This window comes from Lepidochelys kempii, chromosome 1 (assembly GCF_965140265.1).
Source record: "Lepidochelys kempii isolate rLepKem1 chromosome 1, rLepKem1.hap2, whole genome shotgun sequence".
Classification (NCBI taxonomy): Eukaryota; Metazoa; Chordata; order Testudines; family Cheloniidae; genus Lepidochelys; species Lepidochelys kempii.
Window position 1 is genome coordinate 69,160,807 of NC_133256.1, and position 1,153,433 is coordinate 70,314,239.

The window sequence follows — 1,153,433 nt, forward strand, 5'->3', positions numbered from 1 at the left end:
TCCCCTCACAGACATTCCTGCCTGTGCTTCCTCCCGGTATCCTGCTTTCCGACTTACCTCAGGGCTTTGGTCTCCTTCCCCCGGTGAACCTAGTTTAAAGCCCTCCTCACTAGGTTAGCCAGCCCGCTCGCAAAGATGCTCTTCCCTCTCTTCGTAAGATGGAGCCCGTCTCTGCCCAGCACTCCTCCTTCATGGAACACCATCCCATGGTCAAAGAAACCAAAGCCTTCTCTCCGACACCACCTGCGTAGCCATTCGTTGACTTCCACGATTCGACGGTCCCTACCTAGGCCTTTTCCTTCCACGGGGAGGATGGACGAGAACACCACTTGCGCCTCCAACTCCTTTATCCTTCTTCCTAGAGCCACATAGTCCGCAGTGATCCACTCAAGGTCATTCTTGGCAGGATCATTGGTGCCCATGTGGAGAAGCAGGAAGGGGTAGCAATCCGAGGGCTTGATGAGTCTCGGCAGTCTCTCCGTCACATCGCGAATCTTAGCCCCTGGCAAGCAGCAGACTTCTCGGTTTTCCCGGTCAGGGCGGCAGATAGATGACTCAGTCCCCCGGAGGAGAGAGTCCCTGACCACCACCACCCGCCTTCTCCTCTTGGGAGTGGTGGTCGTGGAACCCCGAACCTCAGGACATAGCATCTCATGCCTTCCAACCAGCGGAGTCTCCTTCTGCTTTCTCGCCCCAGACATATCATCTGGTCCACTCTCCGCAACGATACCTGTGGAGAGAACATGAAAGCGGTTAGTTACCTGTGTCTGTGTTACTGGAACCCGGACATTCCGCTTACCTCTTCTGGAGGTCACACGTTGCCAAGCTTCTTCACTGGCCTCTTGGCTCCTCTGTGCAACCTGCTCTATATCTGTAGAGCTTTGTGCCCCTAGAAGCCTATCCTGAGTTTTGTCCAGAAAATCCTCAGTTTCTCGTATGCAACGCAGGGTTGTTATCTGTTGCTCCAGACCTTCAATCTTCTCTTCCAATATGGAGACCAGCTTGCACTTTGTACAGACAAAGTCGCTTCTGTCCTGTGGAAGAAAGACAAACATGGCACATCCAGTGCAGGTCACAACAGCTGAACCCCCCCCCCCCCTTCCATATTACCTTCCTACTATGAGCTTTCCTCAGAGCAGTTTGCAAGACGTAAGCCTCACTGGGCTCACTCCAGGCGAACTCCCAGGCAAACTCCTGCTGTGAGCTGCTCTGCTGTCCCCGCCGCTCAGCTGGTTCGCGAAGCTCTGGCTATTTTTAAACAGCTAGGCTTCCCTGTCGCAAACAAACAGACACCCTACTGCCCGTCCCCTGCAGGCTAGCAGCCAATCAGACACTCACTCAGGCTCTCACACTGCCCCCCCCAGCAAACACACGCTCGGATACTTCCTCAGCAAGCAAACAAACACACACTCGGATACTTACCAGTCCCAGGCAAACTCCTGCTGTGAGCTGCTCTGCTGGTTCGCCGCCGCTCAGCTGGTTCGCGATGCTCTGGCTATTTTTAAACAGCCAGGCTTCCCTGTCGCAAACAAACAGACACCCTACTGCCCGCCCCCTGCAGGCTAGCAGTAGGCAGGGGCATTGGCATTGGCATTGGTGGATAGTTGGGACTTCAGTAAAGCAATGGAGCTAAAACCAGTCTCCTGGTTAGTCAAAGTATAGAGGAGCCAATGCAGAACTATCATATATATTTAAACATCTTGCAAGGAAATGTAGGGTAACAGTTGTCACTGGCCTCTATTCGACATATGATGGACATTGAAAAATTCTTTTAAGCTTTTAATCTGTAATGTGTGGTGTCTGACCAATAATGAGAGATAACAAAGGAAGAGAGATAGAGCTGGTTGAAAATGTTCACATAGCAAAGATTCCTGCTGAAAAAATGAAGGGGTTTATTGAAAAACTATTCCACAAGGAAAAGGTGTGGTTCATTTGTTATTATTAATTATAATTATATATAATTGAGAGAAAGAGAAAATATTTTGTCTTTAGATTCAAATTGATTTTTTTTCATTTCATTTTGTTTTTTGCATTTTTTGTTTTTTACAATTCCCTCCCCCCCCCCCCATTTTCTTCCTTTTCTACCTTCACTAATTTAATTTCCTATGAGAATATTGTAGGGGGACGGATTAATAAAAAGGAAACCAAAACCAGATTTTTTTCAAAATTGAAATAAAAATTAAACTTAAGCTTCAAAATGAAATAAACAATTATTTTTTTTCAAAATGTTTCATCAAAAATTTTGAACAAATTTGGCAAGGAAACAATATAATTTTTTCAACCTGATCCTAAGACAGGAATAAGCATCTGACAAATTTCTTTTCTCTCCTTCATTATCAGGGGAATGTGAGATCTTCAGCTGGGCTGGGTTACAGCTCACTTGCAGGTAATGTAGAGCTTTCTCTAGTACAGCTGTGGGGCCCACACTTGAAAGCTCAGAGAGGACTGATGGTTGAGGAGGCAGAACAAAGTTTCATGTCTGTACTTTAAAAAAGCTTTCCACATTTTCCAGTAGTTCGGGGACAGTTTTAAACAATAATTACCCAGAATGTTAGTGTCTTGTTTATTGTACAACTTTAGTGAACTAGAATTTGGTAATTTTCTCACTTTTTTTAATACATCTTTGTATACTATTATAGGGAATATAGTGTGGATGGAGTCACTACAATATGGAGTAGGGAGCCCTCAGGTGTGCTTTGTGACCCTTAGAGAGTCATCTGCCAGGATTATGAAATCAGCAGGAAGCACCTTCAGGTGTATATGAACTCATAGAGTTTCTGGGAATACTTATTAACTCTGTGGGGAGTTAAAGTATTCCCTCAGGTTTTTATTAACTTCACAGGGAGCCTTGCAGGGAGCTTTGCAGTGTATAGAATGCCAGTCTCAGTCTCAGACTGCCCCAGGACTATAATGTGTACATGTGAAGCTTTAGAGTATTTGAGGTTTACAAAAATGAATCAAGAAACATAATTTTTTGCCCAAATGTCCCAAAATTACTGCAAGGAGCAATTCCTTAGCCAAGTAAAAGAGGATGAAACAAATTTGGATTTTCTAGGCCAACCCAGTTTTTAGATAGGACTTTCCAAAATCCAGCTGAATAATTTTACTAAAGTCAGTCCCCATTGGTAGCATTTTTAAACTGATTAGGGAATACTCTTAATTCTCTTTATCCCAATTTAATTTGTTGAGTTGACTATTCGTTTCCCTACAATATAAGAGGAACATTAGAAAACTCCTCTAAAAGGTGGGAAAGCCCTATTAAAATCCTGTCTCCCCCTCTGCCAGTGAGAAGGAAATTGACCCTAGGTCTCCCATAACCCAAGTGAGTGCTCTAATCACTGGGCTAATCCAGACAGGGTAGGCTCCTCTTTCTCTGCTGCTGTCACCATAGAGAAAGGCAGGTGTCTAATACATTCATCCAAAATTGGTTGAGGTGCTTCAGCTGCCTGGCCCCAGGCAGCGGATTTCAGTTTGTTGATCACTAAGGTGAGATATCTGCCAGGATTTAGACAGTTATCTCAGAGAGAGGGGCAAGGTATAACACACAGCTCTACTATTGGCTGTCTTAAAAGGGTACCTATTGGTTGGCATCTCCTATTGGCTGTCTTAGAAGGGTACCTGCATAGCATGCTGGCTTTTGTGGATAACATTCTTAGATGCAGAGCGGTAGCCGTGTTAGTCTACAACAGCAAAAATAACGAGTAGTCCTTGTGGCACCTTAGAGAGTAACAAATGTATTTGGGCATAAGTTTTAGTGAGTTAGAGTCCACTTCATCAGATGCATGGAGTGAAAATGCAGGAGCAGGTATAAATACATGAAAGGATGGGTGAGGTCAGTCTAATGAGATAAATCAATTAACAGCAGGATACCAAGGGAGGAAAAATAACTTTTGAAGTGGTAAGAGAGTGGCCCATTACAGACAGATGACAAGAAGGTGTGAGTAACAGTGGGGAGCAATTAGTATTGGGGAAATTAAGTTTAGGTTTTGTAATGAACCAATAACTCCCAGTCTCTATTCAGGCCTAATGTGATTGTATCCAGTTTGCAAATTAATTCCAGTTCTGCAGCTTCATGAAGGTCGAAACAACAGAGTGGACTTCTACAGAGAGTGCTTCCGTTGATGTGTATGAGATGAAATTGTGGAAAAGCAGCATCAGTTCCCCATAACTTCAGCTGTGCAGAACACAACACCATCCACAGCCTCAGAAACAACTCTGACATCATAATAAAAAAGGCTGACAAAGGAGGTGCTGCAGTCATCATGAATAGGTCAGAATATGAACAAGAGGCTGCTAGACAACTCTCCAACACCACATTTTACAGGCCATTACCCTCTGATGCCACTGAGGATTACACCAGAAAACACCATCCTAGCCACTATGGATGTAGAAGCCCTCTACACTGACATTCCACACAAAGATGGACTACAAGCCATCAGGAATAGCATCCCCAATATCATCACGGCAAACCTGGTGGCTGAACTTTGTGATTTTGCCCTCACCCACAACTATTTTAGATTTGGGGACAATTTATACCTTCAAGTCAGTGGGACTGCTATGGGTACCCACATGGCTCCTCAGTATGCCAACATTTTTATGGCTGACTTAGAACAATGCTTCCTCAGTTCTCGTCCCCTAGGCTAGGCACCTAACTCTGGTTTGTGGATTGCAGAGCTGTTCCTGTAATTTCCTAGCCACCTAAAGGTTAGGCACCATGACTCTAAGCATTGCAATGCCTAAGGCCAAGTCTACACTATAAACTTACATTGGTATAACTATGTCATTCAGGGGTGTGAAAAATGCACACCCCTGAATGACACAGTTATACCTACGTCAGCCCGGGTGTAGACAGTGCTATGTCGACTGGAGGGCTTCTCCCATCCTCCTAGCTAGTGCCTCTCATGGAAGTGGATTAACTAAGCTCAGTCCCTTCCTGGATTCTATCCTTATTGTTTTTTCACAGGAAAAGTCATTTGCAAAGGTGTGGGACTGCTATTAATTATAGCTGCAGTGATCTGTCAATTAAATAAAGAAGAATGTTATTGATTACAAATACTGATTTTCACTAATCCTGTAGATACACAGGCCTTTGTTAAGTAGGCAACCTAATTTAAAATGATCAATCAAACTCAATTAACCCAGAGTTAAAATAAAAGACTGTAGACCTTTTGATATGTGACTGACAGGTACCTCGTAGTAAATTAGGATTTCAGGATATTTCTTTCATTAAATTTAGATAAACACTTTTATTTCTGCGGGCATTTTGTAGGAGGGTTTATTTTAAATTAGCTAAAGTATGAACTGCATAGAATTGGAGTGGTACTGATAATAAATTGATGATCCTCATTCTCCCATTTTGATTCAAAAATGATTGCGTGGCTGTACCTGTACTTGGATTTTCCCTTTAATTCTAGGCATAACTCAGAGCTCACCACTCATCTGAATAAGTGTGTTAAAAAGAAAGAAAGAAATGCAAGAAGCATAATTTTATTAATTTTAAATTATCTATTAAAAATGGGATTTTGAGACCAATGAATAAGTTCGGAAAATTCATGCATGCTCATTCCGCATCCAGAGTGGATGGATATGGATAAGTCACTTATCTGACTTAACTGTCTTAATTTTGGTAAGTAAAAATAGTCCCCATATTGTTATATGTATACCATACTGTACTGAATATTGATGGGACTTTAAAAGATCAGCCAAGTTCTTGCTGTTTTCCAGACAGTGGTAACCACAACGTATCTACTTCCTTTACTAATATCAGCAAATAGATGTACAATCTCTTTACCTCAATATTTTTTGGACTCCTGGTTTGAAAGTCAGTCCCCAACAGTAGCATTTTTACACTGATTTAGGAAATTATCTTAATTACCTGATGAAATTAAATGTTTTTGTGGGATAAACTTGGTTTACCATTCACTTACCCTACAATATAACAGAAACATTAGAAAACTCCTCCGAAGTGACATCATGATACCAGCAGACTAGAGCTCTCGATCATTCTTGGGAGTACAGCTCTTGCACAGTGAGCCAGATTCTGTCCTGAGAAACACATGTGCAAATCAGAAGTATGTCCATTAAAGTCAATGGAGTTATTCTGGTTTTACACTAGTGTAACTGTGTAGAATTCAGCCTAGTATTCCTGATAAAGATCCAGATATTATAGGCATGTCTATTTTGGTAGCAAAAGTCCTCTCTTATTGATGATAGAGAGATGGTCAGGCTATGGCTACAATTAAAATGCTACAGTGTAGACACTCTGTAGTGATGGGGGGGGTTTTCTCCCATTGCTATAAGCAATCCACCTCCCTGAGAGAGTAGACAAGCCCTCAGACAGGCTTCTGAGGTCTCTCCTGCTTTCTTCTGCCTGAGACATTTCTTAACACAAGGCATTGGATAATCTGCAAGTGAAAAATAAAACCTTGCATTCTTCTGTGAAATATTACAGAGACATATTGAAATCATTTAACTAAATCCTCTGCAGAAACCTTGGCACTTTTGACCCAGAAAATACAAGCTTCCAATCAGCCATGCAATTAATCTGAATGGTGAATCCATCCCACTGTTAGACTGTAAAGCACATGGATTCATATATCCATACCCTGTAGGTTTTCCTCAGTAGCTGCAATGGCAAACATAATTATCTTTTCAGAGCAATTCAAATATGACAATCATTAACTTTGTTTGTGCAGCCAACTCTAGCTGTTAATGTGACAGGATCGATATATGTTGCAGCAAACTCACAATGATGTTATTGCTTAAGTTAAGGGGGAAATCTACTCCCAATGCATTAACTCTTTTAGTGTGTGTAATGAATAAATGTAATTAAAGTTAACAGCAAACATTTTCAACATCTCAGCAATTTAATACAGAAGCATAATGAACTTTGTAGTCATAATTCAATAACCAGAACTAAAGTTAGTGGTCAAAGGGAATAGCAAGGGAATGGAAGAGCAAATTAAAATAAAGACAGCAATTAAAGAGGTTAATTAGAGGCAGGAAAATCTGGGTATTGCATTTAATTACATGGTAAAATTCTATTGCATTTAGGCCTTGAACCCACAAGCACTGAATACTTCACAGAGCTTTTATCTTCCAATACAAATCCAAGTGGAGACTATGAGTACCTTCACAAAGGTTACTTAGACTCAGTGTTGCAACACCTAATGTTTAGGCACCTTGCTACTTAGTGAAATCCACAGCCCCAAGTTAGGCACTCAGGTTCTCTATACAATGTGTGGTGAGAGTTAGGTCCCTAAGAATGGGATCTACAAAAGCCAGCAGACTGAGTGGGAAGTCACCTAATCTAGCTAAAGCAGAGACAATTCATGCCTGCGAATAGTGGGGTGGGGGGTATGGTAGCTGGCTTCAGCAGTGTTACTGAGCATGCTCACTACAAGCCAAGCAGCAAATCTGGGGGGAGCACATGACCCCCATATGTCACCTTTGGCTGGAAGGTGGATCCTAAGCATTAAATCTTAATTGGAACACAAATTTGACCATAGGTCTCCTGCATCCTAGGTCAGTGCCCTAAATACTAGCTATGGAGTCATTTTTTATCTCTCTCTTGACCATTACATGTTTGATTATACAAAGTGGACCAGGTTCAACAGGAAAGTGTCCTGTCGTAGAATATCCTACAGTGATTAGGGTCCTCATCTGTAATGCGGAAGATCCAATTTAAAGCTCCTGCACCACATCAGGTATAGGGGAGACTTGAGCATAGGTTTTCTGCATCCTGGATGAGTGCATTAACACTGGGGTGAATTAAGCAGGGAGCTATTTACTGTAGTGGCTTTCGTGAATCCCATTCTGAGGCACTTCTCTCTCCTCATTAATTGCATAGGGAGCCTAAGCACCTAATTCAGGATCTGTGAATCCCAGTTATTTTCGAGATTAAAAAAAGTGCTCAGTGGTGACACTGAGCACTGCTATGCCTAAGTTTCTTTGTGAAAATAGCCCCCCATTCCTTCCCACCCTCTGGAAAAAAGGTTAACTAAAGAAAACTTAAACTTTTTCAATAGCCAGCCCTAACCACCTAGGTAACAAGCATTGTAGTGGGAAGGCCATCTCTTTTGGAACATAGGCTGTGCCCTACTGGATCAGATCACTTGTCATTCAGCTCTCAGATCTTGCCCCTCCCACCAAAGACCAATTCTTGTCTCTTCAGATGAAGGCAGTATTTTCCACCCCAATTGGCTCTGGAAAACTGGGAAATGTTGTTCATGAAGACAGGGAGAGAGAGTGATTATTTTCTGAACTTTGCAAAAAATCACTTTATGTGTTGAAGAATGAGATAGGATTATCCATATTTTACCATGAACACCTAGAAGTATAATTAAAAATATCCATTCCCCTGTTAAATGCAGCTGGGGAATGCATTCTTCAACACTGAGGGTATGTCTAGACTACCCGCCAGATCGGCGGGTAGCAATCAATCCTGCGGGGATCAATTTATCGCATCTAATTTAGATGAGATAAATTGACCCCCAGCGCTCTCCCGTTGACTCCTGTACTCCACTGCCACGAGAGGCGCAGGTGGAGTCGACGCGGGAGCAGCAGCAGTTGACTCACCGTGGTGAAGACACCATGGTAAGTCGATCTAAGTACGTCGACTTCAGCTACATTATCCACGTAGCTGAAGTTGCGTAACTTAGATCTACCCCTCCTTCCCAGTGTAGACGAGGACTGAGTATCTAGTTCTGTAAGCAAGTATTTAAACAGGGCCATAGAAATATGAGGGCTACTACAAGTGTGTGTCCACGCTGCACATAATACTCCAAAATGTAGGAACTTCTTGAGGTTATTTTTATTATTTTTTTTAAAGGGGGTCAGATGTGAATGTGTTAAGTAGGATAAAAATGGCCTCAAGACATTTGTATATTTACAGCTTCATGCATGTAATCATTTGTGGTCTTGATTTTCATTTCCACTAAGACTTGTTCACATTGCTCTGGCAATGTTAAGTGACCTTATTGTTAACGAGAATCAGGACCTTTTGTTTCTTTTTTTTTGTATGCCTTACGAGTTGCAAGAATAAATGATAGAATGAACAAGTGCTAGCTTCATTTGCATTAAGTTTGTCTGGAAAAATTAGTTCACCGTGTAAAAATCGTATTATTTGCTCTCACAATTAATAGTGGGGAAAAATATTATCCATAAATAAGGTTACGATTTAGCTACGGGCATTTTTAGTAAAAGTCTTGGACAAGTCATGAGCAATTAACAAAAATTCACGGCCCCTGTCCTCTCCATGAGTTATACTATAAATACCCCTGATTAAATCTTGGGAGGCTGCTGCTGTGGGCAGGAGATGGGGCTGGGGCAACAGCTGCCAGGGCCGCCGAGCAGCGGCTGCATCGGCTGGTGCGGGACCGCTGCCAGTACCGCCAGCAGTGGCTGATCCAGCCACCCGGGACCACTGATGGGGTCCATTCACAGCGGCTGCTCTGGCAGCCTGGGTATGAGGGCCAGGGGTCACCAACAATGGCCTCTCCAGCCGCAGTGTGCCGACAATGGCTGCTCTGGCTTCCCAGGCACTGCTGCCAGGGGCTGCTGACTGGAAGGCCTATGAGTGGAAATAAGAGGGTACATGCCTAGTAGAGTTGGTCAAAAAAACAGGAAAATTATTATGTAAACGACTTCAGTCATATTCTTTTCTCACAGTTTAAACTGGAACAATTTTTCATTTCCTACAAAATTTTTATCATGTTTTTTCAAAGAAATTTGTTACCAAAATCTCATTTTTAGTGAGAAATCACAATTTGTTTAGTAAGCAAAAGTTTTTGATAATTATTTCAGTAAGAATTTTGATAAAAATATTAAAGTACAAATATCATGGAAAATCTCTTTAATGTCAGTAATTTTTACTAAGTTTCACCTTTGAGTAAAGCCATTTTTCAACAACATCAACAATAAGGAATCCAAAATATTCATGATGAGGATCATACTTCTCTTGGACATACCCTGCCCCTTTAATTTTTTTTTTTTACATTTATGAATAAAGGAAAAAGCATACATGAGTCCCTGGGACTTACTACTACTTTGTGCAGAGGATTGTGCTTAACATTTAACCTTCCCTGTCCCAACACATAGAACAGGATCGACAAAAGTATTTAGGCATCTGTAGGTGCCTAAACCCAAAATTTGATCTTCAAAGAGCCCACCTATCTCTGTAGGCACCTACATTTCTTCCAGTAAAGTCCCCTATGTTTTGTGTGTTGCCCACACACCTAACTAATGCTTAAGCAAACCTATCTCACTTGTGGGGCCTGATCCAATAGATGTTCTCAGAGGCCACCTAACAGATATGGTCTTGTGAAAAACTACAGTTGTTGTGCCATAGTATAACGCTGACTCATTCAGGCCTCACAGATGAGTTAGGCAGAGGAACACCTATCTTCCCCAGATCTGTGCATCATTCTGGTGATTAGGAATCCAGACACCTACAGTGAAGTTGCAGAGTCCATGCTCAGAGGTAGAAAGAAGGTTCAGGGGCACCTGAACAGAGGTTTTATCTACCCCCGGTGGGGCCTGATTCTGAGATTTAAATGTCGAAAGTGGCAGTTAGGCACCTAAATCCTTTTGATAATCTAGCCTTGTGTTTATTGACCTTTTAACAGTAGTTTTTTTACTAGGCTACTTTACTAAACTCCATCACTTCCTTTAAAACACTTCATCTGATGGAGTTATTGGTTGTTCCAAATTACTTTAAGTCCTATTTTTATTTTTCTTATAATAATTGTTTCTTGTGCTTATTGTATTTGTTCATGTCACAGAACCAATGTTCATATTAATTAATTGTCACAGATTGAAGTGTCATTAGAGGAGGTTTTGGAATTAATTGATAAACTTAAGAGTAACAAGTCACCCGGACATGATGGCATTCACCCAAGAGTTTTGAAAGAACTCAGATGTGAAATTGCAGAACTATTAACTATGGTTTGTAACTTGTCCTTTAAATCAGTACCCAGTGACTGGAAGATAACTAATGTAACATCAATATTTTAAAAAGGATCTAGAGGTGATCCCGGCAATTACAGACTGGTAAGTCTAACGTCAGTACCGGGCAAATTAGTTGAAACTATAGTAAAGAATAAAATTGTCAGACACATAGAAGAACATCAACAAACATATGGACAAGGGGGATCCAATGGACATAGTGTACTTAGATTTCCAGAAAGCCTTTGACAAGGTCCCTCACCAAAGGCTCCTATGTAAATTAAGTTGTCATGGGATAAGAGGGAAGAGCCTTTCATGAACTGGTTAAAAGACAGGGAACAAAGGGTAGGAATAAATGGTAAATTTTCAGAATGGAGAGGGGTAACTAGTGGTGTTCCCCAAGGGTTAGTCCTTAGGATCAATCCTATTCAACTTATTCATAAACGATCTGGAGAAAGGGGTAAACAGTGAGGTGGCAAAGTTTTCAGATGATACTAAATTGCTCAAGATAGTTAAGACCAAAGCAAACTGAGAAGAACTTCAAAAAGATCTCACAAAACTAAGTGATTGGGCAAAAAAATGGCAAATTAAATTTAATGTGGATAAATGTAAAGTAATGCTAATTGGAAAAAATAACCCCAGCTATACATACAATATGATGGGGGTAATTTAGCTACAATTAATCAGGAAAGAAATCTTGGAGTCATCGTGGATAGTTCTCTGAAGACATCCACGCAGTGTACAGCGGCAGTCAAAAAAGCAAATGGTATGTTAGGAATAATTAAAAAGGGATAGAGAATAAGACGGAGAATATTTTATTGGCCTTATATAAATCCATAGTATGCCCTCATCTTGAATACTGCGCACAGATGTGGTCCCCTCATCTCAAAAAAGATATACTGTCATTAGAAAAGGTTCAGAGAAGGGCCACTAAAATGATTAAGAGTTTGGAACAGGTCCCATATGAGGACAGATTAAGGAGGCTAGGACTTTTCAGCTTGGAAAAGAGGAGACTAAGGGGGGATATGATAGAGGTATATAAAATCCTGAGTGGTGTGGGGAAAGTGAATAAGGAAAAGTTATTTACTTGTTCCCATAATAAAAGAACTAGGGGCCACCAAATGAAATTAATGTGCAGCGGGTTTAAAACAAATAAAAGGAAGTTCTTCACACAGTCAACCTGTGGAACTCCTTGCCTGAGGAGGTTGTGGAGGCTAAGATTATAACAGAGTTTAAAAGAGAACTAGATAAATTCATGGAGGTTAAGTCCATTAATGGCTACTAGCCAGGATGAGTAAGGAATGGTGTCCCTAGCCTCTGTTTGTCAGAGGGTGGAGTTGGATGGCAGGAGAGAGATCACTTGATCATTACGAGAGAGATCACTTGATCATAACTCTGTGGATGAGGGGAAAGCAGTGGACGTGTTATTCCTTGACTTTAGCAAAGCTTTTGATAAGGTCTCCCACAATATTCTTGCCAGCAAGTCAAAGAAGTATCGGTTGGATGAATGGACTATAAGGTGGATAGAAAGCTGGCTAGATTGTCGGGCTCAACAGGTAGTGATCAATGGCTCCATGTCAAGTTGGCAGCCGGTATCAAGAGGAGTGTCCCAAGGGTCGGTCCTGGGGCCAGTTTTGTTCAATATCTTCATTAATGATCTGGAAGATGGCGTGCACCTTCAGCAAGTTTGCAGATAACACTAAACTAGGAGGAGTTGTAGATATGCTGGAGGGTAGGGATAGGATACAGAGGGAACTAGACAAATTAGAGGATTGAGCCACAAGAAATCTGATGAGGTTCAACAAGGACAAGTGCAACTAATTCATCCCAGCCAAGGCTTTGTTAAGCCGGGACTTAAAAACCTCTAAGGCTGGAGATTCCAACACCTCCCTAGGTAACCCATTCCAGTGCTTCACCACGCTCCTAGTGAAATAGTGTTTCCCAATATCCAACCTAGACCTCCCCCACTGCAACTTGAGACCATTGCTTTTTGTTCTGTCATCTGCCACCACTGAGAACAGCTGAGTTCCATCCTCTTTGGAGCCCCCCTTCAGGTAATTGAAGGCTTCTATCAAATCCCCCCTCATTCTTCTTTTCTGCAGACTAAATACCCCCAGTTCCCTCAGCCTTTCCTCGTAAGTCATGTGCCCCAGGCCCCTAATCATTCTCGTTGCCCTTCGCTGTACTCTCTCCAATTTGTCCACATCCCTTTCTTAGTGGGGGGACCAAAACTGGATGCAGTACTCCAGGTGTGGCCTCACCAGTGCCGAACAGAGGTGAATAATCATTTCCCCTGATTAGCTGGAAATGCTCCTACTAATACAGCCCAATATGCCATTGGCCTTCTTGGAAATAAGGGCATACTACTGACTCATATCCAGCTTCTCGTCCACTGTAATCCCCAGGTCCTTTTCTGCAGAACTGCTGCTTAGCCTGTCGGACCACAGCCTTTGGAGGTGCTTCGGATTCTTCCTTCCTAAGTGCAGGACTCTGTACTTGTCCTTGTTGAACCTCATCAGATTTCTTTTGGCCCAATGCTCCAATTTGTCTAGGTCACTCTGGACCCTATCCCTACTCTCTATCGTATCTACCTCTCCCCTATATCTGCTTCAGCACAGATACTACTTACCCTAGTAATTAAGATATCTAAAGGAATTGCATATCAAAATGCTATTTTAACATCATAATCGAAAAGGGAACACGTTAGCCTCATCAGCAGCCATTGCAAATATTTAGAACAAATAAGACATTCCCATTAATGTCTTATACATTACATTTGAAAGTCCCTTCTTCTGAGAAATAATATAGCAAAACTATCTTAACAGTTATGATTCCAGTGATACTTTTAGACTGCATATTTTGCATACTTTCTCTGCACTGATGATTCTAGGGTTTACTGCATTTTAAAGGGTTTTATACTTCAGGATAAAAATCTACCCTTGTTTTATACATTTTCATTTTAGAGAATATTTTTTTTTTTTTAGTTAAAATGGTTTGAGCTTTGAGGACAAATCTTCAACAATTTGTCTAAAGATAGTCCCCCCCCCCGTTTCATACTTAGTGCTACACAAGATTCTTTTGTTAAATTATATTTCATCAATTTTATGTGTATGTGGTGTAACTATGCACATGTCACACTTGTATTCATCCTGTTGGCTGTAACAGCTTCAAAGGAACTGCCTGAGAATCAAAAATGTGTAGTAGCATAAAATAAAATAAAAAGTTAAGAAAACTCATTCAAGCAAAACTGGAGCAAAAATGCTGCCTGACACAAAACAATAAAATTAAAGACACTGCCATGGACGACTGGTAAGATAAAATAGCTAAGTGTAGTACTATGCATCATTGACCAATTTGGATCACCTTGTTACAATTAGACCAGTGGTTCCCAAATTTGTTCTGCCACTTGTGCAGGGAAAGCCCATAGGGGGGCCACACCGGTTTGTTTACCTGCCATGTCCACAAGTTCAGCCGATCGTGGCTCCCAGTGGCCACGGTTCGCTGTTCCAGGCCAATGGGAGCTGCTGGAAGAGGCGCAGGCTGAGGGACGTACTGCCCTCCACTTCCAGCAGCTCCCATTGGCCTGGAGCAGCGAACCGCAGCCACTGGGAGCCGTGATCAGCTGAACCTGCGGATGCGACAGGTAAACAAACCGGCCTGGCCCACCAGGGGCTTTCCCTTCACAAGTGGAGGAACAAGTTTGGGAACCACTGATTTAGACATATGTGCTACAATTCCTATGCAGCCAAGCAATATCAACAGGAGTACTCACATGCTTAAAACTGCACACATGCTTGACTGTTTTGGGGCTTGATCCATAAGAGGATTTAGATACCTAGCTGCCATATTTATGCACTTATGTTCAGAATTTAGATCATCAAACACCATGCTCAGCTGCCACCTGTACCTGTAGGCACCCAAGTTCCCTAGGCACCTATATTTCTGCAGGTAAGCATGTGCATGGCCATCTAAGCCCTGATGCCCAGAATGAGAGCTGCCTTCACAGTGGAAAAGCGAGTGGTGATTGCAGTGTGGAAGCTGGCAACTCCAGACTGCTACCGGTCTGTTGTGAACGAGTTTGAAGTTGGAAAGCCCACCGTAGGGGGTGCAGTGATGCAAGTGTCCAGGGCCATTAATGGCCTCCTGCTACGAAGGACTGTGACTCTGGGTAATGTGCAGGAAATACTTGATGGTTTTGAGACAACGGGAATCCCTAAGTGCAGCAAGGTGATAGATGGCACACATATCCCAATTTTGGCCCCAGACCATCTTGTGATGGAATACATCGACTGAAAGGGCTACTTCTCCATGATCTTGCAGGTGCTGGTGGATCACCAGGCCCGTTATACTGACATCAATGCGGGTTGGTCAGGGAACCCTAGGCTGTTTAGAAAGCTGCATGCTAGGACTTTCCTTCTGGACCAGAAGATTCCAATGGGTGATATGCAAATGACCATAGTGATCCTGGGAGACCCAGCCTACACCTTGTTCCTGTGGCTCATAAAGCCTTACCCTGGGAACCTAGACAGCAGTAAGGAGCATTTCAACAACAGGCTCAGCAGGTGCCGAATGACAGTTGAAGTGCCTTTGGCAGATTAAAAGGTCACTGGCACTGCCTTTTTGGCAGGTTAGACCTCAATGAGGAAAATATTCTGATGGTCACTGAAGCCTGCTGTGCTCTGTATAGCATTTGGGAAGTGAAGGAGGAAAAGTTTCCGCAGGGGTGGATAGGCTGACTGCTGATTTTGAGCTGCCAGATACCAGAGCAATTAGAGGGACTCAGCAGGGGGCTATTTGAATTAGGGAGGCTTTGAAGGAGCATTTTGACAATGAACCCCAGTAACGTGTCTTTATGTGATGCATTTGGTCAGGCAATGTTTACTTGCCACCTTGAATGACTCTTGTAAAGATTGCTTCCTGAGTGTTAATTGTAGTGAGCAAATGTTCCTGCCTATAGCCACTGTGTTTGAATTTTAGCAGCAACTACCGTGTGCAAATAAAGTCTTATTTTGTTTCAAAGAGTACACTTTAATTAAAGGATAAAACACATATTTTATGTATGTATGCATGTATGTATTTATTTATTTGCAAACGGGACAGGGCAATGAGGGGCAGTCTCTCGGTTAAGGTTCTCATTGCTGAGTGTAACTCTAACTTTCATCATGAAACCATGGGTTTCAGAGTAACAGCCGTGTTACTCTGTATTCGCAAAAAGAAAAGGAGTACTTGTGGCACCTTAGAGACTAACCAATTTATTTGAGCATGAGCTTTCGTGAGCTACAGCTCACTTCATCGGATGCATACCGTGGAAACTGCAGCAGACTTTATATACACACAGTCTCATGAAACCAGTCTCTAGGGGTGGAGTGCCAGGGGTACTCTGACGGAACAAGAACATCCAAGGAATGTTTGGGAAGGGCATGGAATGGCATTCTGTATTGGCTTCAGGGGGGGTCATGCATGGATATGCTCCCACCACAGTGCTCTGAGGGACCTGAGCATCTCTGTTTGGCCCTCCAGTAGCTTTATCATCTGCTCCTGTCAATCTATCATCCACTCTTTCCCCTGTCTCCTTTCCAAGCTACCTAGCCTGAGTTTTTCATTAACTGTCTCCCTCCATGTGTTTGTTTCACTATCTGCTGTATGTGCTGCAGCATGTCGCAAAACATTTCGTCCTTACTCCTCCTGATTCGCTGCCTTATCTGATGGAGGTGCTCCACCAGTGACTAGGATTTGGTCCTCAAGAGCATATCTGCAGAAGCTAAAGAAACAAATAACAGAGATAGTATTGTGAGTGCACTCACAGCCATGAATCACAAATACCACATGCAGCTCTTTCTTACTGTCCCTTGGCTAGCACACAGCTTGGCAAGCATCCATAATACGGTGATTTGGGCAGGGGGAGGAGGGATGTAATTGGGAATGGCCAAGAAGGGACAAAAGGTCTGGGTTGTTTGTGAAGAGGGTCACTACATGCACCTAGGGAGAGTGTTCTGAATATTGGGACTCTTTTCCACAGGCTGGGATAATCAAACCCAATATCTCACTCCCAAGGGTAACCCAGGATGCAAGGGTGCATCTTTTGCATGAGTGCAGCTTCAGACCAGGTCCATACGCTGCTCACCTGTGTGCTGCTTTGGTCCCTGCAGAAATAATTGTGGCAGGGTTTCCAACAGTAGGGGGATAAATAAAGCAGCTCTGCCAAGGAACCTTCAACAGAGGATTGCAGAGTACCTACACAAAAGTTTCCTAGAGATCTCTGTGGAGGATTCCCAGGACAACCCAGTGTACATTAACAAACTTATCTGATGGCCCCCACAGTGTAGCTGCAGAGGTTCTGTTGTTAATTTCTATCCTTTATTCCTCCTCTACCATATAATAAAATAAATGAGACCTCAATCTCCTATCACTGTGCAGTCACCTTGATCGATGGGTCCTTCAGCCCTCATATATATTGCTCTGACCACAACACGTCTTTCATTCTTCTCTTATCCTAGCCTTCCTTCTCCATGTTGGCCATGCCTTTTCACAATAAAATCTTCCCATCTCTTTGGAGGTTGGCCGAGTGTTCATTTCAGTTCGCGTGGGTACCACTTGGTGACAGCTGCAGTCCATCAATTGTCAGTGAGCCTAGCTATATGTCCAGGCCATCACATTTTACTGTATCTGCTTTCACCAGTGATGTTCTGCACTCCACTCTGCTATCTGATTACTTCCTTGGGGACTCAGGCACAGACTGAAATCCCTAAAGTTCTTCCTTCCATCACCCTCTCCATGACAGACAGTTGTTGTTCCTCTGTCTTTGTCAGTGCCCATGTTTCTCTGCTGTACAATACTTCTGGCAGTACTGTTGAGCTGAAGAGATTGGTGCATGTTGCCTTGTTGACTTTTTGTTGTAGGGCATCCTTGATAGAATTGAATGTGTGCCAACCAGCTTTCTTTCTTTGTGAGTGTTCACCTTCCTGATACTGTGCAGTATCAAAGCAAAATGCATGCTTACCAGAGCTTGCCTCTCTTGATTCATGAGCACAAGAGCCAGAGCGCTGGGACTGGCTAGACCACTCCAGAGTCAAAAATAGGTTATGGCTTCCATGCCCCTGACAATCCTGTCACATGTCCCACTTCTAACTCCACTTCCTAACAACCAGTTTATCCTAGGGCTTTACTCCAGTGCCCCCAAAGTATCCACAGAGCTCTTGACAGTGGCAGTGGTGTTGAATCCAAGGATGGCATGCAGCTCCTCATGACTCCACATGAATCCAAGATGGCATGTCTTCAGCACTGCAACAGAGCAATGGCTGGCCTCCCTTGCCTTCAGGTATGCTTGCCTCAGCTCCTTGATTTTAGCAAGCACCACTGTGTGTCCTTTTTATGTTCCTTCTCCTGCATATCGTCAGCAATCTGCCTGTAGATATCAAAGTTTCTAAGGCTTTAGTAAAGTTGCAACTGCACAACCTCCTCTCCCCATGGATCCAACAGATCCAATAGCTCTGGTATACTCCGGGGGGAGCATGTCTGTTGCGGAAAGTCGACATTGTCAGCTGGGAAGATGCTGTGTTAACAGTCGATGCCGAGCAAACAGAAGAGCAATTTCAAAAATTACCTGGCCTTTAAACAGGAGAGAGGCACATACCTGTGTACTTGCAGGGCAGCGAGTTCAAACTGTTTACCGGAGTGGTCATGATGCTCATTGTGGGACACCTTCTGGAGATCAATTACGGCAACATAAGCAATCACAGTGTCTACACTGATGTTGTGTCACTCTAACCACATTGCAAAAAGCTCTATGCCTCTCATCTAAGTCGTTTTATTTTGTTGGCATAGTAGGGGAATTACATTGGCAGTAGGATCATTCCACTGTGTATACCTCCGCTGTTTTGTCAAAAAAAAGTTGACTTCTGTCAACAAAACTCTGTAGTGTACACAAAGCCTTAGTCCATACTTTCGCTTCTTGGCATTTCTTATTGACTAGCTTAGGTATCTCCCTGTTCAGCATGTTGGCTCTTTTTTTATTCCATTCTTAGCTATCTAATTTTCCCCAGGCATTGTATAGAGAGCCTGGGTGCCTGAAGCAGTGCTGTGAATTCCACTGGACATCAAGGAACATATAATTAAATGTTGCAATATCAAGCCTGAGTCCCCTTTTCTGGATCTAGCCCTTACTGTAATGGGATCAAAGTAGCTAATCAGGCAAGCTTCCGCAAATTTCTACTAAGGTGCTGCATGCTGTCATCTCTTGAAGTCGACAGGAGTTGAAAGTACTAAACAGTGCAAAATAGGTGTACTGCACACTACAGGATTTGGAACAAATGCAGTGGTGTCTAAACAGAAGTGCTATTGTTCACGTTCTCCCATCTGACAGGTAGAACAGGAGACCTGTTAATATTGTTGGAAACTGATTCATAGTAAAGTGAAAGCTCATGTTTTGGAGGAGGGGAAGGGGTTTTCTTCAAATGCCGCTGATTGTCAGGAACTGTATACTAGTTGACTGCTATTGAAATTATTGTCCTTAATGAGCAATCTCTTCATGGTGGCTGTTAATGTTACTGATGCACCCATTCTACCATACTCAAGTGTGTGTTAGCTATTGCATATGCAGCAACCTGGTTGTAAATTCCCTTAACTAAAAGAGAAGGATTAATACATACTATATTATGATTAAAATCTGATTAAAAAAAAAACATACCTCTGAACTGTTGGAAGCACAGCAAGATTTCTAAACAGATAAAACTAAGAACAATTTGTTTAAACAAAATTAATTTTACATTTGCTTATTTGAATCATTGGTTTTTTTTATGTAAGGATTTGTTTTATTTTGTGACAGTTTAGTTATCTATTGCTCTGGAACCTCTGAAAATGCAGCAGATATTTTCAAGTAAACTATGAAATTTTATTTTTAATAGGACTTGAGTGTCTGAATCCCTTATGCAGCTTTGAAAATCTCAGCCACTCCAATTAAAAAAAATAATTTTAAGTGAACAGTGTTTGATCTTGAAGCCTACTCCAGCAATGGTCTGAAAAGAAAACTATGGGTAAGCCTATTGGCAAGTGAGAGTGGAACACAAAGGGGAAAGAAGAAAATGAAAATGAATGCATTGAGCTACTCTGTAGATGTGTGGATTCTGCCATCCTTACTCATGCAGGTAATTGTAGATTAAGATGCTATTCTAATAAGGGTATTAGAATCTGGCCCAGGAAGAAATAGAGAAGTATAAAACATATGGCTATCAAAAAGATGCAGCTATTTAAGGGGAAGGAAATAAAAACAGCTGTCAGTGGAAAAGGAAGTTATCAGTAAATAAAATGTTTCAAATAATTCAGGACAAGCTCTTAAAGCAGATGTAGGAAAATCTATTGATAAAATATCTGAGTACAAATTTGTACTATGTGCAAGACCATCTGGAAACAATGTGTATGGCACAATTCAGCATTGGAATCATAACACAGGTAAGATGAATTTCTAATGGTTATTATCTCTTATTTTGGTATTCTTATATCTCCTTTCAAGATAGTTTTAGTGGGGTGGAAGAGTAAAAGGGGCTATGACTGCTGACCAGTTACATAGAGAGAGCTGTATGGCTGTACACTCTATATGGATGGAATGGCTGTACACTCACCTTCACATAAAGTGTTTCAAGCAAATGAGTATTATTCTAATTGAACTGCACTCTGCCTTCTAGTCATTGTTTTCTAAGATCAAGGCTTGTCTTAGAAATCCACACAATATTGAAATTTCAGTAGAATAGGTGACCAATGGCACTTTAATTAGTTCAGACTCTAGATCAATCAGTTCTTTCCTGGTACTTGACATCTCAGAAGCATTTGACATCATTGATTCTTCTCAGTTCATCCATCCTCCCCTAACCTATGTTGTTTGTCTCTTATTAAAATTGTTATTTTTAAAATTTATTTGCGTGTCACAGTGTGGAATTTTCATTTATCAGAATACAATATAGTTGCTTTCTAGCGCTTTCTGTGACTACTGCATTTCTGAAGGTATTTTAGGAGTTTTTTCCCTGAAATTCAACATTGAGTAACAATAGTAATGAACTGTATTTCACCCTAAATTGAGCAAGAACAAAATAAGGGGAATATTTTTTCACAATGCAATTTATACTGGTGATATTTTCTCACAGTTGGACCAGATAGCCACTTCATCACTCCTATAATCTTGCAGTATGTTCACTTATATCCCTGCTTCAGCAGAATTTAGGTGTGCATTAGATTTAACTTTGAGGAGATGTTCAGTCACTTGCACTAATTATAGGGCAATACCATCTTTTCCTTGAACTTCCCTGATTATTTCACTGAGTGCTTGAGAGAAAAACAAAACTCAGCAGTGATCAAAATCTTTCCCAGACAGAGCTGAATGAACCCTGTGCACGTTGTTTGATCCAACTCTTACAAGGGTAATTGATACTGTTTTCCCAAAAAGAAAAGGAGTACTTGTGGCACCTTAGAGACTAACCAATTTATTTGAGCATAAGCTTTCATGAGCTACAGCTCACTTCACGAAAGCTTATGCTCAAATAAATTGGTTAGTCTCTAAGGTGCCACAAGTACTCCTTTTCTTTTTGCGAATACAGACTAACACGGCTGTTACTCTGATACTGTTTTGTTATTCCCTCAGGCACAGCTAAAAGGGGGCACTCCACTACTCCCACTCATACCAGGAGAAATGGAGGAGGACCTGGCAGTTTGAAAGCTACTGAGTCATAAGCTCCAGAAGAAAGTACCAATGAAAAAGTGATTCCCCAATTAATGATTGATATGGGGGAGAGGGATAAAGAAGGAGGATGATTTTCACTTTCATCAGGTGTGTAAACAAAAGATTTTGCTTTTCGCTGTTCTGAAAAACTTGCCACACCTTGGATATAGACTTGCCAGGAAAAACTGAAAAAGGGCCAATGGACACTGAGGGAAGCAGCACGGGTCAAGGGATGTGCTGGGTGCCGCTTCCTGCAGCCCCCATTGGCCTGGAATGGCGAACCGCGGTGATCGGCCAAACCTTCGCATACAGCAGGTAAACAAACCAGCTCGGCCCACCAGGGGACTTACCCTGGCGGGCCGAGGGCCAAAGATTGCCGATCCCTGGTTTAGAGTTAGAAATTCAACATGGCAGTCACAATGATTCTCTATGGAGGACACGAGGTTAGATAGAGTTCAATGGGGAATGATTCAGCATATCACCCAAGACCTCAAGGGAAGGATCAGAGGGACGATCTATGCTAATGATGACCTCAAGGGGAAGATCTATGCAGGAAGGGGAGTATCTAGAAAGGATGAGAGTCTATGCAAATAACTGGAAGCTGATTGGCTGAGCCGGTCTAATTAAGTAGGGAGGACCTATGCTAATGAACTGGACTTGAGAGAGCAACCAGTATATAAGGCCGACGACCAGCTGCCTCAAGTGTATGGGTGTGTATGGTACCTGAGCTGCAGAGGTGAAAAGAACAAAGCTGAAGAAAAAGCAGAATATTCCAGAAGCAGCTACCTGCCGAAGCAGAGGCAACTGAAGCTTCCAGAAGACAGTAGCTTCTGAGGCAGCAACAGCAACTTTGTGGTAGCAGCAGCAGAGGCAAGGGAACTATGGGTACGAGGGGTGCTGCAGCACCCCCAAGTTTCACTGTGAAAAGTTTGCTGGTGCTGGTGCTGTCAGAATGAAGATAACATTTCCTGATTCTTGAGATTCTTTTTTTGAGAATCCCAGAGCTGTGCTGCACCCCTGTGGTGTGTGGTGGAATTGCAGCCACATGGCTTTTGAACACACAATGACTCGCAATAATAGAGCAATCAAATTAATACTACACTGCTGTCTGTCACAGGGGCAGATGTGGGAGATTTTAAAGCTCACATGGTTGCAATGGGGCCCGGCTGCCACTGGCCCCACCCTTGGGGCTTTGCCCGCCCCTGCGCCTGGGGTCCTGGCTGCAGGACCCATGCCCGCAACTCTGCCCTGGGGTCCTGGCTGACATTGGCTGATCCTGCACCCAAGACTCTGCTCACGGTCCAGTGCCCAAAGCTCCGCACTGAAGGTTCTGCTCCTGGCCCCGTGCTTGTGGGCTCAGCTTCTCCTGGCCCTGTGCCCAGGGTCCCAGGCTGCCGATGGCCCTGCACCCAGGGCTGTGATCACAGCCCCAGGGCTGGGGTCCGCACATGGGTTCCCAGTGGCTCTGGGGACTCTGCTCCTGGCTCCACGCCCTGCAGCTCAGCTCCTCCTGGCCTTACGCCTGGGGTCCTGGCTGCTGCGGTCCCCATGCCTAGGTCTCTACTCCCGACACCTGGGTTCCTGGCTGCAGGACCCATGCCTGGGACTCCACACGCAGGCTCCTGGCTGCTGCCGGCCCACCCCACGCCCTGGGCTCTCCTCATGGCCCCGCGGGGGTCCCAGCCTTGCCCCTTTACCTCTATCCATTTCCCCCTCTCTGAGAGCCAGGGCCCAGTATAAAGTTTGTGGTGGGGATCCCTGGCTTTCAGCACCCCCACCATAAAAAATATTCCAGCACCACTGAGCAGCAGTAGCAATCATCCCCAGAGCTGATATCTCCAAATTGACAGAACAGAAGGACCAGATGTATCTGTTAATAAAGCTGGATGCCTGCCTCTGAGTGGAGGGCTGTATCCGTGTCCTTCCAAGGGTAAAAGGATTAGCCTGCTCTAGGGAGTTCTCTGAGGGAAGGAGACTAGCCCCCTGGTAATACCATGGCAATTCTAGGGTGGGCCACCACCTTGTTGCACCTTTGGATGGAATAAATTGCATTATTATAGACAAGCCATTATTGGAGTGCCTGAGGTCCAAATTGCGGGGTAAGAGATGAGTGTAAGAGGAAGCAAATAGATCAAATTATGGGGAATGCTAAACAGGAAAGCAGGCCTGGCATTCATCCTCATAGGTTCAGTGCATCCCAAGTTAGCAGCCCAAGCATCACAAATAGGAATGAACTTGTGCAAGTAAAATGTGATTATGCATTGACCTGGTTAGGCATACACTGTAGTGTGTTGTAATGATTGGAAAGAAGTATGGTGCTTAGAGAAATTTGCTGGCATGCCAGAAGTCATTTTACCTGGTCTGTTGGATGCTGTTCAAAAAACTAACCATTAGAGTTAATGGTAATGAATGGGTATTTGTGTTACCTCAGGTTTTTTTTTTTTTTCAAGAAAAATGTCTTGCATTTTGAATTGGTTTGGTGTATATTTCCTTTGGCTACGGTAGGTTCAAACTAATTCTGGGTGAAATTTTTTGACTGAAACTTTTTTAAAGAGAAAAATGCAGATTCAGCTACAGCAAAATGTGTAAGAACATAAGCACTGCCAAAAGGGGTCAGACTGATGGCTCACCCAGCCCAGGATCCTGTCTCCAAAAGTCGCCTGTATCAGAGTTTCAAAGAGAGTGCAGAGAACAGGACAATTTTTGAGAGATCCACCCCGTCTTCCCCTCCTGGTTTCCGGCAGCCAAAGTTTTAGGGTTGTTGCAAGCATGGGGATTACATTCCTAAACATCATGTCTAATGGATGGACCTATCTTCTATGAACTTATCTCGTTCTTTTTTTTAACCCACTTGTAATTTTGGCCCTCACAACATATCAATGAATTCCCTAGATAAACTGTGCATTGTGTGAAAAAGTACTTCCTCTTGTTTGTATTAAATCTGCTCCTTATTAATTTCATTGGGTGACCCTTGGTTTTTGTATTCAAAGGATAAGTAACTGAAAAGACACACAAGTTTTTCTATTCACTTTTTCCATACCATTCATGGCTTCTGTCATATCCTGCCTTAATCATCCGTTTTTTTCAGCCCTGGTCTTTTTAGTTTCTCCTCCATGTGGAAGCCATTCTGTATCATTTTTGTTGCCCTTCTCTGAGCTTTTTCCAGTTCACTGTATCCTTTTGGAGTTGGGGTGACCAGAACTGGAGAAAGTATTCAAGGTGTCAGTGCACCATAGATTTATATAGTGCCATGATGATTCTTTGTCTTTTTTTCTATGCCTTTCTTAATAGTTCCTAACACACTGTTAGCCTTTTTGACCCCGCTGCAAAATGAAATTAAGTTTTCATAAGTTTTCAGAGAACTATCCACAATGATGCCAAGATGTCTTTCTGGGTTGATAACAGATTATTTATAACCCATTATATATATAATATATAATGGGATTATTTTTTCCAGTGTGCATTACTTTGCACTTCTCAAATACAATTTCATCTGACATTTTGTTGCCCAGTCACCCAGTTTTGTGAGATCCTCTTGTATCTCTTGGTAATCAGCTTGAACTTAACTATATTGAGTAATTTTGTATCATCTGCAAACTTTACCACTTCACTGTTCACTCCATTTTCCAGGTTATTAATGTGTGAATTTGTGTTGATTTTGGCAAACTGTTCATTTAGAAAGAAACCTAAAAAACAATTTAAAACAAAATAAATGTTTCTTTTCAATATTTTGTAAATGACACACATTTTTTTTTGTTTTGTTTCAAACTTTGTTTGAATTTTATTTTGAAACACATCAAAATCATGTTTAAATTGTTGGAACGAAATAAAATGAAATCAAAATATGGGAAATGGAACATTTTATTTGACCAAAGACACAAAAAATAAGAAAAAAATCAACTTACTGATTTTTTTTAATTAGGTGTTTTGCTTTTTCAAAATTGCCAGTGAACCAAAAACTGTTATTCACCCAGCTCCAGTTTAGATAAATAGCTTATCTACCATTCTCACTTAGCTGTATCATTCTCTTCCATCAAATATCTATACAAACCTCTCCTCGGTCATAGGAACTTTATTTTGATGTGAATTATTAGATTCAGGACAGAAATCGACTACTACACAAGGTTACAAAGAAACTTCTTCTTTGGGTGTACTACAGCATAACTGTTGATCACTGGGACGTTACACCTTTCTCTAAGGAACTGGCAGTGATTAATACTGGTGATGGACTGTTGATCTGATCTGTGGTGTCAATTCCTATAATCTTATGATAAAAAAGTGTTGTTGCCTTTATAAGGTCTGGTCTCAGTGCTGACCTTTCCTCTGTTTAAACTTCTTCTAGCCCTTCTCTTATTTTATAAATGGTTACATGCTCAACATATAAAAATAATAATCCAGAGATCAGAAAAAAAACTTTAATTTATATCAGAACCAGACAGTTCCATTAATAATGAGGCTCATTAGTGTACACTTAAGCTCTCCCAAGCTACAAAGTATTACAATATGTGTCAGAGAAAAAGCAAGGAAAATAATTATGACCTTATCAGCTTCTTCCAGCATGACTCCCATCTTTCAAGTTATTTTTAGAGAAGAAGGGAAAGAAGGCATGACATTTAAAATAAATACTGGAGTTAATTTAAAAGGAAAAAAAAAGAATAAGGCATTGCAAGAAAATAAAAGGAGAAGAAATTTCAATAGAGATGTCTGCTTACAGTTTTAATATCAAGGGAATTCCAGGCAAAAGCATAATTGGTTAGGCCTGGTTATCATCCCATCCTTGCTTGTATGTTTATTGTGACAGTGATTTCACCAATAGCTTGAACCTATTGCTCTTTTTATCTGTGGGAAAAATCCAAATATGATATTTGTTGGAGTCCTTTCACATTGTTATGTGAACACTTCTAATGGAGTTGGATTATAATGATCCAATTAAAATAATTATTATTAGTTTATGTAAGATCATAAATGAACACTACAAGCTACAAATACACAGTTGATATGACCCTTGCTTCAAGAACTTTATAATCTTGCATTACATTCCTTTAAAAATAAAACAGCTGTGCTCATGAAAGTGGTTGTGTGGACGGTGCATTAAACTGAAATCCTTTATTTATCTACCAACCAAATATAACAGGGGCAACAGCAGTGAAAGCTTCTCTAAACTGCTCTGTTAATGTACCTCAACCATGCATTGGCAAGAGCACCTTGCAGGATCAGGGACTTTTAGTGTGTAATGAGTTTCTAAAGTATAATATTCTTTTTATTGTTATTTTATTTTAAATGTCAAAAATAATTAGTACATCTATCTCTCACAAGGACTTCTATGGCCCCCATTCTCATGGGATCTGAGTGGCTCACAACCTTAAATGTATTATCTTCATAACACCCCACCGAGGAACATTTTATTATCTCTATTTTATAGATAAGGAACTCAGAAACTGACTTGTCCACGATCACCTAGCAAGTCTGTGGCAGAGTAGGAATTAAATCCCTGCCTTCTTAGGCATCAGTTAATACCTTAACCACTGAACCATTCTGTTGCTCTACATGTACTCACAGAGCCTATTCTGAAAACTTTGCAAATATAAAAATATTTTTCACTGTAGAAAACAAACCATTTACTGCTATTTCATTTGTAATAGTAGCAATTAGTCACACATTTAATTATTTTGAACCTAATTTAACTGAAACTCTAATAAGACTGAAGGGGAGATGAAAATTCATCTGGCTACATCTAGCCACACCTGCAATATTTCATAAATGCCAACCCTCTACTTTGTCACATCACATTTTTGTTCTTCTAGTCTAAGTGATAGTATTTTTCTTGAGGCTGGATTTACAGAAAAGAGGGTAAAAGGTATGTTATATGTTTCTATGGATATGTTAATATGCAAGTATAAGCATATCTTCCAACCAGGCTAATATGCACTACCCTATCTGTGAAGCAAGCACCCTTAAAAAGTTTGTTTCAAAAGATTCTCCTGTTCTTACCAATTTCCCATTCTGAAATTAAGAAATCTATCTAAAACCAGTGGAGTCTTTCAAACCAGTGGAATGTTTTGAGTATATCAATTATTCCTGAATAGTTTCTGCTCCTGATAATACAGGCGTGAAGTCAGAATAACTCCACTGACATTTACACCAATGTAGCAGAGAGCAGAATTTAGTCCAGCATCTTCAGAAAAACATACAGGGTATAATGGCGCCTGGCCTATGTGAATAACTAAACTGTTTATATATTAAATTAATGGGATTGGCAGGTATGTTTCCTATACACGACTGAGAAATGTAACTCTAATCTACTAAAGTAGCAGGTAATATGTCACAGTGACTTGTCAAGAAAAAGGGTTCTGGTACTTGTACAGTAGTATAAATAATGAAACTGTTTTAAATGTCTCTCTTTTTATATATTTATTTATTTTGTTTGCTTTTTTTCTCTCCTACTCTCTAACCTTATTCTAAGGGCTTTGGGTTTATAATGATATATACTCATGACAATTAACTGGTGGAGCATTGGCTTTTACTGCAAGCCTGCTAGCAGTATTGCAGCTCAGGGAACCGCAAGATATAGAAAAGAATTACTTAAATTAATTTTTGTTTCCCAGAGGTGCTATATTACCCATTTCTATCACTCAGAGGACAACCCCATATCTGATAAATTGATATAAAATAATTTATGTTGGGCTATGAGGCAGAGCAGGGCTATACAGCCAAGAACAGAATAAATGTTCTTAACAAAATTGTGGCTGCTTGCTGAGACTGTGTTCTCATCTTGGTAATTAGGAGTGTTTATTTTTCTTGCCAGCCTTTAACAATCAATTCCTGAATTACTGCATGAATAAATAAAAAGTTTCTTTCCCCAATATTTTCTACATTACTACTCCAATAACTTCCCCCTATAATTTAATGTTATGAAAGATAGGCTGGCAAATAAACAGAGGAAGCTCCCTGTAGTTTAAATCTGACATTAGTCATCTGTAAAACTAATTCCCCATGTTTATTCCCCCCCGCACACACACACACACACTGATCCTCACACATTCTTGTCAACTGCTGGAAATGGCCTGTCTTGATTATCACCACAAAAGGTGTTGTTTTTTTCTCCTCTCCTGCTGGTAATAGCTCACCTTAATTGATTGCTCTCGTTATAGTGTGTATGAAAACACCATGTTCATGTTCTCTTTGTATTTCTATATATATCTATCTATCCTCCTACTGTATTTTCCACTGCATGCATCTGATGAAGTGGGTTTTAGCCCACGAAAGCTTATGCTCAAATAAATGTATTAGTCTCTAAGGTGCCACAAGTACCCCTGTTCTTTTTGTTCTAGAAGAGTTTCTCCAATAGAGGAGTTCCTATTGTAGCTGGCTATGGTTAAAAGTAAGAGCAACAACTTTTAGGAAAACAAAACAAAACAACAACTAATGACACAGAAATGAAAGTAATCTTTTACCCAGATCAGAAATCTATATTATATAGAGCCAATTTAGCTTAAATCAAATTACTTTTAATAATTTAATAAGGCAATGTATGTTTACTAGAAAATCTCATAATTAGGATGACAAAGAAATTGTGGGTTTTGCAGTTTTCATGTTATGTACTTTTTAGTTTTGGCAGGCCCATTAATAGAATAGCTCATTACATGACTTCTTATTGAAAGGAGTGTCTGGGGACACATGACAAACATGATACTCTTGTTATTATTATATTGTACAGAAGGATATTTTAAAATTTAATGCATATTAGTAACCTTTTTATTTAGTTTTTTGGTATGGTGTTAAACACAAAGTATGCCAATATTGTTTCTCCTATTCACTCTACTAGCTCTTTTAAGTTTTACTGGTTTAGCTGATGGAACTTATAGGCACAATAAACTGTGTATGAATGAGAGGAAGGGAAGTGGGATGTAGTCTGACACCAGAAGAGTTACATCTGCTTGGATGTATGTGGGAAGAAGATGGAGATATCTATACTCTGGCAATGAAAAAGTTACAACTGATGGGAAGTAAATGGGAGTTCCAGTTCTTCTGTCTCCCTTCCTCACACAGCTTCCGTATCTGCTTCCTCACACAGCTTATCTGCACCCCTTTTCCTTTGTTTTTTCTCCCAACACACCCAGAACTGGTGACCTGTCTTTTAAAAATACTTAGAAGTTTGGCTGCCTGTAATAGGAACCAATGCCATACAGCTGCCAATGCACCAAACTTCCTGATCAGTATTCTGTGTATGAGTAATGTATTTGTTCTCAAAGACATGCAAGATTTTTAGGTAATTTTGTTTTAGGTCTCTCAGACACCACGATTTCTGTTATTTACCCTTTTAAAAAAGTCATTCAGGGTCAAAGAAGAACAGGGGGATAGAGATTGTACCACTATCTCGTCACTGTGTGCAGTGTGGGTGGGGGTGGAGATGTCAAGGGTTTCATGTAAAGAGCTGTACACAGGCAGGGCACAGCAAGGAGTTTTTCTGGTCCTCCAATACCCAGAAACTATGCTGAATATTCCTGAATGTTACCTATTGGTATGTTATCCATTAACTAACTATTTACGGGGAAACAGAAGAGTCTTCCTTTGTAAGAAATAGGCTGCTGTGCTCATTCTCTCTCCTCAGGGAGGAAATGAGATAAGGAACAATGGCTCAGGGATTGGGAGGCCCTGGCATTGCTAAGGGAGACTCTGAAGGGAAGAGCAGAGAGCTGAGCAGTGTGATTGTAGAGGAAACATTGGATTTTCCAGCAAAATAATCATCACAGTTTTCAGACTCTCATATCTCTAAAATACCTCCTCAATTAATCTCAGGCTATAAAAGAGGGGTGCCTTGTTGCCTACTTTCGTGATTTCATCACAAGTTTCACAATATTTGGCAGTTTTCTTAAAGCCCCAACTCCTGGAGGCAAGTAATTACCTGAAAATCTAAGCTTTCATTTAAAAAGTAAGTTTCTAGCCCTCATGGATGCGGAGAAAGGCCTGAAAATGTGACCTGAGTATACCTCGAAGGCTGAGAGAGAAATAAACCAAATTGCAAATTAAAAAAAAAAAAAACCCTCTTCATTTTTAAATCAATCTCATGATTTTTTGTGCTCTGACTCATGATTTTTGAACACTTGAGGTTAGAAGTACTGCAATTGACAGCCAGGGAGAAGAGAAGCTTCTTTGGAGAAGAAAGATCATCCATACCTTGGTGAGGAAGGAAGGGTCAGACAGACCTTCACCTCTCTTCTCCCTGGCCCACCCCAATGGTATATATAGAATCATAGAATATCAGGGTTGGAAGGGACCTCAGGAGGTCATCTAGTCCAACCCCCTGCTGAAAGCAGGACCAATCCCCAAAACCTCAAAGGAAGGAGATTCTACCACCTCCCTAGGTAACACATTCCAGTGCTTCACCACCCTCCTAGTGAAAAAAGTTTTTTCCTAATATCCAACCTAAACCGTCCCCACTGCAACTTGAGACCATTACTCCTTGTTCTGTCATCTGCTACCACTGGGAACAGTCTAGATCCATCCTCTTTGGAACCCCCTTTCAGGTAGTTGAAAGCAGCTATCAAATCCCCCCTCATTCTTCTCTTCTGCAGACTAAATAATCCCAGTTCCCTCAGCCTCTCCTCATAAGTCATGTGTTCCAGTCCCCTAATCATTTTTGTTGTCCTCTGCTGGACACTTTCCAATTTGTCCACATCCATCTTGTAGTGTGGGGCCCAAAACTGGACACAGTACTCCAGATGAGGCCTCACCAATGTTGAATAGATGGAAATGATCATATCCCTCGATCTGCTGGCAATGCTCCTACTTATACAGCCCAAAATGCCATTAGCCTTCTTGGCAACAAGGGCACACTGTTGACTCGTATCCAGCTTCTTTCCACTGTAGCCCCTAGGTCTTTTTCTGCAGAACTGTTGCTTAGCCATTTGGTCCCTAGTCTGTAGCAGTGCATGGGATTCTTCTGTCCTAAATTCAGGACTCTGCACTTGTCCTTGTTGAACCGCATCAGATTTCTTTTGGCCCAGTCCTCTAATTTGTCTAGGTCCCTCTGTATCCTATCCCTACCCTCCATCTACCACTCCTCCCAGTTTAGTGTCATCTGAAAACTTGCTGAGGGTGCAATCCACACCATCATTCAGATCATTAATGAAGATATTGAACAAAACTGGCCCCAGGACCGACCCTTGGGGCACTCCGCTTGATACTGGCTGCCAACTAGACATGGAGCCATTGATCACTATATAACCATATGAGGGATAGTAGTTCTGGTCCTCATCTGGTCAGCAACTTCTGCATTCCCTGCCTGATAAAGATGGGCATCAGAATCCACTGAAGGCCACTTCCAGGGAAGACATAATTAACACACATAACCTCCTTGAACTTTATAGAGTGAGTGCCCCTCCAGCACTGTCTGTGCTAGGTCTGCAGAGCTCTGTGCACAGTGCGTTTTTCTGGTTGCTTGTTGCAAAAATGCTTTCTTATACCAGTGCAGCCGGGAATCAATTTTGCCCTTTATTTTTAAGTATCGTCCTTCCCCGCAAAAGGCTTGGGTTACTTTACATCATAGTTAAAATCATAATAAAATACCCTATGTTTGCATTCTTTCGATCCCTTTAATAATTATTATAATTTGTAAATGATGGCTAATGATTAACATATCTACAGTACTTCATATTTCCAGTTGTGTACTAATATTGCTTTTATATTGGATAGGGTGTATACAGCATTAGATTTGCATATTAACTAATTTAATTGCTTTCCTTAGGTTGGAGTAGTATCAGGGCTGTGAAATGAACTATCCACTGATTAGTGAAATTGGCAAAGAAGTGAGTTTATTCTTCTGTGGTAGATTCAGTGCACTGTGCAGACTTCTGCCTGAACTTCATGCAGAACAGACTGTTTTTGATAACACTTTGGTCTGCGTGCTACATGTGTATTGAGCAGAGCAGATTATTCCTGTGTTTGGTAATTCAGTAGCTTCCTGTACTGCAGGCAAAGAAGGGATTGGAATGGCTGGCAGGTGAACAACCAACTCTCTTTAGAAGGCATCTTGGGTTGTGACTCATCTCAGGATGTGGGCCTGGTTGGTCAAGTGGGCTCTGAGAGTGCCTACTGGCTCAGCCAGCAGGTGAGTGCTTAGCTTAAGGGTCCTGCCAGGGCTTAGGCCTGAAATAGAAGCTGGGGGTCAAGACTCATGTTCAATGGCAGATTTTTAGGCCCTTGGGGGACTTTATCAGAAGGTAGGTAGGTGTCTAGGAACATGATGTGCCTACAAGTTTAGGCTACAGATGAGTGGGAGTTTTGGAGGGTCTGAATTTTGGACTTAAAGTGGCTGTTAGATGGGGAGAGAATTCTTCTTATATGTCTATGAGAAGTCTTCTTATATGTCTGTGAGGTGTCCAGAAGATTCATGCATGTTTTATAAATAATACTAATGGCCAAGATTTTCAAAATTGGGTGCCTATGTTTATGCTCCGAAGGACCAGAATTTTAAAACTATTGATGTGTCTAAAGATACAGATAGGCACATAAAGAAGTAGCACTGATTTCCAAAAGTTCACAGCAACCAGGCCTACCAGCAACTGGAAATCTATCACATGATAGCCTCCCTGGTAGACAAAACATTCAAGAGCATACATCCTCAATCCACACTGGTGTCCCATCCATTAACAGCTCCATGTAATGGTCCTATTACATTCCAACAAGCACTCTGAGGTCTTTGTATACCAAACCTTGTACCTTGTTTAACACTGTTGTATTAATTTAGATGGAAAATAGGCACAATACATGTTAACATAACCAAGTTCAATATTAAACAGAGTCTCAGCCAAGTTTCAGAGTAACAGCCGTGTTAGTCTGTATTCACAAAAAGAAAAGGAGTACTTGTGGTACCTTAGAGACTAACCAATTTATTTGAGCATAAGCTTTCATGAGCTACAGCTCACTTCATCGGATGCATACTGTGGAAAGTGTAGAAGATCTTTTTATATACACACAAAGCATGAAAAAATACCTCCTCCCACCCCACTCTCCTGCTGGTAATAGCTTATCTAAAGTGATCACTCTCCTTACAATGTGTATGATAATCAAGTTGGGCCATTTCCAGCACAAATCCAGGTTTTCTCAAACCCCCCCCCCCCACACACACACACCCACTCTCCTGCTGGTAATAGCTTATCTAAAGTGACCACTCTCCTTACAATGTGTATGATAATCAAGGTGGGCCATTTCCAGCACAAATTCAGCCACTCCCAGTCTCTATTCAAGCCTAAGTTAATTGTATCAAATTTCCAAATGAATACACATTGTAAGGAGAGTGACACGAACATGATACAGTTATGTGGTGACCTAGAATCCTATTTTTGACGTCTCCAACTCAAGGAATATTTCCAACATACCTCTGAACAACATACTAATCCACAGAGACCTCCCTACCAACACTACAAAAAGAAGGATTCTAGGTGGACTCCTCCTGAAGGTCGAAACAGTAGACTAGACTTCTACATAGAGTGCTTCCGCCGATTTGCACGGGCTGAAATTGTGGAAAAGCAGCATCACTTGCCCCATAACCTCAGCCGTGCAGAACACAATGCCATCCACAGCCTCAGAAACAATTCTGACATCATAATCAAAAAGGCTGACAAAGGAGGTGCTGCAGTCATCATGAATAGGTCGGAATATGAACAAGAGGCTGCTCGGCAGCTCTCCAACACCACATTCTACAAGCCATTACCCTCTGATCCCACTGAGAGTTACCAAAAGAAACGACAGCATTTGCTCAAGAAACTCCCTGAAAAAGCACAAGATCAAATCCGCACAGACACACCCCTGGAACCCCGACCTGGGATATTCTATCTACTACCCAAGATCCATAAACCTGGAAATCCTGGGCGCCCCATCATCTCAGGCATTGGCACCCTGACAGCAGGATTGTCTGGCTATGTAGACTCCCTCCTCAGGCCCTACACTACCAGCACTACCAGCTACCTTCGAAACACCACTGACTTCCTGAGGAAACTACAATCCATTGGTGATCTTCCTGATAACACCATCCTGGCCACTATGGATGTAGAAGCCCTCTACACCAACATTCCACACAAAGATATACTACAAGCCATCAAGAACACTATCCCCGATAATGTCACGGCTAACCTGGTGGCTGAACTTTGTGACTTTGTCCTTACCCGTAACTATTTTACATTTGGGGACAATGTATACCTTCAGATCAGCGGCACTGCTATTGGTACTCGCATGGCCCCACAGTATGCCAACATTTTTATGGCTGACTTGGAACAACGCTTCCTCAGCTCTCGTCCCCTAACGCCTCTACTCTACTTGCGCTATATTGATGACATCTTCATCATCTGGACCCATGGAAAAGAAGCCCTTGAGGAATTCCACCATGATTTCAACAATTTCCATCCCACCATCAACCTCAGCCTGGTCCAGTCCACACAAGAGATCCCCTTTCTGGACACTACAGTGCTAATAAACAATGGTCACATAAACACCACCCTATACCGGAAACCTATTGACTGCTATTCCTACCTACATGCCTCCAGCTTTCACCCTGACCACACCACACGATCCATTGTTTACAGACAAGCTCTGCGATACAACCGCATTTGCTCCAACCCCTCAGACAGAGACAAACACCTACAAGAGCTCTATCAAGCATTCTTACAACTACAATACCCACCTGCGGAAGTGAAGAAACACATTGATAGAGCCAGAAGAGTTCCCAGAAGTCTCCAACAACAGGACAGGCCTAACAAAGAAAATAACAGAACGACACTAGCCATCACCTTCAGCCCCCAACTAAAACCCCTCCAACACATTATTAAGGATCTACAACCTATCCTGAAGGATGACCCAACATTCTCACAAATCTTGGGAGACAGTCCAGTCCTTGCCTACAGACAGCCCCCCAACCTGAAGCAAATACTCACCAGCAACCACATACCACACCACAGAACCACTAACCCAGGAACCTATCCTTGCAACAAAGCCCGTTGCCAACTGTGCCCACATATCTATTCAGGGGACACCATCACATGGCCTAATAACATCAGCCACACTATCAGAGGCTCGTTCACCTGCACATCCACCAATGTGATATATGCCATCATGTGCCAGCAATGCCCCTCTGCCATGTACATTGGTCAAACTGGACAGTCTCTACGTAAAAGAATAAATGGACACAAATCAGATGTCAAGAATTATAACATTCATAAACCAGTCGGAGAACACTTTGTTGCCGGCACCCAGTGCCGAGAGGCTGAACAATAGCTTGAGTTGGTTCGTTACCCGGAATCTCAAATCCTGTACAACAGAGCAGGAAGTTACACAGACTTTTATACATCCTTTTTCCCAGCATACTTATCCAATAGCAAGCTGCTCCAAGTATCCATATAGCCAGCCAATCCAGTTCCCAGCTAGTTCCCTGATTCTCTGTATCATTTGTTAAAATATACATAAAGCTCCTTTATTCAGCATTGTTCTTCCATATCTCCCCTGTTTGGCCTTGCTTAGTTTCAGGCAGTCTGACTCTGCAACATACTGTTGCAGATTCTCAGCATAACTGCTGTGTGTGCCTCCAGGCGGGGGGGCCAAGGACACTTGGGCCTAGCACGCAGAGCTGCTGCGAGTGCCTCCAGGCAGGAGGGGGGGGGGGGGTGCAAGGACACCGGGGCCTAGTGCTAGGGGGCTTCATTGACACTCGTGGTCTTCCATCCCCTCGAGTTACCTAGTGGCCATGCCCCATTGTTCCCAGCAACTCCCCCCTTTGAGAACACTCAACAGCCTTGGCTCTGAGTTTTCTCACTTGGGCTACTTATTTCTTTACAATATGACTTTGCATAAGCACTTTGTGATAGCCCTGAAAAGAATGACTTATTAACTTTTGCAAAAGGGCCCTGACACATGATACCGCACAGCATAATACCAGTAATACAAGGAATACAGGAAAGAGAAATTTCAATAGCAGGCTAAATAAACCACCAAGCAAAGATGACAAACCCCAGTCTGAAAACAAGGTTTGCAACCAATCGTTCTCTGGGGCAGTATAGGCAACCTGTGCTCCGGCTCGGGCATGGGCCTCAGCCTGTACCACCTTTTCATAGATCTCATAACTGCTATCATTTACATATACACAACATCGGGGCCCGATGAGGGCACAAACCCCTCCTTGGGATGCCAAGAGATACTCCAAAGCCAGCCTGTTTTGGAGGGAAAACGTCCTGAGCTGCTGTACCTCTTTATTTAATGTTTTTACTGCTGACCCTAAATCGCTAACCGAGTCCTCTAACTCTAAGGCCACTTTCTCAAGTACCATTTGCAGCCTTACAGTATAGCGGCCTATGCATGCCAGGGCTGGCCCGGTAAACAGTGGTGCTATTCCCAGTACAGAGCACCCTACCAGCTTCTCAGTTGTGAGGGGATTCTTCATATTGCCCTCCAATGCCTTAGTCAGTCGCCGCAGGGTCTTTTCTCGTGACTCAACAGAGATGTCTCGGGCATTTCTAATCTTTCCTTTGGGCAGTGTGGCAGTTATGGAAAGATGAGGAACTGCATGAGCTATATAACAGCTACCTGTCCAGTTGGCTGGCAGCACCTTGTAAGCCTTTCGGCCACATACAAAATAGTGACCCTGTAGGGCCCAATAAGGACTGTTTCTTAAGGGGATTCCTGGGATATTTAAGGCTGCTTTTCCAAACAGTTCATATCCCCCTAGGGGGGCATCCCATCCTCCTGATTGGGTACAAGTGGGGGCATTTCTAATTGTGCTGTTCAAATTACACTCGCCATAGGGACCACTACAAACCCACCATTGGCTTGCTACATTGGAGATATTAACTGGACGGCAAGTTACATTTCCAAACCCCTTTTTTGTGGTAAGATTATTTGTAAGTGTTTCCCTAAAAGGGGAGGAACCATTACACCCACACCGTTGGCCTCCCCTGTTGGTCTTTATCCAATACCCATCAGCCCACTGTGTAATAACACAGGAGCTCTTTCCCACAGGATGCCCATAGGGATCAGATTGGTTTCGGGTAAAACATAACACTCCCTCAGTGAGTACTGCAACTGAATACTCCTGGTCCTGATAGGTGGCTTGCTGTAAAGAGGTCTTGTTCCAGAACGGTGAGTTCGTTCTTTCCTGCTCTTTGGTGGTGGCTAATTCTGCTAGGGTCAAGGGCAACATGTCAAGGGGCATTCCTGTTTTGGGGGATAGTGGAGTTGGAGCACATACCCAGCAATCAGTCTGGTTTGTTAAATTAGCAACATGGTGCGCAAGCAAAACAAAGGAGTTATGCTCCCGATATGCACAGTTTGGAAATACCAATACAAAGAATAACAATGTTACCCAATTAATTATTACCAGAGTCTTCCCAACCCAAGGTCTCCAATACCTGGGTGGGCCCATTTTAGCATTAAGGTGCCCGCTATTTGTGTCTTTTAAACAGTAGCTTTAGCCCGAGATCGTCACTAGATGAGGAGTCAGCAGGTTGGACGGTCCACTGTTCTGCTGACGAGGGGGCAGGTACTGCCTTCAGACAAGAGTGATGGATCCAGTTCTTGTGGCCCTCGATCTTTGCCGCTGTATGGGAGGTCAGCAGGACAATATAGGGTCCTTTCCACTTTTCCTGGAGAGGCTCGTCTTTCCAGGTGCGAACAAGCACAGAGTCACCGGGCTGTAAGGAGTGAACGGGAGAGTCCAAGGGGAGAGGCTGGGAATCCTTGGTATACCTGTGAAGAGACAAGAGAAGAGCAGACAGGGAACACATATACTGTGACAAAAAAACATTACCCAACTCCCATTCCCCTGACAGAACTGGGGTGCCATTCATGGGCCATGCCCTTCCAAACATAATTTCAAAGGGACTGAGCCCTAATCTACCCTTTGGGAGAACGCGGATACGGAGTAGGACGAGGGGCAAAGCATCAGGACATCGCAGTGAGGCTTCTTGGCACACTTTTGAGAGATGCCGTTTAAGGGTCTGATTGGTACGCTCCACTACACCACTGGCTTGCGGTCTCCAGGGCGTATGGAGTTTCCAGGGGATCTGTAAGGCATGTGAGATGCTTTGAATGATTTTTGATGTGAAGTGTGTCCCGTTGTCAGATTCCATCCACAGGGGGAGTCCAAAGCGAGGAATGAGCTCCTTAACAAACTTGAGGGCCACTGTCCTGGCAGTGCAGTTACGGCATGGGAAGGCTTCTGGCCATCCGCTGAACCGATCCACTATAACAAGGAGATATTTGAACCCTTGGGTCCGGGGAAACTCAGTAAAGTCTATTTGCCACACTTGTCCGGGGCCTGGAGTGCGTTCTAGGGCAGCTGGTGGCACAGGATGTCCCGGTCGGGGGTTATTCTTTTGGCAGACTAAGCAGTCCGCTTGTACCTGGGCAGCCAGGGGTCGGAGTCCGGAAGTGATAAAGTATTTTCCCATTAGCTGGATAAGTGTTTCCCTGCCAGCATGAGTGGTTTGATGTAGTTTCTGCAGCACTGGCCAGATTAGGCCCTTTGGTAAGAGGACCTTCCCTTCTGGGGAATGGAGCCATCCCTCCTTTTCCCGGAGACTGAGTTTGTCAGTTAGCTGTCTCTCCTCCCCAGAATACTGAGGGGTTGGAAGTTCCCCTACTGATGGGATAAGGGCATACATATGGGCGTTCTCAGTCTGAGGGGATGGCAGGGTGGCAGCATGCTTAGCCTCTCTATCTGCCCGGGCGTTACCTCTGGCCACATCTTGATCCTCCCTTTGATGGGCTTTACAGTGTACCACTGCCACTTCCGAGGGGAGTTGTATGGCTTCTAGGAGCCGGAGGATTTGGGGCCCGTACTTGACTGGGGAGCCTTGGGCTGTCAGCATTCCCCTTTGCTTCCATAGGCCAGCATGAGCATGCAGCACACCAAAAGCATACTTTGAATCAGTAAAAATGTTGACCCGCTTTCCTTTTGACAGTTCAAGTGCATGGGTCAGGGCTATTAGTTCGGCAAGCTGGGCAGAGGTCCCAGCAGGCAAACCTTCAGCTTCCACAGTGTCATGGAGGGTCACAACAGCATAACCCGCCCTCCGTTGCCCATCTATTACAGTACTGCTACCATCAGTATACCACTCATAATCTGCATTTGGGAGAGGTACATCCTTTAAATCCGGTCGGCTGGAGTACTGGACATCTATGATCTCTAAACAGTCATGTTTCTGTTCCTCTGTTTCTGGCAAGAGAGTGGCTGGGTTAAGGGAGGGGCAAGGCTATAGGGTGACTTCAGAGTTCTCTAACAGCTTAGCCTGGTACCGAGCAATCCGAGCCTGGGTGAGCCAAAGCCCTCCCTTTGCATCCAATAAGGCTCAGACCATATGGGGAGTATAGATTTGCATAACCCCTCCCAATGTTAGCTTCTCGGCTTCCTCAAGCAATAGGGCAGTAGCTGCGACCGCCCGTAAACATGTCGGCCAACCCTTTGCAACCTGATCCAATTGCTTAGAAAAATAAGCCACAGGACGCTTCCATGCTCCTAACAGCTGTGTAAGCACTCCTAGGGCCACCCCCCTTTTTTCATGTACATACAACTGAAACGGCTTAGAGAGATCTGGCAGGCCCAGAGCCGGGGCTTCCATCAATTTTCTTTTCAGGATTTTAAATGCCCTGTCAGCCTCTGGGGTCCAATAGAAGGGGTCATGATCTGCTCCTTTTACACAGTCGTACAGGGGTTTAGCCCACAGTCCAAACTCTGGGATCCATATCCTGCAAAAGCCTGCCATACCCAGAAATGCCCTGAGCCGCTTACGGTTACTTGGGGTAGGAACTTGACAGATAGCTTCCTTTCTTTCGCTTGAAAGCTGATGCTCCCCTTGCCGTATGTGAAACCCGAGGTACCGTACCTCTGGGAGGGCAATTTGAGCCTTACTCCGTGCTACACGATATCCCCGGAGTCCAATAAAATTCAGGAGGCTCACGGTGGCTTTAAGACAGGGTTTTTGGCCCACAGTGGCAATTAACAAATCATCTACATACTGCAGAAGGAGAGCCTCCTTATTATCCCACTCCTGTAGGTCCCTGGCCAGAGCCTGGCCAAAAAGGGTGGGAGAGTTTTTAAATCCCTGGGCCAACACTGTCCAGCAAAGTTGCTTTTTAACCCTTTTTCGGTCCTCCCACTCGAAGGAGAAGATCTCCTGTGATGGGGTGGCAACTGGGATGGTAAAGAAAGCATCTTTCAGATCAAGGACTGAAAAATGGGTATACTGTCCCCCTATAGAAGCCAATAAGGTGTACAGGTTAGGGACAAGAGGATGCAGAGTCTTAACCCGTTCACTGACTGCCCTTAGGTCCTGTACCAGCCGATACGTGCCATCAGGCTTCTGTACGGGTAGAATGGGAGTGTTCCAGGCTGACTGACATTCCCGGAGAATACCATACATTAGGAATCGATCTATAGTTTCCTGTAAACCTTCTCTGGCTTCCCTCTTGATTGGATACTGTTTTACTTGCACTGGGCCTTTCCCTGGTATGAGCTGAATAGTAATAGGGGTCTGGTGGGTGGCCTTTCCTGGAATCCCTGATGCCCACACGAGGGGGTACACCTGGTCTTCCCACGGACTCCATTCTGGGGCTTGCATGGCTGAGGGCTCAACTGCAAGGGTCATGATCCAGGCATTCTCAGGGGGGTAAGGTAAGGGTCATTTCGTCCTCAGTAAATGCAGGGTGGCACCGAGGCGACAAAGTAGATCCCGTCCCAGCAGAGGCGTTGGACACTCAGGGAGGTATACCAGCTTGTGGGATATAGTCCTGTCTCCCAAAGCACATTCCGCTGGGGCATACACTGGGCACTTGGTGTCCCTGCCTGTGGCTCCCACCACAGTAAGGGAATCTGCTACTGGCAACTGAAGAGGCTAATTTACGGCAGTTCGGGCCGCTCCAGAGTCCACTAAAAAATCTATTTCTGAGCTTCCCACCTGCATCTTTACTCGGGGTTCCGGGGGTAGGGTGGTCCGTCTCCCCTGACACTCCTATTCCTGCTCCACCATCGCCATCATAGGGGCACCCCCCTTTTCTTTCCTCTTTGGGCACTCATTTTTCCAGTGTCCCTCCTGTTGACACAGGGCACACTGGTTGCGACCCAGTCGTCTCTCCTGCAGCCCCGGACGGTCGCGTCCACGGCCCCTTCCTCCCCAGCCACTTCTCTTAGTGCCGGCCTGTACCGCTGTTACCATCAATCTCACTTGCTTTCTCTCCTTCTCTGTCTCTCTCAGACTATAAGCTTGGTTTGCAGTCTCTAAAATTTGTGCCATGGTCATACCCATTAAATCCTCCTTTTTCTGTAACTTTCTCTTAATATCAGGGGCTGCTCTGCTCGTAAAAATTCCCTTAATAATTGACTCAGTTGCCTGATCATCGGGGTCTGCATTAGTGTTCTGTCAAATGGTGTCCCGAATATGCTGTAGAAAGGCCCCTGGGCTTTCTTTTAAATCCTGCATTACTTCATATGGCTTTGCCCAATTATTATGTCGGACAGCCGAGTGACGGAGTCCATGTAAAAGCAACTCCTTATAGGAGGTAAGGCGGGTCATATCCCCATGATCATTTGGATCCCACCTGGGGTCTGCTCGGGGGACTTGTGCATCCGGGTCAGGGACATTAATATGATCCCGGTCGTACCGTCTCTGCGCCTCCTCCCTTGCCTTGGACACAACCTGTTGTCTTTCAACCTCAGACAATAGGGTTCGCAGGAGGACGTTACAATCATCCCAGTCCGGCTTGTGACTACTGAGGCACCCCTCAAAGACTGATATAAACCTGCTTGGGTTGGTGGAAAACTCTCCTGCCTGTGCTTTGAAAGCAGCCAAATCCACAGGATTAAAGGGCACATGAGTATAAACCTGCATAGTCGTGGCAGGACGCCTGTCTGATCCAGACCGGGCGACTTTAGTTTCGGTGATTAAGGGGTATAGGCCAACCATTGGGGACTTACAAGGTGTGGGTGTAGGGGCCGAAGGGGACACCGGCTTTGCCATTACAGTGGGGGTGGGGGTCTGGGGACTAACATTAGCTGCTACCGAACCAGTTGGAGTCAGATTACAGCGCTGTAAAATATCTGGTCGAGTACATAAAGTCAGAAACAAATGCGCATACATATGTTCATTCCATTTCCTTGTTCTCTGACAGAACAGGAGTAACTGAAGGATCGTGTTGTAATTAATTGACCCTCCTGGTGGCCACCACTCCTGGTCCTCTAGTTGATATTGAGGCCAGTCAACTGTACAGAATCGTTTTAATTGGCTCTTAGCCATTGGATCCGCACCAAATACCTTCCAGTTTGCTAGAATGCACTCTAGGGGCGTACACCGTGCCCTAACCTCTGAGCTCTGTGCCTGTCCCATACCTACAGGGTAACTCTGGGTGTCCCCAGGTTCCAACAGAGCATATAATCCGGATTTTAAAAGGTTCCTACCTTATCCAAGGGACCGGTTCTTCACCGTGGCCTGCAGCTGCTCCTCCCCCACGTCTAAGGGACCGGTTCTTCACTGCCGTCCACAACAGCTTCTCCACTATATGAGTGCGTTGCACAGTTGTGCCCTCCGGGGTCGATCAAATCGCGTCTTCTCCGAGGCCCCCGATGAACTCACCGGTGCACGCTGGGTGTCGGTTCTCGCCGCAATCCTCGACCTCCAGGAGGGGTCCGGGCAAGGCTAAATTGCAGCCTTGAGCCCACCCAGGGACGCCAAAAGCTGTTGCCGGCACCCAGTGCCGAGAGGCTGAACAACAGCTTGAGTTGGTTCGTTACCCAGTGTGCTGCACCCAATAATCACAACGGGGTGGAGAAGCAGAAAAGTTTATTTGAAGCTTCAAAAAGGTACAGGGAGATTTGAATCTCAAATCCTGTACAACAGAGCAGGAAGTTACACAGGCTTTTATACATCCTTTTTCCCAGCATACTTATCCAATAGCAAGCTGCTCCAAGTATCCATATAGCCAGCCAATCCAGTTCCCAGCTAGTTCCCTGATTCTCTGTATCATTTGTTAAACTATACATAAAGCTGCTTTATTCAGCATTGTTCTTCCATATCTCCCCTGTTCGGCCTTGCTTAGTTTCAGGCAGTCTGACTCTGCAACATACTGTTGCAGATTCTCAGCATAACTGCTGTGTGTGCCTCCAGGCGGGGGGGCCAAGGACACTTGGGCCTAGCACGCAGAGCTGCTGCGAGTGCCTCCAGGCAGGAGCGGGGGGGGGCAAGGACACCGGGGCCTAGTGCGAGGGGGCTTCATTGACACTCGTGGTCTTCCATCCCCTCAAGTTACCTAGTGGCCATGCCCCAGTGTTCCCAACAACTTCAATCTCTCTGGTCACGCGATTACAGACATGAAAGTTGTGATATTACAACAAAAAAACTTCAAATCCAGAGTCCAGAGAGAAACTGTTGAATTGGAATTCATTTGCAAATTTGATACAATTAACTTAGGCTTGAATAGAGACTGGGAGTGGCTAAGTCATTATGCAAGGTTGCCTATTTCCCCTTGTTTTTTCCTACCCCCTCCCCTCAGACATTCTTGTTAAAACCTGGATTTGTGCTGGAAATGGCCCAACTTGATTATCATACACATTGTAAGGAGAGTGATCACTTTAGATAAGCTATTACCAGCAGGAGAGTGGGGTGGGAGGAGGTATTTTTTCATGCTTTGTGTGTATATAAAAAGATCTTCTACACTTTCCACAGTATGCATCCGATGAGGTGACCTGTAGCTCATGAAAGCTTATGCTCAAATAAATTGGTTAGTCTCAGCCAAGAAACTCACTAGCAGTGAAGACTTGGTTAAGTACTGTGTCATGCCATTTTCAGGTAACTAAACTGCAGGACAGATCAGGTGTGGAATGGCCAAAGCTGTGCCCTGCCACACAAATTACAGAATTATTTTCTTTTTGATTAAGAAAGGATTTTATTAAGGGTGGACCAGGAAGGTTGATATTTCTTTATCTGATGAGTTGATGTACCATTAAACTCATGCTGAATGCCAAAGGGACTGGTGTGACAGATATGGCAGGAAATTGCCTGGGAGATCTTATTGAATTAAGTATTTTGGGGTTCATTGTGGTAAATAAATTATTTATATTTTAATGAGGGTTAGGATTGTATGTAACCTCTCAAGGTTACATGTGTGCCCCGGAGGTTCAAAGAATTATACTGAACAATCTGTCAGACAAGAAGGGGCTTTTGAAACAACAAAGTGTTTACGTGTTTTTTCCTGAGGTATATCTGGGGAGAGATGAATGCAAATCACCCTCATCCCCCGGTTATGCAAAAAGCAAGCCTTTTGAAACTACATCCTTAGCAGTGGGCCATTGTCTGTTGATTTCTTGTTACATGAGGCCAAAAGCAAAGGCCCAAGCTGTGTAAAAGGAAGAGTGAACTATTCATGGTGGTTCTGGTTCTGAATCTATAACATTTATAAATTTGTGACCGGGAGAAAACCCAGTTTTGTGTTTTGAAGGATTGACACCTACCAGAGCCTGAGAATGTAGTTGAGGTGATCTTTGGGAAGTGTTTTTGATGTGTGTGTAAGTTATTTTATTGTTTTAATGTTTGTTTGGTTTTTTTTCTGTAAGACTTTCACCTTAAAATAAATGATCTTGCTTCAAAAGATCTTATAACTTATAACTGTGGGCATTATGCTGTTCATAGCCTCTGGAGAGAAAGCAAAGAGGAGATGCTGGTCTTTTATGTAGTCTGGTTGCTGGGGATATAACAGTGCAGTTAGGGAATTGTGCAGCCTGGAAAAACCCAGTCAGGAGGGAGAGAGACACAGGTCTCTGCCCAAGAGAGGTGATGACTGAGGTACTGGGAGCCTAGAATGGGTGCCCTCGAGGGACCACAGAAGAGGAATACAGGTGCAGTTTCCCTTAACTGTGACAACTGGCACTTTCAAAATATGGATTATAATAATGGCAATTAACTAATAATAGAAAAATTGTGGCATTTATGCGCAAAGAAGCATAATTAAAGTCAAGCTTTCAACCTTTGCATTTTTTTGCTTTCTGCTGAAAGAAATGCTTTATAGCTGATTTTATATGGAACAAATATACAAAGCTGGGGCTGGTTGACAACGGAGGTGAGATGATATAGACCCCAATGGCTTCTAGTTTTGATTCTGTATGGTTTATTCCATTTACAAATAATTCAGTGTACACCAATCTTGACTGTAGTTTGGCAATCTGAGAGGTAATTGGATACTTGCCTAAATATGTAACCAGATGTATTACCCTCTCAGAGGCTGATTATAAACCAAGAAGGATTTTGTTGGAAATAAAGTGCAAACTCAAAGATTAGTGTCAAACCAGATAATCTTTGTTAAGGTTTAATAAACTGTAAATTTATGTATTTATTTATTTTCATCAGCTCCTTCAAGATTTATAAATGAAGCTGTCAGTGTAAAGAATGTTTTAAAATATAGGCACAATAAGAAAAAGGGGCCTCTCCTACAGAGTACGTACTCCACATTAAAAATATTAATGTACATAGTCTGCACATTAATCAGGCAAGTAAAGAGTTAACACTTTCAAAGCAAGCCAGGACAGAATGTCTCACTGGAGAAGCTGTCCAGCCTCCCGATTAGCAATGCTGATTTATTAAGATCAATATACAAACAAGGATTTGCCTCATAAATATGGTGGAACAAGATGAAGCCCCACAATGGGTCATTGTGGCCTTGACCAAAGAGAGAAAAAATACACTCTGTGTAAATTCACTTCGCCCCACAAAATCAGTGAAAGAAGAAGAAATATGCTTGTTCTGAAATGGTAACAAAAGAAGTTGTCAACAGGGGGAAAAATGATCTGTATACAAGGCTGCTGGAATTCTGATATAAAATTAACTGCAAAAGGTTTGTATTCTAATCTTTGAGTTGAATCAAACTTTATATTTTAATATATCAGATGCTCTAGTGGAATAGAAAACAATGTAAGAGTGATTTGGTAAATGCTATAAAATTTCTAAAAACTAGATGGAACAGCAGAAGTAATTCAGTAGCTAATTACTCTTTTCAAAGTTTAAAATAAGACTGGAAGTAGTAAAATAACTCTCTTTTTCTGAAACACAATTGCTAATTTAATTTCTAATTTTTTATTGAACCATTGTCAGCTGTAATTTTTACCCTTCCCAGTTTTTAAATATGCATATTTCAGCAAGTGGATAGATGATTCAAAGGTTGACCTCATTTGATTATAAACATAATCATCATAAAGGCTGAGTGATAGTACAGGAAACAGAATAAATTTCAGAATTGTGTTATGTATTTCATAACAACTTCTTTACATCCCCATAAAGAATAATGAACCATTTTATGCTTCTCTTAAAACTCTATACATTAATCGTTCAGATTTCAGTAATCTTCATTTGCAGTACTGTTTAATAGTTGACATCCTTCGTTGTATGACAGTGCAATGTCTCCTACTTGTATACGCACCCATTTTGAACCAAGTGCAGAGATGTACTCAACACAGAGCTCCAATCCAGCTAAGAACTTAAATATGTGCATAAATTTAAGCACATAAGTAGTTCAGTTGGCTAATCATGTCATTATCGTATCATCATGTGTTTATAAGCCATAGGACTCAATCCTCCAAAGCATTTAAGCATGTACATAAACGTAGGCATCTGAAAAGTTCCATAATTGTAGTTATGTATATGCTTAAATCCTTTGCTGGATTGGGGTCTATGGCTTAGAAACACTTGTGACATGATGGGAAAATATGAGTATTGTTTACTGTTAGTATTAATACGGCAGCTGACAAATACTATACACAGTGCAAGAGCTATTTTTAATGTACTCATCTTAATTTTCAAAATTTAATGAGTGTCATAAGTTAGTTGGAATCTTAACAGTTCTGATTAAATTAAAATATTGTGCATTAAAAACATTAATGGATCACAACATAGCAGATATGATTTTCCTATTGCAGGTCAGAAATTTAACACCCCAAAATGAAACAAACAAAGAAAGCTAGAACTTCAACATTTTCAATCGTTGATTTTTCCCTCTCATTTCTCATTGTGATCACAAAAACAGAACTCTTTTACCAACAGATACATCTAGTAAATTAAATTAATTTGTCTGCAGTTCCATCTATTCTATACTTATTCTGTATTGAGTCACTCCCAGACAACTGATAATTTCCCCTTGCTATACAACTGTAGTAGAAATATGCTACTAAATTTACTCTTATTATATGACTTTGATAAAGGGAAGAACCAGTTCAAATTATGAGATATGAGACCCAAGCAGTTTTTGACACGCAAGAATTCTCTCCCTTGTATGCTTATTTAAAAACTGCTTAAGCTCAATATATGTCTGGGGTCTTATATAATTATGTTCAATTATTAATGCAATATTGTTTGGAATCTTGGGTAACAATTCAGGTCCTGAATGCATAAGAATGGTTATGCTGACAAAACTTGAGCTTTCAATATTCTCAAAACACTTACGGTCCGATCCAGCAAAACATTGAGTTCCTGTAAGGTGCTTAGTGCTGCCAGCTTTAGTGGTGAAAGATAATTTAGAAATATATTGATTGAAACCCTGACTCAGCAAAGGACTTAAGCAGGTGCTTAACTTTAAACATACTTAAAGTAAAACCACTGCTTAAGTGATTTATAGAATTGGAACCTGACAGAATTGGAATGGGATTTGAGGGAACCTGGCCCCTCATATGAGTGGGCCCTAAAAGCTCATACAGTTTTAAAAATAATTTGTTTTTTTAAAAAGTCCGATACAAAAAGTATGTTTAATGTATAAAAGCTAAACTAAAATAAAATCAATAGAATAAGATATTGTGTGGCCATAGAGGAATAACCGCAATTCTTGATTGGGTTAATGCACTTGGCCTTTGGCCGAGTGCTTCCCAAAGCTCCAGAAACATGGGCAGCATGTGGGTATTGCGGTACAGCTGCACACATTTCTTTGCCATTTATAATTTCATACTCATCCATAATTGAAAAGCCAGAATGTTTAACAATTTTATGTAAACAAATTCATGTTACATAGTGGGATTTTTCGGGGATTTTTGAGATTGGAAATCTCCAGTTGAGACTAGAGATAAAAGGTAAATGTTAGGCAGCAGCTCAAAGCCATAGTTTTCTGAGGTGAGCAACATAACATTAAATGAGATTTTAATATGATTTTTCAGCTGGACAACTTCAAATGGCAGGAGGAAAATAAGGAGAGAGAGAATTAGGATTTTGGCCAAGTGGCCAAAACTTATTTATAACTTTAAATAACAAAGAGAATTTATAAAGGCAACCTGTCTTGGGATCAGTGAAAGGGATTAAGTCAATGGGACCCTCAAGTGCTTAAAGTTAAATACATTCTTGAGTGTGTGTGTGGGGGGGTGGGAAGGGGCTTGTTTATTAGTTTGTATTTTCTGAATTGGGCCATGTTAGGATATAGATATTCAGGCTTTACAGACAGGCCTGAATATCTATATCCTAACAGGCCAGAGTGCTCAACACCTTGCAGGATTGAGCTTTAATTGGTCAGAGAAACAGTGACAGTGACTCTATGGCTCTGTGGTTAGGGAACTCACATGGGAGACCCAAGTTCAAATCCCTCCTCCAATTACTTTTAATTATTCACACCAAGTGGAATAGCATAGTAAGTAGGGCGGTCACCTGTAATTTGCAAGATCAAAGCTCCAATCCTTACAGCATATCAGGCAGAGTTGGGATTTGAACCTGAGTCTTTCACATTCTCTAACTAGTAGAATAAAGATTACAAGGGTTGTGTTGTGTTGTGCAAGGCCCAATCTTGGAGGCAGTCTCTGAAAATGCCTGACGGATCACGCCAAATGATAGGTGAAGTAGTGTGTAGTTTGAGGCTCACACGGACTTAGATGTGAGCTAGGTCCCCAGGCATCAGAACTTTTTTGGCAGTGTGCATGCCCACTTGCATAAATGCAGGTGCATTGGGGACTTTATCAGCAGCAATTTAGGTTCAGAGAGTATTTGGGCAGGGTTAGGTGGATGTTTTGGAAATCAAAATTTTGGTTTAGGCACCTAAAGTGATAGTTACACAGCTAACTCCCTTTGAGGATCTAGCCTAAGAGATTAAGAATTGAGTTGCCAAGGTTAAACTGTGAATCAGTGGAAGAATCAAGAATAAATCTCCAGCTTCCCTCTTCTAGCCATTAACAATATTCATAAGCACTGTAAGGTCTTCTGAATTAATGCAGTATTGGCTGCAGAGTACAGGACCAGCTACTAAAGCATACAGTATTAAAAACTACCATTGTCGTGTTAAAATGGTGAAGAACCAGAGAATGAATCATTTTCTTTTTACACCGATCAAGGAATATTATTAAACCAAATGAAACAATCTTAGTCCTAAAGCTACTCTTTCTCCCTGTTGTGACAATTGGGCCTCCACATTGTCTCTAATTGTGAGCTCAATTGTGAAAAGTGGGTGAAAATTCACAAAATGTCACAGTAAGCTCTAAAACAACTGTTGATGGGAAAAGTGCAAAAGGGAGAGAGAAAGAATTTGTCTGTACAAAAAGGCGCCTACTATATAACTCAAAGATTGTGTCAAGGTCATTGCTGGCAAATGAGAAAAGTATGGGAGTGAAAATCAATGGACAAAAACTGGTGTGCTAAATAATTAGTTCTCATTGGTGGGCAAAATATCAATGGGATGGACTATTCCACCCAGCACTCTTCCATTTTAGAGGCTTTTAAAATAAAAGACTTTGAGAGGAAAATCAAGAAGTAAACACAATAACAGCTGGCTGGAAGATGGATGAACAGGAAGAGTGAACTTCACCGTCATGGTTGCCACTCCAAGAGTCTCCTGGGATGCACTGTGATACCACTGGGTCTTTGTTGTCGTGATCCTGAAATATGTCCTGATCAAACCTGGCCAAAAAGAGGGGCACAGATGGTATTGCCACCTTCACTGCCTCTGGCTAAATCCTGAACACCATCTGGGATGTGAGACTTTGATGTCCCATTCCCCACATGCAATTTTTGCTTCCCTATCTTATTTCTTTTCTTTCTTCGTCCTCTTCTTTTCCTTTCTGTTTAATAGGCGTCTGCTTAGCCAGCCAAGACTGCATATTGTTCCACACTGCTGTGAGCCTGTGACCAGAGAGGCAGATAAAACCAATGTCCTAAATAGCCCAACGATATTACTAGTTTGCCAGATCTCAGAGTGTATAGTAAGACTGTGTGCGATACTGGGTTGTTTGCAGCAGTGAGGTAGCAAGTAAAAGCCGACACCAGGGACAAGCTGAGTTTTTTACCTTTGCTGCTATCTTCTCTTGCCTCTTGTGTGTGTCTTACTTGTTTTTTGTAGTAGGAAACAAGATTTAACATTAACAACAGCAATAATGACAGCTCCAGCCCGTGTCAGCTAACTGTGTTTTTCCTCCCAAAAACCAACAGTTATTACCATGTAGGACAGTAGTGCACGGTCTTTTCCAGTCATGCCTCTCTTGACAGTCACAGAATTTGCCATGCACCCACTCTATTACTTGTAATGTGAAACTTTTTTTGTGTGCAAAGACTGTATCCTACAGTGGGACTGGGATCCTGCTGTCATAACAGCAAGGGCAGGATAAAAATTGAACAAACAATTCAGGAGTGGGTGGGAGTGGTAGTAGGTATTGCAGAGTGGGCAGGAGCAGGATTAAAAAAAATAGTCCTCCTGTGCCACAAGCAACATGAACACCCCAGCCAACAGCTGATGCTGTCTGGCCACCCAGCTCTGAAGAGAGTGCTGCCATCAGCAACAGCACAGAAGTAAGGGTGCCCTTCACAGAATGAAGCACTGCCTTCAGAGTTGGGTGGCAGAAAAGTGGTGGCTTCTGGCCGGGCATTGCCCTGTTCAATTCTGCACTGCTTCTGGTGGCATCACAGCCTTCAGAGCTGGGCAGCTGGAGAGCAGCAGTTATTGGCTGGGGTGTTCATGTTGTTTGTGGTGTGGGAGGACTATTTTTTTAATCCATCTCCTGTTTTATCCCACAATAGCCACTCTATTTGTATCCCACTCATGCTATTATGGCAGCGGGTCCTGTGGGACCCGCAGGATCCCCGGTTTTTTGTGCCCCCTCTGAACCTCTTGCACTCCCTCTTCAGTTTGCAGACAACTGATCTAGCAGACTGTCAAAGGTTGTTTCCCTCATACTCTTTTTCTAAAGAGTCTCTGCAGCTAAAGGGAAAGGGAAAAATGTATGTTGTTAAAATGAAAGCCTTACACAATACTTCACATTCCAAATCCTTTCACTGCTTTTTCATCTTTTCTATATCTTTAATAAAGTTTTTGAAAAGCTAACATTGTGTTTGTCATGGTACTAAGCAGGCTAAGGTTTCTTTATCAAACCCAAACCTTGTTTAAAACTGTTTAATGTTGGGCTGTGACTGGGTCATATTAACTCTTTTAACTCTTTGAGCCCATTTATTCCATCACAATTAATATAACATCCTTCTCTTATTTACTTCAGAGGTTCTAACTAGAACATCTAAAACCCCTTTCATCTATACCTCTTCAACAGATCTAAAGACACAATGCACATGTCCACACAGCTATCATTCCTTAATGACTAATTGCTTATCTTCCTCTTCTCTCCTTCACTTTTCCACCTTACTTTCATTATTCTTCTTTTACCGCTTTTGTTCATTTAGAAGACGTTTGTCCACTACAATGTATTTAACCCATACATGTACACATACCAAGTAAAGTAGACTTTTTGGAGGTGTATAACTCCATAGCCAAATGTCAGTTGTGGGTTTATATGTGCTAGAAATGCCAAAGAACCTACAAAAATTCAGCTTTTCCAGACCTCATTCTTTCTGTCCACAACAAAAATTGGCATTGAAGTGCTGTCCTATTGACAGACCTGAGTGAAATATAGCAGCCAAGTTTATGACAATTAGAATAACTATGCATTATCTGGATGATGGACCTTACCTTGGGACTGCCCATCTGCCCAGTTATTAATCTGATATCTAATGCATTTTATGCATGATTTTTACATTTGGCTGAACAAAAGAATCCCACATAATGCATTAGGATTTTACAGATAATGTAAGGAATGCAATTAAAACCTTTGCACATTACAAAACCCTTTTTCTATTACAGAAATATTTTTTAAATATAAATTAATATCTGAAAATGAAAAATGAAATTTTGACTTTGGGTTGTAAGAAACAAGTTACTGTTTTTGTAAGAACTGAAGGAATTGGGGAGATGTAACCTGGTGAAGTAGTTTGGCCACAGTACGTATACTATGTGTTAACTGCATCTCAGTGGATCCATATTTGTTAGTTCATTTCACACTACTTCAGTGAAGTCTGTGGGTTCATCTTCTGGTTTGCTGGGACCCCCTATGGGTATATTCACATCTTTCAGGATATTTTTAGCAACCTGTTTTATTTTCTAACTATCAATACAAATGAGGTGAAGTCAGATTTGCTAACCTTTGGGTGATGAAGTCATTTCAAGTGATCCATAACTATAAAAAGTGCATAGGCTTTTTTCAGATGCACTCAAAAAAAAGTTCTATTAGCAAAGCTGACTTTTTTGCTCACTCTTGTACTTAATAGTTTAGTCTCTTAGGAGGAGCTCATGCAAAATGCATTGACAATCACAGCAGAATGGATCACAATCCCTTAGCCTGGCAGAAAGCAGTTGAGGAAGAGGAGTGGTTGCTTAATGCTTATGACATGTTCTGTTCTGTCAGGGAGTCCCAGAAATATACAGCTAGGAGAAATAAAACAAAATTGATAAGCTTAGATATGAACAGCCTTCCGAGAGTTGTTATATTTTATATATGTGACCTGATATTTCTTTGATCACTTTTACTGTTATATGGTCTTTAAGGCAGAGATCATCTGGAAGGTAGCCATAATGCTAAGTTTCATACACATGTATCATAGTGCACTGACATGAAGATGACACCACAGCTGTTGAAAATTAGTGGAGAGTCACAGGTTACTTAATGTACATGATACTTCATCTTTTTCAAGTATGAAGTGTAGGTTAACTTGACTCTTATGTGCACAGCAAAGCATTTGTTGGTTGCTACTTCCAACTTTAAAAATCTGTGAGACAGAAAAATAAATGTCTAAGTGAAAGATTCTGGAAAGCACTGTGTAATCTCAACTCCCACGGTAGTGTTTGGAAGTTAAAGGTGCTCATCACTGAAAAGATCAAGCACTGAGGAAGTCTAGCATGAATTTGACAGTACTCATGGTTGCAGTTTCTGTAGCCATCAAATATTGTGCAAAGGTTTTGCACAGCTAGAGTGTGTGTACTTTAGGTTTTGAACAAGTATCATTCTGAAACAAACCTATATTTAAAACAAAACAAAAGTTATTAGAAAGATGAACAAAATATTATTTTTCTTTGACTTCCACATTGATCAGTATTTAAATAGTGGTAATTAATTCTGAACAAACATTATTGCAAAGATGATCAAGAAAAAGATATATCACCGCTAGTAACTATACCATCAAAGATTAGTTGTATAATTGAAAGAACATGCTTTACAAAATCCCAACACTGATCTCAAACCTCTTTGAAAATGCTCTTATATGAATATTTCTGTGACTAAAAGTTATGAATGTTTCTGAACATCAGGAAAAAAGCAACAAATAAAATCACACTATTGGAGTTGCAAAACATACGGTGTTTCGTCTTCTAGCAGGTGCCCAAATAGAGCACGCTTATCTTCTCAGCCTGTTATCTTCTCAGTGTGTAGTCTGAGTGAATGCTTTAGATAGCCATGGTCAGAGCCTTACCTGAAACAAATTGGTGTAGCTCTAGTAACTTCAGTGGCGTTACATTGATTAGCATCTACTGAGGATCTGACTTCCAGTCTTCACAGAACAGGAGGAAGTATTCAAGGGAATGTTTTTATGGATTATAATCAAAATGTCAAAGGGAAATTTAATGAGAAATTCTGTCACACCTTCCAGTAACTTCTTCACACAGCTGAATAAAAAATAAAACCCCAACCCCCTGCCCCAACCTCAAGATCTAAACACTGCTGAATTTGGGACTATGCAGTCAAAATTCAATTCTGGATGCAATTTTACAGCTCTCTTATATTCCTAAAAGGGCTGAACCCAAACCATAGATGCAAATATGCCCAACTGTCGTGGGAGATGCTTTGAAATCTGTATCCATCTTTGCATTCCAGGATACAGGGCATTTTCTGATAATTGTTAATACAAGTATTTTGGCAAAGTCTGCATAGTTTGGAGAGGAAAGTGGGGGTGACCTAACCTGAAGATGAAGTGGCTTGAATCCCCTAAAGAAGTGGATGCAAAGATGAAAAGGGAGACTGGGGAATTAAATGCTCTTAAGAGCACTATGTAATACAAAAAGACTAATCCCCTTAATATTCAACCACTTACATTGGAGTAATCACATTTACATCCATGCATGAGCATTAGTTACGGCAAAATTTCCCCCCTGAATTGGGAGCTGGCAGTGACAAATATTACTTTAGAAAAAATGAATAGAGCAAATTTAAGTTTTTAGAAACTTTTCTCCTTAAAGAACCAGTTAACTACATCAGCTAACCAGAAACCCTGAGGAAAGTAAGCCCATTTCCCCCCTTCATCACAATGCCTTTTTGCTTTTCCCTCACAAAATGCTTGCACATATTCACTCCTTCCCCCTCTGAACTGATCTCATTGTGAGTCTGAAAGCTATAGCTCTTGTTCTCCAAAAAGCATTGCGGTAAGGAATGTATGACCTTCAGATCTTCTTCTCTGCACCCTTGATGCAGAGCTTTCATTCATACTCTGAGCAATACAGATGTGCAGGAGGAACCCTCTTTGGCTGACAGCTCAAATGAGTAAGCATGAAAGAGTAAAAGGTAGTAGCAGAGATGGTGAGAGGATAGGATCCTGGCTTTTACTGACATAGGGTTGAAACTCTTTCTACAGCTCTAATTACCATATTCATCATTGTCAACAGAAAGTATGAACAATTGTCAATACAAAAATGTTTCTCAAAGCTATTAGTAATAATTTAAATACATTTCCAATGGGCTATAATGGTCAGAAACTTGAATTTGAACAGGCATTTTCTGTGCATTCAAAGAGAAAAGTGAATACTTTTGAGGAGTTGTTAGGCGCAGAAATAAGGAGATGCTTACAGAGATTATTTTTGTCCCTAATTGTCTAGAGATTGTACTAACTGAATTTATTTTTGTAGCAAAATACCAAATTCCATCTCTACTCTTACTGTCATAGGAGCTTTAATTAAATGGATTTACATCTTAATGAAAGCCACCGTTATGCTGCTAACAAATGTATAATTTATTTAGACAAAATAGTTTGACATACAGTAAATGCCCAGTGGATTTCAACAAAACACAAAAAAATGTTAAGTCAGACAGGATTATAAGCAGTTATTTACAATGGACTTGATCTTGCACTAATGTCTGATCCAAAGCGCAGTGAGATAAATGGAAAGACTCAGCTGACTTTGGTGAGCTGTGCTTCACGTCCACAACAGGAGCATTAATGCTGCATGGAAACCAAGTTACTTCTGCTCAATTGGAGGAGAAGGTCTGTAGTTAGGTTCCTCTTTAGAATGTGAAGGATCATGTTACAACCACAAGAAATATGCTTTGTGGGCTTGATCCTGCACTCATTGAAGTCAATGGCTGAACACTTGTTACCTTCTATGCCCATTCTCTACTTCCACTTTACCCAACTACAGTTCTTCTGAAGATGGAAAATTATGTATTCATTATAATAGTATCTCTCTCTTGCTAGTATAGTGCTAACTGCTTTTCTGTGTAGCAGTAATTTGCCTCAAATACTTTATTTGTTCAGTTACAATCTGTAGTTTTGTTTTCTTGTAGTTCAATAATTTATGCAATCCCCTCAGCCAATAAATACAGGGTATTATACAGAAACTAATAAAACTCAAATACAATACACTAAAAGCTATAATAAAGCACCACCCTCTTTAAATACAAACACATAAAAACAAATGATGGAAGTAGGTCCAAGTGATACAACGAATAAGAAACAAATAGGAAGTCAAGGCAATAAATGTTCTCTAGAGTCAATAAGTTTTATTCTTGCAACGTCTTTGGGGACAGGCAAAGGGAAAGCATTAAGGTGGTGGGATGAGACAAAATAGACTTCAGTTGGAGGGGACTTCCATGCTATTGGGCTCCCCAGAACCAAAATGCAAATGCTTATCAGTCTCATATTGCACAGTGAGAGCTTTAAAGAGTGAGTAGTGTATGGTCTCCAATACCCATCCAAACAAGGCTGAAGATCAATTTTCAAAGGGCCTAAACCAGTAAGAATATTAAAAACCATTAGTGTAAGTTTGAAGTCATACCAACACTTTAAAAGGAGCTAGTATGAAAAGGCAAACAAATGAAAATGTTAGCTCAAATGACCGAGTGCTGCTGCATTCTGGACAAGCTGATGGAGAATGTTTGTGAATAGCATTGCAAACCACAAATTACAACACACAAGACTCATGGTCAACAATATATTGCTGTGGCATGGTCATCAGAGAATAAATAAAAAGACTACTGGCACAAATTGTGCATCTGAAAAAGAACACTTGCACACTACATCCATCTGACACATGGCTTCCCATGAACATTACATAGTCAAAATCAATTTGAAGGTTCCTAACTTGACTCACTAAATCGAATGGAGTCCCCTCAACTAGTTGGGCGACAAACTCTTTGTATTGATGACTGTTACTTGACAGCAAGATTTCTGTCCTTCCAGAGGGAGGATGAATTGGTTCCTACACATCCTCCTGGAAAAATCATTCAAGCATTTCTCCAGTACAGAAACCAAACTCCACTGGACAAAAATATATGGGGCTCAATTCGCTGATGGAAGGTTGCCATTGATTTAATCTGAGAAGGAAAAGGGACAATATCTGTCATCAGCATAGTGATATCATGATACTAAATGTTTAGAAATTATCTCATCAAAAGGTTTCAAGTACATGTTGAAAATAAGAGATAGGTTTGATCCTTGAATGTATCTTTAATTGTATAATGATAATTTAATAAATAAGACAATAATCTCATTGCATGTTTGTTACAAACAATAGCAAAATTACACATATACTTTCACCTCAAAAGATCAAGAACCATTTTACAATCTAAGACCTCAATTCTGCAACTGACTGCCTGCAGGCAGACTCCTGCACCTGCGAGGAGCCCCATTGGTTCCATGGTCAGGGTCTGCCCACATGATTCTCCATGCAGGGACGAGGGACTAAGGCCCTTGTATCGACTGTGAAAGGTTCTGTGGGTACAGAATACATGAGCTCTCTGTCCTGCCTAAGCCACAGATGTGGAGATACTCCAGAAGTTGAGCAGGCAAGCACCCTGCTTACGCAACCTCTCTGCTGAAGCCTTGGAAGCCCAACTCACTCCTCCCTCCCACCCCTATCCCATTCAGTTGCCATATATGAGTTCTGACTAATGACCACAGGGGAAGCATTGAGCAGCTGCAAGGCTTCCACAACTTCCCAATGAGATATTTATGATAGTTATTATTTATTATGAGGGTTCAAGTTAGATTATTGATGAGATATCAGATAATCCATGCTCAATCAACTTTATTAGTCAAAGATAAAACAGCACAACACAGAAAGGAAAAGGGTAATATTTTACCAACCTAATCTGGGAAACAGAGTCTCACAACATTCAATCTGTTCCAAAACTATGAGCTCATTTCTGCTTATTATATACTACCCTTGATATAACAAAATGGAAGAGTCACAAAACCATTGTATTGCCTAGGATTTATTCACCAGTGCTTACCAGTTTCTTATCTTGTTTTGCACATAGTTTTCCAGAAGTAAGGAAAATTAGAGACATCTGCAGTTTGATACAGACTGCCTGTTGGTTAAGCATCAAAAAGACATTTTATCTTTGTCATATATACATCTTTCTGGTATGTCTCTGTGCCTAACACTTCATATCTCCTCTTGATTAAACAACGTAACAATGTAAAATGCATCTTAGGAAGAGCTATCATGAATACAATTGCCATGTGTGTGTTACTGAAATATGTTGTGAGGTAGGGACACCCAGACCCAGCCTTTCAAGTACAACAATGGAGTAGCCAGATGTGCTGATGGCCCATTAAAGGGAATCCACTATCCTAAAAGAAGACTTCTCAGGGAGAGCACGTAGACAATAGAGATTACTTGACCAGTGGGGGTCGACCCCCATGTCACAAGGATAGATCTTTCCATCAATCTGGAAGAAACTATAAAATAGGAGAAGTGATATCATCACTTGGCCTCTGTCCCCCACTCCCTCCTCCCAACTCAACACCTGGAAGAAATATCTGGAGGACGAATACTTTGAACTGTGAGGGTGGTTCTAGGATGGAAGGCAGTCCCAGCCTGTGCATTGTGGATCTGTGTAGCCTGCTTGTACCATCTCTTAGGGTGAGACACTGCTTGATTCAAATCCTGTTTAGTTTGTAGAACTCAGGTTGCAAATTTATTTTTATTTCTTAAGTAACCAACTCTGATGTCTATGCCTGCTACTTATAATCACTTAAAACCTATCTTTCTGTAGTTAATAAATCTGATTTATATTTTATCTAAAACAGTGTGTTTTGGTTGAAGTGCTTGGGACATCTCAGCTCAGTTTACAAAGGCTAGTATGTGTCCTCTCCACATTGAGGGATGGGCAGTCAATGAATTTACACTGGTCAGGCTACTGACCATGGCAAGATGGTTCAGTTCTGGGGTGCAAGGCTGGGAAGCTAGGGGGAATTGTCTGATGCCTCCTATCTATTGTTGGTTCATGAGTGGCTGGCAAAGCATTCATTTAACTCACCTGGGTGTGTCCCTGCCTGTGGATGTCTGTGTAAGTGCAGTACCTACTAGAGGTTTGTGGCTTAGCAACAGCACTGTAGAGTGAGAGTTGCAGAGATAGAGAATGAAGGAGACACACCTTGGGGCCCTATTTCACCCCGGGGTGTTTGCTACTTCCCACCACCCAACACAGATGTAACGAGGTTAAATGGTGTCCATATAAAATAAGTAAGAACTACTAATTATTCCTCAAGAAAGGCTTTTAATGATTTTCAACTATAATAACAGCATAAACAAAACAGGAAAAGGAAAACCAAAGACCAACACTGAATAAGGATTAATACAAAAGGCAGATTATATTGAAGACAAGCACAAGTACATGTAATATTGTGGACCATTTGCGACTTCCTGAACAGTGACTCTACATATGCTGGTCCTGGCAGGTTATAAGAAAAGCCCGAAGACAAGCATATGTAAAGCTATTATTCACCAGCTCTATATTCCTGGTGACAAACTATTTCAAAGGCCACACAAAGCTGATGAACGACAGCACTACATGCATTTGCTCAGACTACTTAAAAGACAAGCACTAATATATGCAAAGCTATTATGCATCAACTACCTTCTATTGATTTTATACTACAGTATCAATACAGATACGATCAATTTGGCTTAAGCGACCAGACTTCTTTACTCCATAGACTTACCCTGCATTCATCCGAAAATACGTTACCCTTCAGTCAGCTACTTTCCGCACTGGCCAGGTACAGACAGTCGAGAAGTCCACGTCCCTTCGGTTCAGGGGGTGTGGGTCAGGTTTACCAAAAACACACACACACAGTCCTGTGCCTTTGTTCTTTTCATCTGATCTAACGGCCGTGTTTTAGAACAGACCAACCAATCAGGGTGGGCCACATTGGTTATGTGGTTGCCCTAGTTGTATAATTGATGCGTATTTAATTTTTATGTCCAATTGTTAGTTGTTCGTATAACTGAGGCCTATTTATTTTGGGTAGCCAATTAGATTTTGAATGTGGTTAATTTGGAGTTGATAAGTACATAGGAGTCAGCATAAATTGTTATCTGGTTGCAGCACGTCCTGACCACAAGCCACAAGCTTAAGCTTTGTTTTTCCAAGGCTTGCATTTTAAAGTAAACAGAAGTTTGAGGCCTAACATTTGCAATACTTCTATTTTGTTGAAGCTTGACAAGACAGTTGCTCAATTTATTCACAAGAGTGATATCCCAGGTTGGTGGGACAGAGGGCTCAGCAGTCCCACAGTCCAGGTTGCATCCCAGGGAGCCTGTCACACAGAGATCTGATGTATTTTCTCTTGTCTAGCTCCATACATATTTTTCAAACACAAAGGGTTTGTATCAGCCATGCACAGATACATGAAAACTGGTTGGTTTTGAAAGCCTCATACACCTTACTTTCACAAGACTTATACATCTTAATTTCTGACTTGTTATGCTAGGTGTCTGCATGTACAAAGTCCATGTCTTGCTTATGAACAAAAGATGTCTTTGCTATGAGACAAAGTTCAGGATCTATCAAGCTTCTTACTACCTGTATTGCTATATGGGTCAGAAACTTGGACCCTCTAACAGACAGAATTGAAATGGTTAGTGGCATTTCATATGTGCTGTTGGTACCAAGTCCTGAGCATAAAATGGTCTGACATCATGTGAAATGTCATAATCTTGCAAAGATAGGCCTTCCTTCAATCACTAATTATGTTCAAAACAGAGTTGCATGCTGGCCCTGTTGCCAGGATGGACAAAAACACCCCAGCACACTGTGCTTTCAAAGGCATTGATGCTTGAAGAGGTACACAGCCTGAACCTACCTACTGACACTACCCCCAGGGTAGCCCCAGAGATTCATGCATTCGGAGGATTGAGCCAGATCTGGGAACTTCACTAAATGATACCTGGCATGATGCCATCGACCATAGTCCATCTGGCAGGCCTAACAGTCCTCAGAAGACTCTGGAAGTTTGAAGATGGTGCATTTTTGACAAAGAGGCCATCAAGGAAAATCCTTAGGGTGACCCCAAAACAATCCTCTTTGAGTGACACAATAGCTCTAAAATTGAATTTAGCCAAGAGAAGACATGGAGGGAACTACTATTATAGAGAAAACTGCCATAACATCCATATTTGGGTTACCTAACACTTTCTATTAAGCAAGATTTTTGCAACATACTCTTTGAACTGTCATTCCTACTTTGTTTGAAGCAGACCTTTGATATTTGCTTGGAGTATTCCTTCAGATTATAGAAGTACCTTTTCTTTATCATGTGAAATGCCATTCAGATATAGATAAGTTAGAAAGAGTTAAAAATCACCATTTCCTTTTTCCTTCTCTGTGTCCCTCTGGGAAATGTTAGCAGCTGGTATCTAAGAACTAACAACCTCTGTGAGCTGCCAGAGTAAAGGCATGTGGGAGAGGAAGCCAAGCTTTCTCACATGGGCCCAGAATCCCACAGGGAACCATATGGGGCAGGACCCGCCTTAACTCCTGAGTGGAGAGAGAGAGATAGCCAGCTGTATCCCCTTTTATACAGAGCATGAGACCTCAGCAACTCATTCCCCACACCTGGGAGCACAGCATGAGCTAGGAGCCTCCCCTACGTCCCAGGGTGGGGAAGGAAGTAAACCAAGTTAGGTATCCTCTTACCATCCTCTGGAGCCAGAACACGGCCCCTGCACACCACCCTTACACCTGGGAAATAGGTTTCTCCTATTTCCCAGGAGTACTCCTGTACCTCAAGTCCCTGTAGCAATCTGTAGCAGTCTCTGTGACTGTGCTGAAGGGCCAGGGATCAAACCCTTGTGATGATGGATGATGAGGAATTTGTGAGTAATATAGTTGTTTTTTGGCATACAAAAAATGATGTTAAAAGCATATTTTTAGGGTGTAGAGTCAGGCATCCCCAAATTAGAAAATATTAGCTTTATGATTGTCTGAGCAACCCTGGTGCATGTGGATTCTGATACAGTATTTCATTGTAAGATCATGTACTATTTTTCCCCACAGAATCTCTGCCTCATTCCATGCACAGGATGGTCACACAGAGGGCATAGATAGGTTCCACAGGCAACTGTAAACCTGTCGTTTCCTAACTTTTGAGTGGTTGACTTTGCATCAGTCACTTAAAGCACGTTTTAAATGTAATTATACCTTTATGATGTATTTGACATAGCACACAAGATACTTTACAGTATAGATAGATGGGAGATATCCTCACTCAGATGGTAAAGTATTTCTTTATTTTTAATTTAAAAGACCTGACTCCCATCTTGTCCTGTATCCTTCACATTGGAGTTCTATAAATCCAGCTACTAGGATTAGTTAGTTTTACACTGCACTATTCAACAGGAGAGATGCTCAGGGGTATAAGGAGAGCTACTTTGCGGAGGTAGAGGGAGCTAATGCTCCTAATTTGGTAAAACATTTAAGAATATTTGCAAGTGCATTCCTGAAATGGGGCCAGATTTCTGACCTTCATTTTTCCAGGGCAGAAGAACATAGAGCCCAAGGAATAGCCATCCAGCCTGAAACTAACCCCACCCCCACAATACATATATACACCTCCTCAAAAATATCCATCCAAATTGCCACTCACACCCAAATAAGAAAGCATTTGGGAATTTAAGGGTGATAAGAAACATGAATACCACAGCCATGATATAATATCAGAAAGTAAAAGTGTCATGCTTTGCTGAATTGTGGCTTTAGTGCAAAGTCAATGTGTGGCCTCCTTCAATATACGCATCCCAAAAAAGCTCAATAAATAAGGTTCAAAGTAGATCAGTTTTATACACAAGAATCACTGTATCCAGTGGTGAAATACAAAAACTGTTTGAAATTTCACAGTGGAGTGCACAATGGCTTAGGAGGCTTAACTTTATTTTAAGGGAGTTTGTGGCTGTCTGTGTGTGTGTGTGTGTGTCTCTGTGAATTATTACATATATATGCTTGACTGAGCCATGAAATCTTTGCCATTTCCACAAAGACTCAGCTTTACTTTGCAGTTCTTCTCACCAGAAGCACCCATAAGATATTAGTCTTTTTAGACAAGATCAAGGCATCCATAGCTGTACTTATGAAATTATTTCCATCTTTATTGACTCATGGTAAGAAATATACCTGTGGTGATGGCGAGTTTAATCCAGCATGGCTATTTCCACTTCACACAACGTTTTACAGAGCTGGCTGAATTATTTCGAATGGACAATATATTTGGTTAATTTTGCACTTTTCTCCTCCCTCCTCCATTTCCTCTGAGCAGATCACAGTATTTACAAATTGGTGTTAGCACTAGTGATTTTTTTGGTAAAATTTCCACAGTGTACACAAGGCTTTAGGGACCTGACTGAAACTCAATATTTTCAGTTCATATACATTCTTGTTGTGCTAATTTAGCAATAATCCAGACCCTACTGTACATTAGCAGGGTAATTGCATATATCTTAGGTGTTTTGAGAGGAAAAATACCAAAAGTTGTCTTCAAACACATGAGAAGTGTATCAATACTAATGCACACTCTAAAGTGGCTGTAACTGCGCCTCTGTGGGTCACAACTGAGAATACCAAATTCAGGACAAACTGCTGAGAAGTAGGGTGGACACACCCCAAAACTGGAGGTTATTCTCCCCTGAGATATACCAAACCAGCAACAAAAGGAAACTTCTGTTTCACCACACTGGCTAACAAGAAGTCATAAAAGCTGTTTCCTTAGGCATTCCAGTCTTTGTATCACCAGAAAAAACACTAGACTTAGAGATGAGCGGTTCTTCAAAAACAATTTCCTCAAATAAAAGGTTCTTCTGATCCCAAAGGACCAGCCATACTCCCAGGTCAATATACAACTCAGATCTTACCCAAAAATCACGCTGTTGCCAATCCTCTACTATCTAAAATCTAAAGGTTTATTCATAAAAAAGAAAGGAAGAAAGGTGAGAGTTAAAATTGGTTAAAGTCATCAAATATGTACAGTAATCACAAAGTTCTTGGATCAGGCTTGTAGCAGTGTTGGAATAAACTGCTGGCTTCATAAGTCTCTTGCTGCTTCCAAATCATTGGAAGGACCTCAGTCCCTTGGTTAGAATGCTCCAATTAGTATAAGTACATAGTCCAGAGGTTTGAGCAGGAAATAGGCAAAATGGAGATGTTTCCAGTGCCTTTTATATCATCTGCCATGTGGAGGAAATCCCATTGTTCTTACTATGGAAAATTACAGTAACAAGATGGTATTTGGAGTTACATGGGCAAGTCACATGTCCATGCATGATTTTGCCTAGTCACAGAAAGAAAGTCCATTACCTATACCTCAAACAGCATGTTCATAGGAAAGTCCCTTCAGAGTATGGGAGCGTCTTCAATTGTGAGTTAAATGTTCTTTTGATGGACCACTCAATTTGAATAGTCCCTCCAAGATGTGCTGGCTAACAACCTTGTGGGTGTTACCCCAGGAGCAAACATTTGAAATCCACGTATAGAGCCAATACTCATAACTTCAAATACAAAAATGATACACGTATACAAATAGCATAATCATATTTGGCAAATCATAACCTTTTCCTTTGACACCTTATCTGACAATCTTTGAACAAGATTTGTTGCAAATATATAACAGTGGTTGCAACAATGAACTGTCATATTTTAATGAGTTAACATCACAATGGCTTATTATTATTAGCATATGGGATATTATTTTTTTTTAAAAAATCAGAGGATGGTGTTGTGGATAAAGCATTGGTCTGGGACTCAAGAGATATGGGTTTTAATTCCTGGCCACAGATTTCCTGTGTGACTATGTGCAAGTCACTAGGTGCTAAATCCAAAGCTTTTTGAAATCAATAGGAGTCTTCTCACATACTTTGTATCAGGCCTTTCATTGTTTTGTGACTCAGTCTTCATCTATAAAATGAAGATAAGAATAGTTCCTTTTCTTTACCCATTGTCTATTTAGACAATAAACTCTTCAGGGGAGGGGCTGTTTCTTTCTGTGTCTATATAGCACCTAGCACAACGGGGACCTAATCTCAGTAGGGGCCTGTAGTCACTACTGTATTACAAAGAACACGTGACAATAATTTGTGATTTTATGCAAATATATCTATGTGCTATGCATGCAAGTTATAAGCAGAAGGAAGATAAAATAGGCTGGGGAAACTGTAAGCACCTTATCTCTACTATTTTGAATATATTTACTGTTACTGCCTATCCTTTTCACCCTTGTGGACTTCTGGACCTGTGGAGCACTCTCTGTTGGGTTTGGCAGATGAAAGCTTGTTTGTTTTTTTTCCCACATGTGGAGGAAGAGACACACACGTGGATCCATGCACAGATCTGAAGGCCACAATTTGTAAATGCCACCATTGTTCATTTTCACTTTAATTGGGGGATATACTTTCTCCATATGCATCTGATTTGATGTCAGATCCTTTTTCCCCCCCAATGGCAAAAAGAAATCTGGCGAGAGAGATTGGTAAGGGGAGAAGAAGGATAAGCCCTGCTCAGTAAGGAGGAATATTTCAGGCCATTAAATCCTTATTGTAGGTGGGCATGAACTAATACCTCATGGAAACCCAATTCATTCTTTCAATGTGTCGTATTTTTTCTGTACTTGTCTTCTTTTGTGTTTTTGATGATAAGTACATTTGCATGAAAGGAAAATCTTTGTTTCTGAATTTAACGGCTTGGAGTGCTGGGTCCTCAATTGAAGTAATAATCCTGTGCTTGTGTCACCAATCATTTCCTCATCAGCCAATTCTGATGTTACAAACAAATGATTATGATTTTAGCTGGGGACAAAACAGCACAAGCAGAAGAGCTCTTTAGAAACAGACCCCATGTTTATTCAAGTATCCTTAGAATAAAAAGAGGATGATGGAGAGGAATATTTAATATTGATCCTAAATACAATATTTATGTAAGTCTTTTGTCAAATGACAGCAGGACTCTGGCAAAATTGTGTACCATATTGCCTGAATAGTTCTCAAGTCAATGGTTGGATTTACTTCAATAGGAACTATGGTCACAGAAAAGTAAACATTCTATTTTTATTGAAACATAGCAAAAGCCTATTGTTTTTATTTTTCAGGGGGGAAAATGGGCCATGAAATCTTCTAATATAATATAAATATGAGCAGCAGTAATTCACGCATATCAAAGTGACTATATTGTATCTACATACATACCAATTACCAGCAACATTTCTGTAACAATTAGAATAAAATTATGAGTTTTCTTTTATTCAGCATATTTCCTGACAGCATTAGATGTGAACAAATTATTTATTAAAGTTTCTTCCATGTTTGTGGTGGTTTTCTTCATTTCCTTTACATTTGGTTTCTTTTATCTGTCATGCGAGGAAATTGTAAAATCAAAGAAATGTGGTATTTTAGCTCCCTATATAGTGGTCTGCAGATTAAGAATGGGGAATGATCTGATGGGAGTTTAGCAGAAATTGAATGATATGAGAGAAATCCTGTGTCCCCATGGGACAGAGATGAAGACGATATTTGTATTACTGCAGAAAAAGACATTTATTAGCACTTCAGCAATTTATGCCTTTGCCAGGACTGGCAGAACCTCCTTCACTTCTTAAGTAACAGTTCAAGGAAGGATTCAGATTCAGACCACACTGCTCAAAAAAAGTCTTTATGATCAAGTGCTGCTTTGTCTTTCTTTTAAATTAAGATTTTAGTTCTTACAGATAGGATAGGATAAGAAAATGGTTTTATTTACTGTGGATCCATTCCTGCAGTCTTTTTTTAGGGTAAAATCCTGCCCCCTACTTTAACACCCATTGAGATTAATATATTGACTCCTATTGTTTTTATTAGGAGTTGGATAGGGCCATGTTTGTGGAGAGGCCAGGAAATACTCAAAAACTCAGATTCCAATGCATGGAAGAGTAGAGACCAGCTCCACAGGGAGCTCCCTTTGTACTTTGAGTAAATGCAGTTATGGTGAGGGATAACTGCAGAAGGGATGGGCCACTACTTTTCTGCAGAACAAGGCTGTAAACGTGAGAGGGCTAGATCTGCTGCAGGAGATACTGAATAGCTCTGCTACTGTTTCATGCTCTAGGAAGGACCTCATTTCCCCCTTCCATGTAGCCCCGACTGCATTAATCAAAGCTACTGAGACTTGGTGTGGAAGGAAGGATTTCACTCTTATTCCTTACTCAAGTAAAACTGCCTTTGGCTTCAATGACAGTTTTGCTTGAATAATTAATGTAGGATTTTGACCTCTGTTTCTGCAACAACAGCTAACAAAAGGAGTCAGAGGAATCAATACATGTTGCTTGCCTTGAAATTAACATTTACCAAATGCACTGCTGAATTGAAAAAATTCAAGTCCAGCTTTTCCAAATGAGTATTATTAAAACAGAGATGGTACCAGAATGCTTTGCCTATTACCAGTGTCCTGAAACACAGCATAGCTTCAGGATGGAATTCTGCAGAACAACCATGGTAATAAATATAGTTGTCTGCCATTCCACACCAACAGAGTCCATATTAATGGTAGGAGAATTCCCTAGCTTTTCAAAATTCATTTGTCACAGATCTCTGACTCTCAGTGGACTCTACTTAACTCTTTAGCACACTTGACTGTATATTGCTCAGAATGAGTGCCCCTTTGTCACTGGGAGTGCATAGTAGCTCTTTCTAGCACCCCTTACTGACAGTTGCTCCAGTTCTGCAGCCATTTGCCTCTTCTCATGACTCAGCCCTCAGGTCTCATCACATTTTAGCTCCACCCCCTACAACAAAAGTCCAGTGTCCTTGCATCAGATCTTCAGCCCAGACACTCAGCGCTATAATCCTAACACTCTCCTATTTCAGGGCTCTCAAAAGACCTTATACCCAGGCCCTCCCACTACACCGGGTTCCAGTCCAGGATCCTATATGTAGCAATCAATGTCTTCTCTATCAGACTCCTTTTGCTCACTCCCTGAACTTCTTACTACTGTAGCCTGTCAGCAGGCCTCTCCAAAAGCTTCTATAAGTTTCATAGAATCATAGTAATGTAGAACTGGAAGGGACTTAGAGAGGTCATCCAGTCCCCTGCACTGAGGCAGGACTTAGTATTATCTGACCCATCCCTGACAGGTGTTTATCTAATCTGTTCTTCAAAATCTCCAGGATGGAGATGCTGCTGAACTAGGAATTGTCCATTTTGTGTTTGATTATTCCTTCCTAAGTGTAGTACTATATTCTGCATTTGTTCTTATTGAAATTCATGCTATTTAATTCAGACCATTTCTCCAGATCATTCTGGGTACTTACAAATTGATTGCTTGATTATTTAGTCACTTAGCTTCCGGGTGCTGAAGTTAAGTAGACTGGTCTTTAGTTGTCCTTGTCCTAGATTGTCCTTGGTTCCTTTTTCATAGGTAGGCACTCTGTTTGCCCCTTTCCAGTCCTCTAGGATATCTCCCATCCTCCACAAGTTCTCAAAGTTAATTGCTAAGGTCTCAGAGATCTGTAGCCAGTTCTTTAAGGATTCTAGAATGTATTTCATCTGGCCCTGCCATTTTAAAGACATCTAACTTGTCTAAGTACTTAACTTGTTCTTTTCCTATTTTAGCTTCAGATCCTACCCCATTTACACTGATATTCACTATATTAGTCATCCAATCACTGCTAACTTTTTTGATGAACACTGAAACAAAAGCTTCTATAAGTTTCATAGAATCATAGTAATGTAGAACTGGAAGGGACTTAGAGAGGTCATCCAGTCCCCTGCACTGAGGAAGGACTTAGTATTATCTAGACCCATCCCTGACAGGTGTTTATCTAATCTGTTCTTTAAAATCTCCAGGATTTAACACTTTGGCCATTGCTGCATTTTCTGTTATTGTCTTTCCCTCTTTATTGGGTAATGGACCTACCTAGTTCTTGGCCTTCCTCTGGCTTCTCATATATTTGCACAATGTTTTTTTGTTACTCTTTATATTCGTTGCTAGTTTAATCTGATTTTGTGCCTTGGCCTTTCTAATTTTGTCCCTACATGCATGTGTTGTTGTTGTTGTTTTTTTAGTCATCTTTTCTAATTTGACCAAGTTCCCATTTCTTGTAGGACTCTTCTTTGAGTTTCAGGTCAGAAGATCTCCTGATTAAGCCAGGGTGGCCTTTTACCATATGTCCCATTTTTCTTAAGCATTGGGGTAGTTTGTTCTCGTGCCCTTAGTAATGTCTTTAAAAAAAAAGAACTGCCAACTCTTCTGAACTCTTTTTCCCCTTAGACTTGCTTCCCACCTACCAATTCTCTGAGTTTGCTAAAGTCTGCCTTCCTGAAGTCCATTATCTTTTGTCTTCTCCTGCTTTCCCTCCCACAATTCCTTATAACCATGAACTCTATGTTTTCATGATTGCTTTTCACCATGTCTTCCACCTTTTACTAGTTCTTCTGCTTTTGTTACTCCACTGAGCACCTCCCAGTGTGTTCACCTTAGGAGCCCAGATCCTGCCCTTTTATCAAGGCTCACTACCAGCAGCTACTCCACCCATCCCCAAACTGTATTCCTCCTAGCCTTCAACCAGATTTTCCTACTCCAGAGATGATCCCAAGGCCAACTATTCTCCTTAGGCTTCCTACTTGAGCCTTGTGATCTCTCTTCACTCTCTAGTGCCAAAAGGACAGTATAGAGTTATTCCTTCTTTATTTGCAGCTTCTGTGCTCCAGACTTTCCACCTTTATAGCACCTTCCAGCTTCTTCCAAGCTGGTCTTCATCTTTAAGTAGATCTGGCCCACCCTCCAGGTGCAAGCAGGTGGGTTAATTGGTGTCTCAGGTGAACTTTAACCTGTTCAGAGCCAGGATGGGTTATGCACCCCATTATAGTCACTACTGTTTTTCTCTGTAGGAGGCCAGACTGGGACTTAGGTGATTTGAGTTCTATTCCAAGTTATGCCAAAAACTTACTGTTATCATAACGTTGGGCTACTGTAACAGGATGACCTTGCCCTATAAGGTCCAATAGGCCTGGGGCTAGTCAACCCTGTTTAATTAATCCCATTCTGCCACACCTGTGCAGAACCCTGTTTAATTAAAAAGAGAAGAAGCCCAACAATTAGTGCCCGCAAAAGTTTTAGCAGAAACTTTCTGAGGGGTGAGTAATAACAGAGTGAAGTTTTCCACCAGATAAAAGACAAGTCACTGATGAGACTCATGATCTGTTTGACTGAATAAATGGTTTTGTATGCAGGAACTTGAGAAAGCTATTGATATCAGCAAGAATACATAAGAATGGCCATACTGGATCAGACCAAAGGTCCATTTAGCCCAGTATCCTGTCTTCCGACAATGGCCAATGCCAGGTGCCCCAGAGGGAACAGAAACCTCAAACACATCCCCAGGTAAAGTTAATATATGGAACATAATGTTTAAATATCTCTCAGAGAACAGTATGAGGATTCTTTTGTTATTATATAACACTATATGGGGAAGGAGTGATACTGGTAGGGTGGAAACATGCAGTCATAATTGCAACACATGCAGTCATAATTGCAACACAGAAAACAGGCAAACTTTCCAAAATAGTGAATGTCTATAGCCCAATATAGTCTATGTCCTATCTGAGTAAAATTATGATGAGACTGGTGAATGAAAGAGTAGGTGTTTATCTGGAAAACAATGTCATTATAAACAAGGTGCAGAGTGATTTTGGGAGAGGATGATGCACTATTGATCACATTGTTAAATTAGAAACTGAAATACAAAGAAGAAGAAGTGTGAGGAACAAAGATTTCATGATAGCTGTCTCTTTAAACAATGAAAAGATGTATGACATGTGATAGAGGGGAAGTTTGTTGTACCACTAGGGATAGGGGGAAGAATGTACAGGTGTATTAGAATAATTTTGAGTAAAACAACCACATAGTTCAATCAGGAATGTTATGCTGAATATAATTAACATTAAAAAAAAAGGTATACCACAGGGAAGTGTTATCAGTCCAACCATAGTTCATATTATGATAAATGATCTCCCAAAACAAATAAGTAATGGGGTATGTGTAACTCTGTTTGCAGATGATTGTGCTCTGTGGGTTGGAAGCAGGAATATTGAGATGGCAGAAAAATGAATCAATAAAGTGTTATGAGAGACCTCTGACTGGAGGAATGCATGGGGTTTCAGTTTCTTCATTGCTAAAACCAAAGGATTGATCTTTATAAAAAGCAAAGTTACAAAGGTATGCAAATAGTATCTTTATGGAGAAAACCAGATATGGTTAAATTTTTAAATTATTAGGGGTAAAATAAATTTCTTTGGAAAAACCATATAAATTATGTTAAAGATAAATGTATGGGGCAGATTAACCTCCTTAACAATCTTGCTGGGACTAATTGGGGATGGATAAGAAAACACTACTGATGCTATACAGGTACTTAATAAGATCATTTATTGACTATGGCTTCCAAGATTTTAGGTCAGCATCAGAATTAGAAATTAATAAAAAAATAGATTTAATACAAGCCCAGGCACTATGAATTGTGTGTGATGCATGATACAGATAGATTGTACTGAAAACCCAGTTACACTGTGAATGAAATTACTGGACTTAATTTTCTGGGCCAAAGTTAATGAGAACTGCAATGATAACAGTTCCAAACAAATATATGAGGGAATTTGATAGGTGAAATATAGTGCACAATGTTAGAACTCCACATGCCATTTGAGTTAAAAGGGGTTGAAAGACAAGGAAAAAGCTGAATGAAATAAAAACTTTTAGCAATGAACAAAAAAGTTATGGATTGAAAGATGCATATCCAAACATGGCTTTCAATGTATTCTACAAACTAAATGGTAAAAAAGAGAGAGTAGGTATTAAATAAAGGAGTGTACCAGTATATAGATGAAAAGTGGAGTCAGTTTTATCAAATGAGAAATGGGTCCAAATAAATAATAATAATAATAACAATAATTAATAAAACAGGAAGAATAGGGATGGCATATTGTATACAAAAATTGGTAATTCATACAGCTAAAAGAATATCTGATTAAGTAGCTGTCATGACAACTGAACTAGTAGAAATAATACTAGCATTAAATTGGATCTGGGATGTATGCTCAACAGCAGAAGTCATTTTTTTTTTTTTTTTTTAGTTTACTCTCAGGCTTTATGGTGATAAAAGTGTATCTCAGTATGTAGAAATGATTGAATTAATGAAATTATATTTCTAATAACAGAGTTAGTACAGATGGTGATATTTGTCGCATTAACTTAGCAGGGAATGAAATGGTGGCCAAAGCAGCTAAAAGCCCTACAAGAAATGGAAGGATTGACATAAAAATACCTTTGAGCAAACAGGAATTCAAAAGCCCGGTCCTGAAAGATTTAAAAGAGGAATGGCTAAAAATTAGGATTAATAAAAAAAGAGAGATATTTTTTTTTAATTGTGCCCTAGAATTGAGAATAACAACATACTTCACGGCCTGGATAGGACTAATTAATTACTTTTGTTTAATGTACTAACTGGCCACTGTAGCTAAAACTTCTTTTTTTTTTCAAATAAAGATGCAAATATGGACTATGTACACTGTATAAGGTGGAAGAAACAACTGATCACCTTTTACAATAATGTAAGGGCTTTGATAAAGCAAAGGAAAAGCTGCCTGGGGAATTCAAATATCTCCAGGTAACAAAAATTGCACTGTTGTTTAGTGAAAACATTGAGGAAATGGGGTATTATTAAAAAATCACAGTCACATTACCTGAAAGATGCAGAACCAAGTGAGATTGAGGAATTAAATATTGTAGAATTATAGTTGGTGTGGCTATAGACTATAGTCAAGGCTGCTTCACCATAAAAAAAAAAAAAAGATAAAAGGAAGAACGGTTGTGCCTGGCTGTGAAGGAGAGCAGCTGAGCTGATTTGTGACTGGAGAGCTGAGCAATGGGAGTGGAAGAGGAGCCAAAGATGGATGAGAGGCTCAACGCTTGATTGAGTGAAAGATGCTTTGGTGCTGTTTAATTTCATTTGCAGTTTTGAGTTCTACTGGGGGGCTCAGGAAGAAGCCCCAAGACCTGCTACTTTGCAAAAGAAGTGTATGGTTCTGTTAATTTCTCCTTGATTTTAGAAGGACTTAGTTACTGACCTACAGTGGAGCTGGAAGAAGGTATTTACAGGATGCCAGCTGAGAGAAGCCAGGTCGGGGCCTGAGCAGTTACAGCTGGATTTGGATATTCTGGAAGGGGAGTTAACTTTTAAGTGATATGGCTGGAAGATGAGGAGACAGAAGACCTTGATGGAGGCAATCAATAGGAGGAAGCAAATAAGGGGAAGGTCGAGCAACCCCATATACAGCCACAAGAGGGTACCAGCCTGTGAGTTGCTTCTGTGTATGTGGAGCTTTCTCCAGGATGGGACAGATTTTTTAAATATAAATAGAATATATGAGCCCAAAAAGTTAAATGTGTTAATATGTTCATGTGACTGTCTAACATTAAATAGTTTTAAATAATGTTTGGAGTTTGGCATACATAGACCAAAGCCTGCTTAGCACCATGGCAAACACGTTATTAAAAATCACTAACTTTTTATTAACAATAGAGAAAGGAAGGAAAAAACAATGCATATGTAAAATAAAGTATTAAGTGAGGCTTTCATTTAAACAATATCCCTTGTTCCATTTCCCTTTGGCTGGTGAGAGTTTGCAGAAGGAAACACCCCTCGTATGACACTCTTAGATGGTGTTAAAGATAGTAATAACTATGCTTTTTGGGGGTTGGGGGAAAGAAAAACATTAATTGAGATGGACTGTAACTGATCTTGTTGTGAAAGTCTAGTCCCAGTTCCTAGAAGACAAAACCAGACAAACATCCACAAAAGAGAAGAGAAATTAGCAGTAAATTTAGGGCTGTCAATTAATCACAGGTAATGCCTGTGATTAACTGAAAAGAAAATTGACATGTTAATCTCATACCTCTGGGCAGGGAGGGAGGCATTGGTGGAAGGGGGGCCTGAAGCCCCAGTCCAGAGCTGGTATGGGGTCTGAAGCCCGAAGCCAGCCTGGATCCCCAAGCCTCGTGCCCTAAGGGGGACTGGAGGGTGGAGTCCCACGCCCCAAGAGGTACTGAAACCCCAGACCCTAAGAGGGGCTGAAGCCCAACCCCATACCCTTGAGCCAGGCTAAAGCCCCAAGCCGTGGGGAGTGGGGGGTCTGAAGCGCCAAGCCTATATTTAAAAATATAGAACACTTCAAAAATATTTAAATAAATGGAATTCGATTATTTTTTAACAGCTCAATTAAAACTGATTAATTGCAATTAATTTTTTGAATTGCTTGACAGCCCTAGTTAAAATAGAAAATTTTGCTTCTGTCTCTGGTGTTGACTCTCATTTGCAGCTTCACTGCTGCAAAAACAGAGGCCCAGTGCACAGTCTTATGCCACTCCAAACTGGTGCCAGCATCAGGCTGTTTAGGACATTCCTTTTAGCTGCCTCTTTCTGGTCACAGGCTTACAGCTAGGGTGACCAGATGTCCTGATTTTATAGGGACAGTCCAAATTTTGGGATATTTTTCTTATATAGGCTCCTGTTACCCCCCATTCCCTGTCCTGATTTTTCACACTTGCTGTCTGGTTACTCCACTTACAGCAGCATTGCAAATTATGTAGTCTTGGCCAGCTTAGCCAGACTGTTATTAGACAGAAGGAAAAAAGAAGAGGGATAGGAAAGAGGATAAGAAAAGTGGGAAAGGAAAAAGAACATACCAGATGTGTGGGAAAGAAAGGGGAAAGAAAGTCTCAGATAACAGGTGATAATCAGGATTTAGCCAAAGCCTGTGAAGGTGGCAGTGTCATCTGGCTATCTCTGTCTGGCCTGGTCTGTTCAGGACATCTATCAGGTTGAAAATGAAGAAGGTTTGGGGTCCTAGGAGACAGAGGGCATGGCAGCCATGACAGTGAGGCTTGCTCCTTCCCCTTTTCTCACCTTTTAGTCAATGCTGTGGTAATTCCTTTCGTAATTTTAATTTCCCAAATTATTTTAAGGACCCCAAAAGAGAATCATAGGCGGAATAATCTCTCCTCTTATTATTTTGTCCACCAATTAGGCCTAATTTAGGATACAAGGATTTTGGTTAATTGATTTTAGGTCCCACACGTTTCTCGATTATCGGGTATGGTTTTAACATAGACCTTGAATTATATCAGTAGGCCTTTTTTTTTGGTCTAATTTTGTCTGTCTTTCCTTATCATTTTTTCCCATCATTATTTATTGTTATAAGCTATTGTGACACTTTATGATTTTTTGTTCACTTTTCCAATGAGGTTTTGTTTGTTTTTTGTAAAAGTGTGGCTCCAATTATTACAACATACCCTATAACAGCAAGTAATTTAGGATTAAATTTAAATTTAAATTGTAGGACTTTATGTAAACTCATTTTGAGTACCTCCATTTTTAGGAGTGCAAACTGTGATCCCTCATTTTCAGAGGTGATGAGTACACACCATTCCAAATAAAGTAATTGGGACCTGCATCAGCTTCAGTGCCAATATTATAAAACTATCTGCAATTTGTTGTGTTCTAATGACAAGCACTGTTATGCCCATTTTATTTGTATTCTCTTCTTAGAAAGTAGTGTTCAGGCACTCGGATATTATAACACTGAATGCGTGAAGGATGGCTAGACAGATATTGGCAGCTGTAATTGAAGTTCCTGGAGGAAACAAACACGTTAGTAGGAGCCATTTTGCCTGATACTTTAGCTTTTGAAAAAATACACAATCATACCATGGAAATGTATATTTATATTTATATAACTCTGCTCACATAGAGCTAGAAATCACATGCATGTTATTTTTAAAGATCTTCTCTTGTTTCTGTTTCCTTTCAATTTACCTTCAGTTTTTCTTTTCTTATTTGTGATTTGCCTGAACTGGGAATTCAGATCCAAAGTTGGATCAGAATCCAATCTTCCCCAAAGTTGAGTGATGATATAAGATTCATAGTCTACCTCCTTACTTAGAGTGAGATATCTGATCCCCATCTTGTGTAGATGTATTCGTGCTAACTCTCATTGATCTAATGCACTAAAAATGGTAGTGTAGTAGAAGTAGCATGGACAGCCATGCGTACGTACTCATGGGGTCCAAGTGGGTTAATACTCATGGCAGCTAGCTCCGGCCACTGCTCACTGCTGCTTATGCTACTGCGTCTTCACTACGACTTTTAACATGTTAGCTCAATGAGAGTTAGTGCAAGTATACGTAAGCAAGCTGGGAATCACACCCCCAGCATCAAGTTTAGACACAGCCACAGTTCCCACTGGACCCTTTATAGAGATAGCATCAACAACGCAATATGTCTCAAGCTCTGAATTTCATAGCTGCATAGATTATAAGGCCAGAAGAGACTATTGTGATTTACTAGTTTGACCTTCCGTGTAACACAGGCCATAGAATTTAGCACTTCCCCAAAGTTCAGGGGAATGGAGAGTTCTCATAAGGTGTTGGGTTAAAGCTCATTTCTAATTTTAATTCAATTGAATGGTGCTTTTTTTAAGAAATGGCAACTTAGCTTCCTTCAATTGTGCTTGCTGATTCAGTTCAGTGCAGTAGGTCTTTGGGTCTCAAACTTTTCCTTGCCTGACTGTCATAAATATAAAGGGAAGGGTAATCACCTTTGAAATCCCTCCTGGCCAGAGGAAACATCCTTTCACCTGTAAAGGGTTAAGAAGCTAAAGGTAACCTTGCTGGCACCTGACCAAAATGACCAATGAGGAGACAAGATACTTTCAAAAGCTGGGAGGAGGGAGAAAAACAAAGGGTCTGTGTCTGTCTGTGTGATGCTTTTGCCGGGGACAGAACAGGAATGGAGTCTTAGAACTTAGTAAGTAATCTAGCTAGATATGCATTAGATTATGATTTCTTTAAATGGCTGAGAAAATTAAGCTGAGCTGAATAGAATGAATATTCCTGTCTGTGTGTCTTTTGTGTAACTTAAGGTTTTGCCTAGAGGGATTCTCTCTGTTTTGAATCTAATTACCCTGTAAGGTATTTACCCTCCTGATTTTACAGAGGTGATTCTTTTTTACTTCTATTAAAAGTCTTCTTGTAAGAAAACTGAATGCTTTTTCATTGTTCTTAAGATCCAAGGCTTTGGGCCTGTGGTCACCTATGCAAATTGGTGAGGATTTTTACCAAACCTTCCCCAGGAAGTGGGGTGCAAGGGTTGGGAGGATTTGGGGGGGAAAGACGTTTCCAAACGACGCTTTCCTAATAAAAATAAACCAAGATAAATGTTTGGTGGTGGCAGTGGAAGTCCAAGGGCAAAGGGTAAAATAGTTTGTACCTTGGGGAAGTTTTAACCTAAGCTGGTAAAAGTAAGCTTAGGAGGTTTTTATGCAGGTCCCCACATCTATACCCTAGAGTTCAGAGTGGGGAAGGAACCTTGACACTGACCATCACATAGTTTCAGGACCTTACCTCCCATCTCACCATAGTGAAGAGGGGGCAGTTTTGATTGCCATGGCTTACCCCTGGAGTAAGTAAAAAATTGAGTATTAGTAAATATGATTCATGTAAATTAAAGTAAAAAGAGGAGGCTTCCCAGCGCTCGATTTCTGCATGTACGTTCTCATTTACTGAAGCTTCCTTTCAAAAATGAGCCCAGAGAAAAAGTGTTTTTAAAATGATTCATGTGTAGTATTATTAGCCCAAATCACTTACAGTTGGCAGACTGTAACTTGTGTAATTTTTGTATGCATTATTGTTCTTATTAAGAAGAAGAAAAAAATAAATGTGAAAAGGTACAAGTAAGAACTTATCTCAGATTGAACAAACAGTTGTTACATTATCTGCTTTTATGTAATTTATGTTCACCTTCAGGAACAATAGAAAAAAAATATGGAGTCATATTTTCTCCTATGGGACACATCAACTGCAGTGGCTTTGATTTGGTGTCAACGCTTGGAACTATAATGAAGACTGATGTTGACTAAATGTCAACCAGAAAACACGTCAGGAAAATAGAAGTGATCAAAAAATGTCTTCCATTGCCACATAAGGTGCTTCTGAGTTTTACAGCCTCTCCTGTGGATCTTCAGTGTTATCAGTGTGCTGAGCAGCATGTTTATACTGTATGGGCCAAGTTATGTCCTCAGATACATAGTCAATGGGAGAATTGTGTGGGATTCCATGCAGCATTTGATGCTATATCTTCAGCATTATAAGCTACACCTACAGTTAACCACATGGCAAGTTGTTTGAATCTCAGGGAAATGAATAGAAACTGATGAGTTCATGGATATTTAAAGACACATAATTAAAAAGAAAAAGATTCTACACTGACTACCTGTGTGGGAGAGAGACAGAGCAATCATTTTTTAAAAAATATATATATATATATTTTTGAACAGTAATATTCCAAATGTGTTGATCTTCCCAGAGTTAATACAGATCTCATATCAATTGTATCCTTGATTTCCATGCAGAAAACTAGGTAGTGTGTAGGGAGTCAGGTCATGGAGTATGGAGAGTCTTCTGCTCTTCCAGTTTCTCTCTGAAACATCAAACCACAAAGCCTACAAAGACTTGTAGTTGTCCCCAGTGGAATGGCACTGACTTCTGGGGAAGAAATTAATGTCATAAATTTCTGTACATTCTCACCCCACAGTATTTTTGTGAGCATCTCATTTAGTTCCTCATTTACTCTCTCTAAAGAATTGTTCACCATTGCTCAGCATATGCACACTGCATATTATTTGTGGCTTGCTCATTCAGAATATTTTGCTTCTGTGGAAATAGCTTCCTCCTCAGATCACTCTTATTAATTGGATTTGAATCCAGCTTCAGGATACTGGTGCAAATTTTGAAATAACATGTAAAAGTCAGCAAGCTGAGCAGGAAGCCACCTAAACTAGACAATAGGAAATGCAGAGGAGAAGGGTGCAGGGAGCAGGCGTTTGAACCCACATCTCCCATCTCACAAAGGAGTTCTGGGATGAGGGTTTCTCAGCCTCTCCTGCTGAAGCCTTTCCTCTGCAAATAAATAATTTTAAATACTTATTGGAACAGCGACTTGAACTTGGGTCTTGCACATCTCAGGTAATTCCTCTAATAACTGGTCTTAAAATTATAAGGGGTGACCGGGGGGAAGCACTGCCTCAGCTGTGTTTTATATGGGGCCCAATCTGTTCAGTAGCTTGTGAACATGGCTAATGGATGGTAGCATGCAGGCAACATAGATTGGGAAATATCTAGTTGGAGGACTCTGCTGGGGCTTAGATGTGAGACGGGTACTCAATCATCACAACTGAGGTGGCTGTGCTGCGGATTTTAGGCACCTAAGGGACTTTATTAAGTGAGAACTTCAGCACCCAAACTCCCCAGGTGCCTACAGGGTTAGGTGGCAGCTGAGTGGGGATTTTTACAGTCTAAATTTTTGAATGTATATATTTAAAGTGGCAGTTAGGATTCTAAATCCCTTTTTGGAGCTAGCCCTTAGTCTCTCTGTGCCTCAGTTCCCCATCTGAAAAAATTGAGATAATAATAATTCCCTGCCTCAGAGACATATTGTCAGGATAAATGCATTAAAGATTGTGAGGTATTGAATTCTGTAATAATACACTAATTCAGATCCCCCTACACTAAGTTGTATTAATTGCATTCAGTTAGGCTTTCCTAGGCATATTTATACCTGCTCTACCCTTTTGCAAAATAGGTCTTGTCTACACTTGCGGCGGTGGCATGTAGGGTACATGTCACAGTGAAAGGCAGTCTAACTCCTCACTATGGTGTGTAGCTACATGCAGTAGTGAAAGTCTCTGGAAGTGGGGAGGGAGTGGGGAAACACTCTGGCAGCCTTTCCCCTTCCAGAACTTGCCTCGCTGCTGGGACCCTTCCTTGTGGCAGGGAAAGGCTCTGTCAGTGGGGAGCTCTGACTTTCCTCCCTGCTTTCCCTCCTTTCACAGATTTTCCTCACTACCAGATGCTTTCCCTGTGACAGGGAAAGGCTTGGATAGCAGGGAGGCAGTGGGACAACAGGGAGGCAGTGGGCCAATACACTGCTAAAAATATCAGTGTAAACATGGGAGGCAATGCTTGGCCGTGTAGAGAGACCTGTGGGCTATAATCCCCAAGGGTTCTGGCATGTCTCTACTCACTTAAGCCATGCCTCACCATCTTTACTGCTACTTAAACCCATGCAGTGTGCAGTGTCTAAATATTACATGCTGCCATAAATGTAGATGTATCTATAGGGTGTGTATGCCGTAATGTACATCTTTTACCACCATCTTCTAGCTCCTCAGTGTACCACTCTTACCAACTCAGATGCTCTTACACATGGCTAGGTGAGTGTATGTCAACCTAGGGGAGTCTGAGTACAAAGGAGCCTAATTAGGTGTGCGGTGTCTATACTCTTGTAAGAGTAGTAAGGGATTAATTTACACAACTTTATACATCACTGCTTAATTTGATCCATCATCTGTAAACCTAATTTTGATTTATTTTATTTGGCTTTTACATACTTGGTTTCATTTTCATTTGGCAAAGAACTCAAAGAATTCACATTATTAGCACAATTATGTGTAGAATGGATTGATTTCTAATTAGCAAATAATAATGTATTGCCTGCCAAATCTATTCTTCCTTGACGATTGGAAACAGTTACATTTGAGAGTCTGGATAAGGAAAAAGAAAAGGAGTACTTGTGGCACCTTAGAGACTAACCAATTTATTTGAGCATAAGCTTTTGTGAGCTACAGCTCACTTCATCAGATGCATATCGTGGAAGTTTGAGCTGTAGCTCACGAAAGCTTATGCTCAAATAAATTGGTTAGTCTCTAAGGTGTCACAAGTACTCCTTTTCTTTTTGCGAATACAGACTAACACGGCTGTTACTCTGAAACCTGTGGATAAGGAAAGGATAACATTTATGGATCAATGGGAAAATAGAGTCAATATTGTATGGCATGGATGTCAGTGATGTTCAAAGATGTTTGTTATTGCCATTATATAATGTAATCACATAGAGTGAATGGTCATAATTTAGATTATTTCCTTTGTTGATATGCAGTGCATGGTGTTTAGACAGGTCTATGAATTATTTATTTTTTGGCCAGACAGAAGATGAACAGGATTATTTTATGCTCTAATATACAGGTGCATTGCAAAAAGGGATTGTGATGGGATAGTCTGCCTCTAAAGGCAGTAGTGGCTACTGGTCAGCCCACTGTGCTATGTGACATGGCCCTTTAAGTGTTTGAAAGTGTTTGTATGTCCAATATAAGGACATAAGGCAGATGTGGAGGGAGAGAAAAGAGTCCTGGCAATGAATGGTGCTTGCAAGGAAATCCTGCCACTTTAACAACCTGGGGTCAGGAGTCTTGCCCTCTCTGCAAGTGTTAATACACAAACAAAATTATGACAATTAGCATTACAGAGACTTGGTGGGATATATTGCATGACTAAAATGTTAGTATCAATGACTGTTGTTTGTTTAGGAAAGACAAGCTGGGAAAAAGGGGAGGAGAGGTTGCACTGTATAATGAAGAATTTATACAGAAGCGACATGCATTTCTGTTGAAAGTCTTTGAGTGAAGATAAAAGTGGAAAAAATAAAACAGGGGCAATGTCATTGTAGGGGTCACAGTAGGCCAGCAAATCAAAAGAAGGAGGTGAAAGTATTTTTAGAATAAATAACAGGTATCTAAAGCATGGGTTCTGGTAGTAAGTGGGACTTAAACCAAATATCTGTTGCAAAAACAACACAGTAAAACACAGAGTGTCCAACAAGTTGAAGAAGTGTTGCGGGCAAAAAGGTGGAGAAACGAATGTAATAGGGAGCATCTATTTTAGATCTGATTCTGATTAATGGGGAGGAATTTAAGGTGGAAGGCAACCTGGTTGAAAGTGATCATGAAACAACAAAGTTTTTGATTCTGGGGAAAGAAAGGAGTGAGAGGAGCAGAATAAAGACAATGGGCTACAAAAAAGCAGACAAACTCAGGCAATGGTTCTAGGGGAAGGAAATCTATGGGGAAATAGGAGTGCAGGAGAGCTGGCAGTTTCTAGAATAGACAATATTCAAGCACAAAACTAACTATCCAGATGAAAAAGAAAAATATGAAGAATAGTAAGAGACCATATGGCTGCAACAGGAACTCTTTAACGATGTGAAAACTGAAAAGGAATTGTACCAAAAAAGTGGAAACAAGGACAAATTGCTGAGGATAAGTATAAAAGAATAGCACAAACATGTAGATACAAAATTCAGAAAGGTAAAAAATAAGTTACAACTAGCATGAGACCCAAAAGGCAATAATATTAGGCGCAAGAGAATGATGAAGGAAAGAAAGTAGAGCACCTAACACAGATGATTGCTCTGTTTTTGTCCTTTTTTTCCTTCAGTTTTCACTGAAAAGGATCATTTTGACCAGATGCTTAATACAATTAAACAACAAGGGAGAAGGATTTGGGACCAAACTAGAGAAAGAAGAAGTTAAAGAATATTTAGACAAGTTAGATGTATTCAAGTCAGCAGGACTTGATTAACTTCACCATAGCATACTTAAGGAACTAAACGAAGTAATCTCTGAACTATTAGTGATTATCCTCAAGAACTCAAGGAGGACAGGTGATATCCCAGAAGACTGTAGAAGGGAAAACATAGTTCCTACCTTCATAAAAGGAGAAAAAGGAGGATGTGGGGAATCACAGACCAGTGAGCCTAACTTTGATCCCAGAAAGATACTGGAAGAAATTATTAATCAATTTGTCAGAAACTAGAGGATAGTAAGGTGATAAGTAATAGCCAGCATGGATTTGTCAAGAACAAATCGTGCCAAATCAACCTAATTTCTTTCTTGGAGAGTGTGACTGGCCTAGTGGATAGGGGAATGCATTAGACATGATATATCTGGACTTTAGCAACATTTTTGATAAAGTCCCACATGATATCCTCATAAGAAAACTAGGGAAATATGGTCTAGATGAAATTATTATAGGGGAGTACAAAACTAGTTGAAAGACCATACTCAAGAGTAATTATTTACAGTTTGCTGTCAAACTGGGAGGTCATATCTAGTGGAGTCATACAGGGAGTCTGTCCTTGGACCAGTACTGTTCAGTATTGCCCAAAACTTGGATGATGGAATGGAGAATAAGTTTATACAATTTTTATACACCACTTAGGTGGTAGGTGTTGCAAGCACTTTAGAGGAAAGTGTTAGAATTTGAAATTATCTTGATAACTTGGAAAACTGGTCAGAAATCATGAAGATGACATTCAGTAAAAACAAGTGCAAAGCACTACAATGAGGAAGAAAAAATCAAAGGCATAAATAAAAATTGGGGATAACTTCTTAGTTACTGCATAAAGGATCATAAATTGAATGAGTCAACAGTGTGATGCTGCAGCAAAAAAGGCAATTGCCATTCTGAAATATATTAGCAGGACTGTTATATGTAAGAGACAGAGGTCATTCTTACATGACTAAGCACTACTCAGCACTGAGGAAACCTCAGCTGAAGTACTGTGTCCTGTTTTGGGAGACACACTTAAAGAAAGATGTGAACAAATTGGAAAGAGTCCAAAGGAAAGCAACAAAAATGACAAGTGCTTTGGAAAACATGATCTCTGAGGAAGGGTTCAAAGAATTGGGCATGTTTATTCTACAGAAGAGAAGGCTGCGGGGAACATGGTAATTTATTCAAATATTTAAAAGTTGTTATAAAGAGGATGGTGATTAATTGTTCTCCATGTCAACCAGGAGTAGGACAAGACTTAATCTACTTATTTTTCAACAAGGAGATTAGGGTTATATATTAAGGGGGAAAATCCATAACTCTAAGGATAGCTAAGCACTGGAATGGATTACCTAGGGAGGTTGTGAAATCCCCATCACTGAAGGTTTTTAAGAACAAGTTTCAGAGTAACAGCCGTGTTAGTCTGTATTCGCAAAAAGAAAAGAAGTACTTGTGGCACCTTAGAGACTAACCAATTTATTTGAGCATAAGCTTTCGTGAGCTACAGCTCACTTCATCGGATGCATGCTGTGGCAAGTGTAGAAGATCTTTTTATATACACACAAAGCATGAAAAAATACCTCCTCCCACCCTACTCTCCTGCTGATAATAGCTTATCTAAAGTGATCACTCTCCTTACAATGTGTATGATAATCAAGTTGGGCCATTTCCAGCACAAATCCAGGGTTTAACAAGAACGTCTGGGGGGGGGGGTAGGAAAAAACAAGGGGAAATAGGCTACCTTGCATAATGACTTAGCCACTCCCAGTCTCTATTCAAGCCTAAGTTAATTGTATCCAATTTGCAAATGAATTCCAATTCAACAATTTCTCGCTGGAGTCTGGATTTGAAGTTTTTTTGTTGTAATATCACAACTTTCATGTCTGTAATCGCGTGACCAGAGAGATTGAAGTGTTCTCCGACTGGTTTATGAATGTTATAATTCTTGACATCTGATTTGTGTCCATTTATTCTTTTATGTAGAGACTGTCCAGTTTGACCAATGTACATGGCAGAGGGGCATTGCTGGCACATGATGGCATATATCACATTGGTGGATGTGCAGGTGAACAAGCCTCTGATAGTGTGGCTGATGTTATTAGGCCCTGTGATGGTGTCCCCTGAATAGATATGTGGGCACAGTTGGCAACAGGCTTTGTTGCAAGGATAGGTTCCTGGGTTAGTGGTTCTGTTGTGTGGTATGTGGTTGCTGGTGAGTATTTGCTTCAGGTTGGGGGGCTGTCTGTAGGCAAGGACTGGCCTGTCTCCCAAGATTTGTGAGATACTCACAAATACTCAAATACTCAAATCCAGACTCCAGCGAGAAACTGTTGAATTGGAATTCATTTGCAAATTGGACGTTCTCCCAAACCCTCAGACGTTCTTGTTAAACCCTGGATTTGTGCTGGAAATGGCCCAACTTGATTATCATACACATTGTAAGGAGAGTGATCACTTTAGATAAGCTATTACCACCAGGAGAGTGGGGTAGGAGGAGGTATTTTTTCATGCTTTGTGTGTATATGAAAAGATCTTCTACACTTCCCACAGTATGCATCCGATGAAGTGAGCTGTAGCTCACAAAAGCTTATGCTCAAATAAATTGGTTAGTCTCTAAGGTGCCACAAGTACTCCTTTTCTTTTTAACAACAAGTTTCACAAACACCTGTCAGGAATGGTCAAGATCAGTAGTACTCAAACTGAGGCTCGCAACCCACAAGTGACTCTTTAATGTGTCTCCTGTGATTCTTTGAAACACATGGTATTAAAACACTGTGTGATTTAATTATTAACCAATCAGGATGCCTTTACTATGTTGTTAAACAATTGTTGTAGATAATATAATAATAATACATTGGTCAGTCATTTTTCTTTGAGAATAGTATATAAATGAAACAATGAGTTCACCCTATTGTGAATAACAGTCCATGAACCAACTACTGTGGCTCTTTTGGGTAATGTTGATCCCAAATGGGATGTTATTTTGATGCACATTATAGTGAAAACATCAGCTCTGTATGTGTGTGTGTGTGTGTGTATGTATACATATGTGCATATAGCTCTTCTAGTATACTTCATAAATTGAATCAGTTTTACTTATAGGATATTGCTGATGTGACACATTAGAGAAGTAAACTTTTGATTTCTCCTCCCAGTAGGAAACTGCCATCTTAGCCCAGTCGTCTTAGATGTATCAAGTCAGATGGTTTTCAGCACTGTAGCTCAGTTCCTTGTCAAGCTAACAGTTGAAAAAATGGACCCTAGGGAAAGCAAACTTATCACCAGCTTTCTTGTTCTACTGTGAAAACACTGATGACTGTATAATCGGGGTGACATTGGCAAAAAGCCTATGTAATTTCTTAGCTAAGACAGTTCTCTTTTCCAACTAGGATTCTTCTGAGACTTCTTGATATGTCAAAAAAAGATTTTTTGGGGAGGGGGACAGGCGGGAAAGGAAAGACTCTGTAATACTATTAATAGAACAGTAGTGAATACTGACTGGACATAATATTTAACTATTTAAACAATAATTAATTCAAATCCTTAATTTCTTGTTTTATTAAACTTGCCTGTGACACAGTAATAACAAAAATTCCAAACTGAATGACAAGGAAACTGAAACTATTACCATGACGTCTCAGGTAAATGTTAGAAATAAAAAAAAAGATTAAGTCAGCAGTTAACCCTTTAAATGTTCTTTGGTTGCTGTGGTTGTTTTTGCTCTAAAAAGTCACATGTACAGTTTTAAAAAAATCAGTATACTGAAAAGTGAAGAATCCATAGTTAAGGCTGCACGTCTTTCATGAATTCCATGACTTCCTGGGAACTCCGTGACTTCCGCAGCTGCAGCAGCTGGTGTGGCTGACCCCAGGGCAGCCCAAGCAGTTGGGGCAGCTCTTTGGTTAGCCGCACCAGCCGCTGCTCCAGGGGCCCCAGGCAACCGGTTCCAGGCACTGTCCTCCACCCAGGCTGCCTCCACCCGGAGGAGCAGAGGCAGCAGCGGCGGGGCTCCGGGCCACCGCCTGCCCAGAGGAGTGGTGGCAGCAGTGGGGCCACAGGCTGCCCCCGCTGCCCAGAGTGGTGGTGGTGGGTCCACGGGCCACCCCCCCACCTGGAGGAGCAGTGGTGGCAGCGGGGCCATGGGCCGTTCTCCCAAACCCTGAGGACTGGTGGTGGTGGGGCTATGTGCTGGACCCCACCCAGAGGAGCACTGATGGCAGTGGAGTCCCAGGCTGTCCCCCCACAGGAGGAGCAGCAGTGGCAGGAGCAACCCCCGCCCCAGAAGTAGCATCCCCGGGGGCACAGCACCGGGGATTTAGTCATGGGTATTTTTAGTAAAAGTCATGGACAGGTCACATGGACTGGTCCATTTCACTCATTGATTCTAGAGTAAAAGCTGAGCATACAGTAAAAGTGAAAAGGTAAAGGACAGAACACTCCTAAGGGTGATAATGTATATGCCAACAAAGTTTCACGTTTTCAGTAAAATGATACTACTGATGACAATGGGGGGACATGGGAAGAAGTGTGTTCTCAGCATGGAAAAAGGTTTATAAAAATGTAGGTCTGAAAGAGACCTCTAGAAGTAATCTTGTCTAATTCCCCCCACCCCCCAGTAAGGCAGAATTAAGTATATCTACACCAGTGATACTCAGACTTCCGTAGTTCAGAATCCAAATTTAGTGATCAACAGTTCCCCAAAGAGCCACTGCTTGTTTCATTTACTATTTTATATACACTTTTTGTGATCCTCACTACAGTTATAATGGTAGAACATTACTGAAATGATTATGAGATTGACAGTTGTCTCAATGTGAAAGCTGTGACCTGACCATATTTCACTTCCTTCATGTCTCAAATATTAGAGGTCCTCATTTCTCAATGTCCCCTACATGCCATGAAGGTACTAATTTATGTCATTCAGGTATACAGGTTCTCTGGCGTGGTAGGAAGGTGCCTTATATGAAGGAAGTAATAATGTTCTGCCACTGTATTTATCAGCCACCTATCCTGCTTATCAAGTGCTAGAACTGCTTTATCAACATTTGTAGACTCACGTGTAGCATCTAGTACTAAAGTCTTGTTATAAACCGGCCTGTGTCCTTCAGATTCCAAATAATACAGCAATACTCATTAATACAGTGTTAAGATACCTTGGTAATAGAATAATTAACTTGCAAACAATTCAAGAAATATAAGTTACACTGTTGTCATGCAATAGCTGGTTTTCCAATCTGTGATCGGAAGAATGAATCTTAGTGATTTTTCAGCAGACTGCAAAATGGGGTATCTAAAAACAGAAGCAAAAGCCTAGTTATATTTTAGATCAAGCAAGCAAGCAATTTATAAGATTTAAATGGATCCTTAATTTAAGTGTACCTCCCCCAGTTTAGAGTTTGACAGCTGCTGGATTGACAGGCTGAGCCTCGTGGAGGGGATCAACACATGAAATTACACCTGTAATGGCTACCAGAGCCCTCTCACCCATTTCTCAATCTGCCTCAAGTCAGAGGGGGGCCAAGAATGGACTGGAAACCCCTGCTTAGGCCAATAGGGAAGCAGTTTACTGAGCCAGTGAGGAACCATGGCTGCTTGGACACCTCAGTGGGAGGGGAACAGCCTGACTCAGAGATAAAGAGACAAGATTTAGTTTGAGTTTGGGAGCTGTGTGTGAGAGAAGCAGAGAATCTCTGATTAACTCCTGAATTGCTATGGGAAAGTTTCAATTGTCAGGCATTTCGGCCCTGTGGAGGTCAGCATTCAGAGTGGCAGAGATCTGACCCAGAGACAGCTCCTGAGAACCAGCCAAGACCTCCACAAGACTCCAGGCGACAGAGCCAGTGAACATGATAGGAGTTAGGAGTGGACACTGCCCTGCCCAGGGGCGAAGACACTGGAAAAGGACCCCTTGTTTTGTTTAAGCCAGCATTCATAGGGCTGGAGCAGTCATCTGTGGATTTATCCTCAGCATACCGGCCACCTGGGGCAGTGTCAGGGAGAGAGCTGGGAAGATTTGTGGTGGGAAAGTTTTTTATTTGTTGATGTTTAGTACTTATTAGTTAACCCTATCTATTTCCTTTCCCACTTACTATTTTCTTGCCCCCATTAAGAGCCTCCTTTGTTATTTTGGGGTGTGTCATTTCTTTGCTGGAGTTTGTTTTGAGTTTTTTATAGTTTCTTGTGTACTGGGTCTTGATACTCCTTGCCTGTTAGTAGCTTTATTTTCAAGGGACAGCATCCTTTGTGTCTCAGGCACAGTGAGGAATCAACTTGGGTGGAGGCAACAAGTGTCAGAAAAACAACTCAGGACCCAACCCATGTGAAAAGAGAAGAGAAACTGCTCCAAGTAGCAAGCACCAGGGAGTGGGTTTGAACCAGATCTCAGGGGAAGAGCTACGTAAGCAAACTCAGTCTGTAAGTCCCTTCCACAATGTTGTCTTTCTCCTCTGTTTCCACAGGTTGCTTCCCTAATTTCTCCTCTGTTTCCCTAATTGCTTCCTCATACCTTTCCCCCCTGGTGTTCTTCAGAATGTGTTGCATTCCCTCATTCCTGCTTGATTAAATTAGTATGAGAGGAAACAGTCAATTTTAATTCCCATAGAGGTAGCACTACAGGTGCAGATAAATGAATATGAGCAAAATCTGTTTGTGAAGATCTGACTAACTAGTTTCCTCCTCCTTTAAAAGAGAGAAATGTTACTGTGGTGTTGATTCAACTAAGTACATTGAAAATTCTTTAATATATTTCATGAGACTCTTCTCCCGCTCTTTTTGAAGAGCTTTTCAGATTTAAGAATAGAATACAATCTAGTATCAGAAGATTAATGATATATCAATTTTCAATCACAGTTCAGCATGATATTAATCTGACCTTGAACTCTACAAGACAAAAAGACAAATTGAACTGTGTATAACTTAAGGTAATGAAGAACAACACAACAAAAGCCACAACAAGAATTGGTAGAAACTAGATGACTCGCTAAACTATTTTTTCTCTCTATTTTTCAGTAATATTCTGTTTCAGATAAAATAATCTGTTAATCATTGGAGAGAACACAACCACCTACATAAGATATATCTACTAATATTTTTTAAAAGGACCATTCTGAAAGAATTTGAAACAAATATGGAAAGTAGCTATCCACTCAAGGGTATAAATTTAATATGAATAGGAACACCAAGAGCCAAAACTATAATATTTTGTAAATAATTAAAGAGCACCATCAGTGAACATGGTATTTTAGAAACAGTACAAGACAAGGGCCCAGATTTTTCAAGATGTTTTGCTGCTGAGCTCATTTTCAAAAAGGATTTAGGTACTTAGGAGCCTAAATCCCATTGGCTGTTCAAATAAGTCTCCTATGTTCCTAAATCCCTTTTAAAAATGAGACTAGGGCTCCTAAATCAGTTTGGCATTCCAAAGCTGAATGCAGCAGTGCCTACATACCTTTAAAAATCTGGGCCAATATAAACACCCCAAGCACTTGCAATCTATAGAGACAAATGTGTTACAAGGGGAAACAGTTCCAACACAAAGGGATACAGGCTTCATTAAAATGTAAAGTTTGTTATTAAAAACCATGAATCATGTCTTCCCAAATGTTTCAGGCAGAACAAGGATGCTGCATGTCAAATATTAATTTAATTAAGCCAGCCACTTTAGTCTAATCTAAGCAAACCGTGGCCTTCTAGTCCTAGCAATCAATAATGGGCTTCTGTATATTATAAATGGGACTGCTAATCAAACAAATCAGCCATCACTTAAAGGAAGAATAGCAGGAGAACTATCTTAAGTTCTTATGCAAATAACATATACATAATCCTGCACCCATAGCCCAGCAACCCGCCAAAGTAGTTGGGCCCTCGGCCCATACCCTAGTAAGGGTCTAAAGGAAGGGTTTCCTTCCCCAGTTGTGAAGCAACTGTGGACCCATTTGCAGTGGATAATAGAGTCTGGGATCTGGCATAGCTTCCACAGGCCCCTACAGATGTAAGACCTTTGGGTAGGATGGCATACTGAAGTCACAGCTAATCGTCTAGTCCACTTCCACCATCTCCTCTGCCCACCCCCCCCCACACACACACTCACAATCTGCCCAGTGTTCCCACTTCCAGCTTTGTGGACTGTCATGCAAGGAGGTTCCCATACCATACATATCCATCTACCATACAGCCTTCACACCTTGTGGGGAACAACCACACCTTTTTTGCTGACAACGGACTCTCTGCAGCTGCAGAGAAAGGTGCTGGATTCGATCCTTAAAGTGCTCTGTAATGCCTTAAAAAAGAAATTGAAACAACACTATGTGTAATATATTTGTGTTTAACACATGTTAATTTAATGTGTTGGTTATTATTTTAATATATCAAGCTCTCCCCTTTCCTTCCTTCAAAAGAAGAAAACCAACCTAAAGCATGTAACCAACTTGGTAAACCCTCGCTGTTCTACTTAGTTGCTTAAAGTGCTGTCTGTTGCATCCCATCCATCTTTTTTCACAAGTACTCCTATTCTTTTTATTGTTTTTACAGAAGTTATCTTGTCTTAATATTTTCCCATCCAGTAGCTATCAGATGATTAATGGTATCTGAATTTGTAAGAAAAAACTCTTATAAGCTTTGATAATACAGGTCAGAAGGTAGAAAACATTAATGGTCAGCTCAAAACAGCAATTCAATAGTGTCCAAATAAAAACAGGAACTAGATTCCAGGAAGTAACAGTCAAGCAAGAAAAGGGAAAATGCAGTACTTATTGTGCTTTTTGGTGGCACCCTGTAACCCCAGAAACTTTCCCAGTGTTGTCCCAACATTATGCACTAACAGTTTCAGGAACAAACAATAAGGGCCCGATTCTGTCCTCTTACTCACATTGAGTAGTATCTTACTCTGTAAGTAGTCTCTCTGAAATCAGTATGAGTCCCTATGGCAGAATTTGATCCTAAAATAGCAAGAGAGACCATCAGGTGAGGTGCTTGTTCTATCCTATCATAGATAACCTTAGATTAAATGGAACTCGGGAGTTCCTTCCCTACTTCACCCCAGTGCTGTAGTTCAATGAAAAGAAATAACAAAACTGTGGGCAAATGCAACCCTGAGACCCACATTTATCTCAGCTGTTCTCCAGATAGGTGTGGAAATTGATTTGAAACATTATTGTGTAACCCACGGGAGAAATACAAGCAACATCTGCAATAAGTAGAACATCTCAGAAAATGTAACCCTTTAAGAATCAATCCTGTAAAGCGTAGACACTGGAGGAAAGGAGCATTAGGATAAAACAGATTTGAAAGAAGCTAGAGTTTTCTTCAAATAAGTTATTAAGCTTTAAGGAGATCAGGTAACACTCAAATATGTAAACCTCTTTGACACATTTAAAGGAGAAATACGGATGAATCTGAAAGGCACAAATTATTCCATAAGACTTCATCTTAATAATAATGTAGCTTGCTTCTCTGGAAGCTGCATTAATGTGGAGAGCAAAAAAGTCTAAGATTTAGTTAATTTTGGAACCGCTTCCCATAAGAGCTAAGGAGATGGCATGCTCAGCTTGCCCTATGGAATTTGAATGTCATGAATTCCTGGGTTGAAACATAATTTAATAAAGGTCACTTACCAAGGTAGAGAATGGGGGAGATAAGAAAATAAAATCCTAACTGGTACATCTGCTTAGAGTAAACCAGGCTGACACAGAGTTATTAATTATCATTGATGCCTTCGGGTTGGAATAAAGTAGTCAACTCAAGAGTAAAATGTTTCCCCAAAGTTACAGTTTTCAAGAAGTACAGTGAAGACTAAAATACTCAATCAGTCCTGTCTCATACCTTTTTCAGCACATTGTGGTAATGATAATGAAAGAGATCTCTTTCTAAAATATATTAATAGAATCTTAATCAAATGGAAAGAGTTTTTTTCCCCTAAAATAAACCAGGTTTATGAAGGAAATGTGCCTAAAATCACGGGTAGCATCTTAATATGCTTTAACTAAATACTTCAATATATATAAAACCCCCTTATCATATCTAGTTACCTCCTCTGATGCAATTCTTCTTGTGAGTTTGAGGGAGAGACCTGCATTCTTCTTGGTCCCATCTCTCATCTTGGCTGAGTATTTTTCCTGTCTTATTTGGATACAAATCAGTTGGTGGTGTCTTCACAACCCATGCTCCTTCCAGGAAAAAGTGCCAGGGGCCCTGCTTGGAAGGAAAAAAATTCTCACTAGCATCTAATCTTGTCCCATCTGATATATGGAGACCCCCAAGAAATAATACAGAAATGTACACTATATCAAACTAGATAACTGTATTAAACAAAAGGTAAACATTAAGTAACAATGGAAAAATATACTATTAAGTGCATTGGAGCCCAACCCTGTGACTTACTCCAGAGGGGAATAATGTCATGTTGGTATGTACACTATTCTGAGGCCCTAACTGGCTGGTGAGGGTGATGTATGTGGTAGTAGCAGAGAGCAATTTATCTCACTGCTTTAGGACACAGTCAGTAGATAAGTATGTTCCAAACAATGTCCCTGACTACCTAAATAAGTGTTGATGCACTCACAAACTCCATGATATGGATGTATCTCAGTTTCACATCCTTGCCCACTTCTGAGTGCTCTGGCAGCACCACCTAATGGTGACAATCTGGGATATAACACCCAACAGTGGAGCCACAAGGGGCCGTTTTGCCTAGCAGAAATATCACAGGAGTAGTATTGCCCAGTGGTGAGACCAGGAAGGGTAGGGAAACCCAGGTCCACCCTCTTCCACTGGGTTCTGATCCAGGGCCCTTCAAAACAAGATACCCTGACACAAGGTTCAGGTCCCAATAACCCGGGCATGTTCCCTGGGTTATTTCCTACCTTTGTCCCAGTCTTTTCCAGCATAGTCTCTGGGCTTGGACATGGGGTCCCTCTTGTGTTCCCTGTGCTTCATCTGCAGAAGCTCCTTGCAGGCAACAGTAAGTCATCTCTTCAGTTTCCGCAGTCAACTGGCTTCCTGTGAAGCAGCTAGGAGGCTTGACCCCTGACAGCTTGGAGTCCTGGCAGCATCCTGACAGGAGGCTGCTGCACATAACCACTCTCCTCCTCAGTCAGCCCAGACTGAGCTGACCTAATCCCTTTTGAATGCTCTCTCCACTGGTTAAAGCAGGCAGGATCTCGTGATCCATCAGCAAGAAGTATTTCTTATCATGTGATAACTGCTTTAGCTAGATAACTAAAGGACTAATCTAGCCCTTAACTAGCTGGAAGTCCAGTTTAAAGCTGTAAATTGAAAGCTGCCATGAACAGGGACCAGAACAAGTTTAGGAATATTCTTGCTAAACACCAAAGAGCAGTTTTCAGGGATGACCCTGCATGCAGGCACGGGACTCCCAAACTTACAAAAAAGCATATCCTCCCTTCAGTGGCTGGCTCCTCTCTCTCTCTCCCCAACATGGCTTCTATCTCCTCACATTATTTCTCAGGGAGCTGGCCTATCATGAGAACATTTCTCATTGATTGGGCTAGCTCACTTCCCTGGGCTTAAACTGTCAGTCATCCTTGCTCTAATTCTCTCTCACCATCCTCCTTTGAGCGGATGTGCTGGTGTCCATCCAGGCACTTGCTGCAATAATTGCCCAAGCTGGCAGAGGCCTCTACCACTCAAACTAGCATCTTCCTTCTCTCTCTCTCACTCTCTATTGTCAGGCAGCCAGGATGCTGAGCCTGTCCTTTGCCATGCTATGTCCTGGGAGCATGCTGATGTAGCAACTACAGGCCCATTGTATGCAAGATCCTAGAACAAATTTTGAATGATAAAGTAATTAAGAACATAGAGGTAAATGGTAATTGGGATAAAGTACAACATTGTTTTACAAAAGGTAGATTGTGCCAGACCAAATTGATCTTATTCTTTGAGAAAGTAGCTGTAAAATATTTGATACTGATCCACGTCGGAAATAGTTAGTTAAATTGGAGAAGATGTGGTTTAATATGAAAATTGAAAGGTGGGTGAGAAACTGGCTAAATGGGAGGTAACTGTGGGTCATGCTGAAAGGTGAACTGTCAGTATGGAGGGACATTATTAGTGGAGTTCCTTAGGGATCAGTCCTGGGACCAGTCTCATTCTGCATTTCCATTGATGACATCAGTACAAAAAGTGGGAGTGTGCTAAATAAAATTTGTGGATGACACAATGTTGGGAATATGGATTGTGGATTGCCAGTATGGAGGAAGACTGGAATATCATATAGAAAAATGTGGATGACCTTGAAAACTGGGAGTATTAGAAATGGAATGAAATGTAATAGTGCAAAGTCATAGTGCAATAGTACAAAGACTAACAAGATTTTTTGCTATAAGCTGCGGACGTATCAGTTGGAAGCAAAAGAGGAAGAGAAAGACCTTGGGGTAAGACGACTATTAGCCACCAATGTGATGTGGCCGTGAAAAAGCCTAATGCAAGAATAGGATGCATCAGGTGACATATTTCCATTAGAGATAGGGAAGAGTTATTAACATTATACAAGGCAATGGTGAAACATCGTCTGATTGGTCTCTGATGTTTAAGAAAGATTAATTTGAACTGGAATAGGTGCAGAAAAGGTTATTAGAATGAGCAGAGAGTGGAGAACCTACCTTCTTAGAGGAGATTTAAGGAAGGGAGATATGATTGCTCTATCTAAATAGATCAGAGGGATGGACACCAAGGAGGGTGAGGAATTATTTAAATTAAGGGGTAATGTTGGCACAAGAATAAATGGATATAAACTGCCCATCAATAAATTTAGGGTAGAAATTAAATTAAGATTTCTAACCATCAGAGTAGTGAAGTTCTGGAACAGACTTGCAAGAGGTGTAATGGGAGCAAAAAAATCTAACTTGTTTCAAGACAGTCTTGATAATTTTATAATGAGATTTCCTACAGGGGCATATGGCTGGAGATGGAATACTAGATGGGGAGGCCTCTGAGTTACTACAGAAAAGTTTTCCCAAGTGATTGACTGATGTGTCTTGCCCACATGCTTTGAGTCTAATTGATTGCCATATCTAGGGTTGGAAAGGAATTTCCCCCCAGGTCAGATTGGTAGAGACCTTGGAGGATTTTTCCCTTCCTTTGCAGTGCACAGCACGAGTCACTTGCTGGTTTGATCTAGAGTAAATGGTGGAATCTTTGTAACTTGAACTATTTAAATCTAGATTTGAGGACTTCAGTAACCCAGAAAAGGATTATGGGCCTATTAGAGGATCAGGTGACTGATGTTCTGTGGCCTGTGAAGTAGAGGAGATCAGACTAGATAATCATGATGGTTCTTTCTGGCCTTAAAGTCTATGGAAACACCATGGAAGCCATATGTATGTGTGTACATATATATGTGTGTGTGTGTTTGTATATATTTAAAGAGCCATATGACTCCAAAAACTGACTATGATTAATGTGTGCCAGAAACTTCAGATGAAATTCATCAAGGTCATAGCTAGGACTCTGGGGTTTTTAACTGTTAGCCCAACAAACTCAGTCTTGAATTTTGCTGCCCATCCCCAGGAGGAAGTTTCTAGGACAGCAATTTGGTACTTATTTTTGCCCTTAAAGTGGGTCACTGAATACACATGGGGAGCATGTCAGTGAAGTAGAGAAGTGCTGTTTTTATATAGGGTAGAACTTCACTCTAATACCAAACCAATGGCTTTAATTTCCTTAGGTGATATCTCAGACAAATGCATCTCAGCGATACTGAAAACTCTCCATAAAATGTTGCCCTCATACCTAAAAGTTCTCAGAATCTCCCTCAAATTATTATTAAGAGAGATATTACGTTTATCATTGCTAGACTTGAAGAATCAAACTGCTACTTCAGTTTCCTCAGTGAAACAATCAACGATAGGACTCCTCTGCTTTATTTGTCAATGTACCTTCTAGGGAGAGTTTGACAAGATAATTTACATAAAAAAATAAAGGATGGAGATGCTGAAGCAAAAGCTGTAGCTTTTTAATTGTGGTCTCCAGTTACATTTGTGATTAACTGAAGTTACTTAATCCCCTTGGTAGTATGAGGTATAGTATGTATTAACCCACTCGTTCCCACTCTGAATTTCAAATAATGAATAAAAGAGGAATACACACCCAGGAAATTATCTGGAACGTATGCCCTGAGACACAGTGGTCTTGTACCACACTCAACTCTGGGCTGTATTAGTGCACTTCTTTGGGGAGCCCAAAATAGGCAGCTGAGAATTTGTGAATTCTCAGTACTTCTGAAAATCAGGCCATTTATTAGGGTGCCTAAATATGAATTTAAGTGCCTAATTTTAGACACCAAAGTTGGAAAAAATGTTGATTGGGAATTTTCAGCAAGTGGGTTTGAACTATGTACCCAACATTAATTTGACTGGAATCTTTTAGAACAAATGGAATAAATGTGCCAGGTGAAATTTTGCCCACCACATTTAGTAATAGAATCAATATGATACCAGTGCATTCTTACTCGTTCTTATCTATATCCAGAGTGTATCTTGTCAGCAGAATTTCCATCTTCCCTTTTATTTTATTTTTTGGTTATTCAGTGATTTTTCTATAGAGATATATAAGAAATGTTGCTTGTTTGCCTGTCAACAGTTTTACAATATCTAGAAAAGTTAATACAAACTAAGAAAGCATTTGGAAAGGTAATTTTTTGCGTTTTTCTTAGCTACAAAACTCCCATTAACATTAGAATTGAAGCCGTGTGGTTAAATCCATATATATCATGACCGTTTATAAAATGGTAATGCTGATTCTAAATGGTCTATATCTCTCTATCGTGTGTATTCACATCATGGTACATTATTTATTACATTTGCAGTGAAACAGTTATATTATTTCAGTACAATAGAATGATATTGCTACTACTTGTAATCTTGATGGATGACATAAAGAAATAAAGTGTTGTAAGCCTTTTGGTAATTAGCATAGTTTGGTAGCTGGTAAATGAAAAGTACCAGAGTATGAAATGTCTGTTATAACTCAAGAATGCACGCTGAGGCCAGACTCATTACTATCAGATTGAAGAGATGAATAAATGAGTGATGAACAATGCTGTGTAATTAGAAGATATTTTTCATTATCTGTAACTGGATCACTAATACGACATAATGCATCACTGAATACGCTATTACTTTTTTTCCTTTTGTTTTATTACAGTATCAGAAAATGAACATTTCATACTCTTGGCATTCTGATGTACTGGCTTAACTGAGTATGTCTTTATTGATGCCATTGGGCCACATTTAGAGGCAATATTTAAGTGCTATCAGCTACGCTTTGGTAAGTAGGTTTAAGAGATTCTATGGGAGTTGAAGGGAAACTAAATTAGTGTAATATACACAAAGAGGAGGCTGGAAGAAGGCGTAAGTTACATCATCTTAGCCTCCCTTGGACTTATTTAAACTCTCTTCTGAAATTGATGGATTGCAGTTTTGCCTGATTACATCTCTGACAAATTATCTTCTTCATCTGATGATGACAATGCTAGAAACATAGAGCAGATTTTCACAGAGCTGTTTAATTACTTTTCCCCCTATAAAAATATTGCAACATTCTATTAGTTGAAAACATAGTATCTTGCAATAGTGTAACTTCTTTCCTTTGTATGACAACCCTAGCATTTCTACCAGGGGTAGAATATACACACTGTATTTTGATTAACACAATTATAAGAGATTAAATACAATCTGACAAACTGTATACCAAAGCTAGAATGTGAAAATTATTAGTAGGGGCAGTAATTACAGTAGTATTTTAAATCGCCAGTTAACTCATAAGCAAATGGCATTTTCCAGACTCCCAACCAAATGACTGCTTAGGAGGACATGTAATAATATAAGAATTATAGCTTACTTTGTAAGCTGAATTTAACAGACCTGTTAACTGAGCATCTCTTGCTCTCTTAAATTGGAGAAGATGGTAATCCATATGGCAAAGGGATACATTAGAAAAGGCAATCTAATCCTTTGGTCAGTGTTTTGAAGGGTGGCTCTTTTATCATGAAGACCACACTAGCTTACACACACCATTATTTTATAAATGGAATTTAGCACAGGCACTACAAGTAACCCAATTAAAAACTCAATATATTTATCACCTACCTCAGCAATATGCAGTGTGATAGTCTTCTTGCTGTCTCTTGTGAACAAATTAGAAGTGTCATTTCAGACCATTTATAGTACTACTGACAGGTGGGTTTTTTTAACCATATTAAAACAAACACTGCACAGGTGTGATGTATATTGAAAGCATTTAGAAACCGAATATTCAACATACCCTCACTCCCCCCCATTGCTATCTAATTTGTATGCTGTATATTTTCTGGAGAGGTGGGAGAGGTTGTCAGTGTCATCCGATGAAGTGAGCTGTAGCTCACGAAAGCTTATGCTCAAATAAATTGGTTAGTCTCTAGTGAGTAGTACTCCTTTTCTTTTTGTGAATACAGACTAACATGGCTGCTACTCTGAATCCTGTCAAAATTAAAAAAAAAGGATCTCCTTTTCCTTTTCAGGAATGAAATTAGTATGAACTGGCACAACAAAGGCACGAAATGAAGACTGATGATTTTCAAGTGCATTTAGAACATGTATAGATATAGATATATGATCAGCACCTTGCAATACTGAATGTCTCAGACAGACCACTGAGGAATTAGAACCTGACAATGGATAAGGAGGGAACGAGGACAGGGCACGATCAATTCCAGAGATTTTTTTTAATCTGTATTGTTTAGTCCTATGAATCCTATTTGCTTCATTTATTATGCATTAATTCTGAATGATTATTAATGAATAATTATTGTAATGATTTTTGTTATTAATTAATTATTATTATTATTATTATTACATTTATATTGTGATAGCACTTACAGGCCAGCTAAGTTGTGCCTGTTGCTCAAGATGGCTTTAACGGCTACAACCTGATTTGTGGGGGATGGCCACAGTGGCGGTCCCCAGCAATGCCTGAGGCAGAATGTCTGCAGGGACTCTGAATAGGGTTGTGATGCACTTTGAATGGCTGCAGCATGGACATGTTATTTTAGCACAGCAGTATTGGCTGGGGCAGAATAGCGGTAAGATCTAGGCTCCTCCCTTTGGAGATGAAGAGGTGTCCAGCATTATTCAACCTAGTATTTTGTGTCCTGGGAGCACAAGGCCTGAGACTGTGGCTGTTCCTGAGGCATATGCTCAAGGTGGAGAGAGCTTCTTGAACGCTTTCCTCTCTTCTGTACAGCCATGCAGCACTTGCCCCAGTCTAGTCTAAAAATTACAAACCTTGTTTAGTTCCAAACTGTGGGCCAAAAACTGTCCCCAATTATCCCCTGTACTTTTTAGCAGACTAGAGCCATTGATCAAAGATCAATGTTTATGTTCCTTACTCATGACCATTCTAAGGTTTGAATTCTGTACATTCATAAACTTTAGTCACAGCATAAGACAGCCATGAAGTCACTCCAGTTGCAATGGTGGTGCTTTCAAAATTGTTGCTAATAGACTGTTCTCTCCATTCATCCTTGCAGCATGTGGTCATGCCATAAGGAAATCATGTAAGTGTGCAGTGTTTTCTCTTTATCATAAGTTCATAGTTAGTTGCTTGACCCTTTAAACAATGGGATCCACAGTATTTTTTTCTTAATTAGTGGGAAAGCACTGAGAGAAAACATATGTTTAACCTTTCATCAGGTTCGAGGGGAGTAGGTTGGCAGTGTAAATCTTTTCTTACTTTTCTGGAACCCAGATTATATTCAACTCAGAAAGAATTAAAGTGTCTCTTTTCTTAGTAGCAAAAAGGAAGAATTTAAGCTGTATTTAGCTCCCAGGCTCACACCCTTATTCCCCTCACATAAATTTTCCTTATGATACTTAATACTTATATAGAACTTTTCATCTTAGAGCTCTTCACACACGTTAACTAATTAATCATCGTAGCATCTCAGTCACCTTAGCACACAAAAAAAATGTGATCTTCGTCAGCACTGGGACGACCTCCACCGAGACAATGAAGACTGCAGCCAATAGGTACTATAATCAATGTCTCCTGTAGTCAGTGACAAGCTGGACCAATACTCAGTGTAAAAACTTAAAGCAAAACACAGAGCTGGGAAAAATGCAGAGTCTCCTGTGCATAAGTGGTGTGTGCTTAGAGTGTGTGCCTTATGGACATAAATGTTCAAAAGTTTTCAATCTTTGTCGGTCAATCTCTGATTGAATAACTATGGAAATTGTTAAACAGGATGTTGTCTGAGGCTGCTAAGCATTACAAACTTTTCAATATGATACAATACAAGTTCACTGAGCAACTTAATGTAATCTAATTGCTTCAGGTCAATGTTTATACATATTATTGTCTATCTATCAACTCCCTACGTCCTGCAGGCTAGATCTCTGGATTGCTTGATGCTTTTACCTGGACCATCGCTCATTCTACATCCTTCATCCAACCTGCTGCTTGTTCTATACTAAATATCAAAAGAAGTAGCTGAAGCCTGGAGCTTTGTCTATGTTACAGTGTAATCATGTTCAAATCTGTCTTTATTAGAACATGGTAACAAACACAACTGTAAATTGTAGTGTTAACAAGGAATGAACATTTGTTCTTTGACTTCACTACAATTTACAATTGTTTACCATGTGTTAATGAACATAAACTACTTCACAACTGGCAGTTGTAGTACAGAAGAGGAGGAGATGGGTTTATGCCTGGTTAGACACAGGAAGATGAGGAGCTTCACCCTACCACAGAGCTGACTGATGGTATCATTTATTTCTGCTGCTGACAGGTCTTGTCTTCCTGCTGCAGAGCACTAGTTACCTCAGTGAGGCCTTGCAGCTCCAGAACTAGAGCATTAACCTCTTAATTGCTGCCACATTCAGTGAGCCTCAGTGAACCAGGCTCAAAGAGCTCCTTTCCAGACTTCCTTTCCTCTCAATTCATAGCCCTTGTTCCTCTGCAAACACCTTGGATTACATTGGCATCTGTAGACTTTCTTGAGGAGAAACTGTGACTTCATTACCAACAACCAAGCACAATAGAACAGTACACTAGACTTGCTATAACTACAGAGAAACCACGAGGGGTGCTCTCTCACTTTTTCCAGTCTCTTATTTATACTGTCAGGCTCAGAGAAGAAAATCCACCTCCCCACAGTCACCTGCAAGCAAAAATGAGCTCATTTCAGAGTAAAAATTATCACACTTTTTAATAGTTGTTTTCAGTATAAAATATATATTTTAGGATCCAATTTTTATAAGCATTCAATGCAAAACCAGTCAGTTCACCAAAACATTAATTTAATTTAATTAGGAAATGCACTTGTATTAAATGAAAGTTTTTCAAGGAGATTTCTATAAAAATAATTAAAAAATTGTTATTGTCACTCCACTCTCTAGGCCACCAAAATTACAAGAGATAACAAACAAAGCTTTAGAGTAACTAGGAAAGACCCTCTAGCCTATAATGAAGATGTATTTTTAAATTAAATTTACCTTTTTAATTAAAACAAAAATAAGGTAAATACTGCTTTTCCCCCCTGCTCATTCACAAAACTGAGGAAATGGTGTATTTTCAATGGGCTCGTTAAACATTTATAGATTCCAAACTGAGAAAAAGACAAGAAATAATGAGGACTAACTGGCAGTGCAATTTTTTTACAGAAGCAATTCTTCTTTTGTTATATCAAGATCCATGTCAATATCAGAAATGAAAGATAATGTTTCAATTTTAAAATCAAGTTGTTTAATTTTTTCTATTGGGCAGCTTCATTCGTTCGGGCTGGGGTAGGGTGTTAGAGCGCAGGAGGGGGTGCGGGTTGCAGGCTCCGGTTGGTACTTACCTTGGGTGTCTCCCTGGAAGCAGTAACATGTCCCTCCTAGGCATAGGCAAGGCTAGGTGGCTCTCTGCCTCCAACCGCAGGCACAGCCTCCGCAGCTCCCATTGGCCACAGTTCCCAGCCAATGGGAGCTGCAGAGCTGGTGCTCAGTGGGGGAGGGGAGAGGCAGTGCATGGAGCCCCCATGGCCACCCCTCCACCTAGGACCTGAGGGACATGTCACCACTTCTGGGAGCCAAGCGGACTTTTAACGGCCTGGTCAGTGGTGCTGACAGGACCTGCCAGGGTCCCTTTTCGACTGGGTGTTCCTGTCAAAAACCATTTGTTTAAATAAAAAAAAAAAGCTTATTTGAAGGTACAAACTTTGTGCTTAAGTCTAAATATAAATATAAATAAAAAAATAAAATTATCTCTGTGTTTTTCTCTCTCTCTGAATCTACCTATGGTGTTGTCTGTCTCTCTGTCCACTTCTCAATATTGAAGTGATCCCTTATCTTTTCTGTCACAAAATCCTATCTCTTTCCAATTTTGTTTCCTCTGCATCTGTTGGCATTTTGGGCGGGTGGGACGATACATGGAGGATTTACATTTAATAGACAGATGTCCTTCAGTTTAAACAACAGATAAGTTAGAATTCCAAGCAACTCAGTTACTGAAGAATATAATTACTATAGTATGAGAGTTCCTAGATGCCTATTTAATTCCTTTTCATCGTCTGGTTACAAATCTAATGTCTTTGCTTCTGACATGAGGGATGATATTTCTAATCTTCATGGAAAATTAATTCACTAGAGGAAGGTGAGTGACAGTGTGCTGCCAGCAGTCATGACTTCCTATTCTGGTCTGCCATTTAACGTGTTATATTTTTTAATAAAATGAAAACTTTTCCTCAGTTTTTGGCAACAGAATCCTCCTGAGAAACTTATTTGTCTGTTTCTGTTTATATAGCAAAGGGTTTTAGACCTGTAGAAATGATTGTTAACCATGCATAATTTCATGTGATCAGTTAAACAATAATCATATGCAGGCAACTGTAATATTGCTTCTTACTGTAACACCTTGTATTTTCCTTTATTATACCACTCTCCTTTACATACAGTGCATACTCCTGCGGTCTTGGGAGAGGATGTACGGAGATGTATGGATGCACATTTATAGCAAACCATACTCAGAGAGAAAGGCACAACTTTTTAAGACAGATATTTTATTTAAGCCCCATGATCTTTCATTGCTCTTCACTTGCACAACAGTCCATTATTTCCACCTGAGGAAGTGCAATAACTCACTACACAATGAATACCACCTTCCCAGGCATGTAGCCAACGAAACACAAGTGAGAGTGCTGTAAGGCACTGAAAGAGTTATTTCTAGATCTCCCTAGAGTTGGAAGTAGGGGTGCCTCTGCTAAGTTACTGATGGCCTGTTTTAAATTAAGCAGTTGCCTCTGGGGCACCACACATGCCTCTCTGTACTCCTTGCTGCTGCCAGCACCACACTGAGAATGCGGGGAGTTGTGGGGTAGTGAAATGAATACAATTCAATCCGCGGGGGCTCTGCCATGGTGGCAATTTAAAGCAGTTCAGATCAGTGTTTATTAGCTGATGGGTCATGACCACTGAGGCGGAGTTAAAAATAAGGTATTCAGGGGGTTGCATCACCTTGGGAATTTTATTACAATCTAAAGCAAAGAAAATCTCACTCTCCTACTGCTTGCACATCCTTACACTGCAAGGTCAAATATTTTCTGTCAACTTCTCAAAGCACATACAGAAATAAATTATATAGGTTTAGCATTGTAATCATTGCTATGCTTTTTACTCTTACTTTTACAGTAATTTCAAGGGTGTTATAGTTCAGAGATTCCAAGAGCAGAAGGAACTACTGGTGTCATCTAGTATGACCTCCTGTATAGAAAGTCCCCAAAATAAGTCCTAATCATATAATTTAGAAAAAAAAACACCGGATCATTATTTAAAAATGATCAGTGATGGAGAATCCAATGATTAGTAACTCTCACTGTTAAAAATTTACAACTTATTTCCAGTCTGAATTTGTTTTTCTTCAATTTAAAGCCAATGGCTCATATAATACCTTTGTATAGATAGAAGAGTCCATTATTAAATATTTGTTCCCATGTATATGGACTATAATCAAGTCACCCCTTAACCATCTCTTTGTTAAGATAAATAGATTGAGCTCCTTGCGTCTATCATTATATGGCATGTTTTCTAATCCTTCAATCATTCTTGTGGGTCTTCGCTGAACTTCCTCCAATTTATCAACATCCCTCTTGAATTGAGGGCACCAGAACTGAACACAGTATTCCAGCAGTAGTGACACCAGTGTCAAATACAGAGGTCATCCTGTTTACACTTTTTAAATATTCATACAACATTAGCTTTCTTCCAGTCTTCTGGAACTACCCTGATCTTCCAACCTTTGTTGAAAATCAACCTTAATGGTCCAGCGAGCTCCTTAGCCAGCTGTTTTAGAACTCTTGGATGCATGTTTTCTGGGCCTGCAGATTTAAAAATATCTAATTGTTTTAGTTGCTCTTTCACCTCCTCCTGAGATATTAGTGGAATGGAAAAAGTGTTTCATATGATATGATGACTTCATCTGTTTTTTTTCCCAAATACAGAGCAGAAATATTTATTGAAAATTTCTGCCTTTTCTGCATTATTATTGATAATTCTATTGTTCCCATCTAGGAATGAATCAATGCAATTGTTAGTATTCTTTTTGTTCCTAATATACTTTCAAAAAACTACTTCTTGAAATAGTTATGAAAATATTTGACTGCAAATAAGAGATTGCCACCTGAAAAATTTGAGAAAAATTGGTTTATAGGATTAATATATTGCAAAACAAACAGAAAGTGCTATAAAAGAAAAGTCTTGCTATGGTTTATATGGGACTCTGAAGTAGAACAACTTCCTTGAATCAAATTATATTTGGTTAAAGGTGGTATTTTCACAGATGCTCAGCATTGACATAACTCTGAGTCCATCAAAGCCATTGGGAGTTGCACCATTGGGAACAAAAAGTTAGGCCAGCAGTGAACACTTAAAACACCAGAAAGTGTGTCGCAGAAAACTACAGACAAAGGGCCCTGCACTCATATATGCTACATGAATTATGCTTAAATGGATCTCCATAGGCAAGGTGTGACAGTCTGTATCCCTGTGTTCACCCTTTTCATAAAACTATAATGGATTTTGTACAAACTATGCCTTGTGAAGTATCATGTGAAAACTCATAATTTGCTGATCATTATTGTCCTGGTAAAATGTGTGCGGCAAGACTGTATGTAAAGTTATAAAATTCTACTTTATGAGGTAACAAAACATATTCCATATCTGGGAAAGCAGCCATGCACCATATTCTCAAAAAACAAAAGGCAAACTGACACCTTAGCCAGGTATCAACCAAATTAAATAGACTGTCACAGGGTTAAGTGGCCATTCTTTTGCAGGAAAAAAAAAGTGTGAGTGAGAAATTTACATCTTGGCAAAGAAATAGCTGGAGGTTCCCATCTCCACAGACTTTATGTCTTCTGTTCCTCAGCTGGAGATGATTTTCAAAGAAAAAGAGACCGATAAGAAAGAGGAACAGATGCTGCAAAACATCTCTCCCTTCATTTCTTCTCACGGCATCAATAACACTTGAAGGACATAGGAAGCATCACTGGACTGAGGAGGGGTCCTGGCTGATAGGAATTCAGCCAGTAAGAATGGTGAAGCATGTGGTGAGAGAAACGTTTGCTTTGAATTCTTTTAGCTTGTTAAGTTAGGTATTAGTTGCATTTTCCCTTTTATTTCTTTGTAACCAAATTCTGACTTTTATGCCTCATTACTTGTAATGACTTAAAATCTATTTTTCTGTTGATAATAAAACTTCTTTTCTTGTTTTATCTCAACCAGTGTGCTTGGATGTAAGTGTTTGGGAAATGTCATTTGAGATAACAGAATTTTTGCATATCATTTTCTATTAATAAAATGATGGACTGTATATGAGCTTTTGTTGTCCAGAAGAGAGCTGGGCAGTACAAGTCGCATATTTTTCTGGGGAAAAGTCTGGGACTGGGAATCTGCAGTGTAATTCAAGAGTGGCTGCTGACAGCACTCTGGCAATATAGCTGGGAGTAATTTACATGCTGGAAGCTGTGCCTGCGCAGACCAGGAGTGGATGCTCTCACAAAGAAGCTGTGTAAAACGCACCACAGGGATAGATGGGACGTGGCTGTTCAATAGTCCAGCTCGTATCCTGTTTAATGTCATACAGGGACAGCAGCAGCTCCATCTCTTTTCAGGTTTGCCAGACACTTCCCATTATAAGACTTTATTTTCAGTTGCTTATAACTTTGCCAAGCCTTTAACCATCTGAGTTGAAATGTTCCATGTGGAATGTATGCTTCAGGCTCAATTATATATTTTTTTTTGGAAAAACTGTTCAGCCATATACAAGAATGAGGCTAGGGAAATACATATTGTTTTGCTTATGTTAAACAATACTGCTGATCTTTTCTTTGGAAAGCTCTTCACCCCTATGCTTTGTAGCAGGGATTTGAAGATCCTTTTCATCCCAAGGCAGGTCCATTCAATGCATTGAAAGGGGCAGGAATGCTGTGGAAAAAATAGTATCTGATTATATTATTAAAGCCTGTAGCATAATGCGTATGCATAGGGAGGCATTACTTCTGGCATTTCCTAACTTCTGAGAACTTGACTTGCAACCTTAAAAATGATATTTTAATGTGTGTGCCTGTGTGTGTAAAATATTCCAAAAGCTTTCATGAATACTACACAGAAAACCCAAGGAATTTACCCTTCCTCCAGACACAAGGACACTAGGCTGTCATATATGCCTTGGTTCAATAAAACACCGCCCCTACAGTCCGCCTGGTCCTACAGCATAATACTTCCTGATATATAAAACAGAGCCTACCATAGTTCTTAGGCACATTTGTTCTTTGATCTCTGTGGGGGACATTTTCTTTCTTCCTTCACCTTTTCTTTGGTGCTGCAGTGGGTTCTTGAAGGGAGCTCTACCATGGGTTGTTATTTAGTATGTTTCTTCACTGCATGTAGTAAATCATTGTGGAGTATTCTTAAAAGTAGTCACTGTGTCCCACCTATTATATAACTGAATTTGAATATTAAAAGTTAATTTTCTGCCCAGTGAGTATATGAAAATTGTTTTAAGTGGGTTCCTTTAAGATAAAATCTACGATACTGTTAAAGGAAAAACTAAGGGCTGGTCTATATGGTCAGTTAGTGCACAACAAGCTGGGGTGCAAATTTACAGCACACTACAGCATGCTACACACTAACTTTCTGTGTGGACTATGCTACTGTGAACTAAAAGTTCCCTAGTGTGTAATAAAAGTTGACATACTCCTCACTTTGCTCTAGGGAACTTTTAGTGTGTGGTAACAGGGTCCACATGGACAGTTAATGTGCAGCAGGCTAGTGTGTTGTATATTCACATATTGGCTTGCACACTCCTGGCAAAGGACAGTTCTCTAAGCAGATAAGAGATTGCCAATAATGATCTACTCAGGCCTCTGAGATAGGATGATCAGAATTGTCACAGCAGTAGTCCATCTTTTCCTGGTAGGTTTTTCAGGTGACTCAGTTAACACTTTGGGTCAATTTTATTTTCTGAAAGAGGTGTGATTAATGACAAATAGATGAGAGGTAGTAGGATTAAAGTTGCATTTTAATATGATGACCATGCAGCATCAAGATACTGAAGGAAATCTTTCAATAGAGGATAACACTAGTTTGGAAACCTCAGACTCTTTTCTCTCAGAAAGGGCTTTGACAAATGCTCTGGGTATGCCAGTTTCTCAAACATACATACCTATAAAATATTGTAAACAGATGATCAAGTTTCCATGAAGGTAAGGGAGATTAGAGGAGGAAAAGGAGGCTGCAGAGGGAGCAATTTTGGAGATGTGACAAAATCTTCTGGAGGAGAAAGATGGATCCTAATAGTACCTAGGAAGAAAAGCAATAATGTATCTTAAAACCTGCTGGGGGAAAAACACATTAAATTCTGCATTGGTTAATCAATATATAAGCCATAAAATAGTATGTGTGGTCTGGAAAATCAGCTTTTATTTGACTTGTCCAATTGTCCAGAGAACCTAGTCTATATCCATCTTAAAAGCAGTGTGATGACCTTGGAAAATTTCATTTTCTATTTTATCACAAATATCTTCAATTATCCTTGTCTTCAACCTCATAATCTTACATATCTGCCACTAACAATTTTATTTCTCTCTCCTTTGGCAGATACATATATTATTGATCATTTTCTCTCTCCATTTCATAGATATTCATTGTTTACCTTTTTCACATTATGCTTTCATTACCACCTGTAAATTCTTAGCTCTGCAGCTCAAAAGTCAGTAGGATACCAAATCTTTCATACTGTATTAAGGCTCTCATTTTGCTAAGCCTGCATGAGCGCACAACACAAAGCTAGCATTCAGATGATTAGAAGAGCGCAAATGGTTTGATCTGTGCCTTAGGAAGAAATGTACACCTAGCCGTATCATTCAGTTTCACAGTTCATTATACATTGGACCATGATGTTTAAACAGTTTGGAATGACTCTGGCTTTCATTTTTTCAAGAGTTGCAGATTCAATGTCCCTTAACTAATGCCTTCTCCCTGACAAATACATAGTGTTCTGCTGTCTATAGCTATTGTGAATTCTTAAGTACCTTTTCTCTTACTTTAGATTTTGTATTGCTACTATCAGAGATATTAGACCCAATCCAGTGAGCTGCTGAGTTCCTCTTATGAGGTGCTAAAGAGTATTCTATCCATACTTATGTCAATGGGTATGGAGCATGATCGGTGCTTTAATGGAAAGAGCCCATATTCAGCTACTAAACTCACTAATCTCTGTATGTTTGAGTACCCAATCTGTAAATTTCAGAGTAACAGCCGTGTTAGTCTGTATTCGCAAAAAGAAGAGGAGTACTTGTGGCACCTTAGAGACTAACCAATTTATTTGAGCATAAGCTTTCGTGAGCTACAGCTCACTTCATCAGATGCATACTGTGAACACTGCAGAAGACATTATATACACAGAGACCATGAAACAATACCTCCTCCCACCCCACTCTCCTGCTGGTAATAGCCCATCCAAAGTGACCACTCTTTACAATGTGTATGATAATCAAGGTGGGCCATTTCCAGCACAAATCCAGGTTTTCTCACCCTCCGCCCCTCCACACACACAAACTCACTCTCCTGCTGGTAATACCTCATCCAAACTGACCACTCTCCTTACAATGTGTATGATAATCAAGGTGGGCCATTTCCAGCACAAATCCAGGTTTTCTCGCCCCCCACCCCCATACACACACAAACTCACTCTCCTGCTGGTAACAGCCCATCCAAAGCAACCATTCTCCCCACAATATGCACGATAATCAAGGTGGGCCATTTCCAGCACAAATCCAGGTCTTCTCACCCCACCCCCCTCACACACACACAAACTCACTCTCCTGCTGGTAATAGCTCATCCAAACTGACCACTCTCCTTACAATGTGTATGATAATCAAGGTGGGCCATTTCCAGCATAAATCCAAGTTTAACCAGAACATCTGAGGGGGGGGTAGGAAAAAACAAGGTGAAATAGGCTACCTTGCATAATGACTTAGCCACTCCCAGTCTCTATTTAAGCCTAAAGTAATAGTATCCAATTTGCAAATGAATTCCAATACAGCAGTTTCTCTCTGGAGTCTGGATTTAAAGTTTTTTTGTTGTAAGATAGCGACCTTCATGTCTGTAATCGCGTGACCAGAGAGATTGAAGTGTTCTCCGACTGGTTTATGAATGTTATAATTCTTGACATCTGATTTGTGTCCATTTATTCTTTTGCGTAGAGACTGTCCAGTTTGACCAATGTACATGGCACAGGGGCATTGCTGGCACATGATGTCATATATCACATTGGTGGATGTGCAGGTGAACGAGCCTCTGATAGTGTGGCTGATGTTATTAGGCCCTGTGATGGTGTCCCCTGAATAGACCTTCAGATCAGCGGCACTGTTATGGGTACCCGCATGGCCCCACAGTATGCCAACATTTTTATGGCTGATTTAGAACAACGCTTCCTTAGCTCTTGTCCCCTAACGCCCCTACTCTACTTGCGCTATATTGATGACATCTTCATCATCTGGACCCATGGAAAAGAAGCCCTTGAGGAATTCCACCATGATTTCAACAATTTCCATCCCACCATCAACCTCAGACTGGTCCAGTCCACACAAGAGATCCAGTTCCTGGACACTACAGTGCTAATAAATGATGGTCACATAAACATCACCCTATACCGGAAACCTACTGACCGCTATTCCTACCTACATGCCTCCAGCTTTCACCCTGACCACACCACATGATCCATCGTCTACAGCCAAGCTCTGCGATACAACCACATTTGCTCCAACCCCTCAGACAGAAACAAACACCTACAAGATCTCTATCAAGCATTCTTACAACTACAATACCCACCTGCGGAAGTGAAGAAACAGATTGATAGAGCCAGAAGAGTTCCCAGAAGTCACATACTACAGGACAGGCCTAACAAAGAAAATAACAGAACGCCACTAGCTGTCACCTTCAGGCCCCAACTAAAACCCCTCCAATGCATTATTAAGGATCTACAACCTATCCTGAAGGATGACCCAACACTCTCACAAATCTTGGGAGACAGGCCAGTCCTTGCCTACAGACAGCCCCCCTACCTGAAGCAAATACTCATCAACAACCACATACCACACAACAGAACCACTAACCCAAGAACCTATCCTTGCAACAAAGCCCGTTGCCAACTGTGCCCACATATCTATTCAGGAGACACCATCACAGGGCCTAATAACATCAGCCACACTATCAGAGGCTCGTTCACCTGCACATCCACCCATGTGATATATTCCATCATGTGCCAGCAATGCCCCTCTGCCATGTACATTGGTCAAACTGGACAGTCTTTACGCAAATGTCTTCACTCTCCTGCTGGTAACAGCCCATCCAAAGCAACCATTCTCCCCACAATATGCACGATAATCAAGGTGGGCCATTTCCAGCACAAATCCAGGTCTTCTCACCCCACCCCCCTCACACACACACAAACTCACTCTCCTGCTGGTAATAGCTCATCCAAACTGACCACTCTCCTTACAATGTGTATGATAATCAAGGTGAGCCATTTCCAGCATAAATCCAAGTTTAACCAGAACATCTGGGGGGGGGGGTAGGAAAAAACAAGGGGTTGTTTCATGGTCTCTGTGTATATAATGTCTTCTGCAGTATCCACAGTATGCATCTGATGAAGTGAGCTGTAGCTCACGAAAGCTTATGCTCAAATAAATTGGTTAGTCTCTAAGGTGCCACAAGTACTCCTTTTCTTTTTGCGAATACAGACTAACACGGCTGTTACTCTGAAATTTACAGATTGGGTACTCAAACATACAGAGATTAAGTGAACTTCTGAAGCCATGCTGGAAGTGAACATCTGAGCCAGGATGCAAAACAAGTCCTCTCATGCCACAGTGGGATTCACAATCCCCCCGCCACACACACACACACAACATGCACTGTGTAGGGCAGCTTGTGAATCCCACTGTGGCTTGATCTAGGGATTTAGGCACCAAAAGTGGAGGCTAGGCATGTAAATCCTTTGGTGAATCCAGCCTTTAGTGTTTATGAAAGCACTTTTTTGGGCCATCTCCTCAGTTGTGTAAATCAATGTAGCTCTAATGAAGTAATGCTGATGTATAGCAGTGAGGATCTGGCCCTCTATTTTCAGAGTGATGTACAAACAAACCAACGACACCCCGGCAAAGTAGGTAAATGTTCATATTAAAACTGGTCAGAAATTTGCTGACAGAAAAGCCATCTACCAGAAAAGATCTTTTCATGGAAATCTGAAGGAATGCGTTGCATGTGATGACATTTTGAAGGACACCGGGCAGGTTTCGGAGGGAAACTCACCTAGCTTTCTGACGGCTTGCCTGTATGTCTGTTCAGCTTCCTGGCAGCCCACCTGGCAGGCTCTCAGGGAGCCTAGGCTTCTGAGTTTCCCTGGCTCCCCAGCATTTTACCCTATGTGCCCCCCCCAGCAGCTAAGACTCCTACGCTTTTCTGGATGGAAGAAAGCATATTTAATTTCGGAAAGACTGAAACATTCTCAGGGCAGGAACAGTCAAGTCATTCGAAAACAAATTATGATGGCCTTCCAGTTCCACAATTTTTGAGGTTTTTTATTTCCGTCCTTATTTAAGATGAACATTTTCCCCGAAACGCAATATTTTTGGCAGAACTAGATGTCCATTTCCCAGTGAGTTCTAATTAATATCTCAATGTTTCAAGAAGAACACATTAAGATGCACACAGGATGTGGCCCAAAGGTTGAAAAAGAGCAAAAAGATGCTTTTGCATGTTCCTGAGGTGCACACACAGAATACCCCTGGTGTTAATGCAGCTCAAATATTGGTGTATGCACAGACCTTTTTTCTCACACCCAGCCCAGACTTAAGCACTGGACATTTGCAAACATCAAATCTGTTTACTGAAAACTTTTTCAAATATGGGCCTGTGGGTCCTGCTCATAGTAACTAGTACAGCTGGGATTACAACTACTGAAGGCTGGGCTCTTGTGGATGTGTTCATTCTACTTGACCACACTATTTACCAAATGAAATACAGCTTGATGATCAACAGATTTCACATCCATATGGCAGAGTTTTTTGGGTTTGATTTTCATTTTGATAAAAGAAAGGGAGGCCAATAGGTCTTAACATAATAAGCCTCTGTATGTACAATGTGCATTGATTATGCTGGCTGGGGTTTTAATTTACCACTGTACTCCAGAAATGGAAAACTCCATTGCAGGAGAAGGGTCAGAAACTGTGTGCAATGGAAGAACAACCACTGGGATAATGACAATCAATTATGGTTCTGTCCCTCAAACTAGCTGGTAGTACTGTTTTTTTTCATAAAAACAAGAAGAAAACATAAAGAAGAAAATGTAGCTGTGGGGATTAAGACTGCAGCCACTCTCTTCCTTTGTCCTGATGTCCAGTTATCCGTTCCAATCTATTTTCAATAGGCTCCGTGGATACTGGGAAGGTACTAAGTACAAAGTGTAACTTTTTTTTCCATTCCTGCTTTCCTAGCTACCTGTTAGAATGTTCTTCCAAACCACATTGTTGTAAAAAACAATGATCAAGTGGAAAGAAACCCCTCCCCAGCCATGACACACGCACATTCCCTCAGGAACATGTTTTATGTAACTTAGTTGAGAGGTACTATCACCAACCGGTCTATTCCACAAACCCTACTTGCAAAGGGCTTCATCCAGCTCCCATTTAAGCCAATGGCAAAACTCCAATTGACCTCCATGCAGTGGGATCATACCCACAAACACACCCATTGAAGTCAGTTGGACCATTTGACTTGTATATGATTTATTCATATGATTAAGGATTTGAAGGCTTTCCTGGGGAGAGCTCTCTCTTTTGTTATATCCTTCAGGATTCTGAAGGAAGTTAGTGATACTTAATTTACTCTTACATAACATCCTTGTTATCTCTGTCGACTTCTATAATTTCCCATCCTTTAATTTCTTGGTAGTTACCATTAATAACTGGCTTTTGGTTCTTCATTACATTCTTAAGCATTCTATTCTTGGTAGCTGTCTATATAATTGCAATACATGAAACAGTGCAACAATGTTATCATCTTACCATTATTAATAAAATATGAATGGAGTGTTTTAATGAGCATGAACTTAAATCAGCCATACTCTTAAGAATAAAGCTATAAATATTTCATTTTTAAAGATTTCTAACTATTGTGCCATATGCAATATTTTAAATTCAAGATTAAAAAAACCTAGCAGTTTTAAAAGAGCTACAGTATGTATGGATCTACCTACTACAGGAAACTACTGCATGTTGAGGTTGAAGATAGGGCTGACAAAATTGTAAGTATTTTTTGTGATTTTTTTTTATTTTATTCAAAGATATTTTGGTTGAAAAAAATGATTAAAATATTTGACTATTTTTAAATACAGATACAATCATTAAAAAGTAAGGAAATGCAGGAGTTATGATTTGCACATTTGGTTAACTTGCTCAAATTGAAGTGAGGACACATGCTGAAAAATGACTTTGGATAATGTTTTGTTTCAATTAAAAATTAAAAAAAAACAGAATTTGTAACAAAGTAGTGACAGTGATGTTGTTAAAATGTATACATCTGAGGATGCCATTGTGGAGATCCTATGGGACAAGGCCAAGACTGACGTCTTGCTTCTGGCTCTTGGTGCCTTCCTGATCCCTCATATTTCATTCATCCTGAGGGGATCTGCTGTGGCAAAGGTACCTCTCAACAAGGCGGACAACATCACAAGGCAGTTGGTGAAGTGTATGTACCTCCCTCAGAGGGCCAATAACGAACTGTTGTACATCTCACACACACAGGGTGGTGCCAAAGTCCCTCAAATGGGAGCTCTGTGTGACATTGTGGATATCACTCATGCATTCTGTCTTTTGACATGCCTGGATGCTATGGTGAGGAACATCATGGTGAGAACTGTGCTTGACATAATCAGGAAGCGAATCACCGGGACCTCTTCCAGCCAAGATATTGCCACCTACCTGAGCAGCTCCCTGAAGGTGAATTTGGAAGAGATGGGTGAGACTTTGTTTCACTTTGGACTCATGCCTCCAACACCATGTAATAGCTGGAAAAGTGTATTGTCTGCCAATGGATGTGGTCTGAAGAATGTCAGGAACTGGGAGTCCTATTGGCACAGGTCAAGAACACTGAGCACACAATCATTACTCCAAGAGCTAGGACCATACTCAAGAGTACTGTGAAAGATGCTTTCCATTGGCAATAGTGGAAAACCTGAAACAGAAGTGTGACCAGGACAGGGCTTTTGAGGTGACATGCAAGTGGGATGCCCACTTCCTCTCCAGGGGCATCTTCACCCAATTTGCTGTCTGGAGATTCATACACAGGGCCTGGCTCAGTTGTGTCTTGCTGAATGGATCCACCCGCTACAGGAATTGGGACAAGCAATGCAGAAAGTGCAGCTGTGCTACTGAGATGCTACCCCATGTCTTCTACAGCTGCACACCCCACTCGGTCATGTGAGGCTGCACCACAACTCCATCCAAGACGTCTTAATCAAGGCCATCCTACCATGCATGGGGAAGGTTGCCATGAACTCCACTGTCCCTGAAACAGAGAGTCAGCTATGATCAGACATTGTCAATACTAATGAGGAACAGAAGAGGGTCATCATGGTGGATGGCAAAGTTCCTTTTGAGAACAGAACCCTGGTCTTCCCTGATGTTGGTGCTTGAAAAGTGGAGTATTATGTCCTCCTGGCTGACACCTTGAGATCCAGGGGTTACAAGGTTCAAACACGTGCACTGATCATGGGAGCATTGGGCTCCCAGTAACAAGTGAATACTGTGGGAATAAGGAATCAACCAGCACTATCCTTGTCTGATGTGATGACATATGGTGTTGGACACCATCAAGTCAAGGGGCATTCATATCATTGGATGTCGGCAACACCAAGAGAAGTGAGCTAGTGCCAATGAGAAGCAACGACAGGAAAGTAGCTGAAATTCTTCTCTAGTGGACTGTATTTATTCACAGATAACCTACCTTAAACTCTCAATTACTGAGACACAATGTGCACTCATTACTGTTTTTATTTTCTGCAAGCTGCTCCTAGTATAGCTTCCCATGAGTGATGGACTTGATTATTTGAATATTGATATTTCAATTGGGCTGTTAAATTTATTAACCCTAATTTGGTATATTGCAGATTATGTACTATATCCCTTTTATGACTTTTTAAAACAAAGTTGCTACTTTAGGATAATGTGAGCATTATACCCAGGTGAATAGAAACTTTCATTAAGCCATGTTTTAGATAATTTTAATGTACGCTTTAATATAATTTGATAGAAATATTGTACTGCTGCTGCACTGCTGCTTTTCAGCAAGAGGTATAAATTTATTTCTTTAAGCAAAGAATTAGATAGAGCTGCGTAACCAGGTTGGCATCTGTTGCTAAAAAAGGATCCAGGGATTTGCCAAAGGTCACACAAGAAGTCTGTAGCTGAGCCATAAATCAAACCCAGATTGTCTGACTTTCAGTTCAGTAGCATAACAACAAAATCATTCTTCCCTTCCTTCACTATTTATAGTAAGTGGCACAGTACACTAGTTCAGAGGTTCTCAAATGGGGCTGGATGGGCCCCCTGAGTGGGGTACGGAACGTATTCCCTGAGGGGGGAGTGGAATGCATTCTGAGGGGGAACATGAGAAGCTTTAGGAGGAAAAATGTTTTGTGCACTTTTACCTGAGTAATGAATAACTAACAAAGCTGATTCCTGCAGACATATCAGGTCCTGAGATGGTGCTGTGCATTTTGACATATTTTTGTTAACCTTGCATAGCATTATTCAAAGTTATAGAATCATAGGTCTGGAAGGGACCTCAAGAGGTCATCTAGTTTAGTCCCCTACACTCATTGTAGAACTAAGTATTATCTAGACCATTCCTGACAGGTGTTTATCTAACCTGCTCTTAAAACTCTCCAATGATTCCATAACCTCCCTAGGCAATTTATTCCAGTGCTTCTAACCACCCTGACAGGAAGTTTTTCCTGATGTTCAAGCTAAACCTCCCTTGCTACAATTTAAGCCCATTGTTTCTTGTCCTATTCTCAGATGTTAAGGAGAACAATTTTTCTCCCTCCTCCTTCTAACAACATTTTATGTATTTCAAGGATATTATCATGTCCCCTCTCAGTCTTCTCTTTTCCAGACTAAACAAACCCATTTTTTTCAATCTTCCATCATAGGTCATATTTTCCAGATCTTTAATCATTTCTGTCGCTCTTCTCTGGGCTTTCTCCAATTTTTCACAGATTTCCTGAAATGTGGCGCCCAGAACTGGACACAATACTCCAGTTGGGGCCTAATCAGCTCGGAATAAAGTGGAAGAATTACTTCTCGTGTCTTCCTTACAACACTCCTGCTAATACATCCCGGAATTATGTTTGCTTTTTTTGCAACAGTGTTACACTGTTGACTCATATTTAGCTTGTGGTCCACTATGATCCCCAGATCCCTTTCCACAGTCCTCCTTCCTAGGCAGTCATTTCCCATTTTGTATGTGTGCAACTGTTTGATCCTTCCTAAGTGAAGTACTTTGCATTTATCTTTATTGAATTTCATCGTATTTACTTCTGACTATTTCTCCAGTTCGTGCAGATCATTTTGAATTTTAATCCTATCTTCCAAAGCCCTTGCAGCCCTTCCCAGCATGGTATCATCCACAATCTTTATAAGTGTACTCTCTATGCCATTATCTAAATTATTGATGCAGATATTGAACTCTGAATCACACTCAGAACTGATCTCTGTGGGACCCCACTCAATATGCCTTTCCAGCTTGACTGTGAACCACTGACAACTACTCTCTGGAAACAATTTTCCAACCAGTTATGCACCCATATTATAGTAGTTTCATCTAGGTTGTATTTCCCTAGTTTGTATATGAGAAGGTCATGTGCAACAGCATCAAAAGCCTTACTAAATTCAAGATATAACAATTCTAATGCTTCCCCCCCCCCTCCATATGGCTTGTTACCCTGTCAAAGAAAGCTATTAGGTTGGTTTTACACAACAATCCTGACTGTTACTTATCACCTTATGATCTTCCAGATGTTTTCAAATTGATGGTTTAATTATTTGCTCCATTATCTTTCTGGGTACAGAAATTAAGCTGACTGGTCTGTAATTCCCGAAGTTATCCTTAATTCCCTTTCTATAGGTTGGCACTATATTTTCCCCTTTCCAGTCATCTGGAATCTCTCCTGTTTTCCATGACTTTTCAAAGATAATCCCTAATGGTTCAGATATCTCCTCAGTCAGCTCATTGAGTATTCTAGGATGCATTCCATCAGGCCTTGATGCCTTTATGATATCTAATTTGTCTAAGTAATCTTTAACTTGTTCTTTCCCTATTTTAGCCTCTGATCCTACCTCATTTTCACTGACATTCACCATGTTAGATGTCCAATCACCACCAACCTTCTTGGTGAAAACTGAAACAAATAAGTAATTAAGCACCTCTGCCATGTCCACATTTTCTGTTATTGCCCCCCCCGACCCAACTTCTCTCATTGAGCAATAGGCCTACCCAGTCCTTGGTCTTCCTCTTGCTTATAATGTATTTGTAGAATGTTTTCTTGTTACACTTTGTGTCTAGCTACGTTTTGTGCATTTGCCTTTCGTGTGTTGGCCTTTCTAATTTTGTCCTTACATATTTTTGTAATTCGTTTAGATTCATCCTTTGTAATTTGACCTAGTTTTCACTTTTTGGAAGATTCTATTTTGATTTTTAGATCATTGAAGATCTCCTGGTAGTCTCTTGCCATACTACCGATCTTTCCTACACAGTGGAATAGTTTGCTCTTGTGCCCTTAACTAAGTTTTAGAAAAACTGCCAACTGTCCTCAATTATTTTTTCCCTTAGACTTGCTTCCCATGGGATCTTACCTACCAAATCCGAGTTTGCTAAAGTCTGCCTTCTTGAAATCCATTGTCTTTATTTTGCTGTTCTCCCTCCTCTCATTCCTTAGAAACATGAACTCTACCATTTCATGATCACTTTCACCCAAGCTCCCTTCCACTTTCAAATTCTCAACCAGTTCCTCCCTATTTGTCAAAATCAAATCTAGAACAGCCTCTCCCCTAGTAGCTTTCTTCACCTGAAATAAAGAAAAAGGGTGTCCAATACATTCCAAGAACTTGTTGGATAATCTGTACACTGCTGTGTTATTTTCCCAACAGATGTCTGAGTAGTTGAAGTCCCCCATCACCACCAAGTCTTGTGCTTTGGATGATTTTGTTAGTTGTTTAAAAAAAGCCTCATCCACCTCTTCTTCCTAGTTTGGTGGTCTCTAGTAGACCTGTAACATAACATCACCTTTGTTTTTTACCCTGTTTATCCTTACCCAGAGACATTCAACAAGTCTGTTTCCTATTTCCATCTCAACCTCAGTCCAAGTGTATACACTTTTAATATATAAGGCAACACCTCCTCTTTTTTCCCCCTTCCTGAGCAAGCTGTACCTTCTATACCAATATTCCAGTTATGCGTATTATCCCACCAAGTCTCTGTGATGCCAACTATGTAATAGTTGTTTATTTACTAGCATTTCAAGTTCTTCCCGTTTATTCCCCATACTTCTCACATTAGTATACAGACATCTAAGATACTGATTTGATTCACCCACCCCCAGTTCTGTTTTGTATCTCCTTTATCCATGCTACAACAGCCCATGCTCCCCCCAGATTCTGACCTTTTCCCCCCATCTCCATGTTTTTGACTTACCTGTGGACTTTGGTCACCTGCTGCCTTCATTGCCATCTATACATTAATCCATTTGCTACGATGAGTTGTGCACATTTAATTTTAAGCATGGACCACAATCACAGTTTTGCTTTTGCTCTTATTACAATGGATAGTTGACTCATTTGTGCAATAGAAAAAACAAACAAAAACAACAACTTAGTTGAAAACAAAGAAGACGAAACTGATTCAAGTGAAGCACTGACCCCGCATCTACATATACCCGTATTTGTGTGCAAGGAGGGGGATCATAAACTACTACAGACACAAAGAAAGGGGGTGCGATCAAATAAGTTTGAGACTCACTGCACCAGTTTACAATTACTTGGATTATAGAGAGGAAAGTGAGAAAAGAGGTGGGTGATTAAGCTTTCTAATCCATTGCCTTTTTATTGTTTGAGTAACCATTTCAACTGGCAAAAATTCAAAGTGAAGAGATAATTCAGACAAGAGATATATGCACAGACTCTTCTTGTTGAACAGCTTAGTTGTGATGAGCATTTGTATATTGTGGTAAATCAGTATCAGTGGCACCAAACATAGGAAAACGTCTAGCCAGCTCTGGCATACTGACCATAAAACTCCCATTATTATACGCTTTTCCATGCTGCCTCAGAATACATAGCACTTACTCACTTGAGCAATTTCATCTAGGTTAATGGGACTACTTATGTGAGAAAGTGTTACTTAGTGAAAGGGCTGCAAAATAGGGCCTTGTGAAAATAAAGGTTTTCTTGTTATCAGGCAGCTGATCATGTTTGTCAGGAATAGCAATGACAGCTAATGGCCTGTTCCATTAGCCATGAGGCATGTTCTCCTCTGGTTACCCTAAACTCTATTTTTAAGGCTTTAAGAAAATTGGGATTTTTGGTTCAAAAATGTGTAGCCATAGTTTGCAGTTTCTTAAAGTCGTTCAAGTTCTACAAATACACAAACACACACACAATAGAAACAGGTGTCAGACATCAGTATGGCAGTAGGCAGACACTCCCGTGGGTGTCTAGTCTCAGGCTTCCCCCAACCTGTTTCCTGAGGGATGAGAATCCCCCTTGAGTACCCCACAAAGAGCACCAGCCTTGGGTACTTCAGCATGTCTTTCCAAGGCATGCAGCCTATCTTCCAAAGCAAGGCAGCAGCACAGAAGAGATGTTGTGTGTCCAGGCCAAATCTTAGAGAATGGTATTGTGATCTGGCCAATGGGGTTGCACTGCGACTCAAAACTGTGTCCATTCAAAGCACACCAAAGTCAATGCAAAGACTTCTGTTGCTTTCAGTGGGTTTTGGATCAGCCCCTGGATGATGAAAGTATCTGGGTCAACATATTTTCCGTTAAGCAGAAACCAGAGAATTAGTTTCCTGTCCCAAAACCATTCCCCAGAATGAGGAGTACAACCCCAGTGAAATAGGGTTCGAAATAGGGAACTCATGGGTTGTTGGCTGCTTTTGCTGGAAAGAAAGAGTGAAAAATAATACATTTTAGAGGTGTTCCCAAGTATAGCAATATGTTAGGTTTATTTTATGCTGGGACAAACAAGTAATCAATAAAAAGAGCTGGTATGTTCTGACAAAGTAGGTTATATCTAGTCATGTTAACCAATACAGAAAGTTATTTAAACACAGGAGTTCTATTTCTATGTAGAAGATCAATACAAGCTATCTTTTAAATGTAATCCAGCTAGGCTCAGTCAAAGTAATAGCATAGTCTAAAATAGATGTAGCAGCAGACTCAGCTAAGAAAAATGTTTTCCCCAGATCTGTTCTATTTTCTGTTAAAAATGCTTCTAAATGTCTGAAGGTACTAAATATATTGAGCAAACTGAAATTTTATTCCAACAGTGGAAGCATACAAAACGTACAGCAATATGTGTTTTCTTTCATCATGTTGCTCTCCTTGACTACATTTTTCTTTCTAATCCCATACATCAAACAATTTCCCAATGTGTTTGCAAGTTTAATATTATTACATCCATGTTAATTTTTGCTGTTTCTCTACAGTGCCAACAAGATTTTTTTTATTGCTGAAAACACATTTGCTGTATATAATTGATATAATAACACAGTATGATGGGAAATTTCAATGAGCAAAACTATTTATTCCCCACCTCTGGAGTATAATGAAGGAGACAGCTGTCTGACTTTGCTGAGATTGTAGTCTGGATCTCTCATTGTACAGAGTGGTTGTCATAAATATAAAGGGAAGGGTAAACCCCTTTGAAATCCCTCCTGGCCAGGGGAAAGCTCCTCTCACCTGTAAAGGGTTAAGAAGCTAAAGGTAACCTCACTGGCACCTGACCAAAATGACCAATGAGGAGACAAGATACTTTCAAAAGCTGGGAGGAGGGAGAGAAACAAAGGGTCTGTGTGTCTGTCTATATGCTGGTTTTCTGCCGGGGATAGACCAGGAATGGAGTCTTAGAACTTTTAGTAAGTAATCTAGCTAGGTATGTGTTAGATTATGATTTATTTAAATGGCTGAGAAAAGAATTGTGCTGAATAGAATAACTATTTCTGTCTGTGTATCTTTTTTGTAACTTAAGATTTTGCCTAGAGGGGTTCTCTATGTTTTTTAATCTAATTACCCTGTAAGATATCTACCACCCTGATTTTACAGGGGGGATTTCTTTATTTCTATTTACTTCTATTTTTATTAAAAGTCTTCTTGTAAGAAACTGAATGCTTTTTCATTGTTCTCAGATTCAAGCGTCTGGGTCTGTGGTCACCTATGCAAATTGGTGAGGCTTTTTATCCAACATTTCCCAGGAAAGGGGGGGTGCAAGTGTTGGGAGGATTGCTCATTGTTCTTAAGATCCAAGGGTCTGGGTCTGTAGTCACCTAGGTAAATTGGTGAGGCTTTTTACCAAACCTTGTCCAGGAAGTAGGGTGCAAGGTTTTGGGAAGTATTTTGGGGGGAAAGACGCGTCCAAACAGCTCTTCCCCAGTAACCAGTATTAGTTTGGTGGTGGTAGTGGCCAATCCAAGGACAACGGGTGGAATATTTTGTACCTTGGGGAAGTTTTGACCTAAGCTGGTAAAGATAAGCTTAGGAGGTTTTTCATGCAGGTCCCCACATCTGTACCCTAGAGTTCAGAGTGGGGGAGGAATCTTGACAGTGGTGAAAATCCTAGGCTTCTGTACATTCATTTTACCCTACTACTAATAATGTGATGGGTGAACTCCAAAGCGATAGGGTCAGATCTCATTCCAGCATCAGTGGCACAAAGAATGTAGCCATAAGTGATCACCAGGGAATTTCCCTCACGTAGGGAATAAAGTTAATAGAGGCAGCAGCTGTACTAGCTGCCCTAACTATCCCTGATGGAGAAGGTGTGTCAGGGGTGAGGAGGTAGACCTAACCACATCTCATATCCACTGATGTAGACTCCATTATAGAACCTAGGGCACTGGCATAAGTAAGAGCAGTCTCTTGGTTGCTGTCTCTTTTGCTGTGGTGGCACAGATGGGCTATCAGGACCAGGAAATCATAACCTCCCTTGGTCCCACTCTCTTGTCTATCCTGGTCCAAGCAGAGAGTTCAACTGCTGGAGAAACATGGCCTGTAGAGTTCATGTTTGGTTGAGATGAGCATAAAAAGTTCAATGGTTTATATGACTTTCCTGAGTTTGCAAAAGGGGGCTAGAAATCTCACAAGAATAAACATTTTGACAGGATTTGTATATGCATGCATCCTGCTCTAAGTAACAAGACCTCAGCCTATCCCATGTCATCATGGCATGGTATGATATATTGGTGATTCTAGAATGTGCTTTCGGTATGGCACATATGAACACTGAACACTGATATTAGACAATTTGGAAATTTACACAGAGTCTTTGCTTGTAATTTTCAACACTCCTGAAAGAGATTTAGTGCTGGACCTTTAACAACTAGGATTTCATCAGGCTGTATTATCCTTCCAGTACTAGCAATATTTGATGAAGCTTTGTGAGCTTCATTGCATTCTCAAAGGTCTAGTGATTTCATGGACCTAAGACAGTAGTAATGGGACTGATGGGAGCCATCAACTCATGATGTCATGTTTCTTTGCATTATTTAAATTTTGAGTTACCCCTACATAATTATATATTTCACAATCAAGATGAAGCAATGCATTGAATAGATAGATGTCAGACTGTAACTGACAAATACATTTCATAGCAAAATATAGACAGGCTCTTATTCTAAATTATACAGAATATGCCACAACAAGAACTATGCCTGACATTAACATAGTGGATAATGCTACATTTGTATGCCATTACTATGCACATATAATAGACAAATAATTATCCCAAATTACTTTCCATCCATAATCTACATTGTATAGGAGGCTAAATTTGGCATTTCAAAACTTAAATGACCATACAATGACAACCCAAGCTCAAATTCAGTTCCTGCAAATACAGATGCATTCTTTTTTTTTTTAAGGGAATTCTGTAGCTTTGTAATACTGTACCACTACCAAGAATACCAGAAAAATGAATAGAAAATTGAATAGAAAAAAACACCAAGTACCGCTCCAGTTCAGGAAAGCATCCCTTTTCAGAAAGGGCACTTGAACGTACAGTTGGCTTTGAGAGTGTGCTATAGTCCCATTAGGATCGCCGATGATGATGATGAGTCTCGTTGAACTCAATAAGACTTAAGCACATGATTAAAGTTAAGCAAGTGCTTACGTGCTTTCCTGATTCAGGAAAATGATTCAATAATATGAGAAAATAAGTAGGTTCACCAGATTTGATCAACATTATAGAACATTGAAAACTTATGGTAAATATTTTAAAAAAATATTTATTAAAATACTGGGCTAGATCCTACGCTGCCAGGAATGAGTATAGTTCCATTTAAGACAATGGAGCTATGCCAGTTCACAGCTGCTGAGAATATGGTCTACTGAATGAAAACACTAGGGACAACAGCAAAGGGAGCTGCACCCATCTAACTGAAGGCAGAAGTGGATATTAGGTATTTATGTTTGAATCTGAGTGAAGGTTTCCCTATTTGTGTTTAAAAGAGCTACCCGTCAGTTTAAGTCATTAGAAATGTATGTCAGTGCCATTGATAAACATGATATTTGCGATTATACCATTGAAGTACTGACGCTGGCCGAGGAGAGGGAGAAATTGCATCACCTCTGGAAAATTCTGGGACACATGCTCCCAGAGATTGAAATTGCTGTGCCTCCCCTTAGGAAAATCCAGCATGAGCTCCCCTTCACAGCCAATTATCTCCATTGGATAGTGCAGATGGGGAAAGTGCTATGGTCTCACCACCTCCCTTCACTTCTTCCTCTTCCCATTGGGAGTGTTGTATGCCCCAGAAGGCACTTGAAAAGAAGAACTCCATTTGATTTCTTTGCCACTATAGACCACTATAGTTAGTCATTACACTTGGATGTGAATATAGTTTTGGATTCCAAGTCCTTCCAAAGTTTTAGGGTGTCAAGATTGGATGTATAGTGTTATGTCCACCTAAGTTAGAACTGGCGGGGGTGTGTGGAAATCAACATGCCTGAAAATGAATAATGTTAATCCCTGACAAATATGACATTTCTGTAGAGAAAATGATGAGAAAATACAAAGTTCCAAAGTTCTGAAAATGTCCTCTCTTAAAAGCAGCCAGAGGGAAAACTAGGCAGGGCACTGACATCATTTTCTTCTCTCTCTGTTCACTCATCTTATTTCTTGTGAGGGTGTGTTCTTTATCTCACATGTACTGAGACACAATCAGCATCTCCCATGATGAGTCATGCTCTTATAAGTTCAAACATGTTTTCTTTTCACATTCTGCTTTGGAAAGAATGTGAAAAAAAAATAAAAGAAAGGAAGGACAAAGTCAGTTTCTTTCAGCACCCTTTCCATATAACCTTTACTCTCAGAAATACTGGACAGGTCTACAATAGAAACTTTTGCCAGTATAGTGCTGTTGGTTAGGGGTTTGACTTTTATGCAATTTTTTATATTGCCAAAAGTCCTAGCGTAGGCACAGTTATGGCAGCATACAAGAGTTTTAAACCAAGGTCTGATATTTTTCTCAAAGATATGCTCTTGGAATTATTTTAGGAAAGGTCTATGGCCAGTGTTATTCAGGAGGTCGGGTTATTAAAATACATCCCAATACAGCTCAGCAAATTTGGTTCTGTGTCCTGACACCATTGGTTCTCCCGTAGTTAGCTGCCTTCAAGTGACACACAAGGCTGCAGGACATTTGTCCACAGAAGGGTTTAGATGATCAGTGTCAGAGATGCATTCAGAGGTGTGCATTTCAGTGTCTTTACATATTCCTGATTCTGACAAGACACCACACTTGTTGATATTGATAACTGCTGAACCCACAAGTAAGTGTGAATTTTGTCCTGTTGGTGATGGTAATTTATTTCACTTATTTGGGCATGACATACTTTCTGTGGCCACAACTAATGAGAACTTTGTATGTCAGCAACTGTCTTTTTATATTTGATCCTAAGGTGAACCTTGCAATTTTGCAATCCTCTTATGCTGCATACCCTTTAGTCCATAAACTGTGCTTGCATGATTTTTAATGCATGTTCTCTCTTTGTGTTCTTGATGGATAAGGGAAAATTGGCCCATTATAGTTAAAATTTTCATGTGAATGTGTGACAATGAGAGAGAGAAAGAAGTAACTTTCTGGAAAAAAGATACTTTCCAATATAAGAAATTACTTATTAAATTTAAATTAGAAAATATTTAAATAATGAAAGCTAGTTTGAAAATAAATTTTGAAATTATGGGAGCTCCCAGGACTCTCTGGCTCCTAATCTGAGTTGAAACTTAATCACAGACTTCTGAGTCCCATATTTAATATGAAGTTTGCTCTACAGTACATAGTCATTTAAACGGGATGCAGTTTAAAGTAACATTGATAAGGTTAGGTCATAGTTTGAAAGAGTTAATCTGATTCCAATGATAAATGAAGCTGCTAGGTTAACCGGTAGAAGCATGGGAAAATCAGTGCTAATAGATATTATTTTAACAAATTGCCTTTTCAAATCACTTTCCTTAGGGTTTTTAGGCAGGCTTTCATCAATTACATTCTTACAGCTCACATTAATAATACACATTTAAAAATTTCCCACATGAATAATTTAGAAAAAAAAATTATGAGCAAACTCTCTGTGTGAAGTAGCCATGCCTATTGATACAAACTTTTATGTAAGTGATGTATCATGTGCAAATATTTTAGAAACTCTCCTTTTGAGGAACAGTCATAAAGAGAAGAGATAAAAAGAAAACCTAACCCTTATTTTTATATATCCTTCTTTATTTCCCTTTTTAGTTTCCTCATCGATTAGCACCACTAGATACTTCTCCGTGTTATGTACCCAGCCTCACTTTAGATGCCTACTATTTTCCAGTAGGCCTTAATTTTCACGCAGATTTTCTATTATGTAGACTGAGGCACAAAGTCACCTACTCAAAGTCACACATTTAATCAGTGGTATAAGAACCCTGTGTTCTCCTGTCTTTCAGCCATTTGCTGTAACTGGTTTACGCAGCCTTCCATGATTGGCATGACTCTATATTGCCCGAACTTGACTGTTCAGTCAAAGGAAAGTTTCATGGAAGGAAGAAAATATTACTGCAGACTAAAAATGATTTGTCAGCACATGTTAAAATACAGGAACAGTTGTGGTCTCTTAAATGTGTTACTAGATTGTAGACGATGCTGGCCTGAGGGAGGAGTTGCCTTCAGTTCCTGCAGGAAAAGCTTGTTACCGCTTCGGGACAAAAAAATATTCAGGTGACCAAATCTGCACCTGCAAATATGGGAAAACTTGTCTAGTGTTTGGTAGGGCAGCTACCCTCCTTGATGGATGTTGCCAACTCCTTTGTTGCACAAAGAAGATAAGCACACTGAATAGATCAATTAAACTATCAGCCAGATCATCAGCTGGTGTAAATCATGTAGATACATCAAATGGAGCTACATTAATATACATCAGCGGAGGATCTAGCCTATTAATGTTCCCAAGAAAACTGAACCTGCACTCTCAATACTATAGGCATATCACAAATACCTGTTGAAGCAAGGGTCCATGAATTTCTCATAGGTACTATACAAGAATTCACATTAGAAGAAATATCCTGGTGCCAAATTTATAGCCACTTACTAGTTTTTCCCAGAAGAAAAATTTGTCTTTAGTGACAGACAAATGCATGTATTAACTTCACTTTTGCTGCCCTAGACTTGGAACAGATACATACAAAAGGCTTCTAGCTATAGTGTATCTGACCTCTTTACTTGAAAGTGATCTATGGTAAGGTCAATATTTGCTGTGAACTCTTTATTGAAATTGAATCTTCAGATAATGAACCTTGCAGCTAAGGAAAAATTTAAAGAGTATTAAGAATATGCAGTCTGAAACCTACACACAAAAACATAGTGATAAATGAAAGAAGCAGACAGATCTGATCCTGTTGATTTAAAGCTTTCCCTTTAGGAGCCTTTACTGGGAAATGGCATTGGCAGACCACCTGTGTTTTTAAAAGGACATTTATTTTAATTTAAGTTCAATCTATTTTTACGCTAATGCCACTGGCCATTTTATGAACAGTTGCTTAGACTCAAATTATAATACAACTCTATAATGGATCCCTCTGAATTTCTTCTCAGCTGTTAGAACTGGATTGTGACTTGTGACAATAACATGTAGCTTCTCCCAAACTATGTGGCAGTCTGGTTTATGATAAAAAAAATGTTTCCTTGAAAACCACATTTAAATAATTAATTGATCTCCCATTTTAAAATCGACAGACCTTGATGCAGACTAAATATGGTCAAACTCTGTGGGTGTGATTCTCGACTTTGTTACACCAGCTTTATTCCAATGTCACTGCATTTATTTCAAGCCCATTTTACTTAATTTTACTTCCACTTAAGCAAAATTAACTAGGAAAATGGAGGAAAACATTCATGGCACATGTTCCACCTGAGTTCAGATTGTTGTTGCAATGACTAGGCTCCTGCATATTTGTAAACCTAAACCCAAAGCCCACCCCTTCCCAATAAGATCCATTCCCTCAGGCTTTCAACCCCTTCACTCTGTGGCCTAATTCCCTACCATGCTGGAGCTCATGTCCCATACATATGACTTGATTTTTTAAGTTTTCTAGGGAGATAGTCTTTCAACTAAAGCTGGACAGGACAGCTTTATGTTTTTGTAAAAGGGTTTCATCTAGAATGGGACAGAAAGGCAACCCACACTTTTTTTTTTTCATAAAACTGAAACCCCACAATATTTCTTTTTGGAGACACTGAAATGTAGCATTTTCTAAATGAAATAGGCTCCCTGGGTCTCCAGACTGACCCACAATTTTATCTGGATTTAAAAATTTCAGCATATCAATTAATTTTTTTGTTGACATCTGTGCTGAAATGGGTAAAATTTTGTTGTCTACTCTACAGATTGTCAATGTATTTCCTAGGACGAGGATAGAAGCTTACATCCCTACCTTCCTCTGTCCCATAACAAATACCCTGAATAGTCTGTGTATCATCTAAAATGGGAGAAATTCATCCCTGATAAAACTCCAGGATGAATCCAGCACAAGTGTTGTTCTTCACTAGACTACAGAGCCAAAGTTCTGATGAGTCTCCTAGGGGATACTATGATATATTGAAGCCTACCACGTTGAATCAATCATATCATGATGCATTTATTATGAAGTAATAGAATACAGACTGCTTTGTATCTGAAGTGTCATAAAATTCAGAGACATAAAACAAAATGCTGAAGTGTTTAAATTGCTTTAAATTTGCAACTGTTCCCACTCATCAATAATCTTAAATTATTATGACAGTGATTTAAGTGAATAGTTCTAGACAGTGATGAATTATGATGGAATGGTTAATTGTGTCACAGAGGAGAGGTATAAAAGTCTTAGGTGTTGATTAATTTTGGGGAAAGGGGTGACTCACAGAAGAAGGGCTCCACCTTAACCAGAGTGGACCCAGGCTGCTGGCATTACAAAATAACAAGGGTTTGGGGGTGCAGAAAAGTTGACAGATGTAGAATACACAAATTGGACAAAAACATGTCCAAGAGATAGCTGCAAAAGAAAGGTATCCCTGGGTTCAGCAAAGGATAGTCCTAAAATCATATCTAAATTAGAGGAGGGACAGATTGAGATTACTTGTCCAGAATGATTTATGTTAACTACAAATAGACAGTCTAAAATAAACAAAAACTATAAATGCCTATATGGCAAGGTGAGAAACAAAAACAAAACCAGGCAAACTAGAGTGTCTGATAATGGAAGAGAATTTGTACACATAACAAGCATGGCCAAAGCAGAAAAAGACTACTTCTAATCTGTGCAACTGATTGCACTGCGTGGCCTTCACCTCTCTGTCCTGCTGTTTGCCCATTTGCTAACATGGTACAGTGGTATTTATCCTCCCTCCTGGCTGTTGGGACATGTAACTAATTTTTATAAAGCACTTTGAGATTCTCCTCTGGAAGATGCTTTATAAGTGCAAGGAAAGCCTACACATGTGTGAGTAATTGATAATGTGGTAACTTTGAATTTCTTTGCTTTTGTCTGCTTATGTCAAACACAATATTATTATGGTGAGATCTTTTATATAATATACCAAAAAAGTGTACAGATCCTGAATTATCTCCTTTTCTCTCCTACTCATAGATCATTCAACATACCTTCTTTTAGCTGATATTTGCTGCTCTGGAAGTGGGTATTTGCACATTAGTAGCAGCAATGTCTCACATTTCTGCTCCACTGCATTGCACAGCTTTAAATATCTTAGATCGCATCATCTTGTGTTATGTCAGCTCACATTGGCTTTATTGTGTGACACAACATAACATGATGGGAGCTGACAGAAGTAATGTAATGCAATATGATGTATCAGAAATTTAAAGGGTATAGAGATTAGACATTTGGTGTCAATTTAGATAGGAGGCTTCAAAGCCAAAATGAATCTGGCAGACACTAATGGAGTGAATGTTACAGTGACCATTTTTCAGAGTAGCAGCCGTGTTAGTCTGTATCCGCAAAAAGAAAAGGAGGACTTGTGGCACATCCGATGAAGTGAGCTGTAGCTCACAAAAGCTTATGCTCAAATAAATTTGTTAGTCTCTAAGGTGCCACAAGTTCTCCTTTTCTTTTTACAGTGACCATTGTAACTGTGAAACTCTGGACTCGGAAGTTCATCAAACTAAATTTAGATGGTTCATAAAAATAGACTGAAATACTAGGGAAGGTTCCGTATCTGTGGTTCATATTGATGTGCAACTTGGGGAATATCTAAATGACAGATACTGTAAAATGTTCTTCTCCCCCACTTTTTTTGTGGCTGATTATTTGTTTCGTTGCTTTGTTGTATGAACTGTGGACTAGAAAAAAAGTTTTAATGATTGGATAACATTGTTGCACTGGGTTACACCAGATAACCTTGTATTACATGGACTGGCAATAAAGATGTCAATGAAACTGAAGTGCCCACCCTGTGTCCCACATACTATTTTAACACTGTTTTTATTTTTGGACTTTTACTTCTTAGTGTTATATAGTATTTAGATGTCAAGATGAGAAGCACCTAAGGAAGGAAGGAAAGAAAAAGTACAGAATTCCCTTTTTATCTATTACTATTCAAAGATCAGATGATTTCCATGCTTTTGTTAGTGACAGAAAATCTTAAAGTTTTGGAGGTTTGGTTGCTTACACAAACCATCTGCATCCTTGAGGCTTCCTGATTATGTTTCCCTAGGCAAGTCTTTTTCCCTGTTCCAACACATTTTCTGGCAATGAGTTAGCTATTCTGGGAGCAGCCATGTGCTACACTTGCTTCTCCATCACAGCTGGTATGTGGCAGAAGAACCCAATAGTCCTCTGACTTGTATTTTAAACTTTAAAGAAACTCTTGGGCTTTGTTATAATCTGTACCCCAGAGTGTAAGGAGTTCAAACTAACTGTGCAAGACACTCATCTCCTACATTGAAAGAACCAATAAATCCTGTGTGATCTGGCCCTGAAAGGGAAGCTTGGGTAAAGTTAAAGGGACTGGGCTGCTCAGGGCTTCCAAGAGAAGAAAGTGGGCTGGATTTAGGACAGGAGTTATTTAAGGCTATATATGAAATGAAGAAAACCAGAATGCTCTGGGAGCTTGGCAGTGATCCAATGAAGTAGTACAAAGCACTGGAACAAAGTCTGCCTTTCTCCTGGGAAAGGGTTCAAGAATATTTTAGAACCATGTATGTGAATTGCGGGGTCCAGCCTAGGATTGTACAGGCAGGGTGAATGCATGATAGCTGATAAGAATTAAAGACAGCTTTAATTCCTCTTTTCCTGCTATCTAACTCCAGCTCCTCAACAAAATAAGATCCCTTTGCTGAAAACTGCTGTCCTCCCCAATGATTCTTCCCTTTGTGAGCCTTCAAAGCATGAGCTTTCTGTTATTTTTTCACCAACATAAATGAAGCATGTTAACGGTAAGAAAAATGGTTAAGAGGTTTCACCTACATTTCAAGAGAGACCACAATTGCTTCACTGTGTTGAGAGACAAGAAAATATGCTCTACTGCCAAGTTCACCAAAAGTGAGATTTTTCCCTCCATGCAGCTCTTGCAGTTATCATTATTCCCTGTGAAATTATAGTATCAATTAGTTATTTCAGACAGCATGTAGTGTTTTATGGTGAATGATTTGTGTCATTGTCATCACCCTAACAGAATCAATAGGGTATGTTTTAGAGGATATTGGACCAAGAACTACCGATACATTGTACTGCCCAATCAGACTCAGCAGCAGCTCCAACTGGGGACTGGGGACTGGATCCAGCTAACCAACTAACCCTCCTCTTTATTGCACATATCCATGGTTCTCTGGAGCAAGGACTTAAGAGGCACATGGCCCTGTGAAGATTTTATTTCCATCCTAGGATCAACATAATTTTCCTGGGGAATGACCCTTTAAGCAAACCACAGCATCCTCCTGGAAGAAGATGCTCAGAAGCAGTGGCCTTCTAATCCCTTGTTCAACCTGGGCTTTGAGGACATGGCCCTAGCAGTCAGAGAAAGTGGCATCTTTGGCTCCTGAGCAGTCCTGATGGTATCTGCAGTTCCAAACTGTGCTGAGCTGTATTATTTGGAAATGGACAATTTGGTGTGATAGGTGGAGGAAAGATGGGTAACTGAATAGGAAGTAAGGGTATTGGCAGGCTTTGGCAGCAACTTAAGAGCCCCAAACTGCACTGATACCACAGAGTGTACTCCCTACTCCACTGCATTAGCAGCACCAGCGCGTAGGGAAAGTCAGCCGCATGACCCTAGGTGCGGCGAGCGCTGTGCAGGAGGAAGGTGAATATGCACGGTGAGGGCTGTGAAGGACTGGTGAGGATAGCTCAGGATATTTTAGAGACAGTAATCATGCTTTACACAGTGGTGGCTGTGGATAATCTATATGGAAGAGGAAAACAGAGAACTAACAAAAGAAGCTAGAGATCATTTCTACCCAAGGCTGAGGTGGGGAACTCTTCAAGGAACACGTAGGGCTATGAATGGATAGGGAACTTTTAAAATGATAATTTTAAAGAAGTTAAAGTGATGCAAAACCACAGATTGTGCAGAGCAGAAGTTGTTCAACAGTGTCATTTTTCCCCTCTTACCTTTATTCTCCCATCCATCCTACTGTTTGTTATACTCACTTCTTGTATCTTGTCTTCAATTCAGCATCAATCTGCAGACACCTACTCATGTACCTAACTTTGCAAACATGAATAGGCCCATTGAACTCAGTGGAAATACGTGCATAAAATGAAGTTTACTGATTTGTAAGATTGAAGCCAAAGACTGTAAACTCTTTGGGAAATGGACTGTCTTGCTACATGTCTGTAAAGTACCTACCACAATGGGGTACTGATCCTGATTGGATCTTGTGGGAGGGTTCGTTTATCGTGATCTTAGTGCCTCATAGCCCTCTGACTCTCCAATTAATACATACACCCCATGTGTTTCAAATTATGTTCCACCTCTTGTGGTCTGGTTTGGTAAGTCACAGCAAGGAATAATCAGGCACTTCCTTTGGCCCTTCCAGTAACAAACACTTTTTCTCCTAGACTGCAGTTTCACAATTTCTGCTAGTCCTCTGGGTTTAGCCCTTTATGCTTCTGGATCCCAGGACCTAGGTGCATAGGTTCCTTCCCTTGTTTTTACCATGGCTCAGCTTTCCAGGAATGTAAGGCAGCTCTCATCCAGTGTGCCTGGTCCCTGTTTGTCTATTCCTTGGCACTCTTTTCACAGGAAACACCCATTCCAGCTCCTTCTCAACATATAACCACCACAATCCTGGTGAGCTACTTTCACCTGCCAAAGACCCCACTTTTCTGCAGAAAAAAAACTTCCAGCAGGTTCCCTCTCTACGTGAAAGGCAGTCCCTTGACAGGAGGTGTGGCTTCGAAGCTGCTGTCACATTGCCATTGATCACCTGACTCAAATGGAGGCCAGAGTCTGAGTCTTAACTTTTACAAGCCCAGCTAACCCTGTGGCACATCATTCCCCACCTCATCACAAGAGTGAATGTCAGTGCACTTGACATCAGCACAGCTCACTGCTAATGCAGGGACAGGATCTGTGCACTTCATTGCAGAGCTTGTAGTTGCTACCATCATACACATAAATTAACAGAGGCATAGTTCTGTTGATTATTAAAGGTATCTTCCATTTCTAATTTCTATTAGTCTATAAGTTACTAGAGCTGTGCAAAACAGTTCTCATTACTGGGTAAAATAGATACAAATCATTTACTTTTATTGGTATATTCAAACAAACAAGATACAAATCATTTACTTTTATTGGTATATTCACCATGTTTTTTGTTGGTTGTTCTTATCTCCATTTCTGGGGACAGGAAAAGTGGTTTGTGTGGGTGGGGGTATTTTCATCTTGCTTACAATGTACCAACTCCTGGTTTCAAAGAACTCTCATGTTAATAGCTACAATACTCTTTCAGAATTATGGCATGACTATTTGTAGCTTGTGGAACCAAGTGGTAGTGAGTTTCTGTGGCCTCCCATTGCTGTGATATTAAGCACATTATTCTGAAATGCTAACAAATTTTGGCTGTGGAAGCATAGGAATGGACTATGAAGTGTTTTCAAAAGAAATCTTTTTATATTATTTGGATTTTGTGCATGTGATAGGATTCAAAATGACAGCATCTGCTATTTATTAATTATCAGGCACTTTCTATGTCCTTTGAAAAAATTCTTAAGTAGCCTTTTCAGCCATCTGCCACCAAGTTGGATAGGTTTGTCCACAAACATATCATTTTATACATTCATTATGAAGTGGATAATATAAAGTCACCCTTATCACTTGTATCAGGGCATACCTAGTTGTTACACTAGTCTTTCTTACAAATATACTTAATTTACATAATGCGATAAAGTACAACATTTAAGATACACACAGCTAAAGTGGGTTTTAAATCACTTATTTTCCATTGTGCTGGCCAGTGTAGTTGCCCTAAAGGACTCCGAGCACTTGCAATTATTTTTGATAATAATAATTACAGCTTTACAGTAGGCTATTACTTGCTGTAAGAAGTGTCATGCTAACATTGGAGCTAAATCCTAATCCCAGGTATACCTGTGTAAACTACAAAATAACCCCACCAAAGTCAATGCAGTTCCTTTAGATTTATGCCAGACTATTTGAAATCAGAATCTGGCCCGCCTCTCTTGCTGTGCTTCCAGTGCATTAAGATACAGAAATACTAATTCACGCAAATGGATATTTAAAAGAAATTGTACTGCATTCCAAATAGACCTGACACCATGCTGATGAGTTTTCTATTTATGATGACCAAATAAAATATACATGCTGATAGTTGAGGTGTCCAGAATGGTTGTTTATTTCTGTTGCTTTAGCAACTTGAGACAGTTTTATGAGGTTGCTTCATGTCATAAAAATACAGCTTCTCTAAGTCTTTGAAAACCCTGGAATAATGCAGAAGTGAGGGCTGTCACAAACAAAGCAGGAACACAATTACAAGGAACACAATTCTGGAAAATGTTACCGTGCTTTAAAACACAGTGCATGCTAAAAGTCAGATAATCCCTGGCCTTTTCATAAGTGGCAGGTAGGGAGAATGCAAGGAGTCTTCTCCCTTCCACAAAAGCTCGTGCAATCGACACAAGGGCCAAGAAAAATTGCAGTCTTTGCCCTAAGGTGAATTAATGCAGATTGTTTCCTTGCACTGCTGTAGAGAGTTGTAGGGGTAGTTGCTGGAGAATGTTGGGTCACAGACTGAGTTTGGTGGGGGAAATGGGATGGTCAAGCAGCCAACTGATTATTCTGAAATTAGCCTAAATGTGCTGTGACAGAGTGTACTGGCCAACACTGGAGTGGAAGGGGTTAAAGCAGTGATCTTAGTAGCAGAAGCTATGCCCCTCCCCCCCACACCCCCCCCACCCTCTGCTGGGCATGATCCAACTGCTGCTGCAGTATAAAAGGGAGCAGCCTAGCTCAATCTGGGCTGGCTGCTGAGGAGGAAGGATGCAGCTTGCTAGCTTCAGCTGAGAAGCAGCCAGGATCCCAGACCATAGGAGCAGGAGATGCCAAGGCCCAGGCAGGGGACCAGGTACTTGCCCCAGGGAGATTTCAGCCACCACCTGAGGAGCTCACAGACTCTCAAGACTCCCTGACTTCAACTGCAGGAGTCATGGTAGGAAACATCCCAGCGAGGGACTAGCCCATGTCTCAGCAGCAGTCAGCATGTTGGGTGAATGCATTTACCACTTCCAGAACCCTCGGCTGGAACCTGGTGGAATGGGGGGGCTGGGTCCCCCTACGCAGCTGCCCCCTTTGTGGGGTGGCCCACTGAACCACCCCCAACTGAATGTGCATTATGCTGTGCTTCCCCTCAGCCAAGGGGAGACCTATTGACTTTGGCATCAGGCCGTGCTTCCCAGCAGTCCAGGGGAGTCCCATTGGCCACCGGGCCTATCCTGACCTTGCCTTTCCTGAGGGCGATGAGGTCTACTGGTCCTGTAACACATGCATTTCAGTAGATGTGAGCTGGCATATAATGGCAGTCTTAGAAAACTGAACAAAAGAAAAGGAGGACTTGTGGCACCTGAGAGACTAACAAATTTATTTGAGCATAAGCTTTCATGAGCTACATGAAAGCTTATGCTCAAATAAATTTGTTAGTCTCTAAGGTGCCACAAGTCCTCTTTTTCTTTTTGTGGATACAGACTAACATGGCTGCTATTCTGAAACCCTAGAAAACTGGGACATTCTTAAGAAATATAGATGTTGGCCTCTCAGCAATGATGACTATAAAGTAAGTGGAAGAAGCCTTGAAATAAAGACATACACACAATCAAATCTGAGAAAACTGAGACTAGCTTTTTTTCCCGAAGTTGAATGCTTACAATTAGGCACATTAACCCATATTAGTCAGCATTTTCTTGTTAAATGTTTGTCACCCTACATTTCATATTTTTTTCCCTTAGTCTTTTTCAGTTTTGCCTACTGCTGTTTTTGCTTTTCTTTCCTCCTTTCATGTTATTCTTTTGAGACATATATTTGTAACAGGAAATAGGCAAATTGGTTTTGATAAAATAAGAACTGCCCTGAACCTGAACTTTATCACAAAATTCACAATTCACAGTCCTTTGATGTGACTAGCCTTTCAAAACTTTCCTAGTCATGATGCTTTGCTCTACTATTTTCTGTCTGGTTCTTACAATAAAGAGTGCCATTTGCATCCTGAATTACTTGAGAACTCTTCCAAAAACCTTTAGGATTTTAGTGAAATATTTAATAATACCTTTATTTTTCCATCTTAGTTTATATATTTAGAAATGTAAATACTAAAAACAAAAGGAAAAAATAAACCAGACTTACCAACTTTTCCACAGCCATCCCATTTGTATTGCTAAGCTTTTTCCATTTTGTATGCAAAATGAGAGAGAGACATCTCATTTTATCAGTGAAAAAGGGTGTTACAATAAAACCCATGCTGTACTCTGTGTTGGAATGATTTAAAAAGGTAGCAGGAACCAGATTGTGGAATTATTCCACATGTAACTAAAGCTGGATGAAATTGTTGGGAGAAATAGTTTATTCAAAGAAAAATGCAGTTTTGTTCAAACCAAAACTATTTATGAATATAACGTTAGTTTTTCAGGCCCAGCAAACTGTGTGTCCTTTTATCCCAGTGGTTAGGGCACTTGCCTGGAATGAGAGAGACCCACATTGGAATCCCCACTTGGAAACTGGGACTTGAATTTAGATCTCCCCTCTCCTTGATGAATGTCTGAACCACAAGGCTATAGGATTGTCTACAGTAGGTGAACCACAAAAAAAGAATTCAGGCTTGTCTGCATGGGGAAGTAATGGGGACTATGAGGGGTGTGATTTCTAAAATGCACAAATGTGCTGTCTATTATTTGGTCTGTGTTGACCCTGCTAGTGCAGACTAAAGGTTCCCTAGTTTGTTTTAATACTATGCTAAATCTCACTAGGGAATCTAGTGTGCAGCAGCAGGGTCTACACAGACCACTTAAGATTCATCGTGTCAATCCACTTTAGAAATCACACTCCCATAGTCTCCATTACCTAACTAGATAGAAAAACCCTTATTCACCCAGCTCTCTATATAATATATACACTAGAAAAAGGGCCTAATCTTATGCCCATGGAAATCAATATGATATTTCAATTGACTTTCATGGATTTTGGCTCATTTCCCATAATACTCCTGGTTGTAAATTTCTCTGGATTATAGCTGCCTAAACAATGTTATACACAAAATTTAAAAAAGAAATATAACTTTTATATCCTTATATTATTAAATGAACAATGGGATCCTTGTCAATGGCTGGTAATACCATAACTAACAGTAATAACAATATCCATTTTACTGTCAACTACATGCCAATCAGCCATAATTTCTAAGAAATAAATAAGTCCATTTGTTAAATATAACTTATCATTCAACAAGTTTGCTTTGAAAGAGGAATACCAATATTTCTCCTCTACTGCTCAGCTAGCTCCAAGTCAGTCTACAGATGGAACATTACATGTAGGCACTTGTACATTCATTGCTTGTTTACATCACGTCTGGAAGTAATTTCTTAGAGGAATATTGTGGCTGTGCATCCTTTATGCTTTCTATCTTGGGCAGATTTGTAATAATATGGACAGTTCTTGCTGCTATTGTTCAACACTGCACACACTGAACCCGTTCCTGCTGAGGAAGACCTTCTGCTTTCAGATATGCTAAATCCAATCTGTTAGCATTAGGGTTTTATGTAAGCACAGTTGAGTGAACAAATAATTTTAGTGCACACGGAGTCAAAGAAAGGTCAGAAAAAGCTCTGACCATTAAATGATGCCTATTAATTTCATTGCTGTCAACAAGTAAGCCAGCTATGCAATGACAGAAATAATTGCTATGTCCTGTAGGGTTGGTAAATTAATATGACGCTTTAAATAACATTAAGGGCAGTTAATAGCGGTGATGATTCTTCAGTGTAACAGTGTAAAATATATATTGAAGGGGAAAAAAACTATGAGTATAAAATAAATAGCAGCTAATTGGATGTAACAGCACGTGGAGATCCAGTTCAGGTTGTGGAGTACCAGTGGGATAAGTGCTCTACTGCTCATGATACTGAGAAGATGGCCTGTGAGGGTGGTTACCAGTTGTAGGTTATTTGTGAACTTCTTGTGGAAGATGAAAACAAAAGAACATTACAGTAGCCCAGCCTGGAGATGATAAATGAGTGAAATACTATGACTGGGTCTTTGTCAGAAACAAAGGGACTACATGGGGTCCTCTTGCTCTCCAGAGGTGGAAGAAGGTGTTTTTAGCATCTGTGCTATTTGACTATGCAGGCTCAGTGCTGGAGGGTGAACTATGGTGAGGCTTTCCAGTTGATCAAAAGAAGTAAATACTTTGAGAACTTTAGTCTGTCCAGGTTTCAATGAAATCCACCTGTTCTATATCCATGGTCCAAAGTCTCTTAAGCACTGTGTCTGCAGAGTGGTGAGACAATGTTGCACGTGCTGGGTGAAAAAAAAGATACAAATCTTCATGTATCAGCATATTCTCATCACTGCAGCCTTCACCATCTAACTATATTCCCTATAGACATTGGAGAATATGCTATTAGGAACCATCTTGCTGTGGCAGGAAGATAACTAACATAACTTAATAGTTTATTTCCCTCCACCTCTGAGTAACTCTAATAAAATAACCACAAAAAGAAAAGGAGTACTTGTGGCACCTTAGAGACTAACCAATTTATTTGAGCATGAGCTTTCGTGAGCTACAGCTCACTTCATTGGATGCATGCCGTGGAAACTGCAGCAGACTTTATATATACACAGAGAATATGAAACAATACCTCCTCTCACCCCACTGTCCTGCTGGTAATAGCTTATCTAAAGTGATCATCAGGTGGGCCATTTCCAGCACAAATCCAGGTGTTCTCACCCTCCACCCCCCCACACAAATTCACTTTCCTGCTGGTGATAGCCCATCCAAAGTGACAACTCTTTACACAATGTGTATGATAATAAAGTTGGACCATTTCCTGCACAAATCCAGGTTCTCTCACCCCCTCACCCCCCTCCCAAAAACCACACACACACAAACTCACTATCCTGCTGGTAATAGCTCATCCAAAGTGACCATTCTCCCTACAATGTGCATAATTAAGGTGGGCCATTTCCAGCACAAATCCAGGTTCTCTCACATCCCCCCTACCCCCATACACACACAAAAACTCACTCTCCTGCTGGTAACAGCTCATCCAAACTGACCACTCAGTTTGAGCTGTTTTCACATGAATTTTCTTGTTATATCTGGCCTATAAAAGGTAATTATGGGGTTAAGAAAAAGATAATTTTTAAAAATACTGCAATGATGGACAAAATTGTAACTTGTGTGAATGTTATATATAAGTATCTTGGTGACATTTCAATGTAGTATTTTCCATTTTCTTGCAGATGCTGTCCAAAAAGCATGGTTAGATGAAAAGAACTGTTAAGTTAGCTGCAGTGGACCAAGAGTGTGAGTACCAACCTCAGGGCAGACTGTTAAGATGCAGGGCACAGACTGCAAATAAGTTGTAAGATCTATACTTAGATTTCACCAACCAGCCATCAAGTGTTAACTCCTGAAGCAAGATAACTGCCTTAACATGGAGTCATAGTCTCCTTAGGTACTCTGGTCCATCTTGCCACCCAGGCACGCTGGCTTTTGTGATAGATGGTCCCTTACACCAGAAAAAAAAATCACAATGATATTCAGGTTACTCCGAATCTCAAAGGAATGGTCACTTACACAAAGACAACACTTGTAGCCAATCCTGTAATAAACTGGGTCATATGCCCTGTCTACAAGTAAACTTCCACTGAACCCAATGGGGATTCCACAGGTAAAATGATTACAGGGTTCAGACCCTGAACTTGGCTTTATATTAGCCTTTCCTTTATCTTCATCTCAAACCAAGTACCAGCAGTATGCACCTGTCATAAATATAAAGGGAAGGGTAAACCCCTTTGAAATCCCTCCTGGCCAGGGGAAAGCTCCTCTCACCTGTAAAGGGTTAAGAAGCTAAAGGTAACCTCGCTGGCACCTGACCAAAATGACCAATGAGGAGACAAGATACTTTCAAAAGCTGGGAGGAGGGAGAGAAACAAAGGGTCTGTGGGTCTGTCTATATGCTGGTTTCTGCCGGGGATAGACCAGGAATGGAGTCTTAGAACTTTTAGTAAGTACTCTAGCTAGGTATGTGTTAGATTATGATTTCTTTAAATGGCTGAGAAAAGAATTGTGCTGAATAGAATAACTATTTCTGTCTGTGTATCTTTTTTGTAACTTAAGGTTTTGCCTAGAGGGGTTCTCTATGTTTTTGAATCTAATTACCCTGTAAGATATCTACCACCCTGATTTTACAGGGGGGATTTCTTTATTTCTATTTACTTCTATTTTTTATTAAAAGTCTTCTTGTAAGAAACTGAATGCTTTTTCATTGTTCTCAGATTCAAGGGTTTGGGTCTGTGGTCACCTATGCAAATTGGTGAGGCTTTTTATCCAACATTTCCCAGGAAAGTGGGGGTGCAAGTGTTGGGAGGATTGTTCATTGTTCTCAGATCCAAGGGTCTGGGTCTGTAGTCACCTAGGCAAATTGGTGAGGCTTTTTACCAAACCTTGTCCAGGAAGTGGGGTGCAAGGTTTTGGGAAGTATTTGGGGGGAAAGACACGTCCAAACAGCTCTTCCCCAATAACCAGTATTAGTTTGGTGGTGGTAGCGGCCAATCCAAGGACAACGGGTGGAATATTTTGTACCTTGGGGAAGTTTTGACCTAAGCTGGTAAAGATAAGCTTAGGAGGTTTTTCATGCAGGTCCCCACATCTGTACCCTAGAGTTCAGAGTGGGGGAGGAACCTTGACAGCACCTAAATGTTAACCAGCAACATAGGTAATTCTGCAAAGGTAATATAGGATATATTTCAGTCATGAAAACATATCAGATAATTTCAGTAGTATGCTCCATCTGTTTTGTGCTACTCTAATGATGCAAAGCAGCTGTAAACCTGGCTTAACCAGCCATATAAGCCAGGTTTACGGCTCTATTGCATCACTGGAATGGTGCAAAGGAACCAAAGAATACTAGTGAATTTAGCAATTATATCACAGGCATATAGTCTTTAAAATTATTGGGGTATCATAAAGTTTCCATTCACAATTGCATCATAAATACTTATTACAGAAAATGATTGCTAGATTTAGTTACATTTATTACATTATCTTCTCATAAAATGGATTATAAAAGCACATTAAGAATCCTTAGAGGATGACAATTATGAAAAGTTGTAATAAAGCACGTTGTCCTGTGCACATTTTCTTAAAACAATGTATGTGCCCAGAGTACTTAATGCATTACTTTAAATTATGCAGCCTACTATAGAATGCCATGTAATTTGGTAAATATAAAGAATTATGTATACCAAACTGCACATACAGTATAAGTAATTTCCCTAAGGAGAAATGGCGACATAATAAACCTTAAGAGCTCAGCTCAAGTGATTTGTTAATGTCACCAGTACTTCCAAATTGAATTACAGATTCTTATAAGCACTACTAGTGACATGCAGTTTTTATAATATAGTATAATATGTTTTCACACAGCATTATATTTTTATAAGAGAATGCCATTCTCCTTTGCCATTCGCCCAAACTGTTCTTCTTTCTCCTCTTCCTCTCCAACTGATTATCATAATTTCTCTTCCCATTTCCAGTGGCTGCTCCTCCTGTTTCTTGTCCCCCAGCTCTCTATTTACATTCACTCATCCTCTGTAAGTGAATCTATTTAATCCACCCCACTCACTGTGGTGAATCATTTGACCTAGCACTTGAATCTGCAGGAACAAATGAAGGTTGTGAGAAAGCAGCATTGAGTTACTGATAGGACTACTGAGCATGATCCTTTGTTGCTTGCAAGGCACTGTGGGTGTAAAAAACCTAACCTAGCATGAGGCCTATGTTTCCCAAACAGGTCTTTATTGTCTCACTAGGATGACAAACAAGTTTAATTCTGGTAATCTGGTCTCCAAGGCATTTCATCTCTTCCCCTCCATTTTCCTTTTATTTTGCCGGATGCCACTGCAAATTATCCTCACTTCAAGACTTAAAAGTAGTGAGACCCCCTATCCCCAGGAGTTTACATTATTTATAACCATTAAGCACCTTTTTATTTACCAGTCACCAAACCTACATGTTCTAGGAGGAGGGGTACAGAACTTAAGCCACCCAGACATCTTTCTTTCTTGTGAATCCATCTTTACTGTCCTCTTTCCACTCCAGAGACACATCAGAGCTTATCTTGAACTACTAAAAACTATTTTATAAGTGCCCTAGGTTAAGGCATCAAACGATGCCTTTGAAATGAAACTCTATTTGAAATGAAACTGTTAGGTGCTTATTGAAATATTTTGGCTGCCTACATTTTTCCATTTTCACAGATAAAAGAATTTATTCAAGAGATGTCTAGGCATCTTCAGGGGCCAAAAGTTTTATTATTTGAATAAGCTGTGGAAGTTGGATGGTAATGTAGAGCATTACCTCTGGGTAGCACATTTTAAACAATCCAGTCAGGAAGTAAAATTGATTCAAAACACGTGTATCTACTAAATAATTATTTTTATTGTGGATGGGTTTTCTTTATAGTCTTTATTTAAATTTTGTAAAGCGTCCTTGAATCCTTGATGACAGAACTAATGCTACTTATGGTAAAAAAGAATTTTTCAAACAAAATCTTGACACTTTTTCCTATCTAGTTAGCATAAATGTCAACTTGATAGGCATATTAAAATGTAATATGATTTCATCATTTTTTCCCCTCACTGATTGCTTTTTCATCTCACCACTGCCAGTGTTTTGATGGATATTGTACGATGTGGTTATTTTATTTTCTTGCTTGGATTTCCAAATGTGGATATGCTGGCAGCACCACAGATGTCAACTGAATTTCAAACAAGATCAAAATCTTAAACCTCAGTGGTACTTATTATAGGTTAAAAATATTCTTCTTCATTTTAAAAGTTTGTGTGTAGAATATTCCAAAGTTTAAATAAATTTTGGATTTTTTGTATATGCTGCACAATATTTCTTAATAGTCTGTCCCCATTCTGCAAGGTAATTAAGTGTGTATGTACCTTTTTAAGTACTGTGACAGAGCTCCAACCTTGTCCGCATGGGTCCCATGCTTCCAGGTGGTTTATGCTAGCCTCAGAGGCTCACTGTGACCCTCCAAGTAGCCCTTCTCTCTCTGGGGCCAGGGTACAGTTCACTGAGCCCTTTTCATCATAAGCCAGCAAGAAGGTTGGTGAGAGAACTCCTACAGTCTGTTGTCCCTACAGGCTTATTCCAGAACAGTTTAGCCTCCTGTCCTGAGAGGGGCCTGTCTTCCCTTCCCAGGAGGTGTTTCTGTACTGGCGGGTTGGGGAGAACCTGGGGTCACCCTCTACTCTGGGTTCTGGCTCAGGGACCCTAATGGCAGCAGCTGTTGACAGCCAACCTTTCACTACTAGAGTTGCTACATTTCCCTGGGCCACTTCCCCAAAGCTCTCGGGCTTCTCTCAACACCTTCTTCACCCATGCCTTAGGGCTACCTTTCCAGTGGCTTGAGGGTGTCTTCATTACTCCACCCTTCAGCCCCACTTCCACTCCCCTTTGCCTGACTGGAGTGAGCCCTTTTATAGTATCAGAGGGGCCTTAGAGTCAGGTGTTCACATTAGCTTAACAGCCTCACCTGACTCTTTGCAGGTTAATTGAATTCGGGTGTTCTCATTAGCCTAATGGCTTCAACTGTCTCTTTGCAGGTTAACTGGAGCTATGTGTCCACCCTAGCCTGGAGCAGCCCCTGCTATGGTCAGTCAGGGAACAGAAAACTGCTTATCCAGTGGCCAGTGTATTTGCCTTCTACTGTACCCAACTGGCTTCGGTCTATCACAGCACATTTACTTCAATGGGTCTTGTCATGTTCTTAAAGATAGACACTTGTTTAAACACCTTGCAAAATCATAGCCACTGCACTAAATATTCCAGTATAAACTATGTGTAGACTTCCTCAACATAAAGACACAAAGATTTACCTTATCTACCAAGACATCCATTGAAGTTGAAACTTGTCCAGTCCCAAGACTAATGATTGCTTCCTATACAAAGAAATTCTTGCGAACATGATCACTTTCCTACAGCAAAACACTAGTTTTGGGTCACAAGAAACAAACTCACTTGACCTGAGGGATAAATATAGTGGAATATATTTTTAAAGATATTGCTGCATTGCTCTACACAGAAATATCTAGAACAGATCTGCACATAGCGGTGACAGTTACACAACCCACCTCTATTAACATACATAAATGAGTCCTCAACTATCAGAGAGACAAGGTGGGTGAAGTAATATATTTGATTGGACCACCTTCTGTTGGTGAGAGAGACAAGCTTTAAGCTCAAAAGCGTGTCTGACTCACCAACAGAAGGTGGTCCAATAAAAGATATTACCTCACCCATCTTGTATCTAATATCCTGGGACCAACTCATCTATAACACTGTTTTAAAAATCCTCAGATAACAAGCTATTATTTTAAGGTTTACCTGGCCTGGCATCAGGTGATGTGATACTTCAGTTTCACCTCACATTCTTCAGTTTTCTTTCGCATCCCAGATCCAGACTCCTCATGTGATCTCAGCCTCCTGCCCACTACTCTTCATCTCCCATGAGACAGTATCCCTCCACACACCAGATTCCTTGTCTCAATCCATTACACCTCCTATCTGCCTCCAGGTCCACTTTTCATTCCCTATGCATTCAACTCATGTTTCCTCCTTCACATTGCCTGTACAGGAGCATTGAGAGCTTGAGACAGAACATCTCCCAGTTTCGGTTCATGTGTCATGTGTCACGGTGGCCCACAACAGACAGGAGCATCAATTGCAGGGAAAGTCCTGTGCAGCCCAGGCAGGAGCTTGTTCAGTGCAAATGGAATCTTGGGAGAATTTAGCTCCTGGACTAACAAGTCTCTATTGAGCATCTCAAACGGAGATTTTTAAAACCATATAATTTGGCCATTGTGGGACACTTTCATGGAAGCAATAAATGGCTCACCCTGGTGCAAAGCCAACCTCTCTGGCAAAATGCATGTGGAGTGTCTCAAAAACAAAACAAAACACGGTTTTAAGAATTTACCATGGAGAGAATAATGTCTTTTCCCCTAGTCTCATTCTCAGGAACAGCTGGACTATTTTGGGGGAAATAAAATAATTAAAAATAAAAATCAGTTGGAGACAGACACCCAGCATGGAAAGTTACATGGTGGAAACGTTTGGTAAAGTTATGACCAACTGCAAATAGGGTCTCATAGTTGGGTGTCAGAAACAAGTGTAGGCAGTGCTACCTGTTCTGTCTCTAATAAGGATAATGGATAATAGACACATCCAAAATCACAGCAAAGTCTCTATATTAACATTGAATAACACAATAAAAAATAAAAATACAAGACTTTCTTCAGCCTACACAAATTAAGGAAAGTCTTTAACCTAGATAAGTAGTGGACAGACTATAATGAAACAGGAAATGTAAACACAGGTAGTAGACATGTTTCTCAGTAAACAAATAATGGGGCTGGACCAAGGAAACGGTGTAGAATTCATAGAGCAAAATCTTAATTGTGTTCTACAGTTATATTACAAGATGTTCAAGAGATCTTACTATAATAGATGGCTTGCAAAAATCCAAGATGATCCAATTTAAAATGGAAGACTAGTGCCGTGTATAAAAGGGAATGCTAGTGTAACAATCAATTATTCGGTCTTCCTTCATCACGTAATTTGAAATCACAGTGTATCCAACAACCTGACTACTTTTGTTATTTTCTTACCAAATTAGTCTTATTTAAAATGATAAATTAGATTTATAGGGAAAGAATAGAAAGCTATACAGGTATACTAACTACAACTTTATCATAGTTTTTTGAACATTTTTGCACATAGTCCTCATGCAACATTTTTAACAGCAGGGTATTTACTGACAAAATGTGGTATTTCAGCAGGCTTAACTTTATTGCTTCCTGTCTAGGAGGCATCACTCTATATTTTGTCACGTGGGGTGTTAGCTGAAGAGCAATTTCTTTTTACTTTACATTTTATTTCAAGCCCATTCACTTTTTCCAAAACTCTCTCAAAGTTTATATATATTTTCAACAAGCATACAATGGTCCACTGAATGCAGACTGATCGGTGAGGTATCAAAGCAATGTGGTTTCTGTTCAACCTCATTTATGCTTGAGCAACTTGTGACGGGGGTCCAGACTGAATATTTACAGATAAATATTTATAATCTTTGAGACCTTTTAGTTTAAAAAAATGAAATGGGTTGAAACAAAATGTAGAGTGCAACAAATAGCTCTGCAGCTGACTTCTTTGACCAAAATATACTGTGCTACCTAGTAAAGGAGATAATAACATGCTGTCCATTTAAATACTACATTTTGTCAGTCAGTTCAGTGTTCTTTAAATTGTTGTAATAAAAACATAGAAGGAAAGCACAGATACAATTTTATTTTAATTTTTTCTATATATGTATTTAGTGTTTATAAAAGTTGCACAATTCATAACTCAGACTTTGTCATGGGAACACCATGGAAAAGTAGCTCAAGCTGCCTTACCACTGGGCCTGAACCCTTTAAGAGATGCTTCTGTATTCTACAAGTTGTATGAACTTCAGAAAGCATTGAAATTCTGTGTGAATAAAGGCCACAAAGTTTGCTTCTTTGAACATAATGCTCTTCAAGTATATTGAAAATGCCAAAATCTGACAAGAACAATCTTTTCTGGGAGTTACCTCTTCTGGTGTGTCTGGAAACCCCTCTCCTGTATTTTGACACTGATAGTAGCTGTGTCTGGGATAAAAAGTGCAGTGGAATTATATGCTGACAATAACCTATCTCTGATCTGCCTACCCATTGGCTTCTATAAGACTACTCACAAGAAGAGGGCGCTAATCATTGTGATTATGAGTGGTAGAATCAGGCACTAACATTATAAATCAATTTCTATTATAATCCCATTTTGCAGTCCACCCACTCACCTTTAAAATGTATGAATGCAGGAAGGTCTATTTCAGAATTAGTAGCATCGATTTAGGAACAGTATTTTGGACACTGGATTCCTAAACTATGATACCAGTGTTTTTAAATTTTATATATTTTTTTCTTTTTGTAGGAAAATTATAGAAAGAAGGAGAGAGAAAATTTTGAAGTTTACTTTAGTGGACATATCTAATTGAAATCCAGGACTAAAGCTTAGTTTAAAATTCATTTTAAACATAACACATTTTTAATCAGCAATGTGAATCCAATGGGCTTGAAAATGGGGTGTGAAATGGCGGCTGGACACAACCATTTATTTAGGAAAGCTAAATACCAAACAATAAATTTCTACCTTTCCTCTCTGCCCCCCAGATTCGATTTGGAAACCACATGGTTTTCTATAGTGACATATTCTGTGCTAAATGACTACGGCATGCTGTCTTAAACAGGGGTTTGTTTTCCAGCAGAAAACTAGTATTAATCATTTCATGGTGAAGAGTATACCAGGGAAGTCTCATTTACCACTACTGCAGTGAAACCATATGTACTTGCTACAGCACAATTGCACGATCTATCTGGCATTTTTGAGAATGTGGCTAGGAGGGCTAGTGCATTGTGTATCAGGAATTAAGAGGTTAATAGAGCTGCTAACATCTCTGCTGATGGAGGCTTTATCCTTGCAGAGCTGCAGTATTCCCACAATATTTGAATAGTTAGTATAATTTATAGGGCTGTCTAGTAATCATAGTTAATGCATGTGATTAACTCAAAAAATTAATCACGATTAATTGCACTGTTAAACAATAGAATACCTATTGAAATGTATTAAATATTTTTGGATGTTTTTCTACATTTTCAAATATCTATTTCAATTCCAACACAGAATACAAAGTGTACAGTGCTCACTTTATATTATTTTTTATTACAAATTTTGTACTGTAAAAATGAAAAAGAAATAGTATTTTCCAATTCAACTTATACAAGTACTGTGGTGCAATCTCTATCATGAAAGTGTAATTTACAAATTTATTTTTTTTGTTACATAACTGCACTCAGAAACAAAGCAATATAAAACTTTAGAGTCTACAAGTCCACTCAGTCCTACATCTTGTACATCCTGGAAAAATCATAGAGCAGGTCCTCAAGTAATCAATTCTGAAGCACTTAGAGGAGAGGAAAGTGATCAGGAACAGTCAGCATGGATTCACCAAGGGCAAGTCATGCCTGACTAATCTAATTGCCTTCTCTGATGAGATAACTGGCTCTGTGGATGAGGGGAAAGCAATGGACGTGTTGTTCCTTGACTTTAGCAAAGCTTTTGACACTGTCTCCCACAGTATTCTTACCAGCAAGTTAAAGTAGTATGGGCTGGATGAATGGACTCTAAGGTGGATAGAAAGTTGGCTAGATTGTTGGGCTCAACGGGTAGTGATCAATGCTCCATGTCTAGTTGGCAGCCGGTATCAAGTGGAGTGCCCCAAGGGTCGGTCCTGGGGCCGGTTTTGTTCAATATCTTCATAAATGATCTGGAGGATGGTGTGGATTGTACCCTCAGCAAGTTTGCAGATGACACTAAACTGGGAGGAAAGTTAGATATGCTGGAGGCATAGGATACAGAGGGCCCTAGACAAATTAGAGGATTGGGCCAAAAGAAATCTGATGAGGTTCAACAAGGACAAGTGCAGAGTCTTGCACTTAGGATGGAAGAATCCCATGCACCGCTACAGACTAGGGACCGAATGGCTCGGCAGCAGTTCTGCAGAAAAGGACCTAGGGGTTACAGTGGATGAGAAGCTGGATATGAGTCAGTGTGCCCTTGTTGCCAAGAAGGGCAATGGCATTTTGGGATGTATATGTAAGGGCATTGCCAGCAGATCGAGGGATGTGATCGTCCCCTTCTATTCGACATTGGTGAGGCCTCATCTGGAGTACTGTGTCCAGTTTTGGGCCCCACACTACAAGAAAGATGCGGAAAAATTGGAAAGAGTCCAGCGGAGGGCAACAAAAATTATTAGGGGACTGGAACACATGACTTATGAGGAGAGGCTGAGGGAACTGGGATTGTTTAGTCTGCAGAAGAGAAGACTGAGGAGGGATTTGATAGCTGCTTTCAACTACCTGAAAGGGGGTTCCAAAGAGGATGCATCTAGATTGTTCTCAGTGGTAGCAGATGACAGAACAAGGAGTAATGGTCTCAAGTTGCAGTGGGGGAGGTTTAGGTTGGATATTAGGGAAAACTTTTTCACAAGGAGAGTGGAAACACTGGAATGCATTACCTAGGGAGGTGGTGGAATCTCCTTCCTTTGAGGTTTTTAAGGTCAGGCTTGACTAAGCCCTGGCTGGGATGATTTAGTTGTGGATTGGTCCTGCTTTGAGCAGGGGGTTGGACTAGATGACCTCTTGACGTCCCTTCCAACCCTGATATTCTATGATTCTATGTTCTGTCACTCACTAAGACAAACAAGTTTGTTTACATTTACGTGACTTAATGCTGCCTACTTCTTAATTACAATGTCACCTGAAAGTGAGACCAGGAGTTCGTATGGAACTGTTGCAAGATATTTATGTGCCAGATGAGCTAAAGAGTCATATGTCTCTTCATGATTCAGCCATTGTTCCAGAGGATGGCTTCCATGCTTATGACGCTTGTTAAAAAATAATGTGTTAATTACATTTGTGATTGAACTCCTTGGGGGAGAATTCTATGTCTCCTGCTCTGGTTTACCTGCATTCTGCCATATATTTCATGTTATAGAAATCTTGGATGACCCAGACATGTTCTTTTTAAGAACACTTTCACTGCAAATTTGACAAAACACGAAGATACCAATGTGAAATTTTTAAAGATAGCTACAGCACTTGACCCAAGATTTAAGAATCTGTTGGCTTCCAAAATCTGAGAGGGATGAGGAGTGGAGCATGCTTTCAGAAGTTTTAAAAGAGCAACACAGAACCCAACCACCAAAAAAGAAAGTTAACTTTCTGCTGGTGGCATCTGACTCAGATGAATGAAATGAACATGCATCAGCCCTCACTGTTTTGGATCATTATCAAGCAGAACCCATCATCAGCATGGACACATGTCCTCTGGAATGGTGGTTGAAGCATCAAAGGACATATGAATCTTTAGTGCCAATATATTGGTTTTATTCAGGATAGAATCCCTTTTTAGGAAAGCACAAAAGCACACGTTTAAATCCTACTGCAAATAAGCATACTCTTAAATACTTTGATGAATAGGGCTGGATTTAAGCATGTGTTTTCCTCAATCAGGGCAACTGTATCTGTTCTAAAAATCGATTGTACAGGCTGTTCCATAGAGCAGCATTTGGGCTTCATTTAAAGGTGTCTGATAGTGCATGAAGCACATTTCTCAAAAAGGATAATTTAAGTGAAGAGTCTTGAGTGGCCTCTGTAATGGAGAGATTATGCTCAGCTACAATTTTACAATGTCTGTCCAGCTTTTAAGACCCCAGTAGGATGCACTTCTCCTCATAAGACCAAGCACATGAGTTAACTCTTTATAGAGTGGTTACTGCTATTAGCAGATGCCCCATTGTATTATGTAGGATTCTTAACTGCATACACAGTATAAAATTGCACAGCTTTATTTAAGGGTTGCCATTTGCCAATTGTGTAAAAATATAATTGTCAGTAGTGATTTAGGATTTCAATGGGGATCGTCTGCTTCAATGGAGCTATGTTGATTTACAGCATCTGAGGATCTGGCCCATAATATTTAGGTACTGAGGAACTAACAAGGCATACTAATGTTTACATTTTGACATACAAATGTTTTTTGTCATGGTAACAGTCCACTGTTCAGAATTTTTTCCCTTTGTGTGTAAGAGTTAGGCAAAGAAAAGTTATTTTTTCACAAAATTTTATAGGGAAAACAAAATCTTATTCCATTTTGGCTGCTTTTGCATTCCCAAAAGGTCATTGTTCATCCACATTTGAGTTCAGTGGCTACTTCAAGCTAAGACTCTTGGATTAATTTAATTTCCAATACAACTTTTTTTTTATATACCTGGAATTAGGTGAATATAGGAATAGAACAATTGCGAACATTTCATTTTCTTCTATTCATGTTTAAGTATTTTCATTTATATACAGGTATTTTACTGTGGAGTGCTTAAACTTAATTGCCTCTATTTTTCGTAATTTTTTTTCTTTTTTACAACAGAATATATAAAAGTTTAAACTTTCTTGTGAAAATTCCATTTTGATGTGGTGTTTTCATCCTTTCATCAGCAGAAATGTCCACAAGATACACTTGATTACAGGGTGACAAAGCACAGAGTGTATTAGCTCATTTAAATTATACAAAAACCTAAGATGCCCAAGAAGTAAGTGACAGCCGTATAAAGACCAAAGTCTTAATATGAAAAGTAGAAATCTATCTTACTTCACATGCAGTATCCAACTTGGATGTCAACAGATGGTTTCAAATTGCAGCAAAGGTTGAATTTTTATTGATATTTGAAACACAGCAGTCTTTAACATCAGGTGTCCCCTGATGGGAGCTGATAGCTAATTTCAGCAATGGATTCACAAAACTGTGTAGGTATCCCCCCATTTGTAAAAATGGGAATAACTTCATCCACAAAGGAAGCACATTAGAAACGAATTTTGACATTTATGTCAAGTCCTGCTTCAATAAAAATTGCATAAATATATTTCATAATACTGTACCAAATATAGATCCATTTACATTTTACTAAAATCACTGATTGGCAGAATACTCTAGCCTGAAATAAATTATTTTGCCAGGAAATAAAGTTAAAATAGTCTTTATTTCCAGTCAATACTGTTGTCTGCACTGGCTGACTATATTTTTTCTTATAACAAATGATTCATTGTTTCCTACCTTTATCTGTCATTTGATAGGTGACTATAATGCACAAAGCCTATTCTTCCTTGCCCATCAGCAAGACAATAATCAATAAAACTATTTAAAGCAACTTACACTAGTGCTCTTTTCAGATAAGAAGGTATATATCTCAGCTGTTACCATGCATAACATATACAAATAAAGATCATAAATAATATCAGTACCTGTGCACTTTATCTCTTTACATGTCAGATCACATCTGGTTCCAGCTTAGTGATAGATTGGTCCATGTATATTGTGGCAAATTGCTGGCACTACTATGATGGGTCTCACACTTTCTCTTCTTGAGGGGTGGGGGGTTCAGGGCGCTGTTTCTTGCCCCTGAACTGGGATATTAACTGCCCCACTAGTGTCCTAGTGGAGAGGGAGGGACCCAGGCCCACCCTCTACTCCAGGTCCCAGCCCAGGGGCCCTAGGGATAGCGGTAAACCACTAGATCTAGCGGTTCTTACCCCGGGCTACTTTCTTCTCCTGCCCTTCAACTTGTGAGGCTTCCTGCCCTCCCTCTGCACAAACCAGGTGTCCCTTTAACTAGGGTCTTGTTCTTCTTCGCTCACCACAGAACTTCTCCAAACTCTCTTCTGCTTCCCTCCAAAGTGCTCTCTGCTCCAACACCAATCCACTCTGCTTCAACTCCTCCAAACTGCTCTCTGCTCCAACACCAATCCACTCAGCTTCAACTCCTCCTCTTATCTGATTGAATCATGTGACTGGCTTCAGGTGCTTTAATTGGCTTCAGGTGCTTTAATTGGCTTCAGCTGCTTTAATTAATTTATAGCAAACTTTCTTCCCACTACAGGGAATAAGGCTCCCTTTCTAACAGTCTCCTGCTGCCCTCTGGCCATGATGTATCACAATATTAATATTACAACTTAAAAAGACTACATTAAAAGAACATTGTTAAGATTGTAAAGTCAAGCACTTAGAAGTTAGGAAATGCCAGAATTAAGGTTGCATAAATTCTGTAAGAAGGACACTAAATTAACTGACAAAAAGATTTTTCATCTTACAGAACTGAAGCTACCAAACAGAATAGTGTCCAGTTTTGGGCCCCACACTACGACAAGGGTGTGGAAAAAATTGGAAAGCGTCCAGCGGAGAGCAACAAAAATGATTGGGGGATGGAGCACATGACCTATGAGGAGAGGCTGAGGGAACTGGGATTATTTAGTCTGCAGAAGAGAAGACTGAGGAGGGATTTGATAGCTGCTTTCAACTACCTGAAAGGGGGTTCCAAAGAGGAAGGTTCTAGACTAACAAAGATATTATTAACTAGGAAAAAAGAAATAAGAGTTATTTACAAGGTTAAAGCAAGTAAACATACATCCACAAATGAGTTACTGGTCCTACATTCCAAAAAAGTTGATAGTAGCTGCTATATATGCAAGTTCTATATATCCTTTAGGGCTAACCCAAACAAAGCAGCTTGGGGATCCCTTTTTTATGCTTAGAATTACTGCCATCTATGAATTCTAAGCAGCGTAGTGATAATAATTTCTCTTTAACAGCGATTTTATTCCCTTCCCCAGCTGTAATGGAACAAGATTGTGTTCATGTACCCTCTTCATCGGTGTGAGGGAAGCAATCAACAAAGTCTTTTGTCCACTGTTGTGCCACAACGGTTTGCCTGGTATCTATAGGCCTTCTTTTGATGGGGAGGAGATTACACTTCTTGTGGTAAAGTAATATTTCACACTTGATAATGCTTCTGTCCTGACTGTGGGGTTTTAGCAAATACTTTTACAGTTTCAGAGCAAACACTTAAATATTACCTTATAACGTGGGATATAGATATTGTAAGTAAGATTAATACATGCAGTAGCCAACAAACATTTCATGAAGTCTAAACACATTCTTATTACTCTAATATCTATTTTAACAATACTAACACACAGGAGAGCCAGACTGGTTTTCAGTTATGCATTTGTCAATGTTCAGTGAGGCCTTGGCATGTATTTGCATCTGGTCTGCTAGCATCACAGTAACAAATAGGGATTTGGCACCACAGATTCTCAGTATATTCTTCTCTCTGCTGCTTCGTCATGCTTTCTCAACTAGCACAAAGGGTGCATATCTCTGTAGAATGGAAATGGAAATGGAAACTCTTCAACATTGCACATCTAAAAGCAAAAACCAAAGTCAAACACTTGCTGATAAGTTAATTGCTTTTCACCAAGAATGCAGTGCTTGTTGCACACACTGAAGAGGAGATCCAGCAACTTTTCTATAGTTTTCTGATAGTTTCTGATGAATTTGGACTAACCATCAGTCTAAAGAAGACACTGATTATGTCACAATGTACGTTGATGACACCAGAAGTTTTAACCGCAGGTTCTTCATTGTAGAGTACCTGCAAGGAAATAAAAATTACTACCTTCCCACCTTCATTCTCTGGAAAATGCAGAGAACTAACTTCATTAGTCTCCTACCCACCTTTGTTTTACCAGCCACGGCTCCTAAGTCTATGTTCCTAGCTCTTAATGGGAATGAGACACTTGGAAACTTTTGTAAAGTTTCTAAGCACCCGTATGCATCTTTAGACACCTAAATACCTTTGAAAATCTGGCCCTAAGTTCTTACTCTTGCATGTGATTTGACAGCCCAGGGTCAAGAGGTATGTTTTTGACATGCTGACATTTTTCAGCTAGTCTCTACAAGAGAAACTTAAAAAAAAAAGGCAGTTATATAAGTAGTTTCATAGTTCAGGAGCCTGAGACGATCTATCTGATCACAATATATCCCAGACATTTAATTATGCCAATTTATTTCACTCTATCTGCTCAATGGGCTCGAATCTCTACTTTTTTGCACTTTGTGTAGTCATTTGTATGCATGAGAATGATTTGATAGTGGAAGCAAAATGCTAGGTTTCTGATGTGGTAGTATTTGACACCCACTTTGCACTCACTTTGCACACACACAGATGATGCAAGACAGCATAAAATCAGGCCTGCATTCTTTATGGCATTGTTCAAGATTATTTCTTTACTTGTTTATCTAGCTCTGCCCACAGATCATTGTTGAAAATTGAAAAAATACCATGTTAAAATATAAACCTAATTAATAAAGACTACAAATCTTGGGCAAATCTATCGATCTATCTATCTCAGGGTTTATATTGCTGGCTATCACTGTAGTAATATCTGAGGGTCTTCCACCTAAAATGGATAGCAACTGCAAAGTCCTTAGTGGACTTCATGGAGTGCCTGTCACTATTCCCATTTCAAGTTAAAAGTTCTACTTGAGATAGGGTTTTTTGTTTTGAATTTTTTAGATTTTATTAATTATTTAAATGGTTAGTTGTTGGTTTTTTGAGGTAGTAGAGGGGGTCAATAGTGTGTAATTTTTATGATGGAGAGGAGTATTCAGAGAGGAAAGTTTTGCAGCATTTTCTAAGAACTTGAATTCACCTAAACTACGCTGGATGTTTGTCCCAAAGCTGGATCCACGTTGGTGATATTTCCCTTATATTTCACTTATCAAAGCACTCATCATGCAATCTGATCTCTGCTGATGGACCCCTCTGCCCGTATGGAATCCTATTGAAACCACTGTGCCTCCCAACAAGGGCAGAGGTCCAATAGTCTGGATCAGTTTGAAGGATCATGGCCCAAATGTGCAAATTCTTTTTAACTCGGTGATAATCATCAAATGAAAATCATATTTTTACCTTAGTCTGTATGGGAGGGGGAAATATTTCACTCAGGCATGTCAGCTTCAATCCTAGACTTTCTGCTGAAAGTCTTAGAAAGCACCAAATAAAGCTATCATGTTTCCATCCAGCTACCTTGGCAAATTGAAAATCTCATCTATGACATTCCCTCAGAGAGAGTTTTGCAAATAAATACAAGACTTTTACTTTGTTCTATCAGACTAGCTTGGCTTTATTATTATCATACATAATATTCAGGCATGTAATAAATCAGTTGTACTGTCTTTGAGCTCATTGTATCCACGTCACAGCTTCTGCCTTCAGGCTTTCAATCCAGGCTTGTGTCGTTTCTTACATGGATGAATAAGGTTCATGATCGGATGCATTGTGTATTCATCAGTTTCCAAAGCACTCCTTTACTACACAAGACTATGATTTCAATGTTTGGTATTTTAAGATGTGAATACCACAGCAGCATAACTAAAATTATTGGATCTGGTTTATTCATTGAATTTATTTTTTCATAACAATACATGTAGAAATTACAGCAAAATTAACTTGAGATTATAATGAACCTTAAAAAATAGGAAATTGCTTCTCAGTTAATGAAGTGTTTGAATACTGATCATTTAGGACTATTTATATTGCCAATATTATACTATTTTTATGTTCATTGTAGCATACTGTGATGAAGAAATATTAAATTGATGCACCTCAATTATACTTTGCTCAGTTTAGTTGCCCACTGCAAAATCCATATATGCAAATTATATCTATCTATTTGGCAACTCATATTACTTTGTCTTGCTTGCTGAACACTTCATTTACTGCATTACTTCATTTACTGATAGAATTCCAGACCTTCAGGACTCTGATTCTTTGTTTGATTAGTAACATCTATTGTTATTTTATCTTATTTTTTACTAAAGCTTTTTTTTCACAAATAATGCTGGAAAACAAGATGATTTCCTGTTCCAATCTGTAAATTAAAATTATGAACATTTACCGATAGTTTTAAAAGATTCATACACATAATCTGAATGTCTTTTTTGTATGTTTTTAATGGAAACAGGTTAGCAATAAACAATCCTTCTTGATGAATTAATAGCTTTAATATCTAGGGTACAGTTATTGGGCCCAGTTCAAAGGCATACCTGAATTCTGCTTGGTGCAGCACATGAGTGGCAGGCAACTGTAGCTTTAGCTATCTGATTTTTAGGTTGCCTGGAGTTTGGTTTAGCCCTTGGGTACTGTCGGAGCAGCCACAGCATCATTACATTACCCATATCTGTCATCGCAAGGTCACAGACCCTGACATGTCTCCCCTGCTAGGACTTGTGAGCATGAAGTGGACTTGGAAATCTCCTTATGGCACAGGTTTTCCATTGGGTCTGGATCAATGAAGTAGCTTAAAAGTGGTCATGGAAGACCTTAGAATGGAGTTAAATTAGAATCCCATAAGCTATATGTAGTTCTGCTAATAAATAGAACCGTATCACGAAACTAAGTACTAGCAGCATCATGCAAAACATAAATAAAACTAGAGTACTGCCACATGTGGAGTTTACATAGAGAAGGCAAGAAACCTTTTTTTTTTTTTGGTTATTATTTTCTCTTATTTCATATTGAATGTGTGTGAGTCACTGTGGACCTCATAGAAAAAGTGATGATTATATTTCCTTTTAACCCTGTCAGGGTTCCTTCCCCACTCTGAACTCTGGGGTACAGATCTGGGGTCCCACATGAAAGACCCCCGAAGCTTATTTCTACCAGCTTAGGTTAAAACTTTCCCAAGATACAAAATTCCCCGTATCTGGGATTCAGTATGCTGCTGCCATCACCACGCGATTTAACAAAGGAACGGGGAAGAGACCACTTGGAGATGTCTTCCCCCAAAATATCCCCCCAAGCCTTACACCCCCTTTCCTGGGGAGGCTTGAGAATAAAGAAGATGAGCACAGACCAGCCTTGCATTTTTACGACCCTAAAAACCCAATCAGATTCTTAAAAAAAGAACTTTATTAGAAGAACAAAAAACGAACAAACAAAAAAGAACAACTCTGTAAGATTAGAATGGAAGATAATCTCACAGGCAGTCAAATTCAAAACATAGAGATCCCTCTAGGCAAAACCTTAAGTTACAAAAAGACACAAAAACAGGAATACACATTTCCTCCAGCACAGCAAATTTTACAAGCCAAAAACAAAAGAAAATCTAATGCATTTTCTAGCTAGATTACTTACTAACTCTTTAGGAGTTGGATTGCTTGCTTTCTTGATCTGTCCCTGGCAGAGGCATCACACAGACAAACAGACAGACAAAGCCTTTCCCTCCCCCTCCCGCCATGATTTGAAAGTCTCTTGTCTCTTTACTGGTCATTTTGGTCAGGTGCCAGCCAGGTTACTTGAACTTCTTAACCCTTTACAGGTAAGAGGATTTTATAGTACTGTATCAGAGCTTCTTAACCCCTTCTCTTTATATTTATGACAAGCCCCCTTAACCACACATGTGTACACTTTACTTCCTGCTTTCCATTGTCTTTTAAGATAGCCTTTAAACATGAATACAGTAGTTAAATATTTAACTTACCTGTGGTATACCACTGGTTAAGATGGTGAGTAATTAATCCTCTCATTCAGTGTTCAACCTGTTGGAACTAACAAGTGATAGTTAATGGCAAGATAAATCAAATTCTGAATTTGCTCTCAAGTTCAAATTGTTTTACATCTGATAATATCTTCAGAGTCTTTCCCCCACTATTTCTGAAAAATAGCACATTCAAGAGGTGGTACTGAATTATTCAGTATTCTTTGAACTTTATAGAGTTGCAAGCCAGACACTCATTTAAAATTTGTATTATATATAATTTGCTATTTCCAATAGTTTAGACATTCCTGATTTAGACAGTGATTTAGATATTCCTGATTCCAACTCAGCAAAACACTTAAGCATGTGTTCAACCTTGTGTACATAAGTACATGTATAGTACCACTGATGAGGTCCACAGCTTCCAAATGCCAAATAAGCAACTGTAGCCTCACATCTGTGGCAGCCTTTGCAACCACTTTGTTCTTTCTCTATCGAGGGACAATAGTTTGCTGATATACACAGACATAGATCCACTGGTTCTGCCTCAAGTCATCCCTGACTCCAAATGCTTGGGTGTACCGAGAGAATATAAATCTTCTGTGCAAGGCTTTCTGAAATTCTAACTTCCTCACCCTCTAAGTCTGGAAACTGCCTTATTTCTTCTGTGTCTGGAATCCTCTACACCCTGGATGTTTGGTGTCTGGATTTTGCCATTAATACTACAGAGAGAAATTACCCTCAAATCTCCTGTTCACTAGTCCTACAGTGCTAGAATCCCTTAACCTCATAAAAGGAAGTTGTTCACTCAGCTGAAAAGATCACTGCATCTGAATATCAACATGGGTTGATGGACAATAGAGCCTGTCTGACTTGATGTTTTTTAAAATGAGATTACAAGTTTGGTTGATAAAAGTAATTATGTTGACACAATATACTCAGACCACGGTACCATGATAGATTAAAAATAGAACAATATAAATTTAACGTGACATATTAAAATGGCTAATTTATAGACTGCTGACAGACTCAAACAATAATCTGAGAGATTTTTGCCCTGATTCACAACATTTAATGTTAACTTCAAAGCATGCTCATATCTACTTAAATACCAGCACATCTAGCTATTTCATTGTTGATTGTCCTGCCAAAAGATAGAGCTAGTGCACTTTTCTAGGATGGCAGGATGTACTGGCACTTCATGCCAATCCATTCATTCAAACGAATGTTCAAAAGGATGTTACAAGTTTTATGATTCAGCTAGACCCGTGGTTCCCAAACTTGTTCCGCTGCTTGTGCAGGGAAGCCCCTGGTGGACCGGGCTGGTTTGTTTACCTGCCCCATCCGCAGGTTCGGCTGATCGTGGCTCCCAGTGGCCGCGGTTCGCTGCTCCAGGCCAAAGGGAGCTGCTCGAAGCAGTGGCCAGGACGTCCTTCGGCCCACGCCGCTTCCATTGCCTGGGGCAGCGAACCGCGGATGCAGCAGGTAAACAAATCAGGCCCGTCATGCTAGGGGCTTTCCCTGCACAAGGGGCGGAACAAGTTTGGGAACCACTGAGCTAGACAGATATGTTGTCAAATATTTCACTGATGGCTGAGAAAAGAATATACACAACTGTTTGTTATTGTTCTTTTAAAATTAGCATGAACATGATTTTTTTCATCTCTGTACCCTGGAAAGTATTGGGTTCTTGGAGGAATTTTGTAGGTTTTCTAGATAACTTCAGATGTTGAAAGGACAGATTTGTTTTATAAGCTAATAAATATTTGGAAGTAAAGTTTGTTGTCTCACAATGGTATCTTCTGTGGAAAGCTAACCAATGGGGTAAAAAATAAGACAAAATTAAAAGATTATCTCCAGCCATTATTCTAGTTCACAAGAAATTACACAGATGCAGTGGGAAAATTTCTGCAGAAATGATTTAAAAGAATCCTTATTGACGTGTATCAGAGTGTGGTTTTTTGTTCGTTTGTTTTGCTATTTTTCTCTGAAACAAAGAGGTGGGGAAGAGATTCCACACAAAAATCGGGTACTGCTCCAGCTCCACCCAAAACAAACCACAAAAAAGTGCCTTGAAAAAAAAGGTGAGTCCTAAAGGTCATCAGATTCACTTTTTGTGGGATCAGTAGAAGAAACATGTTCCAGAGTGTCCTCTATTGAGAATGTCCAGCACCCTATAATTGGATGTTTACATCTATAGACTGTTAGCTCAGATCCCCCTCTGATATCAGTTATTTCAGTTGCTTATGGCGTAACAGAGAAGCAGTACCTCTGATTATCAGTGCCCATGGTAAATACAGCAAAGCTTTATAAATCAAATTCAACACCTAAAATTGCACATGAAGAAAGGGAAGGTTAGGAACAGGATAGAAATTATGAAGGTTGCAATTTTCAAGCAAGTCAATGTTCATTACTGCATATTTAAATGAAGCCAAATGCCTTCTTTTCCATTAGGAGATGTCATTGATCTTATCCATAAGTGGAACAAATATATCTGTTTTTACAAGCCACAGGGGGCAAGGGTATAAGTCATAGCACATAGGCACCTTCAGAACCAAAATGGTAAAACTGTCCAAAACTTCTTCCTCGAGTGACGTCATTTTTGGTGCCCACCCCATGATTTTAATGTACAAATATCCCTCCACTCATCCTGTCCTCTCACACAAAGGCAGTCAACTTAACTTAGTTGAAAAATTCTCACAGTAAGAAAGAATCTATCTCTGGTCCATGAGGCAATCAAATGGATTGTCAGCTACTCTGAACAGGTATCCTGGACATAATTTGCAACCACAAAGGTGGATGAGAAGATTTATAAGCTATCTATACCACAAGTGGAAAGTGACTTCCAGCATTGAAGCTCTAGTCTATGTCTGATGTATTTCATCCAGCACAGGTCATGTGCATTCCACAGTGAAAGGAGGACAAAGAGGGAGAGGTTCTTAGGACCTATCATATCACTGGTAAAGGACAAAATATGATGATTATGTCCCATCTTGTTACTGACAGACTTGGAAACCATCTTCAGAGTATTCTTGCTCAGAGACTTCTGAAATGCAGATGGGTCTATCAGTCTGTGTCAATTAAACAGATCTTCCTTGTGGAAGGGGGCACTGATCTCTATTCAGATAAAAGTCAGAGATACAGTGTGACCCCAAAATGTATGTCTAAACAGCAAAAATACAATTTCAAACCCCAATGCTAGGTATTTCAATGTGACATTATAGATAATATTTAAACATAGCACACACAGAACCAATTAATAAATATGCAAAATATGTCTTGGAAACATATGTACATTGTACAAGTTTTCCCGATTTTTCATAGTATAATATGTCTTTTCATGTCAAAAATAAATCTCTGTAAATTTATAATCTTGTCTCTGGCTACAAGATAGGAATAAGTGGAAATAATAGATATGACAACAACGAATGGCGTGGCATGAATGTGGTTAAGTACCTCAAGTTTACTCAAGTAGAACACAACAGAAATTACATTATCTTAAATTTATAATTCATCTACAAAGTGATATTCAAATTAACCTAAAAGAGTACCTTTGACAGAGCTGCAAAGTTACGTAGTTTGGAAAGTGTTTACATTTGTCTGTCTAGACTAATTTTGCTCTAATCTTTGTTGCCTTTTCTTCTTTGAGGATCTTGAAAGAAAGGGTATGTGCTAGTCAAGTGAAAATGACAGACACAAAAATTGATTTAATATTTTGTGTAGTACTGTTGTGATCAGAAATTGAAAATAAGATTAAATTTGCTAACTAATGCATATGCTAACTAATGTATATACTACAAAGGGTTGTTGGTTTGTTGGTTTGAACTTTATTTTCCAAAAGTGTAAACTCTTTTTTTATAGTTTTTACATAATTTTCACAATCATTTTAAAAGTCTTGTGCTTCCAACACACTAGTGTATGTGTATAACATTTGTAAGGCCTCAAAACATCTCCTGGAGGTGATAAGCAATATACAGTACAGCTATGAATAGAACACATGCTTGAAAGCACATAATAATGCTACACAAATGTTTATGGTAGGTGTGAAGAAAACTATTATATTCCAATTGACTCTCCTGTTTATTGCTTTTCTTTCTGTGCTCTTCTACTTCTACACTTATGTGAGACACAAAAATTAAGACTCTCTTAGACTCAGTGGCCCTGATTGATAAGTCCTCTCCAGACTTTTGTCTGGGTATACAGAAAGAAGGACAGGAGACACTTGATATGGTTTTAATCAGGTCACAATTTTATTATTAGATGTCTGGGACTACCCAGCAGATAAAAGTGTACATTGTAGGTAACCCCATGTTCATTCAATAACCACCTGGGGGGGCTTCTGCTAGCCCCCCCCCCCTTTCTTTTTCCATCTAGGTCCCTCAGCCAACCTATTGCTTGGACCTTACCATCTACCACATGTAGGAGGGCTATTAAAGGTGGGCTATTAAAAAGGTGGGTAGGATCCCTGCTATACCATTCATAGGAGTCCCAATCCCCCTCACCCCTGTTCCATTCCTTTAACCAACAACTCCTTTTTAAGTCATTTTCCAAACCATTTATCCGGTCATTGTATAACTTCCCAATGGAATATCTGCACTGGACATCCAGCCCATACTTAAATAATGAATTGCAACATACAGCCTACAACCCTTCATGGCAAAGGTCAACAAAGCCCTCTCCAAACCCACTGTGGGGAAGGCAAAACAACCCCAGCTCCACGTAGGCGAATTGAGTGGTAAAGGGAAAATTCCTTCCCAGCACTCCTAAAAAGGGGCAGCTAGTACAATGCCCACAGCAGGTCTTGACCAGACCTCGTATTTCATCACCTAAAGGGGAGAGAGGGTAGGTGCTGCTTCAGCCTGCCCCATGTAAAAGGGGGTTTCATACACAGGCTGCCTCTTTAAACACTTCTGCCCATCTGGATCTCAGGGGATGTCCCCTTGTCCCCTTTTGCAGCAGTTTGACCTCTCCCTCCCTCCTCCAACCATAACGCACTGTTCCCTTCATTCGGCCAGCCAGACAAATCCCCCCTGCCCCACGCTTAAAGGTCAGTGTGGATATTTGCACTATCTAGGCCAGGAAGCATAGGGGCTGGGAGGCTGTCACTGCACCCATGTGAAGCCCTATAGAACTCAATGCTGGCATTAGGGGCTGTTCACATGGATCAGATTGTAGGATGGGACCATAAGCCAATAAACAAGAGAAAAGCAAATAAAAAGTTATGCTTAATCTTTGGTATTGCTCTCTGTCCTCAGGGTTTGAGCCAAAATATAGTGAAATCACAATACCAACAGGAAATGTTGGACAGGTGGTCCTGAGATATTGATTTAATTTAGGTACTCAGTAGAATCTCCCAAATCAGTTCCAAGGTGAAACCTTTAATTTTCATTTACTGGTTGTTGTGGTTGTTGTTTTTCTTCAGTGTGCTTTATCCATTTGGTGTAATATGGAAATTTTATCAAATGAAAAAAATACTTTGGCTTATACATTTTCACTACAGAACTGAAGTAATTGATGTCATTTATACTTCATATAATAAAATAAGTGGGAAACTCATTTTGCAAGCAAAAATATCTAATATATGATCAGAAACTAATTAGAAATAAAGTATTTCTTCCAGTAGAAGTTCTCTATTTTAGTGATTCAGCTTCAAAGGTTTTTTTTTTTTTTTTAAACCAGAGGGTGCTAAATTAGGAAGCCTTTAAAATATTTTATATCAACGTGCCATTCAGTGGTTTATATTAATGTAAAAATAAAAATGATTTACAAAAGAAAGTGTTTCAAAAGTTTAATAACCTATATTTAAAAAGGAGAGTCACTTTTATTACTTTAATCGATTTCAACATAAAGGCACCTACTGCAATTACTTATATGGCACTTCTCAGTGACTCTTCAAATAATGTCACCAGGGTCTTAAAAAATGTTAAAAATGATCAAAGGACATGAAAAAAGAGGGCTTTTGTAATCCCGCTACTCTAAATTTAAAGGATAAAACCCTGATGGGATTTCATATTGAATGGGAGATGACTCCTTGGTGAATGTCAGGCTGTGATTTAGTCATTAGCTATGCTAACATCATAAATCAAGAGAGCATCTGTTTATGCTTGTTTTAGTTCAAATCTGAATTCCTTAATGCTCCTCCTTCAACTCTTTGAAAAATGTTCTATTGTGAGACCATTCTTCTGGCTCTTCACATTATTTCCATTGTTTTCTTTCCTCATATTCTTGTTTTTCGTTTTCACTTGCATCTTGATTGTACAAAATAGTCAAGTGTTTGTATCATCATAACAAGCCATAGTGATGTCACACACACAAAAGGATAAGCTTAGTGTACAATATGCAGTAATACAAGCAAAACAGTTATTTGAACAAAGTATATCAAGACTGCAGGAAGTATCAGTGGCTTTTCGAAGATGTACTATTATACATTTCAATTACAGCAGTATCCTTGAAGTCTATTTCTTGGAAGGAATTTTTTCAACTCTCCATTTGTTCTCCAGAGTACTAAGGATCTACAAAACAGACAAGTTAGGCCCTAGGAATGGAAATGAAAGACCAGTTGTCACATTAGGACAAATTTCAAATATATTGTGAAAATCTCTCATGGGATTTGAAATCTGGGCCTAATTCAGCAAAGCATTTAAGCTAATGTTAAACACCATAGACCTGAATGAGACTATGCTTGTGTTTATTTTTAAGCATATGGTGAAGTGCTTTGCTCAATGAGAACATAGGCACTGAAACTTCTGAGACTTGTAGCTTCTATTAAAGCCTTATGGTTAAGAGCACCATTGATGGAGCATGATGCATGGAAATCTTAATATAGAGATGTCTTGGCCCCTCCTCAGTATTACATCCCTGGTATAGAGTGATGCTTGTTTCTTTGTTACCTTAGAATTTCCTTGCTGCATATAGGGCTCAACACTTTACAAGAGCAGGGAATTAACTTCTTTCTGCATGAAGAGCTCACTTCTTCCTTAGATCATAGACAGGTAGGTAAAACACATCAATGGGAGGCAATAATCCATTGATAGTGCTCCACATTTTCAGTTTACATATGTAAAAAAATTCCTGGAATTTTTTGATGCTTATTTTCCAAACATTAAAACCAGGATGAAATTGGGTTCAAAAATTTAAAAAAAACTAAATTGGGAAAAATCAGGGGGGAAATCATTCATAATATACACTTTTTACAATAGTATAATTGAAACTTTTTTATGTACAAAGATATTTTTTGTCTCTCTCAGAGGTAGTAATGTTTCCAGAAATCCTGGTTTGTGTATACTGGCATAATTGTCTTCAAAGTATCCTCACTCTCATTGAGTTTCTTGCTGTCATGGAGGTAATCCAACTTTGAAATTAAGTGAAATAGATCCAGGAAATACAATCAAAGTTCACTGTGCCACTTTGCTGAAGTTGGGAAGTGTATATTGATGACTGTTCAAAAAAGCCAGTGCATCCAGTTTTACTTTGTTAGGGTCAGGCACATTCATGTAAGTAGTAAATTCCCCTTTTAGATTAAACATTTAATCTTTAGTGGCAAATGGTTGAAACACTCTGGCATAGCAGTCGTAGTCTGCTGCAAAATTCACCTGGAGGAAGGGGTACTAAATCTGGATGACATTCTAAAAATAATCTTTGGCACAAACATTTTGGGGTTCAGATTATGGGCCATGATCATCTTCTATTTCTTGCTGAGTGTTCCACTGAAGGTTTTGAATGCTTTTTTATTTTCCTGTGTTCTAGGGTCAAGGAAGGATTTCCAAAAACAACTGGGCTTTCTCACCATATGTCTCTCCTGCAGCTTTTCTACTCAACTCAGCTGAGATTTTGGTTGTCAGGATCCAGTAAATATCTGTATTGGCAAACGTGTTGGCAGTAATGGGAGAGAAAACTCCAGTGTATTCTGTGTGTCACACAGTGATTCCAAGTTTTCAGCAATGAACATTACCTAGATGTTAATTGCTGGCAGTATTTTTGGTTATGTGCCAGTATCCTCAGAGTTTCTGCTTTAGAACCCAACAAACTCAGGATGATCTAGGAGCACATAGAATCATAGAATCATAGAATATCAGGCTTGGAAGGGACCCCAGAAGGTCATCTAGTCCAACACCCTGCTTGAAGCAGGACCAATTCCCAGTTAAATCATCCCAGCCAGGGCTTTGTCAAGCCTGACCTTAAAAACCTCTAAGGACGGAGATTCTACCACCTCCCTAGGTAACGCATTCCAGTGTTTCACCACCCTCTTAGTGAAAAAGTTTTTCCTAATATCCAACCTAAACCTCCCCCACTGCAACTTGAGACCATTACTCCTCGTTCTGTCATCTGCTACCATTGAGAACAGTCTAGAGCCATCCTCTTTGGAACCCCCTTTCAGGTAGTTGAAAGCAGCTATCAAATCCCCCCTCATTCTTCTCTTCTGCAGGCTAAACAATCCCAGCTCCCTCAGCCTCTCCTCATAAGTCATGTGTTCTAGACCCCTAATCATTTTTGTTGCCCTTCGCTGGACTCTCTCCAATTTATCCACATCCTTCTTGTAGTGTGGGGCCCAAAACTGGACACAGTACTCCAGATGAGGCCTCACCAATGTCGAATAGAGGGGAACGATCAAGTCCCTCGATCTGCTCGCTATGCCCCTACTTATACATCCCAAAATGTCATTGGCCTTCTTGGCAACAAGGGCACACTGCTGATATCAGCACAGTCTACATGACAGGCTGTGAAGTACAAGCTCATCCACTGATGTGGCACAACAGGGGTAGGTAATTGGCAGTCAGCTCTGCACTCATCCTGCACTGTGTAAAATAAAGCCTTCAGCTTGTTGGTATGCCTGAAAATGGCCCTGAATCCAATAATGAAAGATTTCACTTCTTTCATTTCTTCTGTTGCAGTAGCTGCTGAAAGTGCAGCATTAATCAGATGAGCAGGACAGGTAATGTGTAGCAGCTCTGATTTCTGATTGAGTTTAATATCCTGTGCAAACTTAGCCATGTAGGAAGCAGAATTTGTGTTAGTTGTTTCCCAAGTTTGTTGGTACATCTCAAACATGTCAGCTATTGCTACATAAACAAAACAGGTGTCAGAAGAGGGGATGAATGCCGCATCAGCACAAAATAACGTAGGTTTATTCACTTTGAAATAAAAAAAAAAAAAGACCAAGACTTGGACAGTGCAAAGTATCAAAAGACTCATCTAAAAACACACTAGACACCAAATTTCCATCAGTTCATTCCACCAGTTTAGAAACTAAAGCATCATAATTTTCTTTCACATAGTTACATGTGAGGTTGTCTGCATTAGGAAGGGTTTTTGTTCCTGGACCATATTGTCACACAAAGTCACCAACAGGCCCCTCTGTAATTAACAGCAGTTGTCCACTGAAACAAACAGCATGCAAAAATCCATTGACACAATTATGCTATGTCCTCTTTTTAATTAAAGTCCTGGTGAAAGCTCCTGGTATTGACTGTTGATCCCAAAGCTCACATTCCTCTTTAAGCTTCTTGTGTTGCTTGCTTTTGACAAGCTTCTTTATTCTGTCAGCATGAGCACTGACCTCAATGCTGCAATACTTGCAGTGAAATGCATGCTCTTCACTCCTGTCTTTACCTTTCCTGAAAATTTCTAAGCACTGATTTTCTTGTTGGTATTTAGGCATACATTTGTTGTTTTACCTTTGTACCTTACCTTTATCTGTGGAGGATTGATTGTTTAAATTCAGTGCCTCACTAAACAAATGCAAAGAAATAGGCAGCCATCTCCTTCTGAGTCAGTCACAGTGTGATATTAATGTTTGATTTTCTGACCTCCACCGTGTGTACGTTCTGTGTTTTACACTGCGGAACTGCCTTAATCTCAGAGCTGCAGGACACAGCAACTGTGTAAAGCATTAGCATAACAAAGCATAACAAAAATAAGTACCACCAAAATATTGAATGGTCTGATAAATGCGTGTAAATCAGTGAAAAATGACCTTCTTTAATAAAAAAAAAACCTGGTAAGTTATTGGTAAAAATTGGTAAAAATTCAAAATGCAGAACACTATACATGGAGTACTTAGCATATTCCAGTATACGGAGAGCTATCTTCAGTACATGAACACCTCCTCACTGTATGGTAGAACCCCTTGTCACTTCATGAAAGTCTCCATACTCACTTCACAGGAAAGACCCATTAGATCCTGATTTGATTATTGAAGGGCATCAGTGCCTTGGAGGTGATACTGGCGAAATTCCTCAGCCTCCATTTTGTATTTCCATTTTAAATAAGCAAGAGTCGCTCCATCATTGGAAGATGTGGGCCACATGACTGGAAGCTGCAAGTCACATGACATGTTTCAGCAGCCAATAGCTGACAACTCTGGAGTAAACAACTATCAGAATGGACATGCAGTAAACAAAATTATGAAAGAATCTGTTAAAGAAACTCTAAAAAGTTATGACAAGATAGTATATAAAGCAGATAATTAGACCGCTTAGAGTCAGTCAGAACTGGAGCAAGTGAAGTAGAGAACGAGGCAGAATAAACGGCAGCTGAGAGCAGAGTGGAGATGGGATGGAGCTGAGCAGCAGCACCAGCAACAACCACAGCACAGACAGAGCACCACTGAAGCCAACAGATAGAGTAAGCCTGCTAATTATAGTTATAGCATAAGTTACAGCATTTATAGTTTTTATAGCATTTACAGCAATTATAGTTATAGCATAAGTTATAGCATAAGTCATCTAGTCCCGTCCCCTGCACTCAAGACAGGACTTAGTATTATCTACACCATGACAGGTGTTTGTCCAACCTGCTCTTAAAAATTCCCAATGATGGAGTTTCAACAACCTCCCTAGGCAATGTATATCAGTGCTTAACCAATCTGACAGTTAGCAAGTTTTTCCTAATGTCCAACCGAAACCACCCTTGCTGCAATTTAAGCCCATTGCTTCTTGTCCTATTCTCAGATGTTAAGAAGAACAATTTTTCACCCTCCTCCTTGTACCAAACTTCTATGTACTTGAAAACTGTTATCGTGTCACTTATCAGTCTTCTCTTCTCCAGACTAAACAAACCCAGTTTTTTCAATCTTCTCTCATACGTCATGTTTTCTAAGGGATTATTAGCTATATTAATAAAAAGATACTTTTTTGGGGGGGAGGAATACTGCCTGTGTCAATTACTTTATCGGAAGGTTATATCGTGTTCTTTAGTATTTTTCCTTAACAACTCCAGAAACATACACCTTGGGAAAACAGCTTAAGGGGCTAATAGGCAGGTCATTCTAGGAATGCACAAGAATCCAGTATTCCAGGAAACAGAGGTATATAACTTCCTCAGCAAATTGACCATCTCATCAGCATCTTGAAGCAAAGCACTGCTTTCTTGAACATGAAGCATGGTGCCTTCCCTGCATATGGATTTTCTATTATACATCTTCTGACATTCAAGGCATGCATGCCTTAGCCTTAACAAAGCTTAGTACATGGGAAGTCAGTGCATTCTGATTCTTCCTCAAGCCCAAAGACTACAGGTGATTCAAAGAGTACGGCTATGATATAAACACCTCCTGTGACATACATCTTCTTATGAATCTTATTACACAATCAGCAGTCTTCAAATGACTTTTCTGATTCTCACACACTATGTGCCTCTGTAATCTTAGAACAACTATCAGATTTTCACATAATTCTAAGGCTTTCTCCATCAATCAAGGACCTTGTGCGTTTATTAGCGGCTGACATATTGATTATGGATGCCTCCTGAAGCCTCACTAGCTCTTTATATGGAGATATAGGATTTCACAAAGGCAAGAGTTCAATGACCTTATTATAAATACAGTCCAGTGCTTCACTCACTGAATTGAATATCCCTTCAGTGGGGTTCAGCACCTTGGCCAACAAGACCTATTATAGCATAATTACTCACTTCTAATGGAGCCCATCTCACAAATTGTGTTGTAGACCAGAATCTGTTGACTGAGAATAACTCCATTGCAGTTCAGTTTATCACCAAAACAGCTCTCTCAGTGAGCTCACTGTAGAGGGGATTGAGTGAGGGCTGCAATTCCAAGTGGCCCTTACATATGACATGCAAGAAGGCAGGCTCCTCGGGCCCTCCTTTTCCACAGCCTCTCCCCCCACATACTGTGCACGTGTGTAAAGGCCAAGTCTGCCAGAGATTCTTCCTGTTAATCCTTGTCCACAATTTGAGTTCCCATGAATTAGATGGAGTGCTTTTACAAGCCAATATCTGAAAGGGTGAAAATTAGAAATACAGTAGCAGTTTGTTATTGTTGTTTTTGTTGTTTAATGGACTAATAGCCAGGAGATAGTAGATTAACATCCAGAATTATTAAAGAGCCACTGATACCTCATCGGATATTTGAATTTAGAGGCAATATACTCTCTACTTCACCTTGTCCCTGTTACATTAATTATATTATTATTTGTTATTGTTATTGTTATTATTAATTGCAATTATTTTCATTATTATTATTGTCATTATTATGAGATTGTACCACTCAGACACAGCCATGCATTAGGGGAGTGCGGCACCACATTACCATAAAGGGAGCTCAGTCAGGGATTAGGATTCATCCCGTCGCTCCCCAGTGCATTCAGACACTCTTCCCCATTCTAATTTGGGTGAAATTTGTCCTAAAAATGCATGATTTTCTCTCCTGAGTGACTGTGACAGTCTTGCCTGGAGCAGACAATGTGGGTAAGATAGGTTCTTTGAGTTGTGCTGCCCTACCATTCCCTGAGCATCCACATAAGGCCAGAAAACAAAATGTGCCTCAGAGTGGGCCCAATTCTGATCACAGCTCGATTGTATCTTGACTAACCATTGACTTCAGGTAATTTGTCTGGATTCCCACCAGTGAAACTGAGATCAGAAACCACCACAAAAATATCTTTATTTATTGCTTAGAATTTCATCTGTTCCCACTCGTCGACCAAACATAATAATAATCAATAATACAGACTGTAATGAGACTTGGTACTACTTTAGCACTTGCATCTGTCATAGGATTTTACTCTGCCAACCATCACCATAGAATCTGGGCACCTTCTATGAAAAATCAATATCAAGATTTATAGTCTTCTGAGCACTATATAAACATTAAGAATCCATATGTGCTATTGTGTCATATTATTCACATGCACATTAACCAAATATGAAATCATCAGTGGAGGAGCATTATGGACTATTATGAAGATAAATAACTAGCAAACATCAAAGAATTTTAGTTAATTTACAGTCAAAATGATTATTTTTAAAGGAGCTATGTTTGTAACAGTGACAAGTGTAATTGCTCATGAAACCATAGATAAGATCAGAACCCAATTCTCCCCTCTCCCAACCCTCCATGAAGAAACATAAAAGTTCATTCCAGGTTTGTTCCTCTCTGAAAAGGTTTGCACCTTTTAAAGTGTGTGGGGAAACATAAAACATCTCTTTTGCGGGTATTACTGTCAAAAATGGCTTCTTACCATATTCCAGTTACAATGGGTCAGTATGCATTGGGTTCCTTAAGGTATTAAATCTTCTTCAGCATTCCAAGGGAACTGATTGCCTAAATACACAGCACCAGACAAGCACATACAAAGAGGGAGAAACCCTTGCTGCTTGATTATTTTTCCTGCAGCTGTCTGAGCTGTAGCATGCTTGTCTAGCAGCTTTATAGAAAGTAATCATATTGAAAACACCTGGGGTGATATGTAATTACAGCATGATTGTGTGCAAAAATGTGGGTCTACTCCGATTTCTCAGGGGCACTAGGCAGCTGGTTCCTTTTCATCCTTACAGTGGCTTGGGTGTCATAACAACTGGAGATGTGCTTTTCTAAGCTGCATGGTTTAGTGGATGGATCATGGGGCAGGGAATCGGAAACTTCTAGTCTACTCCTACCTCTTCCACTGACTTGCCAGGGCCTTGGGCAAATCACTTACCTTCTCTGTACATTCGTCTTTTTCCATTTCTTCATTTTATCATATTGTTGTACTATTTAGTTAGCTTATAGGTATGTCATGAGGGCTGGCTAATGCTTTAGCAGATCTTTGAAAATGCAAAGCAAGATCTAAATTCTAAGTATACTTCTTTCATAAATGATAACTTGAAAGGCATCTTTTTAGTAACCAAATATTACCCAATAATTGATTAGCAGTAACATATGCAATGAAAGAGTGATTAATAAATCAGCTAAACTTCATAAACCTATCAAACTACTGCTGAAGTGAGTGTAACTGTGGCTAACCTTAGCACTGTCTCAAGTGCTTAGTGAAAACCAATTTTGGATTAGTTACCCTTTAAAAATAATTAGAAAGGGGTGAACTCAAAATCAAAGATAATGGTTTCATTCAAACTGTCCTTATTAGTAAACACAAGGGAGAAAAAGCAAACCAACAAAAAAGTTGGAAATAAAGAGAGACATATTTCAGAGTAACAGGACATATTTCAGAGTAACAGCCGTGTTAGTCTGTATTCGCAAAAAGAAAAGGAGTACTTGTGGCACCTTAGAGACTCATCATCGGATGAAGTGAGCTGTAGCTCACGAAAGCTTATGCTCAAATAAACTGGTTAGTCTCTAAGGTGCCACAAGTACTCCTTTTCTTAAAGAGAGACATAGTATCCATTGAGATGAGAAGAGTGCACATGCTCCCTAGCTAGGTTAATGAAGCCAATCCTCTTTCACATTTCCAAAGGCAGAATTTGTCCCTGAATGATTTTCTGTTATGCATCAGGGTGGAATCCTGATCCTATTGCAGCCAATGGAGTTTTGGTTAAGATTTCACTGCAATAGTTCTTTAAATTACCATACTCCTAAACAAATACTGGAAGCCACAAATGCCCCTCAGTAGCACAAAAGCAACCAATATAATTCATGTAAGTATATATTAAAGAAAAACAAACAAATATACTCCTGAGACTAAACTTTGTTTGCTAGGTTTCAGGCTGCAGTGATTTTTCCACAGTCAAGTTCTAAACCTCCGACAATACGGTTTATATTCTTTTATAATGGAAATGCTGTCAACAGCCACAATAAAGATATGAAGTGCACCACTGTGATATCAATCTATTCACTACAAAGTTAATTGTGCCAGCACATCTTTCAATTACATTTTCAACCGGCCTCTGACAGTTTTTCTTATGGTATGTTAGAGAAATCAGAAGTATATTTACAAAGGTCAGTACGTCTTTTCTGATGTAGCCTGTAGCTTGAATTAATTTTTAAATTTTATTTGATAAAAACAGGCTTTATTGATTAGCTTTTCACCATGCTGCATTTCAGATGTCAGTCTTTTTCTTAAAGAAAACATTTACCATGATTATTTTCCAAACTGCTTAAAGGGCCACTGCCAGTCTGAAATCTGGTCTAATAATAATAATAGTAATAATAATAATTAATAATAATAAAGTAGAAGAAGTTACTTCATTATAACTTCCACTGGGTCCCCCTGCCAGTCACATGTTCCTGTTTTGTTTTATTTTGGTTTTTTTAATATATGTTTCTCTCCTATATTGCTGAGTGAAAACCCCACAGAAACAAAAAGAGAAATTGACAGGATGATTATGCAGGAGAAATAGTGGAATTAACTATATATGAAGTGCTGTTAAATTCATAAACTAACTGAAAAATTGGAGAAAAATATTTTTTGTCTAATCCCTTTTGGTAATAATAATCTTGGGCATTACTGGTAATGATAATGGGTCAAACGAACCCAGACAAATGTGATCTTTAAACAGATATTTTTTTTCAAAATAGTGCATCCCCATTTAGATCTATGAGTTCCATACAAGTTGATGAGAATTGCAGAGCTAAAGATCCATAGTTCCACAGCTTTGAATATTTACTCCATAGTTCTTTAAATCTCCAAGGCAGGCTGAGGAACTTTATGGGATTCCTGTGGTGCATTATGGAACACCAAGTAGGAAATAGACTTGAACCAAGACCTTGGATCCCATTTTTGGATTATATCTGAATTTGCAGTTTGAACACGGATTTCAGTCCTGAGAGTGTTGTTATAGAGGTATGTAGTTTGAATCTGGACTTTGGATTTTGAGTTTTTGCCCATGCTCATCTTTAGTTCACATTACAGATGAGTGAACCAGTTAATTCAGAGTAATAGTCATCCCCTATGTTTGTTTATCACTCTTATTTACCACAACCTTTTAATTTATTTTAATTTATGTATGTTTATTTAAGTCTTTTTCTTTTTGTTACTACTGGTGGCAGGCTCTCATATCTCTGCTGTTAAGTCACCCCTTAACCATCTCTTTGTTAAATTTAACAGACTGAGCTCCTTGTGTCTATCACTATGAGCATGTTTTCTAATCCCTTAATCACTCTCACTCACTTCTCTGAACCCCTTGCAATTTATCAACATCCTTCTTGAATTGTGGGCACCAGAACTGGACCCAGTATTTCAGCAGCGGTCACACCAGTGACAAAATGGAGGTAAAATAACCTCTCTACTCCTACTCGAGAGTCACCTGTTTATGCACCCAAGGATTGTGTTAATCCTTTTGGCTACAGTGTCACACTGGGAGCTCATGTTCAGCCGATTATCTATCACATCTTTTTCAGGGTTAGTGCTTTGAAGGATAGAAGCCCCCATGTTGTAGGTATGTCCCACATTCTTTGTTCCTAGATGTATAGATTTCTATTTAGTCATATTAACTCACATATTGTTTGTTTGAACCAACTTTACCAAACAATCCAGATCACATTGAATCAGATACCTGTCCTCATTATTATTTGTCACTCTTCCAATTGCCAGGATATCTGCAAACTTTATAAGTGCTGATTTTATGTTTTTTCCGGGTCATTAATAAAAATGTTAAATAATGTAGAGCCATGAATTGATATCTGTGGGACCCCAGTAGAAGCACACCCATTCAGTGATAACTCCTCATTTAAAATTACATTTTGAGACATATCAGTCAGCCAGCTTTTAATCCATTTAATATGTAGCATATACATTTTAAATCTTTTGTGTTTTTCATCAAAATGTCATGTGGAACCAAATCAAATGCCTTACAGAAGTCTAAATATATTCCATCAACACTATTACCTTTATCAAACACATTTGTATTGTAAAAAAAAAAAAAAGATTAAGTTAGTTCAACAGGATCTAAACTTTTGCCTGCGATGAACACCATTTTGAGAGGCCTATTCTTGCCCACATCATCCTGTTTACTCTTTTTAAATATTGACACAATATTTGCTTCCTTCTAACCTTCTGGAATGACGTTCTGGAATGTCCTGGTGTTCCAAGACTTATCAATAATCAATGTTAATGGACTAGCAAGCTATTCAGAAAGCTCTTCTAAAACTCTTGGATGTAAGTTATCTAGACCTGCTGATTTAAAAATGTCTAACTTTAGTAGTTGCCATTTAACATCCTACTAGTGTGTGCATGTGAGTGGGGTGAAGAGCATTGAGTCTTCCTCTGTTTTGGAGGAACCCTGCAGGATTCCACTGGAAAGTCCCAACACAGGGCTGTGGACCCCTTTCCTGAAAGATCCCTATGGCACTCGTAAAAGCTGAGTTCCCTCTGCTGCCCCTAATGCAGGCTGTTTCTGGGAAGGTGAAAGAATAAAGATTGCCAAGTCATTCCCAAATGCATGGTAGAAAATCCTCCTCCCAACAAAGATAGTAGAAAGGAGAAGACCTTTTAAGGTATGAATAAACATCTGTCTTATCAGTGTTTATCCAAATCCAATTAAATCACTGAGCCTTTGAACTTTTCTCTATGCTAATTCATATTTGGAATATGAATAAAAAACAGTATATTGCTTTATTTGATGAAAAACAAGTAGCATAGATTTTTATCTTAGGTTACATATGCTGCTCTTTAGATCCTTCTAAAGAGGTGCTGGACCAAAATGTCACATTATCTACATGAAGCCAAAAAAAAAAATCAAGAAATTAATGAAGTAATATAAACAGTGGAACATCAATGTCATAAACCATGTAAGATATAATAAGAATATTGGTGTGTAATTCTCTTTATGCCGATTGCATCATTTTAAAAAATAAAATCAGTTTAGCTTTCTGATATGCAAGTTATAACATAGGGCCAGATTTTCTTATTATTACATATGTTAAGTAGCTCTTTATTCAGCAAATTTTCCTATTGAATTTAATGGGAATAATAAGGATGAGTAATGCACTGCCTCCTTATACTAAAATGTTATTATACATCATGAACTTGGAACTTCGAGAAATTGTGTGTTATCCACTGGAATTTTGGTTCTACCAATAATATGGCAGGGAGGTGTCTCTGCTGGTAAACAATGATTAATTTTGGTGTCAAACAAAACCCTATCCCAGACAAACAGAATTAAAGGACTGGAGGAGACCCTGAGAGATCATCTATTCCACCCTGCACTTATGGCAGGACTAAGCATTATCTAGACCAGGGATCGGCAACCTTTGGCAGGTGGCCCATCAGGGAAATCTGCTGACAGGCCGGGACAATTTGTTTACCTGCAGTGTCCACAGGTTTGGCCGACTGCAGCTCCCATTAGCCAAAGTTCACCGTTCTAGGCCAATGGGGGCAGCGGGAAGCAGAGTGGGCCAAGGGATGTGCTTTTCGAAGATAATTTTTAATGGCTCAGATAACTCCTCAATCAGCTCTTTGAGTATTCTAGGATGTATTTCATCAGGTCATGGTTACTTGAAGACATCTAACTTGTCGAAGTAATTTTGAACTTCTTCTTTCCCTATTGTAGCCTCTAGTCCTATCTCATTTTCACTGGCATCTGCTATGTTAGATGACCAGTTTTTTGTTTGGTGAAAACTGAAACAAAAAAGTCATTTAGCATTTCTGCCATTTCCCTATTTTCTGATATTGCTTTTCCCCCTTATTGAGTAACAGGCCTACCCTGTCCTTGGTCTTCCTCTTGTTTCTAATATATTTGCAGAATGTTTTCTTGCACCATTTATGTCTCTAGCTAGTTTAATCTCATCTGGACTTTCTAATTCTGTCCCAACATACTTGTGTTATTTGTTTAAATTCATCTTTTGAAATTTGACCTATTTTCCACTTCTTGTAGACTTTTGTGGGGTTTCAGATCATTGAAGATCTCCTGGTTAAACCAGGGTGATCTCTTGCCATACTTACTATCTCTCCCACACAACTGGGTAGTTTGCTTTTGTGCCCTTAATAATGTTTGTTTGAAACTGTTTTCCCCCTTTGAGTTGCTTCCCATGGGATCTTATCTTCAAACTCCCTGAGTTTCCTGAAGTCTGCCTTCTTGAAATCCATTTTATTGTGCTGTTTTCCCTCCTACCATTCCTTTAAATCATGAATTTCATGATCACTTTCACCTAACCTGCCTTCCACTTTCAAATTTTCTACCATTTCCTCCTTATTTGTCAAAATCAAATCTAGAACAGCCTCTTCGCTAGTAGCATTCTTCACCTTATGAAATAAAAAATTTCTCTCCAGTACAATAGCATAAGATGTTCCCCATTAGTAGCTGGACATATTTGTTCATGTTCTAAACTAATTCAATGTTCCTGGAGATACACATCACATTTTTTTTTATCATTCACACACTTCTGATTTAGTCAGCATGATAGAGATGGGCCTGAACCAGCATAGAATCTTAGAATATCAGGGTGGGAAGGGACTCAGGAAGTCATCTAGTCCAACCCTCTGCTCAAAGCAGGGCCAATCCCCAACTAAAACATTCCAGCCAGGGCTTTGTCAAGCCTGACCTTAAAAACTTCTCAGGTAGGAGATTCCACCACCTCCCTAGGTAACGCATTCCAGTGTTTCACCACCCTCCTAGTGAAAAAGTTTTTCCTAATATCCAACCTAAACCTCTCCCACTGCAACTTGAGACCATTACTCCTCGTTCTGTCATCTGCTACCACTGAGAACAGTCTAGAGCCATCCTCTTTGGTAGTTGAAAGCAGCTATCAAATCCTACCTCACTCTTCTCTTCCGCAGACTAAACAATCCCACTTCCCTCAGCCTCTCCTCATAAATCATGTGTTCCAGTCCCCTAATAATTTTTGTTGCCCTCCGCTGGACTCTTTCCAATTTTTCCACATTCTTCTTGCAGTGTGGGGCCCAAAACTGGACACAGTACTCCAGATGAGGCCTCACCAATATTGAATAGAGGGGAACGATCATATCCCTCAATCTGCTGGCTATGCCTCTACTTATACATCCCAAAATGCCATTGGCCTTCTTGGCAACAAGGGCACACTGTTGACTCATATCCAGCTTCTCATCCACTGTAACCCCTAGGTCCTTTTCTGCAGAACTGCTGCCTAGCCATTCGGTTTCTAGTCTGTAGCAGTACATGGGATTCTTCTGTCCTAAGTGCAGGACTCTGCACTTGTCCTTGTTGAACCTCATCAGATTTCTTTTGGCCCAATCTCTAATTTGTCTAGGTCCCTCTGTATCCTATCCCTACCCTCCAGCTTATCTACCTATCCTCCAGTTTAGTGTCATCTGCAAACTTGCTGAGGGTGCAATCCACACCATCCTCTAGATCATTTATGAAGATATTGAACAAAACCGGCCCCAGGACTGACCCTTGGGGCACTCCACTTGATACCGGCTGCCAACTATGATATGGAGCCATTGATCACAACCCACTGAGCCTTACAATCTAGCCAGCTTTCTATCCACCTTATTGTCCATTCATCCAGCCCATACTTCTTTAACTTACTGGCAAGAATACCATGTGAGACCATGTCAAAAGCTTTGCTAAAGTCAAGGAACAACATGTCCACTGCTTTCCCTTCATCCACAGAGCCAGTTATCTTGTCATAGAAGGCAATTATATTAGTCAGGCATGACTTTCCCTTGGTGAATCCATGCTGACTGTTCCTGATCACTTTCCTCTCCTCTAAGTGCTTCAGAATTGATTCCTTCAGGACCTGCTCCATGATTTTTCCAGGGACTGAGGTGAGGCGGACTGGCCTGTAGTTCCCCGGATCCCCCTTCTTCCCATTTTTAAAGATGGGCACTACATTAGCCTTTTTCCAGTCATCTGGGACCTCCCCCGATCGCCATGAGTCTTCAAAGATAATGGTCAATGGCTCTGCAATCACATCCGCCAACTCCTTTAGCACCTTGGATGCTGTGCATCCGGTCCCATGAACTTGTTCTCATCCAGCTTTTCTAAATAGTCCTGAACCACTTCTTTCTTCACAGAGGGCTGGTCACCTCCTCCCCACACTGTGCTGCCCAGTGCAGTAGTCTGGGAGCTGACCTTGTTCGTGAAGACAGAGGCAAAAAAAGCATTGAGTACATTAGCTTTTTCCACATCCTCTGTCACTAGGTTGCCCCCTCATTCAGTAAGGGGCCTACACTTTCCTTGACTTTCTTCTTGTTGCTAACATACCTGAAGAAACCCTTCTTGTTACTCTTAACATCTCTTGCTAGCTGCAACTCCAAGTGTGATTTGGCCTTCCTGATTTAGCTCCTGCATGCCTGAGCAATATTTTTATACTCCTCCCTGGTCATTTGTCCAATCTTCCACTTCTTGTAAGCTTCTTTTTTGTGTTTAAGATCAGCAAGATTTCACTGTTAAGCCAAGCTGGTCGCCTGCCATATTTACTATTCTTTCTACACATCGGGATGGTTTGTCCCTGTAACCTCAATAAGGACTCTTTAAAATACAGCCAGCTTTCCTGGTCTCCTTTCCCCCTCATGTTATTCTCCCAGGGGATCCTGACCATCAGTTCCCTGAGGTTGTCAAAGTCTGCTTTTCTGAAGTCCAGGATCCGTATTCTGCTGCTCTCCTTTCTTCCCTGTGTCAGGATCCTGAACTCGACCATGGTCACTGCTTCCCAGGTTCCCATCCACTTTTGCTTCCCCTACTAATTCTTCCCTTTTTGTGAGCAGCAGGTCAAGAAGAGCTCTGCCCCTAGTTGGTTCCTCCAGCACTTGCACCAGGAAATTGTCCCCTACACTTTCCAAAAACTTCCTGGATTGTCTGTGCACCGTTGTATTGCTCTCCCAGCAGATATCAGGGTGATTGAAGTCTACCATAAGAACCAGAGCCTGCAATCTAGTAACTTCCGTTAGTTGCCAGAAGAAAGCCTCATCCACCTCATCCCCCTGATCCGGTGGTCTATAGCAGACTCCCACCACGGCATCACCCTTGTTGCTCATGCTTCTAAACTTAATCCAGAGACACTCAGGTTCTTCTGCAGTTTCATACCTGAGCTCTGAGCAGTCATACTGGTCTCTTACACATGTAACCCTTCTGCCCGTCAGAGTTGGCAGCAACAAGGGCCGGGTTCAATATCTAGGGGTTCCATTCCAATAACACAATGCAAACCGGCTCGAGCCCCCACCCAGTGACCTGGGACAAATATATACCACCCCCGCTGGGCGCCTCCAAGAGGCAATACTTCCCCTCTCGCAAGCACATAGTCTGAGTGTAGCAAAAGTCTTTTAATAACAGAGAGAAACAATGTGGCATTATGTTGGGGAAACACCACCTACAGGATTCATAACACAACCCATGAGCAAAACTACCCCACCCCAGGCAAATTGGGGCATGCCCTTTTCCCTTTGGTTCTTGAGTCCAGCAACCCCAAATCACCCAAAGTCCCAAAAGTCCAATGCCCCAAAAGTCTCTGTCCCTGGTCAGGGCAGCCCCAGAGTTCGAAAGTTTATCGGCGGAGCTTTACCTCCCAACCTGGGTGGAAATGGGACGGGGGTAAGAGGCACCTTATGTGATCTGAAGCTGACCGCCCCATAGCTCCATAGCGGCGCTCCGCTTCACCAGCCGCCCCACAAAACTCCTTCGCACAGCTGCACTCCGCTCCACCAGCCGCCCCACGAACTCCTTCGCTCAGCTGCGCTCCGCTCCGCCAGCCGCCCCACGAACTCCTTCGCTCAGCTGTGCTCCGCTCCGCCAGCCGCCCCACGAACTCCTTCGCTCAGCTGTGCTCCGCTCCGCCAGCCGCCCCACGAACTCCTTCGCTCAGCTGCGCTCCGCTCCGCCAGCCGCCCCACAAACTCCTTCACTCAGCTCCACGGCCCACAAGCAGCTCCTGCCATCCACACACTGCTCCGCGTCGAACTGCTTCACCAGCCGTCCTGCAAACTGCTCCACAATATATCTTCAGGCTCCCCCACTACTTAACACAACACTCAGTGATTTCAGCTCTTAGGTGAATTCAGCTTATAGTAGGGGAGCCCCAGTGCTGGTGCACTGTCAGCCCAAAGTGAGCTCAGCAGCCTATAACTAGATTTCTAATGAAATCAAAATTAGCTCTGATATTCCACAGTGGAGAGAGGAGGAAGTGCAATCAGCATGTAAGGCCCTCACCAAGGGGCCCATGCCACCAAGTATTAATACTTGTCCCCAGCCTCTCTCCATTCACACAGTTTTGGAACCCATGACCCTTGCCTAGCAAGTGCTACTTAGATGATGGTGAATCCCTCCATCATAACAAAAGGCCACGTACAGTTCCAAGCACAGTTCCCATAATCAGGGTAATAACAATTTATTCTTCCTGCCCCAATAACAGAGACACTGGGGATCCCACAGCAGCCAAAGTGACCATTTGGGCAGCTATGGTCTCATTCTAGGCGTGGTGGGTGTGCCTATGCAAATGAGATCAGCCCCTGAAGTTCTTTTCCACAACTTGCCACACCTCACCACCAGATGTCAGGGTGGAGCTCATCCTGACACTGCTTACACACACAATGCAACTCCCCCACCTTTTCTGCCCTGTCTGTCCTTCCTGAACAGTTTATATCCATCCATGACAGTACTCCAGTCATGTGAGTTATCCCACCAAGTCTCTGTTATTCCAATCACATCATAATTCCTTGACATAATTCCAGGACTTCCAGTTCTCCTTGCTTGTTTCCCAGAGTTCTTGCATTTGTGTATAGGCGTTTGAGATAACTTGCTCTTTGTCCTGCTTTCTTAGTATGAGGCAGGAGCCCTCCCCTTTCGCATTCTCCTGCTCATACTTCCTCCCAGTATCCCACGTCCCCACTTACCTCAGGGCTTTGGTCTCATTCCCCCAGTGAAACTAGTTTAAAGCCCTCCTCACTAGGTTCGCCAGCCTGCTTGCGAAGATGCTCTTCCCTCTCTTCGTTAGGTGGAGCCCGTCTCTGCCTAGCACTGCTCCTTCTTGGAACATCCCATGTTCAAAGAATCCAAAGCCTTCTCTCTGACACCACCTGCGTAGCCATTCATTGACTTCCACGATTCGACGGTCTCTACCCAGGCCTTTTCCTTCTACGGGGAGGATGGATGAAAACACCACTTGCACCTCAAACTCCTTTATCCTTCTTCCCAGAGCCACGTAGTCTGCAGTGATCCACTCAAGGTCATTCTTGGCAGTATCATTGGTGCCCACATGGAGAAGCAGGAAGGTGTAGCGATCTGAGGGCTTGATGAGTCTCGGCAGTCTCTCTGTCACATCGTGAATCCTAGCTCCTGGCAAGCAGCAGACTTCTCGGTTTTCCTGGTCGGAGCTGCAGATAGATGACTCAGTCCCCTTGAGGAGAGAGTCCCCGACCACCACCACGCACCGCCTCCTCTTAGGAGTGGTGGTCATGGTACCCCCACCCCTAGGACAGTGCATCTCATGCCTTCCAGTCGGCGGAGTCTCCTTCTGTTCCCTTCCCTCAGATGTATCATCTAGTCCACTCTCCGCATTAGTACCTGTGGAGAGAACATGAAAACAGTTGCTTACCTGTATCTGCGCTGCTGGTACATGGATGCTCCCCTTTCTTCTTTTGGAGGTCACATGATGCCCAATTCTTCACCATCCTCCTGTCCCTGCTGTGCAGCCTGCTCTGAATCTTCAGAACGTTGTGCCCGTAAAAGCATATCCTGACGTCTGTCCAGGAAATCTTGTTTCTTTCATGCAATCCAGGGTCGATACTTGCTTCTACAGACCTTAACCTTCTCTTCCAATATGGAGACCAGCTTGCACTTTGTACAGACAAAGTCGCTTCTGTCCTGTGGAGGAAAGACAAACATGGCACATCCAGTGCATGTCACAACAGCTGAAAGCTCCCCATCCATATTACCTTCCTTCTACGAGCTTCCTCAGGAGTTGTAGTAACTACTCAGAGAAGCCTGCAAGATGTAAGCCTCAGTGGGCTCTCCCCAGGTGAACTCCCAGGCAAACTCCCTCTGTTAGCCTCTCTGCTGTTTGCTGCTCAGCTGGTTTGCAGCTGACTGGCTTTTTATAACAGTCAGGCCCACTCAAGGCTCACCTGGAACAAAGCACTCCCAATTCACACTTTTCAAACAACCAACCAATCAAGCAGATGGACAAACTGTCCCCACAACAGACACTCAGATACTCACCAACACAGCCTCCCTAATGCAGCCCTTAGTGTGCCTCCTCTCAGACAGATCCCAGGCAAACTCCCTCTGTTAGCCTCTCTGCTGTTAGCCGCATATCTCAACACTCCTGAATGTGGTAATAGAAATACAGTTCCAACTCTGAATTCAAAACCTGATTCTGATCCAAATACTGACAAAGGGCACCAATTCCAGAAAATACCTAAACTGTGTGCTTAAATTTAAGCATGCTTAACTTTAAATATGTTCTTAAATCCAATCAACAGTAATAGGATTTAAGAACGTGCTTCAAGCTAAGCACATGCTTAAGTGCTTTTTAAAATACAGATGCATTTCTAAATGAGCTCAAGTAAGAAAAACAGTCTTAATGAGCTAAAATAAGAAAAATAGGGAACGTGCTACATCTTAATGTCACTCTCCATCTCATTTAATATTTTGCTTTTTATTAGTATGTAATAGTTATGGATAATTGAGCACTTTAAAATAATCAGAAGATTTTATTCAAAGTCATTCTGAGTCACTGTAGAAATTTCAGTAATTTCAGTAATTTTGTACAGGATGTCTGATTTTAATTTCATTATTCATGAGTGAAATTTCTTAAGTATAAATGAATCATACTTTTATGGCAAAACTACAACTTTGTATACCGAAGTCTTGTCTATAAAAAGAGTCAAAAAGAATCTGGAAAAATCCATTAAGAGCTTAAACTTCTCCCGAACCCTTTAAAGATTGAAATATATTTATAATGGAATATTTTAAATATTTCTTTAATTGTACGCATTCTTATCCATAATTGTATTACTCATTTAAAATATTGTGTTATTTCATATACTTCAATTAAAAGATTTGTTCATCTGAGCCTTTCCATGTTTTGAAGATTTTTGTGTTTTAAAAATCTGAGAAGAGAAAAGAGAAGAAAACAAACATAAAAAGAGATTGTGAAGAGAACACCAGTATGACAATATATTCAGATGAGAATTTTTCCTAATCTAGAGATATGGATAGAGTATATTCTATTTTTTATTAAAATAAATTAACTGAGATTGAAGCATTGTTCCAGTTTTATATTATTTATCACATTACTGCAATACAGCAGTATTACAGTTAAGGTAGAGAAGGATTTCTTTAAGAGAAAAAAATACATTCACTTTGTCCAAAATATTCCATTTAGGCTGAAACGTTCTCTGTTTGGTCTCAGTCTGAGAAACATCCAATGCTATGTATTTCTCAATTCTTCATTAGGGGTCTCATCCAAAGTCAATTGAAGTCAACAAAAGGATTCCTGTTGACCTGCTGATGGATCCTGCCCCATTGATGGATTAATTATCTAAGTAATACAAGTACTAAGATAATCAATTTTTATTTGGTTTTAGTCTTTACCTCACATTTTGGGTTTAAAAGGAACCTTGTTGCCTTGGATCAGGACCCAAGTGGTAAAAAAAAATTTCCACTTTCATCTTTCTAGGAAATTCCATCCATTACTCCACAATGAGGTACTGGCCACAGTGAACCATGTGTTAATCACTTGCAGACTAGATTGCGGTTTCTTGAATGAGATGTGGAAGCTTCAGTTTGTACAGCAGGTGGCTGCATGCCTACTCTACCCTGCTTTGTTGTAATTTCAAAAGATTAGTTCTGATCCCAAATCCATCAGTGCATCCGTCTCAGGACCCAGGAACATTAGTGACTGCTCCATCCTAAACATCTGCACACTTGTGGGACAACACAGCTAATCATGCACCATTAAAAGTGCTTAAGAACTGGTAATAAAACATTCTAAACCAAGAGACTATATTCCCTTCCAGAGAAGATCAGATTACTTCAGATGACGTGATGACGACATTACATGATGATGAAAAATATACAAAAAGCAGAACCTTATTTAACCAAGGAAAGGATCAGCGCACACTACTCCAAGAAGGCTACTAACAGACCTCAACATACCAGTTCGATTTACCTGGGAAGTGGGTACTATAGAAAACTTTAATATAGATAGACTAATGACTAAGGCCTTGTCTACCCTACATAGTTTTGTCAGCAAAAGGCAGCTTTTGCTGACAAAACACTGGTGGCAATACACACTACAATTCTACTTTTGGCAGCAAAACTCTGCCATTTTGCCGACAAAATAAAACCACCTCAATAGGAGGCAGACAGCTTTTAGCGGCAAAGTTAAAGTGAGAAAGAGTTAGTGAAGACACTGCCATTTGTTTTGTCGGCAGAACTGGCCTCCCCAATGCTTGCTGTGACCACTCTGCTTACTGTTTTGAACTTGGCTGCCCTGCATTTAGCTACGCAGGCATACATCCATCCCTTTTCAAAGTTGAGGAAATCTTTGACATTACTCAGCATGGAGAGCTCACAGGGCTGCTGAACATGCCATTCCCGGTAGCTGAGGAGGCTGTGGGAGAACTCGAAGGGAATAACAGAACCCTTAATATGGAATCGGCAGGCAGGAAGAGTGGGATGCTGCGGCGGGAGGGGTGGGGAGGGGAGAGAGACTGCTGTGTTGTGTAGAGCAAGGAGTTGATGTGGGGGGGAGGGGGAGTGTCCCTGCCTTAGGATTGGTGCTGTCAGGCAGCTGTCTGAACTTAAAGAGACAGCATGCCAACACATTCTCCCACAACACACACACTTCCCCAACACACACTCTGTCTCTCTCACATATTCACTCTCCCCCCCACAATCTCACACACTTCCTCAAAAACACACACTCTGTCTCTGTTTCTCCCCCATCCACACACAGACACATGCTCCCTACTGTTAGGGGGCTTATTCCTTCACCCACTTACTTCCCTGGTCCTTCTCGCATGAACAGAGAGCAACAATACCCGAAGTCCAAAGGTGCAAACAATTCGATGTTTATTGGGGTGAACTTCCAGCAAGCATGATTCCAGTTTCCTTCCTTAGTATCCTCCTTCCCAGCTCTGACACCACAGAGCCTTACACCTGTGTCCCTGTTCCCATTCCTACCCTTAGCCAAACATGATTCCAACTTCCTTACTCCCATTCCCTGTTCCCATTTCCCCCTTTAGCAAAACATGATTCCAATTTTCTTACTCCCATTCCCTGTTCCCATCTCACACACCCACATGCCCATGCCCACCCCCACCCACACCCAGTCACTTCCTCATTGACTACAGATTATATAGTAAAACTTGAGTTCTGCTTAGCTATACCTTAACCAATCATTCTCCTGAAATTTAACTAACCAATCCTAACATATTGTAACATGATTATGTAACCAATTATATCCCACCACCTCAATTAGTTTACACCCAGCAAAATTAATTATACAGCAGACAGGAACAATCACAGAACCAGACAGAGATTATACAGACAAACAACAGCAAAGTGGGAACTATAATGACAAAACAATACAGAAGTGAGGATTTCACATCCCAGCTATTGATAAGTGAGTTCTTGCCAGACAGGATGCTATCAAACTAAGTTTCCTTTTACATTTTCTAGGCACTTCCCTTTCTCTGGAGGTGATAGGAATACAATCCTGTCCTGATAGTGCCTAACAGCCCAATAGCACCTTATTTCAATGTGACTAGTTTGGAATGTGAGGATGTGACCGTTCGCTTCCCAGCTTATGGCTGCCTCTGCTGCTTAGCCAAAGGCCTTAGCCTAAGCACAGGGCCACAAACTGTCACAGTAAGAGAAGGCCCTTACACTGGCAGACAGTGGTTTTGATTCTTTCTTTTATACCTCTATCACTAGCCAAGTGATAAGAATACACCTAAATTCTTAGAGTATAGGCCTTTACAGACAGGCCTGAATATCTATATCCTAACACCTACCATATACTCTCAAAGTCTCGCCCCCTCCCACTTCAGTACAAAAGCATCCGGCAATCTAGTAAAGATGTCCATTGAAGGATGGGATTGAGAAAATTGCAGCATGTGATGCTGTACCTGCCCCATGAGGCATTGCAAACCCTTCCCAAAGCACCCTGCGGCCAATTGCACAGTGGGATAGCTCTGTGTGTTGATGCAGGAGCTATTAGTGTTGAAGCACTCTGCCGTCAAAAGAAGCATAGTGTGAACATGCAACAGTGGTTTAATTAAAGCTCTTTAATTTTATTTAATTAAAGCACCATAACTTTTGTTGACAAAACTCTGTAGTGTAAACAAGGCCTCAGTAAATTCCAATATTCAGAGATCTATTGGTTTACTCAAAAAGTTGATTTAGCAAGTAGTTAGGCCATGCTACAGTTTAAAAGGTAAAATACCAATATATTTTCTGTTTACTCTGTTGTTCATTATTAAGCAACTGATTAGCTATTCAAGTCTATCACATTACAGTGTGCTACTCTTGTGTCAGTCAGAGGAAAAATTAATCACATAAAAAGCTTTGTTCAAAAGTCTTAAAGAAATGCAGCACAGAGTACCACATCAAAGCAAAGTCAAGCTGGAATGAAGAACAAATGTAATATAATGTGAAATATTTACAGTCTGATATATCATTCTGGTTTCAGACTTTTTTTTAATAAGTTCTCCTAATCAGAAATAAGGGGCCAAATTCATAATTACACATTGCGGGTCAAAGTCACAGGTTGCAAGTTAAAGACAATGAACAAAGGAGAATTCTGAGTGATGCAAATCTTCAATGGCACAAAGGGGATGGAATCTCATTTGATATTCTGACCCAGTATGTCCAAAATATGAAGTTTCTCCACGGCACTGGGCGTATGTTTGAGATTTTTAAAAACCTTTTGGGTTTACATAGTTACTATTAAACAATATCACATCTTCTATTGTTAAAAGTTTGGTAATTATGACTGGCTAAATTATTTTGTCCATTTCACAAAGATTAAGTCACAAGTCACAATGGATTTATCCTGGAAAAGTTGCATACATACCAACTCTCATTAAAGTTAATAATCCACTGTTGATTTCAATAAGACCTGGATGATGGATCACACCAAAGGGAACTATTTTAAAAAAAATATTGTTTATACCAATATTAACAAATGCCAAATATTTTATTTGTAAATTGGATTAAATATTAACAAATGTAATTAAGTGTGTCAGCATTTGTTTCCCTATATTATTGTTAATATTATTTCTGTAGGACACTAAATTTGCATGGCACTTTACAATAGGGATGAATTTAAAAAGTAATGTTATGGATGCATTTAAAAAGTAAGGTTATAAATACAAAAGTGGTAATGGCATAATTTATCTGAAAAAAAAAAGCCTAAATCATCCACAAAAGGGGATCCAAAAGAGGCAATGAAGAAATTCAACCAAAAAGTGGCATAAAATAATAAAAGATTGTAGACACATTTTAAATAAATTATGCAGGATAAGATAGCTTCATTAAGAAGACATCTGCATAGATTATTTTAAGAGACTATATAGTCAATATTGTCTTTATACACTGTAATTCCTCAAATGACCTGTTTGAAAAGACTGGCGTTCATCATCTATGATTAAAAAAAATGACTAACACTTATGTTATAGATTGGTTGCTAAGAGTCCTAAGTCAGACGCAACACCGAATATTCTGCTTTGCTGTGTCTACCCTTTGGTGATGTTCAACATAATCCTGAGCTCGCACTGGGAAACATGACAAAGTAAATCTTATTTTACTCACATGTATTAGTGAGTACCACAACAAGAACCAGTAATGTTACTGAGTAGGCACCAAATCGCATTATTTGGCTAGCTAACAACCATGATGTTGACCCACAAACCATGGAACAAGACCTGAGAACTGAAATTCACATAATGGCCCATCCTAATTGAGCTGTAAATCTGAAAATGAATAGCACAATAGATTAATCCGTACCATGAATCTCTGTCACTATACTGATACAATGTAATTTCCTCAGAATGTTTCATTTTGGTTTATTAAACTGACCTAAATTAAATACTTCCTTTTGAGTGAGTTCAACACTAAACTAATTACCCTTTGGTGGCATGTTGTCTCATGGTAGTTGTTGTTTGGGTGCCTAAATATCCCATTCTTCTCTGTTGGGTGAGCTTCTTACACCACCCTCATCTTTCATGATGTATCTGTCATAGTTCAGAGCAAGTGCATCAATATTTTCTCCCTTGTGTTGCAGCAAAAGCACCCTCTCTAGGCTCCTGGCTCCACAGCCATACTGTCTCTTGGGCAGAAACCCACATCTCTTTCCCTCCTGCCTGGGGTTTTTCCCTGCCCACACTGTGATAACCCCCAGCAAGGCCAACATCTGAGCTTTGTTTTCTCCTCAGAGGATATAAACAGTGTAATTTCCACAGTTATCAGTTACCACTCAGATGTTTCTAAGAACACACATTTATTCTTATGATGAAAGCATTACAGAGAAAACAGATTAAAAACAATAAACAGAACTATACTATTATGCTAATAACCTTTCCATAGATCACCTGGGCTCTAGTAGGAGTCAGACATTCAAATCCCACATAGAGGTTTTTCAATAGTTTCCGGATGATAACAGCTTTTAACTCAGAATCAGCACAGCCATGAATGTCTTTCTTTCCTTTATACAGCCTGGCCTTTGATCTTGTTCTTTTGTAACAAGTGATCAGCAGACACAGCGTAACTCAGAAATCTCTCAGTGTCAACTGGAAAGGGCTAAGGGGTGCAGCAGAGTTTTAGAGGGATCCCCTGGGTCTAATATATACACAATAATTCACTAAAGGGTGGCTTGTGCGGTCTCTATAGAAAGCCAGTGTCACACTGGTCATCATAATCATTGTGAAATGTATATATAGATAATATTTAAGGAGTTATGTATCTGTAATGAAAATTATATTCTTAAGGCAGGTAACCAGAATGTGACATATATTGGACAGGTTCCTTCCAAGCAGGAAGTAACAGGCTTTAATCTCTCTGTCTGGTCATTATTTTATTGGGCATTCTATGTCTCTCAGTGCATCCCTTTTTGCACACCTAGCCTAGGCTAATCAAGATATTGTGAAATCTTCAAGAGAGGACATTTACAAGAAGAAATAAACAGCATGAGGGAATCCTGATTATGAGTAAAGACAATGAAAAGGTGGAGCATAACTGAAAGTGCAGAGTGACACCATTGATCTTTCACCAATGAGGCAAGTTGACTGTGTGTGTGTCTGTCTCATGAAGGAAAGATCACAGCCTAGCCTGGCTGTAAAACACTGGAAGGACTTTATGGGAACATTGTTCTATAAGACATTAAAGTATCTAGCTAAGTAAGCTTAGGTTCTAGAATATGTGTTATAATTTTATTTTATATGTAACCATTTTTTCCAATACTTCTACTTTCTATCACTTGACTCTCAGGGTGAAGACTGATTTTGTGGTTGTGCAGGAAGCTGTTTCAGGACATTTATTGACAGTTCAAGCCACTTTTGAGCAATGCCATATTTTTATTTTTTTATTAACCTCTATGTCCCTGCTGTACGGAAAGATGAGGTGTATTTTTTCAGTGTGTGGGTGCTCTTTTCACAAATTGTTTGACAGGTGATATTTTAATTTTGGGATGAGATTTTAAATTGTTCTCTAAATGAGAGTTTGGATTGGAATCAAATGGAATCACATCCACTGTCTGCTCAATGACTTGCAACTCTTTTACAGGCTTCCAACCTGACTGGTGTATACCAAAATTTTCACCCTTATACAGCAGTACACATGGTTGAGAGCCAAAGCCAGTTCTTTATTGATGGCCTATTTGGACAGTTTTTATATTTTTATTCATCATTTGTCTCATTTTCTTTCTATTTGTATTGTCTCTACTGGGATTTCAGATCATGGTTTGGTCTTATCTGTTTTGTCTTTTCCTTCTATTCAAGTCTGTCATCCATACTGGCATTTTAACACTCACATTTTACAAGATGTTCAGTTTTTAGCCTGGGTTACCACAAAGGATGATTTCCCTTCCTTCAGGCAATGGCAGGAGGTGGGTAAAGTTAATATTAAATGTTTTTTTCAGCAATACATGCAGCAGACAACCCTGGGCATTCATTGGAGTATGGAAGAATTAGAGTTGGAGATTACGGAAGTTGAAAAATTCCTTCACGGTAATAATGATGCTGGGTTGCAGGAGAGCTTGAAATATATAAAAAAACAGCTCTTGCAGGACCTTTAGGATAGCAAAGTTCAGGTTTCACTGCTTAGGGCCCAATTTCACAACCCTTCTCAAATGGATGCGCCTACTCTGTTCTTCTTTGGCTAGAAAAGAAACATGCAGAACAGAAGATGATTGGATGGTTCAAGAAGTTGTGGGGCCAAGTACTCTCAGTTCCTGCGGAGATTAGGAACTTTGCTGTGAATTTGTTCCCAGACCTGTATGCTGCAGAGCTTGTGTGCCCATCTGAGACTTGGCAGCTCTTTGAGGATCTTCCTAGAATCTCAGTATTAGATGTGGACAGACTTGAACAGGACCTGACACTCTCAGAATTGGCTTCTCCCATAAATGACTTTGATCCAGAGCATCTGTTATTGATGGTTTGCCTATTGAGTTTTATATGGCCTTTTGGACCCTTCTCGGGCCTGACTTAATCCAGGTTTTTGAAGAGAGCACCAGAGAGAAGATATTGTCACTCATTTGTCATCAAGTGGAGACCTTGGGAAGGTGAAGAATTGGAAACCTGTGTCCCTGCTTTGCTCTGACTGTAAACTTTTTCAAAAGCCTTGAAAAATAGATTGAAAACTGTGACTGGTTCAGTTGTGCACCCTGATCAGACCTATTACATCCCCAAAAGATCAATTTTTTATAACCATTTTCTATTTATGAAGGTAATTTTGGCTTCAAAAACTTTTGATTTGTGCAATGGATTGATTTCCCTTGATGAAGAAAAGACTTTTGATCATGTAGATCATAGATATTTGTTTTCCACCCTTTGTGCTTTTGGTTTTGTGCCTAGATTTGTCTCCTGCATTCAGTTACCATATACTGAGATAGATAGATAGATAGATAGATAGATAGATAGATAGATAGATAGATAGATAGATAGATAGATAGATAGATAGATATAGTCTACTTAAGGTGAACAGTCTTCTGAACTCCCCTTTTCCAGTCTGAAGAGGAATCAGACAGCATTGTTCCCTGCCTGGTTTATTATATGCTCTTTCTGTCAAGCCTCTGTTATGCGTGTTGCAAAAGAGCCTTTATAGCCTTTCTCTCCCTGTTCCTTCTTGTACTCCAGGGCAAGCATCTAAATATGCTGACTACGTGAATGTGTTTATTACTCATGATTGTGGTGTCCAGGTTTTGAATGAATGTCAGCACTTTTCTGAGCACACTCGTTTAGCACACAAAAATTGGTGGAACTGTGACACACCCTTTCTGGGGGAGCGTTGGGTGATCTTGCATCCCCCACTTTTGCTATGGGGTGCTATTGTGGAGCTGAACTGGCTTTAAGGACTGGGACTGGAGGATATTTTGGGTCAGAAATGGGTGGGAGTTATTGAAAAGTTGTAGGAGAGGTTGCAAAAGTGAAAATGGTGTTTGCTTCGATTATGAGGGTGGGTGTTAGTCATTGATAATTTAATTGCTTCTATGTTGTGGCATAAGTGTATTGTTTTCTATACCAATTCACTCCTTTTAGAAAAAAGTTCAGTAGGTTCTTTTGGACTTTTTCAGGGATGACATCATTGGCTGGGTTAGAGTTTTTTGTATCCTCCCATTGTGACAAAGGGTCAAGGTCTAATTGCTATTTTTTAGTAACAATCTCTGCAACAGCTGTTGTTTCTGAGCCTGTTCCTTGGAAGCAACTGACCTTTGCTTTTCTTTGGCAAATAGTGGGTTTGCGTTTTGATTGGGAACTTTTTTTTTATTTTTTGGACCGTGAATGCTTCAGCTGTGAGGTGTTACGTGTTTTTTTATCAAAGACTTTTTAATGCTTGGAGATTTTTTAAAGATGAGGCTGCAGGCCAGGCAGTGGGAGTTCCAAGGGCTGCTTGCTGGACCCATTGTTTATAACCCTGCTGCCAGGATTCCTACTCTTTTTTGTAGGAATCTTGTCTCTTCTTTTATTGCATCAGATATAACAAAACTCATTTAATGGATTTTACTAATTTTCCATGGGTCTCAGAAGATATGTTGGCTATCAGGCTTGGTTTTCATTTTGTTCACTGGGTTTTCTCTGTTTTTATCTGAGGTGGAACCAGCTCTTTCCAGGGGCTATATTGCAAGTCAAGGCAGTTGCCTCCTTGAGTGAGCCATTCTTGATTAAACTCATGATTGTATTTTCTTGCCTGTACTTCCTGCTGTGGATTGGGATATGACAAGCTTGGAAGCTTGCTTGCCTTCAATAGGTGTTCTGAATTTACTTGTTAATAGCTTAGGCCATAAGTCATTGTATATGCTTGTGGTAAAGATATGTCATTTTTGAAGGCTTCCTAATTATCCCACTACGATATGGAGAAGACAACTTCTAGTAACAAATTCCATCCATCCATTCTAGCAAACTGTATACAAGCCTCTGATTACAAAGAGGATGTGTGATCACCAGTGGGGAATTCTTCCTGGAACTACTGCCATGAATCTGTTTGTGCATTGTTTGACTACAGAGAAGTTTGAGTCATATCCATTTGTGACTTGGAGACTATTTTTCATGTGTTCCTTACTTGTTCCAGGTTACAAACATTATTTGTTTTACTTCAGGATATTTTTTGGTTATAGTCCCTTGATATCTCTCCAACTGTATTCATTAGAACTAAGTATAAGTTCACAAAGACATCTGTGGTATACCTTGGAAACTTTCTATTGGGTCAAGCACAGACGGCCATTTAAAAAGTAGATGATGTAAATTATTTGGTATTGGGATTGCTGATATTCTTTGGGTTTTTTAATTTTTTTAATGTTTTTCCTCCTTCATTTGGAGTTTAGATATTATACTCTTATAAGCAATTTGGTTCAATTTATTCAGTGGTGAGCTATTAGACATGCACTTTATACTGTTCAGGATGGGCAATTATTTTTGAATTTGTAATTTATGTTCTTGTTTTTTACTTTGTTTCTGTACTGGTTTTATTAAAAGTCAAATTATCTCTGTTGTCTCTCTCTCTCTCACTGAAAGTTTTGTACTGGCACCTGTTACCATGGTATCTAAGTGCCTTTTAGGATAATTATATTCTATAGTGAAGTTTCTAGTGAGCTACATGGAGTTCTTTGCATAAACTCTGCATTACATTTCTTTAATATATCATAAAACTGTGATAATGCATTAGGGCTAGGAAAAATCTTCACTAAACCCCAGGAAATGTTACAATATATGTTACAATACAATTGCTGTCATATAAGATGAAAATGAAGAAAAAACAATTAAATCACAAAGCACAGCAAGAAAATATAGCAGAGAAGATACATCGAGACGCTCCAACAATGGCAAAATCCGGGAAAAATATGAATATTAGATTAAAAATATCATGAAAGAAACATTACACAGCATAATGATATCTCATGGTGAGATTTTGAATTTTGAGTTTGTGTATAGTGAATGTAAATTAAATCTTTGGACTCAAACTAATTATGACACTTGCTCATTTCACTACTAAATTCAGTTCTTTATCTTATTATATAAAATATTGGAGTCATTTTCTACCATGTGACTGTGAGAGTTACTGCAGCTGAATAAAAATGTTGTTTTCTACTGAGAATTAAAGTGTAAACTACAAAGCTTGTTAAGGGTTTTTTTTATAATAAAGTTAGAGAGGATGGGTTCTTCTGAAATGTGCTATTTGAATTATAAGGTTCCAGCTTCCATATTCAGTCAAGAAGCTTGGGTTTTAATCTAACATACCCTCTGCCAACTAGACAGAAAAACAGCCTTTTGAAGCTACATCCTAAGGAGGCGACTATTGTGTGACGCTTTGTGGTGGTACTCAGGGTTGTGAGGCATCAGCCTTTAGCATGAGGAAGCCTTGTTTGTGCCTGCTGTGGGTCAGCTCCCAACTCCATTGGCCATGGGAAGAATGAGAATCTCCTTCTAGGCCTACACAGGTCCCGCTCACTCTCTACAGGTTAGCAATAGGCACACTACAATCCCTGAACCTTCTGAGTGACTTCAGGAGTGTCCAGCTCCTGGTCCACTGGATTGTCATAGTATTCTCAGATTTGCTGCTTCCAAAAAAGCGGTAGACGCCAGATTACCAGTTTCAGATCAGATCACCACTCAACTTGACACACAGGACTTAGATATGTTTATAGTGAAAACAAATAACAGTTTATTTTAACAAAGTAGTCTGTAAAGAGAATGGCAACTCCAGCTTATAGCAAAAATTCTTGTTATTAGTGCTTAAGTGTATGACTCTTCAATTTACTTTGCACTATTAAATTTCATCCCATTTGTATAACTCCAGTTTTCAAGGCCATCCAGATCTTCTTGCATGATATTCTGGTCCTCCTCTGTATTGGGAATACTGCCCATCTTTGTGTCATCTTCAAATTTTATTAGCACTGTCATAAATATAAAGGGAAGGGTAAACCCCTTTGAAATCCCTCCTGGCCAGAGGAAAAACTCCTCTCACCTGTGAAGGATTAAGAAGCTAAAGGTAACCTCGCTGGCACCTGACCAAAATGACCAATGAGGGGACAAGATACTTTCAAAAGCTGGGAGGAGGGAGAGAAACAAAGGGCCTGTGTGTCTGTCTATATGCTGGTTTCTACCGGGGATAGACCAGGAATGGAGTCTTAGAACTTTTAGTAAGTAATCTAGCTAGGTATGTGTTAGATTATGATTTCTTTAAATGGCTGAGAAAAGAATTGTGCTGAATAGAATAACTATTTCTGTCTGTGTATCTTTTTTGTAACTTAAGGTTTTGCCTAGAGGGGTTCTCTATGATTTGAATCTAATTACCCTGTAAGGTATCTACCATCCTGATTTTACAGGGGGGATTTCTTTATTTCTATTTACTTCTATTTCTATTAAAAGTCTTCTTGTAAGAAAACTGAATGCTTTTTCATTGTTCTCAGATCCAAGGGTTTGGGTCTGTGGTCACCTATGCAAATTGGTGAGGCTTTTTATCCAACATTTCCCAGGAAAGGGGGGGGGTGCAAGTGTTCGGAGGATTGTTCATTGTTCTTAAGATCCAAGGGTCTGGGTCTGTAGTCACCTAGGCAAATTGGTGAGGCTTTTTACCAAACCTTGTCCAGAAAGTGGGGTGCAAGGTTTTAGGGAAGTATTCTGGGGGGAAAGACGTGTCCAAACAGCTCTTCCCCAGTAACCAGTATTTGTTTGGTGGTGGTAGCGGCCAATCCAAGGACAAAGGGTGGAATATTTTGTACCTTGAGGAAGTTTTGACATAAGCTGGTAAAGAGAAGCTTAGGAGGTTTTTCATGCAGGTCCCCACATCTGTACCCTAGCGTTCAGAGTGGGGGAGGAACCTTGACAAGCACACTCCCACTTTTTTTGCCACGGTCATGAATGAAAAATGTTAAATAAGACTGAGCCCAAGACTGAGCCCTGATCACTAGCAACCTCCTTCCAGCCTGACAGTTCATCTTTCAGCATGCCCCATTGTAGTCTCCCTTTTAACCAGTGTCTTATCCACTTTTCAATTATTCTATTAATCCCCATCTTTTTCAATTTAATTAATAATTTCTAGTGTGTAACTGGTGTAATAGATCTACTGCATATATAGGGGCCATCTCTCCTAAAATATATAAATTAGATCTCTGAGATCTAGCTTCTAAATCAAGCACTTCCTTCTACAGAGAAATTCTAGTTGTGAGCATTTCTTGCCGCTCATGCACAGCTGTCAGTTTACTATTCTCTGTATCACTGATTCTAAACTTAGCTTCCTCAACACGTGCTTACATTTTATCTAGTTTAGAATTAATTACTGTTACTTTGGAGTTTACATCTTTAATATGTGCAGTTAATTAGTCTTTTGAATTTTTAATTTCTTTTAGTGCTTGCTGCATCACTCGATCCATATCAGTAGCCTCACCCCTGGAAGCTGGGAGCCTATGTGGGTCACACAGGTGTTCAGTTGCTTTATCTTGAAGAGCATTCCTCCTTGGGTCGTTTCTTGACTGTTTGATGAAGTACAAGTTCTTCTGTCCTTTCCAGTCAAATTTCCTTAATTTGCTTTTGCTGTATCAGGGGAAATAGGGAGGTGAAAAGCATCTTGCCAATTGATTATTTATGTATTGCTTGTTTTGTTAGTATCCATAATGTGGTAGGCCCTGTATAAACACATATTGAAGGCACAGTCTCCACCCTAAATAGTTTATATTCTTTCATATATATTATTCAAACAGATGCAGTACTTAGATTACTCTAATAAAAACACAGTTCTAAGCGTTCCATAGTATTTAATTTTTAAAAACATTTTACTCCTTTGTAAACTGCTTTGAGATCTATTAATGAAATGTTCTATCAATATTAATTATTAATTATTATTATTATTACTGTTATTTATTTGTTTATTTATTTATTTGTTATTACTATTACTACTACTTCCATTACTAGTGTCTGACACTCCACTGTGTTGGGATGTACACACCCTCAGTGTTCAACCATGGGGTAGCCAAACCCTAAGTCAAAATAGGCCACTAGTTGGCACCTGTAAGACATCATCTGTGATTAAACCCACCTGGTGAGGAGCTAGCTCTTCATATAGGAAGGAACACAAATTAATGGAATAAAGGCCAGAGAACAGACCCAAGTGAGAGGAAGTTGGATATTTCCTGTCTTGTACTAAAGGCTGAAAGAAGCCTAGGACTTAGAGCTTGGAGCTGGAAGCAGAAGGTCCTGAGTGAGGGGCAAGCTTAAGAGGGTGAGGGCCATGAAGTCTGGGGCCAGAGGTGGGTTTTCCTGTGCCAGGAGGAAGCCAGAGGTAGTGAACAACAGGAGGCTGTGACAGTAAGCATAAGGGGCATTTGGACTGGTGTTTGAGGGGCTGCAGGGAGACGGGAAAACACTGCAGTCTCACTGAGCACTAGAAAGTGGAGACATCTGGAAGATGCAGGATTGGAGCAAGCTCCTGTGGCTGAGCTGATACAAGAGTAGGAACCAGACCTCTGGGAGGTGTTGCCAAGGAAAAATGCTTGAGAAAAGGCTCATATTAAGAAAGAGTGTAGGAAGGAAGTCGCAAAGTGTCCGATAGTTCAGACTTTGGCTGCTTGTCCCTCGGATATCTGGACTGGAACCCAGTGTAAAGGGTGGGCCTAGGTTCCTTTGCAAGCCACTGGAAAGGAGGCATGAAGCTCCCTGATGTAAGAGAGACAGGGACAATTCGGTGCCCAGATAGAGTGGTGCAAGATCCATTGGTCCAGAGTCATGGGCTGGAGACCTGACACAAGTCTTGGAATTATTTATTGGACTTTTTTTTGTTGGGTTTTCTGTTACTCCAAAAGGGATGTGGAACTAAAATGTGACCTGGCTGAGGGCTAAATCACAGGAGGTAGACCACCTACAGGATGAGAACAGCCATCAGTACGGGGCACTAGAGAAGACAGCTGTTGTGCCACTCCCAGCCAATAGGGAGCACACACACAGTGAGCCCACATGTCTTGATCCACAGAGAAGTTTTCATTTTCTTTTCTGTACTTTATCTAATGCAACATTACAAATAATATGGCCATTTTTTAAAACGGCTGCCTAAATAAGTGACCCGAGTTTTGAAAATACTGAGTACTCTCGCAGCTCCCACTGTCTTCAAGGGAAGCTCACATTTTTGAAAACCAGGCCTGAAACAATGTGTTTCACTTCTTTGTCATTTGTCGGGAGACCCTTAAAATCATTCACACATTCTTTCCATAGGTTTCACCAAAATGCATTAACTATTTCAGGCTTGATTGCATCCATTGCCTGTTTAATACAAGTGGTGCAATCGGCAATGTTGAAGGATTTCCAACACTCCGTCACATTAGTATTGGGATCAGCATCCATAGTGCTACGTATCCGTGAGAACATAAGTCTCATGTACATGGCCTTGAAACAGGCCACATATTTAGGTATTTAAATGTGAATTTAACTTGAGATCCTAATTTTTGAATATTTTGGTCCTGAATTCATCTACAGCTTTTATTCTCTTTCAAGTCCAATCATTCCTTTGGCTTAGGGGAAAAAAATCAGGTAACTCTTTTTTACTTTCTTGTTTGCTTGTGATGTGTACGATTGCACTGTACGAGGACTGACTGCCTGAACTCACTGTTACCTTGTGGGTAACCTTCTGCAAGTATTTCAGCCACAACACATTTTTTTCTTTTCAAAATTTGCATTGCATTGATAGAGATGGAAATAGTTTCAGTGCAATTCTACTATAGAATAAGAAAGCAAGAGAGAAGAACTGTATTGCTCAGCAAATCTCACTTCCATGAAGAGGCTTATTGAACAGCTAGTGAAGTGGAGACTAGGTTAAATAACTCACTGTCAGGTACCAGCTGTCATAAAAGATTAGGCACAGTCATTGAACACACAAAACTGTTAATTTGATTCAGCATTTGTATTCCTCTTTGGTGTAAGATTCAAATGTTTCCACTCCAGCTGGCACTGAATGACAGATTCCCTATTATTGAACTCTCTATAATCATTAGAAGGAACAGGCTAATATGGAATATTACTATATATTATAGACAAAAACATAGGCCCAATGAGATGCCTCTTGCTGTTTAAAAATGTTATTCATTCCATTTCTTCTTATAATATTTACTTGCATTTTTGTACCGAAAATAGATTAAAACAAAACTAAGAATGCATAATATACTTCCCACTTTAGTGAAATATTCAGTTCATGTACATTGTACAGACTGTGCACAACCAGAATTTTATTCTATATGTTAATGGGCCATAATTCTGTGAAGAAGTACTTCCTTATGTATTTTTTATACTGTTCTGCCTATTAACTTATTTGTCGCTGGTTCTTGTGTTATGTGAAAGGGTAAATAACACTTTCTTATTCATTTTAGCCACACCATTCATGATTTCATAGACTTTTATCACATCTGTCCTTAGTTGTCTCTTTACTGAGCAGAACAGTACCAATCGCTCCTCATCTAGAATCTGTTCCATAACATTAACCATTTTGTTGACCTTTTCTATATTTTTTTTCCAATTCTAATATATCATTTTTGAGATGGGGTGACCACAGCTGCATGCATTATTCCCAATGTGGGTGTACCATGGATTTATACAATAGCATTTTGATATTTACTGTCTTATTATCTATCCCTTTCTTACAGGTTCCTAACCATTGTTAGATATTTTTGAGTGCTGCATATTGAGCAGATGTTTTCAGAGAACTATCCATGATGACTCCAAGATCTTTCTTTGGTGGGAACAGCTAATTTAGACCCCATCATTTTGTATGTATGGTTGGGGTTACCTTTTCCAATATGCATTACTTTGCATTTATCAACATTGAATTTCATCTGCCATTTTGTTGCTCAGTCACCCAGTTTTCTGAGATCCCTTTGTAACTCTGCAATCAGTTTTGGACTTATATATCTTGAGTAACTTTGCACTGTCTAACCTTTTTACAGATCATTTATGAATATGTTGAACAGCATTGTTTCCAGTACAGATCCCTGGGGGACTCCACTATTTACAACTCTCCCCTGTGAGATTTGACTATTTATTCTTCCCCTTTGTTTCCTATCTTATTACCAGTTATTGATCTATGAGATGAACTTCTCTCTTTTCCCATGACTCCTTACTTGGGTTAAGAGACTTTGGTGAAGGACCTTGTCAAAGGATTTCGGAAAGTCCAAATACACTATATGCACTGGATCACCCCTGGTTCACATGATTGTTGACATCCTCAAAAGAATTCTAATAGACTAATGTGGCATGACTTGCCTTTACAAAAGCCATGTTGACTCTTCCCCAGCATATAATATTTATGTATGTGTCTGATAATTCTGTTCTTTAGCATAGTTTCAACCAATTGGCCCGGTACTGAAGTTAGGTTTACTTGACTGTAGTTGTTAAGATTGCCTCTGGAAGCTTTTTTAAAAATTGTTTTTATATTAGCTATCCTCCAGTCTTCTGGTACAGAGGCTGATTGTAAGTGATAGCTACATACCACAGTTAGTAGCTCTGCAGTTTCATATTTGGGTTCCTTAAGAACTCTTGTGTGAATATAGTCTGGTCCTGGTGATTTATTGCTGTTTAATTATTAATTTGCTCCAAAACCTCCTCTTTGATGCCTTAATCTAGGACAGTTCCTCCGATTTGTCACCTAATAAGAATGGCTCAGCTGTGGGAATTTCCCTCACGTGATCTGCAGTGAACACCAACACAAAGAACTAATTTAGCTTCTCCACAAGTGCCTTGTCTTCCTTGGAGGCTTCTTTAGAACCTTGATCATCCAGTGGCCCCACTGATTATTTGTCAGGCTTCCTGCTTATGAAGCATTTCCTTTTTTTGCTGTTAGTTTTTTTTCCTATACGAGTTGCTCTTCAAATTCTTTTTTTGGCCTACTAATTATATTTTCACACTTGACTTGCCAGAATTTATTTTCCTTTCTATTTTCCTCAGTGGGATTTGAATTCCAATTTTTAAAGGATGTATTTTTTGCTTGTAGCTGCCTCTTTTACTCTGTTTAGCCAGGGTAGCAAATTGTTTTGTTCCTTTAAAAAAAAAATATGGAGTATACTTTTTAGAGCCTTTATTATGGTGTTTCCATGCATCTCACAGACATTTCACTCCTTTTAATTTCCATTTAACTAGCTTCCTTATTTTTGTGTAGTTCCCCTTCTTGTAGTTAAATGCTAGTTTGTTGGGCTTCTTTGATATTCCCCCTCTTCCAAGGATGTTAAATTTAATTACATGATGGTGTTATAATCAAGCGGCTCAGCTGTATTCACCTCTTGGAACAGATCTTGTGTGCCATTTAGGACTAAATCAAGAATTGCCTCTTCCCTTGTGGGTTCTGGGACTAGCTGCTCCAAGAAACAGTCATTAATGATGTCTAGACATTTTATCTCTGCATCCCATCCTGAGCTGAAATGTACCCAGTCAATATGGGGTGATTGAAATCCCCCATTGTAATTGAGTTTTCCATTTGTGTAGCCTCTCTGATCTCCCCCTAGTATTTCACAATTACCATCACAATCCTGGTCAGGTGGTTAGTAGTATATTCCTATGGCTATGGGATTTCTATCCATAGAGATTCTATAGTACAGTTTGATTCATTTAAGACTTTTACTATATTTAACTCTATGCTTTTTTCACACTCCCACATAGTGCCACACCCCCGCCAGCATGACCTACTCTGTTACTCCTATTTATTTTGTTCCCTGGCATTACTATACCCAATTGATTGTCAAAGTTCCACCAAGTTTCTGTGATGCCTATTCTATCAGTATCCTCATATAATACCAGGCACTAAAGTTCATATATCTTAATATTTAGATTCCTAGCACTTTGATACAAGAACGTATAAAAATTGTCAATATTTAGTTGTCTGCCTTCATGTGATATAATTGAATTGAACTCTTTTTCATTTGACTGTTCCTCTTCAGTTCCTAATTGTATTTTATCAACCTCTATCCTTCCCTTTTTATGAGGCTATAGATAATCCCATTTAATAAATCCTCCCCTTAGGGATGATTCTGTCTGAACCAGGAGCTCCACTGAACCTGTTGTCTTTCCCCCAGTCCTTAGTTTAAAAAACACCTCTATGATCTTTTGAATTTTAACTGTAAACAATCTGGTTTGATTTTGGTTTAGGTGAAGCCCATTCTTCCTGTATATGCTCCTCCTTTCCCGGAAAGGTTACCCATTTCTTAATAGATCTAAATCCTTCCTGCAAACACCATTGTCTCATCCACACATTAAAACTCTGTAGTTCTGCCCGTCTCACTGGTTTTGCATGTGGAACTAAAAGCATTTCAGAGAATGCTACCATGGAACTCTTGGATTTTACTCTCTTACCTAGCAGCCTAACTGTTGCCTCTAGGATCTCTATCCTATGTTTCCCTATGTCATTGATAACTACATGTATCACAACCACCAGCTCATCCCCAGCACTGCACATACATCTATCTAGATTTCTCGAGAGAACTGCAAACTTTACACCTGGCAGGCAATTCACCATGCAATTCTCCCAGTCATCACAAATCCAAATATCTATATTTCTAATAATCAAATCCCCATTACTATTTCCTGTCTCTTCCTAATAATAGCTGGAGTCCCTCCCCTGGAGGGGTATCCTCCATGTGAGAAAATACCAGGACGTCATCTGGAAGGAGGGTCTCAACTATGGGATCATTTCTATCACCTCCAGCTTGATGTTCTCCCTCTCCTGAGTCTTTCATCCTCCTCAACAGCACACAGGCTGTCAGACTGGGGGTGGGACTGCTCTACTGTATCCCAATAAGTGTTATCTATCGTAGAATTGTAGGACTTGAAGGGACCTTGAGAGATCTTCTAGTTCAGTACCTTGCACTCATGACAGGACTAAGTAATATCTAGATCATCCCTGACAGGTATTTGTCGAATCTGCTCTTTAAAATCTCCAATGATGGAAATTCTACAACCTCCCTAGGCAATTTATTCCAGCACTTAACCATCCTGACAGTTGGGAAGTTTTTTCTAATGTCCAATCTAAACTGGTCTTGCTGCAATTTAACCCCATTGCTTCTTGTCCTGTCCTCAAAAAGTTAAAGAGAACAATTTTCCTCTCTTCTCCCTTTTCTACCCCATTTCTCTGGTACTTCTCTGTCTCCTTAGTTTCTCCTCCAGTTCAGCCAGCCTGGTTTCTTGAGCCCATACTTTGGGGGCCACAAATTTCTTGGATCAAATGCATACATATGCCACCTTCCTACAATGAAGGTAATCATACATTCAGTGCAATAAATTGGATAATCTCCCTGTGCTGCTGGACTTCCGCCTGAATTATTTTTACTCTTGCAGGGCTTTTTTGTTCTTTTTTGGGGATATTGACCTATGTTTAGAATGTGTTTGTTAGGTGTCTCTGGCTCTCCCACCATCTCTAACCTCCCTCACAAAACTCCCGTGTTGGCTAGCTTTTTACACCCATTTTCTCCTTATGTGAGCCCACCCCGTGTCAAGGAATCCTAAAGGGATTGGGGAAGAAAAGATAACAGGCAAGAGCTTCATTAGGAGCCTCTCATCCTTCCCTAGCAAGCTCCTAAGCTCCACACACAGTCCCCAAAATAGACCACACTATAAACTTCAATCTGAATCAGGCAAATCACAAACAAGAAAGCACACAACTAACTATTTTGGCTTGGAAAAATGCAATCAATAAATCATACAGCAGCTTTCCTAGGGACTTTGTCTTGTGGGCAAAATTGAAGACAGTCATTGAAATGTATCATTCAGGAGATGAGCCTCTAGTTCTTGATTATCTGGCGGGTTAAGTAGCTGATAGTCAATTTACTGACCTTGTAAATATTTTTCTCTTTTGGGGGTAACTAAATACAGGGAGAGTGGCATGCTAGTCAGAGCTGTGATGTCAGACAAATTAGTTAAGCTCCAATACGATTCCTCTGAGGACATTATTACCTTCTAAATCACATAGCTTCAAGTGCCAGTTATCTTTATAGCACCAGAAATTTGAATGCTAAGTGGACTATCTTTGTACCAGCTTGCCACATTGTGAGAACTGGCTTTCCTAGAAACAAATAATTCTTTGAGGCTAATGGTGCACCTGTAAAGTTGGTGGTGGTGATCACAACTCAGGGCAGCCATTGCACTTTGCTTTGAGCCTTCATTTTTGTCAAGAGATGTGTGCTGCAAGAATCCAATATCCTATTTTAGTTTTACAACCATTAAATTGATTATTCCTCTGATATTCCATGAAGCAGCTTTGTTTTCTAGTCCTCATTTTGTCACAAAGAGTGTATCATGTCTTGCTATGATATGATCCATAAATACTTTATCCTTCCTTTGCCATCTTAAGGAAAGCTCATCTCCCACTAAGGCCAAAACTTAAAAAAGCAAACACTTATTGTGCCTTTTCTCTTAAATAGCTTCTAAATAAATTGCATACACTGTGATACTGAAACCTAAATACATATTCTAATCCTATTCTGTGACTGGGAACCTCTTGGAGATTTGCCCCTCTTACACATGAGTCATTTTCCCATTATAACTAATGGAACAATAGTGAACAACAATAACAAGAAAAAACATATTAAAGGTTTTGTTTGTATACATTTGAAAGAACCCCAGGTCCTGCCCTTGTGTCATAAATTACATGGAGCTTGTATATGCTCAGCAAATGCACAAGTGTGGTAAAACAAAAAGAGTTAAAGGAGCTCCCTCCCCCATCCATTGTTGCAGTCCTGGACAAAGCCCTGTCTGGGATTGTGTCACTGCTTCCCACTAATGCCCTCATTGGTGGTAGCTGTAGTTGAAAGACAGCATGACACATGAGACCTGGTATGAGGCCTAAGGCCTAACTTGAAGTAATCAGGCCCTGCTGATATAAAGCAATAAAAATCAGGCCCTTTTACAAAACATGCCTATTTGCAAGTGTGGCAGAAACAGGGACTCATATCGCAAAAGCACAAGCTCTCCAAGGCACTAAGTATTCATCTAAACACATTACAGAAGGTTTGTGCCAGAACACCCGGATACCAAGATAGGGTGTAAACACACGCCCCAAAGATGGTGCAGGAACACACTGGCTCTTCTTAATGATAAAGTCAGGATGGCAGGGTGATGGAAGAGATGTTTTGACCAAACCAACATGTACAAGGTAAAGGATGGTAACTAACCACTTCAGAGGGGCAATACGGAACTTGTTTGTATCAGTGTATAAAAGAAAAGTTGCAGAGAGGATGTCTTTGTCTGGCTGAGGGTGGAATGATAATTCCCATCATTCACTGAACTGGTCCATTTTCATGGGCGTACATGGGCTAGTGTAACTGTGGACACTGATTCGGGGGGCTAAGTACCGTATTTTGTCAGCAATAAACCTGTCTGAGAGCCTTCACTACAGAGCCGAGTCTGTGGTTTTTGGGGGGCAGTGCGATCAAGGTCTGCTGTGTCAGCTATCTGCACAGAGCTGGGACAGCACACACCAAGAATACACTCATGCAGCCAACAACTGACAACAGTAGTTACCTAAAAGGTGACAAGGAGATGAGGAGGAGCATGAGGCTACCAAACATCCTTTTGGACTCTCTGCACACTGATCCCTCCATAGCCTTTCCCGAGTGTCTGTGTGAAAAACTCAGACTCCATTCCCAGGTAAATTTTTAAGCAAAGACAGAATATAAAAGAAAGCAAAGTTTTTGCCTGGTTTAGCTCTTTGTCAAAGACTCGAGTTTTCTGTGCCTTTTTCAAAAGTGCCATATTGTGGCAAGGCACTTCCTTTGCCTCAGGAGCCTCAGAGTTTTTCCTTCTGGGAGTGGAGGGGCCTGGAGTTAAGCAGTTCTATTCTGGAGATTTTTAATTCTTCACTTTGGTTATTTTTCAATATTTACATTTACAAGCTGGGCCTCAGAGAAGTTCCCTTTAGCAAAAAGAACAAAGTCACAACACAAAAGCAATACATTATCCTGCCTCATCCCCAGGGTCACGCCTTTATTTTGGCTTCTAGTCAAGTTGCCATCCCTTCCCCAAACGGAAGTTAACTCAAATGTTGTTCCCTACCTGGAGGAAAACAACCTTCCACCTAAGAAAAGTCATTTTTTTCCCTGCTGTTACTTATCCTACTGCAGCTTGTTTCCCATGCCTCTTCCCTCCCTCTCTCTCTTATCAGAAGAGTTTTTTTTTTAAATGTCATCAGCAGCCTTTAATTGGGCTCCAGTGTCTCTATCATGAGGTACCCTCCTATCAGTTTATAGGGCCCTCACCATTCCAGGGCTGCTATCCCTGCCTTCCACCTCTCTGTTACAGCTGTCAGGTCTGAGTTTGTCACACACATATTGCTAAAACTTTTGTAATTGTAACAACAGAATCTTGAAATAAGGATCCAGTCATATAATTCAAATAGTATATTCAGAATAGCATAACATTATTTCAATTTTTAGTATCTAGAACCTTCATTTGTCCTATATCAGATCTGTAATATGTTCAACAGTGAAGCTTGCAACAGAAAAAAAATGTGTCTGCAGTTCTCTTTTATATAGGTTTTTTTTTATCCTTTCTGAAGTAGAAGATGAAGCTCCTCTGTTTCCTCATTATGCACACACAGAAACATGCCTTAATTGCTATGGAGTCTTTAGTGGAGAAAAGTTATAGCCTCAATCTGTTCTTAGATTTAAAATTTCAACTCTTTGGGTTGCTTATCTTTTCAGAACCCATTTTCTGTGGGTTTTCACGGCAATTCATTTCAAAGCTCTCCCGCAGTCACTCACTCAAAGAGTTCTAATTCAATAAAAATAACACAGTAATCTTGTTTGTAGATACATCTATGACACTGGGAGATAAATAATTAATATGTGATTTTCTATTGTTATTGATCAAAAACACCAATAGAACAAAAATACTGCTGTTGTAAAAAAGGATGTTATAAATCCAGTTCCGGCATTAGCTCTGTAATTAGCAATTACATAACATCATGAAACTTTTAAATCTCCTGACTACAAGAGGAGAATAAATAAGTGAAAATATCCCAAGGGATATCCTGTAGAAAAACTTTCCTTTGCACTCTATTCCTTCTCTTATCTCCCATTTGAAAACTCGACCAGCCACACGGATTAATTATTAACTATGAACAAGATTATGACCTTCACAGTAATGAGCAATTAGGCACATGAGTAATCCCCATTGAACTCAACTCAACCTGGCATAGAGTGAGGTGTTACTTAACATGAACCAGGGTGTTAATATCTGGCTCATAACTATTTTGGATTTTTGCAATAGATAAATTAGCGACATATAGAGTGGCACATTTAGATAAAACGTGTCCTAGTACATTTAGTCTTTCTAGTTTTTTCTGTACAATGTTTTAGCAAAAAATACCATGCCCATACAGTATGTATGCAGCACAAGGGCTGGTTATATTATCTTCTTCAGCTCAGTGTTACCACCTAGGCTCCTATGTTTCTTGCCCTAGGCATGTGTACTGCTGCCTCACTCTTGGCATCTCAATACCTATCTTCCACATAAGCCCCAATGTGATCCATGATCCGGGGAAAGATAGGCATTTGTCCACCTATTTTGCATGTGGGAGCAAATCTGATATGCATGATCAGAGGCCATCTACCAGATTGGTCCATTCAAAATCTGGGTGATGGTGTTGCCTGCCTTTGTACCTTTTATCCCAGTAGTCAGAACACACACTGGGGACGTGGGAGATCCAAATTCAATTCCCCCCTTTGTCTGATGGAGAGAGAACATTTGAACATGGGCCAGAAAGAGAGAGTGTAAATTTCGTAGCCTGGGAGGTGGGACACCCGGGGTCTACTCCCCCAACTCCACTGACTCTTTAATTGCTCATCAGAACTGGAACAGCTTCAACACAAGAGAATGAGGTAGCCCCACAACACAGTACCCCATATCTCAGTTGTCAGGGCCCTCTTCCGAGAGGTGGAAAATCCCTGTTTGCATAATTTCTCCCCAGCGGGAAGGGGGGCGGGGAAATGAACTTGGGTCTCCAATGTCCTGTATAAGTGCTCAGACCATTTGGCTCATAATTATAGGTTGGGCTCCTGCTGCTAATGTTTTGTATGGGAGTGGAGGCAAGCAGTTGCATAACTCATTCTACAATAAACTACTTAGGTGTTCCTGACTTTGGATTACAAACAGAGATAGGTGCCTCCCCACAGGCTGGACTTAGGCACCTATCCCTGTGAGAGGGGCAATGCATGGGACACCTCTTTCTTGTCAGAATCTCCCATTGGCTACCTTAAGCAGCTCCCCACCTACTGTGCTGACTTTTGTGGATTGCATTCCTAGGCACTTATCTCTCTCCATTCATTGTGCAGAGAGCCCAGGCACCTAACTCCGTTTTTTCACAGAACCATAGCAACCTAGGGCTGGAAGAGACCTCGAGAAGTCATCAAGTCCAGCCCCCTGTGCTGTGGCAGGACCAAGTAACCTCTGACAGGTGTTCGTCCAACTTGTTTTTCAGATTCTTTCAATGGTGGGGAAACCACAGCCTCCCTTGGAAGCCTATTCCAAAGCTTAACTATCCTTATAGTTAGAACGTGTTTCCTAATATCTAACCTAAATCTCCCTTGTTGCAGATTAAGCCCCTTCCTTCTTGTCCTACCTGCAGTGAACACTGATCACCATCCTTAACATATTAGAAGAAAGTTATTAGGTTGCTCCTGAGTCTCCTTTTCTCAAGATTAAACATGCCTAGTTTTTTCAACCTTTTCTCAGAGGTCAAGTTTTCAAAATCTTTTATCATTTTTTTCTCTCCTATGGACTCTTTACAATTTGTCCACGTTTTTACTAAATTGCGGTGCCCAGAATGGGGCATGATACTCCAGCTGGGGCTTCACCAATGCTGAGTATAGTGGAACAATTACCTCCTGTGTGTTACATGAACACTCCGGTTCATTCACCTCAGAACCATATTCACCTTTTTTTTTTTTTTGCAGCTGCATCACTTTGATGACTCGTATTCAGTTTGTGGTCCGTTATAACCCCCACGTCCTTTTCAGCAGTACTACCGCTTACACAGTTATTCTCCATTTTGTAGTCATGCATTTGAATTTTCCTTCCTAAGTGGACTAGTTTGCCCTTATCTTTATTGAATTTCATATTGTTGAATTTAGACCAGTTCTCCAATTTCTCAAGGTCATTTTGAATTTTAAAACTGTCATCCAAAGGGCTTTCAACCCTTCCAAGGTTGGTGTTACCTGTATATTTTATAAGCAAACTCTGTACTCTATTATCCAAGTCATTAATGAAAATAGGGAATAGTACCAGACCCAGGACTTACCCGTGTGAGACCCCCATTATATACGCCCTCCCAGTTTGACAACAAACCATTGATAACTACTCTTTGAGTATGATCTTTCAACTCATTTCCACGCCCCCCCCCACTACAGTAATTTCATCTAGATCACATTTCTCTAATTTACTTATGAGAATATCATGCAGTACTGTTCCCAAAGCCTTACTAAAATCAAGATATCTCAGATCTACTGCCTGCTCCCTCCCTCCATCCACTAGGTCAGTAACCCTACCACCGAAGGAAATTAAGTTGTTCTTGACAAATGCATATGTAGGCCTGTATGGTCTGGCATTCTGTCTCCCTCTAGTGGCAGCTAGACCACCTACCGCTTGATTGATCAGCTGCATCCTTAGCTAAGAGACACATATTTTGTAGCTCATACAGTAGAGGCTCATGTGTTAAGCTCCAGAACTCCCAGGTTTGATTCCAAGAACACCACCGTCTGTCAATGTTACAAGTGGGGGCTCATCCAGGATATATATTAGGAATTTTCTGAAGCTCAGGGCATGCTTTCTTAGTGAGGGAAGTATGTAACACATGCCTGTTTAGTGTGGCACTTGGTCCCCCTCTAATGGTGGCTAGACTAGCTAGAGATTGATGAGTCTGCTATAGGCGAGGCTAAGAGATATGTGGTTTTTAGCTCATGCATTAAGCTCAAAGGTCTCAGGTTTGATTCTGGCCACCAATGACCAGAGTCTGTTGGTATTGCACAAGCTGACAATTCCTTCTAACCCTATTATCATCCATGGGCTTTCAGATTAATAATTTGAACCAATATGTTTCCAAATATTGAAGTTAGGCTAACTGATCTATAAATCCCTGGGTTTTCCTTGTTCTCTTTTAAAAGATAGTTACCATGTTTGCCCTTCTCAAATCTTCTGGGACTTTTCCCATCCCTCAGGAGATCTCAGAGATAATTGCTAATAGTTCTGAGATTGCTTTAGCTTAGTGGATCCTATCGCAGACATCCCAAACCTGTGAAAAAAAAAAACAAATGCAGAAATGGGGCTTGTTTTTGGCTTAATTGGCTTGTGAGTTGCTTGTTGGCTAGTTTTTGGCTTTTAGCTTGTTGCTTCTTTTTTTTTTTTTTGATCGGCTCCTGGCAAGTGGGGGTTAAGGGGGGCAAGCAGGGGCAAGAAGGAAGTAGGGGCAAAGGTGGGAGAGAGTTGGGGTACTCAGTGGGCCCAACACAGTCCCAGACTGCATGCCGGGGTCACATAGAGTGGTCACATAGGGTGTTGGGGTTCTTAGGGACTGGCTTGTTTTGGCCTTATTTTGAAATGGGATTAGCTTGATTTTAGGCTTATTGTGAACTTCGGGGTGCTTATTTATCACGTGAAAGTTGGCAACTGTGTCCTATTGTTCCAGTGATTTCCTAGGCAACTAAAATTAGGTGTTGCAAGTCAATGTTGTAATGCCTACGTCCCTTTGTGGATCCAGCACAAACAGATCACTACAGTGGTTGCATTTAGGTCCTGGTTCAATTTCTATTGAAATCAACAAGAATCTCTCCACTGACTATTGGGCATTGGATCAGATCCTTAAAAAGTTTAATCTGTTTTCAAAGATTCTACAGGTTTGTAAAATATCCCCTCTGCTTATAATGGGCAACACCTGTGGAATTGCTAATTCATCTCAAATTAGTAACATTTCTTCATGGGTTTGATCAAAAGCACATTGATTCCAATAAACAGACTCCCCTTGACCTTATTGTATGTTGAATCAGTCATTTTCTAAGTGCACCAGCTGTAGGTATGTTTGTCCCCTTTTTAAAAATTACTACTTCTACCCAAAGAATATGACTTTTTTATGGAGTAGGACAGAAGCCAAAAGTGAGGAAGAGGTAACACTGTGCAAACAGAATTCCAAAGAAATACATTTTTTAAAATTTTATTCTTACAAAGATATTGCTTCTAACAGAGATCCTTGCAGAACAAGCTGGCAGACAAGGAGTTTCAAGATACACAATTTCTCAGAATTCCCTTCCAGTAGTAAAACTAACAGAATGCGTAAATTGAAATTATACATGATTACATATTCAAATATGCATAATTTATGCTTTTAATATGAACAGTGAATATACAACATCACTTTACAGAAAACCCATGCATATGCCACAGAGTAAGGAAAGGTTGTTCAGTCATCTTTCATATGTCTGATCATATCATAGAAGAACTTGGTATATTAGCTTATTTACAGCACACCTGATAATAACATTTATGTGACTGGAAAGATTAATATGATATAGGAGATATATTGCCAGCAAGAACTTGACAAATGAGCAAATAATTCTTTTCAGAAATCTATTAAATGAAGTGCTTTGGGGAATTAAATGTAATGTTTTCTTTGAGGTTACAGCTAGTAATTGGTTATCTCTAACATTTATTCCTAATAACATTGTTTTAATTTATGGCAATCTCTATTAAATGACCCAAGATAAGATAAATGTTGGATTCAGAATGAACCTAGGATGTGCAAATCCCATTTGCTACATCTGAACTGAATAACACGGAAATCCTTTACATTCAGTTACGTTTTCTAGTATACTTTTTAGCTAGTACAGTGATCCAGAAACTTAGTGTGAAACAACATTTGATCAAAATGACATTAGCAGAGCAAAGGCAGAATCTGTTTGGATTGTCATAAGGCTGGAGCTCAGAAACTGAAGCAGAGATCCCTAGGGCCAACTTGGGTTAGCACTGACAAATAACTACAAATTTGTCACCTTTTAATACCCTAGATTACTTATTTATGTATGTATGTTAACCTGTAACTAATTCTCTCATTTCTTCTTCCTATTTAATAAATACTTAGTTTACTATAGGATTGACTTCAAGCATTGTATTTGGTGTAAATTTGAGGTACAAATTGACCTGGGGTAAGTGACTGGTTTCTTGGAACTGGAAGAAACCTGAATCTTTTGTGATCTTTGTTGTATGACAACCAACTATCACTAAATCCAGCTTGCCTGGGTGACAAGATTGACTGGAATTCCTAAGGGGACTGTCTGTGACTTCATGGTGAGACTGTTACAGTGCTCCAGGAGTTCACATTTGTTACTGGGTTGGTGAAATCTAATTATAAAAACATACCAACGGTTTGGGGTCTCTGCCCTGCTTTTGACAATCTGCCCTGAGTTTGGCACTCACAGTCAAGAACCACTCCAGACAGCATGATAACCCTGTCCCCTTCATTTTGCTGACCTCTGTGACTTTTGAGATCTCAGTGTTGTACTTGACTGAATTTTGCTCTGTGGTTCCTTGGGGATGAAAATGGAGATTTTTGTACATATTTTTGTCCGTTCTAATCCTGTGTCATCTGATATTAACTTTGAGCTTGGATTTTTCTTATTTATGATATGGGAGCGCAATGTGCTGTCCACTAGGCCATTTATACAATCATTTTGGAAAGAAGTTTTGTGATTTTTTAATTAGTTTTAACCCTTTTCATCTCTTCAAACATCTTTATGGACATGCATTGATTTCAGTTACCGTACTGACAGCCTACTGATTTGCATTGCTTATTAAAAAAAAAAACTCTTTAGCATTTCTTTTTAATGGATGCTTTATATGGTGTCTTTATACCCTTTAAAAACATTGTTATGAATTGCTTGCGTTAAATACTAGAACACTGAAGCAATATGCATTTATCAGTTCACATGAAACAAAAGGTTTTCAAAGAGATGTAGGATTTGTGAGCTTTTGCTTTGGGGTTTTGTTTTGTTTTGTTGTTATTTATTGCATAACAGTGAATGTTGTGAATTCAATGGATCCATGAGAAGGAACAGAAATCTCTTACCAAGAGCAGAGTCCAATATTAAGTCTCATTTGTTCAGCCTTTGGCTAGTCTCAATAGGTTGTTTATCACCTAATAGCTTGAATTTGTATATTGTAATATCCCTAATAAAGTATTTCTCATTAAAGTTGTATGCACATTCTGTTCCAAAGACAAGGTATTTTCCAGTTGACTGCCAGAGTTAAGTCTTATATATTCCCAAATTTGCAAAGGTTGATATTCCACATATATAAACTCTCCAATCTCAACTATGTTTTTCAGATAGACGTGTATCAGTTAAAGAGTATAACACCTCTTTTTCTACCAGCATTGAAAAAACAAGCTACTTTTTATTAATCACTACCTAAATGGGCAGAAATGTATCATAAATAGCAACCTTACTCTTTATCCAGCTCCTTGAAGCAAGATTTTGCCAAGTGCTGCAAAGATGCACAAGTTGGGGACATAATACAAAAATCCTCTCCTCTGTTTGGTCGCCAGGTGCAATGTAGTTTTTATGCTCCCTTGAGCAAAAGGATAATGAAATGTACCACAGCTACATGTGTTAGTCTTTCAAAAGTTGGCAGAAATCAAATGAGGCCATAGCTTTACTCTCTGTACTCCAGACAACAGGACTGGCCAGGAATGGAGGGGAGCTTATCCTGCACTTTTTCAGTAATGGAGCAAAGACTCTCCTTCCTAAAGGAGGCTTTATACCAGTCCAAACACAATGCTTCCCCATTGAGGTACTGATCTCCTCACTCGCTTTTGTAAGAGCATATGGCTTTATGGCATAAACCAGCCTTTAAATATCTTTAAATAGGTAGTGTAGTCCTGTGGTTCTTAACCAGGGGCCTGGGGCCCCCTAGGGGACTGCGAACAGGTTTCTGGGGGTCCTCCAAGCAGGGTCAGGAATAGATTCACTGGGACCCTCGGCAGAAAGCTGAAGCCCCACTGCATGGGGCTGAAGCTCAAGGCCCTGAGCCCCACCACCTGGGGCTGAAGCCAAAGGGTGAGTAACTTAGCTTCACGGGGGCCCCAGTGGCATGGGGCCCCAGGCAATTGCCCTGCTTGCTACCCCCTAATGCCAGCCCTGGTTTTTATATGCAAACAACTAGTTGTTCTGCCACAGATGGGCTGTAGAGTTTTTATAGCATGGGGAGGGAGGGGGGGAAGGTTGAGAACCCCTGGTGTAGTAGATAGTTCACTTCCAAGTAATGAAAAAAAAAGCGTGTTGTGAGTGTGAATTTCCATATTTCTTCACCCCCAATTCCCAGGAAATTTCTTTAAAGTAACCACATGTGTAATCAAGCATTACTGTGGGACATCACTGCAGTTTTAGTGATAGTCAAAATATTTACACTGGCAGAGATTGCAGGCCTAGGGACTGAAAATTTGTTTTTGGGGAGGAATTTGGGGGGGGAGGTTTCCTCCTGAAGTGTGTTATGAATTCATGACACACTTAAGCATTGCAAAATGCCTTTATGACCAGCTTGAATCTCTCTGTTTGTTTGATATCATGCCCTGTGTGATGGCCACTGTCTTGGCTAATATACCAGGGACTGAAATGGGAACTATAGCTCAGAATTTAGCAGCTCATACTTTTAAGTCCAAAGAGACAAGTCTCTATAGGTGAGGGCTGATATCCTCTTTGATCAGCACACATATACCAGAAGGTTACATCATGATATTCTAACAGAATTGATTTAAAAAAACAAGTAATGTGTGTGCTAAATACAGCAACTACTGAGGTTTGATCTTTTGTGATACAAACTCTCTAGCACATGCAGGAAAAAGCCTTCAAAAGTAAATGCAGCTAAATAGATGAATGGTATCTCATGTTAGAAAACCCAGATATTCTCCAAAAATTCAACATCAGACCAAGAAGAAAAAGAAAAATGAACCAACCATTATTTAGTCAAGAGAACTTCATAGTGCAGAAGTAATATTTACAGTGAGGTCATTGGTTATCAAACTGTGGTTCTGTCTAGCTCATCTTCTATGATGATATTATTATTTATATTGCCTCAGTGTATAACGGTCCTAGCTCCATTGTGCTAGGTACTGTACAAATTTAACAAATATATTCCTTTCACAAAAAAACTTAGGCTCAGGAAAGCAATTTTGAGAAGCCGTGACAACTAAGTTCAGGGGAAAACATGGACTGTTTGAATTACTTTATTGTGTATTTTTTTACCTTTCAAATTCATATACTATATCGCTAAATTTGATGTTAGCCATGTCTCCCTCCCTTCATATGCTTTCCTGGGCTCCTGTCCTGATGGCTGTTCCACATGGACACATGGAGCAGTTTGCAGGTTCTGGATTATAATCACTTTGTGTTTTAGACAATGGGGCCTCCTGACTGAGGGCTGTTGGGACTGCTATAATATAAATATTACATAATTGTTTAAAAGCCAGGGTAAAGCAGGTTACCTTTAATCTGCAGTTGGGAGGGGTGATAGGGCTTGGTTCATCTCATCCAGCCCTCTCTGAACAGGGAATTCACCTATCTCAATCTAGAATGGGGAGAGACACTGAAGATTGGGTGGGGGATAAATCCCATCTCCCCTCCCTCTCATACAAAACAAAAGAACTCTCAGTAGGGGAATGTAAATAGCCACTGTCAGCTCTCCAAGCAGTGGTGGGAGGAGCATGGATCTCAGCATTCAGGGCCAAGGTCATTGTAACCAGCCTTCTCTCTCTCCACAAGGCCATTATTAAGTGGTATGGGGACAACATCTCTATCCACAGGTGTGAGCCTAACTGCATCCCAGAGCAAGAGGGCAAAGGACTCACTGGGATCTGATAGTTAATTTCAACTGTCCTGACAAGTTGAATGTGCCCTAATTCATTAACATCACAAGCTATATCTATATGTGTCATGCAACTTATCACTGGAAAACTAATAACACACAAATCATTAATATTCTTGTATGGTGGGTGTATGGAAAACACCCATAACCCCAAGAAATATGAAGGTGATGTGTATCTAAAATGTGTTTGCCACTGACGTTTGGGGAGTAGGTAAATGGGTTTCTCCCAAGACCTTTAATGAAGAAACTGCATACTACCAGATGAATGATTCACTGAAAGATCCACATTTCTCTCAGCCAAAGGACAAGCTGCCTTCTCCTGCCAAGTGTCATCAGAATCAGTTGATAATTACACATGAAGTGGCCATTCTTGAAGGGTAACCTTCAGAAGAATCTATTTCAAAGGTTCACTGGACCATAAAAAGAGAGGGGTAAGGAACCCCAAGTGATCATTCACCTAAGAAGACAAAAGAACCACCAAGCACTTTAAACTTTGTGGCAGATCCTAACCAAAGGGGCAGTCAGCTATCTTGCTGAAGGGTAATGCAGAAAGAATCTTACCTTGAAGCAGGACTGTAATTTTGTTAAATCTTAGTCTCTAGAAAGAGTTTGTCACTCTTATTTGCTTGTAACCATTTCTATCGCCTTTTGTAAATACATATGTTTTACGTTTAATATAAAGCAACCAGTGTTCTGCTTGAATTAAAAGTGATAATCTGTGGAGTTTGCTCCTCTAAAGAGACAGACAAACCTCTTAATGGCCAAGACATTGCAGAGCACACAGTTTTGGGAAAAATCGGGACTGGGAATGAGGGAGTCATCTTGCCAGGTATAACCATAAAGCTGGTGGGTACCAGATTATGGCTGGGAATAATAAGCAGGATGCTGGAGTCAGAGTTCCTGGTCCAGGGATGCTTATCAAAAAGATCCTCAGTGCATGCTTGTATGCTGGCTGGGAGGATCCAGACAATGGAGCTAAAGCAGCAAATCAATTTATGGCACCCAGGGTTATAGACCAGGCAGGGGCACAGCCCCTCACTGGCCTGGATTGCACTGCAGAATGTGACACCATAGCTGTGTGCTGACCAACTTGTGCAATGAGAACATATGATTCCACATATTCTGTTCCCCTTGGCAAGTTGCAGACCACCTTATTTCTTTACCTCTTTCCTATTTCTTTTTGCCTCCTGATTATGGAGATTGTGTCTTAACCAGCCACAAGTTGCTAACCTAGATGTTGTGAGCCTTGCACTGTGCCCACGCTCTTTCAACAAATGAACTACAAATATCAACACAGAGATATTGCATTTTATTTCCTTTTGCTAGTTTTTTCTCTGTCATCCTTTGTGAGTTCATCTTATTTTATCTTGAGGGGCAACAGTATCTTACTTTGCAACAGAAGCAAAGAAGTGAGCTCTACCACATTAAAATTGACTCCCTCTTCTTACCCATTTTCAAAGGGGATTTAGGCACATAGCAACCTAAATCTCATTGATTGTCTCCTAAGTGCTTAAATTCCATTTGGAGGTGAGGTTTAGTCTACTACATCAATTAGGTATTGCAACACAGAGCATACTGATGCCAAAATACTTTTTAAAATCTAGCCTTTCGTCTTGAAGACTTGTGTTTATTGCCAGTTTGAAGTGTTTTGACTTTTTTCTTAATGCTCTCTGTTTATCTGGACTTAATAGAAGCAACAATAAAACCCCTTATATTTAATAGTGTAAAACAAGCAAACCCAAATCCCTGTGAACAGAACCCTGAACCGACAGTACTGTGAATATAGCAGCACTAAGAAAAGTAACAAACGGGGTAATTTAAATATACCCCAGCATACAAGTGACCTTTTCCCCTGCCATCCCTGTTCTTATTTTATTTTATTTTTGAAAAAAATATTCATCTGTGAAGCTTGTTTATATTTTGTTTGTAAGATTAAGACATTTTCTTTGGTAGATGCCATTTTAAAATAATTTAATAGCCGCTAAAAACCCATATTTATGTTTTCAGAATACTTAATTTTTAGGAAAATTTATTTTGTTTTGTTCTCCCCTCCCCAATAGAAAATAATGGGCATCGATATTCAGATTCTCAGGTGTGCTTCTGAGTGATGTGCATAGAGTCCATAAAGTTACTTCCTGCTCACCCCCCCCCCCACACTCTGTATAGGGATTGTGTCAGGGCAAGGCACTGGCAGATGGAAGGAGGATAGAGTACCAGGCATTCCACCTAATTCTCAGTTGTTTCAGAAGTCCTTGTGGACTGCAGCCAACATAATTTACAGTAGTTTATATGGGGACAGTAGCTTATGCGGAGGATTATTTTGATCACCAGCCAGATCAGAATCACAGGAACAAAAAAGGTGGCTTAGAGCTGCCCCTCTTCCTACTTTTTTGGCTGTACCAAGTTTGCATTCACTACAGCTGAGGATTTAGTCTCAAATATTTAAAACACCAAACACTAACCAGCCTACACTCATATTGGCTGTTTTACCTTTTGTTCTTTTCTGCTCCCAGACTCATCTGCAGTCCCTCTGTATCACTAATGAAATGAAATAAAATGAGCTGTGGTGATGTTTGGGCCATATTCACTTCTGTATCGAGTGTCAGGGTTGCACTTCCTCCCAAGTTAAAATTTGTCTTTGAAAATAAAATGTATAAAACCTTAAAAAAAAAATCAGGTCTATTCCAGATTTTGAACTCATAACTAGGACCAGATCCTGCAGCTCTTAGAGAGGCAAAAGCCCTATTAAAATGTAAAACACTGCATAAATCTGAACCAATAACTGTATACTTTGTACAACAGGAAAATCTTAATAGAACCCAGAGGTAACTTATGACTAAGGCTAAGATTTTGTCATGGTTATATTTAGTAAAAGTCACAGACAGGTCACAGGCAATAAACAAAACTCACGGAAGCCATGACCTGACTGTGACTTTTGCTGCTGCAGGTTTCCCCCGCCACCGTGGAGATTATCACCCATCACTGGAACCCTGAGGAGGGCCCCCTGAGGAGGCTGTCGCTGGAACCCTGACAGGGCTCCGCTGGCTGCCAGTCCCATGGCCCCAGGGGCTGAAGCAGAAAATGTCACCGAGGTCTCTGGAAGTCACGGGTTCTGTGACTTCCGTGACCGCCGTGACATAAAATAGCCTTACTTATGACTGCATTTGTAAGCATATATCCAGTAAGTATTCTAAACTAAAGTAATGCAAATCATTCAACAGATATCTGACTCTCAATCCATTAGACACTCAGCTACTTTTCCAAGCCATTTTCCTTAATGAAACAGAGATTGAAGATTCTAACGCATCTACCAGCATTGGCAATATTCAGTATGAAATATCATTAATTCACTATTGTAATTCAATTTTTTGAAACGTTTGTTTCCATAATATTTGCGTGTCAGTCTGTGTATCATATATGCTGGAGAAAGTACTCTGAAAAGTTTTGGATTCTCATCTAAATTTTATTAATCCACACATTTTGTAGGCTTTCTGATATTCTTGAACTGGAATTTGAAGTCATCCTTTCTCTGAATGTGAATGTGTGCACATACCAAATTAGGTGCAGGCAATATACACTTGAGGCTACAGTAACATAACAAAATAAATCATACTCTGTAGCCCAGCCTATTTCCCTTATAAGCATTATCTCTTTGATTTTAGCCATGTTTGATAGCTTTCTGGTTCCCTCTATCCACAAGGCTGGCCCATTTGGACAGGTTTCAGAGTAACAGCCGTGTTAGTCTGTATTCGCAAAAAGAAAAGGAGTACTTGTGGCACCTTAGAGACTAACCAATTTATTTGAGCATGAGCTTTCGTGAGCTACACGTGAGCTGTAGCTCATGAAAGCTCATGCTCAAATAAATTGGTTAGTCTCTAAGGTGCCACAAGTACTCCTTTTCCATTTGGACAGTCACACAAGGAAACTGCTAGAAACATTTGGCGTTTGAGTCATTTAAATCTAGATTAGACAATGCACTTGAGAGTATAATGAAGTGAATGATCTTGTATTGGCAATGATATGAACAAGTGACAAGTCTTTTCCATAAGATGTTCCTATATTTCTGTGAGTTGTTTATATACTATATACTGTGTGTCAGCCTGGTAAATTTAAGTGAGGATGAGAAGTCCTTGAAGTCTCTCTGCGTATGAGATTTCTCAAGCTCTGGGTTTCTCCTTCCCTCATAAGGTGTTTAGTTTAGTTTAGTTTTTGTTTTGTTTTGTTCTCACTTTAACTCAGGGAAGATGAACTGGCTGGCAAGCAAGCTGACTGAAAGGATGAAGGGTAGCATTAGCTTAGCCATGCTGGGCAGCATCCAGTAAAAAAAAAAAAAAAACAACGTATGAACCATCTTTACTTATACTCAAGTCTTTGAAGCCTAAGAGGTCTAGAGACAGATCCTGAGCTGGTGTAAATTGTCAGGGAGATCTGCCCCATGGTCTTCACTTAGATTTCTGCTCCCACCAGGAGCTGGGGTGTAATAAACTGATTCAGTAACATTTCAGTTATGTTCCAGTGAAATGAACTTGTGATATTGGATTGTTTCCAACCCTTTCCCCCTCTCTAATCTACATTTACTGCATCTAAAGGTAAGATTATTTTAAGGTAGACAATTATGTTTTTCAGCTAAAAAGATGTGAGTGATACAATGTGAGTAATTCAATTTAAATTTAAATCAATTGACCTTCAAACTTAGCACATATTCAGCATCTAATCTTCTCATTCTCTAAAATGACAAATTACTATTACCACATAAAGTAAGAAGATTAGGTAATTTATTTTACATAGCCCAGATATGTATAGTAATTACTCTAACTCCATAGGTTTTACTTGCCTCTTTATTGCACGCTGCATTTGTTTTTCCCTGTCAATTATTTAGGAGTTAGTTAGTAGGTACAAAAGTAATTACCATGAGGCAATCAGAACAGCCATTTCAAAGGCAGAAAAACAAATGCATTTATTTAGCTTGATCTTTTTCCATGATAGTCACTGGTAGTAGACTGGGCTCTATGGAAGTGTTTTGATACTACAGGGCATTTACTAAGAATAAAAGTCTGATGTCTTATTACAGATTAGCTATTAGAAATCTCCCCCACTTCCCCAGCATTATCATCTCAAATCTGCCATCTCTTTACACCACAAACTCTACTGAAGTGAGTGTGGGAGGCTGTTTTGCACAAGGATTGCTGGATCAGGCCCTATAGTAGCAAAGTAATGCAAATTACAGTGAAGTCTGTAACTCTAAGCAACTACTCAAAGGAACAAAAATGGTCTTTTCCTTTAAGGTCTTTTAATAAATATGGTTGTGGGTGGTGTGGCAAAGTTCCTCCTCTACCTTGGTGGGTCTTGCATTTATTGGTGGATTTGCTTGCCTTGGAGCTTCACAGCAGCCCTCAGTTTGGCCATTTTCATGAACCCACAGTCCAGGTCAACCCTTCCGGTGTCTGACCAAGAGTTGGGAGGTTTGGGGGGAACCCGGGTCCGCCCTCTACTCCAGGTTCCAGCCCAGGGCCCTGTGGAATGCAGCTGTCTAGAGTGCCTCCTGGAACAGCTGTGCAACGCAACAACTCCCTGGGCTACTTCCCCATGGCCTCCTCCCAACACCTTCTTTCTCCTCACCATAGGACCTTCCTCCTGGTGTCTGATAATGCTTGTACTCCTCTGTCCTCCAACAGTATGCGTTCTCACTCTCAACTCCTAGCACCTCTTGCTCCCAGCTCCTTACATACGCACCACAAACTGAAGCGAGCTCCTTTTTAAACCCAGTGCCCTGATTAACCTGCCTTAATTGATTCTAGCAGCTTCTTGATTGGCTGCAGGTGTTCTTATCAGCCTGTCATCTTAATTGTCTCCAGAAGGTTCCTGATTGTTCTAGAACCTTTCCTGTTACCTTACCCAGGGAAAAGGGACCTACTTAACCTGGGGCTAATATATCTGCCTTCTATTACTCTCCTGTAGCCCTCTGGCCCGACGCTGTCACAGTGGGTATTTGGTCAATTGAAGACAATTCCACAAAAGCTTAAATCATATTTGATATAAAAATATTTATAAAACACAATGTATATTTGAGTATTTTATAAAATAATTGAAGTGCAAATAGTTATTAAAACTAAAGATTAATATATAAAATGCCATTTGAAGCCAGACATAGTCTGAATTCAAGTTCCCCTAGATACATGTGAAAAAATATTGTGTTTATTAACTTAACAGAATGGTATTTTAATGTAAAAAATTCTGTCAACATGCAGACCTGTGCAGAGTCTTCTGTGTATAACTGTAGGACATATTCTCAACTAGTGAATATTTGCTAGGTCCATGGTATTCTACAGAGCTATGTTGGTTTACATCAGCTAAGAATATGGCCTACAGTTTGTGTATTGAGGTCAATGGAGACAGATTATTTATATTCGCTGAGAATCTGAGCACAGAAGTCCAAAAGCTAAGGTTCAATGCTTGCACATATAATTTTATTATGGAAATGGAAATGTACTCAAATCATTGCAGGAATTTAATGAAAAGCCTCTGGATAAAGAAAAAAGTTATATAACGCCCACCATATGTACTTCTGGAGCCAAATATAAGACAAAACAAAGTGTTGTCACTTCTTGTTAAGGATTGGAATCTTTTCAGGGAGTAGCCCCCTTGTTTAGATATAACACCCAAGAATGTATCAACCTTCAGTATCAGAATTTACAAAATAAACCTATTATCAGGTTCCTAGAAACATCAAAAAAACATGTTCATAACAACCACATGTGATATTTAATTCATTTCAGTCTGGTGTACAGACATATAGCAGTGAGACTCCTATTAACATTACCTTGTCTAATTACAAACCATGTAATTATGTTGTTGATTATGCTTATTTCTTTGTTGCACCATCAGCAGTAAAATAGGTCTTTCATTATTGCACTGATCAATTATTTGTCTGAACTATATTGTTTCTTGTGGTTTTGGAATATGGATATCCAAAACTTTGGATGCTTAACCAATACTTATATGAAATAACCTAATCTCTTGCATGTGCAAAATTAGGTTGGGAATCTTGCAAAAACAGGCTTTGCTAAGATATGTCTACTTTCTCTAGGAAGGAAGTATCATAAGTACCATTTTCCTGTAGTATTTTGGCAGCTTTGTTCCTAGTCTTGCCCAGATTCCTGGAGTACAAAGACACTAGCTATCAAAAACCATCAGAGTCTAAACAAAATGAGTTTAATTTGATCCTAGCAATCAATGAAGGTGTAATGAGGGTTATGTTTTTCTTCAAACATGCTTAATTCATGCCTAATTTTTTATCTGATTGGCTGAATTTTTGCCATAAAGAACATCTTCCTAGGAATATACTAGAGTAAGAGAAACTTAAAAAAAGAAAATCTAAGCAATAACTCCATTATCGTAAATATATATTGAACTGAACTAAGCAAGTTGTAGGCTTTTCTGTCACCAAAGTAATTTTATAATTTTACAATGCAGGTTATTCACATCCTAATGGTTCTTTTCCATTAAAATATACATGAAGACTATTAAAAATGCAGAGTAAATCTCACTGTAGCTTATAACAGTTCCACTATGCAGTAAATGAACTTTAATGGTCAAATATTGTCAGTAGTCCATGCATCCAAATCTAACTAACATCAGTGAGGGTTCCACTGTATACTGAAAATCTTGTACTGCTACTGTATTCTTTCTATAGAATAGAGTTAAAGAGACAATGTGTGTGAGGTAATATTTTTTATTGGACTGACTTCTGTAGCTGAGAGAGGCAAGCTTTTGAGATTACATAGAGCTCTTCAAGTTTGGGAAACATTCTCAGAGTGTCACAGGGTGGTACAGATTGTTTACCATACATAATTAGCACATATTTCAAGGGACTATTCAAGGTGAAGTGGCCTGTTAACATCCCTCTAATTTTAGGGGACAAAGGACGAGATGGAGTAAAAGGCAGCTGGGGGGCAAGTGACAAAAGCCCACAGGTAAATCCAAAACATGGAGACCCAGGAGAAGGGTCAGAATCTGGGGGAGCTTGGGCCACTATAGCAGGGACAGGAGAAAGACAAGAGAGCGCATAGGAGGGGAATCAAATCAGTATCTTAGATGTCTGTAAACCACTGGTGGGCAACCTGTTGCCCATAGGCGGTCTGTTACGGTAAGCCGCAGGTGGGCTGCCAGACAGTTTGTTTACATTTGCATGGCTGCCCGCAGTTCTTGGTGGCTGTGGTTCTTCATTCCTTGCCAAAGGGAGCTGCGGGAAGCGGCAGCCAGGAATGGTAAATATATATGTGCAAATATAGTGCACATATATAAAAAGTGAAACAAGGACAACCTGGGGAATTACAGACCAGTCAGCTTAACTTCAGGTCTTGGAAATATAATGGAGCCAATAACTAAGTAATCAATTTACAAACACCTCAGATATAATAACGTGATAAGTAATGGTCCGCAAGGATTTGTCAAGAATACATCTTTTCAAGCCAACCTAACAGATTTCTTTGACAGGGTACCATGCCTTGTGGATGGGGGAAAAGTGGTAGATGTGGTATATCTTGACTGTAGTAAGGCTTTTGATTCTGTCTCGCATAACCTTCTCATAAACAATCTAGGGATATACAACCTAGATGGAGCTATTATTAGGTGGGTGCATAACTGGTTGGAAAACCATTCCCAGAGAGTATTGATTCACAGTCAAGCTGGAAGGGCATATTGACTGTGGTCCCACAGGGATCAGTTCTGGGCCCAGTTCTGTTCAATATCTTCACCAATGATTTAAATCACTGTTTCCCAAACTTGTTCCACCGCTTGTGCAGGAAAAGCTCCTGGCGGGCCAGGCCGGTTTGTTTACCTGCTGCATCTGCAGGTTTGGCCGATCACGGCTCCCAGTGGCTGCAGTTCGCTGCTCCAGGCCAATAGGAGCTGCTGGAAGTGGAGGTCAGTATGTCCCTCGGCCTGTGCCGCTTCCAGCAGCTCCCATTGGCCTGGAGCAGCGAACTGCAGAAAGTGGAAGCTGCAATCGGCCAAACCTGTGGATGTGTCAGGTAAACAAACTGGCCCAGCCTGCCAGGAGCTTTCCCTACACAAGCGGCGGAACAAGTTTGGGAACCACTGATTTAGATAAAGGCATAGAGAGTACACGTAAAGTTTGCAGACCATACCAAGCTGCAAGGCATTGCAAGTGCTTTGGAGGATAGGATTAAAATTTAAAATGATCTGGAAAAACTGCATAAATGGTCTGAAGTAAATAGGACATACCAATTAAAATTAAGTAAATTTTAATAAGGACAAATGTAAAGTACTCCACTGAAGAAATGACTCCCTAGGATGGACTACTGATGAAAGAAATCTGGGGGTCATAGTGAATCACAAGTTAAATATGAGACAACGGTGTAAAACTGCTGCAAAAAAAACCAAACATCATTCTGGGATGTATTAGCAGGATTGTTGTAAGCAAGACATGAGAAGTAATTCTTCCATTCTACTCCGCGCTGATTAGGCCTCAACTGTAGTATTGTACACAGTTCTGGCACCTTGTTTCAGGAAAGATGTGGACAAATTGGAGAAAGTTTTGAGACTAGCAACACAAATATTAAAGCTCTAGAAAATATGATCTGTGATGGAAGATGAAAAAATGAGTTTGTTTAGTCTGGAGAAAAGAAAATGAAGAGGGGCAATTAAAACAGTTTTCAAGTACATAGAAGGTTGTTACAAAGAGGAGGGAGAAAAAATGTTCTCCTTAACCTCTGAGGATAGGACAAGAAGCAGTGGGCTTAAATTGCAGCAAGGACAGTTTAGGTTGGACATTAGGAAAAATGTCCTAACTGTCAGGGTTGTTAAGTACTGGAATAAATTGACTAGGGAGGTTGTGGAATCTCCATCATTGGAAATTTTTAATAGCAGGTTAGGCAAACACCTGTCAGGGATGGAATAGATAATACTTATCCTGTACTTCTAGTCCTACAATTCCATGATTCTATGATAGTGTGTCTTTGTTTTTTTTTATCATTTTTCTGTGTGATTTCATTTGAGAGCATAGTGATTGTTTGGTTTCACCCACAGATAGTTTTTATTGGGGCATTTAGTACACTGGATGAGGTATACCACATTTTATGATAGGTATGTGTAGGATCCATTGATCTTGAAAGGGGTGGTATGGAGGGTATTGATCATTATAGTAGTGGAGATATGTCTGCAAGTTTTTCATTTGTTGTTCTGACAGAGCCTGAGTTGGTATATCAGGGTCTGTGGGGAGCTTGCTTCTGATGGTGAGTTTGGAGAGGTTGGGACATTGTTTGAGTGCCAGAAGAGGGGATGAAGGAAATATTTTGTTCAGTAATGCTTGTAGTTATTTGATGATACCTCATATGATTTCCATTGTGGGATGGCAGGTGACATCAGGGCATGTGGTTGGAGGGAGTTTTATTTCTGTATTGAAGTAGGTTATCTCTGAGTATTTGGGTGACCCGTTCCATGATGCAAGCTACTTCTCTGGTGGAGTGTCCTTGTTTGACAGTCTTGAGTGTTTTAAGGCAGACATTCCGAACTTTCTCATCAGAGCATATTCTGTGGTATCTGAGTGCCTGGCTGTAGATCACAGATTTCTTGGTGTGTTTGAGCTGCTAACTTGGTCTATGAACATATGTGTGTTGATCCATGGGTTTATTGTATATAGTCGTCTGTAGGGTTCCATTGTTGAAACTGCCAGTGTGCCCAGGAAGTTGATCAAATGGTCCCTTGAAATATGTGTTAACTATTATGCTAAACAATCTGCTCCACCTTGTATTTAGCTGTGACACTCTGTGTACCTTCCTCAGACCTGAAGAGGAGCTTTATGTAACTCAAAAGCTTGTTTATTTCACCAACAGAAGTTGGTCCAATAAAATATATCACCCATCTTGTTTCTCTACTATCCTGGGACTGACATGGCTACAACAACACTGCATACATAGAATAGAACTGAATTTTTTAGAACCTGTTTGAAATAGATCACATGGAAAAGCTTTACAAAAAACAAGCAATCAAAATCAAAAGGAAAAATAATAGGTTTTACAGTGAGATTTAAAGAGGAGTTAGTGGCTCAACATGAGGCACAAGAGATTTATTGGGTGTTACAAAAGGTAATGCCCAGCTGCAAAAGAAACTAGAGAGGAGAATAAGGACTGGAAAAAGATAGAGTGGGGTCAAAGTGGGTGGGGGATACAGATGCATGGAAAATTTTGCCAGTTAGAATTGTTGGGTGAGAAGTCACACACTCGGGTCTGGGACTCTGCGGTTTATTAATTCCAACCTGTATTTGAACCAAAAGTATACCTTGTGATTACAATTATTATTAAATAAACTAGAGACATACAGTAAAAGACAGTGAGCAACTACCTTCTGAGACATAGGTGGGTCACAATGGATTTTTCTTATGGTATTCTGCCTATCCTTTACAAACTCCAACATATTACATATTTGTTAGTTAGTTTCTCTTCCAATAACCATTAAATATTATGAAAATTATTTATCTTTTGTAACTCATAAAATGCACATGCATAAACTCCAATTGGCATAACTTTTGCTGTCCTTGCTATTTTTATGTTATGTCTCTCTTCTAACTGGTTTATTATCCACTGTTCATGTATATTTGACCAGCTCATTCTGATCGTTTTCTCTGCATAGAGGGTTTTTCGGACTCCCCAATTTGTCTACTTGCCTTTTCTCTAATTACCTTTTAGCAGCAAATTTTGTGTGTTTGTTGTGTTTCAATTTAATCACATCCTGTGATAAAAAACACCCCCTTTGTCCTATACAGCAGTTATAAACAAGTTTACTTAATAACAAGGTCACCAAGGCAACATTTCACTCATGTCAAGGAAACTGAAAACTAGGCCAAAGACAGCCTTCCTGTCCAAACTTATGCATCAGTTACCAACATTATAATACGTTTCCATAGAACCTCCTGGTTTAATTGATTCAGAAGCAGATAGGAAGGTAGTGAGAAAAACTGGGCATTATATTGCCACTTTCCTGTGAAACATAAACCCATGCCACAACATTCTGAAAGCCATGCTTATTAAAACTCCTTTGTAGAAGTAATTACTGCTTCTTCTCCTAGTTTATCTCAGCATATTAATTTATTTTGTTTTAAATATTGAAAGCAATTAGACCATATTATAAATTAATTGTTTGGCAGTTGTTTTAGTTTATTTAAATCAAATAATTTGCCTATCTAACAAGTCTTTGCCAAACAAACTGTTAACTAATTTATAGTCACAGTTTAAAAATGGTGAAACCATTATTAAGCTGTTAAAAATATCTGCTCTTGGGTTGACAGCTTGTATTTCTGCCAAAAAGAGTTTTAACAGCCACATTAATATAAACCAGTGAAAAAATAGTTACAAGAAATAGTTTTATTTTAAAATCAAGGTGTGATGGGGAGAAAGGTAACTTTACTTACAGGATTACTGTGATATTTTTAACTTGTTGCCATTTTTTTTTAAGAAGTCCTTTGACCAATGGTACCTTGACAAGTATGTTGACCATGGCAATGGACATCTTCCCCCCTGGATCAGTTTCTAATCTGACAATTCACTGTCTTTCAAAATGATTATACACTTCTGGATTGAAGAGGGAAAAATAAAAAAGAGATAACTATTTAAATATGATACAGCTTTTTTGCAATATTATAGGTGGCTGTAGTCTTTGTTGTTGTTGCTGCTGCTGCTGTTGAAAGACATTGATGAGCCTGGATGATAAATAATTCCAGGTTTTAAGCACTAGATTACTTTGAATTTCATTTCCAGTGCTGATCTTGAAATAGCTGTGTGAGACAGTAGTTGTAAAGTATGTAAATTTCTCAATGTCAGCTGCTCAGCAAAGATTGTCAGAGGCAATATGAAGCAAACAGCAGCAGAAGAAAAGAATTATTTTGAAATACTGTTATCTCTTTTAAAAAATGTTATTTTGTATTTAAATGTTGCTCCCGCTTGAACAGCTAAAATATCACATGTCCATGAGAATTTAGGGAACAGAGATGGGTTAGACAGATTTTTCTCTATAGTATTTACCTCCATAAGTAGATGGGCCAGCTTCTCTTGTCTGACAAGTCAACGTTGCATTGTATAGCTAGAGATAAACCAATAGAAAATGTCTTTGTGTATGAGGGGAAGTGGGGTCAGGGAAGCAGTCCTACACCAGATGACTCTCTCCAGTCTGAGGTAAGGAGATGGAATGACTGAATTGGGAACAGGCATGGCAGAATACAGCTGCATTATGCCTTGTCCTCCACCGGCATAAATTAGAGCTAAACTCATGCAGTTGTAACATGGCTCAGCTGCTTGGGATTAGGGAGTCACCACCAGCTCCCTCTCAATGTATCTGAGCCTAGTTTGGTCACAGTCAAGAATCTGACCCAGAGATCAGCAACCCATATGATAAGATGAACACCATGATGGCTATTAGTCATCCATTTTTAACCCATTCGCATTCCACAGTATCAGAGAGACCCCTGTTATTTGCTATTCTAAATATGGGGTAAAGTGAGATACCTCAGATACCACCATATGATAACTATAACTAAATATAGATTTTTAAGGCAGGCAATGCATTTTGAATACCTGACCATATCAAATGCTGCCATGCTTTGGGGTCAGCTCCAAGTGGATCATTTATGGAAATGAGGTAGAATCTTGGTAGGCAAAGTATTCTTGTTTTTAAACCATATCTAGCCTCGAAGTTGAACAGGCAATTGATATCATTAATGTCATTTATGCCAAACACATACAGACAAACCCTATATTAAATTGGGTTTTTACCCAGTTTATTAGAAACATGAAAAATACAAACACATCAGATAAATCCAGCACTGGTAAATGTAATAGCAAGAAACTTGTTCATAAGTATCTCATGATAGCAAGCAGTAAGCTTGAGTGCTCTGTAAACATAGTAGATTCCACAAATCCAGAATGATATATGAAAAGACATACCTCTGTTTGTTTTTTTCTCACATTTCCAGCTTTCAATTTAGTTGTGCAGACAGAAAGCATAGATAACTACTGATGAGATTTGATTGCTACTCTATATTACTAGAGAGCTAATAGCTAGATGTGACACATCATAAAAGGTATTCCTATACAGATTTTTACAGATGCAGTTTTCCAAATGTCCCACCTATTAAATGAGACATTGCTTAATTTATATTATTTGTGTTTATTTCTTCAAAGTCTACTTCCTGAGAAAATACATAGCTTTGCAATACCTATTTCCACAGCAATATAAAAAGCAGGGTTGATAATGGAATATTTCACCTGAGTTGTGTAGAGAATAGATGGATCACACCATGCATCTCTGTGCATAAGAACTCATAGTATACAGTGTTCTCTAATATTATTAAATAAATAATTTAAATACTTAATTCCCCTCTCCCTCCTCATGATTTTAAACTATGTCTTTTAAAATTGGAATAGAATAAGGAACAATTGCCATCATCGGGATGGATGTGCAGTGAATTAATCTTCCCTTTCTTAATTCAGGAATTGCAGGGGCTGTTTTGGCATGGACAGTCCTCAAGCCTCCTGTAACATGTGACTTTGTTGCAATGAGACATTACAGGGTTGCAGAATCACCAGGTTGAAAAATGAATTAGGCATGGGGGCTGCTGCAGAGATAGATCATAGCTGGTGTAGAGCCTTCCTTCTCTATTAGACTTGGACTGAATGACAACAATGAATCAGGCCCATATACTTGAGCCTTCTCCCATTGATGTCAATGGGAGTTTTTTTCATTTTATTTAGTGGGAGGAAGATCATGTTCTGTTACTTTTTAATTAGAAATCTTAAAGATTGGGGTTAATATTAAAATATATAAAATATATATCATATCAAACGTCTTTCCTATATTTTTTCTTGCCTTTTAATGATGTTGTCTCACTCCCACAACAATCTGGCATCTTATATAATCATATCGGTGTAACTCCTAAAACCTCTTAAATAGGTCCAGCACCGAAGAACCTATGTAAGGAGCCCTGCATATACAGAATGGGGAAGTAGACATGAAAGGAGTGTCCATTTGGTTCACAGATAGTATAAATCCCAAATTTTACATTGGAGGCAGGTATTAGGCTTTGTCCACTATTCAGTCCCTCTACACACCCCACATACTCTTTGGGTGGAAATTATTTATAAATACTTGGAAATTTACATTTTAATTATTACTCTGTACACATGTAGATGCAGATAACAGAAAGCAGGAAGGGGAAGGAAGAGACAAGGGAAAACAAAGTAGTGCATTGTTGTGGCGCAAATACCTTTGTATAGAACATTCCTCCTTCCCAGGCTAGTATAAAAGATGTCTAAACCATGACTTTCTTCATCTTGGTTCAAACATATTTAGCAAGCAACAGATTGCATATGCTTGGTTCATGCAAGGGAAAAAATAATTAATTTACAAAATCTCTTGTAAGCAATTCTGAATCCCTCAAGTTTTCAGTTACTCTTTGCTTCCTGACCTAAGTTGGACAAGCACATCTTACTTTTCCCCTCAAGGCCAACTTCTCATAGTTCAACTTGCTACTTGTTATAACCCTGGTCTAAGGGAGTTCCTAGTGAAATTCCTCCTCGCACATTTCATTATAGGGTGTCTCAAGTTGTTTCGTGTTTTTATTAAACATATTTGTAACTTTCACACTGCCACAACTAAAACACTAACATAAGCTTCTCAGCAATGCCAACAAAATAGAACTAATGTAAAGTTTCTCAGACAAAGCCATTTTAAAGATAAGATGAACCAACACAAGGCAGATATTTTTTCCAAATGTAAAATTCAAGTAAAGTTCCAAAACAACATAACTTTAAAACTTCTTGAGGCAGCTCCTCCAGTAGTGTAAATGAACATAGCTCCAGGCTCCTTGTTTCCTTTTAAAAAATTTCCCAGAAAAACTCAATCCTAAAATGAGATGTAGCATGCAAAATCTTCAGAAATTGTCTTCTTTTGGGTTGTGATTGTGTGTGTGTGTATGTGTGTTTTATATGCTAGCTCCCAAGAAATGAAACATTTAATGAAAGTTCCCATTTACTGGACCAGTTTAAGATCTCTAATTATTTTACAGCACAGATTTTCAATAATCTATACAAAAGCAGATGAAAATATATTTGTCAAACAGCATCTTTAATTAATGTCTGAAATGAGGAAGATTGGTAGATATTTTCTTGAGAATAATATAATAATCGGAAGGTTGAATTAATGATATTTGTTATACAATTCCTGAGTGTGTTGCATTTGTCATTGGGAAAAACAATGAGGCATGTAAGTGTTTTTAATGTTATCCATGTAGTATCATTGTATTTTTTATCAATCCTGTGTCAACCCAAGTTGCTAGACAATAATAAAGATAAATCAACATCTGACAGAGCTTTGTAGATACCATTCTAAATGACTGAGGAGGACAAAATTTGTCATACTGTCTAATGCTTAACAATTAAACTAATTCAAGGACAGTTACATTTTGTACAGGCTCTTCATCATTTCAATAGCTTAAAGCCACAAGGATAGTTTTTAATTGTTTATGTGATGTATCACTTGATTGTCTCCTTCACTCTGCACCAAGGAAGAACAGAGTAAATTAATAATAAGTTCAGGCACAGCTGAAAACTAGCGGCTACAGGATAAGATTGATTTATATCTACAGTGATGAAGCCTGGGCTCCAGATAAATAAGGAAGGGATATAAATTTTTTTCAATATCTCTCAAATCAGAATCTAAAGTTTGGTATTCCAAATTTCTGTTGATACAACAGACTTTGATATATTGTACTTGGATAGGAGTACAATTGAGTGGGTTAACACTGAAAGTAAAAGAGCAGATAGAAGTTGAATGACTTTTCAAAGTGTGTTCTTTAGCTCTGTCACACATTTATATGGAGAAGAGGGTACTGAGTTTCAACACAAAAGTAATAATCAAAAGTAATGCAGACAGAAATAGCTTGCCTCCAGCTAGACTAATGGCAAGGTTAGATTACATCAATTAAACCAGAAAGCCTCCAAGATAAAGTTCATTCCACACATTACAAGCTTTTTTCCCCCATTCCAAACAAACGTCTAGATTTACATGCATAAGGCAGTTTCACTGTAACTTCATATGCCTGGCAACATAATGAGGTGGGGGCAGGGAGTGGGGAAGGAATCTACTAAAGTAGTATACAAGGACATTAGACAATGTGAACTTACTTTTAAAAACAATCTACAACTAATAAAATATTGAGGTAAAGTGACCTTCTTTTAAATATTTAGACACACTTGTGAAATTATAGTCAGTATTTTCTCAGCTGTAAAATTTTACTCTATATAACAGTGCTTGCTTTCTTTTATATATTGTTAAGGATTCTGAAAAATGTTTAAAAGCAGTGTAAAATAATTAAAAATGCATAAAAACAGCAAGCTGCATGACATTTTCTCTTTTGAAGTGCGATTTCCTTGCAGTTATCTGAGAGAAAGCTCTTTCTCGCTAGTCATTTTTTTGTCCTAAGGCTGATAAAGATGGAGAATTTGGGATTTTTCCAATTCTCTATTCAAGGCTGAAATGCCATTTTCTTCAGCACTCTGGAACAAGAGCTAGCCAAAAAATGGAAAAAAGAAATGAAAAATGTTTCAAAGATAAATTAAGGGATGCCCAGATGTTTTTAATGCTATTTAGTGATGACAAAACTAGTAGTAGCAATACAGAAGACAGTGTGTGTGTGTGTGTGTGTGTGTGTGTGTGTGTGTGTGTGTGTGTGTGTGAAAGTAGGGTGACCAGATAGCAAGTATAAAAAATCGGGACAGGAGGTGGGGGGTAATAGGTGCCTATATAAGAAAAAGCCCCCAAAATTAGGACTGTCATCCTAATGACATCTGGTCACCCTAGGGGAAAGATAATCAGCAATGAAGGAAGATCTTTGGGTCACATTTGTTATAGCAGTATTGGAAAGGCTTCAAAATAAGAGGAGGGAGCATGAAAGAAAAAAAGATTTAAAATCCCCACAAAGTTTGTCAATATAAGGTAAAACAAAAAGTTAAGATAATAAAATCAGAAAAAAATGTTTGGTCACTAAGTTTCCTTCGGACTAGGGGGTGTGAAGTTATTACTCCTGGGGGAATTCTGAGATACTGCATGCATGCATAATTAATGAGCCGTGACAATTTTTAATTTTTTGCACAGAAAAAAACTTCTACTGAAATGTTGCTGCAATTCCACCTTTTGCCCACCAGAGGATGATGTGGCTCAAGAGCAGCAGCAGCTCCCAGGGGAAAATAACTTGTGAAGTTCTGTGTTTTACCCACCAGAGGGCACTGCGGTGATAGAACAAAGCAGCAGCTCCCTGCCAAAAAGGGAAGAGAAAGCCTGCAGTGCCTTCTTCGCAGCAGACCAGGTCAGGAGACAGGGACTACGGGGAGACAGTGTGGGGATCTGGGGTGGGGGTCAGACAGAGGCTCATAAGGGTTAGTGGGTGAGGACAGACTGGGACAGGGTCTGAATGGGAGTGGAGAAACAGGGCCACAGGAGGGAGGGAGGTGCAGAGACACATGGGGATAGGGGGAGGGGATACAGGGACACAGTGACAGGGGGTGGCTGGATAGGGGCACAGAGACACATTGGGATGGGGCAGGGGGTACAGGGACACATAGGGACAGGGTTTTTGATTTTTTGGCACAGAATTCCAGCAGGAGTACAGTTATGCACAGAAAAGAGAGATTGCAAAAATCATTTATTGCCTCAGAGATTAAAAAAAAAAAGGGGGGGGGAGGAGGGAAGTTCAGAGGTGTAGCTAAGTCCAAAGAGTTGCAGGGGAAGGTAAGCATGCTTTATGCCAATCATTTTTCAAAATTATATTCATTAGTGTTCTGTTTCTTTTTATCTAAATCTACCTCAAATGGAGACTCCCATACTCTTTATATCCTGGAATAAGCTAAGTGATCCCATCTGCTTGCATGACTCAGAAATATTTCCACTGCACTTTAACACATGGATTAATACACATATCTTTTTAATGTCAGCATTCGGGAAGATCTTAAAAAACGTAATTACTCCAGAATACAGGAAATCCTAGAAAAAAAACATTTAAATTAAGGATAATTCAATACTGAGTTTCAAAAGAAAACTCATACCTATGAGTAGAGCAGCATGAATATGCCAAACATATTTCCACAAATATTATTTTGAATTTACATCCCATTTGTTTTTTCTTCTGTGAATATTCTAGCGAATGTGTTTAATGGCAAGAAACATCTCCAAAAAGTTAATTTTAAGGAAATTATTTCAGAAAGTAAAATTTGAACTTATAAAGACAATTACTGAAACCAGAAACTTAGTTCTCAGGACTATGCATATCTAATCGGAGCTAGATTATCACCTGACAACTTTTTCTGAGTAGGGAGCGGCATGTAGTTATCGTGTCCCAAGACCAGCCCAGGAAGCAAACTGTGATTCAGAAAGTCATAATCTCACATCCAGTTTCCTGCTGTGCTCCAAAGAGGAAGTTAAGTGTACAAGTCCTATACCCTGCAGAGGGTACATTGCTTTGTGTACTTAAATTGGTTGGTACACTGAATGGATGGAGCCAGGGTTCTGGTCAGTCTCCACCCTGCCCCACCCCTTTCTGCCCAACTGTGGGTGTGTATAGAGAATGTAGTGGTTTTATGGAGGCTACTTCCCCTCTCTCACTGCAATCCACAGTATCGGTAGCCCATGCCAGATTGTGAGGGGGCATATTATACTCACCTGTGTGGCTGCATAGGACTAATGGTGAGCTATCCCTTTAGAGCTACGGTTCTCAAACTTTAGCAACCTGAGGACCCCCATTTTGATTTAAGATTTTTCAAGGACCCCCAAGCCTCCCGCTCAGCCCCACACCCTGCCCCCACTCCACCCCTTCCCCCAAGGTTGCACCCCTACCCCATCTCTTCCTGCCCCCAATCTATCCCTGCCCCTCCTCTTCCCCACTCTTCCCCCTCTCTTTCTCCCTCCCTCCTTCCCTCCCCGTGCCTCCTGCACACTTCTTGAACAGCTATTTCCTGGCACGCAGGAGGCACTGGGAGGGGAGAGGAAGAGTTGATCAGTGGCGCCCATGGACTCCCTGGACTACCCTTGTGGACCCCAGTTTGAGAAATGCTGCTTTAGAGGATTATCATAACCTAATAGGCCAGCCAAAATATCAAATCTTAACAATGAACTGCTCAGAGACAACCTTCAGAGTCAGAACTATTTGCAGAACTTTTTCTATGAATTGAATACACTTGAGGAAACTGTGATCTGTTTATGGGACAAGTTTCAAACAGACAGGTGAAATTTATCAGAGGTGAATCATTAGTCACCCACTTTATCTATAACATGAAATAAAATGTTGATAAAACAACTTATTTTGACATCTTGATAGCAAATGTTGATACAGCACTACATACAAGATTTAGCAGCACCAAAGAACACATAACAACACAGGAAACTCCACAGAGGATCATCCATCTAGTCCCATAATCTGCTGCTATTAATGCCCTGTACCTGATGCTTCCAAGAGTAAAGCAATACCAAGAGGAAATCATGGACAACTTGAGTGAAAATGGGAGGTGTTTTTTTTTTTACATTCAAGAAGGCCAGGATTTCATCTCAAGTGTTTTGAATGCCATATGCTCATATTTCTAATTATAGCTCTTAATACAGAATGGCAGCAGTTTTTCAAAATCGCTCAGCACCAGTAGCTCTCAACTGGTTACCTGAGTGGGAGCTGTTGGGTACTGAGTCTTCTGAAAAATCTCACCCAAAATATTTAACATAAAGGATTTGTCAGGGATAAGATTCAAGCTTGGATGGGCAAAACAGGAGAGCTGCAGCTGGTACATGTCCCCACTCTCATGACTTCTGTGGGAATGCGGGGCTGGGCTCAGCTGAACTAGTTAACCTTTCGTGAAGAACTCTGGCACCTCTGAGAAGTTTTGGGGAATAGCTGGATTGCTAAACTTGAGCAAGAACTGAGTCTAGGAAACAAGACACTGTGTACTTCTTGTGCTTGGACTTGGCTTTATGCTTTATGTTTATAGTCTCAGAGTTTAATGGCTCAAACTCTGTTGTGCCCATTATTTTATTGTCTGTGGTTGAACAGTGGGCCAATCTGTTTGAGAACCAAGAGATGCAAATTTGAAACATATGCAGAATAAAACACATGCACATATAACTGTGTTCCTTGCTGTTTATTTATAGAGAGTGGGAATCCTTATCTTTCCTCAAGTATCTACAAAGTTTACTTAAAAGGCTTAACCACTATGTTGACTAACTACTAATACTGTTTATATTTATCAGTGGAAAGTAGAGAGCTCCTTGGATTCCCCTTGCCTCAGTTTGTAGGTTAAATAATGACAGACAGGGGATCTGGAATGAGCTGAGCTATACATGTGAGAAAAATAAGGAGATTTCAAGGGCTTTTCTGCTTTTTAAAATGGCAAGCACAGGCTATTAGTTGTGAGACATCCAAGCAATTAAGCTATGTAAATGAGAGCAGAAGCTCCACCTATGTAAATGAGAGCAGAATTTGGCCCCTTGTCCATCTTGTATGTTTAATACTTTCTTTGATAATTTCAGTTTAGCAAGAGAAACCCTAGAAAGAAGCTTTTCCTCTTCTGAGTATGGTGATTATATACTGGGGGCTGGAACTGCAAATTTAAAAAAAATAGGGAAAACCTATATCTTATATCATTTTAAGTTTTTTGTGGCATATAATTGTTATAACACCTTTACAATTTTAAACAGGACTAGTTTATACTGTGACAAGAAAAAAACAGATTAAGGGTACCTTGAATGTTTGGAACAGAAAAGATAAGTAATGATGAATTACCAGTGATAAGAGGTAGACTATCGAGCAATTTTCTTCAGACTCTCAAGTCATTATTTTTATTGTATATATTGTATTACTGAATCTTCTGTAACAGGTTAATACTATATCAGTTCTCTTTATGAAATATTAAATGAATTCAGAGTAGAATAAATTCCCAGCTTTCAATCGGTCTTATTGTCCTTGGCACATAGTGGGCAGGCATTGATTTTATGATAGCCAATCCAAGGACCAGAAGGGAACCTGAATTGGGCCATCTAATTTAAATAGAAATTAGAATTCCCATGGAGAGATTCACAAAACACAAAACTCTCTTTAAAAAAAAAAATCAAAGCCCTCAGATGTGCCAAGAGATGTACCTTTGGTTTTGATGAAATTTGATTGGTAATTCATTCTTAAAATGAAGTGAAATGATAGAAAAAACGTATTAGTATTTCTCGGGTGGAAAGGAGCAAAGTTTCCTTTTTCTGCACCAGTCTTTCCCTTGCCTAAGTTCCTGTTTCTGGAGAGGACATTTTTATGGTATCATTTATTTGTCTGAGTTGCAAACATAACTTTTTGGGTAAATAGTAGGGGAGGTAAATATTAGAGCTTCCCTAAAGACACAATGTAAGACATTTCTATATATATATTGTGCAGTGTTCTACTCTAGAAATAGGATTTCTCCTATGGGATTGAACATACCTTATTTTTAGTGATACAACTCACTTTTCAGTGTTGACTTTTCTTTATTCATACTCCAATTTTATAATTTTACTTGTATGGTTTATAGAAGGCTTATCCAAAAAGAAACTCACTTAAATCTCCACATACATGGTGTCCTATCAACGTATACCCTAAAGGCTAAACTCTGCTATCCTTAGAGTAGATCTTTAATCTGTGTGTTATCTCATTAAAATGAACTGGACAATTCACAAAGTAAGGTACTATACAGTATGTGTACCGAAGGCAGAAATGGCTCCTAAATAAATAAGTGAAGAGGATTATTTACTCTTCTACTTTTTTCAATATTCTTTCACAGGGGCCAAATTCTGTAGTCCCCACTCAGGGGCCCTGTGTAGAAAAAATGGACAGAGGAAATCTAAGTTGAAATACCTGATGGATTGATGTATCTGAAATGTTTTTCCCTTTAAGAGAGAGAAGTTACCAACCTTCTGGAAGATGCTGGGAGCTTGTTTCCATAACCCATAAAGAATCGCTAAATCAGTGGAGAAAATGGAGGGTATCCTTGCAGATGTGGGAGCCTTCAGGCATGTGGACTGCTACACAATGCTGGTTTGTGGAACATTCTGTCTCCTGGCAACACATCTCCTTCAGGAGCCATGCTGCCATTGGATGGTGTCTTTCTGGCTGGGGAATGGAAACCACGGAGTAAATCTCTAAGAGTTTATGCTGCTTTTTGTATTTTTGCTTAGCAGCCTGCAAGTTTCTGAGTAGAATAAGTTTAACAGAAATAGGGATTGAATAAAGACTGCAAGATTTGGCCCTTAGTTATTTCTTAGTGATTGCTGTTTAGATATACTGATATTCTGTTTTATACTATGCAATTTCTCTCAATTTGTTACTCACGTTAAGACCGTGCTCTGCATTTTTTAAATTAATCAATTTAAATCATGCTATTTCTCCAGTGCGACCTAGGTTCAGCCCTAGCTTCTCTCACACCTTTAGAATTTAACTCATACGTAATGAATTTCCCAAGACTACTGCTCTCCATTGAGATTTTTTTCTCCCTAGTCTCATTTCACACAGCTGGATAAATCCTGTGGAGCCCCAGTGATTTATTGGCTTGGAGTTGCCCCATCTTACTTATCACTTCTGCCTCACTGACCCTGAAGTAATCCAAGATAGCAAGTACATGGCCAATAATAGATGGCATCGGTTAGTGTCTTTTCTGTTGTGCACTTAGTAAGAATTCTTTTTCTTGACTGGCCTCTTCCACTGTTTGTTTTAGCCTAAAATATTCTGATATTGTTCTTCATATTTCTCTTCCTGATTTATTAAACCCTTTAGCTATTTTATTATTATGTTCTTTTTTGTATGTGTGCATGAATTTATAAAGACACAGAGAGACCTTAGAAGGGTGTCATGCTGTATAAAGGTTTTACTGACATGCATTCGGACTGCATTACTCACAAGTGGTGAAACTATGAGTGAGTTCCTACAACATCATATTCTGAACATGCTACACATTTTTACAGATCACCCTCCCCCATGCTTTAGAATTTTTTAGAATTTTTGTCTTTTTTTTTATCCTTCAATCTTTAAATACCCTATTTACCAGGAGTTCAATGGTAGAGGTCTCAGAGGGACCCATAAACTTTGAATATGACCTAAAATAGCTTTATTGTATGTAAAAATATCATCAATTTAAGATGCCCCTTCAATTGGCATTCCAGGGTGCCATCAAAAAAGGAGGGATCTCACTATAAGACTCCTGTGTCTGGCTTTGAATACCGTGAAGATGTCAGATCTTAAACTTGGCATTTAAGTACTATGTTTCCCATCCTAGGACTCAACCTGTTTTATTGTGATGGAGGGAGAAATCCACAACTGCAGGATAAGGAAACATATCTGGCAGAGTGCTTAAAATAAATCCTATGCAAGCTGGGAATCACACTCCATCTTCAAGTGTAGATGTAGCCAAAAACGAGCCGTGTGAAGCACTTTGAAATTTCAAAATGTTTGAGTAAATCTGCAAGAAATGGATGAGTGGGCAGAATACAGATGTGAAGGTTAAAGGTGTATGATAAATTGTGAAATAGATATTTTATTTACTATTTCATATTTCTTTGTGATCCAGTGTGTGTATGTACATGCTCCAAAGCTTCCAAAGATGGAGGCCTCAAGTTAGGCTTCTAAAAATCCATATTTAGGTTTTTGAATCCATATTTTTGCCTTTAAATAAAACATGTTTTTAGGATCCTATCTTCAGGCACCCATTTTTGAAAATTTAGTCCATACATATTGTGGAGGCTCCGGTGACTGGATAGTTAGAGGTGAATTGACATTTGCACATACAAGCTGACTGGCATGTCTCTGTTTCACATATTAATTATTGAATTTAGTCTCCAAATTTGTCACAGAAATACTTCTAAAGAAAACTGAATTTTCCATGCAATATTTTAAAAATATGTCCTAACTTTTGCATAGGAAGCATTTAAAAATACTCCCACATTGAAATCTTATCCTTCCCACTCATGCACACCTTTCTTTGGGTTTTCTCTCTCTAACTAAGCAACCACAGTTCATTTAGAAACTCCAAACTGCACACACATTCCGATAACATCTCAGACCCAGGTTACTTTTAAAACTTTAGAACTAAACACAGAAAGAGTTATTATCCTAATTCAGCATAACCTAACTGAACTACAACAAGAAAAGACAAAGGGACCATTGGGACCCATCAGCTACACTGAGGGGAGCAGCTGTCTCTTCGACAAAGCTGCCAGCTACTGGAATCTAACAATTTAGAGGGAGATTTTCAAAAGCGCAAAGGTCAGTTAGGTGCTCAACTGCCATTGAAAGTGAATGGAAGTTGCCACAACTCCATTTGGCCCATCTGAAAATCCCATCCTTGGGATCTGATTCTGCCTTTCCTCCTGCTACCCTGTTCTGGCTCCTATTAGTAAGAGAGAAGGGGAGTTAAACAGCTCTGCTTTAGGCATCAGTGGTTCACCTGACAGAAGTCCCCATCTGATGGATCTGAGTTTGTTTATTGTGCTGGAACTCCTGCCATAACTTTTCCAGTCATTTTAGTGACTTCCTATGTCTTTGAGTGGAGACAAGTTATTCTAAATTGTTGTTAAGAAATCTTGTGTTCAGAACTAGTCAGTAGATGTGGTGATATCACAGCATTTGTCAGTACTACTTCTACTCATTGGACCTCTGCAAAACCAGTGTCCTTACAAGTATAGTTATACTACATCTGAATTGCCAGAAGGGTACTAACACATTTTATAGAACATAGAGAAACCCAGGACCCCTGCCCTGAGAATGTACTCTCTAAGACCCTCTTCCTGCAATCAGAGCTATAAGGGTGGACCCTTGTGTCTGTAGGGAATCCTACTGAAATCAATGAGATTGATCACATGTAGAAAAAGAGTGTCATTATAGGGTTCACAAATATTTACACATGTACTTAACTTTGCTCATATCAGAAGACCCATTGCTGTCCACGGGATGTAGGTCAGCTGAGAAGCATTCAGCCCATAGAATCAAGGTGTAAATTGCCTTTGTTATGCAGAATGATGGAGCAGCAGTCCTGTTAATGTGAATGAAAGCTGTATGAATGTGCATGCATTGAACTGAAAAAGGACCCTAAAGAACCTCCCCACTAGTCTATAACCAGAAAACAAATGTATACAATGCAATGCTTCTGTGTAAAAATGTTAATTCATTTAAATGTTTCACATTAGTGATTTTCCCCAAGACATTCCAGACCTATTACTTTAAATAAATTGGGATTCCTAGAATTCCCAGCAGTTATTATGCAGATTGGTCCCATAAGAACTTTCATGAACTTTACCGTCTCTGTGGAAATTTTGCTCCTGTGCTCAGCCCAGATGTCACTCATCAATGGAAACAGTCTCTCAGAGGCACAGTAGTGTGTGAGAATGCCAGCACAAACTAAGAGAGAAGTCTCAAATTTTAAGAGAGGATGTTATTTATTAAAAATGATTGAAAATCTTTACCATCTGTCATAGATTGATGCCTTTCTCTTTCAAGTCTCTCAGTGCCTGGAAAATAACATGCAGTTAGACAGAAGGGTATTTTTCAAATGTCAATTAATTAACAACTCACATTATCCAAATACTGTTATATCATAAACCCCTATACTTCATTTCAAGCCTCATCCTTCAAAGTGCTGAGCCCACTTTTGGTATGTCTACTCTGCAAAATTACACTTGCAGCAGCGAGTCTCAGAGTCCGGGTCAACTGACCCGGTCTTGTCCTACAGGACTAAAAATAGCAGTGTAAATGTTCCCGCTTGGTCACCTGCAAGCCATATCCTTCACTGGGTTTCACAGCCCAGACTCCAGCCCAAGTGAGAATATCAACACTACTATTTTTAGCCCCATAGCACAAGGCCCAGTCAATTGAGCCCCTGGCTCTGAGGTTCACTGTCATGACTGGCTTTTTTGCAGTGTAGACATACCTTAGCCACCATTGGCTATACAAGTTGTTGAAGATGCTCAGTACCTCATATGAGAACCTCAGCATCTTGTAGGGTTAAGCCATCTTTCTGTAAAGGGACTGATGGCCCCTTGCTGATACTTAATGGTGTTTTTTTTTTTTTGGGTGGCCATCTCCCAATACCAAGAAAAAGGGGATGGGCCAAAGAGAAGTCAAGATCCTAAGACTGTTAGTCCTCAGAGCCAATAGGGAGAGGCCAGCACTCCCAATCAGCTGGATTGACAAGGCAGACAGACCAACGAGGGAGTCAATAGCCCAGGGACCATTCTCCATGAGAGCTAGGCTGCTAGGGGCAGAATAAACCAAGGACAGTGAAGCTACCAGAGCTGAGCTGGGGAGGGAACAGCAGGCCATAACCTGAGGGCCCAGAGCAGCAGCCCAGAGCTGGGGAGCCAGAACAGCAGAGATCAATTCAGAACAGCAGAGATTAACTGTGCCAGCGGTGAGCCAGGACCGATCTACAGTGGAAAGCTGCAAGGCCAGGGTTGGGATAGTGGAAGGCAGGTTGTGCTACAAGTAATACTGGAGATGAGCGTGGTGAGCGACTGGAGAGAGTGCGGTGGGGACCCTATGCAGAGAGGGGCCAGTGGAGGGAGACATCACCAGACAAGAGGGCCTTGAAGGCTGGAGTGGGTGGGAGGACATGGACCAGACAGGAGGGCCAATACTGGGGAGAAATGTCCCACCATATAGATCCTGAAGGCATGTAGCCACCATTAGAGCAGGTGTCTTATACGCAGTATCACTGCAGCACAGCCAGGTCCTGGGTAGGAGGCCTGGGACGTGTAAGGAATAGACTGAATTTTCTTGAGCTGTAGAGACTATTGTTTACAGTGTTCCCATGTCCATCATGTGGGGTTCCTGGATACTTTCATCTTTTCAGTTTTTCCCTTATTCGTTTACAGTTGCTGATTAATTAATAGTATGTGGCTTAAACTCAATCACTGCAATCACTAGGTCAGGAAAGTGGCTGGTGAGGGGCAAGTACCCCGGGGCAGGGACACCCAAACCTCTGCCTTGAGTGACCCAGGGCGATATTGAGGGTTAAGCCCCCAAGGATCCTGGGCCCAGCCTTATCAGGGTTACAAGGACTCCATCGCATGGGGCAGAGGAAAAGGAGTCCTTGAGGTCAGACAGGCATCAGGTAGGGAGTTGGGGTGGGAATTCAGATCCTGTCACCATACGATTCCACCAGGGTAGGCAGAAAAATTCCCCACAATAGTGGGATCATCCCCCACTTACACTTCTTTAAAGTGTCAGACATCCCAAGAAATAACAGCAGTTATGTTGCTAAAGCTGGTCAAAGTATTAAATTAACTAGGAACAATTCATTCCTGGGGTTTGGCCCCTTTCTCTAATCATATATGGTTTGTGAACTGCCCATGATCTTTACAAATCTGTCAGAATTGTTTGATGAGATCTTTTATTGAACATATTTGGGCATTTGGGTGTTTACATATTAATCTACAAGCAATAGGAGAAACCAAATATAGTGGGGAGCACTTTAGGGAAAGACTTAGCAGGAGATAAGCAGGCCTATCTATTTTTAGTATTTATCTGGGTATAGTTTCTTATATAGCCCTCTTCTCCTCTCACTCACTGATGTACTGTTTATCCTCACAACACTCCTGTAAGGTAGGGAAGTCTGTTATCCCTATTTTACAGATGGATAACTGAGATACAGAGAGACAAAGGGGGCAATTTGATAAATGCTGAGCACTCTGGCCCCAGTCCAGCAAAGCCTCAGTCAGTGGGACTAGATACATGATTAAAGTTAAACATGTGCTTAATTACTTATTTTTGAGGCCAAATGCTCCACAGCAGGGCTTGTGCTAGACCAATTGGCACCCCAGGCAAGAAGTGTCTTCAGCACCTCACCTCCATTTGCTAAACTTTTGAATACCTTATTTTTTATTACTTTTGTAGCCCATTTCATGAATGTGATGCATGATGTGCATGCATGACTTATTCCTATCATGTAAGATGATAAATTTACATACTAAGATCTGTAAATCTGTATTTATTCATGTCATATATAAGCAAATCCAAAAAAATGTTTCCTCTAAGCCTATAGAAACTTTTTAAATTTTAAGTATAATTGAAATGTACTAACATCAAGAAATTGAATTGTGCACCAACATTGTGCGGACCAGTATTAAATAGTGTTACAATAGTGACAGCCTTAGAATGTTAACCCTAGTCCTTTAGTTAAAAAAGGTTGCTTTTCTCACCTTTGACCTCATGAACTGAAGTACATCATCAGAGAGATTCAATGACTGACCAATGGGATTTTCAAGTGATAAAATAGCAAACAATGTTAGTCTCTCATCAGCCATCATCGATCAAAGATATGTTTTAATGAACTGAGCTTTGAAAAGCTGTGCTCACTACTCACAGCTGTGTCCAGCAGCATGAGCAGAATCTTCAAAGCTAACTACACATTAGGAAAAGTGTCCTTCAGCTCTGCATCATGAATGAATTGGAGAGCTTGGAGTGAAGAGTGCTTCCTATGTGGCAAAATGTGACAAATGTTGTTCAGTTTGACATAGAGGTTTTTATCATTTATGTCCAAACATTCCCGAGGTGTCAGCATCTGGTGAAGGTTCATACAATTGTTCAAGAGTGTTTTCCTGTCCACCAGCATCAGACTAAGGTCATACAAAAAGGCCTAAGTCTTTTTGTGGTACTTCATTTGTCCAAACCTTTCTTCGATGGACACTTGAGCAGTTTCAATGAGTGACCAAAAAAACTTCCTCTTGAATTTTTCTTCTGAACGTCCCATCACCTCATGTCTTACCTCGTGACCAAAGTGTCTCTTCTTCTGATGAATCTGTGTTTCTTTGAAGACTCACTCAACTCCTCAGTTTTCCATCATTTTTTTGGCAGCAGTGATGCCATCTTCAAATCTGATGTCTCTGTAGGCCACAGCAAAATCAAGGCAGCATCTCATCAAAGTAGTAGCGGTTGTGATGTCCATCAACAGAGTTTGTAATGCCTTGCTTACAATATTTACTTAGAACACGATCAGACATGCCAAACCTGTGAAAAAAATGCAGAAATCAGGCTTGCTTTTGGCTTAATTGACTTGTGAGTTACTTGTTGGATAGTTTTTGGCTTGTAGCTGGTTGCTTGTTGCTTCTTCTTTTTTTTTTTTTTGATTGGCTCCCAGTAAGCAGGGACAAGGTGGGGAGAGAGTCAGGGGTGCTCACCACAGTCCAAGACTGCACGCCAGGGGGATCTAGTCACATACAGTGTTGGGGTTCTTAGGGATTGGCTTTTTTTGGCCTTGTTTTGAAATGGGATTAGCTTGATTTTTGAATTATTGTGAACGTCGGGATGCTTAGTTACCACGTGAAAGTTGGCAACTATGAACAGGATATCATGCCAAACTACAACGGAGACCAGAAATTGAAGTCAGTGATCTGGTTTGCCAGGATTTGCACTTCAAGTCAGATTCCGGCATTGGCTTTACTCGACTGTCCCAATAAGGACATTGCTGACAATGTTCTAGGATGTTCGAAGAAAATGTTCTCAGAAAGGGAGAGGTTCCATGAGAGTCTACAAAGGTCCAGAACATTGTAGGAGGTTAGTGAAAAGTGAATCCATATATGGAATATATGAAACATTTTACTTCAAACATTCTATTTTACCTTTTGTCATTAACAATAATAACAACACCCAGAACATGGCATCCCCCAAGCCCAACACCCCAGATGGTCGCCTGCCCCTAAATCTGGCCCGGCTCCACAGGATTGAGCATTAAGTTATTTGTTTAAGGACAAATAGGAAGCCTGGGCAGAATTGGGAACAGGACTCCTATAAAAACACTCAAGAATGCCACTCTTTCTGACGCCACTTTGCTCCTGTGCACAGCCCATTTGCCACTCATCAGAGAAGGCATTTTCTCAGAGGCACAAACATTCTCCTGCATGCCCAAAGGTGTGCATTCATATGCAATAGCCATACTGACATGAATAAAAGCTCTTCCCAAAATATTTTTTGCACACAAAGACTGGCCACATAAAATGAAAAAAAAAAAAAAAGACTAAATTGAACTGTGAGTGGGATTTAGCAAACAAGCTTGCAAATACATTTCCCTGCTATTTGCAAGATATCACATTTCATTGCTTTCAAGAGCTCAGATGCTTTGTGTGCTCTCTGCTTAGTTAAGGTACAGTTTATATAATTCTCATATTAGAAAGCTTTTAAGTTTATTCCTGGTTTCAGAGTAGCAGCCGTGTTAGTCTGTATCCACAAAAAGAAAAGGAGTACTTGTGGCACCTTAGAGACTAACAAATTTATTTGAGCATAAGCTTTCATGAGCTACAGCTCACTTCATCGGTTGCATTCCTGTTAGCATAGCATTCTTTCTATACAAGAGAAGCCTAAATTTCTCAAAGATTCTTAGTTTCTGGTGTAATGAAGGAAGGGAGGGGATAGGCAGCTAAACAGACATATCTCTAAGGAAATTGCAAATTATTATAAGGAATTGTGCTTCTTATCAGAGGCATACATTTAATCCTATTATAGGAAATGCCACTGGGAGGGGGTGAGGCTTCTGGTTGGGGGTGCAGGCTTGGGGATGAGTGGTTTGGGGTGGTGTTGCGGTTCAATGACAAGACAGCACAGAGCTTTAAGCAAGCAAGCGAGCTGGTCTGCTAACGGGCTTCTTCCTGTCAGCTTTCCACCTTCCCCCTTTATTCTTTCTCTCCCCCTGCGCATTACATTCTCCAACAGATAAAAGGAATACACTGGCTTTGTTTAACATTCTTATTTACCAGTTTCTATCTACCGCATTCCTTGCTCTCGGGCCTTGAGCCCAGTCCTGGGAGGCTTCCCACGGTTCATGTCATCTGGGCGAGATTCCAAGGTTGATGCCCTTGAAAGGAGCTGTGTGTGCACAGGTCCTATACAACACTCCGGGTGTGCCCTGAATGTTGCCAAGCACATGAACCTTGTATGAATCCTACAGGGTGGGAGAGGTAGTGCTGGGCTAGGGGATGGAGCTGAGGGATTCAGCATGTGGGAGGGGGCTCTGGGCTGGGGCAGGCAGTTAGGCCGGGGGTTTGGGGCTCCAGCTGGGGTTGCAGGCTTCTGGTGTGGGATCAGTGATGAGGGGTATGGGGTTCAGAAGGGGGCTCCAAGCTGGGGATGAGGGGTTTAGATTGTGGGAGAGGGCTCAGGGCTGGGGAAGGAGGTTCAGGATATGGGGAAGGTTCCAGGCAGCACTTACCTGAGATGGAAGTGGCAACATGTCTTCTGGCTCCTATGTGCAGTGGTGGCCAGGGAGGTTCTGTGTGAGGCCCATGCCCACAAACACTGCTCCCACAGCTCCCATTGGCCCCGGTTCCTGGCCAATGGGAGCTGCAGAGTTGGCACTCAGGGTGAGGCAGCACATGGAGCCTCCCTGGCCATTCCTGTGCCTAAGGGCCTCAGGGACATGTTGCTGCTTCCGGGAGCCGCATGGAGCCATAGCAGGCAGGGAGCCTGCCTTAGCTCCATTGCTCCGCCAACTGGAGTTTTAATGACCCGGTCAGCAGTGCTGACCAGAGCCGCCAGGGTCTCTTTTCAACTGGGTGTTCCGGCTGAAAAACAGATGCCTGGCAACTCCAGGTAGGCTCCACCATTGTAATTTCTAAGAGCTGGATCATGGCTTGCCCTAACATGGCTGCACAAGGGTATAAAGAAGTATAACACTCCCACTTTCCCTTCTCTGCCTCCACATTAGGGCTCCCTGGACATTGGGTCTGGGTTTGGTGGAAGTATAGATGGAGAATTGGTTCTGTGTGCTTGGAAATTACACCGTCCCTCACCTTCCATCAAACAGCTTGGAAGAATTGGGGAAAGTCTTAGCTGTGCACATCCCAAAAGAGCAGCACCGGGAGCTGAGCTGGTATGAGGTGAAAACATACTACAACCAGTAAAGGACTGTAGTAATTTTCTATTTTAGGAGTGAGTGTGTGTTGCGGGTGGAGGAGAAAGTATGTGAGGAACTGTGACTGGAACAATTTATCTACATGCCGGTATCATACTCAGGTCATTGAGCAAAAACCGCATCTAGCCCTGATTAATTAAGCTGCACAATATCATTTTTCAGTAACCATTACAACCATTTGACAAAGAGATAAACTGAGGTACCAAGATTAAACTAGTCCATGGCAGAGCTGGGAATAGAATTTAGGAGTTCTAACTTTGTCATCTCCTCTAACCATTAGACAACACTCCTCTCTTCCCTCATTTTCCCTCTCATAGGATCATAAAATATCAGAGTTGGAAGGGACTTCAGGAGGTCATCTAGTCCAACCCCCTGCTCAAAGCAGGTACAATCCCCAATTCTTTTTGGCCCCAGATCCCTAAATGGCCCCCTCAAGGATTGAACTCACAACCCTGGGTTTAGCAGGCCAATGCTCAAACCACTGAGCTATCCCCTCCCCTCTCATCTATAAGATTGGGCAGACCTTGGTTTTCTTTATATTTATTGTCTTGGCATTATTGTGAGTATGATATTCACAACATTCTTTCAGGTCCTGTACAAGATCACTTTGTTCCCTCGTCTCTCACTATCTCTCTTGCTGAGAATTTTGTACATAATGTGCCAGCACATCATAATAGACTAAAACTTTTATTAGCCCTGAAGCACTGTAGGACAATTATAACATTTTAAATGTTGTTATTGAGCCAATTTCAGTTGGCCCTTGGGAATAGATAAACTAAGATCTTAAACAAACAAAATAACAACAACAAAAACAAGAAAAACCTACATTCTTTCTCCTCCAACCTAGCTTGTGATTTCCAAGTGTATGGCTGCAACCTAGCAGTGGCCAGTATGCAACCTAAACAAAATCACAAAATCAAAAATAACTGTGCTTAATTCTGGTTGACAAATAATTTCACACCTATTGGCAAACAGTCAGCTGCAGTTGAACAGAACAAAACAGCAACGTGCAAAGCTCAGCCAAAAGCCAATAACTGTTTGCCTTCTTTCCCCACTGAAGACACTAAGGGGCTGTGTCAAAAATATGTTTTCTATATAGTCAGATATATTTTTTTAGATGGCCAAAATACATATTTTTGCATTATTATTATTTCGTCTGTACTTTCTCATTAAGGAAAGGTATTTCACAGGCTGCCACTTCAGAGCACAATAATTTGGTGGTCAGAATGGAGATATTTAGAAGCCATGCATTATGCTTCCCTAAATTGGCCACAAAAGGAAATAAACTAGGGAAATTGGGGCAGCAAGCATCAGTGGTGGTATTTGTTCTTAGTATTATTTAATTTGTGGTACCATCAAAGCAAGCACTTTGCAAACACCGAAAAACACACAATCTCTGCCCCAAAGAGTTTACAATCTCAAAATGATCATACAAAACATAACCGAGAATATAGTAATCATGGAGGTGAATAATACCTCCATAAGGAGGCCAGAATCTATACTTTGACTCCTTCAATAATCTTTTAAAAGAAAAATAAAACAGAAAAAATATTGGGCCAGATCCTCTGCTACATTCACAAAAAGAAAAGGAGTACTTGTGGCACCTTAGAGACTAACCAATTTATTTGAGCATAAGCTTTTGTGAGCTACAGCTCACTTCATCGGATGCATACTGTGGAAAGTGTAGAAGATCTTTTTATACACACAAAGCATGAAAAAATACCTCCCCACACCCCACTCTCCTGCTGGTAATAGCTTATCTAAAGTGATCACTTTTCCTACTCCCCCTCCGCCCCCCAGACGTTCTTGTTAAACCCTGGATTTGGGCTGGAAATGGCCCAACTTGATTATCATACACATTGTAAGGAGAGTGATCACTTTAGATAAACTAATACCAACAGGAGAGTGGGTTTGTATGTGGGGGGGGGGGGGGTGAGAAAACCTGGATTTGTGCTGGAAATGGCCCAACTTGATTATCATACACATTGTAAGGAGAGTGATCACTTTAGATAAGCTATTACCAGCAGGAGAGTGGGGTGGGGGGAGGTATTTTTTCATGCTTTGTGTGTATAAAAAGATCTTCTACACTTTTCACAGTATGCATCCGATGAAGTGAGCTGTAGCTCACGAAAGCTTATGCTCAAATAAATTGGTTAGTCTCTAAGGTGCCACAAGTACTCCTTTTCTTGTTGCGAATACAGACTAACACAGCTGTTACTCTGAAATCTGTTACATTCAAGGATCATACAGTGAGGAGAGGGGCTGTTTGAAAGGTAGCAGGAAGTTGTTTTCTGGCCCAGTATCTTAGCACAACTTTGAACAGTATGCAATTTGCTGCAAATTATGCCAGTTGCCAATATCTCCAAGGAACTTAAATGACAGCCACAACTTGGTAGAAGTAGGAAAGCCCAGTCACCTGCCCTTTGCTGTGGCCATATCACCTATTCTTACAGCAGTGAGTAGGTGCCTTAGAAACTGTTCCACTCCCATGGTCTCTCTTTAACTGTCTCCATGGCCAGATTCCAAAGATGTTATAGCACAAAATGGCTAAAACTATACCCAAGAATTTAGTCCATCAAGTGTCAAAGTGCCATTGCTAACAAAAAGTCTGTTTACAGAGAGAAGTATAGACAACAAACTCTGAACAGGTGTTTTTTGGTTGTTGTTCTTCTGTTGGTACAATAGACAAGCACCTCTGTACAGAAGCAAAGCTATAGTAGCAATGCAAATGTCTAGAGCAGGGATCAGCAATCTTTGGCATGCAGCCCATCAGGGAAATCCACTGGCAGGCCGGAACGGTTTGTTTGTCTGCAGCATCCACAGGGTCAGCCAATTGCAGCTCCCACTGGCTGCGGTTTGCCATTCCAGGCCAATGGGGACTGTGGGAAGCAGAGGCCAGCACATCCCTCGGCACGCGCCACTTCCCACAGCCCCCAATGGCTGGGAATGATGAACCACAGCCAGTGGGAGCTGTGATCGGCCGAACCTGCAGATGCTGCAGGTAAATAAACCATCCCAGCCCGCCAGTGGATTTCCCTGATGGGCCGCGTGCCAAAGGTTGCCAATCCCTGGTCTAGAGGTTCTAGTAGCAGCTTATAGACCAACAAAGAGTTATGACAGTGAACCATATAATTCAGAAGGGAGCTTTCAAAACAAGTATCCATCTACTTGTCTGAATGTAAGTTTAAAAAAATATCCTTCAACTGCTGTCAACACTTTCTGAAACCTAATATTCCATGTACATGGACAAAAAATGTTGAGCCACTGCTTTTTTACCAAATAACCGAGTGTCCATTGCCATCTTCTTAATACAGTATTCACCTTAAAATTCTAGACCACATTCCTTTTGTTGCTGGAGAAATGCCTCAGGAAGGCTTCAGCCAAAGTTTCTGGATTGTCATAATGAACGTACGTCTTGTGGTGTTCCCATCTTCTTGTAACTACCTTGTCTCTACCTACCAACAGATAGTAGGTTTCAGAGTAGCAGCCAAGTTAGTCTGTATCCGCAAAAAGAAAAGGAGGACTTGTGGCACCTTAGAGACTAACAAATTTATTTGAGCATAAGCTTCCGTGAGATACAGCTCACTATATTGGATGCATACTTCATAATGGCAGGATGAGAGAAAAAAACTGGAAAAATTCTCGAAACATATTTTCTCAAGCATTTTGATTATATTCTTGTCATATTAGGTTTTCTTTTTTTTCCCCTTGTTTGTTTCCTAGACCTCTTACCCTTTCTCCTCCCATGGGCCCAACTGCCCTTCCAGCAACAGTTTTTGATCCAATGGTCCCATTCAATTCACTTTCTCTTCAGAAACTAATTTGAGAATAGTAAAAAGTCTTAAAGTTAGTTTGCAAAATAGAATGATAGTTCAAAGAGGCTGGAAAGTCACAAAAAGCTAATAATGGGAATGTTATTTTCATAGGTAAACATAACTGTCACTCCCCCACATGCTCCTTTTTCTTCCCTTCTTGCTAAGCTCAGCCCTACTGGGATCCTTTAAGGTTTTCCTCTTACTCAAGAAATTTACTCAAGAGCCCTCAAGTAGGTTTTAATTAAGCTTTTCAATGTCAATTTATGTTTAAAAGCTATCTGGCTCCTTTCTGTAGCTCTATTGATCACTGCAGCTGGGTTGGAAAGGGGGACAGCAGTTGGGTATATGTTTATATTTGAGGTGCTATTGGGGTTATCTAAAATATGAGGAGGATCTGTATGCTCACTAGGTAAATTAAGTGTACTGGGGGGAAGGAGTAAGAAGGAAAAGGTGGTATAATAGGTATAATACGACATTTTTGCTTTTATAATTAGATGATGAGGTCACAGCTAAACCCCATTGGGGTCAAATAATGCAACAAGTCATCACTACATGCTTTTGGCAGTCACTGTCTCATTATGTCTCTTATGATGCCGTTAGGCCATTGCAACTGCAATTTCTTCACATTCTTCAGAAAGCCTGTAATTTACTCTGTTATATTGCTTTACCCAACTGTTCCTTTGCTAATCTACAAAGGTGAGATCAAATTTTGATCAAACCATCCTCTTCTGATTGATTTGGGGGAAAAGAACCCTCCGAACTTTCTAAACTATTTGACAAGCTGTCTAGATTTTTGTGTATGTGAAAAGTGCCAAAGTTTTTATGAATCCTAAACTTCTTTGTTTTCTCTCTTTAGTCATAACCCTGGTCTAGCCAGCAGGGGACACTGTGAGACCATGTTGATTGATCATTCCCTAAAGAACCATTGCATTTTTTGTCTAATATGCTTTGTTTTTAAGTGGCCTTATTGTACTCCACAAAACACACAGTGTTCACCCTTGAAAGCAACTTTCCTCTTTGGTCTCTTTTTCAGAGTGTACCTCAAATGAAAAATAAATAAATAAATATCCCTAAAGTGAAATTTTCCAAATGCTGGCAAATAAGCCCCTCAAAGCTTGCAAGCTTACTGCCAATTGCCAAGTAGGCTCACCTTTCCTCATATGCTTTAAAGGGACTCATGAATCATAAATAGTGAGCCTCAAACATTCTGCAGCAACTCTTCTGAATAAAGCAGCAGAATATTAAAATATGATAAGCATTGGGGCAGCACCTTTTTCAAAACTGTGTAAACAATAAAAACAAGATCAGTGGGCTGAACTCATTTTCATCTCATTTAAAATAATTAAAAAAAAACAGCTCTTTATTTGTTTTTACACAAAAGTACTCTATGATTATCATTTAAAAAAAAGAACTTTGTTTGTGTATTTTGACACGTTTCAGAGTAGCAGCCGTGTTAGTCTGTATCCCCAAAAAGAACAGGAGTACTTGTGGCACCTCCTGTTCTTTTTGTTTCTCTATGCAATATAAAGCTGCAATCAGACTAGTAATTTCATCAAAGAGACAGGATAGGAAACAAAGAGACAAAGGGTGGGATTCATGAAGGGATTTAGGAGTTGCAACGCTGCATATCACAGCTCTTGGCACAACTTTTAGGTGCCTAGAGAATCACAGGAAAAACACTGTGATCCACAAAGCTGAGTTAGATGCCGGCTCCCTGTAAAATGATCATGGACAGACAGGAGCCTAGGAATGTGATCCACAAAAGTAAGCACACTAGATACTTGTAGATTCCAAGACCAGAAGAGACCATTGTGATCTGAAAGTCTCATCTCCTGTATAACATAGGCCATATAACTTTCCCAATGTAACTCCTAGAGGTGGGAAACTGCCTACACTAGCCAATGGCAGATGCTGGCAAGACGGTGTATGCTAATTCCCGCCACTCCCAGAGAGTCACCAAAGTCCAGGCTCCAGAGAGCCGCAGATCTCCACTTAGAGATTCATCAACTGGAACCAGCTACCTGCAATCAGGTGACTTAGGCATCTGAGGAAATGAGTTAGGTGCCTGCTCGGCTCCACATAAAATGCCACAGAAAGAGGAGCTGGTGGTGGTGCCCAAGTTATAACTTTTAGCTCAGTGGTTGCAGCGGTCACCTAGGAGGGGAGAGACCCAGGTTCAATTCCCCACCTCTCTGCCACAGTGGGAGAAAGGATTTGAAAGGTGGGGGTGTCCATGGGAGAGTGCACTAACCACAGAGCAATGGGATCTTCTGACATGGGGCTCCTTCAATCTCTTCTGTTGAAGCTGGGCAACTGTGGTCTCACACTTGCATGTTCTCTCTCTGGCCCAATGACTATGTAAATATTTATTCACAGAGGAACAGTTATTGGTCCAGAGAGTTAATGGTTCTTTCACTCTATCTTTTCTTGGATTGTTTGAGAGACTGTGACAATGCCCTGGACTGGGAATGTGAGTAGTAGGAAGTGGCTCAGGGAGGCAGCTTGGAGCACTCCAGGGTGCTTGATATTGCTGCTATTCATGCTTTGGGTCAGAGCTTTGTAGAAAGGGAGGGTCTGGGCTCTACAAGAGTGGCATAATCTCCTTCTTCGCTTGAGATAAGGGGGATAGAGACATTGTAAACCCTGAGGTAAGAGTCTAAGGCATTCAGGAGCCCAGAATTGGGCCTCAAACTCCTTTTGCAGAGATGTTGCACTTCTATACTTCATTTGACCCTGTTACCTCAGCAAGGGGTCAACTTCAGTGGTGATCTGGCTAGGACGCTGAGTTATTATCTACCAGAAGAGAGACCACCACTTTGCCAGAATGACCACTGTCACAGGATGCTAGAGATGGGGAGAATTGTGACCCAGGGAGGTAGCCACTGGATGGTACCACTGGTAAACCCAGCCCTGTCACAACTGGTGGAAAATGCAGGCATGGTTCCAAGCTCACTGTAAGGTCTAAAGTGTGGGTTTGGGGGGAGTGTGATGAGGTGAACTCACACCGCACTGGATGGAGAAGGTCTAACTTCTCACTGTGGGCGGAGGAAGCCACACCACCACGTCCCTACTGGGCATGCTCCAGGTGTAGCACCACTATAGGAGGGAGTAGCCCAGCTCAGTCTGGGCTGACCGCTGGAGAGGAAGGATGATGGATGATTCTTGCCAGCTCCTGCCCAGGAGCAACTGGATCCCTGGTGCTAAGACTCAAGAAGCTAGAGGTGCTAAGACCCAAGAAGATGCCCAGATACCTGGAAATACCAGGGAGGTCTGAGCTACAGGGAGTTCCACCGGCTGAGGAACCCCAAAGACACATAGACTGCCACCATGAGTTTCACAGTTGGAAGTAGCCCGGGTGTGTGTTTGGGGGATAGCCATTGTTCCAATAATGGTCACTGTGTTGCGGACGGATCCCCACTAATTCAGTGGTGGACACAGTGACTGGGACCCAGTGGAGCAGGGAGGACCTGGGTCCCCCTACACTGATCATCACCCACCCCCTGAGAGGCAGCCCAAACACACAAATGGCTATACAGTCCCGCCCTGGAGGGCAACTATATGGACGTTGGCAGCAAGGCCTTATTGCCCTGTAAACCCAAGGTACCTCTATTGACTCTGGTTACTAAGTCTCACTGCCCTGTGAACCCTATCAACTCTAGCCACTAAGCCATACTGCCCTGTGGATCCGGGTAATTCTATGGACTCTGGGTGTTAGCCAGATTTCTCACTGTCCTACAAAGAAGGGCTACCCCACTGACTTGAGCCATGAGGCCTACTGCCCTGTGGATAAGGGCAACTCTATTTACCTTGACCCTTAGGTCTCCTGGCCTAGAGACAGAGGGCAACTCAAAGAATGAGCAAACTCACCCTGTATTGGACGGGGCCCCCCACCCCATCACAGGCAGAAAGAGAAAAGGGAAAGATGTGGGAAAATTGTCAAGGTGGCTGCTGGACAACCAAAACAGGTAGCTCAACAGCAGCAGCAACAGAACCAGCTGCCCCAACAAATAGTTACTCAACAACAACAGTAAGCAGCAATAGGAATAGCAACGGGCCTGATCCTACAAGTGGTGAAACTCTTGCAACCACAGGGGACAGCTATGAACATTTCAGTGTGACCTCTGAGAGTTGCTCCAGCCCCACATATTCTGGTAAAGGTCAAAGTCAGGATATGAAGATAACCCAGAAGCTTTTCTTGTCATCTTTGAGAAAGTCACCACTGCATGCCGTGGCCACCTTAGCATAGGGCTGTTCTGTTGGCACCATATCTGGCAAGGACAACTCAAGCTGCATATTGCAGGTCTCAGTACTATAGCCACACAAGACTATGCATGGGTCAAAGCAGCCATCCTAGATGACTTTGACATCATAGCCAAAATCCATCAACAGCACTTTCACTGGGGTCGGACTTGAGCAGTGGCCCAGAGCTTTATAGAACATTGTTGATGATGATGCCAACCCAAAAAGTGAATTGGGGAGCAGGTGGCTGAACAGATCGTTGTGGACCATTTCATGCAGATCCTCCCAGCTGGGAAACGGGAGTGGGTGCTGTGACTTAGACCCCAGACATTGGCTAATGTATGAGACTGACAGAGAATTATTGACTGCCAAAGGTCTGATCCCTGAAACGCCATGGTCTGAAGTTGCTCATCCCAGGGGATTACTGCCTACAGCCAGGCAAGGAAGGCAACCTCTGGGAAACTGTACACCTGGTCCAAGCCCACTGACAATCTGGCCTCATGTGGACCAAAAGACTGAGATTAACTACAGCTTCAAAGAATTGTACTCTCTCTGGGCCTCCAATGCCCCCCAGGAGAGCAGCGGTGATGGGTTCATTGAGAGGAGGCTGCTTTGTGTGTGGGCAGCGGGGTCATTTCCACCACAACTGCCCCTTCTTGGACTGCAACTATGAGCAGGCATGGACAGTTGACATCAAGGCTCAGAGAAGAGGCCCAGCAAAAATATTAGTCTCATTACAGGACAATGGGGTGGAGATGCCAGGACTAAGAGAGTCAGGCTACAATCTATCTTTGGTTAGGGAACAGGTATCAGGCCTTGAGGACACCTCCAAAAACACTATCTCCAATGTATGCATGGAGATATATGACCATCGCCCATAAGGGAGGTGCAGTTAGCAGTGGGGAACCATTGGGTCTTGGCCCCAATTCTAGCCTACCCAGTAAGTCTTGGCTGGGGAGTTGAAGTATTTCAAGGAAATCATAAAATCATAGGTTGTCTGTGTCAAGGTTCCTCCCCCACTCTGAACTCTAGGGTACAGATGTGGGGACCTGCATGAAAACCCTCCTAAGCTTATCTTTACCAGCTTAGGTCAAAACTTCCCCAAGGTACAAAATATTACACCCGTTGTCCTTGGACTGGCCGCTACCACCACCAAACTAATACTGGTTACTGGGGAAGAGCTGTTTGGACGCGTCCTTCCCCCCAAAATACTTCCCAAAACCTTGCACCCCACTTCCTGGACAAGGTTTGGTAAAAAGCCTCACCAATTTGCCTAGGTGACTACAGACCCAGACCCTTGGATCTTAAGAACAATGAACAATCCTCCCGACACTTGCACCCCCCCTTTCCTGGGAAATGTTGGATAAAAAGCCTCACCAATTTGCATAGGTGACCACAGACCCAAACCCTTGGATCTGAGAACAATGAAAAAGCATTCAGTTTCTTACAAGAAGACTTTTAATAAAAGTAGAAGTAAATAGAAATGAAGAAATCCCCCCTGTAAAATCAGGATGGTAGATATCTTACAGGGTAATTAGATTCAAAAACATAGAGAACCCCTCTAGGCAAAACCTTAAGTTACAAAAAAGATACACAGACAGAAATAGTTATTCTATTCAGCACAATTCTTTTCTCAGCCATTTAAAGAAATCATAATCTGACACATACCTAGCTAGATTACTTACTAAAAGTTCTAAGACTCCATTCCTGGTCTATCCCCAGCAGAAACCAGCATAAGACAGACACACAGACCCTTTGTTTCTCTCCCTCCTCCCAGCTTTTGAAAGTATCTTGTCTCCTCATTGGTCATTTTGGTCAGGTACCAGCGAGGTTACCTTTAGCTTCTTAACCCTTTACAGGTGAGAGGAGCTTTCCCCTGGCCAGGAGGGATTTCAAAGGGGTTTACCCTTCCCTTTATATTTATGACAGTCTGTCCCCCAAAGTTGACTGTATCACCCTGAGAGACCTCTAAGTCAAAGGCACCTGAACAGTTGGAAGGGATTGGGAAGACAGAAGATCCCATAAAATGGACCTCCTGACAAGCACAGAATTCCCCCTAGCCTCCTGCAACTGTGAAATCAACAGGAACGCTACACCTCTTGCACTTGGACCTGCTAGCATAAGAACATAAGCACAGCCATACAGGGTCAGACGAAAGGTCCATTTAGCCCAATATCCTGTCTTCCGACAGTGGCCGATGCCATGTGCCCCAGGGGGAATGAACAGAACAGGTAATTATCAAGTGATACATCCCCTGTCACCCATTCCCAACTTCTGGCAAACTGAGGCTAGGAACCCCATCCCTGCCTAGTGGCAGATGTGGACTTTATAGATAAACAGAAGAAAGACCTGACAGTAAGCAGGGCACACAAACAGCTCACCTAAATGGCAAAGTTATCAACCCACAACTGATGAAACAATGGTCCTGGTTTGAACTTAGAGAAGTGGGGCTGTACTGCATGGCAAATGACTCCCAAATGGAGAAATGAGAGCACAGATCCTGGTCCTGAGGACATTCCTGAGGCTGGCCCATGCAGTACATTGCAGAGAACCTTTGGGTCAAGAAAAGAGACTTGAAAGGATGGCATTCAGGTTTCACTGTCCAGGCATACATAAATAAATTAAAGACCACTGTGCATTGTACCCTGAGTGCCAGCCATCTTAGAGGTCTTTGACATCATGTAATCATGGCCAGAATCCATCAACAGCAAACCCCAAAGTTACTGTTAGTGTCTCTCGCAGTAGTGAGAGTACCTTTCAAAAAGATTGGTATGGCTCTGGTAGGGCTGCAGGGAAAAAAGTATGACGGGATACCAGCACATCTTGTTGATACTGGATTATGCTACATGGTATTCCAAAGCCATCCTCCTCTTCTCAACAATTGAAGTGACCATCACAGCCCAGCTGATGAAAATCTTGTTCAAATAGGAATACTGAAGGAGATACTCACTAACCAAAGGACCAGTTTTATACCAAAGTTAAATGAAGATTTGGAAGAACCAAGACATCTTCCTTATCATGCCCTTTCCACTTAAGACCGAGCTTGGCCTGCAGGCACCCATAGTCTATGATCTGGAACCAGTGTGAATAGGGAAAAACTCTGGTCCAAACAAAAGTAGCAAATAAAGTGACTAGTCAAAGCTTTTCCATCAGCATTTTGGGTTGGACCCACCTAGCCTATAGTCCTGTGAATACAGAGCCATGAAAAAAGATCAGTTCCTCAGCCCCTCCTGTCACAGTCACAATAAAATAGCCCCATGGGAATGTCCCAGTCAGAGTAAAATTGCTCCGCTATGGGGTCCCCTGGGTAAACACAAGCATTGTATATCGCTGATGCCTTTGAGGCATATGCCTGGGAAAGGATTTTGGGAGGGGTTGAAGGTGTGAGTGTGGAGTGAAAGATTCCTTTGCAGGTTGCGAGAGGCCAAAAGGGAAGGAAGGGAGAAAGGAACAAGTTAACTCAATGATCCAGCTAGGTCTGAAGAAAAGAATCTGATTCCAGCCGCCCAAGACCAATGCACCCAAGCAGAATCTCTGATGCCAAGAAAGATGGGGGCCTGGATTCGAACCCTGAACAGCCGTGAGAACAAGACTGCAGGGGATTGCAAAAACTAGTGAGGATGCGAAGGTCAGCAAATGGGAACATAACAACCCTAAATCTGATGTGTTTTGGGGAAGCCAAGGCAGCCTCAGGAGGCAGGTTTGGACTGGTACAGAGAGCACGGGGGACAAAGGTCCCTGGATGAAATGGCCCCAGAAAAACTCAGGACTTAAAACCCTCCCAAGAGCTGAATCAAGTCGGAGATCAACAGTGGACACTGGACGGCTTGTACACAAGACGGAACTCCCTTCCACTTCTCCCCCTCTTCTTCTTATGGTACACCCAAGCTTGGCCAGCCTCTGGTAGTACGTGTGTGAGTACGAAAGTGGGTTAGGGCTTGGGACATGAATGCTTTCTTCCTTCCTCTGAGTGACATGGGGAACCTCCAGCACTTTCTGCTGTTATTTTATTATTGTATTAATAAAGCTTTAAAACTTAGACCCTTGATGTGCTCCTTTATCTCCTCCCCTAAAGATCCTTCGGTCTCAGCCTGATCACCTGGTACCCCAAACAGATTGGTAACATAAATCTGTCACACTCCAACAAAAAAATATGGGAGACAGTCCACTGAGAACTATAGGCTGTGTTCGATCCCATAATTAATGGAGAAGTTCCATCTTACTTGTGCCAAAGCTGGATGGGTCAACTTGTTTGTTCATTGACTTCCTGAAAGTAAATGCAACACCTACATTTGATGTGTACCCTATGCCTAGGGAGGATAAGCTGCTGGAGACTCCAGGGGACACCAAACACATCTCTCCCCTTGACCTGACAAAATGGTATTGGCAGATCCCTTTGATGACTGAGTCATGAGAAAAAAAAACCCAAAACAAAACCCCCAAAAGACACATTCTCCACCATGTTTGCCTTTTATCAATTCAAGACCAAACCAACTGGTCTCCTTGAGGTTGCAGCCACCTTCCAATGCCTAATGAAATGGGCACTGTGGTCTCATGGAGAGTGTGCTATGGCATACATTTACATAGTCATTTACATACAATTGGAATAAATATATGAGGCATATCCTACAAACCCTCAAGGAGGCAGGAGTAATTACTAACCAAGTCAAATTTAGGCTGTCCAGCCAGGAAGTCACTGATCTGGGCCATTCAGTGGGAGGCAGACAATTAAGGTCACTGTTTGGCCAAGTTCAAGTCAGCATAATCCCCACTCTGGGCCCCTCAGAAAACAATTACAGCACTTCCTGGGCCTACCAAGGTATTATAGGTGCTTTGTGCTGATTTTGCTACAATTGTGGTGCTCCTGACAGAAGTAGTGAAAGATGCAAGCCTGAAGAAAATTCAGTCATCTGAGGCCTGTTACAAGTCGTTCAGAACTCTAAAGCACCAGCTAAGTCAGGAGTCAATCCCCTTTCACCTAGACTTTTTGAGACAATTCATCCTTGAGATGGATGCCTCTGATGTAGACCTCAGGGTAGTATAGTCTCAGGGCTTTAATGAAAAGGAATACTGCTGGTAATTAATTGTTAGGAAACTCTTTCCTCCTAGTGACAGACCATGGCCACCTCTGCTGGTTAAACACAATGAAAAATACTAACCCAAGGACTATGCAAAGATACCTCTCTTGGCAACCCTAGTTTACAAATATTCTACGAGCAAAGAAGGGTCGCAAGAATACAAATTTCTTCTCATGGAAAGGAGCAGAACAAGGAACCTGAACTAGAGACCCAGTCATGGGTTGTAGGGGGAAGGTATGTGAGAAGTAGACAAACCCCACACGGGGATAGGAGAGGTTAAGGAGCAGTTCTGGGGTCAAATGGCTCTGCCCCACCATAACTGCTGAGCATGATCGCACTGGAGCAAGAGTTTAAAAGAAAGCCAGACAACTTAGAAAGGGTGTAGAATGGGGATAGCAAATAGAATAAGCAGATCCCAGGAGCTCCTGAGTAAGGGTATAGTGGGAGTCCTTGCTGCAGAGAAGGGGGGTCTGTAAGCAGCATCTACCACAGACCTCAGAGGAGGGTGTAGCCTGTCCTTAATGAAAAAGGACCCTTCACTCTGTCTTTTTATAGATTGTTTGAGACACTGTGACAATGCCCTGAACTGGGAACATGGGTAATAGGAAGTGGCCCAGAGAGGCAGACTTGAAGCACTCCAGGGTGCTTGATATTGCTGCTGTTCATAGTAATTTGGGTCAAAGCCTGGTAGAAAGGGAGGGCCTGGACTTCTGTACCAGACAGCCATCAGGGTGTCAAAATCTCACCCACATTCTTGAGAGAAGGGGGACAGAGACATTGTAAGCCCTGAAGGATGAGCATGAGGCATTTAGGTCCCAGAGTTGGGCTGCAAACTCCTTTTGTGGCGATGTTGGACTTCTGTACTTCGTTGAACACTGTTACCCCCAAAAGGGGTGAACCTCAACCCCTGGCTGAAGGGCTGAGTTACTATCTACTGGAAGAGAGACCACCACCACAGTGGTGCAACCATCAGCAGGGAACACTAGAGCTGGGGAAAAGTGATGACCCAGGGATCTAACCAATAGGTATGCTAACTGGTAAATACAGCCTCATCACATGTCCTTTAAGAAAAGTCATATATATATATATATATATATATATATATATATATATATATATATATATATATATATATATATATATATGTGTGTGTGTGTGTGTGCTCAAGGATTGTACAGCATGGGCCAGAAAAAACACAGAAGAGATGTCTTTCTCCTCCAAATTTTATGTTTTTTTCTGGCAATTCCTATAAAAACCTTTTGAATTTCTATATAATTCTACAGAATGAAATCAACAGTAGAGGTCTTCAGGCTAGTTACCAGCTTTTAAAAAAAAAAAATCATTAAAATATAGAATTATTTCAGTAAAAGACAATTTCAGGTAAAGTTTAGCATCTCACTTCTGATATATTCCAAAATAAATAAAATGCTTTTCTAATCCATTATCAAGTCCCAGGAAGACTGTGTAACCATAGCAACATTACATTTTGTTAAAGCAATCAAAAGGAATGGCTATGGTAGTTTACAAAGGGTCATAGAACATGGGATTGAAACTGGAAAAATTAAAAAAAGTAATCCTACCCACGCCTTCTCATTCTGATCAATTTTAAAAATGCTGTCAGATTAGATGTGAAGTTTTATTTTTTTCTGCTGCTTTCCACATTGATGCCAGAGTGGGTGCTATAGATTATGGAGCTCTAATGTATATAACACCACTTTTGTTATCCAATCGTACTAGTGAGTATGATGAGCAGAGGAGAGGAGGATTATGTCACAGCTGGAGATACCATTACTGTATAAATTACTGTTTAATAACTTCTGTTTTCTGTGTTTGGGAATATATCTCTCAATTTTACCAATTAATGTTCTGATGAAAAACACAGTAAATTCAGTTGTGTAACTAAAAAGCCAAAACATTTTCTGTTATTTTAAACATACAGTTTTTGATCATGTTTTATAATTGTCCCATAGAATAGAACAAAAAGGCAACCTAAATGATTGTGAATTCTCCATACCCACAGACTGAAAATATATTGCATTCTCTAGATTCTATACATTTCAAATGCACTTGGCAATAGAATAAACACCTTTGTACTTAAAATTGTAATCTCACAACTAACAGTTGTGTGTTCACATTATTGTGTTATTGGATCAGATCTAGCAGACAGTGTTTTACAAAAGTTATCATGAACTTCAGGAGAGATTGATCCAAACCCTAGCCCTAGCAACTATCTGAGTGGAACCCAAAATTGTTACCTTTTTGTTTTGTTTTTGTAATGGTTTTGGTAAGAAGTTAAATACAGTCCTTTTCATGTTTTCTGTCTGTAGATTCTTTTCTGGTGACTATCTGTGATGAAAATGTTGTTAGTTTTCTCATTGAAGGCTTGATCCTGCCAGCTGCTCAGCACTCCTGTGAAAGCCAGTGCTGAACTTGACTTGAACGGAACTACTCGTGGTGAAAGTGAAGCACCTGCGTATGTGCTTTGATGGTTTGGGGCCAAAGTGGTCAGCATATTACGTGACTGAGCGTTTAACCATAGTCTCTTCTTCAGCCCCTACAGGGTGATCTCTTGCTCTGTAATGCAAAGCAGCTGTGGTTCACCAGTAAATTGGTCCCTTAGCCTGAATGACTTTTATTTTAGCTTAAGGGAAATAATTATTTGAGAAAGAACAGGTTTCCAGGAGAGAGCACACTGTCTCTCCCCTCTGTAACATGCTGCATCAGCTCTGCCTCACAAAATGTCAGCTGCTCCTGTGGATGGGCAGCCTCTGTACCAATGTATAAATGAAGTACAGAGAAAGCATACACATAACAGTTACAATAGATTCATAGACCATAGTGGTAATAATCTTTTTGAGGAAAGTGTGATGAAAGTGCAGCGGGGGAGGGGGGAATAAAGAGAGTAAGCATAGCAGGGTGTTAGACTCTGAGAACCTATCATCAGCAGTAAAGAATCTTTAACAGAGTGCTAGCATAGGCTATAAACTTTGACTCCATATTTTCTTGTTTGTTGAACTCTAATAACCATAATCCATTCTGTTTACTTTTTCAAAATTATATTGTTGTTTTCTATCACCAACTGGACTTATAATCAATGGGTAGGACCAAAAGCAAAAATTCAGTATATTTTATTTCCTAGCGAAAATGAATGAAATTCTTTTCCTTCACCTTTTAATTAACACTTTGTTTTTGGGAAGGGTACAAAGAACATAGTAAATATAATTAACGATGACTCATAACTTCTAACAATCACAAATGGCTCTTTCATTCAAATGCAGAAGTGTTGGACTGAACTTTTTGACCTTTCTAACAAACATGAAACTGTAGGCTGATAAAATAATTTCACACATACACTCACACAGACTGACATTCAAAGCAGAAGAGGCAAGAAGGAAAGAACAACACAGCAAGCATCCGGTAAGGTGAAATAAAGCAATTGAAAACACGTGGAGAAAACACTATAATCATTACATAATCTAATGTCCTCAGTGTCTCATGGTGTCAGATCTACCAAATTCCAAATATTTTTTTTTAAAATCTAATGGTCAAAAGAATACGTTTGGCAGCTCTTTATATATTGTTCATGTGGAGTGCATATCAATTTATTTTGCTAGGTCATTTTATTTGAAAGAGTACCAAAATGTTCTCAAAGTACATAATTATTTTTGTAGTAATACAATTTTTTTGAATATTTACTTCTTATACTTGCTCTTCCAGACATCATTTTATTTATTTGCAATATATAGACACTGATGGAGAAATACAACCATATATTGTCCTTATCCTATGGAAATTTCAGGGCACTGACAAGATGAAATATGATTCTGAGTAGTTGGCCTGGGGTGCTATATATCATTCTGACCTAGTAGTTTGTGATTTCAGAAGTTACTTTTTTTCCAAAATGTAGTTGATATGCAGCTGTCTAAAATTATTAGCATGGTGAGGTTCCCCTCAACAAAAACATCTTCATTGATCTTCTATGTTTTTCTTAAAATATGGGAGATATCTTGCAGGATGAGACATACCATATAAGAAAAAAAATAAACCTTTTTAATCTTCCTTACCATTCATGCATGCAAGGAACAGATTTGCATCAATGAACTTTAGTGCTTTATTTCTAATACTTTTTACATTTTAGTGATTCTTCCATACACGTTTCCTGCTTAGAAATGGCAAATAGCCTCTGGCATGCTGATGTTGTGGTATCTACAAAAGAGCTGATTTTAGAAAGTGCTTGAAACCAGCCCTGGTTGAAATTTTTTTGATTAAGCATTTTTTTCCATGGGAAAATGGTCATTTGTCAAAACTGAACCTTTTTGCAGACAGGGTCAGTTTTTCAACAAATTTATTGGCCAACAAACTAAATAAAGTTTTTAAATTGTCAACCCATTTCTTTGAATTTCCAGTTTGGAATCACTTTTCATTTAAAATTAAATCTTTGTATGGTTAAAAAAGGCAACATTTAAATGAAACATTTCAAAGTTATTGAAACAAAATTTCTATTGCCCTGAACTGGATTTTTTTTCCCCCATGTTTTTTCATGCATGAAAATTACTGAGATTGGCTTTTTCTCTTTATTCAGGACAGGAATACAGTTTCCCACACAGCTCTACTTGAAACCATATGAGCAAGTTTATTTTCATGAAATTCTGGTTTCCATTTTCACAGAAGCTTATATTTCTAAGCAGGGAAGAGAGAGAGAGATTAACCTGGAGAACTGTGATGAAGACTTTTTTTTGCTTTAAAATGTGGATTTTATGCTGTTAAAAAAGTAGCCTAAAATGCTCAGATTTACTTCCAGAAACATAAGAATTAGGTTAAAAAGTAATATTAAGCATACAAGTGCATTTATTCTACTTCAGCCCATTCTCTTTATTACATCACTCACCATATTTAGGGCTATATTCACGGGGAAATTAACATGTATAACTATAGCAGAGTAATTATTCTGCTATAGCTACATAAGTCGGTTTCTCTGTGTAGACCAGCCTATAGTATTTTAGGGCCCAAGACTTTCCTTTGACTGTAATGGGTGCAGGACTGGTCCCTGAATGTGAGTTTCCTGTGTTGTAAGTTATGGGGCAATCATTTAAAACTGTCAATGGAGAGCTATTCCAATGTGCTCCAGTTCAGAATCTGTCATCTTATTCCAACTGTTAATAAAAAGTGAAAATAGATAGACAGCACAGTATCTTCCAAAAGCTTGAATTTAAGTAAAACAGCATTATAAGGGCTGATCCTATAAACTCTTACTCACAGGAATAGTCTGACTCTTCATTCCCTCACAACTTTTGGAGTCATATACACCTGTGTAAATTTGGTGTCAAATGTCATTGACACAGAATGTTATCATGTTAAACCCACTTTGTTCAGGTATATATCTACACACGCACACACACATTGTATCTCTATATAACTATACAAAGTTCAAGGAAGTGGAAATTCAAGCAAGTTTATTTCAGCTAATGATTTTTATGGGTAGCCTTTACTCATAGGGAATGTTGTGCAGGATCAATCCCAAAATCTCCAAATAAAGTACCTTCAGTTATTTAAGTTGGCCTAAAGAGGTCCTTTTGTTTCAATGCAACAACTGCACATACAGATTTTGCCCTCAGTGAATTATCACTTAGAGAAAAGGCGAACCTTTCATTCATCATTAGATTAGGTTTTGATAGGGATTCCCCTCCACTCCCACCCCCATAATCTGTACTGATTTAACAGTCAACATTGAGCAGTACTAATAAAGAAAGCATAATCAATTGTCATAATATTCCTTTGGTTACCTTTTTCACTGTCATTGTGAGTGAAACTCTTCATACTGAAACCATCTTAATTAACAAAATGGAGTATCCTAGTCATCAGGTTTTTTGGCAGCAAAAAGAGTGGAAGTGTGACAAGAAATTATAAATATTCCTGGTATTACTGTAACAATTTAGGCTTAAGTGCTTGGCAAAACAGTCACTTAGAACTCCATTTGAACACAATGAATATGTGTGAAGATTAAACTCTAAAATGCCAATTAGACTAAAACAAATAGTGATTCTACTTAATTAGGTCAAAGTAACAGTTGTGGTAATTTGCTAGCATATTTTAACCTAAATTCACTCACTGTCTGAAATAAACATGAAATGTGTAACATCCCATCACTGCTGTTCCTTGTAAAGTTTACTGGTAACTCTTATAAAGATTATTATATTTTTTTACTTCAGAAAATTTTTGTCATGGACCATATCATTTGCTTATAAGGAACTTTCAAGCTTTTGTTGGAAAAAAGCAAATTAAATATTTGATGCTGGCAGACCAGATGCCAGCTCATGACAAGGCCCCAGGCCTCACTGAACACTGACAAATGCATAGCTGGAAACCAGTCTGGCTTACATGTATGTTAATATTGTTAAAATAGATATTAGAGATATAAGAATGTGTTTAGTGTTCAGACTTTATAGAATGCTTTTAGGATGCTGAGCATATTAATCAAACTTATAATAGCTGTATCCCATGTTATAAGGTAATGTTTAAATGTTTGTTCTGAAACTATAAAAATGTTTGCTAAGACTATCCATCCCCTGCAGTCAGGGGAGAAGCTTTACAAAGTGTGAAATGTTAGTTTACCACAAGAGTTCTTCTCCCCAATAAAAGAAAGCCTATGGACAGCAATCAAGCCATTGTGGACAGAAGACTTTGTTGATAGCTTCCCCCACACTCCTGAAGAGGGTACATGCACAAGCCTGTGTCTCATCACAGCTTGAACCCTGGGGAAAGGGAATAAAAATGCCTGTGAAGGAGAAATCGTTTTCCCTATGCTGCTTAAACTCTCAGGGGCAAAGATTTCTAAGCATAAGCCACAGGTCCCTAGCTGTTTAGGGTTAGCCTTAAGGATACAAAGTTTGCATATTATAGTTGCTACTATAATCTTTTGGAACCTAAGACTGTATCTCATTTGTCTGTGTATGTTTACCTACTTTAATCTTGAAAATAACCCTTATTTTTTTTCCTAGTTAAATCTTCAGATAATTTGTTTCAGGATTGGTTAAAAATGTTATTGTTGGTTTGAATTCTGAGTACAATTGACCAGGGATAAGTGACTGGTCATAAACTGAATGTTGTGATTTTTGGTTTAAGGGACTATCTATCACAGAGACAAGCTTTCCTATATGGCAAGATAGACTGGAATGCCCAAGGGGACTGTGACTCCGCTTTCAGGCTGTTATAGTACTTTAGAAGTTCACACTTGTTCCTTGATTAGTAAACTCTAATTATAGAACACAGCCCATTTGAGGTTTATGCCCTTTTCTTGGACAGTTTGCCCAGAGGTTGACATTTATGTTCATGAGCAACTCTAGACAGCGTGCCAATATAGAAATATAATTATATACTGTTACTGCTTAGAAAATTGTTATTTGATCACAAGGTTTTTCATCATTAGCTATGGAATTGGAACAAAAGGGTTAGCAAATGCTGACCCTGTTTTCCATACGGGTAAAGTATATTGACTTCTATGGGCTTTGGATCAGATCCCCTGAGAACATACTCCATTCAACTGAATGGATGTTTAATATAGATTTTTTATTTTGAAAGAAAATTAAAAAAAACAGCTCTTACATAGATCTTCAGTATGCTCAAAAGTTGATATAAAGTCACTCGGATCATTAAAAAGTCTTCAAAATATATCTGAGTGAAACTTTTAGATTCGAAGAGTAAAGTAATATATCTTTTATTAATGATTATTTATTATTTTATTCATTACTAGGAACCTAGTTATAGACTGGGACCCCATTGTCCACGTGCTATACAAACACAGAACAAACAAATGGTCCCTGTCAAAGGATCTTCTAATAAGATGAGAGACAGATGGATAGAGACAGACAGGCTTGAAAACAAGGAAACTATGAGACTGTATTATCCAGCATGATAGGCAGTAGTTTCAGTGCACCAGCAGCCTGACCCTTATCCACTTTCATAGGCATCAAGGCAGAGGAGGGTTTGAATGAGGATGAGTTAGAGAGATTAGTAGTCTGTAAAAAGTGTGTCTTCCATTCTACTTACATCCCACACTAGAGAAAAAAAAAGTTTCAAGCTATATACTATTATTTTAAACTTTGATTTTTAAAGAAGAGCAATCAGAAAGTTACTCCTTAAGTTCAAATGTAGGACAAGGCATATAGTCGCCCCATATTAGAGCGAACACATTTTAGGAATCATTTTAGTGTCCAAGTAGAGTGGACACATTTTAGTAATCATCAATCATTTTCAAAGGATAAATGTGCCATTTTCTGCTAGAGATTATAGACAGAATTTCTTCTTAAATCACACAGAGAAATGTCAAATCTTAAAATTAGAAGCTTTTAGTCTTAGCTGGGCAGAAATGACTTGAAGACTAACCCATCAAGTTCACTTATTTAGAGAAAAAGTAACATTTTCAGATGCTTAAGTGACTTGAATTAGGCTCCTAAGCCACGTTGGTGCTTTTGAAAATTTTACCCCTAAACAAACACCAAAACCATAAATGGTAACTAATGCTTTACTTTTGACTTACATATAATTTACCCATGAAAGCTTACCACAAAAGCAACACTTGTTTTTCACTGTTTCTTTGAATGTCCTACATTTTAATATCACTTTATGAACTAAGATTTTTAAACCTAGTAACCTTAGCCCCGATCAAACAAAATGTTTAAACATATGCTTAACATTAAGAATCTGAGTGCTGCAGCGAAGTTAGCAGGATTATTCATATACTTGAAATTTCACATGTACTTAAGTGCTTTGCTGCACCAGGGACTAATATGGTGGAAGCAGTTATGTCCACTCATATGTGACTTAATGCTTCAGATAACTCAATTCTTCATTCCTACCTGAAAACAAAACCAAAAAAAAAAAAAGGTGGAAAACTTGGATCTAATATCCATACACAGAGAGGCCACTTTACAACATTCTGACAGTGTCAGAGTGGGAATAGGGGTGTGTGTGTGTGTGTGTGTGTGTGTAATCAGACTTTGGTTACTTGTTGTGATCCAGAATACTTTGATGACTATAGCTGATCCAAACTCAAACAAAGTACCTAAATGCAACAGGGTAATAACTTTGTCCTTGTCCCAAAATATCAACTATAACATTAAGAAGGTAACACAGCATGCATTTTCATTAGAGACAATGCTTAAAAAATATGAGAGAGCAGCTGAAAGCTCACCTTGTGAATGAGAAGAAACTGGGTTTTGCCATTTTTAATAAAGTTACAAGGGAAGCTGCTAAGCACAGCTCTGCAGAAAATCATCATTGCAAATTTGTCCACAAACTGTGTGACTATATGTGGCACAATGGACATTTTCAATAGTCAGCAGCAAAGTTCTTTGAAGCAGTGCAAATGTTTAAGCCTTTAAAGCTCCCTGCACAGGTACTTCCAGAGTACCAGATCTGTTTCAGTTTAGCAGTTTTTGAACACAATATCTCAGTGAGAACACAGCTTAAAATCTACTTGTAGGATATTCAAGAAATCAACACAGTTAGACTCAATGAGAAGGATAACATAATCTAGTTTTGGCAGTGCATTGCAGAATGTTCTCCAAATTTGATAAGTGTTGCACGTATTTTGCATTGCAAATGTTGAGTTCCTTTTCATTGTATCACAGTGATAAATGAAAAATAGGGGGAAATAAAACAAAAGAATATGGGACAGAAAAATGGAAAAGACTCAGTTCCTGGCTGCTGCATGGAGAGGACTGTAGTTAGATCTCTTGGAGAGAAGATTACTGTGTTGCAAGACCCTTGAAGGTGATAGTGCAGAAATAAAAAGGAAAAATAGATGATCCCAATGAATCTCACCCGTTCAAAATTAATATGCTGTTTGCTGGACTTTAAGAGCTAGGAAATATTTCAAACATCTTCTTCTGACTCCAGTAGTGAAGGTCCTTCCTTATTAAACAGATAGGTCATGTCTTAAGTCCTCACTGGTAGTGGTATATGGGTTATATGCAAAGCAAGACAAACCATCTGCAAGTAGGGTGTGGAACACTGAATAATTAGTCAAAAGCACCTGGCACAAACAGAGAATATCACTTCCAAACACCACTGCTTTTCCCAGAGCCTTTCATCTTTTTAAAGATAAATTGACAAGAATAAAGTAATAGATAAATGTACATTATAAATTCAAGAGTGTTCCATTTCATCGATGCATAATTCAATCACAGCTTGGCAGCACTGAACATTATGACTGATATAGAGGCCAAATATCACTCTGTTATATATTCTGAGTAAAAAAATACAATGTATTGCCTTTATCTGAAGAGGTGAACATAACTGAAAAAATTTATATTAATATAAAATAAAAAAAATCTGAAAGTTGAGCATGAATAGTTTTGAACTCAGAACAGCTTTTATCTGCATTGTATAAAAGCACAGCTGGATGCATAGTTAACTCAATTTTTGCCCCGGGAAGTATTTTACCTTTGAAATACTTTAAAATCTTCTCTTAAACTTTGAAAAACGTTAAGAACTTTTAAAATGTAGTTTTCAGAACAATGCATTTTATTTTCCAATCCCAGAATCCCCAAGCTTGGCAAACTGCCAACAAAGTGTCTTATACCTCCTTACCTTAGCGTATTGGACCACACCAGCCAATAAAACAATGGAATATTGAAAAAGTCAGTTTAGTCCAGCATCTTATTGCATTTCTGAGAATGAAATCAAGCACCAAAATTCTAATACCACATTGATAAGTATAACAATAGAAACAGAAATTGCCAGATCAGAGGAGTCAAATTTAACTCTGTGGAGAATTCTCATTGCATTGGTCAATGCCACTGCTTTGGATAGCTACTAACCCACTCATTCAAAGTGATAAAAAGTTACATGAATGGGACATTCCAAGGGAGGAATTAACCTGGGAGGAATTCTCTTGTAGCATATAGCCTGAAGGGCCCATTATGATCATCTAGTCTGACATCCTGCATGAGACAGACCACATATTTAATAGTTTCTGGATCAAGCCCATAACAGCTTTGAGCCAGAGCATATATTTTAGAAAGATAGCCACTCTGGATTTAATGCCTGCAAGGAGAATTAACATGTCCTTAGGTAAGTTGTTCCTTTGATTACTCACTGTTAAAAAAATGCAGTTTGCAGTTTGAATTTGTTTAGCTTCAACTTTCAGACACCGAATCTTGTTATGTTAGACTAAAGAGCCCTCTACTATCAGAGATCTCCCTATGCAGGTTTTATAGGGTATGACCCAGATATGTCTTAACTTTGTAAGCTAAATAGATTTCTTAATTCTCTCACTGTGAGGTAGATTTGGCCTGACTAAACAATGTTCATGTTGTTCTTCTCCGAATACTTTCAAATTTTTGAACATCCTTTTTACAGTGGACATGGTGTTCTGGTAATGGTCTCTCCAAAACTATATACGGACATAATTCCTTCTCTGTTTTTACTCAATATTCTCCTGTTTATACTAGAATCACATAACATGTTCATTGAATTATTTTTTATCCATCAACATAACCACTTACAGAGGTACATTTTCCATAAAATAAGATGTAGGAGGCATTGGGGGTCGTGGATTTGAATGCGCTGAAAAAACTGAAAAAATGTTTATCAAGCTGAGTTTTGAATATTTTAACTTCTAAACTGGAGTCCAAAATGTAAGGAAATTTTGAAAAAAATAGTGAATTTCTATGGTGTTTGTTCTAGTACAGTTACTACATATCTTGCACATTGTTGGGCAAGCATAATTTAACAGTTCCTACACATGCTGATACAACACCCCCTTTTTTTAAAAAAAAATATTTACAGGCCACAGTGCTTGCCTCTGTGGCATCCTGCAGCTATATGGTGTATGTCACAACTCTGTGACACATCACCAGGTAACAATTTCTGCACAGCTGTTGGGGATCAGCTTCAGTTACATTAGCTTGGGTACCAGTTCTCCATTGTGTTTGATCCAACACATTCTCCGATGAGGATAGTGTGATATTGCTGAGGATTGAAAGTGAGTTATTCGAATGTGACAGTGCAATACATCACATATTGGGGGCAGTGATTCTGGTGATGAACACTTGAGAAAAATATCACCCATGCCTTGTCACAACTTTCTTCATCAGGTGAATTGTACATGTTGCAGATGAACTTTTTTGCTGAAGTGGGAATGGGAGTCCCAGAATCCACATCAGACCCATCTGGAGGGTACACCTCTGCTGGAGACACTAATGGTGTCGCACAGCTGCTGCAAGTTAATCTGCAGTTGCTGTGACAACTTCAGGCATCTGTGAGTGATGGGTCTGGCCTGGGTTCCAGGGGAGGCCCAGCGTGGGGGTGAGTTTGGGAGTGAGGAGACAGGCAGGTGAGGCAGACCCCCCAATGCGGGGTGAAGGGGTGGGGAAGAGGCAGCCAAGCTAATTGCTGGTGCCTCGTTGTGGTGGATATGCAGTGCAGGTACTCCAAAGAGAAGGTGTCATCAAGTGACCAGATAAATGGCCTGGTAAAGGACTGAAAAAGGAGAAGCTGGTTAAAGGAACGGGACAGTGTGGGGTTTGGGTCTTCTATGGTTGGAACAGCAGGCAGCCAATCCCCCTTTCTTATGACCCACCTTACCATCTACCCTCCTTCGTAGGAGGGGTAAGGTCCTGGCAATAGATTTGCTGGAGGGACCTAGATGGAAAAACAGGGGGAGCTGGTGGAAGCCCCCCCCGCCCCCTCCCACCCTGGTTAATTACAAAATAAAACAGGGGTTACATACACTGTGCACTTTTATCTGTTGAGTAGCCCCAGACATCTAATAATAAAGCTGCAGCCTGATTAAATCCATATCACATCTCCTGTCCTCCTTTCAGTATAGCTGGACAACAGAGCTCTTGTCTTTATCACTTTTTATCATGACAAATTCATGGAGGTTAAGTCCATTAATGGCTATTAGCCAGGATGGGTAAGGAATGGTGTCCCTAGCCTCTGTTTGTCAGAGATGGATGGCAGGAGAGAGAGATCACTTGATCATTACCTGTTAGGTTCACTCCCTGTGGGGCACCTGGCATTGGTCACTGTCAGCAGACAGGATACTGGGCTGGATGGGCCTTTGGTCTGACCCAGTATGGCCATTCTTATCTTCTTATGTTCTTATCACTGAGTCACAGAATTTGGGCACTTCCCTCTTTTGGTGTCACAGCCTTTCATGAATAAAGGTATTCAGTTGCTTCTGGCCAATGGCCAATCCTTCATTCAACAGAGCTTCCTGAATTGCTTCTGTATCCAAATCTTGTGTTGCAATGTTTTGCGGTATGCTGCAGGCTGGTTCACAAGTGAGTAATTTGAATCCTCAACATGCCATTAACACTTCATTTTCATCAACATCAACATGACAACACTGCTTTTGAGCTGGTGTGGATTAATTTCAAGTCATTTGGTCATCAAGTCTAAAACTGAACAATTTTCTGGTTTGGGCTGAAATCTAGGCACATGGTATATAGGAGAGAGCTCATCTACTGAGTGAAGAGGCTGTTCTTGTGTTGCCTATCATTCTTCCTCCTTTTTTACCAGTGGCATTGAACTGCTCTTGGGAGTAGTCCAAACCTACCTGATTGAATCTGTGGTTGGCACCTATCACAAGCCCAGTTGCCTCTATGGAACTCTTCAAATACTTCCAGAAGGAGCTGGTTCATTTCTGCTAAGTACACAGATAGACAGAGAATAATCTCTGTGTGGTCATATTGGTGAAAGAACAGAAGCATTCTTTTGCAGACATACAGATGAAACTCCCAAATTCCATCTCGTTGGGCTATGGTGAAGAGTAGGAAGATATGGGTTCAGTATATAGATATGGTATGTACTTCAAATTGGGATAGTTGTCCATGTTACTAAGCACAAATGATGCCATCTGGTCACAAAAACTTGCTGATTATAAAGTGGACACTAAATTATTGTAATCTTCCACAACATCAGATTTTGCAAAATCCAAGGGCTTTTTTTTTTAAGAGTTTCTTGTTCTTTTGCTATAGATAGCTCAAAATTTGTGATAATAACAATTGCCACATTGCCTGTAGAGTGATCTTGTGATCACAAGTTGCTTTTGCATCATTTTTTTACCAGCTGTTCTATAATTCAGTAACTAAAATTCCACTTTCAGTCCACACACTGGACAATCTAGAATCCTGTGTATGTTGGCCCAGCACTTTCACTACATTAACTGATATGTAGACCTCCTAAGCATGAAATTGTTAACCAGGAACTCAGATCTTGCCTATGGTTAACTGGATATGCCTTATGTTCCACACCTCAGAGTCCCCACCTAGCAGGCTCGTTCGCCCACACCGCATCTATCATTGGAGAGACAACTAAGGACAGGATTAACTATAAAGCAAACTTGTTTATTAAACAGTGACTCAAACAGGAAACAGTAACTTATAGGACCCCCAGCAAAACAATACCAAAGGGCATACAAGTACAGTTTAGCACAACAAACTGACATAAAGTCAAGGTCCCAAACCCACAAGGATGGAGGGGAATTTACTACAGGTAAGGTGCAGAGCTACACAGCATACTACACCAGGTTCAGAGGAATGGATCCATGACAGAGGACATCACGGGTAGAATAAATCAGGACAGCAAGGTGAGGACACAGGAGTTCAGGATACAGGTAAGATAGGAATCAATCAGTAACTTATAGCTGCAACTATGGAGTTTGGATTTTCTGTGGTTTTCTGTAGATCCCTCAAAGTCTTGGCTGGGACATTTACTGTGCTGCCACCAGGAAGGACAGCCTCTCCTCTTGGGTGCAGCAGTCTTTTATGCTCTCCTGCTACTAGGCAGAACACAGGCCATGTGACCCTTGCTCTTTCCCGCCTTAGAGAGAAAAAGGCGTCAAATGTCAGAAGAAGGTCGTCCCCAACATGGTGGACAAACAACAACTCCTTACAAACAAAATGACAAAGTGCCTAAAATATGATTATTATGAAAATTTACTTGACATAAGCATAAACTGACATATGGGAGGCTGTATGGGTGATTATGGATTACAGTTTCATAGCAAATTATATTTCAGTTAATTGTAACATCTAACAATAATCCTATCCCCCTTTTTCTCCCTCCCACCCAAGCATTATCCATTATAGGGTCTGTCCTGCAAACCATTACATATGTAAGTAACTTTACGCATGTTATTCAGTTATTGGCCATCAATGAGATTAAAAGAATGAAAGAATATATAGCTTAATTGAAAAACTGGGTATATTTTGCCATAAATGTAATATCAGAATACATATAATCAAATTATTTAAATAAAGCTGACACGTACATGTCTGTCTTGCATAACAAAAGTATAAAGGCTCAATCCTTTTGAAATAATGTGACTTGTGTAACATTCAAAACAGGAAGTCATAGATGCTGGAAAGGTCAGTCTGCTGTAGCAAAGCCAAAATAAAATGCCCAAGCTATGAACTAAGCAGTTGCAGAGCTACTCAGAAGGTGAAATCTGACAAAAAAATTATCAAACCACTTGAGGCTGCATATAGCCCTCAGTAGAGATTATAGTAATTTTAGAATACCGTTTATAGAAACATGAGTGAACATGCATATTTTATATCGAAGCTTAAGCTATGTGAATAACTGATTATTAAGTTTGCTGATAATTTCAGGAAAAAATGGTTTGGGCTGCACCAAAACCAAAAATTGTGCAGTTTGTATACATAATTAAATAGGCTTTGCACCAGAATGCAAGAATGACACTATGGTTAGGGCACTCACCTGGGTTTCAGTCCCTCCTCCTATTTTATTATTTGTACAAAGTAAAACACCTAGCAAAAGGAGAGGCTTACCCCAGAATAACCACTAGTCTACTGGTTAGGCATTCACTTGGGACTTAAACCTGGATCTCCCATATCCTGGATGAATGCATTAACTGCTGGGCTAGAGGGAATAAGGGCAGATATCCCCTCCTCCTACAACTTTATGAGTGGTGCCTAAATTCCTTGTAACTCTTGCTCAAAAAATCAAAATAGGTCATTCTGATAATGTCCAAATGATTTATTTTGACATTTCCAGTTTCTTTTTGGTTTTGACTGAAACATTTAACCAAAAATCAGTATGAATTTCTGAAATGTTTCAGTCAAACTGAATCCACATTCTCCAGAACAAAAACAGTTTTGTCTGAAAAATTTCACCCAGCTCTGCATAAGACTAGTACCTCAACCTAGATATGTTAGAGGAAAGCAAATTAAAAATTCATAACTTCTGGTAAGATGCTTTTAAATAATTCTTCTCAAAAGCATAAAGCGAAATTTAGAAAACTTACCAACCCAAGTCACAGCTGAAGAAACTGAAATTTAGAGAAGGAAAGAAAATGTGATTATCTTTGAATGAGCAGTTGATGAAGAACTGAACAATATCCTACACTGTTAGGTTTAGGCTTGGCTGCATTTGTTAAGTGAGCATATCTTAGCAACAGTTTATACTCAGCAGAATTTATAATTACTAAAAACTGAGGGAGGCAATGAAGCATGCATTTTAATTGTGGAGGTATGCAACCCTTGAGAAAAATCATATATGAGAAAGTGTAAGACTAATGGATTCATTTTAAAATGTGTATTTTTATGTTTTGGTCATGCCCAGGAGACAATGAACTTGCAGGAGGAAAAAGTGTTTGTTTTTTTTCTGGTGCTAAACTGAAAACATTTGGAGGAAATCAAAGATTAGTTAATATATTTCTTTGCTAATATGAATTCAGTAGGATGCTTTGGAAGTGAGGTACAGTTTGTATATATCATAGCATGAGGGAGTGTGGCTAAAGGAATGGTTCTAATGTCGCCTCTTTCACATTGACTTCCTTTGTGACCTTTGTCAAATTACTTCATATCTCTGTCTCACTTTCACTATCTGTAAATTGATGGCAAAATGACCTGAATAACTCTCTCATGGGGAGACAGGAGCATGTATGAAGATTATGAATTGTCGTCTTTATACTTATGCAGTGTAAGTGCTAAGAATTATTATCGTATGCTAACTATTACTATGTGTGGTAATTACATAATAACATAGTAATTGCATATCTGGAATAATTGGTTCATCTTTATATAGTGAATATGTTTAAAGTAGTGCAAGGCCTGAATTGGAACTCCAGACATGAATATGTCACATTTCGGGGACAGAGCTTAAAATCTGGACTTAAGTGCAGATCTGAATTTCTGAACTAAGGTACATCTCTGCTCTGGATCGTGAATGGAAATGCCTCTGAATTGAATGTTTTGAAACTGGAACTCAAATTTGGAAACTTAGGCTCATTTCTAGTTCAGAAATCAGGCATTCCAGGTGCCTTGATAGAAATCTAGCTACCATTAAACAAGAGGACATCTGCTTTTAGTACAGAGTGTAGAATTTAATTAATAGGGTACTTAATTTGAGCTAATCTCCATTGCTGTGAAGGCACCATCTGATCACATTTTGAAAATTAGAACTGATATGTGTTTACTGTGTCTGTTTGGCAATACAATCTGACTTGAAATATTGTACATAATTAAATAGTTCAAAAACATACAGCAGGAGGAAAGGAAATTATGATAGTGGCAGGTAGTCATAAGACATTTGTCATAACAATGATTCTTACTTTTGTTTTATCAATATCATATAATTAAACAAACTGAATGACTTGAAATCAATTAGCAGTACACCTGACCTGCTTTCATTTAAGTCAATGGGAATATTGTCATTGGTTTTAATGGCATCAGGTTCAAGCCCAAGGTTAGTGTATGACTTTATCCCTCCACTTCAGTGTGATTCCTTATGGTCCTTTCTCATTGGCACAAATTGTCCTTCCTCATTGGCACAAACATCCACAATCCTTCTTTCTCTTCATACCCAGTCTGATCTGTCTTGGATGGTTTAGATATATCAAATTCTGCATCTTGGCAGGCAGTTAAACTTGATGACCTTGTGGTCATAGAATCATACAATATTAGGGTTGGAAGAGACCTCAGGAGGTCATTTAGTCCAATCCCCTGCTCAAAGCAGGAACAACACCAACTAAATCATCTGAGAGGGGGCTTTGTCAAGCTGGGCCTTAAAAACCTCTAAGAAAGGAGATTCCACCACCTCCCTAGGTAACGCATTCCAGTGCTTCACCACCCTCCTAGTGAAATAGTATTTCCTAATATCCAACCTAGACCTCCATCACTGCAACTTAAGACCATTGCTCCTTTGTTCTGTCATCTGCCACCACTGAGAACAGCCAAGCTCCGTCCTCTTTGGAACCCTCCTTCAGATAGTTGAAGGCTGTGATCAAATCTCCCCTCACTCTTCTGCAGACTAAATAAGCCCAGTTCTCTCAGCCTATTCTCGTAAGTCATGTGCCCCAGCCCCCTAATCATTTTCTTTGCCCTCCACTGGACTCTCTCCAATTTGTCTACATCCCTTCTGTAGTGGGAGAACCTAAACTGGACACAATACTCTAGGTGTGGCCTCACCAGTGCCAAATAGAGGAGAATAATCACTTCCCTCAATTTGCTGGCAATGCTCCTACAAATACAGCCCAATATGCCATTGTCCTTTGTCATAAATATAAAGGGAACAGTAACCACCTTTCTGAATACAGTGCTATAAAATCCATCTTGGCCAGAGGCAAAATCCTCTTACCTGTAAAGGGCTAAGAAGCTCAAGTAACCTGGCTGGCACCTGACCAAAATGACCAGTAAGGGGACAAGACACTTTCAAATCTGGGGCGGGGGAGGAAGGCTTTGTCTGTCTGTCTGTGTGATGCCTCTGCTGGGGACAGATCAAGAAAGCAAGCAATCCAATTCCTATAGAGTTAGTAAGTAATCTAGTTAGAAAATGGGTTAGATTTTATTTCATTTTTGGCTTGTGAAATTCGCTGTTCTGGAGGGAATGTATCCCTGTTTTGTGTCTTTTTGTAACTTAAGGTTTTGCCTAGAGGGATTCTGTATGTTTTGAATCTGACTGCCTGTGAGATTATCTTCCATTCTAATCTTACAGAGTTATTCTTTTAGCTTTTTTTGTTCTTCTAATAAAGTTCTGGTTTTTTTTAAGAATCTGATTGGGGTTTTAGGGTCCTAAAAACCCAAGGCTGGTCTGTGCTCACCTTGGTTATTTTCAAGCCTCCCCAGGAAAGGGGGTGTAAGGCTTGTGGGGATATTTTGGGGGAAGACGTCTCCAAGTGGTCTCTTCCCCATTTCTTTGTTAAATCGCTTGTGGTGGCAGCATACTGAATTCCAGATACAAGGAATTTTGTGTCTTGGGGAAGTTTTAACCTAAGCTGGTAGAAATAATCTTAGGGGGTCTTTTATGCAGGTCCCCACATCTGTACCCCAGAGTTCAGTGTGGGGAAGGAATCCTGACAGCCTTCTTGGCAACAAGGGCACACTTCTGACTCATATCCAGCTTCTCATCCACTGTAATCCCCAGGTCCCTTTCTGAAGAACTGCTGCTTAGTCAGTCGGCCCCCAGTCTGTAACGGTGCATGGGATTCTTCCTTCCTAAGTGCAGGATTCTGTGCTTACCCTTGTTGAACTTCATCAGATTTCTTTTGGCCTTGTCCTCCAATTTGTCTAGGTCATTCTGGACATTATCCTTACCCTTCAGTGTATCTACCTCTCCCCCCAGTTTAGTGTTATCTGCAAACTTGGTAAGGGTGCAATTCATCCCGTCATTCAGATCATTAATAAAGATGTTGAACTGTATGAACCCTTTTAACTCTATGATTCTGTAATCATTCATGGTCCCTTCTCCATGCAAGCCTTCACAATTCTTCCTCCTGCATGATCCTTCACAATTCTTTCCGCATGAGATCCTTCATCCATCCATCTCCTCCTCGGTTCCATCTCTCATGATCCCTTACTTTTGTCCATTCAGTCCATTTTGCTTTGTCCTCCTTACTATGCAATCCCTTGTATTCCTTCCTCCTCTGTGTGTGATCCATCATCGTCCTTCTTTCCTTCCTGCTCCATACTCAAATCCACCTCTTACTTCATTCCTCCTGTAGCCCAACCTCTCTCTATCTTTATCTCTATATCTATATTGCTTAGGAATCCGCAGTTATCACTTTTAGGGTTGACAGGTTCTTGTCCCAAGATCAGTCTCAGTACTATTCAAATTATTATATAGTTGTGAACCCCAATGTGCATAGTTGCAACACTCACACTATAAGAACTCCTCTCTATTTACAAATAGGTTATTAATACATTTAGCACAGTCACAAACAGCCCAAATCAGTAAGGTAGATAGAGATACTACAGAATGTACATCTGCACATGCATGTACTCACACCATCCCTTGTAGAACAACCTGAAATGTTAGCCATCATCTTTCTCATCACCAGTGGCCATCATTCTGGCAACTCCCAAGGGCTACATGTCCTTCTCCTAGGCTAGGATCCAACTTTTATATATGATACGCTGACACCACTATGTTTGATGCATATTCAGTTGGGGATTTTCCCTTTTTCTTATTTCCTTACTAATGTTGGAGTGTCCTTTTCCTATAGGTTAGTATATCAATGATTTCAACTTATTATATATGTCAATTCATTACATAAGAACTTAAGAATATAAGAATGGCCATACTGGGTCATACCAAAGGTCCATCTAGCCCAGGATCCTGTCTTCCGACAGTGGCCAATGCCAGGTGCTTCAGAGGGAATGAACAAGACAGGTAATCAAGTGATCCATCCCATATCACCCATTCCAAGCATCTGGCATACATGGCTCTCCTGTGGTTAGGTATTGTGACAAAGCTCTGTCCTTGCCTCTGTGGGTCCAGCATTTCCTGGCAGATTTCGCTAGCCTCAGAGGCTCACTGTGACCCTCCACATAACCCTTCTCTCTCTAGAGAGAAGGGTCACAGTCTACATTTTCATCATAAGCCAGCGAGGGAGGTGTGGAGAAGTTATCTTTCTGTTGTCTCCCAGTCTCAGTGATTAATCAGGGGGGCAAAGGTTGGGGGGAGCCCAGGCCCACCCTCTACTCCAGGCTCCAGCCCAGGGACCCTATTAGTATCAGCTATGGTAGCTGACCTTTTAGAAACATGACATGTGCAATTCCCTGGGCTACTTCCCCCACAGCAGCCCTCACTTCCTCAAGCTCCACTTCACCCTTACCTCAGGGCCTCCTTCCTTGTGCCTGATATGGTGTGTACCACTCAGTCTCTCCAACAGCACAACTTCCTTCCACAGCTCCTGACATGCACACCCTCCTGACTGGCTGGGAGGCTTTTAACTAGTTTCAGCCAGCCCCTGATTGGCTTCAGGTGTCCCAATCAACCCTAGCATTCTCCCTGCCTTCTGGAAAGTTCTTAATTGGCCCCAGGTGTCTTAATTGACCTGGAGCAGCTGCCATTTCACTTATCCTGGTACCAGGGATTTGTTTAGCCTGGAGCTAATATATCTATCTCCCACTACTTTTCTATAGCCATCTGGCCTTGCCCCGTCACAGTATCTATGGATGTAGCTCATGTACCTGTTATATACATCAATTCATTGTCATGACACTCTTGTGGTTGGATCATATATCTGTGTTCAGAAATTCCCAATAAACACTCTATTTTCAGCTCCCTAATACTTTGGGGTTTTGTTGGGCCATTTATCTGTTCAAAGTTTATGTTCAAAGTTCATAGGCCTCGAGCCTTAAGCTACCTTTCTGAAGATAATGTCTTACAGGCCTGTAGGTTCCTTGCATTACTGCTGAATTTTATAAAAGCAGTATATAATGCAAAGCAGTGAATATAATAAAGACAAGCTAGCCCACTAGGCTACTCTCCTCTTCCTCCATTTGATCCTCTTTGGTCACATATCCTACATGGTGTCCCTCGTGGTGCCTGCTAATCCTGCTTTCATGTTTGATGCTGCCACCTCATCTTCCACATAGTTCTCATGATCCTTTATCCTCCTCTTTGTCACTTCCTCCTCCTCTGTTTTTTTTCTCATCATTGTCCTTCTTCTCTTCTTCCACATGATACATCTTTCTCATCCTCCATGTATTCATTTGTGGTGGTTGTTCATCACCCCCCACTCTTATTTTTCTCCATTCTCTGTCCCCAGCCCTGCCTCTGCAGACCACAGCCTAGTTTGTGAATAGATATACACCAGCTTTCCTCATCTCACTTAGCTATGCTGCTCTGTGAGGCCAGAATGTTATGGTGCTGCTAGGCAGATGATGACATCATAGAACAGTGGTTTTCAAATTTTTTTTCCTGGGGACCCCGTTGAAAAAAATTGCTGATGCCCACAACGCAATGGAGCTGGGGATGAGGGGTTTGGAGTGTGGGAAGGACTCAGGCATGGGGCAGAGGGTTGGAGTGCAGGGGTGAGGGCTGTAGTGCAGGGCTGGGGATGAGGAGTTCAGGATGGAGGGAGCTCAGGGCTGGGGAGGGGGTTGGGGTGCTCTGCTGTGAGAACCCCCACTCCTGGGCTATTCTGGACAGCCTCTAGCATGTAAGCTACCCCTTGGATTGTGCAACCGAATAACACTAGCCAATATCTCCAGTCCCAGATTCAACCCAAGGAACCTCCATCTTGCAGTGTCCAGTTATGTCCGCTGGATGCTGCAAGCTTATATGAGTTTGTCAATTTAACAAAGAAATTGATATGTACCAGGCTTGTTATCCCAAGGGGAGTCTGACACGCTTCAAACCAAATGCACTGCTTCAGGTAGAATAAACAAACAGATTTATTAACTACAAAGATAAATTTAAGTGATTATAAGTCAAAGCATAACAAGACATATTTGATCAAATGAAATAAAAGCAAAACACATTCTAAGCTGATCTTAACACTTTCAATGCCCTTACAAACTTAGCATTGGTGTGGTGTCGCTTGGTGTGGTGTCTGTAGATGTAGCTGGAAGAGAGAGGAAGAGGCAAAGCCTCTCGCTTTTATCATGTTCTTTCTCCCCTCTTGGCTTTCCCCCCCCCACCCTTCAGAGTCAGGTGAGTGTTACCTCATTGCAGTCCCAAAGTGGCCAAAGGAAGGGAGGTCACTCATTCTGATCCTTTTGTTGCTGCCTAGGCCAGCATCCTTTGTTCCTGTGAGGCTGGGCTGAATTTGTCTCATACCTGCCCTGATGAGGTGTGAACTGCCTCTTTGCTCTTGGAGAGTTTTTGCCTGGGCTTATTTTAAGCCATGAGGATACATTTTCAGCCTTATAACTACATTCATGAAATTATAACCTATAACATTACTGTAACAACAATGCTCAGTGCATCATGAGCCTTCCGAAGACACCCGACATAACAAACTTTGCATTGGATACCACACAATCATTTTACAAGAATGAACATGGGGGTGCTGGGTGTTCTCCAAAGGTACAGAGTATCTCAAGGGTCTCCGGGTTTTGTGGGGGCCTCAGGGCTGGGGAAGGGTATTGGGGTGCAGGAGGGGGTCAGGACTCTGGGTGGGGGGATGAGGGGTTTGGGGTGCAGGAGTGGCTACAGGTTTGGGGGGGCTCAGGGCTTGGACAGGGGATTGGGGCACAGAGTTGGGGTGTGGACTTACCTCCAGCGGCTCCCGGTCAGCGGCACAGCCGGGGTGCACCGCAGCCCGCGCTGCACCCTGGAAGTGGCCAGCACCAGGTCTGGCTCCTAGGCGTAGGTGTACAAGTGGCTCCACGTGATGCTCACCTGCAGATACCTCCAACCCCTCCCCCCCCGTTCCAGTGCAGAGCAAAACGCAGAGCCCCATGCCCCTCTCTCCCCCAACCCCCGCCTAGAAGCCAGACCCACTGCTGGCTGCTTCCAGGACACAGTTTGGTGTTGGAAAAGGTAGGCACTAGCCTGTCTTAGATGGACAGCACCACCAATGGGACTTTTAACATCCTGGTCGGTGGTGCTGACGAAAGCAAGGTGACCCAGTGCCTTACATGCTGTGACCCACTAGTGGGTCGCAACCCACGGTTTGAAAAGCACTGTCATAGATTTATTTCATTATCTCTTGCGATAAGGTATGTCTGTTAGATCTGAGTTCCTGACGTCACAGTAGAGTTGCATGATCTCCTGTGCAGAATAGTGTAATAGGTGGGAAAGTCTCAGCTCCTTAAAATGTGACCAACAGAACCCTCTGAAGTTCCAGTTCACTTCACAGATAGATTACAGAACAACATAAGCCTAAAACTCAGGAGAAGCAGGAATGTCTAATGGTTGGAGCAGCAGCCTGGCAATTAGGACTACTAACTTGTGTTTTTGGATCTGCTGATGACTCCCTGAGTGGTTTTGGCTTAGTATTTTCTCTTTGACTTTCACTAAATCTGTACAGTGTTTTGCACAATGGAGCTGCAATCATGACTGGGGCCTTTGGGCGTTCCTGTAGTACAAGTAATAAGTAACAGTAAGAAGTCTATGTCCATTTTCACAGCTAGAAAAGCCAGGTACACCAGTGTAAAACCAGAGCAACACTATTAGTTCAAGTAAATTACTTAATTGACAGTAAATTAGGTGCAAAAATTCTCATTGCTTGGTTGTTTATTTTGTTGTTTTTTATATAATTACTGAGATTACTTGGACTACTTCATGATGCAAAAACTCTTGACTGAGAATTGAGGCATGATAGTTTTACAGAGCAAATTAGAGATGTCAAGATTTTGAAAAAAACAAAAACAAAAAACAGATAGGAAACCATTATATATTTGTGTTGCATTTAAAGGGACACTATCAACTATACCATTGTGTTATCATCCCCCAACACTCAATCTTCCTATCTGTCTCCCCAAAAATCTCCTTTTCTCGTATACTCATACCATTTCATCACAACCACCACCCGCTTCTTTCTCTTCTATTCCCCTCAGATTTTCTTGTTTCCCTTTCACAATTCTTCAAATCAATCTTCCAGCCCTGACTCTCTCCCCCATTCAGTTGCATTTTTCCTTCTTCTGTGATCATCCTGGCAATGATCCCACCACTTTGTGCCAATAAACCCCCATGCTCAATTCAGCAAAACACCAAATGTATTTTTCCTCATATTATATATTCTCCCTTGACCTAGGGAGGTAAATATGAGGTGTGAGTGAATGGGTTCATCCCCATCCTCTCTTAATGTACAAAGAGAAGGGGCATCCATGGTAGATCACATTTGCTCCCTTGCTTCTTAAAGGAGACACCTAAGATAAGTCTGCTTTCACTTTTTGTCTATGATGGAAAGAACACGGTTGTAGCACAGAGGCCTGGGGGGCCCTGAGGAAGAAGGGCCTTGGCATATAAAAGGGCCAGAAGAAGTTGAAATAAGGGGACTGCTGAGATCCTCCCAAGCCCTCTCCACCAGCCTGGGGGGACTTGGAGGGCTTCAATCTACAACCTTCTCACCAAGCCAGGATGGCACCTGCGAACAGCAAAGGGCTACTAATTTGGTCATACTACATCCCTCCATGTTCACAAGCTCATCCCCTGCTGTTATCACATGGGATGGCACATATCCTTATGATGATGTTTTGGTCACAAACACCAACACACGAAGTAAATACCCCTTAAAGTGCCATTCACATCATGGGAAAGTGAAAACAACAGTCATGAGCACTCCAAGACAGAGTGTACGGTATGATAAAAAAACTTGCACCACAATTTCAGGCCCAAAGTAGCCTTACAGCATCTCTTTAAGTATTATACTACTACTTAGGTTTTATCTCTTGATTTCAAAGCTATTTACAAGGGATTATTAACCCCATTTTACTTATTGAAAATCTAAAACAGAGAGATTCAATGACTTGCCCTTGCCCTTCCTAATTCTGGGAAAAATATTCTAGCTTTATTTGATATTTAAATGCTGTGTGTACTGAGTGCATAGAAAGAAGAAGGCTATGAGTTTTCAAAGACAGGTAACTACAGCACCATTATGGATTTTTGAAATATAATTCAGATAAGCTATTTATATCTGGATTGTATGAAGTAGTGCTCTCTCCCTAGGATTTTAGAAACCAGGATAAAAAGGAATAGAGCTAGTCAATTTATATATTGTCAACATTTGTTTCAATTTAGCCTTTTTTTTTTGCTATTAACAAATCATTTTTGAAGGATTCTGGTTTCTGTGAATGTAGCCAATATTCATAGCTATTCATTCAATAGCTTGGATGAACAATTTTCAGCCCGAAGGCTGATTGCAATCTTTTCAGTTCAAATATTCACAGTGTGTGATTGGTCACCTAAGTCACTCAATATATTGCTTTAGTTCCTTGATCAAGTATCTGAAAATTTTGAAAGACGAGAACAACAAAGCATAGGAGGAATGATAAATCTCCTTGTTCATGCACAAAACCCCTTGTCCGTGTGAAACAGTGGTTGTTTGTATGAGGAACCACAATTCAGCTCTAACTAAGAGTATATGTTTTGTGCTAGAAAGCTCACTAAAAAGATTTAATGGGGTGTCAGATGAAAGCTAGATCAACGTGTAAACAAAGGGAAGATTTTCTTCTCAAATGTTCTCTGTAAGACTGGATGGATAGCAACTATTTTTAAAAAAATCACTTTTGTCAACAAATTCTTTAAAACTTTTGCACACATATCAATGCAAGCTGCCATTTCACTTTGTCTATCACTGTGACAGAGCCACTACAAGATGGATATATATATATCACATTTTCCTAGGTGTTACTATTGGAGTTTGAGTGTCAGCGAGTTTAAAGATAGTGGTTTGATTGAATTTTGATACTTCTATATTGAGAGTTGCTGAAGGACTCCGAGATGCTCATCTGAGTTTACAATCAGATAATCTAGATGTGTTGTGCAGATGGATTACAAAAATACAAAGTGGCAAAGTGGCATTAGGTGTATGGCTTATGAAAAAAGTGCAAGCCAAAGTCTTATTTTAGACTGCCAGAATAAATATACAACCTAAGCTAGGGCATCTTTAAAGGTGTGATGTTAGATCAAGTTATCTAGCTGGATCTAAAACTCTAGTCAATATAGAATCATAGTGTGATGAGTTGGACCCCCTTCTTGGATGCCACCTGATGTATGGGGATTTCACTTAGCCTGCCTGCTCCACTAGCCTGGACTCCCTCTCCCTGCTTTGCTGAATTAGACTCTCCAGCCTATGGCAGCACTCACCCACAGGTAGGGATGCACCAGCTGTAGAATAACACAGAGTCTGCAAACAACTGTATATGAGAAGACACAGCTATGAAACTGCCCAGCACTCGAGGGCAACTCCCTTCTGGAAAATACACCCAAATTAATATTGTCTTGCCCAGTAGAAAAATCGATACAACATACGTTCATAAATGTGCCCCCTCCCCCAATGTGGAGGAAGATATGCACAACTTCTTGCCCCGCCCCCCCACAATTATAAATTGCACAAACTGGGTTTAATAATAAACAAAAAACAAGTTTATTATCTATAAAAGGCGGATTTTAAGTGATTATAGGGGATAGCAAACAGAACAAAGCAGATTAACTAAGCAAATAAAACAAAACACTTATACTAAGTTTAAGATCTTAAAGAGACTGGCTTCAAGAAATAATTTCTCACCCTAAATATTGTTTTTGGCAAAGTTGCAGAGTTTCTGTAGCTTAGAGTTTCAGTTATTTCTCTTTAAAGACTAGACCCCTGCCTTAGGCTGGACTCAGCCCTTGCCTTTCGCACATCTCAGTTCCTTTGTTTCTTCAGGTACTTTCAGCAGTCTTTCATCTTGGACAGGAAGGCAATGGAGAAAAGTCCTGTTTGCCTTACTCCCCAGCCTTAAATAAGATTTACATAACGCAGGAAACTTTTGTTTCCCAGTCTTACCTCCCTCTCCTTTTTGTGCAAAATTATGAGAAGTCCAAGATGGTGTTTAGTACCAGGTGACAGGACCACCTGACCTAGTAGTATAACAGCTATATCCAGAATGCCTCTCAGTAAGGAGAGAGATTAGTATCTTCAAAGTCTTATTATCTCTTCCTAATAGCCCGTCAAGGCTGATGGCCTGTTGTCTGGTGGGTGTCTCCCAAATAAATAAACAGTTGTAACTGTTACATAGTAAATATTCCTAACTTTAGATACAGAAATGATACATGCATACAAATTGGATAATCACATTCAGTAAATTGTAACCTTTGCGATGATACCTTACAAGACCTATTTTGCGTAAAATATATCTCATTTATGACATATCCATATCATAAGCATATTTCAATAAAGAATGTGGGATGTAACATCACATATAGCAGTCAAAGAGATTCTCAAGAGGTCACCTAGCCTAGTCCCCTGCACTCAAGCCAGCTAGACCATCCCTGACAGGTGTTTGTTTAACCTGCTTCAAAAAATCTCCAGTAATGGAGATTCCACAAACTCCCTAAGCAATTTGTTCCAGTGCTTAACCACCCTGATCTTTACAAAGTTTTTCCTAATGTCCAATCTAAACCTCCCTTGCTGCAGTTTAAACCTGTTACTTCTTGTCCTTTCCGCAGATGTTAAGGAGAACACATTTTCTCCCTCTTTCTTGTAACAACGTTTTATGTACCTGAAAACTCTTATGTCCCCTCCAGTCTTCTCTTCTCCCAACTAAACAACCCCCCCCCCCTTTTCTTTTTCAATCTTCCCTCATAGGTCATGTTTTCTAGACCTTTAATCATTTCTATTGTTCTTCTCTGGACTTTCTCCAATTTCTCCACATCTTTCCTGAAATGTGGCACCCAGAATTGGACACAGTACTCCAGTTTAGGCCTAATCAGCATGGAGTAGAGTGGAAGAATTACTTCTTATGCCTTGCTTACAATACTCCTGCTTATACATGACAGAATGATGTTTGCTTTTTTTTGCAACAGCTTTACATTGTTAGTCATATTTAGCTTGTGATCCACTATGACTCCTAGATCCCTTTCCACAGCACTCCTCCCAAGGTAGTTATTTCCCATTTTGTGCGTGTGCAGCTGATGGTTCCTTCCTAAGTGGAGTACTTTGCATGTGTCCTTATTGAATTTCATTCTATATACTTCAGACAATTTCTTCAGATCATTTTGAATTTCAATCCTATCCTCCAAAGCACTTGCAACCCCTCCAAGCTTGGTATTGTCTGCAAACTATAAATGTACTCTCTGTGCCTTATCTAAATCATTCATGAAGATATTGAACATAACTGGACATAGAACTGATCCCTGTGGATCCCTACTTGATATGCCCTTCTAACTTGACTGTGAACCACTGGTAGCTACTCTCTGGGAATGATTTCCCAATCAGTTATGAACCTACCTTATAATAGCTCCATGTAGGTTGCATTTCCCTAGTTTGTTTATGACAAGGTCATGCGAAACAGTATCAAAAACCTTACTAAATTCAAGATATAGCACAACTACCTCTTTCCCCCCATCCACAAGGCTTGTTAGCCTGTCAAATAAAGCTGTTAGGCTGGCTTCATAAGACTTATTCTTGACAAATCCATGCTGAGCATTACTTATCACCTTATTATGTTCTAGTTGTGTGTAAATTGATTGCTTAGTTATTGGCTCCATTATCTTTCCAAGTCCTGAAGTTAAGCTGACTGGTCTGTAATTCCCCAGGTTGTCCTTGTTTCCCTTTCTATATACGTGCACTATATTTGCCCTTTTCCAGTCCTCTGGAATCTCTCCCCTCTTCTATGACTTTCCGAAGATAATCTCTAATGGCTGAGATATCTACTCAGTCAGCTCCTTGAATATTCTAGGATGTATTTCATCAGGCCCTGGTGACTTGAAGACATCTAGCTTCTCTAAGTAATTTCAAACTTGTTCTTTCCCTATTTTAGCCTCTAATCCTACTTCATTTTCACTGGTATTCACCATTTTAGTTGTCCAACCACTACTATTCTTTTTGGTGAAAACAAAAAAACAAAAACAAAAAAAAGAAATTATTTAGCAATCCTGCCATTTCCACATTGTCTGTTATTGTTCCCCGCAGCCTGCCCATTGAGTAATGGGCCTACCCTGTCATTGGTCTACCTCTTGCTTCTAACGTATTTGTAGAATGTTTTATTGTTACACTTGTATGTCTATAACTAGTTTAATCTTCTTTTGTGCCATAGCCTTTTTAATTTTGTCCCTACATACTTGTGTTATTTGTTTATTGTTATCTTTTGTAATTTGAGCTAATTTCTTCCTTTTGTAGGACTCTTTTTTGAGTTTAAGATAATTGAATATCTCCTAGTTAAGCCAAGGTGGTCTCTTCCCATACTTCATAGCTTTCCTATGAATTGGGATTATTTGCTCTTGTGCCCCTCATAATGTCTCTTTGAAAAAATGCCAGCTCTCTTGATTTGTTTTTCCACATAGAATTGCTTCTCATGGGAACTTACTTCCAACTCCAGGAGTTTGCTAAAGTCTGCTTTCCTGAAATCTATTACCTTTATTGTGCTGTTTTCCCCTCCTACCATTTCTTAGACTCATGAACTCTGTCATTTCATGTCATATAAAGCAATTGTAAAGTAGGTCATGCTAAACGGATTGCATTAAAGCCTAGGGAGGACACTAGATTATAATTTAACCTGCAAAAATCAAATTACAGGTGTTAAACTGTGTCTACATTGGTGTTAAGCAGGATGTTCAATAAAGCCAACTTAGTTTAGCTGAGCTAAACACCTTTTTTCCTAGTCTAGGCAAGGCCTATGTCTCAGAGTGAAGTTTGAAACAGTGGAGCTTGATCTTATCAACTCATCTGAAAGTGCAATAGTCTTGGGCATTTTGGGGATTTGCAGAGGCATTTTCCCTTTAGAAGTTTTCCAATTATGGGGCTGCTCGGTCTTTGAGTGTTTCAAAAGCATCTATAGAGGTATACCTTGTCTATGAAAGACAAGTATAGCTAGAGCCCAGGCTGGGCCTTATCTTCAACCCCTTCGTGCTGCAATCAGCCTATACCTGGTCTGTTGGGTTCTTGTGAGGGGAGAGAGAAGTTCACAAATGGACTTCATCCCAGTGGATCTGTTGCAACAGGCAGCTAACTCTGAGGTACAGCTTCCTCTCTCCTGGTTGCCACTGCTTCCTGTGATCAACTGTGCCTTTTAAGTTCATTTCCTTCAGATGACACAGACTTTTCAGGTGTGCCTATTCAGTACCAGCTAAGCCCAGAGGAGCTCATAAGCCTTTTCCTAATTGAGATGGTGCTGTGTCCCATCACAGGGGACTACACAAAAAAGAGCCTGTGTTCTGAGAGTCCACCCCTGAAGTGTTGGGTGGAAAAGGCACAATGTTTCTCTGTATGATTGCTGTAGTGGTATTGCAATACCAGTGTCTAGCACATCAGTTATCCAAGGGGATGGGGAGTATCTACTCTGTGCTTTGGTGAATAGATAGCAATTAGTGTACTCCCTAAAGTTTAGAGATTTTAATGAGCCCCTCCAAAGTTTAGATGAAAATTCTGTTTTTTTGTTTCTAAATATTATGGCCTATACTCTTTTTAAGAATTAAATAACAACTGATAGCAGCTCTCTGCCATTAAATACTCCTCAGCTGGCTATGAGAGAAAAGAAGCCTTTCCATTCATTCTTCTGGATAGTTGGGGCTGATGAAGTTCTGGGTTCTCGCTCCTTTTATCCAGTTTTTGTTTCCACAGAGGCAAAATGAGAATATTTTAACACTGGCTTCTTTGAGGTCTTGTCTACACTGGGACGTTGCCCTAATTTCAGCCAATTTTGACCAATCACTGTTATAGCTGCATAAGTGCAAATCCATAGTGTAGGCAGGCAAAATCACTATAAATCTATAAATGTTTCTTGACTTTAGCAAAGCTTTTGACACGGTCTCCCATAGTATTCTTGTCAGCAAGTTAAGGAAGTATGGGCTGGATGAATGCACTATAAGGTGGGTAGAAAGCTGGCTAAATTGTCGGGCTCAACGGGTAGTGATCAATGGCTCCATGTCTAGTTGGCAGCCGGTATCAAGTGGAGTGCCCCAAGGGTCGGTCCTGGGGCCGGTTTTATTCAATATCTTCATAAATGATCTGGAGGATGGTGTGGATTGCACTCTCAGCAAATTTGCGGATGATACTAAACTGGGAGGAGTGGTAGATACGCTGGAGGGGAGGGATAGGATACAGAAGGACCTAGACCAATTGGAAGATTGGGCCAAAAGGAATCTGATGAGGTTCAATAAGGATAAGTGCAGGGTCCTGCACTTAGGACGGAAGAACCCAATGCACAGCTACAGACTAGGGACCGAATGGCTAGGCAGCAGTTCTGCAGAAAAGGACCTAGGGGTGACAGTGGACGAGAAGCTGGATATGAGTCAGCAGTGTGCCCTTGTTGCCAAGAAGGCCAATGGCATTTTGGGATGTATAAGTAGGTGCATAGCGAGCAGATCGAGGGACGTGATCGTTCCCCTCTATTCGACATTGGTGAGGCCTCATCTGGAGTACTGTGTCCAGTTTTGGGCCCCACACTTCAAGAAGGATGTGGATAAATTGGAGAGAGTCCAGCGAAGGGCAACAAAAATGATTAGGGGACTGGAACACATGAGTTATGAGGAGAGGCTGAGGGAGCTGGGATTGTTTAGCCTGCAGAAGAGAAGAATGAGGGGGGATTTGATAGCTGCTTTCAACTACCTGAAAGGGGGTTCCAAAGAGGATGGCTCTAGACTGTTCTCAATGGTAGCAGATGACAGAACGAGGAGTAATGGTCTCAAGTTGCAGTGGGGGAGGTTTAGATTGGATATTAGGAAAAACTTTTTCACTAAGAGGGTGGTGAAACACTGGAATGCGTTACCTAGGGAGGTGGTAGAATCTCCTTCCTTAGAGGTTTTTAAGGTCAGGCTTGACAAAGCCCTGGCTGGGATGATTTAACTGGGAATTGGTCCTGCTTTGAGCAGGGGGTTGGACTAGATGACCTTCTGGGGTCCCTTCCAACCCTGATATTCTATGATTCTATGATTCTATGATTCTAAATCACAATCTGCAACAGTTAAACTATCCTGGTTTCAAACTGTGGTAAATTCCATGGGTGCAAATAGCAGTATTTTCTATTTACAATTCTCTGTGTGGACACAGTCTTAAAAGATTTTGACACATGAACAAGATGTTCCGGCATGGCTTTGGTCAAGCTTGAAGAACAATCATTTAATCAGAACATGTACCTACCAGTTTGGGTACAGAGCAAATTATTCAAACATTCCTGATAATTGACTGCCAGGTTAATAATTTTATTTTTAAGTCTCCCTTGGTGCTGGATGAAATTAAAGATGAAATTAAAAGTTATATAGATTTGAATGAATGATCAGACTTTACCATCCATGAGCACTCACAATGGGAGTTTGTGAAAGTTATTATTAGGGGAAGTTTAATAGGTATTTCATCAGGGAGATGGGTTAAATGCTGGCTAAGGAAAACCTGCAATAATATTGAAACAATTAGAGAAATTCCCCAAACAATGAAAAATGTAAGAAAAAAATTAATAAATGGATAAAGTGAAAGTGAAATCAGATGTCTTAGAAAAATGGAGTAGAAAAATGGAGAATGCATTGAGATGCCTCAAGCAAATATAATTCAGAGTCAGTGAATAATAGGGTGGATATATATTGGAATCTATTTTTAAAAGCTGACATTTTATGTCAGGTCCTCATAAAATTTAGAAGGATATGTTAGTCATTTCTTTAAAATTAAAATGATCACTGGCATTAACATTCACATCTATATTAACAATAAGTTAAAAAAAAAGAATTTTGATTTTAACCTCCCTAATGTTTTGGAGTCTATCTGACCCCAACACACTTAAAAAGGTAAATATGTTTTTTAGTGCCAAACCTGTGCCTTTTCATATACATTAAGTATTCTCAAACTAGAATGAGGTGTATCTTTCCACATTGATTTTACCATCCCATCTCTTGTGGGTTTTGTGTATCAAATAAAGTCTGTTCAAAGATAATGGGGTCAGTTTGACTAACATAGAGGGGTCAATGGCGAAAATGAAAGTACTACACTTCCAAGATTTTTGTGGGACTCTGACCCCAAACATGTACAAAAAAATTAAATAAAGCATGACAGGTAAACCTCTGTATTTTGTCTTTAAGTATTCTCAACCTATAATGAGGGCAATCTGTCAGCACTGGTTTGCCTGTTGTGGTTTTAGTGTAGCAAAAAGTCACTTAAAAGGTATTGGGGTCAGGTAGACTCCAAACTAATTATGCAGGTTTTCCAGCATCAGACTGTTGTTGTTTTTTATTTTGAGGCACTAGTTATATGAATCTTTCAGCATTGTTTCATAGTTTCATTGGTTTTTGTTTTTCAAAAAAATATATCCAAAAGCTCTTGGGGGTCCATAAAAGCCCAGCTAACATTTGCCTCATGTATCATCACAATTGTCTATCAAACAGAGTTTCTTTGAAGATAATACTGTCAAATTGATTTTTTGGGAAGCCTACGCTTGCTAGGAAGAGTTTTTGGGGAAGCCACAGTTTTCAGATACATTTTCTGGAAAGCCCAAATTTGACAGATGCTGTTGCTGGGGAAAAGACTCACTGTTGAGAGAAGCAGTTTCAGTTTAACTTCTTTTGCCCTGTTGCCCTGAATAGCCATGGCTGTGTTTGAAAGCTCCGTTCACTGTGTATTTCTACTGTGCAGGAGACAAGATGGCAAGAAAAGCTCTATCTCATGAACAGTGCCTGAGAATTTTCACAGAGGAAATGGATGATTCTGACACCATGCAGTTTGGAGGTGCTGACTCTGAAAGGGGGCCTGCTGCATGGTGGTGGTGTGGAAGATGAAATCTCTGAGGAAAGTGACTCCAGTGGTACTGCTGTGCAGGAAAGTTAGGATGTGCCTGCTGACTTTTACCAGACCATGAACAATGATGAAAAATGGGGAAAGACAGCACAGATGCCAGCAAAACCTCCAGCCAGAAGCATCCTGACCCCTGCTCCAGGGTTGATGAAGTACTCTGTACAGTGTATCAGGGACACTCTATCATGCTTGCGGTTTTTCTTGACTCAAGAGATGCTAAATCTCATTCTCCAATGCTCTAACAAGTATCATAGAATATCAGGGTTGGAAGGGGCCTCAGGAGGTCATCTAGTCCAACCCCCCTGCTCAAAGCAGGACCAACCCCCAATTTTTGCTCCAGATCCCTAAATGGCCCCCTCAAGGATTGAACTTGCAACCCTGGGTTTAGCAGGCCTATGCTCAGACCACTGAGCTGTAGGGAGCTGAGTTGTTTGGGAGTACTTGGCAGTCACTACTTGAGACATAACTTTGTGCCCACTTGGGATGGCATATATTAGCAGATGTTTATAGATCTAGCAGAGAAACGTAAGAGGAGCTGTGGTCAAATGACCATGAAGACTCAATGACCATTCAATGCCATCATGTCACTCCTCTGATTTCAATGAAGTCTTTAAATCATGATTTGAGTACTTCAGAAACTCAGCCTGAGGTTATAGGTCTATTATAGGAATGGGTGGTTTAGGTTCCATGGTCTGCAATGCGCAGGAAGTCAGACTAGATTATCATGATGGTCCATTCCAACCTTAAAGTCTATGAGTCTATTGATTTCAAACCATAACAAAAGGTCCTGCACTTTAGCAACAGAAAGGCATGAAGAAGCCAAAAAGAGACTACCAAGCTTACTCCTATTTCAGAGATATGGGGTTTATTTGCTGGTACTCTGCCCAGGTGTTTGATTCCCTATGAGAGGATCATCACTGATCAACAGCTGGTGGCTTTCCATGGTCACTGCCCTTTCAGGCAGTATATGCCTTCAAAACCAGCCAGGTATGGCATTAAATTCTGGCTATGCTGTGACTCTACAACTTCTTACGCTTTAAGGGCTGGTCTACACAGCGGGGGGGGGGGGAGGGGGGAAGGGATCGTCTAAGTTACTCAACTTCAGCTGCATGAATAACGTAGCTGCAGTTGACATACTTAGATCTACTTACCGCAGTGTCTTCACTGCAATGTGTTGATCGGAGACGCTCTCCTGTTGATTCCCCTTGCGCTTCTCATTGAGGTGGAGTACCGGAGTCGATGCTAGAGTGATCGGTGGTTGATTTATCATGTCTATATTAGACACAATAAATTGACCCCTGCCGGATTGATTGCTGCCCATCCATCTGGCCAGTAGTGTAGACAAGACCCAAATGCTGACATATACACTGGCCAAGAGGGGAATGCAGCAGCAGCAGGAAGTTTGGCAATAAATGTGGTTAAATTAACACAAGCTTTAGAAGAGACAGGGAGAAATATCATAACGGACAATTTATTCACCACGATTGGACTTGCAAGTGACTTGCTGCCCAAAAAGTTACTTTGGTTGGCACAATAAGAAGGAACAAACCTGAAATTTCTGCTCAGTTCCTTCCCAACCAGCAAAGACCAGGCCACTGCACTTTGTTTGGTTTCAAAGAAAATATGACCCTTTTTAATTATGTATCCAAAAATGGGAAAGTGGGAATAATGCTGTAATGTCTGTATATGTTTCCATATCTGGGGCTGAAGAAAACCAGACATCATTAATTTTTTATAACAAAACAAAAAAAGATCTGGACACTTGTGACTAGATGGTATTTTCAAACACCACAAAATGGAAGGAAAAATGATGTCCCAAATTGTGTTTTCTGCAAAATTTTGGACAATGCATGTCTGATTGCATATATTGATTGGATTTTGTTGACTCACTCATGGCATAATAAATCTTGAATAAGATATGGATATTTCTTGGGGACCTAGGTACAGAAATGGTGAAACCACTGGTTCATGAAAGGAATATTGCTGCCTTGCCTCAGGCTTCTAGGGAAGCAGAGTCTAGTGTGCCTGATTCCAACACTGAGCCTAAGAAATAGGGAAGCTGTTAAATCTGTGGCAGAGAATGAGCCATAAAAACACATCAAAAATATGGCAAAGTAAAAAAGCTATACACTAAAAAGGTGTTGGGGTCTAGCTGACCTCATATTTAGACACTGAAAATAGATAGCAGCAGCAACAACATAAAAGTGTCAGTAAATGGCCACTACCTTGAACAAATAGAGCAAATAGGTGACATATGTTTTGAGCATACAAAGGCTTTATAAAGTGTGTTTAATCATGGGATCAGCAAGAGCACATCACCAGTAATGTGCAGTGAACTTTTGCATCTTGGAAAGTTTTAATTTGTTCATAGTTTTATAGTTCACTGGTTACAATAAAGTCAATTTTAAATGCACCTCCATGTGTTTCCCCCCGAATTTTGAAATGGTAAGGGTACGCAGCACCCCCATATGGAAATAGTTGGGTGATTTTTAGCCCTTGTATTGCACCAAAGGAAAAATAGTCACATAAGAGAAGCTATGTCTTTGATTTGTTTGGTATTTTGAAAGAGAATATTTGCAATATGCTCTGAGATGGGCAAAGTCAGAGAATAGTCAACACACACTTGATTTGCTTTAATCATTCTTCAACAAGTATGTGAAGGGTTAGAACACACAGCCCACTTACCCTGTACAATCTGAATCTAGAATGATACCCAACTAGTGACAATCTACTATTCTTCAGATAAGATTAACTCCCTCTTTCCCCTCCAGTTCAAACTATGGGACTCAGGCAATTGCCAAAATCCTCCCAAACACCACCTCTGCATATGACGGTCCAGACAAAGGGTATCTAACTCTTGTACAACACAGCAAGGCCAACATCACCATCCTACTAATTCTTGGCCTTGGCCTTCAGCTTGGGATCAGTAAATAGCTTTATGAGCCCAACTGTCATGAGATGCTTCCCAAAGCGCTCACTTGCTGCTGTCCTGGCTCTGCTGCTGGCAGCAGGCTCCATGGGAAGGGTCCGGCTCCAGGAGGCAACACCGGCTGACTTTGGGCTCCTTCAAGGGAGAGGCAAGGGTGTGGCAGGGGAGCAGCTCAGAGCTGTGTCATCCACCCTACCTGGGGAGTGCCCAGCCATACAGAGGTGGCCTGGCTTGGGGAGTAGGGTAGGGAGGTTGGTGCTAGCACACCTGCTACCATAGTGCAGAGAGCCAGGGGCCCAAGTGGGCTGGGTGGCTCCCACCAGCTTCCAATCTGTCGGCTCCTGACAGGAGACGGCAGTTTTCCAACTGTGAGAAGGGCGTGGCACACAATTTGAAAACCTCTGTGCTAAACGAATGGTAGAAATTGGGGGGGACGTGCCCACCCATACATTGCCTCTGTGGGATGCAAATGTGCCCCAAGCAAGAAAATGCCTAGTTATGTCTCTGAACACAGACAAACAGTTCTTTCAGCAAGTTAGGTATATCTTCCCTCTTTGTTACTGCTGCAGTGAATGTGTGAGGGGGGCGCATATCAAAAATGATTTCTGTCAAAAGCCACTGAAACTTTTGCCATTTAACAATAAAGTATCTTGCAAGTGAAGGGAAGAACACTAATGGGATGGAGGGCAGTGAGGCTATTTTATCCTTTTCTGTAAGAGTCAGGAGCTATTTTTACATATGTAGTTCTAAGGCGTTCCACCCTTGGGAAGTATACTGCTCTTTCCTGCATACTCCATCTTATACTCAATACCTCTCAAGATGTATTAGGGAAGATCTTTCATGTGTGTATGCCCAATATGAGTGTCTATATTGCATGGAATCTATCCTAAACAGAGTACTACTGAGAATCTTATTTTTTTTAGCTAGAATAGTGGGTATAAAGTCTCAAAAGGTGAGACTTTATACTAATCTAAAATTAGCAATGACTGCTTCCAAAGGACAGTAAATAAAGATCATCTAACTTGAAAGCACTATATTATACTAACAGCAATGGGACAGTCACAGTAACAAAACATCATACAAAGCATACAAAGTATTTTAATTATTTTAATGGACTTTGCCGATTTTCAATTTGCACACTTCCATGATTCCGTCTTCTGCCCCACCTCCACCTAGCCCCCCCACCCAACTATCTGGATTCAATAAAGCACTACAAATCAGGAGTTTCAACATTCCAGTCCCACCTCTGCCAATGAGTGGCTTTAATTATAACGTGTGTTTTACATACATTATTTAGTCATACTTCTGATATCTCTCTGAGGCAAGTAAATAGCACAGCTTTCATATTGCAGAAAGGTAAACAGATTGGGGCTTCTAGGTGTTAAGACTTGCCCAGGATCATACAACAACTCAGTGTTCAAACTAGGATTAGAAACCATTTTTTTTTTACTCTCAGCCCCATGCACACTCTCTAGACCACAATGTTTCCTTCTCAAGTCACTTACCTTCCCTTACTCTCAGCTCCTTTTCTGTAAACTATGGGATAAATAACTGCTGATTTTCCACAGAGAGGCGCACACTCTGTGGCCCTCTTGCTTAATAAAAATGCAGTGCTTGATTTACTGCCATGCTTATATGTTGACCTGGAGTGTGTATGACAAGCCACTCACAACACACATGCTGCCCCACTGTCACACCACTGACACAATTCATGTGAGTACACCCATGAGACCACCTCTGGGGAAGAAAACATGGTCAGGCAAAATGGAATGAGTAATATTATTTTCAAGCACTGAAAAGTATAGTAGACACCTTCCAGAACCAAGTAAAGACAGCTCCTCTCAACGATCTTATAGTCTAACTGTGATGTGAAACAAATGAGGGTGGCAAACAGGCAAAAAATAAGAGGGTGAAAGGGATGGAAAGACGAAAGATGAGGGTTTAAATAATAAGATCACTGTTATTCATAAGTCACATGAACACGTTGATGGTTTCGTCAATTTAATTTTTTAACACTGTTGTCAGATGTCACATCAAAAGTGAGTTTTTAGGCAGGATTAGAATGATGTGAGAGAAGTGGCCTGCCAAAGAAGGCTGGGAAAAGTGGGGAAAATTCTGCTGCAGGACCCTGCAGCCAGATGAAACAATGCTTATCTACTGTTTCCAAAAATCAGATATTGTGGCCAAGCTTTCTCAATGCTCTGTATCTAGTCACCTGAGTGACCCCATTTTCAAAGGTGTGGGATTGTACATTCCCTGCCTAGGGTAAGATCCATGCAGGTAATAACCTGAGACTTGGGTGCCTAGGTCCAAGTTTTGGCTCTACTGTAATCCACAAAACTCCCACAGAACCCTGTAGGTTCCTGAAGTCACTGGGTTCCTAAGTTTTCAAGGGTAGAAGTTCCCTGGGCACCTACTTTTCTGCCTCTGAACAAATGTACTGCTGCCTTACTCTATATGGCTAGATGCCTATCTCCTGCCTAAACCCCAGAGCAAATCCCGAACGAGGGAAGTTAAGAGACTGAACGTCTATCTCCCAGGTGGCTCCTGATCACTACCTGTGCTTACAGGCCACCTACCAAATCAGGCCCTATTCAAAATCCTGGAGGATGAGGGGTGCTCAACTAATAACTTTTAGCCCCATGGTTAGTACCCTCACCTGAGATGTGGAGACCAAGCTTCAATTCCCCCCTCTAGTCGAGGGGGGAAAGAGATTTGAATAGGGGTCTTCTGCCTTTCAGAGGCTATCTCTAACCACTGAGCTATGGGCTATTCTGCTGTGGGGCCCTCAGTCTCTCCGCTGTGGCTAAATAATGAAAGAACAATTGGAGCAAGGGACTGGACCCAGGGTCTCTCACCTCTCAGGTGCGGCCATAACCACTGGACTAGAGAGTCATTATCCCACTGGCTGTCTTGGTCTCTAGTCCAATGACTGTTTCACTGTGGATAAATCATTAATTAGTCACTTTTAAATGCCACTTTTCTATATAAGGTTTTTGTGTGTTTAAGTTTGAAAAAAAATGGGGAAAAAATAGAAAAAGGAGGGAAAATATTGTTCTCCCATTTTCTCTGCAATGGGGGGAGAGACAGCAATTTTTTTTTCTTTTTTTTTTTTTTTAAGAAAGAGAAAGGGAAACAATATTCCAAACAGAAAACCTCAATTAAAAAAAAAAAGGAAACAAAATATTTGATTTAAAACTGAGATACAATTTGTTCCATTTGTTTTTAAATTTTTCATCAAAACCGAAAAGTTTTGAACACTTGTCTTTATTTATTTTATCATTACTGTGATTGTAAAACTTGTTTAGTTAGAAAAGGCTTTTGCTGTTGAAAAAAAAAATTGCAATGGAAAGTTTTTGATCAGCTCTGTCCTATTCAAAAAATCCATGGGCATTCACTGAAAATAGTCACCCATCCCATCAGTGACTCTAGCAAGAGGCTTTGATATCAAGACATAGTAATAAAAGAGTACCTTAAGAACAATGCATTATCAGCAGATGTGACTGGGATTTTACAAAAATGATGAAAATGTTTTAGGTAACACTTTAATTTAAGGTTTCAGAATAACAGCCGTGTTAGTCTGTATTCGCAATGAATACATTGAATGAATGAATACATTGGATGAAGTGAGCTGTAGCTCACGAAAGCTCATGCTCAAATAAATTGGTTAGTCTCTAAGGTGCCACAAGTACTCCTTTACTTTAATTTAAAGCCTTTTCTTTTCTTTTAAATGTGAAACATTTGTAGCCTTGTTTAGTTTTCACCAGCAGCAGAGCGCAACAAAGTCCCTACATCCAGTATCACCTCATGACTTCTAAAAGCCTATGCAAAGATCATTATTGTTTAATTAAATCCATTGGGTTATTCAGTCTTCTTCATTCTAACACTGACAGCAAATAAGTCAGAAAGTCTGACCCTTCATTACAGTCCAGGAAGTTATTTTAACCTGGCCTGCACAAATCAATCACAGATCTGAGAAAAAGAGTTATAGTAATTGGATTTCTAGTAATACTCGAATTACCACTACTGATATATACAGATACTAACATGGAATAATGTTTATTACACTGCTGCAGTAAATTTATTGTTCTGTTAAAGAAGATGATAATGTTTTAAAATTAATGTCCCTTTTCAGGCAGAATTATTTGTTAAATCACACTTTTGCAGATATATTTTATAATGGTAAATATGTATAGTCAATAGTACTATGCCTACTATAAAAATTCCTTCAGTACAACATATTTACCAGGTGTATAGCACATGGTATAACGAGATGCAAAATCATTACGGTTTTTAGCTGATGGGAGATCCTAGAGATCTTTAGCATGTGTTATCATCATCTTTTTCCAATGTCAAAGTTGCATAGGGTCTATTAGTATGTGTTATGCTTCTGGTTTATTACTAGTTGGGGTGCATATGTCGGTTAATGTTTGAAAGGCATTTATAGGAACAGTCTATTTTGTATTTCATAGATTTGAAGACCATGATCATCTAGTCTGGTCTGTGTAACACAGGTCAAAGATCCTCACCCAGCAATCTCTGAATCAAGCCCATATCTTTTGTTTAAGTTATAGTATATTTTTTAGAAAGCTATCCACTACAGTGGATGCAGGAGTTCATGAGCCTCACTGTTTAAATTGTGCGTCTTATTTCTAATCTGAATTTGTCTAGCTTCATCTTTCAAACCATTGGATCTTATCATGGCTTTTTCTGCTAGATTATAGCCCTGTCTACTGCCGGAAATCTCTCCCCCATGTAAGCATTTACAGACCATGATCAAAACACCGCTCAACTTTCTCTTGAGTAAACTAAATAGACTGAGCTTCTTTAGAAACTCAATATAAAACAGGTATCCCAGCTCTCAAATCGTCCTTGTAGCTGTTTTCTGAACTCTTTCCAGTTTTTCAGCATATTTTTTGAAGTGTGGGCATACTATTACAGTAATAGTCTCACTAATACCTTATACTGAACATCATCCCTATTTATAATTGATATTCACCTACTTATACATCCAACAATTGTTTTAGCTCTTTTAGTTATAGCACCAAAAGGAGAATTCACATTCAACTGAGTATCTACCATGGTTCTCAAGTCCTTTTCAGACACACCACGTTCCAGGATATGGTCCCTGCCTTGTAAATGTGAGATACATTTTTTGTTCCTAGATAACCTTACATTTGGCTGTATTAAAACACATGTTGGTCAATTGAGCCCACCTTACCAAACAATCTAGGTTAGTCTTTATAACTAACCTGTCCCCATTATTATTTACCCCTCCACCAATTTTGGGTCATCTGCAAATTTTACCAGTAATGTAATGGGTATTTAAGAATTGGCAAAGAGTGTCCAGATCAGGCAATACAAGTATATTTTTAATGAATGTATGTATAAGTCTAAAATATACCCTTTGTACTTGCAGTTTAAATGTATTTTACCACATATATGAAATTAATTTTCTCTTCTGTCAAAGAAAACAAACCCTCCTTGACCAGCACACAATACATGTTCTGACTCTTTAATTTGTCTCCAATTTTACCTGAGTATTATCTGCTGATACTAAATTTCACAAATTGCGTGCCATATCCCTGATGAGAAAAATGAGTATAATTTAGTTTTCCCATACAAAAATATGCATTACAATTTGAGAATCAATGTTTGATTACCTAGAACTCCAGCATATGTTATGACCCTGCTTAAAATTCCATGAGTTTTAGATTTATTATGAAGACAGGGAAGCTTCTTCATATTAGGGTCTGAGCTGTGCAAAGATAACACTTTGGGAGATCCTTGGCATATTGACTTCACTGTGAGTCCGCCTACATGATTCTCTTAACAGGATCAGTAAATAGGGCAGTGGTGGACAACTTGCGGCCCACTGGCAGTATGTGGCCCATCAGGGAAAAACGCTGGCAGGCCGCCAGACAGTTTGTACACATTTGCATGGCCGCACCACTTCCCGCAGCTCCCACTGGCCAGGAATGGCAAACCGTGGCCACTGGGAGCTGTGGGCAGCCGTGCAAATGTAAACAAATGGTCTGGGGGCCAGCCAGTGGATTACCCTGATGGGCTGCAGGTTCCTGTAGCCTTAAATTTACATATTTCCTGTAGGACAGCGACACAGATGCTCAGCTGGAGCATGCCATGGAGTTATGCCATTTACACCAGCTGAGAATTTACTCCAAGATACTTAAAGTCTTCCTAACAGATAGATCCTTTAATGAAATAATCTCTAAAAAGAAGTTGTGGAAATCCCAATGTCGGTAACATTTAAGAGAGGACTTGAGAAACACTAGAAAATACACTGCACAGAACAATCCTGAACTTCCAGGAACACTGATGACCAAGAAGGTCATTTACACCTGTAATTTGTATGGTTCCTTGATTTTATTTTAAATCTGTGACTTCCATCCATGGTTGCTTATATTATCACCTTTTTCAGGAGGACATTTATTTTATAAATCATAATTGTTATTACTGTTTTGTTATAGATAAGCTAAAATAAATAGCTCAGAGTAATCCTTGGTAGTTATTTTAGAAGGCATTATCTTCCCACAGTGTTCTGTGCTTTGTATTATCCGCATTACAGTGCTAATGTTTTCAAAAAATTCTAGGAGCTTCATGAAATTTAATATAATGAGCTCTCATGGGAAAGAACCATCTTTATTTTGTGTTTGTACAGTGCCTAACACAATGGGATCCTGTTAGGGGCTTCTGGATACTACTGTAATAAATATAATGAATACCTATAATAGCAAAAATAAAGGGACAGATTCATCTGCATTCTCTGGTGATGCAAGACAACTGTAAATCCAATTGAATCAGCCAGTTAAATGGGATTTATAGCTACTTTGCATCACCATAGCAGTACAAAGTAGTCAGAGTTTCCTGATGCATTTGATAGTAATAGTATAATAAATAATTAAAATAAAAATAAAATAGATTGTTCTGTATATTAAAGGGTGGTGAAAAGACAATATCAATAATCATATGTATAAAGGCCACCAAAGTAGTGAAAGCTTTCGAACAAATTAAAAAGTTACCTATTTTCCCATTTATTTATTCATTTAATATGCAAACAGGGAAAGGTCCATAGAGAGTATAATCTTATTTAGAGAGAGATCATTTTACAAATACACAGCACATACACACACACAAGCTATACAATCACAATTACTTGGCGTATATTTTCAACATACTGCATTACCCCAGGATCCTGTTAAAGTCAGAGCAGATGAAAGCCAATGAGAATTTTAATTAAACTAACTTTTCTGATTAAAATGAAGGTAAATAAAGGTACGCTATTCTTGGTATTTAATTTCTAGAGGAAAAAAGAGAGATTGTTTGGCATGTGATGGGACAGATTCTCAGATAGCGTAAACCAAAGTCTTCCCATTGAAGCCTGAGGATCTAGCCTTTGAGCTCCACGAAGATCTATTACATAACTGGGTGTGATAATGAAATCATTACTGTGGCAAAACTGTAATTGATTTCCAAGGGATTTTTACCCGAAAAAAGGCAGTAGACTGGGTTCAGTGTTGCTAGAAGAAAATGGCTTCTTATGTTACCAAATACCCTGTAGGAGTTACTGTACCTTATACACATAAAGAAATGTAAGCACTAAGAATCACAGGTGAAGAAAACTAAACACTATTCTAGTTGCAACTACTTCTAAAAATAAGAATAAAGGGTTTGATTCTTATTTAACCTGAGACCCCTTTCTACTGGCAAAGTAGTGTGAAGTGGCCTTAGTTTCATAAGCATCAGACCCAAAGATTAGGCCTGATTCTCCACTGCCTTTCACCATTTTTTTGTCACTTATGCCGTGAAAACTGAGTTCAAAGCAGGTGCAAAATACTGGCCAATAATGCCAGTTGTCATATATAACTGTAAACCCTCTGGCCTGAGCCCTAGAAAATATGAAGCTCACTGTTGACACCTGTTGGTGAATAGAGAGAAGGGCAGCTCAGATCCTCTTGAGAACTCCAGATGGGCAGGGTCTCCATAGTGGAGCAAACTCTGAGCTGGTATCTGGTGCTGTGCTAGGGGAAATTACTGACTGGGTCAGGCCTTATTTATGTTTCGTGTATGCAACTATTTGGTTAAAATACAATTAAGTTTTGAGTTTGGGACAATAAAATCTTACTCTCCCTATTGGAAAATGAAAGGACAAAAGAACTGCACCAAAAGTGTCTGCAGTGAGGGGTCACCCTGGCTGAGTCTATATTCCAGCTCTTTGGGTAGGGAAGCCTGGCTCATCCATAAAAAAGGAAAGAGGCTGGGACTGCTCTCTGTATCTGAATGTATCAGCCACTCACAACTGCCAGAGGAGGGTGGAGGGTGGTACCATTGTTAAGACACCCTGGTGCGGGCAGTGCAGTCTCTCCTAATATACTATTAATTGCTGACTTTCCCAAGTTCATTCTTTTGTCCTTCTCCTTGCCGAGAAAGGTATGTAGAGTTTTCCAGGTATTTGGAAGTGCCAAAAGGTACCAAAAATGGTCCTGGGGCTGGTTTTGTTCAATATCTTCATTAACAATCTGGAGGATGGTATGTATTGCACCCTCAGCAAGTTTGCAGATGACACTAAACTGGGAGGAGTGGTAGATATGCTGGAGGGCAGGGATAGGATACAGAAGGACCTAGACAAATTGGAGGATTGGGCCAAAATAAATCTGATGAGGTTCAAGAAGGACAAGTGCAGAGTCCTGCACTTAGGACGGAAGAATCCCATGCACTGCTACAGACTAGGGACCGAGCTGCGAGGCAGGAGCTGTGCAGAACAGGACCTAGGGGTTACAGTGAATGAGAAGCTGGATATGAGTCAACAGTTTGCCCTTGTTGCCAAGAAGGCCAATGGCATTTTGGGCTGTATAAGTAGGAGCATTGCCAGCAGATCAAGGGATGTGATCATTCCCCTCTATTTGGCATTGGTGAGGCCTCATCTGGTGTTCTGTGTCCAGTTTTGGGCCCCACACTACAAGAAGGATGTGGAAAAATTGGAAAGAGTCCAGCAAAGGGCAACAAAAAATGATTAGGGGGCTGGAGCACATGACTTATGAGGAGAGGCTGAGGGAACTGGGACTATTTAGTCTCCAGAAGAGGAAAATGAGGGGAGATTTGATAGCAGCTTTCAGCTACCTGAAAGGCAGTTCTTGACTGGTCTCAGCAGTACCAGACAACAGAACGAGGAGTAATGGTCTCAAGTTGCAGTGTGGGAGGTTTCAGTTGGATATTAGGAAAAACCTTTTCACTAGGAGGGTAGTGAAGCGTTAGACTGGGTTACCTAGGGAGGTGGTGGAATCTCCTTTCTTAGAGGTTTTTAAGGTCAGGCTTGACAAAGCCCTGGCTGGGATGATTTAATTGGGGATTGGTCCTGCTTTGAGCAGGGGGTTGGACTAGATGACCTCCTGAGGTCCCTTCCAACCCTTATATTCTATGATTCCATCAGTGTTGCTCCAGTGAGACTGCACCTAACACATTTATCACTATACTGTAAAAGATCTGTCAATGAGTGAGAGTTGACCTATGTAGCATCTGAATAGACTGACATATTTTGGAGCATAAGCATACCAAATACCTTATTTTATTACCCTGAAAAGTATTGTGTCCTGAGATCTTGAATATCCAAGCTGCTATGGGTGCTGACAATTTGACCTGAGTTTCCATTGTTCTGTTTGACATATTTAATGTAGAACAGCTTTTTTCCAGTCATCTGTTTTGGATGCTAAGCTCAATTCACGTACTTGTGAGGCTAGGAGGTTGTTCAAGGACCATATATATTCACTGTAAGGTGCTTGGTTGTTGGTATTATAGTTCTGTCATGACAGTGGTTTCATTTAGGATTATAATGTCCTGATCCCCTAAGTTTTCGGAAGAAGATATTTTCTTCTCAGGCATTGCATTGACTCTTCTGTTGAAAAATCATTCCCTATGTAAAAATAACTACTATGTGTTCTGTAAAGGCATTGGACTTAAATTGCTGGGGTAGGAATGCAGAGATATCTAGGTTATTTTATGAGAAGTGAAGAGGCATTGGACATTACCTCTAGCATTGTTACATTGCACCGATAAGACCAGGTGACTGAATCTACAAAAGTACTTACACACTTAACCCCCAGACTCTGAAGCCATGTTTTTAGGGGCCACTGCAATTCACAAAACCCCCACTTACCTGCTACCTTACCATGCAGGCCACTAAACTCACTTGGCACCTAGGATTTTGCAGTAAAATTTTCCTAGGTGCCAGTATTTCTACATCTCAACATGCACACTGCTGCCTCACTGTAGCCATCTAAGCCCACAAGTGATCCATGATCCAAAAAAAATAGGCACTCCCCACCTAACTCATGTGCTAGGCCTGCTCAGAGGCTGCCTAACTCCACACAAGGCCAATTAAAACACTCACTGGGGATGTGGGGGATCATTGGTTCAAGTCCCCTGCCTGATGAGAAGATGGGATTTAGGACCTGCCACTTCCTTCGTGCATGTACTTACTATGGAATATTCTAATGTGCAGTTTTGTCAGTGTCTCCTTTTGAAGCTGTTGCACTGTGGATAAATAATTGAATAATGAAATATTAAGTGAGTTAGAGAGTGGGAATTGATCTTTAGTCCAGTAGTTAGAGCACTCATTTGAGTGATAGCAGATTCCTCCTCTGCCCCATACAGAGGGAGAATTTGAACCAGGTGTCTCTTACATCCCAGCTAAATATCCTAAGCACTGAACTAAAGGTTACTAGAGAGCATGGTTGGCCTCCTTTCTTCCACTCCTGTCCCCAATTTACATGGCATTAAGTGGCGTATGAGCATGCCTAGCCAATTGGACCCCAAACGAGTTAGGTGGAGGAAACCTATCTTCCCTGGTTCGTGGATTGCAAGTGGAGAGAGACATTCTCTGCTCCACATAGAGGCACCTATGCATGAAAGCTGCATACTTGGCATGTGCCACTCCTGTCAGCAGTATCTCCTATTGGCTAGCTTAGGCAGATCCACATTAGTGTGCTGTGTTTTGTGGATCACATCCTAAGGCATCTGTCTCTCCCTGCTCATTGTACAGGGAACCTAGATACCTGACTCAGCCTTTGTGGATCTCAGTGTTCTTCCTGTGATTCTAGATGACTCAGAGTTAGGTATTGAAATATTCAGCATTGCAGCACCTAAGGCCAGTTTGTCTTTTAGTGATAAGTAGGATTTCAAGAGTTAGAGATTGATAAGTGTGATCATCAAGTAATGCTGACTGTCAGGCCAATACTGAATAAAACCTTTTCAATATTTGACTTGAACAATTCTACACCCCTTATTAGGTTGAGTAGCACATACCCACCTGAATAGTGCCATTGAATGAATAATGATTTGTATTAAAAAATCATGATCTTCAACAGTGCACTATGATGAAATGACTCAATTATCTATTTTTACATTTGTTATGTTATTGCCTTTTCATATCTAGTATCAGACTCAATAGCTTAAACTTTCTGAAAGACTTTGGGCAAACCCACTGTGAACATATGAACTGAAAGGGTCTTGTTCTAACTGAGATAACTTTAAGCTATAAAGACTTTTCTTTTACAGCCAAATTAGAATGATTGATTTGGCTTCCAAAATCCATTTTCAGTTGTTATTCTACTGTTCTGATGGAAATTTCTTACAGTGGAAGTATTTGAGTTTTAATTTTAGAAATGGTAATTTTGCTGACCTCAAAACTTCTCAGTAAAACAACGGTGGAAATCAGGTTAAGTAAACACATCCACAGTGCTAATCTTCCAATTATATAGGTTCGGTAAGTGTGGAAAATAAGGACACAGAAATAAAAGGCAGGTTTTATTAAAAACTTCATCTTTTATGGAGCACCTCATGAAACAACTGAAGATAAACACTAATTTCACTTTACAGTCTGCACTGCAAATTATACACACACACCCCTCGAAAAAAAAATCATAAGTGAGTCTTCAGTTTTGACACCATGGATGACAGAGTTGCAGTGATCCTGGCTATATGTGCAGAGATTTGGGCGGCCGGGGGGAGGGGGATCACAAAACTCTATATGGTTAGAGAGAATGTCACCCAGTGTATATGGCCAGGTAGCAAAGTGAAACAACATCAAATAGGGCCTGAGCTGTAAGTTGCTGATAAAAATTGAGACCAAAGTTATCTAGGGCTTCCTCGTTGATCTAAAGAGTTGCATCTTTCAGCTGATAAGAAATCTGATTTTAAATAAGTATAATTAGGCCAGAAATGAAGTTTTTATTACTTTGCCTTTTTTCTCACTTGGGCCAATTTTTTTAAAGTCATTTTTTATCAAACTAACTTAGACAGAATATATGATTATCCTTTTAAGACATATTTCTAGACAGGGATGACCAAACCAAATCTGAATTCATGTATAGCCATGATTGACACGCCAGTCTCATTGCATCTCCTTTTGCAGGTTGATATAGAAGATTTTTAACCCAGTACTGAGGGATGATTTTCTGATGAGTCTTTCATATCCCTGTCAGATCAGAGATCATCATTCTGTTGCCTCTCATAGCACCATATAGCAACCACAGCCTTTTATAACAAACAAGAATGGAAAGAACACATTTTAGGACCCCTCAGTATTTCTCCTTAAATTTCATGATACACTGGCAATCCTTAAAAACCTGCCAGTTGCCTTAAATAATGAACTAAAGTTAAAACAATATTTGCATATTTCTAGATATTCCATATACTAAGGGAAGAATATCAATTTTTAAGGAAAATAATCATTTTAAATCTTGCTGGAGACTATCATAACATCAATTACGTTTTTTTGTTTGTTTGCTTGTTCCTTTTTATAATATGATCTGGTCAGCTGCCTGGGCATAAAAGTAGAGACACAAGATCACATTTTCAAAATTCTGCACCTGGACTGGCCTCACAATATATATGCCCAGAGCCAGAAAAAAGTAATTGCAAATGCAAAATATGCAGCTGTTCACACAAATAAAGTACATATATACAAACAGGTGATTTTTATATACAATTGTCTATTATGAATTAGATACATATTTTGTGCATTCTGTTACCTGTTTATGTTCACATTCTTTTCCATGCACATTTTGCTACATGTTTTTGAAAACTTTGTCAATAAAATTCAGCAAAAACTTTGCAAACATCTGCAGAAAGTATATTTTTGGAAGAACAGGACACGGAGCACAGTATTGATTGAAATTGAATGGGATAAAAAGGAAAGACACAGGGAAATGTAAAGTGTTCAAAAGAAAATGAATATTGTGCCAAGGGTTATGTGCGTCATTCATTCATGTAATGAATACATCATAGGTAAAAAGCAAAACAAACAAACAAACAAAAAACAGCAACAAAAATGTGAATATGGAAGGAAGTGCCAAAAGTAATCAAGGGTTAGAAAGAGGCAGATGCAATGTATTAAATGTCAGAGACAATGGAGGACTAGAATGATTATAGAACAAAGTACAGAAAAGAACAGAAAAGAATATGCAAATAAAGACAGGGAGTTTGCTCAAGAGGCTAAGATACATAAAAATATTTCACTTAAAGAAAGAAAAATGAGGTCATTGAAACTGTAGAACATATAAGAGACAGCACATTCATTTAGTTTGTTCATTTAACATCCTTGAGGTGCAAACAATCTGTGAGTGAGCTACTATAGGACTTTTTCCAGTCATTTTCGGGCCAAAATAGCACACTTCATGGAATTTGTTGTACACATTCTTCCACCCTAGGTTCACTACAATAGCTTGTTTCCCAAAACAGTGTTTACTGTCAAGGATTCAAAAGTCAGAAGGTACCATTGTGATCATCTAGTCTGACCTCCTTTAAATACAGGCCATAGAACTTTCCCCAAAATAATTCCTAGAGCATATCTTTTCGAAAAACATCCTGCCTTGATAGCCTACTATGAACATGAAACAGAACTAAAAATGAATGGAATTGTTCCATTCAGTGTTCTTAGCTCTGTCTACCGTGTGCTGCCTTCCAAATATCCATTTTCCCTATATCCTAAGACTTAGGAAAGCATTTAAACACACACTTATGTCCATCACTTTTCAGGAAAACATGTAAACATGTACTGAAACTTCAGTGAAAATTTGGTATTCCGAGACCAACTTTGAATTAAATCAATTTATGTTTTGTTTTGTTTTTTACCTAATGTGAATTACCCACTGCTAAATTTCATAGACACTTCTTGAAAATCTATAGCTCCAGGCTGAAAACTCATTTCAGTCAATGGAAAGAGTCTGATTGACTTCCATTGTCATTGGTACAGTCCCACAGATTCCCAGATATTGCTTTACTGTACTATTAATATATCAAGTTAAGACATTTAAGGGCATATCTGCAGCAGGCATAAATTGTCATGTCTCCATTGAAGTTAATGATAATTTACACCAGCTGAGGATCTTCCCCTTAAGAGTTATCTGTTGTATGAGGACTTCTATCTCTTATTTTCACCATCCAAACATTCATAGAATATGTGAAATTCCATCCATGTTATTTGTGAACTGTGAAGGGCATGTTGTATTATTTTAGTTGAGCCATACATTGCCCATGAGCCATATACACAACTGTCATTGACATCTGTGGGAGTTTCAACAATGACTCAGCTGGCAATATATGGTCTTTAAAGAGAAGTAAATTGACTTATTTCATTCTAATGCCATGAAAGCAAAAGATTTTCCTACATTGTACGAAAAACGGTTTATTAGTTGAGCACTGATAAGCAGTTTGAAACTTCTAACTTTATAGATTAGCTCAGAGAAAAGAATAAATTGTAATTCTCTTAAACAATTAAGATCCATATGTAAAATAGAACAGATTTTGTTTAATACAGTTGGTAGTATGGGCTCACCAACTCTTATTTATTTGCTAATGGCCTGATCTCAAAGGGAGTGTTTACATTGACTTCAGTGGGCTATTCACCAGACCCTAAACAGGAAAATACATGTTATTAAACAATTAAGATGTCTTGTGGATAATATTTATAGATTTAGGATGAAATCTGGGATCTGCTTAAGTTAACGGTGAATTGACTAGATGACCTCCTGAGGTCCCTTCCAATCCTGATATTCTATGATTCTATGACCGGCTTAATTAGGACCAGGATTACACTCTCTCACACACACACTGCACACTCTATAGGTGGGGCTAATAGTGCCATCCTTTGTTCAGCTTCCCCCTACTTCCCATGATAAGATCCTGCTTGTAGCTGCTTATAATGTTGCCAATTTTTTTAACTGCTTGGGCAGAACTTTTCCATGTCAGGTGTGTGCTTCAAGCAGATTTTTAAACATTATTTTATTAATTGATTTTTTTTTTTTATTTTGGCCAAACAAGTTCAGCCTCTTTGGAGAAAAAGATTAGGGGAAAATATGTTGTTTTGTCCCATGTTAAAAATTCTGTGTGACCTTTTCTTTGAAACGCTTTAGTGCCCTCATGCATTAGAGGTAGGTTTCCTGTGGAAAAATTAGGGTGTGGTAATATAATTAACAACTGTATCATAATATACACCAAAAGCCTGAATTAAGGTAACATTAACATTTCCAAACTTTTGAATACTTCACACACACACACACACACAGATTATGATACTACTTACTATATTCATGGCTCAGAGAAATGAAACAGTCAAATGCAGCATGCTTATGTCCCCAGTTGGTAATTCATGTGGGTTTCAATGAAGTCACACAAATGAGGGTCATTCTTGTCAATTGCCAGCTTGTGCAGATCAAGGAGTGACTGGTTCACATTCTTTTCCAGGTGGTTCACTGAGCCCTGTACATCTGCAGCTTCATCAATTTAAATGATTCTGGTATCCAAAAACATTTTGGATAAAGAGTTTTGCACTGTAGATATGTCTTTTCTAACTTCGTACAGATATCTAGAAATACTGTGGGAGGAAAAGAGCATTAACCAGAGAAAAAGATAGATTTGGGAGGTGGGTTTTTATACCTCACCCCACCCTAATTCATAAGACTGCCTTTACAGTAATATTAAATAGTGTAGCATTTATTTTAAGTGATAACCATAAAGATAAAGGATGCATAACTGCTTCTCCTAATTTGTTGTGGGGTTTTGAAAATGTTTTTTATGGCTTTTTGTATTTGAAAAAAAAATAGTGAAATTATCTAATTAAACAGAGAAGATAGAATTGCTATCCTCCAGTAAGAAAAGCATAAACTACTCCTCTTCAAACAACAAGTGACATAAATAAATGGTTATTCCATTTTTGGACTTAAGGAGCGAGCAAAATTTCAATGGAATCAGATTTAGTGTGGTGTGGTTATGCTTTATTCTACCACAGGAGATTTATGCCATGGTATCTGGGATGCATATAGATCATGTTAAGTCATTTTGTTTCATTTTAGTTCAGGAGAGAACAAAAAAAGACACTAAGTAAATTGCTTAACATCTTCAATATTGGCAGGACATTATTCAGTTGTGTGTCATGTTTTATAATTATATTAATAAAAATGTAAAAAAAATCATAATTAAGTCAATTATGCCTAATGCAGATAACTTATAAACATAATTTCCATATTCATTCTTGTTTTTAAAGCAGATGTTCCATTAAAGGTAATTAATTTATAATAATTGCATTGCTTCAATTGGTGCCTGTCTACCAGCCTGAATTGCATTGTATCATAGCAGTGACTTGCTGCGATTGATCAAGTGACAAAACAAGATAGATTGTGCTGGGAAGATTTAGCTCCATAGTTTGAGTTAAAGATCCTGAACCAGACTGTAGGGATTAAATTTCAAAGGCAAACTTTCTCTGTCAGTCCAGTTTTTATTCTTGCATCCAATTTCACCCCACATGTTGAAAGACACTCATAGCAACAAATATAGAATTTTCTGCCACTGCATCCTATAATTACCTGGACCAGCACTTTTCCAGCTAGGGAAATGAACTCACTTGTAGAAGTATGAAGTTTCACTCCAGTTAGTTTACAGTAGCAGGGACATACGAGTGAGCCACAAGGTGGAAAAAGCCAACTACCCTCCAATTGTTCTGTGTTGTCATCTGTGTCTAGGGTGACCAGACAGCAAGTGTGAAAAGGACAGGGGGTGGGGAGGTAATAGAAGCCTATATAAGAAAAAGACCCCAAAATTGGGACTGTCCCTATAAAATCAGGACATCTGGTCACCCTATCTGTGTCCATGAGATGACCACCATGGTCACCTGTGCCCAGACAGAGGATGAATCAATGATCAGTCATTATATACATGGACTAATCCATGTTACCTTATCTCCCACAAATATGTCCTTTATCTTGTGATACACTGATCTTGGTAGCTGCTCCTGCAGCACCCAGTAAAAAAAGACACAGTCAGGTCCCACTCCCTTCCACAGAGGATCTACAACCCACAGACCTATTGTCCATATGTGCCAAGCACCAAAGCTGCATCGAAGCCCAGCAGTTAGGGCAGGTGATTGCCTATAATGTGGAGTGGGGGAAGGGATGTAAGCATGCCAGGTTATCTTACTGCAATGGGCAATAAAGGAAATGAATGGATATCTGTTTACACTTCCAGCCACAGTGCATCTTCTTTGTTTTAGGCTTGTAGCATAGCTTCATAGCTTATATCCCAGACGCTCTCTCTCAAGAGCATGGATGTGGGATAAGGACAGAGCTGCTGACTGACACCTGTTTAGTGTTCACTCCCTGGGACTTTAACTGATTCTCTATAACTACTGGTTTTTTTTGTTTGTTTGTTTGTTTGTTTTTGTTTTCTGATTAGCTGAAGCTAAGAACATAGCATTCAGAATGTAGTTTTGTAATAAATAACACAATGTGCTTTACACATTGTGTGTTGCATTATAATAACCATTGCATCAGTCAGTCACAAAAAAAAAATCATGGAAACCCATGTTTCACATGTAGATTTATCAGTTAATCAGCAACAGAGTTCATACAGAAACCAATAATCTTAAGACAGAACTATATGTTAGAAATGGAACCATTGTTCTAATACTCATTTTCGACTATGTCTATATGAATTAATTGAACGCATGTGATCTCAGTGATATATAGTGGTATGATATTACGTTTACTCTTATTGATGTGGTCCTTTTTCCATCATAGGCCATACTTCAGTTAGTATAAATCATAAGGTAATGGCTTTTGAAAAAAGGAATCAATGCATTGTCCTTCGCATCTCTTGATTATGAAAATTTATTTCATTTTTGGATTATGGGACTCCATGGTCTTTTCTGGGTATAACGAAATGATACACAAATATTGTTAAATCGTTGCCTCTGAAAAGTGAATGTCTAATAAAGAAACAAACCACAAAAAACTTGTGTTATGCAGGAGGACAGGGTAGGTGATCATCATGATCTTTCCTAGACTTAAACTCTACAAAATCTATACCCAAATAAAAGTAACCCAATTGTAATGTACATGGTGCTTGGAAAAGTGAATTTCTGACAGGAGTTGGCTAGAGCAGCCCTGTATAGATTTCTAGACAACTCAACCAACTCACCTCTGTCCCATTTGTTAATCCTAGCTGATTTCTGCCAAGCTGAGTAAAGTTTGTCTTGTGTTAAGGCCCAGTATTTATTGAGGACTAAAATAAAGCCACCAAACCCATTTTCTTCCTAGCCCAAGGCCAAATTTAAATCTAAGTCTTCAGAGGCCATAACTCACTGATTCAACTAACCTTAAATGTTCAGTTTTTCTTGCTGATGAATTTGTCATCATGTTGAAGGGCTTTTACATTAAAAATAGTTTTTCTGTCCAGCAAACACATGGTTAATTAGCATATTGTAATGTATAATGTACTGAGATGTTCTGGAAAAAAAGAGGGGTTTTTTGGTTTTGTTTTTCAGTCTGTGTTTTTCTGTCAGCTAGATTTAAAAGTATTGTATTCATTATCCTTAGGAAATCAGAACTTCTAACCACAAGAGTGTTTTACTGTTAGTCTTCCCAACCGCAAAACAAGGACAATATACCCCATGACTCTTTCCTACCCTCCACACTCTGTAGGTGATGAGATAATAAAAGCTGAGAACTTGTTCGGCTCTGGATTTCAATATTACTTATAAAATTCAGTCACTGTTTCCTATGGGTCTTGCATAATAGAGGAGAATAAAACGGAATAAAAATATCGTTTGCAAATCAGAATTCACATATTGACATATAATTGCCACCTTTATTGAAAACTCTTTGGATTATTTTAAATACATTTTAAAATAATTTTCATTCCATGAGTGTTTTCTTTTTTAAGTCTTTACTGCCCATCCCTGTAATGGAGGGAGAATTTCTGTGCTCTCCCACGTAGAAGGACTTTCATTTATTTCCGTGTGCACTGGATCAGGCCCCAGTTTGGAAAATCTTGTGTCATCAAAGAATTATCTGTAAATATGCATCTAAATTATATTAAAATGTATCTTCTCTGACATAACCTGCTCAAAGACCCAAGTTAGTAGTAAGTGGTCAACCCTTTTCATTAGCATGTTGACAAGAGCATTGATCTCTGTCTATGGGCTGACTTAAGTGATCGCACAATAGGCTCATGTATGTAATCAGTTGTACTCCACTGCATATTTTTCTATTAATAGAAGAAAGTTCTAATATCAATATTTATTCTTTCCTTTCCCTGTACTCAATCTTACCCTTGTAAAGCACTTTTCTATATTGTTCAGTTATAAAATATTGCCAATGAATTCATTTTTACACTGGATGAAAGTAAAACAAAATCATGCCAGATTTAAAGCGGAATAACACAATATGTTTATCAGTAATTCCTAGAGGAAAACACATCTTTTGTTCATTCCTTTTGCAAGTAAATTAGATTCATTACTAACATGTCTTTAAACTCGTTTGTATTCCCTTATTGTTTTTATCATGTTTTGTAGATGTGTATTTCTAATTTATCTTTTTTGTGTTCTGTAAAATAACTTCTTGAATAATTCCTATCTGTTGAGAGCAGACAAGCCTATGTTTTAAGTCTAAGCTCGGGAACAAAAAGAATTAGCTGATCCTATCTAGTGAATACGATTCTTCAGAATGAGAAAAAAACCTGATAATGCTGTTTTCATAAAAACTCCTGGCAGGATCAGATTTGAATTTCTGCAGAAAACACTATATATCTTTTCTAACGAAGCCAGCTAGTTTAAAGGTATGGAATCTACATGTTTTTTTCTCTCTAATATCATAAATCAAATGTAGTTTTGAAAATATTTTTTAATACTGTATCTGGAGGCTGTGCTTTAATCTCCATTGTACGATTTACTAATGTAGACTGGACACTATCCCATCTGATGAAATTGAAAGAGAGAATCTGGAGATTACTGGAGATGATAGTTTTTTGAAGTTTGAAATAACATATAATTTAGATACATACGTAGATGTACAGGTAATGCTTTGGTGATAGGATTTTCCAAACTCTGGCCTGATGCAAGGCCCATGGAAGTAAATGAAAAGATTCTCACACTAGTAAGACTTTACAGTGCTGTCCTCCATTGGCATTCCATTATTTTCTCAGTCCCTCTTTCTCCTATTTGGATGTCTTCATAAAGTTAATGTGTCACTGGGAGGGGAGAAAAAGACAATTTGCCAGTCTTAAAGGCTTTGCATACTAATACCTTATTGAAACATGTGTGTTTTTTGACGTCCTATTTCAACTGTTCAACTGCAAAGGATGAAAAAGGAAGCTTGTTTTATGAAGTATTGTACCAGATATTCTGACACATTGCCAGAAAATGAACTTCTCCAAATTGTCAACAATGCATGAACTTGGTTCATACTTCATCCATGATATGAATGAGATGTGAATTAATTTCAGTTTCTTTCAATATCACTCTGTTGGTGCAGAACATTTAGGTTCAGTTCCAAGAAGAAGCAATTCTCCAGATCATATATCAACAAGATCAACTTTACAGTCTTCATCAGATTCAAGGGACACTTTTTCTAAAGCGGCCCTAAAGGTCAAATGTGGATGCCTAAATGTAGGCATCTAAATCCATACTTATGTATCTATGTGGCTTAGTTTTCAAGTCTATAGTGTCAAAACCTTTGAAAATCAAGACACACTTCTTAGTGTTAGTCTTTGATTACGTTTATTCACTATCAGCATTCAAGTTTTAAAGAAATATTATACACTAATCTGGTCTTCACTTAAAAGTCGGCATTTCCCTAGTACTTACTACACAATGTTGTTGAAGAGGTACAGTAGTTTCCTCCTATACTTATAATGGGAAATAACTATTATATACTTTGCCAAGTGGTGGATTTTGGTGGCAAGCACTGTATATGTCAGTTATATAGCTTGATTTAGATATTAGAGTGATTCCATATTCCCTATTACAGATAGGGAGATTGATTCTATTCTTATTTAAATCAATGGGAGCAGGATTGACTCAGAACTTATATATTCTATATTCATTAACTGGATTTAAAGGGCAAGTAATTTTCTCTCATGTTCCCCACAAAACTCTGCAATTCAGGTTCACAAACTTTCTTCAGACAAAAAGCTTCTTATTTCTATCATGTTCTTTTATAAAAGAAAAAGAAAAATCATTGCAAGAACTATGCATTTCGTAGAGGGTCTAAAAGATTTCCTAAAGTACATTGTGGGCACATATGTGAACTGTTGAGTGGGATTGAACTAGAACAACTTGTGTGTGGAAAAGGGTGAGAGTAACAGCAATGATGTCTCATGAAATGAACAGCTGTCACAAGGATAACATGGATTTCTGTGGGAGCTCTGAAGTGCTAGAAAGAAAAATTACAGATAAGGCTGTGCCATAGCCAGGTCATAGGCAGACAGACTTAGTGGTCAGAGCCTGAGTCCACAGCCATGAGACAGGAGGCAAGAGTCTGCTGGGAAGGATATTGGGAGACCAGAAGCAGGAGACAAACTTGAGATCAGAATCATGAGTCAGTAACCAGAGTCAGGCTGGATCGGCATACCAGAAGGTCAGAGGCAGGAAACAAACTTGAGATCAGAACTACGAGTCAGATGCCAAGAGTCAAGCTGTGTTGGGATGCCAGGAAATCAAGCCAGGGGAGCAAGAGCACAAAGCATGATCTGAACTATTCAGACAGCTTCCTGTTCCTGCTGCTAGCTTAAATAGGCCATCAGGACAATCAGATGCTCTGGGACTCTGTCAATAGGACATTAGGGCCATGTCTTGAAATGGGGCTGGGCTTCATGGTCCTGGGTAAGCAGTTGTTAGCAGGCAGCCAAGCGGAAGGCTGAAGCATGGCTGCTCCTGCAGAACTGGGTTCAAGGCCTATGGGTCATGATAGGCTGCTGATCACCTCCTTTGATGTAATGAATGCACATAACTCTCACTGGCTTATACATGCATGTGGAATGCACTCAATGTCTTGGGGAAGGTATCACCAGTCCATAAGATACAGCTCAAAAGACCCACCTCTGCAGAGAACTTCAGGCAAAGTAAACGGGAGTTTCACATATGGAAAGTGCCCCATAAATACACTGCACAAATTTACATACACTTAACACAGCTCCAAGTTCAGAAAGCACACACAAAATATCCCCCCTGTAATGCCATATGAATTAAATTAGCAGTGCAATAGGGTACATCATTCTTAGAGCTGATCATTATACTACAGTATAAAAGAGAAAGAGGTACATGTAGGGAACTCTCCTTGAATAGTTAATTATCCGTATTATCCCATCTGAGCTAAATAGATCTATAGTCATATTCCCATATAAACAAAACACAAATGGTAACCAGCTACAAAGAAATAGATGCAAACATGGTGTTAATGCTAGCTTCTCAGAAGATTTCCTGATAATGCACCAGACCCATTCTTGCTTGTAAAGCTAATGCTATGAGTATGCAGCAAGTCTAACTGGAACACTTGTTCCCAACTGGATTTTGTTAAGTCTTCAGTTGTTATTTTGTTTTCAGTAATAGTAATAAGTTTTCTTATTTATTTATTGAGATCACAGACATTAGTACAGTTAAATCCTGTTCAGCTGTATATAAGAAGTCAGCTTCAAGGCAACTAAAGGTCAAACAGGTCAAGGATAGACTAATAAATGAAGGTAAAAGATAAAGATAATGGTAACTAATAAGAAAGTTTTTTAACATATAGTTATAGAAAAAGCATGACCATATTATCAACAAAATAATTTTAGTAAGGAGAAAAGCTCAACAACCATGGTGGCATTTTAGGCAACTGTTTTACTCAGTGACTAAATATTGGGTCTCAAATCAAATTAATCCAGGTATCATTTTACTTCACTTCTGATTTTCTATTATAATAGCATGGGATTTGATGATATCAGCAAATGGCTACAATGACTGAACTTCAGCAAACAGTCATTCATAGGTCTGTCCATGCATTGAATTAGATGTATTTATTGAACTACAGTGATTGTGGAAAGTGTGTTTCTTACATTGATGGTACTGGAGCCAATGGCAGAAGGCTGGACATATGTGTCTTGAAATGAATTATAAATCATTGTGGCTACACTGTATAATTCAATCAGTTTCTTTTATATATATTATCTTGTGTATATTTGTTCCATTACACTGTTATGTGCAGGAGCAGTTTCTGTGTGTGTGCATTTTTTATATTTGTTTGTGCTACTTTGCATCTATTTCTAAAACTTAAAAACTTACTTTTAAAAAATGATGCCACAAAATGATTTTAATTTTACCCTCATGTATTTTTAATGGTCTCACTGTGGAGTGAGCACCAGTTTGTCTCCCCAGGGTGCTATGACTTACACTCAGTCTAAGCACTTCCTTTTTGTGAAGAGTTTCTCTTTTTACTTTCTCATGCAAATTGAAAGATGCTATTGGAGGATAGACATCTGGAGTCCTCCTTTAAGGTCTATGGCTGAGTCCAATAAATGCTAACTCCAACCGTGTGGTACCTAAACCATCAAAAACGATGGCCATCAGAACTACTGGTGAATAAACCACAACCTGGATCCCAATTTGAAGCTCCTTAATATTTTCTTTTTGCTATGTGCATTGCTTTGAAGAGGTACAAGTACTTTCTACACAGGGTATGCAGATTGGAGCCAGCCCTCCTTGCTGCTTAAGCCTAATCCAAAGCCCACTGAGATCAATGGACATCTTTGTATTGACATCAGTGGGCTTTGGATCAGCTTGGATCAAATTCTATGGGTAAGAGCCTGAACGCATTTAAGTCAATGGTAAAACTCCCATTGACTTCAATAGGGCTAGGACTGCATTCTATTTCCAGAGCCAGGAAAAGCCCTTGTGCTGTTCTGACAACAGAGCTTTTAGGTGGAATTTGGAAAAGGATGTTGTCTCTCAGCCTACAGCTGACAGGCAATGACATGGCAATGACTATGTTGGATTGTCTCCCAATGTATTGCAAATAGGAGCAATCTCTTAAGTTGTTGCTATAGTACTACCCATTAATTTTATTATATTAAAATTATGTACTTAAAACAAGAACACTGTTTGAAATGGTAACATTTCCAATATCCCTCGATTTAACAGTTTATAATTATCTACCGTATGGAAATGGATATAATCAAAACGTCCATAAAAGTTCATTATAATCAATCCAGTATTTATAAAGTGACTCATAACTAGAGTGCTGCCACTGTAATCTTTGTGCTTTTTCTTCAGCCTAGGAGTGCTTCACTCTGCATACAGATATCTTGCATCCAGGATTGTTTACTACCCATAGTGTATCTGTGGGAAGGTTGTTAAGAAGCACTAAAATGCACGTAGAGAAGTAAATAATGAGTGTAGGGTGTTTAGTTTACATATGTAAATTCCTTAATTTGCAACCTTAGCAGTACCTTGTTTATACATATTAATTCTGAAATGCACTGTAAACCATCAAGGACAGGTATTCTTAGACTTGGGTCAAGATTTAGGAAAATGATGTTCATATTCAGCAGACTGTATGCATAGAACCTACTAATAGGAATGTTGCCTGTGTAGTCAAGCATCACTAGTACAGCACATTCAGATTGCTTTACTTAGGCATAATAATGAGAAATAATGTGTGACACACCCAATGGAAACTGCAGAGACAGGTTCTGTATTGCCTGTAGGCAACTCACAGTAATGTTGAGAAAATGGACAATGCATGAGAGATACAATTACCCCAAATGACTTCATACTTAGCCCAGCTCTACATGGACTAGAAGAGAAACATTGCCTTTTGTGCAAGAGCAAAAGTTTGAAGCAGAAAATAACTTTAGTAAAGAGATGGTGGATAAGGCAATGGATGGTCTTTTAGACTTTCCTCTCTTTCTCTTCAGTCAAGCATTTGCCCTCCATTCCCATTACAAAAAACAAAAACAAAAAACAATTGTTCCATTACCTACTGTGATCTGGAAATCTTTACATTTTCATCTTTATATTTTCATTCAGATAATTGGTAGCTACCAAATATGACAAAGAACAACATTGGCATAGAATAGACTGGACGAGATATACCACGAGTCTGATCTGGTGTGCCAGTTATTATATTCCCACTAAGGTGAGCACTTGGTGGAAAGGAAAGAACAAAAGGGAACTAGTAAATAAGACATTGATGTTGTTATTAGTACATAAACCCAAGATAAAGTTATATTGGGACTGGTTCTAGTCTACATGAAGCCTCATGGCACCATACATTTCCCCATTTGAGCTGATGAAGTTCCTTGTTGCAATGGCACTGGAAAAACCTGAGAGTAGTCTGTCAATGCTCAATGACTCTATACAGATGATAAGCCTTCTTTGTTGACTCAGAAGTTCATGTCCACTATAGCGACACAGATAGCTGCAGGCACAACTCATTCAGATGGCTCAATCCTTCATCTCAGTTCTGGCTGCCCTGAAGAATATCAAAGACACAGAATTCTACCCTAAAGGGGCAGCTGAGGATTCCCTCTAGCACTAAGGAATCCTCAGGTGGCACAGTGCTGGCCTGACTGGCTGTAGGCCGAGTAACCTAAAGCAGCTCTGAGATCCTGATGTTATGTAAACTACACTGGCCCAGTATTGGGAGACAAGAATTGTGCTTCAAGCTGCCTCCCCATCTGTGCTGATTGTGGAGCTGAAGGCTAAACCCACTTTGGAGATGTCTGTGCTGCAATTAAAAACCCACAGCTGGCCTATGCCAGCTGACTGGGCTAAGGGGCTGTTTCATTCAGGTATAGATGCTCACACATGGCCTGGAGCCCAGGCTCTAGGATCCTGAGAGGTGATAGGGTCCCAGTGCTCAGGCTGCCCCACAATTAAAGAAACATCTACAATTAAACAGCCTCTTACCCCAACCCCCGTTAGCCTGCGTCAGCTGGCATGGGCCAGCCACAGGTGCAGTGTAGACATACCCTGTGTGCAAAGTAGATGTAAAATGCTACTAAATCATAATGGTAATATTCCATACCTTCTTCTCTCTGGTGTAAATGAGAGCACAAGGTGCAGAGTGACAAAGATTGGCCCCAGTACTTGAAACCAAATTGCTCAGAACAGTAATTAAATTAAAAAAGACATTACACCGATATGTAATATTAAATGCTTGTTAATTATGTGCCTATTGCCTACAGACTAGTTTAGACCATTACTGGCTAATAATCCAAATACAGTGTTCAGCACAGGTTTATAAATAATGAGCTGCCAGTATGTGATATACCAATTAGTTTGCAGCACCAAACCATGTTTATCTGTTCAGGTGGCAATCAACAGTTTCATTCAGGTAGAACCAGGCTTGAGTATAGTGCTATATAAAACCAGCATCTTTTAGAAGGAGGTCATGCAAAAGGACCTTATATTTGTGATGAAAGTTTCCAGTAGAATACCTTGCAGCTGCTATAACATGAATTCTTCATAACTATATGTATGTTTCACTGAGTTCAAAGTAAACTTTTAATCTCCCAAAATATCTTCAAAATGCAAAAGCTGATGGTTGATGTGACACCAGAGTCTAATAACTTGGGTAAAAAAAAAAATTAAAAGATAGAAATGAGAATTTTTTACTTAGTCAATGCTGTAGACAAAGGGCCAGAATTAAAAACAAATATTTAAATACCTTTAAAAATCTGGTCCCAAATCATGTAGAAAACTTATCAATGTAATGCATTTAGAAGAGTTGTGGGCAACCTGCGGCCCACGGGCCACACACGGCCTCTCAGGATAATCTGCTGGTGGGCCGCGAGACAGTGCTTACATTGACCGTCCATAGGCATGTCTGCACCCAGCTCCCAGTAGCTGCAGTTCACTGTTCCGGGCTAATAGAAGCCGCGGGAAGCAGCACGGGCCACAGGGACATGCTGGCCGCCACTGTCTCTCAGCCAACAAGTGGATTACCCTGATGGGGCGCGTGTGGCCCGCAGGCCGCAGGTTGCCCACCACTGATTTAGAAACTCCAAAAACAACTTCTGTAATTTTAACACCGGCAGACCCTGGTCGTCAGCGAGCATGATCAAACCTGGGTCCTCTGGAGGTTAGTGCATTAGCCTCTACTGCATGAGCTAAAAGCCAGAAAAGTAGACTCATTAATCTCTCTCTCTGCCACTAGATAGGACAGAACACCACACCCAGGAAGTGTGGGCCACATACTTCACCTAGCTGAGGAAGCACATCCTGAGCTTCAGAGACTTCCCAGTTGAAATCCTAGATGAGCCTCCACTTGTAACACTGACAGACCCCGGTCGTCGGCAGGTAGGATCAAACCTGGGACCTTTGGAGCTTAGTATATGACGCTCTACTGCAGTGGTGGGCAACTTGCAGGACGTGGTCACATGCAGCCCATCAGGGTAATCTGATAGCTGGCCACAAGACATTTTGCTGACATTGACTGTCCCTGCGGCCCGTCACTTCCTGCAGCTTCCATTGGCTGGGAACAGCAAACTGCAGCCACTCGGAGCTGCAGGGGGCCATGCTAATGGATGGTCAATGTCAGCAAAATGTCTCACAGCCCACAATCCGATTACACTAATGGGTTGCATGTTGCCCACCACTGCTCTACTGCATGAGCTAAAAGCCTGTTAGCTGAGGCTGTACAGCAGACTCATTAACTTCTCTCTCTCTCTCTCTAAGTGGTCTCAGTACCATTAGATGGGACAGAACACCACACCCAGGAGGTGTGTGGGTTATATAATGTTGACACAACTTATTATTTGCCATTCATTCTATTTGAGAGGCTTGATGTTGTGAAGTGCTAGCTGACTCAGGTGAGGAGCTGAAATGGGCACAGCAGTCTACTAAAAATTGCAAGATCAGAACCATATTGTTAAAGCAAGACCAAAAAAACCCCAAACCTTAAAATATTGAACAATTAAAGTTTAAGGGCAATCATGCTTTTGCAATTATGTTCTCTTGTATTTATTGTCAGTTCATTGTCCCATTTCCATGCATGAGCAAAGCTCTAGGACTTATCTTTTCTCATTAAAACAAAATTGCAGATAAACATTTCCAAGTTGACCTAAAAATAGTTTTCTTTTGTCCATTTGCGAAATTTTTCTTACATGTAACTGTCTCATAGTGTGAAAAGGAATTTTTTACTTTGTCAAGGATTGGTTTGTCTAAGACAAGGTAAAGTTTGACTCGGAGGCAGAGAACTGTCACAGTTTTTGTATTTATATTTTTTGAACTAGTGGACATTATTGATGGGCTCGTGTTCTATAATGATACACACACAAAATACTCCAACCTGATATTACTAAAAACAGCATCTTATGTCTAATTTCCAGAGAACTCTCGCCCAGAGGTTAATCATGAGTAAATATCAAACCTCCCATTGGGCTCAGACTAGTGCCCCAAAGTTTGCATCCTTATCTGAACATTGTCCAAAGATCTTGCATATGGAAAAGTGCACTAGAATTCTCATGACAACAGGCTTTCTACAAAATTTCTGTTACTTCTTGCTTCCAGTGAGATTGGAGATATCACAAAAATAATCTTGGAGTGTCTTGGCACTTCTGCCTCTGCTATTTGCTTTAACCCAGAAATACAGAGGCACAAGAAAATGAAAAGTAAGGTAATCAGAGGAGGAGCATTCTGGGCATTGCCTCAGCCAGCTGGAAGGTGAGAGAGAGGAGCTGTTGATCTTCACTCTCCCACCCCATGAATCCCAGTTAGGAGAACCAGGATTTCAGTTGGGTCACTGGGGTTGGTGGAGAGAAGGCATTAGAGCTGTTCCTCCACTTGGTCGGCTACTGAGCAAAGGCAGAGTGAATGGCATGCTCCCTGCATGCTCATCTGTATAACAGCAGAAGTTATTCTCACACCGCTTAGCTTCTACAGCATCAGTTACTATACTTCGTTCATGATTTTAAAGTTTTCTTCACAACCATGCTGCTAGAACTTCCTTTATTAAATATAAAAGCTTAGATTCTCCAGAAGTTAAGGTCATTTGTCATACTCACCTGGAGAGGTTTTCTACTAATGCTGGGACAGTGGGAAAGTGGGATTTTGCAAGGCTAATTTAAATTATTCATAAGCACATAAGAGCAGTCATACTGGGTCAGACCAAAGGTCCATCTAGCCCAGTATTTTGTCTTCCGACAGTAGCCAGTGCCAGGTGCCCCAGAGGGAATGAACAGTACAGATAATTATCAAGTGATCCCTCCCTTGTTGCTCATTCCTAGCTTCTGGCAAACAGAGGTTAGGGACACCGTCCCTGCCCATCCTGGCTAATAGCCATTGATGGACCTACCCTCCATGAATGTATGTAGTTCTTTTTTGAACCCAGTTATAGTCTTGGCCCTTACAACATCATATGATATAGTTAATAGACTTAAAATAAATAAGTCACAGTTCTGGTCTATCAGCGTAGACAATCCCTTTTAAAAAATGTTTCCAGACTGAAAAATATTGCGGCTATTTTGAGATGCAAATAGTTCCTCCAGAAAATTCAACTCCTTGACTTGGCATCTCATGTTTTAAGCCCTCTAAATTCAAGGTCAGATAAGGAATTTACTGAAAACAGTGCTCTTCTGTCCCATCTTTAGTCTTTACTGTTACTTTCTCTGGAGAGAAAGAGATGGCAAAATAAAAATACATCAAAATTGTTATTTTAAGACCCTGTGCTCTCATTTAGGGCATTTTTCTTTATCTCTTTCATGCTTCCACAAGGGAAACCAAAGTGAAAAAATATTTCAAAAAGGATTATTCACATCTTGTACTCTCCAAGACTCTGCCATTAGAAGCACATTTCTTTCTCTCTCTTTCTATTGTGCCTTCTATGAGGGAAAAGACAAGTTAAAATGATTTTTCATTATCATCAAATATTATTTCAGAACTGTTGCTTATTAGGGCCTTTGTCATTTTAACAATGTCTTTCAAGTTCTTTCTTTGCTGAAAAAGCTGTTCATTAATAAATGAAGTAAAGAAATAAAATTCAAAGTAACATCTTTAAACTGGCAAGAAAACCAAGTTGTAGAGAATTCTTTTTTCATTGTTGTTAAATTAATTATCAGAGAGCAACTCTGGACATGTGTCTGTCATTCTTTTTTCTTACCTGCCTTGTTGCTCCTTTCCCTTTCAGGTTCCAGAGTTTAATTTAACTTGAAAAGGCCATTAATTTTAGGAAATCTGCTCTGCTTCTTTCCTAGGTCTACATCTCTAATATTCTGTCTAAACCAGTTGGTTCACCTAAACCTGTGAAATGATATATAGTGTCATAGAAAACAAAATTTAATATAAACATGAGCTCACCTTACCCCACTGGCAGGCTTATGTTTTATTTCAGCTAATTCTTTGTGGCTTAAGTTAAAGTTCCAGACATTGTTGTAGTTGCTACTGTTGAACACTAGCTAATTGTCAGACAAACCAGGAAGTGTTAGCTTAAGAAATCAGGGGTTCTGGCAGATTCATATTAAGGGCCTAATTCTTCAATTTTTACTTAATGTAGATTTCAGTCCCATTGACTTGAATTAACGACAGTGGGAGTTTTGCTTGAGTAAAGACTGCATGATTCACTCCAGGATCGGTATTTCTGGTTACTTCAGTATGTGATACAGGTGTTTACTTGTATAGCTCTATTAGAGTGCAACTAGACTCAATGAATGATGAGTACCCTCACAGATCAGACCTATGGTCAGTCTACTTTAGTATCCTGTCTATGAGAGTGACCTATACCAGAACATCCAGAAGGTACAAGAAACTCAGTAATGGGATAACCTGCTCATAACAGAAGTTTCTTTCTAACCCCAGTTAGTAGTTGGCTTATGCCCTGAAGCATGAGGCTTTATCTCCCTTATAAATATTGTATGTATAAATAAATAAAATGGTAACATCAGATGCTTTCATTATCTATATGAAATGTTATGATGAAATCCTGGCCTGGATAAAGTGAATGAGATTTTTGCCATTGACGTCAATGGAGCCATGATTTCACACCTAATCATCTATGGAATTGTACTAAGCTCTTGCCTTGAGTGATATTGATATGTTATGAAAATGAGCTACATAGACTATTATAGATGACATTAATTTCAGGGGGCAGGTTAAATGAACAGGGATTCTTTCTATTATAAACAATCCTTTATTTTCAACTCTTCAGTAAAGGTGGTTCTCAGACCAACACAAATTTAATGTATTCAATGTATGACACCAATGCTCCTTTTGACAACTTAGAGTTACATTTTTCTTCTCAGGAAGTGTTCTAGACAATAGTTTCTATCTAAGCTAATATAATGTGTGGAGCAAATCAAATGTTTTGTTGTTGTTGGTGGTGGTCATTCTCTTCAGAAGGCTACCTTATCTTCCTGAGGGTAAAATTTGACCAGAATATATCTTGGAACCACTGACAGGAAAATCTTCCTTTGATTTACTGAGGGGTTCTCTTATTACTCTTCAAATAATTTTGTCACTATTGTGTCTTCTTCAGTGTCTCATTTACTATGGTGAAACCCCTTTCCATTAAAAAAGCTACAAATGCTTCATGATGGTTATAGCCATGAATCTGATAATTATGAATGGGATTTTCAAAAGTGCTTAACGGAGGGCATCCAACTGCCACTGAGAGTCATTGCATTTGGGCATCTAATTCCCTAGGTGTCTTTAAAAATTTCTCCTATATTGATTTGTGGTAATTGTTTACATTGTATTCTTTTAGCTGTCTGATTTATGTTGTTACCATCAAATCTATAGAATCTTCTTTATTTCAGCTGTGGAAAGGCACAGTATGCCACTGAAAATAAGATATATGTCATCCCCAAGACCTAATATGTGAAATGTAAAGCTTTTTAGGTACTCAAAAGTGTATAAGGTTTCTAAACTTTTAGATTTTCATATGTATTAATATTTTATCTTCTGTGCCCTAAAACTTTTTACACAAACTATAACATACTGTTGTGGGGCTTAAGTGCTACTCTATACTTTGGCATTTTCCAGGCAGACTGACTCCTGAGGGATTCATCAGGGAAAGCCATTAGTGCACTCACTGGCGTAAAACTTGCATGATGCCATAAATCTTTTAGCAAGCGGCTTTGGAAGATGTTTTTGTGAAGGTTATGTGTGTAAGGTAAGCTACATTACATGAGCCTTCAACACGAGTCTTCAACATCACACTTTCTGACATTTAATAAAATAGGGATCGCAAAAAGCTACATCCTCAGAGGCCTCGTTATGCTGAGACCAGCTGAACTGAATACCCCCGGCATGGTTTCCCTTTCTAAGCTGCAAAATAATCTCTTTTATTTTTCTGAATTATTTAGCAAAACCTAGTCCCTTAGAACATTTTCGTGTTAATTCTCCCAATTCCTCAAAGTACCCCCATCATAAAATAAATACATACAAGGACTTATCTTAAATGACTGTACATGTAAACGGGCAGGCACCTGAAAATGTAGTAAATTAATTTTGTCAATTTATATTTTACAGACTTATTTGTTGTGCTGTTCCTTTCAGTCTGTTCAATTTTCAGACATACCTTTTGAAAGTCTGATCCCCATTGATTTACCACATTTTTCTTGTTTGAAGAGTAAAAGAGAGCATGCCTATTTATTACTGTTGGATTGTTGCTGACTCTTGAATTGAAACAAACAGAGGGGATCACAATTTCTCTCATTGAAATATTTAATTTAAAACATTGTTTCATAAATCTGGGGAGTAGACTAAAGAGAAGGAAATATGCTTTGTATTAATTGAATCCCAGTTTTAGTCTCATTGATATACAAACAGAAGTGTTGGGCATTTGTTTGAAAGTTCCATTCCACATAATGTCTCTAAATTCTTTCCAGAATACCAACCCATATTTGAGTTTCCCCCTCAGTTCCCTCCTCTCACCCCAATTAAAACAAAACAACAATAAAATAAAATGATTTGTAATTGAAACAATTGACCATAGAATGATTTCCAACTATCACATTACATTCTCCAAGAGCTATGACATGGAGGAGAAAACATTTCAAAGAGTGTTCTGACAAAACCACTAAAAACACAGTTGTTCTGTGACCAAAAATCAAACAATTTTTATAATGAAGCTCTGGAAGAGCAGAAAGTACTAGGTTTGTTGCTGTGGCTGCTTGTCTTAGATTGGTAGTCAACATTAATTTGTAGAAGCCTTTTTGTTATTTTTTTAGCTAATACCACAGGTAAGATGTTACTAGTTTTCAAGTCTGTGATAAATTGGAAGAGTTTCTGAAATCATACTATAGGTCATACAGTACAAGATAGTGTGTGAGGAAAGTATCTGAATCTAAACACATCCAAGTGTTCCTACAATACTGCACTTATCCCTCAAGTATTACACAGTTTTCTCTGCTTCTAAGAGATATATCCAGAGATGTTGAAAGCCTCCAGGAAGGCGCTGTGACAAAGTTCCTCCTCTACCTTGGTGGGTCTTGCGCTTATTGGCAGATTTGCTTGCCTTGGAGCTTCACGACAGCCCTTAGTTTGGCCGTTTTCGTGAACCCACAGGCCAGGTCAACTCCTCCTGTGTCTGACCAGGAGTTGGGAGGTTTGGGGGGAACCCGGGTCCGCCCTCTACTCCAGGTTCCAGCCCAGGGCCCTGTGGAATGCAGCTGTCTTGAGTGCCTCCTGGAAAAGCTGTGCAACAGCTACAACTCCCCGGGCTACTTCCCCATGGCCTCCTCCCAACACCTTCTTTCTCCTCACCATAGGACCTTCCTCCTGGTGTCTGATAATGCTTGTACACCTCAGTCCTCCAACAGTCCACGTTCTCACTCTCAGCTCGTCATGCCTCTTGCTCCCAGCTTCTCACATGCACACCACAAACTGAAGTGAGCTCCTTTTTAAAACCCAGGTGCCCTGAGTAGCCTGCCTTAATTGATTCTATCAGCTTCTTGATTGGCTGCAGGTATTCTAATCAGCCTGTCTGTTTTAATTGTCTGGAACCAATTGTTCTGGAACCGTCCCCGTTGGGAAACGGAACGTCCTTTGCTTGCTCCTCAGCTATCTGCTTTCTGTTCTTTCCTAAAGCCTCCTGGCCTGGATTTTTCTTACTTTTTGAACCTGCCTTAGTCCCCCCCCCGACTGGGCCAGACGCTTTTTTTGTTTTCTTTTGATTTTTGTTTTTTTTTCCATCTACGTGCTGTCTGCCCTCAGCTTGCCGCCAGCACCCGCCCACCCCACCCATGCCTGCTTTCGGGCGCAGCTATTTGTCTCAGCTGAGCCCCCGGAGGAGGGGGGGGGAAGATTGCCGATTTTGCTGTCCGGAGCGGGGAGTGGAAACCCCCAGACCCAGCCATTTTGCTGGCAGCTCGGACTTTACAACATTCTCAGCATGCCGGAAGCCTTGGAACACAGCCAACACAGCTGGAGAAGAAGATTTCAGAAGACAGGAGAAATAATCCAGGAGAGCTATTAATCATCGTGAAGGGGGCTGTAAGACTGAATAATTTTCTGAATTATACTCTCGTGGGAGGGAGTTTGACTGTGGTTACTTGCGTTTGTGGCGGCACAGGGGGTGTGGCGTGGAGACCCCCACCCCCGATCCATCAGTGCCCCTACCCCCCCATCGTTACTACAACTGTCACGCCCCCCCCACCGCCTGCCCCTGCTGGCAACCTGCCATCTCCCTTCGGATCCAGCTGTTCGCTTTGAACTTTGCCTTCCGGACCAGACATAACAGCGACCACCTGAGACTCTTTGGACAAACGTGTGGGGGTCTGCACCCCCCCCCCCCGGATTGCTTATCCCACAGCATGCCCCTACTACTGGACCCCAATTTTGTTTCCCCCCCATCCCAGTCCAACCCCCTCGGCATTCCCCCCCCTCCCCGCCAGCAGCCTAGCGGGGAGGAGCGGCTACTCAACTTCTCCCCTCCCCCCTCCTCCTTCCGGTGTCTCCCTGTCTCTCCCTGCTCACAATGGTGGAGAATGAGAGGGGTGAGGCCGCTTCAACAAAATTAGTTGTCCCTCCCCCACCACCACCCCTGTCCGACCCCCAAGGCCCCTCCCCACCACTATTGTCAAGATACTTGCCACCCCCCCTGCTGGGGCACGGGCAGCAGGAGGCACCAGGGTGATTGCTGCTGCTGCTGCACCCACCGCCCCCCCAGATTCTAGGAAACCCCCCCCCGGTTCGCCGGAAGGGCCAGGGCGGGTGGAAAGGAAAAGGCCCCACTAAAACCACTAAGCCCTCCATGGCAGGGGCTGCCCCCACCGCTGTGGCCTCATCATCAACCGTGGCGCCGCTCCCTGCATTTCCCTCCACCAGCTCTGCGATTGTTCCTCCCCCGGCCCCCAGGACGTATGCCCGGGCGGCAACGGGCTCCCCCCTGCCTGCCGCCTCGTCATCTCGCCCCCCCCGCCTCCGCCACCATCACCAGCGGCCGGGGCTCTTTCCCCGCCTTGACCAGGAGGCACGGCGTCCGTTGCCTCCTAGTGCCCGCCTCGCCCCACGTGGAGACATACGTGCAGGCGTTGGCGAAGGTGGTAGGACCCACGGCTATTGTGGCAGCCTCCAAGATGTATGGGAAGGTCGTTTTTTTCTTAGCTTCGGAGGATGCCACCCAGGAGGCGGTGGAGAGGGGCCTGACGGTGGGGGGGCTGTTTGTCCCCCTAGAAGCGTTAGAAGACCTGGGCGTTCGCCTCGTCCTCACCTCCGTTCCTCCCTTCTTACCCAATGCTGCCCTGTTACCCGCTCTCTCCACTCTGGGGAAACTTGTCTCTGTCATCAGCCCTCTCCCGTTGGGCTGCAAGGACCCCACCCTCTGTCACATTTTTTCGTTCCACCAGCAAGTGCAGCTTCTACCGCCGGCAGGGGCGCGTGACGAAGAGGCACTCGAGGGATCTTTTCTAGTCCCCTACCAGGGAGCCCGCTATCAGGTCTTTTACTCTACCGGAGAGGCCCGGTGCTACCTCTGCCGCTCAGCGGGGCATGTCCGCAGAGACTGCCCTTTGGCCCGGGGGGGAGGGGCACCCGAAACCCCCGAGACCTGGAAGGACGTCGGCCCCGTCGCTGCCAACGCCCCTGGCTGCCCGGCACCTGAAACCAACCCTCCTCCTACTCGACCCATCGCTGCTCCCATCTGGGCCCAAGAAATACCTTCCCTACAATGCCCGGGCGAGCAAGGGAGTTCCACCCTTGCTAGTACCAATCCAACAGAGCCCATGGAGGAGGGTGTGGCAAGGATATTACCGGGTATAGGAAAGGGCCCGCCCCAAGGAGAAACCCACGCTCCTCATGCTGCCTCACCGCTACCCCCCCAAACCCCTGAACAATCGCCTCCGCCCCCCAACACGACCCCTGCTAACCAACCCCCAGATGACGCTATGGAGGGCTCGACCCTAGTCCAGGGGAAGCAAGGCAAGCGGAAGGCTCGAGCTACACTGCATCCATCCGACGCGGAAGCCCCCCGGAAGACCAGGAAAGGAGGCATTGATATCGAGCCTCTTGCCACTGCCACGAGTGAGATCCATCCACTGGTGTCGGGAGGGGAAGACGGACTGGCATTGGAGGGCAGAATCCCCTCCTCCATGGGAGACGCTCCCCTCCGAGACTTCTGAGGACGCCCCTTCTGCCTGGATACCACCCGAACCCCGCGCGGGCCCCGAGGCGACCGATGAGGCGGGCCCTAGAGGAGAGGCCCCCGGGGTGGCAGGAGCTGGCCTCTCCCCCGTGTATGCGGAGATTGAGGCCCTAGATTTGACCCCGGTCACCCAGGGAAGGGATGATCTGCTGCCGGCTGGCCTCGAGCTGGGCAACCTTACCCCAGCCTCCCTTTCCCCATGCTCCCTCCCCCTAATTGCCTTCCTGGGTGAGCACCCTGCAGAAGGTGGTCCACCACCTGATGCCATGGCCGCTAAGACCACCATGGAGCCAGCGCCTAGCATTATTGGGAGCCCCCTCCCTTACGCCTTAACCCTTGACTCTGCTCAGGAGGCACTTTCCTTTAGCTGCTTGCCTCCTGAACCCCAGAGCCTTACCCCTGCCCCTTGCCCCCACCCCTGTCCCTGCCCAAGTCCCCTCCTCCTGCAATGCTAATGCCGCCCTTGGGGTTATTTCCTTTCCGCCTTTCGCAGATTCCCCCCAGGGAGCAGTCTTTGCACTTTCTAGCCGCGACCCATTAGGAGTGGCAATTTATTCCCTGCCATCCCCCTCCACCCCAAGGCGTGAAATGAATTTAATAACCCCAGCCTGTCAGATGCCCCGTCGGTGGTCCGCACCCTGTCTACCCGCCTTAGCGGACCAAGAGGCTGTATTACGAGTCCCACCAGGGAACACCTCGGGAATTGTAACCCCACCCCCACATGAGCTGCGGCATGCACTACAGAAGTTCCTAGAGCATACCCGTGGCGCCCGCAATAGGGTACAGCTGGCTCTTCAGCTATGGGGGGACTTTGATCACATCCTCCAGGCCACAAGGGCCCTTATAAAGGAGGGCAGGGGGCAAGGAAGGCGCGGTGCTGCGGCCTACGAGCGAGCCCGCACCTTCCGACGTGATCTACTCACCCACGGGATGGGTCACGGGTTGCTGCGCAACCCGCCAGGTGCCCTGAACACCCCCGCCAACACGAAACCCCCACCCCCCCAGCCCTCCGCATGACACCTCTTATTATTGCGACCCTGAATACCAGGGGCTGTAGGATGGCTCTCCGCAGGTCCCAGGTGCTCTCTTACCTTCAGGAAGGGAGGTACTCTGTAGTTTTCCTGCAGGAAACCCATACGGACCCGGCCGCCGAGGACAGGTGGTGGCTGGAGTGGGGGGACGGGGTATACTTTAGCCACTTTGCGACCTGGCAAGCTGGAGTGGCGACCCTGTTCTCCCCCAACCTACGGCCTGAGGTGCTAGGGGTCAATGAGGCTGTGCCAGGCCACCTGCTGCACCTTCGAGTCCCTATGGAGGGGCTCGTGGTTAATCTTGTTAACATCTATGCCCCGCAAATGAGCTCCAGGCGGCCACAATTTTATCAGTGGGTGTCCGACTTTCTCGGCACCCTGGATTCGCACAAGTGTCTGGTCTGGGAGGGGACTCTAACACCACCCTCGAGGAACGGGACCGCTCAGGGGCCGAACCGAGCCCGGCCGCTGCGAATATTCTCCAAGGGATAGTTGAACATCACTCCCTAGTGGACGTCTGGCGTGACCATCACCCAGATGACACCTCCACATTCACCTTTGTCCGTGTGGAGGCCCATCGGCCACACCACTCTCGGTTGGACTGTATTTACTTATCTTGTTTCCATCTTTCACAGGCCCACTCCTCCGCCATTCGGCCGGCCCCATTCTCCGATCATCATTTAGTCACCGTAACGGTCTCCCTCCGTGCAGAGAGACCGGGGCCGGCCTATTGGCACTTTAATAACAGCCTGTTGGAGGACGAGAGCTTTGTGATGTCCTTCCGGGAGTTTTGGCTGGCCTGGCGAGAGCAGTGGCGTGCCTTTCCCTCGGTGCGGCGATGGTGGGATCTCGGGAAGGTGCGCGCCAAGCTCTTCTGCCGTGACTACACTCAGGGCACCAGCCGATGGCGAAATGCGGCGATAGAGCAGTTGGAACGGGAGGTCTTAGAGATGGAGAGGCGCCTGACCGCCAATCCCGAGGATCCGTCCCTCTGCGGAGCGTGCCGGGAGAAGCGGGAGGAGCTCCGGGCCCTCGAGGACCACCGGGCCTGAGGTGCCTTCCTTCGGTCCCACATCCGCCTCCTTTGGGAGATGGACCGCGGCTCCCGCTTCTTCTATGCCCTGGAGAAAACAAGGGGGGCCAAGAAACACATCACCTGCCTTCTTGCGGAAGACGGCACCCCCCTCACGGATCCGGAGGAGATGTCTGGGAGGGCCCGTGACTTCTACACAAGCCTTTTCTCCCCGGATCCGACCAATCCTGGCACTTGCGGGGTGCTCTGGGAGGAACTCCCCACGGTCAGCGTGGGCGACCGAGACCGACTAGAGCTGCCTCTCACCCTGGCCAAGTTCTCGGAAGCCCTCCGTTGCATGCCCACCAATAAATCTCCGGGCATGGACGGGCTGACCGTGGAGTTTTACCGCGCGTTCTGGGACATCCTCGGCACAGACCTAGTCACCATTTGGGCTGAGTCCTTGCAGAGCGGGGTCCTCCCTCTGTCGTGCAGGCGAGCGGTGCTCGCCTTGCTGCCGAAGAAGGGGGACCTCCGCGATTTACGAAACTGGCGTCCTGTCTCACTCCTTAGCATGGATTACAAAATCGTAGCAAAAGCAATCTCGCTGCAGCTAGGGTCCATGATGGCGGACATGATCCACCCAGACCAGACCTATACTGTACCGGGTCACAGCATTTTTGACAACCTATTTCTAGTCCGAGACCTTTTGGAACTCGGGCAGAGAGATGGTCTGTCGTTCGCCCTCCTGTCTCTTGATCAGGAGAAGGCGTTCGATAGAGTAGACCATGGGTACCTCCTGAGCACTCTGCAGGAGTTTGGATTCGGACCTCAGTTTGTGAGTTTTCTCCGGGTGCTGTACACCTCCGCGGAGTGTTTGGTTAGGCTCAACTGGACCCTGACCGAACTGGTCAGCTTCAGGCGAGGAGTGCGGCAGGGGTGCCCCCTCTCGGGCCAGCTGTACGCTCTGGCGATCGAGCCTTTCCTCTGTCTCCTCCGCAGGAGGTTGACAGGGTTGGTGCTGAGGGAGCCAGAGCTGCAGCTGGTCCTGTCGGCATACGCCGATGACGTACTCCTCGTGGTCCAGGACCCGGGTGACTTGGCGCGAGTGGAGGCATGCCAGGCCATCTTTTCGGCAGCATCCTCCGCCCGAGTCAACTGGGTCAAGAGCTCTGGCTTGGCGGTGGGGGACTGGCGGCAGGTGAGCTCCCTCCCACCCGTGCTTCAGACCATCCGGTGGCGTGCGGGTCCACTGCTCTATCTCGGCGTTTACCTTTCCGCCATGCACCCTTCCCCGCCGGAGAACTGGCAAAATTTAGAGGGCGGGGTGATAGAGCGGATCCGGAAATGGATGAGGCTACCCCGATGTCTCTCCCTCCGAGGGAGAGCACTGGTGCTTAACCAACTAGTCCTGTCCACGCTCTGGTACTGGCTCAACACCCTGGCCCCGGCCCCGGGTTTCCTGACCCACCTCCGGAGATTGATTCTAGAGTTCTTCTGGTCAGGAATGCACTGGGCCCCTGTTGGAGTTCTTCATCTACCCCTGAAGGAAGGAGGGCAGGGCCTGAAGTGTCTGTACACTCAGGTCCGCATTTTCTGCCTCCAGGCCCTGCAGAGGCTCTTTTATAGTGCAAGTAGTTCGGCGTGGAGCATACTGGCGCACGCCTTCCTGCGCCGCTTCCAAGGGCTCCGATACGACCGACAGCTCTTTTATCTTTCTCCGAGGGGTTTTCCGCGAGACATCTCCGGGCTGCCGGTCTTCTACCAGGACCTCCTCCGGACCTGGAAACTGTTTCTAATGACCAGGTCCGTGGCGGCCACCGTGGGAGCAGATCTCCTCACAGAGCCCCTGCTACACAATCCCCAACTACGTGTTCAGGTGGCGGAGTCCCGCTCGGTGCGCCAGAGGTTGGTCCTGGCGGAAGTCACGAGGGTCGGAGACCTCCTGGACTACGACCGGAGAGAGTGGCTGGATCCCCTGACGCTCGCTCGGCGCATGGGGCTCTCCAGCCCCCGTACCCCCCGGCGCGTACTTCAGGAGGTGAAGGCCGCCTTGACCCACGTTGCTCGGGCTTATGACAACCGAGCCTTGCGCGAGGGTGCACCCCACCCATCCTTTACCCCAGGCCCGCTGGACCTTTCCATTGGGCCCCTATCCTGTAGATCCCAACAAACCCCTCACCCTTTCACTGCAAGCCGGCTGCATGAACTGCAGCTGGTCAGTTTTCAAATTGCACCATGGAAATATTTAAAAAACACTCACGCTTCACAGCCTTCACGCCCACACCCTGGTGTCCATCCCCGATACAAAGTGGCGGGACCTACTGCCACCTTTGGAGGGTGAGCAAACTTGATGGGCCAGCCTGTATTCCACCTTGGTCCCGAGGCCTGTCGGAGACATCAGTTGGCGGCTCCTTCATGGAGCTGTGAGCACGGGCGTGTTTCTGACACGGTTTACCCGCATCCCGGATACTTGCCCTTTTTGTAATGTGAGGGAAACCCTGGCACACGTATATTTAGAGTTTGCCAGATTGCAGCCCCTTTTCCGGCTCTTCACAAATATTCTATTGCGCTTTTGGCTTCATTTCTCCCCTCACCTTTTTATCTATACACTCCCCATCCGTGGCCCCACAAAATCGCGAGATCTCCTTGTTAACCTCCTCTTAGCCTTGGCTAAAACAGCCATTTATAAAACCAGAGAGGGGAGGTTGGCCCATGAAGTGTCCTGTGATTGTAGGCTCTTTTTCCGATCCTCAGTACATTCACGTATCCGGGCAGAGTTCCTCTGGGCGGCATTCACCGACTCCCTTGACGCCTTTGAGGAGTGGTGGGTGCTGTCCAGGGTTCTCTGCTCGGTGACCCCGTCCGGTTCCCTCCATCTGACCCTTTGATTGAGGGGAAGAGCGAGAGATGCCAGCCCCAGCCGTTGCCGCTGTGGATACCATCATTACCGTCATCTAGGAGGGGTCCTATAATACATGGGTGTCTACTCCCCCCACCCTTAAACCGCCTACCCCGCAGCTGTGCCCATCTTGCTGGGCACTCTCAGGAGAGGGATAATCGGTGACACTGAGCGTGGCTCTAGGTAACTCGAGGGGGTGGAAGACCACGAGTGTCGAGGAAGCCCCCCCGCTCTGGGCCCAGGCTAGCCTGAACACTTCTCCCTCCTGAAAACTGCTGTGTTATACCTTCCGTTTGCGTTGTTTTGTTGCATAGTTTGTTTTGTTTTCCTTGGTAATTCTTTGTAAGTGTTACAAATAAAATTCTTTTCTGTTTCAAAAAAAAACCAAAACCAAAAACAACAAAAAAAAAACCTTCCCTGTTACCTCACCCAGGGAAAAGGGACCTACTTAGCCTGCTATCCTGCTGCTGCCCTCTGGGCTGGGCTTTCCTGGCTTTTTGCCCCTGCTTTTGGCTTCCCCCCTGACCGGGCCAGAGATCTCCCCCCTTTCTTTTCTTTTTATTGTTTTTTTTTCTTTTCTGCTGTTGCTAGAGTGCTGGCCAGCTGCCGGCTGGCTGTTAGCCCCCCGCCGTACCCGCCGCCCTTGGATGCTGCTGCCGCTCCAGCTGAAACCCCACCCCACTAAGAGATGGGGGGCCTGCCGGCCTGCTTCCCCAGAGGAGGGGGAGTGGAAGGACCCAGCCCCCAGACCCAGCCGCTTGCTGTTTGTCTGCGGACCCGTCTCCAGTTGAGAGGACTCTTATCACTTGCTCTGGCATTTCTGGAATGCAAAAAAGAAAGCCAGGAACAGACAGAGAAAAAGCCGTCCACCAGAGGAACACCGCCTGAGGAAACTAAAAATTGCCGTGGATGGGGCCTAAGACTGAGTAACTTTCAAACTGTGCTCTCGTGTGGGGGGAGGCTTTGACTGTGTCTTAACTGTGTTTGTAGGAACACAGGGGGTGTGGCACGGAGCTGCCTCCAGATCCATCTGTGTCCTCCCAACCCCCACACTACGATCTTCACCCCCCCCACTCCACCATCTTTGCTGGCTGTCTAACATCTGCCTCTGGGCTCAGCTGCTCGCCCTGATTCCACCGTGTGGACCAGAAGCACCAGCCAACCAAACAGGACTCTTAGGACAAGCGTACAGTGGTCCTTGTGCCCCCCTGCTGAATTGTCCACCCCACAGCTTGTCCTTTTCTACCTCACCCCAACTCCTCTTAATCACCTGCCACCGCCCCCACTGGGGCATCAGCAATGGAGGGCACCAGGGTGATCTCCGCCGCTGCCATGCCCATCGCCTGCCCAGACTCTAGGGAAGGCCCTCCAGCTGGCGGGAAAGGCCAGGGCCAGAAGAAGGGGAAGGGCCCCATATAAAACCACCGGGTGCTCCATGGCAGGGGCCACCCCCACTGCTGCAGCCCTGCCACCGACCACGGAGTCCTCCCCCGCTGCCCCCTCCACCAGCTCTGCGGATGTCCCTCCCTCAGCCCCCAGGACGTATGCCCGGGTGGCAGCAGCTCCCCCACCTGCCGCCTCGTCATCTCTCCCACCAACCTCCTCCACCACCATCAATAGTGGCCAGGGTCCCTTTCTCACCATGACAAGGAAGCACGGTGTCCGATGCCTCCTGGTGCCCGCCTCGCCCCACGTGGACACTTACGTGCGGGCGTTGGCGAGGTTGGTGGGGCCCTTGGCCATTGTGGAGGCCTCAAAAATGTACGGGAAGGTCGTTTTCTTCTTAGCATTGGAGGCTGCCGCCCAGGAAGCGGTGGAGAGGGGCCTGGTGGTGGGTGGGGGTGTTTGTCCCCCTAGAGCCGCTAGAGGACCTGGGCGTCCACCTGGTCCTGACCTCTGTCCCTCCTTTTCTCCCCAGTGCTGCCCTGCTACCTGCCCTTTCCACCCTGGGGAAACCTGTTTCTGTTATCAGCCCTCTCCCGTTGGGCTGCAAGGACCCCACCCTCCGTCACATTTTTTCCTTCTGCCAGCAAGTGTAACTTTTACTGTCAACAGCGGCATGTGACGGAGTGGCGCTCGAAGGGTCCTTCCTAGTCCCCCACCATGGGGCCCGTTACTGGGTGTACTTTTCCACGGGGGAAGCCCAGTGCTACCTCTGCCGGGCATCAGGGCATGTCCAGAGGGACTGCCCCTTAGCCCAGCAAGGAGGGGCACCTGGGATCCCCGAGACCCAGCAGGACATTGGCCCTGTCATTGCCGATGCCCCTGGCCACCCGGTACCCGAACCCGCCTCACCTCCTCTTCGGACCACTGCTATTCCTGCTCAGGCCCAAGGGGCACCTCCCCTACAATGCCCAGACGAGAGGGAGAGCCCCGCCCTCGCTGCTGACAATCTAGCGGGGCCTATGGAGGAGGGTGTGGCAGAGATACCACCAGACATGGGAGACAGCCTGCCCCAAGGGAGAATCCTCCCTCCCTTATGCTGCCCAACCGTTCCCCCACCCAAGTCCCTGAGCCATCGCCTTTACCCCCTGACACGACCCCTGCTAACCAGCCCCCAGATGATGCCATGGAGGGCTAGGCCCTAGTCCAGGGGAAGCGAGGCAAGTGGAAGGCCAGGACGGGGGGCACTGATGCCGAACTTTCCGCTTTGCCAACCAGTGCATCCCGTCCACCGGTGTCAGCTGGGAAAGACGTGGCAGCACCAGAGGGTAGTGTCTCCCCTCCATGGGAGACTCTCCCCTCCGAGACCCTCGAGGAAGCCCCTTCTGTCCTGACGCTATCTGAATCCCCTGTGAACCCCGAGGCAACCGTTGTGGCGGGTGCCGGCTGGGAGAACACCGGGGCGGCGGAAAGTGTCCTCTCCTCCATGTTCGAGGAGATCGAGGCCTTAGATCTGACCCCGGTTGCCCAGGGGGAGGATGACCTTTTGCCAGCAAATCTCGATCTGGGTGACCTCAATCCACCCCTCTTTTCCCCATGCTCCCTCCCCTTAACTGCTGCTTCTGCTCCCACCTCCAAGGAGCCACTGGACTCCTCCACCAACCCAGCCGCTGATGGCACCCCGCTGACGACCACCGAGCCTGCTCAGGTGACATCCGGCGCCACGTGGCCAGGACACAAGTCACCGCGGCATCCCCCATTGGTGTGGAGCAATCGACTTCATTGCCGGGCGGGGGCCCTACAGAAGATAATCCACCTCCTGATGCTGTGACCACTAAATCCACCACAGAGCACGCACCCAGTGTCACTGAGAGCTCCCTCCCCACCCCCTTAACGCTTGAGCCTGATTGGGAGGCGCCACCATCCAACTGCTTGCCTCCCAAAACCCAGAACCTCACCTCTGCCCCTGCCCCTACCCCTATCCAATTTACCTCCTGCAATGTCATTGCCGCCACCGGGGCTGTCTTCTTCCCTTTCCCAACTGATGACCCCCAGGGAGCGGCCTTTGTGTTCTCCTGCCTCGACCCATTCGGAGCTGCTATTTTCCCTCCACCGCTCCCTATTGCCCCAGAGCTTGAGGCGGGCCTAGAAGCACCAGCCCATCAGGCACCCCGTCGGGGGTCTGCACCCTGCTTGTCCGTTTTAGTGGACCACAGGGCTGCACCAAGGGCCACGCCGGGGAACAACCGGGAAACCGTAACCCCACCCCCCCATGAGCTGTGAGGAGAGCTGAGGAAGTTTTTAGAGGATGTCTGTGGCTCCCGCAACAAGGTACAGTTTGCTCTCCAGTGATGGGGGGATTTTTTTCAAATCCTCCCGGCCACAAGGGCCCTCATGGGGGAAGGTAAAGGGATGGAGAAGCAGGATGCCGCGGCCTACTGGCAGGTCCGCATCTTCCGTGAACAATTACTCACCTACGGATGAGTCACAGACTGCTGTGCGGCCCGCTGGGAGATGCGAGCGTCCCTGCCAGTGAGGATCTCCCCGACCCTCCCCATGACACCTCTCACCATTGCAACGTTGAACACCCGGGTTGTAGGATGGCTCTCCGCAGGTCCCAGGTGCTTTCCTTCCTTCGGGAGGGAGGGTACTCTGTGGTTTTCTTGCAAGACACCCATATGGACCCGACCGCCGAAGACAGTTGACGGCTAGAGTGGGGGGACAGGGTCTACTTTAGCCATGCCACGGTTCGACAGGCTGGAGTGGTGACCCTGTTCTCCCCCGACCTACGGCCCGAGGTGCTCGGGGTCGCCGAGGCTGTGCCGGGTCACCTGCTGCATCTCCTGGTCCGTATGGAGGGGCTCATGGTTAACCTCGTTAACGTCTATGCCCCAACATAAGGCCCGGAGCGGCTGCAATTCTACCAGTGGGTGTCTGCTTTCCTCGGCACTTTAGATTCTCACGAGTGCCTGGTCCTGGGAGGGGACTTTAATACCACCCTCGAGGAACAGGACCACTCAGGGACTGAGCAGAGCTCGGCCATCGTGGACACCCTCCGGGAGATAGTCAAACATCACTCCCTAGTGGACATCTGGCACGACCACCATCTGGATGACAATTCCACGTACACCTTTGTCCAGGTGGAAGCCCATCGGTCGAGTCACTCCCGGTTGAACCGTATTTATTTATCACGCTTCCATCTCTCACAAGCCCACTCCTCCAGCATTCAGCTGGCCCCATTTTCTGACCATCATCAAGCCACAGTGACAGCCTCACTCTGTGCGGAGAGGCTGGGGCCAGCCTACTGGCATTTTAACAACAGCCTGTTGGAGGATGAGGGCTTTGTGATGTCCTTCCGGGAATTCTGGCTGGCCTGGCGAGGGCAGCGGCATGCCTTTCCCTTGGCGCGGCAATGGTGGGACCTGGGGAAGGTGCGTGCCAGGCTTTTCTGCCATGACTACACCTGGGGCACCAGCCGACGAAGAAATGCGGCGATAGAGCAGTTGGATCGGGAGGTCTTAGAGCTGGAGAGGCGTCTGGCCGCCAGCCCCGAGGACCCGCTCCTCTGTGGAGCATGCCGGAAGAAGCGGAAGGAGCTCCAGGCCCTCGAGGACCATCGGGCCCGAGGTGCCTTTGTTCGATCCTGCATCCACCTCCTTCGGGAGATGGATCACGGCTCCCGCTTCTTCTATGCCCTGGAGAAAACAAGGGAGGCCAAGAAACATGTCACCTGCCTCCTGGCAGAAGACGGCATCCCCCTCACGGAACCAGCGGAGATGTACGGGAGGGCCCGAGCCTTCTATGCAAGACTTTTTTCCCCGGATCCGACCCACCCTGGCACTTACAGAGTGCTCTGGGAGGAGCTCCCTACAGTCAGCACAAGCAACCGAGACCGGCTAGAGTTGCCTCTCACTCTGGCCGAGTTCTCGGAAGCCCTCCATCGTATGCCCCCTAAGAAGTCTACAGGCATGGACGGGCTGACCGTGGAGTTCTACCGCGTGTTTTGGGATGTCCTCAGCCCAGACCTAGTCACCGTCTGGGCCAAGTCTCTGCAGAGCGGGGTCCTCCCTCTTTCATGCAGGTGAGCTGTACTCGCCTTACTGCCGAAGAAGGGGGACCTCCGCGATTTACGAAATTGGCGTCCCGTCTTGCTCCTCAGTACGGACTACAAAATCGTAGCAAAAGCAATCTCATTGTGGCTAGAGTCTGTGATGGCGGATGTGATCCACCCAGACCAGACCTACACCGTCCCGGACTGCAATATCTTTGATAACCTATTTCTGGTTCTGGTCCTTTTGGAACTCGGGCGTAGAGATGGTCTGTTGTTCGCCCTCCTGTCCCTAGATCAGGAGAAGGCTTTCGATAGGGTGGACCACGGGTATCTCCTGAACACTCTGCAGGTGTTTGGCTTCGGACCCCAGTTTGTGGGTTTTCTCCTGGTGCTATACGCTTCAGCAGAGTGTCTGGTTAAGCTCAACTGGACCCTGACCTAACCGGTCAACTTCGGGCGAGGAGTACGGCAGGGTTGCCCCCTCTCGGGCCAGCTGTACGCTCTGGAGATCGAGCCCTTCCTCTCTCTCCTCCGCAGGAGGTTGACAGGGTTGGTGCTGCAGGAGCCGGAGCTGCGGTTGGTCCTGTCGGTGTACACTGATGACGTGCTCCTCGTGGTCCAGGTAACCCGGGCGACTTGGCGCGGGTGGAGGCTTGCCAGGCCATCTATTCGGCAGCCTCCTCCGCCCGGGTCAACTGGGTCAAGAGCTCTAGCTTGGTGGTAGAAGACTGGCAGCAGGCGAGCTCCCTCCCACCCACGCTTCAGACCGTCCGGTGGAGCGCGGGTCCACTGCTCTACCTCGGCGTTTACCTTTCTTGCATGCATCCCTTGTCCTGTCCACGCTCTGGTACCGGCTCAACACCCTGGTCCCGGCCCCAGGTTTCTTGATGAACCTCCGGACATCGATTCTGGGGTTCTTTTGGTCAAGAATGCACTGGGCCCCTGTAGGGGTTCTTCATCTACCCCTGAAGGAAGGAGGACAGGGCCTGAAGTGTCTGCACACTCAGGTCCACGTCTTCCGCCTCCAGGCCCTACAGAGGCTCCTTTATGGTGCAGGCAGTTTGGCATGGAGCACACTGGCGCACGCCATCCTGCGCCGCAACCGAGGGCTCTGATATGACTGGCAGCTCTCTTATCTCTGTCCGGGAGGTCTTTCACGAGACCTCTCCGGGCTGCCGGTCTTCTACCAGGACCTCCTCTGGACTTGGAAACGGTTTTTAATGACCAGGTCCGTGGCAGCAACCGGGGGGCAGATCTCGCGGAGCCTCGCTACACAACGCCCAGCTCCATGTGCAGGTGGAGGAGTCCCGCTCGGTGCTCCAGAGCTTGATCCTGGCAGAAGTCACGAGAGTCGGAGACCTCCTGGATTACGACTGGGGAGACTGGCTGGATCCCCTGACACTCGCTTGGCGCATGGGGCTCTCCAGACTTCGTACCCCCCGGGCGCATACTTAAGGAGGTGAAGGCCGCTTTGCCGCCCACTGCTAGAGTTTATCTCGATTGGGTCCTGCTCGAGGGCACGCCCTGCCCACCCTCTACCCCAGGCCTGCTGGTCCTTTTAATTGGACTCCTACCCCGTAGACCCAATCGACCCCCTCACCCCTTTATGGCGAGCCAGCTGCATGAACTGCAGCCGGTATGCTTCCAAACCGCACCAAGGAAACATCTATACACGCTCATGCTCCACATCCTTCACGCCCTCACCCTAGTGTCCCGCCCCAACACAAAGTGGCAAGACTTTCTGCCACCTTTGGAGGGTGAGCAGCCCCGGTGGGCCAGCCTATATTCCACCTTGGTTCCGAGGCCCGTCGGGGACATCAGTTGGCGGCTCCTTCACAGAGCTGTGAGCACGGCACGTACTTGGCGTGGTTCAACCCCATCCCAGATACTTGTTCCTTTTGCGGTGTGAGGGAAACCCTGGCACACGTATATTTGGAGTGCGCCAGGCTGCAGCCCCTGTTCCAGCTCCTCACAAATCTTTTATCACGTTTTTGGTTACATTTTTCCCCTCACCTTTTTATTTATGCACTCCCCATCCATGGCCTCACAAAGTCGTGGGATCTCCTAGTTAACCTCCTCCTGGCCCTGGCTAAAATGGCCATCTATAAAACCAGAGAGAGGAGGTTGGCCGATGGAGTTTCCTGTGACTGTGGGGCCATTTTCCAATCCTCGGTCTGTTCATGTGTCCGGGTGGAGTTCCTCTGGGTGGCATCCACTGACTCCCATAATGTTTTTGAGGAGCAGTGAGCGCTGTCCGAGGCTCTCTGCTTGGTGTCCCCGTCCGGCTCCCTTTGTTTTGACCATTTGACTGGGGGAGAGAATAAGGGACCTCGCCCCAGCCATTGCTGCTGCGGACACCACCACCTTAGAGGGGTCCTTTCACATGTGGGTGCACATGCCCCCCCCCCGGGTTGTCCACCCCACAGCCTACCCCTTTTGTTGGTTGCTTTCAGAGGAGGGAATTGTTGGTGACACTCGGGCGTAGCGCCAGGTAACTCGAGGGGGTGGCAGACCTTGAGAGTCGATGAAGCCCCCTCGCTCTGGACCACCAGGTAACTCGGAAGGGTGGAAGACCATGAGAGTCAAGGAAGCCCCCGGCTCTGGGCCCAGGCAAGCTTGAACACATCCCTTCCCTGAAGCTAATGAGAAAACAATTGTGATTGGTTGCTGTGTTACACATTGCTTATGCTGTTGTTTTGTTTTTTTAAGTGTGTTATGCAAATAAAAAAATACTTTTTTTGCTTAAAAAAAAATTACTCTCCTGTAGCCATCTGGCCCGACCCTGTCACAGCGCTTATATTCCACTGTCATCAATGGAACTTGAGGGCACTCCGTAACTGGCTGCCCAGGGGTTGTCTTTTGGCTAATTTTAACTTTTCTGAAATATGTGGGACTGGGTAAAGAAAGCAAGGCACCAGAGCAAACAAATACAAAATCTATAAAGGTTTCATGAAATGAATCAAACACATTCTGATGTGATTCACTTTATAAACATTTATTTCTGAGACAAAAAGACACATATTGTCCAAAATGAAAACTTGTAGATATGTAAGTAAAACACAAAATAGACTGAACCTTACGAATACCTTAGGCTAATGCTATCTCATATTTGCCTTTAGATACCATTAAATTTTTACTTATTTAATGTGTAAAAAAAAAATTAGCTGTTCCATCTGATTTTAAATCGGCAACTTTCTACCATTTCCACCATTTCCAGACTAGGTTTGCCAGGTGTCCAGTCATGAAGCCACCTGCCTTAGCCCTTCTGTGCTACTGCCTGGGAGCTGCCTGAGGTAAGTGCCGCATGGCTGTAACATGGACCCCAAACCCCACCCCGCACCCCAACCCACTGGCCCCTTGTCAGAATCCCCTCTCTCATCCTAACTCTCTCCCACACCTCAACCCCCTGCCCCAGCCCTGACCTCCCTCCTGGAGCCTACACCCCACATTCTGTCCCGCACCCCAACCCCATGCCCCAGCCCTTTACACATCCAAAATCCCTCCTGGAGCCCACACCCCCACCCACAGTCCAACCCCAGCCCTGAGCTCCCAACTCCTGTACCCAAACTCCCCCCTAGAGCCCAGGCCCTCCACTCCCTCCAGCACTGCAACCCCCAACCGAAGCCCTGAGCCCCCTCCTGCATCCCAAACCCCTCATCCCCTTCCACACCCCAAAGCCGGAGCATACACCCCAGCACCCAACCCCAGCCCTGAGCCTGCTCCCGCACTCTGAACTCCTTTGTTTCAGCCCAGAGCCATCTCCTGCACCGAAACCCCTCATTCCTAGCCCCTCCACAGAGTGTGCATCCCCAGCCAGAGCCCTCACCCCATCCTGCACGCCAACTCTCTGCCCTTGCCTGGAGCCTCCTCATACACCTCTCATTTCTGGTCTCACCCTGGAGCCCGCATGCCTAGCTGGAGTCCCCAGCCCCACCTGCACCCCAGTCTCCTGTCCCAGCCCAGTGAAAGTGAGTGAGAATGAGGAAGAGAGAGTGATCGAGTGATGTGGGATAGAGTGGTGGGGGGGCAGGGCCTTGGAGAAGGGGCAGAGCAGGGGTGAGGCCTCGGTGAAGGGGAGGGGCAAAGGTGGGGCAAGGGTGTTCGGTATTATGCAATTAGGAAGTTGGCAACCCTACCACACACCGTGACACGTTCTCCTTTGCAATCATATGTTTGGGGTAGAAATCTGGATATTCACTTTTGAATGCTGGAAGAGAAGGAATTAACAGTTCATCAGGAACATTTAAGCCTCTTCTGCCTGTTCTTTTACCAAACTATGACCTTTGTATTTGAGTTCAATATTGTTGGCTAAATAATGGAAAAGCCCCAATTCAGAGAAGCATTTAAGCACATGCTTCAAATCTTCTTTATTTGGAAAAAAAATAGATACAGATTCAGGAAACCATCCCTAATCAGGCAGCATTGAAATATGTGATTAACTTGAAATATATGCGTAAATCATAATGAGGGAGATTTTCAAAGGCACTGATGGCAGTTATGTTCCTAATTGCCATTGACGTTCAATTGGAATTAGGGGCCTGTCAAAATCTCCCCCATTGATGACAATTGGATTTAGGCATAGCCAAAAAATTATGCATTTTTACGTGCTGCCCTGAATAAGAAGGCTTTCCTTCATTGGTGCCTTCCAACATAAGGCCCCTGTCCTGCAGTTGGATCCACATGGGCAGACCCTGATGCCAGTCCAGAGAGCCAAATCAGGACCCAATCCCAAATGAATATTCATGGCTGAAGACTCCAACAAAAATTATTGGCTCTAAGTAACGATGTTGTGCACTATTGCAATTTAATTAAGATTTCTGCCCAAGCTTTTAATACATGCATTTAGTTTTTGAAAAAAAGTAAGTTTTAGACCATCCTAACTCAGTGCTCTGATAGCTTCATAATACAACAAAGTATTTAATGACATAATAACCTCTTAAGTTTTCACTAAATTCTTAGGTCACCAGTTTATTAAATATAACCAGATTTTTATGCTCCAAAAGCATATAGAGTTCAATATATACAAATGGCATGTATACTAAGATTGTAGATCACTGAAAATTCTTGACTTCTAACATGCTTGGTGACCCATCTCTGTTTTCCTGTCAGTTGTCTGTGACTCTACTAAACTATTTCTCTGTGGAGTCTCCTTCATCCCTATGGAATTGGCCTCTCTGTTCTGTGATGATCTCTGTATGTTTGAAGGCTCTTTCTCGGTGTTGTGTCTGCTGTCTCATAAGTGTCTCCTGTCCCTTCACTCACTTGTCCCTCTTGTGTAGTCACCTTGTATGACCTGGGTATCTCTGCATCTTTCATCACTCCTTTTAGTGTCTCTTTAATGGCCAGATATTCACAGGACTGCCTGCCTCCAGGGCTGGAAGGTCCTTGATTGACCTGTTGTCTTCTAGTGACTGCTTTCTCTGTTGTCCATCTCCTTTCAGCAATAACTTCATTGTTCTGGCCGCAACATGTCTTTCCTCATTAGTAACAGATTTTTGGTCCTTTGCCCTGTCAGTGCCTGTGCTGGACTGTTTTGTACCATGTGATGTTTTGTACCATGTGATTCCTGTGGGCCAAAAATGCTAACAAGGCATCAGAACCCAAAGAAAAAGTATTGTCTAACAGTTTTAGCTGTTTTCTCAGCTGATTCTACCTACCATTACTCTGTTGGTAGGAAGCGGGCCTTCAGTTTGCTGACTTGCTTATTGTATCAAAAATTTCATAGCAGTCCACTGAAGTATAGTACTGTTTTTCCTGAAGTTTAATAAGTCAATTCCCACCTTGCCCATAATTGGGTGGGGAGTTAATGTGGTAACAGAGTCTCTTTCATCTAAAAGTTCATAGAATCATAAAATCATAGAATATCAGGGTTGGAAGGGACCCCTGAAGGTCATCTAGTCCAACCCCCTGCTCAAAGCAGGATCAATCCCCAACTAAATCATCCCAGCCAGGGCTTTGTCAAGCCTGACCTTAAAAACTTCTAAGGAAGGAGATTCCACCACCTCCCTAGGCAACGCATTCCAGTGCTTCACCACCCTCCTAGTGAAAAGGTTTTTCCTAATATCCAACCTAAACCTCCCCCACTGCAACTTGAGACCATTACCCCTTGTTCTGTCATCAGCTACCACTGAGAACAGTCTAGATCCATCCTCTTTGGAACCCCCTTTCAGGTAGTTGAAAGCAGCTATCAAATCCCCCCTCATTCTTCTCTTCCGCAAACTAAACAATCCCAGTTCCCTCAGCCTCTCCTCATAAGTCATGTGTTCCAATACCCTAATCATTTTTGTTGCCCTCCGTTGGACTTTTTCCAATTTTTCCACATCCTTCTTGTAGTGTGGGGTCCAAAACTGGACACAGTACTCCAGATGAGGCCTCACCAATGTCGAATAGAGGGGAACAATCACATCCCTCGATCTGCTGGCAATGCCCCTACATATACAGCCCAAAATGCCATTGGCATTCTTGGCAACAAGGGCACACTGTTGACTCATATCCAGCTTCTCATCCATTGTAACCCTTAGGTCCTTTTCTGCAGTACTGCTGCCTAGCCATTTGGTCCTGAGTCTGTAGTGGTGCATGGGATTCTTCCGTCCTAAGTGCAGGACTCTGCACTTGTCCTTGTTGAACATCATCAGATTTCTTTTGGCCCAGTCCTCTACTTTGTCTAGGTCCCGCTGTATCCTATCCCTACCCTCCAACGTATCTATCTCTCCTCCCAGTTCAGTGTCATCTGCAAACTTGCTGAGGGTGCAATCCATACCATCCTCCAGATCATTTATGAAGATATTGAACAAAATCAGCCCCAGGACTGACCCTCGGGGCACTCCACTTGATACCGGCTGCCAACTAGACATGGTGCCATTGATCACTACCCGTTGAGCCAGACAATCTAGCCAACTTTCTATCCACCTTATAGTCCATTCGTCCAACAACATACTTCTTTAACTTGCTGGCAAGAATACTGTGGGAGATCATGTCAAAAGCTTTGCTAAAGTCAAGAAACAACATGTCCACTGCTTTCCCCTCATCCCAGAGCCAGTTATCTCGTCATAGAAGGCAATTAGATTAGTCAGGCATGACTTGCCCTTGGTGAGTCCATGCTGACTGTTCCTCATCACTTTCCTCTCCTCTAAGTGCTTCAGAATTGATTCCTTGAGGACCTGCTCCATGAGTTTTCCAGGGACTGAGGTGAAGCTGACTGGTTACCACACAACTGGCAAGTGCCACAATCTTCTGTCAAAGAGTGCAGTTGTATGTTCACTCACAGCCAGTAAACACATTCTTGAACCCATCTGAAACAACTGTCAATACTCAGGTGTGAGGAATGCTTTTTTTGCATGACATCCTTAAGTAATGAGGCAGGGTCAACAGCTCTCTGTATTTGAAATATAATTTCATCCCTGATATTCAGCTCCTTTTAATTTGAAAATATGGTTCTGCATCTACCAGTATTTGGCTTTTATCTTCTGTTCTCCCTGCTAGCATTGGTCTCTTGGCTGACTGTAATTGGATGTCCTTTTCCACAGAGTCTTTGATTTCCATCAGCTTTGCTGTAGAAACCAGGAGATATTGCAGCATGTTAATGTCCTGATTTTCTTCCCTCAACTCATTGATGCTGGGGTATATGTGACCTGCTCAGGGTATCAGCTACGATTAGTAACCATCCTGGACAATATCTGATCCTCTACCTGGTAGCACTGGAGGTGCATCAACATGCACTGTAATCTGTTTTGAGAACTAAGAAGGGACTTTGCCATTATTGTCTCTGGAGGCTTGTGATCTGATTGTACTATTACTGTGTGGCCATAGGTGAACTGATGGAATTGCTCCACTCCAAATACCACAGGCAAACCTTTTTTTTTTTTATTTTCTGTTTGGGTGTACCCCTGTTCAGTCTGTGACAGGGCTTGGCTGTAATAAGTAACAGGTTACTCCTCCAAAAACCCAGTCTCATAGACTCGTAGACTTTAAGGCCAGAAGGGACCATCATTGCACTTTCTGGGTATAATTACTGGCATAATTTAGCTGAAACAACATGAAAAGCCACTTGGCCATTTTACACCCTACTCCAAATGGATGGAGGTCGAGTCAAGGTTCAAGCTGAATAAATTCATAAACACAGAAAATGTAGAAACCCAGCATTGGAGGAACGTGCTTGAGCATCTGATCTCAATTGTCCTCTTCCCTGCAAAGAATAATTTGGCTTTTCGGGGCTCATTGGATAAGTTGTTCACTGAACATAATGGTAATTTCCTCGGTTTGGTAGAGCTCCTTGAGAAATATAATGATGGCCTGTGGAGCACCTATGTCAAATAGTTCATAAAGAAGCAATGGGCCATTACTGCAGCAAAACAATTCAAAATGAATTGATTGACCTTATGGAAAGGAAGGTACTTGATAAAATATTGATGCAGCTGAGCTAAGAGACATACTACACTGCAATAATGGACTGCACTCCCAACATTAGTCACAAGGAAAAGATGTCATTTACAGTAAGATTTGCTGATGAGAAGGATGATTGTATCCAAGTAAAGGAACACTTTATCTGTTTTTGGTCTGTGGATGACTACTGGAAAAGGCTTAACGGGGCTGTTTATGAAAGTTTTAAAAGACAATAAAATAAAGCTTCAAGACTGCCATATCCAAGGCTATGACAATGGTGTGAACAAGAACGGAAAAATAACAACATTCAGGCAAGTATCCTTATGCTGTATCCAAGAGCTTTCTTCATGCCTTGTGGCTGCCATTCCCTCAGGCTGGTTTTGTCAGATGCATCATCATCTTCTTTAGATTCTGTTATCTCTCTTTGAAGTACTGCAAAGGAGATACATCCTGTTTTCAGCATCAGTTATCAGGTGGAAGATCCTCATGGACAATGTTACAAATCTGACCATGAAGCCGCAATGTGACACTCATTGGAAAAAACGCATTTACAGTGTAAGGCCAGTGAGGTACTAAGCGACTGAGGCTTATGACATGCTGATGGAACTGGTGCAATTGAGTAAAGCCGAAGCCAGCATCTGACATGAGGTGAAAAACCTGGCAAATCAGATCACTGATTTCAAATTTCTGGTCTCAAGTGTGGTTTGGCACGATATCCTATATCAAGTAAACATTGTAAGCAGGCATTGCAAACTCAGTCAATGAACATCTCAACCTCTACTACTTTGAGAAGATGTCTTGATTTCACTGTGGTCTACAGAGACAAGAGATTTGAAGATGCCATCACTGCTGCCAAAAAAAAAATTGTGGAAAACTTAGGAGTTAAGTCTGTCTTCAAGGAAACTCATATTCATCGGAAGAAGAGAGAGTTTGGTTACAAGGGCAGATGAGGTGATGGGAAGCTCAGAAGAAAAATTCAAGAGGAAGTTTTATTGCTAGCTCATTGACACCGCTTGAGCCTATTGAAGAAAGGTTTGGACAAATGAAGCACCACAAAAAGACCTGGGGTTTTCTTTGTATGACCTTAGTAAGCTGGTGGGGGACAGGAAAACACACTTGAACAATTGTACGGACTTTTACTGGATGCTGACACATGGGAAATGTTTGGACATCAATAATAAAGACCTGTATGTCAAATTGGACAACAACTGTCACATCTTGTAACACAGGAAGCACTCTCCACCCTAAGTTCTCCAGTTCATTCATGATGAAGAGCTGAAGGACACTTTTCCTAATATGTGGATAGCTTTGAGGATTCTGCTCATGCTGCCAGTCACAGATGCAAGTGGTGAGCGCAGTTTTTGGAAGCTCAGAATCATTAAAACATATTGATCGATGATGGTCAATGAGAGACTGACATTGCTTGCTATTTTATCACTTGAAAATGTCATTGGTCAGTCTTTGGATCTCTCTGATGTTGTACTTCAGTTCGTGAGGGCAAAGGTGAGAAAAGTGACCTTTAGAACTAAAGGACGAGGGTTAACATTCTACGGCTCTCACCTACCCTATATAATACTGGTCCATCCAATGTTGGTGCACAGTTCAATTTCTTAATGTTAGTACATTTCTGTTATACTTCAAATTAAAAAGTTTCTAAGCTTAGAGGAAACTTTTTTTTAATTTGCTTATATATGGCATGAATAAATATAGATTTACAGATCCCAGCATGCAAATGTATTGTCTTATATGACAGGAATAAATCATGCATGCAAATTGTGCATCAAAGTTGTGAAATGAGCTACAAATGCAATACAAAATAAGGTATTTACAAGTTTAACAAATGGGTGGAGGACCAAAAACCCTCCTTGACTGGGTGACATTTGGGCTAGGGCCAGCCCTGGATAAGTTATTCCAGCCTAATTCCCCATGTTCCTTGTTTCTCTGCTGTCTCGTCAATAACCTTCAGGGAACATTGACCCCCTGACTCCAGTTCCACTGACCATGATACAGTACTTACATAGCTACCTTAATATTTACTAAAATGGGACTGCATGTGTATTTGTGTGTGTATGGGTGAATCACTCACAATAAATAATGTATAGTCATATTTTCTCCTTTTTCCTCTTTCCCATGTTCATAAAAATACATTCTCACAGGTATTTACTATTTCAAATTGTTCATGAATTTCATCAACAAATAATTCTTGATCTACTACTTTACTAAGATTTTATTGTGAACGATCAAAAGTTTGCACACTGTTTGTTGGTTATATGGGTCATGTGATATTATTTCTGTTCTATGACAAATGAATTGTGTATTTGATCATAATATCCACATAGACCTTGGTTAAGTGATATATACTACCATTACGGCTAGATTTTCCAAACACTTTGGAGAGATGTGTCCTGGATGTAAGGGGAGTCAGGCATTTTAAAACATTATCTGATTTTTGTTTGGCTACTATCAGAGAAATGCAAATGCTGGATCTCGAGAGCAGATTGTCAAACTGCATTCCTAGATTGGAAAAATGCAACCAGTAGATCACACAATAGGATTAATGGCAGGCAAAGAAAGACTGGGGCATAAACATTCCTTTTTAAGAGTAAAGGCACTATTCCTTGATTATTTGACACATTTTGATATTTGCTTTGAGATTCTCAGTTGAAAGGAATCAGAGACCACTTTTTACATTACACTAAAAAGCTTGGTTTCCTTTTAATTAAACTATCTCCACTGATTCATTGAGATTATTATTAAAAATCTTCCCATGTTTGACTCACAGAAGCACAGGACAATAGTGACATTTTCTAATTGTTTCCTTCGTGCTTATTTTAGTAGAGACATGTAAATTCCTGGTATTCTTCTTTGTTCAGAATGATATTTTATCTACAAACTAAATATTTGTTTTAATACCCTAAAAAGGAACACTCCTCTGGCTCTCCCTTGTTAGTAGTACTGTCTGAGATTCTCATGCTATCATTTAGAAAAAAAGATCTGGTTTTGGTTAAAACCCTGTGCAACTCTAATTGTGCATATGCATTATGATCTTTTAAATCTTGAGTCATCACTATAATATCTGCATATTTCACTGGCATTAATGAATTTACTTCCACAACACTCCTGAAACAGGCATAGAGAAATTAAATGTGTTATTTTCTCCTGCCTCATTCACACCACCTAACTTCTGTTAATAAATGAAGAAGGGATCTTACAGACAACAACCTCATTTACTGCTCAATTCTAATTCAGCTCCACAGGATGGTTTATGCTGTACACTGAATAAGGTAGGGGTCCTGTGGAAATGGCACTGTGAGATCATAAAATTAAAGATTGGATCATAATTCATACACACCAGGGGACCACAGAAGTTTGCAGAGGCAACAATTCTGGCATTTCCTAATATATGAGGGGTTGACTTTATAACCTTAATATACTTTGTTAAAATCATATTAGTTAAGTTGCAAAGTCACTTGCTCCAAAGTTGCCAGAATTAAGGTTGCCCATATATATGCATTATGATGTAGACTTTAGTGACATTATCCCATACTATGTTATCCACATGGACTTTGCCTCATTCAGTGCACACGATCGATGCGTGAAAGTCGCAGTATAAGAAAATGAACAAACAGAATTGAATACAATATGCATTGGTACAGAATCAAATATGAGCCTAAGGAGGTCTAAACTGGTGTGTTTTACACCTTCTTCCACCCCTTCAAGAATATTCTATTCTCATTCAATATTTCACTTTCAGGCACCTGTTACAGTTCCTAGGCTCATGTAATGGTGCAGTCACAAAGGAAGAGGCAGTAGTCATGAACAAGTCCAAATTTTGGTCAGAGATTACTTTACAGATGAAAGGGTGCATTTGTACTTTATTTTGTGACAGAAAACAGGACTCAAGAGCCTGAAGAGTCAAATACTGGAATAAGCAACAAACATTTTAGCAGAATTTTATGCAATAGAAAAATTGTGTTCTTGAAAACACTTTTTCAGTTCCTGAATCCTCTTTGCTGAGGGTGAAAGCTCATTAAAACTTTATACTGCTAACCCTTCAACCTCATAGATGAAGACCTTGCCTGCACTCATGCTTGGCCATATTGTGCAATTTTTCTATAGTGTTTATTTTGTGTACTCCTGTCATGTCCCTTCTTATTTGTCTCCTTTCTAACGTAAACAGCCCAGTTCATTTACAGGTTTACATTTCATTTAACTGTAGTCATTTACGTGTATGTGACTACTCTTACACTCTGCATAATCCTAAACTGTATATTGGATATCTTCCATATTTAAGTGCATGTGTCATTTCCCAATTGTGTCTACCCACTCTTTGGCATTTTCTGGTAGATTTTGGAAGGGTAAGTAAATACTATCTCTTATTCCCTCAATTTTGCTGGTTAAAGTGTTGAGATCTGCTAACTAATTACAATATAGTTTAATAGAGATAGGAGCTATCCAGGTAAAGTAGCTGCCCTTACAGTAAAATATTGGTATTTGATAATGCAACATTCCCCTATCCCTCTGTAGTCAAGTACTGCTTCATATTTCTTTAAAATGCTGAGCATAGAATTGCTATAGATTTGCATTAAATAACATCATTCTTCTTCTTTTCTGACCTTCTTTGAATGTTTCTAGCTTGCAGTACATTTGTCAGTGTCGTCTCTAACTTAGTTGTCCGGCATTCTCTTCATTGGCATCTTCATAACATCTGTCATGAATGTCTATCTACCCCATTCTCTTAGCATTTCATTTGTTGCCCTGCCTGTTCACAGTAATTGCCACATTTATCATATAAACTTATTTTCACATAGAAACAATATTATTCCCTGATGTTGCAGTTAATGTCTTCTTTGCAGTACTTTGTATTTTCGTCTTTTTGGAGGGGAGGTGTTTGTGGTTGACAAATAGACGTGGGTGTCGGGTAATGGAGGCTGGGGGAGGCTAAGCCTCCCCAAACCATTACTAATGCTCCCCGCTGCAGCCCCGGGACCAGGCCACGGAGCTCCTGTGGGCAGCGCGGGCTCAGGGGTTGGCCCCTGCTGGCCCGCTGGGACTTGGGGATCCTCCAGATGCTGGAGGTCCAGCATGAGCTCGGGGCTGTTTGGGGCGCCTGTGGGCCGGCTGCTGTTCAGGGCTATTCTGGGCACTGGCTGGGGCTTGGGGCCACACTGGTGGGCTGGCCAGCAAGAGCAGGGGGGTGGAAGGGTGGAGTGAGGGCAGGGCCTGGGTAGAAAGGGTGGGGCAGGGCCTCAGGTGGAAGAGGCAGGGCAGTGGGCGAGCATCCCTTAATGGTGCGTGCATGAAGTATATGTATATGAAGTGCCTGCAGAAATATTTTTAGCACATCCCTCATACACCAATATTCTTAGCTGGTTCCCTCTTCTTCCCTCCCCCAACTCCCTATGCTGCCTCAGGGAACTAGCGAGTCTATGATATCACACCTACCAGTTCTGTAAAAGCTGCTGTCTTGAAGCTGCATAAGAATAATATGAGCTGGAAGTTGGAGCTTCAGTCACAAGGTAAAATGTACAGTGAAAATTGTACATAACTGTATAAACAGCATAATGTGCTTGTCTTTTTATCTTGTAATTTAATATTTCAGGCTCTGATCCTACATAGGCAGGACATTTCAGGCTTCTGTGCCCACCCAAATTTTACTGATCTCAAAGCCGTTGTCTCTTATACATCACAGAGCATTAGCTCTATATTTTTGCAAGGCCTCTAAGTCATATTAATTTCAATTGTTATCATTGGTTTAATTATGGAAGTCGTGGTAAAAAATGTGTATTCAGAAACATGTGACCACAACACAATCGACATTTGCTTTCAATATTTACATCACTCAAACAACAGACTGCCTGTCTCTCATTCATAATCCCTTACCTTGAAGGATATTCATGCTGTGTTTAAATGTCAGGACTATGCACTGTCTGAAATACTTAAATGTTACTAAATACTCCTGGAATAGCTTCTTCATAGGCAAATGCTCACACTTGCACATATGTATCAAATTTGAAATATCTCCCACATTACATTACAGATTGCATAACTCCAAAACATGCACTAAAATACAGAGCCAAACAATATGTCACTCATGTTGCACAGCCTGAATGCACTGGTTCATCTCACATAATCCCACTCCATTTTACCTGAATGTGGAATTGACTTTGGGTGGAAAAAATGATCTCTTAAAAATATTTTTGCTTAAGATCACAGAATGTGAATCATTTACTAACAAGAAATGCAATCCTTCATATAATATAACTTATCAGAAGTGAACTAGGAATGGTTTTTTTTTAAATTGTTGTTTATTTCTCTGCTGCTAGTTTAATCTCAAATGAAAATACCATTATGTACCGACAGGACATCAATATATAACGTTACAACATTACTTCTGATGATACTGTAATGTGAATGCCTATGTGTTGCTTAACTAGCATCACCATTAGATAAGTACCAACTGTTCATGGCAGCTTTGACCCTTTATATTCTCAGCTGCCAGTTTTGTTAGTCCCTTATCAGATTATTATGCACATTTTTACTAGCAGGAATTTCTTTAAGAAAAAAAAATCTCTTTTGAATCTAGCCTATCCTCTGATTCTTTTGTAAATTTTCTTTATTCTGTTTTGTGTTGGATTTCTGCATATCACACTTCAAAAACCATGAGCCATTTACAATGTTTTAGTTTAATGTAGCTCTTAACTGTATGAATCCTTAAGGACTAGCCTTTCTACTGAATATGGAAGTTTGGAATTCTTGCAACAAAAGAGACCATTCATAACCTAAAAGCATGAAAAAAATATCTTAAAAGCATGTTAAAAGTGGGTAACGTGGAACTTTTTGTATTCTTAGGGCTTTATTCTTCCACTGTTCGTGACAAGGGCAAAACTCGTATTAATTGAAATGGGTCCAAATTTGGATCCCTAATTGGTAGCCATCTCTAATAGGCATATACATTATTTATAACAATTAAAGACCATTAAAAAGTAGAATATGTTAAAAGTAAAAGAAGAAATAAATCCTACTAGAAATGAAATTGACCTCAGTTCAACCCTGCTTTTTTAAAACTTAATTTTCTCTCCATAGGGGCTCAGTTGTATAATCTTAATTCATATTGTTGAGCACTTATTTTCACAATTAGTCTCATTGACTTTCCAGGGACACAGAAGAATAACTGTTCATTGACATGAACAAGGCTTACCCAATTTAGCCCAATTTTAGCACTGACTTACTTTATTTAAAAAAAACTTAATTTGCACAGAGCTGTACATTTCATTTCCTGAAGCATGAAGTCCTAAATTCACTGAAATATTTTCATGATTGCAATTTGTAAAGTACACTTTATAAATGCTGAGCCCATGCTATTAAAAGCTGTTCACTATTTGTAAGTCTACAGAGCAGATGAGAGTGTGCTTCCCAACGCAGGTAGACAGACGTGATTATTCTGCTCAAACTACCATGGTAAAAATAGCAATGTGGCTGTGGAAGGACAAGTATATGCTCAGGGAATCAGGCAGCATTGTACTTGAGTGGTTAGCCCAAGCTGCTCCCCATACTGATGCTTTAGTATGCTAGCTCAAGTATAACTAGCACATGTCTACCCACACTGGGAAATGCCTTCCCAGCTACTGTGTTTAGACATACTGTAGTCTGGGGTGTAGATATATCCTATGTACACTATCCGCAGGCCAGGATATTCTCCCCCACCCTGCTGATTTTTCTTCCAGACAATAAATCATGAAATTCAATCTAGAACCATTTTTTAAAATTTAATTGGCTTATAGGCAATTAAGTTATTTTCAAAATAACCTGTAATTGGGATCAACAGAAACTATCTGTGAGTAACTCATCCGATCACCATTCATGTCACACTCCCCGTCTGTTCCCAGCCCAGGCAAGGGAAGCTAGTGATCCAACCAGTGGAGCAAATTTGGTGATGAATCTTGGTCACCTGCCACATGAGGCATGTTGCGCATACACTAATAAGAAGCTCTCTCCTATATACTGTTCCTGTGCTCCTGAATGTGAAGTAGAAGAACATTCACCATGGGAACTATGGTTTTAATTTTTATTACTGATCACAGGACCTGCAAGTGTCATCACATCCCATTAGTGACCTTTCAGGCCTTTTCTTTACATTTTTCTTCAGAAGCCTTGTCAATAAAGTTTTATTCTACACATTCTAGAATTCAGTCTTCACTCTACATGCTGTAGGAGCTTTTCAAATATAGCACTCTCATCTCATCTTCTTCACCTGGTTTAGCTGTTCTTTAATTCATGTCTGTGTGTGATTGTATAGCTAGGTGGTTCTCAACTCTGGTCCACTGCTTGTTCAGGGAAAGCCCATGGCGCGCCGGGCCGGTTTGTTTGCCTGCCGCATCTGCAAGTTTGGCTGATTGCGGCTCCCACTGGCAGCTGTTCACTGCTCCAGGCCAATGGGTGCTGCGGGAAGGGCGGCCAGCATGTCCCTCAGCCCTTGCCGCTTTCTGCAGCCCCCATTGGCCTGGAGCGGCAAACCATGGCCAGTGGGAGCCACAATCAGCCAAACTTGCGGACATGGCAAGTAAACAAACCGGCCTGGCGCACCACGGGCTTTCCCTGAACAAGCAATGGACCAGAGTTGAGAACCACTGGTATAGCTCATGGCAAGTGACTAAATGGAGACTGAATTTCTTTCTTTATGTACAGAAAAGGTATAGTACTACAAGCCTAACCACACTCCCTCAGCAGTGTATCTCAATCCTGAGCTGTAGGGAACTCCTTAAGAGTCAGAACATAATTCAGTGTTTGATGTACCAATCTATGCCTGGTTTCCGACATTTTCCTATAATTGTGTCATGTACTGCCAGCTATGGTGCTAACTTTTTATGTTATGGACATCTGCCTGAGACCTCTGACTTAATTCACAAAGGCTGCTGAGCAGTAATCAGATAGTAATGACTTTTCAGTAGATAGTTAAGGATGCAGGGGATCAGAGGACTCATACCTGATTAAGAGTGCAGGGTGGATAGTATGCAGTTAATGTAATGTAAAGTAATAATAGAATAAAATTCCCTGCACAGTGCATGTGAAATTCAACCCTGTCCAGAGACTCACACAAATTCTTATAGTATTTAAGTCTCAGTTTATTCCTCAAATTATGTCTTAGGTGGAACTTAAGTGGTTCATCAGACCTTGTGTTGGCCTTCTGCATAGGGATATCTTCACCCTGAAAACTTCCTGGGGAAATTATATTACATGATCATGCAGGAGGTGAAATCTGTTATCAGTATGCATACATACAAGGGGACATAGTTAAGGCTGCGCATGCAGCCTTGACCTGGATATTTCCTGACATTGGAGTGATTCATCTTGCAAACTGTGACAGGTTTGGGACTCTTTCTAAAATTCCAGTTTGATTGTATGGACTATCCATATGACTATACCCTAATGATGTTGTGACACAAGGCCAAAAAGGGTTAAGCAACTAGCAGGCAATATGACCCAAATTCAATCTTTAGAAACATGTTAGAAAAGTGTGTAAATGGTTATTAGGGCCATTTCATGTTAAATGGACTAGAACATTGAAATGCAAACCTCTATTGTTAGAGAATTAGAGGTAATACTAATTGTATGTGCTTACTCATATATTGTTAGATGTTAACCATGTAAACAGATGTTTACTGTCTGTTACTATATCTATTAATTGAAAGATCAAAAGGAAATATTAACATGAAACTCGGGTGTAATAATTGCATTGTCTATATTTCTTTTTGAAGTTTGTAGTAAACTGTCTATGAACTGCTAAATGGATAATTACCTTATGCTGATGAATGCAACTCATTACCTGTGTATACATAGGAAATAGGAGGTCTACTTCAAAGCTGGAATGATTGCCTATTGTTCTCTCAAGGCCTGCATTCTGTCAAGAGGCTGCCCGGGAACTATATAAAACTCTTGGGCCCTGATCCTTCTCATCTCAGAACTGCTTAAGCTTCATCAGGGGAAGTTTGAGTCGTAAGACTGAGGTCTCCAGTTACACTCTGGACCCACCATAATATTTAATATTTGGACACTGGACTATAACTTGATGAACTGATTCTGAAAAAAAGACTCTTTGCAACACTAAAGCTCACATCTCTATTATCAAAAAGAAAAGGAGTACTTGTGGCACCTTAGAGACTAACCAGTTTATTTGAGCATAAGCTTTCGTGAGCTACAGCTATATCCGACGAAGTGAGCTGTAGCTCGCGAAAGCTTATGCTCAAATAAACTGGTTAGTCTCTAAGGTGCCACAAGTACTCCTTTTCTTTTTGCGAATACAGACTAACACGGCTGCTACTCTGAAACCTATCTCTATTATGAAACTGACCTAAGAACTTTATTCATACCTGTATGTATAATGATCGTTTAACCAATACTCTCTCTTTTCTTTTAAAACAAGTTTTAATTTAGTTAATAAGAATTGGCTGTAAGCATGTATTTTAAATCATTGTAAGCATGAAATCTTTGACCTGGGGGTAATGAGTCCGATCCTTTGGGATTGGTAGAACTTTTTATATGATGAACAAAATTTTCAGTAATCCTCATCATATTTGACTTGGCTGTCTGGGTCGAAGCCCAAAGCTTGGTTCCTTTAAGGGAACTATATTTCCGGCTTTTGGGTAACCAGTAAGGTATTGTAGAAGCCGTTTTGTTGCTGTCTTGGTGAATCTAAGTATTGGAATAACCACCAGTTTTGGGGATTGTCTGTCCCATGCCTTGCAGAATGCCCTCCCCCCCCCCCCCGCCCCGGATGCTGGTCACAGATGTCTTTCACTGTATGCTGCCATGTTACACTGCATCGTCCTGTTTGTGGGAATGGTCACCTAGTTATCTATCCTCAAATGGGAAGACCATCAACAATTGATTAGCCCTTACGCCGGTGGTGCAATATGTACCACTGGCAAAGGCATTGCTTTTAATGATAGAATGACCATCATACAAAATGTGGGAGGCTGCATCTCACAAACTGTTGGGGAATGGAAAAATCCACAGAAAGCCCACAAAGGGATAAAGTGTTAGAAACTGTTTTTTTAAATGAATCCTCTAGCAAAGGAGATACCTGAACAAGAATAAAAGAGCCTCAGTCCTGAATCTGAGAGGAAGAGGGATGGTCTGCAGAGCAACACACTGTATCCAGTTCGTAGAAGAACATGGCTACCAGGGATAAATTGGGCCTATTAAAGTCTTGAGGGAAATACTAAACTTCAGGTAAGACAATATGAATGGAGCCTGTTTATTGTGTTAACCATGTTAGCTCCGATTTCTTTGTCTCTATACATAAATAAATAATACTTTGCTTTGAAGAGGCTGTTCTGAGTCATTGCATGTTTATACTGATCACAGGTGCTGAAGGGAAGACCATAGTAGGGGTCAAACCCACCTGTATCTCCTTAGGAAATGTTGGTAAACAAGGCTGCTGTAACCAGGACACCATATAAAAGTTCAGTGAATCACAGGATTCCACTGAGAGAGAAGTCTGGCTCTGGGTCTGTCATTTGGAAGAACTGCCCATAAAGAGACTGAAGGAAGGAGGGGGTCAAAGGTACAGCTTGTCCTAGAACTGTGACACAACCCTTAATGTTATGTTTTTGTATAGAATACCGTATTCTAAATTTCCCCAAGCCTACAGATAACTGCAATTTCTGTTGCAAATTGTTTGATGGTCACAGAAAGTGATTGCATGTTGTAAATCTCAGCTGCCATTTAAGTACAATTTAACAGTGGAATATTAGAAATTGTAACGTTTTTTGCTGTAAGAACTCCTTTTGTTTCTGTTTTTCAAGTTTAATGAATGTGGTATGCTACCAAATAATACAACATTACACCCAAATCAGATTTTTTTTATAAAGAACTGATTTAAGTACTGAACTGATGATCACAGGGCTTCCTCTTTAAAAGGGTTGTATTTTACAGCTGCTTTTAAAGTAATGATTATTTTCCTTTAAAGTAGATGCAGCGGCTTTTTTGCTCATCATTTATTAAATTTTGTATATATTTTTTGTAAGAAAATATAGATGCATAAACAAGTTTCCAGTGTCATAGTGAATAAACAGAGACATGGGGAGCAAATCCTTTCCTTCCTCATATGAGGGTCCTGCATCTTGGTATGGATCATTTAGCAAGTCCACACTTTGCCTTATTAGCCAGAGCAATGGAATAAAATTTAAATTATACATGCTCTTGTGTAAGGCAAAGAATCTGACATCCAGAAAGATAAAGAAGCCCAGCAACATTTTACCAAGCCTACAGACCACTGAACAGCTGTCACAACAGCCAGCTGCGGAGCCAATCAAAAAGTCATAAAGGGAATGTGCCAAGGGAGCAGACCCAGGTCCAGATGTCAATGCTAGAAGAATGCATCTCTTAACATCTGGTTATGCCAAGCATTACGCATATGTGGGTATACGTGTTGGCTTCAAGCCTGGTACACATATGAAAAAACATGAAGTAGAACACATTCAACACTGCCAGGAGTAAACAGAGGCTGTGCCAGGTTTGTGTTGAAATTCTGTGAATCTGACAATTGCTTTTCTATTTGTAAAAGTCCAAATAGTCCCTTTAGCAACATTGTATCAATCTATTTTTAGACTGTTGCTTAGGATGCAATTTGTTTAAACAAATCTTACCAAAAACAGTTTGCCACAATTTCCCAGTCTATCAATAGGCTCAAAGTACTGGTTTATTAACTCTTGGCTGACCACCACTTCTTGACTGTCACAGTCAATTGAACTGTGATTGACAATCCAATGAGAGGTACCTTTGCACCTTCCACTTTCCCTGCCTATGCTTATTTATTATGGCCAATATGAATTAATAATGCTTCAGAGAAATTTCTCTGCTTTTCCAAAATGAAGCAACAAGGTGCCGTCGTCCCCTCCCCTTATGCTGAGGGAGCACAAGATAGACACAGATTTTATTCTGGTCCTAGACTTTTTTTTTACTGTCTGTGAAGCTTCATCTTCCAGGTTCTCGAAAACATGCTTTATTTAAAAAGCCCGAAAATGACATTTTCAAAAATGCCTAAGTGACTTAGTAACCTAAATCCATTTTTAAAATGAATTGAACATTCAGGAGCCTAAGTTGCATGCCAAGTCCGTATGACTTAAGTGCGTTAATGCTTAGTTTATATTTGAAAATGGGATTTATATACTTTGAATAATGCTACCACAAGCCTCCATCTCTTCCCATTCATGGTGGATTGCATACCCCATATGGTTTAACATGTTCTCATGGGGGCACTAGTGCTCACTAAGGCCCCTGTGATATTTACAGTTCTGGAAGGCTGCAAAATCTGGCCTTATTGCAGAATGCTGTTGCTGATCTAGGCTTTTGTAAAAGTTTTAATAGGTTTTATGGTTATAGGCATCTGGCTGCTCTCAAGTGTTCCTGGAACAGGGAAAGAGGGCTTCAAACCCCATAAACTCTCAGATCATCTTTTCCCCTCACTCCCTTGCAATGGGATGAGAAAGAAAAGATTCAAATCTTGTTACCTGTGGCCAGGATAAAACAAGAAGGAAAAATAAATGCTGTGTGACTTCCATATCTTGCAGCTCCTCCACTTTCCCTCCTCCCCAACACTTTCTGCAACACTGTTATATTTATCAATATAAAGTTTTGTGTCTCACAGACTATTGGAGCACATTAGAAATCAAAAATACATTTCAGAACTGAGGTTTATATTGTACTTATTAAAATGTACAAAGAATGTACTAATTGCACTATTCATTAACATTTTTAAAGTGGTACAAGTTGCCACAGAAATTTCAGTGCAATATGTGTTTAGCACCACTGAAATCAGAGAGCGTTGATGAAGAAGAATTTAGGTAGAGTTTGTCCCAGAGCACCCAGAACCCTGTTATTCATTATTGCTTAGAACGGTACATCATAAACAAAAGACAATTTCAACATGAGATCTTAGACAGTCTCCACATCCCCATCCCTGTATTACTCAAAGCAAGTAACAGGCTATAGGCTGCTTTCTGTTGAAGTAAATATTAGAGAAAACCTCAGAGATAAACATTTTCTTAGTACTAGTAACTTCTATTTTTATTCTCTCTTGTTCCCCTTCTTTCTTTTTTTCTCTGAGGTGAAAAGTCCTGACAAATACATTAAAATAAAATTTTCTCTTGGATTTCAACAGTTAGCACTGTCAAACTGGCAGATTATTTGAAGATTTTTCTTCCCTAACCCTTCTGTTCCCTGCATCCTCCACTTTTCATTGGAGACACTATGTTTCTTTTTCCACAATTACCATTATGTACTAGTAACGTTGACAAGGGCAAGCTGTGCTTTGCATCCTTTTCAGTCTCTCTTGAGTGCACCCCTCAGGTGACAGGCATGGATTTCTACACCTTACTGTGGGTGGAACCACATGGCCCTACCACTGTGGGCTTGGATTTTGAGGCTGCAGTGCTCCAATCACCAATCATGTTAACATGAGACACCCGGAAACTCTTTCTCTCTAGGAGCCTGTGACCGTGGGTGATTAAAATGACTCACAAACAACTTCTTCAAAACAAAGCATTATTTATCCCTTTGTACCCAAAGGTACAAAGCATGCAGAGCAAAGGGGAAAAAGGGCAAGAGGCCTATATGCATGTGTCTTCTCTAAAGCATAATCTTTTCTTGTAAAATTTTCTAAGCTCTCTTCAGCCCAATTAACCCCATCTCTGGGTCCCACAAATGCTGCCCTGTTCTTATGTACAACACACAGTTGAGCTTTCTAAAACCTATATTTTGATGCAAGATCAACATGGTCTAATTTTTTTCTCCTTACAATAGCCTTGCTACTCCTGCTGTCCTTTTCAGGAACCTGGCCTTTCTATATAAAGTTTGCTTCCAACTTTTATTCAAACCAGTCAGCTAATCTTTCCATACCTCCTCATCAAGTCAACTCCAAAAGACATGCTAGTCCTTTGGTGGAGTATTCCTATTAATTTGCTTAAAGATGTCTCTTGAAACTAACACCTCTTGAAGAATAAACATCATAATTATCAATATCTAACCATAAGGACGTTATCATGCTCTTCCTCCATGAATGAATGGCATCATTTTTGCCTTTCTAAATGGACTTGAACTACATCATGGACAGATTATCTATATCTCTTCTTAGTAAGTTTACTTAATATTCATTCAAACTTGTAGGAGCAGAAAAAGAAATTCAGTTTTATCTCTGTAAGCAGAGTCAGAATGAGCTCTCCCCTGACATCTGGCTGTGAGCTGTGGAAAAGACTTCAGGCACTGATCTTGTTTGCATGGGCACACCCACCCAGCCTAACATGACGGGATTGCTTGCCCAAATGGTCACTTTGGCTGCTGTGGGATCCCCAGGCTCTTTATTATTGGGGCAGGAGTAATAAAGGGTTGTTATCCTGGTTATGTAAATCAAGGACAATAGAACTGTACTTGGCATTTGATGACTGAGGGACTCACCCTCAACTCAGCAGCACTCGCTAGGCAAGGGACATGGGTTCCAAAGCCCAGTGAATTGGGGTACTGTGGGTGCTTTCTGAGGGTTCTAAACACCACTTTGATCTTTCCTCTCTCCACTGTGTAATAACAGAGCTAATTTAGATTCAAGTAAGAGTCTTGTTACATGCTGCAGAGCACTGAAATCACTGATACTAAGGGCTAAGCATTAGACATACTTTGGGTTAGTGGTTCTGATGCAAGAAGACTATCCAGGTGCACCAGCAATGAGGCTCCCCTACTAACAGTTGAAATCACTAAGAACTGAAATCACTGAGAGCTGTGTTAAGTAGAGGGGGTGGGGGGCTGAAGACATATTGCTGAGTGGCTAATAGAATGGCTAGCAGAATAGTGTGGCTGGAAGAGAGGCATGGCTAGCAAAATGGCTGGCGGTGAAGACTGGAGCAGAACCCCTCAGAGAGGCATGGCAATCAACCGATGAGGGACTGAGCAGTGGAGTGTGTAAGGTGCCTCCATACTTCCCCCCTTCCACCCATGCAGGGAGGTGAACTCTGCAGATAAACTTCTGAATTCTGGGGCTTCACTGACCAAAGACAGCAACTGTGAGTCGGGTGACTTTTGGGTTGCTCGACTGAAGAACCCAAAAGGAAAGGACAAGGACAATCTACTTAGGGGTGGGCCTTCTGGTTCATGGTTTGTGTTTATGAACCCTAGTTGTGGTGTTTCCCCAATTTAATGCTGAGTTATTTACCTCCTGTTGTTAAAGATTTTTTTTTGCTACACCAAGACTGTGCTTGCAAGAGGGGAAGTATTGACTCTCTGAGGTGCCCAGGGGTATATATGTAATTTTCCCAGGTCACTGGGTGGGGGCTCGAGCCAGTTTTGCATTGTATTGTTGAAAGGGAACCCCTAGGTACTGAAACCAGCCCTTGTTGCTGTCAAATCTGCCTGGGAGGAGAGTTATATCTCTAATAGAAAAGAAAGGGGAAAAGAGTATCTTTTAACTCAATTTTTGTTCTCTAACAAGGAATTAATTCATAATCCACAGGATTCATCATCAGTCATGGCTCCAAAACTTTAATCAGATGTAAAACTGGAACCCTAGACATGCAACACAAAACCATCAAACTTCCCACTTTTGATGATAAGCCCTTAAGTAACATGTTTCATTATCCACTTTGGCTCAAAGAATCTCACTAACACACACAAGTTGGAATATTTAGCCTTTACTGGGTTTCATTTAAACTGTAATGAGAAGTGATTTTCCTTATAATCATTAGCTTTTGGAAAACTGAACAGTGTCAAAGCATAAAACTTAATCATAAGAGCAGCCAGGTCTCCTTCTCTTTAGAGTTGGATATTTTTTCTTAAATATTACTATTATCATCTATTTCCTTATATATTAAGCATTCACTTCACTAATGCATTTATCATTCTTTCCATGCTACCTCAGGCTATGGCATCAACAGATCTTACACTAAGGAAAGTTGGGCCTGTATGGTTAAGAGATATTCTAAAAAGGAATATTTAGATGCTGCTGGAAGTAGTGTTAAGAGCTGATTAATTGTTATTATTATATTACTTTACAGTCTCTTAATGTTGCGTAACCTCTCTTCCCTATGATTCTGTCTAGAACCAATACCACACCATGTTTCCAGTTTCAGAGTAACAGACGTGTTAGTCTGTATTCGCAAAAAGAAAAGGAGTACTTGTGGCACCCTAGAGACTAACCAATTTATTTGAGCATGAGCTTTCGTGAGCTACAGCTCACTTCATCGGATGCATACCGTGGAAACTGCAGAAGACATTATATACACACAGAGACCATGAAACAATACCTCCTCCCGCCCCACTGTCCTGCTGGTAATACCTTATCTAAAGTGATCATCAAGTTGGGCCATTGTGCTGGAAATGGCACAACTTGATGATCACTTTAGATAAGGTATTACCAGCAGGACAGTGGGGCGGGAGGAGGTATTGTTTCATGGTCTCTGTGTGTATATAATGTCTTCTGCAGTTTCCATGGTATGCATCCGATGAAGTGAGCTGTAGCTCACGAAAGCTCATGCTCAAATAAATTGGTTAGTCTCTAAGGTGCCACAAGTACTCTTTTTCTTCATGTTTCCAGTGCGCACTATGCTGTTGGAGATCTTTCAGGTGAGATGCAGAGAAATCTCAAGTCACTTTTCAGAAGAGCAAGGCTAAAAAATCTGGTGCCCAAATTTGGCCAATTTATAAGCCTCTGAAAAATTGCTGTTCACACATGCTCAGTAGAGACTTTATCAGTTCTGGCAGATAAAATCTCCAGAGAGTCCATCCTCACAGAGAAGGCTCAGGCATCTCACAGCTCCTAGTACTAGACTGTATATACACCATCCCCACAGAGTGACTGAGCATGGCGCCAGACTTGCCCTGTAATGGCTTCTCTGAGGTGCTCTGGGCCGGGCACCAGAATTTAGAGCAGGGACATTATCTCTCCTGTACTCCCAGTGATCCCCTTGTTGGCACCCAGGCAATGTGGAGGAGGAAGCCATCTGATTCAAGCCATCTGGATCTGGAGGAGGGAAAGGAGTTGATTGGGAAAGAAGTCTCATGAAGCTGGGGCTGGAGGTTGGGGACAAGCTATGAATAGCTGTGCAAGAAGAACATGTCAGAGGGAAAAGAAGACTGAGACTTAGAAACAGAAAGAGGGGAATCTGGAATTGAGAGCCATGAGAGACTGATTTGGGGAGGAGTCCAGGACTGGTTAGACAAGGAGATGGAAGACTGGGTGAAAGGGAGTTAAGAACTAGGAATCAGAGGGTATAGTGGAAGTGGGGGAGGATTTTGAGCCAGTTTGCTTAGTAAGAACACAGACTGGATGAGATGCTGGAGCATGGGAGGAAACTGGGACCGGAAACATGGGCATGAAGAGAGGCCAGAGATTTGGAAATGAGCTGGATGCGGTTGGAGAACTGGGACTGGCATGGCAAAGAGATTCGGACAAGGAGACAGGGGTGGGAAGAGACAAGACTGGGACTGGACCAGGTTGGGGGGGATAGGGCAGAACAAGCCAACCTTGGGGAGAAAGGGCAGAAAAGTCTATTCCCTTTACAACACACTGTCCCCCAGAGCCTGGAATGCAACCCAAAATCTCTGGGTCTCATCATTTCTCAGCTGTAAACAAATATCTATAAAACTCACTGACATATTTCCTCATCCCAGTCAACTTCCTACTGTTATCATTTATTCCATTCACTGAAGTGGCAGAGGTCTGTATGGTGGATCTAAAGATTGCCACTCTGAAGATGACCTATGTGGATGTAAATAATGCTACATGATGGTATTTCTGGGGTGGGGGGTTCAGTTTGATTGATTAAAAACAAAATTTTTGTGCATAATTTCCTAGGTTAAAAGAACTAATAAGTGTGTAAAGTCAAGCACTCAAAAGTTAGGAAATGGCAGAATTAAAGTGGTCTGTGCAACATAATTCTGCTTATTCATATGCATTATGACACCATCTTTAATTACACTATCATATGCTATTTTTAACACAGGACCACAGCCTCTTTCAGTGTAAGGGAGGAACCTGCTCCGGAGATGAATCAGAGTGATGTAGTAAAGGAAGGTGTTGTCTGTAGGACTCCTGCCTCATTTTTCCAGAAGTTGGAACATGTGTAGCTACTGAATGAGGCAGGTCATTCATGATGAGAATGGATTGTGTCACTGGTTAGGCAGCTGAATGCTGCCCTGGAAAAATTAATTCTATCCCTTCCTCTGCCACAGAGTTTCTATATGAAGCTAGGCAAGTCACTTAATCTAAACTTTTCATTTCTTTGAGTCAACAATGTGATGCTGTCATAAATATAATCGGAAGGGTAAACACCTTTAAATCCTTCCTGGCCAGAGGCAAAACCCTTTCACCTGTAAAGGATTAAGAAGCTAAGACAACCTCGCTGGCACCTGACCAAAATGACCAATGAGGAGAAAAGATACTTTCAAAGCTGGAGAGGGGGAAAACAAAGGGTTCTCTGTGTCTGTGTTGTCTTTTGCCAGGACCAGAGCAGGAATGCAGGTCAGAACTCCTATAAAGAGTTAATAAGCAATCTAGTTAGATATGTGTTAGATTCTGTTTTGTTTAAATGGCTGATAAAATAAGTTGTGCTGAATGGAATGTATATTACTTTTTTTGTATCTTTTTGTAACTTAAGATTTAGCATAGAGAGATTCTCTATGTTTTAAATCTGATTACCCTGTAAAGTATTTACCATCCTGATTTTACAGAGGTGATTCTTTTACTTTTTCTTTAATTAAAATCCTTCTTTTAAGAACCTGATTGCTTTTTCATTGTTCTTAAGATCCAAAGGTTTGGGTCTGTGTTCACCTATGCAAATTAGTGAGGATTTTTATCAAGCTTTCCCCAGGAAAGGTGGTGTAGGGCTTGGGGGGATTTTGGGGGTAAAGATGTTTCCAAGTGGGCTCTTTCCCTGTTATATTTGTTAGACACTTGGTGGTGGCAGCAATAAGGTCCAGGGACGAAAGGTAAAATAACTGTACCTTGGGGAAGTTTTAGCCTAAGCTGGTAAAAATAAGCTTAGGGGGTTCTTCATGCAGGTCCCCACATCTGTACCCTAGAGTTCAGAGTTGGGAAGGAACCTTGACAGATGCAGTTTCAAAAAAAGGCTAATATCATTCTGGCAGTATCAAAAGGACTGTATGACATAGGCAATAATTGTCCTGCTGTATTCAGCTCTGGTGAGGCCTCATCTGGAATACTATGTCCAATTCTGGGCACCACACTTTAGGAAAGATGTGAATAAATTGGAGAGTCCCCAGAGGAGAGTCACAAAGAATGATAAAAAGGTTTAGAAAGCCTGACCTATAAGGAAAGATTGTAAAAAACTGGACATATTTAGTCCTGAGAAAAGAAGACTGGGGTGTGGGGGGATGATGAAGTCTTTAAATAAGTTAAGGGCTATTATAAGGAGAATGGTGATCAGTTGTTCCCTGTGTCCATTGAAGGTAAAACAAAAAGTAAGGGCTTAAAACAACAAGTAATCTGCAGCAAGGGAGACTTAGGTTAGATATTAGGAAAAAACTTTCTAACTATAAGGGCTGTTAAGCATGGAATAAGGCTTTCAAGGGAGTTTGTGGAATCCCCATCATTGGAGGTTTTTAATAGCAGGTTGGGCAAACACCTGCCAGGGAAGGTCTCTGTTTACTTGGTCCTGCCTTTGCAGAAGAAGCTGGACTTGATGACCTCTCGGGTTTTCTTCCAGCCCTATTATTAAATATAATATTTTTGAGTTTAATTTATGAACAAGGCTCGAGATTTGCATTGTTTGTTGCACAAAGGCTTTTAAACACCCATTGCTATATCACATATGAAGATTTTTTCTTGGTAGCTGTAGGTTTTCGGTATGCCACTAAGGAAAGCTTGCAAGAATACATGACATCTCAGTTTCAAACTATAGTATTCACTTTGATGTGATGAAGTCTAAATAATTGATTACTACTTTGAACTCTGTAAGCATGGCTTCAAATTAATTTTCTCAAAGGTTTCCATTAATATAATCACAATTTCTTTTAAAAATAGTTAGGTTCAGACCCTTTTACCCATCATATCAATATTAATATTTTCATTCTTTCATAAACCACTTTGTAGCAATTAACTTTGAGTTATTTATTTGGACACTGAAAGAGAACATTTTTCATAAAAGAACTTGAGAAATAATTAGAAGCTTTAGAGAAGGGGATGTCATTATCAAATGAATGGTGTTTCTGAATACAGTGTTAGCTTCAGAGGATTAGTATAACACAATATTGTTGGTTTCAGAGTAACAGCCGTGTTAGTCTGTATTCTCAAAAAGAAAAGGAGTACTTGTGGCACCTTAGAGACTAACCAATTTATTTGAGCATGAGCTTTCGTGAGCTACAGCTCACTTCATCAGATGCATCTTCTGTATTTTCCACAGTATGCATCTGATGAAGTGAGCTGTAGCTCACGAAAGCTTATGCTCAGATAAATTGGTTAGTCTCTAAGGTGCCACAAGTACTCCTTTTCTTTTTACAATATTGTTGGCTACTTATTTATTTATTCTGCAGTAGCACTAGAAGCTCCAGTCATGGACTAGCATTCCATTGTGCTAGGCTCTGTACAAAGACAGAACAAAAAAGATGGCCTCCTCCCCCAAAGAATTTACAACCTATCTAAATGTAATATAAGACATAACAGGTGGACACAAATGGACAGGGGACCACAAGGAAACAATGAGACATTATCCATCAGCATGATAGGCAGTGCTCTCAACACACCAGCAACCTAACCATTGTCAAGTTACTTGTGTCTGTTCACTAAAAAATAATGAGGGAAAAATCTCTAAAGTGCTGAAAGTTTTAGAGATTAGATGCAAAGTTCTGCTTGCACCTTTTTACTCATATTGGCACCGTATTTTCGGTATGTAGAACATTCCACAGTTCAAGTCCCTTTCTTCCCATTCAATCAGCTGTTTCATTAGCAATGCAGTCAAATGATGATTTTTTTTTGACTCATCAGTGAAATCCAAAACCCAACAGCAAAGGGAAATTAAATGCTCTAGACTTGCATTAGGCTGCTATTGACAGTTATTGACTATTGACAGCTATTGACAGCAAAGGCTGTCTGTGCAGTTGCTCCACAAAGGCGGGACTTTGTGCCTACTCCGAGTTCCACTGAATTCAATTACAAATAATACTCATTAATAATAATTTACCAAAGCAGTTATTAAATCAGAAGTAAATAAAGACACACAACACTTGGCTGGGTGGCATCATTTGCATGTGATACCTCAGTTCATTTACTCCTCATGATCTCTTTCTCCCCACCAGATACCCTTCCCATCCCAGACTTCTGCCAGTCCTAGCCTATGTCATAACATCTCTAAACAACCAGCTTCCCATTCTGCTGTGTATACTTAGATCATCCCTATGTTTTATCAGGCAGTTTCAGTTTACAGTGCTGCTCCTGTCATTCTTTGCTGAGCCCAAATGGGGCAATCCTCTGCCCTGCTGAGTTTCACCAGTGTTTGGAAGCACTCTGGACGACTTCATGCCAGATAAAGCACTGCAGAGTAGAAGATCAATTGTCAAAGTTTGACTCAGACTCACAATTTATCAGACCACTCTGTTTTATTAGCAAAGATGCTCTGATAATATATTTAGAAGTGAGCCCCCTGAGTGGGGCTTGTGTCTCTTAATTTATACATTTTTTGGAGAACAAGTTACAGAGAAGTTACAGACAAAAGAAGAAAAAGATTTCTCACCACCCTTTGAGATCCCTGAGACCAGTCATGTATCTTCAATTACCTGCCACCCTTAACAATCTCCTTTAACAGCTTCCAGTTAACTTAACTAATTGCCCTTCACACCTTCCATTCTGATGCCTGCTTCTTAGATGTGCTGGCTCTATCTTAATTGCTTCTCCATTCAAAAGCTAACTGTCCCTACGTGTGCTCCCTCAGATACTTTGTAACATGTTTTGGCATGCCCTCTCATATACAATGTATCCAGCATGTCCCCTTATACAACGTTATACTTATACAGTGTTATACTTCCACACACTGTAAGCAAACTTGATGGCAGGAAGGAGCTGAAGCAGAAATTGAGATGGTGGCTAAAGTCCAAAAGAAATCTACCTGGAGAAATGCCAGCTAGATCAGTGATGTGCTACCAGCATTTTAACAAGGGGTCTGTAATGGGATATACTGGTCCTTTAAAGCTGGAGGCTGTTGTGGGACCAGGCTATCCCAATCCAGGAGTTCCAGGGCAGACAGAAACCTTGAGAATGACAGAGGCAGACACAGAGAGAAAGCAAATTACCTCAGTTTGGGATAATTCTTGCTGTCAGGACACCTTAGTCTACTGTTCCTTTTACCATAGGGGAGGGGAGGGCTTCCCTCTCTTTGAGTCAATTATCACAAGTTACTAAGAGAACTGCACCTCTGACTCCTTTTAACCTTACCAAGAGCACCCTCTCTACCAGAACTCAGTCCTTTATTTGTCACCTATGTGGGGTGGAATCACATGATTCTCCCACACTCAAACCAGGCCCTGGGTTACAGTTCCCTGTTAGGGGGCTTATTCCTTCACCCACTTACTTCCCTGGTCCTTCTCGCATGAACAGAGAGCAACAATACCCGAAGTCCGAAGGTGCAAACAATTCGATGTTTATTGGGGTGAACTTCCAGCAAGCTTAAATACAAGTTCCTTTTTTCCTTATTTTCGAATCCCAACTTATTTCCTGTTTGCCCCTAATTTATATAGTAATATTCTTAGCTATACCTTAACCAATCATTCTACTAAAATTTAACTAACCAATCCTAACATGGATTAGCTAACCAATTATATCCCACCACCTTAATTAGTTTACACCCAGCAAAATTAATTATACAGCAGACAGAAGCAATCACAGAACCAGACAGAGACCATGCCAATAAACAATAGCAAAGTGGGAACTATAATGACAAAACAATACAGAAGTGAGGATTTCACAACTACATCTGTAAAGACATAAGAGTTTCCCAGCTGTGTCTATTGATAAGTGAGTTCTTACCAGACAGAAAACTATCAACCTCAATTTCCTTTTACAGCTTCTAGGCACTTCCCTTTCTCTGGAGGTGATAGGCACTATAAGGACAGGATTAAATTCCTAACAGCCCAATAGCACCTTATTTCAATGTGACTAGTTTGGAATGTGAGGATGTGACCGGTCACTTCCCAGCTTATGGCTGCCTCTGTCTCTTAGCCAAAGGCCTTAGCCTAAGAACAGGGCCTCAGACTGTCACAGTAAGAGAAGGCCCTTACACTGGCAGACAGTGATTTTGATTCTTTCTTTTATACCTCTAACTAGCCAAGTGATAGGAATACACCTAAATTCTTAGAGTATAGGCCTTTACAGACAGGCCTGAATATCTATATCCTAACATTCCCTGGTATTCCCTGTGATTTACCTCACCAGCTCTGACTTAGGCTCAGAGACCCTGAAGTTTTTTTTTTTTTCCCTACAAGGCAGTGACAGTGATAAGCAATGACCAGACAGACTCCTTAAAACAAAGTATCATTTATTTGGGGGTGGAGGGGGGGGTATTTAAGAGAAAATGTATCTTAAAATCAGTAAACCACACTGTACACATATCTCGCTTTTTCCTAAGACTTATCATTCTCTGGATCTGGGAAGGCCCAGTTTCTTTCAGCTCCCTCCATAGAGTCTCTCTCTCTCTCTGTCAGCTTGTCTCCCTGGCAGAGCTCACTGCCAGCACCTGGACAAGTCATCCCCTTTTGCAGGGATCAAAACACTTTTTAATTTATGTGTAGCTCTTTTGACCTCTAGCCTCCCTGCCTGGTAAAACAGCTGTGTTACTTTGCCCTAGAAGTATGTAATGATGTCATTATCATTCAAGCATGTGCTAAGTTGTTCTTATCTGGGAAGCCATTGTGTTGCCTTCCTGTACAGACCCCACTGATCTGACCATTATAGGTGCATAATAAACATTGCACTACGTCCAATATAAATTATGGGACAGGATCTTTTAATAACCCCAACATAACATAACTTCCCCTGACTGATCAGGTCACTTAGGGTTCAGTAAATTATTACATAGGCAATAATGTTGTAAATATTGCTATGAGCTCTATGTTTGTCACATGAATTAGGACAAGTTCTGGGAAGGAGAACAGTTTATAATTTACTTCTTCCCTCATAACAGGACAAACAACAATAAAAGGAGGACTGCCTGTTAAGCACTCCGAGGCCAAGGAGACTGTTTTCACTCGGCCTCCAAACTGTGGAGAAGCACTGGGAAACACATGCACCCAGCACAGATGCCAAGGGAGAAATTAACAATTTGTCATGAAGATATTTTGCTTCAAACTTTATTTATTTGAGAGGATTTACAGCCAGTCTGGGTGGAGTTGGGAGGAAGTCATTTAAAGGGCCAGCAGAAATAATCTGAGCAAGGGTTGCAACCTGCTACGGTCCCACAAAATGTTCTCCTTTGCCCATGATTCAATCTTGGCACTACGGGTGCATGTGTTTGCAGACAGAAAGGATGATGGATGGGGGAATATATTCATTTGTTTTCCTGTTAAACAAAACCCTTTCTCATTACCAATGCAGGAAGCAACACCACTTAACAAGCAAATTCAGCAACCACTACAATATTGGTAGTATAAAATTGTTCAAAGTGTGAGACATCTAGGCAGGTCCGTGGGACATCCTGTGTGTGCGGTGCCATTTGATGCAAACAGATTCATTTAAAAATACAACCTCCTACATTTACCAAATTAATTTTGGGTCCCTGGAACAAATCATTTTGCAGGGACATAGAGAAGGTGCAATTCCATCAGAGACAGGGAAATCATTACAACCCTTCCTTCAGTTTACAGACAATTTTCTTCCTGGGCTGCCAAGGGCCTGCTAAACCTCTACCAGCAAACATCAATGAGGTAGGGTCCAGGGTTTCAGTAAAGGAAGATTATCTTCCATTGCAGCAGTGGAGAAGTATTTGGAAAGGGGACCTTCTTAGAGAGTCAAGAGGCCAGCCTAAATTGCCTCAGAAGCTATGTCTCATCAATCATGTCTTTCTACTGCTTGAAAAGCACATGTAGCTCCTCTTCCATTTTGCTTGTGCTCTGCAAAGTTCAGTCTCATGAATAAGGAACATGCATGATTCCTTACACTTGGCTCTCTCTAGGGCTCTCCCTATTTAGGACCCCCCACATACACAATCTAGATCCTGCACCCTGCAACCACACAATTTGCAGACTGTCTAAAGGATCTCTGTGCTCCCATACTACAATGGTGGATGTGCTACAAAACCCAGTTAGTTGTGGTCTCCCAATAAAATCACTTGGGGAATTCACTACAACATGAATTGTGCTGCATAGTGTCTAATAAAACATAACCCTTCCCATCCTACCACTTCCAGCACCTGTTATCCATTAACAATTCAGGTAAGGGGATTGGCAGGTTCAATGCACAGCACCTCAAAGCATGTCAGATAATTATATTTATAATCAAGCTAAATTGTATTGTTACATTTCATGTTTGAGAACCTAGTTTTCATCACTTACTGGAGGTCAGTCTCTTCCACTCCAGTGTGACATATCAGGGGGTAGCCATGTTAGTCTGTATCCACAAAAACAACAAGGAGCCACTGAACTCCTTGTTACTGCAGTGTGAGTTACTGCACAATTTGTCTGGTAACATTTGCAGTTGTTTTTTTCTTTTATCTTCCTCCGAAATATCAGTATTGGTCACTGACAAAGATAGGATACTTGACTGGATGACACAGTGTTCCGATTTATTACATCAATTCCTATCTTCCTAATGGAAGATATTTGATATTCAGCTAGCATAAGTGCCTGACTGAATCTAAATAAATAACGTTTTGATTAGAGGAACAAATTATCTTGTATATCATCATTCCACAGAAAATCTTCTCAGAATAATTCTCATTACTGTAAACTTTTTATGACCAGGGAGATTGAAGTGTTCTCCTACTGCTTTTTGAATGTTATAATTCTTGATGTCAGATTTGTTTCAATTTATTCTTTTGCGTAGAGACTGTCCAGTTTGGCCAATGTACATGGCAAAGGGGCATTGCTGAAAATGCTTGTGTTTCCACCACAAATCCAAACATAAAGTATCAGAAAACAAGCATGACAATGATGTTTCACCCCCAAATTGTCCCAATTTCGTCCTCACCTTAGTGATGTCTAAATTAGAGAAAAAGAGCACAGTGGGGGCACAAACACATAAAAAAGAGAGAAGAGGAGAAAAAAAAAAACAAAATATCAAAACTGTTTCACATTTTCAGAAAAATAATACTTTCAGTCTAAATGAAATGAGATTTTTCACTTTCTTTTGAAATGTCATTTTGTCAATGTTTATTTTGTTTAGCATATTATTTCCCTCCCCTAAAAATGTGCTGACAGACACACTGACTCAACAGGGCTTTCTTCCCACTGAACATTCAAATTTCAATTTTCCACTGGAAATTGCTTAACAAAATAAACATTTTCATTTTGAAATAATGTTTCAGTAGAAAGTGAAAATCTCATTTCATTTAGAATTAATATCTTGTTTTGTTTCCATTTGTGAAAATGTGTTGCTTTGTTTTTTTTTTTTCCATTTAGCTAGTTCCCTGAGGCCTTCAGTTGTTTTTATTTTGTTATATGGGTGAGTGACTATGAAATACTATTTAGAGATATTTCTCCTTTTTTTCCCCTTTGAAGTAACATCTACCAGTGGTATTTTGATTTTATTAATGTTATATGAGTGAAAAAATGGCATTGAAAGTTTTGTTCGTAGCTCAACCAGATATTCATTATTTTCTCCTCAGGTTGAAGACTGACTCAGACTATGGGGGAATTCTTGATGATCCTACATAGGTGATTTTTAGATGCAGAGAAAAATATTTCCCCTTCACTTTCTGATTGGGAAATAATGCCCAAAGGATAGAACAAGCAATCTTTCTAAAAAGAGCAAACTTTCCATTTTATACACCTTCCAAGATGCTACAGCAGCTACTACAACCATCTCAGATCTAAAATCGAGTTCATTTGAGTTTAAAACTTTTCAGGATGAAAAATGAAAACCAACAAGCTGATGAGGTTTGACTTGTAAGAAACAGTAATTAAAATAGATAATACAATTTCAACTCCTGGGTTCATAATTTACATCTACACAGGAAAATATATCTGATTTGGTGTTCACAGTAAGTGACAATTGGCCTATATGTGAGAACTAATTGGTTGGGAGGGGGCAGGCTTTTAGGTTGACTAGCTAATATTCACCCATGCCCTCAGTGATTCTGGAGCTGCTTTGCTTATTGAAAGATATGTGACTGAATATCTATTTTATACATTTTATTAATTATATTAAAAGTAAAATCAAGAAAACAAATAATTATAACATATAACTAAAGCTAAACTACTATTAACACTACTGAACAAAGAATAAAACAATGCAAATACCAAATCAAGATCAAATCAACAAATTAGTTCAATACAGGATTGGAATTAAATAATCAAATTAGTTAAATCACCAGATTAATACTCCAAATAATCTATCCTTATAAATCCTAAAAAAGGACCTGAAGAGATGGCTGTCCATTTGGTTACAAAGTCCACTAAAGAATTTCACCCAAGTCAATCAAATCAGAACTTGGAGCTGGTTAAATCTTTTGATAATTAAACCAAATTATTATTTTTTGTCTGAACTGAAACCTCTGATTCAATTACAAAGATTCCTACTTAGACTGCAATTCTTGTGTGATGCCTAACCTTTCCTCCCCTTTCTGACTTCCTAACAGAGATTTGCTATACAGCCTTTAACAAAACAATTTGATGACTGGATGTTTGTCAGTTTACAACTGATACCTTTAATTTTCTTAGGACTCACAGAAAATAGAACACACTTTAATGAGTATCTGCATGAGACTATATTTTAAGATTATTTAAATTTGGGAAACTTTCTTCCTGGTGCCTTCCCCACATGGACACACTTGCATGCATACAATGTCATTTTCACACCCTAAAATTAAAGAAAAAGGCTGAGACGTTTCCTAATAAAAACAAAAGGAAAAGGAAGAAAAATCAGATACTTATAATAACGGGGTTCATGACCTCTTCAGCTCTCATTCTTCTGGACTCTTCTGGCACAGAAGCTGGAATAGTTAAGGAGCTTGCTAGCAGTCTTTTTCACATGCAGGAAGACAAATCAAAGGGTCATCCATAGCAAACTTCAATGTCATGCTTAAGCCAGCAATTTATAGAAAATATTCCATGTTTGCTTGTCACAGAGGCTGTACATCCATGATCCCCCAAAATATCAAAAATACAGAAGAGGGATCAGCTTTGAGGAAACTAACATGGCTTCTTCTGAGTGAAAAGGTCTTGTGATTACATTATGTCAGCAGTTTACAGAAAGTTTGGCACAAAGTCCTATAAAAGTAAATGATTTAAAAGACCCTCACAACCAATAGCTAATCATCATCCATCAGCAAAATTAAAAATAAGTTGGAGAACCTATGACCAAGTCATTTTTTTTTCCACAAAGAAGGAAGCTTTACTGTATGCTTTATGTTTAGGAATTTTGAGATAGGGCAAATAACTTTTCTTTGAAATGTTTCATATTGGCACAAAAATACTTTAAAGCTTATCAGGATAGAAACCCTTTACAATAAAAATAGTATACCATTTCTCTCACGTACAGTAGCAAAGTTATAAAAGGAAAATAAAAATCTTCAAAGCCTAGATTGATCCATTGGGCAATAAAATGAAAGGTAAAAATTGTATTGCAAGACTTCTGCAATGCCCTGAGGGAACCATGTAGGATGAATTTGTATGGAAATACTTATTGTAAGTTTTAGATCCACTGGTTCTACCATGCCTTCTTCAATTTAATGGCATTATCCCTCTTCTGACTGGGAGTTGGAAATCTCTATTTATAGCCATATGAACCTGCACTTTAAAATATGACAGAAATCTGATTTTAAGAGCAGTAAAATGAGCTGAAAAAATAAAGTAGGAAGATACATCCGGCAGGTTTTTCCCTGATTATTCTGCACTCTTAGTGAAAAGGTGCTGAGCTTTTATCAGAGTTTAAAAAAAAGTCTTTGTACTTTAATTCTGTCTTATTGTTCCCAGCACACTAAGGATTGTTGTTGGAGGAGGCATTTTTACAACCCCCAAAGATGCTATTCAGTCTGTGGAATGCAATATGTCAGCTACTGACATGGAAACTAAACAAATTAATCATGGCATGGTGAATTAATGAAGGAAACATTAGTAAGTTTATAATATCTGCCTAGACAGTTATCTAGGAAATATTTGTATTTTATTGCTTCATTTTTGACAAAATACTGGTTATACGACAATGTTGCTCCCTGCTTTCAAGTGTTAGACTGTTTAACATGGCTAAGTGTTTTTCTTCTTTTTTATTAGGTACCTCTTACTCTTCTGTGGATGTCTGAATGAGGATAGTTAGAGTGCAGACGGCACAATGAGATTAGGTGGAGTGATAGGAATTTGTTCCTGAAGAGAGGAGCTGGTTGTCTATGCTATGCTTGCTCAAGTGATGCAAAAGCTGGGTAAATAACTGATAGATAGATAGATAGATAGATAGATAGATAGATAGATAGATAGATAGATAGATAGATAGATAGATAGATAGATAGATAGTATAACCCAAATATATATTTGGTTTGGTTTGATGGCAGTTAAAAAAATGAGTTGGGCCAAACCAAATTTGATTTTTTTCAGATTTTTGTTTAATTTAAAAAGCCTGCAGGAATTTAAGCAGTGGGTCTGCTGCAGCACAGCTGGGTGCCCTAACGATGGGACTAAAGGATACAGTTCAGGGAGGTGAGGAAGGTGTGGGCTTCAGCACCTCCTTCTCCTCCCAGCCATTTTGTGACTGGCCAGAACTGTGTCAAATCTGCAAATAGATTCAACAAAAACTGCATTTTTCATCAAATAAACTATTTGTCTGAAAATTTTTGCCCATTTTGAATTGTGACACTATCAGAAAGTTAGATTTTCTATAGATTCAGGATGCGGAATCACATTATTTCACTATCTCCTATATGGTGATTATTATATGTTATATACATTGCCATAGTGTATTATTACTGATGTAAATGTCACACAAAGCATTTTATGTTATGGATACCGAGTGACAGTAAAAAAAAAAAAAATCTGTGTCACCAACTTTTGCAGATTTATCATGGGTCTCATGACATTTAGAGCTAGATTCACAAAAAAAACAAAAAAACAAAAAAACAAAACAAACAAAACAAACAAAAACAAATAACCCCAACCCTTAAGCATGACCAAGAAATGCCACACCTAATTTTAACACACCCAGAAATTCACTGCAATTCACAATGCCTGAGTTAGATGCCTAGGCTTCTATATAATGAACAGGGAGAGAGAGGTGCCTCAGAATGAGAATCACAAAAGCCATTTTTTTTTTACAAAGGCTCCAAAGGTGATCTTGGCATTTACTTGCTGATAAGCCTAACCTGAATATCAGGCACATTGCTTGAAACTATAATAAAGAACAGAATTATCAGACACACAGATGAACACAATTTATTGGGGAAGAGACAACATTGCTTTTATAAATGTAAATCATGCATCACCAATCTATTAGAATTCTCTGATAGGGTGAACAAACATGTGGACAAGGTTGCTGCAGTGGATATAGCTGAGCTGGGGTTATGTGAATACCATGGGGGTCTGATTCTTGAATGTATCTAAACTGTAAGTTCAGTGCCTAAATATTTTGTGAATCCAGCTCTTAGAGTTTTTCCTAAAGCCCAGATCCTGGAATTTGTGTTATTGTGTGATCTGAGCTGTCATTTAAGAAAAAGTAAGATTTTAGCCCTCCTGGTTGCAGAGATAAGATTGAAAATGTGACTTGAGTGTATTCTAAAGCTTCAAAAACAAGAAGTCAAATAACAGAACCCAAAAAGTATTCTTTTAAAAAATATTTTGTGCAGCTATTCCTTGATAAATAAAGAACAACCAATTACTGAAAACTTTCAACACTTTTTGTTATAGTATAACCCTTCCCTCTACTGTTTAGACTCTTACCAAAATCATGCTGTGTTATTAAATTGGACTATTTTTAATAGGGCTTTCTGTGTTCTGATCAAGCCCCTTCATTTTGTCCTACTTTTATTCCTCCATTTCAAAAGAACCTAAATTCCTTTGTATTTTGACCAGATATATTCCCTATCTAGACTAGACAGGAAATTACTAGTTTTCAGTGAGATCAGATGGTACTCTAAAATAGCCAGCAGAAGACAATGATATAGAGCATCAGTTCCTTTACTCCTGTTACATGCAGAGGACATTCCTAATGATAAATCTCTTTTATGTGGCCATGTAAAAATATTGCCACTTACAGTCATTAGTATGTTTAATACCATAAATTTTACAGGCAAGATTGAATGGGACCTCTTAGAGATAAATGACAATTTTTTAAAAAGAATTTTCAAAGATATTTTTTTGCAAAATCAGCAATTTCCTATTGACCTTAAAGATTGTATGATTCTTCCTACTTGAGGTTAGATACAACTTGTATTGCATCTATTCCTTTTTTTCCACAATTTGTATTCTTGCCTCCATATGTAGGAAGTTATCAGCATAGGTTACTATTAATCAAAATGTCAGTATATCTTACATTCCATTTTCCACAAATATAGGAGGAAGAAGCCTAAAACAAAAAAAACCAAACATCCCAGATATTTGCTAGTTTGGCAGAAATGTAAATTTCACATAAAAGAAAAAAAACATAGAACATCCTAAACCTCTGAGAATGCTCTTTTGTTCCAGAGATTGCTGAGAATAATTTAACCAGAAACAGTTACATAAGAATGGCCATACTGGGTCAGACCAAAGGTCCATTTAGCCCGGTACCCTCTCTTCCTACCATGGCCAATGCCAGGTACCCAAGAGGGAATGAACAGAAAAGATAATCATCAAGTGGCATGCCCCTGTTGACTATTCCCAGCTTCTGGCAAACAGAGGTTAGGGACACCATCCCTGGTCATTCTTGCTAACAGTCACCGATGGACTTAGCCTCCATGAATTTATCTAGTTCTTTTTAGAACCCTGTTATAGACTTGGCCTTCACAATATCCTCTGTTAAAGAGTTCCACAGGTTGACTGTGTGTTGTATGAAGAAATACTTCCTTTTATTTGTTTTAAACCTGCTGCCTATTAATTTCATTTGATGACCCCAAGTTCTCGTGTTATGAGAAGGAGTAAATAAAACTTCTTTATTTACTTTCTCCACTCCAGTCATGATTTTATAGACCTCTATCATATCCCCACTTTGTTGTCTCTTTTCCAAGCTGAAAAGTCCCAATCTTATTAATCTCTCCTCAGATGGAAGCTGTTCCATATCCCTAATCATTTTTGTCGCTCTTTTCTGAACCTTTTCCAATTTCACTATATATTTTTTTTATATTGGGTGACCACATCTGCCTGCAGTATTCAAGATGTGGGTGGATCATGGAGTCAATATGATATTTTCTTTCTTATTATCTATCCCTTTTTTAATGATTCCCAATATTCTGTTTGTTTTTCTGATTGCTGCTACACTTTGAGTGGATGTTTTTGAGAGAACTATCCACAATGACTCCAACAACTCTCTCTCTCTATATATATATAGTTGGGATTATATTTTCCAATGTGCATTTATCAACATTAAAAAACAAGGAGTCCTTGTGGCACCTTAAAGATTAACAAATTTATTTGGGCATAAACTTTTGTGGGCTAGAACCCACTTCATCAGATGCATGGAGTGGAAAATACAGTAGCAAGTATAAATACACAGCACATGAAAGGATGGGAGTTGCCTTATACAAGGTGCCCATTGTTTTTGCTGATACAAACTAACATGCCTACCACTCTGAAATGTATCAACATTGAATTTCATCTACGATTTTGTTGCCCAGTCACCCAGTTTTATGAAATCCCTTTGCAGTCTGCTTTGGACTTAACTATGTTGATAAGTTTTGTATACTGTATTTTGTATTCTGCACATTTTCCCACCTCACTGTTTACCCCTTTTTCCAGATAATTTATGAATATGTTAAATAGTCCTGATCCCAGTGCAGCTCCCCGGAGACACCAATATTTACCTCTCTCCCTTCTGAGAACTGACCACTTATTCCCACCATTTGTTTCCTATCTTTTAACCAATTACTGATCCATGAGAGGACCTTCCCTCTTATCCCATGACAGCTTACTTTGCTTAAGAGCCTTTGGCGTTTTGTGGTGAACATCAGAAAAGCAAACAAAGCCGTAAATGCAATTCATTTTAAGTCATTTTTAGAGGAAGAGATAATAAATATTTTAAAAATTTCCCAAACTCTTAAATGCAAATATCAAATAATACTAACTAAAGAAGGGAAACTAGATTTTCTATACAATGGACTTTCAGCAACTGACATTAGAACCATGAGTTTTCATTTATTGTTGATACAAGTCTGCATAACAACACTATCTCTAAGGAAGATTTTTTTTTCCCTTCGGAACCAATACACAACAATCTAGGTCTGAAGATGAAGATGCATTGTTGAGACCAATTATGCTGAGGAGAAACATAAATAAACTCTGTGTGTCTGTCACATTCAGACATTGCTCTGGAACAGCAGGCAACACAAGCATGATTGGTATGCAGTCACAATGTGAGCTGTTTTGAGTGGGGATTTAAAAATAAAATCCTGAATACTAGAAATTAAGGTTAAACAGTTTTCATTTATTTTGTCTTTTTTTAAAAAAAATTCTATACTTCTGTTGAATAGCTGAGCTGGCAGAAATGAAAAATGACAGAATGATTCAGACGTATATTATGTAGAGTCACAAACTAAGTATCTCTGGTAAAATAGCATCATGCATGTATCAGTGATCCTGAATATTCTGTCATGTACTTGCTTTATTTACATTCAGTTCAAAACATTAAATGGATGTCATTCAAATGTGATTTGCACTTACAAAATGAAACTTACTTTGAAGCCACTTGACAACTTTTCCTAAGGTCACAATCCTAAGTTGCAGGGACAGTCAGCAAATATGAGTGTTTTAATGGGGTTAAATGTGACTATAATGCTTGTAAAAGGCGCCATTTTTCACATTACTGGAGGGCTCTGGCATTCACTCCACAGAACCGGCACAGCCTGATCAGTGGCACTACAAGATCCCCACAAGACTCTGCCAGTGTGCTTTATACTTCAGGGATCACCACGAAGAGAAAGAAGAATAGTTTACCTTTTATTTTCGGTCACTTCTTGGTGTCTCTGCTGATACTTCAAGCAAAGATAACAATGTCAGTTGGGGTGGGATGCAGGTAATATGAACCTCTTTCTCAGACTCACTGGGATCACCAACTCATTTCACATAGACCACCAAACCCCAATTATAATGCTCCACACTCTGATGGGGAAACTAGCCAGCTTCCCCTTCCACTGCATGCTATACTACTGCTACTACTTCCCCTTCCACTGCTATACTATACTATACTATGCAATACTACTACTACACAACCCCAACTAGCCAATTGATCAGATGCTCCTTGGAAAACCCTTAAACACCTCTGCACAAACTGCCTCTTTTTCAGAGCCACCCCTTTTGTTAGGACCCTTATTCCAATGCCCTTCTAGCTAGGAGCCACCTGTAGAGACTGGGCATGCACACTCAGACTTCACTTTACTGCTTTTTGGGGCCTGGAGAGGGAGGTGGGTGTACAAGATATTTTGGGGTTGAAGTTCATCCAGACTTCCCTGTCTCGTTAGTCTGTAATTGAAAGTAATAGGGTGTGCATGTAACGGGGTCATGCTCGGCCTCTAAAGCCTGGCTCTTCTTCTGTATCCTCTGCTTCCTTCAGAGGAGGTGCTGAAGAGATTGATTGTCAATTTTTTTCCCATTGTCACTTTGTCAGAACATTTGGTGTTCCACCAAACTACTGTGTTTTTTCCCTTCCAAAATTGTCCTTGAAAATGTGTGTTTATTTTCTTTAGAAAACTGAAATATTTTCAGGTTTTGGTTTTTAGTGGTTTTTGATTGAAAATGTTTGGGTTGAATATTTTAGACTTTGCTGAGAACCAAAATGAGTTTGGATGAGGGAGGGATGGGTTAATTTTTTCTACAAAAATCTGTTGAAAATTTTGACAAAACATAAAACATCATTTTCACTGAAATTTTCCATGGGGGAAAAAAAATTCAAACAATCTCTATAAACAGTTCACCCTAGCAGAAGTCTAACACTTTCTCTGCTGTGCTCTGAATGGGAGCTCACTTTACATCTAGTTGAGAGAAATATCATAGAATTCATTATATTTACTCACTCTAATGTCCGAGAAGACTTACAATTTTTGAGATTTGAAGACAGCAACTATTGCCGTAAGATTTGCCAGTCCTTCATTCTTGATCTCTGAATCTTTATGGCACTTATCTCTGGAGTATCTGAGCACCTCACACTCATTACTGGATTTAATACTGACAATGTTTCTGTGAGCACGAGCGGCCAGAGCCCTTTTGTCAGCTGAGCATAAAATTTTTTTGACACTCCATCCTAGAACCCAAGAGAAAAAAACAAACAGAGAGACAAACAAAAACCAAAAAAAAACCAAACAGCCAATTGGGGAAGAGGGGGAAATCTGAGTGTCACAGCAGTTCAGTTTTTCCTGGAAGATGGTGCTCAGGCTGATGGCCTTGCTTGCCCTCCCCTGGAGCCGGCCCTGCCTGTGACAGAGGGAAGTAGAGGTTACACGCTTTTATAGGTGAGGTAATTCAACCAGCTGAATGACTTGTCCAAGGTCACACAGAAAGTCTATAGCTTAGCTGGGAATAGAACAGTTGCTCTGCAGTCCTAGAGAAGTGCCTTAGCCACTAACTCATCTTTCTTTCCTTTCATTAAAAGTAGGAAACCTATTAGTGCCCAAGGAAGAGAAATAGGAGAGGCACGTATCCGAACTTGGGCTTAAAATAATGTTTGTGGTCCGTTCGAGATTTTGAGGATCAAGCTAATAAACAATTACTTTTCCCAGTACTTTTGCAGTGTTGAAATTATATATTCATTTTCTTTTGACCACAGCCACACAAAGTTTTCATACTGCACATAACCATCACAGAGCTGACTGGAAACAAATACCAAAAATCACAAACATCTCTAAGGTCTGCCCGCCATAAAAGTGAAAGGAAAAATAATTCTGAAAAATTATAAGAATGAGTAACTAAAAATATTACTTTGTAACTTATGCCATAAATTATGCAAGTACTGACATTTCATTCCTTATATTGTGCCCATGCCAACATAATGAATACAGAGTCCAGTTCTGCTGTCCTTTTTAAAGTTAAAATTATTGTAGTGATCTCCTTTCACTGCATCCCAGCTTCACAACTAACTTTCTTCTTCTATACCACTTTCCGATTCCTACTCCATGCACATCCTGTACCAATAGAAGACAGTGGCAAGGCTCCAATTGACTTTCAAAATGCAGGATTAGGACTGAAGTCCCATCTCTGCCCCAATCCAACAGTTTGACTAAGACAACAGCAAATTAATTTAAAAACCTCTAGACAAATATTGTGGAATTATTAAGATGTATATTAGCTTAATCATATTCTTTGTGTTGCAACCCATTCCCTTCATACCACCCTTCATCTATGTATTATCTACCAAGCTTATAAACTTTCTGGCAGGACACATAATCTACTTTTTTTTACTGCAACGAGGCCTTATAAACAATGGATTATGAAATTACTGGGGATTTTGCTTAAGTAAAAACTGCAGAGATAGGTTTGTATTAAATCATTAAATTTCTGTCTTTCATCTTGGTGTTCATCACAGCTGTTTTCTTCATACACTTTAATAAATACTCCTACTATCCTACTACTAATCTTATTATTTAGGTTTCTATCCATCAATGGTCTTCTAGGCACTTGCCATAAAACAAAATGAAAAAGATAAAAAAAGAAAAAATCACAGAAAAGACATAAAATGAGATTGATTTTCCCGGCTGAAGGCTTTCAGAAATGACAAACTGGTGTTAAAAGGGACTAGCACTGCAATCATTCTAAATTCAGGATGAAGAATATAATAGAAGTCTGGGGACTGCTAGAGTAAAGACACATACATACTAAGAGGTAGGGGTGTGAGTCCAGTTCTTTAGACCTACTCACACTAAGTCTTCTTGAGCTAGCACACTAACAGTAGTAGTGCAGCCACAGTAGAAAGGGCAGCAGTGCATGGTGGCATGAGCTAGCCATGCCAAATACAAACCTGCGTCAACACCCTGGGTAAGTATTCAGCAAGGCTAGTCCATGCCACTTCTGGTCATTGACCATGCTTTTCAAAAGTGCTCAGCACTAGTCTTATGCCACCCTCTTTGAAGTAAATGACACAGAACACCCACTGAAGCTGACAGAATGAGAGTTAGGGCCATTCTGGTCACTTCTGAAAAACCTACCCTGCGGGCTGAATCTTGCAAAGTGCTGAGTCCCTCAGCAGTGTTGATGAGCCCTTTCACTTTCCAGGAAATCAACAGGAGTTGAGAGGTCTCAGTGCACCTGAGGAGCAGTCAGTTTCTCGTACAATTGGTCTCCAAGATTTCCTCTCCAAAACCAGGGCACAAAGCCCTGTCCCTAAAGATGAGATGAAGTGTTAAGGGTGTGAGATGTTAAAACCATCCTTTTGACTCAATCCTTGTGTGAGGTGCTAGTTGGTAAGAACACCAACGGGGCAGATAGGCTGTACTTTCATCCATTCCAGAATTCATCTTGTCATATTCTGTGCTAGCTGATTGCAATAGATCAACATTTTACCAGTTCATAATAAATGATATTTCAGTAATCCAACATTTATGAACCTAAGGCATGCATCACAGATGCTTGATCAACATATTATAAATTATACTTCTTCTTACATTAGTCTCACCATTTACATCCAGATCCAACATTATTAGTTTATTGTAATCTGTGAAAGCAGAAATCCCTTTAACAAATTGTAGACATATTTGAATTATATTTAAATACAATGTATCTAATTCCTACATTTTATAGGACATCATGTGCAATCCTAATAAAGAAAGATGGTTTCACACTGTGATATATCACACATAAATTTGGGATTGTGTTTTCTTAATAGGACAGCTAATCTATATATAATCCTTCTTGAAATTAAATTCTAGTATTATGTGACAGGATCATGCTTGGAATTAATATAAATCTTGGTACAGGCAAACCAAATAATTACTGCAGTCTTCTGATCCATCTAAATGTTCACACTTATTAGCAAAGATTTAGACATAAAGAAACCACTATCATTCATCTGGTGAGTGTTAAGTCACCAAAGTTAATACAAAGCACAGCAGCAATGAACTGACATTTCAAAGTTTAGTATACTGTCAAATGTCCCTGATAAAACTTTCATGTTCCTGCTGAATGAAATGAAGTTTAGCATAGATGGTTTAAGAAAAAAACCTGACAAATTATGTTTACACTGATTAATGACAACTTTAAATGTCTAGTAATGTGAAGCTGAATGCTTTGAAAACAGAGAAATATTTTATTTTTATCTTTTACTTATTTTATTGAAGATTTTAAAGAGACATACATCGGGGGAAAATTTACTTACAGTTTCAAAGAAATTTGTCTTTTATCTGTTTAACTCGTTCACTTCTGCTCTCAATGCATCAGAACTGTCTTCTTTCAAAAATTAGAAATAGTTAGATTCATTGTAAAAAGGTGTGCTAGCCCTTTAAGGGAGGTTACAGGTCCACCACAGCCTGTTCAAAGCTTCAGGCCCAAGAAAATTATGGGAGGTGTATATCCCAAAGGAAACCTGAAAATTAACTCTTAATAACGCCTGCCTCCACAAGAGGCGGTAGCTATGTTGGCGGGAGAAGCTCTCCTGTTGACACAGCGCTATCCATACTGGTGCTTAGGTCGCCGTAATTTATGTCGCTTAGCGGTGTGGATTATTCACATCCCTGAGCGATGTAAGTGATACCAAAGTCATTTGTAGTGCAGATATAACCTCAGTTTTGTAATACTGAACTTTAAGGCACCCTGCTGCCTACTGGAATTCACTGCACAGAGTTAGGTGTCTAGGCTACATATGAATGGAGAGAGTTAGGCATCTAAGAATGGGATTCACAAAATTCAGCTGCCGAATGGGGAGCTGCCAAAACTAGCCCCTCATTTAGTTGCCTATGTCCAGGCTGAAGGAAGGCATCTGTCTCCACTGAGGATTCTCAGATGTGAACCCTCTCCTAAGCCAGATCAGCCTTTTTTCAAGAAAAAAACTAAGGAAGGGGAAGTGGCAGTTCCCTTATCACCTTTTTGCCAGGGATGTGGACCCTCTCCTGAGTCCTGGGGAAAGAAATAGCCAAGTTGAAATCTATGTTCCACATTATACAAAGGGGAAAATTGAACTAGGGTCTCCCAGATTCCAGGTGAGGGCATGAACCACTAGGATGAAGGTTATGGGAGTGGGAGTGGAGGGGAAAACACTTTCTGCTTGGTGTCTTTTGTGGGGGGTTTGTTTGCTCGGAGTACATCTACTGTACCCTGGCCCTGAAGAAGAAATAAGCAAGGGGGACACCTCGTTTATGAACACCGTGGGGTTAGGTGCCAAGCAGCTGTACAGTGTCAGGATTTCAGTGGCTGGGGATGTTCTTGGCCTCCTAAATATAGGCACAATGGAAATGTTAATGGTGGAAACTTAAGCAGACATGGACTTTAGCAGCCAGGGGGTTAGTCAGCAGCTGAGAAGTAGCTTTGTGAATGCCAGTGGTGCCTAAATGTTGGTTTTAGACATCTAAAGTTGCAGTTAGGTGCCAAAATCACCTTTGTGAGTCCCACTCTTACTGTCTTTGTGCTTCAGCTCATCCGTTGTAAAATAGGTATAATAATAATTATTCCCTACCTCACAGGGTGAGGTAAGATGATCAAATACTATAGTAATGGGGTCGGAGGCCATATGAGTACTGCGGTTAGAGATAGCCATTCCTGAAGATATTGGGCTTCATTTAGTTATGCTAATTGGAAAATGAGCTAATTCAGTAACAACGTCTATTTTCACCCTGAGCACAGAAAAAGTCTTATTGACATTGGGGCTATTAGGTTTGTGCCAGCACAAATAGAGCGCTTTATAATAAAACAAAACCTGCTTTTTGTCTCTTTAAATCAGGTAAATCATGTTTACTGCACTATATTCTCATTTTGCTTAGAACAAGAAATGCATCAAGATTCAGAAGTGTTTGAAAATAAAGAATTTTTATTTTCATACACAAGTTTGGGTTTTTTTGCAAATATAGGGGGAAATTAGTGAAAGTGTCATGTTGTATATATATGAATTTTGCACATGCATGCACTTTGGGAATTGCAGGGTGAGCAAGTCATGGACACATAAAAAAGGGCCTTTGAAAGTATATCCTCCAAGCTCAAAATGAACTAAATAGCATTTCATAAATGTCTGAGTGCCCTTGAGTTTAGGGAATGGCTTAGAAGAGAAGACATGGTGATTGACACTTACTGTTTAGCATTTGATAGTTTAACTTGACAAATGTAACATGAACAAAATTCCATGTGAGCAGAGGGCATCTTGCCCAATTTCTAAAGAGCTCAATAGATCCTTGTATTCAGACAGGCAGCATGGTCCAATGTCCAGAGCCCTTATCAGGGTTCCTTCCCCACTCTGAACACTGGGCTACAGATGTGGGGACCTGCATGAAAGACCCCCTAAGATTATTTTTACCAGTTTAGGTTAAAACCTTTCCCAAGGCACAAATTCCGCCTTGTTCTTAAACAGTACGCTGCCACCACCAAGTGATTTAGACAAAGAGCCAGGGAAAGGACCACTTGGAGTTCTATTCCTCCAAAATACTCCCCCCAAGCCCTTACACCCCCTTTCCTGGGGAGGCTTGAGAATAATATCCTAACCAATTGGTTACAAAGTGATCACAGACCCAAACCCCTGGGTCTTAGGACAATAGAGAAATCAGCCAGGTTCTTAAAAGAAGGATTTCATTTTTTTAAAAAAGGTAAAAATCACCTCTGTAAAATCAGAATGGAAAATAACTTTACAGGGCAACAAAAGATTCAAAAACACAGAGGATTTCCCTCTGGGCCAAACTTTAAAGTTACAAAAAGAAAACGAGGAATACTCCTTCCTCTCAGCACAGAGAAAATCACAATTCAAAACAAAAATAAGCTAATGCATTCCCTTGCTAGTACTTACTAATGCTAATGGAGTTGGATTGCTTACTTCCTTGATCTGTGTCCTGCAAGCACACAGAACCGACAGACCAAAACCTTTCTCCACCCCACCCCAGTACCTTGTCCCCTTATTGGTCCTTTTGGTCAGGTGCCAGCCAAGTTACCTGAGCTTTTTAACCCTTTACAGGTAAAAGGATTTTGTGCCTCTGGCGATGAGGGATTTTATAGTACTGTATACAGGAAGGTTGTTACCCTTCCCTTTATATTTATGACAGCCCTAGAGTGAAACTCAAAAGAACTGTGTTCACTTCCTAGCTCTGCTGTGTGACTTTCTATGCCTCTATATTCCCTCCCACCCTTTGTTTGTCTTTTCTATTCCAGCTGTGAGGTCTTCTGAACAGGGACTGTGTCCCACTATGTGTTTGTATAACACCTATCACAAGGAGACTACCATAATACAAATAATAATATTAAAATATCTGTTGAGACTTACTATGTCATGACGACTCCATCCATTTCAATATATGCATTTTGTGAATACTAGTTCCAGATATGCCTGATTTGATTTAAGACACTATGACTCAGAGAAAGTTAGGTACACTGTGTAACTAACTATGTATGCATTTCAAGAATATACTTCAGTAAAGTTTGGGCACACTTTTGTAATATGATTGAAAGAAAGCACAAGCAACTGAAAGCTCTTAAGTAACAGCTGCTTTCTGGATGCTGACAGTGCTCTGAAAAAGCAGAGAAGAGATAGAAGAACTAAGATGGATTTTATTGCACATTTTCTATAACTACACTTTCACTTGAGCCATCCCAAAGTTGTGTAAATCTGGTTTAGTGAAAGAAATTTTCCAGAATACACTAAGTTTAAGTTTTTGTCATTGGAGCACTCTCTATCTGTTCTCAGTGCTCAGGAGCCTCACGAAACTACCAGCAGATTTTTGTCTGAGGTGAAACCATTTTACCACATTCAACAGTAAACTAGCTTTAAAATGCAAGGAGAAGGAGAACAAGGAAGGAGACCAAAGCCCTGAGGTAAGTGGGAAAGCGGGATACCGGGAGGAAGCACAGGCAGGAATGTCTGTGAGGGGAGGGCTCCTGCCTCATACTGGGAATGAGGGGCGATCAACAGGTTATCTCAAGTGCTTATATACAAATGCACAAAGCCTTGGTAACAAGCAGGGAGAACTGGAGGTCCTGGTGATGTCAAAGAACTATGACGTGATTGGAATAACAGAGACTTGGTGGGATAACTCACATGACTGGAGTACTGTCATGGATGGTTATAAACTGTTCAGGAAGGACAGGCAGGGCAGAAAAGGTGGGGGAGTAGCACTGTATGTAAGGGAGCAGTATGACTGCTCAGAGCTCCGGTACGAAACTGCAGAAAAACCTGAGTGTCTCTGGATTAAGTTTAGAAGTGTGTGAAACAAGAGTGATGTAGTGGTGGGAGTCTGCTATAGACCACCGGACCAGGGGGATGAGGTAGATGAGGCTTTCTTCTGGCAGCTCACGGAAGCTACTAGATCGCATGCCCTGATTCTCATGGGTGACTTTAATTTTCCTGATATCTGCTGGGAGAGCAATACAGCGGTGCATAGACAATCCAGGAAGTTTTTGGAAAGCGTAGGGGACAATTTCCTGGCGCAAGTGCTAGAGGAGCCAACTAGGGGGGGCGCTTTTCTTGACCTGCTGCTCACAAACCAGGTAGAATTAGTGGGGGAAGCAAAAGTGGATGGGAATCTGGGAGGCAGTGACCATGAGTTGGTTGAGTTCAGGATCCTGACGCAGGGAAGAAAGATAAGCAGCAGGATATGGACCCTGGACTTCAAGAAAGCAGACTTCGACTCCCTCAGGGAACGGATGGCCAGAATCCCCTGGGGGACTAACTTGAAGGGGAAAGGAGTCCAGGAGAGCTGGCTGTATTTCAAAGAATCCTTGTTGAGGTTACAGGGACAAACCATCCCGATGAGTCGAAAGAATAGTAAATATGGCAGGCGACCAGCTTGGCTTAATGGTGAAATCCTAGCGGATCTTAAACATAAAAAAGAAGCTTACAAGAAGTGGAAGGTTGGACATATGACCAGGGAAGAGTATAAAAATATTGCTCGGGCATGTAGGAATGATATCAGGAGGGCCAAATCACACCTGGAGCTGCAGCTAGCAAGAGATGTCAAGAGTAACAAGAAGGGTTTCTTCAGGTATGTTGGCAACAAGAAGAAAGCCAAAGAAAGTGTGAGCCCCTTACTGAATGAGGGAGGCAACCTAGTGACAGAGGATGTGGAAAAAGCTAATGTACTCAATGCTTTTTTTGCCTCTGTTTTCACTAACAAGGTCAGCTCCCAGACTGCTGCGCTGGGCATCACAACATGGCGAGTAGGTGGCCAGCCCTCTGTGGAGAAAGAGGTGGTTAGGGACTATTTAGAAAAGCTGGATGTGCACAAGTCCATGGGGCCGGACGAGTTGCATCCGAGAGTGCTAAAGGAGTTGGCGGCTGTGATTGCAGAGCCATTGGCCATTATCTTTGAAAACTCATGGCGAATGGGGGAAGTCCCGGATGACTGGAAAAAGGCTAATGTAGTGCCAATCTTTAAAAAAGGGAAGAAGGAGGATCCAGGGAACTACAGGCCAGTCAGCCTCACCTCAGTCCATGGAAAAATCATGGAGCAGGTCCTCAAAGAATCAATCCTGAAGCACTTGCATGAGAGGAAAGTGATCAGGAACAGCCAGCATGGATTCACCAAGGGAAGGTCATGCCTGACTAATCTAATTGCCTTTTATGATGAGATTACTGGTTCTGTGGATGAAGGGAAAGCAGTGGATGTATTGCTTCTTGACTTTAGCAAAGCTTTTGACACGGTCTCCCACAGTATTCTTGTCAGCAAGTTAAGGAAGTATGGGCTGGATGAATGCACTATAAGGTGGGTAGAAAGCTGGCTAGAGTGTCGGGCTCAACGGGTAGTGATCAATGGCTCCATGTCTAGTTGGCAGCCGGTATCAAGTGGAGTGCCCCAAGGGTCGGTCCTGGGGCCGGTTTTGTTCAATATCTTCATAAATGATCTGGAGGATGGTGTGGATTGCACTCTCAGCAAATTTGCGGATGATACTAAACTGGGAGGAGTGGTAGATACCCTGGAGGGGAGGGATAGGATACAGAAGGACCTAGACAAATTGGAGGATTGGGCCAAAAGAAATCTGATGAGGTTCAATAAGGATAAGTGCAGGGTCCTGCACTTAGGACGGAAGAATCCAATGCACAGCTACAGACTAGGGACCGAATGGCTAGGCAGCAGTTCTGCGGAAAAGGACCTAGGGGTGACAGTGGACGAGAAGCTGGATATGAGTCAGCAGTGTGCCCTTGTTGCAAGAAGGCCAATGGCATTTTGGGATGTATAAGTAGGGGCATAGCGAGCAGATCGAGGGACGTGATCGTTCCCCTCTATTCGACATTGGTGAGGCCTCATCTGGAGTACTGTGTCCAGTTTTGGGCCCCACACTACAAGAAGGATGTGGATAAATTGGAGAGAGTCCAGCGAAGGGCAACAAAAATGATTAGGGGTCTAGAACACATGACTTATGAGGAGAGGCTGAGGGAGCTGGGATTGTTTAGCCTGCAGAAGAGAAGAATGAGGGGGGATTTGATAGCTGCTTTCAACTACCTGAAAGGGGGTTCCAAAGAGGATGGCTCTAGACTGTTCTCAATGGTAGCAGATGACAGAACGAGGAGTAATGGTCTCAAGTTGCAGTGGGGGAGGTTTAGATTGGATATTAGGAAAAACTTTTTCACTAAGAGGGTGGTGAAACACTGGAATGCGTTACCTAGGGAGGTGGTAGAATCTCCTTCCTTAGAGGTTTTTAAGGTCAGGCTTGACAAAGCCCTGGCTGGGATGATTTAACTGGGAATTCGTCCTGCTTCGAGCAGGGGGTTGGACTAGATGACCTTCAGGGGTCCCTTCCAACCCTGATATTCTATGATTCTATGCAAAGGGAATTGTAATAATGTCTGAGACAAGAGACGGGTTGTGCAGCATTTTAAGTAAGCTTTATTTATTTTACCTTCATCCTCACTCAAATCTTTGATTTCACACAAATATACAATTCCTGTCATGGTAGCTGAAGCCTTGAGCTAAAATTGAATCCAGTGACCAATGACTGGATCATGGACACATCTATGATATTAGTGTTTTTTATTCAACACCAAGGGTGCAACTATACAAGAAAGATTCAATGCAGGGGAAAACAGGAGTGGCAAATATGTTCCTCCCATCCTAACCAGTTATTTATGACACAGTGTGTTAAAATTTGCATCTCTGGAGAGGTAACTGACCTCTGTAACATGTTTGATACCCACTGACTCACAAGTTACTTGTTACCTATGACAATTCTCATCCAAAAAACAATGCCATATCCTTTACTGTCATTCTGGGAAATGAGGAATACTAACACCAAACTGAGCTGTATCTGAGAATAGTGCTGACTGTAATTGCTAGCTATCTAACAAGCCTAAAAATTTCATTTGTTATGGACAATCCTTCTGGCAAAATGATTGTTGGTGAAATTCATATGACTTATAGTGAAGTTACTGGAATTGCATTCAGTCATACCAAATCTGAATTTGTCCTTGTAAATGAAGAATAATGGTGATTTGAGATGGGACTGCTGTAGTTGCAGAAAATACATAATGAAATCCTTACATACCTCTGAAATACAATGGATTTCATTTGCTTATAAATTACAAAAATAAAGGGCCATATTATGACAGATTATACAGAAGGTTTGTGTGAGTGTATGTACCAGGGTATGTGAGGGAGGGAATTAGAAAGGAGAAAGGACATATGGGGAACTTAATTTCAGCTTTTGGGTGCCCAACTTGAGACATCTCAGGAGTCTCAAGTGGGACAACTAAAATCAGTAGCCATTTTTCAAAATAATGACCTATGTGAGTTATCCAGTGGTAAGAGAACAAGAATTGGCAATGAAATCCAGTTGTTCCTGCCCACAGTTCTCTGCTCTAACCACTAGATGTTATTCTCTTCCCTGCGTATAATGCAGTCAAAATGTCAACTCCTGCCAGTATCATAACATAGTAGTTCATTTATTATTTATCCTGGTTCACAGTGGGTATTCATCCATATCACAGAACCACCACACAATTCTACCTAATCAGCAATAACTGTTCACAAGATATCCATATCTGGACTAATAGGAATGTTGCTGAATCTGGCAGAGCTGTGTGCAGAATTTTGCTGATGCTATAAATTCCCACAAAATCAGAGAGAGGGAGAAAAAGAAGTTAAACATGATCAGTGAGAACAGTGGTGCTTTATTTGTATCCTATGTGTGAATCTTGGGAATTCCATAAAAAGAGATACAGTGTTTGCAATCGGAGGAAGGGGGCATGATTTGGGTATTTTATCCAAAGCACTATTTGCGTGTAATGCATTCTCCTTTTCTTAGTTAGTCATTATCACACTGCCACAGCTCACAACCATGAGTGCCTATCTCAGGGCAGACTGTCAGGGAAGGGGGAAGACAGGGGAAGGGGAAGACAGCCCAAACTGGTGGTATGTTCTATAATTAGTTTTCACCAAACCAGTAGCAAATGTGAATTCCTGGATCAGTATACAAGTTTACCTTGGAGTCACAGACAGTCCCCCTTAGCCTCTCTAGTCTATCTTGCCATCCAGAAAAACTCAACTTTATTACAAAATGGTCACATAAACCAAAAATCACACCACATCAGGCTGCTCCCAGTCCTAAGGCACCAGCCACTTACCCCAGATCAATTGGTACTCCAGATTTTACGCCAAAGACAAATCTGGCAGCCAATTCTAACGTAAACCTACTAAAGATTTATTAGCTAAGAAAAAGAATGAGAGTTACTGAGAGGTTAAAACAGGAAAAATATAATAGGTAAATCACAGTTTGTAACTTCAAATGGTGGCATTGATGTAATGAACTGCCTGTTTCCCAAAAGTAGTTCAGGGCTTCCCAGAATAACTCTGGGGATCTCTGTCTTCTCCTTCAGTTATTCTGCCCTGTTAGAATCCAAATTGTCCAGAGGACAGGACTTTTCTTTGAATCCATATTTGTAGTATCTTAGCACAGAAGCAAGCTGACAATGTTCCTACCAATGTGGGCTTTTCCTCTGATGATGGTGAGTGAGGAATGCATTTAGACTGTTAACTCCAACCACATACATAATGGACAGTTGCTTTCAAATTAGCATTTTCTGTTAAAATCCTTAAGTCCTTCATTAGCATTTCACAAGATTTCTTTGATGCGTTATTTAGTTACAACAGTATTTACCATGTTAATGTTTGCTACTGCATTATGACAGGAACAGATAAGTGAAAACAATTCAAATAACATTCCACTAGTTTTCAGGAATTTTAAATAGCTGAATACACAGGGTTATATTTGTCTACCTCTACCTCACAGGTAGTTTTGTGCGAGTAAAATGTTTTAAAATTCTTTGTGGTCTTCACATGTTGATTACCAATTAATGTAATGTGTATTAAAAAAAACCTCAATGTATTGCTAATAATAGGATTAATCAAATGCAGGATCAATCACATATTACCCTTTTTGACAAAGGCTCTTTGTGGATACTTGTATAGCTGTATAAATGGATGAAGAACATATGTCAAATAACCTAATATAGGTGAATAATTTAAATATTCAACAAACTCCTTACTCTATAGTATTTATTATCCTCAACCAACTCTTTTAATTATAGGAACAATTCTCCTGTCATCAAAAGCATTAGGAACTATGCCATTGCCTTGGATGGGAGCAGGATTACTCCATATATATTTTGACAATAGAATGTATTTGTCTTGAGCAGTTATTGGATGGTAGCATGAAATTGAAAGCTCTACACTGTATGACTGCAATAACATGATACAATCAGCTGTATATTGTAAAGAATCTTCCCCTGACATTCTTCTCCCACATTTACTCAGTCTGTAGAGGAGGGCATAAGAACAGTTCCCTAGTTTATATTTTAAGTACTTGTATAGTCCCATCATCGCAATATATGAGCACTTCATAATCTTTACTGTAGAGCAACTGGGTGAGGTGGAGAATTGTGATTATCCCCATTTTACAGACAGGGAACTAAGACACAAAGATGCTAAGTGATTTACGTAAGGTAAAACAGGAAGTCTGTGGTAGAGCAATTAATTGAAATGGTATCATCCAAACTGTAAACTAGCTCCTTAATCACTGGGACACCTTCCTGTGTCAGCATCTGCTATTAAAGTAAGGCCGTGGTATTTTACTGTTACTAATTTATAACAAGTAGATGAGGCTGAATATTTCCTATGTCCCTGTTCATGCTAAGGTGCTACTATTATAATAAAGATTATGCAGAAAAAATAAGTTATCTAGCAAATGATATTGCTACCTAAGGAATGGAGAATGGACAAAACAATTCTGTTGTGCATTACATTAAGAGAAGTTTTAATAATCTCAGAATAAAAAAAGGGATGTTTGCTTATCAGCAAATTCAGTTACACTAACAAAAATGGCTTATACAAGAGGAGCTAAGAAGAAGTTTTTATCATTCAGAGTTTTTCTTAGATGCTTTATATGGGTCTGTTCCTGAATATGATGAGATAGGAGTAAAAGAGACCTCTACTATTCATAGGCAGGGCACACATATAAAAATTATGAAATCTCTGTGCATATAGTAGCTTACCTAGCAGATTGTCACAGTGTGCACTCTCGTTAGGATGTCTGCTTGAGGCTTAGATTCTTGGCATACGGCAACACTAGAATATCCAGGTGACAGAGGTTAGACACAGATATTTATAACCATGCTAAACTGCTTTTCCAAGACTTGTGAAGTCCATTGAGCTTTTATGATATATCTGTATTGATAGCTATTATGGACCTGATTTTCCATACACTAACACTTGCTTACTTCCTATGCCTTTGAACTAATTACTTACGCCCTGCTTTATATCCTGCATTACTAGAAGTTTGGGAGTGGGCTGAGAGAACGTTGACCACAGCAGCAAGAGTTGAGAGGAAACTGCCCCTTCCAGGAGGAGTTGTGATACTGATCTGTATGAATTTAGACTAATTTCCATCTTGCTGTAGGACAAAGAATGGCTGCACCTTTTTCTTTTCGCCATGGGTGGATTTAACTTTGGCAGACGACTTTTTAAAAAAAATGAACTAAAGCTGCATAATTTGCAGAAATTGTGCCCATATTTATTGCATGTAAAATTCTGGGAAAGTGTGAAAGAGTGAAGGATATAAAAGAAGCATTCCTCCAGAAACATGGTGATTTCCTCCCCTTTTCAAGAGATCACAGCAGCTGTCTTAACAGAAATAAATAATAATAATAAATAATAATAATTAATAAATTAAACAGTTGTCTAATACTACATGTATTTCTGTCCATTTAAACTTAGATCTATGGTAGAGTATGTAGAATCAGCGAGCTCTGCAAAACAGAGAAATGCAATGGAGCTAAACTCTGAAATAGCAATATAGTTTTCAGTAACTCATTTTCTCCTAGTATTAGAAAAAAGAGAGGTTTCTTGCCTTAACTGTAGTTCTTAAAGAGTGTTGCCTCTCCATATGCACCCTTCTTAGATGTGTTGCTGTATGCCTTCCCTTTCCCTTGCCCCTAATTCCCACCACCCCTAAGCTTCAGGAACCTTATTAAAAAGCAGTGTCTAGTAATACCCACCAGATTAACTGATAAATAGCACTTGCTACAGTCTGAATTGATCTGTGAAGTTGCCTCTGGCAGGTGGCACTGCTAGGAATAATCTGTCTTTTGTTTTTTGTTTGGTTTTTTATTTATTTATTTAAAGTGCCCACTTCTAGGAAGGTCTTGAAGCTCAACTCTGGTGAAGATTCTTCCTACGAGTGGGACTATGAACATACCATCTCAAAAAACAAGATTTAGAAGCACTGGCAATTTATAAAAGGTCAGTTATGCTTTGTGGGAAAAAACACACACAGAGACTAAGCTGAACACTAGGGAGACAACATATACTGAAACCCTATTTCCTCCCTTCTGGTAAGGCAAATACTTAATGTTGTATCTTATATCATAAGTCAAAACTAAAGGCCAAATACTGTCCTCAGTTGCACCTGTAAAACCCCACAGATATTAATGGGGTTGCATAGGTACAACTGAGAGCAGAATCTGATCTTGAGGCTTTGTCATTATAGTGTAAGAAAGTGAACTCTTAATGAAGATCACACAGAAAAAAGAATCACAGTGTGCTTATTAACTCAACCTATGCATGTACAGAATTTGCAAGCCTTTCACACATTGAACATCATCTCTCTTGCTTGTTGTTTTAAGTTGCAAATGCATCACAGAAATAAGCATCTCACATAAATCCTGAGCATGTTCAGAAATGCAGAGGCATTGTAGAGTATAAATGCAATTAATGTCCCTCTACATGAAAAAGAGATGTCTGGATGTCTCCTTTGGAAAACAGAGCTCTTGGTGAAGTGAAACTAAAGAAAATATTCTTAAAAACAAATGAAACCATATTAACAATGGATGTTATCATTCCCAAACTGAAGCCCACTGCTTCAGTATATGATGAGTTACCTAAAGCACATTTATTATACTACTCAAATATTTCTTATTTTGGAGGCCTCCTGTACTTATTGTTGAGCAACTTATTTTCCTTTGCATGAAGCCTGAATTTCTCGCATGATTTTCAACATGGCAGGTGACAGGCAGCCTGACAGAAACAACAATATACAGAAGCCATTAGAAACTTCATGAAAGGAAAAAGAAGGATAAATTGCTGAACAGAGAGGGGTAGAAAGTTAAAGGGAGCATGAAAGACACAAAAAGAAAAAAAAAACTATTCTTAGGTATAGGGGTTTCAATGTGATAATTTTACTCCAAAAAGTTTACATTTTAAAAGATCTGCCTGGTAAGCATAACCATATGAAGAAATTTTCATGACCAGAATCTTATTAAGCAATTCTGCTTCCAACAAAATTAGGTATAATTTCTCCAGGATACATAAAAAAATTTGGAACATATTTTTCCTGTAACATTAATAGGAACTCTGTGGCTACATAGCTCAGTTCTCACCTGCTAAATATTTAAACTTTATATACATGTAATACCCAATGAGGGAAGAAAAAAATAGTTTTGTATAAGAAGCAAACTCATTAGAGAAGAGACAAACCTTAGACTGCAATAAAAAATGTAAAAAATATTCCCCTACAAATAGGTCAACCTGCCAAATCTATCGCAAAATAATAAATTTAATCCTTCCAGCATTGCACAATAAGCAAAGCTGAGTTTCTAGTACAAACAAAAGCTGTGGACACAACCTAAGGAGGGCCTAACACCCCTGTATTTACACCCTACACACTATTGTAATAATCTTTGTACAAACTATGCCTTGTGAGGTAGTTTTCAAATGATAATTCACTGATCATTAATATTCTTGTGTGGTGTATGTATGTGATGTGTATTAAAAGCATAGATATAAACTGAAATTATGACTAAAGTGTGTTTAAATCAGGCATGTCCGGGGGAATTGGTAAACAGGTCTGCCACAAACAAATGAATGTGTTTGCTTCTCTGATTGGCCTGGTCATCAGGCAGAGACAATAAAGGTTTGTCACGGGGCACACCACACACTGCCAGAGTGGCACCTTCTCCTAGCTCTCTGGGGATTAGCTCAAGTCCGACACCCTCCAGCCACAGTTTTCACAGCATCACTCCTTCTGACTCCAGCTCCTCCAGCAGCCTAAGGAACCACAGTATCCTTTTCATAGCTCAGCCCTCCAGCCACGTCACTGTCCATGTTCTCCCCTTCCATGGGAGTTTAGCTCCTGAATAGTCCTACACAGACCTCTCATTGCCTCAGTGCCACTCACCCAGTGGCTGGTAGGGGAACCCAGGCCTTCCCTCTTCTCCAGGTTCCAGCCCATGGACCCTCAGTTCAGTAGTCTCAGCCTTTTCTCTTGGGCCTTACTGCTCTGTCCCTTGGCTGCTTCCTGCTACGGGTTCCCCCTTTTGTCCTAGGCCCACCACTTCCCAAAAGCCTTCTCCCTCTTTCCGGGGAGTGACTGAAGTCTGTACTCATTCCTCCCTTTTCCCTGGGAGTGTCTGCCTTTTCCCAGCAACCCCTTCTCCTTTCAACTCCTGGGCTTTATATGGTCCGCTTATTCCTTTTCAGCTGAGCACCCTTAATCAGCTGCCTAATGGGTTAACTGGCCCATCTGGCCTGCATTCAACCCTGTAGGGTGTGTGTGGGATAGACACTACATCACAAGGTCCATTTACATATCCAGTATACAAAGCTATCAATCCAACAAGTGGCATCTATGCCCCAGGAAGAGACAGAAGCTTGGTCTGGGTTTGTCTTTTCAGAGAATACATTGCAAAGGTACACTGGTCTGTAAAGTTAGGGGGACTAAACCTCAAGTGATGAGTAATTGAATCAACTGATTGTATACAATATTACTTATTATAAAAGTGTTTAGAGTGAGGTCTTTTCTGAAAACTAATGACTCACTGGTGATTAATATTGTTGTGAAATGTATGCATTAACACTACATGAGGCAATATGGATAATTTGTGATATTATGCTTTAAAGAGTGTGGCCAACCTGGGAGAATAAGGTGGAGAAGGCAGCTATCAATGTGTCTCCTACATAAAATTTTTAAACATAGTGGAATTAAAATAATGGAAGCCCTCTTTACATAGAAATCAGCAGGGAGATGGGAATCCCACAGGAAAGGGGAAAAAACAACATGAGGTCATCCTGCCTCTTGAAACAAAGTCATTGAACTTTGGAAGATATAGGCAAAGACAGTAGCCATCTTTGGCATCCATCACTAAACAGATACAAGGGAACAGAGCTCTTGCAATCTGACAAAGATGGTTCCTTCAACCAAGGAGGCTGGTAGGGATGTCTCTGGAAACTGAAAATAGGTGACAAACTTGCTGAGGCAAAGACCTTCACCTAGGAAGACCAGGGAAGACAGCATCTTGTACTTCCTTGGAAGATCCTGACTGAGGGAAAATCAGACATGGCTAGGAAGAAGGAATATTGGTGAGAGAAACCACTTGAACAAAGCCTATACCTTGCTAGATTAAGTTTTAAACTTTCAGATTTGTGTTTTCACTTTTACTTGTAACCCTTTCTGTCTTGATTCCTTTTACTTGGCATCACTTAACATATGTTCTGGTGTTAATATGTTTGTCTTTTTTTTTACTATAAACCAACTCAGTGCTGTGTTTGTAGGGAAGGGTGAATTTACCCAAATTAGGTTAATAAGCTGTGATGTGTTTTGGTGTCTTTAAAGAAACACATCTTATTATTTTTCTGAACTGAGAGGGCTGGACATAACAGAGCAGACAGTTTGGAGCTAATTCAGGACTGGGAGTGTGTTAGGTTTACCTTTCTGGTTGTAACCAATTCTGATGGAAGCCAGAATGGGGCTGTGGAGCTGCCGGTTGAACCAGGGTGTCTAGCACACAGACATTCATGGTGCACTTCCTTGCTTGTAAGCCTGTTTGTTAGTATCCTGGGCTGGGAGCTACAGCAGCAAAAGCAATGTAAGACACCCTGGGCTGCAGGGCAAGTGGTGATATAATCGCTCACTGGTTTGGATTACCCCTCTGAAGCCCATGACAGATGGCTATAAACAGGCACTGGAAAAGAAAGAAAGTCTGAAAAAGATAAAGTAAGCAAATATCTAGGGTGTGAGGTTTGCATGGAGACCCCAGGTTGCAGCTTCCAGTGACAATGTGTGGGGACTTCTGCATCATTGGGGAAAAACCAGGGAAAACCTTGGTGAGGAATGGACTCTTGATTTGGCATGTATAGAACCTGTTTAGTTCAAAGATGGAAAATGATTGAAAAGCCCTGTATCAACAGGGTAAGGGACTGTGAACCCAACAGGGGGAATGAAATTGTCTGGGCCTATATCAACAGGAAAAGATATTGAGCCTTAGGGAAGAGATGGAGGAAGGCTGAAATACTACTAAGCATAGAGACTATTGCGAAGAACAGTTTTGTATGACTTTATTCTGGATTCGTTGGTTGACCTGGATGGGGAAAATTTTTAGTTTTGCTGGACAGTCAAGCTACTCTACAATAAGGGAAACTGAGGCATCATTTACCTACCAAAAAGAGGGAGATAAAGCTTAGAAAGGAAACTGGGGTACAGTTCCTGAGTGGAAACTGAAGCAGTGATGAGGAAAGGTAAGAAAAATCAGAAGAATGTTGGTTACAGTTTAACCAAAAATATTTTTTCAACTTTTTTTGAGCATCCAGTGAACTGAAAATCAATTGTTTGCACAGCTCTAATTTTGACACATATTAGCTCTGTGATATAATTTGAACTAGTATTAATATTTTTGCCTACATGCTAGCTTTTTGGAAAAGACATGTCATGCATAACTAGTATATTCTGCTATACATAACATGAACACTTCTAACACAGGGTTTCATGACGTGAGTAAAGATTGTATTGGACTAGGTAAACTAGCTTGTTTTCTCTCAATACCACTTCACACAAAGAGACACAACAACAAAGTAAATAATGAAACTGACCTATATTTGATGTAAGAAAAGCCATGGATTTGTGGCCTGCTATGTTTCAATCAAGTCTGGAGTTAGCAATTTATAATCTTTTGATCTCACTGAAACCAGTCTGGCACAGAATCAAAACAACTAAATGGAAACCACAAAGAACATAAGGACACATTGTAGGAATCATACTAACAAGGAAGACATATTATAGAGCTTTACTAACTATTCTATTAGTCTTTAGGCAGATGGAATATCATCTACAATTTGGCAGGTTCTTTCTTTGGAAAAGTTTACTTAATGATATGAGCACACAGAGTTCCCACGGAAAGTATGTGTGTGTGTGTGGGGGGGGGGGGAGCTTTGATTCTTTTCTTACTTAAAACTTTTATATTTGTAAGAAGGAGAAAATATATGTTAAGGCCAAGTTGGACTTCTAAGTTCATATTTAGGCCCTTTGTGAGCTGTGCTAGTAAAATACAGTAACATGCTGTAAGTATACAAAGGTGCTGAGCTCCCAGCAGCATGAAAGCTCTTTATCTCTTCAGGATGCTAAAGAACCCGGTATATAATCAGCAATCTTCACTCTATCCTTAATTTCCCTTTTGTTTCAAGCTTCTTTACTATGGGATTTCTGCAGTAGTATCTGCTTACACTTGGGGATTGGAATCATGAGATACACAGATAACAATTGTCATTTTTCATCTGAAGTCACGGAAGCTGCTGAATACTTGGAATTTCTGAAGATCATCCATCTTTTTAGGTGCCTAAATATGAATCTTCATGTCTAACTGTAGGCAACTATTTTTTTGAAAGTCTTGTCTTAATTTCTTTCTTTCTTGAGGAAGGCCTCAGGGCTGCCTTATTTTCCTGTCAGCTGACCAGCCAACAAATGGCTGCTTCCCTCTGTGAAAGAGATAGCAGTGTGATAATAATAGAGATGTTGAAAAGAGAGAAAGCTGGAAGCAGCAGTGAGGTTGTAAACCAGAATAGATGATGAAGGCTCCTAGCTGAAGCCTGCAATGAGACAGATCCAGAATGTAGCGACAGTGGATCCTAAGTGTCAGTTAGTGACAATTAGTCGTAAGGGATAGAGAAAGGGGAGAGACTGAAGTAAGGAAGTAAATGGTTAAAGTAAAAATGACAGGCTAGAAAAGGCCAAATTTCACAGAAGGAAAAGCTAGAAAGGAAAATTACTGATAGAGATTAAAGATAGTATTATGGATTAATAGAGCATGGGGAAGAGAAGGAAATCTATCTATTCCTCCCCAGTTTTCCTTGTTAAGTCCACATTCATCACTCCTCACTTTCACTTCTATTGTTTTGGTTCTCCTATTCACATCCTTCATGGACTCCCTGTCTACTGAAAACTGATATAGTCTTTCAAAATCCCCCACTCTTAAGTGTTAATTAGCTCTAGAGAAGATACTGGCTTGTTACCAAGCTGCACTAAAATATCAATAGACTTCCTGAAAAATCTAGAAGCTGGACAAGGCTGTTGTGTTTGTTTGTTTGTTTGTTTGTTTGTTTGTTTTGCAAGCAGTGTTGTGTGTACACAATTTTCTAGTAGATGTTATTCTTTAATTAATAGAGTAGTTCCTTATGTCATGGGGATGTTAAGAGGATAAATACATTAAAGATTTTGATGTGCTCAGACACTGTGGTAATGGGGGCCAAATAAGTACCTCAGAGATCTAGAGAGATAGCTCTCTTAAAGGGTTCTACCAAAACACATAGATCAATCTACACATACTCAAAACAAACTGTCTTTGTACAATACAGGGAAATACAACCTATATGGAGGCTACTGTAAGGTGGGTGCAAAACCATTCCCAGAGAGTACTTATGAGTTGTTCACAGTCATGCTGGAAGGGCAAAATGAGTGGATCAGTTCTGGGTCCGGTTCTGTTCAGTATCTTCATCAATGATTTAGATAATGGCATAGAGAGTACACTTATAGAGTTTGTGTATGATATCAAGCTGGGAGGGGTTGCAAGTGCTTTGGAGGATAGGATTAAAATTCAAAATGATCTGGACAAACTGGAGAAATGGTCTGAAGTAAATAGGATGAAATTCAATAAGGACAAATGCAAAGTACGCCATTTAGGAAGGAACAATCAGTTGCACACATACAAAATGGGAAATGACTGCCTAAGAAGGAGTACTGTGGAAAGGGATCTTGGATTCATAGTGGCCCACAAGCTAAATATGAGTCAACGGTGTACCACTATTGCAAAAAAAGCAAACATCATTCTGGGATGTATTAGCAGTTGTAATGAAAACATGAGAGGTAATTCTTCCACTCTACTCCACGCTGATCAGGCCTCAACTGGAATAGTGTGTCCAGTTCTAGGTGCCACATTTCAGGAAAGATGTGGACAAATTGGAGAAAGTCCAGAGAAGAGCAACAAAAAATTATTAAAGTATAGAAAACACGACCTATGAGGGAAGATTGAAAAAATTGGGTTTGTTTAGTCTGTAAAAGAGAAGACTCAGGGGGACATGATAACAGTTTTCAAGTACTTAAAAAGTTGTTACAAGGAGGAGGGAGAAGTATTGTTCTTCTTAACCATTGAGGATAGGACAAGAAGCAATGGGTTTAAATTGCAGCAAGGGAGGTTTAGGTTGGACATTAGGAAAAACTTCCTAACTGTCAGTGTAGTTAAGCACTGGAATAAATTGCCTAGGGAGGTTGTGGAATCTCCATCATTGGAGATTTTTAAGACCAAGTTAGACAAACACCTGTCAGGAATCGTCTAAATAATACTTAGTCCTGCATGAGTGGACTGGACTAGATGATCTCTTGAAGTCCCTTCCAGTCCTATTTTTCTATTGTTCTATGAATATACTCTTTTACTGGTGTCTGCGATTCTGTATCTCAGCTCAGCCCCAAACACACCAAAATGGGATTTTCAAAAGCACCTAGGTGCCTATACGCTCCTTCAAGTGTGGCCCGAAGTCACTTTACTTTGAAGGTACCACTCTATCATACTTCTACTAGTTGCCTAATCAGAATCAATGTTCAGTTGAAATCTACTAATATGGGATTTCTTTATTCAAAAAGAGTACTCCTACCCAACCTCCATATATATAAAGTCCCACTTTATGAACATAGCTTTTCAAACGTAGCCATAAATATGCAAGTAACCTACCCAAGAACTGTTAATCATGCTTGATTAGACAAAGCTATAGTAGACAAGCCCCTTCACACCTCATATCAGATATTTTATTTCAATAAAGTTATTACCCTCCCTATTTTACTTACTTTGCCACAGCAGTGCTATGGATGGCTGATGCTTTGTATGTATTTAAACAAATAATTAGTGTCTCCATTATAGAGTTCAGAATGAGGAAAGTTTAAGAAAAGAAATCAGCAGCTCTTATATGATGTTACAGCATTGTGTAGCAGATTATCATGACTAATGAAAATGTCTCATTAAGAAATAGATTCACTGAACTTGAGATATGATCATTAAAACTATTTGTAGTCAATGTAATTTGCAGCATTAGTCCATTACCCCTGAGGGTGTGGGGTGGTGGTAATGAGCATCCACGTTCCTAAAATATATTGCTGTTGGTATGCATGGCATCAAATATTTCTGCAATAATCTACTAATACAAATGGTGGTTAATAGATTAATTATGTTGAAAATTAGAGCATAAACATTTTAGGGATAACTAATTTGCTGAGGGACAGAAAAAGTAAATTACAATCAACTTCCCAGTAAAAGCTGGTTATAATTTGTCTTGGGTGGTGATAACATATTTTAATTTACTTTTTGATAAAGTACTGTGTTTCATATGATGCAACTAACAGGGAACTATAAGTCTTAACTCTGGAGTCTTATTCAGATACATGTCTAGAAGTTAGGATCCTGATTGTTACAAGTCCTTATTTAGTTCACAGGAAGGGCACACACACAAGGAGCCACTCCCTCCTTCTATACGCTGTGAAAATGGCATTCACAATTGCAGCTCCTGCACTTGAGTGAGAACAGGGATCTCTCCTTCAGTGCATCCCCGATCAGTATTATGAAGGAGTGGTTCCTTGTTTTCCCCTTTTACTCCCAATGGTTTCAGGAGGGACAGGAAGGAAGTGGGGAGATAATCATTTGTGAAGCAGGCCATGGGCATGGTGACTGGAAAAGAGCCATTCTAAATGATAGTACAGTCTGCAGGGTCTCATAGGGATATAAGACTGGAAGGGACCTCCAGAGCCATTGAGTCCATTTCCCAGCTTTCAGATACAATCCTATCATGCAGAGCTGTTCATAAATGTATCAAGCTTCATCTTTAACCTACCGTCATGGGTGGACATAAACTGTTCAGGAAGGACAGGCAGGGCAGAAAAGGTGGGGGAGTTACATTGTATGTAAGAAAGCAGTATGATTGCTCAGAGCTCCAGTATGAAACTGCAGAAAAACCTGAGAATCTCTGGATTAAGTTTAGAAGTGTGAGCAACAAGGCTGATGTCATGGTGGGAGTCTGCTATAGACCACCGGACCAGGAGGATGAGTGGGACAAGGCTTCCTTCCGGAAACTAACGGAAGTTGCCAACGGAAGTTACAGGAGGCCCTGGTTCTCATGGGAAACTTCAATCACCCTGATATCTGCTGGGAGAGCAATACAGCAGTGCATAGACAATCCAGGAAGTTTTTTGAAAATGTAGGGGACAATTTCCTGGTGCAAGTGTTGGAGGAACCAACTTGGGGCAGAGCTCTTCTTCACCTGCTGCTCACAGATGGGGAAGAATAGGTAGGGGAAGCAAAAGTGGATGGGAACCTGGGAGGCAGTTACCATGAGATGGTCAAGTTCAGGATCCTGACACAAGGAAGAAAGGAGAGCAGCAGAATAAGGACCCTGGACTTCAGAAAAGCAGACTTTGACTCCCTCAGGGAACTGATGGGCAGGATCCCCTGTGAGAATAACATGACTGGGAAAGGAGTCCAGGAAAGCTGGCTGTACTTTAAAGAATCCTTATTGAGGTTACAGGGACAAACCCTCCCGATGTGTATAAAGAATAGTAAATATGGCAGGTGAGCAGCTTGGCTTAACAATGAAAACCTTGCTGATCTTAAACACAAAAAAGAAGCTTACAAGAAGTGGAAGGTTGGACAAATGACCGGGGAAGAGTATAAAAATATTGCTCAGGCATGCAGGAGTGAAATCAGGAAGGCCAAATCCCACTTGCAGTTGCAGCTAGCAAGAGATGTTAAGAGTAACAAGAATGGGTTTCTTCAGGTATGTTAGCAACAAGAAGGAAGTCAAGGAAAGTGTGGGCCCCTTACTCAATGAGGTAGGCAACCTAGTGACAGAGATGTGGAAAAAGCTAATGTACTCAATGCTTTTTTTGCCTCTGTCTTCACGAACAAGGTCAGCTCCCAGACGACTGCACTGGGCAGCACAGCATGGGGAGGAGGTGACCAGCCTTCTGTGGAGAAAGAAGTGGTTTTGGACTATTTAGAAAAGCTGGACGAGCATAAGTCCATGGGGCTGGATGCACTGCATCCGAGAGTGCTAAAGGAGTTGGCAGATGTGATTGCAGAGCCATTGGCCATTATCTTTGAAAACTCATGGTGATCGGGGGAGGTCCCGGATGACTGGAAAAAAAGCTAATGTAGTGCCCATCTTTAAAAAAGGGAAGAAGGAGGATCCGGGGAACTACAGGACAGTCAGCCTCACCTCAGTCCATGGAAAAATCATGGAGCAGGTCCTCAAAGAATCAATCCTGAAGCTCTTAGAGGAGAGGAAAGTGATCAGGAACAGTCAACATGGATTCACCAAGGGTAAGTCATGCCTGACTAATCTAATTGCCTTCTATGATAAGATAACTGGCTCTGTGGATGAGGGGAAAACAGTGGACGTGTTATTCCTTGACTTTAGCAAAGTTTTTGACACGGTCTCCCACAATATTCTTGCCAGCAAGTTAAAGAAGTATGGGCTGGATGAATGGATTATAAGATGGATAGAAAGTTGGCTAGATTGTCAGGTTCAACAGGTAGTGATCAATGGCTCCATATCTAGTTGGCAGCCAGTATCAAGCAGAGTGCCCCAAGGGTCGGCCCTGAGGCCGGTTTTGTTCAATATCTTCATTAGTAATCTGGAGGATGGCGTGGACTGCACCCTCAGCAAGTTTGCAGATGACACTACACTGGGAGGAGAGGTAGATACGCTGGAGGGTACGGATAAGATACAGAGGGACCTAGACAAATTAGAGGATTGGGCCAAAAGAAATCTGATGAGGTTCAACAAGGACAAGTGCAGAGTTCTGCACTTATGATGTAAGAATTCCATGCACCGCTACAGACTAGGGACCGAATGGCTAGGCAGCAGTTCTGCAGAAAAGGACCTAGGGGTTACAATGGACGAGAAGCTGGATATGAGTCAACAGTGTGCCCTTGTTGCCAAGAATGCCAATGGCATTTTGGGCTGTATAAGTAGGGGCATTGCCAGTAGATCGAGGGACGTGATCGTTCCCCTCTATTCGACATTGGTGAGGCCTCACCTGGAGTACTGTGTCCAGTTTTGGGCCCCACACTACAAGAAGGATGTGGAAAAATTGGAAAGAGCCCAGCAGAGGGCAACAAAAATGATTAGGGGTCTGGAACACATGACTTATGAGGAGAGGCTGAGGGAACTGGGATTGTTTAGTCTGCGGAAGAGAAGAATGAGGGGGGATTTGATAGCTGCATTCAACTACCTGAAAGGGGGTTCCATAGAGGATGGATCTAGACTGTTCTCAGTGGTGGCAGATGACAGAACGAGGAGTAATGGTCTCAAGTTGCAGTGGGGGAGGTTTAGGTTGGATATTAGGAAAAACTTTTTCACTAGGCGGGTGGTGAAGCACTGGAATGCGTTACCTAGGGAGGTGGTGGGATCTCCTTCCTTTGAAGTTTTTAAGATCAGGCTTGACAAAGCCCTAGCTGGGATTATTTTTTAGTTGGGGGTTGGTCCTGCTTTGAGCAGGGGGTTGGACTAGATGACCTCCTGAGGTCCCTTCCAACCCTGATAGTCTATTCTATCATAGTAGAATCTGTGATTCCACTTAGATTGTTTGTCCCCACTACTCCTAGTTGGAAGTTGTTCTCAGATGGCTAGAAAACTTCTTCTAATTTCCAAACTAATTTTATTCATGGCAGTTTCTTTTATACCCACAAGCCATGGTATTCACACTGGGGTACTGGGGACTCTCAAGTCATGGACTTGAGAGTGAATGCCACAATCTGGCGTCTAGCATTTGCACTACATATGCATGTTTGCATTTGCCTTCTGAATCCAAACATTGTACCAGATATAAAGAGGGCCATAGCAGCGGTGGTCATGTTATGGCATCTGTCAGATTATTTGTATCTCTGAATCCTGCTGAACACCTACCACTGTAATATAAATAAAGAATATGTCTATGCCAACAAGAGTTGGCAGATCAAAAGTCATTATGTGGAAGCGGAACTACCTCAATGACCCATAAACAGGTGACTATGATGAAACATATAATATGGAACATAGTTTGGACTGCCGGCTCCTGGAGGAACCTTGCATCAATGGAAGATGTTAGTATATAGGATTGTTTGTTAGCATGATGTAGAATTTTGGTTTGACACTTAAATCTTTACTAATATGTGTGAAGAACAAAGACACTGCCCACAAACAGATGGGGTGAAAAGAGATAAGAGATGGAGTTAAAAGTGTTACGGGGTATGGTGGGAGTGTAATATACGAGAATACACTGGAAGGCTGCCTGGCTCCTCTGTCAAGCCAAGGTCAAGCAACCAGTTAGGAGGGGTAAAGGGCAGCTTGTGGGGAGGCATAAGAAACACTGAAAGCTAACAAGAGGTCTGGCCTTGGCCAGAACACAACCTCACTCCCTACCCCTCCCATGGTATACAAAAGAGGTGGGACAAAGACCCCAGACTTAGGCTCCCCAAAAACAGAACATGACCATAAGTTGTAAGGGGTGGGACCAAGGGTGTGCATTGCAAGTATATTTAGGCCTTCTAAGAAGAAGGAAGTGGGAATGGGAAACAGGCAAGGCTCTGCAGTGTTAGAGGTGGGAAGGGGGACTGCAGGTAAATGCTCTGCAGTGTCAGAGCTGGGAACGGAACACAGGAAACAGACTCTGCCAGCATGTAGAGCTATGGATATGGTTGCTTGAAACTAACCCCACTAAACATTGCATTGCCTGCACTTCGGACTTTCGGTCTTCTGCTTTCTACTTGCATGACAAGAACCAGGGGAAGGGGTGAAGGGAAAGCCCTCTAACAGAAGATCTTGACTACTCCATGTAGTATTTTTTTAATCTAAACTTAATTCAGAAGTGCAACTGTGTCCATTAAACAGATACAGTTTTTGTAGGGAACAAATATGGTACAACTCCTTCTTTATCAGGCTTTACTCTCCTGTGTCGACCTAGTGTCTGACAGTGAAAGAGTTTTAGATAATGTTTGGGTATTAGGGTATGGTAAATTATTTTATCTTGCTTTTTTGTGGGGAGGTGGTTGCTCTTAAGCAACCTCCTATCTGATTTTATTGAAATTTGAACAAAAACACCATAAAAGCAGTTAAAGTTGCCTATGAGCAAAACACAAACACAAACAGATAAAATAAGTTGTGACAAAGTTCCTCCTCTGCCTTGGTGGGTCCTGTGCTTATTGGCAGATTTGCTCGCCTCAGAAATTCAGGGCAGCCCTCTGTTTGGCCACTTTTGCTAGTGGCTCAAACCAGTTGTTCACTCAGCAAACCTCATCACTGGCCAGAATGGGGAAAGGTCAGAAGGGACCATTATGATCTTCTAGTCTGATCTCCTGTGCAACCCAGGCCACAGAATCTCACCCACCCACTTCTGTAACAAACCCCTAACCTATGTCTGAGCTATTGAAGTCCTCAAATCATGGTTTAAAGACTTCAAGGTGCAGAGAATCTTCCAGCAAGTGACCCATGCCCCACACTGCAGAAGAAGGCAAAAAACCCCAAGGACTCTGCAAATCTTCCCTGAAGGAAAATACCTTCCCGACCCCAAATATGGTGATCAGCTAAACTCTGAGCATGTTGGCAAGACTCACCAGCCAGTCACCCAGGAAAGAATTCTCTGTAGTAACTCAGATGCCACCCCATCTGGCATCCCATCTTTTTGAAGGTATTCATTGTGGAGAGTGCACAGAGACATTCCTGCGAGCACCCATCCCCATGCAGTGCATATAAGGATCAGTGTGCGTAAGGGTCAGGGTCAGTAAGAATCTAAGATGAGATGGAAAGGAACACAGTGCGCTTGGTTAAAACAAAAGATTTAATTTAATTTAATTAATTACATGCATGCATATGGAAGAGAAAAATAGTTTGTAATAGCCTAATTTCTTCCAAGTTCAGTCATTCCTGCTTTTGAATCTAGACACAGAACATTTTAAAATCAAGTTAGCCTCAAAGAATTCTGCATGAACCACAGATGATTAATCTCTAAAAGGTGTATGTTTACTTACCAAACATAGCTTTTAGAAAATGGCAGTATGCATCTGAAATCCATAGGCATCATCTTTGTGTCATTGTGAACATCAGAAATACTGGGATTGTGCAAAAATGCAATGTGAGCTACTAGTGTTTTGCCTGAAAAAATAGTACAGCACTTGTCTAGAGCACTGTAAAATGATGTCCCATTGCTGAAAAGTGAATATAGTCATGGCCAGTCCTGCAGTCCTTCAATGGGAATTTTCCTTGTGTAAGAACTGCATGATTAGGTCCTCTGTTTTGTACCTTGCAAAACCATATCAAGTAAATATTGCAATACAGTGGTAAATCCCACTCTCAAATACATTTGCGTAGCTCCAGTTGAAGTAATTGGGAACTGCATATGCATGGGATGTAGCTTTAGGATGGGCCGGAACCTCCCAGATTGCTCAGTCTACAATCACATTAGCAGAATTTGTAATGTTCAGTGACCTAGTTCTGACAACAAAGTTCAGTAGAAAATCACAGTGATTTTTTCTTTAAAAAGGGATATAGCTTTTTAATTATTACATAATTATTAAGCTGATTCCTTTGTAGTTTATTTTATTCCTCACTAATTTGGGAGATATTTTCATAGCTCACAAATTATATAAGTGTTGCATATTTGTAGCACAAGGACTACATAATGCTTTTGAAATTATAGTACAAGACTACATCCACGAATGTGCTTTATTTCTTATTAACAAAGTGGAAAAAAGGACCTAACGTGAGAATAAAGAGAATTGTTTGATCGATTTCTCTTGTTTCTGAAGCTCATTACACTGGCCATTGTATGTATAAAAGTACCCTACTTCAGTTGTTCAGAGATTCTTTCTTGTGCATCTAAACTGAATTTGATGGTTTGGATATCAATAGAGGCAAGGAATCAACTATAACTCACAATTTAATTCACCTTCAGGTCCCAAAAGGCAGGCATGAAATTATTAGACAGTGCAGACTTACAAACATAATCATTAATTCAAAATGCACACTCTTCTTGGATATGTTCGTATACACAGCATAAGAGAAGACCAGTCTGGCTTTCATTTAAAATTATATTTTGAACAAGCTCTAATGAAGACAAACTTTCAGCTTTTGTTCCTTCCAGTGCTTTCTCTGCCAATGGGTTATTTTTCTTGGGATCAATTATTGAAAATGTATCAAAAAGCTCTAATAAATAGAAACTGACACTAGTGGGCACTCTTAATCCACAGTACTTAAAATACATCAATTATTCTGTAGAGACAGTCATAAAAAAGATTGCCTCGTGCAACAGGAGAAATTAAGATCACAGCAAAAATTTACTGAGGGCAAATGCTGAATAGTGATGTGTTGTTAAATGTTCACAAATTTGAATGTAGACAAGTGGAATGGAAGTTATATCACTTCCTACGTAATGTTTCATTATACCAATGTCAATGTGAATATGTTCCACCTTCTATTCTATATTCTATTTGTATACAAGCATTAGAGTAACACACATAATTAGAGACCCTGCACTGAGTCAAATTAAATGCTCTCTTCCCCCTATTTTAGCAGAGTAGGGATGAGGAGAAAGTTTGGTTGTATTACAATGGGGAGTGCCAAAACTTTGTAGTCTGGAGGGGTGGAGGAGCGGTGAGCAGTTGAACTCAGCTGTGCCAGAGTCTTTCCGCTCAGTTTGCTGCTACTTCTGCCTGAAATATAGATGGGGAATGTGCATCAGCTTTCTCTGCTCCCATGGCATACTGGAAGAAGGGACAAGGGAGCTGATTTGATCTCACAATGACCCCACAGCATGTAAAACCCTCCTTGGTGTCCAGCAGCCATAATACTTCTATTGCTGTCCCATCTTCCCTTTCTATAGTTCAGACACCATGCTGCCTTTTCAGGATTATGTGGATCTGACCAGAACACTTGTTTTGGGAACAGGAAAGGACTTTTTACTATCTGGATTAAATGGGCAAAGTGTACACGAGGCAGATAGCACTGATTTTGTCAGATTAAACTGGTTTTCAACACCACCTTGGCATGACTGGGACTGGCCTTATCTAGATTAGACTAATTTTCAACACCACGGCAGTGAGAGTGGGACTGGCTTTATCAGGTTAGACTGGTTTTCAACTTCGCCTTCCTCATGGCATCCTGTAGATACCAGTTTTTAAATTAAAAGGAATAGACTGGAATACAATGTTAAGTAGTATTATATATGTCTACTTTGTTGCATCTTGCAGCTGGTATCCAGTGGCGATAAGAGACTGAAAGTGCCAGGTCCCAAATGTAAACATAAATTAGACCTGGGACATGTCTGGTGGACCTTATTAGCTTGTAGGCAGAAGGGGAGATCTTAAATCTTCACATCCTCCTTCCTCCTCACAGGCAGAGATTCAGAGAATTACTGAATCCTAGGGATTAGGCTAAAGGGATAGGTTGTGACAGAATGCCGGGGGGGGGGTGTTTACATTTGTGTCAAATTGTGATCTCCATGTTCTGTGACTCATTTTGGAATTGTAACCGTCATTGAAACCTTCACTTTATATTGTGACCTCCATTGTGTTGTTCCAAACCAGTCTAATCCTGACAAGGTCAGTCTATTCTGGACATAGAGTGCTTATGCTTAGAGAGGGCTAACAATGAGAGAGCCATCCACTCTGATTGTCTATCAACTACCACCCCATCCACAAAAAACAATTAACTCTCTACACAGAATGTTGGCTTGGGTAAGGGGCTGCAGTTCCTCAATCTGGAGTACATAGGCAAGAAGGGGAGAGAGACAATTGTAAAAGGTGTCTGCTTCTCTAAGCCAGAGATCAGATCAATGCCAAATGAAAGGAGACCAGACCAAGAAGCCAGAAAGGTCTGCCTGGCCTAAAGATGCTTCCCAAACCCAGGACACATGGAAAGGTAAAATCAGACTCCTGAAGGTTGCACTCAGAATGTTTTTTTCAAAGATCTGTAAGTCTAATCCTATTTAAGAGTAAAGTATCTGTGGTTAAGAAAATTCCTTGCTAAGCCTATGGTCCTTGCTTTCCTGCTATATTGTCCCTGAAATGTTTAAGCCAAAACTAGAGTTTCCACAGCCAGGTTTACTGTGGAGAAAGGGTCTAAGCAGCTGCGGGATCAGGAGGGTTGTGAATTAAGTGGTTGGCCTGCATGGTGTCACTACCCATGAAGGATGTCAGGCATGGGGTCTGTGTGCCTGAGAGACCCAGAGCTAGGCACAGACCCAGGGGATTTATAAGCAATTGGAGCTCAGGTGTGGAGTCTGTTTATAACAGACTGTTCTCTATTCAGAGAGAGGGACTGAGCCAGGACATAACAGGGGATTTTTTCATAATAAGCACTGATTTTTTTCATAATAAGGTGTAAGGCCATTCAACCTTGCTTTGAACTTATTAAAATGCCTAGTATTTGTGTTGGGGGTGGGTAGATAGTACCCCAATTTATATTAGTTAAACTTAAAGTTGATTTCTGCTCCTTTAAAAGCCATCCCTATGGCAATGTTACATCTACCTGCATATCCTGATCAAAGAAAGGGTTACACATACTATGATAAAAAGTAGTGAAACTGTAGATAAAATTTATTGTTTTTGTTTTCCTCATCATGCCACACCTAACTACTGAGCAAATTTGTAATGTGAAAACTCTATCTTCTGAAATGACCTCTGTGATGTGGTAATCCATCCCCTTAAGAGTAGTGCAGTATAGGGGTCAGCCTATCCCCATCATAGAGCATGAACCTTTTAAGATTTTGGCAGGTATGATCTACGACTGGGATATATTGGGAAAGAGTAAACAGTCCCAGGAATAAGTAGTGTTTGGGTGGAATCACCTTTTGGTCTCTTTTAGGATTCTGAACCAGAAACCTTGCAGAGCAGGTGAGGCATGTCTCCTCTCTCCCCAGCCAATTAGGATGAGCTTTAGGAAGGTGACCAGCATATATGCTCCCTCTAGCAGGGTAAACATAAGCTGTAGAAGGTTGGCTGGACTGAACTGAATTGAACCAAATCTTCCAAGATGGACAACTAATTGGAGGAAAGGATCCAGCTAAAGACCAAGGTGGCTGAGGACCTGGAGTTGATCTAAACCCCAGCTCCATGGAGAAGACCTGGGGTGGGAAAGAATGGAAGAGCTCTGTCTGAAAGAGCAGTCAACCTTCCTCTCCCCCCAACCCACCCCCCCCAAATCACAATTCCAGCTCTAGGCACAGAGCTAGGGGAGAGGGTATGAGAGAGCGCCTATCTTAAGTAGGGAAATAATGATTTGAAATACAGCCCAGCAGCTGCCAGAGATACCGAGGAGCTACAAGGAGCTGGGTTCTAAAGCATCAGAGTGGCGAGAAGCTGTCTGGAAAACTAGATCCTCTGTAGAAGATGACCATAGGAATGGCCTGGAAGCAAGACATGGTAGGAAATAGGCCAGGGAAACACTAAGGATTTGAGAGAAATTGATGCCAAAATTTCATATAGGGACTCTGGCCTGGAACCCAGAGGACTGGATAGGTCTGGTTTCCCAGAGGACTGGATAGGTCTGGGTTCTCCTACCACTCCTCCAGGCCAAGAGGTGAAAGAGGTTAAGAATGAGTCCCAGGTGATAGCCCAGAGCCTCGGATAGAAGCCAATAGACTTTCTGTCCCTTCTTCTGTGTGTGTTTGTTTTTTACTTTTCTGTGAACTCTGTGCACCATACAAACCTTTCAAAACAATCATAATGGGGCAAATTCTGTGGCAACTATTCAGAAACCTAAGACCGCAAACATGTCAAAAAAACATGTCAGATTTTAGTTGGGGGAGGGCAACTTTAATTATGATTCCAAAGGCAACTTGGACACCTGAAAACTTTTGTTTTTTTCAGATAATAACTTAGATACAGTGCTCCTGTTGGATAATGATTTTTAATTCCTATATAAAGAAAGAAAATTAAATAAATATTAGACCCACTCAGGTCTAATACTAACGTGTTCTGACATCCTGTGTCAATTCACTTAAGGGACACAGGTTAGGTTTAAAAAATAATGTATATTTTTACTTTGTTACTAATTCTTGAATACAACAATTGAAACAACTGTAGAAAAATCTAGATTACTCTCTATCACGTTTTTGCAGTCCGTTAAGCTTAGAATAGACCATTTAACTTTTGGAAACATCGTATTAGGGCAAGTTTACACTGCACCTGCCTGGGGCTCTAGGGATGTTACCCTCACTACAAATAATAGACTAGAAAATTACTTTAAACAGGAGTGAAACTGACCCTTTCAAGTCACTTTCATAGTATTTCCAATCCCAAATGTTCAAAAATCACGAGTCACGCTCCTCAAAAATCACAAGATTGTCTTTAAAATAATGAGATTATTTAAAAATAATAGATTTGGTGTTTTTTAAATTTACATTCTGCTTTTTTAGCCTTTAAGGTGCACTGGGGTCACATTTTGAAGCTTTCTCTACAGCCACAAGAGCTAGAAACTTCATTTTTCTTTAAGAATGAAGGCTGAAATCATCACTTATCAGTTGACTCCAGGAGCTGGGGCTTTAAGGAAAACAATAATTATCATGAGACTCATGACAAAGTTGGCAAAACTGCTTTCACTTCTGCTTAAAGGCTAGTTACTTTCCAGAAGGGTCTTAAACACAACACTACAGTGATTGAGTTGGAGTTTTCACAGGAGAATATTTTAAATCAAACAACAAGAAAATTCCATGTTTTAAAGTTGCGAAAAAAATTAAGACTTCTGAGGTATTTCAGGGCCGGAAGGGAAAATAAACAGGCACAGGAGCTCTGGGCAGGTCTTCCACTTGAAAGAAAGTTGGAGGGTCAAACCTTCTAGTCCTTAATCAAGTAAAACTTCTATTGCCATCAGTGCCGCCACTTGTAGATATAAACTTCACAGTGAACATGTGAGGTCGATAACTATGCACTACATACTTAAATATCTGAGCCATCTTATTCAGAGTTACACATCTTATATGCATTGGCTCAGGGACTACATTTTCTGGCATATTCTGAACAGTGCTGAGCACACAGATCATGCCCCGTGAATAATACCAATCATGACTATAATTGTCGACTTTATTGACTCTGTGGATACAATTTCTGTTCTTTGTTCTGTAATTGGCCTGAATACAACTGAAACCCTAAGAATTTGATGTATAATCACATCTGATACTCATACAACACTTTTTCCTTTCTTACTTTTCTCATACTCAGGACAAAATATGACAAAACAAAATGGTTTTCAGTTAAAATCTAAAATTGCACAGCAGGTATTGCTGTACAACTCAGACTGGGGCGGAACCTGCCACCCACTGGTGTTTAAGTGCTTTTCTCTCATCTGACTCTAATTCTCTTTCTTTCTTCATCCTGCCTGACCTCTGTGCTGCTTTTCATTCTGTCAACCATGACGTCCTTCCCAATCATCTGGGACCAATTGCTGGAGTCTCAGAGAACTGGCCTTCTTGATTTTGCTCCTATCCATCAGAGTCCTCTTTTTTTTGCAGCATGCAGCAGGGAGAAAGGCTGGTCCAGCAGACAGAGCTAGGTCTGAGAGACCTGAGTTCTACTCTTCCCACCCCCTCCCCCATGGACTTTCTGTATGACCTCAGATCAGTATTACAGGGACAGAGTTTCTAAGGTTTTTAGGCACCCAAAAGTGCAGCTAGGCATCTAGTGGGGTTTACAAAGCACCAAATCTTCTAGGCACTTTTGCAAGTCCCACTAGGTGCCTAAATACCTTTGCAAAATTGGCTGTTAGTCTCTCTGTGCTCAGTGCCCCATCTCTACAGTGGGTATAACAGCACTGCTGTACTTCACCGAGGGGCTATGATGTGAGGTGCCAGATACTAAGGTAATGGGGCCACGTAAGTACCACAGGTAGAGTGGGAACTTCTCTATACCACTGCTGTCCCTTCCCTGGGCTTTGGTCCTTTCTTTTCACTTATGCCCCTCACATCTTCCTCTTTTCTGAATGTAACCTTGGCTCAGAGGGCTTGGCTATATTTCTTTGGAATCCCTGTGTTCTCTCTTCAACCCCCCCCCCCCCCCGTTCCCCCCCCACACACACACCTTCAGAGGGCTTCTTGTTTTACAGGTTCATCTAAAGACTTCCAGATCCTTAATTTAATTTCCAGGCTTTTCTTATCTTAATCACCTTGCCTCTGTTTGTAAACAAAACACTGACTCCCTGCCTGAGAGACACAAGCTGGGAGAAGGACCTCGCTGCAGAACTCACATTCCACATCATGCAGTTAAGAGCTCAGCCTGGGAGCACACCTCCTGTATGAAACTTGGGGCGGGAGGTGGCAGTGTCCCCCACACACACACCTAATTGGTGCCCTTTGCAGGGAGACCCTATAATCCCTAGTGTGCCATGAACTTGAGCTCCCTATTGGCTTTCTGTGTTAGAACATAGAAGAGGGGAATGACTTGAGGTCATAGCGGGAACATGGTCACTAACTCCATGAACAGCATAGATCCACTGAAATACAAACCCCAAAAGGGAGTGAATCATAGAATTGTAGGCCTGGAAGGAACTTTAAGAGGTCATCTAGTCCAGTCCCCTGCACTCATGGCAGGACTAAGTATCATCTAGACTATTCCTTACAGATATTTGTCTAACCTGCTCTTAAAAAATCTCCAATGATGGAGATTCCACAACCTCTCTAGGCAATTTATTCCAGTGCTTAACTACCCTGACAGTTAGAAACTGTTTTCCTAATGTCCAACCTAAACTGCCCATTGTTTCTTGTCCTATCCTCAAAGATTAAGGAGAATAATTTGTGTCCCTCCTTGTAACAACTTTTTATGTACTTGAAAACTGTTATGCCCCCTCTCAGTCCTCTCTTCTCCAGACTAAACAAACCCAATATTTTCATTCTTTCCTCATAGGTCATGTTTTCTAGGCCTTTAATCATTTTTGTTGCTATTCTCTAGAAGCAGTATGCCTCTTTCAGCTTCTACAGACAGTTTGTAGGGATGCTGTAGACACCACCCCCACGTGCAAGGAAGATTCTGCCTCTCCATACTATCATACTGTTCAACCTGTATATGACATTTTACTCAGGGTTTGCCTAATACAATGTCATCTTCGAGGCAATTTGAATAAAAATTCTTTCATGTATCTCATTTTTATGTTGACCGTGAACAACTGTCAGTGTATGTTTTTGGTTTCATTTCTAGTAATTGTTAAAGCAATTTAATCTATACAAGTGAGGTAAAGTAATCCATTCATCATCTATGTTATGAAAGAAAGAGTTTTGAAAGAACAGAACCTTTGCTAATATTAATGAAGAACTGAAGATTTAGATTCAAGGTTAATACTATATCAAAACATATGGGTTACACTAGCACAGATCTGTTTGCCCTGGTCTACACTAGGACTTTAGGTCGAATTTAGCAGCGTTAAATCGATGTAAACCTGCACCCGTCCACACAATGAAGCCCTTTATTTCGACTTAAAGGGCTCTTAAAATCGATTTCCTTACTCCACCCCAACAAGTGGATTAGCGCTTAAATCGACGTTACCGGCTCGAATTTGGGGTACTGTAGACACAATTCGATGGTATTGGCCTCCGGGAGCTATCCCAGAGTGCTCCATTATGACCGCTCTGGACAGCACTCTCAACTCAGATGCACTGGCCAGGTAGACAGGAAAAGAAACGCGAACTTTTGAATCTCATTTCCTGTTTGGCCAGCGTGGCAAGCTGCAGGTGACCATGCAGAGCTCATCAGCACAGGTGACCATGATGGAGTCCCAGAATCGCAAAAGAGCTCCAGCATGGACCGAACGGGTGGTACGGGATCTGATCGCTGTTTGGGGGGAGGAATCCGTGCTATCAGAGCTCCGTTCCAGTTTTCAAAATGCCAAAACCTTTGTGAAAATCTCCCAGGGCATGAAGGACAGAGGCCATAACAGGGACCCGAAGCAGTGCCGCGTGAAACTGAAGGAGCTGAGGCAAGCCTACCAGAAAACCAGAGAGGCGAACAGCCGCTCTGGGTCAGAGCCCCAAACATGCCGCTTCTATGATGAGCTGCATGCCATTTTAGGGGGTTCAGCCACCACTACCCCAGCCGTGTTGTTTGACTCCTTCAATGGAGATGGAGGCAATACGGAAGCAGGTTTTGGGGACGAAGAAGATGATGATGAGGAGGAGGTTGTAGATAGCTCACAGCAAGCAAGCGGAGAAACCGGTTTTCCCGACAGCCAGGAACTGTTTCTCACCCTAGACCTGGAGCCAGTACCCCCCGAACCCACCCAAGGCTGCCTCCTGGACCCAGCAGGCGGAGAAGGGACCTCTGGTGAGTGTACCTTTTAAAATATTATACATGGTTTAAAAGCAAGCATGTGAAAGGATTACTTTGCCCTGGCATTTGCGGTTCTCCTAGATGTAGTCCTAAAGCCTTTGCAAAAGGTTTCTGGGGAGGGCAGCCTTATTGCGTCCTTCATGGTAGGACACTTGACCACTCCAGGCCAATAACACGTACTCAGGAATCATTGTAGAACAAAGCATTGCAGTGTATGTTTGCTGGCATTCAAACAACATCCATTCTTTATCTCTCTGTGTTATCCTCAGGAGAGTGAGATATAATTCATGGTCACCTGGTTGAAATAGAGTGCTTTTCTTCAGGGGACACTCAGAGGAGCCCATTCCTGCTGGGCTGTTTGCCTGTGGCTAACCAGAAATGTTCCCCGCTGTTAGCCACAGGGAGGGGGGAAGGTTGAGGGGGTAGTCACGCGGTGGGAGGAGGCAAAATGCGACCTTGTAACGAAAGCACATGTGCTATGTATGTAATGTTAACAGCAAGGTTTACCCTGAAAGAGTGTAGCGACTGTTTTATAAAATGTGTCTTTTTAAATACCGCTGTCCCTTTTTTTTTTTCTCCACCAGCTGCATGTGTTTCAATGATCACAGGATCTTCTCCTTCCCAGAGGCTAGTGAAGCTTGGAAAGAAAAAAAAATGCACTCGCGATGAAATGTTCTCCGAGCTCATGCTGTCCTCCCACACTGACAGAGAACAGACGAATGCGTGGAGGCAAATAATGTCAGAGTGCAGGAAAGCACAAAATGACCGGGAGGAGAGGTGGCGGGCTGAAGAGAGTAAGTGGCGGGCTGAAGAGAGTAAGTGGCGGGCTGAAGAGAGTAAGTGGCGGGCTGAAGCTCAAATGTGGCGGCAGCGTGATGAGAGGAGGCAGGATTCAATGCTGAGGCTGTTGCAGGTCCAAACCGGTATGCTCCAGTGTATGGTTGAGCTGCAGCAAAGGCAGCTGGAGCACAGACAGCCACTGCAGCCCCTCTGTAACCAACCGCCCTCCTCCCCAAGTTCCATAGCCTCCACACCCAGACGCCCAAAAACGCGGTGGGGGGGGGGGCTTCCGCCAACCAGCCACTCCACCACAGAGGATTGCCCAAAAAAAAGAAGGCTGTCATTCAATAAATTTTAAAGTTGTAAACTTTTAAAGTGCTGTGCTTAAAGTGCTGTGTGGCATTTTCCTTCCCTCCTCCACCACCCCTCCTGGGCTACCTTGGTAGTCATCCCCCTATTTGTGTGATGAATGAATAAAGAATGCATGAATGTGAAGCAACACTGACTTTATTGCCTCTGCAAGCGGTGATTGAAGGGAGGAGGGGCGGGTGGTTAGCTTACAGGGAAGTAGAGTGAAGCAAGGGGCGGGGGGTTTCATCAAGGAGAAACAAACAGAACTTTCACACCGTAGCCTGGCCAGTCATGAAACTGGTTTTCAAAGCTTCTCTGATGCATACCGCGCCCTCCTGTGCTCTTCTAACTGCCCTGGTGCCTGGCTGTGCGTAACCAGCAGCCAGACGATTTGCCTCAACCTCCCACCCCGCCATAAACGTCTCCCCCTTACTCTCACAGATATTGTGGAGCGCACAGCAAGCAGTAATAACAGTGGGAATATTGGTTTCGCTGAGGTCTAAGCGAGTCAGTAAACTGCGCCAGCGCGCCTTTAAACATCCAAATGCACATTCTACCACCATTCTGCACTTGCTCAGCCTGTAGTTGAACAGCTCCTGACTACTGTCCAGGCTGCCTGTGTACGGCTTCATGAGCCATGGCATTAAGGGGTAGGCTGGGTCCCCAAGGATACATATAGGCATTTCAACATCCCCAACAGTTATTTTCTGGTCTGGGAAGAAAGTCCCTTCCTGCAGCTTTTGAAACAGACCAGAGTTCCTGAAGATGCGAGCGTCATGCACCTTTCCCGGCCATCCCACGCTGATGTTGGTGAAACGTCCCTTGTGATCCACCAGAGCTTGCAGCACTATCGAAAAGTACCCCTTGCGGTTTATGTACTCGGCGGCTTGGTGCTCCGGTGCCAAGATAGGGATATGGGTTCCGTCTATAGCCCCACCACAGTTAGGGAATCCCATTGCAGCAAAGCCATCCACTATGACCTGCACATTTTCCAGGGTCACTACCCTTGATATCAGCAGATCTTTGATTGCGTGGGCTACTTGCATCACAGCAGCCCCCACAGTAGATTTGCCCACTCCAAATTGATTCCCAACTGACCGGTAGCTGTCTGGTGTTGCAAGCTTCCACAGGGCTATCGCCACTCGCTTCTCAACTGTGAGGGCTGCTCTCATCTTGGTATTCATGCACCTCAGGGCAGGGGAAAGCAAGTCACAAAGTTCCATGAAAGTGCCCTTACGCATGCGAAAGTTTCGCAGCCACTGGGAATCGTCCCAGACCTGCAACACTGTGCAGTCCCACCAGTCTGTGCTTGTTTCCCGAGCCCAGAATTGGCATTCCACAGCATGAACCTGCCCCATTAGCACCATGATGCATGCATTGGCAGGGCTCATGCTTTCAGAGAAATCTGTGTCCATGTCCTGATCACTCACGTGACCGCGCTGACGTCGCCCGGTATCGCTTTGCCAGGTTCTGGTGCTGCATATACTGCTGGATAATGCGTGTGGTGTTTAATGTGCTCCTAATTGCCAAAGTGAGTTGAGCGGCCTCCATGCTTGCCTTGGTATGGCGTCCGCACAGAAAAAAGGCGCGGAACGATTGTCTGCCGTTGCTCTGATGGAGGGAGGGGCGACTGACGACATGGCTTACAGGGTTGGCTTCAGGGAGCTAAAATCAACAAAGGGGGTGTCTTTACATCAAGGAGTATTTCAGGCAGGACTTCACGGAGGGTTCCAATAAGAAATGGTGCACCTCAGTTATCGTTCTTATTGGAACAAGAAGGTTAGCCTGGCCTCTGATTGATACATGGCTAGATTTACCTCGCTGCATCTTCTCTGTGAGTGACTGCAGTGTGACCTAGAAGAATGAGTCCCCTAGACAGGGGAGGGGGGGAAGCAAATGAGTACAAAACAAATCTGGTCTATTTCTTGTTTTGATCCACTCCATCTATCTTTTACATCTTTGGCTGGCAGCAGACGGTGCAGAAGGACTGCATGCCATCCACATCTCATGGCTGCTAGGCAGAAGATGGTACAGTACGACTGCTAGCCATCCTCATCTCTTGCCTGACCGGCAGAAGATGGTACAGTACGACTGCTAGCAGTCCGTATCGCCTGCCCGCTGACCATAAGACGGTTCAATAGGACTGACTGCAGGACTAAAGAGAATGACCTGGTCAAGTCACTCCAAATTTAGTCCCTGCACCCATGTCTGCCCAGGCGCTCCCAGCCGACGTGGCCAGGAGCACCTCGAACATGACAATGACGGCTACCAGTCGTACTGTACCGTCTGCTACCACAAGGCAAGGGGTTGCTGCTACTGTGTAGCAATGCCGTACCGCGTCTGCCAGCACCCAGGAGACATAGGGTGACGGTTACCTGAGCGGGCTCCATGCTTGCCGTGGTATGGCGTCTGCACAGGTAACTCAGGAAAAAAGGCGCAAAACGATTGTCTGCCCTTGCTTTCACGGAGGGAGGGAGGGAACGGGGGCCTGACGATATGTACCCAGAATCACCCGCGACAATGTTTTAGCCCCATCAGGCATTGGGATCTCAACCCAGAATTCCAATGGGCAGCGGAGACTGCGGGAACTATGGGATAGCTACCCACAGTGCAACGCTCCGGAAGTCGACTCTAGCCTCGGTACTGTGGAAGCGCTCCGTCGAGTTAATGCACTTAATGCACTTAGAGCATTTTCTGTGGGGGGACACACACTCGAATATATAAAACCGATTTCTAAAAAAACGACTTCTATAAATTCAACCTTATTCCGTAGTGTAGACATACCCTTTGTTACAGCCATTCTGGGAGGGAACTCTATTCTTTGTATATCTTTTCAATTTTTTAAAAAATATGTTAGTTACACTGTAAAATTATATTTGCATGGACATTCTGTTTGCCCCCATGTAACTCAAACATTGTTTTGATTAACAGATCAAAATGCTGCAATAAAAATAAGATTGTTTTGTTTTATACTGGAAGAATCTGGACTGGTTAAAAACAGCTTCATTATGCAAATGAACTGCTGTGTAAATAATCCTATCTAAATTTAATTTGTAACTAGAAACTATAATTGTTTACACAAGTTTACTCTACTTTTGTACTCTACTTTTAGTGAGCCATGAATACAAAATAAATACTGGTTTAATAAAAAAAAGATACATAATAAATATTTGAACTGTTAAAAATGATTGCTGAACTGTAATAATGTGTATACTTTTTAGTCATTGTTCACAAAAGGTAAATTTTATATGAGTCCACAGGGGTCTGCAGAAGTCCCTTGTGCTGGAATGGACTGGGTCCCTGATCCTACACTGAGAGACAGGCTAATCCCTGGACTTGTGTAGAGTTCTATTGACTTCAGCTGGACTCCATGCAAATGCAGCAGTTTACCCATGTGTTCTCAATTGCAGGATGAAAACCATACAGATTAAATACTGAAAAGACTTTCTACACATAGAAGCAATGCTAACTTTTGTCATGAGGAACTTACCCTGTCATAGGCGCCAACTTTCCCCGGCACTGGTGGGTGCTCGCGTGCCCCCACCCCTGGCTCCACCCCAACTCCACCCTTCTCCACCCCTGCCCCCCCATTCCAAGCCCTTCCCCAAAGTCCCTGCCCCAACTCCACCCCCTCCCTGCCCCTATTGCACCCCTTCCCAAATCCCTGCCCTGACCCTCCCTTTTCCCCGAGTGCACCGCATTCCCCCTCCTCCCCGCCGTTTCATGGTTCAAGCACTGGGAGCTAGGGGGGGAAAGTGGGCACGTGGCTCGCTCAGGAGGAGGCAGAGGCAGAGCAGAGGCAGAGGCGAGGGGGCAGGCAATTTTTCCCCGTGGGTGCTCCAGCCCCGGAGCACCCACAGAGTCGGTGCCTATGTACCCTGTTGTATCCCGCTCCTCCTGTGCTTTGCCATAATCTGTACAACTGTAATACTGAAAATAAATAGTGCTTAGAACCACTGGTTCTGGAACAATTTGATGAGTGGAGGTGCTGAGAGCCATTGAACCAAACTGTAAACCCTATATATGATGGAAACCACTTCAAGCCCGAGGGTGCGGCAACACCCCCAGCACTCCTAGTTCCAGCACCTATGCTTAGAACAAGACAATATGGCATCAGAACTGAGTCCCAGGTCCAGAAGGAGAAGAGAACAAAGAGAAAAGAATACAGGAGTAAACAACATTCCTCTATCATGAGGCGAGGGAACTGTTCTCATATTCAAGCAATAGAATAGCTCTGACGATAGGATGACCTACCACTCCGAAAGTGACAGAAAAATGTTGACAGTAGAAATGGTGTAGAACTGTTGCTGTCTGCCAGTGCTGTGCCAGTCCTTGGTCTAGCTCACTGGAGAGCTGGTAGACAGATATTACCGAAGTTAGAAAGAATGAACTTCCTTTCCATAGACCCAGGCTTCCCAGGGTCTCAGACCATGGATGTAAATAACTAAACCAGTTATTTAAATAGGTCTGGCTCCCAGAGCCTTCTCTACACAGTAGCTCCAATTAGTTTCACCACCCTGCACTTTAATCGGGGGGGTGGGGGGAGAGGGGGTTGTTTAGCTGGCCAGGAGAAGAGGGCAATGCTTTCTGGCTTGTGGGGGAGGGGAGACGTAAGACTGCTGGAAGAGCAGTCAGGGTGGTGGATGACAGCTTTCTGGCTTGCGGGGAGGATGGGAGATGTAAAGCTGCTGGAAAAGCAGACAGCCTGGTGGACGACTCACCACCTAGGAATGAGGGGTTTAAAAAGAGCAGCATGGGCTTGGCCCCTCCCCTCATTCACTTAGAATAGGCTGGGCAGCACCTACCCTCCCTCCCTAAGTAGGTCACAAATATGCATTACGCTAGCCCCCGGCTAAGGGGGGGCTGAGAAGGAATGTTTCCCTTACCACTGTATTGGCCAGGTGCAGTGTTTGGGGTTTTTTTCTGCCTTCCTCGCAGCAGGTTCAGGCGGGCTCTGTTCATGCACAGCATGATGGGCAGTAAGCTATATGTCGCAACTCTTTATTTAACTGTATAGCGGATGTTCAGTGCAGGTAGTCCAAAAATTAAGGCACAAAAGAACAGAAAAATGGCCTGGAAAAGGAATTAAGGAGATACGCTTGGTAATTGAGCAAGCCGGGGGCAGTTGGGGACTCCTATGATTGGTACAGCAGCGAGTCAACCCCCACATCGTCATAGTCCACCTTAACCCTTCCTACAAGGGGGGTGGTTGGTAAGGTCCCAGCAAGGAAATTGTTGGAGGGACCTGTATGAAAGCGGGGGGTGGGGAGCGGCTGGGGGAAGTGCCCCCTCCTCCCTACCCCGAAATTGGATGGAATTGGTAAGGTCCTGGCAAGGAAATTGCTGGAGGGACCTGGAGAAATAGGGGGAAGCTGTGGAAGCTCCCCTCCAAAAAAAATTGGCTGGAATTGCTGGAAGGACACAAATTTTGTACCTGCACTGCACAATTTTTATTCGCTGGGGTAGTCTCAGACATCTATCTATAATAAAGTTGCGGCCTGATTAAACCCATTTCTAATGTCTCCTGTCATTCTTTTGGTCTAGCCAGACAATTAAAACTGGGTTATTTTTTTTTTTTTCTGGGGAAACTTCCCCTGTATAGACAAAGCCCTTTGTGTTCTAACTTTTTTATTTATTAGAAGCTCTTCAGGCCAGGTGTCACCCACCTAAATCCTGTACAGTGCTGAACATTCTGTTAATGCTCAACAAATACTAATAAACTGTCTTTCACAAGCAAATAAATTGAAGCATCCAAGGAAAAGTGAGTGGTTAGCTTAGATGCACAAAGGACAAGTTCTGAAACCTGTTGATATTTTCAAATTGGAGATATTGCTTAGTTATTTTAAATATATTGAAATCAAGAAAATACATTTCTTTATATTGCATAAATAACATCCACATGTTATGTATAGACTAGCCATATAATAAAAATGACATATTACTAAGAATGTAAATTAAAGAAAAAGAGATGGAAGAGAGGAGAGACTTGTATACGGTTTCATATTAAAGATGTTGTTTTCCTGCATTTAGTCTTCAACTAATCCTATCACTGTCTGATACAATGTAATCTAAGAATGGCTTCTATATCTATTTAAATATCAGTGGTGTTTCAGAAATATTATAAGACATTTAATCCATTGTATTATTTTCCCTGGATAAACTTTGTAAATCTCTGGTGTCATCAGGAAAAAGAAGGATTACTTACTAGCATTTCAATTCCTTTTGCTGATTCTATTTCTGAATATCTGATGACACCCAAAATAAGTAATAGCCCGAATATGATTTGCACACCTCCAAAAATCATTAGCCCTTCAAGCTGCAATTTACTTGACCCTAATGTAATCTATGGATAGGTTTCAAATAAATCAATTTTGGGATTGTGGATTTCACTGTTTTGCAAGTTTAGATCCACAATTTTAGCATTTTGAGAGGTTATTGACAATTTTCACTAATAATTTCATGGTTCTATGCTTCAATTAAAATAAAGTCTGAAATTCTTCAAAGAAGTTGTCAGAAGTACACAGGATTGATTTGCTGCAACTTGTTGAACTTAAACAAAAAAATGGACTTTTAAAAATGGTATGCAGTTTGAGAATTTTGGCGCATTCTACAGTTATGGTAAGCATAGCAGTAATGCCTTCTAGAGGAATATGAAGTATATGTTAAATATTATGTTATGCAAGTATTAGATGTAACTATATAATTCTTATATTTGTAAAAAGCTGCATCTGGTAAAACAAGAGAGAAATAGATAAGCTACTTCTCTGGTGGGTGCTGGAGATAGGGATTTAATAATGCATTTATCATAGTTACCATTCTCTCCAGCAATGCACTCCCTAGAGGTGGGTGGGCTCTTCACAAATATTCATAATTCTTTACATTTTTCAAAGCACTGTACAAATCTTTAATTTATCCTCACTACAATCCTGTGAGTTTTTATCCCTGTTTTATAGATGGCAAATGGAAATAGAAGCTCAGAGACCAGAACAGTGTTTTGCAAAATCTTCAAATAAACACCTTGGATGCAATCTGGGTCTACTGAAGTCCAGGGAAGTTTCATCTCTGAGTGCAGTGGGCACCAAGATTTCAACCCTGAATATCTGATTGCTTATTTGTATTCAAACTCAGAATCTTTGGAGGTTTCTCCAGGACTGCTGGTATCACAATGTTATATTGTTCAGATTTAGATAAAATATACAAAAAGAAAAGGAGTACTTGTGGCACCGTAGAGACTAACCAATTTATTTGAGCATGAGCTTTCGTGAGCTACAGCTCACTTCATCGGATGCATAAAGTGGAAAGTACAGTGAGGAGATTTTATATATACATACAGACCATGAAAAAAATATACATTGTAAGGAGAGTGAATTCTGTGTTATCTAGCACTTTACCAATCAGAAAGCTCTACTAACCAGAATTTCTGATATTTCCCAATACAAATCTTCAATCTAGTAACCGGGACTAGTATACTGCCCAGGATGTTATGCAATTGAACATTCTGCACTCTATTTTTATGGAAAAGAGGCAGAAGACAAGTAAGCAAGCTGACATCACGGATTTATTCTGAGAAGCAGCTTCCAGGGTGTGTTATAGGGTCATTACAGATTCAGCTCAATCTCCTACACCTTCTACATCTACTATGATAATTGATTTTGATAATGAGGACCCTGAGGCACTGCAAGATACTGAAATGCCTTCTGAATCATCAAAGAAAGATTAAATTATGTTCAGTATAGTTTTAGTGTTAAGTGTATTTTTAGTGATCTGGGTGTACACCATGCACTACCCATAGCGATATGTACAGTCATAAGATACCTACTATATAGAAAACTTTACCTGTATACATCTAAGTGCTTGAAGAAACCAACCACTCTGCAGTGCCATACTACTATTGGATTGGGGAGTACCTGTTTACTATTTTATACTTCATTTGTTTTATTGTATTCTAATTCTTTGAACATTGGTATTCCCTTGGTAAGTATAACTCTAGTTAACTGGAATTTTTGATTAACCCGCACCTCCCATTCCCCCAACATGCTGCATAACAAAGCTTTTATTGTAAATCAAAGTTAAAGCATCTTGGGTACATAACAAAGCTTGTACTGTAAATCAAAGTTAAAGCATCTTGTGTACATAAAAAAGAAAAAATAGTCAGGTCAGGCAGCTAACATAAATTTAGGCCTAGATCCTGCAATTAGATCTACATGTGGGGAATTTTGTGCTTGCACGGAATCCTATTGAAGTCAAATCTGCGTTCTCCTGCATGCATGGATCTGAGTTCGGGAGACTTAGTCTTTTAACTGAGTATGCTATTCATATTAAGCACTGTTTAGATATTGTAGCTAAAGTCATTTAATCTTTTTGTCTTATGATTATATAGCCCTGTTTGTGTCTAAACAATTCAGTGGGAACTGGGCAGGCCAATTTTTGTATTGGAAATGAAATTTTGTCATTACACAGCAGTTCACAGCAGAAAGTGATGTTCCCATGAGAATTACTATGTGCTCTCCTCTGAGTATGATTTATTCATCCGGAATGAAGTTGCAAGCTCAGGGGAATATCTTTCATTATAGGCAAAAGGTTTGAAATTTTGTTATTCATTATTGAAAATTAAAGACTAACTATATTAATTAAGGACATTATTTACATATTTACATTATTGTCAAACTGCACAGAGAATAAGTTTTCCCTTCATAACTCAGAAAAAAAAAAGATTTCAGCAGTACTACAGGAACTTTGGCTGTTTCCTGGGCCATAATGTCATGTGCATTAAAAACTCTGGTCCTCACAATAAGTGGTAGTAGTAGTTTGTATTTTGTTTTTTATCTGAAACTTCTTCCCATTAGGCTACACTACCTATAAAAGGCAGGCAGTTTAAAGCTTTCTTTCTGTTCTCTTTTATTTTGTCACAATTGGCTTATCATCTGTGATCCGATGTCAGACTATGAAAGTATAATATCTTTATATGATCATACAGAACCATAGCTATTCATGCCTTTGTTACATTTGCACTTCAATCATATCTTCTGATATTTAGAGTGCTTTCTAGAAAAAGGAACTCATGTCCAAGCAGTTTAGACACGAGATGGCATCCTGAACAAGAGATGAAGACTAACATTTCTCAAATTTATTTTTTCCTTATTTCATTTAGGCTGAAGTAGGTAAGATAGATATCCCCTCCCATTCAAAAACTATAGCTAATTGCTTCACATATGTTTTAATAATTGGCTTTCCTCTCCCAAGTGCATTAGTACTGAGAGAGTACTGTACAATACAATCAGTAAACTACAATCATATGCCGTGCAGTGAAGACAAAAATGAAGACATCTGTAAGCTGGTGAACAGATGCAACAGCTGGGAGATTTAAAATAAAACCCAAAAGATTCTAAAAAGATCAAAGTAGCAGAAAACTTGGTAATAACCAATGGAGACCTTTCCAAATTTCAGCAAGCTAGGATGATAGTCTTTCCCCCCTAAATAGCCTACCTTGCAACATCTTTTCCTTTTGTTTTTATCCACTCCCCAGATGAACCATGTGATGGGCCAGGAACCTGGGTTCTGTCGGTAACCCCTTACATGCTAAAACTTAAAGATCACCTTTATATCCTGTGACAATATTTCACAATGAATGTTAGTGAGCCAGTGACATTAAGTCAGCTAAGAATCACAGACATCAAGGTAACAGTAATAAAGAGGTCTATCCTTCCCATCAATATGCATGCATAACTCCCAATAAGATAAATTCAGACTTAATGTAGTCAGATGGAGAAAAGTTGCATAAAAATCTGAAATTTGCTCATTGGCTCTACCAAAATGTACAAATGTGTATTAACTTGACAACAGACCATTAAACACAATAGCTATGTAGACAATATTTAACCAGAAAATAAGTTAATACAAACTTTAGAAATTCTGGTACTGCTACACTTCATTTCACAATTCATGTTCTAATAGAATCTAACAACTTGTTACTGACAATTACTAAGATTTTTGTTTGTTTACATTGTTTTGAAAAAGAAGAATTTTCTAGCCTTCTGAGCTCACAAATTGAAACAGGAAAGAGAAATGTTCTACATCATATTTAACTCTCATGGAATTTTTTCATTTTATGTTATAGAAAAAAAGACAGCATAACTAGAATGAATCAAATCTTTTAGCATGCAAGGTACTTTGAATATGTAAATCACTAAGTACTATTACTGAGGACTTGTCAGAAGGGAAAAAATCAGTAGTTTTATTGAGCAGTTGCAATTTAGCATTTTATATCTATGCAGTGTGCAAATATAGTAAATATCACCTCTTTCCAGAGTGATTGTGAAGGCCATTTACACACTGACAGTCCTGTGGTATCCCTGCATGACAGGTACATATGCAACAGCCACATGGGAGATATAACATGCCCTGTGTACCAGTTTGATATCAGCTTGGAACAAGTTGAAGAGCTCAATCCAGCAGGCCAGGGAAGAAGGCCTTTGAGTCATACTTATGAAAATTTGCTTGTGACTTTGCCCATCTTGAAATGCAGATTCAGGGCCACGTTCTGCCACAGGTTGTGTACATGTGGCCCAGTGTAGTCTGATGAAGCTGCATATACATGACTGAGGTAGATTTTTGCCTTCTTCCAAATAAGCCTTTTGAACAAAATGCTAACATCTCAAACATTGGAATAGATTAGCTGGCAATTTCCCAGCACCTGCATTTAAAGTGTCACTTTGGTAAATAAGTCTCCAAAAAATAGAGATGTTATAGCTTTAAAATTGTAACAACCAAACATTTTTTAAGGGCAACACAGAATAGTGGAGTCATACGTCTGATATTGGATTAAGAATAAAACAAGCAAAGTCTGTAGCAACTTCAGTACAATATCTAATTGGTTATGTAAATAATGCACATATTCATTTTTGTTGTTTTTATCAGGACTGTCCAATTTGATAAAGTGTGATGCCCAAAGACTTGACACAATGATCCCACTGAGGCCTCACCAGTGCCAATATGGGAGGTAATTGTTCTGCTCCACTGGGCACTGGTAAGGCCTCAGCTGGATATACCGGTGATACATCCCAGAACTATACTAAACTTTTTTGCAACATTACATTGTTGACTCATATACAATTTGTGATCCACAATAACCCCCATATCCTTCTATGCAGTTGTCATAAATATAAAGGGAAGGGTAAACACCTTTAAATCCCTCCTGGCCAGAAGAAAAACCCTTTCACCTGTAAAGCGTTAAGAGGCTAAGACAACCTTGCTGGCACCTGACCAAAATGACCAATGAGGAGACAAGATACTTTCAAAGCTGGAGGGGGGAAGAAAGGGTCTGTCTGTCTGTGTGATGTTTTTGCTGGGACCAAAGCAGGAATGCAGGTCAGAACTCCTGTAAAGAGTTAGTAAACAATCTAGTTAGATATGCATTAGATTCTGTTTTATTTAAATGGCTGATAAAATAAGTTGTGCTGAATAGAATGTATATTCCTGTTTCTGTGTCTTTTTGTAACTTAAGATTTTGCCTAGAGGAATTCTCTATGTTTTGAATCTGATTACCCTGTAAGGTATTTACCATCCTGATTTTACAAAGGTGATTCTTTTGTTTTTTCTTTAATTAAAATCCTTCTTTTAAGATCCTGATTGCCTTTTCATTGTTCTTAAGATCCAAGGGTTTGGGTCTGTGATCACCTCTGCAAATTGGTGAGGATTTTTATCAAGCCTTCCTCAGGAAAGGGAGTGTAGTGCTTGGGGGGATATTTTTTTTTGAGGGGGAGACGTTTCCAAGTGGGCACTTCCTCTGTTATTTTTGTTAGACACTTTGGTGGTGGTAGCATAAAGGTTCAAGGACAAAAGGTAAAAGTTTGTATCTTGGGGAAGTTTTAACCTAAGTTGGTAAGAATAAGCTTAGGGTGTCTTTCATGCAGGTCCCCACATCTGTACCCTAGAGTTCAGAGTGGGGAAGGAACCTTGACAGCAGTACTTCTGCCTAGACAATTATTCTCCTTTCTGTATTTGGGCATTTGAGTTTTCCTTCCCAAGTGTATTTCTTTACACTTTTATTGATTGATTTTTATTTTGTTGATTTCAGAATTTTGCAAGGTCATTTTTAATTCTTATCCTGTCCTTCAAAGTGCTTCCCCCCCCACACACACACACCCTCCACCGCCCAATTTGGTATTATCTGCAAATTTTATAAGCATTCTCTTCAGTCCATTATGCACGAAATTATTGAAAAATATTGAATACTACAGAATATACAATACAGGACAAACACCTGAGAAACCCCATTTGATATTGTCCTTCCAGTTTGACAGCATACCTTGATAACTTATCTTTGAGCATGGTTTTTCAAACATTTGTACGCCCACCATATAGTAATTTCCTCTAGAACACATTTCCCTACTTTGCTTATGAACATGTCTAATATGATGATATATCACATCTACTGTTTCCCCCACCTCCCATGCACTAGGCTGGTTACCTTGTCAAAGAAGGAAATTAGGTTGGTTTGGCATATTTTTTTTCTTGACAAATTGATTTTGTCCATTACTTATTGCCTTATTTTCCTCTAGGTTTTAACAAATGAATTGTTTAATAATTTGTTCCACGATCTTTCCAGGTATCAAAGCTAAACTTGCTGAACTACAGTTCCCCATGTCCTCTTTTACCCACTTCTACTTCTCCAGCTTCTGTTCCATCTCCCCTGCACATGAAATAACTATAACTATAGCTGTATGCTTCAAGATCCTCTCTAACTATCCTGATGTCACTTTCATCCCTCCTTTTCCTCCATTAAACCTAAGTATTCTAACAACTTCTCTAACTTTATGGTCTCTTCTCCATCTTTATGTTTTTTGTTGGCCTCAATTGTAACTCATTTAATAATTGAATAATCATGTAACGTAGTGTAAAAAGACTCCTAAACCACCCAGTGGATGAAGTAGCTGAAAAGGATATATAAAGCTGTAGTTTTTGAACCTATTGGTATTGTTTTTTCTTGCAATTTATTGAACATGAGTTAATACATCATTGCCATTTTTCTCAAAATACAGAAAAGAAGTCTGTTTTCTTTCTTTTCTTTTTTTTAATTCTGGTATCCAGTATTTCACACAGCTCTCTGCATGAGTTCTATACCCTTCCTTTAAAATGAGAGATGCATGGAACTATGTATACAATCTAATATTTTCCTTTCCAAAATGGATATATTCTAGTGTGCATAGGATACTTATAGCATCCTTTACCATTATATGTGTACCTTCTTCCTTTTTCCTATTTTGTTTAATGGCTAATAATAAGTAAAGCAAAGATCTTATCTTCTTATCAAACATTTTATAGTTTCAGTGCAGTATATCAGAAAGAGAATAGCAACTTAATTTGAGTATTTCCCTTGTATATGATAATTAAAATAATTAAATCTAGTTTTTGCAATGTGCTTAATTTGTGTTCTCAGTGTTGATGTTGTAATTAAATATGCTAATATTGTCTTAAGTTAGTGTGCATGCTACATAAATGTATATTAGTTTGTTTGTACACAATTTTCACATTGAATTTTTCTCATCTTTAGGATTGTGAACAGCACTCAAGACGAGAAAAAACAACATATTAGATTTACGCTATCCAACAATCTGAAACCTGATCATTTTAAAAGTACCCCTGGTGATTTGTCTTTAAAGTGATACTGGTTTTGAATGCTGTACCATCTCTGGGGCGTGTTCTATGCAAGAGCTATAAAGCTAGCTGCAAAATGGATAATAGACCAACTACAAAATTGTACAAGCTGTCCATACATTAAGGATAGGAAGGTTCACAAGGGTTTTCCAAAGTTTAAAGTCAGCAAGTTCTAAATTAGGGATCATACCAGCTTTAGCAAGGTATACATTTTATTATTGTTGGATTATTCACAGTGCCTAGAAGGAAACAAATGTCTCACAGGAATGCAAACTACTGTGAAAAATAAGCATTGTGGAAAGCATGCAGTTTAGTTTTACTAACTATCTGTATAAACTAACTTAACAAAATTCTACTTGGTCACTTACCTTGGATGAATGAATTTGACGAGCAAATAAAATCTAATTAATTTTCTTTATGATCAATCATGTTAGAGGGCAGCTAAGTAAATTTTATCACTGGGTTGGTAAATTTTCAGGACAGTTATGTGGAGCTGATTATGCCAATTAAAAATAAAAGCTCTTAGAAATCCCTAGAAGGGATAAGTTTTATATACATGATAGTATCTGATGACTGACAAAGTAAGGCTCGCTATGCAGAGTGTGTTACAATTACTTTGCAACTTTAATGATGCTTCTAATAATGCTAAACCTTGGAGCTGAATTACTTTTAAATGTTCAGTACTGTTTCTTCCAATTATAAACAAATTCAACTACTATCACGATGCATGCCCTCTACTAGGATCAAAATCAGAGAAATAAAAAAGAAGAAAAACTGAGAAGGCTATAAGGAGTGCCTTGCCTAAGTTGCCCACAAACTGGGGATATAAGTATCTTGATCTCAACTTGTTTCCTTCTGATGATATAGGGCTACATTATGGTCCCTGCCTCCATTCACCTTGTCACTCTGGCAATACAATGGGAACAGAGACACAGCCTATGAGGCCAGCTGGGGATTCCCCTGATGTAATGTTTCTCCATGTTGTTATAAAGTTGTTTACACTTCTCTCCTGAGTGCAGAGAGAATGTTGGGGATGAAGAAAGGGTATGAAGAGAGCAAGATGGAACAGACCCTCAGCGTAATGCACTCCTGTGATCTTTGGTTGGCAGAGTGGTTCTCAGGCAACCATTAGGCCTGTAAAAAGAAAAGGAGTACTTGTGGCACCTTAGAGACTAACAAATTTATTTGAGCATAAGCTTTCGTGAGCTACAGCTCACTTAATCGGATTCATTCAGTGGAAAATACAGGCCTGTATAATTTAGAGATGCTGTAAATTATGCTAGGGGCTATTTCTTTATTAGAACCACCTTTCTCCCCCATTCTTGATCCTGAGCCATGTTCAGCTCAGCCAGACCCCCAAATCTGGGGCAGACTCATAAGATATTGCTTTTTCCTTGATGAAGCTTCAGTGAGCACAAAGTTTAGTGTCTTCTTCAGTAATTTTCTCCATTTGAAGAAACCAGCAGGGGTTACAAACAGTGAACAGTGCATATCACATATGCACATAACACACAATACGTCACATATGAAATCTTAAATGCATTGCACACAAATCTTCTTTATTGAAATAGTCAGGGAAGACCATGAAAAAAATAAAGACTCACATGAGTGTCTGTGTATCTGTACAGTGAAACAGTCGAAGTTCAGTTTTGCATGGTCCAGAGAGTTTTTTTAAAGCTATATTCTGCCTAAATATTTCTTCTCCTGTTCAGCAGGATTATTTAACCGAAAGTTGTTGCTAGCCATTCAGCCTTGAATATCAAAGTACAGTATTATATGCCTTTTAGAACTCCAATATTCTGATTGGCTGACTAAGACATTTGATCTCTGGAATATTCTATAATTACATTGTATTAAGTTCAGAAACATCATCAAAGGAGCACCATGAAATTGAATCTTAAAAATATAGTAAGAACAAGTTAGGTTTTTACCATTTCCCATTCACACTGTCATAAGCATGGTTCATAATTTTTTTCTTTTTTTCTTATCTTTGTCACAAGAATGAAGTATCAGAATATGATGCTTTCAAATAGTCTATAAATTGCAGTCATGTGTTGTGCTCTTTTGATACTTGTGCTAGTGTTCAATTTATCTCATTGTCATTTCCTTGCCCTGTTTACAATTCCATTGACCTGTGGGAAAAGAGCAGCAGATCAGCAATCAAAACTAGAACACCGAAAAGGTCAAAGTATTACAGAAAGTAGAATACTTGGGACATTGTAATTCTGATCTCTTATTCTTATGAAAAAAAGATGAGAACTGGAAATTGCAGGAGAGAAATCTATTTTCATTATCAACTGAAGATTTTGATCTTGCACTCCTCCCTGGGCATTATATCCTACAACTTCAAAAGAAACACTCTAATAGCTATGTTAACCTTCCTAGAGTTTTAATCCTGTAAGCAAAAAGATCCTTTCGCTCTGTTTGTCCTTTCACTCCTTCACAAAACCAGCTAAAATGTGCCTTGAGAACACGGGGCAGCATCAGATTTGCACATAAGGGGATGGAGGGGCTCGCCTCTCCAGAGGGGGCAGGAAGTGGCGGGGCATGGTGATCACCTGGCTTTCCTTTTGTATCAGTCAGCAGAAATCCTACTGCAGTGTGTGCTTCTCCGCACAGCCCAAGAAGACATTCTGCACATCCTTCCCCAGATCAGGGCTGTACCTCTAAAGGCACAATATGGCCATATGAGTTAAATTTTGTCAGACTTGAGCCTTAAAATGTTATATGACAGCATATCAAAATAAACATCTCATTGCTCAGCAGGTGTGAATGCCTGGCTGCTTCCATGTGGCCATTCCAAAATGGCTGTACTCTGAAACCGCATCTGCAGACCATGGGAAAGAGGAACAAGCCAGTCACTTCACTATCTTGCACTGAAGAGCCCATTGCTATACAGTCCATCCCTCGAGCAAGAAACAACTGAAGAGAGGAAACACTCAACAAAACTAAGTGAACCCAGGTAATCAATTGTATATATTAACTTCTGCTTTTGAGTATCCTATAACATGAAAACTGCTTTAAGAAGTAAAATGGCAATAGCACCATAGTAAATGTTCTAGAGCTAAGATCAATGGGAATATGTGAACCAAATATATATGTAAACTAGAAGTAGTGCATCCTTTCTGACCCACATCTCTTGATCCACAATCTTCCTCCCTGAAAAGAAACAGTTTTCCCTACCTCAGGGACATAAAGTAAAGTCCAGGTGAACAGTATCCTAGTATACTATCCGCAGCTATTCCTGCTATAAAAGGCAATACTCCAGCTGGCCAGTTTAAGTAGAATAGTTCTAGTTTGATTTTTTTTGGTTCAATCAGCTTTGTGGGGACTAGCTCAGCCCGTCATTTTATGGGTTTTCCCACATTCGATGAGTTAAATATCTTGAAAGAAGACCAAAAAAATCTAACAGCAAATTTAGCTGCACAACACAAAACAAGTCATGACCCAAATATATTGGAGAAAATAATTACTGTCTGGGAAGAACTCAGTGTCTTGTTGTCTGTAACCATACAGAGATCCCTGAAATTTGTTCAGCAAAATTATTAAGAAAAGGGAAACAAAGGTGACAGACTCTTCAGCTATAGAATGAAAATGAAGCAACAAAAACAATTAATGAATTTACAAAAAAGATAAATGGATTCTTTTCCCTTTCCATACAAAATTTGCAATAACTCTGACATTGAATGATTTTCACCATAGGCAGAGCCAGCATACACAGCTATTCAAACACACCGAAGCTCCTCAGAGAGTTTAACTTGGGCATTGGCTACCCAGAAAGAATATAGAGTATGTCTATATTGCACCTGGGAGCATAGTTCCCAGCTCAGGTAGACAGACATGCCTCCTCTCCTCCAGCTAGCACGCTACAAGCTGCATTGCCAGATGTAGCACAGGCAGTGGCTTGAACTAACCACCTGTGTACAAACCTGTCAGTATGTAGCTGGGTAGCTCCCCCAAGCCACGGCCCATGCTGCCCCCAGCTACACTGCTGTCTGTCTGAGCTGGAAAGCATGTTCCCAGCTGCAGGAAAGGCATACCCTTAGACAAAAACAAACAAACAAAAATAAATGACAACAACAACAACATATATAAAGAAGAAAAAACTCTACACCTAGGTATCTTTAAAGCAATATATTATAAAACCCTAAAGAAGATTCACATTTAACTACTATCCTGTACTAGTCAGAGGCTTTCAACTGCTATGTGAGAAATATGAATAGATATTTCCTAAGACAGAAAAGCACCCTTTTACATCAACCAGCCTTACTCTTACCCAAGATAAGGGACTGATTCCTCTGCCACTGGAATACTGGTAAATTTTCAATTGACTTCAGCAATAGTAGGGTTAGCAAAAATTACCCGTAGCAAAAATTACAAAAAGTGATGGGAATTTGGGTGATCTTTGGGTGCCCAACTTGATACCCCTAAAAAGATCTGTTATCAAGTGGGGGATTGGCACTTTCTGAAAATCAGGACATATTTAGTTATTTCCTGTTGGGAACCCAAAAACTGAGGCAACCAAAAGGGACTTCTGCTAATCTTGGCCAATGAGAATAATCTTAGAGGTCTGTTTGTCTTGGTTGAAATATTCTGCTATTATGTTGTTATCTCCAGATACAGAAAAAAGATTCTTGAATAAATCACAATGATTTACAAATAAAAGACTCTCTGCAAATTAAAAGCCACACCCTGAATTGGATTTAAACTATTTACAGATATCCCAATAGAGTTTGTCAAACACAACTACTTAAATTGTCTCGATAGTCCTCCTAAAAAGGAGGTTGCAGCCTGTCTCCATTAGTATCCACCTTTTCTGTTAAATCTATGTCTCCCCTTCACCAGAATAAGAGAAAATCAACATATAAAAGTCTTCTAGAGAAAACAAAATAATCCTCACAAATGTACCTGTGTAGATTATGGAATGTTGATGAAAGAAATGCTGATGATCTCTTTAATAAAAATTGTAATTGAATTTCTTCAGTTCATTATCAGGTTTTAGAATTAACTATAGCAAATGTGAAGCCATGGAATGAAAACCTCCTCAGGCACAGCACTGAACACTGTCAAAGGGTATAGTAAATTTAGAAGCTAATATAACTCCAGATGTAAGGGTTATGCACAGCATCCATTACCTTCAATTTATAACTTCTGTCAAAAGCAAACTGCGCAAACACAATTGATTGACTTTGGGTGAGATGAATGGATAACTTTAAGATAAATATTTCAGCATATAGGGAAGGGGGTGCGGGGTGGGGCTCCCTCCAAGCCAGAGTGGGAGGGAACACTCTCTAGGCCTAGATGGGTGGAGCTGGGTCAGGCCTACCCCTAAAGTTGAGAGGTGGGACAAGTAGTGTAAGAAGCAAGGCCTCCAGCTCAGTTGGGTGAGAACCCGGGAAGGGGACAGGCATCTCTTACTTGCTGCAGGCCTCCGGCCCTGCCCCTAGAGAAGACCGAGTTTGGAGAGGAGCTGCTCAGATTGCTGGTAGCCAAATACCCCAAGGAAATGGAGGATGCTGGAGCCCCCCTTCCTGGATTGTGGTAAGAAGTAGTCCAGGGAAACCAGACTCTAGTCCGGTTTTGGTGTCAGTGCTCAGGTTGGCATGTTTCAATGATATCCCCGCTGACCCAATGGCGGAACCCTCTGCCACAGTCAGGGCCCTGGGACCCAGTGAAGTCTGGTCGGCCCCAGTCCCCCTATCCCCATCTGACAACCCCACCCTTGGGGTGGCAGGCTCCCTACCTTAGGCCACATAGCCTTACCTGAGAGCCAGGAGCCCCATAGACTGTTTGCTGCTTTGCCCTGCCTGAGAGCCAGAGCTCCCTAGACTCATTATCGCTCTGTTCTCTCTGAGGGCCAGGGGTGCCTTAAACATTTGCTGCTCTGCTCGAGGGCCAGGGCCTCATAGATTTCTGCCCTTGATTTGCTAATTCCTCTTGTGACTGGGCTGACCACACAGTGATGCAGTGATTCAGAGTGGCCTCCCTCCGAGCCAGAGGGGCTGGGATGACTTGTAACCCACTACATAGCAAGATGAATTTACTTGTGTATTTTGTCAGCTTTCTGATGTAGCTAGTAGTGTTGATGATTTAGTATGTGGTAACTTTCTTATTATTAGCACAGGCAGGAACGTCTGTGAGGGGAGGGCTACTACCTCATACTGAGAATGAGGGGCGATCAGCAGGTTATCTCAAGTGCCAAAATACAAACGCACAAAGCCTTGGAAACAAGCAGGGAGAACTGGAGGTCCTGGTGAAGGCAACAAACTATGACGTGATTGGAATAACAGAGACTTGGTGGGATAACTCACATGACTGGAGTACTGTCATGGATGGTTATAAACTGTTCAGGAAGGACAGGCAGGGCAGAAAAGGCGGGGGAGTAGCACTGTATGTAAGGGAGCAGTATGACTGCTCAGAGCTCCGGTACAAAACTGCAGAAAAACCTGAGTGTCTCTGGATTAAGTTTAGAAGTGTAAGCAACAAGAGTGATGTAGTGGTGGGAGTCTGCTATAGACCACCGGACCAGGGGGATGAGGCTTTCTTCCAGCAACTCGCAGAAGCTACTAGATCACACGCCCTGGTTCTCATGGGCGACTTTAATCATCCTGATATCTGCTGGGAGAGCACTAAAGCGGTGCACAGACAATCCAGGAAGTTTTTGGAAAATGTAGGGGACAATTTCCTGGTGCAAGTGCTGGAGGAGCCAACTAGGGCGAGAGCTTTTCTTGACCTGCTGCTCACAAACTGGGAAGAATTAGTAGGGGAAGCAAAAGTGGATGGGAATCTGGGAGGCAATGACCATGAGTTGGTCGAGTTCAGGATCCTGAAACAGGGAAGAAAGGGAAGCAGCAGAATACGGACCCTGGACTTCAGGAAAGCAGACTTCGACTCCCTCAGGGAACTGATGGGTAGGATCCTGGGGGAATAACATGAGGGGGAAAGGAGTCCAGGAGAGCTAGCTGTATTTCAAAGAATCCCTATTGAGGTTACAGGGACAAACCATCCCGATGTGTCGAAAGAATAGTAAATATGGCAGGCGACCAGCTTGGCTTAACAGTGAAATCCTTGCAGATCTTACACATAAAAAAGAAGCTTACAAGATGTGGAAGATTGGACAAATGACCAGGGAAGAGTATAAAAATGTTGCTCGGGCATGTAGGAATGAAATCAGGAGGGCCAAATCGCACCTGGAGCTGCAGCTAGCAAGAGATGTTAAGAGTAACAAGAAGGGTTTCTTCAGGTACGTTGGCAACAAGAAGAAAGCCAAGGAAAGTGTGGGCCCCTTAATGAATGAGGGAGGCAACGTAGTGACAGAGGATGTGGAAAAAGCTAATGTACTCAATGATTTTTTTTGCCTCTGTCTTCACTAACAAGGTCAGCTCCTAGACTGCTGCGCTGGGCAACACAGCATGGGGAGTAGGTGGCCAGCCCTCTGTGGAGAAAGAAGTAGTTAGGGACTATTTAGAAAAGCTGGACGTGCACAAGTCCATGCGGCCGGACGAGTTGCATCCGAGAGTGCAAAAGGAGTTGGCGGCTGTGATTGCAGAGCTATTGGCCATTATCTTTGAAAACTCATGGAGATCGGGGGAAGTCCCGGATGACTGGAAAAAGGCTAATGTAGTGCCCATCTTTAAAAAAGGGAAGAAAGAGGATCCTTGGAAGTACAGGCCAATCAGCCTCACCTCAGTCCACGGAAAAATCATGGAGCAGGTCCTCAAAGAATCAATCCTGAAGCACTTGCATGAGAGGAAAGTGATCAGGAACAGTCAGCATGGATTCACCAAGGGAAGGTCATGCCTGACTAATCTAATCGCCTTCTATGATGAGATTACTGGTTCTGTGGATGAAGGGAAAGCAGTGGATGTACTGTTTCTTGACTTTAGCAAAGTTTTCGACACGGTCTCCCACAGTATTCCTGTCAGCAATTTAAAGAAGTATGGGCTGGATGAATGCACTATAAAGGTGGGTAGAAAGTTGGCTAGATTGTCAGGCTCAACGGGTAGTGATCAATGGCTCCATGTCTAGATGGCAGCCGGTATCAAGTGGAGTGCCCCAAGGGTCGGTCCTGGGGCCGGTTTTGTTCAATATCTTCATAAATGATCTGGAGGATGGTGTGGATTGCGCTCTCAGCAAATTTGTGGATGATACTAAACTAGGAGGAGTGGTAGATACGGTGGAAGGTAGGGATAGGATACAGAGGGACCTAGACAAATTGGAGGATTGGGCCAAAAGAAATCTGATGAGGTTCAACAAGGATAAGTGCAGGGTCCTGCACTTAGGACGGAAGAATCCAATGCACCGCTACAGACTAGGGACCGAATGGCTAGGCAGCAGTTCTGCGGAAAAGGACCTAGGGGTGACAGTGGACAAGAAGCTGGATATGAGTCAAGAGTGTGCCATTGGCCTTCTTGGCAACAAGGGCATTTTGGGATATATAAGTAGGGTCATAGCCAGCAGATCGAGGGACGTGATCGTTCCCCTCTATTCGACATTGGTGAGGCCTCATCTGGAGTACTGTGTCCAGTTTTGGGCTGCACACTACAAGAAGGATGTGGAAAAATTGGAGAGAGTCCAGCGAAGGGCAACAAAGATGATTAGGGGTCTGGAACACATGACTTATGAGGAGAGGCTGAGGGAACTGGGATTGTTTAGTCTGCAGAAGAGAAGAATGAGGGGGGATTTGATAACAGCTTTCAACTACCTGAGAAGTGGTTTCAGAGAGGATGGTTCTAGACTATTCTCAGTGGTAGAAGATGACAGGACAAGGAGTAATGGTCTCAAGTTGCAGTGGGGGAGGTTTAGGTTGGATATTAGGAAAAACCTTTTCACTAGGAGGGTGGTGAAGCACTGGAATGCGTTACCTAGGTAGGTGGTAGAATCTCCTTCCTTAGAAGTATTTAAGGTCAGGCTTGACAAAGCCCTGGCTGGGATGATTTAATTGGTGATTGGTCCTGCTTTGAGCAGGGGGTTGGACTAGATGACCTCCTGAGGTCCCTTCCAACCCTGATATTCTATGATTCTATTATTATTTGATGTTAGTATTGAAGTAGCACCTAGAAGTCCCAAATCATGAACCAGGGCCCCATTCTGTTAGGTGCTGTACAAACGCAGAACAAAAAGACAGTTCTTCCCTCAGAGAATTTACAGTATAAATATACTCGTAGTCAATTGTTAACCAGTTATTTAGCAAGCTGCTGGGGCCAATGTGTCACTGGAGGTGCTTTCAGATGAGAAGTATCAGCTGGATAAGGTGGTGTTCTTCACTTCCTATCCTAACCTGTTGTTTAGCATTGTGGTTCCTTTTTTGCTTTGTTTCATCTCAGAGGTACATGCATTTCAGTGGTTGGTGAATGATCTCTGCATAGGAAGCAACACCACAAAATGTTATACATAGGAGATATTATATGCATGAAGATAATTGTCATTAAAATCTTTAGCAGTGAAACTGCTCTGAATATGAAAGCACTTCATAATTTCTACATTCAAAACAAATCTTAAAAAAAAACCACTCTTGAGAGCCAATAGGAAAAAGTCAGATGCAAAACAGACGCTCATAGCCTGTAGCCTTAGTCTAGTACAAACAAAGGCTGGATATACACTAAGGAAGAAGGCTGCCAAGGAATCTTTCTCAGGGATCAAATCTGGTTCAATGCATTTCATAGTTTTTCAAGTAGCTGAAAATATCCTATAGCAAAGTCACAAAGTCTGAATGCATCCAATGAAGTGAGCTGTAGCTCGCGAAAGCTTATGCTTAAATAAATTTGTTAGTCTCTAAGGTTTCACAAGTCCTCCTTTTCTTTTTACTAAAAACACAGGGGCAAGAGTAGCAACTGGTCTAAATCAGTATAGCTTCACCAACTGCGGCTCTGGCCCTGAAATCTCCTTGCACCCTAATTAAGAAAATCCCAATAAACCTTTACTCCAACTATTGGGAAGAGTTTTGTTTTGTTTAAATCAGAAGTAAGTAGGACAATTCACAATTCCTAATTTGGAAGGAAATTAAGACTTCTGAGTCACCAATCTTTCCCCACTTCCAGGCAGAAAAAACAATCTGTGCTGGACTAAATGATTAACAGCACAGGTTATTTTCCATGTGTCTTGATATGATCCACATGAATCATTTGTATCATCATGTCTCAAAATGTTTTCTCAGGGATAGTTTATATGGTGCAAAAGCAAACATCACTTTTATTTGGTTCACTGGTTACTAATTATTTTTGCAGGCATGAATTAGTTCACATTATTTTGGGAGGGAGAGACAAGAGAGGCACTTGCAAAAAAAAAAAAAAAAAAAAGAAAAGAAAAGTCCTGTTGTGAGATTGATGTAAGTGAAATCCATGGCATGTCAGCACATCTAGTTAATTAGTGCTACGAAACCCTCATGATAAATTTTTGTTTATTTCATGCTCAGTTAACCTGAATCAAAGACATCTGAAATGAACATTCCTCCCAAGTCTGAGAAAGCAAGACTGAACTGTAAGTGTTTTAATCCTACAAGGGATGGCAAAGTCTTCACATTTTAAGGGCAATAGGAGATGTGGTACTCAAACACTGCACACCACAAGAAGAATTTAATCTTATAGCCTTCATGAATAAATGGTACCACTGCTTAGGAAAGAAACAAAATATTCACTAAACATTATGGGGAAAATCATTCTAATACATATGGCTAATGTAATATGCATGTAAGTGATCACCATATATATGTAAGAACACTGTATATATCTCTTTCCAAAACTGTAGTGAAAAACATTTGCTATATTGTGCTAATACTCAACTGACAGAAGGATAAAATACAGATAAATCATATGGAATCAGAGAACATAAATGTGTAAGAGACCTATTATATTGATTCTCCAACTGGTATTTAATTAAATACATTTTAAAGCTTTGTCAGAGAGGTTTGCGGTCACTGTGGGAACTTTCTTGTCCTCTGGAATTTTATGTACTTCACAGAGCCTTTCAAAGGCAGCAAGATATTTTTCAATACTGTCTGTTTCTTTGTATTCAGGGCACAACTTCTCCCACAGGAGGGTTCCTTGGGTAGGATTGATTATTGCTTGAGGAGTGTCCACCCTTAGTTCCCACACCTTGATTTCATGTTGACAATTCTTTTCATTCTCTTCCCATTCATTTTGGATTTGAAGAGTTTCCAGTTGAAGTTGCTCTCTCTCTCCCCATCTGCATCCATTCTGGGCTCAGTTGTAAGCTGGAGGGTCAGTTTCCTGCCAATGTGCAGACTCTGGAACCTCAGATGGATCCTTATAAGTTGCCTGCCCACCATTGTCATAATCAGTTAGAAGATTTCTCAACTCAGCTGGCTTTTTTCCAGTGTAGAATATGCAGCAATCTGAATACAATTCTTCTGGTTTTGGTGCATTTGGCATACATTTATTTGCCTATTTTGCTCCTGATTCTCTTCTATGTCTCACCGAAAATAAGCAAACAAACAAACAAAAACCTAACTTTTCTTTGACTTTCCCAGCCGTCACACTTGAGAATGGCTTAAATCTTACACCAGTGCTTAAAGTGTAAATCTCAATTAAAATAACCAGAGTTGCCTACTTCAGCTATGCCACTGTCACATCTGGGGGTGCAATCTAGACAAGTGAGGGGTTGTGTCACCACCTGCCTCACAACCTTTGGTGTCTCACAGTGCTTTGGGCCACTCACAAACAGCCTACCAGCATGCAGGTCATACCCTGAGTTTCTGTGTTTAGCTGCAGCCCTGGTCCAGCAGCTCTGACCCTAGCAGCTTACCAGGATCTTTCTTAGTCAGGATCTCTCCAAAAGGTCCAAAGGTGTTGATGTCTTTGCCTTCTTAGGTGAAAAAGTGAGAGAGAGAGAACTTGGAGTTCTTTGCCTGTTTCTTTTATAGTCCAGTGGAATCTTGAAGTTGATTTTTCTGAAGACTACCTCCAAAGCTAAGTTTATTCAAACAGCAAAGGAGGCAACATGGAGTCTGTTGAGGAAGGTGGCTCCCTGCTCTTTCTTCCCATCTGTGTTTGCCGAAATGCAAATATGCTTTATCTCCTACCATTTCCTCCTGCTGCTGTCTGGAGGACCCTATTTACTATTAATAGCAGTCAAGAAAGTAACTCAAATATTTTCCTGATGGACTGTTTTTTTTCCTCTAAATGGACAACCTATCCTAATTCTCAATTAGTGAGGGACAATCTCTACTCATTGATATATTTTGCTTTCCACAACCAGATCCCTACAACTTTTCATGAGTGTTGTATCTTAGTATTTGGATTCTAATATCTGAACTGTATTGTTAAATCTATTCACCTAAATTTGGGTTATTGCTGATTATGTACTCTATGTATCATATGACTTTAAAAACAAACTTTGTAGGATAATCTCAGCACTATACCCAGCTATACAGACACTCTTTTCACAACCTATGTATTATATAGTTTTTTTTAACATTCGCTTTAATACATTTTTTAAATATGTAAATTGAGATAAACACACATCCCTCTGTTTAAAGATAGACCTGTTTAACAACCTTTGCCTAGGCATGGCGTTTGAATGTATCCTACTAACATCATAAAAGGGGATTACATAATACAACATATACTGTTGCCACATACATTTCACCTGATATGATTGACCAGATATTTATTAGTTTTGAAATGATACTGCACAAGGCATATTTTATACAAAGATAATTACAGTTGTGTGTATAGTGTGAATACAGGGGAGACTTATCCTGTGAGAATGCTCCATCTGTTGATATTGCCTCTGAATAAGTGTGATAGATTGTTTAGGGAAAATAATGCAGAAATATCCAGTCTGGTATACAATACTGTAGACGATTTCTGTGTAAGCTCGAAAGCTTGTCTCTTTCACCAAAGTTGGTCAAATAAAATATATTAACTCACCAAATGTGTCTCTCTATATAATACATAAAGTTTTATTTTCCCATCATGAAAATGAATGTGCTGTAAGCAGTATTCTTTCTAAATGTACCAAGATTTTAGTACTGTGTATAGATATTATGCATTTCATTTAAATACACATCCATGTAAATAAATGTTACAGGCTAAGATTTGATATCAAACTCTAAATAAGGTTGAAAAGTACAGTTCAATCAAGCACAAGCAAGTTTTGCCCTCTGTAAAATAGATTGCTAAATACATAGATATTAATGTTCACAAACAGATTTTGCAGTTGCTGCTCAGATATCAGGAGGGGGGTGAAGGGGGGGAGAGAGAGAGAGAGAGAGAGACTGGAAATATCTAGACAGTCAGCCAGACAAATGTAAGCTGAAGGTAAACAATCTGTAACGTTGTAGAAAAAAAAACAGTGTACTAGATTATATTGTATTTGAAAAATACTACATGGTCAGATTTTAAAAACTGTGGTAGCTTTTATAGCAATGAACTCAGTCAGCACATCCATGGACACTCTGACCATGTTCCCTCCCCAGACAGAACTGCCTAGTTCTAGGGCTTCATGGGCTAACTGTAGGCCCTTTAAGCCAATAGCAGTTGTAGGCAGCTTGTGTCCAACACTTCTCCTAGAAGACATTCTGCCACTGAGGCTTTAGTCAGGAATTAGAACTAAGGGACTGGGCTAGGAACAAGCAGGTGCAGGAACTAACATCGACATGAGCAAATGTTTAAGCAGCTGCCAGAATGCTGCTGAGCCTAAGAGTTGGTCTACTGATGCTTCCCCCAGCAGGTGGTGTGCTTGTTATGTTGCCCAGAGACTGGCTGTGCTGCAGGACCTAATCCTTACATAGGCATGCAGGAAAACAAGATACCATGGATACAGTTTAACTAGGACGTAACTTTGTTAACTTAAAAGGTGGGAACTATGGCAATAACTCCAATGCAGGTCATGATTCCTACCTTAATCATTTCCACCTAGTGGAGGGTTACTATTACCACCCTGACTCCCACCCTCGCCCTGCCACATCTCAACCCAGCCCCTTGCTGAGATCCCACCACCCTCCCCTCATTTCATGGTAAAGGGGCTGAGAAAAAGTGGTTTGTCTCCATACTGTACTAGACATTAAGACCGACAACCCTATTCTCCAGCTTCTTTTGAGGATGGCTTCCCCCAAGTCCACTCCCAACTCCAGGTTATCAGGGATCTGGACCCCCTGGGAAATGAATGCCTGCATTGTACACCTGCCATGTAATATTCCCATTGCAGAAATATGTAAGGGTGATACCTGGGACTTAGTCCATACTTTTACGTGGCATTATTTATTGACCTGACCATAAGAGCTTGTGGCCAGTTTGGGTGCATTAAACAATTAGTCATCTCTTTAAACCTGCCTCCTTAAAGAGCTGTTACTGCTAGTCAGTTTCTCAGGAGTTGAGATCTGTACAAACATCACTCAAAGAAGAAAGATAGGCTACTTGCCTCCCTTAATAGATTGTCAGTACAGCTCCCTGTTCCACATCCGCAATCCCCACTCTCTCAGAGACAATGCTGGATTCTATGGATGTTGAGGGAAATAGAAGCTGGAGTTAGTCTCCTTAAATAACCTGTACAGTTGGGACTGAAGTCCAATTGGTCCCTGAAAGCTCTGATATTTTAAGATGTTCAGGGCTTTGATACATTTTAGAGGTATATTCTAAGAGTATGGAGCTATACAGGACATATTGACAGAACACCAATTGTAGATGAGTAACATCCCTGTTTCAAATATTACTGCAGACAAATAATGAATAAAGGTCCAATTTGCATTTTCATTAAGATCTTTACACTGCCCTAGGAATTTAACAGGACCTTAAAGTGAGCATCGGTGTAACTTATGCCCATTGTAAGAACTGTTTAGACTTCAAAGTAATGTAACGGTATCTTGACACTTTAAAAAGTACATTTTAAGAGCGTAACTGAGAGTCAGAAGGAAGAATTTTAGTTAGGTATCTGTTTTCCAAGTCTTCTACCTTGTTAGGATAACTGCTTTACTGCAGCACGATGTCAGTCTGATAAAGATATATTGGATTTCATTATAAATCCTGTCTCCAGCCAACAGCACAAGGTGAGGAAGCTACAGCTGAAAGACACATCTTCTCATATAAAAGATACAGACAATTCAGAGAACAGTACATGCTGAAAGTGAACAGATATAATTAGACTATATTTACAATTTTTCAGACTTAGTTCTTTAACTTTTATACAGTAACTATAAATCTGCTTTCTGCTTTTCTAAAACCCTAAAGATTTTTCAGTTGGACACGCACCAACATTTAAACATGAAACTTGCTCTGAACAATAAGTTCCAAGAAGCTGATTTAAAATGGCTTCAGGTAGCAAGTGCAGAGAACCATAAAAATCAGAGGTCATCATCAGGGACGTTAACTTGCAAGTGCTGACTCATCTGAGTCACACTGATTCATATAGAATAGTCCTTGTGTAATTTGAGCTAACTCTGCGGGTATCAAATAATTTCATGAAATGTATTTTCACTCAGGATTTCGTTAAAGTAAATAAATAAAGTAAATGTCATTCATATTGCAGCTACCCTAAAAAGTACACAACTTGTAAAAGAAATACTGAAGACCTTTATAAGGAGACGTTAATGACTAGGACTGAAATCAGAAGACCAAATTCTATTCTGTTAGTCCAGATGTACATCAGTGAATCAGGAAAATTTGGCCCATGGTGCTTATGAATGATGCAGTCATATCAAATGATTACACTCTTATCATTCTACTTGTATCTCAGGAGGCTGTTAAACAGCAGCTGCTGAAGGTAGACATTTTTAAATCATCAGGTCAGGATAACTTGCATCCATGAGTTTTAAAAGAGCTGTCTGAGAAGCTTGCTCAACCACTTATGCTGACTTTCAATAAGCCTTGGAACATCTGGGAATCTCCAAAAGATGAGAAGAAAGCTATTGTTGTGCCAATATTTTAAAAGGGGAAACAGGATGAACCAGCAAATGATAGGCTTGTGGGTTTGACATCAATCCCAGCAAGATAAAATGTGGTTGATAACAGTAATAGTGTTAATGTACTATATATAGACTTTAGTAAGGTTTCAGAGTAGCAGCCATGTTAGTCTGTATTCGCAAAAAGAAAAGGAGTACTTGTGGCACCTTAGAGACTAACCAATTTATTTGAGCATAAGCATCCAATGAAGTGAGCTGTAGCTCACAAAAGCTTATACTCAAATAAATTGGTTAGTCTAAGGTGCCACAAGTACTCCTTTTCTTTTTACTGTAAGGAGAGTGATCACTTAAAGTGAGCTATTACCAGTAGGAGAGCGGGGGGCGGGGGGAGGAATGTTTTGTAGTGATAATCAAGGCGGGCCATTTCCAGCAGTTGACAAGAATGTCTGAGGAACAGTGGGGGGTGGGGTTTTTGTAGGTGTTTGTCTCTGTCTAGGATACAGCCGCATTTGCTCCAACCGCTCAGACAGAGGCAAACACGTACAAGAACTCTATCAAGCATTCTTACAACTACAATACTCACCTGCTGAAGTGAAGAAACAGATTGACAGAGCCAGAAGAGTACCCAGAAGTCACCTACTATAGGACAGGCCCAACAAAGAAAATAATAGAACCCTACTAGTCATCACCTTGAGCCCCCAACTAAAACCTCTCCAACACATCTTCAAAGATCTACAACCTATCTTGAAGGATGACCCATCATTCTCACAGATCTTGGGGGACAGGCCAGTCCTTGCTTACAGACAGCCCCCCAACCTGAAGCAAATACTCACCAGCAACCACACACCACACAACAGAACCACTAACCAGGAACCTATCCTTGCAACAAAGCCTGTTGCCAACTGTGTCCACATATCTATTCAGGGGACACCATCACAGGGCCTAATCACATCAGCCACAGTATCAAAGGCTCGTTCACCTGCACATCTACCAATGTGATATATGCCATCATGTGCGAGCAATGTCCCTCTGCCATGTACATTGGTCAAACTGGACATTTTCAACGTAAAAGAATAAATGGACACAAATTCAACGTCAAGAATTATAACATTCAAAAACCAGTTGGAGAACACTTCAGTCTCTTTGGTCACTTGATTAGAAACCTAAAAGTTGCAATTCTTCAACAAAAAAAAACTTCAAAAACAGACTCCAAGGAGAGACTCCTGAATTGGTATTAATTTGCAAACTGGACACAATTAACTTAGGCTTGAATAGAGACTGGGAGTAGATGGGTCATTACACAAAGTAAAACTATTTCCCCATGTTTATTTCCCCCCCCCCCCCACATCCCGTTCCTCACATGTTCTTGTCAAGTGCTGGAAATGGTCTACTTTGATTAACACTACAAAAGGTTCCCCCCCTCACCCCTGCTCTCCTGCTGGTAATAGCTCACCTTACAGTGTGTATGGTAACACCTACTGTTTCATGTTCTTTATGTATATAAATCTCCCCACTGTATTTTCCACTGAATGTATCCGATGAAGTGAGCTGTAGCTCACGAAAGCTTATGCTCAAATAAATTTGTTAGTCTCTAAGGTGCCACAAGTACACCTAGACTTAATAAGACACTTAACATTTTGATTAAAAAACTGGAAAGATATAAAATCAATTTGGAACATATAACATACTTACTGAACTTACTTACTGAATGAGGGAGGCAACCCAGTGACAGAGGATGTGGAAAAAGCTAATGTACTCAAAGATTTTTTTGCCTCTGTCTTCACTAACAAGGTCAGCTCCCAGATTGCTACGCTGGGCATCACAACATGGGGAGTAGGTGGCCAGCCCTCTGTGGAGAAAGAGGTGGTTAGGGACTATTTAGAAAAGTTGGATGTGCACAAGTCCATGGGGCCGGACGAGTTGCATCTGAGAGTGCTAAAGGAGTTGGCGGCTGTGATTGCAGAGCCATTGGCCATTATCTTTGAAAACATGTGGCAAACGGGGGAAGTCCCAGATGACTGTAAAAAGGCTAATGTAGTGTCAATCTTTAAAAAAAGGGAAGAAGGAGGATCCTGGGAACTACAGGCCAGTCAGCCTCACCTCAGTCCCCGGAAAAACCATGGAGCAGGTCCTCAAAGAATCAATCCTGAAGCACTTACATGAGAGGAAAGTGATCAGGAACAGTCAGCATGGATTCACCAAGGGAAGGTCATGCCTGACTAATCTAATCGCCTTCTATGATGAGATTACTGGTTCTGTGAATGAAGGGAAAGCAGTGGATGTATTGTTTCTTGACTTTAACAAAGCTTTTGACACAGTCTCCCACAGTATTCTTGTCAGCAAGTTAAAGAAGTATGGGCTGGATGAATGCACTATAAGGTGGATAGAAAGTTGGCTAGATTGTTGGGCTCAACGGGTAGTGATCAATGGCTCCATGTCTAGTTGGCAGCTGGTGTCAAGTGGAGTGCCCCAGACGTCGGTCCTGGGGCCGATTTTGTTCAATATCTTCATAAATGATCTGGAAGATGGTGTGGATTGTACTCTCAGCAAATTTGCGGATGATACTAAACTAGGAGGAGTGGTAGATACGCTGGAGGGCAGGGATAGGATACAGAGGGACCTAGACAAATTGGAGGATTGGGCCAAAAGAAATCTGACGAGGTTCAATAAAGATAAGTGCAGGGTCCTGCACTTAGGACGGAAGAACCCATGCACCGCTACAGACTAGGGACCGAATGGCTAGGCAGCAGTTCTGCGGAAAAGGACCTAGGGGTGACAGTGGACAAGAAGCTGGATATGAGTCAGCAGTGTGCCCTTGTTGCCAAGAAGGCCAATGGCATTTTGGGATGTATAAGTAGGGGCATAGCGAGCAGATCGAGGGACGTGATCGTCCCCCTCTATTCGACATTGGTGAGGCCTCATCTGGAGTACTGTGTCCAGTTTTGGGCCCCACACTACAAGAAGGATGTGGATAAATTGGAGAGAGTCCAGCAAAGGGCAACAAAATTTATTAGGGGTCTGGAACACATGACTTATGAGGAGAGGCTGAGGGAACTGGGATTGTTTAGTCTGCGGAAGAGTAGAATGAGGGGGGATGCACTGGAATGCATTACCTAGGGAGGTGGTAGAATCTCCTTCCTTAGAAGTTTTTAAGGTCAGGCTTGACAAAGCTCTGGCTGGGATGATTTAATTGGGGATTGGTCCTGCTTTGAGCAGGGGGTTGGACTAGATGACCTCCTGAGGTCCCTTCCAACCCTGATATTCTATGATTCTATGAAAATGGATTAAAAGCTTGATAACTGATAAGTCTCAAAGTGTAATTTTAAGCAGAGAATTGTCATTGAATGAATGGTTTTTAGTGTGATCCACAGGGATCGGTTCATGGGCCTACACTGTATCATTTTTATTAATGCCCTGGCAGAAAGCATAAAATCATCATGGATACAATTTGCAGATGACACAAAAATTGAGGAAGTGGCAAATAATGAACAGGATAGATCACTGATACAGAGTGGTATGGATTTCTTGGTAAGCTGGCCAGAAGCAAACAAACAGTGTGTGTTTTAATATGGCTAAATGTAAATGTATACATCTAACAACAAAAAAAACATAGGCCATATGTACAGGATGGGGGACTCTATCCTGGGAAGCAATGACTCTGAGAAAGTCTGGCATTGTGGCCAAAAAGGCAAATGTGATTCTTGGGTACATAAACAGGGGAATCTCGAATAGGTGTAGAGAGGTTATTTTACCTCTGTATTTGGCATTGGTGTGATCACTGCTTGATACTATGATCAGTGCTGCTGCCCACAATTCAAGAAGGAGGTTAGTTAATTGGAGATAGTTCAGGGATGAACCATGAGAATGATTAAAGGATCAGAAAACAGGTCTTTTAGAGATAGACTCAAGGAGGCAAATCTCTGTAACTTAACAAAGAGAAGGGTAAGGGGTGAATTTAGTCAGTCTCTAAGTGCCTACATAGATAAGATTGGATTGGACTATTCAGTCCCATGAGACACTGTAAACCATCTACATTGTAGGCTGCAATTCCCACCATCTCTCATAGACAAAAGGATGCCAACAAACCTACATAGAAAACAAGTATTTAAGAATGGTCTGTCTCTTCAATCTAGCAGAGAACACTATAACACAATCCAATGGCTGAAAGTTGGTGGTAGATAAATTCAGACTGGAAAAAAGGTGTAAATTGTTAATGATGAGGTTAATTAACCATTGAAACAATTTATCAATGGCCATGGTGGATTCTCCATCACTGACAATTTTCAAATGAATATTCTACATTTTTTTAAGAAGATTTGCTCTAGGAATAATTTTGGGGAAGTTCTATGGCTTATATTATATAGGTAGTGAGACTAGATGATCACAATGGTCCCCTCTGGCCTTGGAAAATATTAATCTTATATTTAATTGTGCATTCCCTTAAAAACACGTGTCCTTATCAAAACTCACCTTGTAAACAAGCTTGCATGGAGGGCTGTGGGGGAAGGACACCAAATTTAGAAGATCAGAAAGAGATCAGTTATATCCTTTGCTCTTCAAACAGAAAAAAAAAGACCCTTAAAGATACTCTTTTAGGCTCACTTTATAGCTCTTTTTCACTCTCTTCCTCTGTGCCCATCCGATGCTTAAGGGGGAAAAAGCACTTAAATATTATTTTTAGGGAATCAATACACATTTTCATTTATTTCCTTTCTCAGTTTTTTTGATGCCAGTCTGAATATTACTGGATGACTTCAGCAGTTCCTTTTGATCTTGTCCATGGAACTATTTAAAATATTCTCCGAAGGTATGGAAGTTATAGTCTCTTGTTAGTATCGAAACAGAGAGGGCCTGAGTCTTGATGGAGTATCTTCATGGTAACTAGTCATTGATGACTTGGAAGAAAACAATCTTGAATGGTTAGAGATAGATGTCCTAACTGATAAAGCACAATAGGGAGGTACTAGTTGGTGTCTGCTCCAGACCACCAAATCACAGTACAGAACAAGATGACCAGTTCCTTATGCACCTATCAACAATGTGATAGAAAAAAAGCTATGTGACATATTCTGAAGGCCTCATGCTGCCAGTATTAAAACATTGTTGGAATTTCTAAATACAGTATTGTAGATGACAATGTTTTACCTTAAAAATTTGTGTCTCCAACATGGGGGAATTCTATATTACATGTTGTCTTGACAGATAAAGAGGAACTGATCACAGAATTAAAACAGTAATGGTAGCTTACAGTCATAGAATAGAGTCATAGCATTTAAGGCCAGAGGGTGCCACCAGAATATGCAGTCTGCATTTCGATATATCACAGGTTGCCAACACCACCCAGGACCCACACTTAGGTAATGATTTGATCACATTTATCACGCACAAAAAAACAAAAAATCCAGACCTGTGATATATACGTAGCTGGTGCTTTAAAATGGCCAGTTTCACAAAGCTGAAAATAATTAGGAGCCAAATCATCTGGAATGAAGAATTTAATCAGATAAATGTGAATGATAATTAGGAATTGATTAAGAACACTTTACTAGGTGTCCAAAAAGCCACAATCAAGGAAGAAGGCTGCATTTGTTTTTTTTAAAAAAGAGGACAAGGAGGAGTTAAAAGGGAAGCAGAACAGTTCACTTGTGGGCAGATCAGGGAAGAGAACAGACCTTCAACAATTTGTTCCCGAGGAAGGATCTGAAGGAAGGCAATATCTTCCTGGACAACAACTTCCTGAAAGCCCATCCCGGGGAAAGGGAGAACATGATCTTGATATATACTCAGAGGGAAGCATTCCCTTATCCATCTCATTCTAACTCAGTTTGTTTGTATTAACTCCCTTTGCTTTTTTTGTTTATGGGCTACCCCAGAAGGGTAGAGACTTGGAAATGACCTGGCCAGAGGGCCAAGTCACAGAAAGAAGCAGGCCACTGCATAGCACAGCAACCAGCAGCCATGGCCCCCAGGGAGGAGAGAGCTTCCATGCTGTGTCCAGCCATAAGAAGACACCACATGCTGCACTGTCCCTTTCACAACAAATCGAAGAAAGGGTAGGTTATTATAATTAATATAAATCAGAATCTGGGAATTATAAGAAGACTGATAAGGGAAGCAAAGGGACACAAGGAGAAATAGGTGGCCAGCAGAGTTAAGGACAAGAAGAAATATTTTTTTAAGTATATTGGAGGAGGGGGGTGGAGGGGGAATCCTAACAATGGTACTGGCCCTTTAGTAGGTGGAAATGGTAAAATCATCAGCAATGTTTCAGAACAGACAGAAATGCTCAATAAATATTTCTGTTCTGAATTTGGGGAAAAATACATATGACATAGTCATATAATAAAGTAATATTATTTCTATTCCATTAGTATCTCAGGAGGATGTTAAACACCAAGTAATAAAGATAGACTTATTCAAATCAGCAGACCCATATAACTTGCATACATGAATTTTAAAAGAGCTGGCTGAAGAGTTCATTGGACTGTTAATGATGATTTTTCAATAAATCTTGGAACACCAGGGACTCTCCAGAAAACAGGAAGAAAGCTAATGTTATGCCATTATTCAAAATGGGCAAAAGGGATGACCAAGGTAATTATAGAGCTTTCAGTTTGCCAATTATCACAGATAAGATAATGGAGTGGCTGATATGGGACTCAATTAATAAAGGATTAAAGGAGGATAATTTAATTAAAACCAATCAACTTAGGTTTATGGAACATAGCTCTGATAAACTAACTTGATAAAGGCTCAGAGATGAAAGCCCAGAACTACTGGGTTGGGGGTCCCTGGAATGGAACACAGAGTAGAGGATGGGCCCGATTCCCCTACCAGCCATTGAAGGTGTGGCATAGACCTGAGGAAGTGAATGGGAATACTGTCTAGGACTGCTGATGGACTGTACCCCTTAAGAGGAATTGCTGAGTGACCTAGCTGGAGGGCTGAGTCACAAAGAGGATGGTGCAGGTCCTGGAGCAAGAGAGGAGCTGCAGACCAGAAAGAAGGAGAGAATTGAAGTGACAGCATGTAAACCATGCAAGGGGGCATCAGCTTCAAGAGCTAATCCCCGGAGTGACCAGGAGGAAAGGCCAGCACAGCCATGAGTGGTGTACCTTCTGACAATGAGATTACAAGTCTAGTTGATGTAATAGACTTCTGTAAGGCATTTAACATGACACCACGTGACATTTTTATTAAAAATTAAAACAATATAAAATTAACATGGTGTACATTCAATGGATTAAAAGTTGTAAAACTCTGAATGGAGGGTACTGACAGATTCAGATCTCAGCAAAACTTGTTCCCCGGGCAAGAAAGATTAACAGCCAGGGTTATGACACAGTATGACAAAACATATTGTAACCTATCTATTTGCACATGTGAAAATAGTTTTTCTTATCCATTACACATGGCTTCCAAATGAGAGCATGTTAGTTTCTCAGAACTTATGCACTGTGCCTCTGTGGCTTGACACAGTTCACTTTAACAAACCACCCAACATTTTGATGGCAGTACTCTTTTCCAGTCTGTCAATGTAGAAGAAACAGAAAGCTCTCTTGGTAAAATGCAGCTGTTGTGTAATAGTTGTGATCCTGTTTAAGATCCAAAGTTATCAGTGAGAATTATAACTCTTACCTTACTTTAGGGCATGTCAAGGTTCCTCCCCCACTCTGAACTCTAGGGTACAGATGTGGGGACCTGCATGAAAACCTCCTAAGCTTACTTTTACCAGCTTAGGTTAAAACTTCCCCAAGGTACAAATTAATTTTATCCTTTGTCCTTGGAATAACCACTGCCACCAACAAACTCTAACTGGGTTTACTGAGAAACTTAGTTTGGACATGTCTTTCCCCCCAAAATCTTCCCACCCCTTGCACCCCACTTCCTGGGAAAGGTTTGGTAAAAATCCTCACCAATTTGCATAGGTGACCACAGACCCAAACCCTTGGATCTGAGAACAATGAAAAAACATTCAGTTTTCTTACAAGAAGACTTTTAATAGAAATAGAAGTAGATAGTAAAGGAATCACCCCTGTAAAATCAGGATGGTAAATACCTTACAGGGTAATTCGATTCAAAACATAGAGAATCCCTCTAGGCAAAACCTTAAGTTACAAAAAAGACACACAGACAGAAATAGTCATTCTATTCAGCACAATTCTTTTCTCAGCCATTTAAAGAAATCATAATCTAACACATACCTAGCTAGATTACTTACTAAAGTTCTAAGACTCCATTCCTGGTCTATCTCCAGCAAAAGCAGCATATAGACAGACACACAGACCCTTTGTTTTTCTCCCTCCTCCCAGCTTTTGAAAGTATCTTGTCTCCTCATTGGTCATTTTGGTCAGGTGCCAGCGAGGTTACCTTTAGCTTTGTAACCCTTTACAGGTGAGAGGATTTTTCCTCTGGCCAGGAGGGATTTTAAAGGGGTTTACCCTTCCCTTTATATTTATGACAGGGCACAAAACAGGGGAAGAGTTGGTGGCTTATGCAGACAGAAAGTAAACCATGATATAAAGAGCCAGATTTCTAGATGTCAAGACTTGGGTAGATGAACCCAATTTATTTAATAGGACTATATGTATTTCCAAAGCCTTCCAGACCTTAGCGTGTGAGAGATGTTTTTTGTTTGGAAAATTCCCTATAGACAAGAAGAAGGAAAGGAGTTTTTCAAAAGAGAATACTAAAAGAAAAAAATAATGCTGCCAAAAGCACTCAGCAAGGAAATCTCTTTTGGGTTCAGCAGGATAGATCTGGAGAGACTAAATGCATTACTGCCAATGGGCAAATGCATATTAGGCATCACTGAGGAAACTGTTTTAAATAAAGATAATAGCAATGGCAGTAAAAACATAAATTACATTAAACTGTCATGATGGAGCATGAACTCTAATGAAAGATCCTAATATCCAGCAGGTAAACGCCTGAGGATGAGTGTGTAAATGCACCCCTGCCTCCATTCCCCAAATGCTACACATTGTGATTATTATATATGACATTTTATCTCCATATTGTTAGTAGCAAAGTTAAACAATTATAGCATCATTATTTTTACTTTAGACTGGGTCTCTTGGTATTTATATGTACAACACCTAGCAGATTTGGGTTTGATATCAAAATTGGGCAACAAGGCATCACAGGAATGCCATGTAAGAAAACTGCAAAATCCTCCATTTTCCTTGATGCAGACCTTTAACAAGCAGTTCTTTGTTTCCACTCTCCTACAAAACTTTCCTCTGATTTAAAAATAAAACATTTTCAAATTGTTTATATGAATAAAATATTTAGAATGATTCAATTCCTTTTTGAAGTTTAAATTAGATTTTTATTGCTGTGTCTGCAAACCCTGACCATGATTAATGAATCTGCTTCTTAAGAGCTGTGTAGCTGGATTTCAACTACCACCTCCTCTTCTGAGACCCCCAGTAGTGTGCACACACACAAAATACACCACAGTGACAAATAATAATAATAAAAAAACAGCAGCAGCAAGCACAGAAAAATTCAAGAGATTTTAACTGGCAAAATGTGGGAAAAGACTGAATTAACCAGCTTGTTTATTGCCTTCTTCGTTATTGATGTGATAGCAAAGTGTATGCACAGAAAAATGAATAGTTTATACTACAGTTTAAACAACAATCAAAAGGAAATGAGTGAAGACTGTTGATTTTTCTTGTGGAAAGGACTAATACATAAAAGCTGCAGCCTAAAGGGATAGGCTCATCACTATCTTCTGTTGTTGATGGTATTGGCTCTTAGGGTACGCTTGTGGGAGCAACTCAACTGAAGTCAATGAAGTTGTGTCCACTTTCCTATATGCTGAATTTGCTCTATGATTTTCAAAACATTCACCACCTGAAACAAAGAAACTAGAATAACAGCTTTGCTGCTTTTGGGGGATATTTACTAACAATCGAAGCATCCATTTTAAAATGCTGGTGTCTGAAAACCAAATTGTTCATACAAAACCATCAAGAGATTTTGATTTTTTTAGGGTGTCATTCAAAAAAAATTGTTATAGAATACCCTATACAAACAAAGGAGTGTGGCTCAGCAAACATTACAATTGTCAGGAATAGTGTGGCTCCCTTTCCTTAGCATTACTGTTAGGTGCGATGAGATTCTGAGATCTCAGAGTTATAAGTTGTTCTTTGTGACTAGGATTTCCAGGTATAAAGGGTCCAATACCAAAGTCACCTCAATGTCAACTTTTTTCTGTATTTTTTCCTTTAAATCTTTTTACTTAGGAGTGGTTGGCAGAGCCTCTTCTCTCCCTAATGAAATTATTTTGTCTCTGATAGAACAGTCACATCGACAAATATTCCCATAAGTAAATTTTTGGGTTTTTTTTTGTTTTCCTTTTTCTCATATGCCAAAAATCCAAACAAATAAACAACAAGAACAAAGAAAAGATTTAATACATTGGGATCCCCCAAAACTTTTTTTTTTTTTGAGGCTTGAAGAAGTTGTATGAACACTCTTGGTGTTTTCATCAATTCTGCACTCATTTCCATTTTCTAGTTTTGCCCAGTATCAGACGGTAGCTGTGTTAGCCTGTATCCACAAAAACAACAAGGAGTCCAGTGGCACCTTAAAGACTAACAGATTTATTTGGGCATAAGCAGGTGTGCCATGCAGCTGAAGAAGTGGGTTTTTTACCCATGAAAGCTTATGGCAAAATAAATGTTAGTTTAGCCCATGTCTGGAAGTGGGAATACTATGAAAAAAGCTGCTTTCATATGGCCCAAACCATGATATACTAGAAATCTGACAAGAAAACTTGCTCTCGCAGTATTTTAAGGTGAAAGAAGTTTGGATAAGCATCTCACCCATTTAAAACTGGACAAAACACTCAAATATTCTTCAGGGAACAGTCCTACAGTGGCATGGATTGGACAGCTTGCTCTCATTGATCTTGTTCATCATTTATCTGAACAATGGTGTGTTTATCCAAACTGATCCTCCAACATTTTAGATGTATCTGTCACTTAAAGGTATTGGATATTTGTGTCTGCTATGGCCCTTGTTTCAGAAAGATTGAGTGTGTAAGACAACATAAAATGTGTGCATGGAGTTCTCACAGCCCATTAGGTTATAAATATATATATATATATATATATATATATATATATATATATATATATATATATATATATGTGTGTGTGTGTGTGTGTTTGATTGTAGTTTATGTAATACATAATACTGCAAGATTAAAGGCACTTATATACAGATGAGAAGGGGTGTCATCAATCCATTAAGGCAGGCAATCACAGTGTTGCACAAATCGCAGGAAGAAGAATGAGGTGCCTTCAGTATGCATTATTTATCTTTGATGTTTCTTTCTGTCCATTTTTTCCAAGCATTTTTAAACCTCTAAAAAATTACTTTCACAGCAAAAACATGAAAGTGGTAATGTTTCCCTCTATTAAATATATGTTTCTGTCTGTTTATTTCTCAGAATTGAAATGTCACTGTTGCAGACAATAAGGTACTAGGAAAACAGAACACTACTGTAGCCATTGCTCACAGGCTGCAAAACTGAAAGGAGATAAGTATGGATGGATGCATTGATTTTTGTAATGCTATTGTTAAAACGTGCTAATGGCCACTGAAGTTGTGTGAGTTTTACAATAGGACAAATTTACCCATTCTTTGAAGGCAATGGTGTGTATAGCTAAATTAAATAGCTTCCAGTTTCTGATTGGTGGTAAGAGGAAGAAGAAAGAAGAAGCAAATGGTACAGGATTAAAGGAAATCTCCAGTAACTTTAATCAATCTTTATGCTTATAGATAACATCTAACATTGTCAACTCACTTGTAACAAGCATATTATACCCACATTCCCCATTTCTCAACTCTAGGAACTCTTTGTCACCCTCACAGGGAGGATGAAGATGAAGATGAGGCCAGTTACTTCCTCATACTGCTAGTTACTTCCTCAGACTGCTCCCTAAGTACTGGTCCTTGATCTAGTTTGGGTAGGTCCTGCAAAAACTTTAGTCTGGATTTATTCTGCGGTGACAGCGGGCAGAATTTGGCTGTGCACACAGCTCTGACGTCTCTTGATCAAGTCTGCAATTTTACAGATCTCTGCCAAGCACACTCTGCAAATGTAAGGCTGTATTCTTCTCTCAGATTTTGCACATGCTTTACTGTACACCAAACAAATACTGGTGTGCGTGAAAGTTCTGCACCATAGCCCATTTCCCCCAACAGTAGCAGACGCAAAGAAGAGGCCCTGGGGACGAAAGCTACAGTTCAGATTCACTTCAGAAGTTCCTTCAGGTCATTCGATAGGGGAAAGAGTAAGACAGAGTTTTCCTATTACAATATAGGCAAAAATTTAGTTGCAGAATCCCAGAGAACTGCATAGACCTCGGGGAAACTATTGCAGGTCAGAGCCCTGCACACAGAGACTCTCTTCTGCTCACCAATTCCCATATCCCAGCCAGCCTGGTCTGGCTCCCTTCATCCCCTTATCGGCATAATTCCAGTGGGCATGGCTCCATGCAGATGACTCTACCTCCTAAGCTGCACAATGCAGAGAGGGCCCTGTGGGAAAGTTAGTACTGCCTCCAAATGTATTATCTTTCTGACAGACCGTTTGCAGAGTCAGTGAGTGATTGATGTGGCTTTCTGCAGCCCCATCTGTGGCGCTTCAGCGGATGGACATCCATGAGGGGCAAAACGGGGGATATAGTGACAGAGATGTAAGAGTTAGATCCGTGTGTGAAGAGTTTCCTCTGCATGTATATCTAGGGACTATCATCTGACCCAATATTCTAAATATTTAAAGAGGTACTCCAGAGTGACACTTTGTTTTCTGCATTCTTTACCCAGACAAACTCCCAAAGAGGAGTTTGGGTGCACTGGGCCAATAACAGGCATATTTCTTCAGCTGCATAAATGCAATTTTTATATCCTGGTTTCCATAGACATGTTTTATGTCAAAAGAAATATGCAAAGTACAGAAAGAAATATAGGCATTCTTTGCACTTCTTTCTGCATTATCATTATATATAAACTTGTAAACGTTCCTTCATTTGGGGAGTCAGCAAATACTATATATATATATATATATATATATAATTAAGAAGAGCGGAGTTTAATAGTAATTGCTATCTTTTTGTTGAGCTCTGAGTAATTATTTCAGAAAGAATCTAAGGGGCAGCCCTACATCATGTCTTTGTCTTTCAGTGGAATTGTGTAACAATTTTTAAACGTTTATTTGCACATTTTAAATGGGATTTTAAAGGGATATTGTCAATTTGATTTTTTTAAAGGTGCCTAAGTTTCATTACTTTTTAAATCCAATTTGAGATGCAGAACCATACAGGAAAGAACTACTTGTGGTACCTTAGAGACTAACAGATTTATCTGAGCATAAGCTTTCGTGAGCTGCATCGGATGAATGCAGTGGAAAATACAGTGGGGAGATTTTATATACACAGAGAATATGAAACAATGGATGTTACCATACACACTGTAACAAGAGTGATCAGGTAAGGTGAGCTATTACCAGCAGGAGAGAAAAAGAAAAAGAAAACACTTCTGTAGTGATAATCAAGGTGGGCCATTTCCAGCAGTTGACAAGAACATGTGAGGAACAGTGGTGTGGGGGGTGAATAAACATGGGGAAATAGTTTTACTTTGTGTAATGACGCATCCACTCCCAGTCTTTATTGAAGCCTAAGTTAATGGTGTCCAGTTTCCAAATTAATTCCAATTCAGCAGTCTCTCGGAGTCTGTTTTTGAAGTTTTTGTTGTTGTAATATTGCCACTTTTAGGTCTGTAATCGAGTGACCAGAGAGATTGAAGTGTTCTCTGACTGGTTTTTGTATGGCATAATTCTTGAATCTGATTTGTGTCCATTTATTCTTTTACACAGAGACTGTCCAGTTTGGCCAATGTACATGGCGGAGGGGCATTGCTGGCATTTAGATAGCACGCCCTGGCTTAAAAAAATATATATTGTAAAGACTTTTTTCTCCTATTTTCCACTTGAAGGTCTTTATGAAGGTTTTTTTAGCATAACAGAAACTAACAGAGCTGGACAGGGATTTTCCATACATTTTAATAAAAAATATCGTTTCTGCAAAATCAAAATTTTCTGCAGGAAAGTCTCAATGTTGGTGACTTTTTTTTTTAAATCTGTTGAGAAAATATAAATCAAATATTTCATTTGGGGTTTATTTGACCTGAAACAGAATATTTCATTTTGTTGATATGACCCAAATGTTTCAATTTGAATCAGTTCAATAAAACATAATATTGCGTTTCCATAGTAGCACATAGCCTTATGGGAGTTGTCTTTGGGTTCCATTCTCTCCTATAGGCCAAACTCCCCAGAGGACTACATCTTCCACAATGCGATGAAGACTTCACTCTCACCAAGCTCTCCATGGTGCATCATAAGACTCTAATAACTCTGAGTTCATCATGTTAAATGTAATCCAGGCAGTACATTTTGGTTTTGCTTATCATTGGTTAATAACTAACATGTGTTCGTATCGGAAAGAGGAGTGATTTAATAAATTTGAAAGTGAAGGGCGTTAAGGGTTGAGTACTGTAGGATGTTTTGTTTGTCTGTTGTTTTTGTTTTTTCTGTTTATAAACTGTCCAGAAATGAGGTAAATGATTTTTCGTGCATTGGATTTGTATTGGCCAAAAGAAGTCATACTTTTAGTAGGAGTTTGGGGATGCACAAACAAAGATAATTGTTGTTTAATGGGAGTAAGTAAGGCTAATTGAGATGAACATTTTTAAAAAGTACCAAATACTCATTTTCACCATTGTTGGCATTCTCAGTAGAGTCTTCTAAACAAGTTATAAAGCAGGTCAGATGTCTAAATGCAGTAAGCACTTGCCGGTAATTTGTGGATGTTTCTCTTTCTTCACACTGTAAATTTGGACTTGCTCACCATATTAGACATATTTCTCATCACCTGATATATGACCCAATGTATAAATGGTAACTCAGCATTTAGCATAAAGAAATACCACTAAATAGAAATAACAGATTTGTTTATTTTATTTTATTTTTCAGGGGATTGGAAATGGAGATGAGATTTTTCATAATGAAGCTGTGGTGTTAGAACTGAAAAGTTAAAGGTAAAATGTAACAGTTTGTCACAATTATGTTTCATATTGGCAGGTGTTCTGAACTTTCTGTTTGATAACTAGACATATAAATTTCAGTTCTTAAAGCTTTACAGCCAATTTAAGGGCTCATTTATTTCACTGACAGCAAGATGTATATGCTGCCTGGCATACTGGATGTCTGGGGCCAAATTCACTACTTTGTTGCTTGCTTGTCTCACAGGAAGTAAATAGTAGCAATTTTTCAGCAAAGGCACACCAGCACAAGGTGTTTAGCAAATAAATGAGCATAAGATGACCTGTGGTGTCCTGAAATTACTAAAATTCATGAATAATAAAATGATCTATAGATTGTTAGCAGAGGGCTATAGCAAAGGCTAATTTGCAGCCAGTGAAGCTTTACAGGATAATTTGTAACTTTTGAAAATTTAATGACTTCATCAGTTTTTACCTATTTTTTTTCCCGGTATAATTGTCTGAATACTACCTTCAGCAGAGATCTTCTACCCAGGCAATATCATAGTTGCCTATATATTCATGTTAAGAATAATTAGCTGCCTTTATCTGAAGAGGGTTTTGAAACTTCCTTTCCTTTCCTTTCCTTTCCTTTCCTTTCCTTTTCTTTTCCATCTGTTTTATGAGAACTAGCACAAAAGACCCTTCATCTCAAGACATGTTCATCTCAAGACCCTTCATCTCAAGACAGGCATAGCATTCCGTAGACATTATTATCAGAAAGTCAGGAGTAGTCCCAGGGTAGGCCAGGACTTCACAAAATTCATCTTGTGAACAAACCATTTGATTTTGTTGAAAAACTAAAGAAAACCTGCCAAAATGTACAGTAGGATTAAAGTAAACAAAGAGAAAAATATAGGCTAAATTAGAGAGCACTTCTAGCAGCACTGTGAAATCTCTCCTGTCCTCCACAGCGTGATTGTCAGGTAATTGTAGGGACTCAGTATTTCCCCTTCTGTGGCCCATTTGGAGATGTTATTCTTTCCAAGGGCTGTATCAAGTCTCTTCACCCTAAAGAGGAGCAGACTTTGATCCGAAGAGCTGCAGCCTAACAGCATGGTGCTGTAGGGATTGGCAGTTTTTTTCCCCACGCTATGCTAACTTTTCCCAGAGAAACTGGCCTGTGTACAGATAGTATCTTCAGCCCGAGGGCCATGGATATTTTTGGCTGGATAGTGTGTAGGGTTTGAGCCTGCCTTTGATATGTACCATGTATCACTGGTTGTTCTGGAAGATCAGATACTACACTGAATAGCTGAAGGCTGGATAGAGCCCATTATTGCATTTTGCGAAAAAAGTAAATCTTATTAGATACAAAGTATGATACCCTGCCTATCTCCTGCCTCTTACATACACTCTGCAGATGGAAAAAGCCAGTCTTTATGCTTGTCTCAGATCCTCCTGAATAGAAATTGCATTCAAAGCAATATCAAAATCCAATGCTTGTTATAAGGACAACTGCTGTATTCAACTCTTGTTTCGCTCCTTGGACTTATTTCATTTCCTTTGCCAGAATGGTGATACTTGTAGATTCCTCACAGGGCATGGAGGGAATGATGTGCAACCCCTTGGCCATGGTCCTAGTCATCCCCCTCCCCATATCCACAGACAGGTAACTGAGTTTAAGGTCCAGGGATGAATAAATGTGGAACTGGCGGTCCCTTCCCTCCCTGTTCCCCTTTTCCTCCTGGGTGTAAAGGAGAAGATCCATTTGTGGCTGTTGGGAATGAACTCTTCCAAGGTGCTGCCAAAGACTGACTATATTTCTACTAGTGTATGTACCTGTAAGAGGAATGCTCCAGTTGTAGCAATGCAAGTTTCTATCAGAGCAGAATTGAACATTAAACTACAAAAGGAAAAGCAGAACAGGAGAATACTGTGTGTAATTTTTACTTTCTCTTTAAAGGTGTTATTAATTAAGGGAGCTGAATTTTCAAATAATTTAAAAAAGAAAGCTAATTGTTTAACCTCATTCTGAGAATGCAGCGAAATGATGACATTTGGCAGATATTAAAAAAGGGCCCAGAGGGTATATATACCATATTGATTTTAGAGATGGAGGAAGAATGAAACTGAAACACAGCAGGATAAGGGACAAAATAAATGCAAGTAAAAAGTACACTGAAAAGAGGAAAAGGACAGATAAAATGCATGCAAAATTAAATAGATAAAGTGCTTGTTTGACAAACGTCTACTTCATTTTCCATTTTCATCATATTTTCAGCAAATCAATTTATGGCAAAATATACTCACTCTTGAAGCCATCCTTGCTTTTTAAATGTAATTATTCTTCTTTGAAAGGTTGAACAAGTCTCTCTTTTGCTGAATTTTTTGACTGATATAGTTATGAGCACCTGGCAAGTACATGCAGTGTGTAACAGTTATTTAGCCTCTCCGATGGAATTTATCCTGTTGGGAACTGCATACAGATCTTTTCATCAAGACCTCAATGCTAACACACATGCTTAAGCACATAAGCAGCATTGACATCAACATGAAGTGGCTCACTGAATCCGCATGGAGCTACATATGTACTTTGCTGACTGGGGCCCACGTTGGCAGTATAACCATAATCACCATGTATCAAAATTCCCATAGGGTTCAATCTGATTTGGAACATGGCAGGGTATATTTCTATGGTCCTGATGTTGCATCCCTTGTGCACCCAATCTCTCAATAACTTCAACAGTTCAGAGTAGCAGCTGTGTTAGTCTGTATCCACAAAAAGAAAAGGAGGACTTGTGGCACCTTAGAGACTAACAAATTTATCTGAGCATAAGCTTCCGTGCGCTACAGCTCACTTCATCGGATGCTTACGCTCAAATAAATTAGTTAGTCTCTAAGGTGCCACAAGTCCTCCTTTTCTTTCAACAGTTCAGTAATTCTTCAGGAGTTTTGGATGAACTAGGAATGATTAGTCAGGACTTAAGTAAACTTGCTACTGTTCAATGTCAGTCCGACAATTCTTAGGCACATAAGCAATCCTTACTCACACAAACAGTTCCATTGACTTCAATGGGATTGCTTGTGTGAATAACCCCAATGTGAAATGGACCTAGTATAAACTTTGTTCTATAGTAACTGGAATTTATATTGATAAGATGTAAAAACAGCCCTTTGTTTCTATGTCAAAAGTTGCTGGAGCCAATCACACATCTGTATATAGTTGAAGCACCACGGCTATTTCCCTAATTTTCTTGCTTGATGAATGGATGTGGCAACTGTCATGGGCTAGTAAGAGAATGTAAGAGGATGTACGAGAGAGCATGAGTGTGACTAGGTCATTAGCTATTTTTAAGAAAACAGCTTGAGTCTAGTATGAGTGTTGGAGGCAAGAGAGGGCCCTATGTCAATTTATTGCAGAATGGAAGGCTGGTAGCAGCTTCCTGTGAGTTGGCCCCAAGCAAGTCATATTTCTGCCTTGTTGATAAAACAGACACCTTACGGTTGCCTCAGCCAATCTTTCCAGACATTGCTCATCCTGAGTGAGATCTTCCACAAGTGGCCTCAGGCCTGTGACAAGATTGGACCTCATTGACCGTAATCAGATCAAGCAGATCACTTATTTCGTCCCAAAGCTATGAAAATGGTGCCTAAAGGATTGTACGTGGGAGCTGTCCCTTAGAAAATGAAGACAAGGCAAAAGTGTATTGTGCTTTCTTGGTCCACCTGCAAGATATGAGACATGTAACTCTCTTAATTCCCTTGGGCAGGTCATCCACAAGAAGAGCAGGAAAAGCCTTCAGTCAATGGCTACACCAGCCTGAACAGTCTGCTATTGCTGAGAGATGTTGGCCAGCATCTAACACTCTGAAAAAGCTACTCCATCACCTGGTTCCAATAACTGCAGTAGTGGGAACCAAAGATCACAAGAGAAGACCACGAAGTAGAAGATGTTCAAACTCCTTTTTAACTGTAAGTGTCTTATTTTCCCCTTTTCCTCTGTTGTCTATTTTATACTAATAGAGAGAGAAAAAGAGTGTCTTCCTTCTTATTCCACTAGGGAAGCATGGGAGTGTGTGCATATTTTGGGGGGGAAATGGCTCCATTAATAGTTCCTCAGAACTAAACCCCAAGCTGCAATCTCATCAATATAGTGTTTCCTTGCTTAAATAAGTGTTATTTGTAGCTTCTATTGTGAAGCTGTAAACATTGTTCAGTAACTGCCTCTGTTATGAAGTCAGTTGTTAAAACTCATATGCTCTATGAATGGAGGAATAAGAAGGGGGGAGTATTAGCTATAATAACGACTTTGAGATTTAAGGAGGAAGTATTGAGTAGCATTGAGGTCCTGGGATAAATAAGCCAGTTTGGCTTCTATGCTTCCTTAAGACGAGCTAAGTGAAGTTTACCACACTGGGTGATCTTCCTTCATTAGGATCACAAACTAAAATGGACAGTCACACCTACACCTGCTAAATTGATTTCACTGTTGACACAGGATCTCTTAGATAGGGCAAGATAGACTAACTAACTAAATATTCTGGCTGCCACTTCCCACAGCTCCCATTGGCCAGGAGCAGCGAACCGCAGCCAATGGGAGCTGCAGAGGGCTGTGTTTGCAGGCGGTCAACATCTGCAAAATGTCTCACGGCCTGCAATCAGATTATCCTGATGGGCCGCATGTGGCCCGCAGGCCGCAGGTTGCCCACCACTTTAGGTTTAGGGAATGATCAACTACTTCTTCCATTCAGTGGAATTGTGAAACCCCCATCAACTATATACTGGTTAATGCAAAAACAGTTTTGCTTTAGGAAGAATTTAATTAGGGGATTTTCTTCTGCATGCAAATCCACCTATTATAATGGAGGACTACCAAGGTCCTTATATTGTTGCCCATTGCCATAGTATCTGAATAGCCAGGGGTATTTCTGTGATAGTGGACTTTTCCAAAAGAATTCCTGCTGCAGTGCTCTGAGACAACATGCTACGCTGTGAAAAAAGACCTGCTTCTCCTCTTATGCTTTCTGCTTTTAACTAATGCAATGTAAAGACATGGTCATTAAAATGACCACAAGTTAGCAATTCCTGCTTCAAAAATGGTTGCACTATTGTCTGTTGTACCTTTCTAATCTGCTAAAGACTAGAAAGAAGGAGACACAGGGTTTAATCCTCAGCCGGGCAAAGCTACAGGAAGACTTTTGCAGCTCCCTGTCTCTGAGTCAGGTTCTACACCCTGCCAAATCCTGTTGTAATTTACAACAGCTATCAGCTGGCTCTGTGGCTGGTACAGCAACTGGATGTCACTGAATAACAATGGCATCTGGCTATTCCCATGTCCTCCTGGCCATGTTTATGTTATAAACATTACAACCTGTGCTGGCTTTCTGCCCCTGGGGTATTGCTGAAACAGCACAGAGAAATGGCAACAGGCCCAAACATCTGGCCCACGGTAACACAGCTTAAGGTGTTTAGTCCTTCCAGTTCTGTTTAGTCTGGAAGAAAAATATTTATTTCCTCCTTCCTGTGGCCTTTGAGTGTCTACACTGCAATTACACATCCAAAGCTAGCCCATGCCAGCTGACGTGGAATGGGGCTAAAGAGCTGTTTAATTGTGGTACAGACATTCTGGTCAGGCTGCAGCCCGAACTGTGGAACCCTCCTGCCTTTCAGGTCCTAGACCCTGGGCTCCAGTCTGAGTCCAAATGTCCACACTGCAATTAAACAGCCCCTTAGCCTGAGTCCCATGATCCTGAGTCAGCTGGCTCGGGCCAGTCGCTGGTTTCTAATTGCACTGTAGACATACTCCGAGTCAACCTTTCCTTACTGCCACCAGTGGCATTGTGGTATTGTAGTTCAGTTGTACAACATCTAGTTACATACTGCAGAAAGACTTCACTTGTTCTGTTACAGAGAGATATTTACCTGGAAAACACAGCTACATTATTATGATCATTTTAATTACTGATACCTATTAGCAGTATTCAGAAATGCAGAGGCATTGAGCTAAATACAGAGGTGATGTAAATGCTGCCATAGGTTACCTATTGGCTAGTCAATATAAGCGTAATGTTGTAAATAGGTGTGATACCACACAGTGGTCCTAAAAGTATTAGCTACAGCTAAAAAGGCCAGTTATGCTACCTGGCTTCACCTCAGCCAGGGCTAATTAAATATGAAGCCATCTGGGGAAGGAGGTGGGTGGTGACTATAAAGAAAGGAAGCATAGATTAGAAGGAAGCTGCTCAACAACCATCTTAGCCACACATAAAGGAGGGTCTCTGCTAGGAAGACTGATAGTAGGGTAGCAGATTTTCTGGATTATTCCATACATCTCTCTCCCTTGGAGATGCTACAGGTGCCAAAGGTTTGAACGTGTGGGAAATAATTGTAAAGGTAAAATGAGGTTCAGTAAGTGTGGAGAAGAACATTCATACGAAAAATTGTGTGAAGGGACAGTAGCCTCTATGGACAAAAACATAGTTCAGCGTTCAGGGAACATACTATGGCAAAGCAAGCTAGAGAAATACAAAAAACTAAGATCACTAATAACATACTGTATGTGGAAGCTGTTAGGAGATATCAAAGGAAAAAAGGGAGGAAGAAAGGAAGCTCAGTAAAGGGAAAAAAATAACAAAGCAACCAAATAGTGGAAAGGTATGTTATGATGGGGATAACCAAGATGACATAATGTCTACAAAGACAGAAAGGTTCAAAGGGTTTATGACTGAAGCAATAAATTGCTCATCTCAGATGGCGAAAAAACAGAAAATGAGAATTATAGTTAAAGCAGTTGAAAAGTATTTATGTGTTAGCAACCAATCCATAGAATGACTCCATGCTTTCCTAAGCAAAGGAAATGTTGCTGGTGGTGATGGTTTTTAGTTGGAGTGTGTACCTCCTGTTAGCACGTGAGCAGGAAGTAAAGAAAAATATTGTTCATATGAAAACTAAACCTGATGTTATATTCATTCAAGAAACCTGGTGTGACAGAGTGCTCGGTAGGAAATCCTGAGTCAGCACTCTGTTCTCAGCAGCTCCAATCAGGCATGGCAGATTGGAGGTGATGAGGCAGACCTGTGCCTAATTTGTGGGTGGGGCAGGGCAGAAATGCTAATTAAGCTATTGGCCAGAGCCCACAAATAGGCACAGGAAGGAACTGAGAAGGGGGAAAGCAGGCAGTGAGAGGGAGAGAGAGATTGCTCTCTCCCTGCTTGTAAAGGCGCTAGGTATTCTGTGAAGGTGGTGGACTCAATTATAAATAAACTACACAGGGTGCAGCACAAGGGTCTCTGGATGGTTTGTAGACAGAAGCAGGACCAAGGGGGCCCTGTTACACAAGGCCAACAGGGAACCTAAATGATAGAATGGTTGGATATGGTGTATATCTAGGATAGAGATGTAGGAAGGGTTGGGGTGTATGTACCTTCATTAAGGAGAACCTAAATTATTTTAAAGTAAAGGTGAAAAGGCTTAATATTGTGTATCAGGCTCTTGAGATTTTGATGCAAAATAATTCCACGTCACTAAGAATATATAACCTTGGCACTCCATGCAGAATATGAAAGACCAAATAACTGAAATAGATAATTGCAGATGCCACCAATCTGTATATTATATGTGGTGGTCTAAACAGCCAGAACAGGTTGTGAGAAAGTAGGAAAAATGATAATGGAAAATGTCTGGAGCAATTTATTGATGAAAATAACTTAGAAATTTGACTGGGGAACCACCTACCTATGTTTAATGCAGCTGATAGAAATTTCTCCTGTTTAGGCCTGAGGATTGCAACAAGCCACATAGCAAGAAAATATTGCTGGGAAATCTATAAAGAGGAGGGAATGGGTATTGACTACTTCCCAACTCTCATTATATGTCAAGGAAAAGGATAATATTGAAGATAATGATGGTCTCCCTACTTGGAATCTAAAAACATCTAATTGGTAACTCTTTAGAAACAAATGTGTTGAATATATAAATGAACAATGTATTAGTGAGGACAATGAGTATTCCAGTAGTATTATCACAAAGGAAATATTAAAGGCAGCAAACCTAGCTATATCTAGTATTCCGACTTATCCTAAAGATAGAAAATATGTACCATGATATGCCAAGGATTGTGAAATGGCTATTTCAGATAGGAATAATGCATATAAGAAAGCAAATTATACAATGAATAATGAGGACTCAATGAATTATAAAAGAAGTAAAGCAAAAGAACTATAAAAGACTATTTAAAAGGGCAAAAAGAGAAAACTGGAGAAAATACTGTGGAAAAAATTAATAAAGATACCAATATATCAAAGAAAAGTGAATGTTGGGAAAATGAATGGTATATGAAATAAAAACAATACAATACTCAGCTTCGTTGTCAAAAGCCATGGAGTAAGATGCTCCAATATAAAAAAAGCAAAAACCCTGGCAGAAATGTTCCAAAGAGTGAATAATGAGGACAACCGAGTGCAGAGATTCATGAGAGGAAAAGACAATTCATTGAATAAAATTATGAGTTTCCACATCATCCTTCCACCTCTTCAATATCTATTTTAAATGAAAACTTTGGAATGAGGGGACTTCTCAAAGCTATAATAAACCGCAAATATTCTGCTCCAGGAAAGGATCATATAAGCTTTGAAATGCTTTAAGACCTAGCTGAAAGAATTCTGAGGATGATAATAAAATCGTACAATAGCATGTGATGGAAAGATGAGTTTGCCAATGGACTAGAAGCATATGGTTTTTGTTCCAGTAAGAAAACTAGGCAAACTGCAATCAGGACCTGACGCATACAGTCCAATTGCCCTCACAACTCATTTGGGTTAAACCATGTGTGATGGGGTGTTTACCCCACACGACCACTGAAGGAATTAAAATGGCTATGAAGGGGCTTCTTTTCAGGATGGGCTGAGGTGAGGTGTAGGCTTCCGGTTCAGTTAAGCCAGTATATTCAACCTATCTGGGCAGGAAGAGGAGGGGCTTTTATAAAGCCAAGAGTGAACAGCAGAAAGGGACTGCAGGGAGAGAGAGAGAGTCAGCGGTCATTCTCAGGGTTGAGAAAAAGGAGTAAATAGAAGCCTAAGGAAAATGGCAGCAAAGGTGATGCCACATGGACCTGCTGATTGTAGGGTCTTTAGATTGGAACCCAGTGTAGAGGATGGGCCTGGGTTCCACTAACAGCCACAGGGGGTGTGCAAAGGACAGGGCAGTGAACTTTGGAAATTGCCTGAGGTGGTTTGCTTACAGAGACTTTGATACCCCGAAGTGGGGAAACTATAATGAACTGGTTGGAGGGCGAAGCCACAAAGAGGAAGTGCTGCAGTTCATGCAACATGAGAGAGGCTGCCAAATGAGCGACAGGATTAAGGGGGAGGAGAAACCACAAGAGGAGACGTCAAATCAGTCAGGCCACAAGGAAGCGCCCTAGCAATGAGTGGAGCAAACCCCATGACACCGTGGAAAAAAATGGTAACAGAGAGATTGTTTTCATACTTAGTGCACAGAGTAAGTTTAGGAGGGGAAGGAGTGTGATTGACCATATTGTTAGGATAGAAATGGAAGCACATCATAGTATAAGAACAGAAGAATTTATTATAGTAACTTTTCTGGATATTGAAAAAGCTTATGATACGTTATGTCATAAAGTGGTTCCCATGGGTATAAAAGTGAGAACGGATAGATGGATAAGGGATTTCTTATGTAAAAGAACTATGCAGGTCAGAGTAAGGAAAGCCTACCTCAGTATATGTACACTTACAAATGGCACTCTACAGGGGAGTGTCATCAGTCCTACCTTATTCAACATCATGATAAATGATCTTCCAAAAGAGATGAATGTAAGAATAAGCATCACTCTGTTTGCTGATGACTGTGCCATATGGGCCCAAACCAGAAACCCTGCAATAGCTGTTAAATGAATAAATGAAGCACTAAGGAAGGCTGCACAATGGGGACACATGCAGGGTTTGAAATTCTCAATAGACAAAATGAAAGGAATTATATTTACTAAAAGGAAATTAAGTTGGACAGCAAATAAGCATAGTTAACAGCTTCATATTTTAGGTGTTACTTTTGGTAGCAAGTTCTCTTGGAAGGATCATACTGAAAATATTAAAGATAAGTATAAAAGCAGAACCAACTTACAAAAGTATTTCTGGAACTTTCTGGCATATGGAAAGAGGAAGAATGGGAACTGCATCTCTGTTCCGTTGCTTGGGATTAAGAAACCTGTAAGGCCATAAAAAATTGTAGCTGTTTTCTGTTTTGGCAGTTGAAGTAGCAAGAATAATGCTGCTGGCATTAAACTGGGTCATAGGTGTATGCCCAGTGGTCATCCTGTCTGTGTCCTTATCAGGACTTCTGCCTAGTAGAAATGGCACTTCAGGAAGCACTTAATGAAATATTACTGATAACAACTGCATTGATGCAGTTGGGTGTAATCACAGTAATAGCATTGATCCCCGCACATATAAGAATAGTGGGCAATGAGCTGGCAGAAAAAATGGTGAAAACTGTTGCCAAGCATGACCAAATCGATTTAGATATTCCTTTGGGTAAACTGGAGTTTAAAAATCTAATTAAAAATGAGTTGTGAGAGGAATAACAGGAAATATGGAGAAAAGAAACATCGGGGAAAAATTCTATGAAATTTGCTCAGGATATGAAAATGTATATATTCCAAGGCATATGAATAAGAAATATTCTTCCACACTGAGACAAAGGGTGAAGTGACTCTATTTAGAATTTTAACTGGCCACTGTGGCTTAAATACTTATTTGTTTTTAATAAACAAACATAAAGATGCATTATGCAGAATGTGCAAGGTCCAGGAAACAGCTGGTCATCTCCTTTGGAGGTGCAAAGAAGTTACCATCAAAAAGGGGTATTTATGTGAAGAACATAGAGACCTTAAAATATCCCCATTGTCACTGAATAACCTAGTAAGAGTATCAGAAAAGTGGGTATCCATAAAAAAGTAATAATGCACTTCTTTAAAAAATGATAGGAAAGATGAATTATCAATAGTGTCCAGTGCTGTATGATCATAGACTCCGCAAGTGAGTCTGCTTTGCCATAAAATAGAAGGAGGGGAAAAACATGTTGAGGTCACTCTCTGAGTCTAGAGAGAATAGAAGGGTCAAGGAGGAAACCTAGCAGGAGAGTTGGCCCTGGTGTCCTCTCCTGAGAAATAAAGTCTGGTGAGAGGCCAGAAGAAGCATAAAGCAGCCACAGGGGTGAAGTAATCTCCTGTGGTGAGCCCTGATAGTAGGGCAGGATCTGGACTGCCCAGGAGAGAGTTCTGGGAGGTGTTCAGCTGAGAAACAGAGAGAGGGATGAAAGGCCAAACTGAGGAGGCTTACAGGGGGGTTAAATTTATATTTTTGTTTTGGGATTTATAAGAGATTTCAGCGGGGTGGGGGTAGGGGGAAGGGAGTGTGATTTCCAGCCTTAAAAGAAGCATAAATGTAGTAAGGTTGTGGTAGAGACTTTATGACAGGTTTGGTAACAAGAATACCAGGGAGGTGGCAGCAAGGAATCTGGAAGAGTTAACTTTGACTGCCTGCCCTAGGATTCCCTGAACTGGAGCCCAGTGTAGAGCGTGACCCTGGGTTGCCCTGCCAGCCACTGGTAAGGTGGCATGAAGCCCCTGAGAAGAGGACAAGGACCATTAAGAACCTGAGAGAAGGGTGTAAGAACCAGGGGCCCAGAACTAAGGGCAGTAGACTGTCCAGAGGGATCAGACATTTGTTTTGTTGAACTTTCTGTTACCCCAGAAGGGGTAGGATTAAAATGTGACTCAGCTGTACAGCGAAGTCATGAGAAGAGGCAGACCACCTTGAGACTGGAGTGACCATTGGCAAGGGGCAGTAGAAGAGGAGAGCCAGCTATGCCATGGGGTATGGCAATGGTAAGTCCACCTTTCTACAGTAGGCTAATTCACCTGGTGTGGCAGAGGAGTGACTATACATGGAATATGAACCAATGGGAGACTGTAAGAAACTGAAAGATAATTTTTGCATCGGGTGCGACTATAATAGTTAGGGCCAGATTCTCCAGCCTTCCAACTTCACAAAGTGAACCTAAAGTAGCTAGAGATGGCCATGGGGAAAGTTCCTCCTGTTTAGGGGGAATCTGCACCAGGATGACGCTTTAGATGCCATAAGTCTCCCGTGCTATAAACCCATGCCCCCAGTATAAAGGAAAAGAACATGGAAAGGGAGGGGAGGAGAGTAAGTATGGCAAAGCGCAACTCCATTGTACCTGATTTGCCACTGGTGTAAAGTTTCTAAGGCCTGGTCTACCCTGGAGGGGGGGCGGAGGGGGTCGATCTAAGATACGCAACTTCAGCTACGAGAATAGCGTAGCTGAAGTCGACATATCTTAGATCGACTTAGAATCACTTACTTCGCATCCTCGCAACGCGGGATCGACAGCCGCCGCTCTCCCGTCAACTCCACTTCCACCTCTCGCCACGGTGAAGTTCAGGAGCCGACGGCAGAGTGATCGGGGATCGATTTATCGCATCTACCGATAGATTGATCACTACCCGCCGACCTGAGGGACCTAACACCAGTGGCATAATTTAAACTGTCCCCTGCAGCTTTAAGTTGCTCCAGAAATGGGCAGCTGAGAATCAGGGAGCTGTGACTGGCTGGGGCACAGTGAAGAATCAAGCCCAGCCTTGTTTTGCAACCATCTATTGGTTGCTTTTCATGCTACAACCTCACTGTGCCACAACCATAAGACTTACACATACTTATTAGTATATAATTTGATTGAACATTTAAGTCATTGCTGAATCTGGTCGTCCATGATCTGGAGGAGCTATACATATAAGATACTACCTCAGCTTTTATTTAAAACAAACAAAAGCAATTTTTCTATTCCTTTCTAAAACCTTGAGAATCCAAATGAATACTCATATTGAATTTTTCTTACTATTATTTGTCCTAAAGCTTACTCTTAATGGCTATTAACCAGCATAGTTATAGCAACCCATGGTCATAGAACCCCCATAATAATATGCAAGTGCAGCCTAGGTTGCTGCTGATGGTGTAGGGCTGTTGCAAGCTTCCTCCCAGCTGAATTAGTGCCTCTGCTAAGCAGTTACTGTAGCTTTTGTCCACAAGGAATATTCTTAATATTTTCTTAAGTGTACAGTGTTATCTTTGGTGCCCAGGCATGGATCAGTCCCATTGTGCTAGGCACATTCATAGTGGCTTACAATCCTATTTAACAGGGGAACGAAATAAACCATGAAATGGAAGTGAAAAAGTAGAAGGGGAGGAAACAGTAAAACGAACAAGTTTTACTTAATGTGAGAGGGAACCTCGTCTGGTGAGTTACACGTGGGACTGAGAAACTGGGATTCTTCCTTCTGATACTGGTTCTGATATTGACTCCCTTTATGATCTTGATTAAATCACTTAAGGTCTGATTCTGCCAACCTTGCTCACACTGAGTAAACTCTTACTTGGTGAGTAGTCCCATTTAACTCAAACCGCTGCAGGAGAAGTAGGCTGGGCTCCAATTCTCTTGCAGCAGGAGTTTGGGATGGCTCAAAAATGACCTTTTAAAATATGAAATAAACCAGTTCAATTGTGCTTATAAAAATCTCCCCATAATACTAAAAACCAGCCCTTCTCATAATAGGAGAATGGCGGTAGGAAGGAACTGGTGACATTTCATCGGGTAGCTTGAAAAATTGCTTCATATACCCATTCAAAAATGCTAAGGCTGTTTCTGGATTTAAGAGATTTGTTAATTCAGTTGTAATACAGGTTTCTTGCATACATAGCATAATTTATTCTTGAATATATATTTCCTCTATGTAGTAGGGACACTCATTCTTTAACATTTAGGAGGTACAAGCTGAAAAGGTTGCGGAGAACAAGGACAAATAAGATGGCAGTGGCATAAATGAGAAAGAATGCAAATGCCTAAGTATATCTGAAAAGCCTTGAGAAGTTGAATGCACAAGTCAGACTAGCTTGGCATGGTCCTAACTTTTATTTTCAGCATTTACACAGTCAATAACCTAAGCTGACATTGACCTTGGTAGCAAAATGGGGTAATATTTTCACTTGGGTGAACTGTTACTGGATAATTTCTCCAGTGTATTAAGCACAAACATTCATTCCATCATCATCAAGTATGTATGTTATCTTTTTCCATCTATTCCTTTTTCTGTTGTGCAAACATTTTTATTGTTCTCAGTACAAGGACAAAATGCTTTCTGTGAGCTAAATTAATCCTTGGTGTAACACCAATAAAATCACCTTACTCTACTGCATTTGGTTCCTTGTGTTAAAAAAGGTGTGTCACTTATAACTTATCAAGGCTGTAATACAGCAGCACATCTTATTCTAAATTTAAGAATGTTTATAACTTTCTTTTATTTGTTTTTTTATTTAATGTTTTAATCATAGAAACTTACCTCCAGCACATAGCTTCTGGACATGTTCACAATGAAATACAGTTAAAATACAATGAATAAATTAACCTACGCTGCTGACAATTGGTGGCATCAAAGGAGGATTCTCATTGTGCTGGAAAGCAAAAAACAAACTTCCAGATAGCATCCCCCAACCTTTGCCTAGACAGTTCTTAAAGAAAAGAGCATGCTTCCCTATCATCTACCTTACCCACCAGCCTCAATAAACAAATAGAATGAGTACAGCGTCCTAAAAGCTAACCATCGGGGTCATGGGACAATCATGATGCCCTTCCTGGTTCCCATCTTGCTCCAGGCAGAAATACTTTGTCCCAGCCCTTTACTAGGTGTAAAATACTAATCCCTGGATGCTGTTTTAGCTGTACTTGCTGGTGTTTGTGGTGGGGAGGGAAGGTCCTGTCTGTCCATTCCCCACCTACCTAAATAGGGGAAGAAGAAACCCAAGCAGGAACAGTGTTAAAGAAAAGCCCATGGGTCATGAGGGAAAATGGATGTTGCTGAATAGAAGGAATGCAGAGGGAGGAAAGATACAAGTCTCGTCTACACATAAAAGTGGCACAGATTAAACATAAATTGAATTAATTAACTCAGTGCAATCTCATGTGTGGACACTCTTATATTGATTAAAACTGATTATATTGTTTTAGCTTGTACCTGTATATTAATAACACATGCTGAACTGCTAGAAGGCAGGCTTAATAGGATAGTGTCCTTACATAAAGTTGCATGTGTTTAACTAAATAGCTATAAAATCACATATTTAGTTAAATCGGTACAACTCTGTGTAAACCATGCCATAGAGAGGGAAGAGAAACAGAAAGGGAGATGGATAAGACAGAGAAACAAAGGACAGAAATAGCAGTGGTCCAAAAATGAGAATATTTTTCCAATGTGTGATAATGAATGCAACAGTGAGGCAATGGATAAATAACAATAACAATTGGTATTCCATTAATGCCATAAAAAAGAAAAGGAGTACTTGTGGCACCTTAGAGACTAACCAATTTATTTGAGCATGAGCTTTCGTGAGCTACTGCTCACTTCATCGGATGCATACCGTGGAAACTGCAGCAGACTTTATATATACACAGAGAATATGAAACAATACCTCCTCCCACCCCACTGTCCTGCTGGTAATAGCTTATCTAAAGTGATCATGAGGTGGGCCATTTCCAGCACAAATCCAGGTTTGTGCTGGAAATGGCCCACCTCATGATCACTTTAGATAAGCTATTACCAGCAGGACAGTGGGGTGGGAGGAGGTATTGTTTCATATTCTCTGTGTATATATAAAGTCTGCTGCAGTTTCCACGGTATGCATCCGATGAAGTGAGCAGTAGCTCACGAAAGCTCATGCTCAAATAAATTGGTTAGTCTCTAAGGTGCCACAAGTACTCCTTTTCTTTTTTCGAATACAGACTAACATGGCTGTTACTCTGAAACCTGTCATTAATGCCATAGTTTACCCTGAGCTTTCTGCAAGCTTCCTGTTGACAGCAGCGGGGGTCCCTTTGGTAATATGCAGTAATAAATTTAAATTTATACACCAGCCCATAGATCACAATTAAAAATGGAATTTGCTCCCCTACACAGAAGGAATTTGACACATAAGGAGGAATTTGACACCTTAGGCCTTGAACCAAACTCTCATCAATGTCAGCATTATTTTCTGGTTTAGAAATTGATTGCGGGGCGGGGAGTCTTTTTTCATTTTCATTTCACCATAAGCACAAAAGCAATCTTCACTGCTTTTAAAACAAAGAACCAAAAAACCTGCCTTCTTGAAATTTTAACCTTCTCTGGCTTCATGAAATTCTAACCTGTTCATGTCACAATGGAGGTGTAGCTGAAAGGAAAAATTGAAATAGAGCTACTTGAATCAATAGGTCTTGAACTCAACATTACCTGCTTTGTCACATGAGAAAGTTATGTCATGGAGAGTGCAGGCTTCAAAAGAAAACAGAAGAAACAGACATCACTAAAGAGAAGTTAAATGTTCACACAATCACAATACAGCCTCATGACTTGTTTCTCTGACTAAAAATAAGTACCTTATGCACAGTGAAATGGTCCCATTCTGAAGATCAGCCATAAGAACATAATTAGATATATTTAAGCACAATTATGTTATGTGATTGTTTGCTTTCTATGTTAGATACATACACTCTTCTTAGTAGAATTTGATGTTGGGAGAAAAGAAGAAAAGACAGAAAATTATGCAAACTTGTGTATGTCTACTTCCAACAAAAATGAGAGGGCAGAACAGGAGAGTTTGAAATAACCTTAGAACATTCCCAAAAGATTGTGTATTTGGGAAGCAGTGTTTAGAAATGGTATTTCTCGTGACAGTTTAATGATGAAATAAAAACTCTTACATTAAAATAAACATTTTCCTAATACCACATTTGGCTGGAGGTTACCTCACTGTGGTGGTATTCCTTAATTTGGTCAGGCAGGTGGATTCTATTTGCCTTCTCATAGGCAAATCCGCATTTTCCTTCCTTACTTCCCATTCTCCCTTGCCAGGTTCATTATAGGTTAGTTGTGTAATATTCACAACGACTTGTGGATGAGTTGTGGAACTGCAACAGTCTTCGGGGAGGCACAATCTCTCCCAGGACTGCTCTGTATACACACAGAGTGAATAATTGGCACTGCTCTTTGGGTTGGCATATATTACTCCCCCCAGTGTACCTGTCCTCGATCACAGATCAGTGAGGAGGATGAGAATGTCCCACAGCCCTGATTCCTTGCTATCCCTCCCTACCTACATCTGGACCATTTGCTCAATGGATGAAAGAGGTACAGATCACTGCTCATAGGGAATATCATTATGAGTAGCTCTTTCACATGCCACAAAAAGGCATTGGAAGACTTCTTGTACATACATACCCTGTGAGCCCGCACAATGGCCAACCATATTTTAACCCAATATTCACATATCAGTCTCTCTCCTCATTGTTGCCTCAACTCTCAACAACTCTCTTCTCTTGTGTTGTGAGATACTTTTCTTTTTTTCTAAATCATTTTCCTAATTCCAAAGCCTTCCATGTTCATTGCCAAATGGGTTATGATCATCTTCTGCTCTCATACACAGGTTAGAGGTATTCCCCCTACCCTCCCACATAAGTACTAGTTACACTCCTGCTACATTATTGATCCTTCTCTTTATAATACTAGTTCCCTAGCCCTGAAATACTGAGTACTTTCTTTACTTCTAGGTCTCTCTTCTTTGATCTTGATTTCCCCCTCTCTTTCTCTGGCACAGTTTCTGTTCTTCTTGTTCTTATTTTCCTCCATATCTCTCTGTTTTATCTTCCAAATCCACTATGCACAGATCATATTGCTGGCAGAAGAGGCCCATTGTTATTACTAGAGCTGGGCAAAATTTTTCATCTGAAACTTTTTTCAACAAAAAAGGCAGACTTGGCAACACCAAAACATCCTGCAAATTCATGTCTTTAATCAAATTGTTTTGGCTGAAGCACAAAGAATTCTGAAAGAATCATAATGTTACTTTTTTGAAATAGTCAATATGAAACATTTTTATTTTCTTGGTTCAAAATGACTTTGTGCCCTTGTTGCCAAGAAGGCCAATGGCATTTTGGGATGTGTAAGTAGGGGCATAGTGAGCAGATCGAGGGACGTGATCGTCCCCCTCTATTCGACATTGGTGAGGCCTCATCTGGAGTACTGTGTCCAGTTTTGGGCCCCACACTGCAAGAAGGATGTGGATAAATTGGAGAGAGTCCAGCGAAGGGCAACAAAAATGATTAGGGGTCTGGAACACATGACTTATGAGGAGAGGCTGAGGGAACTGGGATTGTTTAGTCTGCGGAAGAGAAGAATGAGGCGGGATTTGATAGCTGATTTCTTCAGAATGATTTAAGATTTTTGTGGCTAGCACTTTGATATAAGATCGGATATTTAAAGTCTACTTACATGAATTTGTCAGTGTTTAGAAAGGAATATGCACCAGTGAAACAAATTGTTGCACAGCTAACCATTATTCATAAATAAAGGTCTAAAACACTTGAGTGATTCCTCAAGTAACATATTCTAGTTAAACTACTGTAACCTCTGATAGATTGAAGAGCTGTCCTCTAAAATGGCTTTGAACAAATCATAGCAACAACAGATGAGTGAATGACTATCTCTCCCTTACACCTTTCTTTCCACAAAAATGGATTTCACTATATTATTTGCTATGAAGGTAGTAAAGTTATTACAATATGACACTGTCACAGGGTCAATATTGCCTGCTTTGAAATAAGTAGCTCAAGGTCACTATGTCACTTATTCCTCAAACCTTGCTGTGTATGTATAAGACTTTCTATTGCGGATCTGTCAGTTCTGCAATACAATAAATTTGTAATTTGGAGGAGAATAGCAATTTCAAAATATTCTGAAATTAGTTTCTGTAAACAACACAAAGGATACAATCACTGTATAGAAATGTGGATGAAATTATATGAGCTCAGGGTTCTTTAGATCCCCAAATATCAGAGTATTACTAAAAATAGATGCTTCTAAATAATCAAACTTCCAGTGCACAGATGATATTAGAAAAGAAAACATTAATATTTTAAGTAACTTCTTTGGTCCAGGCAAAGGATTGTGTGTAAAAAATATTCTCTCAAAGCATCAATATCACTTTCCTTTCCTATTCCTTTTGTAATATGGAAAATATATAAACAAAAGTAATTAGAAATACAGTTTCAAAATATCTGTGAAGATTTCTTGGAAAGTAAAACAATTCCAAATGAAGGAAAAAACTAACACACTAATTACATTAGGACAAATTCTCAGATGTCTGTTCTACTTTCATGATCATTCTCTCATTTATATATTTCTCCTTTCCTTCTATTCCTTCATTCTCATAGTTGTCATGAGAGGACTAAAGGATAGTGCAGAGTATCATCAAGTAGATTTATGTCCATCATCTGTTAGTGCTATTGTGTTGTTGCTTTTTTTCTTGTGTGTGTACTGTGACAAAGCTCTGTCCTTGCCTCTGTGGGTCCTGCGTATCCTGGCGGATTTTGCTAGCCTCAGAGCCTCACTGTGATCCCCCATGTAACCCTTCTCTCTAGAGACAAGGGTCACAGGCTACTGAGCCATTTTCATCATAAGCCAGCGAGGGAGGTAAGGAGAAGTTATCCTTCCTTGTACAGTCTCTGTTGTCTCCCAGTCTCAGTGATTAATCAGAGGGCAAAGGGGATGTGGGGGGGGCAGGCCCACCCTCTACTCAGGCTCCAGCCCAGGGACCCTAATAGTATCAGCTATGGTAGCTGACCCTTTAGAAACAGGACACATACAATTCCCTGGGCTACTTCCCCCACAGGAGCCCCCAATTCCTCAAGCTCCACTTCACCCTTACCTCAGGGCCTCCTTCCTTGTGTCTGATATGGTGTATACTACTCAGTCTCTCCAGCAGCACAACTTCCTCCTACAGCTGCTGACATCCACCCCCACCTGACTAACTGGGAGGCTTTTAACTACTTTGAGCTAGTCACTGATTGGCTTCAGGTGTCCCAATCAACCTAGCATTCTCCCTACCTTCTGGAAAGTTCTTAATTGGCCCCAGGTGTCTTAATTGACCTGGAGCAGCTGCCATTTCACTTATCCTGGTACCATGGATTTGTTTAGCCTGGAGCTGATATATCTATCTCCCACTACTTTTCTATAGCTATCTGGCATGCCCCGTGACAGTACATATAAAGTTATTTTAATTTCAGCAAAAACTATTTTAAAAATCCTAGGTAATAAGGATATATCTAGTAAAGTGCTATCATCATCAATTTTAATGGAAACTACTACTAAAGAGTACTGCCTCAATTAGTAAGTGCCACATGTGCAAGGGTTTCTAAGTGATATAAAGCAACGTCCATATGGGGATCACACTGCATAATCATACCCAGGGTCATGCCGACACAATCTGAGGAAGCGCTCCAGGAACGAATGTGCTTCTGTGAGGTACAGTGCCTCCCAGAGCACTCTGGCTTTCAGGACTGATGTGCCTTGCTGTGCCATCCTGAAGGAGGATGAAGCATATGATCTCTTCATGGCCAATCATGTCCTGCCACCTTGTCAACCACTAACAGCCAGTGGATACAAGCAAACAGTGGCTCCTGCACTGAAGAGGGTAGAGGGACTGCAACTGTGGCTGGCTTTTGATTGAGAGAGGATATGGGAGGATGTGGACTTGCTTTGTGGCTTATACTTAGTTTCTCAACTTCATCATCTGTGTCTTTTCAATGACCCACTACCAATGGTGGCTGAGGGGTTGGATCAGCACTACAGATCTCTGGGAGGAATGAGGATGAGAACCAAATTATGGAGTGGACATAGTCCATACGAGGGGTGGGGAACTCTCAGGTCCCAGCTGATACAAATATGGGGAGAATAAGTAATAAAAAGGGAATTTATGAGGCAGAGATCAACATTTATCATCTGTCTGACTGTTACTGTTTAAGGCCTTATCTCAAGGGTCTGAGATAATGGCAAGCAGTGCCAAAGTTCTTCCACTCACGTTACTTAATGAATAGTCATCTGCTAATAAACTTGCCAACATCCATTATTTATTAGTGGACAAAGTGTTCATTTATTAATGGGCAAGATCGCCAGAGTACTGAGCTCTTCTTATCTCAGTTCAGCTTTAACAATACAGTTACTCAGCTCAACATGAGAAAAAAAAAAACATTCCGGGAAAGGAGTTGGCTGAGTCTTTGGAATCTGCCTTCAAGTTCAGTCCATACCTAATCCCAAAGATGCATGTCCCAGGATAAAGGGAAGATGAGGATTCACGTAGTGTACACTAGACCTTTGCTTGCTATAATCTTTACATTAACTTAATAAGCTCTTGACAGATCTGCCACTGGAATCACCAAGATTTCTTGTTCAGGGTGACTTTATTGTCCTTGGTAATGACTCTAGTATATTACTCCATGACATCTACAGGATTATCCTATGTGATTTTTGACTGATGTCCAACTGTTAATGACATTCTGAATTGATTTTTTTATTTATTTTTGGGATGGGGTAAACTGAATATCAGGATTTTAGTGCAGCCACGGAAAAGATTTATTTCTATCATCTGTAATATAAGATCACGTTTTCCCCTTATTCATATCAAGTTGGTGGACATGTCCGTTTTCTCCCCTTGGAGACTAGATTCAAAGAGGTTCCAAAACGTTTTTTATCATTTTATGTCTACATTGGAGCTGGAAGGTGACATTTCTATCTCCAGTAGACATACTCATGGTAGCTCTGATTGAGCTAGCACCCGAAAAACAGAAGTATAAGCACAGCCGCATGAGCGAAGGATGGGATCACTTCCCCTAGTACATGCCTAGGGTCTCAGAGAGGGCCATACTCAGGACAGCTAGCTTCTCCATTGGTTGCACTGCTGAAGCTACACGTCTCTTTTTAGTATGCTAGCTCTGATTTGGAACATTAGTCACTGGGGTCACTTTTTCTTCAAGCTCAGACTCTACAACTCATTTTTCCACATTCACTCCAACTAAAGGAGAAGCCACCATGGACCAACTCCTTACCAGTTTGGAGAAAGTGCATGCCAATGTGACTAATAGAGGGTGTGGAGCCAGGATGGAGATTGGGGAATCCTAAAATATGCCCTATCCCCACAAAAATAAGTACACAGTGAACAACAAGTGGCATCTACTGCTTCATGAGCGACAACTGAGGGTAAGCTGTAATGTAGATGGAAAAGGGAAAAGCAAACAAAAAATACACATACTCTTTTTCAATTTGAAAGAAAAAAAACCCTTTATCTTCAATAAAATGGTAAGGAGGCATAAGAAATATCAGCAAAAAAGAAGTAATGGAGGAAAAAAGTAGGTTGATTCATAAATGAAGAACGGGATGAAATTAATACTGCATTAAAAGTGGCTTAGATGCTGTACTAGTTTTTACAATTTGTCTTCAGGAAAATTAAAGGAAAAAATTATATGATTAGCAAATGAGGAAGGCCTTATAGTAATGGCTACTGAGGGTCAGCCAATAGGGAATACATCAAGTGGTCTGGACAATATTCCTTGTAAAGTTACAAAGGGAATTAACAAGCAAACTTATTCTTCCCCCGACAATTATTTTTGAAAAGTCATGAAAAAGTTGCAGAGATGACAAAGGTTTGGAGAAAAGCAAATGTAGTATCTTTTCCAGAAAGCAAAAGTACAGTGATCCTGACAGTTACCATCCTGCACTATCCTGAGTAAAACACCAGTGCAGATACTGAAGGGGAAATTTAGGAAAAACAATCATTAAATATCAAGACTTAGATTTTCCAAAAAGCCCACAATCCACAGCTCCTATTTAGTCACTTAAATAGATAGCTGGATATTCAAAACAGTCTAGCTCCCATTAAGACACCTAAATGAAGTGGCCAAATTGTACAAGGTTCTCAGCACCCATTTGTCTCAATGAGTGCTGCAGCGATGAGCACTGAATTTAAATGCTTAAATGGGGGATGCGTTCTTTTGAAAATCTGGCTCTCATTGTGAATGATGAGGACTTTTGAAAATCTAGCCCTTGAAGGATAAAGAAACCAGGAATGATAAGCACCATGTATTCATACAGAGCAGATCTTGTCATACATCTGATTTTAAAAATAGTAGATGAAGAGAAAGTGAAGTATATTTATCAAAAGCTTTGCTATATTCTGAAGTGTACCACTGACTATGTTTCTCAGTGGGCCTGACTGTAACATTCCCAATGAGTAAATTTTTCAAAAGCACCTAGCACAATTCCCATTGAAGGGTGTATTGCAAGGAATAGGGTAGCATCCCTTTAAATAGTTTGCAAGCCCTGTAGTGTCACTCACCATGTTTGTTTTAGAAGCTGCCAGAATCCACCCAGTGCAGTGAACCTGTCTAATCTGGCAGTTTGTACCTATTCAGTAAACATGGTCATTTGGACCTTGCCTTGCACATGTAGCTCAATTATATTGTGTTTATTCTGTAAAGGACAGAAGACATAACAAAAGTAATGAAACTTTTTACTCCTAAACTGCTTAAGCACTACTGAAAATCTTACCCATTGTGAAATATCTTACTATGTACCTCAGCAACATGAGTAAGAGTGACAGCGCTAGGCCCAAAATTATTTAATCTTAGCTTTGATGTAAACACTATTGACTAAAATCCAGTTGAATAAACCATAATCGAAAGTTTAAAATAAAAACATGATCAAGTCAGCAAGAAAGGGTGTTAGTTTATCGCAGTGATCCAGATAGCTTTAGTATGATTGTACCTGAAATATTGGACTAATTTCTGCCTGAAATATGCTTTATGCAATGCTATTGAAAACAATGGGGTAGCACAGACTTTGGCCTATTATGCTAATTTCTGAGTATCTCTTTGCCAGCAAGATACTGGCAAATTGGAATTAGTTCAGAGAATAGCAACAAACATGATCAGAGGACTGGAAGATTGATTCATGAGAGGAGATAAAAAGAACTAAATACGTATACTGTTGCTTGGCTAAGCGATGACTGAGGGGGGCATAATTACACCCTTCAGATATTTGTAGAATGTGAACACTAAGGAAAGAGAGGAGAATTATTTAGCATAATAAAAGGGAATATGCCTTCAAGGAATAGATTAAAATATAGAAAGAGAAAAATTAGGATGAATATCAGAAAAATCTTCCTTAAAGTACAATCAACCTATGGAATAAGCTTTCAAAGGAAGTGGTAGAATACTGAATTGGACACTCTTTGAATAATTAATATAAGACAAGGAATAATCCTGCTCTGACAGACAGGTGGACTAGGTGACTGAGAAATGTGGAGGAGCTTTTTAATAATTGCATCTGGATCTGAGACTAGCATGGTGTGTTTGTACCATATAATGCAATGGATGTTTCTGAATTCAGTTTGCTAGCGCATGAGTCTAATGAGTTTCAGGGTAGGAGGCAAAACATCTCTGATATATTTTTTTCAAACATGGTTTAGGTACTTTGGTAAATAAAGTCTAATTTCTATGCCATCAAGCACTATATGGATTATTATGGGCCAGGGGCCAGATTTCAAACATGCCCAGCACATACAATTGGGTGTACATCTCCAAAAGAGTTCAACCACCATCTAGATATATTAGCAAAGTGCAAATGACATTTGGTCTAATTAAAATGGTAATAATCTCTAGCATACCCTCCTCCAAACACACACCAATTAGAATAGTATAGATGTGACCCTTTTCTTAAAGATAACAGAATAAGAGCTTTTTTAATGTGTATTGACTTAGTTATGAGATTATCGGGTAATGAGAGCTAGTTCATATAACATATTCAACCTGTGTTTTTTCCCAGCTTTCACCACTGCACAGACATGTATGTAACAGATGATTCCTTAGCCAGCTACAAAGGCCACATCTGTAAAACTCTCATGATTCAGTTCATAACTCATATTATTTTATTTATGAAGTCAATAAAGCATATGAAACAGAAAATTGACCCTTTTTTCCCTAGACTATGGTTTTACCATATGCCCCGAGCAATAAACAATGTATTGTTTTGCTGCCCTGGAGCACATTGAGAGTCAAAATCTGCCTCCCAGCTTTCCCCTTTTTCCAACGAGGACATACTCTGTGCCAGGTTTCTTCCTGTTGCAGTGTACATCCTCCAAGTGCTGCAATACAGCTATGGCAAGCTGGGGGTGAGGGCAAACCCATGTGTTGGTGCACTCCCTATCTTGTCCTTGCTACATGTGTGGAGGTGATGTAACAACTTTACATGTCCCCCGGCACTGATAGCTATGGTATGAATAGTCCATGCTGGGGCATTAGAGGTATCATGCATCTCCATATTGCCCTGCATAACTGTGTAAGCCGGGGGTATGATCTGGCTTTTAGAGGTTTTTTTTTAATCCTGCAGCCAGTAAGGTGTAGCTCACATTTTGTTTTAGTTATGGAAATACTCACTAATGATTTTCAAATCTTGATTTCCTTCTCTACAAATGTACTTGTTTAGTTAATGATATTCAGCTTCCTGTGGCTATTCTCTTCCTTTGAGCAATGTGGTTAGTAGAAAGGCCAGGAAAGCTTCACACCTCTTGCTCTAACATAACTAAGCCAGGGACATTCTTATTAGTGTGTACTTTTAATTTCAGCAGACAAAAAACAAACAACATAAATGAGTTTAGCCATTACACAGAGGGGAGGTAGAGGTTGTTAAAGGACAGTTGGAAAATTTACTGCAAGTGATATCATGCAGCCATTTGCAAAGCAAACTGAGAAACAATACATTTTAGCACATCTGTGTAAAATATGTTCAATTTGCAGTCCAGAAGTCGGCTTTTTTTGATGATTAAAGAGCAGTGAACACGGAGATCAGAGAGTGTTTTCATTTTCTAGAAAATGAACTTCAAACAAACATGATGTGTAATTACAATGAAACAAAGTAGTCTATTACCGTGAGTTACAACATCCATTAATGCATACCTCTAAGATACCTGTGCTTAGAAGTGAAAATCTATTGTTCCTGAAATGTAAACAAAGAGAAAAAACAAAACAAAGCAAACAACAACAACAACAATGGGGCTGACCATTCATAATTCTTGTTGCTTATTCTCCTTACTTCTAAAGTTTTATGTTTAACTGAGCTTTCATAAATTTTCTTCTATTAGCCTGTCTATCGTAATCATTGTTGTCAATTTAGTTACACAAAACATATACCTCTCTTTACCACTAGATGGGACTAAAAAACCTTACAATTTCTCTTCATAGGCTAATTTCTGTGTACGCATACCAATCATGTCTTCACCAAAAAGCCTGGAAATAGTCCAGAACTGAAAATGTCCAAGTTCATGAAAGGGTATCTAAGACAAAATAATTACCACTTGGTGGAAGACTGCCTTTGTTGTTAGTAACTGCAACTGCCAGAAGTTAGTCTAGTTAAAATATATCAAAACTGACTGTCTTTTCAAAGCCATTGAGGGGGGAGCATATCCTTTATGTTTTCAGAAACTGAAATAACTCATACTAAAAAGTCGATATTGATTTGTTTGTCAGTGGATACTGCTGAGGCAAACCAAGATAAAAGTATACTCACTCTTCAACATATTTGACATTTAACCATTTAAAAGTCAGATTAGAATAGTTAGAACAGGCTTTTAAACCCCTTTTGATTTCATTGGAGGGGATATTTGCATCTTTGCATGTCTAAAGAAGAAAGCAAACATTTCTTTTGTTGCTGAAAAGAAATGAATATATAGAATTACTAGTTTCACTATGTATTTAAATAAAAAGCATATTTTTTTTAAATATCCATCCCCTTTATGCCAACAGGTTACTGTTTTAGATAGATTATATTAATGGATTATCATCATAGCCTTACCCATCAGTTGTTCTGCATCTGAATCTTGGATTAAAAACTTTCTGTACTAAGCATAAGTTGGAATATTTTTTTAAAAAAAAAAAAAACATAATTTCACCAGCATGGCCATGTTAATTTAGACCACTTTAACTACTGTTTTAGCACATCCATATCCTTCTTCAATTAAATCCAGATGTTCCTTTTAATTCTTAGAATCATGGCACAAGTAATTCATTTCACTGTTTTCTCCTTTGACCAGGTGACTGAATATCCAACACTTCCACTGCACTTGAAAAATAAAATTAAATTGCTTTTGTACTCTTTTATCACACTTTCATGTTTGCTTCTTGCCGTGGAGGTAGCTGCTCAGAATACTTGTAACTTGGTAGCACCATGCTTTGAATTTCAGCTACAATTAAACCATTTAAAACTAAATCATATGAAGCAGAACATTGTGAATTTTAATCATGATTCTTTCACATAGTTGTCAAGTGGCTTTAGAAATTAGTAGGGAGAAGACCAACTAGAAGTTACCCAGGCACCGTAGGCCACTCTGGCAGACGCACTGGCACGCCTTTTAGGTCTAATAGAATGAAACCAGCAGAGTTTTAGTAGCTGAGGAGCTGATGGAACTGTGGCTCACTGTGCTTCTCATACTCTTCAAGACTATGGATAGCTTTCTTCTGGTCTTCATCTCTGCTTCTATCACATTCTCCTCTCCTCACTTCCTTTAGCCTCAAAGTTCCCTTTGAATCCTTCTCCCACAATTTCCTTTGTCTACTTCCATAGTGCCCCCATTGCAGCCATGATAGAACTCCCCCAGCTGAATGGTCACCAAAATGTTGTGTTTGGGTCCCAAAAAGCTAGACCCATTATTCTCAGGTTTCCCATGCCCTGAGTAGGCTGCAGAACTATCCCTTTTCTTGGCCTTTCTAGCATACCTCCTGGGCACAGTTTTTCTGTCTGTTACCCCTTCATGGAAATGGGGCCCTGAGGCCCAGCTGCACTGGGTCCCCAATACCACAGCTGACTCCCCATGAGCTTAAACATACCGTTTCCCAGATCTCCAACCTGGTGGGAACTCTGGGTTTACAGCTCACATCATCAGGGACACATAATAATGGAAAAAGAAAAGGAGTACTAGTGGCACCTTAAAGACGCTAAGGTGCCACTAGTACTCCTTTTCTTTTTGTGAATACAGACTAACACGGCTGCTACTCTGAAACTTATAATAATGGAAGTAAACAGACACACAGGCTATGGGTACTTGCAATTCCCAGCAAGGGTAGAAGTAGAGATGTTAATTCTGATTGAGGTAGCATGCTAAAAATTGTAATGTGGCCCTGGTGTCATGGGTCTTGAGGGTCTTGGATGGGACTGTACTCAGGTAGCTAGCCCAAACTGCCACCCATGTTAGGCTGCCATGGCCATGTTAGTTAGTATGTCTACCCATGCTGGAAATTACAGTTCCCAGCTGTTGCAAAAACATACCCTTTGCAAAGGTTCCCAAAAATGAATCACTCCTTCGTTTACCTTGCACGAGAAATATACAGATCTAGACAAAAACAAACAATTTTCCTCCAGGGCAGATTGGAAGAGGTTCTGAAGGTTTCTCACCTTCCTCTGTAGCATAGGGCACGGGTCACTTGCTGGAGGATTCTCTGCTCCTTGAAGTCTTTAAACCACGATTTGAGGACTTCAATAGCTCAGACATAGGTGAGAGGTTTTTCGCAGGAGTGGGTGGGTGAGCTTCTGTGGCTGGCATTGTGCAGGAGGTCAGACTAGATGATCATAATGGTCCCTTCTGACCTTAATATCTATGAATCTATTAAACTCTCCCCTGCCCGGCACACATCAGTACACATTTCTCTGCCTCAGTTTCCTCACTGCTCTTAAGCATTCTTCGGGCTTAAGTGAGAGACTTCTAAGGAATACAGGATTCTCCTCCTGCACATGGCTTCTCCTCAAAATCATGGAGTCTCTCTTTCCACTGCAGCCAGCTCCATTTCCTCCCAGCTAGTCATGCTACAGAAGCATGCAGCTCTCTTCCTCTGTCCCACCCAAGCTTCCATTGTTTCTGTGAGTATCTCTAAGTCTTCCCCACAGAGTGTCTCAGACACTGTGGTATTTAAGACCCAGTGTTAACAACTGATTTTTCTTCTTCTGTTTGGGGATGTGGCACTAGCAGAGAAGTTGGAGAAATCTGGTGTCACATAGGATGTGGCCGTTGCATTGTGCTGTGGTGATCGCATTTGAATGGGAGCCATCAAGATTTATCATCCATACAGTGTCCGTGGTCTGGGGGATACATGACCCAGTCCTGATAGCATATGGCTGACTCCACATACACTGGGACACTGAATGAGACAGCAATTTCATAACATCAACTAGTATTCATAAGCTGAGCACACAGATTCCCCAGATCATCACCTTTTTAGCTGGACCTCTTCCATCCCTAAAATGGTCTTTCTGTGAAGCCTGTCAACTTCCATCCACCAAGGTAAGAAGCTGTCATAAATATAAAGGGAAGGGTAAACCCCTTTGAAATCCCTCCTGGCCAGGGGAAAGCTCCTCTCACCTGTAAAGGGTTAAGAAGCTAAAGGTAACCTCGCTGGCACCTGACCAAAATGACCAATGAGGAGACAAGATACTTTCAAAAGCTGGGAGGAGGGAGAGAAACAAAGGGTTTGTGGGTCTGTCTGTAGTCGTCTTGGCCGGGGACAGAACAGGAATGGAGTCTTAGAACTTTTAGTAAGTAATCTAGCTAGGTATGTGTTAGATTATGATTTCTTTAAATGGCTGAGAAAAGAATTGTGCTGAATAGAATAACTATTTCTGTCTGTGTATCTTTTTTGTAACTTAAGGTTTTGCCTAGAGGGGTTCTCTATGTTTTTGAATCTAATTACCCTGTAAGATATATACCATCCTGATTTTACAGGGGGGATTTCTTTATTTCTATTTACTTCTATTTTTTTATTAAAAGTCTTCTTGTAAAACACTGAATGCTTTTTCATTGTTCTCAGATCCAAGGGTTTGGGTCTGTGGTCACCTATGCAAATTGGTGAGGCTTTTTATCCAACATTTCCCAGGAAAGGGGGAGTGCAAGTGTTGGGAGGATTGTTCATTGTTCTTAAGATCCAAGGGTCTGGGTCTGTAGTCACCTAGGCAAATTGGTGAGGCTTTTTACCAAACCTTGTCCAGGAAGTGGGGTGCAAGGTTTTGGGAAGTATTTTGGGGGGAAGGACGCGTCCAAACAGCTCTTCCCCAGTAACCAGTATTAGTTTGGTGGTGGTAGCGGCCATTCCAAGGATAACGGGGGTAATATTTTGTACCTTGGGGAAGTTTTGACCTAAGCTGGTAAAGATAAGCTTAGGAGGTTTTTCATGCAGGTCCCCACATCTGTACCCTAGAGTTCAGAGTGGGGGAGGAACCTTGACAGAAGCAGTGTTACATTTTTATTTTTAAAAACTAAACAAAATCTTTGTGCATTGAACTGTGCTCTAAAATACTTTTTTCAGTGGAAAAAAACATTTTGGGGGGCAGAATGTTATGATTTATTCACTTTGTTTGTAAGCCACATGGGGCAGGTACATTGCTTCCCCTTACGTTTTGTACAGCAATGAGCACACTGCTGGCACCACAACCCAGATGGCATACTGTGACACATGCAACAGCTGCAGGCAGTCTGCCTGTTTTGCGTCTTGATGAGGGGTAAAATATAGCTCTTTTCCAGGCTCAAAGTCAGATTGCAAAAAGTGCATAGGCATAAGTAAAAGCCTATGTCTAGAAGTGCAATAGCAGTGGTTTATTTGCTCATTTTATTTTGTGTTATAAAATGAACAGAAGTGCATATGATAAATTGTATTGGCAGCATAAAGTGCAAACATAAAATCAGAGTGCATTTAAAGTAGTGTGTAAGTAACTTATTTTAGTTATTTTTGTGGATGATCAAACTATATTAGGTACCAACCTTCTGCAACAGCCAAAGTAAGGTTATTATTAAGGAGTCCCAATAACGGCTGTTGTTGTCGTCTTCTATTATATTTCACAATTCACTGCTTTAAAATACATTTACACGTGTCCCAATGGTACTTCCTTTGTTTTATGATTTCATGTTTACATTTCATATGGGATAACTTTATTATTCTCAAGCTTCAAAATCCTTAGGAAACCACACACATTAATACTAAATTGTACAACATGATACTAGTGTGTAATATATTTCAAACAGTCCAGACAGAGGCCCAGATCCTCAGCTGCCATAAATCAAAATAATTCCACTGACTTCAATAAAGCAATGTTGATTTACACCAGCTGAAGATCTGGCCTTTAGTTGTTGATGATATTGATGCTAAACACATTCATTTATTGCTGTTACATTCATTATAATTATGATTTTTAGCATATTTCCCAAGTGAAAGCCTTTAAAATTGTATGAGATTTTACATTATTATTTTCAGCATTACTGCCATAACAATGTGGCATTTGATACTCTGAGAATAAACAAATGAAGAATAACAACAAAAACACCAAACATGGATATACTCTAAAATTGTCCCCTTCTGACTTCCTTTTTATTTTATACCCAAGAGTGAGACTCTTTAGAAGTTAGTACCGTTAAAATAAAAAGTCCTCTATTTTTTTAAATTGTCTATGCGTTGAGCTGGGTTGTTGCCTGTAGCTAATACCAGAACCCTCTAAGCCCTCTTAATGGGAGTTCTGCATCTATAACACATCCTATTTACATTCTACTCTAGTTGAGCTCTTGTAGCATGACTAACATTGTAGTATTTGAGCACATGGTCTCTACAGGCCCCATCCTGCAAACACTTACCACATTCATACAGCTATCCTCATTCATGCAAGTATCGCACCGAAATCAGTGTAAATATTCTGGATGCATGTTAAGAGTAAAAGTTTTCAGGAGAAGCTCCCAAAATAGATTAATTAATTTTACATAAGAAAAGATTTTACAGAAGTACTGTTAATCACTTTGTGTAATGTTTAAATGTATCTACTTGCTGTAACCTTGCTTCATATTATGGAGGGTACACCAGAGCAGAGAACTCTCAAGGAGCCAATTACAGCTCCCTAATTGTTTGTCTGACACCAGCCTTGGGCTGGATGTGGTCCTGTGATTGGGCTTAATCCCCACCAGCTGTAAGGCAGGGAAATGAATTTGATTAGCTATGCTCTGCACCTAGGAGATGATTAACTAATTCCATCCTAGCCTGAGGAGGCAGAGGCAGGCTTCATAAAGAGCTGAGGGAGGTCAGCTGAGAGGGAGAAGGCTAGTAGAGATGAGCTAGGAAGCATTGTCTCTCCCTGGGATGGATCTGGAGGAAGGTCCAGTAGTTTGGGAGTGGCTGTGGCCAGGAAGCAGAGTTAGAGGAATAAGGTTAAGTCCTGTAGTGAGCCATAGAGCAGAGAAGAGCCCTGAGCTAGGGTCTGTGAGGATGTGGGAAAAACAAAAGGCCAATTATAGGTAGAAGGACAGCATAAGTGTTGCTTAAACTCCTAGCAGGGAAAAACCTGGTGAGTTAGTACCCTGATAAGTGGAAAAATTGAAGTTGAACCCAAGCAGGGCAAGGACCTTTGGTTTAGAGCTGGATCCCAGAAGGAGACTGAACTGTTGTGTGACTTTGCCACAGGACTGAGCCACAGAAGATCCAGGAAGGGAGACTGGCAAAAAGATGGCCCAGGACTTGTCATCATGGCCAAGAAAGTGATCAACAGAGGGAGTGTAAGAGACAAAGTACCCTACAATGCTGCATTAAGACAGGAGGAGGTGCTCTAGAGGTAAGGATGCACGCTTACATGTCCCTCACAGATCTTCTGCTACTTAAGGATTGTCTGAGTGGATTCCAACATAGCCATTCTTCCTGACTGCTCTTTGCCAGTCCTGACATGTCCTTTGCGTTGGAAGCTACAGAAAGAAAGATGTGAGAGGCAGCTATAGGCTCTACACCTACTATGGTTTCCTCCAGCCAGAGAGAATCCCAGGGGTGAAGGTTAGCTTTTGTTCCCTGTTTACCACGCAGTGACACAAACAGCATCCACCATTACAACTTTTTAATATTGAAAATTCTTTAATACATTTCAAATCAAAAAAGTCTGTAAGCTCTTTGGGGCATTGACTGTATGTTTGTAAGCCATCTAAAAAAATAAGACTTCAACCTGGTTATAATCTATATGTTACTGCAGTATAAATGTTTAATAATAATCATAGCGCTCTAATAGAAAAGACAAAATATCTTGGAGTTTTTTGTTTGTATTTTTTTTAAACCTCGGAACTAACTTTGTTGCCACTGATGTCTTGATAGCTGGACTCACTATCCTGTTGCAGTTGACATTACTGCAATTGGAATTTTGCCATGGCTTCAGTGGGAGCAGGATGTAGTTCTTCATGCTATGCTTAGTTATAACTGAATATACACAAACACATTCAATTAAATAATATGCAGTAACTTCAATTTCCTCTACAAAAGGAGCAGGAAAATCTGTTTCACAAAAATAATTAATAAAGCATAGCTTGCAATTCTCCTGTATCTATACAGTATCCATTCTGATAGAAATAATTTTTCCATGACCTGTTATGCTAATCCTATAATTGCTCACCTAATCTCTTTAAATTGAATTTAAATTCTTCTACGTAGATTAGAGAAGAAGAAAAAAGCAAAATTAGTTACCAAGAAAAAAATTCTCTCCTCTGAGATCTAAATTAACTCAAATATATAATTAGTTAGCTGAGTATGAGATAAAGACCTACATCAAAAATATGCTTCTGACCTTACCCTCTTGACCTACTTTGAAGACCTGCAATAAGGAGTCACAAACTAGTTTCATGAATACAGTGATTACTGTGGATTTTTAAAGCCTCTCATATTGATCTTGAGCAAATACAAAGCTTGTGACAAAAAAGCCATCCACCTAGATGGTCTTAACTCATTTATTTTCTTAAATTTTATCTTTTCTGAAGTACATTGGGGGTCACAATTATAGAATCCTGGAGAATTCAGGAACCATTTTTTACCATCAGCTGACATCCAGAGGCTGCTGAGTCTGGATTCCCATGAGGCAGGAAGTAGAGCTGCTGGCCAGTGGAAGGTGGGATCTATCATCTATCTGATTCTATATCAATTGTCACAAAACCCATTTTAATATAATCGGTCAGGGCAAGCTATCAAAATGAAGACATCCTTGAGTATGGTTCTTGGTAGTGATAAAGCTTTGACCCCACACTCTGAGTGGAGAATGTGTACAGTATATACTGAGTCAATTATGCACTTCATAGACACCACCCTGATCATACCAATATAAGACAGAAAGCGTTACTTCCTCCAAATAGCAAAACCAGTTAATTCACCAATGACCTAATGTCAAGCTGGTAGGTTAAATGTGGAGGAAGCATCCTGAAAGATGAATGGGTGCCCATTTGCGTAAAGCAACATCATCTTTTTTCATCACAAAGTCTGTGAAGTTACAAAGACTTTGCTGATGTCAGTGAGTTAACCTACCTTGTTTGCAAACTATGTAATGACCCATAGCCTGTAGAGGCTTTTTTGCCCCACTACTTTCACAGAGGCCAGATTCAAAGACATCTTCACTGCTTTCCATGTAAGCCTGAGGCCTGGGATCCCACAGAGGTTTAATTACACTGATGTGATGCTAGCTGTGAAGACCTCAACAGAAGCAGCATTCTCCTCACTAACAGGCCTGGAGGGAGGATCAGTCCCTCCATATGGTACTAGGTGGCATCAGCTTCCCAGGTTTCCTGTCTATTCCACAAACCATTGCAACCCTCTCTTCATTCTTTCTCTTAGCTAGGGCCTCTTTGGGGTGCTAAGTGCTCTGTGGGAATAGAGATGAAACCGTACCATGATTACAGGGCCTGCAATTGTGCCAGGCCTTACATGGGCTGCACAAGAGTGAGGAATGTTCCCTGTACTCTCTCCAACACTGTCATTGGGACAGGCAGAATCTGTCCCTGTGATTATAGAGCGGCAATAGTCCTGCTTTTTTTTATTGGTGGCCCATGAGACACCTGTGTACCAGGCCATTTCTGCTAAAAGTCTTGGGATGCAGGGAAGTTATGTGCACCAATTGTTACTTCTGTGCACAATCTGAACTGGGGTATACTTACTAGCTGTATGATCAGATGGTTCTGACCTGCTGCTTTGAATGACTGCATATCTCAGAGTCTTAGACAGAAAAAACACACCACTCTTAGAATATGGGATGAATGAATATTCACCAAAGAACTGGGGGAAGTGGCAAAAACTATCTAGAGCCTGAGAAAGTCCTTCTCTCTTACTAAAGACACTGTGTGGTATATAAGGTAGAGAGAAATTACCAGAGAGGTAATCTTGAATCAAGACTGGCTAGTACCATACTCACTCAGTAGGGGGCTAGTCATAAACTCTACAATGGGCTCTTCCACAGATAATTTCTTACTTATTTTGAAAATATCTTAGATATTTCATTTTGGTATAAAAAAAGAGGATTTAGAAAGAAGGTTATGACCAGGAGACTCAGGGGACCAATGAGTCTTTCAGTACTTGGAACCTTTGCCAGATATAGATTTGAGGTGGGAGAACCTTATGAGACAGACAGTTGGCAGGAGATTGACACCCTAATTCCAATGCAGGGATCATGATTAGGTAGTTAGCTGAGGGCCAGCTGGCGGTATTTATCCTTGAAAGGTCAACATCAGCCTTTTAAGTAAAGCAAGAATTGTGTGCCCTATTATGGAAAATGGTGGCTGCACCATTACTAGAGTTCTGTGCAGAAACACTAACACTAATGTCTTCAAGATGCTCAAAGGAGCAACCTTTGAAATAAAATGCCTGAATAATATATGAAAGAGTGGTGGATTAACATCTCCCAAGCTACAGCTCGTCCATGACACTAGATGAGAGCTAGAGGGTGGTAAATAGATAGCCCTGTAGAATCCTTGATGGGATCTTCCTAGTCCAAGCAATTATGCTAGCTGTAAGAACGGTGTAAAAAAGGGGGGTGGGTGAGGTTAGGGAGTGTCTGAGGCCCTTTGGTGTCCACTTGAACTATGAGTGAATTGCCCCCACAACCACCACTCCTCTTCTTTGTGTCTCACCTCAAGGATACATCAGTTTCAGATCAGTGCTTCAGTTCAGGTATTCTCTTACAGTATTCTCTTAATTACAGTAATTAAGCTAAAGCAAAAATGTTAATAGCCTAATCAATTCTTGTTACTCTTTCAGTACAGAGAGGATAAATCCTGATTACCTTCTAGATATTAAACAAATATCAAGCGTTACTACAGTGATCTACACTTTAAAAATATGGAAACATCCATTGTTTAATCATCTTTTAAAAAGCAGTCAAAATGACCTAGTATGGTTTGGAAGCTGAGGGAAAAGAAAAACCTGACTCCTGGTATTTAGGCTTAAAATCCCTAATTGTCCATTGCCTGTTAAATTATGCTGCTTGTTTATTTTAATAATTAACAGGCAGAATAAAATGTCAAGGGAAAACAAATCCTTTTACCTAAAGGATATAATTTGTTCTTTTAGCAAATAAAAAATGCTTCAGGCTTTAAAGTTCTGGATCTGAACAATTTCTACTTTTGGTTATGTTCAGATCCTTTTCAGTTCAGACCCATTTAAGATAAAATTCGAAAGAAAGCAAACAGACAAGATCTTGTGACCAAGATATCTGGGATACTGATCTCAGGCTTTTCTGGAAGCTTATTTTACGTTTCAAGGAAAGTGAGCTTTTGTTGTTTACATTGGCTAAGCCTTTACTTTTGAAAGAACAACATTTAATAAATTCAGAAGATCCAGACTGAATTTGACAATTAAAAAAATTAGTTTCCCCCAGAAAGTGCATTTGATATTAAACATATTTCATATAACACTTTTGAGAAGTACTCCACATTTAACTGTCTAGTTGAAATTGTGTAATTTCATGTTTCTTTCACTGGGCAATATGTGACATTTTTCCACAAGAAATACAACATATTTGAAAACCTCAAATCAGGAGGGAAAATCACCTTTATGCAGACTTCCTTCTAATAAAAAGATAGAGAAGAACAACACTGATAAAATATAACATTGGATCTGCTCTGGAGTCCAGAAATGCGTATGAGCAGCTCTGAAAAGAAAACGTGTAAACATCAGTGGTGTTTTGAAAATTTAAGGCTAGGATCAGGATATACAAAGCTCTACTATCCCAACAAGAATTTTCTATACGTTAAACTCTAGAGCCTCAAGAGACTGTCATAGGCATCGCAACACCTAACTGCTGTGCACCCTGCTGCCTGTGGAATCCTAAACTCTGAGTTAGGCACCCAGGCTCCCCAGACAATGCACGGGGTGAGTTAGAAGTCTAAGTAAAGGATTCTTTGAAGGTAATAAGCTGAGGGGGGAGCTGCCTAAGCTATCCAGGAGGGAAATGCAAAAGAAAGTGGTGGGGCTTAGGACCAGATTCACAAAGGTACTTGGGTCCCTAACTTCCTCTGATCTGGGCCTCAAAGGTTATGTCTATACAGCATTTGGAGACCATGGAAGCGAATCCTTCAGCCTGCATTGACAGGCTTAGCAGAGCTCACACTAGCATTCTCTTGTGGCTTGGGCTGATGCTCTGGCTCTGAAGTCAAGGGACAGGGTGAGTGATGTGTTACACATATGCTCTTTATCTGTGGTAAGTCAATTGTTTAATACAAAAACACTAGCACAGCTGAAAAGAATATGCATAGCTGCCTGTCACTTCATAGCTTGCTTACAGTCTGGGTAATCAATTTCTATTATGTTGTGTTCTCTCACAGTAGGTAAGAAAAAATCATCCTCATTTTGCTTATCCCAGAAGAATGGGGAGTTCTGAAAGATGTCAAATTAATTGTAGATTGTCTCAGCTTCACAGAGATACTTTTAGAGAGACTTTTCTTTTACAATGCAGAGTGCTGCTCCGTGGGATATAGATATGGTTTTTAGTTCAATAGCATGAACAGTATAGAAGCAGCAAATGTCTCTCATAGATGGAAAAAGTATACTATATTGACTTGGTCTAATTTGTAGTTGTATGGACTCAAAGTTCTTGAGTGAACATTGAAAGTCCAGATGTTCCTCAGTGATAGATTTGTATAAGTGGATCTCTATTTTAGCTGACAAATATAAAACAGGTAACCAGATATCTCCCTAAGGCTGCAATAAGGACATTACCATTGTGCACACTGCTTAAGTGCTTCTAGTGCTAGCAGACTTGGAAGCCCTAGTATAGAAGGGTTCTGGCTGCCATAGGGGTTTAAACTCCATGTTGACACGAGCTGCCTTGAGTATGGTACGTATAGTTCTAAAAAAAAGTCTCTATTGTATCCAAGGCCTAAAGATGAAAATCACCCTTTGATAACACACAGCCTGTATTGTGAAAGAAATGGTGATCATGGTGAAGCTGGGTAGGAAAGTTAGATACATCCTAAATCATGGCTGATCACACTGCTTCAGTACAGCCCCTTCTTGTCTATGTGTTAGAACACCTGAAATCTGTTGTTGCTCCCTATATAGGGGTGCTAAAGTATTAATCACACTTCCACATATCCACCTCACTCCATCTAATCTACACCATCCTATTGAAGGCAACATGGAAAACCCTTTAACTGTGTGCTGGGAGTTTGGATGCTTTGTGACCTCCTCACTTCCAAACTCCCATGTGAGGCAGAAATGGAGCAAAGAGACTTCTGTGGAGCCTTGTGAGCTGTGGAAGATAGAGTTCAAGCTATCCTACTTGTGGACAGCATTAATATACTTCTTAAATGTTCTTTAATGTTCTAATGTAGCTCAGTGTTGCTTGTGACTCATTCTCTGATTTTTTTTTTATTGACCCTTCCAATAAAGAGGAGGAAGAAACACCACACAAGAAAACTCCTTTTTTTTTTTCAAGATGGCAGCAGCATGTCTGAATATTCTCAGCTAAATTCAGACATCTGTCAACTCCTTAACTATGGGAGCAGAGTCTCTCCCCTGACATCTAGTGACACACTAGGAGAAAAGACTTCAGAAGCTGTCCATATTTGCATAGACATACCTACTCTGCTGAGGTGTTCAGCAAACAGAACAGCCTGCCTAAAGTGATCAGTTTTGGCTGATTTTTAGATTACAATTCACTTCAGGATTGAATGCAGGGGAAAAGACATGGAATCCTTATTATATGAGTAAAGGGCAGCAGAACAGTGCTTAGCATGCCCTGGTTGATGGTGTCACCTTAAACTGAACCTCGTTTGCTAAAAAGGGGATATGGATGCCAAATCCCAGTGAAGAGATGTGGAGGGGACAGGTGTTCCTATCTCATGTGGACTCTGCCTAAAGAGTCCTAGACAACATTGGACCTTCTCTCTACTATTCAAAGACAACTGATTGGACTCTGACTCTGGACTGTTTCTGTTCAGTGATTACTAGAGCTGAAATCACTGAGGAGCCAGCCTAGGGGCTAAATCTTAAACATGGTATAGGGACAGCATTGCAGTGAAAGACAGCAAAGAGACTGCAGCATAGAGGCTCTCTGATAGCTCAGCTCTTCGTGATTTTACTGGGTAAGTGGGGGAACCTCAGAACTCAGCATCGTTGGAGTGGCAGTGAGTGACTAGCAGCAGCAGAGATGGGTGATGGCAGAGAATAAGAGCAAGAGAAGTGGCAGAGGTAACAGTGGTAGCAGCGGTGAGCCAGTTACAGAGATAGCGGCAGCAGAAGCATGACTTGCCTGCCCTCGCCCACCTTTTTCAGGGGTGGAGCTGGACCCATGTGAATGCACCTCTGAACTCTGGGTCTTTTCTGACTAAGGATAACCAACTATGGGTGGGGTGCAGTGAAGGGAAAGGGGAGTGGTGTAGTAAATGGACATTTGTTCACTGGACTTTCAAAATGCAAGGTGGATATTATGGGGTGGGTGTTTGCTTAAGGTTACTTGCTTTTGAATTGGGATTTGGTGTTATCCCAATTTAATGCTGGCTTCCCTTTCACTTTTAAGAAAAGGGTTTTTTTTGTTCTTTTTTTTTTAATTATACACAGACTTAGTGCTTGTGAATGGGGAAGTATTACCTCTGAGAGGTACCCAGGAGTGGTGTTTAGATTTACCAGATTACTGGGCGTGGGCTTGATCTGGTTCTCTTTTGTAGCGTTAAGAGGAAACCCCAGATGTTGAACCCAGCTCTTGTTGCTGCCAACTCCACCTGGTAGAAGCGTTACAAATATATGTAAATAAAGCACATTGTGAATATTCATAGGGCAAGAAAGAGAGCATAAGAACAAATTCACAGTGACCTAGAAATTCACTCTTCTCTCTGAGCTGACAACTCAGAGCCTCTTGTTCGAAAAGCTTAGCCCTTTACTAGCTGTATACTTTGCTACTTGTAGAGAGTAGTTTAGCGGTTCACATTCCATCCAGTAGAAGGTGTGTATATATAATCAACCTAATTCACTGTAGTCTTATATGCCACTGGGGTTTTAAATTCCATAATTCCACAATGGGAAAATCTGAAATATGGAAGTAGTTGAGCAAAATTTCAAAACTAAGAAGGCATTTAAAAATATATTTTGTGTTAGCAACTACACACGGTCTTGAAATGCAGTGTAGTTGTAGCCATGTCAGTCCCAGGATATTAGAGAGACAACGTGAGTGAGGTAATATCTTTTATTGGACCAACGTTTGATGAGAGATTCAAGTTTTTGAGACACACAGAGCTCTTCAGGTCTGGGAAAAGTACTCCCAGGCTATGTCTACACTAGCACATTTGTTGGTAAGACTTATGTCCCTCAAGGGTGTGAAAAAACACACCCCGAGTGATGTCTGTTACATGGAGAGAGGCACCAGTGTGGACAGTGCTATGTCAGCAGGAGATCATCTCCTGCTGACATAGCTACTGCTGCTTGTTGGCGGATGGTTAAATTATGTGGAGGGGAGCGCTCTCTCTTCGAAATAGAGCAGCTACACTGGAGATCTTAGTGGCACAGCTGCAGTACTACAGATATGCCGCTGTAAGGTCTCTAATGTAGACCAAGCCCCAGTGTCACAGCAAAATGCCAGATGGAACAGATTACTTAGCATAAGTAGTGAACACATATTGTAAGGGACCATTCAAGGTAGTGTGGCCTATTAACACCTCTGAAGTCATAGGACAAAAAGAGGGGGGGTGATGGTTTACAGATAGTTGTAATAAACCCTAAGTCCAGTGTCTCTGTTCAATCCATCAATTTTAGGGTTCAGCAGGGTAATGTCTTTAAACTCCCAGGCTCATCTTTTGAAAATGTTGTTCAGGTTTCCTTTAAGGTTGAGGAGTGATGGTTCAGCTATCGAGTGACCACTTTGTGAAAAGTGTTCACCCACAAGTAACAGGGGATTTAAATTCCCTCATAGTATTCCGCCACAACTTCACCAGCTGTTACCCATCCGTTATAGTCTCTCTGGTTCCACACTAGCATCAACTTCCTGGACACCACAATCAGCTTCAACAATGGAATCCTACAAACAACTGTATGCAAGAAATCCATGCATCACCAAACCTACCTTCAGAAACCAAGTAACCACCCCAAACACACCAATAAATCTTCTACCTACAACCAAAAAAAAGGAGTACTTGTGGCACCTTAGACTAACAAATTCATTTGAGCATAAGCTTTCGTGAGCTACAGCTCACTTCATCAGATGCATTCAGTGGAAAATATAGTGGGGAGATTTATATACACAGAGAACATGAAACAATGGGTGTTACCATAAACACTGTAACGAGAGTGATCACTTAAGGTGTGCTATTACCAGCAGGACAGTGGGCAGGAGGGGAAACCTTTTGTAATGATGATCAAGGTGGGCCATTTCCGGCACTTGGTACTAAGATACCCTGGAATATGCTCTGAAGAGAAAGTCCTTGATATATACCTTAACACACTTAAAATGGCTTTCACCAAATAAGGACAGGCCACCAGAGAAGTAGATAGCATCATGGAACCAGCCATCCAAATACCTTTAGACAACCTGCTTCAATAGAGAAATAAAACCCTCTCTGACCTCACACTCACAGTTGTCCCCTATCACCACATATTGGAACCCATATGGGGTATCATCAAACAATTACAAGCATACTCGATGGAGACCAAATCCTAAAAAAAAAAATCTTTCCTGCACCTCTTCTTCCACACTTCAAGCTGCCTAAGCTCCTCACAGACCAAGACACACCAACTCAAAGGAGCATCAGACCCTGACAGATGTAAAACCTGCAGATGTCTCTCTCGTGCTACACTCAACAATCAACACTCCTCTGAAGATCCATGGATCCTACACATGCCTATTGCATGTGTGTACGTCATCCAGTGCACTAAATTCTAGACAATCATTATGTTCTCAAATGAACTCACACAGGAAAATAATAAAAGAAAAATAATACCCTTTCAACCTGTGCGTGAACACTTTTCACAAAGCAATAATTCTATATCTCACTTATCAGTCCTCATTCTCAAAGGAAACCTGCACAACACTTGCAAAAGATGAGCCTAGAAGCTTAAATTCATTACTCTGCTAGACACTAAAAATCATGGACTGAACACAGACACTGGATTTATTGCTTATTACAACCATCTGTAACCCACTAACCCCATCTTTTTGTCCCATAACTGCTGAGTTGTTAACAGGCCACTGTACCTTAAATGGTCCCTTACAATATGTGCTAACTACTCTTGCTAAACAATTTGTTCAACCTTGCATTTTGCTGTGACATGGGGGATATCTTTCCCAGACTTCAAGAAGAGCTCTAACAAACTTGACTCTCTCACCAGGAGAAGTTGGTCCCAAAAAATATATTCACTAATCTTGACTGTCTTGAAAATTAAATACAGTTAAAATGATGTTTATTGCTTAATTTCTATATGTATTAGGAAAAAAACCCTAAACATAGAACAACTTAATTTTCCAGAAGCAAAAGATAAATTTGCAAAATGGAATTGTCTTCAAAATATCATACACATTCTGACATTAGAGAAATTATTGTGAATTTTTAAAACTGGGAGAAATTGTACACTACACAATTTCCCTGAGTTACAGGCTGTTAGTTCTACTCCAATAGATCTTGCTCAGCTAACTGGAGTGTTTTACACATTCCCAATACACATGTATTTGTGTGCAAATACACACAATCAGAAACTCACCAGCTGTGTTCTATATTCACTGCATGTCTATTTATATTCAAAGATTGGAACCATGGAAAAGGATTTCTCAGTGCTGCAAAGGAGTATCATGAATTATTTACAGTAAATCAAATTTTATAACCCTTCTCAATCTTTCATAAACTGTATCTTCCTATTTTATTAGATACTTTATCCAGGAACTTAATACAGCATAAGTCAGGGAAATCTCTTAAATTCCTACAAGATTTGTAGGAGTATGTGCAGAAACAGTTCATAGAGTAGCTTATGCATGTCAGGTAACTGTAGGACTATTAATATCCTTCAAGTGTTTAATTTTTAAGAGAAAAGGGGCCCAGTTTTCTCAAGGGCTCAGCACCCAGCAACTCCTATAATTCTTAATTAGGGTTAGTGGGAACTGCTAGGTGCTCTGCAAACTTGAAAATCTATCCCAGAATTACTTGGCAAGCTGAGCTCATTTCATCAATATGCTAATTAACACAGCCAAATGTAAGGTCAAAAATGAAGGATCAAAGAATACAGGTCACATTGACAGGATGCAGAGTAACAGCCGTGTTAGTCTGTATTCGCAAAAAGAAAAGGAGTACTTGTGGCACCTTAGAGACTAACCAATTTATTAGAGCATAAGCTTTCGTGAGCTACAGCTCACTTCCTCAGATGCATATCATGGAAACTGCAGCAGGCTTTATATATACACAGAGAATATGAAACAATACCTACTCCCACCCCACTGTCCTGCTGGTAATAGCTTATCTAAAGTGATCATCAGGTGGGCCATTTCCAGCACAAATCCAGGTTTTCTCACCCTCCACCCCCCCACACAAATTCACTCTCCTGCTGGTGATAGCCCATCCAAAGTGACAACTCTTTACACAATGTGCATGACAATCAAGTTGGGCTATTTCCTGCACAAATCCAGGTTTTCTCACATCCCCCCCACCCCCATACACACACAAACTCACTCTCCTGCTGGTAATAGCTCATCCAAACTGACCACTCTTCAAGTTTAAATCCAAGTTAAACCAGAACATCTGGGGGGGGGGGGAAGGAAAAAACAAGAGGAAACAGGCTACCTTGCATAATGACTTAGCCACTCCCAGTCTCTATTTAAGCCTAAATTAATAGTATCCAATTTGCAAATGAATTCCAATTCAGCAGTTTCTCGCTGGAGTCTGGATTTGAAGTTTTTTTGTTTTAAGATAGCGACCTTCATGTCTGTGATTGAGTGACCAGAGAGATTGAAGTGTTCTCCGACTGGTTTATGAATGTTATAATTCTTGACATCTGATTTGTGTCCATTTATTCTTTTACGTAGAGACTGTCCAGTTTGACCAATGTATATGGCAGAGGGGCATTGCTGGCACATGATGGCATAGATCACATTGGTGGATGTGCAGGTGAACGAGCCTCTGATAGTGTGGCTGATGTTATTAGGCCCTGTGATGGTGTCCCCTGAATAGATATGTGGGCACAATTGGCAACGGGCTTTGTTGCAAGGATAAGTTCCTGGGTTAGTGGTTCTGTTGTGTGGTATGTGGTTGTTGGTGAGTATTTGCTTCAGGTTGCGGGGCTGTCTGTAGGCAAGGACTGGCCTGTCTCCCAAGATTTGTGAGAGTGTTGGGTCATCCTTTAGGATAGGTTGTAGATCCTTAATAATGCATTGGAGGGGTTTTAGTTGGGGGCTGAAGGTGACGGCTAGCGGCGTTCTGTTATTTTCTTTGTTAGGCCTGTCCTGTAGTAGGTAACTTCTGGGAACTCTTCTGGCTCTATCAATCTGTTTCTTTACTTCTGCAGGTGGGTATTGTAGTTGTAAGAAAGCTTGACAGAGATCTTGTAGGTGTTTGTCTCTGTCTGAGGGGTTGGAGCAAATGCGGTTGTATCGCAGAGCTTGGCTGTAGACGATGGATCGTGTGGTGTGGTCAGGGTGAAAGCTGGAGGCATGCAGGTAGGAATAGCGGTCAGTAGGTTTCCGGTATAGGGTGGTGTTTATGTGACCATTGTTTATTAGCACTGTAGTGTCCAGGAAGTGGATCTCTTGTGTGGACTGGACCAGGCTGAGGTTGGTGGTGGGATGGAAATTGTTGAAATCATGGTGGAATTCCTCAAGGGCTTCTTTTCCATGGGTCCAGATGATGAAGATGTCATCAATATAGCGCAAGTAGAGTAGGGGCTTTAGGGGACGAGAGCTGAGGAAGTGTTGTTCTAAATCAGCCATAAAAATGTTGGCATACTGTGGGGCCATGCGGGTACCCATAGCAGTGCCGCTGATCTGAAGGTATACATTGTCCCCAAATGTGAAGTAGTTATGGGTAAGGACAAAGTCACAAAGTTCAGCTACCAGGTTAGCCGTGACAGTATCGGGGATAGTGTTCTTGACGGCTTGTAGTCCATCTTTGTGTGGAATGTTGGTGTAGAGGGCTTCTACATCCATAGTGGCCAGGATGGTGTTATCAGGAAGATCACCGATGGATTGAAGTTTCCTCAGGAAGTCAGTGGTGTCTCGAAGGTAGCTGGGAGTGCTGGTAGCGTAGGGCCTGAGGAGGGAGTCTACATAGCCAGACAATCCTGCTGTCAGGGTGCCAATGCCAATGCCAACTTGATTGTCATGCACATTGTGTAAAGAGTTGTCACTTTGGATGGGCTATCACCAGCAGGAGAGTGAATTTGTGTGGGGGGGTGGAGGGTGAGAAAACCTGGATTTGTGCTGGAAATGGCCCACCTGATGATCACTTTAGATAAGCTATTACCAGCAGGACAGTGGGGTGGGAGTAGGTTTTGTTTCATATTCTCTGTGTATATATAAAGCCTGCTGCAGTTTCCATGATATGCATCTGAGGAAGTGAGCTGTAGCTCACGAAAGCTTATGCTCTAATAAATTGGTTAGTCTCTAAGGTGCCACAAGTACTCCTTTTCTTATTGACAGGATGGTGCACTATATCGTAGAAAGGAGTTCTTGTGTCTACACGTCAAAAAGAATGCAGAAAAAACCTGCAAGAATAATTATATTGAAATCAATAGAAGTTAGGAGCCTGAATATCTTCCTGCATCTGGGTCTAAGTACCTACATGAGGAGGATTTCAGATAGTAGAAGGTTCTTTAATTTAGTAATTAGGGGCATAACATGATTTTGTGTATGGAAGTTGAAGCTACGTAAAATCAAACTAAAAACAAGGACACACTTTTAACATTATAAAGAATTACCAAGAGATGAGGTAGATTCTTCATCACATAGTGTCTTTCTGGGGGGAAAAAAAAAGCTCTAAGTCAATCAGAAGTTATGGACATGATGAAGGAATTTCTGAGTGAACTTCTATGACCTTCATAATATATGTCAGATGAAAACCCCATTATCCTAGCTACTGTAGAAACAGACAGGAAAAAAAGATACTCTCTTCCCTTAAAAAGCTTACAAAAAGAGTCTGTAAAGTTACTAGCCAAGCCTAATGCAATATTGTTGTCTTACTACTGAATCATGTGTAAATATATATTTTTGCCAAGCAACTCTTAATTTGTAATAAACTCACATATAATTAAACATTACAGGAAAACGGAAAATGGGTGAATGGTCAAACACCCAAGGTTTGGGATTCAAAATAAATGAAAGATGAAGGACTTTGCAGCCGTAGTTGACTAAATTAAGGCAAAAAGCTTCTGAGAGACAGAGTTCAAAGACAAGTGGACACAATGGCTTCTTACAGGCAAGCTCTATTAATGCATCAAAAGCATGTCTCAGTACTAAGCGTTATTAACTTTGTCAATATTACCTAAGGCTTCAAAACTGTAAGATTAAGATAAATTTATATGTTTGGGAATGCAGGACTCAAAAACAGTTTAAAACAAAACTGAGGATTTCATGTCCAATAGAGTTTCAGTTTCTTCAGTAACATCAATCTGAGAAATCTCTAAGGCTTACAGGAGGAGAATATTGATTGCCAAAATGGTGGTAAAGAAAAAGTAGGTTAAATAACTGATAACGTGTTTGAAGGAAGATTACATCTATTAATGGGAATAATCCAACAGTGTTCAATGCAGACCAGCTTGGTTAGATCTGAGCAAATATAAGTGTAATATCATTCTGTGGCTTAACTGAAAGACTGAATCTGCCTTCTTCAGAATAAGGCAGAAATAAAATGAACATGAAGGAAAGGTAAATTAATTACTGACAGCCCAGCTCAAATCATATCAGTAGCTTATTCAGTTTTAATCATTATAATTGCAGAACAAAAGTGATCCCAGAACTCTAAAGCAGATTATTATAGATGTTATGGTCTATTCTATTCTAAGTAAGTTTTTTTATAGTACAGTGATGAGCATGGTATCTGAATGTTTTCCAGTTATGCATTAAATGACTTTGCTAACATCTGGCACCTATCTGTTCATTCGTCTCCCCAGGAGGAGTGTGCAGTGAATGATCTTGTTTTGATAGGGTTTTTGCATTTATTTATATATTTGTTTATTTATTTATAGTGAATATATCAACATATAATATATGTTAGAGAGGACAAGGTCAAAGATTTGCACCATGCACTTGGAATGGAAAGGGGTGAGGTTTGCAATAGCCCTTAATGCCTGGGAGGGTTCATTGCACAATTTAATATTGACGTCAGAGAAAGTTCTGTCTCCCATGCAGGAAAAAAAATGTATGCTTATTATGGAGTTCCATTGCGTTAGAGGAGCAAAGCTGTAAACATTGGTCTTCATCCCAGAATTTTAGGAATCTGTCATAAATATAAAGGGAAGGGTAATCACCTTTAAAATCCCTCCTGGCCAGAGGAAAAATCCTTTCACCTGTAAAGGGTTAAGAAGCTAAAGGTGACCTCTCTGGCACCTGACCAAAATGACCAAAGAGGAGACAAGATACTTTCAAAAGCTGTTTCAAGCTGTGCTGAATAGAATGAATATTCCTGTCTGTGTCTCTTTTGGTAACTTAAGGTTTTGCCTAGAGGGATTCTCTATGTTTTGAATCTAATTACCCTGTAAAATATTTACCATCCTGATTTTACAGAGGTGATTCTTTTTTACTTCTATTAAAAGTCTTCTTGTAAGAAAACTGAATGCTTTTTCATTGTTCTAAGATCCAAGGGTTTGGGTCTGTGGTCACCTATGCAAATTGGTGAGGATTTTTACCAAACCTTCCCCAGGAAGTGGGGTGCAAGTGTTGGGAGGATTTTGAGGGGAAAGACGTTTCCAAACTACGTTTTCTCAGGAACCCAGATAAAGTTTGGTGGTGGCAGTGGAAGTCCAAGGGCAAAGGGTAAAATAGTTTGTACCTTGGGGAAGTTTTAACCTAAGCTGGTAAAAGTAAGCTTAGGAGGTTTTCATGCAGGTCCCCACATCTGTACCCTAGAGTTCAGAGTGGGGAAGGAATCTTGACAGAAGCCTTTCTACATATGCTATGCACAGGTCACAGAGCCCCTTGAAGATAATACAAATAAATAATAACAAAGAGTCAACTGCTGGAAATGGCCCATCTTGATTATCACTAGAAAAGGTTGCTTTTTTTTTTTTTCTCTCCTGCTGGTAATAGCTCACCTTAACTGATCACTCTCGTTATAGTGTGTATGATAACACCCATTGTTTAATGTTCTCTGTGTATATGACAGTAATACATATCTTGTAAGAGTTTCACAAAAATGTCAAACAAAGGTCCTGATTCTGGAGACGCTTAAACATGCTTAGCTTGATTTCAGTTGGACCACTTTTATCTAAAGTTAAGAACACGAATAAGTTTTTGCAGAATTAGACCTAAAATTCTTCTGCCTGTCAAAGATTGTTATACAAAAATAGTGACAATGGATTTACAAGAATAAAGTTTTATACGTGCATTTTAAGATGACATTTGAGAAATCAATTTGATCTGAAGAAAGTTCATTAGGCTTATTAGAAATTATACGTTAATTTCTTTCAGCATTGGCATGATATCTGAGAGCTTTTAGCATAGTTGTTTGGGCTGGCAAGTATTTCCAAACACTGTACAATATTTAGAGTTGCATTAATTAAACAGTGTTACAGGTACAGGACCTGTGGCGGGAAGAGGCAGGGCTGGGTGGCAGCTTAGGGGAAGGGTTGGAGTGTGGGTGGGAACTCTCAAAGTTGGCACTTCTGCTAGGTAAATAACATTTTCTTGGTATTTGCACAAATCATATTGCTAAGTACAACTAAAACAAGAAAAACATACAATCAGGATAAATATATTTAAGTTCTCCTTACAGCCAGGTATTACCAAGGAACTCTAATGAGCTTTCTGCAGCCAACCGTTCTTCTTTCCCAAAAGAGTCCCCTTGTTCAGTCCAGCCTAGTCAACCCACGTAGAGAGAGAAAGTCAGCTGGCCAGGAGCTTGCCTCCTAGGTTCCTCATAGTACAATACCTACCACCTGCTTTTCAAAGCTGCAATTCCTGATAATCCTTGCAATGAGGACAAGTTTGTGGTTTCTTCTCTCTTCATAGAGAACATAGCTCTTTCCCTACTATTCTGTGTGGTGTCCACACACCTCTCACAAAAGAGACTGTCATCTTATCTTCAAAAGTCACAAATGTGTCACATATTAACTGTTACGACTTCCTTTGGGAGTGTGATGGGTGGATAAACAACACACTAGAAAAACAGAGCAAGAACTCTGGGCCTGGGAAGCATTACTCCCTTAGGCCTGCTGGTCGTGTTCCTGTTGGAGGGACTGAAAAGGGAAGCTCTTCAGAATAGACAGAAGGGTGGCAGACCTATACTTACAGTTATTGAGGGACTATACTAGGAGGGTGCATCTCCAGGAGGAGGGCTGCTGCCTGAAGCTGGGATTCTCTAGCTGGCAGAGGCCCATGGACTAGGTAGCAAGGGATAACCATAAGCCATAATGCACCCCAAGGAGGGACAGAACAGTAGGAAGAAACCCAGGGGAGGGTGTCAGCTAGATCTCAGGTAGTGAGCTCCATCCTTATTGTGCTTAAGAGGGTCACTTGGAACTTGGTGGAGTGGGAGGGCCTGAGTTCCCTACTTGACTGCTAAGCGGGCCTGCTGCAGTGGACTCTGTCCACCGGGCATGATGGGGTATGTGTGTCTTTCGCATTCACAGGGGGTATTTGAAACCTTTTTAAATTCAGGAGTTAAGAATGTGCAATACTTCCCTCTCAGGATGGAGATTCAGGAAAGCAATTCAGATTAGAAAGTGTTTCCGTTACTTTGATTTTTATGAACCCAAAAGTATTACTGTACTACTACTGTATGTTTCAGAGTAACAGCCGTGTTAGTCTGTATTCGCAAAAAGAAAAGGAGTACTTGTGGCACCCTAGAGACTAACCAATTTATTTGAGCATGAGCTTTCGTGAGCTAAGGCTCACTTCATTGGATGCATACCGTGGAAACTGCAGCAGACATTATATACACACAGAGATCATGAAACAATACCTCCTCCCACCCCACTGTCCTGCTGGTAATAGCTTATCTAAAGTGATCATCAAGTTGGGCCATTTCCAGCACAAATCCAGGTTTTCTCACCCTCCGCCCCCCCCCCCCCCCCGCCACACACACACAAACTCACTCTCCTGGAGTTTGATGATCACTTGATGATCACTTTAGATAAGCTATTACCAGCAGGACAGTGGGGTGGGAGGAGGTATTGTTTCATGATCTCTGTGTGTATATAATGTCTGCTGCAGTCTCCACGGTATGCATCCGATGAAGTGAGCTGTAGCTCACGAAAGCTCATGCTCAAATAAATTGGTTAGTCTCTAAGCTGCCACAAGTCCTCCTTTACTTTTTACTACTGTATGTGTATACTCGCGTAACATTGACAGTTATGCAAGTAAACTACAAGAGCAGCCTAAGTCTAAATGCTAATGAACACTGCTCCATAGACTTATTGACATGATTTTTGTGAATTATCTTAATCCAAACTATGTAACACAGAAATGGCTTTGGAGAAACAAAATGACATGCTATTCAGCATCACTTACCAATTCCATTCAATCTACACAATTGTCCTGAGCAAATCAGTAGGTATCTAAAACTAACGTTAATATTTTGTATCCATCTTTTCTTGTTATGGCTCTCTTGGCTTTGACTATTTTCACTGAGGGATTCAAACATTGCACCTGATTGAATGCAGGTTATACTTCTATATCCCACGCATTGCAGTAAGACAATAGGAGGAAAATATCTGCCGAACCAGTTGACCCTCATCTAGCATATATGAGAGGCATACTGAACGGTAGTGGTTTGAGCTTGGTGGTAAATGAATGGTCAGGTTCCTGAGATCTTTACATAGCATATTTTGTTTGCACCTTTTTATTTAACACTGTACAGTAGTTTGGAAATAGAGTGCTGAAACCACTGCCTATTATGATGACCAATCTTATTTCACTGTACTCCTGTATCCATATGGGGTCTTTTTTTCTCATGCTTAGTTTGTAAATTCTTTGGGGCCAGGACACACTTTTTTTATTCTGCGTTTGTACAATGCCTAGCACAATGCAATCCTTCTCCATAGCTATGGCTCATAGGTGCTATGATGGTAATAGAAACTAATATTTATTCATTTTTTTTCTCAGATTCCCCTGAAACAAGTTAATTTTTCTATATGCTCAGACAGATGAAATCATTATATTAGGAAGCTAAAACTACTGCTAAGGAAAGATTTGCAAGGGCTACAATTTTTGGTACTCTAATTTCTTATCGCAAAATGGAGTGCTTGGGTTTGTTAATTTCACCTACACAAATGGGGTAGGGGAGGGAGGAAGAAAGAGACACTGATTCAAAAAATATTCTTTAGAAATCTTGGAAAAATTAACTGAAGCATTTGATCCACTGTAGAGCAATGGAAACAAAAAGCTGTGGAGAGAAATGAAGTTGGATTACTTGAATGGTATTAAATGCAAGACAGGAACAGTTGCACAATCTGGTGTAAATAATGCAGCTAACAAGCACAACATGTGGTCTGCATAAATGTGACATTTTGTTTATACTATTAGCAATATTTGGGAATTATGCTGTGTTTTCAAAAGTTAAAGTAACTCCTTGCCTCAAATGGGGAAAGCAACTCTATACAGGTGTGCTCTGCACATTGACAAAGTCTTTTTGAAATCAGGGGGTACAGGTGGAGGCCAGGGTTGGCTTCTCCAGAGCCAAGTGTAGATCTGGGTGCTAACATGTTACTGGAAAGAGGTTCTCAAAATGGTGCAGAGGATCGTTAAAGTTATAAGGGACACATTATCATAACATAAAACTTATAATAAAAATGTAGGACTGGAACAGCTCTCAGTAGGCCTTCTAATCCAGTTCCCTGCACTGAAGCAGGACTAAGTGTTATCTAGAACATCCCTGACAGGTGTTTAAGAACAGATTAGATAAAGAGACTAGAAGAGCACCAGTCATCACTGGGCAACTTTACTTCTGCATTAATGAAGGTTTGGGGCAGTTAATATTAATCTAGTTCAATATCCTTCTTCCATGGTGGCCAATGCTATACTCGTCATAAAAATGCCTATATTGTATCTAAGTATGTGATGCTGTGCCATTGGGTTTAACCACATCTTGTGTTCTGAAATCTGAAAATTGACAACCCTTGAAATTTCATCCAAGCTAATCAAAATGTAGATGACACACTTGATAAAAGAATCCTGTAGATTCATCAGATGTGGGCAAGATGAACAGTAGTGCATTCAATGTCTAAACACCTATTCTTTCTTTACTCTAAAGAAACAGTTAACTACAGTTAACATCTTCCACTGCATTTTCAGAATATCTGTCATTATAGCTTTTGCATTGCAATTTGATTAAATTGTTAGTTAGGTTAGGAAATTAAGTCTTCTATCTTATGTCTGTATATGCTCCCCAAGACCATAGTTTCTGAGAGTCTATGAATCTTATTTATTTATCCTCACCATACCCTGGTGAGGTAGAGAAGTACTCGCCACATTTTACATACAAGGAGCTGAGATACAGGGGGACTAAGGCTCACACTGTAAAGATATTTATGAATTGCTCTGTTTGCTATTACAAGATTAAGTGATGTGGACATCTAACTTCCAGCTGATTTAGGAGCCTAAATTCTACTGACTTTCAATGCAGTCTTAATCTCTTAAGCCTTGCAACACTGAGTAGAGCAATATCTAAATGTCACCTTTTAAACCGCTGGGACTAAATGACTTACCTGAGGTCACCTAGGAAGTCTGTGATAGAGCAGGGACCAAAGTCTAAGGTCAGCACCCTAATCTCTGGACCATCCTTGTTGTCACACAAAGCTCCAGGTTTTCAAGGTTCTTTTTTCTAGGATTGTAAATATTAATACATCTTATATGTACCTAGGGCTCAATATATAACTTGTTCCAAATAAATAATGAATCTCTGCCCAAAAGTCAGTACATTCTAAAGACATGAGTTGATTCAAAAGACAATATGTAGTTAAGTGCTTCATAGAACAAATAGATCTTCCAGATTCTTTTCAATTACCAGGGTTACTCGGTTTCTTAACTTCTCATTTGAGCAGATTGGAAATGTAAATATTTTCAATGAAAAAATGCAAAGTTTTATCAGTTTTCTCCCCCCCCCATGTAATTTTGTTGCTTTGGGGGTAGGGGGAGGCAGTTTATAGAGTGTTGTTGTTTTTCTGAAAAAAAATAAAAACTCCCTGTTGACTAAGATTTTTCTTGAACATTTTTCAACTAGCTTTCCTCACTGCTTGGTTGAGGAATTTCTGGGGAACCATTGACAGATGAGTACAGATGCTAAGTACAGCCTTGGCTTTTAATGCTTCAGTTTTCCCAACAAAGAAGCAGCAGCTCTTCTGCTTGTAATACTAGTAACCACATAACCCCCCAGGAATAAATGATGGTTTGTTAACAAACATTTCTTCCCACCCTCTCTAAAATTCATATCGTGGTTATGTGACTCTGCATCACCTTCAATATAACTTTGTATCTCAGAACCACAATGTAGTCTTTAATATTTTAATATTTTACCATTATAGAATATATAAGCTAATATTAATTGAAGTTTGTTTTGAAAAATCAAGGCACCGGAAATCACAAATTAGTGATTTAGTTCAGCAACAAGCATGCCATTCCTCTATTCAGGAACAAGTGCAATGCATCTCTGCCCCAGGAGTACTGTTCAGGCCCCTCTTAACTCTCTCACGCACAAGGTTGCCCATTATAGGGACTTTCCCCTATGATTCCTTTCTGGGGCTAGCCCTTTAAATTTGGCAGTTGCAGGCCTAAAATAGCCATTTTGGAACTGGCAGCTGCAAAGTGTTCCTGATTTTGTTCATGCTGGTAAGTACTATATGTGTTGTGTTTTCCTCCTTATTTAATTCTGAGATAGCATATTCTCACAGTTCTGAAACTTGAAGCTTCAGCAAAGTCTGAATGAGAAGTCTGCTATGGAAGATTTGTTGCTGAATCATGTCTTTGTTCATATGATGGTGAACTCATGTCTAGCCCTCCTATACACACTTTGTAAAATGACCCCCAAGTGAAGGCAAAACATACTGAAACTTTAAAAAAAACCAAAACAAACAAAATAAAGCTGCTATGGATACCTCTTACCTTATTCATTTGGCTCACAAAATAGAAAAATGTCAGCCTCCAGTACCTTTTTATAGGATTTCATATTTTGAAAGGGTTTCTAGCTATATTAATCTCTTTTTCTCAATCCATTTTCTATGAATTTATTCTCTTTTTTTTTTGTACTTTTAACACTTGTATAAAAAACATAAAAATAATCCTCATTGCAATTAACTGACATAGATGAAAATTACTACTGAATGTTATTTTTCCATTTAGTTTTTATCAGAGAACTCACCTAAGGTCTTCAGTTCACTACAAGTCAAATGTGTATAAAATATAGCACTTAATATTAACTTCATTTGATACAAAGGCAAACAGTACTGTAGCTTGTTAGTCAGCAATGTGAAATAAATGTAAGGTTTTTTGTCTTGAATTTAAAAGGTTTTATTGAAAAGCTTATAAAAAATGTACAGCAAGTTGACTGATATTATTCTAGATATTTTGTCTGCCTGGAAACATTATACTTCATAGTAATTCAATTAACATTCAAAAAGAGGGTTCTGTTTTAATTGTAAGTTTGGATGGTGTATGGTATATGGGAAGAGTTAGTTTAAAAAAAAAAAACAAGAACCCTGTCTGTTTGAGGGAACTGATTAAAGTATATCCCAAATATGATGATAAAATGCAAAAATCAATAAAAGCAAATCAATCTGAAAACGTTCCAAATCATTTTCCAAATTAGGAAGAGAGAATTGAATTGACTAAAGGTTTAAAATATAAAATATTCATATGGTACTTTGTATTGCTGCTTGTTTCAGATTATTTAATCAAATAAAAGTTTTGCAAGGTACAGAATACCTTGCTATAAACAAAAACATACACTCAGGAGATTAGCTGCTCCAGTCTAATCCAAAGTATAAATGTTACATTTTGAAAAAGAATATTACAAATACGAATTGAACACAATGAAACCTTGGGAATCTTGCAGGCTGCTGAGCATGGTCACAAGCATTAGGATTGGCTAATTGGCCAACTTTCACATAATTTTAGATAACAACACAAAATGCCACTAAAGCCAAACCATCCTGTTAGAAGGCAAAGGAATAAGCAATACCCACAACCAACTGTGCCCTGGCCAAATTCTGCTATTTTTTTCTATACCACTTCTCAAATCCAATCTTTGTTTCATATCAACAGTACGAAAGCTTTCTTCCAGGCCCTGTACATCACACATTCTGATTACCATAGTGTGATCTTCTCTGATCTCTCTGCCAGTCATGCCACTCCCCTTTCCGTACATACTCTTAGTAGCTGTATTTTGTATCTTCCTGGCCTGTCACTCTGTCCATGTTATCGCAACCCCCTCTTTGGGGTTTTCCACTGATCTCATGTCTTCCACCACATCATGTTATAGTTCCTTGTCCCCATATTCAAGGCTGTTCACAGCTCTACCTCTCCCTATTCATCAGTTTGTCACCTATTGTATCTGTTCTACCAGTCTCAACCACATGTTTGTGCATCGGTTGCACAACCGTCTTCATTCCTCTTTCTTGTACTATCTGCTTGGAATGTATGTACTAATCTCTAAGACCACAACCCTCTCTTTTTTATCCTCTCTTAAGGTTCACTTGTATTATGACCCCTGGAAAAAAAAAACACCCAATCAATGACAGCTACTTTTGGATCTTAAAAAAAGCCTTTAAATAATTCTGCACAAGCAAGTTGTGCTCAAAGGCAGTCGGTGGACTGGTGTAATCTTATTGCTGCTTCCAGCTCCTTTTATCCTTCCCATTGTTTTTTTCATGTTCTCTGGCAGCCTCTCATCTTCAATTAAGCCTGATACTGAAAACATTTTATGCACACGCTTAACTGTACTACTATGAATAGTTCCATTGATTTTTTTTAAGTGGTTCTATTCATGGCAGTTAAAGTGAAGACACGCATAAATGTTTACAGGTTGGGACTTTAGAGCATTTGCACTTCAAATCGGGGATCATACCTTCTATGTATCTGTACAGCATGTACCATGCTGGGACGCTGTTTCTGGTGGGGATCACTGTGTTACTACAATGGAAAAATGTAATAAAGATAATATAAGTATCAAACCACTTGCTATTTCGTTAGAAACTCAGGAATTGCCGTAGTCAGTTGTCCATGTAATTTTGTTGGCAAAAAGGGGCAATTTTTAAATGAAGGGCCTCATCCAATTCCCATTGAAGTGAATGGAAGTTGTACAAAAGACTTTGCCTGAGGCAGAAACTAACCACAAACCACCATTATGTACCAAAACATACAATAGCACCTCATGAGGGAAATGTCTTCCTCAAACCTAGGGGATGGTTTTGTGACTGCAGGAACTTCTCCTGTTAGCCTTGCACTGCTAAATTTCTTTTGTTGTTAAAAATTTCCCCTAATATGTAGCAGAGGCTCCAGCAAGTGTTGCATCTTGATTTGTATTAAACTGCACTTCTCCTGGGACTGCAGCACTACACATTGGATCCTGGAGGCGGCAGTTTCTAGAAGTGAGCAAAGCAGTCAAAGATGAGGCAATGTGGGAGCCAGGAACAATGTAAGGGGAAAAATACTGGAGGGAGCCAACAGCAGTGATGAGCGATTAGGAAGACAGCAGCAGAATACAGGGAGAAATCAGTAGCAAGTGACAGCGTGATTTAGGAATGAATAAAGGAGGAAACCAGAAGAAGGGGGATTTATAAAGCAGAGACTATAATTGTCTGCAGTGGAGATAACACTCCTCACTCCCAGTATGAATTGCCACTGCACTACCCTGACGCCATAGCTCTGTCATTAATCCTTTACTTCAGTAGAGCTCAAAGCCTGAAAAGGAAGAGGAAGAATTGAGATGTTCTTTTGTTTTTTTAGCAACAGCCAGCAGCACTCTTATTCCAGAGCTTAGTGCTACTATTCTGAATGCACCCTGCATATTCACAAAAGGGGCCTCTAACATTAGATCTCAATGCAGACATCACCAGGGAAACTTTTATATACAAACCAGTCTTGTGACACCTTGGTTTCAAGGGAATACCATGATAGGAGTAGTTACAGTGGTCATTAATAAATAGTCAACACTTTCCAAGTTACTTCACTGCATTGCCTGAGATACTTCGCTAAAGCCCTATACTGAGATAGATCAGATACCATGGGGAGTGACTTACTAAATCTTGACAATATAATGATGACTACTGGATTTATTCTGAAGATCATCATAGCCAGAGCATAATGACTTGAGGGATTTTTACTATCCATTTCTTAGGAATCTAAGTTGTTCTTTATTTATTATCCATTAGTTGCCTATTGTTGGAAGTAGTAAACCCCCTGGCCTTTTCTTGTATGTACATTTTGTGCACACGGTGATTACATTGTATTTCGTCTTTAAACACCAGTGTGCATACTTGAAAAATTCTAACACTGATATCTGCAAGAGCCACTTGGACAAGTGGGTTTGGAAGGTGCAAATTCCACTACTTTTAGGAGAGGAAGTTTAGGAATTTTCATGTCTGTCTGTGTGTGGGTATGTGCATGTCCATGTCTGAGGATATGCAGTTTTGTGTCCTATGGCTGAGAATGGAAGTCTAGCTGTAAACTTGTCCTGTAACTGTTTTGTGTTTTACGAGTTACTCTAAGTCTTAAATTGTATGTTATTTGGGGTAAGGGAACACCGCTATCCCTGTTTGCATAGCACCTAGCTCAAAAGGGCACTGATTGTGATCAGGGGTCTCGGGAAACTACGATAATTTAACATTACAATAATTTAACATTTAATAATATGTAGACATTACTTGTAACCCAGAGGCCCAAGTTTTTCTGTTATTGCCACTCATTGTGTCATGTATAAAAATAGGTTTTAAACTCTTGAGGACAGAAAGTGTGCCATGCCTAGTCTATTTGCATGTTAGGACCCCCGGGCCATTTTGAAAATAAATATATGAATAAGAAATAATAATATAATAAAACCACCAAACTTCAACTTTTGAACTATCACTCTTTTCAAAGGTGAAAAGCCCCACATATTAATCTCTCCTCATACGGAAGCCATTCCATACCCCTAATCATTTTTTGTTGCCCTTTTCTGAACCTTTTCCAATTCCAATATATCTTTTTTGAGATGGGGCAACCACATCTGCATGCAGTATTCAAGATGTGGGCATACCATGGATTTTATATAGGCAATATGATATTTTCGGTCTTATTATCTATCCCTTTTGTAATGATTCCCAACATTCTGTTCACTTTTTTGACTGCTGCTGCACATTGAGTGATGTTTTCAGAGAACTATCCAGAATGACTCCAAGATCTCTTCCTTGAATTCTAACAGTTAATTTAGACCCCGCCATTTTATATGTATAGTTGGGTTTATGTTTTCCAGTGTGCATTACTTTGCATTTATCAACATTGAATTTCATCTGCCATTTTGGAGCTTAGTCACCCAGTTTTGAGAGATCTTTGCAGTCTGCCTGGGACTTAATTTTGTATCATCCGCAAATTTTGCCAACTCACTGTTTACCGTTTTTTCCAGATGATTTATGAATATGTTAACTAGGACTGGGCTCAGTACAGACCGCTGGGTGACACTATTATTTACCTCTGTACATTCTGAAAATAGACCATTTATTCCTATCCTTTCCCCCCTATCTTTTAACCAGTTACCAATCCATAAGAGGACTTTCCCTATTATCCCATGACAGCTTATTTTGCTTAAGAGCCTTTGGTGAGGGACCTTGTCAAGGGCTTTCTGAAAATCAAACTACACTGGATCTCCCGTTTTCTGAACTTAAATTCTACAGTGTTGGGCTGCTGTGATGTTTTCCCCACCACAGGAATGTTAAATTTTATTATATTGTGGTCACTATTACCAAGCGGTCCACCTATATTCATCTCTTGGACCAGATCCTGTGTTCCACTTAGGACTAAATCAAGAATTGCCTTTCCTCTTGTGGGTTCCGGGACTAGCTGCTCCAAGAAGCAGTCATTTAAGGTGTCGAGAAACAACAAAGTTCATTTAAAATAGAAATGTTGACACTGGTGCTTCTGTTTCATTAAATCTTAAACAATGCTTTATTATTTTTTAAAAAATCAGCTTTTGGCCTGTTCCTTGGTCTTTAAAAAATTTAGATGTTAATTATACTGTATGTGCAAAAAGCTCAAAGGCAGTACGCTGGTAAAGCTTGGCGGAAACCCAATAAACCCATTTCAGTCTAAAGCACCGTCAAGGGAACTAAAACAAGCGTGTGTCAGTATGTTTAATATTGTAGCCTAGGGGGACATAACACTTGCTCTGTATGAGAAGAAAACAGCAGGCCTTTTCACTAAAAATGAGACAGAGGAAAAAACTTGTGATCGCAAAACAGAAAAGCATATTGCTGATAAGACAAAAGTGTAAGAGGTTCTCCACAAATTCAAGCTGTGCCTTTCCCAACTAAAATTGCATATTAATTTGCATGTCTGTTTTTAGTTGCACAGCTGGCAGGAACTGTGAAAAGGAAATTAGTTGTTGTTTTCCCAGAGACTCTTTACAGCAAACTTCTTGCAATGTTTTTTTTTTCTCTTTGAGCTGAAATATCGGACTCAGATTAGCTGCTTTATCTGCTCTTCTTATTTACAATAATAAAAGAAAAAAAAGAGGCACCCAAATTAGCACCCTCTTCTTAAAATTTGATTGATCACATTTTTACATTAAGATTCAGGATATATTTTCATGAGACCAGATTCCTAAACTAACAAAATGTGATATTTTGAGAAATTCCTTCCCTACACAGGTAATGGGCTAAATTATTTATTTTGCTCATTTTATTATATTGCTCTTTACTTTCATTTTGATCATAACTTTCAAGCCAGTCTTAAAAGAAAAGAGCAATGTTGTACTCGCAGCTTGATAATTTCAGTACAGTTACCTCTGGTAACGGGCAGAAACATACTTGACCATAAAGGCTTTGCAACTGGCCCACGAGCTGCATGTGGCCCCATCAGGATAATCCGATTGTGGGCCACGAGACATTTTGCTGATGTTGACCGTCCACAGGCATGCCCCACTGCAGCTGTTTTGAGCTGTTGGTATGGTGCAAACAGCCAGAGCATATAACTGAATCTAGCCTTATGGCTGCATAGGAATAATTGCTTGGGTGTGCATTGAGCATTCCATGCAGGAATCTGTAAGTGTTTTCCCAATATAAATTTAATCAAATCTCATAACCTCAGGAAGGTAGGACACTACAATTAAATCTATTTTACAAATGCATAAACTGAGGCGCAGATGTTTGTGACCTGCCCATAGTTACAGGGTGAGTCAGTGACTGAGGGCTGGGAATATCCTTTGGGAATCTTATTCTTCTTCCCCTTTCCTTAACACAAGACCCACATTACTTACTTCCATGGCTCTCTAGTATATGGAAATAGAAGCTTATCTAGTACAGCAGCCCATACAAGGGGGAAATGTCTAAATACACTGAGAGATGGAGAGAGAGAGAGAGCAGATACATATATTAGTTTGTAAAGTAAGGACAAGAAGATGTACATATAATATACGTTTTTCGTAATACTGGATTTAAAAATATAAGCATTTAGCTCCTGTAATGTACTGTGAGATGTCTGACTTCCTAAATGAGTTCAAGTGTAACTTACTGTTACCCATCACAAGGTCATTGCTGTATTTAAGAGCCTTACAAAAAAAGATAATTAATTGAGCTGATCCAAGTGCCTTGCTCATCTCACTAGACCTATTTCTCAGCTGCCCTAGGTTAATCACCAAGTCCGCCACATGCTGATGTCCTCCATTACATCATAATTAGAATTTAGCTGGCAAAGCTGGCAAAATTATTCATATTTTCCTTCTAGGAGCCAGATGTTGCTGAAAAGATTTAATTTAATTGTGTGATAGATGCAATAATAGTGTCCATGTGCAGAGAGCTGATAGTGGCATTGATAACAGTATAAGGAAAGTGAAGTGAGGCATGCTTCTTGGCTAGTTAATTATGATGATTCCTTTATGTAGAACCTCTCATTTCATATTAGATTTAAAGTAGATAGAGAAAGTATTAAGACTATGCAAATGTAAACTATTTATTTATTTAAAATTCTGCAAATGTAAAGCTGTGCTCTGTAAAGTTAAGGCTGCTGAAGTGGTTGGTTGTTGTTGTTGTTTTTCTTAGCAACAATTAAATAACCACAGCATTGATACCTTGTTGAGATATAAAGAACTCTATATGGTGACATTATATATGATTTGATATACAAGACCTCTGCATTATATTGCTGAAGTAGAAGATATCATTGCTGTTTGATGTCCACAAGAAATAAGTTATAGGTAGATATTGAATCCTGTGGAGATGAATATCAAGTGGTAGATTCTATCTACAAACATGAAGTCAAGGCCATTATTTAACTTGAGGGATATTAAAATATGAAGTTAATGGACCAAATTATATTCTGGTGTAAGCAAGTACAACTCCCAGTGAAATATATGGCCACTTATATTTATTAAATCAACTTTCATTCTGGTATTAGATTTTGAATGTTATCAAAAGTATTTGGAAATCATGCACATGAATTTATAAAGTAGTAACCCGTTTAAAAAAAAATAACAAGAAGATGAAGACAAATTTCTAAGTGAAACAATACTGATTTCCTGAATAGTTTATATTGTTTTTATATTTTTAACTCATCGTTCAGGAGAGAGTTGTTTGAAAATATGAACAAATTGATTAATAATGTGCCAGACCTGAGGATTATTGTCCACTAATACTAAGTGTATACATCTAATTGGAAAAGTTTATCAAAAACAAAATATGGATGAAAATGGAAACACAAATATTTGTGAAATTCTTTTTGGTCTCGTAAACAATAGAAACTTGTTAACACTTTGTATGACTCTTTTTTCAGTAGATTACATTGGGCAATACATCTGTATATATTTAATTGATCAGTGCAGCTTGTTAAAACTATCTTTGAGTGAGTATGGTGCAGTCACAAATGTAGCTAATGTTCCGTTTGGTTTTGCTCTTTGACTTCAATGTTCTGAGCTCCACCTCACCAACAAACTACAGAAATGTGTTGGCTTAGAACGGGCCAACTTCAGTAACTAGAACACTGTTTTTGACAGAGAAAGAAACTGTGTGGCTCAGAGTTTGGAGATGTTTTCCTAGAGTTCTGATGTACTGCTTCTGTGAGTTAGAAACTGAGTTTTGCCTTTGCAAACTAATATTTCTGCTTTGGAATAATGTACAGACTTTTAAATAAATAACTTTGTGATACAATCCAGTTCTGGAGCTAGCTCATTGGGAGCCATAAGCAAGAATATTTGGGGACCCCCTACATGCACAACATGTACTAATAATAGGGGGTCCCCTAGAACCAAGCAATAGCTTAGTTTGCTTATGACTAGCTGATACAAGCCTTTATATCTGTTAATTCATTTCTTTCCCAACTATGAAATAACCTGTCTCTTGACCACTTGAAATACATCATATTATATTTACACTTAACGCCCCCACACCCCGAATTTAGTATTGCAGTAAATACTGCCGAAGAGTTCCAAACATGGGACTAGGACCCCAGAGGCTAGGCTGTACTAACATAAAACAAAAAGAGCTACAGACAGGAGAGCACAAAGGAAAAAGAAAAGACAATAGTGCCCAGTGTGCTGTAGGCTTCAGAGGATCAGAAATCTTTCAACCCATAATATGATTGCTTGCTTAGTCAATCTCGATTCTTTTACTTTAAAAGAAAAAAAAATCCTATCATATAACTGGATGTTATTTCCACCTAGCACATTCATAGATCAATTTCTCAGAATATCAAAATATAAAAGCTAGGCAGTAGTTTGCATTCTGAAAAAGAAGAAACTGTCTTGGCAAACCTTAGTGGTGCTTAATAGGCCACAGAGTCTGCCTTTTGGAAGTAAGGTCAGAAATAGTAGCAAAAATGAACTTGGATGGTTACTTTGGATGTTGGTTGATGTTGCGATTACTAAGGTAGATATATTGTCATATTGTCTGAAGAAATACTATAGTGATTGCCCTCAGTGAATTTCAGGTGATGAAGTCGGAAATATGCATATAAAGTGAGCTCCATTAGCCAGAAGACTTGTGACATGCTGAGGGGTATGATGAGAAATTGAAAACCTTTGTTTTCATTGCCATGGGGTGTTCTGATATATTTCCTTAATATATATTATGACTGGTATACTGGCAAGCCAACAACTATCAATTAAGTGTGGAATATGTTTTGAATACCTCTGCATTTCCATACAAAGTCAATCTAACTATGTCCGGAATAGACCTTTTCCTCAAAATATAAACAGTGTCCATTCATAGTGCATGGAAAAGACATCAGAAAATGTACAACATCTTCATGGACCAAGCAGAATAGATTTCTAATATCCAGTATGGGCCTGATACTCTGAGATACTGACTCGTTCAACTCCCACTAAAGTCAATGGGAGTTAAGTGTGCTTAGCACCTGGCAGGATTTGAAACCTCATAATTGTGAGCCAAATTCTTACTTAGAGTCATACCTACCTCTTTCTGAAGCGATGGTGAGACACAGGTGATCAGGAAGCTCGAAGGTTTGGTCTAACATAATCTATATAATCAATGGCTGTCAGTGATTGCATATGGTGCTCAGCAGTATGTTAGGTTCTTGTCAGGTGGACAGAAACCAGAAGACCAGAAGTCCGAAGTGTAGACAATGCAATGTTTATTGGGTTAGTTTCCAGCAAACATGTGGTATAACTCTGGTACCATAACTCTGGTACCGCAGGCCTTGTTTCCTAGTGTCTCGTTTCCCCCCTCTTCAGGAGGCATAATTATGCCTGCAATGCATGCCCACAGTCCCACCCCTTACAATTTAGGGTCATGTGCCATTCTGGGTCTGGGGACGTCATCCCACCTCTTTGTACTCCATGGGAGGGGTAAGGAGTAAGGTTGTGCTCCGATCAGGGATGGGCATTTCTTTAGTCTTTTAGTGTTTTTTACCACCCCCACCCACCCCGCCCAAGCTCCTTTGCCTCTACGGGCTGGTTGCTTGATTTTTGCTTTGAGATAGGGGTTGAGGCAATCATAAAGTGTGCTCTGAGTAACACTTTAACTGCTCTTATCTATTCCCGTTGTACCAACAAATCCATCTGACTGGGCAGAAAGCAACATCACAGTGTCTTTGTCCTTTGTTTACACATATTACATATTAGTATAAGAGTATCAAAAAGGCAAACCCAAAATTCTATCCAAGGCTAACAAACTGACCTATATACTAACAGAGTACACTAGCTCTACTACAGCAAGAGGTGAGATAGACATTCCATTTAAAACTTTTGTTCAGCTGCTGTTAATGTCTCAACAGTTTCTTTTGTTTCCCTCTCATACTTGATGTAAGCTGAATGCTTGATCATTTTTGGAAAGTTTGAGCACGTGTTCAGCCATTTTTTATTTCTACTAGAGTGGGGGAAAAAGTTTTACACTTTTCAGAAACTGTTCATACTTCACCTGCCTTTGCATAACTTACATAGGCTTTCCTTGAAACTTCAAAATTAGCATGCAAATGACCATCATTTAGATATGTGACATTAAGACTGAAGAAATATGAGTGAAATCACAGTTTAGTAATGTTTTATTATCCATCAATCTCATCCCACCTCATTCACTTCTTATTATATTCATTGCCTACTCTGACTCCACTACAGAATCTATTTGTCTCCTGAACTCTCTGTCCAACTTTTATGTGGCTGGTCTTTTGCTATCTCTATACAGTTCCATCATGCCTGACTCCATTATACTCTTCTACCACCACATCCATCTGATCTTACACCACTGATGACTTTCACTGCACTGTAGCAGTGTCCACATCAGACGTTACCGTGTGGAAGTTGTTGCTCTGAAGAGTCACACCCTGGTTTACAGGTTGGTAACTTGCTCTGTAGACAAGCCATACAATACGGGAATAAATAATCTGGGTCTGCTTTAGAGGTACACTGAGCTTGCAAAATGGGATTACAGAACAATTTGCAGAAATATAGGTTTCATTCCTTTACTGAGAGCTCAGTCCTGCTTCTATTAAAGTCGATATCAAACTCCCATAAATTCAATAGGAGCAGAATTTGGCCCCAAATGTATTGTGATGTAGGCATAGCATTGGTGCATCATTCTGATGATGAGAATTTACAAACTATAAAGTATATTAATAATTGCTAGGTGTCCTGGGTAAACTCCTACTCCACTGAGTTTAAAAGTTATTTGTCTTGTCTGATTGGCTATAAGATCTATGAATGATATTACATTGATTGTTTGTTCATTTGCATGCCACAATGCTGTATCTGCCCACTCCTCTCCTGTTGATTTCTTGTCTCTAATTTTTTCCTCTGTTTGGAATGAATTTTGTGCTTTTCCTTCTGTCGGCACTAATCACTGCAAATATAGCTAACATTTATGCAGCTGGCATTATTTTTGTGTCTCACTTCTGTAGTTAGAACATTTCCAAATAGAGAACAGAAGAGTGTGACAAAGCAATAGACTTTAATATGTTAAATGTTACAGAAGAGCACAAAATACTTATAGTGGCAAGATTTATTGAAAGGTTTCAGTTAACTAACTTTCTTTGCCTTAGGTTTGGATCTTATTTCTCTGGATTTCAGATAGGTTTGGAAGATCTCCAACAACTGTGATGACACTTTAGCTCTAGCAAATTCTCTGGAAATGCATGCTTGTAAACTTATTAATGTCTCAGTGGAGCAACAGTTGAAGCTTGAAATTTGATGAAGCAGTGTTTGTAGTGTTTGCCATGCTAAAGAATACTGAGCCTGATTTTCCACTGCCTTGAATCTTGTATGATGTGAGTATAAAATGTTGACATGTCATAATGACAGAATTTTCTGCTCATTTTGTACAGGTGCAAAGGACTGTAAAAGGTGCTAGGCAGCAGAACGTTAGGGCTTTAGTTAGAAATGGTAATTGTTTATTTCAGTTAAGGTTGTCTGACTCTATGCTATGAGGATGAATCAGGTTTTGTAGTGCATGAGACTATTGTCTGTAGGACATTTACCTCATTTGTTGCGGAAGGTGGGTAGCGAATGAGGCATCAAATGAGACAAATACAAGAAGAGAAAAGATGCTCCTATGGTTAAGGCAGGTGCATACTGCCCTGGATAATTGGATACTATCCCTGATTCCTCCACAGAGGTCTTAATGTGATACTAGGCAAATCACTTAATCAAAACTTTTCACATGTGGGTTCCTCATTTTCTGGGTACCCAAACTGAGAACCTGGGGTCTAATTTGCAGGGAAACTGAGCATTCATAGATGGAAATAAAGTCAGTGGGAATTATATTTTTGAATATAAAAAATGCTATATAATACTAAGTAGTCTGAAAAATCAGATCGTAGGTAGCTCAAATGGGGCACCCAAAATTAATTGATACCTTTGACTTTTATCTCTCTGTATCTCAATTCCCCATGTGCAAATGGGATAATAATACCACTGTCTCATAGGGATGTCGTCAAAATAAATTCATGAAGGTCTGTGAAGCACTCTGATATTATAGTAATGAGCACAATCGAAAAGCCCAAGAGGAAAATAATTCTGTCTTCAGAGCAACATTAGAACAGTGTGTGGTAACAAGGCCTAGGACTATACATTGAACAATGAGGCTATAATAAAATATTGAACCATTGCTCATTCAGTAAACACACCATCCATACTGTGCACTAAATGAGGCAGAAAAGCATATAGCAAAAATAGTGTGTGCTCATGTAATTTAAGACTTTATCATAACGCATATGCACAAGAGGACCAAATTAAGGTTACACAGGCAATCTTAATTCTGGCATTTCCTAACATTGCAGTGCTCGACTTTGTAATCTTAGTGTTCTTTTAACATAATTGTGTGTGTGTGTGTGTGTGTAATTTACAGAGAAAAATGCAATGTTAGGATAAGGGCAGAATATGACTTCCACAAAGGGAGCAGGGAGGGAAAAGAGTGAAGCTGGAAGATGATGGAGCTGCCATTGCAACATGTGGTCTCCCAAATTCCCAGAAGACCTCTGTCTGAATCACACAGAATCCCTTCTATGCTCCTGGTGCAGTTCAATCTGTTCCACAGACTCCTCTGCAAAGATCTTTCTTAAAGACACAATGTAGTTCTTTATACTGAGAATAATTAGTGAAATATTTAGGATGCTGTTGTATTAAGTAAGAGAGAAAGCAGAAATGCTGCTTTGTAAATAGTTCCATGAGACTAGTCAGAAACAAAGAGAAGAGTGTGCATTTTAGCTCTTGCATACAAAAATATGTTCAAGACTCCCCAACATAAAAAGTACTAAGATGGGTAAAAAAGAAAACACACACTGTCTGGGTATACTGCAAGAAGGACAGGAGACTTGTTATGGGTTTTAATCAGGCCACAACTTTATTATATAGATGTCTGGAACTACCCGGCAGATAAAGTGTACAGTGCAGGCAAATCCATGCTTATTCAAATCAATTCTCCAGCACTTCCACCAGCCTTTCTTTGTTTCCATCCAGGTCCCGCAGCTGGCCCATGGCTTGGACCTTACCATCCAAGCCGACCCATGGCTTGGACCTTACCATCCACCAGCCTCATAAGAGGGTTAAAGAGGGCTATGAGAATGGGGGAGGGGAGGGTGGTTGACTCCCTGCTGTACGAATCATAGGAGTCCCTGAACGCCCTTCTGTTCTTTTCCTTTATCCAATACCTCCTTTTAGGTCCTTTACCAGGCCATTTATCTGGTCACTGGCTGCCCTCCCTATGGAGTACCTGCACTGAACATCCACCACAAGGAGGCACCAGCCATTTGCTTGGTTTCCTCCCCACCATGCTGAGTCCCTTGCCTTGCTCCCTCCCCCTCCCAATGCACTTTGATTGGGACGCTGAGAGCCTGAATCCATGCTGTCTCCTGACTGCAGGAGATGCTGAGTTTTTCTTGTTAACTTACCCCCAATGTGTTCTATATGCATATTCTGCCTGCCCTCACCTGCCTCCAGGGTTGGGAGGAAACAGCCCACTGTTTTCCCAAGCTCACCCTTCTCCATGCCCCTAGAGCCATGCTGCTTAAACAATCCTGATTGTGCTTCCCCGGAGACTGCCGGCTTCCTCGCTGCTTGGACATAGAGACTTGCTCCATCCAGGTTTCATACCTTTTTGCACATTCCTGGGGGGGTGAGGGGAGGTGAGTCATTGCTGCAAAGCTGACCACAGAGCACCTTTTACAGCAGTTTCTGACCTTATTCCTCTCCACCCCCACCCCCCAACCACAAAGCAGAGCTGCCCTTCTTTGGGTAAGCCCAGACAAATTCTTCCCCCTTTTAGTTGTGGTGCAGTCACACACACACACACACACACACACACACACACACTTGCACGCAAAAGCACTTAGGCATTTTTGACCAGCCTCACAGTTTGGTGTTCTAAAAAGACCAAAAATAGGTGGATGCACCACTTTTATTTTAAGAGTTCTGATGCAGTGGAAGCTAAAAGGTTATGAGCAATTGGGAGTAATCGATATGTATGAAGGGAGGGATACACTCTGGGTTTGGATGCAGAAAATGTGAGGTGAATAGCTTTTCCAACAGGGGTCCAGATTTTGTGTTGCTGAAGTCAATGGGAAACCAGATCAGACCCAGATGAGAACAGTAAGGAAACAATTATTTAGCGCTTCTGAGCAAACATTCTGCAAAATTTGATCTGGAAGAATAAGTGATACTACTGCATTTTCTCTCCCATATTTTCAAGTGATATCTTTGCAGAGAACAGATACAAAATCCAAAGTGCTGCAAAAAGTTGATGTCAATGATTCAATTGGTGTCACTCTTCTCTCTGAATGCATCTGATGAAGTGAGCTGTAGCTCTCAAAAGCTTACGCTCAAATAAATTTGTTAGTCTCTAAGGTGCCACAAGTACTCCTTTTCTTCTCTCTTGGTTACTATGGACCCAGCACCTGCAGCATTGTCTTGAAAAGCCCTATTACTGTTGATGCCATCTTTCAGATGAGACACAGAAATGATGATTTGTTATTAATGGGTCAAAGTCTGCACTGAATTACACCCACTGTGGCTTCATTGTGTTTGGCCCAAAGTCTGTAACGTACATTGGGATTCTTCTGTTACCAGTTATCTGTTACCACAAAAATAGCAATTATTCTAGAATGGGATAACTTCAATTCAGTTTTGTTACTGAACACCCCAATTGCTTGTAATCTAACTGCTTTTGCTCTGTCCACATAGAACTCCTTCAGATAAGGGTAAGCTTCTGTCCTCACTACAATTACTGCATTTGTGGGAGAAAATACTGCATCACAGTGCAATTCTTGAAATCAGTAAAAAAGCTTCAATCCTAAAAATATCCCATATGTTAATTGTATCTTCCATATTAGGAATGGTCATTTTTTTTCAAACAGGGAATGGTTTTCCAGCACTAGGAGCATTATGATATTCTCTTTGTATTTTGAAGCTTGTTTGGTAAGTGTTTGGTATGTGAAAAGTGAAGTCTAATTATATAGTTTTTACCCTTTGCGGTGGGGAATGTGGAGGGAGGGAAGACTGTGACCATGATTATTTAATTGCCTTTTGAGCTGTTAAGATAAGATAGATGGATATAGGATATAGATATAATCTGATGGGTATGTATGTTACCATTTGTATTTGCTTTTCAGCCAACAAACCCTAGGCTTTTAGATCTACAGTGACAAATTCCCTAGAAGTACCCAGATGGCTATATGGCAGTGGTGGGCAGCCCGCAGGCCACACACAGCCCATCAGGGTAATCCGCTGGTGGGCCGCAAGACAGTGTTTACATCGACCATCTGCAGGCATGGCCACCGACAGCTCCCAGTGGCTGCGCTTCACTGGTACTGGCCAATGGGAACTGTGTCTGCTGGCCACTGCTTCCTGCAACTCCCATTGGCCGGGAACGGCGAACTGTGGCCACTGGAAGCTGCAGACGGCTGTGCCTGTGGACAGTCGATGTAAACATTGTCTCGCAGCCCACCAGCGGATTACCCTGATGGGCTACATGTGGCCTGTGGGCTGCTGGTTGCCCACCACTGCTATATAGCTTAAGCAGTGTAGAGTATAATGAATTCTCCCCTAACAGCTAGTTGGGGAGGGGGAGAGACTTCATGAGCAAGCCGTATTTACATGAATTTACATGAGCAATCACGTATTTACCTTTACACCTACTGTGTGTAGGTATCTAGCGGACAGGAGCTGTGCAGCTCCAAGTGATCAACTTTGGCTGGTGTTGGGTTACAAATAACTTTAGTACTGAGTGCAGGGGAGCAAAACTGTGCTTAACCTGTCCATACTGGTAACAGAAGTATTGTCCTTTCCCCCTTCGCCCAGCTGGGATGGTGCTGACTCCTCCATCACCACAGCCAAAGGCTCCTTATGCCTGGAAGTCTCAGCTTGGTCAGTGGTGCTTTGCAGCTCAGTTATTTGTTCTGTCGGGACCTGCACTTGTTGGGCTAGTTATTCTCTGGTGCTCACCATCAGTATGCTGGCTGTTCGCTGGGGTGCTGTGCTGCCTGGCTCAGATGCTTGGGCTTCCCAAAACTCAATGGCAGCCTGCCTTTCATAGAATCATAGAATATCAGGGTTGGAAGGGACCCCTGGAGGTCATCTAGTCCAACCCCCTGCTCGAAGCAGGACCAATTCCCAGTTAAATCATCCCAGCCAGGGCTTTGTCAAGCCTGACCTTAAAAACCTCTAAGGAAGGAGATTCTACCACCTCCCTAGGTAACGCATTCCAGTGTTTCACCACCCTCTTAGTAAAAAAGTTTTTCCTAATATCCAATCTAAACCTCCCCCACTGCAACTTGAGACCATTACTCCTCGTTCTGTCATCTGCTACCATTGAGAACAGTCTAGAGCCATCCTCTTTGGAACCCCCTTTCAGGTAGTTGAAAGCAGCTATCAAATCCCCCCTCATTCTTCTCTTCTGCAGGCTAAACAATCCCAGCTCCCTCAGCCTCTCCTCATAAGTCATGTGTTCCAGACCCCTAATCATTTTTCTTGCCCTTCGCTGGACTCTCTCCAATTTATCCACATACTTCTTGTAGTGTGGGGCCCAAAACTGGACACAGTACTCCAGATGAGGCCTCACCAATGTCGAATAGAGGGGAACAATCATGTCCCTTGATCTGCTCGCTATGCCCCTATTTATACATCCCAAAATGCCATTGGCCTTCTTGGCAACAAGGGCACACTGCTGACTCATATCCAGCTTCTCGTCCACTGTCAACCCTAGGTCCTTTTCCGCAGAACTGCTGCCTAGCCATTCGGTCCCTAGTCTGTAGCGGTGCATTGGATTCTTCCATCCTAAGTGCAGGACCCTGCACCTTATCCTTATTGAACCTCATCAGATTTCTTTTGGCCCAATCCTCCAATTTGTCTAGGTCCTTCTGTATCCTATCCCTCCCCTCCAGCGTATCTACCACTCCTCCCAGTTTAGTATCATTCACAAATTTGCTGAGAGTGCAATCCACACCATCCTCCAGATCATTTATGAAGATATTGAACAAAACCGGCCCCAGGACCGACCCCTGGGGCACTCCACTTGATACCGGCTGCCAACTAGACATGGAGCCATTGATCACTACCCATTGAGCCCGACAATCTAGCCAGCTTTCTACCCACCTTATAGTGCATTCATCCAGCCCATACTTGCTGACAAGAATACTGTGGGAGACCGTGTCAAAAGCTTTGCTAAAGTCAAGAAACAATACATCCACTGCTTTCCCTTCATCCACAGAACCAGTAATCTCATCATAAAAGGCGATTAGATTAGTCAGGCATGACCTTCCCTTGGTGAATCCATGCTGGCTGTTCCTGATCACCTTCCTCTCATGCAAGTGCTTCAGGATTGATTCTTTGAGGACCTGCTCCATGATTTTTCCAGGGACTGAGGTGAGGCTGACTGGCCTGTAGTTCCCAGGATCCTCCTTCTTCCCTTTTTTAAAGATTGGCACTACATTAGCCTTTTTCCAGTCATCCGGGACTTCCCCGGTTCGCCACGAGTTTTCAAAGATAATGGCCAATGGCTCTGCAATCACAGCCGCCAATTCCTTCAGCACTCTCGGATGCAACTCGTCCGGCCCCATGGACTTGTGCACATCCAGCTTTTCTAAATAGTCCCTAACCACCTCTTCTCCACAGAGGTCTGGCCATCTCTTCCCCATTTTGTGATGCCCAGCGCAGCAGTCTGGGAGCTGACCTTGTTAGTGAAGACAGAGGCAAAAAAAGCATTGAATACATTAGCTTTTTCCACATCCTCTGTCACTAGGTTGCCTCCCTCATTCAGTAAGGGGCCCACACTTTCCTTGGCTTTCTTCTTGTTGCCAACATACCTGAAGAAACTCTTCTTGTTACTCTTGACATCTCTTGCTAGCTGCAGCTCCAGGTGAGATTTGGCCCTCCTGATTTCATTCCTACATGCCCGAGCAATTTTTTATACTCTTCCCTGGTCATATGTCCAACCTTCCACTTCTTGTAAGCTTCTTTTTTATGTTTAAGATCCGCTAGGATTTCAATATTAAGCCAAGCTGGTCACCTGCCATATTTACTATTCTTTTGACTCATCGGGATGGTTTGTCCCTGTAACCTCAACAGGGATTCCTTGAAATACAGCCAGATCTCCTGGAGTCCTTTCCCCTTCAAGTTAGTCCCCCAGGGGATCCTGGCCATCTGTTCCCTGAGGGAGTCGAAGTCTGCTTTCCTGAAGTCCAGGGTCCGTATCCTGCTGCTTACCTTTCTTCCCTGCGTCAGGATCCTGAACTCAACCAACTCATGGTCACTGCCTCCCAGATTCCCATCCACTTTTGCTTCCCCCACTAATTCTACCCGGTTTGTGAGCAGCAGGTCAAGAAAAGTGCCCCCCCCCCAGTTGGCTCCTCGAGCTCTTGTGCCAGGAAATTGTCCCCTACGCTTTCCAAAAACTTCCTGGATTGTCTATGCACCGCTGTATTGCTCTCCCAGCAGATATCAGGAAAATTAAAGTCACCCATGAGAATCAGGGCATGCGATCTAGTAGCTTCCGTGAGCTGCCGGAAGAAAGCCTCATCTACCTCATCCCCCTGGTCCGGTGGTCTATAGCAGACTCCCACCACTACATCACTCTTGTTTCACACACTTCTAAACTTAATCCAGAGACACTCAGGTTTTTCTACAGTTTCGTACCGGAGCTCTGAGCAGTCATACTGCTCCCTTACATACAGTGCTACTCCCCCACCTTTTCTGCCCTGCCTGTCCTTCCTGAACAGTTTATAACCATCCATGACAGTACTCCAGTCATGTGAGTTATCCCACCAAGTCTCTGTTATTCCAATCACGTCATAGTTCCTTGACATCACCAGGACCTCCAGTTCTCCCTGCTTGTTACCAAGGCTTTGTGCATTTGTATATAAGCACTTGAGATAACCTGTTGATCGCCCCTCATTCCCAGTATGAGGCAGGAGCCCTCCCCTCACAGACATTCCTGTCTGTGCTTCCTCCCGGTATCCCGCTTTCCCACTTACCTCAGGGCTTTGGTCTCCTTCCCCCGGTGAACCTAGTTTAAAGCCCTCCTCACTAGGTTAGCCAGCCTGCTGGCAAAGATGCTCTTCCCTCTCTTCGTAAGATGGAGCCCGTCTCTGCCCAGCACTCCTCCTTCATGGAACACCATCCCATGGTCAAAGAATCCAAAGCCTTCTCTCCAACACCACCTGCATAGCCATTCGTTGACTTCCATGATTCGACGGTCCCTACCCAGGCCTTTTCCTTCCACAGGGAGGATGGACGAGAACACCACTTGCGCCTCCAACTCCTTTATCCTTCTTCCCAGAGCCACGTAGTCCGCAGTGATCCGCTCAAGGTCATTCTTGGCAGTATCATTGGTGCCCACGTGGAGAAGCAGGAAGGGGTAGCGATCCGAGGGCTTGATGAGTCTTGGCAGTCTCTCCATCACATCGCGAATCTTAGCCCCCGGCAAGCAGCAGACTTCTCGGTTTTCCCGGTCAGGGCGGCAGATAGATGACTCAGTCCCCCGGAGGAGAGAGTCTCCGACCACCACCACCCGCCTTCTCCTCTTGGGAGTGGTGGTCGTGGAACCCCCAACCTCAGGACATCACATCTCATGCCTTCCAACCAGCGGAGTCTCCTTCTGCTTTCTCGCCCCAGACATATCATCTGGTCCACTCTCCGGAACGGTACCTGTGGAGAGAACATGAAAGCGGTTAGTTACCTGTGCCTGTGTTACTGGAACCCGGACATTCCGCTTACCTCTTCTGGAGGTCACATGTTGCCAAGATTCTTCACTGGCCTCTTGGCTCCTCTGTGCAACCTGCTCTATATCTTTAGAGCTTTGTGCCCCTAGAAGCCTATCCTGAGTTTTGTCTAGAAAATCCTCAGTCTCTCGTATGCAACGCAGGGTCGTTATCTGTTGCTCCAGACCTTCAATCTTCTCTTCCAATATGGAGACCAGCTTGCACTTTGTACAGACAAAGTCGCTTCTGTCCTGTGGAAGAAAGACAAACATGGCACATCCAGTGCAGGTCACAACAGCTGAACCCCCCCCTTCCATATCACCTTCCTACTATGAGCTTCCTCAGAGAAGTTTGCAAGACGTAAGCCTCACTGGGCTCACTCCAGGCGAACTCCCAGGCAAACTCCTGCTGTGAGCTGCTCTGCGGTTCGCCGCGGCTCAGCTCGTTCGCGAAGCTCTGGCTATTTTCTTCCTCCTCTCTGACCTCTTTTATCAGCTGGGAGTAAGTTGGGGGACTTCCTGTCATTCTCTTAACCAGAGATGAAGTAGAACTGGGTTGTGATACTGAGTTCCTCTTACAATTTGAGCCAGTCTGGTCTGATCCATCTGCTCAGCAGTCACTGCTCCCCTTTAGACTGAAGCAGTCTCTCCAATCTCTGTATCTAGGCTGAGACCTTCTCGCCCCTTCGCTGTCGAGAATTAAGGAACATACAGTAAATTACCTCAGAGCCCTCTACTCTCCAAAAAGTGTGCTCGAGGGCCTCTAGGCAGTCCTTCACACTGACCCCAGGGTTAGTGAGCTTCAGGGTGCGAATCATGTCTAATGTTGTGCCCCTGAGGCTCTCTACTAGACATCTTTGCTTTTCTCCAACTGCTACGGCCCACTCCTCCCAGCATTTCAGTGGTATCTTCCAACCTGGGTTCAAACTCCTCTTCCCCAGGCATTGGGATGGGACCCCAGCAAATAACCTTAACTTATGGTAGGAGCTTAATGTAGCATGGGATAACACCACTTTTTTCCAATGTTTGCCCCAGTGCTTTTGCCCACTCATCAGCCAAGGCTGGAGCCCCCGAACTTGGGGCTGCTGAGTCAGGGCCAAACAAGCCTGCCATATTAGCCATTATACAAACTGCTCGCTGCCTCCCGCTGGCTGCTCCCATCCACCACCTTCTGCTGTCACCTGCCTCTCTGCTGTGACCTCTGTATGTCAGTCCCTTAGTGATTGTCAACTCTTTAGTGATTTTTAGTTCTCAGCAGGCTGATGAAGTGAGCTGTAGCTCAGGAAAGCTTATGCTCAAATAAATAGGTTAGACTCTAAGGTGCCACAAGTACTCCTTTTCTTGTTCCACCACAAGTGATTTCAGCATTTAAAATAACAAAAGGCTCCTAATGAAGCCTATTTAGCTCTATCTTTGAACAGTGGGGAGAAGCAGGTTAAACCAGACTGGGTACCCTGAGGGAGAGTCCACGCTTCCTGGGGGTCAGGCATTGGAGCAGTGTATGTGTGTCATGTAAATACAGTTAGCTCCTGAAGCCTCTCCCCCTCCTCAACTATGTGACAGGGGACAGTTCATTCAGACCCTGCTTACAATAGTAAGATAGGTAGTTCTTACACTTCATTAGTTGTTCTGTTTTTCCAATATAGAGATCAGTAGCTGTTGTGAAGTGATTACTGTACTGTCATCATGTCAACCATTTTGCAAGACCAAATAGGTCAAATTTATCTTTGATGAAGTCAAACCAGGAGTGAATCAAGCCTGTTATATACAGTAGATAGTTATTTTTCAAAGGTATTTAGGTGCCTAAAAATGCAGATTGGTGCTTAGTGGGATTTTCAAAAATGCTGAATTGTCTAGCTCCCATTAAAATAAATGGGAATTTGGAACCTGGGCTTTAATATCTTTACACCCTCATTTCTGCATGTCCTTTGTCTTTTGTATTCTTTGACACAGACTACAGAGTTTAAGAAAGGCAAAAAACTCTAGTTTGTCAGAGACCTGGGTCACCATATTGCTACAAACAAGCAATCTGTTATAGACACCATATCTGTTTATGCATTTTTGAACGTTATTTTCATAATGTCATAATTTGAGGAGGGCACAGATGTTCATCCCAGTTACTTTTAAGGAAAATTCAAATGCAAAATGCTTTGTTTGAAAACTCCACAATGGCAGTATACATATAAATCAGTCCCAAACTCTAAATGCGAAATTAACATTTCTGAGATGTGCTACAGTAACTTGTTTTAAATTCAGGTTCAGAGCTATGCTTTTGATTAAAGACAGAGGGGGCAGGTCTACCTCTGTTGTAACTCCATTTATTTCAGTGGATATGTAAGGGATAAATTTGCTTCATTGTCTTTAATGTATGTTGTTTGAGGGTAAAACAGTTACAGAATGTTGTATCCCAAACCAAGTATTACAAACCCAGGAAATTAACAGTTAAGGTTACACTTACAAGAAATACAACCATGTTAACATATGGAAATGTACAGTTAAGGCACCAGAACAATCTTAACCCTGCCATTTAGTGATACCTCAAAATAATCATCTCCATATAATTAAGGTTTGTCAGGGTTTGTGTTCACAGCTTAAATTAAACGTATTTTTAAAGACAAAATTAAGATTGCTTTTTTAAAAAAAAATATTTCCTTTCATAATGTCAACACATAGCAAGTTTGAAGAGTTTGTGTTATTCCATTATTAAGATGATTTGGCACCAAGAAAAGACTGACACACAATGTTAAACATCATCTTACAGAACCCATTTTTAAAATAATTTTACGTTATGAAATAATTAATGGATATACTTTTAGATCTCTGCTGAAGAAAGAATTGTGCTATAATTCTGAAAAGGAAATATTATATTTTCTTATACATAACACAGAGGTTCAATCCCTGCTTAAGTGCTAAATGGAACTCAACTTTAGCTGTAGAGTTGCAACAGTCTCCACAATTAAATTATAAAAATGATATAAATTCATATTTAAATATTTTATTTACATATATTTCCATTACTTTTGCTGACTTCTTCAGTGTGACATTTGTATAGGTAGTTACAAGTAACATTGTATTACAGTTTCCCACAGATTTGTTAATGAAAGCACTAGTGACATCAGTTTTACCTCCTTTGCTTCATGACATCAGAGGGGCTAATTCTTTTTCCATTATTATTATTATTATTATTATTTATTATTATTTTATTTTATTTATTTATTAAAGTGAATGCCAAAACTCTTACTGACTTCAATAAAAGCACTTGGTTTTTATTATGGTAATGCTAAAGATTCCAGTTAGGATGGCATTGTACAGACACATACTAAAATCAGTTTCCTGATCTGAAGATTTCAGAGTAGCAGCTGTGTTAGTCTATATCCGCAAAAAGAAAAGGAGGACTTGTGGTACCTTAGAAACAAACAAATTAGAGCATAAGCTTTTGTGAGCTACAGCTCACTTCATCGGATACATACAGTGGAAAATATAGTGGGGAGATTTTATATACATAGAGAACATGAAACAATGGGTGTTACCATACAGACTGTATCAAGAGTGATCAGGAAAGGTGAGCTTTTACCAGCAGGAGAGCGGGGGCAGGAACTTTTGTAGTGATAATCAAGCTGGGACATTTCCAGTTGACAAGAACAGTGGGGGTGGGCGGGGGTGGGGTGGAGTAAACAAGGAGAAATAGTTTTACTTTGTGTAATAACACATCCACTCCCAGTCTTTATTCAAGCCTAAGTTAATTGTATCCAGTTTGCAAATTAATTCCAATTCAGCAGTCTCTCCTTGGAGTCTGTTTTTGAAGTTCTTTTTGTTGAAGAATTGAAACTTTTAGGTCTGTAATTGAGTGACCAAAGAGACTGAAGTGTTCTCCGACTGGTTTTTGAATGTTATAATTCTTGACGTCTGATTTGTGTCCATTTATTCCTTTACGTAGAGACTGTCCAGTTTGGCCAATGTACATGGCAGAGGGACATTGCTGGCACATGATGGCATATATCACATTGGTGGATGTGCAGGTGAACGAGCCTCTGATAGTGTGGCTGATGTGATTAGGCCCTATGATGGTGTCCCCTGAATAGATATGTGGACACAGTTGGCAACGGGCTTTGATGCAAGGATAGGTTCCTGAGTTAGTGTTTTTGTTGTTTCAGAGTAACAGCCGTGTTAGTCTGTATTCGCAAAAAGAAAAGGAGTACTTGTGGCACCTTAGAGACTAACTAATTTATTTGAGCATGAGCTTCCGTGAGCTACAGCTCACTTCATCGGATTCATACAGTGGAAACTGCAGCAGACCTTATATACACACAGAGATCATAAAACAATACCTCCTCCCACCCCACTGTCCTGCTGGTAATAGCTTATCTAAAGTGATCATCAAGTTGGGCCATTTCCAGCACAAATCCAGGTTTTCTCACCCTCCACCCACCCCACACACAAACTCACTCTCCTGCTGGTAATAGTCCATCCAAAGTGACAACTCTCTACACAATGTGCATGATAATCAAGGTGGGCCATTTCCTGCACAAATCCAGGTTCTCTCACCCCCCTCCAAAAAACACACACACAAACTCACTCTCCTGCTGGCAATAGCTCATCCAAACTGACCACTCTCCAAGTTTAAATCCAAGTTTAACCAGAACGTCCGGGGGGTGGGTAGGAAAAAACAAGGGGAAATAGGCTACCTTACATAATGACTTAGCCACTCCCAGTCTCTATTTAAGCCTAAATTAATAGTATCCAATTTGCAAATGAATTCCAATTCAGCAGTTTCTCGCTGGAGTCTGGATTTGAAGTTTTTCTGTTTTAAGATAGCGACCTTCATGTCTGTGATTGCGTGACCAGAGAGATTGAAGTGTTCTCCGACTGGTTTATGAATGTTATAATTCTTGACATCTGATTTGTGTCCATTTATTCTTTTACGTAGAGACTGTCCAGTTTGACCAATGTAAATGGCAGAGGGGCATTGCTGGCACATGATGGCATATATCACATTGGACGTTCTGGTTAAACTTGGATTTAAACTTGGAGAGTGGTCAGTTTGGATGAGCTATTGCCAGCAGGAGAGTGAGTTTGTGTGTGTATGGGGGTGGGGGGGGGGGTGAGAAAACCTGGATTTGTGCTGGAAATGGCCCAACTTGATGATCACTTTAGATAAGCTATTACCAGCAGGACAGTGGGGTGGGAGGAGGTATTGTTTTATGATCTCTGTGTGTATATAAAGTCTGCTGCAGTTTCCACGGTATGCATCCGATGAAGTGAGCTGTAGCTCACGAAAGCTCATGCTCAAATAAATTGGTTAGTCTCTAAGGTGCCACAAGTACTCCTTTTCTTTTTGTTTTTGTTGTGTGGTGTGTGGTTGCTGGTAAGTATTTGCTTCAGTTTGAGGGGCTGTCTGTAAGCAAGGATTGGCCTGTCTCCCAACATCTGTGAGAGTGGTGGATCATCCTTTAGGATAGGTTGTAGATCCTTGATGATGCATTGGAGAGGTTTTAGTTGTGGGCTGAAGATGATGGCTAGTGGCGTTCTGTTACTTTCTTTGTTGCGCCTGTCCTGTAGTAGGTAACTTCTGGGTACTCTTCTGACGCTGTCAATCTGTTTCTTCATTTCAGTAGGTGCATATTGTAGTTGTAAGAATGCTTGATAGAGATCTTGTAGGTGTTTATCTCTGTCTGAGGGGTTAAAGGAAATGCGGTTGTATCATAGAGCTTGACTGTGGACAATGGATCTTGTGGTGTGGTCTGAATGAAAGCTGGAGGCATGTAGGTAAGCATAGTGGTCAGTAGGTTTCCGGTATAGGGTGGTGTTTATGTGACCATCGTTTATTAGTACCGTAGTGTCCAGGATGTGGATCTCTTGTGTGGACTGGTCTAGGCTGAGGTTGATGGTGGGATGGAAATTGTTGAAATCATGGTGGAATTCCTCAAGGGCTTCTTTTCCATGGGTCCAGATGATGAAGATGTCATCAATGTAGTACAAGTAGAGTAGGGGCATTAGGGGACAAGAGCTGAGGAAGCGTTGTTCCAAGTCAGCTATAAAAATGTTGGCATACTGTGGGGCCATGCGGGTACCCATAGCAGTGCCGCTGATTTGAAGGTATAGATTGTCCCCAAATGTGAAATAGTTATGGGTGAGGACAAAGTCACAAAGTTCAGCCACCAGGTTTGCGTGACATTATCAGGGATACTGTTCCTGATGGCTTGTAGTACATCTTTGTGTGGAATGTTGGTGTAGAGAGCTTCTACATCCATAGTGGCTAGGATGGTGTTTTCAAGAAGATCACCGATGGATTTGTAGTTTCCTCAGGAAGTGAGTGGTGTCTCAAAGATAGCTGGGAGTGCTGGTAGCATAGAGCCTGATCTGAAGAGTTTACAATCTAAGGTCACGATCCTGCAACAGTTTGTACAAGGGTGGACCCCTACATGTTGTGTGGCATCACATTGACTGTGCATTAATCTTTACAAGAATCAGTGCTAAATATTACCCATCCTTAATGATTAAAAAATGTTCACATTTAAAAGTTATAATGGATAGTGGAATTGCATGAAATAGTTGGGCACACATCCAACTATGCAAGATAGTAACCGTGTACCAAGATCATCCAAAACCTGGGGAATTCCAAATTAAAAAAAATGTTTGAAAGGTTAACTCATGACCAGGTGTCATGAGTTGGCACAGGAATCAGTAGGAGAGCACAAAGAGTCACTATGTAGAAATGCTAATGAGGACAGAAAATACAAATCGGCTTGGAGGACAAATGTCATGGCATTTGTTAAATGAAAATTATACTACAATGACGTGTCCTGGAACAATACATTTTCTGAATACAAAGAAGAGAATGCAAGGTTAAATAATTTAGATAAGGAAACAGTAAGATTATCCTAAATAAATATAGCATACATAATAAATAAGGGCACAAGAACTATGCAGTAGGCTTAAATTTTCAAAAGTTGCTACTGATTTTGAGTACCTTAATTTTTGGATACTCAACCTGATCCACATTGAAGAAGCCTGATTTTTAAAAATTACTGTACCATCTCCCTTTGAAAATCAAATCCTTTTAAGGTGTTGGAAGTTGGGATCCCAAAATGACAAGTCACTTGAAAATCTGGATCTTTTCCTCCACTTTAATTGTAAAGAAGCTACTTCCCTTCATTGAGAACTAATGCTCTTCTCACTTGTTTGATGTCATTCATGTGTAAAATTACATCTGTAGAATATTCTCAAAAAGAAAAGGAGTACTTGTGGCACCTTAGAGACTAACAAATTTATTTGACCTATTCTTTTTGCGAATACAGACTAACACGGCTGCTCCTCTGAAACCTGTCATTATGCAAGAATATTCTCAGTATTCATAGCTGTCAGTACAGTCATCAATGCATTCATGTTCAGCAGGCTTCCTGGTTTAGTTCATTAAAGTAGACCTTGTTGAAAACTAGATTAATGAAATTACCTTTTACTGGAAAATATAATTCGATATTTAGACAAAGTAACTGAAAAAAAGGCTTATACAAATAGGATCAAAACAGTGAATTGGTTAGTTTTATATTTTTATGTTCTCTAATACTGCCTTTCAGTTCCCACAATATTTCAGTGACCTATAGCAGTGATTCTCAAAGCCGGTCCACCGCTTGTTCAGGGAAAGCCCCTGGTGGTCCGGACCGGTTTGTTTACCTGCCGCGTCTGCAGGTTCGGCCAATTGCAGCTCCTACTGGCTATATGGTTCACCACTGCAGGCCAATGGGGGCTGCGGGAAGGGCGGCCGGAGGAGCCAGGAGGAGAAGCATCAAGGAGAAATACCCCCAAAGAAAGGAGCAGTCACAATTTTGTATCTTGCACTACCTCTCATAGTGATACTAGACACTGCAAAAATGGTGGGATGGAATAAGGTGAGTGAGGGTATATACAGAGGCATGGTCCCAGACCCAATTCTAATCTAGTCAGCAGAACAGGGCATTGCAAGGGGATGAGGGGAGTCTTTCAAAGGGAGTCACAGCATTGCATTGGCATGTGATCCCCTATCTCCCCTGGGGATTTTTTGATTGTCTTTGATGCACAGTAATCTCTGCACTTCCTCCTCATAGCCCCTAGCTGGAAAAGCCAGAATAGACTCCAAAGTAAAAAGCAACCAGGGAAAGAAAAATATATTTGTTTCTCTCAGAGCCTTTGTAATGTAATGTAATTGTTAGGAGAAAACCTCCCCAGCTGCTAGTCACGTGCTTCAAGCATGAAATAGATTTCACACATAATTTCTGAAAACCCTCTGATGGTTTCATTAAACAGTTGCCTCCAACTCCTGCTGTCTTTCCAGTAACCATATTATAGCTACTGTTCAATCCTTCCCAGGATCAGGAAAGAAGATTTCCTGTAAATATTTCAGTCAAAGATGGCACACAGACCAAACAATACCAACATGCCTCTGTGTATCAGGAGTTTGGTGAATATAGGAAGGCTGGGCTGTCTTAAGATACAGGGCCAAATCTTGCTTGCCTTACCCACACAAGTAGTTCTCATTGACATTAGTAGGACTTCCTATGACAAGGAACCTGTGTCTATTTTTTCCTATATGAGTAGAAACATATCCCCTTAAATTCGTGCAGAAATACTTTTAGACATTTTATTTGTTTATTTTCAGTATTAATTATATGGTATATTGTAAGAGACAGATATGAGGGAAAAGAAAGGGGGAAATCTGGGGAAAAATCACTAAATTCATTATACTCAGTGTAGACCTCTGCTTTATTTTTGCAGAGGCCTTTATTGTTTTACTATATTTTTCTCTGTCAGTTGCACTGTTTTTGTCTAAGCAACACTTACATTATTACAGTTTTATTTATCTAGCATTATACATGTTCATGACATTCTACAGAGAAAAATAGAGGCCAAGATGTTTATGCCTTATGATAGTTAGATGCCCAATTTGAGACACTTTACAAAAGGCCTGATTTTGCAGACAATGTGGAGCCATTCATCCTTTGAAAATGTAGGCCCCTTTAAGGTATACAGAGTAGAACACCCAACATCACAAGACACTTTTTTACAATCTTGGCCAAAGTACCTTTCTTGAACTGTTTACAAACTAGGGGTCAGATTCTATTCTCAATTACACTGATTTTGAAAAAAAACTTTGCTGAATTTTGTGGAGTGTCTTTGGTGTAACTGAAAGCATAAATTGGCTCAAGGAGTTTTCTTATTGTCTTCATTGGGAACAAGACTGGGACCTAGGTTAAGACAAAAAAAAAAAAAGAAAACAAACCAAGCACAGGTTAGTGTCTTAAGGTTATGGTAGTCCTAGGTTTATAAAAATATGATATCTTATCTTCAGTGAGAATCTGTGTACAAAGACCTAATTTTTTAAACGTAATTGTATGTATTAGTTTTATTTTGAATAGAATTGGGCAAATAACAAATTTTTGGGCAGTTGGCAGTTCCCCCAAAAAAGAAGGGTTCAACCCATATTGAATCAAATAATTGTAAAAAAGGGGAATCAAAAACATCTATTTTAGGTTGAATGAAACCAGGCTATAGAGCAGGGATACTCAGACTGAGGCTTGGGAGTTGCAAGTGGCTCTGTAATGTGTTTCCTGCTGCTCTTTGCAGCTTATGATATTAAAACACTATGATTTAATTATTAACCAATAAGGATGCTTTTATTATGTTATTAACCAATAGTAAAATACTTGGTTATTTGGCTGTGAGAATTCTATATATATAATAGTAAATGAATCAATGAATTCACACTACTGTGGCTCTTTTGGGTAATGCTGATCAGTAATTTGGCTCATGAACCACTGAGGTAAGAGTCATTCTCACTCTTTTCCCTAGCTCAGTGACTATTCATTGTCACTGATAATGGCAATTCATTTTCATTGTGAATGACAATATCATTTATGGTTTAAGCCCCAATTTCTGTTTGGGGGGGATGTAGTTTGGCAGTGGCACCTATGTTCACATTCCTGCTCCAATGATTAATTATTTATACAAAGTGGAATAGCTTCAACAGGAGACCTTGAGAGAGACTTGCCCCTGAATACCTCACAGCCCAGTAACTAGGAAACTCTCATAAGAGATGAAATATGTGGGGTCAAATCCCACGTCATATTAGGAACATCTCAGTGAGTGTTCTAACCACTGGCTAAAGGTTATAAGGGAGGCTAGCACCACCCATTTAAGTCCATTCAAAACTTTAGTGTTCTGAAACTATTGGGTGAATTCATGTCAAATTTCTGAATAGTTTTGGGGTTGACTGAAACTGCATTTTTTCAGCAAATAAAGTATTTGTCAGAAAATTTTCCCCCAGCTCTAATTCAGAGTGGCAGATGAGAGTTTATAACTTCTTTACAGTTATTAGTCTTTCAAGTCCATTCTTGAAAGAGAAAGGTACAGGGATAGTGGGAAGACCAGAAAAGGGGTTCAATGCACAGGATCTATATGGAAGAAGCTCAGGGATCAGAGTGGATGAAGGAAATGAAAGTAGTGACTAAGTGTGCAACTAGGTTTTGTCTCTAAATGTGTGTTCTTGACATGTGTTGAGGAGTACTGGATTATCAGGATTTTTTATATTAAATAAACTAGTTTAAACTGGTGGATTTGCATTGACCTTAATGGGAGTAGAAGCAATGCAGATATGACTGTTGCTTAGTACTCTATTGATGGCAGCTCAATAGTTAGGGAAATCTCTTGACATGCTTCACCTGCTGAAGACCACATTCTGCTGGAGACATGTGCTATGTGAAACTGACCACAATGAAGATGAACTGATTTAAACTAACAGAGAATGATTCAAAACCATTTAGTTGTTTACATAGTCAATTTATGCAATACAAGTATTTATTACCCTTCTCCTGCCTCTTCCAGGCTACTGTATGTCATGCTCCTTTCTATCTGCCTGTGATTATTCAAAGGTCTTAGCACAAAGATTTACTGGCAATGGCCTGCTTATCACACTAAAAATAATTAAAGATTTATTAAATATCAGCCAAAATCCTACCATCTGCTGTGCAAGTGAGCAAGAGGGAAGGGAGAATCTTTTCCTCCAAACTATCACTAAGGCAGAATAATTTCATATCATATGTCTCCAAGGGGAAGTGGTCTTGTCTACCGTTAGTAGACAGTGCTAGGGAGCAGTTAAGGCAGTGGTTATCAACTGTGGTCCACCGCTTGTTCAAGGAAAGCCCATGGCGCGCCGGGCCGGTTTGTTTACCTGCCACGTCCGCAGGTTCAGCCAATCATGGCTCTCACTGGCTGCGGTTTGCCAGTCCAGGCCAATGGGGGCTGTGGGAAGTGGGATGTGCTGGCCACTGAGAACCACTGAGTTAAGGGGATGGACATTGTTGCTGTTCAGAGTAATAGAAAAGTGTGTCCCATAGTGCATCCCTCCAGCCTATGTGTGGAATCCTCCTTTTTGACAGAAGGACTCCTGTAGCAGAACATGCATCACATAGCATCTTTTGTTCCTGTGTGCAGTACTGGCCAAAACAGGATTTAGCATTCAGTATACTGGCTTGTTATTTTATATATATATAGGTGGGGAATGTTTTTGTAGGTGTTTTGAGGCTGTTGTAATACTTCATCTTGTTCCCAGGGTACTTCTTACGGGTCCAAATTCTCTGCATGATATAAATAGATGCAGCTCCATTAAAGTCACTGCCTATGAGAAGTGAAGGATGGAAATCACCTTCCTAATATTCCTAAGATTATAGAATTTTAATTGGAATTCATTTGTGCATAGATCAGCATAAATCTCTATTATCGCTGACACATGCAAAAGTAAAGGTGAGTGAATCGGAGAAGAATATTGGAAAGAAATATACTTGGCATACAGGGTTTTTTTATACCATATTTTTAGTCTTAGATTATTTCGCACTAAATATTATGTTGTTATGGGCTAGATGAGTATTTAGAGTAATCACCATTTATCTATAATTTTATCCCAAAATGTGTATTTTGAGTTACATTTTAGTAGTCAGAAGCAATGCTGCCATTTAGTCATTTGAAATGCAGTAATGAAAATACATCCTCTTATAACATCTCTTGTTTTCAGCCTAAATATTCTTTTTAACTTCCTTAATGGGATTATCTTTATTGTCCCTTTTTGTAAATTAGATAAAGTAGTATTTCCACGTATCTACTTGGTACATTAATTTGCAACTGCAAACAGTACCTAATCAATCACTAAAAGTTCCACAACATTACTTTACTTTAAATGGGCCATCTACATTGCCCTAAGGGAATTCTAAGAACTAACCTATCCCCTCCAAATTTGCTATTGATGCCATATGCTTTGCAATGTGACAATTAAAATTTCATGTGTCTATACAGTGTAAAATGTACACATAATTTTCTTTTTAGTGGAATTGTTCTTTTCTCAGATATCACAAATAATCTTCTTAAGAGGTGGAGTTTGGAGCACAATACTTAGCAAACACATACGGTATGTAACATTTTAATGTAGTCTATAAAATTTGGCAAATTAGGAGTGAATGAAATGACCAAAAACAGATCCACTCTCCCAGTGCACCACCCCAAATATTTGCCTACACTTATACTAAACACAATTTGACTATATTTGAGGTTCTGAATTTTGTATTTAAGAGCAAGCTTTCACCATCCCTTCTAGAGTGTGGTGCGTAGATCCAATCATTTTCCAATGCTGGACCACTCTTGTATGATTATTAATTCTTGTGAAGGAAGCCAAGATATCTGCACTCCTCAGTTGTTTTTAGAGAGCAGCCATGAGATCCTTTCTCCCTCACTCTCTGAGAGAGAAGACTAAGGAGGTAGCAGGCCATTGGTTTTTCCTACCACAAAAAGTAGAGAAGAATCAGCAAAGATTGATGACCAGATCTCCCAGTGAGAATTAGAAGGGCCTGTTGGTTCCCGAAAATGTGATTCCCGAAAGTTATTTCATTTGTGGTACAAATAATGAAATCGTTTCTTATTAAAGGTTGCTTAAATTTCAATAGTATTACTTTCTGCCTACCTTTGTTCTTCAGAAGATTATTTTGAAGGATATACTTTCCAAAAAAATTGAACCCCTTTGAAAATAACCTCTAACTATGTTATCATATGTCAAGATAGTTCATAACATCCTAAAAAATTATATCTGAATCTTGATCATTGCATTTACAAAGGGACCAGATGGCTCTATAGATTGGACATTGGGTATGAAAGAGAGAGCTTTGCACTATTTAATCATGTTTAGAACTGGATGAATAAAATATATTTTTGGTTTGGGGTCAGTTCTGAATTAAAATAAATAATTGTTCAGTTTCAACTGAATATGATTGATTTTTTTGTGGGGGAAGGGGAATTTTCAAAAATGTGTATTTTGGGTCTGTTCTAGAGCAAGGATTTCAACCCAGACCTTCCATATCTCAGGTGAGTGCCCTAACCATTAGGATAAAGGTTACAGGGATGGAGAGAAGCAGTGGTCCCATATCACTACCACTTCCTCCTCCCTCTCCTCTAGCCATTTTTTGAATGGCCAAAACTATTCATGTCAAATTCATGATGAGCTTTGGGTCATGCAAAATTGCATTTTTCATCAAATACACTCTTAAAAAATTCACCCAGTTCAATTCACGTGTTCAAATGTCAGGTTAGTGGTGACTGAAAGGAATTAATACTGTGTAACCTTACAGTACAGCCCTATTCATCGTTAAAGGACTTGTACAAGTCTTTACTATTAGTCTTCACCCTTCTGAGTTAGAAAAGCATACAGGAAACTGAGTCTTGGGATATAAGTGATTATCAGAATTGGGATTAGCACTCAGTGTTCCTCACTCAATCTTCTGTTCAGATGTTTAGACCACACCTCTTATTATTAGATAGATGGTTCAGTGACCTACGTAAAATTAGGTAATGGATTCAATCCAATCCCTAATGGTCAGGTGCCCACATAACATAAAAAGGATCAATTGGCAGTTTCAGCAGAGAGATCAAGGAATGAATAGTTTTGAATTAGATTCTCATGTATAAGAGATCTGCCAGGCAAAGGTTTATGGACATAGTTTTTATTTAGACTGTAAGCTCTTTAGAGAAGGTGCCATCTTTTTGTTCTGTGTTAATTGGTACAAAAGGTTTTTTCTCCATGTCTGGGTCTCCTAGATGGTAGCACAGTATCAATAATAACTGGTGGCATAATGTCCTTTTACGTCTGTTGACCAAGATATACCATGTCTTTGGATAACACAATTGACACATATATAGAGTTCAAGTCAATGGTGGTGTGTCGCCAGGGTTCAGTCAACACCCTTTCTACCCTACAGTGAGTTCTCTTTTAAGGTGAGTAGTTTTAATAGACTGGCACTCTGCAAAAGAGTTCCATTCTTTGGAATAAGTAGCTCTTGAGGTTTCTTTAATATGTGCAGCAAAAGCAATAAATGTATGTCACGCTATCGGGAGTGGCTCATGACTGAGAGTGCCCAGTTCAGGGTAGTCTGTTAGAAGCTGATGGTGTGTTCTATAATTAGATTTCACCAAGCCAGTAACAAGTGTGAACTTCTGGATCACTATGCCACTCTTACCATAGCGTCACAGACAGTCCCCTTAGACTCTCCAGTCTATCTTGCCACCTAGAGAAACTGGATTTTGTGATATAGGGTCAAGTAAATCCAAAATCACCCCACGTCAGGTTGCTCCCAATCCCAAGAGACCAGTCACTTACTCCAGATCAATTGGTACTCTAGATCTTATACCAGTGACAATGCTGGTGCCCAATTCTATAGTAAACTAACTAATGATCCATTAGCTAAGAAAGGAAGTGAGAGTAAATGAGAGGTTAAAGTAGCTAAAATATATGTACAGGTGAGTCACAATCTATCATTCTGAATTGTGGCAGAAATGTAGTTATCTGTCAGTTTCCCAAAAGTCTCTCAGGACAGCCCAGAATAACTCTGGGGATCTCCCTCTTCTCATTCAGTTATTCCGCCCTGTTAGAATCCAAACAGTTCAGAAATGAAGGCTCTTTGCTGAATCCTTACTTATAGCTTCTTCTCACAGAAAACAAGCTGACAGGTCCACATCCTTTGACGATGGAGAGTGAGGAATGCATTTTGAGTCTTTGACCTCTGATCATCACACAAAATGACCACTTGCTTTGAAATTAGTACTTTTCTGTTAAAGTTCATTTGCTTTTCACAAGGCTTCTTTCTTGTTTGATGGATTATTTAGTTAAAGGGTTATACAAAATAAAAATGTTTGCTATTACAGTATAACAGGACAATGATAGGTGAAAGCAATGCATGTAATATCCTATTAGTTTTCATAAAATATACTCATACATTTAATAATTAGTTTGATTTATACTTATACACAAGTGAATAGACCTGGGGCTTCAGCATGAGCTGACACCTGGTCTGCCAACATCACGATGGGATTTCATTCCTTGAATAGGGTGGTTTCGGGAATTAACCAATCCTTGATTTGCTTGCAGTACATTATGTTTAGGCTCTAAAATGTTTTAATTAAAACATATATATAAAATATTTAAAAGTTTGTTTTCCATCTCTGGGAAATGAGCTGCAATGTAAGTCAGGTCTTTAGTTGTTTTTCTTCATTTGCACTGTAGAGTCATTCAGAGATATTTGTGGATATCTAAGTGTAATGATCACTGTGAAAATACAAATTTGAGTAAGAGTCTTTGTTACTAAAGCAAATATCTAGCATAGCTGGGTAATTTTTCAGCAAACTAATGTTGCAACTACATTCTATTTGTTCCCTTGTTCCTCAGGGCCATGTGAGTCTGAGCATGAACATCAATGGACCTGAAAAAAAACAGGAACGTCTGTTTGAACCGTGACATACTTGTTGATAGAGCCACACTGCACAATAGCCTGTATAATTTGCCTTAAAATTATTTTAATCAGTGAGTTTTACTATGGAAGAGAGTTTACTAGGAGTTAGAAATTAAATAATTTGTGTTTAGGATTATTTCCACTGTGTTTCTCTACCTTGAAAATATCTAACAACATTTTCTCATATTACAGTAGTATCCTATTTTATGTCCAAATACCATGTGTATTCTGCATGCACACGCAGCTACTTTCTTTATACCCTTCTCTTCCTTGGCATCTCCATGGTTTCCTCCATTTGTCCCCTAGATATTAACCTTCATTCCCCACCCCAGTGTGCTGCCATTTTCTTCTCATTCAAATCTTCCCTCTAAGCCACCTTCTAGCATGGGATCTATCACTGTCCATCCTCCACTCTAAACAGTGATCATAGAATATCAGGATTGGAAGGGACCTCAGGAGGTCATCTAGTTCAACCCCCTGCTCAAAGCAGGGCCAATCCCCAACTAAATCATCCCAGCCAGGGCTTTGTCAAGCCTGACTTTAAGACTCTCTCTTAATAAAATTCTAAATGCATAAGCAGTGATGGGCCTTATTCTTGCCTCACATGTACCTCACTCCTACATATGTTTAGCACCACTGACTTCACTGGAGTTAATTCCAATTTACCTCAGTGAAATGGAGATAAGTATTTGACCTCAAAGGCTTGATTTACCAATAATTTCTGATTGCTTTGTGCTGTTGAGGGGGGAAGGGGAGGAAAGCAGCCAGAGCATGCTGGGGAATCTAACCCAAATATGACTGTTCTACTTCATTGGTTGTAAGAGGAGCCTTGTCTACTCTATGCTCGGAACAGTACTAAGCCGGTTTTCATTTTTCAATAACTTAATAATAAATAAAATAACGGATTTTTCAATATGGCTTTGATCCTGCACAACTGAAATCAATGAGCCATAATTTTGCAGATGGCCAAGGATCAGACCCTAAATGAGGCAATGAATAGGTCTATTTATTATTTTAATGTAATTTAATTAAAATGGAGCCAAAGTATTTGCAGAATTACTTTTCTTTTCGTGACTAGTTTTATTTATGTTTTAAAACTCTTCCTGAACAAAACCGCTTTCTCCCACACTTGGTAGAGTGACCATGAAACACAATGGTTATACCTAATTTGCCATCGCTGTTTTTGAGGGTTGTTAGTACTAGGGCTAGAGGGTCTTAATCCAGTCTTCTCAGCAACAGTTACTCTCCATTATGAAAAGAGTGTAGTGTGGGTAGTTTAAGTGTAACAGAGGCTGGGAAACATGCCAAAGTACTTAGCTATTTTCATTATTACAATAGATGCTTCAAATCAGTGAAGGAAGCAAACATTCCAAGACTTGTAAAATCTCCTTTTTATTTGAAAAGTCCTTTCTTGTAGATAAACATATATAAATTGTTAGAAAAAGGCAAATAATGTGACACTACAGAAAGATAATGAGCCTGATTCTCCACTGCCTTGAATATCAATCTCCAGCTTCAGTTGCCATATCCTATTCCATCCTTAAGGGCTCATTTGCACTCCAAATCAAATCAGGGAAAAAACTCTGTCAACCTGTATGCATCCGATGAAGTGAGCTATAGCTCACAAAAGCTTATGTTCTAATAAATTTGTTAGTCTCTAAGGTGTCACAAGTACTCCTTTTCTTTTCGTTGAACTGGAGTTCACTCTGTTGTTTGCAGCACAAAATGGATGGAGGAAACTAATGACAAATGTAATTCCTCCTCTCCACCCACCATCCTTTTTCATCAAAATTTTGTTTCAAACTTTTGTTTCCAGTTTACTGAGCAAAGTTAATATTTTGGATGTCCAAGCAGTTTGCTTTTATGTGATATTTTGTAATGTTTCTCTGTGCTGCCATGTTTTATATTAGAAGAATTCCTCTCCTGAAAATGAATGATACAGCACAGAATTACTCAGATTATCTGAGTGGAGGTTGGTGAACACAGACTCTCTCTCTCTCTCTCTATTTCTCTCTGCAGTGTCAGGTACAGAACTAAAGGCTGTTTTCACATCCAAATGATTTCCATTATTAATTTAAGGAACTTCAAGCTCATATTTTTAGCAACTGTTCAAAGCAGCCTGTCTGACTTCATTCATTGCAAATAAGTGTGCATCTTGGGATGGTAAAACGTGTTCAAATGTTGATATCTGCTGTAAAGGTCAGATCTTTGAACAGCAATTTTGTCTGCAACATGCAAACAAGCTCAGATTGACATCTCAAGCAGTCTAAACTCTTTTGCTTAATTTGTGGTTTAACAAATCTCCCAGATCTCGCCTGATTCTTATTTTTGTTTAGCGTAGGAGGGAGAAGGAAAACTTCACAGAATTTACATTGATTAGAAGGAAATGCACTTTGCTTCTCTGATTCTGTTTAATGGTAGAGTCATTAAGGAATGAAATATTTACCAGCTTCCGTCTTTCAAAATTAGTTGAAGGGGTTTATTGAAGCCCATCTTTAAAATCGGGAGGGTGGCGGCAGGTGGAAGGGGGCAGGAAAGACTGACTGAGAGCTGGGTAAGATTAGGACATGCTCTTATTTCCATGGGATTGGATTCCTTGGGATTGATGTTGAGCTGTTTGAACCCCTTTTGGGCATGATGCATGCCCTTCACTTTCACTGACTATAGTGAGAGTTGAGGCTTGTCAGCAGTTTGCAAGAGCTGCAAAGCATCATTTAACATCAGCTCCCCTTTAACAGAGAAGCTGGATGCCACTCAGTACAAGGAGAGAGAGCTTGAGTTTGGTAGGCCTGTAGGAAGCCACAATGGGGTGGGGGAGGGCTGCAATGGCTTGCTACCTGGCCATCCAATCATATTTTTGGAGACTACATGAAGAGGAAGAATGAGGTGTATCAGCAAACTGAAGGGAGATGGAAGTTTGCAGATAAATGTTCAAATTTCCAGTTTTATATGAAACTAACTTTCCAAACATTTGAGGTGTAGTTTTAATTACTTTTACAGGTGGCTGTTCATGTTAGTACTAGTATTTATTATTTGAGAACCATTAATAGCTAGTGCTGGTCAAGAAACTTTTGACAAAACAGTATTTTATCAAAAAATGATAATTCGTTAAATCCAAAATGTTGTATGGTAACATACATGGGTGGTGGGTGAACCTCTGGCTTGGGGAGGCCCCTAAGGCCCTGCCCCCTTCCATGCCCACCGGAGCCCAGTCTGCACTGTGGCCACTGGCCCCTGCCCCAGGATAGTGCCCCCTGTCATCCCCACTGGAGCGCCGGGCAGCGAGGCCCCAGTCACCGAGGCCCCAGAGAGCTGGGCAACGCGTCCGCCAGCCTCCCCAGGCCATGTTGCTGGGCCCAACCCCCGGCCATCATTCCCCAGCCTCCCTGTGCCACACCGCAGGGCCTGATCCCCTTGACGGCTTGGCTCTCCCACCCCTGAAGGTGCCCCCAGGCCGAGCTGCCAGACCCAATTTCCAAAGGTGGCCAATCCCTGGCATATGCAACATTTGGCCCACAGCCAGCCAGGGTAATCCCCCGGTGGGCCAGGCCAGTTTGTTTACCTGCCGTGTATGCAGGTTTAGCCGATTGCAGGTCCCACTGGCCGCAGTTTGCCACTCCAGGCCAATGGGGGCTGCGGGAAGCGGCGGCCAAGCCGTGTGCCAAAGGTTGCAAATCCCTGGCATATGCATTCAGAAGGGCAAATTGCATGATTAGTACTTTAGAACTTAACTAAATATAGCTCTTCCCTCACCAAAATATGAAGGGCTTTAGCTGACCTTCTCAAAGCACAAAGGGGAAAAGTCAGACAGTCACAGAAAACCTACTATATGATTTGGACTGGACCATGTGCTCTTCTCCAGCAAACCCAGAAGAGATTTACAAATTACACCTCTAAAGATTATCATGTCCCTAGACTGAGAAATTAATTAATTGCATTCACTCGCAGCAAAAGGAATGTGTAGATGTAAACTTTCTTAGACAAAACTTTACTGACTTGTTCTGTCCAAATCTGAAAACACACAATTTTCATGTGTTTCAGTTTTATTGTAAAACATTTTTTAGAGCTCTGTTTTCTATAGCTAGAAATGTGCCCCAAACTCAACACCACATCCAAATCCCCTAAATTTTTGTGCACTGTTAATGTGGTCTGAATTTTGCAATTTAGGCATATTGCTAAATTTGACTACTCTATATTTGTCACATGTTTCAAGATTTTTATGCTTTCCTGGAATTTTAAAATGCTAATACCGGTAATTTGAATGGACTAATTCCTGTCAGCCAACTCACCCAGTCAGATTACTTCCCTACCCCTACACACACGCACATTCTAAGTGGCAGGCAAAATATACAATATTGCATATGTATGTATTATGTCTCTATGTACACATGAAATATGGAAAGACAGAGTACATACACACACAGTCGGATAATAAAGTGTTGTATGTTGCACCTGTCATTGCTGTAAAACATTACTGTGGTTTATTTAAAAAAAGCGCGCACACACAGTTGCCTGTTGTAATTAGAACTTGACTTTTGACATATTGTATGGAAGCTAATTTTAAATTCTAATTTTTAAATCTGTGTGTGAGAAAATGCCACATCCACATTACAGGGTAGATAGATACCAAAGGTCAAATTTACAGTTCATATACTATCACAGTGAGTTTAATTAAAAGATAATAAAAACTATAGTTTATTGATGGTTTTAGCACACATTAATGGCTTTGATCTTAGGCTAGCCTGAGGCATATCACCTGCTTCTATGTTTAATAGAATATGAATATACATAATCAGTTTAATATTGTATGTGGCACATATCAGTAGAATTACCACAATACTGAAAATTTCAGTGAACAGATATTTTTGTACGCTCATAGAATCATAGAATATCAGGGTTGGAAGGGACCCCAGAAGGTCATCTAGTCCAACCCCCTGCTCAAAGCAGGACCAATCCCCATCTAAATCATCCCAGCCAGGGCTTTGTCAAGCCTGACCTTAAAAACTTCTAAGGAAGGGGATTCTACCACCTCCCTAGGTAACGCATTCCAGTGTTTCACCACCCTCTTAGTGAAAAAGTTTTTCCTAATATCCAAACTAAACCTCCCCCACTGCAACTTGAGACCATTACTCCTCGTTCTGTCATCTGCTACCATTGAGAACAGTCTAGAGCCATCCTCTTTGGAACCCCCTTTCAGGTAGTTGAAAGCAGCTATCAAATCCCCCCTCATTCTTCTCTTCTGCAGGCTAAACAATCCCAGCTCCCTCAGCCTCTCCTCATAAGTCATGTGTTCCAGACCCCTAATCATTTTTGTTGCCCTTCACTGGACTCTCCCCAATTTATCCACATCCTTCTTGAAGTGTGGGGCCCAAAACTGGACACAGTACTCCAGATGAGGCCTCACCAATGTCGAATAGAGGGGAACGATCACGTCCCTCGATCTGCTCGCTATGCCCCTACTTATACATCCCAAAATGCCATTGGCCTTCTTGGCAACAAGGGCACACTGCTGACTCGTATCCAGCTTCTCGTCCACTGTCACTCCTAGGTCCTTTTCCGCAGAACTGCTGCCTAGCCATTCGGTCCCTAGTCTGTAGATGTGCATTGGGTTCTTCCATCCTAAGTGCAGGACCCTGCACTTATCCTTATTGAACCTCATCAGATTTCTTTTGGCCCAATCCTCCAATTTGTCTAGGTCCTTCTGTATCCTATCCCTCCCCTCCAGCGTATCTACCACTCCTCCCAGTTTAGTATCATCCGCAAATTTGCTGAGAGTGCAATCCACACTATCCTCCAGATCATTTATGAAGATATTGAACAAAACCGGCCCCAGGACTGACCCTTGGGGCACTCCACTTGATACCGGCTGCCAACTAGATATGGAGCCATTGATCACTACCCGTTGAGCCCGACAATCTAGCCAGCTTTCTACCCACCTTGTAGTGCATTCATCCAGCCCATACTTCCTTAACTTGCTGACAAGAATACTGTGGGAGACCGTGTCAAAAGCTTTGCTAAAGTCAAGAAACAATACATCCACTGCTTTCCCTTCATCCACAGAACCAGTAATCTCATCATAAAAGGCGATTAGATTAGTCAGGCATGACCTTCCCTTGGTGAATCCATGCTGGCTGTTCCTGATCACTTTCCTCTCATGCAAGTGCTTCAGGATTGATTCTTTGAGGACCTGCTCCATGATTTTTCCGTGGACTGAAGTGAGGCTGACTGGCCTGTAGTTCCCAGGATCCTCCTTCTTCCCTTTTTTAAAGATTGGCACTACATTAGCCTTTTTCCAGTCATCCGGGACTTCCCCGGTTCGCCACGAGTTTTCAAAGATAATGGCCAATGGCTCTGCAATCACAGCCGCCAATTCCTTCAGCACTCTCGGATGCAACTCGTCCGGCCCCATGGACTTGTGCACATCCAGCTTTTCTAAATAGTCCCTAACCACCTCTATCTCCACAGAGGGCTGGCCATCTCTTCCCCATTTTGTGATGCCCAGCGCAGCAGTCTGGGAGCTGACCTTGTTAGTGAAAACAGAGGCAAAAAAAGCATTGAGTACATTAGCTTTTTCCACATCCTCTGTCACTAGGTTGCCTCCCTCATTCAGTAAGGGGCCCACAAAAGGGCCCCGCTGATCAAGTTTAGCACTTATGACAATGGTGTAAAAAAGAGACAGTTTTCCTATGATACCTATAGTACTTTAGTGCATGTAGTGGTTTTGAATGGATATCTGTGATTGATGTTTTATCAACAATCTGTGTTGTGCAAAACAAGAATAGAAAATACAAGATATTTGCAATGTAGATACTGTTATTCAGAGAACCTTTACTTTTCATTTCCTGGCTCTTGAGCATTTCAGTTCATAACCTTAATATTGCAGTTAGAAGTGGGGGAATACAATAAAAATGTATATATTTATAAATGTTCTTAGGAGTGACATCGTATTTGTTTGTCTGGGTCAGTGGTTTGAGCATTGGCCTGCTAAACCCAGGGTTGTGAGTTCAATCCTTGAGGGGGCCATTTAGGGATCTGGGGCAAAAATTGGGGATTGGTCCTGCTTTGAGCAGGGGGTTGGACTAGATGATCTCCTGAGGTCCCTTCCAAGACTGATATTCTATTGCTACCCCTTTTACTTATTCACAAATATTTTAGCAAGTCATGTTTTTATTCACACAAATGTTTGCAGAAAGCAAAAACACCACAAACACTAGCACAAATAAATTGTGGTACAAATTTGAACCAGAAATATTCCTGCTCATGTTTTAAAAGCACTTTGTGTATAGGGAGGGGTAGGCGTGATATTTTTGCTTAGAAACATGGAATTGCTTCTTTAGGTCAGTGTGACAGTTCGCAGGACACTTAAGACTCTGAGTCAACCCAGGGGGAGAATTTTTGTAGTTGTTGGGTGTCAGCTCCCTAATACCACCAGCCTTTCCACCACTCAAGCACTCTGTTCGGAGCTAGGCAAACCCTAACTTCACCTTGTGGGTTAACGACAGGTGCACTCCCAACCCCGAGCACCCTTGATTCCTTCCCCTGTGACATTGGGTCCTATTTCCTATAGTTGCCTATACCAGATGTTCCAGAAGAAGGTGCAAGATATTTACAGACAATTACAAAATATCCTGCTTCCAAGCGATTTTCCCCCATCCCCCAACTCCTTTTAGTTAGTGATTGGCTTGTGTTGTAAACCATGAGGATATCTCTCTCTTCCCTCTTGCTGTGTTCAATGTAAATGATAATTATATTCTCTCTAGATAAAAATGTCAGATTGTTTTTAATCTTGCCAAACTTTGGACCTTAATAATACCCTTTGTGACAAAGAGTTCCACAAGTTAGTGTTATGGTGTTTCATTTCATCAGTGTTGAATATGTTGCCTTTCAGTGTGTGTGGCCCCTTCTTCACCAATTATGAAAAGGAAAATAGGAGTTCCCACTTATTTTTGTATATCATTCACTATTTTGTAGTGTCATGTTAACTCTTATGTTTCCTCTCTGAACTAAACAATCCTTAGGTGAAACATAGAAATGTAGGGTTGGAAGGGATCTCAAGAAGTCATCTAGTCCAGTGGTTCTCAAAGCCAGTCTGCCGCTTGTTCAGGGAAAGCCCCTGGCATGCCGGACCGGTTTGTTTACCTGCCGCGTCCGCAGGTTTGGTCGATTGCGGCTCCCACTGGCCATGGTTCGCTGCTCCAGACCAATGGGGGCTGCAGGAAGGGCAGCCAGCACATCCCTCGGCTCACACCACTTCCAGCGGCCCCCATTTGCCTGGAGCGGCGAACTGTGGCCTGTGGGAGCTCCGATCGGCCGAACCTCTGGATGCAGCAGGTAAACAAACCGGTCCGGTGTGCCAGGGGCTTTACCTGAACAAGCAGCGGACCGGCTTTGAGAACCACTGATCTAGTCCATCCCTCCTCAACCCACCTCACCCCACCCCACCCCATCCCACTGCTTTGGCAGGATTAAATATATCTGTACCATCATTGACAGATGTTTGTCAGAACCATTCTTAAAACTCCTCTAAGGATGGGGATTCGACAACATCCCTAGGTAACTTGTCCCAGTACTTACTTATCCCTACAGTTTGTTTTGTCCTGATATCTAACCTGAATCTCCCTTGCTGCAAACTTAGCTGTTTACTTTTTGTCCTACCCTTAGTGGACATGGAGAACAATTGATCACCATCCTCTTCATATTAACCGTTTACATATACAAAGACCATTATCATGGACTACTCCTGCCTTCTCTTCTCTAGAATGAACAAGCTCACATCTTTTAACATTTCCTTATAGGTCGTTACCCGAGGTGCCTAAAGAAGCCCACACTAAAAATGCCAAGATCAGAGCAGGCTTCAAAAAGGAGAACAAATTCTCCCCAAACTAGTGGTTAACACTGTAGTTTTAACTACTGTAGTGGTTAACACTAGTCACAAACTATGCTCCTGATCCCTCACACTGATTATGAAGAAGCTTAAAAATATAGTCACAGAGCCCCTTTATTGCTTTCCAGTCTCTGGCTCCCAATCAGCAAATAGGTCCAGTAAAGTGAGAAGTTACTTAAAATTCTATTCACTATACAGAATGTTCTTCTGATCCCCAAAGGGCCGGTCACATTACCAGATCTATACTAGCTTGGATCTTGCACAAAATACCACATTGCCATCAATCTTTTAGTATCTAAAACTAAAGGTTTATAATAAAGGGGGAAAAATTAGAAGAGAGTTGTTAAATGGTCAAAGCAATCAGATACATACATATGATAGAGTCTGTATATCAGGTTTTTAGGAAGCACTGGTGAGTTTTCTGGCGGCCAGCACATCCCTGCAGCCACGCCACTTCCTGCAGCTCCTGTTGGCCGGGAATGGCGAACCACGGCCACTGGGAGCTGCAGGCAGCCATGCCTGCAGACAGTCAATGTAAAAAAGTTATCTCACGGCCTGCCAGCGGATTACCCTGATGGGCTGTGTGTGGTCTGCGGGCCGCAGGTTGCCCACCACTGGTTTCTTTCAAAGGATTCATTGTAACAGCTGATTGTCCTTGATGGGCCATCAAGCAAGCTGCAGGGTGCTGATACCAATTGGTGTGGGGTATCACAGCACGGAAGTTTGATATACAAATATACAACACATTTATAACTTCACAATACAAAGATGATACATACATATACATGATTATTATATTTAGCAAATCGTAACTTTTCCACTGATACCTTAGATGACATATCTCATATCAGATTGATTGCAATTTTGTAATATTGGTATCAATAATATAAGTCACCACCTTCTTCTATACACTATCACATAGGTCATATTTTGTAAACCTCTTATCTTTTTTTTTCCTGTCCTATGGATTCTCTTAAAGTTTGACACCCAAAACTGGATACAATACTCAAGTGAGGCCTTATCAAAGCCAAGTGAAGCAGAACAATTTACGTCCTGTATCTTACATACAACACTCCTGTCAATACATCCCAGAATTATATTTGCCTTTTTCTCAACAGCATCACACTGTTTACTCATATTTAATTTGTGATCCACTTTAACCCCAGATCATTTTCTGCAGTATTGCTGCGTCACCAGTTACTTTCCATTTTGTATGTGAGCACTTGATTTTTTCTTTCCCAAGTGTAGAATTTTGCTTTTGTCTTCACTGAATTTCATCTTGTTGATTTCAGATTAATTCTCCAAATTTATCAGGATCATTCTGAATTATAATCCTACCCTCCACATTGCTGGAAATCTGGGCCGTACAGAAGTTAGTGGTAGTTTTCTGTTAGACTTTGATGGGGTCAGGATTTCACCACGTATCTTTTTTTCTCTGTCCTCCTATGGAAGCATTTCTGTGTCTTCAATCATTTGCATCTGTCTGTGGATCCCTTCAATTGCTGCTAAATGTTATCTGAGATAAGTGTACCACAAATTAACTCTGTTCCATGTAAGGGCATACCATTGTCTTATATGATGGCATGATAACATTTTCACTAATATTTTCTGTCTTATTCTTCTGATTTCTTTTTGGATGAGCAGTTCACATGGTGCATATATTTCAAATGAGCTGTTCACAATGAAATTCATCTTTTCCCTCAGTGGTTACAGACAATTTAGAACCCAGCCATGTATATGTATAGTTCAAATTATTCCTTCCAGTGTGCATTCTAATGCCTTTCACTTGTCAACAGTGTATTTAGAGCTGCTTGAAAAAATATATATTTTAAATGTTTTCAACAAGAAAAAGGGACATGTCTTTAATGAAAAAAATTGATATTTTTTTAAACTTTTCTAACGGTCTTTCATGTGCCTTCATGGTGAAATGTAAAGCAAAATTATCCAGGGAGGTAATTTTTTTCCCGTGCTTTCACTGGGGCACTGCAGCTTCTATTCCACTTCCAGTGTGGGCTATTGTGGATGTAAATATATCTTGATCTCCTCCTTTGTAATTAACTTTTCTTTCTTCAATACTAATATTTACCTAGATTTCATTACTGTAACATCTATACCAAAGGTTCTCAAACTGTGGTCTGCAGACCACCAGTGGTCCATGAGCTCCATTCAGGTGATCAGCAGATAGTTCCCTGGGCAGCCACACACGAGAAAATGAAGGGCCACCCACCTAATTAGTGGAGCCGCGCAGGCATGGCTCCACTAATTAGGTGCCTGGACCCTGAAGAAGACTCTCATGTCAGGTGAGGTGGTGGCCTTGCAGGGAACAGAGGATAGGGAGGGAGCAGTGGGTGAGAAGAGGGGATGGGGGAATTTGGGAGGTGTAGGGCTGCGGCGGCCAGAGAAAGAGGTGACTTTCGCCAGCTCAAGGGTTGTGGCTGGCAGGGAGAGACCCCTCCCTCCTTCCCCGCCCCAGCTCGGGGGCTGCTCTGGCAGGGGAGAGAGGGCACATCCATCACATTAGAATGGTAAGACTACAGATATTAAAATATGAGTTGTGTGCTTTTATTTGTAGAACAAAAAAAATTAATTATTATGTTTTTTTTTTTTATATATAGTGTTTTTGGAAAGATTTGGAAAGATCATTAAGTGGTCCACTGAGACCCTCAGCAATTTTCAAGTAGTCTATGAAAAAAGAAAGTTTGAGAAGCACTGTTCTATACAAATCCACCACACACTGGCTTTTGGCTGCTAGTCCCAGCCAGGCTGTGGAAGGCTGGCACTTCCTCTTCTGCAGGGGCTGCTCCTGGGCCTAGGTCAGACCCGCCTCTGGGAACCTCCCCCAGCTGAAAGAAGCTCTGCGGCTGCTCCCTGTACAGTGACCCCTCCCACCACAGCTGGGAAGTGATGGGGGCAGGAAGTGGGGCAGGTGAGTGGAGTTTCCTGATGCTGGGGGAAGTTCCTGGAGGTGGTTCTGACCCAACTCTGGGAACAGCCCCTGCAGGAGAATAGGAAATCCTGTCCCTCCACAACCCTGCCAAGACTAGCAGCTGGAGCCTGGCATGTGGTAGGAGCCCCGGTTATGGCACCCCCAGCCTTCCCCTGCCCAGCACATTTCACGTGAGAGACCATATATCCTGGTCCATGACATATTTTTCATGGCTGTGAAGTTGGTAGGGCCCTACCTATAATCCTTCTGGATTGCACTTTCTTTAAAGGAATTCACTCTTAATATGCTTGTAGAAGGTGAATTACAAAACAATGTTTCCACTTCAGGAAGATATGTTAGTTCTGATTAGCTGGGACAAACAAGAGAATTATTATTATCATAGTGAATTAATTTTAACTCTTAAATTAAAAAACAAAACAAAAACCCTTTAAAAACACTCAGGAGACATTTGCTCCTCCGTAATGTGACCTTCTCTTACCATTACATATTTCTGGCTGTGTCCTGTTGGGCAAGTGCTGACCAGACATGGGATTGAAATCTGTGACAGGGAGCAATATTTTTCCTTTCTCTCCATTTCTTCCTTCCCCTCCAAAACTCCACCATCTCCCCCATTTCAGTCCCATGTCTGGTCAGAACTACTTGCCCAATAGGACAATAGAGAATGGTATTAAAAGATCCAAATGTTTCTTGAGTATTTTTAAAGGGTTTCTTGTTTTGTATCCTATTCTCAGGATATTCTTGTTTTGCATTTCACCTTCAGGGCATATGCAATACAGTTACAAAAGTACAAGAAGAAACATTTTTCTCAGAAAGTTGAATTTTAAAAGTGCTCCTTTTCCTTGCTGAAAAATTTCAAAATACAATTTTATTTCAATCAGCTCTAAACATATTGTTGACAAATCATTAGAGACAATTGATGAATTACTAGAGACAACTCCAGAGGAAAAGAAATAGATACATTAATGTGATATTTTTGTTCAGGTCTCACAGTTCTTTTCTGTCCTTGACAGATACTGTGGTGGGAATGGATTGAATATTTAAACATTGGCATAGTTAAGCCTTGCATTTTATTTTAAGATTAACAGGTAAATGTAATTAATCTTTCAGGGTTTTTCAAAGGAGCCTAAAGGGAATGGTCCACCTGAATTTGAACTCCTGGCAAACAAATTCGTGAAGCTCTGGTAACAATGTTTTAGTTGAATGAATAAGTCTGAGTTTTTTAAATTGAGATGAGTGATTGCCTGAATACGATATGTGCTGGAAGCCAGTCTAAAACATTGGATTCTTATGTTGACGATAATCTGGGAGTTGTTGAACAAATGTTAACTTCACAAATATGTGTGAAACTAGCATTTTAGTAGCACAATGAATATATGCTGTGGGCATACAAAAAGATCCCTGTTGTCATTAGCACAACTTGAATGCATATTCCGGTGCTACCTTATTAATGCCACCAAAACCATAACGTTAAATGTTCTGTCAGTTCAACACTATGTGCCCCATTTCTCAGGAGATTATGGGTATGTCAACACTGCAATTAAACACCCATGGCCGGTCCATTGTCAGATGACTCAGGCTATTGGGCTGTAAAATTGCAGAGTATGTGTTTGTGGGGTTTCAGAGCCCAGGCTCCAGCCCAAATCTAAACCTCTACACTGCAATTTTAAACTCCAAACCCTGTGAGCCTGAGTCAGCTGATACAGGACTGCTATGGATGTTTAATTGCAGTGTAGACAAACCCTGTGTGTGAATTGGCTACAAATATTTGCTGCCACTGAAAAGTGAGCAAAAAAGGAACCTTTATAACAAAATCACAACAATATTTGAAGAGAAAAAGACATAATTCCATTTCTTGCATTATGGAATATGTCAAATTCCGTATTCATTCACAAAATATAGAATATTCTGTTCTGCTAGCAAAATAAATACTCCAATCTATAAATACATTTCTCATAAAATCATGGAATTGGAGATACAAAGGACCTATTACATCATTTGACGCACCCCTCCCGCCCCATTGAAGGATTGTTCCCTGTAGTATATTCCCTAGTGTGCTCTTCAGGCTAGGTTTAAATGTTTATATATAACAGTATTTTAAGTTTTGCTCCATTTCAAACTTTTCCAGTATGACATCCATAATGTTGAGTATTTATAGATAGAAACTGTCTGTTACTAACCACTTGGATCTGACCCAATAGTTAGTCTGAAATCTGGATACAGATCAGTGGTGCTGGAACAATGTTTATTGTGGGTGTGCTGATTGGAACCCATATATTTTGTTTTTTTATTACTACTTCAAGTCAGAGGCTGCAGCCGCACTGATCCAGATCTGAACTTTGTATCTTGGACCCTTCCCTAGCTTTGCTATTTATAAAGACACAAACACATAGACCTGAAACTTTGCCATTTGTTTTTCTTTGTGAACATTCATGCTTGATCCAGTAACTAGAAGAATAACATTCACTTATGAAGTGAGCTATATGCTTGAAAATATGAGACAGCTATGTATTCTTAAAATAACTTTTGTCAGATAGTCCCCTCAAAACCCTACACTTGTTGCACTGAGCATACAATTTTAGTGCGAGTTGTTCAGCACCTTCCTGTCCTGGAAGGTGGAAGAGCTCTGTCTGCTACCAATAACGAAACTGTAGCTTCTTCAGTGCTGCTAGTTCTTCAGATGCCTCACTAAAAGAACAGTTCTGTATAACTTTACTTTAATCCTCCTTATCTGTGGCTGGATTTTGAGAGTTGAATGTGACCCATCGGAAAGTGCCAAGAAATGACTATTTAAAATTCTGACATGAATAATGATCTTATGATAGAGGTTGCTCCTGCATGCAGGCCATTAATTCCACTTCTTATATGAAGTTTCTTATTGCAGCAGCTGCTCAGAGATTCAAGGTTGTATTATCCTTTTAGGCACATCATGAGTTATTTTTGAAAGCTTTGTGGGAGGGACAGAGAAAGATTTGTTAATTTGTGATTGGAGCTGATGCACAGCAATATATGTCATTTTGTAGAACGTCCACTAATTAGTTGCTTCAAAGGTGAATGAGTTCACTAATTAGGTTAGTTGTTTCAGTTCAGTAATAGAGTAAAAGAAATATAGCAACATATATGCTAAGTAAAGCACTTTGTTTAGGCATATGCTTCAAAAACAAGTCCATGTGTAACAGTGCATGGGAACTCTGCCAAACATTACTCCCTTATGCAGTAATTACCATAAATAGGATTCTGCTTTCACATTATCAGTCAGTCAGCATTAAACGCTAACACAGCACCTCCCTCTTCCTTTCTTATGTCTTTCTCTGTTCAAGTATAACTCTTCTGGTAGGTTCTAATGACAGAAATAAGGGCTGAGTTCAGTCTATAATCGGGCCCTTTTCAAAATAAATAAAATTATGGCTCCCGTCCCTACCCAGAACCATATTCTTACTTTGACTCTGGAAAATTAAAATACATTTCCCTTTTCACCTTTCTAGCTGTTATTCCCATCCACAGGTATTCAGCAGTCCTTAGGAATGAGGATCCACAAATACTTTTTATTTGTGGGAATAGTGAAAAGAACAAATAAAAGAAACACAATAATTATAAAGAGATATGGATATATAACACCACCCAATTAATGTGTCATGGCACAGTTCCAGGTATTAATTGTCTGGCTTGTTGAGTTCCAGAACTCACACAACAACCTCCACCCCATAAAATCCACTCAGTGGTCCACTTGGACTCACTGGTATTCAGGAGGGTGTTGTGGGTGGCTTGTCACCTGTCTGCTCCAATTCAGAGAAATCTGTACCACGAGCTCTTGCTGCAATGTGCACCTACCTCGCCCAGTTCTGTGACATCAGCTCTGCCACTGCTAGTCTGGTTGGGCCTTGCTGTGAACTCAGGTCTACAGCACTACTGCTGGTCTGGTCAGGCCCTGCTCCAAAACCAGCTTGGCATTGCTCCTGACAGTTCAGCTTATGCCAATACTGCAGAATTACTCTGCACAGGGTTCAGAATCTCTAGGTTGGAACCCAGAGAAAAACTGGACTGAGTTACATATAATAACACAAAATGAAACCTGGGATGGAGTCCCTGCTTCCTGTGCAAGAGCTCTTGATCTCAAGGACAGAGCCTTTAGCCTCATTTTGAACTTGAATCCTGTCATAAATATAAAGGGAAGGGTAAACCCCTTTGAAATCCCTTCTGGCCAGGGGAAAGCTCCTCTCACCTGTAAAGGGTTAAGAAGCTAAAGGTAACCTCGCTGGCACCTGACCAAAATGACCAATGAGGAGACAAGATACTTTCAAAAGCTGGGAGGAGGGAGAGAAACAAAGGGTCTGTGGGTCTGTCTATATTCTGTCTTGGCCAGGGATAGACCAGGAATAGAGTCTTAGAACTTTTAGTAAGTAATCTAGCTAGGTACGTATTAGATTATGATTTCTTTAAATGGCTGAGAAAAGAACTGTGCTGAATAGAATAACTATTTCTGTCTGTGTATCTTTTTTGTAACTTAAGGTTTTGGCTAGAGGGGTTCTCTGTTTTTGAATCTAATTACCCTGTAAGGTATCTACCATCCTGATTTTACAGGGGGGATTTCTTTATTTCTATTTACTTCTATTTTTATTAAAAGTCTTCTTGTAAGAAAACTGAATGCTTTTTCATTGTTCTCAGATCCAGGGGGTTGGGTCTGTGGTCACCTATGCAAATTGGTGAGGCTTTTTATCCAACATTTCCCAGGAAAGGGGGGGTGCAAGTGTTGGGAGGATTGTTCATTGTTCTTAAGATCCAAGGGTCTGGGTCTGTAGTCACCTAGGCAAATTGGTGAGGCTTTTTACCAAACCTTGTCCAGGAAGTGGGGTGCAAGGTTTTGGGAAGTATTTTGGGGGGAAGGACGCGTCCAAACAGCTCTTCCCCAGTAACCAGTATTAGTTTGGTGGTGGTAGCGGCCAATCCAAGGACAAAGGGTGGAATATTTTGTACCTTGGGGAAGTTTTGACCTAAGCTGGTAAAGATAAGCTTAGGAGGTTTTTCATGCAGGTCCCCACATCTGTACCCTAGAATTCAGAGTGGGGGAGGAACCTTGACAAATCCTATTTCCAAATCAGAGTCCACAACCTGTACATTCAGGGTAACCCACTAATTCCAGAAAACAGCTCAAACCCTTTCTATGTTTTTTTTCATACCTACAGTTAAACAGTCTAGTATTCATACAATTAGAAGATACATAAATTCCATCTAAAACAAAAAAAATTGTATGTGGAATTATGGGTAAGCAGCATATTCATGTCAATGAAGCTGCCCAGAACTTTTCCTCTTTTCTCCGTAGAGGGAGCAGAGTTCTATCTCTCTAAGCCCTATAACTCTTACACAAGGATGCATTTCCTTTTCCTATCTACATGCGAAGGAGGCTAATGGGGATTCTGGTCCAGGGAGGCAGAAATCCCGAAGTGTTTGGACACTGGGATGCCCTTAATCTTTCAAGGCTTATGAGAGATGGTGACTGGAAGGACTAGGGTCACCAGGTAGCTATTGGTTAATTTTGAATTACGGTTTTGTGACTGAACATTTTGAAGTTACAGTCAGAGATCTTTAAACCAAAATGTGGTCATGAGAGTTTTACTGATGGTGCTTGCATGAAAATAATGGATATCTTAGTAGAAATTTGAGAATGATTTGAGAACAGAAAAACAAGATTAAATTTTTTGGGTAACTTAATGCATTAAATAGTTTCAAGAGCTCTAGAGTTAGAGGTTTAGGCTTTGGCTCCATCTTTCACTGTAGCAATGATGTTACAAAGAACATGAATTTATTACTGGGGCTGTGGTAAAAACCTCTGACATTTTTATTTGCAAGCATAATTTAATATGGAAAGGGATGTGCTGTTGTTGTAATAACCTGTAGTCTAGAAGAAACCACCCAAAGCAGAAGGAATTCCGTTTCTGTGTAGTTAAATGCTCATTTTCATTTATGATACAGTAACAAACCTCATGTTATTAAACTACAAGCTAAGATGGAGAAGTTGATCAGCTTTAACATGTCTTCTACCCTTAGAAAAATGTTAAATGATATAATTAGTTAGACAACCATTGCTCACTTTATTCATCCAGGTGATCTCATTGACTTCAGGGGGACTACTTTCTTGAGTAAATGAGCAGCATTTGATAAACTGAATGGATTTCTAAAAGCTTCAGTTTGGTTTAACCATAGCTCTAGTAGTAAAAGGGGAACTATCTCTTATCAGAAGTGGGGAAAAAATATTATTTTCCCATGTATGGCTCAAGCTTAAGTTGGTGCTTTTCTTGGAATCTCTCAATAGCTTAAGTTAGTTTAGAATGCTACCACTTGTTCGCTTAGAGGCACTTTTTGTTGGGAGCAATTAACTCAGTTGCTCTGGGAACTGAACTGGGTAACACAAACAAGCTTTCAGGTGGAGTTGGTGTTCATGGCTTGATTTTTCAAGCCCTAAATGGATTGAGTCGGTTTTACTTGAGGTACCACCTTGCTGCTCCCTCCAGATTACTAGAACTGGTCAAAAAATGTTGCAATGGAGTGTTTTCAAACTGGAAAACAACCATTTTGTCCAAACTACAATTTTTTTTTTTTTTTTCAGGAACATGAAATAGATTAAATTTCATTCTGAAAAAGTCAAAATAGAAAGTTTTGACATTATCAAAATTCTTCATTTTGAATTTGTTTAATTTCAGCAGGGCTTTTTGTTTGAAATATAGATTATAGCTTATAATATAATGTAAAGTAAAAAGTAAAACTCTAAGCTAAACATTTCTATTTTATCAAAAGAGATCATTTAGCTTGACCCAAAATACTTCAAAAAAATGGTTTCACAGGAAATTCAAATTCTGAATGAAAACAAATTTCCTGTGATGTGGAAATTCCAGGAACCGTACAGTTCTTCATATTAATGTTGCTGTGATCAGCAGAGGTGGTGAACCTGTGCTCCCTAGATGTAGAGGGAGCTGTGGCAAGGCACTCCTAATAAGGATCTCTCCACTTTTGAATGTGCTGAATCAGTCATCTTGCCTCTGGGAACTCCTGTTTTTTTCCGCAGCTCCTCACACATACTTTGCATTTTATAGCCCCCTTTAATTAAGGATCTCAAAGCAACCTACAAAGACTTTCACATATATTTTATGAATGGGTATGTTGTTAGTACTGCAGATTGTTGCTAGTGCTGTTGTTCTTGGAACACTGGTATTAGCTGCACTAGCAGAGATGCAGCTCGAAGACTCAGCAGACCTCAAGGTTGTTCATTAAGAGAGACCACGGACTTGGTTCGGTGGCAAAGGCTCTCAGCCAGGTTAATTGTTGACAAAGTATGGTATTAGTACCCCATAGGAGCTACAAGGATACTAACATATGTATGGCTGCAACAAGGTACCAGTTCAATCGACTTATCAGGATGCTGTCCCCTAGACCAGTTCAAACATGCCCCTCCTGTGGCTTCTCCTTTTATACATTGATAAAAATAAGTTATGTATTGCATTTCAGATGTTGTTAGTTACTACCCTTATCCCTTGTACTTACTAGTTCAAACAAAACATCCTCGTCCATTATCCTGTCAACCCATCCTTATCTTATAATGTGTCTGTGTGTCCCTGTACCATCTCTTAGGAATTTGTTTACATAGATTCTGGAAAAAGAAAAGGAGCACTTGTGGCACCTTAGAGACTAACAAATTTATTTGAGCATAAGCTTTCATGAGCTACAGCTCACTTAAGTGAGCTGTATCTCATGAAAACTTATGCTCAAATAAATTTGTTAGTCTCTAAGGTGCCACAAGTACTCCTTTTCTTTTTGCGAATACAGACTAACATGGCTGCTACTCTGAAACCTGTCATAGATTCTGGAGAGGTTGGTGTGTTCTTGTACCATCCTCTCCAGTCAGGAATGTGCTTACTTGATTAACCAATATCTGGTGTGTTACTATTCTGCCAAGGCCAGGCCTACTTTTGTTCACAGACTTTGGTTCATAATGTTAATTATGCCTCGGGCTCCTGCAAGGCCTTCAGGGTAAATTGAGGTCCAGGGAGTTCAGGTGATATGCTCAAACTCACATCGTGATCTGGTGGCAGATCTTATATTTCCTAACTCCCAGTTGCATGTTCTAACTTCTAAACATCTGTCTTCTTTTGTGACAGAAGACCATATGTACTCCAACATCTTGATGCACAGGGACTGAGCTAAAATTATTTCTTTTTGGATTTACCCACGAAGTTCCCATAAAATTATTAGGAGTTAAGACCTATCCTCATGTGCTGTAATGAATGTTTACTTTATCGTTTCCACCATTTTTTCCTAAGATAAGAGTGTCTACAATAGGTTGAATTTTATGGCGAAGCCATCAATCCACCATTGCACCAAGGATGTAAGGGAAGGAGATCATAATGCATTTCTTTACATTTTAAATTATTTACGTAATGCCCCTGAATGAAGAAGAATATTTTTATATATACATATATTATGTATACAACAAAAATAAACTGATGTCATTCATAAACTTCCACATTTTGCATCTTTATAGGTAGGAGACCTGCTGTTCATCAAGATGGTGAAGAAAAAAATAATGGAGCAGCAACAAGACGGAGGAGAACTCCAGAGTGATACTCTGATCAAAATTAGCAGTGAGGCAAAGGTAGTAAAAGAAGGGAAAAGGCATCTTTTGTAAATGTGATGGCTTTTATTCAGGGCCTGTATGATATATTAGTCATTTGTGTGTGTGTGTGTGTGTGTTTCTCTCTCTCTTTCGCTCTTTACCTTTGTCAGCATTTTTAGCTTCCAATTACTGAAGCCTTTTAGAATAATCTCATTACACAATGGAAAGTAATATAATAATTAATTAAATTTTGGTTAAATGAAGTGTTGGTACTTTATTTAAATTAATCCAACAGGATGTGACACAGTCTCCTCTAAGATCTTGTTTAATATCAGCTCCATCTGCAAAAATACATTTATTTTTAATGGAGTTGCTTATATCGTTTTATTTCTTCTGACGTAGTGAAAACAATACTAAATACAAACATACTTGACAAGAAAGGTTTCAGATTCATATTAAGTAGGGAAACAGGTTTCAGTGCCTTTTTGTTTCAGTCTGCTGAGGAAGTTGATAATATGTAGCAAAAATGCAGTAAGGAACTTAAATCATAACATCTATATGAAATTAAAATGAATAATAATAATGAAAAATAATAATATTTTCATAAAAGGTTAAGGCCTTTGGAGAGTCCATCTTATCTGGGGGAAAGGGAGAAGTTGATATAAGTGGCCAGTTAGTTAGGACATTAGTTGTGATATTTGTTCTAAGATGAGGGAGTCATCTTTTTGCAGTTAAAACAAAACAAAACAACCAATTTCTTATGAGTGGCAGACAACTCTAGCCACAGTGTCTTGTTCTGTGTGTACCATTGCTTCCTAGTACATGGAAGCTGTGGGAAAGCCCGCACCACTTCCCGCAGCTCCCATTGGCTGGGAACAGCAAATCGCGGCTACTGGGAGCTGTGGGCGGCCATGTCTGTGGCCAGTCAATGTAAACACTGTCTCACTGCCTGCCAGTGATTACCCTGACGGGCACGTGCAGCCCCACAGGCCGCAGGTTGCCCACCACTGCACTAGCTCCTCCTTTCTCCCAAGAGAAACTAGGAAGTGTTTCTTTAAAAAACAATTTTCCATGTCAAACTTCTCTATCTCTTCAAATTTGCACTTCCTTAACACAGAATAGGACACTAGGAAAGATCAAAGGTCATAAGAAGGGTTGGGGGTCAATGAAATCAAGTAATAAAAGTTTAATATTGTTCTACAGAGCGTAACTAGAGTTCATGTTGTATAGTGCTGAGCACCTTAAAACAGCATGTACTGAAAATATACTGGTGGGAACAGTGGGACATTAAGGACCTGATATAAATCATATTGAAATCAGTAGGAGTCTTTTGATTGGCTTGAGTTGTATTTGGATCAGGTCCTTAATAAATTGGGGTTATATTGTTCTCCTGTGGCAAAATATCTCAGTTCTCTCAGTGACAGATACCAAAAATGGATCATGAAAACAGTATTGGCATAATGTTACAAAGGTGCCAACCTAATCAGCGTACTGTCAGAAATATTGCAAATGGCATTATCTGCTTATCTCATTATCCAAAGGTTTTTATGCTTCACTCCTGAGTCTGGTATCAGAGTGTCTCGTTGCTGCCTGAACTAAGGAATCTACTCCTCCCCAAAAGAAATTTCCCTGTGAAAAGATTGTGCAGATTCAGTAGTGGACTTCCTCCTTTAAAGAAAGTTTACTGTTCAGGCCATTTCTTTTCCTAGTAAGCTTTATATAAATAAAGCCAATAAATTGCTCCAGACATTGTTTTCTGTGTGAAGATAATAGAGTGATAGTATTTATCCAAATTTTAATGCAGTACTAATTGAATAAAGTATTCTGTGAAATCATTACAATGTGTAGAATTTCTTTTAGTAGCAACTTTAAGAAAAGTAATTTAAAGGAAGAGCCTCTTGGACAAACACATGCAGATATTTAGCTAATAATTACAATTTACAAAATATACTTATCTATACTAATGCAACATTTTCAGATGCCTTAGGTTTTAAATATTGCTACATTTGCTTTCTATGCCAGTATTTGAAACTATTAGTTGCTTATTCTCAACAGGCCTACTGTCTTTCCCATTGTTGAAGCATTTAAACAACAATTATCTTCCTGAGTCACAAAGTGAGGTGGTGTATGATCTTGTGCACCAAGTTCCACTGTTACTTTAAAGAGATAAAACAATTTTAGAGAAGGAATACAGAATGATTTTCAGGGAGATAAAAGGATTTAATTTATGATTTGTAAGATGATATGGACAAAATAAGTAAAATTGGAATGCTTTAGCGACCCCCTGGGAGAAAATGATGAACTAAATTCATTCCTGGTATAATTTCAATGGAGTGACACCAGGGATGAGTTTGAACGAGAACATTACAAGTAACAAAACAGAAAGATTGTGGCTTATTACTGGTTACATCTATTACCCAGGTGGTTTAGAGTCCAACGGTATCCCAGACTCTTTGTGGATGATATTCCTGTGCTGAGAGTGATTATTTAAACGAGAGGGAAAAAAGGACACCATGTTAACTCCCACAATATTGTGAGATCAAAAACTCCTTACTCTTAGCATGCACAAAACATACACAGCAAAAGAGGTGTCATTAACAACCTGCCAGGAACTAGAGGACCACATCAAATTGGCATAGAACTGATCACAGCTACCTGTGGCTTTTATGTGGAAAAATGTTCCATGGAGATTTGGTCCCCACATGCAAAATTATTTGAGAACTAAATTGCTTTGCTAAATAGTACCTATTAGATTTAAATGAAGATACTCCTAGATTAGGAGTAATAGCAAAATCTTCTTTAAAAGAACTCTATTATTGTTAGGACTAGGGACCTTCTCCTTTTATGTGGGAGATATCCACAACACTCACAAAGAGGATTGCTTTGTCAAGTAACAATGTGCATGAATTAGGTCTGGTCTGCACTGGGGCAGTGATTGATCTAAGTTATGCAACTTCAGCTACGTGAATAACACAGCTGAAGTCAAAAAAAGAAAAGGAGTACTTGTGACACCTTAGAGACTAACCAATTTATTTGAGCATAAGCTTTCGTGAGCTACAGCTCACTGAAGTCAACCGACTTAGATCACTGCGGTGAGTTGACATCTGACGCTCCCCCGTCGACTCCGCCTGAGCCTCTCGCTCCGGTGGAGTACCAGAGTCAATGGGAGAGCACTCGGCAGTCAATTTATTGTTTCTAGATTAGTCGTGATAAATCTGTCCCCATTGGATTGATCGCTGCCTGTCGATCCTGCGGGCAATGTAGACCTTAGTCTTCTCCTAAGACCTTCAACACAATATCATTTTAACTCATGAAACTTACCTACCAAGTGTTGTCAATATCATCCATTTCCTTAAGTATCCTTAGTTTTCTTTTTTTTCCGTTTTCTACTATTTCTAGCTCTTTTCCAGTTTCCCCTCTCTCCCCCCTTCTTTGCTTCTGGTAATGTTTCCTAACCTTCAAGAATCCATTTATGTAACTCACCAAGCTGCAGTACTGAAAACTAGGCTCATTACTGGTGCATGTAAACATGTAGTATTAATGAAAATAATTGTTTTCATGCAAGCTTTTAAAAGCTTTTTTTAGAGTGATAAACTGTACACACAAAATCATATGTATACCCGGTAGTTCTTGTGCCTGTACTTGTTTTCTAAAATAATATTTTTGATTGTTTTCATGTCAGTATTTACATGCTGAGGTCACATTTGCCATAAGTTTCACTTATATATATGAAAAAAGAGGGTTGCTTGTGTTTGGCCCATGTACTGAGTAAATTTTGTATGTGCTTTGCATAGTGTGTTGATCCTGTAATCAAAGGGTTAACTATCTCATACTGGATGTGCGAAGCTGCCAGTGATTCAAGAACATGAATACCAACCTCAGGGAAGACTGTTAGGTAGCAAGGCAGAAACCCCAAATTGATTGTGAGTTCTATACTTGATTTTACTAACCAATAATCAAGGGTAAACACCTCAGGCAGTAAACGAGCCTAAACAGGGAGTCACAGACAGTCCCCCTGATCTATCTCATGACTCAGGTGAGCATACCATTGTGATTGATGGTCCCTTACATCAATATTCAGCTTACTCCTAGTCCCAAAGGACCAGTCACTTAGCCCAGGTCAATTGTACCATAGATCTTACACCAAAGCTTGTAGCCAGCCTTATAATGAACTGTATAAAGATTTATTTGTAGGAAAAAGACATGAGAGTTATTTACAAGTTTAAAGAAGGTAAATATATATACACAATAAATTACAATCTTAAATTGCAAAAAATAACAGAAGCTTCTATAATAAGTAAACTCTATATATCCTTTAGGGCTAACTCAATCTAAGCACTGATGATCTCGTTTTTGCTTAATAAACCTTGTGCCACCTCCCACCCCCAAGTCCAAACATCATAGAGATAGAGTTCCTTCTTGCTAGGGGTTTTTATTCCCCTCCTCCCTTGTGCTCTGTGCTGCAAACTCAGCTGACAGCAGTAATCCACTTGCATGATTCATCTTCACAGGGCAGGGAAGGACAGAACAATCAACATATTTTGTCCTTTTTAATGTCCCACAATAGTCCTTGTTGGGCAGGATGTAACACTTTCTGTTGGGGATCAGTACTTCACACTAGTTAATGTCTCTGTCCTGTCTGGTTATTTGCCAAGTCACAGTGGCTCACAGTACATCCACTCAAATATTATCTTACAATATGGGATGCAGGTGTTATACCTGACATGAATGGACACAGCAACTCACGAGTATTCAATAAAATATAAATACTAAACCTATTCTTATTATTCTGATACCTGTTTTAACAATACTAACATACAGGTGAGCCTGACTGATTCCAGCTGTGTACTTGTGTGTGTTCAGTTGAGACATGAGGATTTTGGCATGAGCTGTCACCTGGTTTGCCAGTGTAACAGTAGGCACAGGGAATAGGCTACAATCTATGTGAACTAGCTTACTATACCTCTATGAGGCTAGTGCTAAAGGAGATTCATTGTTGCATCCTGTATTCTGGTTCTACAGGTGTTTAACTAGTTTTACTTGGTCTGGAAGCAGAGCTATGTGAAAAGAGTGCTTGAGAGCTGCTGGTGGTTACACTGCTGTATTGAGCTCTAGGTTCATGTAATCTTCTGTGCTTAAACCAAGGTAAAGGTTAGCTTTAAAATAAACTCAGTGCAGGAATTTGGTGATTCTTCAGACTGTCCTCCTGCCTAATTGCATTATAACATTTGTCACTTCACATACAATAGTATAGCTAGGTGTTATGAACATTTAGTTCTGTTGTACTAGAAATCTTAATTTTAAGATCAGCTTCATTGTTGGTTTGCTTTCTCAGACTGTTCTCTGGTAAGCTGAGTGGACAAGATAATTCAGAATGGAATATTTGTTATCTCCCCCCACATACATGAATACAGCACACAAGTAAATAATTGCCACCCCAAATTTGGCCTACTCCTCTGTAAAGAACTGCTGTTCATAAACATTTAATTAATTAGACAGAGGTGTGACTGGATATACACTAATTGGATATTTTCTGTTTTCATAGGAAAAAAATAATTGCGTCCTCTAACATTTTCAAAAGCACTGAAGCAACTTAGGAGCCTACATCCCATTGATTTTCTATGGGACTTAAGTTCCTAGGTCACTTGTGTCCATTTGAAAATTTTGCCCTGTGTGATTAAACTAAATCAGTGGCAAACAGTGTACATAGCATCTCCAGCCAAACTGAATTACTGCCTCTCAACAGCAGAAGAGAAAGGCAATTGGTAGAGATTCGGAATGCTCATATGAACCTTTGTTATTCATTCCAAGCCTGGAACACATCTTGCAAAAGAAATTAGAGGAGAGGAATGTCCTAGACCAGTGGTTCTCAATTCTGGTCCACCGCTTGTTCAAGGAAAGCCCCTGGCGTGCCGGGCTGGTTTGTTTACCTGTTGCGTCTGCAGGTTCTGCTGATTGCGGCTCCCACTGGCTGCGGTTTGCCGCTCCAGGCCAATGGGGGCTGCTGGAAGGGTGGCCAGCATGTCCCTCTGCAGCCCGCATTGTCCTGGAGCAGTGAAACGTGGCCAGTGGGAGCCGTGATCGGCCAAACCTGCCGACACAGCAGGTAAGCAAACGGGCCGGCCCGCCAGGGGCTTTCACTGAACAAGCAGTGGACCAGATTTGAGAACCACTATCCTAGACAGACGCTGAGTGAAATTAGGAATTTCCATCCTGTAGGAAATTCTGACATTTCAACATTTATTTTCATCTCAAAAGTGGATGAAAAGTTGAAATTTTATATATATTTTTTGTGAAATAGAAAATCCAAGACATTTCAATTTGGAAATGTCAAAACATTTCATTTTGTCGTTTTCAGTTGAAACAAAATATGTTGACATTCCTAAAATGTAAATATTTCATTTTATTTTGTTGAATTGATCTGAAAGTTGAGTCAATTCAGCATTAAATTGTTTATCTTGCCCTATAGGAGTTGTAGTTCTGGCCCCCATAGTTTCTAGGGAGCCCAACCCAAAAGAGGACATGATCTCCCACAGTGCAATATGTCCTCAGCTGACTGAGTTTTGTGATGCATGGAGAAGTTATATGACTCTGGGTGTATCATGGGAGATTTAGTCCAACCGGAGAACCTAGTTTGAATGTGAGAATGGGGACAACAGGCTCCAAGAATGAACTATATTTCTATGATAAACCCAGAATCTTATAACTCCCGCAAGTACCACACAGCTTGGTCAGCTGGATCCACATTGCATTGTGGGAGATGTAGAACAACAAGGAGTCAAGCTAATAGGAGACAATGGTGAACCGAACTATAGAACCCATAAGGCTATGTTAGGGAATTGCAGTTTAATGGGGTTTTAACTTATTTAAAATGTGATATATTATTTTTCACTTCAATACAATACAATATTCTGACTTGGGTTGGTGTAACATAAAACAATATATTTTATTTTGATTTTCGTGATCGAAAATCAAAACATTTTGGCAAAATTGAAATTTTCCAGCCAAAAAAAATTGATTTTTGTGGAAACTTCATTTTCCATTGGAATGATTTTCTGACAGAACATCCTCAACCAACTCTAGGCCTAGCATTTTTTTTATATATCCTTGCTCCCTCTGGGAAATAAATCAAAGAATCAAATGAATGGTAAAGGCTGAATGCTGCTCCCTCTGATATCAGTAAAAACAGGAGTTTTGCTATTATCATGGGTGGGAACAGGACTGGTTGACAGACATTAAAGGGATTGCTTATTGGTCAAATATTCTTTTAGAAATGTCTGGACTTTTTAGACACTGAGATTCAAAGTAAGCATCGTCAATCATTGGCTCAAATGTGAAGTAAACATTGTGGAAATAAAAAAAATAGTTTAATTTAAAACTTTTACCTGTTTTGACAAATCTCACGTAACACAGAAACTAAGCCATGTTGTCCAAGCCTGGGGATTCATCAAGTTGCAGTGTTAAATACTGACTCATCTTAACTTGTTTTATGAACTGGTTCTGGATTTTCTCTCCTAGGTCATCAGTTCATTGTGGATGTTGTTATTTTACATAAGGATGGTTTTCAGTGCTATGGTTGCATGTTCCCCAGTCAGAATTCTACATGTGTCTATTGCTGCTGAGGGTCTGACCAATGGTGTATGCTTCTTTGCATTTTGCAATGCACAAGGCCATAGCATAAGATGCTTCTAAGGCTTTTTGAGGACAGTTGCTTCTTTCGACATGATCTTTTTTACAATATTAATTCTTCTTGTTTCCAAAGAGAAAAAAAGTCACACTTTTTATGAATTGTAGGGGTTTGGTTTTGAAATACTGGTGTAGTTTCCTTAGTCACATATTTTTGTTTACTAATGTTGAAAACAAACGATAAATTGTGGCTGTGGACTTTCCACAGTAATACCGAGACATGAAAATGCAAACAATGTAACTATCATCCAATTCTTTCCTTTTCTGTTTAACTTTATTAAAAGCATCATCTTCAGCTGAATGTTTGCACATGTAGGCTTAATACTTCATAAAAATATGCTCTATTGTACAGACAAGACACACCTGTCTTTCCCTCAGTCCACTGCCCCTATCTGCTAGTGCTGGTGCTTCCCCCAGAAGAAAGTCTCTTTATTGAGGGCTCTTTTTGGAACAGCAGCAGCAGCAACAACATAAGACACGTGGATAAGATGAAGGTGATTTTTAAGCTTACTTTAATAGTCTTTGTCAGAAAAAGGCTGTCATAAATATAAAGGGAAGGGTAAACCCCTTTGAAATCCCTCCTGGCCAGGGGAAAGCTCCTCTCACCTGTAAAGGGTTAAGAAGCTAAAGGTAACCTTGCTGGCACCTGACCAAAATGACCAATGAGGAGACAAGATACTTTCAAAAGCTGGGAGGAGGGAGAGAAACAAAGGGTCTGTGGGTCTGTCTATATTCTGTCTTGGTCGGGGATAGACCAGGAATGGAGTCTTAGAACTTTTAGTAAGTAATCTAGCTAGGTACATGTTAGATTATGATTTCTTTAAATGGCTGAGAAAAGAACTGTGCTGAATAGAATAACTATTTCTGTCTGTGTATCTTTTTTGTAACTTAAGGTTTTGCCTAGAGGGGTTCTCTATGTTTTTGAATCTAATTACCCTGTAAGGTATCTACCATCCTGATTTTACAGGGGGGATTTCTTTATTTCTATTTACTTCTATTTTTATTAAAAGTCTTCTTGTAAGAAAACTGAATGTTTTTTCATTGTTCTCAGATCCAAGGGTCTGGGTCTGTGGTCACCTAGGCAAATTGGTGAGGCTTTTTACCAAACCTTTTCCAGGAAGTGGGGTGAAAGGTTTTGGGAAGTATTTTGGGGGGGGAAGACGCGTCCAAACAGCTCTTCCCCAGTAACCAGTATTAATTTGGTGGTGGTAGCGGCCAATCCAAGGACAAAGGGTGGAATATTTTATACCTTGGGGAAGTTTTGACCTAAGATGGTAAAGATAAGCTTAGGAGGTTTTTCATGCAGGTCCCCACATCTGTACCCTAGAGTTCAGAGTGGGGGAGGAACCTTGACAAAGGCAAATCCGATTATGTTTCCCCAAACACTCATTGCTCCCTTATTAGCCCTTTGTGGCTCCCCAAGGGATACATGGTGCTCAGTTTGGGAAGCACAGGAGTAAGTTATATATAGGTTTGGAAGGTTTAGCTTTTATCGATAAGTGTTGGTAAACATCAATTTAACCACACAAACTATATATATAATTCCCATTGATAATAATAAAAATTTACACATAGGCAAAGTAAGAAAAATACAGCTTAAGAATTTAGAGTTTGATTTAAGAATGTTTATGTTGTATACTTTGAGATGTTATGTTAACAATTCATGCTTTAATCATTGTAAAACTATTTTTTAATCTCAACATCTATCATTAAATGCTTATTTTCTGACATACCCCCTAATTGCCAACAGCTGTGAAAATTTAAGTTGATACAAATTCAAAAAATGCTTTAAAATAAACATTGATATTTGACAAAATTATTACAAAAATAAAAATTGAATTCTGCCGAGTCTATTTATCCACTAAAACTGAGCTGCAGAAGAATTCTTCATTTTTGTAGGATTTAATGAACCAACTACTACTCCCACAAATCAGATTGTTAGGTGTCTAAAGCAGAACAAAACGTGGTAATAACTGTTTACAAAATCTGAAGATGAGGCAAAGCCTTCCTAAATATTGGGGCCATTAGGTATAAGGTGTTCAGCACACAGCTGTAAATGGCAAGGCAGTGTACCTTTCACCAATGCAGCATTCACTGGGCATGCAAAGCATGCACATCTTATGGGTGACTTAATTCAGCTGCCCTGTTGACATTAATGGTGCATAATTTGTAATATGTGCTGGGAACATAAGGTGTACTGAAATAAGAAAATAGACCCAGCAAGAATATATAAACTAAAGCAGCTCATTCTCCATCATGCTTTAACTACATCTGCACCATTTCACTCTCTTTGGGGGTAAAATTCAATTGTGGCATAAGTGATAGCAACTTTCATTGACTTCAGAGGGAGCTGACCTGAAGAAGAAGTCTGGTCCAATAAAGGATATTATGTCACCCACCTTGTCTCTCTAATATCTTGGCACCAACATGGCTACAACATTGCATATGGCAAATTAGTGAGTTGCTTTCTGCAACCACTTATCTGTTTTCTGATGAGCTTTAATCCAGTATGGAGTTTACATCACCTTTTATATGTTTCTATGGGCCAATTTACGCCCTGACTCACACGAAAGCAACTCCACTTAAATATTTCCTAGGTGCAACTGAGGGCAGAACTTGGGCTTATATGTCAGAACTCCTACAGAAAACTCAATAGGGTTGACTTGGCTAACTTGTTTTTGGTTCCAAATGAGATGAATGATGCTTCAATGTTTGGCTCCTTTCTCCCACACTTAAGGAGACTAAGTGTCTGTACAACTCACTGTATTTAAGAATTGTGCTGTACAAAACTCTTGTCAACATTATGTGTGTCAAATTGCCCTTATTTGAAGTTTATATTACAAGCTGAAGGTGATTATTTTTTTTAAATAGGATTATTTTTATTAGGGTGTGAAAACGCATGGATAAAACAGTGCAAAAGGCGATACCAGTTTTCTGAAGGAAAAAAAAGATGAGTATGCTCTCGATTTATTTTCTTGATATTCTTTTCATAATACAATCACTCACAGTTGAGATAATGGATTTTTCACTCATCAAATGAAGGGGTTCTCTGAGGCAGAATTGCACTGTCTCTCAGCATCTTGCAGAAGAATTCCTAACAAATTATCCTCTTTGTAAAGTTACACATTTTAAAACTCGGTATATTGTAGAGCTTAGTGGAGCTAACAGGGTTATCTGAATTATTAATAATAAATAAGATATGTAACACTTATATTGCCTTTTACAACTACATTAGCTAATGAACTGCATGTAAGAACCTGGAAAATGGCACTGAGATTGAGTGTTTGGGAATCAGAAGCCCTGTAATCTTAACATAACACGTAGGTAACAAGATGTGCTTTCTGCCTGATTTTCCAGCCAGCCCTGGGCATGTCTGTCCTCTCCTAGAAAAGTTTACTTAGAAGCTCACCTAAGCTTCTCCTTTCCAAGGAGCTACCAGGTGGGTGAAAATAGGGAATAAAATGATGTGTGGCAACCACTAAGGATTGTGAGGGAACAGAAGGGTACGGTGTTAAATTTAGATAACCATCAGACAACATTAGTGGAGCTGAAGAGAGCATCTTCCCAGGAATATCAGGGGAAAGAGAGGTACCAAGAGAACTGGGGGGAGGAGTATTCCATAGGTGTAACTGAGGAGGAGAGGGCAGTCACCAGGGCTGGCTGCAAAAGGGAAAGAAGAGATGAAATAGTAGGAGAGCTGGGATATCGTTCTTACTGAAGTCCAAGGGAGTTTAACCATTGACTTCAATGGTAACAGAGTTAGATCAATGTCAAGAAAATCCTACCTGCCATATTTAACATAACATATTATCTGGCTTGTATACTGAATGTGATAGGATTTCACTTAGCAACAGAGATGCTTGAAAATTTTCTATCAAGGTTTTTTCAACAAAAATGCAGTTTCTGCCAAACAAAAACTTTTTCTTTTGAAAAAAAAAAGATTTTGCCAAATATGTTAGGTTTTCAGTCACGAAAATCTAAACAAAATATTTTTTCACATTCGGTTGACATGTACCTAAACATATTGGTTTGCCAACCCAAATTTAAATGTTTCATTTCAGGTCAGTCCAACATTAACCTACCTCTCTGTGCCTGAGCTGCCATGCTGCCTCATGAGAGCTGTAGATTGGATGATTCTTACCCTTGTTCCCCTGAAGGGTCCAAGCTCCCTGTCTGGCTTATATCTCCTATTTTGCACCACGGTATTCCTTCTGGTTGAACTGTCACAATGCATCATGGGAGTCATGTGACCATGACATATTTTGGGAGATATAGTCCAGATAGGAAACCCATCCCATAGAGGAGAAAGAGAGCATAAATCTACAGAATGGAAGCATAAGAACTACATCTCCTATGAAACCATGACACCTCATGGGAGCACAGAGTAATGGTGAACCAAGCTGAAAGGGAATAGTTCAATTTGGAAATGTTAATTGAAACAAAATGTTTAAACATTTTTAATTGAACTGTTTCATAACTTTCCATACAAAGACAAAAATAAATATTTTGACTTTTTTAGCTTTATTTATGTTTAAAACAGATCTTTACTCTGTGAATTTCCTGCAGGTTGGAAATTCTGATTTTTTTTTTTTTTTTTTGTGGACTAGCTCCATACTAATGAAACACAACTTTAGGAAGTTTGACTTCCAGACAATGTTTTCTTAAATTAGACAGGTATTTAAGTGCATATGTATTTTTATTTCTCACTCTATAAATCATACAGAATTAAACTGAGTATCTGATGTATAGTGACTAATATAATTAGATGTTTCATCCATTGAAGTCTGTTGCTTTGATGATGAACTACCAGTAAGGTCATCACCTTTGCTATCCATTAACATTCTTGTTATATTAAATAATACAAGAGAATTGGGATTGATGCAAAAGAGAGTGCCTTATTTCTGTTTACATAGTAATTAATAATTTAATAAAAAGCAATAATGTGGGAGGAGACTTCAGACTGTAAGCCCTTCAAAGTGGGAGGTGTGTCTTTTCAGTGTTTTCACAGCCACCAGCATACCGATGTTCAATTCTTGTTCTTCCAATAAAGTGATCCTGAATTAAATACTACTTGAAGGTAGGAAAATGTGGAAGGTGGGAAATGTTGTTTGTCTCTTGGAGCAGAGGAGAACCCCAGTGATTAAATAGCTTGTTATTCCTCTTCCCCTCTAGCATCCACAGCCACATGAGGCAGAGTGATGGACAAGCTATCAAAACATTGTCTAGTCTGTCTCTCTTCTTTGTGCATGAATACAGAAAATGGGAGAAAACCAAAAAAGTGTTTATCAGAATAATCTGGGATCTTTACAAAGGTATGGTTTTGATTTGGTTCTACAAATAGATGAAGGCTCATGGAGGGCTGATTTTTTTTTTTCCTGATTCATTTAGTCTACTTTAATGCTCACTTTTGGTTTGTGTGGCTATAGAAAAGTAGTGGGAGATAGATATATCAGCTCCAGGCTAAACAAATCCCTGGTACCAGGATAAGTGAAATGGCAGCTGCTCCAGGCCAATTAAGACACCTGGGGCTAGTTAAGAACTTTCCAGAAGGCAGGGAGAAAGCTAGGTTGCCTGGAACACATGAAGCCAATCAGGGACTGGGTGAAAGTAGTTAAAAGTTTGCCAGTTAGTCAGGTGGGGATGGATGTCAGGAACTGTGGGAGGAAGTTGCGCTGTTGAAGAGACTGAGTAGTACACACCATATCAGGCACAAGGAAGGAGGCCCTGAGGTAAGGGTGGAGCCTGAGGAAGTGGGGGCTGCTGTGGGGAAGTAGCCCAGGGAATTGTACGTGCCATGTTTCTAAAATGTCAGCTATCATAACTGATACCATTAGGGTGCTTGGCTGGAGCTTGGAGTAGAGGGCAGGCCCGGCCTCCCCACTTTGCCCCCTCCCCGATTACTCACTGAGACTGGGAAACAACAGAGACTGTGCAAGGAGGACAGCTTCTCCTTACCTCCCTCACTGGCTTCTGATGAAAATGGCTCAGGAGACTGTGAGCCTTGTCTCTAGAGAGAGAAGGGTTACATGGAGGGTCACAGTGAGCCTCTGAGGCTAGCGAAATCCACCAGGAAACGCAGGACCCACGGAGACAAGGACCGAGCTTTGTCACACTTGTCATTGATTTTGCCTGTGCTTCTGCCCTGACCTCATGCTCCACCTAGAGCATCTGAAATATACTTTTGATAGTATTAGAGTCCAGACTCTTAGGGAGTTTTTGTATCTAAAAAGGTCGACTGACATTGTGGGGCACATAAATAACTCTTTAATGAAATACAGAGATTTGTAGATATCAACCAGATATAAATTTAAATGTGCATTTATATATAAAAACAGTGTTTTGTAAATTGTTATGACTTCCAGATGTGTAGCTAGATGACTGCTATTATCTGTTTACTAATTTCCTCAATGAGGTGTCACACAGAAACTCACTGTGGGAAATCTTAACTATATCTTTAAAGGATTCTATGAGTCTAAGACTCTTATTTTCTGCTCCATGGTGTGTGAATGAGAACTATAATAACAATAATATGAAGGTAATTACCATCTCTAAATTATTTCAGTTGAGCTTCCTCTGTAACTTGATATTTCAATTTCTCAAAAGGCACAGCGGAATCTGATGTCAGCTTCCAATTTCTTAAGACTTTTTTTCCAGAACCATCAGCTAAAGTTGTAAACCGTTCAGGCATGCAACAACTGTGTGTGCAAAATGTGCATGCAATTGCTATGATTAGGCACAAAAAGAAAGTAGCTATGTGAAAATGACCATAATTATCCATTTGGTCCTGTTTGCACAAACCCACAATTGTGTTAAATGCATGTACACACATAAGTGCTGGAACTCAAGGATATTGGGGGTGCTGCTGCATCCTCTGGCTTGAAGTAGTATACATATACATTGTATACATATCTCCGTAAACAATTGTCCATTTAACTTGTTAACAAACCTGGTCCTGTGACTACAAATTCTTACTAAAAATATTATTTGCAGATACAAAGCACAGGTAGCAAAATGCCTTTCCTTCAAATTCTTTTCTAGTGTAACTCCACTGACGGCAATGAAGTTACACCATCATAAAATCTGGTCCTTCATAGTTACAAATGTATTCACAGAATATTCACAAATTATGGGGCCAATCCCGAGATGCAATGAGGACGTGGTTCTCCCGTTAAAAAATATGTCTTATGCACCAGGTAGTTTCTGTGGCAGAACAAAGATCATTTGAAATAGATTTTCTTTTAGACTTTTTATTGTTGCCATTGCTAAGACATCTGGATGCCGTACATTAACCAAACAATCTGATTAAAAATCAACAGAACATAACAGAGACCAAACATAATGTGTCTTAACTTCCATATGGCTAGTTTGATTATTTTTCATGCTATACAATAATTGTCATCTATACAAGCAGCCATTTATAGTCCACAGACCACAGAATGCAGGTAGAGTCTAGATGATCTTCTACCCCAGTTTACACTTAGGTGGATTTTTATTTGAACTAAAAGTTAATTTTTAAGATATAATTTTGACACTTAAAATTGATTATTAAATTATTGTTGCATATCCTCAGAAACACAGGCAGGAAAGTTCAGGATAGGCAGTCATTTAGACACTCCCAGGTGGGAACCCTGATCTCAACAACCATACTTAATGTGTGTATAGTGCGGTTACTTAGATGCTTATGCTCATGCCAATCTGTTAGGATGGCATTGTGCCCACTGAAAAATTACTTGAGCCTTTGCCCTAGTGCATGGTTGCCAAGCAAGTTTTTTTTTTTTTTAAGGAGCAGCTTGATTATGCTTCAAGTTCCATCTCTATGCATCATTCCTATATCCACGCAATCACTTAAGCAGTAGCATCACATGCATCCTTAAACTTAATCACACCTAGTGACTGTCCTGTGCCACAAAAAGAAAATCTCCATAGTTCAGGAAAGAAAGACATATGGGTCATTCACTACCAAAGTCCTCCTCCAGGTAATACATTTAATACATTTTGAATGATAAAACTAGTCATTCAATCTGCTGGTGACTCATTCCCCTATGTTCATTCAGCAGACTTGGTTCTTCTCTTTCTTTTTAATAAGCTGTCTTTCAAGGTATGGGTAAAATACGTACTGTCTGATTAAGGGCTTGATCCAAAGCTTTCTGAAGTCAACTGTCTTTCATCAACTTTTAGATCAGGCCTTTTACAAAGTATGATTTAGTGGACTTTCTGTAAATGGTTTATCTCAAAGCTAAGTTGTTAAACACTGGAGAAAATATTTAGACACAAATCTTGAACTCATAATCTAAAAAATTAAGAATATAAATTAAGTAGATCTTTTTGGAAAATGGAATCCCCACTCTGTGAGAATTATTCTGAATTATAACAAAAGGTCAAAATTTAGATTTTTCCTGTGAAACATACATTTTGAAAGTAACTGATTTGTGTGTTTGTTTTTGATAAGGTAGAGACTTTGTTCTAATAATGTTTAAACATAGTATATTAAATATAAAATATTATATATTTTAATATCATGTAAAAGTTGAAACAAAATTAAGGAAAATAATAGTCAAAATGAGATGGTTTTACATTATTGAAATGTAACATTCTGATGTTGTTGAAATGAGAAAATAAAAATGATTATTTTGATATTTCCTATATATTTGATATTGTTGAAATCAACATTTGTCTCTGAAACATTTCAATTTTGACAAAACTGCATTTTCTGACAGCAAACTGTTCAGTTAAAAAAAATTCAAGCAGAATTAAATATACGTAGCTGCAGCTTAATTTAATTGTTATTAAAAGAAGTAACTGGGTTGTGGAAAGAGAAGGAGATGCTATGTGACAAAGGGTATGTCTACCCAGCAAAAGATGCAGACTACCCTATCCAAACGAAGTTGAATCTAACTCATGTGGAAAGAACGAGGAGGACTTGTGGCACCTTAGAGACTAACACATTTATTTGAGCATAAGCTTTCGTGGGCTACAGCTCACTTCATCCGATCCATGCAGTAGAAAATACAGTCGGAAGATAAGTAGATATATATCACAGAGAACATGAAAAAATGGGTGTTATCATACCCACTATAACCAGAGTGATCAGTTAAGGTGAGCTATTAGCAGCAGCAGAAAAACAAACAAAAAAAACCTTGGATGACCCATTTCCAACAGTTGACAAGAAGGTGTGAGTATCTGTGTGTATATACATCTTCCTACTGTATTTTCCACTGCATGCATCCAATGAAGTGGGTTTTAGCCCACAAAAGCTTATGCTCAAATAAATTTGTTAGTGTCTAAGGTCCCACAAGTACTCCTCATTCTTTTTGCTGATACAGACCAACACGGCTACCACTCTGAAATCTAACTAATGTGGGTAATAGCCATGAAAACAGCACAGATTAGGCTTCAACACAGATAGTAGAAGCATGGAATTGATCCTAGCCCCTTACATGTACACAGAATCATAGAATATCAGGGTGGGAAGGGACCGCAGGAGGTCATCTAGTCCAACACCCTGCTCAAAGCAGGACCAGTCCCCAACTAAATCATCCCAGCCAGGGCTTTGTCAAGCCTGACCTTAACCTCTAAGGAAGGAGATTCCACCACCTCCCTATGTAACCCATTCCAGTGCTTCACCACCCTCCTAGTGAAAAAGTTTTTCCTAATATCCAACCTAAACCTCCCCCACTGCAACTTGAGACCATTACTCCTTGTTCTGTCATCTGGTACCACTGAGAAAAGTCTAGATACATCCTCTTTGTAACCTCATTTCAGGTAGTTTAAAGCAGCTATCAAATCCTCCCTCGTTCTCCTCTTCTGCAGACTAAACAATCCCAGTTCCCTCAGCCTCTCCTCATAAGTCATGTGCTCCAGCCCCTAATCATTTTTGTTGCCCTTCTCTGGAATCTTTCCAATTTTTTCACATTGTTCTTGTTGTGTGGTGTCCAAAACTGGACACAGTACTACAGATGAGGCCTCCCCAGTGCCGAATAGAGGGGAATGATCACGTTCCTCGATCTGCTGGCAATGCTCCTACTTATACAGTCCAAAGTGCCGTTCGCCTTTTTGGCAACAAGGACACACTGTTGACTCATATCCAGCTTCTCGTCCACTGTAACCCCTAGGTCCTTTTCTGCAGAACTGCTGCCTAGCCACGCAGTCCCCAATCTGTAGCAGTGCATTGGATTCTTTCTTCCTAAGTGCAGGACTCTGCACTTGTCCTTGTTGAACCTCATCAGATTTCTTTTGGCCCAATCCTCTAATTTGTCTAGGACCCTCTGTATCCTAACCCTACCATTCAGAGTATCTACCACTCCTCCCAGTTTAGTGTCCTCTGCAAACTTGCTGAGGGTGCAATCCACACCATCCTCCAGATCATTAATGAAGATATTGAACAAAACCGGCCCCAGGACTGACCCTTGGGGCACTCCACTTGATACCAGCTGCCAACTAGACATGGAGCCATTGATCATCGTTGAGCCCGATGATCTAGCCAGCTTTGTATCCACATTATAGTCCTTTCATCCAGCCCATACTACTTTAACTTGCTGGCAAGAATACTGTGGGAGACTGTATCAAAAGCTTTGCTAAGTCAGGGAATAACATGTCCACTGCTTTCCCCTCATCCACAGAGCCAGTTATCTCATCACAGAAAGCAATTAGGTTAATCATGCATGACTTGTCCTTGGTGAATCCATGCTGACTGTTCCTGATCACTTTCCTCTCCTCGAAGTGCTTCAAAACTGATTCCTTGAGGACCTGCTCCATGATTTTTCCAGGGACTGAGGTGAGGCTGACTGGCCTGTAGTTCCCTGGATCCTCCTTCTTCCCTTTTTCAAAGATGGGCACTACATTAGCCTTTTTCCAGTCATCCAGGACCTCGCCCGATCATCATGAGTTTTGAAAGATAATGGCCGAAGGCTCTGCAATCACATCCACCAAATCACTTGACTCACTAGCCTGCTCTAAGGTCTTCATTGCATTGTCTTCACTACTGTCATTAGCTAGATTCAAGCTAGTTTAGGTAGGCTAGCCCATGCACAGATTCCTCTGTATAGACATACCCAAAGATGGACAGATTCTCTGTCTGCACCCCATTTAAGGTTCAAACCTGCATCCCTTAAAGTGAACGACAAAATTCCCATTAAAAAGAAAAGGAGTACTTGTGGCACCTTAGAGATGAACAAACTTATTTCAGTGGTATCCGATCAGACCCTTGGAGCAGCAGATGAGTGTTAAGGGAAAGAGTCAGAACATTGCTATCTAACGTTCTAGTATTGATGGTGATGAGTCAAGGAAAGTGTGATTATGCAAGATATGTATAAGAAGATATCGGCTTCTGGGAATGTTCTTCCAGTTGTGCGATACATTTATATTTGCATTATATAATATGTTTATTTCTACTAAAATGTAGTTGGGCTCATTAAGACAAAAAGGGTTTTTTTGTTCCTTGTAAATAGCAACACATTTTTACCTAGCTTCACCTCCAATTTTTAAGTAAAGTTATGTGAGTACAGATCATATCTTTAATCAGTACCTGTGGATGAACATAGTTCATTTTTGATACATAGAAAAATATTCTAACATACTTGGATAAACAATTTTAATAACAATGAACAAGTAATAAAAATGCAGTACAGAAATAACATAACTCAGAGTGATTGTAACAACATTAAACCACTATGTAATAGAATTATTTAGTTCTTATTTATTTTTTAACATTGTGAAAAAAATAGATATACATTTGCCTGGTACTGTTTCACAAACCAAATAGTAAAATTAGAGTCAGAAATAATTACTTGTACTGCAAAGGAACACTAATTCAAAGAACTAAAGGTCAATTTTTATTTCCATCACTGTTTTTCTTTTACAAAATACATTATTAAATGGATTCAGCACTAACTAGCTGGTTGTTCTGAGCAGTCTTGAAACATGATATAAAAAATTATGTATTAATGCCTGCTACTGATGCGTATGTTTGAGGTTAGTGTGTCTGAGAGATTGAGACTAATAATTTGAGAACAGAATGACACTGTAATAGTAAAAGTGTAGTTGTTTGGTAGAGAAAATATTGGTAGAGGATACTATATCACAATATAGTAAATGTAAAGGTATAATTCTTTACTCCTGGATACCACAATTAAAGTGTTTTGACAAGTGGCCTGCTCCTGCAAGCTCTCAATCATGTTAGCAGGCCTAAAAGCCAGCAAAACTATTTGCGTAAGTAAGGGTTTGCTGTATCAGTCCATTAGTAGTTTAGCATCTACACTTTCTGCAATTTAAATCTATTGCTACTTGTCCTATCCTCAGAGGTTAAGGAGAAGATGGTTTTTCCTCCTCCCTCCTTGTAAAAACCTTTTATGTACTTGAAAACTGTTGTCATGTCTAAGTCCTCTTTTCTCCAGACTAAACAAACCCAGTTCTCTCAATCTTCCCTCCTAGGTCGTGTTTTCTAGACCTTTCATCATTTTTGTTGTTCTTTGTACTTTATTTATTGTCTTATCACCATGAGTAGAACCAGTTGGGACACTTTTGTCCAAACTATTTTCCATCAAAAAATACTGTTTCAAGAAAAATAATAAAATCACAAAACCCTAAAATACCTCACAAAGTGCAACTGAAACTAGCATGCATGCAGGGTGTCATTATTTGATAAGGAAATGTTTGTTGAAGAAGGTGAGTAGCTAGCAGGAAACGTATTCTTGTGTTCAGTTAGTAATAGATAGTTAAACTTTCCTAGATCAAGTGAATACAATGGTGGCTAGTCCAGAACAGTTCTCAGTAGGTCAACATATATTTACTTGTCTGTCACTAGAATGTGATGTGGATAGCACAAAATGCAGTATCGATTTCTTGCCCGCTCACTTGTGACTTTGCACTTTCTGAACAGACACTGCTAATAAAATAAAGGTTTCAGAGTAACAGCCGTGTTAGTCTGTATTCGCAAAAAGAAAAGGAGGACTTGTGGCACCTTAGAGACTAACCAATTTATTTGAGCATGAGCTTTCGTGAGCTACAGCTCACTTCATCGGATGCATACCGTGGAAACTGCAGCAGACTTTATATACACACAGAGAACATGAAACAATACCTCCTCCCACCCCACTGTCCTGCTGGTAATAGCTTATCTAAAGTGATCATCAAGTTGGGCCTAAAGTGATCATCAAGTTGGGCCATTTCCAGCACAAATCCAGGTTTTCTCACCCTCCACCCCCCCACACACAAACTCACTCTCCTGCTGGTAATAGCTATGGGCTATTGATGATCACTTTAGATAAGCTATTACCAGCAGGACAGTGGGGTGGGAGGAGGTATTGTTTCATGTTCTCTGTGTGTATATAAAGTCTGCTGCAGTTTCCACGGTATGCATCCGATGAAGTGAGCTGTAGCTCACGAAAGCTCATGCTCAAATAAATTGGTTAGTCTCTAAGGTGCCACAAGTACTCCTTTAAATTAAAGGTGTTTACAAAGCACCACTCAGCAATTAGTTTAAAATATGTACTTAAATTAGGAACATGTACATGTTTCAAAGGGAATGCTTTCAATCCAGTGTTAGCATAGCTGTCTTAAATGTTCTGAATGGAAATTACCCTCATACACGGTTCAGATAATAAGCTAGTTAAGAGGTTTAAATATTCTGGCTAAGTACTAGAGTTCACTTAACCAATCAGTAACATCACCCATCTGGTGCCTGAATATAGTATGAATGCTATATTCAGTATAAACAGTACCCAAGTTTCAGTGATGGCCAACCCACTCCCCAATAGTCTACTTCCCCATGGCCTGATTCTGTCCTCCTTAAACAGGCAAAATAACCACTGAATTTCAAACAGGAAAAGTTTAAAAGCTTAGATACTGTGCTGATGCTGGAGGTGCTTTACTTATGTCAATAAATACATTGTTGTATGCAGTGCTGTTTTAGCTGTGTTGGTCCCCGGATATTAGAGCGATGAGGTGGGTGAGGTAATATCTTTTATTGGACCAACCTCTGTAGGTGAGAGCTCTGTGTAACTCAAAAGCTTGTCTCTTGCCACAACAGAAATTGGTCCACTAAAAGATATTACCTCACCCATATTTGGTGCATAAGCAAACAAACAGGCCTTGTGCCTGATACAAGCACAATCTATGGCTCACTTTCACATTCTCATGGCTAAAGGGGACGTTAATGCTGCCTTAAGTGCCTATGCCAACATCTGTTGAAGTCAGTGGGAAAAGTATATAGATTTCAATAGTCTTTGGATCATTACTTATTGGGAAACTGAGGATTCTCCTCTTATGCCACTGATATAAAGGCTCTCCTTACCAATGTAAAAATATTCTAAATTAGTGCTCCAGTGGGCTCCACGATTGGGTATGGTTGGGAAATTGGTATAAAGTCAAACATAGCTTTTGTACATCAGAGTACTGAGTCCCAGTTTGTCACTCCACATTCTGTGGAGGTAACCACATAACACACATACACCTGTCCCACCCTCTATACATCAGAAGGTTGTACTGTGTTTTGTAATGCGGCACAGAAGGTATGGCACTGGAGAAAAGAAGATGTGGAGGTGGTTGAGTGTGTGACCATACTCCCAGTCTAGAAACCATGTCTCTGGTACTTAGTGAACGTTTTATTTTGCAACTAATTGTTCCTTTCCCCCTTTCAAGAACTACAGACAGGTATCTGAGGAAGCTGGCAATTAATGTGAGGGAATGTATGGCTGCCAGTTGCTTTCCTGCACACACAAGCATCTGCACGCTGCAAGATATGGCCTATAAGGGATATAAGATTTGTTCCAGAATTTGTGGCCAACAGCTTTTCCATGTGAGCCAAAAGGAGTCTCTTTGTAGCTAATCCAGGGGGACTCATACTAAATTTCTCTTCTGCAATTTGCTCTTTACATACATTAAAATTTCCAAATATCTAACCCAATGTACAGGTTTTATACTTAGGAAAGCAAATATGGTCAGTCAATAGTCAACATAAAATATTTCCTATATTAAATGCAAAAAATACTTTAAAGTAGCATTGTGGCTGCACGTTTGGATATTCAGATTTCAAGGAATATGAACATTAAAATAGAACATACCATTTTAATACTGTGTGTATACATGTGCATCCACATGGCACGTACATTATGAATCAGTCTTCTAAGTGTATAAACACATTATATCTCACTAATGTGCAGAGCATAACACATTTGTCCACAGGTTTAGATAAAAGGGTATCTCTAATAAAATGTGCATTTAAAGACTGTTTCAAAATGCATACCTGTAAGGGGGGGAGGGGAAATGTGTATTATTAGCATTTCCTGGCCTGCCATCTTTAATTGTGCAACTGTAATGCTGCATTAGGTTTGGAAGGGGTGTTCATGTTTAATTTCCCAATTGTTGGGGGGAGGGGACTGGTAATGGGAAAGAAAGGGAAGAAATAAGAGCTGTTGCCATATAGGCCTAGAGCTCCCAGAATCCCTCGCAAGTTATGTCCAGAGAGCTAAAAGTGTTCATGACTTTAAGCATATTAAACTTATGTAGAATATGATGTGGTATGACCCATTTTCATAACCTATTTCAACAGCTACCTAAGGTACCTTTAACTGCATATGTAATAGCAAATAAGTGTGATTGGTTCTGCAATTTGAGTAAGAAGTTATGAAATTGTAACTAAAACCACAAGAAAGTAATAAGTAGGTAGACACAAATGTAATTGGAGAAACTGTGTTAAATACCTGAAAGTTCGCATAGTTATGCTAAGAGAACAATGGAAAATTGCTTGCAGATTAGCTTTGTATTGTACATGGAAAAATATATTTGAAAAGTAAATCATATCACCTGTACCAGTTGTATTGACCACAAGGTAACATTAACACATGACTGGATAATGTGCCACCAACCACAAAATGTGATTGGTGAGTGAAATATTCTAAACAAGCAGGCTATAAAACTCTCTTCGAGAGATATAAAAATTGGAACCCAGTGAAGCTGCAACCTGTCTCCCTAGATTGTGTAAACTATATTAACACTTGCTGTAACAGTGCTAGTTAATCTTTTGAAGTATAAACTCTAATTCATATCTTGATTAAACTTAGTTATCTGATTTCTTCTTGATCAATAATCTAAAGTGAATCTTCTTACAGAGAAGTCTTAAATTCCATCACAAAAGACACCAGTTGACCAACTGGCACTTTATGAATATTGTTATTAACGATATACATGATGAAGTAACAGATTCCAGTTGGCCAAAGAGCAAGTATTGTCTTTTAGCACTACAGGCTGAAGGTTCTATTGCAGCTTTTAAGCCAGAGCCTAAAATAAGGGAGAATGACAAGCTTCATCTGGGGAGTAGTCTTTGGTCACATGAATTGTTTCACTGAAGCCAATGACAAAACGTGATCATCAGCTGAAGCCAATGAGGATCTTTTTAAGGAATCTTTTGCACTAATGTTTTGAGGAATTGTTTCACATAAAAATAAATCGCCCTTTTTAAAGTCAACAACAAACTCCTGTTAATTTCAATACAAGTTGAACCGGAGCTCAAGAAGTTGAACTGGATTTCTCTTTTTCCACTGAGTTACTGATTCTCCTTGTTGTTAATCAGCTTTCCACTAATGTAACCAGCATAAAACTGATGTAAAAATGTGTAGAATAAGGCCCTCTGGAGCTTGTTACCACTTCTTAAAAGATTTTTTCCACCTAAAGATTAATTCAAGAACGTATCTCAAGATAACATTTCCTAGGACTACGATGGCAGAAAATGCTCTCTCTGTTATTTATGATTTGCCAGCAATGACTTTGAAGTCTTCTGCAGCTGTCATTTGTGCTGGTATCACTTAACATTCCCTCAATAAGTAGGTCTACCACTGTTGATGCAGCTATAAAATGTAACCTCAGAAACATTTTTAAAGTCCTTTTACAATTTATGATTGCACTGGCTTTGTGCAAATAAGGCAGATCCATCTTTAAGACAAAGTCCTCCTTTGAAATGTACCCTTTTGTAAGTTTAAAAAAAAATAGATTTCTTATAAAGAAATATGTCTTTAAATTACTTCTGTTCTTTCTCTTGCACTATAATTACCAAAGGAGTTCCATGAAAAGAGCTAAAGGCTATAATTAATATTGTTCTCTTTTTCTTGGATGAAACATTTAAATGCACTATATTATTTCATTGATCTCCCTGCAGACAAAGTAATACCAATGCTTCTTTTTTTAATAGAAACAAGTGTCCTACCCAATTTCCCTTTCTTGTAACATTGAACACCATGTTCTTTTACAGTTCCCAAATGTTCAGAAATACTTGCAGCATTGTAATGAAATAGACAGGAAGAGGGCAGTCATGTTAGTGTTTAGTTCCTGCCGCTTATGTTTTTCCATCCTTAATGATTAATAATTAATGCCAAATTCTTCTTGCACTGGTTTAATGCAGCAAAACTGGTATGCTGAAGGTTTCAGAGATTTTCTCTATAAAGATCTTTAAGGATTCAGAGTCAAATTAACTAATCAGGCAGCTTGTAGAAGTATGTCTCCTTCTGTAAAGCACAGAAAGTAAAACAAAGAAATAATCCACTAAAAAGAGAAACATAGAGTTCTTATAAGGAAATTTAGGGCTCAGCTTCCCAAATGTTATTCATAAAAACATAAGAATCGTCATGCTGTGTCAGACCAAAGGTCCATCTAGCCCAGTATACTGTCTTCTGACAGTGTCAAATGCCAGGTGCTTCATAGGGAATGAACAGAACAGGTAATCATTAAGTGATCCATCCTGTTGCCATTCCCAGGCAAACAGAGGCTACGGACACCATCCCTGACTACTTACGTGAGAAGTCTGCTGCCATGCATCTATCCTCACCGAGACTACACATATGAGTAAGAGTTACAGATTTAGGCCCAAAGTTCTTCATCTGAAAGACTTTCTTTTTTCTATACATGGATTCCCTAGCCCAATTCAGGTGCTTTTTTCATAAGGGAGACCAAAAATGACCAGATTTCACCATCAGTGAATCCTCAGGGAATGTGAGAATCCTGAATGAGAATTGATCTGGTTCCCATAGCAACAATTGGCTCTCGTGTTGTTCCTTCATACTGTTGTGCTGTGATTGCAACTGAGAATATGGGTCTATATTTTTAGTATTTAAATATATGCTTTTAATATTGTCTCATGTACATCGGTTTTGTTTGTAAGCACGTTTTGCACATATGCTCTCCTTCAAGCTTAGGTCTGCAGTAGCTACTATAGATATATATTTATTTACCAATCCTACAAAATGGGAACAGAACCCCACTGACTACAATAAGACTTATCTATGCTTCAGGACTGTAGTACTGAGCATGACAGACTAACATCAGTGACCAAATCATTCCTCTTTCTTTATCCAAAATGCCTCAAACAAAGGACAACATTTTAAAACTTATGTTTTATAGAAATCAGAAATATAGTATTGGAAGGGATCTCTGTATATCATCTAGCCCAGTGGTTCTCAAAGCCAGTCCACCGCTTGTTCAGGGAAAGCCCCTGGTGCGCTGGGCCGGTTTGTTTACCTGCCGCATCCACAGGTTCAGCCGATCGTGGCTCCCCCTGGCTGCGGTTCGCCACTCCAGGCCAATGGGGCTGCAGGAAGTGGCACGAGCCAAGGGACGTGCTGGCCGTCCTTCCGCAGCCCCCATTGGCCTGGAGCAGCATACCGTGGCCAGTGGGAGCCGCGATCGGCTGAACCTGCAGACACAGCAGGTAAAGAAACTGGTCCAGCGCACCAGGGGCTTTCCTTGAACAAGCGGTGGAGTGGCTTTGAGAACCACTGATCTAGATCAGTCCCCTGCACTGAGGCAGGCATAAGTATTATCTAGGCCAGTGACTCTCAACTTTTCCAGGCTACTGTACCCCTTTCAGGAGTCTCATTTGTCTTGGGTACTCCCAAGTTTCAAAGCTTGGGTACTCCCAAGTTTCCCAAAAGCTACTTGCTTACAAAATCAGACATAAACACGCAAAAGTGTCTGTGACACATGGCCAGAAAGGGTTAAGCAGCTTGCTTGCTACTTGACCCAGATTCAACCTTTAGAGACATTATAGAAAAGTATGTAAATTATAATTAGGGCCATTCCACGTTAGATAGGCTAGAAGTTCAAAATGTAAACTTGTATTATTAAAGAATTAGAAGATAGTGACTATAGTAGTCTATGTTTACTTATATCTGGTTAGAGGTGAACAATGTAACCCAACAGTTCCAGTCTAGGTGGTGGATCTAAGTATTGGAATAACCACCAGTTTTGGGGATTGTCTGCCCCATTCTTTGCAGTTTGCCCTAAACGAGCAACCTCAGCGGGGGACCCCTGGGATCCCAGTCACAGTATCTCAGCACACTATTCCTGAAAAATAGCTTACTTTCTCATTTTTACCATATAATTATAAAATAAATCAATTGGAAAATAAATGTACTTGCATTTCAGTGTATAGTAGTGGTGGACAACCTATGACCCACAGGCTGTATGCGGCCCATCAGGGTAATCTGTTTGCAGGCTGTGAGCGGCCGCCACTTCCCGCAGCTCCCATTGACCTGGAACAGCGAACTGCAGCCACTGGGAGCTGCGGGGAGCCATGCCTGCAGGCAGTCAACATCAGCAAAATGTCTTGCGCCCCACAATCAGATTATCCTGATAGGCCGCATGTGTCCCAAGGGCACATATATGTATGTGTATAGTATATAGAACAGTGTAAACCAGTCATTGTATAAAATTTTAGTTTGTACAGACTTTGCTAATGCTTTTTATGTAGCCTGTTGTAAAACTAGGCAAATATCTCGATGAGTTGATGTACCTCGTAAAAGACCTCTTTGTATCCCCCTCCTTCCCCTGAGGTACCTATACCCCTGGTTGAGAGACACTGATCTAGACCATCCCTGGCAGGTATTTGTCTAACTTGTTCTTAAAAACCTCCAATAACAGAGATTCCACGACCTTCCCAGGTAATTTGTTCCAGTGCTTCTCTACCCTTACAGTTAGGAAGTTTTTCCAACTGTCTAACCTAAATCTCCATTGCTAGAATTTAAGCCCATTACTACTTGTCCTATCCTCAGTGTTGAAGGAGAACAAATTATCACCTTTTTTACAACAACTTCTTAGTACTTGAAGAATATTGTAACCCTTCTGCCCATCAGAGTTGGCAGCAACAAGGGCCGGGTTCAATATCTAGGGGTTCCATTCCAATAACACAATGCAAACTGGCTCGAGCCCCCACCCAGTGACCTGGGACAAATATATACCACCCCCACTGGGCGCCTCCAAGAGGCAATACTTCCCCTCTCGCAAGCACATAGTCTGAGTGTAGCAAAAGTCTTTTAATAACAGAGAGAAACAATGTGGCATTATGTTGGGGAAACACCACCAACAGGATTCATAACACAACCCATGAGCAAAAACAACCCCACCCCAGGCAAATTGGGGCATGCCCTTTTCCCTTTGGTTCTTGAGTCCAGCAACCCCAAATCACCCAAAGTCCCAAAAGTCCAATGCCCCAAAAGTCTCTGTCCCTGGTCAGGGCAGCCCCAGAGTTCGAAAGTTTATCTGCGGAGCTTTACCTCCCAACCTGGGTGGAAATGGGACGGGGGTAAGAGGCACCTTACGTGATCTGAAGCTGACCGCCCCATAGCTCCATAGCGGCGCTCCACTCCGCCAGCCGCCCCACAAACTCCTTCGCTCAGCTGCGCTCCGCTCCGCCAGCCGCCCCACAAACTCCTTCGCTCAGCTGCGCTCCGCTCCACCAGCCGCCTCACGAACTCCTTCGCTCAGCTGCGCTCCGCCAGCCGCCCCACAAACTCCTTCACTCAGCTCCACGGCCCACAAGCAGCTCCTGCCATCCACACACTGCTCCGCGTCGAACTGCTTCACCAGCCGTCCCGCAAACTGCTCCACAATATATCTTCAGGCTCCCCCACTACTTAACACAACACTCAGTGATTTCAGCTTTTAGGTGAATTCAGCTTATAGTAGGGGAGCCCCAGTGCTGGTGCACTGTCAGCCCAAAGTGAGCTCAGCAGCCTATAACTAGACTTCTAATGAAATCAAAATTAGCTCTGATATTCCACAGTGGAGAGAGGAGGAAGTGCAATCAGCATGTAAGGCCCTCACCAAGGGGCCCATGCCACCAAGTATTAATACTTGTCCCCAGCCTCTCTCCATTCACACAGTTTTGGAACCCATGACCCTTGCCTAGCGAGTGCTACTTAGTTGATGGTGAATCCCTCCATCATAACAAAAGGCCACGTACAGTTCCGAGCACAGTTCCCATAATCAGGGTAATAACAATTTATTCTTCCTGCCCCAATAACAGAGACACTGGGGATACCACAGCAGCCAAAGTGACCATTTGGGCAGCTATGGTCTCATTCTAGGCGTGGTGGGTGTGCCTATGCAAATGAGATCGGCCCCTGAAGTTCTTTTCCACAACTTGCCACACCTCACCACCAGATGTCAGGGTGGAGCTCATCCTGACACTGCTTACATCATTATCAGACCCCTCTCCCCCTCAATCTTCTCTTCTGCAGGCTATACAAACCCATGTTTTTAAAAAGACCTTTCCTCGTAGGTCATGTTTTCAAGATATTTAATAATTTTAATTGCTCTCTTTTGGACTTTCTCCAGTGTCTCCACATCTTTCCTGACTTATGCTTCCCAGAACTGGACACAAAACTCCAGGTGAGACCTTAGCAGTGCTGGGTAGAGTGAAAGAATTACTTCTTGTTTCTTGCTTACAACACTACTGCTAATACATCACAGAACGATAATCACTTTTTTTGCAACAGTATTACACTGGTGACTCATATTTAGTTTGTGGTTAATCATAACCCCCAGATACTTGTCTTCAATACTCCTTCTTAGGCAATTATTTCCCATTTTGTATTTGTGTAGCTGATTATTCCTTGTTACATGCAAATACTTTGCATTTGTCTTTTTGAATTTTGTCCTATTTATTTCAGATCACTTTTCCAGTTTGTCAAGATCATTTTGAATTCCAATCCTCTCTTCCAATGTGCTTGCAACACTTCATATCTAGGTATCATCTATAAATGTTAAGTGCACTTTCTATGCTATTTTCTAAATAATCTATGAAGATATTGAATAGAACTGGACACATCCCTGTGCGACCCCACTCAATATTTCCTTCCAGCTTGATTATGAGCCATTGATAACTACTCTCTGAGTATGGTTTTCCAGCCAGTTGTGCAACCCAGCTTACAGTAGGTACATCTAGGCTACAGTTCTCTAGTTAGTTTATGAGAAGGTCATATGAGACAGTGTCAAAAGTGTTGAAAATGAATTACTGTCCTGGAAGATAGAAATCTAGTGTTACAAATGAATCATTATGCTCAGAAATAATAGGACTTAGACTTTGATTTCATTATTTAAGGATAAGGTTTTTTGTTTGAAAGCTTAGAGGCAAGTATTTCTATTTATTTCATCTTTATTTTACACAAGACTCAGAACCCACGTCTAAATAGTCCAGCACATGTTGATTATGGGTATAAAGGGTTTAAGTGATGCTGTTCAGTCTAGTTCACAAAATCAATTTTGCTAGATTGAATTGAATTGAATTACTCATGACTTCAGATATTTTTTCTCTGCCACTGCTCGTAGAATACGCAGAAGCAAATGCGAAGAATACTACTTTGAAAAAGAAAGAAGAAAAATGTGCCCTATGGGTCTAACCCTCATCTTAAATAGATAAACATGCTTTGCTGAACATCTTGTTAAATCATCTGCTACACTGGCATACACGTGGAGAATCTAAGATCAGGACCAAGTCCTAAGTGTATTTTCCAATTTTCTAATATTTAGGGTGAAAATGATATTTACAGTATCTCAGATACAAAAGTAAAATACTACATAATGTAGATACATGAAACAATGCTTTAGAAAAGCTTGTGTGTGATACTTTGCCAGTGTGCTATGTGCTTCAGTGTCTCTCCCACTCTCTTTCATTATTACCTTGCGAATGGAAATATCACACACTCATCTTGCACAACCTTAATAAGTTTTTGTGTGCCAATAAATTCATTTGAGGATTAGTTGTGCATGAGTTGCATTTCATTTCTCCCCTCCCCATCCTTAAAGAAATAAAGAATATGCTACTGTGTTTTTCTAATGTTTTATCAATGTCCTTGTAAAGTTACTTAAAATAAAATAAATAAATAATCACCATGCAGTGTCTGATATTTTAAAGGAGCAAGCCCTTTGCATGAACAAACTCAATCTCTTTGTGAGTAATTTACTATAAATGTTTTCTTAGACAATCATAACAGACTTCATTAAAATTCAATTTCTTTTCCACTTAGCTGTTGTACCTTTTTAGATTAATATTCTCAAAGTGTTGTCTGAATACTCCTCATTGATATGCTTGGGCACTCTGACCTTGGGATGTTAATCTGAACACAAACATTTATCTCCACCTTGTCACCATTTTAGCTTGTGTCTTATGATCAAATCCCTTAGATAGTTGGATATCCATCACTTTGCTGCCATTGGCCTGGCTTGATTTATTGATGACATCTAGAAGCCATAGTTACTATGAACAGTTTAATGCTTCATAAAATAGAGCAAGACATTTCATAGTACTCTTATGCTTTGGTAACTACAACTATTCAATATTTTTCAGTGCAATTTATCATACTCTGGGATAATCCTTATACTCATAGTGTTTAGAGCAAAGTCATAAACAAACATGCCACATGATGGCTATAAATCGTACTAATTATGAAAACACAAACAAACAAACCCCCAAATGTATAGGTATATTGCATTTAATTTTATTTTTTGTTTGCCAGAACTACAAGCAAAACATATTTGTAATGTTTTTTCCCATGTTTTGGTGGTCACTGACTCTTATAAAAAAACTGCCAGTTTTGGAGCACTAATCTACTAAATTGGGAAGATTAGGATTCCCTAAACTCTTGTGATAAAGTGCAATAGTTAATCCTGAGCAGTAAGAATCGTCTAAATGTTTTGGGTCACTTCAACATTAAACTGTGTTATCCTGATCCAATGCTGTGTCTCAGGGGAGTTCTAGTTGGGTCCCTCATTTCCTCATTGTCCCTGGCCAGACTACATCCCTCATGATACATCTTCAGAACAGATGCAGATTGATATCAAACTGACTGAAAATTAGATGTTTTAATTCAATTTGATTAAAAGTTTCAATTTGGTTGAACCACACTAGGAGGTGAACTTTTCATTTTGATTTTCCTGATAGAAAGATTTGTTTGCAAAATTGGCATGTTCTTGTGGACATTTTTGGTTTTATGGAACTCACACTTTCCACTGAAAAAACATTTCACCCAAAAATGCCTAACCACCCCCACATCTTAAGCTACCTAAGCATGCCACGTATAGTCCTGGTCCTATATACTTCAATTTCATCTGCCCTTGAATAAGTTGTGCGACCAGCTAGTTAAAGAAAATGCACTATAATGCATACACACAAAGTCTGTGTAGAGAACAATAGTTTTGACAATTCCTCCCTTTTGAGCTTTTATTATAGTATGTACAACTTCTTGCCAATTTTTGGCAACATGAGAATTTGATCAAGTAATTCTGTGGGGTTATATGTGGAATAGCTTGCTGTTTAACCAGGATAGAAGAGGGAAAGAAGGGAGAATTTCCCCTTACTTGCATATGTGCATGACCATATCTTTTCCTGTCAGCATCAGTTATTATGCATGCACTGTAGTTAGGCATAGGGAAAGTGAGAAGATTTTCTTTATGCTAATGTTATTTCTGCTATGGTTTCCAGGTATGTTTTGATCTCATTATTACCACCATAATATCTCTTGTGATGAAAAGTAAAGATTCAAAAAGGAGGTTTTAGAGTTTCTAATATTAGTTAAAGATCCATTTAAAGAGAGTGAGGGAAGATCATACATGTTAATTTTCTTGGTTTTTGGCTAGTTTACTTTTCAGTACAGGGAGGCTGAGATATGCAAATGCCTGCTCTACATTGTGTTCTAGCCTTCACAAAGGTCAAATATTTCCGAGGATTATCATTATTGAAGTATCTTTCAATAAGGTAACAAAAAAAGAAGATGAAGGGGAGGAAAAAGACTCTTGAAGAATACTGTTTTGAAACTACCAATGAAAAATAGAAGGAAATCCATAATCCCAACACATAAATTGGAATACTTTGTCCCACCATTTATTTTGTTGTTACTCATAATTTTCTATGGACAAGTATTCTACCCCTAGCACTTTCATGTGGTATAAGTGAGGAGCAAAAGGAATAAGTTTTTCTGTTATCCTTTCATATCTTTAATCAGAATGTATGTATCACATTATTACATAAGAGAAGAAAATACTGCACATTATAAAGCACATTATCCCCCTATTCCCACAAAGATAAACTCTTCAACCAATTATACTTTCCTTGCGGCCAGGCATCAGCCACCGCATTAAATATGACTTTCAGCCAAATGTGACAGATACTCTGTGCCTGTAGATTAACTGCTATTTTGCCTGCTTCTTTGCTTTTGTGTATTTAGGTCAGAAAAAAAATTGGGTTGGGGTGGCACCAAGCTGTACATTTATGGTAAAATATTACAAGTGTGGATGTATTTTATTATTACTGAAAATTGTTATACCATTTTTGCGGAAACTGTAGCTGTGATGTGTTTCATCTAAGTTCCTGTTTTAGTGAAACATACTGAAATGGAATGAAGGAGCATAGGAATATTGTAAAATTACTGTACAGTTGTCAAGGTTCCTCCCCCACTCTGAACTCTAGGGTACAGATGTGGGGACCTGCATGAAAAACCTCCTAAGCTTATCTTTACCAGCTTAGGTCAAAACTTCCCCAAGGTACAAAATATTACACCCGTTGTCCTTGGACTGGCCGCTACCACCACCAAACTAATACTGGTTACTGGGGAAGAGCTGTTTGGACGCGTCCTTCCCCCAAAAATACTTCCCAAAACCTTGCACCCCACTTCCTGGACAAGGTTTGGTAAAAAGCCTCACCAATTTGCCTAGGTGACTACAGACCCAGACCCTTGGATCTTAAGAACAATGAACAATCCTCCCAACACTTGCACCCCCCTTTCCTGGGAAATGTTGGATAAAAAGCCTCACCAATTTGCATAGGTGACCACAGACCCAAACCCTTGGATCTGAGAACAATGAAAAAGCATTCAGTTTCTTACAAGAAGACTTTTAATAAAAATAGAAGTAAATAGAAATGAAGAAATCCCCCCTGTAAAATCAGGATGGTAGATATCTTACAGGGTAATTAGATTCAAAAACATAGAGAACCCCTCTAGGCAAAACCTTAAGTTACAAAAAAGATACACAGACAGAAATAGTTATTCTATTCAGCACAATTCTTTTCTCAGCCATTTAAAGAAATCATAATCTAACACATACCTAGCTAGATTACTTACTAAAAGTTCTAAGACTCCATTCCTGGTCTATCCCTGGCAGAAACCAGCATATAGACAGACACAGACCCTTTGTTTCTCTCCCTCCTCCCAGCTTTTGAAAGTATCTTGTCTCCTCATTGGTCATTTTGGTCAGGTGCCAGCGAGGTTACCTTTAGCTTCTTAACCCTTTACAGGTGAGAGGAGCTTTCCCCTGGCCAGGAGGGATTTCAAAGGGGTTTACCCTTCCCTTTATATTTATGACAACAGTTTTTTCCTCACTTTTGCAACTCCCTGTACTTTGGTTGACTGTGGGTGTCTGATTTGAATAATCTCTAGTTATTTCTTAGCTGTATTGTGGATATGCAAATCTTTCTGCTGTGACTGGTTACTATGAACTTTCTCCTCAGAAGATGCTGCTGGTCAGACTTTTGTAGTTGTTTGCCATATCAACTTCCCAGTTTCTTCAGCTGAGGTCATCAGAGCATTCAGGTTTGGACCACCTAATGACCTTGATGTATGGTCTATGGTGATATCCCTTCCTGCCTTTTTTGTCTTCATCCATTTTAGGGACAACAACTTTGTCCAGGGACAAGGTTAGTGAGCTGTTTGGATGCATGAATCAGAATTAGGGTTTGCACTTGAGGTAGTTTTTCTCATCAACCACATTGGTATTCTCGAAGCTAATGCCGCAAGTTTGGGGAGGCACTTGCAGAACAATGTCAGTGAATGCCGTTTATGGAATTGCATTAACCAGGCCGTTAGGGCTTTCACATATTGTGTTGAAGGGCCTGAAGCAGCAGGCCATCACCTATGACTGTATTGCAATCTTTCATCAGATGGTGGGCAGGGGTGAAAGTAAGCCGGGCTGCTGATGGGGAACAGCACAAAAGGGGCAGTGATGTTAAAGTGCTGTTGTTGCCCCTTTTGCCCCTCCTTTCCACTGATGGAGGCTGGGCAAAAAGAGCAGCTGCCCCGAGGCCAGCCCTTTAAATTGATGTTGGAGCCCCAGGCAGCGTGGACCAGGCAGTGAGGATGGGCTGGCTGGGGGCTGCTGACCCCCAGTCCCTCCCCTTCTTCCTGAGGCCCCGCCCCTTCTGGGCCCCCGTATCGGTAAGTGTTGAATGTTTCTTTCATCATGATGGTGGGCATCTCCTGTACAAGGGAGATGTTTTCAATCTGATAATAAAGATTAGGATTAAAAATTGGTTGCAAATCAAACATCTCCTTATCACTAAGATTGAGAGTGGAGTGAGAAATCTGGACTTGTATTGTGTTAGTCTCTAAGGTGCCACAAATACTCATTTTCTTTTTGCAAATACAGACTAACACGGCTGCTACTCTGAAATCAAAGATTAAGTAGTATCTCCATTAGCTGGTGGTAGTAAACACTATAAGTAATAACCTAGGAGCCCCAGTCATGGACCATGACTCAACTGTGCTAGGCAATGTGCAAACACTGAACAAAAAGACAGTCTCTGACCAAAGAGTTTATAATCTAAGTATAAAACAGGAAACACAGATGGATACAGACAGATTAAATGAGTTCTTATTCTCTGCATAGGCCATATGTCTATGTGAAGAAGGTGACACTTAGCTGGTGTGTTACACAAGGTCGGTGGTGGTGTACAGCTCCTAAAGATCATGGCATCTCTTTTGCTTTGTCCAGGCAGTAGGACTTAGATTTCCCATCGTGAGGGTTAGAATTTTTTGTGGGGAGGATTTGATGACTGTTTTTTCCATAACTACAGAAGTTGAGCATAGTACCATTCCCTGAAAATTATGCATCTTCAGACTTCCTTTTGACATATTTCACATGAGGATGTATTTTGGGACAGTGGTCTAGATTAAATTACTATAAAGTGGGTGTACAACTGGTTGAAAAGCAGTACTCAGAGTAGTTATCTATGGTTCACTATCAAACTGGAAGGATCTATCTAGTGGGGCCTGCAGGGTTCTGTCCTATGTCATGTTTCATTCAATATTTTCATTAATGACTTGGATAATAGAGTGGAGAGTATCATTACAAAATTTATAGAGAAACCAAATTGGAAGGAGTTGCAAGCACTTTGAAGGACAGGATTAGAATTCAACAGCACCTTTGTAAATTAAAGAATTGGTCTGAAATAAACAAGATGAAATTAAACAAAGACAAGTACAAAGAACTGCACTTAAGGAAAAAATAAAATGCACAACTACAAAATGGGGAATAACTGGCTTAGCAGAAATGTATTTGGAGGTTATAGTGGATCACAGATTGAATATGAATGAACAATGTGATGCAGTTGTGAAAAAGGCTAATATTCTGGGTTGCATTAACAGCAGTATTATATATAACACACAAGATATAATTGTCCTTCAGTACTTGGCACTGGTGAGGCTTTAGCTGGAGTATTGCATCTAGTTTTGACACCATAGTTTAAGAAAAATGTAGACAATGGGAGAGGGTCCAGAGGACAGCAACAAAACTGTGAAAATTAGAAAACCGGACATATAAGGAATGAAAACAAAACAAAAAGCTGTTTAGAAGAAATAAGGTTTTTCGATTACATAGAAATCTTCACAAGACAATTTCCATTTTAAACTTTTATTGTTGTTGTTTTTTCAAAGAAAGTTTCAAAATGAAAATGTTCAGTTTTCCTCCTCCATAAACAGACTGGCTTAGTGAGCTCTCTACTGCTGCATTAATGGGAAAAATGACTGTGGTGAGGAAAAAATATGAAGAGGTCTGGACACACATGAAACTATTGCAGACCTTTGCAGTTTACTATATATTAGTTTCCGATACTCATAGGTTATGTTCTCACTTATTGATCTGTTTAGTCACTTTAATAATTAATGCTCTGCATGACCTCTACGGGTTCAGGTTTTGTTTTGTAATTTTCCAGGTTTTTACTAAGAATGAATGTCAAATGTTGTTGTTTGTATCATATTTCAATCTTGTGCATATATTTATATGTTTTGTTTTATGTGTTTATATTTTATATGCAAACCATAAAAATAAAGTTTTAAATAGAAAAAGAAATCAAACTTTTAAAAAAAAATATTTTCTGGGAAAATTCCCCTTTCGGCTCACTTTCACCTTCCCCCTATCTTTTCCCCACTGGAAAAGGAGAAAGGAGTAAATGAGAGAGAGAAAGGGGAGGTAACATGCTCTCAGCTATTATTGCCTATCCTTTTTTCTAGAGGAAAAAAAGTGAAAGAATTTCTCCCCAACACAAAACAAAAATATCTGTTAAATATTCTGAATGAAATAAATATTTTTTTGTTTCTTTTGAAATGTTTACTTATTGAATGGAGCTGGTCAAAAAACAGTATTGTGTGCTCTTGAATGTCCAGCTCTATTAATATGATCCAAAATAATAATTAATAAGTCATACATGCGTTCAAATAAGCTGTTCTTTCCTTTATGAGCAACAGTGCAACTAATTGATATGATCTTGTCTAATGTCCGTACTCTTACTAAGGAACAAAACTTTGAATTTGTGTATAAACTAAAAATGGTATTTATAAACAAAATCTTAAATAATAATTTTTTTTAAGGCTGAAGATTTTGCTTAGCTTCTATAACCCCACAGACTTTGATATAAAGGCAAATCCTTAAGTGGCCAGATTTTGTTTTGCCATTAACTTGTGAGATGTTATGGGACCATTCCACTCAGAATATACCTCTTCTTGGCAGATACCATCCACTTCTTACTGGGACCATTCGTACTGTTAATGGTTCAGGAACCATTTTGAGTATGTAGGTGTTGAGTGATAGAACACACTTAAATGAATTTCTCTGTTCAGATAAGCATTGATGGAACTCACAGATTTTTATAGTTGGAATTCTACTGTGAGGTCAGTGAACCTGAAACATGGCTGACCTCTGTTGTATTAATTTAGATGGAATAAATGGGCTAAAGGTGTTAACATAACCCAGTCACTCCGAAGGGCTGAGCAGCTCTGGCTCATCTATGGCCCAGCAAACTGCTTGTCCAGATGACCCCAGCAGAAGCCTCCCTATTGGCCTCAGTGGGAGTTTTTAGTCCATTCTGCTCCCAACTTAATGTCAAGCATGCTGGGAAATGGTGCCAGAGGGCAGAGGTTACAAAAGGAACATGGGAGAAGAAGAAAGAGAGATGAGGGAGCGGCAGTGGGGAAGGGGGAGGTATTTCTGATGTCAATGCACCTACCGCTCCACGGTGGGCTTGTTTAGAGGGCAGCTGTTGAATGAGAAGGAACTACCACAGAGCTACTAGTCCCACCAACCAATGATTTTTTTTTCTCAGCTATTTGATAAATGTTTGCAAAGAGCTCCCGGTTAAGTGCAAAGCATTGTTATAACCATGGTTGTGGTGAGTACATACAAATCAGGACATCAATATATATTTCTGCTTCATATTTTTTCTTGTTTGAAATTGACCAGCTTATTAAAGTCCAGTTTTACAAAATTAATGTTTTGGAGTGTAAGTTTAACACATTTTTGTAATAACAAAGCACATTGCAAATAAAAAGGAAAATACTATGTACAACAACCTTGAATAATAGTGCTCTATAAATAAGCTCAATCTTATTTAAATTTAAGTTGTTAAGTGATTGTTTGGTATTTGGAAAGGCTATACCAAACACATTTTTCTCAGTAAAACAAAGAAGCAAATATAAACCCTCTGGTTGTTGAAAATGTCATCACATTGGAACCAGCATAATGAGTCTGTATGGGTTTGTTTATTTTTTCCATCCCCAAGGCAGTCCTGGAATATCACAGATAGCAATAGCATACATTAAAACTTTAGCCTAATGCCAGAGATATGTCTCAGTGCACTGAGGGAGCCTTCTGGTTTTGAGCAACGTTAGTTCAGTCTCTAGTACTGCTAATTCTTATTGCATTTCTGGTAGCTAGTAAATTAAGAACTGATGACACAGACATAATACTTAAAGTGATTCGCCTTGGCAAAATAATAGCCTCCATAGTTTGAATATTTATGTGCTCTTTATGTTTGTGATCTGGAAATGTATTTATCCAGTGGCTGAGTTTGCTGTATTGTGATAGTTATTTTCTTTTTCTAGGCAGGAGCTAACTAACTAGCTAACGTGTCTTCAGGTGAGACCCACTTTGATTGTTGTTTGCAGTCTTGTATTAGCTATGTTGGTCCCAGGATATCTGAGAGACAATGCACCCACTTTGTTCCACGTTGATTGTGTCGTTTTGCTGCTCATTACACATTTTGTGAAAGGTTTCAGAGTAGCAGCCGTGTTAGACTATATTCACAAAAAGAAAAGGAGTACTTGTGGCACCTTAGAGACTAATAAATTTATTAGAGCATAAGCTTTCATGAGCTACAGCTCACTTCATCGGATGTATCCAATGAAGTGAGCTATAGCTCACGAAAGCTTATGCTCAAATAAATGTTTAGTCTCTAAGGTGCCACAAGTACTCCTTTACATTCTGTGAGGTTGGCTCAATTCTTTTAATTCCTCTTTTCATTGTTTTTATATGGGAATATGACTGTGAGAGGTATTTATACAAAACCTTCAGATGCAAAAAAAACAATTGTATAGTACTTGTTAACTCAGTTTTATGTCAATGGGTCAGGGCAAAATCTATCATTTATATCATGACATAGAAAATACCTCTGGGCTTTGATCATTTAGACGACAATTTGGTTGTGCCATTTGGGAATGATTGCATGACAGAACTGGGCAGGTAATTGGTGACTTCTGTTTTTCATTTGGGTGTGGCTTCAGCAGTCTCTTACTCATTGTCATACTCCACCTCCCTCCTTCCATTGTAAAACAACTGGCTAAAGGTTGTTTGGAGGGTTTGGAATGTCTTATCTGCAGGCATTTTTAATTGCTTTATGAATTTCTGTACCTCGCTATGGAAGCAGGAGATTTTCATATGAGTTGCTTGAGGTTGAATGGCTTTCCAAAAAGCACAATGGCTGACACTGAATCTGCTGGATCCTCTTCGCTCTGAGCCCACATCTCCTATTTGACATTGGCTGTACAGTTGGTGAGCTGAAACTTTGGTTTTTGTGCTAAATTCTGTTTGCCAACCTAGCCCCCCTTCATTTTCTGTTTCCTCCTCATATTGCAGTCTGTCTGGCATGTAGGTTTTAAACTCTCTGGGTTAGGAACTCTCTTCTTTGTTGGTGGTCTGTATAGTACCGAACAAACCCCTGCTTTATTGAGGCTCATAAGTGCTGTCCTATTACAAATAATAATAATTAATAAATAACCAAAAGATGGCAAACAGCCATCAATAGTTGTATTCATAGTGTTGCATAAACATATACAAATAATCCTTTTACAAATGAATTTGTTTAACTGCAACAGAACCATTATTTTACGAACTAATTGGGGATTGATAAATTCATAAAATTGAAAAGGTCATAACACTGAACATCTTAAAATTACAATAGAAACAATGCATAAGTGTCAGTATGGTGCACTGCATTGCTTTCTTCTTGTCCTTTGCACCACTGCAAGGATATGTTGAGTTCATTGAAGGCACTATTTGGTCATGCCAAAATGCTCTGGTTACAGCTGAATGCCATATTTGGGATCATGAAGGAATTTCCCCCCAGGTCAAATTGGCAGAGACCCTGGGTTTTCCCCCCGCCCCACCTTCCTCTACAGCATGGGGTATGGATAACTTGAAAGTGGTGGATTCTCTGTAACTTGAAGTGTTTAAATAATGATTTGAGGACTTCAGTAACTCATCCGGAGGTTATTACAAGAGTGGGTGGGTGAGGTTCTGTGGCCTGCAATGTGCAGGGGTCTGACTGAATATCAAGATGGTCCCTTATGGCCTTAAAGTCTATGAGTCTGTGAGGCATTTGAATATCCAGGGATGCGACTTGTTCTTTATATGCAACATAACTTTCTTTGTTATTTCTCCCCACCCCCGAACCCCCTGGGGTCAGGAAAAATGGCTTGCAAAACTAATTGTTGGTAAGATTCATATTCATACAATTGAGGTTCTACTATAGTAAAATTATTATTTTTATTTTTTTTTGTACAATTGATTAACCAACTGAAAATAGTGGAAGGGATGACTAGATTGAATATTACTTTTTTTCAGGGTACTAAGTGGCAACTGTTTAGACAGAATCTGATTGTGGCAGGGATCAGGAATAATAGAACATGAGTAATTTGAATTTTCTTAAGTATTTTTCTGTGAATTTCACTTATTTGAAGAAAAGATTGACTACCTTCTCTCCTTGCCTTTATCTTCCATGACTTTTTGCTGACTGCAGAGGAATGTTGAGATGCAGTAATCTTGAGTTCCATTTTAGGTTCTGGAGAGCAGTGGAAAAAAAACCAAGAAGTTTTCATTTCACTTGAACATTTTCAGATTTTTTTTTTAGATTTTCGATTTTTGAAAAATGAAACTGTTTAGAAATGAAAATGTTACTTTTCAAAAAATGTTTCTCTTTGAAAAATTCCATTTTGAATGTGTATATTCCCCTCACTTCAGTGGGGAAAAAATGGATTTTATGGTTTTTTTTTTGTTTGTTTGTTTTTCAGTGGGAGAATGTGGAGAGAGAGAAACTCACTTTGTTTCACATCTTTTATTTTTTTCACACTTTTCCAATGAAAACAAATAAGTAGGCAAGCAAGAGTGGTTTTTTTTTCTCTATTTCTTCTAATATTTATTTTACTTTTTCTCCAGCAGGAAAAGAGAAGGAAATTGTTTTTAAAATAACCACCTCGCACACACCCCCACTCTGGAAATTACCTTATTATAGTGAAATGGAAAATTTAAATTTTTCATTTTACACAAAAATGGATTTTTTTTTAATTTTGAAAAAAAAAAGAAATTATTTGTTCTCATGAATCATTTCTTTCAATGGAACTTCTTTCTTTTGAATGGATGAAAAAGTTGAACTAAGTCTAACAAGACTTATGCAATATTTGTGTTTGATAAAGGATGAAGGAAAATATCCAGCTTGATTCTGAGAACCAAACATGAGTAAACCGCATTTAGAAGAAGCACATTTTTATTTATCTCGACACTGAGTAAATCTGACATAAATTTTGTGAGTCACTGTGAACATGGAAATTCAGTGCCAATTTCAGAGAGTAATTTTATGGAGTAGAACCATACTTTAATTACTATAAAGATACTTAGAGATCTTAGGGTAAAAATGACTACCAAGTATAATGACATTATTATTAATAAACTAGATAAATAATAGTTAATTACTATTAAATTTACCATTATTTATCTAGTTAATTACTATATTAAATGTACTATTGTTTCACACTTGCATATGTGTCATAGATCTGTGTTATACTCATTAAATTATGAAACTTTTCCCATACTCTTCTGTTTTGTCTATTTTTGCTGCTGAATATTTATCCAACTCTCCATTCCCCACCCTCTCAGATTCTTTTTCTCTTCTCCTACCATCCATCTTCTGTGTTTTTGCCCTTGCCATTTTTTTCAAAGTCCCTCCCCTTTCCCTTTAATTTGACTTCTATTTTCTTCCCCTGGATGACTGACTGCTTGTAACAGGTACAGTTACTTCATTAACATTAAATGGCACTATTCTGAAACTCAGTCAATTTTCATACAATTGCATCGGATCCAACTGTTTTCTTTCTCCTTTGATCAAGATTTTACTAGGTAACATTTGGCGATGAAAACGTGTTGGTGTTGAAGATCTGCAACCCCTGATAAATGTCTAATTTTAAGAAAATATTGCCCTGTATGTTGAGATGGAAATGTTAAATATATATAATATAAATCTCAGTTTCTGTAACAGAAACACATGATTTGGATTTCATGCTTTGACAGGTGAGAAAAAAATACCAGGAAGATATTGCTAACTAATTAGATCTAAAAAGAAAACACCAGAAACTTCTAGACAAATGTATTGGACAAAAGGGAGAGGAAGACCCACAAAACCTATAATTTATAGGAAATCTAGAACCTCACATTTTGACCTCAACCATTTTCTGACTCTTGATTATCATTGCCCAGGGGAATTTTCCATCTCTGTAATGATTTTGATGGTTGGATCTCTGCCACTCTGGTCTTGTTGTTAGAACAAACACAAAAGAAGATTCTAGTCTGGATGTGTGTGCTGCTATTGCTGATCAATTTGAAATATCCACCTCCGCATTTCATTTACTCATTTGAACTGTGTTTATCCTCAGTCCAGGAACAGAGCTTTTTCATTATGTTGTCCCATCAATGGAGGGAGCATAGTCTAGTGGTTACAGGCTGCTACTACACCTGTAGCAGGAGATTTGAGCTCAGAACTTCTGGATTCCCTTCCTAACTTTGCCACTGATTCACTTGAGTAACCCTGGTAAGTCACTCTGGCCCTAATATGTAAAATGGGCAAAATAATAACTACTTCAGAGGGGCATGAAGGAATTTTAAATTGCTCTTGGTAAAGCTTTTCTAGTAGTCCTTGCTCCATGAGTAAATCAGTTGAAAGGTGATTCCATTACTATTTAAATGCTGAGCACAATTAACTCTTCCTTTTCCCATACAAATTGTTGATAGAGGCTTCATATTGAAAACATTGTTGCCAGCGTTTTTTGTTTTGTTTCTGTTTTTAGTGATTTTTTTTTTTAAGATCACCCTTTCAGCCTGTTGGCAGCTCATTCACTGAAGCAGCATGTTCAGATAACACATTTTTCTTTGCACTTTTTTATTTTTGTCTTTTCTGTTATTGTTCTCTTTGACCTAATTTCCCCACTATTTTTTTTTTTTTGCTGATTTTAATTTACTTGACTGAATAATTAAAGGTGGTGGGATTATTTTGTTCTGTTTTGTTTTAAGATCTACCTAGCTTCACACCAAGCAAGCCTTTTGAAATTTTTACAAGCTGGTTTCCAAATAAGCACAATTTTTGCTGATCTTTGTGTAAAGTGTCCTAGGGAAAGAAAGCAGACTTTCAAAGATAAAAGTGAATTGAGAAATCTAATGAAAGGTGTTTTTAATATCTCAGCTTTTGCCATGAGGTTTTCTATATAATCATGCAAAAATGACTTTCTGCATGTAGCTACTGTGCTGTACTTTATATTTTCCCTCTTGGTTAATGTGTTTTCTCCTACTTCAAAGAACCATAAAATAATTGTACTTGTGCTATATGTGGGAAATGGAGGGGAGGCAGGATTAATTAAAATTGGTGTTTAATTGTATTTTCTTAATTGCTGCAAATATGGGTCAGCACTGCCACTGACTTCATAGAGCTTTTAATAGCACTGTAAATCCTAGCATGGTTTAAAAGTTACTTCCAAGTATGAAATTGTTTGGAAAATTAAATGATAGTCTCTTGTCTGGTCCATGTCACATGAGGGGCATTCCCAAAGGGTATGCCTACAGAACAATTAAACTCCCGTGCTGGCCCAGGTCAGCGGATTCAGGCTAGTTGGACTCAGGCTCTGGGGCTGTAAAATTCCTGTGTACACATTCAGATTCGGACATGTGCCTGAGCTCTAGGACCCTGGAAAGGGGGAGGATCCCAGATCCCAGGCTTCAGCCAGAGCCCAAATGTCTACAGAATTTTTTTTTATCCCCAAAGCACAGGTCACACAAGGTCTGTGGTTTATTTATGTCCCACTTAAGCCCTCAAAACAGAGATTAAGTGGGACTTCAGTGACGCACACAGTTTTTGATGGGGGAGGGGTCTGCACATCAATGTATTTTATGCTTTCATCCTGAGTTTGTTTCCCTCTGTATAGCCCCTTTATGCCACTACTGCAGTGTTAAATTGCAGGTGGATCAGGGCCCTTGGGAATTCCCTCAGCGCAGAAGGGTTCCCCACACAGCACAGGGGTAGCACAGATAAATGGTTCTCAACCAGGGGTATGCATGCCCCTTGGGGTACGCAAATTTCTTCCATCAACTCATCTAGATATTTGCCCTCTTTTACAACAGGCTACATAAAAAGAACTAGAGAAGTCTGCGCAAACTAAAATTTCATATGGACAATGACTTGTTTATACTGCTTTATATACTATACACTGAAATGTAAGTACAATATTTTATTTCAATTGATATATTTTATAATTATATGGTAAAAATAAGAAAGTAAGCAATTTTTCAATAATTGTGTGCTGTGACACTTCTGTATTTTTGTATGATTTTGTAAGCAAGTAGTTTTTTTAAGTGAGTTGAAACTTGAGGGTACACAAGATAATTCAGACTCCTGAAAGGGGTACAGTAGTCTGGAAAGGTTGAGAGCAACTGGCGTAGGTGACCACACAAACCCCAGTTTAGAGGCCAATTGGAGGCATGGAGTTATATCATGATATGAGTTTATTGTGAGTTTATTGTGACCAGTACTTAAGGGCATCAAGGTTGTTCATAAATCTAGATTGACCGTCCACAGGCACAGTCACCCGCAGCTCCCAGTGTCCACAGTGAGCCATTCCTGGTCAATGGGAGCTGTGGGAAGTGGTGAAGGCCCACAGCTCCTATTGGCCAGGAAAAGTGAACTGTAGCCACTGGGAGGTGCAGGCGGCCATGCCTTCAGACAGTCAATGTAAGCACTGCCTGGCGGCCCACCAGCAAATTACCCTGACAGGCCGTGTACAGCCTGCGGGCTGCAGGTTGCCCACCACTGATCTAGAGACTGGAAGCTTAATTTTCTTTAAAATTAAAGCTAATGTTCTCAAGTACAGCTCTTCTGTGAAGATGGATTTCACAGATTTTGTGGCTGTGGAAAATAAGGGTCTCTGTCCACAGAGTCATAACTTCTTGTTCACTAATCTATTCCATGTCCTTCCATGATTTAAATCTTAACTGAGTAGTTGTTTTATATTATTTTGTACAAAGGTTTTTGGGTTGTTTGTTTTTTTCTGATTTATCTGGTGCACTTGTGTTAAGTGGCAGCTTCATCTATTTGATATAGTTCAGGGCATTTCCACAATAGTGAATACATTTATTCAACCTTCCTTGTTTTTATATACCTCCCATGGTGCTGATTAAGGGAATTTTCATTGTGGTTTAGACTAGCTTCATTATACAGTACCTCATGCAGCAGTCCTATCTCTGATAGTGCACATTTTATTTCTTTTGTTTGTGTTTTATACTGATGTCTATTGCAAATTAAAGATACGGGGAGGGTGGGAAGACAGGGACATACAGTTTGACTATCAATGAGAGAACAGAAAAAGGATTAAAGAATAACTGTGTGTCAGACAGTGAAACCCTCTGTGGAGGTAACATTACATAAGATACCCCCATTTATACAAGTACCTTTATGTGAAAGCTTTGTAGAATAAGGTATTAAATAGAAGAAGGAATTTATTTCTTTTTTCTATGTAGCTTTTCGAGATACAAAGTGATCACATCCTATTGCTACTCCACACAGCAATTGATCTAAGACAATGTCACCAAGTTCTTGTTGTGTCTTATGAGAGGAAAAAATGAATCTCTTCTGTACCATGAACCTAGATATGCCCAGGCATCTAAGTGGCCTCGATGATTATAATGAGATGTAAAGGCAATGGGAAGGCTGGATGTAAAGGACACATTATGCCCATAGTTCCCAGCCACTGGAGTATAATCCAGAAATTGGTTGTGAGCGAGGTGCCCATTGGATCATGCCAAATCGACTGAGATAGCACCAACATTGCTAGGATTCATCTGGAGCCTAGGCAGGAGCAGGAAGGAACATCTTCCTTCTCCTCTCTTCTCCTACTGTGAGTTAGTTTATGGAGGTTCAACGGAGTATTGTGTGGGATGTGTAAACAACTTATTGAATGCTGTCTGAAGTGCTTGTGATAATATTATGAGACTTAATACCGCAATTTAAATTATTTATTTTCATATTGGATATTTCATATGATGTAATAAGGCATTTGGGGCATAATTTTACCTCCAAACTAATCTTCTTAAATGGACTGCAAAACAAGGAGCTCATCCGGCCTTTGGTACAGGTCCCTGGAACCAAACTCTGTCCTTGGATAATTGTCTGCATCTCCAGTTGACATCAGCAAGAGGTACATGGGCATATCTGAGGGCAGAATTTGTCCTTGTGATTTTAAAAAAAAGAAAATGCAAATAAGCTGAGTCTCAGCATTGAATGGATCACTCTGTCTGTCTGTCTGTCTGTCTGTCTCTCTCTCGTTTTAGGTTTACATGTTAGGATTAGATTTAAATTTGAGTCTAAATATAAATTGAAAGACAAGTTTGGGTTTAATTTCCTTATAAGATTTAATTACAAACACTGCAATAAAGTTAGGTCAGAAAATGTCTTAAGGATATGTCTACACTATGGAATTAAGTCGAGTTTATAGAAGTCGATTTTTAGAAATCAATTTTGTACTGTTGATTGTGTATGTCCCCACTAAGTGCATTAAGTCGGCTGAGTGCGTCTTCACCACTGTAGCTACCTTCAACTCACAGAGCAGTGCACTGTGCGAAGCTATCCCACAGTTCCTGCGGTCTCCATTGCCCATTGGAATATTGGGTTAAACTCCCAATGCCTGACTGGGCAAAAACATTATCGCCGGTGGTTTTGGGTACATGTCATCAGTCTCCCCTCCCTCTCTCCCTCCCTCCATGAAAGCAACTGCAGACAATCATTTTGCACCTTTTTTCCTGGGTTACCCATGCAGACACCATAGCACGGCAAGCATGGAGCCCGCTCAGCTCACTGTTGCGAGCATTGTAAACATCTTGCGCATTATACTGCAGTATAAGAGATGACAGTATGAGGATGATTGTGAGGAGGACATGGACACAGACATTTCTGAAAGCACGGGATGTGGCAATTGGAACATCATGGCAGCAGTGGGGCTGGTTGACACAGTGGAACACCAATTCTGGGACCAGCAAACAAGCACAGACTGGTGGGACCACATAGTCTTGCAAGTATGGGATGATTCCCAGTGGCTGCGAAACTTTCTCATGCATAAGGCTGCTTTCCTGGAACTCTGTGAGTTACTTTCCCCTGCCCTGAAGCACAGGAATACCAAGATGAGAGCTGCCCTTACAGTTGAGAAATGAGTGGGGATACCCCTGTGGAAGCCTGCAACACCTGTCTGCTACCAGTCAGTCGGGAATCAATTTGGAGTGGGCTAATCTACTGAGGGGACTGCTGTGATTCAAGTAGCCAATGCAATCACTGATGTTCTGCTATCATGGGTAGTGACTCTGGGAAATGTGCAGGTCATAGTGGATGGCTTTGCTGCAATGGATTTCCATAACTGGCGTGGGGCGATAGACCAAACACATATCCCTATCTTGGCACTGGACCACCTTGCCAACCAGTATATAAACCGCAAGGGGTACTTATCAATGGTGCTGCAAGCACTGGTGGATCACAAGAGACATTTCACCGACATCAGCGTGGGATGGCTGGGAAAGGTGCATGACATTCACATCTTTAGGAACTCTGGGATGTTTGAGCAGTTGCAAGAAGGGACTTATTTCCCAGATCAGAAAATTACTGTTGGCAATGTTGAAATGCCAATAGTTATCCTTGGATGCCCAGCCTACCCCTTGTTCCCATGGCTCATGAAGCCATACACAGGCAGACTGGACAGTAGTAAGGAGCAGTTCAACTATAGGCTGAGCAAGTGCAGAATGGTGGTAGAACGTGCCTTTGGGCATTTAAAAGCTCGCTAGCGCTGTTTGCTGACTAGGTTAGACCTCAGCGCAACCAATATTCCCATCGTTATTATTGCTTGTTGTGTGCTCCATAATATCTGTGAGAGTAAGGGAGCGACATTGATGGCAGGGTGGGAGGTTGAGGCAAATTGCCTGGCTGCCAAGTTTGAACAGCCACACACCAGGCAATTAGAAGAGCACAGGTAGGCACGCTGCACATCAGAGAGGCTTTGAAAACTAGTTTCATGACTGGCCAGGCTACGGTGTGACAGTTGTGTGTGTTTCTCCTTGCTGCAAACCCGTCCCCTTTGTTGATTTTAATTCCCAGTAGGCCAACCACGCTCCCCCCTTCGATCACATCTGGCAAAGGAAATAAAGTCACTATTGTTTTGAAACTATGCATTCTTTCTTTATTATTTTTTTTTAAAAGGGAGATAAGTGATAAGGTAGCCCGGGTGGAGGAGGGAAAGACAAGGGCACATTGTTTTTTATAGCCACACTACAAATCAAAACTCTTTGAATGACAGCCTTCTCTTGCTTGGGCTGTCCTCTGGAGTGGAGTGGCTGGGTACCCGGAGCCTGCCTCCCGCCCACACCCGCATTCTTGGTCATCTGGGTGAGGTGGATATGGATCTTGGGGAGAAGGGCAGGCGGTTGTATAATGGATGCAGCGGTGGTCTGTGGTCTTGTTGGCTTTCCTGCAGCTCCACCAGATGCTGGAGCATGTCCATTTGCTTCCCCATTAGCCTCAGCATTGCATCCTGCCTCTTTTCATCGTGCTCATTTAATGCTTTCCTGGACTGCATCAAGCTGTGCCCTATCAGTGCAGGAGGACTGCATGAGCTCAGAAAACATGTCATCGTGAGTGTGGTTTTTTCGCCTTCTAATCTGCAATAACCTCAGGGATGGAGATGATAGGGGGAGCATAGAAACATTTGCACCTGCAGGGGGATAAAAAGGGTGAGTAAAATTTAAGATGATACACTTCTGAGAACAAAAGGGAGATTCTTTCATAGTGGATCAAGCAATTCACAGCAGACAGCACATATGCTTTAGGTACAAGGTCACATTTTGCCTTTTATATTGAGTGCCTGCCGGTATGGTGACACATCACACACAGCTGGACAACAGAATTTGGTTTCCAGGAAAGCATGGTAAACCAAAGGGTACGTGGGTTTGGCTTCTAATGCTTTCATAACATGTGGGAATGTTTCAAACTGCAGCGTCCTCCTTTCCCATAGCAAGCAATTCCAGTTGAGTTTGCCATTTAAAAGGAGGGACTGTGGTTTTTGGGTGGATGTGCAGCACACACCACCTCTCTGCCTGGCTATTTGGGATGATCCCCTCCCCCCACTGCGTATCATAGAATCATAGAATATCAGGGTTGGAAGGGACCCCAGAAGGTCATCTAGTCCAACCCCCTGCTCAAAGCAGGACCAATTCCCAGTTAAATCATCCCAGCCAGGGCTTTGTCAAGCCTGACCTTAAAAACCTCTAAGGAAGGAGATTCTACCACCTCCCTAGGTAACTCATTCCAGTGTTTCACCACCCTCTTAGTGAAAAAGTTTTTCCTAATATCCAATCTAAACCTCCCCCACTGCAACTTGAGACCATTACTCCTCGTTCTGTCATCTGCTACCATTGAGAACAGTCTAGAGCCATCCTCTTTGGAACCCCCTTTCAGGTAGTTGAAAGCAGCTATCAAATCCCCCCTCATTCTTCTCTTCTGCAGGCTAAACAATCCCAGCTCCCTCAGCCTCTCCTCATAAGTCATGTGTTCCAGTCCCCTAATCATTTTTGTTGCCCTTCGCTGGACTCTCTCCAATTTATCCACATCCTTCTTGAAGTGTGGGGCCCAAAACTGGACACAGTACTCCAGATGAGGCCTCACCAATGTCGAATAGAGGGGAACGATCACGTCCCTCGATCTGCTCGCTATGCCCCTACTTATACATCCCAAAATGCCATTGGCCTTCTTGGCAACAAGGGCACACTGCTGACTCATATCCAGCTTCTCGTCCACTGTCACCCCTAGGTCCTTTTCCGCAGAACTGCTGCCTAGCCATTCGGTCCCTAGTCTGTAGCTGTGCATTGGGTTCTTCCGTCCTAAGTGCAGGACCCTGCACTTATCCTTATTGAACCTCATCAGATTCCTTTTGGCCCAATCTTCCAATTGGTCTAGGTCCTTCTGTATCCTATCCCTCCCCTCCAGCGTATCTACCACTCCTCCCAGTTTAGTATCATCCGCAAATTTGCTGAGAGTGCAATCCACACCATCCTCCAGATCATTTATGAAGATATTGAATAAAACCGTACTATGGGATGATCCCTTTTAGCCAAGCGCAAACAAACCAGCATGAACGGGGTCCTTTTACTGTTCCCTTACAAAAATTCTCCTATTTCAACCAGGTGACCATGAACGATATCACTCTCCTGAGGCTAACACAGAAAGATAAAGACTGAATGTTGCTTGAATGCGACCAAAATCCAGGACCATTCACTGCCATGCTTTCTACTGCAATGATTTCAGACTATTTGCTACTGGCTTGGCATGGTAAAGTGTCCTACCTTAAAGGACGAAATAAGGCAGCCCTCCCCAGAAACCTTCTGCAAAGGCTTTCAGAGTACCTCCAGGAGAGCTTCATGGAGATGACCATTGAGGATTCCCGCTCCATCCCTCAGACACGTTAACAGAATTTTCCAGTAGCTGTACTGGCCGCGAATGTATCCCAATTCTTCAGGGCAAATCAAAGATTAAACACTATTGCTTTTAAACCCTGTACTGTAGTTACAAATGTGCACTCACCAGAGGTGCCTTCTCCGCCTTCAGAGTCAGGGATCCTGCCTTGGGAGGGTATTGGCTCCAGGGTGATGAAAAGGTCCTGACTGCCAGGGAGAATGGATTCACTGCTTGCCTGCTGTGCATTCTCCTCCTCCTCTTCCTCATCCAAAAAATCCTCCTCCATGTTGCATGAGACTCCCTCCTTGCAGGTGTCCATGGACAGTGGTGGAGTAGTGGTAGGGTCCCCCCCTAGAATGCCATGCAGCTGATCATTGAAGTGGCATGTATGGGGCTCTGACCCAGAGCGACTGCTTGCCTCCTTTGCCTTTTCGTGGGCTTGCCTGAGCTCCTTGACTTTTATGCGGCACTGCTGTATGTCCCTGTAATAGCCTCTGTCCATCATGCCCTGTGTGATTTTGGCATATATATTAGCATTTCTTCTTTTTGATCAGAGTTCTGCCTGCACAGATTCTTCTCCCCATACAGCAATCAGATCCAGTGTCTCCCATTCTCTCCATGCTGGAGCTCATTTTTGATTCTGGGGGGACTGCATGGTCACCTGTGCTGCTGAGTGCGCCACATTGACCAAACAGGAAATGAAATTCAAAAGTTCCTGGGGCTTTTTCTGTGTACCTGGCTAGTGAATCAGAGTTGAATCACAGCGGTCACATTGGAGCACTCTGGGAAAGCTCCTGGAGGCCAATAACGTTGATTTGCATCCGCACTACCCCAAATTTGATCAAGCAAGGTTGATTTCAGCGCTACTCCCCTCGCCAGGGAGGAGTACAGAAGTTGATTTTAAGAGCCCTTTAGGTTGACGGAACGGGGTTGCTTGTGTAGACGCATTCATTATAAAATCAACCTAACACAGCTACATTCGACCTAACCCTGTAGTGTAGACCAGGACTTAATGAGCCAGAATTTAGTGCTGCTGAAATGTGGTTAACTTATGGCTATATTTTAGTGTTTTAATAATTGTTTAAATCTTCCATCTGTGAACTTTGGGGGGAATATCACTCTGTCCAGTGAAGGGTCAAGAAGCAGGAAGGAGGAGACTCTGGTATAGGCCATGGAGGAGAAGGAGACCCCACAAGCTGGTGTGCAGTGCACATACATAACTATGAGTTTAGGAAGCTGGACCAGTTATTTGCGTGTGGCAGGACAGATTTCTGGGATGAGCTGCAATGGCCCTATCCAGGCTGATGTCCAGGATAGAATGGGAGGGCTCTGAAAGCTAGGGAGGAGAATGGGTCAGGCAGGTGCCTGAGAAGTGGAAGGGTGTTGGAATACAGGGCATGCCTGATATCTTGGAAGGAGTGATAGGGCTCCATGATCTTTGGTGGGGCTCCTGGCTTGTGGTGGGACCAAAGAGGAAGGGTAATTAAATCTGCTGGAATATTAAGAGGAATGGGAGGTGGAGAGGGGGAATGGGACTGTTCCAGCAACTGGGAAGCCATGAATGGGAGCCAGCAGCAGTATTCTGACTTCATCTCACAAAGAACTCCCTGCAGGGAGTTTAGAAAAGTTGGGTGGTGGTTGTTCTGTTTTCTCTAGAAATGTGGCCTGGATTTTAATCTTTCCTGGTCTATCATTGGAGTGAGTTACAACTGTGTCGGCTTAATATGAAATCTACCCCTTAAAGGGCACCCCTACCTTCTACCATACACACAGACAAGCAGTATCCTAACATGCTAGCCAGTCAAAACCAGCCCTGCAGAATATCCTTACACTGAACAACAAAGAATAAAGTTATTGAGCCAAATTGTGTTCTCGGTGATGTAAATCTAACTCATCTGAAGTCATTTACACTGGTATTGTTGAGTGTAGAGTTTGGTTCACTGAGAATAGTATTTGTTGCAGAATCAAGTCACAAACTAGTTCCATGAGCTATGGTTGATACATCTGAAATCTCTGCAATCTTTGCCAGTCTACCTAATTCTTGCCAGCAGTTGTTTGATAGTGTATACAACATGTTTAATTATAATTATTAATCTTGATGCAGGTGCTGAAATACGTACTGCACTAAAAAAATAAAGTTTTATGGGCAGGAAAATACACATGGATCTTAGATCTAAGAAATATAAAGTAAAGAAAAAATGTTCCATCTTAAGGATTACAGTGAGCTTTGCATAACAAATCGTATGAGCAGAGCTCTTAATTCAGAGCAAATATTTAAAATTAATGAAGTTCAGCACTCATTAATCTTATTAGAAGGAAGCCATTTAGGTGGCACTCTGTTTCTTACAAATCCTTAGCAAACTTGAATACCTATTTTTATATTAAAGACCAAGTTCAGAGCTACATCCCCAGGTATGCCTCTCTGTGTGTTTGCTAGTCTGTTTGCTTGATGCTGTAAAGTTGTTGAGTGCTCTCAGCATTCTCTGGCTTAGACAGAGTTACCTGAATGTTATTCATATAGAGTGTGTGTGTATGTGTTTTACGAATTCAGAAAATTCTTAAGTGATTTTCCTGTCCAAAAAACTGGAGAATGGTCTACTTTTAAAATGATAATCTTGAAATGTGGAGCACATTGGAATAGGGTCTCACTTCTAGGGGGACTCTAAACTGCCTGATCCATCCTCAAGTAGAGAACAAGGTGCTAGTGTGTATAAACTGGTGGAAGCGGCAGGCAGGTTTTCAGGGTTCCTGACAAAAGCTTAATGAATAATCATTTTTTTTCAGTTCGGTGGCAGAATAAAAAAATCATAAACTACAGTTTGTTTGAAATTTCAGTGGAAAAAATGTCCAAGTCTTGCTTCAGTTGAACCAGAAAATAAATGTTTCATTTTGAGGTTTTTAATTTTTTTTTATGTTTTTAAACAAAATTGAGGAAAAATTCTGAAATGATATTTCTTTCTGAAAAGCAGAGTCAATGTGTTTTATGATGGAAATGCTGATATGAACCATTTCAATATTTCCATTTTTTTTCCAACCAGAAAAATTTGCAAAGTTGTCTTGATTTGCAAATAGTTTTGGTGTCTGTAGTGAGGCAGAGTGGACCCACACTGTCCCAGAAGGGGAAGGACAACTCGCAAAGTCCCAGTGGGTGGAGCCAGGCCGTGCTCACCCCTCCCAGTGGAAGTCAGTGAGCGAGACAGGAAGTACAAAAGGCTGGTCTGCAAGCTCAGTTGGGCAGCAGCCGCTGAAGGACCCAGTCACTTCCTGCCATCTCCCACACTGGGAGACTGCCACGGACCCCTGTGATGCTGAGGACTGGCCACTGCTGCCGGAGCCACACAGTGACCAAGCTGAGGGGAAATTGCCAGGACTGCCCCGGCCTTCTACCCGGATGATGCAGAGGATCCCTTACAGACCCAGGTATGCCCCAAGGGGGAGATCGGAAGTAGCCCAGGGGAACTAGACAACCGTCAGGTTAAGAGCTGGCCTGCGACCAGGTCAGCATATTGTGGGAGGACCCAGTGGTGGATCCCTCTGACACTGTTAGGGCACTGGGCTGGGACATGGTGGAGTTGGGCAGGCCTGCATCACCCCTGCCACCCCACCCTGGGGGTGGCAGTACTCCCCCTCCATAAGCCAGAGGATCTGCATCCATCTACCAAAAGCCGAGTGAGGACACTAGGCTCTAACCCTAACTAAGTTCCCCTAGACTGTGTTTGGGTGCTCTACCCTGCCCTAGTCTGTGTTCTGGTGCTCTATCATGGCCTGAGTCTGAAGGACTTGTTGCCCCACGCTGACTAAGGGCCTGGACTCTGAACAATTTGTTTGCTACTCGGCCCTGTATGCAGGCCTGAGACCCAGACTCTGTACCACCCTGGCCCGACTAAGGGCTTGGCTTACTAACAGTTTATTTGCCACTCGCCCCTGAATACAGGTCCAAGCCACTGCACTGATTATGGACAAGAGACCCTAACTGCCTTTTTCTTTACCTGGACTGCCGACCAGAGCTACAGGCTGAGAGTGACTCAGCTAATTTCCCAAACATGAGCAACACCCTATGACGTAGTGAGGCGGAGTAGCCTCGCACTGACCCAGAGGACAAGGGGCCACTGCTAACCCCCCACAGTGTCTAACAGGGTTCAAAAAATAACTAGATAAATTAATGGAGGATACGTTCATCAATGGCTATTAACCAGGATGCGCAGAAATGGTGTCCCTAGCCTCTGCTTGCCAAAGCTGGGAATGGGCAACAGATCACTTGACGATGATGTATTCTGTTCATTCCCTCGGAAGCATGTGGCATTGGCCACTTGTAAGACAGGCTACTGGGCTAGATGGACCTTTGATCGAGCCAGTATAGCCATTCTTACGTTCAACTAGCCTGGTAGTTTGAATATTTAGCGAGCTAAATGTACTTTATATATATTTTTTTAATCTTAGGGTTCAATCATCTTGCCAATCCTTTGCCATCAGCACTATACTATGAGTGTAAAGACAGCAATATTTACACCAATTCAGTGGAAACCTTGCAATAAGTATGTCTCTGCCAGAAGTCGCTCTTTATTGCGGATTACAGTCCCAGTCTATTTTGCTACTTTTTTTTTCCTGATTTACATGTATGTAACCCTTCTGCCTGTCAGAGTTGGCAGCAACAAGGGCCAGGTTCAGTATCTAGGGGTTCCATTCCAATAACACAATGCAAAACTTGCTCGAGCCCCCAGCCCGTGACCTGAAACAAATAAATACCACCCCCCTTGGGTGCCTCTAAGAGGCAATACTTCCCCTCTCACAAGTACAGAGTCTGAGTGTAGCAAAAGCCTTTTAATAACAGAGACAAACAATGTGGCATTATGTTGGGTAACACCACCAACAGGATTCATAACACAACCCATGAGCAAAAACCCTCCCCAATCAAATTGGGCCATGTCCTTTCCCTTTGGTTCTTGAGTCCAGTAACCCAAAAGTCACCCGAAGTCCCAAAAGTCCAATAACCCAAAGGTCTCTGTCCCCGGTCAGTGCAGCCCCAGAGTTCGAAAGTTTATCTGCAGAGTTTTACCTCCCAGCCTGGGTGGAAATGGGAGGGGGTTAATGGGCACCTTACGTGGTCCAAAGCCGACCGCCCCGCCTCTCCGTGGGGCTCCACTCCACTCTGCTCCACCAGTGTTCCACGAATCGCTCTGCTCTGCCAGCCGCTCAGCTCCACCAGCCATCCCGTGACTTGCTCCACAATATATCTTCAGCCCCCCCCCAACACTACTTAACACAGCACTCAGTGATTTCAGCTTTTAGTAATTTCAGCTCTTTAGTGATTTCAGCTTGTAGTAGGGGAGCCTCAGTGCTGGTGCACCATTGACCCAAAGTGAATTCAGCTCAGCAGCGTGTAACTAGACTGCTAATGGAATCAAAATTAGCTCTGATATTCCACAGTGGGGGGTGGGGGGAAAGAAGAGGGGGGTGCAATTGGCATTTGGGGCCCACACAACCAGGTATTAATAACTGTCCCCAGCCTCTCTCAATTCACTGGGTTTTGGACCCATGACCCTTGCCTAGTGAGTTCTGCTTAGTTGGTGGCGAGTCCCTCCTTCATAACAAAAGGCCAAGTACAGTTCCACTGTCCTTGATTCACATAATCAGGATAATAACAGTTTATTCTTCCTGCCCCAATAACAGAGAAACTGGGGCTTCTACAGCAGCCGAAGTGATCATCTAGGTGGGGTGGGTGTTCCTATGCAAATGAGATCAGCCCCTGAAGTTCTTTTCCACAACCTGCCACAACTCGCCACCAGGATGATGTCAGGGTAGACCTCATCCTGACTCTGCTTACATGTACATGTGCGCCTTATGACAATTCACCATCTAACTTGTACTGCCCACCAAGACTGATAAATGAACAATTAAGTTGTTTCCTTGCTAGGTGCTCTAGGATTACCTGTTGTTTGAAATCACACAATTTTATCCCCGCTTAACTGGAGCATGAGAACTAGATGTGTTAACAAGATTCTGTTAAAATGGCCCCAAATAAATTGTTTCCTCATACAAAGGTAACATGTCAACAGCTTACATGGATCACTGAAGCACAATGTAAGATACAAGTACGGTCATAATGTTGGGAATTTAACATTTGAATTTAATATACAATGGCAACAATCTAATCTTCCTCCTCATATGTTGGAGTTTTGGATAATAAACAAAACTAAATGCCAAAGTGATCTTTATCATTTAATTTGCTCTTTACGGTTGTTCTGCAAGGATCATGTTTTATCAGACAGTAATATCCTAGAACAGGGATCGGCATCCTTTGGCACGCAGCCCATCAGGGAAATCTGCTGGCAGGCTGGGACAGTTTATTTACCTGCAGCATCTGCAGGTTCGGGTGATTGCAGCTCCCACTGGCTGTGGTTCACCCTTCCAGGCCAACTGGGGCTGCGGGAACGGTGAGGGCTGAGGGATGTGCTGGCCGCTGCTTCCCACAATCCCCACCTCCATTCAGTGTGTACAATGTATTCCACCCTGAAGCTGCCATGTCTAAGAGACCTTGAGGGTTTATATGTTGTTTGAAAACAAAGCAAAACTCATAATATCCACAAAGATTAACGGTGAGATTTTCAGAAGTACCAAAGGAAGTAAATAACTGTGCTTTCATTGAAAATCAATGGGAATTGGGTGTTTTCAAAAATTCCATCCATATTTTTTTTAATTTACAAAAAATAAACTGCATTACAACAATATAATCATTGAAAGCAGTTAAATAGACTTCATTTTCAAAGCATTACAGAATTGAATCCCCTTATACATTGTGCTCTCATTTTCAGGGATGTCACTGAGTTTGGTCCACAGTAGGTTCCACAAATCTTTGTCAAGCTAGAAAATAATAATCATGCAACATGCTCCGTCTGGAAGAGATGGTTTCGAATTCTAGGAAAGATGACACACAATTAATGGCAAGCACTGCATGAACTGTGACAACAGGGGGATTCCGTTTTGTGAATATGGATCAATTATCCAAAGAGAAATCTATAAAAGAAACATTGCAAAAGATTCTCCCAGTACTCTCCTCATCAGACTTCAAAGGGACTTTCTCAGTTGTATTTGAAAATGCAGTAATTCAAAGGTTTAAGCTTGGCAGGTCACCTAAAAGAAGCATGAGGAGCGAAAGCATGGCCACTGTTAAAAACAGAGGCTTTTGTCTCTTCTGAAGAAAAGTGATAATTTTCATAACAGGATTTTTCCACAGGCTTTTAAGTTTCAAGAGGGCTTGTCAGAGAGAGAGAAAAAATATCCCATACTTTCTGACAGTATAAACTGTCTCAATGAATAGGAAAACATATTTCTCCAAGAGGCTGAATCTAGAGCCAATGAATGGGCTAGCAACATTTTAGTCAAGAAGAAAAACTTAGACAGAATGTGTTCACAAAGCTTATAGGCTTGCTTTACATTACTGGTTTTTCTGGTAGGTGGAGAGAGAGTATTGTTTGCAAAAGATCAGTAGGCTAGGGTAGTGTCAGGTTTTTTTTAAAGACGGTAAGATGAGGTATTAAAATGATTTCTTTAAGTGTATTGTTTCCTCTTTATTGTGTGTAGTAAGAAAATTCCAAGTGTGATGTTTTCTTTGTTCCTGTTTGCAGGTTTGGGGATGTGATGTCCTGCTCAGGACACCCAGAACTTTTCCACTGTTACCAATCTGCCTTAGCCACAGTGAGCGCTTTGGTGTTGCTAAGCTATGTGTCATCTTCATGACGCACCAGCCTATCTGCCTTGCCAGCAAACTTTTCAAGTCTCTGCCAGTCTGAACCTAGCACTTAAGGTACAATCAGTGAACCCCAGTTCCAAGTTCTTCCGAGGCATCTCCCTGTAGCGTCTAGTCCCTCTCACTGGACACTTTCCAAAATTATTATTATTTGCTGCCTCCAAAGAGACAGAGCACATATCATCTGTTAGTTTAGCTGAAGACTCAAACTTCTCTTAAATAGACAACACTGAGATGGATTTCAGAGTAACAGCGTGTTAGTCTGTATTCGCAAAAAGAAAAGGAGTACTTGTGGCACCTTAGCGACTAACCAATTTATTTGAGCATAAGCTTTTGTGAGCTACAGCTCACTTCATCGGATGCATACTGTGGAAAGCACAGAAGATCTTTTTATACACACAAACCATGAAAAAATGGGTGTTTACCACTACAAAAGGTTTTCTCTCCCCCCACCCCACTCTCCTGCTGGTAATAGCTTATCTAAAGTGATCACTCTCCTTACAATATGTATGATAATCAAGGTGGGCCATTTCCAGCACAAATCCAGGGTTTAACAAGAATGTCTGGGGGGGGGGGTAGGAAAAAACAAGGGGAAATAGGTTACCTTGCATAATTACTTAGCCACTCCCAGTCTATTCAAGCCTAAGTTAATTGTATCCAATTTGCAAATGAATTCCAATTCAACAGTCTCTCGCTGGAGTCTGGATTTGAAGTTTTTCTTTCATGTCTGTAATCGTGCGACCAGAGAGATTGAAGTGTTCTCCGACTGGTTTTTGAATGTTATAATTCTTGACATCTGATTTGTGTCCATTTATTCTTTTATGTAGAGACTGTCCAGTTTGACCAAAGTACATGGCAGAGGGGCATTGCTGGCACATGATGGCATATATCACATTGGTGGATGTGCAGGTGAACGAGTCTCTGATAGTGTGGCTGATGTTATTATGCCCTGTGATGGTGTCCGCTGAATAGATATGTGGGCACAGTTGGCAACGGGCTTTGTTGCAAGGATTGGTTTCTGGGTTAGTGGTTCTGTTGTGTGGTATGTGGTTGCTGGTGAGTATTTGCTTCAGGTTGGGGGGCTGTTTGTAGGCAAGGACTGGCCTGTCTCCCAAGATTTGTGAGAGTGTTGGGTCCTTCAGGTCCTATCCTTCAGGATAGGTGGTAGATCCTTAATAATGTGTTGGAGGGGTTTTAGTTGGGGGCTGAAGGTGACGGCTAGTGGCGTTCTGTTATTTTCTTTGTTAGGCCTGTCCCGTAGTAGATGACTTCTGGGAACTCTTCTGGCTCTATCAATCTGTTTCTTCACTTCCGCAGGTGGGTATTGTAGTTGTAAAAATGCTTGATAGAGATCTTGTAGGTGTTTGTCTCTGTCTGAGGGGTTTGAGCAAATGCGGTTGTATCACAGAGCTTGGCTTTAGACGATGGATCATGTGGTGTGGTCAGGGTGAAAGCTGGAGGCATGTAGGTAGGAATAATGGTCAGTAGGTTTCCGGTATAGGGTGGTGTTTATGTGACCACCGTTTATTACCACTGTAGTGTCCAGGAAGTGGATCTCTTGTGTGGACTGGACCAGGCTGAGGTTGATGGTGGGATGGAGACTGTTGAAATCATGGTGGAATTCCTCAAGTGCTTCTTTTCCATGGGTTCAGATGATGATGTCATCAATATAGCACAAGTAGAGTAGGGGCATTAGGGGGTGAGAGCTGAGGAAGCGTTGTTCTAAGTCAGCCATAAAAATGTTTGCATACTGTGGGGCCATGCGGGTACCCATAGCAGTGCCACTGATTTGAAGGTATACATTGTCTCCAAATGTAAAATAGTTATGGGTAAGGACAAAGTCACAAAGTTCAGCCACCAGGTTAGCCGTGACATTATCGGGGATAGTGTTCTTGACGGCTTGTAGTCCATCTTTGTGTGGATTGTTGGTGTAGAGGGCTTCTACATCCATAGTGTTCAGGATGGTGTTATCAGGAAGATCACCGATGGATTGTAGTTTCCTCAGGAAGACAGTGGTGTCTCGAAGGTAGCTGGGAGTGCTGGTAGCGTAGGGCCTGAGGAGGGAGTCTACATAGACAGACAATCCTGCTGTCAGGATGCCAATGCCTGAGATGATGGGGCGCCCAGGATTTCCAGGTTTATGGATCTTGGGTAGCAGATAGAATACCCCTGCTCGGGGTTCCAGGGGTGTGTCTGTGCGGATTTGATCTTGTGCTTTTTCAGGGAGTTTCTTGAGCAAATGCTGTAGTTTCTTTTGGTAACTCTCAATGGGATCAGAGGGTAATGGCTTGTAGAAAGTGGTGTTGGAGAGCTGCCGAGCAGCCTCTTGTTCATATTCTGACCTATTCATGATGACAACAGCACCTCCTTTGTCAGCCTTTTTGATTATGATGTCAGAGTTGTTTCTGAGGCTGTGGATGGCATTGTGTTCCGCACGGCTGAGGTTGTGGGGCAAGTGATGCTGCTTTTCCACAATTTCAGACCGTGCACATCGGTGGAAGCACTCTATGTAGAAGTCCAGTCTGCTGTCTCGACCTTCAGGAGGAGTCCACCTAGAATCCTTCTTTTTGTAGTGTTGGTAGGGAGGTCTCTGTGGATTAGTATGTTGTTCAGAGGTGTGTTGGAAATATTCCTTGAGTCGGAGACGTCGAAAATAGGATTCTAGATCACCACAGAACTGTATCATGTTCGTGGGCGTGGAGGGGCAGAAGGAGAGGCCCCGAGATAGGACAGCTGCTTCTGCTGGGCTGAGAGTATAGTTGGATAGGTTAACAATATTGCTGGGTGGGTTGAGGGAACCATTGCTGTGGCCCCTTGTGGCATTTAGTAATTTAGAAAGTTTAGTGTCCTTTTTCTTTTGTAGAGAAGCAAAGTGTGCATTGTAAATGGTTTGTCTAGTTTTAGTAAAGTCCAGCCATGAGGAAATTTGTGTGGAAGGTTGTTTTTTTTATGAGAGTATCCATTTTTGAGAGCTCATTCTTTATCTTTCCCTGTTTGCTGTAGAGGATGTTGATCAGGTGGTTCCGCAGTTTCTTTGAGAGCGTGTGGCACAAGCTGCCAGCATAGTCTGTGTGGTATGTAGATTGTAATGGATTTTTTAGCTTCAGTCCTTTTGGTACAATGTCCATCTGTTTGCATTTGGAAAGGAAGATGATGTCTGTCTGTATCTGTACAAGTTTTTTCATGCAGTTGATAGATTTCCACTCCATATGGCTAAATGCAGTGCCTTGCATAATGACAGGTTTCAGAGTAACAGCCATGTTAGTCTGTATTCGCAAAAAGAAAAGGAGTACTTACTTAGAGACATGAAAGTTGTGATATTACAACAGAAAAACTTCAAATCCAGACTCCAGCGATAGACTGTTGAATTGGAATTAATTTGCAAATTGGATACAATTAACTTAGGCTTGAAGAGAGACTGGGAGTGGCTAAGTCATTATGTAAGGTAACCTATTTCCCCTTGTTTTGTCCTATCCCCCGCCCCCTCCAGACGTTCTAGTTAAACCCTGGATTTGTGCTGGAAATGGCCCACCTTGATTATCATACACATTTTAAGGAGAGTGATCACATTAGACAAGCTATTACCAGCAGGAGAGTGGGGTGGGGGGAGAGAAAACCTTTTGTAGTGGTAAACACCCATTTTTTCATGGTTTGTGTGTATAAAAAGATCTTATGTACTTTCCACAGTATGTATCCGGTGAAGTGAGCTGTAGCTCACGAAAGCTTATGCTCAAATAAATTGGTTAGTCTCTAAGGTGCCACAAGTACTCCTTTTCTTTTTGAGATGGATTTGTAATAAAACAAGACTAAGTTTATTAACAAAGAGCAGAGATGTAAGTGATACTAAGCAAGAGAAAAAGAGATAGGTATGGTTACAAATAAAACACTTTCTTGTGAGTAAAACTTTCTTTGCCTAAGCAGTTATCTTACTCACATCTAGTTATCAGTATCTCCAGCCCTCTAGGCAAGGGGACACAATGTTCACAGAATCAAAGAGTATTGTTCCCTTTGTTTCCTGGTGTGAGCAAAATTGCTGTTAACCTTGCTGTTAAAACTAACTCCATCCCATTCTGCGGCAAAAATCTATGCACTATGTGCAAAAGCTGAAATGCAAGAGGGCTACAGGCCTGTATCCTGTAAGACTTGGCTTAAGCTAAAGCATTTACATATGCTAGGCTGTGGCACTTGACCCAAATAATGGACTAAGCCCATCTCTAACTAAAAAAAAAACAAAAGGACCTCCGGAAGAGTCCCTAGCTGTCCATTATATGCACCCTCCACCCTGCAAAAGTCCCTACTCAAAACGCTGCCACAGCAAACCACAGATAATTATGTAAGCCTGGGAATAGTCCCGCTATTGTGGGGAACTTTCCTGGCTTCTGCACTACCCCATGAAGTGGGCTTGCGAAAGAATCTGAGTCCTTGCTCCCATTTCCTTTACCCAGTGGACTCCCTGCCCTTAAGGACTCCCCTTCCACTCTCCTGGCTGGCAGACGCCTCGTAACCCCAACAAGGCTGGGCCCAGGATTCCTGGGGGGCTCGAACCCCAACCCTGCTGTGGTCACCTAGGACAGGGGCTAGGGTGTCCCAACTCCAGGGTACTCTCTCTGCACTGGGCACTTATCATAGAATCATAGAATATCAGGGTTGGAAGGGACCTCAGGAGGTCATCTAGTCCAACCCCCTGCTCAACGCAGGACCAATCCTCAATTAAGTCATCCCAGCCAGGGCTTTTTCAAGCCTGACCTTAAAAACTTCTAAGGAAGGAGATTCTACCACCTCCCTAGGTAACGCATTCCAGTGTTTCACCACCCTCCTAGTGAAAAAGTTTTTCCTAATATCCAACCTCAACCTCCCCCACTGCAACTTGAGACCATTACTCCTTGTCCTGTCATCTTCTACCACTAAGAATAGTCTAGAACCATCCTTTTTGGAACCACCTCTCCGGTAGTTGAAAGCAGCTATCAAATCCCCCCTCATTCTTCTCTTCTGCAGGCTAAACAATCCCAGTTCCCTCAGCCTCTCCTCATAAGTCATGTGTTCCAGACCCCTAATCATTTTTGTTGCCCTTCGCTGGACTCTCTCCAATTTTTCCACATCCTTCTTGTAGTGTGGGGCCCAAAACTGGACACAGTACTCCAGATGAGGCCTCACCAATGTCAAATAGAGGGGAACGATCACGTCCCTCGATCTGCTGGCTATGCCCCTACTTATACATCCCAAAATGCCATTGGCCTTCTTGGCAACAAGGGCACACTGTTGACTCATATCCAGCTTCTCGTCCACTGTCACCCCTAGGTCCTTTTCCGCAGAACTGCTGCCTAGCCATTCGGTCCCTAGTCTGTAGCGGTGCATTGGATTCTTCCGTCCTAAGTGCAGGACCTTGCACTTATCCTTGTTGAACCTCATCAGATTTCTTTTGGCCAAATCCTCCAATTTGTCTAGGTCCCTCTGTATCTGACCCACTGACCATTACATACAAGTTAAAGCAAATGCAAGTTATGTAATCAACAATTAATTTTAAAAAGAATAAGAGAAAATGAGAAAGGTAAAAGGAAACACATCAACCCGCTCTGCGGCAGGGAACATCACAAACAACGTCTCTGGAAAGTCAGGGCAGATCACAGTCTGTTCCTTGTAAGTCCCAGGCCTTCTTCTCAGGCCCTGGCTGTGATGCAGGGATGCTGTGGGTTGGACACTTGCTCTGGTGGTGACCTTACGCTTTCAGGCTCTAAGTGGTGTTAGAGAGCTTATTCCTTCACTCTCCCACTTCCCTGGTCCTTCTCACATGAACAGAGAGCAACAATACCCGAAGTCCGAAGGTGCAAACAATTCGATGTTTATTGGGGTGAACTTCCAGCAAGCTTAAATACAAGTTTCTTTTCCTTATTTCTGAATCCAAACTTACTTCCTGTTTGCCCCTAATTTATATAGTAATATTCTTAGCTATACCTTAACCAATCATTCTACTAAAATTTAACTAACCAATCCTAACATATTGTAACATGATTATGTAACCAGTTATATCCCACCACCTTAATTAGTTTACACCCAGCAAAATTAATTATACAGCAGACAGGAACAATCACAGAACCAGACAGAGATTATACAGACAAACAATAGCAAAGTGGGAACTATAATGGCAAGACAATACAGAAGTGAGGATTTCACATCCCAGTATTGATAAGTGAGTTCTTGCCAGACAGGATGCTATCAAACTAAGTTTTCTTTTACATTTTCTAGGCACTTCCCTTTCTCTGGAGCTGATAGGCACTAACAGGACAGGATTGTATTCCTAACAGCCCAATAGCACCTTCTTTCCATGTGACTACTTTGGAATGTGAGGATGTGACCGGTCGCTTCCCAGCTTATGGCTGCCTCTGTTGCTTAGCCAAAGGCCTTAGCCTAAGAACAGGGCCCCAGACTGTCACAGTAAGAGAAGGACTTTACATTGGCAGACAGTGATTTTGATTCTTTCTTTTATACCTCTAACTAGCCAAGTGATAAGAATACACCTAAATTCTTAAATTACAGGCCTTTACAGGCAGGCCTGAATATCTATATCCTTCTGCCCAGTGTCGCCCCCCGCCCCCCCGCCCTGTCGGGGTTACGATCCAAGCCTGGCCTGCAGAGCCTCTTGGCTGAGGCATCTCCCTGTGCTGGGCCTGCTGCCCAGGGTCCCCCTCGCTCTCCCCAGCTGCTCACCACACCCAGCTCCAGACTGCTCCAGCCCCAGCTCCACCACTCTGTCTCAGCACTACTGCCACTGCTGCTCTGCCTCCAGCTCCCTAGGCTGCTTCTTTGGCCCCTCTGGTTGCTACAGCTCTGCTCCCAGGACAGGTCTGCTCTGCAGGCTGCTTCTGTGACTCTGCTCCCAGCACTGACCTGCTTCCTGGGCTGCCTTTCTGGCCCCTCTGGCTCTGGTTACTGCAGCTTTCTTCCCAGGGCGAGTCTGCTCTCTCTGGGTTGTGCCTCTGGCTTTGGGGCTACAGCTCTGCTCCCAGGACAGGGTCTGCTCTCTCTGGATCTGGCACAGCTCTGCTCCCCAGCTCAGCTCAGGCCCCTGTTTTTTCCTTAGCTCGGCCCCACTCTGTCTGACCCAGGCAAATCCAGCTCACACAGAGGACGGGACCTCCCTGAGCTCCTGACTCCCTGATTAGCCTGCCCGCCCTGTCATTCAGGCTGACCTGGATCAGTGGCTTCTCCCCATTGTTCCTAGGGACTATGAGTCTCAGGGTCCTGATTTCCCATAGACCCTTCCCCTTTTAGTACTGGCCAACCAAAACACCCCCAATGAATATTAGTAAGGGGGCAACAGTCCCCTTACATTAATAAGATCTTGAAAATAACATGGTATGTCAGCACTGTGCTAGCTATAAAACTGCCCTTCCATTAATTCCTTATAAGGCTTTATTAAAAATGCTTGAGTGGTAAAAAAAAATGTATCATTTGGCTTAAATTTAAACCTATATAAGTCTGGTACTATAGGGGCAGGGCAAAAAACAAAACAAAACAAACAGGGTGGCACCTGTGTGTAACCATCTCTGTCTCCTTCTCCCTGCATGCTTGTATTCAATAAAAAAACCTCAAACTGTTTAAACTAAAGAAATGGTGTAACTCATTTTCCACAACACTAGTTAACTAAAATGTCCGTTTGATCGCCTTTATATTTTCCAAAGTGCATTTTCTTTGTCTCAAGAGCCAGGAAGACTTTGTGGCGAGGCAGACTCTGTCCCCACTTGGTGTGCTCACCAAGCTGCTGCTTGCTAGCTTGATTGCTTTGTTTGCTTTATATATTATCATAAATATAAAGGGAAGGGTAGCCACCTTTCTGTATACAGTGCTATAAAATCCCTCCTGGCCAGAGGCAAAATCCTTTCACCTGTAAAGGGTTAAGAAGCTAAGGTAACCTCGCTGGCACCTGACCAAAATGACCAATGAGGGAACAAGATACTTTCAAATCTGGAGGGGCGAAAAAGTTTGTCTGTCTGTGTGATACCTTTGCCGGGAACAGATCAAGGATGCAAGCCTTCTAACTCCTGTAAAGTTAGTAAGTAATCTAGTTAGAAAATGTGTTAGATTTCCTTTTGTTTTTTGGCTTGTAAAATTCACTGTGCTGGAGGGAATGTGTATTTCTGTTTTTGTGTCTTTTTGTAACTTAAGGTTTTGCCTTGAGGGGTTCTCTATCTTTTGCATCTGATTACCCTGTATTTACCATCCTGATTTTGCACAGGTGATTCTTTTACCTTTTCTTTAAATAATTTTTTTCTTTTAAGAACCTGATTAATTTTTCATTGTTCTTAAGATTTAAGGATTTGGGTCTCTGTTCACCTGTGTGCCAATTAGTGAGGATATTATTATCAAGCCTTCCTGGGGTGTAGGGCCTGGGGGGATATTTTGGGGGAAGGCTTCTCCAAGTGGGATCTTTCCCTGTTCTTTGTTTAAATCGCTTGGTGGTTTGTACCTTGGGGAAGATTTTAACCTAAGCTGGTAAGAATAAGCTTAAGGGGTCTTTCATGCAGGTCCCCACATCTGTATCCTAGAGTTCAGAGTGGGGAAGGAACCTTGACATATATAAATATACTTTCAGTGTCCTCTGGCTTTCAAAGATTGACCTAGACAGGTAAATCTACATCTCTTTGTTTAAATCAGGCTGGTTTATCAACTCTCTGCACAGCATATTGTATGAATATATTCTAGCACACATACAGATCTCTTTATACCTATGCCACACAATGATATTCACGACCAGCATGTCTTTCATAAAAGACTTTAATCAATGCACTTTTATAGTACAATAATATTGTATGTAATCAGTTGATTCAATTGCTTATTCTTTGGGATTCAGACCCTCTGTTTGCCCTCTGGGATGTCTCCATATTGTAATAGGCATGTTCTGAGTGAGATGTGTTGAAAACTGTGTTAAAATGAGAAGCTATCACTTTAATTTGTAAGGGGTCTCCTGATCCTGGTTGCAGGCTTGGGTGCTCTACAGGAAACTGTGAAATCTGTGTCTTTAAGAACTGGAGGCAGTCCTCAGAGAGCCAGCCTTGAGTGAGATGGTATGATGTGTTCCAGGAAGCAGTATTCTTTGTCTCTTTGGTTTTAGTTCTTGTGTGTTAAAAGTTTTGTATTTTAAAAAAATAAAGTGGTGTTACATTTCAGTTGTCCAGAAAGAATTAAATATAAACTACTCTCACTTCCCTGTTTGTACGCTGTAAACATAACACTGATTTTAACAGAAATTCAGGAATACTGCACTGACAGTGGAAGCTGCAAGTGTTCAGTATCTCTCAAAATCATGCCCTGAGTTCCATAGAATCTGATCTTTTTGCAAAATCTGTGGCTTGCTTTTAGATCCAAAAATCCAGTGTTCTGTCCAAAGACATGTTAGGATATAGATATTCAGGCCTGTCTGTAAAGGCCTATACTCTAATTTAGGTGTATTCTTATCACTTAGCTAGTTATGGAAGTATAAAAGAGAGAATCAAAATCACTGTCTGCTGGTGTAAGGGCCTTCTCTTACTGTGACAGTCTGAGGCTCTGTTCTTAGGCTAAGGCTTTTGGCTAAGCAGCAGAGGCAGTCATAAGCTGGGAAGCGACCAGTCTCCTCCTCACGTTCCAAACTAGTCACATTGAAATAAGGTGCTATTGGGCTGTTAGGAATACAACCCTGTCCTGATAATGCCTATCCCCTCCAGAGAAAGGGAAGTGTCTAGAAGATGTAAAAGGAAACTTAGTTTGATACCATCCTGTCTGGCAAGAACTAGTTTGATACCATCCTGTCTGGCAAGAACTCACTTATCAATAGATGTAGTTGTGAAATCCTCACTTCTGTATTGTTTTGTCATTATAGTTCCCACTTTGCTATTGTTTATTTGCATGGTGTCTGTCTGGTTCTGTGATTGTTTCTGTCTGCTTTATAATTAATTTTGATGGGTGTAAACTAATTAAGGTGGTGGGATATAATTGGTTAAATATTCATGTTACAATATGTTAGGATTGGTTAGTTTAAATTTCAGTAAAATGATAGGTTAAGGTATAGCTAAGCAGAACTCAAGTTTTACTATATAGTCTGCAGCCAATCAGGAAGTAAGGGGGGGGAAATGAGAACAGGGAATGGGGGTGGGGAATTGGAATCATGCTTTGCTAAGGAGGGAATGGGAACGGGGCCACAGGTAAGGCTCTGTGGTGTCAGAGCTGGGAAGGGGGACACTAAGGAAGGAAACTGGAATCATGCTTGCTGGAAGTTCACCTCAATAAACATCAAATTGTTTGCACCTTTGGACTTTGGGTATTGTTGCTCTCTGTTCATGCAAGAAGGACCAGGGAAGTAAGTGGGTGAAGGAATATGCCCCCTAACAAGCCATCCATAATGCATTAGCAGCAGCTCCTGCGGAAATCCTTGTTCTCTTGCTTTCTGTTGTTACTGTAATGAAAGTTACATTTGCCACAACGGCTTTACTTCAGTTTCCTTATTCATACCATGTTCATTCTTACTGTATTTTGTTAGATAATAATGTGTCATATTCTTAATTTTAAACATTTCTCAACGATCCTATTCTAGTTGGTAGAAACACTTGTTTGCCCATAGTCACTCTCAGTATCAGAATTATAGATTCATAAAACAGTTTATAGAGTTCAAAAAAGATTTTTAAGATGTCTGTAAAGCCTCCGTGAGCCTAGTTTACTATGCATTCAGAAGTATCTTGGAGATATAATTATGAAGACTGACCAATAAGAGAGAAAATAATTAATGAGCTAGAGCAACAAGATTAAAATAAACGAATAAAATGTTCTATAACATTCAACAAAGGTAGTAAGGAAGTGCTTTTCAAAACTAAGTTTCATTTAAAAATAAAAAGCAAGCTATGAAGACTTTAAGATCGTGTTGCTATTTTCAGTGCTACAGTGTCAATAAAACAATGGGTCACAAATGGATTTGGGGGAAAAAAGAAAACAGATGTCAAGAAACATTTGATCATGCAGAGACCCATAAAAATGTGGAATGGCCTATGAAGCAGGGTTGTTGAGGCAAAAACATTGGAACCATTCTTGCAGCAATTAGATGGCATCCTAGGAGACATGGAGTGCTAAAAGGGGATGAGTTTGGTGGTTTGAGTGGTCTTTAGTCATTCCACCAATATTTCTGATATTTTATATTTTTTTCTTCCCTTGGCTTTATAGGGCAATGCTTTTCTTTCCATCTGTTATATATTGGTTTTGCTTCTGTACAATAAATTAGGGGCTTCAAAGTTCATTTGGAAAGGTTTGTTATAACAGTGTTTGTTAGAAAGTAATCTTTTAGATAACTAACAACTCACAACAAACTAGGATTACCTGTTCACTGTCAGGGTTGTATTCTTTTCATTTGATTTAATCTGTAAATAAATTTGATTCTTCTTCATAGAAAAAATATAGCATTTGAAAAAAAAAGAAATGTTCTTGTTCAATTTTTCTCCCTCTCTGTTGACTTCTGTATTTACAGAGATCTACCAATGGAAACTGATTCAGGCCCAACCCTGCTCAGGCAAGTTAGTCTCTTTGAAGATAATGAGGTATTACTCGTAGAAAAGGTAAATGGAATTTAGCATTAGCATGAGACATGCAAAATCTAAATGGTGCTTAACATTTTTAATATGTATTCAGTTGTAATTAACACTTCAAAAACCCTGTGTCATTTATTAATTTATGTCCTTAGTGCCTTGCTGAACACTAGAAGCAGCAAACAGAGGCTATTGGTCACAAAACAACCTTAGCAGCTGAACAGGCCAAAGCAAAAATAAGTATTTTGAGAACATGAAGCGATAGTGTGATCAGAAAGCCATTGAGATTCAGAGAGAGTAGTTACTGGCAAACGTCCAGTCAGAGGCTGAGTATTCCTTTTGTCTCTGAGGATTTTCAAATAATCTCCTCCAAACTTCACCCCTGAACCTCCTTTTTGTGATTATGTTAACATTAATATTTGTACCTCTGACCCAAGTCAGGTGACTAGGGAAAAAAATGATCTTGCAATTTCTTAACAGCACTCCTGTCTATCACACCTTTATTTCACACATGATCATGGTATAGATAACTCTACAGTATTCTTGGTTATACAGACCCCAAAATGAAAAGGAAGAGCTATATGGGAGCTTGTGGGCATTATCAGCTCTTCTCTGTTACACCTTCCAGAGGTGCCAAGACTAAAGGGAGAAGTTAAAAGATAAAAAGCTCAGCTCAGGAGCGGCTGACCAGGAGTTAGACTGCATCTGCTAACCCCTGAAGGAAGGCTGGGGACAAGTGCTATCCTGAGATTGTTAGATGCTAGAGTCTTCCTGGGGCAGCTGTGTCTAGCACGGGATCTTCACATTTGCCGTGTACCCCATAATAGATCTATTTTTGTTTTGGATCTGTGGAGGAGTGAACCTGGAAAGGCCTAGAGGCAGATGAGGTAAGAAGAAGCCAGGGAAGCAATGGGTCCCAATAGACAGACCTCAGGAGTTTGTGTTTCAGACTACAGTGTTCCTGGGCCACAATTCATGGTGGGCCTGAGTTCCCCTGCCAGTCCACAAAGTACAGTATAGAGACACAGGCCCTGAGATGGAAAAAAAATATTCCATCTGTCTACCTTTGTAATAAAATTGCTGATTACACATCTTCTCCAGTTCATGATTTTTGTGTATATAACACATGGAAGCATTTGCTTCATATATTTAGGAAGTGTGAACATTGTTATTTAAATTTCTGTTTGTCTCTTTTAAATTACTATAAAAAGTGAAAGGTCTGCATATTCTCCCATGTTAAACCATGAGAGGCTATGAAATTGTGCAGAGCAGATTGTGCCTTTACATGAGTTTACAAATGATATAAGTCATTATAACATGAAAACATAAGTGAAACTACCAATCACAATGAAATCATTGTCAGTAAATTTTCAAATAATTGATTTGTTTGAATGAGAAATGAATAGATATTCCCAAGAGAGAATTTAATACTACAATTCTTGATATATTTCTCAGGGCAAATGAAATGAAGGTGTTAAGGAATTGAAAAAGTAATGGGAAAGAATAAATGGGAAAATTTATTCCAAATTGACATTACAGTTTAAATTATTAAAATTGAAATTATGCCAGATTTGAAATGTGAAATTGAAAGACTAATTGAAAATTATTATGGCAAATTTAACCTGCTGAGTGTATCTCCAGTAAAATTGAGTGACACCAGGAATGAATTTAGCCTAATTATGTGATTTGGTTAGAAGATCTTAGATGGAAAATAAAACAATTTAAGAATTAGAAGAGACTATCTATACTAGTTCCCCTCCATCTTTTGAATGAGCTTCTTGAAGCTGAGACCCAGTATCTTCTGTCCAACACTACATTGCACTCTCTTTAAAGCAATTTATGTTCCCCTATGCCATGACAATGAATAGTCTAAAAAGTGTTCTAGACAGACTTTTGTAAGAGCCACAAATAGTGAGGGTTGGCAGGATGGTCTTGTGGTGAGAGCACTACATTAGGTCTTAGCCCTGGTCTACACTAGGACTTTAGGTCGAATTTAGCAATGTTAAATCGATTTAAACCTGCACCCGTCCACACAGTGAAGCCCTTTATTTCAACTTAAAGGGCTCTTAAAATCGATTTCCTTACTCCCCCCCTGACAAGTGGATTAGCGCTTAAATCGACGTTCCCAGCTCGAATTTGGGGTACTGTGGACACAATTCGATGGTATTGGCCTCCGGGAGCTATCCCAGAGTGCTCCATTCTGACCGCTCTGGACAGCACTCTCAACTCAGATGCACTGGCCAGGTAGACAGGAAAAGAACCGCAAACTTTTGAATCTCATTTCCTGTTTGGCCAGCGTGGCAAGCTGCAGGTGACCATGCAGAGCTCATCAGCACAGGTGACCATGATGGAGTCCCAGAATCGCAAAAGAGCTCCAGCATGGACCGAACGGGAGGTACGGGATCTGATCGCTGTTTGGGGAGAGGAATCCGTGCTATCAGAACTCCGTTCCAGTTTTCGAAATGCCAAAACCTTTGTGAAAATCTCCCAGGGCATGAAGGACAGAGGCCATAACAGGGACCCGAAGCAGTGCCGCGTGAAACTGAAGGAGCTGAGGCAAGCCTACCAGAAAACCAGAGAGGCGAACAGCCGCTCTGGGTCAGAGCCCCAAACATGCCGCTTCTATGATGAGCTGCATGCCATTTTAGGGGGTTCAGCCACCACTACCCCAGCCGTGTTGTTTGACTCCTTCAATGGAGATGGAGGCAATACGGAAGCAGGTTTTGGGGACGAAGAAGATGATGATGAGGAGGAGGTTGTAGATAGCTCACAGCAAGCAAGCGGAGAAACCGGTTTTCCCGACAGCCAGGAACTGTTTCTCACCCTAGACCTGGAGCCAGTACCCCCCGAACCCACCCAAGGCTGCCTCCTGGACCCAGCAGGCGGAGAAGGGACCTCTGGTGAGTGTACCTTTTAAAATGCTATACATGGTTTAAAAGCAAGCATGTGAAAGGATTACTTTGCCCTGGCATTTGCGGTTCTCCTAGATGTAGTCCTAAAGCCTTTGCAAAAGGTTTCTGGGGAGGGCAGCCTTATTTCGTCCTTCATGGTAGGACACTTTATCACTCCAGGCCAGTAACACATACTCGGGAATCACTGTAGAACAAAGCATTGCAGTGTATGTTTGCTGGCATTCAACCAAAATCCGTTCTTTCTCTCTCTGTGTTATCCTCAGGAGAGTGAGATATAATTTATGGTCACCTGGTTGAAATAGGGTGCTTTTCTTCAGGGACACTCAGTATAGCCCATTCCTGCTGGGCTGTTTGCCTGTGGCTGAACAGAAATGTTCCCCGCTGTTAGCCACAGGGAGGGGGGAAGGTTGAGGGGGTAGTCACGCGGTGGGAGGAGGCAAAATGCGACCTTGTAACGAAAGCACATGTGCTATGTATGTAATGTTAACAGCAAGGTTTACCCTGAAAGAGTGTAGCGACTGTTTTATAAAATGTGTCTTTTTAAATACCGCTGTCCCTTTTTTTTTCTCCACCAGCTGCATGTGTTTCAATGATCACAGGATCTTCTCCTTCCCAGAGGCTAGTGAAGCTTAGAAAGAAAAAAAAACGCACTCGCGATGAAATGTTCTCCGAGCTCATGCTGTCCTCCCACACTGACAGAGCACAGACGAATGCGTGGAGGCAAATAATGTCAGAGTGCAGGAAAGCACAAAATGACTGGGAGGAGAGGTGGCGGGCTGAAGAGAGTAAGTGGTGGGCTGAAGAGAGTAAGTGGCGGGCTGAAGACAGGGCTGAAGCTCAAATGTGGCGGCAGCGTGATGAGAGGAGGCAGGATTCAATGCTGAGGCTGCTGCAGGACCAAACCAGAATGCTCCAGTGTATGGTTGAGCTGCAGCAAAGGCAGCTGGAGCACAGACTGCCACTGCTGCCCCTCTGTAACCAACCGCCCTCCTCCCCAAGTTCCATAGCCTCCACACCCAGACGCCCAAGAACGCGGTGGGGGGGCCCCGGCCAACCAGCCACTCCACCACAGAGGATTGCCCAAAAAAAAGAAGGCTGTCATTCAATAAATTTTAAAGTTGTAAACTTTTAAAGTGCTGTGCTTAAAGTGCTGTGTGGCATTTTCCTTCCCTCCTCCACCACCCCTCCTGGGATACCTTGGTAGTCATCTCCCTATTTGTGTGATGAATGAATAATGAATGCATGACTGTGAAGCAGCAATGACTTTATTGCCTCTGCAAGCGGTGATTAAAGGGAGGAGGGGAGGGTGGTTAGCTTACAGGGAAGTAGAGTGAAGCAAGGGGCGGGGGGTTTCATCAAGGAGAAACAAACAGAACTTTCACACTGTAGCCTGGCCAGTCATGAAACTGGTTTTCAAAGCTTCTCTGATGCGTACCGCGCCCTCCTGTGCTCTTCTAACCGCCCTGGTGTCTGGCTGCGCATAACCAGCAGCTAGGCGATTTGCCTCAGCCTCCCACCCCGCCATAAACGTCTCCCCCTTACTCTCACAGATATTGTGGAGCACACAGCAAGCAGTAATAACAGTGGGAATATTGGTTTCGCTGAGGTCTAAGCGAGTCAGTAAACTGCGCCAGCGCGCCTTTAAACGTCCAAATGCACATTCTACCACCATTCTGCACTTGCTCAGCCTGTAGTTGAACAGCTCCTGACCACTGTCCAGGCTGCCTGTGTACGGCTTCATGAGCCATGGCATTAAGGGGTAGGCTGGGTCCCCAAGGATACATATAGGCATTTCAACATCCCCAACAGTTATTTTCTGGTCTGGGAAGAAAGTCCCTTCCTGCAGCTTTTGAAACAGACCAGAGTTCCTGAAGATGCGAGCATCATGCACCTTTCCCGGCCATCCCACGTTGATGTTGGTGAAACGTCCCTTGTGATCCACCAGAGCTTGCAGCACTATTGAAAAGTACCCCTTGCGGTTTATGTACTCGCCGGCTTGGTGCTCTGGTGCCAAGATAGGGATATGGGTTCCGTCTATAGCCCCACCACAGTTAGGGAATCCCATTGCAGCAAAGCCATCCACTATGACCTGCACATTTCCCAGGGTCACTATCCTTGATATCAGCAGATCTTTGATTGCGTGAGCTACTTGCATCACAGCAGCCCCCACAGTAGATTTGCCCACTCCAAATTGATTCCCAACTGACCGGTAGCTGTCTGGCGTTGCAAGCTTCCACAGGGCTATCGCCACTCGCTTCTCAACTGTGAGGGCTGCTCTCATCCTGGTATTCATGCGCTTCAGGGCAGGGGAAAGCAAGTCACAAAGTTCCATGAAAGTGCCCTTACGCATGCGAAAGTTTCGCAGCCACTGGGAATCGTCCCAGACCTGCAACACTATGCGGTCCCACCAGTCTGTGCTTGTTTCCCGAGCCCAGAATCGGCGTTCCACAGCATGAACCTGCCCCATTAGCACCATGATGCATGCATTGGCAGGGCCTATGCTTTCAGAGAAATCTGTGCCCATGTCCTGATCACTCACGGGACCGCGCTGACGTCGCCTCCTCGCCCGGTATCGCGTTGCCATGTTCTGGTGCTGCATATACTGCTGGATAATGCGTGTGGTGGTTGATGTGCTCCTAATTGCCAAAATGAGCTCAGCGGCCTCCATGCTTGCCTTGGTATGGCGTCCGCACAGAAAAAAGGCGCGGAACGATTGTCTGCCGTTGCTCTGACGGAGGGAGGGGCGACTGACGACACGGCTTACAGGGTTGGCTTCAGGGAGCTAAAATCAACAAAGGGTGTGCCTGTACATCAAGGAGTATTTCAGGCAGGACTGCACGGAGGGTTCCAATAAGAAATGGTGCACCAAAGTTATCGTTGTTATTGGAACAAGGAGGTTAGCCTGGCCTCTGATTGATACATGGCTAGATTAACCTCGCTGTGCCTTCTCTGTGACTGACTGCAGTGTGATCTAGACAGGGGAGGAGGAAAATGAGTCCAAAACAAATCTGGTCTATTTCTTGTTCTGACCCACTCCATCTATCCTTTACATCTTTGGCTGGCAGCAGACGGTGCAGAAGGACTGCATGCCATCCACATCTCATGGCTGCTTGGCAGAAGATGGTACAGTACGACTGCTAGCCATCTTCATCTCTTGCCTGCCTGGCATAAGATGGTACAATACGACTGCTAGCAATCCTCATCTCTTGCCTGCCTGGCAGAAGATGGTACAGTACGACTGCTAGCAGTCCGTATCGCCTGCCCGCTCACCATAAGACGGTTCAATAGGACTGCAGGACTAAAGAGAATGACCTGGTCAAGTCACTCCAAATTTAGTCCCTGCGCCCATGTCTGCCCAGGCGCTCCCAGCCGACGTGGCCAGGAGCACCTCGGACACGACGAGGACGACTACCAGTTGTATTGCACCGTCTGCTGCCAGAAGGCAATGGGTTGCTGCTACTGTGCAGCAAAGCCGTACCGCGTCTGCCAGCACCCAGGAGACATAGGGTGACGGTTACCTGAGCGGGCTCCATGCTTGCCGTGGTATGGCGTCTGCACAGGTAACTCAGGAAAAAAGGCGCGAAATGATTGTCTGCCCCTGCTTTCACGGGGGGAGGGAGGGTGGGAACGGGGTCCTGACGATATGTACCGAGAACCACCCGCGACAATGTTTTAGCCCCATCAGGCATTGGGATATCAACCCAGAATTCCAATGGGCAGCAGAGACTGCGGGAACTGTGGGATAGCTACCCACAGTGCAACGCTCCGGAAGTCGACGCTTGCCTCGGTACTGTGGAAGCGCTCCGCCGAGTTAATGCACTTAATGCACTTAGAGCATTTTCTGTGGGGACACACACACTCGAATATATAAAACCGATTTCAAAAAAACCGACTTCTATAAATTCGACCTAATTTCGTAGTGTAGACATACCCTTAGAGACATAGGTTTAGTTCCTGTCTCAGTCATAGATGTCCTCTGTGACCTTAGGCAAGTCACTCAATCTAACCTTTGCCTTAGTTCCTCATCTTTAAAGTGGGGATACTTCCTCACCTCATGGGAGTGTTCTGGTGATAAATTAAGAATTGTGAGGCACTCAGCTACAACAGGAGAGCCATAGAAGTACATGGATAGTAAGAGTATTACCCTTTGTTTTTTCCTTCATTATTGCAATCCACAGTAGTATCCCATTTGACTATTTTAGTGCCGTTATGGACTGGTAATGACTTGAAAGATTTTTCTACAATAACAATCCCAAATCCTTTCACTGATCAGTCTGCTGGATGACTGTTCCAGTTAGCACATATTCCCTGGCATGATGACTTGTTGTCAAACTAGTTATTTATTTTTATATTTGTCTACACTGAGCTACATTTGCCACCTGTTATCCCAATTACATACATAGTCCAAATCCCTTTGAATCTGATTGTATTGTTCCTCACCTTTTGCTCTGACTCCAGTTTTCATACCAACAGGAAATCTTACTGTTTTCAATCCATTTTCCCAAATCACCCATGTACAATAAATAAAAGATTATAAAAGTGGTGCATGGGGCACTCCACACATAGGGTTAGATTCTCCTGTGATGTCTTAGTGGAGCAAAACAGCCACAACATTCAACTAGACGCTTTAAGGATTCCCTCTTGGTAAGGGAATTCTCAGGCACCATAATGTCACCATGCCAGCTCCAGTCGCTTTGATTTTTTTTAGTGGAATCTGATGTGTTATTCCATTTTGGTAACTTCTAGAATAGCTGGTACTTCGTAGAATGGAACATGGAATGGAGAAATGAAGAAAATGGTGAAGAGGTGGGGACTGAGCAACAAGGAAGATGCAGGACATGGAAAATAGAATAATCATCAGTCCTTGGGGTAGAAAGGAAAGCCAGGCTATGGGGAGCTGAGAGACAGGGCTGAGCAGAACTGAAGAGAAAACTGGATTAAAAATAGATAGGCATGTGTAGATTAGTGAGGGAACAATTGTTTGATGTTTGTATCAGTATAACAGTTTCATAGATTTCATAGACTTGAAAAGCCAGAAGGGGCCATTAAATCAGCTAATCTGACATTGTGTATATCAAAGGTCACTAAATTTCATCCAGATACCCCTATCAGGGAGCCCAAAGACTTCAGTTAGACCAAAGCATTAGGTGCATTAGGATGATAGGTAGTTAAGCATCTATATATGGTCTATATCCTCACATACTGGAAAGGTGAAAATGGCAAAAATAATGCAAAAAATATTAATATTTATTAAAAATAAGATTGCATTTCTATTTATATTGTTCAGGTTGTTGCTGTCATATAATAGACACCCCTAACATCACCTTTAACAAGTTTAAGCTATGCATACAATCATATTCTTAATCATGATGTTTGTAGGTAATTGTTAGTACACATTTTTCCAGAGTTGGTTATTTGATTTCATGAAGTACAATATCAAGCAAGTTGAGTGAATTCCTGAGGGATTTCCTTGGCCTGTTTTGGTCAACAAGACCTGGATCTTCATCGTTTCATATTTATGCCATATCTAACATAGTAGCTATAACACAATATTGTATGGGCCAGATCCTCAAGTGGTGAAAATTGGTATAACTTCATTTATTTAAATTTGTATAAACAGATTTATGATGTTCCACTTGATCAAATTTATTCATAGTTTTGAATATTGCTATTTTGACACCTTTTAGTCATCTCATTTTATTTAACCTCCATTCTTCCAAATAAATTTTCCTTAAGTCAGTGCTGCTCCTTGTTACAATATATTGCATCTGTCCAGTGTCAATGTATCTCTTCTACCCGACTAGCTACCTGAGTTTAGAAAGGGAAATTTCCTTTTATCACCACTTACTATTTATTTGGTTTTGTGACAGCAATGTTAAAATATATTTGATATGACTATGGTTACCTTGGCGCACAGGCCCACAGTCAGTTTAAAAATGAGCATTTCCACTTTGAAAATGTAACTATGTGACTTCCAGGGTGTTTTAAAGCACTCTCTTTAAAGAATTCAGTCAAGTTATTATACAAGACTTCCCTCCCATCACTCTATAGTTTTTGTCTCCAATCAAATTATAGAGTTCCCTTCACTGAATACCAAAAGTTGATACTAATATTTAACTACTTTTGAATGAAAAGCTCTGGACTGTAATTGCTTATTGCTTTTAAGAAACGATATGGCAGGTTTGCTACATTATCATTTTTAGTACATTTTATCAAAGTATAGCTATACATTACATTTATTACTTCACATATTTCCATGTTTAGTTCCCATTTAAGCTCAAACACGTATATGTTCGGGAGCTGAGCTTTTTAAGCCTTATGTAAGTTGAACGGTTCCACAACCATCCTAAATGCTATTATTGCTATCCAGTAACTTCCTACCAAACAGGAAATATTGTCACTGTCTTTGGCAGTTATCTTTCTTCTTCCTCCTTTTTGTGATCTGTATTTGCTAGATCTGTCATTTTTCTTGTCCCCCACTTTTACTTCATCACCACTACCACTGTTAGTTAGTTGGACTCTCTTCCTTTCTGTCTTCTGTGAATATACTTGAATAGCCCTTTATTTGTGGATTAAAATATTCTTTACAGTCTGAAGTTTAATGCTAATTATTTGTACTGTGGCTTCCTTCTGCATTTTTATAATTGTCTCTATCTTCTCCCTCACTGAACTTCTTACATTTTAAAAGTCTTTTACTGCTTGCTACTATTAATCTTTAAAACCATACTTGCATATTGGCCCTCATTGCCTTATTCACTCTTTGAAAGTTATTTTTAGTTTGGACAGCAGAAAATGATTTATAGTTTGACCCTTTTGTGGTCTTTATTTTATTTATCTGCCTCCCATCCTTTTGTCACCTCCTCTCTATGTCAAAAAAAGTTCTCACTTCTCATTCAGTCCTTTTCTAGCAATCCCTTCTCTCTTTGTGCTCTCTCTTGAAAACCCTGCCTCTTCTATTAAATTTTCCCCTCTCTGATCTGAACATAATTGTTGATTTTCTAGAGCAGGGATTGGCAACCTTTGGCACGCGGCCCATCAGGGAAATCCACTGGTGGGCCGGGATGGTTTCTTTACCTGCAGCATCTGCAGGTTTGGCCGATTGCAGCTTCCACTGGTCACGGTTCACCATTGCAGGCCAATGGGAGCTGTGGGACACGGCGGCCAGCACATCCTTGAGTATTGGGCTAATTCTTTTTTATGTGTTTTTTTTTTTTGTTTTGTTTTTGTTTTTTTGTAATTAATCTAAGTTCTACTTCTAAGCAAGCTTCAGTTGAGGAACCTTTCATTCGTCTTCCAACATCTCAATTATCAACATGTTTGAGTTAGGCAATGCTGTACATGGTGGGTAAAGTAGTTAATGTATTTTTAAATGTCTAATAAATTCTAAATTATATAAATAGCTAACTAAAATAAGCCATAACAAACTGTCTAAGTTGAGCACCATTTAAAAACACAACAAAACACTCTGGTAGTTAAATGCCACATTGTGATAATTCCTGTTTTCAGTGTATGGAACTACTGTGATAAAGTAAAATACCACAGCTTTGTTATGTCAAGTTTTTAATTATACCAGCTGTAGATACCTTTTTAATACAACTCACTTAATATTTAATTTCAATCAGTTTCTTCTCCCAGTTATTATCTGAATGTATCTTTTAAGCAGAACTGTTTTCTACATAACTAACTTACGATCTTCTTGGGAGAATAAGAAGGTGAATTAGTAAGGTTATACATTTGAAAAATCCTTTTATGCAAGACCATCTAAAAGTGTTCAAATATAAATCAGAGAATTCTTCAAAAAGAAAATCACAAATTTATCATGACCATTATAGAAGTGATTGGTGAAAGACATTTGGTGAAGAAGTACATTACAGTTTTATTTTAATAGTACAAAATGACAACCTATTGTGTGATAAACTTCTCTTCATTATTGATGTACAACATCAAAAAGAGACTGTACATACGGAACACCCACTTGAAATTGATATTAGAAATTAGACCTAAATTCTTTCCTCTGATCCAATACCGATCTCCTATTTGCATTTTAGAACTCTTATTTATATCTCATGTATTCTTCCTGGTGAACTTCCATTCATTTTGATGGAAGAATCACTACTACTAAAATATGGACATATTACAATAGAGATGAGGAATTGGAGATGAGAATTTTGCCCTAAAAGTTACATAGCTTAGCTAAGCAACATATATTAATTTTGATATTAAGTAATTTAATTAACATAATTGTAAACCAAGATTTGATTGCAAGGCCAAATTGAAGACAATGGTGCCACACAGGTTTAACTGAGGACAGAGGGTGACAATTAAACAGAGGGAGTTTTGCTGTTGACTTCACTGGGGCCAGGATCTCACCTAGAATTTGTAAACAAGGGGGTTGCAAATTCATTTGTAGATTTAGGTCTGCAGAATCTTTGGACTAGTCTGCATAGCAGGTTGTTGCACTGTAAGCTGGAGTGTGAATCTATAGTACACTAGCTTGCCACACCCTAACTAGTCCTGTACACAAGCCCTTTATTACAGGTGATGGTGTTCAAGTTAGATATCTCAAATGTGTTAGCAGAGCTGGCAGTTAGAAACACTTTCACTTTCGTTGTAAATGGCGCAAATTTGATACAAAAGGCATTGAGAGGCAATGCACATACAATTCCATAATGCGGTGTTTACAGAGTTACTTTTCAATGCTAACTGGGCCTTAACTAACCAAAGACCCAGTCCTGCAAGGTATCATTGACTTCACTGAGAGTGCCATCTGCTGTCTTCATGAAGGTACTTGGCACTTTGTAAGACTGGACCCTAACAGTTAGTTTTACAGTATGGTTTGGTGGATATGCTATGTTGAATGTATCTTCCAAATTCAAAGAAATAGACTTCTGTGAAAGAACATCACTACTGTTGTTTTTTTTTGTTTGTTTGTTTTTTTCTGCTCTCTTAGAAGTGGGTGTAGGTTCTGATGTTTAATGAGGAAAAACAACTGTTCTAGTATTTCTGGAAATGGGTTTTAGTATTTTGCTCTTAACCCAGCAAAAGTTTATAAAGTTAAGTAGACAAAAAAACAAAACAAAACAAAGAACTTTTTTAACTATAAAAAAACAGCAGTATGACTATAATGACTGGTTTTGGGAGAAGGAAAAAAACATAAACCAATTATGAATCCATATTTATGGTCATCCCATAGTTCCCTATCTTCCATGTTTACTTTCTCCTGAATAGTTATTTCATTGTCTTTCTGTGGAAACAGTCTCTGGGGTGTCTCCCTAGCTTGGCTGGGGCCCGCACTGTGCCCAATTTCCATCATGGGGTTGGCTTAGTACAGGCCACAGCCTCTTTGTTCTGGTGTTGGCCTTGCCCTTTTGAGCCTGCTTACATTATTTCTGGGTGGGGGAAAAACAAAAGTTCAACACAAACCAAGCCCCTCCTGGGGTCAATAACAAGGCCAAAAAAACCCCAAAACCAAAAAACACCAACAACCCAAGTCTGAAGCCCACCTTACTTCAGGAAGCCTAGGTAGTAGCTTTGTTACCGTTCTTATGACTGGGTAGCCAAGTCATCCCCTCTCTATTGGGTTTACCCCTGGGGTTTGCTGGACTCCTGGCACAGCTGGGAGGTTTCTGGCATGAGGTTTCCTCCTGATATTCCATGAACTACTCTAGTCACTCCCTTCTCTTATGTACTGCAGTTTCTTCCTTTTAAAGCCCTCCTCCCTACCATGTATGATTGACAGGGCCTGAGGGGTGGGGCTAATTTTAGCACAGAGAGCCTCTGAAGACCCTTCCCCGTCAGTGTGGGGATTATACACTCTGTAACAGTCTCCCTCTAACCAAATAGATGACTCTTGGGAACTCATCACCGTATCATTCAGGGGAATTCATTCAAAAGCAATTCCAGGTTTTCTGTGCCTCAGGGAGTCAGAAACAATGAAGCTTAACTAAACCCAGATTCCCTGTGTGATGGTACAATTTTTGGAGTCCCCTTATATGATAATAATACTTCTCTACCTTACCGACCCTAGAAGGCAGCCCTCCTGCCAGCCAAAGAGAGCTTGATGTAGTTTTCTACAACTTCAAAGCTGGCTTTTGCTTTAGCAGGAAAGGGTAACTTACAATCAACAACCTCAAGTCCTTTCTCCAGGAGCTGAGCTTCCTGCCTCCATACTTCAGCTTCTACAGGGAGATCTTAAGGGTACTTTTAAAACATTTTTTAGGTATTAAAGATCACTCATCACAGGTTATTCTGACAGTAGACTTCAAATCACAAAATACTTCTCCAATTATAATTTCAATGTCTAAAAAATGCCAAAATTATTCACTTAATTCACTTATTAAACATAATGTACATATACATATATCAGGTTTCAGAGTAAAAGCCGTGTTAGTCTGTATTCACAAAAAGAAAAGGAGTACTTGTGGCACCTTAGCGACTAATTAATTTATTTGAGCATGAGCTTTCGTGAGCTACAGCTCACTGCATCGGATGCTTATGCTCAAATAAATTGGTTAGTCTCTAAGGTGCCACAAGTACTCTTTTTCTATATACATATATATGCATAATATATAACTATACATTCTTTGGGATGTATATGTGTGTGTGTATGTATGTGTGTGTATATATATATATATATATATATATATATATATATATATATATATATATATTTCTACCACTATAAATGTGTGTATGTATATGTGTGTGTGTGTGTATATATATATTTCTACCACTATAAATCTGGGCTGTCAGTTAAAAATGTTCATATGATATTTTCCTTCATAATGAAAGACTGGGCTGTAAGCAAATTAGAATAACTTTATTTGAGAACTGAATTATTAAAATCATATGCATACGTCATCCACATGTACATTTTCTACGGTGTTATCAAGTTAAAAAAAATAGTTAGGTAACTTTTGTTTTGGTAAAGAATCCTAATAATTGTGGATATGGTCTTTCTGAATCCTGCAAAATAGTATTTGAGGTTTCATTAGACTATTACAAGTTTGGAATTATTAAATATTTTTGGAAGGTATCGTTCCCTGGATTTAATTTATTATATCAAAGTTTTAATGATCTACATGCAGACAATATGCAGGCAAAATAAACAATAAAAACAAACTCAATATTTTTTTTTCTTTTGTTGTTGTGATAGAACATTTTAAATTGCAAAGATACACTCAACATGTAGATATAATTAATTTTTAACTATATGTTAGTTATTTATGTTTGTGTATGTAAAATTTTCAGTGGGATTGAGTGCCTACGTGATTTAAGAGAAAAAGTCCTATTAATTCCCAATGTGTTTTTGAAAACATCCTTTTTCTGTACATATTATTTAAAGACCACATGGTGCCAATCACAAACATATGTGATTTCTCCCCTTTGCTAGATCAACATTTAAGCTGTATACTCCTAACACATATACACATGCTTAATGTATATATATGATTAGTTCCACTGAATTCTGTGGGGGCTACTCCCAATATGCAAATTTCAGCACATGTAAGTTTTTGCAGGATTGGTGTAATTTTGTATATGCTCTTACATAGTGCCAATCATACTGTTAACACTTAACAAATAATGAAGAATAATTAGATGTAAAATGAAATACATAATGTAAAATGATGTGTACACACTGATGATCCTGATCCGTTGGTTTGATTCTATTCTGGCGGAGTCCCATTCACTCTAGTAGGACTCCATGTGAGTATAAGAGGTTGCCCATGAAGAGTAGACTGTAGGATGGGATTTAAATATATTTGAGATGTTTTCCACATTAAAAAAAACCCTCCTAACTCTCTTGTTTGCTACTATTGATCAGATTTAGACCACAGTGAATAATTTTTCAACTCTTCTCTCTACCCCTCCCAGGCAGGACATGAGATATAACAAATGCTATTATGGAATTGAAAATCAATATACTATAATGCATCACATTTCATAAATACAGGTTATGTGTACTGTAATTTATCATGGAAACACATAAATGCTGAAAGAGTCTCTCTTAATATTCCCCCTTTAATTGGAATTTTTGAAACCAAAACAAAACATAAAACAAAAAGTTGAACCACCTACTGTTGCAAAATTTATTTTTAACAATGGAACATAGGATTGATCCCTACTATCCACTACTGATATGAGAAATAAATTATTTTTTTCTGCTGTCCCAGTGGATAATAGGGTGAAAATTAATATACACTTAGGGATAGATTCACAAAGAAACTTAGGTGCCTGGATACACAAAGCCTGAGTTCATCCACCATTGGCCTGGCACGGCAAACCGCGGTCAGTGGGAGCTGCGATTGGCTGAACCTGCGGACGCGGCAGGTAAACAAACCAGCCCGGCCCGCCAGGGGGCTTACCACAGTGGGCCACGTGCCAAAGGTTGCTGATCCCTGCCCTAAACAATGAAGGGGGAGAGTTAGGCACCTGAGAATGATTTACAAAAGCCAGATGGTAGAAGACTCCTTTCCTAAGCTAACCAGTGAGAGTTCCCAAACAGAAGCCCTTCCCCTTGTCTCACATATAGGCACCTGAATCTGGACTGCAATACTCAGCTGGGAATACTCAGCTGCAAACTCTCTTTTGTGATGCTGGCAGTCCAGGTGCCAGCTCATTCAAGGTCCCAGGCCTCACTGAACACTTACAAACCAGTCTGTCTTACTTGTGAATAGTGTAGTTAAAACAGATATTAGTGTTATAAGAATGTATTTAGTGTTTAGACTTTATGGAATTGCTTGTAGGATGCTGCATGTATTAATCCTACTTTTAATATCTCATTATCCGTTGGTGTAAAGTAATATTTAAGTGTTTGCTCTAGAACTGTAAAATGTTTTATATAACTCACCAAACAGGAAAAACAGGAAGAAGAAAAAAACCCTCTCATGTCTTTTTCTTCATTGATAAAACCCTTAGTTAATTTACTACAGGACTGGCTACTAGCATTGTCTTAGGTATGAGATCTAAAATGCAAATTGTCCTGGGGAAAGTGACCAGTCCTTTGGGACTGGGAATAACCTGGATATTTTGTGATTTTTATTGTAAAGTGACTGTCTTTCACAGAATCAAGATTGCCAAGGTAGGAAGATAGATCGAAATGTCCAAAGGAACTGTCTGTGACACCATGTTAAGTCTATATAGGGCCTATATAGGGAGACCCCTGATTCAGACCCTTCCCCCCCAACCACTGGACTAGGGATGTTCTGCAGTGGGTATCTCTTAATCTTTCCTGTTGAAGAGTCATTCTTATTCTTGCTCTTTCTCTCTGTAGCCCAATGATTCTTTCATTATCTAATTCCCCTTTTTCTGCCCCAGCCATTTTGTGTAAACTTGTCTATATGAATCTGATCCACGCAAGGTCTGAGCACACTTACTAGATTGGGTCCCCATGCAATTTAGGTGGAAGAATGCCTGCCTTCAGACAGTTTGTGAATCGCTCTAGGACTTAGGCATCTGCACACCTGACACAGGGATGCAGTGTGCAAAGTCAAAGGCAGAAATATAGGTGATTAGGCAACTTTTACTGTACAAATTTGGGAACCACATTTAGGTGCTTACAGGGTTTGAGGGGAATTCCAATGGGGCCTGATTATGGGATTTAGGTGCCTATAGTGTCAGTTAGGTCCTAGGTCCTTTTGTGAATTTAGTCCTAAGTATTAATTGAATGTAGGAATCATTTACTATATGAGCAATGACTGCCTCTATCCCTGGTAGTAGTGGCCTTGAGGGGCCATCATGTTTTACCATCTTAGGTACGGGCCTTGTGTTCATTTATGGGCAATTTATCAGGTTTATGTGTAGAGTGATATGTGATAGGTCCAGAAAATGAAGAACTGAGTCCTTTGGGTCCAATATTCTTAAATGCCTAAGGGGAGGGGACTATTGTCCAAACAAGCTAAAACCAATATTTGAATCAGTTTTGTAAACTAACTTTTGCAATGAATATTGCCTTCTTTTCATGTGTTAATATTTACTTAAATATTTATTATTTTTGAAGTACTGCTCCTCTTTATTTTAGTTTCTCTGTTGGCTATATGTAGTGTGTGCCTTTGTATTTCTGTCTTCATATTTTCACATTTTATTTTTAGAACTTGACTATATCTGTATCTCTTTTTGACTTTATTGACTGACATTCAGGAACACCTTTAATATTAGTATTCAAATAATTCAGAGACATACTGCAGCAAAAAGTACAGATATTTTCATAGTCGATTTGATTTATGTTGGAGACCTGCATATAGTCTACCATTCTATTTCTATCCCTGGGAACTTAAACTGCAAAACAAAATTTGGTTTTTATATTATACAGGAAGACACATGGATTTTTCGTCACTGAGGTCTGTCATTAAGACATCTTAAAAGGGGCATTTTATTGAATGTGCTGTCTAAATCAGCTTTCCCATCAATTCTGCAGCCATTTGTAGTCAAAAGTAATGAGTGCCTCAGCTGCTGCTTCATAGATTTCAAAGTAATATATTAGAAAATCAAAGTAAGAGTGCAATGAATGGAAAGTGCACTGAACTCCAGATAGCAATATTGATACTTTTTTTTTTCCTGCTGAGGCAATTACGGCAAACAGCAAATACCATGTTTGATGTTATTAGCTGCTGACAATGTAATTATTTGAAGGGTTGTCACAAAATGTTCAATGGAAGCAGTAATACATAGCACAACATAGAGCTTTTTAACAAAGAATTTTAAATTGTTATTAGCTTTGAATTAAAATAATGCAAGCATTTTAAAAATAGAAATCAAATGTGTGTTTTTTTCTCTATAAGTCACTGAAATATTAATGCAATCACAGTCGGCTCAAAGAACTGATTCCCATTTCAGAATATGGAATACATTCTACATTTATGTACACACATTCACCCAAGCTTTCTTTGGGGTTGAATGAGTGTAAGTAAGGGCCACATTTTGTTATTTCTATGATATGGGAAGAACGAAGTACCAAGGGCAAATGGAAAGATGTAAAAAGAAGGCAGGCAACATGTCCAACCTGGAGCTAAAAGAGAGCTAAAGAATAGAGTGGGGAGAAGGAAGGACTGGAAGACAAAGGAGGTGTAGAATGATAAAGACAATGAAGGATGAAAGAAAGGAAGAGGACCAGGAATTGCAAACTGCTACCCAGCCCCTTTGCTTTGGTGGACCCTATAATCACCACCCTCATTTTTATTGTCAAAAGTTGATATGGCCATATGATGGACATAACTTTCCTTTATAAATAATTGTTTTCCCTTTCCCCAAACTATAAGCTGAGATGACAATTACATTTTCAGTTTTCTGTTAGAAAAATACAGTCATTAACTACTGACTTTTGTTCCTGGAGGTGGAAGAAAGCTTTTTCACCACTGATCATACCTGGACAATGTAACCATTTAAAACTGTTGTTTAAGGCAGACACCTGGATGAATGGACAGACACTACCCAGGCTAACTAGTTCTTAATTGCATTTCCCCCTTTCTAATCAGCACTGCAGTGTTCTCGCACAAGTTAACTTTGCGGGAGCAGCTCTTCATCCAGGTGCTGCTCTCCTAAACATATACTAGTTTTTGCATATGCAAAAATGTGATACATAGCTGGGTGTCATCCAACTATTGTTGACACCAAAGCCTATGATGTTTCTTCACCTCTCCAAGTAGTCTCATCTAGATATTGAAGAAGAAGAGGCAAGATAAGTCCTTGAAGGAACCATGCAAGTGAAGGCTTTTGGAGAAGAGGAGCAGGTACTCATTACTACTTTCTTGATTCTTTGAGGAAAGAATGACTGTAGGGTACAGACATCTGCTTCAGCTACATCATGTAAGCAAATCACAACAATCTGTGTTCAACCAAAAAACTTGTATTTGATGTTCAAACTTCATTATTATTACTTTATTTTTCATGCCATATTCACTTCTTAATTTCATCAGAGTGATAGCAGACATGGACAAAGCACTGCCTCCATTCTCCCCAAAAGCAACTTGCCTTTAAATGCATATGGCTTGATAACTGTATGGAAATGGGAAATCCTGGAAATCTCATGGGATTTTTCAGCCTGCTTTTCAGACAGGAGATTCCGTTAAGTTTGGGTAAACATTTGGACATTTGGATGCAAATATAAACATACTGAAGTTCATCCAGTGTTGCTGTTAAGTAAGTGGTGGTAGTTATTACAGGGGAAATCACAGGAGCTGTGAAAATGACCGGGCAATTTCTTCAACATGAAAAACAAGTATGGACTCCCTTATAATGAGCTACATTGTAAGTTTGCAATCTGTCCTGTATAACTACACCTCCCCAGAAGCAGAATAATAGCATAATCACAGTTCCTCTGAGGCTCCTCCCTTGCTTTAGGAATGTATAAGTAACTGCATGTCTTTCTGTAGAGAACCTTGCTTTTTTTCTGAGAGCTCAGTCATTGATTCTAGGTAGAGAGCTAGAGCTCATCCCACTCCTTACCCACTTCTGCTGCCTCTCAGGATATGTCTACACAACACTGTCCAGGTTTAAACTGCTGTCTACACACAAATAACATTATGCCAGGATTCAGACCCAGGATCCTAGGATGCCAGGCGGGTGGAGGGTCCGAGACTGAGTCAAGCTGGGACCCACCGTTCAAGCCCAATTGTTTTGCTATATAGATGTGAGCCCACTGGACTTGTGCTCTGGGAGTCAATGAAAAATACCCCATAGTCCTACTGGCCAATGTTCTTTGTCCTCTGTACTGTTATGTTTACTGGACAATCAAGTTTTGCCATGCTGCACCAGGAACAAAGGGCTAGAGTGTCCACATTTTGGGAGGGCACTAGAAAGTCTGGGATATGGGTGGTTGGACTCAGGCGCAGATAATGCAGTGTAGATGCTGGAGCACCAGGTTGGGACCCAAGGTTCAATCATTTCTAACTTGTGGTTACAAACGAGTGAGTTTAATAAACCTAGGATCTGCTATCCTCAGTTCTGCTAATCCCAGGTTTACATTGCAGTATAGGCATGCCCTCAAGCCATTTGCTCACAGATTGGAGCCCTGCTCCCTGGCATTGTAGCTAGAGTAGCAGTCTGAATGGTTCAAATCAAAGTAGGAAGTGGGAAATCTTTACTCTCTTATGCGGCCAAGTAAAGCTGTGCAATTCAACCTGTTGTGAAAAGAGCAGTGGCTCTATTTGCATTTAAAGTAAATGCAGCATGGCGGATCCTGGGAAGGTAGAAAAAAATATAAAAACAATGAGGAGTCTGTTGGCACCTTAAAGACTAACAGATTTATTTGGGCATAAGCTTTCATGGGTAAAAAACCCACTTCTTCAGATGCAAAATATAGAGTCACTGCACTGGAAACTAGAAATTTGTATTCAAAGCTTGGCCTGGCAAAACAGTTTTATTAAGCATAAATAAGGCTAATGGAACGTAAAGACCACTGCAATAAATGGTATTCTGCTAGGGGCTCTACCTACATTAAAAGCTGTTACCCTGGTGAACCAAGCAGCTGTTGTGAAAGAGATATGTGGGATTTTGAGAGTCAACTGTGGTCTGGAATTCCTTTGAAAAGAGCCCTTCCCTTCCTGGACAAATATAGTTTGTCCTTGAATGACAAATATCTATAGAGAAATAGATTCCCTAATTTCCCAGAACTCTAGGGAAAGACTGATGTTTCCCAGGAGCTGACATTTATACAGGTAAGTGGTCTCTTGACAAATTTTTGTGGAGCAACAAAACACAAAAAATACATTTTTAAAAAATCTAATTTCACCTGTCTCAAGTATGCAGCACACAGTTCAAGAGACAGAGACATTTGCTTTTACTTGCTTTAAGGTGGTATGCATAATTTCCTATCAGTTTCAGTAAATATAGATAACTTTATTCATTTGTGTGTATTAATTAAGATGGACATTTTATTGAATTTAATCTGAAACACTTTTAGGAATTGGAGTACAAATCTTGTTTCATTTTACAGACAATGAAATAATAAACATCGCCACTACTTTATGTACAGGGATATATGGGGCCAAAAACCAATGTGGAAATTAACTTTCCCTTACAGTAAATGGCAGATTTAATAAACCACTAACTGTTGTTGTGTCTTGTAGATCCACTAGGGACAGCAAGTACTAAAATTTTAAGGTCTACAATAAAAGTTTAAGATAGTGTCTATAACTTGGAACATAGTGGAAAAGAAACTTTAAGTATGCTGGTCACTTGTTTCTTGTTAGCATTTAAAGTTTTTAACAAACAAAATGTATTTTTTTCAATATCATATGATGCAATATGTTTGTTTGGCATGAAAGATTGTCCTGTATGTTCACCCATCACCTCATTTAGTATTTGTTGCTCTCTGTGACTAATTTAGAGAGGGAAATGAGCCAGTCTTGAAATGCCTGAACTGCATGAATTCCCATGAGTTTCAATAAAACTGGTCAGGTTACCAAACACTAATGGCTGCTTGGAACATACAAAAGAGCAGGTTAGAACATAGCTGTGTACATCTTGCAGAGGTTGAAATTTAAAAGGGAACTCTCATCTGCAAATTGGCCGATAGTTTGTTTGAACAGTAACCTCCAAGAGAAGTTACCTGCAATTAGATCCTTTCTATTCAGTTGCTTCCACCTCTCCTCATCAAATCCCAGGACCTTCCCAAGCCTGATCTCACATACTTTCAGAGCCAAGGTGCTTGCTGTTGTGTTAGGAGGATGAATTACTGTTGCGGCAGGCTGGGGGCTGGGGGACAAAGGTGACAATTTGGGGTATGTCTACATTGCAATTTAACACCCAGCATGACGGTCTTCTGTTAGCTGACTTATCCTCGTGGGGCTTGGTCTATGGCACTAAATAAATGCAGGGTAGGCATTCAGGCTGGGGCTGGAACTCAGGATCTGAGACCCCACAAGGGGGGAGGATCCCAGAGTCCAGGCTCCAGCCCAAGCCCAAATGTCTACACCACAGTTAAACTGCCCCATAGCCCGAGCCAGCTGATATAGGCCAGCCAACAAGGATTAATTGCAGTGTAGATATACACTTGGAGGGGTGTTCACTAGGGCTGCTCCAAAATTTTCTGTCATAACTGGTTTTCAACCAAAATGTCTGTTTTTAACTAAACAAATTATTTAACGGAAAGTGTGTTTTCCACAGCAAAGTTTGCCTTTTCACTGAGAGAATGAACACCTGAAAACAAACCAAAAAAAAAAAGTAGCTTTTTGCCCCAAATCAAAACATTTCAATTGGGAAAGTGGTGTCTCATTGGAGTTGTGGTACAAGTGCCTCATGCCTCCTTACTCTTCTATGGGCCAGATGACTTCTCCGGACAACATTTTTGTTTAAAGTTGGATTTTTTTCTTCTCTGCCTATTGGTTTCTAAGATGTTATTGTTTTCAATCATTTCTCTGCAACTGCTGGGACTAGAAATTTATTTACTTTTTTTTTAATGAAAACTAAGATTCTGTCTTCTCCACATGACTCGACGAGCCTGAGGCCTGCAGCGGAAGAAATACAGGATTTGTGATAAAATTATGGAAGCTGGCAACAGGGATGTGAGGGCCATCTCTATCAAGGCTCTATGTCCCCCTCTTATTCCCTGTCTCATCTACCAACCTAGCCTGGTTTTAGGGCTTTTCCAGCTAGCAGCTGTCCAAGGTCATGAAGCAAGATCCTGTCTTGTGAAGGTGTAGCACAATAGCAAGTTAACACAGCTGTTGATTGGGTGCCGACTTGAATGGATTGCTTTAATCAGCACTGATTTCTGTTGGATGGGAGTGGAGAGTCTGGGTGGGAAGGAGAGTCATCTTCTGAGGGTAGGGTTGTAGAGGGCTATCTTGAACTGGTGATGATAAGAAGGGATGTCTTGAAGTTGGAAGAGAGTCTTCCAGGTTTTCAGTAAATTACAAATAATTGGGAAAAAAAGTAAACAGAGATTAAAAATAATCTTAAATATATACATAAGAGTTAAAATTGTTTTATAAAATTGGACAAGATAAATGTCCACTGGGAATAAAAAGCAAAAGAGAAAAGAATAGTGTTAAAGAGATTTATAATAGAGTTGGGTAGGGTTCATTACCAATAAAGAGCACAGGTTAAAAGTGAATAAAAAACAGATGCAAAGCATGAAAATATTAAAATAGGTAACATTATGCATAAAATAAATAAATAAAGGCAAAGGCTAAATTACTAACCCAAGTTTACTATCACACCCTATAACCAGGCCATGACAGCTAAATATGGAGTCAAGGGTAAAAAAAAAAATGATAAGCGATGGGTCAAATGGATCTTCCCTTCTCCACAAAATAGGTATATCCTTCCCTGGTGTTTCCAGATCTGTAAATTGTCTAATTAGACAGTAAGCTTCTTGGGCCAAGGATTCTGTCTTTTTATATGACTGTGCCTAGCACATTTTTGGCTGCTCTGTAAATTAATAGTGAATGGTTATTAATAAAAGTGACTGTCACAAGAAGATAAAGCCCACAGAGGCATTAAGCACTGTTAGGATATAGATATTCAGGCCTGTCTGTAAAGGCCTATACTCTAAGAATTTAGGTGTATTCTTATCACCTGGCTAATTATAGAGGTATAAAAGAAAGAATCAAAATCACTATCTGCTGGTGTAAGGGCCTTCTCTTACTGTGACAGTTTGTGGCCCTGTGCTTAGGCTCAGGCCTTTGGCTAAGCAGCGGAGGCAGCCATAAGCTGGGAAGCGAACTTTCACATCCTCACATTCCAAACTAGTCACATTGAAATAAGGTGCTATTGGGCTGTTAGGCACTATCAGGACAGGATTGTATTCCTATCACCTCCAGAGAAAGGGAAGTGCCTAGAAAATGTAAAAGGAAACTTAGTTTGATAGCATCCTGTCTGGCAAGAACTCACTCTGGGATGTGAAACCCTCACTTCTGTATTGTCTTGTCATTATAGCTTCCACTTTGCTATTGTTTGTCTGTATAATCTCTGTCTGGTTCTGTGATTGTTCCTGTCTGCTGTATAATTAATTTTGCTGGGTGTAAACTAATTAAGGTGGTGGGATATAATTGGTTACATAATCATGTTACAATATGTTAGGATTGGTTAGTTAAATTTCAGGAAAATGATTGGTTAAGGTATAGCTAAGCAGAACTCAAGTTTTACTATATAATCTGTAGTCAATGAGGAAGTGGGCGGGTGGGGGTGGGCGTGGGCATGGGCATGTGGGTAAGGGAGATGGGAACAGGGAATGGGGGTAAGAAAATTGGAATCATGTTTTGCTAAAGGGGGAAATGGGAACAGGGAATGGGAGTAAGGAAGTTGGAATCATGTTTGGCTAAGGGTAGGAATGGGAACAGGGACACAGGTGTAAGGCTCTGTGGTGTCAGAGCTGGGAAGGAGGATACTTAGGAAGGAAACTGAAATCATGCTTGCTGGAAGTTCACCCCAATAAACATCGAATTGTTTGCACCTTTGGACTTCGGGTATTGTTGCTCTCTGTTCATGCGTGAAGGACCAGGGAAGTAAGTTGGTGAAGGAATAAGCCCCCTAACAAGCACCTTTACTGTCATGAAGCTAAATTAAATATTTTGATTTTGTGCCTTTTTATTTAAGATGCAGGTGTAGTATCATTGCAGTGTCTGTTACCTGTAGCAGCTTGACCATTTTTTATAGCAGCTGTAAGATTAATGTGGTTGCATAGCAGCCTAATTAGGTTTAATTTTGGTTTCTCAGGTGTCTGGAAAGTCCTTGAGGATCCAGAAGAAGAAATCTTCTGGAAAGCAATATTTTTGCTGGGACACAGAGCTGGAAAATGTTTCTTATTAAAAACAAAAAAAACCTCTTTGTTATGTACATTTTACAGAGCATTCAAGATGTCATTGTGATACACAAAAATATGCCCCGTTAGAACTTTTTTCTTCCTAGTTATAAATGTAAACAATGAAAAATAACAGTATTATTTTTAATATATAATACCCATCAGTGGATGTTTTTCTGCAGCTGCTGTAATCACCTACTATGCTATACTGTGATTTATTACCAAGAAAACTAATGTAAGAGGTATGACTATGTGCGAAGCAGGTAACAAACCATATACAGAAGAGTGAGAATCATTAAGTGAAGATTCTCCCTGTTCCCTAGAGAAAGAAGAAATTGTTACCAGGAAACATCAGCTGCCCCATAATTACGTATCTACGATTCCTTCACAACACGAGCCCTTGTTTTCTTCAATTTGCTTACCAAAGGGGATTTATAACATATGTGTTGCACAGAATATGTCTTATGCACACACATTTTTTGCTACATATGGTATGCTTTAATTTTACCAGGGCATGTATTTAATTTTTTTTCAGAACTGAAGAAAATAAAAACATTGATTTTTTCTTTCAATTCTCTTTGCACTTTCAGGTGTGCAATCCTTCACTTCTGGGTTATGTCCTGTTCAGCAGCTGCAGAGGCAGTTTTCAGAGTTGTCCATCAAGGCCAGTGATCATGTCTGCTGTCCAATGTTTTCCATAACCTTTTATCCTCACCTTCCCACCTCTGCAAGAAGTTCTTCCTCATCTAGCAAGTCTGCAGGCCCTGCTGCACTTTGCAATAGAAACTGTAGCATTATTTTAAACCTCTTGTTTATCCCCATACCTTCAGTGACTTCCCCACTGCACTTACCATCTCATTTTGCTTTCCCAGTTTTGTTGTTTGGTTTCACTCTGTGTCAGGGTTCTCTCCCCACTCAGAACTCTAGGGTACAGACGTGGGGATCTGCATGAAAGACCCCCTAAGCTTATTTCTACCAGTTTAAGTTAAAAACTTTCCCAAGGCACAAATCTCTATTTATGCTTGGACTGAGGTATGAGGCCACCACCAAGTAATTTAACAAAGAACCACGGAAAAGGACAACTTGGAGTTCCTCTTCCCTCAGCAATCCCCCCAAGCCCTTACGCCTCCTTTCCTGGGGAGGCTTGAGAATAATATCCTAACCAATTGGTTACAAAATGATCAAAGACCCAAACCCCTGGGTCTTGGAATAATGGGAAAATCAACCAGGTTCTTAAAAGAAAGGTAAAAATCATCTCTGTAAAATCAGGATGGAAAATACTTTGCAGCAAGACCAGGGCTAAAAATGTGTGCCAGGCACTAGCAGACATTTTTGCCAGGGTAGGTTGGCCCTCCAACATCCTCACAGATGCAGGAACTAATTTCCTGGCAGGAACTATGGAAAGCCTTTGGGAAGCTCATGGGGTGAATCACTTGGTTGCCACCCCTTACCATCATCAAACAAATGGCCTGGTGGAGAAATTTAATGGGACTTTGGGGGCCATAATATGTAAATTCGTAAATGAGCACTCCAATGATTGGGACCTGGTGTTGCAGCAGTTGCTCTTTGCTTACAGAGCTGTACCACATCCCAGTTTAGGGTTTTCACCATTTGAACTTGTATATGGCCGTGAGGTTAAGGGGCCATTACAGTTGGTGAATGGGAGCAGCAATGGGAGGAGTTTACACCTTCTCCAGGAACTAACATTCTGGACTTTGTAACCAACCTACAAAACACCTTCAAACCTCTTTAACCCTTGCTAAAGAAAACCTAAAGGATGCTCAAAAAGATCAAAAAGCCTGGTATGATTAATATGCCAGAGAGTGTTCTGTCAAAGTAGGGGACCACATCATGGTCTTATGGGCCTGGAGCGCCTTTAAAATGGAAGCGTCATGGGAAGGGCCATGGAGTCCAGGAGCGCCTGGGAGCTGTTAATTATCTCCTAGCATTCCCCACCTCCAACCGAAAGCCTAAGGTGTACCATATTAATTCTCTAAAGCCCTTCTATTCCAGAGAATGAAAGGTTTGTCAGTTTACAGCCCAGGGAGGAGATGACGCTGAGTGTCCTGAAGTTGTCTACTACAAAGGGAAATGTGCTGGTGGTGTGGAAGAGGTGAACCTCTCCTTGACCATTGGGCGTATGCAGAGACAGCAGATCAAGGAGCTGTGCACTAGCTACGCGCCAATGTTCTCAGCCACCCCAGGACTGACTGAACGGGCATACCACTCCATTGACACAAGTAATGCTCACCCAATTAAAGTCCAACCTTACCGGGTGTCTCCTTAAGATAAAACTGCTATAGAATGGGAGATCCAGGATATGCTACAGATGGATGTAATCTGCCCCTCTGGCAGTACATGGGCATCTCCAATGGTTCTAGTTCCCAAACCAGCTGGGGAAATACGTTTTTGCGTGGACTACCATAAGCTAAATGCTGTAACTCGCCCAGACAACTATCCAATGCCACACACAGATGAACTATTAGTGAAACTGGGACTGGCTCAATTCATCTCTACCTTGGACTTAACCAAGGGATACTGGCAGGTACCACTAGATGAATCCGCCAAGGAAAGGTCAGCCTTCATCACACATCTCGGGCTGTATGAATTTAATGTACTCCCTTTCGGGCTGCGAAATGCACCCGCCACTTTCCAAAGACTTGTAGATGGTCTCCTAGCGGGATTAGGAGAATATGCAGCCCCCTACCTTGACAATGTGGCCATATTTTCGGATTCCTGGGTAGAACACCTGGAACATCTACAAAAAGTCTTTGAGCGCATAAGGGAGGCAGGACTAACTGTTAAGGCTAAGAAGTGTCAAATAGGCCTAAACAGAGTGACTTACCTTGGACACCAGGTGGGTCAAGGAACTATCAACCCCTTACAGGCTAAAGTGGATGCTATCCAAAAGTGGCCTGTCCCAAAATCAAAGAAACAGGTCCAATCCTTCTTAGGCTTGGCCGGATATTACAGGCAATTTGTACTGCAATACAGCCAAATTGCCAAACCACTGACAGACCTAACCAAAAAGAAACAGCCAAATGGACTGAAAAGTGTCAGAAGGCTTTAACCAGCTTAAAGCGACACTCATGTCTGACCCTGTACTAAGGGCCCCAGACTTTGACAAACCGTTCTAGTAACCACAGATGCATCTGAGCGTGGTGCGGGAGCAGTTTTAATGCAGGAAGGACCAGATCAAGGATTCCACCCTGTAGTGTTTCTCAACAAGAAGCTGTCTGAGAGGGAAAGCAACTGGTCAGTCAGTGAAAAAGAATGTTACGCTATTGTCTACGCTCTGGAAAAGCTACGCCCATACGTTTGGGGACGGAGTTTCCACAAACCGACCATGCTACACTACAGTGGCTTCATACCGCCACGGGAAATAACAAAAAAACTTATTTGGTAGAATTTAGCTTTCCAAGATTTTGATTTCGACATCCAACATATCTCAGGAGCTTCTAACAAAATGGCTGATGCATTCTCCCATGAAAGTTTCCCAGAATCAACTAGTTAAAATTGTCCTTGAAATGTGAAAAATATTGTTAGTCTTTATATACTTGGTAGTATATTTAGCGGTGCGTGTGTCTTATTAACTCTGTTTTCTCCTAGAGATCCAGGAAGAAATCACAGCCAGCGTTTCACCCTATCTGTGATTTGGGAGGCGTGTCATAAATATAAAGGGAAGGGTAAACACCTTTAAATCCCTCCTGGCTAGAGGAAAAACCATTTCACCTGTAAAGGGTTAAGAAGCTAGGATAACCTCGCTGGCACCTGACCAAAATGACCAATGAGGAGACAAGATACTTTCAAAGCTTGTGGGGGGGGAGGAGAAACAAAGGTTTTCTCAGTCTGTGTGTTTTGTTTTATTTTTTTTTTGCCGGGACCAGAGCAGGAATGCAGGTCAGAACTCCTGTAAAGGGCTGATAAGCAATCTAGTTAGATATGTGTTAGATTCTGTTTTGTTTAAATGGCTGATAAAATAAGTTGTGCTGAATGGTTTTGTTTCTTTTTGTAACTTAAGGTTTTGCCTAGAGGGATTCTCTATGTTTTGAATCTGATTACCCTGTAAGGTATTTACCATCCTGATTTTACAGAGATGACTCTTTTACTTTTTCTTCAATTAAAATTCTTCTTTTAAGAACCTGATTGCTTTTTCATTGTTCTTAAGATCCAAGGGTCTGGGTCTGTGTTCACTTGTGCCAATTGGTGAGGATTTTTATAAAGCCTTCCCCGGGAAAGGGGGTGTAGGATTTGGGGGGGAAAGACATTTCTAAGCGGGGTCTTTCCGTGTTATATATTTGTTAGACACTTGCTGGTGGCAGCAATAAAGTCCAGGGGCAAAAGGTAAAATAGTTTGTACCTTGGGGAAGTCTTAACCTAAGATGGTAAAAAATAAGCTTAGGGTTTTTTTCATGCAGGTCCCCACATCTGTACCCTAGAGTTCAGAGTGGGGAAGGAACCTTGACATATGTATACCTAGATCATCCCTGATACATGCTTACCTGTTTTTAGAAACCTGCAATGATGTGGATTCCACAACCGCCTTTGGAAGCCTGTTCCGGTATTTAACTATCCTTATAGTTAGGAAGTTGTTTGCTAATTTCTAACCTATATCTCCTCTGCTGCAGATTAAGCCCATTACTTTTTGTCCTACCTTCAGTGGACATAGAGAACAAATTGATCACTGTCTTCTTTGCAATAGCCCTTAACATATTTGAGGACAGTTACCAGATCCTCTCTGCCCTCTTTTCTCGGGACGCAACGTGTCCAGTTTTTAACTTTTCCTTTAAATCTTTTATCATTTTTGTTACTCCTCTGGACTCACTCCAATTTGTCCACATCGTTTTTTTTAAACTGTGGTGCCAAAACTGGGCATAATACTCCAGCTGAATCTTCACATGTGCCAAGTACAGCAGGATGATTACCCTCTGTGTCTTACATGCAACGGTCCTATGAATATATCCCAGAATGATATTAGTCTTTTTTGCAACTGTATCACATTGTTGGCTCATATTCAATTTGTCATCCACTGTAACCCCCAGGTCTTTTCCTTCACTACTACTATCCCCATTTTGTATCAGTGCATTTGATTTTTTTCCCCCAAGTATAGTACTTTGCCCTTATCTTTATTCAATTTCATCTTATAGATTCAGACCAGTTCTCCAATATATCAAGGTCACTTTGAATTTTAATCCTATCCTCCCAAGTGCTTGTAACCCTTACTAGCTTGGATGTCATCTACAGATTTTATAAGTGTACTCTCTACTTCATTATCCATATATATAATGAAAATATTGAATACTACTGAACCCAGAACACACCTCTCCGGGACCTCATTAGATAAATTCTCCCAGTTTGATGATGAACCATAGATAACTACTTTTTGAATATAGTCTTTAAACTTATTATGCATACACCTTATGCTAATTTAATGTAGACTGCATTTTTCTAGTTTGTTTATGAGAATGTCATGTGGGATTGTGTCATAAAGATAACTAAAATCAAAGTATATCATGTTTCCTACTCCCACTATCTACTAGGCCAATAACCCTATCAAAGAATGAAATTAGGTTGGTTTGGCATGATTTGTACTTGACAAAATCCATGCTGGCTATTACTCATAACTAAGGCTCCATTTTAGTCTCGGATACTTTTAGTAAAAGTCACGGACAGGTCACAGGCAGTCAACAAAAATTCATGGACTGTGACCTGTCTATACCTCTACTAAAAATACCATTGAATAAAACTGGGTGGGGGCTGCCCAGGAGCCCCGCATACTGTGGGAAGGCGGCCCTGCTGCTTAGTGGGGGGCATCAGGCAGTGGTGTATGGTCCTGATACTGGGGGCTACGGGCATCGGCCTGGGACCCTCACTCGTGCTGGGGGGAGGGGTTGGCAGGGCTCCCTACCTGGCTTCGTATCGCCTCCCTCAGCAGCAGCAGGGTGTGGGAGAGGGCAGGGGGTTGGGGCACGGGATGGGGTGAGGCAGGTTCCAGGCCAATGGGAGATGCAAAGCCAGCACTCTGGGCGCAGGCAGCCCTCAGAGTTGCCTGGCCATGCCTATGCCTAGCAGCTGAGTGAGGGGGATAGTGTCACTTCTGAGAAGCCCCCCAGGTAAGCACTGCTGAGAGCCTGCCTCACCCTATCTGGTCGCCCAACCCCCTACCCCATCCCAATCCCAAACTCTGCTGCTGGGGGAGGGGTGTGGTGGCCCGAGACTGCCCCAATAGCGACCAGTTTGACTGGCACAGGTGCTGCCTGAGGTGCCCCGAGCCAGGCCACAGGCCACTTCAGAAGTCATGGAGGTCACGGAAAGTCATAGAATCCATAGAATTTGCAGCCTTTGTTATAACCAGTGGTGAGCTGGAGCCGGTTCGTGTTGAAGCAGTTTTAGAACTGGCTCCACCAGAACTTCCCTGCAGGGGGTGCTGAGGCTTTTGATGGGCTCTGGCCAGGAAGTGATGTAATTCCTCCTCCAGCCGCCGGGGGCACTGCGCTGTGGGAGCCATGTGGGCTGCTGCCTGGTCCTGGGCACGAGCCCTGATGCTGCTGCTGATCCCCCGACCCCTGGTCCTGGGGCTCCCGCTGCTGCCTGGTGGGTCCCCGGCTGCTCTGCTGAGCCTGGGCTGTGTCCTGCTGCTCAGGCTGCTCCGAGCCGCTCTCCCCGTGAGCACCCACCACCCTGCCCACAGCCAGCCCCTGCTGCACCCCCTGCCTGCAGCCACCCCCTGCACCTCCTGCCTGCAGCCAGCCCCTGCTTCCAGCCACCCCCGCACCCCCTGGCCACAACCAGCCCCTGTCTCAAGCCACCCCTGCACTCCCTGCCCCCAGCCAGCCCCTGCCCAACCCCCTGCCCACATGCACCCCCTACCCACAGCCAGTCCCTGCCTCCAGCCAGCCCTGCACCCCCCTGCCCTGCCCGCAGCCAGCCCCTACCTCCAGTCAGCTCCTGTCCTGTCTCCAGCCAGCCCCACACCCCCTTGCCTCCAGCCAACCCCGCACTCTCCTGTCTCCAGCCAGCTCCACACACCCTGCTTTGCCCACAGCCAGCCCCGCACACCCTTGCCTCCAGCCAACCCCGCACCCTCCTGTCTGCAGCTGACCCCACGTCCACTGGTGCCCTGCAGTTCCCAGGGCAGTAACCCTGCACACCTGCTTCAATGAGGGGGGCAGGGAGCAGCTGGGACCCACACGTGCACACCCTAGGGTGACCAGACAGCAAGTGTGAAAAATCAGGACAGAGGGTGGTGGGGTAATAGGAGCCTATATAAGAAAAAGACCCCAAAATTGGGACTGTCCCTATAAAATTGGCACATCTGGTCATCCTAGCACACGCCCAGGGAGTGGCGGGGACCCACACATGTGAAACGGAGCTCATTTCTAGTTCAGGCCTATCTTTTTAGAAAATAATTTTAGGCAGGGTTAACATACATCTGTATTTTCCCGAACAGGTCAGGCTTTTTGGTTCTTAAATTTTTAAATTTAGAAGTTCCTCCCAGGAAAATACAGACATATGGCAATCCTGTTGGTACAAAAAATACATGCTGGGGCACATCCCTTAAATCAGAATATTTTATAGGGAATCGATTGTTAAGATTTTGGCAGCTCATCACTGGTTATAACTCTATTATCCTCTGGGTGCTTCAAACTGGGTGTCTAATAGTTTGTTAAAATAGCTTACCAAGTTTCAAAGTTAGCTGACTGGGCTATAATTTCCCTGGTCCTCTTTGTTCTCCTTTTTGAAGATAGGTGTTATATTTGCCCTTCTCCAATTTTATGGAGTTCTGGAAGATAATTGCTAATGGTTCCAAAATTGTGTCAGTGAGTTTCTTAAGTGTACTACAGTGAATTTCATCAGATCCTGGCAATTTGAATATAAATGACTTATCCAAGTATTCTTTACCAGATTCTTTCCCTATTCTGGCTTATTTTCCTTCCCCCTTGTTGTTAATATTGTGTTAAGCATCTGGTCCCATCTTCAGCATTGCTGGAAGAGGTTATCAGCTCCCCCACACAACACAGGTCTTTACTCTCTGAGTAAGAACTTTGATCTCCTGTCCTTCACATGGGTGCAGTGGCTTTACCTCATTTGACCCATCCGGTATTCCTTCTTAGCCTTTATGGTAATGGGCTACTTGACTCCTCCTTACTTACTTGAGTGGTTTCTGGACATGGATCTCAGCCTATCTGCCCTCTTCTACTAGGTTCCTACTCCTGGAAGTATCTGCAACCACACACACATTCCCTTTAAAGCAAGTGGCCACTGAGGAACCTTCTTAATCTTCATAGCAGAAAATTAGTTGGAGAAAAACATCCAGACACCAGAGGTATTTTCATTAGGGAGAAAACAGGTCATCATAGAGATACACCTGCTCGGCCTATGCCTGCTTTTCCAGTGAAGTGATCACTGCCGAGATTAGGCTTCCACCAAGTCCAGGCCAGGAAATTGTTCACATTTGTTTCCATCCAGGTCCGCCAGCCAACCCATGGCTTGGACCTTACCATCCACCACCCTCATAAGAGGGTTAAGGTGGGCTATGAGAATGGGGGGTGGGGGGAGAGAGGGGGTCTGTGATTGCTGCAAAGCTGACCACCGAGCACCTTTTATACAGGAGTTTCTCTCCTTCTTTCCCCCCCACACCATAAAGCAGAGCTGTCCTTCCTGGGTAAGCCCCAGACAAACTCTGCCCCACCTTAGTTATGATGCAGTCATTTTTACTCTTTCCTCCAAAAAAGACACAACCATGCCTTTAACTGATGTGATTAATGTGCACTGAAGAACAAGTGATTTCATCCAAAGAGAGGCTTTTGCCTGAACAGACAGTTAATGAAGTTATCCAGGAATTCTGCCAATGGAAGAAATCTGTGGAACAGTAAATGAGAGGAATAAAGGAATCAAAATATACAAAATACACACAACACAGCTGATATAATAGGATATATAATGAAACGCATACATTTTTCATTGCCTTGTGTAAATGTTTCATTTTCTGTTTGTTAACTCTGTCCTATGCATTTCCTCACAACTGGAGAATTGCCAATATACATTTTGTGAGACTTTTTTCTTTTTGGGTTGGAGTGTTTTTGGTTTTGGGTTTTTTTTTATTCAGTTCTATAAAATATATTATGAAAACAATGAACCCACTGAAGAAACTGATGTAAAGTTTTCACAAACTGGATTTAACTGTTTTTGTTCTGTCAGTGCTTATGGGATATTAGGCAAAAAAATAGCTGTGAATTGTTCAAAAGCTTCAGTAGAAGGTATGATGGCATGTAATCATAATTTTTCAGCTTTAATAACTTTTAATTTTATGGTCTACTCTTAGAAATGTGTACAGTGAGCTTCATTGTCATAAATTAAATGTCTAAAAATTGTTCCCACAAACCTAAGCACTGCAATCTGCTGCCTTCTGTCATTCCCTACATTATTGATAGTTGCTTCCACTTAAAGGAATTATTTGCCTCTCTCGCTACATGCCTCCATAAAGCTACTATCACTTTCTTGTCAGTTGTAACTACCTCATTCGGCATCCATATCATTGCAATTTGTCATTATTCAGGTGGATTTTAATATTGCTGTAGAATCATAAGTTTTTATCTTTATCACCAAGCCTGACAAATGTGTGCACTGGCAAGCCTTCCTGACACACATCAGACATAGTCTCTCTTCACTCTGCACTGCTGTTATGGACTTTTAGTCAGAAAATAGATCCATCATACCAAAGAGCCTAATTGCCGATTGAACCGAACTGTAAACAAGGCTCTGGAGAGGAATAGTAAAGGTGTAGACTAAACCATTATATTCATTTGAGACTATTACCAGGGCTGTTTATACATAAAATATGTGTCAAGTGAAATTTCATATGCAGTCATATATGTCATTTTTGGTTGAATATAGAGCTCGAAAAAATGTAGCCATTGCTTTCAGTAGAGTACATATAAATGGCTTATTCTAGAGGGGAAGAAACTAAAAAAAAAAAACCCAAAACACCACATTGGTCACCCCCCAACACACACACAAACATATACCCACTAGTAAATATCTGATATTAAAAGCAAAATAAAACTTCTCCCTGCAATTTTGTGTCAGTTGCACTCTAGTGTGTTACTGTATGCCACAATGCAATTATAATTGATTTAAGCATCATAATACAACTAAGCCAACCAAACAATTAATATTTAGTGCTTTGTTCATAAAAAATTACATGCCCAGTCAGATCATAATGTTTCTAAGAATTGTTTATGCAATGGTGGAGGAGACTGCAAGAAGACTATGCAATTTTCAGACAAGAAGCGAAAATCAAAGATTTATGGAAATGCATGTGCTAGCTTGTGGCTAGAATTACAGAAAATACAAAATGGCCTGATTGAACAAACATGGAATGAATATTGTATGACAGCTTATAATGGAGCTTTGAGGGTTAGGTTTTGTTGTGTCAGTTACCAAATCCAAGTTTTGCAAGGCAGTCACTGGCTAGGGCATATCTAATGACATGTTGTAACCTTTCCAAGTTGAGGATGTTCATTCATGACCTGTTAAGCGGAGGCCTACGTTTTTAACAGGGCAAGGACCCATCCAGTCATATCAGCCATTCTTAGTCCAGCATAAAACAGCATAAAAGCCACTTAAGAACAGCTCCTTCTAGAATAGTGTTGATTGGCATGATGCTCCTGAATTAGATTGCCCAGGGATAAAACACTTTTGAGTTATAATATTACAAACACTGGGGAAGATGATGGGGAAGACACTGTTTGTATAATGATTTATAGATGCTTTTTGGTTTGAAGAAATATGATCTTCAAGATTTAAGACAGTATTAGGAAGAAAACGACATAAGCTGATTACACAGAAGAAGTGCTGTGTAAAGAAGTAAAGTTTATCAAGAATGGCTTCAAGTATTGTCAAAAATAGGATGTTATAAGAGGATGATGCAAAGGATTCATACACTGTAGGAGAAATCCTCTCTAGTAACTGAGTTTGGGACCTCCAAAATGGGACAGGAGAAGAAATTCTGCCCTCTCCAGACACAATGTGAAATTAATTGTTTTATCAAGTATAATCCTGACTAGTCTCCTTTTGTCTAAAGCTCTACAAGATGGAAGAGCCATAGCAACAGAATATACAGCTCTTGTTCCACTCCACCTTCCTAAGGAGCTTGGTTGAGGGAAAATCTCTCTGTATGGCCTTTAAATCCTACCCCATCCCTTGCAGAGTGGAAACACACTGATTCCACTGAAACAGGGATGACGGGGCAGAATTCACCCCTTAATGAGAAGCAGACGATTTTTAAAAATATCTCCAAGAAGAATTAAAGATGAACTAAAAATTTTAGCTACAAAACAAAATAATTATTTTTATGCTAAGATATATTTTGTCATGATATTTTTATACCTTCTGTAACAATAGCCAGGTCACCAGAGCACATTCTTAGTAAAAAATGGTTTATCTACTACAAAAGGTACTAACCATTCCCTAAAAATTCATATCCAGAATGTCATAGGCAAGTGTAGCTTGTATAGCTAGCATTTACACAGCATATAACTCAAACAATCTTCATCAGATTACATGGAAACTGTTTTCACTTGGATGAACTGTTGCAGAACCATTCTTCAGTATATTAGAAATACATAACATTAGCATCAACATCAGGCATGGATCTCTTCTTTTGCAACTTTTTTTATTGTACAGACATATTTTGTAATGAAAGCAAAGAAAACAAATGCTTTGAAATGATTTTTGTGTGTACACGAAAGCAGTGATACTTGATCTTGTTCTGAATATTCTGTATGTCCCCAGAATGCTACTTTTACATTGTGTCATAGAGAAATGGATAGCATTTTGCAAACTTCTGCAACAGAAAATTTACTTTTGAGGATGGGAATAGAATTTTTTCATCTTTGTCTTGATCTGTGAAGACAGAAAAGGTTTTATTCTTCTCTAGTTTAAACTAGGGCTGTCGATTAATTGCAGTTAACTCACGCAATTAACTAAAAAAAATTAAGCACGACTAATTGAAATTTATGAAATATTTTGGATGTTTTTCTACATTTTCATATATATTGTATTCGGTGTTGTAATTGAAATCAAAGTTTATATTATTTTTGCTTACAAATGTTTGCACTGTAAAATGATAAACAAAAAATAGTATTTTTAATTCACTTCATACAAGTACTGTAGTGCAAAATCTTTGTCCTGAAAGTGCAACTTACAAATGTAGGGGTTTTTTGTTTATAGATTCATAGATACTAAGGTCAGAAGGTACCATTATGATCATCTAGTCCGACCTCCTGCACAACGCAGGCCACAGAATCTCACACACCCATTCCTGTGAAAAGCCTCTCGCCTATGTCTGAGCTATTGAAGTCCTCAAATCATGGTTTAAAGACTTAAAGGAGCAGAGAATCCTACAGGAAGTGACCCATGCTCCATGCTACAGAGGAAGGCAAAAAACCTTCCCGACCCCAAATATGGTGATTAGCTAAACCCTGAGCATATGGGCAAGATTCACGAGCCAGATACTACAGAGAATTCTTTGTTACATGACTTCACTCAAAAACAAAACAATGTAAAAGTTCAGAGCCTACAAGTCCTCTCAGTCCTACTTCTTGTTCAGCCAATGGCTAAGACAAACAAGTTTGCTTACATTTAAGGGAGATAATGTTGCCCTCTTCTTATTTACAATATCACCAGCAAGTGAGAACAGGCATTTGCCTGTTATAGAAGTCTCCTTATGACCCATTACACCTTGTTCATTTTAAGAACACTTTCACTGCACATTTCACAAAACAAAAATAAAGTACCAATGTAAGTTTTCTAAAGATAGCTACAGCACTTGACCCAAGGTTTAAGAATCTGAAGTGCCTTCCAAAATCTGAGAGGAACGAGGTGTGGAGCTTGCTTTCAGAAGTCTTAAAGAACAACACTCCAATGTGAAAACTACAGAACCCAAGTCACCAAAAAAGAAAATCAGCCTTCTGCTGGTGGCATCTGACTCATATAAAGAAAATGAACATGCATCTGTTCTCACTGCTTTGGATTGTTATCGAGCAGAACGTGTTATCAGCATGGACGCATGTCTTCTGGAATGGTGGTTGAAGCATGAAGGGAAATATGAATCTTTAGTGCATCTGGAACCATTGCAATGCCAACTGCAACAGTGCCATGAGAACACCTGTTCTCACTTTCAGGTGACATTGTAAACAAGAAGTGGGTAGCATTATCTCCTGCAAATGTAAGCAAACTTGTTTGTCTGAGTGATTGGCTGAACAAGAAGTAGGACGGAGCGGACTTCCAGGCTCTAAAATTTTACATTGTTTTATTTTTGAATGCAAGTTTTTTTGTACATAATTCTACATTTGTAAATTCAACTTTCATGATAAAGAGATTGCACTACAGTACTCATATTAGGTGAATTGAAAAATACTATTTTTTTACAGTGCAAATACTAGTAATCAAAAATAAATATTAAGTGAGTATTATACACCTTGTATTCTGTGTTCTAATTGAAATCAGTATATTTAAAAATGTAGAAAACATCCAAAAATATTTAAATAAATGGTATTCTATTATTTTTTAACAGTGCAATTAATTGCAAATAATTTTTTAATCGCTTGACACCCCTAATTTAAAAAAATTGTGCATGGATTTCAGTAACCTGATTCCCTGATATCAGTGGTAATATGCCTGATTTACGCTAATGAATATGAGCAAAGACTCAGGCCCAGAGTATGCTTCTTATCCTTTTTGTTTAAGGCTATGGAGCAGGACCAACAGCTGAAGAAAAGTTTGGTGTATGTGGGTAAAACTATATCACACACTTCCTATATGACTTTGAGCATTCCTCTAACCTCTGAATTTAATAACAATTAGAGCTGGTTGAATTTCTGTTCTGTGGGCAATTCTGGCATTTTGAACTTTTTTTCATTCCAAATTAGAATGAACATTTGACATTTGGACATTTCCTGTGCAATACAATTGTTTAAAAAATAGAAATACTTTATTTTTTAGTTTTGTTTTAATATTATTTTTGTATTTTATTTTATATTTTCAATTAAATGTTAATCATTTTTAAATGATAATATACAATAAAATATAATTGGTGTTCTAACGGTTGTTGGTATTGTAATTTGTTTCATAAATGGTACTTTCTTTACGAATTGGTGTTCTCAGTGGTCATTTGTAATTGGTATTCAAATTCGTAATTGGTTTTTAATATGTATTTCAATTAGTATAATAATAACATGAAATATAATAAAATAAACATATTAAGTTTCTACTTGAAAAGTCATTTCAGAATGAAAAATGGAATGTTCTATTCTTATAAGATTGAAATGGAATGTTTCTACCGTATTAAAATGCTTAATTTTTATTTTTAAACAATATTTAATCAAAATTGATACATTCCCATGAAAGATTTCAGTTTAATGTGTCATCCTTTTCTGACAGAAAAATGTTCCATGGGAAAACTACTGACCAGCACTGCTAACAATTAACTAGCAGGTAGGCAGGACTGGATTAAGGCAACTTGGCTCACTACAGCCAACAGCCGCGCAGACCAGTGCGTAGTAGCAGGAACAGTGTCAAGAAGTCTGCTCTCCTTTTTGCGTTGATATGAGGTCAGGTGGCTTCCTTCCTGTCTCTAGTGGCTGCAGCTCTTCTTGCTACAGGAAGCTTTCTGCCGACTTTAAATGTACACACTTTTGTCAGTGCAAAAAGGCAAAAAGCAAAATTCCAGGTACAAATAACCCTGAATTTTGTGAGATATTATATTCTAGATCTCAATTTTGCAACTGTTCCCTATCATCATAGTGGATTGAATGAAAACAATGGAATTGACCTCCTCCAAATATTTTGGAAGGTTTGAAATGTATCTCTAAATGTGAGGATTGAAGCTATATGTTTACTAGAATTCATAATGCTAAGACACCATCATCGTTGTGAGATAGCAATGAGGCAGCTCCACACAATGACATAAATTCAACTAGTTTTGTTGGTTACAAGTTAGCCTTAGCTACTATTTTATGAATAAATTATCCAAAATGATAAACTACATATTATGAGTGAGTTATTTTCTTCACTTGTTAAAAAGGAAATCTTCCCATCTATACTTGAAATTATCCATACTCTATTAGAGCTGCTGGAATGCTGTCAATTATTTTGACTGCTTACCAGTGAGTTCTGTGTAAATGATCATATTTGTCAATATATTAGAATCTACTCTCAATAAAACTACATAGCCACACCACGCGTCATACGCTTTTTTAAATTAAGATGCAGTATAACTTTTCTTGTGTCTATTGGCCCAGATAGAGATGACCCCTTTAATGTGGACAATGAATAAAACTTTACTTCTCTAACACTCTTTGATTGATTCTGTTTTTTGTCAGAAATACAGCAAGAATCATCTTTTATTTTGAAATGTATTTCCTCTTAGTGTCCTTGTCACACCCCAATGGCCCCCTCCCTCAGGGAGTCTCTGGGGCAGGCAGATCAGCACTGTATGTGGCTAACACTGTTGCAAGCATCGCAAAGCATTTTGGGGAGGATCAAAGGTGTGTGAGTGGAGAGTGGAAGTTTCCTTTTCAGAATACGAGAGGCCAGGGGGGATGGGAGAGGGGAGAAAGAAGAAAAAGCAGAGAATGGCTTAACTCAACACTTCAGCTAGCTCTGTGTGAAGATAAGATGCTGGCCCTGGCCCAAGGTCATGGCCTCGACAACAAATCATCAGCAGCTCAGCCATGAGAAGAGGAAAACTAAGCTGAGCAGAGCTGCAGAGATAGCAGTGAGAACAGTGAGAACAAATGAGACTGCGACAGCGAAGGCCAATAGAAGGAAACACAAAGTCTCTGGAGCAGGGATGTTTTGAGAAACCGAGGATGCCACAGCAAGCCGGTTTGGACTGCCACAAAGAGCATGAGAAGCAGAGGTCCCTGAGTGGATTACCCACGCCCAAGGATCCCAGGACTTAAAACCCTCCTGACAGGTGAAGCAACTCGGAGATTTGCAGGGGACCTTGGATGACCTGGGCCTAGGACAAGAACTCCCGTCCACCCCTCCCCCCCCCCGCCCTTCCTCTTATGTTACACCCAGGTCTGACCAGCCTTGGGTAGTATGTGTGTGAGTATGAAAGTGGGTTAGGGCTTGGGGCACTAATGCTTCCTTCCTTCCTCTGAGTGATGTGGGGAGCACCCATCACTCTCCGCTGTTATTTTATTATTTTATTAATAAAGCTTTAAAACTTAGACACGTGATGTGTTCCGTATCTCCTCCCCAAAGATCCTGCGGCATCAGCCTGATCAACTGACACCCCAGGCAGATTGGTAATGCAAATCTGTCACATCCTGACAACAAGCAGGAGGAGAAAGGACATTTTCCTGTCTTGAATTCACCAGAAAGAAATTGTGTGTTTCCAATACATGTTTCAAAAGTTCAGATGACTTGGTATAGTTTAGCACCATTAGTATAATTTAAATATTTTAAAATTACAGAAAAATAAATGATCAAATGATCCCTTTAGCTCTGAAACAAATTTGCAAGGAAAAAAATGTGATTTTCTGATTGATTCAGATAATATGAATGAATTATTAGTCCTTACAGTAGCTGAGAAAATTAATCTTTTGAGCACAATGAAATTAAAAGGTTTTGGCTTGCCTGATCTGAACAAAGTAAGATGAATTTTTAATACAGCAAATTAATTAGGCACATAATGAGGAATAGGATGCATAATAGCTCTAATTCTGATAAATAGCAAAATAGTCCAGATCCTAAAGGAAATAAATATCATCCATCACAGACACACCTTATATTTTGTTCATTGGGAAATATTAATGGTAACAGAGCCTGCATAAAGGATTTAGATAAATTCTATTTGCTGATGTTATTCGGTGCAATTACATTATGTGTTGACCCTCATCTGTAACTTTTTGTGGAGTTGATCTTAGGACATTATTCATTTCTGAAGGTGTTAATGTACCATAAAGGATTTGTATTATCATTAGACATACTGTCTGTGCCAGGTGTTACATGTTATTTGCAACTGCCCTGAAGATCATTTAACAGCTTATAAATCTTTATGGCCCCATGATGCTTTGCTACAATAATTTGCATCTTTAAATAGCTTTGGAACCATGAGTTTTAAAAATAAGCAAGAAGCAACTTTTTGTTATTAAAGCATGTATTTCTTCACTCTTACTGTAGTAATGGTTAGTAAACTCAAATAACTATCTGAAAATATAATATTCCATTAGTGGTGAGAGAATTAACGTGCACTCTAGTTTTCACAACTTAACATGAAATAATTTCACACCAACAAAGACAAAATATTTTACCAGACTGGAATTAAATGTAAGGAATTATTAATTTCCTGAAAAATCTCCATACATTTCTCAAGAATTAAACTTTACTTTGTTGGGTGTCTTTTATTTTCTTAGGTAAAATATGACAGTCTCAGTGTAAAATCATAAATCCCACTGATGAATGTGAGGTGCTGTGCTAACTCAGTGTTAAGATTGTACTGTAGATTTCATGTAGGTAAATTTTCTGCATTGAGTTGTGGCCTCTGCAAGATGCAGAGGCTATGGAAACAGCAGAAATAATGGTCATAACTGGTTAATAAGCATAAAAGAGGTAGAACTACAAAGGCATCAGTCCTCCCTTCCTAGATGGTGGCAGTCTTTCTATGTGAGTGAAGTTCCTAAATGAGCCATGCTTTCAGCATGTGTGGGTGATGGGATTACAAAATTAAATATCTGGCTCCCTGTGAAGATGCCCTAATATTGGGTGTTTCTTTGTAGAACTCAAAATATCCATTCTGCTAAATGCCTCTGTTGAGCTGAAATGGATAGTGCATTAGAAACTCTACAGGGTTTCTTATGCGCCACATCCAGTTTCTACTCAAACCAATGGAAGGCTCTTTAATGAGGAGCTATATTAGGAGCTCTCACAGGTCCTATGTGGAATTTCCATTATACATTTCACCCTCCTGTAAGATTTTCAATGAGAGGGAATGACAGGGCCCATAATGTTTCAGACTTAAATAGAAATATCTATTTAACTGTAATTTTTGTTATGCCTATCCTGTAGTGTCTGTACTATATTTACATGAAAAATGGGGGATGTAGGGGGGAGCAGACATAAGTCAGCTGTCTGAAGTAACTATTGGCAATCACCTTATCTGAAATACCACAGCACTTCTCTACAATAACACTCAGAAATGACTGCCATATGTATGTTACTACAAAGTAGTAATTGTTAGTCATTTTGGACTTTTTAATGGTGGCCATTCTTTGAGAATATTCTACATCCTCATGCTCTGAGTATTTATTCAGTATTCTGTATTTAAATGTTGGGCCTGCTTATTAAAAGCTTTCACAATATCTGTCCAGGTAAGTGTACATTTTCCTTACCATTTAATGAATTATTTCCTCTACCACCCTTCTTAAATTCTGCTTTGATATAAGACAAACTGCGTCTTGGACACTGGTAAGTGGATCAGTCACGGATGGGTATCATGGAGTGAAATTAAACGCTCAAAGTCAATGGGAATTTTGCCTTAGTAAAGACTAGAGCAGGGTGAAATTTTCCAGATGTATAATTTATTCACGAAAATTGAAGTTTGGGATTCACTGAAACTATTTTCAAATTTCAGCAAATAGTTTGGTTGGAAAAAAATTAACAAGTCAAAATGACATTTCCAAAATGAAACATTTTTATTTCAAAATTTCATTTAATTCAAAATTTAGCTGGGTTTATATTAAACAAATAAATAAAAAGGTAAAACATATCCAGAAGCTAAACTAAATGCAAACAAACAAATCATTTTGAATAAATTAAATGTTTTCAACCTCAAAATGAATTTTGTGTATGTGTGTGTTTTCATTTTGGTGAGAAACTGAAAAAAATAAGATTTGTGTACACCTGCAACCTTTTTGATTTTTCAGTCCAATCATCAAATTGAAAATCAATTATACAGTTTTTAGTAAGGACTAAGAAGTAAACCATTCTTTCTTTTTTCCCTATAAAGAGAATGAAAGGATTTGAAACCCATATTTGCATCTCAAATTGTATCACAGGGAAGCCCCTGCATGTGATCCCTGTGCATTTGAAGAGGTGTGGGCCTATAATCTGGAGCTAGGGTCACAATAAAGTCATACTTCATGACTTTATCTTTGTCCAAGAAAAGGGGTTTTGTGCAGGCTCACTTTCCTCACTACTTAATTACTTTTAAAAGGGAGGGAGTTGGTTGAGGAATGGGCAAGGAACAAATATGGGCCTGAGAAGCCTCTGCCTCTGTGGAGACTAGGACAGCCTGGGGAGTAAAATAGGATGTTCTAGACCACTGCATACATATAGTAGACCTTGGCAGATGTGTCCAGACTTGGGATTTAAAAGTAACATGACTTTGCTTGCTGTGAGGAGGTGCAAGGATCCTCAGCTAGATGACTAGGTGAACTCTACTAGGAATCTTCTGGTCCTCCATTTGGAAGGCTTGATTTGGCTTTGAATAAAAAAATGCAAAATATTTATCCCTCAAGGATTCCAAGATATATTTTGTTTAGGAAATCTCTTTTCATCTGTTTGAAAATATGCAGACATCTCTGCTGAAAAATCTAGATCAGAAATGACAGAGAATTTCAGAGGCTCTGCATTCTGTATGTTTTCCCACAATAAGTAAATATGTTCAGAAAACCTTATGCTGACTACATTAAATTTTAGATCATGTACAGTATTCATTAAAAAGTCCAGAACAAACAAAACTTATGCAATCTCTATAAACAAATACTAAAGAAAGATTAAGCAAAATCTTACAAGTATGAAGCATTTAAGCTTGTTAGTCATGTATATAAAATGCATGCCACTGAAAATAACATCAGGTCCTCAGAAGAAATAAGAGCCATTCTGTAAATCCTTATGATTCTCTGGTTATAACTTACTATCAAAGTGTTCTGTCTTTAAAATGGCAGCGTGTTATCTTTCATTACAAATTATCTGTTTGTATTGTCTTGTTAGTCCAGGATAAATACAGTACACAAAGAACAAACAAATTCTAGTCTTATTTTCTCTCTTTTATCCTGAAGATGAGAGCTGTAGTCTATGTTAAATGCATTTTTGAAACTGTCTTAAATAAACAAGTCTTCTTATTTTAAATAGAAAAATGCATTTAAAATAATAATTAGAAATAATAATATTGAGGATGGTGAGGATGCATTTAAGAAAATTTAAAAGCCATTTAAATAATTTATTCTTCTTAACTCTTTGCTTTCTTCATAAGTCTTGCTAGTAAAATTATCCCAATGCATTTAAAATGGTATTTACTTTCTTTTAACTTTCTATTTTTCATAAGCAATGATGTCTTTGTTCCTTCAGTGTTTTATGGAGCACAAGCCAACATGGTATCTATTAGGTATTTATAGGTTGTAAGTAATTAAGGCTTGAAAAATATACCTAAAATCTATTAATGGGAAAGACTAGGGCTACTAGCAGGGTAAAAAATATCCAAACTTTTCCAAGGCTATGCCTCTGAAATTTAAATTTATACATGTTTATTGTGTACTCCCATAGGTAGCAATCCTGAAATATGTAGTGTGTGGAGTCAGGCACACATGCTATCAAATGCTGGATTGGGGACTTGTCAATTAACTTCCTATTTAGTGTACTTTTATTAATGTAACTTACATCCTCTCTCTGTTCTATCGTTCTTTCCCTTTTTGGCTTTATTTCAATTTCACACTTTTTAAATAGCAGGCTAGTGTTTATCTTTGCCTGTATTGCGTTCACAGTCTCTAGTTTCATCTTCTCCTTATCTCTCCCTTCACTCCCTTATTTGTCTGTCCTTTGTTCCCTACATTATGTTCTCTATCTCTTCTCCTGTATTTTCTGTTCTTTCTTCTCTTACTTCCCTCCTTCAAATCCCGATCTTTCAGTGCCATGCTTCTCTTTTTAAATTTACCTCATTCTTCTCTTCCTCACCCATTCACACATCCACATCTCCTCATCCATTTACACAGAGAACTTGGAAATGTTACCAGACACATAAAAGCTGGAGGGCTATATAAAGAGCAGTACCAAAGTTGAACAAGTTTGTGGGGAGGGTGTCCCACCAGTCAGGGGCAATTTACCAAGGTGAAAAGCTATTTCCTGGAGCTGTTAGGTTTACTTTTGAAACACTAAGTCTCACAACACTTCTATCTTTCTATCTCTATCCCTATCTATTTCTCTGTTTATCCATCTCTGTATTTCTATATCTATGCCCATGTCTGTGTCTATGACAGAGCAGGAATTGATGCAAAGTTTGGGTATATAATTTGCCAAAGGATAGAAACCAGATCAAACAAAGAGTTTGGATGAGAACTGGGAATTAGAACTGAATTATATTTTATCATTCAGAACAGTTTTTTCAACATTTTCTTTTTGTTGTGAAAACAAACATTTCCATAGAAATGTCCATTTTTGATTTTTCTTTTGAGGGCATGTGTCATAAATATAAAGGGAAGGGTAAACCCCTTTGAAAATCCTCCTGGCCAGGGGAAAGCTCCTCTCACCTGTAAAGGGTTAAGAAGCTAAAGGTAACCTCGCTGGCACCTGACCAAAATGACCAATGAGGAGACAAGATACTTTCAAAAGCTGGGAGGAGGGAGAGAAACAAAGGGTCTGTGTCTGTCTGTATGCTGGTTTCTGCCAGGGATAGACCAGGAATGGAGCCTTAGAACTTTTAGTAAGTAATCTAGCTAGGTATGTGTTAGATTATGATTTCTTTAAATGGCTGAGAAAAGAATTGTGCTGAATAGAATAACTATTTCTGTCTGTGTATCTTTTTTGTAACTTAAGGTTTTGCCTAGAGGGGTTCTCTATGTTTTTGAATCTAATTACCCTGTAAGATATCTACCATCCTGATTTTACAGGGGGGATTTCTTCATTTCTATTTACTTCTATTTTTATTAAAAGTCTTCTTGTAAGAAACTGAATGCTTTTTCATTGTTCTCAGATCCAAGGGTTTGGGTCTGTAGTCACCTAGGCAAATTGGTGAGGCTTTTTACCAAACCTTGTCCAGGAAGTGGGGTGCAGGGTTTTGGGAAGTATTTTGGGGGGAAGGACGCATCCAAACAGCTCTTCCCCAGTAACCAGTATTAGTTTGGTGGTGGTAGCAGCCAGTCCAAGGATAACGGGTGTAATATTTTGTACCTTGGGGAAGTTTTGACCTAAGCTGGTAAGGATAAGCTTAGGAGGTTTTTTCATGCAGGTCCCCACATCTGTACCCTAAAGTTCAGAGTGGGGGAGGAACCTTGACAGTATGTGTTAAGAAAATACAAAATTGTGGCCATTTAAAAAAATGTTTTTCATCTCAAAATATTTTTTTCTGTTTTTAGGGAGAACCCCCAAACTTTTAAGAAATACTTTAACAAAAACAAACCATTTGTTTTCTTTTCATCAATTTATTTTTGTTGGAATAAAAAACACTTCCCGACCAGCTTTTCTCAGATATTCTGGTCCCCTATTCATTCCTGTGAACATGCTGTCTCTCAAAATAAAGTATAACAGGATGCAAATCATTTATGTAACAAGGACTGATACACAGTTTTATATTCATAAACAACATACAGGGTGTCAAGTTCCTTCCCCACTCTGAACTCTAGGGTACAGATGTGGGGACCTGCATGAAAACCTCCTAAGCTTACTTTTACCACCTTAGGTTAAAACTTCCTCAAGCTACAAACTATTTTACCCTTGGACTTCCACTGCCACCACCAAACTTTATCTGGTTTCCTGAAAAAAACATAGTTTGGACACGTCTTTCCCCCCAAAATCCTCCCAACCCTTGCACCCCACTTCCTGGGGAAGATTTGGTAAAAATCCTCACCAATTTGCATAGGTGACCACAGACCCAAACCCTTGGATCATAGAACAATGAAAAAGCATTCAGTTTCCTTACAAGAAGAATTTTAATAGAAGTAAAAAAGAATCATCTCTGTAAAATCAGGATGGTAAATACCTTACAGGGTAATTAGATTCAAAACATAGAGAATCCCTCTAGGCAAAACCTTAAGTTACAAAAAAACCACACAGACAGGAATATTCATTCTATTCAGCACAGCTATTTTCTCAGCCATTTAAAGAAATCATAATCTAATGCATACCTAGCTAGATTACTTACTAAGTTCTAAGATTCCATTCCTGTTCTGACCCTGGCAAAAGCATCATACAGACAAACACCGACCCTTTGTTTTTTTCCCTCCTCCCAGCTTTTGAAAGTATCTTGTCTCCTCATTGGTCATTTTGGTTAGGTGCCAGAGAGGTTACCTTTAGCTTCTTAATCCTTTACCGGTGAGAGGATTTTTCCTCTGGCCAGGAGGGATTTTAAAGGAGTTTACCCTTCCCTTTATATTTATGACACAGGGTGTGAGACATTAAATGGATTTGTTCAGAGAATTTGTTCTTTGACAATTTAAGTGCTAACCTGCTACTTCTTTAATCTGCTGTTCCAAATTCAGATGTTTTCACTGTACATCTATCTCACAAATTTTCATAATTATGGGCTAAATTCTGAACTCTTTACTCCATTTTCATTGTCTTTGCTCATATGAAACTACTGTAGACTTCAAATTTTATTTATTACTAATGTAACACTTTGTTTTGCTTTACTTGAGACAAGGATTTCAGGGTTTATCTCTATGTTAATGATTTGAAACATTTTTGAAAGAATCAATGTATTAGAGAGGTAAGGTGGGTGAGATAATATTTTTTTATTGGACTAACTTCTGTTTGTGAAAGCAACAGGCTTTCAAGCTCACACAGAGCTGTTCCCGGTCTGGGAATGTACTCAGAATGTCACAACTAAGTAAGAGGTGGAACAGATTGCTTAGCATAAGTAGCTAACACATATTTCCAGTGACCATTCAAGGTGAAGTGACTCATTAACACTCCTCCTGTCATAGCGGGAAAGAAACAGGCGGTGGGATAGGCAACTGGGGGAAGGGGGTGTTATAAGCCATAAATCCGACTATGCCAAATGTCATGCTGTCTGGAGTGGCTCACAACAGCGAATGCTAACCTCATGGTGGACTGTGAAGAAGCAAGGCAGAGACCCTGAACTGACTGTATGTCCTATACTTAGATTTCACCAATTCTGTAACAAAGTGTTACAGTTAACAAGTGTTAACTTCTGAAGCACTATAACAGTCTTACCATGGAGTCACAGACTTGACATTCCAGTCTATCTTGCAAGCTGGATTTAGTGATAGATGATTGCTTTACATCAAAATCAACAAATATTCAGGTTGCTCCCAGTCCCAATAGACTAGGGGTTCCAAAACTTGGTTTGCGGCTCGTTCAGGGTAAGCCCCTGGTGGGCTGCGAGACGCTTTGTTTACCTGAGCGTCCGCAAGTATGGCCACTCGCAGCTCCCAGTGGCCGCGGTTCACCCTTCCCAGCCAATGGGAGCTGCAGGAAGCAGTGGGTGAACCGTGGCCACTGGGAGCTGTGAGCGGCCATACCTGCAGACGCTCAGGTAAACAAAGTGTCTCATGGCCCACCAGGAGCTTACCCTGAATGAGCTGCAAACCAAGTTTGGGAACTGCTGCAATAGATCAATCACTTACCGCAGGTCAATTTGTACTTTAGACCTCACACTTAAACCAACACGTTTAACCAATCCTACAGTAAGTAAACTAACTAAGGATTTATTAACCAAGAAAAGAAATGAGAGAGTTATTACAAGGTCAAAGCAGGCAAACATGTATACACTAATGAGTTACAGTCTATGGCGGTCATTCTCAACCTGTTTACCTTTGTGGGCTGTGTGCAGCTCTCTCTGTGTTATGTGGGCTGCACCCATACAATATATATACTAAAAGTTTGGCTCTGAGGATGTAACATGGGCCACAGCTGTGTGCTGATTGGGCCGCAAATGACCCACAGGCCCCAGGTTAATAACCACTGATCTATGGTTTTAAAAGATCACAGAATTGTAGTGTGTGAGCTCTGAATGTCTTTTAAGGCTAACCCAAGTTGACCATGAGGAATTCTGCTTATGTTTCATTAGCTCCAGCCTTGTAAAAGTCCAAACAGCAAAAAAAGATGAAAAAAATTCTTGTCAGCCTATTTTTATTTCCTTTTTCCAGAATTCAAGCTGATGGGATGAGACCTTTTGCACATAGACTCTTCATGGTTGTGAGGGGCAATGAACAAAGTCTTTGCACAGTGATGTCCCACAGTGACTAAGTTAGTTTTGATAGGCCTTCTTGATGAGCCACAGACAATCCCTCCTGACAGGTTCATGGTTTCAGAGCAAACATTTTTTACAGTCATAAAGCAAAAAACTTAAATACTACCTTATAGCATGTGATAAAGATATTATAAGAGAGATTAATGCATGCAGAAACTTACAAACATTTAATAAAGTCTAATCACTAAACACATTGTTCTAAGTTCAATACCCATCTTAATCATACTAATACACAGGTGAAATGGACTGGTGTCCAGAAATCCATTAGTCAGTGCTTGGCTGACACCTAAAGCCTTGGCAAAACCTGGCACCTGGTCTGCCAGAATCTCATCCTCAATACAAGACTGGTGTAGGAAGTGGTGTCACCAACACTCCTGAATACATTCCACAGTCTCCTTATTCTCGATAAGGCATCCACCACTACATTTTCTTTCCCTTTGATAATGGAGATTTCCATGTTAAATTCTTTTAGAGCTAAGCTCCAATACAATAATCTATAACTAGTCCCCTTAACTCAGTGTAACCATATTCAAGGAGAATGATCTGTCAAAACCTAGGGACACTGGATTTATGGCTTATTATAACAATCTATATACTACTAACAACCCCCATCCCACCCACCTGCTCCTCCTCTTATTTTTCCCCTATCGCTGCCAGAGTGTTAATGGGACACTTCACCTTGAAAGGTCCCTTAAAATATGTGTTAACTACCCATGCTAAACAATCTGTCTCACCTTCTATTTAGCTGTAACACTTTGATTACATTTCCCAGACCTGAAGAAGAGCTCTGTGTAAGTTCAAAAGCTTCTTTCTTTCACCAACAGAAGTTGCTCCAATAAAAGGTATTACCTCACCACCTTGTCTCCCTAGTATCCTGGGACCAACACAGCTACAACACTACATACAGAGTCAACATATTGCAGTCACTATACTCTAAAACTGTGAGCTGATTTCCATTTTAAATATTAAATCAAAGGTAGTGACTGAGTTCACTTAAAAGTTCTACCAGTTTGTGAAAGCTGATCAGCTCTACAAGGAATAAAGGGCTCGATTCTACACATTTGAGGTCAATGAAGGTTTTGACATTGACTTCAATGGATATAGGATCCGGCAGTAAAGATAAATGCCTGCTTAACTGGCATTGCCTATTTTAAGAAAAGAGAATATCTCTCAAAGTAATATAATCTTGCAAAACCAAAGAAACTTTTTAAATGTGGTCACTACTGTTGTTGACATCTTCTCGTGTACTCCAAAGATGTCTGATTTCTAACACACTGAAAATAAATATTTTGTTCCTAAGTTTTCTTTACAAAGATATTTTTAATGAAAAGTCTTTTCCACAAAGACCTTTTTTTCTTTTAAAATGCAATTTATCTTGTGATATGTATGAAACCAGAGCAATTCCATTCCCATAATTTAAAAAGAAAAGTTCACAAATACATTTAAAAAGATATTTCACGTGCTACAACTTACGTTCTTTCTTAACCTTCTGGTTTGCTCTTTAGAGGCCAGTTGATTTTCCAAATCATTAAATGCAACGATAACTTTGTCTTCCCTTTATTCTGTTCTGCTCCTCATCTAACCACCCAACCTAAGATGAAAAGGTATTTTTCTTCTTGCTTTGCTTTCAGTCATTAAATCTCATAAATGTGGCAGAACTTTACAATAGAGAAACAGAATTGAAGCAAGAAGACAGCATATTGGCAATGAGATGACTGGATATCTTTGAGGAGGAAGACGTTTCCAGGCATAAAAGGTCTAAATAGCAGAAATTATTCACAAATGGTCTATGCAGCAAAAACTACAAAAGATCGGGGCTACTGGTCAGTTCTGTAATCATATTTTTTCTAAAAAGCTTTCATGATAAGTATATGCATATAGAAATCAAACTTAGTCATACCCCAACAATATCTATTGTTCAAGATACAGTAACTCTGTAAATGTCAGTTTAATGACCTTAAATCAAACCCAGGAATCAGTCCTAGAGACTAAATTTCTGATTTTTGTAGTGTATGTAACTGACTTTTTTGGGGGGTGCATACTGTACCTTTAGTTTTCAGAAGATTCAAGATCAAAGGACAGGCAGACTGAAGGACACGCTTTGCTTTCTCTCTGAGGGAGATGTTGTAAGGGTGTGCTATGCTCTTGTTTTGTTTTATGTCTCTGGATTTCCTTAGTCTATTTTAAAGAAATCTAGACTGAAAGTATATTTTCTTCTATGTTATATTTTATGAAGTCTGTAATTACTTTATAAAGATAAATCTGTCACCTTTATACACCTTCAGTCTTGGGGCCATCCAAACTGGTGGTGAGTTCCTGATATAATTTTGGACAATGCTATTTCATGGGAGTCTTCCAGCAACTGGGGTTTTCAAGGGTATAGGAAAAATACCTCCTTTTCCCTGGCCATACCTACTGCATCAGTGCCCAGAAGCTGGAGGTAGAATAGGAGGTCCTTGGGTCAGTTTATACTAGAACGTAAGAATGGCCATACTGTGTCAGACCAAAGGTTCATCTAGCCCAGTGTCCTGTCTTCAGACAGTGGCCAATGATAGGTGCTCTAGGGTTTCCTACAGAGTGGGAATCCGACATAATTCAAAGAAAGGAGCCTAAATATTTATTTTTAAAACACGGAGGGTGTTTATTTAGCAACTAGATTTTTAATCCTCTGTATCTGTTTGTGGGTTATTCTTTTGCTTCCTCTCACCTTCCAGCTAACAATAAGGGCCAAATCATTTTGCAGATACATGCATGTATCTGTCATTGAATTGAACTGGACTTATGTGTGCATAACTGATGACAGAACTTGTCACTAAAATTATTGAAATGCTTTCAATTTCTATTAATGCTTTTCTCTTTGTGCATCCTGAATTAAAGATACACTAAAAGCATCCTAAAACATGAACTCCAATGGGAGGGATTCTGGGTAATTTTGCAACTCTAACTCCATGAAATTGATCACATTTGGAAAGGAAGTTATCTCTGGGGCTAAAGCTTTGTATGTTGTATGTACGTGAATTTTATGTTTGTAAAACATTTATAGTTCAATTATATATCCCAGAAAACAGTGTTTATAATAGTAATCCTAACAGTAACCCAATCAACCTTAGAGCTGCTGAATTTATATTTTTGTAATTTGCAGTTTTTAGTTAGTTGCACCTGGTTTTAGAGATTACTATTTTTATAAACAGAATTAGGATGTGCTACTCTCGTTAACACAAGAACAAATCTAAAATAAATATGCTCTCTCTTGATAGGAATAAAGCTCTATGTGAGGTGAATGAGGTACTCAGTACCTTGTTAAGAAGGTGCTGAGTACCTAGAACATCCATTGGATTCTCTGGAAATTGAAACCATTCAGTACTATATAGGAAGCATTCTGCACCAGGTAAAATCCATCTCAAAGGATTTTACCAGGCATTTGCGAATTATTTACATTGTTATTTTTTATTTTGAAAATTAAAAAATAATGAGGAAATGAGACAAAACTTGTGCAAAGGCAGTGGGAAAGCAAAATAAAGTGTTACATTATTAACATAAATATAACGGGATTGTTAAGGCAGTTTGTAAAGTTATATTTGAAAATTATTCAAAATTATTCAGTCATCAACAGTCTTTTGCATTGTGCATGAATTGTCAGTTACTGACAATGATAAATGATATTCCATTCTGTTATTCACTTGATGATAATGTGTTATTCACATCTGAATAGCTTTATCTACCCATGATATTTTTTTAAGTTCTTTGTATTATTCCACTGTTATTTGGTAACAGACACGTTCTGAATTGCATGCAAGAGTTACTTAACTATATGTTTCTTCTGATTCCAAAGCAGGGCTGAGATCCTTCACATTGTATTTAGTCAAAGTGCAAAATATAATTTTAAGGCAATAGCCCAGGTATTTCAGTTCAGGAGTAGAAATCTTGCAGATGTGAAATGATCCAGCCTTTTTTATGCTCCTAAATATCTACATACGTTACTTGCTGATACACAAGTGGGATTTATCGGGGAGGGATTACTGTGATCCAGATCCTTAGCTGATGTACGTTGATGTAGCTTCACTGATGTCAATGGAATGACTAAAAAAATGTTTTATCTTTCAGACATTTTTGACCCAAGGGGAACAGAACTGCAGGGTCTGAGTCAATCAGACCTTCTGAGGAAACCATAGGGACTGTAACCCAGGACCTGGACATGACAGTGGGACAACTGTATGATTCCACATAGATCCAGGTCCTAGGTTACAGACCCCATGGTTCCCTCTGCAGGTCTGATTGACTCTGTCTCTGCAGTTCTGTTCCCCTTGGGTCAATTACAGTGGCAAGGAGTGGCCGAAAATGTCACATTGGAGCGCCCTCACTGCTGGACTGATGCTTATGAGAGAGGTGGTGGTGGCGGCAGCAGTTCCACCCTCTCCTGCTGCTGACACTGCTGTTTTGTGAATCCTTTGCTTTCTGTTGTCAAAATGCCTGAAATATATAACATTGTTTTAGTAGAAACAATACCTTTCATTTCAACCTTAGCAAAATATTTTGACGTTTTTGGTTAAGTTCATACTGTTCTGTGAACTTTACATGCATTTGCAATAGTTTTGGTAGAAGTGAAACTGTATTTTTGGTTGTGAACAAACTTTTAGTTAAAAAAAGTTTATCCAGCTCTACTCCTTAGCTTCATCACCATAAAATATAGTAGTCAGAGCTTCTGGGAAGCCTTTGGTGTCTGAAGCTTTGTAGAGCAGCTGGATTCTTATCTCTAGACTCACAGATTATGAGGATGCACTTAAGTGATTTTGTTTCAAGAGGTTTTTCTTGTATTTGAGCCTGGAAATGAATAGAATGGTTATTGCATGCCTACCTTTGGCCTCTTTGGATATGTGACAAATAGGGTTTTCTGCAGTTACAAGGAGATCTAGCACTGGTCCTCTTCTGTTGGTCAGCCACATTTCTGTGGTACAGAACAGATTGAGTAACTCAACAGTAATAAAACTGTGGCTGACTTCTTTACAAATTCATATAAAATCTGTATTTATTTAATAGAAATAATATGCACACACTTTGTTACCCCAAATGGAATTTCAAAGGCACTTCAATTTAAACATACTGGATTTGATAAAACAATAAAAACAAGTTGAGTAACTATAAAGAGAGAGTTTTTGAATGAGTAAAAGTAATGTGGCATAAAAGTCAGAAATTGTGACAAGAATACTAAAGATAAAATACAACTGCTGCTTAACTTAACAAACTATGTTAAATTCAAAGCAAAGTTTTTCTCACCACATGCTCTAGGGAGTCTTACTGACAAAATTTCTTAGGCCAGTTCAGTGACGGCTTTCGTTATCCCTTCTGGTGCAATAAATCAATGGACAGAGAGAGAAGAAGGAGGGCATGCCTGGGGGTGTTTGTCCCTCCTTTTTATAGTGTCAATCCCCTCTTGAAAAATATTTCAAGCTGATATTCTGGAGGCAAAAAGTCTATGGAGAAGGATGTTCCTTGCTGCTTTTTCTCACCTGTTTGAATTTACTTTGTCTACCCTTCCAAAGGCACACATTCCTTTGTTTGAGACACACCTGCTTGCCAACTTCTGCTGTGGTTTGAAACATGTGTTAATAACATTATACAAGGAAATATTATAATTCACATGCAATGTTGCCACACATATTTTATCTAAATAATACTCACCAGCAACTATTAGCGGTAGATATGCCCAATGGCCTGTGATGGGATGTTAGATGGGGTGGGATCTGAGTTACGACAGAGAATTATTTCCTGGGTGTCTGGCTGGTGAGTCTTGCCCACATGCTCGGGTTTAGCTCATCGCCGTATTTGGGGTCGGGCAGGAATTTTCCTCCACGGCAGATAGGCAGAGGTCCTGGGGGGTTTTCACCTTCCTCTACGGTGTGGGGCATGGGTCACCTGCTGGAGGATTCTCTGAACCTTGAAGTCTTTAAACCACGATTTGAGGACTTCAATAGCTTAGACATAGGTTAGGGGTTTGTTACAGGAGTGGGTGCGCAAGTTTCTGTGGCCTGTGTTGTGCAGGAGATCAGACTAGATGATCATAATGGTCCCTTCTGACCTTAAAGTCTATGATTCTAATGTCATGAGTTTGCAGATGACACCTCGTAAGGCATATTTGTACAAAGATTATTACAACCGTGTGTAGGGAGTGGACGGGTACATTCTCTCATAGTGGTATGTTTCAGATGTAATAATTATATATTTCTGAACTACAGTTTTCAACACTAAGATAATAAAAACTATTACTACTAGTTTACTAAAAAATTACAAATGAAAGTGATCTATTGAGACTACAGATTAAATCTAATCTCTAATTGCACAGGTGGGGAACTTTCCAAATACAAATAGCATGATGGTCAACTTCTAAGAGCTTGGCTACACTGGCAAGTTAGAGCGCATTAAATCAGCCCCAGGTGCCCTAACTCCTGAGGTGTCCATACTGGAAAGGCACTTAGAACACCTGGACTCTGCAGCTGGAGTGCTCCTAGTAATCCACATCCACGAGAAGCATAAAGCTGGCTGCACCCTAGTGGAAATGCCTGGGTGAAAGTGTGGATGACGTGTGGCATTACTGCATTGTGATTGGCCTCCAGAAATGTCCTGTAATCCCCTGAAGTCAAGTGGCCACTCTGGTAATTGATTTGAACTCGGCTGCAGGCATGGGGATATCCCCTTTCAAAGCTCCGTTTCTGACAGCCGGTTGCTTATCAGCTCCGGGACAAAACAAACCATTACAGTGGAATGCTGCTGCTGCTGCCAAGGCAGGCATTTGTGTGTGTGTGTGTGTGAGAGAGAGAGAGAGAGGCGGGGGAGGTCTGCTGCCATCTGAACTTACAAGACAGCATGCTGACACACTCTTTGCCTCCCAAAACACACTGTCTCCCCCACATATATACACAACACACTCCCTGTCACACTCCACCCCCCGCCCCATTTGAAAAGCGTGCTGCAGCCTCTTGCACGCTGGGATAGCTATCACAATGCAAGAGGTGCTAATGTGGCCATCCACTGCGCTTCGGGCAGACAGTGTAAACACACTGCACTATACTTTTCCTGGTGCTCTTAGATGAAATTAGTACTACAGGTATATCTAGTATCTAGTACACCACCAGCATTTTTTAAAGTGACTACAGTGCTGTCAAAAGACACAACTAAAAAAAAAAAAACAATTATACTTGCAAATGATTCCTTTCTTCTGGAGAAAGACAGGAAAACAACAAATGTTTTGTTATAGTCTCTAGATTAGGAGAGTATAAAAAACCTCACCTGTGTTTACTATAGAGGTTGAATTTGTTTGTATAATTGCCTCAAAACTCTTGCAGTAAAAGTTGTGGCCTAGCATTTAGCAATGTTACAGAATGCTTTAGTTTGTGAAGCAGACTTAGTTTTACATCCTGCAGTACTTGGCGAGTAGAAAGAAAAGGAGTACTTGTGGCACCTTAGAGACTAACAAATTTATTTGAGCATAAGCTTTCGTGAGCTACAGCACACACCATTTATTCTTTTCCATAGAGACTATCCAATTTGGCCAAAGTACATGGCAGAGGGGCATTGCTGGCACATGATGGTATATATCACATTGTTGGATGTGCAGGTGAACGAGCCTCTGATAGTGTGGCTGATGTGATTAGGCCCTATGATGGTGTCCCCTGAATAGATATGTGGACACAGTTGGCAACGGGCTTTGTTGCAAGGATAGGTTCCTGGGCTAGTGTTTTTGTTGTGTGGTGTGTGGTTGCTGGTGAGTATTTGGTTCAGGTTGCGGGGCCGTCTGTAAGCAAGGACTGGCCTGTCTCCCAAGATCTGTGAGAGTGATGAGTTGTCCTTCAGGATAGGTTGTAGATCAACAAATCAGACATCAAGAATTATAACATTCAAAAACCAGTCAGCGAACACTTCAATCTCTCTGGTCACTCGATTACAGTCACAATATTACAACAAAAAAACTTGTGTTAATAACATTATACAAGGAAATATTATAATTCACATGCAATTAAAAGTCACAATATTACAACAAAAAAACTTCAAAAACAGACTCCAAGGAGAGACTGCTGAATTGGAATTAATTTGAAAACTGGACACCATTAAATTAGGCTTGAATAAAGACTGGGAGTGGATGTGTCATTACACAAAGTAAAACTATTTCCCAATGTTTATTTTTCCCCCCTACTGTTCCTCACACGGTCTTGTCAACTGCTGGAAATGGCCCACCTTGATTATCACTACAAAAGTTTTTTTTTTTTTCTTTTTCTCTCCTGCTGGTAATAGCTCACCTTACCTGATCACTCTTGTTACAGTGTGTATGGTAACACCATTGTTTCATGTTCTCTGTGTATATAAAATCTCCCTATTGTATTTTCCACTGCATGCATCCAATGAAGTGAGCTGTAGCTCACGAAAGCTTATGCTCAAATAAATTTGTTAGTCTCTAAGGTGCTACAAGTACTCCTTTTCTTTTTGTGGATACAGACTAACACGGCTGCTACTCTGATACTTGGCTAGTGTGCCTAACTCCCATTCACACATCAGTGGCTGTATTTTCCATCTGTTGTGCACAGGACCTAAAAGATGATTATGTAACAAATTTACAGGCACAAGCAGTAAAATGTACTATAGATAAAATTTGGGCAATAACATGTGACCAACCAACCAGCTGGTTGATATAATAAATGCTGAAATCATTCAGGGATACTTCTCTATTGGGAAGAACTTTATACTGAATATGAGCATCATCCTGAAATCCTTACACAAAGTAATACCATCATCTGTGAATAACCCCTGTTACGCTGTCTGGAGTTGCTCATGACAATGTGTGCCAATCTCAGGGCAGACTGTCAATAAAACAGGACAGAAACCCCAAATTGGTTATATGTTCTATAATTAGATTTCTGCAACCCAGTAACAAGTGTGAACTCCTAAAACACGATGTCATGGAGTCACAGACGGTCCTTTTTTTACATCCTGTGGAACTTGGCCTTTGCTGCTGTAGCTGCTATAGTGTTTAAAGGGCCTAATAGCAGTTTAATACTCATGAAACTCTAAGGAACCTCTTGTATAGGTAACTACTTGTAGTAGGCTTGATTCACCCTCCAGCAATAAGTGATGAAATATACATTTTTGTAGCATCTGCATTCAGAGCCTGTGGCCACTATGCATATCATGAGAGCTAAACAGAAGCACAATAAGTAGATGGCACTGGCTGACAGTTCTGTCCATTTTAAATTACACAAGTTTCCCTCAATGTCTGCCCCAGATGCCAAGGGGAAAAATACTCTCTCCTGGTAGACATGAGGTGGAAGAAATATATTTACTAAAGAACTGGCAAAATAATCATACTTAGCTCTGGCAAAATAATTTCCCAGCACTAAAAGATAGAGATCTATGTACATATTATATACAAAAGAGTATAGATAAAAACAGTGTATTAAAGTTGCAAAGTGAAGTACTGAAGATTTAGGAAATGCTAATAATAGGTTGGCCAGATAACCTTAAATCAGCCTTTCATGCATACACTTCATGGTACAGTCATTACTTACATGATCACATACCATTCTTTCCACGGGACTCTTGCCTTGTTAAGTGCACAGGACTGAATGAGACAATTGTTAAATATTTCTTTACATCCACATCACTCAGTGTATGGCCCTAGACCTTATTTTACTGCACACTATTCAAACCATACTCTGAATTTGGAAATATTAATTTCCTCATGGACTTTTCTGTTGTGCAGATCACCGTAGTATATGAGTGTGTCTGACAAACATTAACAAATATATCTTCACAACAAGTCTAGAAGATAGGAAAGTATTATTACTCCCATTTTACACCTTGGGAATTGAGACATACAGGGATTAAGATAAAAAATTGTCCATTGTCCGCTAATTTCGGGTGTCCATCTTGACATGTATGGTCTGATTTTTCAGAATACTTAGCATTTTATAGTGCTATATTTTATACAGGTTCAAAGCACTATACAAATATTAATAAATGAATTCTGTCTGCAGTGAAAAAGTATTTACTAGTTGGGAAACTGAGACAGAAATGCAGAGACTTCCTCACAGACAGACATAGCCAGTGGCACATCCAGGACTGGAACTCAGGAGTGCCAGATGCTCATTCTTCTAGACTGCACAGCCTAACTACCAGACATTCTGTGCAACATCCACTGACTTCAGTTACTGACATGAATGCTCAGAATTTCTGCAGTGCCAAGCCTTAGGTGTCAATTTGGAACTCAGAAAATGAGGAATACACAACAAAAGGCTACCTATAAAACTTTTGCTTAAAATGACTAGCTCAGAAACACATAGAAAATCTCTGGTAGGACAAGACGGAGAATGGACTTCTCTTGTATGGCAGTCAACTATGGTCATAAATATAAAGAGAAGGGTAACCACCTTTCTGTAGACAGGGCTATAAAATCCCTCCTGGCCAGAGGCAAAATCCTTTCACCTGTAAAGGGTTAAGAAGCTAAAGTAACCTCGCTGGCACCTGACCCAAAATGACCAATGAGGGGATAAGATTCTTTCAAATCTGGAGTGGGGGGAGGGATTTTGTCTGCCTGTGTAATACCTTTGCTGGGAACAGATCAAGGATGCAAGCCTTCCAACTCCTGTAAAGTTAGTAAATAATCTAGCTAGAAAATGTCTTAAATTTTCTTTTGTTTTTTGGCTTGTAAAATTCGCTGTGCTGGAGGGAATGTGTATTTCTGTTTTTTGTGTCTTTTTGTAACTTAAGGTTTTGCCTAGAGGGATTCTCTATGTTTTGCATCTGATTACCCTGTAAAGTATTTACCATCCTGATTTTGCACAGGTGATTCTTTTACCTTTTCTTTAAATAAAATTTTTCTTTTAAGAACCTGATTAATTTTTCATTGTTCTTAAGATCCAAGCATTTGGGTCTGTGTTCACCTGTACCAATTGGTGAGGATATTATTATCAAGCCTTCCCCAGGAAATAGGGTGTAGGGCTTGGGGGGATATTTTGTGGGGAAGAAGTCTCACATTGTCTCTTTCCCTGTTCTTTGTTTAAATCTCTTGGTGGTGGCAGTGTATCAGGTTTTTTAACCTAAGCTGGTTCCCAAGGCAAGAAAGAAATCTGTGCCTTGGCGAAATTTTAACCTAAGCTGGTAAGAATAAGCTTAGTGGGTCTTTCATGCAGGTCCCCACATCTGTACCCTAGAGTTCAGAGTGGGGAAGAAACCTTGACAACTACCTTAAACACAAGATCACCCTCTCACTTCCTGCAACCCCTTTGCATTTTTAACCAAATGAAATAACTAGAGAGAGGATTTCATCAGATATTGGGATTATGATTTAACCACCCCTCTCAAGTCTGTGGTTTGTTCAAAATCATGGTTTTGATTTGGCTCCTTAGAGAGAGGACATAAAAATAATCAAAATCCACATTCTGTTATTTCAGCCCACACAGGTGGGCTGTTTGGACCTGGGGGTTTGGTTTGAGTCTATTTCTAAAAACCAGTAGGTACAATTTTACCCATTTCTACAGTATCTTTAATCTTCTGCCAGCATCTTCTCCATCTGACTTTTTTTCTTAAATATGTCTCCCTGAGGTATTTTTTTTGCCAGCTGTTGCAGTGAAGATGTATTATAATGGCACATCCATAGAGTAGATGTATTATAATGATGTATGCCATTGATGCATAATCAGTGACAGCTCTGATCACTTCTGTGCCTTGGAGTAGTACATCATCAGGATGATAGCTAAAAGGAACAGAAGGCTCAAGATGGACCTTTTTTCAGTCCTCTTGTGAAGAGTATACTTTTGATACTATTACTGTTTAAGTAGCAGCCTTGTACTTCGGCATATACAAACAAATGAGAAAAAAACAGCCCCAAGGAGGTTTCCAGACAACTTCAGAGGGGCAGCATAGTCTTTTTATATGCTGTGCAAAGAAATTATTTTAAGAGGAAATTCTTGACTAGAAGCTAAAGAAAGTTGTGGAAAGAGATAGTTAAATGGATAAGCTAGGAAGCTCAAAAGCTCTCCCACTCCTTTAGGGTCCAGATTTTGCCAGCTTTGTTTGTGTTGAATAGGACCAGTCTTCAACACATAGTCCCACTTGTATCACTGGAAGTACTTCCTAAGTGAGGTGCTACACAAAAGGAATAAGGGTTACAGAATATGATCCTCAGATGTTAAGGTGAGCATTTTTATTTGAATTCTGACAATAAGCCTCTATGACTTTCAGGCAAAGCTAATGATAGGTACATACATAAATCTCACATACAGTGCGGACATACAATAGACTTTTGTTCATGAAACTTACAGAGGTCATTGGAGGCTTTTATTTCAGGTTTTCAATAATCCATTTTATTGGAAAATCATCTACGAAACCTACTGCATATTACAAAAATATAAATATTTTGAGAAACACTTTGGAAGACATCATCTCCTCACCCAAGAAATGAAGTCTCTGGTGAGATATATAGTATATTATTCTGAATCAACAGCCTAGATTTGAAAGGCTCTGTGTCTCATTGTCCATGCCTTGGGATATTCAGTCCACCAGGAGTTGGGGTTTAATTTCATGTGATTGCTTTTATTGGGTTCACTCAATTTTAAATCATTCATATAGTTTTTTGTTGTATCAATTTCCACCTATGTTTTTATATTAATTTAAACTTGCTTATTTTAAAATATCTTTAGGAGCAGAATCACTGATCTGATGTGCTCCCTCTGTGCCATTAAGGCACATAAAGAAAGAAGAAATAATTATATCTCCCCAGCAGGGAATCAGTCCCTAACAGACATAGAACTGACTTAGTCAGGTCCTATGACACCCCTCCTCCAGAGCCCCAGCACAGTGAGGATTAGGGACTAACCATTCCTAACGTCTCTAACTTATGTTAGGTCTGGGGCAGAGTTAAGTAGAGAATGAAGGAACCAGCATCAGTTTCCTTTTGGCCCTGCTGAACTCAACAGATCTTGGTCACAACAGAAACTCTTGACCATTCAATAAATTATTGAAGCTGCACTGCTCAGAGGAGCTTGGAGAAAAGAACTTGGAGATACGAGAATCCTGTTTTATAATCACTTTTGAACAAATGACTCAGTCCATGTGAATTTGGGCTAGTCTACCTATGCCTCATCCAGCTGGCAAATTAGATAAACAGTGGAACTGCACTAAAACCCAGAAGTTGTATATGAGATGACCTTTCTGGGTAAGTACATTACATATGAGGGATTCTATCATACTTTCCTCAGGAATAACTCAAAACAGGGGATAATTTATCTGAGAAATGCTCTTTATCCCATCCTGGGGGAAGTGATCTGCAGCTGCTTGGATAGGGTAGCAGAGAAAACAGTGGTAGTGAGCTATTAACTACATTGATGCCTCAAGAGCCATGTGGAAATCCATATCTGCGCTAAGAGCTCCCTTGCAATCTCTGCTAACCCTATGGTTCTATGATTCTATGTATTGCTCCTATTTCCTTCCTTTCATCTCTCTCCAATACAGCAGCATAGCTCAGTCAGGAGACACATTGCCACTGGTGACTATCACAGTTACAGAATGAGCTGCACTGTACATCCTTTTTTGTGCCTCTCAAATAGACCACTCATGTGACAGGCCTGGATTCCTTCACCTTTCTCAAGGTCTCAGACATTCTGGGACTTGATCTCCACACAGACCTTCTGACTCGAATCTTCAGCTTGACCTGCAACCAAACTGCAAAATGACAGGGCTTGGACCTGACTCACAGTGGGACTTGGTCTCTGACACACTCTGTCATAAATATGGAGGGAAGGGTAACCATCTTTCTGTATACAGTGCTATAAAATCCCTCCTGGCCAGAGGCAAAATCCTTTCACCTGTAAAGGGTTAAGGAGCTCAAGTAACCTGGCTGGCACCTGACCCAAAATGACCAAATCGGGGGGAGACGGGTGGCGGGGGGGGGGAGGAAGAGAAAGTCCTTGTCTGTCTGTGTGATGCCTCTGCCTAGGACAGATCAAGAAAGCAAGCAATCCAACTCCTATAGAGTTAGTAAGTAATCTAGCTAGAAAATGTGTTATGTTTTCTTTGGTTTTTTTTTTTTTGGCTTGTAAGTTTGCTGTGCTGGAGGGAATGTGTATTCCTGTTTTTGTGTCTTTTTGTAACTTAAGGTTTTGCCTAGAGGGATTCTCTATATTTTGAATCTGACAGCCTGTACGATTATCTTCCATTCTGATCTTTCAGAGTTGTTCTCTTTTTTTTTTTTGTTCTTCTAATAAAGTTCTGATTGGTTTTTTTGGGTCTTGGGGATTTGTGCTCATCTTGTTTATGCTCAAGCCTCCCCAGGAAAGGGGCTTGGGGGGATATTTTGGGGAAATAGGAACTCCAACTGGTCGTTTCCCTGTTCTTTGTCTAAAATACTTGGTGGTGGCAGCGTTTTACCTAATCAAAGGGCAAAGATTTTGTGCCTTGGGGAAGTTTTAACCTAAGATGGTAGAAATAAGTTTACGGGGTCTTTCATGCGGGTCCCCACATCTGTACCCTAGAGTTCAGAGTGGGGAAGGAACCCTGACACACCCCCTCCAGCAGAGTATTAGGATCCAGGTCCTGAGTGCTTGCTGACCAAGTCATGCTGATTTGTGTGTGGACAGGAGGCGGCCTTTGGCTCAAATCTGATTCAGAGCTTGGGATTAGAGTGCAGAGTAGATATGCATTTAAGATTTTAATATTCCCTTTGACCCTAGATAATGGCCTGGAAAAAGTAAACCTTGCTGACCTGAATGGCAAAATAAACAATTCCCCCCACTCTTTTAACAAGGAACCTTGATGCACATGATATTTATAGAAAATAATACAGCTATTTCCCTCATTCTCCATAGTGGCATAGACAAAAATGCATTGAAGCAGCTGCGGACAGTGTTGGATATAAAATGCCAAGGAGTTGTAGGTATTGCTTTCAGCAGCTTCTGTGGATTTTTTTTCCATTTTGGAGAGATACTTCTAGAGAAGGCTGTAGTTTCCCACTCCAGCCATGCATAAAGTTCATGTCCAGCTGCCCAGGATCTGCATATTCTGGTTTCCAGAATCTTGAATTGAAAGGGATAGGTCCTAGTATAGAGGTAAAAATCCTAAGGCCATCTTGGATCATCTAAAGGACAGCTAGGAGTCCATTTTTTTTGTGAGCTCTTTTTGTCCCCTCCTTGTTCCAGTTTGGTGCCTTTTTCTGGTTAGCGGGGAAAGACAGTGGCTGTCAATCATCTAATCTGCCTAGTGACCTAGTGTCTATATAAGGAGGTGTTCAGATCAGATAGGGGCTGCCCATCTGAGTGGTAGCGTCTGGTTGAGACGAAACAGGTAATTGAGGGTAGGCCATTCATCCCACAAGGGTTACTTGGAATAGTGGATATACTCACTTACATGCATCTGAACCATCTTCTGTAGAATTGCTTACTGCACGCATGATGACACAGGTATAGGGAGTGGGAGAGATTTAACAGCTTACCTGAAAGGATGCTCATCTGATCCTGCCTCAAGGTCCTACTTCCATCTAAGGGATCCAGCAGTCCTGTTTTGCTGTGCCACCCTAAGAAGGAGAAAACATCAGTAAATCAAGCTGCTAGAGATGGTATTGTGATCGTCACTTTGTTTGTGTGCATAGTCCCCCTATTGTTACAGCCTGCCTTGTTTTAGTATCTGCCTGGTTGCTGTATGTTTTACCTTGTTTATTCTGGGAGTCCTTGCCACCCCTTTAGTAAATTGTGTTGTACTTTTATTTTGTTTGAGTTTTATGTGGAAATATAAGTCCCTGGAGACAGATACAGGTAGGAGGCGAACCTGAGACTGAGATATTTGGTCCACTTTTAATTTTAGCTCCTGTTTCGGTGAACACTATAAGCTCCATTCCCACTTCTGTCTTTACCAGCGAGATTTGACAGATATCTGTGCTGGTTCAATTCTCCTCTATGCTTCCTGGCCCCAGAATTGATTATTTAGTTTAAATGACTGTATAATAGTTCCGAATTGCATTCTGGGAGTGGGACTGAGATTTTTGTCATAAAAAATAGAGCTTTTGGGGGGAAAACATAAATGCATACAGTGGGAGATAATTTATAAAGTTTCATTTCTCAGCGACTACATTTAAAAATAACATTTTCTTCAAAATTAGTAATATATATTACATGTATAATATATATTTCTTTTAAATAACAAAAATACCTAATCCTTTTGTGGTTTATTGTTTGCAAAATTTAGTTTTAAACAGCAAACTTGATTCTAAAGTTTAAAGTACAAATAAGTTTTTGAGAAAAAAATCCTACTCTAGCTTCTAATTATTTATGTATTTATTTATTTATTTGACTGGGGGGTAATTTTATTCAAAATAGAATAATGGGCACTTAGGCCCAATTCTGGTTTCATACTGCTGTAAATAAGATGCATATATGAGCCCTTAAGGTATCATCTCACATGATTAAACTTTATTGTGAAGTTTCAGCCTGTAGTGAATTATGAACACATAAAAGTAGATTTTTGTTAAAATTGAAGTAATTTTACAAATTATGGAGGAACTACCATTCACATCCACTGTAGAATAAATTTGCTCAAAAGGCTGGAGCTGGATGAAAAAGAGAAGTTTCAAGGTATAATCACACTGCTGCAGGTGTACTCTTTGAGAATTCTGCCTCTCTGTTCTTCAGCACGTAAGGCACTCTGTATATAAGGAGAGTGCAATTTATCCTCTCTGGCACATATACAGTCAGCTCTATCAGCCATGCGGAAGGATTAGATAGAGGCATGACCCATCTAAGCCCCAAGTTTTCACATGCTTAGATACTTATCCACTTGGGAAACATATCCAATTCATTCCCTTTGCCATTTCTGATTATGAACTGTGCTAGTCATGCAGCACATTCCACCGCTACGAGGTAAGGGATAAGATTTGCCTACCGATATCTTGATTGTTTTAGCTTCCCAACCATGGATAAAGGTTAGAATCAAACCCATGTATCTCACTGTTTTAACCCACTTTCTTTCCCCTTTAATTTTCATTTAACAAGAACAAGCTGACATAGGAAGCAACATGACACATGGCCCTACACCTACCTGCAACAAAGGAACCTTTACAGATTCTTGTATTTCCATTTTCCTCTAAGGCATTCTCAAAACAGCAAATATGAACTAACGTAAAACGTTACTGTCTTAAACCAACAAAAAGAAACTGAGTTAGTATTAAAACTTCATACTTAGCTTCCAGCTCGTGCCCACTTGCTACAATATCATATAAAGATATGGAAAAATCATCTACTACCAGAACTTGAGTACTATCTTGGCTTTTGGTGATGAAAGGACTAACTAAGTCATGCGTATAAATATGTTCATCATCATCATGTTTCTATTACGCCTCTGGCATTTCGGGTAGTAACAAAGCTTCTCCACTCCTGTGTGTTTCAGGCAAGTCTTTCAATGGTTCCCCAGCTGTGCCCCATGTTTTTCAGCTTGGCTTCCACAGCTCTTTGCCATGTTGTTTTCGGGCGGCCTCATTTTTGCTTGCCTGCAGGTGTCCATCTTATTGCCACTCTGGTGATTGAATCAGTTTCCATCCAAATCACATGACCAATCAATCTCCATCACCTCCTGGCATCAATGGTGCTCATATCCTCTTGGTTGTACTGTGCCAATAGATCTTGGTTTGAGATTGTTCTGGGTCAAAAGATATGGAGGATTTTTCTGAGGCAGTTTATATGAAATGAAGACAGTTTGGACATGTCATACTTTCTCATTCCCCAGTCTTTTTCACTATAAAGGAATGTTGAAAGTACACAGCTCTGATAAATCTTGAGTTTGGTTTTGGTTTTGTATGTTGATGATTTCCAGACTGTATTTAAGCTCATGAAGGTGCTCCTGCCTTCATTAATTTTGTTCTGAATGTCCTGGCTTGTTCCACCATCCTGGCTGATGCTGCTGCCCAAGTATGTGAATGTTTCTATATTGGTGAGAACATAATCCTCTATCCGTACTGGTGACGGTGAGGCAATCTTAAAGGTCATGATATCTGTCTTACTGTGTTTGATTTTCAGTCCAATTTGCTGGCTGAATGTGTTGAGTCGAGTTGTTTTTTCTTGTATATGGTGTTGGGTATGTGATAGGAAAGCGAGATCATCTCTGAAATCCAGGTCTTCAAGGGATGAGAAGGTGTCCATTTAATGCTTCTTGGCATGTCTTCTGTTGTACGCTGCTGTCAAGGTTCCTTCCCCACTCTGAACTCTAGGGTACAGATGTGGGGACCTGCATGAAAAAAACCCTAAGCTTATTTTTACCAGCTTAGGTTAAAACTTCCCCAAGGTACAGATTATTTTACCTTTTGTCCCTGGACTTTTTTGCTGCCACCACCAAGCATCTAACAAATATAACAGGGAAAGAGTCCACTTGGAAACGTCTTTCCCCTCAAAATCCCCCCAAGCCCTACACCCCCTTTCCTGGGAAATGCTTGATAAAAATCCTCACCAATTTGCATAGGTGAACACAGACCAAACCCTTGGATCTTAAGAACAATGAAAAAGCAATCAGGTTCTTAAAAGAAGAATTTTAGTTAAAGAAAAAGTAAAAGAATCACATCTGTAAAATCAGGATGGTAAATACCTTACAGGGTAATCGGATTCAAAACATAGAGAATCCCTGTAGGCAAAACCTTAAGTTACAAAAAGACACAAAAACAGGAATATACATTCCATTCAGCACAACTTATTTTATCAGCCATTTAAACAAAACAGAATCTAATGCATATCTAACTAGATTGCTTACTGACTTTTTACAGGAGTTCTGACCTGCATTCCTGCGCTGGTCCCGGCAAAAGCAACACACAGGCAGAGAGAAGCCTTTATTCCCCCTCCTCCAGCTTTGAAAGTATCTTGTCTCCTCGTTGGTCCTTTTGGTCAGGTGCCAGCAAGGTTGTCTTAGCTTCTTAACCCTTTACAGGTGAAAGGGTTTTTCTTCTGGCCAGGAGGGATTTAAAGGTGTTTACCCTTCCCTTTATATTTATGACAGCTGCGTTACCTAGTCAATGACAATATTGAAGAGGATCGCAGACATGAGACACCCCTGACGTACTCCTGTTTTGACTTCAAAATTGAGCTCGCTGTGATCAACACTACAATAAATAAAAACTTTTGATTATGTTGATTATATGGAAAGGGATTCCATGTGTCTGCAGAATGTGCCATAGGCTGGTTCTGTGAATGCTATCAAAGTCTATCTGAAGAAGTGAGGTTTTTACCCATGAAAGCTTATGCTCAAATAAATCTGTTAGTATTTAAGGTGCCACCGGACTCCTTGTTGTTTTTCTCAGTCTATGAAATTTATATATAGTTGCCATTGCCATTCTAAGCATTGTTCTATTATGTTTCGTAGAGTGAAGGTCTGGTCTGTGCATGCTTTTATTTATTTTAAAATATTGTCATGGTTGAAAGGATTTTGTTCAAAACTCTATGTGATTAGGATGCACAAAAAATTGTTAGTACTGACCACTAATTTACAAAACTTAACATAAACCAAATATACCTGTGGTAGGAAAAAATGCAATGCACATAAGCAAGTAGGAAAGTTTAATGTCAGTAATATTGCAGTGTTGGGATGCCTGGCAATATTGCGATGTTTGAGAATGTTAATAATTTAAGGTCTAAATTGTAGACATGACTGAACTTGTAAAGTTTCTTCCAATGATTTTTACGTCTAGTTATTAAAATACTACAGACAGCTCCTCAGAGACCACTTAACTTATTAGATCAAAAGAAATATGAAAAAAATATGCTTGAACTTTCTCATCTACAAAGGTCTAAATTCTAATAAATCAGAAAAGTGTTGAAATGCAAGTTATAGAGCTCAGTATGAAGAGATTCTAAAAGAAACACATACAAGATTCTATAAAATGACCTTCTTTATTTCAACATTTTCATAATTAATATGAATAACACAGATTTTATTTTTAATACTATTATAAATATGATTGAATTTGCAAATCCAGGATTGGACTTGCTTCCCATGTGAGAAGCCATAAAACAAATAAACTCATAAATCAAATCAACACTAGCTGAACACTCATATCTTGAAGTGATGGTAGAATCCAATCCATCAACCAACCATGACATCATATTTAATTGTTTTCATATTTCAAAACACAAAAAAACAAGAAAAACTGCACTAGAGAGTAAAGACTTTATTGTATGAAAAGTCTCAAGAGCAAGAAAACATTCAATTGGGACTAACCTTTTTATTCACAAAGGTTCATCTAAAATTAAAGCTATGAAAAAATCACATAGCATTGTTACCTTGAGTGGTATGTCCAGCAAGAAAATGGAGGACATTGTAATCCAATAATGTTCATTGCAAATTTTGGTGGATTTTTTTCCCCACTGACTAAATATTTGTGAACATATGTCTCCATTATTTGACCAGCTCATTTTAAAATCCTCATTCCTCAGACAATGGATCTGACATATTCATTTATATGGCATTAATCTACATGGTCTCCAAGATCTCCATAGACTTCAGTGGAGTTACTTACCATTGGTTGTAAGGAATCTCCCAATCCAGTTGGCTACTGGAAATAAGGAATAAGAAAATAGGACCAGAAAGGTCTTCCTAGGTCACCAAATCCAGACCCTTTCTAATTAAGCTGACTCCATCAGACAATCCTATTCATTTTTTTTACGCTCCATATTAAAAAAAAATAGATTTCTTGCTCCCACTTTTAAACTATCAAAAGACTATTCTAGAACCTTACTCCTCTGAGGGGTAGCAACTTTCTTCTAATTTCCAGTCTAAATTTACTCATGGTCAGTTTATACCCATTTATTCTGATGCCAACCTTTTTTCTTTAACTTAAATAGTTCTCTCTTCCTTGTGTTATCCTCCCTACGTATTTATAGAGAGCTCAGTAAGCCAAGCAGTTTTTTCTCATAAAATAGGCTCTTCATTCCCCAGATCATCCTAGTAGCCCTTCTCTGCACCTGTTCCAGTTTGAATTCATCTTTTCTTAACATGGATGATGAGAACTCTACACAGTATTCCAGATGGGTTTGTTATCACATGGTTGTATTATTGCTGTTTCTCTTCGGTGGTATGGTGGTAAAATATGGGTGAGAGGAGGAAGCCAGAATGTCATAGTTAATTTCAGAACTCCTGTGACAAGTCTCATTGCAGTGTTCAGATGCACACCATCATGTTTTACATGTATACTACCTGACCATACTAACGAGAAATAGCTGCTAAGAAGATGAGAGACAAGGTGTGAGTGTCTGCTGCCAACTAGTCCCAGCTAGTTTGTAGGTTATATTGTTCCTAGTCTTTCTTGGCAGTAGTCTTTGTCTTTATGGCTCTCCCAAGGTCCTCTTTACTGAGTAAGATCTGATGAGGCTTTAGGTTTTGTCCCATGTAGCTGGAAGTTTAACATCTGAGACTAGACACTTCCATGTTACTATTAATTTGTTTCGAGTATAAAAGCTAATCAAATACCCCACATTGGAACATTTTGTTTGAAGTGGTTGTTGTAAGGTCACAGAGAGAATCTGTGGCAGAATCCAGGGATAAATGCTGACATCATTGATGTTCATGGAAGTTTTGCCATTGACTTCAGTGAGGCCAGTATTTTTCACCAGGTTTCCTGACTTTCCTAAGAAGCACCCTGAGCAGCAGAAAAAAGGGAAATGTTAAAGTGGAATTTAAAGTGGCAAAGAGTTTGGAAAGAAATAATTTCATTCCAAAGATAGGGAGAAGATGAAGAAAGGGAGCAAATGGAGAGTGGGTTTGAAATGAGTGAAGAAAGAGTACTAAGGAGTGATGTGGTAATAACAATCAAAGGTAATCAGTGAGTACTATAAAGCAAAAGGGGGAATCCAGTGAAAAAGAGAAATTAAATCTATAAATTTCCAGGAGACACAAAAATGTGATGTTCCACTAAGTTTTGTCTCATTGGACTTGGTGCTTTAATTTATCTGCTGCTGTTGCAGTGTTTGCCAGCCTTCAAGGATTTGAACCACTGTGATGTGTATATGGTCTTATATATATATTTTTAATTATATTAGCTTTGATAGAGACAGATTTTAGGCTATTTCATTTTTGGATACTTCGGAGTTCATTTTTTCTAATTATGATGAAGGAAAGCTATATGGACGACAAACTGGATAATGCTCCTCTTCTGGACTGCTGAGATAATGATGATTATTTCTTATTTATTTTATAGTTATCACATAGGATGAGTCTTTCAGGTGCCATAAAGAAAAAAAAAGTCTAGAAAAGACAATACCTTCCCCAGAGTGCTCTCAGTTTACATATCAGGACAGAACAAAGGGACAAAACCCAAGAACAACTATGTAGGTAAAAACAGACAATCACTATGCTCTTGAATGAACTCACACAGGAAAATGATGAAAGACCAAAACACCCTATCACCTGTGGGTGAACACTTTTCTTAGAGAGATCACTCTGTGTCTGACCTATCAGTCCTCATCTTCAAACTGTTGATGTTAGCAGAAATGGTTACGCACTTTGATTCTTTCTTACCATTGCAATTGTCTTGTAATGCTTCACTATATAGAGTGGGTGCAGTTCTTTCCCACATTTTTCCTAATGGCATGGAGAAACTAATTGCCTTTGCATCATGAACACTCACTATATCTGAGAAGAACTATGCAAAAATAGAGTGAGAAGTTCTCAGCATCGTCTTCAGAATTCAAAAATTCCATACCGATCTACAGGGTAGATATTTTACCTTCCTGATTGATCATCACCTAGTAATTTCAATTTTTGATCCAAAACATGGTATTCTGTCATTAGCTGCTGCTCATGTGCAACAAGTGTTACTACTTTCAGCTCATTCTTTTACTATTCTATTCCATAAGGGACTCAACACAGCAATGCTAATAGGCTTCTGCACCTGCCATTCCCAAGCTCCTGTCAACCCAAGGAAATTTCAGATAAAATGTTCTATCTCATTTTAATAGATAGGTTACCCATCACTAGAACAGGCATCAACAAAAAAACCGCTAAGGATGATGTGCTTTCTCTTCTGAATGGAATGGTACTACAGGGTACAAAGTTGGATCAAAAGAATTCCTCATGTATACATTGTGTGCTAATGTCAATTGTGTGTGAATCATGTTTGCATCTTATGGGAATGTGAGTGATCATTCCAAAATCACTTCAATCTCAGGTTTTGAAAACTCTTCATGAAGGTCATTTTGGCATTGTGCAGAAGAAAGCCATAGCCCAGAATCATGTCTGGTGGCCAGGGATTGACAAATATATTGAGAGGAAGGCAAAGTGCTGTATTACATGTCAGCATATTCAGCAAAATCCTTACTCAGCTTATCTACACCCTTGGTTGCATGGACTTTGCCAGATTATTAGAAGATTATATGTTCTTAGTCATTGTCGACTCCCATTCAAAATGGCCAGACGTTTTCAGAATGACTTCTACTAACAGCTACCTAGATCATTGGACATCTTCGTACCTTGTTTAGCCAATTTGGTTTATTGCTACTGTTAGTGAGTGACAATATACCTCAATTCTGCTCTGAATAATTTCAGGGGCCCCTGGCTTCAAGTGGAATTCATCTCTGCTCTATACTATCCTGCTAAAAATAGATTAACAGAATGCTTTGTACAAGCACTGAATTGTGCCTTAAATCCGAAAGGTCTATTTTGAGTCATCAGGAGAAACTGGACAATTTATTGCTTGTCTACAGGAATACATCACATGCTACTACCAAAGAGTCACCTGCAGCTCTTTTCTTGAAGCGATCTTTGCATAACTTTGGCCTGATATTGCCTCACATGTAGCCAAATCCCAAGCTATGCAAATTGATTGATGATGTTAGATGTTTAATTATTCTTTTCAAGTCTGAGACTTATAGTAGAATTACAACTACTGTTGTAATTGTTCTGTTGTGAAATGAGTACCTGGAAAAACTGTAAAATTAATGATCCTATTCTGTTGCTGGTAACACTATCCAACTGTGTTTTATGAACATGACAGTTGGACCAATTGTAGCCTCAATAGGTAACAGAGTCTGAGATATTCTAATGGGACTTCCTGTTCCTCTGACTGAAGCTTTTTCCATTGCAAGTCCTAATTTCAATGACTTGTTGGGAGAAATTTTGGTACCAGATCCAGTGGATTTCTTAGCACCGACTGTTCCTGTTGTTCAGGACACTTCCACAGCACCATCATCACATTATCACAAGAGAGTGCGAAAAGCAGTGGAGAACCTGAATTTATAAATTGTTTAGCTGCCTATTCCACGGTAGAATAATCCCTTGCAATTTCAGAGTCTCTACCTGCAACTTTTACTTAGGTTATATAGTGTTTCATTTTAGCCATGTGAAAAATAATGAGTGAGTGTGTGTGTATGTGTGTGTGTGTGTAGGACGTTTTTTAATGTAGGGTTGAAGAATGTGATGTTCTATGCCTCTAAATATTTGATCACTCTCCCCTCCCTAGTGCACAGGCTCACTTTAGTGTTAGTTTCAGTTTTCATTTTCAAACTTTTTTAAAAAAAACCCTTTGTTTGATATGATTAAACACTTTATGTTTAACAATAGAACATGAAAGTTTTAAAGTGAGAAAAAAATCAGGAAGGGAGGGGTTTCTGTTTCTTCAGATAACCCTGTCGGAGGCTATATCTGAACTTTATGTAGCCACAAAGCCATGGCTTTTGTCCTTTAATTTTTTTATTGTAAAAATCATGAATTAGTTACCCTAAATTTTAAAACTTTCTTTACTATTTACAAGTAAAGCCATTTTTGTCTGGTTGTTTTTAAATTATTATTATTATGGTCAATTGGGTAATATTGAATTTACTTCACAATTTATATTGCTGTAAACTGGGTTTGAATCTTATAGATTAAAATCTTTGTGTCACATTGTGGAAAAGTAAGTAAACTTGGCATCTCCTTAGGCTGTAAAAGCATGCTATTTTTATTGAAACATATTTAAAATAACATTGTATTATAAATCCTCCTCAGTTGATGATTTTTTTTTATATTATACCCAGGCATTCTTTACAGTTTATAAGTAGAATGGCTTTTATTAAACATTTTTAAACGGATAGGGTGCTGAATCTTTTATTTCACTACAAAACAGATCTTTACATCTCAGTCACAGTGTTGTTTTTTCATGTGAAGCTTAAAAACTGTATGTTAGCAAAAGAATTAAGAAAAGGGACTGTTTCTTCAGATAACAAGGGTGAGCAGGTTCAGTCTTTATCTTATATTTTCAAACAGTTAGAAGGGGTGCCTCTTGTAAAATTCTGTTTTCTTAGTGGCATGTTCAGAGCTTACATCTGAATTGCTAATTTCCTGTAAAACATTAATTAAATGAAAAAAAGGTGCTTGATATAATTTTCCATCACGTTGAAAGGTACAAACCTAAATCTACATTATTTTTTGGTAAAAGTTTCCTTGGTTTAAATTTTTAAAAATAGCTAATGCTTTTTAAAAAATACCTGGCGTGTGATTTGTTTGTTTGTTCAAACCAACCACCAATCAAAAGCTATGCCTCTTGGGATAATATGATTGGTTCAGGAACATGAATTCTTCTTCTGACTGGTCCAATAGAGGGCATGGTTTGCTTCCAAGGCTTGCAGTCCAGAATAGCTATCATTTCACTACAGCCATTAGGGTAAGCTGCTTTGCTCTCTCTGCCACGTGCTCAGTACCACAGGTTTTATTGGTGCTTTAAAATCTCTTTGCCATGAGGTCAGTCACAAAGACTCTCTTTCTGCCAGGTGCTTTAAAATCTTTCTCCCTCTCTCTCTCTGCTTCTTTCTCTCTCTGTAACAGCCTCATCTCTGTTCTTTATTTCAAAATAAACCTTTTTATTTTTTCTAAAACTCTTTTGTTTATTTTCCTCTTTTCTTTATTTTTTTCTCTCTCTTGGCCTAACAAAGGATTCTTTCTGTAACATCCTTATCTCTATTCTTAATTTTCTCTGTTCTTTATTTTTCCTCTTTTCTTTAATAACTTACCTTTATTTTCTTCTCTCTTATTTAATTTCTCTCTCTTTCTTTATTTTTTCTCTCAAAACCCAGTCTTACATGTAAAAACACACACACAACATTCATCAGGAAAAAAAATACAACCCAACTCGTCACATGTAAAAACACATACAACATGCCCCATGAAAAAGAAAAAAAAGTTTTTTTTCCCAAATGGCTGAAAGTGCCAAACGTGAACTGGTACAAATACAGAACTGGAGGGTGGGACATATGGCAAAAAAGTGCATGAAAACCTGTCAAAAATACGTGGTGATGACTCCTATTAAGTGGCTTACTACTAACAATACTACAAACAACATTTAGTACAGCACATATAGCCCACCTAAATCTGCAGTCAGTTGTAGTAAATGATGCATCTGCTCTGAGTGTCTGTGGCTTTGGATGCTATAGGTCCACATTTTACAGCTTTTTGTGTTGTTATTTGTGTTCTCTCCTTCCACACTGGTGTTAGCTTGCTTTGCTTCATCTTTGATAGCACTGTGTTATGTGGTTTATCCTGTTTACCCTTTACACTTTGTTTACCCTTATCTTTATTTATCCTTTCTCTGATATTCTTATCTTAATGTTCAGTTGCCAAGTTTGCCAGCTCACTTTGTCCATTCTTGGACTTTGCTGGATGGCTTAATTTTGCAGATGCTTTATTTTTAATTTCCTACTTGCACTCTTTGCCTTTTCTTACTCTTCTGTCTTCACCATTGATTTTTACATTCAGGGCTATAACAATTATTCTTGTTTGGCATTGCTAATGGAGATACAAAAGGTACAAGGATATTTAGAGATTTTTTTATGATGTATAACACAAAACAGAACCTGTGTAAGGTGAATCAAATAACTAGAAATTGGAAATTTGTTTTTACTTCCCCCTGAAATCTTTGTTGATAATCCTAGGCATACTATTTGTGTAGAATAATTGCTGCCCATTTCTTAAGTTCTACTTCCAGTTCCTAGATATTAACTAGTCCTAATATACTTCTGCACTTACAGAGAACATAAAGAAACAAAACATGGAAAAGAAAAGTAAAAGCTAAGCGCTTAAAGGTTTTATCTTAGAAGGACTGAAAAATCCAGCACAGTTGTGCTTTCAAGATGGAATCTGGGGAGCTTCCTGTATATCTTCTAAAAGTCAGATTGTTAACAACTTTTATGTAGTTTAACAAGCCAATAATTTATTGTACTGTAGTCAGTCTGCTGATGTTCATGTTCCTATTCCTCATCTTTCACCATTGTAATATAGCCACACTATATGATACAGTAGAAGGATTTAAGAAGACTCCATTATCCTACTGAAAGAGAAGACCACAGAGTTGCCAAAACTTGCCATTTTTATCTATTCTGCTGTATAACTCTCAAGTATATTGTAGTCATTATTTATTATTGTGTGAAACAACATATGTTCCTAAAAGTCAAGATAGAGAATCTGAGGAACTGTTTGTTCCTTCCTGTCTTTTATGCTATCTTCCTGACACAGGAAAATAAAAAAAAGCTTAATGCTAAGTCTCTTTCCAATTATTTATATGAACACTGTATTTCTGCTTTGCTAGTTAAGTGGTTATTCTCCTTTGTTACTCGTTCCCAGTCTGAAGTGATCCACTATTTGAGCAGTCTGCTTGTGCTGTTATGATGCCAGTTTTCTTATAATGCTCCCTTGTTTCTTTTTAAGTTGTCTCTTACTGACAAAGTATGAATAACAAGATCATAAACACCTCTAATTAAGCAATAAGATATGACAGGGTGTGAATTGTATTATAATATTTCACACCTACTGTGTTGCTAAGCATGAGGCTGAAGGTTGAGTGCCATCAATGTACCTAGGAATGAATTAATATAACACAATTCATGCCCTGGAGTGACTTGCTGTGTTTATAAAATAGTGAGTGATTTTAACTAGAGGGAAAAAAAAGCTTGTTTTTATGTATCCATAATTTTACGGCAGAAGGATAGAAGTAGGAGGGAAATTATTTGACATTTTCTCATCTTTGACATAGTACCACTTTCCTATATATATGAACTTTGTATCTCACATTAAGCATTTTAGATGCCTCTTTTGAAATAAAAAAAACATTGTAATATATTCCTGGTTAGAAATAGCTCTGCCAGTATATGATAGGGCCATGGTTCTCAACTAGGGGTACGCATAACCCTGGGGAATGCAGAGGTCTTCCAGGAGGGTATGATCAACTCATCTAGATATTTGCCTAGTTTTACAACAGACTACATAAAAAGTACTAATTAAGTCAGACCAAACTACAATTTCATACAAAGACTTGATTCTACTGCTCTATATACTATACACTGAAATGTAAGTACTGTACTGTATTTATATTCCACTTGATTTATTTCATAATTATATGGTAAAAAATAGAAAGTAAGCAATTTTTCAGTAATAGTGTGCTGTAATACTTGTATTTTTATGTCTGATTTTGTAATCAAGTAGTTTTTAAGTGAGGTGTAACTTGGGGTACACAAGACAGATCAGAGTCCTGAAAGGGGTACAGTAGATTGGAAAGTTTGAAAGTCACTGTGGTAGGATACTTATTTCTTTGTGCATTTTTATGTTATTTTTGAAAATGGCATAGTGATGAATAAAATATTTTGTCTTTCTTAGCATGGCAAATATTTCGCTGTTTATAGATATACTAAAGAGGATTATGATGTCACAATGAGTGGGTTGTTATGTAGGGCAAAGAATAAGCAGGGGGAATAGCTGAACTTTGAAGAGACAAAAGACTCAGTCCTGTCATTTGGAAGTTTTCTCTTTGTCTTCAGTGGGAGCAGAAGCAAATCTAGAGGTACTGTTTTAATACAAATGCTCCTAACAATAAGAAATAAGGGAAGAAACAAACAGAGAATCTATTATAAAGAAGTCAATTTCTTTCGCAGTAGACTGTTACTTACTGCCAAGTTTTCCAGGAGGCATCAATTGATCTTTATCAGATCATAGTATTGGAATTTCTACTCATAATTAGATTCATTTCAGATTTTTACTTTAATTTTACTCTTTACTATATCTTTACTAGGATATAGATTTCCACCTTTAATAGGGATGTCTCTGCTCAAACTGTGTGATCTGATGCACCTGTCAATTTGCCCCTCACCCTTAGTTTAAAAAATTATCTACAGACTTTTTAAATATTTCATGCCAGTAGTCTGGTTCCATTTTGGTTTAGGTGGAATCCATTCTTCCTGTATAGGCTCCTCCTTTACCAAAAGATTCCCGATTTCCTAATAAACCTAAAACCCTCCTCCTTACATGATCATCTTATCCATGCACTGAGACCCTGCAGTTCTGCCTGTCTTTCTGGCCCTAGATATGGAACTGGAAGTATTTCTGAGAATGCTACCCTGGAGGTCCTGGACTTCAGTCTCCTACTTAGCAGCCACATTTGGCCTCCAGAACCTCCTTCTGACCTTTCCCTATCTCTGTGGTACCTAAATGTACCATAACCACTGGCTCCTCCCCAGCTCTGCACATATATTGGTCTAGATGGCAAGTAAGCTCCACAACCTTTGCATCCAGCAGGCAATTCACAATGTGGTTCCTCCAGTCATCACAAATGCAACTATATATATATTTCTAATAATTGAATCCCCCATTTACTATTACCTTGTTCTTCCTACTAAGTGGGATTCCTTCCCCAGGACAAGGATATCATGAATGTGAGAGGATTCCATGACATCATCTGGAAGGAGGGTCCCAACTATGGGATTGTTTTCTTGGCTCCAGCTTGATGCTCTTATTTCCTGAGACTTTCCTCTTCCTTAACAGCACAGAGGCTGTCAGACTGCGGGTAGGACCACACTGTTCTATCCATGAAAGTCTCCTTTTTATACCTCCCAGTGTCCCTTAGTTCTTCCAGTTCAGTCACTCTGGCTTCAAGAGCTTGTATTGTGTGTCTGAGGACCATGAACTGTTTGCACTGAATGCCACCTGCTCCAATGAATGTGATGCATCCAATGAAGTGAGCTGTAGCTCACAAAAGCTTATGCTCAAATAAATTGGTTAGTCTCTAAGGTGCCACAAGAACTCCTTTTCTTTTTGCGAATACAGACTAACACGGCTGTTACTCTGAACCCTAATAAACAGTACACACAATCAGCTCATGAATTTATAATAAGGTACTTCCCAACATGGGCTTTCCACTCCCTGCACAGGGCAGACAGAACCAGCCGAAACCAGTTAGAATTGGTTCCCCATGTCCTACAGTGACTGGCCGGCCTCGAGAAAGCAGAAGTTCCCTAGCTAGGCCGTAACAAAATCTTCCGCAGTCCCTTACACTCAGGAAGTCATTGGCCTAAGTTTAGAGTATGTTTGTTAGCTATATTTGTCTCTCACGCTCTTCATACGTGAAGAAGGAGCAAAGTTTCCTAGCAAGCTAGAGGTAGTAGAAGGCATTTTCTTTTCCACTGATGCCATCTGATCATCTAGGTTGAGTGAGGAGTCTACTGGGGGTCTTGGTGCTTTGCTCCATGTTATATTGGAATTGGAAAAGGTTAAGAAATGGGCAATGGAAATGATTAGGGGTATGAAATGGGTTCTGTATGAGGAGAGATTAATAATTGGACTTTTCAGCTTGGAAAAGAGACGACTAAGGGGTGATATGATTGAGGTCTATAAATCATGACTGGTGTGGAGAAAGTATATAAGGAATTGTTATTCACTCCTTCTCAAAACACAAGAACTAGGGGTCACCAAATGAAATTAATAGGCAGCAGGTTGTTGTTTTTTTTAAAGAAAGTATTTCTTCACAAAATCCACAGTCAACCTGTGGAACTCATTGTCAGATAATTTTCTGAAGGCCAAGACAATAAAAGGTTAAAAAAAAGAGATAGATAAATTCATGGAGGATAGGTCCACCAATGGCTATTAGCTAGGATGGTCAGGGATGGTGTCCCTAGCCTCTGTGGGAATGAGCTGCAGGGAATGGATCACTTGATGATTACCTGTTCTGTTCATTCCCTCCGGAGCACCTGGCAGTGGCCATTGTTGGATACTGGACTAGATGGATATTTGGACTGACCCAGTATGGCCATTCTTATGTTCTTCTGTTCTCTTACTCTAAACTCCCTTGCAATATTTCCCTATTTACCAGCTCCTCTGGTCACTTAGAAACTGGCTTTTTAAACCCCTATTCACCCGGACCCCTTGTTAAGGTATCTTAAAGGGGTTAGGGATCAGAGGACAGCAGGCTAGAGCTAAGAGATTACTAACTAGGCTCATGATATAATTTTGAAAATAGACCACACGATAATCTGCAAGGAAACAAGCACACAACAAACTAACACAGAAACACATTAACAGACACGGGCCAAGGGATTTGCTTCCCACAGCCCCCATTGGCCTAGAGCGGCGAATCACAGCCAATGGGAGCTGCGATTGGCCAAATCTGTGGACACTGAAGGTAAACAAACAGGCCCAGCCTGCCAGGGGGCTTACCTTGGTGGGCTGTGTGCCAAAGGTTGCCGATCCTTGGTCTTAACTGTTGTTTAAAATATTTGTTTATATTAAAACTGTTCTGGTATCTGTCTTTTTTCAACTCTCCTTCATTATTGACTTCCACACTTTCTCTTTTCCTCTAGTCCAATCTCTCCTTTTCTTTTATCAGGTAAACATAAACCACTCATTACTGGGGATCAATTGCTTATCACAGAGCAAAGTTTAGAAGGTTTATTTTATGATAAACACATTGCTTCTTTCTAATGCTTAACTCTGGAGCAAACCTTAGGGAACAAGGAAGAAAATACACATTCTGTTAATGGTGCAAACTAGTATAAAAGAGCAAACACACAATGAATAGAAAGATCAATATAATAATCAATAGACTCATAGAAGGATAAGAAAGAGGATAAGCTAGTCTCATGATTAGTAAGAAGACGACAATTCATAGCAGCAATCCTAAACACAATCAATGGCCTTAATATTGTGAGAAGGAACAAATCTAATAGCTGACTGAACATAAACCCAGGGAGGCTCAAAGTAAAGGTACGTGATTGGAAAAAAACAGGACTGAGCACAGACGGGGTAAAAAAGCACTGATAGTATTTAAATGTTCCCCTTTACATGACTGAGGTGCACAGTGCAGAATTTTTCAAATGTTTTTGTTATTACACATATTGTAGGCACACTACAGTGTAAGATAACTTGATATTCTGGACAATTGTCACAATATATGCTCTATTAAACACAAAGGATCAAATCTATTCAGGGTCTAACACCATTGACTTCCATGGGTTTACAAACAGGATGAATTTGGCACAAAAATGTTTAAATGAAATCCCTGAAGAGTGTCAGCCTGCAGATCTTTTATCACATGAAGAATAGGAGGAAGTGGTAATAGGTTATTGAAGCAAAGGATGCATTAGAAGGTTAATGTGATTTTTTTTTAATCACAAAGCAAATCTTATTGGTCACGTACACAATGTACATGCTGAAGAACTTAAATGCGTTATAGAAAACTGTATATTATTCTATTTAGACATTGCACCACTACATCACAGAAGTTAGTTTTAGTCAATGCTAAAGATATTCATTAAGTTGTAAATCCCATTGAAGCATTCTTGAACAGCATTTTAGTCATTATTGTTAATATTGTGGGTATTTTAATAACACAGTAAAACTGTGCTTTGTGATGCCTGAAATCAAGGTGTGGCGAATAGCTTTTTTACTTCCAAGCACAAAAGTGAAACACTATTTTGCTTCAACTACCCAATGATTAAGATATCATGGAGAAAATGTTCAGTGTGATATTGTTGAAATAATATTTTACATATGTCACCATGGAGAACCACAAGCCACACCATTCGAACCCCACAAGGCATCTTCCTTTAAGAAACAGCAGAGTACAGCAACAAGAGACATCTTTCTACCAGCTGTAGAACCACACTTTGACTTGCACCATGGACTCTTTCACTTGTACTATTCTCCCAAATGCAGTATTCCTGTGGCTCATATCTGTATGTGACAGTTGGATCACTCACATGGCTCTTACATAAATTGACACTAGCTCAGCTGAAATCTATCAGTTTGGCTTTGCCATTTCTCTACCACTTGCCTCTGTCTGTCTTCTGTTCCGTTATTATTTCCAACACTCCTCCACTCCTCTTCTCTTTATTTCTTCCCATTCAGAAAAGAAGATCAGCCCATCGCAAGTAGAATCTTAGTCTCTGGGTTGGAAAATGAAACCATCAGGAATTGCTTGCAATTGTCTGCCACTGCCATCACTGCACTATACCTACAGTAGTAGGAGTGGAATGCCGTATTGCCCTGGATTTTCATAATCCATTTCCCATCCAATGCTTAGTAGTCAATAATAGCATGTCTATTAATATGTCTAAACATACTATCTATGTAATTAATTCCAAATATTTCCTGAAAAGGAATGGGTGAACCAGTTTGAATAAAATAAGAACTGAACCATCTTGAACAATTCCCCCAAATCTAAATCTTATGAGTTTATCCCATCACTTGTATTTACATTGCTTAAGTATGTGTTTAACGGGAGGGAGCTACTCCAGTGTCTTGAGTACATATTTGTTTAAAAATCAATCAACTTCCACTAAAGATTTTTCTTTTAATTCTTTGAAGTAAATTCCAGTAACTAACCACTTAACCCAAACCATAGGATATTCAACATCAATACTGTCTGTGTATCTTAACAAGCAAATATAATGCAACAAGAGACAGATGTGAAGATACATTTGGCTATTATGATAACTCTTCATGCATGTATCTAATTTCCAAGAACAATTTCACCTAGCCTTAAGCCAAAAGCCAAATTCATTCACATTACCATCTATTTCATTATAACTTTATTTGAATATAAATTAATTACAGCAGCAAATACAATTGGCCAGCTACACTCTATAGTAGGTCATCCTGTTCTTTTCCAGTTACTTTGGTGTTACTCTGTTTCCCAGAGACAGGCAACATTGGGAAGGAGGTGCGGGGAGGGGGAAAGGCTCTTTAAAACAGCCTGCTGTTTTCATCTCTGTATGCTACTGTGATGTATGTTCAGTTTAAGAATAAAGCCTGAGATGTAACTTTAAATTTCCAGGCTAATTTGTTATATCTTAATTTCCTGAATTGTATTCCATAAATATATAACTGTATTAGACCCAATAATAATAGTAAATGTGTGTTTATTTATCCATATGTATTTCAAAAGCACTGTATATTATGGGACACATTTTCCAAAGTGCTCAGCACTCACAACTGGACCCAGATTTCCAAAAGAGTTCTGCTCTGCTCTAAATGAGGTGCAGAGATTTTTCAATGTGCTTAGCAGTGCGCCCCTTTCTTCACTTTCACAGGGAGGTTCTGGGTGCTAAGCACTATGGAAAATCTGCCCACTTATTTTGATACTTTATGCAATCTGGTGGGTGCTGAGCACTTCAGAAAATCTGCCCTATTTATTATGTAAACACATTTGGATACATACCTTTTAAAATATTTACCACAAAATGGAACTCTCTCTACTATCTCTGCTGGGGAGTCACTATAACTGTACATACATTTGGATTTTTGAGGTATAGTGAGCTCCCAGAGAGACTCAGAGAGTGGAGAGAAAGCCCATTATATTGTGGCAGAAAGCCCATTTCCAAGTTGCCAGGACTCTGCTCAAAGCTCCCAAGTAGAGCTGAGATGAAAAACTTTGATGGAGCCATATTCCACTGAAATATGTAATTCTGTCAGAACTGAAAAGTATTGCAAAATCATATTTATTTCACCAAAATCTAGTTTCAGAGCAAAAAAAGGGGAAAAATTCCAACATATATCTAAACTACCCATTTTGATATCTTTGGAATGAAACATTTTGATTTTCTTCTTTTGAAATAACTTTTTTTTCTTTTGTATTTACAATATAAAATAAAAATAAATGAAATAAAAAGTCAAATTTGAAATAAACCATTTAGTTTTGTTGAAATGAAATATTTTGATCAACCTGAAATAAAAAGGGTTTTCAGAATTTTCCTTTACAGAGATTTTCCACAATTTTCAACTTTTGTTCAGATACGGAAGGAAGCCAAATTTCAAAGTCTCAAAATCCTTTGTGAAACAGAAGTTCTGTCCACTGCCCAGCTCCAGTCATAAGTGTTTTTGGCTCCCCTCCGGAGAGGATTTTTCTGAGAGAGATAACATGGAATGAGGATTTTGCTGCAAGAAATGGTGCAGAGGATTTTATGGCAAGAGATGATGCAGTGGACTCTGATGAGATCTGGCCTATGCAGCATCTTAGTACATTTGAATTACTAACTAGGTTAGATGGTGACATCTTCAGGTGAGTCCAGGCAAGCAACTCCTTTAGAGATGGAGACAGACCTGCACAAAGACACCTGGATGACTGCTATTCATTTATCTAAACTGTGAGTGGTGTTTGGTGTATAGGTGAGGTGGTGTGGCTAAGGCACTATTACTCATGGGACATTCTCATCACAAGGTGGGAAGAGAGTTAGACTACTGTCAAAGTTACTTGAAGATAGATGTGTCTTGCTCTTTTTTTCTTTTGAATATATATTCTGCTGCTGTGTTTTCCCAACTTCATCACTATGTTCCCTTTCCCCAAATGAAGATTTCTGTGTTTGTACAGTCTCAGAATGCTTGTTTAGTAGAGAAGTTCTGCCTTTTAAAGGTGTGTTTAATTTGCCAGGTTTGTAGCTTGGGGCTCAGCAGTTTGGGTATTTGTCAAGAGGGAAGGTAGATAGACTGAGCCCAGCTAGCCCTTATTGCTGCTCTGAATGACTGAACAGAAGGGTTACATGTACAAATGAAAGATTTCTCTCTTCCCAGGGCTGAAATCCTGGACCCACTTGTTGTCAATGGGAATTTAGCCATTCACATTGAGAGAACATGGATTTAATCTCATGTTTATACTGCACCCATCACAATGGTGTCTGCTTAGTAATCATACAGCACATCCAGATATGCCAGCGATGTTTCTATAAACTATTCCACCTTTTCATTCACATTAACCTTTTGAGGCTGTGAGCACAGATGTATATTATTCTTAGTTTAATTGTTGAGCTGGAAAATGCTAGTGTTTTTAAGTGCCATATTGTTTTCAATATTTACATTATGAGTTTCAATAACTGTGAAGTTACTTGAGGTTGAACATTCTTTGGATTGAAATCCTGAGCTACAAATGAGATCAGATATCCTCACCTGGAAGAAGAATTGTAGTATATAACAAGTGAACCCTGTTCTTGTTCCCACAAATCAGTGGAATTAATGCTCTACAGTCTCAACCTGATGTAAATTCTCATTCTGTCAAGTAATGGAGTTAATGTCCTTTGTCCCCTTGGTATCTCTGTGCACCCTCACACATTTCATTTATTCATTCTCTTGGTGGTCGCAGTTTAGGAAATTATCCCTAGTCTGAACAGCACTTACATATGTTCCTAATTTTAAATATGTGCCTAAGTGCTGTCCTGAATAGGGATAGACGGCAGCACATACTTAAGTGCTTTCCTCAGTCAGGACCAGTGTTAGTAATAATCTTGGACAGTCATTCAGGGATGGTGCTGTCACATCTTATGTGGTCGGAACATGACCACAGATTAATTATGTCTTTGCAATTTGTCCCTTTTTGAGGAAAATGTAAGGAGGTGTAGCATTTGTTGCATGGTGCTATTAATTTTTGAATGTTTTTTCGTTCTTGGAATATCAGCTTTTTAGTTACTGGTTTCATTCTTGAATACTACTCTTGAATTTTACTTACATTTTTGTTGACAGTGTTCTTTTGATTGGTGGTGCAAGCCAAGGCCATTTTATTTTAAATAGGTACCTGAAGGTAGACTCCTAAATCCATATTTAGGCATCTATCTGAGTGTCAAGATTTTCAAAAGTTCAGAGAGCCCAACAACTCCCATTGATCAGCCCCTAATTTAAATATGTGAGATCATAAATACTTAATCAAGGAAACAGCAAGCATTACAGAATATCAACTAAAAATTCACTACATTAAAAACCAAAACAAACAAAAACCTTAGAAAAAAACATTTTTCCCAGTCTTCTTTGAAAAAAAAATAAACAATCAATTTAATAAAAAACAGCTCATTGTCTGATTTATATTTTAGTTACATTAATACCCTTATTGTTCTTGATATTTAATGGGCAGTAAATAAAAGATAAGACTAGCATTTCATTTGTTTTTTACTTATGAAAATCATATTTAATTATGGGTACCTTATTAGCTATAGTAAGCACTGAATAGGACACATTAAAATTGGAGTAGATTATATATAGATAACATAAAAAATGTAGGGTCGGAAGGAACCTCAAGAGGTCATCTAGTGACTTTCTTGCACTGCTGCAGCTATACCATCCCTGGCATACCTTTGATTAATCTGTTCTTGTGGAAAGAGATACTACAACGTCCTTAGGTGGACCTGTTCCAGTGCTTAACTATCCTTATAGCTAGAATTTTTTCCCTAATATCTAACCTAAATCGCCCTTGCTGCAAGCTACAATAATTACATCTTGTCCTACTCTCACTGGGCATTAAGAACAATTGATCACTGTTCCCTTTATAACAGTCCTTTACATATTTGAAGATTGTAGCAAGTCCCCACTCAGTCTTCTCTTCTCTAGATTAAACGTGCCCAATTTTTTCAACCTTTCCTCAAAGGTCATAGTTTCTAAGCCTTTTATCATTTTTTTCTTCTCCTGCAGAGTGTATCCAATTTGTCCACATCTTTCTGAAAGTATGATGCCCAAAACTGATTACAGTGCTCCTGCTGAGGCCTCACTAGTGCTGAGTATAGCAGAAAAAATTACCTCCTGGGTCTTACTTATGACAGTCCAGTTAATACGTCCCAGAATGACACATTCTTGACTCAATGTCAATTTGTGAACCCCAGATTATTTTCTGTAGTTCTTCTGTCTACCTATTTATTCTCCATTTTATATTTATGCATTTTATCTTTCCTTCCTAAGTGTAGTACTTTGTCTTTACTGTATTTTATCTTACTGATTTTAGACAATGTATCAAGGTAATTTTGAATTCCAGTCCTCCCCTACAAAGGGTTTGCAACTCCTCCTGGCTTGGTGTCATCTCCAGATTGTATAAGCATAATCTCAATTCCATCATCCAAGTCATTAATGAAAATATTGTACAATACTGAACCCAAAACAGACCCCTGTGGCACCACACTTAGAAGTGTCTTCCCAGTTTGACCAATACAACACTGATAACATTAATGTAGCAAATAATGATTTTTTTGTTCAGGGACAGAACAGAAAAATCGACCCCAAAAGCTCCAGTTCAATTTGAACAGAACTAACTGGGACCAAGCCAATGTTCACTGAAGTCAATGGAAATCATTCAATTGGATCAGTCTCCTGGTGACCAAGATCTAAGAACTATATCAATGGTCCCTAGAAAAAAGGTTAGTTAAACATATTTGAGGCCTGTTCTGTAGTTGCCTAGATGTACTAAATCCAAGATAGAAGTAGCAGAAGAGACATTAGTCTTTCAGTGGATTGTATATTAATGATGCTAATAGAGTGGAGCCAGAAGGGAGCTGGGGGGACTTGGAGAGGTTTTAAAAGTAAAATGAAAAACCATTGTAATTGGTATTTGCTATCTGTGGTAGAATAACTAATTGCAACACATGAATTCTGTATAATTACACTTCTTTCTGCTTATCACAGTTGGATTTCTTTAGCAACAGTGAGTGATTATCTCACTATAATGGTGCCAATAGGAAGGATAGATGAGTAGCAAAATTGCAATACCCTAAGAATTGGATATTAAGATAAACATAATTCAGGGCCAAATAATTTTTTTCTGGTGTATGTATCATCATGATCATAATTATCTTCTTAGCAAACAAAGAGATGAAGGAGCCCTGATATCTTTACTTTACTCCAGTCACAAAATATAAATTTGAATAATCACTCAAAGCTCAGATTCTTTGTTTAAGGATTTTTTTTCCAGACAGCAAGCAAAGCTGGATTGCTGCAGTAAGGAATATTGCCAGTCAATTAGTCCTAAGTGTAGAGTCGCTAGGTACATTATTCATAGGAACAAAGGAACTGCAATGATGGATCAAATCAGTGGCAAGTTCCTTTCATTGATAGTGGACAGCATGAGACCATTCAGATGAAGGCACAGTAAACTCTAAGTGGACATTTAGGGTATGATTTTCAAAGCCATTTAAGGGATTTGGACACTTAATTTCCATTCAGATTAAATAGAGGAGGGTTTCTAAATTCACAATCATGCTCAGAAAAAATCTCACTTTTATTGTTTGTATGGGTCCTATTAAAATGTTTCCCCCTGCTATGTTGTTGATAGAATAGTGCAGTGTGAATACAAAAAGATATTATGATATGAATAAGATTATAAAAATACGAAGCAAAACTACTTTTTAGAATGTTTTCCTTCCGCCTTCTTCCCCCTAATGTTCCCTGCCATCGAACCCAGTTCTGTGAGATCATGGGAGCACTCAACTGTTAGCAGTGCACCTCACATTGCACAGCTAACAACATTGGGCCCTCAACATTGGGCCCTTTCTGGTGGAGCATTACAATCTGATCCATACTCTGCCATGAAAATGGATGGACATTAAATCAGATCCCAAGAATGTCAGTATAATTTTTCTTTTGTGTGTGTGTTTGAGGTGAACGAGTGAATAATGTATTTAGTATTTGATTGCATACTCAATGCACTATGTTAGCAATTCATCATTGCAAACGATTTACATTAATATTTACTAAATATGGAAGCTAAATATAATCAGCCATTTCCTCATCAATTTGGGAAAATCAGATTCATCACTAAAAATTACCTATACTATTAACAGTGAAATGCTGTCCTGGTATTGCAAATAGGTAACACAGTTCTATCCCATGATAGCTCATGATTTTTTTTCCTTCCTGATATCTGAAGCATGTATCAAGAATAACTATCAGTCTATTGCTTTTCATTAGATAAAGAAAAAATGAGGAAAGGATGTTTCCTTCCTCTGCCCCCAGACACACACACAGTTTTATTCTTAGCTCATATGTTGTTTGTGTTTAATGTTAGTGATTGACGAAAAGAGGAAACAATTTGGGGAAAGTTAAAAGATATTATGATTGCTTAACATAAAGAGTCAGACTGTTCATGGGCCTGTGTAGGTACCTCAGTGTGGAAAAAGGTGTAAGGACTAGAATGTGCATATACAGTATGAAAAACATCATTAAAAAACCTAATCCAAAACCCATTGAAGTCAACAAAACTCTTCCCATTGACAAGAATGGGCTTTGTAGGATGAACAAATGCATAATTCTGAGTATTTCCACCCCTCCAAGTATTGAGACCTCTATTCTTAGCTTCCTTGGGGATATATATTTATGTTTAAATGAAATATAAATATCTACTAGGGTATCAGGATTTGGTTGAATGGTTGCTCAATGTTTGGGGACATGAGCAAGCCATTTTATGTCATGAGCAGAGAATTATTTTGCTGAGCAGCAATTTTTTTAACTGAACAACCAGGAGCACACATAATTAAAATAAATGAGTGAACACTACTGCTGCAAATATTATTTATCTTCATTTATTAACAATTTGTCATACAACATGTATTGAGATTTATTAGCATTCTGCTCTTTGTGAAACCTGGATATGGCATCTGTCATAAGAACTTATATGGCTCCTTTTAACATAGTAGCCAAGCTCTTTACAATCATCACAATGTTGGGGGATAAATCCTTTAAAAGTAGGGAAGTATTTTTATTTCCATTTTACAAATGAGGAAGCGAGGCAGAAATACTTAAGGCCAGATTTTAAAAAGGTATTTATGCTTTGCTGTGATCAACATTGCAATGACTAACTAACTTAGGAGCCTATATTTAAAAAGGGATTTAGGAGCCAATTGTCAAAGACATTTTGGCTCTTAAGGGCTAGATTCACAAAGAAACTTGAGCATGGTGATAATGATGATCACATCTAACATTTAGGCACCTAGAAAATCATTGGGATGCACAAAGCTTGAGTTCAGTGCCTATGCTCCCTATACAATGAATGGGGGGAGAGAGAGGCTTCAGAATGGGATTCAGAAATGGCAGCAACATAGGTATTGCCTTATCTATAATAGCCAATGGGAGGTGCCAAGCTGAGGGGTGTGTGCCAAGACTTACCCTTCTCAGAGATAGTTTCCTAAATCTAGGCTTTAGGAGAGTGGCATAGCAGGCATGGGATATTTGCGGGGGAGAGGGGAGCTGACTTCAGGTGGGAGGGCAATTACAGGGGGACTGGGAGGGCAGGAGGGATGGGGGCCCGGCTCCCCCCAGCCCCTGCAGCCAGTATTGTGTTAATTTTATTTGTCAAAATAACACAATATAATCACACCAGTTTCCATTATTTTTGGTCATTTATTTCAAAATACCTGTCAGCAAGTATGTCTGTAACAATACAGACAACAAAAAAGATTCAGGAAATGTTTGTTGACAAATAGATTCCTTACTAGGCATATTAATACAGAATTCTGAGTAATAATTCATTTAAACTACAATACAGAACCATATTTCCTGCACTCTTCAGAAGCAGTGCAAAGGTTTGGGGCATCAGGGGTAACAGAGGAGCTGAGGGAGAGAGATGTAAATTGCTGGGAAGGAGCCTGGGTGTGAACATGGAGGGTTGTTGGGTATGGGTCTGAAAAGTACGGAAGAGGTTTTTTTGGAGCGGAGGAGAGGGATTGTTAGGGAGCATCCCCAATGCAGACCCTGGCTGATCCCTAGCCTCTCCCATTCAGTCAGGCACATATGTGCCTGTCCCCATGTGTCCCTACATCCCCATGAATCCTTGTACCCCCCCTTCCACATGTGACCCTCCATCCCCACTCAGACTACCCCATCTCCATGTGGCCCTGCACCCCCTCCCCCATCCACATGTGTCTCTGTGCCCCCATTCAGCCACCCCCTGTCCTTACGTAGCCCTGAACTTATCTCCCTCCATAGCCCTGTGCCTCCACTCCCATTCAGCTACTACTCCAGTCTGCCTTCCCTCACTAGCCATTTTGAGCCCCTGCCTGACCTCTCAGCAGCCCCACAGTCGGTCTCCTCATATCCCCTGTCTCTTGACCTGACCCAACAGGTGCTGTGAAGAAGGCAGACTCTTTCTCTTCCCTAGCTATGTGGGAGCTGCTGTTCTGTTCTATCACCACAGCACACTGTGGTTGGCAAAAGGTGGAACTTCAGCAACTTTCCAGACAAATGAAAACAACGAGGAGTCCTGTGGCATCTTAAAGACTACCAGATGTATTTGGGCATAAGCTTTTGTGGGTAAACCCCCCCCCACTTTACTCATGAAAGCTTATGCCCAAATAAATCTGTTAGTATTTAAGGTGCCACCAGACTCCTCACTGTTTTTGTGGATACAGACTAACATGGCTGCTACTCTGAAACCTTTCCAGCTAAAGTTATTTTCTGCTGAGGCTGTACGGTTCTAGCAGCATAGTGACCTTTAGAGGGCAGAAGGCAGAACTGCGGCAACTTTCTGGCAGAAAAAAAAACAGGAGTACTTGTGGCACCTTAGAGACTAACAAATGTATTTGAGCATAAGCTTTTGTGAGCTACTGAAGGAGAGGAGGACTGAAGGAGAGGAGGACTGAGTTCTTGGTCTGAATATCAAATTATTCTTTTTGTTAGCAAAGTATTTTGGGTTACATGAAACAAAGGACTATATATAGCAAAGCACATTAGGGGTGAACATGTCTCTTTGACATAGGGAGATTCAAGGCTGGTGAGGGCAAGTTGTGTTTGCATTGTCAAACTCCAACAAGGGTGTCATCATCAGAAGGAAGCTTGAAGATAATGTACAGACTCCATAGAATTCAGGTGCAAATCTCCTCAATGGCCAGCACACTCAACTTTAGAGGCACTTGTGGCCAGCACCAGCTGTCCAATAGAGCTGGGCTTGCAAGACATATGCACAGAGATACTTTCCATCATTTGGAGCTGAGAAACATGGCAGAGCATCTTCTGTTTGTGGTATTTATCCATTTATATTCGTGTAAGTGAGACCAAAACATTTCAATCTAAATTATTTCATTATTCAAGAAAAAAAAACTATTTTATATCATATTCCACACTCTATTATTTTGCAATAGGTTACTGTCATATTTTCTGCCACTAACAAGTAGAGGGTGGAGAATCCAAGAGAGGTAGACTGCAGTGAAACTGAAGCATTCTTATTTATTCAGTTTAACAGAGGTAAGCCCTGACCCTACAGAAGTCAAGAAGTTTACCACTGATTTCAAGGGGACCAAAATTTCAAACATGAGGAAAATGCAACTTCTAAATTTATCACTGTATTACGGAGTTCTTCAATTCTCTAAAATATGTTTAAACAAGACATATGTCTCTTTTTAAGGTTGATTCATAGATTTACACTGCATGCACATATATCTACAAATACTCTGAAACATCACAGGTAAACTAATCAGAAGACTCCGCATTGCAATCTCTAGCAGTATCTCATAACAATGTAGAAAACTGATCATGCATTAAATGCTCTACCTTTCAGAGATAAATGCATGAGGTAAGCATACGTCTCAACTCATTTTTTTTATAGAGATAGTGTTATCAATGTGTAACATTAAGCAATTTCTTTCCTTACAAAAGGCTTTTCCTGTAGTATAACGAAAAACATACACAAGCAAACACAAGTGTTATCCTTCATTTGTCTATCAGACTTAAATTTGCTTCTTTTACTTTCTTTTTTGTTGTACAAAGGGAAAGACAATAACAGAAAATGCAGCAATGACCAAAGTGCTAAATGCCTTTTTTGTTTCAGTTTTCACCAAAAAGTTTAGTAGTGATTGGACAACTAATAGGATCAAATGGTGTAGGATCTAAGCTTAAAATAGGTAAAGAAAAAAATAAGAATTACTTAGGCAAGTTAGATGTCTTTGAGTCAGCAAGGCCTGATGAAATACACCCTAGAATACTTAAATAATTGGCTGAAGAGATATCTTCACCATTAATCATGATCTTTGAGAATTTGTGGAGGATTGGAGAGATCCCAGAGGACTGAAAAGGGAAAATATAGTATCTATCTATAGAAAGAGGAATAAAGATAACCTAAGGAATTATAGACCAGTCAGCTTAACTTTGGTATCTGGAAAGATAATAAAGCAAATAATCAAACAATCAATTTGTAAGTACCTAGAAGATAATAAGGTGATAAGCAAGAGTCAGCATGGATTTATAAAAAAGAAATCATGTCAAACCAATCTAATATTCATAACAAGCCTTGTGGATGGAGGAATGGAAACAGAAGATGTGACATCTTGACTTTAGCAAGGTTTCTGATACTGTCTCACTTGACCATCTCATAAGCAAATTAGGGAAATATAGCCTACATTAACCTACTATAAGGTGGGTTACACAACCATACTCAGAGAGCAGTTATCAATGGTTCGCAGTCAAGGTGGAAAGGCATATCTGTCCCGAGTCTGGTTCTATTCAATATCATCATACATTATTTGGATAATGGCATAGAGAGTACAATTATAAAGTTTGTAGGTGATAACAAAGTGATCTTAACAAACCAGAGAAATGGCCTGAAATAAATAGGATGAAATTCAATAAGGACAAATGCAAAGTACTACATTTAGGAAGGAATAATCAATTGCACAAATACAAAATGGAAAATGATTACCTTGGAAGGAGTACTGCAGAAAAAGATCTGAGGGTTATAGTGGATCACAAACTAAATATGAGTCAACAGTGGAATATTGTTGCAAAAATCACAAACATCATTCTGAGTTGTATTAGTAGGAGTGTTGTAAGCAAGAGACAAGAAGTAATTCTTCCATTCTACTTAGAGTTGATAAGGTCACAACAGGAGCATTGTGTCCAGTTTTGGACACTATACTTCAGGAAAGATGTGGACAAATTGGAGACGATTCAGAGGGATAGCAACAAAATGAATAAAGCTCTAGAAAACATGACCTATGAGGAAAGATTAAAAACTGGGTTTGTTCAGTATGGAGAAGAGAAGACTGAAGCAGGACATGATAACTGTCATTAAGTATATAACAGATTGTTATAAAGTGAAGGGTGATACATTTTTCTACTTAACCATGGAGTATAGGACAAGAAGTAATGGGCTTGAGTTGCAGCAAGGGAGATTTAGTTTAGACATCAGGAAAAAAAAAACTTTGTAACTGTAAGGATAGTTAAGCACTGGAAGAAATTACCTAAGGAGTTTGTGGAATCTCCACCTTTGGAGGTTTTTAAGAACAGGTTAGACAAACACCTGTCAGTGGTTCCCAAGCTTGGCTCCCTCCACTTGTGAAGGGAAAGCCTCTGCCGGGCCGGGATGGTTTGTTTCCCTGCCGCAGTTCGCTGCTCCAGGCCAATGGGAGCTGCTGGAAGTGACGCGGGCCGAGGGACGTACTGCACAAGCAGCAGAACAAGTTTGGGAACCACTGGTCTAGGTAATACTTAATCTTTCATCAGAGCAGGGCAATGGACTAGATGACCCATCACGGTCTCTTCCAGTCCTATATTTCTATGATTTTATACTCAGAATTCTTCTGATCAATATTAAACTGAAGTTTCAGGATAGCTTACACATAATTCAGCTGGTGAAAATATATAATAATTTTGAATAATCAACTTGAAGAAAGTAAGGGCAATTCTTGTAACTATACAATAAACTGTCTAGATTTGACACAATAAGTATGCTAAACTTGTCATGTTTAACTGATTTAAAACATTATTGAATAGACATATAAAACGACTAGAGGCAAGAAAATGGTTGTAAAATTATCTTTGTTTCCAATTCACTAACCAAAGACCCCAAGTATTTTTCCAGTTCCTGGCTATGAGATTAAGGACTTCATGGTTAAACATTAGCTTTTATTTATGTCTGTATTTGTTTGCTGGAAATGAAATCCATATCCTGAAGCTTTACCCAATGATCAGGGTTTCACAAAAATCAGCAATTTTTCACAAGGAATTGCATTTGGAATCCATACCATGATTCACACATTGTTTTAAAAAATGCTGAAATAATCTGACCTATGAATGTTCTTTTATTAATATATCCCATAATTTTCATATAATGTTTTTCTGTTTAAATTTAGAAGAGAATTGACTTCCAGTGCCAACACCTTAGAAAAATGCCTTCCAAACAGTTGGCTAACTGATTGCGTCTGCTTGACTTGCTTAGAGTTCAATGTTGTTCTCAGTAATAACTCTGGCTTCTGAGAAGCTATTTTAACATGAATCAAGGAGGCCATCAATGACCATAAGAAAGGCAGGCTGTTTTTTTTCAACAAAAAAATGAGCTGTCCAGTACATACATATTTATGCCTACAGGCATAGAAAATTATCACAGTAGCCTTAGATGCACTGAAAGCACTACATTGGACAGGTATACTAAGAGGGATTATGTTACAGTCCTGGCAAAACTCACTACTACATAAACTGGGGACATAACTTTCGTATGATGTTACCAGATGTAATGTTTATAGAAAGCACAGCAGTATCCCTTATGGATTGGTAACAATAGTAGTGACTCTGTAACCACTCTAAATGTACTAAATACTCCTTATTTTCAGTGATATTTTTCCCAGTGTTTTTCACACAATTATTAAAATGTCTGCAGAATAATCTGCCATGAAATATTGTGGAAGCAGTTGGCACAGGAACATTATAATTGCCATATGGGGTCAGACCTGAGATCCAACTAGTCCGGTATCATGTCTCTGATGGTGACCAGTACCAGATGCTTCACAGGAAGCGGTAGGAATCCTGCAGTAGGCAGATATGGAATAATCTGCCTTCACATTGGGATTCATCCTTATTTCTGATAGAGATTGACTTAAACCCTGAAGCACAAAAATGTGTTATCATGAGTTATGATTAAGGCTACAATTTTGTCATGGAGGTTGTGGAAGTTATGGAATCCATGACTTCCAGAGACCCCCGTGACTTTAGCTCATGGTTGCTGGGTGCTGTGGGGTACCCCGACGCCCAAGGCAGTGGGGACTCCCATGAGCTCCCAGCCATCGCAGGTTGGGGGGGACTCCGGAACTCCAAACCAGTGTCCCTGCAGCTGCCCAGTGGCTGCGGGTAGTGTGGGGACTCTGCAGCTCCCCATTTTGTCACAGATAATTTTAGTAAAAGTCACAGACAGGACACAGGCTTCCGAGAATTTTTATTTATTGCCCAATTTTACTAAAAATATCCATGACAAAATCTTGGCCTTAATTATGATTACTGTGGATATTCTTTATCCATATAAATGTCCAATCCCTTTTTGAAAACTGATACATTTTTGTACTGTGGCAATTTGTACAGTTTTATCGCACTGTAGATTTGGGTTTTTTTGCCCTTTTACTGGTTTTGAGCTTCCCATCTTTCATCTTTCCTTGTTTTTGTGTAATGAGGTAAGGGCAACAGAAGTTCCCAGTCAATCTTTTCTGTGCCATTCATTATTTTGTATATTGGCACAACTTTAATTCAACTAGTACTTGGAATCAAAACAGATAGCTAAGTATTCTTTTCCAATAGCAAGATATTCTTGCTGTGAGGAAAGGGAAAGGAATACCTAGATCTTTGTGTTTTATCATACACAGATAAGATGTTTCTGTGTCCCTTATATACTACAATTAATTGATTATATATTAAAGTAAACAGGGTTAACAAATTATTTATCTGGAACTAGTAAATATGCATCACCTTTTTTTCTTATTTCTGTTCTATTCTAGACACAGGCAGACTGAAATTTGATGTGAGACTTTCATCATAACATATAAATGCTATAAAGAGGATGCTAGCACTTAATCAGTGTAAAAGGAAACAATTAAAAAAAAATCTGTGAGAACTTATATAATTAAAGTTGCAGCTATATAGACAACTGCTGAAATATTTACCTGCTTTTCTACTTTCAATACATTTATTTTTAGTGGAAGTTCAACTGAAATAATTTATTTTATTTGAGAATGACACAAAACTAGTTTAGTACTTGCTGTATATCAGCGTAACTGTTTCATATGTGCAAAAGATAGAGGGACAGTTCCTCAGATATAGCTCCAGTGTCTTGGATGAAGATATATACTAGCTAAGGATATGGCCCATCAGCACGAGAAATGAACCCATGATCGGACTGGGCTCTGATGAGATTTCTGTCCATGAAGTACAGCAGGGAAGTGTGATTTCACTTTTTAGTATTTACAAAGTATCTTTTATAATTTGCTTTCAGTTGAAACCACATCAAAGATCCTGGCCTTGGAGGCTTTTCCCCTGAATTTGTTTCCAACTGTTATTTTACTAAACTTCTGGAAAAACAATGTTGGTAATTTCAATTAATTTTTTAGTGGTTACCTTTACTTAATGGATAACATTTTCCAGACATTTTAGCCCACAGTATTCAAACCTTGGTGATTTAATGCATAAATATCCTGACAATAGTCTTTAATGTTAGCTACTACTGTCTTACAAAAAATGTCAATGAATTATAAGTGAAAACTGGTCCCCAGAGGCAGCACATTTTATAAAATACTCTTGTCAGTGCAATAAGACCAAGCCAGAACGGCTAAATGATTAGATGGTTGAAGACAGCATCACAAAACACCTTTACCAAAAAAAAAAAAAAAGTATCTGTTTTAGTGGACATGTACGCAAAGATTGTAGGCTGATGTAATTTGGCATAGTTCCATTGAAAACAGAGCTAAGGCAGTTTATACCAGCTGAGGATCTGGCCCAAAGCATTTATCTTTAACAGCAATAGATAAAACATTTTTCATTTGTTTTCAGCGCTTTAAGGAAACATATTTCTAGTTAAACTGTTCAGTAAGCCCTATTATCTACCTTGAACTCTATGGCTGATCATCTGAGAAAAGTCTGAGTAGTCATGACTGATCCAAGCAGTTAGAGATTAATATACCTAGAAATGCAATTCCTTCCCTGTCTAGGATTGATTCATCTTGGACAAAAGTAACTGTCATTGTTGATCTAATGAGTGTTAGACAGCATTTTACATCATTCACATGAAACTGTCTGTTAGGGAAAGTTGTACCTCAACATCCTGTATAACTTGTTTGTTTTTGCTGGTTTTACCTTAACCCCTTCCATACCTCCATATTTGTGATCTATGGTTAGATTTAAAGAGCTTCTCTTCTGACAGCAGTGCCAGTAGCTGTCTAGCGTAAGTTGCTAGCATCAATTAAAACTACCTACATTTTTTTTTTCGGAGCGCAAGTTTTGAGATCACTTGAGAAAATTATTCTATGCATCATTATTAGTACTAGTAGTCGTAGCATTGTCAGTCACCATTATAACTGTGATTTAGGTGTTTTGGTTTGGGTTTTTTCCCAAAACAGATACTTCTGCTTCTAATATATTGGTAAAAACATTAAAACCTCTATAAGCCATTGACTGTCAGTGAGATGTTTAAAAATGGAACTGAGGCTTTTAAGTCACTGGGGTACTTTCAAAAAATGTACCCTTTGCTCTTAAGTGACAGGATTGATTTACACGGAGTAATGTATTAGCATAACTATACTGTTATAATTATACGGCTATAGTTATACCAGCATAACTCTCCATGTAGGCATTCTTATTCTGGAGTAATAGTAAATTTTTACAATTCGGCTTTAATCACTTTGAAAGCAATGTAAGCTTAACTAGAACAAGAATTACATCAGTATAACTATAGCAGTATATTTATACCATTAACTTTTCCTGTGGAGACAAGCCCTTAGGCACATCTGACAATGGAATTTAAGTGCTTTGGGAAATTTTAACCTTCGCTCGTAAGAGTGGGATAATTATATCAGTCTAGATATGCCAGTAAATTTCTGCATGTAGATAAGACACATCTTTTTTTCCCATTGTCCTTCTTTCAAAGAGTACTCTTATAGACAGAGGTAAGGTGAGTCAGATTCTGGCCTCTGCTGAGATGGCACAGAACAGCCTAAAAGTCTGATTAACCAGATATCTGGATAGCCCCTCCTTAGTCTCCAACATATAGATGCTCCAGAGCAAAAAATGGGGCATGGATAGGTCATTTCTGGGCTCTGGTAATTCCTGAATGCTGGATATAAGTTAAAGTGATTTGGGGACTGGTCCAACTCTTGCTGGAGACCCGACTTCTCCCAGACCAGAGCCAGAATCGGGGGCCCACGGATTGGTTGGTCAGACCAGAGAATATGGTCTGTTTTCTTCACAATAAGTGATGCTGCTAGCAGACAGAGTTGTAGGAGAGAGATTTTTACCGTGAATGCACTGAGGCCAGAACTAAATGCTGAGAAGTCTGTTTGTCCAAGATTGCAAAAAAACCCCATCCTAAATGGACACAAAAAGTCAAAATTTCAAATATTTTCAGAACCTGAAAGTCGTTTTCTAACAAACAATTTTTTTTTGTCAAAAATTTCCTGATCAGCTCTACTCAATGATTTTCTACTCAGAACTCTCCAGTGCTGAGCAAAGATACTGAGACTGAGTGCAGAACTGCCTCATAAATAAGCTGATCCACTGTTTTCAAGTGGCTCCCAGTGGGTGCCAGTGTGTACTACATATAGAATATTATTATCTTATATCAAGTGAGATGTTTAAAACAATATTTTATGTCTTTCTGAAAGAGATGCTCTAGTTCAATCAGCAGTTATGCCCTGTGTTAAGCAGGTCAGACTAGATGATCATAATGGCTCCCCCGGCCTTAAAATCTAAAAATTCATTCATTAATTTACATTAGTTCTAAGATCTTTGTGCTAGGTGCTCAAATACTTTGTTTATGAGCGAGGCACAAAAGCCTAAAATGGTAGCACATGCTCAGTACCATGCTCAAAGAGCGCTAATCAGTGCTTTTATTCTTAGATTTATTCTTTTCAGATTCTGTAGACTTTTGAGTATGTTGTGTTTTAAATGAAGATACTCTCTTCAACCAATCTTCTTCAAGGGTTTATTTAAAATCTTTCAGATAAAAGGTGCCATAAAACTGGTGGATGATGTACACAAATTCATTTTTATTTTGCATTAAACAAAAAGACAAATGATTGCATCTTAGCCCCTGTCCTAGAATCCAGCACTAACTAACTAAAAGCTTTTCTTCCTGACTAATACACAAACAATGTACTATGATAGTTGACTGCTGAAGTGGCTTCATATCATTCTAATTCAAAGTGACAAAGCTAAGCAAGAAATAAAATACTGCCAAAATGATCAGGAAAGAAGTCAAGTGCTAAATCTGTGTTGTTATATTGTTGTTTTATAGAATATTACTATGATATCCCTTCTCACTGTATATCTGTGTTTCACATTAGGTAACTGTAGATTCTGTGGAGTTGGTTGACCTAATTAGTATAACAAATGGTTTTCCCTGAGTAATTCTTATATTATTCCCAGAAACATTAACTATGATCAATCTTAACCAAGAGAGCTGCCTATCTTTAAAAGTGGTTGAAATCATATTGATTTGATATAATTAGTTAGAGATGACAGAAGAGCTAGAGTAGAAAGTATTATAAGCTTAATGTTAATTATTGTCAGTCCGAAAAACATATTGTCTCTTATACATCAGTCTATACCTCTTGTAACATGATTAGGGTGATCCAGACTAAGTTGTATAAAACACCTAAAGCCACTGTAGAGCCCTTGGGTCATATACATCATAAACTTATCTCAGTGGAACAACCTTGTAGTGAATTTGATTTGGGAAAACTAATTATGTGACATTTGCAAAGGATGTTACACTTGTCTTTCTGCTATCAAAAGATGAAAATGAAATGAGTAACGGTGAAGTTGATGGCCATGAGCTCATAGCAAAGCTTGCAGTCTCTACACCCATGAGATGCTATAGAGGAAACTGAAGACAATGTGAATATACAGGGGAAAAAATAACTGAATGTAACCAGCAAAGACATTTTTTTCCTGACTTCTAATGGTAAGTGTTTAAGTTTAGTTTGCCTATAGTGTTTGAAATACATTTGTGACATTACTGGTTACATTCAGATCATTTCCATCTATGACCAATTACTTTCTCCTCACCTCATGGATTTGGAAATGGACCAGTTCCAGAAAATTGTGGGCCTAATTATTACTTACAGCTGATTTATACTGGTGACATTTGATTGACTTTAATGGAGCCACTGCTTATTTACCCCAGTGTAAGAAACAGAATAATCAGATACCTCAGGTAAAACCTTGGCCCTATAAAAATCAATATCACCGTTACCATTGACTTAAGGGGAGCCAGGATTAAATACTCTCCTTTCCTTGGATGTTTATAAACTGAGACTTTAAGACAAGCAGAGCTAGCTGGAAAATGGGAACAATGGGAACTTTTGGTCCAGATTCCAGAATAGCAGGATACATTGTTCTGAAAGCAATTAATTCCTGGCAAGTCTAAAAATGAGCCCTGTCATGAGATCTATTTTGACCACAATTATGAAAACTGAATCAAAGTCTGGTGTAATGTTTCATAACAGGTACAGATTTCAGGGTAGAAAACATGAAATAATTTTATACTACTAAGATTCACTGTAATGAATTTTTCATAAAGCAACTTTGAGATTTCCTGATAGTTGACAGTTTGATTAATGCAAACTCCACTCTCTCCAACTCGTTGTGACTACCTAAAAAGTCTTCAAACAAGCTAGGAATAGAAATAATTGGTAAGTGGAAGTGTTAAGCTGTCTGCATGGTTCTGCATATGGCAGCCTGACCTCCTATAATGCACGGTGGAACGGCAGTTAACAACAAAGATTTTTGATAACTAAACACCTAAAATAAGCTTTTTAATATTTTCATTCCCCAGGCACTCCTTGGAAAATAAATAAACAAATGCACAGTCTTGCAGACCTTATTCACATGAATAATTTTTACTATCAGTTGAAGTTGCAGGTGAAAGAAAATGAAAGCTGTGTCCATTGTCTCATTTGCAAGGAGTGAACCTGAATACAGTTTAAGCCGAGTGAGTGAAACTTTATTAAACCCTGTGCACTGCTTTCTCCATGTGGCTCTGTTGCTTCCACCCTAACTCCCCACATTTCCTGTTGTTTTTTTTTAAATGTCCCATTATAGGTGCAAAACCACCAACAATGAACAGTGGTTAGGCAAGGATTGGCAGGGCATCTCCCTTTAAAAGCACAGTCTGGTTCTTCAGCACCCCGGTCTCAAATGTTTCCTATCCTCTCCTTTAGCACAGGGATATTTGGGGGGAAGTGGGGGACTGGGCGCTTGAACAATCAAAGACTTTTCCAGCTGGATTCACACCTAGGTGAAGACTCATGGGGTAATAACATCCTTTCAGAGTAGGGGATACCAGGCACATCCTCTCTGCCAGGTTTCAGTTCAGGGCTCAATGGTGGACAGCTATACTCAACAACTTGGGGTACTAAGATGCTGCACCCCCAACCAATTCCTACTTCAGTCTCCTTTAGCTTCCTGGAGTAAATCACTCCAATCAAGTATCTGACCCGCATGCACAATAACCTGCCTATCCTTGGTAAGTTTGCACCAGTCTGTGCTGTCAGGTCTCAGACTTCAGAGCAGCCTCTGCTTCCATCCACTATCTAACTCTGAGCTGCTCTGCTCCCCACTTTAAAGCCATGCTCCAGCTTGTGCAGGCTTTACAAGTGTGGCTGGGTGGGGCCACCGGGCCCAAAGCTGTTCCTTAACCCCTTGCTCTCCAGTGTGGAGTTTGTATACACTATCACATCCAGCAATAACAGTCCTTCCAGGGAACTTGAGCCTTCTGTCTCCAGTTCCACTGATCATGATACATCTTCTCTATTTTACAAACATATTGTTATAAACATTACAAACAAATAATTGAGACCCAGTTGATATTCAGACTCCCACATTGTGTCCCTTCAGCTACAGGTTGCTACCACATAGCTGAGTTGGAGATAGTTAGGTCACTCTTAGCGTGTTGAATCATAGAATCATAGAATATCAGGGTTGGAAGGGACCCCAGAAGGTCATCTAGTCCAACCCCCTGCTTGAAGCAGGACCAATTCCCAGTTAAATTATCCCAGCCAGGGCTTTGTCAAGCCTGACCTTAAAAACCTCTAAGTAAGGAGATTCTACCACCTCCCTAGGTAACGCATTCCAGTGTTTCACCACCCTCATAGTGAAAAAGTTTTTCCTAATATCCAATCTAAACCTCCCCCACTGCAACTTGAGACCATTACTCCTCATTCTGTCATCTGCTACCATTGAGAACAGTCTAGAGCCATCCTCTTTGGAACCCCCTTTCAGGTAGTTGAAAGCAGCTATCAAATCCCCCCTCATTCTTCTCTTCTGCAGGCTAAACAATCCCAGCTCCCTCAGCCTCTCCTCATAAGTCATGTGTTCCAGACCCTTAATCATTTTTGTTGCCCTTCGCTGGACTCTCTCCAATTTATCCACATCCTTCTTGTAGTGTGGGGCCCAAAACTGGACACAGTACTCCAGATGAAGCCTCACCAATGTCGAATAGAGGGGAACGATCACGTCCCTCGATCTGCTCGCTATGCCCCTACTTATACATCCCAAAATGCCATTGGCCTTCTTGGCAACAAGGGCACACTGCTGACTCATATCCAGCTTCTCGTCCACTGTCACCCCTAGGTCCTTTTCCGCAGAACTGCTGCCTAGCCATTCGGTCCCTAATCTGTAGTGGTGCATTGGATTCTTCCATCCTAAGTGCAGGACCCTGCACTTATCCTTATTGAACCTCATCAGATTTCTTTTGGCCCAATCCTCCAATTTGTCTAGGTCCTTCTGTATCCTATCCCTCCCCTCCAGCGTATCTACCACTCCTCCCAGTTTAGTATCATCCACAAATTTGCTGAGAGTGCAATCCACACTATCCTCCAGATCATTTATGAAGATATTGAACAAAACCAGCCCCAGGACCGACCCTTGGGGCACTCCACTTGACACCGGCTGCCAACTAGACATGGAGCCATTGATCACTACCCGTTGAGCCCGACAATCTAGCCAGCTTTCTACCCACCTTATAGTGCATTCATCGAGCCCATACTTCCTTAACTTGCTGACAAGAATATGGTTGACTTTTGAGGAGACCAATCTCTATCTCCCTGATACCATCTCCAACTCTGTGGAGTTTCCTTCTTCCCAGTGGAGTTGGCCTCTGGCTTATTCTCAGTCCCTCCATTCTCTGATGATCTCTGTATACTCATTCTGGATGTTGTGTCTGCTGGCTCGAAAGTGGCTCCTGTTCTTTTGGATCACTTGTATATCTTGCATAGTCACCTCATATGACCTAGGTGCCATTGCATCCCTCACAACTGCTTTAGTCCACTCCTTCTGATGTCTTTCTGATAGCTGGATCCTCACTGGAGCACCTGTCTCCAAAGCTGGTAGGTCCACGGCTGACTTATCTCCCCTTGTGGATAACAGGGTTTTTGTCCTTCATGCCTTCAGTGCCTGCACTGAAGTGTGATTGGACACCTGTGATGTGGTATTCCTGTGTATCAAAAATGCTAATACGCATCAAGGTCTGAATCAGAATAAAAAGCCTTATGTAACAGTCTCATGTGTTTCACCACTGATTCCACCTTTCCATTATTCTGTGGGTATGGTGAGGAGGAGGTGTGGTGGTCAAACTCCCATTTGGAAGAAAATTCCTTGAATTCTTGCAAGACAAATTGGGGCCTGCTGTCACTGAATACAATGACCAGAAATCCTATCTTGCAAAGTGAGCCTTCAGGTTCCCAATCACTGACTTGCTTCTTTTATCAGGTAGGGGATCAACCTCCTAAAAATTAAATTAGTTATCCACTGAAAGCAAGTACTGATTTTCCTTGACAATAAGTAGTCCTCTTAGACTTTTTCCTATGGTTTGGTGGGCAGCTCATGGGGTTAACAGTCTTTTTTCTGCTGGCAGTTATCGCATTACTGGCATGTGTCACACCTTTCTATCAAGGAGTGGAGTTGTATGTTCATTTCCAGCCAGTAAACACTCTCAGGCCCATCTAAATTAGCTGTCAATGGCCAGGTGTAAGGCATGTATGTCTTGCATGCCATCCTTATATAATGAGGTAAGGACAACAGCCCTCTGTCCTCAAAATATCATTCCATCCTGCACATTCAGCATTTCTTTCATTTGAAAATATGGTTCTGATTCTACCAGTATTTTGGCTTCTTCTTCGAGTAGATGCATGTATTACACTTTGGTGTATGCATGCCCAGCATACTGGAGCCAGAGAATTTTGCATAGCAGTACCTGTAGAGGAGCAACACTTGTGCCTTGTGATCATAGCCTCTCCCATGAGGTGGCACCACCTGGACCTCTCCTCCCCCCTCAGTTCCTTCTTACTGCCTCTGGCTGAAGTCAGAGCTCTGTGTGCTCTAAACCTCAAAACCTCTCACTATTTTCGTGTATTTTTTCTAGTTGTATATAGTTAGCGGCACCCGTAGTGTTAGATATAGTGTTAGTTGTATTTATGAAGTGTTCCCCTCTGATGCCCTCATTGGGGTTTAAGCATTGTCTGTTGTGTGGGGGAGTGATCCCCAACAATGATCCCACATGCGGTGTTTGCTGTGCTTGGGTGAGGCCCCCATCAAGGAGTGGTGTTCGATCTGTAGATCATTCACAAAATGGACTCAGGTGGCTAGGGACCGTCACTAAAGCCACACCTGCTCCAACAGGTCATACGGCCTGTTTTGGCACCAATGCCCTTGTCAGATTAGAGATTGCCTTTGGGATCTGAAAGTGCTGCTGCTTTGTATTCTGGAGCACATGCCGCTCCGAAGAGATGTAGGAACTGTTCCCCATCCAGTGTGCTGAAGAAAATGTTGCATAAGTGCAATTGAGACCACTCCTGGTCTTGTGGGTACTCTTCTACTTCCCCCCAGGAAGAGTGTGGACCAGCATGGGGTTAGTGCTGGAGCTCAGGATGGCAAGGGTACCTCTACCTGCTCCCTATTACCGAGTAGGGAATTTAGAGACTTTCTATAGTTGACTCTGGTTCTGGCCCCAGCACATCCCTTGAGTCCGGTACAGATGAGGGTGATGCTGACACCGACTGTTACCCCATGTTGGCAGCACACCAGGTGGCTACAGACACCCTTTGCCTTTCCATCCTGACCTCTCCTTTGGTCCAAGACTTTGCCAGGGCTGCGTGGCTTATAGCCCTGTTGGCTGGACAGGCCTCTGAACCTTTGGGTCTGTCAGCACTGCAACCTGATGTTCCCCTTCCACAGTCTGTGGAAGCTGGGCTGGTACTAGGCTTGGTGCAAGAGACCTCCTGGGCACCAGTAAACTCCTCGGCACTGTTGCATTTGGAACCACTGTTGTTACCAGGATGGCTCTCACCACCCTCCATTTTGGCACCATCAGCTCCTTCTGTACTGCCGCTGACTTCAGGGTCAACACCACTTCCGGCACCAGTCTACTCAGTGCCAGCATACCACTCCATCATTGGTGCTCGTCTCTGCCTCATTCTGGGTGATGGATGGCTCAGAAAGGTTACTGACTCCCACAGGACTGGCTCGATCTTTATCCCTTGTACCCCAAAACAACTCAGCGTCAAGGTCAAGATCTTCCTTCTACCTCTCTCCATTGCCTGACTTGCATCAGGGACCATTTACTGAGCACTGCAGGCACCAGGGTTAACACTTGTCTTGTCTGGTGCCTATTGGCTCCTTCTAATTGTATTGTGCCTCCGAGGACTTTCATCTTTTTTCTTGAGGCTTCTGCTCCATGCCCTGTGTCTAAGCATTTATCTAATGTGAGATCACCTTCCCAGAGCAGCCACTCTCCAGGTGCGGCAGACTATGCTATCCTGAATAAGGGACTCTGTCAAGTCCCCAAAATTGTATATAGTAGCCAGTGTGCATAAGGCAGTAACATAGGAGTTTATTCCTTCCCCTTCATATTGGCCTGTGGTGAAAAATCTGTGTCACTCCACAGATTTGTTCTGTTTGGAGGAGCAATAGGTTCCCAAGGCTCCTAGGACTGCTTTGAGGCTTGGGACTTCAGAGTCATGCAGACTCTGTCCCTTGTTCCCCAATGAAGTATAATAGAAAGTTTTTACTTTCCTGCTGTTGTCATCCCCCTGCATGGCCAGGTCTGTGTACAGTTCAGACTTCTCCCTCCACTGGATCCATCACAGGGCTAGGTTTATATCTGCAAAAATCTACAGACCAAGTACCATGGCTGACGCTGCCAGCTGCTGCATTTCAGAGAACTCACAGCTCAGATTCTGCCATCGTTTAATTTGCAAGGAGTGAGGCTGAATGCAGCTTAAGTTGAGCAAATAGAAATGTACTACACCCTGGGCATTGCTTCCAGCCTAACTCCCTGTATTCCCTGATCCACTGGTCCCATCAGTAACAGTCCATGCATTGGTCCTCTGTTTCCAGTTCCACTGATCATCTTCCTTCTTTGGAGCTATATAAATCAGGCCTTCAGAAAACCTTTCCATATGACGAGCATTATTTTCTCAGTTTTTTAGTAACTGGTTTAGAACATCCCCAGAGACAGGGCTGAAGTTCAAAACTTGTCATGTAAATTGTCTTTCCTAGGGCCAGATTTTTAACTTCTTACTTATACAGGTGAGTAGTTACTTACCTGAGTACCAACTGGTTGAATAATTTCTCTGCAATATGAATAAGGGATTCATAGACTGGCCTGAATGAGAAAAGAAGCTTTTGGTGTGGTTGAAAAAGTTTGATTTTGACGTATGTGTTATACTCATTTGAAAATTGTATCTTGAATGTTTCCAGTGGGAATGCTATAGGTTTGCATTTTGTAGAGGTAGACAGTCAAGCCCCCTTACAAGCTGTCAACCTATGTGGGTTGGTCAAGATACTATCAGAAAATGTTTTGACACAGAAATCTGGGTAGAAACAGCAGGAGGAAGGCACTGTAAGTGAAAACACACCACAGAGCTGTGAACTTCCCCCAGTTATTTTAAAAACTAGATAGCTGAAATTACTTGGTTTCAGAATACGAAGAGAGATGTAAGAGAAAACATATGCAAATAGTCAGTAGGTAGAGCTCAAAAATACATAATAGAATTCCTGGGATTTGTAGTTCCCAAACTATTTTTTATTGTTTCCATTTTGTTATTTCAATTCTGTTTTTCTTTCTCTACTACTTTCTCCTCTATGTATGGTTTTGCTGGTTTAAATTTGTCCCTCAGTAACTATTCCTTAATGCCATTAATTACTTCTTTTTAGGGTTTCCTAATGGTAACCCATATTCACATGAAAGGTCCTGTTGAGTTCAATACATTGGTAGAAGAAAGGACTATTAGTACAGGCTACTAATGTATGAACCACTCGTTATTCTGTGAAATGGAATCTACTGGTTCTATAAATCTTGTGAGGGGAATTTCCTATTCCAGGGTTGCCTCTGGGAGACACATGACAGGGTCACTGAGGAGGAGGAAATACTCTTAAGGAAATAGACTGGAATGCATAAGAAACCTGCATTGCTGACCCATTTATTGGTCAAAACCAAAATTCAAAGAGGACAATGAGATGTAATTTCCTCTCTCCTCTAGTGGTGAGTGATCTAGCAAAATGCTGTCTCTTCCAGACAACCTCTGTCTTGCAGTACAGGATGGGGAATGTAGTCCCATGATTATAGTCACACATACCCTTCCCACAGAAGAGAATTGAAACCAAAATTGAAAAGGGTTGTGCTAAAGGTTTTGCTTTCTATACTTTGTGCTTGCTTTGTCATGGCTTTGGGTAGTCCTGTCACAACTATGGTTAGAATGTTGTAGCATGGAGAAAAACTTCAAACTTCAAGAGCTGACCAGATTTTGCCCAGACTTACCACACAAAAAAATTATTCTGGACAGAGACAAAGCATAGACTGTTTCATCCACTAACACAAGTTTTTGGAAAGTTTGGACAATGTGAACCCAGAGTTACAATTTAAACTATTTTGCAACCCTAATTATAGCATTTGGAATCAAGTGTTTGCTTTAATATGATTTTCATAACAGAAGGTGGGAGCTCAACTAGAGTTAAGATTAAAGTTTGATTTCCATGTTAAGATCTACATTTAATATTTTATGTATTTGAATCAAAATATAATCTATGTCCCTCTTAACACTTAGTTACTTTATATGCAATGTTAGTTTGCTTGCAAGTGAGAAAGGGAGAGATGCCTAAACCAGATTAGAGATGCAGTTCATATGCTGAGGAAATGTGGCTATTCCAGTTTATATCCAAAACATTTCTGTATACATTACTTTCTCTTTGCATTTTTTTTATGGATGTATACATTAAACACTAAATAATGTCAGTGGTGAACAGTGGCTGCATACTACACTCTGACTTACTCATCCCATGTTTTCCAGTTTTCATGGCTCCTCATACTATTTATCCTTCTTCATTCTGTTGTGTGCATACCTGGGTGGCATTTAAGACACGAAAACAAACTGATGGGATACGGGGAAGAAAAAGGAGAAGAATGAAAAACATGAAGACGGACCAAATAGCTCTTTCAATGTGTGTATGTTGGCAGCCAGATAGCAACAACACTTTTGCTTTTCTTATGATTCCTCCATTTGATGATACCTTTATTCTCTTTGCCACCTTGTCACTTAACAAATCCACTTGCAAGAATAAGTGAATAGTATACCTATACAGCTGCTGCATATATCTGAGTGAATAATTGATTTTTTTGGTTCAGTGACCAAACTGGGGGGTTGTGGTGGAAGTTGGTGAGTTTCAAATCTAAACTGATTTTTTTTCAGCTTTTCTTGCCTTAACGGAACCTCTCCTTTCTCCCCCAAAATCATTTGGGTCGAATGAAATGTTTTCAATGTCGATTTGAGAAGCCATTTAAAAAAAATGAAATGTGGATTCAAATTTACATTTTCAGAATGGAATGTCAATTCAAAAGGTTTTTTTTCTAAAATGAAATGCTGAAAAGGTTATTTTAGAAGTGTCAAAATACAAATTTTAACGTTAAAAAGATCCCTCATGTTTTATTCTGTCATAACTACTCGCTGAATTTGGCCCAAATTTGTGAATAGCTTCAATCACGCCAAACAGGGAGCATTTTCTGGAAAAAATATTCTTGACTGGAACATTTTGCCCAGCTTTACTGCTGAGGTCAGTTGCTGGGTGGGAGAAGGGGAAAGAAAGGAGTGACGTGAGGTGATTCACCTTATACACAATACTCTATGGGAAGAGTATTTCTTCAGAGATAGAGCAGACCCAATAACAGTTATTGGGTGATCCAATGATGCTTCCAAACTCAGTCCCTCACAAAGGCTTATTATAAATTATGTAATTAATAATAAATTCACTTCTAGAGATGCAATAAATTCACAGTATGCCCCACACCAACCTCGAGACAATAATATCTTACCTTGGTTAACAGGGGCATTCATGATTTAGTCCTGATTTTTTCTCTTTCCAATAGTTATAGTAAGAATACTGTAGTTACTGCTGAAATGAACATTGCCATTAAAGCTCTTTTCTCCATGTATTTTCATTAGGGTAGTAAGAAAATATAATGGGGAATATCTCAATTTCTCTTCATGCAGTTTGATGGTACATTGTAGGGGCTACTATTGAATGATTTAACAGTGAATCTTCTGCACCCTCATTATTAGACAGCCATAGTCTCCTTTGTCCTTCACAATTACTTCAGAAATGTAATCATGTAGAATATAGTTTTTGTCTTATTATCCATAGTGTGAGTAGGAATCTCATTATTTTTACTATGTGGTTGTCGGTATATATGTAATATTCATGTGAATTTTTCTGAGGTGGAGAAATATATTTGAATAATCTCATTTTCTCTGCTATGTGGTTGTACGATTACATATATTAAAAACCCGTGACTATGTGGTGATAAAATATATAATAGTAGAATCTACAAACACTGAGTTTTTAATGAAGCCAATGTTAGACAAAAGAACTAAAATTAACTACTTACAATTTTAAGGCAGCTGAAATCAATCACAACAATGGTGTATACCCATATAGTTAGTCTTTGTGTTTGTTTTTAGTTTGCAGTCATGTTCCCTCAAGGTATGTGACCAGTTAGTTTAAACGGCACTAGAAATGGCCATTGAATGCCTATGCTATTTTTCTTTCATTCTACTAAAGAAGACACCTCATGTGCATGTCTGTGTGTCACACATAACTATAAAATTAGGGTTTCAATTGAGGGTATCTGTGCCCATAAGCCCAGAAAAAGGAGGCTATCCCTCCATGAACCAAGCATATTAGAAATATTTAAGAATGAGAGATGGGATGGAGTTTCCAATGTGTTGAAAGGTTGGGTTATTTAGTTCACTTTTGGATAAATATTAATAAAGTTCAGGGGTGAACTTATGGTTCCATTGAAATCAGTGGCAACATTCCTATTGACGTCAATGGGCCTAGGATTTTGTACCAGATGCTTATCTAAGGTTTATCCAAATAAATCAAGTCCTTTGTTCTTCTGTGACCCTTCCTTCTTGACCCATATATTTTGCTGTGGGAGGACTTTTCCTTCCTTTCTGACATTAACAACATTCCTCAAGGGAATCTTGGTAACTTCACCCCACTTGCAGGACTTTTCTTGGCAAAAGGCTCCATAGCACTCCTCTGCATCAGTCCTTTTTTGGATTGTATCAGACTGTGTGTCTTCCATCCACCAAGATCATTTTTCCAGTGAGGATATCCTTCCACTCTCACCACTATCATGGAGAGTTATTGAGCCTATTCCTGCCCTTTTTCAATTTAACTGCACAGTGCACCATAGAAACCCCATGTTCCATACTGGGTCTTCACAGGAGTTTGGTATTCTAGAACTGCACCACCAAAAAATTTACAAGCAGCAGCAACTGGCCCAGATTCTAGCATCAAAAAGTGAGAAGTGCCCAGGGTGGGGGGAGAGAGACTTAACTGGAATTTTCTCACTATCAAGGTGAATTAATTTTATCATATATTATTATGATAAAATTATCATTTTTCACTAAAAATAAATTAAAACCCCAAACAAACAAAATTTGTTACAAGGGAGGTTTATGAAGTCATCTGAGAAGGAAAGTAGAGTACTAAACAGAGGATTTTTGAAGAAAATTCAAAACAGGGCATTCATAAGTAATTGTCCCCTTACTAAAAGTTTCATTTTCCTTTCTCCTTGAACCCAGTAGTGAAAACGGGGTCAGTCCCCTGAGAGTGATATCTCTGTGTGAGCCCAGGAAAAACAAGTGTTGATCACAGAAATGTTTCTACTCCAATTCCTAGGCCTGGAAGCAATGGAGTCTCCTTCAAGTCCTTGGAGATCTGACATGGGATGGGAGAAAGGAAATATCAAAACTCTTTCTCCAAAACCTTCACCGTTCCTCTTCTATGCGGGAGACAGGGCTGTATAGTTTGTGTAGCCTCTACCTCAGAAGAAGGGGGGGGGTAATATTCTTGGGGACAGGCTGCCAAAAGTAATCAGGAGGGGATTAAATGAATAGCAAAAGGAGAGGGTAAAAAGAAGGAAGATATTAGCACTCAGCACAAAATCAAGATGTTGGGGGAAAAAATAATCAGTAAACTAAAGGACACAAAGAAAAGAAATTTCTGGATTGCCTTTACACTAATGCTAGGAGCCTGGGAAATAAACAAGAGGAATTCAAATTATTCACTTATGATCATAAATTCAATTCAATAAATTAAGTCACTGAAATGTAGTGGGATGATTTGCACAATGAATGGTAAAATCAATGGTTATAACCTATTTAGGAAGGATCGAGTAGACAAAGGGGGAAGGGAGTGGCATGCTACATAAAAAAAAAGCCATTACCTATTTTCGAATAGCTGATATAAAATTACATTGAATGCTTATGGATCCTAAGAGATAAAGCACAAGATTGAGTACTAGTTACTGTCTCCTACAAACCACCAAATCACACTAGGGAACAGGATAACTATTTCCCTACACACTTATCTAACCTTGTAGGGGGAAAGAAAATATGATCATGGGGGACTTGAATTTGAGTGACATGATGGAGGTCTCATGCTTCCAGTAGTAAAAGATCCTTAGAATTTCTGAACATGAGAAATGACAATTTCCTAACTCAGAAAGTGCTGCAGCTGACACAGGGGAATTCTATGTTAGACACTGTCCTAACAGTTAAAAAGGAACTGGTAACAGAAACTAAAAAAGTTAATGGTAGCTTATAGAAAAGTGATCAGAACTTAATGATATTTATAATGTTCAAGAAGAATAAAGTCCAGACTAGTAATACATATACTTGGTGCTTTAATAGGGACAATTTCACAAAGCTGAAAAACAATTTATGAGCCAAATCAGCTGGGAGGAAGAATGCAATCAGGAAAAAAGTGAATTACAATTAGGAATGCTTTAATAACACTTTATTAGATGCCCCAAAAGATGCAATCCCACAATTTCAGAAGAAGGCTGTGCTGGTTAAAAAACAACTTACTTTAGATGGGAAGTAAAGACTGCAGTAATATTGAAACAAATGGAAGAAAGGGAAAGTTGACAGTCATGAATATGAATCAGAAGTTAGGAATTGTAGAAAACTGATATGGGAATCATAGAATATCAAGGTTGGAAGGGACCTCAGGAGGTCATCTACTCCAACCCCCTGCTCAAAGCAAGACCATTCCCCAATTTTTGCTCCAGATCCCTAAATGGCCCCCTTAAGGATTGAACTCACAACCCTAGGTTTAGCAGGCCAATGCTCAAGACACTGAGCTATCCCTCCCCCCATAAGCCAAGAGGCATAAGGACAAATCTATGGCCACCAAAGCTAAGGACAATAATAAGTTTTGTCTAATTTTTAAATATATATTATGAACAAAAATAATCCTGACAATAGTATTGGTCCATTACCAGTTCAAAATGCTAGAATGATCAATAATGCAGAAAAAAAAAAAACAGAAGTGTTCAATAAATATTTCTGTTGTGTATTTGGGGAAAAAAAGATGATGCAGTCTCATCCATTCCACTAGTATCTCTGTAGGATGTTAAATGGAAGCTGCTAAAGTTAGACATTTTTTTAAATTAGCAGGTCCAGATAACTTTAATTCAAGAGTATTAGAAAAAGCTGGCTGAGGAGCTCACTGGACCATTAATATGATTTTTCAATAGGTTTTGGAGCACTTAGAATCATAGAATCATAGAATATCAGGGTTGGAAGGGACCCCAGAAGGTCATCTAGTCCAACCCCCTGCTCAAAGCAGGACCAATTCCCAGTTAAATCATCCCAGCCAGGGCTTTGTCAAACCTGACCTTAAAAACCTCTAAGGAAGGAGATTCTACCACCTCCCTAGGTAACGCATTCCAGTGTTTCACCACCCTCTTAGTGAAAAAGTTTTTCCTAATATCCAATCTAAACCTCCCCCACTGCAACTTGAGACCATTACTCCTCGTTCTGTCATCTGCTACCCTTGAGAACAGTCTAGAGCCATCCTCTTTGGAACCCCCTTTCAGGTAGTTGAAAGCAGCTATCAAATCCCCCCTCATTCTTCTCTTCTGCAGGCTAAACAATCCCAGCTCCCTCAGCCTCTCCTCATAACTCATGTGTTGCAGTCCCCTAATCATTTTTGTTGCCCTTCGCTGGACTCTCTCCAATTTATCCACATCCTTCTTGAAGTGTGGGGCCCAAAACTGGACACAGTACTCCAGATGAGGCCTCACCAATGTCGAATAGAGGGGAACGATCACGTCCCTCGATCTGCTCGCTATGCCCCTACTTATACATCCCAAAATGCCATTGGCCTTCTTGGCAACAAGGGCACACTGCTGACTCATATCCAGCTTCTCGTCCACTGTCACCCCTAGGTCCTTTTCCGCAGAACTGCTGCCTAGCCATTCGGTCCCTAGTCTGTAGCTGTGCATTGGATTCTTCTGTCCTAAGTGCAGGACCCTGCACTTATCCTTATTGAACCTCATCAGATTCCTTTTGGCCTAATCTTCCAATTGGTCTAGGTCCTTCTGTATCCTATCCCTCCCCTCCAGCGTATCTACCACTCCTCCCAGTTTAGTATCATCCGCAAATTTGCTGAGAGTGCAATCCACACCATCCTCCAGATCATTTATGAAGATATTGAATAAAACCGGCCCCAGGACCGACCCTTGGGGCACTCCACTTGATACCGGCTGCCAACTAGACATGGAGCCATTGATCACTACCCGTTGAGCCCGACAATTTAGCCAGCTTTCTACCCACCTTATAGTGCATTCATCCAGCCCATACTTCCTTAACTTGCTGACACTTATTCAAGAAGACTGGAAGAAAGCTAAAGTTGTGCCAATTTTTAAAAATTGTAAATGGGATCACCTGAATAACTGTCGGCCTGTCAGGCTCACGTCTATCTCAGGAAATATAATAGAGTGGCTGACACTGGACTCAGTTAATAAAGAATAAAAGGAGGGTAATGTCATTAATGCAAATGAACATGGGTTTATGGAAAATAGATCCTGTCAATCTAACTTTTTTTTATGAGATTACAAGTTTGGTTGATAAAGAGAGTAATGTTGACATAATATTCTCAGACTTCTGAAAGGGATTTGACTTAGTACCACACAACATTTTTATTAAAACACTAGAATGATTTTAAACAAACATGGCACAAATTAAATAGATTCAAAACTAGCTAAATGATGGGTCTCAAAATGTAACTGTAAATGGGGAATCATCATCAATCTGGTATGTTCCTAGTGGGATCCCACAGGGATCGGTTCTTTGCTCTATGTTATTCAACATTTTTATTAATACCCTGGAAGAAAACATAAGATCATCATTGATAAATTTTGCAGATGACACAAAACTGGAAGGATAATTAAATTAATGAAGAGGGCAGGTCACTGATTCACAGTGATTCAGATTACTTGGTAAACTGGGCACAAGCAAACAATATGCATATTAATACAGTTAAACGTAAATGAATACAACTGAGAACAAAGAATGTTGGCTGTACTTACAGGATAAGGGATTCTATCCTGGGAAGTAGTGCCTCCCCAAAAAGATGTGGCGATTGTGTGGATAATCAATTGAACATGAGCTCTCAGATGTGACCCTGTGGCCGAAAGAACTAATGCAATCCTGGGATGCATAAATGCATAAAAATCCATGGATGCATGTGTGTGTTCTCCCTGTGTGCTGTCCGAGTTCTGCACAAGCAGTTGTCACAGCAGACCTCAAGCAAACTGCTCAATGACCACAAGATCCATTAAGGAACGAAGGCACCCAGCCAAGTTTATTGTCAATGAGGCATGGGTCCTAGGATCCCGCAGGCTCTATATGACCACTAACACATGTATGACCATTACAATGGATGCAGCTCAATGAATGGCGGTACTTTCCATTCCCCCATTGGCTGGCCAAAGATACTCCCTCTGAGACTCCATTTTATACATCAGTGCAAACAAGTTATGTACTGCCCCTCTGACATAGTTAGTTGACATCCTCTGACATAGCCAGTTACCACACATCACTTTCTACATCTCTATCCATTACACTGTCATTCTGGCCTTATATTTATGATGGGTCAGCATGTTCCTGTTATCTTTAGGGAGTGTGTTGGTATTGAGGTGTTTTGGTACCACCCTTCTGGAATGTGTTTATGAGAGTGCTCTGTGCCTAGCACCTCTTAGGAATGTATGTTTCTGCAATATAAGCCCTGTTCTTGCCTGTTGCAGAAAAAACATGCATTGGTTATTTGGGGACATTTCACACCTACTTCTACATGTAAGGCTAGTCTACTTTTGTTATTTTTTCATTTTTGCAGCTATTCGTTAGCAAAAATTCACTGCAAAGTTGCACTTTACCTAAAGGCAAGTCACACAGCTGCAAGCCACATTTTACATAGGTGCAATGAATTTGCACTGGGAGGTTGGACTGGCAGTTACCACAGAGCAAAAATTTCCAATGTACACACAACCTTCTTTTTTAAATACATTGTTTGTACAGTTCAGCTTTGTGTTAAAATCCCTACAGAAGTAACATTTAGCAATTTTCTGACTGCTAACAGAGAAATATACATAAGGACTAGAGATTAGCCTGAACCAAGACTCCAGAGCTGAACTTTCAGAATGTGGAGGGCAGCTCTAAATCTTAATCCAGAGTTCAAGAATATGAATAAATTATATAATAGTTAACATTTCTTGAAGTTGTATATTTCCTTGATTTTATTTTCCATTCCCCACTTTTTCCTCCCTGTCTATATTTTTTTGGCCTTTTCTCTCTTTTCTCTTTGGTACCCTAGTAATCCAGATGAACATGTACAGCTCTTCAATTTCCATGTACAAATTTAAAAAATAATTTTATTTTATTTGGTTGATATTTATTATGTCATAACTCCAACAGTTTATGACATGTAATACTGCACATATGGCACTTAAAAGGTAGTTAAAAACAGAAGTTAAAAGCAATTACTATATCAATTAATTTAAAAGCATTGCACAAATGCTGAAATTAATAAAACTTAGTAATTCATTTCCTCTGCAAATAAAGTAAAGCACTATATACCATAAAATCTATCTCAGTGTAGTACAGGTAATCTCTCTGATTTTCTGTTTGCTGCTTATAGGGACAGTTTCTTCCTGGATTGCCACAATGGATCTTTAAACTAAGAATAGGGTTACCACATTTGAACGTTCAAAAAAGAGGACACTCCATGGGGGGGGGGAAGGGGGAGTATTTGCTTGCGACCCCACGCCCATGGCCCCACGCCAACTCCACCCCTTCCCCGCCCCCATACCAGCCCCTTCCCCAAAGTCCCCACCCCAACTCCGCCCCCTCCCTGCCCCATTGGACCCCTACCCAAAATCCCTGCCCTGGCCCTGCCTCCTCCCCTGAGTACACCACATTCCCCCTCCTCCCCCCTCCCTCCCAGCAGCATAAAAGAGCTGTTTTGCAGCACAAGCGCTGGGAGCTAGGCGGAAAAAGCGGGCACTCTCTCGAGTGATCAACATTCACTTTTTTTCTCGAATGATCAACATTCACTCTCTTTATTAAATAATCAACTCTTCTTTGGGGAAAAATAATAATGGCAAAATCCCGGACGTTTTTAGATATTTAAAAATTCCTCTCAGATGGCGATTTCAGAACCAAAAAGCCGGACATGTCCGGGAAAATATGGATGTATGGTAACCCTAACTAAGAACTGATCTACTTCTTAGAAGCTAGGCTTTTTGAGATTACAATTTAAAAGTTAATTTTTTTTATAAAGGCTCAGCTGTCGTTTAGGCACCTAAGTGAAGTGCCCAAATTTCAAAAGTGCTTAACATTTTTCAATGGAGCTATTGGGAAGTGAGCTCTTCTGAAAATCTGGGCCTAACTAGTCAGTTACAAATTGGTGCAGTGAGTCAGCCTATTGGGAATGCAGTAGTAACTGGCTACACAGCTACAGCATGCATATGAAGGGATGGATACTGAGACTTTTCCCGCAATTAGAAATTCTGACCCAGGGCCTGATCCACAAACAAAGTTGTGCTTTGGATCAGGACCAATAAGCCTATTCCACAAATGACTGGTGCGTAATTTGGAATGGGTGAACCATTTTAGGAAATAATAAGACCTGATACAAACCATAATCCAAAATGTGAACTGAGCCTGAACCAAATATTAGTGTTTGATAAATATCTGTTAACTTTTTTACATTTGCATGCACCCCGGCTTTCCAGGTTCAAGCCACAGTCAAAAGCACCGAAATATCATGGGAGAGGCTGGTTTTGAACATTTTTGGTCTGAATGGATGGGGGAATTACTAGAAATCTCAAAATAAAAACTATTTCCACCAGGTTACTACTGTACTTCAGTTTTGTAGATGCCTTAGGCTGAGACATGATAGATTTAGCTAAACATTTCCCATCAGGATATATCTTATATTTCTTTCCTCCAGCATCTCTCCTCTTTCACTCTTCTCATTCCCCTTCATCATTCTTTCCTCTGTGTCCCAATGTTGGGGACACTGGGGCATGGCCATTAGGTAACTAAAGGGGATGGAAAACCACGAGTGTCAATAAAGCCCCCTCGCACTAGGCCCAGGTGTCCTTGGCCCCCCCGCCTGGAGGCACTCGCAGCAGCTCTGCGTACTAGCCCAAGTGTCCTTCCCCCCTCCCCCCACTCACAGCAGTTATGCTAAGAATTTGCAACAATATGTTGCAGAGTCAGACTGCCTGAAACTAAACAAGGCCAAACAGGGCAAATATGAAAGAAAAATGCTGAATAAAGCAGCTTTATGTATGGTTTAACAAATGATACAAAAAACAAGAAAACTAGCTGGAAACTGAATTGGCTGGCTATATGGATACTTAGGGCAGCTTGCTATTAAATAAGTATGCTGGAAAAAAGGATGTATAAAAGCCTGTGTAACTTCCTGATCTGTGCGCAGGATTTGAGATTTTATTCTCCCTGTACCTTTTTGCAGCTGCAAATAAACTTTTCTGCTTCTCCACCCTGTTGTAATTATTGGGTGTAGCACACCGGGTAGCGAACCAACTCCAGCTGTTGTTTAGCCTCTCAGCACTGGGTGCCGGCAACAGCTTTTGGTGTCCCTGGGTGGGCCATGAGGCTGCTATTTAGCCTTGCCCGGACCCCTCCTGGAGGTCGAGGATTGCGGCGAAAACCGACGCCCAGCGCGCACCGGTGAGTTCATCGGGGGCCTCGGAGGAGATGCAATTTGATCGACCCCAGAGGGCACAACGGTGCAACGCACTCATATAGTGGAGAAGCAGTTTTGGAAGACGGTGAGGAACCAGTCCCTTAGACATGGGGGAGGAGCAGCTGCAGGCGACGGTGAAGAACTGGTCCCTTGGATAAGGTAGGAACCTTTTAAAATCCAAATTGTATGCTCTGTTGGAACCTGGGGATGCCCAGAGTTACCCTGTAGGTATGGGACAGAAACAGAGCTCGGGGGTTAGGGCACAGTGTACGCCCCTAGAATGCATTCTAGAAAACTGGAAGGTATTTGGTGTGGATCCAACGACTAAGAGCCAATTAAAACAATTCTGTACAGTTGACTGGCCTCAATATCAACTAGAGGACCAGGAGTGGTGGCCACCAGGAGGGTCAATTAATTACAACACGATCCTCCAATTAGTTTTGTTTTGTCAGTGAATGGGTAAATGGAATGAACATTTGTATGCACAAGTGTTTATGGCTTTAAAAAAATAGAATAAAGCTGTAATTCTGCAAAGTTGTATTTGACTCCGACTGGTTCGGTAGTAGCTAATGTTAGTCCCCAGACCCCACCCCCACTGTAATGGCAGAGCCGGTGTTCCCTTTGGCCCCCAAACCCCCACCTTATAAGGGTAGGATGCCTCGGGTTACAAAAATTGCCCCCTCGGTGGGACTCTATCCTTTGCTTACCGAGACTGTTGTGGCTTGCCCAGGGGCAAATGGACGTCAGGCTACCACTATGCAAGGTTACACCCATGTGCCATTAAATCCAATAGACTTAGCAGCTTTTAAAACACAGGCTGGAGAATTCTCAACAAACCCAAGCAGGTTTATTTCAGTCATTGAGGAGTGCCTCAGTAGTCACAAGCCGGATTAAGACGACTGTAATATCCTCCTGAGAACCCTGTTGTCTGAGGTAAAGGAATCAGGTTACAGCTAAGGCAAGGGGAGTGTCAGCGTTCAAGTGACAAAAAAAAAAAAAGAAAGGAAGGTATCTGTCAAGTTCCTACCCTAAGTAATCGTAAGCGGCTCAGGGCATTTCTGGGTATGGCAGGCTTTTGCAGGATATGGATCCCAGAGTTTGAACTGTGGGCTAAAACCCTTTACGACTGTGTAAAAGGGGTGGATCATGACCCCTTCTATTGAACCCCAGAGGCTGACAGGGCATTTAAAATCCTGAAAAGAAAACTGATGGAAGCCCCGGCTCTGGGCCTGCCGGATCTCTCTAAGCCGTTTCAGTTGTATGTACATGAACGAAAGGGGGTGGCCCTAGGAGTGCTCACACAGCTGTTAGGAGCATGAAGACTTCCCGTGGCTTATTTTTCTAAGCAACTGAATCAGGTTGCAAAGGGCTCGCCGGCATCTTTACGGGTGGTCGCAGCTACTGCCCTAGTGCTTGAGGAAGCCGAGAAGCTAACATTGAAAGGGGTTATGCAAATCTATACTCCCCATATGGTCCAAGCCTTATTGAATGCAAAGGGAGGGCTTTGGCTCACCCAGGCTCGAATTGCTCGGTACCAGGCTAAGCTGTTAGAAAACTCTGAAGTCACCTTACAGCCTTGCCCCTCCCTTAACCTAGCCACCCTCTTGCCAGAAACAGAGGAACAGAAACATGACTGTTTAAAGATCATAGATGCCCAGTACTCCAGCCGTCTGGATTTAAAGGATGTACCCCTCCCTAATGCAGATTATGAGTGGTACACTAATGGTAGCAGTACTGTAATAAATGGGCAAAGGAGGGCGGGTTATGCTGTTGTAACCCTCCATGACACTGTGGAAGCTGAGGGTTTGCCTCCTGGGACCTCTGCCCAGCTTGCCGAACTAATAGCCCTGACCCGTGCACTTGAACTGTCAAAAGGAAAGCGGGTCAACATTTTTACTGATTCAAAGTATACTTTTGGTGTGCTGCATGCTCATGCTGGCCTATAGAAGCAAAGGGGAATGCTGACAGCCCAAGGCTCCCCAGTCAAGTACGGGCCCCAAATCCTCCGGCTCCTAGAAGCCGTACAACTCCCCTCGGAAGTGGCAGTGGTACACTGTAAAGCCCATCAAAGGGAGGATCAAGATGTGGCCAGAGGTAACGCCCGGGCAGATAGAGCGGCTAAGCATGCTGCCACCCTGCCATCCCCTCAGACTGAGAACGCCCATATGTATGCCCTTATCCCATCAGTAGGGGAACTTCCAACCCCTCAGTACTCTGGGGAGGAGAGACAGCTAACTGACAAACTCGGTCTCCGGGAAAAGGAGGGATGGCTCCATTCCCCAGAAGGTAAAGTCCTCTTACTAAAGGGCCTGATCTGGCCAGTGCTGCAAAAACTACATCAAACCACTCATGCTGGCAGGAAAGCACTTATCCAGCTAATGGGAAAATACTTTATCACTTCCGGACTCCGACCCCTGGCTGCCCAGGTACAAGCGAACTGCTTAGTCTGCCAAAAAAATAACCCCCGACCGGGACATCCTGTGCCACCAGCTGCCCTAAAACCCGCTCCGGGCCCCGGACGAGTGTGGCAAATAAACTTTACTGAGTTTCCCTGGACCCAAGCGTTCAAATATCTCCTTGTCATAGTGGATCGGTTCAGCAAATGGCCAAAAGCCTTCCCATGCCGTAACTGCACTGCCAGGACAGTGGCCCTCAAGTTTGTTAAGGAGCTCATTCCTCGCTTTGGACTCCCCCGGTGAATGGAATCTGATTATGGAAAAAATCGTTCAAAGCATCTCACATGCCTTACAAATCCCCTGAAAACTCCATACGCCCTGGAGACCGCAAGCCAGTGGTGTAGTGGAGCGTACCAATCAGACCCTTAAACGGCATCTCTCAAAAGTGTGCCAAGAAGCCTCACTGCGATGGCTTGATGCTTTGCCCCTCGTCCTACTTCGTATCCGCGTTCTCCCTAAGGGTAAATTAGGGCTTAGTCCCTTTAAAATTATGTTTGGAAGGGCATGGCCTATAAATGGCACCCCAGTTCTGTCAGGGGAATGGGAGTTGGGTAATGATTTTTTGTCACAGTATATGTGTCCCCTGTCTGCTCTTCTCTTGTCTCTTCACAGGTATATCAAGGATTCCCAGCCTCTCCCCTTGGACTCTCCCGTCCACTCCTTACAGCCCGGTAACTCCGTGTTTGTTCATACCTGGAAAGACGAGCCTCTCCAGGAAAAGTGGAAAGAACCCTATACCATCCTGCTGATCTCCCATACAGCGTCAAAGATCAAGGGACACAAAAACTGGATCCATCACTCTCGTCTGAAGGCAGTACCCACCCCCTCGTCAGCAGAACAGTGGACCGTCCAAACTGCTGACTCCTCATCTAGTGACGATCTCGGGCTAAAGCTACTGTTTAAAAAACACAAATAGTGGGCCCACCCAGGAACTGAAAACCCTGGGTTAAAAAGACTCTGGTAATAATTAATTGGGTAACATTGTTATTCTCTGTATTGTTATTTCCAAACTGTGCATATCGGGAGCATAACTCCTTTGTTTTTCTTGCGCACCATGTTGCTACTTTAACAAACCAGACTGATTGCTGCGTATGTGCTCCGACTCCACTGTCCCCCAAAACGGGAATGCCCCTTGACATGCTGCCCTTGACCCTAGCAAAATTAGCCGCCACCAAAGAGCAGGAAAGAACGAACTCGCCGTTCTGAAATAAGACCTCTTTATAGCAAGCCACCTATCAGGACTAAAAGTATTCAGTTGCAGTACTTACTAAGGAAGTGTTATGTTTTACCCAAAACCAATCTAATCATTATGGGCATCCTGTGGAAAAAAGCTCCTGTGTTATTACACAGTGGGCTGATGGGTATTGAATAAAGACCAAAAGGGGAGGCCAACAGTGTGGGTGTAATGGTTTCTCCCCTTTTAGGAAAACCCTTACAAATAATCTTACCACAAAAAAAGGATTTGGAAATATAACTTGCCGTCCAGTTAATATCTCCAATGTAGCAAGCCAATGGTGGGTTTGTAGTGGTCCCTATGGCAAGTGTAATTTAAACGGCATAATTAAAAACGCCCCCACTTGTACCCAATCAGAAGGATGGAATGCCCCCTTAGGGGCATATGAACTGTTTGAAAAAGCAGCCAAAGCAGCCTTAAATATCCCAGGAATCTCCTTAAAAAACAGTCCTTACTGGGCCCAACAGGGTCACTATTTTGATGTGTGGCCAAAAGGCTTACAAAATGCTGCCAGCCAACTGAACAGGTAGCTGTTATATAGTTCATAAAGTTCCTCATCTGTCAATAACTGCCACACTGCCCCCCAAAAAATTAAAAATGCTAAGACACCTCTGTTAAGTCACAAAAAAAAAACAAAAAAAAAACCCTGCGGCAACTAACTACAGCATCTCATCTTTCTTTTTTACTTTGGGGAAAACTCTCCAGGAAGAGCCAAGTCTCACTGAGGATGAGAATGGGAAAAAAAAAACTAGCATGGATGGAAACATCAATTAGTGGCAAAGTGAAGTAAGTGTGAAGCAGGTGAGGGGGTATGATCTCTCTTAATGGGGGATGAGGAGCTGGAAGGCATCTTACTCTGTTTAGGGGGAGGGGAAAAGAAGGATGCTGTTGGAAGTCAGAGAGAAGTAGGGGGTGGTAAGATGAATTTATTCCTTCTCAGTGCCTCTGTGAAGAACACTAAAGATTGATGTGCTCATCTTCACCAGTCTAAAGGTTAATTATTTTTAAAACTTTGTTGGAAAAAATAAGTAATTTTGTAAGAATTATTGTTCTGACAGTAATGGCTTTATATTGCACTCTCCATGCTGTGTTCTGCTGCATAAATATTTTACAGAAAGGCACCATCCACAGTTTATTTTCAGAGAATGGCCTCACTGCACCCTTACACACCATCCCAATCCTGAGCTCCTAATTAAAAATAATAAGTGGACACAGAGTGCCGGCATTTCCAAAATACCCATAAAATCTCCAGGCTTTCCTTAATAGTCTTTCACAGTCAGAAGAGCTCTCTCTCTCTCTCTCTCTGGGTGATGTAGTGTTTGGATACCAGTATCTGTAAATGTCTGAAAGTCCATGCTTGACCATGAAGGGTACAACTGTTAGTGGTAAGAATTTGTCTTATGCCATCCCTTGCATGCTGTGACTTTGAATGCTTTATATGGCTAATCTCTGATCAACTGTTTGTATCTTTTTTTTAAAAAAAAATCTCCATAAATTCACAGTAGTAATCTACAGAATCTAAAGTAATAATAGAAAATTGCTTTTGTCACATTCAAAAGCTTTGTCATGGTCTCTGAGACTCCATGATTTTGAATAATTTACACGTATCACAGGAAACTATCATGTTTGATATCTTGCTGCTCATATTTGGCCAGTAAAACATGGCTCTCTTCCTTTTCAGTTTTGTCAATATCTAAGCTTGTAGAGGATTTCTCTGCATATTTTAGCAAGTTTCCTATTTCCACTGCTGAAATGATCACATTTTGTTCTTTTTCCATTAACAAAAGGTCATTCTCATCATTTATGTCTTCCAGAAATGGCAAGTATGATCTCAGTTTGGGGTCTACTTCTGCTTTCTCTTTAGGTCACTTTTGCATAATTGTTTAAGTTAACTCAGAACTGTCACTCTGTCTGTTCAACAAAACATTTCCTTTTTTTCAGTTTTCTGGTAGTAGGAAGAATATACTTCCTACATGGACTTATTTTTTATCAGTATTGCTTCGGGATACTGTTTTTGCATGGTTACAGCTATACTATACCCAGGGTGTAGTAACATCTTTGATTCCACATTAATATAATATTTGTTACAGTTTCAGCATCATACATTAAATCAGGACTGCTGGAACAATTTATTTAGTGGGGGTGCTGAGAGCCACTGAGACAAACTTCAATCCCTATGTATAATGGAAACAACTTCAAGCCTGGGGGTGCAGCAGCACCCCCACCACCCCTAGTTTCAGCATCTATTCATTAAATTGAGAAAGTGCTAAAATCAAAGGATCAAATTCTATATCAACATATGAACGCATCTCCAATTGAAATCACGGACTTCTGAGTGCAGATGTCTCAGGGCTCACTTTGGCCATGTACATCAGAATGCATGTACTTTATGAAACTTAGTACGATTAATCACAATTGTCATCATCTATTCTCTTCTGTGATGTAACTGTTTTCTTTCTTGTTTAGAGATCCTGATGCAAATGCAGTTGGCACCATAATTCATTAGATGATGCTTCTACTGATAATGCAAATGGATTGCAAAATAACAATTATGGACTGATTCTAGTCCCACCATTCATAAGATTGCAACTAGTTTCCTGTTATAAGCTTGATTTTCAGTTCCACTCTGAATTCCCCAACACCACTGCTTTTCTGAGTGACCATTTCATCCACGTGTAGATTTTTTATGGTGGAAATTGAGAGAGGAATTTTTCACATATGAAGGGTTGGAATTGTCCGAGAATTTCACTGTTTTAACATTTTATAATTATATTTTAATCATTGTGAAGTGCATGGTTCTCTGAGCTTTAAGATATTTACTCTTGTTTTGTGTCTGAATATAGAATTGCAAAGATGAGACTGGTACATTTACACAGGACATTTCTAGAGCACCCTTTAGATTCTGTGTATCTCAAACTTTAGGTGTTCAACTTGAGACACTTTGGGCTTGATTTTCAGCAGTACTTAGCACCTACACCTCTTGTTATGTGAAACGGGAATTGTAGGTGCTCAGGAACTGTGAAAATCAGGTCTTAAGTACCATGTTGGGCATTCAGAATTAAAGCACCTCAAATTAGAAACCATTTTTGAAAATGGGAAGAAGGACATTAAAAGGAACTGCACTTATGTCATCTGTACTTCTCGCTGCCAAAACAAGAGTACATATCTTTAAATTCAGAGAATCAGCTAATGAAAATTATGAAAACACAATTCTATAAATAAAGTTCTTTGAGAGAAGGTTTTTTGAGGTGCATATGACTCTTTTTTGTAAGATATTAGATGACCATGAATATGTTATCCATAATACATGACTAGCTCATTTACATGTATATACTTAATACATTTTAAAATATTAATAATATTAAAGACCAACGTTGTACATGGCCCAACTATCAGGATCTTTTTTCTGCGTTTCTTTGTGGAAAAAATCGCTTCATGTATTTAAATGTTTACTAAGAAACACAGAAATTCTTCTCATTTATTTGTCACATAAAGTGGCACTTTAATGCATCTATAATTAATATATTTCAAAAAGTATACTTATACAATATTTTAACAGTCCCACATCAATTTCTCAATAATTAAGTATGATACTATTAGAATTTTAACCAGGAGAGGAAGGCAGGGTATTCTTGTGGTTAAGGGGATCTCTCTCAGTACATATTTGTATGGCACGTCACACAATCTTGATTGGAGCCTCTAGTATGAATAAATAATATGTTATGACTGTCTATAATGTAAACAATCATTTTGAACCAAGCAGTGACATTTATTGGTTAATCTGAGATCACACAGTACTTAAAAAAAAACAGTTTAATTAAAAACAAACAAACAACAATAAAAACACATTTCCCTATTCAAGAATCCGGAGCCAGTGGTAGTAAAATGAATGCTGGACCTACCCTCAGCATTCATTGACTTCAAAGGAACTGGACACGCTTAGCATGTTGTACAAGGCACTCAGAACCTTCCAGCATCAGATACAAAGTACCTATTATTTGGAATAAGGCTAAAACAGCTTTCAAAACAGTGTGCTTTTTGCCTGGCCCTTTTCTGTTCTACAAAATATTTTGTATAATTCACCTATTTTAGCTTTAATTTAGTCATGTATGGATCAGCTAGCTTGAGTTGTCCTTATTTTCAGATAAAGAAACCTAAATGTCTCTCAATTATCATTTTCACTAAAATCATAGTACCTCTCAAATTAATCCATAAACTGTTGCAAATCCTTTTAATTTCCTTCTTTCCATTCAAAATATTGTATACCGCTAGTGGTACTGAGCCTTGCATAATCATCTGTTTCTGTTGCTATGTGCAGGCTTCTCTTAGCAATAAGAATATGTTCATGTTGCTAAAACTGACATATTTTACAAGTTTAGCTTGCAGTAGCAATTCACTGTTCTGCTTGGAGTTATGCAAATTATTTGCACTGAGCTTTGAGTCCAGCCTTGATTAAAGTCTTGAGGCATTTTGTGAATCTCAGCCTAGGTTTGCAAAAACTTCACGAATAGTGGACGAGGCTGTTCACAGATACAATCTGCAATCCCTGAAGACCTCCCTTAACTGTCTATATTGGGAGTAAAGTGAGATTAGTTTAACTTGAACTTTCAAATGTGTCTGCTGGGTTTGATTTCCTTCCCATCCCGCATTCCAAACCTGTACAGTTCAGCTCATGAACCATATTCTGTTCATAGCATATAAAAGTTGGATAAAAATAGTAAATGCCCTTGATGAAAGGTTGAAGTCTAATGCTATTTTATGTCTTAGCACTCAGAATGATAACAAGAACTCCAAGGCAGAGAGAAAGCAGGCTTCTCCCTAAAACAGCAAGGTACAACTAAACCCACTTTACTTATCTAAGCTGGCTCTTTGCAGCCTGACTCTGATCTTATGCTTCCCTACTACAGAGAACTCTAGCCTGCAAGCAGGAACTGGAAATGCTTTACAAATAAAGTGATAGCTTGTAATTGTAACACAGCTTCAGTACACAAGAAAGAGAATGCTCTAGCATTTGCATAGTTCTGTTTCTGACATCATGTGTTTTTGTAATGTTTAGTAATGCTCTCAGACTCAGTCATCTTTCTTATAAGAAGGCATAATTCTGTAGCTTCAGGAGTCTATGGTTTTGTCTGATGTGGCTTTTGGAAACTTCTAGTGCACACTTGGCTTGCTCACAGACATTTACCACATACTTTAGTACAAGCAGTACATCACTCTGTTACCATATTCACTCTCGGTAACAATAGCTAACCTATCAACATTAACTCCATTTTGTAATCTTTGTTATCAGTTTTTAAAAAGTGATTATCTAGAAGATACCTTTAATGCTCTGGGCATTTAAGGAGTCTGGGCATTCTTGAAAGGAATACTGCTTAATGATTTCAATCATTATTATTTACAGGCTGTATTTTGACTCTGCTGGGTCAAAGATCACCATTATTTCAAGTACATTATTTATGGAAAAATTCTGCTTTGAATCATCATGGCTGATCTCATCTTCAGTACTGTGTTCAGTGAAAAAAACTGAATATCTGAATTGATATTCATTCTACCAAATGAAGAGGAGAGTGTTGTGCTTTGTTTGATACAAGCTCAGTTTCTGAATGGAAAAGGCAGCTAATTCTCTTGAAGGCTATCAGTAAACCTCACATCTGTCAGTAAGTATGACTGACAGATAGGTAGAAATATTTATCTAAGTCTTGTTTTTTTTCTTTTTCAATCTCATGTTTGGATCTATTTATATCATATTTAGATCTGGTTAGTAAGGCAGTTACAGGATCATATGACTTAAAGCATATCTGATTCTATTCTCTTGACACATTTTAAATATATTTAATAATAGGTATTGCAATCAAAAACAAAACCTTTCATTTTTATTGGTACTGTACGTTGACAGTGAAATTGCTATACCACCAAGGAAGTATGATTTAAATACTGACATTTTGTTACTTAATTATAGTAAGAGGACTGCTGAAGGTTAATGGACCACTTTTAGAACCTGAAGTGGGTAATCAAAAAGTATTTGATGTGTAGCTGTTGTATAATGGTTGTTAGATACAACACATTTTTTGTTGTTTTTCTTGGTTTCTGTTGCACAGCAAGAGACTGATATTTTTCCCCAGGAAACAAGATTGCTTAATTTAATTAAAATTTGAAATTTGGACTTCTACCCCTTTAGCTTTATCTTAAAACAGAAGCATAAGCTGTACTAAGACACTTTATTACAGGGAGCTGGTAGCAACGCTAATATTTAGGTTCCCTACCACTTTCCATTATAAAAGATTCTCTAACACCTCCATTGAAGGCACCAGGTCTTTGACATTCAGCAGAGAGACAGTCCTGGGCCAGAGAAGTGCCTTTTCTTTGTCCCATGAAATTCCATTCTGGTTTGGCTGATACAGTATATAAACTTTTGAAAATTGCCATTTTGTGCACAAAGTGGATGGTGTTCAGTAAATGAATCAGAGTGGTGAAGAGAATGAGGCAGTTTGTAGGGTACCTGACTCATTTGCTATAGATTCATAGGTGTGAAAAGAACAAGGCATACATCTACAGGAAGCGAAAAGATGATTTTGTGGTAAAGCTGATGAATATCACGTAGGAGAACTTGCATTTGCTAGTCTTCCCGAGCAACTCATTTAAGTCAAAATGATGGCATCTAATTGTGTGTGGAACTTTTTTTTTTTTTTTTGGTGCCCAAATTGAAACCTGGGGCCTGATTTGCAGAAGTGCTGACTACTCGCAGTGGCAATAGAAATCAGTGAAAACTGAAGATGTTGAGCCTCACATCTGACAGTAAGGCATTGTGGTCTGGAGGACTGAGCATGGGGCGGGAGTCCTGATTGTGAGTTCTAATATGGAGTCTGTGTTGTAGCAACCAGGCAAGGTACTAACAAACTTCAACTTTATTTTTAAAGTGGAAATCTCTTTACCAACCTGCTGCTGCACCCTCGGTAGCTCTCACTCCGCCTCCTCAACTCCCCGCCCCCTTCCTGTTTCCTGTTCTTTCAGACTCCCAACAGCCAGTGCTCCCAGTTCATATAATTACAAGCAGCATCTAAACACCACAGTCTGCTACTGATTCACTATGCAGCCTCAGAAGTGTCTCTATCTCATTTCCCCTTCTGTTAAATGGGAATAACAATGTTGTCTTTTTGTGCAGTGAAGATAAATTAATATTTATGAGGCACGCAGATATTACTGTGATGAGTGCTTTAGAAAAAACATGAGAAAATCACTAATTATTTATACATTGCAGATGTTGGATTATGTACAATAAATAAGGCAGGGTCTGCATCTGCTCATTGAGTGAGGATAAAAATATTGAACAACAGCCTCATCCTTTGAGCACAGTCCATCCTATGCACTGAATGGTGCATGAGTACTGCAGGAAAAAATAATAATGGCTGTATCATAATGTACATGCATAAAGGGGCAGAATTAAGATTGCACAGCCAATCTAAATAAAATAAATAACATTTAAATAAAAGTTTGTCCTGACTTTTAATGGTGTGTGGGCATCTCTGAAAATCAGGCCATTTCTATTTAGATTCCCACATATGGATTTGGGATCCTATCTTTGAAACCAAGGTTTGAAACTTTTGGCCACCCTGTCCCATAAAGTTTATTGGCATCTGGCAATGTTTAATCTTTCTAAGTAACTGCCTCTGATTGCCAAACTCTTTTTTCCTGAATCACTATGCAAAAGTATCTTTAGCTAAAAAAGAGATCTGTGAGCAAATTCAAATGATGTTTTCCATTTTATTTCTACATATTAGATTGATATTAAAATATAATCAGATTTAAATATTTTTAAACTCTATTTCACTACGTGCTTTTAGAGAAGGTAATTTGTCCTTACGTTTATTTTTATCTTCATTCATTCATTGTACTGAACGTTGTAAGTTATTATTAAACTCTCATATTCACATTGGGTCATATAGCTCAAATATATTCTGAAACTAATAGGTGACAAACCTATATTATAGAAACATTTGCTATATCTTTTGGGTATTTTTAGAGAATAATTTTCTTTGTTCCTGTCTCTTTTCATATCTCATCAAATCATGTCTGATTATGTCTGGATTCCCTGGTATTTAACTATTATTGAATGTAGTAATGAAAGAAACCATGTAGATACTTAATTATTCACACGGCAGGTGTCCAGTGGAGAAGCTTCTTTCTAACCTTTTCCTCTGTGATAAGATAATTACTGTCGGGTGCAACTGCTACTAATATAAATATTCACTGATTGCAAACTGCGGCCTAAAGGCTGTTTCCGATAAAAGACTCCTCTGTGAATCTACAGGGTGCTATTGCTCACTTCTAAACAAATACAGCTTCATCAACAAAAAAATGTGGTTTCTGCATGAAGAACAAATAACATCAAATTGTAAGATTTTTTTTATTGTGAAGTATTGGTGGATAGGTGTTGACTGAATTAAATATCCACATTTCATACTTATTTATCTAAATTACCAAATTTAAGAATATGAAAACAGGTTAGCTTGAGCCCTGTTGTCTATTTAATTGGCAAAAGCATAAAGGAGGTTCCTTGCATTTTCTTTGCTTGTGTTGGCTAGAATTTAAAAGAAAAAACAAAAATAATCCTGGAAGTGTAAATGTTGTAGCATAATTCTGTGGCCAGGAGTTGATCCTGCATCATATTCCCTGGTGGAAAAATCACTGAAAACATGAGATTCTGAAATGAGTCAGGATCAAGTAAAAATTTGTTTATTTTTTAAATCAAAACAATCATATTTTATTACCTCAGTTCATTCAATTGTGTGACCTTAAAAATGACTTCATTTTTAAACATCATCTCTTTATTCCAAGTCTTCAATCCTGTCGTCTTCAGTAAGAGATGAGAGTACTTGGCACCTTCAGGAGTTACTCAGCAATCTGCAGGATCAAGTACTCCATCTTCCTTTCACTGAAATCTTGAAAATTGAAAATTTCTCCAGGTTTATGAACTTTTTCTCATGTTGAAGCACATGCAACTAATAGTTACATTTATATAGTTTTTGTTGTTGTACACAAAGAAAAGGAGAAGAAAAACTGGCTCTTACATATAGTACTAGCTGTATTTTAAATTTTTACATAAGGGACAAAACAGGAGCTTTTTAAAGTCAAACAGCTTACATGAATACTGTATGTAACTCTTTTCCTTTATAAAATGCAAAAGTAATGTGTATTTCATGAAGTTAAAGGACACCAGGGGTCTGACTCTGTTATACGTTTGGTGGTGAAGTTTATTTCTTTAAGGTACATAATTTATTTCTCATTGTGAGGAATAACACACAGAAAGTATCATCCTTGAGCTAATAGAAAGGAAGGACAATGTGCCGCACCTGGAAGTTCCCAGAACCTCTTTCACGTTAACTCTGAATGGGCGGGGACAGACTAGTATTCAGCATACAGGAAGAGATTAGCTTCAAAAAAAGTAATGCTGCCCGCACACCTTCTGCCCTCTTGTCCCCATGCATTAACACTTTCTTGTGTTGGAAAGATGGGTATGAGGCAGGTATTTAGAGTTAGCCAATGGCAGCATGGGCCATGATCCTGCAAAGATTTTTTGCATGTGTTTAATTTTATATTGACTTCAATGGGACTACTCACAGTGAGTAAAGTTAAGCATTTGTGTAAGTCTTTGTAGGATTGGGCTTTCAGTCAGTAGTGTTGCTGCAAGAGGGACATGCTAATTTTTAACACTTTGATGCTGATAAAAATAGGACTGTCTGAACACTGCAGTGTCTGAACACAAGCAGCAAGGCAGTCCCTGCAGGTTCACTTCCAGAGTAAAATGCAGCATTAATTCCCTAGATACTTTCTGTAGTCCCCATTAAAGGGATTATGAGTGTTTTCACAAACGAGTAGAGACAATGGCAGCATAGCAATGAAGTCATCTGTACTACCAGTATTTGGGGAAGAGATGGAATGGAGTGTATGCAGAGACTATGGCCTTACGCTACAAAGCTTGCACATGATTAATTTTTCCCACTGTGAGTAGTTCCACTCAAGTAAATGGACTACTCACTGTGTAAAGTTAAGTATGGGCATAAGTATTTGCAGGATTGTGGCCTATCTGTACATCTGGCCTACAATTCACCATTTTCTCCCACAAACCTTTGGCTTACACTTTTGCCAGATCAAGCACCTCTGTCCTTTCAGTATCACTGCAAGCCTTCTCTCACAGAGGGGAAGATGTGACTGATTTTCTGGAACCTCCAAATTGTGGAAGTTTTATTGTAAATTATCCTCATTGGCAAATTTTGGATGGGAAGAAGAGGACCTAGGCCATAGCCCTTCTATCAGGGGAAAATAGGTTTTGAAAGTACTAAGGAATGTGAATTAATAATAATATACAGTATTTGTACTGCCGCAGCACATTTTGTTCAAGGAAACTGAGCCACAGAGTGAAGTGATATTAATTAATAATACTTAGCATTTTTAGAATATTTTGCTTCTGTAGATTTCAAAGTGATGTGCAAAGCTAGATAAGCTCCATTAGCTCCATTGTATAGATAGGGGAATATATGACATAAAAAAAATGAAGCCATTTACCCAATACTGGGGGGGTGGGGGAGGGAAATAACCCACTACAGGTCTCCTGACTCAGTTTTATGCCCTATCCATATACTTCCCAAATATTTCTTTAATTAAACATGTATTCACCAGCACCTTTTTCTGTAAGCCCAGATAAAAATATCAGGGGATTTTTTTTTATTTATTTTTTTTGCTTTTTGAGTTATCTGGATTCGACATACCGTATTTTATTCTTATTTGAAGTTGGCAAGGGAAACTGCATTCACTGCACATTATTTCAGTGATCCAAACTCTTTGAGAATTCACCCTGCTGAGAAACAAACGTTGGTATTAAGGGATAAAATAACTACTAATTTTTATTCATCTATCTGACCAGATGAATTCTAAGCGTACATTTTAATAGAGCTTAATGAGCTTTTTCACTGTTTATGGGCTTTGGCTATACAATGGTAATTAGCACTGAAGTGTTATTCACTCTTGCCCTAATAAGAGTTTCATTTTAACCTTTGTAAGAGGCCCTGATATTTTATGCTTCATTGCTTTGCTTTATTGAACATTATACGACATGGTAAGCATTTAAGTATGATTGTGAAGGAAATTAAATCACAAAAGTGCATTAATGGTCAGGCTTAAATCCATAAAAGCAGGGAGATTGAAGTTAAGGTTGAAACACCATACTTAACTAACCTCATTTTGCCTACTACTGCAGCATGTATAGTATGCAAGATCATTTATTCTTTTGTTATTCAATATTTCTACACAATGGAGTGAATTCATGGCAATGTTTTGAACATAAATCAGAATTTCCTTTCCTTAGTGCATTTCTCAACCTTAATATTACCTTATTGTGGTTTAAACTTAAGCTTTTTTAAAGGTAGTATTAAAAATGGCCAATAATCACTACACACACAAATACACTGAGCAGCTTCCGTTCAGCTCAAAGTCCAGATATGTAGACAGCCCATGTTTTACACTGACTATAAGATGCATCAAAATAAATCAGACTCACTTGTAATGAGTGCTGACATCCTCTGAGCATCATTGTATTTATCCTTCAAATGTAATACTGTGAAGTGTTATCTAAATGTCCTATGTAGTAGTTATATTAACTGATGTCTACATTAATAATGGCTTTTTTGCTGGACATTCCCAACAGAATCAGTTCCCATTGACTGAGATGGAGCTGTGCTGACTTACACCAGCTGAAGATCTGGTCCATTCTATGTGGTTTTGAATTAAAAAAAATAGAAAGGTACTCTTGTTTTAAGTTAAACTATTTGTTAAGTGAAGTTACAAAATAAAATAAATAGAAAAAAAACAAAAAACAACAAAAAAAATAGAGGTTGCTCGTAGGCAACTTTGTCACTTATGGCAGGGGGCTCTGAATGATTTTAGTGGTTTTATATACTATCGTAACATATTGCTTGTTCTGTGGTCTTAACAAGATTTTATATATATTAGTAAGCTTTGTTAATGTGACTAGCTAAAATGACTCTACAGCCTTTTCCGCAAGCAATATCCCAATAGAGGAATACTAATATATTTGTGTGAAATGGTAATTTAATTGAGGAAATAAATTAAATTGTATTTACAAGTGAATTTGTTTTAATTCAGTAGTTAATATTAGTATAATAATTCTGGCTGTGCTGGATCTCTCACCACAGTCCTGATTGATGGCCCTTGAGAGCGATTCACATGATACACTGCACTTAGGTAAACAACACGTGTTAGCAGGGAATATTGTTCCATGAACATCTGAATGACCGTGAAGTGAATTAAAAAATGCAAACCCTGATGAGGTTTTTTGTTTGTTTGTTTGTTTTAAATTCCTGCTGAAAAAAATAGATCTTAGAATGAAGAAGGTCTGGAGTAAAATACGCTAAGGAAATAAAAATGGGTTCATTTGGTGGCTCAGGTAAATGGTAATGGAGTCTTTCACTTCTAAGTCAAAACTTCTGAGTTGTGGTTGAAATGTATTGCTGTGATGGTTAGTCAGTGGCTTCTGTAGAGTGAGTTGATGATTTCTATGCAGACCATAGTGGAGTCTACATCTTAAAACACGTCCACCACATTGGACACTAGTACTAAGCAGAGAGCTGCAGGAATGAATGGGCCATGCAGAATTAACTCTCCTTTCACTCCAGCAGTGGTTACTCCAAGTCTAGATTGCAACACAGTAACAGAAAATTCCCAATTTTGCCATGAAATGTCCCTAGCCTTTTGCCTAGCTCTGTTTAATAATAGGTTATCCCTAGCCTTTTTTTAGGAGGTAAAATTTGGTTTTAAAAAGATTCTGTATTCTCATGATGAGAAGGGTGAATATGAAACGAGTTCTGAAGAAAGTTCATGGTGAATTGTAACAAAGCTCAGAATAAACCACCATGTTTCATTGTCAGCTCTCACTCTCTGAATGTCATATGCATGTAATAATAATAATTAATCCAAATTGCAGGGACAAAAATAAGTACAAAACTTGTTTTTTAAAATATAATATTTATTATTTAATACAGGAAGGGTGATGGGATGGAATCATATGAAGGAGAAATGAGCGGGGATTTTTTCTATTCATACATGGGGGACAGGTTACTTCAAAAGTTAATGGGAGTTATGGGACCCTTCCAGCAGGTACTTAACACCCTCCAGGATCAGGCTCTAAGTCACTTTTCAGTACATATGTTCTTCTGATTTAGCTTGACTTTTAATTTTCAGTGATCTCTCTCAAGATGTTCTGAGTGCATCTGGCTAATATACAACGTAAAAAAAAAACTAGAAAACAAGTCACATCTGAATAAATGTGGTTTAGATTTCAGGTTCTGAATCTTCAAATTTAGCAAGCTGAAACATTTTCATTTGACTTTTTTTAAAAGACAGAATCAAAGCTTCAGTGGTTTAGAGTATTGGGCTATCTAAATCCTTGGCCTTTTCAGATTTGGGATTTCAGATTGTCTCAGTCTCTTGAATTCTCTGCTCCTTGAGGTCTTCAAACTACAATTTGAGGACTTCAATAGCACAGAGATAGGTGTGAGGTCTTTTTTAGGAGTGGTGGGTGAAATTCTGTGGCCTGCATTGTGCAGGAGGTCAGACTAGATGATCATAATGGTCCCTTCTGACCTAAATATCTATGAATCTATGAATATCTCAAAATCTGAAGGAAAGATTCAAATAGATTCAATAGTGGATTGTTTCACACAGTGATATCCTGCAGTGAGTCCTTTATTAAAATTCTGACACTGAATCACAGAAGAAGTTCAGGCAATTTCCCCACGTCTCTGTTGGACACTGCTAAATCATTTGTATATTAGTGATAATAATATTTCCATTCTCCAATCCTTTTGCTGTATTGTCTATTTGAATAGTGATATCTTCTGGGAAGAGACTGTTACTGGGTGTTTTTACAGTGTCTATGACAGTGGGACCCTCATCTCAGGTGGAGTCTGCAGGTGCTATAGGAATATAAATAATAAAAAATTACAGCAATACATGGGAGGTTGCATGAGATAAAATAAATAAATATCCCAGTCAAAGACACTCACTCTGAGATCTTCAGTCCCACCCTGAACTGTAAATGATGATTTGAACCCTCGGCCATACCATCAGTAAGCTCAGTATAATTTTAGGAGCAAACCATAAAAATTCCCAACAAATGCACTTACTAGGAGTGTTTTTGCCAAGTGACTATGCGTCCTTCCTTCTTTTTGAATTATGAGAAACGTTTTTAAACAGCAGCATAGATTCTCCAGTTTTCCATAATCCTGACATGCAGGACAATCAAAGGATAAGGGAAACATTATTTGTAGGAGCCCCTTGTTAAAATAGTGGCAGTAATTCACTGTATCTGGGCTGAGGAAATATCTCAGCTGTGAGATTGCTTTAAAATTTGGGGCTTGGGCTAATTAATTTGTAATGCTCAAAAGTATTAGAAGTATTGAATTTTATTAAATTGTATTAAAACACCATGGTTAAAAGAACAAAGTATAAAAGCTGTTGGATGCTTAAATTATGATTTCCCATTTGTTGGAACTCTATACGCATGTATTGAGAATGCCAGGATGTGGTGAATCAGGAGATGAAAGATGCACATTTGATTACAACAGAGATGAGGGCTTGGAAAATAATAACCCAGAAGTGACAGAGATAGTGGGCATTCCTCCTGGGTTTAGTGAGACTGAACTTTTTGAGCCTTTAGCAAGTCTTACGCTTTACAGTCTTGCTGCCCACTGTCTGGCTTAATCTCCCCAATCCATTACCAGGGTAGGAAAGAGAGGCAACTTCCCCTCAGAGTTCCCCTCCAGAAGTTCAGCAACTTGAGTCCGTTGTTCATCACACATGAATAATTAAATAATAATAATAATGGTTAACACTTATAAAGGATGGATGCAAGTCACACAAGTGCTGGCGAACTGCAGCAGGCTCTACTTTTTAATGAAAGGTTTAAAAAGACACCGTCAGTTTAAATATCATATTTCTGCCTGTGAATTTTGTACATAATGTTGTTAAAAGTGACAACTAAAATGGTTATAGAGAGATAGAGAAAAATATTAAGAAGGGTTAGGTAGCACCATGCATGGAACCACTGTCTTGGGGTGAATTTGATCATTATTTCTTTCCATCTGCTATCATTCCTCACTTACTGCTAGATTTCATAATCATTTTGTAATGTTTTATCATGCAGAGGGGTTAAGGGGCTTATCTAGTTCTCAGGTTAGAATTAAAAATAATTCTGTATCATTTCTTTTACATTGTTCCCCACATATTTGAAATATGGAACTGAAAGAAAATATATTAGCTATGGAGAATAATTGGAAGTATAATCTTGAAATTGTTTTCACTAATCTTATTGAGACCATCATAGGACTATTGTTCTGTATGTTAAACAATATTTTATTCCCCCTAAATCCAATAGAGTATCAATAAAGACGAAGAAACATTGATGTGAAATCAACATCTCCTGAAAATCACTTGAAAGCCATTTATTAAACTCTGCTTTAGTTTTAAAACAAATTAACTTACAAGAAAGGGAAATATCTCTAGACAATATCTCTTATTGTGGATACAAAGAATATCTTACCAGACAAATGTATTACTAAGCCTAATACTTAGAATATTCTTACAATAATCCTTCTTATCTGTGAAATTAAATTTTATTTTCATGTTCCCTAAGCTTCTATTAAAATCCTAGGATAGAGGTCTTAATTCTGATCTCTGTCTTTTAAAAGCTCCTTTCAGAAAAATTGTAGGTACCAACATTTTTTAAAAAGGTAGAAACACAGCTTTTTCTTATGTGAGTTTTTAATCATAAGTGAAAAATAGTTTACTCCTGGGAAATGTCCCTCGTCTTCACAAGGAGAAAAGTACACACAGAGGAGAAAGGAGGAAATGTCAGAGGGGAAAATACACAGACAGTTATTTATTTATTTATTTGTTTTAATTTGAATGATCGTAATACCTAGGAGGAGCAGGACCCCAATATGCTAGGTGCTGTACAAATACAAAACGAAAAGCTTATAAAGAGCTTATACATTTTAGGGGCTAAACCTAAGAGATGGGCTCACATGTCCTGTTTTTTAGTTTTAAAATAGATGTGTCATTCAGTTATTGTTTTCCAAGGACAAAGCCTCAGGCTTTTCACCCTTTCTCCCTCCCTCCTGTAACAGTAGCTACTGGAATCTCTGGATACTGACCTCTGCTATGTCATATACTTTCAACCTTTTATAAACTTAATATATGTAATATAACGGGGGGCAGGAAAAATGATCACCTTCAAACTAGCACTTTTGTGAACTTCACACCTTTATTACATGGTGACAGAAGAAAATTCACCTCAGCATTTGGTATGCCGTTGAACAAGAAACTATTCTGAGAATAATATGATGGCCATGTGATTGATAAGAAAACCACTGCGATTCAGAGCTAGCAATATTTGTCAGATATCCAATACCCTAATCTCTATTCTAGACAGCAGTATTTGTATGTTTTGTTAATTTATCAGATAATATATGCTCTGAATAGGTAAAACTTACCTGAATAGTAGAAATGGGATTTTCTATGTAATATATTCAACATTTTTTTCCCTGCTATTTGGTCACCTGCACCTGAAACTCAAGGATATTGAAATTACGTGAACAAATTGTTACTCAATTGTTAGCCATAAGCAAAATGTTGTTTCTTTTTGTATAAAATGTAAATACATCAATCATGTGTCATAAGCTCATAAGTCACAAGGCTGTATGTTCTAGCAGGGATTAAAGGGGTCATGCTAAGTTGATAATGATCATTCCGTAGTAACAGATCCCAAACATTCATGATGGATTCCTCTTCCACAAAAGCTCTCACTTATGAAGATGGCTACAGAGCCAGTTCTTTTACTACTCCTATTTAACTAGGGGAAGTATGAAATACCCTGGCCTGTGATGACAGCAGTATGCAGCTAACACACAAAGCTATGTGGCCTAAGGTTCCTGTTCAGCAAACCATTTAAACATCTGTAAGCGTGTAAGTCCAGCTTTATTCTGCAAAGTGCTTAATCATATGAGTAGTCCAACTGAGTAGCTAAATTAACCCAATTGAACTTACATATATGCCTAAAGTTAAGCACATGTTTAATGGCTTTACTGAATAGGAGTGGAATTATAATCTTAAAGTTATGCATGTGCTTAAGGGATCTGCAAAACTGGATCATACATTCTCAAAAATGACTAGTGGTTTCCAGTGCATTCACATTTGGTTGTCCCATTGGAGATATTTTAAAGGGGTCTGATTTTCAGAAAATGATGAGCGCTTGCTCTCTGAAAATCATTACCCCTTAAGGCAGGGGTGGCCAACCTGAGCCTATGAAGGAGCCAGAATTTACCAATGTACATTGCCAAAGAGCCACAGTAATACATCAGGTTTCAGAGTAGCAGCCGTGTTAAAGAAAAGGAGTACTTGTGGCACCTTAGAGACTAACAAATTTATTTGAGCATAAGTTTTTGTGAGCTACAGCTCACTTCATCAGATGCTTTCAGTGAAAAATACAGTGGGGAGACTTATATACCTAGACAACATGAAACAATGGGTGTTACCATACACACTGTAACAAGAGTGATCACTTAAGGTGAGCTATTACCAGCAAGAGAGCGGGGGTGAAAAAAAAAACTTTTGTAGTGATAATCAAGGTGGGCCATTTCCAGCAGTTGACAAGAACATCTGAGGAACAGTGCGGGGGTGGGGTGGGGGAGAATAAACATGGGGAAATAGTTTTACTTTGTGTAATGACCCATCCACTCCCAGTCTTTATTCAAGCCTAAGTTAATTGTATGCAGTTTGCAAATTCATTCCAATCCAGCAGTCTCTCCTTGGAGTCTGTTTTTGAAGTTTTTTTTAGTGAGGAATTGCAACTTTTAGGTCTGTAATTGAGTGACCAAAGAGATTGAAGTGTTCTCAAACTGGTTTTTGAATGTTATAATTCTTGACATGTGATTTGTGTCCATTTATTCTTTTACGTAGAGACTGTCCAGCTTGACCAATGTACATGGCAGAGGGGCATTGCTGGCACATGATGGCATATATCACATTGGTAGGTGTGGAGGTGAACGAGCCTCTGATAGTGTGGCTCATTTGATTGGGCCCTATGATGGTGTCCCCTGAATAGATATGTGGACACAGTTGGCAACGGGCTTTGTTGCAAGGATAGGTTCCTGGGTTAGTGGTTCTGCTGTGTGGTGTGTGGTTGCTGGTGAGTATTTGCTTCAGGTTGGGGGGCTGTTTGTAGGCAAGGACTGGCCTGCCTCCCAAGATCTGTGAGAGTGAGGGATCATTTTTCAGGATAGATTGTAAATCTTTGATGATGCATTGGAGAGGTTTTAGTTGGGGCTGAAGGTGATGGCTAGTGGTGTTCTGTTATTTTCTTTGTTGGGCCTGTCATGTAGTAGGTAACTTCTGGGTACTCTTCTGGCTCTGTCAATCTGTTTCTTCACTTCAGTAGGTGCGTATTGTAGTTGTAAGAATGCTTGATAGAGATCTTGTAGGTGTTTGTCTCTGTCTGAGTGGTTGGAGGAAATGCGGTTGTATTGTAGAGCTTGGCTGTAGACAATGGATCTTGTGGTGTGGTCTGGATGAAAGCTGGAGGCATGTAGGTAAGCATAGTCGTCAATAGGTTTCCGGTATAGGGTGGTGTTTATGTGACCATTGCTTATTAGTACCGTAGTGTCCAGGATGTGGATCTCTTGTGTGGACTGGTCCAGGCTGAGGTTGACGGTGGGATGGAAATTGTTGAAATCATGGTGGAATTCCTCAAGGGCTTCTTTTCCATGGGTCCAGATGATGAAGATGTCATCAGTGTAGTGCAAGTAGAGTAGGGGCATTAGGGGACAAGAGCTGAGGAAGTGTTGTTCTAAGTCAGCCATAAAAATGTTGGCATACTGTGGGGCCATGCGGGTACCCATAGCAGTGCCGCTGATTTGAAGGTATACATTGTCCCCAAATGTGAAATAGTTATGGGTGAAGACTAAGTCACAAAGTTCAGCCACCAGGTTTGCCATGACATTATTGGGGAAACTGTTCCTGATGGCTTGTAGTCCATCTTTGTGTGTAATGTTGGTGTAGAGGGCTTCTACATCCATAGTGGCCAGGATGGTGTTTTCAGGAAGATCACCGATGAATTGTAGTTTCCTCAGGAAGTCAGTGGTGTCTCGACGATAGCTGGGAGTGCTGGTAGCGTAGGGCCTGCGGAGGGTGTCTACATAGCCAAACAATCCTGCTGTCAGGGTACCAATGCCTGAGATGATGGGGCGTCCAGGATTTCCAGGTTTATGGATCTTGGGTAGCAGATAGAATGCCTCAGGTCGGAGTTCCAGGGGTGTGTCTGTGCGGATTTGTTCTTGTGCTTTTTCAGGGAGTTTCTTGAGCAAATGCTATAGTTTCTTTTGGTAGCCCTCAGTGGGATCAGAGGGTAATGGCTTGTAGAAAGTGGTGTTGGAGAGCTGCCGAGCAGCCTCTTGTTCATATTCCGACCTATTCATGATGACGACAGCACCTCCTTTGTCAGCCTTTTTGATTATGATGTCAGAGTTGTTTCTGAGGCTGTGAATGGCATTGTGTTCTGCACGGCTGAGGTTATGGGGCAAGTGATGCTGCTTTTCCACAATTTCAGCCCATGCACATCGGCGGAAGAACTCTATGTAGAAGTCCAGTCTGTTGTTTCAACCTTCAGGAGGAGTCCACCGAGAATCCTTCTTTTTGTAGTGTTGGTAGGAAGGTCACTGTGGGTTAGTATGTTGTTCAGAGGTGTGTTGGAAATATTCCTTGAGTCGGAGACGTCAAAAATAGGATTCTAGGTCACCACAGAACTGTATCATTTTCATGGGGTGGAGGTGCAGAAGGAGAGGCCCCGAGATAGGACAGATTCTTCTGCTGGGCTAAGAATATAGTTGGATAGATTAACAATATTGCTGGGTGGGTTAAGGGAACCACTGTTGTGGCCCCTTGTGGCATGTAGTAGTTTAGATAGTTTAGTGTCCTTTTTCTTTTGTAGAGAAGCAAAGTGTGTGTTGTAAATGGCTTGTCTAGTTTTTGTAAAGTCCAGCCACAAGGAAGTGTGTGGAAGGTTGGTTTTTTATGAGAGTATCCATTTTTGAGTGCTCATTCTTAATCTTTCCCTGTTTGCTGTAGAGGATGTTGATCAGGTGGTTCCGCAGTTTCTTTGAGAGCATGTGGCACAAGCTGTCAGCATAGTCCGTGTGGTATGTAGAAAACAGAGTCCAACGAGAGACTGCTGAATTGGAATTAATTTGCAAACTGGATACAATTAACTTAGGCTTGAATAAAGACTGGGAGTGGATGGGTCATTACACAAAGTAAAACTATTTCCCCATGTTTATTCTCCCCCACCCCACCCCCACTGTTCCTCAGACATTCTTGTCAACTGCTGGAAATGGCCCACCTTGATTATCACTACAAAAGGTTTTTTCACCCCCGCTCTCCTGCTGGTAATAGCTCACCTTAAGTGATCACTCTCGTTACAGTGTGTATTGTAACCCCCATTGTTTCTTGTTCTCTATGTATATAAGACTCCCCACTGTATTTTTCACTGAATGCATCCGATGAAGTGAGCTGTAGCTCACGAAAGCTTATGCTCAAATAAATTTGTTAGTCTCTAAGGTGCCACAAGTACTCCTTTTCTTTTTAATAATATGTAAGTAGCCCTCCATCAGCTCTCCCCCCATCCTGCCGGCCAGCAGCTCAACCGATCAGCGCCTCCCCCTTCCTCCTTGCACCTCCCAATCAGCTGTTTTGTGGCATGCAGGAGGCTCTGGGGGTGGGAGGGGAAGGAGCAAGGGCATGGCAGGCTCAGGGGAGGGGGCAGGAAGGGGAGGAGTAGGGGTAGATCCTGTGGCAGAGTCAGGCGTTGAGCAGTTAGCACCCCCCAGCACATTGGAAAGTTGGCACCTGTAGCTCCAGCCCCAGAGTCTGTGCCTATACAAGGAGCCACATATTAACTTGTGAAGAGCCACAGGTTGGCCACCCCTGCCTTAAGGCATCTCAGTATTGACACAACAAAAATCACTAGTCAGTTTTGAGAAGTTAGGTCTGTGTTAGTCTCATCCAGCACAGACAGCACGGTCTTTCATCTGTTTAAGAAAAATGAAGAAAATATAAACCTGATCCAACAATGTTTAACTCAAGCTGAATTTGGGAAAGATTGAAGTAATTAGTGTGTTTAAATAGCCAGGTATGTATGAATATATTTATCAGTATGGTACTTGATCACACCTGCAAATGATACAGGTACCTCTAAGAACTTTAAAAAATTACCACCAGAGAAACACAAATATCTCACCTTCAGCTGGTGGCATATACTGACTGGTGATACTAAGCAGCATTGGGGGCATGCCAAGTAATTACTTTAGACATCAGGATCATAATTCATGAAGTAACTCTTACCTGCTCAATTTAAAGCAACCCACCTATACCCTACCGTGGGCTCAAGGTGTGACCTGGTCAATTTAAGGCACCCCCCCCCCTTTCCCTTCCAAGGACTCAGGGTGTAAGGCACCTATCCTTACCCATGGGGCTCAGGAAGAAATCTGGTCAATTTAAGTACCTGCCCTTTCCCTCGGGGCTCAGGGCTCTATGGGTCTGTGGAACCTTTTCCCAATATCAAGGAAATCTCTTATGCTCACCATTCCCAATATACAGACAAATTTCACCCGATGGCCAGTCAGGATTCTGGGGTTCCCAGCGATGCCTCTGCATGTCACCGTCGTGTGGACGTGTCAGAGTTCCAGCAGCTTGATGTTGAAATGCAGTCTGGAAATGGTTCCCAAAGAGCATTTTTCATTTACATTATATAGGTAAAACTAGCTCCCGCCTTCAAATTTGCTAAATTTATCACATTATCCCACACTCCTAAATAACAAAAAAATTAACCAATTATGCACTGGCACCTATGTGTCCTCCTTCGTGCCCAAGTTATTTACATTTTATCTTTCGTGCCCAAACTGTAACTTCATAGAATCATAGAATCATAGAATATCAGGGTTGGAAGGGACCCCTGAAGGTCATCTAGTCCAACCCCCTGCTCGAAGCAGGACCAATTCCCAGTTAAATCATCCCAGCCAGGGCTTTGTCAAGCCTGACCTTAAAAACCTCTAAGGAAGGAGATTCTACCACCTCCCTAGGTAACGCATTCCAGTGTTTCACCACCCTCTTAGTGAAAAAGTTTTTCCTAATATCCAATCTAAACCTCCCCCACTTAAATAGAGAAGGTCACTTAGTTGTGACCTTCTCTATTTGTAAAGATGGCCAGCATAAAACACTGATCAGAGCTTATCTTACCATTTGCTGAATCTTTTTCTGTATCCTCCCTAATTTCCCAGCGTCTTTACAACCTTGGTGGTTATAACTCTCCTTAGGGACATTCCTGAGGTGGGGGTGTTTTATCAGCTGCAGAACATTCCTTTTTTTTCAATTTTAGTGGTGAACTCCCTGAGTTTCACCCAAGGCTGGTTTAATATGTGGAGGGAGGTGTTCAGATCTTAGGTCTATATAACGTAGGCACCTAAACTCCAGAATTAGGTGCCTAAGTCCCTGTATGCAGCTACAGTGAAATCCACAAAACTCCTGCTTGGCTGCTGCTCGAGCCTATAGGCACCTAAACTCACTTGGAGCCTAATGTTCTACTTCCTAGATGCCGAGGTTTTTGCTTCTGTGGATGCACATTGCTGCCTAACTCTAGGCACTCAGATGTCTATTTCCTGCCTAAACCCCAGAGTGATTCACAGGGAAAGATAGTCATTCAGCTGCTTAGGTTGCATGTGGGACCCAGTCTTGTAGGCAACCTCTGAGCATGTCTACCAATCAGATCCCATTCAAAATCCATTCAGAAAAGGAGTAGATGGTTAGAGAATTCACCTGGGATGTCGAAGACAAAGGTTCAAACTTCCTCAGTATCCCTTGTTGAAGCTGTTCTACTGTGGATAAAGTATGAAAATGTTATTGGACCAGGGGACTGGACCCTGGGTTTCCCAGGAAGTGCCCTAGTTACTGGACTACAGAGTCATTCTCATGCTCTCCTTCTGGCACAACAGCTATTAAAATATTTATTCACAGTGGATCAGCTTCAATAGGAGAGACTGTGAGAGCCCTACATCAGAATATCCAATAGTTCAGTAGTTAGAGCACCCCCCGGAGTGGTGAGAGACCTTTGTTCAAATTCTTTCTTCCCCTTTGGCAGGGAGAGAGGAATGGAAGCTGAGACTTCCACCTCTCAGGTGAGTGATCTAATCACTGGGCTAAAAATTATAAGGTGGGCACTCGCACCTCCACTTCCTCCTCTGTCCATTTTGTGTGGAGTGAGGTAGGCACCTAACTCATTCCCTCAAGCAACTACTTAGGTGCCTACACTTCCTGACTCCAGGTTGCCGGTTTCCATTTGTGTCATTAGCAGAGATAGGTGCCTGCAACCTGAAACTTAAGCTTAGGCACCTATTCTAATGAGAGGGGAAGGGCTTTGTATACACCCCTTCATTGACATCTCCCAATGGTAAGCTTAGGTGGCTCCCTGCCTAGTGTGCAGGCTTTTGTGGATCACATTCTAAGGCACCTCTCTCTCCTTATTCATTTTATATGAAGCCTGGGCCCCAGCTGTGCTTTGTGTATTGCAATGTTGTTCCTGTGATTTTTCTAGATGCCTAGAAGTAGGCACCATGATGCTGAGCATTCCAGTGCCTAAGTGTCTTCATGGATTTCACCAGAGATAACTTTCTTCCATCTTTAGCTAGCAAGAAGACTGTCTTTTCCTTCATGAGGTTGACCTGCTTGCGCTGGTATGACAATTTTGTCACTTCCAGGATGAACCACTGAAACTAATTCTACTTCAGATAAGGTAAAACATTCATGAAGAACCATCACAAAGTGATTGTTAACAAGAAAGTCCAGTGTGTAACTATTATAGCAGTGCTCTGCAAACTTCAATGGCTACCCTTAGGGAATGTGAAGAGAGGAAGTAGTGGGGATAGGTCCATGTTGTTGTTATAAGGACTACCTCACCTTTCAAGGTCTTTCATGGAATTCAAGGTGTCAAGGTTCCTTCCCCACTCTGAACTCTAGGATACAGATGTGGGGACCTGCATGAAAAACTCCCTAAGCTTATTTCTACCAGCTTAGGTAAAACTTCCCCAAGGTACAAACTATTTTACCTTTTGTCCCTGGACTTTATTGCTGCCACCACCAAGCGTCTAACAAATATAACAGGGAAAGAGCCCACTTGGAAACGTCTTTCTCCCCAAAATCCCCCCAAGCCCTACACCCCCTTTCCTGGGGAAGGCTTGATAAAAATCCTCACCAATTTGCATAGGTGAACACAGACCCAAACCCTTGGATCTTAAGAACATGAAAAAGCAATCAGGTTTTTAAAAGAAGAATTTTAATTAAAGAAAAAGTAAAAGAATCACCTCTGTAAAATCAGGATGGTAAATACCTTACAGGGTAATCAGATTCAAAACATAGAGAATCCCTGTAGGCAAAACCTTAAGGTACAAAAAGACCCAAAAACAGGAATATACATTCCATTCAGCACAATTTATTTTATCAGCCATTTAAACAAAACAGAATCTAATGCATATCTAACTAGATTGCTTACTGACTTTTTACAGGAGTTCTGACCTGCATTCCTGCTCTGGTCCCAGCAAAAGCAACACACAGACAGAGAGAACCTTTGTTTCCCCCACCTCCAGCTTTGAAAGTATCTTGTCTCCTCATTGGTCCTTTTGGTCAGGTGTCAGCGAGGTTAACTTAGCTTCTTAACCCTTTACAGGTTAAAGGGTTTTTCCTCTGGCCAGGAGGGATTTAAAGGTGTTTACCTTTATATTTATGACACAAGGTCTTTCATGGAAGATGTGACAATGTGGCACAATACAGCTACCAAAATTAAGTCAAACAGCTCCGTGGCTGAGCTTTCTCAACACTTGACCAATATCAGGGAAATTCCACCTCTCAACATTTTCAGGTAGCATTTCGCTAGGGACAGGAGCAGAAGAAAAGCAGCATTTTAAATATAGACATAAACCAATGAGCAAACCAAAGAGCAAGAGGGAGAATTAAATGGATTAAATAATGGCTTATTGGTCCCAAAATGTAATTGTAAATAGGGTGGCATTCTCAAGCAGGTGTGTTTCCAATGGGATGCTGTAGGGATCAATTCTTGGTCCTATGCCATTTAACATAAAACATAAAATCTTCACTGATAAATTTTGCAGATGAAACAAAAAGTAGGGGAACCATAAATAGTGAAGAAAAAGGAGGACTGATACAGAGGGTCCTGGATTGTTTGGTAGGCTGAGTAAAAGCAAACAATAAGTGTTTTAATATGGCCAAATGTAAATTTACTCATCTAGGAGCAAAGAACGTAGGCCATATTTACAGGATGGGGGACTCTATCCTGGGAAGTAGTCACTCTGAAACAGATTGGGGTACATGCTGGAACTTAGCTCAACATGAGCTCCCAGTGGTGCTGTTGTGGCCAAAAGGGCTAATGCTGTCCTTTCCTACAATAAACAGGGAATCATGAGCAGGAGTAGAGAGATTATATTGCCTCTGTATTTGGCACTGGTTATTTCTGCTGAAATCCTGTATTCACTTCTCCTCCCCGCGACTGAAGAAGGGTGTTGATAAATTGGAGAGAGTTTAGAGAATTGCCACAGGAATGATTAAAGGACGGAAAACATGCCTTACAGTTATAGACTCAAGGAACTCCATCTATTTAGCTTAACTAATAAAATGTAAAGGAGTGACTTGATCACAGTGTATAAGTACCTACATGGGGAATAAATATTTGATAATGGGCACTTCAATCTAACAAAGATATAACAAGATCCAGTCATTGGAAGTTGAAGCTAGTGTGACAAAGTTCCTGCTCTATCTTGGGGGGGTCCTGCTCTTATTGGCGGATTTGCTCGCCTTGGAGCTTCACGGCAGCCCTCAGCTTAGCCGTTTTTCTGAACCCACAGTCCAGGTCAACTCCTCCTGATCAGGAGTTGGGAAGATTTGGGGGGAACTCCGGGTTCTAGCCCGGGGCCTGTGGAATGCAGCTGTCTAGAGTGCCCCCTGGAACAGCTGTGTGACAGCTACCACTCCCCGGGCTACTTCCCCATGGCCTCCTCCCAACACCTTCTTTATCCTCACCATAGGACCTTCCTCCTGGTGTCTGATAATGCTTGTACACCTCAGTCCTCCAACAGTCCGCATTTTCACTCTCAGCTCCTCGTGCCTCTTGCTTCCAGCTCCTCACACGCACACCACAAACTGAAGTGAGCTCTTTTTTAAAACCCAGGTGCCCTAATTAGCCTGCCTTAATTGATTTTAGCAGCTTCTTGATTGGCTGCATGTGTTCTAATCATCCTGTCTTCTTGATTGTTCTGGGACCTTCCCTGTTACCTTACCCAGGGAAAAGGGACTTACTTAGTCTGCTATCCTGCCGCTGCCCTCTGGCCTGGGCTTTCCTTGCTTTTTGCCCCTGCTTTCGGCTTCCCGCCCCCCCCGACCGGGCCAGACGTTCTCCCCCCTTTCTTTTCTTTTTGTTGTTTTTTTTTTCTTTCTCTGCTGTTACTAGAGTGCTGGCCGGCTGCCGGCCGGCTGTTAGCCCACCCCTGCCCACCCTCGGCTGCTGCTGCTGCTCCAGCTGAAACCGCCCTCCCGAGAGAGGGGGGGCCTGCTAGCCCGCTTCCCCAGAGGGGAGGAGTGGAAGGACCCAGACCCAGCCGCTTGCTGTTTGTCTGTGGACCCGTCTCCGGTCGAGAGGACTCTTATCACTAGCTCCGGCATTTCTGGAATGCAAAAAAGAAAACCTGGAACAGACAGAGAAAAAGCCGTCCACCAGAGGAACACTGCCCGGGAATCTTCAAATCGCCGTGGAGGGGGCCTAAGACTGAGTAACTTTCGAACTGTGCTCTCGTGTGGGGGGAGGCCTTGACTGTGTCTTAACTGTGTTTGTAGGGACACAGGGGGTGTGGCACGGAGCTGCCTCCAGATCCATCTGTGTCCTCCCAACCTCCACACTATGATCTTCACCCCCCACACTCTACCATCTTTGCTGGCTGTCTAACATCTGCCTCTGGACTCAGCTGCTCGCCCTGATTCCACCGCGAGGGCCAGAAGCACCAGCCAACCAAACAGGACTCTCTGGACAAGCAGAAGGTGGTTCATGTGCCCCCCCCGCCCCGAATTGTCCACCCCACAGTTTGTCCCTTTCTACCTGACCCCAACTCCTGTTAATCACCTGCCACCGCCACCGCTGGGGCATCGGCAATGGAGGGCACCGGGGTGACCTCCGCCGCTGCCATGCCCATTGCCTCCCCAGACTCTAGGGAAGCCCCCCCAGCCGGCGGGAAAGGCCAGGGCAAGAAGAAGGTGAAAGGCCCCGCTCAAACCACCGGGCCCTCCATGGCAGGGGCCACCCCCACTGCTGCAGCCTCGTCACCGACCATGGCGTCCTCCCCCGCTGCCCCCTTCACCAGCTCTGCGGATGTCCCTCCCTCAGCCCCCAGGACGTATGCCCGGGCGGTGGCAGCCCCCACGCCTACTCCCTCGTCATCTCTCCTGCCAACCGCCTCCGCCACCATCAATAGCGGCCGGGGTCCCTTTCCCATCATGACAAGGAAGCCCGGTGTCCGATGCCTCCTGGTGCCCGCCTCGCCCCACGTGGAGACCTACGCGCGGGCATTGGCGAGGGTGGTGGGGCCCTCGGCCATTGTGGCGGCCTCCAAAATGTACAGGAATGTCATTTTCTTCTTAGCATCGGAGGCTGCCACCCAGGAAGCAGTGGAGAGGGGCCTGGCGGTGGGGTGGGGGGTGTTTGTCCCCCTAGAGCCGCTAGAGTATCTGGGCGTCTGCCTGGTCCTGACCTCTGTCCCTCCTTTTCTCCCCAATGCTGCCCTGCTACCCGCCCTTTCCACCCTGGGGAAACCTGTTTCTGTCATCAGCCCTCTCCCGTTGGGCTGCAAGGACCCCACCCTCCGTCACATTTTTTCCTTCCGCCAGCAAGTGCAACTTTTACTGCCGTTGGTGGTGCGTGATAAAGTGGCGCTCGAAGGGTCCTTCCTAGTCCCCCACCAGGGGAGCCCGTTACCGGGTGAACTTTTCCACGGGGGAAGCCCGGTGCTACCTCTGCTGGACGTCAGGGCGTGTCCGGCGGGACTGCCCCTTAGCCCGGCAAGGAGGGGGCACCTGGGATCCCCGAGACCCAGCAGGACATCGGCCACGTCATTGCCGACACCCCTGGCTGCCTGATACCCGAACCTGCCCCCCCTCCTCTTTGGACCACCGCTACTCCTACTCAGGCCCAAGGGGCACCTCTCCTAAAATGCCCAGATGAGCGGGAGAGCCCCGCCCTCGCTGCTGACAATCTAGTGGTGCCTATGGAGGAGGGTGTGGCAGAGATACCACCAGGCATGGGAGAGAGCCTGTCCCAGGGAGAATCCTCCCTCCCTTATGCTGCCCTACTGTTCCCCCCCAAAGTCCCTGAGCCATCGCCTTTACCTCCTGACACGACCCCTGCTAACCAGCCCCCAGATGATGCCATGGAGGGCTGGGCCCTAGTCCAGGGGAAGCGAGGCAAGCGGAAGGCTTGAGCTCTGCCTCATCTACCTGAGGCGGAGGCCCCCCGGAAGACCAGGAAGGGGGCACCGATGCCGAACCTTCAGCTTTGCCCACAAGTGCGTCCCATCCACCGGTGTCAGTCGGGAAAGACGTGGCAGCACCAGAGGGTAGTGTCTCCCCTCCATGGGAGACCTTCCCCTCCAAGACCCTCAAGGAAGCCTCTTCTGTCCTGATGCTACCCGAAGCCCCCGTGAACCCCGAGGCAACCGTCGTGGCGGATGCCAGCAGGGAGAACCCCGGGGTGGCGGAAAGTGTCCTCTCCTCCATGTTCGAGGAGATCGAGGTCTTAGATATGACCCCAGTCTCCCAGGGGGAGGATGAGCTTTAGCCAGCAAATCTCGATCTGGGCAACCTCACTCCCCGCATGCTCCCTCCCCTTAACTGTTGCTTCCGCTCCCACCTCCGAGGAGCCCCTGGACTCCTCCACCGACCCAGCCGCTGATGGCACCCCACTGACGACCACCGAGCCTGCTCAGGTGACAGCTGGTGCCATGCAGCCGGGGCACGAGTCGCCAGGGGCACCCCCCATTGGTTTGGAGCAATCGACTTCCTTCCCGGGTGGTGACCCTACAGAAGATAATCCACCTCCTGATGCTGTGGCCGCTAAACCACCACAGAGCGCATGCACAGTGTCACTGAGAGCTCCCTCCCCACCCCCTTAACCCTTGAGCCTGATCGGGAGGTGCCACCATCCAGCTGCTTGCCTCCCGAAACCCAGAACCTCGCCTCTGCCCCGCCCCTACCCCTATTCAGTTTACCTCCTGCAATGTCATTGCTGCCCCCGGGGCTGTCTCCTTCCCTTTCCCAACTGATGACCCGCAGGGAGCGGCCTTTGTGTTCTCCTGCCCCGATCCATTAGGAGCTGCTATTTTCGCTCCACCGCCCCCTATCACCCAAGAGCTTGAGGTGGACCTAGAATCTCCAGCCCATCAGGCACCCCGTCGGGAGTCCGCACCCTGCTTGTGCGTTTTAGTGGACCACAGAGCTGCACCAAGGGCCCCGCTGGGGAACAACCGGGAAACCGTAACCCCACCCCCACATGAGCTGCGAGGAGAGCTGAGGAAGTTTTTAGAGGATGTCTGTGGCTCCCGCAACAATGTACAACTTGCTCTCCAGCGATGGGGGGACTTTTCTCAAATCCTCCAGGCCACAAGGGCCCTCATGGTGGGAGGTAAAGGGACGGGGAAGCAGGATACTATGGCCTACTGGCGGGTCCGCATCTTCCGTAAACAATTACTCATCTACGGGATGGGTCACGGACTGCTGCGCAGCCCGCTGGGAGATGCGAGCATCCCTGCCAGTGAGGACCCCCCCAACCCTCCCCATGACACCTCTCACCATCGCAACATTGAACACCCGGGGTTGTAGGATGGTTCTCCGCAGGTCCCAGGTGCTCTCCTTCCTTCAGGAGGGAGGGTACTCTGTGGTTTTCCTGCAGGAGACCCATACGGACCTGACTGCCAAAGACAGTTGACGGCTCAAGTGTGGGGACAGGGTCTACTTTAGCCATGCCATGGTTCGACAGGCTGGAGTGGCGACCCTGTTCTCCCCCAACCTACGGCCCGAGGTGCTAGGGTTCGCCGAGGCTGTGCCGGGTTGCCTGATGCATCACCGGGTCCATATGGAGGGGCTCGTGGTTAACCTCATTAACGTCTATGCCCTGACATCGGACCCGGAGCGACTGCAATTCTACCAGTGGGCGTCCGCCTTCCTCGGCACCTTAGATTCTCACGAGTGCCTGATCCTGGGAGGGGACTTTAATACCACCCTCGAGGAACAGGACTGCTCGGGGACTGAGCATAGCGCGGCCGCCGCAGACACCCTTCAGGAGATAGTCGAACATCACTCCCTAGTGGACATCTGGGGCAACCACCACCCGGATGACACTTCCACGTTCACCTTTGTCAGGGTGGAAGCCCATCGGTCGAGCCACTTCCTGTTGGACCGCATTTAATTATCATGCTTCCATCTCTCACGAGTCCACTCCTCCAGCATTCGGCTGGCCCCATTTTCTGACCATCATCTAGCCACTGTGACAGTGTCCCTCTGTGCGGAGAGGCCGGGACCGGCCTACTGGCATTTTAACAACAGCCTGTTGGAGGATGAGGGCTTTGTGACGTCCTTCCAGGAATTCTGGCTGGCCTGGCGAGGGCCACGGCGTGCCTTTCCCTCGGTGCGGCAATGGTGGGACCTGGGGAAGGTGCGCGCCAGGCTTTTCTGCCACGACTACACCCAGGGCACCAGCTGATGGAGAAATGCGGCGATAGAGCTGTTGGAACAGGAGGTCTTAGAGCTGGAGAGGCATTTGGCCACCAGCCCCGAGGACCCGCTCCTCTGCGGAGCGTGCCGGGAGAAGCGGGAGGAGCTCCAGGCCCTCGAGGACCATCGGGCCCGGGGTGCCTTTGTTCGATCGCGCATCCGCCTCCTTCAGGAGATGGGTCGCGGTTTCTGCTTCTTCTATGCCCTGGAGAAAACAAGGGGGGCCAAGAAACACGTCATCTGCCTCCTGGCAGAAGACGACACCCCCCTCACGGAACCAGTGGAGATGTGTGGGAGAGCCCGAGCCTTCTACGCAAGTCTTTTCTCCCCGGATCCAACCGACCCTGGTGCTCGCAGAGTGCTCTGGGAGAAGCTCCCTACGGTCAGCGTGAGCGACCGAGACTGGCTAGAGTTGCCTCTCACTCTGGCCGAGTTCTCAGAAGCCCTCCGTTGTATGCCCACTAATAAATCTCCAGGCATGGACGGGCTGACCGTGGAGTTCTACTGCATTTTTTGGGACATCCTTGGCCCAGACGTAGTCACCGTCTGGGCTGAGTCTCTGCAGAGTGGGGTCCTCCCTCTTTCATGCAGGCTAGTTGTGCTCGCCTTACTGTAGAAGAGGGGGGACCTACGCGATTTACGAAATTGGCGTTCCGTCTCGCTCCTCAGCACGGACTACAAAATCGTAGCAAAAACAATCTCTCTGCGGCTAGGGTCTGTGCTGGTGGACATGATCCACCCAGACCAGACCTACATCGTCCCGGACTGCAGTATCTTTGATAACCTATTTCTGGTTCGGGACCTTTTGGAACTCGGGCGTAGAGATAGTCTGTCATTCGCCCTCCTGTCCCTAGATCAGGAGAAGGCATTTGATAGGGTGGACCACGGGTACCTCCCGAACACTTTGCGAGTGTTTGCTTCGGACCCTGGTTTGTGGGTTTTCTCCGGGTGCTGTTCATCTCCGCAGAGTGTCTGGTTAAGCTCAACTGGACTGTGACCAAACCGGTCAGCTTTGGGCGAGGAGTACAGCAGGGGTGCCCCCTCTCGGGCCAGCTGTATGCTCTGGCGATCGAGCCCTTCCTCTGCCTCCTCTGCAGGAGGTTAACAGGGTTGCTGCTGCGGGAACCGGAGCTACGTCTGGTCCTGTTGGCGTACGCTGATGACGTGCTCCTCATGGTCCAGGACTCGGGCAACATGGCGCGGGTGGAGGCTTGCCAGGCCATCTATTTGGCAGCCTCCTCTGCCTGGGTCAACTGCATCAAGAGCTCTGGCTTGGTGGTAGAAGACTGGCGACAGGCGAGCTCCCTCCTACCCGCGCTTCAGACCATCCGGTGGAGCATGGGTCCGCTGCTCTACCTCCGCGTCTACCTTTCTGCCACGCATCCCTCTCCACCGGAGAACTGGGAAAACTTAGAGGGTGGGGTGATAGAGCGGCTCCGGAAATGGACGGAACTAATCCGTTGTCTCTCCCTTCGTGGGAGAGCGCTGGTGCTTAATCAACTAGTCCTGTCCAAGCTCTGGTACCGGCTCAACACCCTGGACCCAGCCCCGGGTTTCCTGACCAACCTCCGGACATCGATTCTGGGGTTCTTTTGGTCAGGAATGCACTGGGCCCCCATAGGGGTTCTTCATCTACCCCTGAAGGAAGGAGGACAGGGCCTGAAGTTTCTGCACACTCAGGTCTGCGTCTTCCACCTCAGGTCCTACAGGGGCTCCTTTATAGTGCAGGCAGTTCAGCGTGGAGCATACTGGCACACGCCATCCTGTGCCGCATCCGAGGGCTCCGATATGACTGGCAACTCTTTTATCTCCATCCAGGAAGTCTTCCACAAGACCTCTCCAGGCTGCCAGTCTTCTACCAAGACCTCCTCCGGACTTGGAAACGGTTTTTTAACGACCAGGTCCATGGCAGCCACCGAGGGGGCAGATCTCCTCGCGGAGCCCCTGCTACACAACCCCCAGCTCCGTGTGCAGGTGGCGGAGTTCTGCTCGGTGCACCAGAGCTTGATCCTGGCAGAAGTCACGAGAGTCGGAGACCTCCTGGACTACGACCGGGGAGACTGGCTGGATCCCCGACACTCACTTGGCGCATGGGGCTCTCCAGACCTCGTACCCCCCGGCGTGTACTTCAGAAGGTTAAGGCCGCTTTTCTGCCTGCTGCTAGAGCTTACCTCGATCGGGTCCTGCTCGAGGGCACACCCCGCCCACGCTCTACCCCAGGCCTGCCAGACCTTTTAATTGGACCCCTGCCCCGTAGACCCAATCGACCCCCTCACCCCTTTATGGTGAGCCGGCTGCATGAACTGCAGATGATATGCTTCCAAACCGCACCAAGGAAACATCTATATATGCTTGTGCTCCACACCCTTCACACCCTCACCCTAGTGTCCCGCCCCGACACAAAGTGGCGAGACCTTCTGCCACCTTTGGCGGGTGAGCAGCCCCGGTGGGCCAGCCTATATTCCACCTTGGCTCCGAGGCCCGTCGGGGACATTAGTTGGGGCTCCTTCACGGAGCTGTGAGCACGGGCACGTACTTGATGCGGTTCAACCCCATCCCAGATACTTGTCCCTTTTGCGGCGTGAGGGAAACCCTGGCGCACGTATATTTGGAGTGCGCCAGGCTGCAGCCCCTGTTCCGGCTCCTCAGAAATCTCTTATTACGTTTTTGGTTGCATTTTTCCCCTCACCTTTTTATTTATGCACTCCCCATCTGTGGCCTCACAAAGTTGCGGGATCTCCTAGTTAACCTCCTCCTGGCCCTGGCTAAAATGGCCATCTATAAAATGAGAGAGAGGAGGTTGGCTGATGGAGTTTCCTGTGTCTGTGGGGCCCTCTTCCGATCCTCGGTCCGTTCACATATCCAGGCGGAGTTCCTCTGGGCGGCGTCCACTGACTCCCTTGATGATTTTGAGGAGCCGTGGGCGCTATCTGAGACTCACTGCTCAGTGTCCCCATCCAGCTCCCTTTGTTTTGACCCTTTGATTGGGGGAGAGACCCCAGCCCCAGCCATTGCTGCTGCAGACACCACCACCTTAGAGGGGTCCTTTCACACGTGGGGTGCCCTCCCCCACCCCCCCCGGATTGTTCACCCCACAGCCTGCCCCTTTTGTTGGGTGCTTTCAGAGGAGGGAATTGTTGGTGACACTCGGGCGTGGCTCCAGGTAACTCGAGGGGTGGCAGATCTTGAGAGTCGATGAACCCCCTTGCTCTGGACCACCAGGTAACTCGGAAGGGTGGAAGACCATGAGAGTCGAGGAAGCCCTCCCAGCTCTGGGCCCAGGCAACCTTGAACACTTCCCTCCCCTGAAGCTAATGAGAAAACAGTTGTGATTGGTTGCTGCGTTACACATTGCATAAGTTGTTGTTTTGTTTTGTAAGTGTGTTATGCAAATAAAAAAATATTACTCTCCTATAGCCATCTGGCCTGACTCTGTCACACTAGGCAAATTCAGACTGGAAAAAGGGTGTACATTTTTAATAGTGAGGGCAATTTACTTAACCATTGGAAGAATGTTCCAAGGGTCATGTTGGATTCTCCATCTCTGGCAATTTTTAAAACAAGACTGGATTTTTTTTTCTAAAAGACATGCTCTAATTCCAACAGAAATTACTCCAGGAAAGTTTTTTAGCCCGTGATGGAGATCTGACCTTGAAATCTGTGAAATGACTGACCTCTCTGGACTTATCTCTCTGTTTTTCAGTAATCCTGTACAGCACCTGGGGGATTTAGAAATGCTTGAAAGCAGATGGATAGAATCATCTAGGCACAGACAAGGCAAGGGAAGGAAAACAACCTTTTTTAAAATTTTACCTAGGGATAAATCATTAGACAGCAGGCACTGTATCTAAAAGCCTATATCATCTGCAAGAGTCCGCAGCAAAAATATCCTTTAATTAATCATCCCACTCAAGATAGACCATGGCAAACATTTTCTCAAAATATGTTTGACAAAAGTGATTCTCTGCTCATTGCTGGCTAGTATTCAAAATGTTTTGAAGAGGGATCAGTTAAGTGACAAAATTAAACAGTGTTTTTCAAAACAAGGAATTTACAAGATACTAATATATAATTGACTTCAGTCTGCCACTGAGAATTCCGTGATTTTTCAAGAAGGTAAGATTTTTTTAAATATATTATTACATTTTGACATAGACACAATCAAAGCAGTGGAATGTCTGAGAATGCAACACAAACTCAGCACTACGTTGAAGAAAACCAGGTATAACTACAAAGTTCTGTATTTGATAGACCTAAAAGAATGCTGGGATGGTAGGAGTTAGTATTCTCTCAAAGTTTCAGTGTATTTACTGCAGTCGTGCTGGTGTCCCTTTTATATTCACTTCCATCAAACATTCATACAATTGAATGTTACTGGAAACAAATACCATGTGACTTATCTGGCCAATCTAAGCAACACAGCTTATATTGCAAATAATAAATGCTCCCAGCAAAAATCACAATAGTTATTTTTAAAAGACTAGTTTCAAAGAATGAATAACATGAAGATTTTTTTTAATGTATTTTCAGCTATTCTGTGAGCAGAAAATGAGACTTTATTTTGTGAATTACTCCCTGAGCTGTGTTTTACTGGCCTTTAGGAACAACTGATACTGAAGGGGCTAGCTGTTCATTAATGCTAATACATAAGCAGAGAAGAACAAGAAGATTTCCTCATTCAAGAGGATGAGTGGATGCCTACCCTGTTAAATTCACCAGGGAGAGATAAATTGGAAACATTTCAACATAAACAAAGTGAATGCTATAGCACAACTGCTAAGCCTTAAATTCTACTGTCAAGGGAGTTCTTGTCAAGAGGAGAATGAATGCAACAGAAGAAAACAAGCTTTACTGACTAAGTATTGTAAAGAATTTGTTCGTACACAGTGAAATTTCATCAGAAGGAATATTGCATAAACTTTTGAAATGTCAGGAAGAACTGAGTAAAAGCACAAGAGGTATTAACAGATTTATTCTTGGAAAGACAGAAAAGCCATTCTCAAAGAATGACAGATTATAAAACTGATGAAAATGTTATGGTTAAATCAAAACATTTTATTTCCAGATTTTCAGGGATCTGAGACTTTTTCAAATAGATTAAACTCTGACATGGTAGACTATAAATAGAATACTGTGAAGAGAGATACGAAAATCACATAGATTCATGCAAAAATTGGTTGTTGGGGGAAAGCCAATTTTATATTGTTTATTAAAATTATGCAGTTTGATAGGAATGATTCATTTGTGTTAAATCTCTTTTACTTTTGGACAACTTGCATGGGGAAGGGGCAGGAGTGAAGGTAATAATTTTGTCGTTGAATTTGACAGTCTGCTTGCTTGTTTATTTGTCTGTAGGACAGATGGATCTAGGCTTGAGTACCATCGCAGGTGTTGGATTCCACAATTCTGAACTAAGTGCATGTGTGGGGAGGGGGACTGGATTTGATTGTATTGGTGATACCATCATGAGACACAATGTTAAGATAAGGTATTTTCCGCTCAGCTCCACTGGCTGTCCAGGTAAAAGTTAAGTATTGCATGACAATTTCAAATATTGTGGGAGATAACCCACTAACCTGGCTAATGTATCCACCTCTCAGCAAAGCAGGTTTAATAGCCACAGTTAATAATAATAATCTCTACAATCAATGCATTGGACCATGATGCCAGCATTCTCATTTGGTCTGTCTCCACTCTGCTTCTTGGATTCCTTTAGCTTGCTGTGTACTTTTTCTGCTCTAGTGGTTGTTATTGTTTTAAACCTTTCCATGTACGGTTCAGCTACCCTTGCTAGTTGGACCTGAAGAAGAGCTCTGTGGAAGCTCAAACGCTTGTCTCTTGAACCACAGAAGTTGGTCTAATAAAAGATATTACCTTACCCACTTTGTCTTGTAATTTAGAGGCATTCCTTGAGTGTTAGATCTGTTTTTCCAACAATCTTTTCCGTAAGATAGAATCACGTGTCCCACAAATGATCCTGTATCTTTAAAGTCTCCAAAGTTGCACATGAATGTCAGAATTCTCTGCTTTGTAACATAGACAAACACAGATAGACATAACAAAGTCCCTCGACTGCTTCTTTATTTCAGGTAAAAAAAACAGTAACTCTCTACTGTTTCATTCTGCCTGGAGTCACTGTACTCATCAAACACCTTTACAGGAAAGTATTCCTGGCAACAGCGTCTCACTCACTCCTCATCCTTTTTTTTCAATGAAATAGTAAAAAAGTTTTATCTTCATTTTCTCATCTTTATCCCCCATGGTCAGTTCTGTGTACAGACTCAACTCTTGCTTTTACTGTTTCCATACCTGTGCAAGGTTTTTTGTCTGGAAATCCAGCATTTCCAGTTACCTGAGCCCCTTCATGCTACCTGTTTTCTCTGTTTCTAGCTGCTGCTTTGTTTTCCGGTTAATCACACTCCTGTCCTTGCTGTGGGGTTCACTAGACTGGGCACTGACACCATTTTTCATGTACCATGTATGTAAAACTCCATGTATGTAAAACTCCATGTTTGTAAAACTGAACTAGCTCTTTATTAAGCAATCTATTTACAGTCTAGCTCAGGGACCAGCAACCTTTGTCACACGACCCATCAGGGAAATCTGCTGATGGGCCGGGATGGTTTGTTTACCTGCAGCATCTGTAGGTTCAGCCGATCGTGGCTCCCACTGGCCGTGGTTCGCCGTTCCAGGCCAATGGGGGCTGTGGGAAGCAGCAGCCAGCACATCCTTCAGCCCATGCCACTTCCCGCAGCCCCCATTGGCCTGGAATGGCAAACTGTGGCCAGAGGGAGTTGCAATGGGCTGAACCTGTGGACAATGCAGATAAACAAACCATCCCTGATGAGCCCTGTGCCAAAGGTTGCCGATCCCTGGTCTAGCTGCTGCACCCACAGCTCACATTCATGTGCACACAGACTGGTTTCCTGGTGCCTCCTCCAAACTCTTCCCTTTTGCAGGATATGCTCCTCCCTTCAAGTTCCATACAGGATACTACATCACCTATCCACAATCAATCAATGTATAGAAGCAGATTGACACAATGTGAGTAATCATAATGAGCCAGAATCTGTTTTAATTCACTATACATTTACTCTTTAGTGTTATTCCCAAGATATAAACACTAGTAATATGTAACAATGAGTATTAAATTTAATTCAAAGTCACATTTAATCATTTGCAAATTCTCAGGAGAATGTAAACATACACCTGAAGAAGATGTTGATATTGATTAAGTAAAAATGTATATTTTAATAAGTTAAAAGGACTTGAGGTACCTATATGGAAATAAAATGTAATTTTAATAAAAGTAATTTAGATTACTTAGGCACTATTTCAAATTAAGGTAGAAATAACAACACTGTTTCATATACTACTTGCCAGGAAATAAACTTAGCTAAGCTGAAAGTCCAGCTGGCATAGTTCAAAATTGGACTCTGGGTATCAGCTGCAGAAAGAAATCTCTTTTCTGTCATTGCTTGAGCACTGATAAATCTTTACGGGAATAAACATATTATATGCAGTAAATAATGGCACTTGCTGAGATACTTAATTGACAGAAAGCACTCGTAAAACAGATCAGAGTTAGGAATAATTATTTCAGAATTAGCTGATTTATATGACTTCCTAAATTTCCTCATACATGTTTGCATCCTTGACTTCATGATTTCTATGGGTGCAATTGAACCTATGAACCTCTGCTGAAACTGTCGTTAGATACTTCTCGTCTTGCCCAACAACAACTTAGTAGTGACCACAGACCAAGCAAAGTAGGATGTGGGAGCACGAGGCATCCTTAAGAGGTCATTTTGTGTGGTTGTCTGCATTTTAAAATTTACTTTGTTTGAGCTAAAGCTCCATAAACATACAAGGCTTGCATAGTGTTTTTTTTCCCCCACCAGCTAGATGGAGAAAAAGCTTTCACATGTAAAAAATACTGCAGGAAAATTTGGAGGCAAAGATCAACATTTTGAAACATGGGTGTCTAAATCTAGCCACATAAATGCATATTTAGGCAACTAAATGGAAAGCCTCATTTGCAGAGGAGATGAGTATCCACAGTTCCCACTGAAACATCATATATCACAATATTCTATAAACTAATGGTCTACAAGGGACAGGAAGTAATAGCGTGTCTTCAATATCTGGGACAATGGCAAACAAGAAATGACTTTCTTCAGGGCTTTAAATTCCTACTGAATCTGCTAACCAAACAGAAATTAGTGGCACAGATCCCTGCCCATCTGTTCAGTAATATCTCACCCAATGCCCAAAAGAATGGACAAGAAATATGACAAAACAGATGGTGAGTGGCAATGATAATGATCAAAGGTCTAATGGATTTGGGGAACACTTCGACTCTCCACTCATTCTGCATGCAAGAACTAAAATGTTCTGAGAAATTAACAAATGACTGTTATACCTGGGAATAGTCAAGTTCAAACCATTTTAATATAATATATTTTCTCAGTTAGCCCAACAATGTAATCATATGCAAAAATGAAAAGGTAAAACTAAGTAATACTAAAAGGTTAAAAAACAATCCACTTGTTTTATAGGAATATAGTTTGTTTATTTATTTATTTTGATCATTGTAACAACTATTCCAAACAGGACTGTACACAGTCTGATTCAGCTGAACAGGCCAAAGCCAAATTAGAAGTAGAGAACAACAAATGATCGCATTTGTGTATTACATTTGATTGTTTACTGCACCAGAGTATTTGTTATAAGAATAATTATCAGAAGTCAACCTCATAACATCTCAGACCAGACCATATTACTTAAATGTTATTTTTCCAATTTGTATTTTGTTAATAATTTGTGACTGCCAACAAAATGGCAAAAAATACTGAACTTTCAATGGAGGCCCAGAACATGGACCTGTACATGTATGGGAATTTCAGTAAGTCAGAATTCTCCAGTTCCTCATGCTGTCGCATGACCTCTTCTCTCACCACATCCAGACAGCAACAATGTAGCCAATATTATCAAAGAATTTCCCATAAATGTAGGAGACAGGCCTCCATTAAAAATAGTTTTATACTTTTTTGGAGTGGTAAAAATGGTGCAGGAAATCAGTCTTAAAACTGACATAACTCCAGCATGGGGGAAATCTCTGGCACAGAGATTGCTATGATGAGTATACCCATCACTTTCTACCCTACCCTCCACTCCTCCTTAGCACAGGGAGCATACTGGTGTTGGGAAGAGATGTGTTGGGAGTAGGGGAGGGTCTGGCAAGAATGTGCTATACTCTTGCAATCTCTGGTGACCTAACAGTACATGGTGGATTTTAATAACTGGTACAGTTTAGAGCAGGGGTTCCCAAAGTTGGTTCGTGGCTTGTTCAGGGGAAGCCCTTGGTGGGCTGAGAGATGCTTTGTTTACCTGAGCATCCGCAGGTAATGCCGCTCACAGCTCTCAGTGGCTGCCAATGGGACCCATAGCTCCCATTGGCCAAGAATGGGACCCTGAGACTCTTCTAAGTTTCCTCACTGACAAAATCCTGGCACCCCCAGGGATTAAAAGAGCATAAAGGTGTCTTAGAGTCACCTTTAATTCCCACCCATCTCAGATGTACTGAGCAGAACTCAGGTGCATTTGAGGACCTGAAGCATTAAATGTAATTTTTTACTTTCTCCTGGAACACTGAAAAAGACTTGGCTTCCATTATGTCTAAATTAATACATAGAGCAGGGGGTAAATGATAAGCTGTCATGGTTGACAAGGTTTAACTAGCATTACCTATTTGAATTCTGTAACCTGCTATGGATAAAGTAAAAGAGGCAAAGTCATCCTCACTGTAACTCTGTTAAAAGTAAAGGAGTACTTGTGGCACCTTAGAGACTAACCAATTTATTTGAGCATGAGCTTTCGTGAGCTACAGCTCACTTCATCAGATGCATACCGTGGAAACTGCAGCAGACATTATATACACACAGAGATCATGAAACAATACCTCCTCCCACCCCACTGTCCTGCTGGTAATAGCTTATCTAAAGTGATCATCAAGTTGGGCCATTTCCAGCACAAATCCAGGTTTTCTCACCCTCTACCCCCCCCCACACACAAACTCACTCTCCTGCTGGTAATAGCCCATCCAAAGTGACAACTCTCTTCACAATGTGCATGATAATCGAGGTGGGCCATTTCCAGCACAAATCCAGGTTTTCTCACCCCCCATCCCCATATACACACAAACTCACTCTCCTGCTGGTAATAGCTCATCCAAAGTGATCACTCTCCCTACAATGTGCATAGTAATCAAGGTGGGCCATGTCCAGCACAAATCCAGGCTCTCTCACCCCCCCCCCCTTATTTTGGTGAGAAAGCCTGGATTTGTGCTGGACATGGCCCACCTTGATTATCATGCACATTGTAGGGAGAGTGGTCACTTTGGATGAGCTATTACCAGCAGGAGAGTGAATTTGTGTGTGTGGTTTTTGGAGGGGGGTGACGGGGTGAGAGAACCTGGATTTGTGCAGGAAATGGCCCACCTCGATTATCATGCACATTGTGAAGAGAGTTGTCACTTTGGATGGGCTATTACCAGCAGGAGAGTGAGTTTGTGTGTGTGGGGGGTGGAGGGTGAGAAAACCTGGATTTGTGCTGGAAATGGCCCAACTTGATGATCACTTTAGATAAGCTATTACCAGCAGGACAGTGGGGTGGGAGGAGGTATTGTTTCATGTTCTCTGTGTGTATAAAATGTCTGCTGCAGTTTCCACGGTATGCATCCGATGAAGTGAGCTGTAGCTCACGAAAGCTCATGCTCAAATAAATTGGTTAGTCTCTAAGGTGCTACAAGTACTCCTTTTCTTTTTGCGATTACAGAATAGCACGGCTGTTACTCTGAAATCTGTTAAAAGTGATGGTTACTCTGGGATGAACTTGGTTCAGAGAGCTAACTAGTGCATCATCTCGTGTTTGTAATATGATATTTTGCAAGGACCTGGAGGCAAAACTCTTCAAAGAATTGTTTTAGTGCTAAAATAACAGTACTTCAGGTTGCAAAATCCTGGAGTAGCTGTCATCACAAATCTATGCCCCTCACTAAACATTTGGTAAAGAGCTGAACAGAGCTACATGTATGCTGCCTGGACGTACTAGCTCTAATATCTATGGAGGTCAGTGCAGTGTTGTATATTCTTTTTTAAAAAGCAGGTAATATAAAAAACTGATATTTGTTCCCAGGCTGATGGTAACTTTCATTATTCTGTGGTGCCAATTTTGCAGGCACTCTTTGCAGACCCTGCTTGATCCTTTATTTTCATATTATAGCATGTTTTCTTATATTATGAAAAATGACAGAAGTTTTTCATTTTATGTTTTCATATTACCTCAGTGTACTTAGAGTAAACAAATCAAGTTGTACTTAAGTATCAGGTTTAAAAGGTTTATGATCTTAGATAAAATACAAGCACGACAACATAAAAGATTAAACCGACATCTTTCTTTAAAGAAAAAAATGCAGTTTTGTAGTAACATGGCAATGTTTTGGGATGGAATAAGGACCACAGTCAAACTGCCTAGCTATTGTAGTGTGTGTTTAAAGTAGCTCTGTGTATCTTTGTATATGATATATGAATAGGTTGCTACCTTTTGCACTTCTACACATTAATTACTCTCTAGCTAAACAGAAGTTCCTCAGAGGCCCTTAAGGACCTATAATTTACAGAATCAGCTCATGCCCTTTTTATTTTGAGCTTATCACCTTTGAAAACATTTTTTAGCCTCCACCTTCTCTATGCACTTCAGAATTGTATGCACCTCAATTAAATAGCCTCTTCATCTCCATTTTTTAATGAATACAAAACTAGTTTTCCTAACCTCCCCAAATACCTATGAGACTCTTTAGCATTCAACATGCTCTGTTATACTATTTCAACTCTTCAGTTTTCATAATATTTACATTAAAGTTCATCCAACAATATGCACAATATTCCAAGTAGGTTGTCATAACCTTATAAGATATGTTGCTTTCCTTCTTGTGCTACATCCTGATAGTAACAGGGTGCTGGGCCATTAAGGGAGATCAAAGGCTTATTGTGAAGGGGAATTACAGGAGTGGGGAAGAGTAAATTCCTGCTCTTCATTAAGAAGAGAGATCGCGGATAGGAAGATATGTATGAGACTCTCCATTAAAAGAGGTGGAGAAAGGAGTCTAATGAAGGGGGGCTAAAGGGACAGGAACTCCAGGGAAATACAAGCTGTTTGAGGCCTAATGAGGCAAGCGATGAAGGAACTATTTGGACCAGCCAGAGCAAATGACTACTATCTGCCCTGCATCAGAGTGGAAGAATAAAGACAACTAAATGAAGATTTAAAACAGCTGTGAAAGCAGAAGGACTGTGTGGCCTGACAGGAGAGAAAAGTAGTGTAGGTTTGTTGTGAGCATCCATTTTTATGTGAGAATCCCATGTCTAGGGTTCCAGAAAGGTTTCACTGCCTCAAGGTAGGAGACAGTTTGGGAGGAGGATTGTGGGCCCTGGAGGATCAAGGACTATCTTCTGTTTTATTTGGACTATTTGTTACCCAGGAAATGGAGGACTTAATGGTTTCACTGGAGGGCTAAACAACACCAAATCACTCTGAGGGGGAAATGAAGTGTAAAGGTAGGGAAACTGGAACAGCTATGTCCCAAAGCAGGAAAAGTAAGAGATCTGTGACATGGGAATTCTATTTCTCTTTTAGTGCCTGTTAAACATAATGCATTTGTTTCTATCTATTGCTATCCCTAGAGTATTTTCCTTATAGTGTTTAATTGTGACTATACTTTAAAAATGTTTCAACCCAATCAACATATATTTACATTGCTCTGTATTAAATTGCATAAACAATAGATCAACTCATGCCAAATTCATAAAAGTTCAGCCTTTGTTAATATATAAGCAAGGGAATGTCAGAAAATATTAAACCAACTGTATTTGATAACTCCAAACTCTGAATATTGTAATTTCCAAACAGCCTGCCTCTATTACCTGTTGGCTTCAGTTTTCCCATAATATAGCAATAAATGGGTAAAACTACCAAAGTGTCTCTACTTTTTCTACTGAAAGTTTGAAGATAAATTATACAAAATGGGGTTTCACAACCAATATTATTATGATGTTATGTTCCTAACATGAACATAACTTAAGCTTAGTTGTAGTGAGAACTGAACCCTACTGAGTTTGTATAGAAATTTGCACATTGTGACAGAGCAAATTAAGCCACCTGAATCCTTCAGGCCATGCCTACACTTACCAGGAATTGACACTGCTGCAGTCAATGCAGCAGGGGTCAATTTTGTGGGTCTAGTTAAGACCCACTAAATCGACTGCAGAGCGCTCTCTGGTAGACTCCTGTACTCCACCAGAACAAGAAGAGCATCTCCCGTCGATGCAGTGCAGGTGTAGACACCATAGTAAGTCAACCTCAACTACATTGACTCCAGTTATGTTATTCATGTACCTGGAGTAGCGTAACTTAGGTCGAATTACCCCAGCAGAGTAGACAAGGCCTCAATCTGGAAGGAAACCATGAACTGAGGAGGCAGTTGTACAAGTTTTCTGGAAACAAGTGGTATTAGTGGTATTAGAGATATATTAGAGAGGATGAAAATGTGTATACAACTACACTGGAAGCTCTAAAGGCATGATTAGATATCCACAATACATCCCAGTGGGCCCATGAAGATGACTGCAAACTGCTAGACAAAGTCACTGAAAGATTTCAAAAATGCTATAATTCACGCAAGACATCAACAGATTAACAGGATTGTCAGCTATACCGAAAAAAGGAACTTCACCTACCACTCTGGAAAGAAGGGGCTGAATGGGCCCCAAAACACCTTTTGCAAGCATGCCCACATTTACAGACACTGTGAAAACAATCGCTGTCATATGCCCAGAAAATATTATTATGTGACTCAGACCCCACCCATCTTGGTATGGAATGTATAGGCCACTGTCTGTATGGGCTACTTGTCCCTACAGTGTCATCCACTCCAACCACAGCATATAATGTGATATATCCTACTGGATCCCAGTTTGTATTGCTGCCCTCAATCTAAACTGCTCATCAGAATTAAACCAAGACAACCCACAAATGTACTATAAGACTGCCAGATTACATGTTTGTTGGGTATAAATGACCTTAGTAATGAATGCAGGGGTAGAGAAATATGGTTACTGATGTTGTAATTATTGTAGGAATACAGGAAAACAGGACTGTGCTTAACCTGTCCCAAATGAGTTGAAAGAACCTCAGTTGAAAGAACTTCATTAAGCAGGTGCTCAAATGTCAGAGCCCTGTGAAAGTAAGAGTGGTGGGGACAGGAGTCCTGGTACCCTGGGTAGGAGGCTTCACAACCCTCCACCCCACCCCGGGTTCTCTCTAAACTGGCTTAACCTATTCTTCCCCACTGTTCAAAGAATAGAGATTAATAGGCTTCATTAGGAGCCTATTTTGTTATTTTAATTGCTCAATCAGAGCTGAAACCAGTTGTGGTAGGACTGTTTTTCTGCTCTGCCTGCTAAGAGCTAAAATCACTGCGAGCTGAAATCACTTGAGATGGGGCAGTGTTTCTGCCCAGCCCACAAAAAAGCTGAAAATCAATGAGATAGTAATGTTCAGAGGTCACAGAAGAGAGGCAGAAGATGACTGACAGTCAGCTGGTGAATGAGTGACCAGCAGGGTGGTGGCAGAGAGGCACAACGATCAGCCAGTAGGGCGGTAGCGGAGAGGCATGATGAGCCACCAGCTGTGTGACTGGTGGAGGGGGGCGGTGAGAGCACTGAGCAGGTGGCTGGTGAGCGGCCAGCAGAGTGAGTAAGATGCCTCTTTACCCCCCTACCCAGGGTGGGAGGTGAACTCTGCAGACACACCTCTGAACTCTGGGTTGTCACTGACCAAGGACAGCAACTATGAGTGGAGTGCAGAGAAGGGTCAGGCATATGAAAGGGACTTTTGGGTTGCTGGACTTAAGAACCTGAGGGGAAAAGTTTATTTTCTACACTCAGATTCTGTGCTTGTGAGTGGAGAAGTATTGCCTCTCAGAGGCGCCCAGTGGTGGTGTTTAATTTTCGCAGGTTACTGGGTGGGGGGCTTGAGCTGGTTCTGTGTTGTATCAATGGAAAGGAACCCCTAGATATTGAACCCGGCCCTGGTTGCTGCTGGCTCCACCTGACACAAGGGTTACATATAGATGAAAAATATTTGAACAAAGCCATCTACTGTGTCAGTTACCACATGAGAACAATGGGGTAACTATGACCCATGTCATGGGACCAGGAGCAGTAAATATAATTTACTATTTTGTAAGCAGGCCGATTTACTACAAAGACAATATTTCCAATTATTTAGTTGTTTAACTGTTGCTCTTTGGGGCAGAACTCTCTCTCTGTATGACCTGTGGTCCCAATGGAGAAGGAAACAGAGTGCAGCGGTGATATGGATACCAGCAGTAGCACAGAGACCATTGCTGGAGGCAATGTGGCATGAGTGTACTGTTGGGGTAGAGAACCTCTGCACATCTGGTTGACATTCAACAATGTTTGAAGTCATTTTTCCAACTAGTCCCTGCCCCTCATTCATTTTGAAGGCCATGCCCCAGGACAGTCCTGTAGGTTTTTTTTTTTTTTTTTTTTTTAGAAGAATGTAAGTCATTTGCCAAACCCATAGGAGCAAAGTTTACTTTGCTTTCCTGGCACATTTTTACATGCTAGGTTAACATAATTGTCAAAAGTTTAAAAAAGGGAAAAAAATAAAACAACCCTGATTGTCACAGCTTTTCCTGGAACATTACTCTGGTCTATTTTTCTTTCAGTATTAGGATGCTTTGGAAGTCTAATACATTCTTAATAGCTGAACTTTGTAGAATCCAGAAGAACCAATTATTTTTCTACAAAGTGCAACCATTTTTACATTTGAATTTTTCCTAATAGATTATTTGTATCTGCTACATAAATAGTTGCAAACTAAATTCATGAGGCCCTAGTGAATTTTCATTTTATAGTTCCTTTTATGAAGCTTGGAGGTTTGATGTTTTTATGAATATTTGCCACCATTTGCACTATAAATGTCAACATTAAATTTCATTGCAATCAATAAAGAAGTAAAAAGAAAACACATGTTACCCCCATGGATGATACAAAATAATTATTTATATATAGTGACAGGCCATTTCAGTATAATATCACAATCTGTGAAAGAACAAATACACCATGAAAACTATCACTACCATGAACACTATCTTAATAATGAGATGTTTATAGCAATCAAATATAACATAATTGTATTGTTATATATTTAATAGATTTTTTAAATCATCTTGTATTTTAAACGTGTAGTTTAATTTTTTTGGAAGCCACTGCCAACAGAGTATGTATGTATTACATGTATGTAGCATCATCTATAGCATTGGGTGTAATCACTGATTTCGATAATCTATGCCTCCCTGATGGTAGACTAAATTCCTAATTGGAGTTGGTCATGTGCAGTAGAAATGGATCAGGTTAAAGTCCCATTCTTTGTAAATGGAGTGTCCCATAACAGATTGACATAATCAAGGTAAGCAGTATAGCACAAAAATGAGGGTATTCCATAAGGAATTACTCTAATTATTTGTAATTACTAGAACAGGCATCTAATCAGAGAGGAAATAAATAGAAAGCAAAGGTAGCTAAATAATGTGTTGTCATTCCTATAACACTTGAATTAAATATATGTTTTGCAGCTTAGAAAATAATTATTTTGTTTATATTGGGAGTTTATCGTGTGTCATAATGCCAGGAAAGTATGACATATACAGAAGCAAATTGAGTTACAAACTATGTTTCAGTGCTGCCAGAGATTATGGGCAAAGCATCTGCCACAGTAATTTCCAAAGTTGGAATTGGTCTGGGTAACCTTCAATTCTTCGGAATCATTTTGTTATCTGCTCTTTCTATTAGAAGCTCTGTATGGGGCATGTAGGCTGCAGACTTTGCCACCTTTCATAATAGGTGTTTTGGGAAATTAAAATAAACTCTCCTAATGGAAATTAAAATACTATGTATGTATGTTGTACACTGCTATGTACACTTTTTAAGAGAGTGAAATTTACTTTCTAATTAACAATTGACATTAATATTATTCTGTATTCTGTGTAAGTTGAGGGATCTAAGAATAGATATATACATGAAAGAAGCAGTGCCAATCAGTAGGTAGCACTGAGCCAAATATGACAGTTAGGTACTGGCCCATGTTGGGGGCATTGTGAAGTTGCACCATCTCAAAGGGAGGTGAGAGAGGGATTGCACTTGGCAGTCTCTTGCTGATCTCTCTGTAACTCAACGTGTGTTTGCATTCTGCCTCATCTCTCTGGCTAGTGCATGTGCCCTCCCCATCTGTGTCTGGTCATCCTTACAGGCCAATGGGGGGTGATGGGGAGTGCTGGGTATGCCTGCCCTCCTCCCTGTCTTCTTGGGGGCAATTTCCAACACTGGGGATTGATTCAGAAAGCATTCCCCTGGGCTGTCTGAGCTAAGTAAATATGACTTACTGCACCCCTTGCAGAAAAGAAGATCCTCTCTCTCTCACAGCCACCCCTACACACAATATGGGTAAAGTCCAGTGACCATCTTGTCCATTTTAACTTCAGCTCCACCTTGTGAAATGGCAGTGGCAAACATCTAGGGGTTAATTCTAGATTCCTCATGCAGGAGCTTAAAGGGAGTTCTGTGCGCACAAGAAATGCAGGATTAGGTCCTTAATGGTTTATTTATTATTAATTCCTGGAAAATCATATCAGTTGTAGAAGCCTATGGGTGAGAGATCTATGGATAGAAAAGCTATATTTCTGTATAGCTTCAATGGTGTATAAAGCATCGTAAAATTATTATTGATATTTAATACTAACCTTTACCCAGTTTTTTGGGTGGAAAAGGGGGTTAAGATCCTGGGTCCAATATTAATGGAAAGTCAACTAGATGAAAAATCAGTTGATCAGTGATGGAATTCTACATACTACTAATACTCTTCTGTATAGCTTCAATGGTGTATAGAGCATCATAAAACTTCCTAGCCTCATGGAGGAGAATTTGTCCAGTTTGGGCACTGCATAAGACAGGCTGCCCTGTGAAGGCACCCTCACAATGCCTGGTATGGGGGATCTGTGATGGGTTCGATCATAGAAACCCCCTTGGGACTGTCACCTGATGTGCTGAGACTACCTCTGAGCCCATTTTCTCTGCCAGTTTGGGTCTCCAGAACCCTGCCTTGTTGAGCCAGACACACCAGACTGTTCCAGTACAAACCCAGGGTCTGAACCACGAGTCCCAAAGCTGTAGACTTAACTGAAAATAGCTTAAGCAGTGCTCCTGTCTCTAGCACCCAGACACCCACCTCCCAATGGGATCCAAATCCCAAATAAATCCGTTTTACTCTGTATAAAGCTTATATAGGGTAAACTCATTAAATTGTCCTCCCTCTATAACACTGATAGCGAGATATGCACAGCTGCCCCCCATCCCCCGCCCCCGAGGTATTAATTACTTACTCTGGGTCAATTAATAAGCAAGAGTGATTTTATTAAGTATAAAAAGTAGGATTTAAGTGGTTCCAAGTAATAAGAGACAGAACAAAGTAAGTTACCAAGCAAAATAAAACAAAACCCACAAGTCTAAGCCTAATACATTTAAGAAACTGAATACAGGTAAATCTCATGTTCAGAGATGTTCCAATAAGCTTCTTTCACAGACTAGACTCCTTTCTAGTCTGGGTCCAGCAATCACTCACACCCCCATAGTTACTGTCCTTTGTTCCAGTTTCTTTCAGGCATCTCTTGGCTGTGGAGAGGCCATTTCTTCAGCTAGCTGAAGACAAAATGGAGAGGCTTCCAGGGCCTTTTATATTCTCTGTCTTGTGGGCAGAAACCCCTTTGTTCTTCTGTGCAAAGTCACAGCAAGAAGATCGAGTTTGTAGCCACCCGGTCAAGTCACATGTCCATGAATGATTCAGCTTTTTGCAGGCTAACACCCTTGTTTACATGTTAATTTGAACGTTCCCAGGAAAGCTCAGACGTCGATTGGCGTCTCCCAAAGTCCATTGTCAGTTAAGTGTTTCTTGATTGGGCACTTACTGGGAATAGTCCTATCTCAAGAAGCTGTCCAAATGCTTCACTGAGGCTAATTAGAATCAAACACATTGAGAAACAAGTACATAGCCAATGGTCATAACTTCAAATACAAAAATGATACACACAAACTGACAGTATAATCATAACTAGCAAACTACAACCTTTCCATAGACACCCCACTTGACCTCCTCTGTACAAGTTCTGGTGCAACCATAGGACCCTGGTTGCAACAATGATCTATATGGTCACAGTTCATGTCAATAACATCACAGGATGTACCAGGGATGTACATGGAGGCAGGAGGGGGCAGGACTGTAGCATAGCATAGAGGCATATCACACAGTTCCACCCAATATTTATACATTTGTATACTTCTATTGCATTTTATTTCAAAGCACTGAATAAGTGGAATTATAAAACATGTTACTGTACATTTTGGACAGAGTGCATACATTCCCTGAGGTTGATCAGACAGCATAGTAAATTGATCAAAGTCTGATTCTTTCAAGGGCTGGTTTCCTATTACAGGTGCTTGACATTTTTTCAGATAGGTTTTTTTTTAATTGAAAAAGGGCTTTTTTCAAGCACTTTTTTTAAATGAACATTGTTGATGTTACTGACATTTTAACAAAAAATCCTGTTCAAAACTGATTTCAAAATATTTTGTTTACCTAAAATTGTTTTCTTACTGAAAATTGGAAAATAAATAATTAGAAATAAATGGTATACATTTCAAAAAGCAGAAAATAATTTAATTTCAAACCATGTAATGTGGAAGCAACTTCAATTTAAAAAAAATATTTCTCACAACAAATGTTTTCTTATTTTTCATCCATTCTATTTTCCTGGACTTACTGTGGTCAGAATTTATCCTGAGAAATCTTTATTGCTAATAAGTGTGTTTTTAACAAGGAATTAACCCAGTTTCTTATAAACTAGGCAAATTTGAGGACTGATTCTGAAAATCTTTACTCATATAAACCAACAATTGCATTGAAGCTTTGCAGGATTGGACCATTAATCTAGAAGTCATTGGCAACGGAAACATAAAACCCCTAATTACTATTTTTTATAAATGCTTGTTCATAGTAGATGCACAGTTAAAGTATTTACAGACTTGTTTTATTACGTTGACTTTCAAGCTTCTATGTGTCATTTTCTGCCTTTCTTAAATGGATAAACCTGAAAACTTTGAAGGGAAGATCTTTCTCCACTTTATCTGTGTTTTAGTGGTGTCCATGTATTAGCAAATGAACATGAGTTGGGCATTGTCATTTCAGTCTCCTTTTGGCCTAACTCTAGCAAATTAGGCATATTTTCTTAGGAACCTGTGTTTTTCCTGTGCAAACTTTGATTAAAAAATGTTTTGCTTTAAGTGTTCATATTTTCTATGACCTAAATAAAATAGCATAAAAGTTTTATTTTCCTGAGAGAATCGAGGAAATATAGCAGGAAAGAAGTAGAAGAATTGATAATAGACAAAGTATAGAGATTACCAAAATCAGTACTTAAATCCCCCTTAGAATTCTGAATTCTTTCCTTGTCATATTGAAATAATAATCTCCAGTGATACAATGGAAGCATATGCTCATAAAAAAGAAATATGTCTGGTTTACATATCCAGTACTGCTTCTAGACATGCAGTTAACATTTTCACAATGATGCAGACTTTCTCCAGCCATGCAGAAGATACCCTTAAAAGAAGTACAGAAAAAAATATGACCACTGTGCAATAGTCAACAAGCAAGTTTATAAGCATAGAAAAGATATAAAGTTTGAAGGTAAAAGGAAACACTAAACAATATTCAGTTGGGAAACAAAATGTCTAACTATGTGTTCAGTTTTTTCCTTTCTTTTTCTCTAAAATTTATTTAAGAAAAGACTATTCCCAAACAGTTAAGATTTTCAGACCTCACTCTACTTAGTGGGATGCACATTCAGAAATCCTGGCTCCATCAGAGTCAATGGCAAAACTCCCACTGACTTCAGTAGGGCTAATATTTCATTCTAATTATTTCATTAGAACTTCTTTGTACTATGATAATGGAGACATTATGGTCCCAGTCCTGTGAAGTTATGAGCACCCTAATCATTAAGTATGAGTAACTGATTCTTCTAATATTGTCATACATAAATGATACCATTGGAGATTTGAGAACTTTTTTTTTCCCAGGTGAGAGTTTAAAGGCAAGTACCAAGTTTGGGGGTGGATTTTAAAGATCTCTTTGAATTACATATGTTGCTTGACTTAAATTTATTTTGTCAGATGCTATCTCAGAGCAAAACATTATTTTGGGGGTGTCTGTAGTCATATGTATCCCATGTGCCATCCACCACAATTTGAATTTGAGGAGCATAGCTTCTGTGTTAAATCAAATGTGTGATAATACTTGTTTGTTTATATGTTAAATTTATTGTACCATTCAATGTGCATGATTGCTCTTAGCTGTTTGATAAGGAGATTTTCAAGCTGCTTAATGTGCTATCTAGAAAATGTCCAACTCTCAGCAGAAGCACTGATGAAACAATATTAGGGTTTTTTTCTCCATCTGTTTCATTCCATACATTATTCTGTAAACAGCCATGGTCTAAGCTGGGTTTTTTTTTTTTCTAATATATAAAACATTACCATATATCTGAGCGTCATTCACTGGTTAGGAGAATCCTAGTGATTCTGGATGGACCATTCTCTCAGTTTATCCATTGTCTAGCTGAAATATGTTGTTCTCATGTAATGCACCAGCATAATAAAGGTGAACATGTGTCCTCCTGTTGGCTGACCACAGACAGGATAAGAGCTTACTGCTTTTGGGGACAGAGACTGTCTTTTTTGCTTTGTTTGTATAGTTCCTGGCATAATAGTGTCAAGGTCCATCACTACGGCTCCTAGGCACACCATAATACAAATAAATAATAATTTATAATAACAGCTTGTAGACAGCCGGCAGAATTACTCTTTTCCCTCCAGTGATAGGAGTTTGGGCTTTTGATGCTGATATTCTCTATTTTTATTCATTTGGATGACTGTGCTGTTTGTATGTAAAGAGCCACGGTTCATTACATGTGAATGAAGGCTAGCTGGATTTAACTGGATTATGGTTGACTAGGCATATCATACAGATTCGATAACTAAGGGTATGTCTACACTGCAATAAAATACCTGTGGCTGACCCATGTCAGTTTTGCTCAGGTTCACCGGGCTCAGACGGAGGGGATATAAAATGGCAGTGTCATTGGGACTTGTCATTGGGACTTGTGTTGAAACACAGGCTCTGGAACCCTGTCTCCCCACATAGGGTCCTAGAGCCAAGGCTCCAGCACAAGAACTGATGGCTACACTTCATTTTTTTTAACCCTACAGCCTGAGCCCTGAGTCAGCTGACACAGGCCAGCAGAGGGTGTTTTACTGCAATGTAGAAATACCCTAATATGCTATCTTTCCCCCTTGATGGAATGGGTATAACTATCTTGACAAAGCCCTGCTGGGATGATTTAGTTGGGGTCGGTCCTGCTTTGAGCAGGGGGTTGAACTATATGACCTCCTGTGGTCTCTTCCAACCCTAATAGTCTATGATTCTATGATTCTTTTATTTGGGTTTGTAATCTATCACATCCCTATGGAATAGCCTTGGATGCTATAAAGATGACCAACTTGCAGCAGAAGCCAAAAATGCTTCTTTCCAGCTTTGCTAAATGATGAAATTCCATCCTTTCCTTGCTGATTCACACCTTGTCACAGATGTTGTTTTCTGATTAGATTACAGCAGCATATGAGAACAGAGCTACACCTGAAGACTGCTGACAAAGTTCAGTCAGTGAAGAATAAGGCTTCCCATTTATTTAGCGGTGTCTCTCAGGTTGGTATGGACCATATTATACTGACATTCCATAGACTTCACTGGCTTTCAATTCAGTTCAAGCCTGTATGGGTTAGGCCCTGGTTCTTGGTTGTCTTAGATATTTCCTCTCTACTCATGTGCAATCCTAATAGTTCAGATTAGCTGAGTCACTCCTCCTTACAGCCCCCATATTGACATGTTGGGAAGCAGGATATTCTCAGTGATTACCAGGGATCCGAGAAATCCATTTACCATGGGAAAAATTGGAATTTGTATTTTTACAGAGAATTTTTAGTTTTTACATTTTGTGAAACAATAGAAACACATATAGTAGTACCCCGATTATATGATCTAATTGGGACTGGAGCCAGATAATCAAGAATTTGGATAATCAGGAGAATGGGCAGTGCTCTTGCTGTCAGCGTAAAAATGGTAATTATATCAATAAAACACTGTGTTCAAGTGATACCTATATATATTTTGGCTAGCGAAACTATAGTTCAGCATTTCATATTAATCATAAAAAAACACAGATTTCTTTTATTAGAGAATTTTATTTTTTAATCACGGGAAACTAGGATCCCTAGTGATTAGTCCTGGATGGCTGTGGAAATTTATTCTCCAGGTGATCTGATAACTTGAGTTTGATATACTGCAAGGTCTGTCTATTTATAAAGCGTCTTTTTAAAGAAGTTCTTGGGGAATGGAGTTTGTACCCCGTGAGGTTGTTGAGATCTTTATTTAACATTGTATTAGTTTGGTTTTCTAGCAATTAATTTGTTTTTAAATTGTTCCTGCACCAGTGAGCATGCCAAGTACACTTTGCAAATTAAATTAAAAAAAATAAAATAAATCATTCACTTTGTTCCTAACATTGAGTTGAGCCTCAGTGTCAAAGATTAGAAGAAGCACATATGGTAGGCCTGAAGCAGGACGATTTATCTATTCAGTCACCCTTTGCGTTACAGTTTGCTGCAACTGATGATTGTTCTTCTGTATGGAATGTGAGTACAAAACAAACAATTTGGGGAATTTCATGCAAACAAGAGTGTGCAGATTAATTCTAATGAGCCAGTTAAGGATAATATATAGTACTTTTATGGTGCTTCACAACTCCAAAGTGCTTTCAAATGTTAAATAATTCTCACAATATGCTTGTGAGATAGGTAAGTGGTATTATCATTAGGTCAGGTGAGGAAACCTAGATGTAGGTAAATGAAGCATCCAAGGAGTCAAAGTAAATTAGTAACAGAACAGATATTATTGTTTTTAGTCCCTGTCACTAGGCCTCAGTGGGTCACAGTTGAGAATACCAGATTCAGGACAAACTGCTGAGGAAAAAGGGCACACTGGTGTTTACTCTACCATTAGATATACCGAGGGAGTAGCACCATACTGTCTCCCCATACTGGGAAACAAGCAGTCATAAATGCATTCTCCTTAGGCATCCCATCCCTTATTTCACCACTCAGACACTAGACTTTATGATGTGTAGTTATTGGAAACCAGTTTCATCAAACAAAGGATTCTTCTGATCTCAAGAGATCAGCCACATAGCCGGGTCAATATATATCTCAAATCTTCCCCAATAATCAAGCTGTTGTGAATCCTTTAGTAGCTAAATCTAAAGGTTTATTTTTAGGAGAAAATAAGAACAGAGTTACAAGGGTTAAGGAAATCATATACATGCAAGTGATTACACAGTTTTTATATCAGATTTGAAGCAGTGATATAATAAACTACTAGTTTGGAAAATTTTCTCTGGAAATTACTCAAACAGCTTGGGGGTCATCATTCCTTGTTTAAACCTTCCTTGTTAGAAATCTAGCCCAGAGAAATGAAGCAGGAAATGAAGACACAACGGAGATGTTCCCAGGGTCTTTTATACTCTCTCCCCTGTAGATGAAATTTTACTGTCCCAAACAAAGCCCACAATACAGTTTGTGGAAAACAAGCACAAAATGGAGTCCAGGGTCACATGAGCAAGTCACATGCATTTCCAGGCTTTGAAGACTCACAGGAGTAGCCATTGCCCATATTCTTACTAAAACATCCACAGGCACACCGGGGGGGAGGGGGGGGGACAAGCTTCTTCTATGACCTATTGTGAGCGTTAACTGTTCTTTAATGGTCCATCAGCTTGAATAGTCCAGTCACAATGTGCTGGCCAGACTGGATGTAAATTACTTTGTAGGATGTTACCCCAGGAGCAAACCACATTTGAAGTACAGGTACACACTCAATATTCATAACTTTACGTACAAAGATGATACATGCATATAAACAGGATAATCATAGTTGATACCTTACATGACATACTTTATATATGATTTGTTGCAATTGTATAACAGTGGTACTAATAATGATATACATGGTCATATTTCAATCATACCACATCACAGTCCCTCATTCAGTCCACTGGGTTATGGTGCCTCACATATAAAGCCTGCCCTGGGAGGTGGTGATTGGTCTCATTTTCCATTACGTTCAATGGAAAGTTAGGGTGTTTTACACCTCGTGGGATTGAGAACATATAGAGGATTTGTTGAATACAACAATTAAGTTGAAATAAAATTCATTCATTGGCTTATCTCATCTAAACTGTTTTTGGACTGGATATGCATTTCATAACTTTAACTTTTTATTTTATTAGTGATTTTAAAATGATATGAACACTACTAATTATTGGACAGGACCTGTAAACCCTTAGCCAAGTGACTGCTGCTTTCTCATGCAAGTAGCCCCATGAAGTTACTTATTTCATATTGTGAATAGGACTGCTTCCATGAGTAAAAACCATCTTTGGGAGTAACAGTCTGAAATATCAGCCTTGCGGGGGGTACTTTATGAGATATCCAGTCTTTGGCTTCAGTGGGAGTTCAATTTGGACTTTAGAGTCTGATTCAACTCCCATTGACTTCAGTGGGAGTTGGACCAATGTCAGACCATTCGTAAGCAAGGTGCTGAAGAAGAAAATATTAAAATTCACCAATATAGGAGATGGCTGGAAAGCTTAAGTAAATGATAACTAAGCCAGCATGATGGTGAGATTTAGGAGATGGTCATTTTGTTTGGTGGTCATATATGTGTAGGTTGGGGGGAGAATCTGCAATGGTGAAGAGAAGAATTCACCTAGAATTAATTTTGCAGTTCACCTAGCACTATAAAATAATAGCTAATGTTATTTCTTTTCCCAGCCTAGTGAGAGTTAAAGGATAAAGTTAATGTTGTTGCAATATGCCAGGCGATAAGATTATTTTTGTAGTCATGTGAATGCCAAAGTGTGAATGAGGTTTTAGTTTACTTTTAGCAGGAAAAGTCATTTATTGTAAATGTATTCCAACATTATCACTTGCATACTATTCAACTCATGCCTCGATCCTGTAACCATTTATACACATGCTCAACTTTAAAAAATAAACACAAAAGTTAAGCTCATGTAAATGATTACAGAGTTGGGATCTTGGATACAACAAATGATAAAAGACTTTAAAAGTAAAGAAACATATATTGTATTCTACTCAGAGGGCTTCAGCATTTTCTGCTGTTCATTTCCTGTATGTTCCATTGGCACAACTTTGAGGGTGAAGATAAATAAGTAACTGAGGGGGAGTTTACAATATGACAAATTTGTATAAAGTTTCAGGATGGGTCTTTAAAAATGAATATGTATTTATTAAAGTGACTGTTAAAGTGTTATGTGGCTGACACTGCGCGTCATTTCACCAGGGTTTTTTTCTTCTTTTTTTCCTGATAATTAATTGAATTTCACCATTTTGAAACATTTGTAACAGAAAGATGATTGGGGCATTTATACTATCTCATTTGTGACTTGATAGTATTTAGGGTTTTTTTGGCTGTGAATGGAATTATTTGAAATTTAGCCAATATCCTACACATATCAAGGTTTAAATCAGTTATAATGAATACAATTTATTAGCTCCTCTTTATAATATTTATAATATCAGACTCCTCACGAAACTATTGTGAGACACATATATTGTACACATGTAACTTGCATATAGAATACACAGTCATAACATAAGTAAATGGTATTTGTATTTTTTCTACATAATTTTAGCTGCTGAATGAGTTTTGCCAGTTTGTTTTTTGTATCCTAGCTCTGAATAGTTTGATTATTTGTTTTTAAAGTTACAGTGAATTAAAGTAAAATTCAATCAATATTGTAAGAGGAAAAAATATAAAGTAGAGTTTCATAATAACTACTACTGATTAATTTACCTTATTAACAATGTTTTGCTTCCACTGTATTATATGAAGTGACACAATGATCCTACTGCACATTAAGTGTCAGGAGAAGGTGTCTTGTTCCTTTAAGGGTGACTCGAGAGCCAGAATGTTACCTGCCACATGTAGGCAGATTCATACTAGGTCAGCAGAGGGCTGCTGACCCATTTCCTTCCAGGTGACCAGAAGAGAGGGGACTATTTATGCCCACGTCTTTTCATCTGGGCCAGGTTTGCTAATTTCTCATCCAGACATAGCATACAGGGCACCAACTTGGGAGCTGATATGTTTTGGCCAATATTAAAGAAGGCATCAGGAGATGTCTGGGAACCTGGTGTGACAGACCCAGATCAGTGGGGTACAGGAGTCTGGTAGAAGGCAAATATACTGGGCACTGGATGAATAGTTTTCTGTTCCCTGAGTGACAAGAGCAGGGGCTGCACTAGAGTAATCAGGAACCTGCTAGAAACAATGAAGACAAGAAAGCTAATTAAGACACCTGGAGCCAATTAAGAGCATACTAGAATCGATTATGGCAGGGAGACCAATGAGGACACCTGGTTTAAAAAGGACCTCCCATCAGTTAGTGGAGGGCGTGCAAGCAGCAGGGAGTGAGAAGGCATGCTGCTGGAGAACTGAGGAGTATAAGCGTGATCAGGATTCAGGAGGAAGATCCTGTGGTGAGGATAAAGAAGGTGCTGGGGGAAGGCCATGGGAAAGTAGCCCAGGGAGTTGTAGCTGTAGCTGTCACACAGGTGATACAGGAGACATAGACAGTTGCTATCCACAGGGCCCTGGGCTGGAACCTGGTGTGGAGAGCAGGCCCGGTACCCCTCATCCCCCCAACCACATTAGGAGTGGACCTGGTCTGTGAGCAACACCAGAAGGGAAGGCCTAATTTGTAAAGGGATCTGGCCTGTCCCTGACCCACTAGGTGGTACAACAGAGACTGCAGAGATTGTTCTCCATTTCCTCCATGCTGGCCAATGATGAGGTTAGCTGAGTGAACAGCAGGTTTGAGCCTCTAGTGGAAGCGGCCAAACTGAGGGCTGCCATGAATCTCTGAGGTGAGCAAATCCGCCAAAAAGTGCAGGACCCACCAAGGCAGAGGAGGAACTTTGTCACACTAGCTAGGTATAGAGACGGAAGGCAGCCAAGCAAATTGCTGATGGCTACTTGTGGTTGATGCCCAGTGCTTGTACTCCATAGAAAATGGATACAGTGATCAGATAAAATAGAAAGGATATAAAGGAGATATATTCTTTAAAGGAGTGGAAACGGGGAGTGGAGGGTTTTGGCTCCTATGACTGGTACAGCAGGGAGTCAAACCCCACCCCTCCTTCATAGCCCCTCCCTTTACTCTCATTCACGGGTGGGGACAAGTTCCCAACAGTGGGCTGTCTGGGACCAGGATAGAATATAAGAACATAAGAATGGCCATACTAGCTCAGCCCAAAGGTCCATCCAGCCAAGTATCCTGTCTACTGACAGTGGCTAATGTCAGGTGCCCCAGAGGGAGTGAACCTAACAGGTAATGATCAGGTGATATCTCTCCTGCCATCCATCTCCACCTTCTGACAAACAGAGGCTAGGGAAACCATTCCTTACCCACCCTGGCAAATAGCCATTAATGGACTTAACCACCATTCATTTATCCAGTTCTCTTTTAAACCCTGTTATAGTCCTAGCCTTCACAACCTCCTCAGACAAGGAATTCCACAGGTTGACTGTGCGTTGTGTGAAGAAGAACTTCCTTTTATTTGTTTTAAACCTGCTTCCCATTAATTTTATTTGGTGGTCCCTAGTTCTTATATTATGGGAACAAGTAAATAACTTTTCCTTATACACTTTATCCTCACCACTCATAATTTTATATACCTCTATCATATCCCCCCTTAGTCTCCTCTTTTCCAAGCTGAAAAATCCTAGCTTCTTTAATATCTCCTCATATGGGACCCGTTCCAAACCCCTAATCATTTTAGTTGACCTTTTCTGAACCTTTTCTAATGCCAGTATATCTTTTTTGAGATGAGGGGACCACATCTGTATGCAGTTGTCAAGGTTCCTTCCCCACTCTGAACTCTAGGGTACAGATGTAGGGACCTGCATGAAAGACCCCTTAAGCTTATTCTTATTAGCTTAGGTTAAAAACTTCCTCAAGGTACAAATTTGCCTTGTCCTTGAACCCTATGCTGCCTAAGCATGTTAAACAAAGAACAAGGAAAGAGCCCACATGGAGATGTCCCCCCCCAAACCCTACACCCCCTTTCCTGGGGAAGGCTTGATAAAAATCCTCACCAATTTGCATAGGTGAACACAGACCCAAACCCTTGGATCTTAAGAACAATGAAAAAGCAATCAGGATCGTAAAAGAAGAATTTTAATTGAAGAAAAGGTAAAAGAATCACTCCTGTAAAATCAGGATGGTAAATACTTTACAGGGTAATCAGATTCAAAACATAGAGAATCCCTCTAAGCAAAACCTTAAGTTACAAAAAGACACAAAAACAGGAATATATATTCCATTCAGCACAGCTTATTTATCAGCCATTTAAACAAAAGGAAAACTAACGCATTTCTAGCTAGATTACTTAGTAACAAGTTCTAATACTCCATTCCTGTTCTGTTCCCGGCAAAAGCATCACACAGACAGACAGACCCTTTGTTCCCCTCCCCCTGCCCTCCAGCTTTGAAATAACTTGTCTCCTCATTGGTCATTCTGGTCAGGTGCCAGCAAGGTTATCCTAGCTTCTTACCGGTGAAAGGGTTTTGCCTCTGGGCAGGAGGGATTTTATAGTTCTGTATACAGAAAGGTGGTTACCCTTCCTTTTATATTTATGACAGCAATATTCAAGATGTGGGCGTACCATGGATTTATATAAGGGCAATAAGATATTCTCTGTTTTATTCTCTATCCATTTTTTAATAATTCCTAACATCCTGTTTCCTTTTTTGACTGCCTCTGCACACTGTGTGGAGAATGATCCATGATGACTCCAAGATCTTTCTCCTAATTAGTTGTAGCTAAATTAGCCCCCATCATATTTTATGTATAGTTGGGGTTATTTTTTCCAATGTGCATTACTTTACATTTATCCACATTAAATTTACATTATGCCATTTTGTTGCCCATTCACTTAGTTTTGTGAAATCTTTTTGAAGTTCTTCACAGTCTGCTTTGGTCTTAACTATCTTGAGCAGTTTAGTATCATCTGAAAACTTTGCCACCTCACTGTTTACCCCTTTCTCCAGATCATTTATGAATAAATTGAAAAGGATTGGTCCTAGGACTGACCGTTGGGGAACACAACTAGTTACCCCTCTCCAATCTGAAAATTTACCATTTATTCCTACCCTTTGTTCCCTGTCTTTTAACCAGTTCTCAATCCATGAAAAGATCTTCCCTCTTATCCCATGACAACTTAATTTACATAAGGGCCTTTGGTGAGGGACCTTGTCAAAGGCTTTCTGGAAATCTAAGTACACTATGTCCACTGGATCTCCCTTGTCCACATGTTGGTTGACCCCTTCAAAGAACTCTAATAGATTAGTAAGACATGATTTCCCTTTACAGAAACCATGTTGACTTTTGCCCAACAATTTATGTTCTTCTATGTGTCTGACAATTTTATTCTTTATTATTTCAACTAATTTGCCCAGTACTGATGTTAGACTTATCGGTCTGTAATTGCCAGGATCACCTTTAGAGCCCTTTTAAAATATTGGTGTTACATTAGCTATCTTCCAGTCATTGGGTACAGAAGCTGATTTAAAAGACATGTTACAAACCCAGTTAATAGTTCCGCAGTTCTGCAATTGGTAAGGGGGAGGGCTGTCAGCTACTCCTCAGGCATTTGTAAATTATTATGGAGTTGCCTGGACTGTACAATTTTATCTTTTGGGTACTCCCAGACATTTAGGAATAAAGTTCCAACCTAATTAAACTACATCCTGTGGTTCTGCCCTCCTTCCAACATTACCGGACAATCAGCTATTTTAAGATAGTTTCCCTTTTTGGAGGGGGAAAAATTCTTACATCTCCAAACTTAGAAGTACTCAACTCTTTCTTTGACAAGTCCACTACATCCTGCAAACGAGCTCTCATATAGTGGTATGTGTAAATAATATAGGCTCTTATATAGAATTGAAATTAATAATGTTACATTGCAATATCTTATTTTCATCTCACATGAATGTTTTCCAGTACAAATAGTATAATGATCTGAGAACGTTTCCTCTGTTAATTTGATTTGTAAACTAATTGTCCTTCTTTGTTAGATTTTTGGAAAGGTTACTTAGTTTTACAAATGAAAATTCCAGACTGCTACACTGATAAAAGTGACAATATTGCCACATTTTTCAAAACATGTGTCGTATCTCTACTAACAGGATATTATACCAATTTTAAAAGGCAAAATATGACAGAACTTGTATACTGATGTTTATCATCTTCCACAGACCAGTAGATTTAATCTGGAGAAAGCTTGGATTCAATGACTCATAGATTCTCTAGGTTCTCATCTCAAAATGATGCTGATGAGGAACTTGTCAAGATAATCTTTTCATGGAGTCTATACATCTTGCCCTAGATTATATACTTGGTTTATGTCCTGTTAGCATTTCTTTTCCCAGTGGGCCAGAAATATGTGGCAAAGCTTTTAATCTCAGTCTTTTTTTATTGCCTCCATCTTCTGATGCTTGACAGCATTCACATTATATAGTCTTTTGTCAGGCAATCAAATCTTCAGTCCCTTTTGCTGCTTATCAGGCGGCTCAGAGCCAGCAGAGTGATAGAACTACCAAAGGGTCAGCTGCATGCCAAGGCTTTCAAAGTGAAATACAGAAATGAAGTGCTCTGTCTGGAAGAATGCACTGCCAAAACATACAAGAAACCAACAGCCTGGAACTGCTTTGAAAAATATTGCTAAACACATAGAATTTGTATTTCAGTGCCTAAATGCCCATAAGCAATGAAACGTCATTTTCCGTTGCTTTTAGCTTTCAATTATATGTAAATATTCAATAAATGATAACGATTTAATGATATTCTTACGATGTACTGCCTACCTTCAATATTCAATATATGTAAATATAAGAAAGCACTATTGTTATATGCATGTCATTTTAGCCCACTGGAGCAGTTATATGGGATCTCCATGAGCTAACCACATGCTGCTGGAGTTTTATTTTCAGTTTTTCCTTAGCTAGCAGTGTATGGTTTCTTTTGAGAATAATGGTGAAGGAAGCATTATAATTTGCAGACAATGGTCTAACAAGCCTGTCCCCTATTTAAAATAGCTCCTAGATTTAGACAAATATTGATAGATAGCCTCGTGTATGGTTCTCATTTGTCCCTTATTTTGAAGATTGATTCTACCACTTTTCATTATTTTCCATAGTGCATTCACAAGTTATCTGAGATACAAGAAATTTGTTTTTTCCTTTCTTAGAATAAGAAACAACTATGGGAACTGTGCAATGCTTTAATTTAATATTAATGTAGTATATTGATTTTTAAAAGGCATTTACTCTATTTATCTGACAGAAGTGTAAAGGAGCTTAATTAATCAGTGCTTTTAATGTGCTTTGAGATCCTCAGACATACACTCCTGTATAAGTGCAAAACATTATGATACTTATATTTTGCAATTTTTTTTGTTTGAAATCAAACTGACTATTGTTTTGTCCTAAAGCCATAATTTTCTAAAGTCGCAGCTATTTTTCTGTGCATCACCTAATGAAGGTCCTAACAGAGTAGATTGCTTAGAATATGATTTTGAATAGAGTTAGCAATTATTGCACACAGCTAAAGACTGATGATGCATTTGACCTACAGTATACCACATTATCAGAGTCAGCAAATGTTAATTTTATAATAGGACTACTCATACTTTTCACAGAGTTACAGCTGTTAACTCCCTGCTGCTTAGTGAATCAAGAAATGAAACCAATCAAACTCCCATAGTCTTATAATTTAATGGTGTAGGCATTAAAATAATTTTCTTTTCTATGGTGTTGGGTATTTAAAAATTGTAGATGAAATGAAATTATACAGCTATCAGCCATTTCTCGAAATGTGGTTTTTTGTTTGTTATAATATTGTAAGTCTATTTAAAAACTATAACTCTAAGAACCTTGATAACATAGGAGAACCTCAATTCACTACAGACTCGTTAATTAGATGATCTATTTTATGGTCTTATAATACTACTCATTACCATATTATCTGAGTACCTTCCATGTAAAACAGATTGACCACGTTGAAGTTCCTAATGGACTTCATGGAGAAGTAGAATTTGCTAACCTCACATAATACAGTAGAGTGTTGATAGTCTATACAATTTATAATCTCCACAAGAGTCTTCTCTCTCTCTTTCCCTTGACGATTTAATAGTAGAATGTTGTAGTGTTGTCACATATTAGTAAGACTGTATTCATTTTACTCAGCAGAAGACATTACTTTTTCTAGTACTGCATGGTCCATCATGGAATAATGTAAAGGAACCCAGGAAGACAAGGAAAAATAAGGGACCCACGAAGGTAAGGAGTAAACTAATATGGCTAGGTTTGAGAAATCCTTCCACATTTGGAAATCTGATCCGAGTGATATCAATAAACAGGAGCTGATATTACAATTTGTAAGAAGGAAATTAGAAGGGCTAAAACAGAGTTAGAAGAATAAATAGCTAATCGTTTAAAATAATCAAGAGATTCTTGTAAAGTATATCAGAAGTAGGAAGCCTGAAAAACGATGGTACCGCTGGATCACCAGGGATTAAATAGACCAATTAAAGATGATAATGGTATTGCTGTGAAGCTAAATGATTTCTATGTGTCAGTCTTCACCAGTCAAGATGTTTGGGAGATTCCTGCTCTGGTTTAATCTTTCCTGGTAACACAGATGAGGTACTATCAAAGACTGAGATGTCAGAGGAAGAGCAAACTGATAATTAAAAGCAATAAATCTTCCAACCCATATGTCATACGTCCAATAATATGGAGAAGACCTAAGTACAAAGCGGCTGAGCTTTTAATCAAAATTTGCAGTCATTAAAAACAGCCACAAATTCCAGAAGACTGGAGGGTAGGAAATTTTGTGTGTGTATTTTTTAAAAGTCTCTGGTGTAATCCAGATAATTATAGCTTGTAAGTCTTAAAGCTCAATATGGCAAATTGGTTGAAATGATAATTAAAAGCAGAATAACAAAACACTTGGAAGATCATGATCTGTTTGGACCTACCAGTCAAATTTCTAAAAGTAACATCTTGTTCTATTAAACTCATACATTTTTTTGAACATGTCAATCATGTAGTGGATAATTGTGAACAGGTTGACATAATTTATTTTGATTTTCAAAAGACCCTTAATAAGATCCCACAGTAAACAAGCTAAGCAGACATGGGATGAGAGGCTAAATATTGTCTTTGATCAAATATTGGCTAGGAGACAGAAAGCAGAGAGTAGGATTAAATTATCAATTCTCATCTTGGCAAAAAGTTGGCAGTTGGGGGCCTGAGGTTCTGTACTAGGTTCCATGTGGTTTAATATATTTATTAAGAATCTCAAAAGTGGTGGGGGTGAATAGGTAGGTGCAAAATTTGCAGATGACAAAATTGGTTTTAGGTTAATCAGGACAAGAGAGAACGGTGATGAACTTCAGTGAGCCAAGTGAATAAAATGGTAATTGAATTCAGTGCTAGTAAATGCAAATTGATGCACACTGGGGTGGGGGGCAAATTTAAACTATTCAGTCACCTTACAAGGTTCTAAGTTAACAGTAGTGATCCAAGAAAGGGTCCTGGGCATCTCTGTAGACAGCCAAAGGAAAACCTGTGCTCAGTGTGCGGCTGCAGTCAGAAAAAAATGAACAAGATGTTTGAGTCTATGAAGAATGGGATTTGTGGATAATACAAAACAATATTATGAGGCCTTTATTTAAGTCAACCTCTAACTATTAGAGATCAGGAAGAGAATTTATAAGAAGGCAGATTATCTCACATCGGCCTACTGTGGCATTCTTACAAACAGGGTACCGGGAGGTATGCAGTGGTTTCTCTCCAACTATTTCTCCTACTATTACACCGTTCATGGGGTACAGCTTACTGTCTACCAGTTGTCTGCCAGCTACATAGAATGAACAGGGTTCAGTGGAGCCATGGCTGGGTCTCCTTTCTACACCTCCCTGGGGAGCAGGGAGGGAGCAAACATGTGCTCCTCTGACTACAAGTTCTGCAATTCTGACGGACTCTTATGTGGCAATGCATACCTGTTTAAGGGTCTGGTAAATGTGTCTGTGAAGAATTTGTAACAAGTTTCCCAGTCACTAATGCAAATTAGCAAGGGCAGTGTAGTGATTCCAAACTTTTTTTGGATTGGAGTAGGCCCCTCCCCAAGTCACCCTACAAGAGTAGCATTGGAGAGTCCTCTGTTGATCATCAGCCAGCCAGCTAGAGACGCTGAATCAGTGATTTACAAAGGTCAATCCCTAAACTTCATATATCAGCAAGCTAGGGGTTCTGCACCAGCAACCTAACAAGTTACTGTGCCTTGGCAGCAAACCAGCCTGCTAGTGGTACTGAGCCAAAAACATGACAAAAGCTTCACATTAGCCCAGCAAGTTAAAAGTATTGATCTAATAGCTTCATAGAGTATTGCAATTTTACAAAAGCACAGGAAAGTAGAGACGCTGAGCCTGAGCCAGTAACCTTGCAGAAAACTGTGTGTTGAAATCAGTCCAACAATCTAGAGGTGCTTAGCGAATGTTAGAAGCCTGTGACTTGACATCAGGCATGGAAGCTACAGATACTCAACCAGAGAACTTACAGAAACCAACAAACTAGAACTGTAGTACTAATGAGCTCCTGGAGACCTGTGTCTTGACGTTGTCTAAAGAAACTAGAGGTACTGAACCAGTAAGCCAACCAGTGTCTGTGCCTTCTCATCAGCAAAGCAGGATAGAAATGTTGAGACAGTATTCTCAAGAGGCTTAAATCTTGAAACATCAGACAGCAAGCTAAAGATACCAGTAACGTCAAAGAGCCCAGAAACATATAGATGCTTAGCCAGTAACCTCACAAACACTTGTTAATAGAGTAGCTCACCTGAAATTGTTGATTAAATGGTTTATTGTTTTTGTTTTTAATTGGGAAATTCCAGTTTGTGAAAAGTGAAACTTTTTGTGTGACCGTAATGGGTTCAAATAAAGTTTTGACGGGAAAATTTTCTCAGGTTGGAATTTCTGATCAAAACATGAGAGCCACTTACCCTACAACCTGGTGGATAGAACAGTCACTTGGTGTGAGGGCAGACCTGGATTCAAGTTCCTGCTCTGCCTGATTTGGAACAGGTAATTGAACTTAGGTGTCCCACATCCCAGGTGAATTATTAAAGGTGAATTGAAGTATTTTTAGAATACTTTAAAATGTCTCAGTTTCATCTCAGTACAGACCAGGAAACTCTTCTGAAATCCCAAGAATATTAATGGGATGAGAAAATCATTTCATGCCAAGAAACCATTCTGAAATCCCAAGAATATTAATGGAATGAGAAAATCATTTCATGCCAAGAAACCATTCAGAAGCTTGTGCCTAGGCATCATTCCAACATTAGAGAGGAACTGAGCCTGTAATTTCAGAGGCTTGGGCCTTGACATCATCTAAGCATGTGAAAGCTGCTGAGCTAGTGACTTCACAGAATCCGGAGTCCTGACAACAGACCAGAATACTAGAAATATTGAATCAGTAACTTCAGAAAGTCCCCTGCTTCACCGTCAGCCCAGAGAGCTAAAGGAACTGAAATCGCAATCTCACAAAGGTCAGCCCAGTAAGGTGGAAATGCTGAGTCACTGATATTGCAACCGTTTTCCCTTGATTCCTGACCAGCAGATTGGAGGTGCTGATCCAGAGACCATCAAACTAGAGTTTCTGAGTCAGGGCTGCCATCTATTTTTCTGCCTGTTTTCTCTATCTCTCAATTCCATTTCTATATTTTCTTATCTCTTTTTTATGTTTTTTTTCTCTCCCCTCCCTTTCCCCTTCTATTTTCTTTTTTGATGGATTTTCTGTGTGTGTGTGTATGTACACTGACTCTTCCTCTCCCACCTGCATCTGTTAGGTCTGACTCCTCCTCTCCTACCACCCAAACACAACTCACAGGAAGATTAGCTGCTGCTGAGATGATGGGAATCCTTTGGTTCCACATAAGGCTTAGTGGGTAGCTGAGAACTGAATCTTGGGTGGATGGTCTGCTGACTGAGCTTGCAGCCCTGTACACGTGAGCTGTTCCCATACCTAGTTTCCTTAGGGGAGACAAGTGCGGGTTTGAAAGGAAAGTGAAGAGCAGCCACCTGCAGATGTAGCAGCCAATTTGCAGTGTGTCTGTGGCTGTGTATGGTTTTGTAGCTTTGCCCACCCACAGTAATCTTCTCCTTTGTCTGACACCATCACCTGAAGTATGCAGGTGCTCTCAGGGTGGGAAATATTGTTCCTTCCATATGTTAAATGCAAGAAACACAAATGAAAGGGAAAAGAGTGTAAACCAACTTTGGCCTCTGCAATTACGTGTGCAAAGCTGTCATTAGTACACATGCAGTTAATCTGTCATGAGGAGTTACTACATTACCAGCTGAATATAATAATGAGGACCACAGTTCTTTAGATCAATTGCATTACCAGTTTCAGGTAATGATGAGAATTTTTTTAAAACTATGGCAAACAGCAGTCTGTCTGTTCTAATTTGCTAGAAACTTCATTGAATGATGAATAGATAAATGTCTGTCAGATACTATGTTATAGCCTTAATAAAAATAACATTCAATTATATCTGTATTTTCACACCAAATATAAAATGTTATAGCAATAATATTTTGCATGTATAGAGCACTCAGCAACTAGTTAGCTACTCAAAGCAGAGATCACAGAATGATTCCCAGGGCACAGAGCTTGCTAAATGACATGGTGTCTCAGTATCACAGGGGCTGAGCACCAGGATACTGGACTCCCTGAGGCATAGTGCCTCCCAGAAAGGCCTGGCAGGGGAAATGTGTCTACTATTCTTCCCTTCTATGGGGCGCAGGTAGTTCTGCCCTGCATTTGAGTCCTGGGCTGGTGCAGTGGGTGAAGGAATTGAAGCAGCCCTCCACTCTCCTAAGTGTGAGGATTGAAATTCTGTTTGACAATAATGCAGACTTTGAACTGGGGTGGGGATAGAATCCTCATATTGCATTCTGAGGGAAGGGCCAGGCACAATCCAGTCCCATATGAGAACAAAGCCTTCCAGTTGTTTCCTGGGAAAGAGAAGGACTTGTTTTTTTTGTCATTTGCACCATGCATGCAACATTGATCCAAGCTTTCATGTGTGGAATAGATTTGGATTCCCAAATCATGCATACAAATTCATTTAACCATCACTATGACTCTCTAAAACCACTTTTCCATGTAAAAACAGATATTTAAAAATTCAAGAATCAAGGCTTATCTTCTAATGACTTTCTAAAAAGGAGTCATTTGGGGCTATCACAAACCATGTATGCAATAGTAGTCTTGAATGTCATACATCTCCAGCTATTTGTGTTAATACTTTATTATTAATAGTGTTTACTGTGGCAGCACCTAGGAGCTAACTGAGAATGGGGCCCCATTCTTCTAGACACTTTACAAACACAGAATAAGAGACAGTTACTGTCCCAAAGAGATTATAATCTAATTAGCACCCAATTTGGGAGTACTAAAATGTGTATTACACTCTGTGCACTGAATTATACTCGATAGTTATCTGCTGCTCCATGAAACATCCCTGAATTTTATAAATATATTATCCCAGTCTATCTAATTGATGTTTACTCCAGTAACCTTCTCTCATAATATTTTAAGCCTAATATTTGGGTTTCATGGCTTATTAGAGACTTGTAAATCTCTGAGGTTTAGTGTTACACGTGGGAAAGACTGATAAGTGTACTCTATTATCTTCATTTTGATTTGTTTGATTTAATATATTAGCTCATTATTAGATGATAGTATCTACTGGGTTGGGTGCTTTGTATCTCAAATCAATGTCATGAATACTTGGCCATATAGCAAATATTCTAAATTATTATAATTTGTTTTCTGTCCATCTGGATTGTTATGCTTGTCACCATTTGGAGATGCTACTTGTACACATAGATTGGATTTGGAGTGTTTGGACATTTTGCTGATATGATACTTGCCTTCTTTTGTAGACCACTTTGAGACCTATGAAGGAAAATCACAATATAAGACCTAATTGTTATTATTGTTTCATTATTATCATAGTGCATTGCATTTTCCACTTTAAATAGTGATTACATTCTATAAGTTAACATGAAATCTAACATGGATTTTTCCAAATTTATAACATTTCTAAAACATTTCTAACATACTTCAACTTTCTAAAGTATTGTTAAACTCAGAAGTTACTTATTGTTAAAACTATCAGCATTTCAGGGTCACTTATTTCTGATATTTTATGAGAGACTCATATTTTTGGACTCCTATTAGAGTTGGTTGAAAGATAAAAACCTATTTTTGTGAAATAATTACAAAATGTTGAAGTTGATTTCATGTCAAAGTGCTTGAAGACCAATTATTCAATTTTTTCAGATTTTTTTGCAATTAAAAGTATTGAAACTACTGGAATATACTATCAAAATTGTTATGAAAGATTTTTGTTTAATGTGAGAACCAGTTTTAGTAAATGGAAAATTTCAATAACCTTTTTGATATTGCTAGTGATAATACCAAAAAGAAAACAGAAGGATTTTTTTCTAGATATTTCCAAATATTAAAAATTTTGTCATTAACAATTTTGTGTTTAAAATAATTCTTTTTTTTTCATTTTTGAGAAATAAAGAACACATACAAACAAACAAAAAAAACTTCCGCAACTTTTCAATCAAAAACTTTCAATGAGCTCTTATTTTTATTCTTAAACAATAAAATTGTGTACTACCTGAGCACAGGAGGATGGACTAGATGACCTCTCAAGGTCTCTTCCAGCCCTACATTTCCATGAGTATAAGAAAATCCCTTTCAGTTCTAAAATATGCATATATGGTTCCTCACACTCACTGAACCTTCACTCCACTTTCATGTTTTCTCCTTTAAAAATAACATATTACAGACTTCACCATTACATGTATGTATATAGATAACTTGTTTTAAATTAGTTAGATCAGAATTCATCTGAGTATGTTTATGGATATTTGATGTGTGTATTATGTGGAGTAGAAAACTACAACTGAAAGAGTTTATAGATTCATAGATACTAAGGTCAGAAGGGACTATTATGATGATCTAGTCCGACCTCCTGCACAACGCAGGCCACAGAATCTCACCCACCCTCTCCTGCGATAAACCTCTCACCTATGTCTGAGCTATTGAAGTCCTCAAATCGTGGTTTAAAGACTTCAAGGAGCAGAGAATCCTCCAGCAAGTGACCCGTGCCCAATGCTACAGAGGAAGGGGAAAAACCTCCAGGGCCTCTTCCAATCTGCCCTGGAGGAAAATTCCTTCCCAGCCCCAAATATGGCGATCAGCTAAACCCTGAGCATATGGGCAAGATTCACCAGCCAGATACCCAGGAAAGAATTTTCTATAGTAGCTCAGATCCCACCTCATCTAACATCCCACCACAGGCCATTGGGCCTATTTACAGTAACAGCAGAGTTTTTGAGTGTGTTTGAGGAGAAGGTATGTGAGTTGAGGTTTCTGTGGAGGTGAATCTTGGTTCAGTTACCGATTCCCTGAATTTTCAATGATTGTCTCGATAAAGAAGTGTATTTGAGCAACCATTACTGTAAATTAACTATTTTTGGTATTGGAATTATTATATATACACTAATTAAGTTGATTTTTCTGCCACTATTTAATTTGCTTGTGCTTTCTTTGTTCTTAATAAATGTATTTGAATCATAATTATCTAGATATTATACAGTGCTAAATAAATGAAAAAAGTCCTATGTGGCTTTACATGTTCTTAAAAATAGTTGGGAGGTAGGCTTAAGACACACCATCTCTTTCTGATGTTATTAAAATTTCTCTGTAATAAGCATCTCCAAATATTATCATAACTAATATACTGAGCTACATTCTGTCATGCTTTCTTTGCAGAAAATGAAAGGGACCCTTTTAGTATGTGTTCCTTATTTCTTTTGGGACACTACGAGTTAAGATGTCAGCAACAAGGAAGGCTACATCTACATTATGAGTTAGAAGTGTGATTCCCAGCCCATATACACATACTTATGTTAGCTCTTATTTAGCTAGCGTGAATATGTGTATGCAAGCTGGTAATCATATCCCTAGCTTGTCATAGGTTGTGATCCTATCTTAGGCACTCAACACATCCTAAGGTTTGAGTCCTAAATTTCACATATTAGAAATGTGATCACAAACTCATATTTATGATCTTACCAGCTATTTTGAGTCAGTAGATTACTTCCAAGAATCCTTTACTCTGAGAAAACAATATGGAGAGTCACTTCATTTGAAATCTGTGAGAAGTGGTGATTTAAGGAAATGGGTAGATGATTCTCAATCAGAGGTACTTGTCTCACAGAGCATGTTGGGAGAATTGTGAGATCCTGGTTTTTCAAGCAAATAAAAAATAGAGGTCAGTACAGAAGGTCTGTTTCTAATTTTTGTGTCTGGAATCATTTTAGTGAAAATCACAGTTTTTAAAAGTGTTTGGGAACAATTACTCTGAAATTACCCTCAGGTATATCAATGGTGTGTGGGTGTGGGTGTTTTAAAATTGTCTTTGTTTCTGCTATAAAATTTGGTGCTATCTAGAATGACAGTGAGGTTGTTTTCGAGAGATCTCAACTGTGATGACCAAGTCATTGTAATTACACTTAGAAAAAAACTTGCAAACTTCCTGCCACTCACCTCATGCTGATGAAAGTCGAACCTGAACACAGCATTATTTGTATATTTGATTCACACGCTTCATCTGAGAATTACTCAAATAAAGGCGAAATAATAACTTTGTCAGCCTGGAGCAAAAGTAGCACATTTAAGTGCTTTTCATTTCTGGCAATTTCTCCATAGACTTAATTAAGATTCCAGAAGCTGATGGGCTTGAAGTAAGATTTTCATAAAAAATTGGAAGAATTTGGTTTCCAAATAGTAGTTTCAGGATCAGAGTCTAGTAGTTTTATCTCATTTCTCCAAGGATTATATTAGAGTGTAAGATCTTCAGGGCAGGGATGCTGTCCCCCTACATGTTTGTATAGCATGTAACATAATGGAATGTTGCTTTAAGGCTTTTTCAGGATAGACTGTGGTAGGTAGCCATAGCTATTAGTAAGGGATGGTGTGAAGCCACATAACTCCAAGGGGAGCACAGAGAAGTATTCTGTCTCATAAAGGCAGATTGCCTCCTGCAGTATTCTGGTTGTGCTGTGGGATAGTGTCAAGGTTCCTCCCCCACTCTGAACTCTAGGGTACAGATGTGGGGACCTGCATGAAAAACCTCCTAAGCTTATCTTTACCAGCTTAGGTCAAAACTTCCCCAAGGTACAAAATATTCCACCCTTTGTCCTTGGATTGGCCGCTACCACCACCAAACTAATACTGGTTACTGGGGAAGAGCTGTTTGGACATGTCTTTCCCCCCAAAATACTTCCCAAAACCTTGCACCCCACTTCCTGGACAAGGTTTGGTAAAAAGCCTCACCAATTTGCCTAGGTGACTACAGACCCAGACCCTTGGATCTTAAGAACAATGAACAATCCTTCCAACACTTGCACACCTCTTTCCTGGGAAATGTTGGATAAAAAGCCTCACCAATTTGCATAGGTGACCACAGACCCAAACCCTTGGATCTGAGAACAATGAAAAAGCATTCAGTTTTCTTACAAGAAGACTTTTAATAAAAATAGAAGTAAATAGAAATAAAGAAATCCCCCCCCCCCCGTAAAATCAGGATGGTAGATACCTTACAGGGTAATCAGATTCAAAACATAGAGAACCCCTCTAGGCAAAACCTTAAGTTACAAAAAAGATACACAGACAGAAATAGTTATTCTATTCAGCACAGTTCTTTTCTCAGTCATTTAAAGAAATCATAATCTAACCCGTACCTAGCTAGATTACTTACTAAAAGTTCTAAGACTCCATTCCTGGTCTATCCCCGGCAAAGACAGAATATAGACAGACACACAGACCCTTTGTTTCTCTCCCTCCTCCCAGCTTTTGAAAGTATCTTGTCTCCTCATTGGTCATTTTGGTCAGGTGCCAGTGAGGTTACCTTTAGCTTCTTAACCCTTCACAGGTGAGAGGAGCTTTCCCCTGGCCAGGAGGGATTTCAAAGGGGTTTACCCTTCCCTCTATATTCATGACAGATAGTAATAGGTAACCTTTCTTTAAGAAGTAAAGCACACCTCCCTACACACAGTCCACCAGCTTTGCAGGCCAGCAGATGGGGAGACATACTGGGGATGAAGTCATGGTTCCTCCTGGTCCTTGCATTTCTTTGCCCCTCTCAACTTGCTTTTGTCTGACTTACTCCTATGAGGGTGTGAAACAAAAGCAGCCACTTCCCAAATGCCCCCTTGTGGTCACCAGTGGCTCCGCAGCATCCTGCTTCACTGTCTCATCTTCTAGGCTCCACACACAAACTTCTTTCACCAATCAAATAACAACAGCCCTCCCTCGGGTCTGGCTTATTAACATAAAAATAAACACAAGAAGTCTTCCATCCTAGCCTTAATCTAGATATAGCCCCTCCTCCTTGAAGTACTGTCTCTTACTGCTCCCTGAGCCACTGGAGAAGATATAAGACCTAGCTCGCCTTTCTTGCCTTCTCCCCAAAAAGAAAACAAAATTTGCAGCTTGCAGTCAGGGCTTTCCACCCAGCCACAGCTCCTGTCCTCATGGATCACTGAAGAAGACACTGTCTTTCTGCAGATTCACCCCGCTATCCCCCCTTTGGCTGACCACAAACATCTGTTTTTCTACTCCCCACAGGGGCCTGGTTCATAGGCACCAACTTCTCCTGGCACTGTTGGATGGCCATGCCCCCATTCCCTAGCCCTGTCCCATCTCCACTCCTGCCCCGCCTCCATTCCAACCCCTTCCCCAAGGTCCCTGTCCCAACTTCGCCCTTTCCCTGCCCCTATTGGACTCCTTACTAGGGTGACCAGATGTCCTGATTTAATAGGGACAGTCCTGATATTTGATGCTTTTGCTTAAATAGGCACCTATTACCTCCCACATCCTGTCCCGATTTTTCACATTTGCCATCTGATCCTTCCCTACTCCTTCCCCAAATCCCCGCCCTGGCCCAACCTCTTCCCCACCTCCTCCCCTGAGCGTGCCGCGTTTCCGCTACTCCTCCGTCCCTCTCACAGCTTGTTATGCCGTGAAACAGCTGTTTCGTGGTGGCAAATGCTGGGAGGAGAAGCAGGGAAGGTATGCTCAGGGGAGGAGGCGGAGCGGGAGGTGGAGGTGAGCTGGGACAGGAGGGTGGGGTGGGGAGCTGCCGGTGGGTGCAGAGGACCCACCAATTTTTCCCCATGGGTGCTCCAGCCCAGGAGCACCCACAGAGTTGGCACCTATGGCCTGGTTTAGTTACATGAGCATCAGTCACATGACTTAATTCACTCTCTTCATCTGGGGAGGTAAATCAGTTACATCACAGGTGGGCTGAGACCTGTTTCCCTTTAGAATGGCCAGCCACACTGTGGCAGGGAACGGCTCAGTAGTAGCTCCAGCACCCTCTCAAGCACAAAATCTACAGTTCTGGGTACCCTTTACAGAGCTCGGCAAGTGAGCCAATGCCATGCTTTATTTGCATAAACACTGGTCACAATCTAGCCCATAAAATAAGTAATAATAACAATATCAAAAGTTCATTGAATACTATTGTTGCTTGTAATTTGTAAAATTAATGAGGCCAATTGTTATGGAGGAGATTGAAGGTTCAGCCTCAGCTTGGCTAATGTGGCCAGTGTGTAAAGCAAAAATGCAAACTTTGTGAGATTAAGTGCCACATTCACATACAAATCCACAGCAGACAGAATCACAGTAACACAATTTAGTTGTTAGTTTAGATTAAGCTTGACAGCTTCATGCATATTTGAAGTTAAATATTTAAATGTAAATCGTGATTTTATAACTTCAGCACGAGAGCGAAAACATGCATAGGAGCACCAGTTGTAAGGGATTTTCCAGTTAGGAAAAATAATTGAATGAGGTTTGTGTGGTGAACAAGAGAACAGACCCACACTACTTCTTACCATCCAAGAAAAACTAAAGATATTTACACATCAGCCACACAGTCACAGACTTGTTTTAATATGTTCCTCTACATTTTTCTTGTTGAATATTATTTTTAAATGTAATCCTTGCATTGTCATATGTTACCTTTTCCCATCTATTGAAAACAAAGGGATTTTAGATCAAGAAAATGTGGTTTCTTCAAATATACTCTAGGGCTCAGTTGTGACTCCTTTCTCTCCCCTTGTACAAAACAGTATCTCTGGGAATCGTTCCTCAGAGATCAGAGTAGCAGCCGTGTTAAGTCCTCCTTTTCTTTTTGTTCCTCAGAGTGCAATTTCTGTGTCAAAATACCTTCCTGGAGTTTCTTCTGGGATGGCCTTCAGGATAAGTCTCAGTCTAGCCCCCTGATTCAGAAGTAAAAAAAATATAAAAAGTCAGGTTTCAGAGTAGCAGCCGTGTTAGTCTATATCCGCAAAAAGAACAGGAGTACTTGTGGCACCTTAGAGACTGACAAATTTATTTGAGCATAAGTTTTCGTGAGCTACAGCTGTATATATTTATTTGAGCATAAGCTTTCGTGAGTTACAACTCTAGCTCACGAAAGCTTATGCTCAAATAAATCTGTTAGTCTCTAAGGTGCCACAAGTCCTCCTTATAAAAAGTCAGTGAGAGCTGATGGTACTTAGCACCTCATAGGAGACACCTAGCACAACCTAAAGCTGGACACACCTATCTGTCTGTCTGTTACCTCTGTGCTAAATTACAGGTTTCTGGTCCTTGTTTTGCGCTCTGATCAGACTCAGAACTTGAATCTATGTTTCCTGCCATCCCTAATGTATGATAAATTTGGGAGAATGCACATTGCATGTATGATAATGATAATGATAATAAACGCTATTTTCTGTGTTTGCATTACATTGTAAACTCCTCAGGGTATGGACCATGTTTTCCTCTTGGTTTGTTTAGGGCCAAACACTCTACTGGCACTCAATAAATAATTATTGGTAGTAGAAGTGATAATAGTGCAGTGTGCTAATATATTCATGATTGAATTTCATATGCACCAAGTGACCCATGTTGTTCAAATATGGGACGAACTCTCAGATGTAGACTAACAATACTATTGTGAAAAAGAGCCCTTGAAAGCATTTCCAAAGTCTGGGTTACAATACTAAAGCCTTCTGTCTTGAGACACTTTGATACAAAAGCAGATTTTTGAGCTCTTGTCATACAAGAAAAAAACTACCGGCTTTACCATTTTGTGTTGTTTGCCTTTCTTTAGGGAGAGTAGGGTTTCTTACCCCTTCTTTGATATTCCTTCCTTAAGGAAAAGCAAGCACAACTTATTTGTCTTCTTTTGTTCTCTCTTGACATTTTCTGACTTGACATTAAATTCAAAGAGATTACATTTAGAAAATGAGAAGTGTACATGTTTGAACACAGCAACTTGTATTCTCATATGAACTTTCAGTTACCTTGATGCAAAGCAACAGGGAAAAAAATCAAAGGATGCAGCAAAATTTAGGATGATTACTTTTCTCCATTCTGAATTTTTCTTGATCTACTGACTGGGAAATATATTTTTCTTGATCTTATCTTTGCAGTGCAAATGCCATAAAAATCCCTTGCTCACTGAACCTAGATATTCGTCCCTCTTTCTATTGTCTTCCACATGATTGGAACAGAGTTAGGAATGGCAAATCTTTAGCTCTAAATTTAGATTATTATTCCTCTTTTCCAGAGCCCAATCTTGCAAGGTTCAGAGCCCTCTTAATTTCCACTGCAGTCACTTGAAGCTGAGGAGGGGTTCTGCTTTTTGCAGGATCATCAAGCTGTGTGTGCTACACTTTCTGATGGTGCATCTGTCATTACTAAACCATAGCTTTTCATAATTCTTTCATCCTAAAATATTGCCATCATATTCCCAAGTCATATATGAATATTTAGTTCTAAACATATCTCAACTTTGTTTGCAGTGCTGTTGTAGCCACTTTGGTCCCACGGTTGTGAGCAAGAAAAGGCAGGTGAGGTAGTATCTGTCATTGGAGCAACTTGTGTTGATGGAAGATACAGAACTCACCCTTCAAGATTTATGAGCCCTACACATGTGGTATATCTCAACATGTGGTTATCACAACATCCAGTGCATCAAATGTCCCAATAATAGCTATGTGGATGAAACCAGACAATCTCAAATGAACTATGCTCTTGAATGAACTCACACAGAAAAATGATAAAAGACAAAAACTCCCCATCACCTGTGGGTCAACACTTTTTTACAAAGCAATCTCTCCATCTCTGTTCTTTCAACACCGGTGCTCAAAGGAGTCCTGTGCAACACCTTCAAAAGGTAAGCCTGGGAACTTAAATTCAAAACTCTACTAGACATCAAGATATATATCCCTTTCCATAGGCTAAATCTGAATCAGAAGTGAAATTAATTCCTGGTGCAGTTCCACTAACTGAATATCCAACACATAGAAATGAAATATTAGAAAACTCCCATATTTGAATCTAGTGATATGCCTATGAAAGCAGCAGACAAAAACCAACGATTAAGGTAATTCAGAGCCCTTTTAAAACACAAATTCTGTTGCATAATCTCAAGATGTTCGAGAGGATGGTGACACAATGTTCTCTGTTGTTCCAGGTCTGGTGTATGAGATCTTGAAGAATAATTTCCTGCGGTTGGTCTTCAGTAGCCTGTGATGTAAAGATGGCCTTAATATTAAAGTGTTTCTCCTCTTCCTCCTCATTTGTTTGGTTTCAGACTTTCCCCAACTTTTTCAGCACCTGTTCCATCCCGCTTTTCCCAGTGTGCTTTGACTAAAATTATAAGGAAGGGGAGCACACGCCCTGTTCAAGCTCCTTTTTCCTGATGCACACTCTCCTTCCACATATTTCTTCCTTTTATAGTAGTGTCACTGTCATACAGTTGTATTGGTTTTCTTGACGTAATTGTTATTATGTTAAAACATTATTTTGCTTCATCAATTACTGTTATTATTAATTCATCATGGGAGCATCCAGAGGCATCCCCAAGGTCAGGATCCTGTAGTGCTGGACATTTTATAAACACAGAGTAAATCAGAGTCTCTGCTTCAAAGACCAGACTGTCTAACAGACAAGACATAGCAGATGGATGAGACAAACAAGTAGGTGGAATAAGGAAAGGAGAGGTACCAAAAATATGATTTAACACAGGGTAGTTGTGTGCACGGCTGTCCTGAGACATGTGCAGCATACATGGCTGTTCTGACCCTTCCTGCAGGCTCCCACAGTTAGCTGCTGCAGCCTGGTGAGTCTTCCTGCAGAGGTTTCAGAGTAGTAGCTGTGTTAGTCTGTATTCACAAAAAGAAAAGGAGTATTTGAGGCACCTACAGAGGGGATCTAGTAACTTAAAAAAGTGAAAAAGTCTTCTAGCCTGCCAGACCTATTAGCAAACCACTGAAACTGTTAAAGAGCCATTCAAGTGGTAATGAAGCCATTTCACAGGCATTTGCCAACCCCCAGGTATATACTGTCAGTTTCTGACTTTACTGACAAAAACAGTTGTGCATTACTGTAATATTTACTCAGAACATTTTCGTCTACAGGACCTTAGTTTAAAATTTGCTTAAACAATATTTCATTAATGTGTTGCTGAAGATTATAAAATCACATCTCTAAAAAGTCCTTGCATAGATTTTTAGATGCACAATATGAGTATTCATCTTTAGCCTTAAATGCTTGGATTTTCAAACATATAGTTTTTTAAATAAATCTTTCACAAGACCACCCTTATCTAAAACACATTTTAATTTTGGTGACTATAGTACAAAAAACTTGCTTCAAAGTTTTCCTGTCTTTTCTGTCCATCCCTTTCTCCCTTCACCCCCCTGTTGAAGAGATCCCTTAATGGGAGAACACCGCTTTCCATCCAGATAGCTGGACAAACACCTTTCCCCTTTTTTACTTCTGACTATTTGATTAACTAGTTTTAAGAGACCCCTCCAGCAAAATCAATACCTTAGTAAGATATAAAATCCTTTGTTATGCCTAAAATCTTTGGAAACATATTTTTCAAAGTTGGCAAAATTTCATAAACATGTCTATTGTTACAGAGATCACACAAAAAAAATTAGTGTTCCCTTTTTCTAAAAGCAATGAACATTGTTATGAACACACTAAACCTCTGTAACTGATTAATTTAAACTAATGTCTTTGTTTCAGTGAGTTAAATAAATAGTAATCTGGAATGATTACTTTATGAAGACTAAAGAGTACATTTAAAATATAAAATCAGTTTAGAAATACTGATTAAGAAAATGTAAAACAGAAGAGCTGCAGCATGTATTCTATAATATTTAATGTTGTATTCAGCAGGACAGCTGACTTTAGTACAAAGTTTTTGCAAATAAATTAGTGACAAACCTCAGGATATATCAAAAAACCTGTGACTGACATTTTTTATTCCCAAATTTAGTGCTTTTAATTATACTGTCTGCATGTCCAGTCTTCACCATCTGGCATGCAGTGGAAAAAATGGTCCATTTTCTTTAGAAAGAAATTGCAGAAAAGTGTTTTTTTTCAAATATCATTTGTTTCATTTGGGTTCAGGGATTAGGCTGGAAGGGGGTGAAAAGGGAGGGAGAGACAAGAGAAGAGGGAGACAGTGGGGGGATGGCAGGGCCTGGGCAGAGTAGGGGCGGGGCCTGGGGCAGAGTAGGGGTGGAGTATTGGCGCCACACATTCTGAGTAAGGGAGAGGGTAAGGGGGTCTCTGCGGGAAACAGTGACTTTCCTCTGCCGTGAGGCCGGCCGGGTCACTCATTATCCTTTGCTGGCTCATCCCTCCCACCCCCTGGGCTGCAAGTCCGGCCTGCCCTCATGCTTAGGGGCATTAGTTTAATAATACTGCATAGAGCCCCATAAATCCTAAGGACGGCCCGCGTTGTGGGCATACTGTTAGCCAACCAAAAGCAATAATTTCAACTTGCCCCCAGTCTAGCTGTTATCAGATGATAGTTTTCTCTATGAATGATGGCAGAGGTACGGTTTGAGGAGGGACTAGATGGTAAATAAGGTGTTGGCTTTATAAAAATTGCGACCTTTTCCCGGGCATAAGGGATGGCATGGGAAAAAGTGTGAAGGTGCTTGTGGACCAACGTTAATGTCAGCAGGAGTGAAAATGCCAGGGGGTCGGGAGGAGGAGGAAAATGGGGAGGGGAAGGGAGGGGAGGGAAGGGAACGGTGGTGGAAGAAGAGGGGGATTATGCTCCCTTCACTATACAGGCAACATTTAAAAAGGAAGTGGACTAGGTTTGCCTCTTAGACCATAGTTTGATAAAGCTTGGCCTACAATAACAAAAATACAAAACTACCAACACAGAACAACGCAGATGGTGAGGTTGCTTCATCTTGTTGTTTCACAATTACATAAAGGTAGAGCCAGATCATCAACTGGTGTAAATCAGCATCTATTGACTGTACACCAACTGGGGTTCTGGCCCTATATGTATCTAGTTTTCCAAAAGTTACATATTTTGGGTAAGTCGAATTTAACTTAACACAGTCTGTTCCTTGCTTTCTCCCAGCTTTTGTGGTTCAAGCTAAGAGTTTTTTCACCCAATTCTATTTATTATGCATACTTGCATAGGCTTTTAAAACTTAGTATATTAACAAGTAATATGTAGGGGAGACCATATAATGCTATCAATTTTTAATCAAAATTCTCAGTGGGGAGTTTTGCTCAAGAACTGATGGCATGACACAGGCCTTGCTTTTGAAAGAATATTCCTTCATTTATAGATAATTAAAAACATACGTTTATGCTGCAGTACCCTTGTAAACATCCTGTTTGCTTTTGTAATGTGCCATAGACTCCACACACTGAATTTAGTTATGTGCAAAAGTTAGGCAACATTTTCAAATACACCAGCTGCATTCAAACGGGATGAAATCTTGAATTGTGCCACCTAGATGGAAACATTAGCACAAGTACATCTACAGTGTTAAATAATGAGCCATGGAGGATGTTAATGCTTTGAAAACATTTGTAAACATTAAAGGATTCTGTTAAGTAGGAGCTGAATTTTTTTTTCCAGTGTTCTCAAAAATAGAATTATAATTCCCCACGAGGACTGGAGATTAAATGAACAGTTCTTTAAAAGGGATGCTTCAGGAGACAGCATCCATAAAACACATCAGATGCTGATTAACTATTACTAAGCATGAATCTTATGTAGAAGGAAAAAATAGATGAAATTGCGATATTGAACATTAATCTACAGGTTATTGCGCTTCTCAGCTGTTTTGTGCATGATGGCTCTATGCTGATTGCATAAATTTATAGTACTTGCAAATCCAATAGAAAACATATCCCTGCTGATAATTTGCAAAATTAGAACAGAAAACTAATTCCAGACTTCCAGACTTTCCCTTTTCACTGATGCATAATTTAACTACAAAGAATACTGCAATCTTTTATCAATTTACTGGAGCCATTTCCAGATGAACATATTACTGTCTATGGGAGTACTACAATAAAGAAAGCAATTTTTTGTCCTGCTAGACCTCATTGTGACTGAATGTGTTTGCACATCTTTGTATTGTACATTTGTTTACCCTATAAATTGCTATTTTTAATAACAATCACGTTGAAATAACACATTTTGTGAGTCAATCCGTCTTCTTTAGTTAAATTTACACTAAGAGCTGTCCCCCTCTGTTTTGTCATCTGTGCTGTAGTTCATTTTATAAAATGAAATAAAACATCAAACATCACCTCGGGGTTGAGGAAGGAAGCAAGACTCAGTGGATTAGAATATCGTCTATGGCTGAGGAGTGTACAGAATGCTTGGGGTGAAGTGCAATGGTGACATATAGCTAATCTTAGTACTTTGGTGATCATGGGACATCTGTATGCTAAGCAGAGCAGGTTGGAAAATTATCACCAAAGGAGTTTTCTTTTGTAAAATGTTGATTCTAGCAAATCAAAAAAATTCACAGGACTGTATCAATGTCATTGAAATGTTTGTTGGGAAATTACCAACATTTCATTTTGATAAAGTCAAAACATTTCATTTTAACTTTATTATTTTAACTTATAATATAACGTAACAGTCAAAATGGTAAGATTGAAATGGAATGTTTTGTTGGTTTCCCAAACTAAATATTTTGGAATTTTCATTTTCCAGTCAATTTTGAAATTTCAACTTTTTGTTCCAATTCAGAGTGGCCAGTCTTTCCATGGAAGTGGCAAACAGGAGTGAAAGGCAGGGGTGAGGAAGGATTAGCAGAAAGATCACATTTAAAATAACAAAAAATGAGGCCATATAAGGTAAGATTTCAAAGTGAAACATAATTTAAAACTATTTGCATTAATTTTTCATTTTTCATCTTGTCCAATTTACAGACACAGTTAAGTTACTTAGTACCATGCTGTTTATATGTCAGTAAGTGCCCATGTAAAACTAATATTATTTGTGAATTCAGCCTTAAATTTACATTAATATGAAAAATCTGAAATAATGTGACCTAACATTAAATCCTTTTCTATATGATTTTGACATTGAATGTTATAATGAGTATAATGAGTTGCTGAAATGACATTAGAATTTTGTTATACCTGTTCAAAATAACTTTTGAAACCTTAGTCCTTAGTTCAATCAAGAACAAGAAGAATTTTACAAGACGCAGGAAAGTGATTATTGGGGATTTAGGATTAGCGCCATTTGATGCTCTAAAAGAGTTACCTGCTCTCTAAAAATATATTTTGTGGAGAGTAAATTAAATGTAATTATATAAATGATAAGAATTGTACAAAGTATCTTCAGAGAAATAACCTGTTTCTGATACACAAAGAAAGAGTTATTTTCACATTAGTTGCACCTATTATTCACTTAATCTCAGAAAGTCCACTTAAGAATTAGAGCTCAGAATACATGTAATCAGAAATACAGTTGATACCATTTTAGGTAAAATAAAACATTCTAATAAATGTTTGCATTCCTCTTTCAGAGATTTATAACCAAAGCCTGCTATCTTTAGACCCATACAGGTCCTATCCATTGGAGTACAGATAGCTTGATAAATTTCTGTCCTGTTCACCTGAATGTGAATATGTGGAAAGAAGCGCATCAGAATTGGTGACTGATAAAGAAAGCTCTGTGATGGGGGCAGGGACAGGTTAGTAAAATAAACAAGTTCAAATCAGCGAAGAGTAATGAAATTATCAAAGGCCTGAAGGAAAAAAAAAACTCTTATATGAAGAGAGATTTAAAAGATTGGGAATGTTTACATTAGAAAATGGATAAATGAAAGGGGACATGACAAATATATTGACAATAATGAATGGTTTAGAGAAGGTAGACTGAGAGCTGCTGTTTCATAATGGTTATAAGAGAACATTCAATGAAATTAAATGTGGGAAATTCAAAACTGATAAAAGGAAATTGTTTTGTAAGAGAAACTAACACATTCTCTACACCTAACACGCTTCTGTCATAGTATTTACCCAAAAAGGGTTGTGTGAAATGTCTAATGGAAGCTTATGTTATACTGATCCTCATAATCATTGGGTGATGTATATATGGGTGATATTTAATAAGTTGTATATATGTCTTGAGAATGTGTTTTAGAATCTGAGTCCCAGGCAGGGTTGGCAAACTGGTTTTCCCTGACAATGGGATATTGCTATATTGGAACTAATACTCAGTTGAAACAAACAAGTTGCGGGGTGGTGTACACTATTATCTTGGGAATAGCGAACCTGGTAATTACTGTGAGTGTCCAGTGAAGGAGCTGGGGGAATTCTTTTAAGGAGTCTGGAAAGTGGGATATATGAAGAGTTTTTATGCATCGCAAAGTAGAGGCTGGCTGAGTCCAGAGGAGAGTGCTTGAGTGATTCACTGGTTGGCAGTGTCAGGGAGCTGATAACTACCTGCCATAAGAAATATTCCCCCTCACAATGAAGAGGGTGGTGGGTACCACAGTGACTCGCAGACCTGGACACTCCAATAAAGTGTCACAGTGGTGTAGTCTTGGCAAGATTTATAGTTATATAGTTATAGTTATAGATATATAGTTTGCTGGTTAGCTGAATGTCACACTCCAAGCACTGATAAAGTAGGTTTTTAAGAGACTCAAAAATGAGACGGTTGGGAACAAATAAAAGAAAGTTAGTTTATTTTTTTTTTATGTTTATTACAGGTGACAGAAATGAAGAAAATAAAATAAAATAAAATAAAATAAAATAAAATAAAATAAAATAAAATAAAATAAAGGTAAGTATGCTTACTAAAGAGCAAAAAGAACAACTTGATCTATCAAAAGGACTCAAGGTCAAAGACACAGACCCTGGCTAGACAGCCATGCAAATTAAACTGGCTGAGATTGAGTTACAGAAGCTGGAGACAGAGAAAGGGGACAAGGAACAGGAACACCTGAGGTGAGAAGCTGAACCGAAAGCCAAACTGAAAGAGGCTGAGAGATCAGTGCAAGAAGCAGCCGCCAAGGAGCTCTGGAGCTGGAAGACATTAAATGTGAGGAAAGAGAACATGAATACAGATTGTTGGAGGCACAGATTCAAAACCCTCAAGCATTAATCAATCCTCTCCAAAACCCAGTCAGCTGGGACAAATTGTGCCCTGTTATAAGGAAACTGATTGTACTGAGGAATATCTGACCACCTTTAAAAGACTCTGCAGCATTCAGAACATTCCTGGGAGCCAAAGAATGACTGTCCTGATCTCTAAGCTGAGGGATAAAGTCTTATAGATGTTTAATGATATGGATGTAAGTGAAGCAATGAAATATAATATTTTAAAAATGTCTCTGTTAAAATTGTTTCAGATTACACCAGAAATATATCACCTCAAATTCAGGAACTTTAGAAAGGTTGATAAGATAAATCATGGGGGATTTGTGCATAAAATGGTGGATTGTTTGAAAAAGTGGATGAAGAGTAAAGGGGCAAACACCGTTTGGTTGATTTAATTGCTCAAGAGCAATCCTTTGAGGTTTGCAGTGAAGAAATGTGAACTGCAGTGTGGGAGAGAAGTCCAGGATCAGCAGAAGCTACTGCTGAATCAACTGACTTTTTACATACAGGCAAGTCTTATCAGGGAGCAAAATCCACAAAGAGAATGGCAAAACCCTGGAGTAAAAGCAGCTCCCCATTTTGTCCCTGGGAATAAGAGAAGGGGTCGGAGACAGAAGAGTTCTCCACTCTAATAACAGACTCCTCAGAGTAACACTAATTATTGGTCCCTGACCCAAGAAGAGGTTCCCCCGAAATTACTATTCATATGGCTTCACTGAGAAGAGAATTCTGTAAACAAGGGGAATCCAAATTCAAATCCTGTCCAGCTGAGGTTAATGTTAAACATTTATGTTAATGCTAGTCTTAAACATAGGACCGTGAGGGGACCCTGGTGAATTTTGTAGGGTCTGACCCATTGGAGGTTGATACTGGGTGTGCAAGGTGATACAGAGTGGGCCCACGCTGGCACAGTTAGGGAAGCAGACATGCTCCCTAGGGAAAATGTAAAAATCTTTTCATTGGGAAGATCTGAAACCACTGCACCTTTAACTAAGGTACAATTGGATTGGGAAGGTCTAAAGAACAACTTAAATGTTGGCATACATTCACAGAGAGATTCATAGAATCATAGAATATCAGGGTTGGAAGGGACCTCAGGAAGTCATCTAGTCCAACACCCTGCTCAAAGCAGGACCAATCCCCAACTAAATCATCCCAGCCAGCGCTTTGTCAAGCTTGACCTTAAAAATATCTAAGGAAGGAGATTCCACCACCTCCCTAGGTAACGCATTCCAGTGTTTCACCACCCCCCTAGTGAAAAAGATTATCCTAATATCCAACCTAAACTTCTCCCACTGCAACTTGAGACCATTACTCCTTGTTCTGTCATCAGCTACCACTGAGAACAGTCTAGATCCATCCTCTTTGGAACCCCCTTTCAGGTAGTTGAAACCAGCTATCAAATCTCCCCTCATTCTTCTCTTCCGCAGATTAAACAATCCCAGTTCCCTCAGCCTCTCCTCATAAGTCATATGTTCCAGTCCCCTAATCATTTTTGTTGCCCTCCGCTGGACTCTTTCCAATTTGTCCACATCCTTCTTGTAGTGTGGGGCCCAAAACTGGACACAGAACTCCAGATGAGGCCTCACCAATGTTGAATAGAGGGGAACGATCATGTCCCTCGATCTGCTGGCAATGCCCCTACATATACATCCCAAAGTGCCATTGGCCTTCTTGGCAACAAGGGCACACTGTTGACTCATATCCAGCTTCTTGTCCACTGTAACCCTTAGGACCTTTTCTGCAGAACTGATGCCTAGCCATTCGGTCCCTAGTCTGTAGTGGTGCATGGGATTCTTCCGTCCTAAGTGCAGGACTCTGCACTTGTTCTTGTTGAACCTCATCAGATTTCTTTTGGCCCAATCCTCTAATTTGTCTAGGGCCCTCTGTATCCTTTCCCTACCCTCCAGAGTATCTACCTCTCCTCCCAGTTTAGTGTCATCTGCAAACTTGCTGAGGGTGCAATCCACACTATCCTCCAGATCATTTATGAAGATATTGAACAAAACCGGCCCCAGGACCGACCCTTGGGGCACTCCACTTAATACCGGCTGCCAACTAGACATGGAGCCATTGATCACTACCCATTGAGCCCGACAATCTAGCCAACTTTCTATCCACCTTATAGTCCATTCATCCAGCCCATACTTCTTTAACTTGCTGGCAAGAATACTGTGGGAGACCGTGTCAAAAGCTTTGCTAAAGTCAAGGAACAACATGTCCACTGCTTTCCCCTCATCCACAGAGACAGTTATCTCATCATAGAAGGCAATTAGATTAGTCAGGCATGACTTGCCCTTGGTGAATCCATGCTGACTGTTCCTGATCACTTTCCTCTCCTCTAAGTGCTTTAGAATTGATTCCTTGAGGACCTGCTCCATGATTTTTCCAGGGACTGAGGTGAGGCTGACTAGCTTGTAGTTCCCAGGATCCTCCTTCTTCCCTTTTTTAAAGATGGGCACTACATTAGCCTTTTTCCAGTCATCCGGGACTTCCCCCCATCACCATGAGTTTTCAAAGATAATGGCCAATGGCTCTGCAATCACATCCGCCAACTCCTTTAGCATTCTCGGTTTCTTTTTCTTGTTACCATATTTCTCAATTTATCATGTTTCTTGTTCAGGTCCTTTCCTTCCCTCCTCTGTCAGCTCCTCTTCTTCCTGATAACCAAAAGAGTTTTACATATTTCAAAAGAAAAGAAACGTTTGCAGAATTTAGGCCTGACTGACAGCAGGAATGAAAAATCCATTGTTTGATTTTGGATTATTCATTTTTATTGTCCATAGTCTTTTTTTTTTTTTTTTTTTTTGTGGAGGAGGGATGATTCATAGTTCAACTTCATTCAAAGCCTGCTTGTACCTTTCTGTACAGTACATACTCCTAAACATTTTTTTTAAATACTCGTAAAGGGCTGCATTATTTTGACATCAAAAGGGTTATTTATGATTTGATACCTTTTGATGCAGTGTAGCATGTTCAGAAAGAACTACATTTCCTACACCTGAATAATACATAGTGTGGTGGTCCTGATTTACAGTACATGACATAAAAACATTCTGTTAACAAGATTCATTAAGGTGAGAATACCAGTGTCTGATATAAACTATATTCTGTGATTTCACGAGTGACATGTTATTATTTACAGATGAAAAAGAGCATAGATTGAAACTCAGTTTTCTGCGGAGGGGTAGTACATAGTACATAGCCCCATGTAAATCCTATATTGGAATTTCAGCATGCTTAACCCCTGTGCTTTCCTTTTATTCCCCCCCCCCCCGCCATGTGGAGGACCAGCTCAAGAATTTCTACAGTTCTAGGATCTAAACTGGGGCAGTGTGGGGACTCACTCATGGCCATGATGTGGGAAATCCCCACCCATTGAACTCAGGCCGACCCCTATCAGCCTGGTAACAGCTGATAACAGCAATGGGGAAATGGTGGAGATGTAATGGGGCTTGATCAGAGGATGGGCCATGCAAGTTGGGTTAGAATTAGTGATTTAAAAAATCATAAAATAAAATAGCAGATTTGTTTTTTGTAACTCAAATAAAAAAAATGATTTAAAAGAAGTTTTATTTTTTTTTTTATTTTTCAAAATAAACCTATTTAAAAGTATATCTAGAAACCTATGTAAGGGCCTAAACTTTCTATAATCTATTAAAATCGAAACAGCCTTCCCCATAAACTTTAAGGCATTAAAGGCTTTTTTTTAATATAGTGACTCAGAGAGGAAACGATCAGAATTAGAGGGGAACTCTTTTCATAGAGCCATAGCATTTAAGGCCAGAAGCAGCTATTAGATCAATTCGTCTACGCTCCTCAATCTCACAGACGATTAATATTCACGGAGTTACCCCTGTACTGAGTCCAATAACTTCTGTTTGACGAAATCAAGACTTGTGTTTGGCTAAAGCATATCTTCCTGAAAGTTAATCAGTGTTGATATCAAGACATCAAGAAATGGAAAATCCTCCACTTCCTTTGATAGATTTGTTCGAGTGGTTTCATCCGCCTCCTTTTTTTTTTTTTTTTTTAAATATCTGCCTCATTTCTAATTTGAATTTATCTGATATCAGCTTCCAGCTATTAGGTACTGGTTGTGTGATGAAGCTTTATAATTATGGTACAACATGTCATGAACTATATTAAGTAACTATATCATTTTCAGTCTTTACAATGGAATGAATGCTGGTATTTGCTCTTCCCCATCTCCCAAATGCCAGTATTTGCAGTCAGTACTTGCAGAGAAAGCTAGCAGATATACTTAATTTGATTTTTTTCTCCATGTAGACCAAACATTAAAGGTCATTTTATTTAACTAAAAAACAATTAAACATGCTATTAATGCTTGGTTTTAATTGAATTTCAGCTTCCATCCAAAAGCAACTTGACAGAAATCATGAGTAAAAAATTAACTCTTTATTAAGAAAAATATTCATTTTACAACATAATGGGGGGGGGAAAGACTCTTAATACGTATGTGTTAAATTATATAATTTCTTAAATAAAAAGTGTATAGCTATAGAGTATCACCCTGCTTAGCAAACAGAAGTAGCCAATCTAGTGTAAAAACTTCATTTAATTGTAAAGAATCAAATGAACGTGTTTTAATGGTTATACCAACCAATACGAACGAACAGTTCTTTTGGACAATAACTAAAGGGTACAAAAAGAAAACAGGATTAAAACTGATTATTTAAATTAAGGGTTTAGGCTTTCTGAGGTAAATCATTATTAATATTGGTGATTTAAATCAGTCCATTCTGGGGCCATGGCATGTGAATTTATGTGGATCCAATAGTCCTAATCGAAGTGGAAAGGAGTTGCAGGTAGCATCCAAATAGAGGCTGTACTGCATCCCCATGCAATTCCTTGCATTCCACTTGCATGAGCTCTATACAGGTGAAGTGAATTTTACCCAATATCTTTTTACACAAATACATTTATTAATAGAAAGAAATACATGTATACACTAGGTGCTATTGTAAAGACACTTAATAGGATTTTGTCTGCTAAAAGATGTCTTACATTCTTGCTTTCTCCCTGCATGCTGTCATGTACGCTGATATCCTGGGTTAACTTGCTGCAGTGATTAGAGATCAGGCATCAGCTCCTCAGCTGGTGAAAATCTGTGTAGCTCCACTGAAGTCAGTTGTGTTATTCCAATTTACAGAAGCCTAGGATATGGCACCACGAACTCAGAAAGGACTCACTAGTATACAGTTGAACACATTGTATATAGTATTGATTAGAACTGACGTAACAGGCATGCTCTGTAACTCCTCAGACACAGCCCACAGCTGGAGTCTTCTCTAAGTTAGAAACACCCAGATGCCAGTCAGGTATAGTTAATTTTTATAGTGGTAATACACAATATACTATCCACCTTCCCCATTCCCTACCCTCCTTTATTCCATGCGTCTCCTCAAACCTTCCCTGATTGGACTGAAGAATAAGTATTTTTAAAATGTTTGATCTCTAAGTCAGTGCTGCCATTTCATGAGTTAGTCTGCCTGCCTCTCTGCTATGCTAGAATATTGATTTCTTTATCCCATTCATTTCTATATGAAACCGTTCTCTGTGTCTGCAATGGAGGTAACTCAGGACAAAGCTCATAGCCCTTCTATGAACAAAGTGAATTTGGACCAGCTGAAGAGACCCCTTGTGTAGGGAGAATCTTTATGCTCCTGCTTCCTATACTGGATGTGTGCTATCCAAGCTAAATGTAAGGAGCATAACAGTGGTGGGGAGAGGGTATTATGAGGGATGAGGCGGAATAAGGGTTTGGAGCAAGATTCCACTACTAGCAATTTTCTTCTGGCAAGAGAATTAGTTCAAACTGATCCCCTGCTGCTGGGTTGGGGGAGCACAGAATCAGGGACTCAAGGCCAACTTGCCATCAGGCCCCAGATTCCACTGCATCTGAATTAACCTCCCCCAGAATCCACTTACAGCAACTATTCTGAAACATTTTCAATAATTTGGCAAACATTTGTGCCAGCAAATTCTTTTGCAAACTGAGGTGACTGCACAGTGGTGGGATGTCGGTGTTTGGTTTTGGAATATTTGAACAGCGCTATGTGTGAATGGAAGACGTTCTTGCCTCCCTTAGTGTTGTTGCCTTTCTGAGTGGGCAGTCAGACAGACTCAAACAGCAGGGAAGATTATCTTCACATCAGAAAGGCTAGAACAAGCCATTTTTAAATGGAAGTTTACATTAGAAAGAAAGCAACCTAATCTGTGCAAAGAGCCTAATTTTATGATGCTGCTGAAGTTTCTGTGAATGACAAGTGTCAGTATCACTGATTCACATGCCTTTGGAATTCACATGCCTTTTTTTTCTATTAGTTTCTCCATGTCACACCAATAACATTGAGTCCTTCTGTAATTATTGTTTGACTATTGTTTCAAAGGGCAGGTTTTCAAAGGAACCTTCAAAAAGGCTTTATTTATTTGTTTGTTTTGTTTATTAAACTAGGAGCAGGTACATCTGTTTCAAAAGTGCAGCACTACCTCTACAGATGTGCTGTTATTCTGAACTCACCTCTACCAATTGCAAGCTGTGAACAGAATTAAAAAGAGACAATTGTCAAAAATTTCCCCTCTGCTTGCACAAGTTGAGGAAAAAATAGTGTGAGAGATTCTTTTTGCCATGGTAGAACTGGAACTACTTTCACACACACACACTTCCAGGTTCTGACAAAGACTAGAAGTGGAAGTTTTGAAATGCCTGTAGAAAGGTTGGTTGTTCTTTGAGAATAAATGATTTATGCAGAAATAGAAGTACCAGAAATGTCACAAGAGCTCATATTTGTAAGACACTTGTCTTAAATTTGTAGCTCCAAGAGCAACCAAATAGTTGGGGTAAGATTTGGATGTTGTGTATATGTAATGTTCCCCTAATGGAACACAGATCGCGTTCAGATTTCTTTTCTAAAAAGGTGGAATTTCTGTAATCTTATTTAATTTCTTAGGGCTACATTTTGAATTGAATTATATGGCTGCCCAGGATAGTCAGACTTTAAGGTCAGAAGGGACCATATTATGATCACCTAGTCCGACCTCCTGCACAACGCAGGCCACAAAATCTCACTCACCAACTCCTGTAATAAACCCATAACCTATGTCTGAGCTACTGAAGTCCTCAAATCATGGTTTAAAGGCTTCAAGGTGCAGAGATTCCTCCAGCCAGAGACCTGTGCCCCACGCTGAAGAGGAAGGCAAAAAACCTCCAGGGCCTCTGCCAATCTGCTGTGGAGGAAACTTCCTCCAAATATGGTGATTAGCTAAACCCTGAGCATGTGGGCAAGACTCACAAGCCAGATACCCAGGGAAGAATTCTCTGTAGTAATTCAGATCCCACCCCATCTCACATCCCATCACAGGCCATTGGGCAAATTTAGTAAGGGGAAGTAAGAAAGCACCACCTTTTTAAACTTCTCTGAGAGTTTTACATGGTGTGTGTTCTCCCCTCTTGCACAAGTGGGTAGGGAAGAGTGAGGAACCTTAGACCATGTCATAAATATAAAGGGAAGGGTAAACCCCTTTGAAATCCCTCCTGGCCAGGGGAAAGCTCCTCTCACCTGTAAAGGGTTAAGAAGCTAAAGGTAACCTCGCTGGCACCTGACCAAAATGACCAATGAGGAGACAAGATACTTTCAAAAGCTGGGAGGAGGGAGAGAAACAAAGGGTCTGTGTCTGTCTATATGCTGGTTCTTGTTGGGGATAGACCAGGAATGGAGTCTTAGAACTTTTAGTAAGTAATCAAGCTAGGTATGTGTTAGATTATGATTTCTTTAAATGGCTGAGAAAAGAATTGTGCTGAATAGAATAACTATTTCTGTCTGTGTATCTTTTTTGTAACTTAAGGTTTTGCCTAGAGGGGTTCTCTATGTTTTTGAATCTAATTACCCTGTAAGATATCTACCATCCTGATTTTACAGGGGGGATTTCTTCATTTCTATTTACTTCTATTTTTATTAAAAGTCTTCTTGTAAGAAACTGAATGCTTTTTCATTGTTCTCAGATCCAAGGGTTTGGGTCTGTGGTCACCTATGCAAATTGGTGAGGCTTTTTATCCAACATTTCCCAGGAAAGGGGGGGGGTGCAAGTGTTGGGAGGATTGTTCATTGTTCTTAAGATCCAAGGGTCTGGGTCTGTAGTCACCTAGGCAAATTGGTGAGGCTTTTTACCAAACCTTGTCCAGGAAGCGGGGTGCAAGGTTTTGGGAAGTATTTGGGGGGGAAGGACGCGTCCAAACAGCTCTTCCTCAGTAACCAGTATTAGTTTGGTGGTGGTAGCGGCCAGTCCAAGGACAACGGGTGGAATATTTTGTACCTTGGGGAAGTTTTGACCTAAGCTGGTAAAGATAAGCTTAGGAGGTTTTTCATGCAGGTCCCCACATCTGTACCCTAGAGTTCAGAGTGGGGGAGGAACCTTGACAGACCACATTACCAAGGAGATGACAAATGCAGCTGAGCTGGTCTTCTGAAGTGCTCTAATATGTTACTAGTCTAAACCAGCAGCCAATAATAATCCAAAGACCCCAGAACAAGAGGGAAGCAGAATGGGAATTGTGTTTCACAGAGGCCAATTTCCTTCTCTCTACTATTCATGCACAGAGATTGTGAAATTAATGGGAATATATTGGACTATTTGTTGCCCAAATGCCAAGTTAATCTTAATTACCATTTTTAATCATCTTCTACTCTCTATCTTTTGTAGGTTAGTAAAGAAATAATGAACTTAACTGGTTTGGTTCATGCAATATATGTATGATTTAGTCAGTCTCAACTCTCTAATTGGCTATATATAGGTAAGTGATATAATTCTGCTTTGCTGTGGTTCTGAATCAGGAAGGTAATTAAGTAGATGACTAATTTTAATCAAGTCAGTCGTCCCACGGATGTCAAAAGGTTAAAGATAGGCCCCTCTTTAAGTTATTTGCAATATTAAGGCCTGTATCCGCTATCCTACCTTCAGTGCAGAATTCAGCTCAAAATTCCATTACCCATTCTTAATCAGAAAGAAATACATCCACTAATGAATGAATGCCACAGTATTACATTTTATGCATTTGGGTCAAAGATGTTGAGAGCTTTGTTTGAGATGCAGATGATGCTCAACACACCTACAGGAGACACTGATTGGTCCCCTATCAATTTCTTAATTTCCAGCAATATTTTCATTACACTGATCCATGGGGAAACCGCCCCCACCCCAAAACACACATACATCAGAAACTTTACAACATGGACACCTCCTAAAGTAGCTTATGATTCCCTCCCCCCCCCCCCCCCCCGATACCCTTTCCTTTCTTAGCTAACTGGAATTTGTATATTGTACTGGTGCCTAATTGTCTCACAAATCAGCTGTTCATCCTCTCTATCATACAGAACACATGCAACAGCTGCAGCTCTGAAACTATGATTAGTTTAAAGCCCTTGAAATCCAGCATTGCCTACACATGTTCTCCAAAATTTTACTCAGCATATTAACTTCAACTGATTTCTCACTAAACCTTTCATTTAATTTAACAATCCACAAAAGGCCTGAAATAAAAATGCTTCATATTGAAGGAATTAAAAAATAAGACAGCTAATAGGCCAAGAAAGTCATTAAAGAAATATGTTAGAAGGAGTAAAGACTCACACAGATTAGAAATATCATTATTAATTTTAATATTCATATTGTGAATATTGAAGTTTATTTATATTACTATAGCTCCTAGAGTTCTCCCAAAAGTTTGGGTGCCCTCTGTGCTAGGCAGTCTCACAAATTTTCATCCAAAAATTCAAGCCAGAAGCATGCCATTTGTTATTCCTCAATTGTTGCTCAGATTTCATTAGTCACAATTTTCCTGCTTAAAAAAAGGGGGAGGAGATGTCCAGTCATCCAATCAGGGATCAGAAACAGAACATGCGAATTTCACACCACAACTGACAAAAAAACAAATGGTAAAGATTAAAAAAGAACAATTTGCAACCAACCTGCAGGCTACAGATTGTTTGTCCAGAGTATTTGGCATGTACTTACGCATAACTATCTCAATTTCAGAAAACAGGATTAGTTTGCAAATAGTTTGTTAATAGGAAAAAGCTACACTTACAATGAATATTATATTTAATGAATAATTTGCCCTATTTCATTGTAGTGTATAGTAGAGCATCAGTTTTGCTTTGTTTTTTGTTTTTTTTTTAATTTCCTTTCATTAGAAATAAATGTGGATTTCACAATTAACTGAAGTGAACTTTAAAAGAGAGAGAATTTACACAGAGGGTTTTCAATATATCTTGTAGAAACATATTTTTAAAAAGTGTTATAGAGACTATGTCTAACATAAAACACAGTATATGTTATTTGAAACGTGAGTTAAATCAATAGTCCACAGTAATACTCCATAAAGTCTGAAATTTGGTTTGTAAAGGGAAATAAATAGTTCATTTCCTGGGCTGCCTCATTTTAAACCCTTGGAAAAATCAATTTTCTTATAATTCTGTTGTCATCCCCTTTGCTTTTGTGGCACTACTACCAAGTGCCACAATTATAAGGAAAAAGAGTAGAGAAAACTGTGCTTTCAAATGCCTTTGTAAATTGCAGCACTGACACTTTGGTTGCTAATGAAGTGTTCAGGAAACATAGATGTATTGTGTCAAAATATCTTTTGCAGACAGGTGAAAGAAAATTACCTAATCTTCATGGGTTATTCTATTTCACTTAGCCTGTGATATAAAACCAGGAAAAAAAAAAAGAGGCTGTTTTATGGGCCAATTCCTGTGTCTTTACACATATGAGTAGTGCCGGTTGTCTAAGGCACGCTCAGTGGGGAGTATTTCCATTGTCTTCAGTTAATTTTCAGATCAGGCCTCTAACAGGAAATTGTGGTCTTAATTCTCAATTGCACCCAAACTCTCATGGGTGCAATTCAGAGGGGAGACTATCAGGAAGACAGTATAGCCATGGGTGGCCAGTGACCTGGCTTTTGGGGGAGGCTAGCCTCCGGCCCCTCCCTTTGTGCCCAAGGCCTTCCTCTCCCCTAGCCGGCCTGGGAGCAGAGTGTGGGCGGTGCCACGCTAGGCTGTTTGGGAAGGCACAGTCTACCCCTACCTATGATACCCGCCGCCCATGAGTATAGCTCCTTGATTCTCAGCCAACTGATCTGAGTGCAAGTTAAAACTGCAGAAGGGGAAGGAGAGAGGGTTGCCCTACACAGTTAACATAAGATGCCTGAGTGAAAGGTGTTTGTTGTGGAGCCTCATTCTTCCCCATTACTCCCATTCCCAATAATGCCCTTTCTGCACTCCCTGCAACCCTTTCACAGGGATATGAGGAAGTTCAGCACAGGAGTCAGTGAGGCAGCATATGCCAGCATTATACCAACTCAGATTCCCCTTACACAAGGGAAATTCTTCATTGACCATCTCTGGCCACTTTACAATTACACGGAGCAAAGTGAAGTTATTGGATGGGAGAATCCAGCCCTACATTTCCAAAGATTGTCAGGAAACCCAATTTGCATTTTACATTTGCTGTCCATATTCATTTGTAAACAAGTGTTCTAAGGCACAGACTAAAGTGCCCAATATTCACTCTTCTTTATTCGCTACTTGTCATTCATTATTATTCTGTTTTAAATGTTTCAGCCAGCCAGTCAGGGAACAGAAAAAAATCCATCTGTAATCACAAACAACAAGTAATGGTAATGGTTAGTCTGCAGAAGAGAAGAGTGAGGGGGGATTTGATAGCATCCTTCAACAACCTGAAGGGGGTTTCCAAAGAGGATGGAGCTTGGCTGTTCTTAGTGGTGGCAGATGACAGAACAAGGAGCAATGGTCTCAAGTTGCAGTTGGGGAAGTCTAGGTTGGATATTAGGACACACTGTTTCACTAGGAGGGTGGTGAAACACTGGAATGGGTTACCTAGGGAGGTGGTGGAATCTCCATCCTTAGAGGTTTTTAAGGCCTGGCTTGACAAAGCCCTGGCTGGAATGACTTAGTTGAAGTTGGTCCTGCTTTGAGCAGGGGTTCGACTGGATGACCTCCTGAAGTCTCTTCCAACCCTACTCTTCTATGATTCTGTGATTCTATGGTTAGGCAGGGGTGGAATCCCCCTTTGCCTCCCCAATAAATCCAATTTTCATTCAAAATGTTTTTATTTTTCCTAATTTTGTCATCAATCTAAAAAAAATGTTTTCTGTCAACTGAAAGGTTTCATTTGACTTGAAATTGGCAAATAGTTTCAGGGTCCAAAAAATATTTTTTTAAGTGAAAAAACAAAAATTCGCCCAGTTTGACATTGTCTATTGATATGTAAAAACACTTTTTGATTTTTTTTTTTTTGCTTAAAAAGAATGAGAAACAGAGTCAGAGAACGACCCACCCTAGAAAAGCCAATCTCCCCAGTGGTGAGAGCTTTCACCTGGGGATGTGGGAAACCCAGGTTCTCTCTTTTTCTCTAACCAGAAATTCCATCCTGGACCTGAGAAACCTTCCAGTCAGAATTTTTGTCAAAATGATACTGTTTTGATTAAACAAAAACAGCATTTTCAACTAGTTCTACTATTTAGTCAGGTACTTATTTGGTCTGGTGAGAAATACCTATTTTCTTCTGAGCAGATGCTTCTCGATTTCCACTCCCTAAACTGTTAGAGATATAATGGTAATAGTAAAGTTCCAATTCATATACATGAGTGAAAAATGGGAATTTTACTATGCCAGAAAACTATTTATCAAAAACACCATTTTTATATGCTGGTAATATCAAAGCAGAATCCCTAGTGTTACTGACGCTGTGCTCTAGTGACAGCTGGGCGACAAGCAGTAATTGAACATATTTAAAAATCCACCCCATGTACTGAACAGATTTCAGTGTCTGCTTTGTTTAAGGTCCACTGAGTTGTGAAATGGTTGCTTCATTCACACAGATGTTAATATCTCCAGGCTCTTCTTTGTTGCTCCTCATTTACATATTTGCAGTAAGTTTGCTGTTCATGAAGTGAGACACAGCTACTTGTCACTACTCTTTGTTATAATAATGCATGTCCCAGACAAAATACGAGAAACAGCAATTACACTTCATTAAGGTTTAAGGAGAAAAATAATAAGGAACATACCAACAGGTGTTCAGTCACCAGTGCTTCATTAGTTTCTTTACTGTTTAAATACCTGGAGCTGATGAATATAAATTACTCAGGGAAAAACAATACAGTTTTGAATAGGTTTTAGTCTGTCTCTTTGTCCCTTCATCTATGAAAACATTCTGAAGTAATGATCCCTCCACATATTGTAGTTTTACATTATATGGCTATTAAATACCACACTTGGTCATTTCTTAAAAGGAATTAAGGAGATCTGTAGATTTACCCATTCTTTGAGAATCACAATATATTTCTGAGTATTCCAGAAACTCTACCTCCATGAGCAAGAAACAAAAATAAAATGAATGCAAGCTTCAGCTAGACCAGTCCAACAAATGGCAAAGGTTCCTGATATCAATGATTACTTACTTGAGAAGGATGGTGTATATCAAGAACCGAAAATATCATGGGTTTATTGAGAAAAGAGGATGATTTACCCTGCCATCCCATAGCTGCAAAACAAATAAAGGTAGGCCATATTTGGGCTGTCATCTGTTCATTAATATTGTTGGCAGGAATGTCCAAAAAGTCCAGCACTATGAGGGGAGGAAGTCTGATTTTGGTTAAAGCCAAAACCTAGGAATCAAAAGAGATCTGGTTTCTTATTTCTGGCTGTGTCAAGAACTTCTATTGTGAACAATTTCTCTTCCTTTGTGTTTTTTATCCAAATTTAAACCTGGGATAATAATAATTACCTACCTCACAAGTGTTCTGCAAAGCTAAATTTATTTTGTATAGCGCTTTGATAGCCTTGACTAGAGATAGCATATCAGTATACATTTATATTATTTCACTACACATTTTTCTTGGGTCTGTAAAATATAAGTATTCCCTTCCACGCAAATAAATATAACCTAAAGGAGGTGTGAGGAGGAAGGTAGGAAACTAATTCTTAGCAAGCTCAGCAAGTATTATTACTATGACTAGATTGGCAGTGACTTAGATTTTACATCAGCATCTTCTGGTGAAAAGGGAGAAGAGAAAAAGAGAGCAGTAAACTGTGTGTCTTCTGGGCTGGACTTTGCTTGTCTAAAAGTAAAAGTGGCCATAAACTAGCCAGAAATAACTAGGGATAATTCAGTAATAACTAGTGGGTAATTACTAGTGGGTAATTCACTCTGGCAGGGGAACTTTTTGCCTGCCAAAATCTTGCCCCCCACCCCAGAATGTCAGGAGCCTGGAAAGATCAGGTAACCAAGGGGACATGGTAGAGCAGAACTCCACTGACATAAAATCCCTGAAGACTAACCCTTGCACTGGTACTGTAGGTCCTAAAGCAAAGGGATCACAACCAACTCTTTGCTGGCATCTCATATCCACATTTCCTCATTGCAGCTCAGATGGACTGCAGAATCAAGGCTAATGTCCCTTAATCCTTTTGTGAATTTTCTTATTCATTGGTTTTCCAATTCACTTCATATAACTGTGGAATGATAGGAATCAGAAATGGGGAAGGCATATGAGTCATCTCTCTATTCCTCACAGCCCTATCAGTGACATTTGTTACCAATATATTTCCTAGTGTCCTTTCCATTCTGTTTAAATATCTCAATATTTGAGCAGCTAGCAAACATATGCTGCAGAGAAATCAGCAGAGATAGCAAAGGTGAGTAGAGTTGGATGAACAATTTGCAATGCTTTTTCCTCTCTTTTTTGTCAGTTTGGCCCCTTTTTCCTGTTAATAAATTATCTGACAAGGGTTCTTGATGTATGATCTAGTAGACTAAGCATGCAACTAAGAACATGGGACTCCTGTATTCTAATGTCAGCTCTGGTAGTGTATTTTCCTGTGGCCCTCGCCAATTCATATAACCCTGCTGTATAATGGGAAAAATACAGTTAACCTATGACACAGAGATAGGCATAGAGATTAAGTAAGGCACCAACATATGTGCTAAAATTAAAAAGAATAAACAGAATCCCTCCCTCCCCCCCCTTGATTGGAGAGAGCCGCAGACACAGTGCTCCCCAAGATTTTCGTACAAATGTCCATTTCAAAACTTTTTTGGGGCATTGGCAACTACACATTGATCAGAACACAGGACAGGTGAGCTCCCCTTCCAATAGAAGCTTCTGGATGAAACCTAAGCATTCTCACATCAGACATGCTTTTCATGTAAAACAAGTCAGTAAAGTTTGGGATATACCTACAAAGAATAGCCTTGCTACTTGTCCCTAAAATCCTGAACTGGCCTTGTGCACAGAGACGTGACCATGCTGGGTTTTTAGTCAGCTAAGTTTGGAGTAGGGAATATCGATCCACCCAATAAAAATCACGGCTCACTCTCGCCAATATTCCTCTGGAGGTTCTCACTGGTGTTCAGCCCCTCATTGGTGGCCCTTACCCCATGGTAGTCAGTGATTTAGAGCCTCAACCTGATCCTGAGTTCATAAAATAGTTTAGTAGTCTTTGGGTTAAAGCTGTCTTATAATGATGGATGAGCTTGTTACTTGCCCTACACACTAGCACAGGGGAAGATGAGGCCAGCACCTCCTTACTGCCAAGTGCACGTGTAACCCACACACCTCCTGAGTGTGGTGCTCTGTCCATTTTAGTGGCACCAAGACCACTTAGAGAGAGATTAATGGGTCTGCTACAGCCTTAGCTAACAGCCACCTGGCTTTTAGCTCATGCAGTAGAGGCTCATGCATTTAGCTCCAAAGGTCCCAGGTTCGATCCCGACGACGACCGGGGTCTGTCGGTGTTACGCACACTATCTGTATCATCGGTAACAGCTCTGTCGGGAGAGCAGCCTCTGTGAGGTAACCGCTTCCCTTCCTGCACAGGTGGGCAGTGTTTAGTAGATCTGCTCTTGGAGCGGCCCCTTCTGTGAACAGATTATGAATTGATGACCATGCCCTATATTATATTGTTATTGTCACCAGTGACTTGGGGTTTTTTTCACTTTAAGGCCACAACTTACTTTTTTGTAAATAGTTTTTTTTTAAATATACTTTTGAAAGAAAACTTATCTTTTCCCTGATGACATCCCAACTTTGCGATCAGCTTCACAGAAGGATATACAGTAGAAGGCTACAATCTAGTATTATCTAGTACTGTGAGCATTCCCTAACCGATTTGAATTTACTTCTTTTCCTTGTCTTTTTAAGGGCCAATCACAATTTATCAGAATGATTCATTACACTCATCCTTCAGTGACTCTCTATAATGGCAGCCATATCATCCAATATATTTTTCTGATTGCTCGAATTCACATCGCTTTAAATTGCTAACGCTTTTCCCACTGGAAAGCATGTGAAATCACTGGAGGGAACAGACTGTTTAAAAAACTGCAAAAAAAAAAAAAAGTTCCCACAAAGTTGCTTGCATCAGTTAAACTATTGTCCTGAGTTTAAAATAAAATCAATCTAGCAAATCAGACACTGTTATTAACCCTGTCAGAGCCAAACCATTCCCACCAGGCGCCCTTCTTTTCAAAATGCCACAGTGAATTAGGAAGATGTGGGACAAGATTCTTCTCTCAATTACCTCAGTATAACTCTGAAGTAGTTTCAGTGGAGTTATTTTAGATTTACTCCAATGTAAGTGTGATCAGAATTTGAACTTTTATGTGAATAGGACTTTTTGCAGCATATACACTTTATCCAGTAAAATGGAATGTGAAGGGATTAAATGGATCTATAGACACATTGAGCAGTAGAGAATTTAAATATCAACCCATCTTAAATGACAATATGGTGGGGGGCAGGGGTATGATTTGAAGCAATAACCTATTTGAGAACTTTCATGAAAAGAATTGCCAGTGAAATTATCATTTGTTTAGTTTTTCATCTTGTTAATTTCAGGTAGATGAAAACACAGTTGTTCCAAATAAGATAGAATGGTGAAAAAGAATTATCTTCCAGAGGCCATATCCAACATTGTGACATCAGCAGGATGGCACAGGGGCCGACAGAGATGTGGTGAATAACTGGTGTACAAATTACAAAGACCAATGACACCAAAGTCAGAATGAAGGTAAGACTTTCTTTGCTTCCTGTTCACACAGACTGTCACCTTCTTGCTATATTCCCTTTATCAAACACCTGGAACAGTGACTCTAACCTTTCCAAGTAATACCACAATTGTCAGCTAGCTTGATTCTAAATTATATCTTATTAGGGACTACGTTTCAGAACCCAAATTGACCATCATCTCTTGATTTTTAATACCATTGTAAATATCATTGAAAGGATGAAAACTTTTCATACAGTACTACAAAATGAACTGCACATCATTTTCAAACTTCTCTTCTGCTGTTTGTTTGTTTTCTTGTTTGTTATACACAGTTTCTCATTATGGATCTAATCATTCTCCCCCTGAAATCAATGGCAAAGTTCTATTGACTTTAATGGTAGCAATACCATACTATGTGATCCCTTGCCACACATTTTTAGGTCTAGGCCTGTCTTTGTCACACATTGATATCTCAGAAGTTTGGTAACTTTAAGTACTGAAGCTCTGTAATTTGATGATTTTTTTTAAAAAATGGGAGAACATATGGAACCAAATCCAACAGCATTTATCCATAGTTAGTCAGCATTATATATTTTCATATTATGCCATACTTATGCTCTCTTGTGACAAAGCAACTATGGGTATGTCTACACTGCAGCAGGAGACTTAATTGCAGCATGTGTGGAGGAGGGATAACTCAATGTTTTGAGCATTAGCCTGCTGAACCCAGGGTTGTGAGCTCAATCCTTGAGGGGGCCATTCAGGGATCAGGGCAAAAATTGGGGATTGGTCCTGCTTTGAGCAGGGGGTTGGATTAGATGACCTACTGAGGTCCCTTCCAACCCTATGATTCCTATGTGTACCAATAGCTAGAACAAGTACCAATAGTAGAGAAGCCATGGCAGCCTAGACTTCATCGTGGGCTAGCTACCCAAGTAAGCACTCAGGGTGTGGGCTGGATTTCTTCAGCTGTGCTGAAGCCCATGCTGCCACAGTTTCACTGTTATTGATACCCAAACTGCTAGATTAAAGTAAACTAAGATATGTTTATGCATGCTGCAATCACATCCCTCAGTGTAGACATACACTTAGATACTAGTCTGATAACTTCTTTTTTTTCTGTTGCTTTCCAGCATGACTATCTCAACTAATACATAATTTTCTATTACTAGTTTTGTTAAGAATGTTTTGTCATTTATTTTCATGTTTTGGAAGTGCCTTTAAGTTATTTCAGGTCATACTCCTGTCAGCTGTTTTACCTCCCAACTGTTGGCTAGACACTAGAATGGTTGTATCTAATTAAAAGTCCCCAAAGGTAGATGGAATAACTATTCCATATTTGTATCTTGCAGGTTATCGCTGTGAGAGTTGAACCTATTATCTTTGTGATACACAGGCAGCTGCTCTACTAAAAGAGCCAACAGAACTCTTCCCCAGGGAACAAACTTTCATTTTCTTAGTTAGAAAATACTCTCCATGTACTTTACGACAGATTTTCAGAACTTCTTTATGACAACAACATATTGCAATTCTGTTGCACCATTCACTCAAGGATATAAAATCATCCTTAAAATAAATATTGATTTAATACTTGCAATGTGCCTGTAATGTGTAGGTAAGTCTAACTATACCCGTTTTACAGATGGGTAAATAGAGGGTGAGAGAGGTTAGGTGGGTAGCCTAAGGCCAGACATCAAGTGAGTAGTAATGTGAGGAAAAGAATGCACAATCCCTGACTCTAAGCAGTATACTGTACTCTGTCATTTATAACAAGATGTATGACATCTAATGTTGTTAACAATAACAACCGACAGTTTACAACCAATAGAGTCCCCACATATCCTTCAAACTTTATGTATTTATCTGAAAATCTGGTTCAAAATAACCTATTATTTTTGTGTATCATTGCAATCACGTCTTTTTCTATTCATATATTTCAGGAATGATTTTTTCCTACCTGTAAATAGATCTGTTCTCTTAACACATCATTCCCTGACATATTGCCATATGAGTTACTAATGAAATCTACTTCTCATATGTCTTTATAGTGTTTTAGGATGACTGGTTTTGCAGAAGATAATCTGGTCTTTAACCAGGGTCTGTTCTGTGAGTAAGATAGATATGTCAATGAGAAGACATGAATTCTCATGGGTGTATATTGGTCACCTGGTATTTACAGTTGAATGACTTTCTTTAACAACTGCATCTTCATTTGCTATCTTTTCTTGATGAACGCTGATGCACAATAATAATGTGGAACAAGCTAAGCCATAGTCTTTGAGCTATCACTGATGTTATTCATGAGACCTTGCTCTGGAGCACAAACTGCCCTGGAGAAAATATTTTTCTGTGCTACCCATTTGCACAGTTAGTGCCTGGTGCTGCTCCCATTAGAGTCAATGGAAGCTTTGCCTTTGACTTAAATCAGATCAGGCTCTTAGCAATATTTAGGTTATGTTATGTCCCAGTCAATGCTAAATAGAATAACTATATAATCATACCATTGTATTGTATGAACAAAAGATTTTAGTCAGTAATAGAGCATTGGAATATTAAACTAATGATTAATGCACACAAAATTGTCCTTCCATAATTTTTTTCTTTAGTTGACATTTGTTTGAGCAAGATTTAGTTTTATTATTATGTTGTGTATCTTTCAATGTGGTGGACAAAAGTATAATCTTTAGTTGTCTAACTCCTTCAATATGTAGTATTACTCAGATCATATATACTGTTATCTCAAAGTGCTTTGCAAAGAGGGTCAGTATAATTATCCCCATTTCCATGTGGGGAAACTGAAGCAGACAGCAGTGAAATGTCTTGCCTAAAGTCACTCAGCAGGCCTGTGGCAAAGCCAGAACAAGAACCCATGATTCCTGAACTCCAGGCCAGTGCTCCATCCAGCAGACCACACTTCCTTTACTAACATACCCTTTGTCTGTAGTAAGGGCCCACAGACAGTCTTCTTACCTGATAGCTGGGCCCCAACTAAGCTACCTGATGGGCCCAACTGCCTGATTGGCTGAGAGGATGAGCACATCTGCCTTTAAACCCAACTGCAGTAGCAGCATGCTGGCTGTTCAGATCATTTGCCCTTGGCTACCTTAGTTTCTGCTCCTTCTGTGTTTCAGCCTCGTTCCTGCCTCTGATTCTGACTGTGCCTTGAACCTTGGCTCTGGCATCTGATCTCTGACTCTGGTACTGCACCTCACTTCTGTTTCCCCACATTGCATGCCTCCTCTGACAACTAAGCATGACTTCCGTTACAACCACTAGGCAAGACCACCCATTTTCCTTTCCCTAACACTCTTTAATACATGATTTTGAAGATAATTTTATAAAAAAAACCCATATAATAGCACAGGCAGGTTTCAATAGTGATCAGTATGTTACTATATGAAATACTGGATTTGGAAGTTTTAGCTTTATTGCCATATATAAATATTTGACCTTGGTGTATTTTATGTTTTTTATTGTATGGTCTTACATATTCAACTTTTCATCATTTTAATAATGAAGATGAGTAAACATATGCTTCTATTTTGTGTGACACGTTTTTATAAAATACCCAGATTAAATGTAGATGCACAATTAGTTAATTTTGCAGGTCCATATGATGAGGATTATAATCATGATAATATTACTTAAATGAACAATTAATAGTAACTACAAGTGTCTGACAGATTATACTCATTCGAGTCTAATTTTGACTAAGTACTGTGAGAGATGTTGGTATTTGTGAAAGATACTGGATCTGGAGTCTGAAATTCTCTATTCTGCTGATCCTTCAATCTGAATGTACTTAATATAGCTGCATCCCAGATATCTAACTATATTCTCTGCAGCTGGAACATGGGCAGGGGGGCCTCAGGTAAGAGACCTTTCTGTTTTTGAAGTACTCATGCCCCTAGCCCTCTTTCCTCCCACTGTCTCCTCCCTTTTTCTTATATGGCCTTATCCAAAGCTCACTGAAGTCTACTTCAGTCTTTCAATTGACTTCAGTGCCTTTTGAGTCAGCGCTATAGTGATCAGATTTATCTTTTTTTTGTTTTAACTATCAAGAACTCCTTGTCACAGACTCCTCCTACTACCCTCAATCCCAAATCTCTATGCCCCAACGCTAGATGAGGGCATAAAATGTGAGTCTATATTTTCGCATGACAATGTGTAAATGTTCATAAGTATACTGATCTCACAAGAATAAATATTAACAGAGGCACAGGAACCTTCCCCGAACAATATTATGAACAAACAAAAAATGTTGCATGAAAGCTGATGGAAAAGCAAATATAAAGAACCTTGAGCATGGCTGAATTGAAATGCAATTCAGAACTAATAAAATGCAAGAGAATAATTTCTTGCACTATTTGCCCCATTGTTCTGTTAAGCCTATTTTGCATGAATTCCAAATCCTCCTCATTTTAGATAAGACTGTGGTTGCTAACTTTAAAGTCGTCCAATGAGTCACGTAGACTGACATTTTAATTGTTACAGTTTGTCTCAAAAATAATTTTAGTAAGAGCAAAGGGTAGTTTAATAATTCACTAATATATAGAATATAAAAGAACTCATATAGGCCTTTCTTTTGCCAATTACATTGATTTTCATTTTCTGTGTGAAGTCTAAAATATAATATAACGGATTCATTTGATTTTTCTTCCATTGCCAAATCACAAGATCAGCTCCCCTGTAATTGCTATGCCCAAGGAATCTCAGGGGGGAAAAAAAGACTCATCTCTAGATAATCAATTTCTGATAAGAGAGTAGGATGCTTCAGGATTGCTTTGCTGTCCCTAAAGGAAGACTGTTCATCTAATTAGAAAAAGTATACAGAATCCTGTTTCTTTTTTGGAACCCTGAAACTATTAATTTCTGAATATTGAAAGCTAGGTAAAAATCTAAACCATAATATTTCAGTTTAGCCATTGTGTTTACAAGAGTGGCTTGGAGAAGAGTTAAGAAAATAAAATACAAGTTTGCATGCTTGACACACTGGACATGCAAAATATAGATAATTAACATTTACTATTGTGGAAGACACATTAATAAAGTTCTATAAAGAGTAGCATATTGAAGATCTTGACTATAATTTTATGAAGAATGAGAAAGTAAAAAAAAACTATTAAATAATTATAGTAATCTAAAATTGTGTAATTTAGCACATAGTTAAATACATATTTCATATACAGCTAAAGGCACAATTTTGTGACAATGATTACCTGAAAATTCATCAATGTATCAACTTAAAAGTTCTGAGTTGTTTTGATTTTCTTCTCGATCACTCATTCGATCAATACCTTAGCTTTAGTGCAGACACAAGATAATTTTTAAATTAAGAGAATAATTTGTAACAAATAATTTATTTGTCAAATTTAGTCTTTCTGTTCCAGAAATACCTACACATGAATAAAATTTCTCTCAAACATTCATTATTCACATATATTTCCTAAGTAATGTATTGATTTTTTTTTTTACACTATGACCTGATCACAAATATTTGAAACTTGAGAAGTGTAGTTGTGCTGGATTGATCAATTAAGACATATTTATAGCATTACATTATTCCCTGTCTGGATGATTAGCAACGCCCAAATCTACAAAAGGACTTGGGCATTGCAACTCCCAATTTTTAGCACCTAGCTACTCCGTCTACAGCGCAATCAAAAACCTGTGACAGGAAATCTCAGGGCCGGGTCAGCTGACTCAATCTCATGGGGGTAGGGCTGCGGGGCTAAACATAGCAGTGTAGACTATGTTTGGATTGGAACTCAGGCTCTGAATCCCCTGCCCAAATATACACTGTTCTACTCAGTCACATAGCACAAACACAAATGAGTTGACCCAGGTTCTGAGACTTGCTGCCATGGGATTTTTATTGACATATTCAGTGGAATCCACAAACCCTGAGTTAAGTGCCTAGGACCCCTAGACAGTGCCTAAAAATGGCATCTACAAAAGTCAGCACACTGAGAGGGGACTCATCTAAGGTATCATGTAGCAGATGCCACGCAGAAGAGTCAGGGACTTAGGTGTCTAAATCTGGGTGGGACTGGTGCACCCACGGGGAAGCTTATTTCTGCTTGTGATCCAAAGTGAGGAACTCTCTCCTGGAGTCAGATGCATACGTTTTTTCTTTCAAGAATGGTGGTGGCTCATGCTGGAATCCACACAAAATGGATGGGGCAGGAGGGAGAGCAGAAGTGGAGGAGAATGTGGCCTACCTTATAGATTTTAGACCAGAGGGCTGGCCCTGTAAATGCCATGGTGCATATCTACAATAATCAGCAGTGACACAAACAGTGAGGAAAAATATATATACAATTTTGCTACAACTGTATCCAGTGATGAGCTGCCAAAATCTTAACAACCAGTTCCCTCCTCACCCCACGAGGGGGTCATGGCCCACCTCCACCCCCCCGGGGACTTCTGCCCCATCCACCCCACTCCCCTGTCCACTGACTGCCCCCAGAGCTGAGCAGGAGGGTCTCATGGGCCACCGTAATGGGTGGCCACCCTACCCCTAAGAGCCAGAGAGACCTGCCAGGGAGCAAGGTGGGGAGTCCAAGTTGTGCTTACCTGGGGCAGCTCCCAAGAAGCATCCGGCAGGTCCCTCTGGCTCCTAGGGGCAGGGGAGCATAGCTAGGGTGGGAGCGGCCACTCCCCCCACTGACCACATCAAAAGTGGCGCCTTAGGCACCAACTTCGTGGGTGCTCCGGGACTGGTGCACCCACGAGGAAAATTTGGTGGGTACAGAGCACCCACCAGCAGCTCCCCGCCCCATGCTTGGCCCCAGCTTACCTCCGCTCCGCCTCCGCCCCTGAACAAGCCGCCCAGCTCTGCTTCTCAACCCCCTCCCCCCAGCTTCCCGCGAATCAGCTGTTCACGCAGGAAGCCTGGGAGGGCTGAGAAGCAGGCAGCGTCTTCGCGCTCAGGCCCAGGGAGGCGGAGGTGAGCTGGGGTGGGGAGTCTCCACCCCCAGGGTTACCTGCTGCTGTGCAGGCGGCCCTCCTCGCGCCCCGCCCCAGCTCACCTCCGCTCCGCCTCCTGGGCCTGAGCATGGAGCCACCGCTTGCTTCTCAGCGTCCCACCCCCTGGCTTCCGGCACAAACAGCTGATTCGCGAGAAGCCGTGGGGGTGGGGCAGAGAAGTAGAGCGGGGTGGTGTGCTCAGGGGAGGAGGTGGAGGTGGAGTGGAGGTGAGCTGGGGCCGGGTGCGGGGCAGGGAGCTGCCGGTGGGTGCTCTGTACCCATCAAATTTTCCCCGTGGGTGCTCCAGCCCTGGAGCACCCATGGAGTCAGCACCTAAGGCGTTGCTTTTGGCCAGTTGTTAAATTTAGAAGCCCTTTAGAACCGGTTGTCCCATCTATTTCTAGCGAACTGGTGCGAACTGGCTCCAGCTCACCACTGACTGTATCCACACCTTTATCTAATTTCCATGAACACTTGTGCCAGCAAGTTTTGTTTGTACAAACGTTAAAAGAAAGTGTTTTTTGTTTGTTTTTCGTTTGTTTTTTAGTTTGTAGGGAAGTTTTGTTCATTCAGAAAACAGAATTTACTAATTGCTCCAGGTGGAACTAGTTGATAAAGGTTAGGCAATTCAATCAGGAAGTGCAAATGATGCCAAGTGACTTACATGACCAATAATTCAACTGGTAAATTGAACCCTGGATATTAAATGACTGAAGGAAAACAGTGAACCATTGGTAAGTAAACAAAAGTTAGAAATTCATTTGTACCAAGACATTTTTCCAAAATATTTTATAACTATCACATTTATAAAAAATATCAGTGTGTTCTTAGACTCTTGACAAATAGAGAAAAAAAGTACTGAATACATTGTTCTCTGTGAATTGTCTACACAGCTTTAAAAATTGCTTACCAATTCTAATTCTAGAGGGCTCCAAACACCGTACAAGAATTGTCTATAAAGAGCATTTCAGTGAGTTTGCAGATACAGTCAAGTTCAGGTGATGTAATATCTTGTCCCAAAACAGCAGGTGATGCTAGGTTCTTAGCTCCAAGTATTGATTTCAAATCTGTGTCAAAATACTCCCAACCATTTACATTTGGAATGGATATACAGTGCATTCAGAAACTTTATCAAGCAGAATACTTGGTATTTCCCCCTTTTTGTCCTTTTTGCATGATCTATTAACAGTAAGAGAAAGGACTAGACTTTTATCTTTTCTTGCAGGAAATCTACTTCTGAATACGTAGGGATTTCAGTGTGATCTTTTATTGAATAAGGGCTTCAGGAGAAACCTTTTGATGATGAACTCAGAAACCTGGATAAGTGAAAAGTGAAACATTCCTCCAGTTTTTTAAAAAAGATAAAATAAATAAATAAATGTGCTGCCGGTAATTTCACTGAGTAGTTAAAGTACAGTTCTGCTTCAAAATACGATGATGGAAAAGCATCATCTTTTTACTCAGGAGATCTGTTCCTTATGTGCACTAAGAGTCACAACTTCTTACTTTGTTCTTATTCTTAGTATTGTTTGTACTGTGTTCATGCCTAGATGTCCAAGTTAAGATTGAGGGCCCAGTGTCCTAGATGGTGTATAACCATGCAGGAAGACACAGTCCCTGCCTCAAAGATAAGGAGGGCTTGTGGCACCTTAGAGACTAACAAATTTATTTGAGCATAAGCTTTCGTGAGCTACAGCTCACTTCATCGGATGCATTCAGTAGAAATGGGGAGATTTATATACACAAGGAACATGAAACAAAGGGTATTATCATACACACTGTAATGAGAGGGAGTGGATGGGTCATTACAGAAATTAAAACTATTTCCCCATGTTTATTCCCTCCCCACCCCCCCCACCCCCCGCTGTTCCTGAGACGTTCTTATCAACTGCTGGAAATGGCCCACCTTGATTATCACTACAAAATGCCCTCCCCCCCGGCTCCCCTGCTGGTAATAGCTCACCTTACCTGATCACTCTCATTACAGTGTGTATGGTAACGCCCTTCATTTCATTTTCTCTGTGTATATAAATATCCCCACTGTATTTTCCACTGAATGCATCCGATGAAGTGAGCTGTAGCTCACGAGAGCTTATGCTCAAATAAATTTGTTCGTCTCTAAGGTGCCACAAGTCCTCCTTTTCTTTTTGCGGATACAGACTAACAGGGCTGCTACTCTGAAACCCGCCTCAAAGATGTACAGTCTGATTGGAGGCAAGACGCAAGAAATTAGTATGACCAACAAATGCAAGAAAAGGGAATAAAAGGGATCAGGATACTGAAATTCAGATCCAAAATCTAACGGACAAGCTAAGCAAAATCAAAATCCAGCTTCCTCAACCCAGCTCTAGTCCAAAGTCTTGAAGGTGAGATTGTTTGAATTCGCAAGGTCATATGTTTCTGAGGATTCCTAGTGTTTGTTATGGGAACATCCTAACTGAGGTGGTATCCTTATTAGACCTGGATGAATTGTATGTACAGAATAATGCACATGTTGAATTTCACCTCTTTTGCTTTTCCGTTGACTTGTGAACAAACTGGTTTGTGAAATTCTGAAATTATTATTTTCAAATTCCTTGAGAACTTGTTTGTATCTTGGAAGTGCTGCCAAGAGTACGCACAGGGGGCAGTGTGCTGACAGCTTCCTCCTTCATGAGGTGTGCACCCGTGGCCAACTCAACCAGCCAGGGGATGGAATAAGGAACCATTGTTCAGTCTACTCCCTGCACTTTTCAGAATAATTAGGCAGTAGTCCCTCCATTCTGAGTGAGACTGCATTTCTGCCTTGTTCTTATGTAGACCAGGACAAACTAAGAAAGGGATGGGAAAATGCCTTACTTAGCACCTGTATGACGTTGAAGCAAAGTCTATCTCAAAATGACTTGTACTGAGATACTATATCTAAAAACCTAACCAAAAATCCCCCACTCCATTAAAAGAGAATATAAGATTGCAAAATCAAGCCCTCAACTGTTAGGAAATGTCAATTAAGGTTGCCTTAAAAAGCAAGCCATAAACAGTCACTTAGCACGGCCAAATTCAGTTCAAGCAGTTTACTTTTTGCAAAGTTATAATCAACTGAAAAAAACTGTCTTATAATGAAAAGTGTAAGACAACCTTAACCAGAGGTATCTCTTCCTGTCCTGCCTACAGACTGAACAATTTTTTTTTTTTTTTAGTTCAGTGGCCAAACCAAACATTTAAAATAATTAAAATGGTATTGAGCTGATCCAAAACAGATTTTTTTTCTTGTAAAAAAAATTGTTTCATGTCAAATGTAATGCTTCATTTGACCCAAAATGAACTGCTTTTTGGGGGTATTTTTAAAATCTAGTTAAATTCATTTTTAAATGTTTCATTTGAAGAATGTTGATATAACGTATTTCAGCTTTAACAATATTTTTTTAAAATACAACTTTTTTTGGCTGAAAATTCACCATGAATTCATGAATAGTTTCCGTTGACCCAAAATTATATTTTGGGGGGAATAAATTATTCAGCCAAAAAAATTCACCCAGCTGTAATAACCAATCTATCAGAGCAATTTCAGTGGAAAGATAGAATTGGGAACTGAGGAATTGAAAATGTTTCAATCTTTGTTTTAGGGTTTCTTCTAGTTTACATTTGTTTTTTAATTCTTTCAGTCAGCTAGGTCTACAAATATCAGAGAGATGGTTAGTTTGCTGTAAATCACTGAAATGCTCATTTCTGATTTGCATTAGGAATGAAATTGAACACAAGTCCGTGTTTCATCCATTATGTACTAGTTAATTCATGAAAATACACATTATTGTGTGAAAAACGGCTTTCTTTCTGTCAACAAAAGAAATGGCAAACCATTTAATAATACAAAGGTTTAAAGTACACTGTAGACTGTTCTTTGATTGAAATGTTGACTTCTCATTTTCCCTTTCATATTTCTTTATACACATGTCAACTGTGCAACAATCTATTTAGTTTCATTTGATACATATACAGTGATAGATGGGTTGACGAAACGTACTGTCAAATAGCTAAAAATATTTCAATGTAGTCCTCTAAGCCAATCTGGTTTTAAATTCCTTCAAGTCACTCTGTTTATGCCATTGAGGCTTTAGGGGCTAGATTCATAATAGGGACTTATGTGCCTAACTACCCCTTTCAGTAGCTAGGTCTAATATTTAGGTATCGCTGGCATTTACAAAACCACTGTTCAGATGCTTCCTAAGCTTATGGGCACCTAAGTTTCCATTGGTAAAGTCCCAACATCTCTGTTGCTGAGAAAGCACACAACCACCAAAGTCTTGGTACTGCCAGGCTGCTTAGTGTGTCTATTTTAGGCCTAAACCCTGACATGATTCACAAACTAGTCATTCCCCCAACCTGGTAGGCAAAGGGCATGCCTAATCTGACACAAAAGATAGCCCAGTGGTTAGAGCAATCACCCCAAAAGCTTAGATTCAGATCATAGTACAGCAAGTTGAACCCAGGTTTTCCACCTCACAGGAGAAAATGCACTCCAAAATATCCTATATCCCAGTGAACAGGGCATTCTCCTCAAAGGTGGAGAACCTGAGTTCAAGGCCCCGCTTCATATCAAGCAGAGGAGTAGTCTGAACATCTTACATATTTGATGAGTGTGCTAACCACTAGGCTATTTTTCTCTCTTCATGAAGAGTTGCATGATTTAGGCGTCTAGCTCCAGAGGAGGATTCATAGCTGTGAATACCGACTGGAAATAGACACCTCTCTCCAACCTCAATGTAGATGCTTATTTCCCTTTGAGGGGGGTGGGATTTAGGCCACACTGGTCTCCTCTGCATTTTATACTGTATAGCTTAGGACAGTAGCTCTCAATCTTTCCAGAATAATTATCCCCTCAGGAGTCTGATTTGTCTTGTGTACCCCCAAGTTTCACCTCACTTAATAACTACTTACTTACAAAATCAGACATAAAAATGCAAAATGTCACAGCACACTAATACTGAAAAATTACTTACTTTCTCATTCTTACAATATAATTATAAAATAAATCAGTTGGAATATAAATATTGTACTTACATTTCAGTGTATAGTATATGGAGCAGTATAAATAAGTCATTGTCTGTATGAAATTTTAGTTTGTACTGACTTCACTAGGGCTCTTTATGTAGCCTGTACTAGGCAAATATCTAGATGAGTTGATGTACCCCTGGAAGATGTCTGCATACCCCCAGAGGGTCCAGTGAACATTGAGGTGTGGGTTGAAGGTGAGGGTCTGATAAGTGTAGTCTGGCTAGTGTAGGGTGGTTCTATCTTTACATGGGAGCTGTCACCTCATGAAGTGCTGCATGTGAACAAAAGCCAGTGTTACTTACAATTTTCTGTTCAGAGGTGTGCATCTTCACCAGAGGCCCCAGAGTGCTGACCTTGAAGACCCCCCTGAAGACCTGCTCTCCTGGGACTTGGAAGGGGAAGGAAAAACAGGGGGTTCAGCAGAGGGTGAAGAAAAATGGAATCTTGCTGCCTTATGGCTGTGGTCCTTGCCTGTGCAAGGTAGCATATGGTTGTTAATTACCTGGGGCAGAGTGGGGGTTGAGCACTCCCCCAGTAACTCAGGAAGTCAGGGCATCTGGATGCATTTCAAGTGTTTTCTGTACTTTGATATTGTTCTGTTAGACCTGTGTGTTGTGGAGGGTAGTGGGTAGGTGGCACGAGTCGGGATGGTGGAGGGGTGAGCAGGCATTGTTTTGGTGCATGAAGTGGGGGAATGGGATGCTGTCTTCAGTGCTGGATCAGGGCTGCTGTCTGGTCCTAGAGTATCAGCAGAGGAAAATGTTTATAGTGGATCTAATTTTTCCCCAGTGGCCAGAAGCACCCTGGAATACGTTTGGATCACCATGCCCTGTAGGGAGGTAATGATGCCCAGGGGAAGGGCAGCCCTGTTTTGTCTCCCATAGTATAAAACTGGTCCTCACCATGTGTGGATGAGTTCTTGGGAGTTCTAGGGCATATACCCAGGGTGATGTGCTCTGGAATGTGATTGAGGGTGACTTCTGGGAGGATTTCCCTTGGTGGAGTCTGGCAGGTCCCTGAGCCTGTGAAAAAGGAATATGGCATCTCTCTGTGTGTGACAGTACAGCTCTGCTCTCTCCTCCCTTCCCCTTGCTTGGACCACCCACCTCCCTTCGGAGGGAGTGGGAGTGCTAAACTCGTCTTCTGCGCTGTTTGTGGCTTATATGTCCAGAGTCCTAGGAGCAGTTGTGTTGGGTGCATATTGTCCCGTGGATATCTTGAGGGGCCTATGAAATTATAGATTTTTAGAGGGGTAAGTTTCTTCTGAGTCTCTGTCCTTGGAATCCATTTCTTAAGATAGTTCTTTTCAGAAGTTAGTGTGTGTGTCCTTGTGTTTTCAACATGAGAAGCTCCTTAGAACTGACTTTGACTGAGCCTATTTTTCACTCAACCATTGGAAGCGGTGTGTGTGAGTGGGGGTGTGTGTGTGTCTTGTGCCTGCCAGCTTCAAGGCTGGCTTGAGCAGGTCCCAGCTCATCTGGGTTACCTTTGAACTTGACTTTCTAAGGTGTCTAACTCCTCCCTTTCATTCTACAGGGAACCTAGACACCTAACTCAGGCTTTCAGCATCCCAAGTTGTGCCTGTGATTTTTAGCCACCAACAGTTGGCAGTATAATGCTCAGTATCAGAACACCTAAGTCCTTTTGTTCATTTAGGCCCTAGGTCTCCCCACACATTGTACAGGGAGCCTGGGTGCCTAACTCAGAGCTGTGACTATCACTAGATACTGCACCTAAGTCCCCTTCATGAATTTAGCTCTGATGTGTGTATTGTTTTGTTCCCAGCATACAAACAAATTAAATAAAAAATATATAAATGCTCTTGCTGGAAGGTTTAAGAATAATGCTTCTATATTCCTTGGAATTCAGAACAAAAACACACAAGAACACACAAAAAAACACAGAGAGAAAAAACAGGCTGCTCCCTAAGACAGAACTCACTCCTCCTTTCTTTAAGCTGTTTCTTTCCAAACTGACCAGTGCTGCTAGGCCCTGATCAGAAACTTCTCTACTGTGTCCCTTGGCCTGAAAGCAGGAGCAGGAAATCCCCTGAAATTTAAAGTGAGAGCTTGTTTTTAGTTTTATTCCTTTATTTTTTCCAAAATGTTCAATACACTTTGTGTGTGTGTGTGTCTGTGCACGCATGAACACATATTTTGTGTGCGTGTGTGCGTAATATTATAGGACAGAGTCAATTTAATGTGAGTAAGAGTATTAGAATCTAGAACTATATGTTTTTCAAAAAAGAACTTAGTGGCATGAACTTCAATGGGCATGAAGCTATATGAACAGAAATTGATTTCATGAAAATATCTGCAGAATATTTGGCAATATATTCCTTAAAGGCATCTATCACTGTATATTTCATATTAAACAAAACAGATTGATTTTGGTGGGACTATTTATGTAGTAAGGTGCTATTTAATATGAGTAAACATATACAATACTGGCCCATAATGGAAGTTCATGGTTTTCCTTTCTCCAAACATTACACCTGGCCAGGGACAAATTCTGCCATCATTCACTCCTATACACTATTCTCACTTGAAACATTTCCACTGCTTTGAGAGATTTTACCAATTGTATTGTTGTGCCTCATTTTGATGCAATCCTTGGATGTGGTGTGGAGCTGCAGCAACTAAGGAGGAATACTACAGAACATTCTGAAAAATGTACCCTAGAGATCCTTAGCATGCAGCCTCTGCCTCTGGCATGCTCCAGGCTTGGCTAGCCAGTTCTATTTGCCAGTGGACATGGAGTGGGGCCATGGCCCTGTCTCCTTTCCTCCCCATCCATAGGCAATGGGTGATTAGGGCTAGCCCCCCTGCAATATATTTTCTGAGCCACACTGCCTATATGCATGTCCAGTGGCACCCGAGCCAGGAGGGGCCAGGTGTCAGGCAGGGAGGGCCCCGCATGTGTGCTCGGTTCTTGGCAGGAGCTAGATTCATCAGTCTGGCAGTGGTTGCTAGCTCCTGAGCAGCAGTGTTCAGGAAGGATTTCTGGGATAGGATAGGAGTCCCTGGGGAAGTGGGGAGATCCTGAAGTGATGGTGGGGAAGGGCAGAACCAGGGGAAAGGGGATGCTGAAGTGATTTGGGGGGGGAGGAGGGGAGAGATGCTGACATCCTGTATCTGGCAGTACCAGGAAGAGTGAGAGGTAGGTCATCATGAGGGTTGGTCCCCACCTATGCATGGACATTTTCATCCAGTGACACTGTGGTGGGTTCCTTTGAATCTGAAAGCAATGTGAGCCAGCAGGTTGGAGCAGGGATCCCGACAGGACAGGAGCACAATTGTCCCCCAAAGAATAGTCTCATCAGCCACCTATGTCCCCATCACATTTTGGGCACTGGGAAGTAGGGGAGAGAATCCTCTACACATCGTAAGAATGTATGGAGTGCAACTCTGCCAGACATTTACATGGTGTACACACAAAATATGAGCAGAATCTAGGTCTATTGTATAAGAAATATCGCTGGGACTAGGAAAAGCTTTCAAACTGGTAGAAATCTTTCACATATGATCACCATCCTTGTCACTGAAGTCATTAATGCAACCACTTGGATCCCACTATTTAAAAAGTACAATTTAAAATTGAACCAGCAACAAAACCATTATACTGCATGACAGAAAGGCTTGAATGATAACACCAAGTAGAAATTTACTTTATAATCTTAAACGCGATTATCCTAAACATAAGAATGTAGTGTAACACACTTATCCCACTTCAAGTAATTGTTTTTTGTTCCAAACTGGACACCAGATGGATTCTGATCTGAATCTTTAAAAATGTATTTATCTTTTTTTCCATAAGACCTTTCTTTTTCACCTATCAGGTTATAAATCAATAGTAACATAATATGTAACTGCAGGCATCATATTTCTTCTGTACAACATGAAAGGAAAGTTCTTTAATGATTTCTGAGGCTGCTTCTCAGACATCTGGTTTCTGCTGGTCTCAGTGAGCTCCCTGTGATACTTTCCCACCTCTCCTCTTGCCACAGTATGAACACTGGAGACCGCCTGTAAATACTATATTCGGTACTGTTGAAATGAATTAAAGTTAGCAACCCCACATATATGGTTATTAAGGTATACAAAATCATGATAACCAAGGCCAAAACTTTCAGAAAATAAGATTTTGTAATCATGCTCCTAAATTCTACAATTAGACACTTGCCTGATTTTCATAAGTGTAGGTGCCTAAATATAGATTTATATGCCTACCTGTAGGCTTCGATTTTTGAAAATACCAAAGTTGTTATTTCTTGATCATTGCCATAAATATTTTCTGAATGAAAAACAGGCATTGTGCTAAGTTTTGGGAATCAGCAAATGCTGCATAACCAGCGCCTAGAGAAGCATTTTTTTTTCTGAACAAGGCATTATGTGTGTTATAAACTCATGGTTTGCTTTATTATAGTGATTTGTGAAGTATCTGATCATTGGGGCTTATTGATTACCTGTTTCATTTCATGTGTTTTGGACTATGCTAGTAGTTTTTGCAATTGAAAAACTGCTTTCCTTGATTGAAAATAAACCTGTTTGCTCAGCTCACTCTTTTCAACTAAACCACATTTCATGTTGATGTTGTAACTTCTGTATATTCAGTAGACTATAGAGTAGCAGGAAAACTGTATAATTGTTTGATGGATTGTAGTGTTTGCTTCCATGAATTCAAGAACACATTTTATAGCTTTTCTTATAGGCTGTAAAAAATAACATTAGACTGTTCAATTGATAGTTGTTTCATGTGGCTATTGACAAAGTACCTTCTACATTTATCCAGTCACTATTCATTTCCACTATTCACTTTCCATTATTTCTTTTTTTTGTTGGGTGGACAATCTTAACCAGTCAGTTTCTATCTTTGTTAACAATAAAGTCTCTGAATAAGGTTGGAAAGATGCAGTTGGTCTCAGCTTTGGCCCCTTAAACCTGAAAACCAAAAATGTGATACAGGAATGTATCTTCCCCAAAGTTTGGGGATGTTAAAACCTGGGCCTCGCTTCTGCCAGTTATAGATATTAGAGTCAGCAACAAATTTCAGATGTAGATCCACACTTTCCCAAAGCTTGAGAGCTTAGTTCACAGGTTTTTTTTATCTGGAGGGGGTGGGAGGCTTGTCTTACTCTGGATTGTCTTACTCTAGATCATCAGGTACTAGCCACAACTGGAGTCTCTCTTCCTTTCTCTGTCATATCTATCATATCTATTTAGATTCTTGTACAGCAACCACCGTTACAGTATCTTTATGCCTGTTTTGGTCTCACAAAAGTAATTGGGTTCAATATAGGAGTAGGTGGGTGGAATTCCATTGCATGTGACATAGAGGCGTTCAAACTAGACCAGGGGTTCCCAAACTTGGTTCTCGGCTTGTTCAAGGTAAGCCCCTGGTGAGGTGCTTTATCTACCTGAGCGTCTGCAGGGACAGCTGCTTGCAGCTCCCAGTGGCCACTTCCCGTAGCTCCCATTGCCCGGGAATGGCGAACCGCGGCCACTGGGAGCTGAGAGCAGCTGTACCTGTGGATGCTCAGGTAAACAAAGTATCTTGTGGCCCTCCAGGGGCTTACCCTGAACAAGCCATGAAACAAGTTTGGGAACCCCTGAACTAGCTGATCTGATAGTCCATCTGAGCTTACTCTTTCTATACACTATCTGTGATTATGGATGCCATAAAAATAAAGGGAAGGGTAACCACCTTTCTCTATACAGAACTATAAAATCCCTCCTGGCCAGAGGCAAAACCCTTTTACCTTTAAAGGGTTAAGAAGCTAAGATAACCTTGCTGGCACCTGAACCAAAATGACCAATTAGGGGACAAGATACTTTCAAATCTGGAGCGGGGGGACAAAGGGTTTGTCTGTCTGTGTGATGCTTTTTCTGGGAACAGATCAGGAATGCAGTCTTACAACTCCTATTAAGTTAGTAAGTAATCTAGCTAGAAATGTGTTAGATTTCCTTTTGTTTAATGACTGGTAAAATAAGCTGAGCTGGATGGAATGTATATTCCTGTTTTTGTGTCTTTTTGTAACTTAAGGTATTGCCTAGAGGGATTCTCTGTGTTTTGAATCTGATTACCCTGTAAGGTATTTACCATTCTGATTTTACAGAGGTGATTCTTTTACCTTTTCTTTAATTAAAATTCTTCTTTTAAGAACCTGATTGATTTTTCATTGTACTTAAGATCCATGGGTTTGGGTCTGTGTTCACCTGTACAAATTGTTGAGGATTCTTATCAAGCCTTCCCCAGGAAAGGGGGAGTAGGGCTTGGGGGGATATTTTGGGGGAAGACGTCTCAAGTGGTCTCTTTCCCTGTTGTTTGTTTAACACGCTTGGTGGTGGCAGCAGAGGGTTCAAGGACAAGGCAAAGTTTGTACCTTGGGGAAGTTTTTAACCTTAGCTGGTAAGAATAAGCTTAGGGGTCTTTCATGCAGGTCCCCACATCTGTACCCTAGAGTTCAGAGTGGGGAAGGAACCTTGACAATGGATTTGATGGATGAATGGTTAGAGCCAGTATGGTAAATCCTAGCTATATAGTCTTAGAAATAATGCAGTGGTTAAAGTAGGAAAAAAACATGGAAAGAGAAAAGGAAATTAATCTTACATGAAACCCATCTTAAGAAGCATTCCTCTTTCTTAAAATATGTTACCTACAATTGTTAAAGGTAGTACCTAAGACTAATATAATTTAAAAACAATGGAAGAAATAAACATATATCCCTATGTTTTTTTCAATGAATTTGTGGTAGTTTGTGCATTTGACAGCACTTTATGTATAGTCAGTTTCATTGTTTCTCTAACATTCAGTTTTCCCTATTACATGTGTGAAACTTTCACTTAGCAAAATAGGAATAAAAAATCATGTTTAAAAATAGTAAAATATGATCGGAAAACCACTGAAATTGAGTTAATGAGGGAGACCTGAAACTCTTTAAAAGTTATTTTCTAAAAGTTGACTAGATCTCAAGTTGGCAATGTATCTTTTGTGAAAATAAATTTGAGGCAAAATATGACGTTATATTTCTGCTGGAGAGCTGATGAACTTTCTATTCTGCACTCCTTTGAATATAAAAGTAAATTCTGTAAGCAGAATGTGATTTGATAATATATATGGCTTTTTTCAAATATTATAAAATGTATTTACATTTCATTTAACACTTAAAATCTTATATTAAACTGTGTCTTGATTTCCAGGCTTCTTCTCCCCACCAGTGACTCTCTTTAGCTGTTTTTTGTTTGGTTGGTTAGGTTTTCATAATTAAATTGTGCAAATGCAATGTACACACAAGCACAGACATATACATAGGGGAGAAGACCAGATCAGGTCTGGAACCTGTAGTCCTGAATGGAAGAGAACTGGAGAACATAAAAATGTCCATAGTAGGTCAGAACAATCGTTCATCTATCCCAGTATCTCTCTTACAACTGTGGCCAATGTCAGGTGCTTCAGAGAGAATAAACAGAACAGGAAATCAATGAGTGATACATCCTCTTATTGTCCTTTCCCAGCTTTTGGCACTCAGAGACTAGGGACACCCAGAACATGGGGTTGTATCCCTGACCATCTTGGCTAAAATTCCATTGATGGACCTATCCTCCAGGAAATTATCTAATTTTTGAACCCACTTATAGTTTTGGCTTTCACAACGCTCCTGGGGAATGACCTCCACAAGTTTACTGTGCATTGTGTGGAAAAAATACTTCTTTAAAACTGCTGCCAACTAGTTTTATTTGGTGACCCCTAGTTCTTGTGTTATGGGAAGGAGCAAATAACATTTCCTTATTCACTTTCTCCACACGTGTCATGATTTTATAGATGTCTATCTTATCCCCCCCTTTAGTCATCTCTTTTCGAAGCTGAAAAGTCCCAGTCTTTTTAATCTCTCCTCTTATGGAAGCTGTTTGATACCCTTAATCATTTTTTTTTGCTCTTCTCTCTACCTCTTTCAATTCTAATATATCTTTTTTGAGATGAGGTGACCAGAACTTCATATAGTATTCAAAGAGTTAGCATACCATGGATTTATATTTATAATATTTACTGTCTTATTATCTATCCCTTTCCTAATGGTTCCTAACATTCTGTTAGCTTTTTTGACTGCTGCACACTGATCAGATGTTTTCAGGAAGTATCCATAATGACTTCAAGGTCTCTTTTTTCAGTGGTAACAGCTAATTTAGATCCCATCATTTTGTATGACTAGATGGGATTATATTTTCCAATGTGCATTGCGTTGCATTTATCTACACTGAATTTCATTTGCCATTTTGTTGCCCAATCACCCATTTTTGTGAGATCCCTTTGTAACTCTTCACAGTCTGCTTTGGATTTAACTGTTTTAAGTAATTTTGTATCATCTGCAAATTTTGTCATCTCAGTGTTTACCACTTTTTCCAGATTATTTATTAATATATTCAACAGCAGTCATCACAGTTTATATCCCTGGGGAACATCACTATTAACCTCCCTTGATTCTGAAAACTGACCATTTATTACTATCCTTTTTTTCCTGTCTTTTAACTAGTTACTGATCAAAAAAAGTACCTTCCCACTTTCCCCATGACTTCTTACTTTGTTCAAGAGCCTTTGGTGAGGGACCTGTCAAAGGCTTTCTGAAAGTGCAAGTACACTGTATCCATTGGAGCACTCATGTCCACATATTTGTTGACCCCCTCACAGAACTCTAAGAGATAAGTAAGGCATGATTTCCCTTTATAAAAGCCCTATTGACTCTTCCACAACAAATCATGTTCATCTATGTGTCTGATAATTCTGTTCTTTACTATAGCTTCAACCAATTTGCCTGGTACTGAAGTTAGGCTTACTGGCTCTTAACTCCCAGGATCACCTCTGGAGCCTTTTAAAAAAGTTGGTATCCTCTTAGCCATCTGCCCTTCATCAGGTACAGAAGCTGATTTAAATGATAGGTTACATACCACAGTTAGTAGTTCTGCGATTTCATATTTCAGTTCCTTCAGAACTTTGGGGTGAATACCATCTGTCCTGATGACTTACTACTGTAATTTATCCTTTTGTTCCAAAATCTCTTCTACTGACACCTCCATCTGGGACAGTTTCTCAAGTCCATTTGTTACCTAAAAAGAATGACTCTGCTGTGGGAATCTCCTTCAGATCCTCTGCAGAGAAGACCAATGCAAAGAATTAATTTAGCTTCTCCTTAATGGCCTTAATTTCCTTGAGTGCTCCTTTAGCACCTTCATCATCCAGTGGCCTCACTAATTGTTTGGCAGGCTTCCTGCTTCTGATGTACTTATTTTTATTTTTTGCTGTTAGTTTTTGAGTTTTTTGTGGTTTAGCTGTGGTGGCCCTTTTTTGGTCCTCATCATTTTTTTAAAAAAAATTGGGGTACACATTTATATTGAGCCTCTATTGTAGTATTTTTAAAAAGTTTCCATGCAGCTTGTGACTTTTGTGACTGTACCTTATCATTTTAATTTAACTAGTTCCCTCATTTTTCTGGTGTTCTCCTTTCTGAAATTAAATGCTACAGTAATGGGCTTCATTGTTATTTCTCCCCCCCTCCCTAAAACTTTTAAATTTAATTATATTTTGGTTGCTATTACCAAGTGGTTCAGCTATATTCACCTCTTGGACAAAATCCTGTGCTCCATTTAGGTCTAAATCAAGAATTGCCTCTCCCCTTGTGGGTTCCAGGACAAGCTGCTCATTAATGGTGTCTGGAAACTTTATCTCTGCATCCCAATCTGAGGTAACAACTATTCAGTCAAAATGGAAATAGTTGAAACCCCCATAGAGTGTTCTATTTTTATAGTCTCTCTGATCTCCCAGAGTATTTCACCATCACCATCCTGGTCAAGTTGTATATTCCTACTGATATATTCTTAATATTCAAGCATGGACATTCTATACATAGAGATTCAATGGTACACTATGATTCATTTATTATTGTGTTTGACTCAGTGCTTTATTTTCACATTGTTTCAGAGTAACAGCCGTGTTAGTCTGTATTCACAAAAAGAAAAGGAGTACTTGTGGCACCTTAGAGACTAACAAATTTATTTGAGCATAAGCTTTCGTGAGCTACAGCTCACTTCATCGGATGCATACTGTGGAAAATAGAGAAGATGTTTGTTTTTATCCAGACAAATCATGAAAAAATGGGTGTTTATCACTACAAAAGGTTTTCTCTCCCCCCACCCCACTCTCCTGCTGGTAATAGCTTATGTAAAGTGATCACTCTCCTTACAATGTGTATGATAATCAAGGTGGGCCATTTCCAGCACAAATCCAGGTTTTCTCCCAACACCCCCCGCCCAAAACAAACCCACTCTCCTGTTGGTAATAGCTTATCTAAAGTGATCACTCTCCTTACCATGTGTATGATAATCAAGGTGGGCCATTTCCAGCACAAATCCAAGGTTTAACAAGAACGTCTGAAGGGAGGGGGGTTAGGAAAACAAGGGGAAATAGGTTACTTTGCATAATGACTTAGCCACTCCCAGTCTCTATTCAAGCCTAAGTTAATTGTATCCAATTTGCAAATGAATTCCAATTCAGCAGTCTCTCGCTGGAGTCTTTTCCCTTGTTTTCCTAACCCCCTCCCCCCAGAAGTTCTTGTTAAACCCTGGATTTGTGCTGGAAATGGCCCACCTTGATTATCATACACATGGTAAGGAGAGTGATCACTTTAGATAAGCTATTACCAACAGGAGAGTGGGTTTGTTTTGGGCGGGGGGTGTTGGGAGAAAACCTGGATTTGTGCTGGAAATGGCCCACCTTGATTATCATACACATTGTAAGGAGAGTGATCACTTTACATAAGCTATTACCAGCAGGAGAGTGGGGTGGGGGGAGAGAAAACCTTTTGTAGTGATAAACACCCATTTTTTCACGATTTGTCTGGATGAAAACAAACATCTTCTCTATTTTCCACAGTATGCATCCGATGAAGTGAGCTATAGCTCATGAAAGCTTATGCTCAAATAAATTGTTTAGTCTCTAAGGTGCCACAGGTACTCCTTTTCTTTTTTCACATTGTGACATTATCCAGAGTAAAATCTGGACTGATGGACAGCTGTGTTCCCTCAATTTTCCAGCCTGGGGTGCCTTTTACACTGTTTTTGCTGGGAAAGTAACCACTCCTAGCCTGCTCACACACCCTCTAGCATGTAAATTACTCCCAGCATTCTTAGCCAGCCACTCCTGAATTATATTGCAGAGAGACACCAGCAAATTCCCAGTCCCAGACTTGTCCCTAAAAATGTGTGTCTTGTACTGCCAAGTACCCTCCTGGAGAACACAAGCTCATAGAAAGTCCTTCATTTCATTAAGAGAAAATGATATTCACAAACATTATTATCTCAAATGAAGTTTCCCAAACACTTCAATCCAAACACACAGTGGTTTAGATAAAACAATATTACAAGTTTATTAACTACAGTAAGGTAGATTTTAAATGATTACAAGTAATGATGCATTTTCACATGCTTAAAACCCATTGGAGTCAAAGTGTTCTATTGAATAGGAATGGGTTGCTAAATCAGGACCTTAAAACTTTTCTCAGTGAAATAGTGACTAAATGAAGGCATCTGGGAACTAGATTTGACAGACAAGTTCAATGGTTGAATATAAATTCTGAGGTAAACTCTGCTAATGGAGATTCATTCTATGATTGATTTCAAGTTTTTTTTTTTGGGGGGAGGGGACGGGGGGTCCAGCAATGTTCCATTTCCTGAAGGAGAGCACAAGGACATACTATTTATCAATGTTCACAATTCATGGAAATAAGACCAACATATTCAGTATCAATCATGGTAAACTGTCAGGGTGAAAATCAGAGAAGAGTATTTTTAAGATCATTCTGTTCATACCAGTCATTAAGCTGACACACATTTCATTTCAGGTTTGTATTTTTAAATACTTATAGCAGCTGTGTGCTAAAGATTTATGGATTCTCGTTTTCAATGTATTGTGAATAATGAACGTTGAATATTTAATATTTTTGTATATCACTCTCCATCATAGTTTATAAGGTAAAAAATGAAAAAAAAGAGACAGTCTTTTCCATTTAAAGTCTTCTTTATTTTCAGCAAGCTGTTTGTAGAAAGCCAATGAGGATTCATACAGTCAACTTTGGTTTTTAGTACAGAAATCTTAAACCCTGTAGCACTGGGGTTTTTATTCAAAGTGATTTCAGGTTTCAATAAAAATCATTTCCATCTGTTGACAAACAGTGACACAGCACCATGTACAGTAGCTGACACCTCACCTAGCATGAGTAATTAACACAGGAAGGAAGGCCTCATTTTTTGGAAGAGAGAATTAGTGAAGAAAATGAATCATCAGGTTGAAAACAGAATGTTTGTGCTAAATAAGATAAGTAAATAGGTCAGTAGGCCAAGAAGACAGAATGTCTGAGCCAACAAAGATCATAGACTCATGGAATCATAGAATTGGAAGGGACCTCAAGAGGTCATCTAGTCCAGTCCCCTGCACTCAAGGCAAGACTAAGTATTATCTAGACCAGGGATCAGCAACCTTTGGCACATGGTCCATCAGGGAAATCCACTGGCACACCGGGATGGTTTGTTTACCAGCAGCGTCCACAGCTTCAGCTGATCTCAGCTCCCACTGGCTGCAGTTCACCATTCCAGGCCAATGGGGGCTGTAGGAAGCAGCTGTCAGCACATCCCTTGGACCACGCTGCTTCCTGCAGCCCCCCCTTGGCGTGGTACGGTGAACCACTGCCAGTGGGAGCTATAATTGGCTGAACCTGTGAATGCTGCAGATAAACAAACCCTCCCAGTCCGCTGGTGGATTTCCCTGATGGGCCGCGTGCCAAAGTTTGCTGATCCCTGATCTAGACCATCCCTGGCAGGTGTTTGTCCAAACTGCTTTTAAAAATCCTCAACAATGGAGATTCCACAACCTCCCTAGGCAATTTATTCCAGTGTTTAACCACCTTGACATCTACAAAATTTTTCCTAATGTCCAACCTAAACTCCCTTGCTGCAATTTAAACCCATTGCTTCTTGTCCTATCCTCAGAGGTTAAGAAAAACATTTCTTCTCCCTCCTCCTTGTAACAACCTTTTATGTACTTGAGAAAACTGTTATCATGTCCCCTCTCAGTCTTCTCTTCTCCAGACTAAATAAACCCAATTTTTTCAATCTTCCCTCATAGGTCATGTTTTCTAGGCTTTTAGCCATTTTTGTTGCTCTTCTCTGGATGTTCTCCAATTTGTCCACATCTTTCTTGAAATGTAGCACCTAGAACTGGACACACATACTCCAGTTGAGGCCTAATCAACGAGGAGTAGAGCAGAAAAATTACTTCTCGTGTCTTGCTTACAATACTCCTGCTAATACATTCCAGAATAATGTTTGCTTTTTTTGCAACAGCATTACACTGTTGACTCATATTTAGCTTGTGATCCACTATGACACCCTGATCCCTTTCCACAGTACTCCTTCCTAGGCAGTCATTTCCCATTTTGTATGTGTGTGACTGATTGTTCCTTCCAAAGTGGAGTACTTTGCATTTGTCCTTATTGAATTTCATCCTATTTACTTCAGACAATTTCTCCAGTTTGTCCAGACAATTTTGAATTTTAATCCTATCTTCCAAAGCACTTGAAATCCCTCAAGCTTGGTATGGTCCTCAAACTTTATGCGTGCTCTCTATGCCATTATCAAAATCATTGTCAAAGATGTTGAACAGAACAAAACCCAGAACCGATCCCTGTGGAACCCCACTCATTATGCCCTGCTAGCTTGACTGTGAACCACTGATAACTTCTCTCTGGGAATGATTTTCCAACCAGTTATGCACCCACCTTATAGTAACGCCATCTAGGTTGTATTTCCCTAGTTTGTTTATGAGAAGGTCATGCAAGACAGTATCAAAAACTTTACTAAAGTCAAGATGTACCAAATCTACCACTTCACCCCTATCCACAAGTCTTGTTACCCTGTCAAAGAAAGCTATCAGGTTGGTTGACACAATTTGTTCTTGACAAATCCATGCTGACTGTTGTTTATCACCTTATTATCTTCTAGGTGTTTGCAAATTGATTGCTTAATTATTTGCTCCATTATCTTTCCGAGTACAGAAATTAAGCTGACTGGTCTGTAATTCCCCAGGTTATCCTTATTTCCCTTTTTATAGATGGGCATTATATTTACCCTTTCCCAGTCTTCTGAAATGTCTCCCGTCCTCCATGACTTTTCAAACGTAATTGCTAATGGCTCAGATATCTCCTCTGTCAGCTCCTTGAGTATTCTAGGATGCATTTCATCAGGATAAAAGGGAGAACAGGCAAGGAACTATGTACTATGAACTAGATAACAAGGGAAGTTAGGCATGTGTAGATGAGATAAAGAGGAAGTCGAACCATGGTCAATGCATGGATTGCACATGGCGCACAGGAATTGGTTCCTGAAAAGTGACCAAGCCAAGCCAAAAATGTGTGGTGCAATGTATAGCAAATGCAATGAAATTAATGTGATGATGATGATTGGTGATCACTCATTACTGAGTATGATCATCTTCCATGGGAGTTATGGGTAGTAATAAGGCCAGTCCTTGAATCACATGTTCTATTATAATGTGGTCAGATGTTTTCAGTATCAGCAGGAGGCTGTTGGCCATGACTGGAAGCCATCCTCTCCTTCCTCCTATGCCTCTTTTCCTCTTCAGCTTGTTGGCAAGCAAGTTCAAAATGCAGGGGACCATCACGTAGGACTTCACTCCATTTTAAGCAATCCTGGGCAAGTGTCTCCCAAGTGTTAATATTACACTTTTGTAGGTTGTCCTTATAACCCTTCCATTGTCCACCCACGTTACGGTACCCTTCTTTCAGCTGAGAGAACAGAACCTGTTTTGGGAGGTGATGGTCTGGCATCCAGACAATGTGTCCAGTCCTGTGGAATTGCTGATGGATGATCATTGCCTTGATACTGGTGGTCTTTGCCTCTTCCAGAACACTAATATTGGTGTGTCTGTCTTCCTATTTGATCTTCAGAATCTTACAAAGGCAGCATTGATGGTGCCTCTCAGGGACCTTCAAGTGGTGTCTATAGGGTGTCTAAGTTTCGGACCCATACAACAGTGTTGGGGGAATAATGGCTTGATAAATAAGAAGCTTGGTGTCTCTTTGAATGTCGTAATCTTCAAAAACCCTGTGCCGTAAATGAGAGAAAGCTACACTGGCACAGCTCAGGCAACATTGAATTTCTGCATCAATATTTGTCTTGGATGAAAGATGACTTCCAAGGTAGAGGAAATGATCAACATTCTTCAGTGCCACTCCATTGATTTTGATAGATGGGGCATATAATACCTTATTTGGAGAGGACTGCAAGAGCACTTAAGTCTTCTTGATATCAAGAGTGAAACCAAGACATGCGGAAACATTGGCAAACACATTCAAGATAGTTTGAAGATCTTTCTCAGAGTGGGCAAAGATTGCACTGTCATCAGCATACTGAATTTCCACAATAGATGTTGTGGAGATCTTACTCTTGGCTTTCATCCTGCTAAGCCTGAACAACTTTCTGCCCATTCCGTAAATGATTTCAACACTGGCTGTAAACTTCCCAGCAATTAGGTAAAGAATGATGGTGATAAAAAACACAAACATGGTTGGAGCAATGGTATAGCCCTGTTTGACTCCTGTTTGTACTTTAAAAGGTTCATTCTGGGACTGCTTGGAAGTGGTCACATTTAATAGGGTTCTTCACATCTTGAATCTTCAACTTATGCCTTACCTGCTTCTTTTGCAGCTTCCATTTGGGAGTGATTTTAATTTTCATTGTGGATTGAATAAGGCGATGATCAGTCTAACATTCATCAGCACTTGTCATTGCTCCTGTGAGAAGTACTTCACTATGATTTCGGGCACAAACTATGCTGTAGTCAAGGAGAGGCCAGTGCTTTGACTGTGGGTGTCTCCAAGATGTTTTGAACTTTTCCTTTTGTTGGAAAAGAGTGTTCATAATAATAAGTTCATGTTCAGCACACTTGGTCAGGAGCAGAATTCCATCTGAATTACTTTTGCCAACTCCTTCTTTCCCAATTGTTGCTTTCTGCAGGTCTGAGTCTCCTCCAACACGTGCAATGAAATCCCCCAGAAGGATGATCTTGTCTTCTGTAGTGGTCTCTGATAAAAAGATTTCCAACTGAGAATAAAAATCTTCCTTTACATTCTCATCAGCATCCAGTGTTGATGCATAGGCACTCACAATAAGAAAAGGAGTACTTGTGGCACCTTAGAGACTAACCAATTTATTTGAGCATAAGCTTTCCTGAGCTACAGCTCACTTCATCAGATGCATACTGTGGAAAATACACAAGATGTTTTTATACACACAAAAAATGGGTGTTTATCACTACAAAAGGTTTTCTCTCCCCCCACCCCACTCTCCTGCTGGTAATAGCTTATGTAAAGTGATCACTCTCCTTACAATGTGTATGATAATCAAGGTGGGCCATTTCCAGCACAAATCCAGGTTTTCTCCCATCACCCTCCCCCCAGAAAGAAACCCACTCTCCTGTTGGTAATAGCTTATCTAAAGTGATCACTCTCCTTACAATGTGTGTGATAATCAAGGTGGGCCAGTTCCAGCACAAATCCAAGGTTTAACAAGAATGTCTGAGGAATGGGGGTGTTGGGGGGGTTGGGGGGGGAGGGAAAAACAAGGGGAAATAGGTTACCTTGCATAATGACTTAGCCACTCCCAGTCTCTATTCAAGCCTAAGTTAATTGTATCCAGTTTGCAAATGAATTCCAATTCAGCAGTCTCTCGCTGGAGTCTGCGTTTGAAGTTTTTCTGTTGTAATATCGCAAGTTTCATGTCTGTAATCGCGTGACCAGAGAGATAGAAGTGTTCTCCAACTGGTTTATGAATGTTATAATTCTTGACATCTGACTTGTGTCCATTTATTCTTTTACGTAGAGACTGTCCAGTTTGACCAATGTACATGGCAGAGGGGCATTGCTGGCACATGATGGCATATATCACATTGATAGATTTGCCGGTGAACGAACCTCTGATAGTGTGGCTGATGTTATTAGGCCCTGTGATGGTGTCCCCTGAATAGATATGTGGGCACAGTTGGCAACGGGCTTTGTTGCAAGGATAGGTTCCTGGGTTAGTGGTTCTGTTATGTGGTATGTGGTTGCTGGTGAGTATTCGCTTCAGGTTGGGGGGCTGCCTGTAGGCAAGGACTGGTCTGTCTCCCAAGATTTGTGAGAGTGTTGGGTCATCCTTCAGGATAGGTTGTAGATCCTTGATAATGCATTGGAGAGGTTTTAGTTGGGGGCTGAAGGTGACGGCTAGTGGCGTTCTGTTATTTTCTTTGTTAGGCCTGTCCTGTATTAGGTGACTTCTGGGAACTCTTCTGGCTCTATCAATCTGTTTCTTCACTTCAGCAGGTGGGTATCCATTGTCTACAGCCAAGCTCTGTGATACAACCGCATTTGCTCCAACCCTCAGACAGAGACAAACACCTACAAGATCTCTAACAAGCTTTCTTACAACTAAAATACCCACCTCCCCCCACCCCTCCCCTTCTCCCCCCCTACCCCCCACCGTTCCTCAGATATTCTTGTTAAACCCTGGATTTGTGCTGGAAATGGCCCACCTTGATTATCATACACATTGTAAGGAGAGTGATCACTTTAGATAAGGTATTACCAACAGGAGAGTGGGTTTGTTGGGGAGGATGGGGAGAAAACTTATCTAAAGAGATTTCTCTCCTTACAATGTGTATGATAATCAAGGTGGGCCATTTCCAGCACAAATCCAGGTTATTACCAGCAGGAGAGTGGGGTGGGGGGAGAGAAAACCTTTTGTAGTGATAAACACCCATTTTTTCATGGTTTGTGTGTATAAAAACATCTTTTGTATTTTCCACAGTATGCATCCAATGAAGTGAGCTGTAGCTCAGGAAAGCTTATGCTCAGATAAATTGGTTAGTCTCTAAGGTGCCACAAGTACTCCTTTTCTTTTTGCGAATACAGACTAACACGGCTGTTACTCTGAAGCATTCACAATAGTTGCCTGTTGATTTTTGGTGAGCCTCAATCGGAGTGTCATAAACCTCTCATTGATGCCAACTGGTACCTCAGAGAGGCATCTTATGAGCTTGTTCTTTATAGCAAAGAGCACTCCATGCCATCAGGGTTCATCTATAGACTTTCCCTTCCAGAAGTCAATGTAGCCTCCTTTCTCCTCCCTCACCCGTCCTTCATCAGCTCTTCTAGTTTTGGACAAAGCAGCAATATTGATGTTAAACTGACTCAATTCCTGAGCAATAATGGCTGTACGCTGCTCTGCGTGGTCGCTGTTTGAGTTGTCCATCAGGATACGTACGTTCCAAGTTCTAAAGTTGAAAAGTTTCTTACATTTTCAGCTGCTGAGGTGGTGATCCTGCTGGATGCAGCTATACAGCCAGGAAAAACAGAGGCAAGACTATTTTTAGGGTATCTTTTCTAACCCCCTCCAATGTGGGGTGAGCAGAGTGGATCCTAAAGAGGACTGCTCAGTCGTGGGTGCAGCTGCCAGATGCTCAACCCGCCTCAATCCTCGAGCAAGATGACTGTATCACACACTCACCATCTGTGTGTCAGTCTGTGACTAGGAACTTCCGGATTTCATTGTCCTGTTCCCGTCACCACTCACTGATAGCCACCGGACTTTTGACTTGTGAAAATGTTATTTTCCCAAAACTGGAACTGCCTGTGCAGGACTTCTTTTAAAGTGGGGAGACTGGTGTACAACAGTCACCACCCTATCCTTGACAGATAGAGGACTCAAAACCAGTGGCATGGACACCATGATGATTGGAGATCCTCTATCTGCTGCAGCCTTCATCCACCTTCACAGCCGTTGTAACATTACACAACAGTTTAACCTCCATTGTTCAGTTATCCTCTGTTTGCTCTTCTGTTAGGGACTTCTTGGATCACACTTTGTCTGGAACCTTGCCCTTGACCGTTCTGCTATGGGTCACCCTAAGGGAGTATATGACTCCAGGCAGCATCACTCTCAGGGTCATTGAGACACACAAGCCTCCTACCACTACAAGGTGGTGATCCATGGAGAGGTAATATATATATATATATATATATATATATATATATATATATATATATATATATATATATATATATATATATATATATATATATATATATATATATATATATATATATAAGGGAGAAGGTTTTTGTATAACTTTGGAGCTGTGATGTACCCTGCATCCATCCCCCTTGCTTTTCAGTCTGATCAACTCAGCATAGCACTGCCATATGCCAAATAAAGATGCCTGAGTGAGGAAGTCTGGAGTTGAACTGAGCTCTTGGGGAGCCAAGTAAAAAAAGGTCTCAGAGGGAATACCAACATGGACTATTGAAATGAAGAGATTAAAATGAAGTAACGAATACATGATGACAAGCAAATTTTCTTGGAATCTTACTATATTTCTATTATGATTATAACATGTTTGTAGCCCCTGAAAAAAGAGAGACTTATCATGATGAAATATTATATCAGAATCTAGAGTTTGCATTTTCTTTAGCCCAGATTCTTCTTTGCTTCCAGATCATGACAGGTAGACTTGGACAGAAAACGGATTTTCAGTGGTGACAAATTTCAAGTTTCCAAATCAGATTGAAAAGCCAACATTTCAAAATTTGTCACAAAACAAAATTATTAAAAAAAAATCAGTTTGAGCCAATCAAAATATATTGTTTTGATTTCAAGTTTTTATTTTTATTTATTTCATATAAAATAAAATAAATTTCAAAATGAAAAAAAATCAAAATTACTTATACCAAAAATGTCAATATTTAAAAATATTTTTCATCTTTTTCAAAATGAAATGTCAACATTGATATGATTTCATGCATAAAAAGTAGTCAAAATGGCATTTTCAATGAAAATTTTCTAACCAGTTGTAACCACGGGCTACATTGTCATATCTGTTCACTTTTCCCGTCTGATCTTACATGCATAAGCAGCAGAGTAGAGGGACTCAGAAACAAAGGGAAACACCTCAATAAGTAGTGATATGAAGCAACAGACTATTGTGAGAAGGGCAGGGGAGGAACATGTTCTGAATTATTATTTTTGGTAATTTATTTTTGGGGTTCTTTTCCAGCAGCTGTTGTATGGTAAATGCTGTGAGGTCAATCAACCTGGAACACAAAGTACAAGTATAAAAAAATAATAATATTCACTATGTTTATTGTGCTAAAAATATACCAGGAGTCTCACAGAATAGATAATAGAAAATGTCACTGCCCCAGTAGTTTACAATCTAGATTTTAGACATCATGCAGAAACTGCAAAAGGTGAAAACAAACAAAGGATAGAGTTACTTAAGTGCAGTCATGTGGGTGATTCTGTTAGTTTCTGTACATTTAGTGTATATATTTCTGGCAAATTAGTTTGATCAGATTAGTTACTGTAGACTTTGTAGAACCAGAGGGATTTAAATGAAGCAAGTGTTGTTATTTTGTTTTGCAACAGTATTCCAGGCGCAGAGGGCAGCATGGTACTTACTACTTCACTATTTCTCAGCCACAATTAAAAGATGAAGTGCCAACTCCATTACAAATTGGAACTCTATTTCAAATGACTCAGAGGAAACCATTGCAATTTGGTCCGCTGAAAATGGTTACAATTGTATTATAGACCAGTCCTAGTAAGAAATAAAAGAAGCTGAAAATCTGTAAAAATCTGCATATGATCTATAAGCTCAGTATAAATTTTATAACAAAAACTCAAACCAGGCAAAACTCAAGATCCTCCTACATCCTATGGTAAAGCTAATGTTAGTTGCAAATATAGTGCATAATTTTAATAAATTAAACTATTGTTGGATGCATATATAGAGAGAGGCTTATTTGCACTATGGTGGCACCTCAGGCAGTAAGTGAGATCAGGGACCCTCATACTAGGTGTTGTATGAAGACATAGCAAGAGACAGTGCTGGCTGTGAAGAGCTTACAGTGTGAATAGACAAGACAGAAAAAGGATGGGGGTGAAACGGAGGCAGGGAGTTTACTTGATTTGCCCAAGTTCACACAGCAGATCAGTGACAAACTCAGGAATAGAAGCCAGGTCTCCTGATTCCCAGTCCAATGCCATATTAACTGGACCACACTGCCTCTGATAATGGTCAATGATACCCTAATATAAATGTAGAAGAAAAATACACAAGCAACTGAAATATAAATAGCATTTTTGAATAGTACACATTTTTACTGCAGCAGCAAACAGTAACTGGAATTAGAGCTGGCCGAATTTTTTTCTCTCTCTAGTGAATAGAGTATTCCTCAAAAATACAGTTTAGGATTGACCAATCCTTTTCATGTATTTGAGTGGAACTGACAAATAGTTTCTGCCCCCCCTGAAAAAGGGGGGGGGGAGAAATTCTGAAAAAGTTGGAACATTTAAAAATATAATTTTCTGACTTTTCATTTTGAAATAGTGTTTTGTTTTGAAATGTAGCTAGATTTAACTAAAGCAAAAACAAAAATGAAACAAACAAACAAAAAACAACCCCCCCACAAAAAAGGCACACAATTCTGCCACCACCACCCCCGCCCAAAATCCTAAAAACATCTTTTTTTGGACTGAACATAACATTTTTCATTAAACATGAACTTTGATTTTTCATTTCAGCAAGAGAAGCTGAAAATTATTTTTTCAGGTCAACCTGAAGTGACTATTTTCCAGAATTTTTTGTTTGTTTGGCCACCATTGTCTGGCTATACCAAAAGAAGGACAGGAGACATCTGACATGGGATTAATTGGGCCACAACTTTATTATTAGATGTCTGGAACTACCCAGCAGATAACAGTATACAGTGCAGTAACCCCATGTTTATTCCATAATTAACCAGGGGGCTTTTACTAGCTTTCCTCTTTTTCCACCCAGGCCCTCCAGCAACTTCATTGCTGGGACCTTACCATCCACCCCACTCATAGGAGGGTTAAGGTGGGCTATAAGAATGTGGGGTTGACTCCCTGCCGGACCAATCATAGGAGTACCCAACCACCCCCCATTTGTTTCTTTAATGAATACCACTTTTTAAGTCCTTTTTCCAAGCCATTTATCCAGTCACTGTATACCTTTCCTATGGAATACCTGTACTGGACGTCCACCCTACACTTAAATAATGAGTTGTGACAAATGGCCTTCATGCCATGCAAGAACAGAGCCCTTTCTGAACCTGCTGTGGGGAAGGCAAGAAAACCCCAACTGCACCCAAGCCAATATGGTGGTAAGGGAAAAATTCCTTCCCAACTACCCCCCCCCTTACCCCCACACTGTTCCTCACACATTCTTGTCAACTTGATTATCACTACAAAGGTTTTTTTTTTCCCCGCTCTCCTGCTGATAATAGCTCACCTTACCTGTTCACTCTCATTACAGTGTGCATGGTAACCCCCATTCTTTCATGTTCTCTGTGTATATAAATCTCCCCACTGTATTTTCCACTGCATGCATCCGATGAAGTGAGCTGTAGCTCATGAAAGCTTATGCTCAAATAAATTTGTTAGTCTCTAAGGTACCGCAAGTACTCCTTTTTTTTTTTTTTGCGGATACAGACTAACACAGCTGCTACTCTGAAACCTGTAAAAAGGGGGTGGCTAGTGTAATGCCCACAGCATGTCTTGACCAAACCTGGTATTTTACCACATAAAGGGGAGGGAGGGTGGATCCTGCTTCAGACTGCTCCATGTAAAAGGGAGCTTAAGGCACAAGTGTGCCCCTTCTAAACCCTGTATTCCTACGGGATGGGTCAGCAACCACACTGTCCCCTTTTCAACGGTTTTCATCTTCCCCGCCGCTCCATCCTTAAAGCACTGTTCCCTTTATTTGGCCAGCCAGCCAAACACCGCCCTGCTTAATGGTGCAGGGCAGTCAAACTGAAAAAAAAACAACCCAAAACAATTATTCACCCAGCTCTAACTGGAATATCATATTTAGGCATGGTTTTCCATTTAGCTTCTCTGTTTCTAAGACATTCTTATCCGGAAATCTATGTTCTCCCACAATGCAAGGTCATTAAATATAAATGGCATTCTGAAGTGAGATACAAGATTATGACCAATAGCAGAAAATGCTAATCATAAATAATCTGAAGCAGCTGTCTATTGGATATGGTTATATCTGAGCTTGGCAGATTCAATTTTTAATGGTGAATGTTGGTAGGTGTCAATTTTACCACGCACAGAAACTGATTAAAAATATTTCCATAGATAATAATCAATCTTTACAAATAGGCAAAGCAAGAAAAATGCTGCTTGAGAATTTATTAGAGCTCGATTTATGGGTATTTATTTGAACATTTTGACATGTGATGTGGACAATTTGTGTTTTAATGTTTTGATTTCAACACCTACTGTCGTTAAATAATTAGTGTCTGATCCTCCTCCATTATTTCCTGCAACTGTGAAAATGTGAAGTTGATACAAATCCCAAAACATGCGGAAAATAAACATCAATATTATCCATCAAAATTATATATATATATATATATATATATATATATATATATATATACTTTTGATGGATAATATTGATGTTTATATATATATATATAAATTCTGCAAAGCCTAGAGCCTAGAGGTATGTGACTCAGCCCAAATGAAAGAAGACTTTTGAACATCCCTACTTTTTGACCTCCCCCTTGAGAATCTCAAAAGAGCTGAAGATGGAAGCAACCACTAAGTCTCTTTTTGCTGTACTGTCATCATGCCATTATGGATAAACTCCTCATTTCAGTGCTTATGTGAATGTCATAATCCACATAGAGTACATTTCTGAGACTGGTGTCACAGGGCCCTAAACTAAAGGGGAAGTGAGAGTCAGGAAGGCAGGAAACCAAGAATAGAAGCAGAGGAAACAAACGTCATCTTCTAAATTTAATACAATGTGTTGTACATGTTCAATTCATTGTATGACAAGAGGCATGAGGGGGGGGGGGGCATTCTTGTTAGGATATAGATTCATAGATTCATAGATGCATAGATATTTAGGTCAGAAGGGACCATTATGATCATCTAAAGATATTCAGGCCTGTCTGCAAAGGCCTGTGCTTTAAGAATTTAGGTGTATTCTTATCGCTTGGCTAGTTCCAGAGGTATAAAAGAAAGAATCAAAACCACTGTCTGCCAGTGTAAGGGCCTTCTCTTACTGTGACAGTTTGTGGCCCTGTGCTTAGGCTCAGGCCTTTGGCTAAGCAGCAGAGGCAGCCATAAGCTGGGAAGCGAACGGTCACAGCCTCGCATTCCAACCTAGTCACATTGAAATAAGGTGCTATTGGGCTGCGAGAAGGACCAGGGAAGTAAGTGGGTGAAGGAATAAGCCCCCTAACATCTTGGTGCCGGTGACTCGGATGCATCACATTGGATAGGTGAGTGGCAGCCTGTAAGTCCCCCTCCCCAACAGTCCGCGCAGCTGCTTGGAGGGGGTATCGCGAACTCTCGTGATGGTAGTTGCGGGTTCTGGCAAGCCAGGGTAAAGGATTTTTTGGATAAATGGATAAGGGAGGACCAGGGCCCATATCAGGTACAGGGGTCAACCTGGGATAAGATTAAAAAGGAAATGGAGGAAGTGTTAGGGGACCCAGAAGTATGGGGGGTGGCTGAGGAGCCCACCCTCCTTGGTATATGGGTAGGGGAAGAAGGTTCCTGCCCATGGGGACTGAATGCCTCCCAGGGAAAAGAGGCACTTCAGTCTGCTTGAGAGGTTTGAAGTAAGGGCAGCATTATGGGAAGCTGCCAGTAATCTTTCAAGTTTGGTGCTGCTTCAGCAAGGGCTGCTGAAGGGTTGTAAATTAGTTAGGGATAGTGAAAGATGATTTGGCACAAAAGGGTTTAAGGTCAAAAGCAGAGTTAACAGACCACCTTTAGAGACTGGATCTGAGACTTGGTCCTGGGGGAGTGGAGGAAAAAAAAAAAGTTTCAAAGTGCAACCTGCCTTTCCACACTCTTTTGGTTTTCTGAAGTTTTAATGGAGGGTACTTTGGATACTTATGTGAGATGTCAAGAAGGAAGTTTTTGTTTAATGATAAAACCCAGTTATATAAATGTAACTGTATGTGCAACTTTGTGCAGTCACATTGGATGGAAGCTTGGTAATTAAATTATCCAAGGGGGTCAGGTAGAGTGGCTACTACCACCACTACGCTTCTGTCCCCAGAAGCCTTTATAGCTATTCTGAGGGAAAATGGGCCCTTTTCCCACAGAAATGGTCTATAAGGGACTGCTGCAGGCAGAGAGAGAATCTGAGCAAAATTATTTGACTATTGGGTAATGTAATCAAAATCACTAAAGGATGGAAGAGGTTTCTTTTGGAACTTAACTTGGCTGCCCCTAGTTGTGTCTAGTTGTACAAGATGGAAGTGTAATTGGGGTACAGTTGTGTAAAAAAGAGTAATCACAGTGCAAGGGATGTTAGGCAAAACAGAATTTTGTGTGTGTGTGCACAGGTAAAAGAAAAGGAAAAGGGGAGGAATGATGGGAACACTGAGCCTTGGGATGGCTCTGGGGGATTAGATTGTTGCTTTGGTGGGTGTGCATGAAAACTCTGTAGGCATGGGGGAGGCAGTTATACCTTGTGTAAAATTAATTTGGCTAATATGATGTTATGGAGGTTAAACTATATGGAAGGAATTTGCATTTTCCCAGGACATGTGCAGTGTATATTGGAAAAGGAGTAAAAGAAATGCAAATAAAACATGGTACTTCATTAAAATCCTAATAGGGCTCCAAAAGGAGCCACAATAGGTTGTGCTTTCTTTTTCAGATCGCTGTGTTTTGGAGCAGGAGATGAAAGTGGAAAGTAATCAGAACTCTGGTGGAAGTAAAATGCTTCCCTTTTAAGACAGTGTCTGAGCTGCTAACAGCTTTGGATCCAGAAGCAAGCTAGTAATCCTCTGTGTAAATGCAAATTACCTAGCTGATGGGCACAAAGGAGCTGCAAATAACAAATACATCTGGTCAGCAAACAAGCTACTAGAAGACTCAGATTATGGCCCTTCAGGAAAGGGAGGTGAAAAAAACAAGTCAAGCCTGAAAATAAGGGGGACAGGTTAACCTTAAGGGGGGGGGGGGGGTGTGTGTGTGTACAGTGCTAAAATCTGAAGCTGTGTCTCAGCTATTACCTGAGAATAAACTTAAAGCTTGGTACAGCAGAGAAACTATTGCAAACTTGGTCTGTTGTACAAGAGGGGAAACTGAGGTACACCATCTCATGAATTTCATAAATGGCCAGTGAGTGGGGTAATTCACTAGCCTGACTATAGAACAAAATAAGGACAGTCTGGAGGTAATTCTTCTGTTTTTCCTGCAAGTAGCAAGGACATTTGTAAAAGAAAATGGTATTATTATTAAGCAATAATCTGTCCCCACCAGGGGGGTGGAAATTGTTTCTTTTGTTTTTCAGACACTCTACAAGCAAGCTGGCGCCAGCGGAAGAATAATTCAGAATACCATGGATCTATGTTTTGTGTTGTTTGTCTGTGGTGTTTGTCTTGTTGCTAGCATTGTTGTGTTTTAATGAACAGAAAACCTCATGATATGGGTGGGGATGGCTTCAAAAGGCTGACCTTGGGGGGGGAGATGTGTATGGGAATGCAAAATGCTCAACTAGGAGGCCAGCATCTGTGCAATAGCTAGAAATGGAATGGCAACTAAGGTGGCCCCCACAAGCCCTATGGAAATAATGAGAAGGGGAGGAGCTCACTGGGAATCAATGGAAGGGTGTGTAAAATAGTGTAAATCAATAGAAGATGTTTGGATGTGCCCCTCTCCTATGACTATGGAGGAGCAGGATCAATGGCCTATGCAAGGGGTGGACAATTGGGTGTACTGTGTATAAGGTATTTTGCTGGGAATGTACATATTACTGGGTGCACAATTACACCAGCCCATAACCAAACTACACACATTTACATGCTGCTATCTGGACTTCGGTGCACAAATGGATCTGTGAATCTTATTGCTGTGAATAATCAAACCAGGGCTTACTGCCTGATTCCATACCAAGTGGGAAGCTGGTTTGGACAATATCCCATTTCTCTGTGAACATTCAATGGACTTATGATATGGACAAAAGCAAGCAAAACCTGCAGGGGCAGCTTGTTGCAACTGCCAGCAACTGGACACAAGATCGTGACCCCGTCGAAGGAGGAGAGGAAGTGTTTTGGGGGTGTCTCGGATGTTGGACCATACTGTAGTGGTCAGGACTCGGTGTTGCTGTGAATTTTGTATTGTTAACTGTACTTGTGTTACGTTGCATAGGGAGAAAACCTATAAGTAATGTAATAAGCCCTCCAAACCCTGCAGTGTACTAGACAACCCGGACCCAACCTTCTTGGGCCTGCTATAATGGGAAGTCTGGAACACTAATTGGAATAGGTGTGGTATGCCCGTGCGAGAGAAGGTGCAGGGCACTATACTACACAAGGGGCAGTGGGACAAATGGAATATCGACACCTTCCACCTTGATGCCTGGCCCTATCAGGAAATGTGTCGCCATATGTCCTATGCTTTTCCAGGGATACCTGGGCAGGAGGATCCCAAAAGAAAAAGGAAAAAAAAAGGGTGGAGTGTTAGGATATAGATATTCAGGCCTGTCTGCAAAGGCCTGTGCTTTAAGAATTTAGGTGTATTCTTATCACTTGGCTAGTTCCAGAGGTATAAAAGAAAGAATCAAAACCACTGTCTGCCAGTGTAAGGGCCTTCTCTTACTGTGACAGTTTGTGGCCCTGTGCTTAGGCTCAGGCCTTTGGCTAAGCAGCAGAGGCAGCCATAAGCTGGGAAGCGAACAGTCACATCCTCACATTCCAAACTAGTCACATTGAAATAAGGTGCTATTGGGCTGTTAGGCACTATCAGGACAAGATTGTATTCCTATCACCTCCAGAGAAAGGGAAGTGCCTAGAAAATGTAAAAGGAAACTTAGTTTGATAGCATCCTGTCTGGCAAAAACTCGCTTATCAATAGCTGGGATGTGAAATCCTCACTTCTGTATTGTCTTGTCATTGTAGTTCCCACTTTGCTATTGTTTGTCTGTATAATCTCTGTCTGGTTCTGTGATTGTTCTTGTCTGCTGTATAATTAATTTTGCTGGTTGTAAACTAATTAAGGTGGTGGGATATAATTGGTTACATAATCATGTTACATTATGTTAGGATTGGTTAGTTAAATTTCAGGAAAATGATTGGTTAAGGTATAGCTAAGCAGAACTCAAGTTTTACTATATAATCTGTAGTCAATGAGGAAGTGACTGGGTGTGGGTGGGGGTGGGCATGTGGGTGTTTGAGATGGGAACAGGGAATGGGGGTAAGAAAATTGGAATCATGTTTTGCTAAAGGGGGAGATGGGAATAGGGAATGGGGGTAAGAAAATTGGAATCATGTTTTGCTAAAGGGGGAAATGGGAACAGGGAATGGGAGTAAGGAAGTTGGAATCATGTTTGGCTAAGGGCAGGAATGGGATCAGGGACACAGGTGTAAGGCTCTGTGGTGTCAGAGCTGGGAAGGAGGATACTAAGGAAGGAAACTGGAATCATGCTTGCTGGAAGTTCACCCCAATAAACATCAAATTGTTTGCACCTTTGGACTTCGGGTATTGTTGCTCTCTGTTCATGCGAGAAGGACCAGGGAAGTAAGTGGGTGAAGGAATAAGCCCCCTAACAATTCTTGTTTGCTAAAAGTATCTTTTCTGCCTCTAACAACCTTTATAAAGTTTCTCACCAAAAATCCAAAGTTAGCTTCTGTCTTTGAATGAACATTTTGAGATATTTGTCAAGACTTCACAGTAGAGGTCCTGAAAAAGTATCTGCACAAACAAAAACTTCTCCTTCAATAATTTTCACATTCAAAAGGAAGCTCCAGAAGATCCCTACAGGGAACTGGGGTTTTCATAATATAAAACAGGCTTTCTCATTTGATATTTCTTTTCCAAAGACAATAGTTGCATATTTTGATCATGTAAACAAAGTGCAATGACTGATCTATTCAAAGGTGAACGTTCCCAGTAGGGAGTCTAGAATGTCAATTAGATCATGAATATTCATATTTGTATAGTTGTGCCATCTGTCAATAAAATGTAGAAAATATAAAAAAGAAACTGAACAATTTGGTTCTAAAATATATTCGAGAGGTTGAGAGATAGGTCTGAGAAATACATGAGGGCGTTTCATGGTGTTCTGCCAACCTCAACAGGTTCTTGGATCTCTCTGCTGTTTGTCACCTTTGGTATTATTTCAGTGTTGATCCCTCAAGCAAACTGTTGGGATTTTATACAGTATTTAAAATTTCTTTCTTGAGTGCAACTGAGTATTTTAGAGTAGTTAAAAAATGGCCTAGATCTGATGAAGTGAGCTGTAGCTCACGAAAGCTTATGCTCTAATAAATTGGTTAGTCTCTAAGGTGCCACAAGTACTCCTTTTCTTTTTAGATGATTTAGGAGACTCAGTCCCATTCTCAAAAGTGATTTCAGCATTTAGGAGCCCATCTCTTATAAAAAGTCAATTGGATTGAGTCTCCTAAATGCCTAATTCACTTTTGAAAATGTGACTTAATCTCAATAAAATGCTTTTGAAAATGTTATCCTTAATTCTTAAAGTATTTATTTTTATTTTTTTATTGTCCCAATGATTAATTGGTTTTGGTTCTTCACTGAAGTTTAACTCCTTCAGTGTGCTCATTCATACAACTACACCCATGTTAACAGTTGCACAGGAGTAACTGAGGGCAGAATTTGACCTTCATTATGTAAAAGGGTCATGAGGAGTTGTGTACAATACTGAAAACCTGTGATCCAAAGAGGGTATTCACTTCTTCTGAATTAATATGGATGGTTCCATTTTTGAGATCTGATGGAATTGATTGGGCGGACATGAGCTTCTGAATCTGGGAAGAAAAAAAATCACCCCATGACTTGGGAGGTGACAAGTCACTTGCTGTTACTACCCTATGTCTATCCTTATCTGTTTGGGGAAATGGCAGACACAGACAAAGAGTAAATTCAAATGAAGTGATGAGATGTTAAATCATGATGGACTCAAAGACTGAGTAATTAGTGACCTGACTTGGTGGTTTAGCTAAAGGTGTCTATCCATATATGTAGGCCCACATTTTGGGGGAACCCTGTCAGACAATTCAGGAGCTATTTACAAAAGCAAGTGCTACACTCTGGGACTCTCAAGTTCTGATCAACCCTCCTCTGCCTGGAGAGCAGGATAAGGAAAAGGAGGAGATAAGTCCATACTCGCACCCTGCACTGGCCTACAAAGACTAAGGTCTACCTGAAAATATACCTCCTCCCTCCATCTGCAGGGGGTCACAGCTTTGGTGAATCGCTGTCAGCCCCAGGTGGCGGAGCTCCTATTGTCAGCTGAAATCGTTAAAAATATATAGTATCTGTTTGGCCCACACAAGGTTGTGCTTAGGTTTATGTGGCCCTCCTGTGTAATAAGGTTGGGCACCACTGGAATAAGTAACACTGGTACTTTCAGTAAAATTTAGTAATAAATGTTTTTATTTGTTCACAAAATGTAAAAACTAAAGATTCTCTGTAAAACCGCAAATTCCACATATTTCCGTGACAAATGGATTACTAGGATCCCTGCTCATGACATGTGTAAGAAAAAGCAGAATTAGGCCCTCTCTCTCATAGTAAATACATTCTTAGTTTATAATCCTGTCTGTGAGTATCATGTAATTGATTTGTCCCTTTGTCTGTGATACTAAGATATAAAGAGTTCATTATGAAACCATACAAAACCTCACATAATTCAAGTTAATACATACATCTTCTCTGGTTTGAAGCCCAGACATTTAACAGGGTAATTGGCATAACTGGATTTTAGCTGGTAAACATTACTAAAAAGGTAAACATTTCTATTGGGTAGAATTTTAATTTACTATGGAACTTTCCCTTCTTTTATATGCCACACAATTCTTCTATCCTGGCAAAGAAGCAACATTTCTAGAGGGCTTGAAAAGCCCTTTAAATGATTGATGGGGAATAAATCTGATCCTGGATCTGCTTTTTTGCAAAACTAGTACAAGTTATTTAAGAATTGTCTGTTGGAAAAAGCAATGATCTGCAACAATATGTCAGCTAAGAAAAATGTAAAACAAGCCCCAAGCATGTTTAAGCAATGGATAATAGCAAGTGACTTGCATATAAGTTTGGGCTAAAGAATATAAGCATAGGAAATTATTGCCAGTTTTTTTGCCTTAGAGAGGGAGAGATCTTTAACAGAAATGAGTTTGGTATTGTGGATTTAGGGCCTGAAAAAGCCCAATAAAGTCAATAGGTATCCCCCCCCACACACACTTTTTAGAGAAATACTATTCTTAACATTAGGGGTAAATGTTATATGGGGAAGAACTAAAGCATAATTAAGAGTATATAGTTTCTTGTGCCTCACTCCATTTATGCACCCATATCAAAGCAGGTTATCTTAAAGGGACTCTAACTTAAAAATGGGCCATCTAGACACTGTTACCCCAAAACCTAATTTAAACCAAGTGCATTCTTTACAGCGGCACAGATACCATGCAGCAGCCACAGTATTGAAGATGCAGTCTGGGTGCGGCATAGTGAACAATGATTTTTTTGTGAGAACTGTTTCTTTGGGATTTAAAGATCAATCTTTAATTTCTGTGGGCCTAGTACATCATTGTGTAAGTGCACCAATGAAAAGTGAATGTCAATTATTCTGATGTAATAGGTTTTTACATCTATTTTGCACTGGTTTAAATAACTACTTGTGGTATAGGACAAAGGAGAATCGTGGCCTATAATTCTATGTGCAGGTTCTGCAGTGTTGCATACTCTACTAAACAGACAATAAAGGGTGCATGCTTTAACTGACAAACCAGATTTCATCATCTGTGATGATAATTCAAAGACAATTAAGTTATCGAGCAAAGCTGAAAATAGTCATGAACATTTCAGCTATGCTGTAAACAAAAAGGGAGGGGAAATCCATGTTTGCCAGCGGGGACGAACACTCTCACTGTCTTTCTCAGAAGTTTACTCTGTGGAATCTTCATTCTAGCAAATGGAAAGTTTTATGTTACAGGGAAAATCTTGATGAAAACACAAATGAAAATCTGTGAAAGCTCTCTAAGGGAGAAAAATAGGAGAGAATGTAAATTTAAATAGAATCTTCCTGCTTCCATGAAACTTAAAGCTAACTAAATAAAATATGTCTATTTCTTATTTTTATTGTTTGTAATTAAAAGAAATTATAACATTAATATTACATTATGTTACTGGAGTTTTTTTGGCTTGCACTTTGTGCATCTAAGGCTTGAGTCAGATCTTATATGAATCAATTAGAGATGGTGAATTAGTTTTGCCTAATTTTAAGCTCTCTGCAACATTGTAGGTTCAAAAGCCCAACTCAGACTTGAGCATTATTGAGTTCACATTCTAATTTAAGAGAAATTGTGAAAAAGTACCAAAGAAGAAAAAGGAGAGAAACAAATAGAGAGAAAATATAGGCTGAAAAATAGAGGGGACAAAAAACAAATAGAGACTATTAAAAAGGGAGTAGTGAAAGGGAAGAAATGGAAAATAGCCAAATGAAAATGTGTACTGAATATAGTGTACCTTTGACAGATCAGATATCTGTCTGTATCAAACTGTGTCAGTCCAGCTGCCTTAGATGTCAGAACCAGTTCCATGGGCTTCCTGAGATTTCAGTTATTTAGACATATTCCCCCAATTAAGGTAAATAGGAGTTATTCAGAGGCTGCTAAGGCAAAATTGGGTCCATTTAATTCATTCACATCTTCTATCTGTACTATTGACGACTATTGTGCAGATGAATAAATGGAAGGTACATGGAATATATGAGATGTTTACATTAGGAGTATGGAGGCTAAAATCGCTTTTGTAGCTATGTGTGTGTAGCATAACATGTCCTTTGCTTTTGCTTTATATAGTACATCAAAAAGTGCTGTGTTGGTCAAAATATAGTGCATGATGTTAGGGGGCTTATTCTTTCACCCACTTACTTCCCTGGTCCTTCTCGCATGAACAGAGAGCAACAATAGCTGAAGTCTAAAGGTGAAAACAATTCAACGTTTATTGGGGTGAACTTCCAGCAAGCATGATTCCCGTTCCCTTCCTTAGTGCCCCCCTTCCCAGCTCTGACACCACAGAGCCTTACCTGTGGCCCTGTTCCCATTCCCCCCCTTAGCAAAACATGATTCCAATTTCCCCATCCCCATCCCATTCCCATTCCCTCCCTTAGCAAAACATGATTCCAATTCTACACCCCATTCCCTGTTCCCATTCCCCCCCACACCCACTCACTTCCTGATTGACTGCTTAGCTGTACCTTAACCAATCATTTTCCTGAAGTTTAACTAACCAATCCTAACATATTGTAACATGATTATGTAACCAATTCTATCCCACCACCTTAATTAGTTTACACCCAGCAAAATTAATTATACAGCAGACAGAAACAATCACAGAACCAGACAGAGATTATACAGACAAACAATAGCAAAGTGGGAACTATAATGACAAAACAATATAGAAGTGAGGATTTCACATCCCAGCTATTGATAAGTGAGTTCTTGCCTGACAGGATGCTATCAAACTAAGTTTCCTTTTACATCTTCTAGGCACTTCCCTTTCTCTGGAGGCGATAGGCATCATCAGGACAGGATTGTATTCCTAACAGCCCAATAGCACCTTCTTTCAGTGTGACTAGTTTGGAATGTGAGGATATGACCATTCGCTTCCCAGTTTATGGCTGCCTCTGCTGCTTAGCCAAAGGCTTTAGCCTAAGAACAGGGCCTCAGCCTGTCACAGCAAGAGAAGGACCTTACACCGGCAGACAGTGATTTTAATTGTTTCTTTTATATCTCTTATATATCTTTTTATAGCCAAGTGATAAGAATACACCTAAATTCTTAGAGTATAGGCCTTTACAGACAGGCCTGAATATCTATATCCTAACACATAAGAGAGGAGTTCCCAAACTCTTTGTCTGCATGACCCCATTTTGAGACTTACTTCTTCCCTGTGATCCCAGATTACAACAAAGCTACATAGCGACCAAGGAATCCAAGGAATTTACACATTGAGTATGTTACTTAATGCTCTCAATGTGACAAATGACCTTGAGTGTTGTATCATAGCTTCTCAAAGTCTGGCAAGATGGAGAAATTGCACATCTAATCTGCAATGTGACATCCATGTTAGATCAAAACTGAGATATGATGAACACAAGTACATAGAGTCCAGCTTCATACAAATATGTGCCCACAAATGGCACCATCAGTTTCAAGGCAGGTATAGAGAGTGCAGTATATTCATTATCAACAGTGAACCAGAAAAAAATGTTGGGCATATGTTCCTCGCAAGAATTGATCACAGGAAATTTCAATGACCTGTTTGATTTCAGCTGCTGGCAAATCCATGGCATCAGACTTGTATTATAAGGGTTTTTGCACCCAATCATACTTTGTCTTGTCCAAGTTGGAGAAAAAGGATGCAAACTGTTCCTCCATCTGGCAGAAATGCTCAGCTATCACCTGTGTGGGAAGATGAATAATTTCATTGTCAGCCAGGAACTTGCAAAGCTGTGGGAAGGATTCATAGTTTGTCTTAATAGATTATTGTTCCAGAAAACACTTTTCTTCATTAATCCTGTGACTTGATCACTCCGCTGAAGGATAATCATAGAATCATAGAATCATAGAATATCAGGGTTGGAAGGGACCCCAGAAGGTCATCTAGTCCAACCCCCTGCTCGAAGCAGGACCAATTCCCAGTTAAATCATCCCAGCCAGGGCTTTGTCAAGCCTGACCTTAAAAACCTCTAAGGAAGGAGATTCTACCACCTCCCTAGGTAACGAATTCCAGTGTTTCACCACCCTCTTAGTGAAAAAGTTTTTCCTAATATCCAATCTAAACCTCCCCCACTGCAACTTGAGACCATTACTCCTCATTCTGTCATCTGCTACCATTGAGAACAGTCTAGAGCCATCCTCTTTGGAACCCCCTTTCAGGTAGTTGAAAGCAGCTATCAAATCCCCCCTCATTCTTCTCTTCTGCAGGCTAAACAATCCCAGCTCCCTCAGCCTCTCCTCAAAAGTCATGTGTTCCAGTCCCCTAATCATTTTTGTTGCTCTCCGCTGGACACTTTCTATTTTTTTCCACATCCTTCTTGTAGTGTGGGGCCCAAAACTGGACACAGTACTCCAGATGAGGCCTCACCAATATCGAATAGAGGGGAACGATCACGTCCCTCGATCTGCTCGCTATGCCCCTATTTATACATCCCAAAATGCCATTGGCTGTCTTGGCAACAAGGGCACACTGCTGACTCATATCCAGCTTCTCGTCCACTGTCACCCCTAGGTCCTTTTCCGCAGAACTGCTGCCTAGCCATTCGGTCCCTAGTCTGTAGCGGTGCATTGGGTTCTTCCGTCCTAAGTGCAGGACCCTGCACTTATCCTTATTGAACCTCATCAGATTTCTTTTGGCCCAGTCCTCCAATTTGTCTAGGTCCTTCTGTATCCTATCCCTCCCCTCCAGTGTATCTACCACTCCTCCCAGTTTAGTATCATCCGCAAATTTACTGAGAGTGCAATCCACACCATCCTCCAGATAATTTATGAAGATATTGAACAAACCCGGCCCCAGGACCGACCCTTGGGGCACTCCACTTGATACCGGCTACCAACTAGACATGGAGCCATTGATCACTACCTGTGGAGCCCAACAATCTAGGCAGCTTTCTACCCACCTTATAAGGGTGTTCTTTCCTTACAGACCTGTACTCAATTTATTCAGTTTCCCAACTATATCTGTGACATAGACAAGAAGGCATATCTTCCTTTGGTCACATAAAAAATCAATGAATTCACACTTTTTGATTTCCATTGCATAGGCACATACCTTGTCTCTCTATTAAAAAAAAATCATCCCAGTAGTAGAACATGAGCAAGTCAAGATTGAACCCCATGTCTTTACACAGTTTTGCAAACAGATGTGTGTGAAGGGGCTGAGTCTTGATGTAATTCACAACAGAGGAAAACTGCTGCAAAACTTCACCTAGCTCTGGACTCAGAGATTTAGATGCTAGATGTTCTCTGTGAATCACGCAGTGAGTCCACATAGCAGACAGAGCTACTTTCTTTACCAAGGTACAAAGACCTGCTTTGTGGCCTGTTGTAGATGGAGCTCTATCTGTGCAAAAGCCCACCATGACATCACATGGGATATTTTTGACTTGCATGTAACCAGATATCACACCAAACATTCCTTATACCACCTTGTGTCCAAAAAGAGGGAGAAGAACAGAATGTCTTCAAGACCTTCACCTCCCTTTGTATTTCACAAAACCCAAGAAATATGCATCATGACCCTCAGTGTTCACATCAGCTTGAAGATCAAAGGCATTCATGTTTTCAAACACTCCACCAATGTATTTTCCTGAGCTGCTGCTATCTTTCACTTCACTGTTTTGTTGGAGAGTGGTATAGCATTGAGTTTGTTTGCCATGGTTTCTTCACACATTATCCACACCTTATCAATTGCAGCAGAAAAAGGGAAAGTCTCTCAAACTGTGTGAGGCTTCTCGGCCAGTGGGATGTGGTTACACACCTCAAATGATGCCTTTTGAGAATGGTCAGAGATGGATGTGGGTCTCTTGAATTGCACTTGTTGATGTTAAAGTTCTTCTTTCCGGTCTGGAAAATGACCTGGGTTTTCCTATGTGTTCTTTGTTATGGGTTTCCAAGTGTTCTTTAAGTTTAATAGCACTCAATAACACCATGTCATATTGCAGGCATTTTAGCCTTTCTTCTTGACAAAAACTCCTTTGAAGCCATACCTAGAGAAAGCCTTATCATATGCGTAAGCACATTTCTTTCACTCTTGTTTTTCTTTCATAACTGCATCAGTAGACTCATTGGAGGTTGAAGCAGCTAGTCTGCACAAAAATGAGTCCATTATGCCTCTTATAATAAATAAGAAACAGGAATTCACTGTTAAGTAAATAACAGAACTTATAAAGGCCCAGTGTGGTGATAATAAAGCAGCAGTACAAAGACAGTGACTTACAGTGATTCATTATTGAGTGCCAACTGGGTACTCAGGGTGGTATAAAAGAAGCTGGTAACCCTGCCCTAAGGAGCTTACAAGCCATTGCAGATTACCACCTCAAAAAAGGCTAACACAGGCTCCTTCCAGCTCAGCAAGAAAGGATGCTTTGTTGATAGGGCTGTTGCCCAGAGATAAGAAACTTTTGGATTCAAATATCGCAGATGGATGCTTGCAGAGCTGGATGGGGCAAATGGCAAAGTGGCATCAAAATAGCCAACCTGTCTGGACCTACTCCAAAAACACCACACCAGAAGGCTGTCATTTTGATTTACAAAAGGCCAGCATCTATTCAGTGTGACCTTTCATAGACCTATGTGAGAGGTCATGTTGCACAGAGGCTGCCATTTTCTAGATCAAAATAGAGGCCTCTGGCACGGTGTTTGTGAAGTTGGTCTGGACATGTTAGGGTGCAAACGGCATCAGGATGGAAGAATCCCATGCACTTAGGATGAAAGAATCTCATGCACTGCTACAGACTAAGGACCAAGTGACTAGGCGGCAGTTCTGCAGAAAAGGAACTAGGGGTTACAGTGGATGAGAAGCTGGATATGAGTCAATAGTGTGCCCTTGTTGCCAAGAAGGCCAATGGCATTTTGGTCTGTATAAGTAGGAGCATTGCCAGCAGATCATGGGGTGTGATCATTCCTCTCTATTTGCCATTGGTGAGGCCTCATCTGGACTATTGTGCCCAGTTTTGGTCCACACACTACAAGAAGGATGTGGAAAAATTGGGAAGGGTCCAGCAGAGGGCAACAAAAATGATTAGGGGACTGGAGCACATGACTTATGAGGAGAGGCTGGGGAAACTGGGATAGTTTAGTCTGCAGAAGAGGAGAATGAGGTGGGATTTGATAGCTGCTTTCAACTACCTGAAAGGAGGTTCCAAAGAGGATGGATCTAGACTGTTCTCAATGGTACCAGATGACAGTACAAGGAGTAATGATCTCAAGTTGCAGGGGGGAGGTTTAGGTTGGATATTAGGAAAAACTTTTTCACTGGGAGGGTGGTAAAACACTGGAATGCTGTACCTACGGAGGTTGGTAGAATCTCCTTCCTTAGAGGTTTTTAAGGTCAGGTTTAACAAACCCCTGGCTGGGATGATTTAGTTGGGGATTGGTCCTGCTTTGAGTAGGAGGGTTGGATGAGATGGCATCCTGAGGTCCCTTCCAACCCTGGTCTGGTTCATCAGACCCACAACCCATCTACTGATGGCATGACCACATTTGGGGTTGTGACCCACAGTTTGGGTACTGCTGGTCTAAGGGGTTTGTGTGTTAGCTGTCCTAGCAGTCTGTAGAGTCTAGTACACACCAGAGTAAAGCTGTAATCAAAGGCCATGGAGTGAAAGCCTAAGTTCTAGTCAAGATAATAGTTCTGCCATTGATTTCAAGGCAGCCAGGATTTCACCCATAATGTCTTTGATCGGCAACACAAATAAGAAAAGGAGTACTTGTGGCACCTTAGAGACTAACAAAGTTAGTTAGTCCTACTCAAAGCAGGACTAGCACGGCTGCTACTCTGAAACAAATAAGGAAGATTTTAAAAAATGCTAGTAATTATTTATATTTTTATAATATTTTGGGATAAAGTAACTGGTGTTCGGAAAAAAGGAAAAGTAAGGCAGGTATGTGATAACTGTGCATACTGTAAGAGTTTGAAGCTCACAAAGACTATAGTATTGTGAGGATGTATTTGGGCCTGGTTACCTAATACATATATCTTTGTGGCTGAACTCAAGCAAAGTGTAAGTAAACTGTGTAGAAAGGAACCCAGTAATTCATGACTCTGTGAACTACTTTCCTGTTTGTGTATGTGACTTTGGGTGTCACCAAGTAGCTGACGTGTTTGTTACAGGAGCTGGAAATGGAACTGAAGTTGTGTGAGTCAGCATAGTTCATCATCTTTGCAATCCTGCCAGTGCCAAGTGGGAGTGAAGAAAGAAAATGACTGATTCTGGAAGCAGACTGAGTGCTGTACTTGTGCATTTGTGCTCGTTTTTTAAGAATACTTCTGAAAGTGCCCTCAGTCATCTTTTGTGGCTATTCTGTGAAAGTATCAGCTGCTAAGTAAATTAACAGGGTTTACTAGATGAGCTTGTAACTGGTTAGAAAGAAATTGTAGTTGTGTTTTTGGATGAACAAATGGATGGAGCAGGGGGAAATTGTGGGAAGTATTTCCACTTGAATGATAATGTAGATGATGGAGATGTTGTATAAAAAAGTACCATGTAGTCCAGACTCTGATACCCTTACACTGAATAGAACCTTACTAGCAGTTAGTTGCATCAACTTTGATTGTATTACTCATGGAGTAAATTGCTAGTCAGTAAATCGGTATCTGGTCCTAAGAAGTCAAAGGGTGAATGAAATTGAATTGTGTGAAAACCATCCATTTTAGTTCATGAGGGTGTCACAAACCTACTTTAACAGTTTTATTTGCAAGTGTTCTCAAACCCTTTAGCTTCACATGAACTTGAAACTCCATTCTGAACCTGTACTAATAACAGCAAAACATATTTCTCTCTCTTTCTCCCTCACTCCTATTCCCTGGTGTATGATCCGAATTAAGCCTTGTAAATCTAGAGCGAGCAACAGCAAAACATGTGCCACGTGGTCATTATATTAAATTAAATGAAGTATCATTGCATTATCTTTCCTAGTTGTACAACTTAGTGGAGACAGACAAGATTTTTTTTCCCCCCATCTAAGCTCTTGGCTATAACATAATATTAAAAGATTGCTTACTTACTTTCTTTCCCTAATGATGATGATGTGTGTGTATGTATATGTATGTATATATGTTTATGTATTTTTATATAAGACATTTTGTTGGTACTATATATAGATAGATAGATATAGTCAATACATAGTAGAACATAAATTCTTCAGGGCAGGGATTGTATTTGTGTTTTTGCCATGCCAGGTGCACAATGGGAGTTTAATAAAGATGGTGCTCATTATCCAGAAATAATCCTCTGATAAGCCTATATTAAAAAATATTAATTTATTTTAAAAATTCTTGAAATTTAGCGTGCTCAGGCTTCTTTCATGCCACCCTTTTTATTTCTCTTTTGTAAGATGAAAAATAAAATAAAAAAATAAGGATGGATCCACAAAGTGAAAAATAAATAAATAACAATCACTAAAATGACTAACATCCTCTATTGCAGGAGGTTATAAGATTGAGAAGTTAAATTCCATCTCATTGACTCTTTTTGCAAAATGTAACATTCCGCTTGCCCAGTAGCCGTAACTGTCATTTTTTAACACTTTACTGACATTGGTTCACACCTTGGAATTTGCAAATCTGAAGTGGAATGTGGTCAGCTGAATGATGAGTTCTCTGTCAATTTGTTGATATAAAAGGGGCACTCTGGAAATGAATCTGATCTAATTCTTCTCAGTTATGACCTTATATTTTATTAGTTTATCAAGAGAAGTCAAGTTTATAATGTAGAAATTGATGCTGACAATTTTTCCTCTTCTACTCAAACACTGAGTTAGACAGGGCATTTCTTGTAGTACAGACCACAAGGCAGAGTTATGAGAGATTTGTAGCCAGAAAATATGAAAATATTTACATTTTAAAGATGAATTACCCATAGGTACAGTATGGGAAAATAAATAAAAGAGGCGTCTGCAGATAAAACACATCTTACATTGAAATGGGCAGTTTTGATGCTGTTCCAAAACTTTGGCTGTTTGGAGATCCTGGAGTATTATTTTCTAGATGATCTACCTATAAATCAGTGGACACTATCAACTTGATTTTTATATGTACTACTTCCAGTTTGGCTTTGTTCTTATCTGCACTCTTGAGTAAGTGAAGTTTACAGTGATGAAAATGATGTGGAAGTGTTAGATCCCCAAAGTTTGGAAAATGCCCATATAACAGAGGTTAGAATACCTATTAGTAGGTTTGTACTTCACAATCAGATCTGAATATGAATCCATCTGTGTGTGTGGTTTTCTGCGGGGAGGGTGTGTTTGTGTGTGGAGGTGGGGGAAGGGGAGTTCTGCAAATACTTGATTCATTTGGGCCTTAATATGAGTTGGATCCTAATAATAAGCCAAACATGAAAAAGAATAAAAAGAGAGACTGGTTAATTTTGCAAACAATTTCCTGAATCACAATTTAATGTTGTTGTCTTTTTCATGGAAAAACGGCAACCATTCAGCAAAATACCCCTTCAAATTTCTACTTTGCATCCCCAAAATACCTTTACTTGTGTGAGCACTGTAGAATGAGGTAAGCTAAAATGTTGACACATAATTTCTGTTACTCTATATCCCCTTCAACTGTTCATCCAATCCTCTGTCAGTCCCTGTCACCTAGTATTTGGCTGCCTTTGCTAGCTGTCAGGGAGTTTTCTACATCTTCCATCAGCAAGTGTGTATAGTCACAATAAACACTATTATTAAAGTGCCTGGGAATTGTAGTATATTCTTCCTTGGGCAGCTATTTTTGCTGCAGATGATTCGATGATAGTTGACTGGACAGACAAAAGTAGGAATCAGTGGTGGTGAAGGCACAAGCCCCTGTGGATGACACAAGGTCCAGTATACATTGAAATCAAAGCATTTTCACAGGTGTAATTCAGGAAAGTATTTGGTCAATAATATTTAATATAATGCATGTCCCAGAAACAAGGAAAATTTGGAAGTCAGAAGGTTCAGGGGGACCAGAAGGGTTATTTGTGAGGGAGGGAGAGCTGGTTTATTGTGTCTGTTTTACAAAACGTGGGTTTCACATTGTCTTTTTGTGAAGCAGAGAGTGGGAGCAGCTGATGTTAGTATTATTCATATCCATGTATTGAAATTGACTCCTAAGCACAGAATGAATATGAATATGATATTAGCCTCGATGCATAACCACTATCTGGTATATCATGCCTTGTCCATCACTGATTATAGCTGACTAACAGATAGAGTATAAATAAATTAATGATGTGTCTGTCCTAGAAATGTTATGGTATGTTTGTTCTGAGGTAAATCAGAGTAAGGACTGGGAACTTAAAATTAATGCACACCAATAAACCACAAGAAGTAAACACATCTCAGAATTTGTAATCATGTTTTCTAATATACTGTAGCTTATATAAAACACTGCAATGTACATCTAATTTTACACTTCATTTTAAATGTAATATATTAACTTTCATTTCAGCAATCTCTGGTATTGAAAGAACATTGAGAAACATATTGGAAATTAACATAATTATATCAAGAATTCCCAGTAGCCACAACCATTAGTACTCAAATTACATTATGCATATGCAAAGCAAGTACTTCTGATGAAGGTCATTTGTCACTGGTATCAAGAGCTGTAAGATTCTACTGCGTAAACTAGTGAAGGATGAACTTCAAAAGGTTCGGAGGTTTGGTTTTGTTCAGGTGCGCATCCAAATTTCCAGATGCTTATCTGAATGTAACCAAACACCGGGAAGCTGTTCCTCTCTGACCACAATCTTTCTAAAAGGCATAAGACTAGCTTTTACTCTCCCTGTGAAGTTGCCCTGGACTCCAGCTCCCTTTTCTCTAACTCCGAACTCCTGGCTGTTTCTCACACTCCCTGTGGCTCCTGTCTACTTTATCTATCTTTAGAGATAGATAGAGGCAGTAGCAAATCTTGCAGCCTCTCTGCTGTTCCCTAAGACTCCTGCTCTATCAGATTTTTGGCCAATCACTCTGCTAGTTAAATTGCCTAGTGCATTATGCTTCTTAGACCGGCAAACACAAGAGTGCTGGAAAATTTGGAAGAAATGCCATTAAGGCTCTAAAGAAAATTGCCATACCTTCTGGCTCTACAACTAATCTTCCAAGCAGCAGTGGTCAGTAGTGTTGTGAGGGCTAGAGTTTCTGCAGAAGGAGGAATCAGGGGCTTTGGAGAACTTATGTTGACCGTATGGACATTCAGTGTCGCTATCAGCTTGTACTGTTGTTCAAGGTGCACAGAACCTTAAAATTACTCCAGGGCTGACTGACAGCAGCTGAGATCAACCTTTCCCCTGGGGTAGATTTGGCAATCGCTCTGGTTTTATCCTCCAAGGGTCTGCTGGGGGAGTTTAGTCACAAGCATAGGCCTCCAGACAGGGAGTGGGATTTGAAAACCATATGGCTGCTATGCTGATGTCCCTGATGAGCTTTCGTTCCCCCTCAGGGTTCATGGAGTTAAGCCAGGACATGGAGCTCCTGCCAGTTCCATGTTATAGAATGTGACAGGGTCAGGATTCAAACCAAGAAAAATAGCCATTTCCCATGTATACCGGCTGGTTTCCTACGGGTTAACACTAACACATCTGAACTTTGTGGTAAATGATAAAGCAAATATGCACAGGTTGGAAATTTAGAATAGTGCATTTTCAGTTCAAAACTCAAAATGAAGGTGACATTTATACATGTTTTCATATTCATATTTATGAAGTAATTAGGGGATGCAGCTACATTGTTTAATAATTTATCATAAAGCATGTTAGAAAATGCATTATTTATAAATGTCTACCAGATTATGTCATCAAAAGCTGTTATACAGCACACTATAAAAGGTGATATAATTTAAACCATGCACAGTGTGTTCATCCATGATATTTCATGAAAAGTATCAGGCAAGCTATACGGTGTTATGATGCTTAATATTAAGTAGGTTTTTAACTATGTTTTGGGGTATCATCTTAAGATAAAGTGTAATTAAATTTTCTTCCTGTATTTTTTTTTCAATACAGGTTCAGTTTTCAAAAAAAATTGTTTCTTTGTTGTATGGAGTTCAATTATCCAGTGCCACTTATGGCTGTTCCTAACACCTAAAGCTAGACATGGGTGAGGAATTGTTTTTTCCGTCTGCAAGAATTGTTGAGATTTTGAAAAAAAAATGTCCCACACAAATCAGGACAAAAAGACAAAATCTCAATTTTTTTTCACAAAACTAAAAATCCAGTTGGATCTGTTTAATCATTTTATTTTAATAATTTCAAAGGCTTTTATTATGACTATTTTATTTTTATTACATTTTACTATAATAAATTAATTTACATTTCTCAAAGAAAAATTGCTTCAAACTAAAACTGGCATTATATATATAATTTTATATATATATAAATTTTGAAATTGGAAATTCATCAAAAGGGACCCTTTCCCATGAACTCTCCATTTTGATGAATAGGCATTTTCTGACCAAAAAACCCACAACAAAATAAAATGTTTTGTCAAAAAATTCTTGACCAGCTCTACTTAGGACCTGCTTCTACTGTACTTATTCACAGGAGTATTCCAAATGAAGTCATAATTATGCAACACAGAAAATTATACTAGATCCTAGAGAGACCAAATGTGTCAGGTAATATCTTTTTATTGGACCAGCTTCTGTTGGTGAGAGAGACAAGTAGTTAAGGGTACACAGAGCTCCTCTTCAGGGAGAAGTTAGTCCTCACCCACATTGTCTCTGTAATATCCTGGGACTGACATGGCTGGAACTGCACTGCATACTTCAAAAATACTGTTTGTATCAGTCATCGGTCATTTCTCTTATTCCTCCTTAAACCATGGTTAAACTCTCAGAAGTACTGTTACTGGTGTGGAAAACATGATATGATATTTTAAAGAATGTTTTATAAGTTTCTGACATCCAGAGAATGAGGGACGGAAGAACACAGATTGTCCTTCCACACTCCCTTGGGAGAAGCAGCTACTGACAACAATGATTATAGACTCATAGACTTTAAGGCTAGAAGGGACCATCATGCTCATGTAATCTGATCTCCTGCACGTTGCTGGCCACAGAACGTCATGCACCCAGTTCTATAATACAGCCCTAACCTCTCTGGCTGAATAACTGAAGTCCTCAAATCATGATTTAAAGACTTCAAGTCACAGAGAAATCCACCATTTACTCTAGTTTAACCCAGCAAATGACCTGTCCCCATGCTGCAGAGAAAAGCAACCCCCCCGCCTTCAGATATTTCTTTCCTTCCCGACCCAAATGTGGTGATCGGTTAGATCATCAGCATGTTGGCAACACCCACCAGCCAGACACCTCCCCATTTAGTGCCCCAGAAATTGGGGATGTTTTCTAGTAGAAGTCACACATGGCCTACATGCCATTGTAGGCAATCTCATCATACAATCCCCTCCATAAATTTATCAAGCTCAGTTTTGAAACCAGTTAAGCTTTTTGTCCTGATTGCTCCCCTTGGAAGGCTGTTTTAGAACTTCACTCCTCAGATAGTTAGAAATCTTCATCTAATTTCAAGCCTAAACGTATTGAGGCCCAGTTTATATCCATTTGTTCTTGAATTAACATTGGCACTTAACTTAAATAACTCCTCTCTCTCTCCCTGATATTTATCCCTCTGATGTATTTATGGAGAGCAATCATATCTCCCCTCAGCTTTCATTTGGTTAGGCTAAACAAGCCAAGATTACATGAGCATCTCCCAACTGTCTTCTCCAAATTCCTAGTTTAAATATTTTTTAATCTGTTGTGCCAACTTCCATCAGAGAAATCTATTTCCCATCCGATTCAGGTGGAGTCTATCCTATGAGAACAGTCCTCTGTCCATGAATGCCACAGTGTGGTCAAACATCCAAAAGCCCTCCTTATAGAAAAACGGCCTGAACCATGTGTTGATCACTTTATAACCAGTTTGGGTATAGAAGTCATTTTCTTTTTTGCTTCTGAGGCTGCTAAGGCTAACATAGGAAATTAACTCACTGACTCAAATAAATGCCTGACCAAAGCAACAGTTACCTAGTATGAAAACATTCTTATTGATGATTTGCTTATCCTTGCTAATCCCCAGCAGGTGTTTGAAAAATGAAAGTGGCATAATAATATAACACGGATATTAATTTTGCATGGACTAGCACAGCATGACTCTTAGTCCCCATGTAGGCTCCAGATATTCTTCTACTTCATCACCCAGTGCATCAGGAGGCTTCTTCCTAAATTTACGTAAGAGAAAAGAATGATTTGACCTATGCAATCCAATCTACATTGTTAGTGAGCTGTATCCCTCTCTATCTCTCATTTTATCCTTATATTTCTAGTATTACCATACTGTTATTATCCAAACTTTTAGGACACAAATGGGGAATCCATTTGGCAGTTTATTTATTTTTTTACTATTTTTAGTAATCAGATTTCTCTTATGTTTTAAAATATGTTTTATTTATAGTCTTTTAAAATTGCAAACCACCAGAAAAGAAGCCTAACACAATTGCCAGTGGTCATAACAAAAAAAAAATCAAATAAAAAAAGAAGCATTGACAATTAGGGCTAGATTCACAAGGAGGACTTAGGGCTTCAATGCTCACTCCAGTAGTTAGAGTTGGGAGTTGGGAGACCTGGATTAAAGTTCCTGCTCTACATCAGACAGAGTGGGGATTTGAACCCAAGTCTCCCACCACTTGGCTAAAAGTTATAAGCAGATGTGGAAGAGTACCACAATCATCTGCTCCTCCAGCTGTGATTTGTGCAGAGCCAGATCTGGTAGGGGTGCTCTGGGAGGCCATCTAAACCTAAATGTTGGTGCCTAAGTCACCAACTTGTGAATCTAGCTCTAAATTACAGGAATTGTTGTCAGAAGCTATTCAATTGCACTAAATGTTCCAGTTGCAAGGAAAATCCATAGATGTTATAAGATTCTGAAAAAAAAAGGCTCTTTACTCAGCTTCAAAGGTACTGGATTTTCTTTTCTCAGTTGCAAAATCTTTATAAGATTCTAGTATCTCAGGTGCAGACGCTGATGAAGCATTTTTATTACGGGATAAAAAATTACTGGGCTCAATAACATCAGTAATATATATTTATATATATAATCTAACATTGCACGTATCTATCTATCTATCTATCTATCTATCTATCTATCTATCTATCTATCAATAAAATCTAACATTGCACATACCTTTTCAGGAATAACGTTTCAAAGTTCCGTAACAACTCCAATTTTTGTAACCACCTTTTCATGGTCAAAATATAGATCAACTGATCTGAATTCCTTTTGCTTTGTCAGAACAAATTAAAGCAGAATTAATCTGAAATACATTTTTTGTTTTCTCCTCTTATTTAATACTCACTCTCTCAGAATCTAACAAAAATAATCAAAACAGTTCTGTAGACTTTCACTATTGTTACCTTTTGTTTTAATGATGTGTGAGAACTAGGGAAGCCAAATCTTTCTCTTTAAACAAATGCCATAAAGTAAATTAGGTAAAGTGATAATTTGATCAATTCCTTCTGATCCTTCAAGTCTTTGTGAATTTTGGAGGCTCTGTATATGTTCTTCATATTCTCCAACCTTTGATACAGAGTAACATTATCCTGTTCTAAACTGTGATAACGGATCCTACAGTTCCGTGTTTTCATTTTAATTTGATCTTGTTTCTTAGACAAACTGATTTAAATTGGGCTCATTGAGAATTTTTTGCAACATCCATTTCATCTGAGCACATATAGAAATTCTATAGGCTTAACAAAGTCTTCATTATTAGACCTTACTGTCATATACTTTCTCTTTTACGTATATACATACAAGTTTAATTCCACTGAAGACAATGAGACAAATTCAACTCAGGTATAAATCTGCTAACACAGATAGATAAATAGGACCCATTGACTTCAACAGAAGCAGCATGATCTTTTTAATATCTCTCAGTTTTGTCAGAATTGGAGATGATAGATAAATCCTGAGAAATCTGAGCAGTGTTCTGGTTCCTCTGTAGCAATGAGCAATACATTCAAAACTATCAAATGAATGAGGGCTTGTAAACTCTTTGGGGCAGGGATTATCTTTTTGTGTATGTCATTTATGTCACCAGACACATTGTTACTGCTTGGCAAATACATAACAATAAGAATAATTGAATTAAAAGACCTCTTCCATTCTCCACTTCTAAATGTCAAACTATCATAAACTCTCAATATTTTAAATTGAAATTTCTCATGTCTTGTCTAAAATTTTGTTAAAATATAGTTTTAAAAGCATTTTTACATACCTATTGTATGTGTGCATCTATGTCTATATCTCTATATATCTCTATATATATCTATATATCTCTATCTCTATATCTATATATAATTTTAGATCATACAAACAACTTTTTTCTTGTTTTATATTCAAATCTCTGCAGTTACATTTTAAACAATATGGCTGAAATTCTAGCCCCATTGAAGTCCATGGTGGCTCGTGGGACAAATTCAGTGAATGCTTTCTTTCTGCAGTCAGATTTTTCAGTCAAGCAATCATATGGGAGGGGAAATAAAACAATTATATACAAAGGGAATTCAACCCTGTTGTGAGGTGTGTACAAGCAAATGCTTGTGTATATATGGGGTTCCATTACCCTCAAAGGGCACCTTTAGTGTCGTCACCAAAATATGGCTGCACAGACTTCACTGAAGAGTCAGAGCCATCAGTTGTATTGGAGGGAGTAAAAAAAAACAAATACAAGAAGATTGTAACTGGGTGAAATTTAATGGACCATGATTTACAGGAGATCAAACTATTTGAGCTAACAGTTCTTTCTGGCCTTAAAATATATGAATCTGAACAAATGTGGATTGAGAAGTTGGGTTGATTTTCCAATGGCACAAGGGCAGTTTTGTGCCCTGTAGTAAAGTAGCCATAAAGGTGTTAACTGGATTATTCAGAGTATTTTTGATTGAAGCCAGGAGCCACCTCTCCATTGCTTCCTGTTTAATTAGTGTGTGTTTTCCCTTTCTGTTACGTACTTGAATAAAGAAACACATTCCCAGCCTTCAGTACTGTAAGTGAAGTGTGCTTCCTGTGCACTGAGTGGCTTCTTTACAAAATGCCTAATTCCCTTTAGCAGACAATTGGAGTTCAGTGCATAACACTTATTTGTGCCTTTGAAAATTTCCTGTTGTTTCCTCGTCTGCTTGGACAAAAATCTGAACTTCATCTACCTGTTTGACAGCTTCTGTCACAAATATCTTAGTGCCTTCTTCCATGCTGCTTTCTCTACACATTGGACTCTCTAAACAGATCTATCAAGCCACTTACATTTTTTATCTTATCCAATATCCATTAATCATCTGTCTTCCCCGAATTCCCCATTGAGCAGGCTTGCCTCAGATTTACAGAGAAATGAATTAATGCAGAACTCAAAGTAGGCACATGGGTTATAAAGTCCATAACATAGACATGTCAGAGATCGAAGGTAAATACTGTCAAGGTTTGGCCCTTGACTGGGCCAGCTTATTTTGGTTATGGCAGGGAGATCCTTCTCTCCCTGTCTTGGCTTCACCCAGAACTGGTCCTTAGTAGCAGACACCCATTTTGATCAGACCCACTGGCACAGGTTAGTCTGCTCCCAGAACTTGTAGGCACCGGATCAACTCTTACTGGTTCTGCCTGAGGCTAATCCTTATAACCTTATAACAACCTTGCAGCCTGCATAGTTTTGGTTCTATCACTTCCTTCTATCACTTGCCTTTTAATTTTCATTGGATATCACCTTGTTTAAGTGCCATGAGAAACATCTGGTAAAAGAAATAAATGATAGTAATACATACAAATGTACACATACATTTGTTTCAAATAATAGAAAAGACCTCAGAGGCTAATATGTGTGTTAATGTTTGAGTTGGCAACAGAGTTCTTTTGTGTACAACAGATAAAATTATATTATGTTCATACTAAGCAGAGAAGGCGCAGGCAAAACAAAAGGCGCAGACATTTGTTCTTTATTTAGCATGATTGTAAATAAACAGCATGAATACTTCATTTATTTGGTAGCAAACACAGTATCAGCTAAAAGCTTGAAAATGCAACATAAAACATTTTATCACACAACCTTTTCCCCCATGGTTGGTTTAGCCTTTCAAGCTCCTAACACGTTTCTATTAAGAAACTGTAATATCGAGTCTAGTTTGTAAAATGGCATAGTCTTCTCAAGCCTTCAGTTGTGATGGTCTTCTCTACCCAGTTATTCCATAGCATTCATGGAGCATTATCATCATAAAATTATAGAATCATAGAATATCAGAGTTGGAAGGGACCTCAGGAGGTCATCTAGTCCAACCCGCTGCTCGAAGCAAGACCAATCCCCAACTAAATCATCCCAGCCAGGGCTTTGTCAAGCCTGACCTTAAAAACTTCTAAGGAAGGAGATTCCACCACCTCCCTAGGTAAAGCATTCCAGTGCTTCACCACACTCCCAGTGAAAAAGTTTTTCCTAATATCCAACCTAAACCTCCCCCACTGCAACTTGAGACTATTATGCTTCATTCTGTCATCTGCTACCACTGAGAACAGTCTAAATCCATCCTCTCTGAAACCCCCTTTCAGGTAGTTGAAAGCAGCTATCAAATCCCCCCTCATTTTTCTCCTCCACAGACTAAACAATCCCAGTTCCCTCAGCCTCTCCTCAAAAGTCATGTGTTCCAGTCCCCTAATCATTTTTGTTGCTCTCCGCTGGACACTTTCTAATTTTTTTCACATCCTTCTTGTAGTGTGGGGCCCAAAACTGGACACAATACTCCAGATGAGGCCTCACCAATGTTGAATAGAGGGGAATGATCACATCACTCAATCTGCTGGCAATGCCGCTACCTATACAGCCCAAAATACCATTGGCCTTCTTGGCAACAATGGCACATTCACTGGGAGCTGAAGACAGAGGCAAAAAAATCATTGAGTACATTAGCTTTTTCCACATCCTCTGTCACTAGATTGCCTCCCTCGTTGAGTAAGGGGCCCACACTTTCCTTGACTTTCTTCTTGTTGCTAACATACCTGAAGAAACCCTTCTTGTTACTCTTAACGTCTCTTGCTAGCTGCAACTCCAAGTGTGATTTGGCCTTCCTGATTTCACTCCTGCATGCCTGAGCAATATATTTATACTCCTCCCTGGTCATTTGTCCAATCTTCCACTTCTTGTAAGCTTCTTTTTTGTGTTTAAGGTCAGCAAGGATTTTACTGTTAAGCCAAGCTGGTCGCCTGCCATATTTACTATTCTTTCTACACATCAGGATGGTTTGTCCCTGTAACCTCAATAAAGATTCTTTGAAATACAGCCAGCTCTCCTGGACTCCTTTCCCCCTCATGTTATTATCGCAGGGGATCCTGCCCATCAGTTCCCTGAGGGAGTCAAAGTCTGCTTTTCTGAAATCTGGGGTCCGTATTCTGCTGTTCTCCTTTCTTCCTTGTGTCAGGATTCTGAACTCAACCATCTCATGGTCACTGCCCCCCAGTTAGAATCCACTTTTGCTTCCCCTACTAATTCTTCCTGGTTTGTGAGCAGTAGGTCAAGAAGAGCTATGCCCCTAGTTGGCTCCTCCAGCACTTACACCAGGAAATTGTCCCCTACACTTTCCAAAAACTTCCTGGATTGTCTGTGCACTGCTGTATTGCTCTCCCACCAGATATCAGGGTGATTGAAGTCTCCCATGAGAACCAGGGCCTGTGATCTAGTAACTTCCATTAGTTGCCAGAAGAAAGCCTTGTCCACCTCATCCCCCTGGTCCAGTGGTCTATAGGAGACTCCCACCACAACATCACCCTTGTTGCTCACACTTCTAAACTTAATCCAGAGACTCTCAGGTTTTTTCTGCAGTTTCAAGCCAGAGCTCTGAGCAGTCATACGTCTCTCTTACATACAATGCAACTCCCCCACCTTTTCTGCCCTGCCTGTCCTTCCTGAACAGTTTATATCCATCCATGACAGTACTCCAGTCATGTGAGCTATCCCACCAAGTCTCTGTTATTCCAATCACATCATAATTCCTTGACTGTGCCAGGACTTCCAGTTCTCCCTGCTTGTTTCCCAGGCTTCTTGCATTTGTGTATAGGCACTTGAGATAACTTGCTGATCGTCCCTCTTTCTCAGTGTGAGACAGGAGCCCTCCCCTCTTGCATTCTCCTGCTTGTGCTTCCTCCCGGTATCCCACTTCCCCACTTACCTCAGGGCTTTGGTCTCCTTCCCCCGGTGAACCTAGTTTAAAGCCCTCCTCACTAGGTTAGCCAGCCTGCTTACGAAGATGCTCTTCCCTCTCTTCGTTATGTGGAGCCCATTTCTGTCTAGCACTCCTCCTTTTTGGAACACCATCCCATGGTGAAAGAATCCAAAGCCTTCTCTCCGACACCACCTGGCTGGCCATTTGTTGACTTCCACGATTCAGCGGTCTCTACCCGGGACTTTTCCTTCCACAGGGAGGATGGACGAGAACAGCACTTGCGCCTCAAACTCCTTTATCTTTCTTCCCAGAGCCACGTAGTCTGCAGTGATCTGCTCAAAGTCATTCTTGGCAGTATCATTGGTTCCCACGTGGAGAAGTAGGAAGGAGTAGCAATCCAATGGCTTGTTGAATCTCGGCAGTCTCTCCATCACATAATGAATCCTAGCTCCTGGCAAGTGGCAGACTTCTCGGTTTTCCTGGTCAGGGAAACAGATAGATGAATCAGTCCCCCTGAGGAGGAAGTCCCTGACCACCACCATCCGCCTCCTTTTCTTTGGAGCAGTGGTCGTGGAACCCCCATCCCTGGGACAGTGCATCTCATGCCTTCCAATCGGTGGAGTCTCCTTGTGTTTCCTTCCCTCAGATGTATCATCTAGTTCGCTCTCCGCATTAGTACCTGTGGAGAGAACATGAAAACGGTTGCTTACCTGTATCTGCATTGCTGGTACATGGACGCTCCTCTTTCTTCTTCTGGAGGTTACATGCTGCCAAATTTCTTCACCATTCTTCTGTCACCGCTGCACAGCCTGCTCTGAATCTTCAGAATGTTGTGTCTGTAGAAGCATGTGTCTGACATCTGTCCAGGAAATCTTCAGTTTGTCTTATGCAACGCAGGGTAGATACATGTTTCTCCAGACCTTGAACCTTCTCTTCCAATATGGAGACCAGCTTGCACTTTTGTACAGACAAAGTTGCTTCTGTCCTGTGGAAGAAAGAGAAACATGGCACATCCTGTGCAGGTCACAACAGCTGAACAGCATTCACCATCCATATTACCTTCCTTCTATAACCTTCCTCAGGAGTTGTAGTAACTACTCAGAGAAGCCTGCAAGACGTAAGGCAAACTCCCTCTCTTAGCCTCACTTACATATTGTCATTACAACAGAATAGAGATGTAAGTCCTGAATTTCTGGAAGCTCTGGAGTAATAATTATACTGCTCTAACATACTTTTTTGTTACTTAATTTAAAAAAAAATTGGTGATAATAGGCTGATTCTATAATTTACATATTAAGGTCTCTATTTCCATATGGCATATCTATAAAAGTATCATCATTATCAACTCATTTATTTTAAGCAATTTCTTCAAACATGATGTGAAATTTATGTGATTTTCTGCTATTATCTAATTTCTTACACATTTGGCATCTAGCTAAATGATTCTCCACTGAGGAGAGACTGAAATTTTTGATGAGATCTTTACTGGGGCTTTGTGCATATGACTGAGAGAGTTATTATTGTTCAGATTGTTGTGTGTAACAAATTTATATTCACTAAATCTGAACAAGTAATCAGTATTGTTTAGACATGCTCGCAGTACTGTACATTAATTGGTTTTCAATTATAAATAAAAGTGATAACTGTGGAAATCATATGCCATTTCCACTTGTTCTATTGACATTATTTTCTCTTCAATATTTTTCGCACACATCTCTAATGCATTAGATTTGATTTTCAATTAGGAAAAGGGTAGTTTGAGAGAATCATATTTCATTCACACTGATTCATGAAGTATTAGGTTGTTTCTAATAATTTTCCTGTTTATCCTCAGAATATTAGTTCTAATTTTCAGTTGTAAAACAATTATTAAAGGTCAACATATTTCACTCACTCAAATGTAAAACTTATCAAATTGTACCGGATATTAAGAAGTGTTTTTGTGTTCCTTGGTGGTGTACTAAAAATAATGAAAATATTTGTGTATGTTGGTATTGTGATAGAACCTCCCCCCCAGCAATATGAGACTTTAAGAAAACCACAGTTAACTCTATTTAGCTGGCCTCACAGCAACTCTAATGTGAGCTGTGTTCTCATCAGTCGTAACAAAACAAAGTACTGAGTCAGAGCTGAATTAATGCACCAGCACAGTGTTAAAGAGTGCTCTCCTGTTGGCAGGTGCCATGTTTCATATACAACCATAGATATGTAGGTCTGGAAGGAACCTTGAGAAATCATCAAGTCCAGTCTACTGTGCTGTGGCAGGACCAAATAAACCTACACGTCCCTGAGAGGTGCTTCTACAACCTGTTCTTAAAAACCTCCAATGCTGGGATGATACAAACTTCCTTCAAAACCTATTTCAAAACTTACCTACCCTTTTGGAAAACGGTTTTCCTAATATCTAACCTAAATCTCCCTTGCTGCTGATTAAGCTCATTAATTCTTGTGCTACCTTCTGTGGACACGGAGAACAATAGATCACAGTTCTCTTTATAACAACCCTTTACATATTTGAAGACTCTTATTGGGTCCCCCCTTCAGTCTTCCTTTCTCAAGACGTCCCCAGTTTTATTTAACCTACCCTCATAAGTCAGGTTTTTTAACATTTTATTATTTTTTTGGTCTATCCACAACTCTCTCCACTTTTTCCACATAATTCCTAAAGTGTAGAAACCAGAACTGGACACAATGCTCTGGCTGAGACCTCACAAGTGCCGAGAAGAATGGGACAGTTACCTCCCATGTCTTACATATGACATCCTGTTAATACATTGAAGAATGATATTAGGGTTTTTTTGCAACTACATCACTTTGTTAACTCATATTGAATTTGTGATCCCCTATAATCCCCAGATCATTTTAAACATACCTCCTTGCCAGTTATTCCCCATTTTGTAGTTGTGTATTTGATTTTTCCTTCGTAGGTGTAATTTCATCTTCTTCATTTCAGACCATTTCTCCAATTTATCAATTCTAATCCTCTCCTCCAAAATACTTGCACCCTGCCCAGCTTGGGGTCATCTTCAAATTGTATAAGTATAAGCTCCACTCCATTAGCTAAGTCATTAATGAAAATTTTGCATAATATCAGACCCATATGTCCTACCAGTTTCATAGTGAACCACTGAAAACTACACTTTGAGTACAGACTTTCAACCAATTGTGCACCCACCTTTCAGTAATTTCATCTACAACACATTTCCCTAGTTTGTTTAAAAGACTGTCCTGTGGAAATATGTCAAAAGCCTTACTAAAATCAACATATATTATGTCTAGTCCTTCCCCCCATCCATTAGGCCAGTAACCCTTTCCACTCTTTGTAGTCTTCTTTTTTCATTCATCTTATATAATCACAGGGAGAGTTTACATAAGCAGAATGTATTTTCAATTGGATATAGTATTCTTCACTTCCCATCTTAAATTACTGTGAACTGCTAAACATTTGTTATTGTTACTGTTATAAGATGGGTTAAACCTTGTTATGGGTTGAGTGAAAATGTCATTAAAACTTATGTATGAATGAACCCTTCACTTAAAATGGTTGTAAGAGACAGTTAAGGGGCCTCACTTATAACAAAGCCTGATAGAGTCTTCCTATGTTGGCAGAGGGTTCCATTGAGATTGGCACTGGCCAGTGGCAGAAAGGGTGTGAGAAAAACACAGAAACTGAGACAGACAGAACAGAGACAGAGAGAGAGACAAAAAGAAAGAAAGTCAAGCAGCTGCTTATGAACACAGTGTATGACCCTGGAAAAGCAAGAAAGAGAATTTTGTGGGTTTGATGTTGGCTAAAGAGGCTTTGAGCTGTAAGCAAAAAAAGTTATCTGCTGTCTTTGGTTTCTTCTGAAGTCTAAGAAGCAGGACTTTGTACTTTTCTTGTAAATTAACAAGATTGGGATCAAAAAGGGTAACATTATTAATATTGCTTAGTTGTATTATGGTCATGTCCAGAGTCCGTATATCAAAACTGGGACACAATTCATACTGCTGACAGTAAATAAATGGACTAAAGTGATTATAACAAGAATAAATTAATAATGAAATCTGATGGTTCAGTCTGATGGGCACCAACACAGAAAAGCAACTGTGTGAAAAGCACTCAGTCTTAAATCTGAGTAGATTTTACAAATCAATTACTAACAGCTCTGAAGTGGTTTATATGAAGTTAATTTAATTGCTTCTGTCCTGTTTTTATTCTGGAAAGAGATATATCGATATCACGGTATCCAGCAGGTAACTAGCACCTTTATATCAGGAAACAGGCCAAGAAAACAATATTCTCCATATCCTGCATGCACATTTCAGTGTGCATTAGTATAATTTATGTGCACAGATGATAGAATTTATACATGCAAAGCCATTTACACATAGAAATGGAGTATGAGTCAAGTGCTAGTGGGATATGTGTTTGTAAATTTGTGTGTACAGGTGATAATGCATGAATGGAAGGTAGGTAAAGGCCTTTAGAAAATTTGGTCTGAAGACTAACTGAAGGTGGGGGTCACTCCAGGATGGGACTGTGACACCATATATATGACAACAGGGTGAAGCTTGCACTATCATTGTGGTGTGTTTGTTTTATGGCTAAACAAAGGTCTTCAGCCTCCTGGACTATCAAGGCTTTTCAGAAGAATTTAAATTCACTTTTCAAAAAATGAGAAATTTTTCAAAATTAGTAAACAATTTTAGTGTAAAGGGAATATTATAAGGTTAATATTAATATTCATGTTGATATTTTAGTTTATATCTCATAACCTTCAGGAAGGATTATACTGATTTTAAGATGATGAAACCAAGAGTTCTCTGTGCTCATGTGATCTCTACTCTGGGCGCATAACTGACATTTTCGTATCTGTTAGCATAATATAAATGCAGCAACAGAAAGGTGGCAGGATGAGGTAAATTTTTTAATTATCTAATTAAGACATTCTACAATAATGCTAGCAAATGGTAACTGAAACTCTTGGTTAATTCAAAGCAGGACATTACAGAAAGGCAAATAAAAGAAAAAAATGTTTGTTTTGGAAATCAATAAGGTGATTTTTTAAATCATCTATTTTATATGCACTGAAATTTTGTTTTGCTTGCCTTTGTTTCAGAGGAATATGGTAACACAGCAAGCTAATTTCCAGCCCAAATAGTTGTACTCACACTAGTTTTGAGAGACCTAGTACACTAAAAACAGAAGTGCAGCTTCAGGAGCATGAACAGTGGGACAGAGCAGCCATTTGAGTACAGTTCAACCCAGGACTCTATATACCTACTCCAGCAGCTAACCTAACATATGACTGTATTTTTATGTACAATTTATTGAATTATAAACAAGAAAGTAAAAACAATGACACTGGAAGTAACTATTGTCTGCACATCTTGTACTGCAAGGTGTCCAAGTCATCTAGTATAAGTTTCTTCTGGCATTTAATTTGGTCAGTCATTAATATAGGATAAGTTATTTCAAAAATGTTATGGATATATTGATTTTATGGGCGAGATTGTGCCCTATACAGTTGCTGAGAGAAGTAGAAGGGAGAAAGGACAACTCACTCTCCTTCCTGCTGTGAAGTCCACATAAGGATGCAGCACTGATGCATCCCCAATGCTAAGCCCCATGTTACATTTGCAAAGAGAGATGCTGTCTGTAGGTTAAGTTTTATAACCATGGATATAAAGGAATCAATCTACTGATAAAACATATTTCAGTTAAAATCCTTTCCAAAACCCCCTCCAAAAATATACCAAATGTATGTATTTAAGCGAGTGCTCTATTTAAAATTTAAGATCTATTTTGTTCTCTGGAACAAAAAATGTGTTGCCTGCACCACATTGTGTAATAAAGATATTCTCAATTTGTTAGAGATGTGCATAAATATTATTGAATACAAACAAAATAAGTGTGATACTATAATGCACAAAGACTGTACTGTAATGTAAGCACAAATACAACCAATATAATAAAGATATAAATAGGCAAAATAAAACAAACTCACACAATTTTACTTCAAATATTTGAATAATACTTGTCTACGTCTTGTCCATCACAGTACTATGCCTCCAGAAATGGCAGTATTTCTCTTCCTGTTGATTGCTTGTATGTGATGATAAAGGTTTGAATTGCTAAGACTTGTCAGCACAGTCATATGCAATTTCATTTTGCTATCTGACGGAAATAAGAAATAGTGTGTTCATAACACATTGGTCTGGAATTCCCTTGCAAATCATGTTATGCCCCTTTGGAGGAGTGATTGGTACATGTGCTGAATTGTGCTAGACTGGACATATGTGCCACATTTGTGATATTGCCACATTTCCAATGGGATCTGGGCTGAGACTGCCAAACTGATTTCAAACTAAATAAGGCAGATGTGAAGCCAAGCATTCATGGATGAATGATCTTTAACCCACTGCATAACACAGATATTTAAGTGTTCATGAAGTATACACTTTGAGCAAACTTTCAAAGGAAATTGCATCCATCTTCCAAATTTGTGCCCACAATCTTGTTGATAAAAAAAAGTGCAATTTCAATTTCATACATCATTTGTGTGGGCCAATGAGGTAGTTGGCTGCTGAGAGGACCCAATTTGCTTACACAAACACTGTTTTTGTAAGCAAAATTGCAAATATAAATGTAGGCATCATTTAAAAAAATTATACTTTAGCTAAGATTTTCATTAGAGGGATACATAGAGACAAGTATAATCTTTAAAACTGAATTGAAATCATAATGCAAATTGCCAAATAGTTATATGTTTTGCTTTTAAAAATATTTTTGAAAGTGATTGGTTTTCTCATAAAAGGAATTTGAGTGAAATCCTTAGATGTGACACTCTCTATTAACATGAGGATCAGATATAGAATTGGAGATCAAATTTCCCCAACTATGCTGTCAATGTGACTCAACCCTGCCCTGATCCAAGGGACTACTACTGTGGAGGCAACTGAGTAGTGCAGTCTCCATACCCCAACCATTTCCTTTCTGACTTCTCTGTTGAGACAGGCATCATTCCTTTCTCTATGCACCAGAGACCCTCCTTACTCTTGCACACCCTCTCTGTGTCAGGGCAATCAGCTGTGGCCTGGCAGGAGCTGAAGCTGAAATAGTCTGGAGTATCTGTTACCAGATAGCATGGAGCATCCCTAACACTGTAGCAACGTTGAGCAGACTGGACTGGCTGATTTCATTAGGCGCCTATATAATAGGCTTGACGTCACCTGGTGAGCCTTGCGGTCAGCTAGCTTGTGAATCAGCTGGACCCTTAGAACTCCCTTGCTTGTGGATTAGCTGGCCCATTAGAACTCCCTTGCTTGTGGATTAGTTTGCCCCTTAAACCTCACAAGAATGGGTGGATCCTTTGTTTCATCTCCTCCATGTAGTGGAGGGGACTTGGTAAACTGTCCTGGTATGGGCTACTAGCAGATCAGAATTTGTCCCTCCACATCACACACAGAGCAAATGGGAAACAGGAGAGTATCTTATCCAAGGAAGATTGTAAAATTACTATATAACTTTATATAAATTAGTATAATGAATAAATTTGCATGATTTGCAATCTCCTTATGGATATTCAAGAAAAGAAGAAAAGACTAAATGTATCAAATACATTATTCATTGTGAATTATTCTCTCAGCTGGACTTAATATCAAGAAAAGTATGATAATGTTATTTAAAAGTTCTGTGTACAGAAGTTGATACCCTGATAACATTTCACTGCCACATTACTATCTCTCCTGACTATATTACCCACTATATTTCTTCAAAGGTGACTTGCGACCATAGTCAGGTATCCTAAATATTCACAAACTGCTGTAGTATAATGTGCTGAATACCCCAATAAAAAAAACAAAGTAAAAGAGGGTAAATGGGTGGACCAAATTAGTTATAGCCTTCTCAGCCTGACATAGATCCTGGGGAAGATAATGGAGCAGCTGATATGGGACTTCATTAATAAAGGATTGAAGGAGGGTAATGTAATTAATGTAAATAAACATGAGTTTATGGAAAATAGATCCTGTCAAACTAATGTGATATTTTTTGATGAGTTTACAAGTTTGGTTGATAAAGCTAATAGTGTTGATGTAATATACTTAGATTATATAAGGAGTTTGACATGGTACTGCATGACATTTTGACATTAGCCACAGGAACAATTTACCAAGGGTCATGGTGGATTCATCATCACTGATATTTAAATCAAGACTGGAGGCTTTTTCTAAAAGCTATGCTGCAGGAATTCTTTAGGGAAATTATGTGGCCTGTTATACAGAAGGTCAGACTGGGTGCTCACAGTGATCTCTTCAGACCTTGGAGTCTGTGAATCTATGAGTGTGTCCCAGGGTTGATGAAAGCAGAATTTCACTCAGAATGTTCTTATTTTTATCCCACAGGAATTAATATAAGTGTAACTATTCTACCAGGTGGTTAACGGCAGCAAAAAAGGTCAGGTTCAATATATCTCAAGTCCCTCTTGACAAATAATGAAACCAGTTCAAGCCCCCTCCCCCCCAGAAACTTGGGGCAAATAAATGCACCCTCCTTTTGATGCCCTTAACAGGTGGAACTTTCTTACACACCAGCACTGTGTACAAGACAAGGGAATCTTTATTAGGAAAAAGAAGTACAGTGATAAACATGGGAAAACACAGAAACAGACTATATATGTAAGTAAAGAGTACAATACCCCCTCCTTCCAGTCACTTTGGTGTTAGTCTGCCTGACTCCCTTCCCACCTGCTGGTAGGAACATCCTTCAATTAATAGTCCCTTGAGTGTACTACTTCACCCATCCACCAAACCTCACTCTCAGTTTGGATCGATGAGTAGCAGTAGCATTCTATCTAGCTATCTTCATTGTTTGGACAAAAGAGAAGTTAACAGAGCAAACAGAAAATTTTTCACTAAAGAATTGTGATAACATATTGCTTTGGCTATGCAATAAAGGATAAGATACATATACCACACCTTCAACAGTGATGGCTTAAAACCAGTTATCAATTATTTCCACCGGATTAGCCAAATATTGAAAACAAATTTGAAATGCCCCATGCTTTAACCAGGGCAGAGATGGATCACTGGAAAGATGTTATCAAAAAAGTGTGAGCTGCATTTCATGTCATCTCCCTTTCTTTTTTGCCAGCTCAGATAAGAATAAATATGATTTCTCTTTTCTCTGATGTTTTTGTTGTTTTGTTTCTTGCTTTTTTTGTTATAGCAATGGTACTGAATGTTGCTGAGGCCATATCCGATATCAACGTAAGCAAATTCTTTCGATAACTTCTCAGGTGCATGACCCACATTTAGAGTTGATGGTAATAAAAAGATAGAAAGAGTTGCCCTAAAACAACAGCTAATATATTGAAAATACCAGCAAGAGTCTGGGTGGATTTCAATCTTACCCCATTTCTGTTTTAGAATCAAGTGTTTTTTGTATTCTGTACTTTAGTTCCAGTGGTAGTGTATCTGAAGTTGAATTTTCCAGATTTCTCAGAAATGACAGTTAAGTTATATTCTCAGCATGTTCAGCATGCTTAATGAACTCCTTGGGGAAGTCAGAATATCTGTAACACAATTAACTTCCCATTCTTATGTAAATGAGGAGTTTCAAGGTCCCTGATGGAAGCCTGCTTTTTGGCTACGGTTAGCAAATGTATGCTATTAAATGACACATGGAGCCTTGAGCTGAAATTTAGACTTCACTAATTTGTGCTGTGACATGTGCAAACCTGCTTTGGAGGGATGTGAAACACAGTTTTTTAAATGTATCTGATATAATGGGGATTATCACCCCTGGCTAGACTGTCATCAGCAGTCTGATTACCTTTGCCTTTTCTTGCTCTTAATAGAAGGAGCTTGCTGACATGCCTTTCAAAGGCTACATTTACTATTTTACCACTTTGTTGTTTATTATCCAGTTGAGATTATTTATTTAAAATAGAGAAAGTTACCCTACAATAATATTTTAATTTGTGCATGTGTTGGTGTGCATGTAGTTAACTCTGTATAAAAATAGAAAGAGAAATATGCTATAAATCATGTAGATAAGGTCTGTGCAGCTTATAAAGGAAAACAAAACAACATACATAAACGTAATAGCATGAATGAGAAAGAAGACTGAGAAAACAATGTACAAAGTGAAAAGAAGATGTTATTGAATAGTGAAGGCTTTACTGTTGCTGTCATAAATATAAAGGGAAGGGTAAACCCCTTTAAAATCCCTCCTGGCCAGAGGAAAAACCCTTTCACCTGTAAAGGGTTAAGAAGCTAGGATAACTTTGCTGGCACCTGACCAAAATGACCAATGAGGAGACAAGATACTTTCAAAAGCTGGGGGAAGGGAGAAACAAAGTCTCTCTGTCTGTCTGTGTGATGCTGTTGCTGGGGACAGAACAGGAATGGAGACTTAGAACTTAGTAATTAATCTAGCTAGATATGCGTTACATTCTGATTTCTTTAAATGGCTGAGAAAATAAGCTGTGCTGAATGGAATGGATATTCCTGTTTTTGCATATTTTTCTAACTTAATGTTTTGCCTAGATGGATTCTCTATGGTTTGAATCTAATTACCCTGTAAGGTATTTACCATCCTGATTTTACAGAGGTGATTCTTTTTACTTTTTCTTCTATTAAAATTCTTCTTTGTTCTTAAGATCCAAGGGTTTGGGTCTGTGGTAACCTATGCAAATTGGTGAGGATTTTTATCAATCCTTCCCCAGGAAAGGGCGGGTAACATTTGGGAGGATTTGGGGGGGAAGACGTTTCCAAATGGACTCTTTCCTAATAATATACTACCGGTTAGACATTTGGTGGTGGCAGCAAAAGTCCAGGGGCAAAAGGTAAAATAGTTTGTACCTTGGGGAAGTTTTAACCTAAGCTAGAAAAAGTAAGCTAAGGAGGTTTTCATGCGGGTCACCACATCTGTAGCCTAGAGTTCAGAGTGGGGAAGGAACCTTGACAGTTGCTAATAAAGCACTTTGAGATCTTTGGATCAGGGAAGGCACTATATATGTGTAAAGTATTCTTGTTTCAGAAAAACGACGCCCCTGCACCTTTAAACAGGGGTGGGGGGTGTTGTTTTTCTGGCTGGCTGAGTGAAGGGGGGGGAACTGCTGCAGAAAGGGGCAGCATGGTTGCTGACTCATCCCCTGGGAATGCAGGGTTTTAAAAGGGACAATTTGGTTACACACACCAAGGCTGTAGCAGGGCCCTCCCTCCCTCCCTTTTAGGTGGCAAAATACCAGGTTTAGTCAACACTGCTGTTGGCATTATTCTAGCTGCCCCTTTTTCAGGAGGGTAGGAAGGAATTTTTCCCTTACCGCCATATTGGCTTGGGTGCAGTTGGGGTTTATTCACCTTCCCCAACGTGGGTTTCAGGAAGGGCTCTGTTCATGCATGGCATGAAGACCATATGTTACAACTCATTATTTAAGTGTAGGGCAGATGTCCAGTGCAGATACTCCATAGAAAAGGTATACAGTGAGCAGATAAATGGCTTGGGGTTGAGCACCTCTTGTCACTTTGAAAAGTCAGCGCCTGTGCTGTACACTGTTATCTGTTGGGTAGTTCCAGACATCTAATAATAAAGTTGCGGCTTGATTACACCCATGTCGAATGTCTCCTGTCCTTCTTTCGGCATACCCAGACAACGAAACTATATGTCAGTTTAAAAATGCCAAAATGGTATCAGGTAAAGGGAAGCAGTCTATCAGCCTGAGTTTTTATCACTCATTATTACAAGTCTATTGTTAATAATGACAGAGTATAGTTTCTTGGGTTTCATATTCATTAATTTCAAGTTCCTGGGGAAAGAAACTTGAATTAGCCCATTGAATAAGATTAGAAATGGGAACTTGCTAGATATTAACTAGGGTAACATGTTCAAAAGCTTCTGTGGAGCTTAAGTCTCATCTTCAAAAGTGCCTCCGGGTAGATTTACAATGGAGCTGGAAGATGTAATTTTGGTAGTTGTGGTAGTTGTGGTAACATGAGCAGCAGGTTGATCTAGCTGCCCTGAGTACAATCTTGCCTGAGACCCTAAGTATATACTTGGGTGGCTTGCCCCTCCCACTGCTCATGCTGCCATGGCTCCATTTCTATTTTTAGCACTCTAGCTCTATCAAAGTTAGTGCAGGTAGGTCTAATGGAGCTGGAAGTTACATCTTCCAACACGAGTGCAGACATACCATTCGGCACTTAGAAGTTGATGTCCCATTGATTTTAGTCCCAGGATATTTTTTTCCTAATGAATGTCAATGAGTATAACAGAGACAGGTTTTCTCATGAGCAGTCAGTTGGGTTATACAGGGTGAAGGTAGTGCAGAATTAGGTCTTTGGAAATAATATATATATTTCAGGATATATAGTTCAGGTTTTTGGAAAACATCAGTCTACTTTAAAATAGCTGACACGTCTGTCTACAACTGTAAACTGATTTTTAAATAATTGATATAATAAATTAGTACTTAGCAATTGTGTACTGCTTCACATGTTGGAAATGTTTTATAAACATCAACTAATATTAAACTGCATTTTCACTATAACAGCAGAGCTTGGGAGCTACAACTTAGAACAAAACCATTATATCTATGCTACATAGAGTTGAGTAAATAATTGTCAACAATTTATTTGTGCCAGATTTTCTGCTCAGAAACAGATTTAAGGGGAAATCCTGAAGTCAGGAAATCGGAGGTTTGCCAATGACTTCACTGTAGCCAAGATTTCAGCCTTAAAATTTAAAAATGTATTTGTTATTGGAAATTATTTGCAAATTTATTCAGAACTGGTCTGCACATCATTCCAGAACAGTTCACTGTGAGAATTTGCAATACAAAGTTTACAGTTTCTGCTTGTAGGTTACATCGTACAACATTTTTCTATTCCCTGATTGGATGAATTAAACAACAACTTCTGGGGGAATTCTGCACCAGTGTGCAATGCAGAATTTGTGCAGAATTAATGTTCTGGGAAAAATTCATATTTCCTGGCAGAACTGGTGCTGCAGAGCTGCTGGCTGCCACTACGGGCTGCTGGACCCAGAAGAGCCCAGCTCTTCAGCTTACAAATACAAGATGCTGCCGAGGAGTGGGAGAAAGCTGGAGAGTTCTTGGAGGCTGCAGTTCCCAGCACTCCCCGAAGGAAGCAGGAGGCATGCAGGTAACTCTGTACAAGCCTAGGAATCAGAATCAGGCTGTTTTTCTCTCTGAATCCCTGTGCTCTGGGAGGGAGTGGAATGCCTGTGTCTAGTATGCGGGATTTCCCACGGCTGGGCTCTGGCGGATTGGGGGTGCTGGTATCTGGGCTGGTAGGGAGCCCAGCAACTGGGATCTGAGGGTAGGGAGGTGCAGGTATATGGGCTGGGGATGCCCAGCTGCTGGGCTCTATGACAAAGGGGTGTATTGATTTCTGATTTGTGGGGTACCCAGAGCTGGGAGCATGAGTAGGGGATGAGGGTGACTGGGCTGGGGGGCACCTGATGGCTAGGCTCTGGGGGCAAGAGGTGTAGGTGTCTGGGCAGGGTGGTGCCCCGTGGCTGGGCTCTAGAGGGGAGAGACTGTGGATCTCTGGGCTGGGGGACACCTCATGGCTGGGATCTGGGTGTAAAGTGTGTGAGTGTCTGGGCTTGGAGGTGCCCCAGAGCTGGGCTCTGAAAGCTAGGGGAATGCGGGTCTCTGGCCTGGGGGACATCCTGCGTCTGGGCTCTAGGAGAAAAGGGATCTGGGGGAGGGGGTTGAGACCTGAGTTTTCACCCAAGATGTGCCCAGCTGGCACATGTGACACACCCAGACTGAGACACCCAGCAAAGTCATAACAGAGGAACAGGAACTGGGTTGTCATAGGAATTTTTTTAACTCTCTCCTCGTGGGAAAAACCTTTTTTGTTGTCTATATTGTTATAGACATACTTATGACAGGTATTGTGAAATAGATTACCAAAACAATTGAAAATGGTGTGATTATGGTGTATTATTTTGACAAATAAATTGTGCGGAATTTTAAAATATGTGCAGAATTTTTAATTTTTTTGGTTCAGAATTCTTAATTTTTGGCACAGGATTAGATACGGGAACTAATAGATACAGCATGAATCACAAATATTTAGTTCAAAATGATGTTCAGCAAATATTGGAATGTTTGATTGCTCTCAGAAAATGGCCATGAAAGAACAGCAAATATGAGTGAATCAAAATTCTCTCTTGCATGTGACTGAATAGTTACTGACATGTTTTTGCACTACTCTATCAGTTCTCACCATAATGCACTGTTTGAGTTCTCATTGGAGTTGCTAGTTAATTAATGGGCAGATACCAGTCATGTACAGTGGTGACCCCTAAACTATTCAATTGTTTTTACAATTCTATATGAATATACTTTAAAACAACTTGTAAATGATAAAAAAAAAATGTTTCAACAATAAGATTTGTGAGGAGAAAAAATAAACCAAAAAAACCCCACCTGTGTGTCACATCCTTATATTACTCAGTTTTCATTGAGGACTTAGTTAGCCCAAACTCCTACAGGCAGGAGTCCTGGAAGAATCACAGCCATGAAGAGCCTTTTTTATGATGTCTCTATTGAAAACAGGCTACCAGGGCTGGTGAAACCAGTAAAAAAAAAATTAAACCAATAAGAAACATCCCAGCTGAGAAACATAAACCTGCCAACTGGTTTGGAATCAAAGATGCCTTACCTTTAATAACATTCTGTTTGCTTAAAGTGTGGTTCTTCCCTAAAAATAGCTCTGTTAAAAGGGACTGTGGGGTTCAATATTTATTGGGTCTCATTGATTCCAGATCAGATTTGCTCTGTTTACAAATTCCAGATAAGCATTACATATTCAAGGCTCATCTTTACAGAATAATCCTCAACAGTAGTAACAAATTGTCAGTTTAATTTGTGGAAGAAAGTGTAAATTACAAATGAATGAAGTTGGAACCGTAAATGAAATCATAATCCATAAAGTTTGACTTCCAGGAGTGAAACAATAACCATAATCGTCACTTTAAATATTGGAATGGAAGTGAATTCTTCTTTATTTTAGTTATTTAGTAAATGGCTTTAGGTAAATATCTTGAACTCTTGTAAATTAATAGAGAAAAAGTGTTCATTTTATGGCCTAATACTAGTTTTAAATATCACAGATAAATTAGGTAGGGGGTGTGACAAAGTTCCTCCTCTACCTTGGTGGGTCTTGCACTTATTGGCGGATTTGCTCGCCTTGGAGCTTCACAGCAGCTCTCAGTTTGGCCGTTTTTGTGAACCCACAGTCCAGGTCAACTCCTCCTGTGTCTGACCAGGAGTTGGGAGGATTTGGGGGGAACCCGGGCTCTCCCTCTACTCTGGGTTCCAGCCCAGGGCCCTGTGGAATGCAACTGTCTAGAGTGTCTCCTGGAACAGTTTTCAGAGTAACAGCCATGTTAGTCTGTATTCGCAAAAAGAAAAGGAGTACTTGTGGCACCTTAGAGACTAACCAATTTATTAGAGCATAAGCTTTCGTGAGCTACAGCTCACTTCCTCAGATGCATATCGTGGAAACTGCAGCAGGCTTTATATATACACTGAGAATATGAAACAATACCTACTCCCACCCCACTGTCCTGCTGGTAATAGCTTATCTAAAGTGATCATCAGGTGGGCCATTTCCACCTGGCCAATGGTGGAGTTAATAGATGCATTAACTCGCTGCACCATCTACTGCTCTAAATTAGTTAAAAAATGTATTCTACAAATCCATCATAGCATAAAATGATTCCCCAAAGTGTCTTATATTGTTCTAAGGTGCAATGTTTACCTGGTAATCTCTCAAGTGGACTTCACAGATGTGTATTATGGCTGAAAAATTTATAACCTTCCATTATTAAAAAGGAGATAGTCTTGGGGTAGAAATATAAATGATAGATTTATTTAAAATCATAACTAATCTGCTATTCTAAAGCAGCTGAATATATACTGTATTGTAGTATAAATAAATAACTTATGTTAATATTAATATTTTAGTGAAATTATAACTCCTTATTGAAGACCTTGAAGTGCATTTGTTTCTTTTTTTTCTTCCTTTTTTTAAAATTGAATGTGAAGAGATACAAAAATCAACAGAGTAAGCACAGAGAGTTACACATGCAATATAACTATGATTGCACATTACTGTTGTCTAATTTCAATTCTACTGCAGCATCATTTCTGGGACACCTTGGCATTGCAGTACTGAGTTGGCTCCTATTTTGTATGAGCTCTGTCACAGTGTACATATATATTTTCAGTTTATGCTTGAACCACAGTGCTGTGTTTCACTTTTATTTCCAATATTCACATCACTGAGGAGATGTAGCATGGGCAAACGTATAGGCTTTTGTCCTATATCTTAGCTGCTTCCATCAATTGTGGTTGCTACCTTACTCCATGGAACAGTACAAAGAGTCAGAATGCCCTCCCAGCTGAGCTGCGATGTATCAGAGAGATGAGGAGGCTGGATCATTTCTTGTTTTCGTCCCACTATTAGGACCTATCAAGGGAAAAGAAGTGTTAGATTGGGTGAAAGGTATCTGGGACACATTTTATCACATCATTTTATCACTGGTACAAGTGTTGTCATGGTTTTTGCATTCTATGCTGGAGCCTCTTTGTGATCTCTGTTCAATAGCTACACCTCTTTTATAATGACATGCCCATGGTGGCCACAATAGTGAAAAAGCTTTTCTAATCATTAGGTATCTAGCATACCAGGAAGATAGCCCGTTCTCAGAAGTCTCTGATATCTGCCTTACTAATATGGGTTGAGTAAGAGGCATGTGCCAGTAGTCAGCATTTATTTCCTGTCTCCCAATATCACCTATTGCCTTATTTAGGACCCTAGCTTTTGTTTCATGCTGTTTAATACAGGCTCAAACACTAATCCACAATAGAATCATGGAGGAGGCACTGAGCCTTGTATTCATACCAAGACCTGTTTGGATGACTCAGCTGGTCTTATGTTGGTGCAACTTTTTCCAAGTCTAAATCCTGGGTTGGGTGAGGATGGTGTGTGGTTGTTTCTGAGATCCTGGTCAAAGGGAAGCAGGGCAGGAGGTGGGATGGGTGACCATAGGATGGTATAATAAGTTGGTGGGGGGAAGTGGGAGGAGGGTCAAATACAGCTATAGAGAGTGAAAGTTTAGCTAAGGGCTAAAGAGAAGACAGAAGGTGAAAAAGAGTTGGGGTCAGCCTTTGAGTAAGTGGGTGAGTCCTTGAGGGAGAAATAGGATAGAATCAGCAGGGGGCTGGAAGTGTAGAGAAAACATTTCATAGGAATAAGGACACTATTGGAGAAACTGGGCCATATTGGAATGAGCACAAAGCAATAGGGGGGAAAAGAAACTGAATAAAAGTTCAAAACAAAACAAAACATAAAAAGCTACAACAATCGTGCACCCAGTGTGATGTATGTTTAATTCCTATTAATGTCAATGTGAGTTATGCATACAATCGGAGAAAATAGATACCTCCAAATGTAAACAGTCATTCATTTTCTTATTAAAGAAAAAAATCAGAAGCAAGGCCAAATTATTTAAATTGGGGAGAATACTTCAAAAAACATTAGACAGCCCCTGAAAAAGGATTATCTTCACAAATTCTGATTAATATAAATCTGAGTGACAGTAATTCCTTGTGAATTATGATGAAAACCTAACCATTATTGTCACCAAAAATATACATCTCCTCTCAAACAACAGGACAATGAGACATGAGAACAATTAACCTCAGTAACTGTGTAACATTAGAGTTTGTTTCAGAGTAGCAGCCGTGTTAGTCTGTATTCACAAAAAGAAAATGAGGACTTGTGGCACCTTAGAGACTAACAAATTTATTTGAGCATAAGCTTTCGTGAGCCAGAGCCCACTTCATCGGATGCATTCAGTGGAAAATACAGTGGGGAGATTTATTCTATCATTCCAATTTTCTAAGCAGCTTCAAACAGCTGTCATATTACATATATAAATGGTACCTTGCAGTATTTCCCCACAGATTTATTTATCCTGGCCTGCAATACAGGATGGGAAATATTTAGTCCTACCCATTAGCAGGTTTGAGGTCTCATATCTCACATTCCATTGCAGTTCATAAATGGTTGTTGTATGTCTATAACAAAAGGAAGAATTGAATCTTTCATAAAAAGAAAAGGAGGACTTGTGGCACCTTAGAGACTAACAAATTTATTTGAGCATAAGCTTTTGTGAGCTACAGCTCACTTCATCGGATGCATTCAGTGGAAAATACAGTGGGGAGATTTACATACATAGAGAACATGAAACAATGGGTGTTACTATACACACTGTAACCAGAGTGATCACTTAAGGTGAGCTATTACCAGGAGGAGAGCAGGGTGAGGGAAAAACCTTTTGTAGTGATAATCAAGGTGGGCCATTTCCAGCAGTTGACAAGAATGTCTGAGGAACAGTGGGGAGTGGGGATGGGGTGGAATAAACAAGGGGAAATAGTTTTACTTTGTGTAATGACCCATCCACTCCCAGTCTGTAACCTTAGTTCTCCTACAGGGGAAATCTGTATTAGTATTGCTGTAAGGCGCTTTAGGGAAGGGTTTGGCAAGGATTTACCAGTGCATTTTGAGGGCCTCAAAATTTGGGCAGGCCTATACCCATAGCAATGCCACTGAAGGAGGCCCTTGAGGAATTAAATCAGACATAAGAATACAAAAGTATCACAGAATGCTATTACTGAAAAATTGCTCACTTGCTCATTTTTACCATATAATTGTAAATCAATTGGAATATAAACATTATACTTACATTTTGGTGTGTAGTACATAGACCCGTATAAACAAGTCATTGTCTGTATGAAATTTTAGTTGTACTGACTTTTCTAGTGCTTTTTATGTAGCCTGTTGTAAAACTAAGTGAATATCTAGATGAGTTGATGTAGCCCCTGGAAGACCTCTGTGTACCCCCAAAGGTACATGTACCCCTGGCTGAGAACCACTGCTCTAAGGGAACATATGATGATTTTTCCACAAATATAATACAATATTGTTTTGCAAGAAAGCTTTGATTTTTCTACACATTCTCCCTAGAAGGGTATTATATAACCCTAAATTTGGAGATGAGCAGGTTTTTTTTTTAAGAAAAAGCCATAACTTTTAAGAATCTATTCATATTTGGTATTTCTGTCGTCTATCTAATTGTCTTTTTGCCTGTTTCCTAAGCCATTTTTCTTATTGCCTTATATTTGATGCTTCAGGGCATGCTTTCTGCAGGGTGCATTGATATTTAGCTGTGCTGTCTGAGTCCCATTAACTTTAATGAGATTGCATGGCTAAAATTCTGGTCATCACACAGAAAATATTCATCTAAAACCCTTTGTTACAACTTTTTCTTTTTAATATGAAGATTTCTGTAAAGTTAAAAAACAAAATGAAAGAAACAGCACCTTTGGACTTTTATTTGAAAACTATAATTTAAAGTATGTTGAATGTATTGTTATGTTTCCTTTCCACAATAGATGTTACCACTTTCTGGCTGAAGATCTTTTTCGTTGGTGGCGTCAGAGAAGGATCCACTCAAGGCAGAAAAATAAGCTGGCAGAAGGGTGGCTGGGGATCTTTTGTGTGCTAGCTCCTACAGAAGAAGATCCAGGGGCTGGAGGAGGATCGAAGGATGATTAGGCATGTTTAGGGAATCTGTTTCCTTCTCATAGAAACAGCACAAAGGAAAGGACACGTTCCTCACACCAGGGAACCGGAAAGAAAGGTAGCACATCTGAAGTGAACTTAAAAAGCTCTGTTTTGACTCAGTGACATCATTTCCCACCTTCTTTCTGCCCACTACTAGCACAAAGGAGAGCCTCCCCCTTCCAGCAGAAAGCAGAGCAAGGTCTTCACTCTGCCACGATGAACCTGCTATAGTAGGGTACTAACACCACATCAAGTAGGCTGATAATTGCATTTCCTTTACCCAACTATGAACAGACAAAGGTTTGCATCATTAAAAGAATAATCTTTTCCATTTGAGGAAGAGATTCACCAGTTTTGCCCTTTCCCAGAACAGCACAATATTCGGGGTGATGAGCACACTGGCCATATTTTGACATCAAAGGATTCCCAGAGGAGCTAATTGAGACAGTGCCTGTCATTAAATAGTCCTAAAGCACCTAAGCAAATTGTCTATTTTTGTGTTCTCACCAGTAATCTCCAGAGACACAGACACAGCTAGCCATGATCTGGTGGGTATCATCATCCTTAGGTGGGTATGGCCATTAATATAAATGCAAGAACCCACCCCTTAACGGAGTGAGATCATTTCTTCTTCTAGGCAGAAATCAAACTTTCCTCATTACAAGGCAGGAAGAAACTATTGCCATGCTCCACTCCTGAAACTTAAAGCCTCTGGGACCTTACCCTATTCCAAAATTTACTTATACAAGGCTGCCCAAACAAGAGATCAATAATTCACAAAACTAGTGAGACCACTAGCTGACTATTCTAGCACTACAACACCCTCTCTTATGTCATTGACCACACAGTTTGTCATGGTTCTTGGTGGGAAAGAAGAAAACTCAAGGGCCGGTAGTAGAAACATAATTCTGATACCAGCAGATTCAGACACAAAGAATTTCTACACATCTAGGATGATGCCATCAAAGAGGGGAAAAGACCCAATGTACTCTGTACCAAATCCTTAACTGGTCCAGTGAAACTGAGTTATTAAGGAAGATCATGGTGGTGGAGAAATAGGCAATCTCTCAGGTAATTAGGACCATGGAGGTATTTGAATATTAAGACCTTGATCTGGACTCCATGGTTTCCCCTACTATTGAAGGTATCTTACAAGGCCTTGGTGTCCTTTTATACTCTGCTTTCTCTTCAGATCATCTTAATCTGTGGACTCTTCACTTCTACTCAATGCCTAAATCACCATGGAGATAATAAATGCCTCTTCTCATTTGCTAGTAGTCAGTGGTCTGCATCCCATCCTAGTGTTCACATCTGGGCATAGTGACCCATGAATATGTAACCTCCTGGCTTTTCTCCTACATTGGAAACAGTACAAAATTGTGCTTTTCCTGGCCATATAGAAAAGAGCATTAATTTTATGTTTATCAATCTGTGATAAAAGACATTGTATATTTCTTTCAAAAAGCCATCAAAGACATTAGTTCCAGGCAACCCTGAGCCATTCTGTATAGAAGTAGTCCCACACACTCATGTACTTTGCTTCTGAATCTTAAATCACTCCTTCTTGTGTGTAAGGGTGAGGCATAGAACATGTTTGGGCTCTGATATTCCATATTCATTATCTCTGTCTTGGTGATGGATTATAGATAGACTTTAATATGGATAAACAGATCAAAACGTAATCTCTTTACAATAATCATCTATTACTTAGAGTTATTCAGAAACATGATAAAATAGTACAAAAGCATAATCTGTAGAAAATAAAAGATATTTTAGTGGCAATGTTATTATTTAATTTAGATTTTTGTAATATTTACATCTAAAAGGCATACATTTTAAAAAGTTATTGACATATTTTGACTCCAGTAATCTCTGTGAAATAACACTTCTCAGTCTCCAGGCTTACACCCATTACAATATATTGCCCTTGTTTTTAATTGCCATGCTAAGTACAGGTCCTGTTGCTGCAGCTGGATTCACATGGTCAGACCCTTGAATCTACCTGGCCATGTAGGCACAGGAATCTGCCTGCCTGGAACTAGGTCCAGGATTGGTACCACAGTGATCTTCCTGCACTGTTCTGGAAAGCAAATGGAGGATGAAAATATTATATTGTTAGGTGTGTTTCTTTTCTCTTCTATTGCGAAAAGGTGGTGAATAAACCCGAGGGAATATTTTTAACTTTAAGCAAATAAAGAATTGGTTTTAATGTAATCTCCTTGCTTTCAGCTTTAAAAAGAGTGGGCCAAATCCTGCTGGATATTACACAGTTGTAACTGAAAGCAGAATTCACTCCAGGGTCTGCAAGCACTCTAAACATGTTGTCCATGGTTTTATTTATTGTTTTTTTTTTCCTTTTTAGGAATTCCAGACCAAGAGCTACTTACCAATATTAATTTGAGACTTTTCAATTATCTTACTTAACAACTGATGTGATTTATACGGAGTTTGATGGGACCAGTTGTAGTGGAGAATATTGTTTTTTTGTGCATTTGCATAGTAAACATATTTCTCTAATGAAAATGAAATTTAAATAAATAATTCCTATAGATCATTACAGACATTATTAAAAGCATGTGTCAAGGTGATAGATCGTGTGCCAAGCTGTGCTTTTTTCAAGGCTAAAAAAAATATGAATTTGTAAGCATTCCAAGAGGCATGGGGATGGGAGGCACACCAGAAAAGTTATTGCACCTTTTTAAGCTGAAACATCAAATTTGAAAATTAAAGACAGGATCTGGCTAGGAGGAAAAAATAAAGATATGCTAAACAGTTTAAAGGTTAATGAAGATACCTCCAAGCACAGGGACAACTATCTACTAGAAATTACCTTTCTGCCCTCCAACCTGCCTCAGATGATTAAGGTAGTAAAATATATTTCTAATATCTACCCATCTGAATTTACAAGAAGAGAAATATGAGAACTAGGAAATAATTCAAAGTATATTTTATTAGCACCTCATACCTCAGAACAATTTAGCTGTTTTAAACAGTATTACAGCAGTCTGCTGTATATCAGGGGAGGAACGCACTACAGGTCTCTTTTTGGAATGATTATGATACTTCCTTAGGGCTTTTCTGCACAGGGAGTTCATAGGGAAGTTAGAATGAAATAGCTAGGGTGAGAATCTAAAAGCACAATAGCTGTTCCACACTAACCCCTCATGTAACATTCTTATTCCATATTAAGAGTACCTTCTTGCTATTTAGGTTAATCCAATTCCAAAGTGTATTAACCTAAGTCATACAAGGTATGTCTAAACTGCAAAGAAAAAACCCGCAGCACTGAGTCTCGGAACCCAGGTGCATTGACTTGGTCTTGGGCTGCAGGGCTAAAAATAACAGGGTACACTTTTGGATCTGGGCTTGAGACCAGTCTTTGAGACACCCATTCCCCAGCGGGTTTCAGAACCTGGGCTCCAGCCCAAGTCCAAATGTCTACACTGCTATTTTTAGCCCTGCAGCCTGAACCCCACAAGCCCGAGTCAATTTTGACCTAGGCTCTGAGACACAGTGTTGCAGATATTTTATTTCAGTGTACACATACCCACCAAGGTACCCATTGCAGAATAAGAACCTTCATGTGTAGAATAGCTATTCTGAGCTTTCCCCCCCTGTACACAAGCCCTTACACTGTGAGTTCCTTCCAGCAGTGCTGCTGCTGCCTTCTCCCAGGATATTATGGTCACCCTGGAACATAAGTAATAAATATTAACAAGAAGAAATACATCAAGATTTCTAATCTGGTATTTTGATATATTTGCTGCATATGGAAATATACTTATATACATATAAATGCTGAAGTAAGAGGCCTGCAAAATAACGGGCCTGCATTTACTGCTATCAATGGCAAAAATAACTTCAAGAGGTAAAACTTCTGGCCAAATGTGACATTAAAAAGAACAAGTTTCATCGAGATTCTTCTTTACTCAATAATTTCAATGATAAAATGGAGCATAAAAGAAAAATAACAGGGAAAACATCTCCTCACTCCCACTAGTCTCTCTCCCCGGCACAGAGCCCTATTGATATACTTATTCATGTTGAGTAATGCATTATTCTATGAGTAATCACCGTTACAGATGCACAAAGAAGACTTATGGATTCCTTAACGAGGCAGCTGAGAAATCCAACAAGTCAAATAGGGAGTATGGCAGGGATAGAGCTGAAGTGTAAGACACCCCAATGATCCTGATACAGTGGAATGATCCTTGGGTAAAGAGACTATATGTCCTGATTTTACTTGGACAGTACCATTATGTCCTATGATTTCCTGCTGTCCTGTGAACGTCTTTCGGGAGCCTGAACTGTACTGGGTTTTATTCATTTAATCAGTGAAAATGTTCAGGTTGTTTATTACTACAAAAAATGTTTGTTCAAGATGCATTTCTACACTAAAATGAAGCATGTTGTACCATGTTGCACTTATATCACAGGTTTTGCTTCAACCAAAACCAAAGCTTGTCATAACTCTCACTCATAACTCACTAGTGCAATGTGAGTCAGGCGACTCAATGACCCTGTCTAGATAATGAAAACTAAAACTCCTGCTGTGGCTCCCTGGGCAGAAATTTTCTGACCCAGAAACAGCAGATTAAAGAAAGGAGCCAGAACATAGAGCTCTTGAGTATATTACAACCCTAAAAAAAAATGTTGTTCCCAGAGTTGTATTGTGTTTTCTTATTCTGAAAATATAGTCACTTTGGCTTAAAGTCAGAATGGTATTTGTGTGTTCTCATGGTCAGTGTTACAACTCCTAACTTTTAGCTTCTCCCTAGAAAATCACAGGAACACACTGCAAGAAAGAGAATGAGAAGAGATAGATGCCTTAACCTGTGATTCACAAAAAACAGCTTGAGCCTCCTAAACTAGTCAATGGGAGATACCGATGAGGGGGTGTGCACGCTAAACCCTGACATAAAGCTAATTGCTTCAGTCCAGTCTGTAAGAAGGCACCTATCTCTACTAGCCAGACTCAGCTCTGGACCCTCTTTGGCATTAGGTGCTTAAATTATTTTTTGCAAGAAGCCAGGAGGAGGACCACATCCCTTATCTTTTAAGTCGAGTGTTTAGGGATTCAGCTAGAACATGGGAGTGCTCTACTTCAGGTCACCCTTCCACCTGATTAGGGATTTGAGGAGGGATCTACTACCTCACAGGAGAGTGTCTAACCACTTAGCTATTGGATATTCTAGAGTAGGTTGCCCTCAATCTCTTCGGTTGAAGCTATTCCACAGTGTATAAATAATTGGAGCAGGGGGACTGGATCCTGGGTCTCGTACCTCATAGATGAGCACCTTAACCATTGTACTAAAAGTTATGAGGCAAGTCCTCCTCTGGTCATTATCTGACTCACTTTTGGGGACCCAACCCAGTAGGTGGCCCCTTTGTACACCTACTGGATCAAGCCCCACATATGAATTAGGCAGCCAAATGGCTATCTTCCCTGATTTGGCAAACTCTCTGGGGCGTAGACAATCAGATACCTAGAGGAAGGAAGTAGTGTGCATCCCCAGAGGCAGAAACACAGGTGCTGAGGGAACTTTTCTCTGAAAATATTTAGGTGCCAAATGCATGTATGCAGAGTTCCATGGGAGTTTCATGAATCTTAATGGAACCTAAACCTGGGATTTAGGATCCTAAACCCAGACTTAGACACCTAAACCTGGGATTCAGGCACCACTAGATTTTGTAAATCTAGGTTTTTATCCCTAGGAGATAGTTAGGCTGATATAAGCAGCCACAGGGTTGTTCTCACCTGCACATTAGGACAATTCAGCTGCTGGCTTAGCTCAGGATCAGGATCCATGCCTCAGGAAAGGAGTATAGCTGTGTTACCTAATATTATATATTTTAGAAGATTTTGTATTTATGTTAAGTTATATAAATATGAACTATATTTCCAGAATGCTTTGTTCTCACGCTAAGGTTTGTAGTGGAAATTTGTTCATAGGTAAACTTTGTACAAATAACCTGGGTTTTTTTTGTATATGTCTGTCAAGTTTCCTCCCCCACTCTGAACTCTAGGGTACAGATGTGGGGACCTGCATGAAAAAAAAACCTCCTAAGCTTATCTTTACCAGCTTAGGTCAAAACTTCCCCAAGGTACAAAATATTCCACCCGTTGTCCTTGGATTGGCCGCTACCACCACCAAACTAATACTGGTTACTGGGGAAGAGCTGTTTGGACGCGTCCTTCCCCCCAAAATACTTCCCAAAACCTTGCACCCCACTTCCTGGACAAGGTTTGGTAAAAAGCCTCACCAATTTGCTTAGGTGACTACAGACCCAGACCCTTGGATCTTAAGAACAATGAACAATCCTCCCAACACTTGCACCCCCCCTTTCCTGGGAAATGTTGGATAAAAAGCCTCACCAATTTGCATAGGTGACCACAGACCCAAACCCTTGGATCTGAGAACAATGAAAAAGCATTCAGTGTTTTACAAGAAGACTTTTAATAAAAAATAGAAGTAAATAGAAATAAAGAAATCCCCCCTGTAAAATCAGGATGGTAGATATCTTACAGGGTAATTAGATTCAAAAACATAGAGAACCCCTCTAGGCAAAACCTTAAGTTACAAAAAAGATACACAGACAGAAATAGTTATTCTATTCAGCACAGTTCTTTTCTCAGCCATTTAAAGAAATCATAATCTAACACATACCTAGCTAGATTACGTATTAAAAGTTCTAAGACTCCATTCCTGTTCTGTCCCCGGCCAAGACGACTACAGACAGACACAGACCCTTTGTTTCTCTCCCTCCTCCCAGCTTTTGAAAGTATCTTGTCTCCTCATTGGTCATTTTGGTCAGGTGCCAGCGAGGTTACCTTTAGCTTCTTAACCCTTTACAGGTGAGAGGAGCTTTCCCCTGGCCAGGAGGGATTTCAAAGGGGTTTACCTTTCCCTTTATATTTATGACAATGTCAAATCTGTCTGTATATTTTATTGAGACTTGCCAAATATGAACTGTATGCTAGCTACGGTCAGTGTAAATGTCTGTATGATCTACTGATATCTGGAATGTTATTGTATGCTAGGTACATTGTATTAGGGAGGATTGGTACAGCCATTTTTTGTACCCTGTGAACTGTTAAACTAGAAAAGAAAAGGGGAGCAAGGTCTGTACTAATACTGTGGAATCTGTGGAATTTTTTATCTGTCATAAATAAGGGGGATAAAAATATGAACCGAGTTGAGCTCACAATTTGAAACAGATTGAAACTATTGCAGGACTGTTCTCACCTCTCTGTTTGTGCTGATTTATTTGACTGAGCCATGTTATCTGACTGAGCCACGTTATCTGACATCTTGTTAGTCGATAATCTAAACTGAACCACTAACAGGTGGCCAATAGCTGCTATTGCTGACCTCAGCGCAATGGAGAATCCAGCCCTCTTGTCTTCACTTCTGTGAAGAGTTTGATCCCATTTATCCCGTTAACCAGGAACCCAGTCTCTTCTATGTTTTATGCTAGTTAAATGTGTCAGTTTTCCAAATAGCGAAATACCTGTACTAAGTTTAAAGTAATGCATGAAGAAGTTTGACTTTGTTTTCTGAATATTGCATCAAATGTTTTGCAAGTATGTTGGTGCTAACAGACAATCATTATGAAATAAGGTGTCCTATTGTCACACAGTGTTTTCACTCAGTTTCAACTGTAGGTGTATTTCAAAATATAATGTTTTTAAACCATATAGCTGAAAGATTAATATAGAGTAAAAACAGATGGTATGTATAGTAAGTATCAAGCCTCCAAATGTGTTCTGAGAGTCTGTCATTTTCATTTTTATGTGAATCTAACATGACTTCTGAACATTTCTTCACTAACCCAGGTTATAGTCAGAAAAAAACCTGTTGTTGTTCCCCCTGTACTCTTTGTCAGTGACTATCTGCTTTGCTTTATGACAAACACAAATAAATGCCTTGTATTAAACCTCATGAAAATGAAATATGAAACATTTTGCATAACAGATTGGATTTTTGGATAGAAGACTCTTCTCTGATGCAATGAATTTAAAGCAGGGGTTTCAAGTGCCATCGAAGTAAGTGACTTTCTGAAAAGATCTGAAAATTCATGAACCCCCATAGGTAAAAACTTATTCACCACTTCACCCATCTAATTCCTCCTGGCATTTTCATATTCTTGATAATTAAAATGTTACCATCTGGTTACTTTGGAGCCAGTGACTATAGCTTTATTTCTCAAAATGTTTCTCCACTTATATGTAGCACATTTATCTGCTATATGCCAGCACTGAGAATAATACACATCAAGTTGTTATATTATAATGGGACTTTTCAGATGGTGTTCCATGAAGTTCTCGATCACATTGCTCACCAACAGCTTTGCTTTTGTTCCTTTTTCCCATGCCTAACTCTACTACCACATTAGGAAGAATGTACACTTCGTTCAGAGGAACTATACTCGTGCGCTTATGTGATAGGGGAAAAAAATCTCTTTTATTAAGGCAGAAATCTGTCATGTAGATTTGTGGGGAAATGTTTTCTATAATAGGTGGGGGTAAAATTATCCTGCTAAGGATTCTAAAGACTAATGTTTAATGTCTGAACACTAGTCTGTCTTACAAAGAGGGCATTTTCTTCTGACACCAGTATAATCAATACTGGATTAAGGTATAAGATAACTAAGCTACATTTTAGGGCCTCACAATAGGAGGGTCCTCTAAAAAAGAAAAAAACTGACCCCATTTCAAATTTTGTCAAAATCAGTTGATAAATACAGGAGATGTAGGAAAAAGATTATCTTTAAATATAGATATTTTGTTCAAATATGACAAAAATATACACATTTGGTTACAGAAATACTCTTACCCTACCCTTACCCTTCACTAATTGGTCATTATTGACAGGTGGGATGCCAGGGCTGAGAAGAAAAAGGATAACTGTACTTGTAAAATTAGTGTTTCTTTGAGTAAGTCTGCTCAGTCTCCTAAGGCAGTGTTTTGTTGGCCAGCAGCTACTGGTAAAATTCAGACTGTGCCTTAATCACTTATTTAAATACATAAATAATCTCACAGCTGATAAAATCAGGAAAAATATGAGGATGGAGATGGCAGTATCATGAAGCAATCCTGCCAAGCTCATACTCGTGTGTTAGTGTGTTCTTTCTTCTTTTGATCTGTACACACATACAATTGTGTATTTTAGTGTGCACGCTGCTTTCTGCTTCATGTAGTATCCATGCTTCACATGACTGAGTTTGCAGGTGATCGTCTTATGTACTTAGATCGAGTGGATTGTGTGGAGGATACATTTGTATTGGCTTTCATCCATCAGTTTCGGGAGCCTTCACAGTAAATATCAGCTAGGGCTGATGAAAGGATAAATAGAGGGTTTTGAGAGAAGTGAAGGAAGATATAGATATGTCAGAATATTCTGAGTACTTGGTGAGCAAGTTATTTCAAACTATGTGCATATACGATTTACAGGCTATTAAAACCTATAATATTCATTAAATATGCTTGAATATAGGCTAGTTTTTCTCACTCTCTCAATGACTGTCTAGAGATTACCAGTCTTTTTTTTCTGGTAAATTCTTTCTTTCTCTTTCGTTGCATATAGTTTGTTGTCACTCTGTGTGTTCAAGGTGTTTACTCGAGATTAATTATTGGTCCTAGGGGAGACAGAGGATAGAGAAGCAAATGCGAAGAGAAATGTCTGCCTAGAAAAAGACTGGGATTTTGGTACAAGATAATATTTTATTATAGGTAGTATGCTATGTAAAATTTTCTTATATAGACTTATAAATCACATATTCATATTACATTGTATTTTTATAGTATGGCAAAAGAAAAATCCTAACAACTCATTGATTTTTAGCAAAAATTAAATTGGAATAAACATTTGTAAATATATTTTAGATAAAGTCTGGATAAACTTTGTATTTCCCTAACAAAATTATTCAAACATTTTTCCCTTTATTCATATGAAAAGAAGAATAATTTTCCTTATTCATGGTGTAAAGAAAATACAACCTGCATACAATTTTCTGATGGTTTGATTATTTCTTGGGTGTAATTCATATCAATATAACTAATAGTTGAGCTTTAAACTTGTGGGTTATCTGCATCCTATATCCTCTATTGCCTCTTGTTTTCTCTATTGCCATCTTTTATCCTCTAGGAGTCTCATTGCTTATTCAGACAAGGAATTCCACAATTTAGACACCCCAACAGAGAAGAAAAATTTCCCAAGAACTCTTCTAGTAAATGTTATTATTTACTGTAATTTTTTAAAATTTGTATATTTTATATTGTATTGTTTATTTCTATTTTATTTACATACACAATTAGTTCAAAGAATTTGTCTAAAATTTATTTCTGTCATAATGTCATCATTATAGCGAGAGCTGTTGAAAATGAAGATTATTATTCCATTTTTACAACTTTGTCTTTTTATGTATGCTTTTGTGTTTATATATCCAGTGTCCTTTTTGTGAAAATAATAAATTCATTTTTTATGGTATGGGGCCTCTTACAATTGACATAGTTTAGGGCAGTGGTTCTCAAACTAGGGCCACCGCTTGTTCAGGGAAAGCCCCTGGCACACCGGGCCGGTTTGTTTACCTGCCACGTCCACAGGTTCGGCCTATCGCAGCTCCCCTGGCCGCGGTTTGCCACTTCAGGCCAAGGGGGGCTGCAGGAAGTGCCACGGGCCAAGGGCTGTGCTGGCCGCCCTTCCTGCAGCCCCCATTGGCCTGGAGCGGTGAACCGCGGCCAGTGGGAGCTGCAATCGGCCAAACCTGCGGACAAGGATAGCTCAGTGGTTTGTGCATTGGCCTGCTAAACCCAGGGTTGTGAGTTCAATCCTTGAAGGGGCCATTTAGGAATCTGGGCAAAAACTGGGGATTGGTCCTGCTTTGAGCAGGGGGTTGGACTAGATGACCTCCTGAGGTCCCTTCCAACCCTGATATTCTGTGACAAGATATTACGCGGCAGGTAAACAAACTGGCTCAGCGCTCCAGGGGCTTTTCCTGAAAAAGCGGTGGCCCTAGTTTGAGAACCACTGGTTTAGGGCCTCAGAATGTCATAATCCAGCCCTAAGCATAATACTGTTGATTTATTATTATTATTATTATTCTGTTCCTTTAGGTGAGCAGATCTCTCACTCACTATGTGAACTTTAATATGTATGAATTTCTTTTAACCTTTCTGGTGGGTTCAACAGATATTTTGGGAGACCTACATATTTGGATGGAACAGAACATCAAAGTTGTGTACTACAGTGCATTTTTTTACTCTCCAAAGATTAAGAGAATGCAACAGCTGCAGATGAAGAGTTTATATAATATATCTCAAAATTTGACTTGACAAATTGACTTGGACATGAGCACTGTCAGGTAAACTAAAAGCTGGATGCAGGACAGTAAGCAAAGTGATAAGCAGAAGTTCAAGTTGCAAGGAGGTATTCAATGGAGGGCCATTTGGATTAATATTAGACATATTAGATCTAATTGAACATCTTTATTACTGATCTGGAAGAGCTGGTAAATAGCACATAAATTGAAATTGGTAGATGATACTACAGCGGAAAGTTTTGCAAGCTCCAATGAAGTAAAAAGAAATAATCCATGGGGATTTAGAGATGTTAGGAAATAACAACATGGAAAAATGCAATATAAGTCATCAAGGGTAATTATTCTATGTATCTATCACCTTCCCCTATTACCTCTCTTCTGCCTCTATCTGTCTCTCTTCTTCTTTTCTGTCTGCTCCCAAACTTCTCTCTCTCTCTCTTTCTCTCTCACACACACACACACACATACACAAGACTACAAGAACATTTATTCTCTTCACTCTTTGATTAAGCCGTAGTTACTTAGCTATTCTGTTTATAGATTCCATTTTGTGATGCATGTACATAAGCAATTAAAAAGGAGAGGTCATTCTCTCTTTTTTTTTTTTTTTGGAATGCACATTTAGATGCATATAAATCTCTCTGCCTACAGCTTTACCCTACCTCAAAGAGTGTGAAGCAGCTGCCATTTTAAGTTTCATTTCAGATCCAGGATGCTGCAGAATGAATCACTTCAATCTCTGTCTTGTAGTCTTTATATTCTTTTTTGGTGCAATATAAAGATTGGGGAACTATGTGTCAGTTAAACAGAGTATCCTAAAATTATGCCAGTAACACCTTCATGCTATTTTATAGTCTGTCTACATTATTATAGCATATTTATGTGCATTTGTGTGTGTACGCACACACACACAAATATCTTTGAGGGTTGCTGAAAAATATTGCTCAGGCTTCATGAACCTGTCAATCTGATCTTGTTGTATATATCATAGTGGGTCTCACTTTAAGGAATCAGGCTTTATGTTAGTGAGATTCTATCCCATAGATCATGAATTTGGCTGGGTGTTGAATGATGAGACTATGAGGTATATGATGCATTACTATTGTATGTGCCAACCTGCTGTTTTTGTTTAGAAAGTGAAATACTGAATGTTATAGAAATTATCTTTTTTTTTTTTTTTTTGGCTTTTACTTGCATTCGCAGGCAGCATGAGTTGCAGTCATAAAAAGATTATAGTCCGATGGGTTTAGCACTCCAATTGTCCATCACAGTTATGTAAAAATAATGGTTAATATATTTGCCAGAGTACCCATGGAAATTTGTGAAGCTCTGCTAAGCAGAGAAAATGAAAATTCACTAAGGAGAGATATATTGATTATAAGAGCAACATATAAGGTTGGGTTTTTTTAACCACAAACATGATTGCTAAGTACAATATAGTTCTTTATAGGATGCAATTGAAACCACAAGTAAAGAGTGTAAGAGGAACAAAACTGAAATTTTGCAGGTGTAAAGAAAATGTTAATCACAGATGTGATATCAGTGTAATTTAAAATGTCAAAATGAAATGTTTGTTTGAGACTCTTGTTTTGAACTTGTGCAAGCACTACTGTTAATTAGGTCAAGTTGTTATGCTTCTTTATTGCTGGAAACTTTGGAAATAGTGGAATTTGTAAGATGTTAACAATAAGATGACATTTGGATTATACCAGCTACCTAATTAACCACATATTATAATAAGAAATAACCGTGCGGCTTAAAACTACCTATCAGATTGTAAAACAACTTGGGTCAGAGTGACCTGCAGCCTGATACCTAGGTAAGTTTTGCCATTCTGTATGTGGGCTGTCATATCTGTTTCAGGGCAACCTGATTTAAGACACCAATTTAGGATGAACCATTCAACATCTCATTACTTAATAATTGAGTTTGAGCTGGTCAGTTACAGGATGGAGCATATTGGTTATGATCTCATCTGATTGGAATGGCTGAAATTTCCTTTCCAGCTGGAAGAGGAAGAAGGCATTTTTTGCTATTGTAGCAATCTGTGCCCAAGACCAGTAATGGATCTAAGGCTACGTGTACACTGGGTGCTTAGGGTGTGATCTCCAGGTAGCTTCACATACTTGTAGCTCAATGAGTATATGTGTGTATAGCTCAGTAGAGCTCAATGTGTATAAATAGAAGTGTAGCTGCGGTAGGATGGTCAGCAGTGGCAAAGTACAAACACTCCTGAACAGGATAGGTATGTACTCGGGACAGCTAAGCTATGCTATCAGTGCCTGTGCTCCCACTGCTACATAGCTATGAAACTGACAAGGCTGCCCGGATCCCCGCTGGGAGACAGTCCCAAGTCCCTGGGGCTTCTCAGCTAGGCGCGGGTCCAAAGCTGCCGGGCCTTCTCACCTGAGTTCCCAGATGGAACCGGGGTCCAACGCCACAGGGGCATCTTGCCCCAGCTCCCAGCTGGGAGTTGAGTCGAGTCCCCAAGCTCTCTAGAGAAGCCAGGACAGCTGGGCTCTAGCTGCCTGGCATTCTTTTCAATTTCATGGCTCCTGCCATGAAATTGACAAGCCAGCCAACAGCCAATGTAAGGGACTACTCTGACATAAGATCTAACTACACTGACATAAGCCTTAGGCCTCTCATGGCAGTGGAATGATTATGTTGGTGTAGTAGGGCATTTACATCAGAAGGAGGAAGGCTGTAGTGTAGACACTGACATAATTAGGTTGACATAAGCTGCCATATGTCTACCTAACTGAATAGTGTAGACCAGCCCCAGGTGGTGGTCTCACCAGGCTATCATAAGTATGTGTACATGAGCTGGGAAATCACACCCCTAGCTTTCAGTGTAAAAGTAGCCTAAAAGCAGATTAAGCACTACTTTGCTTATTTCAGGATAGATGCCCTGAATATGTGGAGAAGTTAATGTTCTCACAAGCTTTTCAGAATATTTTCAAATTCCCACCAGCATCAGCTTAAGTTTGAGCCAGCTGCTTTTCGTATGTTCACCATGCCCAAGCAGGATGACATCTAGATCAGACTGTTGTATGTACCTGCTAGGAAGAAAACCTAGTGCTGGGATTTGTCAGCATACATTATGGGTGGCATTGGAGTCCTGGTTGTTTCACAATCTCCCCTAGTGGGCTTAGGAGGGGGAGAAGATTGATGTTAGCAGTGTTGCTTCCATAGATACTTAACTAGTAAAATACTGTGTTCTATCCCTCTAACATAAAAGGAATGGAAAACACCTTTCATTTTGTGTTACTTTTAAAGTTTATATGAAAGTAGTAGGGAAATCTCAGAATGAGTTTTTTTAAGGGATGACTCATTACAAAAATCTCTGTGGACCACCTAACACTGTAGAGTCAGAGACCCATGAAGATTTTCAAAACCACAATATTTTTGAAAAGTCTTAATAATTAACCCCAAATGTAAACAATGAGTTACCTAATAAAATAATGTTACTGAAAGTGATTTAAGATATGCCCTGATGGCCTGTTACAGAAACATATTTAAACTGTGGTTATATGAACAACAGGCCAGATCCTCAGCTGGTACAAGTCAGAATAGTTCTACTGACAATGCCAGTTTGAATAAACTAAGGATCTGGCCCAAAAATCTACTTGCTAGATAAACCACAAACATGTGTCACTGGATATGGAGCCTAGAGGTGAACTCCTGTCTCTATTGAAATCAGTAGTCAGTGGGGCCAGGATTTCACTTCCTTTGCTTCCCAAACCCACAAGCATCTACTACTTAAGCTATCAGAGAAACTTCATTACCTGTAGCTACTACTGTATCTTCTTTGCAGGCTGCATACAGCTATCAAAAAGTAACATAATTACACACACATGGTAATCAACTATTACATTACTCAACTGGCATTGATAAAAACTGATATTCCAAACTAATCAGTTCCAATTAGTTCTGTACAAAAGTTTCTATCATTGTGTAAACTATTTGGAGGAGTTACACAAGCACCATATTGTCGAAGGGAATAATGTTTCCAAGGAAAACAAGCTTCTGAATTTTTACTGTGTATTTATGAGCTGTTTCAGAAGAACTATATTGAGATTCCCAGAAACCTTAATACTCAGAAATGAGAAAATGAATTGCCATTTGAGCTTAAAAGTAGCACATGGATCACGTGTTCTTCATTCTTCATCTTCCCCTGAACCCAACATTTTATTCTCTTTTCCAATTCTTAACATCATATTAATGGGAGAGAATGGACAGAATTGTAGGACAAATTTGAAAAGAAAACATCAGCTAAAAGATATTGAGATCCAAATGTTCTTTTATTCTCTGAAAGAAGTTATATTCTTGCTATAATCTAAATGTTTTTAGTGACTGTGGTAAACACAGTTCAACAAGGGACAATGAAATGTAATAAAAACAATATAATTTATTCTACTTTAACAATTTTTGACTTACTTTTCAATGAATAATAATCACATTGCTTCTTTATAAAGTTACATGAAGATTCCTGTGAATGTAACATACCTAAATATAATTACCTATTTTCATGAGGGGGGGGAGGTTGGGGGGAAGGGGAGGAATAACTTTGTTATCATAATGGCATCACAGTTGGACTTCTGAGCAGGAAAGTCGGGGGAGAGAGGAAGGATATTTGCTTATTCATATATTGTCCTCTCACAGTTCCCTGATTTCTCAAAGAATTAACTTCACTGAAGACCACTGAGTTTAGCCCAAGCACTTATTGTAATGTCTGTAGTAAATGTGACTGCCCTAGCACAACACCACACCTATTCCTCACACACATGCACATCTGATCTCTCCCCTACACCCAGGCAGGGGAAAGAAGCTGAAGCTACTTGGAGGATAAAAAGGTCTTTTGCCACTATTCCAGGGCTTTACATAAGGTGACTCCATGAACTGCCCTTAAGGCCTTCTGCTTTCCCTACCATGTGTTGCCTAGGCTCCAGCTTCCAGGGCCTTCTCCTTTGCCAGGCAGGTTTCAGGTCTTCTGGATCTGTTTTTTTAATTTTTATTTTTCTAAAAGGTATGTCTAGGAATTATTCTGGGGAATTGCTATGGCCTGTGTTATACAGTGGGTCAGATGAGATGATCACAATGGTTCCTTCTGGCATTGGAATCTATGAATCTATGGTTTGAAAACAGGTGAAGATCCTTAGTAGATCCTTGTGGAGGAGGTAGCCTTACTTTGGGGGAACAGGAGGAAGAGGAAGTCCCAGTTCCAATCTCAGTTCAGCCTCCATTCCTTCTGTGCAATGTTGGCATAGGTTCATGCTGTGTTTCTTGCTTTGAGCACCTCTAGCAGCAAAGGGTAAACTGTCTGACAGCTTGCCACATTAAGGCTGATGTGCTATCAGGCCGTGGTGCTTGTAGGAGGGTGCACGCAAACCAGGAGGCATACTGAAGGGACTAACCCATGTAGAAAATGCCTGATGTCCAGGACTGGCTTCTATCACTTCCTTTGGAAGACTTTTCAGCATTCTAATAGCCGTTAGTGATAAGAACTGGAGCAAAATTCAGAACTGGAGCAAATTCATTCAAAGTGCATATTCATTGGCGTTAGCTAAAATTTCCAGGATCTGAAACTTTCCTTTTCTCAATATCTTGCCATTGCACAGTTATATACCATTGCCTCAGTCTTATTTGTCTAATTTCTAATACTTGAATATCATCATATTCTCCTTAGTCATCAGTTACACTGTATGCTGCTGCTTATACACATAGTTAACCTAGTGCTAATTCACAGCATATGGTATGTATGGAAAGTAATGGAGGTGGTTTCTGAAATACTTTTGCTTATAAAGTTACTAACATGAATCAGAAATAGATACTCTTAAAATCACAGCCTTCAGTAGCACTGAAAATTGGGTTTGTATAGATTGGTTAGCCTAACATATTAATATTCAAGACAATATATTTTCTCTTTAGACTATCTTTGCACATACTCTACCATAAGTACAAAGAATCATTATTTCCCTAAATCAGAATAAATAAATAAATTAAATAACCAGCAATGTTAAATCAGCATTAGCTATTGCAATAGCCTTTATTCATTTTCACTATGTTTTTCACAAACTCTCATCCTTCCAATATAAAGAGAATGTTGACATGGGAAGGATGCCTGTACTTTTGATCATTATCACCCTACGGTCCTGACCATCTGCCAGATAATCATATAATATTAATAATTCATTTCTCCTGCCTTTTACAGTTCTGTCCACACTTCTACAACATTGCAGGACGTTCAATTACCCTGTACAATACACTTGTCTTAACAGCAGTTTTTAGGAAATATGGAAACAGAGTTTACCTTCTTTATCTGTACAGTATGACTGTATCATCTAAACATCTTATATGAGCAATATCACCCTACACAAGCAAACAACATAATTATTTTGAAGCTAGACATGTAAAACTTGCTAGCTTTTATCTCTGTTTGTGTTTAATAATCTATCAGCTGTTAGAACTAAAGCAGCCCTATCAATATCCCTCCTCTGAATATCCCCTTGAATTTCTATGAAGATATTCCTGTGAATCTAATCACCATTTTAAAAAAATAGTTGAATTCTCATGGAAGTGCTTGATTGACAGTCAGTGAATATTGCTTGGGTGTCCCCAGAGCACCCCCCAGCATCAGAATAAAAGGGTTCCTTGCTGACTGACGTTAAGCACCAACATTTCTACTAAGGGTGCAGAAAAAAAATATATGCTTCTCCTCAACTTTTAGGCAAGACACAACTCTTTGAGATACATCTTTGTAGTTATGTCCTGTTCCATTCCTCCTCATGCCTATTGCTCTGCCAGAGACTCATTCCTGCCAAGATTTCTTCTTATTCAAATCTTTCTTTGAGGCCTTTCATCAAACTTCCATTAAACAATTATTATATGGCTGAATAAATACTGAAATATATCATATAAATCAGTGAAGTGTCAAAACAATTGGCACATCAACTTCTGTCTTATTGTTGAACCAGCCTTCACTGTATGTTTGATGTGTAGTGTGGATGTTTAAAGTATATGGATTTATGGAGTGTAACAGCTATGTCTGATTTAGTGCTCCAGTGCTGCAGAGGGATCCACACAGGCAGCCTGTTATACTTGATAGGATGCTAGATGGCACACTTTGCTTCCATGTGGATCCTTTAGATCATAAGTTTGTTAGGACACTCACTGTATATTCCTAATTGTTTGCATATCACTGGTCCCACAGTCATCACTCTATAAATAATAATTAGACCCAACTTAATGTAAATCTGACTATTTGATTTTCACACCTAATGAATGACAAGATGAAGTATACAAATGAAGTCAGCACACACAAATCTTTAGCTAGTAAAATAAAATGGAGGACTATTCTGTATGGGAAATACAAGAAGGCATCCTCATTTGGTGAACCACCAAATCATAACACTGGTCTCCTGGGTTGAGACCTAATTCCCCTGATCACAATAAAGGTGCCAAACCCAATCTTTTCTTCAAACACTGTTCAGTTTTTCAATATCTTTCTGGCAAAATGGTGCCAGAGATGAATGCATATTTCCTGGAATAGTTAGATTGATAAAGAGTAATCACTGACTAATACATAAAGAATACTCACTGATTACTGTGTAATTTCCACTCCATACCATAATGTCTTGACTTTTTGACATCATTCAATATTGCAAGTTCATGCCTAATTTGCTGTCCACTATCAATCTTAGGTCTCACTTAGCATTTCTGATTTTTTTTTCAGATTTCTCCCACTTATTGAATATCTGTAATTTGGATATTTTCCCCATGATGTAATACCTTGCATATTTCCAAAATGATTCTCATTTTGTGATATTCATCCAATGTTTCTAATCTATCTGGGTTTCTTCTTATATTTTCATTCTCTTCAATTCTTTCCAATTGTCTGTGTAGCATCATCTGTGCATCTTATTACCTGTCTTTTCACAAATTTTTCACAATCACTAATAATCTTTTTCAAATGAATTGTGTTCTGTTTTGTCTTTATTATGTTGAGAAAGAAGGCTGGGAAAAAGCCTAAAATACACCATAAATAAGGCAATCACAATAGGCTCCTATGATACTGTATTTACTCAATTTCTTAATTTCCCCCAAATTTTTCTCTGTTAAAATGAAATTCCTTTAAACTGCTATGTTCTATAAAATCACAACATTCTGTGTTGAATTCATATAATTCTTGGTCACTGTCTTCCCTTTTTTGTCCCATTTTTACTCAGTTTCTACCTTTTGGTAAGAGCAATAGCTTTGGTGGTTGAAGTTTCTACTTTCAGGGGCATATAGTGATATTCGAGTCAGGTTTTTGTACTACCCTCATCGCCATAGTATTTGAGCAACTTGCAGTAGTGCATTAAATGACATGACTAACATCTATGACCCTCTCACCATTACATACAACTTAACTACTTAGGCTAATAATCTGGTCCACCTCATTTTTAGTTTGGACACTCTGAATACCTTTCCCAGACCTAAAGAAAAGCTCTGTGTAAGCTTAAAAGCTTGTGTTTTTCACCAACAGAATTTGGTTCAATAAAATATATTACCTCACCCACTTTGTCATGACTAACATCTGTCACATGACAGGTTTCAGAGTAACAGCCGTGTTAGTCTGTATTCGCAAAAAGAAAAGGAGTACTTGTGGCACCTTAGAGACTAACCAATTTATTTGAGTATGAGCTTTTGTGAGCTACAGCTGAAGCTGTATGAGCTTTTGTGAGCTGTACAGCTGAAGTGAGCTGTAGCTCACAAAAGCTCATACTCAAATAAATTGGTTAGTCTCTAAGGTGCCACAAGTACTCCTTTTCTATCTGTCACATGCAGTTTGTTCTTTCTCTCACCCTCTCCCCAGTGGAGTTGTTTTCAATAAAGTGCTCTCTCATGAATATTTGGTAGTATTTTATCAACAAATATCTGCTTAGATGTATTTCTCCATTAATATGCTGTGGTTTTGAGTGATATGCAAGTGGTGATCTGCAGCAGATGTTTACCCTTATTTTGGAAGTTTTAGGAAAACACATGAATTGCTGAGGAAAATACCATGGAAAAGAAAGAAAAGGTTTGCTAAAAAGAACTACACAAAATAATAATGTCCCAATTCTTTATTTGTATTACTATAATATCGAGGAACTCTAGTTGTGTACCAGGACCCTACTATGCTAGGTGTTGTATAAATACAGAAAAAGTTCCCTACCCCAAATAGCTTACAGTCTAAGTATAAGATGGATACAGAGAGACAGAGAAGTTTGTACAAAGAAACAATGAGACAATATTGGTTTGTCATATGTTAACTATGTAACAAAAATAAAATAATAAAAAACACTTTTTTTCTAAATACACCCAGCTTCAGATTAATGAGCCGACATAACAGAATGCATCTTTTATCTGAATTTTATAACAAATCATTTTATTTTATTCATAAGAGACATACATTTTGTCTCATTAATATAATTATATATTACCCACAACTCTTTTACTTATGGAAATCCAAAGTCACTTTCACCTATACCAACGTGAATGGGAAAAATACACTCTTCCTGTTTCTCAGCAATACCATTTGCAATTTAGCAATATCAGAGCAGAATTATAAACCGCTAAAAAAATTCTAAGTTATCTCAGGATATTGATTGTGGAAGGGTTAGATTTAGTATGGATTTCTGGAGTGGGCAGTGTCCCAGATACAATACTGTCTTCTTTCTCTTCGAATCACAGAATCATAGAATATCAGGGTTGGAGGGGACCTCAAGAGGTCATCTAGTCCAACCCCCTTCTCAAAGCAGGACCATGCCCAAATAAATCACCCCAGCCAGGGCTTTGACAAACCTGACCATAAAAAAAACCTCAAAGAAAAGAGATTCCACCACCTCCCTAGGTAACGCATTCCAGTGCTTCACCACCCTCCCAGTGAAAAAGTTTTTCCTAATATCCAACCTAAACCTCCCACACTGCAACTTGAAACCATTACTCCTCGTTCTGTCATCTGCTACCACTGAGAACAGTCTAGAGCCATCCTCTTTGGAACCCCCTTTCAGGTAGTTGAAAGCAGCTATCAAATCCCCCCTCATTCTTCCCTTCTGCAGACTAAATAATCCCAGCTTCCTCAGCCTCTCCTCATAAGTCATATGTTCCAGTCCCCTAATCATTTTTGTTGCCCTCCGCTGGACGCTTTCCAATTTTTTCATATCCTTCTTGTAGTGTGGGGCCAAAACTGAACACAGCACTCCAGATGAGGCCTCACCAATGTCAAATAGAGGGGAATGATCACATCATTCAATCTGCTGGCAATGCCCCAACTTATACAGACCAAAATGCCATTGGCCTTCTTGGCAACAAGGGCACACTGTTGACTCATATCCAGCTTCTCGTCCACTGTAACTCCTACGTCCTTTTCTGCAGAACTGCTGCCTAGCCATTCGGTCCCTAGTAAGTAGTGGTGCATGGGATTCTTCCGTCCTAAGTTCAGGACTCTGCACTTGTCCTTTTTGAACCTCATCAGATTTCTTTTGGCCCAATCGTCTAATTTGTCTAGGTCCCTCTGTATCCTATCCCTATCCACCTCTCCTCCCAGTTTAGCGTCATCTGCGAACTTGCTGAGGGTGCAGTCCACGCCGTCCTCCAGATCATTAAAGAAAATACTGAACAAAACAGGCCCTAGGACCGACCCTTGGGGCACTCTGCTTGATACTAGCTGCCAACCAGACATGGAGTCATTGATCACTACCCGTTGAGTCTGACGATCTAGCCAGCTTTCTATCCACCTTATAGTCCTTTCATCCAGCCCATACTTCTTTAACTTGCTGGCAAGCATACTGTGGGAGACTGTGTCAAAAGCTTTGCTAAAGTCAAGGAATAACATGTCCACTGCTTTCCCCTCTTCCACAGAGCCAGTTATCTCATCATAGAAAGCAATTAGATTAGTCAAGAATGACTTGCCCTTAGTGAATCCATGCTGACTGTTCCTGATCACTTTCCTCTCCTCTAAGTGCTTCAGAATTGATTCCTTCAGGACCTGCTCCATGATTTTTCTAGGGACTGAGGTGAGGCTGACTGGCCTGTAGTTCCCAGGATCCTCCTTCTTCCCTTTTTTAAAAGATGGGCGCTACATTAGCCTTTTTCCAGTCGTCCAGGACCTTCCCCGATCACCATGAGTTTTAAAAGATAATGGCCAATGGCTCTGCAATCACATCCGTCAACTCCTTTAGCACTCTTGGATGCAGCACATATGGCCCCATGGACTTGTGCTCATCCAGCTTTTCTAAATAGTCCCGAACCACTTCTTTCTCCACAGAGGGCTGGTCACCTCCTCCCCATGCTGTGCTTCCCAGTGCAGTAGTCTGGGAGCTGAAGACAGAGGCAAAAAAAGCATTGAGTACATTAGCTTTTTCCACATCCTCTGTCACTAGGTTGCCTCCCTCATTAAGTAAGGGGCCCACACTTTCCTTGACTTTCTTCTTGTTGCTAACAGACCTGAAGAAACCCTTCTTGTTACTCTGAACATCTCTTGCTAGCTGCAACTCCAATTGTGATTTGGCCTTCCTGATTTCACTCCTGCATGCCTGAGGAATATTTTTATACTCCTTCCTGGTCATTTGTCCAATCTTCCACTTCTTGTAAGCTTCTTTTTTGTGTTTAAGGTCAGCAAGGATTTTACTGTTAAGCCAAGGTGGTTGCCTGCCATATTTACTATTCTTTCTACACATTAGGATGATTTGTCCTTGTAAGCTCAATAAGGATTCTTTGAAATACAGCCAGCTCTCCTGGACTCCTTTCCCCCTCATGTTATTATCCCAGGGGATCCTGCCCATCAGTTCCCTGAGGGAGTCAAAGTCTGTTTTTCTGAAATCTGGGGTCCATATTCTGCTGTTCTCCTTTCTTCCTTGTGTCAGGATCCTGAACTCGACCATCTCATGGTCACTGCCTCCCAGTTTCCCATCCACTTTTGCTTCCCCTACTAATTCTTCCCGGTTTGTGAGCAGCAGGTCAAAAAGAGCTCTGCCCCTATTTTTATACTCCCCTCTGGTCATTTGTCCAATATTCCACTTCTTATAAGCTTCTCTTTTGTGTTCAAGATTAGCAAGGATTTCACTGTTAAGCCAAGCTGATTGCCTGCCATATATACTATTCTTTCTACACATTGGGATGGTTTGTCCCTGTAACCTCAATAAGGATCCTTTAAAATACAGCCAGCTTTCCTGGACTCCTTTTCCCATCATGTTATTCTCCTGGGGATCCTTCCCTGAGGGAGTCAAAGTCTGCTTTTCTGAAGTCCAGGGTCCGTATTCTGCTGCTCTCCTTTCTTCCTTGTGTCAGGATTCTGAACACGACCATCTCATGGTCACTGCCCCCCAGTTACCATCCACTTTTGCTTCCCCTACTAATTCTTCCCTGTTTGTGAGCAGCAGGTCAAGAAGAGCTCTGCCCCAGTTGGTTCCTCCAGCATTTGTACCAGGAAATTGTCTCCTACCCTTTCCAAAAAATTCCTGTATTGTCTGTGCACGGCTGTATTGCTCTCCCACCAGATATCAGGGTGATTGAAATCTCCCATGAGAACCAGGGTCTGTGATCTAGTAACTTCCATTAGTTGCCAGAAGAAAGCCTCGTCCACCTCATCCCCCTGGTCCGGTGGTCTATAGCAGACTCCAACCACGACATCACCCTTGTTGCTCACATTTCTAAATTTAATCCAGAGACTCTCAGGTTTTTCTGCAGTTTCATACCTGAGCTCTGAGCAGTCATATGGCTTTCTTACATACAATGCAACTCCCCCACCTTTTCTGCCCTGCCTGTACTTCCTGAACAGTTTATATCCATCCATGACAGTATCCAGTCATGGGAGTTATCCCACCAAGTCTCTGTTATTCCAATCACATCATAATTCCTTGACTGTGCCGGGACTTCCAGTTCTCACTGCTTGCATTTGTGTATAGGCACTTGAGATAACTCACTGATCGTCCCTCTTTCTCAGTATGACACAGGAGCCCTCCCCTCTTGCATTCTCCTGCTTGTGCTTCCTTCCGGTATCCCACTTCCCCACTTACCTCAGGGCTTTGGACTCCTTCCCCCGGTGAACCTAGTTTAAAGCCCTCCTCACTAGGTTAGCCAGCCTGCTTACGAAGATGCTCTTCCCTCTCTTCGTTAGGTGGAGCCCATTTCTGTCTAGCACTCCTCCTTTTTGGAACACCATCCCATGGTGAAAGAATCCAAAGCCTTCTCTCCAACACCACCTGCCTAGCCATTTGGTGACTTCCACGATTCAACGGTCTCTACCCAGGCCTTTCCTTCCACAGGGAGGGTGGATGAGAACACCACTTGCACCTCAAACTCCTTTATCCTTCTTCCCAGAGCCACGTAGTCTGCAGTGATCTGCTCAAAGTCATTCTTGGCAGTATCATTGGTGCCCAAGTGGAGAAGCAGGAAGGGGTAGTGATCCAAGGGCTTGAAGAGTCTTGGCAGTCTCTCCGTCACATCATGACTCCTAGCTCCGGGCAAGCAGCAGATTTCTCAGTTTTCCTGGTTGGGGCAGCAGATAGATGACTCAGTCCCCCTGAAGAGAGAGTCCCTGACCACCACCACCTGCCTCCTTCTCTTGGAAGCGGTGGTCATGGAACCCCATCCCTAGGACAGTGCATCTCACGCCTTCCAATCGGTGGAGTCTCCTTCTGTTCCCTTCTCTCAGATGTATCATCTAGTCCACTCTCCACATTCGTACCTGTGGAGAGAACATGAAAATGGTTGCTTTCCGGTATCTGCATTGCTGATACATGAACACTTCCCTTTCTTCTTCTGGAGGTCACATGCTGCCAAATTTCTTCACCGTCCATCTGTCCCTGCTGCGCAGCCTGAATCTTCAGAACGTTGTGTCCGTAGAAGCATATCCTCATGTCTGTCCAGGAAATCTTCAGTTTGTCGTATGCAACGCAGGGTAGATACTTGTTTCTCTAGACCTTGAACCTTCTCTTCCAATATGGAGACCAGCTTTCACTTTGTACAGACAAAGTCCCTTCTGTCCTGTGGAAGAAAGAGAAACATGGCACATCCTGTGCAGGTCACAACAGCTGAACGCTCACCATCCATATTACCTTCCTTCTACAAACTTCCTCAGGAGTTGTAGTAACTACTCAGAGAAGCCTGCAAGATGTAAGCCTCATTGGGCTCTTCCCAGGTGAACTCCCAGGCAAACTCCCTCTGCTAGCCTCTCTGCTGTTTGCTGCTCAGCTGGTTCGCAGCTGACTGGCTTTTTGTAACAGTCAGGCCCATTCAAGGCTCACCTGGAAAAAAGCACTCCCAATTCACACTTTTCAAACAATCAAGCACACGGTCAAACTGACAAACTGTCCCCACAACAGACACTCACATACTCAACAACACAGCCCCCCTAATGCAGCACTTCGTGTACCTCCTCTCAGACAGATCCCAGGTAAACTCCCTCTGTTAGCCTCTCTGCTGTTCGCCGCTCTTCCTTCATATCATTATATGAATCTAAGTTCTGGACTGTAGATTTGAGGACAAACTTTTGTTTCTAATCTTCTCAAAGTTGCTAATAAAGATGCAGTCAGTCTTCATCAGTAACACTGTCACTAGCAGGCATTTTGTTTGGTATGTTGCTATTTATTATGCTATTTATTAGGGTGTTGCAATGCAGATTTCCCACTGTTGGCTGGGAGAGGAGAGTGCTAAGCACTGTCAAATAACAATAAGAAAAAACAATTAATTAAACACTTTTGGAATTGCCATGGTCTTCACTGCATGTCATCTTTCAGCAACCACAGTACAAAGGGTCAAGCAGGTTGATGTGCTTTCTATTCAGTATTGCGTTTTCCATTTTAGCTATCAGAGTTGTCATTAAACAGATGGCAGAAGGCTTACAATGTTTTCTTTATCTCACCATCCATTGGTGCTCAGAGAAGATGTGGTTTACTAGAAGCTTTTTTAGGTTGCTGTTTAAAAGACTCAAGTCAACTTGAGTAGTGGGGGTATACTTTTAGAAAAACATGGCATGAACCTTTATAACTTCATCTTTCTATTAAAATAAATTAGAAATTCACCCTTTTTTGGCAGATGTCATCCAGGCCCCACGTAACTGACAGCTCTGGAATTCAAATTTTACAGAATGCTTGAGGCTTCACATTTTTCCCAATTAGCAAAAGGTTTCCTTTCTCACTAGTTATTTTACTGCTCAGTAATACACTTCTGTGTTCTTTTGCCTATTCTATCAGTGTTTTGGTCTGATGCCTCTATAGTGAGTTTTTGGGCAAATCATTTTGATCATGGCGGTAGGACACTGGTCTTCAAATTTCACTTTCAGAACTGATTCTCTAGTACTGTGGTTTCCACAACTTTTAGTATTGTGGTTCCCTTCCAGATATTTTCAAAATTGGTGGCTCCTCAAAATCTAACACATATCTACATTCCCTCCTTCCTTCCTTTCTTCCTTCCTACTCAGGACACTACACTGAAGAGAGATACTAGAGTTCAGACATTTTTTGTGACTTTTACTCAACTACATACAGCCTATGATTTTAGTGAGAAGAATGAGCCTGTTAAATAAGACTTCTTCAGCTATTGTACCTGCTTTGACAAATCTCATATAACACATAAGATGAGCCATGTTGACTAAGTCCCTGGATTCATCAAACAGTGTAAAATACTGACCCTTCTTAACTTGTTCTATCGACTGGTCCTAGATTTTTTTCTGCACGCATTGATGGACAGGGTCATTTGGTATAAGAATGGTTTTCAGTCCCATGGCTGCTTGTTTACCAAAAATAATTCTACATATGTCTATTGCTGCTGGAAGTAGAATGGTCTTGCTAATGGTGTGTGTTTGTTGGCCTTTTGCAGTTCCCATGGCCACAACATAAGATGCTTCTAAGACTTTTTGAGAACTAGTTGCTTCTTTATAGTTGCCTTTTTAGCATCTAGCAGCCCAAAGCAATATTTTCATTGTGTTAGGCATTTTATAAACACTATTTATGGAGAATTCTTATCCCTAAATGATCAAAATGTAAATAAAATACAGATAAATTATGGGGAGGAGAAGCAGGAGCACAGACATGTGAAGTGACATGTCCAAAGTGACTAGTCATTAGTGAAGAGCCAAGAACAGAACCCAATTCCACAGAGTCAACCTTAGGCTGATACACTATCCACTGGACCACATTGCTTCTTCAGTGTTTGTCCTACCTTTTCTTCTATTATCTCCCTCCTTTCCTAATACTCTGGCCTAATGCTGGTATCCCTGTTTCCAGGCTTCCATTTCATAGATTCCCGAGTCTTCCTTTGAATCCCAGATGTTAACTGGATTACAAGAGAAGTGTTCTTACTCCTTCTCTGAAGGAACAACTGTGTGATTTTTTTTTTAAAATGACTCCCAAACATGCTTTTCGGATTATTCTATTTTATGAGAGGCACAAATGCACTTTTTCCTTCTTTATCTGCCTCACCAGGGTATTATGAGATTTACTTGGTTAGTGAAGGGGGAGCATAAAGATTTTTGAACAATGCTACAGAATTCTATAATATTGTCTCTTCTCCATACATTGATGTTACAAGATATCTGTTATTATAAACCTGTTAACCCCATCTATTTGTTGACTGCCCACAATGGCCAAGATAATTGAATTTATGCATTTATCTTCTCTTCATCTTCATCTTGCCTATACATGTATATTGGTGATAGATAGATAGATAGATAGATAGATAGATAGATAGATAGATAGATAGATAGATAGATAGATAGATAGATAGATAGATAGATAATCCCTCATTATATATACTTTCTTATTTTATCGTATCTCGACCCACTCCTTAATTCAGCTTGATTGAGTTTCTGTCTTATCTAAAACACAATCTAAATAAATAAAACTTTTAGTGAAAATATAGAAAAATAATATATAATTTTACACTTTAGCATCATTTCAGTACAGATTTATGAATGGAAGTTATGTAAGGTCACTCAGTATTCTTAATAGACTGAATTTATTTTGAATTAATAATCCTACTATATATTAGCCAATATAAACTAACTATGGCAAAGAAGAATTCAATGTTTCTTCAAATTGGGATTTTAATAAAATTTTGACACTTTAATTGACACTTTAATGACACTTATTTAGATCAGGGATCTGCAACCTTTGGCACATGGCCTGCCAGGGTAAGCCCCCTGGTGGGTTGGGTTGGTTTGTTTACCTGACACATCTCAGGTTCAGCCGATTGTAGCTCCCACTGGCAGCAGTTCGCTGCTCCAGGCCAATGGGGTCTGTGGGAAGCAGCGTGGGCCAAGGGATGTGCCGGCTGCCACTTCCCGCAGCCCCCATTACCCTGGAGCAGTGAACCGTGGCTAGTGGGAGTTGTAATCAGCTGAACCTGTGGATGCAGCAGGTAAACAAACCGGCCCGGCCCTCCAGGTGGCTTACCCTAGTGGGCCACAGGTCAAAGGTTGCCGATCCCTGATTTAGATTATGATATGTTGTAGAGGACTAGTAGTTTAGATAGTATTAATCCATTTAAAATAAACTTTTCTCTGAAAAAAAAACAGATTGGAAATTTAAAATATTCTCTCTAAACTCATTGCAATTTTTTTTCATTATAAAGTTTGAAAAAATACATTTCTGTCTTAAAAAAAGATCCATACACATACACACACAATCAGATTTTTTGAGAATGTCACAAGATTTGTTTTAATTGTAAAAAAGAGAATTTTTCTTTTGAATGTCAAGAATTATTAATAGTTAATTTTAAAAGCTAAATGGTAAATTAATTCCTTCATAAATCAATATAGAATATGCTGCGAAACCAATCATATGAATTTTTCTTATTCAACTTTAGCCATGCTTTTTGAAATAATGATGCTTTCAAGAGATGTTCATTCCAAATGAATCATACATCATTGTGCATAAGGAAGCACTTTTTAGTCACTAATGACATCAATTTTTAAAACTAATAAATATTTATTGTGCATGTAGTTATACTTTGTCTAATAAAAACAAAAGGGCTAAATTTCTATTTTCCTAGCTATGTGTAATTTGTGTTAAATGCCATCAAAATATATTCATAACTACTATATTACAAATCTAAATCAGATATTCAAATATGATAAATCGAGCACTGCTTAACAATCCATTATGGCATGCACCTTTTTAATGGCTCAGAGTATTTTCAGGAATTCCTATTATCTAAAGTTTGTGGTTATTTATTTACTTTATTATGCTTTAGTTCATTTGCTTGTTTCACACTTGAGTCTTTTTTTTAGCTGGAGGTGTGATCAGAGATCACATATATGCTGCTGAATAGTGCGAAAAGACAATAGGTAAAATTCTGCTGCTCTTTGCAGAAGAAAAAATGAATTAGTGTAATTCAACCTTTCCAGTGTTTTGTGAAAGAAATTATGGAATGTAAATATTTGTAAATTGCATATATTTACAATCTTCAATATTATTTTCAAAAAACAAATGTATTTCAAAAAAATCAATATACCTTTCTTATTTGCAATGTGCAGCTGCTCAAACAAAGGGAATAAGAGTCCAACATCAGCATTTGCTTCTTTCAGACTGCTTTTTATTTCTACCTCAAATGATCTTTAAGCAGTTTTCCAAAAGAGTTCAACACTTTTCTCTACTACTCTTAGGTGGTTCTTATATTCCATCCCTATCTGTTTACCTAAAAGATATAATAGTTATGGTTGGAAATTGTTGTGCTGCTATGCATGTATCATATGGGTCAAATTCAGCTCTGATTCACAACCAGTACACCCATGTTGAAGTCAGTGAGCGTGTACCATATTAGTAACTTACTTCAAAAGAGCTGTTCTGATTTGCACTTGCTGAGGACCTGAACCTGTATATTTACTAACTGTTCAGTAGCATCAAATATGAATAGGTATTAAAATGTGGCATACACACACATACTTTGTACATAACAATATTCTAAAGACCAAAATCCACAGCCCAGTGCCCAAGTAGCCAAGCCTACATATGTGCATATGCAAAGGGAAGAAGTAGGAAGATTCTTTCTCTATATATCATGTACGGTTATGGAGCCACATTGCAGAGACTACTTCAGCCCAACAGCTGGAGCAGGTTCCACAGTCCCTTACCCATCCCCCATTGGAAAGGAGAAGATCTCAAAGCAGTGGTTTCTCTAGTCTAGTCTTTCCCCCAAGCTGACACATGCTCCAGACTCTTCCACTTCCCCCAAGCTGACACATGCTCCAGACTCTTCCACCTTCTGCTCATTGCTTGACAGAAGCTCCCTGTTTCACAGAGCTCAAATCTGCACTGGAGTGTGTCCCCTACTATATTATCTCCCCCTGTGTCCTGCTCTTTCTAATACAGTAAAACTACACCAGTTACAGAGGCAAGCAGCTCTTCCCACCTACAGCGCAAGGGACTGAATTTTGGCCAAAGGGCCAATTTTAATCTTAAAGAAAATAGCCAAGTATAACTACACTAATATATTCATCAATGCTCTGCTCACTGATTGTGCAAATTCTTCACAGCCTTTAAAAAAGGGCCATAGTCTGCCCCTGAAGGAATTCACAGAGGAAATCTTCCTCAGAAAGGGATAATCCCCTCCAAACTCTGTAGTATGGATGGGAAACATGTATGAAGCTACAATACTTAAGGTGTGTTGTACATATCCCCTGAACACTGCAGATCCAGAACTAATGAATATAGGCCATTAAACATATACTTAAATGCTAGTTTGAACAGGCACTAACAGAGTATCATAGATATTTGATATATTTCACCCAGTATAACAAAACTGCAACCCAATCTTGAACACAGAATGTTGGCCCTAACAAATCTTAAACAAGCCTTTCTTGCTGATTAAAAGGCAGTTTTATCTGGATGTCAAGTTAATTATCCAACCACACTTACTAAAATGTTCAAAATCAAAGATAGAGATTACACACTTTGTGCTAGTATTTGGTTCTTCAGTTTTTGGTATTAAATCAGAGAAAGCTCTGAAACAGATATAGATTCTCTGTAGTAAACATGTGCCGTTAATTTAAAGTAAAACTAATAGAAAAACAAAGAGCAAAGTCAATAGCTTGTGTCAACTGATAAAAATCAATACAAAGGATTCATATTTATTATATTGGATGGTACTATCATTCCCTAAAGAGGTATGGGCTGACAGCCCTTGCAGGCGACAAGTGTGTGTGTCTGTGTGTGCATGCGTGCGTGTGTGCATGTGTGTGAACCTTATGCCTGAGGTAAGATACTCTCTCTCTCAGTGGAGAGAAATCCATATAGCTCTTGTCCCTGTTTGTGGAACTATTTTGCAATCTTTGAGTCATCTCACAGCAAATAAGTGACTTCATTAAGTCTTCATGAGTAGTATGTGTGCGTGCCACCCCCCAGTCATCAGCCCTGTGGGGCAACTTTATGCTTCTCCATCAGTGCAAAGCAGCCCTGCATATGAGAATCTATGGGTGATGTGGACCTAAAAAAGTAGCTCTGTGTACCCATTTCTTCTGCTGGCATAGAGTACACAGCTAAGGGAAAGAAGCCAAATACTGACACATCCCTGTGCTCTGGTGATCTCTGGTTACTGTAACAGCAACTTGGGGCTGTTGGCAGATGACTTCTCTGTCTGCTCTAATTTATCCTGGGTATGGTCTGGTGTGGAAGCAGCCCATGATTATGAAAGCACTAAGCATATTTTGCACCCTCCCCTCCTGAGGCACACTTCTATTACTAGCTGTGGATCACACTGGAGAGAGAAGCAGAACAGCAGACTGCATTAAAAGGTGGGTACAAACCTTTCCATCCATACTCACGCCACTCCAAAGTGTTTGTGTTGCTTGTTCTTTCTGTTATTTGATTGTCACTCAGCCTGGGCATGGCAGGGAGAGGGAGAAACCATTTTTGGGTGCCTGAGGGCTCTTGCCTCTAAAAATAATTTACAAACAAAAGACACACAAATTGCAAGATTCAAATGATATACAGAATGAGATCATGGAGAGAAAACTAAATAAATTATATTAAATGATTTAGCCTTATATTCTAAACAACAATATCTAAGCAAAAGCCATTTTGCTTTTATCTAAGCAAATCTAAGCAAAAGCAATTTTTCAATATGTTTTTCATAACAGGGAAGACAATGCTTTATTACTAAATGAGTATACTGCAGGAAGTAAATATAATGACAGAACAGAGAAACCATTACTATTATTTATTATTATCAATATTATTTACTTAAGTCAATGTCAACATTGTGTTCTTTTGGTCTGATCCAAATTTTACCGAAGTCAATATAAAGACTTCCATTGATTCAATGGGCTTTGGAATATAGCCTGCTCCTTATGCTCCTGCTCCTTACCCTTGCTGTGAACTTCAGCAGTATGGAACAATAGCTGTGGTGATAAATAGCAATGCCCAAGTGATAGGCAAGGGGGTGGATTCCCACGCACTTTAAAACAATTTATTTAGTTAGCATTTCCCCCTTTTATTTTCCACTTTTGCTGATAACAATGACCGGGCACAGACAAAACAGCCTGAAGAAACCTTTGGTACGTGGAGTGAACAGGAGCTGGGTTGGAGCTCAGGGTGATCTTGCCATCAGCAGAGCCATCAGAAGATGATATGAGAGAATTGGGGAGAAGGGTATCTCCCAGACACAGATCCAAAAGGAAGGTTTTGGGGTCCCACTACATGCAGAGCCAGTGGATGACAATTTGAAAGGGTGAGGGGTCATGCAAAGAGTTAGAAGTAGTAGTAGGAGTAAAGCCAATGTATGTGTGTATGTGTGCACAGAGGTCAGTTCTTTTCATAAAGGAGCCATGAAGATCCAGTCTAGGATCACAGGCATTCCTGTCAAGTGTACATCCAGTCACAACCAATCTGGACTGATGAGAGGACTCACCATATATTGAGCTATGACAAGTAGGGGAAAGTTGAATGGGAAAAGGTGGATTATCATTGAAGTAGTGAGCTGCAGCCATCGGGGCACTGAATATTCTCATTATGTGTAGACTAGTAGCAACAAGGAAGTATGTGGTTCATCTCCCCATGCACAAGGGCAATAGAAGTCAGTGAATAGGATGCCTTCAACAACTCTCATCAGCACTAATGGACAGCGGTAGGGAGCATGCACGGCAGGAGCCATGAAGTTAGTAGTCACATCAGAGCCTCTACCCTGATAGTAGGCATGGATTTAATGCCAGTATTCATAATTTATATGGTAGTTATTGATCTCATAGTAAGAACCATCTAATCAGCAGTATATACTTGTAATAAGTGCCATATACTGTGATTACACAGTAAATACATAGGAGGAATATCCTGACTCCACCCCCATGATCCAGAAGCAGAGGGCTTCCCCGGTATGCAAATATCTATTCTTCCACACAAAGTAGGGGGCAACCCCACTGTTCTCCCTTCATTTCCTGCCCCCCTTCCTGGACCTCACAGAGGACCCATACTCTATTATATATTCTCAGGTACTTTCAGGCACACTGGACAAATGGGATACTAAAAATCTGTCAAGAGGACCTGTTATTGTGAAATGTCCAGACTAGTTTTGCAAGATAAGAAGTTTGGTTAAACAACCAGGGCTAAATCTTCAAATTATATACAATGGCATAGTTAATTAAATTGGAACAATGCCATCACGTACCATCTAAGGATGATATGGTCCCCAGTGTTTGAGTGGTTAATTGAACCAACTCCCTCATTTCTTTGAAAATTCCTCCATAACTATCTGATGTAAGGTATGATAGCAGATAAGTATATGGGGTAGCTGCCGATGCCCACTGCAGATTGTTTTTTTTTTAGGTTTATATTTCTAAGTGTATGGAATTGGTATCCTTTTTCCTGAAAACATTTTTTTATTACCGCTTTTCTTTACAGGCAGATTAGAAAGAAAATCTTGATGCCTTATCTTCTCTGCAATTCAGAATACTGGCAGTGCAAATTGTTAAAAGAAATGACCTTCATAGACAGACCATTTTTTTTTCCATTTTGAAAGATGAAGGATGGGGTATTTTGCAATTCAGATAACGGTCATTCATAGCTAGTTAACTAAGTATTGGATTTTATTGAGAAATTAAGACTCTGGTCATTTGGATTAGTAGTGTTTGCCATCATTCATACTCAATAATTGAGGTCACAGGGATTATAAACTCTAATGTGTCAAATTGAATTCACTGGAAACACATCTAAAATCCTTTAATTATCAACCTTTGGGGCTATGGATTAACCGGAATCTGTCAGTAACAAATAGACATTCTGTTTACTTCCCCTGCCCCCAAGCTACAGATATTTCTGTAGTCTCATAAATATAAAAATGAAATCTAAAACAAAAATCCTTGATTCCTTTGCAGCTTTTATATTATTGCCAAATTGCAATTTCTATATATTTCTTTATGCCATTACTAAATTGGTAATAAATGGGATAAAACCTGTGGTCTTTAACACACTCAGTCATCATTTGATTGGAAATCATGTTCAGATATAATGCTGATGTCTTGGTCTATATACAGACTGACAGGTAGAGAGATGGACACAAAGAGAAAGAGACAGAAATTGTTATAGTATTTTCTGTTTCATTTTCTCCAGGATGCTTATTGCCATTTGCGGAGTTTCTCTCTGATTTTGTTTGTGTGGCTAAAAGACAGGCCTTTTTCTTCCTTTTTTTCTCATAAATCTTTTCACATACACCTGTGTAATGATGTTGGAAATCGAGTTTGGAAGCTATCAATATTTATTATCTTGGAGACCAGTTTTTGTTTGTTTGTCATAGTTGGCAGCATTTATGGTGGAAAAGCCAGTTTTCCTTTCATGTAATTTCTTACTGTTGTTAATAATGCTCTATCTTTACCAGGCATTAAGGACAAGTTTCAGCCAATTTTGTGTTTGAATCTACTAAAGCCATTAACAAAGACTACAGTCATTAATATATTCATAAAATGTTGGACAATCACATAGATGAAAAATATTAAAGCACAAATAATAGCTATATAAGACCAGATTCTCCTCTCTCATATATTGCTTTAACACTGTGATCACGCGTAATTGCTGAAGTTAAGGTTGCATAATATCTTTCATTTATATATGAAATATAAAGTTCATAATTTCTGAACCATTCCTTTGTGGGCTGAAATTATTCAGTCTTGCTCTCTGATCAAAGGTGATTTATTTCAGGAAAAATTCAGTACAAATGGCTAAGCCATTACTACTATTACTACAAAAAAGAGGAATTATGATTTATTTAATTTATTTATTTACTTTGACCATAACTCTAGTGCTGAAATGGCTAAGGAAAGGAAACTGAAATATAGCAGGGGTAAAGCTCTCATTAATTAGAATAAACTTTGATCCTTTATTGATGAAAACTGATTTGATCCTGTTGGGCCAAAGTTTTAAAGGTATTTAGGTGCCTAAGGCAGTTCAGCACCTAAATACTTTTTAAAAATCTGGCCCTTTGACCGCTGTATGTTCTATATCTTTCTTTTCTTGCTAAACTTGAAGGCAAAATTTTCCAAAGCACCTAAGGGAGTTAGGCACCCTACTTCCATTGAAACATACTTAGGTATTTTAGAAAATACCATCCATAACATATGCAGCTAAGGAAGATTCTTGTGTGTGTGTGCCTTAGCTATGCAGTGAAAAATACATTAAAGGCATACAGTGAATGAGACAAGGCCTCCAAAAGATCTCCTGCCATATTCACAGCCTGTCTTGCAAGACTGGTAATGAATGAGGCCTGGCTATTACCTAGCACATGCAATTTTAACTTTGTCATTTTTGACTTGTGCATGCTTAACCATGAAGCCCTTACTTCTGCATCATATTGATTCCATGATGTATTTCTATAATTTAATTCAATATTATTACTATATTAGAAGTATTTATGGCTCAGTCCTTTTCCCATTAAAGTTAGTGACAAAACTGTAATTGAGCCCAATATGACAAAAATTAATCCCTCTAGGATCAGATCATATCTTTTTCTGAGGTGATGCCTACAGGGTGGGGAAATCAGAAAACTCTTCAAGGTTTGCTTCAAAAAGGATCTGTTACATGCTCCTTTTAGGGATATGGGTTAATCCCAGAGGGAGTAGAGCCATGGCACTAATTCAGATATTTCTGGGAAGACGGAAAATACAGTCCCTGCCCCCAGTCTCCAGGAGTGACTACGTTCTGCTTTCCACTCATTCCTCTGGGCAAGGGAGTCTCCACTCTCTTACCCACTGTGACGCTCGGGGAACAACTTATACCCCATGTTCATCTTTATAAAATGATTGTGTGGTATCCAATTGTTGGGTGCTTTCAGAAGGCTCATAATGTACTGAGCATGGTTGTTATGGTAATTGTTACAGTAATGTTATAGTAATGTTATAGGTTATAATTTCATGTATATAGTTATGAGGCTTAAAATGTATCCTCATGGCTTAAAGCAAGCCCATGCAAAAACTCTCCAAGAACAGAGAGGCAGTTCACACCTCATCAGGGCAGGTATGGGACAAACCCAGCCCAGCCTCAAGGAAGAATGGACAGTGGCTTCGGCAGCAACAAAATAATCTGTTGGACCCTCGAGGGGGTCACCTCCTTCCTTTGGGCAGTTTGGGACTGTGATGAGGTAGTGCTCACCTGACTCTGAAGGTGGTGGGGGGAGGGGCGGGAAGCCAGGAGGAAAGAAAGAACATGATAAAAGGGAGAGACATTTTGCCATGCTCTCTCTCTTCCACCTACATCTACAGACACCACCACCATCAGGCGACTGAAACGCTGATCAAAGGGGAGATCGTGACTGAAAAGTAACCAGTCAGTCTGTGGTGAGAAGCATCTAAGTTTGTAAGGGTATTGAAAGTGTTCAGATCAGCTTAGAATGTGTTTTGCTTTTATTTCATTTGACCAAATCTGACTTGTTATGCTTTGACTTATAATCACTTAAATCTACCTTTATAATTAATACATCTGTTTGTTTATTCTGCCTGAAGCAGTGTGTTTGGTTTGCAGCGTGTCAGAGACTCCCCTTGGGAGAACAAGCCTGGTACATTTCAATTTCTTTGTTAAATTGACAAACTCACATAAGCTTGCAGCATCCAGCAGGCATAAATGGGTACTGCAAGACAAACCCAGGGTTTTGTCTGGGACTGGAGATATTGGCGAATGCCATTTGCTTGCAAGTAGCTGGGAGCAGCTTACATGCCAGAGGCTGTGTGTGAACAGCCCAGGAGGGGGGTTCTCACTGCGAAGCAGAGTCAAGGATTCAAGTGGCCTAGCAGATCATTGGTCCAGACAACACCAGAGGGGAATGTCACACCCACACAGTTCATGAGCCAGTGCTGCCAGAGGTCGAGTTCTCAGCAGACTCCCCTGCCCTCTGTTACACAAGAACAGCACACCCATGCTCCAGGTCCTAACACCACCCACAGAAACACCCTTCCATCAGTAGGGCAGCAGGCATAGTGATTTTGTAACTGGACCACTGCTTAAAAGTGATTGGGCCTGTCATAAAAATAAAGGGAAGGGTAACCACTTTTCTGTATACAGTGCTATAAAATCCCTCCTGGCCAGAGGCAAAAAACCCTTTCACGTGTAAAGGGTTAAGAAGCTAAGATAACCTCGCTGGCACCTGACCAAAAGGACCAATGAGGAGACAAGATACTTTCAAATCGGGAGGGGGACGCGGGGGGGACAAAGGTTCTGTCTGTCTGTGTGATGCTTTTGCGGGGAACAGATCAGGAATGCAGTCTCAGAACTTCTGTTAGTAAGTAATCTAGCTAGAAATGCGTTAGATTTCCTTTTGTTAAATGGCTGGTAAAACAAGCTGTGCTGAATGGAATGTATATTCCTGTTTTTGTGTCTTTTTGTAACTTAAGGTTTTGCCTAGAGGGATTCTCTATGTTTTGAATCTGATTACCCTGTAAGGTATTTACCATCCTGATTTTACAGAGGTGATTCTTTTACCTTTTCTTTAATTAAAATTCTTCTTTTAAGAACCTGATTGATTTTTCATTGTTCTTAAGATCTATGGGTTTGGGTCTGTGTTCACCTTTACAATTTGGTGAAGATTTTTATCAAGCCTTCCCCAGGAAAGTGGGTGTAGGGCTTGGGGGGATATTTTGAGGGATGATGTCTCCAAGTGGTCTCTTTCCCTGTTCTTTGTTTAACACGCTTGGTGGTGGCAGCATAGGGTTCAAGGACAAGGCAAAGTTTGTACTTTGGGGACGTTTTTAACCTAAGCTGGTAAGAATAAGCTTGGGGATCTTTCATGGAGGTCCCCACATCTGTACCCTAGAGTTCAGAGTGGGGAAGGAACCTTGACAGGGCCATTCCCCTCTCTTCATAATTCTGCAGCCTGTGGAACTTTGAGCAAGTGCAAAAACTTTGGAGGGGTGGGTCATTTGTTCTTCCCCTCCACCATCCCCTAATTGGTGCTATTGAAATAGTGGACAACCTCCAAGCCACCATGACTACTCCATTTTTCCTGTGCAATTCCCTTTTCTCTAAAATGGGTTTTGTCATAAATATAAAGGGAAGGGTAAACCCCTTTGAAATCCCTCCTGGCCAGGGGAAAGCTCCTCTCACCTGTAAAGGGTTAAGAAGCTAAAGGTAACCTCGCTGGCACCTGACCAAAATGACCAATGAGGAGACAAGATACTTTCAAAAGCTGGGAGGAGGGAGAGAAACAAAGGGTCTGTGTCTGTCTGTAGTCGTCTTGGCCGGGGACAGAACAGGAATGGAGTCTTAGAACTTTTAATACGTAATCTAGCTAGGTATGTGTTAGATTATGATTTCTTTAAATGGCTGAGAAAAGAACTGTGCTGAATAGAATAACTATTTCTGTCTGTGTATCTTTTTTGTAACTTAAGGTTTTGCCTAGAGGGGTTCTCTATGTTTTTGAATCTAATTACCCTGTAAGATATCTACCATCCTGATTTTACAGGGGGGATTTCTTTATTTCTATTTACTTCTATTTTTTATTAAAAGTCTTCTTGTAAAACACTGAATGCTTTTTCATTGTTCTCAGATCCAAGGGTTTGGGTCTGTGGTCACCTATGCAAATTGGTGAGGCTTTTTATCCAACATTTCCCAGGAAAGGGGGGGTGCAAGTGTTGGGAGGATTGTTCATTGTTCTTAAGATCCAAGGGTCTGGGTCTGTAGTCACCTAGGCAAATTGGTGAGGCTTTTTACCAAACCTTGTCCAGGAAGTGGGGTGCAGGGTTTTGGGAAGTATTTTTGGGGGAAAGACGCGTCCAAACAGCTCTTCCCCAGTAACCAGTATTAGTTTGGTGGTGGTAGCGGCCAGTCCAAGGACAATAGGGGGAATATTTTGTACCTTGGGGAAGTTTTGACCTAAGCTGGTAAAGATAAGCTTAGGAGGTTTTTTTTCATGCAGGTCCCCACATCTGTACCCTAGAGTTCAGAGTGGGGGAGGAACCGTGACATGGTGGCAGGGGTGGGATTAACCTGAAATCATTTTGAGATCCAGTTGAGATTTTTTGAACTAGAAATACAGATTTTAAAAAGGAATTTTTAGGAAGTCCAGAAAGCAGCTTTGAAACTGAAAGCAGCTTGGTTTCTCTCTGCTTTGTGGCCAAGCAGAGACAAAAGGGGATTATCTTGTGAATTGCAGGTTTTCTTTGCCTGGAGGCAGGGTACTTAACTCCTGCAGGGAAATTCACAGTCTTCCAACCCAGAGGTTTTTTTTTTTTCTTTTCTTCCTAAAAGTAAATAGGGGGTGTGTGCTCTACCCATTTGCCTGGAGACAAAAGTGGCAGGGTTTTTTTTTTAGGATTTTGATTTTTTTTTGCTTTACAAGGAGCACAAGTTTGAAAAGAAATTTTTTTTTCCTTTGGGCTGGGTAAGCAGGTTTCCAAGTAGTTGGAGGTTTTTTGCTTTAATTTGGGCCCAGAGCAGAGACAAGGGAATTGTCTTTTTCTGTAGGCTGACAATCACTATCAGAGAATAGGTATTCTATTCCAGCACAGCAAAATTTTACAGCCAAGTTTTGTTTGTTTATTTCTAAACCTCGGGTGTAAAGTTAGTTAAAAACAGAGAGGTTAGAATGGCCAAATCCTCGGCTCGACTACAGCTGGAATTAGCCAAATTTCAGGCTGAGGAAAAACAAAGGGAACATGAAAGACAGATAGAATTCATGCGGCTGGAGAAGGAGGTACAGGAGGCTGCCCACAAGAGGGAAATGGAGGCAAGGAAGCATGTGGAGGAGATGGAGAGGATAAAGGCCCAGCAGAATATACCAACAAACCCTAGCTATCCTTCTCCAGGTACCACTTCCCATCCCAGAAAGTTCCCCACCTACAAGGCAGGTGATGATACTGAGGCCTTCTTAGAAAACTTCGAAAGGGCCTGCCTTGGGTACAACATCTCTACTGACCAATACATGGTAGAGCTGAGGCCGCAGCTCAGTGGACCCTTAGCTGAGGTGGCAGCTGAAATGCCTAAAGAACATATGAACAAGTATGAACTGTTTAAATCCAAGGCGAGAGTCAGAATGAGGATAACACCCGAGCGGTCTCGTCGGAGGTTCCGAGCCCTAAGGTGGAAACCAGACATGTCATTTACCCGACATGCCTACCACACTGTGAAACATTGGGATGCCTGGATATCAGGAGCAAGTGTTGAATCTCCAGTAAATTTACCCTTCCTAATGCAAATGGAACAATTCTTAGAGGGTGTTCCTGAGGAAATAGAAAGATACATCCTAGATGGGAAACCCAAAACTGTAATCGAGGCAGGAGAGATTGGAGCCAGATGGGTGGAGGTGGCAGAGAAGAAGAAAACTGGTCGCAGTTGGAGCGGAGACCAGAAGGGACCACCCCAGACCACACCCTATTACCGGGGGCCGCCCAAAGCCCCACCTACCTCCCAAAGAACCCTCCAGACCCCTTATTGTCCCACCACCCCGTTCTCCAGCAACCCACCTCGCCCCGGTGACCCGTCAGCTGGACGAAGTTTTAAATGTAACGAGCTGGGGCATGTAAAGGCCAACTGCCCCAAGAACCCCAACAGATTACAGTTCATTGCACCGGAATCACACCAGAGGTCCACAGGCCCAGATACCTCCCAGATACCCTTGGAGCGGAGGGAAACTGTGAGTGTGGGCGGGAAGAAGGTCACCGCGTGGAGGGACACCGGAGCACAAGTGTCAGCTATCCATGCTTCCTTAGTGGACCCCAATTTAATCAACCCAGAGATCCAAGTGACGATTCAACCCTTCAAGTCCAACTCTTTCAATTTGCCTACAGCCAAGTTGCCTGTCCAGTACAAGGGCTGGTCAGGAATGTGGAATTTTGCAGCCTATGATGATTATCCCATCCCCATGCTGTTGGGGGAAGACTTGGCCAATCACGTGAAGAAGGCCAAGAGGGTGGGAACGGTCACCGGCAGCCAGGCTAAACAAGCCGTGAGGCCTAGCTCTGTTCCGGAAACTTCTATCAGGGCCCGGTCAGAGGTGATGGACCCGGACCCCAGGCCAATGTCTGCAACAGCAGTAGTGGATCCAGTCCCAGAGACCCAGACGGAACCAGTCCCAGAACCGGAACCAGCCAAACAACCAACACCAGACCCCGTGCCAGCACTGAATCCAGTACTTGCAACCTCAACACCAGAGGGCCCCACCGAACCTGAACTGGCAGCAGCCGATAACCCTACACAAGAGGCTCAGCCGGAGCCTGAATCCCAACATAGTGCACCAGCGGAGAGCGGTTCACAGTCAACAGAAACAGCTCCATCCCCTATATCGCTTCCAGAGGGACCAAGCCTATGTCCCCAATCCAATGAGGAACTGATGTCTCCAGCATCAAGGGAACAGTTCCAGACCGAACAGGAAGCAGATGAAAGCCTCCAGAGAGCTTGGACGGCGGCACGGAGCAACCCACCGCCTCTCAGCTCTTCTAATCGATCCAGGTTTGTTGTAGAAAGAGGACTTTTATACAAGGAAACTCTTTCTGGTGGACACCAGGAAGACTGGCATCCTCAGAGACAGTTGGTAGTTCCAACTAAATACCGGGCCAAGCTCTTGAGCTTAGCCCACGATCACCCTAGTGGCCATGCTGGGGTTAACAGGACCAAAGACCGTTTGGGGGGGTCATTCCACTGGGAGGGAATGGGCAAGGATGTTTCTACCTATGTCCAGTCTTGTGAGGTGTGCCAAAGAGTGGGAAAACCCCAAGACCAGGTCAAAGCCCCTCTCCAGCCACTCCCCATCACTGAAGTTCCATTTCAGCGAGTAGCTGTGGATATTCTGGGTCCTTTTCCGAAAAAGACACCCAGAGGAAAGCAGTACATACTGACGTTCATGGATTTTGCCATCCGATGGCCGGAAGCAGTAGCTCTAAGCAACACCAGGGCTAAAAGTGTGTGCCAGGCACTAGCAGACATTTTTGCCAGGGTAGGTTGGCCCTCCGACATCCTCACAGATGCAGGGACTAATTTCCTGGCAGGAACTATGAAAAACCTTTGGGAAGCTCATGGGGTAAATCACTTGGTTGCCACTCCTTACCATCATCAAACAAATGGCATGGTGGAGAAGTTTAATGGAACTTTGGGGGCCATGATACGTAAATTCGTAAATGAGCACTCCAATGATTGGGACCTAGTATTGCAGCAGTTGCTCTTTGCCTACAGAGCTGTACCACATCCCAGTTTAGGGTTTTCCCCATTTGAACTTGTGTATGGCCGTGAGGTTAAGGGGCCATTGCAGTTGGTGAAGCAGCAATGGGAGGGATTTACACCTTCTCCAGGAACTAACATTCTGGACTTTGTAACCAACCTACAAAACACCCTCCGAACCTCTTTAGCCCTTGCTAGAGAAAACTTACAGGATGCTCAAAAAGAGCAAAAAGCCTGGTATGATAAACATGCCAGAGAGCGTCCCTTCAAAGTAGGAGACCAGGTCATGGTCTTAAAGGCGCTCCAGGCCCATAAAATGGAAGCATCGTGGGAAGGGCCATTCGTGGTCCAGGAGCGCCTGGGAGCTGTTAATTATCTCATAGCATTCCCCACCTCCAACCGAAAGCCTAAGGTGTATCATATTAATTCTCTAAAGCCCTTTTATTCCAGAGAATTAAAGGTTTGTCAGTTTACAGCCCAGGGAGGAGACGACGCTGAGTGGCCTGAAGGTGTCTATTACGAAGGGAAATGTGCTGGTGGTGTGGAAGAGGTGAACCTCTCCATGACCCTTGGGCGTATGCAGCGACAGCAGATCCAGGAGCTGTGCACTAGCTACGCGACAACATTCTCAGCCACCCCAGGACTGACTGAACGGGCATACCACTCCATTGACACAGGTAATGCTCACCCAATTAGGGTCCACCCTTACAGGGTGTCTCCTCAAGCTAAAACTGCTATAGAACGGGAGATCCAGGATATGTTACAGATGGGTGTAATCCGCCCCTCTGAAAGTGCATGGGCATCTCCAGTGGTTCTAGTTCCCAAACCAGATGGGGAAATACGTTTTTGCGTGGACTACCGTAAGCTAAATGCTGTAACTCGCCCAGACAACTATCCAATGCCACGCACTGATGAACTATTAGAGAAACTGGGACGGGCCCAGTTCATCTCTACCTTGGACTTAACCAAGGGGTACTGGCAGGTACCGCTAGATGAATCTGCCAAGGAAAGGTCAGCCTTCATCACACATCTCAGGCTGTATGAATTTAATGTACTCCCTTTCGGGCTGCGAAATGCACCCGCCACTTTCCAAAGACTTGTAGATGGTCTCCTAGCGGGATTAGGAGAATATGCAGTCGCCTACCTTGACGATGTGGCCATATTTTCGGATTCCTGGGCAGACCATCTGGAACATCTACAAAAAGTCCTTGGGCGCATAAGGGAGGCAGGACTAACTGTTAAGGCTAAGAAGTGTCAAATAGGCCTAAACAGAGTGACTTACCTTGGACACCAGGTGGGTCAAGGAACTATCAGCCCCCTACAGGCCAAAGTGGATGCTATCCAAAAGTGGCCTGTCCCAAAGTCAAAGAAACAGGTTCAATCCTTCTTAGGCTTGGCCGGTTATTACAGACGATTTGTACCGCACTACAGCCAAATCGCTGCCCCACTGACAGACCTAACCAAAAAGAAACAGCCAAATGCTGTTCAGTGGACCGGAAAGTGTCAGAAGGCCTTTAACAAGCTTAAAGCGACACTCATGTCTGACCCTGTACTAAGGGCCCCAGACTTTGACAAACCGTTCCTAGTAACCACAGATGCATCCGAGCGTGGTGTGGGAGCAGTTTTAATGCAGAAAGGACCTGATCAAGAATTCCACCCTGTAGTGTTTCTCAGCAAAAAACTGTCTGAGAGGGAAAGCAACTGGTCAGTCACTGAAAAAGAATGTTATGCCATTGTCTACGCTCTGGAAAAGCTACACCCATATGTTTGGGGACGGCGTTTCCACCTGCAAACCGACCATGCTGCACTAAAGTGGCTTCACACCGTCAAAGAAACTAACAAAAAACTTCTTCGGTGGAGTTTAGCTCTCCAAGATTTTGATTTCGACATCCAACACATCTTAGGAGCTTCTAACAAAGTGGCTGATGCACTCTCCCGTGAAAGTTTCCCAGAATCAACTGGTTAAAATCGTCCTTGAGATGTGGAAAATATTGTTAGTCTTTATGTACTTGGTAGTATATTTAGAGATGCATGTGTCTTATTAACTCTGTTTTCCTAGAGCTCCAGGAAGAAATCCCAGCCAGTTTTTCACCCTAGCTGAGATTTGGGGGGCGTGTCATAAATATAAAGGGAAGGGTAAACCCCTTTGAAATCCCTCCTGGCCAGGGGAAAGCTCCTCTCACCTGTAAAGGGTTAAGAAGCTAAAGGTAACCTCGCTGGCACCTGACCAAAATGACCAATGAGGAGACAAGATACTTTCAAAAGCTGGGAGGAGGGAGAGAAACAAAGGGTCTGTGTCTGTCTGTAGTCGTCTTGGCCGGGGACAGAACAGGAATGGAGTCTTAGAACTTTTAGTACGTAATCTAGCTAGGTATGTGTTAGATTATGATTTCTTTAAATGGCTGAGAAAAGAATTGTGCTGAATAGAATAACTATTTCTGTCTGTGTATCTTTTTTGTAACTTAAGGTTTTGCCTAGAGGGGTTCTCTATGTTTTTGAATCTAATTACCCTGTAAGATATCTACCATCCTGATTTTACAGGGGGGATTTCTTTATTTCTATTTACTTCTATTTTTTATTAAAAGTCTTCTTGTAAAACACTGAATGCTTTTTCATTGTTCTCAGATCCAAGGGTTTGGGTCTGTGGTCACCTATGCAAATTGGTGAGGCTTTTTATCCAACATTTCCCAGGAAAGGGGGGGTGCAAGTGTTGGGAGGATTGTTCATTGTTCTTAAGATCCAAGGGTCTGGGTCTGTAGTCACCTAGGCAAATTGGTGAGGCTTTTTACCAAACCTTGTCCAGGAAATGGGGTGCAGGGTTTTGGGAAGTATTTTGGGGGGAAAGACGCGTCCAAACAGCTCTTCCCCAGTAACCAGTATTAGTTTGGTGGTGGTAGCGGCCAGTCCAAGGACAATAGGGGGAATATTTTGTACCTTGGGGAAGTTTTGACCTAAGCTGGTAAAGATAAGCTTAGGAGGTTTTTTTCATGCAGGTCCCCACATCTGTACCCTAGAGTTCAGAGTGGGGGAGGAACCGTGACAGGTTTAAATAGCAATTAGATGTCAACAGTGCTTGGAGTCTCATTAACTCCTGTGTGGATATCAACATATCTAGCAAGGGAGAGTCTCATGACAGGAAGCTATGGTATGGCCTCACCCCTCCTGCCCCAAACATATTCCCTCTCAGGCTATCTGTACTCCTGGAGCTGAGGATGTGATTCTCAGCCTGAGTAGACACATTCATGCTACCTTGCAAAAAATAGTAGTGTACTTGCAGAAGCATGGGCAGCATCGATTGAGGCCAAGCTAACCATCCTAAGTACAAATCCTCCTGGACCCAATATGTACGTACTCAAGGATGCCAGCCCATTCTTCCACTCACCACTGCCTGTGCTACCACACCTACACACGTATTTTTGTGCGGTAGCTCTAATCGAGCTAGAGTGATGATGTCTAATTGAGCTGGGAATCACACACTCAACCTCCAAGTGCATCTGTAACTTCAGAGTCATTAAGCCTCTAGGAATAAGGAGACTGGTTCAATTCCCTGCTCAACCACAAACTGCCTTTGTGACTTTGAAGAATTAGTCTCACTGCCTTATACCCCACCTGTAAAATGGGGATAATATTTTCCTACCTCACAGGCATGTTGTGAGGAGAAATCCATTAAATATTGTGAGGAGCTCAGAGACTACAGCAATAGCAGACATTTACCTACAACAGATAGATGGAGTTGATTCCACAAGGCTTCTTATGGGCTCCCAGGGAAATCACCAAAGTACTGGTATCACTCATACCTTCAGAGCTTTTCAGCCTCATTTAACTTGTAATTGCTCCCTTGTGTGCCTCACTGTATATTCTGAAGTTTTCACCTGTCTCTTTAAGACAGCTTTTAAAGCAAAAAAAAAAAAAAAGGGAATTTTTGTAACCATTTAATCACTTATGAAATATGAAAATGCAAATGAACATGAGAGCAGAGTAAATCATTTTCTCATCGCAAAAGTAAATTCGTTGCAACATTACAAGTGCTGTGGTTTATGTATAATGTTGTCCACCGTACTGAGCCCTTCAAAACTGTAAAATGCAGTAACTAAAAATAATGATAGATGAAGCATTGTCCTTACTCAGTTATTTGACATTGGTTTACTGTGACAATGACGGCTTCATTATTTAATGGAAAACAATGTCACTTTCAGATGGCAAAGCATCATCTTCTCAACACTTTATTATACAATTGAAAGGATTGATTGCAGTTGATTGGATTTTGTCTCTAGGACATAGTAACTTCCACATATCCCTGGATTTAACAGTCACTTTTGCCAAGCTCAGGGAAATCTTGGTAGCTAGAGGATTGCACAAAGGCTAAGGCTTTTTTTTTTTCAGCCGCTGGAGAGAACATGAGAAAGTGGAATTATTTTTAGAAACTTCTCGTTACACAGGTTTCTCTTCCTGTTTGATATAAATAAAACACCCACCCTCTGTTCACTAGTACCAATTTTTATTTGCCCCAAGGGAATGACTAGTTTCATCTCAGCTGGAATCCTACTCATGGGATTGTTTAAAAAATGGTGACAGGCAAATCAAAGACACCCAGTTTTATTCTATGCTCACTTCCACAGGTTTTACACTAACATAACTCCAGCAACTTCAGTGGAGTTACTCTTGATTTACACCAGAGTCAGTGAGGGGAGAAATTCAAACCACTTACATTTAAACAGACACACTTAATAAATCCCATTTTAGCAATATATCTATTAAAATAAGAAGAGCAAATCCCCAGCTGCTTTCATTCTCATGCCTCACCCTCTCCAGTTTATTATGTAATTTCTTTAGCTTTTTCTATTTAGGTCAAATTGGTCACTGGCAGCAAGGACTGTTTAAACCTGTCACCTTTCAACTGTATTCCAACATGTGCAAGTCCTTCTGTCTTCAGAAGATGCAAACCCATGTGATCCCCTTCTTAAACACAAAAACTCTGAAGCAAACTTGGAGGGATGCAATCTGTTTTACATATAAAACTAGCAGAAGCAATGAAAATGATCAAAAATAGAATGCACTCCCTCCTGTTCTCTGCTTTCCCCTGTTACCACCCTTTCCTCCCTCCCCCCACTCCCACATAAATGGATCATGGTATTAGGAAAAAAAGAAATCTTGTGTTACTCATATAAGTTTATTCACACTTGGACATCCAGCATTTCCAACTGGCCCAGAGAACTGATCCAAAGCACACTGAAATCAATGGAAAATTTCCCATTGACTTCAAAGGATCAGGACACTGTTTGTGTTTCTTTTCCTTTTTAAATTAACTGTATTGCTTCTGAAAAAGTGCCACATTGGCTTCTCTACACACTGCAGTCCTCTGCCAACTCAGTAGACAGAGCTTGGACAAGGACAGGAAAAGCTTGCCCAAAGCTGAATTGGAGGAACAACCAATAGTGGGGTGAGAGGTTAGCTCCGTATTCCCATCTATAGGGACTGCAAACAAGGTTCCCTATGTAGCTGTTTTTATAATGGCAGAAGATAGTGCTCTAGGGAATGGGTAAGGACTACAGAAAGGGCTTCAGAAAAAACTGAAATGCATTTTGGTTGTTCCTAAGCTTGACAAGACCCCTTAAAGGGTATGGCCTAAACCCCTAATCTATACAGTGCTACCCCAATCCATTTTGCATATTTGATCAGTTTAAGCAGTGATGTGAAGCTAACTAACTTTTATTTAACAATGGGGGGCTTCAGCAGAGTGTTTAATATAAAGGTAAAAGTGTACATAGAGAGTAAATGCATAGGTAAATCCCGTGATTAATACATTCTATGAGTTACAGAAGGAGAAGAAAAGGAATCCATCAGAAGAGGTCCTACTGTAAAGTGCCACTTTATCCTTGTGCCTAGTGGGTGGACAGATCACCTGCATAACAGTGTGCTGTACATCCTCGGAGTGGCTCTGTACCAGCCAGAGGATACAAAACTACATGTAGGAGATATGGAAGGGCAGTGACTACTATTCCAATCTGCTTGGACCCTCTGTTAGCTACTGAAATACAAATATTATTAGTTATTTTGCATGCATTACAGTAACACTTAGAGGCCCAAACTGAGATTGGGCCTCCATTGTGCTAGGCAATGTACAAACACATATAGCGCTCAATTGTGAGCCTTATTACGTGCCCATGCATACTCTCCTGTGTAGGCTATATGGGTGGGGGGGGGGGAGAGAAAGAAGAGCAGCTGCTATTGGGCCCTCTAACACTCAGGTGGGCCGGCCTGTACCAAGTAGGTGGAAGTAATTTGCTTCCCGTCACAGAAAGGAGGAAGTCCCAAATTATAAAGTCAATGGGGCTTTTTGAAGGAGCAAAGGATGCACGGATCTGATTGCAGGATGAACTGCAAGAAATAGATAAGAGTTAGGGATGTATAAATATATTCAGAATGTATGCCTTTTCTTCAAATAGCAAATACCTTCTGACCCTAAATTGTCTATCCTGCATGCCATAAAATGTTACTAATTTCTTGCTGATATCATGGTAGATGTGGATCTTAACAAGGGACCTTTTACCCATAATGTAGATTTGTGTAAAATGATATTTGGCTTGACCCTTCCCATCAAGTGCACTGACAATCTTGTTATCTTCTGTAAATTCTGGGAGGTCAAATTCATTCTCAATGAAATCCCTTTGACTTTAATGGGATTATATGAGAGTTGAAGTTAACCCTATGTTTGTACCATATACATATATGAATCATATGCAAAGTTTGTCCCTTTAATTCCTTTTTTATACTATGTGTTAAAAACAGTCCAGCCTTGAAAGGTTTCTATGAAACTAAACATGATATTTTTTTCCAGAATAACTGGGCACTCTTGCGCTTTGAATTTCATCACATTTACATAAGTAATTTTGAGCCTCCTGTATATGTCTGGAGAATAGGAAATTTCTAAAGGGCATCTATTTAGAAAAAGGAATATCCTATTGCAGTGTTAGCTGATTATTTTTATTTATTAATATGCTGAGCAGATGCTTTTCTATTAAGTTAATCTTCTTCAATAATTGCCATTTCAGAGAGTAATAAACATCAGAGTCTCATTTAGGTATGGATATGTTTTGTAGTTGTTGATAGGCCACACAGGCTTCTGTTGTTATCAATATATATAATAAATACAATTATAAAATAATTAAATAGCTGTATTTAATTATATATCTGGAACATGTTTTGATTAGGCAGCTGCAAAACACATTGAGTATATAAAGGTTAAATATGTTCATCTATATTAACTATGCATAGTGTGTTATCTAATTTTAAATGCAAATTAGTAAGAGATAACATAAAAATACATTTTATTTTTTAGATTGTGAAGTAATAATGATATACTTACCACAAATGGACTTTTAAAATTAGAATTCCATTATTAACCATTGTACCCATCTATTCTAATACTTTTTGAAATTACAGTTTATATATGGGGTTTCCAAATCATTTTTTGATGTAGGATGATTATAATTTTCAAAAATGTCCAATTTGTTACAAGAAAAATTAGCATGCTCCAAAGCAAAGGGCAATGATATTTTAATAAGCAGGATAATTTTAGCTGTTGATGATAATTAACATCTGGACTATCAGTTATGCATTCATATTGCAGCAGTGTCAGATCAGAGTGGTGATATAGTAACTCGTACTTTTGTTGATGTGCTTCTATAAGTTTCCATTTAATTATACTGTAATAAGGAAAATTTAAGATAAATATCATGGTTCAGACCAGCACCTCAGCTATGACTGAGGTGCACACAGCACAGCTCAAGTGGGAGTTGTGAAGCTGACTTTTATGCTTCCCTGATCCTGGGTTGTTAGTGTATTAGGCTAGAGCCCTGGAATACTAACAGTAGCCAGAAGGTTGACAGTAGTTCTAAGGGGCTGATACTGTAACCAAAAATGTGTAGGATAAAGAAGTCTTGGCCATGTCCTCTCCGCTATCAGGCAGATGTGGGGAAATATCCACTATGCTCACTGTACGCCACCACAGGATCTTCCTACGTTGGGAAGTCTGACAGATTTATGTTACCAATATGCCTGGGTCTTCTGGTGATCAGGCTGAGGCTGCAGGATCATTAAGGGAGTAGATGAAAGAGCACACCAAGTGACTAAGTTTAAAGCTTTATTAATTAAATAACAGCGGGTGAGTGCTGGGTGCGCCACATGTCACTCAAAGGAAGGAAGAAAGCATTAGTGCCCAAGCCCTAACCCACTTTCATACTCACACATGCACAACCCAAGGCTGGCCAAGCCTGGGTGTAACATAAGAAGAAGAGGGGGATGGGTAGACGAGAATTCTGTCCTGTGCACAGGTCGTCTAGGGTCCGCTGTTGATCTCTGACTTGCTTTAGCTCTCAGGAGGGTTTTAAGCCCTGGGTTCTTCTGGGGGCATTTCATACAGAGACCTCTGTCCCCCGTGCTCTCGGTACCAGTACAAACTGGCTTTCTGTGGCTTCCTTAGCTTCCCCAAAACACACTGGCTTCAGGGTCACAAGACAGTTATGTTCCCACTAGCTGACCTTCACAGTCTTGCTAGTTTTGCCACTCTTTCAGTTCTGTCTGGCTCAACTTTCTTTTCTCATGGCTGGCCTGGTTGAGATACAGACCTCTGGCTTTTTGGCAGGAGAGAGTTTGTTTGCGTGCACTGGCTTTGGGCTGACGACAGTTTAATTTCTTATCTTCAGGCCTAGCTGGATCATTGAGTTAACCCATTCTTTTCGCCCTTCCTCCCCCTTCAGTCTCTTACAACGTGCAAAGGAACATTTCACTCCACACTTACACCTTCAGCCCTTCCCAAAATACATTCCAATGCACATAAAAGAGTTAGCAATATACAATGCTGATCCACTTACCCAGGGGACCCCATGGAGAGTGAGGGGGACAGATATATTGTGACATACGATCCTCCTGTGGCAGATGACACTGACTTTAGGTGCAGATTCCAGTAGCAGTATAATGCTAAGTGCCTATATTTTACACGTTCAGTCGTCTTCAGCCCAGTGCCTTTTTTTAAAAATAGATTTTTAAAACAAAACAAAAAAAACAACCCTACATTAAAAAAAAAGGTTGAAAAATCAAACATACCAAAGTTAGGAAATGCCTGAATTTTAGTCCCCTTGCACATATGCAAAATGATAATATTTCACACAACTGTGTTCTGGGAAGCAGAGTAGTCCTCAGAAATGGTTGGAACAATTTCAGGGAAAGTCCTGTTCAGTCCCTACATCCATGAGCTGGAGGTATGCTCAGTGGTACACAGAGTCTTCAAAGGATTTAACTACCAATCGCTAACAAGTCAGTACTGAGAATGTGAGAATAGAGATTTTTCAGAAGTTTATAATTTGCCCAAATTTGGATGGATTTTCATGGAAAAGGCAAAAGGCTCCTCTCTGATACTATAGCACCCCCTGACACATTTTATATCTTTGCTTCAACATATGAAGGCATTAGTTCTTCTTAACAAAACAGTTGGATGATTAATTTTTTGGCAACTTGGACAAAACAATATTTTTTTTCTTAATCTCATTCTTGAAATGTTTTAGCTGAAACTTTCCAAGAAACTTCAGACTGAGGCATAAACCCAGCATAGAAAATTTCAGACTAAACAGTTAAGTTTGGTAAACTTAGCAGCAGCGGAAAACAGGGTTCTTTAATGAAAAATGTCAGGCAACCTTCTATATAGGTGTTGCTACCTGTGCTGCCAATAATAATGCACTGGGACAGATCTCACATGAATGTCTTCATCTTTGGTGCTAGCCTGCCATACGACAGGTGCAACACTTCAGAATTTGTTTCCCAAGAGCTATCTCTAGTTAGCAGCAGCCACAGAAGAAATGTTGCCATGATTTTTACTTCAGCTGCCTATCGATCTCCAGGATAGGCAGAAGAAGAATTTTCACAGTGGCTGGGATAGATTTGAGACCTTGGAAGTGTGGAAACTTCAAATGACTACTATATTAAAGTGTGCTGGATGCTATGGACAGTAGCATTCTCATAAATGTTTGTATCTATACATCTTTGCAGTCTTATTGTGTGTGTTGGTCCCAGGATATGAATGAGACAAGATGGGTGTGGTAATATCTTTTATTGGAACAACTTCTGTCAAGGTTCCTCCCTCACTCTGAACTCTAGGGTACAGATGTGGGGACCTGCATGAAAAACCTCCTAAGCTTATCTTTACCAGCTTAGGTCAAAACTTCCCCAAGGTACAAAATATTACACCCGTTGTCCTTGGACTGGCCTCTACCACCACCAAACTAATACTGGTTACTGGGGAAGAGCTGTTTGGACGCGTCCTTCCCCCCAAAATACTTCCCAAAACCTTGCACCCCACTTCCTGGACAAGGTTTGGTAAAAAGCCTCACCAATTTGCCTAGGTGACTACAGACCCAGACCCTTGGATCTTAAGAACAATGAACAATCCTCCCAACACTTGCACCCCCCCCTTTCCTGGGAAATGTTGGATAAAAAGCCTCACCAATTTGCATAGGTGACCACAGACTCAAACCCTTGGATCTGAGAACAATGAAAAAGCATTCAGTTTCTTACAAGAAGACTTTTAATAAAAATAGAAGTAAATAGAAATGAAGAAATCCCCCCTGTAAAATCAGGATGGTAGATATCTTACAGGGTAATTAGATTAAAAAACATAGAGAACCCCTCTAGGCAAAACCTTAAGTTACAAAAAAGATACACAGACAGAAATAGTTATTCTATTCAGCACAATTCTTTTCTCAGCCATTTAAAGAAATCATAATCTAACACATACCTAGCTAGATTACTTACTAAAAGTTCTAAGACTCCATTCCTGGTCTATCCCTGGCAGAAACCAGCATATAGACAGACACACAGACCCTTTGTTTCTCTCCCTCCTCCCAGCTTTTGAAAGTATCTTGTCTCCTCATTGGTCATTTTGGTCAGGTGCCAGCGAGGTTACCTTTAGCTTCTTAACCCTTTACAGGTGAGAGGAGCTTTCCCCTGGCCAGGAGGGATTTCAAAGGGGTTTACCCTTCCCTTTATATTTATGACAATTTCCATTGCAAGAAATCATTCAAAATGAAGTGGACAATTAGTACCTCTCTAGTCACAGGACAATGGAGAGTGAGTGGGTTACTGTTTGTTCTGATCAATAAAACCAGTATCTCTATTGAGGCCATGATTTTTGGTGTCTAGCAAAGTTATGAGTTTAAGATCACAGGCTCATCTTTTGAAGATGTGGTGCAGGTTTCCTTTGAGGACAGGGACTGAGAAGTCAGGTATGAAGTGATCTTTTTATGAAAAGTGATGGGTGATTGTCTTTTATCATCTTTCTGTGTGAATTCGGTTGAAAGCATATTGATTATTTTGTTTCACCTACATAGTCGTTGTTGGGGTATTTGATACACATGCTATCACAGTATGCGGTGTACCTCATCCAGTGTAGGACCCCTGGATCTTGAAGATGAGTTGTGGGAATTATTGAACATCACAGCATGGAGTTATGGCTGAAGGGTTTGCGTCTATTGTTATGGCAGAGTCTGGTGCTGCTTTCTCAGCACTTAATTTTGCATGGTACCCTGCAACATGTGTTAAGTCATGCTTAACAGTCTGCTCCACTTTGTATTTAACTATGACACTCTGAATAATTTTCCCAGACTTGAAGAAGAGCTCTGTGAAGCTCTCTCTTTCACCAACAGAAGTTGATCCAAAAAAAAAAAAAAAAGAAAAAGAAAAAAGAAAAGAAATTACCTCACCCACCTTGCCTCTCTTGTATCTATAAATGTTATATGTATCTTTAGAGAGACAAGGGATCTGGAACCAACATGACTACACTGCATTCCTTTCTTTGTGAGCTAGGGATTGTATTCTAGCCTACATGACAGAGGGTTGCTGAGCTTTTCCTAGGAATTAAACTCAGTAGGGAGTAATTACTGCAAATCCTGAGACAGATAAACATCTCCAGAAAAAATACTATCCCCTAGAGAGAGTTGCATACACTGACTCAGACCTCATCCAAGAGACTCAGAACATACAAAAGCACTTTTGGTATAAAGGGTCAGCATAAACAGATGGAGGATCCCTCATTTTGGTCCAAAACCTGACATGAGATTGTAACAAAAAGGGCAAAGCCCTGCTGGAAAGTTTGAAGGACTGGAACCTGCCAGGGTCTGTGGAAGATAGGTAACTCCTGGTAAGCTTAGCATGTGAATGTTTTTTATTATATGGTTTTTTTTCCGTGATGCTTTTATCCCAAAGTAAATGTACTGTGCTTTGTGAAATACAGCTGGTCACTGGCCACCCTGTCACTGTCTCTGGTGAGACAGTCTCAGGCTAGATTAAAGTCAGATCACAGTTGAGGGTCTGTGAAACATATTTTTCCTTAAGTATTTTGTATAATTAAGAGTTGCCTTAGGTCAATGTAAATAGTGGGGGGAAATTGTGGAAATCTATTTAAAAGAAAGGGAAAAAAATGTTGCAGTGTTAGGTACAAATTTGATATCCCTGGGGAGAGAAAGTCTCTTACATACAGGTGCAGAAGAGACACAGTACAGGCAACATCAGAGTAAGCTTCTCCCACACAGTCTCAGTCCTTACCTGAAGCAACCACATCTAAGGGTGTGAGATTAGTTCCCTCTCCTTACCCATTTGTCCTTGCTCTGTGCTGAGACACCAAAAATAAAAAGTAATAGTAATTTTTTTTTCGGTACATCAGAAGCAGGAAGCCTGCTGAACAACCAGTAGGTCCACTGGACGATCAAGTTGCTAAGGGAACATTTAAGGATGATAAGGCCATTGCAGAGAAACTAAATGCATTCTTTGCATCCTTCTTCATGGCTGAGGATGTGAGGGAGATTCCTAAACCTGAGCCATTCTTTTTAGGTGACAGATCTGAGGAACTGTCCCAGATTGAGGTATCATTAGAGGAGATTTTGGAACAAATTGATAAAATGAACAGCAGTAAGTCACCAGGACCAGATGGTATTCACCCAAGAGTTCTGAAGGAACTGAAATGTGAAATTGAAGAACTACAAACTGTGGTCTGCAACCTATCATTTAAATCAGCTTCTGTACCAAATGACTGGAGGACAGTTATTATGATACCAATTTTTTAAAAGGGCTCCAGATGCTATCCCAGCAATTACAGGCCAGTAAGCCTGACTTCAGTACCGGGCAAACTGGTTGAAACTATAATAAAGAACAATATTGTCAGACATATAGATGAACATAATTTGTTGAGGAAGAGTCAACATAGTTTTAGTAAAGGGAAATCATAACTCACCAATATACTAGAATTCTTTGTGGGGTTCAGCTAGCATGTGGACCAAGGGGATCCAGTGGATATAGTGTACTTAGATTTTCAGAAAACCTTTGACAAGGTCCCTCACTAAAGGCTCTTACGCAAAGTAAGCTGCCACGGGATAAGAGGGAAGGTGCCCTCATGGATTGTAACTGGTTAAAAGATCGGAAACAAAGGGTAGGTATAAATGGTCAGTTTTCAGAATGGAGCGAGGTAAACAGTGGTCTGTTCTAGGACCAGTCCAATTCAACATATTCATAAATGATCTGAAAAAAAGGGTAAACAGTGAGGTGGTAAAATTTGCAGATGATACAAAATTACCAAAGGTAGTTAAGACCCAGGCAGACTGCAGAGAGCTACAAAAGGATCTCTCAAAACTGGGTGACTGGGTAACAAAATGGCAAATGAAATTTAATGTTGATAAAGGCAAAGTAATGCATATTGGAAAGCATAACCCCAACTATACATATAAAATGATGGGGTCTAAATTAGCTGTTACCACTCAAGAAAGAGATCTTGTAGTCATTATGGATAGTTCTCTGGAAACATCCACTCAATGTGCAGCAGCAGTCAAAAAAGTGAACAGAATGCTGGGAATAATTAAGAAAGGGGTAGATAATAGGACAGAAAATATCATGTTGCCTCTATATAAATCCATAATATGCCCACATCTCGAATACTGTGTGCTGATGTGGTCGCCCCATCTCAAAAAAGATATACTGGAATTGGAAAAGGTTTAGAAAAGGGCAACAAAAGCGATTAGGAATATGGAATGGCTAATGAGGAGAGATTAATAAGACTGGGCCTTTTTAGCTTGGAAAAGAGATGGCTAAAGGGAGATACCATTTAGAGCTATAAAATCATGACTGGTATAGAGCAAGTACATAAGGATATGTTCTTTACTCCTTCACATAACACAAGAACTAGGGGTCACCAAATGAAATTAATAGGTAGAAGGTTTAAAACAAATAAAAGGAAGTATTTCTTCACACAGCACATGGTCAACCTGTGGAATTCCTTGCCAGAGGATGTTGTGAAGGTCAAGACCATAACAGGGTTCCAAAAAGAACTAGATAAATTCATGGAGGATATGTCCATCAATGGGTCTTAGCCAGGATGGTCAGGAATAGTGTCCCTAGCCTCTGTTTGCCAGAAGCTGGGAATGAGCGACAGGCGATGGATCACTTGATGATTATCTGTTCTGTTCATTCCCTCTGGGACACCTGACACTGGCCGTAGTTGGAAGAGAGAATACTAGGCTAAATGGACCTTTGGAGTGACCGAGTAGGGCCGTTCTTATGAAAGGGGCTTGGATATGTCAGTAGAGACTTCAGAGGCTAACAAGCTTCTTCTCCCTCGTAGTTCTGGGTTTTGTTATGAAAGGTTCAACATTAAAATACTGTATACATATATATTCCATTAGCTATTCCCATAAGAATATCTTAAACTAGAAAAGACACCTTCATACCTATGAAATGGAGACAGTGAGTTTTCCCATTAAGGTATTATACTGGGTTGTTGTTGTTGTTGTTTTTTGGTGGTTTTTTTTTTTTTTTAAGAAGTGGCAGCATTCCCTCTTTTTAAAATATTAACACTTAGCACTTACATAATCCTTTACTTCTTCCAGGCCCATTCCTACATCTATTAAAGTCAATGAAAGTTTTGCCATTGAGTTCAATGGGAGAAGGAACTAGTCTATGAACTAATTAACATCTGTTGGTTGCCAGAAAAAAGAAATCAGTATTTGCCAATAACTGTCATCTCATGTGAATAAATATTTCAAGGACTCAGGGACATATCTCATACGGCCACTTCCATAAAGTTAGAAAAATTAAAGGTCTATCCCCATGTCCTACATTTTTTTTCTAGTGGACACACATGCAATCCTTTTCATAAGAATAAAAGAATAAAGATTAGTTTTATTGTTTCATTTGTTAAAATTACTTGAATGCATGTTCCATGATATTAATGGAAGAAAACTGATGAAACTCAGCAGTTGAGTGCTTCTTAATGTTTATATTTTTAAAATAAATGTAGCCCTGGTCCATTTGCTGGATTAATAGCCCTGGAGGCTGCTTTCCTCTGTATATTGCACAGACATACCATGAGTAGGAGTGCCTAGAGGAACCACCCCATAATATGACTCAGAGTGAGAGTTCAGTTTCCAATCCTATCCACCCTGGGGCTTATATAGAGATTGCTAACATTTATGCAAACCAGTCCCAAGTGCAGTGTGTTTCTTTTCACCGGGAACTGGAATAAGATGACCAAGCTCAATTCATATGTGTTCTTCCCAAAGACCCATCCAATGGTAGTAACTGTAAGTAGTTTTAGCATGCAGTAATTGTCTTGTTTGCTTTCAAATGTAGATAATACAAAGCATATGAATCTTTTAGTTTCAATCATTTTATGTGGACACAATAGCAAAATGAGGACAGATGCATGCATAGAATTAAGCAACTTTTATTGAAATTCAGAAGGGGGAGGGGCTCTACCTGCCCACACTCTCCCATACCAGGCATTTAATTGCTGCCAGTGTGAGGGTTACAGAGCTCCTTACCATATAACTCATAAAGCGGAGTCGGCTTTCTTTAGCTCACCCTCCAGGACTCAGCTCAGTTTATGCCCTAGCAGTCTCCCTCTCTCACAAGGGAAACAGACAGTACAGTGGGATGAAAACCTCAGCCTGCAAGGGCCAGAAGGTCTGACCTTGGGGCTGCAAAAGGCCACAGTGTCTCACTCTATCCCATGAGCCCAAGGCCCAACACCAATTCCAGGTCTTTTATCTGTGGAAACCATTCACTTTATCCTTTTAATTACACTGGATACCATCTGCAAGTTGTGATGACTTAACTACTCAACCCAAGTACTTCAGTTAGGTATTAAGCGTGTTCCTGTTCAACCCACTGTGGTTTGAAGTTGCTGCGAGGAAGGCAAACAACTCCCATGCACCAATTGTCAGAGGTCCAGGGAGAAAAAAATCCTTCCTAAACAGGTGATCAGCTAGACCTGCAACATCTGTCAGGCTGAGTTCCCATTCCTAGTTCAAGGCTGCTGGCATGGAGTCAAAAGAGGCTCCACATGAACCCCAATGTAGGTTAAATTCTGGGAGCAGGGGAGTGGTGGCCAATTAGCTGGCCAATGGGTGCCAGCTTCTCCTTCCCTGGGAATTTCTGTCTTACCCTTGCTGCTGGGACTGTCTCCCTTCACCTCTAGCCCTGTTATGTTTCCCCACCCATTGAGGCAGGTGAATAGCATTTTTTTTACATTTCATTTTTAGAAGCTTGCACTAATTTATTTACTCATTTCCACCCTGACCTCATTCAATAATTCCTGTATCCCCAGATCCTTCTCTGACATTTGCAAAACCTTATACTAATTTACAGTTACAGTAATTTAGTCACATGTCCACACAGAACCCCCATCATTACTTCCTGTATTACCAGTTCATTTTATGACATTTAGAAACAGCATGCAGTGACTCTTGCTTATATAAACAGTGTTTGCTTTAAAAATTATTAAAAATGCTCAGTTGTTTATATATTTACTTTACCTATTTATACTTAGGTATTATAATATAAAAATCCATTATTTGAGGGACAATAGGTACTGTCTTGTAACAGGGCAGAAAACACCACCATGGCGCCTCCTGCTGGTCATCCTGGGAATTAGCTCTTGTTTTGCCAGAGCCCCCTAGTCTAGTGGTGTCTCGCCCGTCTTCACTCTTGTCTCTTCCTCTAGAACCCACATTGCTCCCTGGACCGCAGCATCCTCTTCTGGACATAACCAAAGGGTCCCACTCGGTTCTCTCCCGAACAGTCCTCAGTACAGCCACTTACCCCACTGACAAACTGCAGTCCATGCACTGGCCTCTCCCCTCGGTAGCAAGTGGGGAGAGGCATGAAGAGAGGGTGGGAGGGACCCAGGCCCACCCACCACTCTGGGTCCCAGCCCAGGGACCCTATAGCTGGCAGCCACATACGGTCCCTCCTCCTACTCTGCTATCTCCTTCGTGGGCCACTTCCCTGCAGCCCTAGCACCTTCTCCACCTTTGTATCTCTCTCACCCCTCCTTCAGGGCAGCCAGTCCTCCTCCCTTGGCTTCTAGGGAGAGACTGCCTTTGTTCTGTTCAGCAGCCTGGCTTCCCCACAGCTCTAGCACCTTCTCTGCCCTTGTATCATGGCCTCAGTCTGGCAGCCATGAGGCTGGAGCTCTCTCTTGCTCCCCGGACCCTGCCCAGCACTGCTTTGTCCATGGTTCTGTCTCTCTCAACCCTCCTACAGGACAGCCAGTCCTCCTCTCTTGGCTTCCAAGGAGAAACTACCCCCATTCTGCTCAGCAGCCATTCTTATATGGGCCAGCCTGGCCCTGATTGGCTGCTCCACTAAGCCTTCTCCCTATTGGCTGGGTTCTAATTGGCTGGGTTCTGTGCAGCCTACCCCAGGCTGCTTTATCCATTCTTCTGCCTGTGTGGGGCAGCTGCCCACCATATATCCTCCTCAAGACCACACACCAGGGGAGATTCTCTATCTTCCCTCACAGCTGGGTTTGCAGGGTCTCTCTCCTGCCACAGGCTCTCCACTAAGAGAAGCAACCTTCCTCCCTCCTCTAGGGTATGGGTTCCCACAGAAGCCTGGCCTGCTCCCAAGAGGGTTCCCCTGTTTCTCTGGGTCCTGTCTGCCCCCACCCAATTGCTCTACCATCTCGCTACTTCCCACTACTGGATGTGGGAGATGGCTTTCTGCCTAGACCTCAGTTGTCACTGTCTCTTTGCTCTGGTTAGTCTCCATCTGAGCCTGTTTCTCAGACATCCCCACCCACTTTCTCTTCTGGGGGGAATGCCTCTTTATGTGATCGTGTTTATGGCACTGGAAGCACATTTTGTGTCCTTCCTAGGCCATAGACCTCCCCTGGTCCTTTTCTGGCTCAGCCCCACTCTTTGGGCTAGCCTGGGCCCTGCAAGTCCCATTTGGGCACTACCTCTTCAGGTGTCCCATTTGCTCACAGGTCCAACATGCCCATAGCCTCCCTGTTTGCTTCACAGGGGGGACTCCTGTGGGCTCCATCTTCTTCTCATTTTCCAAGTGGGGTCTCTTTCCCCATCCTGGTAGGGGTATTCTCTCCTCCACAGTCCCGCTTTCTAGTATGGGCACTCCCTCTTAAAGTGGCCCTTCTGTCTACATGCATACCATTGTCCTACTTGGGCTTCTGGCCTCCCACACTTGGGGCCTTGCTTCTCTACTTGCTCTCTGTAGCATCTATGGACCCTCTATCATATAAATCTGCTGGTTGGCTAGCTATGCCACACAGTCTCTCAAGTAGTCCAAATCCATTTCTCCACCTCCATTGTTTATCAGTCTCTGAACCACACAATAGTTTCCACAGTCTCCTAGCTTCCCCTTGTATCAGGGTGACTGCATGCTTGCATTCTCCACTACATGTAACAGGGCTGAACTCACCACCATGGCACCTCCTTCTGTCTGTCCTGGGAATTAGCTCTCATTTTACCAGAGCACCCTTATCTAGTGGTGTCTTGCACATCATCACTCTTGCCTCCACCTCTAGAAGGCACATCGCTCCCCAGACTGCAGCATCCTCTTCTGGACACAGCCCTCTGCTGTGTCCCACTCAGTTCTCTCCCCGCTTCCAGGAGACCCAACAGTCCTCAGTCCAATCACTTGCCTTTGTGGCAAACTCCAGTCTCCACACTCACCTCAGTAGCAGACTTCAGCCCATGCAATGGCCACTCCCCTCAGTGGCAAATGGGGAAGAGGGCAAAAAGGGGTGGGGGACCCAGGCCCACCCACTACTTTGGGTCCCATCCCAGAAATCCTATAGCCAGCAGCCACATACTGTCCCTCCTCCTACTCTGTCATCTGTTTCCCTGGGCCACTTTCACACAGCTCTAGCACCTTCTCTGTCCTTGTATCAGGGCCTCAGTCTGGCAGCCATGAGGCTGAAGCTCTCTCTTGCTCCCCTGAGCCTGCCCAGCACTGCTTTGTTCATGCTTCTATCTCTCTCAACCCTCCTACAGGACAGCCCATCCTCCTCTCTTGGCTTCCAAGAAGAGACTACCCCCATTCTGCTCAGCAGCCATTCTTATATGGGCCAGCCTGGCCCTGATTGGCTGCTCCACTAAGTCTTCTCCCTATTGGCTGGCTCAATATTCCCTCTTCTAATTGGCTGGGTTCTGTGCAGTCTCCCCCAGGCTGCTTTAACCCTCCTTCTGCATGTGTGGGACAGCCATCCCACCACACATGTGCAAGCAATATTATGCACTTTCTGTCAAAATAGTCTGTAATGTAGTGCTGATCCTGCCATTATTAGTCACTTGAGTAATTGTAACTGAAGTCAATGGGATTATGTGTGTGACAAAGGATTACAGATATGAAGAAAGCTACGCAGCATCAGTTCTATTAAACAGAGACAGGGCCAATTTTTTCAAAAATAAGAAAAAAAAAATAGGCTCTTAAATCCATAATTAGTCCCTTGCCTGAATTTCACAATTAATCAGCACCAACAAGTTCTCACTGACCTCAAATGAATGTGATGGCATATCTTAACTGTTGCACAGTTGGGTAACATTTTCAAAAGTGTCTAAGTGTCCTAGGAGGACTTGTGGCACCTTGGAGACGAACAAATTTATTTGAGCATAAGCTTTCATGGCTACAGCTCACTTCATCGGATGCATTCAGGGAAAATACAGTGGGGAGATTTATATACACAGAGAACATGAAATAATAGGTGTTACCATACACACTGTAACAAGAGTGATGATACTCTTCTGGCTCTGTCAACCGGTTTCTTCACTTCAACAGGTGGGTATTGTCAACTGCTGGAAATGGCCCACCTTGATTATCACTACAAAAGATTTTTTTCTCCTCTGCTCTCCTGCTGGTAATAGCTCACCTTACCTGATCAATCTCGTTACAGTGTGTATGGTAACACCCATTGTTTCATGTTCTCTGTGTATATAAATCTCCCCATTGTATTTTCCACTGAATGCATCCGATGAAGTGAGATGTAGCCATGAAAGCTTATGCTCAAATAAATTTGTTCGTCTATAAGGTGCCACAAGTCCTCCTTTTCTTTTTGCGGATACAGAGTAACACGGCTGCTACTCTGATAAGTGACCCAGGACACTGTATCTATTTGAATGGCTGTATTAAAAATTGTGTTCATTGTCTTCAGTTGGGATCTGCTGGGTGTTTAGCATTTTTGAAAATCCAGATGGTACCTACATATGGAGTAAAGAGCTCAACTTTAAACTCTTATTTGAAGAAATCTTGTCCCATAACTTTTAATAATGTATTTATCATATTCCTAAAGATTGAGAGCATATACACGTTAAAATGTATACATTAGAGGTTATTCATTAATATTTCAAGAGACTGTTTTGTGGGAGACTTCAAATAGACTATTGCAAGACATGCCACAACAATTTAGAATATACATGTCAATGTACTGTACTAAAGAATCTGGGGGAAAATGTCAACCAATGCTAAATTGGGATTTTCAAAGTCAGATCAAATGCAAACTCATTCAAGAATTCCTGCTGCCATGTGCTCAGTAAACATGAACTTATCTGCTTGACATATCATCTTATCATAAAGTGATCTGTTTATTAGCAATGTAGGTTTCAGCAGTATTAAATCACTTTACCTAATTTTGAGAGTGAATAGCAATTATCTATAGGCCAATAACATATGGCAATGCTAGTTCTGAAGTATTTAATGTTGTTCAGGATCTATGAAATAAGTAATGAACATGAGTTAATTTTAATAATATCATATAGTTCAGGACATCACTAGCTAATGCCCACTTGATTTTTAACAAGTAAAACTAAAAGACAACTAATGGTCTATATACCCATATGCAATGTCTAGAACAGATGATATTTTGGGGGAGTGTATCAGAAACTGGATTAGTTTCCTTTCCCACTGGATGTCACTGTTGATCCATATTAATGAAACTTCAATCATCTTTATCTGGAAGTAAATAAGATATTTGTGAAAGACAGAAATGAGTAAGCTGAATTGTTCAAAATATTTGATCTTTGCACTGAAATTAACTTTTATTTTGAAAACTACTGTGAAGCTGTTTGCAAAATCCACCCAATTTCTTGAAATTTTAGATGTTATTTGTGAATGATTTAATGAATAGAATTAATTATGGTGATATTATGAATTTTATTCAGACCTAGTGCTCTTTTATATGGTAAACCCCCCTTCACAAATGAATTTTAAACCACTTATTTTTTGTGGGAGTGGCAAAAAGCCCTCATTTATTCAAGGCTGTTAAAAATACCAACACATAGCTCCATTAAGAAATAGAAGTGTGGCATCTCTGATTATATTCTGTAATCTCCATTGATATATAAAGGAGAATTGTTGTGTCATCTAGAGACAGAATATTAGGGAGCTGAACCCACTTACAGAACATATACTATAATATAGTGCTTACTGAATATAACTAGATCCAAATTTTATAATGTGTGTTTGCAGAATAGCACTGTGTGCTACATGTTGGGAAAAAAGTCATCTTAAAATAATGTGCCAGGTGGCCATAGTGCTGATAGATCAGAGCACTAGTTGGATGATGGTGTATGTCAGTGGTGGCTACAGAGGGGGTCAAACAGCAGAGACAGTTAACAACAGCCCCGAATTTTAACATAACAAATACCCAGTCTGAGGTTTGCGGTTTATTGCAGGAGTTCTGGTTTAACCAACATAGCAAAAAATTTGGCAAAAGATAGGGTGTTCCTGCCACATAGCTTTACGGTCAGTATATGACAAAATAAATAGGCAGACAGAGTTATTCTTCACCAAAGCTCCCTGCTTTCTTTTCTGTTTAGAGCTTGTTGGAACATTTTCACTGAAATGAAACGTCATCAAAGCCAAAACATGTAGTGAATACATATTGGGGTACATAAGGTTTCTATGGGTCTCTCACACACACACTTTATAGCCTTGTGTTTAGGACACCAGCCTGGGGTGTAGGGGACCGAGTTTCAAGTCCCTGGTCTGCCTGATTCGCAATAATCAGGGATGAAAAATTCACTTTCACACACCCTTCCCTGAATCAAAAATCTCTGGATTTGATCCCAAAATGGACATTTTGACAGAATACTGTTTTCCCAAAAATATTCAAAAGGTTTTATTTTCATTCCAAATTGGAATGAAAATAAATTTTAAAACTTCAGAAGTTTCCACAAAATGCAATTGTTATCCCCCCACCAGTTCTGTTTCTGATCAGCAAAACCCCTATCTTTGTCTGTCTCTGATGCACGTACCCCAACTCCTCTTTAAGGTGCTGTAACTAAATAGATTGAACTGTGGTTAATTAGCTGCCAGCTGGAAGCCACCTTGTTCCTAAAAGAAACCACACCCAGGCCACTACCAGGCTTGGTGCAGGGGACAATAGTTCACTGTCAGGATGCCACCAAGTTTATTGAACACAAGACAAGTGGGACGTTTGAGTCAAAGATGGAGTTGCATTTGGGAGTACTCTTCTCTGCTCCCTACTACTGCAGCTGCCTGCTAGAGTTAAGGGCTTCTGGGATTTGTAGTGGGAGTAGACCAGTCGCCAATCCAACCAGGGTTCTGGCACCCTGAATTGGACTAGCCTGAACAGAACCCTTCATAAGAAGGTAAAGGGAATTTGGGGGCTGCTCGAGTGAAGGAGGGAAGGAGTTGTGGAAATGTTGCAAGAACAAATGTTCTCTCTGCCATTTTGGTTTCTATCTCAATCTAGGCTTCTTTCATGGTTCTCATAAAAATCGAGATGCTGAATTATAGATTTGGTTGCATCCAGAACTGAATCCAGACACCCCTCTGCCTTCTTCCCCCTCCTTGGAGCAATGCACTCCAGCTACCTAGCAGGGGTCCTGATGTAAACATCAGAGAGTCTCTGGTGTCCTGGTGTCTCCCGCCCCAAGATCCTCCCAGTGCAACCCTAGGGCAACACACTCTAGTTGCCTAACTGGGGTCCTATTGCAAGCACACCAAAGACACTTCTGTCCTGGTGTTCCATTCATCCAGATCCTCCTACTGCTGGAGCCTGGTTCCCTTCTCCCTCCACCCCAGGGCACTGCACTCAAGTTGCCCAGAATTTTTCAAACTGCTTTTCCCCCGTAAACTCGTTCACTACTGAGATGTCAGCTCCTGCCTCTGATTTGTCCATAATGCTAGCCTCCATCGCCCTCTTGTTAATTTTTTAAACAAACACCTTTGTGCTTTCTCCCATGCTGCTCCTCACACTTGGGAGGAGCTCCTTGTAAACATTCTCAGTCTCATTATCCACCTTCAAATCTCAGCCTTAAAGCTCCTTTTCTGTGATGTCTACAAAAAAAATAAGAACAGTTAGGCTGCTGGTGTGCTGAGACCACTATCTGTCATGGTGACCAGTACTGTCTTATTCTTTTCTTGTACTCACCCAGATGTCTGAAACCATCTGTTGTCTCTCCTCTTATACTTAGAATGTAAGCTCGTTGGGGCAGGAACTGTCTTTTGTTCTGTGTTATGCCTAGCATAATGAGGTTCTAGTCACACTATGGTAATAATTATTAATTATAATAAATGAGGGCATAGCCAGTTATATTTGTTCAATGACCAGTTTTCCTTTAACTTCTACCCTTATTTTAATGATGCACATATACATATCTGAAGACTGAGTTGAGATTGAAGACTTCAATTCCACAGCGCACTGAGGGAACTTGAAAGCCATCACCATACTGAAAGTAATAGGCAAGTATTTCAGGCAGTGTATGCTGAACAAAATGGATCCATCCAAGCTTAGTTTCCTCAACAAATCAGGAAGTGTGGTTTGTGTTTTTCTCATTGTTCAGTCCTTCAAAGACTTTTAGGGATGATAAGCTCCAATCTTGCAAGGAGCTCTAGGAAAGCAAACCCTTTTGTTCACAAGAAGCTCCACTGATCTCAATGGGACTCTGTGCAGGTTCAGAGGTCCTTCCATGGAGAGCTCATTGTATCACTGACAGATAGTAGACTGGGACTTTATAAACCTCTGGTCTACTGCAGTAATTTGAATAATTTTTTTCATTAACCGTTACTTTCACATAAAGCCTCACTTTCTTCAACAATTAGTTAAATTAAGAATAATTGGAAGCTACATCTTTATCAGAACTGAGCTAACAAAAGCTAAGTATGATGCTTCAAAAACTGCTGTTAATGTATATTAATTGTTACTTTGAAAGTCCAGAGGAAAAATAAATAATTTCCTGCTTACTTTGTTAGCCCTAACAATCTTACTTTTTTTAATTTGGTAGTTTCCTTCCACTTAAAACATGTATCTGTATTCATATTATTCTTTCCATTAAGCCTTTTGTAAACCTCAACTCTATCTCCCCCGATCCTTCTTTACACTGTGGAAATGAATTATGTTCTTTCGGTATGCAGAACAGTTAATCAATTGACAGGCTGACATCATCTTTTTAATCTTTTATTTTTGGACTTCTACCTTTGTTTCTGTCCTTCAAAAATTTAAAGCTCCCCAAATGATTTTCAAAGCTCTGATAAGAAGATAAATTGCACAGGAAAGGACACATCCAGATCTCAGGGATGTGAATGAGAATTTTGCAATTGACTTCAGTTGCAGCAAAACTGAGATTTGTCTTCTTTGGAGATATATTTCTACTCCACTATATACACTGTGCTATTACGTGTATATAAATTATTGTTAAATATGCATATATTGAACTTTACATTGATTGCCCTTAAAGCTTGCTATTCTTGTCATGGACTCGGTTACTTCATCTTATTTACTATAAGGAAAAAGGCAAACCCTGAGGCAACTTTATTTAATTATCTAAGGGGTTGCTGACACTGAGAAGTTGTACCAGCTTGACTAAAAGTGTGATGCTGCACCAATTTAGTTAAACTGGTGTAACTTTGTGTGTGGACAATGACTCAATTTAAAGCTGCTTTATATCGGTTTAGCTTGTCCCTGTCAAATAACAGCTTTAAAAGATACATGTTAAATATCAGAGGCAAGCTAAACTGATATAGGCCGACTATAAATTAATGGAATAGGGTCCACACACTAAGATGCAGAGGTGCAACATTACCGTTTTAGCTACATTGCGGCAATCTTGTGTGTAGATCAGACTGAAAGCAATAGGCAAGTTATAAAAGTAATCCCCATACACCCTGTATTTTATGAACAATGTGGATCTATCCAAGCTTACTTCCTTTAAAAAAATCAGGAAATGTTGATTTTGTTTCACTCTTTGTTTAGTTCTGGAAAGACCTTTAGAGATAATAAGTTTTCTGACACTGAAGAAAAATCAGTTTTGTGAGGGAGAGCTCTGATACAGATACAAATAGGAACTGCAACCCAGAAAAAAAGGATGTCCAGAGATAATTATTTTTCTGTAAATAGTCTGTTATTTCAAGTTTGTATCTCTGAAAATCCCTCCCCTGGCAAAATTCCCATTCACTTTAAATGGAGCAAGATCAAGCCCAGGTGAGCTGTACTTATATTTTTCTCAAAGAAGCATTTTGGGGGGAGAACACTTACACCACAAATCTTTGTAGCAGTAAAACTTACCTCTCTGGTGATAACTCAAGTTTCACGGCAAACACAAAGAGAAGTTAGATAAAAACATAAAGTAGCCTTTCGGGAAGATCGCAGCCTAAAGTGATTTTATTTCTTAGAATTCAGAACAATTACACACAGGAACACAAAAACAGAGAAAGAGGAGGCAGGCTACATTCTAAGGCAGAGGGAAATAACTCAGCATACCTTGCTCTAAACTGACTCTTTCTATAACTGACTCTGATTGCATGCTTTACTACTACGGATTCCCCCTAGCCCTCTACCCTGACCTAGGAATTCTGCCCCAAGACATCCTCTTTAAGTGATAGATTGCAATTCTAACACAGTCCTCAATACATGATAAGAATTCTTCATATATATCCATCTTTCTATAACATCCAGAAGGAGAAAGGTGGAAGGATTCTGAAGATTTGAATGCAATTATTTTAAGACCAAATCCTGCAAACATATATATCCTTAACTTTTAAGTGGTCAAACAGCCCCATTGGCTGCAATGACACTTCTGATGTAATTGAAGTTAAGCGCATTTCTGTTTGCAGGGTGGGAGCCTTCATTTATTTATTTTTTTAACCCATACTTTGGTAGTATTCTCCTGTTGCCATATATCTGTCTCCTTCTCATTCCCAGGAGTGAAACATACAGGAATAACAAAGGCGTTCAGGCCTGGGCCTAGCCATAGGAGATAGTAGTAGTAGTGGCAATTTGAAGATACTAGATCCTTTGAGGCACATCATCATAAATACCTTTAATATGCCTAGATGATGAGTTGTTCCCTATAAACATGGTAATTAAATATTCAATAGGTACACTTCCAAAGGGACTGGTCCTTCAGGGTGCTAAGCATCCCCAACCCCCTCTGACATTAGTGGAAGTTGACAGCACTGAGCAACTTCTGAGACTGAGCCCTAAATCAAGTGAATATTAAACTATTAATATATCAAACTTAGGGCATCTGATTGAAAAGTTACACCATGTGAAACACATTGTCAGACTGGTGCATTACTATAGGACCAATAGAAAGAACATTTTAAAGTCATTTGTCATATCTTGTAAAGACCATGCACTGTTAGGTGGAATGCTTTATATATCAGGCTGTCCTGTATAATATACATAGGCAAATAATAATATGTATATGCTAATGAATTGCTGGGAAAATCCCAACTGTTCAACTGCCTTCTAGAGTTAAAAAAGGCAATCAATCAATCACTTCACTTCCTTTTTAAACCATGCATTTAAACCACATTTTCTTTATATTCCACATTATTCTTGTGTTCTGCATTGTGACAGCACAAATATTTTGGTTTTCCCTATCACTCCGCTATGTTAAGTCAACCAGAACTGTTGGTGGCACTAAGTAAGTTATTCGGTAAATTTGAAACTGCGCAACAAATCCAGAGGCTATTGTTTTCTGCATTAATAACAAATGAGACAAATGGAAATGGAGTACACCCAAAATGACTTAAAGTTCACACAAATGTAGGATGGAAGAGATGTGGGGTTTGTTTGTTTGAAAACAGAAAAATAAAACACAAACATAAGATGTAATGGGACTGAAAATACATGAAATCATAATAATGATCCTAAGTTTATATGAATTAATTCACATTACATACATTATTTAATTTAGGGCTGTCAATTAATTGCAGTTAACTCATGTGATCAACTCAAAAACTTAATCCCGATTTAAAAAAATAATCATGAGTAATTGCAGTTTAATTTAATTGTTAAACAATAGAATACCAATTGATATTTATTGAATATTTTGGATTTTTTTCTACATTGTCATACATATTGTACTCTGTGTTGTAATTAAAATCAAAGTGCATATTATTTTTTATTACAAATATTTGCACTGTAACAATTATTAACAAAATAAATAGAATTTTTCAATTCACCTCAGATAAGAAGTGCAGTGCAATCTCTTTGTCATCAAAGTGCAACTTACAAATGTAGATTTCTTTTTGTTACATAACTGCACTCAAAAACAAAACAATGTAAAACTTGAGAGACTACAAGTCCACTCAGTCCTACTTCTTGTGCAGCCAATCTCAAAAACAAACAAGTTGGTTTAAATTTACAGGAGGTAATACTGTCCTCTTCTTATTTACAATGTCACCAGAAAGTGAGAACAGGCATTTTATTTTCATTCTGTCATATATTTCATGTTATAGCAGTCTCAGATGATGACCCAGCACTTGTTGTTCATTATAAGAACACTTTCACTGCAGATTTGACACTATGCAAAGAAGGTACCAATGTGAGATTTCTAAAGATAGCTACTGCACTCGGCCCTAGGCTTAAGAATCTGTAAGTGCCTTCCAAAATCTGAGAGGGACTAGGTTTGGAGGATGCTTTCAGAAGTCTTAAAAGAGGAACACTCTGATGCAGAAAATACAGAACCTGAACCACCAAAAAAAGAAAATCAATCTTCTGCTGGTGCATCTGACTCAGATAATGAAAATGAATATGCATCAGTCCACACTGCTTTGAGCAGAGCCCATCATCAGCATCACCCCTGGAATGGTGGTTGAATCATGATGGGACATATTAAACTTTATTGCATCTGGCACATAAATATCTTGCGATGCCAGCTACAACAGTGCCATGATAATGTCTGCTCTTACTTTCAGGTGACAATGTAAACAAGAAGTGGGCAGCATTATCTCCTGCAAATGCAAACAAACTTCTTTGTCTGAACGATTGGCTGAACATGAAGAAGGACTGAGTGGACTTCCAGGCTCTAACATTTTACATTGTTTTATTTTTAATGCAATTATTTTGTACATAATTCTATATTTGTAAGTTCAACTTTCATGAAAAAGAGATTACACTACAGTACTTTTATTAGGTGAATTGAAAAATAATATTTCTTTGTTTTTTTTTACTGTGTAAATACTTGTAATCAAAAATAAATATAAAGTGAGCACTGTATACTTTGTAGTCCGTGTAGTAATTGAAATCAATATATTTGAAAACATAGACTGCATCCAAAAAAAAATCAAATAAATGATATTCTATTATGGTTTAACAGGGCGATTAATCACATGATTCATCATGATAATATTTTAATTGCATGATAAATCACAGTTATTTTTTTAATCGCTTGACAGCCCTAATTTAATAATAAGATATTAGTAGCTAGCTACCAGTGATCTAATCCTGCTCCCACTGAAGTCAGTAGAAACATCATCTACTGATTTTACTCAGAACTGGCCTGAAGCCAGCGCCAGTTGTTGTACCACAGAATCATAAGAACTTAAGAATGGCCATACTGGGTCAGGCCAAAGGTCTATCTAGCCCAGTATCCTGTCTTCCCACAGTGGCCAATTCCAGATGCCCCAGAGAGAATGAACAGAACAGGTAATCAAGTGATCCATTCCCTGTCACCCATTCTCTGTCGCCACATTATACTCTAACTTATCTTACATTAATTTGAACTAAGAATACAACTTTTTTCTAGAGTAGATGCACCCTTTGACTTTTTCTTTATATTTTGTTTTCAAACTGCACATGGTGAAGGAAAAACCCTGAACAAAACTAGTGAGTTTCATACACTTTACACATGCTGCAGGAATCAGGGTTTGCTTGAATCAAACAAATAAATTTGTTAGTCTCAAAGGTGCCACAAGTCCTCCTTTTCTTTTTGAATCAAATGCGTATTGTGTAAACCGTATCAAATCCTAGATCTGAAATTCTAGATCCTGGATAAGTTACACCTTCACCTCAACTTAATAGTTTTAGTCCATTTCTACTTCAGTGTGACAAACAATTATACCTTTTGTGAAGAAACAAAAACTTACTTGAAACAAGCTAACATGAAAATGGTTTCAGAGTTTATTGCCAAAGATTTGTGCAGTCCTAGAATAGCTATGATGTGAATTTAAATGCTAAGAGTAATAAGTAGATACAACATACAAATAGTTGACCTCTTCCAAATGAAGCATGCTATTGATGTATCAAAAAAATGCTCATCCTGCTTGCAAAAGGATACTATGAGACATACCAAATAGTGTAGCTGGAAAAACACAGATCTATTGAACCATTATATAAACTCCAAATCTTTAGAATATCATATTAGAAAAAGCTCTATATGTACTTTTCTGAAACTGTAGAATTGTTCCACATTCAAAAATCTTGTTTCATTAACATTCATTATGACAAACAATATGGTAATCTAAAACATTTTGGGCTGTGTGGGTAGTTTTTTATTACTTAATTTGTAAAAACTGAAAGATTATATCTGTCGGGACTAAGAAAAAGTGCCCTAAACCAACCTGACTACAGATTTTCTGACAACACATAAAAAGACTTTGAATACAGCTGATCAAAAATGCTTTTTTTTTTTTTTTACCCATGGAATATTTCAATAAAAGTGTTTCATTTTCATTCACATTTTCCACAGAGCTCTATGACTTTTAATTGAAAACACAGTTTTGGACAATACAAAAAAAAGTCTAAAAAATTATTTTTTCCCCTTCAGTTTAAAATATAAAATTTCTGTTTGGAAATGCTGATGCAGTACCTTGAGGGAGTTGTATTATGGGCATCTGATGCCCCCATTCTCATTACAGGCTGGGCTCCCTGGGTGCACTAAATCTCCCACAATGCATCTCTTGAGCTACTGTGGTATATCATGGAAGTGTCTAGTCATGATTCATCAGTGCAATCCCTGTTACTGGATTTTTTTTTCTTTTAAGAACAGTTAGACAAACACCTGTATAAGTAATCCTGCCTCAGTGTGTAGATGATCCTTGAGGTCCCTTCCAGTCCTATATGTCTATGATTAAAGTTGTTACTGGTGAAATGTTAGCCCCCATTGGAGTAAATGGCAAAATTTTCAGTGACTTCAGTTGGCTCAGGATTTTACCCTACATACCAAGTACCAATTATTAATTATTAATTATTATTATTGTTGTTGTTGTTTATTTATTTACATTCTGGCATTAGTTAGCTGACCAACAGGATTGGGCTGTCATTGTGCAAGGCATGTTATAAACACATAGGATGTCCTGGCCCCTTCCATCAAGTGTTTGCAATCTTAGGATCTGATCCCAAACCCACTGAAGTCCATTGACTTCTATGGGCTTTGGCTCAGGCCCTAATTTAAGGCACAACAGAATGAGTTATTGTGAAAAACTTTATGAAGTATGGGAAGCATATAGGACTTGAGTCACTAAATCTGTGGATCCCAGGATCTAGATAGGATGCAGCTTTACAACCAGCACATCCCAGACCCTTTCTGCTATAGTTTTGGAGGCCAGCTCCACAGCAACCTGCATCCAGGGATGATGTATAACATTCAGCCTTCCACTTCAGCTATGCCGCAGCATCCATAGAGACAGCCAAGGAGGAGTTAATGCAGTTTGGAGTAGCATTACTTCTCAGATATATGCCTGATTAGATATCTGTGGGATTCACAGGGGAGCATGCTATGGAGAACAGTTGCTCACTGACTCCTTCCTCCCCTATTCCCAGCCCATCTTCTGAATCTAATCAAAGTCTCAGCATGGAGTATAATAAAGGGGAGACACGGGAGTACTAGTGAGACACTGCTTTGTTGCCTGGCCTTTTAACGTGACATAAGTTAGGGTTGCAAATAATTATACAACTGTCACATGACAAGGCCAATAGCCACTGATTAATCTGTTATAAACAAAATCTTCCACAGGATCATGGGGAACATTGCAGAAAGCAAGAAGTTCCAACTGCATATGTCTACTCAGTACTTTCAGATGGGCTCCCTTGCAATTGTGAAATGAAATACAACCTGTAGGTAACACAAATGCAGACCTGAGCAAGAAAATAAATATACACCAATCCTGACTGAATTCGTCCAGAGTAGTAGGGACTGGGAGTGACATGCTTTATGGTTCTCCCAGGATGCACAGTGATTTTTGGTGAGGGAAGGCAGTACATTTTTGGTATTCCATGGACACTGTGAATGTGAGATGAAGTATGGCTGGGGAACCTGGCCCACTGGGGAAAATGGGAACATGAGGCAACTAAACTACCATTCCCATAAGGCATAGTAGCAGTATTTCCAATTGTAAATATATAATGTTTTGCCTAAATAGTTGTGCTTTTTGGCTGATAATGTTGGGTTTTCAGGCATGCAGTTTTTCAATACAAAATCTAAATTTTCAATGGAAAATTTATCACAAAATATTGTGTTTAGTTGAAATCCCAATTTTCTGTCAAAAACAGTTTTGATGAAAATTTTCAACTGGTTATACAAAATATATATTCTGATGACAGCCTATACAGGTACTGACATTTCTTTGAGCTGACCTGGTTCATCTTTACAGAAAGCTTGCCTATTTATTACCTAATTGTTCATCAGTATATGTAGGGCACTTTGAAGTAAGGGAAACGAAAAGGTACTGACATCCTTCTGGACTCATAAAATGATTTCTTTGTCTGACTGACAATTCAGAAATGAAATCTTTTGTAGTTTCCTTTAGAAAGGACAGCATCATTAATGACACTGGAACAAGACTGTTTTTCTTCAGTATTCACTCCTATAGCTCATAATTGTTCAGCTCTCTAGGATTAAATAAAATATTTTACAAGTTAGACTTAAGGAAGACACAAATTTCTTAAAATTATGCTGGTAGGCACACCAGATAGGCTTGCTAATTATGAAACTTAATTATAGTATCCATCTTTCATTTTATTCCTTGAGATTTAAGTGACAGCATGGTATAAACTCATCCATCATGTCAAGCTGACTCATCATCCTTCCTGGTTTTTATATATAAAATGAAATTTTAGTTAAAAAAATCTTTGAAGAGATAAAGTTTATGCAGAGCTTAGCAAACCTTTAAACTATCTGATGAGCAAACTCCAGCTGGGACAGGGACAAACCCCAGCAAATAATGTAGGATAAACAAGTCTCATCTGGTGGTGATCATTATTGATAAATGGGATGGATTATGTAAAAGAGGAGTACAGTTAAGGCACATCTACATATAGAAGTTTGTAGGTGCACCCATTGTAGCTCTGCTTGAGGTTGCATGCTAAAATAGCAGGGTACCTATGACAGCATAAGGTGTGGCTTAGGTTAGCCATCCACATACACCTCCACTAAAGCACCCTGGGTGAAAACTTGGGTGGCTAGCCCAAGCTGCCTCCCATGCTAACCCAGCTACATTGCTATTTTTAGCAAGGTAGCTCAAGCAGAGTTAGTGCAGGTATGCCTAGAAGATCTGGGCACCACACCTCCATGCTCAGATGTTGATGTACACTTAGAAATTTACCAGCTGATGCTAATGACGAAATAATGTCCACATTCTGTATTTTTCCCAAAAGAGGAATTCTGAAAATATAGCTGTAAGATTATCTAATCATTAAAGTCAAAACTTAAAAATGTTTATGGGACACAGCTTAGAAGTAGTAGAAATATTAGTGTTGAAAATGTGACACAGGAACTCCAAAAAAGCAATGTAATATTAATAATATTGCCCATTACCGCTGTTAGCAATGCTAATAATATCCTGAGAGATTTACTCTCTTTTGAATCAGCCTCTACTCAAGGATTAAAGTCAATGAGAGTCTGTGTTAAGAGTGACAGAGAAAAAAAGAGTCAATCTTAGGTTGCAGGCTAGTGGGGATTGCTGATAAATAATTTACCTACTTAGACATAGTTTTGTATTAAAAAATGAAAAATAGGCAAAACCTTTAAAAAAAACAAATAACTTTTATGTTTTACACATTGTTATCCACATGTTCTCATTATTACCATCCTGATCGTGGCTTCACACTTCTCCCCTCTTCACTTGTGGGTGGCTTAATCTGGTAGCCTGGTTATAGAACTTGGAGTCCACGGGTCAATGAGAGCCATGTGACAGGGCCGCAGTACATAAAGAGAAACCTGTGGTTCCATTCAGTCAGTAAGAGATACTTGCCAGGAGCAGGAAGGCTGTTTGTGGTACAGTCAAGCTGGAGAAATGTTTCATGGTTCAGGAGACTACCAGGGAAAAGGGAACCAGTGAGAGATATGAAAGGAACTTCTGGGAAGCTCTTCAGCTGTAGAGTCCTAGAAGGGTCTGGATTTGGCTGGGAAAATGACAAGTGGATGGCAGCAATGAGGAAAAGTAACTTGCAATCTAGCCCAGTGACCCAGTGGACAGTAAAGCTTTAACCTGGAAGGATAGAGGGGATTATTCTATGAAGCACTGACCCACATCCCACGCCCTGCCACCCGCATCTGGGGCTAAGCCCCCCACCCCAAGCTCCCCACTGCCCACAGCTAGGTCTTTCCCCCCAGCCTGGTGCCACCCACAGCTGGGGCTGGAGCTGACCCTGAGACCCGTGCCACCCGCAGGTGGTGCTGACCTCCCCTTCCCGAGCCCCGTGACTTCTGGGGCTGGAGTTCACACCACCACCCTGAGTTTGGGAGCTCACCCCCACCCCTGAGCCCTGTGCTGCCTGCAGCTGGGGCTGGGGCTGATCCCCCCCCCCCGAGCCTCATGCCAGCTGGGGCTGACCCTCCCACCGAGCTCAGGTACTGACCCCCACCCCTGAGCCCCAGGACACCTGCAGCTGGGGCTGAGCCCTGCTCCCCATGAGCTCTGCACTGCCCCCAGTGGGGTCTCTTTACCCCAGCCCTGAGCCATCCACAGCTGAGGCTGGGGCTGACCCCCCACTTCCGAGCCCCATGCTGCCAGGGGCTAACCCCCCCCACGCGAGCTTGGGAACTGACCCCTCATGAGCCTTGTGCTGCCTGGAGCTCACCCCCACGCCGAGCCCTGTGCCTGCTGAGCACCATGCTGTCTGAAGTTGGGGTTTACCCCCCCCCCCCAGTCCTGTGCCGCCCACAGCTGGGGCTGGGGCCGAGGCTGTGGCCGGGGCTGACCCCTGCCCCACAACCCTCTCTGTGTCACCCACAGACAGAACAAATGCTCAGTTTTGGTGAAAAAGTAGGGACACCTGGGACAAAGCTGAAAAAGGGGACTGTCCTGGCCAAAATGGGACATATTGTCACCCTAGCCAGTCTGCACCTTGCATGGCCAGGGTAGTCCTCAGCTCTGTCCCGGCTGCCAGCCCCTCACTCCCGAGACCAACCCCCCTGCATCATGCCCATTGCCCCAAGCCAGCCACTTGGTCCAGGGGAACCCCATAGAGAACATGAAGCCTGGCGAGCTCAGCCTCCCTGCAACAGCCTCTCCTCCCCTGCAGTATGATGAGTCCCTGAGGTAAAATCCACCCTCCCTTGCAAACAAGGTCTCACTCAGCTGAAGAAAGCCCACCTAGCTCAGTAAAAGGAGGTGGGCCTGGTGAGCCCAGTACCAGAAACCACCCTTCCAGAAGCAGCAGCAAGACACCTTCCTCACCCTCCTTCTGCATAAGATATTGCTTGCTCCTCCCTGTTGACACCCCACGTCCTCCCAGACCCTTCTCCTGCACAAGTCATTGCTTACTTTCCCCCCTCCCCTGTCCTCCCCCAACACTGAATGCAGATTTCTAAGAAGAAACTCTCTTTGGACAGGAGGTCAACCTGGTGAGCTCAGAAACCCAACCCAACAGGAGCAACATCAAATATTCACCTTTCTCCTGCACAACTCACACCGCTCTCATCTCCAGAGTACTGACTTTCTGAGATAAAAAAATCTTACCCTTTAATAAGCCAAGACTCCTCTAAAGGACATGTACAAAATCATATACAAAAGGCTAACCCAGCAGCAGCTGAGAAAAAAAGCTTCCTGCACCATTCATTCCCCTACTGAATGTTGATCCTGAGGTAAACTCTTTCAGTATCCATGGCAAGGACTCTTTTGAACAGGAGACAAATATATTTTGGTTATATAAAAGAATTTATTGAGTTATTCCAGACATTGTCACAGTTGTACTGTGTTTTTATGATCTGGAGTGATTAAATATCAGAAAAAGCTAATGGAGCAAAGCAGCAACAGTTCAGGTCTTTTGAATGGGAAATTTATGTTTAAAATACTTCCAGATGGTTCTTTGGCTAAAAAGACTGTTATCTGTAGCTATTGCAAGGCTGAGTTCAAATTCCCAAGAAGCACTCTAAGTCTGGAGTACCAGCTATGTTCTAAGCATGCTTTTGCCTCCAGATCTTGTGCTAGAGATAACCCACCACAAGCAAATGAATACAGCCAGCCTCGACAGAGTACAACTTCAGAGTTTCAGGATCGCTACAAGCCCATGGATCAAAGTACAACACCTTAACTAATGCTATTGCAAAGTGGATAGCTATGGACTGCAGACCACTCAACATTGTAAATGACAGAGAGCTAAGTGATAGTATTGAAATTGCATCTTCTAATCAGTCATATATCTTGCCCTCCTGAGGAAGCATTTAATAATGAATAACTGACCTATATGACAACAAGAAGACTACAAAAAAAGACTACTTCTGAAAATGCACTGGCTGTTGCTTTGACTGGCAATCACTGGACATCCTTGAGCAATCATAGCTATCTTCACGTAATGGCACACCTTACTGATGCTTGCATGGACACAGCAGTCATCTACTGTAACAGTAACACATACTGAAGAGAGATATTATGCTGAAGCATGTGCAGAGCATTTCATGGATGTTGCAAAAGAATGGAATATTTAAGAAATGGTAACAACAGTTAGTACTGACAATGCACATAATATGGTAGCAGCAGCCAGTCGCTTGCCTTTTGAATACATGACGCACATTTCTTATAATGAGGGATAGCTCAGTGGTATGAGCATTGGTCTGTTAAACCCAGGGATGTAAGTTCAATCCTTAAGGGGGGCATTTAGGGATCTGGGGCAAAAACTGGGGGTTGGTCCTGCTTTGAGCAGGGGGTTGCACTCGATGACCTCCTGAGGTCCCTTCCAGTGCTGATATTCCATGATCCATTACAGTAGCGCTCAATGATGGTAGTTTTGAAAACGTGCTGGCAAAATGTAGAAAACTTGTGGGCCATTTCAAACACAGTCCAGCTAACAGGACAGAGCTAGGAATACGACAAGCTGCAAACGGACAGAAACAAGAACCTCTTGTACATGATATTTCAATCAGATGGAACTCCACATTGGCCATGATTCAGTGCCTGCTTTTCAATAAAGCCACTATCACATCTACATTTATTCTTCAAAAGCACTATCTATCAGTGCCGACAGATAAGGATTTTGAAAAACTGCAAAAGCTAGAAACACTGCTTGAGCCCTGAAGGTTTGTGACTGAACTCCTTGGGGAGGGAATTGCATGTCTCCTGTTTCATGGTTTTACCTGCATTTTACCATATATTCCATGTTATGTCAGTCTCTGATGAAGATCCAGCATATGTTGTTCGATTTAGGAACATTTTCATAACAGATTTTACAAAATGCAAAGAAAGTCCCAATCTGAGCTTTCTAAAAATAGCTACAGCACTAGACCCAAGATTTAAGAATCTGAAGTGCTTTCCGAAATCTGAGAGGGATGAGGTGTGGAGCATGCTGTCAGAAGTCTTAAAAGAGCAACACTCTAATGCGGAAACTACAGAATCTGAACTACCAAAAAATGAAAATCAACCTTCTGCTGGTGGCATCTGACTTAGATGATGAAAATGAACATGCATCGGTCCCTACTGCTTTGGATTGTTATCGAGCAAAACCCGCCATCAGAATAGATATATGTGGTCTGTATCATAGAATCATAGAATCATAGAATATCAGGGTTAGAAGGGACCCCAGAAGATCATCTAGTCCAACCCCCTGCTCGAAGCAGGACCAATTCCCAGTTAAATCATCCCAGCCAGGGCTTTGTCAAGCCTGACCTTAAAAACCTCTAAGGAAGGAGATTCTACCACCTCCCTAGGTAACACATTCCAGTGTTTCACCACCCTCTTAGTGAAAAAGTTTTTCCTAATATCCAATCTAAACCTCCCCCACTGCAACTTGAGACCATTACTCCTCGTTCTGTCATCTGCTACCATTGAGAACAGTCTAGAGCCATCCTCTTTGGAACCCCCTTTCAGGTAGTTGAAAGCAGCTATCAAATCCCCCCTTATTCTTCTCTTCTGCAGGCTAAACAATCCCAGCTCCCTCAGCCTCTCCTCATAAGTCATGTGTTCCAGACCCCTAATCATGTTTGTTGCCCTTCGCTGGACTCTCTCCAATTTATCCACATCCTTCTTGTAGTGTGGGGCCCAAAACTGGACACAGTACTCCAGATGAAGCCTCACCAATGTCGAATAGAGGGGAACGATCACGTCCCTCCATCTGCTCATTATGCCCCTACTTATACATCCCAAAATGCCATTGGCCTTCTTGGCAACAAGGGCACACTGCTGACTCATATCCAGCTTCTCGTCCACTGTCACCCCTAGGTCCTTTTCCGCAGAACTGCTGCCTAGCCATTCGGTCCCTAGTCTGTAGCTGTGCATTGGGTTCTTCCGTCCTAAGTGCAGGACCCTGCACTTATCCTTATTGAACCTCATCAGATTTCTTTTGGCCCAATCCTCCAATTTGTCTAGGTCCTTCTGTATCCTATCCCTCCCCTCCAGCATATCTACCACTCCTCCCAGTTTAGTATCATCCGCAAATTTGCTGAGAGTGCAATCCACACCATCCTCCAGATCATTTATGAAGATATTGAACAAAACCGGCCCCAGGACCGACCCTTGGGGCACTCCACTTGATACCGGCTGCCAACTAGACATGGAGTCATTGAACACTACCCGTTGAGCCCGACAATCTAGCCAGCTTTCTACCCACCTTATAGTGCATTCATCCAGCCCATACTTCCTTAACTTGCTGACAAGAATACTGTGGGAGACTGTGTCAAAAGCTTTGCTAAAGTCAAGAAACAATACATCCACTGCTTTCCCTTCATCCACAGAACCAGTAATCTCATCATAAAAGGCGATTAGATTAGTCAGGCATGACCTTCCCTTGGTGAATCCATGCTAGCTGTTCCTGATCACTTTCCTCTCATGCAAGTGCTTCAGAATTGATTCTTTGAGGACCTGCTCCATGATTTTTCCAGGGACTGAGGTGAGGCTGACTGGCCTGTAGTTCCCAGGATCCTCCTTCTTCCCTTTTTTAAAGATTGGCACTACATTAGCCTTTTTCCAGTCATCCGGGACTTCCCCGGTTCGCCACGAGTTTTCAAAGATAATGGCCAATGGCTCTGCAATCACAGCCGCCAATTCCTTCAGCACTCTCGGATGCAACTCATCCGGCCCCATGGACTTGTGCACATCCAGCTTTTCTAAATAGTCCCTAACCACCTCTATCTCCACAGAGGGCTGGCCATCTCTTCCCCATTTTGTGATGCCCAGCGCAGCAGTCTGGGAGCTGACCTTGTTCGTGAAAACAGAGGCAAAAAAAGCATTGAGTACATTAGCTTTTTCCACATCCTCTGTCACTAGGTTGCCTCCCTCATTCAGTAAGGGGCCCAAACTTTCCTTGGCTTTCTTCTTTCAACTGTAATGGCAGTTGAAGCATGAAGGAGCATATATATCTTTAGCACATCTAGCACGTAAATATCTTTTGATGCCAGCTACAACAGTGTCATGCAAACGCTTGTTTTCAATTTCAAGTGACATTGGAAACAAGAAGCAGGCAGCATTATCTCCTAAAACCGTAAACAAGACTGTTTGTCTGAGTGATTGGCTGAAAAAGAAGTAGGACTGAGTGGACTTGTAGGCTCTAAAGTTTTACATTGTTTTATTGTTAAGTGCAGTTATTCTTTTTTACATAATTCTACAGTTGTAAGTTCAGCTTTCTTGATAAAGAGATTGCACTACTGTATTTCAATGAGGTGAATTGATGTTTCAATTTTATAGTGCAAATTTTCGTCATAAAAATAAAGTGAGCACTGTACACTTTGTATTTTGTCTTGTAATTGAAATAAAATATTTGAAAATGTAGAAAACATTCAAAATATTTAAATAAATGGTATTCTATTATTGTTTAACAGTGCAATTAATCACATGATTGTGATTAATTTTAATCATGCTATTAATCATGATTAATTTTTAATCACACAATTAATCGTGATTATTTTTTTTAAATTGTTTGACAGCCCTAAAAACAATGTAACATTCACAATCCAAACACACACCTTTATTAACCCAAACATACAGTCACATACACATTAATCCTATTTCTATCTATATTTTACATTATACTTAGCATGCTTACTCTCCATAGTCTTCTCTCCATCTGTTCTATCAGGGTCCTTTTCTGCTCTGTCCCAGCAGCACTGTTGCTGCTGCTGTCACCCTGTGGTTACTGTTACAGCTACTGCTTGTGGTGATTCCTTGCTCCACTGCAAAAACCCAATGCAGAGTTCTGGCCTCAATCTTCTCTGTTTCTGATTCTTTTGCTTCTTCTCCCAGCTGCCTTTTTCTCCTGCTCCTGCCCTTCCTAAATTTTGCAAGTTGACTCTTTGTTTTTTATACGATTTTTGACCTGTTCTGATTAGCTATTCTTTAAGTCCTTCCTTATCCGCCAAACAAATTTAGACCCTTTCTGATTGGTCCATTCTTATAGTCCAATCACAACTGCTAAATCTGGCGGTCAATCAAAGCTCTTACATATAAAGTCTTAGTATTGTGGTCTCTTTACTATTATGGTCTGGAGACCCTCACCTCATTTTGGACTGAACATGCCCGACTGACCTCTCCCTGCAGTGTTGGGGTGACCTTTACTTTACTCTATTTTACATTTGTCTGTTTGTCAACACACAAGTTATATGTTGAACTGAAACTGCTAATTAATTTTTCTTGGCTGTGTGCCAACATTTCACACATACGAAATTACCAAATAATTAAACTGTAAACAATTACTTCCTATTTTAATATGTATCCAATTATTAATTTATGCATATTAATGTTATGGTCTACTGTTACCACCCTATTTCTTATCAATTTAGTTAATTTTATTTTAGTTCTTCCCATATTGAAAATCATATTAATAGTGGCAAAGCAATGTTTTCAAGTTCTGTGCTTAGGAAACAGAATAGAGCAGCTCAGCAATCTGTACTATCAACACCACCAGTTTGGGGTGTCTGCCCTGTTTTTAACAGTCTGCTCTGAGACTGGCACTCAGAGTTGTCATCTACTCCAGACAGCATGACATGCTGCTCACTTCAAAATCAACGTAAGGCTGCCAAACACATAGGACAAGGGAGAATGAGATCCTATATAGTGCCGCTTCTTAAACATTAAGCAATAATTATTCTTTTAGATGCTTTCAGAAACCTGAATATCCTCTTCTGTTTAGGACCAGAGATAACATAGTATCAAATGTAGAGTAGAAAATGTTTAGGCTCTCAAAGGGTGTCCACTTTACAATGACAGGTTTCAGAGGAACAGCCGTGTTAGTCTGTATTCGCAAAAAGAAAAGGAGTACTTGTGGCACTGGTTAGTCTCTAAGGTGCCACAAGTACTCCTTTTCTTTTCACTTTACAATGCTTGCCTACAAAATATCTTGTTAAATAGACTAAATTTCAGTTTTCCCACTGAACAGCTCACAGCAATAAAATAAAAGGTGTAAGGCCTAAGTTCACAAAAGTACTTAGGCATTTTGATATTGAGTGCTTAACTTTAACACTTAACTTTTAGGCTCCTAGAAAATCACAGGAACAACAGAGTGATTCACAAAGCCTGAAGCAACTAACTATACCATGAATGAGGAGAGTTAGGTGCCTTAAAATGCTATTCAGGAAAGCATGCATGCTAAACAGGGAGCTGCCTAAGCTAGTCAATGGGAGATGCTGACAAGAGGGGTGTTCACTAAGCCCACCACTCTCACTGAGATAAGTGTCTAGGTCCTGTTTGCAGGTGGCAATATATCTGTTAGTGATTCTCAGTTGTAAATCTTCTATTGGAGTTAGCAGCCTAAGGTGTTTTTTTTCCCCAAGAAATGGAAAGAGAGAAGAAGGAGGAGGAGGACCTGCCTCCTAACTTTCAGCCCAGTAACTAAGATACTCACCTGAGATATTGGAGACCACTGGTTTAAGTTGCCCCTCTGCCAGGTGAGGAGAAAGGACTTGAACAGGGGTGTACCACCTCTCAATGATTACTCTAACCATTGATCTGTGGAATATTTTGATGTGGGTGTTTCTGTCTCTCCGGTTGAAGCTGTTGCACTGGGGATAATTTAAGAATCATTGGGGTAGATGGACTAGACATTGGCTTTTCCACATCCTGGGTGAGTGCTCTAACACCAGGCTCCAGAGTCTCTCTCATGCTTGTGCTTGTTCATTCCTGTTCTGTGTCTGGCCCAATGACTTTACCATGCAACTACTTCAAAAAGCTCTGCTGAAGGAGCTCCATATCAGAATGTCCTATAACCCAATGTTTAGAGCACTCATATGAGAGGAGGCAGATCCCCCATAACAACTCCCACTCCTCTCCCAAGCACATCTACCAGACTGGGCCCTGCACGTGAGTTAGGTGTCCGAATACCTACCTGTCTTCCCCAGTTCATGAGTTGCTCTGGGGCTTAGGAAGGATATTGTCATCCAGACACCTAGAATGAGGCAGCAGTGTGAATGCCCAGAGGCAGAAATATCTGTTCTGAGGGAACATTTAATTATAAAAAACTTAGGTACCAAGAGAGTTTAGACACCTTCATGGGTCAGCAGGAGTTTTGTGTATCATAGTGGAGCATAAAACTGAGACGTAGGCAACTAACTCCCCCAAGGGAGGAGTTTCGGCACCTCATTACCCTTGAATTTAGGCTTAAGTGATGGAAAACCACTATTGGAAAAGAAAGCAGAACAGTGGTTGCACTGATCAGTAACTGTAGCAATTTTCTGGCTAAAACATACCCACATTTTGTTTCACAAACTTTTCTAGTTTTCACAAAAAATATATATGAATCAAAACTACAGCAAAAAAGGGTGATTGAAACATTATCAAAAATGAGCATCTGGCTCGACAGGATAAAGCTATTCTCAGTCGTATTATTCTAGGCAGGTTCTTACACAGTAATAATCACCATGATATTTGAGCACTAGTTTAAAATAACACACAGCTACTCAAACAGCACAAAGCACTAGAAGTGGACTGTGTCGAGAACAAACCTAATGGACTGGGGAAGGACAAGATGACATCACAGGTATTTTCAATCTCTAACTTCTATGACTTTTAGAACCCTGGATTTGTATGTACCTCAGAAGATAAGTGCTCTTTCAATGGAGACTTCAGTACTTTTGTCGCATTTTCATTCTCTTGAAATGTTAAAAGGATTTAGAGCTTGCTACAGCTTTTGTGACTGAAGCTTAATAATCTGAGGCTGTACAAGCTTGTTGTGATAAATGAATGAGGGGATATCTCCCTTTGATAGACACCCAGCCAGCCAGATAGCTATAAAGTCCCTCTTGCTGGCTGCTTGCTTTACCTGTAAAGGGTTAAAAAGTCCCCAGGTAAAGAAAAGGGAGTGGGCACCTGACCAAAAGAGCCAATGGGAAGGCTAGAACTTTTAAAAAAATGGGGAAAATGCTTTCCCTTTGTCTCTCTGTTGTTCTCTCTGGGCTGAAGAGACAGGGGCAGCTGGAATGCTGTGTAAAGTTTGGACCAGGTATGAAAATTCATCGTCCATACCTAGAAGAACTCATTGGGACAGTGAATGTTTAGATAGACACGATCAGGGTTATTTCTTTTAGTTTTTGTAAGGCTTGTGGATTCCTCTGTGCTAATCCCAGATGCTTTTGTTTGCTTGTAACCTTTAAGCTCAACCCCCAAGAAAGCTATTTTGGGTGCTTTTGTAATTGCTCTTTTGAAATCTAGCAAAATCCTAAATTCCAGATGTATTTTCTTTCTTTTTGTTGTTTAATAAAATTTACCTCTTTTAAGAACCTGATTGGCATTTGTGTCTTAAAAGGTCTCTACATACAATTTTCAATTAGCTGGTGGCAACAGCTGGGTTTCCCTTTTATTTGTTTTCTTTTCGGCTTCCCCAAGGGAGGGGTGGAAAAGCTGAGGGGCCTCAGGGAAAACTTCCCAAGTGATTTTTTGCAGGATTTGCAAGAGGCAGTTTTTCACTTGGGTGGTGGCAGCGTTTACCAAGCCAAGGTCAGAGAAAAGCTGTAACTTGGGGGTTTAATACAAGCCTGGAGTGGCAAATATTAATTTTTAAAATCCTTGCGGGCCCCCATCTTCTGCACTCAAAGTGCCAGAATGGGGAATCAGCCTTGACACTTGTCCATACCACACTACCAATAATATTCTTCTGGTAATAATAACGTCGGGGGGGGGTGTGTGTGTAGGAAAAAACAAGGGGACATAGGTTTTCCTATTTCCCCTTTTTTTTTCCTACCCCCCCATCAGACGTTCTTGTTAAACCCTGGATTTGTGCTGGAAATGGCACACCTTGATTATCATACACATTGTAAGGAGAGTGATCACTTTAGATAAGCTATTACCAGCAGGAGAGTGGGGTGGGAGGAGGTATTTTTTCATGCTTTGTGTGTATAAAAAGATCTTCTACACTTTCCACAGTATGCATCCGATGAAGTGAGCTGTAGCTCACGAAAGCTTATGCTCAAATAAATTGGTTAGTCTCTAAGGTGCCACAAGTACTCCTTTTCTTTTTAGATAATAGAGTGTACTTTGGAGCAGTCCTCTGAAGCTACCCTGAGAGACCTTTTTCCTGACAGCTTACTCCCTGGTGAGGAAGTAACCAGCTATAGTGGAACTGCTGTAAATTACTCAATATCATCCCAGATTCTAGGTAATGAATTGGGATGTTCTAAACCTATTTTTTATCTCTCTGTGTGCTTAAATCTAATAAATTATCATTTTAAATAAGAGCACGCTTACTTGTATTAATAGTTTATCAGACAGAATTACTGTGTTCCCATTGATTTATTCCTGACACCCCCAACCTGGAGTGAAACAGTTAAGTTACCACTGCTTTGGGTTCTGAAAAAAATATGGAGGCAGCTCGTATAGGGTAAAATAGTCGGCCAGTCTCCACAAGAACGCAGTTAACAACTTCAGCAGAGATAGCCTTCAGAAGTGCCAGATAAGTGTTACTATGTTGGTGTCTTTTCTTATTATGTGTTGTAAAGTCTGGAACTGGACTGCCACCTACAGCTTATTTTCCATGAGTCACTGTCTACCAGAGTTACTACTTTGGTGGCAATAGCATGGTGGCTTGGCTTTGAACCAAGATGAGAAACCTCACATTCCATTGCTGTCAGTCAGATATTTCATAATGTGTGAAACTGTAAATCAGTTGTTGGATGAAAAATAAATAGAAGGATTTAATAGTACTTGCTTGTTAAAGATCAGTATGATTAAAAGAGTATTTAAATGTTATTTAATTTAATTCAATTTTTCTCATCAAATGTTATACAAGTTCTGGTGAAGTCAGAAAAATTATTGTTTTCTCACATTAATTTATCAATCATAATTACTAACTACTTTAAAGGGATGCCTTTCATAGTAAGTAACTAGAAGCTTTTTCATATCAATAATATTATAAACTTCCTATTTTTGTAATATAGTTATGGGCTTCATTTTTTAGATTTCACTTAGTTCTCAGATCATGTAAAGTCTTCAAAACAACTCTAGATAAATATATTTTTTGCTATTTCTCTCAACTTATATAAACTTTTCTGATGGTCCCCATTTTTGGATACTTGTATACAAGATAATTCATTTTAGCATTAACTGCACAAAATCTATGAAAGTGCAATCTTTAATGTCTGCATTGTAAGTCAAGGGAGGGTTGGGGTTGGCCTTCCATAAACCATTTGAACTGTACTGTTGATCTTTGTGATATAAGCCAAATCTTTGGGCTGAATTATATCTTAGTGTTCAGGTGTGGGGGTGGGTATCTATTTTGACACCTTACGTTAAACTTCTTTCTTAGTCAACACATGCAGGTTCCAGGCAGGTTTGTATTCTGCATGGCTCAGCCACACCTCCACTGCCACTACCCATGCTGTTGTAACTACACTCCTATTTAGATCTGTGTTAGCTCAGTAACAAGTAGCACAAGTATGTGTACATGAGCAGGGGAATCACACCTCTAGCTCATAGTATAGACATAGCCTTAGGGTTACATCCACAAAGGAGACTAAAACTCATCATTGCAACATTAATATTTACGTGTCTGGCTGCCTAAGGGAATGCACAACCCTGAGTTTGGCACCCAGGCTCCCTATACAATGCATGGCACTTGAGAATGGGATTCACAGAAGCCAGGAAGCTGAATGGAGAGCTGCCTAAATAAGCTAATAGGAAATGTCCAGGAGAATGGTGTGACCTTGCTCCATGCCTCCCAGGGAGTTAAGCACTTAACTTGGAGCCAGAGGGAATTTTCTTCATTCACTTGGGATTGACAACTAAAAAATCTCCCCAGTAGTTAGGGGTGATATGGGTAGGCACATTTCTCACAATGAGTAGTAGTGGTGGGAATGCCCTGCCCGCTTATCCCCAATAGCCCAGTAGCTAGAGCACTCACCTGGGAAACCCAGTTTCCAGTCCCTACTGAAAAGAATATTTAAAGTATGTATACAACGTTGAAAATTTTCAACAGGAGAGGTTGGGAGAGACACCCTGTACCAGAATGCCCTAAGAGCTATGGTTTGGGATCTCCCCTGAGTGGTGAGAGAACTAGGTTCAAGTCCCTGCTTCAGATGAGACAGAGTGGGTATTTGAACCTAGGTTTTCCCCATCCTGCCTGAGTGCTCCAAACACTGGTGCTGCTGCCCTGCAGGCAAGATAAATTAGAGATTGTCTAATTGGAGGGTCCTGCAGTGTCTTAGATGTCATCAGTACTTTAGCAGCTTTGTGCATGACCACCAGAAGACATGTCAGTGCTTACAGGGCTAGGGGGGCAGCTGAGTTTTGAAGGTCTGATTTTTTTTTTTTACTTATGTGCCTAAAGTGACCGTTAGATGCCTAAGTGCCTTTGTGGATCTGGCTCTTCTTAAAAAAAAATGAAAGCTGAGAGGGGAGAACAATTGAGTGGTCTGTCCAAACTTTCTACACCCCTGACTTTTCCTTCATAACTCCCTTTTCTCCCACTCTGGCTTCAGGCCCCACTATTGGAAGTACTGCCTTTGTCTGCAAAATATGGTATGGCCATGATGTTTGTACCACCATGGAATTATAACAGTTGGTGTATAATAGTTGTATTTGAACAATGTATTTTCACTAAGTTATAACTGATACATTTATTACCGTTGCTATTATATTGACTGAGAGATATGGAAGGTCGTGAATGTTTCTTTGAAAGGGGAGGCAGAATTAAATATGTAGAAGTATTTAATAGCAATTAGAGTTGTATTTTTATTGATTCAGAAAAAAACAAAAATCTTAACCAGCTGTCATGATGTCTTTAAAGAAATGCGTGGACTGCTTCATGGTGCTCTAGGATGCTTGTGGGTAAGCTATTATTCACTTCCCCTCTTCAAATCTTATGAGTTCCTGCCACATTCCAGCCTAGAAGTGCCTGCATATTGCTGGTAGATAATGTAATATGGATTGATTACTATGCCATACTGCACATTGATTCCTATGATTAATACGAATTACATCATATAAAATGCAATCCTAAAATGTATGTGATAGATGGTCACAATATTGACTAAGAAACCTGCATGGCTAAAAAGGTGTAGGTTCCTTTTACACAATAAACAAATAAAATTACTAATAATTTGAGACATATACTCAGGTGCTGTAAATGGGTAAAACCCCACTGAAGTCAACAGAACTATGTTGATTTACATCAGCTGAAGATTTGCCCCCTCACCCCCCCACCAAAGACTAATCCTTTATATTTGCACCTTGTCATATTTGCTAAGGGGCTCTTTTGGAAGCAATTTAAACCTTTGGTTAAAATATTCATCCTGCTGCAAGACCAGGCCATTTCTCAAGTCAGACTGAGTTACCCTACTGAATCTTTACAATCTGACAGAAGCTGATAAACACTAAGCCAAGCTGACTAGGAGATTGAACACTAGCCTTTGTCCTTGTTCTCACAAACAAACTGATAAAACAGGCAAGCAGCTGGATGCACCCTTCTGTAATGATTTCCCCTATAATCACTGAACTAACAAAGAACATGCCAAGTGCCTTCAGCACCTTGCTTGAGGAGCGCAGCTTGAAATATGCAGTGGCTATCTCATGATGACATGCTACCTGTAAAAAAATCTTTTTGGTCTCCTGTTCATGTAATAGAAGTCACATCACATAAATGGTTAACCATTAAAGTCACTGAAGTGTCTACTATTTTCTCCTTTTACAACAGCAAACTGTAATGCAAAAAGGAGTGATGTCTGTTTAAGGTGATAATTGCATCATTTACATACTGTGAAATACTGGGGAGAACTAATCACTTCTGTTGTCAAACCAAAATGAATTATAGCAAGATGATTAAGAAGGGAGATGGTATTTATTAAAATATTTATAAGTAAAATGCATTGACACTGAGAATCATGTGTCATGTCAGAATCTATTATAATAAATAAGGGCTTAAGCATGAGCTTATTATTTTAACATTGAGACAGCTCAATGTGCAGCCAGAAAGGTGTTTTATTTTGGTTTTGTTTGTTACCACACCACCACTAGTGCCAGGAATTAGGGTACTGAGGAAGTTACCTGGGATAACTTCACTCTGTGTGAGGTGGTGTCAGGAAATAAATCAATGGAGACATGGCCATCCTCCCAATAGATGGCTGGCACAAACAGTACCATACAAGAGTGCACTCCCTTAAAGCTATACTTTATTTCATCTCATACACTTACACATGTCCATAACAGATTAGTAAAACACCCCCAATCTTCAATAATTACTGAAGTTTGGTGTGGCTCTCGAGTGGGACAGTGGCAGCCTTCTGCCAGTCTTCTGTCTACCAGTGGGGACCCCAAGATGCATCCATGAAGAGATCCAACTAGCCCAGATTCTCCTCCCACCTTATTTATCCCTCTTAGTAGACAATGACATGTCAATCAAAAAAAAAAAAACTTGTTAGGCAAGCAGTTTCAAAAGCTAAGCAAGAGGTTTCCTCAGATTTCTAATTAGCCAGATGTGTTCTTACAGAGTCTCCATGCCTTGAGGCCCCGACAGAAGGTAAATATAGATGAGCTTGTTTTTTCTCCTAAAAACACAGACTGCAGCATCAAAAGAGACTTCATCAGGGAGGGATGCAGGGTCAGGCAAAGGTTGAGCAATCAGGGAGGGATGCAGGGTCAGGCAAAGGTTGAGCAAGAAGCTCCCATCCCTGTGGTTGCCCAAACTCCATGCTTTCCTGGCTTAATCATGTTAAGGCTAAAGCTACGTCACAGGCCTGCAAAAACATCTACTAGTTTGGCAGCTGTCAGCAACAAGTATGATAATCAATCAGTAGTAGTCCTTGGACTTTTACTAGTCCATCAAAATCTCCCTGTACAGGGAGGGAGCGGAGGGGATTGCCAATCTTTTTGCTTTAGTTTTCAAAGCATGTTAAAACACTTGGCTGACAGGAAGTGCTATGTTAATCTTCAGATAACAGAATTGGCTATATAAACAGGTAGTTGCACTTAAAGAAGATGAAGCACCAGGACTGGGATGGCATATAGCTGTAAATGAAAGTAAAAAAAATAACGTACCTGAAAGACAACTAGCCCTAGAACAGGAGATTAAGGGCCTAATTCTCCTGTCTGTTCCATGAGTGAAAACCTGTTGACTTTCCAACTGGAAATGGGTTATATCAAGGATATATGTTTAGGATGTTTGTTGTCTATAATATTTGAATATTGTCAGACAACAATAATTCAGTATAACATAAATTGAGGGAGGAAGATAATTCTCCATTAAGTAGAAATCAAAATACAGCCTTACTATGGAGTTGCTACTGATGTCTCCACAAGGTATATAATACATAAAATGAAAGGGAGAGAGAAAACCGCTCCATCTTTCCTCACAATCAGGTTATCTACTTTGGGAGGTGTTTATTTTACTGCATATTTACAAAACTAAATTCCAATATCTTCATTAGTGGAAGGTACAGTAGTATATTTTCCCATGAAACACAGTGCCTTTTTCCCCCTCAGACTTAGTACCACCCAAGCAGTTAAATATGAACGCTCCCTCAGAATTCTTAAAAGCTCCATTATAACTCCTTGTTAAATGCAACCGTACATTATATAATCCATTGCTCCACTTGGATATATACATGCAATTTCAAAAATAGCTTTTTTTTTTTAGACAATTTACACATGCACTAGGTTTGTGTTCCCTACCAGAATGGTCTGTGTGATTGGAAATATAAATTTCCCTTTATAATCTATGGGGAAATAATAACTGAATGGCTCAGGTGGAGCTCAATGTTGTTGTTTATATAGTTTTACATTTTCAAAATGACACTGTGCTAGATGACATTTCATTGCTCAAAATGGTGCAAATTTAGTCCATGTTTCACCAGAAATAAGCACTCCTTATCTGTGGAAGCAGGCCACATGTACAATACTGCATTTCCAGCACACATAGAGCTTATTCAGTGGAACAAAATCCACTCCATAGGGCTGCTGCCTATTGGGGAAAAAATGATGGTCAGGAGCACAAAGGACATAAAAAGATCCAGAGCAGTTACTCCCTATTCTCTATTGGGGAAAACAGCTGTGCCGCAGCCCCAGTTATTTTGAGAAGTGGCAGTACTCTATCCAAAATCCGGGTACTCCTGCATGCTGTGGAGAACCATCAAAGATGTGAGACTTACAGTCAAATGTTACATGCTGGCCAATCCCAATTTCCTTATCATCTTCCATACTTATGCCCTTGCAATTTTTCATCACTGAGGCATTCAAATGGATAAATACTGCAGTCATTTGGTCCATTACAGAATAGATTCCAATTGCTTCAGTCATGCACTTGACACTGGAACCACACAGATTGTTGGCAAGTATCCAGTGTTCCACACAGCTCCATTAGTTCAGGGATCTATCTACAAGATGGGGGAGTAGACTCTTCACTTCCATCAATCAATGCAGCCGTGACTCTGCCACCTGGGCAGGACCATATGAGGACTCTGTACCAGTACATAAAGTGGATTTTATCTGACTTTTGTTTATTTTGTTTTTCATTAGTGTAATACCTTCTCTTCTGGAAACATACTGAGAGTATCCAAGTCTGATTTTCCACCAGAGTTGAGAAAAGACATCCGTCAGAGGGGTCACATCATTACCATCACCACTACCAAAAAAAAAAAAGCAGGCAATTCTCTAATTTGTTCTCTATTTTCTAGTAGGAAAAGGACAAATGTAGTGTTTTGTGAAGACAGCACTCTCACCACCAACTCATGAAGGCTACTAGTGTGTCATTAAAATGATGGAGAAAAACTACTGTAAAGATGGGATATTGTAAATGTTGAACAGCACTGCAAAATGAAGAATCAGGGAAGCCTTCAATAATGTTCACAGATCACATACTTCAGAATGAGATGTAGCTGGTGTTGAACAGGAGTTTGCTATGCTGAACAGAAAATTGCCAGTGATAACAGTGGTTCCTGATGTTGAATACTTCCTGCCTTCGAATGGCTCAGACCTCTCAAAGACTGTATTCTACCAGAGAGGTTGTTACTTTACCTGGACCAGATCTGCAGGAAGTGCAAATTAGTGTACCTCCACTGAATGTGCTGATTTATAGCAGCTGAGGGTCTGGCTCTGTATTTATACAGTGGAAGGTTCAGATAGAGGCAGTAACACACTACACTGCTAGAAGTCAAATTGCAGTTTCTGAACTAGAGGAGACAAATTGTATTTTAAACAGGCTGCCACAGAATTCTAACCTCGCAACAGCATACAACCATGTCAATATTAGGTATTCTGACTTTGTAGAAAGAGAGTTCAAGAAATCATGCTGTCATTTAGAATCAGAAACATTCTTTCACTAAAAGGAAGCTAAAAACCTGTTGAAATCTGCAATATTAATATAGCACCCCTGTGATGTTGCACTCCATATGCTTTATGAAAATATGCTTATAAATGTGAATATAATGTAACTGGGATATGCTTATGCAAAGGGTATCTTGTAAGGTATCTTTACAAAGTTTATAATCTACTGAGTGCGTTCACCCTATTTGTTTGCATGTATTATTTATATGTCTGGAGTTAGGAGAATAAGATACAAACTTGTATTACAGACATAAACATATTAAGTGGAAGCCATTAAGGGTGCTTCAAAATCAATGAACTATAAATGGCTCTGTTTACTTGCCAACCTTCCTGTGTATGTGTGGGCCAGCCCAGGAAGAAAGGAGGCTGGGGTCTTACAGCGACATGTGAGCATGTCACCTGATAATGAAATTCATCTTAAATCTGGTACTTTCCATTTAGAAGGAGGGTCAGACAAAAGATTCTCACCTTGTGCTAAAGCTATAAAAGGGACAGTCATGAGAAAGCCCCTGCTTAACACCTAAGATGTCTGCTGGAACTAACAAGGACTGTACCAGGGGAAAGGATTGGGCCCAGACTACGAAGAAGTATAGTCTGTGAAAGAAGCTTATGGGAACATCTCTGAGGGTGAGATATTACATGTAATCAGTTTCTTAATGTATTTGGCTTAGACTTGTCTGTTTTTGCTTTATTTTGCTTGGTGACTTACTTTCCTACCTTTTATACTTAATAAAATCACTTTTGTTTATTAGTAAACCCAAAGTAAGTGCTTAATACCTGGGGGAGCAAACAGCTGTGCATATCTCTCTACCAGTGTTATAGAGGGTGGACAATTTAAGAGTGTACCCTGTATAAGCTTTATACAGAGTAAAATGGATTTATTTGGGGTTTGGATCCCATTGGGAACAGGATGTCTGGGTTCTGGAGTCAGGTAACCTGCAGAGCTGTTTTCACTTAAAGCCTGCAGCTTTGGGGGCATGACCCAGACCCTGGGTCTGTGTTGCATCAGGGTAGCATGTCTGGCTCAACAAGGCAGGGTTCTGGAAGTCCCAAGCTGACAGGGAAAACAGACTCAAAGGTAAGTTCAGCATATCAGGTGACAGTCCCAAGGGAGTCTCTGTCACCGAACCCATCACAACCCCCACACACACTCTTACTGTAGACTCGAAAATCGTTAAGTGGCATTTCCCTTAACATTTCCATGCCTCTGAGATCTTATTTTGTGTGAGTAGACTAAAATCCTCAGTTGCTCAGCATCACATGAATCAAAGTGCCATCAATCAGCCAAGTAACTAATGTCCTCTTTTTACCTCAACAAGTGGTGTGAATATATGAAACGACAATTCAGTTTGATTAAAAATTAAGACCTAATCAAACCTAAGTTAAGCACCTCTCTGCACGAGAAACCCTACCTCAGCTGCAACAGGACTCTCCTACCAGTCACCTGTTATTCTCTTTTCTAAGGCTCTTCCCCACTTTTCCATATTCTTGCATCTGTTCTCCTGTCCTCTTCTCTCCTTCACTTTCTGTCCCCAGGTCTCTCTTTCTTTGATTCCTTTTCCATCCCCACCCCAGCAGACACTTTTGGCTCCCACGTTTTCCATTTGCAGTCCAGACCTTGCTTGATTTGCTTAGGAAGGGAACCATTTGATTTCAGTGTTAATCCAGTGCTTTGGTGATTAAAAAAAAAAAAAAACAATATCAGCACTTCCAAATGACTTGCAGAACTTGGTTATAAAATGAACCTTAAAACAGCCAATTTTTTAAACAGTGTGGCTCCATCTCTAATTTTTTAACTTCACAGTTTTAGAATGGGTAACAAATGTAGCCAGATATATCCTTCTGCTTGCATTTTGGATTGACATAAAATGATCTTGGCTGAAATACTATTCTAATTTTGTGCAGTGTTCAGTTTTCAAATTTTAAATGAAGCCATATGTTAATGCACTGCAGTTTGTATTTGATCTAAGACTAAGAACAATACTTAACTTTAAACAAGTGCTTTGATTTTAGTCTATTGAAATGTCACCTCCTACATGAACTGGAAGAGAATTACAGCATTTATTAGTATAATATTGTTTTCAGAAATCCCAAAAGCTGCTAAACGTATAAAACGTATATACTTTTAAAAGTGAACCTTCTTATTAGTCATTAACATTGCATGTTAATGATGAACAGCTTCAAATAAATAATCAGTTGTTTCAAATTCTCATATGAATAGATTGTCCATGTTTGATAAACATAACACTAAGATTTAAACATCAAAAGGCATCTACATGTTCCCTCAAGCTCTAAGCATTAGAGAAAAAAATCTGCATTTCTCTTCTCTTCATACTGCCTCTGCTGGTAATTCTATAGCTAATCCAGCAGATACCCTCTAGGGTAACAATATTTGCATACACTAGTACAATCAAATGGAGCAGGTTGCCTTATTAGAAAGAAGAACTGTGCACATTGTGACTTACTGGGAGGTAGCCTAACACCATTAGCACTAGCTGTAGCTGATAAAGTTCAGATACAAAATTTGTGTTGTGATCTACAAGAAATCATTTGGTTCCACAAGGGAGCATAATTTAAACAAAAAGCTGACCTTGTGAATTCCACCTTTGTGTTGCTATGTATAAGAGATGGGTTGCCAGATTTGGATCCTAACTTCATACACTTCTAGGTTGATAATTGTTTGAGTTGGACCATCATACATTTGGAGCCTATTTGCAAATTGAGATTCTGATCTGGTTTTAGATTATGGATACCATAAAAACAGGAGATGAGATTGTGGCTTGGGACTGTCTCTACCTTCATTTTATTTAAATAATAATAAACTGACATCGGAGGTACACAGAAGGACATAAAGTTCTGTTATATTTCTAGAATCATTCTGGGAACTTAATTAATTAATATTTATAGAGTTTATTGTTGTCAGGAGAAAGGAAGAAAATTGGCTAGATAGAATTAACTTAATCCAGATCTATCTATGCAGCGGTGGTAACAAACATATCACATCACAGATGCTGGTGAACAGTGAAGTCCCCTAGTATGCAGTAGAGTTTGTCTGCATGTATAATCATTGTATTTGGCCAAATAACAGAAACTGATATCTGAGGTAAAATCCCAGTAGTGAATAGATCAATACATCCTATGGTCAGATGGTTGATTTGAACAAGTATTGTACATTTTAAACAAGGAACAATCTTAAAAACTAGGTGCAAATTACAGTAATAGTCAAATTAAAGTCATAGTCAATGAATAAAAATTAGAAAGTCTTATTTTACAGCACAGTTATGATACAGGGCTTTTACTGTCACCTCTCTTGATTGATATACGATATAAGATATTGATATATATTTTTCCATGAGAGAAATGATGAAGGCTACTCTAAAATAAACTACCCCTCTGAAACCTGTCAGGATGGAGGGAGTGAGTGGTATCACATGTTATATACAGACCATAGCTGCTGTCATGGGTGACAAAGTCAGTTACTGTAATAGTCAGAATGGGACATTCAGTGGGAAGCCTGATTGTCTTGAAGATCAAAATAGACAAATGCATATCCATGCCAACAGTAAAGTACAATGTACAATTTTAGAGGTGTGCACTTTTAGCTAATGATATGAAGTAACAAAATAAAGACGAACAACTTTTATGTTGCCTGGCCTATATATATATATAGTGATAGGGCAAGGCCAGATGGCTATAGAAGAGTAGAGGGAGATAGATATATTAGCTCCAGGCTAAACAAATCCCTGGTACCAGGATAAGTGAAATGGCAGCTGCTCTAGGTCAATTAAGACACCTGGGGCCAATTAAGAACTTTCCAGAAGGCACGGAGAATGCTAGGTTAATTGGAGCCAATCAGGGGCTGACTGAAATTAGTTAAAAGCCTCCCAGTTAGTGAGGTGGGCGCACATGTCAGGAGCTGTAGGAGGAAGTTGTGCTGTTGGAGAGGCTGAGTAGTACACACCATATCAGGCACAAGGAAGGAGGCCATGAGGTAAGGGTGAAGTGGAGCTTGAGGAAGTGAGGGCTGCTGTGGGGGAAGTAGCCCAGGGAATTGAACATGTCATGTTTCTAAAAGGTCAGCTATCATAGCTGGTACTATTAGGGTCCATGGGCTGGAGCCCGGAGTAGAGGGTGGGCCCGGGCTCTCCCCGCTTTGCCCCCTGATTAATCACTGAGACTGGGAGACAACAGAGACTGTGCAAGGAAGGATAGCTTCTTCTCACCTCCCTCGCTGGCATATGATGAAAATGGCTCAGTAGACTGTGACCCTTGTCTCTAAAGAGAGAAGGGTTACGTGGAGGGTCACAGTGAGCCTCTGAGGCTAGCAAAATTCGCCAGGAAATGTGGGACCCACGGAGGTAAGGACAGACCTTTGTCACTATATATATTTGCTTTATTATTTTATTTATTTTGATTTATTTTATTTAACTATGAATAAAATATATTGAAAAACACATGAGACTAGGACAAGGTGATCAGGAATAGTCAACATGGAATCACCAAGGGCAAGACATACCTGACCAACCCGATTGCCATCTATGATGAGATAACTGGCTCTATGGAAATGGGGAAAGCGGTGAACATGATATACCTTAACTTTAGCAAATCTTTTGATACGGTTTCCAACAGTATTCTTGCCAGCAAGCTAAAAAAGTATGGATTGGACGAATGGACTATACTGTGGATAGAAAGCTGGCTAGATTGTCAGGCTCAACTGGGAATCATCAGCGGCTTGATGTCTAGTTGGCAGCCAGTATCAAGTGGAGTAACTCTGGGGTCAGTCCTGGGGCTGGTATTGTTCAGCATCTTCATTAAAGATCTGGATGATGGCATGGATTGCACCCTCAGCAAATTTGCAGATGATACTAAACTGGGGGAAGAGGTACATATGCTGGAAGGTAGGGATAGGGTCCAAAAGAAATCTGATGAGGTTCAATAACGACAAGCGCAGAGTCCTGAACTTAGGGAAGAATACCATGCACTGCTACAGGTTGGGAACCGACTGCCTAAGTGGCAGTTCTGCAGAAAAGGACCTGGGTATTACAGTGGATGAGAAGCTAGATATGAGAGAACAGTGTGTTCTTATTGCCAAGAAGGCTAATGGTATATTGGGCTGCATTAGTAGGAGCATTGCCAGCAGATCAAGGGAAGTGATTATTCCATTCTGTTGGGCACTGGCGAGGCCACAACTGGAGTATTGTATCTAGTTTTGGGCCTCCCACTACAGAAGGGATGTGGACAAATTGGAGAGAGTCCAGAGAAGGACAGTGAAAATGTTTAGGGGGCTGGGGCACATGACTTATGCAAAGAGGCTGACAGAACTAGGCTTATTTAGTCTGCAGAAAAGAAGAGTGGGCTGGAGGGATTTGATAGCAGCCTTCAACTACCTGAAGGGGGGTTTGAAAGAAGATGGCCGGGAGGGATAGCTCAGTGGTTTGAGCATTGGCCTGCTAAACCCAGGGTTGTGAGTTCAATCCTTGAGGGGGCCATTTAGGGATCTGGGGCAAAAACTGGGGATTGGTCCTGCTTTGAGCAGGGGGTTGGACTAGATGACCTCCTGAGGTCCCTTCCAACCCTGATATTCTATGATTCTATGGAGCTAGGCTGTTCTGAGTGGTGGCAGATGACAGAACAAGGAACAATTGTCTCAAGTTGCAGAGTGGAGTTCTAGGTTGGATATTAGGAAAAACTATTTCACTAGGAGTGTGGTGAAGCACTGGAATGGGTTACCTAGGGAGGTGGTGGAATCTCCATCCTTAGAGGTTTTTATGGCCTGGCTTGACAAAGCCCTGGCTGGGATGATTAGTTGGGTTTGGCCCTGCTTTGGGCAGAGGGTTGGTCTAGGTGATCTCCTGAGGTCTCTTCCAACCCTAATCTTCTATGATTCTATGAACTTTACTATTACTTGGACAGGAAGGATTAAGGTAGCCCCAAAAGTCACCTTCCTGTGATTTTCAGATTTCTCATGGTTGCTTCATCTTTTTCTATTTCTCATTGAACTGATAACTTTGCCCAGATGCAATCTTCAATAATAATAACATAAGAATGGCCATACTGGGTGAGAACAAAGTCCATCTAGCCTAGCATCCTGTCTTCTGACAGTGGCCAATGCCAGGTTCTCCAGAGGGAATGTACACAACAGGTAATCTTCAAGTGAGCCATCCCCTGTTGCCCATTCCCAGCTTCTGGCAAACAGAGGCTAGGGACACCATCCCTGCCCATCTGGCTAATAGCAATTGATGGGCATATCCTCCATGAATGTATCTAGTTCTTTTTTGAACCTTGTTATAGTCTTGGCCTTCATAACATTCTCTGGCAAGGAATTCCACAGATTGACTGCACTGTGTGAAAAAAAAATCTTCCTTTTGTTTGTTTTAAACCTGCTGCCTATTAATTTCATTTGGTGACCTCTAGTTCTTGTGTTATGAGAAGGAGTAAATAACACTTCCTTATATACTTTCTCCACACCAGTCATGATTTTATAGATCTCTATCGTATCCCCCCTTACTCGTCTCTTTTCCAAGCTGAAAAGTCCCAATCTTATTAATCTCTCCTCATACGGAAACCGTTCCATACCCCTAATCATTTTGTTGCCCTTTTCTGAATCTTTTCCAATTCCAATATATCTTTTTTGAGATGGGGCGACCACATCTGCACACAGTATTCACGATGTGGATGTACCATGGATTTATATAGAGGCAATATTATCTATCCCTTTTTTAATGATTCCAAACATTCTGTTCCCTTTCTTTGACTGCTGCTGCACATTGAGTGCATATTTTCAGGAACTATCCACAATGACTCCAAGATCTCTCACTTGAGTGGTAACAGCAAATTTACACTCCATCATTTTATATGTGTAGTTGGGATTATGTTTTCTGATCTTAAGTGGTCTGTGTTCACAATTAATAAATGAAGGAAGGTGACTGTCCCATTTTTAAACAATCTGATTGGGCCTTTGTGCTTTGGGGTATAACATCACCTTCACACTGATATATATCCCAATGTGCCTATAACAGCTCTCTATAGTTTGCAGTGGGGGAGTTGCAAGTTGCAGTAGGGGAGGTTTAGATTGGATATTAGGAAAAACTTTTTCACTAAGAGGGTGGTGAAACACTGGAATGCGTTACCTAGGGAGGTGGTAGAATCTCCTTCCTTAGAGGTTTTTAAGGTCAGGCTTGACAAAGCCCTGGCTGGGATGATTTAACTGGGAATTGGTCCTGCTTCGAGCAGGGGGTTGGACTAGATGACCTTCTGGGGTCCCTTCCAACCCTGATATTCTATGATTCTATGATTCTTTAAATGAAAAATTAATAACAACACTTCTAGGGTACATGTAACTTCTAGTGAAAGTCAGTCATAAAATGATAGGGGGAAATGTAGAGTGGGCTGGGATGGGAAGAGTGGAGCTAGTTTCAAAGAACTCTCTAGAGTCTTCAGAAGACAGAGGGTAGATTTGTTTCCATGCTATTTGAGCTTTAAAATTATAAAAGAGTCAACCTTGAAGTGGAATTCATACTTGGATTTCCCCCGGGGAAAAAGATGTGAAATCCCAGCTGTCAGCCTCATTTAACAAACCCGCCTGACAAATGCAACATTGTATCGCCAATTAACAGTCCAAGGTAGCTCAATATTGGAAAATTGAATGCTTTTATTTTCTTTCATTAGTTTCTTACATTGTCCCCATTAATATAGTATCTGAGCACCTCATGACATTGTATTGTGTTTATCCTCCCAACCCCGCAGTAAACTGGGGAAGGATTATTATCCCTATTTTGAGATGGGGAACTGAGGCTTCAAGAAATTAAATGATTTGACGGATGTCATACAGAAGATAAAAGAAAAGGAGTACTTGTGGCACCTTAGAGACTAACCAATTTATTTGAGCATATGCTTTCATGAGCTACAGCTCACTTCAGCTTATGCTCAAATAAATTGGTTAGTCTCTAAGGTGCCACAAGTACTCCTTTACTTTTTGCGAATACAGACTATCACGGCTGCTACTCTGAAACTATACAGAAGTTAGTGTTGGAGCAGGGAACTGAATCCAGCTCTCTCAGGCCCAGACTAGTACTCCAACCACGGTACCATCTTTTCTTTCTATGCCTAAATTTTTAGGGACCTGTCTTCAGGCACCACGTTTGGAAATAATGTTCTATGCTTCCATTGTCACCACTTCTCTTTGACGGCTGTCTCCCTGGTCCAGTCTCTCTCTCTCTCTCTCCCTCTCCCTTCCCCATACGGAGTCTCAAACTCTACAGATTCTTGACCTACTCCCACTGGGGGAGGGATGATGCTGTATCTACATTTTTCAATCCCTGTTATTTTGTGTCACATAAGAAATTACCAGATTCAAATTGATTCCAAACTTAAGTTTCTGTTTTAGATTTTTCTCACATCAGATGGTTCCGCATGATGTTAATTGGCAGTTATATAATGTGCTTGATAGGAACTAAGAAAAAATGTACTGTACCTGTTAAATTAAATTTGAAGAAAGAACTAGGCTAATCACTGTATTTTATCATGGCTTATGGTATCCAATTCAGACTCAAAAATAGTATGGAAAGCTATAATTTCAAGTAATTGACTGTATCTTAAAATTATTGGATTTCTACGGATTAGGTTTAAATTTGTATATGTCAGTAATTTATTTCTATCTTCATGGAAAAAACCTCATTTTATAGTCAAAATGTGCAGAAAGAGAAAGAGAAAGATTATGGTGCACTTGTATACAATTTATGCATCCTTTTGATGTCTATTTGATTAATCTGGTAATATACTGATAAGAAATGTACACTATAATATAATAATTATGAAATACTATGGTTTTATTTTTGACTTTATTATGAAAAAAGGAACAACTTTAGAGTTGTTTAGAGTCATAATTAATTATTTGTATTATAGTAGTGCATAGGCACCTCCACCATGATTGCAGGCTCACTGTGCAAGGCACTGTACAAACACAAAGTAGAAGACAGTCCCTACCCTACAGAGCTTACCATGTAAGCAGAGGAGAGAAACAAATAGGAGGAGGAGAAACAGTAATGAAATGACTTGTCCAAGTTAACTCTGCAGGTTTAATGCCAGAATTAGGAAGTGAACACAGGTCTGTGTCACAGTGTATTTTCTAAGCCAGTGATTCGGTGAGCCTAAATCTTGGCTGAGGATGAAACAAGGAGATTGAATTTATATTCAGCATAGTCATTAAGGCCCAGATTTTTAAAGGTATTAGGCACTTAAAGAAATCAGTGGGAGTTAGGCACTTTTGAAAATCCCCCTCTTTGCTCTTCTGCATCCTTTGGTGCCTAATACATTAAAAAAAAAAGTGCCCCTAAGTCTCCGAGTCTGCAAAAATTTACACATATGCTTAAATTAAGAGAGGGGAGTAGTCTCACTGAAGTCATTCCATGTGCTCAAAGTTAACTGCATGCTAAAGTGCTTTGCTGGATCAGAGTTTAATCACTGATGCTAACTGTTAACAGTTTTAATTTCTTTAAAAAAAGGAAGACTTGACCATGATTCAAAGCTCATAAAATGAAAGAAAATTATTTCTAATATTAGAAAGTGTACAGGAATTAACTGCTAATTCATTTGGAAGTGATATGCATACCAGTTGTTCAACACTGGATAACTATAAAGAAGACATTTTTTTAGCTGATAACATTAAACCTGAGAATAAAGTAAACCAACAAAGTGATCACTTTTATTCATTAAATCATATACAATTGATGATTATGTCAATTTGAACCTCCTTGGAGTGAGGACATTGAGGGACAGCACAGGGGAGGGTCGGTCCTCAGAGTGAGGGCTGGCTGGGGGCATTGGGGCCCGGTGGGGTCAGGATCCCTACCTCTCCACCAGAGCCAGGATGGGAGCCACTTCCTCTTCTCTTTCCTTCTCTCCTCTTCTCTTCCCGCCCTCCAGAGGTAGTCTGGATTACTGCACCTAACTGGACACTCTCAAATCCCTCCACAGCCAATGCCTCCCTCCCCACCCAGAGGTATGCAATTAACACCATTAAAAAAAATTAATGAGAATTTTGTTTTCACTTAACCCCAAGTGTTAACTGTGATTAATTGGCAACCTGGTCTTAGTGCCCCGTAAAGCTGGCTATGCATACAATAACACAAGTATGCCTAGGACAAGGTATCAGCTAAATTAACATAGTGTTGTCGCCTAGGCTAATACAGAGTTGCCCCTCCTATTACTCTCCTTTTATACATCATTTCAAACAAGTTACATGCTACATTCCAGATGTAATTAAATTAGCTCATCCATTACCCTGTTATTCCATCCTTATCTTACAAGGGGACTGTGTGTTCCTGTACCATCTTCTTAGGAATGTATTCATGTGGTTAGCTGGACTCGTAACTAGTGCTACTATTCTAAGGAGGCCTACTTTGGTTCACATCCTACTTTGGTCTGTATTTGTAGCCATGCCTAGGACTCCAGCAAGGTTTACACCTTCTGTCAAATATATCTTCTTAGCTGTGATGGTATAATATTGCTGAATAGGGAACATGAATGGTTCTTTGAGCACTTCAGAAACCAGTCATGTAACAAAGGATTGGACCTGATGCCATCTGGAATCACCAGTATTATATAACTGAAATCTCCTACACAGCTGGGAAAATTTAATTCATGAAACTGTACATTAAAAAGATACGCAATTCTTTTATGATGAATGGAGAATAGGAGGCCAGGACTGTTGGTCTTTTGCAATTTGCTAGTTTATAAATACAAGGGACCTTTTGTATATAACCTGATCAATTTAAATATATTTGAAATTTAGGATGATGCTGTGAATGTGGGCATGTCTACTCTAGAAACTTAAGTTGATCTATGTTAGGTCAATTTACAACCACCACAGTTATTACACACTACCCCCCATCTGTCGGTGGAGCATGTCCTCAACAGGAATGCTTCCTCTGACTTAAGAGTGACAGTGTGGTGGGCTGAGAGCCCAGCTTCTCAGGTCTGCACACAACTCCTCTTTGGCATCCCAGCTGTCCCCTGGGGCTGCCCCCCACCCAGGCTCTTGCCTTCCCCTTCCCGGCCACCAGGAGCCTGGATGCCCTCCTGGGTTGTTGGCTCCCCATGCCACGTCGTCAGTAAACCAGCTGCCACTCCCCCCGGACTCTTGGCTCTCTGCTCCCCACTGCTGGGAAACTATCCAGGGATTCCCAGTAGGGAGCTGGGACCATTGGTGAAGCTGGGCTCCCTTCAAGGAGTGTGGAGCCAGGAGCCTCTGGACTGCAGACGGGTTCCCTGTGTGCTGGGAGTCCAGGCAGCAGCCTGGCTGGGAGTGGGGAGCCGGATGGTGTGGGAAGCCCAAGCAGCACCTGGGATGGGAGGGGGAAGCCAGGATTCAGGGAGCAGCCCAGCTCCAAATGGAGAGCAGGAAGCCAGGCACAGCCCATTTGGGAGCAGGAGCCCAGTAGGTAACTCGTCTTTCTTGTCAATCTCACAGCTCCAGCATGACGCCATGAAATTTACAAGAATGACAGCCAACAGCCAATGTGCATAACTTGCAGTGTCTACAGGGACACTACTGTGATGGCGCCCCCCATAAGGCATTATGGAGATATGCTTATGAATGCATATATGACATAACTAGAATATGTTTTATGCTACATATGCCATGTAAAATATCTCTGTAGAGGTTATAATCTACTGAATCAAATTAATTCTATTTGTATGCATGTGTCATTTTTGTATTTGAAGTTATGAATATTGGCTGTGTACTGGCTTGATTTTTAAGTAACCTTTGTAAAGCATTTGGTCAGCTTCTTGAGAAAGGAATGTGCAAATTAAGAAGCACTTAAAGTACAATGGATTTTGGAATGCTCCAATCCACATAAGAAGTCTACCTGAGGATGTTCAAGGAAGCATGCGACCCATGGCTGGTAAGAAACTGTGAGTCATGCATGGACATGTGACTTGCCCAGGTGACTCCAGAACTCCATCTTGTAGCTGGACTTTGCATCAGAGAGAGGAGGGGGACTCCACCCACAAGAGAAAGTCTATTTAAGCCCGCGGGAGACACCTCCATTTTGTCTTCAGCTGGCTAAATAGAGAGCCTCTCCACCTCCAAGAAAGAAACTGGAACAAAGGACAATAACCACAGGGGGTGTGAGTGATTGCTGGACCTGGACTAGAAGGAGATCAGTCTGTAAAAGGAGGCTTACTGGAACTGGTGAGGTTTTGTCTGTATTCAGTTTTATTAGACATAGACTTGTGGGTTTTATTTTATTTTGCTTGGTAATTCACTTTGTTCTCTCTGTTACTACTTGGAAACACTTAAATCCTACATTCTGTATTTAATACAATCACTTTTTACTTATTAATTAACCCAGAGTATATATTAATACTTGGGGGAGGGGCAAAAAGCTGTGCATATCTCTCTATCAGTGTTATAGAGGGTGAACAATTTATGAGTTTACCCTGTATAAGCTTTATACAGGGTAAAACAGATTTCTTTGGGGTTTGGACCCCACTGGGAGTTGGGCATCTGAGCGTTAAAGACAGGAACACTTCTGCAAGCTGCTTTCTATTGAGCCTACAGCTGTTAGGGGACATGGTTCAGACCTGGGTCTGGGTTTGCAGCAGGCTAGCAGGTCTGGCTCAAACCAGGCAGGGTGCTGGAGTCCTAAGCTGCCAAGGCAGGAAAGCAGGGAAGTTGTAGTCTTGGCACATCAGGTGGCAGCTCCCAGGGGGTTTCTGTGATCCAACCCGTTACAACTACGTTGCCCTAAGTACACAGACATAAGCCTTTTCTTCGGTGGAGTTATGTCAGCGTAGTATGGCACTTACATCAGCAGGAGCAAGGCTGTGGTGTGTACCCTGACATAATTAGGCTGACGTACGCTGATTTATGTTGCCCTAACTCTGTAGTATAGATCAGGCCTGTGAATCTTGGAGCATTAATTATTGATGCTATAGAATACTCTGACTTTGGTCATAAAATACCCACTCAGCCTGGTATGTCTTCCCTGACTGTGCTAGAAAAATCTAATAGTGGATGAATGCTAACATAGCTGTGATAAATCAGTGAGCTACATTGTTAAGAGAAATTGACAGGTGTATAAATAGCCTTTACAAAGTCAGCATAACCTCTGGGCTCTCTCAAATAAATGCCTTCTTAGTACAGATATTTTTACTAGAACTTTGATTTCTCACTTTAAAACTATACTTTAGAGCTTGCTTCAATACATGAACTTAGTGCAAGCAGCACAAATTATTCTACAATTTATTTTGATTTCTACATTTTTTAAAATATGAAATAAAAGTGCCTGCAGGGTGCTCTAGGCACCTTAAGTAACCACTAAAATATGAGTTATATGTATAATAAATCCAGCAGCCTGCTCTACCTTGCACAAAGAGAAATGGGATCAGCCAAGCAACATGAAAAATACAGCATTGAAAGAGCAAAACAAAAGGAACATTCCACTTTCCCCAACAAGAGTGACCTTTATCCCCAACCTTTGTCCTCTATCACTGCACTGTCTCCAGCCTGCCCCAATTGCCTGTGCAAAAGGATGAACTTTGCAGCATGCTTGGAAAATTAGGGCCAAAGCCCCCCGCCAACACACACACATACCACCATACACACACTCCCTTCTTCAGCAAGATGTTTTCCACATTTGATGATTTTTTTTTGTTGATTTTTGGTGATCAAAAGCCCAAATATTTTAGATTAAAAGGATTTTTCTAGGAAAAAAAATTCTATTTGGTTCAGCATCTCCAGCTCCAACAAGCCTAGCTAAAAATATCTGAGTCAGACTCTGGATTTCAATCAAAGGAAGAGAGAATGGCACTTAGCCCGATAAGCCTAGGGACAGAAAACAATATATAATTCTTCTGTGGGTAGGGAGAACAGAGCTGTCCCATTTCCCTTCCTACATATTCAACATAAAAGAGATCAACTCACCATAGCATACTGTCTTTAAAGTCTAGTGGCTTCTTGGGCCCCAAAGTAAAATAGTTATTTAAAGGGTAACACAAACTCGCTCCCTATTATCCCCAATTCCTGCATGAACTCTTTTGGGACTCCACTAATAATAAGCTTTTAGGTAACAACTACTAGAAATGTCTTCTCCCATTTATGGCTGGCCAAAAATTTTTTCCTCATCTTGATAAATGCCAGTTTGGCTACAGTAATCTGCACATTTGTGAATTTTATGATTTGCATAATACTGAACCTAATAATGCTTCTCTTGTCTCAGTGGTGTAAATCGGGAGTAACTCCACAGAAGTTAATGAAACTACACTGAAATTGAGAGCAAAACTTGAGCTGCTCAAAAAATGCCAAATATCATGTCAATTGAAGGAGGGAAAAATAAAAAATCCAAGCCAAAAAGACTGTTATCTTATTCTGTGTTTGTCTAGTCAATTAATATCATTGTAACAATAATGTTCCATGATAAACCATCTAAGGTGCAAATTGCCATTGTCTTCAACATACCTGGGATTTTACCCCTGAGATCTATATGAACTCTGGACCAAATTATGTGATGATGCATTCCATTGATATCAGTAGGTGTTGGTAGGGATGTCTCTGTGCATTAGTATGTTGTTCAGAGGTGTGTTGGAAATATTCCTTGAGTCGGAGACGTCGAAAATAGGATTCTAGGTCACCACAGAACTGTGTCATGTTCGTGGGGGTGGAGGGGCAGAAGGAGAGGCCCCGAGATAGGACAGCTGCTTCTGCTGGGCTAAGAGTATAGTTGGATAGGTTAACAATATTGCTGGGTGGGTTGAGGGAACCATTGCTGTGGCCCCTTGTGGCATGTAGTAGTTTAGAAAGTTTAGTGTCCTTTTTCTTTTGTAGAGAAGCAAAGTGTGTGTTGTAAATGGCTTGTCTAGTTTTAGTAATGTCCGGCCACGAGGAACTTTGTGTGGAAGGTTGTTTTTTATGAGAGTATCCATTTTTGAGAGCTCATTCTTTATCTTTCCCTGTTTGTTGTAGAGGATGTTGATCAGGTGGTTCCACAGTTTCTTTGAGAGCGTGTGGCACAAGCTGTTAGCATAGTCTGTGTGGTATGTAGATTGTAATGGATTTTTTAGCTTCAGTCCTTTTGGTACGATGTCCATCTGCTTGCATTTGGAAAGGAAGATGATGTCTCTCTGTATCTGTACAAGTTTTTTCATGCAGTTGATAGATTACCACTCCATATGGCTAAATGCAGTGCCTTCCATGACAGGTTTCAGAGTAACAGCCATGTTAGTCTGTATTTGCAAAAAAGAAAAGGAGTACTTGTGGCACCTTTAGAGACTAACCAATTTATTTGAGCATAAGCTTTCGTGAGCTACAGCTCACTTCATCGGATGCATACTGTGGAAAATATAGAAGATGTTCTTATACATACAAACCATGAAAAAATGGGTGTATACCACTACAAAAGGTTTTCTCTCCCCCCACCCCACTCTCCTGCTGGTAATAGCTTGTCTAAAGTGATCACTCTCCTTACAATGTGTACGATAATCAAGTTGGGCCATTTCTGGCACAAATCCAGGTTTTCTCCCCACTCCCCCCCCCACAAATCCACTCTCCTGTTGGTAATAGATTATCTAAAGTGATCACTCTCCTTACAATGTGTATGATAATCAAGGTGGGCCATTTCCAGCACAAATCCAGGTTTTATCCCCCCCCCTTTTATTTTTTTCTCCACACACACAAACCCACTCTCCTGTTGGTAATAGCTTATCTAAAGTGACCACTCTCCTTACAATGTGTATGATAATCAAGGTGGGCCATTTCCAGCACAAATCCAGGGTTTAACAAGAAAGTCTGAGGAATGGGGGGGGGGATGGAAGGGTGGGTAGGAAAAAACAATTTCCATCCCACCATCAACCTCAGCCTGGTCCAGTCAACACAAGAGATCCACTTTCTGGACACTACAGTGCTAATAAACAATGGTCACATAAACACCACCCTATACCGGAAACCTACTGACCGCTATTCCTACCTACATGCCTCCAGCTTTCACCCTGACCACACCACACAATCCATTGTCTACAGCCAAGCTCTAAAACCCCTCCAATGCATTATTAAGGATCTACAACCTATCCTGAAGGATGACCCAACACTCTCACAAATTTTGGGAGACAGGCCAGTCCTTGCCTACAGACAGCCCCCCAACCTGAAGCGAATACTCACCAGCAACCACATACCACACAACGGAACCACTAACCCAGGAACCTATCCTTGCAACAAAGCCCATTGTCAACTGTGCCCACATATCTATTCAGGAGACACCATCATAGGCCTAATAACATCAGCCTCACTATCAGAGGCTTGTTCACCTGCACATCTACCAATGTGATATATGCCATCATGTGCCAGCAATGCCCCTCTGCCATGTACATTGGTCAAACTGGACAGTCTCTACGTAAAAGAATAAATGGACACAAATCAGATGTCAAGAATTATAACATTCATAAACCAGTCAGAGAACACTTCAGTCTCTCTGGTCACGCGATTACAGACATGAAAGTTGCAATATTACATCAGAAAAACTTCAAAACCAGACTCCAGCAAGAGACTGTTGAATTGGAATTCATTTGCAAATTGGACACAATTAACTTAGGCTTGAATAGAGACTGGGAGTGGCTAAGTCATTATGCAAGGTAACCTATTTCCCCTTGTTTTTTCCAACCCACCCCGCCCTGCCCCGTTCCTCAGACGTTCTTGTTAAACCCTAGATTTGTGCTGGAAATGGCCCAACTTGATTATCATACACATTGTAAGAAGAGTGATCACTTTAGATAAGCTATTACCAGCAGGAGAGTGGGGTGGAGGGAAAGAAAACCTTTTGTAATGGTAAACACCCATTTTTCATGGTTTCTATGTATAAGAACATCTTCTGTATTTTCCACAGTATGCATCTGATGAAATGAGCTGTAGCTCAAGAAAGCTTATGCTCAAATAAATTGGTTAGTCTCTAAGGTGCTACAAGTATTCCTTTTCATGGTAGCTAGTCTGATTCGTCTTCTTATGTCATCTTCACAACTTCCATTCTGCTACTAGTACTCCCTGTACACCTTGTTTATCAGTCTACCTTGTCACTTATGCTCTGAAAATTCTCCTTGGTAAATACTATGAGCTTAATATTGTATGGGAATCCAAGGTTATTGTCTTCCTACATAACAGGACTCCTCTCATTTCCTCTTTCAGTGCTACAGCCATTACTGCTTCCAATACCAAGTTGAACAAATCTGGTGATAACGTGCATCTTTGTCTCTCTCTTATAGGCATCCTGAACCAATCCATCAGCTTCTTGTCTACTCTCACCACACTCATTGACTTGCTGTAGATATTTTCTATCAGCTTGATCACTTTCTCGGGGATGCCATATATTGACAATAATTCTTTCTATGAAATGCTATCAGAATCCTGTTTGAAATTTATAAATGTTTAAAGCTGTTGTAACAAATTCAGTTGTGTTCTGTGTACTTCTCTGATCTACTATATTTTAACCTGGTCTAAATTTAGCCTGTTCCTCTGCAAATGCCATATCTATGTACCTCTTCATTCTCCTCTTTTCCCAGCATGTTCAATAAGCTGATACCTCTATAGTTCTTCCAAGCACTTTTATCTCCATTCTATAGATGGACACGATTATCACTTTCTCTTATTCACTCAGCACTTCTTGTGTGTAAATCTTGTTGCCTTCACCACGTGTCCCTCACCAGCTTGCAGTAACTCTGCTGTTCTGTTGTCACATCTCAGCACCTTTTACTTTTTCAACCTTTCTATCAAGATTTTGACTTCTAAGAACTCCAGCATCTACTCTCCCTATTTGTACTTGGAAGCTTTGCAGGACCATTTCATCTACTATTTTCTGCCTGTCGTGCAGCTCTTCAAAATATTATTTACATTGCTTTTTCAATGTTTGTTCATCCTCATTTATTTGTCTGTGCCTGTTTTTCACTCCCGATAACTTCAACTCATATGTCTCACCTGGTTATCTTATCTTGCAATAGAACCCTGTGTCTCATTTCTCTTCAGATACTCTTCTGTTTCTTTACATAGTTTATTTATCCAGTTGTTCCTGTCTCTGTTCACTTTCTGTTTTCTTTCTCGTCAGCCTATTGTGTTCTGGAGTATGTCTACACTACAAAATTAGGTCGATTTTATAGAAGTTGATTTTTAGAAATCGATTTTATACAGTCGATTGTGTATGTCCCCACTAAGCGCATTAAGTTGGTGGAGTGTGTCCTCACTACTGTGGCTAGCATTGATTCATGGAGCGGTGCATGGTGGGAAGCTATCCCACAGGTCTCGCAGTCTCCACTGCCAATTGGAATTCTGGGTTAAGCTCCCAATGCCTGATGGGGCAAAAAACATTGTTGCAGGTGGTTTCAGGTATATGTCATCAGTCTCTCCTCCCCCTCTCCCTCCATCCGCGAAAGCAACTGAAGACAATCTTTTCACACCTTTTTTCCTAGGTTACCCATGCAGACGCCATAGCATGGCAAGCATGGAGCCCACTCAACTCACCACTGCTGTTGCGAGCATTGTAAACACCTTGTGTATTATACTGAAGTATGTGCAGAACCTGGCTAAGAGACAGCAGTATGAGGACGATTGTGAGGAGTACATGGACAGACATTCCTGAAAGCACGGGACGTGGCAATTGGAACATCATGGAGGCAGTGGGGCTGGTTGACACAGTGGAACACCAATTCTGGGACCAGCAAACAAGCACAGACTGGTGGGACCACATAGTCTTGCAAGTATGGGATGATTCCCAGTGGCTGCGAAACTTTTGCATGTGTAAGACCACTTTCCTGGAACTCTGTGAGTTGCTTTCCCCCACCCTGAAGCGCAGGAATACCAAGATGAGAGCTGCGCTGACAGTTGAGAAGTGAGTGGCAATAGCCCTGTGGAAGCTTGAATGCCTGACTGCTGCCAGTCAGTCAGGAATCAATTTGGAGTGGACAAATCTACTGTGAGGACTGCTGTGATTCAAGTAGCCAATGCAATCCCTGATGTTCTACTATCAAGGGTAGTGACTCTGGGAAATGTGCAGGTCACACTGGATGGCTTTGCTGCAATGGGTTTCCCTAACTCTGGTGGGGTGATAGACGGAATGCATATCCCAATCTCGGCACCGGACAACCTTGCCAATCAGTACATAAACCACAAAGGGTACTTCTCAATGGTGCTGCAAGCATTGGTGGATCACAAGGGACGTTTCACCGACATCAACATGGGATGGCCAGGAAAGGTGCATGACGCTTGTACCTTAGGAACTCCGGACTGTTTGAGCACCTGCAAGAAGAGACTTACTTCCCGGACCACAAAATTACTGTTGGCAATGTTGAAATGCCAATAGTTATCCTTGGATACCCAGCCTACCCCTTGCTCCCATGTCTCATGAAGCCATACACAGGCAGCCTGGACAGTAGTAAGGAGCAGTTCAACTATCGGCTGAGCAAGTGCAGAATGGTGGTAGAATGTGCCTTTGGACATTTAAAAGCTCACTGGCACTGTTTGCTGACCTAGGTTAGACCTCAGCGCAAGCAATATTCCCATTGTTATTACTGCTTGCTGTGTGCTCCATAACATCTGTGAGAGTAAAGGGGAGATGCTTATGGTGGGGTGGGAGGTTGAGGCAAATTGCCTGGCTGCCAATTTTGAACATCCAGACACCAGGGCAATTAGAAGAGCACAGGTAGGCACACTGAGCATCAGAGAGGCTTTGAAAACTAGTTTCACGACAGGCCAGGTTACGGTGTGACAGTTGTGTGTGTTTCTCCTTGATGCAAACCCGCTCCCTTTGTTGATTTTAATTCTCTGTAAGCCAACCACCCTCCCACCTTCGATCATAGCTGGCAAAGGAAATTAAGTCACTATTGTTTTGAAACCATGCATTCTTTCTTTATTAATTAAAAAAAGGGAGATAACTTATAAAGTAGCCAGGGTCGGGGAGGAGGGGAGGACAAGGACACATTGCTTATTGTAGCCACACTACAAATCAAAACTGTTTGAATGATAGCCTTCTCTTGCTTGGGCCATCCTCTAGAGTGGAGTGGCTGGGGGCCCGGAGCCTCACCCCGCACCCACGTTCTTGGGCATCTGGGTGAGGAGGATATGGAACTTGGGGAGGAGGGCAGGCAGTTGTACAATGGAAGCAATGGCGGTCTGCGCTCTTGTTGGCTTTCCTGCAGCTCCACCTGACGCCTGAGCATGTCCATTTGCTCCCCCATTAGCCTCAGTATTGCATTCTGTCTCTTCTCATCGCACTCACTTAATGCTTTCCTGGACTCTGCCACTGAATGCTTCCATGCATTCAGCTGTGCCCTATCAGTGCGGGAGGACTGCATGAGCTCGGAAAATATGTCATTGCAAGTGAGGTTTTTTTGCCTTCTAATCTGTGATAACCTCAGAGATGGAAACGATAGGGTGAGCATAGAACATTTGCATATGCAGGGGGATAAAAAGAGAGAGTAACGTTTAAGATGACACATTTCTGAGAACAAAAAGGAGACTCTTTCACAGTGAATCAAGCAATTCACAGCAGACAGCACATGTACTTTAGGTACAAGGTGGCATTTTGCCTTTTATATAGAGCACCTGCCGCAATGGTGACACATCACACACAGCTGGAAACAGAATTCAGTCTCCAGGCAGCCATGGTAAGCCAAAGGGTATGCAGGTTTGGTTTCTAATGTCTTCATAACATGTGAGAATGTTTTCAAACTGCAGCATCCTCCTTTCCCATAGCAAGCAATGCTGGTTGTGTTTGCATTTAAAAGGAGGAGCTGCGGTTTCTGGGTGGATGTGCAGCACACACCTTCCCACACCCCTCCGCGTGGCTAACTGGGATGATCCCTTCACCCCTTCCCCCGCCGTGTAGCTATTCTCGGGGATGATCCCTTTTAGCCAAGTGCAAACAATCCAGCTTGAACGAGGTCCTTTTACTGTTCCCTTACAAAAATTCTCCTATTTCAACTAGGTGACCATTAAAGATATCACTCTTCTGAGGCTAACACAGAAAGATAAAAAAATGAATGTTGCTTGAATGCGACCAAAACCCAGGACCATTCGCTGCCATGCTTTGTGCTGCAATGATTCCAGACTACTTGCTACTGGCTTGGTGTGGTAAAGTGTCCTACCGTGGAGGACGAAATAAGGCAGCCCTCCCCAGAAACCTTCTGCAAAGGCTTGTAGAGTACCTCCAGCAGAGTTTCATGAAGATGTCCCTGGAGGATTCCCGCTCCATCCCCAAACATGTTAATGGCCTTTTCCAGTAGCTGTACTGGCTGCGAATACATCCCAATTCTTCAGGGCAAATCAAACATTAAACGCTATTGATTTTAAACCCTGTACTGTAGTTACAAATGCGCACTCATAAGAGGTGCTTTCTCTGCCTTCAGTGTCAGGGATCCTGCCTTGGGAGGGTATTAGCTCCAGGGTCATGAAAAGGTCCTGGCTGCTGGGGAGAACGGATTCACCGCTTGCCTGCTGCACATTCTCCTTCTCCTCCTCCTCCTCTTCCTCATCCACAAAATCCTCCTCAGTGTTGCATGAATCTCCCCCCTGGCATGTGTCCACGGACAGTGGTGGGGTAGTGGTAGCCCCCTCCCAGAATGCCATGCAGCTGATCATAGAAGCGGCATGTATGGGGCTCTGACAAAAGAGCGAACATTTACATCCTTTTCCTTTTGGTAGGCTTGCCTGAGCTCCTTGACTTTCACGTGGCACTGCTATGTTTCCCTGTTGTAGCTTCTGTCCATCATGCCCTGTGTGATTTTGGGATATATATTAGCATTTCTTCTTTTGGATAGGAGTTCTGTCTGCGCAGATTTTTCTCCCCATACAGCAATCGGATCCAGTGTCTCCCATTCGTTCCATGCTGGAGCTCGTTTGCAAGTTTGGGGGGACTGCATGGTTACCTGTGCTGCTGAGCTCGCCACGCTGACCAAACAGGAAATTAAATTAAAAAGTTCCCGGGGCTTTTCCTGTGTACCTGGCTAGTGCATTGGAGTTGAAAGTGCTATCCAGAGCGGTCACATTGGTGCACTCTGGGATAGCTTCCGGAGGCCAATAACTTTGATTTGAGTCTGCACTTCAACCCAGCAAGGTCGATTTTAGTGCTACTCCCCTCGCCGGGGAGGAGTACAGAAGTCAATTTTAAGAGCCCTTTAGGTCGACGGAACAGGGTTGCTTGTGTAGACGCATTCATTATAAAATCAACCTAACACGGCTAAATTCAACCTAACCCTGGCATGTAGGCCAGCACTTAGAGTTGTCTTCTTTTTTTTTCTCCTTCAGCTTCCTATGCTTGTCACTCAACTGCAGCACTTCATCCATTATCCACTTTAGTTTCTTTGTTTTGGCCTTGTATCCAATACCTTTTTCAGCTGCTCTCATAATCCCATTTTTTACACTGTTCCACGTCTGTTCAATGTTCATATCTCCTATCACCAGACATGTGATGATTTTCCAGATGGCTTCTTTGTATTCTTTCCTGATATCTGGCTCTTTCAATTTGTCCATGTCATCAACCTTAATACTCAGCACTTTTTCAGAAGCTCTCAACCTCAACCTCATTGATGCCTGCACTATTTTGTGATCTGATCAAATATTGGCCACTGATGATCTGAATGACAACACACTTGATTTCCATCTGTGATTTACAAGTACAAAGGCTATCATGTTCTTTATTTCCTGATCAGATGATATAATCCAGGTGCACTTCCTCTGAAAGCTTTCTTTGCTGAAATAATGGATTTGTTATCACCAGGTAGTTACCAAGGCAGAACTTTAGTAGCCTCTCATATCTTCTGTTTTCTTCACTCAGTCTGAACATGTCTATTGTTCAAGCCCAGGAATTCCAGTCTGATCCTACTTTTGCATTAAAATCTCTTATCAGCAATAGAACAACTTGTCTTGAAACTTGTTGTATTTCTTTCTGTAGATCATTATACAAATTTCCAGTTTCTTTCCTGGGCACTGCTGAGATTGGCACATGTGCTTGTAGTATTGTGACTGCACCAGATTTGATTCTGAATGTCACCTTCAACATACAAGGAGATATTGGCTTAAATGTTATAAAAACCTGACATACCTTCAGCTTTACCGCCAAGGCAACTCTGTTCTCATATCTACCATCTCTTCCTGATGCCAGTAACCTATCTTCATCATAGTAGAATTCTCCTGGGCCTTCCCATGTCATTTCACATAGACTGATGATTTCTCTCTGATATCTTTTCAACTCATGTATCATTACTGCAAGTTCTCCAGCCTGATAAAATGTTCTTACATTCCATGTTCCAGTAACTGTCTTATATCCTTAGAATTCATAATGTAATTACCTGTTCTGCATATTATAATTGTGTTTTTTCTGACTTCATACTTTTTACCCCAACTTGTTTTCTTAGAGTTGAATGTATCTGGGTGATGACCAAGCCACCATGATTTAGTTTCTCTTTCCATTTTACATTTGGTTTCCATGTCCCAATATTTGCCCAGTGTTTGAGCATGATTACCTGGCTTTGTGGACTACCAGTATATCGTAATCCATCGGCAACACTGCTCTGAGCTCTCCATTAGCTTGTTCCAGCACTGTTTCCACCAATGTGTGGGGGGAGTTCAAAAAGTAGTAGATAAATAGTGCATAGTAGATAAATGCACCCCCAAGGGGTGATTTGCTTGCAGTTGGTCCCGTTACTAACTAAAATCTGAGGAGTGGCTCCAAGTAGCTGTGTGTGCTCTCCAGTGTTGCGCCTTGGGACCTTGCCTTGAGTGGCCTGTGAAACTTTAGCGAGGGTAGCTAGTGGCAATAACCACTAGTGACAGGGCACATCTCGTCCTCTGTGTTCATGAAGTATGCTATAGCAAAGCCAGCAATTATAGACTGTAGGATGAATTTTGTATTTTGGATTCTGTGTGTGGATGAAACAGCAAGAAAAAATGTCTGGAAAATTAACCTATTTAAAAACTAGACATTGAGGTTCAATAAATGAATTGTTAAACTTTGAAAATAATGAAGATAAAGTTGTTCAATGTTATTATGAAGTTATGTATTATTTTAATGCAGAATTCAGGGGGTTAGCTCTAGTGGATTAATTAGAGTAAACTGTTCTTTTTTTTGTGAACTGTTATATTTTTGATTTTAGAGACAAGTGATTCATCATCTAACATTACCCCCTTTACCAACATAGGTAATTTGCATTGAGAAAAAATAGACTAATATTATCCATAAATAATTTCAAGGATTTTGAGGGCATATTGTATAGTAACAAGACATTGTTTTTATGCAGAGCAATGCATGCTATCCATGTTTCTAATGAACTCAGAATAAATTAGGATTCCATTCCAGAAGATTTAACAAATTGATACCATTCAAATGATTTATAGCAGGCAGTAATCAAGCTATGTGGGTAACCTTTGAGTTTACTTTATATGCAGTTGGGCTTAGCAACTTGTACACATATTTGCATGACATTTGGAAAAGACCAGGTCTTTAAACACATGAAATAATAAGGAGCTCCATTATGTTATTCACAATAAGTAATAATAATAAATTGTTTTCATCTGGATGTTCAGGATTAATAGTTATTTTACATAAATTTTCAGCATTCCATATATGTTGGGTTTCAGTGCCACCACAGTCTTTATGAGTTCTGTTTTTACAAAGTGCAGTACAATGGAACAAACACCTTGCTTTTCTTACATGCATATATCACAAATTTAATTGGGCATCCGGATGGGAATAGAGACTGTTACGTCAAGTCTTCAAAAATGTAATCAGTGCCATGTCCCTCTTTCTATGGAAGCATGTCTCTTGTTCTTTACTGACTTTCTCTCTCAAAACTGGACACTCAAACGATGAATGCTTATTGGACAATTCTTCCTCCTGGGCATTAGCTTTCTTCCACACCCCTTATTTTATGTCTGCAGTAGGAAGTTCCCCTCAAGTTTGTGGTTCTTTGGAAAACATTGGTATTCTTAAAGAAAAATTTGAAAGTTTCTTAAACTCCATGGATTAGCTTCAACGCTGCCTTATGCTTTGTGTAGTTGTTTATACCTCTAAGCTCACTGTAAAAGGCTAATTTACTTCTTATTTTTAATGAAGGTTGAGAGTAGACATGGCATTTCTCAATTGTCTGAAATCAGGAGAGCAAGGTTAAGGCTTCACTAGGTTTTCTTTTGATCAATAACTCAAACACATAATTTGACAATTGCACTGATACAACAAGTATGTTTTGATCTCCTTGAACACGAATGGAAAAAAATATGCAGGAAAGTGCTCTGATGCAAATTAGCTCATTTCAGATGTAATCTAGCTAAGGCTGTAGAGCAGATTCATTAATTTCTAAGTGGTCTCGGTGTCACTAGATGGGACAGAACACCACACCCAGAAGGTGTGTGCATTACACAAAGATATAATTTAATTAATGGTAAATTCAGAAATGCTTTAGGGCCTGATTCTACAAACTTTGCTCAATCAGGTAGTTCTTAATCATGCAAGCAGTCCCCACTGACTTCTATGGGACTATTTATTTATCAGGATTTATTTACAGTATCAGGATCTCAATTAAGGGTGTGTTGTGGAAAACGAGTCACACCATCTGTTTGGTTCAAACAGTCTGAGGTCCTTTATTGAATACAAGCATGCAGGGAGAAGGAAACAGAGATGGTCACACGCAGGTGCCACCCTGGTCTCTCTCTGCCCTGCCCCTATAATACCAGACTTATATAGGTCCAAATTCAAGCCAAATGATACATTTCCTTACCACTCAAGCATTATTAATAAAGCCTCATAAGGAATTAATGGAAGGGCACTTTCATAACTAGCATAGTGCTGACGCACAGTGTTATTATCAAGATCTTATTAAGATCTGCGGTTTGCTGTGGCAGCGTTTTGACTAGGGACTTTTGCAGGATGGAAGGTGCATATAATGAAGAAGGCAGGGACTCTTCCGGAGGCCCTTTTGGTTCTTTTAGTTAGAGATGGGCCTAGTCCATTATCTGGGTCAAGTGCCACAGCTTAGCATACATAAATGCTTTAGCTTAAGCCAAGTCTTACAGGATACAGGCCTGTAGGCCTCTTGCATTACAGCTCTTGCATATGTTGCATATAGTTTTTTTGCCACAGAATGGGACGGGGTCAGTTTCAACAGCAAGGTTAACAGCAATTTCCCCCACGGGTGATACAAGATGTGTTTGTCTCATAAAAAACTTCTTTATAATTGCAGTGGGGGAGGTTTAGATTGGATATTAGGAAAAACTTTTTCACTAAGAGGGTGGTGAAACACTGGAATGCGTTACCTAGGGAGGTGGTAGAATCTCCTTCCTTAGAGGTTTTTAAGGTCAGGCTTGACAAAGCCCTGGCTGGGATGATTTAACTGGGAATTGGTCCTGCTTTGAGCAGGGGGTTGGACTAGATGACCTTCTGGGGTCCCTTCCAACCCTGATATTCTATGATTCTATGATTCTATGATAATCTCCAAAAACAGATTATCAGTTATAAACCCAATTAGGATCAAAAGTGTGGTTTAGTGGTTAATGCGGGGTCTTTGGCCTCTGAATTCCTGGGATCCACCCCTACTCTGCCACTGACTCATTGTGGGCTCTTGGACAGGACCTTATCTCACCTTATACCATTTCATGAACTGGCAAAATGGAAATAATAATACCTACCTCACACAGGATAATCATGTTAAATTAAGTAGTGTTTTTAAAGACCTTTGAGATTCTTGCATGGAAGTAGTTACTAAATGTAAGTGCAAAATATAATGTCATAAAATATACTGCATTCTATTAGTGAACAGGAGAAGGAGAATTTTTTAAAAAATATTCTTTTAAAAAATATATATTTCTATTGCTGTAGAAGCTTTAGTCAGTGTCCAGTACTACCTTGTGCTAAGCACTGTACAAAGACAGAACAAAAAGCAAGTCTTTGCCTCAAAAAGCTTCCAATCTAAATGTAAGAAAACAGATGAATACAGGCAGAGAGGGGAGTACAAGAAAATAAGGAGGCAATATTGGTCAGCATGATGGGCAGTGGTCTCAGCACACCCGCAGCCTAATTGTTTCCCCTTTTTTTTTTGTGGGCATGACAGTAAAGGAAAGATTTAATGAAGGTTTCAAAGAAGGATAATTAAATAGCTTTGTGGATGTTAACAGGGAGTTCCTCTCAAGCATGAGAGGCAGCGTGGGAGAAAGCACAAAGGTACTTGCTTGAAACTCTAACAAGTGGGTAATGGAGACTGTCATCATTGGTAAATCAGAGGCAGGAGTTGACACTGCAATAGCAAATGAGAGTTGATAGGTAGGGTAGGCTTAGGTCAAAAGGATCTTGAAAGTCACGACTAGCAGCATATGTTTGTTACAATAAAGCAGGGGAAGCCAGTGGAAGTATGCAAAGAAAAGGGTGACATGGTCAAAGAGAGGGCCTAGGGAAATGATCTTTGCTGCTTCATCCTGAATGAATATGAGTGGGACAAGATTGCATTTGTCAGAATGTCTTCCTCTCACTCGATAGACAAGGTGGGTGAGGGTAATATATTTCATTGGACCAACTTCTGTTGGAGAGAGAGACAAGTTTTGGAGCTACACAGAATTCTTCCTCAGGTCTGGGAATGCTAAATACAAGATCACAGTGTCACAGCTAAATATAAGATCAAACAGATAGATTAGCATAAGTAGTTAGCACATATTCTGAAGGACCATTTAAGGTGAAGTGGCCTGTCCCCTGAACACCCTGTCCCCACAGGACCAAAAGGGAGGTTAATGGGTTACAAATTGTTGTAATAAACCATAATCCCATGTCTATATTAAAACCACGATTTTTAGTGTCAAGCAAAGTTATAAATTTAAGCTCCCAGGGTCATCTTTTGAAAGTATTGCACACGTTTCCTTTAAAGACGAGGACTGATAGGTCAGATACTGGACAGTCTCTATGTAAAAGAATAAATGGACACAAATCAGACGTCAAGAATTATAACATTCAAAAACCAGTTGGAGAACACTTCAATCTCTTTGGTCACTCGATTACAGACCTAAAAGTGGCAATTCTTCAACAACAAAAACTTCAAAAACAGACTCCAAGGAGAGACTGCTGAATTGGAATTAATTTGCAAACTGGATAAAATTAACTTAAGCTTGAATAAAGACTGGGAGTGGATGTGTCATTACACAAAGTAAAACTATTTCCCCTTGTTTATTTCCCCTTCTATTGTTCTTGTCAACTGCTGGAAATGGCCCACCTTGATTATCATTACAAAAAGTTCTGTCCGCCCCCGTCCCCCGGCTCTCTTGCTGGTAATAGCTCACCTTTCGTGATCACTCTTGTTACAGTCTGTATGGTAACACCCATTGTTTCACGCTCTCTGTGTATATAAAATCTCCCCACTATATTTTCCACTGTATGCATCCGATGAAGTGAGCTGTAGCTCATGAAGGTGCCACAAGTACTCCTTTTCTTTTTACTTTGAGAAAAGTATTCACCCACAGATGATGTGCTGTTTTTCTTTTATCTTTTTCCTGCATGAGCTCATTTGATTGTCTGGTTTCATCCACATGCTTTTTGGGGGCATTTAGTGCACTGGATGAGGTACACCACAAGTTGTGATAGGCATGAGTAGGATGCATGGTTCTCAAAAGGTGTGTTGTCGGGGATATTGATTATTGTAGCAGGGAGATAAGTCTTCAGGTTTTTCATCAGTTGTTCTGGTAGGGTCTAGTGCCACTTTGAGTTGATGTGTCCTGGTATGTGGGGAGCTTGCAGTGGGACAGGTTGGGAGATAGTTTGAAGGCCAGAAAAGGGGGTGAAGGAAAAAAATTATTTCAGCCTGGGTTCCCCATTAATTATGGGTTGTTGTTGTTTGATGATATCCCATATGGGTTCCAGTGTGGGCTGGTTGGTGAAAACTAAGAGTGTGCAGTCAAAGGGGATTTTATTACTCTATTGAAGCAAGTTATCACTGGGTATTTTGGAGGCCTATTCCATGATGCAATCTACTTCTCTAGTGGAGTGTCCTTGTTGGTGAAGTCAGTTTTGAGTGTGTTAGGTGTATATCCTGGACTTTCTCCTTGGAGCATATTGTGTGGCATCTGAGTGACTGGCTGTAGATAACAGATTTCTTGGTGTGTTTGGCGTGGTTACTCAATCTCTGAAGATAGGTGTGGTGATACATGGGTTTCTTGTATGTAATTGTCTGTAGGGTTTTATTGTTGAAGATGATCATGATATCCAGGAAGCTGATGCTAATGTAGGAGTGTTCCAGAGACGGTTTAATGGACAGGTGGTGGTTGTTAAAGTTCTAGTGAAAATCTATGAGGGAGTTAAAGTCGTCCGTATAGAGGATGAAAGTATCCTTGATGTATCTCAGGTATATAACTGGTTTTGTGGTGCATTTGTTCATTTCTCTAGTGCTTTCTTATATAACTGCATCTTGCAATTATCTGGTGTTTTTACATTTTTAATTTGCTATTTACTTTTTAAATTTATTCTCTTAAAATGACTTTGCAGTTGTGGCAACTTTTCATTGTCATTTGTCTGTTATGTCTTTGATTAGAGGTTTCATAAATTTCCATCGCAATAGATTAATTTTTGACTTCTTTCCATTTTTATTACTGATATGGATCTTTTTTTAAATATAAATACCTACCCTTGGATCATTTATATTGCCCTTAGTCCCAATATTAAGGGTTTAAATGTAGTATAAATCCAGTGGTAGGGAACAATGTGGAAGCACAGCACCTGCGCTAGAATTTCTAGAGGCATTGTACCCAAGGGAAGCAGTGCCTCAAACTGTGCAGGGTACAAGCAATTGATACACCACCCTTCACAGGGTGCAGTATACATCACCAGTATATAAATCCAATTCCAATCCTCTCCATCCCATCTATCTCCAGTACTAGCCTGGAGCAGTCCCTGCCATCAGGGGAATACAATGTGTCTTTGTATTCATCCTCTGTGTTGGTGCACAAGCAGGTAAAGCCTCCTTGTACCCTATCCCCACTCACAAACCTGTGCAGAGCTGAGCATAGCTGAGACCTAAGCAGTTTGAAGACTCTACTTTGGGATGTTTATGTCCCCACATACCACAAAAGGTTTTCAGAGAGTGCGGAAAATTGCAACACTTTACCTTGGTACCCTCATTGTTTCTCAAAATATAACTGCCTGCCTCAAAAATTGGCCTTGAAAACCAAATACAATCTGAGTCAACCAAGTATATCCTTAGAATTGGAACACGTCAGAAGTAAAATATGAATTGATGTTGTTGCAATCTATAGTTTTCATCATTTTTTCCTGAAAAGAAAATACACATTATGGTGTTCCTTCCCTTGCAGAAAGGTTATCCCATAGATTCTGAAGCAACACTGCCAAGTCACACAAGTGCTCAGAAAAAGAGAAGGTCATCATATTTGACTGATATGTGAATTAGTGATAAAATATTTGATAGTTATCTCCATGAGTACCCTAGGCAATTTTATAATTTAATACCTCTTCAATGGTCAGCCATATCCAAATCCCCCAGGTATTCAACAACAATGCAGATTTTAGTATACAAGTATTTAGAAACATGGCTATGTTTACATTCAGTTAGTGCAGTTTAGAAAATAAAGCAAAGAGTTGTTGATAGCAATTACCAAGTCATTTGTGAAAAGAAAAGGTATTGACACTGACGTAATATGGTCCAAAAACCATAAAGGCTTTTAGGGCCAGATGTTCAGCAAGTATAAATCACAATAACTTCATCTACTTGAATGGAGTTAGGTTGATTTACACCTGATAAGAATCTGACCCTAAGAATTCTGAAGTTCCAAAATAAACCCCCCATCCCTTCTGACAAAACAGGATAAACTGGGCAATTTTATATAATTAAAATGCTACTCAATGACTTGATAACATAAAAAGAGAAAGGCATAGATTTTCCAAAGCATGTATAATATGGCCAGGTGATTTGGATATGGGTGTGTGCAGATTCCAATTTGTGCCTATAAATCAGGTGTTTCATGTCGCATTGGATCATATCAATTTAAAAAAAACCCTTAAACTATTGTAATATGAACTGAATGTTAATGTTGTTTAAGGGCTGTGTGTTCATGCTAAACATATAGTAGAAGTTCAACATAACATTTCCTGATTAATTGATATGACAGTTTTCCTATATAACATAAATATTATTTTAAATTAAGATATTATTATGCAGATTTGGGACACACCATTCAAAATGCTTACCTCACTAGTCATTGTGTGACTTTGATGCAGCCTGGAGCAGTGGAGATGCCATCAGAGGCACGGAACAGAAATCTCAACTGGGAGTAGCTGAGGCAGGGTTTTGTGTGCTCACACATCTCTTCTTTCTCTCCACACTCTCACTTTCACAATACAGGAGATGCTGCTTCTCTTTTCTCCCACTTCTTTCTGCTGTTGGCAGTATATATGTGGGAGAGTGAGTCACAAACTGCATTGGGGGCCAAAATTCCATGGTCTGTCCAAACCACTGCTGCTATTGAGAAGCGGGGATGGTACTTTTTTTACTAATATTTGCAATATTTTTGGTAAGGATTTTTCCCATATGGGAAAGGGAGCAAACTGCTGTGTGGGTTTATTCACCTTCATCCAGCATCCAAGAGGTATGGTTTGGTGGATTAAATTACAATTGTCAGAATTTTGGCAGGTTCCATTGTGGTTTGGAAGATTAGAAAGCAACTGATAGAAATCCCTGTAACCAGTGGGCTGCCTGGGCTTTGGTCCTGAGTATGGCAAATTCCCTTAGCATTTTGCACAGCTTGAGGATTCCCTCATCTTAACTCTCTGATGTGAAGGATGGGAGTCGGTTGGGACACTGACCTGGGAAGGATTGAGGGTAAGAAAGTGCAAGGCCATCACACTCTCTCTCAGATTATAGTTCATCGTGACTACTTGCGCCGTTGAGATCCATCTGGAACAACCCTGTGGATGGTAATCAAGGTAGGTAACATTTTAAATAAAGTTGCAGCCTCTGAATGTAACTATATTATTATATCTGTGTCCTGTTGTGTCTGCGTCCAATAAACCATGCATTGTTAGGTGCTTACAAATGCCAGAATGTACAAGAAAGTGCTTACAAATGCCAGAAAAAACAAGAAGAAAGTTGTGCATGATTTCAGGAGGTAATTAAATTTTCCAATAGTGTTACCACTGTTGCATGTTTCCCCACGTTACTGCTACCCTGCAAAGTCAGAAGTAGATGAAGTGATTCTTGTATTTTCCCACATACCACATTTTTCTCCCTCCTTCCATCCCATTCACCCAGTGGATACAGAAATAAGAGCACCATTATGCACCATCATTTGGTAATCCCTATGTGGTTTGGGGTTCCCTGCATGGGGAAGGAATAGGTCTGAGGAGCGTGGTGCTCTCCAAGCACCATTCAGCCTCACAGGGGTTCTACATTAAATTTAATACGGAGAGTGTTGGTATTAACTTTGGTGGACATCCCTGCTGGGAAATCCAATAGATGTAATTTACATGGACTTATTTACATGTAATTAATGTAATATAATTTACATGGACTAATTTACATGTAATTTACATCGGCACGCATGTGGCAGGTTGCCGACCCCTGGTATATATATTACATATTCTTTTGTCTGTCCAGGTCTTCTTCTGTTTCATACAAAGATAACAACTTTGAACCTTACAAGACTCATAGCTTCATAGATTCTAAGGCCATAAGGGACCATTGTGATCATCTAGTCTGACCTCCCATATAACAAAGGCCATAGAACTTCCCCAAAATAAAAAAAAGAAAAACATCCAATCTTGATTTAAATATTGTCAGTGATGAAGAATTCACCATGACTGTAGGTAAGTTGTTCCAAAGATTAATTACTTTCACTGTTAAAAATGTACACCTTATTTTGTAAGAATATCAGGGTTGGATGGGACCTCAGGAGGTCATCTAGTCCAACCCCCTGCTCAAAGCAGGACCAATCCCCAATTTTTGCCCTGATCCCTAAATGGCCCCCTCAAGGATTTAACTCACAACCCTGGGTTTAGCAGGCCAATGCTCAAACCACTGAGCTATCCCTGCCTCCCTAGCCTGAATTTGTGTAGCTTCAAATTCCAGCTATTGGATGTTGTTATACCTTGCTCTGCTAAATTGAACTCTATTATTAAATATTTGTTCTGCTTGTAGGTGCATATAGACTGTACTCAAGACACCCCTCTACCTTCTCTTCGGTGAACTAAGTAGATTGAACTCCTTTTGTCTTTCACTATACAGCAACTTTTCTAATCCTTTAATCATTCTCTTGGCTCTTCTCTGAACACTGTCGAATTTATGAACATATTTCTTGAATGTTGGATACCAGAACTGGACACAGTATTCCAGCAGTGGTTTCCCCAGTGTCAAATACAGATGCCAAATAGCCGGCCAAATAGCCTCTTTCATCCCACTCAAGGTTTCCCTGTTTCTCCATTCAAAGATTGCATTAAGTCTTTTGGGCACAGAGGTGCACTGTGTGATGATGTTCAGCTGATTATCCACCACGCCTTCCAATCTTTTTCAGGGTCATTGTTCCCCAGCGTAGAATCCCCAACCTGTAATTATGGCGTACATTCTTTATTCATAGATGTATACATTTACATTTAGTCTTGTTAAAACCCATATTGTTTGCTTCTCCCAGAGTACCAAGCAATCTAGATCACTCTGTAGTAGTGACCTGTCCTTTTCATTCTTTATTCGTAGATGTATACATTTACATTTAGTCATGTTAAAACCCATATTGTTTGCTTCTCCCAGAGTACCAAGCAATCTAGATCACTCTGTAGTAGTGACCTGTCCTTCTCATTATTTACCATGGCCCAATTTTTGTGTTATCTTCAAATTTTATTTGTGATTATTTTATATTTTCTTCAGATCAGTAATAAAAATGTTGAAGAGAATAAGGCAAATGACCAGACCCTATGGGGCTAAATGTACACCCACTCAATGGTGATTCCCCATTTACAGCTTTTAATCCATTTAATGTGTGCCATCGTAATTCTTATATTGCTTTAGGTTTTTAATCAAAATGTCATGCGGTGCTAGATCGAGTGCTTCACAGAAGTCTTATGTGCAATTCATCAACCACACTATTACCTTTATCCACCAACTCTATAACCACTTCAGGATATCAGGTTAGTTTGACAGAATCTATTTTCTATTAACCAATGTTGATTTTCATTAATTACATACCCTTCTTTAATTCTTTATTAATTGAGTCCCATATCAGTGTCTCCATTATTTTAGCTCAGCATTGATGTCAGGTTGACTGGCCTATGGTTACCTGGCTCATCCCATTTACCCTTTTAAAATATTGGAACAGCATTAGCTTTCTTCCAATCTTCTGGAACTTCCCAGGTGTTCGAAGACTTATTGAAAATCAATATTGAGAGTCCAACTAGCTCCCCAGACAGTTCTTTTAAAACACTAGGATGCAAGTTATCTGGACCTGCTGATTTAAAAATGTCTAACATTAGTAGCTGCTCTTTAGCATCCTCCTGAGATACTAATGGAATGGAAAGAATGTTATTATATGACATGACTACATCATCTGTTTATCTCCAAGTACAGAACAAATATGTATTAAACACTTGTACCTTTTCTGCATTATTACTGATAATTCTTCTACCGTTTCCATTACTAGAATGGACCAATACCATTGTTAGGGTTCTTTTTGTTTCTAGTATGCTTAAAAAAGGCCCTTCTTCTTATTGTCCTTTATGCTGGTGGCCACGAGTTCCCCTTTGCAGTTTTCTAATTTTCTACAATTCATAGCTTCTGCTTTATACTCATTACTATCAACTTCCCTTTTTTCCATTTGTTATATTATATCTCGCTTCACCTGTCTTCTAGTCTAGGTCAGTTTTTTAACCAATGAAGCTTTTTTGGCATCTAGTGAAATGCTTATAACAATTAGGAACTATTATTCAATTTTTTTTCTGATTAAATTCTTCCTCGCAGCTGATCTGGCTCATAGTTGTTTTCAGCTTTGTTAAATTAGCCCTTTTAAAACCCTTTATATTAGCCCTTTATGTAACATTCGTCTACACTGTATTCTGTTTGCACATTATACAGGTGATCAAGTCATGATCACTTGTACCTAAGTTATCTGTCACTTTTGTTCTCTGTTCAATTCCTCTTTATCTGACAAAGCAAGGTCTAATACAGAATTCCCCTGTGTTGTATGCAATAATGTTTTATTTAGGAAATTGTCTTCTATAATATATAGAAATTCCAAGGATGTTTTAGTACTGACAGCATAAGACCTCCAATATATGTCCCAAATGATCACACAGCTTTTTTTACCCTACACATTTTAGCTAGGTGCATAAGAAGCCTGTCATCCTGTTTCCTAGTGTGAATTAGTGGTCCGTAGCAGACACCAACTAATACCTCATCTTGTGCTTTATCTTTTAGGACATTGATCCGTAAGCATTGAAGATCATTTTCTTCTGAGTTATCAGTGACCTGACAACAGGTAATGACATTTTTGACAAAATGCTACTCCCTCTCCCATTTTGCCCACTTGATCCTTACTAACTGGGTTATAACCATTTATTTTAATATTACAATCATGGGAATCATTCCAAGAGGTTTCAGTAATACCAACAAGATCAAATTTATGGTCATGAATAAGCCATTCCAATCCCTCGTGTTTGTTACCCAGGCTCCTGGTATTGGAGTATAGGCAATTCAAGAATTTCTTCTCTTCATATCCTTTGATTCCTTGATGAATGTTGTTGTCAACATCTCAGTTTTTTTTCTGATTGCTCATTTCTTACCTCTTTTTACCACCCCCCTTTGTTATTAGTTTATGCCCTTCTGAATACTCTAGCCAGCCTGTCCCCAAGATGACTGATCCCCTTCTACTGAGGTGGAGGCCATGTAAACTACACAGCAGCCTCTCCTGATAGAAGTTGGACCAATGTTCCACAAATCAAACCCTCCATCTAGTAAGTGGTTCCCTTCCAGAATCTTCTGCCTCCTGTCTTATTTTGTTCGTGGGACAGGAAGCATCTCAGAGAAAATCATTTGGACATTCTTCTTCTTCAATATATTTCTAAGTTCCCTGAAGTCATTTATTATGTGTGTGATATCCTATGACACAATGTCATTAATGGTAACATGAACAATCACCAATGGATCCTTTCCTGTTCACTTCAAGAGCCTTTCCAATCTTAGAGTACCATCTTATATCTTGGCTCTGGGAAGGTAGTAAACTCTCTTGTTGGTCTTTTCTTTCTACTGACAGTGAACAGAATGTCTCAGTTAGATCATGGCATAGAGACTGCTCTTTTGGAGTAGAAGTCCCTGCATTTTGTTCCTCTATCAGATTTACATGTTGGCATCTGATAATTGTTCTGCCTATATAGATAACTCATATTTGATAGAGATTGTGATATATGAGGTGTGTCATATGTTGAGCAAAAAATAATTTCTTTTCTTTTCTTTTTTTTTTTGTTGCAAATTGCCTGTAGATATTCACAGAATATCAGGGTTGGAAGGGACCTCAGGAGGTCATCTAGTCCAACCCCCTGCTCAAAGCAGGACCAATACCCAACTAAAGCACCCCAGCCAAGGCTTTGTCAAGCCTGACCTTAAAAACTTCTAAGGAAGGAGATTCCACCACCTCCCTAGGTAACGCATTCCAGTGTTTCACCACCCTCCTAGTGAAAAAGTTTTTCCTAATATCCAACCTAAACCTCCCCCACTGCAACTTGAGACCATTACTCCTCATTCTGTCATCTGCTACCACTGAGAACAGTCTAAATCCATCCTCTTTGGAACCCCCTTTCAGATAGTTGAAAGCAGCTATCAAATCCCCCCTCATTATTCTCTTCCGCAGACTAAACAATCCCAGTTCCCTCAGCCTTTCGTCATAAGTCATGTGTTCCAGTCCCCTAATCATTTTTGTCGCCCTTCACTGGACGTTTTCCAATTTGTCCACATCCTTCTTGTAGTGTGGGGCCCAAAACTGGACACAGTACTCCAGATGAGGCCTCACCAATGTTGAATAGAGGGGAACAATCACGTCCCTCCATCTGTTGGCAATGCCCCTACTTATTCAGACCAAAATGCCATTGGCCTTCTTGGCAACAAGGGCACACTGTTGACTCATATCCAGCTTCTTGTCCACTGTAACCCCTAGGTCCTTTTCTGCAGAACTGCTGCCTAGCCATTCGGTCCCTAGTCTGTAGCAGTGCATGGGATTCTTCTGTCCTAAGTGCAGGACTCTACACTTGTCCTTGTTGAAGCTCATCAGATTTCTTTTGGCCCAATCCTCTAATTTGTCTAGGGCCCTCTGTATCCTATCCCTACCCTCCAGCTTATCTACCTATCCTCCCAGTTTAGCGTCATCTGCAAACCTGCTGAGGGTGCAATCCACACCATCCTCTAGATCATTAATGAAGATATTGAACAAAACCGGCCTGAGGACCGACCCTTGGGACACTCCACTTGATACCGACTGCCAACTAGACATGGAGCCATTGATCACTACCTGTTGAGACTGATGATCTAGCCAGCTTTCTATCCACCTTATAGTCCATTCATCCAGCCCATACTTCTCTAACTTGCTGCCAAGAATACTGTGGGAGACTGTGTCAAAAGCTTTGCTAAAGTCAAGAAACAATACTTCCACTGCTTTCCCTTCATCCACAGAGCCAGTTATCTCATCATAGAAGGCAATTAGATTAGTCAGGCATGACTTGCCCTTAGTGAATCCATGATGACTGTTCCAGATCACTTTCCTCTCCTCTAAATGCTTCAGAATTGATACCTTGAGGACCTGCTCCATGATTTTTCCAGGGACTGAGGTGAGGCTGACTGGCCTGTAGTTCCCAGAATCCTTCTTCTTCCCTTTTTTAAAAGATGGGCACTAAATTAGCCTTTTTCCAGTTGTCTGGGACCTCCCCCGATTGTCATGAGTTTTCAAAGATAATGGCCAATGGCTCTGCAGTCACATCCACCAACTCCTTTAGCACTCTTGAATGCAGCGCATCCGGCCCCATGGACTTGTGCTCATCCAGCTTTTCTAAATAGTCCCGAACCACTTCTTTCTCCACAGAGGGCTGATCACCTCTTCCCCATGCTGTGCTGCCCAGTGCAGTAGTCTGGGAGCTGAAGACAGAGGCAAAAAAAGCATTGAGTACATTAGCTTTTTCCACATCCTCTGTCACTAGGTTTCCTCCCTCATTGAGTAAGGGGCCCACACTTTCCTTGACTTTCTTCTTGTTGCTAACATACCTGAAGAAACCCTTCTTGTTACTCTTAAGATCTCTTGCTAGCTGCAACTCCAAGTGTGATTTGGCCTTCCTGATTTCACTCCTGCATGCCTGAGCAATATTTTTTATATTCTTCCATGGTCATTTTTTCCAATCTTCCACTTCCTGTAAGCTTTTTTTTTTTGTGTGTTTAAGATCAGCAAAGATTTCACTGTTAAGCCAAGCTGGATGTATTCTTTGGATGTATTTCTAATTTCAGTTTGCCAATTTGTTCAGGGCCAAATTCTGCCATTCTTGCTCATGCTGAATTGTGCCTTTCTCCATATTAATATAAATTGGACTATTCCTAGAGTAAGACACTACTCAAAATAGTAAGAGATCCAGAATTTAACCTTGTTGTTCTGTTTTCAAATTTTAAAATCGTGAATTGCAAATATGTCAGTGAAACAGACAATTTTTACTGGGAATTATCTTCTAGTACAAAGTTTACATGAATTACATTTACAGTCTAAGATCATTTTACAAATTTTTAAATTTTTCTGTAGGATTCATACAAGGTTCATGCACTTGGCAACATTCAGGGCACACCCGGAGTGTTGTGTAGGAGCAGTGCACACACAGCTCCTCTCAAGGGCATGAACCTTGGAATCTCGCCCAGATGACATGAACCGTGGGAAGCCTCCCAGGACTGGGCTCAAAGCCCGAGAGCAAGGAATGCGGTAGATAGAAATTGGTAAATAAGAATGTTAAACAAAGCCAGTGTATTCCTTTTATCTGTTGGAGAATGTAATGTGCGGGGGGAGAGAAAGAATAAAGGAGAGGGTGGAAAGCTGACAGGACCAGTCCGTTGGCAGACCAGCCTGTTTGCTTGCTTAAAGCTTTGTGCTATCTTGTATTTGAACCGCAACAACTGGCGCCCAAACGTGGGGCCCTCAGCACTCACCTCGCCCGGCAAGGGTTTCAGACGCGTCACTCATCCACTTCGCGGATCCCGGTGTGTATTTTTCATTGTGGTAAGTATGGGAAGCTCCCTCTCTGCTTTGCAAGTGCAACACCGCAATGAGCTACAGCATTTGCTGCGTAAGGCTCAGTATGACTGCCCCACTCGAGAACTCACTCTCCTGCTACAGGAGGTGAGTGCCCAGTGCCCGTGGTACCCTAAAGCCGGAACCCTTAAGCTAGCGGACTGGGAGCGGTTGGGCCAGACATTGCACAAAGAGCCTCGGGCGCCCATGCAGGCTTTACATGCCTGGCACCTCTGCCGCGACACGATACAGCGTGTCACCTCGGACAGGCCCTCCCTCGCGGGGCTGGTGCTCTCGCCACTCCCGTCCGCTCCTGCAGCCATCCCCCCTCCTGGCGATGCGACACAGCGTGTCGCCTCGGAAAGGCCCTCTCCCGCGCCAACAGAGGGACTACCGATCCCGCCACCCCCGTCCGCTCCTGCAACCATCCCTCCCCCTGCTTCGCCCCCAGTGCCTCTATTACCACCACCTCCCTTGCCTTCCCCACCGGAGCCAGTGTGTGATTACCATCCCCCCATGGGCCCCCTGCTCCGGGGCCCCCCAGGGGGTCGTCCGTGTCTGCTCAGGGGCTTTCGTTGGTGCAACAAATGGTTCACACAGCGAAGACTCGCTCAGATATTACAGCAGAGGAGCTGGCTGATCTGGTCTCAGTTTGTCCGGTGACCTGGCAGGACGATGGCCAGGGCAACCAGGTTGCAAACTGGGTCAGTTTGCCTTACTCGGTGATCAGATAGGTAAAGAAAGCGATTCGCGAGTTCAGCCTCACAAGCACATATGTACGTGGTCTCATTGAAGGGCTAGGTACTGGGTACACCCTGATCCCTGAAGACTGGAAGGCGCTGTTGTGCATGATGCTGACGCCCAGTCAGTATGTTATTTGGCTTAGTGAGTATCGGCAGATGGCGGAACGCCAAGCCCAGGTATATAGAGAGCAAGGAATCATTTATGAGCACTTGGCAGGGGAAGGCCAGTTTGCTACCGTTCAGATGCAGTCTCAACTCCCTCAGGCCTACTTCCCCATTATTTCCACCTGCACCCAGCATGCTTTCTGGAAGATCCCGGATTCAGGCAAGCCTACCAAAAGCTTTGCCAGTATCCGTCAGGGTGCATCAGAGTCCTTTATGGATTTTACCAACAGATTGCAGGAGGCTATCCTCTGACAGGTGGATAACCCTGCAGCAGCTCAGGAGATCCTGTTAAAAATGATGGTTGAAAATGCGAATGAGGATTGCCGCCGTGCTCTCCAGGCGGCACAAGCCACTGGCGTTCTAGAGCTGTCGGACATGCTGCGGGCATGCCAAAACATCGGCACACAAGCACATAAAGCTGGGGTTCTGGCTACCGCCCTGCGGAAAAGCGGGAAGGAGGGGAAGTGTTGTTACTGCTGTGGTAAAGAGGGTCACTTTCAGCGGGAGTGCCACTCATCGACGGCGCCCGTCCGCCCCTCAAAGAAGTGCCCCGAGTGTTGGAAGGGCTATCACTGGGCTAATCAGTGTCGTAGCGGGTCGGGAAACCGCACAACAGGTCTCCCCCAAACCTAGGGCCAAATGGGGGTGTTTCCCACTCAGACAACTGTTCCTCTGCCTTAAAATCCATAGATTTCATGAGGGCGGCGACTGCCGGAAGTGCAGGGCTTGATTTGATTATGCAGGAGGACGCTGATATTCAGTTGCTGGGGGAGGTTTGCGCCATACCTACACAGGTGATGGGACCTCTCCCTGCCGGTTTTGTGGGTCTGGTTCTCCCTCGCTCACACGCTGGGAAATAGGTTTTTTTTTGTCATCCCAGGGGTCATTGACGCCGATTACACCGGTGTTATTAAGGTTCAGGTGTGGACCCATCTTCTGCAGTCGCTCCCGCGTGGGCGGTCAATTGCTCAATTGATTTTAGTCCCCTATCAGGTGCCAGCCGCAGAGGATCGAGCCCGGGGCGGGAACGGCTTTGGATCGATGCTGTCTCAGTTGCCATCTCACAACACGTCTTCTCCACTTGTTGCTCTAACAATGTCGGTCCGCCCCTCGAAACCTCAGTTAACACTTCTCTTAAATAATGTTCCTTTTACAGGGCTGGTGGACACTGGAGCTGACGTTACGGTGATTCGTGATCCAGAGTGGCCGGTCAGTTGGCCAACAGTTCCTTCTAAAGAGTTGTGGGGGATCGGGGGTAGCAAACCCAGGTGCCAAAGTTTGTCTTGGGTCACGGTCTCTAAACCAGGAGTCCGTGCCCTTGCTACAATCCGCCCTTTTGTACTCCCTGTCCACCTCAATATTTGGGGCCGTGACTTGTAAAGCTGGACACCACCCTCGATATTAATATATAATGGCCCCAAATCCTCCCTCACCCACCTTGCCATCCGCATTACCATTGGTATGGCAATCTTTAGAGCCCGTATGGATTGACCAGTGGCCCCTCCCCCTAGAAAAGCTGAAAATGCTTCATTCACTTGTACAAGAACATTTGCATGCACAGCGCTTGGAGAGCTTCACTAGTCCTTGGAACTAGCTGCTGTTATTTTGGCCTTTCAAATTTTGCTGATTGTCCCTTTAATTTGATCATGGACACGCATTATGTTTATCAGGTAATTGATCATTTACCCCAGCCCTCATCACCCCTCAGGTCGATGCGGACCTTCTTCGCCTGTTTTTGTCCTTACAGTATCTTCTCACCACTCGTAATTTCCCTTATTTTATTGCTAATATTCACAGTCATACCCCTCTTCCTGGGCTACTCACTGAAGGCAATGCGCGTGCTGATCGCGCATTACGTGGTCAGGTAAATTCCCTTTTTTCTGACCCCATTGAAAGCCATTCCTTTTTTCATCAGTCTGCCTCTGTTTTGGCCCGACAGTTTTACATTCCTGCTGATCATGCACCTGCTATTGTTTGTTCCTGCCCCCACTGTGCCGCTGCTGCCCCTACCTTTTCTTATGCCGTTAACCCCAGAGGTACCGCAGCGAATCAGCTGTGGCAAATGGATGTCACTCACATGCCACAATTCCACCCCTATTCGTTTTTACATGTTTCCATTGATACCTATTCGGGATTCCTCCTGGCGACCCCACAGCATGGGGAAGCCACTCCCAAAGTTATTCACCATTTGCTAGCCTGTTTTGCTCTTATGGGTCGCCCAAGCCAGATAAAAACGGATAATGCCCCAGCCTATTGCTCCACAGCCCTCTCCACCTTTTGTGCCCAATGGGACGTCTGTCTCAAACACGGGATCCCTTATAATTCCACAGGCCAAGCTATTGTTGATCGTGCAAATCACACGCTAAAAACCTTGCTCGACAAACAATTAAAACAAGGGGAGCTGCGTCTCCGAACCTTAGGAGACATTCGGCAACAAATGCATATCCTTTTGTTTACTTTAAATAATTTAACGCTGAATGCAGATCAGCAGACCCCCATGGATTGGCATTTTCATAAGTCCGAGGTACTGGAAAGACTGCGTGTCTATTACCGTCAGCTGCCCGATCCGCAATGGCTGGGCCCAATGCCTTTAATCACTTGGGGTCGGGGATATGCTGCTGTGTTTCTCCCTGCAGGACCGTTGTGGGTTCCGGCCCGGTGTGTGTGACCAGCACTGAAACAGCATGGCGTGGCACCAGGGACTATCGAACCCCATACCGGAGTTTCAGCTGACCTTGGAGGAGAACGCAGTGCCTCCCGGGTCGACAATAGCGGGACGGAAACGGAGGAGGCGTAGCATCCCAAGCCAGCCCATGACATGGGGAGCAGTAAAAGCATTGGTCGCCGCGGCTCAACGAAGACTGGCAGCAAACCAACAGCCAGAGACTCCTGAGACTTTGTTTGTGGCAGTTCATGCCCAAATTACTGCTAATTCTGTATTGATTGTATGCCTTTTGTGCCTGCTATTTCCTGTAGGGGTTGGCTCGGGAGCGCTTCCTCCGTTACGGGCCCGGATGACATATAACCTATGGGAAAGATTGGCTTCAATAGCAAATGTTACCCACTTTTGTTTATCTGATTTTGTAGCAGCTGAAGAATTGTTAGGTACATGTCTTATTCCAGTATGTCATCACCCTGAGGAAATTGGGAATGAGATGATGCTCGCTGCTTACGCGAACCTCTCTTCCCAGTACTCTAGCATGGCTAATTGGGGCCCGGCCAATTATACTTTACCTTCTTAAGCTTATTTTTTGCTGTTGCTGTGTGCAATGTATTTCCTTTTTGTTAAGGCTTTGTCGAGACCCTGCCCTGGCAGGCTCCACGAGTTATGAGCTTGTCTGTCCGGGAGTTAATTGGCTTGCAAAAGCAAATTGATGGCTACCATGAGATGGCCGAGCACAAACAAACAAAAAAGGAGGGGATATAGGATTCATACAAGGTTCATGCACTTGGCAACATTCAGGGCACACCCGGAGTGTTGTGTAGGAGCAGTGCACACACAGCTCCTCTCAAGAGCATGAACCTTGGAATCTCACCCAGATGACATGAACCATGGGAAGCCTCCCAGGACTGGGCTCAAGGCCCGAGAGCAAGGAATGAGGTAGATAGAAATTGGTAAATTAGAATGTTAAACAAAGCCAGTGTATTCCTTTTATCTGTTGGAGAATGTAATGTGCGGGGGGAGAGAAAGAATAAAGGAGAGGGTGGAAAGCTGACAGGACCAGTCCGTTGGCAGACCAGCCTGTTTGCTTGCTTAAAGCTTTGTGCTGTCTTGTATTTGAACCACAACATTTTTCAACAAGGACAAGTGCAGAGTCCTGCACTTAGGATGGAAGAATCCTATGCACTGCTATAGGCTAGGGACCGACTGGATATGAAGCAGTTCTGCAGAAAAGGATTTGGGGATTACACTGGATGAGAAGCTGGATATGAGTCAACAGTGTGCCCTTGTTGCCAAGAAGGTGAATGGCATATGGGGCTGAATTAGTAGGATCATTGCCAGCAGATTGAGGGAAATTATTATTCCACTCTATTCGGCACTGGTGAGGCCACATCTGGAATACTGTGTCCAGTTTTGGGCCCCCCACTACAGAAAGGATGTGGAAAAATTGGAGAGAATCCAGCAGAGGGCAACAAAAATTATTAGGTGGCTGGGGCACATGACTTATGAGGCGAGGCTGAGGGAACTGGGCTTATTTAGTCTGCAGAAGAGTGAGGGGGGATTTGATAGCAGCCTTCAACTACCTGAAGGGGGATTCCAAAGAGGATGGAGCTCAGCTCTTCTCAGTGGTGGCAGATGACAGAACAAGGAGCAATGGCTCAAGTTGCAGTGGGGGAGGTCTAGGTTCGATATTAGGAAAAACTATTTCACTAGGAGTGTGGTAAAACCCTGAAATGGGTTTGCCTAGGGAGGTAGTGGAATCTCCATCCTTAGAGGTTTTTAAGGCCCGGTTTGACAAAGCCATGGCTAGGATGATTTAGTTGGGGTTGATCCTGCTTTGAGCAGGGGGTTGGACTAGATGACCTCTTGAGGTCTCTTCCAACCCTAATCTTCTATGATTATATGCTTCTATGATACACTGCCAGAGTGGAACAAAGTGACCTTAGTGTAGATTAGAATTAATTCTATTGTTCCTCAGCTGGTGTAAATTATTAGAGTTCTGTTGAAGTCAATGGAGCTCTGACAATTCATAGCAGCTGAGGGTCTGCTCCTAAGTCTCTAAATTATGTAATCAAAACATCATTAATTTTAAATTCAATATTATGTTGTAATATTTGCATTTTCAATTCAGACCTTTGCCAAGAAACTATTTACCTATATGCACATATCTAATTTTATTCAGGTGAGAAGTCCAGAGTGCAAATTGAAAAAGGCCATTGTTACAATTGAACACAAAATTCAGGCTATGTTGATTATTTTACAAGTTATGAAACAGCGGAAAATTTAAATTGCATATTGACTAAAATATTTACAAATTGTGCAATATGAAGATCAAGAATTTTTACTCAACTTATATGAGTAAAGTTAAACATGTGTCCCAGGCTGGTAAATTTATATAGTAAGCCACCCAATCTATGTCAACACCATGTGATTTATATAACTAAGCAAACACAACACAAATTGCAAACTTTGCAGTTGAAATTTACAACCAAATACATTTGAAATTGGCTTCCATTGAATACTGAAACAAAATATTAATTTTTCACCAGTAGTTGTAGTAGTAAAGCCTGAACACTTGCCTGTTTAGAAAAAATAATTAAACGAAACAGTGATGCTGAGGAAAAAATGAGTTTTCAAATTTGAACATTTGGGGGTGGGGACTCTCCAACTGTTTGCTTTGTCCCTGAGAATGTATCCCTGCACTTACTGGTGTATCATGCAGTACAGTGCAGGGATCACTTCTTAAGAGTATAGTCCTGAGGTCCTCATTCAATGTGTTGTCATCAAAAAAGCTGTGTCACCAGTTTATAGGGCTAACTGGCCTACTGAGTCACTTGGGAGCCCTTTTTATGAAGCAGTGTTTGCTGGGTTTCTCCCTGAGAAAATATTGATGGGGAATCTAAATCCCTGAGGATGATGCAGAATATGGGAAGGACCAGGGATCTGTCAAGAAGTGTCCTGCTAGAAAGTTAACAGGTAATGAAAACATTGAGATTAGATATCTTATATCATAGAAAAGACACATTCATAATTATCATTGGAAGAGAATGCACATTTATTTTCATATCATAAAACATTGCTTTCATAAATATTGGTTAAATGGCAATATTAGTATCTCTGTGTGTTTATTATATTCTTCAATGCAAATTCCGCAGTTTTTGTGAGATTTTCACAGGATTCTCCTCTGACTGAACATGAATAGCTCCAATTAGCACTAATGAGAGTTTTGTTGTTTGTGTACTAAGAACAGAATAATAAACCCTTCTTGGAATTTAGACTGTAGTACCAAAACCAATTTTTATATTGCTGCTTCTTAATGATAATAAGAAACTCTGAATACGTCATCTTTTTCTCTTAAAAGAACACCTGTTCTTAAAAGAACACCACGGAAGCATCAACAGCAACCAAGATACATATCCATTGGGGAGAATGGAACATTTTCACCCTCACCCTTCTTGTGGATATGTTATACTGTTAAATGACTCATTTGCAAAGCCTGTTTGAGACATCCCCCTCTCTAACTTCTTATTCAAATCAATTGCAAAACTCACACTAATATTTATGGGTCAGGATTGCTCCATTAGTGGCTGAAATCAGAAGCCAATTCAAAGTCTGGAATGGAGAAATGAAGTCCAAAGGCCGAAGGTGATTTCTAGGGTAAGCAGCTGCACACTGAAACCGTAAGTGAAACTTAAGTGGTTTAGCATAAATAACACATGTGCCGGAAGGCAGAAGATATTTCCTAAATGTCACCCCTACATAAATTTTGCTAGAGATTATTCAAGTGCCAGGCTATTACTACCATTGGCTTGTGGCATGGAGCTTCACCTACATTCAGAAATATTTCACACTAACTTATACATTGAAAAAAGTTACAGGAGTGCTTTTACATTTAATCTTTGATTTAAACATAAAATACATTTGATTGTATATTGAAATTAGCATAGCAGTCTAACCAACTTTCATAGATTTTAAGGCCAGACAGGACCATTACGTCATCTAATCTGACCTTCTGTAATCACAGATCCTTAAATTTTATTTGTTTACCACTATATTGAATCCAGTATCTGGAGTTTGGCTAAAGCATATACTCTACAAAAAGGAATCATATAAAGCTCTGTTAAAACCTCAAGACTAGCTGTATAAGGATGGATCCTAAAATATTATTTGAAGCAATGTATAACTGTTTGGATCTTCCAAACAATTGGAACACAGAAACTTATTGGGTCTCCAGGTGCATACATTATCGAATAATTGACAATTTAGTTACTGAATTAAAATGCAATGCTATAATGTTTTACAATGCAAATTATTTAATTGTGCTTCTAGTTCATGAGTAATAGAGCTTATGAAAGCACTATGTTTCTACTTTTTTCTACTTAAAAAATTGTCTGCAAAGATTCATCTTGAGATTCATTTAACCAGCAGTGTAATACAAAGCAAAATATTTTTATTTTAATAGCAAGCTAAATGTAGCCTGAATTGCTAAGAAGAAAAGAAAACTTTTTAATGCCCAGTAAACTAATATTGACTTAGCAATCAGTAAGGAAGCATCTAGTAAAGTCACCATGGTCTGTAATTTACAAAGAAACAGACCATTAATGTTTGAATCCATGAGTGGAAAGCCTTATTAAATTAAATCAGAAGGAAGGAAATTATATTTTAACCAATCAAATGAGATAGTACGGGTTGTAGTATTTAGATTTGAGCCAGTAATTCATAGTAAATACTTTACTTGATGAATTTCACCTCTTTCTGTTTGCTGATTATCAAGGAATAGCTTATGCTTTTCTTTATTTTGTATGCATTATTAATCAAATGTGATGTTGCACTGTATATGTTTATGGAAATATGCTTATAAGTGCAAATATAACATAGCTTGAATATGCTTTATGCTAGGTTTACCATGTGACATATCTTTGCAAAGTTATGATCTACTGAATATATTTATCCTATTTGTTTGCATGTATCGTTTTTGTATCTGAAGTTACGAGCGTTGGCTCTATGCTTGTATTTGAAGTGTTTGCTGTAGGAAACACATTGGCTTGGCCAATATATTGTGAAGGAGCTATTCAAGTAATTGGGAGTACTTAAATAACAATGGACTTTGGGAGACATCAGTCCACATCTGAGCTTTCCTGGGAATGTTCAAACTAACATGTAAACAGTGAAAAGAAAAGGAGTACTTGTGGCACCTCAGAGACTAACAAATTTATTTGAGCATAAGCTTTCGTGAGCTACAGCTCGTGCATCCGATGAAGTGAACTGTAGCTCACAAAAGCTTATGCTCAAATAAATTTGTTAGCCTCTAAGATGCTACAAGTACTCCTTTTCTTTTTGCGGATATAGACTAACACAGCTGCTATTCTGAAACATGTAAACAGTCTGCAAAAAGCTGAATCATTCATTGACATGTGCCTTGCCCAGGTGGTTACAAACTCCATTTTCTTGCTGTGATTTTGCAAAGAAGAACAAAGAGGTTTCCACCCACAAGAGAGAATATAAAAGGGCCTAGACACCTCTCCATTTTGTCTTCAGCTGGCTCGAGATGGCCCCCTCTACCCCAAAGAGATGCCTGAAAGAAACTGGAACAAAGGACTGTAACTACGGGGGTGTGAGTGATTGCTGGACCCAGGCCATAAACTACAACACTGGTCTGAAAAGGATTGTACCTGAGATAACATCTAGGGTGAGAAGTTAGTATTTGTAACTAGATCCTTAGTGTATTAAGTTTGCCTTGCGTATTTTGATTTATTTTACTTAGTAACTTACCTTGTTCTGTCTATTATTACTAGAAACTACATAAATCCTACTTTTTATACTTAATAAAATCAATTTTGTTTATTAATTAACCCAGAGTAAGTGATCAATACCTGGGGGAGCAAACAGCTGTGTATCTCTCTCTATCAGTGTTATAGAAGGTGGACAATTTAGGAGTTTACCTTGTATGAGCTTTATACAGAGTAAAACGGATTTATTTGTGGTTTGGATCCCATTGGGAGCTGGGTGTCTGGGTGCTGGGAGTACTTCTTGAGCTGTTTTCAGTTAAGTCTGAAGCTTTTGGGGGCACGGTTCAGACCCTGGGTCTGTGTTTGCAGCAGGCTTGCATGTCTGGCTCAACAAGGCAGGGTTCTGGAGGCCCAAACTGGCAGAGAAAAAGGGCTCAGAGGTAATTTCAGCACATCAGGTGACAATCCCAAGGGGGTCTCTGTGACCGAACCCGTCATACCAAATAACCTTAAATACTGAGTCATCTTGTAGACGATACAATCATCTCACTATAAGAATCTGAAATTCAGAATCTGAGCAGCTTTGGTTAATTTTCTTTGGACACATAGGACATGGGGCACATTTCTGTTTTGTGTTTGGGTGAATGTAAGTCTTAGAATAAAAGTCAAAGCAAATATTTGTGATTGACTAATTCAAAATTAATTTCTGTGAATATTCTCAAGATTGTGCTCAAAATTGGTTGTTTTGCCACTAAATTCATTTGTTAAAATATCCATGAAAAGGTAACATGCTATCGGTTAAATCACAATGAAAGCAAACAATTGCAAAAACTTGAATGAATAGTTGCAGGAAATGTTTTGCAATAATTGCTTAGCATTAACAACAACAAAACACGTCTAGTTTGCCTTCCATCTGAGGATCCACAACCATATTACAAAACTGGGCTCCTGATGCTCCAACTACACATGAGCAGCTGTAAGCATGTGTGTAACCCCATTGCAATTTAATAAAACAGCTCATGTGACTATAGACACTCAAGTACAGCAGTGTTTGAAATATTAAGGCCTTAGATATTTATTCTTTTACAAATGGGTAAAGTATGACTCAGCGAGATTAAGGTCCAAGTACAGGAAATCATAAAGATATGCCTAACCTTAAATACATGAGTAATCTCATTGACTTTCATGGGACTATTCATGTTCTTAAATTAGGCAAGTGGTTACATACCTTGCTGAATCAGAACCTGAGTATCTTGCTGAGGTCACACATCAAGTCAATCTCCACGTCAGAAGTAGTGCCTAACTCTGAAACCTATTCCCCTATTCTATCCCGTAGTGCAATCTGCCACACAGCATAAAACTTGGATTAAAATCCCACATCCCTGGAACCCATTTTTTAATGGATTGTACATTAAAAAAATATATATGATTGTCAAGGTTCCTCCCCCACTCTGAACTCTAGGGTACAGATGTGGGGACCTGCATGAAAAACCTCCTAAGCTTATCTTTACCAGCTTAGGTCAAAACTTCCCCAAGGTACAAAATATTCCACCCGTTGTCCTTGGGCTGGCCGCTACCACCACCAAACTAATACTGGTTACTGGGGAAGAGCTGTTTGGACGCGTCTTTCCCCCCAAAATACTTCTCAAAACCTTGCACCCCACTTCCTGGACAAGGTTTGGTAAAAAGCCTCACCAATTTGCCTAGGTGACTACAGACCCAGACCCTTGGATCTTAAGAACAATGAACAATCCTCCCAACACTTGCACCCCCCCCCCCTTTTCTGGGAAATGTTGGATAAAAAGCCTCACCAATTTGCATAGGTGACCACAGACCCAAACCCTTGGATCTGAGAACAATGAAAAAGCATTCAGTTTCTTACAAGAAGACTTTTAATAAAAATAGAAGTAAATAGAATAGAATAGTAAATAGTAAATAGTAATAGAAGTAAATAATCCCCCCTGTAAAATCAGGATGGTAGATATCTTACAGGGTAATTAGATTCAAAAACATAGAGAACCCCTCTAGGCAAAACCTTAAGTTACAAAAAAGATACACAGACAGAAATAGTTATTCTATTCAGCACAATTATTTTCTCAGCCATTTAAAGAAATCATAATCTAACACATACCTAGCTAGATTACTTACTAAAAGTTCTAAGACTCCATTCCTGGTCTATCCCCGACAGAAACCAGCATATAAACAGACACACAGACCCTTTGTTTCTCTCCCTCCTCCCAGCTTTTGAAAGTATCTTGTCTCCTCATTGGTCATTTTGGTCAGGTGCCAGCGAGGTCACCTTTAGCTTCTTAACCCTTTACAGGTGAGAGGAGCTTTCCCCTGGCCAGGAGCGATTTCAAAGGGGTTTACCCTTCCCTTTATATTTATGACAATGATTAAGGAGGGGAAATATGATTTCCAGTGGGGAGTCTGGGCATCTGTTTTCTACCTGTATCTCCAGGTTGTTGAAGTCCTGCAGACTGTAGTCCCTGACTATTGTTTTAACATTCATGTCATAGAATTAATGAAGCACAGACAGGAACATTTTTGATTTAAAGTATCCTGCACTGTGTTGATAAGTTTAATGGATAGACCTGACCTTTAAATTATAACACAATCCAATGAATCAGCAGAATAATAGGTCATCTAGCAAACATGAGCTCTACCTACAGTATATAAAGAACAAACAGCTAACAAACACACATCTGATCATTGGTAAAATACGCCATGCTGCACAAATAAAACATTTGTTTTTCCTATTAAAATGTCAAGCTTTATTAGTTTGAAGAGGTCACCAGTAAGAACTCCACACATATGCATGTTAATTTATTGTGGCAGAAAGATAAACAAGGAAATGTAACCAATATATTCTGACATAAATTTATACGGCCTGGAGTGTTCGTATATTCAGGGAGTATCAGTGATTGAATGTAGTTAACTGTTTGGAACCCTTTCAGAAGCTGATACTTATTGAAAATACACTGGAGACATGGTCACACCAGGATATATTGGAAGCTGGGTTGTAGGCTCTGGAGAGCACAAAGTCCATCCAAAGGGAGAGGGGGAAGTCAAAGTGGTATATTTTCTGTGTGCAAAATTAGAGATAGAGCCAAGACAATGGAACATTCAGACTTTATTCCTTCCTCCACCTCTACTGGCCTCTCTCATCAAGCAGAGCTGAAAGTAGAATTTTCTAAGTTCCTATACATACTCACACTATAGCATCCCCTATGGGGAAGCTATGGTCCTGGAACCAGCTATCACAGCACCAAGAGTCAGCAGAGCTGGCTGCAGATGGAGGGTAGTCAGCATACCCACTAGGGAGCCTCTGCCAGAAGGATTGCTAAACAAGCATTATTCTGGCTGATGGAAGCCCTGGGAGAAATCAGTGGTGTAACTTCTTCTGCCCTCCCTTCTGAAGTGGGTTGAATCCCTTCTGGATGCAACTGCTCTCACTGTTTCAGGGAGGGGGGAATTGCAGGGAGGGGGAAATCCCATGTACCAAGGGAAGTGGATCAGGCCCTGGGTTTATTTGTATCAAGAGTTATCAAACAAATGAAAAGCATTTGTTGTCTGTCTTGCCCCTTTATTTTTTCTTGTATCAGTGTCTATACTGGACTTGCTTTCCAGTTAGTCTGCTTGGTGCCAGACCCTGTCTTGTGTCTCTGTGACCTTATACAGGACCTTGATTTTGTCTCCCTCAGAGTAATTATAACCACTGAGAGTTGCTAATATTACCTTCAAAGATATTGTCTGTAATAAAAATATGTAAAAGGGTGTGAAAACTGCTTTAAGTGATTGACTGTGCATAGCATTGTGAGGATGCCTGAGGGGATGGAGAGGAGAACCTTCCCTGATAACTGATTTGGTGGAAAGGGGGAATCCAGTGGACATAATATACCTGGATTTCAGCAAGGCTTTTAACAAAGTCCCACACAACATTCTGATAAGTAAGCTGGAGAAATGTGGGCTTGGCAGAACTACCATTAAGTGGATATATAATTGGTTAAACAATCACAAACAAAGAGTAAATATTAATGGAATGATGTCAGATTGGAGTGAGGTCTCAAGTGAGGTTCTGTTCTGGTTCCAAGGGGGCTGAGTCGAAGGGGGATAGCAATGCCTGTATACAAATGCAAGGAGTATGGGGAACAAGAAAGATGAACTGGAAGTCAGGGTACATGAAAAAAATGATGACTTAATTGCCATCACAGACACTTGGTGGGACAACTCCCATGATTGGAGTATCAACACTGAGGGATATAGGTCTGGGTCCAGTGTTGTTTAACCTCTTTATTAATGACCTGGATGTAGCTATATAGAGCGTACTGATCAAGTCTGAAGATGACACAAAGCTAGTGGGGGTTATCAATGTTACCTCAGGAGGATAGAGCTAAAATTCAGAGGGATCTTGATAAATTGGAGAATTGGGCTATAGAAAACCAAATGAAATTCAACAAAGACAAATGTAAGGTGCCACACTTAGGGAAGAAGAACCAAATGCAAAAATACAGAAGGGGCGGGGGGAATGGCTTGGCAACAGCACTGTTGAGAAGTATCTGGGAGTTGTGGTGGATCACAGCTTCAACATGAGTCAACAATGTGATGATGTTGCAAAAAAAGCAAATGCAATTTTAGGTTGCATTAATAGGCGTAGCATGGAAGTCACGGGAGGTGATAGTACCACTCTACTCAGCGCTGGTTAGGCTCAGCTGGAGTACTGTTGCCAATTTTAGTCATCAATGTATAGAAAGGATGTAGAGAAAGGGGTTGGACTAGATGACCTCCTGAGGTCCCTTCCAACCCTGATATTCTATGATTGATATTTTATGAAAGGATCCAGAGGCGAGCAACAAGGATGATTGAAGGGATAGAATGCAAGTCATAATAGCAAAAGCTGAAGGAACTAGGTATGTTTCATTTGGAAAACAGGAAATTAAGGAGGGGATATGATAGTGGACTTCAGATACTTGAAAGGCTGTCATGACAAAAAATTGAGAAAAGTTGTTCTCTTTTGCCAAAAATGGCAGGACAAGAGGCAATGGGTTCAAGCTACAGCAAAGCAGATTTGGATTAAATTTCATAAAAAAACTTCCTAATTGTAAGAACGGTAGGTCAATGGAATAGACTGCCTTGGAAGGTTCCAGAAGCTTCTTCACTGGAGGTTTTCAAAAGAAGGCTGGATATCCATCTGTCTTGGATGGATAGACAGACAGACACAATAAATCCTGCAACTTGGCAAGGGAGGTATCAAGGTTCCTCCCCCACTCTGAACTCTAGGGTACAGATGTGGGGACCTGCATGAAAAACCTCCTAAGCTTATCTTTACTTATCTTTACCAGCTTAGGTCAAAACTTCCCCAAGGTACAAAATATTCCACCCGTTGTCCTTGGACTGGCTGCTACCACCACCAAACTAATACTGGTTACTGGGGAAGAGCTGTTTGGATGCGTCCTTCCCCCCAAAATACTTCCCAAAACCTGGCACCCCACTTCCTGGACAAGGTTTGGTAAAAAGCCTCACCAATTTGCCTAGGTGACTACAGACCCAGACCCTTGGATCTTAAGAACAATGAACAATCCTCCCAACACTTGCACCCCCCCCCTTTTCTGGGAAATGTTGGATAAAAAGCCTCACCAATTTGCATAGGTGACCACAGACCCAAACCCTTGGATCTGAGAACAATGAAAAAGCATTCAGTTTCTTACAAGAAGACTTTTAATAAAAATAGAAGTAAATAGAAATGAAGAAATCCCCCCTGTAAAATCAGGATGGTAGATATCTTACAGGGTAATTAGATTCAAAAACATAGAGAACCCCTCTAGGCAAAACCGTAAGTTACAAAAAAGATACACAGACAGAAATAGTTATTCTATTCAGCACAATTCTTTTCTCAGCCATTTAAAGAAATCATAATCTAACACATACCTTGCTAGATTACTTACTAAAAGTTCTAAGACTCCATTCCTGGTCTATCCCCGACAGAAACCAGCATATAGACAGACAAACAGACCCTTTGTTTCTCTCCCTCCTCCCAGCTTTTGAAAGTATCTTGTCTCCTCATTGGTCATTTTGGTCAGGTGCCAGCGAGGTCACCTTTAGCTTCTTAACCTTTAGCTTTTTAACTTCTTAAGTTTAGAAGTGTGTGCAACAAGAGTGATGTAGTGGTAGGAGTCTGCTATAGACCACCGGACCAGGGGGATGAGGTAGATGAGGCTTTCTTCCGGCAGCTCACGGAAGCTACTAGATCGCATGCCCTGATTCTCATGGGTGACTTTAATTTTCCTGATATCTGCTGGGAGAGCAATACAGAGGTGCATAGACAATCCAGGAAGTTTTTGGAAAGCGTAGGGGACAATTTCCTGGTGCAAGTGCTAGAGGAGCCAACTAGGGGGGGTGCTTTTCTTGACCTGCTGCTCACAAACCGGGTAGAATTAGTGGGGGAAGCAAAAGTGGATGGGAATCTGGGAGGCAGTGACCATGAGTTGGTTGAGTTCAGGATCCTGACGTAGGGAAGAAAGGTAAGCAGCAGGATACGGACCCTGGACTTCAGGAAAGCAGACTTCGACTCCCTCAGGGAACGGATGGCCAGGATCCCCTGGGGGACTAACTTGAAGGGGAAAGGAGTCCAGGAGAGCTGGCTGTATTTCAAGGATTCCCTGTTGAGGTTACAGGGACAAACCATCCCAATGAGTTGAAAGAATAGTAAATATGGCAGGCGACCAGCTTGGCTTAATGGTGAAATCCTAGCGGATCTTAAACATAAAAAAGAAGCTTACAAGAAGTGGAAGGTTGGACTTATGACCAGGGAAGAGTATAAAAATATTGCTCGGGCATGTAGGAATGATATCAGGAGGGCCAAATCGCACCTGGAGCTGCAGCTAGCCAGAGATGTCAAGAATAACAAGAAGGGTTTCTTCAGGTATGTTGGCAACAAGAAGAAAGCCAAGGAATGTGTGGGCCCCTTACTGAATGAGGGAGGCAACCTAGTGACAGAGGATGTGGAAAAAGCTAATGTACTCAATGCTTTTTTTGCCTCTGTTTTCACTAACAAGGTCAGCTCCCAGCTCCCAGACTGCTGCGCTGGGCATCACAAAATGGGGAAGAGATGGCCAGCCCTCTGTGGAGATAGAGGTGGTTAGGGACTATTTAGAAAAGCTGGACGTGCACAAGTCCATGGGGCCGGACGAGTTGCATCCGAGAGTGCTGAAGGAATTGGCGGCTGTGATTGCAGAGCCATTGGCCATTATCTTTGAAAACTCGTGGCGAACCGGGGAAGTCCCGGATGACTGGAAAAAGGCTAATGCAGTGCCAATCTTTAAAAAAGGGAAGAAGGAGGATCCTGGGAACTACAGGCCAGTCAGCCTCACCTCAGTCCCTGGAAAAATCATGCAGCAGGTCCTCAAAGAATCAATCCTGAAGCACTTGCACGAGAGGAAAGTGATCAGGAACAGCCAGCATGGATTCACCAAGGGAAGGTCATGCCTGACTAATCTAATCGCCTTTTATGATGAGATTACTGGTTCTGTGGATGAAGGGAAAGCAGTGGATGTATTGTTTCTAGACTTTAGCAAAGCTTTTGACACGGTCTCCCACAGTATTTTTGTCAGCAAGTTAAGGAAGTATGGGCTGGATGAATGCACTATAAGGTGGGTAGAAAGCTGGCTAGATTGTCGGGCTCAACGGGTAGTGATCAATGGCCCCATGTCTAGTTGGCAGCCGGTGTCAAGTGGAGTGCCCCAGGGGTCGGTCCTGGGGCCGGGTTTGTTCAATATCTTCATAAATGATCTGGAGGATGGTGTGGATTGCACTCTCAGTAAATTTGCGGATGATACTAAACTGGGAGGAATGGTAGATACGCTGGAGGGGAGGGATAGGATACAGAAGGACCTAGACAAATTGGAGGATTGGGCCAAAAGAAATTTCATGAGGTTCAATAAGGATAAGTGCAGGGTCCTGCACTTAGGACGGAAGAACCCAATGCACAGCTACAGACTAGGGACCGAATGGCTAGGCAGCAGTTCTGCGGAAAAGGACCTAGGGGTGACAGTGGACGAGAAGCTGGATATGAGTCAGCAGTGTGCCCTTGTTGCCAAGAAGGCCAATGGCATTTTGGGATGTATAAGTAGGGGCATAGCGAGCAGATCGAGGGACGTGATCGTTCCCCTCTATTCAACATTGGTGAGGCCTCATCTGGAGTACTGTGTCCAGTTTTGGGCCCCACACTTCAAGAAGGATGTGGATAAATTGGAGAGAGTCCAGCGGAGGGCAACAAAAATGATTAGGGGACTGCAACACATGAGTTATGAGGAGAGGCTGAGGGAGCTGGGATTGTTTAGCCTGCAGAAGAGAAGAATGAGGGGGGATTTGATAGCTGCTTTCAACTACCTGAAAGGGGGTTCCAAAGAGGATGGCTCTAGACTGTTCTTAATGGTAGCAGATGACAGAACGAGGAGTAATGGTCTCAAGTTGCAGTGGGGGAGGTTTAGATTGGATATTAGGAAAAACTTTTTCACTAAGAGGGTGGTGAAACACTGGAATGTGTTACCTAGGGAGGTGGTAGAATCTCCTTCCTTAGAGGAGGTTTTTAAGGTCAGGCTTGACAAAGCCCTGGCTGGGATGATTTAACTGGGAATTGGTCCTGCTTCGAGCAGGGGGTTGGACTAGATGACCTTCTGGGGTCCCTTCCAACCCTGATATTCTATGATTCTATGAACCCTTTACAGGTGAGAGGAGCTTTCCCCTGGCCAGGAGGGATTTCAAAGGGGTTTACCCTTCCCTTTATATTTATGACAGGGGGTTACTAGATGACCCTTGCAGTCCCTTCCAACTCTATGATTCTATAAACAGTATGTTGTGCTGGGCATCCTGGAGGCATTTTATGCTGTACCCTTTAAGGGCACCTTGCCTTCTCGGAAGCCAGTAATAAACAAGTGGGAGGGCTGGTGTTAAAAATAATTGTTTCGGACTGAGCCATATTAAGTAGCACTCATATTGCAGTAGTCTCCATTGAAATTAAAAGAGCATTGGTAGTTGTTGATCTGAAGGGCACTAGCATTATTTGTGTTTGAGACACAAAGTGAAAGAGGACATTGTAATTTTATACAGGTACTATCATAGAATTTTGCTATGATACAAGACTATAGAATGAAAAAGACAGAGAAAGCTACCTTGCAACCTATATAACAACACTATGATACACTTAAATAAGGCTATACTTTTAAAATTAGGGTTAACATCCAAGCTTTGTATTTGCAGCTGAATCTAATCTTTCCCATATTTTAGGTTAGTTCAATTCAGGGACCAGTTTCCCAAAAGATTGGGGATGTCCAGATCTGGAACCAGATCCTCAGCTGGCGTAAAATGCTACATCCCCGTGAAGTTCAATGGAAATATGCTTATTTACAGCTGAAGATTTGGACTCCAGGATTTTGGAAGAGGAATAAATATATGTCCACTAATGCCTTTGAAACAGGCTTTTTCCAGATTTAAAAAAGGCAAAAGCACATACATTTAGCACTCTAATACCTAAGATTTCTGTAGTGTTTTTCCTTTCAGGCTCTTTTCAAGGGTTTAATGTACAATGTAACAGAGCCAAGTTTGCACTGCATGCAACCTTCAGTTTGTATTGATCACAGCGATCTTCCAGGGTCACCAGGACATTATACTTCCTCAGCTACTTGTGCATTAGCTCTGTCGGGAGGTTGCTAGCCAGTTTTAGCAAGTATAGAATAATTTAAGCTTCAAGTTGTACCTTTAATCTTGAAAAGATCTCACATACTATTGTGATGAGAGCTGTATAATTGCCAATAAATAATTCCATAACTATTAAGTACTCTTCACAACATTCAGTGATGTATATATAGGAAGAATTGTCATCCTCATTATACAGATGAGGAAACTGAGGCAACGAGACATTCAACTGACTTATATGAGGCCAGAGAGCAAGCCCACCTCAGAACTGCGGTTAGACAGCAATCACGAGAGCAACAGTAGAACTGGCACATGCTGTATGGCAGCTAGAGGGCCAGTAACTGTGTTCATCAAATCATCTTCTTGCTTTCCTCTTACTAACCAGAGCTATATTATCAGAGACAAGGGCAGATTAGAGGGAGAATATTCTTGCTTAAATAAGATAAACTTACACACCTATAGTGTTTAATTCCTTATTCTCAAACGAATCAACAGCATAATGTATCCAAAAAGCATATAGTTACTGTAGTAGAAAGAGAGCCTGAAACATGAGGTCTTGTATCAGAGACCTGGTATGAGGCCTGAGGCCTGAACTAAAGTAGTGGTGAAGCCTTTCTGACATAAAGCAAATTTACGAAAAGCCAGGCTGTGAGCAGATGTCAGGATCTGTCTGTGTGCAGGCTCACAGCACCTGGCAAGAACAGGGCTGGCATTACAAAAACACACATATTCCTAAGTGCTAAGCATGGGGCACTCATGCAAGCACATTCCAGAAGGGTGGTACCAAGTATGGTACGAACACATTCCCCGAAGATGATACAAGGACATATTGACCCCCTCTTAAAGATAAGGTCAGATAACAGCATGATGGATAAAGATGTTTTGATTGAACCAACAAGTACAAGGTAAAGGGTGGTAACTCACCACGTCAGAGGGGCTATATGTAAATTGTTCGTATCAGGGTATAAAAAAGTAGACTCAGAGGGAGTATCTTTGGCCAGCTGATGAGGGAATGGCATGTCCCACCATTCACTGAGCTGAGTCCATTGTCACAGGCATACATGTGCTACTGTAACTGTAGACATTGATCTGGAGAGCTAGGACCGTACTTCATCAACAATAAACATGGTTGGGTGATTTCTCTATTAATTCAAGTCCTGTGGTCTTATTGCAGTTCGATTGGAGCCTGCTGTACAGGCTATCTGGCCAGAGCCAGTGCATCATGCAGAGAGAATACACACGCAGTCAGCTTTGACAATATTTCCGCCAACAGTTTCTGCATAGTTGGATGTGTCATTTATCAGCTTCTGTTAGCCTAAGTCAATCTCTTTCCTTGTACTGACATGTTAATAAACGTTATTTAGTACCACTGGCACAGAGTAAGGAAGCTTGGATATTGAAAATCAAGGAGTGGAGCCAAACTGGAGAAGCAGGGCAAGAGCAACTGCAGCAGCAGTGGAAAATATGTCAATTAAGAGATGTTTTGACTGAGTTCCCCCCATTCCACCCAGAATGTACTCATGATGAATGAAGTGCTCGGCACAGGGTACATGATATTAATTGGTATTGCTCAACACTGTTATTTGTTTAACTTGCACAGGATGGTATTTTAGATTCTGATACTTTACATTTTTGTGTCTAATAGTAAGTGACTTTTCTACTAAAAATATAATTAAGTAATACATACTAATTAGTTCTTGTATGTCCTTTATAATAGCCACCACTTGAACAACTTCTAAAGTTCTAGCTGCCAGTTTTCTTATTTGCTTTGGTAAGATAGCAAAAATGCCACTAGGTATTACTTTCAAGCCAAAATATTCAAATGAGTGGAAGCAAAACTTCATGCATATTTTTACTCAGGCCCATGTTAAGTGCAAAAAGCCCCTGAAGGATGCACACAGACCTGCAATAGAGTGCACACATTCAGCTCTGCCTAAGTTATGCTTTTTACATGCACAAGTTTGCAAATTTGGGCTTCAGAGTCAATCACTTTTGAAAAATACCCTCCCAATACAGGGTCACTAGATCACTTAAGGTATTAAGGGCAATATATTCCTTCCCACAAAGGGCAAATAACTCTGTACAAGGGTTTTCTGCATGCACTGTGGGGGACAGAATCCGCTCCAGTAGGCCATGGTGCAGTAGCACAGCCATTTTGTGACTCTACTACAGCCCATAGACTGAAGTTGCTGTGCCCGACACTAAAGAAGTGGAGGAGGGTATTTGCAGATGGCTTGCATTATCTCAGAGCCAGTGTCCTCTCTCTTCCGGAAACCCCTTCCAAATTAGTGTAAATTAAAGTACTGTGCAGCATACAGGGATTGTAAATCCTCCAGTGTGTGCTCATGTCCCCACTGCTTTTCCATCCAATAAAACAACATTGATTTTGCTGTCATTCCAGCCTTAAGCATGCAATGAGTGAAGAGGATTGGGGGAAGCATTGTCCTCCGATTCTTTACCTCCTCTGGAGGGTCATGTTATTCCATTAATGATTTATTTCTTTTGATTAATCAGTTAAGGAGTGTTGAGAAAGCTCCTAGCCCAGTTGTACTATGTAACTTACCCTCTGTAAATTTACTTACTTTCATTTGAGGAACCATTGCTTTTTTAAAATCCTTTTTTGTACTACTGAATATCTAATTAGTGCCTTAGGTTTTGCCTTACAACTTTTAATCAAAAACAGCTCTGAGTGTTATTGTTTACGAATGCTTTCTACTAAATTACATTTAAATAATCATGTACATGAATTTATTAAATTCCAGGGTGAGGGGAAGTCACTGGTATTTTTGAGATAATTTAATACAAATTATTTTGAAACTTTTATTTTTGCCATGGAATTCCTATTTTGTGAAGCTAAAATTCTGTACAGTGCCATTTGATATAACATGTGTTGGAGTTTAGCAACAACCCCTACTTTTTAAAAAAAAAATACAGAATAAATGAATGGCTTGTGTGACAATTTGGGGAATCTGTTTATATGTAATTTAATGTTGATGTTATAAAATTGCTGCGTCATGGAATGACTCAATGTTTAGTGAGTAAGCCACAAATTGACAGGGGCTGTGTCATATATCTGTCAGAGCAGGAACAATGGTGGATTGTTAAATCTTAATGATTAAATGTATTCAGATGGATGCATCAAGGAAAAATAAAATTAGAATTACTATAAGTCACCAGGACCAGATAGTATTCATCCAAGAGTTCTGAAAGAACTCAAATGTGAAATAGCAGAATTACTAACTGTGGTATCTAAGCTATCATTTAAATCAGCTTCTGTACCAAATGATTGGAGAATAGCTAATGTGATGCAATTTTTTTTAAAAGGCTCCAGAGGTGATCCCAGCAATTACAAGCTAGTAAACCTAACTTCGCTACCAGGCAAATTAGCTGAAAATATAGTAAAGAACAGAATTTTCAGACACATAGATGTGTTGGGGAAGAATCAACAAGGCTTTTGGAAAGGGAAATTATGCATCACCAATCTACTAGAATTCTTTGACGGGGCTCAACAAGCATGTGGACAAGGGTGATCCAGTGGATATAGTGTACTTAGATTTTCAGAAAGCCTTTGACAAGTACTCTCACCAAAGGCTCTTAAGCAAAGTAAGCTGTCGTGGAATAAGAGGGATGGATCTCATGGATCTCATGGATCAGTAATTGGTTAAAAATAGGAAATAAAGGGTAGGAATAAATAGTCAGTTTTCAGAAGAGACAGATAAATAGTGGTGTTCCCCACGTGTCTGTACTGGGATCAGTCCTATTCAACATATCCATAAATTATCTGGAAAAAGGGGTAAACAATGAGATGGCTAAATTTGCAAATGATACAAAACTACTCACAATAGTTAAGTCCAAAGTAGACCACTGACAGTACAAAAGATATCTCACAAAACTGGATGACTATGCAACAAAATGGCAGGTGAAATAAAATGTTGATCAATGCTAAGTAATGCACATTGGAAAACATAATCCCAACCATAAACATACAAAAATGGGGTCTAAATTAGCTGTTTCCACTCTAGAAAGAAATCTTGGAGTCATTGTAGATGGTTCTTTGGAAAGGTCCACTCAATATGCAGCTACAGTCAAAAAAGGAAACAGAATGCTGGGAATCATTAGGAAAGGGATAGATAATAAGACAGAAAATATATATTGTCTCTATATACATCCATGGTATGCCCACGTCTTGAATACTGTGTGCAGATGTGGTCACCCCATCTCAAAAAAGATACATTGGAACTGGAAAAGTTTCAGAAAAAGGCAATGAGAAAAATTATTAGAGATACGGAACAGCTTCCATATGAGGAGAGATTAATAAGACTGGGACTTTTCAGCTTGGAAAAGAGATGACTAAGTGGGGATATGATAGAAGACTAGAAAATCATGACTGGTGTGAAAAAAGTAAATAAAGAAGTGTTATTTATTGCTTCTCATAACACAAGAACTAAAGGTCACCAAACGAAAATAATAGGCAGCAGGTTTAAAACCAACAAGAGGAAATATTTCTTAACACAATACACAGTCAGTCTATGGAACTCTTTGACAGGGGATGTTGTGAAGTCCAAGACTATAAGAGGGTTTAAAAAAGAATGTGATAAATTCATGGAGGAAGGGTCCATCAATAGCTATTAGTTGAGATGGGATGGGATGCAAGGCCATACTCTGAATTGTCCCTAGTTTCTGTTTGTTGGGGGCTGGAGTCGGACACAGTGGATGGATCACTTGATGATTACGTGTTCCGTTCATTCCCTCTGGGGTGCCTGTCATTGGCCACTATCAGAAGATAGGAGGCTGGGCTGGATGGACCTTTGGTCTGACCAGTATGACCATTCTTAGTTCCTCCAGATTCTCTGTAGGTAGGGGGAAATGGAGAGATGAAAATCCCCAGAGAGGCGAAAGGGACAGAAGTGACAAATCAGGGGTTTAAAAAAGATTTACAGGAGGAATCAAGTCTTGGGCTTTTGGAGGAATGACACATTGTTCAGAAGAGAGGCGAAAAGGGGCCTTTCATAGCCAGGGGCTCATTATGAATGATGTTGAATTGCCATTGCACATAACAAAAAATAGTCAGTTGGCAAAAAAAAAAAAAAAAAAGTGTGAGAATAACTCTAAAGCTTGGTAGTTAGGACCTCACCTAGGAGACGGGAGACCCAACTTCATATCTGTGTGCCAATGATCGTTCTTTTTTGTTTTAATAAAATATGGAACAGTTTCAACACGAGAGATTAAAAGCAACCTACTTCTGAATATGCTATAGCACTATAATTAGACTGCTTTATTGTAGGATAGGAGACCCAAGTTCAAATCCCCTCTCCACATCAGGTGTAGTCAAGGGAATTTAAGCCTGGTTTCCTACATCTTCACTGAGTGACCTAACCACTGGGTTAAAAATTATAATCAGACCATCACCGTTTTGTGAATTTAGCCCTTTTCAAATGCCTGGGGAAAAAAAAAAAACACTGTGAGTCATGGAACATGTTCTTTCCCCAAAATGTATTCTTTGATTGACCATTTTTTATTTTATTTTTATTTGTTTACAATTTTTGGATTCTGCTCCTGATTTTTTCCCAGTGTTTTGGATCTATCGGTGAATCAAAAATTCAGTGATGCCCTGAATTCTAATTATAAGTTGACTGTGTCATACAAAGTAATACTTCTTTATTTGTATTGCTTATCACACAGGAAAACAACAAATAAGAACAATATAATCTGTTATTATCTTGTTTATTTGATTCTCTGTATTTCCTGTGCTCCTTGCTTATTAGATCTATGGCCCTTAATGATGCCAGAATGACACCAGTTATCAATAGGTTGAGTTATAACCAATGAGCAATTACTTATAACTGGGGTCAGAACTCCCCCACTGCCCTTAGTTTCGCCTCTCACTTACTGTAACTGACTACAGATTCCTGACACTCATTAATGAGCTGTTCCTCTATTGCAGCCCTATGAAAAAGGAAGGGGAAGAATATGAAAATTCATGCTTGTGATGTTTTTCACTGGTGCTGGGTAGTATTTAAAATAATTGCATCCAGTCTTCAGTCTAGGAAATCTCCTAGTGAGGATAAGGGCCCAGACCGGGACACATGCATGCTGGAGGTGAATGTATAGTTGTGTATAGTTGTCAATAGCAGGAATTTGGTCTAACTGTCTCACAGTTAATGGCAACCACACCCACACCAGTATTTCCCACTCGTGGTCCAACAAGTGCACCTACTCTAGGCTCCCAGTTCCTCAGTTGTCACCTCTTTTGGGCAGAGACCTACATCTCTCTCTCTCCTCAGGGTTTTTTTTCCCAGGCTTCACAGTTCCTTGCCTACACTGTGAGTTCCCCAGGAAGCCAGTCAGCCAGCTTCTTTACTTTGTTTTCTCCCAGAGGCAATAAACAGCATAATTGCCCACAATTACGAATTATCACATAGCGCTTTCTAAGCAAGCACATTTATTCTTAAAGTGAAAGCCTTACAGAGAAGGCTTAGTAAAAATAATAAAAGAACCTGCATGCATGCTAATATGCTCACAAGAGATCACCACAAATTCCAAGAAGGGCTCTGGTAGGTGGTCAGTCCCTCAAACTCACACAGGCTCCCGCCACCTCTGTGGTTACAAGTTCATAAACCTTTTTACTCAGAAAACATCTGCATTTCTAAGCCTTTCCTTTATACAGCCTGGGTCTTTGATCTTCAGCAACTGAGAGTAAGCAATCAGTCAGACAATGATTCCCTCCCCAGGAATTAGCTTCAAAAGCTTGGGTCCAGAGGTGTGAATTTGCATTATCCTTTCCTTTGTATCTCCTAGGAAACCCACTTAACTTTGTTTGTCCCAGAATTTCCCTCTTTACTTACTGTGATAGAGTGCTGAGTAAGAAGACCTAATTGGAGAGATGTGTCCCTGATTACCAGGCCAGATTGCGGCTGCTGAGTCAATGAGCCAATTAGCCCATTAACAGACCAGGTACAAAAGGCTACATGATGGAGGGTGGGGGGGAGGAAGAGGGGGAAAGAAACAAAACAACAGAAAACAAAACAAGGCTAGGAGATCTTGACAAAGGAGGTCTTCCGAGTAGAGAGATCCTTTTGGAGAAAGGGTTAGAAAATTGAGGAGCAGTCTCTACAGATGTGGAGACACTGCTATGTATTGGTGGATTGATTAAAACACTGTAAACAAGTTACACAGAGTTGTTTACAAGAAAGGTCGCAGTGTGGTCTGCGTTTGTGAAAGTAGTGAGGCATACAGCATGAAATCCCATTGCTTAAAATAGTCCTTTTAAGCTCATAACATTTCCCAGGGTTTACATTGGCCATGTCTCCACACTAGAGAAGTTATGCACATTCCCATAATAATACATAAACTTTAAAGTTATAATACAAGGCACTCCAAAGCTATTTCAACTTAATTCAATAAAAACTCCCAAAAATATTGCAGAAAATTGACACATCTCCCACACTTTAACCATGGGATGTTGTTCCAGGAAGGAAAACAGCTGGAAGAAATGGGGTTCACTTGACCAAGAAGCATAAGAGCATCTTTGAACTAGGTTCAAAGGTGACAGGTGACAAAAGTGTATAGATAGGTATATAAAAAGGTGATCTTAATAGAGGGCTAGATATTGGGAGTGGGGGGGATGGAAAATTACAATAGGGTCATAGAAGCAACCAGAGGGATAACAATGGAGGAGTTTGCTCAGCAGCTTAGCTGTCTACTACAAATGCAAGGAGTATGTGAAATAAACAGGAAGAACTGAAAATATTAGTACATAAGCTAAATTATTACTTAATTGGTAATGCAGAGACTTAATGGGACAAATTTCATGGCTGGAATATTGACATAAAGGGTAAACAGGCAGGAAGGAAAGGGCAGAGATGTTGCATTATACATCAAAAATATATTCAGTACAGAAGGAATCAAGAAGCAGACCCGTAGAAAGTCTATAGGTGAAGATAATAGGTGAGGAAAACAGGGCAATGTCATGGTAGGGAGGTCTACTATAGACCACCAAATCAGAAGGAGGAGGTGGATGAGGCATTTCTAGAACAAATAACAGACATAACCAAAATACAAGACCTGGAAATAACTACCCAGACATATGCTGGAAAAATAATACAGCAAAACACAAAGTGTCCAGTAATTTTTGGAATGTATTGGTGAAGACTTTTTGTTTCAAAAGGTGGAGCACGTAACCAGGGGACAGACATTTTAGACTTGATACTAACAGGGGAATTGGTTGAAAATTGGAAGGTAGAAGTCAATTCTGGTGAAATTCATCAGAAAATTAGATTTCATGATTCCAAGAAAAAGAAGGAGTGAGAGCAGCTGAATAAGGACAATGGTCTTAAAAAAAAAGAGGAGATTTTAACAAAGGAAGAGAACTGATAGCTAAGGACCTATTGGAAGAAAATCTAAAGAAAAGGAGTTCAGGAGAGCTGGCAGCTGCTCAGTGAAATAATATTAAATAATAGCAAACCATCCTGATTTTATATATATATATATATATATATATATATACACACACACACATCTTGTGGGGTACCACAGGGGTCTGGTGTGGATCTAGTACTATTCAATATTTTCATTAATGATTTGGATACAGGAGTGGAGAGTATGCTTATAAAATTTGTGAATGACATCAAGCTGGGAGGAGTTGTTAGCACTTTTGGAGGACATGATTAGAATTCAAAATGTCCTTGATAAAGTGGAGAATTGATCTGAAATCAACAAGATGAATTCAATAAAGATAAATGCAAAGTACTGCCCTTGGGAGAAAATCAAATGCGGAACTACAAAATGGAGAATAACACACTAGGCAGTAGTACTGCTGAAGAGGATTTGGGGTTAAAGTGGCTCACAAATTGAATATCAGTCAACAGTGTGGTGGGGTTGCAAAAATATATATATAATATCAATCTGGGGTTTATCAACAGAAGTATTATATATAAGACACAGGTGCAAGTTGTTCCATTCTACTTGGCACTGGTGAGGTACCGGGTCTGGTTCTGGGTTCCACATTTTAAAAAAGATATGAACAAACTGCAGAGACTTCAGAGGAGAGCAACAAAAATGATAAAAGGCTTAGAAAACCTGACCTATGAGGAAACATTTAAAAAAAAAAAAACGGGCATTTTTACTCTTCAGAAAAAAGATGACTGAGGGGGAACCTGACAAAAGTTTTCAAAGATTTTTTTATTTAATATAAACAGGACAGTGATCAATTGTTCTCCATGTCCACTGAAGTTAGCACAAGAAGTAATGAGCTAAATCTGCAACAAGGGAGATACAGGTTAGATATTGGGGTGGGGGGGATTTCTAACTCTAAGGATAGTTAAGTACTAAAATAGGTTTCCATGAGAGGTTGTGAAATCCCTGTCATTGGTTGTTTTAAATAACAGGTTAGACAAACACCTGTCAGGAATGGTCTAGGTATATTAATTCTGCCTTTTCACAGGGGGCTGGAATAGTCCTACATTTCTATAAAAACAAAAGGAGTACTTGTGGCACCTTAGAGACTAACCAACTTATTTGAGCATAAGCTTTTGTGAGCTACATCTCACTTCATCAGATACATACTGTGGGGAAAAAAAAAAAAAGCTTTTTTTTTTCTTTTGTTCCCCACAGTATGCATCCGATGAAGTGAGCTGTAGCTCACGAAAGCTTATGCTCAAATAAATTGGTTAGTCTCTAAGGTGCCACAAGTACTCCTTTTCTTTTTGCGAATACAGACTAACACAGCTGTTACTCTGAAACCTACATTTCTATGATTTCTTATAGAGTATGAACTACAGTGGGATATGCTGCTGTGCTGAGATTGGCACCTTTGTGCTTGAACAAAATGGCAACAGTTGAAAAATAAATAGGAACAATGTTACTCATGCAGGATTCCATTCAGAAGAAAGAAATATAATAATATTTCTTGTATGAGCAGAAACGTTTTTCATACTCAAGGGACTAGAAGCACTTTAAAAAGTAATGACTTAAATACTAGTACTGGAGAGACACCGCAGGCAATATCTGCTCAGCAATTGCTCACATGCAAACCAAAGTCCTGAAAAGTAGTATTTATTTTGAGAGGAAACGTTGTCAAGAGCACGCAGTGAATTTCTGATTCTTTTTGCTACATGTAGAACTTAAGTACTCTGAAAAATAAAAGAATCAAGCAGATACAGATCACCAAAAACCTTATTTTTCTTTGTCTATCTGCAGATTTTTTTTAAAAAATGACTGTGGCTATCCTGTAGTTTTGCTTAGCTAGATATATTTTTGCCTATATAAAGCCAAAGAAATTAGGCTTCATCCAGGTGACATGCAAGAGTTGTGGGAATAAAGCCTCCTACTCTCAACCTGGAACCAGGGCATAGAGTTATAAAGCAGACATCCATTGTTTCCTTCTAGTCTATTGGCTGGAATTATGGCTGCAGCCTTTCTGTGCCAATTATGGTTAATTGATAGGTATACCCATGGTCCTGTGGATCCTTCCATTGTACACCACCAGGCACTGCTTCTGTGGTCTCCTGAACCACATGCAGATGGATAGGAAACGGGCAGGAGCAGATAATAGCGCTTCTCAAGGAGCAAATGGACATATTGCAGTCCCTGATTGAACTTCAGGAAGAACACATCCATGCTCTTCTTCCCCTTCAACCCATACAGAACTGCCTTTCAGGCCTTCCCCCAACTCCCATCCCCATATTCCCTGCATCTTCAAGGGCCATTGCAGTACCCCAAGCACACCATCCCAAAGGAGATTTTTCACAATGATAGCTGGATATACACCCAGCTGTGAGAGCCTCACTGGCAAATGTGCTTTTGATTTTCATGTTCCTACCAGAACATAGAAATGTTTTCATGGGTGTGGAATAAAAATGTACTTCTAGAAAGTGAATGAATCTTTGTCTCTCACATATGGCAGTTGCTGCTAAAATTAATAGACAGTGCCAATTGTATTTTCACATTACCGCACACACAGAAATCATGATAAGGTTCATATTATGGTGCAAGAAAAGAATGCCTGGTTCAATACATTACAGCAACACACATTACTGTGGCTCATTGAAAAAAGTCTTCTTTAAAGCCTCCCTGATTCGAATAGCTTCCATTGAGCCCCTCTTACAGCCCTGGTATCTGGCTGCTTAAAAGTAGCAGTCAGCTGATCCACCTCAACGTTCCATCCTTGTGGAAACTTCTCCCCTTTAGCTTCACAAATGTTATGCAGAGCACAGACGGCTGCTTTGACCATGGGGATATTTTCCTCACTGAGATCTAACCTGCTCCCTTTAAGTTATTCAACACTCACTGCTGCTTCCACTGGGTGTGGGGGTGATGCTGGGGTCAGGTGATTGGCTTCTGTTTGTGGAGCATGATGGAAGTTGACACAATTTGCTGATTACATGGGGTAGCCATTGTTGATTCCCCATGTCAGCCTTACTGTCCTTAATTTAGTTCCTGTATCTCTGATGATGCTGAGGTCTTGGCTGATCACTAGGTTTGGAGTCTGAAGGAGTTTTTGTCCCACATAACAAAATTGATAAACTGTTGTGGGGGGTCTTTTTATCTTCATTTGGCATCCAGAAATTCTGTTTTTCTAGTCTGTGTATTAAATTATAGTTTCAACCTTGACAGGTTCCCATATAGTTAGGAGGTTAGAACATGTCAAACTAAGGTTCCCGTAGCTCAGTGGGCTGCTTGGGGATAGGCCCCGGGCATGTCAAGGCATGGTGCAGGGGGGTTGCCTTTATGTCTCATGCAGTCTGTGGTTTCCCTCATCTTATCTCTCCTATCTCTGAGCATGAAGAAGTAGAGTAGGTTGCAACTACAACTTCCAATCAGGGTTTCTTGGTAGGCCTGATGTGTAGAGTTATAGTCTATCGGGGCCCATTGAGAACCTCACAGGAACAACCCTGCCAGGTAGTTTAGGGTGGTTACCCTGGTTACACTAACAGGTTTAATTAAAGTTGTAGGCTCTGCATTTAATCATAACATAGTTTCTCTGTGTTTCATTGTTTCTGTTTCCACATCACAATCCTTTTTCACAGGTGAATTTTTTTCATCTGCATTTTTGTACCTACAGCTAAATTGCTGGGGCCAGTTCAAGCGCTTCCCAAATATCTGAATTACTTCTGTAGCTGTGGTTGCCCCCATAAATTCAAGTGAAAGTGCAAAACTGCAGATGCATATTTCGCTAGGAGACATCTCACCTGGAAAAATGTCAGTAACAATTTTGAAAATTTTGCCAAAACTCTTCCATAATAATTGTGTCAAATATTGCACCCACAATTATTTGTTCCTGCAATTTAAAAGGTGAGAAAGTGAGGGAAGTTCTAAAAAATCCTTGCCATTAATTATAGTTTTAATTTTTAATATAATATAGCTACAAAAGTTCTTAATATAGCTACAAAAGTTTAGATTATGTATAATTAGTTGATGTTGTTATAGTTTATTTTTGCATAGTAATACTATAACTAAAATATATACATGAACATCTGTGCTTATGAAGAGGAAAAGATTAATTCTGTTGGAAGTCACATGCTATGTTTTAACCACATGAAATGAGAGTGCATGGCAGCTATTTTGTGAGCTTCTTTCCTATGAAAAAGCATAATATATTATCCTTTTTGAAAATACTCAAGAGATTGCTACCACATAAAACAAACAAACAAATCCAATATTGCATGACTATCTCAAAATGTTAAAGTGGAAAAAAAAATCCAACAGAGTCATAGGGTGTACCAACAATGTAGGATTGGCCATACTTGTAATAACCACTTGCGTAATGTAGATCCAGAAAAATGAACCCATATTTAAAATTGTTTGCAGATCTGTGTCAATATGGACAGCAATTAACACAGGATTTAATTCTGATTTACTATCTCCATTTTGGAGATCAGGATGGAGTTATAGGTAGATATAAATATATTACCATGTGATTCAGACACAGTTATTGATTCTATTTCTTGGTCTGGTGATAAAGGTAATTCTCTCAGAGGTGTAAGCAGGTCATGGTTTACATTTCTGTAGGCTTGATAGTTTAACTTCAGAAACTGTTAAAAACTCATTTTAAAATGTTTCATAGTGAACAGTGTATTTATCTACAGTTCAAAAAAGCACTTAACTTGTAAATAACATCTACATTTTGCACTAAATTACTATATACTGTACTATGCACTGTAAAATTGACATAACTTACATGTGCTCAGCACTTAAACACAGGCTTCACAGAGAGAAGTAATACTGTCAACTGCAATACAAATTGTAATCAATTGTAGAATATAAGTCTAACAAATAAAATGTCGCCTTTTGAGTCACTGTAAAAAGAGAAGAGTTTTTAAAACAAACTAGACTTATACATCACAGTATGTTACTTTATGATGTTTACATTAGTAAGTGAGGATGCTCTGGAAAAAAAACAAACCGGCAAGAGTAGTTTGACTGACATTTCACTATTCTTTTATGTAGCATTAATCCTACTGTCATGGCAAAAAAAATATACCTCGTTCCTATATAATGCTTTTAGTCCATAGATTTCAAAGTGCTTTACCTGGACCTGAATGCCCTACGTCAAGAAGAAAAGAAGAGAGGGAGAAACACCACTATTAGCTCACTCTACTCCAACTCCTGTTTTTCCATCCTGCCTGATCCCTAGAATGCAGCAGATCCTCTCTACCTTCGGAGACTGCATTGGTACACTGGTGGCTAGTAAGAAACATTTCTGATGAAAATGGGTAGCTGAGGAGCATCTCTCTTAGGAAGAGCAGGAAATAACTTTTATTTTTATTTCTGAGGAGGTATATGTTGTTTAAATAATGAAACCCATCAACATAACATCTGAGTAGCTATGGCTTTTCTATTATTTACTGGAAGATGGTTCTCTTTGCTTCCAAAGTCTAGCTCATAGTTATCCTCTGATAGGCTGAAATAGTGTATTTGGGGGTGGTAGTGACTCACCTTGAGGGGATAGGATAAAGACTCAGCTGTCACACTTGCTATTGCTATGGTGATATAATTAGGAGAGCTGGCTTCTAAACAGATCCCCTTTGAGCAAATAATAATTCAAGTTTAAGGTCTGGGTGGCCTACAACCCCATTTGAGAAGGGGAAAAATAAAGCTCATTCAAGTTTGTCAAATGGCATACTGAATGGTAAATATCAAAAACCTAGTATTAGTAAAAAGAGTACAATGCAGACTGTGAACTGGGGGTAGTCAGGTACTCAAAGAAATGGATTATATTAATTTCTTTTTAGTATACACTGTGTTTTAACTTCACTAAACTAATGGCTCTTTTAAATCTGAACAGAGCTAAAATAACTATGGTATATCTCAAAGTCATAGTTACTCTTCTCATTGTGTCAACATTATTAGTGAAAGCTCATTAAAAATAGTAATTTGTATTATGCACATCTCTTGTACCACCAGTGAATCCAATTCACCTTTAAATGACCTTTGAAAGCAAGTATAATAAGCTAAACAGGTGGATAGTATCTAAAGCTCATTAGAATATGAATTCTAAATCACCTTCATAAGAATCTAATCCATTAATTTTTCACAAATTGTAAAATTATCATCTTAAACTATATATACTTCTGGACAGAACTGGTTGAACTATTTATTGCAAATAATTTATCCAATGAATGTAGACTTCTTTTTTGTTGTTTTTGGTTTTTTCCTGGTTGCAAATTATCCACAAAAGTATTATGATTAATCATATGTTATTAATAATTGTTTGGTGAACACTTTGGGAAATATAAGACACTGAAATCTAGATGTTTTTGTTTGTTTTTTTCCTACAAATTGATCATTATTTGTGTGTGTTGTTTGCTATTTACGCTTATGATTGGTAATCTGTCACATGCTATTATTTTCCCATCTGATTAGATGACCCACGTTTCAGATCTGGGCAGATTCATTATTCTGTTTGCAGGTAATCCACAGAGATGTTTAACTTTTCAATGGATCTGTTGCATAAATAATAGAAAGTACGGTGGGGGAAGCACAAGTGAAGAATGTATTTGAGTGTGTGTGAGAAAGTGAAAGAACAGGATTGTGGAGTTTGCAAGGCCTCTCTATACCAGGGATTACATTGGATCAGTTTGTTCATTCTAATTGCAGCAATTTAACTATATTTAAGTGTCCACACAACTTTGTTATGCAAGTTTAAGGTATCCTCCTTGTTAATCACTGCATCCACCCAACTCTGTGCTTGTTTAAATTAACTACTCAGCATCCTAGGCAGATTTACAAAGTAGTTTTGTTCTACTGTTCAACTATATGCTCTGGGATTTTTCTTGCTGAGTCCTGTGAGATGCCTACTGGAACCTATAGGAATTCTGGGACTTGGGATCAAACTTACAAACTCCCATGATTACTCTCTTGGCATCCTGTAATTCATCTGTATTTTGTCAGTGCAATTTCTGTTTCAGGCAGTATGGAGAACAAAGTGAGCAACACATTCATGGCAATCATTAATATGAACTGGTTGATGTACATGTATTAGAAGAGTCACACAGCCAGATGGATTTAGCTTGGCAGCTTTGAAGAGCTTTGGATGCCTCAGCAATATGGTTGCAGGAAGATGAAATAAAGCTGTCACTTTGCAAGGCATTTTTCTGGAGCAGCTGTACTTGAAGCACTGCTTCTGAGCTTGATCAGCTAGCACTGACTGGTGGCACAGGACAGTGATTCAGAACTGAGATGGCCAGCAATTGCTGCAGAACGTCAGGGTGTGCAAGATTCCTTTCCTGGAGCTCTGTGCAGAGTTCACCCTGGAGTGCAGCAAAAGAGCAGCATGCTGCCGTTACTATCTGGAAGCTTACCAAATTGATTGCTCCTGATCAGTAGCTGACTGGTTCGGTGTTGTAGATCATCTGTTAGGACTGCTATCACATAGATTTGCAATGCTATGAGAAGGGGGCTGCTGTGCTGTGTCATCAAATTTGGTAGTGTACAGGAGGTCATGGATGGTTTTGAACAGATGAGGTTCCTGAGGTGTACAGGAGCTATTGATGGGACAAACAAATCTGTTCTTTGCCCCCCACACCAACTTAGAGATTTTATCAATAGGAATGTCTCTTATCTAAGGCTCTTAACTAAGGCTGGTAGAACAGACTAATTTAACTCTCTCTCTAAGTGGTCTCGGCACCATTAGATGGGACACAACACCATACCCAGGAGGTTACAGTACAAGGCCTGATTGATCACCATATGAGGTTCACCAATATTAATGTGGAGTAGTCGAAAAAGGCCCATGATGCCAGAATCTTTGGAAATGCATGGCTTTTTGCTGGAAAGAGGAAATATTTTTTGCTTCCCAAACCAATATGGATATTAATGGAGTTATGATTTCTCCTGTCATTCTGAAGCAGCTTGCCCTCTGCTTCCCTGACTTCTGGAGCCTTTTAGTGGAGACTTAGATAGTAGAAGGGAGCTGTTTAACTGTATGCCGTGGAATGCGCTTTTGGAAGACTGAAGGAAAGGTTAAATTGCCTCATGACAAGGCTGGATCTTTCTTATCATTATTTGCCTCATGCTGTAAGTGCTTGCTTTATTTTGTATACCATCTGTGAGAGCAAGAGAGAGAGCCTGGAAGATGGGTATGAGCAGGAAGTGAAGGGACTTTAGTCAGTAACTTTGAATAATCCTGTTGGCAAGGAGTGCAAACAAAGCCTTCTGGGCTTACTAAATATCCTGTTATTCAGTTTTTGGACTGTCCCTAATTTGGGTACAGGACAATGAGAAGTCGTTGTGACTTGTCAAACACAATCAGGGGAAACAATTGATATCCCTGTCTAATAAGATCAACACCTTTGTTATTGTTAATAAGTAAATAAACATGTTATATAATCAAGTGTATAAGGTGGAATTTTATATATGATCATAAATATTATTATATAACAAATCTGAGCAGAGGGTGTTGATAAAAATAGGGTGTCATTTTAGGTACAAAAACAGTACACAGAGATTTAAACTTTGCCTTTGTGTACATGTAGCCAGCTCATTGGCCTGTTACATCCCAATTGATCACTGAGGTGTGGCATTCTGTACCCATGCTTAAATAAAATTGTTCCTTGGATTTGAAGTTGGAGTTAGCAGTGATTTTGTCTGCTACAGCAAGCAGAGTTTGTCTACTTTGCTAGGTTAGTAAGGTAACCTATAGGTTTGGTTGGTGGTCCTGAACTATGCTTACATTTTGGTGGCCAGTACGAGATCCCAGACAGGCAAGTTGCATAGAGGAATTGGGATCTATACAAAACAATGCATAGGTAAATAATGGCTCATGTGGTCAGCAAGTGGATTACTAATTAAGCAGGGAAATTTTAAAGAGGAATTATTAAAGGAATTACTGTCGATGTATCAAATGGTTACTCAACACCTGTAAAACAACATTATAAACAATAAGAAATTAAAATCTGGCAATATCAAAGTGGCAGTAATCCAAGGGTTTTGACTGTTAATCTAGGATTTGTATGTAAATTGAGTAAATGCAGCACTGAAAAGAAATCTGTAATAGAAGACAATAGGAAGTTAAGAACACAGTGAAAATACTGGAGATCACAGAAGTGAAAGGGTTTATCTGAATTAAGGGCACATTCCCTTTTCAGAGGGGAAGACCACATTCAAGAAGCTTTCAGCTGTGTGGAGTTGGAGGAAGAAAACTATCACCTTAAGGAGAGAATTTCTGATTTAGAGAGACGAATATATGAAATGGGTGGACACATTGATGGGTTGTTGCAATGGCTGAGCAGAGAGTCAGTTAATCAAGTTTCCTCCCTTTTAGACAGTGAGGTGGAGCCAGCAGCACTACCCACCGACGCCAATAGGGTTTCCGTAAATTATATCCCTGGAAGGATCTGTTGAAAAAATTATCTGTGTTTTAATAATTAAAAGGTAAATCATTATTTATGTAACTTAAGTAAATTTAAGTTTAAAGGTATTTAATGTTGTGGAGTAATTCTTGAGTGATTTGTAGTCAAAGCTAACAGGTGTTAAGAAAAAGTTAGCACATGTGACTTCATTTTGGTTTGGGGCCCACCATTGTTTAAATGCCAGCACATCATACACCAGGAGGAGTAATCCTTAAATACTGAATCCCTGTGAAAATCCTCCATCTTGTCTCCAGCCTGCCTTGACTCCCAGTATCTGTTTTTTGTCAGTCTCTAACTCCCTGTCTCTTGGCCTTGATGTGAGGCCTCCCATCCTGATAATAAAAATTACTGATGCATGGCTTTAGGACCATGCTGTGTAATTAACATACTGGTATAGCATGAGGAATGCACCAAGCAGGGATAGGTGGTAGATAAGACAAGGGTTGGTTTATTGGCTAAGGTTTCCGATGCACGAGGGCAACATGCTTTGCTAAAAAGTATATAACCTTTGTATAATCTGCATTCAGGGTCCCCTCCTGGCTAGCAGGGGGGCACCACGCTCGAGCGTAATAAATTTAGTGTTTTTTGGGAACTCTGCAGCTGTGGACTTTATTTCTGTGCCTCAGCCTAGATTCGAACTGTGCGTGTCCTACCAGGTATAATTCGTAGCACTTGTGTGCCTGTCCTACCAGGTGTAATTTGTAACACAGGAGACAGTAAAATGTTATTTAAAACTCTTTGGTCAGCAGCCAATTATGTTGCTGTATACAAAAGAGGAAGTGGCTTCCCTCGCATTTTTGTCTGCGTTGAATAAAAGAAAAAACAGAGAGTTGTTTAAGGGCATCTAATTTAAAATATAAAGTTAAGTTTCTCTTTGCATAAGGCTATGCCTAATGTAAATGTAAAAGGTAAATTATTAAGTAAAGGTATGGCAATGTGGAGAAAGTAGAGAAAGGAGCAAAGGTAAAACCCTTAAGTAAACATAATGTGTGTATATATATATATATATATATATATATATATATTGTTCTGTTCTTTGCATGTCTCATTGATCAGACTACCAGCCATAAAATTTGTTGGGTTCAAGAAGTTTTCAGTTCTTAATGGACATATTTTTAATGTAACCAATTGGTTATTGTGTGTTCTTATTCCAAAGATAAGCGTCAAGTTAGTTATGATTTCAGACATGCCCACCATTGTTGAGGCAAGGGAAACCAGCAACCTATAATCTTTTTGTTTTAAATAGGAGTTGTTATTTTAACAACAAAAGACGACATGGCTGCCTCTCCTACTCACAAAACAAGAGTCACAGAATAATTATTTCATCATTTCTGTGAAAGTGTTTCAACTTTTGCAAACTCTTATTTTCCTTTTTACTTTCCCTAGATAAAAAACAATATTACTGCATTTTAAAGCATTTGTTTTGGCTTCCAGCATACAAATATTCAAGGGAAAACTAACCTTTTCTCCTAACTAAACTTTTAGTTTATTTTGACAGGCAAAACTGAAGTATAATATAGATATAAAAGGAGTCTTAACTTTTTTTAGGTGTCATTCTGTTTAAAAATAAACAAATTTCCAGTGCCCATCTGCTTTATTGGCCAATGCAGAGGTTAACTATAGTGAAGGGCAATTAGTAATTTTAATCCTAACATTTCATGGACCTGCCCTAAACTTCAACGGTCTAATCCTTTGTTTAGTGGTTTGTTGTATGTATTTAACTCTTTGGGTTTTTCTTTAATGTTTAATTTACATGTTTATATATAACAATGTTAGAATTATTTGTCCCTTGCTTATACCTTTTATATCATATGACTATATTACTGGGTTTTTAATTTTGGGGTTTTTAGTTTTGTTTTAACAAAAACATTTTTTGTGCACAAAGATATGAAAATAATATTAAAACAATTTCTGTGGTGCCACACTATTTTATTATAACTATAACTGCCATTGTTATAATATACTAATGATGGTTCAATTCTTTTGCAAATGTCAGTCGTAAATACAGACATATATGCCTCAATAAATAATTTGATTTGAAACATTGTTGTTAACTTTAATTTGGGATTTGTTAAGCAATGTATCCAGTTGTTTGGAAGTATCCAGGTTAAAATTAGTGGGTTCATTAAAAACAAACCACTTCAGTATTAGTGTAGTATTAACAGCTTTAGCGTGGCTCCAATATTTTATAATATAACAATATATGCTGTTTGGTTATCTATGTTAAATTGTTAAACATAGTTAAATTAATGCAAATAAAAAAAATCAGATCTCAGCTAAATAACATGGTGTTGGGGTAGCTATCCAAATTATCACCCACAAAAGGGATGACAAGGTATACACCCTGGATCTGATCTTGAAAGATCTACCTTGAATCAGCCTGTACTCAATATGCTAAGGTGTCTAGTATTGTTAATTATAGGTTGATTCAGCTAAGGGCAAGTAATTAAAGTTGTGGCAAAAGGGCCATATTCTGCACAATAGATTATGACCAATACACTGAATTGGTGGGAATGACTTGTGCAATGGAATTTTGTGGTGCATCCTCAGTTAATATTTTAATTGATTTTAATTATTTTGGTTTAATTAAAACCATAAGTTCCACTTCCCTTATGCACAAACATAGGGATAGTGAAATGATCACTTCTGTACTACATCCAAGTGCATCAGCAAAAGACTATTCCGGAAATAAAAGAAATAAAGTGTCATTGGGGTACCACTGACTGCAGGTGGCACCTCCTCCTAGCTGCTCTGGGGAACTGCTCTCTTCCAGGTCCAATGTCCCTCCTTGCAGTCTCCCAACATGTTGTTCTCTCTCTCATTCTGCAGCCTCTTTCTTAATTCAGGAGATGCAGCTTCCTTTTTGTGACTTGGCTTCCTGAACAGATCACTATGTAACTTCCCTTTTCATGATCTAGAGTCTCACTAGACCTGCTGTCCCAGCAATGCCACTCCATCAGTTGCTGGTAGGGGAACAGAGGCTCACACACTCCAAGATCCAGCCCAGGGAGCTTGCAACACACAGACAAGTCTGCTTAGTCCCCAGACTTTCTACTTTCTTCTCCACCCTTCTGTGTACACCCTTCCTTCAGGAACAGGCTCCCAGGATCCTACTCTTTCCCTGGGTTCTCTCTTTCTAACTCTCATGCACAGAGGGTGGCTACAGACTTCCTCACTGTTGCCATTTCTTTGGCAGTTTCTCACTTTGCCAGCTTCCTGGCTTTATACTAGCTCAGCCTACACCTCTCAGCTGAGCTTCATCTTCCCATCAGTGGTTGCTCCTCCAGCCTAAGCCGCATGGCTTATAACACTAACTGGCCTTAACTCAGGAGGGTAGAAGACTACGAGTGTCGAGGAAGCCCCCCCGCTGTAGGCCACCAGGTAACTCAGGAGGGTGGAAGACCACGAGTGTTGAGGAAGCCCCCCTGCTCTGGGCCCAGGCTAGCCTGAATACTTCTCCCTCCTGAAAGCTGCTGTGTTATACCTTCTGTTTGCGTTGTTTTTGTTGCATAGTTGTTTTGTTTCCTTTGGTAATTTTTTGTAAGTGTTACAAATAAAATTATTTTATATTTAAAAAAAAAACAAAACAAATAAACAAAAAACACTAACTGGCCTTAACTCAGGAGGGTGGAAGACCACGAGTGTCGAGGAAGCCCCCCCGCTCTGGGCCCAGGCTAGCCTGAACACTTCTCCCTCCTGAAGGCTGCTGTGTTATACCTTCTGTTTGCTCTTGTTTTGTTGCATAGTTTTGCTTTATCCTCTTTGGTGATTCTTTGTAAGTGTTACACAAATAAAATTCTTTTCTGCTTCAAAAAAAACAAAACAAAACAAAAAAACCCACTAACTGGCCTTCTCAGCTTCCTTAACCCTTTCAGGGCTGGTATGCGGTGAACAGCCCATCACACAAAGACAATAGATACTAATCAGATGTTACTTTGTAATTTGGAATTGTATATTGAGATCCCTAATGTGATAATAACATTGATTGGGGGCCAAGAACAAGTGAGATGGGATCAAGACCCCAACATGATTGCACCATACCTGTCAGCTGAAATTTTCTTTGAATGGAGGTATAAACAAACACAGGGGCAATTAATAACTAAGACTTGGAATAATATAATCTTTACAGCATGGATTAATAGTATTTTTCACCAACTCAGACTAAAATGTAGATTATATTGTCTTTGTAATTACAGGTTTCAGAGTAACAGCCGTGTTAGTCTGTATTTGCAAAAAGAAAAGGAGTACTTGTGGCACCTTAGAGACTAACCAATTTATTTGAGCATGAGCTTTCGTGAGCTACAGCTCACTTCATCGGATGCTCATGCTCAAATAAATTGGTTAGTCTCTAAGGTGCCACAAGTACTCCTTTTCTTTTTGTAATTACATTCCTTCATTTAACACCATTTATGGTTTGTACGTGTGTGGCCTCCCGACCTGAGAGGAGTATGCTGCAAATGCAGATACCTGGATACAGTCATCAGCTGCCAAAATCTTAACAACTGGTTTCCTCCTCACCCCACTAGGGGGTCATGGCCCACCCCGACCCCCCAGAACCCCTGCCCCATCCAACCCCCCTCCCCTGTCACCTGAATGCCCCCAGAACCAGGCAGGAGGGTCTCGTGGGCCAGCGTAGTGGGTGCCCACCCCGCCCCGAAGAGCCAGAGGGACCTGCCAGAGGAAAAAGTGGGATGTCCCGGTGGTGCTTAGCTGGGGCGGTTCCCAGGAAGCATCCGGCAGGTCGCTCTGGCTCCTAGGGGCAGGGTATCTTAGCTAGGGGGGAAACAGGGGGAGCGGCTGCTCCCCCCACTGATGACATCAAAAGTGGCCCCTTAGGCACCGACTCCGTGGGTGCTCCGGGGCTGGAGCACCCACGGGGAAAATTTGGTGGGTGCAGAGCACCCACCGGCAGCTCCCCGCCCCACGCCCGGCCGCAGCTCACCTCCACTCCACCTCTGCCCCCCCCCCCCCCCGCTCTGCTTCTCCATGCCCCCCTCCCCCCCCCCCCCCCCCCGCTTCCCACAAATCAGCTGTTCGCACGGGAAGCCTGGGAGGGCTGAGAAGCAGGTGGCGGCTTCGCGCTCTGGCCCAGGGAGACGGAGGTGAGCTGGGGCAGGGAGCGGTTCCTCTGTGCCCCTCTGGGTTACCTGCTGCAGTGCGGTGCGATGCAGGCGGCCCTCCTGATGCCCCCCCACCCCAGCTTACCTCCGCTCCGCCTCCCTAGGACAACGGGTTCTAAAAGGGCTTCTAAATTTAACAACCAGTTTCAGCGAACTGCTGTGAACCAGCTCCAGCTCACCACTGCCAGCGTAGTGAACCCAGAACAGTATAATTAGGCCTGTGATTCAAGATGGTCCATGTAGTAGGGCAGTCACCCTGCTCCTGGGAGAAAGGGTAGGCTGACTGGGGAAGCGGCCACAGCTGTGGCCACATCTAATCAGGCCACAGCAAGCCCTGATAAGAAGTGCTATGGGAGGAGCTGGATTAGAGTCTCTCTCTAGCCTTGGAGTGGGAAGGACCTAGCTGCTTGGGAACAGAGGATAGCTAATGAATTGCAGTACTGGGGAAAGGCAAGAGGAACTGGGGAGCTCCAGCCTGCGGCCTTGTATAAGTCCTAAAGAGGTACCGGGGCTGAAGAGGTATAGACCGGGGATAGGCAGAAGCAGCTGGTCCAACCCCCTTGCCAATGATGAGTGGCCATTACAGACTGCAGTTTGCCCAAGTGAGAGGGGGCTAGATGATGACTGCCAGTCATCACTGAGGCAAGGTGGGTTTAGAAGTTTGGGGGGGGGGGAGACCCAGAGTGTGAGGGTACTGCTGGAGGGCAGAACCCTAGTAAAGGGCACTGGGATCCTGGAGGGACATGGGGGCCTGAGGCAGACAAGACACTGGCCAGCAGAGTGCTCTGAAGCTGGAATTCAGCTAATTCCCGGACGATCAGCAGGAGGCACCGCACCAGTGAGTCAATGGCCTGTTACAGTCCAAAAGAAAGAAAATGTTTACTAATTAAGTTCCATGTGATTTTTAGAGTAGTGACGTCTCTGAATACACAGCATTTCACAGTACTGCAGTGGTGATTAAAATAAATCATATGGACATTCTACCCTATGATTCAGACTGGAACAAATGGTGTACAGCTGAAGAGGTAACACATGAGAGCAAAGCAACTAAGAATGATAATGGCAGACAAGTTAATGTAGTCATATGTACTTCCTTATTATATATTGCAGTCCTTTATTTTATTTAAAGTGCATTTAAAATTTTGTATTGCACCACTGTGGATTCCGCTCTGGTGGCTAAAGTTTTAAGCTCAACAGAGTGAAAGTCACCTCTGCTACTTGCTTCAGATTTAGAGTCTCTAGGAACACACAAAGACCAAGGATAGTGACCACACATGCATTCACAAGTTTTATTAAAATTACAATTAAGGTTCTGATTACCCAAGAATATAGAAATCCTATGAAGACCTATACACAAGTTACAAATATAGTTATACTCTGATACTTAACAATATTGTTAAGGTCTGATGGCTGCATTTCCAACTGGTCATCAGTAGAGGGACGGCCCCAGCTGGAGTTTTCCCATAGGAATGGAATTTTCCCAATCTGGAAGCCCTATCTTATGATTCTGAATACTGCAGGCAGAATTTGCCCTGCAAGATCTTTATTACTGATGATGATCCAGGAGAAGTGAAGACCCCAGCTAGACTGCCTGCTCTTGAATTGAATTTATGGGACTGGTAGTTATGGGTGGGGGGAAACAAAAATAAATTATTTTACTTACTAAATATGCTCATTTACATGGAGTCATTGTGAGACAATATATTTGGAATCCCAAATCCCCTGGCTTTCATTGTTTTAAGTATTATGTTATTTGTATGTGAAATTTATTTCTCTCTGGTAAGATCCATGAGCCTAGGCCCTAATTGAAAGCTTGCCCTTGTTAGACTTTGCCTCCAGAAGAAGCAGAACTGCATCATGGGAACTCTAAATGAATATAGTATTGGCAAGGGCACTAAAAATCTTAATAATGGGTTAGAAGTTTTAGCCTTTGGGAAACAGGATTGTAAGTAAATGAGCTGAAGTGTAAAGCTTATGCTAAGGTAGCCAGTTTCTGCCTAAAGCGTTCAGTTGCATAATATTCTCATTCAATGATTGCTTTTCCACTTTCGTTAAAGAATAAAAGTAAAAGAAATGAAACTGATTATGAGCTTTCCTGATTAGCAACTTGATTAAAAAGCCAAAAAAAAAAATGTAAATTGTAAAACTGCAACCCATGTTTAATAAAATCTGTTTTAATTTACATTAACAGAGTTAAAGAAAACACAGGTAACCATAAAATACTTATTAAACCTGTTTTCATATTCAGTGGTAGATATGCCCCAGATAAATTTATTTATAAGAAGCTTGTATAACATTTTGTCTTTATTTCTCATTAGACTATAAATCATTATTTGTTTTTAATTAAATGGTTGAAGATCTTATTAGAAACGACTGAGATATTTGTAATTTACTGTGGGTGGGATTTTCAAAAGCACATAGTATGGTAAAACTCCTATTGACTTCAACAGGAGCAGAGTTAGACCAGTCCTGAGCACTTTGAAAATAGGCTTCCACACCTCTCTATAGTGCTGCATAATTTAAAATAATGTAAAATATGATAACATAAGCATATTTTATTAAACAGTAATTCTGTACTTCTCATTCAATACTCATTCTAGGAACACTTTAAAATATTATGTTGACAGAATTTAAGAAAACACTGAAGACATGACTTTCACACTTTTTTTTTTTTTTTAGTCTGTAACATTTGCAGAGCCTCTTGGAATCCTTAAAAAGAAAAAAAAGAAAAGGAGTACATGTGGCACCTTAGAGACTAACCAATTTATTGCATCCGATGAAGTGAGCTGTAGCTCACGAAAGCTTATGCTCAAATAAATTGGTTAGTCTCTAAGATGCTACAAGTACTCCTTTTCTTTTTGCAAATACAGACTAACACGGCTGCTACTCTGAAACCTGTCTTGGGATCCTTGTATGTGTAACTGCAGACTATTAAAAGTAGTAGTTTCATTAAAAGAGAGCAAGACTTTATGGTGGATTTATACACAAAATATTTCCCAATGTAGGGCCAAATTGTGAGAAGAAGCATAACTCTTCCCTCAGCCCTACACTGAACAAGGGAACTTCTTGTGTTAATAGGGTAAGAATCTAGCCCAGAGAGATCTAGGTCTCCATCCTGAGAGATACTAAGCATCTCCTGGGAGGTATCTAGCACCCACAACTCATAGTATCATCAATAGGAGATATGTCATTTCAGGTCTTTTCAGGACGCACTTATCAGCTTCCAACACTGGGCTCAGAAAAAGACAGACTGACAAACAAAAAAGTTGTCAAATAAGAATCCTTAGACCCCAGCATATCTGGCAAGTGCCAGTGTGTTCACTGAAGTACACTTCTCTTTAAGAGTGAATTACAATTCCCACATATAGATGTGCTGATGGTCCTGCCATTGTTTTCATTGTGGTCATATACCTTTCTATTTGTGTGATGTGACAATCTGTCATATTAGGCCTACAGTAGCATAAAGAGATTTTTCTCAAATGTACTTTAGAGACACGATTTACTACTTTGTTTCTCTAGTTTTACGTGAGAATAACACCATTGATATCAACAGGTTGACATGCGCATAAAAACTAGAACAACAGTGTTGAATCAGCCCCAGTATTTGTATTTATATTTCCTGGTTCATGTTTGGAATTTGCAAATAATCCAAAGGAGAAGTAAACATGCATACACATATATTCTGCTTTTCAGGATCCAGTCTCCTTCTGTGAATCTTCCCTTGCATATGACACAGTGAAATTTTGTTGCTGTCATACTGATATTAATAGTTTGACTGGATAGGTTCTTTGAACTTCTTGAAAAGTTTCAGCTTATTTCATAAAAAAAGAATCAAGAAAAGAGCAAGAGTCAAAAAAAGTTAAGGTATACTGTAGTTTCAAAAGGGATTGTGGCCTCTGACATGATTTGTGTGACTGTATTAAGATGGTTCACTGCCTGAATAGTGTATTTATGCCACCCTTTTCTCGCTCTACTGGATTGAACATTACCTCAGTTCAGTGCTTGTGTGTTCATTTTGCCCTCTAGTGGCTCACAACAGAACTACTTGTGGAGTAGGATTAACTTTCTATCCAATAGAGGGCAATGGTACCCAGGGACACAACATACTCAGTTATTAGACAAAGCTCATCCTTGAGGCTCTTGCTCAAGGGTGTTATTGAACTACAGACAAAATCGTGGCATCTAGAACCACAAACAGATCATTTGGCTCCAAAAAAGCATGCTTCTGAGATAACCCAGAATGTATATTAACTGTCAATTGTTGGGGGCTTATTTCTGGTGTGGATAAGCCACAAACAAGTGAAAAACAAATATTTGTGTAGGCCAGCACTCCATCCCATATAGGGTAATGGTAATAACTAAGATAAGCTTCTATCCTATGAGAGATTTCCTTTATCTCAAGTGGTAGGGGGGTCTGAGAGTTTTATGTTTGTTGGGTTTTTTGGGTGGTGTAGGTGGGGAGAGTGGTGGAATGTCATTAGTTCTGTATTTGCTGATGGCCAGTTCTGCGTAGTACTTAGTAATAATACAGGGGCCTTCACAGACTTCATGGTAATTACAACAGGAATCCATTTAGTGATATGCCATACTTGCGATTATTACGCATGAAAAGTGGAGATGTCATGGATATTCTCAGGAACAAAAACATAAATTATTATTGGGGTATTTTGTATCTAGCCTTGATTGTATCCTTTTATAGATCCACATTGTCTAGCAGATACATATGAGAGGTAATGTCATTTTTCTTGCTCTGAAGAATCATTAGACAGAGATAATATATGAATTATACTTCAGAGTGATGTGGTATTCTAGGTCTCTGTCCTAAAAAAGGACAAGTGGAGTGAGATTATGGATAGCTGATTATCCAGAACTATAATGAAAACTCAGGTGAGTTTCAGAGAAATTGCTCAAAGATCTTTAACTCAGAGCCTCCGCAAATATGGCGATTACAGTGACTTGTGTATATATTTCTCCAGCTTGAAAAGGCCGCAGTCTTTGAAAAGACTAATACCTAAATACTAATGCAAAGGACACTATAGGAAAACCTAAGATGGAAGATACATAGGCACATTGTCAGTGGTAAGGGGATTCCCCTCAAGGAAGAGTGCTATCTTGTAGATGAATGGATTTCTATGCAATAATGTGAGAGTGTTAAAATGAAGAAAAAAATATTGAGGTGTGTCTTCGCATAGTTCTTCCAAATAACTGGCTAAAATTAGGCCTAATCAGGGCTTCATTTGTGCCAGAGCTTGTCGAGGCTGAGTTCTGGCACCTCTCTCTGCATCAGTTATGAAAGTAAAAAATAATTGCTTGACCCCTGGACTCTCTTTTATTACAAATTAAGCACTGGGCCTACTGGAGGTCTTCTTTCACTGAGCTCTAGCATCAAGGATTATTTTCTAAGTAGGTCAAGTTAGCAAGGGTAAATAGTTGAGTCTGAAGAATGCACACCTCTCCAGATCCAAGAACTCAAAGTTTTTTTTCTTATTTAAAATTGTTTCCTTTAACAAAAAAAAAAAATCTACTTCAAAATGATTTCTCTCACCTAGCCTGTTTTTAAACTTCATTCACCTTTGTGCTTCAACTTTTTCCTTTATTCAAACTCCTTTACTTCTAGACACACAAACAGTCCTTCATTTACTGTAGCTGGATTAAATTCATCCATTATGTTGACTAGAGGTGAAAAACTACCTTTGTAAATCACAGAGATTTGTTCAATGAGTTAGCCATATTTTTAAATGTTTCTATCAGTGCCTGTGTTTCGCACCCTAAGTCTCTGAAAGAAGCAAAATGTTTTATAAGTCTCAAAATAGCTCGTGCTTGGACAACATGCAAGTTATAATAAATAAAGTTCTATTTATGCCATACACTTTACATGGAAAGCAGTGGATAAAAGATGGTAGTTTGTGAGACCCTATGAACTTTTATTTAAACATAAAAAGAAATCATATTTTTGTGTGTGCTGAGTAATTGCTGAGTCCAAAGATGTAGCAGCCACGGTCTCCAGAATGGAATAGTGGGTTTTCCCACATCAGTCTTTGGCACCATCACATTCTGTATCATGTCAAAGACTGCAATATCCCAAAACTACTGTTTCTAAACTCTGTGGATCTACTGTAAGATTAAAGAGATGTTTTTTTCTATTTTCAAGGAAAAACATCAAACATAAAGCAATGTGCTTCAAATATTAGAGACAGATCTCTGCATTTTCATTTCTAAAACAATATCCTTGCTATTTAGAGTTAGGTAAAGTGGTTAAAAAATAAACCCCTCTAAAACTTTTCCCAGCCATCACACTCAATCCAGCCCAGTCATTTCTCAGTTTTCGAAAGTATTCAGTTAAACAGATGTCTCCAACACTCATTTGCAAGCGAATGGTCGTGTGGATTTCCAAAAATGGCTTCTATACTTTCTTACCATTCTCCTACCTTCCACTAATTATCTATAATTTCAGTTCTTCTTAGAGGCTCTGCAGCTATGGCATGGATATTTTCAGGAGGTGGAAGGACACCTACTCCAACCCTTCCACCTTACACTTTCTCACTTGTTCAAGGGATGCCCTCTGAGCAGCTTTTAGGTTTCTTCCTCTCCCCCCCCACCCCCGCCCTTTTCTTTTTTCTTTGAAGCATCAGTATAACTTGATACTTTCATGAAAATTGTCAAATGAGTCCAATTGGTCAGCTTATTATTTTTTTTTTTTAAGGAGCACCAATTTCACAAGATCTTTGCCTCCATTCTTGTGAAAGTAGTGGATCTGACTGAGGAAAATTAATTTATTTTGTAACAACTCTGAATGTGTGGGTATTTTTCCTAAATTCTGCCAGTGTGCCACAAATCTTTTGTGATGATCAACTTACAAGCAAGAAGTCTAGTCTGATTAAAATACTAAGTTAACAAAATGGTGGTGTTTTTAAAAAAAACAAATACACGTTTCCTTATCCCTTTTCAGTGTCAGGCAGTGTCCCGTTTTGCATGGAAAAGTTTGACGAGTTTTGTCA

The 1,153,433-nt window shown here is 40.4% G+C and overlaps 1 protein-coding gene, 1 long non-coding RNA gene and 1 pseudogene across 2 annotated transcripts; 2 read left to right on the forward strand and 1 right to left on the reverse strand.

Annotated features, from left to right (window-relative positions):
* Positions 1–243,114: 243,114 nt before the first annotated feature.
* LOC140903616 (uncharacterized) lies at positions 243,115–248,758 on the reverse strand. Its single transcript, XR_012156310.1, has 3 exons — positions 247,962–248,758; positions 245,063–245,273; positions 243,115–244,798 (listed from the first exon to the last, which is right to left on the reverse strand). It is a non-coding gene; the product is annotated as an uncharacterized lncRNA (long non-coding RNA).
* A 413,124-nt stretch (positions 248,759–661,882) lies between these two features.
* Positions 661,883–671,622, forward strand: LOC140913172 (uncharacterized). Its single transcript, XM_073349507.1, has 3 exons — positions 661,883–662,634; positions 663,222–663,431; positions 671,597–671,622. The coding sequence occupies exons 1-3, from the start codon at positions 662,052–662,054 to the stop codon at positions 671,620–671,622; spliced, it is 819 nt and encodes a 272-aa protein (XP_073205608.1). The 5' UTR covers positions 661,883–662,051.
* A 377,676-nt stretch (positions 671,623–1,049,298) lies between these two features.
* Positions 1,049,299–1,053,018, forward strand: LOC140913641 (E3 SUMO-protein ligase ZBED1-like; annotated as a pseudogene).
* Positions 1,053,019–1,153,433: the final 100,415 nt, after the last annotated feature.

Bases quoted from the DNA above. Each gene is read 5' to 3' on its own strand.
- LOC140913172 (XM_073349507.1), top strand. From the start codon at position 662,052: ATGCAGAGCTCATCAGCACAGGTGACCATGATGGAGTCCCAGAATCGC. The intron at 662,635-663,221 runs GTGAGTGTACCT...TTTCTCCACCAG, and splicing joins AGGCGGAGAAGGGACCTCTG to CTGCATGTGTTTCAATGATC. The intron at 663,432-671,596 runs GTAAGTGGTGGG...CTGCTCTCTTAG, and splicing joins GAGGTGGCGGGCTGAAGAGA to AAGTGGGTGTAGGTTCTGAT.